General features: G+C 33.0%; 2 protein-coding genes and 1 pseudogene across 3 annotated transcripts; 1 reads left to right on the forward strand and 2 right to left on the reverse strand.

Moving 5' to 3' along the window:
• The first annotated feature begins 316704 nt into the window (after positions 1–316704).
• LOC147063351 (dipeptidase 1 pseudogene) lies at positions 316705–855237 on the forward strand (annotated as a pseudogene). The gene is made up of 3 exons (XR_015072148.1): positions 316705–316891; positions 737254–737301; positions 853879–855237. The product of XR_015072148.1 is annotated as a dipeptidase 1 pseudogene (transcript).
• A 45096-nt stretch (positions 855238–900333) lies between these two features.
• LOC147063352 (aprataxin-like) lies at positions 900334–901894 on the reverse strand. The gene is given in 3 exon segments (XM_085960030.1): positions 900334–900496; positions 901331–901741; positions 901891–901894. Coding segments are annotated over 3 exon segments (576 nt in total). The 3' UTR covers positions 900334–900335.
• A 2496-nt stretch (positions 901895–904390) lies between these two features.
• On the reverse strand, positions 904391–905533 carry LOC147063353 (uncharacterized). Its single transcript, XM_085960031.1, has 2 exons — positions 905197–905533; positions 904391–904503 (listed from the first exon to the last, which is right to left on the reverse strand). Exons 1-2 carry the CDS (start codon positions 905531–905533, stop codon positions 904391–904393), a joined length of 450 nt encoding a protein of 149 aa, XP_085816157.1.
• Positions 905534–952679: the final 47146 nt, after the last annotated feature.

Here is a 952679-nt window from a genome sequence, read left to right on the forward strand (position 1 = left end):
TATATTATATGTAACTATTAACCGTGCCTGTTAAAGGGTTAACAAGGTTAACAATTTGATATACTTGGAATTAGAGTATTAAAATCGGTTTCGGTTAACAGGATAATCGTACTTTCTAAAATAACCGAAAACCAGATAATTTTACGCGGTTAATCGACTGAATTCTTAGTATGTATTTGTACGAAGAAAAATGTATAAAGGACACAATATCTGTGCAGGGCGACATGACAACCAATAAAATATGACATACTAAATTTGTTTATTAGCCTACAAAAAAACTGATATTCCTAATTTATTATTGCTGGGAGTTGAGTCAACAAATAAAACCCTTTTTGAAATGCAAATAGAATTTCCCCAAATCACAAATACTAGGTTCACATCCCATGTGCAGTTGCTTACTCAAAAATAAGCATACTGACAGAGAACGTACATACAGGTAGATTACCAGATAGGTATTATTTCCGTATATGGCATGAATACGTTGATAATTCTAAAACATTAATTTTTATGGTAGATTTTTGCAAGGTTGGTTTTCTGTAGTAAATTCGGAATATTTTAAAATTTTAGTTTGTTGAGAATTTATAAACATTTTACTATAATATAAAAACATCCAAAAACGTATAATCTGAATTACCACATAATGCTAAACGTTCAAATAGCTACCCTGAAAATTGATGTTTTTAGACTTGTCAACATATTCACATCATACACGGATTTATTTTGAATCGTAATAAAATTTAAAGTAAATATATTTAAACAAGTTAAATATTTGTTTTTAATCTGAAGGTTTAGACCGTTTAACTGGTTAGTTATTCGCAGGGTAATATTTGCGCCCCAGTTAATTGGATACTCTACTTGGGATACTCTATTACAAGTACTATTTTGGTCATCAAATGCTTCTGAAAAACACGGTACTCTCAAGAAAAACGAACATACCTCTGCCCACAGTATTGATGCATGGATCAAACTGCTGGAAATTCAGCAAACGGGTTAAGAGAAAATATGGTTATATTTGAGAGAATAATCAGGGGCGAAAAAATCACGTAGTATATGAACACGCGGAGACTGCAGGAGCCACCTCGTACATAGAATGCACGAGGAGTTACCAACCAGCAAGGTACCTCTTGTGGGCTAGAAAAACCTGGATCATTGGGACTGAGATGGCTGGACTGCGCTACGGGAGATTTAAAAGTCCTCGAACAAAGAAAGTGAAAAGCGTCGGTGTTTGATTGTCCAGAATGAAATAAGTTTTTGGAGGAAGCTAAAACACACATAGGGTTATAGTACCATACATAAAGATACCCACCGGTAAAATCATTATTTCAATTTGGATATAATAAGAGATAAATTATATCCAAATTAAAGGGAAGGGCGTCTATATAATATTATAATAAAAGGTTTCAGCCTTCCAATATTTATGAAGGGCCTTTGAACACTTGATTGATTATATATTAAAACCGATTTCAGAGTATTGTATTATTATAATATAGCACAAGGGATGGGTATCATTGTTATTTTATCTTGAAATATAAATCGAGTACTGTATTCTGTGAATTACTATTATACTCAAATTTAGGTAAAAAAAGTAAATTTATATATAATATTATCTTCTGAGACAAAGAACAATACGAATCTACAAAATGTGGAAGTATTTTCACTGAAAATTTTGAGCAAAATTTTCTCTATATATTATAGATGCTACTTACACCAAACACTAATGTGAAAGTGAAAAAAAATATAGGTACATCATTAAATAATATCCAAGTCTTTTAGTTTTGTCGATTTATTTGTATAAATTCACATTATTGTCGCGTACTTATAGTATGTTATGATTTAATAAAGATTAAAAATGGTACCATATTGGGACTATATTATATCCGACACAGCACCTTTCTCTCGAAGATATTAAGCGCACGCTCATTGGCCTTGCTGAGAGTCACTATGTCACTAAACGCTCCACTGTATATTATGTTGCATAAGTGAGGTTTTAAAAATTTTCTTCGCTCTTCTTACTGTAATGAGATTCGGACTATGCAGCACATCGTGGAGTCACCATACCGAGAGCCATACATACTGTTAAACCAGTAAACCAGATGCCATTGTGTGGATTCCACTGCCACTTATTTTTGATTTTACTGATAATTTTGTTTTCTCATTTTTTTTAAATATATTGTTTTTTTTATTATTATTATATTACACATAAGTATGGTGAAGCAGGCTAGTATGGCAAAAAAGTATGGTGGGGCGGGCTGGTAATCAATCTGTGGCAAAATTTGAACGTTAACATTATATTATATGGGTACGTTATAATGACCAAAGTAAATTCTCTGTGATGCCCTAAACTTTTTTTTATCGCGTCGCTATTTCTCGTAAGTTATCGGCTATTGTAGGCCTGCTTCATTCAGCTGTATGAGAAAGCCAATTCCTTGCCCCTCTTTTAATTTAAAACCCTCTATGATTGTATCTATAAAATATCCAAAATGACGTATGATTTGATGGCATCATTTTAGGTATTTTATATTATAAATGGACGATTATTTTATTATGTATCATGAGTTGGTTTTCGCAGTGTTTAATTGACTTATATAAAACTAACCACCACCATCTGTAAATTATTGTAGACTTAGTCCAATGGCAATAAATACGTATCATATGACTGACAAAGTTTAGTATACACTATTTATGTCGGATCTCAACAGCCTACCTCCACCCTTCGCTACTGATATGTAAGCATATATTATTTTATATGATATATAGTGTATTGGGAGCTGACAATTAGTGCTTACGACCCTACTCGTCTGACATTTTAATATGGGGCACTTGTCTTATATCTCTGGGAGAACTATAAATAGGTATTGTTACCATCGTAATAAATCATTTCGATATATTATTATAGTTGTGATCGATTGACCAAAGGAGAACCGGTTTGATTTTATTTGAAATTGCAGTGTTTTTACTAAGACGCACGCTCCTTGTCGCGAAAACAAATAACATATCTTCAATTTCCGACATTGTTTGAGATACCAAAAAAAAGGTCAGGTAACCGCCACCCTTGCGAAGCGAACAAGAATTCCATTTAAAATGTAAATTTCCTATACTTGTATACGAGAGAATGTATTATCTCGAACCCATTTCAATAAGAAAATAAAAATTAGTTTCATAACCGCGTATATTGTATAATTACCATATTATGAATGTGCTTGGAAAAACGTGTATTTAATCGGAATCTAATTAAATACTTTTTTTTTAAATAAAGTGTCGATTGAGAATTACCTACCCCTCGATTTGAGATTCTATCCAGTTTCTGCCATTCTACACAAAGTACCTTAAACCCAAGTATCACTATATTTAATCATAATGCCCTTTTTATTAGTATAATTAATGTAGCGACTTATTAAAACGGCCTTGTTTATATGAAAAAAAAGCTCCAAAGTTTTGTTTAACTTCCTAATGTCTTGTGCTTATATTGATAAATTACAGTTTTATTTAAATGAAAGCTCGCCATAAACAAGCACACCCTTACAAATAAAACTATAATATCTGTGAATGGCAGAAATTCCATGAAATAAAAAAGAAACATCAAAAGAGTTTTGCAATTTAAAAGAAAGTAGGTAACTGTGATTTTTTATGTCACGGTGCGTATCTAGTTTTCAATCCATTACGTAAAGATCCTACGGCAATGGAGAAGTTTGAAAGTGAGGTTAAAAAGTTACGCGAAACGTACAAATAGTCTAACTTTATGATTGCTTCGTGTCCGTAGTTACAAGACTTTGGACTTACCACGAAAATCTCGTAGGGAGTATTAAATTTGGACCTGGCAGAAAATTTCATTTCTGTTTTTCTTTTATAAGAATACTGCTTGAATGTCTTTTGGAGTTAATATAAATATAATGAAATGTATTTGCGTAACTTTCTGAGAAGTATTTTACGAACTTGGCTGGTGATTTTTGATTTAATGGCGTCACAAGCCGGATATTAAAATATAGAATAAATAATGCCTTCAGGATAAAACAGATTTATTATTAATACCTTTCGCAATATCTCATAGCATTTTATATTAGTACAGTGTTCATAAAAGAATATTGGGTAACAAATTCAAATATTGCTTCCATACGATAACCCAAATTTAATATTGTAATATTTTGACTGTGTTATTTTGATGTGTTTATGTGTTTTTTGACTGTATTATGTTATTTGATTATTTGAAAGCTAATATTAATACGGTAGAAAACATGATATTGTAAACGATTAATTGACGTATATTTTGACATTTAAATAAATGATAGATTGATGTAATTCGTATACGATGTAATGTAACAAACGATAAAAATTGATTTAATTAATAATAGAAGCATTAATAATCCTTGTGAGATATGCAGTAATTATTTTATCACAGTCAATAGGGTTATATCGGACAGGCAAAATTTTCACAAGAGTCTGTATAAGATAAAATAAATATGTACATATAAAAATAGATTGGTAGGTACTTAACAAATTTGTATACAATTTGAGACAACAAATGAAAGTGTATGGCATTTTAAGACTGCCTACGGGCAGCAGTTTGCCTAGGGACGTCGCTGGATATTGTGTACCTAATGCAGTGGCGATTTTAGAGAGTTAGCGACCTAAGCCAATAATTGCTTTTGAGGCCTCCAAAGATATAAAAAAAATATAAACCAAAATTCCAACTATCAACGAAGCTAGTAAACATATAAATGCATCTTTTTTCTAGAATGACATCTTCTAACCTAAAACCATGCATAATTGAAGATGGCAGCGATGATATTACGTAGTAGGCAGTTAATATTTTTATAGGACCTTTTGATACAGGCATATTATTTTGCTTTGGATAATGTTTTATTCTCAATTTGTGAGAAATATGCATATTAATAATAATAAATGTATGTATGACTGGTGTGAACTGTTTCGAGGCTTCCTTTAAATATTTTCAAGAATCGATTCATTGACACTGGTCATCGCGTCAAAGAAAATTGGGTACTGTTCGGTTATACGGAATACAGCGGAAAACGCATTTTGAAAATAGCCGATAAACTGGATTATTTTTTAGGTTAGCCTAACCACACCTAACCTAACCACACCTAACCTAACCACACCTAACCTAACCCAACCTGACTTAACCTAAACTAACCCAAACTAACAAATAATCCAGTTTATCGGCTATTTTTAAAATGCGTTTTCCGCTGTATTCCGTATAACCGAACAGTACCGAAAATTGTTACTGTGATCCTTACTTTAAAATTAAATATAATCCACAATTCCTTAGCATATTGCAAACAATACATCATGTGTTTGCAATATAAGATAGTGTTCAATTCAACACGCGAAATATGTGAGTTTTTTTAAAGGCACCGACGATTTGATTTCTGGTTAATGTCACAATGTATTTTTATTTAAAACATACACCATTTTAATGTCTATGGGTATTAAAAAAATATGTATCGATTTCGTTAATAATATTATTTTGAACAGTTACATACTTAGATGTCATAAGACTGTCAGAATTCGTACAGATTTTTTTTGTCGAGGTACCTAATTTTGAGATTGTAGGTAGTAGCGATGATTGCTTTATGTAATATTTTATTAAAAATATTAAATAGTATCAATCGTTGTTGTATAATAATGTTGATATTTTAAAAGAACTACAAAATAATACGAATTCAAAAATTTCATCCAGCTACTGGATTCTAGTCACTTGACAGATGAACTTAGTGGAAAATATTCTGACCACTATTGCTGTGTAAATAAAAAGTTAGCAAAAAAGATTTCGTGAATGACAAATTGACTTTATATAAGTTTTTATGTTCACTCATATTCGCTCAACAAATATCTAAAGTAAGGGTCGTCACAAAAAAAGCTTCCCACAACATTCAAAATAATAGGAATCAAGGGGAAAAGCTTCTTTGCGACAAAAAGAACAATAGGATTTTTATTTCTTTAGAATAATGCTCAATCCTTAAAGTTTCATGTGTTGTTGACATGGAAATTTGTTTTAGAGATATCACAAGAAACTGTAACTTTACACAGAACGATTAATTATGATCAGTCAGTCGCCTATCATAGACCAAGTGTAATAATTAATCCTTTTTGACACAATCAATAAAATGTTTTGAAAATAGTGTACATAATGGGTTTATGAATTATTTTGCCTGTGGCGATATTTTTTTAGACATTGGCGTAATACAACAGGATAATATAAATTATATTAAATTTTACAAAGTAAGTATTATTCTTGAATAGTTACAAGGTGAGAAAAAAGACCATGCCGTCTCTTTCTATGAGTTTTATATGTAAACGTAGACAATTCGTTTTTATTTGTATTTTTGAAAGTGAAATAACAATTGGTTTAAAATATCCTGTAGAATTTAATTTAATTTATATTATTATTTTGTAAAAAAAAAATTTACCAAGAATAAGGAAGTGTGAGAGATTTATTAAACCTACTCACTATTTGACAACGAAGATCAAATTTGAGTTTTTATGGTATTTTCAAAGCATTGGCCTGAACTTTCCATAAACGTTGTAGATAATCTATTTATATAATTTTGAAGCTTTTTTTTTCGGTTCGGTTCGGTACATGTTCAAACACGCGCGTTAACATGATCTTACTCCCTACTTCAGTTATAGTTTGTCAATTTATGGCTACGGCTGTATGCTGTAGCCTAACCATTTCCCAATGCCAATAGAAATGGCGTATTTCAAAAAAATACAACCTTATTCTTAGCTCAATAATTAATATAAAACAATCATTATTCGTAGGGTGTTTTATCATATTTGAATAGTCAAAGATATAGCTTATAATCAGTATCTTTATCTTCAAATGTGGTAATCTTGCCCATTTTTTGAATAATAAAATGCCTAATTCTTTTCAAATTTAGGATCACAGAGATTATAAATATAATTTTTTATCGAAAATATTTCACTATAATAATGTCAACATAAATTTTACTAACGGTTTTATAGATGCGTTTAAAAATTAATAAATATAAAAAATCTTAACATCACTGCACATGGATGTACTGAAATATTACTATATTCTAAAACATTAGATCGAGAGGCTTAAAATAATACTATTTTATGTAATAAAAATACTTTATGCAGTCGTCAAATGTTTAAAATAAATAAGGGATAATAAGGCTTCAAAATTATATAAATAGATTATCTACAACGCTTAAGGCGAAGTCTTCACTGAGCCTTTTTAAAGAGGCACCTAGCGGAAAAATACGAAGCTTGCAATTTGAGACATTTTTTTGATAATTTACAATTTCAACTATATTAATGAATAAATATGTATCTGATAACATTAAAAAGAAAAATATTTTGTATTTTAAGTCAAAGATAAACTTACAATTGTAAAAAATGTAATAAAATGTGAATTTGTTAAATCGGACCGCACCCTATTATTACATATATTTTATGGTCATATTTATTATTAAAAATTAGTTTATTAAGTTTTCTATCACCTAAGTGATTTTTGATTAATTCAAAGTTTTAATATTTTTTATATCTATTTTAAAAAACATCGATTGTTATAAAAAATATAAATGTGTATAACTTGAAATCCTTTTTATTCAGTCATTAAACAGTCAGCAGCATTATGATTTTTTTTGCCAGGAATAGTTTAAGAAAGTTCTGTCTTTAATTGTTGAGAAGATTTTCAATTGTCGTTGAGAAAAAGTGACAATTGAATGGGTGGATTTTACAACGTTTTTCTTAGCTCGTATTCTTATTTGTCCGGCACAAATCTTGCAATCGATTTTTAACTAACTTCCCGACTAACTAGACATTTGAAACTTTTAGAATATATCAAAACACGATTCCAATGCATTCTTTTAATATTTTTAGCCATCTTTAAGTAGAATTGAATTCATTTTCAGTTAATTCTGTTTTGTATGAAAAGTTGTTTCGGAAGAAATCCGTAAACTAATCCACTCTTATTGGTTGCTAGGGTTCTGGGGTCCTAGCAACAAAATTATTAATATATACATGCGTTACTATGGAAATCAATATGAGTGTCAAAATGACTATTTAGTATTATTTCTATCAAATACATTTTTTTTGATCGTTTAAGCTACTCAGGTCAAGTTTATATGATTCAACAGAAAATTTAAAAACGTTGTATATAAAAAGTTCTTTTTATCTTGTAATTATTTATCCATATAAAGTGTACCGACTATAATATTATGTTATGCGAAAATATTATATTTTTGGTAAAATGTAACATATTTGTGTAAAAAAGAGATTGAAATAGTGATACCTATGTGATACGATAATATGAAGTATAAAATCAATACATTATCTAGGTATGTACAAATAAAACGAATGAACATATCGTTTCTGAAAATAGTGAGCGAGAAATTATCCATCCAACTTTTTGTTAGATTAAAAATGACTCCCCATAGACTCATTAGATAATTGATTAGACATTTATAAGGTTTCTATAAATAATAATACATACTATGTACAAAATGTTTGCTAGACTCCCGCTGGATTAATAAAAGCTCTTTAGACGCCAGGGTATTAGCTGTTGCCAAAGGAACAATGAATTTGAAAAACTCTTGCACCGTGAATAACAGGTATCTGATGTGAAAAGTTCTGGTCATAATGGAAATGGTATACCTCTATAGACACATTATACAATGTGCTTATATTATGCATAAGCGGGAATTACATTGTATGATTTGTGTAGGTAAATTTCAAAATAAAAGCACATTGTTATACACGGCTTCTTGTATACATTTTAGGGGACTCTACCATCCACCAATGTAATAAAATGTGCTGACATGGATATGGGGTTCTACTGTTTTGAAAAATATATTTGGAAATGTGATCTTTTGGGCCTAGGACGCTCTGGCGCCGCCGTTTAGTGGTGTTTTTTGATACTGAGCAAAACACCTGACATAGTATAGTTATATTGGCGGTTTTTACAATATAATGTTGTGCCAATTAAGCATTATTAAAAACATTTTGAGCTACTCATAAAATAGGGCACGTTTATGAATATTATTGCACAATACTATGGCAGTTAATTTGATTAAGATGATCTATATTTTCTATTCTAACTGATTTGAGTTTTGTACTGTAGCAATCATATCACTCAGAATTACATGGGTGAGACACTTTAATATGTAAGTGTTGTTGTCAAAATAAAACATGGAGTGAAAATGATGGTCAGCATTTACTCAACCATAACTAGATCGGTAGGATGTCTTTTGTAATAATATAATATGGACTGCATCTGCATAAAAAAGAAGGATAATCCATAAATCCTCACTCAATCATCGATTTCATCACGCGACGCACTACTATCGTCACGAGTCTGTCATTCGACGCACCACTCTCACATTGAGTCCGGTCACTCGATATAGTGAACCGTCATTCCACTCGAGTCCAGTCTCTCAGTTCATTAATATAATCGATCTCTTGATCTTATCGATCTCACCAGTACATCCATATCCGCGATTATAACTTCACTCTGTCATCTTTATTATTGTATTTATTTATTCTTGTATCGATCAACACACTCTCCCCTCACAATATCAAAGCAACAACAATTTTATCTCCTCCACTTCACTTACCTCCAATGAAGTATTAAGTATTCCATTTGAGTGCATTTTTTTTAAATTCTAGACTACGACGCCTTTTAGATAAAATTAATACCATCGAGAGTAGGGATTCCAATCCCGGGATCCCGAGCTATTTTCGATACCTATAAATCCCGGGATTGATAAACATAATCCCGAAACTTTCGGGATTGATTTTTTTTATCAATTTTTATGGAAAATAAAATAAATACAAAAATATAACAAAAAAATACTTTTAATAATAAATAACTATATTAGAAATAAACTGAGTTTGAATGAAGTTTGATTTATACCCATGTGTAAGTTGCTGATTCATTTTATTTTTTCACATGAATAAATAAAAATAAGAAAGATTGGAAAAAAACAATGCTTCGCACTATTAACAAAGTAATTCCACCATGATCTTGAACGTTTTACGGCAGTTTCATATTTGGCTGACTAATTAGATTTATGAAGCGGAAAGGCCATAAGTACACCATGATTTGCTTTACTATTTTAAATTTCGCTAACCCATTCATTAAATCTTTACTATCAGAAACAGCAATTCATATTAAATTCACATTATTATTTATATTACAATATTATTTACACCATTAAACTTATGTATTTCCAAGATTGAACGTATAACATATTAACAATAAATATCTTAAATAGTATAAATTATACTAGATTTATTTTTGACCGATTTTATCAATGCTATTTGTAAATATAAAAATTTTATATTAACAATAGAAAAAACCATTTGAATTTTTTTTACGATCTGGGTTTCGCTTTTCGGCATCTTTAGGCACTGTTATACAAATACGCACTGAAAGCGAATTCAGTTAATTTTTGTTTATATACCAATTTAATACAATAGAATAAGGTAAAGACATTATTACCTAAGTAAATGATCAGGTATAATTTTTTTTTAATATTTTCAATATTTGAAGTGATTGCAAAAACCTGTTGTAAATAAATTATATACTTTTAACACATTCAGTAGGTAAGCACATTAAAGTCAGTGTATATTTGTCATTGGTGAGTGCGCATAACTTCTGAAGATGCTGAAAGGCGAAACCCAGATCGTAAAAAAATATTCCAATAGAATAGTACAAAATAAAGTACCCTCGATGGTATTAATTTCATATTTATAGATTTGTTAGGTACTCTATATTAGACTTCACGTCTTTAATTAGTTTTAAGCGGCACCAAGATGGCTATCTAGCATTATTTAAATTGTTTTGGCGTCTAGATGGCGGTGATATATCATCGGAGTCTATATTTTGTATATTGTTTATATTTGATTATATCTATGTGCATATTATTACAACATTGTCATAATACGACATACGTTGAATGAATATTGTTATGTATGGAAAGTTGGTGACGCAAATAGTTTAACTAATAAATTAAGGTGTTGACACCCCTCTCCGATTTGGTAAGCACTGGATTAGACATCAGCATTATAATTTAGTAGTTAGAGCAGGATTATACTATAATGGATATTACAAAAACTTTTTTGTCACTTAATTGAGCGTCAAGGAAGCATTTTGCTAGAAAGCACTTAGCGTATATCATAAGAGTAAAAAATATATCTTACAAGGACAATGTTATCCTTGAAAGTTTTTCCATTTCAATTGTGATAAACGTCAGATGTAGTATGGAATATGTGACCTTCATATTGTAATCAAAAAATGTAATCGAAATTGAATTGATATTTATATTATAAAAAATAGAAAGGTTTCAATCCGGCTGAAATATTTTGTCGTAGAAGCGTAGACGCGTAGAGACGTAGATATTTATTTTTAATTTAAGATGTCTACGACGTAAAGTAATAGTGATAAATTTTTAAGAACTTTTAGAGAATTAGTATCAAAAATTAATTACTTTAATAACATGAGATTATAATTGACTTTTTAGTCGTGTATAGTTAGTTATAAACACAACAAATGCTTGGATAATAGACATTGTTTTATAAATCCCTATATAGCGAATTAATTTTCTATACACTCAAATACGTTGAACAAAATCTTTCTTATTTTCAAAAACTTCACCATTTTCGCCTTCATAAATATCGAATACTGCAGAACCAAATGATGATTATAATTTGTCACCTCAATACTACAACTAGATAACTTGATTTTCACTGTTTTTGAGATAGCTATTGAATGTGATTCAACATTTACTTTTTCTACAAAATGGTAACACTAGGTGAGTATACGTTTTATAGCTTTGTACTTTTTTGCACTTTTTACTACACTGATAATCTCGCATAAAATTAGATCAAATGATATTCAATTAATAACTATAATACATAGATAATAATATTATGTATATGTAAAAAATATTTTTACAATATTACATAATTTCCATCATAGAGCCGGAGTGCAAAGTTATGAAGAATTTATAGAATATTATACTCTAAGTCAGACATTAATGGGAACTGTATTAATTTTGTGTTTGAAAATATTAGATAACTTTAAAATGATAAATGCATTAAATAAAATACCTACAATATTTTTCATACAATTGAACATTATTTCATTGTTCCCAATTAGACGAGCACAATTTTCCATTTTTAGTTTGAATAATATTATAACCTAGATTTATGTTAATCATGTAAAGTTTAAAATTAATTTCCCCAACAATGACCAAGTCAGAATTATCTAGTTGTAGTATTGAGGTGACAAATTGATAATCAGGCTATCATGAAATGAATGGGTGAAGAGTGAACCATTAGATAGATTCTCAATATGGAATGATATTGTAATAATTATTCACGTTTTTGTAAGTTTACAAATTCAGGACATGTACTCGTGTTTTTAAAGTCAATATGTTTAGACCAGTGATGCACAACCCGCGGCCCATGTCTGAAATGTGGAAAATGGTATCTGATATATAATTATTAAATAAAAAATAATTAAAATGTATGTCTAGTGTTACGTAGTGAAATATATTATTAATTTAATTTAATAAAATGCAAATTTTATCGTACTTCTCCCACTTTTATTTAGGTATATATTTAATTAAAGTGGAAGAAGTATGATAAAAATTTGCAGTTTATTAAATTAAATTTATAATAGGTATAATGCCACCATGAATTGACAGTTAATACAATAAGAAATATTATTATATATCATTATTGTTCAATAGTTGCACCCACTGCTGGCCTTCTGTCAAATAACGTGTGCACTACTGGTTTATATTGACAAATAATATGCTTAACATATTTTAACAAAAGATATATTGAAATACGATGTGAAACACGCATACCTACCATTTATATGAAAAATTGAACAAAATAAATGGCAATAAATAAGCCGGCGTAATTAAATTTCAATGCGCCAACTTACATAATATTAATGTTGCTTCGGGTACAGGACCTCTGATCTATCACACTAAAAATCTTATCAAGTATTCTTATACTAATATTTTACCAGGCTTCGTTTTTATAACATTCCTCGTTGATTATGAAGAAAAATGGTGAAAAGTTTACCTGAACATTCCAAGTGGCGCCGGAGGCAGGATGAGCCCTGCGGACGGGCCCTTGCACGCAGTGCTTGCGGCGCGCAGTCCACTGCGAGCCGAGGCGGGCCCCCGGCTGCATACTCCGACCACGCTACCCCTGCCTCAGCTCCCTCTTTCTGTAAAAAATATGTTTAGCAATTAAACGGCATTCAAGGGAAAAATAGATAAAAAATAACATTTTACAGATAATGGCATCTTTGGTAGTTTTAATAACCGAAACTACTTAAGAGGACCACATGAGTAACAGTGATGGACTTAATATTGTGGGGAAAGAATAAATAATACGAAGTCATTCCGAAAATTTAATCTTGTAACACCAACAAGACGCGTGCGCCACGCAACGACTGTATATAGGCTTCAACTTCACTCCAGTCTTTATTTTTGAATCTAGCAGTGCGTCCACAGCTTCATATATTTAATATAATCTAAATGGTGAATATTATAGCAGAATACATTTTATTAAAGTAAAACCATGTTTAAACTTAATATATATTATATTTGGCACCCTGACAGTACCGCCCGGACACCGCCCGGACATTGCCGCCCAGACATTGCCGCCAAACCAAATGCGCCCATACTAGTGCTCGTCAATACAGTCCAAAAATACAGCAAAAAATAAAAATACGACTACCTAATGTATAAAACAAGTGCTTTTTTCATTTTCTGAATTACATATCGATAGAAATTTACGCACTTACTTTAATCAGTGTAATTTCAGATTTAATCCGTTCCAGCTATTAGTAGAGTAATAAATTAAAATCATCAGCTTTTAACACGTAGTCAATGCCTTTGCATGGTAGTATTTCTAATTTAGAATATTTTATTTTAGGTTAGCACACAATTTTGAAATTTAATTTTAAATAATTCATGTTTTTTATTTGTATCTAAAATAAATATAATATTATGTAAAAATAAAAATTGTCTCAATGCGCAATTGGCGTCAATGTCCGGGCGGTTTTGATTCTGGTGATTTTGTCGAGACCCCCCTATATGTATACTCTAAACTAAAAATTAGATATCGTTGAATTCTATCATACTTGTCTTAGTTGTCATAATATCGTGTAATTCTATATATTTGAGTGACATAATATCACTATCTTTACGCAGTACACTGAGTGATATTCTTAATAAAATAACTCATTCAAAAGCTAAGCTTGATGGAACGGTGAATCAATCAACTCCTTTCAATGGTATAAGATGAATCTTCAGGAAAGTTTCCGGATAGTTTTCACGCGAAGAAAACTAAGATTTTATCCTCGTTATAAAATAATATACCCAAGTAATAACGTCAAATAAATATATATAATAATATTGTATACTATGTACTCGTGATCAATCTTGCTGGTAGTTCACTAAATGATTGATTTAATATAATAATACTAATACCTAAGATAAAATGTCTGTATTCGCAGATTTACCTTCAAGTTATATACAATATAATAGAGCCATAAATAAATAAATGAATAATAATCTATCGCAAGTGTGTGCTTCCCGTAATCACATAAATGCGCGTGAAAAATGTACCATAAGTAAAAGAGAGATCCATAAATTTAGAGTAGCACAGTGTGGTATGGAAAGATGCATGCTGGGCGTAACGCGAAAGAACAAAAAGCGGAATGAGTGGATAAAGAAACAGAAAAAAGGTTTGCGATGTAATAGAGTTCGCTAAAAACCTTAAATGGAAATGGGCTGGCCACATAGTTTAGAGAATGGATAAAGACCCATCCTCACATACACATCTAAGAACACTTACTATAACAATATTAATTTATTGAAAGATTATTCGAAAAAAAGTGCCAATCGTTAAAATACTAGATAATATATCAGCATCTTCACCATATCTCACCTTTACATATTTTAAAACCTTTACACATATCAACACATTTAGATATGTTTTCTATAAAATATTAATATTTTAGAGAGATTTATATTTACATATATATATTTATTAGTAGATAGGTACTTCTGTTTTTTCTATATATTCTATGAATACCGGTATTGATACCGGTTTTCAATAGTTAATACCGAAATACTGGTATTAGTATATTCAGTCGGTAATGCAATCCATACTTGTTTGTAACTATGTATTTTACTTCTAGTATGTGTATTGTTTATTTTAAATATACGAATTTTGGATAGAGTCTGAAACAAGGACGTTCACAAAAGCTTAAAGGATTATGAAGTACCTATATACTGACCTATAATAATTAAAGGGGGAAATTAGAGCTCTTTGGACATTATACCAGGAAGTCTAAATATTTGGTCCAACTATCTATCGCAAGAGAAACTACAGAGAAAATTTAAGCAATTGAGTTCACAGGACGACTGTAAACTCAAGCATGGAGCGTACACAGAAAAATGTTAAATGTCCATATTAATTTATTATTTAACAAAATCTAGCCAAGTGTCACTGACTATTCTACCCACTACTTCTAAGTTTTCATCGATTCAAGTGAAAACCTCAGCATTTTCCAGGTACAATCCCCATACCCAGATACTGCATACTTGAATTTAGGGAAAAATACCTTCCCAGCATATAGTACTTCGGGTAACTACTCACTTACTAGCTATTGTGACCTGTCGTATCTACAAGTGATTATCGAATGCAATTATTAGAACGTTAGTGTCCGTTTGTCTCGTCCGCGCTGTCTTGTCAGTCATATATGCCACGTCAGAAAATTAAAGCAACTATTAGATGAAACATTGACACAGGCTTTTCATGTTGAGCGATCTTGGCATTAATAATAATAATAAGTAATATTCAATTCAACTGAATAATTTTGTATTTTTTTTTGTTCCAGTGGGAGGGGTTCCGGATCCAAAATCCCCCTATTGTGTGTGTCGCTGTAGATGTAAGTGGATGTAGATGTAAGTAGATGCTATGATGGATATCATTAGATGTGTTAAAAGCTAACGTCTGTAATCGTCCAGTCACGTGACATGTATGTATGTATGACCAAGAAGACCTTGCGATTAATATAAATCAGATAGTAGGAAGACAATGACTTTGGTGGCTAGATATAATGAAATACTTTGAGTCTGGAAGTTTATAAAATTTTAAAGTAGAGGGAACAATGACACAGAATAGAGAAAGTCATGATCCATAGCAGGCTACAACTTGATAAAAGAAGACTGGATGAGAAGAATGGAATAATGTTACCATGACAACGGAAAATCTGTTTTGACTTTGTATTTCGAAGAATAAAATCAAATGCGAAGAGAAACATTGGGTAATGAATTTTATTTAAAATTTTCATGAGTACTTACTTATATTAGTTGTTTAAGTTAATATTATGAACTTATGAAGTCTGCATAATCAATCAATCAAGTATGATGAAAGATAGATAATATTAATTACAAGCTGTGATATTATACGTCTGATCTGAGCAGACCTTGATAATAATATTATTTAGTGTCGATGGCTATGGTATTATTAACCAGTGTTGCCAACTTAGCATTTTTATTGCCAGATCTAGCATTTTCGAATAGGCGCATAGCATGCAAAATTTGCATCTGACGTATGACGTTAAATCTAGCATTTTTTGACACCGTGAACAGCTTAAATTTTCTCATAATAAAACTAGAATATTATACCAGATTTGCTTGAAAATCAACATGTTACTCTTTTTTGTACCGTATATCTTACTAAAAAAACAAGTACTAGGTAGTAGTGCCATCTGTCAGCATTACTGTTGACATGCTCAATGCGTTCAATGTGTTCAATGCGCAGATAGAGAGTATGTGCATATGTGCCTGTGTGCTGTGCATGTCTTTGGAAGACAGAGAGAGTATGTGTGTGCGTCAGTTTGTGTGTTACTGTGTTGCGCTCCGTTACAGACAGATAAATCAAGACATATGACTTATTATGTTTTATTAGCTGTAATACTACATTCTTTTTTAATCTTCGTTTTTCAAAAACTATGTTAATAATAATTATGATATTTTTTTTTTTTGAAACGGTAGTTTCTAGACACTTTTTCAATTTTGAAAAAGTCTAGCATTTTTTCCTGCTATATAGGTAGCTTATTTTAATACTCTATCTGGGATTTTTTGTGAATGACAGTTGCCAACACTGTTATTGACTCAATATTTATTTCACACGGCCTAACATTACACAGCGATGACTGATTGAATCAAAGGCCATTAGCTCAGTGTGTTATTTGTAAAATTGAGCTAATTTGGTCGTCGCAATACTTGCGAGGCATTATGTGTGTAATGCTGTTTATATTTCATATTATAACACATTGCTAGAGCCAAAAATAATAAATATGCATGTGATTTGTTTCAAAATATCGACAGACATAAAATAAACCGTAAATTTATATTTACAGCTTAAAATAATCATTGAAGGCGAAAATGGTTTAAATCGGAGTACGCCACATTGCATGATCTGGTGTTGAGTGATAACTTCATACCACTGGTGAAGATTCCATACTAGGCAGTTATTTAAATTTTAAAGCCTTTTTAAGAAAAATAATTTTTAATTGCATTTTAACGTATTTAAATAACCACTTATATTCTATGAAAATAATATAATTTGTCAACCACATCTGTATATGTAGGAATGTATTACAAAATTGAAGAACCACCTGTCTTTAACGTATTTATCGGATTATTCACCGAGGAGTGTCCATGCTTTTTTGTATGGTCTTTATGTCACGTGACCTCAGAATGTCTATTGCAATAAATGCGTTACGACTCCGATGGCTAAGCCTAAAACATTTTCGCATAATAATATTGTCTATAAATGCAGCTTTGTTAAAAAAAGTTAATATTTAGATAATTTAAACGTATTATAATAACGCTTAGGTCGAGATTATAATATCACTAATCATGCTAACACTAATATAGCCGTTTTCCGTACCTAATAAAAATAACGTCTTGTGTTGAATGTGCACTCGAATAGATATTTATTTGAAAATATACATGAACTACTACTAGCCTTGCTGTGCAAAAATCTCGCGAGTTAATTCGCTTATGGCCTGAGGGTACATAAAGACTTTGGCGAAAAACTCACTCGTGGTACTTTATAGTAAAATAATTACAAGAAAAAAAGAACTTTTTATATACCTACCACGTTTTTAAATTTTCTGTTGAATCATAATATAAACTTGACAATTCTATAAATACTTTAATATCAATACTTTTTTTTGTACTTGATAGAAATACTGAATAAATCGTCGGTGTTTTGTAAAAAGGGCGAATTAACCAAAATGCTACTTTACAGGAGGAGGATTTTTAACTTTTGACATTTATTTGTTTTTTACCTGTAGATGATTATAAATATCTAACAAGTTTATAATAAAGCTTAGAAAGAATACTGTCATTATAATAGGTATTATTATATAATATTTTAAAAGGCCTAATATGTCACATTTGCTTTTTATTTCGTAATTTTAATTAATTTAATTTTAGTTTTTAAGTACTTTCCTGTGGAGATAAAAATTCGCCGTTTTTACACAACAAAGTTAGTGGAGTACATATTGTATTTTCATTAAAATCTCGATTTCGCCAAAATGGTTGATTCGCCCTTTTTACAAAACACCGACGAAATATAGAATACTGAAATGTCATTTTGACATTTCATATTGATTTCCATAGAAACGCACGTATAATATATTAATAATTTAGTTGTTAGGACTGGACACGCAAGAAAAAATGTCTACCTTACAAACAAGAATACGAGCTAATAAAAACGTGGTAAAAACGGTGGCGACTTAGTAGATTCTACACGTGCATTATTTGTCCCGGTATAATTCGTAATAGCTTATTGGCCGCTATATTATTTTTTTATGTGTACGATATTTTAAAAAGTATTTTATTATTGTAAACATCAAAAGAGAGCAGCCCCTTTCATCAGATAATTTTTCAAAGTTTCTTTAACAAAAAGACGGAAGATTCAATAAAAACCAAATATTAAATGGGTTGAGATTACGTTCAGTGATTTTACGGTTTTTTTATTACGAATATTGTATATATTATGTTTCATGTTTATAGCCACGGATTACAAACAAACGACCTATTCCCCAAATTTAAACATTAAATAATATATGAAAAGCTCCGTTCTGAATCTATTATATACCATAAAAAGATTAGCTACATTTTACAATATTTTTCTGTTACGCTCAATTTTCGCTTGCTTTTCGTATAGTTAGAGACTAAAAAAATGGTACACAGGTGCTAATGTAATACTTGATCAATATTGATGAAAATTATAAACTATATTTTTAATTAACTATTTCTTTTATTCAACGAATAATTCACAATATTTAAGAATGTACCATTCTAATTATTGGACATATTATATAATTTTGAAAAACACTTCTGAGAAAATATATTATAACCAATAGAAAAAATCTTTTTGAGAAAAGTAAGACACCCGGCAGGAATCGAACCTGTATCTCTTAGGTTAGCGAGACGGTAGTGCCAATTTAGGAAACCATGATCTACACTATTTTTTTGGTTTTCCAAACTATTTCTGCGATGGAACAATCCTGCAATTTTAACGGAACACCTTCTTTATTTTGTAGGGTAGGTAAATAATATATAATCAATACAATTTTAAAGAAAATGAAAAACTGTATTAATTATTTATTTAGTTATCGTTTTTAAAACATAACACATACATATATAAGTAAATGTAGTTCTTAATGATTTAAATGATTTTGGGTTCTTGAATTGAAAATCTTCTTCATATCAGGCAGAATATTAGAAAGTTGAATTCTTATATCTGGTATTGCGCCTTCGTTTCAGCATAATAAGAAAATTCTGCTTCCTATAAATATGTCGTAGTAAACTTAAGAGCGTACATAAGTGAAACGGAAAATAATTTTCAACAGTATGTGGGACACTAATTTCACCAGTCGGAGAGTGATAGTCGACCTGTTTGCGATTCAATTTGTTTTGCGATAGCGTCGGAGGAATATATTCTTAAATCGTGAAAGATGACTAAAAAACGTTCCGCATGTACTTGAAAACATGTCAATGAATTTACTATTATTATTACGAATAAAATAATAAACATAACATTAAAAGGACACATGTTGAATTTTTATGACAAATTATATTTCGTTCGGCTCGCGTCATTTGCACAATCCGCGCATCGCCTAGTCACGATCTTTATAGACTATGCCTCAGTAATATAATATAATAATATATAATACATATAATATAATAATACAGTAATATAATATAATAATAAGTAATATAATAAAAAACAATAATATAATTATAACTTACTACAAAGTTCATAAAATCTCAATAGTGCTTTTCATCTGGATAGCCATCTCACTTCAGTGTGTAAAAATGCATTATGTACACTACCGATTTCATCGCAAAAAAAAATTAAATAATCTGGATTGGAGTGGTTGAGATTTTACACAGCTTATCACTTTTACAATTTAACGGCTTCGTCTATAACATTTTTTAAATTAGAAATTTTTTGTCACCGGTACTTGTCTATGCAAAATACCGTGTCCTGAAACTTGTACGTATGCAGTTTGCCGTATCACACTTCACCGTGTAATGTTGTATCGGAAATATATTATGGCAGTATATTTGGGTCGTATAGTACTGGCATAAAATTCATGTCTAAATAAAACACGGTTCTAGTCGGTTTATACTTTACAGGAAGCCAGCAGCAAACAATTTTTGAAAATAGCCAATATACTGGATTATTTGTTAGGTTAGGTTAGATTTTCATTCTTGAATTCATGAATTTTTCCAAAATCAGCCATGAAAATTGAATTAATGTTCATATTGAATCTAATAAAATTAATGGCTGAAAAGAGAGAGATGAAAGTGAAATGTTTTATGTACAGTTTACATGTAACCGCAAAATACAATGACTGTTGGTGGCTCTTGTAGCTACTTGCAGGATAAGTGATAACTTACTTCATATTGCCCACCATTGCTCGCGCACCATCTTTACTAAGTTGTACTTATCTAAGTTGTAGTTGAACATATTTTCTTCTGTAGTTTTTCCATTTAGATATGTGCTTTTTTTCGATCCTAATAGGATCGTATGGGCCTCCACAGAGTGGAGGTTTATATTAACAGATTTTTGTTCTTACGAGAAATGGATGTCAGCCACTTGCTCAACCTATTAGGTCCATACTATTACACAAATTGAAAAACATTATGTCTACTTGCCAGTTCAATACCTTTATCAAATGTGTTTAGTTACACATTGTTGGGATAATGGATCGTTTAGAGGATGTTATATTATGAACATGGTTTTCTTCATATGATTAACTTTATTATTATCAACTTCATGAATAATAGTATACAGAGTAATAGATTACATTTTGTTATGCGACCGTTACAATAGACCTTCGATTATACACTAATGTCATGCCGGACACTCAAGTGAACATTTAACTGTAATTAGTATTTAGTATTGGACGACAGCCAGTGCCGTAGTTAACCGTAGTAATAATATTCTTATATTATTACTTATAATATTTAGTTATGTTATTATATTAGACGGCTATATATCAACACGCCTCTTAGCCGTTTAATTACTTTTGTATCTGTACACTAGATTAACTTCAGTCTTTGACGATTTTCCAGGAAGCTCGTTTTATCCAATGCTTTGGTAAAGATGTCCGCTATATTATTTTTTGAATCAACTTTTACTATGTCAATCGTCTTGTTTTGGTAATGTTCGTTTACATAATGAAATTGAATTTCAATGTGTTTAGAGTTTTTTGTAAAATTTCCAAACTTTGCAATAGCGACCGCTCCGCTATTGTCCTCGTGAATTTTGATTGGTGTATTTACTTTTAAATCAAAACTTTCGTTACATATATTTCTCACAAATAAAATTTCTGTGACTGCTTCTGACAGTGCTATATATTCCGCGAAAGTGGAGCATTTTGTAACCACATTTTGTTTTTTTGACTTCCAAAAAATTAAATTTCCGTTTAGTCGAATAGCATAACCGCTCGTCGATTTTCTGTCTATATTGTCGCCCGCATAGTCCGAGTCGACGTAACAATCAATTTTATCGTTCTTTTCGTTTTTGTCATATCTTAATTTTAGATCTTTGGTCTTTAATAAGTATTTTAGAATTCGCATCGCATACTTGTAATGGGTTTTGTCGTAGCAGTTTTGAAAACGGCTTAAGTAATTAACGCTGTACGCGATATCAGGTCTAGTGCCTGAGCTTATGTATAAAAGTTCGCCGATCAAGTTTCTGTATTTTATTGATTCATCTGTTTCGCTCGCTTGATCGATTTTTAGGTTTGTCTCCATTGGAGTTTCGTATAGTTTAGAATTTTCTAACTGATATTTAGAGGCTAATGATTCGATATATTTTGTCTGGCTTAGCTTCATGTTGTTTTGATCTTTATTGTAATCAATATCGATGCCTATATAACTTTTAACCTCATTAAGGTCTTTCATCGTAAATCTTTTCATTAAACTTTTCTTAATTAAGTCAATTTTTAATTTGTCTTTCCCACAGATCAACAGATCGTCTACGAATACCAGGAGATATATTGATTCCTTATTTTCGGTTTTTACATAAAGACAATTATCGTATTCGCTTCTCTTGAAATCTAATTTTTTTACATATTCATCAAATGTTTCGTACCACGCAAGTGGACTTTCTCGCAAACCATATAACGCTTTCTCTAGTTTGCAGACTTTATTTTTTTCCATTTGATAGCCTTTTGGCTGGTAAATATAAACTTCGCTTTTAACTGGTCCATTGAGAAATGCGGTCTCAACGTCCATCTGGTCAATGAAGAGATTATTCGTTGTGCAATAACTCACAAGAATTTTAAAAGTTAACATTTTTCCCACGGGGGAATAAACGTTTTCCAAGTGTTCTCTTTGTTGAAAGCCGCGTACTACTAGACGCGCTTTGTATGTATCATCGCTCTTTCTTTTAAATATCCATTTAACATCGATTATTTTCTTATCAGTCGGCTTTTCGACTAGACACCATGTTTTGTTTTTATTTAGACAGTTAATTTCTGAATCCATCGCCGCTCGCCAATGGTCAGAGTCTTTTGAGGTTAAAGCTTCCTCATATGTACTTGGCGCATTTGCGTTTATGTAATTAACGTATATACAGTGAGCTATAGGATTTCCGTAACGCTCAACTGTCTTTTTTTCGCGTGCGGATACTCGTCTAGTTTTAACTTTGACCGATTCGCTCGCCTGTTCATTTTCAACAAATACTTCATTATCATTATCATTTTTACGCTCATTTTCACTTTCGCTCAATTCGATCTCCGAGCCCTGCTCATTTAGATCAATGTTTACACGGTTTTGTGATTCGTTATTTCCGTCGAAAGTGTTTTCATTAGTCTGATTTTCTAGGCATATTAGTCTTGTACCTTTTTCGATAACCTGCACATGTCTTGCCTCGATCACCTTATTTTTAACCAAAACTCGGTACCCGAAATGTGTATATCCTACGAGTACTCCGATTTGTGACTTATCGTCCCATTTTTTTCTGTTTATTTCCGGAATTCGGACAAAAACTCTTGAGCCATAAATTTTTAAATGTTTGGCTTTCGGCTTAACCCCGAAAAATATTTCATAAGGCGTTTTATTCTCGCACGTATTTGCGATAGTTCGATTTTTTAAATAGGCAACTGTATTTATTGCCTCGGGCCAATAAATTTTACTTATGCGCGCCTCTTTAATTAAACATCTTGCTATGTCCATTGCTGATCTGTTATAACGTTCAGCGACTCCATTGAGTTCGTGTACGTTTGTCGGACATGGTAAAATTTCGATTCCCTTTTTGTTTGCAAATTCGTATATTTCTCGATTTAAATATTCGGTCCCCTTATCGCATTGCAATCTTTTTATTGATTTCCCGAATTGATTCTCTACAAAGTTAATGTGATTTTTGAGACACTCGGCCGTTTCTGATTTATTTTTTATACAATAAATTTTTGCACATTTGCTGTAATCGTCTATGACAGTCAAAAAATATTTTTCACCTTTATAGCCCACAATATTGTGCGGACCGTTTAGATCGGTGTGTATTATTTCGTTTATTGCTGTTGTTTTCGCGCGATGATTTTCAAAAGGTAAATTTGCCATTTTACTTTCAATACATGTCGCGCATTTCATTTCTTGTTTTTCAAGATGGTCTGGTAGTCCATCAAGTAACTTATCTTTTACTATTTTTTCTAGATATCTAAAGTTTACATGGCCTAACGCACGATGCCACTTTTCCTTTTTTGTTAATCTCGTTGTATTTGTGAAGGCTTCATTTGGATAATCATTGTATGTACTAATCTTGCTTGAATCTTTAGGATTTTTTACACAGCTAGTCATGTAGTATAAATCATTTATTTTATTAGCCACTGCTATAAGGTTTCTGGTTTTTTTATCAAAGATTTTGGCGTTTGAATCGCGCGCTACTATTGTGCAATTTTGTGTTATTTTTGAAAAACTTAACAGATTTTTCTTTAAACCTTCTACTAAATAGACGTTTTTTAGTTCTACTGGCTCAACATAACAATGTTACCATAACAATGTTTTTAAAGTAACTTACAATATTTCCCACTTTTGTTGCTCGCAACTTTTTTCCGTCGGGTAGGTTTACGTCGATTGGCTCTTTAAGCTCAACGCAACTTGAATAGAACTTATCGCTTTTCACTAGGTGATCTGTGCACCCGCTATCGAGTAGCCACTTTATTTCACTCTCACTTGTTTCTTCACTGTTTGCACTGAGTTTATGATGATTAACTTGAAGAGCCCACGTCTTCAAGTTTTGTTGTTGTTGCTGCTGCTCGATGCCTCTGCCTCGGCTGCCGCCTCGCTGGTATCTGGTGCCTCTGCCTCTGTGATATCCAAATTTCTCGTAATTGTTTTTGTTCGTCGGCTGTTGTGATGTATTGCCGCTGTTTCTGGTGCTGGGCCCATATCCCTGCTGTAGATTGTCGGTTTGATTTGCGAACCAACACTGTTGCTGCTTGTGTCCTTGCTTATTACATATATAGCACAGGGCTTTTGTTTTTGTTTTTGTATTGAATGTGCTTACATTCGTCTTTTGTGGATTTTCCGTGTTTGTTAGGCTTTTTTCCTTGATTTTCGATTTGACATATTCCATTGTTTGTTTTTCCGCCGGAACTATGTCAATGAAATCACCTATCGCACTATAGCTTAACGGTAGTGCCTTTATTAAATATCTTATCTGCTCTTCTTGTTGAAGAGTACCACCTGCATTTATATATTCATTGCAGGTTTTCTGAAAGTCTAAGAAGAAATCATCGACAGTTGCATAGTTTTTCATTTTAATTTCCTCGATTTTTGACCTGCAGATTATCTGCATCGGCGTTGATTTCGTTGAGTGTATTTCATCTAGTTTTTTCAGCATTGTCAATGTCGTGTCGCAGTTCTTGATAAATTCTAATTGGCTATCGGAAACTGCACTAATTAGAATGGTTTTGGCTTTTAAATCTAGTTTTTTCCATTCCGCATATTTTTCTGTTGTTTCCATTGTTCGGATTGCTGGCGCTTGACACTCGTTGTATTCTAGAATGTTCAGCAATCTGTATTTCCAGCTGTTGTAATTCCTTCCTTCGAAGATTGGTATATTTACCTCTGTGATCTTCGTTAGATTTGCCATTTTCGTAATAATAATTTTATTTATTATTTTTTTTTTTTTTTGAATTATTTTGCAGCCTTACGCCACCACTGCGTTTCACTTAATAAAGCGGTCGGTTTTCTGATCCGCTGTGATCGCACTTGTATTATTGTTACCGTGAACCCGCGGTACAATTTACGGAGCACTGGTTTTACGTTTTAAACCACGTTGCACTTGTTATATATTTCAACCTTTTGAATTTGGATCGCAACCACGTTCTGCTACCATGTTGGGATAATGGATCGTTTAGAGGATGTTATATTATGAACATGGTTTTCTTCATATGATTAACTTTATTATTATCAACTTCATGAATAATAGTATACAGAGTAATAGATTACATTTTGTTATGCGACCGTTACAATAGACCTTCGATTATACACTAATGTCATGCCGGACACTCAAGTGAACATTTAACTGTAATTAGTATTTAGTATTGGACGACAGCCAGTGCCGTAGTTAACCGTAGTAATAATATTCTTATATTATTACTTATAATATTTAGTTATGTTATTATATTAGACGGCTATATATCAACACACATATATACTATATACCAGTGGCAAAGGGTGGAGGTAGGAAGATCAACCATAAATAGTACACACTAAACTTTAACAGTCAGTCAGTTATTAAAATTCAATTGAACACTGCGAAACCAAGCCATAATAGATAATAGTCAAAAAATACTCGACTGTCTATAAAATATCTAGAATTATGCAATTTAATCATATATATCTTTGGATATTTTATAGATACAATAATATTTTTTATCTATTATAGTTTGGTTTAGGCAGGGCTTAACGAATTAAAGAAATGAACCTACAATACGTGTAGGTAATAATATGTATTATTAATCCAACGAAAACAAACTAGTATGAACGAAAAAGTGTGCACAATTTTGTCGTATCGCTCAAAGAATACCAAAACTATTATAGTTTGGTTTAGGCAGAGTTTAATTATTGATTTTTAAAAACTAACCAACACCATCTGTAAATTGTAGTCTTAGTTCAATAAAAACAAAATATTTATGACTAATAAAGTCCAATGTTCACTATTTATGGTGGATCTTAACAGCCTACCTCCACCCTTCGCTATTGCTATATACTAGTAATATAACAAATAAAACTATTCCAGGTTTTCCCGAGATATAGTTTGGGAAACCCCAATCTATAAAAATACTCAAAGGTATAAATGACATAAAAAATCAACCACTTTTTCAAAATAAAATTTATTTTATTTAAACGCATTATATGCTAGAAATAAAATATTATTCCAAAGTTAACATGCTTTGTCTTTTAGAAGTGAAGAGGAATATGAGCAGGTTGTAATTATTTTCGTACAAAAATAGTTTATAATGAAACAGAAGTTACCTGTGCGGAAATATGCACAGTACTTACCTGTGGGTATGAGTAGAATGTCAAGGAGTTCCTACAACACAGGTATTCATATCAGTTGCTAATGAGACACCTGTGCTCGTATTCTACGCGGGGTTGTTATTTTAAGCATTCAGGGAGTATTATGTTCTCAGCGGTTACATAAATTTATCAATAGCTGATGTTGAAGAAAAACCTTCGTCTTTGCGTTTATTGAGCGTTTACACCATTTTATTAATAAAATTGAAGGTAATAATTATTAATGGTTGTGTTTAATGATTAAATGAGTCTATTAAATTTGTAAACTTATTTGTAGAAAGTAAGTAGATCTTGTACTACAATGAATAAAGAACTGGATCTCATCCAATGGCTCCTGGATTGATTCCTGGTGATTCTGTGAATGTTTTATTTTTAACAATATGTTACTGTTTCACTACACGATTATCATTAAATTTGGTGTCATGGTCTTTTGTAGTATTAAAAAAATAATAAAATATAGCTTAACTTTTATGATAAAGAATGCTTTGCATTTATGTGGCAGCCAAAAATATGTTTTATTATTTAAGTCAATCATCAAGTAAAATTATTGCAAATCTGTATTCTGGGGGTAAATTCGAGACGGAAAAAACTAAAAAAACCTTGTTCTAAGACAACAGGAGTGGCGAACCTTTTTTAGTGTAAGGAGCCAAAAAACGAATTCTATTCATAATCAAAGTGCAAAATAGTATTTTCGCAAAAACAAAATTTTCCCACCAAACTCAAAAGTAGGCAGCGGTAAACGAATTCAACTGCAATTTCTTTTCGGCTCTTTCTCCATATCGTGTCCCAACGCAATTTTTTCTGGTAACAAACGTGGCACGCGTGCCATAGAGTTTCTACCGCTGTTATAAAGATAACGCAGCTTAAAATGTTTGTATACAAATTCATTGCAAATGAAAAACCTAGAATTTTTAGATAAATGTATTTTTTAATGATTTCAGTAATATTAAATGATCTTGTAAGGTGAAAAAGGAACCAACCCAAACGTGATTCATCCCAGAAAAAGTTAGGTACTCGCAAGTATTTGATTTTATAACACATAATATATGAAATTGTTTCTTTATGTATTTCTGGCTAAGTTATATATGGAAAATTTTACTAGATCTACATGATTTTGAAAATATGACAGTACGTATAAAAATATACGAAGAGAGTTGACTAGAATATAATGGAGCTACATACCAATGTATTTTTAAAAATTATGTATATTTTTGAGTTATTCCAAGTATTCAATAACCAATGTTGCATAATTAAATTTTGTGACATATTCATTGAAAAAAAAATGGTCTAATTTAATAGTTATCTCCTATAATATAACATGCTTTAGAAAAAATGGGTCTAAAAATATACAAAAAAAATGATAATTATGTCCCGATATATTTTTTGGCTCTACAATACGATGTGGATTCTGACCGCCTCAAAGGTGATTTTCTTTTACGGGAAATAGACATTAGTTATTCCTCTCAACCTATTAGGTCCATGCTCTGACTTCACTTCCGATATTATAATATTGGCAGGGCCGCATTAATACTTCAATGACCCCTGGGCTAATTAAATATTAGGGGCTCAAGAAAAACTAATTATGAAAATGCATTTTACAGAATGTTAAATATGTTTAGTGGGTTTATTGCTTTTTTACTGTATGATAGATATTGTGATGGCTGAGCGGCTTATACGTCGGTCTATAATGTCGTGGATCCCAGGTTCGAATTCTGGGTCTAACAAATACACATATTGTTTTTCAATTTGTGTTTGGACCCAATAGGTTCAGCATGTGGTTAACATCTATTTCTCGTAAAAACAAAAAAATCTGTGTATATAAATATACACTCTGTGGAGGTCCATAATATTATGATCTTATTAGGATCGGGTATGGTTTAATGAAAATTAATGAAATTTGAAAACGCATACTTTGGTGGATGCATGGAAATTAATGATTTTTACATGTCATAATGTCTAAACACAATTACAGGAGAAACACACTTATGCATAGTACATGGTTGAGCTTTTTGCAGTGGGCTGTATTAATTGTGGAAGGTGATGCTGGGAATTCCGGATATTGGGGAAGGGGGTGATGAACCAGAATGAGGCACTGATCTTTATGACAACTTGAGGGCTGGCGTGTACTGGCACTGTCACGGGTGATACATACACGCACTGGTTGTTTGGGTCACCCTGTTCACGCACTCGTTTCACAGTTTATGGATGATTATGATCTTGATGAATGATAATGATTTGTATGTATGATTGAACGAATATCTTTCAGATATGTTTTGAGTTACTCCTGAGTTTTCAATTAACTACTAGCCACGGTAAGCTGTCAGAGCCCGCTCGCGTCGGCTGGTTGGTCGTAACTGCTTGTCTCTTTGTATTTATGGTAATTTTTTACTAATTGCACCTGTGATAACATTACTGGATTAATGAGGTGGGTGGGGAACTAAGGATGGGAATGGGAATATAAATGGTCCAACCAGTACATATTTAATAATAGCGTATTTCATTATGATGAGCTACCTATTTTCGGCCCTCCAAATTAATTGACGTAAGGGCAAAAAATATTATTGTGTTTCGTTTGTCTCAAGGTTTTTTTCATAAAATGTTTGCAAATTCTATTTTTCTAGTTCTAACTTACCAAGTTGGAGGGGTTTAGCACTATGATAAATCCGGCCCTGAATATTGAGTATATTAGTAAAAGAAAATATAATATGATAAATTAATTCTCAGCACATAAAATAATCTTGTTGACCGAAAAAAAAATTATGATACAAGAAAAGGGGTTACGATGGGTACATCGCATTTATCAACTTCTGAAGCAAATGGAGGTTATTATTGCCTCTCCCTGATTTTATTTTATTTACACAGCCTTCGCAATTTTACTACGCAAGGTTATTTTATTATTTATCGCCTGGAGGAATATTATATTAGGGTTGGAAAAATATTTAGATTTCTGGTCGGGCCACATAATCCATCGGACAGTAAATATTTGGTACGTCGTAAATCAATGTAAGTCTTGAAAATAATACTTCGATTGCTTTATAGAAATAAAATGTTAATTTAAATTAAAAATTTTACTCTTATTAAACGTGTTTAGAATAATATAAATTAACTAGCAAATATTATCAGGTGGGCATTAACCACCTGTCAACATTCCTATACGTCTTCTCCCGTCTCCCTCTCCATCATACGTGTATGTATATTTTCTGTCTTACTGTCATTGTAATATGGTGTGTTTCATTCTCAATTATTTATTCATGAGCTGCTGCATCAGCTTACATCAGTCTTCTGACTTTACCGCACGTTATCGCTACATTACTAAATCTTGTGAATTATTCGTTGAACAAAAAAAAATAGTTCACTAGGAAAGTTCTATACTTTATGAACCTAATAATAGTATTTTAGGTTATTTTATTGTCTTAATTTGTTATATAAACGATAATGAATTATATATGTCATTGGTGAGTGCGCATAGTGCTTGGAGATGTCGACAAGCGAAACTTGGTTAGCAAAAATTATTAAAAAATAATAGTAAAAATCAATTATAATTAAGATTATAAAATATGGTAGTGTGCATACTTGGAAAATAAAATGAATATATTCGCACATGTATTTAAAAAGTGACACAACTCAAAAATCAGTGTTATTTAGTTATAACTATGCACGAGTTTGCGAAACGATTCTCTATGACTCATCAAAAACGTAGTAATTTACCTTCAGAAATAGCCGGGTAGATGGCGCATGTGTCATTCTTGTTGTTTCAAACCCGTGGTAAATGTGTGTGCCGAACTTGAGTTTGGTCATTTATATAGGCGAAACGTAGAACTTTAAGACGCAACATTTAGAGTTAAGACATTTTTGTTGGTAGAAGTATAAAAAAAATGTTTATTTCGCATTCCGTCATCTTAGCTGATACAAATTAAAATCAAAGGTGTCACAACTCAAAATAATTCGCTCCTTTGTGGGTTCACTGAATATCAAAATCGTCACATCAATGTTTCTTAGCGGCCATTACATTTGGAAATACTGCAAATATTTTTCTACATAGCTCAGAAACAGTTTTGGCCTTTTTCTCAAAATGCCGTTTTTGGGTTGTATCACTTTAGAAATACATGTGCGTATAATATAAAAATGAATTTGGTCTGTCAGTCACTATATTAAATTTGGCTGTCAGAAAAGTAAAAAAATATATAATATATAAGTATACTAATTTCAAAATCGTTTGAGAGACAAGGTTGACGTATTAATAATTAGTGAAAAATTCCTTTCTAAAATGAATGTTGAACGCGTCTAAGGTTTCGCTGAAAAAAATATCGGCTTTTGGATTTAATGAATTATTAGTGCTTTTTCGTCAGGCCTTAGCTGAGATTTACCCAACGAAACGTTTGAAATTTCTCGTTAACAGTTCCAGCATTTAATTAAAATGGACGATTTATTGGATTTTCATTAGATGTTTTGATTTTAGCAGCCACGCGTAGATTTGGGTATAATTCATTTTAATAATTTAACGGTTGAAAACTTCCGAATTTTCAATAATTTATTGGTATTAAATGGGTATAGATTTGCTTAATTATTTTGTCAAGTAATTAAATTGGATTATTTTCCAAGCTATTAATAAAGAAATAGTTACAATAATATAATATTATGTAAATGCATAATAATTATACACAAAAATAATCATATTATAATATATTATGGTGTGATGGGTATTTTGCGATATATTATCATGTTTCTTTATAATATATAATATCATCATTCCAGATTGTAAATGCTTTACTCTAATATCCATTCATTATATTTAAAAAAAAAATAAGAAAAAAATAAATGAACGTCAAAAATATTGTCACTTGCATACACAAAATTTAAAAACAAAACAAACGAATACTAAATTCCATCTACTGTCACTTGCATACAGGCTATGTTTATATGACAATTTATTAGGTAGGTATCTTATGTCAGAAAAGCGCGAAATATAATATTATGATTTATGTAGCGTACTATCACGTGACGTCACAGTAAGCAAAAAGGGTATAATGTCGTTTTTCTTGGTGTTAAAAATGTTATCAGACTAATGTTCCCATCCGGTAGCATATTTTGAATCTTTCAACGAGCATTGTCAGTTAGCAAAATCTGCCGAAATCACCAGAACAACAATGAGGTCACCTCACGTTGTACCACACTGCATCGACACCTGCATGACTCAATGGATGTTTTTTATCATTTTCTACATGCCTACATATTTTCGATTCATGTCAAAATCGCATGTTTTTTGTTTTTAGCGGTTGGCACTATGTATTTTATATAAGAACGTTGTTTATTATCTATGGTCTGCAGGTTGGGTTCTGTTCAAAATATTATTTATGGATATATTATTGAAAGTAATTTTAACGTATGTATACGTAGAAACTGTTAAAATTAATTAAAATCAGCATGAATAATGAATATTAATTCAAAATACTGATACATTCGAGTTTTTACATAGGTGGTGATCTTTCAAAATATTCCGCAAAATGACGAACCTATAGATTATATTATTTGTCGTCGTGACAGCGTGACAGTACGCGACGTGCATCAACTAAAGCGTCTTTTTAAAATATACTTTTGTTGATTGATAACTACGAATTTAAAAATCGATCGGAATAACTTGGGTGCCCTGAGAATTTTTAAAATGTATTTTCTCTATCTACTTGTCTGCCAATATTGATTCAAAGAATTGCCATCTAACAAAAATACAATAGTGGGTAAGCCATTATGCCATATTAAAACCACACTTGATATTTTCACTATACCAATTTTATTTTTCATTAGCAAATAGCAAATCTCGCTCCGCACCACATTTTATCCCGTGGGGAGTTATTATAGACAGCTAAAGTGTTATATTAAAAAAAAATATATTTTAAATTCGAAAAAAAAATATTTGTTTGGTGATTGAAAATTTTATATTTTAAATCGATGACATATAAAGTAAGCTAAACACATTCACTAAATACGTCAGACCCAGTAAACATCACACAAACCAACAACATAATGAATTCCTTATGACGTATTCTTGAATTAATATTACGAGCATATTACGTCGATGGTTAAGCGAAATCCATGGAATCGCATCGAAATATAGTAACAAATTAACAAGGCAATATTGCTGGAGAATATGCATGTGTGTAGAGATATTATGGTAGATGCGAATATCCACACCAGATTGTAAAACTAACGATGATGATTTTATATTATTATACACACAATGATTAGCTACATATGGTTTTAAACCTTTTTGTTCTATAATTTAGAACAAAGCCACAATTTATTCGTTTCATAAGATATTGCAATAATATGTAAGTAAATTAATATATCACCATATTCATTTCCGGTAAAACTTTCAATCAGAGTTTGTTATTGACACGGAATTTGAAAAAGAATGCAACATTTTACACAATATTACTATTCTAAGATAATTGAGCACCTACTTATATTTTTATTGTTAGCTTTTTCTTTACCATTCAAGGAATGCTGAAGTAATTTGATTGAAAGCATTTTTATATTATTCTTAAAGTATGGTTTTATAACAGCATATTTCCGTCACACCATTGGGTACATACAAAAAAAACGTTAAACACAAGGATTACTTTTATTGTGAAGTTTACGTTTATGTTTTGTTTTCTTATCTGTGTTTCAGTAAATAAAATACTTTGCATCGTTACATTATTTTTATAAAACGGTACAGTTTTATTTAGTAGGTATGTCACTTTATTTTTATATGCTATCTGGTTGCGTTTAAATAGTGATAGATTTTATGTTGATTTAAAGATTGATAGAAGTACTTGAAAGTTTAATAATTCTATAATTGAACCCTTCTCAATAATTTAGGATTCAATTTTATTTTCATATAATATATCGTATAAATATTATACACATTCAGTATAAAACGTATATTATGTTAAGGGGGGACATGCTCGTCGAAGGTCAAAATTGAGTTTTTTTTGTATTTTCAAACCATGATCCTGGTCATTTCTTAAACGTTGTAGATAATCTATTTATATAATTTTGAAACCTTATTATTCTTTATATTTATATTAAACATTTGATGACTGCATAAAGTATTTTTATTACATAAAATAGTATTCTTTTAAGCCTCTCGCTCTAATGTTTTAGAATGTAGTCATATTCGGTGCATGAATGTGCAGTGATGTTAAGATTTTTAACATTTATTAATTTTTAAACGCATTTATAAAACCATTAGTATAATTAATGACGAGATAATTTTAGTAAAATATTTACGATAAAAAATTATATTGATAATCTCTGTGGTCCCAAATTTTACAAGAATTAGGTATTTTATTATTCAAAAGATCGGCAAGATTAACACATTTGAAGATAATTCTACAGATATTAATTAAAAGCTATGTCTTTGACCATTCAAGTGTGATAATTATTGACCTAAGAATAAGGTAGTGTTTTTTTGAAATACGCCATTTCTTTTGGCATTCCCCAGTGGTTAAGCTACATTATACGGCCGTAGTCATAAATTGACAAACTATAATTAAAGTAGGGAGTAAAATGATGTTAACGCCCGTGTTTGAACATGTACCTAACCGATTTTTTTTTATTTTTTTTAAACGCCACTGCACATTCATGTACCGAAATATGTTTATATTCTAAAACATTAGAGCGAGAGGTTTAAAAGAATACTATTTTATGTAATAAAAATACTTTATGCAGTCATTAAATATTTAAAATAAATATAAAGGATATTAAAGCTTCAAAATTATATAAATACATTATATACAACGTTTAAGGAATGTCCAGGATCATGGTTTGAGAATAAAAAAAAAACTCAATTTTGACATACGACGAGCATGTCCCCCCTTAAGGGTAGATACAAATACAAAAATACTAAAACCGTCATACGCACAATCGTTGCATACGGGTGCGAGTCATGAACGCTAAATGTGAAAGCAGCTGAAATGGTGGATTGCTTTGAGAGAAAGATCCTGAGGCGGATATACGGACCCATGAATGATGGGGAGTGGAGAATTAGGTACAACACGGAACTATACCGCTTATACCAAGATTCAAAACTCTCCACCTTCATAAAACTCCAGAGGCTGAACTGGGCAGGCCATGTCCAGCGCATGCCTGAGTCACGGATACCGAAGAAGATCCTCGAAGGAAATCCAGGGGGGAAAGGCCAGTGAGAAAGCCCACGATGGGGTGACAACATTACAAAAGATGCCAACCAGCTGCTAAACATCATGAACTGTAAAAGACGTGCGGAGGACCGTTCCGGCTGGAGGACGGTGGTGGAGGAGGCCAGGGCTCGACTTGAGCTGTAGCGCACTCGAAAAAGAAGAAGGATATACAAATACACTCATGCTTTAATTACATTATGATGTACATCGCATACTGTCGCTGCCACAAATTTAGTCTATGGTTTCGTCATTTTGAAGAATATTTTGAACGATCACTATCAGTGTAAATTCAATGATGAAAAGTGCCAACTCTAATGTATTATTATTTTGAATTATTATTCATAATCCATGCTAATTTCAATTAATTTTAACAACCTATACGTGTGCGTACGTTAAAACTACTTGCGATATTGCATCCATAGATAATATTTTGAACAGAACCCAACCTGCTGACCATAGATAATAGACAGCATTATTATAGAACATACATATTTACAACTGCTAAAAACAGAAAACACGCGATTTTGACATGAGTCGAAAAAAACTAGGCATGTAGAAAATGATAAAAAACGTTCATTGAGTCGTGTGGGTGTCAATATTATGCCTCAGGTGACCTCATTGTTGTTCTGGTGATTTCGGCAAATTTTGCTAACTGACAATGTTCATTTATAGGTTCAAAATATACTACGGGATGGGAGCATCAGTCTGATAACATTTTAAATACCAAGAAAAACTACATTACACATTTTCCCCGTAGCGGCAGCTTACTGTGACGTCACGTGATAGTACTCTACATGCATCATAATATATTTGACGTCTTACTTTGGGAACAAAAATAGTTTGCCAGCGCGAACATACCCGAATTTAACCGACATCTCTACTAACCTAAATTTTCGCCGTTTTAAGAATTTACCAATTATTGTAGATAACCGCCGATAACCGCATTGTGTATTGATTGCTTACCATTTTAATTTGGACCAATGAAAATAACGGAAACGTGCTAAAGTACTAACTGTTAAGAATAGCTGCGTTGATGGCATTTGGAACTCCAGCCGCTTTCACGTCATCTTTGTCATGTTACAATGTTAAATAATCGCTTAGTAAGAAGTGTTTGCCAGCGATACATAATAATATATTGTGTTAATACAAACGAAGAAAAACTTATTTACAATACAATTAATTAGTGAAATGAATGAATTAGAAACAAAGCGATAAGCCAATGCTGAAACTTTGAACATAAATCTCGCTGTTACTAAATAATCGTAGATGATTAATTAATCTGTTTGTTTCCTTGATAAATTGCGCTTAATAATACAACAAAAGAATTCGTATTAATTAAATATTCATCATTACTTAGTAGTTAAAAAGTAGAGTTTTTCCACATTCTTAAACAAAGTTTTTCCTTGAAAAAAAAAACTTTTCGGGGTGTATTTCTAAAAGACGAACGAAAAAATCTTTTTGCTGAATTAGAAAGTTTGAAATGAAAAAGGTTGAGTTGTGATAAGTAGGTATATTTAAATGTCAGAAAAATTCTGTGACAACATTTATTTAATCTGAAACTTGAATTTTTAATAAAAAAGTGGTCGTGAACTAAATTAAATTTTATATTAGTACCTACGTAGTAGGTACATTTAAAAAAGTCCATTACCAAATTTCTAAAATATTTTTTCTAAAAAAGTCCATTAACTAATTTCTAAAATATTCTTTCTTTAAAATTTTTTGGTTTTTCAAACCATTTGAAATGTTAACATAATATTTTTATGAAGAAAATAATATCGTAAGTATAACAAGATACATAATTCAAAATACAGCTATTCTTAAAAGTTAACACTTTAGCACGTTTCCGGTATTTTTATTAGTACAAATTAACACGGGAGTAATTCCAGACACAAGGCGATTATAGGCGGTTATCTACAATAATAAAATTGTTTAATTCGTAATACGGCGAAAGTTTAAGTTAGTAGACATGCCGTGTGAAATACGTCTTTTATTCGCGGACATCGATAAATTCGGGTATGTTCGTGCTGGCATATCTATGGTTTTTCCACTCAAATCCTGAAATTTTGTATTTAAACGTCAAACAAGAGTTGAAAATGTCAACATAATCTACAATTTTATTAGTCATGTCATTGCTGTATATATTTAAAAAAAAATATGTCACTACTCGCCACTCGATATTTAATAGCTTACGGGGAACTATAAATTGAGGGGGCGGCCCTGACCTGTGACGTAGATTATTTTTCAAAATAATCGCATCTCAATTTTCAATATGTAATTAACGTATTCTATCTTGTTCTAAAAGTTAAGCATAGCCAAGAGAGGAGGGTGTTAAAAGATAGTATTTTTAACAGTTACCTTCTTGTGATAATTAACAGCCTGAAAACATAAAGTGATAGTATGTTAGAATAGTCTAGAAAGTGTCTTTGTTAATATTGGAATATTCTCGAGTTAGAGCAATTTATAACCTAATATATTATTTAATTCGATTATATTTTCTAATCACTTTCTAATTTTCGAAATTTCTTGACATCCGAAAAAGTTATCGCTGGATGCTAACTTGTTAAATACAAGTATCCAGATTGACAAATTACTTAGGTATTTGATAATAATATATTGTTATGTTCACACGACTCGCTGACATTATTACTCTGTGTTACTCGAATGTTGTGGAAATATATACTTAAAGTATTAATGAAATGACGATTACAAATAAAATTTACCAATTTAAAATTATTAATTTTAAAACAATTATTTTGTGATTTTTTGGGACAAAGAAAGCATTTTATTTTTACACTAAAGAAAGATTTTAAAGTAAAAAAGTAAATTCAAATAAATAAAAAAATTCTAAAGTAAATTTTCATGTTCGACACTAAACGAAGAATCAGGGCCTCAAGTTGTATTGAGCATACTTAAGTGAAACGGCAAATAATTTTCAACTAAAGGTGCGACAAAACTTTGGACTCGCTGGCAATCGTAGAGCGTAAGTCGAGCTGTGAACACGTCAATTTTTTTCGTGATGGCGACGGGGATGTGAATTCTCAAATCGTGTAAAGATGACTAAAAAACGATACCCATTTACTTGAAAAAGAAAACATGTCAAAGAATATATTATTATTGTTACTAATAGAACAATAAACAGAACATTAAATGGACGCATGTTGAATTTTTATGACAAATTATGTTTTGTTCTGCACCCGTCGTATGCACACTCTCCGCGTCGCGTAGTCACGATCGTTTTAGACCGTGCCCCAGCTGAAGTATAACCTTAACAGATAATTTTTTGCGAGGAATATTTGTTAGCCTATCGCCCGTCCCATTGCAAGGTTTTTACCTCAGAATTGAACACCTATTCGCATATGATGCTACTTTGATACTTTATGAGTACATCATTGTAAAGTATTTTTAACTACCTGAATAATGCCTTTGACACTTTGCGCGTTATATTTTGACTGTCCTGCTTTACGGACAGTGCATGAATTTGCGTCCATCAGATTCTTGCCAATGTGTTTGACTAATATAACTACCTGTAATATACCTAATTACGACAAAATTAAGTACAAGTCGTGCAACTAAAGTGCCTCTCTAATTTCGCAAATACTGGCGACCGGCTTTTGTGGTTTAAACCAGGGTACTACTAATAGGTACCTACTTACCTTGATTTTTAGCCAACGTCAGGATCTCTCCAAATTATAGTGTTAACGTACTTGATAATAATTTCTTTAGCTGAATTCAGAACTATTCTAACTCATATTTAAAATATTTTAGATGAGAGATCTTTGAAACAACATAATTAAATTATTTTTTTTGTGTATATATAAAGGTATATGTACATCATATTTTATTAGGACTATTGATGAAAAAAACGATGCATACATATGTATATATAAATTATAAATAACTTAAATAGTATGTTTCAAAGAACACTTTTGTAAAATAATTCAAATGTGAGCATCTGACGATTTATTAAACTATTTTTTTATTTAACGAATAATTCAAAAGATTTTAAGAATGTAATACTGTTTATTGAACATAGTATTTTTTTCTAATTGGTTTCTTAGATGTTTCCAAATTTTGTATAGTCAATAAAGAATGTCATAAAATAAAATATTGTAAATTAATATTTTGATTAAAAATATATTAGGTCATAATATACTATTCCAAAGTCTACAATTTTACAATAAAATATGTTCTACTTAACAGTACGTAGTGCCCACCTAATCGGTGTAGTTTGTTGGTACAAAGTATGTAATAAAGTGTCCAATTTGTCATTTTTTATCATAACTAACACATGGCAAACCATCCGAAACCTTTTACAAACACTTGGTGTAATTTACACCAAAAATATACCAAATTCACGCCGAAAGCTAATAAATTTAAAACACATTTGACGTTATCTGTCATATATCGTTACGTATACAGTGTATGATATAAAGAGTGTTAAAATAATATCGATTTCGCATCAATCATAGAGACACACATCACCAGTTACTAAAAATTCAGCGCATGATGATGATGATGACAGTATACCTGTCATTTCAACATGTCTCTTTATATTTCAATATTATAATTTGAAACATAATAGTCCTGCTATAATGTAGTAGATCAGAGGAATCAAATCTTTCAAAACAGATTACGGCGAGGGTCACGATATATTTTTTTATACGAGGCTGATGTCTTTGTTAATACTGCTTACATTATTTTTGTTAGACATTTATTAACAATATATCTTATTTTCTTTAGGCATCATATTGATAACGAAAAAAGTGAATCGCCTTGTTTGATCATAAAAGGAGCATATGAGATCAACAAAGTGGATATTGTATTGTATTAAGAGATTTCGGTACAAGTCTGTTTACTGGAAGTCAAGCGGGAACAGTGGCAATTTTTAAAGCTGATTTTAGCAAAATTCATAAATTAAAGAATAAACCTAACCTATTTCGGCTATTTTAAAGATTTGTTTGCCGCTGACTTCCACTAAATAGACAAGAACCGAGATTTCTTTACGAGATATAGAAAGTTGTTAGCCATTCGTCCAACATATTGTATCAGGACGTAACTAATATTTAATTTTATTTACGTATTATAATATAATAGGTATATTTATTATATTTACATGTATTCTCTACGCAGGATTGAGGCTACGCGCTGAAAAGGATCCTCAATTCAAATTTTTCCAATAATAATTGTAAGCAAATTACTAATAAATATATATTATATTTTCTTTATTAACCCACTTTGGCATTAAAAGGATATTAGATTTTTTATTCAAATAAATTCCTTGATTTTTTTTCATTAGATCGAAGGATGTCGAATTATAAATATCATTATAATATTATTATACTTAAAAAGTAAATAAATAATTCAAATCAAATCAAATTTACTTATTTTACATAAAAAGAACATAGCAAATTATAAATTCAAAGCGTTCACGAAATGACATAAAATAAGAGTTAATAATTTTTAAAAATAAAAATACGGAGAAGTGTGAGTTAATAATACAATAAGTAATAAAATAAGAAAAGAAATAAAATAAAATAACAAAAATAACAAAATAAAAGTAGATGGAAGCACACAGAGTGAACTTTGATAGACCCTATCTTAAAAACTTATAAAACAACATCCACCTAAATTCACCCTCACGTAATTGGAATATATCAATATCCGAAGCGATTTCATTAAACATGGTTATTGCCCTCCCAATTGGCATTACTAATGGCAGGTTAGTTCTGCACCGTGGGAGAACAAACAACGGATGCCCTCGATTCCTAAGGTAATTATCAGAGACACACAATCCAAAACCACCAAGAATGGCAGAGTTCACATTTACGCCGCGTATAAGTCTAAAAAAATATGTAGGTAAATAAATTTTCTAAAATTCTAAATTTTAAGCTATAGCATGTAAGCATCCCTAAGAGAAAATCAGTCGGATAGAGCCACGGTTAATATCCATACAGCCGAAAGTAAAGGAGTCTCAAAAATTTCTTTTGGACTCTCTCCACCATAAGGCCGTTCTTCAATTGATGCGGGGCCTAAACGATAGACCCACTCTCAAGTCTGCTTCTAACTAAGGAGTTATAGAGAATTTATAGTACCGTAACATCCGAAAAGACCCGGGAAGTACGCAAGACAAAGCCCGACATCTTTAGCAGCATTTTAAAAATGGTATCTATATGACCACTAGACGTCAGTTTACTGCCAAACGTAATTCCAAGATCTCTTACAGATGATATTCGCGAGAGAACTCTGCCATGCATCGAATTAAATGTGTCATTCGCCTTTTAGGTTACCTGTTTGAAATCGTGTCCGGAAACTTGTACGTATCGTCGCTTAAGAAACAACACCGCGTAAGTCCCCATTTGGCGGTTTTGAGTTTTGAATAACATTCGGTAGGTAAAAAAACCCTACACCGTGTTCCTTGTATGGAAAAATTCTTTTTGAATGAAAAAAGTTTTTTTTAACTAAACACAAAAAAATAAGTTAAAAGGTATCAATTTTCAATTTTTTGAGACGTTTTTTGTTTCCCCTGAAAATTTTAATTAATTGACTTCCGCGGTGTTGTTTCTTAAGCGACGGTATGCAGTTCGCCGTATCACAATTCACCGTGAAATGTTGTATCGGAAATATATGGCCGTATATTAAAGACCGTCCAAGCTCTTTGTATCGTATAGTACTGGCATAAAATTCATGTCGAAATAAAACACGGCTTACACTTTACAGGAAGCCAGCAACAAAAAAAAATGAAAATAGCCGATATACTGGATTATTTGTTGGGTTAGGTTAGGTTTTCATTCTTGAATTCATTAATTTTGCTAAAATCAGCTATATAAATTGAATTAATGTTCATATTGAATCTAACAAAATTGGAGACCGTATAGTATACGGTCATCCTCTTTCCGATCGAAAGCTCATGGTGAACTGAGCCACGGTAAAATGTTTTATGTGCAATATACATGTAACCTTTTGAAATATAAATATACGTTTTTCTAATGTGGGCTAAACTGCGATTTACAATGTCTGGTTAATATCATTCTCAAAGACCGTTGATTCTGTATTGAATAAAAGATAATATGATATACCTACCAACGTGAATAATTTTGTTGAATTTTAACGTGGAGTGAAATGGGTTGTTTGATTAATAAATTATTAGATTTTTTTTTCTTTTATTTTGTTAACTGTCAATTCATGGTGGAACTGCATTGTATTATTGTTTTTATTTAATAAAACGCAATTTTTTATAGTACTTATTCCACTTTAATTAAAAGTGGAATAAGTACTATAAAAAAATTGCGTTTTATTAAATAAAAACAACAAATTATTAGATATAATTCTTTCTTTCGGTAATGTAATATTTGCAGTGCTGATAAACAATGTGTTAGTAGCAGATTTTCCACAAATAAATATGTACTATTTAAATATATTTATTCGTAAAGCATAACTTATACACTTGACTTCTTTTTATGGTAAGATATTGGTACGTATTTTACTCCCAACATTTGAATATACTCCATAGACATGGTATATAAAAATATGTCGTTCGTGTTTTCACAGTAACTGCATATTATTTTAATGTTTTGTCAAAACTTTCCTACTTTAAACACTTAAAACAAAATATTTTTTTCTAATCTATAATCTCAATATAAAATTTACAAATTTAATTTTGTGTCAGTCGATTTGTATTATTAAGGTTATTACAATATTAAACATTTTTTTTATTTTTGATAAAGGAAAAAAAATAATGTCTCCAAAATAATAATATATTCAATAGAATGCCATTTAATAAAATATGACAATATATTGTATTCCGAATGAACATTATAAAAGGTAATGTTAATGATTGTATTTTCCCCACTTTAAATAATATGTATGCATGTTCGATAATGGATGCTATAATATTCTAAAATCATGTGTATTATTTATTGAATAAAATGAATTTACTCAAATATGTGTTCTTGATAATACGTCATCATATTTGAATGTTAAAGTAACCACTTAAAATTAAAATTTTATAATTGTCATCCTATAATAAACAAATAGTGTTTGTGTCTATTTTTATAATTAAATATTTATAAAAATACGTATCCATGTTTCGTCAACAGAAACAGTTATTCAGCAACAGAGGTCATAAACAAGTAAGTATCTACTCATAAACTGTTAATATATCCGTAAGTAAATTGATTTTAATGTACGACGTAAAGATGAGTCAATGTATCATAGAACAGACATTGACCAATAAATAGTATCAAAACTATAAAATATTAATGATCAAATTAATTGCAGGATAATTTATAACATATAACATATAACGATAAAAAGTATACATAATTATTATTCCCGTGACCGTAGAGTCATAGAATTGTTTTCAGAAATATTAATTTATTGAAAAATTATAAATGTAATATTTGCAAAAAAATGGCCGACGTATTATAGCTAATGAAGTCTGCACTATTTTATCTAGATACCTGTTACATAGAAAATCTGTTAACTGTGATCTATAGATTTAGCATGAATATAAAAAACATGAATACATGCACTTATTATAGTATTGTTTATTATTAAATAGCCATATAACGAATGATATTTGAAAATAGAATGTTTGTTTTTCTACGGATACTATAATATTGCGGTCCAGTCCATTACTAAGATTTTAGTTGTATTTTTTTTTTAAATTAACGATTAAGAATGTCATCATTGTATACATTAAAACATACATAAATAATTCATCCAATATAAAGTCATAATATAAAAAAAACATGACAAAAAATAATTCAACCTTTTGTAAATAATTATGTTTTGATAATAAATTAGCTAATTACTTACGAAATCTGTTATTCCATTATCTGTGATCTCTGTTATCTGGTCTCCTTTTTAAGTAACACTAAAATCCCTCCACTTCTAGTATCACTAAAACTATTATAAGTAATTTATTGTTATTTAGCATTTTTTATTTTTAAAAAGCCGGCAACACATTGTTTATCATATTATTATATTAATATATTATATATACATACAACAGTCGGTATTAAAAACATATAATTAATATATTACCATAGCATAAGGACTGAAGAATATTATTCTAAATAATTTAATTGTATATAATTCTGTTAATTTTATTATATGGTAATACTAGTTGATTTTCAATAACTTTTTCGCTATGTGAAGCGCGTTTCCCGGGCAAGCCCACTTGTTTGCTCTGCTTACAAAAAAAAACAATAACAACAAAGAGCCACTAACTCGAACTGTAGCGACTATCACGCGACACCCCTAGTCAAAGGCTCATAGCCAACTGAGGCTGATTCGCAGCATCCCGCCAGACAAAATTATTTACGACACCGAATAATCAAGCACCGATTTGCCAAAATGTAACCATAAAAAAATAATATTTTATAGCTTGAACATAGCCACGAATGAAGTGTCATATTTAAATAATAAAAATGGCGTCTGTTTCGAATTTTATATTTGAATTTTAAATGTGTTCTATTTGACGTTTGTTTCGCTCCTAGATTTTATGCATAGTGCAATGATGTCGAGATGAATCTTTTCTAAATGGATCGCTCTCCAGTCGCTTGTCGGTTGAGAGGTTTTAAAGGGATGGGCAGGGGTTGCGGCGTGGTTTGGAGGTCGCGGACTGAAAGGGTGGGGACGCTTCTGTTTTCAGGTCGTCGTCTTACAACTGGAGCGTCCCAAAGAAACTTTGAACGCATTTAACGGCGTCGTCACATATAAGTTTTACAAGCTTGAAATAGTGCAGTTCCTAAATATAAATGTTATTTTGATATAAATTATATCAGAAACATGCATAATTTATATTATACTAGCTGAGCCAGCTGGCTCTCGCCAGTCTGTCTCGCTAGGTCTTGCAGACAGCTTTTCGTCATAGTGACTTGGTGTTGGATTTTAATATAATAATTGTAAAGTGTGTATAGACGGCGCCATAGTTTTCTCTTCGGGATGGATTTTCATTCACGTCAGACAGTTGAAAATTTAGCTGATTTGTCAGTTTTACGATCTGCATGTCGTCACTGCCAATACAAATTTGGAGTCATGTGCGTGTTCTATTCTGGAGTCTGTCCTTCTCAATATCGTCTGACACCATTTCAGGCTGCTAGGTTTAGCAGAACAGCTGGCAATCGCCGATTGCTACCACTGTTATTTTAATTTTAATACAATATATGTGTAGGTATGTGCATTTAAATATGATAAATAATTATACATCTCAATTGTGATTATCATAAATAGCGATCCAATATAACGCGAATATTAATCTCTTACGGGTCCCATGTACATAATAGAAAAAGTTAGCAGCATAAAAAATAAATTTAAACATTATTTTGTTTCATTGTCTATAAAAAATAAATGCTTTGAGTCATAGAATAATATTTTAAAAATCATATTTTGATTTAAAAATTAACCTTAAACAATATAGTTTCCCGCTGCGGGACATTCATATCGACACAAATGTTGATAAATAATGAAGCAATACATATTATATCTGATAAGAATAAGAATTTATAAGACCTAAAGATGTGAAATCAGCTTAAAGAGGCCTTCATCTAGCAGTGGATTGATACAGGTTGATGACGATAATGACGATATAAATGAATAGGTATATATAATCACAAATTTAAAAAAATATTGCAGTTTATATGACCAAGAAGAGTAGAATTAGGTTGGGATAACCTTCATCCAGCAGTGAATTAATCTCGGTTGATGATGATAATGACGATATTATGAATGGGTAAATATATTATCAGCAATTTTGATAAATATAGCAATTCATATGACCGACAGAAATTCAAACAACTTAAGAGAGGCCTTCATCCACCGGTGGATTGATTCAGGCTCATAATGATAATGGAAATATAAATAGATATAATATAATATCACCGATTTTGATAAATACAGCAATTCAAATGACAGAAAGGAGTAGAATCAGGCATGGGAGGCCTTTATCCAGCAGTAGATGGGTTCAGGTCAATGATGATAAGGAAGATAGAAATATGTATATAATAGTAGTAGAATCAGGTTGCGGAACCCTCCATCCAGCAGTGGATTGATTCTGGTTGATGATGATGACGATATGAATATGTAGATAAATGTAATATCACCGATTTTGATAAATACAGAAATTCATACCACAGAAAGGAGTAGAATCAGGCTAAGGAGGTCTTTATTAAGCAGTGGATTGGTTCAGGTCGATGATGATGATGATGACGATATGAATATGTAAATAAATATAATACCACCGATTTTGATAAATACAGGAATTCATATGACAGAAAGGAGTAGAATCAGGCTAGCGAGGTCTTTATTAAGCAGTGGATTGGTTCAGGTCGATGATGATGATGATGACGATATGAATATGTAGATAAATATAATATCTCCGATTTTGATAAATACAGCAATTCATATGACAGAAAGGAGTAGAATCAAGCTAGAGAGGTCTTTATTAAGCAGTGGATTGGTTCAGGTCGATGATGATGATGGTGACGATATGAATATGTAGATAAATATAATATCACCGATTTTGAGAAATACAGCAATTCATATGACAGAAAGGAGTAGAATCAGGCTAGGGAGGTCTTTATTAAGTAGTGGATTAATCCTGGTTGATGATGATGATGATGATGATGATATGAATATGCTGATAAATATAATATCACCGATTTTCATAAATACAGGGATTCATATGACAGAACGGAGTAAAATCAGGCTAGGGAGGTCTTTATTAAGCAGTGTATTGGTTCAGGTCGGTGTGATGATGATGACGATATGAATATGTAGAAAAATATATTATAACCGGTTTTGATAAATACAGAAATTCATATGACAAAAAGGAGTAGAATCAGTCTATGGAGGTCTTTATTAAGCAGAGGATTGATCCTGGTTGATGATGATGATGATAACAATATGAATTTGTAGATAAATATAGTATCACTGATTTTGATAAATAGAGCAATTCATATGACAGAAAGGAGTAGATTCGGGCTAGGGAGGCCATTATCCAGCAGTGGATTGGTTCAAGTCGATGATGATAAGATGGATAGAAATATGTATAATATCACAAATTCGTTAAACCAATGGTAGTAGAATCAGGTTGCGGAACTCTTCATCCAGCAGTGGATTGATCCTGGTTGATGATGATGATGATGATTATGATGACGATATGAATATGTAGATAAATAGCATTAGAAATTCAATACTGTCAAGAATACAATCAACGTAGAGAGGCCTTCATCCAGCAGTGGATTTATTGAGGCTCGTGATAATAATGGCATTAAATATAGATAGGTAGATAATAATATAATATCACTGATTTTGATAAATATAACAATTCATGTGTAAGTAAGGAGTAGAATAAGGCTGAGGAGGCCTTCATCCAGCAATAGATAGGTCAAGATTGATGATGATAGGGACGATAAAAATAGGTAGATATTATACAATATCACACATTTTGATGACTATAACAATTCGTATTAATTTCTTTTATTGTTTGCAATGGCAACTTTGTTAGTTTAATATGACTATCTGATCTATGGAAATTAGTAGCCTAGGTAATTATTCAATAAAAAAAGATTGAGTGAACAGCCACAAAGTATTTAAAAAAAATCAAATTTGGAATATCACGTTATCTATGATATGACGGACAGTGGCGGACACACCTGTCAGATTTTTATTAACGCAGTGAATTGTAGCAAGATTATGGTTTTTTCACCGGAAAAAAGTGCGCCAATGCCTACATTACGATATTTGAATAAAAATAATCGAATTTGTTTGTCAAATAAAGGATTAGAAGATCTTAAGCGACGAAGACGTCATTCTGCTGTACGTTAAATGAAATATAGCGTATCGTATACGGTATGTAAGAAAATATCGGATAAAAACGTCAAGTACCTGTGAAATCATTGAAAATTTGTGAAATGTGGTCAATTCAAACGGTAAATGAATTGGTAGCGCACATTTTGAAGTGATGATGTAAAAATAACAATAAAATGTCGCTTAAATGAGCTGTTAGTGAATTTTCCAAAATCTCTTAGGATAATCATATATAAAAGATACATGCGTGTTTGTTTAAACTAAAGAGATTGGACTTTAATCTGATAGTTTAGGGGAATTCTAAAATCTAAAGAACACATTGTCTCATCAATAACAAAGAACAATATATTATAAACACACAAAAAGAGAAATAATTTTGTTAAATAATTGTAAAGATAAAAATATTATAGAAAATGGCTACCTATTACAACAACGAGGTTACATAAAATAGCATTGCAGTCATAGACTATAGATACATTGCAGTGCTATCTTAATATAATTCAATCACAATTAACATCATTATCCAATTTCGTGTATCTCAACCATTTTAGAACTGGACCCATGGTAACTGAAAATAAAAATTGAAAAAAAAAAACAATAAAAATTTCACCATTATTACAAAATTCATATATTTTAACAGGGCTGGCTGAGTCGGGCTGATAATGTCATGTTTCTGAATCCAGGGTCTTGTAAAATTCACATGTTGTTTTTAAATGTGTGTTTCGATCGAGAGTATGGAGCCAATAGATTGAGCAAGTGGTTAACGTTAATTTTTAGTAAAAACAAAAAGCTGTATAATATATTATATCCTAGTGAAGTTCATAAGATGACACGGAAAACAAAGAAATAGTATTAAAACAGTAACTTAAGCATTTCATGTAATTAACTACTTAGTTATATTCGTCGTAATTAAGTAGGGTATACGTAGCTTAATTGGTAAATCACATCGGCGCAAATCCAGTGGTTACAGGTTTAAGTCCCGTTAGGCGTAGTATTTTTGTAGTATTTAGGTATACAACTGAGGTGTTTTCAAATTATGTAAATTCAATATATTAAATGTTACACTCTCAAATCTTATGAATTATTCGTTGAATAAAAAAAAAATATTTATTATATTATTTTTAAAATAAAGAAATTTCACTATCTACCTAATTTATTTGTTGTCAATCTAACAGTATTTATTTTATTTAATTGGCTCTTACATATAAATACGTACTAAGATTTAGGCCGGTTAACCGTGTAAAATTACCCTGTTATCGGTTGTTTTAAAAACCCGCAGTTACCCGGTTAGCCAGTTTTGGTTTAACCCGGTTTGAAAGCTCTAGACTAGCTTGGACTGCGATAGTTGTCGGTTGAAATCCGAGCAAGGTATCCATAAAGGCATCTAGAAAAAAAAATTCCATTCGGTATAGTATTTACCAGAAAAAAGTCATATATGTATATTTGTACCTATATCACTGTCTGTAACGCATAAGCTGTCTCTCTTTGACGCGTCTTTGTTCATACGAATTATTATTTAAATCGAAGAGTTCTTTATCTATGAATAGTATACTATATTATATCTTTGCTTATGATATAAAAATAGTAGTATTGTAAGCTAAATAATATTATTGAGGGCGTCAATAAGAATATTAACAGCTGGCGCTGTCATCTGGTAATTTTTATAGTAAGTAATAATAAACATGACTTCTTCAGTTTGCCTTCCATGTTTCATCCATTGCTGGACGCAGGCTTCAAGGTTTTTACACCATTTTTTTGTATCTTTCGACCATCCACCAAATGAGTCCCACCGAGTTTGTTTGCCCTTTGGGACCTTTAGTATCCCTTGAATTGCGTGATAAGATTCGTCCAGCGATTATCTCCTTTTCCAGTATATATTATTTATTGAATATAACTTGGTTAGGTCTGTGGGACAAGGGTTTGAATCCCGCGGCTGACAAATGTACCATATTATGTTGTTCTCTTAATGTGCGTTTGAATCGAGAACATGAATCTAACAGATTGAACGAATATAATATGATTTAAAAAACCAATTATCGTTAAAAACGGAGTGTTAAAGATGTTGTCAAAAGGGTGGTAGAATGATTTGAAAACACATCAGAAAAATAAATAAGTAGGTAATCACTAGAAAAAATCTTTAAAAAATCTTGTTAGGCATCGTATATTCAATGAATGTTCATTACTATATCTTAATTTTCAAAGAGCTGATACCCCCCGATAGAAGAAAACAGTCTTAAATACGGCCTCCTTATTAATAGGAATGAAACCAATTTAATGGTTATAGATTGGGCTAACCTTTTACCATCTGCAAGTATACTCCAAAACCTAGAAACATTGGACGAGTTTGTGTAAAATCTGAGATTAGCCATTACTGGAAAATGCGGATGTGAAATATAGATAAGAAGGCGCACACAGATTGCGAAATATGTAATAACACGTTTTACGAAATGGAAAAATCGGAGAATATCAATTGCACAAAAATTATGCTTGTGTAAACATTAGTTTTGTCTATAATTTTGTACGGTGTCAAGTTAAGGACCCTGAGGATAGGGGAATGGAAGACGATTAATTGATGACATCGAAATGTGGTAGTGGCGCAAAATAATTTGTATTTCTTGGATAGAGCACAATTAACATCAATTACTCAACATTAAGAGACTACAGATAAAAGAACGGCTCTCGATAAGATGTTTGATACGAATTGTATAGTTTAATGGATAGATTTTTTGACGCGTATCAGATAATCTAGAGAGATTGGTGGTTTTGGGTAGCTTTAAGGGAAAACAAAGCAAAGAAAGAGCGTGCTGGAGCAAACAAGTGAAGGACCTACTTGGTGCAGCCCTGTGAGAAGCAAAGAATCGAATGGAATGGAGAATCTTGGTCGCTCAAAAGATGACAGAATTTAAAGGTAGTCACGATCCTCGTGTTTACTTACTATATGGAAATATGTAATATTATAATATACATGTATTTAAATTTACAAAATAACTATATGGTGTGAATGTGAATGTTACATATTGAAAGTTTTAATTACATATTTATATATAGGTTTTTCGGCAAAGCCTAAAAGTAGAACACTACTTTCAAAGAAACTGTAAATAGAACTTTAAATAAACCAGTCGGAACACAATCATTGTGCCTTCGTAGACCCTCGTAGACCCTTTTAGTAGCGACCATTTTAAATATTCACCGAGGCCGTTTGCTTATTGTGGATTTAAGACATTGCTTTTATAGAGCAAAGTGATATTTTGTATTTGTGTGTCCTGGACAGATGTACGCCGCTTTGAGGGGGCTCGTGAGTGAAGTCGTGACTCATTGTGTCGGTCAGTGGTAATTAAACCATTGCACGTGGTTCGGTCAGTGACATGCAGTCAATGTCGTTGAGAATAACCGTCTCTATATTGATAGACAAATCCAAAGATATTGAAGAAATTCTTTTTGAATATAAACGGACCTAACAATATGAAAGTAAACTCTCTTTTTCCATGTGATTTGTTCTTCCATACAAAAATGGCTGTTATATTATAAACTTGCTTCAGTTATTTTTATAAGGGAACCACCGAAATTTTTTTCACCTGGAAGAAGCATCGACACTTTTAGATGAATACTAAATATATAAAGATGAAGCTCAATAAGAGTATCAAACACTTATAATTTAATTATCAATTATAGCAACATTTACACCACATCAGCCGGGGTTGATGCAGTGCTGGATGAAGACCTTCCCTACTTTACCTCACTCCTTTCGATTCTTAATAGTTCGCTGCCACATATATCTACCGAACTTTTCTTTTTTATCCATATATGTTTATCATGAGGGTGGAAGGAAGTCCGCAGACAAGTGCAATGTGTCAATAGTAGTGAAGTTACAGTTAAGAAAACCTAGAAATAAGTACATCTTAATAAATAATCTTAAAGTGCATTGCAAACCTAAAATTTACAACAATATAAAAATTTTAATATAAGTAAACTCTTCCGTGCGAACTGAGAAATGAGCATTTTTTGCAGGCCGAAGGAATGCTTACGTGTCGGGTTTCATTCGTCGTATCACAGGAATTAACAAGTAAATAGTGCATTTCTGCCACTGTGTCGTGAGAAATCCATTGTTGCATTGATAACACTTATGTCATAGTCAAATTTCGCAGACAAATTTCTGAGAAATAATCAACGGTGTGGGAACTGACAGCGGTCAATCAACCACGCCGTCGATAGCATTTTTCTTTGTCTTCTTTCAATATAAAAACAAATGTTACAATCCAACAATGGACTAGTACCTTAAATTCGTTCAACCTAATCACACGCTTCTCGCTTTGACTCAAGAGTAATTTTCATTACAAACACAATCTTCGTAAATCTAATTTGTAAACGTCTCATTGGTACGAACTGCACTAGATTGCAATTCACTTGAGTCTTTTCGGTCAATTCGTACCTAAAATTGAATCTTTGGTGGTCAAGCATTCAATAAACCGACTTTACGCCATCCCTTACTTCAGTGGTGACCCCGCGAAAAAGTAAACCGTCACCCCTTACCTCAGTGGTGACCCGTAAATTAAGTCCGTAAAACCCATTTTACAGACTTCGTTTAATTTTTTATTAATTACAATTTTACTGTGTTTGTGTGAGAATTGCTTTTCGTTGGAGCGAGAACCCGCCGCGTTCAACCACAACGCCGTCTGTACGTTCAGTCACCGAGTTCGATCTTCACATCACTCCGTGACCTGTCAACGTCACGATGTACAGTACCAGGGCAGCCGCATCCACATCCAGCACCATGGAGGAGGACACCGCATCTGGATACCAAACATCGACGACGACAGCGCACCAAGACTCACCAGTCGCATCACCGATTTCATCACCTTGGCTCGATGACAGCTGCTCATCAACGTCATAGGACAGTTCCGACAGCGGCCCCATCAGACTTGGAGCCCCGGAGAGTCCTGACTGCAGCATCATCGGACCCAGCTCGCCTGATGACTCCGACATCCCAACCTGGTCGTCATCAGGAGCTGCCAACTTCCACCAGGTGATAATCGCCAGGATGAAACGACTACTCGCCGGACTTTGACGTGTAGCCGCACAAAACAACACACACCAAGCCGCCAAGGATTCAAATCCTTGCGCCCGTCAGCCACATTCATCCAGCCACCAGCGCAGCTGAATCACCGGAGCCCTGTGGACTCCTCAGCAAGTCAGGAGGAGGCAGCCCGCTTTGGCCACCGTCGCCCACCGGTTGGTGTACGCAGACGGGATGCTAACTTTGCCCAGGCAAGTTTTAGGTTTTTCCTACACACGTACATACGCAATTAACATAGTACAAACCCACGCATTTAAATTCATTGGCAAACTTAGAATCCAACCTGACTTTCATCCCTAAGGCAATTTTACTCAAATAAACTATTCTAAGCAATAGATAGTTTTCTGATGATGAGTAATTGGCTTAGGCGACTTTTGATATTTCCACAACTCTAGACTTCTCATTCAATCAAACATTTTTGCAAACCACTCAGTAGTTCAATTTGTGTTCTTTCTTGAACTACCCCCACTGCTTCCTATTATTCACATACAGAAGATATGTTCTAACAGAGCAGCCCTCTTAGCCCTGTGAAACTCACTCACAGCTAAGACACTCTTTTCCTCGCTTCTGAGAACATCGCGAGTTGGAAAACGCAAACGCAAAATGTTTTCATTGACTCCTCAAGTTCACCCGGATCCATATCAAATACAAGTCTCAACATTGATTCTACCAGCATTGTACACACCTACATTCATTTGCCCCAATTCATTAAAATGCCACGTACGTGTTCATTCAGTATACACAAAACGCAAAACAAGGAAAAATCTAAAGCAAACCGAAGCAAGTTTCAAGTTTCAACTCAAGACCACTTCAAGACAACCGTTTCATGTACTCAAGGAAACAATGGATAAGCACGAGAAAGATCCTGACACCGTGAGAAATTGTGTAACACGAGCCGGTAGACGTACACTTTCCAGACCGTCTAGGTCAGTAGAACAAACATGGTTAACAACACAGCCATGCGTCAAACAATGCAATGAGTGTCAGGTTACGAAACAGCACGCTGAGTGTCCAATTTCAAGACAGCGACGCAATGATTGCGAGGGCACACACCGACCTAGAATGTAAGTCAGTTGTGCAAACGCAATACAGAAAAACACATGCGTAAACAATTTATACATAATAAATACGAAGAACTCAACTGGATTATTCAGTATTTTACAATTGTCATCACCAGGAGATACCAGCGTACAAAAATGGGTGCACAGCAGACGAAGGAAGAGATCATCGTCACTCAAACTGCGTCAGGGGGGGCAATTGCCAACGACACGTCGACAGGCCAACTGTCGTGGGCAACGCTTGCCTTGATTATCGTCATTATTGCCGCAGTTACCAGCTACCTGCTATGGACAAATTGCAAAAAGCATATCACCAAAAGAGTCATCAAGGACATGAGAACAGACGTCCCGGGATGCAGACCACCGCAGCATCCACCGAGACAGATGTGATAGGACCTTCAAGCAACCACCTCTACCTACTTTCATCGCGATCTACGTGCCACATATCGCTGGAAGGCGGGTCATGAGGGTGGAAGGAAGTCCGCAGACAAGTGAAATGTGTCAATAGTAGTGAAGTTAAAGGTAAGAAAATATTAGAAATAAGTACATCTTAATAAATAATCTTAAAGTGCATTGCAAACCTAAAATTTACAACAATTAAAATATTTTACAATCAGTAAACTCTTCCGTGCAAACTGACATATGAGCATTTTTCGCAAGCCGAAGGGATGCTTACGTGTCGGGTTTCATTCGTCGTATCACAGGAATTAACAAGTAAATAGTGCATTTCTGCCACTGTGTCGTGAGAAATCCATTGTTGGATTGATAACATTTGTGTCATAGTCAAATTTTGCAGACAAATTTCTGAGAAATAATCAACGGTGTAGGAACTGACAGCGGTCAATCAACCCACGCCGTCGATAGCATTTTTCTTTGTCTCCTTTCAATATAAAAACAAATGTTACTCGTACAATCCAACAATAGACTAGCACCTTAAATTCGTTCAACCTAATCACACGCTTCTCGCTTCGACGCAAGAGTAATTTTCATTACAAACACAATCTTCGTAAATCTAATTTGTAAACTTCGCATTGTAACAAACTGTAATTTGAACTTGTATTCTGTGGTTAAGGGATAATAAATTTGGGGCTACTTTCATACGCATCAAAACCTTCTGATTCTATTCATTACCTACCCCTCATCACACCATCCCTTACTACAATCATTATGTTTTAGGGGTCCCTGTAGTCATGTAGTGTACTTGCAGAGTAACACGTTTAAAATCCCGTCGGGCGTCATATTGTTTCAAATGTATTAAATTTAGTGAGTATCTGAGGTGTTTTCTAGTTATAATATGTATTCTCAATAAAAATATATTTTGTACAATGAGCTTTTCTTTTATTATGCCTTGTTTTTTAGTAAAAACTTTTCTGTTTAGCTATCATAATATAGGTATAATATAAAGTCCAATTTTATTTTATAAAAGTTTTTTTGAGTATAGTTAAGTATACATTTATTTAAAAAATCACTCTATCGTTTCCTTCTTCCTAGAAAATTGTTGACTAATCCACCGTTTTGTGAGAAATCTTGACCCATATTTCATAATGGTTGACAATCCGCTAGTTCAAGAATGTTGAATGCAGAAGGCAGGATAGGAAAGCAAGTACCTGCCAACGAGAGGGAAAATTCATTTTCCGCAATGGGCGATGACACAGTAAAAGAAAAGCTGAGATGAATTCTCTCGAAATCGTTTCGCCATTTTATATTTTCTCGGTTCGCATTCAAATGCGGCGGGTCGGAAGCATATGGTCATTATTTTGTGTTTATCACAAAATTTATTCTGAAATATTGAAGCGAAAAAAATATTCACATTTTTTTACAATACACGAGAATATCATGAATGAATATAATATTCTCAGTTCAACTTTTTTATAATATTTGTTAGTACCGCATAGCAGATTAATAATTACAATTTTGAAACGACGTGCCATAAAACAAGAAATATACAAAGTTTCCAGAATGTTCTCAAATATTACCAATATTGAATTCGCGTTTTGTTTACGTGACAATTATGATGCAGACGTAACTATTAAAAATAACAAATTCTTTAACACGTATTTAAATGTATCACATATACCTAATATGTATTTCAATATTCGAGAATAAGACCTTGTTTCAACTTCACCCAGAAAACAACGTACTTCCCATTATTTTTGTATTCCCTGGTTAGTCTACGTGTACTAATACTAACGTTTTAATTTATATCATATTATGTTTAATATTATTTTCAATACTACACATAATAAAGTTGTGGGGGGGGGGGGAGGAAAACAGCAATAATTTGAAAAATGTACAGCTGGTAATTTTCTAAATTAGGGTTGAATTTTAATGCAAAAAATTAAGTATATTACCAATATTGAATTCGCGTTTTGTTTACGTGACAATTATGATGCAGACGTAACTATTAAAAATAACAAATTCTTTAACACGTATTTAAATGTATCACATATACCTAATATGTATTTCAATATTCGAGAATAAGACCTTGTTTCAACTTCACCCAGAAAACAACGTACTTCCCATTATTTTTGTATTCCCTGGTTAGTCTACGTGTACTAATACTAACGTTTTAATTTATATCATATTATGTTTAATATTATTTTCAATACTACACATAATAAAGTTGTGGGGGGGGGGGGAGGAAAACAGCAATAATTTGAAAAATGTACAGCTGGTAATTTTCTAAATTAGGGTTGAATTTTAATGCAAAAAATTAAGTAAGTACTTTTTATTTATATCTAAGAATTATAAGGTAATTTGTAGTGGCTTTTCAGACGTAGTTGTTTTATATATGCAAAAAAATACGAGAATATATTTGAAGCCAAGTTTAGTAGAAAGTTGATATAAGATTTAAATAAATAACGCAAACTCTTTTATTTTAAATACTTTTTTTACACAATAATATTGCAACAACATTTATCATTGACCATACTATGTTAGAAGATATATTTTATTATTTATGAAATGTTAATATCGGGACGCTATTGAATTTTCCTTGTAAATAGTTACTACAGGGTTACATTTATCTTTATGCTTAGAATTTCAAATCTTAACAATAACGTTTGAACGTACATAATAATTTTAAAAACACTTCTGAGTAAATATATAACCAATAAAAAAATCATTTTTTGAAAAAAATATGACACCCAGCGGGAATCGAACCAGTATCACTCGGGTTTCACGCCCATGCACATAGACCATTATGCTATAGATGCCAGACTTAATTTCCTTAATACTCTTTGAAGCGCTTTACAAATTGAGTTGGCGATCGGCTTTTGTATTTGTATAATTTCTACAATAATTGATAATTTTATTAATGCAGTCATTCAAATAGTCAAAATGTCTTCTAAAGCCTTCTAATAAACCGTTTTAGTGCTTTAGAACATATTTTCATTGCTTTAAAAATCACTACAATATATAATATGCACGTATAATTTTAACTAATTACTACTTTTTCAGAGCGTGATGCGAATTATAGAAACGCATTTTTCATTTTGGTTTTTCATCCATCGTCGACTTCAAAATAATGTTTTATAAAACTAGAACTACATAGAAGGTTTACATTTTTGCGAATAATTTAATTACAGCAGAGCTTTTTAGCTTTGTAGCTATCTGTCTCTATATACAGGGTTTTTTTAAAATGAAGATGCGTTTATTTTTATGCTAGTTTTAGGCTTAAAGCCACCGCTGCTTACTTGATAAAGACAGTTTAACAACTTTCCTAGTTACTGTCGCTTGCTAGGATGGGTATCCTGTTGAATAGCGACGCACTTGCATGCGTGGATAGGTACGAGCTTTCATGAAGCTTCTCGGCGAACAGCGTATGTATTGTATCTCATGTCTTTGTAGGGAAAATATTTTTTTCATATATGCATAACACATATTGACTTATTGGAATGAAATAATACTTTTGTGGGGATATGAGGTGTGTAGAAATGAAGTCGTAGTTGCTTGGAAGTTTCGAGGAGAGAGTTTATTTATCGATACCAGAATAAATAAATACAATGATAAAGATGACAGAGTGTTATTATAATCGAGGGTACGGAAATACTGATCAGATTGATAATATCGAGAGATTAAATGGACCGCGTGACTAGACTCAAGTAAAATGACGGTTGACTGTGTCGAGTGACTGGAATCAAAATGAGTAGTGAACCGAGTGGTGAACTCGAGGTGAGTGTCGAGTTATGGATTGTCCTTGATATTTATACAAATGCAGTCCATACGTTACAAGGGACATTGTCACAATTAAACAAATGATAAAAGACACTATTGATCTAGGTTATGATTGAGGAAATGCTGACAATCGCTTCCGTCACTTTTAATACATGATAAAGTGTGCCACGCTTGTAATGCTGAGTGGTATGAAAGTTACACTTTTAAAACTGAGACAAAGAACGATCAAATGCTACGTGTGGTCTTTAATGCTTTAGGATGTTCTTTCTCTGTCATATTGATGACATATTCCACAATTTCCTTGGCGCACATTTACAGATTTTAATATCAACGGAGTATCCTCACTACTTCATTTTGTTTTTGGTTCTGGATACTCCAACTCGTATCGTCCTCTACCGTTGAGAAAACTGCGTAGTCGTATCTCTCATTCCACCTTTTCAATATTTCCATCGCAGGTGGCTCCGAAATCTCCTTGGATAACTTAAAGAAGCTTTTTCTAGATTTAAGACGTAATTACGACGATGTTTGTTGGTGTATTTTATCATATATTGTGCTGTGAAATGTATATTGGTAGTTCCTTATCTATGGTTGAAACGTGGATCTTGATATTATAAGACCACTAGAAGAAGCATTTGAAATGTAGACCTATTTTGCATAGAACTGGTGTGAAAAATAAATAGTCTGCTAGAGAAAAATAGCCACCTTATACGTGGTATATTGAAGGAAAACATAAAAGGGTATATAATACCTAGTATAAGGCTGATAAAGAGTCGTAGAACCATTATATATATAACGCAGGGGATAGACACCTTCGATAAAGAAATTACCAATATCGACAAGACCTGATTTGGCACAATTAGAAAATAGTTTTAAAACTTCAAATAAGCATAATATACATTTAAAAACGGTAAGGATATGGCGTGTTTCCGAGTTACTCCAGAAAAAAGCACCGGATAAAAGCTTGCAAATGATATGCGGGGAACTGCGCTATGAAAAAGGAGCACGGTTATAATATTTTGTCGCCAAATATGCACACGCAGTCAGTTTGTTTTATGGAGTATTCCGGAAAATGTGACAACTTCCCAAAATGAATGGTTTTATAAAAGGAAATTGAAAGACTTTTCATCGACACGTATTGTTTTTTATGATAACGTATATAACAAAAGGCTTCACTAAAGTAATATTGAAATAAAAAGGTATTTTATGAATATATTTTTATAAAGAAAACTTTCTGGTATCGGTTTTGCAAGCGTAATATTTTATACTTGAGAAATCGCAAGGTGGCAATGCTGCCTCTCAATAGTCTTAATAATTGTCATAGTTACTACACTGTAAATATCTGTTAAACTATTATGCCACTAGAAAAAAATATATTTGAAAAAAAATACGATACTCGACGTGATTTGAGCCCGTGTAACCATCGGTGTCGCGACAATTCATGCATTAATCAATTATGCTACGAGCCTCCTATCTAATAACGACAATTTCAACTAGTAGGTCATACATGAAATGATTATCAAATTGCGTTATTATTGACTATCGATTTTTGTGTATTAAAATAAGGAATATTAATTACCTTAATTACTAACCGACGCCCGGCTCTCGACAAATATTTTTAGTTATAACATCTACTTGAACTTGCTAACAATTTTTAATACACCATTTATTTTATTAAAATAAATAATTCACATGATTTTGAGAATGTATCATTCCATAATATATTGAACATACATAACATATCTGAGGTGTTTTCAAGTTATTCATGTTCAATATACGGAATGTTACAGTCTCAAATCCTTGTGAATTATTCATTTGAATAGAAGAAACGGTTTATTATGAAAGTATTAAATCATTATACCCGATTCCGACTCGTTTATGTAGTAATCATCTGAAAAATACTAACTTTCAAATTACTTAAGAGGAAGGATAAAAAATGACTGTTCAAATTTTATTAATATTGAATGTACAAAATTAAGTAGATAGCAGTTTTCCAGTCCCTAACCAGTTGAAAAAGCCAATCAATATAACCAGAAACCACTCTATTTCCGTCGGCTGAGTTAGCTATCCCGTGATTAATAATGAACCATAACTAAAGTTGAGTTTGACTTTAAACTGAGTCTCAATAATTAATTCATTTATCCCTTTTCATAACTCTGATCCAACCAGACAAACAGTGTAGTTAATAATTATTGCTTTCAAACATTTTCTCTGTAAAGTTAAATATTCTGAAATAATTTTGACCCGGAACGCGTTGTATGTTTTGATGGGTTAGTACAGGGGGCGATAAACTTTTGAAACACATGAGCCACAATATGTGAGTAACACAGTGATTTAGATAGATACATTACCAGAAATAATACAATTATTGATACATGACTCATGAGAAGATTATGTATTTATTGTGCAATTATATGGTGAATTTTACTTAATTATAATTATTTTAAAAGATATATTAACATGTTTTAGAATATTACGGGGCTTTCACTCAAAAATATCAGGCACGCTTACCAATAACAAAATGTTGATAATATAATTTAAATATTATTATCTATTAATAATAATCATCCCCTTGGCCTCCACATCCTGAACCGGTTCCCCCAACCTATCACCAAGGTTAACTCATTTAGTGCTAACACCGCGACTGGCGCGTTTGGAGCAGTTGGCCATTAGATATAATTAACGTGTTATTTAAATGTGGTAATTAAAAGATCAGCAGTGATTGTGTTTTAAGGGCGGTGTAATGTTCTACAATAGTAATCCCCAAATAGTATTTTGCGGAACTCCAAGGTTCCGTGTAAAATTGAAAAAAAAGAAAGAAGAAAGAAAAAGACTGGAAACGTATCTTCGAGTGACATTTTGATAAATCATTCTACGTAATTTAATATAATATGAGACTATGGGAATGGATATTCGACTAATTTTCCATTGCGATAGCGTATTTCATATCGCCTGCGGTAGAATAATATGATACATCAAAAATATATATTTGATCGCTAATAGACTGACAGCTACAAGGTATTCAGTGTATTTTTAGAGATTTTTTTTAGGCATTTTTAAATACATCTACTTGAACTGTTGGTATTCGGTATCATATTATTATGAAGCACTGATTGCGACCCTCTTTTACGATAGCCAAGTAACATGCGACCCTTCGTCATATTGGATAAAAAGTCATTTTTATTAGTCAGGGAAATAGACTAAAAATAATTATAAAATAAGATACTACTCGTACAGGCGACTTTTTTTTTTTTTTTTTTTAACTATTAGAGCTAATTTTTAGTGTATGTTTATCTCACTTAAGTAGTTGACCTGCCACGCCAGCTCCCTTTTAAGCTCGGGCCCCAGGCTAGAGTCCCGCAAGCCACCCCTTGTGGGGGCAATGATCATCCCTATTAGAAAAGTCACCGCACGCTACTGGATTTAATATTTAATTTAACAGTGATATTATGATAACAATTACAAGATGAAAGCACGAACAGTTTTATTACAAAATAACTGTGATTTTTCTTGCAGAGAGATGTACAGGTAATTAATATGCAAATTCAGATTAAAATGATACGATTAAATCATTTTAATTCAAGCTTCCTTTAATAGCATAGAAGTATAAAGACAACCTCTTTCAGAAATGGCCTGCAAACAAACCATTAGGCGCTAAGCGAGACATTAGTAAACATTTGTTTGGGTCGGCAATTAGCAAAAAGGTCCCCTCATTCAGAATTTAAAATACGACGGATGAAGTCTTTTTAAATTTTGATTATGTCTTTAAAAGAATATTTCGCCCATCAAATTTGTAATATCGCCCTTTGTGGCTGGGTAGGTCATCTAAGCAGATCAAATTTCTCGACGCTTTAAATAACCGGATTCTCGAGTATTCCAATACATGTTATACGGTTATAAATTTAGACTGATTAGTTATTATTACTATTTCTGAATTAAAACAAGTACACACAAGGCCGAATTAAAGATAGAGCTAAAGGAGCTAGAGGCGGAGTATTCTTATATACTGTAGTTTAAATGCTAGAAGATATTATATATATATATATATACATATATATTGCCCACGTATTTTTTTCGACTTAAACGTGGTGTAAATGAGAACTCTGCCATTCTTAGTAGTATTGATTTGTATGTCCCTGATAACTTATGTAAGAAATTGAGAGCATCAGTTGTTTGTTTTCCTATGGTGCCGAACTAACCTGCTTTTGGTGATGCCAATAGGGAGGGCAATAAACCTGTTCAACCAAATCGCTTCGGATGTTGATATATTCCACCTACGTGAGGATAGGTGGGCGTTGTTTTATAAATTCTTAAAATAGGGTCCACTTAGCTCATTCGGTGTGCTTCCATTTTTATACTTTTTATAATTTTTGTACCTATTTTTTTGCCGAGTTTAAATGTTAGATAATAAAACGATTTTGGGATGAAAATGTTTATATTTTTGTATTATGATTTATTATTATATTTCTTACTTGTGATACTAATATTATGGAATAACCTCAGAAACTATGATCATGAACAAGAGAAAACTTCAAAAAAACATTGTACGAATGCCGTCTAAGAATCGAAGAGCTACTTAAAACCTTGAAAATATAGTAACAGTACATATTTTTGAAATGCCACCTCATGCTACATATCTATATGCTACATGCTCATCCGGTCACCATCTTTAAATACTACTATATCACCAATACGCCGGCTCTTAAGGAGACGTTCTACAGAATTGGCCTTGAGAATTGAAAATATGATTTTTTAACATGTGGTCCATAATATATGGTCTACTAGTTAATATAAAAAGGTCTTGTCAAAGTTGTTTGTTTCAATAAATTTGCTCTATGACTCGATCCGACTCATATTTCATCAGGGCTATCGAAGACATAAATCATAAATATTTATAATTTAAAATTTACATTTAAGTTTTGTGCATCTAATGCCGAGTCCACACTGGCAACAAGTTAAATTGCTGGCAACCTCGTTAGATTTTACGATAATTATGATGATTATCGTACAATTTCTTAAGCAATTATGGTAAGTATCGTAAAATTAAATGAGGTTGCCAGAAACTTGTTGCCAGTGTGGAAATGGCTTAATATCCACTGTGGTTCACGAAGTGGCATGGACCTGTGTTAACTAATTCAGAAAGTCAACACCCATGATAGAATTTTTTCCAGTTTTGGTTGCATTATATTCCAAAACTCTTCTGTAAAAATCGTTTCCGATTTTATAAATGGAAATTTCTCGGTGTACATAGTAAACAAACCTACGAATAAAAAAACAAGAAAGAACATACTGATTCATCGCAGTAAAATCTGGCAATCAAATTCGCCATTTTGAAAAGCGACGATTTTGCGTAAACAAATATCACGTGGTCTGTACGTGTGCGGCAAACTTCGAATGTGTTTGTAATTTTGTGTATTTTATGTTTGTGTATCACGCATTGTCGGCCATATTTGCCGGCCTTTCTGATTGCCGTGATTTGTGCACATCTTCCTTCTTGTATTTTTTTATTCGTAGAAACAAACAGTATTTTTTATTAGTTATATGAAGTTGGCCTTGAATCTGTAATAAAATAATACACAATTAAAATATTTTGAAATAGAAATAAACACATTTTCAAGCTTTCAGACGTGCTCACTCATGAATGTCATTCGTCATTTAGATAAGTATATACACATTTTGATGTTATCTTGTAAAGTGCGAATGTAATGTTTTCAAATAATTGATATGGATTAATTATACCATCGTATTATTTTCTCGAAATCATAAACATACTATAATAGTATTTGAGTGTCAACCTATGTTCAATTTGAATTGGGTTATAATAATAATATACCCGTATATATATCAATAGTATGTTTGCTATAAAATCCACCCAAGTTATCAGTACGTACTTGCACAGGTTTGATTAAAAACTATGATGAAATTAACATTTTAAAAATATTAGGTAATTCATAATATTATTTTGACAGCCCTGTTTTCTGATCGGCGTACATCTTGCAGGTGTTTATAAAATAATAATAATGTTCAGCGGCAGACAATATCAATAATACTAATAATGTTTCTTGAAATAAAATCCTCCGATGATTAGTGATTTTTGCGAAAAGATCGATTTAAATTAACGTACTTACGACGCCGAGGTCCTTTTTATACTAAATTATATTTGAATGTCGAGCTCTTCAGCCCCCCTTTAAAGTACTTACGATCATATTCTTGTTTATACATTTTAAGAACTGTCGAATAAAAATAGACAATTTTTAAATTCATTATATGATTTTTTATTTTGATTTATTCAATACTGAGAATTTACTGGTATACCTAACTGTGAAGGTACTATTTAAAAAAATGTTTAACAATGATTTATTTTGAAAAATAAACATTCCACTAAAAGATATACATTTTTCACATGATCATAATGTACTTGAAAGCTGTCATAATGATGCTCATTAGGGATTGCAATAACGGCATTTTAAAACCGGTATTCAAATATTTGTCAATACTGAAATACCGTTTTTAAAAATCCAAAATACCGGAATTTTCGGTATAAAGAAAGCACACTTGTTTACGTTTTTGAAATTGAATTATACGTTATGTGCTGCTAAAATGCAAATATATTGACTGAATCCAACAGAGGTGAAATAATAATGAAACAAAATCTATCACCTATATTTACATAATTGTCGCGATGAATAAAATTATCATGATAGTATTTCGCAATAGAAAACATTCGTGACAATTGTTCAATTATGCTATAACTCTTATTGATAACTTTGGACGCGTTGAATTTAAGAAGCTTTTCCTGCAGCCGAACTCAACTTTAAATCTCAACATTTAATGTAAGTAGATAGGTTTTTTGTATAAAATGATGCTTTAAAGAGATTTGATTAGTTATATTTTCTGATAAGTACTGTTTTTTAATGTTTTAACGAATACCGGTATTCAATAATAAATACCGAAAAACCGGTATTGACATTTTCATTCGGTATTGCAATCCCTAATGCTCATATTCCAATTTATAATAATTGATATTCGCAGAATTATGCTTGCCTTTCTGCATGTTTAACTACTACCACATACAATTTGACATTTGAACCTGAAAGTTACATTTCATCGATTAAGTTAATGGTTGGTCACGGTTTTGCCATAACTATCCTAGATGACCAGAAAAGTCACCACAACAAGTAGAAAGTCATCATTCGATATTATAATGCATGGATACTTTGGACATGAAAAAATCAGATGAGGTATTATTGCATGCCTGTAAATAAATTGGTGCGTTTAACAACCGTTATAATATGCGCGAACCTGGAGTTTGTCAAAGGATACTCACAAAGAGTGAAGTAAGTCGGTTAGTTGTAGCTTACGTTAACCGGTGCATCGATAATCTGATGGTTATTTTATATTTGGCACGTCTGTGAATTTTTGAGTACAAAGTTAATAATGCGAAAGCTTTGTATTATGAAAAATTTCGCGGTAAATTAAATTAATTGCTCTAATTTTGTGAATGATTTATGATTGATGGTAATAATAAATGCACAGTAATTCATCTCGTCGGCTTAATTTTTGCTCAGCTAAAGAAAGGAAATAGATTAAATGAGGGAATTCCTGTTGAAGTGTAATATAAAAGATTTTATCCTGATTCATTGAGCACGTGTTAATGTAATCAGCTTTGTATTGTGGTAATGAGAGAATTCTTAACATTTTGTAATATTATGTCTATCTTGAGCAGCGATAAACAATCTTTCTTCTCACTAGTGTAGAGATATAGAATTACAAATTTAATATCTATTTTCTATTATAAAAATAAACAAGGTTTTACTACTTTTATTATATTCATTTTTATATTAATTTGCTTTTTACGAGATGAATGTGCTTGTTTATTAGCACAATCAATTTCAATAGTAGTCTGAGGTTAAGGGCAGTGTGGTGCTATAATATAATGTTTCCTAAATTATACACTGGAGTTATCATTTAAGTAAGTATATCAATCGTCAATAGGTATCTGTAATTTTGACTTCCAAAGCTCCAATTCTTTACGAATGCCTTCATTTTATCTTTTTAAATCAGTGAATGTATTAGTGGTCCTTGCATTGATTTATTCACTCAACTTTTTTTAAAATTCCAACCAAATAGACAACTATAACAACAAAATTATCGTTTCTATACAAATTTGCCTCAAATTTCAACATTATGATTTGACACTTTTATTTCGTTTTTTCACGAGTTTGCCAGGGTGCTTCACAATAGTATAGAAATGAGGTATTATTAGTTAAAATTAAGTTTTTAGAATTAGTCTCCATATTTTCCGACAGATTTGGAAACAACCTTTTATCGGACTGTTTTTTATGTAGCTAGCGGCCGTTTTATAAAATATGCAATAATTGAAAACTGTAAACCTGTGAATACATTAATTGTGTTAAACTTTTCGTGCTTCCCTTTGCAACACTCCGGGCCTCCTCAGGGAGGCGCGCCTCCCAGTTTGGAAATCGCTGATCTAAACCATTTTTCTACAACATAATGACATCATATTAATTCTTCAACATTTTATTATAAAAAAATCCTTCAAGAGATAAAGCTTATACTAGAGGCTGTCTTCACTGTCAAGCAGAAGACCATGTGACGTAGAGAGTCTTAGTCGCTCAGAAGATGATAGAATTTTAGGGTGGTCATAATCCCCAACCACGAGGGAACGACCAAGAAGAGAATCCAATAATATATTTTAATAATGAAAATAATTATAAAATACCACCTACTAAATTAACGAGACTGTTCAATGAACGTACATTTATAACGGTTTTTTTAATTGTTGATTTTCTTATAAAAATATTTTATATTATCTATATATATATATATATATATATATATAGATATTAATGAAATGAAATTATATATTATATAAGTTATTAGAAAACTGTATTGAATTATTTGTAAATACGAAATTTTGTTGCTAGATACCGTTAGTAGCGTTAAAATCCCTTTTTGTCAGCGGTCAAAGGTATTTTTTTAAGGGCCAATATAACTTGACACTGTTTATTGCTGGTTTACTTGCATAGACCAGTGTATTTACATAGCTCTACAGAAAATAGTCTAGACGTGTCAAATAGCATGACCTTGGAGGCTAATTGATTTGTCTATTTCTCGAAATCAACTTATTGGCCGAATTTTGATTTCAATAAACCGATGCATGTAGGCCATCCTGTTGAAACCAAATTTCATCCAGATCAATGTCATCCATATTTTCAAAAAAAAAAAAAAAAATCACCATTGACCGTAACGCGAGCTCCGGTATCATTTTTTTTTTTAAGAAATAAGGTCCTCGATGATGATGCCACCAATGTGTGCAATCCACACCAAATGGTGCATTTGTGTAGATGTAATAGAGTTTGTAGTGTCTCGTATCTCTCCATTTGCGGCAATTTTACTTATTAACAGCCCGTTAAGCAAAAACGAGCATCATTACTGTCGAACAACAACTTCTTGTGCACGTGTTAAAACTGTGAACTAACAATCCCCTCCAGTGCAGCTAATCACACTTCCGTTTTCAAATGAAGAACTCACCCAAATTTATCATTTCAATTTACACTCCCGTGGTGTACGGATCTGCCAATATACGTAATTTTAAAAAAATATGTCTAAAACGATCAGGAGTGATGTTAGAATTATTATGAGTAAACTTTTGGCGTATTGCGAAGGAGAAAAATAGTAAGATCCAAAAGGAGCGCAGATACATTATTCAAATACGCCTATAGCATGCGTTGCCACCATGACATGTACGTCACTAGAAGTCTTCTACATGCGATTACAGCGACTTTACTGAATATGACAATACTGAATGCAATTTTGCGATAAAACAACGTCAATAAGTTATGCGAATCGACGACTGATTTTAAACGTAATTTACGATAATTTGGCAACGTTGTTCAAGCGTGACTCTATTCATAATAATTTTGACATAACATGTAGGTACCGAACCGAAAAATTTTTTTTTTTTATTAAAATGCCCAATTCTTGTCAAATTTGGGATCACAGAGATTATAATTTAAAAAAATATCGTAAATATTTCACTATAATAATGTCAACCTATATTTTACTAATGGTTTTATAAATACGTTTAAAATTAATAAATTTAAAAAATCTTAACACCACTGTACATGGATGTACTGAAATATGTCTTTATTCTAAAACATTAGATCGAGAGGTTTAAAAGAATACTATTTTATGAAATAAAAATACTTTATGCAGTCATCAAATGTTTAAAATAAATATAAAGGATAAAAAGGCTTCAAAATTATATAAATAGATTATCTACAGCGTTTAAGAAATTTCCAGGAGCGGAGCACGTGGGCCGTTAAGGCTGTTTCTACACTTTACAAACATATGAAGTTTTTATTCAATGTCGTTGCATATGACGGACAATTTTGTAGTGACATTTTCTCCCTTTTATTTCACGTCTTAAAAAACAGTAAATAAGATTCCGAGACTAGTAGATATATTCCGATGTGTGTGTATAGGCATTTGGCAGCATTATTCGATTCTTTCTTTATTCAATTGGTGTCTGTTGTAGGGTCTCGGGCGACGTAAAAACGCGTATAAATTTTACGACGCCGAAAGGAATTCTTCGCTCGCGTCTCTCTCTAAATGGCGCGAAACGGAAATCGGGTCATATGAAAAAAAGCCCGCGGTTTACGACGAGCTCTGGATCAATTTTGGCGTATTACAGTAATATAAAAAATACTGCCGCCATGGCTAGGTCAGTAAATCATTTGAGCTACAATATCACTTGGAAATGATCGTTTGAGAGGCAAATCTGATAAATAGGTATACTTCAATATTTTTGCGATTCCATTTTTATGCATGTGGCTGCCCATCGTGAATCTCAAACATGCCTAATTTATTTAAGTAATACCTACATAGCATTAAGTTGAACCTACAATGTAAACTATATTATTTATCTACCCTTCAACAAAATCATGTTTGAACACGTACGCCAGAAGTCACCTTTGTCGTCATCTAGACAAAGTGACATTTGCTTCAGACTCCTGCAGATTCTTTATCAAATCGCTTAATTCGCGACTTCCTATTACAATGTATTTTTTTTAAACAAATCTGAATTTGAAACAATTGAAAAAATCAAATATCACTTCGTAAACAAATTCTTTCGGAAGCAATATGAAGAGGCTGTCTAGACCCAGACCTCTGACAAGTTGGTTCCGGGCGACAAAAAGAATTTGCTGACAACAGTGTCGCTTCGATACATGCCATTGCATTCGATCACTATATAAAGGAAGTAGTTTTACCTACTTTATCATTCTCTTATCACTCATCAAATACAGTCAATTCAAATCTCTTGCAACGCAATAATGTCCGTCGAGCCGTCATTTATCTCAGACGCGATCTTCGTAAATTATCAATTATTATAATTTAGAACCAGTAACATTAAATACTAAACGTCCTGTAAAATTGTAATCAATTTTGATAGAAGGGAGTAAATAAATTGGAGTCAAGCAACCATACCTCTCCTCACTCGGGAGAGTGAGGAGAGGTACTATATTATATATATTTAACCATATGTATTTCATACTGCTATCACATGACTTGATCAGTAAGAAAGATGAAAACGTATATCGATGTCTTAATGTCAATACTCCGTAAGTGACTTTTTACAAATTGTGCAGGAAGTTAAAAAAACTAAATATTTAATATCCCGTATCTGACTGTTAATAGTTTACAAATGTTTAATTTGTAAACAAACAAAATGTATATTTTTTGCTGCCAAAACGCAACTATAATATTGACTGAAACCAATAAAAGTTTAATAACATTAAAGCAAAATCCCTCAAATATACGTATAAAATTGTCGCGATGAATTAATGTATTTTTTTTAAAAGAAAAGATTAGTGGCAAATATTACTAATATAACTATTATCCAACGTTACATTTCAGAGAGATTTTTCTGCACCCGAGCGTATAGTATTAGTAAAAATTAGCAGTTCTAAAATATTATGATCTATATATTATATGTACGATGATCAACATAATAAATGTAGATAGGTACTTTAGGTTGCTATAGCAAAGTGATGTAAATAGATTTTAATAGTCATTTATTGATAGGTACTTCTATGCTTCTATAATATATTTTGACGAATACCGGTATTAATACCGGTATACAATAATAAATACCGAAATACTGATATTGCCATTTTCATTCGTTATTGCAATCCCTAATTAAAAAGGTTGTTATTTTAAAAATCGATAGCATTATCCAGTAAATACGTATAATTAATAGATATCGGTCAGATTTCATTTACTTGTCATAAATTATAAGATTGATCTAAAAGTATATGCGACAAAGAGAGATAGGTACTCAATTGTGAGAAAGAGATATGCAAGTAAGGGGGGGTTAGATCAAGATAAGTATTATGACGTATAGGCTGTAAGAATGTATATTGTATGATTATAATTAAATTTTGATGCGTTGATAATTTTATAGATAAAACAAATAACATATAATGATGACGGGAATCAATGGATCATCATAATTATTATTATCATCATAAGATTATTAGTTCTACAGGTTGAGAAACGCTGATGTTTTTGATGAAAAAGTAGGCTAGGTTAATATGTCTACATGTGTTACCATTAGTCGTTGTCAAATGAAAGCCTCTCTGAGCTTACCCTTCGGTAGCATTGATTAATGGGTTACGGATTTAGTACACCCAGTTGCCCCTGTCTAACTGATTAATGACTTACTGTCAGAATATTTCTTACTTTCACCAAGTTTTACCCATTACAGGTTAAACGGTTATTTGAAGGTTTTTCTTTGGATGATGAGAGTTCATTTCCTGCGATATTTGGGAAACTTTTTTAGGAACGCAGTCAACAGTGATTCTCACACATACATATTATAATAATATTATTATTTTAATTTTATAAATTATTATTGCTTTTGTTCTTATTAAGGTGATGTCTCTAGGTAAAGTTGTTATCGAAAAATAGCTAGAAAAGTTTATTAATCGGTAAATATATATTCAAAAGTAATGAGAAAAATAAAATAAAAAATTAAGATGTATCTTGGAGTTCTATATACCAAAAATACGTGTCAAATTCGGTACATTTCTATCGGGTGGTAAGAATGAATGACATAAGATTTATTATCAAAATTACGATAAAAATGTACGTAAATCTATTACCTAGGGAAACGCTAAACGTTAATTGGAATTTATTATATCCTTATATCTTTTTTTTCAAATTTAAAAAACATCGATTTAGAGGTTAGAAAGCATGCAATTAAAATCGAAACATCTCGGTTCAGACGTAATTTATCGCAAAAAAAGCTTAGCGTTTCTATTAAAAATATTATTTAATAATTTTTAGGCTAGTTATTTAAATTTAATCTTGTATTTTTGTATATTAACGAATCGATTGTAAATAAAATGAATATTTGACAAGACTTTATCGACATATGCTGCTAACGCGGAAATAAATCGAACTATTTTTGAAACAGTACTTGCATAGATTAAAAAATACATACACACACACATACATTGAAAATAAAGGTTCGCCAGGTACGAAGACAAAAACTGTGTTAATTCTGCTGTCAATAATTTTTGTTTGCGATATTGGAGCAAATGTCAATGGACTACATATATCAACCTCCACTTTCTGAAATAGTGTTGTGTAATTATTTCAGATATTTATTACTGTTTTGACGTACCTACCTTTTATAAAGCGATTTTAAAATAAATATAGTTTCATAATAATATAAAGAAAGCATACGAGCGAAAATGCCTAAGATACTTCTGACACACATCAAATTTAATCTTTGTCTAGTAACTGTACAATTTATCCATATTTATGTTAAGTGTTTAAAATGTTATAAGTAAAAAAAAATCGTCTATTCACGTGGTAGTCGCGAAAATTATGAACAATATACAATGTTAAAAATAATAAGAATTGTTAAAATTTCTAGTCACAATATTATTCAAAGACAGATTAACCCGATCAAAACAGCCTCGACAAACTTCCACTTCACTAACTTTTGTTCTATATGTTTATCCTGGATACAGCGGCAAACACATTTTGAAAATAGCCGATATACTGGATTATTTGTTAGTTTGGGTTAGTTTAAGTTAGATTAGGTAATCCTAACAAATAATCCAGTATATAGGCTATTTTCAAAATGTCTTTGCCGCTGTATCCAGGATAACCGACTTGTACCCTAACTTTAATTACATACATACTATTGTACTATATTTGGACCATCAAACGTTCATTCCTGTCTACGGCCTTAAAATTATTATCTACGTGCCTATATAACTGTATGCCGTCCTGTCAAAAAGTGGAGGTTGATAATTTAGTATGTAGAAAATAGAAGTTATTATTAGTCTCCATAAAATATAGGGTAAACAATTCAGTGAATGAACACATAAGAGGTGAATTTGAAAATAAATTAAATTAAAAACAATAAATTGTGTATAACCGTGGTATTACTAATTTTATGCCGTGATGCTTTGATAGTTGAACTTTTCATAATATTTGGATCACTATTTAGTTGCTCATTTATCTGCTACATCTTAAAGTCGTAAATATTGTTTTTTTATGAAGCAATCATAAATACAAAAAATTAAGATCTACTTTTCAATCATAGTAGATACCTAGGAATATGGTATAGGTGTTGATAATTTTTAATTATTTATTCGAGATCTTCAGGGAATTACAAAAGTCCACACCTAGAAACCACTGGGCCAATAAGGTTTCTTTTTATATCTCCAAATCCATTTCACTTACACATTTATAGGTAAAATAAATAAAACTATCTTTTATTTTATCTTGCACTGTTCTTTAAAATCGACATTAGATTTTTTCAAAGAAATAACGTTCTGTCTTTTTCTTAGAATATTATGTAATCAGTGGTGCACTTACTTCAAATTCTAAATTTTTTTCTTACGTTTTACAATTTTTTTTTTAATTTGTCACTTATTTTGTCCTTGGGTTTGCTTATCAAGATTTGTTCGCATGTTTATTTACGTTTTTTCTTACCTTCAACTTCTTTTTTATTCAATTCGTTGCGTGTCTTACTTTATTCTTATCTCAGATATAGTTAGTTAGTTAATACAAACCGTCCACTCTGTGGAGGCCCATATGAACCCATTAGGATCGGACATGGTTGAAACGAAATGAATTGGGATGTCTATATAATATCGACATTGTCATAATTATAACTACAGTCGAACTCGGTTATTACAATCTCGGACATAGCGAGATCTCGGATGTAATGAGGAAACAGTCGTTGACATTTGGTATATGATTTTCTCCGTACATTTTTATTCACTGTTATAACGAGATACTTATCGGATATTCCGAGCTAAAATACTGGTAATGTGTTGATCGTTTAAAGACATTTCGACCCTAAGCAATAAAATCCGATCGGACAGGATGCCGCCGGGGACAGATTACGTTTACGACACTAGTTAAGTGTCTAATTGTTGTTTTTGCCGACAATAAAAATACCTATTCTCTGATATAACGAGTACCGCTTATAACGAGCACATTCAGCCGGTCCAACCTTCCTAGTAATAACCAAGTACAACTGTATATTCCTTATTTTGTTTAATAATAATTCGAATGGCATTTGTTTTGCTATTCATTTCATATCATTCTTTTATTCCACCTCTAGTAGAAATTCGATGTAATTGTCAATTGTACAAGATTAAACTCAATCTTATAAACATTTGTACTTAAATGTTCATTTACTACTATAAATGAATTTTACTGTAGAAAAATATTTATATTAATTCGTATTGACAACGTAAAAAAATCTGGTTCATTGACTGGACAGGATACCCTTGTATTGCCACTGTAAAAAAACTACGGTAAACAAAATGTAAAAATCATAAACACTTTAAATCAAATCAAATAGACATGTTAGAATTGTAAATATTTTATGGGGAAAATATTTATTGTAAATATTTTTACATAGGTAAGTAAATATATAATAAATTTAAATGCATTTTTATCAAGCTTATGATTTTTAATATGTGGCGACACACAATATTTTATTTTATATTTTATTGCCATCTGGTTGCGATCGACGAAAGTTTTTAGTAACACATTTTTAGAAATTTATGGTAGATGCCTGTAGATGCCTTTAGATGGCGTTGAAGTCACATTTGATCGTAAATTGAGGCAAAGAATTCGCCTTAAATTAAATTTCACTGTAAATTATTAAGTAAGTACCTACTTATATTTTTTTCTAATAAATAGTTGTTTCATGATTATTATTATTGATAATTAATAATAATTGCATAGTCTGTTTTTGTTTTTATGGCGTATTGGCCAATCACTGTTTTCTAATAATGCTATTTTTCTGAATAAATAAAATAAATAAATTATTAAAGGGTTCCGTCGCCGTTGCCGGCCAACCCTCACACTGTAGTGGTGCTATAAAAGAGATCTACGCACTGTAGGTCTGGCATGGCGGGAGGCACGAGAGTTGGTGATGGACCGAGGGAAGTAGCGCGAAATTGTGTTTGCCCTATACCCCAATGCTGGGCCATAACATGGTGAAAGAAGAAGAAGAAGAATTATAATAAAGACACATTGTCATAAGTAATAATGTTGGATACACACACTTGCCGAGACGTTTCGAAGGGAGCAGAGTGCGCCTACTAACTACACTCTATCGCTCGGCTTTGTTCGGGTAGTCTCAGCGAGAGTGTAGAACGGCATAACATTAAAATAACGTCAAGGAATTTGACAATTTTTAGCTATATTTTGAATTTAAAAGCAACTTTGACATATAAGTGTCATATTTGAGAATTTTTGTTTACATATTATTGAATTAGTATCAAAATAAATTATAGGAGGTTGTGAATGTTTCTTTTAAATTCAATTTTTAAAATGTCTGAAAGCAATAGGATCCAAATAGTAAAGCTTTCAGATCAATGGCATCACTTCCAAAAAAAGAAAGATTTTTTGAAAGAATGCTATATACTTTATAGAAACATCTATCGACATGAAATAGACCTAACGATCTCAGTCGATAATGAAATACTCAACACTCGAACTTTTAATATTACATTGTATTAATTATAATGCTATCAAACCTTTCATTCAAGCAGTTCATAAATAATCTCTCAATCTACAATAGATAAAAAGTACCAAAATAATAAAGCCATACTATTAAAAACAGTTACCTACATGTGTCCCATACAAAAAACTAAACTCAGGTAGTAGTTGGATGTAATGCCAAATTAAATTGTTGTTAATAATTGGAATACTGAAGAACTACAAATGGTGATCCCGACGGAAAGTGATGAACAATTAAAAGGTCCCTATGAATGGAGTACCAATAAAATATATGTAGCATAAGTGATTTTTAAATTTTCAGTTATATTCTTTGGTCATATTTTCCGCCGGAGTGAGGAAAATTGAGAAAGGGTAATAATCACCAGTGTATGTAAGAAGATGATATGGAACGATTCTGACTAGTTGGAAAGACCAGATAAATGACGTTAAACAATTATCTCTACTAATAGTCCTCAAATTGCTGAGTGAATGATTTAATGGTAGAGGATCATCGTGAGTAACTGTGCAACTCTGTTCAGTGGAGATGTACGATTATTACCTTTGAAATGTGGTAATGGATGATCTTTCTGAAGATTTCAGAGAATGAATATTTTCCATTCTGAAGGAAATACTCGTGAAAGACAGGTTCTCTAAAATATGTCTCTAGCGCAGGTTAGACGCTTATGCTTTACCACAAGTTTAGATGCGCAAACCGGTTTGTCTCGGGAAGCCCGTGTGTATAGACGGGAAACTGTAGCTCGCGCAAACCGAAAACCGCTGTAAAAGTGTTCCGTATTTTTGCACAGACTAATACCGCGCAGGCAAGTCGCCGCCGTGTAGCCGGCGCATAACGAGTTTTACAGTTTTGACAGAAGGAAAAACAAAAGCCTGTTGAGTTAATGGAAACATCGAAGGTTGACGAGGAAAATCGAAATATTCTACACGGTGCGATGTTCTAAGTTAAAGATGGTGCGGTTATTAATATAGCTGATCAAATTTTCAATGTTTTCAAACATGTAGTGAATAGTACAAATTATTAATTTAAGACGTTCAAACATGACATTTTGAAATAAAAAAATATTTTTAAACAGTATTATATAAAAGTTATTAAACAGTAGAAAAGTGTAAATACAAAAAAATGTATATATATAAATTAGATACAAGGAAGTACACCAAATGAGCTAAGCAGACCCTATTTGAACAGTTTATAAAATAATGCCTTTCTTAACTCATCCTCACGCAGGTGGAATATGTCAATATCCGAAGTGATTTGGTTGAACATAGTTATCGCCTTCCCAATTGGCATTATCAGTGTCACACACAAGCCAATACCACGAATAATGGCAAAGTTTCCATTTACGTCGCGATAAGTCGGAAAAAAATATGTAGCTAAATAAAGATCCCTTCTACAGTATGTAAGCATACCTAAGAGAAAATCAGTCGGCTAGAGCCACGAATAATATCCATACAGACGAAAGTAAAGGAGTCTCAAAAATTTCATCTGGACTCTCTCCACCATAAGGCCGTACTTCAACTGATGCGGAGCCCAAGCAATAGACCCAATCTTAAGTCTACTTCTAACTAAGGAGTTATAGAGAATATACCATAACATCCGAAAAGACCCGGGAAGTACGCAAGACAAAGCGTAAGATTTTAGCGCCTTTTTACAAATAGTATTCATATGACCACTAAATGTCAGTTTACTGTCAAACGTAATGCCAAGATCCCTTACAGATGATATTCGCAAGAGAACTCTGCCATGCATTGAATACAATTTAGCTATGCTGACGGCAGAATACAAACATTGATAGATATACACGACTTGGGCAATAAAAAAAATCACGAGGCTCAACAATGAGGGTAGGCAAATAAAACCATCAAGGGACTAATATAGTATACTGAGAATTACGTGCCTCTTTTATTATTTCGGAACCATTTTTCAACATAACAGCTTAAAGTCAAGATGTAAATAAAATATATCTACCTGTGTATAAAATAATAATATTACTTCGTATGAAAGTTGTATTACTATGTGAGTGGGGAAAAAAGATAAGAATTCACTCACGACAGTTAAGAGAATGAAAATCATATGGGGCCAGAGACCTCCGGAGGCCGTAAATTTTAGCCGGATCGTATCTCAGCTTGTAATAGAAAAAAAAAACACTGGCGTACAGTTGTAAAACTTCCCTGGCATTTGGCTAATTGATATTGATAAACGTATTAACGGAAAAACGGAAAGACTTTTTTTTTTTATTTCGTGGCACAATGGTTGAATTTTATTTTATTAATTATATTACTTATGTTCTAAACTAACAAATTTTATCAGCGCATCTATTCTATACACACGACTACTATCCGCCGCTATTGATAGCTATCGAGGGTAGTTTTTCATTTTATTTACTGAAGTATTTGACCTATTGTAATAATTACAATAAGTAAGTTGTAATTGTTACAATACATGCTATGTTTTGACAGCACTTCTCTTTGCTGTGTTCAATTTTAGAGTGAGATAGACAGTTTTGATTGTTTAGACGGCAAACTTATTGTAATTGTTACAATAAGTGTTAATACTTAGATAAAAAAAATGAAAAAAACCCTCGATAGCTGCCGATAGCAGCCGATAGCAGTATTGTGCATAGAATAGATGCGCTGGTGGCACTATCACCTGTCAATATTCTCATGGGTATTCACCTTGTCTTTCTCGTTCTCATACATTTACGACGTGCTATATCATAGTCAGTCTTTGTTGGAGTGTTTCAGACTCATTTATTTGTCTGCAAGCTATTGCATTAGCCTAGTGGAGTCTTTGTAGGGTCACCTGTCTTTACCGAGCATGCCATCTCTAAACTCGTTCATTTGTCAAACGGCAACGCATAGCTTCCTCATCCATAATGTTTCGAGTTTTTAATTGCTGTGTATATTGCCTAAGGTTACACCAGGTTACAGCCTGCACCCTATCCGATTTTTTTGACCATGTCCAATCCCCAGAAGATCATAATGTGTGTCACCAGAGAGTAGAGGTTTGCATTAACATATATTTTTTTAACGCGAAATAGATGGGAGTCACTTGCTCAACCGATTAAGTCCATATACAATTCTTTTATAATACTGTATATAATGTGTTTGATGAATGTTTTTCAAGGAGGTCGCCATGTCGTGGTGGAAGGCGATACCCGAGGTGGTTTTCTCGAGAGATTATTGGGGACATTCAGATCAAGCATTGCTATCACAAAGCTTGGAAGGCTGAGCATGGTCAACGCGACTATGACATGTTTAGCCTTTATCGCTTGAGAGTGAGGCAAGCTGTTCGAATGGCCTATCGAACATATTATATGGAATCGGTAGAAGATTGCATTCGTGAAAATCCCAAATCATTTTGGGATTATATTAAATCATTAAGAAGGGATGGCGGGTATGCCGATTCGATGAGTTGGAAAGGCGAAGAGGTGACCGGACATGGAGTGGCAGAAGCATTTGCTGGTCACTTCAGGTCTGTCTACGCAAATAGTATTCCTTATTCGGATGTTGCCTCTGCGTCAAGAAAGCCATCATGCGGTGCCCAGTCCATTGATATTTTTTCCAGTTGATGAGAGTGATGTATTAAAAATTGTTAAAAAACTAAAAAATACTCACTCTTTGGGACCTGATAACGTCCCTACATTTTTTTTAAAGGGGTGTGTTGATTTTGTTAAAGGCCCACTTGCATATATATATAATCTTACAATGGAGACAGGTATCTTTCCGGAAACGTGGAAGATGTCGAAGGTTACTCCAATCCATAAGAGTGGTACAGAGTTATCAGTGGAAAATTACAGGCCGGTAGCTGTTCTCTCTGCACCAGCAAAAGTTTTTGATATGATCATGCACAACATGATTTCTCCAAAAATTGAGTCATTTATAATAAATGAAAAGCATGGATTTAGTGCAGGCCGATCAACGGAAACTAACCTGATGGTATTTACCAATTATGTGTCATCGGCCCTGGATAGAGGCCACCAGGTTGACTGTTCTTACAATGACTTCTCGAAAGCATTTGACAAAGTCGATCATGATGTCCTGATGGAAAAACTCCAACTTATTGGATTGTCTGATCGATTTTTGAAGCTATTCGGGAGTTATTTTAGGAACCGTCAACAATACGTATCGTACGGCCTTTATCAGTCACAGACCTTTTACACATTTTCTGGTGTCCCTCAGGGCTCAAACTTAGGGCCGTTGCTGTTCACGATTTTTATAAATGACATAGCATTGGTAATAAAAAATGCTATGTTTTTGTTGTTCGCTGATGACTTGAAACTCTTTTTAGAAGTTGTCACCTTGGACGATTGTCGTCAGCTCCAACTTGATATAGATAATATATTAGATTGGGGCAGGCGTAACAAACTAGAATTCAATATTGATAAATGCAATCTTTTGTCGTTTACCAGAGCCTCAAAAGTGTTGTTTTTCTAATACTCGATGCATGGCAGAGTTCTGTCACGAATATCATCTGTAAGGGATCTTGGCATTATGTTTGAGAGTAAACTGACATTTATTAGCCATATAGTTACCATTTGTAACAAGGCGCTTAAAATGTTGGGCTTCGTCATGTGTACTTCCCGGATCTTTTCGGATGTTACGGTATTAAAACTTTTATTTAATTATTTAGTTCGAAGCAGACTTGAGAGTGGGTCTATTGTTTGGGCACCGCATCAGTTGAAGTATGGCCTTATGGTGGAGAGGGTTCAGAAGAAATTCTTGAGACTCCTTTATTTGAGGTTGTACGGATACTATCCGTGTCTTTATCCAACTGACTTTCTCTTAGGCATGCTTACATACTGCAGTTTGCAATTTAGAAGAAATCTTTATTTAGCTATGTATTTTTTTCGACATATACGAGGTATAAATAAGAACTCTGCCATTATGGGCAGTGTTGACCTGTGTGTCCCTGATAACTATCTTAGAAATAGAGAACATCAGTTGTTTATTCTCCCAAGGTGCAGAACCAACCTGCCACTGGTAATGCCAATCGGGAGGGCGATAACTATGTTCAACGAAATTGCTTCGGGTGTTGATATATTCCACCTACGTGAGGATGAGTATAGGTGGACGTTATTTTATAAATTTTTAAAATAGGGTCTGCTTAACTCATCCGGTGTATTTCCATGTACCTATATAATTAATATTTTTGTATGTACATATTTCTACTGTTTAATAACATACTGTCTTTTTTTTTTTTTATGTCATGTTGTGAACGTCTTAAACTTATAATTTGTAATGTCCACAATATGTAAAAATAAATAAATAAATTGAAATTGAAAATTGAAAAATTTTATGACTCCAAACACACATTGAAAAATAATATTTGGATTTGCCAGACACAGGATTCGAGCCTGGAATATTTATTAAAACCACTACAAACACAAATAATAGTCAGTTAATGCTGGAAAAGAATAATGAAAAAGTGTCCAATAGAATAGAAAAATAGTGTATGACAGTCAACAAACTATTTATTTATTTGAGAAGACAAAACATTGTAGACATAACAAATCTAAATTCAAGACGTTCTCAACATGAGATTTACATTATAACAAAATATTACCCAATAATAATAATAAAAAACGTAAGTACTGTGACGCCCCCGTATGGTCCCCATTTGGGTGTGTCTTTATGTACCTGGAGACGCCCGAATCGGTATCAAAGCCAACAAATAATAACGGCTGATTGCGAAAATAATTAAATAATGTATAATACCACTAATAAATAATATCTGACCGGCAACATTGTCCAAAAAAAAAACACGTATGGCAACGTCGCATTGTGCACAGCTCGCGAGTCCAACGGTTTTTTTTTTTTGGCGCTGAGATCGCGACAAGCAGCAAAATCGCGAACGCGTACATTTTGCGCTCCGTAGAATTAAATGATAAAAAATGTAACCATATAGTATATATTAACACCAAATAAACCTCGTCGTTTCCGAAACCATTCCAGTGTGTCAATTATCCACCTTCATCCCAAATACAGACGATAAAAAAAGAAAACTAAAAATAAAAGTGACAGTTGAGAAAAATCCACACATATCAAAATGGAGGGGAGTGATAAGTGGCGCCCAACGTGGGGCTACGCTTCTTGATTTTGATCGTCTGGAATCAAGAAGCAGGTGGAATTTCTTTCACCCGAACACACACCCTGAGATCCAAACACCGGAATAGGAAACGGCGAGGAAGAAACATCCAGAGGCTTGCCTCTGGTGGCGCTCAACAAAAGTATAATAATAAGCAGTAGAAAGAGGATGCTGCCAAAGCCAAGCCAGTGAAGAAAAGAGCAGAAACACCCGGATTGCGAAGTCATGGCTCCCGATGTACTCCCGACCAACTGCATCCGCCAGCGAACTTGGCCCACGGACGAGTGTATCGGGCAAGACCCTGGCTCCAACGAGGGAAAACGGCATCAAATGCCCTGCATCATCAGCCGCTTGAGCCCTCTTCGTCAACAGCAGCGTGTCTGTGAGCCTTGCAATCAGCCCTGGCCCAGATGCACCATGATGAAGAGAGCTACAAAGCGGCCTTCTTCAGCTGAGCAAAGCAGCCTCCATCAGCGGAAAGCAGCCAAGCAGCATCCTCAGCCATTAGCATCATAGATTAGTTAGTTTTAAGTGTTTTGTGTTTGGAAGCGATGTATATTAAGTTATTTCAGTGCTCGAAGTGGAAAATTTTACAACCCGGAGCAGTTGTATGAGGCAGAATGGCATTCCGGTCCATTTCGGGCCCTGATATATTTTTAAAAATTATTTTTATAAACTCTAAAGCCATTTTAAGTATAAAATTAAGTTTTCGCATATTATATTAGTATAATATCAGTGCAGTGCGTGTAATTCGATAGCCGCGGCAGGGCAAGCGAGCAAAAAAGGGGGTCAAGTAATGCGCCGGTATGCACTTTCGTGAGGGATCGACTGATTTTCGGACGGTCGCTGTTGGGAAAGCTGGGTGCGACGTCCTCTCTCAGCATCCGCCCGTACGGTAGGCCTGGGAGCCGCGAACCACTACGCCCACAAAGCGGCGTAGTGCTGCATCCGAAACTCTCTGGTTGCCGACGGTCCGAGGGTGTTGAGAGGGCTGGGCGCGACGCCCTCCTCTCTCAGCAGCTTTACGGTGGGCCCGGGAACCGCGAACCACTATGCTACAGTGCTGCATCCGAGTCTCTCCGGCCGCCGACGTACCGGTGGGGCTTCGATCCTTCAACGTCTAGAGACGCAACCACCCCTTATCAAGCCACCGCACTGTCCAGTTACACACGCTATCGTAATCAGCCCTTAGTTGGCCCGACCCCATTCGGGCCTTTCCAGAGAGGTGCGCTTGTGACGCCCCCGTATGGTCCCCATTTGGGTGTGTCTTTATGTACCTGGAGACGCCCGAATCGGTATCAAAGCCAACAAATAATAACGGCTGATTGCGAAAATAATTAAATAATGTATAATACCACTAATAAATAATATCTGACCGGCAACATTGTCCAAAAAAAAAACACGTATGGCAACGTCGCATTGTGCACAGCTCGCGAGTCCAACGGTTTTTTTTTTGGCGCTGAGATCGCGACAAGCAGCAAAATCGCGAACGCGTACATTTTGCGCTCCGTAGAATTAAATGATAAAAAATGTAACCATATAGTATATATTAACACCAAATAAACCTCGTCGTTTCCGAAACCATTCCAGTGTGTCAATTATCCACCTTCATCCCAAATACAGACGATAAAAAAAGAAAACTAAAAATAAAAGTGACAGTTGAGAAAAATCCACACATATCAAAATGGAGGGGAGTGATAGTACCTACAATTTTATACATAAAAATGAAATTTCGAATACAAAATACATAGCACGTCACCGAAAATGTCTACGTCTTGGGGAACGCATTGACCAGTCTCCCAGTCAGTGACCCCTCGCTAATGGTGCCTGATAGGCTTGACATGAGGAAACGTTTCCGATCCAGAATGAATCATTTTTGCAACTACGTAGGTAATTTGTCAATTACCTATTATTTAGCTATTTAACACCAACGATGGCCGCGTGGCTTAAAACGCCAGTCTATAGAGTCAAGGGTCCCAGGTTCGAATCCTGGGTTTGGCAAGTACACATATTGTTTTTCAATTTGTGTATGAGTCAGAGTATCGACCTAATAGGTTAAGCAAGTGGCTGACATCCATTTCTCGTAAAAATAAAATCTGTTAATACAAACCTCCACTCTGTGGAGGCCCATATGTGATCCTATTAGGATTAGACATGGTTTAAAGAAAAGAAGAAAGAATTGTTAAGTAAAATCAAAAATATTACTAATCATAGTACAAAAAGTGTGATATGTGTATGACAGCCAATAAAGCGAATGAAAAATGTTATGATTGATTAATAATCCCCATGAAAAAAACATTAACGTGAAAGTGGATGTAATGCTTTCAAATTAACATTATTTTTAACGAGTTTTCTGCTATTGAAAATTAATTTTTTATGCTAATGTGGCGAGGGGTCGCAGATTACTTGGATACATTAAAAGAGGGTAGTGATTGCAAAACGGATGGGATCCCGTGCTACAAGATATTATTTATTTGTTAATTCTTGTTTTAGACGATGATAATATATATATATATATAGATTGACACCTCCTACGTATAATATTGTAACTAACAAAATTACGTTTTTTTCTTTTTTAGTATCCATGTCATGTACCTATTATATTTGATGCCATTTACAGAATTTCAAAATTCGTATTATAAGTGCGATTTTCAAGCATTGCATATTATTGTATCTCAAATTTCTTGAAATTTTTCCGACGTGAAGTATGGTAACGTATTTAGCAACACTATGTATGGGAAACGCACGGAGATATTGCCGCGCGGGTGTATTGTTACTGCTAATTACGATACTTCACTTCGGACGGGAGGTGACACACCACTACCGCTACGGTTATATTGTATTTTTTGTATGGTTTGGTAAATATTAAACACCAAAATGAAGAGATCTAGACGATGCCAATAAATATTGCGCAATATGCCCCCCCTACAGGAATTTAGTGTCAAGAATACAACAATTGATAGAAAATCTATGCGTGCACAAAAATGTGTGATTAAGCCAGATGGGACAACTAATAGTACAGCGTATTATATTATAGAAACGGATAATAATAGTAAAACATCAATGGACGAAATAAATTCTACCCAGGGAAACTGTGACTTAAGGATTCAAGGTAAGTTAATATTTTTAATCTTTTTCTCGTACGACAACAAAAAGTATTGTAAGTTATACTTACAATTGTCTACTTCGTTTCTTTGCTTGTAATATTTACCGTATTTTACGTCGGAAAAAACTGAAATTAAATATTGTATCTATTACTTATAGTAATTTACGCCGTGCTTATTTTAGTAAAATAAATTATATGTAGTACTTATCATATTTTACGGCGACATACAATTTTAGTTGCAACATTATACGCGTGATACCTTTTATAAATTCATGTTTATTTAGTTGTTTTGCTTTTTACAGAGTCACCACTGCCTCCAGGTGCTGATTAAAATATGATAATGGAACTTTTAGACATTATTTGTGACGATGATGAGACTAGTGCCAGCGTTGCTGATACAAACAGACTACATTCTCTCGAAAAGATTAACAGTAAAAGTAATTGGATATATTATAAAATATAGAGCTATTTTTGTGAAAAATCACCTCAAGAGGTACTGTTACCATAAACTATGAGATTTATAATGCTTTATAATCATTTTGTTTTAAAAAAACCCTTAATTTTAATGGTTAAGGTTTCAGGTGATCTAAATAAAAGTGGTAATATATTGCTAAATTAGCGATAAATGAAAAGAAACGCAGAGTTTTAACTGACACTCAGTCGTGGCGAAGTTTTACCATTAAATATCATCTGACGAAATATCAAAATGAAAATAACATGTAGCTGGTTAAGGTCTGCAAAAAAAGTTTCTAGCTACATTCTCTATTTATGACCAATTCATATTCACAGCTTTGGACAAGGTGGATAATGAAACTGGCATTTTTACACCTGATCAACGAAGTCGACACAAAAATTACAGTGTTGTATTAACTGATGATATGAATACCACTGTTTCCGACCATGTTAAGTCAATTCAACCGGTCGAATCAGATTATGTTCGACAGCGATCAAGCAAACTTTACTTAGATGGCAACCTGAATTTTACCCCTTTGTTTAAACTATATAATGAATGGTATGAACTCATAATATACACACATAAAGCTCAAACAGAAAAGCAGTCTCAATTATTCATAAACAATGAAAAGTTTAAATTGTGTTGTGTCACTATGTCCCTAAAAAAGACTGGTGTGACCAATGTCATATTTTCAAAAACTTACAAGTACAAGTAGTATCCACGGAGCAACTCCAAGTTTATGGCAAGAACCTTGCTCATCAGTTAAAATTATTTGATAAGCATGATGTTCAATAATCACACGGCAAAATTGTATCTGCGAATTTTGACTTCCAAAAAGTTTTGAATGCCTTTCACGGACATTTGAGTATATTTTATTATAAACGTAAATTATCAGTTTTAAATTTCACAGTTTTTCAATTCACATAAAAGGTGGCTACATGATACATATGACTCGAGTTGTTTACTTAATTTTATAATCAAATATTGTGCTCAATGAGCAAAAGAATTCAGGTTTTGTTCTAACAATATAGGCCAGAATAGAAATCGCATTGTTTATGACTTTAACATGACTGTATGTGGTCCATAAATACAATGTTAATGTAAAGCACAAATTTTTGGAAAGGAGACATACGGAAAATGAAGATGACTACGTTAAAGCCCTGATTGAAAGATGTTCGAAAAACAAACAAATGTTTGCACCTCCAGAACGGTACTGTCTAGTTGGGTGGGCAAAACAAGAAGGAAAACCAGAGGATGTAGTAGAGATCAATCACGTAGACATGTTTGATTTCAGAGCTCTATTAAAATATTATATATGGACTACTACAAATTTATATAAATCACAATGATCCGTTTAAGATTAATTACAAGTGCGACGTGTCCAGCACTGTCTACTCGACTATGGCCGTTAAAAGTAACACCTAGCACACGCAACGAGAAACTTAATTTTCGGCAAAGGTTCTTTATTCACAAATATTGCCAATTCCAAAAGCTAAGATAGATAATTTACTGCATATGTACAACAGTGGAATCATTCCTGACCGTTATCTTGAGTTTTTCAGTAATTTTATACCTGTTAATACCTACCACTGAAATTCCACCAGCAGTTTCTGAGGTAGATTGATTTTATTATTTGTGAATACGAACACCTATAGCAATTTGTGTTTTTGTAGGATGAAAATAAAATCAGTTTAATAATTAATATGTCAGTGTAAAAAATCTCTTTTCGGTTGTATGTTTAAAATTTTGCATGCTTCTTTTTTCGCATCATATAATTGAAAATTAATTCAAAACTAAAAATACAGTTGCAAAATGATTTTTTTTTCAGTTCACGTATATTCCAACCTGAAGCCTTTCACCTTACCAGCCTTACACCCTTCCACCTAATCACCCATTGTTATTCCCTTGTCTGATTTTACTTTTATATATTATTGAACCAAGAATTCGTAAGAACGTTGGTTTGAAGTGATTGTAATTTTTCTTTTAATTTTATTTCAATATTTACATACTTCTTTGAATTGAATTTTTCCTGTATGTTTAATTTTTATCACGTCATGAAAGTCTTAAATTTATTTTATGTTTTATGAAATGACAATAAAAGCAATTTTATACAGAGAATATTGGAAACCTACCTGATGACCCATACCATAACTTTTAATTATTGTTATTACCGAATTATGATTTTAAATACGCAAAAAATCCTAAGTGAAGAAATCTATCTAGCATATACAATATATTTCACCAAAACCATGACAACGTAAATTATAATAAGTATCACATACAACTAAATGCATGTAAGAGGTTCCACAGTAAACTATTGTATGTGCTTTATATACAATATTTCGAACAAATTCTTTTCCGCAGTATAATGTTGTAACTGCATTTTCTGATTAACCACAAAAAATATTAGATATCCTTTTATGCAAAACAAATCTGTTTATAATTGATAATGGGCATCCCAAATTTGGTGCAAAACATTCAAAAGGTCGACTTACACAAAGCTTTTGTGTCTTTAAACCGCTCTCCTGTAAAATTGCGATTTTGAAGTTACAATACTCTACGTAGGAGGTGTCGAATACTTGTAAGTTATTAATAAAAAATCTCACGAATCGTTTACATCTTGAGCTTAGGGTGAATTTTAGTGTGTATATGTACGAGATGTTTTCAAATTATGTATATTCAATATATGGAATATTACATTCTTAAATCTTGTGTCTTATTAAAAAAATCGGTGTGTGTACTTATATACGCGCGTTAGAAGTTATACTTCTTTGGCGTAACAAAATAAAATAATCGCACACAGCGTTAGTCAAAATTCACATCAACCAAAAATATTCAAACAGTTAGAAAATAGTTTTTTTATAAACTAAAAATATGTTATACCAAACAAAAGTAACATACCTATCGCACTTAAAAATATGAAGCTTAGTCTTGACAGCTAATCACATATAAAAAGGCGTAGGTACAATTCACAACGCGAAAGAATATTTTTCATCAAGCAAAATAACTCATACTCCTTATTCTATGGTCACTATGGTCGGCTATGATCACATCATTGCGCGAGACGTCATGTTTCAGATCTGTTAAATAATAAAGTATGATATAAGATAGAATTGATGTTTTAATAGCCCCATATCAATAAAAACTAGAATAAAGGAGGGCCGCATATTGGAGTGCCGATGATTTATTTCTAGAAACTTTAATTTATATCAATTAATAAATTATTTCTCGTTGTTTTTATTTTATTTTAGCTAACAATAATAAATTCGTTTCCTAGGCAACGCAACAATTCTTTGTACATATAATAATAAATTCGCTGCTTAGGTAACGGAACAATTCTAAACTATATAATATTATACTGAATAGTCGTCACGATTGCATTATTATACTGTGGCGTAAAGGCAGTGCGTTCGGCTGATAATCGAACAATCGTGGTTCGAATCCAATCAAGTGCGATTTTTTTTGTGTGAAAAAATAAATTAAATGTAATAAAATAACATGTCACACGCCAAAAATACACTCTGATCTGATTTTCCAAACGCGCTTAAAGAAGTATAACTTCAAAAAAATCAAATTATTTGCAAGTCTAAGTACGTATAAAAACTAAATAATGAAGTAATCCACTACGTCGGTTAGTAATTAAGGAATTAATTGATACGTTGCTTAATAAAGTATACTAAAACCGATAGCCAACATTATAACGCAATTCGATAAGCTTTTAATGTAGCAATTACAAGTTAAAATCGTTATAATTTATTAAAATGCCCGTAGCTTAATTAGAATAGCACACTATCGCGAATCCAGCAGATACAGGCACACTGATTTTTTCTAGTGTGTATAATATACATGAGATGTTTTCAAATTATGTATACGTATACAATTACCATGTTTGGAGTATTTCTACGGTTATTTCAAAATCCAGTTTGAGGAACTTTCGAGGTTCTTCAAGCCATAAGTTTCACTAAATCGTCGGTGTGTCGTGTGATTTCACCGTTTTGAGTAAATATAGAGCTTAGGTGAGAATAAGGAATACTGCAGAAGATGCCACGAAGTTTTGGAAGGTTCTAATTATTAAGTGCTTTCATAAGCCACACTGCTGACGATAGTGAGGGAGTTCAAAACTACTTTGCATGTAGAAATATATGTCTGCGAATGAGGGTCCTTCATAATAGTTAACACTCACGAGGATAATGATTCTGTATTTAAAAAGGAAAAGGTCTAAAACCACTACTTTTCAGGAGAGATAAAAGAATATTGAGTTTAGTACCACTTTGTATGTGAAATTTAATATGTTTCTCTATGAATTTATGATAATTTGGTATATTCAACTAGTGTTTGACTTTAAAGACATTTACTTTCGCAAATATAAAAATGTGATGATTTGGCAGCGCCATCTGGACGCCAAGATCACTGGACGATTGTCATCTTGTCGCTGTTAATTATTAACGAAACGTGTATTTTTAAAAGGTCGCATACAATATAAAATTGTGTGTGTTTACATGTAAAATCAGGCCGAAATTAGTTCCATTGATAAATTCAATTCTCTTGAATTAAACGCTTTTTGTTGAGCGAGCATAAGAATTTCGCTGGAGTGGGTGAAGAACAAACATTCGCTCGCTTGGTCTAAATGCGGTTTTATGAAGTACTGATCGCTACCCAATTTTTAATAGCCAAGTAACATGCGACTCTACGCCATATTGGATAAATAGTAATTTTTATTAGTTGGGAAACACGCTAAAATTAGTTATAAAATAAAACTCTATTCGTTAAATGGCGCCGGAGGCGACTTTAAAAAGAAATAAAAGAGTAAATTTGTGGTGTGTGTTTATCTCATTTAACTGGTCGATCTGCCACGTCGAAATCTCCTTAAGTTCCCTTTTGTGGGGGCCACGTAAGTCATAGACATCATTAACTTTAATAAACATTTGTTCTCGATTCTCGAGTATTCGATTTGCTGCTGGCTAGCACAGTATTTTGCTGAAATATAACGTATTATTTTTTATAGATTTATTGCATTAGCATACTTGCGTAACACTCTGGTAAATATATTCAATAGATACAGCGTTTGCATTGGTACTAGCTGTGAGGTTGTATTTCTGATTTAATAATAAATAACAAAAGGTTGAAGTTTCGGGGTTCGTTGAAACTTTGTTGGTAACATTCTCATATAACAGTGCTGTTGTTTTTTTTAAAACGTCTGGCGTACATGGTTATTTATTTAGATTTATGCACAATTTTCTAGTTATGTCTGGATCATTAGTAAGCAATAAGTCTGAAAGCGAAATTCAATACGATACCCATTCTATTAAAATTTGATGGTTATCTTTGTATAATATATAAAAATTACTCAAAACATGAATCAATTTGATATTATTATCTAAATTCTGACACAAAGCTCGGCCACCCTTTTCATCATCAAGGTTGCAATAATATAGCAATTGGAAAACACCAAGGAAACTAGTGGTGCCATCTATTTCTATGATAATTATAGTACAAAACTGAACAACATACCTAGCATTTTTGAAAAAAATATAGTACATGGAACACTTTTCTTCAAAATGATAATGCAACTTAATGCAGGCATAACTTCGAAAAGAGACCCATAGATGGCGCTGCCCATTGACAGGGCGTTGCAAGCACTATGTAGACGGATTAAGATTGAACTCTATGTTGACTCCGAAATTGATATCTCTCACAGATATCTCGCAGATCTCTTACAGTCTTACAGCCAGTCAGTTTAGTCTGATTAGCTCTAACCCTTTTGATCATACAGGTCCTCTATTTTGAGACTTAGCACCTTACACTATCGAGATTTTTTTCTAGTGGTAAGTGTGGAATCTAGTTGTTAAATGTGATATCTACCTGAACTGAATTAATCCTTTGGCAAGTTCATCTGGTTATTTGGTCGAGCGAGTCATCTTATCTTGTTAATCTGTTTTCGTGTACCGTTTGAAGTATTCTCTGTTATTGTTGACTACATCGTTGTGAACTCTGAATAAATACTAAACCGGAAGTATTTCTATTTTATAACTAAAACATACTATAACTGGCGACCAACATGGGCCCAAAGTGTTTCTAAGTTATAAATAAAAACCATCCTTTAATATTTATTATAATTATATTACGATTGGCAACACTGAAGGAGATGTCATACACAATTCTATAAATTCATATATTCGGTATTCGGTAAAAGAAAGTTTTCGCTAAATTGGTACTAATTAAAATTATTAAAATTTTTCTTCTTTTTATCTTATATTTGATCATAATATGTGCCTCCACAGAGTAACTCCACAGAGCCTCATAACTCATAGATAATTTTATGTATTTATGTTATAATTTAGCACGTAATTTATTTTTTAACATAAAAAGGTAAAATATTCAACGTTTTTCTTTAAGTGTATCCAGAGACTTGAAACAAATGTGCTAATGTGATTAAAATACATTCAATTAGTATCTGGGGGTGGTCTAGTACCCAAAACAGGGGTCTATATATAATGTTATGAAAAAATAACTGATCCTATCGACCTAAAACCTTTACAGTTAAACTCCTCTTAGGCGGGTTGGGGTTGAAGAGCAAAGTTTTATATAATATATATTATATTTTACATTGTTTTATAAAAAAAGTCGTTTTATTCACCTCCAGAAATATTTTTTTCTATGGAATTCGGACAACCTTTCTTAAACAAGTCTGTAGACGAATTAGAATTAATTATTATCCTGTTGATGTCAGTGATGTGGTGATTTCCCCTTTAAATTTTTCCTCCTAAATTCTCCACCTCCACGATTAACCAATTATCCGCTGTACTTTTTGGTCATCATCCAGTAGCATCTTACTGGAATCTATCCCCTCATCCCATGGATCTCCACTCCCTAGTAATTCATAATCTTCTTTGTGATGCGGACAGTATCACATTCATTGCTTGAATGTCGCCCATCTCGCTGTAGCATTTTTATATGTATGGTGAGTTGCTGAATCTTGTATGGATTATACAGTTCGTCAATGCACTCCTCAATGATTTTCGCTATTTTTCGTTTGGTACCTTTATCGTATCATCGTCACACTTTGTCACGCAATCTTTTACAAATCTGTCTTAATTACGTCAAACTTTTAATCTCCTTACCAATTAAAAAAAACATTTCAGTTAGAATTATCGATTTCAGCATAATATTAATGTTACACGGAACATCTTAAAATGGGTTTATATTTTATTGGTTTTGTTATGTAATACCTGTTTTCTACAATTCCCTATCCCTTTATCATTTAAGATTACATTTTATCAGACCCTTTCCACCTCTTAGGGGGTAACATCATATATGGACAACCTTTAGTGATAGGTACAGCATTCATCTCTATAGAATACTACTATACTTGCACATCAGTATCATAATTTTTCTACCATTATATTTTGAAAGAAACACAGGCCAATATTATTAACCAATCCTTGTTTTTTATTCGTACAAATTACCTAGCGATTCGTCGAAATGCAATTCTTTCTGAATATTTTTTTATCCCGTTGTAAATCGTACTCGTACGTTACATGTAACTAAATTATCTTAGTCAGACGTTCAGTGACATTTGATTAATTTAAAAATAAGAATCTCATTCTTGTCGCTGTCAAGTTTAGTTGGCATAGTCAAATTATCATACCAGAGACAATAGAAACTTGTTTGTTTTGCAAATAGCTGCGAAACTATATCCCAAATAATTTGGCGGGCCTAAAACTTTGGACAGTACTGTAAGGTCTTATCTTTATGACCATTCCAGATTCGCTAACAAGCCTAAAGCAAAAGGTAAACTACATTTGAACGGAAAATTATGGACGCAATTCTATTGTGAACATTTTATTTATAGGAAGATTATCAAGTAACCGTGTTGAACTGTCAGTTTATAGTGGAAAAAGATTTTAATTAAAATTTAATACAATACATGAAAATGCCGATGTAAAGGGTGAATCATTCAATTAGCGTCAACGTATTAATATTATTTTCATTGCATATTAAACGATACACCAAGTCCAAACTTTACACTTGTAGCTGTCAGTATATTATTGATCAAATATCTATTTTTAATGTATCAAATAAATTATTCGACCGCAATAATAAATTTTCAGCGTGTCAGCAGATTGATTGGCGAAATTAAATACAGTATTGCAATGGAAAATTAGTCTTATATCCATTCCCATAGTATCATATTATATTATGACTGTAATAATAAATAAAATTCACAGCTACTCGTATTTAAACCGCTGACTCATTCAATATAATTATGTACTGGAATATATTGTTATTACTTTTGACTATATAAATTACGAATACTGATTTATCAAAATGTCATTCGAATCTAAGTAGGTACCTGGCTCGTAACTATCTCAGTACATAATATATACTGTCATTGTATTTATACTCTCATACCGACCGTCACGCTGTAAATAAAACTCGGTCCTGCATACATCTTTGACTTCTTCATCATCATCCTCAACACCATAACCCACACATCGAACACTACACACTGTATCATCAGCATCGGCTTGTTTCAATACACTGCTAAATAAAGAAAGACCAACGGAATCTCTTTATCGGTCCCTAGTCCTTCGCTGTCACATAGATCAACTAGACCGAAATGAGTTAGTCTATTTGGTGAATTTTAGGACACCCTTGTGATTCTCTAGTACCCTTCAGTGGCGAAGGGTGGAGCTAGGATGTGGAGATTCGACATATATATCGCACACTAAGCTATGTCAGTCAAACTTATTTGTTTTTCAACAAACATAATATGAAATTAATGCCTACTTTTATTTAAAATACAAAAGCCTATTGCTAATAGTAACTAAATTTGGAAAGCATTTCGGAGAGTATTGTAACAGCCATTAGTTAAAAATTTTCGCAATTAGATAGCATACCTATAATAGCATTGTGTTTGATATGCGTAGGCGTAAATCCCGAGAGATGCAGGTTCGTTTCCTTTGGATGTCGTATTTTCAAAATTATGTAGGCATGTTCAATAAAAATAATGTTACATTCCTAAACCTTGTAAATTATTTGTTGAATAAAAATAGTTATTTATTTGTTTTAATTATACAAAGAATACAAATTGCAGATTATATTGGTTAGTTTTTAAAAATCAATTAAACCCTGCCTAGACTAAATCAAAATATTAGAGGCAGGGTGAGGTGATCCGAAAAAGATAAACCACACTTTGTTAGTCTTAGTATTAATTCTAAGAAAACAAACTGCAGACGGTTTTTTTAAATTTGATTGAGCCCTGTCTAAACCAATTCATAAAAGATAAAAATATTTTATAAAGAAGCATATTTTTTACCTAATATCTAATGTGGTTTACTTAAAACAGGGCTTAATTGATTTCAAAAACTAATCAATACCATCTGCAATTTGTATTCTTAGTTCAATGAATACAAATAAGTATGACTAACAAAGTTTAGTATCTAGGTACTGCTTATGTAAGATTTACACAGCCTACCTTAACTCTTTGCCACTGGTGCCCCTGGGGCATTGGGTACCAATGTATGTCTAGCCGATTAACGTTTCATCTCTTAGGGACCTCTATCTCATCGCATACTCTAATTTGCTTCCTTATCCATTTGTTTATTTTATTGGCTTTATGCGTTATGCCCAACATGCACTTTTCCATGCCACTCATACAATTTTCGTGAGAGGGACATAGATTTCTGCCACAGTGTAATACAGTGAAGTTAGCAAGTAATACACGATAAAATAGATATCATGATTCTCAATGAATAATATCTATTATAAAATTGAAACACTGAATATTATATCAATGTAGGGATGTGTTTATCAAATGAAGAAGTATGAATACTGGTATCGATATCTGAAGAAGTATATTGATTTCAAAATATCGAAGTATCGGACATCTCTACGGAAATAAATTTTCATTACTCGCTTTATGACAATTGAACATTTTCTTTCTCCAGGACGATTGTCTACTATCAAAGAAAAGTAAGTCTGTTTTGAATTAGGAATAATTTTATATTTTTAAACATAATATTATACTCGTAGTTTACGATTTTTTGTAATTTATTCAGCTAGATAATGGCGGCCCATTGTAATTAATAATTTTAAAATATCCATACAATCTGCACTGCCTGTAAGCAAAAGGTACTGTTCGAGGGATGTCAGCATATTATTAATAATTACATAGCACGTTATCCAGTACATTGTTCTCAAAATCGCGATGTCAAATCCGCGGCAAGTGAATGATTGCTCCCACGAGATATTTTGACGTCATAAATGACAAATTTAATAACAGACAGTACGTATTAACATGATTTTGGTAAGTTGTATTTATAGTGCTACCAGATAATATTAAGAGGGACCCAACCATTAAAATCTATGGTCGATGTTTGATAACCTCCTCCCTTTCACCCCTCCCTTCAGATGACCAGACCACGTCAACCGCACGTTTTAATGGAGCTTTTCCTCGTCTCTATAAGCTCCGACAAGACCAAAATTTAATATTAAATACCTACGTTTTTCAAATATATACAAAATCAGAGCGCACGTTAATCAATGAGTAAACAATTAATTAATTATTACATAATAACATGAATTAAACTGATACAGAATGTTTAAGACTACATATAGACATTGACTTGATGGTTTTCGGTCAAAATTCAGATATAAAATATACATAAACTTGAAATGGATGATTAATAGTTTTCTGTTTTATTATCCCAATCTGAAAATATTAATTATTAGGTTAATATTAAAGAAAAACCAATATAAAATGATTGTTAAGTCGTTTTTCCCACTTCACGTCCTTCTTTTTTAAATTACAAGCTAAATTTAGACAATAATTCGGCATTTGCAGCTTAAATCCTTTGGACATAACATGTATTAAGTGGTGTGCAATAAATTATTATCCAAAAAAACCTATTTTGAAAATCCTGAGGGTTTAATCCTTTTTGCCTTTCTACAATCGAATTATTAACATGAGTATTACAATACAATGAGAGTTATGGTGTCAGAATTTTCTATGTTTCAATATTTTTTTTAAATAAGATGTCAATACTTCATAATAAAGTGGAAGCAACGTTTGCTTTATAGAAAACTGCTACCTACTGCTTTCAAAAGTTGTAATATTTGTATTCGTTCCATCATTCGTCGCCCCTATATTGCGTTACACCTGCCTGTCCCTACAAGATGTCACTGGGATCTGCGTAATTATAAAAAGAGTTTTTTCTTCTACATCTTTGGTGGTATGAATGAAACGAGCAGTTGTATGTTAACCTAAAACAACTAGAATTAGCAGAAAAACGTGACACTAAGCAACAGAGGTGACGAATCCAAACTAGGCGATTATTTAAATCCTACCTTCTTAAGAAAAATAATTTTTAATTGCACATTTACTTTTTTATATAATCGGTCGATTATTTTATATTCAATAAAAATAACTTAATTTGCCAACGACATCTGTCGTATATGTAGGAATCTATTATACTGATTATAAAACAATCTGCAAAGGGTTAAAAATATACCACAGCGCGCCATCTGTCTTAACGTAAATAAATATCTGATTATTCGTAAAAGAATGGTGACGTTTTTTCGTATGAATTTTACGTCACGTGACCCCGATCAGTCTATTGAATTGTATGAAATATGGTAGGATCCTATAGCAGAACCTAAAACCTTTGCGCATAATATTGTTGTCATGACTCCACTTTGTCCAAAATAATTATTAATAATTAGATAATTTAAAAAGATACTTTCTATGGAATTTAATAACATAGATATAAATAAATATAGATTGATTTTAAAAATAAAAAATAATTTTAACTAAATAATGATTTTTGTTGTGTAGAAATGTTTATGAAAATACGTAATTTAAACTCATTGATCAAATTAATGTGTCGTTGTCATTAGTGTGTACCTATTCATTACTAGTAGGGATTGCAATACCGGTATTTCAAAACCGGTATTCCAGTATTTATCAATACCGAAATACCGGTTTTAGAAATCCAAAATACCAGAATTTTTGGTATTGAGAAAGCACACTCGTTTACGTTTTTGATAATGAATTATAAGTTATCTGCTGCTAAAATACAAATATATTGAGTGAATCCAATAGAGGTTAACAAATAATAAAAAAAATTTCATCAAATATATTATTTTACAAATTATCATAATATTATTTCGAAATAGAAAACATCCGTGACGAAAATGTTCAATTATTCTATAATAATTATTGATGACTTTACAAGCGTTGAATTTAAGAAGCTTTTTCTGCAGCCTGACTTATTTGCACTTGATGAACTTTTGAGGGTTTTAGTTAAAATTATCAATATATTCAAATTATTTGTAAAAAATCACTAGTTCTACAATTATGATCAATACATAGTTTTAAATGTCAACATCATAAACGTAGGTATGTAGGTTTTTGCTATAAAATAATATTTTTAAAAGATTCTAATAGCTATACCTATTTATTGATAAGCACCTACTTCTGTTTTTTTAAATGTTTAATACATACCGGTATTCAATAAGAAATACCGAAAAACCGGTATTGACATTTTCATTCGGTATTGAAATCCCTAATTACTGGTAATATCGTATTATTTTATTATTTCCCGTAAGCACACCTGACGAATGTACTATTTTTCTCAGATCACCACACCCTACCTCTTTTCAAAAGTCATCATTCGACACTGCTAAAGCGTCAATTACATTGAGCTTCTTTACGAGCTGTTTGTTGGCGAATTTACAATCTGCCTGTAAAGTCGCCCAGTGTAATCATCGAATAAGCTAATAAGCAGGTTGTAAACACTCTACCAAGAAAAGTTGAAAGCTGGTCAACTTTACACGCTACACGCCACCGTGTGGGCCTACTGCGTCTGCGCAGTAGAGCGCAGTAACAACCTCCCGGTAAAAAAACTAACTGCGTTCTGTCAAAATAGTCGCTGGCTTGTGGCTTCTCAGCGAATGGAAAGTTTTGTGTGTAATCATCAAATCGCAGTAGCTGAATCGCCCGCTTTTAAATTCGCCAACAAATAGCTCGTAAAGAAGCTCAATGTAATTGACGCTTAAGCAATCAAGAGCCAAAAGTATGTAAAGAACTAGGAAAGTCCGTTATCCAGCAGTACTGATGATATCAAAGACGATTATGTGCTAATTGAATCGAATCAGATTAAATACACAGACTGCAAACTCTGCCAATTCCTCTATCATTAGAATTAACGAGGGTTTAGTTATGTAGAAGTAATTATTATCGGAAAACCCTCTCACTAATAGAAGGCCGAGCAGTTATCAATTTGATATTGGCCTCATCGTTTTTAAGTACTAATTATAGGCTACTCCTGTTTACCTACTATTCCATTAGCCCTTCTTTTTGAAAAAGGGCAATGAAGCAATTTATAATATTATTTGCATATAATTTAATCAAGGTATAAAGAAGTCTGGCAATTTTCAATCAGTTTTAATTTATGTAATTTGATTACTCTGTTCAAGCTTCAATCTTTATCTAGTTTATGATTTATATTGTGGAAGTTGTTATTTTGGCTCTTTTCCAATACCGCATTGGGTATGTTTTGAGATATCTTAGTAATATATCGAATTCAATGTAACATTTCAAAGAACAAAATACATAATAATATATTAAAGAGTGTGATTATAAGAAGGTAGAGCCGAAATTATATTATTAAAACACTTAATGGCATTTCTGGTATATTATAACCTCAGAGTAATAATATAAAGAGAGTAGGTATTTTTCGGAAAAATGAAGCCATGTTTCTTGCATATTTATAATGCACAGTTGAACATCAATTTTATTACAACGTTTTTATTAGTTCGTATTCTTGTTTGTCCAGTACAAATCTTGCAATCGATTTTTCACTAACTTCCCTACTAGCTAGATATTTGAAACTTTTAGAATATATCAGAACACGATGCCAATGCATTCTATTAATACGTTTAATCCATCTTTAAGCAGAATTGAGTTTATTTTCAGTTAATTCTGTTTTGTATGGAAAGTTATTTCAGAAAAATCCGTAAAAAGTAAAAGACTATTATTGGGGGTGTTCCTAGCAATTAAATTATTAATATATACGTGCGTTACTATGGAAATCAAAATAAAATGACATTTCAGTATTCTATATTTATTTTGTTTGTTTGTTTGTTTATTTATTTACCTCATATCAAGTACTTACACGTTTGAGCATAATGAGCATAATAATTCCACAGAAAATTTAAAAACGTTGTATATAAAAAGTTCTTTTTATCTTGTAATTATTATTATTAACTTATCTATGAAACCTTATACCATCATGTTGCTTCTCAGTATGGCTACCAAATTTAAATACAACATAGCTAACCATTGCCACTAAAATTAACTAAAAATATTTAGGTACCACTAATTTTATATTTAACACAAAAACAATAAATTTCAGCAACACGTACTCAGTTTTTAAATGAATGTATCATTGAAATCAAAATTTACCGACGATTCTTACAGCAAATATTTAAATCAATTGTAGAAATTCTATTATTATATATTTTAACTCTAAATAACTCATATTGCGGGTATATAAGCGTGCCGAATGCTTTCTTATTCGCACTTATGGTTCGTTTTTGTTCAGGCCTTGATTATAACCACCGCGATCTTTAGATTAATAAAGCCTGAGCATAACTTATTGCACAAGCAACGAGTGGTCCACTTTTCAGCTGTCAAAATCAGATCCCAGTTTGCGTGACATATTGATTCGCCCTTTGTCGTTTCAAATTGAATTATAAAAAAATATCAAATCAAATATATCAGTGTTATTAATAAATAATATACATTCCTGTTATTCATCAGCTGTCAAAGTCAAAATAGTCCTTCACACGAAAACCGGTGGTAATATCGATTTCCAAAAAATATGTAGCATTGATCTATGCATTACATTTGTAGAAGGTGTGTTATTGCTAGTGTATTATTTATCATGTAACTTATCCATTCAAATCAAACCATTCCATGTATAAACATGACAGGCAATGACAGTTCATACATAGACAACAACGGGAGGGGCGGAAAAAGTAGGATCAGTCATTGTGAATGTGTCGGCATTCTATTTGAGTCGGCAATGTTATATCCCAAATTTGTTAGCCAAAATGATAATACTGTAACATGCATTCTGTTTGGGTTTGAAATGCTTGCTGTTTTTGACAGATACAATCAAAGATACAAAAAGTTTGCTATAATTGGATCAGTATAAATTTTCTAATACCTACATGGTATGTATGTTTCTGAGGTATTTTTAATTACTAGCTGAGCCAGCTGACTCTCGCCAGTCTGTCTCGCTAGGTCTTGCAGACAGCTTTTCGTCATAATGACATGGTGTTGGATTTTAATATAATTGTAAAGTATGTATAGACGGCGCCATAGTTTTCCCTTCAAGATGGATTTTCATTCACGTCAGACAGTTTGACATTTCGCTGATTTGTCGGTTTTACGATTTGCATGTCGTCACTGCCAATACAAATTTGGAGTCATATGCGTAGTCTATTCTGGAGTATAGCCTTCAAATTATCGTCTGACACCATTTCAGGCTATTATGCCTAGCAGAACAGCTGGCAATCGCCGGTTGCTTCCACTGAAATTTTAATACAATATATGTGTAGGTATGTGCATTTAAATATGATAAATAATTATACATCTCGCGAATATTAATCTCTTTCGGGTCCCATTTACATAATAGAAAAAGGTTAGCAGCATAAAAAATAAATTTAAACATTATTTTGTTTCATTGTCTATAAAAAATAAATGCTTGCAGCCATAGAATAATATTTTAAAATCATATTTTGATTTAAAAATTAACCTTAAACAATATAGTTTCCCGGTATAAGACATTCATATCTTGACAAATGTTGATAAATAATAAAGCAATACATATTATATCTGAGTCTATTCTAGACCAATTCTGATAAGAATAGGAATTTATAAGACCTAAAGACGTGGAATCAGCTTAAAGAGGCCTTCATCTAGTAGTGGATTGATACGGGTTGATGACGATAATGACGATATAAATGGGTAGGTATATAAAATCACAAATTTAAAAAAATATAGTAGTTAACATGACCAAGAAGAGTAGAATTATGTTGATATAACCTTAATCCAGCAGTGGATTGATCTTGGTTGATGATGATAATGACGATATTTTGAATGGGTAAATATAATATCAGCAATTTTGATAAATATAGCAATTCATATAACCGACAGAAATGCCTTCATCCACCAGTGGATTGATTCAGGCTCATAGGCAATATAAATAGATATAATTTAATATGACCGATTTTGATAAATACAGCAATTCAAATGACAGAAAGAAGTAGAATCAGGCTAGGATGGCGAATAACGCTCCCATCAACATATAATATTATTATTTAAAATAGCCGGTTAAAAACACATATTAAAATTTGTTTTTGTATATGAATTAATGACTACGGTAATAGATCAGAACACTTTTAATTAATCAAATATAAATTAAATACTCATTTAATAAAAGTCTTTTCGCATAAATTGAGTGGGTGGGTGTGCACCGCTCCAGCTCTCTCAAGGGAGAATCGCCACTGGTGGAAGCCCATATGATCATATTAGTATGGGACATGGTCGAAATAAAATTATAGACAACGTTATTCCCTGATCTCATCGTTAGCACCATTACATTATTTACTAACGATAAACTGCTGAAGGAAGGCCTCTTCATGTTATTTTCATAATTCACGCTGCCGCGAACGTTTTTCTTTGTCTTGCATCGAGGCGTACTTTCTACTAATCTTGGTTATTCCACAAATCCACTCAGTTCGTTTTTTAAGTATTTAATATAGGACGATCTGTTCTTCGAGCGATGTCGTTTACACTATATTAAAATCTTAGTATTATACCCAATACCATGGCTCCCATAAGGCGGGGGGGCTGACAGGGCTCTAGCCTGGGGGTCCGGCGTGGCGAGTCGACCAGATAAGTGAGATAAACACACATCAAAAATTTGCCCTGATAATAAAAAAGTCATGGTTATATTTCAAAATATGTGGTTAAAAATTTTTAATCGTGTGTCGTTACTCGATAATTCCATACTTCAATTGGTTGAAAGTATTGAAAATACACTGAAATACCATTAATTTTTACCGCGAATACCATTTGGAAAACACTACTGTAGATCGTCACACTGCCTTTATCCTTAGCGATAGGTAGGGGGACCAATCAAAGATCTTACTTAGCCTTGGGCCCCGCTTCGGGTTGTAGGGGGCCATGTCCAATACTTATATTCTACCTTACCTATTTATTTATAAATATTTTTAATAATACAACAGGCCATGAAATCCTCCAATGACTTAGTAAGTGAAACAATCAGATTCAGACTTTCTGAAAATCACATAAATATATTGTGACCTCACCTGGATCATACTGGGTACCCCCGGAATTGTGAGACCAGCGCATTACGCACTGGACTACGAGGGCTTGTTGATTCTTGCACACCAAGTCCAACATAAATCTTTGTAGTGTAATCGTTTCATAATAATATAATAATATGTAAATAAATAATAACTTTTAGTAATATGGAAATGTATACTTACTAGCACACTTCATACTTTATAACATAGGTAGCCACATAATAAATGGAAGACCTCAGAAACACACAGATTAGAAAAGGTGGAATTTTTGGAAAAAATAAATCGTGTGAAACTTAAACCTTGTTGGAGAAATGTGCTTTACCAAATTTTGGCGATTTTATTTTATAAATTTTCAAAGTATTAACAATACTATCTTTGATTCCTAGATGCAATGACATTAATATGGACAACGTACTCAATACAGCAGCTAGCAAATAAATTCATCCATAGCGACATTCGCACATGTATAGGTAGACGTCACGCAATTTCTATTATGCGATATCACGCATCGGGAATTTATAGCAATATCACTTTTATTGTAATGGCGTTAGAACAGGGTTTCTAGTATCAATGTTCATTTGAGAGAACCCGTTCGAACCGAACCATTCGGCAGACCCGACAAAAAGCATCGGGAATGTATAGCAATATCACTTTTATTGTAATGGCGGTAGAACAGATTATGCCATTTGGCAGACCCGACAAAAAAGTTAGTGTAAATTTTTCCAGATGCTTCGTCCAACTGCCTAGATGTTATCAGGATCTCTTCTAATTTTAGTTTTACTTTTTTTAATTAAACTAATTTAAAAAAAAATACTATCGACCGAGGACACTTGGTGGAATTTGAATTCAAATTCTAAATAATTTAAGTGATACTATGAGCTGCAGTGGCGAAGGGTGGAGGTAGGCTGTTAAGATCCGCCATAAATAGTGCACATTAAACTTTTTCAGACATACATATTTGTTTTCATTGAAATAAGACTACAATTTACAGATAGTGTAGGTTAGATTTTAAAATTCAATTAAACTCTGAGAAACCAAGCCATAATAGATATTAGTCAAAAAATACATGTCTTATCTATAAAATATCTAAAATTATGCAATTAAATCATACATAACTTTGAGTATTTTATAGATAGAATAATATTTTTTATTTATTATAGTTTGGTTTACGCAGGGCTTAATGAATCAAAAAAATGAACCAAAAATATGTGTAATATGTAGTTTTAATCCAACGAAAACAAATAACTATGAATGAAAAATTGTACACAATTTTGTCGTATTGCCCAAATTAGACCAAATCTATTATGGTTTCGTTTAGGCAGGGTTTAATTGATTTTTAAAAACTAACTAATACCATCTGTAAATTGTAGTCTTAGTTCAATAAAAACAAATACATATGACTAACAAAGTTTGGTATGCACTATTTATAGCGAATCTTAACAGCCTACCTCCACCCTTCGCCACTGGAGCTCTAATGGATTAAAGTTTTATACTATTCCATTTGAGTTGTTTATTGCGACCCGGATTTCGCCTTTTGGCATCTTCAGGCACAAAAAACTGACCACACACTGACAATGAATAAAGTCAATTGTAACTTATATAATAAATGAATACAATAAAGTAGGTAAGGATACCTACATACTAAGTCAAGGATCGCAATAAATAGTGTTTGTAAAAAACCCCTATCTCACCACTAATAATACAATCAATAGGCGTATAAATCGTCAAAACTCTACCAATAGATCATTAGTTATAATAATCAATAATAATACTACATGTAATAGGTGTAAAATCTTCAATACTGGAAATAACAATGGTAACGTTTTGGGAATTTAATGAAAAGGTAAAATTCGGGTCGCAAAAAACGACTCAAATGGAATAGTACACAACTTAAATCATTTATAATTTAAATTAATTTTTATTCATTGAATAATTCGCAGGATTTATTTAAGAATGTATCACTAGTTATAAAACAAACATCTCCTATATATTATTATCCTAAGAGATTTTAGAAAACGCACCAACATTTTTATTTAAATACCATTTTGTTGATTATTAAAGGAATTAACTTCAATTTTTGGAGTCCCGAATCTACTTCCATTTGAATCCAGCACAATCTGATAAAACTCGACACAATCACAGATAATATCGTTTTTAAATAGTGTTTTATATCCGTCACCATACATTTTCGCATCTTGCTGTCCGTGTACCTCAAATTGATTATAATGTCGTTTAATACTTTCTATATAATCGATATTTCACAAATCTAAATTAATATTCCATAAAACTATTCAAATCTGTAAGCGGCACATTGGCGTACAAACGTACAACGAAAATATAATCTAAAACCATGTCACTGCTTTTTATCTGTCAAACTAATAGACTAATGATTGTCGTTTGTTTTCTTTCGCTTATTTAGTTGACGTGTCAGAATATTTTCAAATTTATAATTTGTGAAAATCCTAGAAAACATCGAGCAGTAATGTGACATTTCAAATAGCATAGACATTTATTGCAATATTATATGTGTTTTCATTGCCAATAATATTAATGGAGAATTTTTATACTACTATCAATTAATAATAATTTCAGATACCTTGATTATGCTGATATAGTATGTAATTGTATTATTATTACATTTAGGTAGTTAGGTAAATTAAATTAATGTGACGTTTATTCCAAATAATAATTAAATCGTGATGTTATTAATGATAATTAAATTGTAATAATGTTTCTTATAAATATTGTAAAAAATGACATTACGTATCATTTATTCTTTATCACCTGTAACATCGCTTATATCTTATCGCTTATTGGCAAATAATATTCTAATAGTCAATTTTTACTATTTTACACCATAATTAGGTAGGTACCATAAGTAAGTAGCTACTACTTTTCCATTTTTGTACGTGATAAAAATAATATCATTTTTATTTCCTCGCCCAGATAATTTATTAAATAATAAATTAAGCATGTTGGAATTTATTCAGTAGTATTATTAAAAACCTACTAATTTTAAAATATAATATTGTAACAACGCAATAATCGAAATGTATAAAAAATTAGACTATCCTGCTGTGGCGATGGGTGGAAGTAGGGTGGATCCACCATAGATACTGCAGACTAAGCTTTGTCAGTTATACGTATTTGTTTACATTTAAATAAGACTACAATAATAATTTACAGATGATATTGGTTAGTTTTTAAAATTCAATTAAACCCTGGGAAAACCAAGCCAGTATTATGCATCTAAATTATGCCATTAAATCATACAACATTTTGGATATTTAATAAGTCTCATTCGCCGCGGAGTATTTAATTAATATTTATTTACTACATTTAAATAACATGCTAATTATATCCAATGCGGACACAACAGATGTGCTGTTAGTCATATTACATATACATAGTTGCCATTGCAAACAATGAAAGAAATTAATACGGATTGTTATAGTAATCAAAATTTATGATATAGTATAATATCTACATATTTTTATCGTCCTTATCATCATCAATCTGGACCTATCCACTGCTGGATTGAGGCCTCCTCAGCCTTATTCTACTCCTTACTAACACATGAATTGTGATATTTATGAAAATCAGTGATATTATATTATCTACCTATCTAAATAATATAATGCGTTATTATCACGAGCTTCAATAAATCCACTGCTGGATGAAGGCCTCTCTACGTTGATTGTATTCTTGACAGTCTTGAATTTCTATATGTATTAAAAATGCTAATGTTATTTATCTACATATTCATATCGTCATAATCATCATCAATCCACTGCTGGATGAAGGGTTCCGTAACGTGATTCTACTACTATCGGTTGAACGAATTTGTGATACTCGTAGTATACCTATTTTTAATATCCTAATCATCATCGACCTGAGCCAATCCACTGCTGGATAAAGGGCTGCCTAGCCTGATTCTACTCCTTTCTGTCATTTGAATTGCTGTATTTATCAAGATCGGTGATATTATATTTATCTACATATTCATATCGTCATCATCATCATCATCATCAACCAGGATCAATCAACTGCTGGATGAAGGGTTCCGCAACCTGATTCTACTACTATCGGTTTAACGAATTTGTGATATTATACCTATTTCTGTCGTCCTTATCATCGACCTGAACCCATCCACTGCTGTCGTCTGTCGCGTGGAATAGCAATACGTAAATATTTTTTCTACGTGCTCGGGAGCGACAGTTTCAGTCGCTCTCGGCGCGAACGCAGATTCATCGGTTTTAAAACAATACAGCCCGTATCACACATACAATTATTGTTTGACAATTTTTATTCAATATTATTATAAAAATAAATTCTTTTCACAGTACGCATTTAAATTTCCGCACATGTTGACAACATTTCTCAAATTTAGGCGAAGTACAATTTAAAAATAAACTTCAAGTTTTTTTTCAGTTTGATAACTAAATTCACAATGTTTATCAATTATGATATCTTTCCAAACTAGCTCTGTAATAGGTCTGACTTTTTAGATAAAAATAAACTCAAAAATGAATTGTCTGTTATTTACAGCTTGGATAATTTTTATAATGCTGACACATTTACGGAAACGGTTTTACTATTAAATTTAATTTTTACTATTCCGATGACATCAGTGGAAAGCGAAAGATGTTTTTTCACACTCAAACGGATCAAGTGTTTTAGTAGAAACACCATCGCGCAATCAAGATTGAACGCATTATGTATACTCAGTATCGAAAAAAGAATGATACAAGAGATTCCTGACTTCAACAAACGCGTAATTGAAAAATTTGTGTCGATGAAAAACAGAAGAATGGATTTCTCATACAAATGAACAATAAATCCCGGTCACTGCCAGATACGAGATATTTCGGTAGTACTAATAATTCGGTCAAAACAAAATAGTTCGTGTCAACCAGTTTGTGTTAAAGTTTAAAATCCATTTTTTTCAAGAAAAACTGTTTTAAGAGGTACAACAAATAATAAATAGTGAGTTATTTATGATTTCTTTTAAATGTACTAAATTAAAAAAATCAATAGTTTTTTTTTAATTTTTTGGTGAAGTTTTGATGAAGGCAAATGCCTTTTTACGGCAGTCAAAAGGTGAAAAAAGTGAACTCCCAGTAAAATAACTCACCGGTCGCCACTGGCTTCCACAAAGTGGAAGGTTTGTTTTAACAATTTTTTTTTTACGAGAAATGTATGTTAGCCACTTTCTCAACCTATAAGGTCCACACTCTGATTCATACACAAATTGAAAAACAAAATGTGTACTTGCCAGATCCAGGATTCGAACCTGGGACCCATGACGCTATAGAGTCTATAGCGTCGTGGGTCGTTAATTAACACACGGGATCAATGAAGTTTAATAAACAAAGGTGATACAATCACAAACAACAACGCACCTGTCACTCGTAAGCCGCGCGCTGAAGAGAATGGAGTACAGCGCCATCATACTAGTGACGGCGACATCTAAAGTTACAGATAGCTAACGCGCTAAATTTAAAAGTGCACTCCAAAAATACAATATTGATTGTTGGATTTTCGATCATCGACTGTACATATTAACAACTGTACTGTAAATTATTAATTAAATTATGAATTATAGAAAAAATACAATAGTTTAAATGCTATTTTTATGACTGATTTTTTTAAACTTTTTATGTCCGCCATTACTGATTATTTTTCGCGTACCACCAACTATCCACTCGCGTACCACCGGTAGTACGCAAACCACAGGTTGGGAACCGCTGCTATAGACCGACGCTTAAGCCACGCCCAAACTTTTATTATTTGGTTTATTAAAATACTTCGGTGTTAAGAAGTAAGTATGTACCTAATAAATTCATTGGTATGCTATTATTTGTAGAATAACTTCTTGGCCAAGTTCAAATCGTAATCAATCTTCTTCTACTGGTGTTTTTCTACCAGAGGCTGGTTATCGTTAGGCCAATCTTGACGCTTAATAAATCAACTAAGTTTTATTGGAACCGATCCCCCATTTTCTTTTAACAATTAACTGCGTTTTTGCTTTTTGATCCTTTCGTTGAATTATTATCGAAGTTGGTCTACTATGAAGTCTATAAAGAATCGAATTACTTACTTATTTTTTTTTATTATATTGTGTGATTTAATTTAATAATATAATTTAACAAAAAATGTGGCTAGTCGTCTAATAGAATAATATAATAGAATAAAGAAGTACGTGTCGACACCTAGCGCTCGCTGCGCGACTCTGCTAGATACCGACTATTGTTTGTAAGAGGGAGACAGATTCTTCTTCCCCCTCTTACGCCGCACCTGTGTGTTTGGCGTGATAGTATTTAGTTCTCATCGGTTATTTGTAACACGCGCATATAAAATGTAATCGTTCTATATAATGATATTCATGCAGATTAAAATAAATAAAATTAGTCGTATATTAACACTACGTTGCTTATTTACGATCCTCAAAACAATCCACAATTCCCAACAGTAGGTACTAATCAAGATGGCAATTTGAAAAAAAACGGGTTATTTGAATGGGAATGGCTGGAGCAACATTTAACTCGATGAGAAATATCTGAGAATCCTCGGATATTTATTATAGCCGATTGCCACTAGCTTGATGCTGACTTACGGTAGCGGTGATGGATCTGTCTCAGTAATGTACGGATGATTCAAAAGAGTTTCAAGCTGACCTACTCTTTCTTCAAGCCAACCGGTGTCATAGAAGACGATAAATTTGTATTTATTTATTTATAAACGCATGTATATAACAAAAATTATATGACATCGACACCTCCTACGTAGAGTATTGTAACTTCAAAATCGCAACTTTACAGGAGAGCGGTTTAAAGATACAAAAGCTTGGTGTAAGTCGACCTTTTGAATGTTTTGCACCAAATTTGAGATGTCAATTGTAAATTATAAATAGATTTGTTTTGCATTAAAGGATATCTAATATTTTTTGTGGTAAATCAGAAAATGCAGTTACAACGTTATGGTGCGGAAAAGAATTTGTTCAAAATATTGTATAAACCACATACAATAGTTTACGGCGGAACCTCTTACATGCATTTAGTTGTATGTGATACTTATCATAATTTACGTGGTCATGGTTTTGGTGAAATATATTGTATATGTTAGATACAATCCTTCACCTAGGATTTTTTGCGTATTTAAAATCATAATTCGGTAGTAACAATAATTAAAAGTAATGGTATGGGTCGTCAGATAGGTAGGTTGGAAAAAATACTCCACATAAAATTGCTTTTATTGTCATTTAATAAAACATTACATAAATTTAAGACTTTTATGACATGATAAAAATTAAACATACAGAAAAAAACAGAGAAGAAATAATTTCAATCAAAAATCCAATTCAAGAAAGTATGTAAATATTGAAATAAAATTAAAAGCAAAAAAGAAAAATTACAATCACTTTAAACCAACGTTTTTGGTTAAATAATATATCAAATATCAAAGGAAAATCAGACAAGAGAATAACAATGGGTGATTTAGTGGAAGGGTGCACTTCAGGTTAAAATATAAGTGAAACTGAAAAAGAAATCATTCTGCAACTATTTGGAATTAATTTTCAATTATATGATGCGAACAAAGAAGCATGCACAATAAATTTAAAACATACAACCGAAAAGAGATTTTTTACACTGACATATTAATTATTAAGCTGATTCCTCAGAAACTGCTGGTGGAATTTCAGTGGTAGGTATTAACAGGTATAAAATTACTGAAAAACTCAAGATAACGCTCAGGAATGATTCCATTGTTGCACATATGCAGTAAATCATCTGTTTTAGCTTTTGGAATTGGCAATATTTGTGAATAAAGAACCTTCACCGAAAATGAAGTTTCTCGTTGAGTGTGCTATGTGTTACTTTTCACGACCATGGTCGAGTAGACAGTGCTGGACAAGTCGCACTTGTAATTAATCTTAAACGGATCATTGTGATTTATATTAATTTGTATTAGTCCATATATGATAATTTAATAGAGCTCTGAAATCAAACATGCTATGTGATTGATCTCTATCACATCCTCAGGTTTTCCTTCTTGTTTTGTCCATCCAACTAAACAGTACTATTCTGGAGGTGCAAAAATTTGTTTGTTTGTCGAACATCTTTCAATCAGGGCTTGAACGCAGTCCTCTACATTTTGCATACGTCCCCTTTCCAAAAATGTGTGCTTTACATTAATATTGTATTTATGGACCAAATACAGTCATGTTAAAGTCATAAACAATGCGATTTCTGTTCTGGCCTATATTGTTAGAGCAAAACCTGAATTCTTTTGCTTATAGACCACAATAATTAAGCAACTTGAGTCCTCATTTGCACCTCGTTTGCCTTCAGCTTCCTGCTATATGTATCATGTAGCTACCTTTTGTGTAAATTGAAAAACTGTGAAATTTCAAACTGATAATTTACGTTTATAATAAAATGTACTTACTCAAATTTCCGTGAAGGGCATTCAAAATATTTTGGAAGTCAAAATTCGCAGATACAATTTTGCCGTGTAATGATTGAACATCATGTTTATCAAATAATCTTAACTGACGACCAAGGTTCTTGCCATAAACTGGGAGTTGCTCCGTGGATGCTACTCGGACTTGTAAGTTTTTGAAAATGTGACATTGGTCACACTGGTCCTTTTTAGGGCCATAGTGACACAACACAATTTAAAATTTTCATTGATTATAAATAATAATTAATACTGCCTTTCTGTTTGAGCTTTATGTGTGTATATTATGGGTTCATACCATTCATTATATAGTTTAAATAAATGAGTAAAATCCAGGTCACCATCTAAGTAAAGTTTGCTTGATTGCTGTCGAACATAATCTGATTCGACCGGTTGGATGGACTTAACATGGTCGGAAACACTGGTATTCATATCATCAGTTAATACAACATTGCAATTTTTGTGTCGACTTCATTGATCAGGTGTTAAAACGGCAGTTTCATTATCCACCACAATCAATCAATTGGTCACAAATAGAGAATGTAGCTAGAAACTTTTTTTGCAGACCTTAACCAGCTCCATGTTATTTTCATTTTGATAATTCGTCAGATGATATTTGATGGTAAAATTTCACCACGACTGAGTTTCAGTAAAAACTCTGCGTTGCTTTTCATTTATCGCTAATTTAGCAACATATTACCACTTTTATTTCGATCACCCGAAACCTTAGCCATTATAATTGAGGTTTTTAAAAAAAAAAAAAGATTATATAGCATTATAAATCTCATAGTTTGTGATAACAGTACCTCTTGAGGTGATTTTTCACAAAACTAGCTCTATATTTTATAATATATCCAATTACTTTTACTGTTAATCTTTTCGAGAGAATGTAGTCTGTTTGTGTCAGCAACGCTGGCACTAGTCTCATCATCGTCACAAATAATGTCTAAAAGTTCCATTATCATATTTTAATCAGCACCTGAAGGCAGTGATGACTCTGTAAAAAGCAAAACAACTAACTAAACATGAATTTATAAAAGTTATCACGCGTATAATGTTGCAACTAAAATTGTATGTCGCCGTATAATATGATAAGTACTACATACAATATATTTTACTAAAATAAGCACGACGTAAATTATTATAGGTGATAGATACAATATTTTTTTTCAGTTTTTTCCGACGTAAAATATGGTAAATATTATATACAATAATAGTTACACGCAAAGAAACGACGTAGACAATGGTAAGTATAACTTACGATACTTTTTGTTGTCGTACGAGAAAAATATTAAAAATAATAACTTACCTTGAATCCTAAAGTCACAGTTTCCCTGGGTAGAATTTATTTCATCCATTGTTGTTTTACTATTATTATCCGTTTCCATAATATTATACGCTGTACTATTAAGTGTCCCATCTGGCCTAATCACACATTTTATTGCACGTATAGATTTTCTATCAATTTTTGTATTCTTGACATTAAAATCCTGTAGGGGCGGATATATTGCGCAATATTTGTTGACATTGTCTAGATCTCTTCATTATGGTATTTAATATTTACCAAACCATACAAAAATACAATATAACCGAAAGTTCACAGTGGTAGCGGTGTGTCACCTCCCGTCCGAAGTGAAGTATCGTAATTAGCAGTAACAATACACCCGCGCGGCAAGATCTCCGCGCGTTTCCTGCGTATAGTATTGCTAAATACGTTACCATACTTCACGTCGGAAAAATTTCAAGAAATTTGAGATACAATAATATGCAATGCTTGAAAATCGCACTTATAATACGAATTTTGAAATTCTGTAAATGGCATCATATGTAATACATACTATGGATACGAAAAATGAAAAAAAAGTGAAAAACGTCATTTTGTTGTTACAATATTATACGTAGGAGGTGTCGACATATAACTAAGCACACGGAATAATTATAATAAAATATTAAGATAATCTATATTAGGAACCTATATAAAATTTTTAAATTATCATTAAATTAGAAATTAAAAAAAAAATGGAAGTACAAAAAAATAAAATTAGCATAAAATATTATAAAAAACCAGATGAGTACGTACAAAAAAATATGTTCATTTACTGCGGTGGTTGAGTTCCTGAACGGAAGAGATATTGAACATGTCAATAGAAGAATTATTTGAAAGAGAATGAATCATTGATATTGCAGAATGAATATAAAAAAAATTATGTGAAAGTCACTGTTATGACGTATCAATGAATGCCCTATCCACGATATCTCCCCAATGACAATTCGTTTTTTGTTTAATTTATCGACATCCTAAGCTACTAATTTTGTAATTATCTTCTATATATTATTATCTCCTATATATTATTATCCTAAGAGATTTTGGAAAACGCATCAATTTTTTTATTTAAATACCATTTTGTTGATTTTTAAACTATTTCAATTCATTTTTTATAGTACCGAATTAACTTCAATTTGAATCCGGCACAATATGATAAAACTCGACACAATCACAGATAATATCATTTTTAAATCGCGTTTCATATCCGTCACCATACATTTTCGCATCTTGCTGTCAATTTACCGCAAATTAATAATAATGTAGCTTAATACTTTCTATATAATCGATATTTCACAAATCTAAATTAATATTTCACAAAACTATTCAAATCTGTAAGAAGCACATTGGCGTACTTAACGTTTTTTAACAAGAAATAAATGCATTTTTCTCACTAATTACTACAAAATTATGATCTAAAACGATGCCATTGTCTTTTATCTGTCAAACTAACAGACTAACGATTGTCAATTGTTTTTGCCTATAACAAGTTCATTTGACGTGTCAGATTTCAAATTTAGAATTTGCAGGAATAGTCGAAAAAATGTGACATTTCTATTAGCACCCATAAATAATCAATTTCGATCAAGACATTTATTGTAAGATGAAGATAATTTCAGACTTAATAAATAAGAAAATACATTATATAGTTACGTATTACGTTCTTCTCAATATTATAGTAAATATCACATACTATCCTGATTCAGTAATAATTATTGAATTATTTTTATAATTAGGTAGGTAAATGAAATTGATGTGAAGTTTAATACAAGTAATTAAAAATTAATGATGTTTATGTATTTTATAATAATAATTATATATAAAATTACAGTTACCTTTCTTCTTATTTTATATCATTAGTAACTATTAATCTTCTTTCGACCATGTCCGATCCAAATCGGATCATATGGAACTATTAATACTCAATAAAAATTAAATTGCAATAATGTTTCTTTTAATGATGACATTATTTTATCCATATATATTTTATCTTTAAGCACTTCTAAGTGAAATATAATATAATTATAGTCAAAAAATATAGTCATCTATGACCTTTTTACGACACAATTAAGTACAATAAGTAAGTACCTGCTACTTTTTCCATTTTTTACATGATAAATAAAATATTTTTTCTATTTTCCCACCCAGATAATTTGTTAAATAATAAATTTAGCATGTTGGAATTTATTCATTAGTATATTAAGTACTTGCGAATTTCAAAATAAAATACTATTTTTGTGCCTAAGCAAAGCATATGGACACACCTCTTCTGGGTGGTAATTACGAGTATCTTAAAAGGCATTATGAGAAATAGTTTTTTTTTTACATTTTTTCAATCTAATGGGATCTTCCCCCATTGAATAAATAAAACGTATTGTAACGCAATAATCTAAATGTATGAAAAATTAAACTATCCTGCTGTGGCGATGGGTGGAGGTAGGATGGATCCTCCATAGATAGTACAGACTAAGCTTTGTCAGTTGTACGTATTTGTTTACATTGAAATAAGACTACAATTTACAGATGGTATTGGTTAGTTTTTAAAATTCAATTAAACCCTGGGAAAACCAAGCCATGATACGCATGGGTCTATTTAATCTTTAAAATTATGCCATTAAATCATACATCATTATGAATATTTAATATCTCATTCACCGGAGAGTATTTAATTACCACATTTAAATAACATGCTAATTATATCTAATGGAACACAACAGTTCTGCTGTCAGCGATGTAAAGATTTTAATAGATAGAATAATATTTTTAACTACTATTGTTTGGTTTAGGCAAGGCTTAATGAATTATAAAATAACTAACCAACAACATGACGTGTAATAATATGTATTATTAGTTCAAAGAAAACAAACAAGTATGAATGAAAAAGTGCAATATATAAATATATTATTATATTCTATTAAAATATCTGTGATAGCAATTGACGATTGCCAGCTATTCTGCTTGGCCTATCAGTCTGAAGTGGTATCAGACGATATTGTGAAGGCCAGACTCCAGAATAGACTACGCATATGACCCCAAATTTATATTGGCAGTGACGACTTGCAAATCGTAAAACTGACAAATCAGCGAAATGCCAAACTGTCTGAGATGAATGAAAATCTATCCCGAAGGGAAAACTATGGCACCGTCTATGCATACTTCACAATTATATTAATATTCAACACCGTCAAGCCGTCTGCATGACCTAGCGAGACAGACTGGCGACCGCTAGCTGGCTCTGCTAGGAATATTCGATTGGTGTTATTTTGACTATTGTAATATACCTACCTACTCTATTTTATATTTTATGATCAACCCCAATTTATCAGCTCTATCTAGCTGTGTTACTACACAAATATAAACCATTGTACATGAACTAAGCGTCACTAATATTACTTACTTACTTAATTATATTTAACATTATTATGATTTTAATATCATTAAGCTAGGACCATACAACTTATCTACCCGGAGCCCGTTTGTAAGGATTTCCGTTGCCGAACACATAACATCACAATTATGGTCTGTATAGTGAGAACTAGAGGTGAGTTGGAAATACTGTCACTAGTTTGTGTACTCAAGTCTCGGATGAAACTACCCATACTCAGTATGTGTGGCCCAATAAACTTGTTCCAAAAAACTTGTGATGCTATCATTGCGAGTTGCTAGCTAATTGAACAATAGGTCGTAAATTTTGGGTCGCAGCACATTCCCTCATGATGAGATGACGCACAGGCTTGTTATAAGTGTTATGTTATGACCACTCAAAACATATTGTTTAAATTTAAAAAAAAATCATTGTTATTCATTTTATGAACAAAAATATTATAACCTAACAGAAAAACAACTCATAAATTTAAAATGTGTTTAAAATTTTATAATAAATGGGACATTTCAAAAAGAAGAGCTTAGAGTATTTTTAGCGATTCTATTGAAGCCGATATTTGAAATACTAATATGGAGTTGGTTTTAGTTCTGGTTGAGTACTTATGTCGCATACGCACGCCAAACGCTCTATTTAGTATTCCAAATACTAGTAAGTATTTTGGAACAATTTTCGATACTCAGTATTTTTTTATACTGGCAGTAAGTATACTTAGTCTTCAAAATCGACCAGTTTTCCCATCTCTAGTGAGAACACGAAACTGGGTTATGCTCAATAGTTTGAGTCAGTTGGAGATTGAATTAGCAGTTCTATACATAACCAAAATGTCAGCTGTTTGTCGCCTTGAATAGATATAATAATATTTTCCACATGGTGTATGCGGCAGAGCAATCAGTGAATGACATGACTTGGGAAGAATCAAGGAGACAAACGACTAACAGCGATTCTTGAAGGTGCCACGTGGTGTCCATATACTCCACACTGAGGGGAGAAAAGTCAAGATAAAACATGTGCATGGCAGTGGCGAAGGGTGACTTTTCGAACGAGGTGGCTTGTGGAGATCAGAGAAAAAGAACCTACGGGAAATAAGAACATAATACGATATTACTACTGATGAATAGGTACCTACACACTAATTCGATGAAATTTCAATAACTCACTGGGGACATAAAATTGAGCGATAAGTTTATATTAGACTGCTCCAGACATCCTGAGGTTACGTGACATAAATTGCATACAAATAAAACATCACTATTCACGGCAAATAATTAGACAACTTTGTTAAAGACAGATGTCGTGCTGTTGCATATTTTTAAACCTTTCTTTATAATATATTTCTATTTTCCTACATAATATACAACAGATGTTTTTGGTAAATTAAATTATTTTAATAAAATAAAGTGATTATATTTTGCACGTACGTCAATATGAAATAAAAATTTGTTTTTCTTAAGAAGGTAGGCTTTAAATATTCGCCTAGTGGATCGAACCCGGCTGATGATGATGATGGCACAGTAAATTAATTTTGGCATGCATGTACACGCTTAAGGAGGAGTGCAGTGCTACTAAGTACTTCTCTATATATATAAAAATCTCGCGTCACGGTGTTTGTGGTCGCACTCCTCCGAAATGGCTCCACTGATTTTTTTGATTTTTTTTTGTATATTTGTTAGATATGAGAATAGGTTAACAAGTATATATCATATCGCTAGGTGATAAGGGTATCTCTATCCAGAAAATTTTTTCTTTTATTTTTTTTTTCATTTTTTTTTGTATTTTTTTTATTATTTGGCATCAAAAAATACCTATAACCCCAAATTTTCACTATCCTACCCTAACCCTCCCATTTTTTAAATCGCGATTTTATTATTTTTGTATGAACAAATTTAACCGTCGTTCGTATTTCACACAGAACGAAATTATTTATGTTGTTGAATGACAGATGGCGCTACGTCTGAGAAGAATTCAAGAGAAGCGTCGCGTCATTTTGACATTTCATTCGGCATATCTCAACGCAGTGCGTGAAAAATTTTGTACGATTTATTTTAATTTATCTATTTTTGTGTGCGTGTATTACAGTGCTCAATGCCAGCAAGACGCAAGGGGGGGCATTTGGGCCGTCAAACGAATAAAGCAACAGAAATGCGAAATAGTAGAGCAGAAAGAACAGACGAAAAAATCTAACAGGATAACAAAAAACGTGCGTGTGAGCATGTTGCAATTACGTGCATCTCAATCATAAGAGGCACGAGCTGAAAGAAATCAACAACGACAATTAGAACGTAGCCAAGCGCGCCAGTTCGTAGTTAACACACGCAGAGCAAATGACTGACAACGCCAACAAGTACATCGAGCATTTACATCCGCTTCGTTCCTTCGTCTCGCATTCGAGTACGAGCCAGATATTGAATATTCCGCTCATCCAAAAGTGCTTATTGGTGCTATGGACAAAAAATGTCCCCATTGTCATGCGCTCAAATTCAAACATGAGTCAGCCGGGATGTGTTGCGCATCAGGAAAAGTGCAACTACCAGAAATTGAGATACCACCAGAACCATTGAACGGCTTGCTCATCGTCACGGTTCCAGATTCAAACCTGTTCCTGAAGTCCATTCGCACATTCAATTCATGCTTCCAAATGACTTCGTTTGGAGCAACAGAAATAGTTCACAATACTGCGGCAAATGGTCAACAATTCCATTCTACGTTCAAAATCAAAGGCTAAGTATACCACAAAGTAGGCTCATAGCTGCCAATGCCAAACGAACCACATATTTTTTTACAAATCTACTTCATGGGCGGTGAGAACATTAATCGTGCGGATGCACATTGCGGCTACAATAACCTCAATTCGCCTAATGCCACGCGCATCGTCGGCGAACTGGACGCCCTGTTGAATGAGCACAATGAATTATTGAAATTCTTCAAAGCACACATGCACGAATTGCAAAATGACAATCACGCTATTGTCATCAATCCTGATATAACACCAGCTGGAGAGCACGTGCGTCGATTCAATGCGCCTGCTGTTGACGACATTGCTGGAATCATGGTTGGCGACCGCACATCGACGCGAGAAATCGTGATTCGAAGAAGAAACAATAATCTGGAGTTCACCGCTGACACACACCGTTCATACGACGCTCTCCAATATTCGCTAATTTTCTGGAAAGGACAAGACGGATATTGCATAAACATTAAACAACGAGATCCTGTCACAGGTAATTCATTCATTATGAACATCATTACTCATTTTGAATTGAGAAAATGAATGGTTGGTGTTTTTTTGTTTTTATCGGCGGTCATCGTCTACAGCGCTCCATTTCTCTTTCTGTCATAGATACCATCCCCACACACTTACGATACATTCGTTATTTTTTATTTAACAACCAAAATATTCTCTAGAAATAATTTATATAGCAGAACAACGTTTGTCGGGTTTCAATTAACATTTCAATTTGTTGCTTCAGTTTGCTTCAGTTATGCTTCAAAGATAGGTAAGTACTATGTTTGGAAAAAATAGTGAACGAATAAGAATAATACATATTATGTATTATTAGGTGTAATATCAAGTGTGTAGAACCGACATTTTTTCACTTTCTACAGATAAGATACGAGGAGACAGATATACGTAATCAAAAAGCCTAATAGATGTTTATGTTAACATTGTTTCCTCATGATCAGACGGACGCATCCGTTGTCTATGGTCTCGATCATTGACAAGCCACCACGTTCGCCCGGGCCGTTCACGCACGTTGTTCCCGCTCTCCGGGGTTTTTCGTCTCATCCGGGCCGACTGCCGGCAGGGGGGCGGGCAGGTCGCACGGCGGAGGGAACGGGGGCCGCAACAGGTGCCATGCGCGGATCGATCGGCCGGCCCACATCCAGGGCCCCCGCAGCCTCCCGCCTGATTATTTCAGCGCACCGGTGACGAATTGCGAGTCACCCCCTGCGCCCACCCTGCCGAACCAATTTTATTGGCTGTGCCGCTGGAATGATGATCAGGTCTAATTTTGATTTTAGAGATTTTTCGACGTAAAACTTTGAGATTAATACCTGGAATAGCAGAATCGATAATGTAACGTTGGAAGGTGCCGACTAAATAACAAAGAGACTACACAGACTGTCAATAAATTATGTCAGGATGTTGTAAACAATGAATGATAATATTAAAAAAATATACAAACAATATATTTTTTAATAGTAGGTAATGGGATATTTTATATTTTATTGCAAACAAACAGTTAGTTTTTATATTATTACACTGAGAATTATATAAAGAATTAATAAATTATACAGAGAGTTAATATTAATGATAATAATAAAAGAACATACTTAATTTTGAAAACACTTCTGAGAAAATATAATATTATAACCAAAAAAAAATCTTTTTGAAAAGACTGTTACTTTGTTTGTTACTGTGTTTGAAAAAAGTAAGGCTGGAATCGAACCACATACGCACATACATGCATAATAATTAGAATGTTACATTCTTAAATCTTCTAAATTATTCGTTGAATAAAAAAAAGTAATTAATTAATAATAAAAGAGTAAATTAAACGATATAAGTACATAATACGAGTATTATAAACCAATAAAATAATAATTATATAACTATTTATATACGAGGTTTCCCCAAGTATATAAAATACTTCCTTCAGTCTCCTGAATACCTCAAGAGTACATAAAACAGCGACTACATTTCCTCTTCGGATTTCTATGCTTATTCGCTGTCGCAGGTACTCAGTTAAACGGCATTCACCTGTATTACACCGACCTCGGCCACTGTCTGCGGTTAAAATGTCTCGAAACCCAAGTGACAGAGATTACACTTAGGTGGCAGCCAGACGTATTTTCCGGCTTTGTTAGACTCAGCTAAACGAGGTGCTGAATCTTACGATTGAAATGATTTATTCTGGTGAGATGCCGCGAAGATATCCATAACAGTGGCATCCAAAACCATACAATAGTGATTGATGACAATAGTGGGTGTAAGTGGTATACATTTAACATTTATTTATTTACAATAGCGATTATTTCAAACTAAACATTTAAGACTTTCAAAACATGCTGTAAAGAAAATATATATAAATATATTACAAAATTTGAAATTGAAAAATAGCGAAAAAAAATTTAAGTATAAGTATACAAAATCATGAAAGTGGAAGAAGATACCTTTACCCTACAATATGTGCAAAAAATTATCTCTAGCAAGTGGAATATAGCTATACGAGCAAAATTATAATTTAGCTTATAATATAATCAATTATTTATTCGCATCGTCCAGTGCTAGCTTGTTCATAGTTTAATGTTATAGTTTTAGTTAGCTTTGGCGCCCCCCCTACCTATCGCTAAGGATAAAGGCGGTGTGACACTCTACAGTAGCGTTTTCCAAATAGTGTACGCGGAAAGAATAATGTGTGTATTTAGTGTTTTATTGTATATTTTAATACATCCATTTGAATTATAGAGATGTCGAGTGTTGATACACAATTATTATTATTCGTGACTGAATATAAAAAAATATGTTATTTTTAAATGAAAATACACATGACGTAATGTGTGTGTTTTAACACATAATTTTGTCAGTGGCAAAGGGTGGGGGTAGGCTGTTAAGATTCGACATACATAGTTTACACTAAACTTTTATTGAACTAATAATAAAATTTGCAGATGGTGCTGGTTAGTTATTAAAATTAAATTGAGCCCAACCTAACCAAATCATTATACTTTATGTATATGGGCGATCAGACAAAAATAGTGCACACTTTTTTAGTCATATTTATTTGTTTTTGTTGAATTAAGAATACATAATATGACATATGGTGTTGGTTAGTTCTTTAAATTCATTAACCCCGTCTAATACCAAACAAAATATTCATTTATCTATAAAATATCTAAAATAATGTACGTATTAATAGCATAAATTTAGATATTTTATAAATAATTTAATTGAATTTTAAAAACTTATAAACCCTATCTACACATTGTAGTTTTAGTTCAATGAATACAAACACGTTTTACTGACAAAGTTTAGTGTGAACTATTTATGTCGAATATTAACAGCCTACCTCTACTCTTTGCCACTGCAATTTGACCCAGCTTCGTGATTCGAACCCACGACTCACAGAACAATAGGGAATTGTTATAGCATTTTGTTCCATTTCTGATAATGGGGGGTTGGCTCACAATTTTGTTTGGATTACTTAATTGAAAATGGCTAAAAGAATTCCCAATAGATTTCCCAAGCGATACAAGTTTAGTTGCTAGACTCTTTAATCAAAACAGGCTCTAAAAATATAAGATCAAAAGATCGTACTTTTCTATATAAAGAAAATTAAGAAGACAGCATTGTTACTGAGATATATAATTATATATATGTAAGTGCTTACTTAGTACCTATCACACAATATTTCGTATTTAAGGAATGTCTATAAACCAAAGTGATTATAATAAGTAACTATAGGGAGTCAAATGAACTTTTATAATTACGATATTTCATTTAATGGCCATCCCACCATGTTTTTAGAGTGGTTGAATTCGTGTTATACATAAATTAATATTCTTTACATTGTCGCATTGAGAGTTTGCGGCTAGTTATGGTGTTTTGTTGTAATGTAAGTTTGCCATAATATTCTTTGCATTTTTTTTGTGACGGTTCATTTAAAATTCTAATTACTGACGTGTTGGTTATTAGTCTAATGGATGCGGCGTTAAAGACCTGGCAGAAAAATGGGATGCCTCCACTAAAGGCGGGCACGCAATTATGTTTTTTTCCCCCAAATATTTGGGAATTTATAAAGGGAAGAACCACTCAAGTCAGTTCAACCAGCTGTTGGGGACCATCGGACCATCCGACTTGGTCGCCACAAAGGCCAATTTTGTTCCTTTTAGGAAAATTTGCGGCGTCAGTGTTCTTCAGTTCTATATAAGCCTTTGTTAGTTAATACAATTTTTAATATTGCTTCTATGTGCTCATCTCCCCCATGGGTACTGTTAACATAAAGTCATGTAAATTTCCGATTAGACGGCAGCGACTTACCTGCGCGGTATAGTTTGTGCAAACTACTTATACAGCGCTATTCGGCTTGCGCGAGCTACAGTTTTCCCGTCCATACACACGGGTTTTTCGATGAAAACTGGTTTGCGCAGGTAATCTTGTGGTAAACCATGAGCGTCTAGGCGGCGCTTAACGGCTTGGACTCGCTTACAAAGGTTGCTCACTTAACAGAGTCTCTTTCTACATACGCTCCATATTACGATCGGGAGTAAATCATAAGTACTTTTCGTTTTGGAAAATATGCTTGGATGGATCTGTTTCACAACAGAAAATATTATCCATAGTGTACCGAAACAGCCATACCTATTTATTATTATTAATATGTTGAAAAAAAATCTGCAAAGTCCATGTTCAAATATTTAAAAGCAAATTATATTAGTAGGTGATTACTTAAATGTTATACTCGTACATAATATTCTATATTCAGGGCATCTGAACCAATTTGATAATTTAGCCTATAAGTCTTTCAGGAATAAAATTACGTGGCAGTGACATTTATTTTGCACATGACATTCTACCCTTTTAACCTTTCACTTAGGGATTGCAATAGCGAATGAATATATTATCAATACCGGTATTTTGGTACTTCTTATTGAATACCAGTATTAATACCGGTATTCATCAAAACATATTGTAGTAAAAAAATAAGTACCTATCACTAAATAAAGCTATTAAAATATATTGAAAAAACTATTTTATAACAGCATAAAGAACATACCTTCATTTATTATGTTGACCATTATGAATATGTATAAGATAATAATATATTAAAATGTTATATGCATGAGATTCCCAAAAACCTAATAGGCTATTATATTATAATGCACGTTTGTATGCATGAGTACAAACGTAATTCGTTATTTAATGTGACGTCATCATTTGTCATTTTGTCCGTATAATGGCAATCTTATAAAATTTTATTACCCGATCAATAATTCAAAATTTTTAAATTTTAAATGTGTCTGAAAGTGTGCGAACTGTACCATATAAATTTAATAATTATAAATGAATAATTATTATGAACTTTAAATAATTTATCAGTTACTTTATCACATTTATTTTATAATTCTACTGTACGAAAGTATAACGTATTGCCAGTAAATATTTCCATTTGGTGGCAATACTGAATACATACAATATTATTATGACTAACTTCACTTCAATCATACTTCAATTATGAGATGTCAAAACAGAATATAAGAATAAATGACAGAAATACAAATGGATTTAGATAATAATATGTAACGATCTCTGTATAATATTATCATTTATACCAATCACCGTATGACACTATTTATATTTCCAGTGTATTTGAGAGTTGTGCCTTGTTCCCATCTTATCCATCTTATCTCTCCATGAGAAATATTGAAAGCGAAATAGGTACGAAGCATTGTATCAGTTATCTAGATTATAGACTAGGGATCAAAATTATACGTATTTTGTAAACAGCATGACTAGGAACTGTTTTTAAAGTTCGCAAATGTTTTACAGATTCTACAAAATGAACAAGGGCTTCAAGCAAACGTTTATTATAATGAATGCATTATTAAAATGACATTTGAAAGTGACAGAAGAGGCAGCCATTTTGGATGGCGTGTGACGTCAGATTGCTTACGTCACAAACAGTGTTATAAGCTATTTTATGGAAAATCGGTTAAATAGCTTATAAAGAATTTGTCAATCTCATACATACGGCCCTAGGTACAGGAAAACCTCGCTCAAATTTAATATTTGTTGGATGTACTATCAACGTTGGATCAATAGTCATAGAATAATTGGAAATATTTGCCACGAATATTTTCTTTTTCGAAATAAAATGTCAATTCATCCGACAATAATTCTATATGTATATTTGAGGGATTTTGTTTTATTATTATTATTTAACTTTTATTGGTTTCAGTCAATATACTATTTTTGCATTTTGGTAGCATTAATCTTATACACTAAATTTAATTTACAATATAGTAGTAGGTAGGTAATGAAAAAATAGCATTACATTTATTTAAAAAAAAAAAAAACATAAACGTGTATGCTTTCTTAACATCAAAAATACCGGTATTTTGGATTTTTGAAATCGGTATTTCGGTATCGATAAATAATTTAATACCGGTTTTGAAATACAGGTATTGAAATCTCACCTTTCACTCCTCATTCAATGACCAGTTTAGGATAATATCACTTTTTGTCCTGTAACGTAGCATCTGTCAGAGAGATATGTCGTTATCCTGATTTATGTATATTTTTTGGAAGTTTTATTTATCTGACCCTTAACTTTAAAATACACTACGTCATAGGTTATTTAGTTGTGTAGAGAAAAGATTTTATACCTGTTTGTTTTCTAAAGTACATTATATATTTAAATATGAAAAAAATATTAATATAAATTACATTAATTGAGTCAGTATTTAATCGTTAGAATTTTAATATTTCACAAATGATAATATCAATAATAATTTATTATACTTACATACAGTAGAAGTTAATATAATTTATATTATTACTTAAAAAATATAAAGAACAAAACACACATTGAAAACCATGATGTAATACGTGTACAATATATAAACATTAAAAAAACAATTTAAAAACTATACAAAATTATATATTATGTATATTGTGTACAAAGAAGTGCACAAAGTCAGCTAAAGTTATTAATTTTTAGATTTTATAAAATAACATTTACTTTAATTTATCCTCATGTAAGTGGAATAAATACGAGTACCAATACGCAAAGCAATTCGCTTGCGACGAATTGCCATAAAATACAGACTTTCAGACGTCGAACATGGCGAAAAATCTTTCACGACACCGTTTCTGTTTCAGACAGCGAACGAAGAGAAATTTACTGAAGCTATATGCAATATAGCTTCTTCCTCGTGTTACAATTTATGTGAGTATTGGCCACCTATGGTATCTACCCGCATTTAACTCTAACCGAAACTCGAAACTATCCCTCCATCTTGTGCGAGGTCGACTGCGTATTCGTTTGCTGTCCGGATTACCGATTGTAAGTTGTATTGTCATGCGTGATATATTATCCCTCCTATGTACGCCCACGGTGGTCCCGCGGCTTAACCGTTGGACTATCATGCCGTGGGTCCCTGGTTCGAATCCTGGGTCTGGTAAGTACACATATTGTTTTTCAATTTGTGTGTGAGTGTCAGGGTATGGACCTAATAGGTTGAGAAAAAATGGCTGACATCTATTTCTCGTAAAAACAAAATCTGTTAATTCAAACCTCTACTCTGTGGAGGCCCATATGATCATATTAGGATCGGACATGGTCGGAAAAAAATACATTACCTACCATCCAAGGCGACGCAATTTATATATTTATATATATATGTATTTATAAATATATCCACTGCATAGATTATGATGGGTACCTACTGATGCAAATAAATTGTTTTAAATTTAAAATATATTTTTAGGTTTAGGTGGGAAACTATTGCCAATATTGCCATGAAGAATTCCATTGAAATATTTTTATTTAAATATAAAATTTGAAATTCGCGTCAGTATATGTCAAAATCTATGCCGTGGATAGGTATTATACTTCGGCTTGACGCGAATATCCTCACATCACTTTGAGATGCTACGGAAATACATTCATTGTGTACAAGAGTGACATTTTAGAAGTGGATTTTATCCCAGACCGCTCACCCTACAAGTCTTGTATACACAGGCCCGCCCCGTGAGTGTGTGCAAAATGTGCATGGAACGGGGGTGCCCAAAATAATATTATTTTGTTTTCTTTTTTTCTACGTAAATATATTTTTTTTCAAATGCTATTGATTGCTGCCTTTCGGAAATATATCCTCCTACTAAACAACAATAAACAATAATAGGCATAAGGCAAGGATGCATAACTTCAAGTAGGTTAGAGGTTTTACCCAACTAAACACATAGGGGTCACCATTTATTGGGGGGCATAGTTCTTGGGTTTGTCAACTACCCCCGTAACGTTAGTCTTATATGATCAGACAGGTTGCGTTTGATAATGTCATGTATAATGTCATGGATAACGTCATGTCAATGCGATATTATGTAGGTCTTTAAAAAAGAAAAAACGGGTGAACAGTAATATCATTTTGAATAAAGCAAAATTACTCTTCTTGTGATATTACATGGCAGGATGCACGAAAATATACTAATCTATGATGTACAAGTTCATCTTTATATCATGATACTTTTAACTTGATATTTTAGAAAAGGCCGAGTGCCTTGTAATCTCTATTTGTTAAAGCTCTTTAGACAACTACTGACGGTTCCGTCTCATTATTGTCTATGCTCTAAAAAAGAGCATAGACAATAACATGTCAGTTGTAGATTTGCGTAAAACCTCTACGCCCGCCCAATAGATCTACTATACACGTTTTTTGAATGATTTTGGTTTAATATTTTTTTTAAATAGGCCAGACATTGGGTGCATGATGATTGATGATTTGATGTAATATATTTTAGATCTAATAATAATTAAAGAAATTATTACAGAAAATCAGTAAAATTGAGAGTAAATGCTTTTTTCCTTAAATTAAAACTTAATGAAAGCTCAATCAAAACCTAAATTTAGATAATGATTCAGCATTTGCGCCTTAATTCCTTTTTATAGAACGTGTGTTTAGTTGTATACATTGTTAATATCTAATAAAAGCACTTTTCGAAAAATCGAGGGTTACACCCTTTTTCCTAAACACAGTCATATTATGATCAGTTAAATGTTGTCAGTAGGTACTATAAAATATTGATAGTACTACTGATCACGTATGGGGTAGTGAAGGGTGGCTGTAGGCTGTTAAGATCCGACATAAATACTGTATACTAAACTTGTGTTTATTTTCATTGAATTAAGACTACACTATGTAGATAAAGTTTGTTAGTTTTTTTTTAAATTCAAATAAACCAGCAACATCTGCAAATTGTATTCAATGAAAACAAATAAGTATGCCCGGCAAAGTTTATTGTGCAGTATTCATGTCGAATCTTAGCAGCCTACCTCTACCCTTCACCATTGGGGTGGAATGATGGAGTGATGGAATGAACTGTCGAACATTCGAATATATTGAAAATTGACCATTAATATTAGCAGCATCATAGATACCATTATGTAAAAAATTGAGATATTTACTCTGGATGATTGTCTGGTTCGTCCTATGCTCTGTCCAAGAAATATGAAGCATTCGGTGTCAATACCACATTTTGAAGGCATCAATTAATTGCCTTCTGCTCTTTTGCCTTTAGTGTCCATGACTCAAAAATATAGATAACACAAATGATTGTACAGAATTATAATTTTTGAGAATTATCATGCCTGAGGCGTTATATAAAAATAAAAGAACTCTCTTATCGTTGGAACTTAAACATCTTCTTCTTCTTCTTCCACGGTGCTACATCCCGGGGTGGGATTTGGCCTCCTCCACAACCGCTCTCCACTCACTCCGGTCTCTCGCTACACTTCTCTAGTTACCGGGTCTTCCTATATGAAGCCAGTCCACTTCTACGGCGTCAGCCCATCTCCTTCTTGGACGGCCTCTGGGTCTCTTCCGTTGGGGTAGCCACTTTGTCATGATCCTTGGCGCTCTAACTTCAGGCATTCTCTCCACATGTCTCGCCCATCGTAGTCTTTGGGACTTACAGTACGAGTATCTTATGATTGTTTACTGTTCAATCAGGTCTTCCAACTCGTGGTTCATTTTTATTCTGTAGTTCCCATTTTCCAACGTGGGTCCAAAGATTTTGCGGAGTATTTTGCGCTCGAAGACAGCTAATTTGTTTTCCTCATTTTGAGTTAAGCACCAAGTCTCACAGCCATAAGTGACCACTGGCCTTATAATTGTTTTATAAATTAGAAGTTTACTTCTTCGGCCTAGAATTTTCGACCCGACCAGTCGCTTGCAGGCATGCCAGCATTTATTCCCGGAGATAAGGCGGATTTTTATCTCCTCTGCTGTCTTATTTTGGGTATTTAGGCTGGATCCGAGATACGTGAACTTGTCCACCCCTTCATATGCATGCTGTCCTATGTCTATATTCTGCAGCGGTACTTGATCGCGTGTACTGACCGTATACTTAGTTTTTGACAGGTTTATATGCAGCCCAGCGTTTTCTGTTTTTATTTTCATAGTGCCACCATGGTCGATCATCCTCTGTTTGGATTTGCTTGTAATTAATATGTCGTCAGCATAAGCGCACATCTGCGTTGTATTGTTATCTACCCATGCTCTTATGTTGGTTTCACGAGCTATGGATTCCACCACAAGGTTAAATACCACAGTGGATAGCGCACCCCCTTGTCTCACACCTGATTCGATTTTGAAGCTTTTAGTTTGCTCATTTTGCATACTGACAACTGCTTGAGTATCCGTCAGTGTGGTCTTTATTAGCCTTACTAGTTTTAGGGGATTCCCAGTATTTTTAAGCTTTGCAGCATTTTATCCCTATTCACGCTGTCGAAAGCTTGTTTAAAACCAATAAACAGGTGGTGGAGTGTAAGGTTGTATTCGTGCGCTTTCTCCATAGTTTGCCTCATGAGATGGATGTGATCTATGGTGGATCTATTTGGTCGGAAGCCGCATTGGTATTCTCCCAGGATTTCCTCACCATAGATCATTAACCTGCTATACAGTACAGATTAGAAAACTTTATAAGCTGCGTTTAGAAATTAAACATACGCACAATTAAATCATTATTTACATATGTATAGTTAAATTATCACAGAGTATTAAATAATAATTTAATAATAAACAGTAATATTAAATATATATTTAAAAGTACCTATAACTCAGGAGACTATTTATTTTCGAATTTCATTCGATTGCGTGGCGCCCAGTTGTCCCGGCGCCAAATCGCCCTGGATTCTGCTCCACACCAGCCTTTTAAACTAATGGTTGATCCCGGATGTACAGACTTGTTCACTGTTTCTAGGTTTCAGATTATACTTGTTGCTGGTATAACGTTAGGTTAGGTTAGATTGATCGACAAACATTAACTTGGTCTTATTTCTATTAATGGGCAGGCCACATTTGCCACTCTCTTCTTCTATCTACCATAATATTATTATATTCCTACTTATAAATAGAAATATATTTATTTTATAAATATATTTTTTTGTTATTGAAAATATGCATCTATTTTTTTAATCGGGATGGAAATTCGGGGTCGGCTTATTGGATTTCGTACAGGGCAGCGAAATCCCTATGGTCAGGCCTTTGTATACAAATAATATAAAATATAAGCCGAAGAGAGTGAAGAAGGTTTTCTTCGAACTCTTCACAAACTTATATGATTTGACTTTTATTATACTTGATACAATATTTCAACAATTCATTGAAAACAATAATGTATTCCATTCTATAAATTCAAATATTTTTTATTATACATAAAATACACTTATACGTATTTTATAATATAATATTTAGAATGAACATTATCATATTATTATTCATTAATTTGACTAAAATAATCAATTAATATACTGTTTATGAAATATTTTATTTCATAATTAAATATTTTTTTAAAATAATTTCATTTATATAACAAAAAATATTGATTGATTTCTAATTGAAACATATGAATGTGGTTGAAAAATTAACCCATTAATAATAGCGATTATTGTAATATTGCGTTCACGTCATGTTTACAGCATTTATTATAATTATATTTTGCTAATATATATGCAGGTGTTTGCATATGATAAAACATTAAATATATATTAAATAATACATTTCATTAAACAAATTGCGATGTCATACTGCAATCGTGAAGATATCATCGATCGTTTGGCAGTTTTATATTTTATTTTTTGTATTGTCTGTTCTCTCTCCCATGGATACTCTTAACATAAAACTATGGTTAATCTTGGTTACCTGCGCCTGTGACATTTCCAAGCATAAACAACTGGTTATATTTCACATCAAAATATGACGCCTCGTGATGTACCTACCTGATTAAATATTTATATGAACCAATATTTTTTCCTGCTCTCACGTGGTATAGTTTCCAATCCCGATATTCTGGAAAAGTTGAATTTTTATGCACCCGTTAATTACATGCATGACCTATTTTGGGAAAAAGCTGTTTCCTTATGTCAGGCTCATCAGGCATCAATAGCGAGGGCTGTCCGGCTGATCCATGCACTCTCTAGAGATATAGACATTTTTAGAGATGCATAACGTATTTTGTTTTTAAAATTCTATTTATCGTTTAATTTGTATTTTTTCTTTGAATTGTTGATGTCTTTTTATTTTATTTCTTTGCTATACAATTATTTTTGGCTTTGTTTTTTTTCTCTAAGTTCATTTACCTGTACTTTTTATTCTAAATGTCATGTTGTGAACATCTGTGTTATGTGCTCAATGTGTATTTTTTAAAATACATAATTATAAACCAATTGATATACTAGGTTCACCAAATATATCTTAATAAAATAAGTATATATTGAACAGAATATGAAAACTAACTACATTATATTACAATATAATGTGTTATAAATTATTGAAATAACTTTTGACGTAACGCCTTCCGTAGAAACTTACTAAGGTACTCAATTAAAATGATTTTCAAAGCAAGTTATGAATTAAATGCTTATTTTTTGCCAAAAACTGTTGAGGGATTTGCTGCTAACAAAGTTTCGTATATTAGAACCTATTTAAAATGTTTCCTTTATGTGAAAATGTAAAATAAAACTCGATCGTTTTAAGTAGGACCCGTGAAAAGGCAAATTTCTCCCCCGAGAGCTATTTTTTTTGCATAACAGGCCAAAATGTACACGCTACACAAGTACAAGGAAAAGCCAGGGTATATATCAAAATCGCGGAGCCTATTTGTCAAAAGATTGATGACAGATTTTATGTAACCATAAAATATGAAGCGAACGTAAATTTTTATGTAGACAAATTCGTCCCCATCATCAGCATTTTAAATATTAATTAAGTTTGTTTACATATTAGAATAATATTATAACTTTAAAGGTCATTTTGTTTCTTGAATAATGTATTTTTTTGGCTCAAAGCAGCTATCAAAGTCAGTTAGTAAATAAGATGTAGAATCAACAAAAGCTTTTTTTAATTTATTCCGAGTAAATGTCGATTTTATTTATACTTAACTAGCTGAGCCAGCTGGCTCTCGCCAGTCTGTCTCGCTAGGCCTTGCAGACAGCTTTTCGTCATAATAACATGGTGTTGGATTTTCACTTCGGGATGGATTTTCATTCACGTCAGACAGTTTGACATTTCGCTGATTTGTCAGTTTTACGATTTTCATGTCGTTACTGCCAATACAAATTTTGAGTCATATGCATAGTCTATTCTGGAGTCTGGCCTTCACAATATTGTCTGATACCATTTCAGGCTACTATGTCTAGCAGAATAGCTGGCAATCGCCGATTGCTACCATTGACATTTTAATTTTGGACAATATATGTGTAGGTATGTGCATTTAAATATGTGGAATCACCTTAAAGAGGCCTTCATCCAGCAGTGGATTGATACAGGTTGATGACGATAATGGCAATAATGACGATATAAATGGATAGGTATATAAAATCACAAATTTAAAAAAAATATAGCAGTTTACATGACCAAGTAGAGTAGAATTATGTTGGTATAACCTTCATCCAGCAGTGGATTGATCTAGGTTGATGATGATAATGACGATATTTTGAATGGGTAAATATAATATCAGTAATTTTGATAAATATAGCAATTCATCTAACCGACAGAAATGCAAACAATTTAAAAAGGCCTTCATCCACCAGTGGATTGAATCAGGCTTATAAGCAATATAAATAGATATAATTTATTATCACCGATTTTGATTAATACAGCAATTCAAATGACAGAAAGGAGTAGAATCAGGCTAGGAAGGCCTTTATCCAGCAGTGGGTGGGTTCAGGTCGATGATGATAAGGACGACAGAAATAGGTATAATATCACAAATTCGTTAAACCGATAGTAGTAGAATCAGGTTGCGAAACCCTTCATCCAGCAGTTGATTGATCCTGGTTGATGATGATGATGATGATATGAATATGTAGATAAATATAATATCACCGATTTTGATAAATACAGCAATTCAAATGACAGAAAGGAGTAGAATCAGGCTAGGGAGGCTTTTATCCAGTAGTGGATTGGCTCAGGTCGATGATGATAAGGATTATAGAAATAGGTATAATATCACAAATTCGTTCAACCGATAGTAGTAGAATCACGTTACGAAACCCTTCATCCAGCAGTGGATTGAGATTGATGACGACGATATGAATATGTAGATAAATAACATTAGCATTTTTAATAAATATAGAAATTCAAGACTGTCAAGAATACAATCAACGTGGAGAGGCCTTCATCCAGCGGTGGATTTATTGAGGATCGTGATAATAACACGTGATAATAAAATAAAATTATATTATATACATAGGTAGATAATATAATATCACTGATTTTGATAAATATCACAATTCATGTGTAAATAAAGAGTAGAATAAGGCTGAGGAGGCCTTCATCCAGCAGTGGATAGGTCCAGATTGATGATGATAAGGACGATAAAAATAGGTAGATATTATACTATATCACAAATTTTGATTACTATAACAATTCGTATTAATTTCTTCCATTGTTTGCAATGACAACTTTGTAAGTTTAATATGACTATATCAATCTATGGAAATTAGTAGTCTAGGTAATTATTCAATAAAAAAAAGAGTGCGTGAACAACCACAAAGATGTATTAAAAAAAAAATTGGAATTCAAATATGTTATCTATGGAATAATTTCACATGTTGTTGGTTAGTTTTTTTATAATTTATTAAACCCTGCCTCAACCAAACAATAGTAGTTAAAAATATTATTCTATCTATTAAAATCCTTACAACACATCTGTTGTGTCCGCATTACATATAATTAATATGTTATTTAAATGTGGTTATTTAATATTAATTAAATACTCCGCGGCGAATGAGATATTAAATATCCAAAATGATGTATGATTTAATGTCATAATTTTAAATATTTCATAGACAGATGCGTATTATGGCTTGGTTTTCCCAAGGTATAATTGAATTTTAAAAACTAACTAATACCATCTGTAAATTATAGTCTTATTTAAATGTAAACAAATACGTATAACTGACAAAGCTTAGTCTGCAGTATCTATGGTGGATCCACCCTACCTCCACCCATCGCCACACCAGGATAGTCTTATTTTTCATACATTTAGATTATTGCGTTGTTACAATACGTTTTATTTATTGAAAAAATGTAAAAACTATGTCTCGTACTAAGTCTTTTAAGATACTCATAATTACCACTCTGAAGGGGTGTGTCCATATGTTTTGCTTATGAGCAAAAATACTATTTTATTTAAAATTAATAGGTTTTTAATAATACTACTGAATAAATCCCAACATGCTTAATTAATTATTTAACAAATTATCTGGATGAGGAAATAAAGAGGAAGTAAAATAGTAATAATTGACTACTATTAGAATATTATTTGCCAATAACCGATACGATATAAGCGATGTTACGGGTAATAAAGAATAAATGATACGTAATGTCATTTTTACAATATTAATAAGAAGAAACAATATTGCAATTTAATAATCATTAATAACATCGCGAATTAAATATTATTTGTAATAAACGTGACATGAATTTCATTTACCTACCTACTTAAATGTAAAAAGAATACTTTTACATAGTATATCAGGATAATCAAGGTATCTGAAATTCTTATTCATTGATAGTTAAGTAGTATTAAAATTCTCCATTATTATTATTGCCAATGAATACACATATAATATTGCAATAAATTTTAATGTCTATGCTATTTGAAACGTTACATTACTGTTCGATGTTTTCTAGGATTTTCACAAATTCTAAATTTGAAAATATTCTGACAAGTCAACTAAATAAGCGAAAGAAAACAAATGACAATCATTAGTCTATTAGTTTGACAGATAAAAAGCAGTGACATAGTTTTAGATTATAATTTTGTAGTAATTAGTGAGGAAATATGCATTTATTTCTTGTGGTACGCCAATGTGCTGCTTACAGATTTGAATAGTTTTGTAGAATAATCATTCTGATTTGTAAAATATCGATTATATAGAAAGTATTAAGTGACAATATAATCAATTTGCCGTAGATGGCCAGCAAGATGCGAAAATGTATCGTGACGGATATAAAACGCTATTTAAAGAAACGATATTATCTGTGATTGTGTCGAGTTTTATCGGATTGTGCCGGATTCAAATGTAAGTAGATTCGGGACTCCAAAAATTGAAGTGAATTCCTTTAATAATCAACAAAATGGTATTTAAATAAAAAAGTTGGTGCGTTTTCCGAAATGGCTCTCGCCAGTCTGTCTCGCTAGGTCTTGCAGACAGCTTTTCATCATAGTGACTTGGTGTTGGATTTTAATATAATAATTGTAAAGTGTGTATAGACGGCGCCATAGTTTTCCCTTCGGGATGGATTTTCATTCACGTCAGACAATTGAAAATTTATCTGATTTGTCAGTTTTACGATATGCATGTCGTCACTGCAAATACAAATTTGGAGTCATGTGCGTAGTCTATTCTGGAGTCTGGCCTTCTCAATATCATCTGACACCATTTCAGGCTGCTAAGCCTAGCAAAACAGCTGGCAATCGCCGATTGCTACCACTGTCATTTTAATTTTAATACAATATATGTGTAGGTATGTGCATTTAAATATGATAAATAGTTATACATCTCAATCGTGATTATCATAAATAGCGATCCAATATAACGCGAATATTAATCTCTTTCGGGTCCCATTTACATAATAGAAAAAGGTTAGCAGCATAAAAAATAAATTTAAACATTATTTTGTTTCATTGTCTATAAAAAATAAATGCTTGGAGCCACAGAATAATATTTTAAAAATCATATTTTGTTTTAAAAATTAACCTTAAACAATATAGTTTCCCGGTGCGGGACATTCATATCGAGACAAATGTTGATAAATAATGAAGTAATACATATTATATCTGATAAGAATAGGAATTTATAAGACCTAAAGATGTGGAATCAGCTTAAAAAGGCCTTCATCCAGCAGTGGATTGATACAGGTTGATGACGATAATGACGATATAAATGGGTAGGTATATAAAATCACAAATTTAAAAAAATATTGCAGTTTATATGACCAAGAAGAGTAGAATTAGGTTGGGATAACCTTCATCCAACAGTGGATTAATCTTGGTTGATGATGATTATGACGATATTATGAATGGGAAAATATAATATCAGCAATTTTGATAAATATAGTAATTCATATGACCGACAGAAATTCAAACAACTTAGAGAGGCCTTCATCCACCGGTGGATTGATTCAGGTTCATAATGATAATGGAAATATAAATAGATATAATACAGCAATTCAAATGACAGAAAGGAGTAGAATCAGGCATGGGAGGCCTTTATCCAGCAATAGATAGGTTGAGGTCAATGATGATAAGGACGGTAGAAATAGGTATAATATAGTAGTAGAATCAGGTTGCGGAACTCTTCATCCAGCAGTGAATTGATCCTGGTTGATGATGATGACGATATGAATATGTAGATAAATGTAATATCACCGATTTTGATAAATACAGAAATTCATATCACAGAAAGGAGTAGAATCAGGCTAAGGAGGTCTTTAAGTAGTGGATTGGTTTAGGTCGATGATGATGATGATATGAATATGTAAATAAATATAATATCACCGATTTTGATAAATACAGAAATTCATATGACAGAAAAGAGTAGAATCAGGCTAGCGAGGTCTTTATTAAGCAGTGGATTGTTTCAGGTCGATAATGATGATGATGATAATGATGATAATGACGATATGAATATGTAAATAAATATAATATCACCGATTTTGATAAATACAGCAATTCATATGACAGAAAGGAGTAGAATAAAGCTAGGGAGGTCTTTATTAAGCAGTGGATTGGTTTAGGTCGATGATGATGACGATATGAATATGTAGATAAATATAATATCACCGATTTTGATAAATACAGCAATTCATATGACAGAAAGGAGTAGAATCTGGCTAGGGTGGTCTTTATTAAGCAGTGGATTGGTTCAGGTCAATGATGATGATAATGATAATGACCATATGAATATGTAGTTAAATATAATATCACCGATTTTGATAAATACAGCAATGCATATGACAGAAAGGAGTAGAATCAGGCTAAGGAGATCTTTAAGTAGTGGATTGGTTCAGGTCAATGATGATGATGATGATGATATGAATATGTAAATAAATATAATATAACCGATTTTGATAAATACAGAAATTCATATGACAGAAAGGAGTAAAATCTGGCTAGGGAGGTCTTTATTAAGCAGTGGATTGGTTCAGGTCGATGATGATGATGATGATGACGATATGAATATGTAGATAAATATAATATCACCGATTTTGATAAAAATACAGAAATTCATATGACAGAAAGGAAGAGAATTAGGCTAAGGGGGTCTTTATTAAGCAGTGGATTGGTTCAGGTATATGATAATGATGATGATGATGACGATATGAATGTGTAGATACATATAATATCACAGATTTTGATAAATACATACATTCATATGACAAAAGGAGTAGAATCAAGCTAGGGAGGTCTTTATTAAGCAGTGGATGGATCCTGGTTGATGATGATGATGACGATATGAATATTTAAATAAATATAATATCACCGATTTTGATAAATACAGAAATTCATATGACAGAAAGGAGGAGAATTAGGCTAAGGGGGTCTTTATTAAGCAGTGGATTGGTTCAGGTATATGATAATGATGATGATGATGATGACGATATGAATGTGTAGATAAGTATAATATCACAGATTTTGATAAATACATACATTCATATGACAAAAGGAGTAGAATCAGGCTAGGGAGGTCTTTATTAAGCAGTGGATGGATCCTGGTTGATGATGATGATGACGATATGAATATGTTTTTAAATATAATATCACCGATTTTGATAAATACAGCAATTCATATGACAGAAAGGAGTAGAACCGGGCTAGGGAGGCCATTATCCAGCAGTGGATTGGTTCAGGTCGATGATATAAGATTGATAGAAATAGGTATAATATCACAAATTCGTTAAACCGATAGTAGTAGAATCAGGTTGCGGAACCCTTCATCCAGTAGTGGATTGATCCTAGTTGATGATGATGATTATGATGACGATATGAATATGTAGATAAATAACATTAGAAATTCAATACTGTCAAGAATACAATCAACGTAGAGAGGCCTTCATCCAGCAGTGTATTTATTGAGGCTCGTGATAATAATGGCATTATATATAGATAGGTAGATAATAATATTATATCACTGATTTTGATAAATATAACAATTCATGTGTAAGTAAGGAGTAGAATAAGGCTGAGGAGGCCTTCATCCAGCAGTGTATAGGTCAAGATTGATGATGATAGGGACGAAAAAAATAGGTAGATATTATACAATATCACACATTTTGATAACTATAACAATTCGTATTAATTTCTTTCATTGTTTGCAATGGCAACTTTTTTAGTATGGAAATTAGTAGCCTAGGTAATTATTCAATAACAAAAATAGTGTGTGAACAGCCACAAAGAAGTATTTAAAAAAATCAAATTTGGAATATCACGTTATCTATGATATGACGGACAGTGGCGGACACACCTGTCAGATTTTTATTTACGCAGTGAATTGTAGCAAGATTATGGTTTTTCACCAGAAAAAAGTGCGCCAATGCCTACATTACGATATTTGAATAAAAATAATCGAATTTGTTTGTCAAATAAAGGATTAGTAGGTCTTAAGCGACGAAGACGTCATTCTGCTGTACGTTAAATGAAATATGGCGTATCGTATACGGTATGTAAGAAAATATGGGATATAAACGTCAAGTACCTGTGAAATCATTGAAAATTTGTGAAATGTGGTCAATTCAAACGGTAGATGAATCGGTAGCGCACATTTCGAAGTGAAGATGTAAAAATAACAATAAAATGTCGCTTAAATGAGCCGTTAGTGCGTTTTCCAAAATCTCTTAGGATAATAATAATGAAAGATGATATTTTAATTTATTTAATAAGTCCTAGTGTATAGTAATTAAACACTGTTTCATGAATTTAAATACCTTCTGCAGAGATAAGACAGCACCAGCATTGCGGGTTCAAATGCCATTTAGTGTAAGTTAAAAATTATTATAATATAACAAGCTGACCCGGCAAACGTTGTTCTGCCATATAAATTATTTCTAGTGAATATTTTAGTTGTTAAATAAAAATTAACGAATGAATCGTAAGTGTGTAGGGATGGGATCTATGACAGAAAGAGGAATAGAGCGCTGTAGACGATGATCGCCGATAAAAACAAAAAAACATCAACCATTCATTTTCTCAATTCAAAATGACTAATGATGTTCATAATGAATGAATTACCTGTGACAGGATCTCGCTGTTTATTGTTTATGCAATATCCGTCTTGTCCCTTCCAGAAAATGAGCGGATATTGGAGAGCGTCCTATGAACGGTGTGTGTCAGTGATGAACTCCAGATTATTGTTTCTTCTTCGAATCACGAATTCTCACGTCGATGTGCGGTCGCCAACCATGATTTCAGCAATGTCGTCAACAACAGTCGCATTGAATCGACGTACGTGCTTTCCAGCTGGTGTTTTATCAGGATTGATGACAATAGCGTGATTGTCACTTTGCAATTCGTGCATGTGTGCTTTGAAAAATTTCAATAATTCATTGTGCTCATTCAACAGGGCGTCCAGTTTGCCGACGATGCGCCTGGCATTAGGCAAATTGAGGCTATTGTAGCCGCAACGTGCATCCACATGATTGATGTCATCACGGCCGCGTCCATGAAGTAGATTTGTAAAAATGTATGTGGTTCGTTTGGCATTGGCAGCAATGAGCCTACTTTGTGGTATTTGGCCTTTGATTTTGAACGTAGAATGGAATTGTTGACCATTTGCCGCAGTATTGTGAACTATTTCTGTTGCTCCGGACGAAGTCATTTGGAAGCATGAATTGAATGTGCGAATGGACTTCAGGAACAGGTTTGAATCTGGAACCGTGCCGATGAGCAAGCCGTTCAATGGTTCTGGTGGTATTTCAATTTCTGGTAGTTGCACTTTTCCTGATGCGCAACACATCCCGGCTGACTCATGTTTGAATTTGAGCGCATGACAATGGGGACATTCTTTGTCCATAGCACCAATCAGCACTTTCGGATGAGCGGAATGTTCAATATCTGGCTCGTACTCGAATGCGAGACGAAGGAACGAATCGGATGTAAATGTTCGATGTACTTGTTGGCGTTGTCGGTAATTTGCTCTGCGTGTGTTAACTACGAACCAGCGCGCTTGGCTCCGTTTCAATTGTCGTTGTTGATTTCGTTCAGCTCGTGCCTCTTGTGATTGAGATGCATGCAATTGCGACATGCTTACACGCACGTTTTTGTTATCTTGTTGGATTTGTTCGTCTGTTCTTTCTGCTCTACTATTTCGCATGTTTGTTGCTTTATTCGTTCGACGGCACAAATGGCCCCCTTCGCGTCTTGCTGGCATTGTGCACTGTAATACACGCACATAAAAATAGATAAATTAAAATAAATCGTACAAAATTTTGCACGCACTGCGTTGTGATATGCCGAATGAAATGTCAAAATGACGCGACGCTTCTCTTAAATTCTTCTTGGACGTAGCGCCATCTGTCATTCAACAACATAAATAATTTCGTTCTGTTGGAAATACGAACGACGGTTAAATTTGTTCATTCAAAAATAATAAAATCGCGAATAAAAAATGGGAGGGTGGGGGTAGGAAAGTGAAAATTTGTGGTTATATGTATTTTTTGATGCCAAATAATAAAAAAATACATAAAAGAAAATTGTCAAAAAAATAAAAGAAAATTTTTCTGGATAGAGATACCCTAATCACCTAGCGGTATGAAATATACTTGTTGACCTATTCTCATACCTACCAAATATACATAAAAAAATTCATAAAAATCGGTCGAGCCATTTCAGAGGAGTTCGACCACAAACATCGTGACACGAGATTTTTTATATATATAGAGAAGTGAAAATAATTCGGTTATCTATCATGTAGGTACCTGCTATCTAAATATAATTATGTTTCTCAAATTTTCTTTAATACGAATATAAATTGCTCTTTCTAAAAAAAAAACATTATTTTTGAACGATTCAATGTTTGTCGACGTATTAAATAGGTTACATTAAATGTAAATTAATATATAAATTTTATAATTGTTTTTATTTTACAACGTTTTTATTAGCTCTTATTCTTATTTGTCCGGTCGTTGTTTGTCCTGTACAAATCTTGCAATCGATTTTTAACTAACTTCCGACTAGCTAGATATTTGAAACTTTTAGAATATATCAGAAGACGGTGCCAATGCATTTTTTTAATACTTTTAGCCATCTTTAAGCAGACTTGAATTCATTTTCAGTTTATTCTGCGTTCTGTAACGTGCGTTACTATGGATATCATAATGAAATGTCAAAACGACATTTCAGTATTTTATATTTGTTTGTTTGTTTTTATTTACTTCATATCAAGTACAAGTTTGAGCATATTGAGCATAATAATTCAACAGAAAATTCAAAAACGTTGTATATAAAAAGTTCTTTTTATCTTTTAATTATTTTATTTTTAGTTTAATGTTACATGACTTACATTCTCTTCTTATTTTTTTTATCTTAGTTGTTATGAGTACCTAATAGTGTTTTTTTTAATCTATTTCATGAATATTTATAATTTTATACTGTTAATAATTTTGTACTTAATTTGTATTTTATTATGTCGCGTTATTATGGCGCATTGGCCAAAGACTAAGTTTTCAATAGATTTTTTTAAAAACTTAAATTTGGCTACAGCCCAAAATTCGTAAAAAAATTTCACTAAATTCCGTATTTGATAAATAAAATTTAAAATAAGATATTTATTAAATTAAAAATAATATTTAATTACCCATTTATCTGAAATTTTTAATTAGAACAAGACTCTTAATGCATAATTATTCCCACCCCTCCACTGTATATGTTCACACCCACTATCCTTATAAAAACTTTATCGTCCTGAAACGACGTAATATCACTTTCGCTGCCCCTAACCGATCCAATTGAGGATCGGACAGCTCCTTTAAAATTATGTGCCATATATATATGGAGTGATATCAGAATGAAAACAACTAAAATAATTATCAGTAACTAATGCAATGGTATCAGCGTATGATTGCTCTAACTCAATCATAGATTAGGTGTCTAATTCGCTTGTCTTCCCTCGGCGATATTCGGTGAAGAGAAACTGCATTGGGATATTAAATTTATGAAAAACATAATAAAAAGAGGGAATCATAAAACTAGTGTAATATTATTTGACCTAAATTATTGATAAAGGCAGCGTATTTTTCATTCTTCATAACAAAAAAATGGATCCTTTCAAACCAACCCGCTCCGTAATGGCTTAATTACATTGGCAGACGCTTATTGTTAATTTACATCATGAATAACTGGGCGAGCTTGAATCTCCAAACCAATTGAGTAATTCGAATATCGAAATCGAATAATCCAAAGACTAATTTATTGTAGCGAGTATGGCTATATTTCAACTGGCTCAGGCGGTCAGGACTCGCCGTAAACGAAAACACTGGGTCAAAAGTTGGCTAACTGAAGAACAGCGTGATTGCCATTGAATATAGCGGGTTTTTACGTTCCACACTATATCTTTGGCGTGTATTAATTCGACGAGGACTGTGTCCTCGGTTATACTCCATATATATTTTTTGAGTTTTTGCCATCTTGTAGTTTTTCAGTTGAAATCGACCAGTAGAATGAAATGAACGACCGTTTGCATGACTCGCGAGCAGGCGCGTATTCGGCTATTTTCGTACGCTTTCGGCAATCTTCGCTTGATAATGAATGGATCGCACGACGGAATAATAGAAAATTTTCCACTTTCGTCCCGATCGCTCACGATCCTTGAAAACCATAGAGAATAGAGTTTGACAGTCGTGGCAGACGATCGGGCCAAACGCAATCTGCCAATGGAATTTGGGCTTAACACATGCGGCCTATATTGAGCGAATCACGAGGCCCTATGTTGCATTAGCAGTTTTTTTACCTCTAGGAATGTCTCAGGCGCAGATACCCAAGACTGAGGTCGCCATACATTCAAGTGTGCTTTGAATGAGTTTACTGAGACTTGAATTGAATAAAATTACCCATGGGAGGGAAGAGTACAGATAACTAACAATAGAAACAAATGATTATAATTAATTAAAATACAATATAATAAAAAATAAAGCTAAAACAATACGAAGAATCCAAAAATATGTAAATAGATCTTCACTTAAAATAAAACGACGCACTTTTTAAAGCTTCAAAGTTGGAGTTTATGGCGACCAAGTCGGATGGCCCGATGGGCACAACAGCTGGTTGGACCGACTTGAGAATCTCTTTCATTACTTTGGCAGCATAACTAACGTCTAGGGCGCGTGTAGGCTACAGGTTGAACACGCCTGATTTATGTAAAAGAATAGTGTTGGGAATGCCGGTAATATCTGTAATCACTGAAGTGAATTGTGTGAATAAGAGGGATAAGAAATGAGTCTGATTTTAGATTGGGATTTTCTAATAAATTACAAATTTAAATAACATGTTGAGTACCTAGGTACTGTCATTTGATTCAAGATCATTCATATGTTACATAATAGTCTGTAACATACGAATCGGGTAGGTAACAGTTTGAATAGATGAAAGGTTTTCGAGTTAATCAGTGTAAACTGTGGGTAAAGATATACTTGAATAACGTTTTTTTGAGACATCAACCTTTGGAGTCTATACAGAAGGCTTCGATCTGATTATGGATTCTGCTGCCGAAGGCTCTATTAAGATACGCTGAAGATGGCGCACTTACGATACTTTTTGCGACCTCAAAGGGGTTTTCTGGAAATAAAACATTCGTCTTAGGTCTTATCTCGCTTTTATAAATCAGCGACGCACGATTTTGGGTTACATTTTATTGTATCACATTTCTGCTACTGACATGGCAGATAAATGGCATGGATATAATTTTATTTAAAAAAAATAAGAACACATTTTCTGCGAGTAATTGATTAATACTGTAAAATTACGTAGTAATACCCACTAAATTGTCTTCCTTTTAGGGGTTAAGACGAAACTGGCATCTGATGGTCTTATAACCAGAAATTTGATGCAATTTAGCTAAGAAAAATATTTTTCTATATTTTTTTAAATGTAACAAACTACATATTCGTACTGATGTCAGGTGACCAAAAATTGCAAGTATTTGAGATCAGGTATCGTGCCTAGGGATTGCAATACCGAATGAAAATATCAATACCGGTTTTTCGGTATTTATTATTGAATACCGGTATTCGCTAAAACATAGAAAAACGGTAAATATAGCTATTAAAATCTCTTTTAAACATTATTTTATAGCAAAACCTACCTACCTACATTTATTATGTTGACATTTAAAATGTATTGATTATAATATTGTAGAACCGGTGATTTTCACAAATAATTTTAATATATTGATAATTTTAACTAAAGCATTCTAAAAGGCTAGTTTATTAAGTGCAAATAAGCGCGGGTGCAGGAAAAGCTCCTTCAACGCTTATACAGTCATTTCAATAATTTTATTATATTATTTATCACGGATGTTTTCTATTTCGAAATAATATTATGTTAATTTATCCGGACAATTTTATAAATATGTATATTTGATGGATTTTGTTTTGTTGTTATTTCACCTCTATTCGATTCAGTCAATATATTTTCATTTTAGCAGCACATAACTTATACACTCAATTTAATAGTCAATACAGTACAAAGTAATGAAAAATAACATTAAATTAATTTTAAAACGTTAACGAGTGTGGTTTTTTAATACCAAAAATTCCGGTATTTTGGATTTTTAAAACCGGTATTTCAGTATTGATAAACTTTTTCTAGTTAAATCAACCTAGTTGATTTTAATAAACTGCACGCTGTCTGTAATCGTCCTCAGTAAAATACAAACCGTTCCCCGCCCTTATTTATTGGACTCACCAATCCCCAACCATAGTACTAGGTACACACACGCATAGTTTACTTATAATAGAAAAAAAAATGAATGTTGGGGATTGTGTCCGAAAAAACGTTATGCACCTTTGTTGTAAATGCAATATCTCAGGAGCTAATTCCTGAATGATCTTAGTTAGCGGCTACAGTTTGTGCAGAGTTTGTCTTTATGTGGTTCTACAAACCGGTGTGGATCTCAACCGTCTCACAGAGATGTTTCTAAAGGGAGAGTTTTTACGAGAAATAATGTTAGCCACTTGCTTAACTAATTAGGTATATAGTCTAGGTCTGTAAACAGATTGAAACATAACATGTGAATTTTCCAGAGCCGAGGTTTGCACCCAAGGCCAACGGGTTTAATACGATATAAGAAAATTGAAAAAATCAGAGATTTGAATTTTCCTTTTAGCAGTTTTTCTTTATTATAATTAGAAAACTCGATGCCTTGTTCTTCTTTACAAATTGCTGTATTTTTATGCAATCTAAATACTCATTTCACACACTAATTTATTATCTAATGCCACTTTGTTGATATTTTAACACATTTACTTCGATTTATCCACTCTCTGGATCGCTTCAATTTAAATCGAGCATATTTTCAAAGAAATTGACATTTTCAGAGCTAATTAATTTAAAATTAATTTGAAAAGCGTGTCTCCTATCCGACACCATTATATTCTTTATACTTTTCCATCAATCTGTAAAAATTAAATTGTAGTGTGGCTTAATACTTTCATTATACATGAAATGCTAATACTGCACCATAAGCATCTGACAAACTATTATGAGAGTTTATTTTTTTCTTGGCTTCGTCAGTTTGTTTTTCAAATATAGAATTTGCATCTACGTGTATGTTTTCTCTCACATTACCCATTATTAATACGTCTTATCTCTGTCTGGCTCTCTCCTATAGATTAACATATATTTTGTGTCATGATTGAGACAGACAGAGATAGACGGAACAATCAAGAAAAATATAAGTATTTTTTTATTCAACGAATAATTTACAAGATTTAAGAATGTAACATTCTTATTATTGAACATACCTACATAATTTTGAAAAACTTCTGAGAAAATATATGAATACGTGTATTAATTAAGGCGCTAAGTACCAACATTTTCAAAACTGACATTTTTATAGAAAACTGTTCTACGTACCAACGCCAATACTATTAACTATGGTCTAAGTGTATTAAGCATGTCAAAAAAATACAATAAAATATTTAAATCTGGCGACGATGTAAGTCCATTGGCGTGTTTTATTTGTAAGGGTGTAAGTATCACTGCAGTGTTCAACGGCATTCCATATAAAATGGCTGAAAACGGTGTGTTGACACTCACGAGTTCTGTTAAAAAACGTCGCCAAAAAGATGAAGGAAGTGTCCAAAATGTTAAAAACAAACTGAAAACTAGTGGCCAAGAGTACTCCACAATTAATAGTAAAGTGATTCCAGCCAAAACACCTCGAAATTATTCTGAGGTAATTACATTTTTATAATTGTTTCACACAATCCGCTAATTTGTCAAGAAAGCGCTAGTGATGTCCATGCGTATCGTTATAAATGTTATAATATCGATATTAAGCAACTTTTTTTTTTAAATACATTTTTCTTCTTGGTTTGAAATTCAGAATATTAAGTATATCTAATATATAAAAATCAATATTTGTTTGTTTGTTTGTTTGTTTATTCGCATTTTATGCGCTGCCATACCGTTCATCTGATTGCGATGATATTTTGATAAGTGGTTGTATGCACACCCGCAAAGGTTTCTGAATTAGAAAAATCATCATCTTCTTCTTCTTCTTAATTCTATTTTCTTTTATTCGTATGGTTCCTATACCATTCATCTGATTGCGACAAAACTTTCGTCAGTTATTGTACGCACACCCGCAAAGGTTTCTAAATTAGAAAAACTATATTTTTCTTCTTCTTCTTCTTCATTATATCTTCTTTTATTCGTATGGTTCCTATACTATTCATCCCATTGCGATGAAACCTTCGTTAGTTGTTGTGATAACACCCGCAAAGGTTTCTGAATTAGTACAACCATCTTCTTCTTCTATTCTATATTCTTTTATTCGTATGGTCCCTATACCATTCATCCGATTGCGATGAAACCTTCGTCAATTGTTGTGGTAACACCCGCAAAGGTTTCTGAATTAGTACAACCATCTTCTTCTTCTTCTATTCGATATTCTTTTATTCGTATGCGTTCCTATTCCATTCATCCAATTGCAATAAAAATGTTGTCAGTAATTGTGCCAACACCCGCGAAGGTTGCTGAATTAGTACAACCATTTTCATCTTCTTCTTTTATTCTATCTTCTTCTATTCGAATGCGTTCCTATACCATTCATCCGATTGCAATGAAATGTTGACCAGTTGTTTAGCGCACGCCCGCGAAGGTTTCTGAATTAGTACAACCATCTTCTTCTTCTTCTATTCGTATGCGTTCTTATACCATTCATCCGATTGCGATGAAATTTTGACCAGTTGTTGTGCGCACGCCCGCAAAGGTTTCTGAATTAGTACAAATATCTTCTTCTTCTTCTATTCGTACGCGTTCCTATACCATTCATCCGATTGCAATGAAATTTTGATCAACTGTTGATCTCACGCCCGCAAAGGTTTCTGAATTTTAAAATCATCTTCTTCTTCTATCCGTATGCGTTCCTATACCATTCATCCGATTGCAATGAAACTTTTGACAGTAAAGTTGTTGTGCGCACACCTGCGAAGGTTTCTAAATTAGTATTATATAAAATACAAAGTTTGTTGTTTGTTTGTTTGGTCCATCCAATTTTGATTTTTTTTACTACATATTAATAACATTATTAACGTTTTCATATTTTGGATTTGATTTTAATTTAGTGTTCTTTTGTTTGACCTTTACTCCTATTAGAATTATTTTCATATTGCCATATTGTATTAGACAGATATTTTAATATTAAAAAAATAATTACCTCTTATTATTTTTTAAATATCTAAAATAAATATAACCACGAAGCGACCCAGTGCGAAGCCGGGTACTTCAGCTAGTTATATATATATATATATATATATATATAAAACACATTGTACATACTTCTTCAATAATTTACAGAGTATAATATTATTAATTAATTATGCCTTATTGAATTAAATGGGAAATATACATCCTATAATTAATTAAGAACATATTTTATATTAATTATTTCATGATTGCTACGTTGTACGGTATCAAATAAAAAAAATGTGTACTACTATTTAAATTAAAACATTTGTGAACAAGTGTGATATTGACTGACTCACATATGTACGTACTTAATACAAAACAAAATTCAAAATAATTATTGATAATTTATCAGTTTTATCACCAGTATCTGTTTATAATATGGACACAGGCTGGGTATTGTTTACAGGTAAAGGATAATGGGAATCACTGCACACATAACGACATAACATAACAAGTATTTTATTATGGCCGGCCTATTTACTGTAGAGTTCTAGAATAGTTGATAATGCACTTTTAACATTATTTTATTAATTGTAAAAAAGTCACCTGCGGCGCTGTTTTATTTCGGGACTTTTAAATATGTAGTTGAAAGATCCTGATCTTGAGGCCCGCTTCAGGATAAGGGGCCCATGATAGAATCCATTTGTTAATGAACATGATAAATTTGGATTGACTTCTATTGAAATTGTATGTGCTAATAAACAAGCACATTCATCGCGTGAAAAACAAATTAATTTAAAAATGAATATATAAGTACTTAGTAAAACCTTGTTTATTTTTTTTCGTTTTGTGTTAGTACATTGTTGACTATTTAAAAAAGGTGTCTGTATTATTTAATGAAATAAAGGGGGGGGGAGGCGCCAAGATTAGTTTATTTTTAAAAGGGAGGCGTAGTAACATAAAGTTTGGAAACCACTGCACTATAGTCTCTAGGGTCATATATATGCACATCACCGAAATAAAACGCAGAATGATTGTATTAGGAGTATGTAAATAAATAATAATTGAATTATTAAAACAAAAGTATCGAAAAACCTTCTTTTTTTAATTTATAATATTTTACCCATCTCTATTGAAAATGTCATCAGTGTGTACTTAGATCCCACCAGCGTCCCTGAGCTAGTACTTAGACCTTAAAATAAGATTCTTTGCGTGGTACATACACCCTGACCGGAAATGTCAATTTCAAAGCTATGTACTGTGGAAATTCAAAATAAATTTAAGTTTTAAAATTATAGAAGCTGCCGAGATTGCTTTATACTGTGTAACTACATTTTTCGAAATGTCTGCTTCATACAATTTTATTTGACAAATCAGTATTTTGTAGCCACAAGCAAAACTACTTTTTGGTACTTAGCGCCTTAATTAATACACGTATTCATATTATAACCAATAGAAGAAATCTTTAAAAAAAAAAGTAAGACACCCCACAGTAATCGAACGTGCATCTCTCGGGTATTGCGTCCACGCACATAGTCCACTATGCTAAATGAGCCATACTTAATTGCGAAAAAAATTTACTATTGGCTTATAACAAAAATGATATTATTACAATTAATATAAGCATATAATATAATAATATTGAGAATTAAACAATATCATATTATTGTAGAAATAAAAAAATCGCAGTATACGATTAAACGCAAGAACGCGAAATAAGATTTACGAAACGATATAAAAGAGATTTCTGAATTGTTACTGGAATGTAATGAAACCCGAGAGCAATTTTCTACACAGCTGGTTTCATTATTTTCAAGCTTTACCAAATAATATATCCCGACGATATTTGGCTTCGACTCTACGGCCACGTGGGGTAGACCTTTCAAACATTCAGCACGTGGCGCAGGGCGCTATTAACGGCAAGGTAACTAGGGTAAGTGACCCTTCACATCAGGTGTACCCAACCGGTCGATCTTGTTGGGATTTTTGCTGGAAGAAAAGACACAAGATGATAATATGGATATTGCGGCCGTTCCATCTTTTATCGTTTTCATCTAGCCAGAAATATATTGATTGTATTTTTCTATTGCCTTTATAATGGAGTTAAATGTTAATCGTACGTAACACAATTCACCGTATTATAGTTCACCGTGAGTTATCGTACTGGATAGAGATGGCCATATAGCAATGTCCTAATTTTATAAGAGTCAATAAGAAAATTAATTTGATATTGATTGGTATCAAATATCTAATAACAACGCTGTCATTATTATCAAATATTTGATAAATATGACTTTATACTTATAAAAAACTACTTGCTAACCTATTTTTGAATAATTAAAATGTATATATATATACGATAGATAATCTTAGTTCAATGAATACAAATACGTTTAACTGATAAAGTTTAGTGTGCACTATTTATGCCTGATCTTTACAGCCTACATCAACCCTTCGCCACTCTTATATACCCATACCTGGAAAGCCTTCGTGATATTTCCTGGTTAAGCATAAAAAATAATTAGGTACCTAATAAGTTAAGTGGCTGACATCCATTTCTTGTAAAAAACAAAATCTGTCAATACAAACCTCTAATACGTGGATCGGACATGGTCGAAAGAAAGAAGTTAAGTTAAGTAATAAATAAAAAGTAATAGGTAATAGGTAATAAGTAATAGGTAATAGGTAATAAGTAATAAGTTATAAGTAATAAGTAATAAGTAATAAGTAATAAGTAATAAGTAATAAGTAATAAGTAATAAGTAATAAGTAATAAGTAATAAGTAATAAGTAATAAGTAAGAAGTAATAAGTAATAAGTAATAAGTAATATGTAATAAGTAATAAGTAATAAGTAATAAGTAATAAGTAATAAGTAATAAGTAATAAGTAATAAGTAATAAGTAATAAGTAATAAGTAATAAGTAATGGGTAATAAGTAATGAGTAATGAGTAATGAGTAATAAGTAATAAGTAATAAGTTTTAATTAATAAGTTAAGTATAAACATACTTCCATGACATAGAAAAGGTTTGGGAGAACATGAAGACATTTCGGTGCGGCTTACTCTTAACACAAATAATACACGTCTTATTCTATAATAAATGTAGTACTGTCGTACTTGTTATACATGACAAGCAGCTCATAAATTGAAAAGGATTGAGCACCCCTGCCGTAAATTAGGCCACATAACCTGTATATCTGTGTATAATGAAGAGAAACTTAGCGGATCAGATGTCTGCACTCTATTTCACACGTGGTTTAAGTATTATTATCATACATCCTTTTATGTGGACAATGAAATCCTGGAAGTACTTTTCGTTGCTGCAGAATCTTTGGAGGGTTCCCTATTCATTATGAATATCCTAAAAAAATCCTTATACAAGAGTTTCCTAAACTTTGTATGACAACCACTCCCTTTAGACTCTTTCGAGATTATCACCGCCTTTCTCAAAAGTGAATCGAAAATTACACATTACAAACTAAATATTATGGAATATGTATTTTATATAAATATGTTTAATATTCGTCCAAAAAAAAGGCATTGCAAACATAGCATTTTTATTATTACAACGTTTTTCTTAGCTAGTATTCTTATTTGTCCAGTGGCTGTTTGTCCGATACAAATCTTGCAATCGATTTTTAACTAACTTCCCGACTAGCTGAATATTTGAAACTTTTAGAATATATCAGAACACGATGCCAATGCTTTTTTTAAATACTTTTAGCCATTTTTAAGTAGAATTGAATTCATTTTTAGTTACTTCTATTTTGTATGAAAAGTTATGTCGATACCATTATTGGTTGCTAGGGGGTCTTTGAAACTAAATTCATAATAAATACGTGCGTTACTATGGAAATCAAAATGACATTTCAGTAATGTTTCTATCAAGTACAATTTTTTTTGATCGCTTAAGCTAGTCAAGTCAAGTTTATATGATTCAACAGAACATTTAAAAACATTTTAAGTATATACAAAAAATCTTTTTATCTTGTAATTATTCTTGCTAGACCTATTATTTTTGAATAACCAACTGGTTTCCAAAAATCGAATCTGGCGTATGGCGTTAAATCTAACATTTTTTGCCATCGCAAACAAGTTATTTATTTTTTATAAAAAACTAGAATATTATACCATATTTGATGGCTTTTTGTAACTCATATCTTACCTATAAAATAAATGCTAGAAATAATATGTTAGTAATAACGAAATTTCGTAACTTCATTCTTTTACTTTTAGTCTTTTTCGAAAGTCATGTTCAACTGCTTTGCAGGCCAAAAAGAGATCCTCATCAATGGCACTCAGCTCGAACAGGTGAAAAGCTACATCTATCTGGGACAACAAGTATCTATAGATGGATGTATATTTGATGAAATTGTTCGCAGAGTAAAGCTAGGCTGGAGTGCTTTTGGCCGCCTGAATAATGTCTTCAAAAGTGACCTTCCACTGTGCCTAAAGCGCAAAGTGTTCAACCAGTGTGTGCTTCCCGTGATGACATATGCGTGTGAAACATGGACCCTAAGTAAAAGAGAGATCCAGAAACTTAGAGTAGCACAACGTGGTATGGAGAGGTGCATGCTGGGCATAACGCGAAAGGACAAAAAGAGGAATGAGTGGATAAGGAAGCAGACAAGGGTTTGCGATGTAATAGAGTTTATTAAAAGCCTTAAATGGAGATGGGCTGGACACATAGCTCGAAGAAGAGACAATCGTTGGACAAATCTAGTCATCCAGTGGTATCCAAGAAGTACAAAACGTCCACAAGGTAGACCTAGAGGCCGCTGGATCGATGAAATGATAAAGTTCTGCGGAAGTACGTGGCAACGCAATGCACAGGACCGAGAGAAGTGGAAGCAACTTGAAGAGGCCTTCATCCAGCAGTGGATAGATTCAGGCTGATGATGATGATGATGATGATGATGATGACTAATTATTTTATTGTAAAATCTCCTTTAATCTTTTTTTTTCGAAAACAATATTAATAATTATGATTATTTGGAACAGTATTGTACAACAGTATAATAGTAAACAGAAAGTATAACAGAACTAGACAGTATTTTTTTTTTAAATTTTGAGAAAATCTAGTATTTTTTTTCTGCCATCTAGCTTATTATTTTACCCTATCTGGCATATTTTGTGAATGACAGTTGGCAACACTGATCACCGTTTAACATTCCCTTTATGATGCTAATAAATTCTGTCCGTTCCGGTTATACCACCTTGGGTTACCATACGACATTAACAATAGTACAGCAGGTAAAAGAAAATGCTTAATTTGACAACATAAAAAAATAAGGTTTCATCATGGCTATTTTACAACGTTTTTATTAGCTCGTATTCTTGATTGTCCGGTATTTGTTTTTCCAGTACAAATCTTGCAATCGATTTTTAACTAACTTCCCGACTAGCTAGACATTTGAAACTTTTATAATATATCAGGATTTAGAATATATACGATGCCAGTGCATTCTTTTAATACTTTTAGCCATCTTTAAGCAGAATTGAATTCATTTTCATTTAATTCTGTTTTGTATGGAAAGTTATTTCAGAAATATCCGTAAAAAGTAAAAGACTATTATTGGTTGCTAAGGAGGTGGTCCTAACAACTAAATTATTAATAAATACGTGCGTTACTATGGAAATCAATCTTTTTCAATTCAATCGAATTCAAATTTTTTATTTACTTCATATCAAGTACAAGTTTGAGCATATTGAGCATAATAATTCAACAGAAAATTTAAAAACGTTGTATATAAAAAGTTCTTTTTATCTTGTAACTATTCTATTTGTTGTATCTATACAATTATCAAAACTTAATTATAATCATACAAATTTTTCTATACATTTTTACAACTTACAAGTCATAATACTATTTTGATCTCACCTCTTACTTTCATATCTCTTTCTCACAATTGAGTATAATGTGCATTTATAATTTATAACGAGTAAATGAAATCTAACGGATATCTATCAATTATATGTATTTGCTGGTTAATAATGCTATTGATTTTGAAAATAATAACATTTTAAATATTTGTAATATAAAAGCCAAGTGCCGCTTATTTGACGCTTGCATTCTGAAGGTGCTGCTTTACGGTAGCGAATCATGGCACCTTACGAAGGCTCAAAGCAACCGTATACTGAGCTTCGAAAACAGTTGTTTGAGACGAATACTGGATGTGCGGTGGTATGACTTTAGGAGCAACGAGGAGATAAGAGAACACACCAAGCAGCCTCTCATCACGCTGAAAGTGAAGAGGCGACGTTGGACCTGGTTCGGCCACGTGCTGTGGATGCCAGAAGAGAACTTCAACCTGGCTTGCCTGTTCTTCAAGCCAACCGGATTCCGGCGTCCTGGAAGGCCGCTAAATACAATCTACAGAGTGTATACGGCGGAGCTACGAGATGCTGGTTTGACCTGGAATGAAGCAAGAAGACTGGCGAGCGACAGGGATTCTTGGAGACGCCGCGTGGTGTCCATGCGCTCCAGTTAAGGGGCGGATATGGCCAAAGAAGAAGAAGAAGGAAAATAATATTGATGATTATTGAAATAGCCGGAATAGCATAATATTAACTTTAATATTTGCATTTTCATGGGCTGGGTAACCTAAGGTAATATTACAGTAACGGGAGTGTTAATTAAATGCACACGTAAGTGTCGCATACTCGTAGAAAACCGTTAAAATGGGATGTTTGTTCATATTATACAAGCGGAAGGTATGGTCGCCTAAAATACATAAATTGACATATACTGGTGAAAGCTCATATTAAATTTTACACGGAAAAAGTATTATGGGTTAAAAACACATAATATGATTGATGCTACTTTTTAATAGTCTAGTCCCTCCCTACCATCCCCTGTCTTCCAAAACCATTCACCACCCCATTGCTAGAAAACCTTGCCATTAACTCTGTGAAATGAGGAAGATATAAACATCTAAAGAAAAAATAATTACAAGATAAAAAGGACTTTTTATATACTTACCACGTTTTTAAATTTTCTGTTGAATCATATAAATTTGACAATTCTATGTAAATAAATATTTTTTTTTGTACTTGATAGAAATAGGTACTGAATAAATATTATAGAATACTGAAATGTCACTCTGACATTTCATATTGATTTCCATAGTAACGTACGAATATATTAATAATTTAGTTGCTAGGACCATCCCCTTAGCAACCAATAAGAGTATTTTACTTTTTACGGATTTCTTCCGAAATTAAAATAAATAAATACAAAATAGAATAAACAGAAAATGAATTCAATTCTACTTAAAGATGGCTAAAAGTATTATTAAAAGAATGCATTGACATCGTGTTCTCATATATTCCAAAAGTTTCAAATGTCTAGCTAGTCGGGAAGTAAGTTAAAAATCGATTGCAACATTAATTGTACTGGATAAACAAACACCGGACAAACAAGAATATGAGCTAAGGAAAACGTGGTAAAATATCCGATAACGGATGGCGACCAATGCAAGAAAAGATGCAATGCTGAGTTTATGTTTGAATTTACATGCACGAACTTTGTTTAGAATAAAATTAGTAGTAATCAGAGTAATTCTAATAGTCTATCATGTAAATAAGTTAATCTGAGTTTAATAATTATTATATATATTTTTTCCAGCATTATTATCCTTCGTTCATTGAACGTGTTTATTCGAGAAGAAATTCTGAAAAACAAATAAATAACAGTATTGAAAAGATAGGATATCCGAACCCCGCCTTTCCTGTCAGTATTCTCGATTCAAGAAAACTAACAAGACGTAAACAGATAAAAAAATCTGTTGGTTTTTATAAAACTCGTTCAGAGAAAAGAGCTTAACTAATAATAAAATATTAGTGACACGTTCTTGAGACATAGGTACCCGGCACATTAACAAAGCTGTTTGTCTAGGCGGGTGGTAGTGTGACTGCCTGTCGGGGAGAGGTAACTGATTCGTTACCGAAAAAACCAGAATCCATATACTTTGATAGTCAAGTTAATCACGTAACATATTACTATTTACCCGCAGCGTTATTATGCACAGGGATGAACTCAAAGAAAAAGACGCAAGATTGATTTTATGCAATGGCTTATTTTGCAATATTTATGGAGCCAGTTTGTATCAAAGGACGAAAGAGATTCAGATAAGTATCTAAACTCATTAGTGGCACAGGTGTCCATATGGACACATCAATTTTGTTGATGGTGTGACATGAATTTTTATTTGTTTAATGATTTAAATTGTCTATGATTTAAATTATCGATTGTTCCACCACCATCCTCATCTGTTAAAACCACAGGATCTGGTCGGTGGTGAGATAAATATTAATATTATATTCGTCGACATTATCATCATCACTAGCTTCATAAAGTGCATCCAATGCATTGTTTACCAGAATTTCTCTTTCTTCAATCTTGGACATATCCCAGAAACTAAATAATTTGATAAAATGAGAATAATATATTTTATAGATAAAAAATATAGTGATAACAAATCATAATTAAATTTGTAGTGTTAGGTGGCACGCGTGTCCATATGGACACGCATTAATTCATTATACAATAACACCACATAAACAAAAATAGTTCTATTTTTAATTACATAATATAATGAAACTGCACACGTTTATAATGCATTCAATGACAGAAATATTATTCTTTGAAACAATATAATCAGAAAAACACGGTTACCTTTGACATAAAGTCCATCTTTTTGTGATTATGAAATGAATGGCTACTTTGACACTTGATATTAATTTTATTATGTCAGCTAGATCATTCAAATGACGAACAGTTGACGCAGTGTACTTATTTCAACTGACTAACGATTATAAACCAAATTATTATTTTAAAATAACAATTAGGCAAAGTAAACTGTACTACAATAATTGCGTGTCCATATGGACACGGGTGACACTAACGTGAGCAATTGGGTCTGGCACTAAAGAGTTTGTCTATAGAATTTTACTGTTTCAGCGAACCAAAATCACAAGTTTCAATTGTTAAATAATTACAAGATAAAAATAACTTTTTATATACAACGTTTTTAAATTTTATGTTCAATTATTATGCTCAATATGCTGAAACTTGTAGTACTTGATATGAAGTAAATAAAAAACAAACAAACAAATATAGAATACTGAAATGTCATTTTGATTTCCATAGTAACGCACGTATATATTATTAATAATTTAGTTGCTAGGACAACCCACTTAGCAACCATACTAGTGGATTAGATTACGGATTTCTTCCGAAATAACTTTTCATACAAAACTGAATTAACTGAAAATGAATTCAATTATGCTTAAAGATGGCTAAAAGTATTAAAAGAATGCATTGGCATCGTGTTCTGATATATTGTAAAAGTTTCAAATGTCTAGCACTTTTAAATTACGAGGGTGGGTCAATAATTCATTAGAAAAAAGCATTAAAACAGTTTTTATTTTTGTATTTTTTTTTATTTCTCAACATAATCTCCTTGGAGCTCAATACACTGGGTTACACGTTTCTCAATTTTTTTTAAACCGTCAGAAAAATAAGTTTTCGGAAGGTCCTCAAAATAAGCATTTGTCCGATCGATGACTTCTTCATTTGAAAAAAAACCTTGTCCACTTAGCCATTTTTTTAAGTTTGGGAAAAGGAAAAAGTCACTGGGGGCTAAATCTGGCGAATACGGTGGGTGGTCGACCAATTCGAACTTCAATTCTTCAATTTTAGCCATTGATCGTAAACATGTGTGAACACGGGCATTGTTCTGATGAAAGAGGATTTTTTTCCTGTTTAAATGAGGCCATTTTTCTTCAATTTCGTTTTTTAGCTGGTCCAATAAAGATGCATAATAATCCCCTGTTATTGTTTTTCCTTTTTCCAAATAGTCAACGAAAATAATTTCACGTGCATCCCAAAATACAGTAGCCATAACCTTACCAGCTGATTTTACGGTTTTCGCCTTCTTTGGACATGGTTTGTCTTCGCAATCCACTGCTTTGACTGTTCTTTCGTCTCGGGAGTACAGTGGTGTATCCATGTTTCATCTACAGTCACAAAACGACGAAAAAATTCATCCGGATTGCGTTGCATGAGCGACAACAGGGCTTTAGAGGCCACCACCCTATTGCGTTTATTGTCGACTGTGAGCAAACGCGGCACCCATCTTGCAGAAATATTTTTCATGCCCAATTTGTCATGTAAAATAGAAATGACGCTACCTTTTGAGATCCCTGTAACCTCAATTATCTCACTCAACTTTAATCTTCGGTCACTTAACACCATATCGTGGATTTTATTGATCATATCTGGTGTAGTCACCTCTACAGGACGTCCTGAGCGTGGTTCATCCTTTGTTGATGTACGACCACGTTTAAATTCATTTAACCAGTTATAAATAGTTGCAAGTGAAGGAGCAGATATGCCGTGAACTAAATCCAATTCATTTTTTATTTCCTTTGCTGTTAACCCTTTTATATTAAAATGTTTAATAACAGCTCTAAACTCAATTTTCTCCATTTTCCATTTTTCCATTTTCCACAAGCATTTTTTTTTTAAATGTACGAAAAACACACAACAACCCGACCAATCTGATTGAAACTTCGCAGCATACTGAATCGGTAGTGCCGCTGCATGAAAACAAACCGCTTACAGTACTAGTCGCGCCACTTGTCGGCTTTTCTAAGGACTTATTGACCCACCCTCGTAATATCTATTGCAAACTTTTTTTTTAAATTGATAGGTATACAAACATTTAGTTCAACTTTGTTACTATTGCAAATTATAGTATGTACCTACACAGTTGTTTATAAATTTTAATGATAAAAACATATGTGTAAATTTTCACTATTTTTTCGTAGATGAATAATTATGTCTGAAAAGAAAATAATTACATGATAAAAAGAACTTTTTATGTACAACGCTTTTAAATTTTCTGTTGAATCATATAAGCTTGACTTGACTAGCTTAAACGATAAAAAAAAATTGTACCTGATACAAATACTGAATAAATATAGAATACTGAAATGTCATTTTGACATTTCATATTGATTTCCATAGTAACGCACGTATATATTAATAATTTAGTTGCTAGGACCCCAGACGCCTAGCAACCAATAATAGTGTTTTACTTTTTACGGATTTCTTCCGAAATAACTTTTCATACAAAACAGAATTAACTGAAAATTAATTCAATTCTACTTAAACATGGGTAAAAGTATTAAAAAAATGCATTGGCATCGTGTTCTGATATATTCTAAAAGTTTCAAATGTTTGGTTAGTCGGAGTTAGTAAAAATCGATTGCAAGATTTGTTGAACTTTTTATATACAACGTTTTTAAATTTTCTGTTGAATTATTATGCTTAATATGCTCAAACTTGTACTTGATATGAAGTAAATAAAAAACAAACAAATATAGAATACCTACTTAAATGTCATTTTGATTTCCATAGTAACGGACGTATATATTAATAATTTAGTTGCTAGGACCACCCAATTAGCAACCAATAATAGTGGATTGGATTACGGATATCTTCCGAAATAACTTTTCATACAAAACAGAATTAACTGAAAATGAATTCAATTATGCTTAAAGATGGCTAAAAGTATTAAAAGAATGCATTGGCATCGTGTTCTGATATATTGTAAAAGTTTAAAATGTCTAGCTAGTCGGGAAATTAGTTAAAAATCGATTGCAAGATTTGTACTGGATTTAAACAACCACCGGACAAACAAGAATACGAGCTAATAAAAACGTTGTAATAAATACCAATAAAACATTAATTTTATGTAAATGTATGTATTATTTTCCACAAAATTTCTGTGTGCGGTTGTTGGAAACATTTGTGGGGATTAATTTTAAGTATGCGCGCACACACGTACAAATCTTAGAGAGAATATTTGATACTATCATCTAGTATGAATTATTCACAATAAAATTATGTCATTGAGTAAAAAAAAGTATAAAACACAACATAAACATCAATAAAAATTTAAGAATAACTGAACGGGAATACCCGGAGAAATACTTCCACAGTTCGGTTAATATCCGTTTCTCATTAGCCGAGATCTGGTAACATAAAAGAACAAAAGAGTTTCAAGAAGGGGTATTTTCCTGCAAAGCCTTTGACAATTTTCTTTCTATGTGCTCTATGAACTTTCAACTTCTCTCAGAATTATTGAACGTTCACATCTTATTTTTAAGTAACATATTGTTAAGGTACTCGGTCTTTTCATTCTCCCATGATAAATATTCAAACAAATTATTCGCATATGGCGTGCGTATACATTCCGATTTTAATTTCAGTACAATATAAATTTAAGAATTTTTATTAATCCAGATAAATCAAATCTTTTTCTTCTTAACCCCTATCAAACGTTAGCGATTTTGACTCTATTGATAGCTCCTCAGATTGGTTCATCAGTGGAGCTGCATTCGTATAAATCACGGATATTCTTAAGTCATGAAAGTCAGCGTCTTCTTCTTGAACGTACACTGGTGTTTTTTTTTGATAATAATGAGCAAGGTAATGTTGTACTGAAGCGGTTATGAGTTTATCGCAATAAGAAACAGAATGTAACGATATTTTAAAATTGGTTTAAATTGTTGCCAAATATATTAATAAGAATAAAACATTTAATATACTAGGCACTCGTAGAATTATAAAATTTTTGGACAATCGCAAACGACGTGTTTCTCCATTAGGTAATTCAGGAACTTTAAACATATTCAAAATAATGTTATTGACATTATATGGCAAGCAGTACAACACTTGTATGTCCCTGATAACTATCTTGAGCAGATCTAACCTCCCATTGGTGATGCCAATTGGAAGGGTAATAACTCTGTTCAACCAAATCGCTTCGAATGTTTGGATGCTACATGAGGATGGGTATAGATGGGCGTTGCTTTATAAATTCTTAAAAGGGTCCACTTTGCTCATTCAGTGTGCTTCCATGCTTTATAATTTTTGTACCTTTTACTTTACTTTTCATAGTGTTTTTGTGATACTGCATAAATTTATTTCTTTTTTACACTGTTTATTACTATTTCTTTGTTTTTAAATGTCATGTTGTGAACGCCATAAATTTATAATTTATCATGCTCACCGTATGTAAAAATAAATAAATTTGAATTTGAAAGCAATGATGTTAGACTGATGAAAGCGGCCAATATTTTAATATCTTCTAATTATATCTGACAAATGATTGTAAATAAAAATATAATCTTGATTAGGTAAATATTTTTTATATTATCTAAACGTCCGGTAAATTATGATAAGCAACCTCTCGCACGTGAACCGTAAACCGGAAAATGATATACATAACCTATACCCACCTAGAGCCCTCGAATTTACTAGGGCCGGTCCTGACTAAGGGCACCGTGAAATGAAAACATTTGTAAACTAATGCATTACAACATAAAACATTCCAATATGTTATAAAATACTGAATGTCTATTTTATCTAATATATGACAACTCTAGGTAACATTAAGCTTCGATATATTATTATTATATACCTAGACGAGTTACTTTTTCGTTTCCACAATCGATTTTGCTCAGTGACAAAGTATACCCACAACTCAGCGCCTAAAGAATAATTATTATTCGAATAGCCAAAAGGAAACGTAGTAATATATTCTTCAGACATGTCACTCGCATATACGAGAATAAAATACAAAGAGCCCTATTCAACTCTGGAAACTTTTTATTAAGGAGGACGGCGAACAGTTTAAGTCGAGAATTTTTACTAACAAACTTTTGTGCGTTATAAAATGTGGAGAAAATGTGTGTATTTTTTGTACTACGTTCACCATTTTTAATATAGAAATGATGATATTTTCTAAAGTTGTACAGGTTGTTATGCAATTTACTTCAATGAAACTTTTCTAAAACAGAACAAGATTTATAAACCTATTCAGTTTAGCATACATAACTTTGTAAACACTACTGAGAAAATATATAACATATACATTCTTAAATCTTGTGAATTAGTCGTTGAATAAAACAAATAGTTAGTTAAATTATTAGCAAGTTCGAGTTGTGTCCAGAAACTTGTACGCATGCCGTATCACATGTCACCGTGAAATATTGTGTCGGAAATATATGGCCGTATATTAAAGACCGTCCAACCTCTTTGGGTCATATAGTACTGACATAAAATTCATGTCTAAAATAAAACATCTTTTTCATCGGTTTTCAATCAATTTTTATCGGTTTGTACTTTACAGGAAGCCAGCAGCAAACACATTTTTAAAATAGCCGATATACTGGATTATTTTTTAGGTTAGGTTAGGTTGTCATTCTTGAATTCATGAACTTTGCCAAAATCAGCTAGGAAAATTGAATTAATGTTCATATTGAATCTAATAAAATTGGAGACCGTATAGTATACGGTTATCTCTTTCTGATAAGAAAGTCCAAGACGAACTATGCCACGGTGCAATGTTTTACGTACAATTTACATGTAAACAGTTCGAGTAAGTTGCAACAAAAAATCTTAGAGTGATTCGTGACGTCGGTTAGTAATTAAATGTAATTAGTGCGTGCTTTGATATAAAATACAAAAGCAGGTCGCCAATATAGTAACTCAATTTGGAAAACACTTCAGAAACTATTGTAAGATCCATTAGTTAAAATTTGTTGCAATTAGATAAGATACCTATAGCACTGTAGTTAATGTGCGTGGGTGCGAAACCCAAGAGACGCAGGTTTAATCCTGCTGGTTGTGGTATTTTTTTCTATTTTTTATATATTTTCTCAGAAGTGTTTTCAAAATTATGTATGTTCAATAAAAAGAATGATGCATTTGTTGAATAAAAAATAGTTATTCTGTTTAGTTGTAAAATATTGTTTTGATTGTCTTTTTGGAAGTTGTCACCTTGGACTATTGTCGTCAGCTCCAACTTGATATAGATAATCTATTAAATTGGGGCAGGCGTAACAAACTAAAATTCAATATTGATAAATGCAATCTTTTATCGTTTACCAGAGCCTCAAAAGTGTTGTTTTTCCAATACTCGATGCATGGCAAAGTTCTGTCACGAATATTATCTGTAAGGGATCTTGGCATTACGTTTGAGAGTAAACTGACATTTATTAGCCATATAGTTACCATTTGTAACAAAGCGCTTAAAATGTTGGGCTTCGTCATGCGTACTTCCCGGGTCTTTTCAGATGTTACGGTATTAAAACTTTTATTTAATTCTTTAGTTTGAAGCAGACTTGAGAGTGGGTCTATTGTTTGGGCACCGCACCAGTTGAAGTATGGCCTTATGGTGGAGAGGGTACAGAAGAAATTCTTGAGACTCCTTTACTTGACGTTGTATGGATACTATCCGTGGCTTTATCCAACTGACTTTCTCTTAGGCATGCTTACATACTGCAGTCTGCAATTTAGAAGAAATCTTTATTTAGCTACGTATTTTTTTCGACTTATACAAGGTATAAATGAGAACTCTACCATTCTGGGCAGTGTTGACCTGTGTGTCCCTGATAACTATCTTAGAAATAGAGACCATCAGTTGTTTATTCTCCCAAGGTGCAGAACCAATCTGCCACTGGTAATGCCAATTGGGAGAGTGATAACTATGTTCAACGAAATTGCTTCGGGTGTTGATATATTCTACCTACGTGGGAATGAGTTTAGGTGGATGTTGTTTTATAAATTCTTAAAATAGGGTCTGCTTAACTCATCCGGTGTACTTCCTTGTACCTATCTAATTCATCTACTGATATATCTCTTTTTTTATGTAATACTGTTATATGTATATATCTTTGTTTCTAAATGTCATGTTGTGAACGTCTTAAACTTATAATTTGTAATGTCCACAATATGTTAAAAAAATAAATTAAATGAAATATTAACCTACTTGTTTAGTTAAGTTCATTATTTCTTTATAATCGTTACAAAGGCACGTATATAAACTACGCTTTATACTATTTAATTACATGGCCAATTGCACAATCTGAGTCTGACACAGTTAGTTTTTATGCATACCTCTTGCTCATCACCTCTGGGGAAAGTTAAAGGACCGAGTGAATACTGACCACCCGAATTAAGCCTTAAAGAGAGCTTTTACTTATTTGTTTTTATTGTACTTCATTAGCCTAGGCAGGGTTTAATAATTTTTTTAAAACCAACCAATACAATCTGAAATTTGTATTCTTAGACTGATAAAGGTTTGTGTGCACTATTTATGTCGAATCTCTACAGTTTATCTCCACCCTTCGCCACTTTCATCATGATAATGCATCATGAGATATGGAAACCGATGTCTTTTGTAATTAAGTTTAATAATATATATAACAGTAGGATGTCTTATGGGAGTATTTTTTTTGTTGAAATGTTAAATTTCTTGAATAAATAAATACGATTGCCGGAATACTGTTCGCAAATAAAAAATACTGTATTATAATTTACCTCTCAAATTTCTTGTAAAGAAATTTTATCGTCTAGCTCTATGTTATCTATTCCTTAAGTAAATCACCCTACCCATAAGTGATGAGGTTACAGTAGGTTTTTCTTAACTCATAAAGAAGTGTATTCAGAAAACTGGTTAATACCACTAATGCAAATTATAAGTACCTAACTGTGAATATGGTAAATTGTGATTATTCGATAATAGAATTTGACTTGCACTTGAAGGGATCATAGGCGGAAACGTATTAGGTGCCACAACATTGTCACTGATCAAAAAGTATCGTTACAAATCAACTGTAGAAAGGAAAAAGGACGTAATCCACACAAATCCAATTTTACAGGAAGCATAAAAACGTTATGATTTTCGTGAAAGGCATGATAGTTAATAGTTTGGTTTTTATATTCCCAATCTGATATTAATTATTAAGTTAATTAAAGAAAAACCAACAAGAATGATGGTTAAGTCGTTTTTCCTACTATACATTAAGGGGGGACATGCTCGTCGAAGGTCAAAATTGAGTTTTTATTGTATATTCAAACCATGATCCTGGACACTCCTTAAACGTTGTAGATGATCTATTTATATAATTTTGAAGCCTTATTATCCTTTATAGTTATTTTAAACATTTGATGACTGCATGAAGTATTTTTGTTACATAAAATAGTATTCTTTTAAACCTCTCGCTCTAATGTTTTAGAATATAGTCATATTTCGGTACATAACTGTGCAGTGGTGTTAAGATTTTTTACATTTATTAATTTTTAAACGCATTTATAAAACCATTAGCATAATTTATTACGAGATAATTTTTGTAAAATATTCACGATAAAAAATTATTTTGATAATCTCTGTGATCCCAAATATGACAAGAATTAGGCATTTTATTATTCAAAAAATCGGCAAGATTAACACATTTCAAGATGATTCTAAAGATATTTATTATAAGCTATGTCTTTGACCATTCAAGTGTGATAAACATCTTATGAATAATGATTGCTTTATAATAATTATTGACCTAAGAATAAGGTAGTGTTTTTTTGAAATACGCCATTTCTTTTGTCATTCCCTAGTGGTTAAGCTACAACATACGGCCGTAGCCATAAATTGACAAACTATAATTGAAGTAGGGAGTAAAATGATATTGACGCGCGTGTTTGAACATGTACCGTTTAAAAAAAAATAAAAAAAATTCGGTTAGGTACATGTTCAAACACGCGCGTTAACATAATTTTACTCCTTACTTTAATTATAGTTTGTCGTTTTATGGCTACGGCCGTATGTTGTAGCTTAACTACTAGGGAATGACAAAAGAAATGGCGTATTTCAAAAAAACACTACCTTATTCTTAGGTCAATAATTCTTATAAAGCAATCATTATTCATAAGATTTTTATCACACTTGAATGGTCAAAGACATAGCTTATAATAAATATCTTTAGAATCATCTTCAAATGTGTTAATCTTGCCGATTTTTTTAATAATAAAATGCCTAATTCTTGTCATATTTGGGATCACAGAGATTATCAAAATAATTTTTTATCGTGAATATTTTACAAAAATTATCTCGTAATAAATTATACTAATGGTTTTATAAATGCGTTTAAAAATTATTAAATGTAAAAAATCTTAACACCACTGCACAGTTTTGTACCGAAATATGACTATATTCTAAAACATTAGAGCGAGAGGTTTAAAAGAATACTATTTTATGTAACAAAAATACTTCATGCAGTCATCAAATGTTTAAAATAACAATAAAGGATAATAAGGCTTCAAAATTATATAAATAGATTATCTACAACGTTTAAGGAGTGTCCAGGATCATGGTTTGAAAATACAATAAAAACTCAATTTTGACCTTCGACGAGCATGTCCCCCCTTAAGTACTTTTTTTGCCAGCTAGATTTAGGTAATAAATCGGCATTTTCAGCTTCCACCATTTAGATACAACGTTTATTTAGTGGTGTGCAATGTTATTATGCAATAAAACCTATGTTGAGAAAACTGAGGGTTACATCCTTTTTCTTTTCTACAGTCGAAATATTGCTCAAAGTTTCTTTGTCGTTTTTACCATTTATTTTTAGAGCCTCGGAGCCATTATCAATTTGGGGGCCCTGAGCTATAGACTAGTTAACCCTAAGATAAATCTGGTCCTTTCAATAATCTTCACAATATAATAAATTATCCTGGATGGTATATTATAAAAGAAGAGGATAATAATATACTGGCCACGAAAAAAAAAATAAACACCTAGACCAAACAAAAGATTATTTATAATAAAAATATTTTCTTTCTTATGCGCGGAAAGAAGAAAATTCTCTCGCTTTTGTGAATTCATAACAAAAAGACGAAGAGAGAATACATACTCTGCTGAAATGTGTACATATTTGAGGAGAAAGAAATAACTACTCCATAAGAAGGCTCATGCTTTGAGGGATATACTTGTATTATTTTATTTAAAAGCAAGGTTTGTCAACAAGGGTAGGTAACACACTCGGAAACGGTTCTTTGACTATAGCAATAATTAAACTAAGGTAAATAATTGTTATTTTCTCTTGAACATTTTATTACTTGGCAGACTTTATAGGAGATTTTGTTGATTTTAGAATCTCATCCTGCCGTAGTTCGATACAAAACGAAAGAATTTTAAGGATGGTCTACCTAATTAATATTCCCGCCAACAGAACCACCCCGTACTACACCCGGTCTTAATCGGGCGTGTCACAAGGCATTTGAGTTTTGCTGAGAAGCATTTTAAGTTTTTATATGCCTGGGAATGTCGCAGGATCAGATACCCAAGACTATGGTCACCACTCTCTCAAGTGAGCTTTGACTGAGTTTACTGATTAATATAATTTAATAGAAAGTAGCATGGGAGGGAAAAGCACGGAGAATTAACATAAAATAAATAAATAAAGCAAAAACGATATGGACATACAAAAAACATGTGAATTGGAACGCAATAAGACGCCGTTTTTTTTTGTTTTTTAATAATAATATGATATGATATACATAATAAAACATAAATAAAAAGCTAATACAAAAAGACAATAAAATAATACAATGGAATACAAAAAGCCAATACAAAATGCAGAGAAAAATTAAGCGATAACTGTACGTTCGCAGAATGACACAGAACATTTTTAAAATTTAATAAAATTGACAACCGATGGTCTGTTTGTTTGTTGCGTTTAACTGTACTATCTATTATGTAGCGTACAATATTATATCCTTATATTTAAGGTTAGAAGTGAAAACTTTATCTTGGTGGACGGCAGATTGGTGTACTAAAATCCCCACTCGTGTTTCCCTATTCCTTTCCCTCACATTGAAAGCATTTTTGACGTTTGTTATTTGTGTATATGTGTTTAGATGCGTTAATAATGCAAAACATTTTAGAAAGTGACAGTAAGATGCTTATAATTCGTACTGAAAAGAAGAACAACGACAAAAAGAATTTATTCGCCCATAAATATTGTTGACGAAAGAATCCTGGCGATGACAGTACGAATTATTTGACATTTCAATGTTGCCATATAACTAAAAATATCCCAACTAAATGATGAAAAATGCCATAAGTTAGTCATTGTTTTACATATTTTTGATTGTATTAAAAGAGTGGGAAATAATATCTGTCAATTATCGCAATACTCTATAACAGGGTTGGCGAACCTTTTTACGTGCGCGTGCCGAAAATTCCCAAATATTATTTTTTGTCTGTCTGACGTGCCGAGCAGTTTTTCATATCGAATAAATGAAAAAATAGTTTTAAGAATTGTATTAAAAAGGTCAATATATATAATTGAGTTCTTGGTTATTATTGTATTGTTAAGTTTTATTCTTTACGCATAAATTGACATCAGAATTTTTCCGATCATATGAGGTAATCTCACGCTACAGTGGTCTCAAACATTGTAACACGATTGTAAATCGATCAAAATCAGAGGCTCGCGGCGCGGCTTCCCCTGCTGCCTGTTGAGGTTAGTATGATAATATTATATGTGACGCAATTATGCAATTTAAATCAAACGTCATCCTTATTCTTGCAGATACTTTGCATTTTTTACCGGTTATTTTTTATACAATGCGATCTGTCATCTATGCATGAATTTTGTCGTTTCCGTTTGCATATCGATTAGTAAATATTATTAAAAACCGCACGTAATCGTAATTATTTTTTAATATTATTATTATAAATATTAATATAATATAAGTATATACTTACCTATTTATTTGTTTGTAAAAAAAATATTTGGTACTGTTCGGTATGAGGAATACAGCGGAAAACACATTTTGAAAATACCCGATATACTGAATTATTTGTTAGTTTGGGTCAGTTTAGGTTAGGTTAGGTTAGGTTAGGTTAGGTTAGGTTAACCTTACAAATAATCCAGTATATCGGGTATTTTAAAAAATTGTTTTCCGCTGTATTCCTCATAGCCGAACAGTACCAAATATTTTTTAATTATTAAATACCTATATCTATTTTTCTTCTTTTGAACATAAAACATTCGCGTGCTATGAAAAATCATCTCACGTGCCATAGGGTCGCCACCACTGCGCTATAACAATACTTCGATAACAACACGAGCGCAAGCCTCAATTATAATATGCGACATTGGGACCTATCTCAGCGACGTGGTATATAATATATCATAGGATAGCCTCAACCTGGCCTGCCCTTTCTTTAGTCAACTAGATTCTGGCGTCTTAGATGGCCGCTAAATACTATCCATATGCTGTATACCGGAAGCAGAGAAAAACGATGCTTGCGCCATGCCAACAGATACAACATTCGATTACTAAATGTAGTAGTATAATATAGTATACAATTATATGGCAATTGAAGTACTCGGTTATACTTGTGTGTGATTTATGGTATTTAATATTATTTGATATGTAGTCCCTTTTTATTTTTTAAATAATTTATTTAGTTTTCTTAGAGATATCAAATGATGAAATATTCAAAGTAAATTATTATCATAAAATGTAAAGTAAAGAGGCGTACGTTTTTTTGCATTCTTGCTAAGAGGAATTTTTCTGTGAAAGTGATTGAAAACACCAGTAACAAATATGATAGTTTTTTGGGAGAAAATTATATAGGGAGCCCTTGTTCGGAGCACAAGAGGAAAATACAATATACATTGGTAGAAAAGAGACAAATTATTCTGGCATTGCGGCCATGACAAAATCAGTTGGAACAGTGGTAGTATCATTTCAAAGTAACTATACCAACACTTAAATAAGCCGCGTGCATTGTCATAAGAATCTGACACCATTCTACCGGTGATGTATTATTTGAATTGACGTTTATATGGTAGAACTACATTAATAGAATGGTTTTAAAACAGAGTTTTTTTATTAATTCACCAATATTGGACGTATGTATGTTGATAGCTGTTCCAGAATATGAACTGTTAATTCAAATATTGTGGAAAAAGTGCAATTTTCAAGAATATTTTTTGAAAGATTTTTGAGTTATAACCGAAAAATTAATGAAAATTGACAGACAAGTACTCCAATTTTATCAAAGTAGCTATATACATTCTATATTATAGATATGTATCGCCACTGTAGGATATGGAGGAAAATATTCATAGTTTCATTTATCGGTTTTTCAAAACATCATCTTTTAGTTAATAAGCTAGAATCCCCGTAAATGATATTATTTAATACTCGATAATAAATAATATATAATTAAGTATATATTAGTGCATAATATATACTGGCGATTTAATTAATATTCTGTTGGACCAGTAGTGAAATGTGTTAACAGTGGTATCACGTATAGAGAAGCTCCGGCGTAGAGCATATTGTTGAGCCGATGAGTCGTAGAGGCAGACGCCTTTTACAGCGCTGCTACGCCGTTATAATATTTCCGGCGGGTGCTGCCATCTACATCCAGCCCACGGACGCATCCGGCACCGTTTCCGTTTTTCGTTACATCACTCATGAAGCATCGCGAAAACTCACTGAACGTGCATAAATATCATATCATAAGTATCAATTATCTGAACAAAAGAAAAAGCCAACAAGGCCTTAGAAATGTTTATTATTTTGAGAAACTTCTATAAAATTAATAAAATAATTATTATTGTTACAGAAATAAATGAAATTATATTTTTTTCCTAAAAAACCTGTCTTTTTATAATTAAAAAAAAATCTGTGAACAAATATTTTTTTTTACCTAAATGGACACCGGTCAGAAAACTGACCGCTGGGAAATCGATAATTACGAAAAAGCTAAGTACATATTTTTCAAAAAAAAAAAATATTTTTTCTTTTCATCAAAATGAATATAGAATACACAAAAAATAATTAAGCACATATCTTTATAAAAAAAGTTGTCCTATAAAGGGTTAAGCAGACAATTAACTTTCGAATGACATTAATTTAAGAAATAACACCCTAAATGTGTTTTTCCACGTTAAGTTTGACAACTAATATTACACCTAGATTTGGTGTGATTTTTCCGCTTATTTTTTTTAGAGGGTGAATATATCTATACTTAGTGTGTTTTCCACGTAATTATTTTTTTTCGTAAAAAAAGTACCGCGTAACTTGAGATGGTGTTTTTTTCTATGCTAATTCTGAACGATAATCTTAAATATTTCGACTTATAGAGATTTTTGTTTTGAATTTTACAAGGAATGACATACTATGTGCCCTTAGTGTTTTTTTATCGATGATATTTGATTAAACCAAAAATATTTTTAGATATTCTGATGGAATATGAGGATTTTTTTTTAATTAAAAAATATTTTATCGCAATTAACTGTATTTTAACCATTCAGTCAGTTTCAGGTAATTGTTTTACAGAACATAGTATTATAGTAAGATAATTGCAAAAGGTACTAAATGAATATTTCACTCAACATAATAATAATTGATAGAATAAATTTAAAACAAATGATAGGATAGTTAATTACCTATATATTTTACGTAAATTACATTTGCCTTAGAGCATTGACAAGTAAATAGGTACATACATGGATAATAATTATAAACGTTATGTAAATAAATTTTCTTTTATCTTAAGTGTGGGAAAACTATCAACTAACATATAACTGGTTTCTTAAAATTAGATTTAAAATATGTAAAAATATTACTTATAAGGCGTATACTTCTATGCAGCTACTTATTTCTATGCACCTTGCTTCTATGCACCTCGCTTAGCTGTTTGTAGATGTTGAAGATAATAATAGCCACCCTTGCTAACAATATCATAAACAGTGAGATTGTAGATGGCATATTTTCTCTTAAAAATAATGTAAGACTCATACTTCACTTTGTGACACAGTTAAAACTTTTTGTAAATCAAAGCATGCTGTAACAGTTGTATGCGATTTTCTTTTGCACGATTTATATCATCCTGTTTCATCTCTCTCGAACATTCTGTAAATAATAAATGTTGCTGATAATCACTTTCCAGTTATTGTTTCCGTTCCTGATCAGACGAATTATAAATAAAACACTTTTCACACAGGTCTTTTTAGGGCAAAATAAGGAAAGGTTGAAATACGTGGAAAATATGTCTTTATATTGGCGTTCAGTATACATATCGTAAGATATAATACCATTGTCTCTCATGATTGGCAATCGTCCAAAATGAATCAAAACTAACTTGACGTTCGGATTTAATCATTTTTGGGGCACATTTGAATCGGCAAAAAAAAATTACACGGTACTTCCATGGTATTCAAATATTCTGATATTCATTCAAATATCCTTAACAAGTCTTAAATTACAGCTTTCTTCTTTTTCTCGATCCAGGTGTGTCAATGCTGAAAATACTCCATACAGATGCACTAGATAAAGACAACATCATATCTGGTGATGTGATGTCTACAAATGCATGTGTCTAAAGGTGGCAAAGTGCTCAGACAGAAGTATAAAATAATGTTATTATGCTCTGAAGTAGAGCCATATATTTCATTATGTGTAAGATCTGCTGGAGATTTTGTAATTTCTTCGATCAAATCATCAATCATTCCCAAATTCCCAAATATTTGTATAATATCTGCCATACTAGAAGAATAGCTAAACCCCGATAATCCAGGATCACTAGAAGTATTATTGGAATTTGATATGTATTCGTAGTCTTCAGATGCGGTAAAATCAACCTGGTTATCATCGTGGCCTATGCAGTTTTCATCCAAACATGCAATGATTCTTTTCGAATGTTTTGATTGCCGTATTTATCATAAAAGTATAATAGTAAAAAGTATTGTCAATACATATGCAAAAATAGTCAAGTATTACCTTATCTAATTATCACAAGTCGTCGTGTAATCGATACAAGAAAAATAATTAATGTAGGTTGTAAATTAGAAAGTAATGGTGAAAATATGCATTTATACGATGCTTACTAATGATAGGAAGATGTTATAGTTTATATTACGAGACACAAAATATTATAAATATTAGGAGCCAATAGTACCGACAGAATATATACGGTTGAATCATTTATAATTATAACCTATAAATGTGTTGTCTGAAGTAGGAGATTATTAAAGCTATATATTATTTACCTTTATTGTTTCCATCCTTTATTTTATTAGTCTCTTGAGATAATTGTAATATTCGCCGAGATCTAGTTGGAGACACATTAACTAAATGGAATAGTACATAACTTAAATCCATTAGAATTTAAATTCAAATTCCATCAAGTACCTACCATCGGTCGATAGTATTAATATTAATATTAAAATTAGTCACTTGTTCACAATAACAAAAATAATCCAACTTTACTGTCACAAAAGCAATTAGCGATAATAAAAGTAGGTGCGATTCATTACAAAGGATAATGATTTTTCAATACAGTGTTGTTCTATGTTGATAAAGGCGAGAGTTGAAGGTGAAAGTTGAATTAGTGTCATATTCCACGGTGAAATCATAGTTAAATGATACACTAAAATGATTTGTGTAGGGAGCATGTATATTTTTTTCCGAGTAATATCACACCAACTCGGTATAGTGTCATATTCAGTGTCACATAAAAATTAATAACAATAACTTGTGATACCAACTGCAGATGGATTATTTTCCATTTTATTTAAGATAATACAAAAAATGTTATAAAATCATAACTCTACTGACGAGTATTATTTTTAACAGTATTTTGGGTCTTTTTCGAGGAAAAAATGCAAAAAAAATTGGCTGGTGTGGTATTTTTTTTCTACGCAATAATAGCTTAAAAAACATAAAACACACTATTTTGAATTGGTGTGTTATTCCATGAGGTAGTCGATGTGGTTGTCATCGGATTCCTGTGACCTAATTCTCAATTATAATATTATTATTTATTAAATATTCATTTTCAAGTAGAATATGATTTCGTTATATTGAGTCAACGATAATCAACCAGCTCAATGAGATAGCGGATCCGCAATTCCTTGCATAATCATTTCAACATATTATTTAATAGTGCGCCGGCCAATAAATATCGGGTCATTGATTGGAGATGTCACTCGATTACAAGTTCCCGTTAAAAACACATCGCACCGAATTTTCATTACATTTATTATATTGCATCGATTGTAAGCTTGTAATTATTGAAACAGGAAATAAATTCTCGCATACTCTATCATCACGAACAAGTACTACCGTTTTTCATCTGCAATACCTATTCACCGGATAAGTGGAATTAATACTACACACGTATTATCGTGCAAGTTGCAATACTGCATATTGTGTGCATCAAAAAACTTCAGTGACTTCTAAATTTTCACGCGATAATTACAACTTGCATGATATTTGCACATATATACAGTATAACGATATTGGCGAACCTGCTGGAAAAAATACGAACTATACCGTGTAGCACAGAAACAACAACCAACGCGTCTTGGTGACAGTTGAAAATTAGATTGACGCGACAATTAGCATTTTTTACTGTTAACAGTTTTATCACGATAATTTAATTTACTCACTGTTGCTGATAGTAAATCCATGTTAGTCTGCCAGTGTGTAACGCAGAGGGAGAAAAAATATACGAAACTGTCCGAGAGACAGTGAGAAAGAGATGAAGAATTGAAAGGGGTAACGTGAGTGAGAACGTACGTAAATGTGTAAGAGAGAGAGGAAAAGAGTATACTAATAATATAGTAGTAAGAGAAGACAGAACAGAATGAGAGATATGAAGACAGGGTGACAAGGAGAAGAAGTATTAAAAGGGGCGAGATAAGAGAAAGAATAATATGTAATATAAGTATTATTGTTTAATGGACCCGAAGTGAGGTTGAGACGTAATTCCTTCTCATTGTACGAGTTTTATACTTAAGAGCGTACATAAGTGAAATGGCAAATAATTTTCAACTGTATGTAGAACGAAATTTCGGCCACGTTGCCATTCGGAGAGCGATAGTCGACCTGTTTGCACGTCAATTTGTTTTGTGATGGTGTCGGACGAATATATTCTTAAATCGTGTATAGATAACTAAAAAACGTTCCGCATGTACTTGAAAAAGAAAACATGTCAATGAATATACTATTATTATTACGAATATAATAATAAAAAACATAAAAAGGATGCATGTTGAATTTTTATGACAAATTATATTTCGTTCGGTTCGCGTCATTTGCACAATCCGCGCATCGCACAGTCACGATCTTTTTTGACCATGCCTCAGCTGAGGTATAGCCTTAAGAAGAGACGTGATAATCGAAATATTTATCGCGTGACACAACAACATAGTATTATATAGTTTAATAATAATTGTTTACTCTCGGGATAGTGTCACTATCATAATGTTTGAAAATTTAGTTATATTTAATTTTTATTTTCTCTATAACTCCCGCTATAAACAAGAATAGACATGGGTTAGTCCCTTTAACGTCGTACACACCCCATTAGACTCCCATACCGCGTGCCCATTCGTGCCCATACGGGCCCGACTCGGCTTAGCTGAGTCGTGTCAGAGCACGCGTGCTAACCGCCTGTCCCGCGGAATATAGATTTATTTGCAAAATTCATTTCCAGACGGTTTCCCGCTGAATACAAAACAGCGTGAATTATTCAGCAGTGGGAATATACATTATTTTCACGAAAGCATTTATTAAAAGGATTATTTGAAAGGATTTCAAATTGAGTATACTAATCCGGGCTAAGGGTTAAGGATCCCTTATTTTGTTCACTTTAGAGAATTCGTTGCTTAGAGGATTAACTAATATCCTCAAATCTTTACACCTACGAGGGTATTAAATTTATACGAAAGTATCCCAAGCAAGCTAATTCTAATTATTATAGATTAATGTAATAATTTGGTAAATATCAATGTATCATTACGTCATTCCTATAATTATATTTGACTATGATCGTAAATCTTATACACTGGACTGACCGGGTGACAAATGTTGAAGTTCTCAATCGAATGGGGAAGGACCGAGAAGTTCTACGTAGTATCAAAATCAGGAAACTACAGTACCTTGGCCACATTATGAGAGAACAAAAATACAGCATTCCCCAACTTGTTATTCAAGGAAAGATCAATGGGAAACGTAGCAGAGGATGGCGCCGCATTTCGTGGCTTAAGAACATCCGTGATTGGTACGAATGCAGCTCCACTGAACTGATCCGGGTAGCAGACGACAAAGATAAGATCGCCTTAACGGTGGCCGACCTCCGCTAGAGGATGGCACAATAAGAAGAAGAGTCTTATACAATACATCATTCTTGTTTGAGTTATCAATGATTCTTAAAGGAAAGCTCTACATAGCGATTCATTTATTTATACATAGTGCGTCGACATTAGAATGATATTTATACACTTTACTATTAATACTATCGACCGAGGGTACTTGATGGAATTTGAATTTAAATTCTAATGATTTCAAGTACTATTCCATTTGAGTCGTTTTTTGCAACCCTGGTTTTATGATAGTGATAAGGTAGGGGGTTTTTTAACACTTTAACAATTCATAATATGTTTGTTATATTTTTTATTATGATCCTTGACTTAATACGTAGGTGATAAAGTATTTATCTACTTTATTGCATTAATTTGTTATATAAGTTAGAGTTAACTGTATTCATTGTCAGTGTGTATTTGCATTTTGGTGAGTGCACATAGTGCCTGAAGATGCCGAAAGGCGAAACCCGGGTCACAAAAAACGACTCAAATGAATCAGTACAACACTGAAATCCATTAGAATTTATACACTTTAAGTTAAAAATGAAAATGTTATAGGTATATAAATATACGAAAATAATACATTACAATAATAATAACATATTATGATAATTAAGTTGCTGCCAAAAGTTGGTAAATCGATAATTTAAGTACTTAGAGGTAGCAATTATTATTGGATTATATTATACCCTAATATAAATATGTATTCTAGAAAAAATAAGGTCATCCGATATTATAAAACATGCACATAAAGCACAAAGAAATTAGCATTATGTTTGATTTTAGAGGGAATGTCAGTCAAACTAAAAATTGCGATTACTCCATAACATTTAACTTTTGCCAACTCTTAACAGTAACTCACGATTTAATATATAAAACACTAATTATCATTTTAAAAATAAATAAAAAGTAAAATAAATTGAACATAATATAAAATTGTAACAGACTAGTTGAGTACACAACAAAAATAATTCATTTACTGTCAGTAATTAATACTCGATCGTCTATATAGAGGTGAAAATGATTCATCAACATTGCATAATGAATGAAGGAGTTGGTTTTAAAAAATAACTTGAACATGATCAAAGTTTTTCGAGTATGTAGTCGGGACACGAAACTGGATTATGCTCGATAGTTCGGGGCAGTCTAAAAGTGGAACTACACCAGAAACTTTTGTCGCCAACCTCATAAAATTTAACGATAATTATCATATTTTATTGGAACATAAATTACATTAATCGTTTGTTGAACTAAGTTGACAAATGTTGGAGTTGACAACATCGTCCTCACTGAAATCAACAAGTGGTGACATCTCAAAATGAGGTCACTCATCATAAAAATAATCGCTCGAGTTCCCGAGTTTTAATTACTTTTATCATTTTAGGAATCGTATTTCACTTACATGTTGATGTCGAGAATTGTCAACGCTTGTTTCGAGGAGCGTCGGTATTTTGTCAAAAGAGCGAGCATCACACTTAATGATTCATTAATAATAAAATTATTCTTAATACAATTCACATACCAGTGGATTATAATAAGTGCTACGTGAGTAGGTACTGGAATTTAGTGATATCGACTCTGTATTTTTTACTCTTTATTCTTCCGTGTAGGTAGCGATTGCCAATCAATTGGAGCATATGTCTAGCACTTATTTTGATTAGTTATTTATTACGCATTTTGTGACATTTTTTACAGAATCAAAATAGTATTTTACTCTCCGAAATCTCGAAAAAAAATTCTGAGAAACAACGCGTACGTATTATAAAGCAGTGGTTTCCAAACTTCATATTACTACGCCTCCCTTTAAAAAAAAGGCTCTGGTCAAAAAAGCTGAGGTCATAATGAGGATTGGGTTATAATATCTATGGATGCAATATCGCAAGTCATTTTAACGTACGCATACGTAGAAACTGTAAAAAATAATTGAAATATGCACGAATAATAATTAAAAATACTAATTAACATTGGAGTATTGGAGAAAAGAAACAGTACCTGTCAATGCGGTCAAAAAATTAATACTCGCAAATATCGGTACCAATTATCATAAATTATCAAATGATGTTTGTCCAAACAATCGAATATCAATCAATATTGGCATCGAAAGAAAGTATTGATACCGGCAATATATCGATATCGGTACACAAAGTAGGTATCTATATTTTTTGGACGGATTTAATTTTATTGTAGTGTCATTCATTGTATATATTTCATTGAGGGAACACGTGAAACAGCGGCGGTGGTTCTTTTGTTTTTTTGTTATTACATATTAGTCATATTACATACCTACACACTGGTAAATCATGGCACATTGGGACAATGATAAAATTATCACAGCTATTGAACATTACAGAGAAGAAAGGTGTGTATGGGACCCAAAACATCCCAATCACAAGTGCCGCAATTCCAACCACGACGCTTGGGTAAATATATCCAATGCGGTTGGAATTGACAATACATTGTATGTGTACACGCGGTGATTGTATCTAGGGATTACCGAATGAATATATCAATACCGGTATTTCAGAATTTCTTATTGAATACCGGTATTCGTCAAAACATATTATAGAATAAAGAAGTACCTATCAATAAATATAACTATTAACATCTATTTAAAACACTATTGTATAGCAACCTAAAGAACCTAACTACATTTTTTTATTATGATGACCTTTGTAATAATGTATAGATCATTAGTATAGATATTTTAGAACTGCTAATTTTTACAAATACCATAGAAAACCTTGCTGAAATTCAACGTTTGGAAATATTTACCATGAATATTTTCTTTTTTGAAATATGTTAATTCATCGCGACAATTATATAAGTATATTAATTGAGGGATTTTATTTTAATATTATTTAACTACATTGTCGTCCAGTCCTATACATTAAATTTAATATAGTATGTAGTAGTAAGTAATGACAAAATAATATTACATTCATTTTCGAAAAACATAAACGTGTACTTACGGTTTCTTAATACCGAAAATACCGGTATATTGGATTTTTGAAACTGGTATTTCGGTATCGATAAATAATTGAATACCGGTTATGAAATATGTACCGGTATTGAAATCCCTAATTGCATCATTATTATAACACGCGAGCAGTGTTCCAACTAAAATTTTCAAAATTCGTAATATATTATAATCAAAGATGTCGTTTTTTTCTCTAAGGTTTATATCGACCAAATTGAAGTAGGTACTAACCTACATCTACCTATTTTGGGTTAGCCGTGTCAGATCACCAACGCCTTTGAGATTGCAATATAGGTAGCTATAAGTACCTATAATATTTATTTCACTGTAATAGGTACCTACATTTTAAAGAGTGCATGAGTTCCAGCCGCAAATATCGAGCGCGTTTTGATATGTAGGTATAGCAGGTGTCCCGCGCTCGCGACAAATGCGAATAAATAATAATAATCAGGCGAACGTTCCGTGGCTTACAAGAAAAAATGACGTTGCCGCGACACTTTGCCTCTCTGTGTGGACAAACGAGCAACGTCAACAAGTAGCAACACCTTCGATTTTATTACCCTATTCCAAGACATAGTCGTAAAATTTTATGAGGTTGGCGACAAAAGTTTCCGGTGTGTACTAGACTTAAGATTGAATTAGCACTGTTTCCGGTCAACTACATGATACTTTGTTTTACGTGTCAATTGTTACCTATCTATCACAAATTACTACAAAGTATTGTCAAAGTACATTTGAGTGCATGGCGACCTCAGTCTTGGGCAACTGCTCCTGAGACATTCCATGTCACACAAAATTATGCTTCACATCAAACGTAGATTACCGTGATACGCCTGATTCAGACCAGTGGGTCTATTCTATACTTATCGAACACTAAATTGATAAATAGTATCAAACTTAGGGTAGGTTTGTATCAAAATATTAGCACTTATTGTAACAATTACACGAAGCTGGTTTTTATTGTTGCAATAAGTGCGATATTTTAACAGCAGCAAGATAGGTGCTGTTAAAATATAGCACTTATTGCAACAATAAAAACCAACTTCGTGTAATTGTTACAATAAGTGCTAATATTTTGATGCAAACCTACCCTAAGTTTGATAATATTTATCACTTTATCACTTTCGTGGTCGATAAGCATAGAATAGACCCACAGGTGTGGTGAGGGTAGGTTTGGTTTGGTGGGGCAATTAACTTGAATATTCCTATATATACTATAGATGAATTTTTGCCACACCCGAGATTCGAACCCAGGACCCACGCTATTATAAACTAGGCGTGTAGCTTCTCGGTCATCATGGACGTCATGTTGATAAGTATGTACTAATAAATAAAACACCACAGATAAATAATAAAAAAAAATATTAAATAATATTACAAGGTCATTAAAATGGAAGAAAATTACCATTTCTTCCACAGTATTATCCTGATATATTTAAGGCTTTTAAATGAGGATTGATTATCAGCCATTGGCTAAACATATTAGGATTGAAATAAACAAACAATTGGTAGAAAAACACAACAGCCTCGCGATTCGATCCCATGATCAAAAACACCTTAAGACTCTACTGGATGAAGGTACATTTTATTAGAGTTACACTAAAGCCGGCACTCTAATAAATTTAAATTTATAAAAAATACGGTTGTAAAATGAAGTTAATTTAAAATATGTAAGTACCTACTCTCATTCTTCTAAAGTAAAAGCGGGAATAGAATTACCGTAGCTTAAAACGTTAACCGTTAAATGCTAATGTTATTGTAAGATCGCATATTTTCCACGGCTTTTTTTTTTTTAAACGTTTCTTTTGCAAAATTATTGCACATTAAAAATAATTTAGTTTCTCAGCGGTTAAATAAATTATAGGTATAAAATAACTTCATAACATTGTAATTTTGTCCATCATAATCTTTAGCTCTATAATCAAAGGTGATTTCTGACGTCCTCAACTAGTGGATACTGAAGCATCTCCAGAATTGACGCTGTCATTTTTAATTACCTCTACTACTTTTTGCACTTTAAGGCTTTAAGTAAAACAACTGTTTGCACGTGTCTTGCCCACCGACGTCCAATTGAGATATGGCATTCGAGTCATAATTATTTACCATAGGTAGTAACTACATTTAGTTGAGGAACCTGCAGCGACGTCCCTAGGCGAAGTTCCACCCTTAGGCAGACTTGGGCAAATTTAATTACATATTCTTTTATTTTATCATCTTAAACTTAACAAACAAATGCTACAAACTCTTAAGCAGCGGTAATTTTAGGTACGTGAACATCTGAGGCGCTGACAAGTATGGATGTCCCCTGTGATGCTTTAAAACTACGATGTCAGTACTTTCTAAGAAAGCAACCATTTCATAAAAACTGCCACTGTTTCCAAATGTTATAATAATCGTATTCGTACCTTCATTTTCCTGTACTGTAAATGTGAATGACAATCCAGAACAATCAATTACACACGTCGTTCCCGAGAGGACTTTCTTATGGCACTAAATGAAATATTTTTCATAAAAAATTACATTTGAAGGTGTATAAAATACAGTCAACACAATAAATTAAGCCGAATGATCATTTTGGTGCGTCGTAATTCTGCTGATTGTGCTTTACAGCAACTTTAAAATGACCCATTATTTCATTAATCATCTTCAGCGATGAAGCTCATTTTTGGTTAAATGTTTGGAGTAATGCAAACCCACATGCTATTCTTGAAATATCTTTACATCCACAGTTTGGTGTGGTTTATGGTCTGGAGGTGTAATAATTGGATCGTATTTTTTTGAAAACGTAGATGGTAATGCAGTTACTGTCAATGGAGAACGCTACAGAAACATGATTACTGATTTTTTCTCGCATCAATCAGATAATTTTGATCTGGACGATATGTGGTTCCTATAATATGGTGCAACATGCCATACAGCTCTTGACAGAATCAACTTATTAAGAGAAAAGTTCAGTATCTCTTATTTGATAACTTCATAGTTGGTAAGTCGACTTTTATGAAATTGAACATACATAATTTTGAAAACACTTCTGAGAAAATTTAATATTATAACCAATAGAAAAATCTCTTTTGAAAAAAGTAAAACACCCCGCAAGATCGAACCTGCATCTCTCGGGTTTCGCGCCCATGGACACATACTTACCACTATGCTAAAGGCGCTATACTTAATTGCGACAAATTTTAACTAATGGCTCTTAACGAAGTGCCTTTCAAATTGAATTACTATTGGCGATCGGCTTTTGTATTTTACATCAAAGTAAGTATTTAGTAACTTACTTGAACTTGCTAATTATTTCACCTTACCAGTTTTAGAACGTCTTCTCCCTGTCTCGCTCTCTCCTATACATTAACACATATTTTGTATCACGCTTGAGACAGACAGAGATGGACAGAAAAATGAGGACAAATATAAGTATTTTTTTATTCAACGAATAATTCACAAAATTTAAGAATGTAACATTCTAATTATTGAACATACATAATTTTGAAAACACTTCTGAGAAAATATGTTAGAACCAATTTATGAAATTGACTAAGTAATGAAATATTTTAGTACTAAATTTAATTTAACAATTTTACAACGTTTTTATTAGCTCGCATTCTAATTTGTCCGGTGGTTGTTTATCCAGTACAAATCTTGCAATCGATTTTTAACTAACTTTCCGACTAGCTAGACATTTGAAACTTTTAGAATATAATATCAGAACACGATGCCAATGCATTCTTTTAATATTTTTAGCCATCTTTAAGTAGAACTGAATTAATTTTCAGTTAATTCAGTTTTGTATGAAAAGTTATTTCGGAGGAAATCCGTAATCCAATCTACTATTATTGGTCGCTAAGTGGGTGGTCCTAGCAACTAAATTATTAATATATACGTGCGTTACTATGGAAATTAAAATGGCATTTCAGTATTATATATTTGTTTGTTTGATTGTTGTTTATTTACTTCATATCAAGTACAAGTTTGAGCATATTGAGCATAATAATTGAACATAAAATTTAAAAACATTGTAGGTTTATGAAAAGTTTTTTTTTCTTGTAATTATTTTAATTTTCTTCAATAACACCATAAAAATATTATTTTTCTTATTATTCGGTAATATTATGAATGTCTTGTTTCTGACTTTTCTATTAGTAGATGCTATCTTATATGTTATTGTTTAATCGGTACAAAATCGTATGCATTTTCCAATGTATTCTCTTTGTGGGAAAGTTGGACGTTCAAATTGAAAAGCATAATTCACGGAGGCAAAACCAAATTGAACAAAGGTGTCAACAGTTTGGACGGTTCTGCGGCGGAACACATTGAAATAAACTGACAGATTTTGGGATTCATTTTAGAATTAATCAAAGCTCTGCTTGATACATGTGTATTTCAAGCAGTCCATAAATAAAAATTATGTTATTTTACCTATATAAAAAAAGTTTTCCCAAAAATTTCACAGTATTCGATTTGACAGATTGGAACTAAATAACATTGTCAATGGCCTTTGTCAAACATAACAAGTTTGAACTATTATAATCTTCATAATATAGTATTTAAATGAATATATTTTTATAGCTATAAATGAAATAGTTAGCCTTTATACTTGATACGGTAGAAGATTGAATGGGGAATTATCTTCAAACGTAAAGAACAGTAGGTTTATGAATTCCATGAGTTGCAAAGACAGAAGCATTATTATTTTACTAATCACTTTAAGAGGGTTTATTCTATACACAAGACGGCTATCGGCAGCTATCGACGGTAGTTTATCATATTTATGTATTGAGGAGGGTTAATTGTTACACCCGTTGTGCAGTGCTTAAGGCGCTGGCTTTCCATCCGGGAGCTCCGGGTTCGATTCCCGGTTAGGTCAAAGAATTTTGACTTAATCTAATATGTAAATTTTTCAAGCCTGGGAGTTTTGCCACTGTAATTGGGCTTCACGGCCTGTTTTTTTTTTTTTTTTTTTTTTAAATATTAATAACCATGCCCTTGCTTTTTCGTTCAAGGTGGTTAGGTGGGTTAGTTGCATTGATGTGGAGCTAATTAGGTACCTCCATTTATATCTTTAATTTTCTTTATGGCCAGGAATAAATATTTTGTGTAGTGCTCTTGAGTTGTTCTATTGCTTAGTACTTCGTGAGGCTTTTGGAGGTCAATTTCATAATTATGCTGTCTACATCGAGTCCTGAGAGTCCATCGCTCCCTTTCGAGTATAAGGCAGTCGTTGATGACATGCCACACAGTTTGAGATGTGTTGCCGTCACATGGACAACAGTCATCATCCCTCAATTTAAATCTTTTTAGATAAGCTCGCACCGCTCCGTGGCCTGTTAATATCTGTGTGAGTTCGTGTGATATTTTTAAGTTCCTGGCAAGAGTGATGGCACAGTTTATGTTTGGAATAAATTTCTGCGTTATTGATCCTGTGGCGGATGTTGTGTATCTGTGGTTCCATAGCTCTATTGTGTCTTTTCATAGAGGACTGTAATTTATTGGTGGAATGATTGTGATGGTGGATGTGGATGCTGGAGGGCGGGGGGGGGGGGGTTACACGTAGGATGCCAGGCACTGATCTTTCATGATGTCCTGCGGTCTGGCTGAAGCTAGTCCCTGGGGCTTGCAATAACGTCCTAGTAGGCGCTCGCACGGTAAACTTTTGATGAATGATATTATGATAAATGAGGAGACACCATGTACCGTTAACACGGATACAAATGGTTTGATTAACGGAGTTTGCACGGAAACTCGGATATACCTATGGTGCACGAAGATTGCACTGGACACGCAACTTTTTGAATCAGTCTATAAAATTACTCGTTAAATGACGGTAAAGCTATGACAAACCTACACGCGTCTGTTGCCTGGAGGTAACTAAATGTTATTTAATCACGGTCGACTGATGAACCGTGACTGCTGGTCGCTTGGTATTGCAATAATACTGAGGATAAAGGTAAGAGGGAAGTATAGGAAAATATAGGCCACACTAATTGACCCAACCACAGTTTTTTGCAGGGCAGTAAAAAAAAGGCAATATTTTATTTGTTATCATATCGCGTTGCACAGTTATTGATGTGTCTTTTTACTTAATTATATTTTTTTCATATAGAAAAATTTGATCAGTTAACCGCGTAAAATTACCCGGTTTTTGATTATCTTAAAAACGTACGGGTATCTGATTTCGTTTTAAACCGATCTGGATGCTTTATCCATCGCATTAAAGATCACTGTGTGTATAGGGGTGTCACCTGAAGACTTTTGTATACAATCTATAAAACAGTTGCAATTAAGTAATTTTTTTTCAACATTAATTGTATCGCTATGTAATTGCGTTACCGCCAATTTGCTGCGGGTGGTTTTGGAACTATCTAGTCTTTCTAAAACTTTGGCGGTATTAGACCATAACATGTAATGTATAATGATATTATGCAACTTCGCTAAAACTTTTATTAAACTGAGAACGAACGGTAAGTGAGACAAATCCCCGAGTGCAAATCGTGTGGGTGAAACAAAACGTAGCCCGAACAAATAATTTCGCCGGAGCTGTGCGGTTCGGAAGCAAAGTTTGGGAGCTGTTTACCGCAATCCCGAAATGTATTCTTCCGTTCACTTATTTCGTTAAGCCGGAGAGTGATTGATGACACTCGAAATGAATAAATTTTTCTTGTTTATCGACTTTTCTACAAGACTTCCTGTCCCATTAGACAGAGCTTTTACTAGGACATACTCAAGCTGTTAGGTAGTATTTATGCAAATAGGTAGTCAGTGAAGCCCCGAGACAAAATGCCGCCCCTAGGCAGTGCCAAAATGCCGCCACATTTTTTTATACTTACAGTACTTTTTATCATCATTTAATGACTCCAATATCTAAGAATTGTGTTGTATGGATACATTACTAACAATAGCACGAATTAATCTAATTTAAATGCCATTTTTGCTTCAATAGACAATATTGCGATAGGTATATTAAAAAAAAAAAAACTAACAACTTCCAAAACTTCCAAAATATATTTGGGTAAATTTTAAATTAGGTTCACCAAGAACGTGACGTCCAAGGACAATGGAAGTAAACTAGACATCGCGAACCCGACAAAAAAATTAAGTCCTGTTAAAATTTTTATAGTAGGTATCTAATTAATAATATTATTTTGTTTCCAATCAGTGAGCTGATTTTTTTAATGGTAAGAGATTTTCGCTATTACTACGTTTAGGTAACTTTCTATGTATACCTAATGATTCTCCTCGATTTGCCGCCTTTTGGGTAATCTGCCTACCCCCACGGGACGTCACTGACTATACGGAGTGTTAGGAATCATGATTGAAGGTCGTATTCCGGATGAATTTGTTATCGAATAGATTTCTCAACGAGCTGGCTCTTCTTCTTTTGGCATTCTACGACACGTGAGGCCTGTGTCAGTGGACGAGCTGCTGCACTGATGAACTGGTGGAACCGTTTGAGACATCTATCATGCAGCATGTCTAATAGACAAGACAACGCGGATGACACGAACGGTCACCAATGATCCTAATAATTATTTCTGTTAGGCCACGTGCATTGCGATAACCACTTGTGGGTGCATTATTATTTAGGTAAACTCACAGTGCGGAGTGTTTGGGTTGAAGCAACGAGAAGCTATAGGTAGTAGAGGGGGGGGGGGGGGTAAGCTATAAAATAATAGCTAATTAATTTTAATTGGCGTTAATCAGTTAATTAATTTGTACTGAAAAAGTTAGAACTTGATTTTATGAATAATTGTACAATGAAAAGTAAAGAAAAATAATATTATTTTGATTAAGTGTGTACCTAAGTGGTTTTGGTGTATAATCAAAATGTCCAGTTATTTCTTATAATATTATAGGAATAAATATTCAAGATTTTTTTTTAAAGTTTTCTTCAATTAAAAACTGATATTATATAAACCTTTTCACGCAGTCATTTTTAGAGATGAAAATAATATACTTAGGGGCCTTGCACTCATACTCAAATCAGGCCTCGCACTTATTAGGACTGCCCCTGATTGTGGTAAAAAATATTTGAAATATTCTTTCAGAATTATTAATACCTACTTAGTAAGTAAGTACCTTTATATTGGGTACATTTTATCAACATTCTATGATGTAGGGAATTTGGAATATTACATTATGTGTGAGGTAATAAGATTTATATGTAGAGATGTTGGCTATTTATTTCAATGTTTTCAATTTGAACCATAACTCATTTCGAAAATTAAGTTAACACCTGCACTTTCAAAGGAAGTAAATGATTAGATTTGTTTATGATTATGGCCGCCATATACCTTTGTTTACATAAGTAATGTCCCGGGAAAGCGCAGTTAATGTCTGCACCACACAAACACCGCGTCACACCGGATGTAAGTTCATAATTTCACAACCCCAATTAATTTATACGGTTGCAAACTTTCCTCTATAAATCAAATTATGCGGTGTTACGTTTGCATCGCAGCGAGCTTCTAGTCAGAGGCATCTGTGGCAGGAAGCCAAAAGAAAAATAACAAAAAAAGTAGGAATCTGTATTGGGGCGGTTTGAATCTTTGCTTGCCGTGAGCTTCGGGTGGCGTCCATTAGTTTTCATTAGTGAGGCGACGCGCCGCCAAGCGAGTGTTACGGAAATCAAAATTCAATAAATTACAGGGATTATTGTGTTGTTTTTTTAAATGAAAATTGGAATCAAGATTTTTCAGTTTAATTTTTATAGAAATGCGCTACTAAGTATATAAGTGTTATGTGCTTTTCTAACATGACACTAGAATAATTTGAAACGTAGTGTATTTGGGTGATTTCGTAGACCCAATGGGGTGAGTGTACGGTCAACATCAAGGTTATAACATCGAATTATAGAACACGGAAAAGTCTCTAATATCAAAAAAAAATAAATAGAAAAACGAGAGATTTATGATTAAGCCACCGATCCAACTACCAATCGGGTATATACTACCTATTCAATTAGGCACTAGGTACAATCCAATGTGAGCTTTGACCACCTTCAAGAAACTTTTCCTCTCAACATTGTCTACTATTAGCTTCCTGAATTATCTTTACTTCAGAGACCTTACTAACAACTGTGAAAATACTTCATTAGTGTCACTAAAAAAAGGTTACCTACCTAATTTGTTTCAAGTCGTAGTTTTTACGAATTATCGCGGAGCCCCAAGGATCCCCGGAATTCGGTTGGGAATCACTGCTTTAGACTATTATAGGATTTGATTGCCAGAGTAATAATTGTTATTTTATTAACTTCTTGGCAGATGTCGCTTGTATACCTATGTAAATTCATCAATCTCTATCAAATGTGTCCAATGCAATCAAAATCCGATGTAAACTTAATTAACCCGAAAGTGAAATAAAGGTCTACAAAATTTCAAAAGGTAAATAACTCGTATACCTACGGTCACATGAGACATGGCTCCAAAATGAGAACATGCCTAACCTGTTCAATAAATTATTTTCCCATTTTCCACATCATTGGAGAACTGCATATAAAATGAGGAAGATTTATTTTCTTATTCAGTGATGCTAAAGGTATCACAGGTTATTTTAAAATTGATACCAACCTTACGTGTAAGTTAATACTTAATATGCATACAGGTGGACCTACTACAACATAAAAGGCTTTGGATATTGTTTACGTTTACTTTTACCACTTGTCGTGTTATTAAGACATTTTTTTAACTCTTAGCCCATATTCACTCCATAGTCGGAGCATGTAAACCTCGTGGTGCCTCCAAGAACACCTGTTACTTGCTAGTTTTCTCTAGTTTTCCTAGGTCATGGAAACGTAACTCTTGATGATTCTGTGGTATGTGACAGAGATAGCTCCAACGTCGTTTTTTCATATTCGACGAGAATCTGCATTGTCCGCTATTTTATTCCTTTGAAACTTTTAAAAGCATAATCCCAGTTATTATTACAAGCTAAATAACCTTCATGAAAATAATCAATTAAAAATCTTAAAGATGAAACATAATATTGATGTTTAGTATTATTGTAATATAATATACCGTATATTATAATTTTAACCAATTGAATATATTCGTATCTGTTATTGAACATACATAGCTTGAAAACACCTCAAATATATACTGCTCGACAGGATTTGAGCCCGTATATCCACTGGTATCGCGCCAATATTCTTTAACCAATTAAGCTACGAATCTACTACCTAATTGCAAATTTAAACAAGTAGATCCTACATTAAATGTTTATCAAATTGCGCTATTATTGACTATCGGTTTTTGTGTTTTAAATCAAAGAATAATAATTACCTTAATTACTAACCGTCGTCCGGCTCTCGCCAAATATTTAGTTATAACATCTACTTGTACTTGCTAACAATTTTTAATAAACCATTTATTTTATTTAACGATTAATTCACAAGATTTCAGAATGTAAAATGCTATATATTAAGTATACATAACTTGGAAACACCTCAGACATACCTACTAGAAAAAATCACATTTGAAAAAAATACGATGCACGACGGGATTTGGACCCGTATATCAACTGGTATTGCAATTGAGTAGGAGGCCCGTAGCTTAATTGGTTAAAGCATATTAGCGCGATACCAGTGGATATACGGGTTCAACCCCGTCGATCATCGTATTTTTTTCAAATGTGATTTTTTTCTAGTGGGTATATCCTGAGGTGTTTTCAAGTTATGTGTGTTCAATATATAATGGAATGTTAGGTATATTCTCAAATCTTGTGAATTATTCGTTGAATGAAAGAAATCGTATCTGTTATGTTGAAACTGATAAACTTAAAATAAATAAAATATACTTAACTAATTTTTTATTAATTATTAATGGTTGAGCTTTTTAAGTGGACTGTAATTATTTTTAGAGAAGATGAGGAGGTCGGATCTAGGGGTGGGAGCGATGGAACAGAATGCCAGACTTTGTATGCTCCGTGGTATGGTTTCAACTTTCATTCGCGCGGTATTGTTGTTTTGGGTCACCCGGTTCGCACACTCACGCACTTTGTGACACAGTTTTATGGATTATATGTGAGGGTGTATGAATGATGATGATATATTCTGAATGAGTCTGTATCTATTGAGTCAATCACTTAAGCGACGGAAAGCTTTTAGAAGCCCGCTCACGCCCGCTATCGAGATGTAACTGAATGTTCTTTGTAACACCGTCTCTCATGACCCGTAATTGCTTATTGATTGTCTGGTGACAATAACACTAGGGATTAGGAGGTGGGTGAGGAGATAAAAAGTGGAATGGGAATATAAACGGTCCAATCAATTAATTATAATGTCATGTATTTCTATCGAGTACTAACAGTGAACAAAATTATTAATAGGTACATCCACCACATGGAAAACACGACAACAAACATAATTTATAAAAAAATGTATTTTTTAACGAGTTTTTCCTGATACAGCTTGTAACGCAATCAAAAACCTGCCGTCCAATTTTGTCGTCTTTGAAGGATATCACGTGCGCCGCACTCAAAGAGATTATTTCGTCAACTGCAAAGTTATCTAACAAGTGCCTTTGTGGCCGGTTCGTATAATGAAGCAGTGTAAAATTGAAGTATGTGTGTCTATATCAGTGATGGAGAAACTTTATTTGAAGATTTTATAATGTGCTGGTTTTGAATCATTGTTTTAAACAAAACTTTTTTACTAGCGTATGTTGTAGTTGTTCATCACTTTCCGTCGGGATTACTATTATTTGTAGTTGTTTGGTATTTTAATTTGGTGTGATATCCAACTACTAAGTTTAACTTTATATGTATACAATATATTTGATTAATAAACACAGAGCTGTTTTATTGTGTATGCACTTGTACAATGTTTTATTTAAATAATAAATATTTAGTTATCTATGTGAATTTAGTATTTATTAGTTTTACGTCATTCTCGGACAAACACAGTATGTGTGGAACGATTATTCAATTGAGATATTATGATTATTGTGAACTGCTTGATTTAAAGGTTTGATATCGACTAATCATTATATTTAATACAATGACATAATTATATTAACTTCGAGTGAGATCGTTAGTTCTATTTTATATTGATAGATGTTACTGTTCATAGGTAGACAACAATTGCTGACATAGTGAATCACGTGAAAAGTGTCACACACGAAAGCCGACAAATTAAGTATCGGCTGCGTTCAGTATCCAGCCCGAGAACTCTCGATTATCTTTATAAGTAATTGATTTATTTACTATTTGAATTAACAATACTTAACACAGATGATAGTATTAGATATTATGATGGTTTTAGTAAAGTTTATGAGATGAATTTATAGAACTAGCTATACCCCGTTTACACGTATATAAATTTACTGCTTATTTTACGTATTGTCGTGGCCATACCAAGAAAATGAACTTGTAGACACGTATTATCGTACAAGTTACAATATTGCATGCATGGATCAAAAAAACTCGGCAACTTCTGAGGAACTTGTGAGATATCTGCGCATGCATAGTAGAACGATAGTGGCGAACCTGCCGGAAAAAGTACAACGCTCAGATCATTTCGATGTTTACCAATTTTCACAACCAGTCAAATAGCACCATAAAATGACAACAATGTGTCTCGTTTACGCTTGAGAAATGAGATTGGCGAGACAGTTACGTGTAAACAGTTATCAGCGCGATAGTTTAATTACCAGTAAATCCACGCACGTGTACAGTTTTTATACTTCAATTTTATCAAAATCAAAGAAACTTTTTGACAAGCAGATTATGTAATTCTTTGATATTATATTCTATAATTTTTTATTTATTGACGTTATTATTACAACAATTTCGTTCAGTAAACCCATTATCAAAACGATAAAAGTATAACTAAATTTGAATAAATATTTTTTATTAAAGTTGTGTTTAATTAATGTGCATGTATTAAATAAATTATTATAAATACCCGTAAGCATATATTTCTTTATCTGTTGAGAATGCCATATTTAAATGAACGACGCCGACCATGTTTAATATGAAATTACATGGAATACGTACCGTGTAATTATGTTATGTTGTATATTTGTATTTAATTTTAATTAAAGCAATGTTCTCCTAGAATTAATGCGTAACATGGTTATTTAATTAATTTAAAATACGATTTATAAAGTATCATAATATATAAATGAAGGTGTTAGCTTCAAAATCGGTATAATCGAAATATGCGAAAAAACCGCCAAGCACATTTTTAGGACTGCATAATTATAGTTAACGTAGAATAGAAAAAGTGAATAGCGAAATAAACTGCTCCTAACGTCATTAACGTTGTGTTTAAAGTCTGTCGTAATGTATAAAAATGGCGACTGATGAACATCAACGACTTTGCAATTAACTTTCGAGATTTATTTATATTTTACCAACAAACATAGTAAGATTTTATATTTTAATGAATATGAATTCATGAACGATGGAAAATTATTAAAATAAAGAATCAGAAACCAGAAAAATATTTAAAAATGGAGGCTATTGACTTTGAAACTAATATCTTCATCGAATAAAAATGATAAACATGAACTCATAAAAATAAAAACAGAAAAAAATACAGAACAATGATAATAAAATATTGCAATTTTGTAAAATATAATATTATACCTGGTTGGGGCAATTATGGTTGCTTTCATCCTTATATTTCCTTCCTGCCTCAAATCCCCAGTTATTGTCGCAAGACTGGGCGACCAGTAATGACGGGTCATCAGTGACGTCCCTAGACAAAATGCCGCTCCTAGGCAGCGCCAAAATGCCACCCCATTTTTTTTATACAATATTTTGTATCATCCTTCCATGACTACAATATCTAAAAAATGTGTTGTATACACATTACTTACAAAATATATAATTCTAATTTAAATGCCAGCTCTACTTCAAAAGACAATATTGTGAGTCCACGGTTTTCAGATACATTTAAATATAGGTTTAAACTTATAACTTTGACAACTTTCAAAACTCGCGAGTGACTGGCAAAAATATTTGGATAAAATAATTAAGTAAGTAACATGTACCTACTTATAGTTCAACTATAATTTTCAAATCTGCACATGCCATTGCTGGTCATCAAGGATGTTACGTCCAAGGACAACGAAAGTAAACTAGGCATCGCAAACCCGACATAAAAATACACTCCGGTTAAACATTCTATGTTAATTAATACATTTTGTTTCCAACCAGTGATCTGATTTTTTTTAATGGATAGATATTTCCGTGATTACTAAGTTTATGTACCTATTTATATATATATATATACCTAATGATTCTTCTCGATCTGCCGCCCTTCGATTAACTGCCGCCCCCAAGCGACGCTCAATCTGCCTACCCCCACGGATCGTCACTGCGGGTCATCAGTTGACAGTGATTGAATAAAATTCAGTTACCTCAAGTTACTTCAAGACAACGAACCCGTGTGGGCTTGCAATAGCTTTACCATCGTTTAACGAGTAATTCGAAGCATACAGGCTTCAGACAAATCTTCTATTTGTATAAGGTAATGATACGCATTTTTGGAACTTTTGATACATCTCTCAAAATCATTAGGTCATTCGTTTTATGTCACAACTAATAATTTTTATAATCCAGATCCTGAGAATATGTTTAATTGTTGTTAAAGTGGTGGGGTGAAGACATAGCTCGAAGAAGAGATAATCGTTGGACAAATCTAGTCATACAGTGGTACCCAAGAGGGAAAAACGTAAGCAAGGTAGACCTAGATGCCGCTGGATCGATGGAATGGTGAATTTCTGCAGAAGTACGTGGCAACGCAATGCACATTATCGAAAGAAGTGGAATCAGCTTAGAAATGCCTTCATCCAACAGTGAATAGATTCAGGCTGATGATCATGATAAAATTAGATATTATATGCTGACTTAATGGTGAGCTGACTGGGGGCATTCTGCCATTCATTCTGCCCTGACAAGCGGAAGATCGAGAAGGATGGAAAGTCTTGGTCGCTCAAAGGGTGGCAAAATTAAAAAGTGGTCACGATCCTCAGCCATGAGTGTACGACCAAGAAGAGAAGAGAATGGTTACATATAAATTGTACGTAAAACGTTTCACCGTGCCACAGTTCGCCGTGAGTTTTCTTATCGGAAAGAGATGACCGTATAGTATACAGTCTCCAATTTTATTAGATTCAATATGAACAATAATTCAATTTTCATAGCTGATTTTGACAAAATTCACGAATTCAAGAATAAAAACCTAACCCAACCTAACAAATAATCCAGTATATCAGCTATTTTCCAAATTTGTTTGCTGCTGGCTTCCAGTAAAGTGTATACCGACAAGAAACGTGTTTTATTTAGACATTAATTTTATGTCAGTACTACTCGATTTAAAGAGGTTGGACGGTCTTTAATATACATCCATATATTTCCGATAAAACATTTCACGGTGAAGCATGATACGGCGAACTGGATACGTACAAGTTTCCGGACACGGACTTAATACGTTCTCTTTTATTTCTAGAGTATCAATTAAATTATTCAATATGTTCGAGGTTTTCCATCACTGAAAATAATACCTACTTGAAAATGTCCGGCGTTCATGATAATATCACCGTAATGGGAACAATTGGATTACACTGGGTGGTGGGTTAGGGGATTGTGTTGTGGGCTTGTGTTTACAATTCGGCCTATGTTCAAAATGCAGGCGGGCTTATTGCGGGGTAAACTAATCCGCGAGATGGATGTGCGGAAGGCGCCGGCCGAGTACCCGGAGGAATGCGAATTATACGGATGTGATTAATAATGGAGTTTCGGAGCGGAGAATAATCAATATGCGTTTGGGGCTGTCGGCGTTAATTGTTGTGGTTATTCTATTAAAGCCCTGAAGGTTGATACAGATACCAAATTGGAAACGACTTGTTTAGTAATTATATATTAGGTATACAGGTATACTGGTGCAAAATTGAGCACCACGATATTCAGGTAAAATCATATATCCACTAAAGTAAATTTTTGTCACAATTAATGGGCTGTAAAAATCATACTTTGATATTGTTTTACCGATACAAATAGTGATAAGCATAGTGATGTAGAGAACCGACGCCACGCACTGGGTGATCGTAGGGGGCTTCAACCCCTACGATAAAAAATAACGATCTTATTAAATAAATCCACGTATTCGAGTGATTTGTTATGTTTATTTTGAATAAATTATACAAACATGATAACATCGCATTCAATTAAATTTATTTTCAGACTAATATTCTAATATTCTTAAAAAATCTAAATATACAAAAACCGATATCCAAGATCGTAACACAATTAATTAAGCATTTCACGTAAGTTCAAATCGTCGTAATTAGGAAGGATGCCCGTAGCTCACTTTGAATAGTACAATGGCGCGAATCCAGCGGTTACAGGCTCAAGTGCCATCGGGTGTCATATTTTTTTCCAAAAAAGATTTTTTCTAGTGGTTATATTATGCATGAGATGTTTTCAAAATTATTTATGTTCAATATACCTATATAATGTTACATTCTTAAATCTTGTGTCTTACTCATTGAATAAAAAAAATAGTTTATTAGCAATAATAATTATTAAAAGAATGGATATTCTAGAAAGTTGTATAATAACTAAAAGAACGGTAACAGTGTTCGATGAGGAGGTTGACAGGTGAGTTGATTGAGGCAGCAGTAGTATAGATGGATGTAGATGTTTATTTTCTTGATGTAGAATATGGAATATCTTGGTGGGCTAGGTGCTCAGACCGAGCCGAGATCCAGTAGTGATGATGATCGGGACGAATATCAAATGACAAGTGTTGAGTGTCTGACTCGAGTGGAGTTGTTCTTAACAATCGTCCTTTGCTATTTATATAAAATCAATCAATACCTTACACGAGTCATCGTTTATCTAGGGTAATATTGAGAAACCAGTTAACCTCAATGTTTAAGAGCATACCTCAGTGAAACGGCAAATAATTTTCAACTATAGGTGCGACGAAACTTTGGACTCGCTGGCAATCGTAGAGCGTAAGTCGAGCTGTGAACACGTCAATTTTTTTCGTGATGGCGACGGGGATGTGAATTCTCAAATCGTGTAAAGATGACTAAAAAACGATACCCATTTACTTGAAAAAGAAAACATGTCAAAGAATATATTATTATTGTTACTAATAGAACAATAAACAGAACAATAAACAGAACATTAAATGGACGCATGTTGAATTTTTATGACAAATTATGTTTTGTTCTGCACCCGTCGTTTGCACAATCTCCGCGTCGCGTAGTCACGATCGTTTTAGACCGTGCTCCAGCTGAAGTATAGCCTTAATGACTACGAGATGTTTTGATAAGCAAGTATGAGATAGCTGATTGCTATGTCATTGCCTGTAATAAAAACGCTGATGCTAGATGAAGCAACTGATAGTTAAATGACTTGTTGATTTTTACGTTGTCAAAATTCATGACACGAGGATAGATAACGATATTATGGACATACAAGTTGACCATAGGAACATTGGTTCATATTCCGAAAAACCAATCTATGACAAAGCTCTAGCTAGATCGTCGAAACACTCGAAACTACGAAATTAACGTTTTCCTGCTTTGAAATACATAGAGCACAGTTTTCCTCAGGTTATATTAAAATCAAATCACGTAAACATGAAAAGTGAGTTTTCATAGTTTGTTGTTTTTTAAAGAGTCACATTGTGGTTTGGAAGGGCTCAAGGCAACTTTTAGTTATAAAGTTAGAAACTAAGACAAAAGCAAACATGCTGACACATATATAAGTTAATATTGAAGGGGTTGGGTGAAGACTTGTTTGTTTTCTTCGGCGACAAAAAAGATCGTCTCCTGGGAAATTTTACCACACGTTAATAGAATTCAAACATATTTCCGAGTCCGGTTAAATCAAAAACATATATTTACTGGCGCCAATTTTTTGATTGTGATTCCGGAAATAGAGAAATAGTAGTTTATAATAAAGGTAAGGTTGTAATATTATGTAAATTTTAGGTATTACATTTCACCGTATCACGTGAGCTGTCTTAGTGGAAAGTGATGACCATATAGCATTTAAAAAAAATGATGCGTTGTTCGTGGAGGATTGCAGATAGCAATGTTCCAATTTTGATACAATACAAACATTAATTTGATATTTTTTGATATATAATATATAACTTGATATAATTAATTCTTCTTCTTTTCTTTCTTTTGACCATGACCGATCCTAATATGATCATAATATGGGTCTCCACAGAGTGAAGGTTATTTATTATTAACAGATTTTTTTTTTTTAAGAGAAATGGATGTTAATTATTTGCCAAATTTATTAGGTATTAAACAATATATGTATTTGCCAGACCCAGGATTCGAACCTGGTACCTACGATATTATAAGTTGACGCATAAGCCGGGTATCTAATTTACTTACCTACCTATTTTCTTATATATATCCCTTGTATTGTGATGGTTTTTTTGTGTTTTATTTAGACGAATTTGATCTCAATACTATACGGCTACCTATTTTCGTTACAATAGCTTACAGTGAACTGGGATACGTAAAATTGCATACGTACAGTACAATAGAATCTACAGTTATATGACAATCCATTCTCTAATTTCAGAAATTGTCATTTTTACGATGTATTTTGTTTTATTGATTACTACGAATTTAAAAATCTATCGAAAAAACTTTGGTGCCCTAAAACTTTTTAAATGTATTTCTCTGTTTATTTATGATAAATGAAACTAGTCGTTGCCAAATTTTGTGGATACAAAAATATTTTATATTTTAATATATTTTTGTAAATTATATTATTATCATCAATCCTTTTTGATTCCTATACATATTGTATTAGTTTTCATTAAATTAAAATGCATTAATTATTACTAAAAAAAAAGATTTTATCGGTGTGAAGGATACGGACAGATTACCGAAAAAAAGTTTTTTATTGCCTTTTATAGTTTAAAAATTTAAATCGGGTTAAAACTATTCAAACCTAATAATTATTATTAGTTGTAATTTGAATACGTTGTTACAACATTGTTATGCACATAAACTCATTTCCACGAGTGCGATATGTCATGGAATAATTATTGCAACTAGGAGATTCTACGTTTATACCCAGATATTCAAAACAACATCACAATGGCAACATTGTCGTTTCCAATACTATTCGGCAGACAAATTTCCCTATTACTAAAGCAATTTCTTTTGTCTATGAACGTACAGAAAAAAACATTCGATAATTTGTATTCTGTAAGCGCAATCGATACAAACTTTACTTGCAAATATAGCTTCAGAGGCAGTGGTGGTATATTATATACATAATAGAAAACTGTTTACAAAATCTATTCTTCCAACCTAATACTTTATTCCACCCATAAATCGAATAGTCATCATTTGGCAATACAACCCTTAGCGGGTATTTGCCTCCTTCAAAAACTTTCTCCATTCTGGACGTTCTAGCGCCAATTCTCTCCAGATGCTTGACAGAGCATTTTTGAAATATCTGTGGCGCAAACCAGCATTTTTCTCTTGGCCTCACTCTATATAGGTACAGTCTCTGCATTTTTAAATGCAACATGATTTTTTTGACCCCATAAACTGTGTATTTCATTATACTTTGACCTCCAAATACTATCTTCTTGAACAGCCTTAAAGATTCTTATCAACTTCTCTCAAAGATACCCTGTTTTCTGAGTGTCCAGCATTCTGATCCATGCGTTAATAAACTGAGCATAGGAGAGTTTTATGCAAGGTTATCTTGATTTTTCTTGAGATTTTATTGATTATCAGAAGCCTTTTATAGGCCACAATAGTACCTGTTGCTGAGATTGATCGGGAAATTTTATTTCGTCGCTTGTGATATTAGTGTTTGTGAAATCAAAATATAGTATGTACGTTAAAAAAATTGAAATTTTATGTTTAAAAAAATAGGAAACAATAGAATATTTTGTTATTTTTCTATTAGAGTGTGGTATATTCAGAGACTAAAAAGAGAAGAACTAAACCATGGTAAGACCGTAGCTCGCATTTCAAACTCTAGCAAGCAGTTAACTTGATTGAAAGTTCGACGGTGTGCATAATGGTGGTTGATTGTATGCAGAATATCCTTTAGAATATTGTAAAGCTAATTTAAAGCAAGGTAAGGTGAGAACACTATTAAGGTCCAAAAGTTTCCGGCCGTAGAATATTAAAGAGATAATAATATTATAATCAAACAATTGTTGTTATTTTTCGACATAATCACCGTTTAATTCATCATCATCATCATCATGATCAGCTTGCATCTATCCACTGCTGGATGGAGGCCTCTTCAAGCTGCTTCCACTTCTTTCGGTCCTGTGCATTACGTTGCGACGTACTTCCATAGAATTTTATCATTTCATCGATCCAGCGGCCTCTAGGTCTACCTTGCGGACGTTTTGTACTTCTTGGATACCACTGGATGACTAGATTTGTCCAACGATTGTCTCTTCTTCGAGCTATGTGTCCAGCCCATCTCCATTTAAGGCTTTTAATAAACTCTATTACATCGCCGTTTAATTATACATATACTACTAATAATTAATTACTCTGCATTTTTGTCCTTAAAACGGTATAAAACTGGCAAAATGATTGGAAAGTGTTACGTAAGAAGGTTTATCCAAAGAAATCTACAATTTGAAATTATTAGCAGTAAATAAAATTAAAGAAACAGTCACACAGTTAGTTTTGTTCTCATATACTCACAATATCTCTATATACTCGTATATATTGTATATTGTCAGTTTAACTATATAGCGAATAAGTCACGTTGTCTGTCTGTCTATTCAAATTATCTATCAAAAGCTATCTCCAAGACTCTATCTCGACGTGTTTGTAGCCGAAACTTGTGCACGGTCGCTTTCCATGACACTATAAACGTTTCTGAATGAAAATAATTGAGTACCTACCACACTTCCTGGTCCCGAAACGAAACGGTACAGGACCGATATAAAAACCATTCACCGTGGCGCTTAAAGACATATTTTAGAAAATAAGAAAGAATCCGGACCAACTGTTTCCTGGTAATGTTCTTATATCAATAGCGCACGAAGACCATAAACACTACTTCTATTTCGTTTAAAATTTTCAGATATTATACCATAGATATTGCAGATTAACCATAAGACAATAAAGAGACAAAAGCGTTATTAATGTGTGAGTTTGCTGTCATGTATTGATGAAACGGTTTTTGGGCTTTAGCTTTGTATATTACACAATATGGTAGTATTGCAGTCACATTGACGATATAATAGTTTTCATTCACATAATATATTTGCTTATCTTCCATTTTTTCCATTCACTAATTGGAATATATGGGGATCGTCAGAGTGGCAGTTATTTTTTTTCCATGCGGAACAGTTGTTAGATATTTAATAAACGTGTTGGATTATGAATTAAAATTTATCTTGTGAAAATAACAGATAAAGTTGGCCCAGTTGCCAGACCAGTGGATTTCGAGGCAGACATTTTTGCCATTACTCTATTGCGAGCGATATTTCTTATAATATAGAACATAATATAACAAATAAATAACGCTAGTTTGCTATACGATCGAAAATGCTATACGCTTTGTTTACTACGTACGCTAAAAGAGCATATTGCCTACATTTGATTACGCCGAGAAAAACAATATTCGATAAATAAAATCGTTACGCCCCGGCGTTCAAAAACAAATCTTATTTATTGGCAAAACTTTAGCGAAAGTATCCGTTGGTACATACGTACGCATTGCTTCTTCTTTGCCAGAGTTGGATCTTTATAAGTGAAGAAGATAACTAAAAAAACTTTTTAATTGGAAAAATGAAACAATGTTTTTATCATTACTGGTGTCTTCATATCTTAATATTATTATTGAATTGTTGAAGCTTCAAGACAGTGAATTGAACAGAGTTGCTTTACAGAAGTTCAGCTTTGTTACAAAGAAACATGATACTCGTAAGATAAATAATATTATTTAGAAATTCATTTATTTTATCTGATAATATTGACGAATTGGATTGAAATTTAAACATTGTCGTATACTGTATTATAATTTATAAATAAAACATTGGTACTGTTAGGTACCTCTTCAAATCTTCCCCGAAGGGATAATATCCGGGATCGGCTTCTGTAAGATATACCTATAGGTACGCGGTGCATCCACGATGCTCTTCAAAGGCGAGGAGGCGGATGTCGGTGACTTTCATCTTACGCCGCCTCCCCGCCTTGATAGTGAAAAACTATTTATGAGGACAGTCCACTTTATGTAATGACGCTAGATGCGGCGTTAAAGACCTAGTAGAGAAGATGGGATGCCTCTTCCAAATATCAAATGGGCAATGGAGATAACTGCTTTGATTCCAAATCATTACACTAGTCAATTCTTGATGGTTTCGCTGACAGGCTCTATGAAGTTTGTGGGGGATAAATTCAGGATTTAAACTACATCCTCTTGGAATGTCCTAAAATGTGTACGTAAAAGGAAAAGAGCTCAAGTCGGTCCAACCAGCTGTTGAGCTCATCGGGCAGTCCGATATAGTCGCCACAAAGGACAATTTTATAGCTTTAAAAAATGCGGCGTCTTATGGCGTCTTATTTAATATTCATTTTCTTTAATGTTAATTCTCCGTGCTTTTCTATCCAATCATGTCAATCAGTAAACTCAATCAAAGCTCACTCGAGAGCGTGGTGATCTCAGTCTTGGGTATCTGCTCATGAGACATTATCAGGCGTAAAAAAGACTACTGAATTTTCACATACACAGATAGGGACTCATGATACGCTTGATTAAGACCAAGTGTGGTGTGGGGTGGCTTGGTTTGGAGGGGGTCTATGTTTGTGTTGTAAGAATAATCAGTTAGCTAATAATTAATAGTATACACTATACAATATAACATACGCTTTATATAAATTTTCATTTTTCATGTTAAAAGTGTAATTTTCTTGCAAGTTTATTTTAAATAATTATAGTTAGGTATACCGATTCCTAGTTTGAAGATTTTTGTAAAATAAATTGTTAAAATACGTTTTATTAGACTACAATATGTAAATTATTATAATATAAAATATTATTTGGGCCGGAATCTAAAAAAAATAATAATAATATTAAATTTAAAAAATTAGGTATACGTTTTGAAGTCGCCTTTACCAGAATTTTTACTTGGTCACAAAAGCTTCCGAACCGGGTTAAACCGAAACCGACTAACCGGATAACTGTGCGTTTTTTAAATAACCAAAAATCAGGTAGTTTTACTCCGCTACCTGGAGAAAATCTTAATAGGTATTTGAATGAAAGAAACAATTAATTAGAATATAATAGATTGGCAACAAATTAAATACTTTGCGATGTAAATAAGACCTTATCTTTGTTTATTTATTACGCAGGGAAACTAGGTCAGTTGTCTTTCATTTGGTCCTTGAAGAGTTCCGGTAATATAATAATATTATTTAAAGACTGTTATTTTTGCCATATGCAGTTGTACTATAAAAATAAGAACTCATATTGTTTAAACAACACTAAAAACATATTTTTAAATTGAACGGCTTAAACCGGTTAACGTTACGTATTCTTAAATAAGCTGAAAACCGGGTAGTATTTTACCGCAGTTAATTGGATGTCATAGCTTCATGTTAAGGGCTGTGCGTTGATAACAGTTAAAATACTCAATAGAACCTACCTATTAGGATATTTATTTTAGATTATTTATGTACGTAATTTTTATAAAAAATTATTATTGGATATCAGTACTATCCGTCGTTATATTTAACAGATATTATAATATATACGGCTATTATTACTGTACTTATATTCAAATTTAATCATCTTTCTATGACTACTCTTCGATTTTTTTCTTGTGAATGGAACCGCCAGAGTCGCTTGCTGATCACAAGATATTCTCCTACACAGAGCTCGCTTAAGGGAGAGAAGCACGCCAGCAGAAAACCTAGCGGAAAAATTCGAAGCTTGCAATTTGAGATTTTTTTTTGATAATTTACAATTTCACCTGCATAAATTAATTAATATGTATCTGAAAACATTAAAAAGATTTTTTTTTAATTTAAAGATAAACTTACAATTGTAAAAAAATGTAATAAAATTTGAATTCGTTGTAGGATCACATCTTATTATGACATTATATTTTATGGTCATATTTATTTTTAAAATTTAGTTTATTACGTTTTCAATTTTTGGTCGTTTAGATTTTTGACTGATTTATCGTTTTAATATTTTTTATATTTATTTTAAAAACAACGAATTTTATAAAAATATAAATGTGTATAACTTGAAATTTTTTTTATTTATATCAAAAAATATTAAAACGACGAATTAGTCAAAAATCTAAACGACGAAAAATTTAAAACCTAATAAACTAAATTTTAATAATACATATTATGATCATAAAATATAATGTAATAATAAGATGTGACCCTGCAACGAATTCACATTTTATTACATTTTTTTACTTTTTTGTATTTAAAAAAAAAACATTTTAATGTTTTCAGATACATATTTATTAATTAATACAGTTAAAATTGTAAATTATCAAAAAAAAATCTCAAATTACAAGCTGCGTATTTTTCTGCTAGGTTCTCTGTTGGCATGCCTCTCCCCCTTAAGGCATAAACTAATTAATTATTACTTAACTAAATAAAATTACTTTTGAATATATAGTAAAAAGTATAGATCTATCTTACCACATATTGTGGCCACAATACTGTGATTGATTCGATAATCAAAAAGGATATCAAAATAAACCAATTTTTTCAACATAATATTTCTGCTTATTTAATATTTGATCAAATGACTGCTTCTTCGTCTGACAATATTTTATTCAACGATATTTGTCCCGTTTGGGTAATTGATAGTTGACGTTTTGATTCTATAAAATAAATCACGCCTCCGTGTGAGATAAGAGAATCAATTTGGTTGAGTTTTCTGAGTTTGAGATAAGTTAAGATTGCGCCGATTCTCTGTGTGCGGGCCGCATAATAGATTTTTAAACGCAGCGCTATTGGCGCCATTTTATTTGTATTATTTTAAAAATAGAACAACAAATAACAGTTTGATGTAAATATTTCTTAATTTACAAATACAGCATACCATTAAAACATACATAGAAGTGGAAGAAAATAAATATGATATTATTTACCATTTATGTTATTTCCTCACCTTCCAGCATCTGATCATAGGGCAAGCACAAGGTTGCGCCATTTTCCTAGTCATGCTATTAAATCTATAGCGAGAAGATTGTTTTTGAAGTGTTGCAGCAGGGTGAGATAGAACGATCTATTCGAAGTACCATCGAACCGAGGAAAATAGGAATAATGGGGGAAATCAAAGGCAAATCTTGTGTACGTATATTTAGTTTTAATAAAACTATCAATACAAATAGACTAGTTGAATATGTATTTAATAAATACAATTAATACACAAGTAACCAAGTTGAGTAAATCAACTTCGACATTCAATACTATGCGATTGTCGTGGGTGCGAAGTCATGAATCGAATTCCAGGTCTGACAAATTCATATGATGTAATATCTATATTTTAAAAAAGTGTTTAGAACCTGAGTAAGGAAAATACAGGTTGAGAAAGAGATTATATGCATTTATTTGCCTAAAAGTGTGCTCAGAAACATTTTGATGAATCGGCTAAGATACATAATACCTATCTGATTGTAGATGAAAGAAATTAAAATTCTCTAAATGATATTTTATTAAGAAAAATCATTTTCATTAAATGTATTGGTATTTATTTATGTTTTAGTATTTAAAAGAAGACAGCTCAGGCTAAAAAAATCATATTGTATATTATATTGGTATGAAAATGATTTCAAAATTGTATAGACAACAGTAGACGGAGTATAATATTGTATTATAAAATGTTTATACCTAGTTCCCGCATAAATAGGCTGGTTATGTGAGTATTTTTTTTACATTTTAAAAATAATTTGTACTGCCTTAAAACCCATTCGCTGCGGACCTATTATTTATTACTAATTAGTATTGAATAATATAGTGAATATTCGTAAGAATATCCGGTTTATAAAGATTTACACATATTGAAAATTGTTTTAAAAGAAAAAATACATATCAACCATCGTCAACCCTTTAACTGCATATTACGTACGACACACGTCACGCTGTTTTAGGTAGGTACGTATTCTTAATTTTTTCTTAATTATTAGGAACGAAATAATTTCAATAATAAAAATTTGGCTCGCGCCTGACGATATTACGAATAAATAAGTAAGGTTATTTACCTTAATTGATGACAAAAGTAGATTGGTGTAATTTGAAGAAGCTTAGCTAAATCGTGTAAATAAGAAATAATTCACAAAAAGTAAAAGCATAAAATTCTTGGAGATTATATCTGTTTTTTTTTTAAATAACAATTATTTGCACCCAGTGTTTATTTGTAATAAAAGTCAGCAGGAAAATAATATAAACAAGAAACAAAAATTTGCCCAAAGAAATATTTCGGGTCTGTTGTTTGCCTACGATTCTTTCTTGCGGATAGTCAGTCCGTGATAGCGGCATTTTCTCAGAGGGAGAGGAAATGAGCATTTCCTCTGGAATTTCATATTTTTATTTGCATTCCAGATTATTTTTCGCCATTTTCCGGGCAGCAGGTTTCGCAACTTTTGCCGCTCGGTTACAATAATAAAGGATATCGTCCTTGCCGTCTTTCTATTTGATAGAGACAAATAATACGACATGCTTCGGATGGAGTTTGGGGAAAAGAGAGACGCTATCGGGCCTTGTGTAAGGATGTATATTTTTCGCTTGTTGCAGGCCTTTTTTGGGCAACACGCACATACTACTTCGGCACTAGTAACATTTAATGTGAGTAAATTAATAGAAAAAAAACTATAAAGGTTTTGTCAATGATTCATATGACCTGTTAGCAATAAGGTTGGAGGTGGGCTGTTAAGTTCCGGCATACATAGTACATACTTAAGTTTGTCAGTAAAATGTATTTGTTTACACTATGACTACAATGTGGTCTATCTCTTAATTTTTTAAATAAAGTTAAACCCTGCCTAATTCAAGGCATAAATAGTCAAAAAATACTCGTTAAAATATCTAAAATTATGCCATTAAACCATACATAATTTTAGATATTTTATGGATAGAATAATATTTTTTATCGATTATGGTTTGGTTTAGGCAAGACTTGAATTTAAAAAAACGAACCAACAACATCTGTAATATGACGTGTTCTTAATTCAAAGAAAATGAATAAGTATGAATAAAAAAATGTGCACTATTATAATCAAATTGCTGATAACCAAAACTTTTATGGTTTGGTTTAGGCAGGATTCAATTGATTTCTAAAAACTAACCAACACCATCTGTAAATTGGAGTATTGATTCAATAAAAACAAATACGCGTGCATGACATAGTTTTATGTGCATTATTTTATGTCGGATCTTAATCGCCTACCTCTACCCTTCACCACTGGATGACGGTATGTGTCATTAAAAAAAGTACTATTCGATATTTATTAATTAAACTAAAACATAGGTAATTTTTTAATTTAAATAATCAAATTTCTTTTCACCATAAATATATTTTTGATTATAGAATAGCATTAATACATGTTTTTAAATCAATAAACCGATAAAATTTCTTTTACGAGAATATTTAAATTATTTAATATTCCTTTAATTATTAAATCAATTGTTTTTACTACTCGTATATTTAGTCTTGAATATAGATTACATCAAAAGTAATACTTCACATTTTATTAAGGTACGTCAATTTATCATACACAAGCATCGAAGTATTTATAGAGCAAGCACAATGCTACGCCATTTCCCCCGATCCACGTTTATATCCAGCACTTCTTGCGATGTAAAAACAATCCAGATATAGTTTTTGTAGCATCGCTGAAGAGTGAGAGGGAGGGTCAATCGCGGCGACGAAATGCTCTGCTCTCAGAGTGTCATACTCGCTGACTGCATCTGGAGCACTGTTATGATAAAATCACTTCAGTTCATATACCTAGTCAAGTATGTGTAATGCGGTCTTTTCGGTGTGTCCTAAGGATTTGTCAAAAACTGAAAACTTAAAACGCTAGAATCTTGGTAGAATGCCATGTCTCACAGTCATATAAGAATATAGGTTACACGCACGTACTGACCAACCGCCATTTAGTATTTACAAAATACGGACAACTTATGGAAAAAGGACAACTTATAACTTTACGCGGAGGCCCTCATCAGTCTGAATCTATCCACTGCTGGATGAAGGACTCTTCAAGCTTAATCCACTTCTCTCAGTCTTGTGCGTTGCGTTGCCACGTACTTCCGCTGAACTTATTCATTTCATCGATCCAGCGGTCTCTATGTCTACATTACGGAAATTTTGTACCTCTAGGATACCACTGGATTTGTCCAATGATTGTCCCTTCTTCAAGCTATGTTATCCAGTACATGTCCACTTTAGGCTGTTAGCAAACCGCGAGCATCAAGTGCCTAAAAATCCGGCAGAAAACTAGGAAATTTTCGTTTACCTCAAGGAAACTTATAAACTTGAATGCTGTCGATTGTTGACTGCACACCCTAAAATTCATATCGATCATTAGAAACACAAGGATGAATCGGAAACGCATCTCACGTTCACTTTTAATATCTCGTTCAAAGTGGACGACACCCCTACCATGTCCCCGTTATATGGCCATTAGATGCAATTAGCATGTAATTTAAACATAGTAATTAAAAAATAATTAAAAGGTACGCAGTGATTTTGTTTACCAATAGGCCATAAGCGAATTAACTCGCGATATTTTGTTGACGTAGCAAAGTTACTAGTATTTAGTTCATAATATTTATTATTATAAGTATATTCATGAAAAAATGCAAAAACGTGTCAATTTGGTTAGTTTTGACAATTTTTGTCATATCATATTTTATATTTCTCACGTGATTTATTTTATTCCAAAAATAGTTGGCCTAGATCTACTTAGTAAAATTTGGCTGGCATTGAAAAGTTAAAACTTGGACGACGAAATATGTGAAATAAAGTGAAGAGAACTGAGTGTGCAACTAGTACATTTCAACTTCATGTATAAAAAAACTAATTTGTATCCGTTCGGCGCCTAGTGCCAAGCGCGAATAGGCGTTGTCCAAGCGCACCGGAAATGCTTTCGGAGCGTCGCGGCGCTGCGGGGATTTTGGCGCATAAATCTCCGCGAGATTTACGTCCTGTTCCATAATTAAATGAAAACGTTACCTTGTTTTGCAAAGTGCATAGATATATAATAATTCGCGTATATTTATATTTTTTCGCGTGATAAAGCGCGGGTTATTAAGCGCCGGGGGAACGTGACTACGGTAATGATAAATTGGTATCGCTTCTAACAAAAAGATACAGGGAATTTGATTTATATTTTTATGACAGATGTTTGTCATTTTGCTTAATCGCCACCGTATTATTCTTTTGGTATATATACATTTCAATTATACGATACATAACATGAACGTGTGGACTTTGAACGAGTTATGATGACTAGTGAAATAACCATCGACTTATAATTGTTTATACGAGAATAGCCGTTGAGAAGTTATATTGTATTTTATTTATATACATAATTTGAAAACGTCTCAGAGGGGATTCTAACATGTTACCACGGAATTTGCTTCAATGTACTTTACCAAATAATTTACGGGCGTCATAATTAATTACGTAGAATTTAACCAGTAGTTTTTACATGAAATGTTTATTAAATTGCGTTAACGTTGGCTATCGATTTTTATATTTTACTATTATTATTTTACATTGTGTATTACTAACTGACGTCCGGATCACTCCAAATTATGATTATAACGTACTTGCACTTATATTATGCGCGGCATAAGCGTTGGACTATCACGCTGTGGGTCTCAGGTTCGAATCCTGGGTCTGGCAAGTACACATATTGTTTTTCAGTTTGTGTGTGAGTCAGGATATGGACCTAATAGGTTGAGCAAGTGGCTGACATTCATTTCTCGTAAAAAACAAAATCTGTTAATACAAACCTCTACTCTGTGGAGGCCCATATGATCCTATTAGGATCGGACATGGTCAAAAAAAAATCTTTTATTCAACGAAAATTTCAGAAGATTTGAGAATGTAACATTCTAATATATTATATTAATAACAATGTCCTTGTTTATTCTCACAAGGTAGTTGTTAGTAATTTGAACAATCACAAACACCCATGATTTGAGAAAATCACATAAATATATTATGTCGTCACCGGGCATCAAACTCGGAGCTCCCGGATGGAAGGCGAGCGCCATATGCACTGAACGATGGTGGCTAAATTGGTAAAGCACATTAGCCGTAATCCGAAGGATGCAGGTTCAGGTCCTGTCCGCGCGCCATGTTTTTTTTCAAGATATTTTCTAATATTCATGTTTCTGAGGTCTCCCAAATTATATGTTCAATAAAGAATGTTACATTCTCAAATCTTGTAAATCATTCGTTGAATAACAGAATATTAGCGGAAACTACTTTAATAGTATTAATATTAATTTTTATTGTGGATTCACATGTGATATCACAAGAATTTTTATTAAAATACGTTCAGTTAACCTGGTTATCTAGTATATTTCACATATTTCCCTCTATTCACCATTTTAACTTTATTGCAATTTTTTTTGAATTAACAGATTGTAACTTATATAAAAAATGAACTGAAAGAGTTTCTATGTTGTATTAAAAATATCAGTAATATCTGATGGTATTTTAAAAATAGAGTCCAGTTAACTTCACTTTATCTTACTACGGATACATCTTAAAATTTCTCTATATATTATACACATATACCTACATACAAGAAAGCTTTTATGTGGAAAATTATTGGAAACGACCCTCTTTGTATGTATGTCATTCAGAAAATTCTCTACTACAAATTTAATTATGATGAGAAATTCGAGCAGAATATTCAATGAACAAACGCGTGACAATGTGCCTCTCTGCTAGTAACATTATGAGAAGATCAGAAATATCAGTTTTCAAATGGCAAAAGTTGTAATATGGGACGGTACCCACTGTTTGTGTTGGCCTCTATTGCCGAGATGTAGGGAAGCGTTTCATTATGTCATGTGATATCATGTGGACTCTGAGCAAAGGGGATAAATAAACAAGACGATAATAATGTCGTCAAATTGTGGGGACGTGAGTTCAGGAACAAAGACTGGCAAATATTACGAGTATATAGAAAGTTTTTTTTATAAAATATAACATAGCGAGTGGAGGATAATTGAGAAAATTGACTCAAGACCACTGGAATGTGTTCAGAAAAATATATTAATAGCAGGGACCGTCGGTAATTGCCGGCTATTCTGCTAGGTCTTGAAATGTTCTAAAAAATAAATAAATTTTAATCAACAGTTAATCTTGGATAAAATTTCTTGACTGAGGCCCGTCCCATCACTTCGTGAAGAGTACGTTCCCATAACACTCTCTAGTCTATTGACTAAGCCTACCTCATAACATAACTATAAAGGATCTATTATTGCACGAGGAGTGTGCCCATATTAAACCCTATGGGACCACTGAGCCTAGCTCGTCACAGAACTGAAAATACTCTATCACTTCATAATGAGTGCAGTCCGCCCCAATAAGTCTTTCGAGTTAAACAATATATTCGCAAAAATACACCAATTTATCTGTGACATTAACGTTTAAAATGACGTGACATAATAATAAATTATATCAACCTAATGATCTGTGGTATTATAAAATTACTTCGGTTCAGGCATGTATATTCTAGATTGTTTAAATAAAAAGCCTATTTGCATATTTGTAGGTTTGTATAACATATTTTTATTTTTATGAGAAATGGATGTTGGCCACTTACTCAACCTATAAAGTCAATATTTTGACTCCAAACAAACACTGAAAAACAATAATTTGTGTATTTCTCAGACCCAGGATTCGAATCTGGGGTAGTATAAGTAGACAAATTAGCCGCTCGGTAATTGTTGGCTCATTACTGACAATTACAAAATATATAGTACATAATAATTATTATATTCTGGATGGTTGATAAGTAATAAATAAATACGTAACATTTATATAAGATTCTGTTGTATTAAATAGGATACATGCAATTAATTATTGTACTTTGTCATTGATTTTGTAATACTTATATTATTATCTTAATAAAACAGTGTTTGTTCCGAAGAAAATCAGTTCTAAAGCTGAACAAAGCTTTGAATCTAATTCTTAATGATTTTTTTAAAATACTTGTTTAAATTATTAAAAAAAGACTTTCATTTCGTCGCATAAGGAAACCCAATAATGTCTACCACTTAGAAATATGGTGAAAACAAAAGATCCGATATTTTTATTATGAACTCTAGCATTACTTTTCTGTCATACATTTAAGCATTACAGTATGCAGATATATTCTAACATATTACTTAACATAAAAAAAAGATAATTGTGATAAATATATCAAATTTATCACTTTACATATTCTAGCGGTTAATTAAGTAAAAAAGTTAACCGTCTAAACTGTGAAAAGGTGATATCTTTTAACAGCCCCTCTCTTGGCCGTGCTAATTTTGAGAATGAGACAGAGTACCTCAATATAACATGACTAATAAAATTGTGGGTTATATAATATTAATGTCTGATGTGTCAATACAAAATTCTTGTGATCGTCTTATTACCGACTAGATGGCGCTGGTTTGGTTTTATTCATTTATGTTCGGTCTTATCTACGTGGGTTCGGCAGAATGAAAAAATCTGAATTTGACCGATAGGTATGTCTGCCAACCTAAATTTTCGTCGTATTACGAATTAGAGCTTGACGCCGATAACCGTTTAGTGTATAGAATTCCTTCCATGTTTATTTGTAATAATAAAAATAACGGAAAGTGCTAAAGTGATAACAGTTAAGTATATACCTGCTGGAGTATTATTTAACAGTTGGTTTATATAACAGTTGGAAACACTAGTTTCAGCTAGCACAATCCTCTGAAACACCTCTTCAGTCATCGACGTTGTATTTGGTATTTATTATAATATCTAAACATTGTTTTTTTATTGATTCTTATTTATTTGAAACTTCTTAACACTGAAGTAAAGAAGAATGAAGACATACTTAAAATAACCTTTTTCAGTTTATACTGCTTTGCTATCTTGTTTAAGCATCTCTATAAATTGTATGTTGCGCTATAGAAAATCTAGGATATGACTGAAGCGATATGATAGATATATATTCAATATTATAAAATTATTCATGTTGGTCATAATAATTTTAGGCTTGATAGTCGATACCATTAACTAGATTTACCGTGGGTAAATTCTAATATATTTTAAGTTAATTTCAAAATTTTATGCTTCAATTTTTGGAATATACGTAAGTTAGATTTGATAAAAATAAAAAAAGATATCAAGTTATACACATATCATTTTTTTAATAAAAATAGAAAATATTAAAATTATGAATAAGAACTCAAAAATATTTACATTACAATTTATATAGAAAATTAAATAACATAAATTTTAATAATTAACATGATAATAAAATAATATGTACTAATATTAAGATGATGATCCTTCACAAATAACTTCAACGAATTCACATTTTATAACATTTTTTATTGTATGTTTATCTTTGACTTAACATAAAAATTATTACCACGTTTTCTTACCTCGTATTCTTGTTTGTCCGGTGGTTTTTTATCTAGTAAAAATCTTGCGATCGATTTTTAACTAACTTCCCGACTAGCTAGATATTTGAAACTTTTCAGTTAATTCTGTTTTGTATGAAAAGTTATTTCGGAAGAAATCCGTAATCCAATCCACTATTATTGGTTGCTAAGTGGTGGTTCGAGCAATAAAATTATTAACATATACGTGCGTTACTATGGAAATCAAAATGACATTTCAGTATTCTATATTTGTTTGTTTGTTGCAAAATAGCAAAAAAATGATTTGTTGACGATTACCTCATTTGTCCTAAATTATTAATACATAGAATTGTCAAGTTTATATGATTCAACAGAAAATTTAAAAACGTGGTATATAAAAAGTTCTTCTTATCTTGTCATTTAATTTTTTTTCTCGTTGGTAAAATTTTTACTTAAAAATAAAATATTAAATTTATACATACTTCGAAAACACATTAGGGAATTAATATAAGTAATTCACTAAAAAAAATGAAAATAATACGACAGGATAACAGCCGAGATGATAAAGAGTGGTGGCCCAGCACTGGAAGCAAATATCCACAAGATATTTCTCAATATTTGGGAAAAAGAAATTCTACCTGAGGAATGGAAGATGGGTATAATCGTGCCTATTCTGAAAAAGGGAGACAAAAAATGTGCGATAACTACAGAGGGATCACAATTCTAAACACAGCTTATAAAGTTTTCTCATCTGTACTGTATAGCAGGTTAATGATCTATAGTGAGGAAATCCTGAGAGAATACCAATGCGGCTTCTGACCAAATAGATCCACCATAGATCACATTTATCTCATGAGGCAAACTATGGAGAAAGCGCACGAATACAACCTTACACTCCACCACCTGTTTATTGATTTTAAACAAGCTTTCGACAGCGTGAATAGGGATAAGATGCTGCAAAGCCTAAAAATACTGGGAATTCCCTTAACACTAGTAAGGCTAATAAAGACCACACTGACGGATACTCAAGCAGTTGTCACTGTGCAAAATGAGCAAACTGAAAGCTTCAAAATTGAATCAGGTGTGAGACAAGGGGATGCGCTATCCACTATGGTATTTAACCTTGTGGTGGAATCCATAGCTCGTGAAACCAACATAAGAGGATGGGTAGATAACAGTACAACGCAGATATGCGCGTATGCTGACGACATAGTAATTACAAGCAGATCCAAACAGAGGATGATAGACCATGGTGGCACTATGAAAATAAAAGCAGAAACGCTGGGCTGCAAATAAACCAGTCAAAAACTAAATATATGGTCAGCACACGCGATCAGGTACCGCTGCAGAATAAAGACATAGGACAGCATGCATATGAAGGGGTGGACAAGTTCACGTATTTCGGATCCAGCCTAAATACGCAAAATAAGACAGCAGAGGAGATAAAAATCCGCCTTATCTCCGGGAATAAATGCTGGGATGCCTGCAAGCAACTGGTGGGGTCGAAAATTCTAGGCCTAAGAAGTAAACTTCTAATTTATAAGACAATTATAAGGCCAGTGGTCACTTATGGCTGTGAGACTTGGTGCTTAACTCAAAACGAGGAAAACAAATTAGCTGTCTTCGAGCGCAAAATACTCCGCAAAATCTTTGGACCCACGTTGGAAAATGGGAACTACAGAATAAAAATGAACCACGAGTTGGAAGAGCTGATTGAACAGCAAACAATCATAAGATACTGTAAGTCTCAAAGAGTACGATGGGCGAGACATGTGGAGAGAATGCCTGAAGTTAGAGCGCCAAAGATCATGACGAAGTGGCTACCCCAACGGAAGAGACCCAGGCCGTCCAAGAAGGAGATGGGCTGACGCCGTAGAAGTGGACTGGCTTCATATAGGAAGACCCGGTAACTGGAGAAGTGTGGCAAGAGACCGGAGTGAGTGGAGAGCGGTTGTGGAGGAGGCCAAATCCCACCCCGGGATGTAGCGCTGTGGAAGATGTGATGTGGATGAAGAAGGAAACAAACAGTTACATATTGATTACAAAAATTTAAAATATAATAATGAAAAGTTATTGCAACCAGCAAAGTTCAAACTCACATCCCTGGTATTCGCGCCTGTCTGCTCTATCATCTATGCCTCTCTTATCAAATTGCAATACAATTAACTAGTAGTTTTTACTATACCATCTGAAGTACTTTCTTTAATTTGATTAATTGATTTTACGTCAACATCAAGGCTATGACGCGAAAGCTTACATTTCATACGATATCTTGATTTTTCTTAGTAAAAATGAATTTTATACCGCCGTAAAAGGTATACAGTATGTACTATATTGTACAGGAACTTGTAACTATTGTCGTAATTAGCACACAGCCAAGAGTACGCCTCCTTGTCGTACGGTATATTGTATATTATACAATGTCTGTAGAGGGTATATGGGTTAACTTCCGTTTACGAATAATTTCTTAGTCGTATTATAAAGTGTATGGAAGCATTTTGCGGCATAAGATGTTTGTTGTTTTCATTGAAAGGAATAATAACACGTGGATTAATCTGGATTAACACTTTGACTATTCTTACATGATGTAATAATTTTAAATACATAATACTATAAGAAATCAAACATACTATTACTCTTCGTCGAGATGTAACAACTGATTTTGATTGAACTCAATTTACATACATATATTATGTAATGAAATTTACAAATTATATATTCAAAACGTTTACAGCATGACACGGAAATGGGGGAGGAACATATATAACAGTATCAACAATATTTATATAAAAAAACAGAGCAATTAAAAAAGTAAACAGAAACATCAAAACATCACATCCACCTACACTCATCCTTATGCCAGTAGAATAAATCAATCTCCAAAACGATTTAGTTGAACAAAATTATTGCGCTCCCGATTAGAATTATCAATTGCAGGTTTGTTCTGCACCTTGGTAGAATATACAATTATTATTTGATTTTTTCTATTGGTTATAATGTATTTTCTCAGACGTTTTTTAAAAATATATGTTCAATAATTAGAATGTTACATTCTTAAATCTTGTGAACTATTATTTGTTGAATAAAAAAAGTAGTTAGTTTCAAAATTATAAGCACGTTCAAGAAAGCTACAACACTAAAATATGTTGGAGTGATCCGTGACATCGGTTAGTAATTAAAGTAATGCCTACTGTGATTTAAAATACAAAAGACGATATGTAGCTAAATTTAGTAAGCGCTTCAGAGAGTACTATAAGAGCCATTAGTTAAAATAATTTGTTGTAATTACGTATGGTACCTTTAGCATAGTGGGCGCGAAACCCGAGAGATGCAAGCTCGATTCCTGGGGTGTCTTTCTGTGAAGATTTTTTCTATTGGTTATAATGTATTTTCTCAGAAGTGTTTTCAAAATTATGTATACAATTAATTATCTGGATGATTTTAAAATCGGACATTATCCCTTTTCATGGCTTGGCAACATCTCTCTTGGCATTCATCGTCACTCAGGGTTTATATATTCTTGTTTTAGTCTGCCCATCTGAAAGGAGCTCTTCCTCATGTTATAACCCAGCGGTCGACCAGCGCAGCTCCGAAGACAATCGCTCCGTCTATTTAATAAATTAAACATAGCGGTCCAGCTCGGGAATTATTATCAAAATTATTATAAATTGAGAAAATTTTAAGAAATATCTAAAAATGAAAAATAAAACAATTTTACTCAGTAAAAATTTGCGCCGATTGTCTCTAATGGATTCAACAACCATAAGTGGTCTTAACATGCTTCATCTCAAGCTTATTTGTAAACAATATGAAAAATATAGAATATATATAATTTGAAAAAAACTATTTATTTCGAAGCTTTCATATTTTCTTTTGTCAAGGTTTATGATATATAATATTGATAGTTTTTTAAAAATTTAGAATCCGCGTTTTCAATAATATATTGGTATGCCTTTATCCAACAGTTGATACAAATCAGAAAATGATTACGATGAAAGTTTTGAGAATAAAAACCCGGAAACTCGTTGATCTATAAAGTATTTTTTTTATCAAGTCATAATGAATTAATCTGAGGACGTAGTTATCATTAATCACGCAATGATAAATCTAATGGAGAAATAATTTGACTAAATGTTGTGTATTTTCAAAAGTCCTTTAAAAGCATTCCGATGCTAATTTATCAAAAAACTGTCTAACAATTGTGTCTCTTTTTCAGGAGTTCAAAATTATTTAATGCTTTGAAAAGTGAAATTAAAAAAAAACGTTAAATATAATATATCAAAACCTACAATAATAATTGATGCCTTTTAATGGGCGCGTATTATATTTTTATGATCTAAATAAAAATAAATATTATCACTATGTTTCCATCGGAATTACTGAATTTCATATCATTTACATACACGTTAGCAACAAAAAGCGATTAACTAAGTTTTATTTTATAAATTATTGATATTTTGTCTGCTTCTGTCATTAAAAATTGAGTATACTAATTCATAAATTAGATTTCAAGTCAAAGTATTACTCGTTGTTATTTTTAAATTTATGTTTATGCTCGGTAGTATTTTTAATATTAAAAGCTGTTCCTATTTGTACGATGTATATAATAAGCATGTAAAATCGTATCCGTGTTGAAAATACTGTTTACATTTTTCTCTTTTTCTATATTATTAAAAGAATGCTATTCACAATGAATTCATTGAAAAAGTAAAATTTTACCTCTATCACTGCTTAGGTCGATTTTAGGCTGGATTAAAAAAATGCTTCACTAGACATGGCCTTTAATCCAAGATTCTAGAAAAATAAAAACATTTTGTGTATTATTAATTTCGTTTTCAAAATTATAGTGACTGAAAAGTAGAAAAACCATAACCAAACTTAAAGATTATTTATAATGGTCTCCCCTAATAGTACTTGGGTAAAACCGAGATCTGGTTCCACTTAAATTGACATTTTATCCAAATAATTATTAATGTTAGATATATTTATAACATTAAGAAACATTTTTTTTTGTGTTGGTAGATTTGTTAAAACATATTTGAATGACACTCAATAATAGAAAATTAATTTTTACAATTCTGTCAGCAATTGGAAGAGAGTGATAAGTCATAAATATCGAGAAATAAGTTAAATAATATGCCAAATAAACCATAATTTATATATATAAAATTGTGAAAAAGAATGATTAGAATTAGTGCCTCTGAATTACTAAATTCCACACAGAAACATTGTAGCTCCCCTACAAAACGTACAAAAATCAATCTTTTTGGTTCTTTTAAAAAGTAGTTATTTTAAACATAGCTCTTTCTTTCTTTCGCACACAGAATTATTTTGATATTACTGAATAATAGATATAATTCTATTTAACACTTATTTATAAATTTCTGTATTTCGGGGCGGCATTGGTAAATAAATCTCACATGGAATGGAATTTTATAAAAAACTTTAAAAAAATTTCCCACTAAAAAATAATAATATGATATTTTGGTACTGTTCGGTTATGAGGAATACAGCGGAAAATACATTTTTAAAATACCCGATATGCTGGATTATTTGTTAGTTTGGGTTAGTTTAGGTTAGGTTAGGTTGGGTTGGGTTAGGTTAGGTTAGGTTAGGTTAGGTTAGGTTAGGTTAGGTTAGGTTAGGTTAGGTTAGGTTAGGTTAGGTTAGGTTAGGTTAGGTTGGGTTTGGTTAGGTTAACCTAACAAATAATCTAGTATATCGGCTATTTTAAAAATGTGTTTTCCGCTGTATTCCTCATAACACTCTACTTTTATTCCTAAGAATCCTTCTGAAGTTTTTTTAAAAAATATTATCTTGTAGAGTAAAAATGAATCTTTTTAATTTTATATTCATGAATATTTATATGCATAAAAATATGTGTATACAATAATTATGTATTCATTACTCAGCCATCAGAAATTCGAACAAATTTTATCATGATCTTGTATTCCAAATAATTTACAAAGCATACTCAGTAGACGACAACGGAATTATCTAAATATAAATACAATGTAGCTAAAATACCGATTGATGTTTATTAACAAAATACATTACAAAGAGAGCATCCTCTTAAAGTTAAATAAAAGGCTATCTACTTAAAAACTTAATGTTCTACCCCTAATTATTTCCGGATTTCAAGAACCGGAGGGTGCTACGCTTTTAGGTACACAGAAAAATTGCAAACAAAAATTAATTAGACGAAATGCACAATTTAGAGATCAAGCCACGTTGTATCCAAACTGAGGTAATTAATTAGCTTTAAAGTTTTGCGTTTATTTTTAATATAAGTACCTATGGCGATTTTCTTTGTTGCAATCTTCTTGGCATACGATTTAAAACGGGACTTTGAATCAGTTCAAAGCAGCCATACAAATATTATATTATGCACATATTATCTTAAAAAATATGTGCATTTTTCTCAAATTAAGTAGGTATAGGTACAAAGCATTACCAAACCCCTACAAGTAATCGAATTAGCCTATAGCAACATAACCACTGAAATGGATACCTACGTAATTTACACAGAAAATAAAACACTAATATAATGACAACCATTTTCATCTTCAATTATAATTATTTTGTTGTTTAACAGGATATGATTTCATACTGTTAGGCCCGTCCAGCGTAGGCGCGTTCGGCGGAGCGTTGAGCGGCGCGCGCAACTAAAATGTATAATAGTATAAACAAACGTATAACCAAAAAAAGACATTGCTACGAGCATTTTCACACACGGTTATACTTTTGAGTTCGCACCGCTCAACTCTCCGCCGAACGCGCGTACGCTGGACGAGCGCGTACTGAGAGTGGGTTGATTGCTAGGGGCGGCAGGTTATATAAAAGTATGGTGAAGCAGGCAAGTATGGGGAAAAAGTATGGTGAGGCAGGGTAATCAATTTGCGGCAAGATTTTCATATTAACATCATATTATATGATTACGTTATAATGACCAAAGTCATCATCCGTGATGCCCTGCATTTTTTTTTATCGGGTCGCTATTTCTCATTTGGTTGTCGGCTATTGTTGGCCTGCTTCATTCAGTTGTATGAGAAAGCCGATTCCTTGCCCCTCTTTATATTTAATATCTCTATGGTTGATTGTTTTCAGCGGATTTTAGGGCATCCCTATAGATCGCTTAGTGCTCTTTGGTTACCATTATATGACGGAATTTGTCTAGCGGTTGTCCACTCGCCGAGCGACATTCCAGCCCGTTGCACATTTTATATGCTTTGCGACCTCTATAATATCACATACGATTATATTTACTTTGTGGTATTCCATTCCAAGGTTGCGATGTTCATAATTTTTCGATTTTTCTTACATCAAGGGCGTTTTAAATACATATGTGAGTATTGGGAGATGCACAATGGGAGACCAATTTTGAAAATACTGGTCAGGAGCCTATGTATACCAGTTTGGTTATCCTATAAATCTCGTCATATATACCACCGCCAATTGACATTTTTATTGCCCGAGATAGACGTAGCGGGTCAACGTTTGTTTTGAGTGTCGATTCTATTCCAGCAAAGCAGTTTACCATTTTTTTTTGTCTTCGACACATTTAATTATAAACCTACTTTGCGACTTTCATTTGCAAGCTCCTGCTTCCTGTTCTAAAAGTATTCTGGGTCATAAATGTCGTCTGCAAAGTGCAAGCGACTGAGGCATTCGCCGTCGATGGTAAATCAATTATTGTTCTCTCTGTCAAGTTACCTCAATAAATTTTCCAGAGTATAATTATGTGAATGAGTTGGATGACATCGTGTCGTCCTGCGGGATAGCCTTGCTAATAATACGAGGGTGGGTCAATAAGTCCTTAGAAAAGCCGACAGGTGGCGCGACTAGTACTGTAAGCGGTTTGTTTTCATGCAGCGGCACTACCGATTCAGTATGCTGCGAAGTTTCAATCAGATTGGTCGGGTTGTTGTGTGTTTCTCGTACATTTAAAAAAAAAATTTGCTTGTGAAAAATGGAAAAATGGAAAATGGAGAAAATTGAGTTTAGAGCTGTTATTAAACATTTTAATATAAAAGGGTTAACAGCAAAAAAAATAAAAAATGAGTTGGATTTAGTTCACGGCATATCTGCTCCTTCACTTGCAACTATTTATAACTGGTTAAATGAATTTAAACGTGGTCGTACATCAACAAAGGATGAACCACGCTCAGGACGTCCTGTAGAGGTGACTACACCAGAAATGATCAATAAAATCCACGATATGGTGTTAAGTGACCGAAGATTAAAGTTGAGTGAGATAATTGAGGTTACAGGGATCTCAAAAGGTAGCGTCATTTCTATTTTACATGACAAATTGGGCATGAAAAATATTTCTGCAAGATGGGTGCCGCGTTTGCTCACAGTCGACAATAAACGCAATAGGGTGGTGGCCTCTAAAGCCCTGTTGTCGCTCATGCAACGCAATCCGGATGAATTTTTTCGTCGCTTTGTGACTGTAGATGAAACATGGATACACCACTATACTCCCGAGACGAAAGAACAGTCAAAGCAGTGGATTGCGAAGGCAAACCATGTCCAAAGAAGGCGAAAACCGTAAAATCAGCTGGTAAGGTTATGGCTACTATATTTTGGGATGCACGTGAAATTATTTTCGTTGACTATTTGGAAAAAGGAAAAACAATAACAGGGGATTATTATGCATCTTTATTGGACCAGCTAAAAAACAAAATTGAAGAAAAACGGCCTCATTTAAACAGGAAAAAAAATCCTCTTTCATCAGGACAATGCCCGTGTTCACACATGTTTACGATCAATGGCTAAAATTGAAGAATTGAAGTTCGAATTGGTCGACCACCCACCGTATTCGCCAGATTTAGCCCCCAGTGACTTTTTCCTTTTCCCAAACTTAAAAAAATGGCTAAGTGGACAATGTTTTTTTTCAAATGAAGAAGTCATCGATCGGACAAATGCTTATTTTGAGGACCTTCCGAAAACTTATTTTTCTGACGGTTTAAAAAAAATTGAGAAACGTCTAACCAAGTGTATTGAGCTCCAAGGAGATTATGTTGAGAAATAAAAAAAAAATACAAAAATAAAAACTGTTTTAATGCTTTTTTCTAAGGAATTATTGACCCACCCTCGTATTATTAATATAAGGTACGAGGGTGGGTCAATAAGTCCTTAGAAAAGCCGACAGGTGGCGCGACTAGTACTGTAAGCGGTTTGTTTTCATGCAGCGGCACTACCGATTCAGTATGCTGCGAAGTTTCAATCAGATTGGTCGGGTTGTTGTGTGTTTCTCGTACATTTAAAAAAAAAATTTGCTTGTGGAAAATGGAAAAATGGAAAATGGAGAAAATTGAGTTTAGAGCTGTTATTAAACATTTTAATATAAAAGGGTTAACAGCAAAGGAAATAAAAAATGAGTTGGATTTAGTTCACGGCATATCTGCTCCTTCACTTGCAACTATTTATAACTGGTTAAATGAATTTAAACGTGGTCGTACATCAACAAAGGATGAAACACGCTCAGGACGTCCTGTAGAGGTGACTACACCAGAAATGATCAATAAAATCCACGAAATGGTGTTAAGTGACCGAAGATTAAAGTTGAGTGAGATAATTGAGGTTACAGGGATCTCAAAAGGTAGCGTCATTTCTATTTTACATGACAAATTAGGCATGAAAAATATTTCTGCAAGATGGGTGCCGCGTTTGCTCACAGTCGACAATAAACGCAATAGGGTGGTGGCCTCTAAAGCCCTGTTGTCGCTCATGCAACGCAATCCGGATGAATTTTTTCGTCGCTTTGTGACTGTAGATAAAACATGGATACACCACTATACTCCCGAGACGAAAGAACAGTCAAAGCAGTGGATTGCGAAGGCAAACCATGTCCAAAGAAGGCGAAAACCGTAAAATCAGCTGGTAAGGTTATGGCTACTGTATTTTGGGATGCACGTGAAATTATTTTCGTTGACTATTTGGAAAAAGGAAAAACAATAACAGGGAATTATTATGCATCTTTACTGGACCAGCTAAAAAATAAAATTGAAGAAAAACGGCCTCATTTAAACGGGAAAAAAATCCTCTTTCATCAGGACAATGCCCGTGTTCACACATGTTTACGATCAATGGCTAAAATTGAAGAATTCAAGTTCGAATTGTTCGACCACCCACCGTATTCGCCAGATTTAGCCCCCAGTGACTTTTTCCTATTCCCAAACTTAAAAAAATGGCTAAGTGGAAAACGTTTTTTTTCAAATGAAGAAGTCATCGATCGGACAAATGCTTATTTTGAGGACCTTCCGAAAACTTATTTTTCTGAAGGTTTAAAAAAAATTGAGAAACGTCTTACCAAGTGTATTGAGCTCCAAGAAGATTATGTTGAGAAATAAAAAAAAAATACAAAAATAAAAACTGTTTTAATGCTTTTTTCTAAGGAATTATTGACCCACCCTCGTATGTTATTCTGAGTCTAGGACGATTTGGCGCCGGGACAACTGGGCGCCACGCAATCAAATGAAGTTCAAAAACAAATAGACGTTTGTGAGTTATAGGTTGGTAATATTTATATATATATATATATATATAATATTTATATTTATATTTAAATTATTATTTAATACTTAGTAAGAATTTAAATATGCACATGTAAATAATGATTAAATTGTGCATTTGTTTCAGTTTTAAGGAAAAGAGGATTCTTTTTTTATATGAAGCCTCAGTAAAAAACATTATGGTAAAAACAAAATGAATTAAAACCATAAGTAGTAGATAGAAACTGATCAAAATTTATCGTTTACTTTCTGTATAAAATTGTAACGAAAGTCAATTTATTTCATTCGACAGTGCGGCGCCCAATTATCCGAGCGCCCAGTTGTCCCATTCCCATTATTCTTAATTCAAAAATAGTTTAATTTCCCCTCAATTATTAATGAAAATACGTAAGTATTTTTACTATACGAGTGACTCATTTAAAATGAGCATATCTCTGACAGATACCTTACAAAAATTAATATTGGTAGCTAACCATATTATTTTTAAGTGATTTTGTGCGAAGATAGTACAAAGGGATATTTACGCTTAAACGTGGTTTTCTCTATTAATTGCTAGGCGCGAGTTTAATTAGCGAATCGTTTACACATTCAATTCGATGAAAATCAGGGCTAGGTACGCACGAAAAGTGTAGGTACCAAAATATAATTTATTCAGTATTCTTTCAAAATAGCACCTGGTGACGTAACTACAGTTCTGAGTTCTATTAAGGCTATACTTCAGCTGGGGCACGGCCTAAAACAATCGTGACTACGCGACGCAAAGATTGTGCAAATGACGCGTGCAGAACAAAACATAATTTGTCATAAAAATTCAACATGCGTCCATTTAATGTTATGTTTTTTGTTCTATTAGTAATAATAATAATATATTCATTGACATGTTTTCTTTTTCAAGTAAATGGGTAACGTTTTTTAGTCATCTTTACATGATATAAGAATTGATTCCCCCGACGCCATCACAAAACAAATTGACGTGTTCACAGCTCGACTTTTACTCTCTGATAGGCAGCGAATCCGAAATGTCATCGCACCTATAGTTGAAAATTATTTGCGGTTTCACTGAAGTATGCTCTTAAAGATTGAAGAACCTGACATCATCACACTCGTTTATATTATTGAAACTGAATGGTTGGAATAAGTCCACATTTTCATTTTCTTGGCGCCTTTTGCTGTACGAATACTTATTACATTTTCCAAAAAAGATTTTTATGTTAATGTTAAGACACTGACCCAGACTTATCTTTAAAATTTTGAGATAATATATTTTGTATTTTTATATATAATTGTGACAAACATAAATCATTAAAAACACATAAACATTATAAAGATTTAAAATATAATATTATTTCTTATATTTGCTGCCTTCTGGTAAGTGCTGCTATTCGACGAAATGCTACATACATATTATATTTAAACATACTTAATACTCGTAGATAGTTGCTGTAATTGAAATTAACATAATTCGTGGGGTTAATGCCAAAAATGGGTAAGTCTCGAAATCATGTTTTGCAATTTGAAGTTTGACATGCCCTCTAACATCAGGCATAATATCGGATGACCAAGATTTTTTTTTCTAGCAGACATATTTATATATAAACACATAATTCATTATCAACACTAAATACCTAAATTATCGACTTACCAACTTTTGGTAGCAACTCTACAAATTTTATAATATCTAATACTAAGGGTTTTTCGGCGCCCTCTGAATCTGGCCACCCGGGTGCAGTAGCTCTGCTTGACGCATCTCTGTGGCTACCTAACACGTTGATTGAGTTTCGAATTAACGTGTAGTAAAAAAATGTGGTCGAGCACGAATTCATTGGCTTGATGCAGTGAAGTCCCGTGGGGGTAGGCAGATTGAGTGTCGCTTGGGGGCGGCAGTCACTTGAAGGGTGGCAAATCGTTTGAAAACATTTGGTATAATATATAGAAATAGGCACCTAAACTTAGCAATAACGAAAATATCTTTCCACTAAAAAAATTAGCTTAGTGGTTGGCAACAAAATGTATTAATTAACATGAAAGGTTTAACAGTTTTCATGTGTATCTTTTAACGCTTTCGCTGCTGAATAGATAATGAGATTTTAATTGCCCCCTTTAAAATGCACGTTAATTACATCGATCGGCCGACTGGTCATTACGCACCGTGTGCGTCTTCCGCGTCCAAAGTATTAAGGACATCAGACTCTGGTGATTTTTGTAAGTGTCTCACTTAGTTATATTATATTATTAATGCGCTTTGTATGTTTTAGTGGTATTATTTTGTTTGTAATGTATACTTACAACACATTTTTTAGATATTAGAGTCATGAAAGTATGGTAAAAAATGCTGTATAAAAAATGGAGAGGAATTTTGGCGCTGCCTAGGGGCAGCATTTTGTCTAGGGACGTCACTGGTTTGATGGTATCCAAAAATACTTACCAGCCCCGAGAGTCATCACTATGGAAGACGAGCAGAAGATTGTGTAGTGTATAAGTCAGCTTGAGACAAGATTCTCTTCAAAATACAGCGTAAAAAAAATAGATTTGTTAATAAATGCGATAATTGTAAACAATATAAAAAACAGTATTAACACAATTTAATAAAAAAAGCATTGCTCATTAGGGTTTTATGTCCAGTTGACTTGACTTGACGAACAAAATTGTTTTAATAAAAATGAGTTTTTTATGGTATCATAAAATAGTATGCGGTAATCAGATTAGCAAATAGCATCACTCACCGATGACGTTGATGCATTAATGTTGAGTTAATTAGTGTTTTATATTAAAACAGGATCATGGTCGTATTGATGGATTGAATGAGAAAACATTCTATCGACTACTAATTATTTTTGGAATTTTTTTTATTAACCTTTCTCTAACTGTGCTAGTAAATTCCATCCTGTCTTGTGTCATCACATTGCGTTACAATCGTAAATTTCAGAAGAAAATACGCAATATTTAAAAATAGTAATGTAGATTTATACACTATTATATACTTTTATAAATTTAAAAATATGTTTTATCATTAGGTAAGTGTTTGATATTTGTTTTGTCAATGGAATAGAATTATAAGTAATTTTATAAAATGCTATAACGTTATTTGGCATTAAATAATGTGAAATATTAAATGTGTTTTTAATTACCTGTATAATATACAAGTAATTTAGGAATTTGATGAAGTTATGAAAATTTTGTCAGACACTTTGAATTCAAACAATGTCTCACATAAGTGTATAGAAACTGTAAAGGAAACTTTCATATATAGATATATAGCATAATAATTATAGTAAACCTTGAAAAAAGGTAATCATGGATCAAATAATTTGCAAACCATTTCGCACTCCAGATTAATTTATTTTAAATATATGGTTTGAGATACATTTTTCAGGGGTACATTGATATTAAAACACCCAGCATTAGTATTACAAGCGTAATATGAAATAATGTACCGTTGGATTTAATTAAACGCATAAAATATTAATCCATTGTCATAATTTTATTTAGGCTCCTTGTATAAATTTGAAGATTTTCTCTGATAAAAATATATATTTTAATATATATTTTTATAATAGAAAAAATTACATACATATTGAGATCATTTAAAAAATACATGTATATAAATAAAATACATTCAATTTATCTTCATCAACCATCTAGCTATGATATTAAACATACATAAATATAACGGGTGTAAAATTGTAACCACATTATTATTATTTTAAAGCCCCAATTTAATTAAAACACTGTTCGTAAGTGCGCAATGCATAAACCAAAATAATTTACTAACACCTGTTTCACTAAATCATTGGCATGTACAAAATTACTTCAAATTACATTTTGAAATTCGAACGCTTTGAATTCGGTCGTTCTGTTTGCTTTGTGTGCGCTAGTGTTGCCAGTGAAAATATTTATCATAGATAATTATGTACTCAATATACTAGTAGGTATACTCGAGTAACGTTATTTGGTGATGCTTGTTTATTCTAGTGATTGTTGCATGAGGAATCTCTATTACCATACGATTGATGTCGGATTACAAAATCTTTAAACTACGAACTGTAACATTATACTGTTATAGATATATTAATTATATATAATAAGCTAATAGATAAATTCATTAGATTCTTGCCCTCGTATAAAAAGTAACACATGTATTTTCCAAGCAAAGGATTCGAACCCACGAACCAAGGTTTTTACAATTTATTTCATAGCAGGCAATAATATTACAATACAATAATAATAATAATAATTACATTATTATTGTCATTAACAATAAAATTCTGTTATCATAAATTTTCCATCAATACGGAGATAATAATATTAAATTATATTTTACTTGAAGGCTAATTATAAAAAGCATTCAAACTCTAGAGAAAATTGCTGACAGATATCACGATAGAATATACAAAAACGTTGTACATTTATGCATGGATTATTACAGCCTTTGAACGCCTTTTCGTTTTCTGCAGTGCCTTTGAATGAACGATATAATATATGCCGCAGCGTATCAGAATGTAAATATTATATTGCTTCAACTAAATTACGTATTGTTGATATCATGTAATATATATAATATATGTTATGTTAGACTTTAAACAATCACTTAGATTGAAGTCTTCGGTACTTACCCAAAATAAAATTGTAGGAAGAAGGTTAACTAGGATAGAAGTGACCTTAATCTATCAGTATTGTCATCTCAAGTACTGCGTCGAATCCACTTTAACAGTGTTAGAATAGTATCCAAAATATTCAGAGATAGAGATAGAAAACTATTTTTTATCTATGCAAATCTTCAATGATAGAGAAATATTATTTTACATCGTGATGTGAATTTTCATAATGTAAAAATTGCATTTTCTAGAATCCAGAAGTTCTTTTCAAATATGGCGTCCACCGTTCAGTTTCTAAGTCACCTTTTTTCAAATCATGATGCAACTACGTGACTCAAATTTTGAAAATTAAATAGATTAGATGGTGCTACACTGGATGTGTAGGAGTGTATTCAAAGATGGCGTATATTTTCATAATAATTTATATACATTAAAATAATTCACAGAGGCGAATTACCTAAGCAACATTAGTGCAACTTCTAACGAATTTCTCTTAAACGATAGGTATCTACAGTATAAATTATTTCGAAATTATTTTAATACAAAGCAACGACATTCATCCATAAATATAACCTATTTGCGATTATATTAATATTATGTCATGCTTATTTATATATACTGTTTTTAAATAGTGAAGTAATCAATTAAATGTGGGAAATTTAAAGAAATATATAATTAAGCCATATGAAGTTGAAATGACTATAATAATTTCATAAAAATTTAAATTAAATATTTCACTAGAAGAGAATCTAGCAGTATAAATAAAAAAAATTAAGATATCCCATTAGACACAATGATAGTAGTGTAGTAATAATATTATAGTAAGTGGAATAATTAAAAACACCCACGATTTGATAAAATCACATAAATTCAAGTTAAATTATAAGTTGTGATTTCACAGAAAATTGAACTCGGAGCCCCCGGACGAGAAACCAATGCCTTACATACTTGACTACGACGACCACAATAATATAACTTAGCTTTATTTAACATAGTATTCCAATTTCGTAATCCTACATTATACATATTATACCTAAGTAGATCGATCTAATGAACCAAGATTTCTCTTAGCTTAGATATGTTCAAATTTCTTTATCCCGATATTATAAGATTAGTTTTTTTATTTGTTTTTGTTCTGTACGTAGTTTCAAGAAGTAGGTATTTAATTTTTTTATTTTGTATTTCATGCGATAAGTTTATAGGTATATGACGATTCTCTCAACTTACAATATGTATGCTCTGTTTCCATGTGATTTTTCTCTATCCGCGGAATTCGAACCTGCCTGGTTTGGAGTCGTATGTTCAATCGTTGCTAAAGTAGCACGAAGTACTGAGCTTTCCCGTAGTCGCACTGCGGCGTTAGTAAGCTCTCGCTTGTTTAAAACTTTTCAAAACAAATCCCGCAATTAAAGAGGCTACCACAACATTGTTTTAATAATACCCTACATTCTTCAGCAGCGCTCGGGGAACAGATAAGCTGAGCTTTTTTAAAAGTCCAAAGCACAGCGAAGCACACGAGGAGAATGCTTACCTTCTTTTTAAAATATAAGAAGTTAAGTAAGTAATCAAAAAAATTATATTTGGCAACATTAACATTGCATAGCACGCATTTATTCTATGAGAAAATCTGGAAAAGTGTAGCAGAAATTAAATGAAAGTAAAAAAGGCTTCTTGCTGAAAAAATCCTTAAACAACTTTACTTTCATAGGAAAAAATAATGATGATGAATGGAGGGACACGAATATTATGCTGAAGATTTTGTTTCAATACCTCAAATCAATGAGGTTTGATTTTTTTTTTACTGTGTCAGAGCTTTTAAAAGAAAAAATCGCCAAATTGAAATAATCTGATCAATTAGCAGCCATGATTGCTTTACGAAATGGTTAAAACATATTGTAAATAATGAACATTATGTAAAACTAGCTAAACGCCGGAATGTAGGATATATTTTAATCTTTAATTGCACGGTGTAGCAAATTGAATTATTGTTTTAGTTTTGTTGTGTGAATGAAATATTATTTAAAAAATATGCAGTTATCTGCAGTTGGCAGATTGTGTTGAATTTTTTCTCTTTTATTTTGTTAACTGTCAATTCATGGTGGAACTGCATTGTATTGTTGTTTTTATTTAATATAACGCATTTTTTTATAGTACTTATTCCACTTTAATAAGTAAATAAGTAAATAAAGTGGAATAAGTACTGTAAAAAAAAATTGCGTTTTATTAAATAAAAACAACAATAGATTGTGCTGAAATAATAGCTATTCTTTTTATTCACAGGTGCCACTGTTGATTTATAATAATACTAAACATTATGTGATCGATTACAAAAGTAACATGTAGGTAGTGTAGGTACCTACATTAAAGTGTTTCCAAGGGTGATCGTAGTTTTTTTCCTTTGCAAGTGAATTTGAAGACTTCTAGTAATTATTATAATAATTTTCATTTTAAACGATGTTTATGTATATAAAATAAAAAAATAATCGTACGATTCAAAAAAAAAATATACCTAATTGGTACTTATATGAAACGTGGGTTTTTTAGTATATGGTATTTTATTAATGTTTTATAATTAAAAGTAGGTATGTAATTTGTTAAGTTCTTTGAAAGGAGACAAAACGGTTTATGAAATTTTCAAAGTTTTAACGACTCTTGTTTTCAAATTTAACATAAAACAATTTAATAACAACTCAATTATTTACCTACTTAAATGATTTATAAATTATGTATGGTCAATAAAGAATGTATCTATCTTGCAATTTATTTGTTGAATATTGAAAAAAATATTAAATTATTAGCAAGTGTAAGATCATTCTAACTAAAAGTAAGATAAATAATGACATGGGTATGTAATTAATGTAATAATTGATACATTGATTTAACCCACAGAGACTGATTGCCAAAAATGAACGCAATTTTTGCAGTTTAGAAGCAAAAAAGGTTATTTACTTTTATATTATGTTTTTTTTTATTTATAACAAAAGAAACCCTTTATTTAGAGTTCACAGAAATTGAAAAAACCAGAACACTCCCTCACAATGAAAATCTAAATATTATACTGGAGACATTAGTAGAATAGGATAAAGACACGCACACGCAATTTCAATAATCGCCCCTATTAAAATGACGAACTCATCAAATTTGACAGAAATACGTGGTAGTACTAGGGACCGAGAAATGCAAAGAAAGTCAGAGGGGCCAACGCCTAGCAGTTAGTAGATGATTGGCTTATAGATATATTTGGAGGAGAGATAAAGAATGTAAAAGGAAATACGAACAAAACGGCGCAACGGATAAACGGAAAGGGTTGATAATATTCAACTAAAATAATGGTCACTAAATATTTTTAATATTATTATTTTTAATAAATACCATTGATATTTAATAAATTTATTGAACATACATAATTTTGAAAAATACTTCTGTGAAAATATATTATAATCAATAGAAAAAAGTAAGAAGAGAGTAAAAGTGGGTTTACGCCCCGTGCGCATTGTCTACTATGCTACGAGGTGACATACTAATTACGAGAAATTTTAACTATTGGCCGTTAATACCAGCTCATCAGCGCTCTTGATTGAATAAAAGAAATAGTTAATTAATAAATTTATATAAAAAAATCATGCGGTGGCTGAGCGGTTACGCGGCAGACTAGTATCGTGGATCTAAGGTTTGAAACCTAATAGCTTGAGCAAGTGGCTAAGATCCATTTTCGTTAAAAAAAATAATATGCGTGTCAATGCAACCTCCATTATGCCCATATTATGATCTTCTTAAGTAAAATCTGTGGGATTCAACCGGTTAACCGGATTAGTACCAATGGTAAAACCCAAAACTAAACCCCGAAAATACAAATCCCACCACCTTATACAGGCCACTTGATTACCTTCCAAATATTGTGACCCAGTGTCGTATGCAATTTTATTCTTTAGATGCTGCGTCCACAATAAGTCAATGGTGTGCGCCGAGTTTTCGCCAAAGTTTGCTCGCGATTCGTCGAAATGTAATCAAGAATCAAAGTTTGTCTCTTTTGAAGGGTGGCAGCTCCGTGCTAAGGTTGGACGGGGGCGGGGGTGACCTCTGAATTGGAAATGAATTCAGACTGCAAATTAAATAATAAATGAACGTTCGGGTATGGCGGGCAAAGATGACACTCTGAAAATACACACTAAGCGGTGGAACTACTTACCCATATAGATTGAATAATATATTTTTCATGTATAAGAAATATATGATAATATAATACACAGTAGTTGGCTTATCACAGTTCATCGTATAAAACTTATGATCGTATACTATTCACCATGGTCCCCACAAGGGGGGGGGGGGGCTGACAAGGCTTTAGCCTAGGGGTCCGGCGTGGCGGATCGACCAGATAAATGAGATAAACGCAGATCTTAAATTTACTCTAATATTAAAGAAAGTCGCCTGCGGCGAAATTTTATTTTGGAGTTATTACCATTTTAAAATGTATGGTTGTGCGATGCAATTTTCGGTTATATGTTGCCAGTCGACAACTCCATAATCCAATGTCTTAAAAATTCGCTACAAATACACTGAATTTTATTTGACCTCAAACTTCATTTGGAAAACGCCACTATAGAACGTCAGACTACCTTTAACCTTAGCGATAGGTAGGAGGGGCCGCCAAAGATTCTGGCCTGGGGGCCCGCTTCAGGATGTGAGGGCCATGCTATGCACATCTAAATAAACACTTGTAAAATACGTAATGAAAACCACCGGAATACAAAGAAAAAATATAGAATAAAATAGGTAGTTAAATAAATTAGAAATACAATCATCTCGTACAATTATAATATATAATCTATTTATATAACAATCTGAATGATTCAAAAATTAGTTAGCAAGTAGGTGCTTTTAAGTATCAAATCGAACCTTTCAAATTGATTAGAGCGGTAACATGTCAGCTTACGGTGTTGTGGGTCTTGGGTTCGAATCCTTGGTCTGGCAAATTTACATGTTGTTTTTCAACGTGTGTTTGAACCCAGAATGTGGAGACTTATTTGATCTTTTTAAGATCGAACATTGTGACGTAATGTAAGATTTGCAATGCTATATGAACGACGGCTATGCGGTCATATCCTTCCGGTAAAATAACTCACAAGTGAACTGTGATACGATGAAATATAGTACGTATAATTTACATATTGTAATCATGATTATATTAGGATCTGCAAATCCGGAATCAAGTTAAGTTTTTTCAAAATCTTGAATATTTGAAAATGGATCTTTCCCGAGATTTTGGAAATAATTCTTTCATGCGTGTTGTCAAAGATGGTATAATAGTAGAATTTTAGTTTTCGTCATTCAAAAAATCTTGTGATATTTTGTTATGTATTTCAATGTGGCTGCAGTACCCTATTGTTTATAAATGGGCGCGTAGGTTTATACATTTTATACATGGTGATATGCTTTGTCTCTCCATCATAATATTCCATTTTTGTGCTACCAGCTGCCAAGCTGCCTTTGTCAGTTTAATATTGAAGAAATTAATTTTCTTTTCCCAAATACGGTCGGGCATTCTTTCATCTGCGGTTTGCTTTGGACATATAGTACACCCGCCCGCAGGGATAAATAATTGGTCACAAAATGTGTAACTCTATAATTAATATTGTTGTATTTTTATTACCTACGTCAAATGACTCAATACACGAAAACGATGCCGCCAAATATAATGTTTTCATTCTATAATAACCGTGCTTTCAAAACATTTGATAACCACCTTGTCAATGAGGTACCGCCATTTCGTCTTCTCCCGTCCTCATTAAGAGTGCTGGGGCTGAGGGGTATCAGTAGGTATATCTCAATTAAATAAATAATTGATTTTCATTCAACACAAATATACGCTGAATGTATACATAAGAATGTCACATTACTTTTATAGAAACTACATGTTAGGCCTGTCTTAGTAAAAATAAGTTATAAGGCACTACGTGTACGCCTTTAACATGCTTCCAATATACTTAAATATATTATTACACTGTATTATTATAATATCGCTATAGGAGGATGCAGAGCGTGACTACTAAATAAAATTAATAAAATAAATATAATATATACTAATTGTATATTAGAATCAGAAAAACTAAGACCCGGCTCTATAAAACCGGGTGCGAGTCATGGACGCTAAATATGAAAGCAGCTGAAATAGTGGACTGCTTTGAGAGAAAGATCCTGAGGCGGATATACGGACCTATGAATGATGGCCGGGAGTGGAGAATTAGGTACAACACGGAACTTTACCGCTTATACCAAGATGCAAAACTCTCCACCTTCATAAAACTCCAGAGGTTAAACTGGGCAGGCCATGTCCAGCGCATGCCTGAGTCACGGATACTGAAGAAGATCCTCGAAGGAAACCCAGGGGGGAAAAGGCCAGTGGGAAAGCCACGCACACGATGGGATGATAACATTACAAAAGATGCTAACTAGCTGCTAAAAATCAGGAACTGGAAAAAACTTGCGGAGGACCATTCCGGCTGGAGGACAGCGGTGGAGGAGGCCAGGGCTCAACTTGAGCTGTAGCACCATCGAAGAAGTATATTAGAATTTTATACTTACATAATTTGGAGACACCTGAGAAACATGCCCCTTGAAAAGAGAAACATACCTGTTAAAAAAACTTTAAAAAAAATATAGTGCCGGATTTAGCCATATATACGTACCTAATTATGAGGAAATTAACAAACAGTCATGAAAAAAAATCGCTAATATTGGCGACTGGATTTTGTGGCTTGAACCAAGGTACTAATAATATGTAAGTACTTATCTTTATTATAAACTAGCAGTGAAATGCACTTGCTAATAATTTGATGAAGTTTTTCTTATTTCAAGTAGGTATAATTCACAAGACTAAAGAAAAAAACATTCTTTGATTTTGAAACAAAGTTAGTTTTGTTAATTCTTCTTTAATTAAATTAATATAACGACCGTTTTGAAGATAGGTTTATAGCCATAAATAGCCTGCTGTCAACGTAAAGAACTCAATTAAAGTAGAAATGACAAAACAATTTTGTTTCAAAAGCATTATAATAGAGGTCTACCACGTAAACACCAGTTCAATTCATTTTTATATTTTTTAATAATATTATTTTTGAATTTAATAAATATTTAGAACTTTAATGATTTTCAGAATGCTTTTACGTTTAATTAATCAGTGATTTGTAGTAAATTGTATACCTCGTAATTCGTTAACTAAGTGTCTCTAGTAACAATTACTCTCCACAAGAGGTGCCCCAGTTCCAACTAACTCTGTTGGCTAGAAAATGGTTTATTCATGAAATCAAGTTTCTTGATATTATAAGGTGAATTGCGTGCATATTGCTTCTTAACATAGTTATGAATGCAATAGACGCTCTGCTGAAATGTGGTTAACAAAGAGCTTCTACGTTTCAATATTCTGTTGTAAATTTACCGAATGAATGAATAGATACCTAGCGTCTTCTTCTTCTTTGTTAGGATGTTTGACGAAGGAGGGTATTGACACCTTTAAATTATTGGAAGGCTTTTATATTCCAACTGATATATCAAACTTTAAAGTACTAACACATATTATATACGTATATATATATCGTCACCTTACTATAATTTTGTGGGGAAAGAAAAAAGGTAATAAACACAATATTTTAAACACCACTCTAATCACATTTACTGCTGACCGGATAATTACTAATTAATTACTACATTTAAATATCATGCTAATTATATCGAATGGACAACTGATGGTTACGCGCCTAACGCGTCTTTAGCACTAAATGACTTTGTTGTGAAATACGAGGTTCAACTTCCGACGGGTGTCGTATTTTTTTTCTACAAAATATATTTTTCTAGTGTGTACAATATTTGTTTTTAAAAATTTTATTTATAAAGGAAACAAACAGTTACATATTGATTACAAAAAAATAAAATATAATAATGAATAGTTATTGCAACCAGCAAAGTTTCCATGTATATTATTATAATATAGATAAGCCTAACAAGATAGAGAGTAAGAATAACATAAATATAAAGAAATTACATAAGAAAATTACATGAGAAAAATGAGGAAGAATAATGAATAATTAAATTATATACAAAAAATTAACATTAAATATATTATATATATCTATTTATACAAAATTTTGGTTAGAGTTATCAAATTCTGTATATTTATTAATCTATTCTGTGTTAAAAAATTTTTTTTCAAAAAGCATGCTATTATAAAAAAAATTGGAGATCTTTATTATATTTCGGTCGGAAAGGATACGGTTAAAAATCAGGGTTTATATTATGATAATAATAAAGTGTTAAACTTGGTATATAAAAACACTTTTTGTACGATTAAAGTATTAAAATTCCTGTCAACACTATTATTTGGGGATATATTTTCAGAATTGTGTGACATGTTTTTTGCTTGAAAGCGTAGAAGGAATTTCTGTTCTGCGTTCTGAATAAGAGATCTGTCATATTAATTTTACACTAAAATATTGATGCGGGTATACTGAGTAACACGTGCGACAAGTATTACACGTGTAAGGGAACGCTAAAGAAAACCTTTCAATCATCGTCAGGCGTTATGCGGAATCCCGCGAAACTGAAAAACATCTAAGCGACACCTGTTTTAAAAAAAGAAACAAGTGTGATTAATCTAAATTTCTGCTGCGATTCGATGCCGAGAAAGAAAGATACATCGTTTTTTATAATTTCAAGATAAAAAAAAATGTGGACTAAAACGTCAAGTAAACTCAGCATATTATATAGAATTCTGGAAAAGCGTCTAATATTCTATTAGAACTAGAGATTTTTGTGCAAAATAATTGTTGTATTACAGAAATATTATAATTTTGAAAAACCTTCTTTTCTTTCCAGGTGAGTGCTTTGGTCTATATCGATATTGGTCCATCTATGATTCATGATAATTATTTATTATATTTAAGATTAAACTGAGGTAGGTACTTCAAATTCCGCCGATCAGGAGACAATCTGCTTTTTGATCAATAAGGGTAAATGACATTACGAACTAGGGATTCCAATCCCGGGATCTTGAACTATTTTCGATACCTATGAATCCCGGAATTAGTAAATATAATCCCGAAACTTTCGGGATTGATTTTTTTATCAATTTTTTTTGGAAAATAAAATAAAAACGAGAATATTTAGTAAAAATACTTAAAAATAACATAAAACTACATTAGAAAAAAACTTAGTTTTAATGAAGTTTGATTTATTACCCTGTTACCAAGTCATTTTATTCACATAAATTAATAAAAATGAGAAAGATTAGAAAAAACAATGCTTTGCACTTTCGTGATATGAATTTGAGAAGTATAATAAATAAATCAAGAAACATTTAGTTTGACGTTTCTACCAGAAAATGCTATTCTGGAAACCCACTGATCACAGGGGGAATCATCCGATAATAAATAACCATTTTTTGCTGCCTTCGCAATCGTAACAACATCATAAAAAACTAACACTTCATGTTAGCTTGTATTTTTATTGTCAACACAATATAATATGTTATTTTTTATTTTAATTGAACTTGTTTTTGTATTTGTTATCTTTTCATAAATAAAAAGAACTGTTATTATTACAATATTAATTACATTTACTCCATTACACCTATGTATTTCCAAGATTGAACATTCACAATAGTAACAATACATGTCTTAAATAATATAAATTATTTATTTATTATTTTTTGACCGATTTTATCAATGTTTTTTGTGTATATATAAACATTTAATATAAACTATCGAAAAAATGCTAGCCATGTATTTACTATTGACGTTCTTGTACTTGTGTATAACGAAAAAAACTTTTTGTCGATGCTTTGACTGGGACTTGATGTCATATCGCTTCTTCTCCTCTGAAAGAGGATCCTCAAATCAGACTCTCCGTCCAATTCTCCAAGTCTCTGAAATTAATGCTGATAATATTTTTGACTTATTTAGTAAAGTTCTCTATCATTCTTTTTTGCCTAATACTTCTGGCATCCCATTGTAAAATCCTAATTTGTTTTTTTTTTATCCAGAGCCTCCCCTAGAATTTCTCCTAAATGTCCTACTTTGAAGTGTTGGTATCCCAGTTCATTGCTTTGTTCATTAGTAGTTTAATGATCCGCTGCCAGTTTCCACCTTTTAGCATTTAAAAAAAAATAATAATATTGAATACACACACGGTTTTTAGAATGTTGATTCTTTATTGTAGAAATGACATTGTTTTGAAAAACTTAACAAACATACATACTGATTAAAAAATCTAGAAAATAGTTGGAACAAATGTGATTTGAACTCACATCTTTCACTTTCTGTTTCTGCTCTTCACTGATGTCCGGCTCTCGCAAAATATTTAGTAGAATGTAACATTCCATATATTGAACATACATAACTTGATGACACCTCAGATATATACCCAATTAACGCAATTCGATAAGCATCCCATGTAGGACCTACTAGTTTGAATTATCGCAATTTGGTAGGAAGTTCGTAGCTTAATTGGTTAAAGCATATTGGCGCGATACCAGTGGGTATACGGGTTCAAATTTCAACGAGCATCGTATTGTATTTCAAATGTGATTTTTTCTATCTGGGATGTTTTCAAGTTATCTATGTTCAATATGTTGAATGTTACATTCTCAAATCTTGTGAATTATTCGTTGAATATAAGAAATGGTTTATTAAAAAAGTCGAGGTTATAACTAAATATTTGGCGAGAGCCGGACGTGCGTTAGTAATTAAGGTAATTAATATTCCTTTATTTGAAACACAAAAACAAATTGTCAATAACAACGCAATTTGATAAGCATTTCATGTGGGACCTACTAGTTTAAATTATCGCAATTAGGTATGTGGATCGTATTTTAATTGGTTAAAGCTTGTTGGCACGATACCAGTGGATGAATATCGGGTTCAAATCACGTCGAGCATCGTATTTTTTTCAAATGTGATTTTTTCTAGTAGGTATATACATATCTGGGATATTTTTAAGTTATGTAGGTATGTTCATTATGCTTATATGCTAACTGCAGTCTGCAATTAAGAAGAGATCTTTATTTAGCTACGTATTTTTTTCGGCTTATGAATATAATATAAATGAGAACTCTGCAATTCTGGACAGTGTTGACCTGTGTGTCCCTGATAACTATCTTAGAAATAGAGGACATCAGTTGTTTATTCTCCCAAGGTGTAGAACCAATCTGCCACTGGCAATGCTGATCGGGAGGGCGAACACTATCTTCAACCAAATTACTTCGGATGTTGATATATTCCACTTGCGTGAGAAATATAGAATATAATAGAAAAAAATAGGGTATGCTTAACTCATCCGGTGTACTACCTTGTACCTAAATAAATAATATTTTTTGTATTTACACTTTTCTACTGATTAATAACTTAAAAATGACTATGCTATACTGTTTTAATAATATTTCTTTGTTTCTAAATGTCATGTTGTGAACGTCTTAAAATAATAATTTGTAATGTGCGCTCAATTTAAAAATCAATACAATTTCAATATGAATCCTACACATAACTCCCTCCCAGCATCCACATCCACCATCACAATCATTCCATTAAAATCAATTCAATTACAGTCCACTATAAAAAGCGCAACCAATCAATATAAACAAAATGGAGAGCAAAACAAAAAGATTCACAGCTATCGCGTATCTTCGCAACACACACTCATTTTTTAATACGTTAAATACTATACATCACTTTGTTTTATCTGTTATAAGCATGTTGTGAACGTCTTAAACTTATAATTTGTAATGTCCACAATATATTAAAAAAATAAAAAATAAATTGAATATAAATTGAATTACATATTACGGTTAATTATAAATACAAAAGACTTTGAAAGAATATAAAATTCGTAAATACACTTATCGATTTATTTCATAAGTCCAATATCGTCGATTCTTTTTTCTTCGTTTTTCTATTTTTAAACGAGTACCTGATGGTTTTCTTTAGTATCGCGTGTCTATGATGTGCACGGTTTGCTTTGGGAAGGGACACGTCACGTCATAAGGTAGCGTGTTCCCAATAATATTATGTTCCCATCATTAGGATAAACTGAGTCTGAGGTAACTACTAATTTTAATGTAAGTCTGGTTTACTCCAACTAATAAATAAAGAAAATCTACAGTGATTTATAATACATTTTAACTTGAGTTACAACCTTGAATTATAATAATTAAGCATTAATAATTATTATTATTATTGTAAGAATGAAAAACAAAATTTGAACCTATCTGTCTTCCAGTCCAGAAGCTCTGGTAGAAAAGGACTACAGAGATAATTAAAATAATTTGTTTTAATAAAATTATGATAATTTCTCCCCTTTTAGTAGACGCGATGGGTAAACAGATAAGACGAAGCAAAAGTAAATCATAAATTCGCGTCCGTTCGTTGCAGGTAAAATGTTTTCTGTGGTTTTGTCTAAATATGAGTTTCATGTGCAATATTTTATAATATTGCGACCATATTATTCCATCCATATTTTACATCTTTATTTTAATATATATATAATTATTTTCCTTTTGACAGTTTCTCAAACAAGTATTTTCTGACTAAATTTCTTCAAGGCATGCACGCCTTTCATTTTCTTGAAGTTCGTAGGTTACTTCTACTCTTAAAGCATTTTTTCATGTCTGATCCTGATCCAATCCTGATATCCTGAAAAAATTCAAATTTTTATACATCCGTCAATTACATACGTGGTTGTAGCCATCACCTATTTTGGGTGAAAGCGGTTTCCTTATGTCAGGCTCACTAAGCATCAATAGCGAGGGCTATGTGACTGGTCAATGCACTCCCTAGAGATGTAGACATTTTTAGCGATGCATTATGTATTTGGTTTTTAAAATTCTATTTTATTAGCAATGCAATAAGTACATAATCATTAGGAATTGGATGCACATTCGTTATTAGACTATTTTTAACCATTTAAAATTACATATTACGACATACGTGTATTCGTTTCTTTATGTTTTAAACAAAATTTCCTCCATTGCAGGTGCTCTCATATTAAACTCTCCACCAGTGAACTTTATTTTAGTGGAGAAAGTGGGCAAATGGGGTGGGGGTTGGGACGAGAATTATGGCGGTAAAGAATTCATGGGTAATTTAATCTCCGAGCGAAAATTCAGGAAAGGATATTTCACAGGTTTAATAAAAACGATGTCACGTTATGATGTTATTATTAGTTGTCCAATCTCTTTGTAGAAATTACTAAAATTTTGCAGTTTTCTTTTTAATCTTATTTTTTAATCTTTTTCCTATCGAAGGCTAAAATAGTATCATGTTCCTTTTTAGTCATTGTCTCATTATGGAGAAACACGGTCTTTATATTATGCATTTTATATTCTTCTCTAACTCTGAACTCAATAGCACACATAATATGAAAAAAAATCAGTATTACATTGAGCATTGAAAGAATAACATTAAAAATATTCAAATACAGTTCAACATTCTAACCTTTCCAATTCGGTGAAGTCTTTACTGAACCCTTTTTAAAGAGGCACCTAGCAGAAAAATACGAAGCTTGCAATTTGACATATTTTTTTGATAATTTACAATTTCAACTGACCTATTAATTAATAAATATATATCTGAAAACATTAAAAAGATTTTTGTTTTTATTTTAAGTCAAAGATAAACCTACAATTTAAGAAAAATGTGAATTTTGTTTACATCCCCATATTATTATAGCATTTATTTTTATGGTCATATTTATTATTAAAATTTAGGTTATTAGGTTTTTAATTTTTCTTCGTAAAGATTTTTGACTGATTCATAGTTTTAATATTTTTTATAATAATTTTAAAAAACATCGATTTTTACAAAAATATTTTATTACTACAAAAAATTGAGTTTTATTAAATTAAAAAAACTATACAATGCAGTTCCACCATGAATTGACAGTTGACAAAATAAAAGAAAAAAATATTGTAGACTTAGTAAAATGGAAACAAATACATAAATGACTGAGTAAGCTTAGTGTGCACTATGTATGTCGAATCTTAACAGCCTACCTCCACCATTTGCCACTGTTAGATGGATGGAATTGCTGGAGAATTGAAGCCAAAAACGACATTTTGCTCTCCAAATGGTAATAATGATGAGTAAAATTAAAATATGAATTATTTTTGCATTTTATTTCTATTTAATTTATTGATTGTAATTATTTTTAAATTATGGTTTTTGTCTATTGAGATAAGAAACCATCTCCTTCGAATCCTTGCGATCCTTGGATACTGCAAGCAGCGTTGTCGCCATTATTCGCGACTCCTTTCATATTAGTTTCGCAGGTCGTAACTACTCTTGTAAGGCTGCGAAGGGTCTACTGACAATATAATTACATATAAATCAACCCTCGACCAAGGTGCCGACCTTTTTATTACCAGGAGTGCAATATAACATTATTTTGGAAAACACCAAGGGCGCATACGATATATTTGAATGAGTTCAGTATGTATCGATTTGTGTTATTATAACTTGTTTTTTTTTATTAGGTACTCACTAAATACCCTTAGTTTTATGCTTAATCGATTTTTACAACGTTTTTATTAGGTCGTATTTTTATTTGTCCAGTGGTTGTTTATCCGGTACAAACCTTGCAATTGATTTTTACTAACTTTACGACTAGCTAGACATTTGAAACTTTTAGAATATATTAGAACACGATGCCAAATGATTTTTTAAAAACTTTTAGTCATCTTTAATTCATTCGACGCGGATGACACGGCTGCCGTGTCCCCGTTAAGCGGCCAATTGATTCAATTAACATGTTATTTAAATACGATCATTAAAAAGTAATTTAAAGGTCCGCAGCGATTGTGTTAAGTAGAATTGAATTCATTTTCAGTTAATTCTGTTTTATGTGAAAAGTTATTTCGAAAGATATCCTTAATCCAAGCCACTATTATTGGTTGCTAGGGATCTGGGGTCCTAGCAACTAAATTATTAATATATATACGTGCGTTACTATGGAAATCAATATGAAATGTCAAAATGACATTTCAGTAATATTTATATATTGTACAAATTTTTTTGATCGTTAAAGCTAGTCAAGTCAAGTTTATATGATTCAACAGAAAATATAAAAACGTTGTATATACAAAGTAATTTTCATATTGTAATTATTTTATATAATAAATAAGAGCCCACGATCGACTTTGGATTTAAATTTTCTTTGCAAACCAATTTATAGGCTTTCTTAGAAAGTTTGTTAATAAATGTTATTATAAATTGAATATTGCATGCCTCGCTTGGTAAATACACGTCTTTTAATCAAAAATTAAGAGTCATTCTGTACGAGAATGTAAAACGCACCGGTTTACTATCCACCACGCCATTAAACAGAACCATTGGTTTATAAAAATTAGCCTGTCTACAAGAATATTTTACCAGTCGTGGGAAGCGGTAAGAACGCCTCTATGTGCAATAGCGAGCTGGTTATATCATTTTACTGCGTCATGCTTGATCAGTTATAATGTTTTTGTTCTGCGCGCTTAGCATTTTAGCGGTTACGTGTAATTTGCAAAATTTTGAGGCGATGACGGTCTATTGATTTCTATCTGGAAACCGTATATGAGGATTAAGGTCGTTATAATCATTAATAAAAAGCTAGTTTTTTTGAAGACCATTGTGTGGAGACCGATTTTTTCAGAGAATTTTAAACCTCTGGGTATTATGGTAAATAGGCGAAAATTGAACGTGGCAGAAAAACATTAAATAATAGCATTACAGAATTTAGCTTATCGTCTAATATTATCCATCATCATCATTATCATCATCCATCATCATCATTTTCAATCAGGGCCGATCCACTTCTGGGTGAAGGTTTCTCCTAGCGGTTCCATGACAAAACAGAACAGTGACCAAACAGAACAACGACAAATATAACCATGACATTTCAGGAAAAATATAAATTTAATATTGAAATTGTCCTATCTCCATTATGTTGATAGATTTGCAATAGCACAGATTTGCAACACGCCATAATAAATTAAATTATATCTGCATTAACCTAATACCTGCACCTAGAAAGCCTCAAATAAATAGAACTTTGCCGGCAAGCTTAGGATATCTCATCTTAATCAATATAATATGTTCAAAATGATTGGGTGACTAGGTACAACAAAATAATGACCTAACCTTACCTAACCCAACCTAACCTAACCTTACTTAAATAGATTCCACAAAAAATAATGTTTCATTTTTCCCCTAGCTGTTCTGTTTTGTCATTTTCTGTTTTGTCATGTTCTGTTTTGTCACTATTCTGTTTTGTCCGATTACCCTCCTAGCTACCCCCACTCTTCTTAGATTCTAGTTATGCGCTACCACATACATCCACCGAACTTTATGAATCCATATATTTAGCGGGTTTATGGCATCCCTGTGTGCGGTTAGTGCCACTTGGGTACCACTGTACTACGAAATTTATGTAGCGGTTGTCCACTCATCGGTCGACTTCCCCAGTTCATTACCATTTCATCTATTTAGCGACCTCGGTCACATCGCGTATTCTTGTCTACTTCCTTATCCATTGGTTTCTTTTGTGGGCTTTCCGCGTTATGCCCAATATGCATGCACCTTTCCGTCCCACGTTGCGCTACTTACATTTATTTTTATTTTTCTTTAATTAAGAGTAATGCATACGTCACCTTGAAAGATACTACTCAGGCACCCAATTACACCCTAGGTCAGTTTGGTTTTACGAGCAATTGTGTCGCTAGAATTCAAAATCACCCAAGTCCATAATGGATGAATAGGAGAAAAACCGCTTTTTGTTTTCTCAAGTAGGTACGTAGTATCAAGGGTGAAATTTTATATTATTTTGATTATAGAATATTTAAAATCAATAAGTTCCACATTTTGATAATGTAGAAATATTAGAAAGCAGTAGTTCTTCAACAATTCACAATAAAGTCAAAAATACCTAAAGGTGGACTTGGCTGATTTTGAAATCTAGCGACACAATTTCGTCATATACACCACCGTCAACTGACATTTCTTGTCTAAGATAGACGTAGTTGTTGACTCCTTCGATTTTTGTACCATTTTAGTACCAAAGCAGTTTACCATTATTTTTGTCTTCGAATCATTTATCTTTATTATACAGTAGATTTTATATTATTATTTCAAATTTACCGATGATAATAACAATAATAATACAAATGTATATGTTAAGTATATCGTTATAATAGGAAATATAATACTTGTGCACTAAGATTGTAAAAGTCAAAATAAACTTTAAAATTTTGAAATTGAAGATGAAATTACCAAAATTTAAACGGCGCCGGATCCGAAGAAAACCTCTCCCGGCAGTGTTCATATATTTATTTAACACGAGTATGTTTAAGCCTGCTCATAGGTATATGATTTCAAAGCTTTTATTTAAGTAGTGGTATCTAGAAGTAAGTTTGAGAACCAATTAAATTAGCGGAAAGTTTGTAAGCATCTAAACCAAAAACAAAACTTGACATTCATTTGGGATTTGTTACTCGCTCAAGTAATGTTAAAGTGTAATATAATATTTTAGGTAAATTAAAAAACATGATAATTAATTAAATATTATACGAAATCACAATGTTTTCTTTTTATTTTTTAAATTAAACCTGTTATATATAATAATTCTTATTAAGCATGTGATTAATAAGGCATATAATACTTGGGGTGGGCAGAGAGCACACTTATAATATCCACAATATGTTTAAAAAATAAATTGAAATTGAAATTGAAAATATACCTACATGTAGTATTTATTTTAATTTGATTATTAGACTCGTCCCGTTCATAGTCATGATAGTAAGTATCTACCAAATATGTGACCATGTGGGTGGGATGCAAATTGAATTGAAAGAGTAGAATATATTATTCCACGAGAAGGAGAATAATCGATCACCTATGCTGGTGATATTGTGATAGCTTTATTAGATAGAGACTTCGTATCATGGCATCACTTGTGATGTTACGTATTTATGAATTGTAGGTAACACTTTGCTTCTGCATTTATACCAGAAAATAGCTTTGCCCGGGAAAGAGAACACTTTTAAAAAATAGAATATTGACCATATTCGAATATTTAAACTACCATTCCTTCGATACTGGGAGTAACGTTTTGATTCAAATTGCTATATTTGGATATATTTCGAAATATGAATATTTCGTTATAAAAGAAACGACGAATATGTAGTGAATCTGGTTGTACTGCTCAACAATATTCGTGTGATGCAACTGTCGTACCCATCGAGGTCGTTCAATCGTTATTGTATAATGAAAACTGTAACGATGATTGCACATAATACGCCACATTTCGTCGGATTGAGTTGGGCCTTAGATATTTAAGACATTTCTATTTTTTTATGGAATAATAAATAAGTACCGAAGTATGCAAAATATGTAAAATATTAAATTCTTATTGCCTACCCAAGAGAAAATAAATAATTTTGAATCACCACTGAAAGCATGAAAAGTAAAACTTATAACTTTCACATTCCGGGAGAGTGCTCAAGCAAAAAAACGGAATTTGAAATTTCAACAGATCGATAGCTTAAAGGCTAGAGCACTCACTTGAAGTGAAAGATGTTAGTCCAAGTCATTATGTGTTCTCTATACTTACGTAATAAAAAGCCTAATATTCCTCAATTTCGCGTGGATTTAGTATGGATTTTAAAAATCTTTGAAAAAAACTTGAATTCAAAAAAAGATAAACTGAAATGGATTCGAATCTTGCGTCTCTTACTCTCCGGGTGAATGCTTTTATCCCTTAAGTTATTTGCCAATTGAGAAAAAATTAAATAATATTTATACAATCAGAGGTGTACCAAACTTTGCCAAGATGAAGCAAACAGGTTTGTAATTATTTACATGTAATATTACATTTATCTTGAAAACAGTCAGTGCATTCCCGTACAGTCTATTTAAATTCTCGCAAACTCACATTATTTGCTACTATGCAAAACACTGAATCGTATAATATAATTGGCCGCATGAATGGTGAAAAATATGCAATAATAATCACCCCCGTCGTATGGTCTAATTCTGAGAAATAAATGATCTTATAACATAAACATTGGCGTTAGAGCTATATATTATGAAAATAGAGATGACTCGTCAATATTTTTATGAATTGTAACAGTCACCTGTATGAAGATAGCAAAATGATAACGTTACTTTTAACAGAGCTGAAAATTGAATCGTAACGGAACACTGGAATATCTATACTTATTTTGGAACCGAAACCTTTGATTTTAAATTTTGATAATTTCAAACTGGAACCCCTTTAAAAGAATGCCACTTTGAGTATTCCGTTGTTAAGGTGTTTTTTTTAAATCTATTTTCATAAAAATATATTCCAAATAATTTAAATTGTCATAAAACCATTCCGTCCAAATGTCATATCTGGCAGATTCACTTTAAATTTGGTGTTACAATTTGCGTTTGTATAAAATGTATGGACTCTATAATAATAATATGTTCAGCAAAATTATGTACTTATAAACGGCGCATACACATATGAAACAAAAAATATTAAATAAAACCGTTATAGAGAGCACACAGAATAATAATAATAAAATATTACAGTCAGGTACAATTTCTACAACTATAACAACATACAATACAAAAAAGAAAATATACAGTAATTATTATTTTTATTAATTACTAGCTGAAGTACGCGGCTTTGCACAGGATCGCTTCGTGGTTATATTTATCTTAAACGTTTAAAAAATAATAAGAGGTAATTATTTTTTTAATATTAAAATATCTGTGTAATACAATATTGCAATATGAAAATAATTCTAATAGGAGTAAAGGTAAAACAAAAGAACACTAAATTAAAATTGAATTCAAAATATGCAAACGTTATTAATGTTATTAATATGCTCATACGAATAGAAGAAGATGATGATTTTCTAATTCAGATATCTTTGTAGGCATGCGCACGACAACCCACCAAAGTTTCATTGTAAACGGATGAACGGTATAGGAACGCATACGAATAGAAGAAGATGGTTGTACTAATTCAGAAACCTTTGCGGGCGTGCGTACAACAACTTGTCAAAATTTCATCGCAATCAGATGAATGGTATAAAAACGCATACGAATAGAAGAAAATAGAATAGATGAAAAAGAAGAAGACATAGTTGTATCAATTCAGAAACCTTTGTGGGCGTGAGCATAATACTTAATCAAAATTTCATTGCAATCGGATGAATGGTATAGGAACGCATACGAATAGAAGAAGAAGAAGACGGTTGTACTAATTCAGAAACCTTTGCGGACGTGCGCACAACAGCTGGTCAAAATTTCATCGCAATCGGATGAATAGTATAAGAACGCATACGAATAGAAGAAGATAGAATAGAAGAAAAAGAAGAAGAAAATAGTTGTATCAATTCATAAACCTTTGCGGGCGTGAGAACAACACTTGATCAAAATTTCATTGCAATCGGATGAATGGCATAGGAACGCATACGAATAGAAGAGGAAGAAGACAGTTGTACTAATTTAGAAACCTTTGCGGGCATGCGCACAACAACTGGTCAAAATGTAATCGGAATCGGGTGAATGGTATAAGAACGCATACGAATAGAAGAAGATAGAATAGATGAAAAAGAAGACATGGTTGTATCAATTCAGAAACCTTTGTGGGCGTGAGCATAATACTTGATCAAAATTTTATTGCAATCAGATGAATGGTATAGGAACGCATACGAATAGAAGAAGATGGAATAGAAGAAGAAGATGGTTGTACTAATTCAGAAACCTTTGCGGGTGTTGGCACAATTACTGACGAAAGTTTTATTGCAATTGGATGAATGGAATAGGAACGCATACAAATAGAGAGAGATATAATAGAAGAAGAAGATGGTTGTACTAATTCAGAAACCTTTGCGGGTGTTGGCACAACCACTGACGAAAGTTTTATCGCAATCGGATGAATGATATAGGGACCATACGAATAAAACAAGATAGAATGAAGAAGAAGAAGAAAATGGTTGTACTAATTCATAAACTTTTACGGGTGTTACCACAACAACTGATGAAAGTTTCATCGCAATCGGATGAATGGTATAGGAACCATACGAATAAAAGAAAATAGAATGAAGAAGATGATGATTTTTCTAATTCAAAAACCTTCATGGGTGTGCATACAACCACTTACCAAAATTTCATCGCAATCGGATCAATGGTATAGGAACGCATACGGGACAGACAGACAGACATACATACATACAGACAGACAGACAGACAGACAGACATTCATTTTTATATATTAGTATAACCTATACTCTTCGCGCAAGTACAAGCAATAAGTTGACAAAGTTTTATCGCAATCGGATGAAAGGTATGGCTGCGCAATAAATACGAACAAACAAACAAACAAATATTAATTTTTATATATTAGATTATTATTATTATTTTTCAGTTTAAATCAAATAATTACAAGATAAAAAGAACTTTTTATATAACACGTTTTTAAATTTTCTGTTGAATCATATTATAAACTTGACAATCCTATGTATTAATAAATACTTTTTTTGTACTTGATAGAAATACTGAATAAATATAGAATACTGTAATGTCATTTTGACATCTCATGTTGATTTCCATAGTAACGCACTTATATATTAATAATTTAGTTGCTAGGACCACCCCCTTAGCAACCAAAATTAGTGTTTTACTTTTTACGAATTTTTGTCGAAATAACTTTCCATACAAAACAGAATTAACTGAAAATTAATTCAATTCTGCTTAAATATGGCTAAAAGTATTAAAAGAATGCATTCTCATCGTGTTCTGATATATTCTAAAAGTTTCAAATGTCTAGCTAGTCGGGAAGCTAGTTAAACAAGATTTGTATTGGACAAACAAGAAAAAATTGTACTGGACAAACAAGAATACGAGATAATAAAAACGTGGTAAAAGAATTATATTCCCAAGGAATTTTAAACGCATACTAGATTTTAAAATTATAACAGAGCGTATTATATTGGATATTGGATTAAGCTTAAACTTATTGTATCATATTATTTTCAAAAGTTCTATGAAAATGCATTATTTATGGAATGACTTAATATTTTTTTACCTTTTAAATTGTTTGTATTATAAACATTAAATTCAATACAAATTTGATTTCTACAAACTCGTAACCTTTTTAGATACAATTTTCTATAAACGAATCATTTAATGAAACACCTGATTGATAAAGATAAAATTGGCTTAATGTGAGTCAGATTTTCTTAATAGGGAGTGTTATGTCTAATTATTATTATGTTAGTGCCTAGTAAGACTTAGGAGTTCGCACAATTTAATTAGAAAGATTGAAAAGCACTGATTAAGGGATTTGAGCAACCCTGACCATTTAACCAAAACGCAATCAAAGCCCTGAGAACGTGTTATGCCCGCATGTCACATCGGGGAGAAAACGCAATGTTTCTATCAAACGCTATGGCAAAACTTGCAAACGAAAGATCGTAAATTTCGGATAAAATTTCTGAACGCAGAGCAAATAATAATCATAATGTGAAAGCGAGAGGGAATGCAAACATTCGAGAGGCAAAGAGTAAACTTTTTCGATAAGATTCATCGTTTTTAAAATTACGTAAAGCGTTTCAGTTCCCGCCAAAGTATCAACTTGCTGACGGAGCGATTATTTGTGCTGTAAATTTTATAATAATATATTTGCTGACACTTATTTTACTTATCCACTAGTCGGAAATTGATCCGTAATCACCTTGCAGTGAAAATTTACGACGGAAAAGTGCAGGATATCATATCGTTTTTATTAGGTCGTATTCTTATTTGTCCGGTGGTTGTTTATCCAGTATAAATCTTGCAATCGATTTTTAATTAACTTTCTGACTAGATAGACATTTGAAACTATTAGAATATATCAGAACACGATGCCAATGCCTTCTTTTAATACTTTTGACCATCTTGAAGCAGAATTGAATTAATTTTCAGTTAATTTTGTTTTATATGAAAAGCTATTTTGGAAGAAATCCGTAATCCAATCCACTATTATTGGTTGCTAAGGGGGTGGTCCTAGTAACTTAATTATTAATATATACGTGCGTTACTATGGAAATCAAAATGACATTTCAGTATTCTATATTTGTTTGTTGCAAAATAGCAAAAAAATGATTTGTTGATAATTGCCTAATTTGTCCTAAATTATTAATACATAGAATTGTCAAGTTTATATGATTCAACAGAAAATTTAAAAATGTGGTATATAAAAAGTTCTTTTAATCTTGTAATTATTTTGTGATCACTCCACAAAATCAGCTAATAAATTAATGGAATTGAGCTGTTGAGAAATTAAGTGAATTATTTATCATTTTTGATAAAAATTTACATTATTCATGTTTTATATTTATTAGTGACGTGAAGTAAAGAAATTCTGAATATGCTTTGAAAATGCCTACGATGGCTAAGCGGTTACTGAATTGGTGTACATCGTCGTGTGTCTCGGGTGCAAATCTGCAAATCAATTCAAATTGTATTAGATAACACACGAATTTCTTTGTTGATTTTTTAACACTTTCGTTTCGATTTATCCATTCCTAAAATCTTTTTAATTTTAACCGAGTACCTATATTCTTTTTGAAATTGATATTTTCAGACATAAATAATCAACTACATAACTTTAATGTAAAATTCAAATAATTATTTAAATAATTTGTTTTGTCGACTTGGTGAATGTTAATTTGTTGATCATACTTGACATTAGAGTAATAGAGATTATATCTTGTTTGGTTTAAATTTAGTCTTCTTCTTAGTCGTACACTCATGGCTGAGGATCGTTATCACTTTTTAATTTTGCCATCTTTTGAGCGACCAAGACTTTCCATCCTTCTCGATCTTACGCTTCTCTCAGGACAGAATGAATGGTGCCCTCTGTCAGTTAGTTTACTTGGTCACTCCAGTGCACAGACACTCTTTCTCTGCTTCGTCTTTCCTGGATGACACCAGACTGTCGAGTATACGCCGGACAATATGTCCAAAAAACTGCAGAATACGTCTGAGACATATTGTCGAGAGCCGTTCCTTTATCTGCAGTCTCTGAATGATTGATTGATTCGTCCTGTGTTCCGTCCAAGAAATACGAAGCATGCGACGACAATACCACATTTCAAAGGCACCAATTGCCTTCCGCTCCCTTGCCTTTAGGGTCCATGACTCGACTCCGTATAACAATACAGAGAACACTTATGTTTGCACAAGCATCATTTTTGTGGCAATCAAAATTCCCCGATCCTTCCATATAGTGGTAAAACTTATCATTGCATTTTTTGCAATATGTGTGTGCCTTCTTATTTCCGCTGCACATCCGCCCTTTCCACGAATGGTCGATCTCAGATAAACAAACTCGTCCACTGTTTCTAAGTTTTGGAGTGTACTTACTGTTGGTTACCAACAGCAAATTTAGTCTATCGATATAGTATTATGGCAACATCGTTGGAGATTTGAATAACGTTAACATCTATGCACATATTCTCATATTTAAAATATCACCTTGAATATATCCTGATATATGGATAAATTGACTTATTGAAAACTTGCAAAGTAGAGTAAAATATTATTGAATGTGTATACTTGTATTTTTTATTAATATATTTAGTAATACATAAATAAATAGATAATACATTATGATTTTTTTTTATTACATCATTTTAATTCTAAAACCGGAGTGCAAAGTTAGGAAGCATATACACTATCTAAATATTTATAATGGGTCACACGTTCAATTGGTTTGCTGTCAATGACAAAGCTTGTGTTGCTGTTTAGTGTCGCTATTGTTGATACTAGCAATAGTTTTGTTTTCTTGGCCTAGGCATACCGTATATTGGTAATAGGCAATGACATTATTAATGGACGACGCACTCAATACAGTAGCTAGCAAGTAAATTCGCGCATTCGCGTGTATATGTAGACGTTACACAATCTCCATTATGCGATATCACGCATCGGGAATTTATAGCAATATGACCTTTATTGTAATGGCGTAAGAGCAGTGTTTCTAATGTCAATGTTCATTTGAGCGAACCCGTTCGAACCGAATCATTCGGCAGACCCAACAAAAAGCATTAGGAATTTATAGCAATATCACCTTTATTGTAATGGCGTTAGAACAGATTATGCCATTCGGCAGACCCGGCAATAAAGTGAGTGTCATTTTCTTTTCCAGATGATTCATCCATATTAATGTCATTGGTAATAGGTTTCCCACTAACAAAAATACCCACCGATACACTTGTAAGGCTTCCTTGAAAATATAATATTTCTTCTAAAATCTTAGAGTGAAACCGAATAAATTTTCGTGCGTTACTGAGCGTTAATTTTGTAGTGTGTATATAAGCACTGTTGTACATAATATCATCACCCAAGCTCTAGCTTCTTGTAAGTTTGTTTTGAATTAATCGAGTTTGAATCCAAATATACATATTATATGATGTTGGTATACACTTTGAAGTAGAATTCTTAGTAGAAAAGGCCTAAGCTGATTGATAAAATATGGCATTGCTAGGCAGTGTATAAAGACAAGCAATTCAAAAGAGTTATTTTCTCATAAAATAACTTAATATTGAGGCAAAGATATTTTTTTACAGCGTTTAAATTATAATTACGTAAAAAAAATATTAAAGTATGTAAATATTAAATGAATTTCTATTAAGTATAAAAATATAATACCTATGGTTTGATAATAGAACGTGATTTTACATGTCTAAAAATAACTAACAATTATGCCATTATAAAATCATAATATTTTGGAATACAAATAATTCTTTTCTCTGATTATTTTAATATGTTTTGAATGGAAAAGAATAAATATTAAAACTGTCATAAAAAATATATAATATATTTATCAAGGCAAATACGGAACGCAAAATGTTACAAACTCTACTAATTGCAAACTCAATTGAATAATTTACCGAATATATTTGACTATAATCTAATAAATTTTATGAAAATGGAATATAACTAATATACACGTGCACGGATTAACTTGGATTATTAGTGTGTATTTTAAACTATCTCGATAATAACTGTTTATTTATGTAAAAGTTCTGACTGTCTCTCCAATCTCATTCTTCAAGCATAAGTGAGACGCGATGTTGTCATTGTATGGTACTATTTGACAGGTACAGACATGTTTGGATAGATTTTTAGATAATTGGTAAACGTCAAAATATGATGAGCGATGTAGTTCGTATTTATTCCGAAAAGAGCCACTATCATTCTACTGCGTATGCGCATCCACCATGCACGTACAAATTATTACGAGAAAATTCAGAAGCCTTGACCCTTTTTGATCAATGCATGCAATCTTGCACGATAATACGTGTTTACATGTGCATTTTATTGTTATGACCGCAATAATACCTACTGTCTGCAGTAAACACACGCACGTGCAAGCGGGGTATTATGTTATACTGCGGTAATTTTAGTCCAGACTGGGAGATAGTGATGTAACTGTATGTCGAATGTAAACATTGTCACCAACATAAATAATTCATTCAAAATTATAAATGCTGTGGCTTCGGGCTAAAAGTGCTAATTTGTAGCAGGTTGCAGCTGAGATAATCGGTTTCGAAATAAATCACAGTTTTCAGAATACTCTTTCTTTTTAACGTAACAATTTAAACTATTTCTACAAGTAAAGTAAATCCATGCACGTGTACTTTGTCTGTAAATTTGGACGTATAAAGTTCACCGTATCACACTTCACCGTTAAATTTTGTATCGGAAATGGTCGAATATTAAAGACCGTCTAACATCTTTGGATCGTATCATGTGTACTTACTGAGATACAAATCATCTCTAAATAAAACATGGTTCTTGTCGGTTTACAAGAAGCCAGCAGCAAACAAATTTTGAAAATAGCCGATACACAGGATTATTAAGTTAGGTTAGGTTTTCATTTTTGAGTTCATGAATTTTGCCAAAATCGGCTATGAAAATTGAATTAATTTTCATATTGAATCTAATAAAATTGGAGACTGTCTGGGACTGTATAGTATACTGTCATCTGTTTCCTATAGAAAACTCACGGTAAACTATGTTACAGTGAAATGTTTTATGTACAATTTACATGTACTTAACCTGTACTTAAAATTGTTTAAAGTATGGTTTACATAACTTTTTTTTTTATATTAAAATTTTTGTCACTTAAAGCGTCTTACATAAACTGTCGCTATATCGGTGTTTGCTCAATAAGTACAAGTTTTTTGTTCGGAAAAGTTTTAGTATCTGAGAGGGATGTAAATATAGAGGTATGTAGGTACATAGAAAATTATTACTGTTGTAACTTGGGCTTCGAAGTTCGCTGGTAGATGGGTGGGGTGAAGACTGATGGGTTCCCCAATTTCCTTCATACTGTAGTTTACTATAAATAATTTATTAGCTACAAATTCAGCTTCAAATAATTTTATTCGACATTTTTATTAGGTTTAGAGCGACGTTTCTCAAATGGGTTCCGCGAGAGTTGCTATTTTGTATAAATTATGACTTCAACAAAGCGATCGAAGAAGGCTAACTAAAAAACATTAAAATTATCCTTAAATTAGTTCTAGTTGAAAAAAATCTATGTTATCAATAATTGTAATAAATGTCGATTATCGTTAGTCGTAATTTAATAGACTTGAAAAATGATCCAGTATATCGTCGTACAATACCTTCTTGTCTACGTGTTAAAACTGTGAACTAACAAGCCCCTCCTGTGCAGTTAACCGCACTTTCGTTTTCAAATGAGGAACGCTTCCAAATTGCATGCTTGCGTGGTGTACGGATCTACCAATTTAATAGTTAATTATATTAATTAATTTAATATAAAAAAAATATATTTACAAATACCTAACATCGATAAAATCAGTCAAAAAAAAATCTAGTATAATTTATACTATTTAAGACATTTATTGTTTATATTGCATACGTTCAATCGTGGAAATACATAAGTTTAATGGAGTAAATAATATTGTGATATAATTAATAATGTGACTTTAATATGAGATTGCTGTTTCTGTTAGTAAAGACTTAATAAATGGGTTAGCGAGACTTAAAATAGTAAAGGAAATCATGGTGTACGTATGGCCTTTCCACTTCATAAATCTAATTAGTCAGCCAAATATGAGACTACCGTAAAACGTATGAGATCATGGTGGAATTACTTTGTTAATAGTGCAAAGCATTGTTTTTTTTCAATCTTTCTCATTTTTATTAATTTATGTGAAAAAATAAATAAATCGGCAACTTACACATGGGTATAAATCAAACTTAGTTTATTTCTAATTTAGTTATTTGTTATTAAAAGTATTTTTTCTGTTATATTTTCGTTTTTATTTTATTTGCCATAAAAATTGATAAAAAATCAATCCCGAAAGTTTCGGGATTATGTTTATTAATCCCGGGATTTATAGATATTGGAAATAGTTCGGGATCCTGGAATTGGAATTCTTAGTCAGGATTATTAAATTTAAAAAAAAAACTAACTACGAGGGTGGGTCAATAATTTCTTAGAAAAAAGCAATAAAACAGGTTTTATTTTTGTATTTTTTTTTATTTCTCAACATAATTTCCTTGGAGCTCAATACACTTGGTTAGACGTTTCTCAATTTTTTTTAAACCGTCAGAAAAATAAGTTTTCGGAAGGTCCTCAAAATAAGCATTTGTCCGATCGATGACTTCTTCATTTGAAAAAAAACGTTGTCCACTTAGCCATTTTTTTAAGTTTGGGAAAAGGAAAAAGTCACTGGGGGCTAAATCTGGCGAATACGGTGGGTGGTCGACCAATTCGAACTTCAATTCTTCAATTTTAGCCATTGATCGTAAACATGTGTGAACACGGGCATTGTCCTGATGAAAGAGGATTTTTTTCCTGTTTAAATGAGGCCGTTTTTCTTCAATTTTGTTTTTTAGCTGGTCCAATAAAGATGCATAATAATCCCCTGTTATTGTTTTTCCTTTTTCCAAATAGTCAACGAAAATAATTTCACGTGCATCCCAAAATACAGTAGCCATAACCTTACCAGCTGATTTTACGGTTTTCGCCTTCTTTGGACATGGTTTGCCTTCGCAATCCACTGCTTTGACTGTTCTTTCGTCTCGGGAGTATAGTGGTGTATCCATGTTTCATCTGCAGTCACAAAGCGACGAAAAAATTCATCCGGATTGCGTTGCATGAGCGACAACAGGGCTTTAGAGGCCACCACCCTACTGCGTTTATTGTCGACTGTGAGCAAACGCGGCACCCATCTTGCAGAAATATTTTTCATGCCCAATTTGTCATGTAAAATAGAAATGACGCTACCTTTTGAGATCCCTGTAACCTCAATTATCTCACTCAACTTTAATCTTCGGTCACTTAACACCATATCGTGGATTTTATTGATCATTTCTGGTGTAGTCACCTCTACAGGACGTCCTGAGCGTGGTTCATCCTTTGTTGATGTACGACCACGTTTAAATTCATTTAACCAGTTATAAATAGTTGCAAGTGAAGGAGCAGATATGCCGTGAACTAAATCCAACTCATTTTTTATTTCCTTTGCTGTTAACCCTTTTATATTAAAATGTTTAATAACAACTCTAAACTCAATTTTCTCCATTTTCCATTTTTCCATTTTCCACAAGCAATTTTTTTTTTTAAATGTACGAGAAACACACAACAACCCGACCAATCTGATTGAAACTTCGCAGCATACTGAATCGGTAGTGCCGCTGCATGAAAACAAACCGCTTGCAGTACTAGTCGCGCCACCTGTCGGCTTTTCTAAGGACTTATTGATCCACCCTCGTAACACCATCTGTTATGGCTTCTTAATTCAACGAAAACAAAAAAGTATGACTGTAAAAGTGTATATTATTTTTGTCGGATCGCCCGTAGCATACCTTCCTAAACTATTATGGGTTGGTTTAGGCAGTGTTTAATTGAATATCATAAGCTTACCTGCACAATCTGCAAAGTGTACTCTTAGTTCAATGAAAACAAATAAGTATGACTGACATAGATTTGTTTGTTCTTTTTATGACGAATTTTAACAGCCTGCCTTCACCTCTCGCCACTGCTATATAATATACTCACTGTTGATACATTTAGTAAGCTTATTAAAATGTCATTAGGCAATCATGACAAAAATTAAATTTCTTCAAGTAGGTACCCCTAGTCAAAAGTATTATTTTATAAATTCTAATAGCTTAAATTTATTAATGATCAGTCAATAGAAATAAGAACCATTAAAGGCCTAAGAAACGTAATATGTACCTACAATACAATGTATTATTGAATTAATAAGTCGCCTAGAGACATAGCTCACATTTTGCAATTTGTCACTTTTGAGTTAAATATAACAGGTGATTCCAAAGGCATTAATCTCTATAGAAAAAGTAGTAAGGTATCAAAAGTCATTTTTAACAACGTGAAAATCGTCGACAAAATTGACTGCTGGTGTCATAACTTACATTTTCTGTCACCAATCAGAGAGCTCTATTTCTCATAGTGTGCTGTGTGTCTGCAGCCTTATATATTTAAAAAAATAATCTAAATCGACTCACTCATTCATTAATATTCAAGGGAGTTCAAAACCTTTCATCAAATAACAAAAATCAGTGCTCTGGTGGTTTTTTGCTATTATCTCAAAACTCGATTTTTAGAATAATTATGTGAGTTATGTCTCTAGGCAACTCATTTATGCCCACATAATAATATTATCAAAAGCATAACACGTCATCCCTGAAAATATCGACTAAAACATTGAATCTACTAGTGTAATAATTAAATTACCCTATGTTCGGTCTAAAGCAAAGTACGTTTTTCCTATTATATCTTGTATAAAGTATAATATAATATTTGATAAAAGGGGAGAATGTTTCTATAAACAAAGAACAAAGTGCAACCGGTGAAGCGTTAAGCTCGGCCGCAGAGCGATGGTTGTTAGCGAGCAGTCGACCAAACGCATCCGCATATATTATAATATATATATATATATTATAATATCTGATATAACATATATTATATAACCATGTTTACATTATAATTATCATCATCAGCTGGGGTTGATCCACTGCTGTATGAAGACCTCCCTTATATCTCTCCACTTTGCTGCAGCGTACATCCACCGAACTTTGTGAGCTCGTTTATACGGCGGGTTTTAGGACGTCCCTATGATCGTTTAGTGCCTCATGGTTACCATTGTATGGCGCAGTAGCGAAGGGTGGAGGTAGGTTGTTAAGATCCACCATAAATTGTGAATATTAAGTATTAAGTAAGGTTTTTATTGAACTAAGACTACAATTTACAGACGGTGTTTGTTAGTTTTTAAAAATAAATTAAACCCTGCCAAACCAAACCATAATAGTTTTGGGATACTTTGGGCGATAGGACAAAATCGTGCACACTTTTTCATTCGTACTTATTTGTTTACGTTGGATTAAGAATACATATTACACAAATTGTTGGTTCATTTTTTTTGAATACATTAAGCCCTGCCTAAGCAAAAATATATTAGATAAAAATATTATTTTATACGAGTATTTTTTGACTATTATTTATTATGGCTTGGTTTTTGCAGGGTTTAATTAAATTTTAAAAACTTACCAACACCGTCTGTAAATAATTGTAGTCTTATTTCAATGAAAACAAATACGGATGAATGACAAAGTTTAGCGTGCACTAATGTATGTCTGATCTTAAAAGCCTACCTCCAGCCTTCACCACTGGATGACGGCATTTGTCCAGTGGTTGTCTACTCGCCTGGTTCATTACCATTTCATATGCTTAGTGACCTCTATAACATCGCGTACTTTAGTCTGCTTTCTTATCCATTTGTTTATTTTGTGATCTTAAGGGCACACATGCTCAGCGTAGGTCAAAATGGAGCTTTTATGGTATTTTAGAGCATAACCCTAGACATTCCTTAAACGTTGTAGATAATTTATTTATGTAATTTTAAAGCCTTATTATCCTTTATATTTATTTTAAATATTTTATGACTACATAAAGTATTTTTATTACATAACATAGTATTATTTTAAACCTCTCGCTCTAATGTTTTAGAATATAGTCATATTTCAGTACATAACTGTGCAGTGGTGTTAAGATTTTTTAGATTTATTAATTTTTAAACGCATTTACAAAACCATTAGTAAAATTAATGTTTACATAATATAGTGACATATTTACGATAAAAAAATATATTGATAATCTCTGTGATCCCAAATTTGACAAGAATTGGGCATATTATTATTCAAAAAATGGGCACGATTAATACATTTGAAGATAATAAAATTCTAAAGATACTGATTATAAGCTATGTTTTTGACCATTCAAATGTGATAAACATCCTACGAATAATGATTGCTTTATAATAATTATTGACCTAAGAATAAGGTAGTATTTGTTTGAAATACGCCATTTCTATTGGCATTTCCCAGTGGTTAAGCTACAACATACGGCCGTAGCCATACATTGACAAACGATAAATAAATTAGGGAGTAAGATCATGGTAACGCGCGTGTTTGAACATGTACCGTTTTAAAAAAAAACAAAAAAAAATCGGTTAGGTAGGTAGGTGACCTACGCTGAGCATGTGGGCCGTTAACATGCACCTTTCCTTACGACGTTGCGCTACATATAATTTTCGGATTTCTATAACATTAAGAGTCCATGTTTCACGTGCATACGTGAGCATTGGTAATATCTATTGGTTGAACACTTTACACTTAAGACACAATGGGAGGTCACTTTTGAAGATACTCGTACTATTCAGGCACTCAAATGCACGTCATACCATTTTGGTTCTGCGATAAATATCGTCGCATATACCACCGTCAATTGAAATTTTGCTGTCCAAGATAGATGTAATTGTTGACCAGCTCAATTTGAGTGTCATTAAGGATTGATTTTGGATTTTATTATAGTAAAATTATATTATTATATAGATAGGTATTATACCGAATCAATCTCGCTAACAACTTAACTATTAAAACCAATGCTTCGTAAAGCTGTTCTATTCCCAGTATCAATATATGACTAAGAATGCAGAGAACTCTGAAAAAATTATACAAAATATATGGACATCTTTGAGATAGGAGTCTTAAGAATATTCTTTGTGATGTTAAAGGTGTTGAGATGTGTTATTGGATGTAGTAACGAAGGGCGGAGATAGGCTGTAGAAGACATAAATAAAACAGACTGAATTTTAAAAAAATACGATATTTTAAATGTACAGAAAATAATAATAAACACGTCACAAATATAACGCGATCGTATGGATTTGGAGATAAAATTTATATGATTATCGCTTCAGTGTCAACTGAATTATATGATAATTATTATACTCGTGAAAGTGTTTTTATTTAATTCTGAATTTATAAACAATGCTATTTTTATTAGCTATGATTTAAATTTAAAGTGTTAAGTGTAAATTATATTTGTAGGTTTAATGTACTTATCCATTTTATATTGAATGAAAAAGAGTGAACAAAATAAAACATATTTTTATTTTTAACCATACACAGACCTCATCACTTCCTCTTCTGGTGCTCCAAATATGTGTCCCCAAAAAACTTTAACTTCACTCATAAAACCTATAACAATTTGATAGATTTTAATCTTTGTATGTTAAATGATTCCATGTCTATCTTATAGCTCTTAAAAATCAAATCGAATTAGTCTATTTATTTATTCTGTATATCTATCAATATGTCACGCCGATTAAATCAAGGGTCTCAAAGAACGTACATTTTAAATATATATTTTTTTATTGTATGAATATCTAATAATATTTGAATTGGAAAGGGATGTTATAATATGATTTAGGATGTTACTGTGGTGAATACACTCGCGGCATCTCATCTGAACAAATCAGTTCAATCGTCAGGTTCAGCAGCTCTTTTGGTTTCTTCCTCTGGGTTTCGAGATATTTGGATCCTGATTACGGTCTGCTTTGAAGACGGTGGCTGAGATCTGTCGCCGCTTAACTGATAAAAAAGGTGAGTGCCGTTCAAATGAGTGCCCGAGACAGCAAAAAGACATATATATCCAAATAGGTAATGCAGTCGCTGTTTTAGGCACTCTTGAGGTATCAAGCGGTTTTGAATGAGGTATTTTATATACTTGAGAAAAACCAGTAAATCAATATTTTTATAATTATTATTTTTTTTAAATTCAACTTCTTTTTTTTTACATTTAGTGAACATTACAAAATTAATTTAAGACGTTCACCACATGAAATTTTTGAAAGCAAAGATATATTATTAAAACAGTATTATATACAAAAGAAATAGATCAGTATTAAGTCATTAAACAGTATAAAAGTGTAAATACAAAAAATATAAATGATATAATATTATTTTATATTTACTTATATCGTTTAATTTTACACAGTTTGTCATTTATTTTGTTTTACTCTTTTATTATTATTATTGTTTCTCTATATTATAACTTTCATGGCAATATAATATTAATAAACTATTTCTTTTATTCAACGAATAAGATACAAGAATTCAGAATGTAACATTCTATAATACTGAATATACATAATTTGAAAACATTTCATGCATAACCTTATAACGCAATTCGATATTAAGCATTTCATGTAACAACTAGTAGTTAAAACCGTCGTTATTATCTGCCCGTAGTTTAATTGATAAAACACATATTGGCGCGAATCCAGCAGATATAGGTTCAAATCCCGTTGGATGTCGTATTTTTTTTCTACAAAACGATTTTTTTCTAGTGTGTAGGTATGTGCATGAGATTTTTTCAAATTATGTATATTCAGTAATATGTATGAAACGGTTTGTTAAAATGTAAAATTATCAATAACTTTGTTTAATTACATGCTTCATATTCCGTCGCCAGATGCCCCTAGTAACACTACACTTTTAGACATGCGAATAAAAGTAAAGTAGGTACAAGAAAATAGCCTGTATAGTGTATATATTACCAACTCCGATGATAGATGGAGCCAGCCATCTCTACTCCACATCGCATAAACAAATAAAACCTTTTCTTCCATCGGAGGGAGAGGTGCTACAATACGAATCCACTAATGCATTACCATAATCCAATTCTTACAATACATTATGTAGGTATATGTCTGGAAACGACGTAATATATTTACATATACGTTTAGGTTTCGTGGCTCGAGCTGTCTAGTTAAATCATATTATGAGAATACGATAAGTTTTGATCCATTTTTGTTTGATTTGCTTGTAAAAGAATTGGAAACGAAAGTTTTCCCACTTTTTTCTGACTGCCACCCTTTGATAGAAAAAATATTTCGACAGCGCCCCTAATAGATGTCAATACAAAAAATAAATTATATTGCGCTATTTTAATAAATAAAATTGTAATTTATACCTGTGATTTAGAAATATTTTCTTTTTGATCAGATATTTGTTTGTCCCGTTAGGTATAACCCAAAAACTACTGAGCCAATATTATTTTAGAGTGGTTTCCAAGGTGCAGAACCAACCTGCCACTGGTAATGCCAATTGGGACGGCGATAAATATGTTGGTAACTTATACTAAAATAAGTATAATAATATGACATTATATAAGTATATAAAATAATATCTGGATAAATTATAACATTCAAGTTGATTCAGTCTTTCTCATTATTGCTGGTTGGTCCAATTATATAGGCCATAATACAATATAAATGACCTACCCACCTGACATCATTATCCTTGCCAGGCCTACCAATAACAGGGAGCCATTCTGCAACCGTGTGCTTGTAAACACCTAAAACCTGTAAAACATTAAGACGTCATTTATGTGCACTGGTTTTGACCGTCAACTACCGCGCACAGGGTGACTCAATAAATAGTAACACGCGAGAGTGGTAGTGCGAGTGAGTGACAGCCAGACCACGAAGCCAGCCTCATCATCATTAAAGGTCAGTGCCTGGCGTCCTTGATATAACCCCACCCCAGCATCCAAATCATTCCATTATATAACAGTCCACTGAAAATCGCCGCCAATTATTGTTATATGCAAATTAAAAAAATAACGTGTCCTGTGTTGACAGCTGTTATTGTAATTTGAATGTTACTGAAGTTTTTCCAAATGACAAGTATACGAAAGTCAGTACCTAATTAAAGTCATATATTAAAAGTCACCCGTCAAAATACGACATTACAAGAAGGTTTTTCGATATTGAAATGGTGAAACCTATTATAGCTATGCAATTCGTAAGAAGGTAGGACTTCTATGAAACTTTGAATGCTCACCTACATCCACATACTCTTATGTAAAACAGTATCGAGAATATAAATATTTGAACGAGAATATTCAATAAATGCTATTTTCTTGGGGTACTGCAGAATAGGAAATAACACACGTGAAAAATGTACAAAGCTTTGAAAATCGAAACCTAAAAACTTTTACTAAAGAGTTTCAGTTGCCATATTTATATACGTGTGACTAGCAGGAAAGCCTGTGCCTGCAAGCTCGATACGCATGCGGGTGCGAGCTTTTCTGTAAGTTGTATTTTAAGAGAGCTTATAAGTTCGGAGAATAAGTTAATTGAACTTTGCCCTATTTCACTATATTTCTGCTAATATTCATAATTTTACAATAATAACACATTGTCTTATACAGTGCTTTTATCTATCGAAAATCAGAAATACAAAAATGACATGCATACATAAATAGATTTCTAAATAAATTATTATTATAAAAAAGAAATGATGAACAAAAAGCAATATTTATTATGTTATGTTATTTTATTTTTATATTTGCTTTTATATTTGAAATCTGACATTTCATATCTTTCACCACGTATATTTATTTGTAATTGTGTTGTAGCTGTTCATATCACTTTTCGTCGCGATACTCTCCAAACTTATAGATATTTGGGTGCAGCGATCGGCGAGCCGGTATAGGAATGACCAATTTGTATGTAGTTGTATGCATTCTGGCGTTTTCGACTCGCAGCCCGAGAACCATGCGATTTTTTGATAGCAGCACTAGATGTTTTTTTCAAACTAAAAAGTCGCATTCGCCCAATCTGCGAAGCTCCATTTGGCAACTTGTGTTTTGTAAATAACGATGACTTCATCGACGCATTCGACACGTTGCAGATGAGGCGAGTTTGGCTGTGATAGCCGGCTTAGACTTCGTTATTCTTAAGTTTCACTTTTGAGGTCAAATATGGGATGTGAATAAGGACGAGGATATGTATGGTTGTCATGATAAGCCTCAGATAGGATGATGGCCGGATGGAGAGTTGATTAGGAGAAACTCAAAGAATCCATGTATTTACGAGAAATACTCAGTTTATTCTCCCTTATAAAACATACAAATATTATTACACTGCAAGGTTACTATCAATACTACAGCGACTCAAATTTAGTAGATAAAAAATACTACTACAAAATAGTAATAAAATATCATTTATAATGATGCCAATTTTTTGAATGTGACGTAACAGAGTGACATAAATGTGCTTATATCAAAGATCTTAACAAGAGTGTGTTGTGATTGTCTATGAGTGCGTTATTTATTCACTGAAAATGTGTTACTATTTTGTAATGACAATGAAATGCACGTTTGATTTTTAGTTGTTTAGTAAATTGTGTTTAATCAAACTAAATCAGCTTTCTTTTAAAATTTAATTGACTTACATAAATGGCTTATGTTGTGATTTTAAATAATATGATGTTGCGATATACATTATACTTATGAAGAAATGGTTTTATGCCAAGTCATGCTAGATAGTAGGGTATCCAACCTACAGAAATGTAGACAATGAACAATCAACAATAATTTCAAAGCTCCGTCGAGATACATCCATCTGACATTAGACCTCTTAAAATTAGTTAAACTGCCGTGTTTAATTTTTGCCTTCGAATAACACAATGTCCCCTTTTGACATCCTAATAATTATCTATTTATAGGTGAGTTAAGCCACAGATCATTATAATTAACATTCCTTCCTTCCCCTTTCTGATCCCTTCTCAAACGGAATTATCCTCCTCCATTATGGAAAATTAAACAAAACTTTATCGTAGTGTTAACGTTAGGTATCTGCCCCTTCAAACAGACAGCCGTGTTAAACTATTGTTTAACAATATAATGGAGTGATTAAAACTGAACGACTTTCCAATATAAATAATATTGTACGCTACCCATTATAACATGTACATTAAATTTAATGTACTTATATATTATTACAACTCCGTCTTTCGTATATAGAAAAAGTCCACTATTATTATTATTAAGACCATGTCCAATCTTAATAGGATCATATGGGCCTCCACAGTGTAGAGGTTTGTATTAACAGATTTTATTTTTTACGATAAATGGATGTCAGCTACTTGCTTAACCAATTAGGTCCATACCCTAACTCACACACAAATTGAAAAACAATATGCGTACTTGCCAGACCCAGGATTCGAACCTAGGTTCGAACCAACGCTTAAGCCACGCGGCCACCGTGGGTGGCTATAATTATTATACGTTGACTTGTTACGATTGGTAGAGATCGATACATTGATAAAATTTATGCACGGTAAACATAAACACAGGGTATAATTATGGTTACATGTAAATTGTATGTAAAATATTTCACCGTAGCACAGTGTGCCGTGAGCTTTCTATCGGAAAGAGATGACCGTGTACTATACGGTCTCAAATTTAATTAGATTCAATATGAACATTAATTCAATTTTCAAAGCCGATTTTCACAAACTTCAATAATGAAAACCTAACATAACCTAACAAATAATATAGTATAACTATTTTCAAAATTCGTTTGCCGCTGGCTTCTGTGAAGTCTAAACCAACGAGAACCGTGATTTATTTAAACATGAATTTTATGTCAATACTATACGACCTAAAGAGGTTGGACGGTCTTTAATATACGGCCATATTATATTTGCGATACAACATTTCACGATGAATTGTGATACGTCGAACTGCATACGTACAAGTTTCCGGACACGTTATAATATATGGGGAAGCAAACAAGTAAGAAATAAATATATATTTATAGAATTTTTCCAACCTTAGGTATTTATTAAATATTGTACAAATTATATCGTTAATTTTAATGTAGTAATAGTATACGGTCTCAAGTTTTTTTGATTCAATATGAACATTAATTCAATTTTCATAGCAGATTTTGACAAAATTCATGAATTCAAGATTGAAAACCTAACCTAACCTAACAAATTATCCAGTATATTGGCTATTTTCAAAATTTGTTTGCCGCTGGCTTCCTGTAAACCGACAAGAACCGTATTTAGACATTAATTTAACCAACTTTTATTAATTTGTCAACTTTTATATCTCTATCATTCTCCATCATGAACAATAATTCAATTTTCAAAGTCGACTTTGACTAAATTCATGAATTCAAGAATGAAAACCTAACCTAACCTAACAAATAATCCAGGATATCGGTTATTTTTATAATTTATTTGCTGCTGGCTTCATGTAAACCGACAAGAACCATATTTTATTAAGATACTAGCTGACCCGGCAAACGTTGTTCTGCCATATAAATTATTTCTAGTGAATATTTTGGTTGTTAAATAAAAAATAACGAATGTATTGCAAGTGTGTGGTGATGGGATCTATAAAAGAAAGAGAAATGAACCGCTATAGATGATGACCGCCGATAAAAACAAAAAAAACACCAACCATTCATTTTCTCAATTCAAAATGAGTAATGATGTTCATAATGAATGAATTACATGTGGCGGGATCTCGTTGTTTAATATGTATGCAATATCCGTCTTGTCCCTTCCAAAAAATTAGCGGATATTGGAGAGCGTCGTATGAACGGTGTGTGTCAGCGATGAACTCCAGACTATTTTTTTCTTCTTCGAATCACTATTTCTCGCGTCGATGTGCGGTCGCCAACCATGATCCCAGCAACGTCGTCAACAACAGGCGCATTGAATCGACGTACGTGCTCTCCAGCTGGTGTTTTATCAGGATTGATGACAATAGCGTGATTGTCACTTTGCAATTCGCACATGTGTGATTTGAAGAATTTCAATAATTCATTGTGCTCATTCAATAGGGCGTCTAGTTTGCCAACGATGCGCCTGGCATTAGGCGAGTTTAGGTTATTGTAGCCGCAACGTGCATCCACACGATTGATATCCTCACCGCCATGAAGTAGATTTGTAAAAATTTATGTGGTTCGTTTGGCATTGGCAGCAATGAGCCTATTTTGTGCTCATACAGCTCTACAGCTGGTGCCTCTTGTGATTAAGGTATTTGCAATTACGACATGCTCACACGCACATTTTCGTTATCTTATTGGATTTGTTCGTCTGTTCTTTCTGCTGTACTATTTTGCATGTTTGTTGCTTTATTCGTTCGACGGCTCAAATGCCCCGCTTTGCGTCTTGCTGGCCTTGTTCACTGTAATACACGCACACAAATAGATAAATTAAAATAAATAGTACAAAATTTTGCACGCAGTGCGTTGTGATATTCCGAATGAAATGTCAAAATGACGCGACGTTTCTCTTGAATTCTTCTCGGACGTAGCGCCATCTGTCATTCAACAACATAAATAATTTCGTTCTGTTTGAAATACGAACGACGGTTAAATTTGCCCATACGAAAATACTAAAATCGCGATTAAAAAATGGGTGAATGATGAATTACATGTATTTTTGATGCCAAATTTAAAAAAAAATACAAAAAAAAAATTGTCAAAAAAATAAAAGAATTTTTTTTTCTGGATAGAGATACCCTAATTATCTAGCGGTATGAAATATACTTGTTGACCTAATCTCATACCTAAAAAATATACATTTAAAAAATCATAAAAATCGGTTGAGCCGTTTCGGAGGAGTGCGACCACAAACACCGTGACACGAGATTTATTTATATATATAGAGATGAATTTTTACCTCAGTACTATACGACCCAAAGAGGTTGGACGGTCTTTAATATAGGACCATATTATATTTCCGATACAATACTTCACGGTGAAGTGTGATACGGTGAACTGCATACGTACAAATTTCCGGAGACGATATTAAATTTGGTATAATATTATGTTTGTATTCGAATTTCATCATAGAATTTAATTATGTTGTATGAATGGAGCTATTTAAAATATTTGAGAGTTTAAAATGACCTTTGAATTTCAAGAGAGCGAAAAACAGGCATGCTTTGAAGAAAGATGGTAGGAAAATACTCGTTACAGAAATTATCGAAAGGAAAATATTTATATAATTTGTTCAAAAGACGTCGAAAAAAATTCTTTTGGGTACGCATTCTAAAATAAATTTGTTAGTAACTTCATTGGACTTGGACCCATATTCAATATTACTACGCATTAATGCAAATTAGTGTGTAGGTACATAAGATATATTAAATTCTTGAATGGTTTAAGTCCTAATTACACCAGCAGCTCACAACCCCAACCAAATTCAACGATCATCATAAGCAATCGTCGACTTTGAAGTATTAATAATTAAATTCAGCTATCAACTCGATTGTGTTGATTTGATTGGTTTATAATATACGCTCAGTTGCTAGTGTTAACAATAACAAGTTAACCAAAAAATATAATTAATAAATATTGGTCAGTTTGGTGGCAAAACTAAACAGCTTCTTTAATTATGTTATTAATTTAAATACGAACTGGACATTAAGATAAAGAACTAGTTGCTGATTGCATTTACTGGGATACTATTTTTGTTTTATGTTATTATTGTCTTTTAAAATAATTAATAAAATCAGGCACCCTTTATTTTAAGACTGGAAATGCCATATGGGAGCTTAAGTTTAATTCTGCTATTTTCATACGTTCTCAGTAGTTATACGATCAATTTTTTCAATAATTCAGTCACGACTCCAGGGAACGATTCAAAAATGTCGATAGACGGTTAGCCTGATAATCTACCAATGTAATTTTTGATCTTTAGTATGTTTCATGATGAATACTACAAGTTTATTACTAGCATGTAGAGCTGTAGAGTTGAATGAATAAATGTTGAGTCAAACAAAATGCCAAGATCTTTTATCTAAACTTGAAGAATTAACGAATTATTTAAAATATTATTGTTATGTATATTTAATCGGAGATCTAGAAGAGATAAACTGTATTTACTTTTTTTGTAAAGCGCCATTTCTTGTTATGTGCACTCCAAGATATTTAAAGGTGTTACTACTCTCGATGCTTATCCTGTCGCTAATCAGGATAAAACCTGGATCAGAACAGGTGCTATTGCATAAAACGTTGATTTTTAAACCGATGCGAGATCACCTATTATGCAGTTTACGTTTTTTGATTTTTTTTTTTTAGTAAGTATGTTTATTTGCTTTTGGCCGCCTGAATAATGTTTTCAAAAGTAACCTCCCACTGTGCCTAAAGCGCAAAGTGTTCAACCAGTGTGTGCTTCCCGTAATCACATATACGTGTGAAATATGGGCCCTAAGTAAAAGAGAGATCCAGAAACTTAGAGTAGCACAACGTGGTATGGAGAGGTGCATACTGGGCATAACGCGAAAGAACAAGAAGAGGAATGAGTGGTTAAGGAGACAGACAAGGGTTTGCGATCTATGGAAATGGGCTGGATACATAGCTCAAAGAAGGGACAATTGATGGACAAATTTAGTCATCCAGTGGTATCCAAGTGGTACAAAACGTTCGCAAGGTAGACCTAGAGGCCGCTGGATCGATGAAATGATAAAGTTATGCGGAAGTACGTGGCAAAGTAACGCACAGGCCCAAGAGAGGTGAAATCAGCTTAGAGAGGCTTTCATCCAGCAGTGGATAGATTCAGGCCGATGATGATGATGATATTTACTATAATAAAATTATTATCTAAATCAGACGCATAAAGGTTTGGAACAGCTATAAATAAAACATGTTTATATTACAACACCATTTTTAAGTTACAATGTCCTTGCATCTGTGCGCTAGTTTACAAATAAATAAAAAAAGATAGGTAAATATTATTATAATGTCACGCCAAAAGATAGATTAACTACACCTGTGGGGTCCAAAATGTCTTGGCTATGAAATATTACCGAAAACAAACTCATGTAACCGAATCTTTAAATTAAAAGATCCTTCAAATATTCTTATGTGTAATAAAATAACCAAAAGATTATTATTTTATCTTTTGTAGTGATCGGGTTAGTAACATTTTTAGTAAAGGTATAAATCTGAGTTCGAATACCGTTTATAGTTATTTTTACAAGCAACATGTATTTTTAAAAGGTGATTGATCTAGTTTTAAAAAGTTCAATTCCAACTTTATAAACATAACGGACCAAAAGAATTTATTTACAATCAATCCTTGTATAGAGTTTTGTAGAGGAGTTCATATCATGGAGTGAAAATCGCGATTTATCCATAACTCATATGGATACTCACTGCTCCATATAAGAAGGGGGGACATGCTCGTCGAAGGTCAAAATTGAGTTTTTATTGTATTTTCAAACCACGATCCTAGACACTCCTTAAACGTTGTAGATAATATATTTATATAATTGTGAAGCCTTATTATCCTTTATAGTTATTTTAAACATTTGATGACTGCATAAAGTATTTTTGTTACATAAAATAGTATTCTTTTAAACCTCTCGCTCTAATGTTTTGGAATATAGTCATATTTCGGTACATAACTGTGCAGTGGTGTTAAGATTTTTTACATTTATTAATTATTAGACGCATTTATAAAACCATTAGTATAATTTATTACGAGATAATTTTTGTAAAATATTCACGATAAAAAATTATATTGATAATCTCTGTGATCCCAAATTTGACAAGAATTAGGCATTTTATTATTCAAAAAATCGGCAAGATTAACACATTTGAAGATGATTCTAAAGATACTTATTATAAGCTATGTGTTTGACCATTCAAGTGTGATAAAAATCTTATGAATAATGATTGCTTTATAATAATTATTGACCTAAGAATAAGGTAGTGTTTTTTTGAAATACGCCATTTCTTTTGTCATTCCCTAGTAGTTAAGCTACAACATACGGCCGTAGCCATAAATTGACGAAATTTACAACTTGAAAGAAAATGATCAAATGCGTAATAAAGAGAGCAATTATAAGAAATTTTCAAACATTTTTTAATTGAATAACATATTACTATTATGAGATTTTTAAAACTTGTACTTGATAAATAAAGTAAAAAACAAACAAACAAAAAACAAGAAAGCGAGTTAATTCTTTTTTCAAAATCATCGAATGCCGTTACGCGAAAGTTCAAGCATTGAATTCGATCGAATTTTTCCGAACTAACTTTCCATACAAAACGGAATTAACTAAAAATGAATTCAATTCTGCTTAAAGATGGCTAAAAGTATTAAAAGAATGCATTGTCACAGAGTTCTGATATATTCTAAAAGTTTCAAATGTCTAGTTAGTCGGGAAGTTAGTTAAAAATTGATTGCAAGATTTGTACTGGACAAACAAGAAAACGAGCTAATAAAAACGTGGTAATAAAGTAAGAATACGTTATATATTATTAATAAAATTAAAAAAAAACGAAAATACGAACGATTTGAGTTTAAAATATTAAAAGAAATTTAAGTATTAACACTGTATATAGGTATGGGGCCAAGATATCAAACAATTTAACGTTTTTAAGCCAAGTAATAAAGTACCCACTGTTTTCTTTTGCTGAAAACACAATACATCAGTGATGATGAAGTGGTGCCATGTAGGGTATTTTTGGCACTTTGGTTAAGTAAAATTTTCAATTTGTAAAATTCTATATTTTTGTTTTATTTTTCATACTTACTAATTTTATTATAAAATGTCCCTCACCTATTTATAGGGCGCAAATCCTACGGGAAGCGGCGCACGCGTCAATTTTTCGAGCAGTACGAAACCACTTAAACTAACTACAGTGTGGGCTTACATGAGTATAGTACTGCTGGAGATTTGGCTACGCGGTGATGTAACATATGCCACTCACATATATTTTAGTATTACCGATCTTCGTGGTCGGTTTCCAGATATATCTAATACAAATAAAATATATGTCATCGATTTACTTTACGAGATAATGTAAGGAAATTATTTCACTACTTTACTACTAACGTGTGCAGTACGGGAGCGTCTGTTTTTTTTTGTCGTAAATCTCGAGCAAATTCAATACGTCGCCAAAATATATTATAAGTAAGTGTAAACACATCCTGACAGTATTAGTAACCTGTTAGTAATGCAGTTAATAAATGATACCTTAATTTAAAACACAAAAAACCAATAGCCCAAAAACAACGCAATTTGTTAAAAAACGTTAAGATATAAAAAAAAATCTAGTTAATTTCATCGTAATTAGATAAAATGCACATGGATAAATTGTTAAAACATTGACATGAATCCAGCAGGGTGCGGGTACGAGCCCCGTTGGGCGTTGGTTCCTTTTTCAAAGATTTTTCTAGTTAAGTGCCTATATCGTTAGAATATTCCGAAGATTGATTCGTTGTCCGAAATGACTTTCCATATTAGTAGCTCGAGAACTTTAGAATTTATAAAAAATAATGTATTGCATAATGCATATTGTTTTTTCTTAGTCGTTATTTATAAAATTATAACTATAAAATATATAATATATAATATAATAATATATATAATTATAAAAGACTGCAGTGTTAATTATTTATAAATGTAATGAATGAATTTTGTAGCAAAATAATTCAAAGTAATTCCAGAGAATAGCCGTAAAATTTGGAGGATTTATTTTCTTCTCATGCTTTTTTTTAGTAAACTATTTATTAGTATGCAGTAGAAAGAGAGTGAGAACGTAAAGTGATTAGTTTTCTCAGAAAACACTCCAAGATTCAATATGAACGGTATAAAACCAATAGATGTACATATTAGTGAATGTCTACAATATGCGAACGGCAGGCATTGAGAACTTAAGCCTTGAATGCATAGAATGTCAAGCTACGATCAAAATAACGACACTTCTTAAGGGGGGACATGCTCGTCGAAGGTCAAAATTGAGTTTTTATTGTATTTTCAAACCATGATCCTGGACACTCCTTAAACGTTGTAGATAATCTATTTATATAATTTTGAAGCCTTATTATCCTTTGTAGTTATTTTAAACATTTGATGACTGCATGAAGTATTTTTGTTACATAAAATAGTATTCTTTTAAAACTCTCGCTCTAATGTTTTAGAATATAGTCATATTTCGGTACAGAACTGTGCAGTGGTGTTAAAATTTTTTACATTTATTAATTTTTAAACGCATTTATAAAACCATTAGTATAATTTATTACTAGATAATTTTTGTAAAATATTCACGATAAAAAATTATTTTCATAATCTCTGTGATCCCAAATTTGACAAGAATTAGGCATTTTATTATTCAAAAATCGGCAAGATTAACACATTTGGAGATAATTCTAAAGATATTTATTATAAGCTATGTGTTTGACCATTCAAGTGTGATAAAAATCTTATGAATAATGATTGCTTTATAATAATTATTGACCTAAGAATAAGGTAGTGTTTTTTTGAAATACGCCATTTCTTTTGTCATTCCCTAGTGGTTAAGCTACAACATACGGCCGTAGCCATAAAATGACAAACTGTAATTAAAGTAGGGAGTAAAATTATGTTAACGCGCGTGTTTGAACATGTACCTAACTGAATTTTTTAAAATTTTTTTTTAAACGGTACATGTTCAAACACGCGCGTTAATATCATTTTACTCCCTACTTCAATTATAGTTTGTTAATTTATGGCTACGGTCGTATTTTGTAGCTTAACCACTGGGGAATGACAAAAGAAATGGCGTATTTCAAAAAAACACTACCTTATTCTTAGGTCAATAATTATTATAAAGCAATCATTATTCATAAGATGTTTATCACACTTGAATGATCAAAAACATAGCTTATAATAATTATCTTTAGAATTATCTTGAAATGTGTTAATCTTGCCGATTTTTTGAATAATAAAATGCCTAATTCTTGTCAAATTTGGGATCACAGAGATTATCAAAATAATTTTTTATCGTGAATATTTTACAAAAATTATCTCGTAATAAATTATGCTAATGGTTTTATAAATACGTTTAAAAATTAAGACATGTAAAAAATCTTAACACCACTCCACAGTTATGTACCGAAATATGACTATATTCTAAAACATTAGAGCGAGAGGTTTAAAAGAATACTATTTTATGTAACAAAAATACTTCATGCAGTCATCAAATGTTTAAAATAACTATAAAGGATAATAAGGTCTTCAAAATTATATAAATATATCATCTACAACGTTTAAGGAGTGTCCAGGATCATGGTTTGAATATACAATAAAAACTCAATTTTGACCTTCGACGAGCATGTCCCCCCTTGGTTTGAACAAAAACGAACCATAGTTATGGTTCTTGTATGGTATGGTTTTTGTACTTACGAGTAAGAAAACATTCGACACGCTTATATCTCCGCAATATGCGTTACAGTAAAATACAATTTTACGGCTGAATTAAATATTAATAAGTAAATAATATTGGATGACTACAGTCATTTAAAAACTGCGAGTATGTGTTGGCTGAAATTTATTGTTTTTGTGTTAAATATAAAGTAAGTGTAATTAAGCAACATGATGGTGTATTGTTTCATAGTTAAGTTAATAATAATAAAATTGAGGTTCTACTATGCGTTATATGCAAGAAACACGGCTTCATTCTGCCGAACAAAACCCATTATCTTTGTATTATTACTCCGAGGTCACTACCTATTATATGCATAAACCAAAATACAACGTCAGCAATTAAACTCTTAATTAGTGACGACACATCGGGTATAGTTATGCATTATTATTGCCTTATTTAAAAAAATGATTTATCGACATTATTTTTATAAAAAAAATTAGTCAAGTATGGTAAAAGTATGCAAACGACATAATATAAATTTAGTTATTCTAAATAAATACTTTAGTGGTTACTTAATCAATAGTAGACTGAATTATTTAAAGGATTGCGGATCCAGTATACCTAGTATTTATACTGTATCTTTTTTTTATTAATATGGCAATTAAATTAGTAGATTTAAAAATGTTGTTTACATTTAAGATGACAGTTAAAATACAACATTTTATTTAATATTGCTAATGCAATGTATTTGCGTACGATATTATAAATATTTCAAACCCTTGCGAGACTAATAGCATAATATGACAAATGACACTTGTCATATTCGCTAGTTCGAAGCGCATTTTTTGCGAGCTCATTAACGCTGTCTACAGTTGTGTTTTTATTTTTGTATTTTCTACAAAACCTCGCGCAGGCATACCGCGCCGACTGTCTTCTACATTAATTTTGGTAAAATAGAATCAAGTCAGCGACCGGACGTTGTAGTAGGCGCGCATTGTAAGAGTGTACGTAAATACAATAAATCGGAATAGGGTTTTAAAAATACAAATTTCATAATAATTTTCTTATATCTCTATATATATAAAAATCTCGTGTCACGATGTTTGTGGTCGAACTCCTCCGAAATGGCTCGACCGATTTTTATGAATTTTTTTTATGTATATTTTTTAGGTATGAGAATAGGTCAACAAATATATTTCATACCGCTAGGTGATTAGGGTATCTCTATCCAGAAAAATTTTCTTTTATTTTTTTGACAATTTTTTTTTTGTATTTTTTTTATCATTTGGCATTAAAAAATACTTATAACCTCAAATTTTCACTTTCCTACCCTCATCCTCCCATTTTTTAATCGCGATTTTATTATTTTTGTATGAACAAATTTAACCGTCGTTCGTATTTCAAACAGAACGAAATTATTTATGTTGTTGAATGACAGATGGCACTACGTCCGAGAAGAATTCAAGAGAAGCGTCGCGTCATTTTGACATTTCATTCGGCAAATCACAACGCAGTGCGTGCAAAATTTTGTACGATTTATTTTAATTTATCTATTTTTGTTTGCGTGGGCCATCGAACGAATAAAGCAACAAACATTCGAAATAGTAGAGTAGAAAGAACAGACGAACAAATCCAACAAGATAACAAAAACGTGCGTGTAAACATGTCGCAATTGCGTGCATCTCAATCACAAGAGGCACGAGCTGAATGAAATCAACAACGACAATTGGAACGGAGCCAAGCGCGCCGGTTTGTAGTTAACACACGCAGAGCAAATGACCGACAACGCCAACAAGTACATCGAACATTTACATCCGCTTCGTTCATTCGTCTCGCATTCGAGTACGAGCCAGATATTGAATATTCCGCTCATCCGAAAGTGCTGATTGGTGCTATGGACAAAGAATGTCCCCATTGTCATGCGCTCAAATTCAAACATGAGTCAGCCGGGATGTATTGCGCATCAGGAAAAGTGCAACTACCAGAAATTGAGATACCACCAGAACCATTGAACGGCTTGCTCATTGGCACGATTCCAGATTCAAACCTGTTCCTGAAGTCCATTCGCACATTCAATTCATGCTTCCAAATGACTTCGTCCGGAGCAACAGAAATAGTTCACAATACTGCGGCAAATGGTCAACAATTCCATTCTACGTTCAAAATCAAAGGTCAAGTATACCACAAAGTAGGCTCATTGCTGCTAATGCCAAACGAACCATATACATTTTTACAAATCTACTTCATGAGGACATCAATCATGTGGATGCACGTTGCGGCTACAATAGCCTCAATTTGCCTAATGCCAGGCGCATCGTCGGCGAACTGGACGCCCTGTTGAATGAGCACAATGAATTATTGAAATTCTTCAAAGCACACATGCACGAATTGCAAAGTGACAATCACGCTATTGTCATCAATCCTGATAAAACACCAGCTGGAGAGCACGTACGTCGATTCAATGCGACTGTTGTTGACGACATTGCTGGAATCATGGTTGGCGACCGCACATCGACGCGAGAAATTGTGATTCGAAGAAGAAACAATAATCTGGAGTTCATCGCTGACACACACCGTTCATACGACGCTCTCAAATATCCGCAAATTTTCTGGAAGGGACCAGACGGATATTGCATAAACATTAAACAACGAGATCCTGTCACAGGTAATTCATTCATTATGAACATCATTACTCATTTTGAATTGAGAAAATGAATGGTTGATGTTTTTTTGTTTTTATCGGCGGTCATCGTATACAGTGCTCTATTCCTCCTTCTGTCATAGATCCCATCCCCACACACTTACGATACATTCGTTACTTTTTATTTAACAACCAAAATATTCACTTGAAATAAGTTATATGGCAGAACAACGTTTGCCTGGTCAGCTAGTATTATAATATAAAGTTAAACGATATTGTTTTTTAATAACCGCTGGGTGGACTTTATACAGTGTATACAATATTTTAAAAATACAGAATTGGGCTTTCGGAATATCGCCTGTTGTGGCCTCAAAAACAAAAGCGAAATGAATTATACGTCATTTTTCAAATTTGGAACATAATTTACACAATAAATAATTAGTATTGTCTATCCGACAGCCAGATAGAAGTTTTTTTGGATCGTTTTACAAATCATGCGATCATACTTCTACTTTTAAATCTATGTACGGACGGTTGTGGATTTCATTTCGAATTTATTGAAACTTTTAACGTGGGTAATACAAAATTGCGTGTGAAAAGGAAAATACCGACTGTTGTGTTGAATTATGGGTAGTAGTAATAAATGTTTACTTGATAATAATATGAAACTTTCTGATGCATTGTTGTATTGACTACGAATAAAGAAATATTTAATTATATGCAAACGAAAACACAATACCTACGTGGTGTCCGTTGTTATAATAAAATTAAACAAAAAAAATAATAAAACAATTGTTTATTAGTTTGCTAAATTGGCACAACGCGAAAGGACAAAAAGAGGAATGAGTGGATAAGGAAGCAGACAAGGATTTGCGATGTAATATAGTTTATTAAAAGCCTAAAATGGAGATGAGCTGGACACATAGCTCGAAGAAGAGACAATTGTTTGACAAATCGAGTCATCTAGTGGTATCCAAGAAGTAAAAACGTCCGCAAGATAGACCTAGAGGCCGCTGGATCGATGAAATGATCAAGTTCTGTGAAAGTACGTGGCAACGCAACGCACAGGACCGAGGGAAGTAGAAGCAGCTTGAAGAGGCCTTCATACAGCAGTGGATAGATTCAGGCTGATGATGATGATGAATTGATTTGAAAATTATATAGTAATATTTTTTTGATTGTAGATTGTACAGTGTGGCTAATAAACGGCGAGATAAAACCTGTGGTTTTCAGGAGCTGGTCAAGAATCAAAAACACATTGACCGTCTCTCCAAACCAATCTCGAAATGAGTTTGTCTCTCAGAGGGCCCCCGCCAGAAGAGATACGGCCATACGTGTGGTGGTTTGGTTACGACCCCGTGGACCTCATCCCACTGCATGCCCCTGTCATTTTGAGCCACGCTGTCTTTCATTCATTTAGGTACCTACTTTAGTAATATTCTTCAGTTGGTGAATTTCCGCTTCTTTCAGCGTTTTGATTTAATAATTTTCAATATACATAGGTACCCTGACAAATATAACTATAGACGGCGTGGATAATGGCACGCGATAGTAGATTAACGGGTGTTTATTAAACTAATACGGTATATTTTCACGGTCTAATCTGAGTTTAGATGACAGACATTTCCATCCTGAAAACAGAAGTACGCGGCCAACAACGTACGTCGACTACTTCTGACGTAGTAAAATCAGCAACCATAGACTAATCAGTATTGCTATCCTTTTATGTGCTAGTGCTAGTGCTTATGCTTAGTTACAATATGTATATAATATATTAAATATAGAAAATAACAGATGGCTCTGAAAATAAAATCGGCAGTCATCAAAAATGCTTCATTTTTTTACCACGTTTTTCTTAGCTCGTATTCTTGTTTGTCCGGTGGTTGTTTATCCAGTACAAATCTTGCAATCGATTTTTAACTAACTTCCTGACTAGCTAGACATTTGAAACTTTTATAATAATTTCAGAACACGATGCCAATGCATTCTTTTAATACTTTTAACAATCTTTAAGTATAATTGAATTAATTTTCAGTTAATTCTGTTTTGTATGAAAAGTTATTTCGGAAGAAATCCGTAATCTAATCCACTATTATTGGTTGCTAGGAGTCTGGTGTTCTAGCAACTAAATTATTAATATATATGTGCGTTACTATGGAAATCAAAATGACATTTCAGTATTCTATATTTGTTTGTTTGTTGCAAAATAGCAAAAAAATGATTTGTTGACAATTGCCTTATTTGTCCTAAATTATTAATAAGTACATAGAATTATCAAGTTAATATGATTCAACAGAAAATTTAAAAACGTGCTTATATAAAAAGTTCTTTTTATCTTGTGATTATTTCTTATAGGCTTAATTTCTTAAAGAAATATATTCTAAAATGTTGTTTATGTACTTAAACAAAGATCATTTTAGAATACTTTTTTTCCAGAAATTATGCACTAAGAAAGATAAAATACATTTAAATTGACGTCAACATTTTTCTAAAACTATAACTGTGGTTTTTGTTTGCAAAGCCCCGACACAGTACTTTTAGAAATAGTTCAACCGATCTATTTTAATTCCCCAAATATATAATTACTATGTAGTTAGTTGTGAATGCTTTCATTCTTTTTAATTTAATTTTCTTTATTTTTAAGAAGTCATAAAATGCCAATAAACAAAAAATCCTACATAAAATACCAAAAATATGATATTATAACATATACCTACTGAGATTTTCTTTTTACTAGTGAAGTTATCCACAATTTTATGATATCTACCTAAGGGTAGCTTATTTTATGTTTTTATTTACTTACCCTCTATAATCCGGTACAGATATCAATCTATAGAGCCTACTGAACGATCCAATGAAAAATATTTAGCTGGACTTATTTTCTTTTTGTATGTGATCGCATTCAATATTTTTATTATGTCCATTTCTATAACAGATATACGCATAAAATATCACTTTTACCATCGCTTTTGTATGTACAATCGTCGGTTTATATTATAGGCAATGTCAAATATTTTTTCCAAAAAATTAAATGTGTACATATACAATTTTAGTATAATATGCGGGTGCTTTAATACAAACTAAAAAAATACCCTTTTTTAAAGTTACCCTCTCTTACATATGTCGCCATGAAATAAGATTTTATTGTAAATTAGTACTTAAGTACATTTCAAACGAAAAGATTAATTGAGGCGCCTAGTTTCAAATCCACCTAAAACGGTTTTTGAAAATTTTAAAGTTATATATATTTAGATGGATATTTTTGAAAAAAACGCCAAAAATCGTCAATACGTATGATCAAAAATTAGGGTAATTTTCAAAACCCGCTAAATAGTTGGGTGTGTTTTTCAAATACCCCTAAAACGGAATGTCAAAATACTCTTTAGAATGTAACGAATTAAAAAATAAATACGTAAAGTTCACAGATTTAATGGATATGAGTTTTTCTCATTTTTTTTCAAAACTACTTAAAATCGTTTTCAGAGGTTTTTAAAACTAGGTGCTTCAATTATCGAGTGGTTCATATTCTATTTATTTTAGAAAATATATTTTGTTTTAAAAACACAAACATATACTCCTCCAACCCAACCTACCCTACACCACATTTGGTCTTAATCGAACGTACCATGAGGCCCTACGTTCGAATGTGAAGCATCAGTAGGTTTATACGCCTGGTAATGTCTCAGGAGCAAATACCCAAGATTGAGCTTACCATGCTCTCAAGTGAGCTTTGACTGAGTTTATTAAAATAGCCATATGAGAGAAAAGCTTGGAGAACTGACATAAAAAAAAATTAATTTATTATAAATGTAATACAAAAACCAAGCTAAATAATACGGACATACAAAAACTATGTGAAGAGATTTTCGCGTCCGTAATAAGACGGCGCATTTTTTTTAATGCAATATAATTAGCCTTTGTGGCGACTAGATCGGACGGCCCGATGGGCCCAACAGTTGGTTGCACCGGACATTCCCAGAAGATGAAGATGGTTTGTAACCTGTAGTTCTCCGCCACATGGATATGTTGGCCGGGTAACAAGTCCAAGCTCGTAGAGCTTGACAGCGAATCCACCATGGCCTGTGACAAACTAAATATTGTAGTAATTTGAATCTCCAATCGGCATTGTATATTTAAAAAGAACAAATATGTGTGCCTGCCCTTGGTAGAAACTGTGTTTGTAGAAACTTTGTTTTAAGAGAAAGCTTCCAAGAATTATGAATTACACACAGTTATTCACTATTTAGTATATGGAGTCAGGAGTTGATTAAAAATTTTGGTTTTCAAACAAAAAAGGAATATTGCTTATCTACTGATTTTAAGAGAAATTTTTCTCAACGGCATCATTCAAAAAATATAAAATATCAGCAACAGCTTGACAGTAGTATACCTAACAGAAATACTAGTGATTAGACAATAATATCTACAGATGTTTTTATATCCCAGACACAATTTTGTATGGGTGCATGTGTATCTAATTATCTAGATTCTCGTGGGAGAGAACGTTTTGTCTAGGGTCTATGATAGTTCTACATTATTGACTGGACGCCAGAACAATTGCATTATAGAAAAACTGGACGACGGACATCTGGGTCTAATTTTGTGTATTATGCGTTAAATAAAATATGATTTAATTAAATATCACAAGTACGTAAAAAGTACGTAAAAACTATAATTTAAAGAGAACATAACGCCACCTAAGAAGGTGATTATTATATCTACCACAGAAATCTAGCGGAAATATACGATGTTTGCAATTCGAGACATTTTTTTGATAATTTATTATAATTATTATTATTACATTAAAACACAAAACAAAAAAAAAGTCAAAGCTGAACTTACAATAAAAAAAACGATACAAAAATTTGAATTTATTAGGATCCCATCATCCCGTTACATGTTATTTTATGGTCGTTGTTATTATTAAAATTTAGTTTAATATCTTTTCTCTAGTGTTTTCTCTAGTGTATAGTAAAGATTTTTGACTAATTCATGGTTTTATTATTTTTTTAAATATATAATATATATATATTTAAAAATATCTCTTATTATTATATTATTTCAAAATGATCACAATATTGAAACTCTATTGGATATACCTAAACATCAAGAAGATATAGATTTCAAGTTAATATTATATCCAATATGAGGAAAGGTTGCATGTTACTTGACTATGACAAAAAGGGGTGGCGATTAGTGCTTCATGACAATTCTAGGGTATTTATTTAAAAATACCAAAAATTGCTAACTTATGTACATTTTTATTTTTTATAAAAATCTGTTTTTCAAAATAAATATTAACAACATTAAAACTATGAAAAAATCAAAAATCTTAATTGCACATTAGAGAAATTTTATTAAACTAATTAATAACATGTAATAAACAAGGACATACATTAATCTTTGTTAATAAGATGGGATCCGTTGACAAATTTATTCATTAGGTGAAAATTAGATCGTTTTTACTGTCTCATTTAAAAAAAATGTTCTGGATTTATGAGGCTTACAAGATAGAACGACGTATATAATATTATTATGTTCAATTTATTGAGAGCCAAACGTTTTATTGAATAACATATTGGTTTAAAAAACCCGCACTTAAATAGATAGCGCACAAAAGCCCAAAATCAAAATGAGATTAACCGCCGCTCGAACCTTTTAGAATGAGATAGTTAAATCTCGATTTGGAAAACAAGGTACAATATGGCCGGGACCTCCACTAAACTTGCCTTTACTCGACTTGATGCCATGTTTATTTTAGAGCCTGAATACGCATTACATAATATATTTATACGGGTGCCTTATTTCATGACTGTTGATGCGAATCGAATGAAAAAAGTGCGGAAGATATGTTGTATTCAAATCCTATTTAGTATAATATTATATTCCATAGATTTTTAAAAATATCGATTCCCTCTAAATTAAAAAAAATGGATTATCTACTGTTACAAAACGAACAATTTTGGTTGCATTCACACCATAGACTGGCGAATCAAAGAGGAAACTAAAGAGTCAATGACATTGAGCTACACTACTAGTTTTTTTTCTTTTTTTTCTAGATGCCTTTATGGATACCTTGCATTTACTATCGAGGTTTCTTTAAGGTCTTTGGCACGCAAACTACTCTATTTGATGCTAGCAGATGAAAATTGTGCTGGCTGAGAGAATATGCCTTATTGAAAACTATTCTTCTACCCGGATTGGGTATTGCTAATTTGAATTCGGCCAGGGCCTATGAAACCGCCTTGCAGGTCACCAGTCACCCTTGAAAATTTATTTGTAGCGCAAGACGGAGGTGATTCTGATGAATATTTTATGCGATTTGTAGCCGAGTTTTTCCCTTTGCTTGTTGGCAAATTTAAAAGCGGGCGAGTCAGCTATTCCGATTGTGATGATGACGCACAACACTCTCCACTCGCTCAGAAGCCAACAAGTTAGCGACTTGAAACCGTAATTTGTGGTACTATTTTGACAGGACGTATTGAGTAGTTCGTTTTTTTACCGGGAGGTCGCTACCATCGCTCTACTGCGCAGATGCAGTAAGCCCACACGCCAGCGTGTAGCGCGTAAAGTTGACCGGCTCTCGGTAAATTGTTTATAATCTGCCTGAAAGGACTTTAGAAGAATGTGTGAAAAATATGACCAAGAAGCCAAAACGTGTGAATGGACAGAGACTACTCGGACATTTTTCTTTAAGTATTGTTTCTATTATAGTTTTAAGTTCTTAAGAACTATTAATTATCTATTAATAAGAGTGCAACAATTCCGTTTACACACTTTGACCTGAATGTAAACTCTATTTTCAATTGATTGTGATAGAATCTTAATTATAACTCACTACTTTCTTTTTTGATAATTATGTTTAATTCATATTTATATAATAAATAGTTATTTGCTAAGCTTCAAAATTCTTTTATTTTGATTTCACTATTGGTTATATATAACACCCATGGTGGCCGCGCGGCTTAAGCGTTGGAGTCAAACGACGTGGGTCCCAGGTTCGAATCTTGGCTCTGGCTAGTACACGTATTGTTTTTCAATTTGTGTGTGAGTCAGGGTATGGACCTAATAGGTTGAGCAAGTGGCTGACATCCATTTCTCGTAAAAAAAAATCTGTTAATACAAACCACTACTCTGTGGAGGCCCATATGATCCTATTAGGATCGGACATGGTCAGAAAAAAAATTGATTATATTATATATTTTGAAATCTTTTGATTCTAAGTAAGATGGTATCCAAGTTATGTGTAAATTAATGGTAAAATAATATACTACGTGTCATTATGGTCCAGTAAGAAGTTATGAAACTATGGACATATTATACTAGAAGTCTTATGCATTGTTTGTGTTTAATATAATGGAAACTGCTGATGGTATTGATAAGCTGTTTGAAATACGTATATGCTTGTTTTTGTATATAAATAGAATGCATTTGAATAGTATTAAATAAAATAAGACCCATCTATCCGAAAGAACTATATCAATATTGTAATCATCAATGATTAAATGACATGACCTTGTCTTTGCTTTATGTTTACAAGTGAAAGTGTTAAAACATAATATGCGACTTTGTTAGGTAAACCATGTCTTTAGCATACAGTAAACGAAACAATTTCGGTCGATTATGCAAAATACCGAAAGAAAAATAAATGATTTTATTAGATAGTAATTATAAAAAAGACTCCATTCACATCAATCAACCTAAAGGAAAATAGAGGCACGGGAGACATACTGGGGAATTGGACTATGTAGGATATATGGTATCTCTGATGCTAATGCAGTAAAGAAAATATACAGCGGATAGAGAAAAGTGGAGACGTTATCTAGAGGTGATCAAGACATAATTTATTCATGCATATTTCGACCTACTATATTATATAACTAACGGTTGAAATATGTAGTAGTTCCTACTACGACGTATAACTTGAGCTGTATGTAATGGTGTTTTACATATTATATATTAGATTCAGTCACATTACTTGTTAGTAGGTAGGTATGTATTTACATAATATTGAGCAAAACTTTAGAAAGAAGCTCTAAAAGTATGATAATAATTTACAAGAAAATATCTAAATATGTAATAGTAATGTGTAATGGTGTGGTTTTACTTAAGTTATGATAGCATAAGTAAAACCACACCATTATGTATTTATTACTCTAAGGGAAACCCCTAAAAAGGCAAATTTTAGGGTAAATTAGAAATTCGATTCCCTTACTTTTTAAAGAAAATCGGTTCGATCATATATAAAGAATTAATTCAAAATTGATTATACTTAGACCAAAAAACTCTTAAAACACACTCCTAAAACGTACTTAATTATCTATCACTACTGTAAAACATAATTAAATAAGACGGAGCATTTACATCAATAGTATAGACACTCAGAATTCGCAGTTCAACATATTTTTTTACGCAATACATAATATCAGTAAAGGCTTGAATTCGCATCATGCCATATAATGAACGCCCACGCCACACCAAACGCCCACGGTGGCCGCGCGGCTTAAGCGTTGGACTATCATGCCGTGGGTCCCAGGTTTGAATCCTGGGTCTGGCGAGTACACATAGTGTTTTTCAATTTGTGTGTGAGTCAGGGTATAGACCTAATAGGTTGAGCAAGTGGCTGACATCCATTTCTCGTAAAAACAAAATCTGTTAATACAAACCTCTACTCCGTGGAGGCCCATATGATCCTATTAGGATCGAACATGGTCGAATAATAATAATTATTATTATTAAAAATAAAAAATCAAAGGTAGTTTTTTTAAGAAGGTGGTGAAATGTTTAGGCAGAAATGACTTTCAAGTGATACCCACCGATCCTACAATAACTGAATAATTCAAATATAGCAATAAACCTTATTTAGTTCAATTATAGAAACATTCGTGTTTTATGATGCATTTCACATCGCGGGGAGACTGCGAGGAATTATGATGAATAATTCAGCAGCCAGGTCGGGACGGGAGTGAAAAAATGTACCACGCGGCGCGCTTTCCTCTTTACCTGAGGATTTTTAACATCGTCATAAAAAATCTTCGAAACAGTAAAATGAGAGGCCGCCCAAGATATTGGATTCCTAAAATTTGTAGGCATCAGTTTCCGTATGCGCGTCTTATGAGTTATATAAAATAATATACATAAACGCAAGATTTTTAAAAATATTATTTTATATATTATGAAATATAGTCTCTTCGTTGCCCTACATATTATATTGTATACTACGAAAGTGATATAAAGAAAACGTAAACACATATAATAGACCAAAGAAATTAATTATTGATTGATTAATGATTATTTTTAATTACTACTTATTTTTACAACGTTTTTATTAGCTCGTATTCTTGTTTGTCCAGTGGTTGTTTGTCCAGTAAAAATCTTGCAATCGATTTTTAACTAACTTCCCGACTAGCTAGACATGTACAACTTTTAGAATATATCAGAACACGATACCAATGCATTATTTTAATACATTTAGCCATCTTTAAGCAGAATTGAATTTATTTTCAGTTAATTCTGTTTTGTATGGAAAGTTATTTCAGAAAAATTCGTAAAAAGTAAAAGACTATTATTGGTTGCTAAATTGGTGGTATTAGCAACTAAATTATAAATATATTCGTGCGTTACTATGGAAATGAAAATGAAATGTCAAAATGACATTTCAGTATTCTATATTTGTTTGCTTGTTTTTTACTTCATATCAAGTACAAGTTTGAGCATACTGAGCATAATAATTCAACAGATAATTTAAAAACGTTGTATATGAAAAGTTATTTTTATCTTGTAATTATTTTTATTCAACATAAATAATTTTGGAAACACCTAAAATATATTATAACCAGTAATAAGGTAGACCTAGAGGCCGCTGGATCGATGAAATGGTTAAGATATGCAGAAGTACGTGGCAACGCAACGCACAGGACCGAGAGAAGTGGAACCAGCTTGGAGAGGTTTTCATCCAGCAGTGGATGGATTCAGGGTGATGATGATGATAAGTGACAATTATATTATACACATAATTTTGAAAACACTTCTGAGAACACTTCTTAATATATTATATTAAAACCAAAGAAAAAAATCTTTTTTGAAAATGTAGGACACACTGCAGGAATCGAACTTGCATCTCTCGGGTTTCATGCCCATGCAAATATACCACTATGCTAAAGGCGTCATACTTGATTGCGACAAATTTTAACTAATGGCTCTTAATACTCTCTGAAGCGTTTTCCAAATTGAGCTACTATTGGCGATCGGCTTTTGTGTTTTAAATCAAAGTAGATATTACTTTGATTACCTACTAACTGATATCACGGATTACTCCAAGATTTTTCGTTGTAACCTTTGAACTTGCCATTCATTTTTAATTAACTATTTTTTTATTCAACGAATAATTCACAATATTTAAGATTGTAACGTTCTAATTAGTAATTGAAAAAACAGACAGACACTCTAATATTGTATTATTGGTATAGATTCAGTAAGTATTTTACTTTGAAAGCTTCAGTAGTATGTACATACTTATTATCGATGCTATGCGGGGTTTAGGTATATATTGTTGTTAAGGTAAATATTCCGTCTATCAAAGACACCTAAATTGTTACCTATAGTATAATGTAAGAAAGGTATAGTTAATAAAATTCCACGTCACGATTGGGTAAAAGAGATGAATTTTTTAAAAGAAAATCGTGAAGAGTGGGGATCAACTAGCTTTGAAAACGTCATTAATTAAAGTTATACAAACAAAACATGTTTGTTTTCTTCTTAACTAATGATTATCAAAGTGAATATATTCGCGCAACTGGTAATTTAAATATTATGGTTTGTTAACAATGTTTTTGTTAATAATTATTTATAAACGATATATGGTAATCCTGAAAATTCAAATGTCAACACTCATGATACGAGTAATGACATAAATGGAGAGTGTACTTTATTAATATCTGTCTGACTCTTTGTAACTGAAATATCGTTATATAGAAAGAAGTTTTGTTTAAAAGTCATCATAATGGGTTTCAACCACATAAAGCGAGTGCCATTCATAAAATTATATTTGAAATATTACTGTATACATACAAATATTTAACGACTTTGTATTATTGTATATAAATTAGTAAAAAAAAACTTTACTTTTTCAGCACCTTTTATATTCATTAATAAAGCTTCATGATATGAAAATTTTGTGTTAAAACATCAAACATATCGACATAACCTACAATTTAATTAGTTGTCATGTTCCGGTAACTCCCTTCTCTATGAAATCTTCTCAATGACAATAAATTGTCTTTTATTTCATTCATCGGCACCCTAAGTTACTAATTATGCAACATTGTTAATAATATCCGACCGGTGTGATTTTGACTATTGCAATGTACCTACTCAGTATTATATTATTGATCAACCCCAAATTATCCACGCTATCTAGATGTGTTACTACAGACATGATTGTGCATGAACTAAGCGTCACTTATATTACTTACTTAGATACTATTTCATATTTATACAGTAAAATTATGATATTATTCAACTCGGACTATTTAACTTGCTATTCGAGTTATTTCACTGCAGATCGAACTCTTCTGAGTTCTTTCCCTTTTATTTATATACCATGGAATTGTAAATTGAGAATTATTGACAAATAAACATCTCTGAAGATTAACATCACGTGGAGGATAGGGGCCCGTTGGTAAGGATTTCCGTTGCAGAAAACATAACATAGTCATGTCATTGTGATTGCAGCAAAAATGTAATTGTAGTAAAATATATATTATATTACTATTACCTGCTACTAGCCACTCGATATTTGACAGCTCGCAGGAACTATTACTTCAGGCGACAGCCGTGACGTAATTATTTTTTTCAAAACAATCAAATCTTGCATCTCAATTCTCAATATGTAAAATTTACAACTTTATTTCGCTCCATAAGTTAACAAAGCCAAGAGAGGGACTGTTAAAGGATAGCACTTTTTGACAGTTCATACGGTTAACTTGTTATAATAATTAACTGCCTGTATACATAAAGGAATAAATGTGATATATTTATTACATGTATCTATTTTTGGATGTTAAGTCATATGTTAGAATAGCCTCGTTGGTTACACTCGTTTCATCTTAATGCATAGTATTTAAAACACTTTCAGAATTATATAACTTTCATCATAATAACACGATTTTTTATTTTTTTTATACAATACAATATTGTCCATAGTGCAGTGGCGAAGGCTCCATAGTAGGTGATTATTTGAAGCCTACCTTCTTAAAAAAATATATAGAAGTATTTAAATTTAAATAAATAAAAAAAAATAACGTGAACCAATCTATCAACAGAATAATTAATAAATATTAAAAAAATAAAAACGAGAGCCGTCTATTGTCAGAATTTAGAATAAATAAAAAATAAGTTTCAAGCAGCGCCACGTGTTCTCCAGCGAGTATTAAAATATCGATTCATTCGAGATGATTTTGGCATGCTTTTTGTATGAACTGCGTGTCAAGTGACATCGGGGTAGTCTGGCTTTTTTCATACTAATCTATAAGCTTTAAAGGTGAATCCTAAAATCTCCGCATATATTCGGTGTCGATGACTGCCGCTTTATTCAAATAATATTTACTAATGCGATAATTAAAAAAGAACAATCTATGGGTTCAAGCACGTCATATAAAGATAGAATATTTAAAAAAATACATAATAATTTATAATGTTTGAGGCTTTCACGGTTGTTTTTTGTCGTAGTAGATTTTTGGGTTTTCACCGTGTGTCCTTCTTCCTTCTTTACTCGACGTTTCGGGCTCGTTGCAGAGGCCATTATCAAGAGATGATATTATAGATGATGATGATATCATCTCTTGATAATGTTCTCTGCAACGAGTCCAAAACGTCAAGTGGAGAAGGAAGGACACACGTTGGAAACCTAAAAATCTATTACGATAAATAATAATTTTATCTCGTGATTATAATTTATCAGTTAATTCAGTCATAGACTAACATAATTAAATTATTTTTTGTTTAGTTAGGAAAACAGATAATTTATATTCATCGCTCAATTATTGTATATCATCAGTGAGCATTGAAATTTCATCGATTTAGTGTGACGTTGAAGTTAATGTGTACGTATTGATCATTAATAATATCGTATTATCGTCTTATTTCTCGTAAGTATACCTGATAAGTGTGCTCTTTTTCTCTGATCTCCACAGCCTACCTCTTTCTAAAAGTCATCCTTTGTCACTGCCATTGTGTGTTAATTAATCTTCAAGTGTTTAGTTAATTTTATTGTAGATAAATGAATGAACTGTCTTATAACATATAACATTTTTTTTTAAATATTCGTCCACTCCGATAAAATAAAATGTCACAAGCATTGCAAAAGGCTGAGTGTAAGAATTTTCCCGGTATTTTCCGCTAAGCGTATTTTTCCAAGAGGAAAACTGTACGTATGACAGGTGCTTTTATCGAACGTACAGCAAAACAGAAAAGTTATATCTCGTTAACAACTTTATTGGGAATTGGATATTCTCAAACAGCGAGGAAATGTTTTCTGAGACACTTTGTCATTGGCTGTTGTGGTTCAGATACTTGCACGGATGAACGACCGAATCTGGATACATTTAACGGGTTTAGAAAATCATCAAACTACATTTATTTTTTATTTTTAATACAATCTTTTTGAATAACCTAAGAGACATACCGACTGATTGGAAAAAATACAGAAAAAAACTTAAGTGTATATTTTCCTTCATTGGCTGACAGGCATCTTTCCGGAAAATACAAAATCTTATCAATGCTGAACTTACGTATACCTATCTAATAAAATCAAAAAATAACACGTCTATCGGTAGAAAATAAAACTAACTGTCTCTGCCGATAATAAAAACGCATCATCGAACAGTCAGTACAATTATTAGACGCACTGTAGTCTATCCGCAAGTGATGTAAATTGATTTTGTTGTGTTATAAGATTGTAGTTTTAAATATATGCCTATCGTGATAGAGTCTGTAACCACAAGTAAAACAATAGTCAATATGGAAGATAAGTCGCGTATTTTAATGATATTAAGATATGTCCATCCAAAACCAAAAAAATATTAGTTATTACTAACAAAATATATATAATTATAAACCAACTACAAAAATTATCTAGCTCTACGAGAGTGAATAAAACAACATGTTAATAATATTATTATATTATACAATATTCAGTGTTGAAAAAAATATAATCTTATTACAAAATTGTAATTTATTGTAAAGTACAACCAGGTGGGAACTAAAATGCAGAAGTTGACGCCATTTAGAAATAAAAAAAATGTTATTGTTAATACCTTCATTTAAAACTACAAAATATATTTAAGAATGTTGACGGAATTCGTAATATTACCTCTGATGCGTAGTTGTTGAATATTTTAATATGGATAGAATTTTAACCGGTAATTTTTTTGGTCAAGCTGCTCGACAGCGTTAGGATTCTTGTGGATTCAAGTTCCATTTGATTCAAATTATTTTCTAAAAATTATATTTCTGAGATTTTCCCAACTAAATAACATTGTTGCCTTCTTAAATTATATATTTTATTATTGAGTCTTGAATAATAAACAATCAAATTAAAAATATTGACATTTTATTTTATAATTATTGTAATAATATGAAAGCTTACTATGCGTAATACACCGGTAAACAAATTCCATATTAAGACAATATAATAATGTCATAATAATTATTATTATCAGAAGATGGAAAAATACTTGGGATTATATATAATAGGCCAGTAAATATAAATGTAAAAAACTATTTCAGATTATTTAAAAGTTGTCGAGAATTACTTATATTATTTTCTACAAAATCGATGATAACTATTTTTATCGTTCTACCTACTAGTGAAGAGATATTTAATCTGATATTCCCAATCTTTTGATGGGCAAGGCCTCCTTTCTTTTTATTAAACTATCACATTCTTTTTCAACTACCATGTCTTTCCATCTATAAATAGTTGCAAAAATAATTAATAATTATACCTAATTCAGGAAAAAGTAAATTTCTAAGTAACAGGAAAAATCAATATATTTTTATATTTTTTAATTTATTTAGTGTCTATAGCTAGACACTAAATAAATTAAAAAAAAAATTACGTGAATTATTTAATCGCACAATAAACAGCATCTGCTTTTTCATTTTTTTTGATAGTAACATTATTAATGGTCAAACATATCACAATTCTATGTGCAAATACTCGTATTATTTAAATTTGCATATTATGCGTAATGATATTTAAAACGAAAATATAACAGCTATATCAAAATGCAGATTCTCCCCTCTAGTACAACTCCAGCTAATAATAATTGAGACGAAAATAGGAGAAAGAGTTTTTCAATTCAGACAAAAAAAAACAATTTGCGCAGAGAATAATATCAAATTTGACCCAAAAAATTAAAACTCATTTGTCAATTTAGAGGAGAAGTATTATGCGGACCCATGATAATAATAATTTTTCGTGAATCAATTACAAGCCGCTTACAGCAATTAAGAAATAATGAAATTCTGAATCTTTAATGAAGACTCAAATACAAAAGAGTATATTATGAAAGCGAAAAAAAAGATATTTTTATTAATATTTCACTGTCGGATTCCCCTAATTTGGCTTGTTCTGCTTAGAAAAAATGTGTAACAGGGGTTGAGAATTAAGTACTTGGACGGATGCAATTAAATTTTGCAAAGATGAAAATTGTGGGTTTCATATTTTTGTCGTAGCATTATTCCAATTAAATTATCATCATCAATGGCCAGGGTCAATCATCAGTTAGACGATGGCTTCCTCTGGCGCATAGTACTGTAATAGATTCTCTCGACTACGCAACGCAACCTTAGTAGGTACGCGATTTAGCATTTGGGATGTTGGAGAATTAGTACGGATCTACGATTTGGTTGTCAAACATCAAATCAAAGACAGTATTAGAGGACATATATTATAATATACATCGCTGTGACTAACATTATTACTCGCCACTTGGGCTCTGTACGTATTTAATTAATTATATAATTATTATAACCTTAGGATTTCAGGTTTGTCAGTTCTGTCCATTGGTTAGGCTGAGGATTACGATTTGAGATATCAATTTTATTGATTTGATTTGATCTAATATGATTTCATTTAATTTAATTTGATTTGATTTTATTTTATTTAATTGTATTGAATTTTTAATTTTTTTTTAATTTTTTATTTTTTGTTAGTTATATATTTATTTAGTGCTCATGTGCAATCGTTGGTGATATGTTGTAGGTATATGACGTTTTGGTGTAGCCTTAACTGTTAGGCCGCACTTAGACCAAACGAGCGAATGTTTGTTCTTCCCCCACTCCAGTGAAATTCTTATCCTCGCTCAACAAAAAGCGTTTACGTCAAGAGAATTTCGCTTGGTCTAAATGCGGCTTTATATATCACTTTATTTTTGTAAGTCCTGAATTTCTATGGCATACAATATTTGAATAAAAATGTAATATATTATGTCATTGATGTAGGTACAATGGTGTATTTAATATTAAATAAAATGTGATTTAATAATTACAAAAGTTAGAAAACCGTGAAACTTTCGCATCCCGGAAAATTGTCCGATTCAGAAATTGTAATTAAAATTTCTCTTATTTAAGCGACAATATATCACGGAGAAATAGGCTTATGAAGGCTTTCGCAATATAATTGCCTTATGGTCAGCACTTTATATTAAAATATCTCGCGAAGGCCGACGGCGAAGTTGACAACCGTTAATTGAATTTTAAAATCATAAATAATTCCCAGCCATCAAGAAGTTGAAATCAAAAAAACAATACATCTCCTTCCGCGCGCCGCCCCGAGAGGAAAAAACTTTCACAGATATCTCCATGAACGTCAGGCCGCTCATAAGTTTTATCTCCGAGAAATTTTTCGTTGCGTTTTTACTTATTTTTGTTGGCAATGCCGATTCTTGAAGTATGACGGTCGGTATTTAAGATGTAACAGAATCAAACTATGAAGTAAAACTTAGTATTTGTCAAACTATTTTTTTTTCATTCAATGAATTATTCACAAGATTTGAAAGTGTAACATTCTTTATATCACATAAAATTCGTTGCATAACTAAATAGTATATTAAATTATTAGCAAGTGCAAGTACGTTACAATTAAAATTTGAGAGACCCTGACGTCGATGACCAAAAATTAATACAACTTAATAAGAACTTTAAGCTGTAAAATCTACTAGTTAGTTTTATCTTTATTACATAGGATGCCCTTGACTTAATAATTGGTAAAACACATTTTTTTCTAGTGGGTATAATATAATATATATAGGTATATATATATATATATATGCGGTGTTTCAAAATTATGTATGTAATATTTATTTTTATATAATAATAAATAATTTACTGAAGAATTACAGGCTTTCACGATAGTCTCCATTACTTTTATATTTAAATCATATGGTATATTTATATTAAGTCGTTCTTTGACGATGCTGCTCCATCTGGAAAACGCACGCCCTCGTGATTTCCTTCCTTCGATGCTATCAGTTCTCACTGTCACCTTCTGTTCAGGTTTCTCGAATCTTTTCTAGCCGATAGTCTAGACGATATTTACCTGTTGGACTGAGATAAACGATTATAAAAACAAAAATAATAATACAAACGATTCTAACACACGTGTTTTGTCCTGCAGGCTACATGTAGCAACGGGCAGTTCCAAAAACTTAATTGTTTTAAAAATTGTACCTTTACGTAAAAAAATGATGTCGATGAGATCCTGCACGCAATTTGTAGTGTTGAAAGGAAAATTTAACTCCACTCTGGATCGAAAAATGTTTGACAGATTAGATCCCTGTAGGATTGGTTTGTCGAATAGACCAAATATAAAATGTTCAGGAGACAAAAAACAAATTTCATTATCCTATATTTAAATACATTGAGGTATTTAAATTGTTTTTACAGCATATAAATGCTGTATTCATTACAATGTAATTTAAAGAAAAGGAAGGTTCTGTTCCATTTAGATACAAACAATCATTCTGCATTAAAAGGTCAATTTTGCCAAAAAATGAATATTCGACAAACCAATCTATAGCGACGAGAAAGAGCTAAAAAACTCTCCATGATTGTTTTCAGGATTTTTTTTGACAGAAAAGGCTTTCGACTTAATTATAGTTAGGCAGTAATAGTTAAATGAAACGACTGTTTTTCTATATGTTGCCCAAAAGCATTCCTCTTTACTTAATATTATGGTCCAGCAAAGTCAAAAGGTTGGACACGTATGTAGTTATTATACACCTGAATTATATTTTATTTACACCAAGTAGTCCGCAGTATAATGGTGAGTTTATTAAAAGACATATTTTTATTATTTCTCATACAATAAATAATAATATTTATTTTTATGTAGATACTATAAACCATATATCAATTTTACATGGTATTATTATTTAAATGAGTCTTTAATTTCTATGGATTTCATTTATTTGAAGGGGTTATCGCAAGACAATGGTATGCCACATAATTATGATTTTTTTGATTTTGGATAAAATTAATTCCCACGGCACACACTCACGTTTTACTTAAGACACTTTTTAAAAAAAAAATACACATATGTCTCAATAATTATAATCAATGTGTAGTTCTTACAAATTCAAATTTTGCTATAAAAATGGTTATAACATATAATATGCCATGCCAGTCAAAATTGATATCGGCTTGTCATCCACGCCTTCTGCTCCAAACAGAATAATTAGATATGAGATATATCGAACATTTTAATGAGGATAGTAAGTTTTCCTGTTACAATAGTGAACGAACAAGAACATTAAATTGCTCATATATCTAAACTATGTTTCTGTGGCATATCATTGTCTTGCAATAACCCTACATTTTTTGTAGAATATTAAAAGACTTCATGATATTCATAGCAATTTTTAGCACCCTTCAGGTAAGTATGTACTTGTTGGCGTCACCACTGTGGTGTTCGATGTGTGGGTTAAGGATGATGATGAAGAATTCGAAGATGTATGCAGGAGCGAGTTTTATTCGCAGCGTAACGATCGGTACAATAGTATAAATACAATGACAGTACCTATTATCTACTGAGATAGTTACGAACCAGGTACTTAGATTCGAGTGACATTTTGATAAATCCTTATTCGTTATTTCTACAGTCAAAAGTAATACATAAACATTATATTCCCGTACATAATTATATTGAGCGAGTCAGCGGTTTAAATACGAGTGGCTTATGAATTTTATTTATTATTACAGTCATAATATAATATGATACTATGGACAAGGATTATTCGACTAATTTTCCATTGCGATACCGTATTTCATATCGCCAATTAATCTGCTGATCCAGCTAAACAATAAACTTGTTTACCGTTATATGAGTCGCTGAGAAATTATTATTGCGGTCGAATAATTTGACACATTAAAAAATAGATATTTGATCACTAATATACTGACAGCTACATACTTATATAAATTTTATGAATCACTTCCAATGCTAAATTATCGCTTTTATAATATAATGTCTTCGCTACTTAGCTATCATTAACATAGAAAAACATACGCATTGGGAAATATAAGATAGATTAGGGTATTCTATTAAATTCATATTCATAACAATATAATGAGAACGTGTTAATCTGGTATAATAAAAACTAACGTAAAAACTGTGCCTTCCTTTATAATAAAAATATATTTTCCTAACAATAACAAAGGAGTGGGCCACAAATTGCCCAAATTTGTCCCAAAAGTGACCAAGTACCAGTGTGGGGGCGAGGGAGAATTTTTCAGGAAGAGAGTTTGTTGTTCTCGGTGTTGTACTTGAGCTATTCCGTAGGGCAGTTGGCTACTTCGAATGAAAAGAAAAAATATGCACTTATTTTCTATATTTCGATTAATTTTCTTTTTTTATCATTTTCCAATACACGGAAGTTTTATATGGGGAAAACATTAAGACTCATCAATTAATTTTATTCTGAGGCTATATGTGCATAATAGTATGTCAGTTTTTAGACATTTTGACTTAGGTAACATGAGAACTTTCATAATGAATTTTATTCCTTTAATGCTAAAAAGATAGATAATATATTAGTATATTATGTGATGAAAACAGGGAAGGCGCAAATCGTCAAAATAATGTTTCCAAATATTTTACACCAAAGAATACCAATGTTTATTTAGATCTTTTATCATTATTGCCAGCAACATCTGTATATAGGTATGTATTATAAATTGATTGCTGACTTGGTCAATCAGATGGCACGTAGCAATTCCGCAAATACATAACGAGCTATAAACTTGGACACAATCTAACAGTTAGACCGTTGCAAGTAATTAAAAGCTCATACAAACTGATTCAAAAATTATTCATAGACCACGGCCGGGTCAACTTGATATAGTGTGACCTTCGTCCAATCGATAATTATGAATACTCTAGTCATTTGTCAACCGTACAATTAATTATAACCTATACCATTTCTAACCGTCAAGTGCCGTGCACTGGGTGACCCAACAAACAATACTGCTCAAGTGACAATGCAATCAGACCATGAAGCCAGCCTCAGCAGTATAAAAAGTCAGTGCCTGGCATCCTACACATAACCCCCCTCCCAAAGCATCCATATCCACCATCACAATATAGTCATAAAAATCGATTACAGTCCACTATAATAAAAAGCGTAATCTGTTACTATAGATGCCGAGATTTGTCCAGCGATGGTCTGTCCTTGGAACGATTTAGCTGCATCAGGATGGGCATCAAAATCGTTCCAAGGACAGACCATCGCTGGATAAATCTCGGCATCTATAGTAACAGATTATTGTTTTTAATAAAATGTCATCTAATAGTATTACGTTTTCCGTTGTGTTTGGAAACTTGTCGGTATGCAGTTCGCCGGTTTACACTTTACCCTAAAATGTTGTATCGGAAAAATATGGCCGTATACTATATTAAAGACCGTCCAACCTCTTTGGGTCGTATAGTACTGAAATAAAAATCATGTCTAAATAAAACACGATTCTTGTCGGTCTACACTTTAAAAGAAGCCAGTAGCAAACAAATTTTGAAAATAGCCGATATACTGGATTATTTGTTAGATTGGGTTAGGTTTTCATTCTTGAATTCATGAATTTTGCCAAAATCAGCCATGGAAATTGAATTAATGTTTATATTGAATCTAATAAAATTGGAGACAGTATAGTATACGGTCACCTTTTTCCGATAAGAAAGCTTACGGAGAACTGTGCCACGGTGAAATGTTTTACGTACAATTTACGTGTAACCGTTTTCCGTTGGGGTAAAAAAAAATATTGGATTATGTAATTCGTTTCACGCAAGGTTTTAGGGGTTGAATATTGTCATTAACATCATTTTTTTAACTATGCACAGTAAGATGTATTATAATTCTACATTCGGGTATAATCTGTAATAAATAAAAGCTGTTTTTATTATATACCACCGATTTAATGGGATTATAGTAGACTAATAACCAGAGCAAAAAAATATTTCTCCCATTTCAGCGGAATGTAAAATAACTTCAGAAACGACCGGCCCCAGGAGCAAAAATAGGTCACACAGCCACCGTTATAATAGTACGAAGGCAGTAATTTAGGTTATCCTGAATTTGAAAATATATTATATAATATGCTTATCAGCATTTTTATTTATTTACTTATTCAGAAAAAAAGCATTATTGCAAAACATAAATTGCCTAAAGGCCATTGGTTAAGTAATTAATTAATGTCGAATGATACTCTTAGCTAGCTATCATCAGACATATGCCAAGTATACGTGGTATAGTTTCCAATCCCGATATTCTGGTAAATTTTAATTTTTATGCACCCATCAATTACAGGCGTGGTCGCAGCTATGGCCTATTTTGGGTGAAAGCTGTTTCCTCATGTCAGGTTCACGAGGGCTGTGCGGCTGGTCAATGCACTCCTTAGAAATGTAGACATTTTTAACCATGCATTATGCATTCTATTTCATAAATTCTATTTTATTGTTTAATTTGCATTTTTTTGGAATTATTGTTTTTAATATTATTTTTTTATTTCTTTTCTAAAAAAATATTTTTTTGCTTTGTTTTATTTCTCCACCTTGTTTTTTCTGTAGTTGTACTTTTTATTCTAATTGTCATGCTGTGAACGCCTTGAATTAATAATTTGTTATATGCTCAACGTGTCTTTTTTTAAATAAATAAAATAAACATATCGTCGTGGGATAACTGGCAAAAGTTTCTAATTATTTTCAAAAACATGTTAGGGAGTTATATACATATTAAAGTTTGATATATTAAATAAAATCAGTCTTAGACTAACCTAATTAAATTTCAGTTTTTTTTAATAGATTTTTTTATTTCATTATGTTAATAGCTAAAATTAATAAAGAATTATACTCATAAAATATTTATTAAGGAACAGACATACTTAACAACCTTTAATAGATAAAATTTTACACGTTTTGATTGTTTTCTGTTCATTGAATCAAGGAAGAAAAACATCGAAAATCGTATTGCAGTGGTCTCGTTGTAGTGTGTTTATATCATTAAAAGTTAAATAGACCATGTTATAATGCTTAAATTTATTCACTATGATGGGGCTAGTACGTTATTACGTCTTCAGGGACGACAAAATTTGAAAATTTTACATAAACTTTGTAAGTATAGTTACAAACTTTTGGCATAACTTTTTAAACATTAGAACGCTATATTTTGACTCCAAATTATCATATAAGAATACCTTAATAATTTGTCATACAAGCCTTTTGATGTACATATATTCGTTAAAGGTTAAATACATCGAATTTAAAGATATTAGTAAGTGCCGACATATAAACTTTTCCCTGACCATATTATTAAGTATATTGAAAAGTTAGCAGTTAAAAACTTTTATCAATAATAAATTATTACTTGAAAAAGTACCTTCCTTTAGTCGGATGGGGTCTAAATTTTATTTTAGACATAGATATTTATTTTATCTAATTGACGATTGACTCAAAATATCTTACATGTCGACTTACCAACTTTTGGCAGTAATCCTACGATATTTGTTTATAATATGGCCTAGAAAAAATAAAAGAAATCACAATGATAAGCGAAGTAGTTTTTTCAGTAATAAAACTTCAGGGTTAAAATGTCGAAACTTAGGGGTTTATTATTTTGGTGGATATCAGTGGTATTTTGAGTATGACTGATAAGTAAAGAGTGTGTATTATTTTTTTCGGATACGATTCATAACAATTACCTCATTCCGAAACTAAATCGTTGCCACTGGCAAATATAATAATAAACTGCTATGTTATATTAGATATAATAACATGATACCACTTTGTTGATATTATATTAATTATGTTGGATTGCTCGCAGCGTAGGTATGAGGAATACCTCAACACATTTTGTATACACGATCGACACTTTCACAACAGCTATGAAACATCAAAGAGATCGTTTATTACTATATTATTCTAGTCTAGTGTATTTAATTAAGAGCAGCTAGAAGCTAAGTAGGCTGGCGAAGTCAATTACGTGACGGTTTATTGATTATAGGGAATAATACCGAACGCAGAAATATACATTATATTTTAACTTGATACTGGTGTTTATTATGTTCTCTTTCCCATTAGCGATGAGTGGAGGTAGGCTGTTAAGAACCGACATAAATAGTGCACACTAAACTTTGTCAGTTAAATGTAATTGTTTTTTTTTTTAAACTAAAGCTACAATGTGTAGGTATTTTTTGAAATATATAAAATATAATATATATTATTTGAAAAAAATTAGAGCTAGAGTTGTCAGCATATTAGATTTTGGTTTGGAAATGCCGTAGTACATAACAGTAGCAGAGATTGGAGGTAGGCTGTTAAGATCCGGAATAAATAGTGCCTAGTAAACTTTCTCAGTCAAACGTATTTGTTTTCATTGAACTAAGACAGCAATATGTAAATATTAAAAAACAATTGAATCCTGCCTAATCTAAGCCATGGCATAGAATAGTTAAGCATATTCATTTATCTATAAAATATCAAAAAGTATGCCATTAAATCAAATATAATTTTAGATATTTTATAGATAGAAGAATATTTTTATCGACTATAATTTGGTTTAGTCAGGACTTGAAAAAAATGTGCACTATGCACGGATGCCCGAAGAGAACTTTCACCGGACTTGCCTGTTCTTCAAGCCAACCAGATTCCGGCTTCCTGGAAAATATACGGCGGAGCTACGGGGTGCTGGCTTGACCTAGAATGATGCAGAAGACTGGCGAGCGACAGAAGTTCTTGGAGGCGCCTCGTGGTGTCCATATGCTCTAACGAAGGCGTGGATATGGCCGAAGAAGACGATTTTTTTTCGGAGCTCCTATATCGTACCTAAACTATTATGGTTTGATTTTGGTATGATTTAATTGAATTTTTAGAACTTACAAGCACCATCTGAAAATTGTATTCATAGTTAAATGAAAACAAGTGTGACTGATAAAGTTTTGTGTGCATTATTTATGTCAAATCTTAACAGCCTACCTACATTCTTCATTACTGCTTATTCCCCTGGGTATATGGCATCTCAATGGAGATTAAATGAATCGTTTGCAACCAGGTAGTCTTCACTGGTAAATATTACCAAGTATTAGTTTAAAGACGTTCAAAGTGCGGTGTGAAAAATATAAAGAAAATATTTTTTGACGATTACTATTTCGGTTGTAACATCGTTCAATCACTATCAAGACTGTACAAATAAATGGTTTATCTTTACTTACAGAAAGAAACGAGAGTTTCCTTTCAGTGTTCCGGAGCCCTTTTTAACCTAATTAACTTGGGAACGTATTATTATTACTACCTACGGTTTGTTAGAATTTATAGGTTTCAGTGCCCTCAGTATTTTTTTTTGTTCATTTAGGATATTATTTAAAAAAATCCATTTTAAGTTGAATAAAAAATATCAAACTACGTAATCACTTAGTAAAATTACGTAAAGTGTATTTAACGTTAAAGTTAATATTATGTGATGAGTGTATTACATTTTAATGAATGAATATTTAATTATTATTCTTTGGTACCTACCTACGGATATATATTTATAAATCCTAAATCGAACGGAAACTATTTTAAGAGTTTTTTTTCATGACGAATATTAAATTTGTGAATCGTTTGCCCAATATATTGTGTATTTGCTCTTGATCAAACACACTTTAAAAATGCAATTTGTATTTTTTGAAAGACGTAGAAATGCGGAATCAATTTCAATTTAAAAAAAAAATGTATTGTGGACATTACAAATTATAAGTTTAAGACGTTCATAATATGACAAGAAACATTATTATAAAGAAGAAAGGTAATAAAAATGATAAGAATGAAAATATAGAAAGATAACAAAATATAAACATACAAAGCAGTGAAAATACAATTATACATCTATATAAGTTCAAAGAAGTACACCAAGTTTGCTAAGGAGATCCTATTTTGAGAATTTATAAAAAAAAGCGTCAACCTAAACTCACTCTCGCGCAAGTGGAATATATCAAACACGTATTCATGATTTTGAAAACGGGCACTCTACAGTAGAGTGGATCTTATACATAATGCATTAAATAATATATGGGGCTCAGTTAAAATAAATGTCATATATTACCGATTTCATTTTTACATTGTTACATTATTGTAGTGAATAATGGTATCTTATGAAGGATCAAAGCAACCGTATAAGTACATAATGAGGGTTGTGAACATATGCTTGTGATGCTTGATACTGGATGTGTAGTGGTATTACTTTAAGAATAAGATATCAGATAGACAATGTATTCACTCGTCATTTTGAAAGTGAAGAAAATACGTTAAGTCTGGCTTGGCCACGTGCTACGAATGCCTCATAATGAGGACGGTATGACCTGGAAAGTCGCAAAAATACTAGCGAGCGATAAGGATTATTGGAAGAATGCTCCAAATAATTAACTTACTAGGACAAGGGAAGTAAGTGCTTAGGTAATTTCTTGTAAAGCAATTAGGCTGTATACAAATTAAATCAGAGATACTGTATATAATAATTGCAGATACATTTATAATTACGAAGAGTAACTACCATGCAATGGTTTAGTCATTTAGTGTATGCACAATAATTTACGTCTGGTTATATTAACTTCCAAGATTATTTTGATATTTAATAAAAAAAAACTAAACGTCAAATATATTAACAGGAACGGGTGATATGGATACTGACATCACGATAATAATGTGGCTTATTTCTGAAATTATACTGTACTATTATAAAAGACTCAGTAACAGTGTTATGATTGGCACAAAAACTAGCTGTTAAGAAAAATATTCCATGAAAATATAAATACACAATATCTTTTACAAAAGGAAAAAACTGTGAAAGCTATTTTCACACATTCAATTTTCTAGATGACAACCGTTGCCAGTGCAAAGATGGTGTTACTCAAAAGAAGTCATGATATTATATCACAATATGTTGCATTATAATATATATTACATATGTTAAAATACATATGAATTTCAAAGAGCTGACATATGATATTTTTCTTGGACATCATTATTATCTTCATTGGGAGTGAGTTTGAGTGACACCTGCGTGATTGCATTTCTACAAGTGTTTTGGACACACTACAAGGAGAATTGACAGGTATACCGATATAATATGGGTCATGGTTTGACAATTCGATTAATTTACTGATATTTCACAACATAGGTGTTCAACTTTTAGGCTTCTCTGGGCTATTTTTTTTTTGTTTTAGAATTATTATAAACCATGTCCTTGCTTTTTCGTAAAAGGTGGTTGTTAGTAATTCTGAACAATCACAAACACCCAGGCTTTGAGACAAACACAAACATATGGTGTGTCCTGACCGGGAATCGAACCCAAGAACTCTCGGGTGGAAGGCAAGCGCCTTACGCACTGCACCACGAGAGCCGCCCTCTGGGCTACATTGAATGAAGAATCAAACTTAAAATATTGTATATAGGTACCTAGGTGAGTAATGTAATTATATAATTAATAAATCTTTAAAAAAATATATATTTCTTATTATTAAACTTAAAAACTGTGGAAAACATAAAACTAGCAAAGTATTTGAACCTGCTTTTATGAAAATATTGCACGATGACAAAAATTAGAATAGTGTGTCTTTTAAATAACGCAATTTTTTTCAATAAAGATTTGGGGATCGATAGTAAGATGGCAGTAGTGTATATGGATGTATATCTATACGAGTATGTATTGTATTGATGCAGAATACAGAGACTTACAATAATGGTCAGAGTAAAGATTAAAGATGCAAGGACGGAGTAATCGTGGTGAGCTCATTCTCAAACCAAGCCGCAATCCGTGGCGATGACTACCAATCTACTATTAACGATAATACTGAGAGTAGGTGAATATGTCGAGTGACGAGTCAGGAGTCAGTGTATCTAGTGACCGGACTCAAGATGAGTAGTAACTAGTTATGGATAGTCCTCGCTATTTACACAGATGAAATTAATTTATTACAAGAGTCATTGTCGCAAATAAATAAATCATAATATATCTACACTATTGATCTAGGTTATGATTGAAGAAATGCTGACAATCGCTTCCACCACTTTGTTTTGTTTTGAGAACAAAACATATGAATTGAAGTGTGGTCACACTTGTAATGATGTGTGGTATGATAGCTATATTAGAATTATGGAAATATGAAAACTGTTAAAAACTGAAAATTTAAAAATATATATTATAAGAAAAGGATGCAAAATAGAAAAAAATCTGAATATTTTGGTAGGTGAGATAAATCCATATGTAATTAATAAAGGCGTTATTTTCTATTGGCTGTCTCATAAAGTATTAATCATCCGTGGATTGTAAATTGTGTGAGATAACAACTCTAATGTAATATTATATATTATGTAATAATTGAACGTCGTAGATCATGTAGTGCTACGGCAAAAACGTTTATCTGTGAAATGAAAATCGTAGCACATGTCTTTCGTACGTAAAGTTAGAGTGCAACACTACTTATGCTGTAGAATACCATTAGCTATTGTGCCCATTTTCTCACTGTGCATATATGTGAAGTGTAAGGATTTACATTTTCCAGTTGTAATCGACTGTGAAACTACTTTTCAGTCGAAGGAGAGAAGTCGCTTTTTTCTCTATCTAGTGCTAAACAAGTTGGAAACATATTTTTTGTGTTGTATTTTTGTAAAAATGAAATATAATATATTATTATCATCATCAACCTGAAACTATCATCTAGTACAGTGGTCCCCAACCCCCGGTCTATGGATCAAATGGTACCGGGCTACCCAAGGAACATTCAATTATTTCCATTTTATTTACTGTGGCGACCCATTTATCAACAAGCCAGGCGCATCTGTGCATACATGTCTGTGAAAGAAGAAGATTAACTGATGGAGATTGCAAATGACGGTCACCTTACAACTACGGTCGATACAACAATTCTGCCAGTTTTCTGGATTAAAGTCATTGCGGAATACCCTGAGATTACCACCACAGCACTTAAATCTGACATCTTATCTGTGTGAAGCGGGGTTTAATGCAATGACGGCAACCAAAACAAAACAACGGAATAAACTTGACATAAGCAACACACTTTGGGTGTCATTGTCTCCTATTACCCCCAGATGGAACCGTCTCGTTGCAAAGAAACAAGCTCAGGGTTCTCATTGATTTAGCGTTCTAGTGAGTTAAAATGTTAAATCACCTTATATTCATTTTTTGGTGTAACTGTATTTTATTGTGAAGGCATGTTTAAATACAATTAAATTAACATTATTAAATCAAAACAATCAACGTCCACCCCTCAGCGGGCCGCACTAAAATTATCAAATGTAGACCGGTCCGCGGCGATAAAAAGTTTGGGGACCACTGATCTAGTAGATATCATCTAAGCTGATTTCATTCTAATCAGTTCTATGCATTTATGTTTTACTTATAATTGCTGTTAAATTAAAATTTGTATTTTTATAATATAATGAACATTACAGACTATAGATTTAAGAGGTTCACAACATGGAGTCGGGAAAAAAAATAAAGGAATGTTGTGATAATTATTTTATGGAAGTACGTTATAACTAGGCTTATGATTTTTAGGTATTTAAATATTTTTTTTGAGCGGCCCCAGAACCAAATATCAAAAATATCTATCTGTTTCAGACAACTTTGAAACATTTAAGCCCTATTTGTTAGCAACTATTTTTAAATATTTTTGGATAATTACATATTTTTACATATTCTAGGTTTAAGCACATATTTTCACATAAACACAAAATTTTTATGTTCCTGGACCAATTAAATAGTGTTTTAAATAAAAATACTGGACTTCAAACGCTGCAGAATATTAAAGCTCTCTTAGAAAATCCATCAGATTCTTCAGATGTCTAATTTTTTTTCTTTTTCAGAAACACATACGCAATAATAACATCTATAGAACTGGAAAGAAGTTTTTCCATGTGTAAAAATTTGCTAAGATCAAATCGTCAAAGATTCACTTTCTAAAATTTGAAGCAATATTTTATTATTTATTGTAATAAAGTGTTTTCTGTTTGTGAATAAATAATAAATTAAACTGTTGAAATATATATGATTTATTGTAATAGGTACTTATTTAAATTTTTAGCACCATTTTTTCATTTTTAACACATGAAATTTTAATAACATATTTTCCAATTATATCTACATATTATTTTAGGTACCTATTATTTGTTTTTTAGCACCTAAAAATCCTAAGCCTAGTTATAACTAATATTGGAGTGGTCCTGGCGGTAATTAATAATTTGGGGCATTTAATTGATACATTGATTTTAAATATAACATAGGTATCTTTATTGAAAAAATCAAAAAAGGTTTAAATATATTATATCTTAGGTCTTTTTAAATTATGTATATCAAACGTAAAAATGTTACACGCTCAAATCTTATGAGCTATTCGTTAAAAAAAATAGTTTATTAAATTATTAGCAAGTGAAAGTCCATTACTACTAAACTTTGGAGTGATCTGGGAGTCGGTTAGTAATTGGGGCGCTTGACTGATACCTTGATATTAAAACATAAAACCCGATTGCCAAAATTAACGAAATTTGATAAGCATTGCGTGTAAAGTCTACTATACTTAATTTCATCATAATTATAAAAGATGCCCATGGCTTAATTAGTAAAGTACATTGATGCAAATCTAGTGGATATGGGTTCAAGTCCCGTCGAGCGTCGTATTTTTCTTTCAAAGATTTGTTCTTCTAAGTATATATCTGAGGTATTTCCAAATTATGTAGGTATGTTCAAAGAAATATGTTACGGTACTGATCCTTGCCATATATTTCCGTCAATCCAGCGGCTTCTGGGTCTACTTTTAAGCCTTTCTACAACTTATGTATGATTGGATAATTATTATTAAGTCATTGGCATTCTATTGATTTTCTTCAAATACTCTGGTTTAGCTCTTTTTTATTTGACGTTTTTAGATTTCAATATTATAATCTTTTACCGAGTTATTTTCAGAGGCTTTCTAACATTTTCAGAATACATAGTACCTTTTATATTACGCATATATTTTTGATCTCATTGCTATACAGCCATCTTTTTCAGGTAAACTATGCTATGGAAAAATGTAATACAATTTACATGCCGTAACCGATTTTAGCGAGGAAATACAGATTGCTAAATATTTTTGTTAGACCTTAACTTTAGTGTAAATGTGTATTTTATAATATACCTACACTTAAAATGTCTAGTCTAAATAATAATATTAGAACTTACATAAACAGTTCCTACATGAGCAAAAATATATATTTTTGACAGCGAATTGTTTGAAGAAGCTCTTTATTTAATACTGTTTACTCTATAAGTATTGCAAAGCAGTGAAACTTTCAAAATGCCTAATTTGAATTTCGAATTCTTTCGTGCTGAATTTTCTCAACTGTTTTCTATTGAATGTTTGAAAAAAATCGGTCATTATGAATTGCGATGGCAATGCTTTAAAAGCCTATTGATTAAAATTGTTTTCAAAATATCTTAAAGTTCTTATGGAAACTAAAAGTGTATTATCAGAATCATTGTAAACAACTATCCTGAACGGAGTTAAGAGTATTATTAGTTGTAAAGGCAAAAAAAACCATTAATAATGATCGTAATATATTTTTGGGTTTTCACCGCGCTCTCCATTCTCAAGAGATGTGTTTATCCATTCAATTATATTATATACCTAGGTATAATATGAGGCACCAAAGCCAAATGGCCTTTTATCCTCGTCATATGTAGTACTTGCGTTTTTATACCTATTAATGAAGAGCACATAGCTCTTCGTCATGGGTCTGAAGGAAAATAAAATAAAAAGAAACTGGAACAAATAGGATTAAAACAGTCGTTTTTCATTCGAAGGACGGAATCACGGAGATGGAATACATATATATATTGATACGGAGAAGAATGGGTGAGAGGCACTCACATGTATGCTGGCAGCGTTCTTCACGAGTATCACCTTGATTGAGGGTTGTGTGGACATCAGGACATATAATTCAAGATAAAACACGTCTTTGATTTGACAATTTCCCTGCGCAGGGACATTTAATTACATTAAGTTCCAGACAGGTTAGGAATACATCATTAATTGCACTTAAAGGAGTCTTAGATTTAGCTGTCGCACATTCACTTTGTATTATTTGTTCACACAATGGCGCGATCGGCGCCGGGGCACTTTATCGGGGACGCGGTGCGCGTTCTGGGATAATTATGGGAATCAATATTAATACGTTATCGGCAAAAGGGGCGCACTGATATCAATTTAGGGTAACATGTCGTCCGGCTTGTCCTGGCGACCACGCCGCTTCCCGCAGGAGCGACGCGTCCGTCGAGGAACGATTTTGCCGCGTCCGGTTTATTTAGGGGTTAATTGCGAACTGAAAAACTTTTTTTTCAAAAAGCCTGTTGGTAGGTAAGGAGACGCGGGGGTGGACCGCCACGGCTGTGGGGTGAAGGGAAGCTGCTTGGCCGAACAACGGGACTTTACGTCCGTCCGCCGTATTTAAGGTTGGATGCAGGTACCTGCAGTCTACACTTGAAAGGGACTTCGTGTAAAAAATGTGTACGTAACAAAAATGTTTGAAACGTTTCGTTTGTACTGCAGGGCTGTGCAACCTTTTAGTTGGGGAGGTGTTTTGATATTAAAGTTAAATCGTTGATTTGGAATTTGGAACTGTCGGGCATCAGGGCCTTTTTTATGTCTGGTGACAAGCCTCCATACTGCAATTTGTTTCGAATTTCATATCAGCGATCACGTAAAGTAAATGGGGCATGTATTGATAAAACAAAGAAAATTTCACTAATAAATCGTGGGGGTTTCGAATGGTTCGCGTTGGTAACACATTGATAGGGTTTTCATGGGGCACGTTTTTTCGACCCGCGAGCGGGATGCTCAACGGGTTATGAGTCTCGTGCCGTCGGAGACGCCATTTCGTCTTGCGAGATTTTTCTCGGCAAGTGCCAACGATTCTGGAGGGGTAGCCGGTTTCGGTAGGGTGTCGTCACATGATCGGCTTCTTCGGACTGCTGCAGTGGTCGGGGCTGGGTCGCCTTTTCAGGGGTAGGCGGGGGGTTGCGGAGATCAGGTGTCGTTCGGCGGGAGGTGCAATTTGGACGTGTGCTGGGGTGCGGCGACTCCGTCGCAAGATTGACGCGGGGATGCGAAGACAGGGCTGAGTTCTCGTGCTAGGGGTCGTCGGGCAGAGGGGGGCGACCTTGACAGGCAGGTCATACCCTGGACTTTTCCAGGACCTCCGGTGTCGGTGGTCCCCGGCAGCTGCCAGTAGACGGGGGGGGTGGCTGCAGCATCGTAGGAACGGTCGTTCTGTGAGAACCCACGTTCGTGGCATTTTCGGGTTTCATTGCACTGATTTCTTATCATGGACATTAACGTCGTTTTAATTTTTGGCGGCTCGCAATATTTTTTTTTTAAAATACTGTGTATTAGGTTGAACGCCCCTGGTTTTGATTTTTATCTTGTTTGGTTTACGCGCGAATTTGTTGTTACTGGGTTTGTCTCGTAATTTTCATTTTGTTTTAACGGTAGCGTGGGCGAAATATATTTTTGTTTAGGGTTTTTTTTAATAGGGCGCCAGAGAATTTATTTTTATTTATAAAATTCACAAAACTATAGGTTTGATGTCACACACTTGAGTTTCTCAGGGCCGTGGTTCCCGAAGTCGCATTGACTTCGTTCGCCTCACGCATGGGCGACAGTATGATACCGAGAAGAATGGGTGAGAGGCACTCACATGTATGCTGGCAGCGTTCTTCACGAGTATCACCTTGATTGAGGGTTGTGTGGACATCAGGACATATAATTCAAGATAAAACACGTCTTTGATTTGACAATTTCCCTGCGCAGGGACATTTAATTACATTAAGTTCCAGACAGGTTAGGAATACATCATTAATTGCACTTAAAGGAGTCTTAGATTTAGCTGTCGCACATTCACTTTGTATTATTTGTTCACACAATGGCGCGATCGGCGCCGGGGCACTTTATCGGGGACGCGGTGCGCGTTCTGGGATAATTATGGGAATCAATATTAATACGTTATCGGCAAAAGGGGCGCACTGATATCAATTTAGGGTAACATGTCGTCCGGCTTGTCCTGGCGACCACGCCGCTTCCCGCAGGAGCGACGCGTCCGTCGAGGAACGATTTTGCCGCGTCCGGTTTATTTAGGGGTTAATTGCGAACTGAAAAACTTTTTTTTCAAAAAGCCTGTTGGTAGGTAAGGAGACGCGGGGGTGGACCGCCACGGCTGTGGGGTGAAGGGAAGCTGCTTGGCCGAACAACGGGACTTTACGTCCGTCCGCCGTATTTAAGGTTGGATGCAGGTACCTGCAGTCTACACTTGAAAGGGACTTCGTGTAAAAAATGTGTTCGTAACAAAAATGTTTGAAACGTTTCGTTTGTACTGCAGGGCTGTGCAACCTTTTAGTTGGGGAGGTGTTTTGATATTAAAGTTAAATCGTTGATTTGGAATTTGGAACTGTCGGGCATCAGGGCCTTTTTTATGTCTGGTGACAATATTTATAACTATGCAGATTGAGAGGGAACCAAATGGTTTCTTTTTTATCTCCTACAATTGTGAAATATAGATTAAGAAGATTTTAAAAGCAGTATTGCTCATGGTCATTTGGTGGGGATGACTGGATCGTAATTGTTAACTTCTTTGATCGAATGGTTTGGGAAGTCTGCTGTCATGGAGCTGTAGATTTTTTTAGAAAGTTTCAAAACGTGGTTGTTAATGGTTTATACGTTAAATTTTCTATGAATAGTGGTATTGCGTACAAACCATGGGGCATCTGTAATTGTTCTACGAGGTTTGTTTTGTATAGTTGAAGTAATGTTTTAAAATACTTAGTAAGATTAGACCCCCAGATGGATGTCATAATGGGAGATGTGTTATGAAGTATTCTGTAGGTGTATGAATGCAAACGCTACTATAAGTATGTAAAAAGGGATTCGATTAATTGAAAGCAAACGTTGCCCAGAGTAAAATAGTGTGTTGTATCATTTGCGACGACCAGAGATATCCTAATAATTATGTTCTTTAAGTATTTTTCTTCTTCTACCATTCTCTATTAGATATCAATCATTATGAATGTAGTCTTTACTTTATCGTTTGCGACCCATAATAGTACGATGTAACTATACTTGTACTATTACTAAAGCTTCTCTTGTCCTGAAATGAGGCGTCTTCCTTGATTCGCGTATATCGTTGACTACCTAGTCCTTGGATTTAGTTTTTTCATTTACGATACTTTTTACATTATAACAACATTATTATATGATTTATATTAACATTCTTTACAATAAATAATTTATAGTTGTTAAGTCACTACATCGATGTTTGTTATATAATTTCTCGTGGATAATATTTTTTTTATCTAAAAACATTTTTTTTCACAATTTTGTTAATGAACGATTTAAATGCAATATGGCAAGCAATACTAATCTTGCATATAAATAAGTAATTAAAGGTATCTAATTTATTTTTTGAACTGACGTATACGTGGTAGAACGAAACTATTATAATGTTATAATGGTTTTAAAAAAGAGTAATTTCAAATTATTTTTACTACATCTGTATCATTTATGTTAACAGGTATTTCGGGAATGGTCAAGTATACAAAAAAGCACGTGTTCGTAAATTTGTACGTATGCAGTTCGCCGTATCATACTTTACCGTGAAATGTTGTATCGGAAATATATGGTCGTATATTAAAGATCGTCCAACCTTTTTGGGTTACTTAGTACTGAGATAAAATTTATGACCAAATAAAACACGGTTCTTGTCGGTTTACATGAAGCCAGCGGCAAACAATTTTTGTAAATAGTCGATATACTAGATTATTTGTTAGGTTAAATTAAAATAGTTTAGATTTTCATTCTTGAATACACGAATTTTGTCAAAATCGGCTATGAAAATGATCCACGAATAACTCGTATTTTTTTCATCTCGGTGCTATAGAGATCACCGTATACTATACTGCCATCTATCTCCGATAAGGAAGCTCACGGCAAACTGTGCTACGGTGAAATATAAGAGGTACAATTTACATATTATAACCAAAAAGAGCGGTCGATATTGTAGTATTTTATACATTTAGGCTGTCAAAATAGTGAACATCGAAGTAGGGCATTTGAAAAGATTAATAATCTCATTCATATTCTTACATACAAATCAAATTTCGCTGTTGATTTTCAATCGATTCGAATCATCTGAATTAAATTCTATCAAAACATCGTCAACATATAAAACTGCTAAGTATTTGCGTTAATTATTGATATTTTTGATAACTATCTTTGACATCGAGAATATATGTTTGTTTTCCCAAAGTATCGAACTAACCTGATATTGATAATAGTAATTGGACGGGTAACAACTATGTAAAACCAAATAGTTTCGGATATCAATAAATTTTACATATGTGACGATGAGTTTAGGTGGACATTGTTTTATAAATTCTTAAAATACTGCTTTCTTAGCTCATTTAGTGTACTTCCGTAGGTTCTTTATGATTTTTTAAATTTATTATTTAAACCTACTCATTTTTAACAATTTTTATTTATTTGATTTTTCAATACTGTTTTAATACTATTCATTTGAACATACATACTTTTCAAAACACTTCTGAGAAAATATATTATATTATAACCAATAGAAAAAATCTTTTTGAAAATAGAAAGACACCCCGCAGGAATCGAACCTACATCTCTCGGGTATCGCGCCCACGCACATAGACCAATATGCTAAAGGAGTCATACTTAATTGCAAAAAATTTTAATTAATGGCTTTTAATACTCACTGAAGTACTTTCTGTTCAATATTAATTGGAGTGTTACATTCTTAAATCTTGTGAATTACTCGTTGAATAAAAAAAAATAGTTATTTAAAAACTATTCATTTGTTTTATCATGTCATGCTGTGAACGTCGTGAATTTGTAATGTGTGTATAATGCTATTAGTAAATTTCAATTTGAAAATAATAATATATTATATGAGCTCATGTAAGTATTTGAGTGACAAACAAATAAATATTACCCGACATAAAAATAACGTGTTGATTGAAAAACATCTAATATTCTATGACGCAGATCACCCAAATAACACGGGAGAGCGAAGATAAAAAACCCACCCATAAGCTGATTGTTTACATCGAAGGGCGAAATGTTGTCAGCGAGTCAGTCTTGAAGACTCCGAGATTTTCCATTCGGCTGGCGCTCTGTTTACCTCTCTTAGAGGAGAGATGTCGCGAACGGTACCTTTCCAATCTGTGACGGCTGGGTCGTAAGCGCGGGGGCTGGGAGGGCGCCGGGTAGGGGCGTCGGGATGCCCGTCTAGCGGGCGGGGGGCGCTGGAGGTTGCTAAGCGACCGCCGCCGCTGCCGGCCCTGGAGAAAGCTTCGATGTTGCAATGCGAAATAAAATTTTGCGCTTTGTTTATTTCAAAACATTGAAAGTTGTACGATCTTTCAACCAATGTAGGTACTTATACAGTAAATAAATTGAATACAGATAACAGATTAAGTTAATTAATATTATTATTTGTCTTATGGCAGAGTTATTTGGTTAAACAGTTAAGACATCAAACGAATCGATATGTTGATGTATATTTATAATATATCGATGATTTTTTTCTATACATCATTTGTAGATACACTTGAAATAAGCCCCCGCAAGCAATATTTTATTAATTTAATTATCATTTAAATTAATTTAATTATTAATACATATAAGTATTGGTACTAACCTCACTTATTTATATCAATAACATTTAATTTGTACCGTGTGTTTGGTTGTAAATGCCATTTTCAACACGCATACTTTTTCCCCACATACTTCAACGTAATTGGTCTACATTTTAAGAATATTTAAATATTGACATACCTATAAAGTTTATGACTTATGTCTGAAGACGATGTGAAGTATATTCATTTGTATGCAGTGTACAAGTCGTTAAAATTAACATCTATAAAAACTATTCGTTCGAAATTTGAATTATAATATTAAAAACGATCAATGTTATTTTTATTCTCCAGTTATAATATAAAGGCATGATTTGGTATTTTCCATAGCAAATCTATATTAACTCATATTGTGAAAGACTCATCTACAGTTACTAGGTCTTACCATAATATGTTTTTAATGTTTAATTATTAATTCTAATTATATAAATATTGAAAAAATTCACTTAGCTCAGTGTGTAAGGCACTGGTTTCTGAGTTTCTAGGATCATTTCTCGATGTAGTCACAATACATTATATTATGTAATTTTATAAAACATTGGTGTTTCAAATTATCTTAACCATTTAATGGGAGGTCTTAATTAGCATGGTGGTACCCGGCAGGCCTCAAATTACTATGAAAAAATAAAACCTTATAAACATAATAATATGTTTTGGTATAATCATAAAGAGTTGTATTTTGGTTACGTATTTTACCATGATTCCAAGAGATGAAAGTGTGTGTACAATATATTATTAAATTATTAAAATGATCGAACGGGGCAAATAATTAGTGTAAAGTACAGCGTGTATACACGGTCATTTTTTTATAACCGGCCTTGCGTGCACGAAATTGTAAAGCGCGTAAATATGCTTATGTAATACATTTGGTTAAATAAGTTTACTATTTATTTTTTTTGGATTATTTACGCTACCATTTCTGTATGTGGTAAACTTTATATGAAATTTATGTTATTTTGATATTTAAGTATAATATAAATATTTAATAAGACTGTTTGATATAATTCTTTGATTTTAGAGAAGTTTTTAATACCAGTTTATTTGAATCTATTATAATTGAAATGAATACGTTATCGTAAAAAATAATATTCTATTGTTCATATTATAGTTAAGTAGGTATTATATTAACTTAATTAGATTTAAGCATTCATATTGATATGTTGATGTATTTATTGAAAATTTTAAAATTATCTCATTATGAATAGTAATTGTACCGTCAATTAAGGGATTGAGAATTACTGTAACCTCGCAGTCAAAAGGCAGAAACAAAAAAAATCTTTTCCTAATATATAATAATATTATATGTTGTTACGCTATTAATAAATGACAAGATATGTAAGTAAAATAATCACTACGTAGCAAAAAGGATAGTTTAGTTTAGAATACAGTAATTTAAAATATGAGGCATTTTCCCATTATGTTTTGAAAATTTCCGATATATGGAAAACGGTCCAGGCAGCCTGGCATCCCCGTTAGCCTTGGGAGAGATGTGCGGGGTGGGTTCGGCAGGCTCCGTTGTCGGTCCACCAGTCAGCCGCGAGCAGCGAGACAGTCGACATGTCCCTGGTCTCCGCAAACCAAAACTACCAACAAACACGAGAAAACTTGAACACCGCGACAAGTACCTTTGTATATATTATGCCGGTGGACGTGATTTTATCACTGATAATTTAAAAAAAATATAGGTGATGCGATTTTTCGGGGGGTATTTTTAGGATCATGGTGCCTAGGTTTTGTGTTGGTTGTTGTTGTTTCACATCATCAGGATTGTCCAAAGAGTGTTTCTGATGTATTCTGGACAAGATACCATCGGGATCGATTGTTCAGTGAAGGAAGTGTGACCTACGGAGGGAAAAATTGAGGATGTACCGAAACGATGGGACGTGTGTGAATGGAAATGTCTAGAGGGGGCGAGGGCGGGGGAAGCTTTCGAGCAATGTGAGGATATGGAGACGCCGTGGGAGGTGGAGCTGGAGCTGAGGCAGCACATTCAGTCATGCGCCTGTACCTGCAACCACATGGGGTACGGCAACTACATGGACTATCAGGTGAGATGTCGCTTTACCATGTGGTCTACAGCTTAATATTTATCAATTTCATTCGTTATCACGCAAAAGTGGTTGACAATTCGTTTTATGAATCAAGATCTACTTTGATCACATCCGGTCCATCCCATTTGGCATAAGTCTGTAATTTATTTTTGCACTCCACTACTCTGAAAACTATTAAATAACTATTAACTAAATCGTTCGTTTTTATTTTCTATTTCCAACTTGCGGATCGAGATTTTTCTACGTCTTCTTCACTCTTTGAATTTTACCATGACAACCAACATTTTGTAATGTTGGTACTTCTGCGGAAAAAAAAAATAACTATAGAAACTTAGTATTGCTACTGGAAACGTGGAACACATAATAAGAGCCTCTCCTCGATATGCAGCTCAACCAGAACAGAATATGATTTAATACACTTGACGTCTATGTCATTTTTAGCATCTACTCACTATACCACATTTCGAAGAGTTTCAAAAGTTTTCTTGCTTTAAATAGATAATAATAATAATCAAGGAATTTTATCACAAATAGTATTCCATTTTTTTTATTCAACGAATATTTAACAAGATTTAAGAATGTAACATTCTTTTATTGAATATAAAGATTTAGAAAGGAAAATTTTTGAAAGCGCTTCAGAGTACTATGTAAAAACTCTTAGTTAACTTCGTCGCAATTAGATAGGATACGTGTAGCTTAATGGTCCGACACCTGTGTCTCAAATCCGGTGGGGGGGCAGTTAAAATTTTGGCGGGTGTCATATTTTTTCAAAAAGATTTTTTATAGTTGTTATATATTATTTATAGTTAGTAATTAAATAGTATACCATTTGGCATGAACATTACATCACCATGTTCGATCGTCAGAAGATTATATTGACCTCCACATAGAGAAGTAGGTTAACAATTTATTTTTGTTTTTACAAGATATGGATGTTAACCACCTGATCAACCTATTAGGGGCATATTCATAGACCCGGGATCCACGACACGTTACCGCTCGGCCATCGTCGGTGAATATTAAACATACATATTATGAGAAACATACGTGGGTATTAGAAATAATTATAAGATAAAAAGAACTTTTTATATACAACGTTTTTAAATTTTCTGTTGAATTATTATGCTCAATATGCTCAAACTTGTACTTGATAATATGAAGTAAATAAAAAACAAATAAACAAACAAACAAATATAGAATACTGAAATGTCATTTTGATTTCCATAGTAACGCACGTATATATCAATAATTTATTTGCTAGGACCACCCCCTTACCAACCAATAATAGTCTTTTACTTTTTACGGATTTTTCTAAAATAAATTTCCATACAAAACAGAATTAACTGAAAATGAATTCAATTCTGCTTAAAGATGGCTAAAAGTATTAAAAGAATGCATTGGCATCGTGTTCTGATATATTCTAAAAGTTTCAAATGTCTGGCTAGTCGGGAAGTTAGTTAAAAATCGATTACAAGATTTGTACTGGACAAACAACCACCGGACAAACAAGAATACGAGCTAATAAAAACGTTGTAAAAATCTTGTTTCCGAATTATGTATATTGTACTATAAAGAGCGCTTAATTCATAAATTACATATTATGTAAATAATTATTTGTTGAATAAAAAAATAGATAAGTAGTTAGCTATTTTGGCAAAATTATTAGTCTTTGTGGCAACCATAATATATAATGACAAAAAATAGCTTATAGAAGAAAAAAGTTTTATATGGCTTTCAAAATAAAATGCTACTAAGTAAATTTTAACTGAATTATTATAATTACCATGTCCGATCACAAGAAAATCATATGATATTATTATAACAGAACAGATTTGTGTTTTGATGATAAATGGATGTAGGTCACTTGCTTAACCTTTTACGTTCACACGTGGAAAAACAATATATGTTTTTTTTTTGCCAAACTTGGAATTTTAACCCGGGATTAACGGTATTATAGGCTGACACGTCACCCGCTCGGCTATCACGATTGTATAAAAAAACTTTAAACAGGTTTAATGCAGCTTAATAAAATATGCTTTACGGTTGTTTATGATTACCTATCCTCAAAATGATGAAATGTGGAGGTTAACTACTTTGAAACGAACAGCTTCTTACACCGAGAGTTTATTTGATTTGACCCATCTAGGCATTGGTGAGTATTTATTTTAACTTTTGGTTGCGATTCTCTTCTGGGGAACGGTTATTTTAAGAAAATTTTACATAAACTAACAAAATGTTCTACGTTATGTCCATGGTATGGATCTCTGATTATTTCAATCAATATTAGATGCTTCTTCTTTTTGTATATTATATGGAGTGATGATAATTGCTCGATAGATGAAATAAATGCTATTATAAGTAGTATTGTATTTATAACTTCTGTAAAACTTCATTCATTATAAAGGATATTTTTTAAACCCGATAGAACTTGTAAACAAATTGAAAAAAAAAATCGTAAAAATTAATTTTATTCAAAAGATGCGCAAGATTAAGTTTTAAAATGATTTCGGGTATATGAAAACCACGTTTTTTCTTGACGAAGCGCTTTCAGGACTTTTTGGGTCACTTTTTCCAGCACCACTGACCGTATATCACGAATAATATGAATAATGTTGATTTCGAAGCAGTAAATTGTTGCTAGTTAATCAGCATAAACCAGCAAAGCCCTATAATACATAATCCAGAGGTGTCTATTCAGATGAAATTAGAGGCCAAATGTCAGGTCCATTTCTCTAAATCGACTTGTTAAATTTTGATTTCAATTAGTCGTTATTATAATAGGGCATATAGCGCAATCCTGTTGAAACCACACCTCGCTCAAATTAGTGTCATTCCTATTTTCAAAAATAATAAATAATTGATAATGGTCCGCTAACGATCTCCATTGACCGTACCGCGTGCTCCGGTCTCGTGTTCGAAGAAATAAGGTCCGATGATGTTACCTACGTATAAACTGCAACAAAACGTGTAATTTTGTGGGTGTAATAGAGTTTTTAAGGTTACTTCTGGATTGGTTTCACTCCATGTGACATATTTGCTTATTAACAAACATGTTAAGCCAAAAATGAGTCTTATCACTGAACGCAATTTTACGGTAAAACAATGTCTATAACTTTCGCGAATTGTCGTCTGATTTTCAAAGTAAATTTAAATAATTTGGTAGCGTTGTTCAAGCGTGACTCTATTCATCATGATTTTTCCAGACTATACTGATCATAAATATCAAAAAGTGAGTGCAGATTCATAGATCGGTTTGACAGTTAACCCTTTAATAAGTTTAGTCTAAGCAAAAATATACCAGTTGTTACTTATATTATTAAGTAAGTTACGTAAGTACTGCAAATGTATTCAATCAATGAAATACCCAGAAGTACTTTGTAACAAATCGGCTAAGTAAGTTCTTCAAGTATCCGCCAAAGTCCTTGTAACATTATATCTTATATTTCTCCCATTTAAATTAAATGTTGAATCGCAGAGCTTTATGAAAAGTCCTTCTCTCCCTAAATGATCAAATAAGCAAGGCATTAATGATGCCGATTATCTTGTTTGTTTTTCGTTTAATAAATATTAACAAACTCTCTGAAATATCTATTTGCGATCCAATTTCACGTTGAAAAATGAATGCAAATATTATTGTTGGGTATACTTGTTGTCCATTCTTGGCAGGGAAAAGTTTTACTTGAAATATTTTCAACGAGAAACACTTTTGATTCCAGCTTTCGTGTGAAATCTTAAGTTACGAAGTAATCTAGTTTCCGTTTTATTTAGAACATTGGTTGCATTGCAACTCCCGTAATTATATCTAAGAAAATGGCACTTAGAGCCTACTATAAGCAAACGATGTCATTATCTGTTCCAAAAGCTCTGCGAAAGCAGAATCAAGTTGTTAATTTTAGAACATCTTTATTAAGTCGGCAATCGTAGTAGACTAACTAACGTTCTAAGACCTTTTATAAAAAAAATATTCTTCGTGCTACGTTTGGAGTATATTATTAATAATTATAAAAACTCTTTTTTAGTAATCGTATACCTAAGTATAATTAAGAAAATCACGATCGATTTAGGGTGATAACATATTTTAAAATAACGTGTATTATATTTTATTAGTTGGTATTTTATTTAAAATTGAAATATGTTAGTATAACTAAATATTTTATAATAATGTATTCAAAGATTCATCTCCACTTTCTTTAAATTCCACATTTTTTTAATATCTGTATTTAAAATCGTATGAGCTTATTTATTATAATAACACTACTTCAAAGAAATTTTCTACACGTTTTTTTTTGGGTATATTGTCGATATAATCATTATCCACCCGATTAGAATTTTTTTTTCGGTTCATATACAGTCCTTTCATAGTAAAGAGTTTTAATTTTTATCTTCCCACCAATATAATTCTTAACTATGAGGTCCTCATGCTACCCTATTGCATGAGCGATATGATGTGTCATTATGTAGGCATAGTGCGGCTAAAATATTTGATATTTATGTTGGTGTATATATTTTTTTGATAAAAAAATATTAACTTTCACTCTATTATTCTATTAAGCCAACACTATTTTGTTGTAAGTAATTATGCTTTCTTTTCTATTCCATATAATTTAATTTACTCTTAATACGTATTGCAAGCCTTATACATTACTATGTATTATGGTGGATTGGCCAATAAATGTTAAGTCATAGTCACGGAACAGATTAATAAATATAATTCACATAGGTTATACAATACATTTTGAAGCAGGGGTTTGAATATATGAGTGTTCTATGCATACCCCCCACATCCTGAAGCGGGCCTCCAGGCTAGGATCGTTGGCGGCTCCCCCTACCTATCACTAAGGATAAAGGCAGTGTGACACTCCACAGTAGCGTTTTCCAAATGGAGTACGCGGTAAAATTCATGTGTATATTTAGTATTTTTTTTTTTAATATTTTAATACATCCATTTTTTGAATTATGGAGTTGTCGAGTATCGATACACTAATTAAAATTATGTGGTACAACACATAATTTTAAATAATAACATTATTGAAGGAAAGACTTTTTTACTAGATATTAGAGAAAATTTGTGATGTGTATTTATTTATATCACTTGTCTGGTCGACTCGCCACGCCGAGCCCTTCCTGAGCCCGGGCCCCCAGGCTAGAGCTCTGTCAGCCCCCCTCTTTGTGGGGGCCATGGTCCTATGAAAATAAAACAAACATTTATAGACGTGCAATCGTGTGTGTGGCAACTTTCAAATAAACCAATATTCAATGAGGATCAGTGCATAAACCGAGTACAGTTGTCAGAACAAAGGACAACCATAGTCTTCCATATTCTTACACACTCGAGATCGGTTGCCTGTTACTCCACACCCGTTAAGTAGTTCCCACAATTTCTGAGTTCCCTGATTTTTATCTTCCCACAAATATAATTATTCTTAACTATGACTGATATGATGCTTCATTATGTACATAGTCATGGTGCGGTCAAAATAATAATAAAATTGATAGCACCATTAATAGTTATAACTTCAATCTATTTTTTTTTTTTTAACAAAAACTGAACTGAATTTTGTAGATGTGGTAAATAGGTTCGATTTGCAATTATTTATATATTTTCTTAAAGTTACAAAACATTTATTTTCCACTGTATTAAGACAATGTTATTATTTTGTTGTTAGTAATTATGTATTTTTTCTATTCTATGTAATTTGATATTCTCTTAATGCATATTTTAAACCTTGTAGTTTTACTATGTATTATGGAGAATTGGCCAAAAATTGTTAAATAATAATGTTTTTAGAATAAATACATACCTCGCGATAACTAAAAACTGTTAATAGTTTCATATGTACATATTATAACCAATATATGAAAATAATTACCCTTAATAAGTATTAAACAAAATTTATTGTAAATAAGTTCTTCCCTAACCAAAATATATGAAAATAACATTATGCCATAGAAATATTACTCTCAAGACTTTATTGAAAATTCATCTGTAGTAAATTTCATACTATTTTCGTCTGTATCTATCAAATACCACAGGAATATCAACACGAATTGAGATGTGTTCAAACGGTTACTAGGCAATATACATATTATCAGGATAAACATAGTAATTTGATTTTGTTATGAATGGATGAAATTGTTTTATGAATTCCTACATAATAATTATATAATATATTGACCAATATTAAACATGTTAAATTTAAACCGGAAATTAAGGCTATACCTCAGTTGAGACATGGTCTAAAAAGATCGTGGATAGGCAATGCGTGGATTGTGCAAATGACGCGTGCCGAACGAAATATAATTTGTCATATAAATCTAACATGCATCCATTTAATGTTCTGTTTATTATTCTATTAGTAACAATAATAATATATTCATTGACATGTTTTCTTTTTCAAGTAAATGGGTAACGTTTTTAGTCATATTTACACGATTTAAGAATTATTAATACCCCCGTCGCCATCACGAAACAAATTGTCGTGTTCACAGCTCGACGTTCGCTCTCCGATTGCCTGCGAGTCTAAAATTTCGTCGCACCTATAGTTAAAAATTATTGTCCGTTTCACTGAAGTACCGTCTTAAGAATTTATATGATATAGAGTGAGAGTGTTGCCAAGGTATAAATGATATAATATCTGTATACATAGAAAAGCTGCATTTTTTTATAATTGTCAGTTTTAGTGCAATATAGTAAAGAGTCTTAATTTTCTGTGGCTGCGAATGAAATTGGAGATCTGGAAATCTTGAGAATCTGCGTTTATGGAGACGCTCATACAAACAAGAGCTGTAGAGAGTTTGCGATCAGTTTAAGCTCACTTGGATCATAACGATATAAAATCTCATCGGCTGAAAACCGATCCACACTAATCAACCAACACCTCATTGGGCTGCATAACGTCTGCTAATAATACACTAACCAATAAACGTCCCTAGTTACCTTAAAAACTGTCAAAAATCTATGCGAATTTAGCTTAAATCCTATTCTAGATATTAAATAAATGGTGGTTAACAATTATTCTATAATACAAAAAATATGTCAAATATCCGTTGAGTATTGTTTATTGTCTTTACTATTTAACCCTTTCATGCCTGGTAGTTTCTTTTTAAAACCACAGTTTATTATTATTTATTACTGACAAAGTTTAGTGTGCACTATTTATGGCAGATCTTAACAGCCTACCTCCACCCTTCGCCACTGATATAGGTACACAACCTTAATTAGGGGATTAAATATTATAGGTGTATGAAAGGAAACAAAGCATATTTTGTTGAACATGATAACAACAATAATTAATAACTAGACAGTGTTTACCCAAATAAGCCCTAGTTGTGATGTGTCCTGTCTTTACTTTGTAATACCAAAAGTGATTCTTCAAGTTATATTGGCTAATCAGGCAACGTGCATGCCTCGTCAATGGTTTCCAATATATAAGAGCCTCTAAAGCATAACAAAATTTGAATATGCTAATCGAGCCGACTAACAGGTAGGGTTTAACTTTGTTTCCGATCGATGAGTCGGAAATGGAACGACGCGAGTTTCTGTGTCACAGATGTAGGCAACCTGTTATTGAAGGTGTTTGCAGGTGTCGAGTATTAACATAATATTAAAAGTGGCTTCACCATTTCTGAGCGAAATTGATCAATGATATTGTCAATATTATAAAATGACATACCACGTACAATATTAAATTAGCTTAGTATCTGATCGGTGAATCGTCATTATAATTCTAAGCGCAACAGTCCGGGGTAGATCCTGGTCTTCTTAAGTCATCGTCTCCATCCCGGCTTATCTTTCTCTAATCTTGGATTCTAATCGCTCGTGCATTGTAGAACACGTCATCCAACCAGCGTTATTTGGGTATCCCAATATTCATCCGCACATATGGCTTTGCAGTTTACTTCAAAGATTTTTCAGACTAGTCTATTTGGACTCGTATCTTAATTGGTTAAAGCATATTGGTGCGTTATATGGGTTCAAATTCCGTCGAACATCGTATTTTTTTCAAATGTGTTTTTTCTAGTGGGTAATTTCAAGTTAAGCATGTTCAATATAATATATCGTAATACGCCAATATACGAATTTATTTTGTGACTACCAATTCATTACAAAAAATAATTTAGTCTTGTATTTTTTGTAAAAAGGCTTTTATTAAAAGTTAATAAGACTTCGTCTTATTATAGTTCAAACTTGTTATGTATATAAAATATCTCTCAGCTCCGGTATTAAAAAAAACAGCTTAGGGTGAGGTGGTAGTTCCTCTTTACCAGGATAGTTGGCAAACATTTTGAATGTACGGGTTATTGCAAAGTAAATGCACGATATTTATCTACGCCGTATTGGTTTATTAAGTCACTTTGCAAAGAATACATAAATAATCATTCAGCTGAACAGTTTATCATAAATTATTTACCTCCATGTGCGGACTTCGAAGTCCGAAACGCGGAATAAGGGATGCTCAAATCTATGAAAAACAAGTCAGTGTCTTCTTCATTAAACACATAAAACTAATGGGGAAACAAGGATGGAGCATTATGGTGAAGAGAAAAAGCACGTCATAGTACGTGATTTTTAGTAAATAATTAGTTACTGCGGGCACATTGAAAGATGTTACGAAATTTCATTATTTAAACTGGCTAAAACTAAAATTATACTGTCGAGATCCTGATGTCTTTATTTGCTGATAGTACTTATATTTATATTCTAATGGATTCAAGCTCTGTATTATTCTATTTAAATCGTTTTTTGCAACCCGGGTTGTACACTCACCAAAGGTAAGAGTTGCGACTGAACTGTCGAGCCGTGCGGACGTGTTTTTGCATCGCTATTATTTCGCTTTCGTTATCTTCAATTTTGACCCTGCTATTCACAAGTTTTTGATCCCGTTTCTATACTAATACCTTCGCCTGCCCTTGGAATACGATTTGTGAAACTTTTGTGTGTTTTCCCCTTGGACTTTCCCGGGAATTGTGACTTTAATTCGTTTAATAATAGTTACGTAATTATTGTAACAATAATATTTATTGTGCGATAAATTGTGGTTGAGTGAGTGACGTGTGACGAGTGTTACCTAGCGCCATGGTCAACCACAAAGGGGACCCCATGCAAGTGGAAGGAATGTCCACTAGGAAGCGGAAGTTGGACGTGGCTGAGGGTATTGGTGACCCAAAGCAGGCCCCCAAGGTCAAGGATAAAAGGCCTGAGAAAGAAAAAGAGAAAGACAAGCAGAGCACTTCCACCACTTCAAAGGGCAAGGGCGTTAAGTCAAGGGCTGGTTCAACCTCAGCATCTTGCGAGGAGATCAGTCCCGTGGCTTTGAGTATTCTCTCTGAGTCTCAGGAGAGTGCGTCCAGGGCGACGATTGCCATCAAAAGGGCGCTTGCCACCCTCGAGAAGGACAGTCGTATTGCCAGAGCAACCGTGAACGCAGTTGCCGAGGAGCTTGAGATGGCAATCACTGAAACGTGGGCCATGGCAATAGAGCTGGAGGCACACAAGGCAATTGTGAAGGATCGTGCCTCCTTAACGAGAGCCATCATCCAGGCTCCTTCTAATGCTCCTCCCAGGGCTCTTTGGAGTGACGTAACCCGTAGAGAGGCTCAACCAACTAGAGTCTACGAATGGCCACCAGTTCCTCCGAAAACTGTCGCCAGGCCGGGGGTGATGTTTTATCCGACTAAGGAGGGCCAAGAATCGACTGCCACAAAAGAAGCGGTCATGAAAACTATTGTGCCTGAAACTTTGGGAGTGCACATCACCGGGGTACGCAAGATCCGGGGAGGCGGGATCATCGTGCATCCCAAAAGTGACGACGAGGCTAAGCGGCTCATGGCTGCCCCTGGGCTGACTGAGGCCGGCTTAAAGGCCCAAGTCGCGGGGAGAAAGCTTCCCCGCGTCATAATTTTTAATGTACTCATTGAGACGACAGAAGAGCAGCTCAAGGAGGCAATCATAAACAATACCCAGGAGGCGTCTGGCCTTGCATCTGAGGGTTACGCTGGAACTAAACTGAGCCACAAGGCGGGACCGAAGACCGAACGTTGTCATATGATAATGTCGATCCCTGGAAAGGCTCGAGAGGCGCTGCTTAATGATGGCAGACTTTTCATGGGGTGGAATTCGTTCCCTGTGCGTGACTTTTGCGGAGTTGTCAAGTGTGCAAAGTGCCACTTATACGGACACATGGCTAAGGGTTGCAACGCTAAGGTTACAACGTGCGGCCACTGCACTAAAGAAGGGCATGACAGAGCAGACTGCCCCACCGCTGACGAACCGGGCAAGTGCCCTGCGTGCACGCGCTACAAGAAGCCGAACGGCCACTTGGCCACCGATCCCGACTGTCCCGCGCGCCTACACGCTATTGAGGAGGAAAGAAGCCGCACTGATTACTGTCCGAAATGATCTCCTTCGCTCAGATAAACGTGGGCAGAGGTCGAGCCACATCTGCCGAGCTGCTTGAGGTTGCTCGGGATCAGAATACGGACATAATTATGATACAAGAGCCATACGCCTTTGGTCCCAATCGGGGCCTAAGCGGTGGCCGTATCATACAAGCTACCCCGAAATCTCTAGCTTGCATATTTGTAATTGACACCGCACTGACTGTGTTGCATCTCTCGCATCTATCCAATGAGCTCTTCGCGGTGGCGGAGATTGCTAATAACAGGGGGTTCTCCATTGTAGTTATATCTGCGTATTTTCAGTACAGTTCTTCTACCCTGTATTGCACAAAACAACTGGAGAAAATCTTATATGCTTGCAGAGGCAAGCAGATAATTGTTGGGGCGGACGTTAACGTCCAGTCCTTGCTCTGGGCCCCCTCTGGGCCCAGACGTAACAAGGACAAACCTGAGCCACTCGAAGAGCTCTTGGCCGCCTTTGATTTGACGGTGCTAAATGACCCTAACGGGCCGGCCACTTTCTCCACCAGAAATGGTGAGTCACATATTGATGTCACTCTGACATCCAGTGGCGTTGCCAGACGCGCCGTGGACTGGCAGGTCTACACGGACGCGGTGGCTAGCGATCACCGTCTGATCACATTTTCGTTCAGAGTTGCGGGAGATGCGGCCCCATTGAGCCAAACCGAGAGCCTACTACTTCCCAGGCGCTTTCGGACGAGCGGTGTCAATTGGGATGCTTTTGACGTCAAAATTGGTGGACTGGCCTCTGCCATGTCGGCTGACGATCTCCACCAAAGAGCCAATGACTTGACTGCGTTCATTACTCAAACTGCGGAGTCCACGCTGGGTAGAACCTCTCTGAGGCCACCCAACCTTGCGCCATGGTGGATACCAAAATTGACGTCTTTGAGAAGGACCATGAGACTTGCCCAAAGAAAATTGCAAAGAGCTAGAAGATCTCAGAACGACTTACCCAGAAATGACGAACCTACGGAGATTGCTTATAAATCCGCAAGGGCAAAATTCAAAAAAGAGTTAAATAAAGCCAAGAAAAAGCACTGGCGGGATTTTGTCTCTGAAATGGGGGGCTATGATCCGTGGGGACCGCTTTTCCGCATGATAAAGCTGGGCTCAAGGCCTGGTAAAGTCATGGCGGCTATGCGCCGCCCCGATGGCACCTTTGCGATGGACAGCGCAGAGTCTGCATCCATACTGCTGGAAGCTCTAATTCCACAGGACATACCTATGGCACATGAAGATGACAGAACCTGTCAACTAAGACTATCTGCAATCTTGCCGTTGGAAACTCACCATTCTCCTGAGCTTACCCAGTCGGAGGTGGGATTAATTTTTGATGGCCTCAGGGCGGGCAAAGCCCCCGGACCTGATGGGATTAGCAATGTGATTGCCAGAAGGGCGTGACTTTGAGCACCTCATGAGATAGTCGGGCTGTATGCTGACTGCATGAGCAGGGGCATCTTCCCGGACTGTTGGAAGAAGGGTCTCCTTAGGATTATACCTAAGATGAGCACACGACCACCGCATGACCCAAAAGCGTACCGTCCAATCACTCTTCTGCCAGTGCTGGGTAAGATATTGGAGCGGTTAATCAGCAGAAGACTGGAGGACCACTTTGAGAGAATCTACCCTATCTCGGAGAGGCAATTTGGCTTTAGACCCGGCAAGTCTACTGAGGACGCTATCAGATTTGCACAGAAATTTGTTGAGGACTCAGAAGGAGTTATTGTGGCAGGCTTCTTTTTGGACATAGCCGGTGCCTTCGACACCGCATGGTGGCCATTAATTCTATCTAAGCTTCGGCTCCGACAGATCCCGGGGGACCTCTTTGCCCTAGTGCAAAGCTATTTTAATAAAAGGGAAGTTATATACGACTCTAGCACTGAATTGATTTACAGGGAGACCACCATGGGGTGTCCGCAGGGTTCCGTGCTTGGCCCCTTGCTATAGAATATACTTTTTGACGATGTTTTGACGTTACCTCTGCCACAGGGCTGCGCGCTCGTCGCGTACGCTGATGACCTTCTTTTACTAGTTGGCTCGTCGAGCCGTCCGACACTCGAGCGCGTAGCTAAGGACGCATTATTGAGAATCCTTAACTGGGGTAAGCTTAATAAGCTTGCATTTGCACCTGTCAAAACGGAAGCTATCCTCTTAAAGGGCAGCTCAAGGATAAACATAAATAAGCGATCACCCGCAGTGCGCTTCGGCGACTCTGCTATAAGGTTTTCTCGAGAGGTGACCTACTTGGGGGTCGTTCTGGACGAGAAGCAGACCTTTTTGAAGCATGCTAAAGTAATTGTGGCTAAGGCCAACTCAGCCTATCAGAAGTTTGCTCGCCTGGCGGGCAACAATTGGGGCCTAAAGCCTCGGGCCCTGAGAATCGCCTACGAGGCTATATTCATGGGCATTGCTGGCTATGCCTCCAGCGTGTGGCACACCAAAGCCTCGCTGACAATTGTGAAGAAGGCTCTGCTTAGCGGACAGAAGGTTGCTCTGATTGGCCTTACTAAGGCCTATAGGACCACATCTTCGGATGCCCTGGCGGTCCTTGCGGGGGTCTTTCCCCTCGACTTGCACGTTCAAATTAGAGGATCAATCACTCTCCTTATGAGGAGGATCAATACAACTCTCGCCGGTGTCCCTCTGACACCGCCATCGAGAGTGGAGGGCGTGAGCTACAGAAAAACTGTATCTGAGCTGGTCTACAAGACCGCATATGCGGCATGGCAGGCGAGATGGGTGGCCTCCTCTAAGGGCCGCCAGACTTTTCTATACTTTCCAGATGTCTCGGTGAGACACATGACGAGGAGACTGGTGCCTACCCACTGGACTAGTCAATTCATGACTGGCCATGGAAACTTTGCGGCCAAAATGCAGGGGTTTGGTTTGGCAGGACATGGGTCGGGTTGCTCATGTGGACACGACCAGCAGGACGCAGAGCACGTCCTGTGGGACTGTCCACTTATGGGCCCCGAACGAGCGGAGTTGTTTGCCCGGGTCCGACCCCATTCGGGCCCAATAGGACACGCGGACATGGTGGCAACCGAGGCCAATTTTGCGGCCTTTACTAAATTCGCCAGAGCGTACGGGGGACGGGACACTCTCGACTCCCCTTGCGACTCTTCAAACTAAAGTCACTCTGATAGTTGCCATATAAATTAACATCATGCATTCGCACTTCGGTGCAAGGTTGCATCACCAGTCCCGTGCGGCTCTGCTCGGGACAAAATGAGGGCTTAAATTCTTTGATCTGGCACACGTAAGGGTTATGTTAGCCGGCCGCGTATGACGTGGCTGCATATACATAACGGGAGCGGAGGTGGGAATTTTACACACCATGTTCACCAAAGGTAAACACACACTGACAACGAACTCTCTTTACTCTAGCTTATATTAATAAATCAATACAATAAATGAGGTAAAAACTCCATTAGTCCTCAAGTCAAAAGTTACAAAAAATACATTAAACAAATTATGAATAGTTGAAGTGTCAGTAAAAAACCTAATTAGTAAAAACCCTATCTTATTATTAACAATACACTCGATAGCATATTATAACAAATCGTCAAAACCTAATAATACGTCAATATTCTTTATAACATAAAAATACTACACTCGAGAAGTGTAAATCGTCAATTCTAAGAAAAATAATTATTGGGATTAACTAATGAGATATTAGTCTTTAATAATACTCTTACATGGTACCTACTTTTTTATAAAAGGCGAAACCCGGGTCGCAAAAAATGACTTAAATGGAATAAATAGTACAGAGCTTGAATCCATTAGAATTTAAATTCAAATTCCATCAAGTACCTTCAGTCGATAATATTAACTTATATTTATGTTCATAGTATGCACATACCTACTAGTAATAGAATAAAGTGTCACAAAAGCCATCACATTTTTATCACTGTCCTATGCTATTCGATGGTAATTTTGTACGGCTATGGTGTTCGTTCAGCGTCCATTTTATTCGTTATAGAGTGTGCCTCGTATGAATGATGATGCGGTTAATGGCGGGGAAACTGTCTTATAATGTTTTATATCGATTATTATAGGGTCGCATTTTTTATCTGCATTCTATTTCAAGATGTTCGCCAGATTTTTTTCAAAATTGCGATGAAAATGTGACATCGTTTATTTGCACATCATTTATTTGAATTTTGAAATTGTGATACAAGCCACGTTAACGCGTGTTAAAGAATAAACATTTTTTTTTAAAAATATGGAATGTAATATAAGAAAGTGAATAAAATTATTGTCGCCTTGATAGAATTTAAAGTTAATTTCTAATCGGTTGGAGTTTATTTAATTCGAATCATTATTCTATTAGGTACCGACTATTTATTACAACGTTTTTCTTAGCTCGTATTCTTATTTGTCTGGTGGTTCTTTGTCCGGTAAAAATCTTGCAATCGATTTTTAACTAACTTCCCGACTAGCTAGACAATTGAAACTTTTAGAATATATCAGAGCACGATGCCAATGCATTTTTTAATACTTTTAGCCATCTTTAAGTAGAATTGAATTCATTTTCAGTTAATTCTATTTTGTATGAACAGTTATTTCGACACCATTATTAGTTGCTAAGCGGATGGTTCTAGCAACTAAATTATTAATGTATACGTGCGTTACTCTGTATGTTACGTTGTATATAAAAAGTTCTTTTTATTTTGTAATTATTTAATATTATTTTAAAGAATAAAAAAAATATATACTATACAGAAGGGGTCTTGTAAACTATTTATATTCATCATCTTTATCAGCCTGTATCTATCCACTGCTGGATGAAGGCCTCTCCAAGCTGATTCCACTTCTCTTGGTCCTGTGCTTTGCGCTGTTACGTACTTCCGCAAAACTCAATCATTTTATCGGTTCAGCGGCCTCTATGTCTACCTTGCTGACGTTTTGTACCTCTTGGGGACCACTGGATGACTGGATTTGTCCAACGGTTGTCGCTTTTTCGAGCTATGTGTCCAAACCACTTCCACTTGAGGCCTTTAGCGAACTATTTTAGATCGCAATCCTTTGTCTATTTCCATATCCACTCACGCGCTTTGCCGATGACATAGTAATTTTCTCGCAAGACTCAGGAGACCACCAAAGCAGAATGCAGAAACTCGCTGAAGTAAGCAATAAAGTATGCTTGAAAATAAATGTAACAAAGACGAAAGTCATGTTCAACAGCTTTGCGGGCCAAAAAAAGATCCTCATCAATAGCACTCAGCTCGAACAGGTGAAAAACTACGTGAAAAACTAATGGGACAACAAGTGTCTATAGATGGATGTATATTTGATGAAATTGTTAACAGAGTAAAGCTGGGTTGAAGTATTTTTGGTTGCTTGAATAACATCTTCAAATTAATGTGACTTTCTATTGCGCCCAAAGCGCAAAGGGTTCAACCAGTGTGTGTTTGCCGTAATCATATATGCGTGTGAAGCATGGACTCTAAGTATATATATTATGACAATTAAATATATTTACTAAACGAATGAAGCTTGATTAGGTTGGTAAACTGTACAGATACTAACACAACTAAATTAGCATTATAGCTTTTATGGTGCAAGCAATGGCTGTCATTTTTTTTTTAAATTTTGTATTTACAGGACTTTTTAATTAAATGAAAATACTGCTTTATTGCATAATTGGATGCTAATCTACTCATCGTGAATACTCACCGGCAAATGAATCTAATAATAAACTTCTCTTCAAATGAATGAAATTACTTGTAGCTAACTTAATTCATAAAACCAGGGATAATTTTTTGCTTCAATTTAATATGTTTTGGCTCCATCTTTATAAAATATAGCTTTCTATAGAATTCTGAGATGAATTTATTATTACAGTATATGAAATGCTCTTCTTGCATCTTGTATCTAACAAAGTCTTATTACATACAAAGTACCTATAAGCTTCTAGTATTTGTTGTAGAAGTTTAGTATTTGGTGTTCGTAAGGTATTTTGACTAATAACCATAAAGCAACACTGTCAAAATGAAAGCGTTGAACAGGCAGCGTTTCGTTTTAACCAAGTGCAAATATCTTACGCGAGGTTAAAAAACGTTTTGATGAGTTTTCATTCGATTTACTTTAACAGGATTATGTTTGCCATGTTGATTCCCGATGAAAGAACGAATGGAGAGAACGAAAGAGGTTCCACTTTCCTAATCGTCCGAGAAGAAAATCCGGAAAAGTCAACGTGAGCTCAGAAGTAAGTCGGGAAAGCATCGCGAACCTATTAACCCGGTTAGGTCTAGACTTTTCACTGCGGAATGAGCTTTTTGCAAGTACTTGTAGCGTGTAAAAACAAGGAATTGCTACTGTGATAGTTAAAAACGGAATTTAATGGCCTACCTACAATACAAAAGATTATATAAAAGCGGTTTATTCGTTCATAGTACGAGAAAACAGTAAGTTGTAGGATTGTGTGGTTTTTATCGGTTTGTATTAAATGATTTATAATAATAATTTAATGTCCCTATAATAATATAATATTATTATTATATACACTTATCGTAATACATTGGAAGTTATCAACCAAAGATATAATACCTGATATTATTTTTTTTCTACCATGTCAGATCCTAATAGGATCATATGGGCCTCCACAGAGTAGACGTTTGTATTAACAGATTTTTGTTTTTTTTACGAGAAATGGATATCAGCTCACTTGCTCAACCTATTAGGTTCATACTCTGACTCACACACAAATTGTAAAACAATATGTGTACTTGACAGACCCAGGATTTGAACCTGAGACCCACGGCGTGATAGTCCAACGCTTAAGCCGCGGGGCCACCGTGGGAGTTATTATATTAGGGATATTATAGGGTTACCAAATAAGAAATATTAAGTTCTTATGTTAATTGTATATTATACGCCTTCAACTGCAATTTTTTTATAAAGAATACGCCATTAGTACCATAAGAATGTCCAAATTTTTGAGAACGACGTGTAATTGATTGTTCTGGATTTTAATCCACTTATCATTCAAACATCAAAAAATAGTACGTTTACATTTTTGACGGGTTAGATCACAACCATTACCATTTGAATCGAATTTTTAAAATTAAATTACGAACAATAAGGCTCTGTAGATGGATTATTTTGACCATAAATTTCACGTAATGCCCAAAGCGTATCTCGAATAAATTATTTATTGCTGTAACAATATGTATACGCTGCACAACTATGTATCTTTCCATGATGGTTTTTCAAATAATACTGAACATGATTATCAATTTTGATGGAAACCAGAACAAAAGTTGCTATGAAGTTTTAAAAATCTATATTTCGAACTAATATTTTGATAACCCTTTATTATTATCAGTCATAAGAAAAAAGATCGATGTCATTCTTTCATTCATGTCATTCAAGGCTTCAAAATTATATAAATAGATTAACTATAACGTTTAAGGAATGTCCAGGCTAATGCTCTGAAAATACCATAACATCTCCATTTGACCTGCGTTGGGCATGTGGGCAGTTAATATTAATATTAGTTTAGATTCCGGCACACATAATAATCAATAATATAATAATTTACATTAAATCTAATGAAACGTATTCTAACAATTTATTTGATAAAAATCTTAAAACTAAGAATATACCTAACTATATTTTTTTACAATAAATTTACACTTTTAACATGAAAAGTGTATAGTGTATACTAATTTTTAGCTAACTGATGACCTACGTGGGGCATGTGGGCCCTTAAATACGTCAGTATATAAATCAATGTACTTCATTTTATTGAATGATCAAATTAACAATGTATCGTATTATATTTAAACTCGATAATATAAACAAATTAGATATATTCTTCAAAAATAAAACAATGAAATTCTGATGTGTTCATATAAATTTCATCTAATAATTGATAACCAATATACGTAATTATTATTATTTCTATTGCTTAGCTAAAAGTATAATCAAGTAAATTAATTATATATTAATTATTATTAGCTGGCTAAAGCCAGCTTATAAATACTTAACTACTTAAAAGCTATAAATACTTAAAAGTATTTATGCGGAAAAACCAAGTGATCTAGGTAAACGTGGATCAGGAGAGCTTTAGCTAATACTGCTATAGATATTATATAAGAAAGATTATACTATTGTGCTTAGTAAACATGTAGTAATTTCCGTTTTGTATATAAAGTTATTTGATTATCTGGATAAACATATTATATTGAAACATCTAAAAATATACCGTTAGAATTTTGAATTAGCATTGGTAGGTACTAGGGATTCCAATCCCGGGATCCCAAGATATTTTCGATACCTATGAATCCCGAGATTGATAAACATAATCCCGAAACTTTCGGGATTGATTTTTTTATCAATTTTTATGGAAAATAAAATAAAAACGAAAATATAACAGAAAAAATATTTTTAATAACAGATCACTACATTAGAAATAAACTGAGTTTGAATAAAGTTTAATTTATACCCAAGTGTAAGTTACCGATTCATTTTATTTTTTCACATAAATTAATAAAAATGAGAAAGATTGGAAAAAACAACGCTTCGCACTTTTAATTAAGTAATTCCTCCATGATCTCATACGTTTTACGGTAGTTTCATATTTGGCTGACTAATTAGATTTATGAAGCGGGAAGGCCATAAGTACACCATGATTATTTGCTTTACTATTTTCAATCTCACTAATCCATTCATTGTCTTTACTATCAGAAACAGCAATCTCATATTAAATTCACATTAATATTAACTCCATTATACTTAATGTATTTCCAAGATTAAACGTAGATATACAATTTTAAGAATAAATGTCTTAAATAGTATAAATTATACTAGATATATTTTTGACCAATTTTATCAGATATTTATAAAAAATTATGCGTTGAATTATAAAACAGTTGTTTTCAATTATGTTCATAATATTATCTTAAGTTAGGTAAAAACCTACTTTAATAATTTTAAAAGTGAAAATAAGGATAAGTATGTAAATGAAAATAATGCGGCATTGCTGCTTAGTATTAATATTAACATCAAAATTAAAATTTTTATATTAACAATGGAAAAAAATGCCAATCCCGGGACCAGTCCCGGGATCCCGGGATTGTAAAATTGTAATCCCGGGATCAGAATTTTGGCTCGGGATTAGGTTCCCTAGTAGGTACGTAGCGGGAAACAGCATTTATTGAATACAAATAAATATGTTAAAAGAAGCTTTACTATCGCTTCTCGGTATATTTAAAAAGTTGTTATTTCTATTATTAAATACGTCCATATATTATGAAAGCTTGAATGAAGTATCGGTCATGCAATACATCAATAATCTTCTTTATGAATCGGATCTAATGGGTCAATCATTAGATACGTTATTCCTATACGTTATTATACGTAATATTATAGTGATAATAGCAATAAACGCTTCTGCCAGATCTTTTATTATATCGATGGCCTAATGTTAATATAATGGAGGAGAAGATATAATGCTGAGCTCTACGGGCTGTACGAAGATTGCAGCGCAGTTCAATCAATTAAGATTGGGAGACTGCGATGGATAAGTCATGTGCACCGTATGAATGACAGTGAACCGGCAAAGAGAGTGATGTCCAGCAATCCAATAGGGCGTAGAAGAAGAGGCAGGCCAAAGATTCGCTGGTTGGATGGAGCTGCCAGTGACTGCCGTATTCTGGGGGTACCGAATTGGAAAGCGGCCACACTGGATAGGGACAGGTGAACGAAGCTATTGGAGGAGGCCAGGACCCACACCAGGTTGTCGCGCCCCTGATGATGATGATGACCTATCTAATGAAGTATTCAAATATGTATTAATCTTTTTTTGTGTATGTCTTTTATAATGTTCTTTGATGTCATATCGTATTGCAATGTTACATTATAAAGCTCTGCAGTTGTTTTTTTAATCTCTAAATTATTACTACATAAAAATATTATTTTATATTATATTATGTATTTGAATAATGTCTGAAAAAGCCTGAATAGAAAAAGAACTACTTAAGTAAAACGTACAATATAAAACACACATATCTTATTTGTAGTGAAAACCTATAAAAGCTCAGAATTTACACTCAACTTGATCGTTAAAAATATCATTATATTAATCGATACCTTTTCAAATTTATGACCATTTTATATTCTAGTTGGTACAATCTTTTGAATAAATCTAAAGGGTGAAATGTACCCAAAGCTCCCAATAAGGTTATTTAACGTTTCGCCATTCTCATATATTTTCACAAGAGAGAGTGATACTGGCCGTATAATAATTTTCTTATATTATATTATTCAATTATGAAAAGGCACTATCTACTTAAAATATTAGTGTATGATTTTACCTATAAGAATACAAGATTCGATGTATTTATTTGAAGACACTTAAGAGGGGACATGCTCAGCGTAGGTCAACATGGAGCTTTTGTTCTATTTTCAAAGCATGATCCTGGGCATACCTTTAACGTTGTAGATAATCTATTTATATAATTTTGAAACCTTATTATCCTTTATATTTATTTTAAACATTTGATGACTGCATGAAGTATTTTTATTACATAAAATAGTATTCTTTTAAACCTCTCGCTCTAATGTTTTAGAATATAGTCATATTTCAGTACATAAATGTGCAGTGGTATTAAGATTTTTACATTTATTAATTTTTAAACGCATTTATAAAACCTTCAGTATAATTTATGTTGACATAATTATAGTGAAATATTTACGATAAAAAAATATATTGATAATCTCTGTGATCCCAAATTTGACAAGAATTAGGCATTTTATTATTCAAAAAATGGGCAAGATTAACACAAACTATAATTGAAATAGGGAGTAAAATGACGTTGACGCGCGTGTTTGAACATGTACCGTTTAAAACGTTAAACTTTTTGATGTGCAAAAAAAAAAACAAAAATACTGACCATCGACTCAGAAATTCTCATATTGTAGTTATTTTAACAAATATGATACAGCCATTTTAGTATTCTCCCATATCTGAGCATTGCAGAAATAAACACGTAATAGCCCGTATCTTGCCTCTAAGCTGTCGAGCGTGTTGCATGACGTGTGTTGAATTCAGATTCAAAATGTTACTTTCGAATTATTTAAAAGGTAACACAGTAAGTAATAAAACAAATTTGGTTATTTGTATTTATATAATATATGACAAATTTTATTGGATGTTATCATTATTATATTAGAGGCGTTATTTGCTTTTAACACGTTACGGGTTATTGGCATGCTATGATAGTTACAACGTGTGTGTGCTATTAACATTCAGATACGGGATATTAAATATTTAGTTTTTTTTAGCTTCCTGCACAATTTGTAAAAAGTCACTTACGGGATATTGACATTAGGCCATCGATATAATATATAATAATGTAAGTTTACTTTTTATTCAAACACCTTTTAAATAATGTGACGTGTATTATTTTAACTGTATTACTTATTTCTCTTTATAATATCTTTCACACCATGTTGTGAACATCTTGATCTTAAGCTTTGCAATATGCCAGAAGTTTCCTTCTGGAGAAGAAGGAAGCTATGGAACCATTCCATCGAAAGTTAAACAGATGGCCCTGATTTTTTGACCATGCGTCGAGTTAAGAAAACGTGGAAATCCTTCAAATAAAAATAAAATTTAAAAAAAGTGTGTAATATAACGTCAAACTAAAAATAATTACAAGATAAAAAGAACTTTTTATATACAACGTTTTTTAATTTTTTGTTGTATTATTATGTTCAATATGCCCAAACACTTGATATGAAGTAAATAAAAAACAAACAAACAAACAAATATAGAATACTGAAATGTCATTTTGATTTCCATAGTAACGCACGTATATATTCATAACTTGGTTGCTAGGACCACCCACTTAGCAACCAATAATAGTGGATTAGATTATGGATTTCTTCCGAAATAACTTTTCATACAAAATAGAATTAACTGAAAATGAATTCAATTCTACTTAAAGATGGCTAAAAGTATTAAAAGAATTCATTGGCATCGTGTTCTGATATATCCTAAAAGTTTTAAATGTGTATCTAGTCGGGAAGTTAGTTAAAAATCGATTGCAAGATTTGTACCGGACAAACAACCACCGGATAAATAAGAATACGAGCTAATAAAAACGTTGTAATAAGTATCACGGACAAGCAAACGTTTTATGTGTGTGCCAAAAATGGTAAAACTAATAGTCGAAAACGTATCGTCGTTAATATATGAGTGTATTATATAGCCATCGACAGCTTAAAAGTGAAGAATCAAAATCCAAATTCTATTTGTTTTACAATTCCATGCATCGTAGCAATCAACTGATAACTCGCCGAAGGCTATCATCATGTAGTGAATTGAGATCCTACATCTTTTTTTCCTTATCGATTTCGGGTCTAGGACGATTTGGCGCCGGGACAACTGGACGCCACGCAATTCGAAATTAAATAGACGTAAGGTACTTATAATTACTTTAAAAAAATATATTTAATATTATTATTTATATTTAAATTATTATATTGTTGTTGTTTTTATTTAATAAAACGCATTTTTTTTATAGTACTTATTCCACTTTAATTAATATATTAAGACCGGTTTTTTCCGCCTTAGTGGGACATTTTCAACTGAATTCAGATGAAAAATAAAAACAACAATACAATGCAGTTTCACCATGAATTGACAGTTAACAAAATAAAAGAAAATAAAAGAAAAAAAATATTATATTATGATTTAATAGTTAGTGAGAATTTAAATATGCACACGTAAATAATGATTTAACCGTGCATATGTTTAAATTCCAACGAAAAAAGAGTTTTTTTTTATTTTATATTAAGCCTAAGGCATAGTAATTCTTAATCTGCAATAAAAAACTGTTAAGAGTAAAATGAATTAAATCTACTAAGAAGTAGATAGAAACTGATTAAAATTCCATGTCTACGTTCTGTATACGTGTCTACGACAGTGCCGCGTCCAATTGTCCTGGCGTCCAATTGTCCCATCCCTCGATTTCAACACAATGTAAGGAGCCGAGCATTCCCCTGCTTACACATTCGATCACTTCTCAATTAATTATAGGTTTGTTACTACTATTTTTTCATTAACTTTGTATATATGTTATAAAAGAAAAGTAAATTTAGGGCTCTACACTTTATCGTATCGACATCTCCAGTCAGAGGCCAAAAGCTCTTCATACGATTGATATTAACTTTGCATATAGCTATATATTAATCACATTCACATTGGTGATGGAAACGTACGCAATGTGAAAATATTTGATATTGTGTGATTTCCGAATCTTGCTTTTCACCGACGACATAATTTTACTGTACCATTTTCGTGATATGATAAAATATTCATTGATTTGATTTCTTGTCCGATGGCTGGAATACAATTTTTACGTAATAATGTTATGTTTAAAATTCCGATTCGGTGCGTTAAAGTAGTGTCTGCCGCAGAAACAACGCCATGACACTTAGCAACGCATTGCACGTCTAATCAATCTGACATACAATTTGACTGAAAAATAGTCCCGGCATGTACGATAATTTATTTATGTTTAGCTATCGAATTTAAAAGTGAACCAAACAACAAAATAGTTTATAATTATATAGCTGTAAATTATTACAATATAGTATTTACAAAAAACAAGTAATTAGGTACTGTTTTTATTTATCTAATATTTAGACACAAAATTTTGGTGTTTTGTTTACGTAGTGTTATAAAATAAACCTCAGAAAATTGATCTACAAATCTAGATAACTCTGATTTAGTCATTGTTGGGAAAATGAAATTTAAACTTTATTTGATGAATATAAATCTAGGCTATAATTATTATTTAAAATAAAAATGGAAAATTGTGCTCGTCTAATTGGAAACAATTAAATAATGTTATGTATGAAACAATATTGTATATATATATTATTTTATTTATTTAATGCATTTATCAAAGTAATCTAATATTTTCAAACACAAAATTAATACAGTTCCCATTAACTTCTGACTTACTTAGTTTTATCATTATGTAGAGAAAAAAATGTAAAATCATATTCAATAGCTATTTCAAAAACAGTGAAAATCAAGTTATCTAGTTGTAGTATTATTTGAGGTGACGATAAAATGTATATTTACGTAAAAATAACTATATTTCGTTATAAGTATACTTTGGTTTATTCATGTGATGTTTATAAGCAAGTTTTTGTATTTACTCGTGTAATGAGTTATATATGAGTTTTCATTCTGCAGTGTATCGAAGTAAACTGATGATGATAATTCACAGTTACTCACAAATAATCTAATCTGAAATTATCTTTGGGTGCTATTAAAATTGTACAATATAATATTACCGGACACGGTCAATATTAGCTCCCCTTGTTATCTTACAAAGGTAAGTTACAGGCTTAGAAACGTAAAGGGTTTTGTTTGGACTATCCCCCAGTTGTAGGTAGTACACATTTAGTTGTGAAAATACTACGGCAACTCCTATACTGTCGCATATGTTTTCATAATATAATATTGTCAGATTTTACAGAATAAATAATGATAAACAATACGTTTTATTTCAAAGTTCTCCTGTTCGGGTTGGGAAATTATTATATTATGAAAAGTTTTGCAATGTCATGAGTCTGTAAGTGTTCACAGTGCGTAGGTAAATTTAGTATTTTGTGATAAATATATTTAATGTTTAAGAATACATTAGTAGACAATATATTACCTACTTTAAATTAGAAATAAATATAATATCTCTCAGTGGCGAATACTCAATATTAAATGGATAAATAAAGTTATATATTATATGTATATATTATAAAGTTTTCTTTGTTTTTGTCGCGTATCCAATTGAAAAATAGTTTAATTACGTATAATGAGAATTTGTTAACGATGATAGATTTAATATTCACAGAAGTGAAATCATTAAAAACAACAAGTGCCACATAACAAAATATATAAAGTTGTTAGTTTAATAATGACAGAAAGTTAAAAGTTTCTATGCTAATGGATATTTTTGTTCATTGAATCGATGGGCACGAATAGTACGATTATGATTATATATTGAGATAAAATCTATTTTAAATATAAAGCAATGTGTAATTATCATAGTTGAGGGTGTTATCTTTACTCATTGTATCAGTGTTGACAAGAATAATTATTGATATACAATTAATTTCGGCATTTATATTTAATTTTTTGTCATTGTATTGGTATTTGTGTGGTAAATTTCAAATGTTTATATGACAAGCCGAAGTCAACATTGAATGACCTAAATATATGGAGTTGTATTATAAAGGTCAAAATTGACTGTATGGTTTGCAATGGACTTTAGGTCGGTGATTGTGTTTCCAAAAAGGTCACATCGGCGCCTCCGCCAGAGACGGTTTTATATCCAAGATAAGTTATCAATAAATGATTACGTAATTATCATCACTCGCCGGTCTTGTTCTTTAGCAGGCTGAAATCATGGATAGGCTATTTTCTGACGAAGTAGTGTAGTTTTAAAATAAAAAAAGTTTTTCACCAAGATGTTGACTGTTAAAGACGTTCCACAGAATTCTTAAGTGAACTTAATACAAGGCGTCAAAATTATACTTACGTATTTATTGATAAAAAAATATTTTATTAAAACAATTAAGAAAAAAAAGATGTGTTTTTAGGAAAATTCTTTAAAAAGATTTTATAATATTATTCTTCAATATTGGAAGTATATATTTTATGCAGTGTAAACTTATTTCCGATTTCCATTACTGATACCTCAAGGGCAATTGTTTTATTCTGGAACACAAAGGCTTTGCCCATCCAACCTACGACCGATTGATAAGGGTTACAGGGGCGTAACACAATAATCCAAAATGGGATCTTTCCTGCAAACTATTGTGTTAGACCCTTCCCTGATCAGTGACGTGTCGTCGAAGGGTGCGCAATGTCCAAAGTTTTGACCGCTGGCATAACCATAAGGCGCCTGGAAACAAATTGATGTTCGTTCCTGTATTAGGAATTGGTACTAAACGGACAATTAATATAAAGCTGATATCGTTATAAGACGTTTGATCATCATTTAAGATGCAAAATACTCATGGAATCTTCCAGCTAGGTACTGTATTTGTTCCGATATATCATCTACTACCGTTCTCCTATCGAAAGTATCAATAATTAGTAACACCATTTACCTACCGTGTATAATAAAAAATATTGAAGAGTAACATTCCAAATTGTGCTAATTTGGAAAGTATTAGAAAGTAGTGGAACCACAGATACACAACATCCACCAGAAGAACAATAACGCAGAAATTTATTCCAAACATAAACTCTGCCATCACTCTTGCCAGAAACATAAAAATATCACACGAACTCACACAGATACTAACAGGCCACGGAGCTTATCTAAAAAGATTTAAATTGAGGGATGATGACTGTTGTCCATGTGACAGCAACACATCTCAAACTGTGTGGTATGTCATCAACGACTGCCCTATACTAGAAAGGGAGCGATGGACTCTCAGGACTTGGTGTAGACAGCATAATCATGAAATTGACCTCCAAAAGCCTCACGAAGTACTAAGCAATAGAACAACACAAGAACACTACACAAAATATTTAATCCTGGCCAGAAAGAAAACTAAAGATAAAAATGGAGGAACCTCATTAGCCCCACATCAATGCAACTAACCCACCCAACCTTGTACGAAAAAGCAAGGCCATTAATATATAAAAAAATGGAAAGTATGATTTTGAGATAATTATGTTATTATAATGTGCATTTTTTGACATACATTGTTGGAAACTTTCGTGGTGATGATATTCGGAATGAAAACCAGACATTTCAAAAAACAACGACAATCATCATTTCAAAATTCATTGTAATATTATTAATATTATCAAGAAAGCGTCGATCAAGCTTCTATATAAGTAATTGAATAATCAAAACCGGACATATGTAACAAAAATATTTGGTACTTCGTAAATTTGATTGAAAAAGTGCACATATGGGTTTTTATTTTGTCCTGATATAAATAATTATATACGTCACGATCGAAATAATATAAGACATGAACAAGTAAGGTTAACAAATAAACTTATTACAAAACGATAAATATTATGAGTATTTTGGAATGTTTCTGGTTGAAATTTGATTTGTGATTGGAATGAATTATAAATGTAAGATAATACTCGTACATCTTACTACGCTACCGGTTACTTTAAAACATTGAAATTTGATGATAATAATATCAATAATTTTTTTTTTAAATAATGATATATTTTCCTTAATATCATACTTATTATGAATATTAATATTATTATATATTAATTTATAATATTATTAACAAACAGATTTTTAAACATATAATTGAAAAGGTAAAAAAGAATTATTTGTTTTAATTTTAAATTATTTTATTTTTAATTTCTAATATTATTGAAAATGGTGGAATAGAGTCTCCGTCTCGTACCCTACCATTTGGAATAGATGCTTTTGAATGAAAACGTGAATAAACCAATCGAGTGTTTGGAATTTACTAATACAGTTATACGGCGTACGTATGTAAACCAATCGAGTGCTCGGCTTTTACTAATGCATTTATACGGTTGCGTATACACACAAATCCTTGTCACTATATACAATGGTAAGGTTACGTGGAGGATAGCCTACGTATGGTGAAAAACCGCAAGTAACAGAATTACAGATTTTCCACATGGCGTGTATGGGTTTCAAGTATTTAAAAAGTCGTATCCATACATTTTTTCATATTACAAAAATTAGTTTGTCTTCAAACTAGCTTACGCTTTTGTGTTATAGCAGACGTTATATTGTAATTTTTTAATAGAATCGAATCAAAGAAATCTGATTAACATGCTGTTTTTTCGATTGATTGGTGGATTTAAACCATGGCTCATTCAACTTCAACCTAAATCTTGTCATCATTTTCTGTAATAAATCGTATGTGAAAAAGTAAAAAAAAAAATGTTAGTATAATATTACATTAGTGTAATATCAAAAAAAATGCGTATAAAATATTACTTACTTAGCTACTCTACCCTGTCACGCTCTAGAATCAAACAGGGCAAACGCACGGTTGCGCGAAATCCCTTGATCCACCACCACTTTCCGCACCTCTAACCATACCTTTCATATTTCGTGTAGATCGTATTTGTAGCATCTTACTCTTTGATGACATTACTTGGTTCAGTCACGTAAAATGCCTATTTATGATCACATCGAGAATCGATTCCTATAATTCAAAAGCTTTACATATCTATAACAATATAACGAATACAACATAATTATGTAAGTAAGTAGGTACTACAGTTTGTTGATATAAATACATGGTACTTCAAAGAAGCAACACAATTTTACAAAACGATTCATATTTCTTCAAGATTTTTAGTAGAAGTAACTTTTTCACATAATTTATAAAAACTTAATATGATTGTTCATAATGTAAGATAAACTATTATAAGCGTAAAAAACTTTGTAAAGTAAAAATATAATATTTTAGTGTTATTCCAATTAAAAGAACATTGCTGAAGTAAATCACATAACAGACGTAAATTATACTTTCAATATTTTTATAATTGTAATTGTAATTTATAATCTTTGAAAGCATTAAAATGCAATGTATTCTAAGCTACTTAGTTTGGTATTATTGCATTATATGCTCAATTATTGAGTTGAATACGGTCCGTTTAGAGTGAAACAATAGTGCTGCTATTGGAATCAAAGTGTCATTTTCGTACTATTGGATAAGTACATATACGTAACTGCAAAACCAACGATGTTATGCTTAAATAGTACAAGTGCTTCATGCTTAAACTATTACCAGATTTAAAGCTTAGTCCTTACTTAGGACAACACTGAGTTAAGCGAAATTTACGCGCCACTGATTAAAATGATTGTTCTAATGCGATTAAGCGACAAATCTTTGGAAGGGCAAAGTGTCCCATCGTAAATATTACCGCCGAAGGTTCAGCACTTAAGAAATGTTTAAATAATAAATTACTCTATGTTGTCCTCATTCTTAAATTCAGTTTGTGGAAGTTAGGTTTACGAAAGTTTATTACTAGTCAAGAAATGGAATCAAGTATTAGAAATTACTTAAGTTTGTTATAGTGAAATGGGATACTGAAAGCTGTAGTTTTAGGTCATATTTTTAGACTTTTTAAAAATATGAATAGATTAAGATTCACGATGAGGATTTCCCCAGTTTATTTTAAATTACCAAAAAGGTGATTTTAAAATAATTACAAGATAAAAATTACTTTTTAAATACAACGTTTTAAATTTTCTGTTGAATTATTATGCTCAGTATACTCAAACTAGTACTTGATATGAAGTAAATAAAAAACAAACAAATATTGAATACTGAAATGTCATTCTGACATTTCATTTTGATTTTCATAGTAACGCACGTATATATTAATAATTTAGTTGCTAGGACCACCCCCTTAGCAACAAATAATAGTCTTTTACTTTTTACGGATTTTTCTGAAATAACTTTCCATACAAAACAAAATTAACTGAAAATGAATTCAATTCTGCTTAAAGATGGCTAAAAGTATTAAAAGAATGCATTGGCATCGTGTTCTGATATATTGTAAAAGTTTCAAATGTCTAGCTAGTCGAGAAGTTAGTTAAAAATCGATTGCAAGATTTGGACTGGACAAACAACAACCGGACAAACAAGAATACGAGCTAATAAAAACGTTGTAATGATCTAATAATCTAAGAACTATCATCGAACGCAGAAAATATGTGATCTTTATACGACCATATTTTCAATTAGGAAAAACGTACGTTTGATAGAAAATAGCACTGAAATAACAAGCAATCAGTTTACTCGTTTTTAATCAAAGCATATTAATAATCAATTGATGCGTATTTGTAACTTTAATTTTAAATACCTTCTACATGTCATTTATTTACACTTATTTTTTTGTACGTAACATAATAACGTACGTTCAATATCAAAATGCATGGAAAACAGTGATATTTTTTAGAATACAATAGAAAAATTTAAATAAATGTTCATTTCGTTTGTTAAGTGTTATATTTCTCATTTGTAATCTATATCTCTAAAACTACTACTAAATTTGAGTCAATTAAAAAACAAACTGTAATTTTGGTTGTATATTTGAAAAATAGTATGTTTTATGATAATCTAGAGTAGCAATAATAATATTAATTATTTTATATAGTTCCTATTAGATTTATTCATGCCTAATAGATCAACGTTTTAGCAGACATTGAATAAAATGAAAGCAAACCGCTTACGTATTAATTTATAATGATTTCGGTTAAATACTAAATATTATATAAGTATATTCTTTCTACAAACAAAATGTACCTGCCTATATAATGAATGAACTACTTAAGAAAGTCCATAAGCTCCGGTAAATTCAAAGATGTTAAAGAAACCCATATTCAGTGTAGATTATATCGCAGATATATTTAAAACATATAAAATGAATGCTAAAAATGTTACTAACCAATTTATTAAGTTATTTTGCATTGGGTACCCATCTATAGAAAATATCATAGCTTCATCGTATCGCAACTGTCAAAAACCATCAGTATCTCTACATGACCAAATTCAACTATTATTAAATACTTAGATATTGTAAAGATAAGACTTTCAACAAAATAAGATTTTATTAAAAGATTGAAACATTATTACTTATACTTATAATCACGTAAACTCGTAAAAAGCGGATTTGACTAATTAGATAATATGATAGTGTCAACATTAGGACCCACGATTAATTTTACTTGGAAAATATCACCAACGCGGTGAATCTGAACTTTTATATAGTTAATAAAGTCTAAATAAAGTTCATAAAAACGTTCCTAATTACAATCAAATATTCAAATGTCAAAAGCTTGAAGAAACCGTATTCTTATATTTCAAATTCAATTTCAGAAAGTTAATAATTTTCACTTCTAAGTAGAACATAATAACTATTGGCTTTCACAGAGTGTAAATTATATTCACACACTGATTTATAAGAAATGGTTTCTGGTCATTCGTCCAAGCTATTGAACTTTACAAGAAAATATAATTAATGAGATTTTAACCCATATCCACGTCTTTGAAGATGGGTAATCTGTCACTACCCCATTAAAAAATATTTATCATTATCGCGTGTAATTTGAGTATATAGGGCTTCAAAGAGTAAATGTAATATTAGCAAAACATTTTCATATAGGAGTTTTAAAAGTTGTTTTAAGTGACATTAACTTTTCATAATAATTTGTACATAATACTTAGTTTTTTTAATATCAAAATATTTTAAAATACATTTTAAATATTATTTTTGCACAATTCGAAAGGTTTTTAGATTTAGAAAGTCTATATTTGCCTTTACCGGGAATTTACGTTAGAGTTAGTATATTAGTATAATAATTGTTTATTATTATTTTGTAATAGCACAGATATTGTATTAGGTAATAATAAAATAACTTTATTACTATTTAACTCACTGTATAGAAAATCTGTACCTCAGAGGCAGACGGATGCAAGTGCCAAATACCCAATTGTAAACGAATACTCATAACTTCTAAGAAAATATAATGTAATGATCTAAGAAAATATAATATAATGATCATTATTTTTTTATTCTAATTCAATTAAATTACTTCTGGAATATGTAAGAAAGGAATAAATATAATACAATTTCATATCTAAAAAAAAAAAAAAAACTTAGTGTGGATTTGCATCCTTCTGCCTCTAAAGATATTTTGTTAATATGGATTTGTATCTTATTTACCTAGCCAAAATAAAACAATGTATAAGTTATAGGTATAAATATAACAAAGCAAAACAAAAATAAAATTTTATTATGTCATCATCATCATCACCAGCCTGAATTTATTCACTGCTGGATGAAGGCCTCGCTAATCTCCAAGCTGATTTCACTTCTCTTGTTCCTGTGCGTTGCGTTGCCAAGTTTTCCCGCAGAACTTTATCATTTCATCGATCCAGCGGCCTCTTGGTCTACCTTGTGGATGTTTTTTACCTCTTGGATACCACTGGATGACTAAATTTGTCCAACGATTGTCCTTTCTTCGAGCCATGTTCCAACCCATTTCCATTTAAGGTTTTTAGCAAACTCTATCACATCATTAATCCTTGTCTGTTCCTTTATCCAATCATTCCTTTTTTTGTCCTTTTGCGTTATGCCCAGCATGCACCTTTCCATACCACATTGTGCCACTCAAAGTTTCTAGATCTCTCTTTTACTTAGGGTCAATGTTTCACACGCATGTTATTATGGGAAGTACACACTGGTTGAACACTTTGCACTTTAGGCACAGTGAGAGGTCATTTTCGAAAAAATTATTCAGGCGGCCAAAAGCACTCCAGCTTAGCTTTACTCTGCGAACAATTTCATCAAATATACATCCATCTATAGACACTTTTTGTGCCAGATAAATGTAGTTTTTCACCTGTTCGAGCTGAATGCCATTGATGAAGATCTCTTTTTGGCCCGCAAAGCAGTTGAACATGACTTTCTTCTTTGATACATTTATTTTCAAACCTACTTTGTTGCTTACTCCAGCGAGTTAATGCATTCTGCTTTGGAGGTCTTCTGAGTCTTGCAAACTACTATTTATTGTTATCGGTAAAGCGTAGATAACTCACGTATTCTCCATTCATGGGGACCTGTGTCATTCCAGTCAAGTTGTCTAAATAAGTCTTCAAATGTAGCTGTAAATAGTTTAGGTAAAATTGTATCACCTTGTCGGACTCCTTTGCTGATAGGAAATGCGCGATGGTTTATGGAGATGTTGATGCGCTTCTGTATATATTATTGAAAATATTTATATAGCGCCCGGGAATTCCTTGATTCTGAGTGCATCGAGTATTGAAATTTTTTTTATGGAATCGAACGCTTTCTCATAGTCTATAAAACCCATGGATAGCGGCAGCTTGTATTCCTGTTACCGCTCTGATTTCTCTGATGACTTGGATAATATGGTCCAGAGTGCTGTATCCTCCTCTAAAGCTCGTTCTCCTGGCTGGTTCTTGTCTAGTACATATTGCAGACGGTTTGAGAGAATTTTATCTTAGTGGATTATTGGATTTGCATCCTTCTGCTTCTAACATAGGTATGGCATTTGCATCTTTATGCTATGTATATTTTCCCCAAAAACGGAGTTGCATCCGTCTGCCTCTGAGGTACAGAAATATTGCTTGAAGCTTTTCAATGCATGGAAAAATCTTATGTTGATTATTAAAATGAGTAATAATTAAAATAAATCTTTGCACAGTTGCACATTTACCGTATACATTTTATCTGATGTTGCCAACAGTTGAAAACTGGGTCGTTTTCACTGGTTCTTATGAAGTAGTACAAAACTCTCATTTTTTTGTTTTAATTTTATTCGCAGATTTTCCCAATTTTATTATACGCATGGCTCTCACAATGGGGAGAGGGCTCTCACCTAGAGACTCCATCTTAGAAGGGCCTGACTAGCTGTGAGATAAACGGTTCCATGACAAAACAGAACAACGATAAATATAACTATGACCTTTCAGGAAAAATATAAATTTACTATTGAAATGGTCCTATCTCTATGATGTTGATAGATTTTTAATAGCACAGATTTCAAAACGCCATAATAAATCAAATTGTTAACCTAATTTCTCGCATTCCTAATCGCTAAAGAGCCTCAAATAAACGGGACTTTGCCGGCAAGTTTAGGATATCTCATCTTAATCAATATAATATGTTCAAAAACATTGGGTGACTAGGTACAACGAAATAATGACCTAACCTAACCTAACCTTTTTTTTCCGGCGGGGGAAAATCTTCTTAAGACACCACCAGCAGTCAGCGGCGACTGACTGATGGTTGTGTGATATTCTTACCCACTAAAACCCCCCTCAACCTAATCTAACCTAACCTATCCTAAATACTCGTAGATTCCACAAAAATTAATGTTTCATTTTTCCACTGTTCGAATTCCAAGTGCCGACAACTTAATATTATTTCAAGTGGATTTATTCATAAATACAAAAAATCATTAAAAATACATGGAATTCCCCTAAACCTTGCAAAACTATTGGGTTCTGCAAAATACCATTTGGTAAATGCTGCCGTAGAGCATCACACCACTCTTAACCGACAGGTAGGGGAGCCTGTCAAAAATCATGGCCTGGGGGCCCGCTTCAGGATGTGGAAGCCATGATTGTATCCGACAGTAATTGCCATTCTACAATGATTTTTATGAATAAACTGTATTGTATAATATAATTATTTAATTAATTAATCAATGACAAATTTTGGATATTGTTAATATCTAATGATAAATAAATATTCGTATAAATTGCGTATTATTTAATACAGATATTTTTTTTAAATTAAAAATAAACCAATGTTTAAGGAAAATAAATATAAAAACTAATTATTAGGTACGCCAAATAAAACTTCGGCCCAAAATCATCAAATTACAGGTACATACTATTTTATACAACAGTCGCTAAAGTATATAATATGTTAGGTATGAAAAATGATGAATTTTAAATTCTAATTCACGTAAATTATTCCTTTGATAAAAAAAAATAGTAAATTTTTTTTAAATACAAATAATTTTAAAACTCACATAAGAGGTACTCGTACTACCGTATTTTTGTTATCTTTTTTAAATGAAAGCCTGTTTATTTTATTTTTGGTAAATACCTACTTATAAGATTTACTTTCTAACCCACGTAAATTTGAACATTTAATAAAGTAATCAACTGTGCCAAATTAGATTACGTTATAATATTAAAAGGTTACAGCTCAGTAATTAATACACGTGGGTGTAAAAAATAATTTATTTTTTTACAGGCATATATTTTATTTTTGATAATTTTTCATGGTTTAGATCAGGGCTGTTAAAACAACGTTGAAGTCAATGGCCCCACCAAACCATCCCCGCCCCGTACCACATCCGGTCTTAATCAAGCGTATCACGGGACCCTACGTTTGGATGTGAAGCTTAATTTTTTTATGACTAGGAATGTCTCAGGAGACTAAGGTCGCCATGCACTCAAATGTGCTTTGACTGAATTTACATGACTTTAAGTTAAGGTACCCATGGGAGAGATGAGCACGTAGAGGCAATATTAAAAATTATAGTAAGTAACAAATTAAAACTAATATAAAACTGCCGAACATTCTAAATGAAGAGATCTTCACGTTGGCAACAACGTAGGCCCATCTGAGATAGTTACAGATAATACATATTAAACAAATCTGTACACTAGAGTATGAACCACGGAAGTCCAGTTTTTACCATTTCTGAGTTAAATATGCAGAAAATTTTCTTTTATTTCATTCAAAAATGAATGAAACACTGAAGTCCATAAGTAGTAAATTAACCGATAGGTATAGCTAATTAAAAAATCACTGAAGTCTAAATCACTTTAGTGCATAAACAACGGGTGTCCTTTTTACGATGTTTATGCTCTAAGAAAAATGTTAATAAACCATTATATTAATTCCATAAACACGGAAGTCCAACAAACGTTAGGTAGGTACGTATTATCTTTACTATAATTTTCGTTTTTCTTTGTAGAAATCCACACGCGTAGTCGGATTTCGACAAAATTTGGACAGTAGACGGGGGCTGACGAGCCAAAGTGCATGGTTGAGGTCTCAAATTTCAGATTTAACCCGTTGCAATCCAGGGACAGTTTTACGGTTTTTGCGGAAAAAAGTCGCCGCGTACAAGGTCTTGAAACGCCGAAGTTAATGCTGCAACCCCCATTTTTTATTGAAAATGTCGCCAAAATGTGTACATTTAAAAAATATTGGCTTTTATTTCAGCTTGATCGGAAGTCAAATGGCAAAGTTAGATTAGAAAAACTAATAACCGCCAGGTTGGCGCGGGCGACGTGTTACGCGTAGATCGGAATGCTTCACTCACGGACAATAATTGTATGTAGTGGCATCAGAGCCGGCGTGCGTGGTCGGAGTCCCGAATTTCAGTTTTAACCCGTTGCACCCCGGGGACGCATCAGAGCCGGAGTGCGTGGTCGGGGTCTCGAATTTCAGTTTTAACCCGTTGCACCCCGGGGACAGTTTTATAATAATAAATAGATTTTGTACTACTTTTTTAGATATTTAAATGCAATAAATGTACAAAAAAATAAAAATCTAAAATATTATATTTTTTTACTTTTTTAAATTCAATTCCTTGCACTCTACGTAACTCCCGGGCAGCGCCGGGTAATGCAGCTAGTTATACAAAAACAAGTATTACAAAAATGTTTGATTTATTCTCCAAAGAACCACATGAATGAACCCAAAATTGTGGCTCTATCGCCATATACCTATTCAAAATGGAATTTCAATTAAATAAAATAAAAATTTAATTCGGGTTTGATTTGCCAAGCAATGATACCTGTGACGCATGCGATAGCCCTAAGATGAGTCTTAAAGATGTCAATATTTCTTTTGAAGAAAAAGAAATTCAAAGACACCTTTTGGAAGACCACATACAGGAAGCAGCTGCAATTAAATAAGATTGATAAAACTCTTGCAAGAAAAAAAATTACCAGTATGAAAGTAATAATGGTTGACTTTGAGAAGTGTTTACCTACTCCATATAGTTTCCATCTGAGAAAATTGTGGACTCTGAATTTTACAATTTACGATGATGCAAGTGGTAAGTGAGACACAATACTGATGTGGATGAAATAAAAAGTGGAAGGCGTGGCAATAAGATCGGCTGTTGCTTGATGAAATGTGCATCTAGCAATGTTTTAGCAAAGATTGAAGAGCTGACGATTTTGTATGATAATTAATTGCCCTGGCCAAAATAGGTATATCATGATTGTTTTTTCATATACCTGGTTTCTGAAAACCATTCCTATGCTGAAAATCATAAATCACAAATTCCTATTACGAGGCCATATACACATGGAGATAGACACTGACCACTCTATAACAGAACGTCAAAAAAGATGCTGAACGGTATGCAGATTGTTACTCCATGGGATTGGGTTCAGTTTGTAGGGACATGTAAAAAAAACAAGCCTTTTAAAGTTATTAACATGGAGTTAAATGATATAAACAAGTATTGCTCTTTGTATGCATCATCTTCAGCTCCTTTTGTGGCTCGAAAAAAGGATATTCATGGCACACCTTTTTTTTCTTTTTTATTTATATCTTAAGATGGCGCTGGTTATTTACGTTATAAGACGAAGTTCTCCGATGAATATTTCCAAACTGTGGACCTCCAACCTTCTCGCTCGCCGTAAAATGCCGCAAACTTATTAAAAGCTGACAAATTTTCCCCCGTAGATACCAAGTCGCAATGGCCGACCGGTCCAACTGAGGGTCAAACTGACTTGAGAAGCTCTTCCTTTTCAACCGACATAATATGAGGACACTCCCAGAGGATGTGATCGGCATCCTGCAATTCGGCACATAAGCAAGTCAGAGATTCTATTAGGCCAAGAGCTTCGAGGCAAAACCACCGTGTCCGGTTAAGATCTGCAAACTATGAAACAATAGATATCTCTAGAATTTCAAGAATTTTATGATAGAATTCCACATAATTCCTCATCAGCTGATGTCCCGGAGAATGACCAGGAATAATTCTCATTGCGTTGATTTTTTTCTAGAGCAATAATAAATTTCAAATAATCTTGTACTTATATATAAATTAAAAAACATATAATTATTTTTCATATTTAGACTGACTGAAATATTTTGTGTATTTATAATAAAATAATTATTAATAATATGATGCACAGGAAATAAAAATAATTTATTCCTACCTATATGGACTTCCGTGTTTTACCTATAGGTGAAGTATTGCTTAGTGGAACTTCTACATTATATATTAGAACATAAAACACGGAAGTCCATTAATTTATTAATTCTAAATATTTTGGTATTTCTATCTATACTATAGTGAAAAATAAATTTAATTATGAATAATACCGTTTACAGGCTCTAATTACTATAGTTCTTTAAAAAGTTATAGAGTTTCAAACATTTAACCTACACTAAAATCACTCTCCTGAACAAAAGTCCAAACGTGACTTCCGTGGTTCATCCTCTAACGTATTGAAATATTATTGTGTTATGGGGAATCAATGATCGACCCGTCACACCGGACCCTCCCTAAGTACGGGCTCCCAAACTAGAGTCTTCCAGCCCCCTTCATGAGATCATGATATTCTTACCTCTTTCCTACAAAGTATGTAGACCACGAGTGTAAGCAACTTTTTAATTTTATCACTTATACGTGTCCAACAAAGGTTTGGCTTGTTATAATTCTTTGATGATAAATATATCCAGAAAAAAATATTTTTATTGCGAACAAAAAAGGTTAAAAATTGTCATAGAACACTAATTGTCAAAGGACTTAATATGTTTTATAAATACTATCTGGAGTCGCCTTCGTCTTGAAATCAATCAGGCCATCTCCCACGACTACAAACGAAACACTTAGTAAGACATGATTTTAGAGTACCTACATGAGGAACTTTAGACTTTAGAGTAATTCAAGTTCATTTCAATTTATTCGTTCAAAATCCCACCCATAAAATTCGCATAATATAGATCTGATAATATATACCTAATAAACAACGATAAGTTATAATATATATATATATATTTAATTTAATTTAAAAAAACATATTTTTTTTATCGTACGTATTCCACTCTTATTATTAATATATGGAATGGTTTCACGCGCCTCAGACGAACATTTTCAACAATAAATAATTAATACAATTAATTTTTTACCCATGAATAAATAGACAGTTAACACAATAATAACGACATATTATATATATATATATATATATAATCAAAATCTCACAAAAATACGCTATCATAATAAAATTATGTATGTAAATATTAATATATCATTAAATGTCCAATTTCATTTTTTTGTAAAAAAATGGTTTTTTAGTAGAATTCTAATAGAAATGGGCAAATTGTTTTAATTTTAAGATAAAATTCGATAGAAAAAGAAACTTAGGTATCTATCAAACTATCAATTAAATATGCACACCATTAAAAATATGTTTTTTTGACACTTCTCTCTAGTAGGTATAATAATAAAATTGAATATATTGTAATTTAATGATCAGTATGAATAATTAATTAATTCATTACTTTGCTATAATAAAATAAATATTCGATTGTTACCGTTTTATCATTAAAGCATTAAATATATTTTTGTATATGTACCTACTCTTTGGTATGGTTGAGATATTCAAATGCAAAAATATCATTGTTATCATGTTGATTGCGTTGCAATACCTACCACCAAATAATGCAGAAAAGGATGGAATAATAACATACTAACTAAATTATATAACAACCAAATTTTTTAACGAAAATTCTTCAGTTTTGAGATTGAAACACCTTTATGATGACTTTATGACGATTTCAGACCGTACATAAATAGACATCTCAGAAACATACATAATTGTAAAAATCATTGAAAAAGTACGACGCCAAACGGGACCCGAACCCGCATCCATCGGATTCAGGTTAATGTGTTTTACCAATTGAGCAATCTGCGTCCTACCTAATTACAACGAAATTAACTGGTAGTATATACAACTTAAGTGCTTATCAAATTGCGTCATTATTGGCGCATGAGGTGAATTTAATATGATTTTGACACATTAATATACCAAACAAAAGTCACTGTACTCTGTTTCCCCATCACTGGCAAATACATCACGTGATAAAATAAATCTAAAACAGATGTTCAATTTTAATTTGAATTTTAAATTATGGATAACACTGATAGATAACATTCTGTAATAATTCTGTGATAATATTAAATGATTTGTAAACCACAATTTTATAAATGAACACAATATAAATTAAAAACGATGAATAAAAAAAAACAATTTTATAGCGATAAGAAAACATTTATTTTATTTAAAATATTCATATTTATATTCAAGCCATATGGACTATACAAATTAACGTTTGAGAAATATAGTAGACAATCAATAATTTTCTTGATGATGAAAGAAAACAATGATAATTTATGGAAGGAGAAACATGTCATACCATATGCCAATACAGAACCTAGCAAAAAAATACGAAGCTTGCAATTTGATATATTTTTTTTGATAATTTACAATTTCAACTGTAGGTACCTTTTAATTAATAAATATGTAGAAAATATTAGAAAGATATTTTTTAAGTCAAAGATAAATTATTTACAATTGTAAAAAAATGTAATAAAATGTGAATTTGTTGCAGGGTCACATCTTATTATTACATTATATTTTATGGTAATATTTATAATTAAAATGTAGCTTATTAAGTTTTCAATTTTTAAACGTTTAGCTTTTTGATTAAATCATCGTTTAAATATTTTTTATATTTATTTTAAAAAACATCGATTTTTATAAAAATATAAATGTATATAAGTAACTTGAAATCCTTTTTATTTATATTTATCTATTTTCGATATACTAAGATTCACCGAAAAGTAAGTACCTAACGGAAATGATAAAATTTATTTATAGGTTTACTGGTTGCCCAATCCAAAATTTCTATTACAAAAAAAGAAAGAAGAAAAACCCTGTCATTTCGTGAAATAGAAAAGTTAATCGCCCCCCCCTTCAGTATTCACATCCACCACCACAATCATTGCACCAATAAATTTACAGTCCACTATAAAAAGTGCAACCAATGTTGTGTGCGTGTGCGTCAAACGATATGAAAAACATAATTGATTTAGCTGTGTGACTTTTACAACATAACATAAAGCTTAATAAGGAATGAATGAATAACATAAACATTTAATAAATTTTACTCTTCGTTAAATTTTAAAAAATGTGCTTCTTATGTTATCAAAAAAGAGTTATATTCTTTTTCAAAAAAAATATATAATTATGATGTTTAAATCTGTTGCATGAGCTCTTTGATAGTTTAGTCACTCCTACTGTAGAGGGGGTTTATTATAAAATATATGCCGAAAATTTCGTGAGCGAGTTTTGATACGTAAGCTATTTTCGATACCATTAAAATCATGAACTGCTAAAAAGGCAAAAGTTATTCGAATACTATATTATTTGTTTGATATTTTATTGGGGCATGAAAGCATTAAAAATTTTCATAGTGGTTTTATCCACGCAGGGTCGAACTGGATTTATGAAGGTATTTTCAAAACATTGGGTCTCAAATTGATGACATTTCATTAAAAAAATATGCGAATTTACGTCGTTCTCTAAAGATTTTATCGGTATTTTTATAGGGTCTTTAATATCAAAATGGTCACGAAAAAATCTGGAAAAGTTATTAGCACGAAAATAATTGATACTTACTGCTTATCTCGACAGATTAAAAAAAGTATTTTTAATTACAATGCGAGAAATTATTCTAAGCGATAAAAAACATTTCTTCACTTAAAAAAATCGTTTTAATATTATAAAATGTATAGAACGTGTATAAGTAATTCATTTTTTTAAGTTTTGTACTATTCTATTTGAGTCCCGGGTTTCGCCTTTTGGCATCTACAGGTACTGTATACACTCACCAAAATGCAAACACACACTGACAACGAACACTATTAACTCTAACTTATAAAACAAAACAATACAATAAAGTAGGTAAAAACTTTATCACCTACCTATTATGTCAAGGATCCAATAAAAAAAATATAACAAACAAAAATTATGAATAGTTGAAGTGTTTGTAAAAAACCTCTAACCCTATCAATAATATACTGACATAATTTTGAAAAACACTTTCTGGGAGAGTATATTATTATAACCAATAGAAAAAATCTTTTTTGAAAAAAGTAAGCCACCCCGGTGGGGAATCGAAACCTGCAATTTTTATTGGTAATATACTCAGAAAGTGTTTTTCAAAATTATGTATGTTCAATAATTAGAATGATACATTCTTAAATCTTCTGAATTATTCGTTGAATTAAAGAAATAGTTAATTATCAATAATAATACACTCGATAAGCGTATAATAAATCATCAAAACCTAATATTATATCATTAGAATTTATTGTAAATCCAACCCTTGTCTTTTCATACAAGGTAGTGTGAGTAGTAGTGTGTTACATTACGAGTTTTAGAAAGAGCCTATAGTGAGTTAAATGTCATTATTGTGTTAATTATTACTCTGTTATTTAGTATTTCGTCAATTTTTTTAAGATTACTCTCATAATTGAGTTATAGTCCATAGCTTGTCTTCTAGTATTGGGCAGTAATTTTTGACATGCTGCATACTGTTTGAGAAGTATTGCCATCACATAAAAAACACAGTCATCGTTCCTTAGTTAAAATATTTTTAGATAGGATTTTAGTGGTCCGTGGCCTATTAATATTAAATTCGTTGATTGTAAAAAGTCAAAACTGCGTAAGTATAAAGATAGTGTTTTTGGTTTAGTGAAATGAGAACTCAAGTTTAAACTACCCTTTCCCTTGTATTATGCACTATTATTAGATTATTTTAACATAATCTCTAAATAATATACATTATCTATTTAGAATTTTACATAATATAAGAGAAAAGGTAGTTTAAAACTTGACTTCTCATTTCACCAAAACCAAAAATGCTGTATTTTTACTTAGCAGGTATGAAAAGGACTCAACACATACAAATCAAAATTTACAGAAGGCACAAAAAACGTTGTTGTTATGTTTTTCGATCATTGTCAAAATAATATTTTTTTAACCATGGCCGATTCTATAAGATCATAATATGGGCATCCACGGAGTGTAGGTTTTCATTAACAGATTTTTGTTTTTACGATAAATGGATGTAAGCCACTTGCTCAACATATTAGGTCCATACTGTGACGCAAACACAGATTGAAAAACAATTTGTGTATTTGCCAGACCCATAATTCGAACCCAGGACCGACAACTTTATAGCACAACACTTAAGCTATAAACTTGAAATTCACAATGATTAATAATTTTGTATTTTATTTTTCTAATCTGATATTAATTATTGGTGTTATTGAAGAAAACCCAATAAAAACGATTTTTATTTTTATTTAAAAAGTATTTTTTCCCAGTTCACATAAAAACAAAAATAAGTTAAAGTTGGATAATAATTCGGTATTTGCATATATATGTATAATATATATTTGCGGTATATCATTTGAACACAGCGTGTATTTAGTCAGGTTCATTATTATTATCCAATAAAACCTATGTTGAAAAAAAAACTGAGGGTTAACTTCAACAGTCGATATGATATAAATTATATAGCAGTTTTCCGTAAAATGCTAAACTATTCAATTGCCTACAGAAACTGAATAACGCAATAATATTCGTGCTATGCAATTGTATTTTTCTGAATAATTCGTATCTGTTATTGTTGGTTTACATTTCACAAAGTTGCAACTTTTCATACGTGGCGAATAAACAAAAATGGAAAAAAAACATTATATTGCTGAATGAAATATATCTGAATCCGAAACAACAATGAATAACATGGAAAGAAAAATAACAAAAAAAACACAACGCAGTATATATTGTTGTGATACAATCGCTACAAATATGAAACTGGGAATCTGTTTATTTTTATTAAAATAATAATATTTTTTCTTTATGATCATAATTGCAAGATTAAACTGTGGGTAAAATTTTCTATTATAATCATTCTATTAATTGCGTCAATTATTCACTATACAATTTTGACATAGTAGGTTTGCTCTGAGCATTAATTTCTTGTATATTTTGTATATACGAACTGAAATTTACAATGTTATACCCATTATATTTCAATGCGCTACTGTACAACAGTGGCAAAGGGTGGAGGTAGGATGTTAATATCTGACATAAATAGTGCACACTAAACTTTTACAGTCAAACATATTTGTATTAATTGAACTAATACTACAATATGTAGATGTAGTTTGTTAGTTTTTAAAATTCAATGAAACCCTGCCTTAGCCAAACTATAGCAGACAATAGTAAAAAAAGGAATTATTGAATTAAAAAAACCATCCTACGTATCCGTAATAATATGTATTCTTAATTCAACGAAAACATAATTGTTATGACTGAAAAAGTTTGCACTATTTTTATTCGATCGCCTATAAAGAGCCCTATAGCATATATAAACTATTATGATTTGGTATATGCAGAGTTTAATTGAATTTTAAAAACTAACCAGTACCATCTGCAAATTGTATTATTAGTTCAATGAAAACAAATAAGTATGATTGACAAAGTTTAGTGTGCACTCGAATCTTAACAGCCTATCTCTACCTCTCGCCACTGATGTACAACACTATAATAATTTAGTATAATACTCACACTATTTATTTAAGAATCATACTATTTGACGGCATCCGGAATACATGTACCAGCCATGTGATCCATATCTTTGTGATTACCTCAATCACCAAGGGCTGCCGTGTCCGTTCAGGATTTCAAGTTTCAAAATTGTTTTTCAAGTGTTTGTTTTTTAGTGAACTTCGTACCCTTGTGGCACAGCATTGAGGGTTTCGTCACCGTGGCCGACTCTCCTTCACCCTGCAGCGATGCTACAAAAGCAATCTTCGCGCGGCAGATCTAGCATGGCGGGAGGGCTGAAGGAAGTGGTGCAAACTTGTGCTTTCTCCTATGCCCTAATGATTGAATGTGACAGGGTGAAAGAAGAAGAAAAATAATACCAAAAAAGACCACACGGTTTAGTCAATTCTCTCTGGAGAACAAGTTAACCTTCCATGCCCTTCCATTTACAATACTTGACAATACTGATCACAGTTCAATAATTAGATATTACTATATTATTGTATAATATAACATTATCATTTGCAGCGATACTTTTGAAACTGTGGATTCAATTATTGTTTATCTAGGGTCCCTTGTCACAAAAACTAATAAAACAAGCGACGAAATCAATTGCCTGATCTCCCTTGCCAACAGGTGCTATTTTGGTCTCCAAAGGCTTCTGAAGAACAAGGCACTACTGTCAAGGAAAACAAACACCCTTATATAAAACTCTCTACTGAGAATGCTGGACATTCAGTAAATAATATAACAGAAATATGGATATCTTTGAGAGGAAAATTTTGGAAAGAATCTTTGGAGCTCTTCAAGAAAGTGGGCTACAAGATCATGTGGCATATGAAAATGCCAGTGTGCTGGATAGGCCACGTCCATATAATACTGGAGGATATACCAGCAAAGCGAGCTATTACGTAACGTATACTTAACCCCCGAGGACAAGAAAAGACCTGTATGACCAGAATTGAGATGGATTGTGTGCGCCACAGGAGATTTAAGAATGCTCAGTCAAAGCAACTGGAGAGTATCGATGCAGGATTGTCCAGTATGGAGGAAGTAATATACATAATATCCTAACTTAATATACTAATGTAGCATGGGTAAATATTTTATTTTTCACGTACTTAAGAAGGTATATATTTAACAGATTTTATAAACCGTGTAGTGTGGTTAAGTTCATCATTAGGGGGTGAAATGATGCGCATCAGCTGTTTAAGAAGAAATTTAATACTACATCAAATTCTGAATCTATAATGTACTTACTATTTTGGGGTATTTATAGTTATTTAGTGGTTTTACTGAATAAAATAATAAATATATATATGAGTGTCAGCTGACAGCGAATGAGCTACCTATCTCGAATTTTATTACACTAGGTAATTTTACGAGTAAGGCGTGTTTTACGATATATTTTACGATTACATAAACCCGCGTTTATTAAATTCAAATAAAGCTCTTCATATACGTATCAACGGAGAAAACCCGGGATTAGAAAACCTCCCTTAATCTGCAGCATTGCTCTATAACTCGTTCGCTATGAAATTTAAATATTTACTTACAATTTCTTCATGTTTATTTTTATTCGTAAAGAAGCTATGAGGCGATTTATTATAAGTTATTTTACATCTTTTTCTGATTCCACAGTAAATTAGCCTACAATACCCTTATTCATTCTACGTTACATATTTTGAGACTTCGGCCTTGTTTTCCCTGTTTGATTCTGCTGTAAATAGGGATAAAGTATTAAGCTCAAATCCATCTCTGAGGATATTCTTCTGCCGAGGTTTCACTTACGAGAGGTCTTACTTTGAAACATAACATGCAGAAGCACCTAGATGTGGGCAAAGAAATCCAACTTTATAAATTGTATTTTATAATTATTACTTATTCGGTTTTGACATCACCTTCACATTCATAGTTTTATCTTTCCTCAATATATTATTAAACCTATAGTAGGCATAACTTTGAAAAGAGACCCATAGATGGCGCTGCCTATTGGCTGGACGTTGAAAGCGCTATATAGACAGATTAGGATTTAACTGTATATACAGCGGCGTAAATTCGAAAAGGGACCCATAGATAGCGCTGCCCAGTGATTGGACGTCGCAAGCTCTATGTAGATGGATTGGTAATTAATATCTCTCACAAATCTTTCAGAGATCTCTCACAAGCATACATTCAGTCAGTTTAGTCTGATTAGCTCTGACCCTTTTGATCATACATGTCCTCTATTTTTTTGAGACTCAGCACCTTACACTATCGAGATTAATTTCTAGTGATGAGTGTGGTATCTAGTTTTCAAATGTGATACATACCTGAATTGAACTAATCAATGGCAAGTTCATCTGGTTATTTGGTCGAGCGAGTCATCTTATCTTGTTAATTTATTTTCGTGTATCGCTTAAAGTATTATCTGTTATTGTTGATTAATCTCTTAAATAAATACTAAATTCTATAATATAACTCTATACTATAACTGGCGTCCAACGTGGGTCCAAAGTTATAAATAAATAAAACCATCTTATAAACCCACTTTAATTTTTCTGAGCATTGTTTCTGTGAGTATCCACGCCGCCGTATATTAAGACCAATTAGACAAAGCATCCTACCATTCTCATTCTGTGTCACAGGTTTAGGTCGTAGCTACATAGTACCTATTTTCCTCCATCGTGTAAAAGCAGTCTTTGCCTTCTCAACTTGGGATTTAAGTTAAACGGTGTGGTCTCAGTTATCATCTAGAGCAGTGTTTCTCAAACTTTTTCATACTACGGCCCCTGAAATCAGAAAAAATCCAAGGTTCCCTTTAGTTTTTAGTGACCAAAAGTACTTTATTTACGATTTATTATTATTATTATAGGTAAGTGGATTTTTATTAAAAAATAATAGAACACTTGATTTACTTGCATGTTAAGCAGAATTAAAAAAAAAACTAAATTCAAATTTATTACAGATACAGTCTACAAAAACAATTTAATGGAAGGGGTGTGATTGCATAATTTTACATAATAAATCAATATCCGGTACAATGTTTGAAATACTAACACGCATATTTTGCTCCAAAGTCTCCATTGAAAGACACAACCTGTGTTTATTTACCAGTAATGATGAAAATGCTGTTGACGGATATTTTTGCTGTCGTCTTAAGACTTTCATGAAATTCGACTTCTAGGGAATTATTTATCTGATCTAATATTAATAAAATAAATTCTTCTTGACGAATCCCCACGTAAGGATTTAGCAAATGGTGTTCTTATTCGATTGTACTTTTGGTCTTAATTTAAGTTTGGGAAATAAATGTTGAAATACTAAAATATTTCGCGGCTCTATGGCAGGAGCTCCAAGGCCTCCTAGGGGTCGCGCCCCCAGTTTGAGAAGTACTAATCTAGAGTGCAACCAAATTATAATTTAGGACTGTATTTATTGCACTATTAATGAGTGTTTGAAAACCTTCCCCACTATCTACAATATTACAAGTTGTTGAGAGGGATTTTATTTTGAACTTGGCCTTTGATGCAATCAAATACTAGAGGAACTAGTTAGTATACTGCCGTACTAAGCACAGAGGCCGTATCTACATTCTAGGCAAGTGGGAGATCTGAGCTTTTATATTATTTTACTTTTCCTGCTATTTTATACTAAAGTGATAAATATTTACTTTTTGTGCATAAATCGGCCAAAGTGAAGTAATTATTAGTAATTATGAAAGGTAAGTATGACACTTCAATACAAATATAGCATATTATGACTGCAATTATCTTCAAAAACACACCAAATACACGGTTAAAAACTCACTAAGTTTACACTGGAATTGTCAAAAGTCGAATACGGCTGCTACTACCCACGGAATAACGATCAACAGTATTAGCACACAGTATTATTACTAAAGCATTATGGCCGTAACTACTGCGATACTAGGCCACTTCTGACATAAGTTCGAAAAACTAAGGGATATTAGCCGTATCTATGTCGGATATGGCTAATATCTTTTAGTAAATGATAGTTATAACCGAATGGCTTAGTATTTATCGAGTTTTTTTTCTCAAACTCCGTAGATACGGCTATTAAAACCCTTGATTTCTCCGTAACTATAGCAGTTACGGCTTGGATGTATTTACCAATCTTATACAAAAACTCTGCAGAATCCAAATATCTAAAAACATTAAAATACCTAAATACGTCAGTTACGGCCTCTGTGCTTAGTACGGCAGTATATTACATAGAAACATTGTAAAATTTTCATAAATAATACATTTTATACTATTGTATATTTCTCCATCAAAATAACATAAAATCGATAGCAATGCACGTCAAAAGCTGTTGAAATAATCGGGGCGCGAAAAATATTCCTGTACGAATAAAATTTCCTACGTCAGCGACGAGTATCGACAAAATGTCACGCGTGTTTGACTCGCTGCGAAGCTCACCAATTACCGCTAGACGGAGCTTTCATTGACCGGAAAGCTCGGACCTTTCTATTGCCATATTTTCCAAGTGTTTCTATTGTGACAAGTTTTTTGGTGAAAGGCATAAATAGTCAATACCTGTCAACTGAATAGGTGTTATAACATTATTTTCGAGAGAGATTATGGTATCGGATGTTTATTGTAAATAGACATTTGGTGCAAATAGAATGTTTAATTAGATTCACGATTAGTGATATAACTATTTACAAAAAGTTGTATAAATCTCATGTTTAAATACCAAATGGTAAATTACCATGTTTCCTCTTTAACGGAAATATGGGTATTAACGGAGGGGAAGATATTATGATAATAGGGTTGGAATTAATTGCACATCGCGTTAGTCAAAATTCAATTATCGTTTTAAAAATACTATTTAATATACTATAATATATAATATGTTAAAATATTAATTTCATTCATTTCATAATCAAGCAAAAAAAAGCAACATATATTTTCCGTTGATACATCTATTCATATTTCAGTATTACAATAAACTATTAATTTATTTCCATATTTATAATCTACCATTTCACAATAATTGTCTATCATTTGTGAAACCATAATTGTCGGAACTTTGTGAAAACAGTTTATTTAATTGACCACACATATATTCCCCAATATAATAGAATAAGTATTATTTAAAGCACATTATTAACAACTATAAATAATCTGTGGTAATAATACTATTTAACTGTATGTATGTGATTTTGACATATTTGCTCTTTGATCAGCGTTTTGACAATCTCAATAAAACCCCGGAGCACAGTAAATTATTATAATATGGTGATGTATGTCTGTCTATTTGCTTGATTATACCAATTAGAAGCATTGAATGAAACCTGCCAACATTATTGACTACGCTATTGGTAATAAATTAGTACAGATTCATCCTGAAATCTCAAAAGGTTCCAAAGCTAATATAAATCAACGCACAATAAAATTAAAATCAGAAGTAAATTGTAGTGTGTCGTATCACAGTTCAGCGTGAGATATTTTACCGGAAACAGATGCATGTACAGCATTGATAGAATGAAGGTTTGTACTAACAGAAATCTACAGATTAAAATTATTTGTTGTGGAATAGCGACATATAAACACTAATTAAAGTTTTAATAAAAGTAATACACACTAATTATTAAGCTATACCAATGACATTATTAATAGACGACGCACTCAATACAGTAGCTAGCAAGTAAATTCGCGCATTCGCATGTATAGGTAGACGTCACGCAATTTCCATTATGCGATATCACGCATCGGGAATTAATAGCAATATGACCTTTATTGTAATGGCGTTAAAGCAGTGTTTCTAATGTCAATGTTCATTTGAGCGAACCCGTTCGAACCGAACCATTCGGCAGACCCAACAAAAAGCATTAGGAATTTATAGCAATATCACCTTTATTGTAAAGGCGTTAGAACAGATTATGCCATTCGGCAGACCCGACAATAAAGTGAGTGTCATTTTCTTTTCCAGATGATTCGTCCATATTAATGTCATTGAGCTATACCCCTGATTGATACTATATGATATGGAATAAAACTAAATTTAATATTAATGTGTTTTATTTTAGGTACGTAATACGATGTTTTCTACCAAAACTTGACAGTTAAAACCTTTACGAATTACCAATTATTTATACATTTTTAGGGTCTTGTAACGTTGTACAACTTTCTCCACGGCCATCTGTTTTTGGTACAATAGCTCACGGTGAAATGTAGTACGGCGAACTGAATACGTACATTTTACAACGTTTTTCTTAGCTCGTATTCTTATTTGTCCGGTGGTTGTTTGTCCGGTACAAATCTTGCAATCGATTTTTAACTAACTTCCCGACTAGCTAGACATTTGAAACTTTTAGAATATATCAGAACACGATTCAATTGCATTTTTTATTACTTTTAGCCATCTTTAAGTAGAATTGAATTCATTTTTAGTTAATTCTGTTTTGTATGAAAAGTTATTTCGATACCATTATTGGTTGCTAGGGGGTCTTAGCAACTAAATTATTAAATAATGTATACGTGCCTTGCTATGGAAATTAATATGATATGACATTTTATTATTCAGTTTTTCTATCAAGTACACAATTTTTTGATCGTTTAAGCTAGTCAAGTCAAGTTTATATGATTCAACAGAAAATTTAAAAACGTTGTATATAAAAGGTTCTTTTTATCTTGTAATTATTTCTGGTAACTTAGTCGTCAGCTATCACCGATTGAGCGGAGAAGGGAAATGGGGGCAGAGTGGGCGTGCCCCGATATCCAACCGTTGTAGATCGCTTGGGCTCAGTCAGAGCTGATAATAAATTTGAGTCACGAATAGATAAATTATCTGATTGCACTGGTGGAACGGTGAGATGAAGGAGCACTCGTCTACATATCCAACCGATGTCAATTTCTTTGATTTAGAATAAAATTTAATTATTCTATTACTTATTTCTTATACTTATCTGTATTTTTTTAAAATTTGCGTATTTCCCACGGACAAGGTTTTGGGATATCGCTTGTATATAAAATAAAATATATTATTATATTACATTTCTGCATTTGTCCTAGATTAGGTATTTTTGATAATCAATGAGTCGTTACGTTTCGGCAATTACGATATCAAAATAATTTGTAATTTGAATCAAAATAATAGATATGATTTTTTATATAACGTATAAAAATGGTTAGGTTACCGTAAATAGATCATATTTATTGTAAAAGACAGCCAATTGTTTGTGTAATCCAAAAGTAAAGTTCGTATAGTTCCAAAATAATATAGGTTTGTATGAATCAAATGAAAATGTCATAACCTCATATTATTTTGTAATAAGAAAAATGGTGTACTTGTAACAGAAACAGCTCTATCTATGACAATGTAATATTTACGGTGGATTAAACACCAGTTTATTTAAAAAAAAATGTATAAGCCTTTGAACGTTGCTGTATGTAAATTAAAACCACTGGATACTTGGAAGCGATTTCATCTAATATAATATTATGGGATACCTCGAGTTTATTTCAATTTCGTGTTCAATCAATACGATTCAGTTATAGAAATCAGATTTCCAAAATACGTCTTTTTTTTTAAATAGTTCAATCTACATTACAAGGTTATTTAAGAAAAATCATTATACTGATTATTATTTAAAATAATATTTGATTTTTTGATTCTCAATGCCATGTATTGTTAAAAAAAGTGACTAAATAAGGAAGAAAATGTTCAATAAATAAGACACAAGATTTAAGAATGTAACATTATATAATAATATATTGAATATACATAATTTGAGAACATCTCATACATATACATATTAGAAAAAAAGACACCCGACGAATGATTTTTTTAGTGTGTATATGCATAAAATGATTTCAAATTATACATATTTATATAAATAAACTATATTCGTTGTTCAGTAAAAAATGGAAACCCGATTTCAATTGTACATTATAACTTTTTTTAGTTTTTTTTCTGCAACCTGATATCATTCATACATATATACCTGCCGTTGTGTAGTATTATAATAAAAACCCTCAGTAGAACTTCGTGCAAAGCACACGCAACGATTAACGTGTACCACAATATTATTATGAGTTCAAAATGATTTTTTTGAGAATACGTACGTATGAAGACACCAGAGATAACATGACGTTATCTGCGACATTAAATAATCATTATATTATGTATTTATACCCATGTCTTCTAAAAGAGACCCACATAAGGCGCTGCCCATATGCCTGGAAGTCGCAAGCATTATGCAGACGGAATAGAATTTAACCCTAGGTTTACTTCATAATCTTCACTCACTATCTCTCAGCTTCAGCTTAGTCTGATTAGCTGTGACCTATTTGAATTACACTATTGAGATCGCTTTATAATGCTGAATGTGGTTATTTAGTTGTCAAATGCGATAGACACCTGAAGTGAACTAATCTTTTGGCACTGCTCATTGGGTCGAGCGAGTTATCTTATCTAGTTAATCTATTTTCTTGTACCGCCTGAAGTATTCTCTTTTATTGTTGATCAATCTTTGTGAACTCTGAATAATTAATATTAGGTATATACGAAGGTATTTTAATTTTTTTAATAAACAATCCTATAGTGTATTCTTGTTTTGGCGTATAAGCTTTTGTTTTTTAATCTTCATTTATAAGTCATTTATTAACGACGTCACACAATTTTCGATAATTATTAATGACTTGTCTATCATCTCCCCCATAGTCATATTTCGTTATAAAATCTTTTACCCTACCGTCTAAATTACGTTTTGAAATTCCCTTATTCGTTAATAATAAATTCGTTTAAAATAATTGATTTTAGCATTTTCGTTTACAGAAGTTTTCACAGAATATTTTATTTTCAGGAAAAAAGTGGTAAATATAATAATATATTATACTGATTTTCTGACATCAATTAGTACAAATCTTCACTTTTGGCTTTCTGTGGGTCCATTCTATACACAAGCTTGCTTTCGGTCCGCTACGGCAGCTAAATAGGGTAGGAAAGTATCAAATTATTAACACTTATTGTAACAATTACAATAATTTAGTTATAATTGTTACGATAAGTGCTATGTACAGCACCACTCTTCCCTGTGATAAATTTAAGACCGAGATAGACAGTTTTAACAGTTGAGACGGCTAACTTAATGTAATAGTTACAATAAGTGTTCATAATTCGATACTTTCCTACCCTATTTAGCTATCGTAGCGAACCGGAAGCAGGCTTGTGTATGAAATAGACCCGCTGGAATGGTAGACAGATGTATTGTTGAAATCATTAGAACATCTCTTTTTGATTTACAGAGTTGTAACAATACTTTTGCAAACGGAAAATGTGTTGTGCTACTATTATAGAACGGTGGGATCATTTTCATATAAACACCATTTATATTTAAACTGATTTTTTTAGAAGCTAATTATTAATATAATATATATATAGCACATTATATATTTTAGACAATAACTTGTTATAGTCTGGTTTGATACAGTGAATGAAGACGATGCATCTTTCTCTAAGGTTGAATTTTTTTCTTAGGAATTGATATCATATGACAACTGTTTGTTGAATTTTTTAGCACGGATAACATAACTTACAACAGAATAACTCCCTACCTATTTATTATTATTTAAATTATTTTCAATATGAAATAACTGTATTTTTTGCGGCAATACAACACTAAAGCGCTTACAAAGTTAATGTGTCGGGATTTTGTCATCTGCGCGCCAGTGAATGACTCTGCCCGGGCTAGCTTTCCCGCGAAGCCTCCTAAAAGCCTCCCTCCCCTTTCCACCTCCCCCGCGCTTCACCGAAAGCCTTCAAGAGAGGCTGTCACCCACGGTGCCATGCGACCGCCCCCGCGATCGACTAGGCTCGACTCTGTGTACGTACCTTGGAAAAAATCAACATTTTCACGTGCCTCCCATACATTTTTAATTCGATTAACATTAAAGTACTGAAAGAAAGACGCACTTTGGCTAAAAAAGAGTCTTTTTATCGTTGAAACAAAATATAAGGTACATATTAAAATGCAAATATGTTTTTTTATATCTCGCGCATAAAGGTGAATTTGACATCAAACATTAAAAAATAGTATTTTTTTTTTTTTACAAAAGTGAAACAAAGTATGTGCATAGGTATTTATCTTTTCAAGAGATTGGTATTTACATGTTTTACTTCTTCTTGTGCCATCGCTAGGGCCAGTGACGTCTCTAGACAAAATACCGCCCCTAGGCAGTGCCAAAATGCCGCCACGCTTTTTTATGTCGTACTTTTTATCATCCTTTCATGACTCTAATATCTAAGAAATGTGTTGTATGGATACATTGCTTACAATATATATACCACTAAATTTAATTTAAATGCCATCTTTGCTTCAATAGACAATATTGCGAGTCTACGGTTTCAAATGAGTGCATTTAAAAATACACCTGACAACTTCCAAAACTCGCGAGTGACTGGCAAACACATCTGCGTACATTTTAAATGACGGATACACGTGTCATTGCTGTTCACCAAGAACAACGTGACGGCCAAGGACAACGGAAGTAAACTAGATATCACGAACCCGACAAAAAAATTCTGGTAAAACTTTTATAGTGGGTACCTAATTAATACAATTTCTTTCCAACCGGTTAGCGCAATTTTTTAATGGAAAGATATTTCTGTTATTTCAAGGTAGCAATTTTTTTATACCTAGTGATTCTCCTCGATTTGCCGCCCATTGGGTAACTGCTGCCCTCAAGTCATCTGCTACCTGGAATATTTTAGTAAAATCTCTCTCTTACAAATAATCAAAACAGCGCTCGAAATGGACCGGATTGTACAGGAGCCCAGCACTGGTTCATGAAACCTTCGAAACTAAAAAATGGCGCTATCATTTGGCAATTTTATTGTAATGGTTATTAAATTAATTTACATTTTTAAAAAAATTTAATATGAAGCTTGACATGTCGTACATACATATTTCAACAACTGATAATAGAATTTTGTGTTGTTTTGGAACACAGATTTTTAGGCGATCATAATATCTAAAATTTCTACCATCAGCAAACATACTTTGTTTTTTTTATTATTACGTCTTATTCCTCATAAAATACAACGTATACTATATTATATTATGCATGTTAATCATTCATTCATGATTGATATTTAATTATTTGTTTCAATTTGGGTTTTCCAGTATTCCAGGTATTCCAGAATTTGCCTTCCGACATCTTATCTATGGATATTGTATTATATTACTGATATAAATTATTACTAGATAAAAAGAACTTTTTATATACCACGTTTTTAAATTTTCTGTTGAATCACATAAATTTGACAATTCTATCTATTAATAATTTAGGGCAAAAAAATAAGGCAATTGTCTACAAATCATTTTTTTGCTATTTTGCAACAAACAAACAAATATAGAATACTGACATGTCATTTTGATTTTCATAGTAACGCACGTATATATAAATAATTAAGTTGCTAGGACCACCCTCTTAGCAACCAATAATAGTGGATTGGATTACAGATTTCTTCCGAAATAACTTTTCATACAAAACAGAATTAACTGTAAATGAATTCAATTCTACTGAAAGATGGCTAAAAGTATTAAAAGAATGCATTGGCATCGTGTTCTGATATATTCTAAAAGTTTCAAATGTCAAACTAGTTGGGAAGTTAAAAATCGATTGCAAGATTTGTACTGGACAAACAACCACCGGACAAACAAGAATACGAGCTAAGAAAAACGTGGTAATAATTAAACGATCGTCAATAATACACTATTAATTTATTATACGTACAAAGTAGTGATGTCTCACAAGGTAAACAAAATATGTACTGTTTATTTCAGGGGCGAAGGGTGGAGGTAGGCTGTTAAGATCTGATATAAATAGTGCAAACTAAACTTTTTCAGTCAAACGTATTTTTCGTTGAAATAAGTATAACGAGGCGTTTTACGTGGGCGAAGTCAGCGAAGCGTTGAGCGGCACGCGCAACTCAAATGTATAACCGTGTGTGAAAATGTTCGTAAACAGTCTTTTTTTGGTTGTACGTTTATACGTTTGAGTTGCGCGCGCCGCTCATCGCTTCACTGATGTCGCTCACGTAAGACGTACTGTGATAGATAGTATTGGTTGTTTTTTAAAAATTCAATCAAACTCTGCCTAATTTAATCCATAGTAGATAATAATCAACAAATATTCATTTATCTATAAAATATTTAAAATTATGTCACTAAAACATACATAATTTTAGATATTTTATTGATAGAAGAATGTTTTCTATCGATTATAGTTTGGTTAAAACAGGGTTTATTGAATTAAAAAGCTAACCAACACCATCTTTAAATTGTGTTCTTAATTCAACGAAAACAAATAATAATGTCTGAAAAAGGGTGCACTATTTTTGTCAAATCGCCCATCGCGTACCTAAACTATTATGGTTTTGTTTAGGTATGGTTTAATTGAATTTTAAAAACTAACCAGCACCATCTGAAAATTGTATTTTTAGTTTGATGAAAACAAATAAGTATGAATGACAAAGTTTAGCGTGCACCATTATATATGTCGAATCTTAACAGCCTATATCTACCCTTTGCCACTGAATGTGCACAATATAAAGGAAAGAAAAATAATAAACCCATGTCTTAAAATTAGTTTTTTTTGGCTGCAATGCTTAAAAACGTTGCTTGTCAAAAATTTTAGTGGTAGCGCATATTGGATGTATGCAGAATAATATTGAATTTATTCCTGTAAACCCTAAGATAACAATTATTATTTTTGAAGACATATTGAGCGCTCCGATTCATAAAGCTTTCTCTTTCGAGCGCTGCATGGAGATTATCAACCCACACAATGTAGCTTTTGCCGTTAATCTTTCCTTAGATGATAAGTTGGAGAATGTTATACTTTTTCCTCTCCTAACGACGTGACGTGACCAAGGTATGACCAGATGTTCTGGTTTTGATACTACGCAGAGTTCCTCGGACCTTTTCTATTCTTTTGAGGACGTCAACATTTGTCACCCTGTCAGTCTAAGAAATTTTGGAGATGTGTCTATACAGCCACATCCTGAAATTATCAACTTATCATTTATTTAGCGTCCATATTATCTTTGCTGCATAGAAAATGATCGGAAGAATATAATATCGATCTATACCTCAGATTTGGATTGAGGTCGCAATTATTGTCAAGGAAGCGTCTAATTTTTTCAAAGGTGTATTTTGCTATATAAATTCTTATTTATAAATACTACAGATTTCTTTTTAGCATACTTTACATTAAAAATATTTCAACACAGTCTTAAATTCACTCAAAAACACCAACAGAGAGAGAGCTCCATTCAATCACTTTTTTTGCTGAGAGAGGCAGCCAAAGTTTTTGAAGATTATTTAGTATATTTTGATGAGCAATTAGAAAATTTGCTACATAAAATTTTAATATATAAACAGCTTCCAAAAAAGGGTAATTATATATCGGGCTGTTAGTTTCAAAATCGGAAAGCATCTTATTTATTTTGTTATAATCGAAAAAAATGTCACCAAATTTTAACACAGCTAATAAAAAAATAATATAAAAATATATTAAATAATGAATTAAAGTTTAAAATTAGTTGTTAAATAATATGGATCGGTTGATGAATATAAATGACTTTACAACCAACCTCTTTTAATTCTATCTAACTAACAAACAATGCTGGATTTTATAAAAAGTATACCTATGTAAATACGGTGGAAATAATATACTTTCAGAATCAGAACCAATAAAAATATTAAAAAAGTAGAAATAGAGATTACTGAATTTGAAACTAATAGCCCTTAATAATAGCTTATTGTTTCAATGCATCAAAATTTATATAATATTACACTTATAGTATAAATTGTTATCAAGTGTTTGCAATACTGAAAGATATTACGAATTCTTATTATTATAGTAAAAACTCTTTGCAATAAACAAATAAGCTCTGTATTCTGTTCGCTTTTTATGGCATTCAACCTAATGTAATTAGTTGGTGTAAAAAATGTCCTTTATTTTGTCATAAAACTGCCTAACCCAAAGTAATATGTTTGCCCTTTCTACAATGGAATAAACAGTACTTAGTTGAAAAATGGCCAATGCTATTATATACGACTTGGTTAACGGAGTGTATAATATCGCTATTAACTTTGGCAAAAACATTTGACTGTATTGGTACCATAATACAGTTACATAAAATAGGGAAATTAAAAGAGAGAAATGAATTAAATAAATACATTCATCAAGACATCAATTAATGTATGCCTCAAGTTAGCGTATGACAGTTTCATAATCTTTATATGGCATAGTAAAAATGTTAATTATGTTAACAACTAATTTGGATGATTCTACTATAATTTAATATAAATTGGCCTGGATTTTTATCTTTAGTAAAAATAACTAAATATCTAAGCAAAATAATTCAATTAATTTATATTGTATTTAAAATGGTGCATGTACTTAAGATATAATTTATAACATAATATATTTATCTGTCTAATTTATTAATCTGTGTGTCTGTAACGCATGGGAGAAAACGTAATGGAAATGTTTAGAAGATAGCAAAACAGAGAGACGTATTAAAATGGATAATATGAGGGAAAACTATATTCTATATTTGAAAAATATACTGAATAGCAAATAAAGGAATCGTTTATATCAATCGGGTCTTGAAAGAAAACAAATGATATTATTCTCTCGTGATAATTGGTTGGGCCAAATATGGTGGCCCTAATACATTATAAATGTCTTACCCACCTGATATCATTATTCTGCAACCATAAACTTGTAAACACCTACATCCTGTAAAACATTAGGACGTCATTTACGTGCTCTGGTTTTGACCGTCATTGGCGCGCACAGAGAGTGCGAGTGAGTGAGAACCAGACCATGGAGTCAGCCTCATTATCATTAAAGGTCAGTGCATCGAATTCTTGGTATAACCCCCTCAGCATCCGAATCATTCCGTCACATTACAGTTCAGCAACGGCAGTCAATAATTTTATATAAATGCTTACAGTGAGTACTAGCATACCAGTATTAAGAGCCATAAGTTAAAATTTGTCGCAATTAAGTATGGCAGCTATTATAGCTGCATAGACACATAGACCACTATGCTATAATATATATGCATAGTGGTCTATGTGCTTGGGCGCAAAACCCGAGAGATGCAGATTCGATTCCTCCTGGGTGTCTTACTTTTTCCAATTTTTTTTTTCTATTGGTTATAATATATTTTCTCAGAAGTGTTTTCAAAATTATATAGGTATATTCATATATTATTTCATTTATAAATAATTACGAATATAATATATTATTATTTATTTATGTCTAATGATGTTATAATGATTCACATAAACTTCAATGGGTACTAAGCCTACGCGTATTATCTTTGTATAAGGGTTGTTATCTCCTGCCTGAATGTTATAAATAAATACCATAACACAATAACTTAATTCTGGCAGTGATTGAAAATTAATATTATTACATGGGAAAGGGTAGCATGAAAATCATCTTCATGCCCACACATATTATGACAAAGCAGTAGTTCAAAACCATGTAGGCGAGGTATGATATATTACACAGTATTGTACCGCATTTATTGGAGGTGGGCTGTTAAAATCCACCATACAAAGTTCACATTGAACTTTGTCAGTCATACGTATTTGTTTTTATTGAACTAAGACTACAATAATTTACAGATGGTGTTGGTAAGTTTTTTAAAAATCAATTAAACCCTGCCTAAACCAAACCATTTTATACATAATTTGAAAACATGTCATTCGTATACACATTAGAACAAATCAGTTTGTAGAAAAAAAAAAAACACCCGACGAGACTTGAACCTGTATCCGCTGGATTCGCGCAAGTATACTTACTGGTGTAGTAATTTTTTTACAACATGATTGTTTATAGTGTGTATATGCATGAGATGTTTTCAAATTACCTATGTATATTCAGTATATAGGTAGAATGTTACATTCTTAAATTTTGCGTCTTATTCGTTAAATAAAAGAAATAGTTTATAACAAACCATAATAGTTTAGGTATACTGTGGATGATCCGACAAAAATAGTGCACACTTTTTTTAGTCATATTTATTTATTTTCGTTAAATTAAAAATACATTATATTAAAATATAGTGTTATAAATCAAACCATGATTGATAAAAAATAATCTTCTAACTATAAAATATCTAAAGTTATGTATGGTTTAATGGCATAATTTTAGATATTTTATGAATAGAGGAATATTTTTTGACTATTATTTTTTTTGGCTTGGATTAGGCGGGGTTTAATTGAGTTTTAATAACTAACAAACGCTATCTACACATTGTAGCCTTTGTTCAATAAAAATAAATACGTTTGACTGACATAGTTTAATGTGCACTATTTATGGTATTTATATCACTCCACGGTGGCCGCGCGGCATAAGCGTTGGACTATCATGCCGTGGGTCCCAGGTTCGAATCCTGGGTCTGGCAAGAACACAATATATTGTTTTTCAATATGTGTGTGAGTCAGGGTATGGACCTAATAGGTTGAGCAAGTGGCTGACATCCATTTCTCGTAAAAACAAAATCTGTTAATACAAACCTCTACTCTGTGGAGGCCCATATGATCCTATTAGGATCGGACATGGTCGAAGAAGAAGAATTTATGTCGGATTTTAACAGCCTACCTCCACTCTTCGCCGCTGATAAATTGGTTTCTATATTTTAAATAATCTTTATGGACTGGTTTATATTAATATCTTACAATAATCGATAAAAAATATATAATATTTACAATTCCAAAGCGCGCAATTCATGAAGCATAACATAATGGAAAATACGGTATTTTCCTTTATCACGTACACATTTGATTTTTCTCTAGAAATGCGGTGAAAATCGTATACTGTTATCCTGTAGATTTATAGTTTTGTATCATACGAAGTGTGGAGCAATTAGGGTTTAAAAATGAGTTATTGATGTTGATGTATTTTGATTATTTCGAGCCATTTTTAACACATAAAATTTTTGGATAGCTATTTTTTTGAACTATGATATCGCTAATCCCAGAAAAAAATCCTAACCTACCTCCACAATAATTGTAGTGGATCCAGGCATGTTATAAACAATTCAGTTACCTCCAGACCATAAACGCTCCAAGACGTGCCATAGTTTGACCCTGGCGTCATCAAATAAGTAATTACGAATTACGGTTCGCCCAATGTCGCATCAATCACCGTAATTCATAAACTCATTACCAAACCATATATTCAATAAACTACAGAGTGACTCAACAATAAGTTATTGCGCAAGAGTGATAGTACTAGTACCCCCCGAGCCCCGAGCCACCCGCTCTCACCTTATTAACATTAAAGGTTAGTGCCTGAAATCCCAGTATAACTCCAATCCCAGCATCCAAATCATCCCCCTTTCTACTACAGTTTACTAAAAAGCGCAGCTACTAGGGACTTATATGATTTTTTTTGTAGTTTTTTCAAGTAGGTACTATTTAAAATCGACCACTAATACTAAGATTTAATAAAATTGAAAATAGACACAATTTTGAAAAAAACTCAGAAATTCTCGAAAAAAAGTAGAACTGATTTCATGACGTCATTCACTTTTGGGCTACTGATTTCGTCTCTAAGCTATCGATCCGTATATTATTCATGTGAATTACTTCTTATATTACTTAAGTTTAATTGACCTGAGGTAGATACTTAAAATTCCACCAATCAGGAGGAAATCAGCTTTTTTCTATCATGTGTGTTTCTGATGTTTTCTACAGGTATCTATTACAGCTGTGTTGATTTTTTACAACGTTTTTATTGGCTCGTATTCTCGTTTGTCCGGTGGTTGTTTATCCAGTACAAATCTTGCAATCGATTTTTAATTAACTTCCCGACCAGCTAGAACACGATGCCAATGTATTCTATTAATACTTTTAGCCATCTTCAAGTAGAATTGAATTCATTTTCAGTTAATTCTGTTTTGTATGAAAAGTTATTTCGGAAGAAATCCATAATCCAATCCACCAGGGGGTGGTCCTAGCAACTAAATTAATAATAATTATATACGTGCGTTACTATGGAAATCAAAATGATATTTCAGTATTCTATATTTGTTTGTTGTTTATTTACTTCATATCAAGTACAAGTTTGAGCATATTGAGCATAATAATTCAATATAAAATTTAAAAACGTTATATGTAAAAAGTTATTTTTATCTTGTAATTATGTTATTGTAAATAGAATGGAAAATCGCATTTGATGAAAACCATTCAATGGAATTTATTTTTTTCAACCTCCAAGTGAATTTGATATTTATTATATTTGACGTAGTATCGCTGAAAAGCGACAGATTTTGGCCGAAGCTTAATGCAATTTTATTTTGATTTCGAGTACAATGTTTCTTATCCCACATACATTATTTTCTTAAGCAATACGTTCAAGAGAACAAACATAAGACAGGAGATTGTTGCCGTCTGGACCACCCCCGTCGCGCCTGAGGCCGTAGCTTAATCTCACCCCTCGTAAAATACTTCCCAAAAACCATGAACTCTCAACATTTTTTATATAACGAAATATCATGCTGCTGTCAAGAGATACTAAGGCAGTGATTTCCAAACTGGGGGGCGCGCCTCCCTGGGGAGGCGCCGACTGTTGCGAAGGGAGGCGCAAAAAGTTTAACACAATAATGTAGCCACAAGTTTGCAGTTTGCAAGTGCATAGTTTATAAAACTATAAAACTATTAGACAGCTAGTAAAAAACAATCCTATAAAAGTTAGGTTGTTTGCAAACCTGTATGAAGATATGGAGACTAATTTTATTATACCGCATTTCTATACTATTGTGCACAAGAGGGGGGCTGACAGGGCTCCAGCCTATGGCCTAGCCCGGAAGCGGGGTACGACCAGTTAAGTGAGATAAATACACACCACAAATTCGTTCTATTTGTAACTTTGTTTGTAGTTTTGCGCTGTTTCGGTTACACGATATTAACATTTTATAATATAATATGTGCCTGTGTGATAAAATTTGATTTAATTGTGTGGTATGTGTGACAGATGATAATTCACATGTAGAATTTTATTTTATAATTATTTGTAGTGTATTTCCTGACTAATAAGAATGGCTATACGGAAAAAAAAACCTTTGTTCAATTTTGGTTTAATCGAACTGCAGAATAATATAATACTTTGTCAAGAAAAGCAATGCAAGTAGGTACTTCTACCATTCGTAACATCATATTTATGTGAAACGGGATTTTACGCATATGCAATGAAATCCATATATCGAGCCCGTTTAGTAGAAAAAAGCACTTGTGTAAAAATGTATTTAATGAAATAAAGGTGGGGGAGGCGCCAAGATTAAATTGTTTTAAAAGGGAGGCGTAGTAACGTAAAGTTTGGAAACCACTGTACTAAGGTCAGTGGCATCCCGTGGGTTTATGTTGATAAATTACTGAAAAATATGGCATTTTTAAAGAATCTCACATAATTATGCTGACATGGCATATTGCAGGATGTCAATAATATTAAATTACAAAAAAAAACCTTAGAGGCGAAAGTACTCGCCGAACGCCTTTCGATTGACGGAATTAAAAATACCTAGGACAAAACGTAGTTCTCATAAATTTATTATAAAAAAACACATTTTTGAAAAACCTAAGAAACATACATATTTATATTTACGTTAAATGATTAGCATGAATCATAGACAGATCGATAGCTTAAAGGCCAAATCACTCACCCAGAAAGTGAAAGATGTGAGTTCGAATCCCACTGAGTTCAACTTTTTTCTAGATATCATTTTCCTAATATTATGTATATTTCTAATAAAAAAACATTATAGGTACTTATTAGTATTTATAGAAAGACATATTTTATAAAATATAGAACTAATACAAACGTAATTTGAAAACACCTCAGACACATATATACTAAACGCCCGACGGAACATGAACTTGTATCCATTGTATACGTACACTCCAAAGATAGTATTTAGTGGCCTTTCAGGACGCCTGAATTCAGTTGGCTTGAAGAACAGGCAAGCCAGGTTAAATTTCTCTTCTGGCATCCGCGGCACGTGGCTGAGCCAGATCCAATGTCGCCTCTTCACTCTCAGCGTGATGAAAGGTTATCTCCTCGTTTCTACTAAAGTCATACCAAGTATCGGTCGAAAACTTTTGTTTTTTAAGCTCAATATACGGAGCCTTCGTAAGGTGCCATGATTTGCTACCGTAAAGCAGCACAGTCCCAGACACTCCGCATCGAGTTGCATGTTGCTCCAGCTATTTTCATTCTGATAGAGAGCTCTCTCTGCAAAATGCCATCTCCCATGATGTGTACCCCCTGGTATTTGAAGCTGTCGACGCTCTCAATGTTTTGCCTCTCAATAATCAGAGGAAAATCTGGATCAAGACAAGTGCTGTTACATAAAAAATACCAAACATACATACTAGAAACAAAAATTGAAAATGTACGAAGCCTTACACTGTAAAAATATTATAAAAGTTCTTTGATAGTCTAATACTAACCTCATGATGAAATGCTGCGTGTGATTTAATATGAAACAAAATTTTTTTCAGGTTTTTTTCAGCACAGAAATTTAAAAATCTGTCACGATATGGTTGAAAACCCACGTCTTGGCCTATCAAATCAAACTTGCGCGAAGACAATCGTTGTTTTCTAACGATCAAAGTTGCTCTCTTTGTTTTTGTTCAGTTACATATTTAACGGCTGGCAAGTTTTGTAACTTGCTTGTACAGCGTTTAAACGCGAATAAACAAGTGATTTCATTTGAATAAAGTATACGGTAAAGTGTAAAAGTTTTATTGGTTTTATCGATCCATAGTGATAGGAGATTTTTTTAAACGGTCTTCGACCTCGAAGATTTTCTCTCGGAGAATATTATAATTCTATTTCACCCTGGGAGGGATAAGTTTTTTTTCAGCTGAACAAAAGCTAAGGATTTAAAAAAATAATATTAGATACTGGCGATGTTTTAAAAAACATTTACTAGTTTCTTTCTCAAGAAGATACATTGATGAATTTAAATAATCGTCTCTATGATAATATATAATTTACTTAACATTACTGTAATTTAGATAATTACATTTATTTTTACTTTGTTTTTATAAATTATGTTGCTATACAAACGCATTTACAAAAATAATATTATCAACTGACTGACGTTTCTTTATGGAATATGAATGAGATTTTTAATTAATAATTTTGCACTTTCGATTTCCGTTTTACATAAGTAATTGGTTGCGCTTTTCATAGTGGATTGTAATTATGTAGTGGAACGATCATGATGGTGCTTATGGAAGAGAGGAGGGCGGTTACACGTAGGATTCCAGGCACTGACCTTTTATGATGATCTTTTGCCTGGCTTAAGCTGGTTCCTGGGGCATGCCCTCATGTCCAATAGGCACTATATAGCACCGTACACCTTTGATAAACGACATAATTGAGGAGACACCCTTTGCCGGTAACACAGATACAGGAAGTTTGATTAACGGAGATTGGACGGAGACTCGGATAGAACATTGTTTCTACGACGGTTGCACTGGACACGTTCGTGGTATATACTTAAATTTCAGTCTGTATGCTTGGAATTACTCGTTAAACGGCGGTACAGCTATACCAAGCTTACACATGTCTGTTGTCTAGAGGTTACTGAATGATATTTAATTACGGTCGACTGATGACCCGTGACCACTGGTCGCCTGGTCTTGCGACAATGACTGGAGATTTGAGGTAGTAGGAAATATAGGGATGAAAGTCACCATAATTTTGTAATAATAAGTATATTTTAATATTCATAACATATCAAATCCAAATTCCGTTTGCTAGTAAAATATTCGGTAGTCACACTTAATTTCTCTATTCGATTTTTTATAATTAATTGTTTACTACTGTATTTTCAAAAATAAAATATTCTATTTGCAGTCCTAATTAATAAACTTGACGGCTTTTAGCAATTATCTCAACATATCGAAATATGTGTAGTTGTTTGCTATTCCAATTATATTTTAATTTGGTATTAACGTCAAACTAATAATTTGTTTTTTGTATGGTAACATATTTGATTAATGAACACATAATCAACTGTTTTTATCGTTGTGTATTATTGTTTCATGTCTGTTTTAATATCACATGCTAATATGGCTTTATTATTTTTGTGGTTTTCTGTTTATTGCGGACAAACAGAGTACCTATGCGAGGAACGATTATTCAATTGAAAGATTATTTATTAACTGTGTTATATGATGAGTAATTTATTATTGACTGTGATCACCAGGACGAATAGCCTCATCTTATGACTTATGACATCTGATAAAGCAGGGCTGGTCCTACGAGTGGCAAAGACTCCATACTACGCGATTATTTAAAGCCTACCTTCTTAAGACATTTTAATATTGACGTCTTGATATAATCACAAATAATAATATTATATTCTATACGCCAAAAGACATCTATCGTATAATTGTCATAATTCTACGATCTTTTCCCATATTTCATTAAGCACCATCTATGGCATCTCTCGAAAGTTTAAGAAAATAAAACACACCGCGTTTCGCTTCACATATTGTATAGGATTATTTTGGCGTTAATCGTCGGGTTTTTCAACATGAAGTTTTTTTCTCATAATTTCAAAATATCTGGCGTCCCGCATACAAATCTACAAGCTGTTTCGTTAGCGCTTACATCGCTAGAGCACATTTATTCAAAATAATTAATAAAAAGATTATTAAAAAAATAATTTCAATCACATAAATATGTATTGATTGTTGTTAAAAATATAAAATAATTTATCTCGTGATTTTTATTTATCTATTAGTTCACTCATTAAATAATTTATATATCTGATATTGTACCTACCTAAGTCTGTGTTTTAAATATAGAAGTATTTTAAAATGTCTAGTTTTACCGGTTAAATTATAAATAATTGTTATGGAACATAATATATACACAACAACGGATATTTTCAAAGATGATAGGTAATGTATTTTGAGCGTATGTTACGTTTTTAAATGTTTAGGAAAACACATAAGTAATTCAAACTAATTGCTTATTTTTAAAAACTAATTATAACAAACCAATTAAGGTTTTGAAATTTCATCGATTTAGCGTACCTATTCATCGGTAATATCGGGTTATCTTCTTTTTTTCCCGTAAATATATCTGACAAGCATGGTCACTCCCACAGTCTACCTCTTTCAAAAAGTCACCCTTCGCCACTAGGTCCTACCAAGTACGAGACCTGATGAATATGAAGCCTGCAGCATGTGAGCGAGGCCCCTGCTTATAGTATTTTCCCCATTAAAAACGTTTCTGAGGAGATACTATAAACAGCTTAAAACTCCTTTTACATGATATTTTGAGAACAACAAAACTATTTTCTATAAAGATGTTATTTTTTAAGCCTTTTTATCAAGATATTATATTTTTTAGCTACTTGCTTGCTTATTCACTACAAAATGCAAATGCAAAATCTGTCCTTTTTATTCATCTAACAATGCATATTGCATGGTGTTAATGAGATTATGCATATACCTACAGTTGATACTCGTTTAAATTCGTTGACTGTGTGCTTTTACCATTGATGTATGCGCTTATTGCCTACGTTAACGAAAGGTGAAAACTGGGTCGTAAACACGACTGAAATAGAATAGCACATAATTATTAGGTGTTAAATGGGATTATACCGAGTAAATCCTTAATAGATCAACCTTCCCTTTACGAATCAAATAAATTCCGTCCGTCTCGGTAATGTCACCTGTCGCCTTGGGTAACCGTACGAGATTAACAATATTACAATAAAAGAAATATCAATAACAAATCTAATGAGGTGTCATATTCATTGTTTACTATTTGTTTTGTCTATAAAATTATTAAATCTTAATTAAGATCATACTAGTATTTCTATACATTCTTATAGCGTAAAAGTCATAATATTAATATTAATCTTACCTTTTAATTTTACTTTCATATCTCTTTCTCACAATTAAGTAGTTATATCTCTTTTTTGTCGCATATACTTTTAGATCTATATCTTTTTTGTTCGTAATGGAATGCAACGCTTTGTTTGCAATGTGCATTTTAGTCGCCTAGAGTCATAACTCACATTTTGCAATTTTGTCATTTTTGAGTTGAAAGTGAAAGAATAATAGTTGGCCATTAAAGATCAATTTAAATCATGTGAAAATTGTTGACAAAGTTGGTGTCAGAAGTCATATTTTTCAATGAATAATGCGAGTTCTGTCATCAACGCCTATCTAACCAATCAGGAAGCTTTATTTTTCATAGTGTGTTGTGTGTCTCTAGCCTTAGGAGTAGAATATATATTTTAAAATATTAATGTAAATCGCCTCACCATCTCATTAATATTCGTGGGAATTCAATGCTTTCCTTCTAATTACAGAAAACAGTGATCTGGTGTTTTTTTGCGATTATCTCAAAGCTCGATTTTTGGAATATGTGAGTTATGACTCTAGGCAACTCATTTATAATTTATAGCAAGTCAATGAAATCTGGGGGATATTTATCAATTATACCTATGTATTGTCAAATTAGAAAAATGGGTAAAGAGTATAAATGTATATAGTAACGTTATAATGATAATAGTAAAAGAAGTTTAATAATTATAATGCACAATTATTAAACATTGAGTGCCAACTAATTCAATCAATAAAACATGAAATATTTAATCTCGCAGCTTATAAGATTCGGCTTTCTGCCAACTTAACCCTGTGTAAAGAATGCTTTATAATTCATTTATCTACCTCAAATAAAATGTCATTTGTAAACTCGTTGAAATATTAAATTATAATTTTTGGGCGCCTTGAAAGATGTGTAATTACAAATTAAATATAACAGTATAAAAATAAGAACACAGCTAATCGTGAAAAGTGTTATTTAATTACACAAACCATTGAAATTTAAAAACATACTAAAACAAATACAGATTTTTAATACAACTTTGAGAAGCGTTTACTTGGTATGGACATAGAGCATTTGTTGGAAGATGGTAATTATTACTTAACTTTATGTTTAAATTGTGATGGCTGGAACTTCATCTTGGCTGGAATTATGAACTGCGAATCCTTCTCCCTGTCCGAAAGGAAGTAACTACAAATGGCGTTGAAACTGTATCTAATTGTTAAACAAGCACGTCTGATCGGTACTGAATCTAATCTCGGAGTGAAGATCTTGTGGGAGGAAATAAGTTATTTGTAAACAAGACGCTTTCAAAAAGGCGGGAAGAAACCCGATTGGCCTATTTTTAACCGTCATTGTCTTGGAAACAAGGGTTGACACACACTTTTTAACAAGGTTGTGCCAAATTTTGTTATTTAATTAACAATATTTATTTTAATATCTGCGTTTGAAATGTAGCCATGTTACGTGAAATGTAACATGACAATACCCTCGTTCCGCAATAGAAGAAAAAATCTGGAACTCCTTCCCAGGGTGTCCAATGTCAGTCGACAGTAGTCGCAGGCACCTCATGTGGAAGCAGTATCCAACAGATTGTTAGAATAATGTAGTGGCTCAGCATAGTTTTGTCCATCAAAGGAAGGTAGTGTTGTCCTTCAAAAGAAGATCATTTTGTACATCGGAGAAGATTGTGTCGTACATCGGAGAAGATCGTGTCATCCTTCAGGTCTTCGCTTTTCATTCTTGTTTAGAACTAGCTAAGGTTTCACTTTCTTTCCTTCAATAGGAACTATCTACACTTGCACTGAACTTGAAATTATTTTTATTCTTCTCGTCGTCGAATAAGTTGTTTAAAAAATTATATATTATACCATACTCTATGTACCATACCAATCGAAGAAAACAGATATACAATTATAATTAATAATCACATATAAATCAGGTAATAAAAATGTACATGCAAGTACACACAAAATTTTTAAAATAGGGTAAAATTTAGAGAAAATTGTAAATATAGTTAATTATGCAAAAATTTGAAAAAGAAACAATCTTAAACATTTTTCTTTTATAACAAAAGCGGAATACTTATTGTTAATCAGTCATTTTAGGTGATAACATATCATAGCAAACATAATATTACATTATAATAAAGAATTGTGGAAAGTTACGGTAGTACTTTTGGAAAGTACGCCAACAAATTTGAAAAAGAAATCCACAATCTTTTACTTAAATTACAGAAATTTATTTATATATAAATAGTGATAACAAGAATTCCATTATCATTAATAATGTGTGGTTGTAATAACAAAATTGTGGCGATTTATGGTAGTTCTATGAAAAGAACGCCTAAAAATTGAAAAAAAGCGCCACAATCCTATCAAACAATACCTTTTTGAGTTATAATTATAATTACCACGATATTCCGTTTAAATATCTGTAATAAAATCAAGAAATAATAGTTATTTAATACTATTTGAACATTGGTAATAAAATATAGAAATACTATTTAATACCATTTAAATATCATCATTTAAATACTGGTAATAAAATTCAATAGACAATAGTTGCTTCCATTTAGATCATTCAAATAATGGAAACAAAATTAAGAGATATTTCCATACTATATCATCATAATAATGGAAATAAAGTTAAAAGATTTAGAGATTAAGTTGCTTCCATGCTATACCATTAATATATATATTATTGACAATAAGAACAAAAAATTACAATAACTTTATACAATCCAAGTTATATTGGATGAAAAGAAAATTTTAATTTATAGAATTATACTATAAATTATTTTTAAAGAGACATTTAAGTTTTACAATCATTCTTGTTGCATTGATAATTAATTTAATTTAATAAGAAATAATTTTTACTTTTAACCATATTAATTTACAGGTTAAATATCATCAAATTACAATTTATAAGAAGAAAAATTATACAATAATTAATTATTATGCACAATTGAGAGAAATCAATATGTTTACATTCATATTGATTAAGTATTTATTTGAAAACAACTGCGAATCAACGTGTAAAATATGACTATTCATTATGAATATACATTTATTAGAGAAAAAAAGCACGATAAAATTCAACAGGGTTAATTCAATAGAAATTCTGAGAAAGGTACCAAACATATGGGTCTGAGAAGATTAAGCAAGTACTAAACTGATATTCCCCTCGCTCCAGGTCCCAGAAGGCAATTACAGGCTACAAAAAGAACACAATCCAGTACTAACTTGTAATTTATAAACATTTACACTTGTAAAATATTTAAAGAGAAAAAATATATTCGAAAATATGAAAAAAAAGAACGCCCATATATTTAGTGATAGGAATAACTCGACTTAGGGTTTTCAACTCGACGGTATATACTAACTTATCATTTAGCAAGTAGTCCGTACATTTATAATTAATAGTTAACATAGCAATAAAATATTTAGATGAGTTTGTGGTCTTTTGTGTCATTTACCGGGATTAACGCAATGAATGGTTCAGTTACTCTCAATAGCATCGAACAACATTTCCTAAACGATTAGACATACTACGACTAATAAAACTATCATGATATTCGCATGACACGACAAAACAAAACCTTCACCGAGGTTATTATACATACAAAAATTAATCAATAATAATGTCATCATCTGCTCTAATTGACTCGGACACAACTAATAATTACGGCTCGTACTTCAAGATTACACTAATACCCATACATCACACCATACTTTAACAACCCCTTTTATACATCATTGGTTGTTCTTTTATTCATCATCTAATGTTGCTCCACCGCTACTAGCTACGCCAAGATCAATCGAAACAAAGAGAGATCTCAAAGTCTTTCATATTCTTCTTCCTGATTCAACTCCATTACTAAATTTTCTTAACCTAAGTCGTTGAATCAATCAGAATGTATAATTGACAAAGAAACTAAAAAAAGAAAGCTATGAAAATATCATCTGAACCCACAAAAATAATCAAAAACATTACATTAAACGTCCGAAGTTAATTTGTAATTAAGTTTTTGAACTCCACCAGCGAAATTCGAAGCAACAAACACTTTGTCATGTTGTTACCTCTTTGCAAAGAACGAATTTAGTGACACAAAATAAGAAGCATTCGAGCCTCCACCATGCCTTTTTACAATAAAAACATTTCGAGTAAGAACTTAATTTAGTGACCAATTCCCAGGCTTGTTTCCTATTCTGAGCTCGAAAAAATAGCATACCGTGAGATCACGTAATATATGCCCCATTGAGTAAAGAATCCCCTCTCTATGTTCGCAACTCAATGGTAAGAAATAGAATCGTTGCAACTTAATAAAATTTTCGCGATTTCATAAGCTAACAAACAATCCATAGAAAATACACGAAGGCGCTGGCCAACATAAGTTACACCAGTCTATCCGACATGCCGAGCTACAGAAGAGAAATTGTATAACCTCGTTCAATAAGGTTAAATAACTAGAAATTATCACCATGAACGAGAAAAAAGAGAAAAAAAAATACCTTTGAATCTTGGTGACCACGTCAAACTCTCTACTCTCAAAAAAAACTTTTAGCAGTATTAAAAATATAAAGAAAATTAACCCATAAGTAAAATTAAACCTTTCTCTCAGAATATAATGTAAGTTATAGAAATAATCCAAACAATATTAGGATTATAACAGTATTGTTAATACAAAACAAAAAATTGACAATCGTACTTGTCAGAATCCACGCAGAAAACCTCTCAACAACTACAACCAAGCAATTAAAACCGATACCTGTCAATATACTGAAATACATTATTTTATAAGTGTTTTTTATACATTCATTAAGCAAAGTATACCATTTTTTAGGACAACAATTTGTATCAGGTTGCAATTCCATAGTCGAAGCGCTGGAAAGCTGCTACCTTGAATTCCACAAGTAGACTGTACTTCATTCATAGTACTTCAGGATCGACATTATCAACCTTGAATAAAAAAACAAAAATATGTAGTTTAAAACAGTTTAAACAATTTACATAGAAGATTTATTTAATTAGAGTTAAACAATATTAAAAAGTTTCTATAATATATTGAATTACGGAGAAATGATAAGGTAATTGTTGCAAAGCGCAACGATTATTACAACAAGAATGACAGTTTTGTTTAATAGACAGACTTTTAGTCTTTGACATCAATACATATACAAAGAATTGTTAGTAATACAAAATTACTTGTATTAACAATGAATCTAAAAATTAAGTGTCTATACAATGTATAGAGTTACCCCTTTTGTTGAATAGAAAGGAATAAATAACTTTCTTATTAAAAAAATAAAGTAAGTTCGTTTAATTTAAATAGTTTAAATCATTAATTAATATATTCAATCATTAATTCTTTCGAGTTAAATTAACAATTAAATACTTTTTTAATATCTTTTATGTGGAATTTTCCAAGTGGTTTTAAATTCATATCTCCCAGAATATACATTACAGGTGAAATCTTTTTAAGTACTATATTTTTAACAAAGCGAGGTGCTAATTTCGACGAAAAGAAATCTATAGCGCTCGATTGAATGAAGTTTTTACGGTAAACAATGTCACCAGTATTATATTGAACAGATTTTTTTCTTAAATTGTAACGTTTTGCATCGTTATTGAAATTATTAAATAATTGCTCCTGAACAATATCAAAAATAATAGGAAGTTCTATTAATTTATTACTGAAGTTATTATAATCAATAGAAATAGGTTGAGCAGAATTTAAATTATCAGGGATTTGATGTGGAAAATGAAATCTTCCATCAAGAATGATTTCTCTACCGTGCATAAGAAAAAATGGCATATATTTAGTTGCTAAATTGACAGTAGCGTTAAGTGCTGTTTGAACATGAAGTAAATTATCTGCCCATAAACGTTGATTCTTACCTACGAGAATGGCTAGTAATGTATTCATGGATTGATTATACCTTTCCACTGTGTTACTTTGTGGTGAATAGTACGCGTTTAGAAAAAGTTTGGGAACATGAAATTTTAATAGAAAACTCTTAAATTCTTTGGAAATGAATTGTCGTCCATTATCGGTGATTATTGTATGAGGTACGCCATATTTTAAAAATACTTCAGATTCTAAAAAATTAATTATAGGTTTTGAAGTAGCCTTTTTCAAAGCTTTTTGCCATACAAATTTTGAAAAAACGTCAACGATTGAAAGAATAAACGTAGAACCATTAATTGCCCTTGGAAAAGGTCCAATCAAATCTATGGAAATTGTTTGTAACGGGCGATCTACTACTTTTGGGTTTGACATTAATCCTGAAGGAGCAGAAGTACAATGCTTGTATTCTTTACAAATTTTACATTTATTAATAAAATTGCATATGTCGCGGAACATACTTGGTCAATAATAATACAACGAAATTCTTTTGAATGTTTTATACATTCCTAAATGCGCGAAATTTACGTCAGTATGGATATCATTTATAATTTTAATTCTCTCAGTTAATTTTACACACTCCTTCCAATTATTGTCATTAAAAGGTAGATCACTCGCTTGAAATCTAAATAACTTATCATTCACAATTTTGTAACGATGAAATTTAATAGTACCGTCACGACAACCTTGATAAGTGGAGTCAAACCAGGGGTCGGTAACACTATCAGGATTATTAGTTAACGCTGAAATTTCCTGAATATTTATTCGGGACAAAACATCAGGTACAATATTTAACTTACCGGGTCTATGTTTAATGTCAAAATCTAATTGTAAGAGCGTCGTAGACCATCTAGCCAATCTACCAGAAGCATTTTTTAATGAAATTAACCATTTTAAACTTGAATGGTCAGTATGAATAGTAAAGTGACAGCCATCTATGTATTGTCTGAAATGATGGACTGATTCTATAATAGCCAAAAGCTCTCTCTCCGTAACTGTGTAATTACGCTGTGCTTTGGATAGAGTTCTTGAGAAGAACGCAATCGGGTGTTCGCCATCCTCAAACTCTTGAGTTAAGACCGCCCCTATGCCGTAATTACTTGCATCAGTATGTAAAGAAAACTCCAATTCAAAATTTGGACAAGCAAGAACAGGTGCTGTTATAAGTGCCTGTTTTAGTGACTCAAATGCTAATTGTGCATCTGGTGACCATTTAAAATTAGAAATACCACCTTTTATACCAGTTAGTTTAGTTAAAGGTGCAGAAATAGTAGAAAAATTATTTATAAATCTTCGATAATAACTACATAAACCAACAAATGATTTAATATCTTTCGAAGACTTGGGTATAGGAAAATTTTTAACACAATCTAATTTAATAGGATCGCACTGCAAACCTTTTTCATTTACAATATAACCCAAAAATTTTAATTCTGATTTACAAAATTCGGATTTCTTAAAATTAATTGTTAAACCAGAATTCTTTAATTAAGTATACACTCTAAAGTAAAACCAAATCATTTATTGTACTGAATATATGTACAATATTATAAAATATAGCTGTGAAACACTTCGTTTCACAACAGCTTGGACAAACCTATTCAAAAATATTGAATAAAATTGGTTCGTACACAAAAAATTAAAATATTTCGCTGGTTGTCAATTATTAAGTAGGTATATAAGCTGAAAATTACAATTTATTTATACTACATTAATAAAATTTGTTGAAATTGTTTAAATGACCAATGGACGTTAAATGAATTTCAATATAGAATTAAAATCACAACGCTTAAAAATTTCAAATGTGAATCATAAGAAAAGATAGATTGTAAAACTATCAATAATTAAACAAACAAATATTATTTTGCTTGGTAATTTTATTAATTTATTTTAAATATGAGTAAGTACTTTTAATGTTGAGAAGAAGAAAAAAAAAATTTATTATAGCATTACTAAAAGTTCAATAAAAACAATTCCAATCAATTCTATTTCAATTTACTTAGCTTTTTCAGTTATTTTTCATCCAGTTCTGCTGAGAAATGTAGATTTTCTCTTCAAGATCGAAGATCCAATCAGTGCAGAGAAATGTAGAAGTGAAGTGAAGTAAAGAAGTAGTTGTAGTATCGATGTCGATGATCTCGTTCTCTCATCAATCACAATACGGACAGTTGAAAAAATCTGAAAACAGTATTTGGCATAGCGTTTTTCAGTTATTTGTAAAAAATAACGAGTTTTAAATCATTAATTTCAAAAACACTAAAACAATATAAATTTACAAAAAAAAATTATTAAGAAGTTAACTTTAAATAATTTGAATTTGTTTAGATAGGCATTCTTTGCTTTAAAAAAACATATAAATACTCCATTATCTTGAAACAAGATTATAAATCATTCCCGTATCCTAAAAAAAGTAACCAAACATTTATGATATGAAAAGAAATCAATCCACAAAAATAAAAAATATTATTTCTCAAACACTCACTTATTTGTGTGTTTGGGATAGCAACAAGACATTCTATGTACTTGTCGGATTCGGCCGGGTTTATTATTTACTATTTATTATATACTAGCTCACTAACCACATAGCATACAGAGAATAAGTACGTACAAATTGCAAGATTCTAATTTCGAATTTAATTATCATAGGATAATTTAGAAGGAGACAACAAAATTTATGATTTCTCTTTCTAAAGTATTTTATAATTTATGTAAAAATTTATGTAGGTATATACTATGGAACAAATTTGGCAACATTGTAAATTGGTAATTTTCCATTAAAATAATGGCATTTTTACAAATTTTAGGTTTTGCAAATGGCGGAGTTAATTTCTCTTTTCTGAAAATAATTTAACAAAATTAATAATGAATTTTTTATATATCGACTGATTTGAAATTGAAAAAAATATGACTTTATTTAACCGGATTACGATGAAATTATATCTGCTTGATCATTTCCCCAAAACACAAAGATAAGATTTAATGGTTTTTCTTCATTTATATCTTTTTCCAAACAAAAAAACTTGGAAGACAAATCGAGTAGGTACAACTAACAACAAAAACTAAAAACAAGCGGGAATTCATGTAAGTAGGTATTATAAATGCTTCTACAATGAACTCAACAATATCGTTTGCATAATATAATTTTGTTTACAAGAAATATACACGTGCGTGATTTGAAGTCAATGCATTATTTCGACACGGGTATTGAAAACAACAAGACAAAATACGTTTTGAAACAAAGATCAATCTTCTTTGGTTTGAAACAATTTGAAATACAACGTTTTATTGTGTGGCGCGTCGTATTTCACAAGACAAAAAAAAGCGTAAATATTAACGAAGTCGTCAACAAAAAATTTATTACGTTCAAGTCTCGGCGTTTTTATCGCGTGAGAAAGAATGACTAGGTAATAATAAGAATGAACAGAAAGTACTATAGTCTATAATATTATTGAATATTATGAAATATAATATAGATTTTTTTAATTATAGTACTCACCGTGAAATTTCTTGAATAAAACAACAAAATTGACTATGCAAATTGTAGTGTTTTGTAAGAAGGCACAAACTGAACTGGATTCATAACCAAAATGGCGTATGCTTTTATAATTATAATATTACTAATCATAGTAATTTTAGTTCAGAAAATGGCTACCTCCTTATTAACGGAAATAGCTTTAAAATTTTAATGGCAGCTATGAAAGATTACCATAAATTTAGTAATTATATCATATTTAATAATAATACTAAAATAGTTGAAAATTAACTAATTCTTATCGAATTTGATTAATTTGAATCAATTTAACAACCAGCTAACATTTAAATCGATTTACTTCATACCTTTCATGTTTTAATGAAAAGTATGTAGCAAAACAAACTTTATAATAAGCTTTTATAAAGTAGGTACCTAGGTATGCATTGAATGTCAAAAAACGTAAAAGAAATACGAATCACATAAAATTCATGCAATAGGTAATATACAATAATAAGCAGATTGTCAACATAAATGAAATATAGCATGGAATATAATATAAAATATAATACAATATAATAGGTAATAATTAATTCAAAAGTATTGTACCAAGTAACACATCTCAAAGTTTAAAAGTCGAAACAAATTTACAGTGACATTTTATGAAATGAAAAAAAAACTCTCCTTAAACAAAATTATTATAACAGAAACACGTTTGTAGTAAATTTTATACTAAAAAGTGCCATTCGCGTTGTCGCGCCAATTGTCAAATTAGAAAAATGGGTAAAGAGTATAAATGTATATAGTAACGTTATAATGATAATAGTAAAAGAAGTTTAATAATTATAATGCACAATTATTAAACATTGAGTGCCAACTAATTCAATCAATAAAACATGAAATATTTAATCTCGCAGCTTATAAGATTCGGCTTTCTGCCAACTTAACCCTGTGTAAAGAATGCTTTATAATTCATTTATCTACCTCAAATAAAATGTCATTTGTAAACTCGTTGAAATATTAAATTATAATTTTTGGGCGCCTTGAAAGATGTGTAATTACAAATTAAATATAACAGTATAAAAATAAGAACACAGCTAATCGTGAAAAGTGTTATTTAATTACACAAACCATTGAAATTTAAAAACATACTAAAACAAATACAGATTTTTAATACAACTTTGAGAAGCGTTTACTTGGTATGGACATAGAGCATTTGTTGGAAGATGGTAATTATTACTTAACTTTATGTTTAAATTGTGATGGCTGGAACTTCATCTTGGCTGGAATTATGAACTGCGAATCCTTCTCCCTGTCCGAAAGGAAGTAACTACAAATGGCGTTGAAACTGTATCTAATTGTTAAACAAGCACGTCCGATCGGTACTGAATCTAATCTCGGAGTGAAGATCTTGTGGGCGGAAATAAGTTATTTGTAAACAAGACGCTTTCAAAAAGGCGGGAAGAAACCCGATTGGCCTATTTTTAACCGTCATTGTCTTGGAAACAAGGGTTGACACACACTTTTTAACAAGGTTGTGCCAAATTTTGTTATTTAATTAACATTATTTATTTTAATATCTGCGTTTGAAATGTAGCCATGTTACGTGAAATGTAACATGACAGTATTTACTGGATAATGCAAATAATAATATTGTATTTAGATGTGGTATTGATGATTTTAGGAATATGAAGGTGACGAAGTGTATACTAACTGGAATATTTGTAGTCTAATGAGATGGGGAACCTAAGGTCACATTCCAGTAACGGGATGAATAAGATAAATAAATCTCCAATGCTAAATGAGTGGTTAAATTAGTCATGTACCAAAGTAAGTTTAATATTTTATAAAATTTAATCTCTTTCCACAGAAAAGATGTTTTTTTTCAACATATTTGGTTGGTATATTATAATAAAAATAATTACAAGATAAAAAGAACTTTTTTATAAATATACAACGTTTTTAAATTTCCTGTTTAATCATATAAACTTGACTTGACTAGCTTAAACGATCAAAAAAAATTGTATTTGATAGAAATACTGAATAATGAAATGTCATTTTATATTGATTTTCATAGTAACGCACGTATATATTATTTAATAATTTAGTTGCTAGTAACCCTTAGCAACCAATAATGGTTTCGAAATAACTTTTCATACAAAACAGAATTAACTAAAAATGAATTCAATTCAACTTATAGATGGCTAAAATTACATTACATAAAATTACATAAAAATGCATTGGCATCGTATTCTGATATATTCTAAAAGTTTCAAATGTTTAGTTAATCGGAAAGTTAGTTAAAAATCGATTGCAAGATTTGTACCGGACAAACAACCACCGGACAAATAAGAATACGACCTAAGAAAAACGATGTAATAATTTATTGTACTAACATATTGATAAACTTAACGCGATAAATTAGTACACGGCCGAATCACATTGCAATGCGTAATAAATCACTTTGTTGTGCCTGTAAGCAGGAAAACCAGTCGTTTGGGCAAAGTTACACCAGCCAACTCAGCCGGGGAAGCAATGCTTCCGCGCAAAGTTGGTTGAGCTAGGGAAGTTACTGATTTGGGTAGGTATTTATCTTCGCTCACTTCTTCTGGGAATCTTGCAAGTATACCAACTTGTAGCACTTCACTGGAGTGTCGTTCTATACTGACAGAGCGCATTCTAGCTCACGGAAAACGTCGCAACGATTCCATCTTTGAATGCACAGCATTCACTTTAACAATATCGATTTACATATCGGAATGAAGTTGATATAATAATGGGTATCGCAAAGAATTTTGAAATGAAAGTTTGTTGACAATAGAAAAGCTCTTTATAACATTATGAAAGCTTTACTAGACTTAACGTAATCGTTATAATAAGAATATTTTCTTATTTATTTTCCTGTAGATTTATTTCAATGACGTAATATCTTATAACTTTTTTGTCGTTTTTCGAGATTCTAAGAATAAGTTATTTCGGATATACTTTTAGTCGTTGCGCAATACGGTTATCTAAAATAACTGGTAAAGACCAAATGTAATACCAGATCAAGTCTTCTACGTCACACCACTGCATTTTCTGATACTATTACGTCATGTGATTTTTAAATGTTGACTTATAGCAGATACTGGCACAATTTAGAGTAATTATAACTTTTAAATTCGGTTTCTTCTTCTGACAATACCTCTACATTTTAAAATAGTGCTGCTTCTGCAAAGGTTAAGGCATTTTTATAAAAAATTCTATGCGATATTGAATGCACTCGTAGGCTTGCAGGGGAGGGTTTTAGTTTCAAAAATCTTTACGATGACGCTGAAGACTTGATATAGAAGTCATACTGTAGTTTTTGAGCTTTTATCCATATTCCAACCTTCTTGTGTAATAGTAAAACGGACTATTTGAGATGTAGTATCACAAAATAAGAAAGAAAATTGATCTTCCGTGTGTTACTTAAAATAATATTATCAATTAATTATGTAAAAAAAATGCTTGCATTGCTTAGTAAAATTTAATTAAAAACATACTTATATTCTGCTGCCGCCATCTATCTATCCATCTATCTTGTTAGTGATATAATTAGTTGATATTCTTCCATTGATTGAATTTGAAGCATCTCAGATGCCTATTTCTTTTTATTCGGTATGCTTTTTAAGCTTTTTTCTTTGGATAATTACGATTAGATACTGTGTCATTAGCGTTATTAGGCATTTATTTAATTATATATAAAAACTTAATAAAGATAACGTAAAAAAATTGAAACTAGTGTTAAACAAATACTCCAGATTCTATATCGAGACATACACGTCACCGTGGATATTTATTGCTATTGTAAAGCATGCAAAAATCGTGCGACATAATACTATTGTCATATACAATGCTATGGCGTAGATGTCAATATAAAGAAGCTGAACCGTATTTTACCACTATTTTTAATTATTTTTATACTGGTAATGATAAGTTACTGATTTTTTCACTACTGTTCTTTCATATATAGGTACAACCAAATCTAGCTCTGTTTGTTAGTAAAATAGTACGTATTAAACTTGAGTTTGAGAATATGGCTATATTAACATTAATAGCCACTTTAAATAATTTTGAAAAAATAATATATTATTCACTATTTATGATTATTTACTAAATGTATGTAAAAATAAAATATTTTATTTGTAATCCTAAAATGCGGTTGACAATTTTTGCGATTATCTCAATAATGTGTAATATGGAAGAAACCTACTTTGAATAGCCTATCTCGTTTTCTCCATAATTTTGTATTTTTTTATATCTCCACGCTGCAGTCTTCTGAATAAATTATATTAAATGTTCACTTTTTTAAAAATAAATATGCTGAGTAACGTTTTTACACATCCACGTAAGAATGAAGGCAAGTCGTGAATTGTTATCTTTACGGGTGAGTTGTGCATTATGTACGGCAAACACTGAAGGCTTGCGAAGGCTCTATTGCTTACAGCGAAGACGGAAACATATCTCTTTATACTTTCCGCCATTTAAAACTCTATACATGTTGCCAGTTAAGTACGTACTTATGGAGGTTTTCATAATATAACGCCTAAGTAAAAAAATGAACAAATAATAATTGTATAAGATGGAATTTTTTTCGATACAGAAAAAGAAAAAAATCAACACAATAGCTAACTAAAATGATTACTAGGTAGGTATATTTTTCATTTTATACGTAGGTATTATTCTCTTTGCTAAGGGTTGTGACTTAAATTTATTGGAAGAGATCAGTTACGCTCCTTTCACATTATACGGTTTTGACCGTACGGCAAAAAATCGAACTGCGACATTCTTTTAGTGGCGTGAAAAAAAGCATGGCCATTTTCACATTACACGGCGCCGTATGGCAGCTGTCTATCCCACTGTATTCACGGTACCTGGACGGCCACCGATGACTCAGTGGTACACGTTACCTAATGCACGCTTTTACATTAGACGGTTTAAAATCGTACAAAGATCGCAATTCTCAACCACAAACTGACCTTGAGACGAAGAAAAACCGTGCATAAACCGTATAGTGTGAAAAGAGCGTTACTTTCAAATTTTCTCCACCATTCACTAACGCACTACACAGTTATGATGACCATCGTTAAAGAGAAGCCCTCCCTTCACCCGGTTACTTCGGATAGGTAGTCAAGATCGTTCGAATTTCCAGTGACTCAACTCCAGATTGTTTGAATCTGTACTGGAAATAGTGCAAAATAAATTGAGTATATTGTGTCTTATGCCGTGTCCACACTGGCAACAAGTTGCTGGTAACCTCACTAAACTTAACTTAACACATTACACTTAACGTTGATAACATCTTGGATGTGAAGGTCTTTATTTATATATACTATCATGAATATGGCTGTTCTTGGAATTCGGGACATTTTCTTCTAGCAGTCCATGTTACATACCATAAAAATATATTAAAATATTATAACAACTAATAAATAATGTCAGTGTACTAGTGTAGTCAATGTATTTCATATTAAATATAAATTAGGATAATGATTATAAAAGGATAGTTAGTGCAAATTTTTCGATTTCGGTAAATAACATGCTTAAGTATGGAAACTATTAACGAATGTGACATAATAATTAAATAAATGAAATTTTTACACCCTAATATTTAATATGGCTCTACACTCATGGCGCCATAATTTATTTTATAATTACTTTTATTTGAGAATTTTATTCCAATTTGACGTTTTATAAAATACCGTATCGAAAATATTCTCATATCAGCAATTCAATAATTATTATAACTTAAATCATACTGTAAATTTTTGGTGGAATGTCTTTATATTAAGACGCTGGAAACAAAAATGGTAGTTTCCATCTTCAAAAAATGTTGGCCACACAATGTTATATCTTTCTTATAGGTACAATTTCTGAATTAAAGCAATCTTAAACAATGTTTGCTGTTAGATTGTAAGAAAGAAATAACACATTTTTATTGAGCAGTCAATATTTTACGAAAATGTCAACTGTTTTTGTATTTAACATACATAATTTTGAAAAACACTTTCTGAGAAAATATATTATAACCAATAGAAAAAATCCTTTTTTGAAAAAAGTAAGCCACCCCAGCAGGGAACCGAAGCTTGCATCTCCTGGGTTTACGCCCCATCCGCTGCATTTACCTCTATGCTACAAGGCGACGTACTAATTCCGACAAATTTTACTTTTTTCAAAAAGGATTATATTTTCACAGAAAGTGTTTTTGAAAAGTATGTATGTTCAATAATCAGAAAATGTATTTTTTATTATAATATATTTTATGTTTTCTTGCTTGTAAAAAATAATTAGTTTATATTAATTATCATGTATTATCACTGTGTATCGTTATTATTTCTTCGTTATATTTTTTCGTGGACGTTTTGGAATCTATTCGCCTATTTTCTCAGCCTTTCAATTATTATTTCAATACAAAAGATAATAATGTAACATAATATCAACATTAAACTGTCTTGTTTCAGTGTAAGTTTAAGTTCGTTTTTACCATAAATAATAATACTACACAGACATAAGGCAGATAGCACTTTGGTAGTTATATTAATATGACATATGTATAGCCTCTACTAAATTCAACACGTAGTTATCACTCCTACTATAGCCGGGGATTCCCCTCTCCGTATTGCCGTAGTCTTAGCGCCCGGCTTGTAACTTTTCACTCTAGTGATAGCATGCGGTCTCCTGCAGCGCTTTTAGGAACGTGCGCGTTTTGTTTTGTCAATTGGGTATCCCCGAGGTCCGCTTTCACCGGAAGTACTATTTTATTCGGCCACTTGGCTCAATGTGCTTCAGTCACACTCTTAAAGTGGGAAATGTGTAGGCGTTCGGGGACTAGGGGACGATACACTACTATGTAAGCTTCTCTATTTTTTCTAAGTATTTAAGTACTCTATTAAACGAACGAATTGTTTTTATCCGTGGTCCGATTACATCAATGACTATTTACATAATATTTTTTTTACGTTTTACTATTTTTAAATCCTAACAAATACATTATTACAACTGTTATGTTTAATATTTTGGGAACATTGTAATGAAAAAATACGAGTAAACAACGTAAAATAGAGAACTCTATAGGTAAGACATAACATTATTTTCAAATAAACTACATATAAATAAAAACACAATATGCAGTATCAGATTTTTTTTTTTTTTAATTATTGGTCAGGACTGGTTTCTTCCGCTTCTTCCATTGGAGACAATCGACGCCATTTTGTCGCCGTTGTTTCTGGACAATTGACATCAATTTGGCGCCGTTTGTCCTCAGTAGAAATGTTTATTTTTTTATTTTAAGATATTTATTAAAACCCTACAAATTTATCCACATATTTAGAAAATTAGGTATAAGTTGAAGTGGTCTAATACATATTATAAATTTAAAAAATATTAAACTTTAACATAATATTATAAAAAAAATTAGAAGCATTTGTAAACTCTTATCAATCTTACAATAAATTTTAATCTGGCAGTTGATCTAGTTCAGTTGTAATGTTATTTAACACAATCACTGCTGACCTTTTAATTACCACATTTAAATAACACGTTAATTATGTCTAACGGCAATGTACTTCAAACGCGCCAGTCACGGTGTTAGCACTAAATGAGTTATTAAAATGTCCTCCTTTGAAGCGGACGAACCGGTCTTGACTAAATATTAAAATAAGTAACACTAGTGCTACATAATATTTTATTTTAATCACATAATACAATTCATTTCAACTAAGAATTGATAGTTAGCACAATAAAAGATGAGACATACCTAACTAAGCTATTTTTATGAACACTAACTTAACTTGAGTGGGATAATAAAAAATCTTAACCAAATGGTAGAGTATCATAGTCATCTACACTTTGCCGATCATATAAGAGCCTGTAAAGATCGTATGAATTTGTTATACGGAATTTTGCCAGATGGTTAAAATTCTAGGAAGGTATCTCGCTTACTAAACCCGGTATTATTTGTGAATAATCTTCATTATGTTGACCCCTATATGGTTATAGATAGAGAAGTAAAAAAACAATATACGATATACATCTCAGAGTATTGTAAATAGGTACATATAAAATGTGCTTGGTACTCGTAGTTACTTCGATTTTTTTGGCATCTAGTATATATTAGGTATATATTATATTAGGTATATATTATATTAGGTATATTTTATCATTCACATAGCTTGAGTTTATAAATACGCTTTTATAAACAGAATAAATTGGTTTTACGAAAAAAAGATTCACTTTTACGGACATGCCGCATATAAAAATACTGCATAGCGTCTATATAACGAGAATAATGACACGGACGTTTTCGAACAGGGTCGCACAGTATTTTAAGGGGAGTAAATGCTATCCAAAGCTCATATTATATTGTTCCATAAAACGAACAAAAGGATACTCTCTGTTAATATAGCGACATATATGCAATGCACCACAATATAATAAAATAAAGAAAAAGCAGCAAAGTCTGTTTTACGAATAAACCCTTTTTATTTGTTTTTTTTATGACGGAACCACAGCTTGTATATGTAAATTATATTTAAAGTATTATAGATCAACTAAAAAGGTGCTTACCACATTTTGTTTAACAGTTGGTTTATGGCCAAACAGTAATGAAATATATACGTAACCTCAAAAATTCTTGGACTGGTAGGAACATTAATGTCATCAATCAAACAAAATTGAGAAATGACCGAAAAGTGCTGCGTAACTTAATCCAGAAAAAATCAGTACTTCTTATTTTGCCACATAATGATAGAACGACTCTATTTCCTATGTATTTTCTAGCTTTAAGGGGGATGTCATCAAAAGTTTCGATTTCATAGAGCCATCTATTCCCCGAATTACAAAGCATATAGGTCAAAATTATTTCAGAATCTAATTCCAATTACAATCCGATTCAAATAAATCTTCGAGGTATCTTATCTAGATGTCACTGTAATTATATATTAATAAAAAAAATCTAAAAACAGATATAATTACAGTTATTATTTAAACAATGGTATATATATTTTGCATTTTATTTCAATCAGACTTTTTTATATTTTGTCAGATTATTATAAAAACATACGTGGACCATAGACCTGGTAGTACCTTATAATAATTACTTATGTGAGTTTAATTGGAATGGATTGGATTGTATTAGAATTTTGATTTTACAGTAATATTAAAAAAAATATATACATCTTATTTCAAAAATGACATGTAAGAATAACCAACATCAAAAAAATCCCCACTTTTAGGGGAAAATATTTTTAATTTATTTTTTTATGTTTTAGTGGTTATATTATGTTTTGTTAGTGGTGTATCCATAAAACACATTTCTTAGATATTGGGGTCATGAAAGGATGATAAAAAATACTGTATAGAAATAGGGCAGCATTTTGTCTAAGGACGTCACTGGATCCACATCATGACCCCCTCAACGAGGGGCTAACAGGGCTCTAGCCTGGGGGGCCTGGCGAGGCAGGTCGAACAGTTAAATGAGATAAACCAACACAAAAAAGTCGAGCAGAATTTTATTTTATAATTATTTTTGAAGTTATACTTCTTTATGCGCGTTTCGAAAATCAGATCAGTGTATTTTTGGCGTGTGACATGTAACACATAATTTTTTTTTCACACGAAAAAAATCGCATTCGATTGGATTCAAACCACGATTGTTCGGTTATCAGCCGAACGCACTGCCTTTACGTTACAGTATGATAATGCAATCGTGATGATTATACAGTATAATATTATAGTTTAGAATTGTTCCGTTCCCTAAGCAGCGAACTTATTATTATATGTACGAAGAATATTGTTCCGTTGCCTAAGAAACGAATTTATTATTGTTGGCCAAAATAAAATAAAAACAACGAGAAATAATTAAAGTTGTCTTTAAGTGTCTAGAATAAACCACCGGCATTCCAATAAGCGGCCCTCCTTTACTCTTTATTGATATGGGGCTAAGTCGCGATCTGTGCTCAGTGACGTCCTGCGGGGGTAGGCAGAATGAGCGTCGCTTGGGGGCGGCAGTTACTCGAAAGGTGGCAAATTGAGGAGAATCATTAGGTATATATAGAAATAGGTAGTTTCCACAGCTTAGCTAAAATTCAGCTCATTGGTTGGAAATAAAATGTATTAATTAGCATAATAGGTTTAACAGGACAGTATTTTTTTGTCGGGGTCGTGATGTCTAGTTTACTTCCGTTGTCCTTGGACGTCACGTCCTTGGTGAGCAGCAATGATACATGCAAGTTGTCAGGTGTAGTATTTTTAAATGTATCTGAATCCGTGGGCTCTGATTATGTCTGTTAAAGTAGAGATGGCATTTAAATTAGGTTTAGTGGTATATTTTGTTTGTAATGTATCCATACAACACCTTTCTCAGATATTGGAGTCATGAAAGGATGATAAAAAATACTGTATAACAAAATGGGGCGGTATTCTGGCGCTGCCTAGGGGCGGCATTTTGTTTAGGGACGTCACTGGTTAAGGTAGGTACCTAATTATTAATTCCAGCAATTTTATATAATAATAACACTAACAACGATAATTTTTGAAGTACCTATTTAAATAAAAAAAATAGTAAATAAAGAAAAAAAGTAAAACGCCCGATCTAGTCACCACAAAAGCCAATTTGTTGCATTTTGAATATTTGCGGCGTAATACTGTCACCGTGAGGATGTTTTTACTTCCTTAGATAATTAATAATTATAAGTTTTGTATTAGCTACCACAATTTTTAATTTTGCTTATGTGTTCCTTTCTTTCATGGCCACTCTTAACTAGTCATATAAATTAGGTTGAAACACACTTGAGTGCATGGCAACCTCAGTTTGGGTAACTGTTCCTGAGACATTCTCAGTTATAAAAAGGCAATTAGACGAAATAATGTTCGCGGTTACGTAGTAGGTAGGTACAAGTTAATTTTCCTGAATCATCTCATATAAAAAGACATACATATCCTGAAAAACTATCGCGTTTGATATAATATATGCATTGAATTCTATTACCATTTCTTCAAGTGAATGTGAATGCAAATTTTCGCAAATGAATCTAATTATTACCCCAATAAGAGCTTCTTTGAAGACCAAAACAGTTTCTGGACTTATTTTCATCAAACTCGTCGGACCACCTTTGACACTTTATGGTCCTTCAAAATACGTTGATCGGTGGTTACTCGGTGGAAGACATTCATCCATAAACTCTAAGAAAAGGAATCAAGACGATTTGCCAAACGAAAATTGGACTAAACTTTGGAAATCACCATGGCCCCCACAAAGGGGGGAGTGGCTCTGGCCTGGGGAATTGACCAGATAAGTGAGATAAACGCACATCACAAATTTGCCCCAATTGTAAAAAAAAATCGCCTGCAATTTCCTTCAGGCGTATTAACATTTTTAAATATGTAGTTGTGTAATTAATTGCATTTTTTGGATAATGTTTGTTGATACACTGAATGAATACCCTTAATTTTACCTCGAACACCATTTGAAAAACGCTACTATAGAGCGTCACACTGCCTTTAACCTTAGTGATAGGTAGGGGGCCGCCAAAGATCCTGGACGGGGGGCCTGCTTCAGGATTTGGGGGCCATGGAAATCACTACTTATATACTTTTATTCAAATATCTATACTTATGATGTTTTTTCAATTTTATTTTTTCAATTTTAGTTGTTTTATTTGTATATTATGTTTGTTTGTTTAATTTTTTTATGCGCTTCTTGGCATAGGAAAAGTTCCTTTAAATGATATTTGAATACTATTTTCCTTAGTAGTTTGGCAAGAAGTGAGTTCTGGCACCTTTATTTTTTTTAAACCCCTGGGTAGGCATATCAGTTTGGACACTAAAGACGCATCTAGCGCGTAACGATTAGGTGGCCAATCGATATAATTAGCATACTATTTAAATGTGGTAAGGTGAGTTAGGGTAAGTGCGGCATATAAATTGACTAATTGAACTTTAAGCTGATGTTGAACTTTAAACGATTGTAATATCTCTTCGAAATTTTTGTTGACTGTTCACCAATAATCTCTTTTTCGACTACCATATTCATTAGATCTAAATGTTGCATGATTAATTATAATAAAAACGTTTTAAGGAAACAAGACGAGTAGACGCTCTTACCCCCGCATTTGGGGTAAGAGCATCTAGTTAAATTATTTCTCATAATTATTACCAGTCGAAAAATATATCAACCTCAGGATAACATAATATTTTAAGTGCAACATTTTCATTGTTTATGGTGGAAAATTTCCTTAGGGAACAATATATTAAATGAAATCAAAAAGTTGGGTAAGTGCGGCATATATAGCACTAGTGATGTGACTGTAATAAAATAAAATAGGTATATCTTCATTACTATGAGAATGTCAATAATTCACAGATTGTTATCACAAATAAATTTCATTACACAATATTATTACTTACAACGTTTTTAAATTTTCTGTTGAATCATATACACTTGAATTGACTAGCTTAAAAGATCAAAAAAAATTACTTGATATACCTAAATAGTACTGAAATGTCATATTAATTTCCATAGTAACGCACGTATATATTAATATTAATAATTTAGTTGCTAGGACCCACTTGGCAACCAATAATAATTTTACTTTTTACGGATTTCTTCCGAAATAACTTTTCATTCAAAACAGAATTAACTGAAATTAAATCAATTCTACTTAAATATGGCTAAAAGTATTAAAAAAATGCATTGGCATCGTGTTCTGATATATTCTAAAAGTGTCAAATGTCTATCTTGTCGGGAAGTTAATTAAAAATCGATTGAAAGATTTTTACTGGTAAAACAACCACCGGACAAATAAGAATACGAGCTAAGGAAAACGTTGTAGCTTGTCGGGCTCATGGTAAAAAAATATTATTTATAACGCGTCATAAGCCCTGTTTTTTGTCTTCGGCACTGACAATGTTTGCATGCTATCTTGACGCTACAAGTTGAAAAAATATTCCATTTGACCGTCTAAGCTACACATACCATAAAATATAATATATAATATTATGTAATTATATAATATTCATAAAATTACATACAAATGTTAATATTTTCGGTAAATTATCGACGACGACGTTTATTCTTGTATCATGTAATATATTGTAGAAGACAAGAAAAGACAAGATACCATAATGACATAAATGCGTCTTTGGAGGTATGGTGATGTTCGAAGTAGATGGAGAATCGTTGTTGCTTGGTTGTTGAGATCTGGGTTTATTGGTTGATACAAGAATACATTGAATACAATTAATAATAAGGATGATGAAGTGAGATTATAATTGCGAGGTAATGACGTACTATGTGAGATAGATATGATTAAGAGATTAATTATAACAATGCACTGAGAGACTTATGGAATAACGGATGGAGTATGTCGAGTGAAGAACACGGGACAATTATAGTAGTACCTACGTCTCGTGACGGACTCGATGAGTGGAGTGTTAGTTTATAGATTGTTCTTCTTATTTATATAAATGTTATATTACCATAGATATTGTCGTAATTATCAATCAAAACAAACCCTAATGGTCTAGTTTGTTATGATTGAGGAAACGCTAACAATTAATATTGCTAATGTATTGTTTTAATAACAAAACCTACATAATTATTAAAGTGTGTCACTAATTCAATGTAGAATAGCATGATCGCTACACGTCATTTTTATAAAGTCTAGAGATTATGTTATTAGAGGCTCGCAAATATATTATACATCCTTTATGTTTGACCTTAATATAGCACCGTGGTCTTTAAAAATGCTTTAAAAATAAAAGTTGAATGCGTCTCCTTACTCGGAAAAGGTTGAAGATCTCTGTGTTAGAATAAATTATTATGTGTGGCATAATAAACTAACTGAAAGAGAGAAAATATACATCAATTTCGTATAATACATAGCAAATATAAGAAACATTGATATTATGCGAGAAGTATTGTTATACTCGTACTAATAATATTATACAAACATCCTTCCCTCAAACCGAGGCATCTTGTAAGGCCCTCGAAATTCTTCTGCCATAAAATACACCTTCCAGGCCTATACCACTAAGGCTGCCGAAGAATAAACAAACCCCGCGAAGTATTCCTTATTAACAGAGCAATGTTTCATCTTGTTAGGCCTAGTAAAATGAGCGAGAATTGAATAGAGAGGGCTCTCTGCTCCGGCGAAACGGGCAATTTAGGCCCGTGGTAAGAAACGTATGAAGACAGGGGCGCCCTGGGCGCGTAAGGTAAATTGGCTACAAGCATAAAGCGCCATATATCAAAGGGGCGACAGCTTTAGATATCCTGATAACTTTTCTATATGTAGTTAACAGATTTTATAACTTCAGAATCGCTTATTATACACCAAAAACTTTTGAATTTCATGAAACAAGATCACCTTTTTCGATTGTTTTGCCTATTCACAAATGCCGGAGGTAACGATGGAATGTCAAATATTTTTTATGAAACAAGCGCAGCATAAGGATACTGCGTTTTGAAAAACCGACTTACTTTTCCTTATATTATCAAAAAAATATTTCTAAAACACTCACGATATTTTAATATAATATATATTCAAAATAGTCATTAGAGTACAATACTACGTTACACGTAAGTTGTACGTATGCAGTTCATCGTGGGACACTTATTCGTACGCCGCAGTACGTGAAACATGAGTTTGTATAACATTTTATCAAATACGAGTTCTTCGTTGAACATTTCACCGTGGAATACATTTGTACGTATCTTACAAAATGTGGCGATAGTACTGTTCCAATTGGATTAACCCTAACCTAACCTAGTTAAGTCATCTCCACATGTTGTAGCATATGTACAAATATACTCCACAGTGAAATGTTCAACGAAGAACTCGTCATTTGATTAAAAGTTACACGAACTCATGTTGCACGTACTGCGCCGCACGAATAAGTGTCCTGCGTTGAACTGTTTACGTACAAATTTCCGGATACGACAATACTAGTATGCAACAGTTTATTTCTGATGGTAGGTAATAAATAGGTATTTATTTAATATTTATTCTGCAGTAATATCCACACTTCCCTAATCACCTGCAATGGCCGTGCGGATTATAAAATTGTGGATATCCAGTTTGAATCCCAGGTCTAGCCAATTTTCTTCTATTTTAATAGGTTGATATAGTGGTTAACATTAATTTGTCGTAAAAAACTGTTAATAAAACTCTTCGTGTGACAACCAAGATCCAAATCAGATTATTGAGCCAATTAAAAAAAATCTTTCCTTCCAAATATATTTTATATCTTGATTTTGTTTCGTTGAAAATATTTCATATTTAAGATTCTAGATTACATTATTTTTATACAATTTAACTTCAAATTGACATTTTTATAGTTATCTAATGATCGCAAAGCATTAAGATTAGAACATTAGTTTAGTAGTAAGCACACAGTAATTTTTAAAATACTTATTAGAAAATATTATAAAACCAACTTTTTTGAAAAAGATACGACACCCAGCAGGAATCAAACCTACATCTCTCGGGCTTCGCGCTCATGCACAGAGACTACTATTCTATAGCTAACATACTTAATTGCAACAAATTTTAACTAATGGCTCTTAATACTCTATGAAGCGCTTTCCAAATTGAGTTACTATTGGCGATCGGCTTGTATTTTTAATCAAAGTAGGTATTAATTTAGTAATATATGTGCGTGGGCGCGAAACCCGAGAGTTGCAGGTTCGATTCCTGCTGAGTGTCATATTTTTTTTCAGAAAAGATTTCTTTATTGTTTATTTTATTTTCACAGTTATGTATATTCAATAATTCGAATGTTACATTCTTAAATCTTGTGAATTATTCGTATAAAAAACAAATAGTTCAATAACATTAGCTTTTTCAGTGATCAGAAAAGACAGCCTAAATGGTAGCAGACAGCATCAACACAAACATAGACTCCTCCAAACCAACCAGCCCCGCTCGGTCTTAATCGAGCGTATCACGAAGCCCTACGTTTTTATGTGAAACATCAGCAGTTTTTACGCCTGGGAATGTCTCAGAAGCAGATGCCCAAGCTCAAGCACTCAAGTGAGGTTGGACTGAGTTTACTGAAAAAAGACATAATTTAATAAAAAGTGACATGGGAGAGAAATGCACGGAGTTTAATGATATATAAGGTACATAAAACAAAGCTAAAACAATACAGACAAACAAAATTATGTGAAGAGATCTTCACGTCCGCATCAGACGAAAATGGTTACCTACCCAGTTTTTGTAGTTTCTTACACTTTGTGGCAACTGGCTTTAAGAAACCAAACATTATCTATTTTGTAAGCTGGTTACTTTAATATTATAATATTTGTATCATCACTTCCACCTTACGAGGGAGAAAAACGTCCCTAGTACAAAATATCCTTACGGCGTCCCTGAGTAAGAAGGAGCCTGCAAAATATGAAACAATAAAGACGCAAAGTGTTAGGGTAAGGAAAAAATTGGGTTCGTATTACAGCGAGGCGATAGCACCTGGTTAAGGTTGGTCGGCAGTTACGTTTGCTCATTGAAATTCCCTCGAGAGAGTAGGGCGTCGCAAAGCTGCACGCCGAGGCGTCGCCGATCGCCGAGTAACCGGAAGTCGACGTCGTTACGAATTGATATTTCAAATTGAATGAGTTTTTTCTCTTGTATTATGCTGTATTCTGAATAGAGATATAAGTTGAATTGAATGTAATTTAATTAAGTACGTTCCGGTTTCTGGGCGCTTTTCAATTTAAAATGTATTCGATAATAAATTTTTCATAAGTGGGTGTTATAAAATGTATTCATATTAATTTTAAATGGCCTAAATTTATTTTGCGATGTCGTACCCAAACAAGAAATGGCCTGATCTTTTGATTTGTGTTTTTATTATATCATGAAGTCGTTAATTTTAAATCATTTATATTTAATAATTTGTTAATACTCTATTTCTTTTATTCAAATGAATAATACACTAGATTTTGAGAATGTGACATTCCAAATATAGAATATACATACTCGTAACTTGAAAACACTTCAGATATATTGTTAGTAGTTCAAGTAGACGTTATAACTAAAATATTGGCGAGAGCTGGACGTCGGTTAGTAATTAAGATAATTAATATTCCTTGATTTAATACACATAAACCGATAGTTAATAATAACGCAATTTGATAAGCATTTCATGTATAACCTACTAGTTTAAATTATCTTTATTAGATAGGAGTCTCGTAGCATAATTGGTTAATGCACAGATTGGCGCGACACCAATGGTTATACGGGGTCATATCCCGTCGAGGTTCGTATTTTTTTCAAATATGATTTTTTCTAGTGGGTATATATCATCTGAAGTGTTACGTATGATTAATATTTTATTATTTTTAATTCAAAACAACGTTGAAAAAGAATGTTAAACAAATTGAAATTTTATCAAAAAATAGTCACCGTATGACATAATTTCATTAAAACAATCTTTACTCAATATTCGACAGTTATATAATTATATTAGTGGTAACTGGTAATGCAATTATGACCTACTCGGTAATCCACAATGAATATGCGCCGAAAGTCTTACATGGGCCGAGTAAAATGACCCGACCTTCTATTTCTAATATGCCCCGATACTATAATTATTATATAACAATATTTTTAACAATAATTGCATCCCAATCTTCGCGAATGTTCCATTTAAATACCAATTTGGTACTATAACTTGGAAATTTTATCACCTATTCCTTTCACACATTTTATTTATTGAAGATAATAATTATAATAATACTACCGATTCCAAACCTTAAACGTAAATTTTGGTACTCATATTTATTAATAATAATAATATACTGATAATAAAATTGGGCACTTGACCATTTGCCAATTTTTTTTGATATAACTCAAAAATTCAAATACAAAACCCTGCAGGAATCGAACCTACGTTTCCCAGAATTCACGCCCACGTACATCAACCACAATTCTATAGGCATCTTATCTAATTGCGGCAAATTTTAACTAATGGCTCGTACAATACTCTCTGAAGCGCTTTCCAAATTGATTTACTATTGGCAATCAGCTTTTGCATTTTAAATCAAAGTATGTATTAATTACTTTAATAACTAATTGACGTGACAGATCTCTTCAAGATTTTTTGTTGTAACTTACTTGAACTTGCTAATAATTTAATTAACTATTTTGTTTCAAAAATATTTTTTCTATTATTTATATATATAGAATTATGTACGAGTATGTTCAATACAAATAATGTTATATTCTTGTTAATTATTCGTTTAATAAAAAAAATGTTAATTAAGCTAAAAATAGTTAAATATAGCTTTGCGTATTTCAAGCGGTTAAAATGTATAGTAAGCAGTCGCTAGTATTTATACTAGTACCAAATAATATATTTTTTATTATGTAGTGAACACAAAGCAATACATACACTTTATTAACTAATTCAAATATTTAATAGGGCACAATAGTACCGGGTATTGTGTAGCAAAGTTTATTTTCTTCATTATTTATCCTCGATTCCATTCTATTTGTAGCAATCGCGATATTTATTCGTATTGCCGTGCTGTTTGTAGCAATAGCAATATTTATAGCACCTAAGGGCTGAATATGTTTTCCTTATGCAGGTAAGGTAATTTTAAAATGTGCTCAGGAATAAAATAGGGTCGATACTTAAGCCGTTTTCAATCGCGCGTGCTTTTGAATCAATTTTCTTTTTCCCTTCTTATATTGCTTTCGGGGAGATGGATTTTTTTATTATTTGTTCTGTTTTTCTTTATTATTTGACGAATGGAGGTTTTTACATTAAGAATTTCTTGCTTCCGTGAGTGATGCTTTCCACGAAACAATTCCATCGAGATATTTTCCAAAACGCTTTAGTGATATATTTTAGAAGAACGTGTGCTTGTGTTAAATTGAATTTTATATTTTTCGTGGAAAGTTTTAGATGGATACATTTTTACCGGATATAAATTCGTCACAAATCTGCTGTCATATTTTCTTTGTTTATTTCTAACTCTAATAGTTCTATATATATACTTACTTTTTTCTTATCAAGTTTTATTAATATATAATGACCGGATACAAACAACACGATATTAAGACGATACATCAGTGAAACGGTAAATAATTTTCAACTAGAGGCGCGACGAAATTTTGGACTCGCTGGCATTCGGAGAGAGAACGTCGAACTGGGAACACGTCAATTTGTTTCATGATGGCGACGGGGGTATTAATTTTTAAATCATTTAAAGATGACTAAAAACGTTACCCATTTACTTTAAAAAGAAAATATGTCAATGAATATATTATTATTGTTACTAATAGAACATTCGTTAAAGTTCCCATCACCACCCTTCATATATGCACAGCCGTGGATATGCACGGCTGCTTTCTATGACGTTTTAAACGTGTCTGAAAGAAGTGATTTTAAGTGCTCATTCCGTCTCGAGACGGAGCCGCACGGGACTGATGCTGCAGCCATGCACGAACATTAAATGGACGCATGTTGGATTTATATGATAAATTATATTTCGTTCAGCATGCGTTATTTGCACCCGCGACCCGCAGTCCGCGCATCGCCTAGCCACGATCTTTTTAGACCGTGCCTCAACTGAGGTATAGCCTTAATATACCGATATAATACCGATACAGATTTTTCAGAAATAAATCCCTCACCGACAAGTGAGTTACCTAGAGTTATTATAACTCACATATTCCAAAAATCGAGTTATGAGATAATCACAAAAAAACACCTTAGCATTGTTTTTTGTAATTAGATAAAAAGTATTGAACTCCATTGAATATTTAATAAGTGAGTGAGTCGATTTACATTTTTTAAAACTATATAATATAATACTCCTAAGACTGCAGACACACGACACACATGATAAATAGAATTCCCTGGTCGGTTAGAAAGACCTTGGTGACAGAACTCACATTATTCATTGAAAAATGTGAGTTAATACACCAATAGTCAACTTTGTCAACAAATTTCGCATGGTTTAAAGTGACTTTTGATATCCAACTATTTTTCTTTATAAAGATTAATGCTTGGTATATTTAACTAAAAAATGTAAAAATTGCAAAATGTGAGTTATGACTCTAGCGACTCAAGTATCATTTAGTACCGATACTTGCGAGTATCAATATTTTTTGACCGATACTCCGATAACTTTCTTTTGATATGACGTCCCTGGGTATAGTGGATACGTAGGTTTTCAAAAAAGTAGTCAATGGTTATAATTTCTCCACAGAGTGGAAAGGGATTTAATTGCCACTTAAGCATTCTAAACGCATACCTGCAATACACACAGCGTATATTATTAGAGTTTAAGTTTACGATGTATTCGCAGGAAAGTCGGGTGCCTGCGAGTTGGGAGTTGAGGTGTTTCCAAATTTTGTATAATTTAACTTTTTTATTGTTTATTTTACTTTATAATAATATGTTTCACGCCACGTTTGAAATACACTCGTGTGAAGAACTTTATAGATTATTTAAAATAAATAAAAGCACTGTGGAATATACAATAAGACTCAAACTCAATAAGTTAACTTCCCTTATTTCTCTTATTCAACTGTGTAGTATGTATAGCTAATCGATAATATACCAATACTGTCAATAGCATGAAACTCGCCGCACAGCGTATCACTTAAACGAGCGCATTAGAACGGAAATATTATTGTGACAAAGTGCCTTTTAAATTTGAGTTTATCGCCAGCCCTCCGAAGCGAAACTTATGGCCACACGTATTGGGGTGTTTATTTGAGAAGACCCGCCGCGAGCTTCTTTATACCCACAGTGCGACGCGAGCTTTTAAGCTCATCTATAACACGATGTATGTTCTCGGCCTCGGATTAAAAAAAGACTACCGGAAAGTTTTTTTATAGTAGCGTGTACAGTTACTTGGAATAAGCACTTGTGAAAAGGAAATAAGCTCTCATTTTAAGTAAGTGTCCACCGTTAAACTATAATATCGCATTAATTCGAGTCTAGATATAAATATATCACTAGAATCTACTCTGAGAAGATGCTTTTGGTAAAACGAAATTTATGGTTAATATGGTCAAAGCAAAATAACTTATTTATTTATTTGGAAAAAGAGTATTATGGCATTATAGCGATTGGCCAATGCACCATAATACATAATGAATAATAAAAATGACTTAATTACAAAAATAACAACCAATATAACAAGAAAGTAGAAAAGAAAACATTACATTATATATAGTTAATAAAAAATAAATGAACCTTTACGGTGCCATCAAATAAGTTAATCGCACAATACACAGCATCATGAAACATCACATACGTCCTGCGACGGGGTATTATGAAGACAGTAGAGTTACGAGTGATATTGGTGGTGGAAAATTAATATTTGCCAGTATATACGGATTGTAAATGAACCCACGAAGAAGTAAAAAGAAATGCTTTAATAGAGCAATCACTCTTCAGGTGGACAAGAATTGCATTGATAGCATACCCAGAAGAAAACGAGTCGGAAAATTAATAATATAACGAATTAAATATAAATTTAAAAAAGCAGCCACAAACATGTTAAATTTCTCATTGTTGCCAAGAATTTAACAACAATTAATCAGCCGAGGACTAAAATAGTCCGTGTATATTAAATATAATATATTTACAATTTAAAATTCTTAAAATGTAATTATTTTCAACATTAATTGATAAATAAATGGTGTATTTTTTCCAAAAAAACAATTATGATTTCTTAATTTTACAACGTTTTTATTATCTCATATTCTTATTTGTCTGGTGGTTGTTTATCGGGTACAAATCTTGCAATCGATTTTAATTACTTCCCGACTAGCTAGACATTTGAAACTTTTAGAATATATTATCATAACACGATGCCAATGCATTTTTTAATACTTTTAACTATCTTTAAGTAGAATTGAATTCATTTTCAGTTAATTCTGTTTTGTATGAAAAGTTATTTCGGAAGAAAACCGTAATCCAATCCACTATTATTGGTTGCTAGGGGTCTGGGGTCCTAGCAAGTAAATTATTAATATATACGTGCGTTACTATGGAAATCAAAATGACATTTCAGTAATATTTATATCAAGTACAAATTTTTTTGATCGTTTAAGCTAGCAAGTCAAGTTTATATGATTCAACAGAAAATTTAAAAACGTTGTAAATAAAAAGTTCTTTTTATCTTGTAATTATTTATCAATATATTAGTATAATATATTTGTAGGGCTGCGTGGCCGAAATCATTTACATTATTATACATTACTCTGAAAATAACAGTCATATAATATGTTAATACACAAGAGTTTGTGGTATGTTCGCCCATCGAAGTCTTCCACGGTTAAAGAATGCGAACATACTTTCGTTTTGGAAGAGGTTGTAAAGCTCCAGATTATTCCTAATATGCTATTATAATGTGGGTTCATAATATATTCTACGTATCACTTTCCACTCAAATATAACGAGCGTATGCTCATAGACCTTGGTATAGTGATAGTCCAACACTCCGACTCTTACGTCAGTATTGGTTTGATCAGTGTGTTTTATTCATCTGATTTTTTATGCGACGGGAAAGGTTTTGAGACATTACTTGGTTTAGTTGATTAAAATAACACTCGTTCGTTGCTATAACTCTCAGTTTTATTTCGTAACTTATTACATTCTTGTTGGTTACGAGGGAACAGAGGTAAACAAAACTATCAACACACTCTAAAAGGTAGTCACTGATTCGGATATCTGAACTTCCATCTGACATTATTGTACTTCCTAAATACTCGGTCTTTCTTGTGTCCACGGAAATAACTATGAAGGTTTGATATATATAAGGAAAGCTATTAGCTTATCATGTACACAAGCATAATTATTCAATTTTTGACTCGCAATAACTTCACATCGATTATAATCTTTTATGCATGAAACTTCTTTATTACTATAGTATTTCTTTAATTTAATCAAAAATAAACTATACAATTGAATACTTCTCACTAAAGTTGTACTGTATGTGGGATGTAAATCGACGGCCCCAGGAAAAACCATGATAAGTCTAAAATCATAAATGTTCAGGAGAGCGAAAAAACTAAAATATTTACGCTATTAAATTCATCATATAAAATGAGTAAGTTTTTTCTTATTTTATATAAGTAAATCAGATAGACCATTTTATGATCTATATTCCTATCAAAATTTAATAATGATTAATTAATTAACAGCTGAGATAATGTACAAAAATCGTTTTTATTTGGAATAATATTACGCACTTTATATTTCGACTCGATTCAACATGCTTTTGCGCGGACGAAATAGTATACTGACTCCGCATAACACATTCATATTCTGAGATAGAAACCTTATTTTACGTCGCATTTTTCTTACTCTATACGATTTTTTTAATTACAACTATAGTTATAACGCTCTTTTACGAAAAAATTGACATTGCGCAATATTTAACTCGAAATAGTACAGCGTGTCTATAAAATCTTAACAAGGGATATAGAGATATATTGATATATATATATTTTTATACGGAGTTTTTATAATTTAAATGTATTTAAGTATGACTTTTTATGTTTTTTTGCAAATTATTATTGATATTTTTATAAATAATCAGAATGTGTACATTACGAAATAATAAACATTCAGGAAAAATATTTATAATGGAATAATAAAGAAGTTATAAGGAAATTAGTACATAACACTACTTACTACACCATCAATAAAATATCTATTTTTTTATACCTACTTCGTAACAAATTTTTCATTAAAAATATAGAATAGATAGAAAAAAACAATATAATGTTAATGGTCATGTATATCAGTAGAACAATTTTAATTTAATTAATATTCAGTAAAATTATCGAAACCAGAGAGATAATATATTTCATTAAATAAATCATTGTAAGTTCGTTAATAGTTTACATAAAGGATATACTGACTGAATTAAATTAGTAATTATCACTTTAGAACACACATAATTATTATTGTTCAATACAAAAATACAAAAATATTAAATAATTAGTGGAATATAATATTATACATAACAATTTGGCACAAATGTACCTACCAAAGCATCTAAATGTTGGAAAAAATATATTTAAGTAGGTTTATTAGTTTCAAAAATTTTAATACTAATAAACCTAACGAAAGTGTTATTTATAACCTAATAATTATTATTTAGAGACAGCTGAATTCACTTTCGTTATCAAATGAGATCGCATTATTAAAATTTTCATCAGCAGAAGTTAAGTTCATATACAATTTATACTAGGCTTGTATAACATACACATTCTATAATCACGATTAGGTAATTACCTATCTAAAATAACATTGATACAACATTATGTAGTTCTTATGTAACAAGAGTGATAAACTTTTCAGTACCTACCTTCTATTCTCTTTTTTCAATTCAATTTTTGCAATATAATATCTTTTTGTAGGTAATTGATCTTGTAAAATTGTAATTATAAGCTTATAAATACTGATCCAGTAATCATATTAACTATCGTTGTGTTTTTCTAATGTTTATTGTTGATATGAGTTTAATTACCGATTAGTAAACATAGATGGATTATATTTAATTGTCAACATAAATCATGAAACATCAGTATAAGTACGTCTTAACTGAACTCAGTTATGTTAATTAATACGAGGTGTCATGATTGCATTAATATAATTGGAAAGTTAAAATAAGTATGTACCTCCCCAACATTGTAATATTTAGTTTAAAATTTAAATAATCGTGGTACGAATCTGCATTTTTCTAAACGGTTGGCTTTCAAATTTTTTTTTCTTTAAATGATACATTATGTTATCTAATCCAATCGATTACGTAGAGTTTTTTTATTTATCAACAAAACATCGTTTAATATCCGTTGTCATTCATATCATGTCTAGTTTTCATATTTTAAGACAATCATATTCAATAAATTAATACGAGGTATGTATATATGAGAGTTGGTACTAGATTTTTCAAAACCAATTGATATTTTGTTATATATTTTACCTACCGGGGATACCACATGTTAATCCCATCTCATACATATTATTTACCTAGATTCTAGACAACAATAAATGATTCATAAACTGACTATTATATTACACGTTTTTCGGTAAAATTCTATTGAAAATAATAGATAAAATAAGTTTTCAAAAAACCTGGCTAATCTCCCTTTTAGGTGACCGATGCAATAATAATTTATAATCCACAGAGCTCGTTTTCGAGAAATATTCAATGTACAAAGTAATAATAATATATACCCTTTTATATTATTGCAAAAATACTATTAACACGTAGGACGTATTTTTTTTATTTTTAGCCGAACTTATAATATTATTATTACAATGAGCTTAAGTCGGTCCCAATCAACTAGTAAGCCTTTCGGAAATTTTCACCATTTCAAAGTGTAGGTAATAAAAATGATTTTTTTCACTTTCTTAAGTCATAAATATTATTCCGTAATTAGTAAGAATTTAACTAACAGAATAATAAAATAAACTCTCTTGTATTTACTAGCTAGGTAAATCCTTCCTTTTAAATAATAAAATATTTTGTAATTTAAACATGAAAATACTGCCTAGTTGTTATTATCGATATACAAGACTAATTTAATCAAAATGTGTCATACTGTACCGAAAATAAAATAATGTTTTGAAGTTAAAACATAATATTATAGGTATAAGCATCCGCCTATAACATCGTGGGTTCCGAGTTCGAATCATGGATCTGAAAAATAGATACAAATTGTTTTTCAATTTGTGCTCGGAGTCCTAATAGGTTGAGCAAGTGGCTGACATCCATTTCTCGTAAAAACAAAACCTGTTCTCCAATCTGTGGGGGGCCTCATTAGGATCAGACATGATCGGACATTTTAGGTGGGTACATTTTTAATTGCAAAACAATTTGTTTTCTAGTGATAGGTAATAATATTTAATTAAAATATGTCGTATTTTGCTGGGTATTTATTTAAATTAAGTTTATTTATAATTACATACTTTTTTTACTCATCTAAATAATTGAAATAGTGAATTATTATAATGATATATCCATATCGTTTTCTATTGGATATTTGTTTAATATCAAATAATATAACAATTTCAAACTTAAACATTACCTACAACATTGTTTTTTGGGTATCTAAGTAGAAGAGTAATTAACCGAAAATAGTCGAAGAAAGCTTGTGGAGGTCTTTATTTTGCGGTGGATTGAAATTGGCTGATAAATCAAAATTAATATTTAAACATTATTACTGTGTCCTAGTATAGTATAAGTACCTACCTATATTAGTACAAAATAATTCTTTTCTATTTTGTTTGTTTTATATTCAATAATATAATATTTTGATAATAAAACACTAGTAATAGTGACTAGTGAGTAGCTTTTTAACTAAAACTGCATTTACCTACTGCAAATTCCAATATTTTCCGAAGATAAACCAATATATTTTTCGAAACTAATGTGATACGTCAATATAAACCATGCCGTATATTAGGATCTCCGTTAAAGACTGTTATAGCAAGTATAACAACCCTCTTACTCGTAAAATAAAACGCAGTACACTTTTTTTATTGATATATGACTATACTCCTCGGATATTTATGTGAACACAAATTTGGTCGATGCGATATGTAGATATAGAGCACCATTGTCGAAAACCTAACTTTGTCAATTTTTATGCTAGAGACCTGAAATTTTTACAGGACATGCACAAAAAATATGATATTATAAAAAGCTAATAAAACTTAAAACGCTATTTTCAGACTTATCATGGTTTTTCTAGGGCACGTCGAAATGTAGATTTGTTAAATGTAGGGCAGCTGTTTTTGAAATTGTCGTCGTGTTTTATTTTCATATAATTTTCCCGTTGGTATATTTTTGAAACCAACTGGTCATTCCAAATGTTTTATTATATAAATGAGTGACACATTGGTGATTTGTATATTGCGCACTGAATATTTACTGTCCATTAGAGTTAACATAATATACATATTATTAAGTAGGTACCTAAGTAAGACATTTTTTTAAAATATGGTATACTTAGAATTATACTTTGGTACACATTTTTTTATGTTTCTATTTACTCTTCTGTATTTAAAAAAAATTCTAACGCTGTATTGTATATTTCTTTGTTTTTTCCGTGTCTTATGGTGAACGTTTTGAAATTAAAATAATTTTGTAAAGTTCATTTTATGTAAAAAATAATTACAAGATAAAAATAACTTTTTATATACAACGTTTTTAAATTTTCTATTCAATTATTATGCTCAATATACTCAAACTTGTACTTGATATGAAGTAAATAAAAAACAAACAAACAAATATAGAATACTGAAATGTCATTTTGTCATTTCATTTTGATTTCTATAGTAACGCACGTATATATTAATAATTAAGTTGCTAGGTTCACCCTCTTAGCAATCAATAATATTCTTTTACTTTTTACGGTTTTTTCTGAAATAACTTTCCATAGAAAACAGAATTAACTGACATTCAATTATGCTTAAAGATGGCTAAACAGAATTAACTGCAAATGAATTCAATTCTATTTTAAGATGGCTAAAAGTATTAAAAGAATGCATTGGCATTGTGTTCTGATTTATACTAAAAGTTTCAAATGTCTAGCTAGTCGGGAAGTTAATTAAAAATTGATTGCAAGATTTGTACTGAATAAACAACCACCGGGCAAATAAGAATACGAGTTAATAAAAACGTTGTAAAATAGGAATGGTTAATCCTGCAGAACTATGAAACATCACAGTGATTGAGTGGAACTGTTCTGATCTCTTGATTTTTTAAAATTAAATTGCTCTAAAATAATCGAACTACAATAGGTATTAACGAATGTATGTTTTTCTTACATTGCCTAAATTCGATTTATATTATGTGCTTTTTATGTTTTTCAGTACCTATATTATATTTTTGAATGTCTTATAAGTACTACCAATGTGTTTTTCTCTTTTAATCTTCTATAATAGCTCTTCAACCTATATTTTTATATATTACTGCAGCGATTTCCAAACTAGGAGGTGTGCCTCCCTGGGGAGGCGCGGGGTGTTGCGAAGAGATGCGCGAAAGGTTTAACACAATTATTAATGTATCCACAGGTTTGCAGTTTGCAAATGCATAGTTTATAAAATGGTCGCTAGTTATAAACTACATAAAAACAGTCCTATAAAAGGTTGTTTGCAAACCTGTCTAAAAATATGGATACTAATTTTATAATACCTCACTTCTATACTATTGTGAAGCGCGCTGGCTGTCTCGTGAAAAAATGAAATAAAAGGGTCGAATGAGTGAGAAGGAGAAAATGAGTGAATGAATTAATGCAAGGACCACTAATGCATTCACTGATTGAAAAAGACGGCATTCATAAAAAAATGGAGGTTTGGAAATCAAAATTACAAAAAAAAAATAAGTTCGCCATGTTTCCACTTTTAAATAATTCTGCGCCAGATATATTGTAGCAAAAAAAATCTGTTTGCTAATGCATTTTTCACAATATTTTATTAATATTGAAAAAAGTTGCCTGCGGCGCTGCTTTGTTTTAAGACTGTTAAATATGTGGTTGTATGTTGCAATTTGATGTGATATATATAATATGATGATTGATATACTTAAATGATAACTCCCGTGTATAACCCACCAAAGTTCCTGGCCTTTTTTTTTCATTTTTGTATTAGTACATTTTTGACTAAATTAAAAAGGTATCTGTATTATTTAATGAAATAAAGGGGGGGCGCCAAGATTAGATTTTTTTAAAGGGAGGCGTAGTAGCATAAAGTTTGGAAACCACTGTATTACTGTATTTCAAATTTGATTTAATTGTGCTTTCTGTATCCATTCTTTTACATGTGCATGGATTAACTGGTGGCATTACATGCATGTTGCAAGACTGCATGCATGGATCAAAAAAATTTAGTGGCTTCTGAATTTTCAGACGATAGTTGCAGCTTGCATGACGTATGCGCGTGAGCAGTATAACAATAGTGGCAAACCTGCTGAAAAAATACGAATTATAGTACGTAGAGCGTTTTGGCGATGTTTACCAATTTTCACAACCTGTCACTTAGCACCATACAATGACAATAAAGCGTTTCGCTTACGCTTGAAGAATGAGAATGGTACATTCAGTCATCACTTTTGCGTGTAGACAGTTATTATCGCGATAGTAATGTATTTATTTTATATCTCATATTATACTCATTCTACTGTGATTAATACTGTTGATGATATCATATAATAACTGACAGTATTCACTTTGTAAATTTTCATGACTTGATTGATGATTGAGTCTATATTGCGATCGACCAAAACTCATCCTGCGATTAACCCAATGGACTTGCTTAAGGGGGAGACGCATAGAAATTCATTATAATTCATTATCAATTTAATGCTTTAAACAATATATTTTAATTGATCGATACTTATCTAAATACAATGGGAAAAATTAAATATATTTTTTTATTTCAAAGAGAAAGCGACAAATAAGAAAAAACGGATAAAAATAAGGGTTTTACTATTAGATACATTTATTGTTCCAAGTAATTTCTTGAAACAACATTATCGATTTAATGTTGTTTGATAAGTTTTCTTAGAACTAGGATGGAACTGGATTTTGTCAATTAATTATAGTTATAATGTTTTTTTTTTCAATCTAAAAAACATCGATTTTTACGAAAATGTATTTTATTCGGTTATTTTTGAATAATTGCAACAAACGAATACGACGATCTGTTCAAAATATTTTTTTTTAATTTTTAGATATAATTTATGTAATATTTTAATTGCGTTTTAATGAGGTTTTGTTAATTAACATTTTTTAATTACTATGCACCAGGAGGTGGCGCCTCTAACGGCGAAAAGTGGCAATTATATCTTCAATAAGATTTGAATTGGTGTGTTTTCTAATTGCCGTAAACTTATTTTTATGAGCATCGGAAACACTCCCCTATGATGAATTCATTCCTGACGAATGGTGGTGTTGCCAAGTTTAGAAAAGTCCCTCACACTACGATTTAAACAAAAGAAACATATATTTTATTACGAATGGTCTGAAACAATTTGAGAAATTTATGTTAGCATTTAAATTAAGCCGTCTTCTCATTTGTTTACTTGTATATATTGATAAAATAAAGCAAACATTCATCATAACATCATCAGTCAATTTCAATACACTTCTAGCAACGTTCCCTCTAATTTTTCTATTGTGTGTGTGGTAAATTTACACCCCCCCCCCCACAAACAAACACATAAAATTTTTCATTAAAACTTATATTGTTAAGGTCAGTGACGTCCCGTGGGGGTAGGCAGATTGAGCGTTGCTTTGGGGCGGCGGTTGCTCGATGGGCGGCAAATCAAGGAGAATCATTTGGTATATTATATAGAAATAGCCACCAAATTTAGTAAAAACGAAAATATCTACCCATTAAAAAAATCAGCTCACTAGTTGGAAACAAAATATATTTGTAAATACAAAAGGTTTAATGTGACTGTGGTTTTTTGTCGGGCTCGCAATATCTAGTTTACTTTCATTGCCCTTCGACGTCTTTGGTGACCAGAAACGACACGTGCAGATTTGCGAATAATTACAGTCTGACTAGTTAACCATGGCGCATAGAAATTGCGTTAGCCCTCAAAACTAATGATGTCAACAATTTGAGTCTATATCAAAGTGTCGCGCCGCTATTATATTAATTTAAACCTTAGCGATCTCAGGCTAAAAACTAATATCATTACAAATGTTTCCAAGTTTAAGACCAAAAGCGACAAGGATCGCCCTTAATTTCTTAAGACAGAGTAAATTTATGTAAATATATAAAAAGTTCTTTTTATCTTGTAATTTTTTGAATTAAATTAATCAAAATAATATATTATGTTATAAAAAAATATTGATTATTCATAAAAATTATTTAGAGGTTTAACCTAACTCTACAACTGACATGTCTATGCTCTAAAAATGAGCATAGACAAAAAGCAGACGGAAACGTCAGAAAGGTCAGAACTTTATTATAGACGTTACGAGATACACGTCCGTTCTTAAAATTGCAAGTTAAAAGATTGTATTATTATAAACCCTTTGATCATAGACTAATATACTTTTGTATATTCTACCGTGTAATAGCACCAAAAGTGTAATTATTGTGCATTATACGAAATAAAAACTATACAAATCGCACCCCCAGTAAAATACTGTAGTAATCCAGAAATTGGCATTTTGCAGGAGAGCCATTTGAAGTTTCAAATATTCTTTGTAAATACAGGAAAAGTCTGAATGTAAAAATTATTCCTCATTTTTATGGAAAAACATGATCTATTTTCAACTGCTTCCATCATTTTTCTCTAAAACATATACAAATAAATATATTTGAATATTTCTGAGTTACGACAGTATTTTATTAGGATATTTGAAAATTTCATGGTAAAATTTGAATCAACTCAATATTTTCTATGTAAATTTCCCTACCATCACTCTAATAATTTCAACTAATTTGTTGGGCACTGTAAAGGAAGGTTTTCAAAATATTAAGTTATGGTACAATCTTTAAAGATTTATTGAAAAAAAAACAAGAAAAATACAATTATTAGTTCAAAACAACAAAAAAATACTTAATTATTTTATTTAATGGGCAAATAAAATTTCTAGATACGATTTTTAATTTTTAAACATCACTTGGAAGAGAAGCAACAAAATCATGATAAAATTCAAGATGTTTAGCATTTCAGAGAGAAAGCAAATCCTTCTTTTTAATTGTCGTTATTTTTGGCCGCTCTTGATATGCTTTGGATGAATCGAGACCATCCATCGGTAACGGTTTACCTATTTTCCATTGACGAACATTCAATTTACTACATTCTTCATGATAACTTGTTTTAAAAAAATAATGTATGGATAGTCTCTGTCTACTTTTATAACTTTAATCTTCTGCCACAAAAATTTTTCTCCATTTTCATCCGTGTTGTAATTTTTACCGATTTCATCTGCTAGTTTTTTCTTGTTGTGAAAATTATTTGTTGTCATGGGTTTAACAATGTATGGTTGTCCTGTTTTATAACTTGTTTGTACAATGGTAATCATTTGGCCGTGCACAAATATTGGTCCACTTTTTAGAGCCCTAGTCTTCTGCTGCTCAATTGTAGAATGGACAATATCGCCTTCATTTTGGGTATGCCCGATGACCAAAAACTTATGAGAGATCGTTTTATTTTTTTGTGAATTCCTGATGGCATATAAATACATTGCAGCAATGTATTTATTTTTATTCTACCCGGCACAATTGTCTCTGTAAAAAATAAAATGCTCAATGTGATGATATTTTTCACATGCAATGTAATCGAGTACACAGCTACCAATTTCATTGGATCTTCATGCAGCTTGACTCTCATCCCACATGTATCAGTTTGCAATATTTTCAGTGATATTATAGACTGTAAGATTGTACATTGCCGACTTTCGTTTATAATAGAAAGTTGACACATTTCCGCAAGGAAGCGGTAAAACAACCTGCAAATCATATACAGCTACATTAATGACGCTGTTTTGGCCATTAGTTCGGGACTCTGCTACGTCTTTGGTCTTTTCATCCCTTGCCTCTTTTTTTCCAGGTTGATGTGTCTCATACTTTTCTTGAAGTTGTTCTTTTTCTTCTGGTGAACAATTATTGTATGGGTCGCATTCAACCCACAAATCTTTTTTAGGCTTAAAGAAGCCAATATTAAATTCGTCATTAAATATGGATGTGTATAATAGTGTTCTTTTCCAAATGGCATATTGCTGTCAGCTTGTTGTTTTTTGTATAACCGATACATTTCAGCAATTGTTAATTTACCATCTAAATACAATCTAGATGTCTGTGCACGCAAATAATGTTACTCGATCACTGGAAAAGACTTAATGTGAGTTCTTATATAATTTTTTAAATCATCTTCAATTTTTTTGTGATTGCCATGGTGACCTCTTTGTTCTGGAATTGGCGTTCCGAAAAGAAGATCCCTTGTTTTCCACACAGTGTAGCAGTACCTTTCACTCACCCCAAATGTGTTAAAAAAGTATTTTTGCATACTTCTTGTATTTTACTTCTATTTAATTGAAGTTGATAACAAACATTGTTGCCTCTGCTGCTTCCAGTTTTTTTTTTGAATACTTTGGAACAATAATATCCATGCAACTAGTGAGAAAATTACGATGTATCTCAAGATCTTACTGTAGTAACAGAGTTACAACAGTATTTTTTTGAAAAATTTTGTTTTAGTTTTTTAGAAAGCTTCTTGTAAAATACTGTCGTAACTTAGTTACAACACTATTTTATTATCGATTTAACAGTTTTCGGAAAGTAATGTACTGTATTAAATGCTTTCTCTCTGACAATATTTGAGTTTGAGATATGACAATATTTTATTAAAATAGCAAAAAAAAAATACGAATCCAACCACATCCATAACTCGAAAACGCCGATTTCAGACTTACGACAGTATCTTACTGGGGGTGCGAAATGTTACGGTAAAGCTCACTTTCCTTTAGTAAAAGCCCATAAAATATCACACCTACACAATTGAATGCAACTTTTCTGAACATATTATTATATTAGCGGGGTAGTTAACACAATGCTTACGGGCCCTTTTAATTATATTTGTAATTAACGTGTTAATTTGCATTTGATTACTATGATTGACTACACTATAACTACACCCCAATAAGTATATCTAAAGTGACTTTAATTATTTTTTACAATTCACGACCTATAACTAGAGTTGCGTATTTCCCGAGAAAATCTCAATCTCGAGATTCGGGATTTCTCGAGAAAAGAATTTTCGAGAATTCTCGAGATATCAGGAAATTAAAAAAAAAAACTTGTAAAAATCCGAAAATCAGTGTAAAAACAGACAACTTCCAAAAAAATATGATTTTTTTAAAATTTAAGTAAGAAGACAAACAAAATAGAAGTAGGAAAACAAAAATTGTTTAAAACATTACTTATTAATATAGAATTTAAAAAAACACAGACTGTCAATCGCTGCGTCTGACAATCGCATACGCTTTTAAGATACAAAACTTCCTGATGTTGCAAAATTTTTGCTCATTTTGAGTCGACGTTGGCTTAATTGTGTTAAATGCCCCGATCAGTCTTTGAACGTTTTGTGTTTCTGACCACTTTTTTCAAATAGAAAATTGTTTTTTCAATTAGTATTTGATAATAAAAGAATCCCGAAATGTTAAAAAATTTCAATTCTCGAGATTCGGGATGGAAAATCTCGGAAATTTCTCGAGAATTCCCGAAACCCAACTCTACCTTTAACGCTATGAGTATTTTTTCCACGAGATGGAGCGATGATATCGGAAATTTGACGTGCCGGAGTCGAGCTCCGGTGCGTTTCGGTTCATTTCAAGCCTTGGTTAATAATGTAATATTTGGTCCAATAGTAAAGTTGCCCGTATAGTAAATTTTTCGATGTAGTTTACAATTGACTCATTGTTTTGGAGTAAATGCAATATTAAGCGTTCTGAATTTTTCATGATAATATTATATACCTACTATGTATTTTAAGACAGTTTAATATATTGTTACAAGCCATGTAATATTATAAATAGTAATATAGCCCCATTCAAAAAATGCACAGGAGCCATACGCATTTTACACATTTGATTGTAGCCCATGTACGAAGTGTATAAAATGTCGTGATTATAAGTATTGGTATTTTTTCTTTCGACCATTTACGATCCTAATAGGATCAAATGCGCCTCCACAGAGTAGAGGTTTGTATTAACAGATTTTGTTTTTTACGAGAAATGGATGTCAGCCACTTGTTCAACCTATTAGGTCCATTCCCTGACAGACACAAATTGAAAAACAATATGTGTACTTGCCAGACCCAGGATTCGAACCTGGGACCCACGGCGTGATAGAACGCTTAAGCCGCGCGGCCACCGTGGGTGTCTTGGTATTGGTATTTACCACAAATTGAAAAAAGCTTTACAACATGTGTCATATTTTTAATTTATAAATTGCGGTGAATAACAAGTAATAACAATAACAACACACTTTATGAATTATGATTAATTCCCGCCAAGTAAATGCTAAAAGTTTTGAAATTATTTTTAAAAAAACATTTTCATTGCATGATGAGGGTGATAGATGAAAGATCGTTGTTGCTTGATTGTTGAGATGAGACTTTATTGGTTGATACAAGAATACACTGAATACAATAAGAAGGATGATAAAGTGAGATTATAATCGCAAGGTAATGATGTATTGATGAGATCGATATGATCAATAGATTATATATGAGAATGCACAGAGTGATTTGATTTTCGTGGAATAACGGATGTACTCGTTATAATAGCAGCACGTCTTATGACGGACTCGATGAGTTGAATGTAGATTCTTATATTAATTTAATTTATTTAGTTATTTAATAAATATATTATTATAGATATTGTCGTCATTCTCAATCAAAACAAAAACTATTGGTCTAGTTATGATTGAGTAAATGCTGACAATAATTAATATTACTATAATGTTTTGTTTTAATAACAAAATCTACATATTAAAGTGTGTCATTCATTTAATGCTGAGTAGTATGATACAGTAATAATAGACAACTTGAATTAATTTTGTGGAATTTACAATCTTATATTATTTAACTTTGAAATGATTCACGTCATAATATGATTACCGGTGCCATACATTAATTGAATTCTTTTCATTTTAACTGAAATCATAATTTAATTATTATTAAGGAATTTGACATTTTTTGTTTTGAATTAAAATTATAACAATTAACTTATACAGGAGAAAATTCTCCCAAAAATTTTGACAATAGAAAAATGTGACTTATTTACGAGCAAAGTATCAGGATCGCATGATGAGAGAGTAAAAAAACCATTTCCGAGTAAATAAATTGTAAACTCCGACCAAACGTGAAGATACTATTTTTAAAAACACTTTTCCCTCCAATTTCTGGGTTGTCATCCGCGAGAAATATTGCGAAATATTTCGGCAGAATATTCCCGCGCAAAGCGAATTTTCACTTGTTTTCCGTTTCGCTTTGTGTATTTTCGTCAACCGCGCTTTTTCACATCTGGAGTGAGTGTTTTTTTTTTTGGTTTAATTTCTCTACATTATTTAAGAGCGGTGTATTCTTTTTATTACATAATAAAAGTTTTGAAAAAATAGGCTCGCATGAGATGTGCGCCGGGACAAAGGGCCGCACTTTATTTTGTCGTTACGTGCGATACTCCCACTCACGGAACGTCATAAATTTTGGGCTATTAATTTAAGGTGCCCTCATTCCATCTCTTCTAATTTGCATTTAACGTTATTCCATACAGTTTTATGCTTAAGTATATTTTATCTATGCATTGTAAAAATAATAAATACCTACTTGACATGTTAGGTATCTCTTCATAACTTTTACCGCAGGCAGCTCCAACTTCAAGTAAGCTGTAAGTTTGCTATATTTGGTTTTAATAAACTATTTCTTTCATTCAACGAATAAGACACAAGATTTCAGAATATAACATTCTGTATACTGAATTTAAATAATTTGAAAACTTCTCATGCATAGAGAGACAAGAAAAAATTATTTTATAGAAAAAATACGACACCCGACGGGACATGAACCTGTATCTGATGGATTTGCGCCAATATGCTTTTCCAATTAAACTAATAGAATCTTGTTGAATCATGACAATTTTTTAACTAGTACTTGTTACACGAAATGCTTATCAAATTGCGTTATAATGTTGGCTATCGGTTTTAGTATATTAAATTAAGGTACGTACGTATCAATTAATTCCTTAATTACTAACCGACGTAACTACAACGCGTAACTACAAAATTCAATAAGCATTTCATGTAACAACTACTAGTTAAAATTCTCGTGATTCAATAAGACTCCCGTAGTTTAATTGAAAAAGCTTACTGGCGCAAATCCAGTAGATACAGGTTTATGTTCCGTCGGGTATAGTATTTTTTCTAAAGAATGATATTTTTAGTGTGTATATGCATGAGATGTTCTCAAATTTTGTACATATTTGGTTGTACGTCAGGTGGATGAGCGATTTAAGAGCGAAGACCTGAAGTCTGAGGATGATGTAGATTGCGTATTTATTTGCTGTTTGACAGAAATACAGTGATACAATGGTAAAAGATAACGACGAGGTAATATAGAGTGACAGTTGTCTCCAAGATACACTGTACCTAGAGTGAGATATATTTATTTTCTCGATTTTGATAGTCTTTTTATTTAACCCAACACGATTAATATAAATAAATAAGAACATTCCAGGCTTTTTGTGAGAAAAATATTCTAATATAATAAATCACATTCAGTTGTTCCGTGTGATCGACAATAGTCGGACGTCTCCAATAACGAGATAGCGAGTGTTTACAAATTAATAATAACCAGTTGTGCGTGCGGCGTAACAATAAATTATTGTTAAAAAATTGTTTACATTTAAGTGTCTCTGACTACAGGGGTGCTTATTAAAAATCAAAAAAATACAACGTTGCCAGCAATGGATCACCAAAAAGAAACCCAACAAACAATGTCGTATGCATCAGTTGCTCAAAAAATGCAGTTTCCGAAGAAGGAGCAAGCCATCGTTCTAGATGCTATCGATGGCATCTCTATACGAGAATACACACTATTGATCGGGAATAAGGTAGGTCCATGTCATATAAGATATGTATCTAGGATTTCCCAGGGAAGAATATGTATATACTTGAGTAGTGAAGAACAAGCAGATAAATTAACAGAAAATGAAGAAACAGTTAAAATTGGAAACCACATACTAGAAATCAGGCCGCTGATCACCAAACCAAAGAGGATAATAATATCAAACGTGTGTCCTATAATCCCACACAGCGTTTTGGAATCAAAACTCAATGAATTAAAGATAAAAACTACATCACGTATCACAAGCATCAGAGCTGGTATTAACGAACCGGGTTATGCACATATTTTAAGTTTCCGGAGACAGGTTTATGTAAACCCAGAAGACACAATAAAACTGCCAGAGTCAATGCAAATAAATTTTGATAATACCCTGTACTGGATTTACTTCTCCACCAAAAAATTGACATGCTTTATATACAAAGAAGAGGGCCATCTGGCCAAATATTGTAAAACAACTGGAAATAATGAACCTCACACTGTACAATTGCCTGACTCTCTCAATGTACCAAAGGTGTTAACCTCTCTTTCGTTAGAGAGAGAAAATACACTCCAGGAGGATGAACTAGCCGCAGATATAGAGTCGGACAACTCTATTATCAACAAGGATACGCCAATCGATTCAAAAAGGCCGTTGACCAGTCCAACTGATATCAGCAGCGTAGAATTTGAATTTGAAGATACATTGAAAAGGAATGCAATCACACGCATTCCTGCACTCCAACATACACCAAAAAAATCGAAAAAAGTATCCACTGAGGATACAAATGAACTTTTGTTACCTGCCAAGGAACATGTTGAAAGTAACCGTCATAGATTTCCCATCGATTATGAAATATTACTCAGTTTCCTTGTGAAAACACATGGAAATCCCAATACCAAAATGATTGCTAATGAATTTACTACTGATAAAGAAGCTCTTAATAACATGCTCACAAAAGTTTATAGTCATTTAAAAACATTAAAAGTCGCATAACAAGGATCAAGAAAAGACTCAGTAATCCACAAATAAAAGTTTCCAGTGAAGATATTAGTTCGTTGGAAGGACAAGAGGAACAATAACATTATGCATAATTCCAGCAACAAAGTTAACCAATTTATTCAATCTGATATACGTATTGTTTTCTGGAATACAAGAAGCATTCTTAATAGACTAGAGGAGCTTAGAGTGATGCTAGATGAAATTGATATTTTTATAGGCGTGGAAACATGGTTAAATGAAACCATTTCTCACATGGTTATTAGCTTCCTAGGTTTTATGGTGCTTCGGCGAGACAGGACGTACGCCAGAGGAGGAGGTATAATTTTCATTATTAGAAATACTATAGCTTACAAAGCAATTAACTACCTCATCATTCCGAACATATCCACTGAAGTTTTGGGCATTACACTGACTAACCTTAAAGATAAAATTAATATCATTGCAGTTTATAGGCCCCCGAGCAATAGCGGTAATAATACAAATCTGTCGCTTCAGGAATGGGATCAAGTTTTTAGTAATACTCTATTAGATGATAAAACCATATTGGTGGGAGATTTCAATGCCCACAATGTTGCGTGGAATTGCAATAGAAATGATATAAATGGTTCTAGAATCATCTATACTTTAGCTGATTACGACTTAATTTTAATAAATAATAATACTTAAACCCGTATTGATCTGCGACGAGGTACAAAATCAAATATTGATTTAGTTTTTGCTTCTCCTAATCTTCTACAACAGATTGTATTAAATATAGATGAAGACCCCCAAGGATCGGATCACTATCCAGTGCGTATTAATTTATTTGTACAAAAAGCAATTTATTTCAAAAAGACTTTCAAGTTGCAGACCAAAAAAACCAATTGGGTTAAATTTAAAAATACAATGGCGGAAAATATTAATGAATTCAAATCAGATTCTTTTCTCAGTTTAAGTTCAGTCTCGCAGTATAGATTCCTCATTTAAAAAATCACACAAGCAGTCATAGACTGCACCCCAAAAAAGGGAATAATCCCCAATTTCGCCATAGCAATCCAGTAGAATGGTGGGATTCAGAGTATGATAAGGTAAAGAGAAAAAGAAAAGCTGCCTTAAAAAAATGGGAATTTACCTTAGATTTTAAAGACTTAATTGAATACAAAAAGAATGCTGCCAAAGCTAAAAAAAAAATTAAAAAGAAAAAGAGTGACTGCTTTCGAAAATTTGCAGAGACCATCAATTTTAGCACAGAACTTAAGTTTACATGGGAAAAAGCAAAATTTTTTAAAAACAAATGGATAAAAATTAGACCCGATAGTATTAAACAAAATATGCAAAATAAAGAGAAAATTGAAGCTGCTCTTGAAAAACTATGCCCACGTGGGTTCCATGTAACCCTAACATTTTTCCTGTTACCAAAAATAATACGCTATTCGACATTCACTTTAGTTTCATAGAATTCAGCATAGCATTAAATTCTCGTCAGCATAATTCCGCACCTGGAACGGACGGGATAACGTATGAAGTCATTGATATGCTTCCCACACAAATAAAACATATATTCCTTGACATTTTTAACCTCATGTTTCATAGCATGGAATTCCCTGACGAATGGAAAAGCATATTTATACATTTTATTAATAAACCTAATTTGGATAGCTTAAGACCTATTGCACTGACCTCATGTGTCTGCAAAATATTAGAAATCATGGTTGCAAATAGATTTCGCTGGTGGCTGGAAAGAGAAAAAATTATCCCAGATACACAAACCGGATTCAGGAAAGGTTTTTCCTGTGCGGATAACCTAACAAATGTTGCAATGTATATTGAAGAATCTTTTAATGAAAAAAAACATACGCTAGGTATTTTTTTGGACGTGATTGGAGCCTTCAATAACGTTCAATCAGATATTCTCGTTGAAATATTGGCACAAATAGGGTGCCTCTTGAAACTCGTTAAATTCTGTTTTTTTCTTATCTACGAGAGATTATTCTATACTAATTCAAACATAAATCTCCCGAGGACACTATATAAAGACGTTCCTCAAGGAGGAATTTAAAGTCCGCTGTTTTACATTATATACGTTAGCCACATTGTTCGCAATATACCGAAAGTTATAACAGTCTCCCAATTTGCAGACGATATATCTTTGTTCCTTAAAAATAAAGACCCTAATCAGGATAAAAATATAATGGAATGTGCACTAGAAACAATTAGAAATAATCTATTTAAATTGGGTTTGGATCTATCTCCGGAGAAAACGGTATTTGTACATTTTAACAAAAACAAAATACTGCCGGGAGAATATGATGATTAAATCAACTGATTCAGCCAAATTTCTAGGTATTTATTTTGACTTCAAGCTTTTTTTTGATAAACATGTCAATTAAATTGCCCAGAAAGTCAATAGAGCCACCAACATTATAAAGTTCCTCAGAGGTACTTGGTGGGGATCACACCCTTCCGCTCTAATAATTTTCTATAAAAGCTACATCAGATCCATAATGGACTATGGAAGCTATATTTACTTCCCAAAAAATAAAGGAGCAAAGCTACAGTTAGAACGACTACAGAACCAAGCTATCAGATTGGCTTTTGGCCTAAAAAAAAGTACCCCTACTAACATACTACTTGCCGAAGCCAAGATAACATTACTAGAAGAAAGATCTAAATTTCTATGTAAAAACTTCTTGGTAAAATGTATGTCAAATCGTACTTCTAATACGAGATACAATGTCAACAGATTTCTACAAACAACTATAACGCGAGATCGTACTCCGAAGAGATTTCAAATTTTAAAAGAAAGTATCCAAGCTGTAAATTGTATTGATCATCTGATTTTAAAAAGAGACTTCTACAACTTTTTTAATTATACCTATGAAGATATTATATATCACGTTTTAACTAATACAAAAATAGGAATGGAGCTATCGCACTCCGACTCTCCCGACTTATTATTCAAGTCCAAATTTAGCAATCAAAATGTAGTCCAAATTTTTACGGATGGAAGCAAAATTCCCGATTCACCTTCAGTAGGTGTAGCAGTGTTCTTCTCCCAATCCAACACGTTGGTTATCAAAAGTGTCCACAGATTCACTTCCATCTATACAGCAGAGTGCTTAGCCTTATGCGAAGTCACTAAAATTGCACTTAATTACAAAAATAAAAATATCAACATTTTCACTGACTCCTTAAGTCTGATTCACTCGCTCGAAAATCCAAATTTCAGCATCAAAACTAATGACTACATTCTTAATATTAGAACCAACATTTCCAAATTTAGCAATAGTAACGAACACGGTACAAATATACAGATATACTGGATTCCAGCACATAAAGGAATTAATGGCAATGAAATTGCTGATCAATTGGCAAAAAAATCTGTAAAATACCCATCAGAAAATATAAGAATTCCATACACAGATTTTAAAGCCCAGTTTAAACAAACAATGAGCGAAAATAAGGTAAATATTTAGAAAATCTTGGGAAAGAAAAGGGAACACACTACTATCAAAACTTTTATAGTAGATCTCCTAAAACTTGGTTTAATAAACATTGTAAAATAAAGCGAGATGTAATAGTGACAATAGCTAGAAGCAGGACAGGTCATTACAGTCTCAACGAATCATTGTACAAAATTAAAGTGGTAGATAGGCCTCAGTGTCAGTGTGGACATTCCACTCAAGATCTTAACCACATTGTTTGGCAATGTGATGCCTATAACCAAGAGAGACAAGTGTTATTGAATAATTTGGGAAAATGCAGGTTATACCCTCTTTTTACGATTAATTCGTTCCTGGCAAAACCAAATATTTCAGTTATGAAAATTGTACATGAATTTTTCCAAAAATGTAACGTTAATGTCTAGTGTATAGTGTAACAAAAATGTAGTTCTGTATCATTAATAATGTAATTATTTATGCCTGTCGTTAAAAAAATGTATGTATACTTTTGTAAACCATTGTAAAGAAGAATAGCCTTCCATTCAAAGAAGAGCTCAATTGCTTCCAAGTAAAGAAAAAAAATCATTAATAATGTTACTGAGGTGAAAAAGGGCTCACTTGCAAGAAGTAATTTGACTCTTTATGAACATCTTATTTTTTGTCTTTCTCACCAAGTCGTTATATCAAACTGCTGATAGCCTGTGAATCATTAAATTAATACATGATATTAATTTGATAACTGGGTAACATGGATTCGATCACGGCCACATAATAATACTATCACACTCTTCAACTTGAACACACGTATTATATTTGTATGAGGATACTGAAGCATTATAAATTAAGCAACACTACTTAAATAGTTTCCCGGAATAAGGGTCTATGTTACATTTTTTATCCAAGCCGGAAAAGGGTTCTATGTACTGTAGTGTTACTAAAGGTTTTAGTTCTGTGGACTGCCAACAGATATCAATAAAACGTAAAATGGGGGAAAGTTTTTTCGAACAAGGGCCAATCTGACAATCAGCTTTGACTATATTATCAGCCTTGCCACAGCTGCACACAAGTCTTATTCCAATGGAAAACAAAAAGAGAAAAAATCTATTTAATAATATGATACATTAAATTTCATGATTAATCCAGCTTAATTTAATTTTAAAATTTATATAACCTCGATTATGTTTTTATTCACCATTTTTCATATCTAATGTAATAATATAATAATAATTTATATACGTTATAAAATTTAAAAAAAAACAATTATTTTACATTAAGAGTCTATTATTTGTGAAATTTTTGAAAGAAGAGCTTATATTACATTTAAACCGGTTGCCCTTGCCGCGACTACCTTTGGCTCTCTTGTAAAGTTTACAAAATATGATATAAGTTGAAATTATTCACTTGTCTTTCATCATTATCATTATGAATATGTATTAAATTTCCGATCGTCGTGAAAATTATAAGTTGTGGTCTTCTTTTGGTACCCATTGACAACATATTCGAATGTTGTGCGACGGTAAGGTAGATCTACTCTTTATCTTACTTACGACAGGACTTACTAGAATACTAAAATGAGAAGAATCGCGTATACGATATAACCTGGAGCTCTAGAATATCTTCCGAGAAGAATGTATCTCTACCTTTGTTAGACCTTGTGGACTCCCGATTTGGGATTGCAATACCGAATGAATATAATATCAATACCGGTATTCGTCAAAATATATTATTGAAAATAAGAAATAGGTACGTATTAATAATTAAAGCTATACAAATCTATTTAAAACACTATTTTATAGCAACCTTAAGTACCTACTTACATTTATTATGTAGATCTTTATTATGTATAAGTAAATCATAATATTTTAGAAATGCTAATTTTTACAAATATTAGATATTAGTCCGGGTACAGGAAAATCTTTCTCAAATTCAACATTATTAATTTGTGTAGTGTATGTACTCGTACTATCAACGTTTGATCAATAGTTATAGAATATTTGTCACAAATGTTTTCTTTTTTGAAATATTTTAATTCATCGCGTCAATTCTATAAGTAACTATATTTGAGGGATTGTGTTTTATTATTATATAAATTTTGTTGGTTTCAGTCAATATATTTGTGTTGTAGCATTAATCTTATATACTAAATTGAATATATTATAATATATTAGTATGAAGTAATAATGAAAAAATAGCATTAAATTCATTTTCAAAATACATGAACGTGTTTGCTTTCTTAATACCGGTATTTCGGTATCGATAAATACGTGAATACCGGTTTTAAAATACCGGTATTGCAATCCCTAGACGGGTTATGTAGCAAGAATGGATAGTACCCAGCATCTAAACTGGATGGTCGAAGGTTGACTAATTAACAGATCCAGGGTAAGGGAGAAGGAGGATGTTGTTGAAGGTCACCTAAGTCCACCCTAGATTGTTAAATTATTCATGATGATGTAAATATGTGAAGTGATAAAAATGATCACTCGATGATATGAATTTCATGAATATTGAGTTTGGAGACTTGGGATCGGATTAGCTAAAAATAATATAATTAAATACCTAGTTATCCATTGGACATCGATGTATTCAGAATAATGTGTATACAGATAGAATATAATGTAAGTCACATTGGCGACTAACAACGTGAAAGGTTTTTTTCTGGGTAAGCCTTTCAGTAATCCTTTCGATATTTTTTCAAAGAACACCCTGAAAAGAGTACAATCGCTTAGGGAGAAAGACATTTTCTAGCCAATGATAATGTTTGTTTTGAAAAACAACGTATTTCGATTAGAGGCCGATGCAAGATATAACGAATATACCCCTAAGTATTGACGCCAGACGGGTCGTTTCATAGGACGGTGCGTAGTATTCATACATGTTTTCCTATGCTCTATCAACATAATATCTGTAAGAAAACAGTATTATATTACATGTCGTTTGGTGTTGAAGTAAACAAGAATGTAAATACTATCTATTATAATATATCTTCATAATGTTTATAGTATTTATGGTAAAGTTAATACTATCACTTATTTAAGTTAAAGTTAAAAAAAATATCAATGAATATTAAAGATTAAGCCACCTTTTAAAATAATATAGATCAATGATAAATATACTCACATAATATTATGTACATCTTGATAATTGGATTTGGATGGGAGTGACAAGGTACTCACCGAGATTTGAAAAAAATGTGGAGGAGAGTGAATGCCATTCTTTTCACTAATTAATTTTAATTTTACTCACTTATTTCAAGATATTTTTCAATTATTATTTAGTTTATAAATGAATAATTAAAGTACGTATTTTATGTTTTGTTGGAAGTTCGGTGTCCTAATTTATTTAAAGCAATATAATAATATTATATATGGTACGATAAAGGACGATGATAAAAAAAATTATAAAGGAAGAATATGTATAAAGAGCTCAAAAGAAAATTTCAATTTCTGAAAGTAGCTCACATTCTTTTAGAGTTTGGAGACCACTGGTCTAGAGTATAATTATTTAATCAAATTCGATTATATTTTTTTTCATTACAGCTGATATATATTTAACATTATCAAAATTTTAAAATGTAATACTAAATTTATTTACTTATAAGAGTCAGTAATAGAAGATATTTTTCAAAATTATTATGAATCAATTTTATTTTACCCTGTATCCATCAAATTTTAAATAAATAATTCAATTTTCTGCTCAAATTTACGTTTATAATTTTATTTAATATGAAATTATGACTAATTATTTCCGTATTATGTTTTTAAATAAAAAAAAAATCGACCGTTACTAATATTGACCATGCTCGGGATAATAATGTATTTTTAATGGATTCCACCCTTACTCGGTAGGCTGTCCGTGACATATATGGGTATTAAATTACTTGTGTAGGTATTCCCAAAATCTGTAATATTTTAACTTATTATAATACCACTCGTTTTTCTCTGAGTATCAAACATTATGGGTGGGTAGTTAAATTGCCATCATCCACATAAAATATTTTCACAGTTTTATATAGCAAGAGGAGGTGTATATTATTATTATTACTATATATAAATATAACAGAAAATACGTTCATATTGTATGTAAGTCCAAACGATATGTAATGATTGATAACTTCCAAAACTCGCAAACGAAAAGAAAAAGAAAAAGAAACTGATTAACCTTTCAATTAAATGATACACACAAATGCCGATACATCAATTTTTATTTCAATTAGGAATTAATCGGCATATACAAATGACTAATTGTTAAAATTTGAAAAGAGAATATTATGATAATAACAACAAGATAAAAAGAACTTTTTAAATACCACGTTTTTAAATTTTCTGTTAAAATATTCTAAAACATTAGAGCGAGAGGTTTAAAATAATACTATTTTATGTAATAAAAATATTTTATGCAGTCATCAAATGTTTAAAATAAATATAAAGGATAATAAGGCTTCAAAATTATATAAATAGATTATCTACAGCGTTTAAGGTATGTCCAGGATCATGCTTTCAAAATAGAAAAAAGCTCAATTTTGACCCACGCTGAGCACGTCCGCCCTTAATGTGAAAATTATTTATGCAATTCATATACACTTAGGGATTGCAATACCGAATGAAAATACTAATACCGGTATTCGTAAAGAAACTAAAAAAAAATAATAGTATCTAATAAATATACGAGGGTGGGTCAATAAGTCCTTAGAAAAGCCGACAGGTGGCGCGACTAGTACTGTAAGCGGTTTGTTTTCATGCAGCGGCACTACCGATTCAGTATGCTGCGAAGTTTCAATCAGATTGGTCGGGTTGTTGTGTGTTTCTCGTACATTTAAAAAAAAAATTTGCTTGTGGAAAATGGAAAAATGGAAAATGGAGAAAATTGAGTTTAGAGCTGTTATTAAACATTTTAATATAAAAGGGTTAACAGCAAAGGAAATAAAAAATGAGTTGGATTTAGTTCACGGCATATCTGCTCCTTCACTTGCAACTATTTATAACTGGTTAAATGAATTTAAACGTGGTCGTACATCAACAAAGGATGAACCACGCTCAGGACGTCCTGTAGAGGTGACTACACCAGAAATGATCAATAAAATCCACGATATGGTGTTAAGTGACCGAAGATTAAAGTTGAGTGAGATAATTGAGGTTACAGGGATCTCAAAAGGTAGCGTCATTTCTATTTTACATGACAAATTGGGCATGAAAAAAATTTCTGCAAGATGGGTGCCGCGTTTGCTCACAGTCGACAATAAACGCAATAGGGTGGTGGCCTCTAAAGCCCTGTTGTCGCTCATGCAACGCAATCCGGATGAATTTTTTCGTCGCTTTGTGACTGTAGATGAAACATGGATACACCACTATACTCCCGAGACGAAAGAACAGTCAAAGCAGTGGATTGCGAAAGGCGAACCATGTCCAAAGAAGGCGAAAACCGTAAAATCAGCTGGTAAGGTTATGGCTACTTTATTTTGGGATGCACGTGGAATTATTTTCGTTGACTATTTGGAAAAAGGAAAAACAATAACAGGGGATTATTATGCATCTTTATTGGACCAGCTAAAAAACAAAATTGAAGAAAAACGGCCTAATTTAAACAGGAAAAAAATCCTCTTTCATCAGGACAATGCCCGTGTTCACACATGTTTACGATCAATGGCTAAAATTGAAGAATTGAAGTTCGAATTGGTCGACCACCCACCGTATTTGCCAGATTTAGCCCCCAGTGACTTTTTCCTTTTCCCAAACTTAAAAAAATGGCTAAGTGGACAACGTTTTTTTTCAAATGAAGAAGTCATCGATCGGACAAATGCTTATTTTGAGGACCTTCCGAAAACTTATTTTTCTGACGGTTTAAAAAAAATTGAGAAACGTCTAACCAAGTGTATTGAGCTCCAAGGAGATTATGTTGAGAAATAAAAAAAAAATACAAAAATAAAAACTGTTTTAATGCTTTTTTCTAAGGAATTATTGACCCACCCTCGTATAATGTAAACATCATTTTAAATATGAATTTTACAGTATGTATCATTGCTGGTCACCAAGGACGATGAAAAGCCATGTAAGTAAACCTGACATCGTGTAACCTGACAAAAAAATTACATTTCTGTTAAACGTTTTATGTTAATTAATACATTTTGTTTCCACTGTCAATACCGAATACATCGGTATTGTCTGAATTTTAAAACCGGTATTTTGGTATCGAAAAATACTGAGATACCGGTTTTTAAATACCGGTTTTACAGTGGCTATTTATGCTAAATGATGAATTTTTCTAATAGAAATACTTTATAAGAAAATTGCTTAAAAACTTGGGAACCTATTTGCATGATTAAAAAATTAGTTTTGCATGAAATTGCTGCGCAGATTTCATTCACATTTTATTCAGAAATGGATACAAAATTTGCGAGACATGCTGTAGTAGACGAGATGGAAAAACAAACACGGCCAGTGATGGCAAGATCAACGTTTTGCCATAAAATGAAAGTGAAATGTAACAAGATTGAACAAGTATGTTTTCAAGATGACGAAGTTACGCCGGAGTTTTCTTTCGGAAAACTTCTCGCCAAAGAAAATTCGAGAAATGCTAAAATTATTTATATTATTTATTCATATAAAATTTATTACAAATGAGAGATTCTAAATTAATGTCGCCGAATCTTTTTTAAAACTTTATGAATAAAAAACCACGTGTTTAAATTTGAATATTAACTTATCAATTGAAACGTTATAACTTTTATACTTACATACTTTCAAACGTTATCTACATTTTATTATGTCGGTGATAATTATATCATATTATGACTTTTTAAGCGGCTTAAGCGTCGGCCTATAGCGTTGTGGGTCCCATGTTCGAATCCTGGCTCTGGCAAGTACACATATTGTTAACTCCACGTTGGCCACGCGTCTTAAGCGTCAGCCTGTAGCATCATGGGTCCCAGGTAGGGAATCCAATCCCGAGCCAAAATTCAGATCCCGGGATTTCGGGATTACAATTTGACAATCCTGGGATCCCGGAACTGGTCCCGGGATTGGCATTTTTTTCCATTGTTAATATAAAATTTTTATATTTACATATAACATTGATAAAATCGGTCAAAAATAAATCTAGTAGGTATAATTTATAGTATTTAAGACATTTATTTTTAATATTTTATATCTACGTTCAATCTTGCAAATACACAAGTTTAATGGAGTAAATAATATTAAATATATATAATATAATATAAATAATAATGTGAATTTAATACGAGATTGCTGTTTCTGATAATAAAGATTTAAAATAGTAAGTAGTCAGCCAAATATGAAATTGCCGTAAAACGTATGAGATCATGGTGGAATCACTTCATTGAAAGTGCGAAGCATTGTTTTTTTCCAACCTTTCTCATTTTTAATATTTTATGTGAAAAAATAAAATAAATCGGCAACTTACACATGGATATAAATCAAACTTCATTCAAACTCAGTTTATTTCTAATGTAGTTATTTTTTATTAAAAGTATTTTTTCTGTTATATTTTCGCTTTTATTTTATGTTCCATAAAAATTGATAAAAAAATCAATCCCGAAATCCCGGGATTATGTTTATCAATCCCGGGATTGGAATCCCTAGTCCCAGGTTTGAATCCTGGGATGGCAAGTACACATATTGCTTATCAATTTGTGTATGAGTCAGAGTATGGACCTAATAGGTTGAGCAAGTGGCTGACATCCATTTCTTGAAAAAACAGAACCTGTTAATATAGAATTTCTATCTATAGGAAGCCTATAATATGATCTTATTAAGACCAGACATGGTCGGGAAAAAAAATAATTAACCAAAAAAATTCACTCATGGATGAATACCAGTCTAAGTGGTAGCATTTCTTTTGATTATGTACAATATGTTGACAAAAATTTATGTATAACGTAAATTCCTTGTCAATGTAGTGCTTTCTAGGTATATTTATATTTATTATCATTATCATGAATCAGGATCGACCCACTGCTTGATGAAGGCGTCCACTAGCCTCATTTTACTCTTCTAGGTCTCTAGATATTTACTACAATGTACACCCACCGAACTTTATAAGTTCATCTATTCAGCGGAGTTAAGTGCCCATTTGTAGGGTTACATTTAAGTTGTACGTATGCAATTAATCGTGGGACACTTATTCGTGCACCGCAGTACGTGAAACAGGAGTTCGTATAATATTTTATCAAATGACGAGTTCTTCGTTGAACATTTCAACGTGGAATACATTTGTACGTATCTTACAAAATGCGGCGATAGTTTGCAAATAGTACTATTCCAATTAGATTAACCATAACCTAACCTAACCTAGTAAATACATCTCAAAAAATTAGCCACATGTTGTAGCATACGTACAAATATACTCCATGGTGAAATGTTCAACGAAGAACTCGTCATTTGATTAAATGTTACACGAACTCATGTTTCACGTACTGCGGCGCACGAATAAGTCGCACCCTCGCAACTAAACTGCCACAATCCAAAATCGTCAAACAGAGAAAATCAGCTTTGAAGTTTTTACCTTTCGCATTTTTGTACTGTGTTTTTGAAATATGTTTAGATATTGAATAAAGTTTTGACTTGAAATTGATGACTTAAATATATGAAATTTTCGGTACATATACTATGAACGATAGACAATGAAACGTAGTAATTAACTCAACACACGTAAATTTGGACTTGTGTCGGTTTAGTTGCGAAGGTGCGAAGTGTCCTGCGGTGAACTGTTTACGTACAAATTTCCAGATACGCATTTGTAGCACTGCTTGATGTCATATTTTGTCCGACAGTTGTTCACTCGCCGAGCGACCTTCCAACCCATTGCCGTGTCATATAAATTCAATATATTAATACATTATAAATAATGTAACACTATATTACAAATTTTCTATTTTAAACCGTTGTTAAAACCTACTAATCAGTGTGGAAATGTTTGTACTTGTACACATATTTTTATGAGAAATGGTTGATAGAATATTTTATTATTTGTTGGCTCCATTTTGTTGGACTTAAATATTCTCCACGCAATCCGCATGATCGTGAAGTGCTCATTTATACAACTTTTTGACAGAATTCGTCCAACGGTAATCCACTCGCCGATCGACATGCCCAGCCCATTGCCATTAATGCTATCTGCTTGATGTCCTCTATTATATTGCGTACTCTTGTCTGCCTCCGTATCCATTGGTTTATTTTGTGATCTTCCCGCGTTATGCCCAACATGCATTTTTCCATGACACATTGCGCTACTCGTCATTTTCGGATTTTTTATATTACACAGCATTACTCCGAGATAACTAATTGCAACCTACATTAGCATTTCAAAGCGTTTATCATTTTGTTACTAAATATTTCCACCAAATTCGAGTTCAAGAAGTAAGTTAGTTATGCGGTGACCCCATGTGAGTTGTTTACCTTACGGATGCCACTGGATGGTAATATCTTATTCTGGAGTCGATATTACAAGTAAAGTATCCGTATCCTTATTCATCAGTAACCCCCTCCCCTGTATTTCGAGCACCAACGGAATTTGTTAAGAAAATAAATACCTAACCATTATTGATTTAATTAAACACATTTGTTTGTACTTATTCCACTTTTAATAAATAAATCTGGACCAGATTCGTCCGCCTCAGAGTGACATTTTCAATTGAATATTATTTATAAAACAGGCATTTTTATCAAAAAAAAATCAAAATGCGACACGAACAATCTACCAATACATTAAATTATCAGTCTAATAATACTTTATCAATAACAATTAATGAAATCTAATATTAATATTTCATACTACAACATTAAAGATACTAAACAATATAATATTCTAAATTCATAACATAAAACAAAATTTATGAAACAATAAGCACTAACAATAACATTTCAATATTATATCACTAAACAAATATTTATAATTAATCAATATTTTTTAATAACATAATATATTTTAATTAATTTGATTTTAAAAAATTGATTAGAATTTATAAATTTTACAATAAAAAGTAATAAATATAAAATAAACAATATTACCACTTGTTAAGTGGCCTAACAACAATTTCAAATTTAAAAAAACTTCTTAAGATATTTTTTTTTAGTGGGTGGATAATATTTTTACATGATTGTATAAGCAATTAAAAATAAGTACAAGATAAAAAGAACTTTTTATATACCACGTTTTTAAATTTTCCTGTTAAATCATATAAACTTGACAATTCTATGTATTAATAATTTTGGACAAATAAGGCAATTGTCAACAAATCATTTTTTTGCTATTTTGCAACAAACGAACAAATATAGAATACTGAAATGTCATTTTGATTTCCATAGTAACGAACGTATATTATTAATAATTTAGTTGCTAGGACCATCCCCTTAGCAACCAATAATAGTGGATTGGATTACGGATTTCCTCCGAAATAACTTTTTATACAAAACAGAATTAACTGTAAATATATTCAATTCTACTTAAAGATGGCTAAAAGTATTAAAAGAATGCATTAGCATCGTGTTCTGATATATTCTAAATGTTTTAAATATCTAGCTAGTCGGGAAGTTAGTCAAAAATCGATTGCAAGATTTGTACTGGATAAACAACCACCGGACAAACAAGAATACGAGCTAAGAAAAAGTGGTAAAATCAACCGAAGTGATTGATGGACAAATGAAACTTTTCGAGTGACCCAGAACACTCTCAGATTCAGAACAGTTTAGAACCGCTCAACTACGTATAAGTACTTAACCTTCATACTTACCAAGTGACAGGATAAATTAATTTGTAATGTGATTTGACTAATGTTTGTTGGCATATTTTGACGGCTTGAGCTGTCTGCGGTCAATAGTGTACATGTCGCATCGCAGAGTAGCTATACTCTACCGCAAGCAGCCGTAGGTTCTCGTAAATTGTGGTCGAATTTTTGCGGTTGCTTACGGTCCGCGTTGATTTGTTCTTATGTCTATATTAATTTAAAGATTAATGTCCCTATTCTTAGTCATACTTAATGTAAATAAGTGGGGTAATGCATAAGACCACTTAACTTAGCCGATTTTTGAGCGGATAAAATGACCTTATTAGCGGTGATTTTCAAATATAAATGAGTGATTTTACATAAATACGTATATTAGAAATCTATAGTGTTGGTTTTCATTTACTTATTTCGGACACATAATCTAAACAAATACCAACTAAAAAAGTGGAATAAATATTTTTCATTTATTTAGTTTATTATATAAACACGAGATTTGTGAATAATGAACGTGTTGCCACTTCAATAATAAATACAAACAACGCTAGGGATACTGATTCGCGATGCGTAGACAATATTAATATTTGGCCACGTATTTTTTTCCGACTTCTACGTAGTGAAAACGAGAATTCTGCCATTCTTGGTAGTATTGACCCCCCCCTGATTACTATCTTAAAAATCGGGGGCATCAGTTATTTGATCCTAAGGAGCATAACTAACCTGCCATTGGTAATGCCAATTTGACAATAACTCTGTTCAACCAAATCAATTTGGATATTAACATATTCCATCTACGTGAGTATGAGTATAGGTGGGCATTTCTTTATAAATTCTTAAAAAAGGGTCTGCTTAGCTCATATGGAGTATTTCTTTGTATGTAATGTATATTTTTTTATACTGTTTAATTACTTAATACTGATCTATTTATTTTTATTTATAATACTGTTTTAATAATATTTCTTTATTTCTCAATCTCATGTTGTGAATGGCTTACATTAATACTTTGTAATGTTCACTATATGTTAAAATAAATAAAATTTGAATTTGAATTTTAAAAATGTCACTGAAAGTTTATAAACGATTATCAAAATCATAATTTTGGTAACAGTACCTACCATTAGATATAGAATATCGCCAAAAGCGACGTTGCTATGTTACAAGGATTTTTTTTTCTAACCCATCAACTATTTACAGGGCTCGTAAGTACTTAGTTAGTTTTAAAATATAACTTAAATCTCTATACATTATTTTGAACTGTAGTTTACTATTATATTTTGTGACATTGTGTTATTTTACTTTACTGTGTTATGTTATTTTAGATATGGAATTTGCTAAACAAATGAATTTGCTAAACAAAACTTTTATGAGGTTATGGATTGATAACACCACAGTGTCATTTTGATGGTAATGAAATTATCGCATACTCTGGCCAACATAATTGGCCAAGTATCATAAATCCCAAAAAAAATTTCATATCAAAATAATTTAAAACTATTTTATTGTGTGTTATTTTACTTTATTGTGTTATTTTATTTTACATAGGAAATTTGCTAAACAAATTCTCTATGTTTTTATGAGTTTATGGATTGATGACACCACAGTGTCATTTTTATGGTAATGATATTATCGCATACTCTGGCCAACATAACTGACAAGTATTGTCATATTTAATATTTGACAGGGGTTTAGGAAGGATGGGGATGTAGGGAATAGGTGGGAATTGTGACAATTGATCAAATTGTCACGTAGCGAAAAGAGGAGTGGATATGGGATATGGAATGGGATAGGATAGGGATAGCATGAGACTCGGGGAAATAAGCAGGGTCGTGGATGGTTTGAAAATACCTCTAAGACCTAAGTTACCTGTCCGGTTTCTTCACTCATTCGTGTGTGTTCCTAAATTAATAAAAGGCATAATAAAAATGGAATTAAAAAGAAATCTCGGTTTGAACGCCACTCTATGAAATGCAATAGAGACAATATGATGAAGGGTAAATTAAATAAAAAGCGTGTAAAGAAATTTCAAAAAATGTATAATTAATGTATAAGATTAACTTGCGGGCGACATTGTATAAAGTTGTATAATTTATAAAATTAATTACGAGCGCCTAACACAAATATAATAATCAGACAAATTTAGAATAAGAATCAAAGGCTAGTTCGGTGGACCTTAACATAAAGAGAACAACAATAAATACCAAATACAAAAATAGGCTCTTCAGTTCCTTCGCCTTCCTCGAGTGTGTCAGGTCCCATGGGCTTCCTTCGATTTCCTGGCATGATGGGGACATACTTCAGTGGGCCATGGTCTACGTCTCCAAAACGTCAGGAAATCAAGGCCCTGTGCCCCGGTTCTCTGGACTCGGAACTCGAGAGACATGTCTTCTTCGTTTGAAAGCTAAAAACTGAGAGAGCTCTGCCGCTTCGCCTTTCTGTTCTCCAGCCGCTTTTTTTGTTAGCGCCGGAACTAGTTTGACGAACTGCGTACAAACTATTCGGCGTGATCCTGTCGATGTTTTGCGTAGTTGCCATCATCAAAAATAGTATTGTCATGTTATAAAATAATATGACGGTATCATAAATTCCAAAAAAATATTTCATATCAAAATAATTCAAAACTATTTTTTAAGCCATTTGTAACTTGACAAAAAATATTTCAGCTAAATAATATTGTAATCCTCTCTAAACGTTAACTACAGGGTATGTACAGAGTTAGCCACTCAATTTGTAATGAAATAATATATATAAAATAATAAATAAATCCAATGCCCACAATTTTTTTCACTTCCTGAACAAATTGATATTTTTTGAGGGTTACGCTACTTGGCCTGTACAGTGACGATATTAAAGTATCCTCCAAACAGCCGTATAAAAATAGTATTCTATAGAAAATGCACAATATTGTACCTTTAAACTTTTGAAACTTCCGTTTTAAAACAGTTTATTGTGGTATTTTAATATCGCTCAGCTGCTATGAATAACAAAATAAATATCCAAAGCGGTTTCTGTAGGTAAGCAGGCATCTACAACAATGTTGTTAGGGGAAAAGCGCAGCATTTAAAGTATGAAAAATAAAATAGCAGGAAATGGCACGGCCGCGCAGTAATTTCTGTTGCAACCCATAAAGAAAATGGAGAGGTGCATTATCATGAAAATGGGTATGGGTTGGTACCTATCATGGTCTTTATTACGGAAACGTGCCGGATATTTGCGTAAATTGGATTTGTTTCACTGAAATAATATATAGCACAGGTTTTTTTAGCAAAGGTTTCTTTAAAATAAATATGGGGTCTAGATTATAATGAAAATAAGAACAGAATTTTTCTTTTAGTTATATTTTACTCATTATGTACTATTAACAATATATAGAATTATTGTATGTCTTGTTAATATCTAAACGATATATATTAAAGTATATATATATATTATACGTCTGACGCATTTCATCGACCGACAAATACCCAAAGAATAAGCAGGTTTTGTTATAGGCAAGGGAACTCGAGAGCAAATTCTAAACATCAGACAACTAATTGAAAAATGCATAGGTTTAATACCCCTATAATGTTATGCTTTATTGACTATCAGAAGGCATTTGACTGCATAAGATGGAACTTTATGTGAAAGGTACTTCTGGAAATGGGAGTTCCATCACACCTTATATGTCTCATCAAAAACTTATATAACAATAGCCACACAAAGGTAAGAGTAAATAGTGCGTTTTCTGAGAGTTTTCAAACCGAGAAAGGAGTTCGTCAGGGATGTGTTTTATCTCCCCAGTTATTCAATATATATGGAGAGCATATAATGCGAAGAGCCCTAGATCATTGGGAAGGTGGAATAACAATTGGTGGCCAGAAAATAAACAATTTAAGTTTCGCAGATGATAACACACTAATCGCTGCTGATGAAAGAGAACTCACAGAGCTGCTACACCGGGTAGAGGAAGAGAGTCGCAAATATGGCCTCCTCAATAATAGGAATAAGACAAAATTAATGGTTGTTGATCAGGCTAACCTTCTACCAACACCAAATACACTCCAAAACCTCAAAACAGTCGACGAGTTTGTATATCTTGGATCGACCATCAGTGGAAACGGCGGATGCAAAGCGGAAATAAGAAGGCGCACACACATTGCAAAAAATGCGATGACACGCCTTACCACTATATGGAAGGATCGGGGAATTTCGATTGCCACAAAAATGATGCTTATGCAAATATTAGTGTTCTCTATATTTCTACACGGAGTCGAGTCGTGGACCCTGAAGGCAAGAGAACGGAAGGTAATTGATGCTTTTGAGATGTGGTGTTGGCGCCGAATGTTTCACATTTCTTGGACGGAGCACAGAACGAACCAGTCAATCATCCAGAGACTGAAGATAAAGGAACGGCTCTCGACGATATGTCTGAGAAGAATTCTGCAGTTTTTTGGACATATTGTCAGGCGCGGACTGGACAACCTGGATAGACTGGTTGTTTTGGGTAGCCTCCAGGGAAGGCAAAGCAGAGGAAAAGCGTCTGCACGATGGAGCTACCAAGTGAAAGAGCTGACTGGGGGCACCATTCATTCTGCCCTGAGAGAAGCGGAAGATCGAGAAGGATGGAAAGTCTTGGTCGCTCAAAGGATGGCGAAATTTAAATGTGGTCACGATCCTCAGCCATGAGTGCACGACCAAGAAAAAGATATATTATAGAACTGCAAATGTGGTACTTAAAAAACTGCAGAACATGTTGGTTAGTCTGCTTGATGCAACCGGCTGCATCATTTATAATATTTTTGAAGACAAAGCCGCGGCTATTGCGATTGCCAAGGCATGGTTTGGAAGAGACTAGGTGCATCTTACTCATAGACACAACTGAAGAAGAAATTTGGTCAATAAAACTACACTGTACTATTTGAATTAAACTTATTTTTTTCCGACCATGTCCAATCCTAATAAGATCATATGGGCCTCCACGTAGTGGAGGTTTGTGTTAACAGATTTTTTGTTACGATAAATGGATGTCAGCCACTTGCTCAACCTATTAGGTCCAATAATTATCCTAGTTTTTATTTATAATAAAGTACATCTTCTTCTTAGTCGTTTCCTCGTGGCTGAAAATCGTGACCACCCTGAAATGTTGTCGTTTTTTGAGAAAGACTTTCCACCCCTTTGGATCCTCTTTGGAAGTGAAGACTGCCTCCGGTCAGCTTCTACACTTGGTAGCTTGCTGACACTCTCCTATGCTTTGCCTTCCTTGGAGGCTACCCAAAATTACCAGTCTCTCCAAGTTATCCGGTCCGCGCCGAAAAAAATCAGAATGCGTTCTATGGCGTTATTTTCTCCGAGGTCTCAAAGTGATCGACTGGTACGTCCTACAAGCATTCGGCGCCAACACCACATTTTGTAAGCATCAGTTGCCTTCCGCTCTCTTGCCTTCAGGGTCCATGATTCGATACCGTATATAAATATGGAGAACACTAATGTTTTTACAAGAATTGGTGGGAAAAAGTACAGTTATTTTGAATTGCAAAGATTGATTTCAAATAATATATAATATGTCACCTTACTATTTTATTAAGACCTAGTTAGTCCATTATTATAGAAATTATATATTATAGACGAGTATGCTGTCCATCGATCGACAAATTTTTAAAACTCGTAGGTCTTAAAGTTTCAAACTTGGAATGAAAACTTCGTATTTCACAACCAGTGTTAGCAGATTCATCGATCAGAAAGGTGTTTAAAATATTGTTTTTTTTGTGTTCTTCCTTCTCCTTAGTATTTTTCTCCAAAAAAACTTACGAGGTTTTAATAGTAAGGTGACAATATAGGTAATTATTGTTTTTTCAGTAGAAGTTACTGTAACTTTAATACAATTGAAAAGGATAGTGGACAAAAATAACAATTTATCTGACAAACGTTTTGTTTTGTTGTTTGATTGCAAATTAAATGACAGTATGACTGTGGCATTCAAAAACCTACTCATACTTGTATGACAATTCGAAAAAATATATCCGTAAGATATTTTAATAACATTCACAAAAAAGACCTGTCCAAAATTCGAGTCGGTATTTTTGTAGGTCTTTCTAAGATAGAAGGAAGTATTGATGTCAATACTTTATACTAGTTATATTTCGGTTACTTTTTTAGCATCCCTATCCACGCGTGGTCGCTTAGAAATGACCTCAGCAAAAACCGCGCATAATTTTCAGCTGTAAAATTCATCAGTATGTACGAATAGTAGGGTGGAGTGATCAAAATCCAAAAATATTTGACCTGTTCAATTTAACTAAACTTTAATATGAATAAATAAATGTCAAAATATTATAACATAAGTAATAATTATATCATAATATGATTGTCAGGTGGTAAAGATGACATTTAAATAACTTTAAAAATATATTATTATCCGAACTATTTATTACATCATCATCAGGCGGCCCCACTTTTCTCAGTCCCTTGTTATTCGTTGTCACGTACATCCCGCAAAGTAGATGAATTTTTCTATCCGACGGGCTCTTGTATGCATTATGATTTCATCTATTTAGCCTCCACCTCTATCATATTGCTTAATTTTGTCTGTTTCCTTAACAATAATTATTGGTCTATTTTGTAGTCCAATATGCACTTTTTCATGCCACGTTGCGCTTTGTGATTATCGTAATCATTGAGGGCTCCCATGTCCACTCACTTACTCGAGTGTTTGTAACGCGGTCAATTTCAACAATAAAATAGAATTTTAAAAACAGAATGCATAATGTATCGCTAAAATGTCTACAACTCTAGGGAGTGCATTGATCAGCCGCACAGCTCTCGCTATTGGTGCCTGGTGAGTCTGACATGAGGAAATTGCTTTCACCCAAAATAAGTCATGTCTGCGACCAAGCATGTAAATGAAGGGTGCATACAAATTCAAATTTACCAGAATATCGGGATTGGAAACTATACCACGTGAGAGCAGGGAAAAATACTTTAAGAGCAGAAGTGACCTACGAGCTTCAAGAGAATGAAAGGCGAGCATACATTGAAGAGAGTAAGTCAGAATACACGTTTGAGAAGCTGTCAAAAAGAAAATAATTATATACATTGAAATAAAGACGTCGAAAAAATTTTCTTCTGAACAAACTCTAAAACAAGCTTATTGGAAATCTCATAAGGACTCCAGATAATGGACCCATATTCATGAATACTCCGTACTAACGACACATAGAGTGTACGTAAAACAGTTGGATTCTTGAATGGCTTGGATTGTCTCATGATATATTGTAATCAAAATATAAGTGCCTACCTAATATTTCTTCCCAGTTCATTTTATTCAAACCTACATATTTCAAAGATAGTCAATAAATCAGATCAATCCCCTTAAACAATAATTAGTATCTAATAGCAAAAATTGAATGCGAAACAAATATATTTCACTCCACCCCACGAGTATGTCGGTGGGACTCGGAGCTTTCGAGTCTCGAAATAATGATCGATTGCCTCATACATATTAAGTCAGATAGGCGTAACTGTACAATGTGCCGTGCACACAGGGTAAGAGTAGCGACCCTCCAAAGGAACAGGCATACCCTGATGTGGTGTAGCAAAAACCTTCGACGTAAGCCACGCATGAAGGGAACTTTCGGGCATAACCCACACCAGTCGAAAGTTTCACGCAAAAAAAGCTCTATGGTACTAATGCTATGACGGTACGTCATTGTTTTAAATTGGATTGTTCGGTATTTAAAAGTGGAAGTTTTGAATGAAGTAATTAATTCATGTCAAAACAATAAAAAAGTACATACAAAAAATTAAAGTTTTTATAGGGCTCAGCATTTTTTTGTTTTTGTCGTTAACAATAAACATGACTATCAAAATTATAACATTAATGATTATAATATAATAAAATTATATAATATAACAACGCATTTATTATTGTCGGCTATTTTCAATTCCTTAAAAAAACAGGCAATTAAACGTCAGAGTGACAGTTGTTACATTAAAAATAAAAACAACGAGAAACAATAATTATAATATAACTTAGTAATATAAGTTAAAGTGTATGGAAATAATCCAATGGTACTCTAATAAGCGGCCCTTTTTCTTGAATATGTAATTCAACAAGATGTTTAAGAGCTAGTCAAAGAATCTAGGTTATCATTACATAAGAACAAGCATAGTTTTTTTTTGTTGTATATAAGTGTGGATTGTAATTTTGTGATGGATGAGGAAATCGAGATTTGGTGGTTTCTCTGATGGATGTTGGAGCGAGTTTTATTTACAGCGTAAACAATCGGAACAAGAGTATGTTACAGTAGTTATGTTACGATACTTATGATACTGTTCCAAGGTCAGAATCTCGGTAGAGTGAGATGTTGCGCGGAGCGATACAGAGACTGAAATACTAACAGACCGGGAACTTATATTCGAGTGAGCTGCCCAATGAATTATGATCCGCTATTTACTGACGTACTCACAATCAAAATAATATCTTAACATGAATATTTAGGAATACTATAGGGAGTTTGCGTCATATGATGCTGACTATGTGGAAAATCGCGATATCGCAAAATTATAACTGCAGTGAGCTATTTACTTTGTTTGCAATAATTGGACACTACGAGAAATGGATATTATTAGAGAATTTGTAATTGCGGTAATGTATTTAATATCGCCGATCGATATGCTGACACGGATTGAGTTGTTTATCTCCATATAAGTATGTCTCTTATACCTCAAAAATATTCCTATCAGAAATAATACTTGCATTGACAGTGTCCTTATATCAATATATATTTTTTATCGGTATCACTTTTTAGTACGAATAAAACTAAGTTATATTTGAATTTGAAAAAGGGCAAAAGAATAGCTGGATGTAGTGCGTCAGGACTTGACCGTCGTGATTGAAATAACATACAGTCGAGAAGACGGAAGAAAGCCTCTCTAATCACCCCCTACAACTCACGTAGGTTGCTAGTTCTTCGTTGCCATATATTTATGTCAAATTTAATCCATCGTGTTAAATATTTTTGTGTTGTAATTTCATGCCTCTTGGGTATACCACTATTTGACTATCTAACATTTATTCAGTCACCGAGAAATATGTCCGACCAAGTCGTAAGCCGGCTCTCACCTCTAAACTTGCCTCGTTTGCAACGTGTCTAATACGTCACAAAATTCACATTGTCAAATGGAGCTCCGCAGATTGGTAGAACGCGACTTTTTAGTTTGAAAAAAAAACATCCAGTACTTGCTATCAACAAATCGTATGCTTCTCGGGCTGCGAGTCAAAGATGCCAGAACGCATACGAACACCTACAAATTGGTATCATTCGTATTCCAATATAAGACTCACTTTGCGATATAATCATGTGTATGTTTTTATTCGTTAGATTATTTTATGGTATTTATGCGCTATGCGAAACATGTACCTTTTATGTTACGTTGCGCTAGTTTTATACCAGTTTATAACAAAGGTTCACGCTGTTATGCAAATATGTTAAATAAAATTGCCTTCTATGAGATAGAGGCCAAAAATATATAAATTAAGCAAAAACATACAACTGTTGTCAAAACTCTTAGCCGGTTTGGATATCTAAGCTCATCTCAACTTGCAACAACTCGAATATTTAGATGTGATTTTTTTTTGCATTCACAAAATACATGTAATTAAATTTTCCACCGCACATTGCATGATTCCAATCTTTTGGTTTGAAAAAACAACTGGTGTAGCATGCAACAAATTTCACCCGACATTCAGCGAAGGTGTAATTCCAAAATGTCGCACTTTGTCATTCTTTTTGACTTACCATCATACCGCCCAGTTTTGACTTTTTATGATTAAATACAAGTCGAAACAATATTCTGGGCTTACATTGTTTTACATATTATTATAAAAATGGGACGGAGATTTTTATTGTGACTCCACAGACGGCTCCATCTAGGAAAAAATAACAATCTTTGGTATTACCATTAAATAGAATTATTAATAACCATGTCCTTGCTTTTTCGTACAAGGTGGTTGTTAGTATTTTTGAACAATCACAAACACCCAGGCTTTGATAAAAGCACATAAATATTGTGTTCTCACCGGGAATCAAATCCAGAATTGTCGGGTGGAAGGCCAGCACCTTACACACTACACCACGAGAGCAGCCTAGTACTTATTTATTTAAAAAATCTTTGGATTGACAAACTAATAAAGTTTGAGGGAAGTGTTTAGTAGCAAAGAATTAGGGACAGTAACGAGTGGTAAAAACGATGGGAGGTTTTCATTCAGCAGTAGATAGATCCCATCTGATGGTAATGATAATGTTGATATATGTTTAATTTAATTGATGTCAGTGGCAGTACGTAATGGGGTTAAGTAACGTAATCTCATCAAATCTCGTACGGGTTAGCAATCACCATGGCGCAAGGGTTAAGACACTCGAGCTTTGTGTGTGCTTCCCAAACTCAAAGGGCGGCGCGTGACGAAGGCTGCGTCACTTAAACAGCTTTGAGTGGTGGGGGATAAAGATCGGTGAGGAGGGGGCATATTGATTGCCAGATGCGGTGTGTGTTGTCTTTTGTTTCGCGCGTGAGGCTCTCTCGGAGGGACTGAGGACATGACGTCTCTCGCAGACCGGTGTTGTTTTTTTTTTTTACCCGAGCAGGGTTTTATACTCGGGTAGGCTTCAGGGGATGAAAACTGTACCCTGCGGGGAAGATTCGATTAAGTACCTGTTTAAAAAACGTACCTTTATTTAAAAATATATACGTAATAAATTCAGTGATTTTTAATTGTGTTTCAAAATAAAAATTACACGAACAGACTCGACGATTCATGAATATGTTGTGGTTCAATCGAGAAACGACATTTTGAATCGTTACATCTAGTCGTGTGTAAAATAAAATAAAATCTATTTTAGGTAGCTCAAACTCGATAGATAATAATTGGAATGAGAGATTGGTTTAAATGAGAATGGGACAACTGGGCGCCAGGATAATTGGGCTCCGTACCGACAAATGAAATAAATAGACGTTCGTTACGATTTTATACAGAAAGTAGACATAGAATTTTAAACAGTTTTTATCTCCTACTTAGTAATTTTAATTAATTTTGCTGCTACTCGTAACATAATGTTTTTTATTACAAAGTGCGGTGCTAATGACATAATGTTCATACAACAGAGACGATGGGTCGAGATAGGCTGTTAATATCTGACATAAATAGTGTACACTAAACTTTGTCAATTAAACGTATTTGTTTTCATTAAACTAGGACTACAATGTATAGAGTTTGTTATTTCTTTTAAATTCAATAAAACCCTGCCTAGCTCATGCCATAGTTGTTAATATTAATCAAAAATCATTCGTTTATCTATAAATTGACTAAAATTATACCATTAAACCATATTTTCTAGATAGAATAATATTTTATTTTTATTATGGTTTGGTTTAGGCAGGACTCTGTCCGTCTGTAATAATATGTTTTCTTTATAGAACGAAAGCAAATAAGTATAACTGAAAAATTGTCCACCATTTTTGTCGCATCGCCCATAGCATACCGAAACTACTATAGTTTGGTTAGGGCAGGGCTTAAATTAATTTTAAAAACTTATCATCACCATCTGCAAAATGTATTCTTAGTTTAATGAAAAAGAATGATGAATGACGAATTAAGACTGACAAAGTTTAGCGTGCACTATTATTTATATCGAACATTAACAGTCTATATCCACCCTTCGCCACTGTCATACAATAATATAGGTAAGTTACGGTTGTAGACTCATTAACCTGGTTTTTGACAATATATTTGTGTCGTTATTATTATGGGTGGAGTAATAATAATCAAAGTACGAGGGTGGGTCAATAAGTCCTTAGAAAAGCCGACAGGTGGCGCGACTAGTACTGTAAGCGGTTTGTCTTCATGCAGCGGCACTACCGATTCAGTATGCTGCGAAGTTTCAATCAGATTGGTCGGGTTGTTGTTTTTTATTTTCGTACATTTAAAAAAAAAAATTGCTTGTTTACAAACATGGAGAAAATTGAGTTTAGAGCTGTTATTAAACATTTTAATATAAAAGGGTTAACAGCAAAGGAAATAAAAAATGAGTTGGATTTAGTTCACGGCATATCTGCTCCTTCACTTGCAACTATTTATAACTGGTTAAATGAATTTAAACGTGGTCGTACATCAACAAAGGATGAACCACGCTCAGGACGTCCTGTAGAGGTGACTACACCAGAAATGATTAATAAAATCCACGATATGGTGTTAAGTGACCGAAGATTAAAGTTGAGTGAGATAATTGAGGTTACAGGGATCTCAAAAGGTAGCGTCATTTATATTTTACTTGACAAATTGGGCATGAAAAAAGTTTCTGCAAGATGGGTGCCGCGTTTGCTCACAGTCGACAATAAACGCAATAGGGTGGTGGCCTCTAAAGCCCTGTTGTCGCTCATGCAACGCAATCCGGATGAATTTTTTCGTCACTTTGTGACTGTAGATGAAACATGGATACACCACTATACTCCCGAGACGAAAGAACAGTCAAAGCAGTGGATTGTGAAAGGCGAACCATGTCCAAAGAAGGCGAAAACCTTAAAATCAGCTGGTAAGGTTGTGGCTACTGTATTTTGGGATGCACGTGGAATTATTTTCGTTGACTATTTGGAAAAAGGAAAAACAATAACAGGGGATTATTATGCATTTTTATTGGACCAGCTAAAAAACGAAATTGAAGAAAAACGGCCTCATTTAAACAGGAAAAAAATCCTCTTTCATCAGGACAATGCCCGTGTTCACACATGTTTACGATCAATGGCTAAAATTGAAGAATTAAAGTTCGAATTGGTCGACCACCCACCGTATTTGCCAGATTTAGCCTCCAGTGACTTTTTCCTTTTCCCAAACTTAAAAAAATGGCTAAGTGGACAACGTTTTTTTTCAAATGAAGAAGTCATCGATCGGACAAATGCTTATTTTGAGGACCTTCCGAAAATTTATTTTTCTGACGGTTTAAAAAAAATTGAGAAACGTCTAACCAAGTGTATTGAGCTCCAAGGAGATTATGTTGAGAAATAAAAAAAAAATACAAAAATAAAAATTGTTTTAATGCTTTTTTCTAAGGAATTATTGACCCACCCTCGTATCTAACTTTTTTTACGAGTCTGCAACTTACTGTTATAAAGAGTAGGTATTTAATATTATAACAAAAAGAAAATATGGGGATTTTTTTATATTTCCATTGTCAGTAGTCAATATTATATTTGTGGTCCGCTCGGTCAAATTTGACAATATTAAAAATATTTATTTTTAGCAATAATTATGTCAAAACATCACTAATCTGGTGCCTAAAACTTGAGGACCCCTGCGGTAAAGGATCAGAAGCAAAATGAATCCTGAAAAACGAGCAGGCAAAAATAAGTGAAGTAAATGTTGGCAGATAGCCTGTTATTCTTGGCTTTACGATACCACTTTCAGACTGACGGTTACGTCCCGTGTAATACATACTCTTTCCCATTTAAGTCAAACAAAGTTTAAGTTAAACGAATTGCGTGGGGAGATACCTCTTTTTGTATGTGTTTCTAAAGTGTGTACTTGCCCGGAGTGGTGAAAAGTTTTTTTGTAATTCTTGGTAGGTAAATAGTCTTAAGTGACTGTCAAATAACCGCTGAACAAAATAATATTGTGCCTAACTCTACAAGGAATTAAAATGTTTTTCATGATCATTAAAAATAAAAACTCTCAATCCTTAGTTTGTTTCTTCAGGTTTTTCGTTACTTAGTTAAAAATAAATATTATCTTACATAATATTATTATATAAATTGAAAACACCTTAGAATTATACGTAGGTGTTTAATTATACCAATGGCGAAGTTAGCAATTTTTTGGATACACAAGAAATAATTAATAAGAAGTAATTTATAAAATAAATATATTTGGATGGCGCTACTGATGGCAAAATATTGAACAAAGAGTGACAGTTATCGCAAAATTAGATATTTTATATAGCATTTTCAGATAAATCAAGATTTTATTGTGTACCGATTATCCACGTACAGTTTTGAATATTATTTACTTGTTTCATAGAAATAAAAATTACTGTGAGTACCTTTAGTGACATCTCATGAGGGTAGGCCAGTCATGCATTTCATAGGGATGGCACATTATAAAGAGTAATGAATGAAAGAAAAAATTCAAATATTTATTACAAATTTTGAGAGCGGTGTCCATTTTATATAAAGCAGACGATGCAGTAACTTTATTAAAAATCATCTTCATCGAAATATTTGTTTAAAAAATAATCAAAGCATAAAACATCCAGTTGTATTCAGTAATGTAAATTTATCAGCCAGGTTCCTCTAAATTTCTCAGGACCACAGGCATTGTGGAGAGAAGGTATTATGGAAATACTCTAATTCTCATTAGGTGATAATTATTATGTCAATTTAAAGATAGCCGAAAATAAATAACAAAATATTATATAAATAGGTAACTAACTAATTTCCAGACAATTCAAAACTATAAATATACGGATGTGACATTCTAAGTCTGCCTAGAGATGTCACTAAGTATTTAAGAGTCAATTAGAAACTTGTTGATCGGTTTTTGACGGATATTGAAACACTTCAAATATCGTTGTTAATAGTATCATTCGCAAGAATGACATAAGAATGGGTGGATTATTAGATAATATCCATCAGCGGAAAGTAAAGAGGTGAGTTTAATTCGGAATTTTGTGAATTATTGTATTTTTTCCAAGATATAGTACGTTGCAAAATAACACTATGTATGTTGTATTTGGTAATTTTAAACGAAGGGGAATAAGATGATGTATTCTCATCACAAAATATAAATGAATAGTTGATAATTTGAATAATGTAAGGCTTCATCTAATACACAAAACTGATAATGTTTATGAAATCATACTATTAAGTACTTGATACGGTGTTCATGATAAATATAAGCTCGTAGCTTTACATATTATTATTGTAGATACCTATAATAGCAAAGGAGAAAAACCGTCAACATCGCTAACTCTTCATAATTCTTTAATGCCTCCCTTAGCGAATTTCCATATTAAAAGCTAACGGAAAACACTCGGGGCGAATTCAGCCCCGCGAGAATTTATTTCACTTACCCCAAATAAAAGGGGATTTATTCGAAAGCGTCGAGTCGCGCTGCCGGGATAGCCTAAATAATGCGCAAAGTGGATGTAAACAAATGTTGAGTGATATGCCGATGCCAAACTAAAGTTGAAACTTTCAGGTTTTTCAGTATAGCTACTGTGCTACCGAGCAGTAGCGGAACATAATCTAAACTTTGCAAAAATAGTAAGACTCTTATAATTTTCGTATTATGCAACTTTTGATTTAATTTTCAATAAATTAAAGCTTCTAACTATAAAAGTTTATATCAATCAAGGGAGACTTTAAACCAATTTCAAATCGCTTGATTAGTGTAATTCTGAAACATATATTACGAGCCAGTAATCCAACCAATGTGATTCAAAAATGTGCCAAATGAACTTGCACTTCAGTTCACGATTATTACTTAATTCCATTGCAATTAGAAATATGATGTTGGTTGCTAAATGGGCAAATCACATTTTTCAGAAGCTGGTGGATGCGGGTTTAAGCCATTCTTTGCACCTTACCTTTTTTTAGAGATTTTTTCTAATATGTATGTAATTATATAATATGTTCAATAAATAATTTTATATTCTTAAATATTGTAGATTATTCGTTGAATAGAAATATTTTTAGGATAATATAACACAACTTAATAGAATATGTGTAAAATATTTATAAAATGAAAGGAAAATTTGTCTGATATTCAGTTGTAGGCGCAGTTAGTTGCGAATTCAGAATGGCAAAAAGAGACTCATTAATATCATAGTTATCAAAGAATAAACAGAGTATGCACAGCATGTATCTACAGATGTGTGAAGTTTTTTGATTACTTATGACGTAATCAAAAGGGAATACGATAATTTGGTAAGTTATTTAACCCAGAAAAAGGTGTTCACTTATTTATTTGATAGCAATAAATCTATGAGCCTGTTAATACCTTAGCTATTAATTATTATGATAAAACTTAATAGGTAGTAATATTATTTCACTTAGTTTAATCGCAGCATTTTCATCCACTTCCAAGTGACATCGTCAACTGGTAAAGAATATATTATAATAATAAAGATATTTTATAATAACAAATTTAAGATATAAACAACAAATAAATAGAATTCTATGTTTAAAAATAAATCCTACTTATCTGAAAACATTTACATAATCGTCTTTGAGTATATACGCTGGATAAAGTTAATATTAATGTATTAACAATTCAATATAACGGTAGTGTATATCAATTTTTCCATGTCTGAAAACAATGGTGAGGAAAATTTTTCTCTATATAGGTAGATAGAACTTAAATAATAATAATGAAAGATAAAGAAAATATTGACGCTTTAAGTCATTTCGCATTACATGTATTCTTATGACGAGATTCACTGTTGGGCCCTTATTTTACTGCCAAAATTATTTTTATTAGGGCTGCGGCAATATAAAAAAGCCGTAAATTAATGTTGAAGCTTTAAAATAATATAAAAAAAAAATACAAGAATATTTATATTAACAATCGTATAAAGTTTTACATGTAAATGTTAATTAAATTTTATTATAAACAATGCTGCCAATAATAATTGTAAATAATACTATTTTTATATTATTACGTACAAGTCAAGCATACTAAAACAAATATTATTAATTCTGTTACAAATGAAATTAATTGCATCACCACGTTCAAGCGTAAAAGGATCAATCATATGGGCATCCGCAGAATGTAGGTTTTATTAACAGATTTTTGTTTTTGCGAGAAATGTATGTTAACCACTTGCTCAAACTATTAGGTTCATACTCTGACTCCAAATACACATTAAAAAGCTACACGGATATTTTATCAGACCAGGTATTTGAACTATCAATCTACGACTTTATAAAACTACACACTCTGATATCGTAGCCATCGCAAAAAGTTATGTATTTGCTATCAATTAATGTTGTCATATTTTAAGTATTCAAAATAAAATAGTCTCTAGTGCTTAATGATATCAACGATTTGAGAAATCGAGATATGGCGTATACGTAGCAATGATTTTCTCGATTCGCATTTAGCTTGAATGAAAATTATTATGTTTAATATAGGTACGGTATATTAAGGGTACATAATATTGAATATATACATGAGGACCGGTAGTAAAATTACCTTTGAAGATACTATCGACATTCCCAAATGGGCTCCATGCCAATTTACTTCTACGAATCTATATTATCTTTAAAGTAAAAGTTTAATATCAGACCGACGTTATTGTTAAACAGAGGTTAACTTTAAAGTTAACAAGGCAATTTACCATTACGTTTGTCTTCAAGACAAATATTATCGTTGTCGTTGTTGCTACTTTATGGTGAAATTTTTCAAAATTCTAAATATTTTAATATTGTCATGGAAAGGTGCATACTGGGTATTACATTATGAACATGAAAAACGCAATGATTGGAAAAATTACACGAATGTTATAATATTTTCTAAAAATTCAAGTGAAAATGTGCTAGACACATAATAATATGTCGATGAAGGGCGAATCTCAAACAAATCTAGTCATTCAGTAGTACTCAAGATATAAAAAAACGTCAGGCAAGTAGATTAGACAATAATTACTGTATCGAGTTAGAATCTGAGAAAATATGTGATGATGCAATCTACAGAAGTAAAAGTAGTTTGATTGATCTAAGTTGATGATGATACTTAGGAATTTTATTAAAAGGATACAAATTTTTAGAAACCGTAATGCAAAACCATACTTAGGAGTGTAAGTCCCTAAGATACGTACCTATCTTTAGGTGGCCAATATCGCCTATAATATAGTCTCCATAATAATAAATACGTCATATTTTTTCTTTTAACCATGTCCGATCCTAATAGGATCATATGGGCCTCCACAGAGTAGAGGTTTGTATTGACAGATTTTGTTTTTTTTTTACGAGAAATGGATGTCAGCCACTTGTTCAACCTATTAGGTCCATGCCCTGAAACAATATATGAAAACAATATGTGTACTTCCCAGACCCAGGATTCAAACCTGGGACCGACGGGATTATAGTCCAACGCTTAAGCCGCGCGGCCACCGTGGGCGTTAATACATTATAAAGCGGGAAGTATATATACGAAAAAAGGCAGTAGCCCAGAACAAAGCCGCTTAAAATATGGTTAAAACACGCCTAAGTCGAGCTAAATTAACAACTCTAAATGGTGTTTATTGTATTATTATTATTAATCCAGATGGTTTTGCATCGCGTTTTCAGTGTTTTTATCAATTTGGGGAGCTTTTAAGCTCTTTGATACCTAGATAAACGTTTCCTTACCAGAATAATAGAAAATAATTAAATTAAACAAGAATCAACTTTCAGTCGAGATCTTATATACTGTGATTTCGAAGAGTTTCACCCCTTCACTGAGTGGGTATGCGGTTCGAAACGCCATCCCTCAACAGCTTGAGTTGGCAGTGTGGGCACGTAGGACCCCCTTTGAAAATCCGTCTCCGCTCGCTTATCGCGTCATGGGGAGATTGTGCAGATGAAATAAGGTTTTTAGCGCCTCCACGCTAAAATATAAGATTACCGTTGAATCTGGTTTTGTCATGTGTAGGGGAAGGGCTCGAAGTTGCAACTGGCAACTTTTCAATGACTAAGCAGCAGTACATATGCAGTGTTAATGTCCACGTTTCAACACCATTGCAAGAACTCTTTGTTAGTTTTTTCGACTTTTATAACACTTTCAGTGACGAAAATACTTAAGCATAATATTTTTTAATAGATTTTATTGTGAAAATCAAGACTTGTCTTTGTGAAACTTTGTGGACAAGATAGTATTTTAAAAAAAAGACAATGTTTATTTCTAAAGTATACAGGTTATTTTAACATATTATATCAGTGGCAAAGGGTGGAGGTACGCTATCAAGATCCGACATACATAGTGCACACTAAACTTTGTCATACGTATTTCTTTTGATTGAACGACTATAATAAATTTACAGATGTTGGTGGTAAGTTTTTAAATTCAATCAAGCCCAGTTACGCAAATAAAGGATACGTTATTTTTTATCGGTATTTTTAGTTGGGTCGTGAAAGAAAACCAACGATAGGATATTGGTTGCACTTTTTAGTGGACTATACAAGGATTCAATCCAGGCACTGACCTTTTATGTTGATAAAGCGGGCGCGCTGGGCTGGCTCTATGTTTCCTCATTCACATCACTAGTAGTATCACTCTCACGGTTACACTTCGGTCTTGAAATGAAGATGAGTTTATGATAGATGGAAGACGCGCAGTCGCTCAATTTTTTATTTTTTAAAACAATAAACATAAAAATTTTAAACAGATTTAGCAATAAAAAAGCCAATCTATAACTTTTTGATGAGTACATGTAGACAGCTCAATGAGATCACATCTACCTGGAATCCGCGCGAGTCAAATCGCGCCATCTGGACAAGGCCTATAGTGGGAGTTTATTTCGTTTGCTTCAATTATTATAGTCAACAATAGCTATCATTTATTGTATGTGCTTCCTTTCTCTGCAGTCGTATATCCTGTCGGAAATTTAAATATATGTAAACACGTTTAAAAAATCCTTTTTTAATAAGTATGATAATGAAAACAAACAGGGCGATGCATAAAATTAGTTGTAATTAAATAGGCCTAAACGATTTAATAATAAAGTCAAGAGGGTTGATAAAGGGAAAATATACCGGTGTTTTTGAATGTACCTAAATCACCGTCGACCAAAAAAAGCCATTAAGCTAAAAAGACGGTTTAAAAAGGGATGATAGAAACGAGTATCTGCCGTATTTGAAATGGATTTCGTGAAATATTTGTTTTGGAAAGAGCTTTTTAAAACACTGCCGGATATCTGTAAAAGAGGCTACTCCAGTCAATCGATTCATTTTACATATGCAATAAAATTCGGATATTGATTATATTTGGATTATAAACAATTATAATTAAGTACTTCCAAAAGAATATTCATTGTAGAAAAATTCATTATTAATATACTATATTGTTTCAGTGGCGAAGAGTAGAGGTAGGCTGTGGAAACGCGACATAAATTGTTCACTCTTAACATTGTCAGTTATGTATACTAATTTATCTTCATATTAATACTATCGAACGAAGGTACTTGATGAAATTTGAATTTTAAATAAAATTATAATTGGTACTATTCCATATTCGTTTTTTGCCTGCTGGGTTTCGCCTTTCCGGATCTTCGGGTACATGGGCACCCCCACCCACCAATGGTAAATACATACTGACAACGAATAGAGTCAATTCTAACTTATATAATAAACTAATACAATAAAGTATGTAAAAACTTTTTCACATACCTATCAAGTCGAGAATCACAATAAAAAGTATAGCAAACAAATTATAAATAGTCGAAATTTTAAGTGGAATAGTACAAATAAAACTTAAATCCATTAGAATTTATTTATTGTCATTGAACTAAGAATACAAATAATTGCAGATGGCATTGGTAAAATGGGTAAAAAATATTATTCTCTATAAAATATTTAAAATTCTGCCATTAAATCATACATCATTTTAGATATTTTACAGGTTGAAGAATATTTTTTTTATATTTCATGATTTGGCTTAGCCATGGCTTAATCGAATTTCAAAAACCATCTGCAATTTGTATTCTTAGTTCAATGAAAACAAATAAGTATGACTGATAAAGTGTGCTTTATTTTTTTCGGACCGCTACAACCTACTTTTATTATTATGATTGACTCTGGATAGGGTTTAATAAAATTTTAATAACAAACCAATATAATCTACGATAGTTAAACGAAAACAAATAATTATGACTGAAAAAGTTTAGTGTGAATTATTTAAGTCGAATCTCCACAGCCCACCTCCACTATTCACCACTATTATCTATATAGGGAGAATACTATCTTACGATGCAGTTAGAATCACACACCTTATAAACTCTTTTATTGACTTGACGTCGTCGGATATATAAAAATCTAACGCCTGCGATGTGGTGGCCACGTGACACGACTGGACGATTAAGGACCGACAAATGTCAGACTTCTTTATGTTCAGTTGACCAGAAGGAAAACAGGCTGCTGGAAGATCGCAACTATGGTGACCTAGTGGCATACAACATCACTTGCAAACGCTGTATGTAATCGACCGTGGAATGAGAGCGGTGGGCCGAATATGGTGGAGAAGTTTGTCTGAAGCGTTTAAACGTCAAATATATAAGGATGATTAATTTTATTATTCTTGTTTTACTTAAAAATAATATCAACTATTTGTTTAAGTCACAATATAATGTTGTATAAACATTGAGGTTGAATATACAGTATTATTTTGGGTTCAGGGTAAAGACGCAATTAATTGAATTTTAATGAAGACTTTTTCTTTAATAAATGTATCTAAACGACAAAAATATTGACTTATCTTTTTGGAGACAGTATTATATTATAAGATCTCAATATTTAAGTAGACACGTCGTTATAAACGTGAATGTTCATTTATTTTCACTGAAAATTAAGTAGAATTAAATTATCAAACACAGTGGTCAGTGGTCGGCAAACTCATTAGTCAACAAAGCCAAATATCAACAGTACAACGATTGAGATTTCTTTAGAGAGCCAATTTTTTTTTTCAAAATTTATTAAACTATATGTATACTGAATAAACTCGATTTCATACTTAATAATAATCTTATTGATTGATAAAAAATTAATTGTGTGTAAGGTATACCTACATAAAATTAAATCATGACAATGACTGATACACTTAATGTGAACAAAAGCGTTGCATCTCCTTTTCTTACGCCGGTCATACTTTTCGCCCTGTCTGTTGAAATTTACATAATTTTATCGAGTGAAATATGATGTTTTTCCATGCACTCAATTACAGCACTTGCAATGGCTGAAATCAATTTAAGATCTTCGACTTGCTGGTTCGTTATATTCGAAGACATTTTGACTGTTCTATCTTCCACTGTTTTAGTCTGTACGTGGTCATTTGCAACATGCACCTCGCGAGCCGCGGTTTGCCGACCACTGACTTAAGTGGAAAGGGTACAATGACGTTATTTGTAGCATCCTATAAGTGCATCAGCAAGAATTTGTTTACTACGAATAACAATTTTTAGATAACGTAATTAATTAGTGATTGCTATGATGACGAGACCATTGAAACTCTTATTTCAAATTGCCCTAATGTAAAGTTGCACATTGTCACATACAACGTTATTCCTTAGCATTATTTTATAATAAAATAATATCTGTACCTGAGTGATGGACTACCCAATGTATAAAGAGAACACTTTCTGGAAAACGTAATTTAAGATTGTCTATTCCCTAATATTAAGTCTTACTTTTAATAATTTTGGAATAATGTTATGAATACTATCAAAATGTAAATTGGACTTGACAGGTATTTTTTTTTATCTATATAGTTCAACCGATGGGATCAATAACAGAATAATACATTATGAGATATACCTAAAATATACCTAAAATAATTAATAATGTTTCCAAGAACAAGCAGAAACAGAAAACACAGTTAAATCAAACAATACATATTGTTAATAAAAAAATATATCTCTCTAGATAACGATTAAAAGAGAAAAACATATAGGTAGTATTTATAATAAAATGCGAAATGAGAAATAAAACATACTGAAAGGAGAAGACGGGCAATCTAATATATAAAAATTTATATTTGTGTGTTTGTTTGTTCGTATTTAATGCGCAGCTATACCGTTCATCCGATTGCGATAAAACTTTGTCAACTTATTGCTTGCACTTGCGCGAAGAGTATAGGCTATATTCATATATAAAATGAATGTCTGTCTGTCTGTCTGTCCCGTATGCGTTCCTATACCATTCATCCGATTGCGATGAAATTTTGGTAAGTGGTTGCATGCACACCCATGAAGGTTTCTGAATTAGAAAAATCATCATTTTCTTCTGCTTCTTCATTCTATTTTTTTATTCGTATGGTTCCTATACCATTCATCCGATTGCAATAAAATTTTGGTAAGTGGTTGTATGCACACCCATAAACGTTTCTGAATGAGAAAAATTATCATTTTCTTCTTCTTCTTCATTATATCTTCTTTTATTCGTATGGTTCCTATACCAGTCATCCGATTGCGATGAAACCTTTGTCAGTTGTTGTGTTAGCACCCGCAAAGGTTTCTGAAATAGTACAACCATCTTCTTCTTCTTCTTTATTCTATCTTCTTTTATTCGTATGGTCCTTATACCATTCATCCGATTGCGATGAAACCTTCGTCAGTTGTTGTGGTAACACCCGCAAAGGGTTTTCAATTAGTACAACAATCTTCTTCTCCTTCTATTCGTATGCGTTCCTATACCATTCATCCGATTGCAATGAAAATTTGATCAAGTGTTGTGTTCACGCCCGCAAAGGTTTCTGAATTGATACAACCATTTTCTTCTTCTTTTTCTTCTATTCTATCTTCTTCTATTCGTATGCGTTCCTATTCCATTCATCCGATTGCAATAAAATTTTTGTCAGTGATTGTGCCAACACACGCGAAGGTTTCTGAATTAGTACAACCATCTTCTTCTTCTATTATATCTTCTTCTATTTCTATGCGTTCCTATACCATTCATCCGATTGCAATGAAATTTTGATCAAGTGTTGTGCTCACGGCGCAAAGGTTTCTGAATTGACACAACTATTTTCTTTTTTTTCTATTCTATCTTCTTCTATTTGTATGCGTTCTTATACCATTCATCCGATTGCGATGAAATTTTGACCAGTTGTTGTGAGCACGCCCGCAAAGGGTTTTGAATTAGTACAACCATCTTCTTCTCCTTCTATTCGTATGCGTTCCTATACCATTCATCCGATTGCAATGAAAATTTGATCAAGTGTTGTGTTCACGCCCGCAAAGGTTTCTGAATTGATACAACCATTTTCTTCTTCTTTTTCTTCTATTCTATCTTCTTCTATTCGTATGCGTTCTTATACCATTCATCCAATTGCGATGAAATTTTGACCAGTTGTTGTGCGCAAGCCCGTAAAGGTTTTTGAATTAGTACAACCATATTCTTCTTCTTCTATTCGTATGCGTTCCTATACCATTCATCCGATTGCAATGAAACTTTGGTGAGTTGTCGTGCGCACGCCTGCAAAGGTTTCTGAATTAGTACAACCATCATCTTCTTCTTCTATTCAAATGCGTACCTACACCATTCATCCGATTGCAATGAAACTTTGGTGAGTTGTCGTGCGCATGCCCACAAAGATTTTTAAATTAGAAAATCATTATCTTCTTCTATTCGTATGCGTTACTATACCATTCATCCGATTGCAATGAAATTTTGATCAAGTCTTGTGCCCTTGCCCGCAAAGGTTTCTGAATTAGTACAATTATCTTTTCTTCTTCTATTTGTATGCGTTCTTATGCTATTCATCCGATTGTGATGAAATTTTGACCAGGTTGTTGTGCGCACGCCCGCGAAGGTTTTTGAATTAGTACAACCATCTCTTTCTTCTTCTATTTGTATGCGTTCTTATACCATTCATCCGATTGCGATGAAATTTTGACCAGTTGTTGTGCGCACGCCCGCAGAGGTTTCTGAATTAGAAAAATCATCATCTTCTTCTTCTTCGTCATTTTATTTTCTTTTATTCATACGGTTCCTATACCATTCATCTGATTGCGCCGAAACTTTCGTCAGTTATTGTACACACACCCGCAAAGGTTTCTAAATTAGAAAAACCATTCTTTGCTACTTCTTATTCATTATATCTACTTTTATTCGTATGGTTCCTGTACCATTCATCCGATTGCAATGAAACCTTTGTCAGTCGTTGTGGTAACACCCGCAAAGGTTTCTGAATAAGTACAACTATCTTTTTCTTCTTCATCATCATTCTATCTTCTTTTATTTGTATGGTCCCTATACCATTCATCCGATTGCGATGAAACTTTCGTTAGTGGTTGTGCAAACACCTGCAAAGGTTTCTTAATTAGTAAAACCATCTTCTTCTTCTTCTTCATTATATCTTATGTTTCTTATACTTTATACAGTATTCTTTATACTTTATACATTATTAGTATGGTTCCTATACCATTCATCCGATTGCGATGAAACCTTCGTCAGTTGTTGTGGTAACACCGGCAAAGGTTTCTGAATTAGTACAACCATCTCCTTCTTCTTCTTCTTCTTCATCATTCTATCTTCTTTTATTTGTATGGTCCCTATACCATTCATCCGATTGCGATGAAACTTTCGTTAGTGGTTGTGCCAACACTTGCGAAGGTTCCTCAATTAGAAAAATAATCCTCTTCTTTTTCTTCATCATTCTATTTTCTTTTATTCGTATGCGTTTCTATTCCATTCATCTGATTGCAATAAAACTTTCGTCAATAATTGTGCCAAAACCCGCAAAGGTTTCTGAATTAGAATAACCATCTCCTCTTCTTCTATTTTATCTTCTTCTATTCGCAATGAAATTTTTATGAGTTGTTGTGCGCATGCCCACGAAAATTTCTGAATTAGAAAATCATCTTCTTCTTCTATTCGTATGCGTTCCTATAACATTCGTCCGATTGCGATGAAACTTTTGTCAGTTGTTGTGCGCACACCTGCGAAGGTTTTTAAATTAGTATTATATAAAATACAACGTTTATTGTTTGTTTGTTCAATGCAATTTTGATTTTTTTTACTACATATTAATAACGTTAATAACGTTTGCATATTTTGGATTCGATTTTAATTTAGTGGTCTTTTGTTTGACATTTACCCCTATTAGAACTATTTTCATATTTCCATATTGTATAACACAGATATTTTAATATCAAAAAAACAATTACCTCTTATTATTTTTTAAATATCTAAGATAAATATACCCACGAAGCGACCCTGTGCGAAGCCGGGTACTTCAGCTAGTATTAGATAAAATACAATGATGAATTTTGGAGCAGCTTAATTTAAAAGAAGCAAGAGAACAAAACAGTTCCACTCGATCAGTGTGATGACTCATAGTTATTCTAGAGTTTAATCGAATTAAAAAAAAGTAAAACGCACTATCCACACAATATTGTAGTCTTAGTTCAATATACATTTTATTTTCAAAGTTTAATGTGCACTATTTATATCGGATATTGATAGTCTACCTCCACCATACATAGCTTATTATATTGCACTTATTTATTTCACGAGAAAGATTTATATTTTATATGTGGTATCTAAGTAATAAGTTAATGGAAAGACCAGACAAATTTGATGTATGAACCTAAATTATGTCATAATTAAAATCTCATTAATTATCATACTGAAAGGGTTACTATAATGATACCAATAAGAGTGCAATAATTATTCATCGTCTATTCAGCTAGAAAGGGACGCGAAACGCTGACCTGACACCATTTCGTATTATAAATATAAATTTTCCCTCTGCTTTAAAATGCGCCTTTGCCTCCGTGAGGTGAAGTGAAACCAAAATAGAATTCAAAATAATAATAATATTCCATGACTGGGGTCAGACGACGCCATTCAAAATTTAAATTTGCGCGAATAGTGTCAGTTGAACAAGCAGCGAACATTTTGGCTGAGGTTTAATATTAAATTTACTTTGAAAGAAGTCGTGTATAATATATATACGTAGCGCAGACACGAAATAAATAGCAAACAGTCGTTCTTCGTGTGACATGATATATGATATTTACTTCATATTGTAAACGCTTCATTAATAATGGAAATAACTTTGAATAAGTATATTATTAATACATTATGCATTTATACATTAAAATAAACTAAGTATTTATTTTACAAAGTTTTTAAGATAGAATTGTGGAAGTCAACAACTCAAGTCTTATCAGCAAACTCCGGTATAACATTACCTTATTCAGTAGCGAAGGGTAGAGGTAGGCCATTAAGATCCGACATAAATAGTGCATACTAAACTTTGTCAGTCATATACTCATATGTATGTGCTTTCATTGAGCTTAGACTACAGTTTGTATTATAATGTTGGTTAGTTTTTAAAAATTAATTAAACCCTGCCTAAACCAAACAATAATAGTTTAGATGTAATATGGTCGATCCGACAAAAATAGTGCACACTTTTTCAGGCATACTTATTTGTTTTTGTTTAATAAAAAATACATCCTATAACAGATGGCGTTGGTTAGTTTTTTTTTAATTTAAAAAATAGACAACTATTTGTTTATTATCATCAATTGTTATGGCTTGGTTTACGTAAGGCTTTATTAAATTTTCATATACTTAACCAATACTGTCTGCATATTGTAGTATTAGTTCAATATAAACACGTATGACTAACAAAGTTTAGTGTGCACTAATCTTAACAGCCTACCTCCACCCTTTGACAGTGCCTTGTGCGATGACTCAAGCCGTATCAGCAAACGCTAGTTGTACAGCATGCATTAATATATGCACTCTGGTCATGGCCCCCACATCCTGAAGCGGGCCCCTAGGCCAGCATGTTTGGCGGCTCTCCCCCTACCTATCGCCAAGGTTAAGCACAATGTGATAAGCGATTTTCTATATTTTAAATAAATCCCCTTGAATTATTGATTTGTCGGCACTCATATCATAATATGAACCATTGGTCGCGACCTCCTTTTGTGGTAGCCAAGTAGCCAAGTAGCATTCGCTTTCGATATTGGATAAATAATAACGATTTTTATTATTCTGGTAACACTAAAAATAATTGTAATATAAAATGATACACGTGAATTATCATGTACTGTACGACAACATTATTTAGGCGACAACAGGAAGTCGCCCTTGTCGCGAATAGAATATTTCACAGTGTTGTCATTTTTTGAGAAAACATATCCCACGAAATTAGGTTTTAAGTTTATATCAATTCTATTCTCAGTAAGTTTATAAGTACATTAATTTATAAGTCTAATTATTGTTCAATAAATATCAATAGAATTTTTTTTTCTAATAATTTCACCTCTTAATTATTAATATTATATTAGGTTAATTAATACAGCGTAATTATTGAATTTGGAAGGAAATGTATCATTGAACCCACATTAACTGATAATATTGCTGCAGGTATTTATTAATTAAATAACTAGAACACAAATTATGACTAAAAAAGTAGAAGTGAAAGATATAACATATTCAATATTAAATTGATGACCCGATCACATGTTTTATAATTTGTGTATTAAAACAAATGATGTCGTTATATCGTATTTTTAGTAAAATTTTTGTAGAAACACATACTGTGAAAATAATTTTCTATAAATTAAATTATATCCACCTTACATAAATTTTAAAACAATATGTACCTACCTACCTACTTATCGGTTTAAAAATACAAGGACAATTCATTAACTAACTAATGATCATTTATACTTAATTATTATACGTCTAAAAATAGTAATAAAATAGATTACGATACACATAACTTTATAATATACAAACATAATTTCCAGTATTTGGGGAAATATTTCTAGTATTACAACACTGAATTTTGACATACCTGACATGACAGAAACCCGTAAAATGGGCTTGTTGAAAGTATTGTATAGGCTCGCCTTTTAAATACGACTCTTTTTCTTCTTCGCAATAAATCAAAAGTTTACTGATAATAATTCGAACATCATTTTGTATTGTTTTAGACATCTTTTGAATATAAAAAGCTTCAAATTACGCAAATTGATAGATGCGTCCAATACGAAGTGTCAAAAATGCAATGAATAATTTGGGGGCGTTCCTAATTTGAAACCGGAAGTTCGATTAGCTGTACTGGATGGGATTGTAGTTCACAGATTTGCCACGTAGCCAAGATGAAGTTGCCGGACAATAGTTACTTATATTAATCATCATATCACATCAAATTGTAGTGCGCAACTACATATTTTTTAATGTTATTTTGGTGAAGTAGTATAGCGCCGCAGGCGATTTTTTTTACAATATAACAAATTTCTGTTGTGTGTTTATCTCACAACTGTTCGAGCCGCCACCCCGGGCCCCCAGGCTGGAGCCCTGTCAGCCCCCCTTCAGTGGGGGCCATGACTCTGTTATTACCTTATAAGGTAAGGAATGCGATGTATAAATGCTTCGAAATTGCAGCAACGTGATATTCGAATAATCTTATTAGTGTATTATTTAATTGTTGCATACGTCAATAAATAGCTGATCGCAATTTAATGGAAATTATTTCTCTCGCCGCGCCTCGAACTGTAAACTCACATAACGAACATTTCTTGTATATTTTTTTGCTCTAGAAGTGTCAGCGCAATATTGCTCATCTCTGGTATTCTGACTGGGTAAAAATGCTTTTTAGATCAGTTTCTTTTCGAACATCAGAGTAAATTTGAGTCCATTTAACAAATAAATATAATAGAATTTTTAATGAATGATTATTATAAAGTATGTTTACCATGGTCTCTACATCCTGAAGAGAGGCCCCAGGCCACGATGTTTGACGGGCTTCAACATATCGCTAAAGTTAAGAAGTATTCCCCAAATGGTATTCCGCGTTACTCCAGGGTACCGTGTAAAATAAAGAGTATTTCGTGTATTTTTAGCATTTTTTTGTATTTTTAAATAAATTCACTTGAATTGTCGGTACTCGACATAATATTATGAAGCATTGATCGTAACGCACTTTTGTGATAGCCAAGTAACATGCGGCCCTTCGCCATATTGGATAAATAGTTATTTATATCAGTCAGGGAACACACTAAAAATAATTTTAAACTAAAATTCTATTTGTCAAATAGTGCCACAGGCGACATTTTCACTATTAGAGTAAATTTGTTGTGTATTTATTTCACTTAACTGGTCGACCTGCCATGCCAGGCCCCCACGTAAGAGACCTGTCGCCCTCCCCCCCCCCTTTGGAGGCCTCGATGTTTACGATAGTAGGTACTATGTACCTACATGCATGGCCCCCACATTCTAAAGCAGGCCCCCAGGTCAGAATCATTTGCGGGCCCCCCTACTTATCGCAAAGGTTAAAGGTAGTCTGATGTTCTACAGTGGCGTTTTCCAAATGGTTTTCGAGGTCAAATTCAGTGCTGATTTTTTAACACACAACCGAAAATTGCATTGCACAACCATATATTTAAAAATGTTAATAAATCTGAAGTAAAATAGCACCACAGGTGACTTTTTTACTACTTATTAGAGCAAATTTAAGATGTGTGTTTATCTGGTCAACCGCCACGCCGGGCCCTTAGGCTATAGCCCTGTCAGCCCCTTCCCTTGTAGGGGCCATCCCTACATGTATCAATTCGTTTACTTTAAAAGGCCATGTACTGAGTTCTTGCAAATATGTATAACGAAATAATTAGCTTTGTAGACTTATGTATACATTTACATCTAAAATATATAATGACAGTTTTGAAAGACATTAAATGATAAAAATCACTTTGAAATCTTCATTGGAAAACTCTTCAAGTCTACAAGTTTACCTTAAATATAATTATTTCTTTGGGTAGTTTACAAAGGAATTGATATAAAATCTATTATCTATCACCCTTTACAATTTACTGTTAAATGGAAAAGTTTTGATGTAACTCTTAGAACATTATAATATTATATTAATTCCTGAAAATAACAAAGTATTATGAGAATATTATATTTAAACAAATAATATAAATTCACAGTTATGGAAACAGTAAGTAAATAATAATTGTCATTAAAAATACACATATCGTTTTAATAAAGTATTTTTATTTTATTCAACAAATAATAATTCACAAAATTTTAAAAAGAACCATTCTTTTATCGAATACAGAAAAAAATTGTAAAAACTATTAGTTATCTTCGTAGCAATTAGCTTATGAGAACATGGGCTTGAATCCCGGAGAACGCAGGTTCGAATTCGTAGCTGATACACCATATTACCACATTTGCAGTTTATTTATATCAGAATATCCTCAATTCCTCATATTATCATTGGTTTTGGTTACTCTAGTAGTGGTTCTGTAGCGATCATGCTGCTCTGCAATAAATTAGTAACACTCTTTAATGTGTAGGTTGTGTTGTGAAAACAAAACATTAGAGCAATAGTAATTGTCAGCGTTTCCTCAATCATAACAACATCAGTAGTGTTTATTTTGATTGAGAATTACGACAATATCTATGGTTTTATAAATGTCCTGCATTAATATAGATAAAAAGAAGAGTAGTTATTGATGAACTAACACTCAACTCATCGAGTCCGTCACGAGACGTAGGTACTGCTATTGTTACAAGTTCTTCACTCGTCCAGAACCTGTCTCTAGTGAACCTTTTATAGCATTCAACTCGATCATCTTAACATGGCCTCTACAAGGGGGGCTGATAAGGCTCTAGCAGCCTGGGGATCCGGACTTAGAGGGTGGGGGCTGGTGTGGTGGATCGAGTAGTTAAATGAGATAAACACACGTCAAAAAAATTACCTAATAATTAAAAAGTTATATGTAATGTGTCATGCGATGCAATTTAATTAGTCATGATGATTAATAAAGTCACGTGACGAACTTTATAAACTAATGAAAATTGCCATTTATCCAATATGGCAAAGGGTTGCATAATACTTGGTAACAACAAAAGCGGGCGATTAGTGCTTCATAATAAGAAGACAAGTACCGAAAACTCAATAATTCAAGTAGATTTCTTTAAAAATTCAAAAATTCAATTTAAATAAATGGAAAGCCCTTAACCAGCTCTCACATCAAAACTCGCCCGCCTACAACGCGTCAAATACGTCGATGTGACGTCATCGTTATTCATAAAACATACGTTGCCAAATGGATCTCCTCAGATTGGTCGAATGCGACTGTTTCGTTTGAAAAAAACATCTGCTGTTGCAATCGACAAGTTGCATGCTTCTCGGGTTCCGAGTCGAAGACGCGAGATCGCATACAAACACCTACGAATTGGTCATTCCTATACCAGCTCGCCGCTATACGTTTCGAAGGCTACGCCCGACTGTCGCTAGGTAGATGTGCACGGTCTTCACAAGCAACACTATATCGCCGTTCTCGGAAGGTTTGATGTATGGCTGTGCGCCACACGAGGCGAGTTTAGATGTGAGAGCCGACTTAAGTTTACGGAATACAATCTGGAGAGTACTGCTATAGAATATCACACCGCCTTTAACCTTTGCAATGGGTAAGGGGACTCGCTTCATTAAGTGGGGGTCATGCATCTTACTAATACCAATGATAAGGTGCTTTTTAAATACATACAATTAAAAACATATTGATAGATTTGTAATACACATTGAGTTAAAATCATTAAAATGGAAGTGATACAATCGATTACACAATGTATAATAGGTCTAGTCAATAAAAATGTCGCTTAGAGTGTATCAAAGTTATGTCAGTCAATTTATAAACCCCGTGGAGTTCAGAAATAAAGTCAGTGGAAAGTTATTCCATTCGGTTTGGCTTTGAGAAAACATCGCGTTGAATATAATATCAAATATGACATGTTACAAATCAACCCGCGAGATATATATGGACCCATCAAAACATATGTCAAGATGTTCACAACGTGAAATGGATTACACCAGCTCACATTCTGAAAGGCGAGGCGATGTGTCTGTGGTTAGATTCACTGTAAAGTGACTCGCCTCATTTTTAACAATTTCGCGCGAGAGATTTTCTCCTTGGCGCGCGCCCCGCAGTTTGACGATGCCTCTCGTAAATAAATAATGTATACAGAGAAGGTAACAAATGCGGTGCGATTCATTTTAAGCAGGCCACCTCAACATTTTTACGGCTTTACCCTCTCCCCTGCCGTACGAAATGTTAAAATGAATTTGAATGTACAATTTTATGCTGCGTTTTGAATGTAAGGCATTAAGGAATGAATTTAAAAGTCTTTTGAGTTTTGAAAGAAACGACATTTAGTTCTTTTCTAAAGGTAGGTAATATATGTAAATAGTATTGCAATACACCATATTGTTGTAAGACTATTCTTTTTAATGTATAATATCTAAAATATGACCTACCTTGAAAGTCGTGGTTAAAGGACACTATATAATATTATTACGTCTTGGCTGTTTAGATCACATACTTAATTGCGTTATTGACATAAAAGTATAGTAGTAAAAGCGCCAAATGGTAAGTAGTATTTTTAATACTATCTTTAGAATAGTACGAAATTCGAGCCGCTGATAATTTCTATTTATTTTTGTAGATGCCTTTATAGATAACTCGCATTTACTATTGAGGTTTCTTTAAGGATTTTGGCACGCAAACTACCCTACTTGATGCTAGTCAAATTAAAATTGTACCAGTTGAGAAAAATTCCTATTGAAAACCATTCGTCAACGATTGCCATAATTTATTGGGAGTTGAGAACTGTGGAAGTTAGTGTTTCCCGTGGTAAAAAAAAATGTCGCATATGACTGATATTCTAAGAATATACTTATCCTAACTTATATGACTGCAATTACTGGATCTGAAAGGTATGAATCATTATTACAAGCCACCGTTTACTATTTTAATTATTTTTATTACATCAATACAGATATTAAAAAGTGCATCTCTTCAGGTCTTGTTTTCCATGGTTCCCGGAAGGTCTTGAATGTCCAGTTGGTATAGGTAACAGTGGCACCATAGGCGATTTTTAGGTGTATTGGAAATGTTGCTGCAATGCCTGTTTTAATGGTAGCAAAAAATACCAGTACAACTGTGAGCCGTTTTTGTCGTGCCTTTGGTGCCAATTACATAATAATTCAGCTATTTCTTCATTTTATTTATTATTTTAGCATCCTTGCACATGTAATTATTGAGGTTCAAATATAATAAAATTTTGAAGCACACAAATTCATCTATTGCAATAGTTCCATTCACTAAAATATCCAATATTGGTGTAGTGACATGATGTTAAATGCAAGGAATATAATTTTGATGATTTGTATCATGTAGTTCTCTACCAGATGGGCAATATGTTGGTTGGGTGACAAGTCCAAGCTCCAAACAGCGAATTCACTGTGGACAGTCAAAAATTGGCTGGTGTAATGGTCGGGTTGTGGTGCGTCAATGATAGCCATACACTTTATGTTAGCTTCATTTATCTGTAGACTTTTTGGCTGAGGCCTCTAGTGCTGTAAATGGCTTTTTCAGCGCCGATTTGACATAGTAATGACATCAAAATATAAACCAAACGCTGCACTGGTTTTGTAAATTTAATATTATTGCGTCGCTGCTACGACCATGTTTACCTGCATCCCGTATGACTATTTTTTGTACAACTTTAAACACAGGACAAGCCAGTATATCACTTTGATTAGGTCATTCAATGTATTGAAAACCTCTGAATATTTTTAATGCAACGTTATCAACCATTGCACTTGTTTTATTGTCATCGGTCTGTACATTTCTTACGATTTTCAATAAATTTAAAATGTTTGCATTGTTTGATATATCTGATTTTGCTTGATGATTTTATAAACTGCCTTGAAGTAGGAAGACAGGTGATATGTGTTGATATTGATTTCAGTCGGCTTCTCAGAAATCTGCCTCAATGGGAATGGTTAAGTGACACATGATCTTTCCCAACGAAACCCTTTTGATATTATCCGAGTATTCTTCTAACAAAAGATTCCAATCGTTGGAATACTCATATTAACATTTTAACCGCCGAGTAAACAAATGTGTTGCCCCTCGATAATTATATAATGTCAAAATGATTTTACACTATGTATATATTAGTATTGTGGGGTACACTTATGTGTGTGAGTGTGTAATGCGCGTGTGTTCCGCCCGGAGTCTTGTGATGGACTGAGTCATGATTGAGTTGAATGAGATACTACAGTATTTTGAATCTATTAGCTAATAAATAAAATTGTCAGTGTTGAGCTCACATAAAATTAATAATGTTATGGTCAACGCATTTTAGTATCTACTTTAAAAGTCTCTGACTATTGATTTTAGGTTTGTAATTTAAATAGGATTTATTAGGAAAAATGCCAATAATAGATCGATGGAAACCAAAGAACAGATTGATAAGACAGGCAGTTGCCATATAGTGCCATAGACCATGACTTTTGGTTTATGACTTAATGACGGTTAAGCCATTAAACAGAACAACAAAAAAGCCCACCGAGTATCCTCAAATATTACCAATATGTAATGTGCGTTCCGTTTACGTGACAAATTGTAATAGGACATTAGAAAATTAATTGACGAACGGTACCTGTTGGAATTTAAATTTAAATTCTAATAAATTTGAGTTTTATACTAGTCGTTGTAACTAACTATATTCCTTGTCAGTGTATATTAATTACAATAGTTATTATTGACGAGTGTGCACAGTACCTGAAGATGCCGAAAGGTAAAACCCGGGTCGCAAAAAATTACTCAAATCGAATAGTACAAAACTCATATCAATAAGATTGTAATGTACGAGTATATTATAAGACAGACTTTAATGTTGAAAATAATACATTTTTAACACGTGTTTAGTGTATCCCATATTTCTCGATGTTCCGTAATTATACCTTTTTATAGCCACACAAAAGGTAAATTACTTACATTATTTTTATGTTTGGAATGGAAATGGAATGTCCTGATGGAAACATAATTATTAGTGCATTGTCCAGTAAAGTTATTATTATTATAAATTTTACCCCGCCTGTGGGATTAACCCACGCATTCTCTGAAACTACTGACAGAATAATTTAAAATTCTAATTTTTAATAAGTTTGCCAGTTTATGAAACACTTTCAAAGTAATCTAAGTTTTTTCAAAATGCCTACAGCATATTTTCTATCAAAACTAGCAACATTAAATATAGCTTGAGGTGTATCAAAACAGTCTGTAATTTATAAATAGTCCGCAAAGAAATCAGATACCTCTGGCGTAACATAAAAAGCAAAGTTTAGTCTTTATTTCCAGGACACTTTTTTCATTAAGAAAGTTAGCTCAAAGTGCCGAAACTTTGGGAGAGAAGCGAGCACTGATACCTACGAAATACGATAATACTAAGAGCATGCTGGTGATTATTATTATTTGTTTTTACATATTAATTAATATTAAAAAAAACAACAATAAATATCTTGTTAGGACCATCTTATTTAAGTCGTAAATTGTATGTAAATGATTATTTTTTTCGACCATGTCTGATCCTTATAGGATCATTATGGGCCTCCACAGAGTGAAGATTTGTATTAACAGATTTTGTTTTTACTAGAAATGCATGCCAACCATTTGCTCAACCTATTAGGTCCATACTCTGACTGATACACAAATTGAAAAAAACAATATGTATGTGTACTTGCCAAACCCATGATTCGAACCTAAGACCTAAAACGCTTAAGCCGCACGGCCATCGTGGGTTAATTCACTGTATTATTTTACAGTAATACAATAAAAATATAACTCTACTGATCTTTAAAAACTTGCATAGTAGTTTGATTGATGCAGGTAATATATTATTGAACATACATAACTTGAAAACCCCTCAGATACAAGCTATAATAGCTATTAGAAAAAATCACATTTGAAAAAATACGATGCTTGACGGGATTTGAATTTCGCCATTGGTATTGCGTCAATATGCTTTGTCAAATTAAACTACATGCCTCCGATTTAATTACGATAATTTAAACATAAACTTAAAGTGGCTTAAACGTCGGCCTACAGCGTCGTGCGTCCCAGGTTTGAGTCTTGGGTCTGGCAAGTACGTCATATCGTTTTTCAATTTGTGTCATCATCAGCCGGGGTCAATCCACTGCTGGATGAAGGCCTCCCCAAGCTTTGTCCAACTCTCTCGGTCCTGTGTCGTTTGCTGCCACGTATTTCCGCCGAACTTTACCAGTTTGTCAATCCAGCGGCTTTTAGGGCGACCCTGTGGCCGTTTCGTACCCCTTGGGTACCATTGGATGACGGCATTTGTCCAGCGGCCGTTCTTTCGGCGAGCAATGTGCCCCGCCCATCTCCATTTCAGCTATTTGGCAACGTTTATTACATCGCGTACTCTTGTCTGCTTCCTAACCCATTCGTTTCTCTTACGGTCTTTTCGCGTGATGCCCAACATGCACCTCTCCATGCCTCGCTGTGTGACTCTTAACTTTTGAACATCTCTCGTGTTGAGGGTCCACGTTTCGCAGCCATACGTGAGCACGGGTAGCACACATTGGTTGAACACCCTACGCTTAAGACATAATGGTAGGTCACTCTTGAAGATACTATTCAGACGTCCGAAAGCACTCCATCCTAGCTTTGTTCTTCGAGCAATTTCATCGTGCATGCTTCCGTCTATGGACACTTGCTGTCCGAGATAGATGTAGCTGCTGATTTGCTTGAGTTGGGTGCCAGAAATACAGATAATCGCAGGATCCGAAAAACAGTTCCTCATCACTTTTGTCTTTGAGACATTTATCTTTAGACCGACCGTTTGACTGACATCCGCGAGTTCTTGCATTCTACCTTGGAGGTCTTTCGGGTCTTGTGAGAGTATAACAATATCATCTGCAAAACGCAGGTGACTGAGGTGCTCTCCGTTAATTGGAACACCTTTTTCCTCCCAATCAAGTTTCCTTAATAAGTCCTCAAGAGTAGCGGTGAATAGTTTAGGTGAAATGGTATCACCTTGCCGGACGCCTTTGTTAATGGGGAATTTACACGACCGTTTGTAGAGTTTTACGCATGCTGTGGCATCACTGTATATACTGTTAAATATGTTTATGTAGCGTCTGGAAATTCCTTGGTTGCTAAGGGCGTCTATAATTGAGAATTTTTTGATGGAATCAAACGCCTTTTCATAGTCTATAAAACCAAGATATAATGGCAGTTTGTATTCCTGGTAGCGCTCTATGATTTTCCTGACGACATATATATGATCCATAGTACTGTAGCCTCTTCTGAATCCGGCTTGCTCTCTTGGTTGGTTCTCGTCTAGAACTGTTTTGAGACGGTTTGAGAGTATTTTCGTGAAAACCTTATACAGAATTGGCAGTAGACTAATTGGTCGATAGTTTTTCAGATCTTCAGTGTCTCCTTTCTTATGGAGAATAATAATGGAGGCATTTTTCTATGACTCTGGGATGTTCTCTTTGTGCAGACAAGATGTGAACAGACGTGCGAGCACTTCGCTCACCGTCCTTCCGGCCCGTTTGAGAACATCGATAGTCAGCCCATCTTCTCCCGGGGCTTTCCCACTCTTCATGCACATTATACTCGTAGCATATTCCACCTCTGTGGTAGTAACCTCGGGAAGAGGATCTCCAAATTCTCCGTTCACCGTACGAGTCATAATATGGACCTAATAGGATGAGCAGGTGGCTGAAATCCATTTCTCGTAAAAACAATATCTGTTAATACAAACCTCCACTCTGTGGAGGCCCATGTGGTCACATTAGGATCAAACGTGGTCAGATAAACTAGTAATATCATGTTATAATGTAGAAAAGTAGCAAGGGTTGATAAAAGTAATGGGAATACACAACCAAGCATATGTATACATAAAATTATGTAAATCACACGTTGGTGTATGGTATTAGTAGGATTGGGTTAAATCGGTTAAGTACAACAATCTACTTTAGTATCTTATTTATTTGTATACCTGTCACATGCTTACACTATTTGATCATTTAGTTTTTATTAAATGGTTAGATGTAGCGAGTCGGGATGTGACCATGACAGGAATGACAGCAAGCTAAGATTAAAGAATAATGATAACGATGCTGTCGTCATTTGTAAAGCATCGTTTGATAGATATACCACCGGTATTGTCATCTAGCGGAAGGTATTGTAATTGTGAAATATATTCCCGACTCGCTACATTTTACATTTTTACAAATTTTAATCTGTTTTTCATAGTCCTCCAATAAGCCTACAAGTCAGAATATTATCTTGATTTCACCCCTTACTGTTATATCTCTTTCTCACAATTGGGTACCTATGCCTCTCTTTGTCGCATATACTTTTAGATCAGCTATCTCTTTTGATCGTAATGAAACGCGATGGTCTGTTTGCAATGTGCATTTATAATACAAATTTATGACAGATAAATGAAGTCTGATGGATATCTATCAATTATAAATGTATTTACTGGGTAGTGCTATCAATTTTTAAAATAATAATATTATAATTAGATACAATATTGATGACAAAGTGTATTTTTACAACGTTTTTATTAGCTCGTATTCTTATTTGTCCGGTTGTTGTTTATCCAGTACAAATCTTGCAATCGATTTTTAACTAACTTCTCGATTAGTTAGATATTTGAAGTTTTTAGAATATATCAGAACACGATGCCAATGCATTCTTTTAATACTTTTGGCCATCTTTAAGCACAATTGAATTCATTTTCAGTTAATTCTTTTTTGTATGGAAAGTTATTTCAGGAAAATCCGTAAAAAGTAAAAGACTATTTTTGGTTGCTAAAGGGGTGATCCTAGTAACTAAATTATTAATATATACGTGTGTTACTATGGAAATCAATATGAAATGTGAAAATGACATTTCAGTATTATTTCTATCAGTACAATTTTTTTTGATCGTTTAAGCTAGTCAAGTCAAGTATATATGATTCAACAGAAAATTAAAAAAACGTGGTATATAAAAAGTTGTTTTTATCTTGTATGTTATATTATTATATGTGTAGTTTAATACGCTAGTTAACATAATATTAAGGTGGCATTACAGTGACGGAGTGTTAATACAGTATATGTTTTTACTTAACAACTTTTGTGTATTTGTTCATTGATTATACTATATTTAAAACATATACAATACAATGCGATTTTACTACAGTCTTTGAATTCTTCTCATTCACAAACAAACCCCTCTGATCGAATTAGATTGTTTTTTTCGATTGAATGAATCAATTAAATCAAATTTATTATGTAAGGTATCGTAAAATAATTCATTCCCGCTTCTTTCCACCTAACTCCCCCTGTCACCAACTTACGCTTCATTTATATTTGACGTAATAAATTAAAAGTGAATTTAAATATTCTCGTCTACAAATGTTTCTAGCTCAAGAGGGATCTTCATTAGGGGAAACAAATTGTTTACTTCGGAAGATTGATGCTCTTGGCTGGCGAAACGATTTATATGCAACGAATCTGAATTTTGTATAAGCAAGATATCTTATATTAAATCTACGAGTAGGAATAATGTTTTATTCCTTTATAAATAATCAAGTATATTGTCGAACGTTGCAAACAATAATAAGTAATGAATTTGTAGCTTTTGTTTAATGAATTATTCAATTTATATCTTTCCCTATTGATACTCGTATCTAATGAATGATGATTTGTTATTATTTTTTACATAAAAATCCCTAAAAAACATTAAATTTAAAAAAAAAATCATACATTTTTTTTTACTGAGTCGTATTTGAATTTAGCCTTTTCGATGTCCGGATGTGTTCCCATACCCATTAAGCTGGCGAAATTTAAATTAAACATATATAATTTTGAAAATACTTCTGAGAAAATATATTATAACCAATAGAAAAAAGCTTTTATGAAAAAAGTAAGACACCCAGCAGGAATCGAAAAGCCAATCACCAATAGTAACTCAATTTGGAAAGCGATTCAGAGGATATTAAGAGCCATTAGTTAAATTTTGTCACAATTAAGTATGACGCCTATTATAGCATATTGGTTTATGTGCATGGGCGCGAGATATGCAGGTTCGATTCCTGCGGGTCGTCTTACTTTTTTTTAAAGATTTTTTCTATTAGTTATAATATATTTTCTCATAAGTTTTTTCAAAATTATGTATGTTCAATTTAAATATCGCCAGCTTAATGGGTATGGGAACACATCCGGATATGTGTTTTTAAAATTATGTATGTTCAATTAATAGAATGTTACATTCTTAAATCTTATGAATTATTCGTTGAATAAAGAAATAGTTAATTAGATATTTAAATTATTTATATTGACAGTTATTTTTATCAAAAAATTCATCCTCAGAACGATTAAATTTTATAATTTTTTTACTCAGCCACAAGATTTGAAAATGTCACATTCGCTTATTGAAAAAACATAATAATTTGAACACACATCAGATGAAGTACTTATTAAAAAAACTGAACAAAATGAACTGAAAAAAATCAATTTAAATGTGCTTATTGAGTCATGTGCATCCTATCTAATTACGATGAAATTAACAAGTAGTTCTAACATCCTGAAGCGTTTCACAAATTTAGTTATTTTTTGTCAATAATCTTGTTTGTTTTTGAATCAAAGTATCAACAAACTTTATTACTGGCCTGGGCGTCATATTTTTTTTCTAGGATGTATTTTAACTACAACCTCCACTCTGTTGAGGCCTATTTGATCTTCTTAGGATTGAACATGATACAAAATATTATATTTTAATACCCACTAGAAAAACGCAGTAGGTTTTTTTATGTAATTAACATATATTTTTATGGTCGATTGAATTTAATACAAAAAAACTTGAAATTTAGATATAACATGCTTACAACCCGAAAATCAATAGATACATAGAGAGATGGTGTATAAATCTGTTAATATCTGCTTGACTCCTTCCAAACGACAGGCTGTATTTTTTATTTATTTATTTATCTATCTCAAAACTCACTCTAAAGATTTATTTGTACAAACTAAAAGCATTTGAGTAGGTACCTTAATTAAAATTATTTTAAGGACTACTAAGCATGTTAGTATCTACATGCACAATAAAGCCATCTCTGCTACAGTCTTTTTTCAATTCTTGTTTTGACTTTTGAACAATATTTGGTGTTTATATATTATTTAATCAAACCAGTATTTAATATTTTTTATCACTAAGAAAAGGTTATTCAACATTAACTGATATCGCAAACTCAACCAGTTTCATATCGATACAATTGTTTTTAATTAACTTTCAATCAGGCTTTTTTCTTCTACCAAATTAAATTCCTGATGCCTCAGGGTACTGTGGCACTTACTTTGAGAACTTTCGTCTTACGTCTTAACATATTTAAAGGAAATTTTAAAAAAAAATAAACTTCTATTACACAACATAAATAAAAATTAATAAAATTCTGTTTTCGTAATTTATTAAAATAGTTCCTATAACTACCACTATTACTTCCCCTATTTAATTAATCCACTAATCCACTCCCTAATCCACTATTCCACAAATCCCTAATCCACTATTTAATTAAAGGAAAACACAAGGTCGCGCCATTTGACTCGATCCCTGTGAGACATATAGCACGTAATCTGTATACTTGCAATCACATTCTTCTTCTTCTTTCACCCTGTCACGTCCCAACATTGGGGCATAGGGCAAGCACAAGTTGGCGCCACTTCCCTCGGTCCATCGCCAACTCCTGTGCTTACCGCCATGTCAGACCTGCAGCACGTAGGTCGCTTTTGTAGCATCGCTGCAGGGTGAGGGAGGGCCGGCCACGGCGACGGAACCCTTGAGGCTGTGCCACAAGGGTACGAAGTGCCGCACTCTTTGGCGGCATCCGGAATACATGTCCCAGCCACGTGAATCGTCTATTCGTGATAACTTCAATCACCGAAGGCTGTTGTGTCTGCTCACGAACTCGGATGTTTGTAACGCGGTCGTACCAATGTACCCCTAAGATTCTGCGGAGACATCGATTCTCAAAGCTCAAAAGCCGAGACTCTTGAAGCTTAGTAAGATGCCATGTCTCACAGCCATACAGGAGCACAGGTAGCACGCACGCGTTAAACAAACGACATTTGGTCCTCACAGAATACAGCCTTGACCTCCATGCGACTCCAAGTTGGTTGAACGAAGAGCCCGCCACACCCATGCGGATTCCAAGCTCACTAGAAATACCACCATCATCGGCAACCGTGGCACCCAAGTACCTGAATCTGGACACCAGCTCGACGGGCAGACCAGAAACCCGCAGAGGAGTGTCGGCGTCGATGCAAGCAGCACTGCACATGGATTTGGTCTTAGCGGCATTCAGATGAAGACCCACACGCATCGAGTTCGCGGCTAGCCTGTTCACGGTCACCTCCAACCTCTCGATCGTCGAGTCAAACACGACTGCGTCGTCTGCATAGTCCAAGTCGCACAGTCTTTCTTCGCATAGATCGCTTGTGTCATCATGATGTAGGCGTATCCCACTGTCGGGGCAAACCGTCTAACGCATTATGAAATCCATCATGATGATAAAAAGAAAGGGCGCAAGTACACATCCTTGCTTAACTCCTGACGTAATTTCAAAGAGGTCAGAGGATGTTCCGGCTGCTCTCACGCGACACTCTGTATTGGTGTAGAGAGCACTTATCACGGTGACCAGTTTCCGTGGGACACCATATCCTAGCAGAATTTGCCACAGAGATTCACGATGAGGACTGTCAAATGCCTTTTCATAGTCCACGAAGCAGCAGGCGACAGGTATATTCATCTCTTGGTACTGTTGCAGAAGGCATCGGAGAGTTGAAATATGCTCTGAGCAGGACTTCCCTGGGACAAATCCACTCTGCTGCGCACGCAAAATGTCCAGCATGGGACTTCTAATCCTGTACAGGAGAATCTGCGCCAACACCTTCCCGGGAACGCTGAGGAGAGTGATTCCTCTGTAATTATTATAGTCTTGTGGGTTACCTTTTTTGTGCAGAGTAACAACGGTACCATCCCTCCAGGCTTCGGGGCACTGCTCCCTTTCCCACACCTCGTGCAGAAGGTCACACAAGGACGGCAATACAGCGCTCAGTCCGCAGAGCAGAAATTCTGCATGGATGCCATCATCTCCAGGAGCTTTCCTGCGCTTCAGTCTTTTGACAGCCTCTTTAACTTCAGCAGTTGTCGGAGGATCTTTGCAGAATCCCGATGCAGTAGTAATTCCGAGGGCGGTGATCTCCGACGGAATATCGAAGGGATGCAATGGAGGTGGGCGATTCAGGACATCACTGAAATGTTGGCACCATAGCTCCTGGACCTTTGCAGGTTCAGTGACTGTCACTCCGTCAGAGTTGCGTAATGCAGTGACCACTGGACGTTTCTTACCGCAAATTGCTCTGGTGATGCGGAAGAGAGCACTTGGATTATTCTTGCAGGCAGCAGATTCCGCATCCCGAATGAGGTCATCCAGGCGTCGGCGCTTATCGCGGCGGGCAGAACGCTTTACCACGCGGTCCATTGTCTGGTATTCCGCGCTGCGCTGTGAGTCGTATGTACCATTTTCTCGCAATTCTTTCAGGAGCTTCCTCTTCTCAATCATCTCCCATGTATGAGGTGACATCCAGTCCGGCCTGTGCGTATGCCGCTCTCCTAAGGCAGTAGTTGCGGAGCTCATTATAGCATCCCGGAATAATATCCATTTTCCTTCCAAGGGATCCGAGTCGATGGAGGACGTGAGAGTTCTAGCATCATATAAGCGCTTCTGCAGCTCCAGCTCATAGGTTGCACGCACACGTGTACTTTTCAGTTTTTCCACATCGAGTCTGACCGTCCTTTTGGGTTTTGGGACTCGTTTGAGGTCTATACGGGATTTCCCGACCAAGAGTTCGTGGTCACTGTGGATGTCTGCACCTCTATATGTCCGCACGTCTAGCAGTTCATGCCGGTATTTCGCTTTGACCAAAATGTGGTCGATCTGGTTTCTTGTATTACATAACATAACAGATAATAAATAGAATTCCGATATGCAATATTCAATACAGTATATTTTGATGCAGGGTTTTGAATGTGTGAGTGTCCTACGCAAATGAAACACGAAGTATGCACGTGCAATAAGTGTGTGTAGCACACCAATATTAAATGAGTGTCAATGCATACACTGAGAGCAGTTGTCAGTATTCGACGTATGATACATAATTTAATCGATCCTAAGAAATCGTCGTTTTATAGATAATCCTGTATTTGGTATCCAAATGAGTTGACAACTTTCATTCAACATTAAAAATAATACAATAAGTAGGATGCATACAATATCACTAGGTACCTATTTTTTTTAAAATCTTAGTTTTGGCGATATATTATAATATAGAGCAGTGGCGTCGGTAGGGGGGAATAAATTTGTTAGCTTTTGCTCACATACACTTTCTGGTGATATAATTACCAGCGATTACTTGAACAGTATTTCAAAGTTGAAAATGTAAAGTGCCAGCTGTAAAATCATTCTGGTTCACTTGTTAGCAAACGAGACTCGAATTATTATGCATGATAAATATTATATTATTAAATTTCTAGCTGAAGTTCGGCAGTATTGAGATTCTAAAGCAAAAAACAATTCGATTTACCGTGAATGTGTTTCGCTACGTTACCTAATAAAAAAAAATGTGTGTGAATTGAAAAATCACGAGATTATTTTTGATCAGATATAAGTAGGGAATCCAATACCGAGCCAAAATTCTGATCCCGGGATTGGCATTTTTTTCCATTGTTAATATAAAAATTTTATATTTACAAATAACATTGATAAAATCGGTCAAAAATAAATCTAGTATAATTTATACCATTTAAGACATTTATTGTTAATATTGTATACGTTTAATCTTGAAAATACATAAGTGTAATGGAGTAAATAATATTATTATATAAATAATAATGTGAATTTAATACGAGAGTGCTGTTTCTGATAGTAAAGACTTAATGAATGATTTAAAATAGTAAAGCAAATCATGGTGTACTTATGGCCTTTCCGCTTCATAAATCTAATTAGTCAGCCAATATGAAACTGCCGTAAAACGTATGAAATTATGGTGGAATTAATTTGTTAATCGTGCAAAGCATTGTTTTTTTCCAATCTTTCACATTTGTATTAATTTATGTGAAAAAATAAAATGAATCGGTAACTTACACATGGGTGTGAATCAAATATCATTCAAAATCTGTTTATTTCTAATGTAGTTATTTGTTATTAAAAGTATTTTTTCTGTTATATTTTCGTTTTTATTTTATTTTCCATAAAAATTGATGAAAAAATCAATCCTGAAAGTTTCGGGATTATGATTATCAATCCCGGGATTCATAGGTATCGAAAATAGCTCGGAATCCTGGGATTGGAATCCCTAGATATAAAATGTAAACTGAAACATTGCACGGGTAAGAAATTACTTGTATGCCAACTCTACATTCGTTTTTCTCTACCATGACGTCAAACTGATAAATTTCTTCATATGACATTTTTTAAAAGACCACTTTACAATTATTTTTTTCCTTGTCATGTCATGTCACTCTATAAATCAGTGAATATCAATTTTCTCATCCCGTCTAGAATCTTATTGAAATTGCATTTCTGCATAACTTTCTTTACGCGAACATGCTCAACATATTATTAGGTCCATGCTCTGGTTCAGACACATATTGAATACAACATGTGAATTTCCGGGACCCACGACGATTTGCATTTCGTCGTACTTGCAGGGTAGCCTACGACGGTTTTCAGTTTATTGAGGGCTTTCTGTATTCGGTACTCAAGACTGGCTCCAATCGCGAGATACCTTAGTGAAGTTTGGCTAACTTACCATGTGGATACTAGGTCTTCTTCAGAAAAGACAGTTAAAGATACGAATATCGATGGAAAGCGTCTTCTGAATATAAGCCTTGTTTTTTACATTATTGATATCATGCATTACATGTCACAGATCCCTTTTCTAATCAGTCCCTTCAGAAGGGGCTACAGCTTGCAAATAACAGTCAACAACAGTCCAATACGTAAGGCACTGGTCTTTTATCTGGGGAGTTTGATTCTTGGTGAGGTCACAATATATTAATATAATGTACTCTAAGCCTGGGTGTTTGTGATTGTTTTTTTTCTACTACTAAATTAATACACTACTGTTCACTACACTACTCTCATTGAGCAGCATGCCGTGTTTTAGTGTTTAAATTAATAAATGGGAATATAATATCTATATAGGTAATAGCTCCATTTAGTCAATTTTTAGCATATCTCCTCTCCTATATCAGGCATATGAAACGTATTTCACACGTATCACTCAGTGATTCTTTTTGTGTGACATGACAATTTTGAATGCAAAAGTTTAATAGAGGTTTTTTCGTATTAGACTTTTGGGTTGTCAATTTGTGCTTTTATACTTCTTCCTTCGACGTTTCGGGCTTATTGCAGTGACTATTATCAAGAAAAAGTGCCTAGTTTCAAATCCAAAAAAATGAGTTAGATATGTATTTGGATGTATATTTTTGTTACCTATATGATAACCAAAGATTGAACTTATCTGTCAGTAAAAATTAGGGTAAATTTTAAAACCCGATTAAATCGTTGGGTGTGCTTTCCAAATACCCCTAAAATGGATAAGCCAAAATACTCTTTATATTGTACGAATTAAATAATAAATACATAAAGTTCACAGATTTAATAGATAATATGAGTTTTTCTCATTTTTTTCAAAACTACCTAAAATCATTTATAATATGTTGAAATGCCCACCAGTTTATGTACTTTGCTAAGTATGACAAATATTCATTCGGTTTTCGGAAATAAAATAAACTAGATTTTTTTTCATTACTTAAATTGATTTCAAAGAAAATAAATAATAATGGTGGTAGTACGTATTCGACGCTATATAATTTTCCCAATATAAAGCACAGCTGAAACGCGATTTAAAAAATGCCGTTTATTTCCCCTTCTTCCAGTTGGCTTTTTCAAATCAAAAGATGCCGTTTTGCGCCCCACGTTGCTATAATTCACTTTAGCAAGTGTCGATTGGACGGCCGACGTGGGCGTGTGGGAGGTGCGCTAGGTACAGGCAACGGGTCGGGGACTTAAAGCCAGGCTGTACCTAAACCCTAACCGGGTACCTAAATTTGACTTTAACAAGGCGTTTAGCTCGGCCAGCTCAAACAATTTAGCTCAGTTCTTGGACCTCTTACACGCATCTACAACTGAAAAGTTGATGGGGTACGAGTATTAAATTAGTAATAAACTTTAACCAAATTGTATCGAATTCATTTATTTGAAACAGATGAATGAGCATCCTACAAATTCTAAAATTATTTTGTTTCAGAAGAGAGATAATATCGTCTAACTTTAGTATGAAATAATAATATGTTCAAAATTTAAAAAAAAAGAAAGAAAAAAAAACACACTCACCATATTTGGTATTGATAAGGTTTACAAATTTTTCGTTGTATGTATGAATACAATTATTTTGGAGAAATTTTTTAATTAATTTTTCAACAGATTAGGTCCAAGAATCTTAAAAAAGATTGTAATTGGTTTGGCAATAAATGGTACATAATAATCAAATAAATGGTTTGAGATATTGATATATTCCATCTACGTGAGAACGAGTTTGAGTGGAATTAAAATAAGGTATATCTAAGAGGGCTCGCACATCAGAACTCTCCGCATGCGTCTTACGACGAATTCGTCGATGTGACGTCATCGTAAACCAAGAAACAAACTTTATCAAATGGAGCTTCGCAGATTGGCCGATGCAACTGCGACGCTGCAACGCTCCTGCATGTGACGAATTGCGTTTGCTGAAGCCTGCATGTCAATATCGAAAAATGTTGACTCCGCGCATGCGCACAGCCGCACAATCGGCCATTTCTGTCTCTGTCTACACTGTCATTGCTCGCTCATCGCTGGTCACCGCATTCGACGTTTGTTCATACAATCAACACAATAAAAATGGCAGATGAGAGACTTCTCCTTAAATGTCTCCAGTACCAATACACACTAATCACTGTTTCCGTGTCTGATGACATATTTGCGCAATGGCGTCGTCTAGCTAGAGTATATTTTGACGTTTCGGGAGATTATGCGCGAATGTCGATGTCGCTAGGCAGATGTGCGAGTTTGTAACATGCAACATTCGCCGGCGGTCTCGGAAGTTTTGATTTATGACCGTCAGGCACACAAGGCGAGTTGTGATGTGCGAGCCGGCTAATCGGGTCATTCGGCGTACTTACTCGTACATGTACTTTTGTATTTTTTCTAATACTGTAAACATTTCTTTATTTTTTTATGTCACATTCTTTATTGAATTTTTAATTTGATAATTTTACTATATTATTAGTAAATAAATAAATTTTAATTTTAATTTGAAGATATATATACCAACAATATTATGTGATAATGTTGCCATTAGTAAAAGACAATCCACTGCTGGAAAAAGCCTTTTCCCACTTCTTCAAGTCTTTTCGGTCTTTCAGTTCGTCGATACACGCGTTTTAGGGTGGCCATTTAGTGCCTCTTGTAAAATCGTTTTGTAGAAAAAAATACGACACCCGACGGGATTTGTATCTGACCTGTATATGCTGGATTCACGCCAGTATGAATTTCCAATAAGCTACGGGAATTTTATCGAATCACGACAATTTTAGTAGTATTTGTACATGAAATGCATATCGAATTGCGTTATAATGATGGTTGTCAGTTTGAGCATATTAAATTAAGGGAGATATCAATTAATTACCTAAATACTAACCGACGTCACGAATTTCTTCATTATTTAGTTTTTATAACGTACTTGGACTTGCTAATAATTTTAATAAACTATTTATTTTATTCAACGAATAAAACACACCATTTCAGAATGTGAAATTCTATATACTAAATATACATACTTTGATAACATTTCATGCATTTCAGTAAATTCTGTCAACAGGTTACTATAATATATAATATAATATGTGCATTTTTCATCTGACCCATTTATTTCCTTATAACAATTTCCTTCTTTTTGGGCCTTGGTGAACAGTATGTTCAAAGAGTTGTTACAATACAAAACATTTAAACAAAATATAAGTTCTCACTGATAGGTACTCAGCTTCTGAAGTATCGACGTATTGATTCTGTTTCACAAAACTCTCAGCAATTGTTTTTTCCAATTTAAAACATCACTGAGTTTGATTACTCAAGTTGATAAAGCTCTCTGTTTACTTGACCGCAGTGAACTTTCACAAAACAAGTACGACCGCGAGCTTTCTGTGAGTAGGTAACCTCAGCGAGTTTCCAATCCGTATGTCGCACGTGGTCCGAATCTAGATTTAACGATGCCGCATAGCTCAGGGTACGGGTACACGGGCCGCATGGTACGAGGGGACCGGGGGAGGAAAATTGGCGCGAAAGCAAAGGGGAGAACTGTCAAAGAGGTCATTTTTAACGCGCCGATACAAATGTGTCATGCATATTTTATGATATTTTCAGTAAACACAGATGTATCTTTTGCGATACCCGTGTCAAATTAAATTCAGGATTTTTAGCGATAAAACAACCGTATCGAATTCACCTCTGGAATTTGAATAGTAGATATAGCCTTCATCCTAGGTACGAGGGTGGGTCAATAAGTCCTTAGAAAAGCCGACAGGTGGCGCGACTAGTACTGTAAGCGGTTTGTTTTCATGCAGCGGCACTACCGATTCAGTATGCTGCGAAGTTTCAATCAGATTGGTCGGGTTGTTGTGTGTTTCTCGTACATTTAAAAAAAAAAATTGCTTGTGGAAAATGGAAAAATGGAAAATGGAGAAAATTGAGTTTACAGCTGTTATTAAACATTTTAATATAAAAGGGTTAACAGCAAAGGAAATAAAAAATGAGTTGGATTTAGTTCACGGCATATCTGCTCCTTCACTTGCAACTATTTATAACTGGTTAAATGAATTTAAACGTGGTCGTACATCAACAAAGGATGAACCACGCTCAGGACGTCTTGTAGAGGTGACTACACCAGAAATGATCAATAAAATCCACGATATGGTGTTAAGTGACCAAAGATTAAAGTTGAGTGAGATAATTGAGGTTACAGGGATCTCAAAAGGTAGCGTCATTTCTATTTTACATGACAAATTGGGCATGAAAAATATTTCTGCAAGATGGGTGCCGCGTTTGCTCACAATCGACATAAACGCAATAGGGTGGTGGCCTCTAAAGCCCTGTTGTCGCTCATGCAACGCAATCCGGATGATTTTTTTCGTCGCTTTGTGACTGTAGATGAAACATGGATACACCACTATACTCCCGAGACGAAAGAACAGTCAAAGCAGTGGATTGCGAAGGCAAACCATGTCCAAAGAAGGCGAAAACCGTAAAATCAGCTGGTAAGGTTATGTCTACTGTATTTTGGGATGCACGTGAAATTATTTTCGTTGACTATTTGGAAAAAGGAAAAAAAATAACAGGGGATTATTATGCATCTTTATTGGACCAGCTAAAAAACAAAATTGAAGAAAAACGGCCTCATTTAAACAGGAAAAAAATCCTCTTTCATCAGAACAATGCCCGTGTTCACACATGTTTACGATCAATGGCTAAAATTGAAGAATTGAAGTTCGAATTGGTCGACCACCCACCGTATTTGCCAGATTTAGCCAGTGACTTTTTCCTTTTCCCAAACTTAAAAAAATGGCTAAGTGGACAACGTTTTTTTTTCAAATAAAGAAGTCATCGATCGGACAAATGCTTATTTTGAGGACCTTCCGAAAACTTATTTTTCTGACGGTTTAAAAAATATTGAGAAACGTCTAACCAAGTGTATTGAGCTCCAAGGAAATTAGGTTGAGAAATAAAAAAAAAATACAAAAATAAAAACTGTTTTAATGCTTTTTTCTAAGGAATTATTGACCCACCCTCGTATTTGAAGCGCTTTATTCGAGTCAAGAATTATATATATACTGTCTTTTTTTCCGACTATGTCCGATCGGAATAGGATCACATCTCCACTGAGTGGATGTTTGTATTAACAGATTTTGTTTTTACGGTCTATAATTTATTCTCTATTAGGTCTATGTCTATCTGTATTAGTTCCACACTCTGACTCATACACAAATTAAAAAACAATATGAGTAGTTCACAAGCATAGTGAACCACGTCCATTCTAGTTATTTTTAAGTAAGCTAGGTTCAAACAAAATATTTGAGTATTTCTTATTCTGTAAGTGTATGATTTCCCATAATAACTTAAATGTACTCAAAATAGCACTTAAGAATTGTAATCATACCCTTACAGAATTATAAATACTCAAATATTATGTTTGAACCTAGCTTACTCAAAAAAAAACAGAATGGACATGGTTCACTACGCTTGTTATTAACTCATATGACGTGTACTTGTCAGACCCAGAACTTGGAACCCACGACGCTATAGGCCAACGCTTAAGTCACGCGGCCATCGTGTATGTACTTCTATAATAAAATTCTTTAAGTCCGAGATGCGCAGAGTGTAGACGTTAACTTGAATCTGAATAACATAAAAAGCTATTCATATGAAAAATAGGCAAATCTGAGACAACGAAAAACCCAATTAGCAAGTTAACGCGTTTCACAATCAAAATTGAGAGTATTGATTTCAAAGTCGGTAACATCCACTTTTACTCTTTTGTAAACTATTTTTTATTTTAATTCTACTAGTACTATATACTCCTCGTAAGTATATATATGTACGTGTTATTTATAAATTATGAAATCCAGTCCCATTTGTTGGATAATTTAACCGGAGGTTGATTGCCAAGTCGTTTATATTCATTCATTAGTCATAATTTTACATAAGTTATATTAGACTAACTTTAAAAATGATGTTTTATTAATGTTAACCACGTTAAGGAGATAATCATATGTCACTATTAACTTTTTATAATTGGTTAATAATAAATGTTTTCAAAAATAAAATATTGTATTTGCAATTTAAATGTGCTAGATAGTTTACTCATCTTAAAATGGCGAAATATGGAGATTACCGATTTTGAATTTAACAGCCTCAAATTAATATAGTTATTATGCCGATTGTTTTCGAAAATTGATTGTGCTTGAAAAAACAGCGATTTAAGCGTACATAATCTATCATTGTGGTCGTACATTAAAGCATCGAAGCATTAAATGCAGTACTAAGCTACTGACTAAAATATTCTATATAGAGTGAGAAAATAAGCGAGTAGAGAAAATGCCAGATTTTCATATTTTTTTTTAAAACTATCTGAAAATCATAATTTTTAAAATATTGTTACGTCAAAACAATAATTATACAATAAATAGAAAAACAGTGTAATTACAAAATTTGATCATTACTTAAATAAATAGGTAAGAAGCCAAAGAGCTCTTCTCCATTAGTAAAATGCATAATAGACACTCTTTGAAAATGTTCAAATTAGATCACATTTTCAATTTAAATAATGGTGATCGTAACTCAATACACTCTATTATAATAATATAATACAACTTATAATAAAGGTACAGTAAAACCTGTGAAAACTGTGCCATTATTTTTATCCGCATGTGTGTAAGTTAAGTAGTAAAGAAGAGGTCTTTTGAATATCGTAGATTACATTTAATAAGATATAAGTAAATCTCATTTAATAATATAGCTTTTTATAATTGGGATTGGGACAATATTGGGACCATACATAAATTAAATTTGATATAAATAAAAAGGATTTCAAGTTATCGTTTTTTTATATAAAATCGATGTTTTTTAAAATAGATATAAAAATATTAATATTAATAAATATATTAAACTATGAATTAGTCAAAAATCGATTAGGTGATGCTTAGAAAACTGAATAAACTAAATTTTAATAATAAATATGACCATAAAATATATGTAATAATAGGGTGCATTTTATTACATTTTTTACAATTGTAAGTTTACCTTTGACTTAAAATAAAAAATATTTTTCTTTTTAATGTTTTTAGATACATATTTATTAATTAATACAGTTGAAATTGTAAATTACCAAAAAAAAATCTCAAATTGCAAGCTTCGTATCTTTCCGCTAGGTGCCTCTTTAAAAACGGCTCAGTAAAGGCTTCACCTTAAGCTGTTTACAATAATTACGAAAAAAGCTCGATTCAACGCAATAATATTATATATACCAGATACTTACTTTGAAAGCTATATACATATATTTTTTTAGCTCTATTAATAAAAACTTAAAATAAGTAATGTTGATTGTAGAGATTTATTTGTTTGTGGCGCCATCGGACGACGCTGTTTACATCTAAAATATCACCGTCGTGATGAGTTGGTGATAGTTTGAAAATTTAATATGTCCGCGCGTGCAATTGTTTTCCTCGGCAGTTAATTACACTGCTATTGTTATGTAATGTCTGGACAAAAAAAATCAAGCGAAACATAAAATATTTAGCACACCGCGATAATAAAAATGAACTTTTTTTTAAAAAATTGCATAACCGAAACCAAGTAACCTACGAGGGAAAGTTACTTTGCAACTTTTGACTAACTTTGCGACATGGTTACATAAAGATAGAAAAATCTCATAAACTAAATTTGTAAAGACAGACAACAGAGTTGTATTAGCAAAATAGCAATTTGAAGCAAAAGAAAAACTTCCGCATTTTGTCGACGGATCAGGTCTCGGTTTGGAAAAGTGAGAGGGAAACGAAAGAAAACTGGAACCGAACCAATATATATTTTTATTACTTGAACTGGAATGAAAATCTAAACGAAAGAAATAACAGTTTGAAGCCCAGAGGGTCTATTCTATCACAAGCCTGCTTTCGTTCAGCTACAGCAGCTAAATAGGGTAGGAAAGTATCAAATTATGAACACTTTATTGTAACAATTACAATAAGTTAACCATCTGAACTGTCAAAACTGTCTATCTCGGTTTAAATTTATCACAGCCAAGAAGAGAGGTGCTGTTAAAACACAGTACCTACTTATTGTAACAATTATAACTAAATTATTGTAATTGTTGCAATAAGTGTAAATAATTCGTAACTTTCCTACCCTATTTAGCTGTCGTAGCGGACCGAAAGCAGCCTTGTGTATAGAATAGACCCGCTGGTTGAAATTCAACAAATGCTATACAGAACTTCTTGTTATGTACTGTTATCAAACGGAAAAAAACTGGTGCGTGTTTCCATATCAACAATCTAGCAACAAAAATATCACATACCCCTGAATAATGCTTAGCGCCCCTGACAAACCTAAGAAAATATTCCGCAAAGGGACGCGCCGCCGGTCGACGTCATTTGGACAGGGCAGATACCTGAGCCCAGTTTCTAGGAATTGGCAACTCGCCGGAAGACAAAAAAAAATTTACCGTAGTTTGTTTCATAAGTTTGCCAAGTGACTTCCCCCTACTCCGCAAGGGAAAAGGATCTCCTGCAAAATATAGTTTTTGAGGACAGTTGGCTACTAACCCCTAAGTATACCGGAGGTGGGAAAATCGTTCCTGGAGGGACGCGCCGCTTCTGCGGGCAGCGGCGTGATTGTCAAGATAAGCCGGATAATATGTTCCTAGTTCTTTTCAATTCAGTGAACCCCTTTTACCATTATTACGTCAATAATGATTCATAATATAACTACCCTTGAAACGAATCACGTGTCCGAAAAAGTGCTTGGGCGTCAATGCCGCCAATGTGACCAAACGCGTGCTCAAAAAAATAGCGACAATAATGTGTCTAATCTAAGATCCTTGTTGTAGCCTATATTGTAACATTATCGATGTTTGCCTATGTGTTAGCTTAAATAAATTGCTGTTCTGCGCAGAACTATAAAAAAAAAAAATGTGTTTTACCAAAATTATATCCTGTTTGTCATGATGTCACACATAACCTCCAACCTGAAGTGGCCCAGGGTCAGGACATCAACCAAGATACACGTGAGTTCCTTTTCCCCGGTACCAGTACCTACGCGGTTTTAATAAAAAAATAGAAGATTCTACCGATCTAAAAATAGTTTTCACATAATTCAATTTAAATTTATAAAAAATACAATATTATCAAAAGTGTGTGTTGTCATCAGAGACACACGAGCCAACACCACCAAGAATGGCAGAATTTCCGTTTACGCCGCGTACCTTCCTATGTTCAAAAATTTGCATTTAGTTAACTACGTAAAAATACCTTTTCGACCTCTGCAACAGATCTCGCTTAATCGACACCTAGCGTAATGGTTTGTTCGCCAGGAAAAGAAGAAGAGGAAGACTACGAATAACAAGCACGTCTCATCAAACGGCGACTGCCTTTGCCTCATTTATTGTTTGTCGACTTTTAGGAGTTTGATGAATCACGTGACAAAACATACGTGGGCCATTTTTGGAGGGCGCTTATAAATAAAAAGGAATATTGCTTCGCTCTGCCATACCGTTGTTATGCCCGATGCGTATGTATTGATGTTTGCAATAAACTTGTAATATCTTTTTACTAACATTGAAAGTCTATTAACTTCACTTAGGTTTTATTTTATGCATGGACATACGTACTCACTTTAATAGTGTTAATTATCAATTCGTGATTAACGGCCCACATGCGCCACGTAGGTCAAAATAGAGGTTTTATAGTATTTTCAGAGCATAAGCCAGGACATTCCGTAAACGTTATAGATAATCTATTTATATAATTTTGACGCCAATCCCAAATTTGATATGAATTAAGCATTTTATTATTCAAAGAATGGGCACGATTAACACATTTGCAGATAATTCTAAGATACTGATTATAAGCTATGTCTTTGACCATTCAAATGTGATAAAACATTTTACGAATAATGATTCTTTTATAATAATTATTAACTTAAGAATAATGTAGTATTTTTTTGAAATACGCCATTTCTATTGGCATTTCCCAGTGGGTAAGCTACAACATACGGCCGTAGCCATAAATTGACAAACGATAACTGAAGTAGGGAGAAAGATCATGTTAACGTGCGTGTTTAAACATGTATCTAACCGAAAAAAAAGATTTTTTTCCTGTTCATTTTGAATATTCTATAGATATAAGAATATTTTTATCCATCATGGTTTGGGTTAGGCAGGACCTAATGAATTTTAAAACACTAACCAACACCGTCTGTAATATTATGTATTATTAATCCAACGAAAACAAATAAATATGACTGAAAACGTGTGTACTATTTTTGTCGGATCGCACAAAGTATGCCAAAACTATAATGTTTTGATTTTTAAAAACTAACCAACAAAGACATAATATGACTAAAAAGTTTAATGCGCACTATTTATGGTGGATCTTAACAGCCTTTTTCCACCCTTTTATACTGGTATGAATTTACAAGTCCTTACCAACGAATTATTAGTGCATATTATCTTTTTGTTTCTTTCTAAATATTTTAAGGATTTTAACCACTTGGATAGATGGTTAAATTTCAAATACACGTATTGATTTTATCCTTTGATAGCGCAATTCGAGTACTACGCCAATTATTCATAAACCTCGCAGGAATCCCTTGTAATATACAATTTTGTAAAATGTTTTAACATAACAATAGAAAATAATATACGAGGGCACTTAGTAGCTGCCTACATTTAAAATTCGCGCGCATTTGCATACCGGTCGTAAATTATTATCATTGTCAAGGAGAAAACAAATATATTTTGCGAGCAACAAAACAATAAGAATTATGAGATGGGCGGAATATTGACATCCGAGTCACGGAGGGACCGCAGGCGCATCTGTAACAATTCCGGAAATCACTTAATATCCCAATACGTCTCTGTCTAAAAGTCAGTGAACATAAAAAACTGGCAAGTGAGCGCAAAAGTGTTCTATTATTTAAATTGATAAAAATGTGTTAAGCTTTTTTTATTGTGTTAACTGTCAATTTTTGTCGAGTTTTATAAAAATTATTCAGTTGAAAATGCTATTCCATAGTCATACTTAGTGATGACTTACATACCCTGATTATCATTATCATTGGTACTGTAACTCAATGTGGGTTCTGGTGGCCTCCAAAAAACGTCTCCATTACGCTTTATCTACTGCAAGCTCCTTCCATTACCTTAATCTCAGGAAAACCTTGTATCTTTATATATAGTCCAATCACTGTACTCCAGGTTATAATGGTAGAGGAACGATAGATTATTCTTTCATTGCAACCACGATGAAATCACTTTTGAACGGTGTTAAAATGAGTCGCCAGTCTGGAAGAAGAATCTGGAAATTCTACATAATCAGAAGAATTCTACCCAATGTGAATTGATAGAACAATAACAGCTTATTTCAATGAAATTGCTTCAGTTATCGATATATTCCACTTGCGTGAGAGTTAGCTTAGGTGGACGTTAGACTCCTCCATTTCAGTGTACTTAATTGTCCTTTTAGATATTTTTGTATATTTGTTATCTTACCGTATTAATTGTTTTAAGTAGGTACTTACAAAATATTATTTTCTATGTATTTTCAAGATATGTCGTATACATAGTTTATTTGTAATTTAAAATGTTCACTCAATCATCGAGACCCGCGATGGGTCCTGAAATCGAATTCCAGGTCTGGCAAATTCACGTATTGTTTTATGAATGTGTGTTTGGAACCAGCGTATTGATAGACCTAGTTCGTTGAACAAGTGACTAGAATGTATTTGTCGTTTAAGAAAACATACGTTAAAACAACCTCCACCCTGTGGAGGCTCATAATATAATGCTCGTCTTATGATGGAACATGGTAATTTACTTTTTACATCATTGACATCAGGGTCCATGTAGATATTGGCCACTTTCAAGATACATTCCCATATTTTGTGCTATTTATTTTGTCAGCCAAAATTTTCTTTCACTGCATTTTTAAAGTAAGTACTTACCTGAAAATGATAATTATGTAATATTGCAAGTATTATTCAACAGTAATTTTTAGCTGTTACATATTATGAAATATAATTTTGATAGATAACTAAGAACTTCTGAGAAATGTAAGGTATGTGAAAATTCAAGAAACACCATAAAAACCCGTAGTTCTTATTGGAAGAAAGTTATTTTTATGTGGGATCTTGCCCAACATGTTAGTAGTCTCTGGGATAGGATTCTGATCATGAAAAATTGTCGATAAAAGATATCAAACACATGTCTGTAAAATTTATCTCAGGGTCACTGAAGTGGATAATAAAACATGTCAATAGTTCACGACAGTATAATAATAAGACATGTACTTATATGCACACAACATTTTTTTAAGTAGGTATCTTTATCTGCAAAAATACACCAAATGGCCAAACAGAAAAAAGCATATCGTCCAAAAATGTTGCATGTAGAAAATAAAGCTTTTTTGGTCCAGTTTGTCATGGTTTCCCGTGGCTACGCAACAAACAAATCATGTTATTTTTACATTTTAATTGCCCTATGAAATAGGTACGTCAAAACATGTCAAGCTTCTTTGGGGCTTTCAGAACTGAATAGTTGTGGTCGTTTTATATGCGAGTGCAGCCCACTTGAAAAATTTATGAATTTTACTTGTAACTAACTGAATCAGCAGACCATGGGTATTTTTTTGCTTCGTTTCCATACATTTAGGTCTCTTTACATCTCTATAAAAGAAGATTTTTTTCAACATTTTTATACTCATCAGAGTTTTAAATTATCATTATGTCAGAAATGTTCTAAAATTTATCTGTTTGATACCCTTTCATCAGTTCAGATAGCATCTACTTAGTAGAATTTCTCAAAGACTAGTTACTGTAGATAGATAATAATTATGTGATAACCAGACTGGCTATTATTATAAAATAGCTTACTTGTGAATTTTTTATATTATCATATCTTCCTTTTCTTTTCATGATATCGGGCTGATTTTTGCACTATTATTCATTACTTGGAACAGTTCCGCGGATTTTTACTCATACCAATCACGGAGATTATTACACTACTAAATATGGCATCTCTCTACAACTATTACTATATATAAATTATGACTTTGCTTTATGTTAATTATTTACCCAGTGAATAGATTAAAGATTAATCGAAATAACTTATTTAACAGCTGTTAAGTTACTAATTATATTATATAAACTACAAAAGAAGTCGCCAAAAGTGTTGTTAATAATATTATATATACTAAATTTCCAATATTGTGAGTGGGTTAATTGTGTTTGGTTTTTAGGCTATGAGCACGTATTCTTATGTCTGCTTTCTTAAACGTTTCAAGCTCTTACACTTTACTACACTGCTTCTTAAAAATTGTCTCTGCAACGAACCCGGTCAACATCCACCCAAGAAAGTCTTAAGCAATATATTAATATATCATGTTACCTTAAGTTTGCGTAAATATCCGCAAAGTAATATATCTTGATGATAGAACGACGTCTTTACTTCCCGCCAACTTTAAAAAAAAGAAGAAATATATGAACGTGTCGAAAACATCGACAATATTCCCGTTATATTTACCACTTATTAATACATAATAATATAGACTTTTTCTTTATTTAGAAAAGCTATTTCCGCAAGGAGACTAGAAAAAGCAAAATATTAAACAAAAAACATGTCAGAAGAATAACAAAAAGAAGTTACAAATCAATTTCGTACTGTAATATTTGGGGTATGTTTAAAATATTCGTATAAGCTTAATACTTTAGTATGTCAAATCAAAATAATACACTAATGTACAAAAAATATAAGGACATCATATTGATGCATTATCATAGTATTTCTTAATAATATACGCTTTAATGTAACAAGTATATACGCGTAATAAAACTGCATTTAATTTTGATGATAATTTTTGACTTAACAAACTAATGTGCTCATGGTGCGATATATTATAACACGAGATATTTTGCCAATATAAGCTTAGGGATGGCTATGGTAAATGGAAAGGCTGATGGTTCAATCACTACAGTGGGCGTTATTTTATTAATAATAAAAGAACATATTATTTTTGTAAGTCTAACCCTGAGAATATAATCTAAATGGCAGAGAGTTGCATGAAATCGCTCTAAGTAAATGTCCAAAAAAAATCAAGTAGGTATACTGTATTACGAGTTTACAAAGCTTGCCACAGTTTATTAATAAATTATAAAATAATTGGCGCACGATGAAAGGATTAAGCTGAGTGGACTTATTCCAGTGAAGAGGTACATCGTTTAACTTTACCCATTATATAGATATTTTAAGTTCAGAGAATAAAAAGGTTTACTGCATCGGATCTCAGCCGTGAGACAATAATAAAATAATAAAAAAAGACATGACTGAATGGGGTTGCATCCAGAGATATTGTCCGATGACGAATGCTAGGTATTCTTTACGCCAAAGATTGCGTGACCACGGGTAACTAGCTGTAGTGGAGAATATCGCGTTATAAAACATACGTAACATGTAACGATATCAGATTAATTTTCCGGAAATTCTCACAAGCGAGTGTTTCCTTTGATTAAGTGTGGCTGATATAAGTTACACAACACGGAAACGCCTTTGAAATATACTTGCCAATTAGAAAAAGCTTTGATGAATTCAAAATTCAATACAATCTATTTTGGAGAAGAAACGGTGACCTACTTCAATATTGGCTACCGTATTAAATTTGTAGGTGATATAATTATTGTTAACTTGATTTAGGAATTTGCATCAAGGTTAATCAAAATTTACGTTTTCTTTATATTATATTTTTACGTATCCGGAAATTTGTACGTAAACAGTTTACCGCATGACACTTATTCGTGCACCGCAGTACGTGAAACATGAGTTCGTGTAACATTTAATCAAATGACGAGTTCTTCGTTGAACATTTCACTGTGGAGTATATTTGTACGTATGCTACAATATGTGGCGAATTTTATGAGATGTCATTACTAGGTTAGGTTAGGTTAGCTTAGGGTTAATCTAACTGGAACAGTACTATTTGCAAACTATCGCCGCATTTTGTAAGATACGTACCAATATATTCTACGGTGAAATGTTCAACGAAGAACTCATCATTTGATAAAATGTTATACGAACTCATGTTTCACGTACTGCGGTGCACGAATAAGTGTCCTATGATGAACTGCATACGTACAACTTACATGTAACCATATTTTAAGAAGTAGATGAGGTGGTGGACATAGAATATCGTCGTTGCTTGGTTGTTGAGATGAGAGTTTATCGGTTGATACAAGAGTACATTGAATACAAGGATACTGAATATAAGGATGATTACGTGAGATTATAATCGCGAATAATAATGTACTGGTGAGATCGAGATGATCAAGAGATTAATAAATTCTATTGATACCTGAGAAATTTAATTCAATCGGAATAACGAATGTACTACATCGAGTGAAGAACTCGTGACTATAGCAGAACCTACGTCTCGTGATAGACTCGATGAGTTGAGTGAATATTCATAGATTGTACTTCTTATTTATATTAATGCAGTACACATATTACAATATATATTATCGTAATTACCAATCAAAACAGTCTCTACTGATCTAGTTATGATTGAGAAAACGCTGACAATTATTATTGCCCTAATGTTTTGTTTTAACAAAAAAACTACATATTAAAGTATGTTACTAATTTATTACTGAGTAGTATTATTGATATAATATTAAACAGATTTTTTTGTTAATTATGCGGAGTAAAATGGGTGAATGAATAATTGCCACAATAAACCCAGTACATTAATACCTCGTTGTGATTCAAAACAGCACTGTTTACCGAAAGTTTTCGTGTAAACTGAGAGACGTGTTAGTCTTCTAGTTATATTCAAAATTCTTTACTTATACCTACTACGTGAGAATTATCCACAAACTTTGGCCTCTTATCGAGTATCGTAATATATACCTAAGCCACTTTAAGCTCACATAAGTGAACCAAACTAACCTAACCTAAGGTAACTGAGCCTAAACTAAGCTAACCTAGTAAGTACGCATGTGGTATACGAGAATTATGAAAGTCTGTTTAGTATACTAACACCCTAGACCAGGTGTGGGTATATATATATACAGTCGCTTTACTGAATTAAACCTAACGTAATAAACCATAAACTAAGCTTATCATATTATTAGTTATTGTTGGAGTGCTCTTTCCCATCGGATGTTATCGATCACTAAACCAAATTATCCTGGGTCTGAAAAATACACATATTGTTTCTCAGTGTCTGTTTAGAGTCACAGTACCTAATAGGTTGAGCAAGTGGCTAATATCCATTTCTCGTAAAAACAAAAATCTGTTAATAAAAGCTTCACTCTTCTTAGGATCGAACATGGTTAAAAATCGATAGATAAAAGTAGAATAACATAATATCTGTCCAAGAGACGTGTTGTCATTTTTAAAATTACGGTTTTTAAGCACTTACCTATATTAATAAATAATTAAGTATCAAATATTGTTATACACCTGCTCCATTTATTAAATTATTTTTTTAATTCAACGAATAATTCACAATATTAAAGAATGTTCTTTTATTGAATATACATAATTTCAAACAAACTGATAAATATATAACCACTAGAAAAAATATATTTTTTGAAAACAAAACAAAAATAATATGCCCTACGGGATCTGGTATACGATATATGATATACTCTGGTCACTAGGCTATACGTGTCCTATCTAAATACGACGAAGTTAACTAATGTTTTTTAAAATATTCGTAGAAAAGTCTTTTCAAATAAGTATAATAAAGGAGTAACTCCATTTGTTGGTAAATTAGTATTCATTCATGCAAAATAAAATTGGTTATATTCATCATAAGGAACCCCTTTTTTTAATTTTTCAACCAACTTTAAACATTGTTTTTTTATTAATGATTCTTACATAAATTTATTTAGTTATTTGATTGTAATAATTATTTTCTAACACGTTTGTATAAAGAAAATATTTTATTTGCAATCCTAATTTTTTCTACGATTGTAAGTAACTGACTTTGCAATTAACCCTTAATAATTATTGCATGGTGTTGCCTTGTAGCAGCGAACTGTATTATTCTTTATATTTTTTGTGTAAATGAAATTTTATTCATGGTTGAAAAAGTGTAATGACAAAACAATTATAGATTTTATTCAAAGGTGCCACTGTTAATTAATAATAATATTAAACATTAATTGATGTTATTGATTAAAGACATAATAGCGGCTCTCGTGGTGCAGTGCGTAAAGCGCTGGCCTTCCTTTCAGGAGCTCCAGGTTAAATGCCCGGTCATGTCAAAAAAAATATATTTACATAATCTAATATGTAAATTCCTCAACCCTGGGAGTTTTTCCACTGTTATTAGGCTTCACAGCCTGTTGTGGTTTTTAACAAAGGAACAAAAATAATGTAAATCAAGGGTTGACGACATATATTTAATGATAAATAGCCTCAATTGCAGGTATTATAATTGTAAAATTAGCATATTAAAATTATTTTTACGACTCAGGGCAAACGTCGAATAGTCGCTTAGTTTTAAGCCTCCGCCACTGGTATTTTTTCAACACAGGCCCTGAATGCTGATGGATACCGAAAGGGTGCGGGCGTTCCGTGAAGAAGAATTCCGATGGCTAAACCACTCGGGTCACGATCATCTGTCACGAGGTTCCGACGGAGACTAAGTATATTAGTTATGTCTGTCGTGTCTTTTTTTATGACATCTCTGTTAAAATATCACGAGAATACGAAACAAGTTTGAAGCGGTATTCGGCATCAACATAATTCTTTGATATTGCAATTAAAAAGAAGAAAACTGTAATATGAAGCTGAGTTTTTCATTTGGAAATGTAGCGGGAGATTTTTCAAAGCGAACGTCATAAATTTTTCATAGACACGCAGCAAATCGTGGCGATATTTTTGTAAAGAAATGAAAGAAATGATAGTTTCCAACTATAAAGGAAATGTATACAACTTCTTTCATCTTCAATCATTTATATTTTATACAATCTTCACATTTTCACTAGCAATTTAGCTTCTCGTATCATATAATAATGAGGCAGAAAATATTCTTGAAGATTTGAATGACTGGCCTCTTTCTTCTTTAATCATACACCTTCCTAAAGTGAAGCGTACAACTAATAATAATATGTGGTTGCCAATACAATACTTATACCCCGTTTACACGTGCATGAATTTACTGTTGATAGTAAGTATTATCGCGTCCATAACAAGAAAATGTATCGGTAAACATATATTATAATTGTAGTTGCCAAGATTGTATGCATGAATCAAAAAAGTTTGAATGTTTGAATTTTCATACAATAGTAGGATTTTTTCGATTTGCGTCTGCCCAGTAGAACGATAGTTGCGAACTTGCCGGCAAAGAAACGAACTACAAACGAATTTTCAGGTTAACCGATTTTCACTACGTGTCAAATAGTACGAAATAGTACCATAAAATGGCAACATGGCGTCTCGCTCACTCTTAAAGAATGAATTGGAGAGACAGTCAGCACTTCTACGTTAAATTGTCACGAAAGTTTAAAATACTCACTATTCATCATCATCATCATGAGCCTGAATCTATCCACTGCTGGATGAAGGCCTCTTTAAGCTGATTCCACTTCTCTCGGTCCTGTGCGTTGCGTTGCCACGTAGTTCCGCAGAACTTTATAATTCCATCAATCCAGCGGCCTCCAGGTCTATCTTGCGGACGTTTTGTACCTCTTGGATACCACTGGATGACTAAATATGTCCAACTTATTCGAGCTATGTGTTAAGTTCATCTCCGTTTGAGGCTTTTAATGAACTCTATTACTGCCAGTAAATCAGTGAATATGTACAGGCGCTATAAGATTAGAATTATAAGATAAAAATTATAGATTTATCATGTTACAGTATCATAAAGGTATTTAGTACAATAAACTATTTCTCTGTACGTGTTGGCTTATAAAGTCATGGGTCCCAAGCTCAAAACCCGGGTCTAGCAAATTCACATTCGTAATAAAATGATCCTTTTAGAATCGAACACGGTGATGTAATACTATTATAGTATAATGTTTCTAAACACCCACGATGGCCGCGCGGCTTAAGCGTCAGCCCATAGCGTCCTGGGTACCAGGTTCGAATCCTGGGTATGCCAAGTATACATATTGTTTTTAAATTTGTGCATGAGTCAGAGTATGGACCTAATAGGTTGAGCAAGTGGCTCACATCGATTTCACATAAAAATGTAAATATTTTAATACAAACCTCCACTCCGTGGAGGCCAATAATTATTGTGATCTTATTAGAATCGGATATTGTCAAAAAAATACAATATTCTTGACTTCATAAACATGTGATAAAGGCTATGTATTCTCGTCCAGATCTTCCCAAGTTTTTCTTCTCTAATATATTCCAAGAATTTCTTTAATCATTTTTTTAAATGTCAAATATTTTAAGCTATATACCAGAATTATAATAAGTCTTATAAGGCTCTTATATTGATCAATAATTGGACAAAAATTAAAAATAACATCGATATTTTTGATCATGATAGCTAATACAGCCATATTTAGATATTATAATAAAATACTTGCTCTCAAGTTGAAACCAAAAAAGGGATAGAAAAACGTAGTCGCCAAAAATATTTTTTATAACAACCCAGATGAAGCTGAAAAATTGGAAAACCCAAGTTAAGATAACTTCACTTCGGTAATAGAGATAAAATACACTATTTTAACAAAACTGGAAAACCTGAACATGGAATGGGTAGGTATGGAGAAAGTATATCGATGATAATTATAAATTTTAATTATAACATACATTTAAATATATTACCAACGTAAAGCATAATTGAGATATTTTAGAAGCGTAATATTTAAAAAGTGTGTTTAAATTTAATTTTCATAAAATGTTTACAATAAAAACTCTCTAAAAAAACTTTATAATTAGACTCATTTTATGGAGAAATCTTTTGTGATTATCACTGAAACTACAAACAAAATCCCGTGAATAATTATTTCTCGTTAACGAGACATTTATTATATATGAGGGGTGTTTTACTTAGTTTATATTTTTTTCACTAGCAGATCTTGGCCGCCTCATTAAGACTTTTTTAACAGATTTTTTAGGAATGATGGATGTTAACCAGTTGCCCAACCTATTTGCCAATAAGACCCATGACTTTATAATATATATATATATATACGTTCACTCGACAGAACAGATTAATATATCGATCGAATAAACGATAGGCTATATCCAAACATTTTGACGCAGGGTGAAAAATTAACCACGCATTATAGATGTAGTGTCAAACAATCACTTCTTGTTGACGTGTTAAACTGTGAATTAATAATTCCCTCTAATGCAGTTGATCACATTTCCGTTTTCAAATGAGGAACGCCCTCAAATTTATCATATCAATTTACGCTTCCGTGGTGTACGGATCTGTCAATTTACGTAATTTGAAGTTTAAAAAATTGTCTATTACGATCAGGAGTGATATAAAAATTATTATTAGTAAAATTTTAGCTTATTTCAAAGAAGAAAATCATAAGCGTCTAAAAGGAGAGCCGATACAATATTTAAACAAGCCTCTAGCACGCATTGCCATGACAGGTACGTCACTAGAAGTCTTCTACATGCGATTTTAGCGACTTCCTGTTGGCACCCCGAAAAAATCGCCCGGACATTGCCGCGCAGACATTACCGCCCAAGCAGTGCCACCAAACCAAGTACGTCCGTATCAGTACTCGTCAATACCCCCGGACAAATCCGGCTTGACAGTACCGCCCGCAAAAAAATAAAAAAATAAATAAAACAAGTGATTTTTTTGGATTTTTGAATTGCGTATCGATAGACATTTACATATTAACGATAATCAGTGTAATTTGAGATTTAATCCATTGCATCTTTTAGTAGAGTTATTACTTAAAATTATCAGCTTTTAACACTTAGTTTAATGCCTTGTATGGTAATATTTCTAATTTAGAATATTTAGGAAGGTTAGCACACAATAATAAAATTTAATTTTAAATAATTTATATTTTTTTATATCTTTATTCGTATGTTTTTTTTATTTATGTATCTAAAATATAATAGCTATGTAAAAATAAAAATTGTCTCATTTCTAAATTGGTTTGGAGGCAATATCTGGACGGCAATATCTGGGCGGTAATGTTCAGGCGGTTTTGGTTCAGGTGGTTTTGTCGAGACCCCTTTCTGTTACCGCCATTTCTTGTTGTCGGACAATAAGTTGCCACCTTTAATACACCAATATTAAACGAAGCCAAGATCAGTTGTCAGTATTCTTCCGCACTTGATATCGAATTCCTGCTTCTCTACACTCGTTAGGTATATTAGCGCATCTATTCTATACACAAGATTGCTTTCGGCCACTATGGCAGCTATCTAGGGTAGGATTGTATCGAAGTATAAGCACTTATTGTAACAATTACAATAAGTAAGGTGCAATTAAGTGTTACAATAAGTGCTATGTTTCAATAGCACCTCTTTTGGCTATGGTAATTTTTAGAACGAGATTGACAGGTTTGACTGTTTAAATGGCTAACTTATTATAATTGTTACAATTAGTGTTAACACTTTGATACAGATCTACCCTAGATAGATGCCGTAGCGGCTGAAAGCAGTCTCATATATAGAATAGATGCGCAGTTCCCATTATTTCTGACTTCCCTAATTCACCCATTCATCGAAAGGGCGTTATGGTATTAGTTGAATGCAAAAACTATAAATACAGCCTCTTGCAAAAAATCGTTTGTTCATGCGATAGGTACGGTTAAATGTAAGTTGTAAGTATGCAGTTCATCGTGGGACACTTATTCGTGCGCCGCAGTACGTGAAACCTGAGTTCGTATAACATTTTATCAAATGACGAGTTCTTCGTTGAACATTTCACCGTGGAATACATTTGTACGTATCTTATAAAATGTGGCGATAGTTTTCAAATAGTACTGTTCCAATTAGATTAATCCTAACCTAACCTAACCTAGTAAAGACATCTCATAAAATTTGCCACATGTTATAGCATACGTACAAATATACTCCACGGTGAAATGTTCAACGAAGAACTCGTTATTTGATTAAATATTACACTAACTCATATTTCACGTACTGCGGCGCACGAATAAGTGTCCTGCGGTGAACTGTTTACGTACAAATTTCCGGATACGGATATGTACAGTATCCGGTAAATAATTTTGTGATGCAATACTAACCTGCTGCCGTTGATCAGCGTTTGACCTAGTTTCAAAGGAAAAATATTATGAATAACTTGACAAGACATTGTCATTTTCATGGTTTGAAACATCAACGAGTTGTTTATTGCGCTAATTAAGGTGGAAAGATAATAAAGAGACATTAAAAACTCGTTTTGGGTGCCTAATAATGTCAAACGACTTATGAAACATTGTAATGCCGGTAAGAGGTCGTTAGCAAAGTTCAGCACGATATAAAATTTATTGCGATGCCAATATAAACAAGATACAGGAGGTCTCGCAAACAAAGGCACTCTCATAAGGCTCTAATTTAGTGATGCGTTATAGGTACTGTTACCATCGTAATAAATAATACATCGATAACAAGTATGAGCTGATGAAGTATTGTAATCGTGATTAAAAGACAAAAACAGAGTCAGTTTTATTTGTGTTTGAAATTTGTAGCAAGGCTTAAAAAGAAACTCCTAAACGTTGTTCCAAGTGAAAAAATTTCAATTACTTGCTCATACATTTCTGGTGTACCGTAAAATAATTGTTATACACTAAAAGAGTCCAAAAATGAAATGGTTTGAATACTTCTGGGATAATAGGTAGATTATATATTTTGTCCAAATTAATTTTTAAATCGAATTTACCTCTTACGAAGCCCATCAGTGAGTGGTTGAACCTCAGGAATGGTAGAATTAAGATTAAAATCTGTGTAATAATTAGGTTTGGTTAAATTTGAATACATTTCCAAATCGAGTATTAAAATGTATTCGTTTATGCTATTTTATATAGATGATTAAAATAATCAATTACTCCGTAATTATGTACAGAAGGTCGAGTTATGTTACGGCTAATTTCTATTTTTTAGATCACTAATATAGCACAATATAGTAGTTACTATATTGTCCTTTACAACAGATAAGTAGCGATAGGCAAAAACGTGAAAAGTTGCTTTTACTTGAGTATATGCAAAACGCTTGGAATATTAATACATTCCAATTGTATGAGGTAGTGACCGTCGTTTTATACATTACTAAAATTACGTCTAATTGGGTCACTCAACAGTATGATTACAGTACCTAACTGTGGCTATAATAATAATATATCGATGTAAATGTATTATCGTCATTTTAAGCGATTGACTAAAGTAAGCATAGTTTGATTTTATTTGAGATTTGCGCGTTTTTAACATGATGCGCTTTAAGCGCTAACATAAACGCTTCGATTCCAGGCTAATCTTTTTAGGCTTGTGTTTTCCGATCCGAGAGAGCACGTAACGATCTCGGCCAATAGTTTAAATAAATCAATTTTATAACCGTGTGTATTATATAATTATTATTTAAATGTGCTTTGTCGAATGTCTAACTAATATTAGTACCAAAATCAGTGTATTTGTTTGAAAATTTAATTCTGGTTGTCGATTACCTACCCCTTGATTCAAAATTGTGTCCAGTTACCATTCCCCGCAAAGTAACATAATCCCCAAAATATCACAGTATATTTCCTTGTACGTATTTATCATTTTGTATGTTTTTATGATCATAAGTATTGCTTTTTTAATAAAATATTATATCTGTATTATCTCACTGTTGGTTTATTAATGTTTGATGTATAGAGTCATACAGGTATAAACACTAATTTCAACTCCAAAGTTTATCTTTTTTTACAATTTTTACAAGGTCACTTTCAAATAAGGTAATTTTCCCCTAATCGACTAAAGGACGGAGCATTTAGATCTTATATCAAAACCAGAGTAAATTGTATGATGTAGGTATTATCAGTCTGTCAACAATAGTTAAAAAAATCAATAATAATTGAAATACAACATTTATGTATAAACTTTACTCTGAAAATAATATAAAACTATCTTTTAAATACTAAATTATTACGTCAATAGTCAAGATTGATTGATTATTTAATAAGAAACGACATATATTTTTGACAGAAGCAAAATAAATTCCGCACCCACGTTTTTAGAGAGAGAGGCATTTCTCTACTCCACCATGGGGATTGAAATATTTTACTTAAGATTTCTTTAGCAAAATTTTTATTTTAAAATGATTTAATAATTAATTTGATAAACATACTACATTATTCGATTTTATTTCAGATTTGATAGGTATTTTAGAATGCATACGATTAGCACAATAATTAATTATGTAAAGGTTTAAATTTAATATCAACTTATAAATGAGGCGCCGAGTGCCAAAGGAGCTTAAGCGCCAACTTTACGATTTTTGACATTTGAATGTAGGTTTTTTCTATAAATCGATATGTATCATGCCACAAAGTCTTATCGCTCAAATAATTATAGATATTTTACAATAGAGATTTATTTTCTGTGGCATAATTGTTTTGGTCGTTATGTCGGCACGCCACCGAAGCTTATCCGCCATTATACTATGGGGAGCGCAAGACCAAAACAGCTGTCAGATTTGTCTTATTGAATATACGTTCTCAACAGTGAAAAAAACTAAAAATGAGCTCAAGAAGGATAAGAAAAATAGTTTCAATGTGTGTTAAACCTGTAAATGAGGAAAATCGCGGTAAGTTTAACATGTTTTATCCGTTTTTCATTCACATACGCTGTTGTTTAAAATATTTTAGATTACTTTTGAAATATGGTTATTAACGTCATTTAAGTAATTATGTCTACAAAACTTTTACTTCCATGAAAGAAAATAACTCTTATTTCTAATTTCATCTTATTTTACATCCAATTACGATTGATATACACTAAAAAAAGTATTTAAAAAATCACCCGAATCCTTGAGAAAAAATGATGGTGTTAAATTTGAATAATGATTTTGTTATTTTGGCCAGTTTGGAGTAACGATTTGATTTAGTATTATTAATAATATTGGGTATATAGACGGTTATTACAAAAAAAACAATCCAAAGGCTTTGAAATTATTGCTGTAATGGCAAAAACGTATTTAATATTATAAGGCAAATTTTATGCCAAACAAACTCATGTAACAATCATAACAAATATGACCATTTTTTCAGTGTTTATTTGGCATAATAAAATTTGTTTATATCAAAATGTTTTTTTATTGCTATCCAAACCCTTACATTAAAACATTTTTTTAAATGATTTATTTTTTTAAATTAACGCCATTATTTGAGTTTGAAAATGTTAATGCCACAGAAGCTTATGCAACAAAAAAAAGTATCAAGTGCCACCTTTTTTCATTTTTCTATATGCCAAAGAGGCTCAAACACCATTTTTTTGGAATCCAGTAGATATTTTTCATTAAATATTATTGCAAATAATACTTTGATTTTTTAAAATTTGCTTTGCTTAGAAAATAATTGTCCATTTCAACATACAAGTTTAAAATTTAAAAAATAAATTCACTGAAAACTTGTCGGCCATTTTGTAGCACTTTTGTTAAATGGTGCTTGAGCTCCTTTGGCGCTCGGCGCCTCAAATGAACTTGTTGTAGTTATTTAAATCAATTGATATTTTAAACTGTTAAAAAATAATACTATCGACTGAGGGTAGGTAGATGAAATTTTAATTTTAATTGATTTAAACTTTGTAGGTACCTACTTTTTATGTTTCAAAATATTAATCACATTTTAGTAGGCTTGCTGAATAATATATTAAAAATTGTACTATGGTAGGTATTGCTACTTTAAATTTCGAACATTTATTTTTATATTTGCTTCTTTACTTAGTATAAAGCTTTAACGTTATTTTATTGTATCTATTATATAAACTATAATTAACTTCATGATATGTCAGTATACATTTGCCATTGATTAGTGCACATAGTGCCCGAAGATGTCAAGTTCACAAGAAAATACTTAAATCAACTATAAGAATAATTCATTGTAATTTAGTTATACCGTTGTACTCTAAATACAAATGATTAAGTTTCAATTCATTTGAGTTTTGAAAAGGTATATAGTTTATTTGTTTTTTCCTTAGTGGGTAGGTGTATTTAGTGACATTTCTCATTTGCTAATTTCATTTAATTCTCAACACGTTACCTAGTTACAATGTCTACAAGTTAAGATATTTTGATATGCTTATCTAGTGAATGTGTCAATATTATATTATTATACGCATTTTTAAGAACACCTTAAATATTCAAAATATTAAAAAAAAATGTTTTTATACTTGATCCTATCTTCTTCTTCTTCTTCTTCTTCTTCGACCATGTCCGATCCCAATAGGATCATATGGGCCTCCACAGAGTGGAGGTTTGTATTAACAGATTTTGTTATTACGAGAAATGGATGTCAGCCACTTGCTCAACCTATGATGTCGATACTCTGGCTCATACACAAATTGAAAAACAATATGTGTACTTGACAGACTCAGGATTCGAACCTGGGACCCATGACGCAATAAGCCGACGCTTGAGCCGCGCGGCCAACGTGATCCTTTACTTAAGTAATAAATAAAGTGTTTACCTTATTTTATTGTGTTAAATTGTTACGACGATAATTGACTGTATTCATTTTCAATGTGTATTTGTTATTGATGAGTGCACATAGTGCCAAAAAAGGCGAAACCCGGTTTGCAAAAACGAATCAAATGGAATAGTACAAAATTAAAATCAATTCAAAATTAGAATTTAAATTCAAATTGTATCAAGTAACCTCGGTCAATTGTAATAATTTTTTATTTTACCACGTTTTTCATAGCTCGTATTCTTGTTTATCCAAAGGTTGTTTATCCAGTACAAATCTTGCAATTGATTTTTAACTAACTTCCCGACTAGCTAGACATTTGAAACTTTTAGAATATATCAGAACACGATGCCAATGCATTTTTAATACTTTTAGCCATATTTAAGTAGAATTGAATTCATTTTCAGTTAATTCTGTTTTGTATGGAAAGTTATTTCGGAAGATATCCGTAATCCAATTCCACTATTATTGGTTGCTAAGTGGGTGGTTCTAGCAACTAAATTATTAATATATACGTACGTTACTATTGAAATCAAAATGACATTTTAGTATTCTACATTTGTTTGTTTGTTTGTTTTTTAATTACTTCATATCAAGTACAAGTTTGAGCAGATTGAGCATAATAATTTAACAGAAAATTTAAAAACATTGTTTATAAAAAAGTTCTTTTTATCTTATAATTATTACAAATAAAACTCATAACTATTTTTAATTCGTTGACTTGCTGATTATTAACAACTTTCACGGTTCAAAGAATAATAAGTAATTTCAAGTGATACAAATAATTCGTGTGGTTTTTTTTCTCGTTTCTATGTAGATTTAATGTTAAATCAACTTTTAATCTTGTGTAAAAGTTTACCGACATTTCCAGGAATCCGAAAGAAGTCGACTTTGTTTACGTCTCGCCCTGTAAAGCCGTTAAAAATGAGTCTCCCGGGGGTGCAGTGTTTCTCTTTAGTTAAAAGTTGTTGACTAATGTTTAAAGTTGACACATTACAGTCGCCGGAAAGGCAATCTCTTTTTTCGTCCAAGCGAACACAACGCCCGATTTCGATCGCTGCCAACTTGCATGGGAAACGCAACCTTGCGTTACGACGAACTACCCGATTCATAAATTTTCCGGTGTTGAGTGAGCCAATGTTGCATGTATTTACTGAACTTACATGTTAACTTCACTCAAGCACTATAACATATTGTTAACTGCCAGCTATTTCTTCAAAGACTTGACAATTTATATACATATAATTGATATTCGAAAATAAATAAAAATGCACCAAACCTAACAAGTTTCCAACAAGATTGTTTTTATAAATTAGCATCTTTTGAGTATAACAATATAGCATAAATATATGATTTTTTTTGAGTATAAATATTCAAGTTTATTTAAATATTAAGTGGGTACCTACCTATGGATTTTTAAATGTTTATTTATATTTATTTATTTAAGAAAAACACGTTCACAACAAGAGATTTACAATATAACAAAAAATATCACCCTTACAAGAGAGAGAAACAGAGGATATATTTATAATAATAAAAAATGATAGTAATAATAAAAAGTACAATTTTATACAAAAAAATAAAATTTCGAATACAAAATACACAGCACGTCACTGAAAAGAGTGCATTGACTGGTCTTGCATTCCTCACTAATGGTGCCTGATAGGCTTGAAATGAGGAAACGGTTCCGATCCAGAATAAATCACGACTACGACCACGCAGGTGATTGACAGGCGCATACAAGCTCAAATTCTTTAGGACACCAGGATTGTAAACCATCCCTCGCGATATATATGTCTGTATTGAAAGGTGGATGAAGGCTTTTGAAATTTGACATAATAAGAGCACACTAAGCTTCGTCACTCATACTTATTTGTTTTTATTCTACTAACAATATAAATAATTTCAGAGGTTTTATATGTCCACACTTATTGTTAATTTAAAAAAAATGTAGGTTACATAACTTTCATTGAAATTTTAAAAGTAAAATAACTCAAAAATATTAAACATAATTTATTGACAAAAACCCCTATTATCTCGAATTCTCAAAGGCAGGTCGTAAAAGCTCAAAAATGAAAATCCTGGATGTTATTCAAAGTGAAAAATTTTCAATTGGTTGCTCAATTTTTAGTGTACCGTGAAATAATTTTGTACACTAAAAGAGCCCAAAAATGAAAAGGTATGTCAGTATATTATTGATCAAATATCTATTTTTAATGTATCAAATTATTCGACCGCAATAATAAATTCCCAGCGACTCATATACCGGTAAATAACTATTTAACTGTGTCAGCAGATTGATTGGCGATATTAAACACGGTATCGCAATGGAAAATTAGTCTAATATATTATGACGGTAATAATAAATAAAATTCACAGCTGCTCGTATTTAAACCGCTGACTCGTTCAATATTATTATGTAATGGAATATAATGTTAAGGTATTACTTTCGACTGTATAAATTACAAATACTGATTTATCAAAATGTGACTCGAATCTGTCTCTCGATGAAATCTCTGAATCTCGAGTCTGTTACCATTGCAGTCTCTATATCGCTTCGCCCAACATCTGATTGTACCGAGATGCGGACCTCGGATCCGTACCTATCATAAGTTTAGTATTATATTGTATTGTAACACACTATTGTACCAACCGTTACGGCTAATAAAATTCGCTCCTGCATACATCTTCGACTTCTTCATTATCATCCTCAACACCATAACCTACGACACATCGATGACTCCCAAAGTGATAACCCACACATCGAACACCACAGGTATTCTAACCCAACTTAACCTTACACAAACATAACATTAAGAGTTTGGAAAGTGTAAACTGGTAAAGTTTATTGAAATTAATATATTGCATAGAGAAATACATGGGGAGTTAATATAATATGCACAATAATAATAATAAAATAGTATTACAAAATACTAATAGGAAAATGTGTAAAATTAAATGATATAAGTATATAAGTTTAAACTGATATCTATAAAATCTTTGACATCATAGGTTTGTCATCATATATAAAATACTTCCTCCAGTCCCCTGTATACCTCAAGAGTACTAGAATAGCGACTGTATCACCTCGTTGGATTTATATGCTTAGGCGCTGTGTCAAGCCCTTTTTTTATTAAATAACATTAATATTTATTCGTGTAGCTTGTGAAACATCTTTTTTATTGATACAAACATCGAATTATTTCACTATTGGTTTTATATCGTCATCTCAATTATAAATACTACAACTAGATAACTTTCATTTGTTGTTGGGAAAATGAAATTTAAACATTACTTGATTAACATAAATCTGAGCTATAATTATTATTAAAAATAAAAATGGCAAATTGTGTTTGTTTATTTATTGGGAACAAATAAATAATGTTCAATTATTGTATGAAAAAATATTGTAGATATATTATGTATTTTATTTATTTTATTTATTTATTGCATTTATGGTTTTAAAGTTGTCTAATATTTTCAAACACAAAAATAATACAGTCCCCATGAACGTCTGGCTTATTTAGTTTTATCATTTTGTAGAGAAGGAAATGTAGAACCATATTCAATAGCCATGTCGAAAATAGAGAAAATCAAGTTATCTAGATGTAGTATTGAGGTGACGATTTATGGTATAATACAATAACTGTAAAAATATTTGAAATAGGTAATATAATGTAGAGTTACTTAACTCTCAGAGATACATTTTAAAACTCTCCGAAATAATAAGTAAGCAGTCAGTTAAGTAGTTCTGTAATACGGTAGTGATACAGTTTACGATAAACTTAGGATTGGTTGTTTATCATACATACAATATAGTTCGACTACAATAATAGATAAACAATATAACTATAACGTTGTATTTCTTTAGAAGAATGACAAAGAATACAACACTGTATTCACTCTTAAAAATTTGAAAGAGGTAAAATATTAACATAGATTTACTCTCAGAGATAGATTTTAAAACTCTCTAAAACAATAAATTAACAGTCAGATATGTAATTCTGTAATATGGTAGCGGTACAGTTTACGATAAACTCAGGATTGGTTGTTTATCGTACATACAATATAGTTTTACTAGAATAATAGATAGACATAACTATGAAATTGTATTTCTTTAGACGAATGAGGAAGAAAACAACACTGTATTCACTCTTTAAAGGCAAAAACCAATTTGAGTTGCATAATGCGCCGCCTCCGGTGAGTTTTCTCAACGATCACAGGTAAGTTTCTTCGAATGACTTTGCAGATGAAATAAAACCACTTAACATTGGCTTGGGGAGTAATAATAATGTATTATATCCACCTCCTTCTCTTCTGTTGTGTTTTGGCGCAATACGATCGTGTTTCTGGTAGAATAGTATTATTTTGTTCATAGAATTAAATGTAGCACACGAATCGCTACAACAACATGTAGCCTTTGCTTCTTCTTGCTTTCATAATATTAGTTTATTAATATTGTTTCGTTTCACCTCTGAATCTACGTTTGCTTCGTAAGTACCACATTGAGCCTTCAATAATTATTCTACCCTGCTAAGTAAAAAGACAGTATTTTTGGTTTTGGTGAAATGAGAACACAAATTTTTTTCACACCGTTTCTCTTACATTATGTAAAATTATTGGATTGTTTTGTTATAATCTGTAAAATAGACATGTTGGTTGCGCTTTTTGCAGTGAACTATAATTTTTAGATGCTGATGGATTACGGATCTAGGGGGGTGGTTTCAACAGGATTCCAGACACTGAACTTTTATGTTGAGAGGGCTGCCGCGTGTTGGTGCTGGTTATGTGTTCACCACTCACGCACTGTTAAACGGACGGTTCGGAATGTCACTTATGGTTTCACTTGGACTTTTGGATAAATGATGATGACAAAGAGATAAATGATGATGACATCCATTCTGAACAAAAAGTTTAGAATGGATGATAGTCGCGACGTTCGCTCAAACCATATCATATTTAGCGCTACAAAGGTCAAACATATGCGTTTTGGATGAATCACTCTATAGTTAACGACAGCTTAGCTTTAACACACCTAGACGCGTTTGCTGTCTGACTGAATGTAACTTCCAATCACGGTCGCCTCATAACCTGTGACTGGTGGTTGCCTGGTCGTGAGACAATAATTGGCGATTCGAGGTAGGTGGGAAGAAAGTAATAAGTAAAACCATAATAATTGGCCCAACCACATGTTTTAAATAGTACGCTTAGATAATATGTCAAAACAATCCAATAATTTTACAAAATATAAAAACACAATATGTAGTCTAAAACTTGGGTTCTCATTTCACCGAAATCTTAATGCTAAAACACTGTGTTTTTACTCAGTAGGGCAGTATTGTAGGTATTACTTCAGTATCTTACTGAGGCAGGTCTGACTAAGACCGCATTCAAAATTGTATATTGACTACTAAACATTACAAAAACTAAGTTTGCCTACAATTACAACTAAATGATAATCATACTGCAAACCGAATGACCGTTTTTATTTTTCTCATGTCGGTTACTTATTTTGGATATTAACAAATTGGCCATTAAATAATATTTATTTATTTTACATTAGTTTTAGAATGAAGATTTGTGCGTAAGTTGAAGGGACAATTTAATAGGGTAATGCTAAATGAAATAATGTAGGTACTCTAATAATCGGAATAATATAACATAACTATAATGTTCTTCTTTATTTATGGATACACATAAACTATTTAATTATATATATTTTTATTATTAGATGATCTCTTATAAAATCTCTCGTACTGTAGTGCGTAAGGCGCTGGCTTTCCATCCCGGAGCTCTGGGTTGATTCCCGGTTAGGTCAAAATAAATTTATATAATTTATTATGTAAATTCCTCGAGCCTATGAGTTTTACCACTGTTATTTTGCTTCACTGCCTGTTGTGGTGTTTAATAAAGAAACAAATAAAAAAAATTAAAAAAACATAGGTAAGTACACAATTTGAAAATACGTCATATACGAGTACATACCTAGTAGAGAAAAGTCTTTGAAAATAATACGACGCCTGACAGGACTCAAACCCATATCCACCGAATTCGCGCCGATTTGCTTGGCCAAGTAAGCTATGACAATGTGTGCCCTATCTAATTTCGACGAGTAGTATTTAAATCTTAAAACGCTTCATTTATTATATTATTTTTGGCAAACTGGGTTTTTGCGTTTTTAAATTAAGGTATAAATCACCTTAATTTATAACTACTGTCAGTGGTTCTTCAAATTTAAACTATTAAAAGTATTATTTAATTACGTTTTAATAAGGTAGGACGGGTGTGGCTTAATTGATAAAGCACTTTGACGTGAATCTATTGGATACGGATTTGAGTCCCGTCGGGCGTCGTATTTTACAACGTTTTTATTAGGTCGTATTCTTATTTTTCCAGTGGTTGTTTATCCAGTACAAATCTTGCAATCAATTTATAACTACCTTTCCGACTAGCTAGACATTTAAAACTTTTAGAATATATTAGAACACGATGCCAATGCATTCTTTTAATACCTTTAGTCATCTTTAAGTAGAATTGAATTCATTTTCAGTTAATTTTGTTTTGTATGAAAAGTTATTTCGGAAGAAATCCGTAATCCAATCCACTATTATTGGTTGCTAGGGGTCTGGAGTCCTAGCAAGTAAATTATTAATATATACGTGCGTTACTATGGAAATCAATATGAAATGTCAAAATGAAATTTCAGTATTATTTCTATCAGTACAAATTTTTTTGATCGCTTAAGCTAGTCAAGTCAAGTTTATATGATTCAACAGAAAATTTAAAAACGTTGTATATAAAATGTTCTTTTTATCTTGTAATTATTTTCAAAGATTTTTAATAAAGAATGTTCAATTTTTAAATAGTGAATTATTTGTCGAATAAAAAGAAATAGTTTGCTAAACGATAACAATTAATTATTAATATGTAGCTGAAAGATTTTTTTAAATACAAGAGCACATATTTTTAAATAACGTTTTATTCAAATTAAAAATACTATAAATCCGCATATTATGGAACCCACAACCAATACCTGGTATGCTACAACATGTGGCTAATTTTATGAGATGTCTTTACTAGGTTAGGTTAGGTTAGGGTTAATCTAATTAGAACAGTACTATTTGCAAACTATCGCCGCATTTTGTAAGATACGTACAAATGTATTCCATGGTGAAATGTTCAACGAAGAACTCGTCATTTGATAAAATGTTATACGTGTAGCTGAGTTTCAAAACACGTTTTCATTATGTTGAGAAAATCAATAAAAACTTTTTGAACTAAAAAGGTTTTTGAATGTTTCAGTAGTGTTATAGCGGGATTTGATGACGAATACAACGATATATATATCTTAATTTTTTCAAAAATGTGTTATATTGGGTTTTGAAACTCAGCGACATAATGACGAACTTATGTTTCACGTACTGCGGCGCACGAATAAGACAAGTGTCCCACGATGAACTGCATACGTACAACTTACATGTAACCCTCTGTGTTAGGTTAGGTTACTTACCAGTTATTTTCCGCTAAAAAATGCCGAGTTTCTGACAATGTATTCAATAATGAAAATCCACTGCGTTCAAATGTTTCAACTCACAGTCAGAAAAAATAATTATTAAGTTTGTATAATAATTATGTATACTTACTACGAAGCAAAACCACAGTAAGTAACATCATGTTATTTAGTTAACAGTAAAGTCATCCGCATAAAACACTTGTTTTTTCGTAAATTTCGCGGTTCCTTATTCAGGGCTTCATAATAATTCATAGTGAAACATATTAACTAAGTATATCCGTGAGTGTAGTGCCACTTATGCAAATATATGCCTGCTAATCGCATTACGCGGAAGGTTTAAATTGTCAGCATTCGCAGGCATTAAAATTCGCAAATGAGTTTACTCGTATGTTAAATTTTGAAACGTTCTTACTTATTTAAGCAATTTTAAGGAATATACTAGTCATAATAAGCCAATCTTACATGTCTGTAGTTTGTTATTTAGCCACAAAACTAATTATATAAGAAATAGTTATCTTTGAATTTTCTTTAACAGCATAACTGAGGGTTTTTCAATTAGAACTGACTGTTTTGTTTTATGGATAAAAAGTAAAGCAGTTTATTCACGTGCTCTCGTAGTGTAGTGCATAAGGTGCTGGCCTTTCATCCGGAAGCTTTGGGTTGAGGACACAATATCTTTATGTGATTTTCTCAAAGCCTGGATGTTTGTGATTGTTTCACTTCTATTGCTAAATAATACACTATTGTTAAACTACTCTAATGTCATTGGGCCTCAAAGCCTGTTATGGTGTTAAAAAAAGAATGTATATGCGTGCTGCATATTATACTCCTGTACGGCTGCGAGACGTGGCATCTTACTAACGTCCAAAGGTCTCGGCTTTTGAGCTTTGAGAATCGATGTATCCGCCGAATCTTATGGGTACATTGGTACGACCGCGTTATAAAAGCTCGAGTTCGTGAGTGGGCATGGAAGCCTTCGGCGATTGAGTAATTCACGAAGAGACGTTTCATGTGGCTGGGACATGTGGTCCGGATGCCGTCATATAATGCGACACTTCGTATATATATACTATATAATATAGCTGCTATTGGCGGCTATCGAGGGTAGTTAGATAGTAGTTAGGTAGTAGATAAACAGTTTTGACATTTAAGACGGTTAAATTATTGTAAAAATTATAATATTTTAATTTTAATACATAAATATGATAAACTTCCGTCGATAACCGCCAGTAGTCACCTTGTGTATAGAATAGTCACACAAGGCCGTCAAAGAGTATCTAAAGCGATATTTTGCGATTTTTTTTCAGACGTAAATTTCTCGTAGACAATACTCGTACCTAGGGATTCCAATCCCGGGATCCCGGGATCCCGAGCTATTTTCGATACCTATGAATCCCGGGATTGATAAACATAATCCCGGGATTTCGGGATTGATTTTTTTATCAATTTTTATGGAAAATAAAATAGAAGCGAAAATATAACAGAAAAAATAATTTTAATAAAAAATTAACCACATTAGAAATAAACTGAGTTTGAATGAAGTTTGATTTATATCCATGTGTAGGTTGCCGATTCATTTTATTTTTTCACGTAAATTAGTAAAAATGGAAAGATTGGAAAAAACAATGCTTCGCACTTTTAACAAAGTAATTCCACCATGATATCATACGTTTTACGGCAGTTTCATATTTGTCTGACTAATTAGATTTATGAAGCGGGAAGGCCATAAGTACGCCATGATTATTTGCTTTAATATTTTAAATCTCGCTAATCCATTCATTAAGTATTTACTATCAGAAACAGCAATCTCCTATTAAATTCACATTATTATTTAAATTACAATATTATTTACTCGGTTAAACTTGTGTATTTCCAAGATTGTACGTATACAATATTAACAATAAATGTCTTAAATTGTATAAATTATACCAGATTTATTTTTGACCGATTTTATCAATGTTATTTGTAAATATAAAAATTTTATATTAACAATGGAAACAATGCCAATCCCGGGATCCCGGGATTGTCAAATTGTAATCCCGAAATCCCGAGATCAGAATTTTGGCTCGGGATTGGATTCCCTACGTCGTACCTCAATTGATACCATTTATACCATAAAAAAAAAAAATATTTATTAAGGAAAATCTACTACTAGTAGTAAAAAAAATCGTATATAATACTAAATATTTCAAATAGTTGTATAGAATTTCTTTCAGATTTATAAATCAAACGTTTAATAGAGTAGAAAGGACCTGTCTGATTTATACTACTACTATTAGAGATTGGATCAATATCACAACGCAAATAAACAAAACAAATATTTCCTCAGTAAAATAACTTATCCATGGCATTCCATTAAAGTGGTCAAAGTTTAATGTTGAAAACAAGAATGTGAGGGTAAAGATCACTATCAAAAAAGGCAAAAAACATTTTGTAAAGAAACAAGAAATAGTAGGTGATAGGTATACCAACCACAGAATGAAAATATTTACGTAATTATATGCCGGTTGAAAGCGCTTGGGTTAGAATACCGAGAGAATTCTATTGAGTTTCACCTTACTATAAATAAATTAACAGATTCGTTTAGTATCTACTTAGGTAAGATTTATACCATCGCCATCTAGGGATTTCAATACCGAATGAATATATTATCAATACCGGTATTCGTTAAAAGATATTACTTATACTAAAAAAAGTAATAATCAATAAATATAACGATTAAAATATATTGAAAACACTATTATATTACAAACTAAGGAACTTATTTTTTATATTTATATTATTTTATATATTATATTATTATGTTACATGTTTTTATCGATTTACATTTAAGTTTTTGTAATTTGATTATTTATTATTGTCACCGTTGTGTCTACATTAATACTACTACGCATCTATAGAAAAGGAGGTTTATAATATAGTGAAATGATAGTCAGAAAAATTGCATTAAAGTTATAATTATTAAGTAAAGAAGGTGAAAATTTTAGTAGGAGTGGAGAGTAATGACAGTTAAACTAGTTGTACACTGTGTAATTGCTTTTAATATTTTTAAAATATTTATTTTTAACCTACTGTATTTATACAATGAAATATTTCGAAATTACAATTTATAATAAAATTATCATGTACTACCTAGGGATTGCAATGCCGAATGAATATTTCAATAAATCAGTATTAATATCGGTATTCGGTAGAAAAAAATTAGTAGGTACATATTAATAAATATGACTATTGACATCTATTGAAAACATTATTTTATAGCAACCTAAAGAACCTACCCACATTTATTACGTTGACCTTTATAGATATAAAATGTATATATCATAATATTTTAGAACTGCCAATTTTTACAAATACTGTAAGTCCGGGTACAGAAAAATCTCTCTCTAATTCAACGTTCGTTTAATGTAGGTACCTACTATCAATGTTGGATCAATAGTTATAGAATAATTATAAATATTTGCCACAAACATTTTCTTTTTCAAAATATGTTGATTCATCGCAACAATAATTCTATAAGTATATATTTTGAGGGATTTTGTTTTATTATTATTTAATTTTTGTTAGTTTCAGTCAATATATTTGCGTTTCGGCAGCATTAATCTTATACACTAAATTTAATATATAAAATAGTACTATACTAAATAACAGGTGGGTTATTTTTCAGTAATATTAAATGTAAAAATAAATCTATCCAATAATTTATTATTATTTATTTTTAATTGACCATGTCCGATCCTAATGAGATCATAATATGGGCTTCCACAGGATGGAGGTTTGTATTAACAGATTTTTGTTTTGACGAGAAATGGATGTTAGCTACTTGATTACGTCGGGGTCACCAATTTGTAGCTGTTAATTCATTAAAGGGATCACCAATTTGTGGTATCCCATATTTGTTGTCACTACTACGTTTCGCCGTGTGGATAATTACACATAACTGATTTTGATTAGTGTTTAATGTATGATTCTTCAAATGCAACTGAAGTTTACAGTCTAATATCAGGAGAAATTATAATATGAATGTTAGTAAAATTTCTTGACAATAGATGTTACCATAAAGAAACTGTAAAAAAGCTACTGTAAATGGAAACTCTGCCATACTTGGTAGGATTTATATATTTAAGAAAACAAAACGTTGCGGACATAACAAATCTAAATTCATTACGTTCACAACATGAGATTTACATTAAAACAAATATTACCCTCACAAGAGAGAAGAAGAGAATATAAAATAATAATTATAATTAAAAATATAAATAAAATGTAAGTACAAATTTAAACAAAAAAAATAAATTTCGAATACAAAATACATAGCACCTCTATATATATATATATCTACGTCTTTGGGGAGCGTCTAGTCTTAGAGCCCTCGCTAATGGTAACTGATAGGTTTGACACGAGAAAATGGTTTCGATCTAAAATAAATATTGGCTGCGACCACATAGGTAATTGACAGCTGACAATTGGCTCGTTTGTCTCTGATAATTATATTAGAAATCTGGGGCATCCGTTGCTTGTTCTCCCAAGGTGCAGAACTAACCTGCCATTAGTAATGCCAACTGAGAGAGCAATATATATGTTTAATAAAATCGCTTCGGATATTGATATATTCCACTTACGTGAGTGTGACTTAGATGGACGTTGTTTTATAAGTTTTAAGTTAGGGTCTATCAACATGGTTCACTCTGTGTGCTTCCATGTAGTTTATTATTATTGTATTACGAGTATTTACTCACATTACTCTTATTTAATATTGTTAACACTTACTTTATGTCATGTCATGTTTGCCATGTTTATTATTTGTAAATAAATGAATTTGAAAAAAGGCAAGGGGAGATATTTATCCGTATATCCCACCACCTTCTGTAAATAAGTTAACATAATATATTTTGTGTATTCCTTGTGCTTTCTCGTAGTTTTGACGGGAGTCTGCAAATGTATGTAAACAATATATACCTATTCTAATTTACCACTCACCCCTTGTAAGAAAATCCCATTGCCTTGTCTCTGACATTCATTATAAAGTAACTACGTAGACTAGAGTATCAATATGTAACCTACGTATATATAAACGATTCATAAAAAAAATTGACGCAGCAAGAACTCGTAAATACATCATGTTTATTACAACGTTTTTATTAGCTCGTATTCTTATTTTTCCAGTGGTTGTTTATCCAGTACAAATCTTGCAATCGATTTTTAACTAACTTTCCGACTAGCTAGACATTTAAAACTTTTAGAATACCTACATCAGAACATGGTGCCAATGCATTCTTTTAATACTTTTACCCATCTTTAAGTAGAATTGAATTCATTTTCAGTTAATTCTGTTTTGTATGAAAAGTTATTTCGGAAGAAATCCGTAATCCAATCCACTAGTATTGGTTGCTATGTGGGTGGTCCTTGTAACTAAATTATTAATATATACATGCGTTACTATATAAATCAGAATGACATTTCAATATTCTATATTTGTTTGCTTTTTATTTATTTCATATCAGTACAAGTTTGAGCATATTGAGCATAATAATTCAACAGAAAATGTAAAAACCTTGTATATAAAAAGTTCTTTTTGTTTTGTAATTATTTTATTCTTAGCAACATGTTCAGAAGATAACCATCGTGGTAATTTTCTGAACCTAATAATTATTACTTTAAATTAAGTTAAAAGCACTATACTAAAAAAAATCGCAAGTAAACAAGTAAGTATCCGAGGCAAATGGTTTATGCAAAAATTTGTAGCTTGTTACCCACGTTGGCACCATTACTATGTTTCAGAAATATTGCGATTCCCTAATATGGAAAGATTGAGTGCTAGTTTTGGTGGTGACGGGAATTAGCTAGGATGCTGTTACACTTGATAGTGTTGCCAACGAGCTGCGTTTACACTAACACGAGAAGTGTAATGGGATGGTGTTCCTAGAAGTGACGTGCATAATACACAGAAAGGAGGCTTGATTAAAAAACATTTATTTTATTACAAATAAAAAAATATAATATTATTAAAATTTAGATTTTGTTGTCTCTAATAGAATATTATTTTCTTATCGAGAGATTTTTTGTAGCAAATTTAAAACAATTATTTTTATACTACATCTACAGCCGTACCGTTCTCACAACCAAGTTTGGGAAAAAATATAACTAAAGGCACTAAAAATAGTCATCTTAATAAAAATAGTCATCTTAATGTAAATAGGTCGGCTTATGCGTTACTCGTAACATGGAATTGGAATGCAACTTAGTAACATTTTTTCTCAGACTGTGCATAATATGTCCCTATGCCTATCAGATGTCTACAATAAGCAATGTCTGGAAATCACAAACTTTGGCTGTTTAAAAATAATAAATATATTATTTATTATATTTGAAACATGTATAATGAAATACGTCGTGGATTGCTGCCAAAAATTGGTAAGTCGATAATATAGGTATTTAGAGTTAACAACAGATTTTATGTCTGGTTGCGCTTTTCATAGTATACTATAATGTTGTAACGGAATGATTGTGATGGGGGATGTGGATGCTATGAAGGGTTATCTTAGGATGGCAGGCACTAACCTTATTGCTGTTGAAGCTGGCTCCGTGATCTGGTTGCACTATCACTCGCGCGGTATTGTTTGTTGGGCTACCCGGTGAGCGGCACTCGACGGTACACTTTTGATGAATGAGGTTGATGAATGACAAGAGTCGATATCACGACTTGCCAAGTATTCATAAGTATCTTTTGGACGACTGTCACACTATATCAAACTGACCCGGTCGTTGTCCAATAACAACTTTTGAATCAGTCTGTATAATCGAATTACTCATGACGGCTAAGCTTTAACAAGCCTAGGCGCAACCGCTGTCATGAGATTACTTCAGCTAACTTGCCTTCTACAATCACGGTCGACTGGTGACCTGTAACTGCTGGTCGCTCTTACTTGAAACAATATCTGAGAATTTGGGAAAAAGGGACCATAATTGGCCTAACTAATGTATATTTATAGAATATGCACATAAAGCACAAAGAAAGCATGATGCCTGATTTAAGAGGGCATGTCAAACTTTCAAATTGCAATTAGGTACCCCATAACATGATTTTGAGACTTACCACCTTTTGGCAGTAACCCCACCATATTTCAATTAAAAATAGATTATAAAATTTATATGCATATCTTCTGTAATACTCAAACTTTATTGCACCTTTTAATATTATTTATATCCCGTTTATTTGCCAAAAAATAAAAAGTACATTTTTATTTCATATTATGGAGGCTTAACACGGCAAATGAGAACATTTTAAATGGGTACGGATAAAATAATAATCTTTACACGTAGATAAGCATATTATATTAATTATGCTTATTAAAGAAGCTTCCCAAAAGGCTGTGCGGAGCGTGACCAAATTTTCAAACGTAAATCATAAGGGAAATAAATTCGGGACAAAGTTTAAGTGCCCTCCTTGTCGCGCGTACCACTGGTAAACAGTAGCAAAGGAAGAGGGTCCACGTATCGTGAAAACGAATGATTCGTCTACATAAAAGTATTAAAAATTCATACAAAATAAACGCTTTATTGCATAACACGTAAATAATATTATGTAGAGCTGTTACCATCAGCGTTACCAATTTAGCGTTTTTAGTTTTTAGAGTTCTAGCATTTTGAGCACCTTAAAAAACGCTGAAATATTACAATATATTTACTTTAAAATCAATTTGCTGACCTAACATAATTATTGAAATAAATGTAACATAAGATATTCAAGTGATTTCAAATTTCGTGTCTGTATTCATTTTGAATTGTTTGGATTATTTTTATGTTAGTTGCAAAACAATATTAAGTTCATTAATATTTTTTTAATCGTAAAAACAATATCCATAATATCATGACTTACTTTTTGAAAGGCCAGTTTTTTTTTTTTAAATTTTGTGAAAATCTAGCATTCTTTTCTGTCAACTAGCTTAATATCTTATTTTATCTGGTGTTTTTTTTTATAAATGACAGTTGGCAATACTAATTACCATCGTAACAATACATCAGTAAAGCTTGTACACCGATGCATTCTTATGACATGAGTAACTTCACCATAATGCATCCTGATTAATTTTAAATTTATTAATTTTCCCGGAATATTATAAACAAAAGTTTATCTTAAAATTGATAGATGGTAATATTGATTTTTTGCTCAAAATCCTCCGAATGCCATAAGCCGTAATAATAGTAACTGTTATATCAAATACGTGTTCAAAAAAACACGTGTATTCTTTTTTCCAGCCACGCAATCAAACTCTCGACTCATGGCATTAGAGACGGGTGATCTATCAAGAAAGCCATCATCTACAATGGAAGCAATGGAAACGTTCATATTTTTTTATAAACTGTACCGTAAATTCTATTATATTATGCATAATAGATGGCTTATAAATAATAAGAAAACTGTGGGAGTCGTCGGGGTGTCGTAGGTCATGGTGTTGAGGATGATGATGTAGAAGTCAAAGATGGATGCAGGAGCGAGTTTTATTTGTGGCGTAATGGTTGGTATAATAGCATGTTACAATAGCTATGTTACAATACTTATGATAATGTTTCGAGGTCCGAATCTCAGTACAATGAGATGTTGTGCGAAGCGATAAAGCTACTAAGATTCTAACAAACCGGGAACTTATATTCGAGTGACATTTTTGATGAATTATTATTTGCTAATTATACAATCAAAATAATATTCTTGTTATTGAAATAATCGAGTCAGCTATTATCTGGCGTTTGCGTCAATGGATGACTGACTTTCTGGATTTGCAGAATTTATTATTGAGGTCAGCTTGTTACCAAATTTGCTGTAATTTGACACTACGAAAAATAGATATTCAATTTGTAGTTCTATATATTTAAATAAAATATTATGGTTTGGTGGCCAACGTTTTGCATTTCTATAATCAGAGGCGGCGCAAAATGTGGGTCGTGTAGCATAATGAGGGCATAAAAGAGCAAACGGGAGGCGACGGAACGAAAATAAGCGAGGTGGTAGATAGAAAAGCGAGTAGGTAGACAGTAGCGACACTCTCTCGTGTTGTGTGAAATATTATGTCGAATGTATGGCAAGTTGGGGCCTTTCACTGACAACTGCAATGCCATTGTGGAGAGGGTGATAGTTTATTACCACTGTACTGTGTGGAGGGACGTTAGGGTGTCAGGATGTGTAGGTGTGCTTTATGCCAATGTGAAGTAGAGGGTTACTATACTTTTTTCTAAAATAATATTATTGTATTACTGTTCCTGTCTAGTACCTAATAATATTATAATCACCACGATGTTTACATTTAGAAAACATCCACTATATTGCTTTTAATCTGCTTTGGCTATATGCGCTTGTGGAAGACTACATGTTGTGCTCATAAAATTTCATCTCCTAGAATTCTCGAAAAATTACAAAAAAGGATCAATTTCGAATACTCTAATACTCTCGACTTTAATTCTTTTTTAAAGTTGTCGATGAAAAAAAAATCGGCAAAAGAAATAAAAAATTGTCGATCTTGATTCTAAATACAATTTCTCGAGTGGAAAAAAGTTTATCTAAAAACGAAGAAAAAATTCGACAGAAAGACATATTTTCATAATAACGTTAATTTCTAAGGAATCTTGAAAAATCTCAAAAAATGAAAAATCTTGAATTATTATCGAGAAAACAATAAAATTATGCTTAATTTAGCAAGGTGAAACAGCAAACAGGTTCAAATCCTGGGTCTGACAAGTACACATATTGTTCTTCAATTTTTGCGTGAGTCAGGGTATTGGATCTAATAGATTGAGCAAGTGGCTGACATCCATTTCTCGTAAAAAACAAAATCTGTTAATACAAACCTCTACTCTGTGGAGGCCCATATCGTCTCTGTTCTGGCAGAACACACTAACTGGAGAATACTAGTTTTGTGTAATTTGACTTTGAAGTGGTCTATTATGTGAGTTTATTAAGTAATCGTAAAAAGGATGACTTTAAAATAAAGACTGTTTATTTATTAAGAAGGCTTCCAGACGGTAAAGTTTGAAATAAGCAACATTTTGGTTTAACTAACTCAATATGTCATTTTTTCGAATTAGTGTCTTCTGCCAGAACAGTAACGATATGATCCTATTAGGATCGGACATGGGCGGAAAAAAAATTATAAATACTTTGGCGGTACAATAAATTACATAAACAGAGGGTATGTTGAAAGGGTGTTCGAGTAGTCAAAACCTTTGATGAGATTTTGTAATTTTTTTTACAGATTTTCCTTGTTGCTTAGTAAAACCTTCAATTTTCTATATACTTGATGAATAATATGATTTTGTCCAGCGATGATCAGTGTTCTTTGAGTGATGTCATCTATCCACCTCCACTATAATTTGTAGATATTATATTGTATTACAACGTCAAAGTTCTGGATTCAGTAAAAAAGCTACTCTACACGAGTAGGTAAAACGCAACGGGTTACCGGCTACCGAAAGTCTCTAAATTTTGCAAATTACGCGTGTCTAATAAAAAGCGTCAAATCTGAGCAAACACAAACACTGTAATGTACTTAGACCATATTATATACATATAATGTATAACATAACCGGTGCAGTAGGGTAACCGTTGCTATCGCCTACCGAAGCGTTACGACCGCTACCCGCTTTCCAAATGTCTCCACCTTCGACGGGCCAATAGTTATGTTTGATGGCGTGTTGGTAACGGGTGCAATATTTGTGTTAATTGATTTATTGAATCAAAAGATATCTCTAAATACTTGCAGTTTTATTACAATATGTAAACAATTTCATTTATTCAACGCATCATTTAGAATATTTGAGAATTCTTTATATTAAATCAGTAAATAAGTAAAAAAATGTTTTTTTTTTTTGAAAAAATATATTTTTAGTAGGTATAAATATTTTAGATCTTTTCAAATTATTAATTAATATAACGGACATTACATTTTAAAATCTTGTGAATTATTCACTGAAAAAATATTCATTAAAATAATTAAATTATTAGCAAGTGCAAGTACGTACAATTAAAATTTGAAATGATCTGTGCGTCAGTTAGTAATTAGGGCACTTAATTGATATCTTGATTTATAACACAAAACCCGATAGCCAACAATAACACAATTTGATAAGCGTTTAATGTAAAAACTACTGGTTAACTTAGTCGTAAAACCCACGGTGGCCGCGCATCTTACGCGTCGGCCTATAGCGCTGTGGGTCCCATGTTCGAATCCTGGGTCTGTTAAGTACACATTATGTTTTTCAACTTGTGTATGAGTCTGAGTATGGATCTAATATATTGAGCAAGTGACCGACATCCATTTATCGTAAAAATAAAAACCTCCACTCTGTGGAGGCACATAATATGACCTTTTAGGATCGGATATGGTGAGAAAAAAAGTAGAACTCCCGTAGCTTATTTGGTTGAACATACTAGCGCAAATTCAGTGGTTATAAGTTCAAGTCCCGTTTTTCATCGTATTCTTTCAAAAAAGATTTTTCTCGTAGGTATACTTTATCTTTTTTTCAAATAATGTATATTCAGTTTTTAATTTGTTTCAAATAAATGTGGACTGAAAATTTACTACAGCTTATTTTATCATTAGTCGTTCTACTTTGTGTTTCAGCTTCACTTTATAAGAGGTTTCTTTCAGCGTCTCCAATGCAAAATAAGTTTTACTACGCATATGAGAGAATATTAACGATGTGTCTATGATGCACCCGCCATCTTGTATAAACATTAGATTACCATTACCTCCAAAGAGCAGGAAACAAATATACTCACTACCTCTACTAGTCTATGTCGTAACGATAAAATGATACAGTCTTGATAGGGGGTGGGTTTCGTATAACACACTTAATTTGTACATATAAATAACTATTTTGCCTCTCAGCGATGAAAATCTTTCTTAAAAAGGTTCTTCATTGCTTCTTCACATTGTAACAAGTATTTTTTATTGGTAAATTACTGTATTTAATATGGTAACCGGACAAAACAAAACAACCAGGGGAAAAATGAAACATTAATTTTTGTGGAATCTATTTAGGTTAGGTTAGGTTAGTTTAGCTTAGCTTAGGTTAGGTTATGTAAGGTTAGTGACGATACCCCGGTCCCGGAATAGTCCCAAAGGTACTTTATCTTCAACCGGTTCTGCCCTCAGACCGATTAAGAACCTTTGTTTGGCTAGCTCAGTACTATTTGGGAGAGGGTGGTCACCTAAAGTTCTTGTCTGACACTTTTAGAATACACTATGACGATATTATTTAACTTTATAATGTTTAAGAATCACCAAATAGTAATAGGTTGGGGTCTGGGTCGTTAATTATTTAATTAACCTCAAATTCAAACTTATTTCCGTAAATATATACGTAAACGTCAAAGTCAGCTGACTATTTGTCACTTTCCTTTGTATCAGATGTTTTTCGTAAAATACTTCGCAGATTATTTTCAAAATAAAAACTCCTTGCAGTAATATTGTTTAAATTATTTATTAAATTATTCTCAATAAATAAATTTATTTTATTTAATTGTTTATCAAATATCTTAACACTATAATTTATTTACTAATAAATTAACAATAATTATTTATATAAACTTATTTTTATTTACTTAATTTTATTATATCTATATTTATTTTTTTACATTTAACTTAATTTATAGGTATGCTGTGCGCTTATTATATTATTAAGGCACCAAGTATTAAGATTGAAAACCGGTTGTCATGCGCGGCTGATGATGAGTGATGCAATTGTTTACATCAAACGCGGGATAATCGTCACAATTACGATATATTTATTTTAAATTCCTTTTGAACTCTAATCGTGGCAAGGGCTTTCTCACAGAAAACAAATAAATGCATCGATGCACATTCGATTACGCGATTAAATCTCGACTTTTCTTCGCGAGTGAATATTTTCAACTTTTTCCCCGCAGAGAAACGGTACGTCATTCCCCTGCGGCTTATTCTTTCCCACTCTTAGAATTAAAAATTTTAAATCAAGATCCTGGATGCTATCGGAAAAATGACAACATTTCTGGCGAATCATAGTCCAGTTAAATGATAACATTCTTATTTAATTTTATACTGATGCCCATTGGTCAAAAGTGTCTTCGTATTCGACCAATTGAATGCTAAAAAAATGTCATCATTCCACTAAAGATTTTACATTGCCCAAAATAGATCAATTACGTTATTGATTATTTTTATCCTCTCGCGCGGATTCAAAATATTACGTTATATACGCAAAATGATTTTATATAATGCAAAGAAGATTATAGTTATAAATTAACTTTAGTTTACAGCATTTAGCTATTGATATCGCATACGTTATTTACATGAAATGGATTATGTTTAACCTTAAACTCTAGACTTCTTAATTACTTACATTTTACTTACAAGACCGTTTGGTCTATCTGAAAGAAATCATTCATAGTTCACTCTGAGTGGCTGTGAGCTGTTCAGACTGTACTATGGGACTCATAACATAATTGTTATAGCTTTGTTTAGAGGTAGGCCACGTATTTTCAAACAAAAATCGACATTTAAGGTCGGACTGAAAAGTTGTGACGCCACAAATTTTTCGAAAAGAATGTCAGCTGAAGGCGTACATTTTTATGGCCGTGTCATTAGCTTAGGTTAGGTTAGGTTAGGTTAAGTTAAGTTAGGTAAGCTTAGGTTAGGTTAGGTCATTATTTCGTTGTACCTAGTCACCCAATCATATCGAACATATTATAATGATTAAAATGAGATATCCTAAGCTTGCCGGCAAAGTCCTGTTTATTTGTCTGAAGCTTTCTAGCGATTAGTAATACAGAAATTAGGTATATAATATGATTTATTATGGCTTATTGAAAATCTGTGGTATTAAAAATCTATCAACATAATATAGATAGGACAATTTCAATATTAAATTTATATGTTTTCTGAAAGGTCATAGTTATATTTATTGTTGTTCTGTTTTGTCATGTTCTGTTTTGTCATGGAACCCAGTAGCTAGACTAGCTATATGACGTGATTGGCATTCTGTTATTCATCACATATACATATTATTATGTGGAATTTTATAGTAAAGTTATTTGATAGAGCTATGTTTTGAAACCAGTGAGGTTGCTTAATAGCTGGAACGCCCAATAGTCAAATACACTGAAAAAATAATCAAAAAGTAATCTTTGTCAGACATTTGCGTGAGTATACACAGCCGCTGAAGATGCCGAAAGGCGAAACCCAGGTCGAAAAACACGACTCAAATGGAAAAGTACAATCTGCTCTAGCCTGGGGGCCCGGACTTAGGAGGGGCCCGGTGTGGCGGGTCCATCACTTAAGCGAGATAAACACACACAACAAAATCGCGCTAATAGTAAAAAAAAAAGTGGCTTGCGGCGCCATTTCACAAATAGAATTCTGTTTTATAATTATATTTAGTGTATTTCCTGGCTAATAAAAACGACTATTTTTCTAATACGGCAAACGGTCGCATGTTACTTGGCTATCACAAAATGGAGTCGCGATCATTGCTTCATAATATGATACCGTGCTGTTGGAAAACCCTTTATTTTACACAGAACCCTGCAGTTCCGCAGAATATCATTTGGGGATCACTATTGTAAAACATTACACGGCTATTAACCTTAGCGATAGATAGGGGGGGCGCCAAACATCTTGGCCTGATGGTCCGCTTCTGGATATGGGGGCCATGAGTACAGCACTTAAATCCATTAGAATTCAAATTTCATCAAGTACCTTCGGTCGATAGTATTAATAATGAAATAGGATGTTTTGATAGATATTAAAGTAAAATTCAAAAATATCTAACTATAACTTGGTATTTAAAATATCATTGAGAGAAATTGCAAACATGTGAGCACTTAAATATACCTTAGGTATATGTCACCGGGACAACTGGCATAATAATAGAGTTGCGTAGATCTTTTCTCCCTCTTTCTCTATATCGTTGAGATACGGACCACAGTAATATAGAAAAAGGGTAATAAGATAAACGCATTATAAATGTGGTGCTGGCGACGCATGTTGCGAATTACATAAACGACCTACTAACTCATGGCAGATGTCTCGATTCCAAAAGAATTTAAGGTTGTCTCGTATACATCTTTTTACTCTGAACGCTTCTATATTAATGTCTTAATTTATTCACTAAACATTTAAAATTGCATCCATTTAATAAATATTTTTAAACATTAATCCTTTCTTTATTATTGATAATAAATTCATTTAGAGTGTAGCGGGCAATGAACTCGGGCCTTGTCAGCGCTATTTCTACAACGTAAGAATTAGCAACTATAGAATAATCTGTCGGGGGGGATGACGATGATATTGTTTTCTTACCCCCGACGTTAAGTTTAAAATTCTGATGGTTGCTTGTGTGTGTGTGTGACATAATATATTTTGGCAGTGATAAATAGAAACGCATGTTGGTATTATCTTGGTTTTATTTTGAAGTAATAATGTTCGGATAAACACGGCACTAAAAATGATTGTCACATTGATTTTAGTTTGAGTTGAAAGGTTTACGATAATTTGGAATTTAGATATGGTGAGAGACATGGAGGTGGCGCTTGTCGAATACATTATAGGAATGCCGAAAGACAACTGTATCCTAGGAAGGCTCAATGACAACTATCCCATTTCAATTGCGTTATTGTCTATAGTCTATCAATGACCATATTATGCAACAACATGGTAGTTCTAGAGTTATATAAAAAACTTCTACAAATCGTCACATCTACAGTCATAATATTCTACATGTGCGACATGATTCGATGGAAATACTCGAAGTTGCAATAATGCTGAAGCCAACAGATCCCAATGTTAAACTCGTAAAAATCGTAATTTATCGAATATTCATGTACATAAATAGCGGGTAATAGTTGATGGATTCTTAGAATCAATCTGAATCTCTGCCCTCAAATCTCTGTCCTGAATGTATTAATAGTGAGTGTATAATATTTAATCTACTACGGGTTTTTACAAACACTTAAAATATTCAAATTTGGTTTTCATACTTGATCCTTGAATAAGTTGATAAGAACGTTTTTAGATTGTTTTATTGCACTTATTAATAAATGAAAGAGAATTTGAGAATGTAATATTCCATATATTGAACATACATAAATTGAAAATATCTTAGATATTATATACCCACTAGATAAAATCATATTTGAAAAAAATACGAAGCTCGACGGGATTTGAACCCGTGTAACCAATGGTATCGCACCAACTGTTGCATTAACCAATTATGCTACGAGCTGTCTAATTGCGAAAATTTAAACTACTAGGTCATTCATGAAATGCTTATCAAATTGCGTTATTATTGACTCTCGGTTTTTGTGTATTAAATCAAGGAATATTAATTACCTTAATTACTAACCGACGCCCGGCTCTCGTCAATTATTTTAGTTATAACGTCTACTTGAACTTGCTAAAAAAAATTAATAAAGTATTTCTTTTATTCAACGAATAATTCACAATATTATGAGAATGCAACATTCCATGTATTGAACATTACTTAATTTGAAAACATCTCAGATTCAACAGTTGGTGCGATACCTGAGATGTTTTCAACTTATGTATGTTCATATTTATTTTCAGTGTGCATTTACTATTTTTTAGGTGTGAATAGTGCATAAAAATCACAAAAAAATATTTAAAAGTGATAGTACCTATAAACTTTAATCAATTACCATATTATTATTCTTTTAATTATGTTGATACTTAAATGCATTTTTTTAAAAATAACTGCAGTGCGTCATATACTTCGTAGGCTTCTGCATAGTGCTAAAAGGTTAATAAAAGCAAAAAAGGATCATAAAGATGGTTGATTAAAAGTTGTAGGGCAAAGTTATGCGATGCCCGACTGCAGATAATAAACATGTACAGGAAAAAGAGAAGTCTGGAAAATTAATGCCATAGTAAATTTAATACCACTCTGAATCATTACGTGCATAGCATTAGTCTTCCGCGCAGGTATAGTCATAAAGGCAAACAGGTGGTGATATTAAATTAAATTTATGTTTTAACTTTACTGTGGTTGATCTTTGCTGAGCTTATGATGATTATTCTTCTTCTTTAATGTTTAGTAAATAATATAATTGGTTTGAGAAAACATTAAATATTACAGCCATTTGCACTCGTACTTGTTATAATATAACTAATGATAAAGGTATTTTCCTCATGGATAAAATTCGTGACCACCTTAAAATTGCGGTCTCTGCTTCTCGGTCTTCTGCTTCTCTCAGGAAAGAGTGAAGGTTTCCTTCAGTGAACTACTGCACTTTGTCGCTCCAGTGCGGCGACGATCATTCTCCACTTCGTCTTCCCTGGAGGTTACCTAAAACTAAAAAATATGTCTAAATACTGCAATTGTCGAGAGCCGCACCTTTGTCTGTAGTCTCTGAATGGTTGACTGATTCGTTATGTACTCTGTCCAAGAAATACGAAGCATTCAGCGCCAATACCAAATTTCAAAGGCATCGATTTCCTTCCGCTTCTTTGCCCTCATGCTCCATGACTTGACACCGTACAGAAATAAGAACACTAATTTTTGTGTAAGTATAATTTTTGGAGTAATTGAAATATTCCGATCCATCCATATGGCATATTATGCAGTGGCGAATGGATAGAAGTAGACTGATGAGATCCGACATAAATATTTCACACTAAATTTTGTCAGTCAAGCATATTTTTGTTTTCATTGAACTAAGACTACAATGCGTAGATAGTTTTTGCTAGTTTTTAAAATTTAATTAAACCTATAATTTAAAAAAAAATATTCGTTTATCTATAAAATATCCATGCCATTGACCCATACATAATTTTAGATATTTTATAGATAGAAGAATATTTTTTATCGATTATGGTTTGCTATAGGCAAACCATAATAAATTTTAGCAACTAACTACACAATATTGTAGTCTTATTTAATACAATTAAATACGTTTCACAGACAAAGTTTAGTGTGCACTATTTATGTCGAATCTAAACAGCCTACCTCCACCCTCCTCCACTCCTACCAGAGACAAAAATATTCACTCTTTTAAATTGATTAGTGTAAATGTATGTTTGTTGTATATGCTTTACTTGTTGAAAATGTCACTCTGAGGCGGACAAAACCGGTCCAGTTATATAATACAATTGAAATTAGTACGATAAAATTTTATTTTATTTAAATTAATAAAACAATGCATTTCCACCTGAATAATTGACAATTCACACTACTAAAGAAAAAGAGGAGGGAAAGTATGAATAATAAGTATTTACCTTGATTCTTAGATGCTAGAAACTTCTTGAATATTAAATTGAAATATTAACTATTGATAGAAATTTTCTACTATTTCATAACTTTATTATCTAATAATATAAGACTCTTATGAATTAAAAATAAAATGTTCTTATATCTCTAGACTGCAGACTCGCAAAACTCCACTCAATTATCATTAATTGAACTAAGTTATAAATAACTGATGAAATGAAAATATATTACCAATAATTTACGAAAGCTTCTTAAAAATATATCAGGCAGAAAAATACTCAAGGAGCTACGTTTCCTCTCTTATTGGAAAAATACATTGAAAAACCTGAATTTATTCATAAAATATTTTATAAATATGCGTATTTCATTGGGGCTTAGAATAATTTAATAATCCATACATAAATACACTTTTTGATTTAGTAGATATTTAAAACAAATGTATATTTTAAAAAAATCTCGTGATGCATTCTGGCTGATATCTTTGGTTTCATACAGTCGTGGAATCGAGGAGTTATACTGATATCAATTGCATCACGTTCGGGGCTTTATTGTGAAACTGGGCTAATAGTATATAATTTCTATAATATAAAATATATACTTTCTATAATTTCTAGGTATTTTTACGGTTGGGTTCGATGAACACATTTATTTTAATACTAATTTACATTAAAGCATTTAGTACCTGAATAGAATCTTCAAAAGTGACCCTCCATTGTGTATTAAGCGTAAAGTGTTCAACCAATTTGTGCTACTAACGCTCGCGTATGCATGTGAAACATGGCTTCTTAATGGGAAAGAAATCCAAAAAATACAAGTAGCGCAACGTGGTAGGGAAAGGAGCATGTTTGGCATAACAGGTAAAGATCACAAAAAAACCAATGGACACAAAAGGAGACAAGATTACGCGATGTGATAGAGGTCGCTCAGCAGATGAAATGGCAATGGGCTGGAATATCGCTCGGTGAGTTGATAATCGCTGGATAAATGCCGTCATACAGTGGATCCTAGAGGCCGCTGGATCGATGGAATGGTTGAGTTTTGCGAAAGTACGTGGCATGAGAGAAGTGTAATCAGCTTAAAGAGGCATTCATCCAGCAGTGAATAGATTCAGACTAATAAATGATAATATTTTATAATATTTACATCTCTAAAACAACTACAAAGTTGTAAACTATTCTTTTGGCTAAGGTTTTCGGCCAAATCCGTTAATAGTTAACAATATAATAATAAATTTTGTATATCTAGTAAAAGTATGCGTGCAATTGCGTTGATGAATTTTTACAATGATGTTTGAAATACATATTATATTATTACCAAAGCAGTCAATAAACTATGTCAGGGTTTCCCAAACTATGTTCCGTGGAACACCAGTATTCCGCCGAACCTGAATAGGTGTTCCGCGACCATTTGGAAAGGTTTTATGCACTGCAACACATTTAAAGATCTTCTACTAAGTAGAAGTAAAATAAGTAAAACTAAAAAAATTAAAGAATCTTCTTCATATTGAAAGGCGAGTGGTGATCAATCTCTACTGATGTTTATGACCTCAAATATCTAGGTCATGGCTCCCAAAAGAGGGTGGGGGTTGACAGGTCTCTAGCTTAGAGGCCCGGGCTTACGGGGTGCCCGGCGTGAGAGATCAACCAGCCAAGTGAGATAAACACAAATCACAAACATTTACTAATAGTAAAAAAATGTCGCCTGCGGTGCTGTTTTACTTCAGGCATACTTACATTAATAATATGTGATTTTTCCAATTTTTAATTATTGTCGATATTTGACATGTCCATAATATTGTGCATTTCATCATTAAAGTGGGTGTATTAAAATACAAAAAATCACTAAAAATGCCCTTAATTTTACGTCGAACACCATTTGGAATATACAACTGCAGAAATCACATTGCCTTTAACCTGAGCGATAAGTAGGGGGTCCGCCAAGGTTCCTAGCCTGGGGCCCACTTCGAGATGTGGGGGCCATGATCTATGTACAGGCGGAGGACCATCTTTTCTCACACCGTGCGCATGAAAAAGATGGGGTATATTGTTTTTACCTGACCGGCTGACAAGTCTTGTCAGTTTAACGACAGTTACCAAAATTGACAGAACGGTTAGCCGCGCTAATAAATAACATAACAAAATAAACTAAGTGTCCAGTTAAAATTTCCGGGTTTGCAAAGTGTTCCATTGCAGAAAAAGTTTGGGAAACCCTGAACTAAGTAATCTTCTTAAAAATTCAACATACGTTGAACTTTATATACAATGTGAAAGCAAATATAAATAGTTATATAATTCCGTCAGATACACAGTGAATATAAATAAACTTTTAAGTCATAATATTTAATCCGACTACAACAGTCACTTGTGAAAAGATGCACACGGTATGTTTTCCTCGAATGAATTAAATTTGATATTATTTGCTTCCCAAAGCGACTTGAATTCTTGGAATGGCAAGGTAAAAATGCATTTAGAAAATGTATGTCTGTACAAATAAAAATTTCATGCTTCCACGACTTGATGTTTGTACTGCATTTGAAACCAAAGGATGAAGTTCTTTTCTCTACTTTTGAGTACATAACCCAATGTCTATGGACTGGGATTCTGAGCCTTACTCAGTTCAATTCAATTCAATTCAATTCATTTATTTTGTTAACATATTGTGGACATTACAAATTATAAGTTTAAGACGTTCACAACATGACATTTAGAAACAAAGATATATAAATATAACAGTATTACATAAAAAAAGAGATATATTAGTAGATGAATTAGATAGGTACAAGGAAGTACACCGGATGAGTTAAGCAGACCCTATTTTAAAAATTTATAAAACAACATCCACCTAAACTCATTCTCACGTATGTGGAATATATCAACACCCGAAGCAATTTCGTTGAACATAGTTATCACTCTCCCAATTGGCATTACCAGTGGCAGGTTGGTTCTGCACCTTGGGAGAATAAACAACTGATGGTCTCTATTTCTAAGATAGTTATCAGGGACACACAGGTCAACACTGCCCAGAATGGCAGAGTTCTCATTTATACCTTGTATGAGTCGAAAAAAATACGTAGCTAAATAAAGATTTCTTCTAAATTGCAGACTGCAGTATGTAAGCATGCCTAAGAGAAAGTCAGTTGGATAAAGCCACGGATAGTATCCATACAACCTCAAGTAAAGGAGTCTCAAGAATTTTTTCTGTACCCTCTCCACCATAAGGCCATACTTCAACTGGTGCGGTGCCCAAACAATAGACCCACTCTCAAATCTGCTTCGAACTAAAGAATTAAATAAAAGTTTTAATACCGCAACATCTGAAAAGACCCGGGAAGTACGCATGACGAAGCCCAACATTTTAAGCGCTTTGTTACCTTATATCTATCTATATATATCTTATAAGAAAATGAAGCTAATATTATTGTTTTGGAGCCGTATAGGCATATTCGAAAAATTATACGTATTTGGCCGTATTATAGGTAAAAGTATGATGAACCGGACACAAATGGCCGTATAGCATTGAGATCAAATTGATTTGTAAATAAAAGAAAACTTAAAAAATACGTAATAAAAACTCCCAATATTTATGAAGGAAATACAGAATAAAATATTTAGACAAATAATTAATTAGAAATACAAATTATATAGTATAAATTTATATAACATTCTGAATGATTAAAAATTAAATAAGTAGATTCTTGTAAGAATAAATTCGTATATAGACTGCGTAATCTGCAAATCAACCAGTTGCACTTTTTACCAAAAATTAGATTTTGATGGCATCTTGTTATAAACATTTGGTTTTATATGCTCACACAAAATTTAAAACTTCTAAGCCTATAAATAAATGCGTTATCGTTCTTCACATAAAACACCCAACTGCAGGTACCAAATGTCCAATGATATCGTAAATGAAACAACTCCGCTCTTTCTGTAAATTCTCTTTATATATAAAAAGGAAGCTTAAATTTAAAAGTGTATTAATTCATAGTGCGGCTTATTTGTATTTTGGAATTGTTAAATTCCGCTCGATAGTTAAATTATTATCTGTTTTCTCCTTCCTATACAATTTGCACAAATAGAGTTAACCGGTTTGCAGAATAAGCAGTCGATATATCAAACCAATGTTCTTCAACTGACTCATGTAGGTACTTCATGAACAACGCACCATATTTTGATCTCATTTCCACACTGCCATCTCTTTCCAGTATAACAGCTCACAAAGAACTGTGATACGGCGAAATGTTATGTATTATACAATGTACATGTAACCCCATACTATGTGAAGATACGTAGCGAGGAATGTTATATACCTATTCTTAATTTCTAATTCTAATTCTCATTTCAGTTCATGATTTATCAAAATCGTATGTAGAAAATGACAATATGCCCGTATGCTTTTAAAACAGTGAAAAAATATACGTGAACAGTTGTTATTGTAACAATTATAATAAGTTAGTTGTAGTTGTTACGATAAGTGCTATGTTTTAACAGCACTTCTTTTGGCTGTGGAAACTATGGATTTAAAATGTATTGTGAAAGGTAAATTAGAGATAAATATTTAGCGCAAATAACACGAGTTAATCTAATAGAATTCTGAAAAAAACAATTAAGTATAATAGTCTTTGTACTATTGGAAGATTGAATACGCATATTAAAAATGTATAAATAGTGAATTGGATAGTGTAGATGCTACATACGTTTAAGCATCCCCAAGGAATCAAAATGGAATTAAATATTTACTCACGGCCCAATAAATTATTCTGGGTCGACGCGGCGTCTGATAAACAGTAAAGAGATATCATCTCGAATCCAATATTCCATGCCCAGGTTCAGCTTTTTCGGAAGTGAGGTTAATTTTCTATTACGAAATAAATTACTTATCCATCCTGCCCCCTGCGAACCAATTCCTTTTATTAAATTGGATAAAAAAATAAATATATTGGTTCCGGTCATAAATTTTGTATCGAATCCGTATAATCAATGGGAATGATTTTTCTGGAATGTTTTATAGTACAATTGATACACTTATTAAAATTGCTTATATCCTAGTTTTATTGCAATGAATTTATTAGATAATAAAATTTACAAATTATTATAACATAATATTATAGGGAATAGGACAACTGGATGTCAGGACAATTGGACGCCGCACTGTCGCAGACACGTAAACAGAACGTAGACGATGGATTTTAATCAGTTTCTATCTACTACTTAGCAGTTTTAATTAATTTTACTCTTAACATAATGTTTTTTTATTGTAGATTAAGAATAACCACGCCTAAGGCTTTATATAAAAATAAAAAAACTCTTTTTTTGTTGGAACTTAAACATATGCACGATTAAACCATTATTGAAGTGTCCATATTTAAATTCTCACCGACTATTAAATTATAATATAATAATTTAAATACAAATAATAATATTAAATATTTTTTAAGGGTACCTATTAGTACATAACGTCTATTTAATTTCAAATTGCGTGGCGTCCAGTTGTTGCGGCGCCAAATCATCCTATATCCATATTATCGTATCGTACGTCTCGTACGGCCTTTATCAGTCACAGACATTTGAAACATTTTCTGGTGTGCCTCAGGGCTCAAACTTGGGACCATTGCTGTTCACGATTTTTATAAATGATAAAGCATTGGTAATTAAAAATGCTATGTTTTTGTTGTGTGCTGATGACTTGAAACTCTACATGAAAGTTGTCACCTTGGACAATAATTGTCGTCAACTCCAACTTGATATAGATAATATTATATTAGATTGGGGCAGGCGTAACAAACTGGACTTCAATATTGATAAATGCAATGTTTTATCGTTTACGCCTCACGTGTATTATTTTTCCAATATTCGATGCATGGCAGAGCTCTCTCGCAAATATCATCTGTAAGAGATCTTGGCATTACGTTTCACAGTAAACTGTCGTTTAGTGGTCATATAGATACCATTTGTAAAAAGGCGCTAAAAATGTTGGGCTTTGTCTTGCGTACTTCCCGGGTCTTTTCGGATGTTACGGTACTAAAAATTCTCTATAACTCCTTAGTTAGAAGCTGACTTGAGAGTGGGTCTATCGTTTGGGCCCAGAATCAGTTGAAGTACGGCCTTATGGTGGAAAGAGTCCAACAGATTTTTTTGAGACTCCTTTACTTTCGGCTGTATGGATATTATCCGTGGCTCTATCTATCCGACTGACTTTCTCTTAGGTATGCTTACATAATGTAGCTTAAAATTTAGATGGGATCTTTATTTAGCTACATATTTTTTCAGACTTATACGCGGCGTAAATGTGAACTCTGTCTTTCTTGGTGGTGTTGGCTTGTGTCTTTGATAATTACCTTAGGAATCGAGGGCATCCGTTGTTTGTTCTCCCAAGGTGCAGAACTAACCTCCCATTAGTAATGCCAATTGGGAGGGCAATAACCATGTTTAATGAAATCGCTTCGGATATTGATATATTCCACTTACGTGAGGGTGAATTTAGGTGGACGTTGTTTTATGAGTTTTTAAGATATGGTCTATCAAAGTTCACTCTGTGAACTTCTCTTCTTTTATTTTTGTTATTTTATTTTATTTCTTTTCTTGTTTTATTTCCTATTTTATTACTTATTGTATTATTAACTCACATTTCTCTGTATTTTTATTTTAAAAATTGTTAACACTTATTTTATGTCACGTTGTAAATGTTTTAAATTTATAATTTGTTATGTTTATTATATGTAAAATAAATAAATTTTAATTTGAATTTGAATTTAAATTTAAATTAAAAAAAAAAAATTGTTTCGTTTCACTTCTGAATCTACGTTCACTCCGTTGGTAGACTACCAATACCATAAAGTGCCTTAAAAAATAAGTGATATGATGATTAAATCAACTTACTCAGCCAAATTTCTAGGTATTTATTTTGACTTCAAGCTTTTTTTTGATAAACATGTCAATTACATTGCCCAGAAAGTCAATAGAGCCACCAACATTATAAAGTTCCTCAGAGGTACTTGGTGGGGATCACACCCTTCCACTCTAATAAGTTTCTATAAAAGCTACATCAGATCCATAATGGACTATGGAAGCTATATTTACTTCCCAAAAAATAAAGGAGCAAAGCTACAGTTAAAACGACTACAGAACCAAGCTATCAGATTGGCTCTTGGCCTAAGAAAAAGTACCCCTACTAACATACCACTAGCCGAAGCCAAGATAACCTTACTAGAATAAAGATCTAAATTTCTATGTAAATACTTCTTGGTAAAATGTATGTCAAATCGTACTTCTAATACGAGATACAATGTCAATATATTTCTACTAAGAACTATAACGCAAGATCGTACTCCGAAGAGATTTCAAATTTTAAAAGAAAGTATTCAAGCTGTAGATTGTATTGATCATCTGATTTTAAAAAGAGACTTCTACAACTTTTTAAATTATACCTGATGGTGAAGATATTAGATATAATGTTTTAACTAATACAAAAATAGGAATGGAGCTATCGCACTCCGATTCTCCCGACTTATTCAAGTCCAAATTTAGCAACCAAAATGTAGTCCAAATTTTTACGGATGGAAGCATAATTCCCGATTCACCTTCCATAGGTATAGCAATGTTCTTCCCCCATTCCAACACGTCGGTTAGCAAAAGTGTCTACAGATGTCCATCTATACAGCAGAGTGCTTAGCCTGATGCGAAGCCACTAAAAATGCACTTAATTACAAAAATAAAAATATCAATATTTTCACTGACTCCTTAAGTCTGATTCACTTGCTCAAAAATCCAAATTTCAGCACCAAAACTAATGACTACATCCTTAATATTAGAACCAACATTTCCAAATTTAGCAATAGTAACGAACACGGTACAAATATACAGATATACTGGATTCCAGCACATAAAGGAATTAATGGCAATGAAATTGCTGATCAATTGGCAAAAAAATCTATAAAATACCCATCAGAAAATATAAGAATTCCATACACAGATTTTAAAACCCTGTTTAAACAAACAATGAGCAAAAATAACAGTTAACATTTAGAAAATCTTGGGAAAGAAAAGAGAACACAATACTATCAAAATTATTATAGTAGATCTCCCAAAACTTGGTTTAGTAAACATTGTAAAATAAAGCGAGATGTAATAGTGGCAATAGCTAGAAGCAGGACAAGGCATTACAGTCTCAACGAATCATTGTACAAAATTAAAGTGGTAGATAGCCGTCAGTGTGGGCATCCCACTCAAGATCTTAACCACATTGTCTGGCAATGTGATGCCTATGGCCAGGAGAGAGAGGTGTTTATGAATAAATTGGGAAAATGCAGGTAATACCCTCCTTTCACGATTAATTTGTTCCTGGCATAACCAAATATTTCAGTTATGAAAATTGTACATGAATTTCTCCAAAAATGTAACGTAAATGTCTAGTGTATAGTGTAACAAAAATGTAATTCTGTATTATTAATAATGTAACTATTTATGTCTGTAGTTAAAAAAGTGTATGTATACTTTTGTAAACCATTGTAAAGCAGAATAGCCTTCCATTCAGAGAAGAGCTCAATTGCTTCCAAATAAAAAAAGAAAAAAAACTACCTTTTCTCTTGTATTATGTAAAATTATTGGATTGTTTTGTTATAATCTCTAAATAGACATGTTGGTTGCGCTTTTTGCAGTGGACTGTAATTTAAAGGTAATGGTGGATTACGGATTTAAGTGGGGGGGAGGTAACAGGATGCCAGGCACTGACCTTTTGTGTTGAGAGGGCTGGCGCGCGCTGGAGCTGGTTCAGTGTTCACGCACTCGCGCACTGGTAAATGGACGGTTCGGAATGTTACTCAAACGGTTTCAGTTTTGATTCTCAAATAAAATACATTTTTTGGCTATTGTTAACAAGAAAGTTTTTACAAACTGTTTAATCGATTATAATACAATTAAAAGAAAAAGATTAGATTTTAAAAGAGTTGTAGCGGTCCATGACGTCGGGCCTTTTTAGCGTTATTTCAACAACGTATGAATTAGCAAGTTATTTAAATATCAAATAATTGTCGCATCATAATCTCAGTCCGATCAGTAATCTTCGTGTCAGGATCTGTACCACTCCGCACAGCATCTAATCCACTGAGCCTCGGACTTTGGACTAGTAACATACTCTTGTATCAACTGTTTATGCTACAATAACAACTCGTTCCTCCATTCATCCGAGCAACCTCCCAATGCGACTTTCATCTCTATTCCTGGTTCACCTCATAGAGCGGTCTTGTCCCTGTACAACCAGATCTGCCAAAAAGCGATACAATAAATTAAAAACTACTTACCTTATAAATACCTAAATAATATAAAAATACGAAATAGTATTTCAGTAATGTTTTAGTTATTTACAAGGTCTATTTATTTTTACACTCTTTAATATGTAAACAAATTTTTACAATTCATTTTAATACTATAGCTTATCTACTTGCAATAAATATAATTTACTAAGAATTAACTGAATATTCTATAAAGAATATTATAATTTACATCAAAGTGCTGACAAAAGCTATAAATACATACTGAAGACCTATTCAAAAAATATCCTGATAACCTAATCTGGAAATCCCCAACGTAATGAATATTTTACCTTGTTTTCAGAGTATGGTTTTCACATATAATACACAATTTTCCCACAGACGCACAAGGTTCATACGAATATAGCTTTCAGAATCAAAAGCAACAACCCTCGTATTAAGCTCGCATGCCATTTAACACATTCTCCTAGAAACGTGAAACTTTCATACGTACAGAGGTTTCAAAATCAAAAACTCCAAACCCAGTATTAAGCCTATGCGAAGTTTGTCGTTTAATGCCATACGAGTTTCCTATTGTTTCCAGATGGAAAAGCTTACGTTAAGCCAGTTTCTATGAAAGAACAAACAACTTAACAAAAAATGAATAGATATCACGTTATAAACAACAGTCCCATTTTAAAATTATTTGCAAGTAAAATGTTTCATGTGAAATTCTACTTTATATATTTCAACCTTTGCATTATAGTATTATTCAAGGTAATATTTCCGGAAACCAAGGGTCTAGGATAAGAAAATACCCAGACACAAAGAATTCAGAGACTGTTTTAATAACACTTTTGTTTAGAGCAGCAACAAACAGAGAAAAAAGTGAATAAAATGAAAGCAAACGTACGATTACTAATATGATATAAAAATAAGAGAATGATTAAATTAGTTAATAGTCATTTTACATTGCTATAATTAAAAATTGGTAGCAATATGTAAATTGTACGTAAAACATTTCACCGTGGTACAGTTAGCCGTGAGTTTTCTTATCAGGCGTAGGGAATTGACAGGCGCATTTAAATTCAAATTCTTTAGAAGACCAGGATTAGAAACCATCCCTCACGATAACGGGCAAAAATATTTAAAGATCAAAAGAGACTTTAAGTGATAATTAAGCATGCCTTGTAGAAAGGCAGTCGGAAAAAAATCATTTGACGAATTATCGAAAGGAAATTATATAAAGAAAGATCTGCTTAACTTATACATTCTGTGCCATAATTAAGTTTTGCTAGTTGACAACGTAGCCTGTAGGAAAAAGAATGATTTAGGAATGGTTATTTTTAGTGAAAACATCAATGATAGTCAGTAAACAAAAGTCAAAAATGTATGCCAATATATAATAAAGCAGGCCAGCAAAGAGGGTGCAGCATGTAAAATTTCTCAGTTGCGTCTGCATAAAGACTGAAACCCAGACGATGAGATGGAGACCATAATAATTTAGATAGCAAGAAGCAGAATAAAATAATATCTTCTGCTTTAAAGTTAATATAGCTCTGGTGCTACATTATCTACACCGTATAATAATATGTAGTCTTAACTTGCACGTTTAAGGAACGTACAATTTGAGATGTGGCTGTTTCGGCTGACCATGAAGATATTCTTGGCTGATCACATTACCAATGATGAGCTTTTACGACGAGCTAATTAGAAAACAAAATCTGTAGCTTCTGTCAAGTGCAAAAAATCTGCATATATATATTCCGCAATGAAAAGTATGATTTAAAGGGAAGGGCAACTGGACCCCAGGACAATTCGACGCCGCACTTTCGTAGACACGTATACAAAACGTAGACAAGGAATTTTTATCAGTTTCTATCTACTACTTAGTAGTTTTATTTTATTTTACTCTAAGCATAATGTTTTTTATTGTGGATTGAGAATTACCATGCCTAAGGCTTTATAAAAATTAAAAACTCTTTTTTTCGTTGGAACTTAAATATATGCCCGATTAAATCATTATTTACGTGTGCATATTTAAATTCTCACCAACTATTAAATCATAATATTATAATAATCTAAATATAAATAATAATATTAAATATATTTTTTTAAAGTACCTATAAGTACCTAACGTCTATTTATTTTCGAATTGCGTGGCGTCCAGTTGTCCCGGTGCCAAATCGTCCTAGACCCGATTTAAACTAACTCATAATGTAGGAGAACGTAGACGGTAGCAAAACCGTCAGTAAACGGATAATGTCTTGCAAAATTTGTCTCCATTAGTTGTTCAATCGCTTAAGCGCTAGGGATCTTATACGACTGGTCCGGATATAAAGTTGTATAACAGGTTGGTGGCCAACTTTTAACAGAAGATGGCACCAAAATAATTGTAACTATAAATATCATACAACTTTTTAGAAAAAATGACTTAGCTCATTCTCAATTTTTATAAATTAATAAAAACGCAATGTTTGTGTGTCGTACACAATATACGTTGTATATTCTGGCGAATTTTTAATCAAAAATAATTTAACGGGAAAGTCCACTACTTAAGAAGGTCACTTGAAGTCTTATGCCGCGTACCTACTTTTTGAGAACTTTTCAGTAATGTCAAATTAAAAATGTTTCATTTTAAAATAATATTTTAGATAATAATGACATGGATTTTTACAAGAAAGAAAAGATAGTATGTGAGATATATACGAAAGTACTGATATCCGATAAGCAGGTTTTGGCACAGTAGTGTGTATGGGCGACGTTGAAATATGGTAGCCAAATGCTAGATTGATGTATCGAATACATAAATGAATGTGATTTTTTCAAATCCTGGGTGTTTATAATATTATGATTGTTACATTTCTACTATTGAAAAACTATTTCATGTCACTACTGACATTCGGTCACAATGCATGTTTTAGTGATAAAATGAATAATTTATTTATTCTTTAAGTATATAATATGTTATATTATATACGATTTTTTTTTGTGTTTTAACATTTTTTATTAAATAAACTTGTCAAAATGACTCGCGAACATAATTATTTGTCCAAAGACAATTATTCGGTGTGACCAGTCGAATCAACGATAATTGTAGGTAATGTTTATAAATAGTGGTTTTAAACATAACAGTATATTAATATTATATTAAACTCATTTGATTAGATTTTTCTGTATGTAAACATGTTTTTCATTTGCTTTTTTAATTTAAATTTATATATTGTATTGTGCTTTATTAGGCCTTCAAATATCTCAGCCCTTAATCCGCTTCCGCTAAAAATGTTGTTTTAAAAAACGGCTTACAAAGTCGCTGTATTTTTTAAATATATTTTTAATCCAAAGCTGTCCGATTTCGCGATTCTCTTTTATTTTTTTTCTTTCGCAATTTTTTTCCGCACTGTAAAAAACGCAGGATTAACATGCCAGCGGCAAAGTTGGGCCTTTTGACCACGTGGACTAATTGGCCGTTCATACAAACGGAAACAACGGCAGAGTCACGATCGTTAGTGTGGATATTACACATGGAATAATTGACTCGACAGAAATTCATTTTCAACTAGTTAAATTGTTTCGTCTTTAGACTTCTCGCTGTGTTTAGAACGTGTCCCGATTCCATACATTTGATATTATAATCATTAACATTTCAGTTTATTGATAAAATTATTATAATAATACTATCGACCGAAGGTACTTTTCGAATTCGTATTTAAATTCGAATGGATTTAAGTTTTGTACTATTACATTTGAGTCGTTCTTTGGGACCCGAGTTTCGCCTTTCGACATCTTCAGGCACTATGTGCACCCGCCAAAAGGCAAATTTACACTGACAACTAACACAATTAACTCAAACTTATATAACAAATCGATACAATAAAGTAGGTAAAAACTTTTTCACCTACCTATTAAGTCAAAGAATACAATAAAAAAATATATTACAAATTATGAATAATTATGGAAGTGTTTGTAAAAAACCCTTACCTTATAAATAATAATACACTCGATAAGCGTATATAAATCGTCAACACCTAATAATATATTATTAGTAATTATAAACAATAAAAACATGTTATTTAAGTACTGAATTACATTACTTTGCATTAGATTAGATCTTATTTATTTTAAGTGTGTGAATCTCATAGTACGATGCATTATACAATAGCTTATCATCCGGGGCTCCGGGTTTGACTCCCGATGAAGTCATAATACACTAAATTTATGTTATTATTTCATTGCCACTATTAATTATTCTCCCACTTCTCTATTACTATACTACCGTCATTGGACCTCAATTCAGTAACATCCATCAACCATTTATATATTATTTGAATAAAAGTAAAATATGGTTTATTTCAGGATCATTTTGATTCGATATTGGTATACACATATTAGGTATATACAAATGTTGTCAAAGTTAATTTTCTGATTGTAGCCTTTGATAGGTGATAGGATGAACAATTGGTTTTTTTTTAAATAGGTATTTCAAAATAAAAGTTTATAAACGAAACCTATTTTTCAATCAATATTCTCAATTAAATTAAAAAAATCGGTGTGTGTAGGTACTTATGTACGCGCGTTAGAAGTTATACTTCTTTGGCGTAAAAAAACAAAAACAAAACTTGTGATAAACTAGATTCTTTGACTAGCTCTCAATTATCTTGTTAAATTAAACACTCAAGAAAAATGACCGCTTATTGAAACGCCGTTGGTTTGTTTATATACACTTTAACTTATATTACTAAATTATATAATGGTTTCTCGTTGTTTTTATTTTTAAAGTACCAACTGTCACTCTGACGTTTAATAGTTTGTTTACGTAAGGAATTGCAAATGGCCGACAATAATAAATTCGCTGCCTAGGCAACGGAACAATTCTAAACTATAATATTACACTGTATAGTCGTCACGATTACATTATCATACTTTGGCGTAAAGGCAGTTCGTTCGGCTGATAACCGAACAATCGGTGGTTCGAATCCAATCGAGTGCGTTTTTTTGTCTTGTGAAAATATAAATTATGTGTTACATGATGTCACACGCCAAAAATACACTCTGATTTGATTTCCCAAACGCGCCAAACGAAGTATAACTTCAAAAACATAGACATGCATAACATACAGTCTTGTGAGTTTTACAGGTGTATATGAACGCTTAAAATATCATAGAGTATATACTGTAAAACGGAGGTAGAACTACTAACATACCATAAAGTGAAAATAGTTCAAACATTTTAGACACGTAAAATCGGGTGAAAAACACAAAATACTGAGAACTCTAGACAGAAGGTGAATATCGTGGCTATGTAATTGGCTTCATAAAAGCATAGCCTCGTCATTCCAAGAAATCGGTATCAAAAATGAAAATTTGCTTTGATCTATAGAAAAATTTTCCCAGAAGACTTCACTTAAATAATAAGACCAAATATTATGTAATGTTATGTAAAATATAATAACCTCTTTTCATATAATATTTTATATATTATGTAGTATATAATATTATATGAACTGTCTTCTAAGACTTTAAAAAATAAAGCTATTATAACACAACAATAAAAAAACTTTTCTTCTGTTCAGATTCGCTCAGGTCATTTCCAACTTTGAATCATTAAAAGAAAAAAAACTAACTTTCCGGAATCAGATAAAAAAGATTTCTCGAGCGAAAATTTCGCAGCCGAAAAAAAGCTCGACCAAAGACGTGTTGAGCTTTGACTTTTCTTTAGCCGAACCCATTTGCGTCAATATGTTTTCTTTTATTAGATATGACTGGCAGCTCTCATTGGGTTTGGAACTAAACTTTCTTAATACGAAAGCTCGGCTGCAGCCTCGGGGCGAATTTTATTTCCACAAAGACTTTCCTGAAAAGTTTTTCCGGCAAACTTGAAACCATTTTTCACGCCGCCTACAGTGTTTTTTCCTCTTGCTCTAAAGCGATTACGTAACATGTAAAAACACTTAAGCACTAAACGCACATTACGCCGGGGAAAATATATTTGAATTAATGAATATTTTAAGATCGAAAAAGCAATATGGCCACTAAATTTAAATTCAATTGTATTTTTTACTACATACGCGATTATTATTCAGTTACGTTACCAATTCTCAACTTAAAAAATAACAATAACCACTCACTGTATAATGTGTATTGATTATTATTGTATTACTGATCGTAAGTATTTAATAATATAGATATTATATTAACATAATGGTAAAGGAAGAATTTTAAATGATAAATTAAAATGCAATAAGTACTGATAATACCAAACCAACACAAGCTCTTTTTTATATTTATAACAATTTCATTGTATTGCAATCAAAAATTCATTTGTATTTGGTTGCGATTTTTATAGTAGACTGTAATTTATTGGTCGAATGATTGTGATGGTGGATGTGAATGCTAGGGGGGGATGGTTACATGTAGGATGCCAGGCACTGAACTTTTTTGATGTTATTGATCCTGGCTGAAGCTAGTCCCTGAGGCATATCCTCACGTCCTAGTAGGTACTCGTACGGTACACTTTTGATGAATGATATACACGAATAAAATGCGGTTTGATTTACGGAGCTTGCACAGAGACTCGGGTAGAATTATGGTTTGTATAATCAAATTACTTGTTAAACGATGATTTAGCTTTAATAAATATGCCTACACGTACCCATTGTTCTGAGATTACTGATTGTTATTCAATCACGATCGACTGATGACCCGTAACTGTTAGTCACCTGGACTTGCGACAATAACTGGAAATTTGAGGTAGGAGGGATGAAAGCAACCATAATTGCCAGTTTTTTAATATAAATAATATCATCATGAAACTCATGTTCCACTACTCATACACTATACTATATGTAGGCAATTAAGTAGTCGTTATATGTGGTCATAGTTTACAACTATAGTAGCAATTGACATGATGGATAAAAAATCACAATAATCTGAAGAAAGCTAACATTTTATTCATACTAGCTCTACAGCTGTGATATTTAAGCAAATTCTTTTAACTGGTAAAAAATGATGCTTAAAAATAAGGCAGTTAATATCCGACATAAATAGTGCATACACACCAAACTTTGTCAGTCAACCGTATTTGTTTTCATTAAACTTAAACAACAGTGTGTAAATAGTGTTTCATAGTTTTAAATTCGATTAAACTCTGCCTAATCAAAGCCATAGTAGGTATATAATAGTCAAAAAATATTCGTTCATCCATATAATATCTAAAATGATGCAATTAAAACTTACCTACATAATTTTAGATATATTATTACAGATATAAGAATATGTTTTATCGATTATGGTTTGGCATAGGCAGGGTTTAATGAATTTAAAAAAACCAACCGACATCATCTGTAATATGTATTCTAAATTTAACGAAATCAAAATATAAGTATGACTGAAAAAGTGTGCGCTATTTTTGTCGGATTGCCAATAGCATACCTAAACTATTTTGGTTTGATAAGCAGGGTTTAATTGAATTTTAAAAACTCACCGGCACCATCTGTAATTTGTATTCTTAGTTTAATGTAAATAAAGTATGACTGATAAAGTTTGGTGTGCACTATTTATGTGGAATCTTAACAGTTTACCTCCACTCCTCGCCACTGCAACATCCTACTTTACCGTCAGTTGATAGGGTACTACTTTATTAACTATTTATATCTAGCTAAAACAATTTTATATTGTATATGAAAAAAATCTGCCAATGATTAAGTTTTTTAAGAATTTTCGTTATATATATTTACATACATACAAATTCATTTATGCTTCCCATTATGATACATAGGTATGTGATGAATAAAATTTTCTTTGCTAATTTATGTTTTATTTGTTACAGGTACGTTGGAGTACTTTTAAACAGAAATCCCCACAAGGCACTTTTTGGCAAGTATAACATTGATGTCAGTTGTATATCTTAGTGTGTAAATCTGGAGACTGTACAGAAGAAAACATTATAAATTGATGTTTTTATAATCAATACTGAATAAACATATTAAGGTTTAGAGTTTTATAATAGAAAAAAACCACAATTTTGAAAAACATACGTGTTAGAAAAAGGATAAAGCAATAAGCCTAAGCAATCGATCCGTATATGTATTTTTTTTTATAGCAGACCATCCATAGACTGAAACCGCACGTGATTTTGAACTGTAGCCATACCAAAAAGTTTACTTCTGTTCATGGAAATATATGTTCACGAAGTAGTATGTAAGCATCTGATCGTATCCGTTTGTATAACCTACACTTACAAACTTAGTAAAAATATATTTCCATGAACACAAATTTAGTATAGTACACGGTTCTAAGCCGCATACGGTTTCAGTTTATGGATTTGTCTATGGTCAATGGCTTCTTAGTCTGAGTTACTTTAAATTCCGCCAGTCAGGAGGCATTACATTACTAACTTTATCGTAGCAGACGTCTGACGCTAGTTACATTAGAATCATGGCTCTGTATATCTGCCACAGAATCTTTTACTCCCAGGTATCGATCAGTCCACATATTTTGAGAGTTAGTGTTACTCGCTTTCAGACGTTATCTCTGTGCGTGTGACAGTTTTTTTAAACAAATCGTTTGTTTTTTGTAAAAAATTCTGACCTTTAGGAACGGCACCAGTGAGGAATATGACTAGTTTGTATTACATTTTCCTAGTTTGACTTCTTCGAATTTTTTATTTTGTTTTCATAATATTCAATCTCATTTATGGAAAGCGGTTAACATTCTCATACTTATAGTTTCCGTTGTATTTTTTATTTAGTAATAGAAGAGTTAACATCACAAACACCCGGGTTTTGAGAAAATCACATACATTATAACCTCAATCATCCTCATCGTAAATGTATCATGTAACATATCTCATGTAACGTCATCGAGAATCAACATCGGGGGCCCGGATAAAAAGCCAACACATTTTGCACACCACGAGGACCGAGTTTTCAGTAGGTTATGGTTAGTTAGGTTATTATAACAGTTAGGTTATTATAACAGTAAAATACTAAAGATAGAACAAAATTTAAGGTACTGTTCGGTTATGAGGAATACAGCGGAAAACACATTTTTAAAATACCCGATATACTGGATTATTTGCTAGTTTGGGTTAGTTTAGGTAAGGTTAGGTTAGGTTAGGTTAACCTAACAAATAATCCAGTATATCGGGTATTTTAAAAATTTGTTTTCCGCTGTATTCCTCATAACCGAACAGTACCAAATTTAACTTTTAATTCCATAAGTGTGACTTTCTAAGCACTTTCTTTTACCTTCCTTCAACTGGTACTCTTTGCCACTATCGACTAGTAATTAGTAAACTAGTATAGATATTTTCATTTAAATTAATATTGGTGATGAATTATTATCAACTAAATGCTGCATATGTTGAGAAGAAGAACTAATGTATGTGAACTCGTATATTAAATATATAATTATTAACTTACCCCATGCAAAGAGATTCTGGCTGTTACGGAAAACGGGCAGAACTTAAAACGCCACAACCAGAAAATTGCGTTACCGTCAAATGCGGAACATTTTCGAAAAGCGTTGCGGTGAATGCAACATTAGCGACGTTGTCGCAATTCGAATTACGTTTTCCTTTAACATTGTTTTTCAGTTTGATTACCTAACCAGGCGCTGTGCTCTCTTGTGAATTCTCGCGAAAAATATTCCGTTTCGCCGCCGCGAAGTAAACACAAGTTTTAGACAAGATGTGAAACGGAACAGATTTTTAGCGAGTGTTAACCGGGAAACATTTTGTTTTAAAACCGATGAAACTGTGTTGTTTTAAATTATAAAATTAACAAACATAATTTAAAATATATCGTCACCTTACTATTAAGACCTCGTAAGTCATATATTAAGGAAAAATTAAGTTTGTTCGACAAAATATAAACAAAAAAACATTTTAAATCATATTAAAACCTCGATTCTCTAGACTGGTATGCTGGCCATCTATCGACAAATTTAAGAAAAACTCGTAAGTCTTGTGGTTTCAAACATGGAATCAAAACATCGTATTTCACAACCAGTGTTAGCAGATTCATCATTTAGAGAGGTGTTTAAAATATTTTTTTATTATGTTTTTTCCTTCCCCTCAACATTCTTACCAAACAGACTTACGAGGTTTTAATAGTAAGGTGACGATATCAGAAACATTAAAACCTATACAATAATTGAATATGAAAAATTATAACGAGAGAAAAGGATAGCAAACGAGTTCATTGGACATAACTATTATCTTTCATACCATCTGGAGAAAGGCTTGCAATCACGTTCATCAATCAATCTAACCTTAAATATACACAAACTAAGATCTCTTTAGATGTACAGCAAGGTCTTGTTTAACATTAATTTTTAAAGGGTGCCTTCGGACGGCATCCATACAAATTGAGTTTATTATGCAACTTCCCTTATAAAACTTATTAAAGTCAGTTTAACTTAAAACACGGTAAAGAGGTTCAATCATCTACCAGATAAGTACATTCATATCTGTACAATATTTAAATAACTTTAAACCTAAAATTACGAGGTCTTCGTCTATAAAAAACATGTCTCTATATTTTATTTATAGCATATAAGATTCCAATATTATTGATATATTTCACTTAAATAAATGATCATTATTTTATCTTGATTACAGTGTTTGTTTACAAATTGTATAATTAAAATGTTTTACTCACTTACACAGATGAAAACACAAGGCGCCCATATACTTACATACGTGCATACATATTATTTAATGACTTTTATATTTCTACTACTATTCATTTATATATCCATATTATGTAATTCACTATTAGTCAAATATAATATGTAATATCACGATTTTATGGAATGATATTATTAAATCTTTGTTTTACGGATGAACACTTTTCCAATATTTGTTATACAATACTTTTTCATACTTTTGCTCTTTCTGTATCTCATTTTTCTCATTTTCATATAACTACATTAAACTTACGAGTTCTATATATTATGCTTATTTTTATTTCTAGACTGATATATTGTCATTTATTTGAATATTACCTAGTCAACCTTTTCTTCTATGACTTAGCTCTGCTGGGATCTTTTGTCTGTTAAGTTTGTAAAAGTTTGACCAGGTTTCTATTTTTCGACAGTCAAACAAATTTCTTATTTTAGTGTTTGAGACTATTCTGTCTAGGCTACCGTGATAATAAAAATAGTAAAGATATTATCATATAAACCTACTTTTTGGCCTTGATAAAATATGCAATAACAATAATAAAAAATGTCTCTACAAACGTAGGCTATCCGTATTAAGTTATTTTGTACTTTCTTTACCAAAGTACTTTCGACCAGTCTTACTCATGTGATAATAATATCACCCCGTGTAACAGTAAACGAGGGCTGGGGATCAATGTATTTTTACATATATTATAGTATTGACAATTTATTGTAAATAAATTTTCAAATTAATTCATATTATTATACCACATAAAATGTCACATTCTCGTATGTTTGTAGGTACTACTTTTAGTCAAAACTGGTGCAGTGGGTAAAAAAACAACCCTAAAAATAATATGTGGGAATGTATTACTTATTATTGATATTCGTTTAAGTTTAAGCCATGGTTTTTCAATGTGGGCGCTGGAGTTATCTTTAGCAGCATTGCTGGTCTTAAGGGTAGTATGGGGGTGTTGATGAGAAAATTGGCAATAATTTAGTATGGCTATGAACGATTTCCATAAAAATAAGCAGTGTCAGCAAAAACCAGATATATGAATAGTTTTAAAATTGATATTATTTCTTTAATTATCGTTTATAGATTGTTCACAGGCCGTCAGCAATTTTGAATAATGCTGACTCAGTGAGAAACGCTGAAAATAATATTGCTTATCACATATATTTTTCTTAAATACATATTTCACACAATCGAATTAGAATTAAAGGCATGGAATACTCAGTATAAGCATTTCAGGTGGGTTTCAATAAAAGGGTTATGACTATTGAACAAATATCTCACTTCACATTTTATGTTAGTAGAGAATTGCCATTAAGTATCATCGTACCTCGGGAAAAAAATACCTACCTCACTGTAAATTTTATTCTTATATATATATATATATATATATTATGTAAACTACACTTGTCAATCCGCCAGCTACACATATTCATCACTCGCCTTATTCATCATCATCCACACTAGATGGCAAATAGATATAAAGCCTAATAAAATAAAAGCAGCGAGCTTATTCTTATCATAATTTATTTTTAATTTAAATTGCTTAATATGGTCACTAAGTACATTTTTTTTAAATTGTAAAATACTTTTATTAGCTGTCTTAAGCGTCTTATTATTAGCTGAGATGGAGATAGAATATTCTCGGTGGGAAGGGAGCGGAGAGATTTAAAAAAATAAAAAACGGTTTGAAAGAAATGGTTTTGATTCAACAAACCATTTTTTTTTAAGTCAACTTTTTTTCATATTATTTATTAAGTGAAGGAGCTGACTAGGCGTAGCTTTCATTTTGTCCTAAGAGAAGCAGAGGATCGAGAGGGGTAGAAAGTCTTGGTCGCTCAAAAGATGACAGAATTTCAAGATGGTCACGATACCCAGCCGCTAAGGAACGACCAAGAAGTAGTTTCAAGATTTTTTTATTTATTACATACTTAATCAATTTTTGGCAGTTATTTTAAAAATACACCTATAGATATTTGACTGATGAAATGATGTAGTTTCTATATGTGTATGCAACATTTTGTTATTTTATAAGTGTTAAATTTAATACCTCATTAAAATTCAGTTAATGATGTTATGGTATTTTATAATACAACAGACACGGTGTTTATAAACGTCAGTATAAATGAAATAAAAAAGTAGAAACGTAAATATTAAAAAAAGCAAAAAGTTTGACCGAATCATGAGAACAAAAGAAAGGGTTAAACAAGACGCGACAAGATGTGAAAAGGAAGTGATTTTTATTTCGTGTTAACAGGGACCTTTTTGTTTCAAGACGAAAAGGCTCATGTTGTTTATGTAAGGGCATATAATTTGTTTCACTAAGTAATATACGCTTAAAACGTAAATAGAATTGCTACAGATGAATACGCAATTCAAACATGTGCCAATTTATAAAGAGTCACCTATGATTTTCATACAATATATTTAGATTTCTAATAGTATCTTATTTTAAATACCTAGTGTAAACCCTCTTATTAAATTATATTACTTTTTAAATACCCACTAAAATTTCTAAATTATATATACATTCTAGGTTTCCACATTATTTTAGTGTCTTATTAGGATATTATTTTAATATTAATTAGTGTGATTATCTTCTACAAAATGAAAGTTGGCATATTTTGTAATCAGTGAAATTTTCTATATGGAACTGTAAAACATGTTTTTATGAAGAGAACCTTTGTGATTTATGCTGAAAGTAAAAAAAATAATAAATTCTATAACTCATTTTTGCCTGATTGTGGACTGATTAATATCAAGAAGAGTGGCTCTGAAATCTTTGTTTTCAGATACTCATAGTAGTGAATAACTATGAAGCGCTAGTCCAAATACTTTATTGTTATGATACGTCCCGAGCGTCCTAAATTTTCATTTATTTTTCTTATCATGCCATCTCCTAACAGAACCATCAGGGCGATCATCTGCACTTGTGGCGATTGCAGACTGGTAAAGATAAGACACAAATACAACATTATTATCTAATACGTTTACTAATAATCTTTCCTTGGATAACAAGGTAAATGTTATACTTTGGTCTTCTCATAATGTGGCCAAGGTACTGTAGTTTTTTTTTGTTTTTCATTCTACACAGAATTTCTTGGTTACTTCCCATTCGTTTAAGGATGTCAATATGTCCCCCTCCCCGGTCAGTCTATACAGCGACATCTGAAAAACCTCTTTTCTTCGTTACATTTCCTGGTTAAGCATCCATACAGATCCGTACAATCCAGAAAATTATTGAGAGAATATAACAGCGGACCATAATACGCAGTCTCAAATAATCTATGTTAAACTCTGGATTGCGAAGAATCTTATTTTGAGAATGGTGGTCCTTGCTATCTCAATTCTTGTCTGTTATCGAGATAATATACCTAAAGATTTGTACCTAGCATATACACAATTGTTATGTATATGTATCTCCCCTCTCTATGATATCTCCCCAATGACAGTAAATTGTCTTTTGTTTAATATTCATCGACACACATGTTACCAATCATGTACCATTGTTAAGAATATTCGATCCATGTGATTTCGACTATTGCAATGTAGGTACCTACTCAATATTATTTTATTGATCAACCAGAATTTATCCACCCTATCTAGCTGTGTTACTACACACATATAAAACCTTGTACATGAACTAAGCGTCACTATATTACCTACTTACTATTTCAAATTTATACTATTGTAAATAATTCTGATATCATTCAACTCGGACCATTCAACTTGTTCAAACTTAACTCAGCTCTACTCACCAAGTTGTTTCACTATGAGTCGAACTCTCCTGCGTTCTTTACCTATTATTTTTACTCCATATAATTGTAAATTGAGAATTGACGAATAAACATTTCTAAAGATTAACATCCATCGAGTCTTATTACTGACGTACACCTTCCACTAGACCACGTGAAGGATCGGGGCCTGTTGGTAAGGATTTCCGTTGCCGAAAACGTAACACAATTATTGAAATCTTTATTTTTCCGTTATAATTAAAATAATATAATAATCCTAAGTTATTAATTTATTTCAGGTATAATATATAATATTATTACTATCGGCCGAAGGTACTTGGTGGAATTTGAATTTAAATTCTAATTGATTTAAGTTTTGTACTATTCCATTTGAGTCATTTTTTGCAACCCGGGCTTATTTTATATATTTTTTTGTGATCTTTACTTAACAGGTAGGTGATAAAGTTTTTATCTACTTTATTGTATTGATTTGTTATATAAGTTAGAGTTGATAGTAGATATTTGTTGTCAGTGTGTATTTGCCTTTTGGTGAGTGTACACAGTGCCTGGAGATACCGAAAGGCGAAACCCGGGTCAAAAAACGAATCAAATGGAATAGTACGAAACGTAAATCCATGAAAATCCAGTATATAATATATATGTTTACAACCAAATTTAAGATGCCAATACATACACATATATGTATAAGTCAACACCCTTTCACACCGATGTAGGTTTCAACAATGATTTATAATAAAAAACAGATGCTTTTTTCAAATTAGATTTTAGTTTATTTAAAATAAAGAATATAATTTTTTTTTATAAAATATTAATATATTGAAATAAAAAACGATCACCAATATTGACGACATTTAAAATAACACCTCAAAGGCATCGCGATTACAATTTTTAAGCGTGGGTAGTATTTGTTGTGATGTTTATCTGGTAAAATAAAATTTGATATATATATTTACACGGTTTATTATTGAGATTGTTCTAAAATATGTATGAAAAATATACATGGTAATTATACAGTTCAAATCAAATTAACGTTTCAAATAAATGTATGTGTAATGACTCGCATTATGAAACATACAAAATACAAACAACGCTTTTATATTATTTAGAATTCTGTGAAATTTTCAAAAAACAATGCATCATTAACACATATCCGTACATTATACACGAACATTATTTACTGTGTTGTTGCCTAAATGATTTTTTGATTTTGGCAAAACACGTGTGGAAATAGCCTGGCATTGGGGAACTGCCGCAGTGGTCTGGATGACCCACTTTCCTCTTTAGTAGGTTCCCTTGACAGCTAGCCTACCCCTCTTGCTCGCTGTTACCCTAATTCGACCACCCCGGCGCCCCCTCCTCTGGCTCACCTGATTTATTTAATTCGGTGTACATTTTTTTATATTTTACGCAGGGATGATACGAGGACACTAGGAAGGTTCGACGTTACGGGAATAAATTATAAAAAAAACATGTACCTAATTGTCATTTTTCAGATTCATATATTTTATTTTTTAAAACTGAATTTTTTTTTTTTTTTAAAGTTACTTAAGCTCTAATTGATACAAAATTTTGCAAACCTAGTCAAAAAGCAATTACATAATATTATATTAGCTATCATTATCATTAATAACCAAGGTCGATTCACTGTTGGATGAATTCGTCTTCTAGCTCCCTCCACTTTTCTCGCTTCCTAATTCTTTGCTTCCATGTATACCCAGTAAACTTTATGAATTATTAATCTATCCAACAGGTTTTAGGGCATCCCCGTAGTGCCCCTAAAATAAAAAATATTTTTCTTTTTAATGTTTTCAGATACATATTTATTAATTAACTCAGTTAAAATTGTAAATTTTCAAAAAATGTCTCAAATTGCAAGCACCATATTTTTCCGCTAGGTGTCTCTGGTAAGTAAAGACATCGCCTTAAGGCCAGATAAAATGAATCTATTAGGTTGAGCAAGTGGCAAATATCCATTTCTTATAAAAACAAAAGTCTGTTAATACAATCTCTACTCTGTGGAGGCCCATAATGTAATCTTCTTAGGATCAGACATGGTTAAAAATATTAAATTTAATCATTCTTATATAACTGAGTTGGATTATGAATTTTGATCACAGCGTTCTAAAATAGGGGATTTAACAACTGGTAGGAGTGTTTTCAGAACCATTTTTAGATACTTAGGTAAATTTTGATTAAAACACTTTTTTTTTCAATTATAACTCCAAAAAGGGCTACCGACTGCTTAAATCTTTCACAAAACCAATGCGTAAGGCTAATGATTGTGAAATTGTGATAATATTATTCCTGAAAAATTGCTAATGTGGTACAGGGGTTGATAACATATTTTTGGGTCAATTGATGTTGAAACTCAAAAACTTGATACGGTGAATATATTTCAATTCAGGGGGATGAAAATCCTTTCCGAAAGCTTGTTTTACTGCACCGTTTAAGAATGGCGCGCACACAAAAGCCATCAATCCAGAATGCAAGAAAGCCCTCCGAAAGCCCATGTCTGACGATGATTGATTCGCCAAAGAATTTAGGTTCAACATTTTCACGGGAGTTTTTCAACCTTTCTTCATATTACGCGAAAACCAAAGGGTTAAATTTTGGGAATAAAGGCTTAATCTTGCTTACATACATATGTTTGTCAGAAGTCAAACGTTAGAAAAAAATTTCAAGGGAGAGCAAAATATTAAATAATTCATTTTGTTTAATACATAATAATTATGTATTCAGTGGTTAAATATATGTATTTTTCTCTGTGTTATTTGATTTGTCGTTTCATTAACATAATTTTATTATTTTATTACAATACTACAGTTTACATGCTATCGCTTAAACTAATACAATAAAAGGTAGAAGGATTTCTAAAAAAACACATACACGATGTTAGAATCAGTGTCAAACAATCACGTGCGCTGATGCTGTAGGTATTTTAGTTTAACATGTTAAGCAGAAATATTGGACAATACGGGTAAAAATAAATGTATAAAATCGTATAAAATATGATTTTATCTTACGTGTAGGTACGGTTTTAATTTTGTAAAGTTTGGTCTTTTCTTACAGCAAAGTAATTTTTCACATACTATAATTTACGCACGCCGGATTCGATGCTAATGGTCTCTTGATCAAAACGCTCAAATATACAGTATAAATTTTTGGCCCAAGTGTGACTCGTGGTTGAGCATTACATTTTTGTAAAATATATATTTTAAAAGTAAATATATTTTAAATGTAAAGTATAATATTTAGTAAAATACTGATGATTAATCAAAATTCAAATTTAAGCCACGTAAATAAGGTTGTTTTAGAACTTTTCTTCAGTTACCTACCAGAACCTACCCACCTTTAACGGGTACCCTTTGCCACTGTGGGATACATATTATTTTTACATATTATTTTGGATATATACGAGAGAATAGTATGTCCTAAATTATGCTGAGCAAATAAACAAACATTAAAAACACCTTATCAAAAAAGGATCATAGTAATGACATCTGTAAATGAAGCGGAACCAAATATAATAAAATAATATAATATAATTTTATGTGAGTTATACCTACCAGTTATATAGAAAATAAGACATACAGATATAATCGTTAAATAATATTTTATATAGTACCGACCTATAATCATTGTTATATTTTATTTAATTTTTATTTGTATGATTTTAAAGATTTTAAAGTTCAAAAGTAAACATTTTTAAATATGCACAATAATTTTGTGTAAATGCAACTTTTCTTGATTATTGTACATCTTCACACTTTTACGAATTCTTTTAGTTGATTAACATGTATCTTTATTAAAAAATTGACACTTCTGAAGATATCACAATACATCGTGGGAGCGGCTCTCGTGGTGCAGTGCGTAAGGCGCTTGCCTTCCACCCGAGAGTTCCTGGGTTCGATTCCTGGTTAAGACACACAATATTTATGTATTTTTCTCAAAGCCTGGGTGTTTGTGATTGTTCAAAATTACTAACAACCACCTTGTACGAAAAAGCAAGGATTTGGTTATTAATAATTCTAAAAAAAATACATCGTGGGATTGCTTCCAAAAGTTGGTAAGTCAACATTTTAGGTATTGTGAGTTAACTATTAAGTTTGCGTAAACGAAATTTTGAAGTAATTACGTCATATTAGGATTAGCAGATAACATCTTTTATAATATTATAATAATTTGAATATTTTTAAATACACAATTTTATTAAAACTACTTCCTTAAAACTACTAAGATGTTATAGATTTACTGACAAAACGATGTTGGCACTGACCAGTGGCGTATGGTAATTTTTTCTCCTAGAATGAATTCAGTTGATGAATATAATATAATAATTATATATATATACCTATTTGGGATTTTATTATTTATTGAATATTGAGGCGATCGATAATTAATATTTTTTTTTTTTTTTATATAAAAAAGAGTATTACGGCATTACAGCTTTTGGCCAATGCGCCATAATACATAATACATACAAATATATAAAAATATCTTAATTACAAATAACAACTAATATGACAAGAAAGTGGAAAAGACAGCATGTGTAAATATTAAAGAAATATGATAATATATACAATTATAAATTTATCCTATTTAAAACGTCTACAAACATTATATAATTAATAAAAAACAAATCAACCTTTATGGTGCCATCAAATAAGCTAATTGCACGATACACAGCATCATGAAACATAACATCTGTCCTGCGACGAGGTATCTTGAAGACCGTGGAGCTGCGAGTGATATTGGTGGGAACATGAAAATTAATATTTGCCAGTATATGCGGATTGTAAATGAACCCACGAAGAAGTAAAAAGAAATGCTTTAAAAGAACAATCACTCTTCGGGTAGACAGGGATTGCATTGATAGCATACCCAGAAGAAAACGAGTCGGGAAATTCATTTTATTGTCATTATCATAAGGAAAGAACCCGTATGTTCTTAAGTAGAGAAATCTAAGAAATCTATTGTGGACTCGATCCAGCTTAATTGTGTGCATGAACCTATTAGGACTCCAAATAATGCTGGCATATTCAAGAATACTCAACACAAATGATACGTATAATGTACGTAGCACTCGGACGTTTTCGAATGATTTTGAAACCCTCATAACAAAACCAAGCATTTTGCTAGATCTAGTACTGATGTTAAGAATATGCTGATTGAAAGTGAACTTTGTATCATACAATACTCCCAAATCTTTTATCTCCGTTACCCTACTCAATATTATACCAGACAATGTGTATGGGAACAATAAGGTGTGCCTTGAACGATTGAATGAAATAATATTACATTTGGAGGTAGCGAATTCAAGTTTATTTAAGATAGACCATTGCGAGATAGCATCTAGGTCAGACTGCAACATCGCACAGCATAATGGGGTTTCAATAGTTCGAAAAAGTTTAAGATCATCTGCGAATAGCAAACAAGAAGAATTGGTTATAACTTTGACAATATCATCAAAAAATATTAAAAACAAAATTGGGCCAAGATTTGAACCTTGAGGAACACCAGAGTTTGTTCTAAAAATCCGCGATTCATTCCCATGGTAATCAACAAATTGACGGCGATTTTTCAAATAAGAAGCAAAAAAACATATTATACTATATGACGCGCCAAATGTACAAAGCTTTTGTAATAAAATATCGTGATCAACACGATCAAATGCCTTGGAAATATCTGTGTACACAGAATCAACTTTAATTGACTTATCCATAGAATTTGAAATAAAATTATTATACACTATAAGATTTGTTACTGTGGACCGCCTAAGTCGAAAACCATGCTGCGAATCGGAGAGGCGAGAGTCTATTTGACGGTTGATGTTTATATGTAATATCGATTCAAATAATTTACATGGAGCCGAAAGAACTGCTATTGGCCTATAGTTAGAGATCTCTGATCTAGATCCCTTTTTATGAAGCGGCCTTAGGCGGGTTATTTTCCATGCATCAGGAAAAGTGCTGGATGCTATGATTAAATTAAATATATGTTTAAGCGGAAAGGATATATGTTCGTAACAGCCCTTAACCACATAAGGTGGCAAGCCATCTGGACCAAATGAACTTTTGGGAGACAAATTTGAAAACCCATATTCCATATCTTTCTCGTCAAAAGCTGAGATTTGAATATCTTGCATTGCAGACGAAGGACCAGCAGAATCGGGGTCAAGTAGCGGTTCTATTGAGCTATAAAGTGATTCAAAATGCTTAGCAAATGCATCAGATATAACATGGTTCTCTATAGGATCATTATTCAACGTCATCATGGCATTGTCTTTTGTAGTACTACTGGAACTAAGCGAATGAATATATTTCCAAAAACAATTAGGATCTGAGACAATATTTCGACCAATCGACGTTAGATATGATTTGTGAGCCGAAGAGATGTCACACTTCAATGAGTTTCTAAGACAGGAAAATTTACTATAATCTGCAGTCCGTCTATGTTTTTTCCACAGTGCATGATAATATGCCTTTGACCTTAGATTATAAATAATTTCTGGCGTAAACCACTTAGGATATGAGTACTTCGGTAGATGAACGAGCCGGCGAGGGAAACAGGAGTCCAAACTATTATAAAATTTATTATAAAAAATAGCTAATGCCGTGTTTACATCAATTTGTTCATATAAAGAGGTCCAATCTGTAGTACTCAAAGAATTATACAGCGCTAAAAAATTTCCATTTGAAAAATTCCATTGCGGATTATGCCTATTCAGTGGAGGAATCGACAAATCATTTCTGTGCGATACATGCTTAAAAGATAAAATTGTGCAAGTAGAGGGATGATAGACATCTTCAGGAACGAGAGGCTCATCACACGCGCTGACCACCGTGCAACCAACGTTAGATAGCACCAAATCAAGCGTCCGACCGAGACTATTTTTCACAGAAGAAAATTGTTTTAAATTAAATAAATTATTAAAGCTGGTATAATCAGATTCAATTATACCAGCGGAATACAAATTAAAATCTCCCAAAATAATTAGTTTTTTGTTGGGCAGTACCAAATTTTCTATTATGTGAAAAAAATCACTGTATGTAGTCGCTGAGCTGCCGGGAGGGAAGTATACAGCGGCCAAGTACAGTGAACAAAAGTTAAAATTAACTTTACACAAATTAAAATCAAAATCATATTCAGTTAAATTTGATCTGGTTGGATATAAAGTTTGTGTGGATAATGCTACCCCATTTCTAATTGCCAGCAAAACGCCCCCACCTCGTCTACCATTTCGACGGTCTGTTCTATGCACAGAATATTCACTTCCGAACAGCTCATTGGCCGATATGGTGTCGTCGAGCCATGTTTCGCTTAGAGCAATTATCGATGGTCGGGCACACAATATACCCTCTTTAAATGTATTTACTTTAGTTTTTAGGCCTCTTACATTTTGATAATAAATCTCGCATGACCGAGGTGCGGAAGTTGTTGAATGATGCTTATTATAAGCGAGTCATGCTGAGGATGGGTGAGGGATTTCAATTGAGTAGTCCGTCATTGATCGCTCCCTCTGCTCCGCATACAGGCGAGCCGGACATGTTGCACTATGGGTCGGGTGGTCATATGGCCGCTTGTGACGGCGGCAGGCAACGCATTTTGGTGAAGCTTCCTTCACGGGGCAGTCCGCACGGTCGTGGCCTGGTTCGGCACAGTAAGAACAGGTGACGTCTTTTGCCGAGCATGATTTGGCCATGTGCCCATATAAGTGGCATTTATTGCACTTGGTTACCCCTAGATAGTTCTGGAGTGGGAAAGAGTCCCACCCCATGTACAGTCTGTCATCTGCAATGAGAGCAGACCACACCGCGGCAGGTACATACGTGATATAATGGCATCTGCCAGTCCTGGGACCCGCCTTGTGGCTGAGGCGTACGGCCTGGTAGGCCTCCTCAGATAGACCCGTTTGCTCTCTTGTAGAGTTATAAATTGCCTCCCGAAGCTGGGGTTCTGTAGTGGAAGCCGGCATATTAAAAATAATAATGCGAGGCTGCTTTTTTCCTGCAAGTTTAACACTCAGAGCAGTCTCTGAGGTCTCCAGAGCGCTGACGAGACGCTTGGCCTCGTCCTCAGAGCGGGGGTGTACGATAACACCTCCGTTTCTGACGTTTCTAATATCCGTTATTTGTACCCCAATATCCCTGGGGTTAAGGGACTTCTTGATGAGCTCTCTTGTCGTTTCCGATCGTTTTTCTCCTTCTCCCGTAGGGAAAAAGAGGACTCCAGGCCTTGGTGCTAGCGGCAACAGCGAAGGAAATGCTGACCCGGTGACAGCAGGTGCCGTGAATGGCGCCGCTGCCGGACGCTGCCGCCTTCCTAACGCAGTAGCGCAGGTGGTATCAATAGGGGGGGCAGTGATGGTAGGCTCCTTGTTGATTTGTAATGTGGCAGTTTTGAGAGTTTTTGTCTGCTCTCTTAAATCAGCAATGGCCAGGTTTTGATTTTCAATGCTTAATTGCTTATCACGAAGTTGAATCTGCAGGCCCTTAATCTCGCATTCCTGCGCTACGACTTTTATCTCCAGCTTGGCCATGCACAAATTCTGCCTTCCAACAGCCTCGGAAAGGCTTAGTAGGGCATTATGTAGCTTATCTTTAGAGTCAGCCCTAAGAGAGGAGTGCACTTCATGTAAACACGTTTGTATGTCATCATAGATGACATTATTTTCAGGCTCGGTTGTGGTGTCCGATACTGCTGAATCTATAACGACGTTGCAGTCGCTTTCGACATCCGACGTACTCGGGGGTGCAGGCTGGTGGCTTCTTTGTTTGGTTTTCTTTTGCTTTGGCTCTCTTTCTCCATCTTCAGCAGTAGAGGCCTTATCTTGTTGTGATTTGGGGCTCTTCGGCGAGCGTTCCTTTTTTGACCGCTCGCGTACGCGTGTTCCGATTCCTGAAGCAGTTTTTGCAGGGCCTGGAATGTCCGGTAGCGATTCCCCACGAGGAGGGGTCCGTTTGAGCGGCATATTACTATGCCTTTGCTGCCAATATGATTTAATATTATATTATATATATAATATTATGGTATATAGCGTTGTAGCTAATAAAATAATAATAAAGTAATATTAGTAATATAGTAGGATTTCGTCCAGCATCCAGTACCTAAGTAGTTTATCAATCAAACTACTGAAACATTTATACTTAGCAGATAACTTACTTAATATTTTGTTTGTAACTTCATACTATCTTAAAATACGCATTTATGCATAATAATATATATGTTTAAGCTTTATTATAATATTTAGTCGATAAAACGCTGAAATATAAGGTTATTTTCATTCTTACATCTAACATTATTTTTAATATTTGTTGTAAATTTAAATAAGTACCCATGTATAGACAATAAATTATTTGATTATGCACATCTTTAAGTTTTAACGAGGGAAGAATTATTTTCTTTTAATAAACATCATAAGTCATAATAATTATTCTCAATCTATATTAAAAATGTGTCAAGCGCAAAATGTATAAGGTACAACTACTGAGAAGATAGAAGCATATTAAAATGACTTGTTTATTTACTCCAACAAATCATAACGTACGTCTACTCCTTTGCGCATTTAAATCAACTGTGCGGCGTCGAATCCTCCCGGAGGCCAATTGGGTCGGCGTCCAATTGGGCCGACGTCCGATTGTACCGGCGGCCAATTACCGGAGGCCAATCGCCGGAGGCCAGTTCGCGGTGCCAAATTGTCCTAGACCCTTTTAGCGATTAGGAATTTGATTTTTTTACAGCGTAAATTGAAAACCTGTCTAATTAAAAATCTAGGTATACATATTATACAACATTGATAAAGATACGACATTTTCAATATTAAATGCTATATTTTTACTGAAAGGTAATAGTTCTGTTTATCGCTGTTCTGTTTTGTCACTGTTCTATTTTTTCACGTTTTGCTTTGTTACCGTTCTGTTTCTTCATGGAACCAATCAAGGTATATTGACGGAATATTACTGTCACTGATTTTTTAAGTAATTTTAAAATATAATAAATATGCGTACCATCTCGTTTTAAGTTTGCTCGATCGAGGTTACTTCACATAAACTTTTGTAATAGCATTATAATAAAGTACCATTGTAATACCATTAATTCAATAAATAAATTAGGATGAGTTTTATTAAAAATGATCCAAATCATTTTAATTAAATGCCAGAATTATCATGATAATACAGCGGCCACAGCGCAAACTTCCTTTGAGTAAATTCAGCCTAATTGCGTCGTTATTTTTCCCCAAAGTCACGGTTCGCCTCAGCCGAAATTTGGCAAATGGAGTCTTTCGAGTAGCAAATCTGATAAGATTAATATATTATTCAAGAGTGAGAGATAAGAACTCTCTCCGCGATTTCAAAGTTGGCTTTTGTACCGATTCCGAATTCGGAAATCGATCGTATTTGAGGAGTAAACAACTCGAAAATAAAAGGGAAAGCCAGCCATTTCGCCTTTCGTCTTGTTATCTCACTCGCGCATGTCGAGTGGGTAAATATTTGACAGTTTTCAATGTTGTACGACGTATAATGTATGAAGCTTTCGAGCCGAACTGTACCTACGCCAAAATGAATTGAGTTACCATAATGTGAAATTTGTTTTAACGTGGAAGTTTTCAAATCGGTTTTATTTTAATTTTAAAGTACAGATGGCGCAAAAACCTCCCAGATATGACTAAATATATTTTTTAAATATTGACATAATAGAATTTTGACTCTAGAAAGAGTCTTAAGGTTTAAATATATTATAATACACGTCGCGTACTATCACGTGATGTCACAGTAAGCTGCCGTTACAAGGAAAAAATGTGTAATGTCATTTTCCTTGATGTTTAAAATGTATTTGAATAAATATTTTTTTTATTATTTGCATCATAGAATTTAGACTCTAGAAAGAGTCTTAAGGCTTAAATATATTATGATAGATACACATCTTGTACCATGGCCCCCACATCCTGAAGCGAGCCCTCAGGCTAGGATCTTTAGCGGACCTCCATACCTATCGCTAAAGATAAAGGCAGTGTAATGCTCTACAGTAGGTGTACCGAATGGTGTACGCGATAAAATTAATATATTTATGTATATTTAGTGTTTTTCTGTATATTTTAATATGTCCATTTGAATTTTGGAGTTGTCGAGTATCGATACACAATAAAAAATTAAATCGTATAATCACATAATTTGAAACACCAACAATAGCTACTATTAGAGATATTACTATTATATACTATTATATACTATTAGAGAGAATTTCTGATGTGTGTTTATATCACTTATCTGGTCGACTCGCCACGCCGGCCCCTTCCTGAGCCCGGGCCCCCAGGCTAGAGCCCTACCAGTCCCCCCTTTGTGGGGGCCATGTCTGGTACTATCACGTGATGTCACAATAAGCTGCCGCTGCGGGAAAAAAAGTGTGTAATATCGTTTCTCATGGTGTTTAAAATATTATGCTCTCATCCCGTAGCACATTTTGAACCTTGAAACGAACGTTCTCAGTGCAATCTGCAAAAATGACCAGAACAACAATGAGGTCACCTCAGACGTACTGGAATGCATCGACATCCGCATGACTCAAAGAATGTTTTTATCATTATCTACATGCCTACACATTTTAAACTCATGTCAAAATCCCGTGTTTTTTGTTTTTCGCGGTTGGCACCATGTATTTTTTAAAATAATGTTGTCTATTATCTCTGGTCTGCAGTATGGGTGTTGTTCAAAATATTATTTATGGATGTAATATCGCAAGTAATTTTAACCTACGCACACGTATAGACTGTTAAAAATAATTGGAATTAGCATGAAAAATGAATAATAATTGAAAATACTAATACATTAGAGTTGGCACTCTCCATCATTGAAATGAGAGATGGTGATCGTTAAAAATATTCTGCAAAATGACGAAATCTTAGATTAAATTTGTCGCCATGACAACATGACAGTACGCTACGTGTACCATAATGACGTATTCGAAGCATTACACGCAATTCGTATTAAGAATTTTGAAGCAATTCGATTTTCGAATTGAACGAACGTAACGTACGTTCAGTAACAGTATTTATGTTATTCTATTGGAAACCCTTAGAAATGATGGTCAAGTTTTGCTTTTGGCTTCGTAAATACAATTGGCGAGTCTAATAAGGTTTCATTATCATAATTTTAAATTTACTATCTACCATCTATGACCAAAAAGATATCAAAACTTAATTAAAAGCATACGAGTATGTCTATATATTCTTACAGCCTATAAGTCATAATACTATTTTGATCTCATCCCTTACTTTCATATATCTTTTTCACAATATTGAGTATGTCTCTCTTTGCCGCATATACTTTTAGATCTATATCTTTTGTTCATAATGGAATACAACGCTCTGTTTGCAATGTGCATTTATAATTTATGACAGGTAAACAAAATCTGACATAGATATCTATCAAAAATATGTATTTACTAGATAATGCCATCGATTTTGAAAATAATAACATTTTAATTATATGTAATATTGGTGATTCTAGGAATAGCCGATATATGAAGATGACGAAGTGCATATTTACTAAAATATTTACAGTTTAATTCTATTAGTATGTTAGTATTCATAACAAATCTCAATTTTTGATACTGTTAAGGCTATATCTCAGTTGAGGCACGGTCTAAAAAGATCGTGGGTAGGCGATGCGCGGATTGCGGGTTGCGGGTGCAAATGACGCATGTCAAACGAAATATAATTTGTCATATAAATCCAACATGTGTCCATTTAATGTTCTGGTTTGAGAATGGTACGTGGAGGCGGGGTAATCATTCACCCCAGAACCGAGGAAGAGGCCAAACGACTGGCCGCCGCTCCCAGTCTAAAGGAGGCCGGTCTCCGGGCCGAAATCGCAGAGAAAAGGCTCCCGCGGATTATTGTATTCAACGTGCCGGTCAAGACGACGGAGGACAACCTTAAGGAAGCCATTAAGGCCAACACTCAAGAGGTCACGGGCATACCGCCATGTTAAACAGAGCCACAGGGCAGACCCCAGAATCAGGAAATGTCACATGGTGATATTGGTCCCGGCAAAGGTGAGGGAAGCGCTCGTCAATGACGGGCGCATATATATGGGATGGGAATCCTTCCCAACCAAAGACTTTTGTGGCGTCGTCAAGTGCACAAGGTGTCACTTATACGGCCACATGGCAAAGAATTGTTAGACAAGAAGCGCCACATGCGGCCACTGCACCGAGGAAGGACACGATAGGGCTGAATGCCCTAACACCAAGGCCCCCGGAAAGTGCCCGGCCTGCGCCAGGCACAAGAAGCCGCACCAACATCGTGATAGCAACAGCGATCGACTCTGATTGCCCAGCGCGCAAGTACGCAATAGCACAGGAGCGTAACCGAACGGATTATTCGATTCAATGATTCGGTTCGGTCAGTTAAATGCGAGCAAAGGGAGGGCTACAACGGCGGAGCTGATCAAGACGGTTCGGGAAATGGACATCGATTTGGTCCTGGTGCAGGAGCCTTACTCCTACGGCCCCAACCTTGGTTTCGGTGGGGGTCGGGTGATGCACCACGGCCTGGGGTCTATGGCCTGCATCTTCGTTGTGAATCCTACCCTAGTAGTGCTACACCTTGCCCACCTGTCGAGCAAACTCTTTACTGTAGCGGAGGTCTCCGCCCAATCGGGGAATTCCATTGTGGTGGTCTCTTCCTACTTTAAATTCAGCGTAAAAATCCTGAAATGCATTGAGCAGCTCAGTATAATTATAGTTGCATGCCGTGGCAAACAGATTATAGTGGTAGTGGATGTCAACGCTTAATCATGGCTGTGGGCCCCCGGGGGCCGCGGTCTGGTTGGGACAATCCGGCGCCCCTCGAGAAACTCGTGGCAACTCACGACCTGACGGTGCTGAATAACTCTAATGGTCCAGCCACATTCTCCACCAACAATGGGAATCTCACATTGATGTCATTTTGATATCTACTGGTTCTGCCGGACGCGTCGTGAACTGGACTGTCCATATGGACGCGTCAGCAAGCGACCACTGTCCGATCACGTTCGACTACAGGCCCGAAAGGGGTCACGCGTCTCTCGCTCCACTTGTGTGCTAGTCACTGCCGAGGCGTTTCAGGACCAAGGGAACCAACTGGGTACGTTTTGACAGCGAGTTTGCTGAGGGTCTGGACATGATGGCCTCGCGCCCTCCACCAAAGGACATGCACGCTGCGGCTGAGGACCTCACGAATCTCATTATTGAAAAAGTGGAGGGCACTAATGGAAGAACGACCCCAAGACCGTCGGACCTCGCACCCTGGTGGAAGCCGAGACTGACAAGACTGAGAGACGCGATGAGGAGGGCCAGAAGGGCTTTACAAGCAGCGCGAAGATCGCTGAAGGGGCCGCCGCAGGCGGAACATCCGCTTTCGGTCACATACAGGGCCACTAGACTTAAGTTCAAAAAGGCAATCAGTAAGGCTAAGAAGATGCACTGGAGGGAGTTCGTCACTGAAATGGGTGGCAATGATCCGTGAGCCCCCCCTTCCGCGTGATGAAGCTAGGCTCACGGCCCGTAAAAGTCATTTCGGCGTTACGGCGCCCCGACGGATCGTTCACCAATAGCTCTGAAGAGAGCGCCACAGTCCTGTTGGATGCTCTCATCCCGCAGAACAACGAATCGCTCAACAGTGATAACGACCGATTTCAGCAGCTTTGCGTCTATGCGCTGCTCCCCTTAAACACTCCGCGATCTGCAGCCACTACCATGTCCAAACTAGGGATCCTGTTTGCCAGCCTTCCGGCCGGTAAAGCCCCGGGGCTTAACTGCATAGATAACGCGCTAGCGAGAAGGGCGTGGTCTCTTGCCTCACACGAGATCACGCAACTCTACAAAGAAGGCATGAGTAGTGGCATATTCCCTGACTGCTGGAAGAAGGGCTACCTCACGGTGATCCCCAAAGCCGGCAGTCGCCCTTCTTGTGACCCGAAAGCGTATAGACCGATTAAGCTCCTTCCCGTCTTCGGGAAAATATTGGAAAGATTGATAAACAGCAGGATTGAGTCCCATCTGTCGGAAAACTGTCCAATCTCGCAAATACAATTTGGGTTTAGACCCGGAAAGTCCACCGAGGATGCGATTCGCTTTGTGATCAATTCTGTGGAGAGCTCTGGCACGGACCTCGTTGCCGGGATTTTTCAGACATCGCGGGCGCGTTTGATACTGCGTGGTGGCCCTTGGTTCTGGCAAAGCTTTGGCTGAGACAGATCCCCGGGGACCTCTTTGCCTTGGTTCAAAGTTACTTCAGCAATAGGGAGATAACCTACGACTCTGGCCTAAGTCTCATTCACGGGAGGACCACCATGGGGTGTCCCCAGAGCTCCGTCCTGGGACCCCTTTTGTAGAACATACTGTTTGACGACGTTTTGTACCTGCCACTGCCTCCGGGCTGCACGCTCGTTGCGTACGCCGATGACTTGCTCCTGCTTGTTGGGGCGACGAGCCGACCGGCACTTAAGCGTGCAGCCACGGACGCCTTGGGCAGAATCTTTAATTGAGGGTTGCTGAACAAGCTGACCTTTGCCTCGAGTAAGACGGAAGCTGTCCTCCTCAGGAGTAGTTCTCGGGTCAACATTACTCCATGGCCGCCCACGGTTTGTTTTGGCCAGACTTCAGTGCGTTTCTCCAAAAGGGTGACGTATCTGGGAGTATTTCTTGATAACAAGCTGTCTTTCGTTCACCACGCCAAAATGGCCGTCTCTAAGGCCAACTCGGCCTATCAGAGAATGGCCCGAATGGTGGGCAGCAATTGGGGACTTAAGCCTAGAGTCCTTAAGGTTGCATACGGCGCAATTTTCATGGGAATTGCCGGTTACGCCTCCAGCATTTGGCATTCCTGAGTAAACTCCTTAACTCTCGTGAGACGCGCACTACTAAGCGGGCAGCAATTTGCGCTGATCTTGCTTACCAAAGCCTACCGCACAACTTCTACTGACGCGCTTGCTGTACTCGCGGGGGTACTACTCCTCGATCTGCACGTCCAAGTCAGAGGATCGATAACCCTCCTCTTGAGGGGGTTCAGCACAACACTCGCCGGTGTCCATCTGACACCACCGCAGAGATCCGAGGACGTTCCTTACAGGAAGACTGTAAGTGACATTGTGTATAAGACCGCATTTGCGGCATTGGCAGGCGAGGTGGACCGCCTCCCCTAAGGGGCGGCACACTTACAGTTTTTTTCCAGACGTATTCTGCAAGCACCTAACTAGAAGACTCCAACCTTTGCACTGAATTAGCCAGTTACTCACCGGCCATGACAACTTTGCCGCCAGACTCCACGAGTTTGGCTTGATAGTAGATGGGCCGGGTTGTACCTGCGGGCATGACCACCAAGATGTTGAATACATCCTCTGGGATTGCCCGCTTATGGAATTCGAACGAGCGGAGCTCTTTGCCAAGGCCCGTCCTCACATGGGCCCAATTGGTCATGGTGATCTGATAGCAACTAAGGCCAACTTTTCGGCATTCGAGAAATTTTCAGCGTCGTATGGGGAGCGGGATAGTCCCGACTCTTCTGTAGACCCATCCATTTTAATTCCTGACACTCAGTATGCGGGTACACAAAGCGCTTAACGTCAGTGGACAGCAGAGCCAGTCCAAAAAACAAAAATTTTCATTCTTAACTTTCTTCTTTAAGCACTATGGTGCATGGTTGCAGCATCAGTCCCATGCGGCTCCGTCTCGGGACGGAATGAGCACTTAAAATCACTTCTTTCAGACACGTTTAAAGCGTCATAGAAAGCGGTCGTGCATATCCACGGCTGTGCATATATGACGGGTGGTGGTGGGCACTATTTGTTCAATCAGTAACAATAATAATATATTCATTGACATGTTTTCTTTTTAAAGTAAATGGGTAACGTTTTTAGTCATCTTTACACGATTTAAGAATTAATACGCCCGTCGCCATCACGAAACAAATTGACGTGTTTCCAGCTCGACGCTCTCTCTCCAAATGGCAGCGAGTCCAAAATTTTGTCGCGCCTATGGTTGAAAATTATTTGCCGTTTCACTGATGTATCACCTTAATAATTTTGTTTTTTCGGGGTTCATTTTTAAACCATAATAATTGCTTACCACATTAACCCTTTTTAGGATTAGATGTAAACCCTTTAAACTGTCAGCACTATGTCATTTGCATTATCGTGTATTGTCAATATATAATAAAATATAATTATGTCCGCACTATTAAATTAATAGTTCCCAAATTTTGGGTATCACTAGGCTAAAATTATTATTTTTATTTTCTAATATCTTGCAGTTCTTCAGTTACTCACGTTAATAACTTATGATATAAAATATAGATTCATAGATAATAAATAAATTACTGAAAATATCTAAATGTACTGCTATTTAAATTAATTTAGAATGGACGACAATAATGTCGTGTTGATAGAATGGTTCATCAATTTCCTTGAATAATGATTACCAATTCAGAAAAATGATGCCAGGCAATAAAAATGAACTGTGCATTTCCAGTAAAATATATCCTGTGGTAGTTGGGTTGATGATAACGATGATGGCTATGATTATTCTCCGTTTTTCCCATCACTCTACGAAGGCTTTATGTAAGAATTTACTGTGAAAATAAGTAAATTATGTTATTTCCTTCCCATTTCCTTTCTATTTCATTCTTTTCCTTTTTCCGTTGAGTCTACAGTCTATAGAGTTTTTTTGCAGATTTTTTTTAGAACTGGTTTTTATACATTCACTCAATCTATTAGGATCATCTTCCAGATTCATGAATGCATTAAAATATATATGCGAATGTTTCAGATGCGACATTGTAACTAACGACCCAGCATCTTCGGAACCGAATACTATGCCACCCAACCACTCATTGTTTTGTCCGCATATTTTTACATTTATTTTGGTCATGGGGCATATGTAATTAAATAATAGACCGCAGGAGTACATTAGGAAGATCTATAGACAAGAAATTGAATGATTACCTTTTAAATCATGTTTATAACATAGTGCCATCTAAATCTGATTTTTGGTCAAAAGTGGAGTTAGCTGGTTTGCGAATAAGCAGTCGAAAGATAAATTTAATTATAGTTAACGTTATTATTTCCGACTTAAGAGCAGTCGCTTAAGTTGCGAAAGCCTAATCACGTCATTATACGTCACATTTTTTTTATCAAAATTATTAAACTTCACGCTTATATGTAATGTTTATAGTAATATGACTAGTACTAATATAAAAGAAATATTTCCATTAATTCTATCACAGGGGTCACCATAAACGTTAGCTATAATTAAGTTAAGTATTTTTATATGCATGAATATCGAATTAATATTGCAGTATATAACAATGCAATATTGAAAGCACTGACAATATTATTTCAGCGTGAATAATTTTATTACCACAAAATAGGCAGAAAAATCATTTCATTAATAAAAATTGCCTGCAATCTGCATAATAATTGATGGCCCTGCTTTATTCACTGCTCCGTTATAGGCAATGATTTAGTGTTTCTAATGGCATATTATTTTTATTCGCTCTGATATGGCAATAAAATATGGTCATATAATATAATATGTCCTACAGAGTTGGACGAATAATAATATATCATAAAATAAAGTTTAATGGCTCCCTTATACATGCGTAGATTTACTGCCGGCAATGCGTACTGTTGCAATAATATTTTTTTAGGTAAATGTAAACATTTGCATGCATAGACCAAAAATAATAGGGACATTCTAAATTTTAATTAATACGGCACTAGCTACCTAAATATTTAAATTATTATATTAGGAATATAAATGTATTTTGTTTAAATCAAGTGAAAATTCAGTCTGTCTAATATAATAAATATTATAAAATCACAATTGACACACTTTTAAAAAAAAATATATATTATTACAATTAGTTGTATTAAAAGTTAAGGTCTCCCATTTGCACATAATAGTTAGATTTTCAAGACAATAAAATTGAGATTTTGTGTAAAACCAGTTATTTTAACGCTATTGTTGGCAGTAAATCCAGGCATTATATACAGGCTGTAAACAGTTTATTTAGTAAATTTCATTGCCTTAATGATTGTGTCGATTATTACTACTACTACTTTACGATGTTCGATCCTTAGAGGATCATAATATGGGCCTCCACATAGTGGAGGTTTTACAGATATTCTTTTTATGAGAAATTGATGTTAGCCAATTCCTCAACCTAATAGGTCCATGTTCTGGCTCCAAACACAAATTGGAAAACAATGTGTGTATTAGCCAGACCCAGTATTCAAACCAGGTACCCACAACATGTGGGCATCGTATCGATTAGTAGGTCATTCGTAAAAAATGACGTCTACATATCTTCACTCTTTGACATTTTTTACCTCCCTGTCAATATTCATTCGTTGATAAAAAAAATCATAGAAAAAGTAGATTTCGTTATAACATTATCTTGTAATACGTCACACTATCATCAATACATCCCAACCCCTTCAGAAATCATCTTATTATAATAATGAGACAATGTGGATTAAACGTTTTCCATATAAAACCGTCTTTTCAAATTGTTACCGATAACTCTGATTTGGTCATTGTTGGGAAAAATGAAATTTAAACTTTACTTGAATAATATAAATGTAGGTTAAAATTATTATTGGAAAATGTTGTTTGTCTAATTAAAAAAAAATGAATAATATTAAATTGTATGAAAAAATATTGTAGATATACTATTTTTATATTTAATGCATTTATGGTTTTATCTTATATTTTCAAACTTTAAATTAATACAGTTACCATTAACTTCTGACTTACCTAGTTAAATCATTTCGCATAGAAGCAAATGGAAAATAATATTCAATAGCTATCTCAAAAGCAGTGAAAATTAAGTTATCTAGTTGTAGTATTGAGGTGACGAAATGTACATTAGGTATACGCGTAATTTTTCTGACTGTGATTTAAGTAAAATTTACACAGCCAATAAGTTTTAATGTTAAATAATTGTAAGTATTGCAATTTCCTCTAAGTATATTCGAACCAATTTTCTCCAAATAGGGTTATTAATAATTTTGTAATAATGTATAAGAAAAATACCGGTGTCCATAATTCTTTAAATACGGATTTTCAGCATGAAAATTTAACGATGGACATTACAGCTGAAAAGTAAGTTTGTTGGAAAAAGTTGCTTTAAATCCAGATTTAAGGGTACCGTGATCAAATATTTATGTAGATTTTGTTGAAAGGGAGTTGTTGAACAGAACAGCGTATCTGACAATCGTAAAGATTAAGTATTTATTCAGACCGCACTCATAAAGAATCATCCCGCAGTTCGTGTCTTTTTGATAATTATTCTTATTCAAAAGATGGTAGGTATACCATGTGAGTAACAATTCCTCGAATATTTCTATGTTACTGTTGAATTCGTGTAATGTTTGATTTTAAATATTTATCACCAACGTCATATGTCGATCCACTGATGGACGAAAACTTCATAACCCCTTTCTCTCTACTTTATTCCTTCCACATACCCACAGTCAATTTTTTAGGGCGGTTAAATGGTCGATAAGTACCTACTTCTTATATTGCATTGTGTCCATTTACTTGCCACCTCTAAACTTTGTACTTTTGTATTCTTTCTCATCCATTAGTAATTTTTGTGATCTTCTGTGTTATGCCCAACATGAATTTGTCCATACCACGTTACGCTGCTAATAGTTTTTTTTTATTTATCTTACATTGGCTGGGCCATTTATATTCCCATTCCACTCCTTATCTCCTCATCCACCTCCTAATCCCCTGTATTATTATCACCATACAATCAATAAGCAATTACGGATCATGAGAGACGGTGTTACAAAGAACATTCAGTTGCATCTCAAAAGCGGGCGTGAGCGGGCTTCTAATAGCTTTCCGTCGCTTAAGTGATTGACTCAATAGATATAGACTCATTCAAAATCTATCATCATCATTCATACACCCTCACATATAATTCATAAAACTGTATCACAACGTGCATGAGTGTACAAACCGGGTGACCCAAAACAACAATACCGCCCGAGTGACAGTTGAAACCACACCACGGAGCCATCATACATCATCACAAAGGTCAGTTTCTGGCATTCTGTTCCATTGCCCCCACCCCTAGATCCGACTTCCTCATTTTCCCACAAATTAATACAGTCCACTTAAAAAGCTTAACCATACGTTAAAAGCTAGTTTTTGACATATTGTATACTTAAGCATTTTTTTATAATATTTCTTATATTTAATTAAAAATGTATCTATATATTCTTATAATTAACGAGCGATATTCCAAAATGTCCTAAATCAGATGTTCTGGTTTTAAGATAATCATATTATTATGATGTCCTATTTTTAATGACTGTTTTGATTATTCGGAATATATTACATTGTTTAAGATGATCATCTAAAATTTATTGGCTAAAATTAACTATATTTTTAATCAATAGAAAAATGATAAAAAAAATATTTGTCTTACTAATTACTGATTATGTACTTAGTGAGTTTTGACATGTATCTACAATTACGGCTGGGGTGGGCAAATCCAAAGCAGAACATTTTATCTCAGCATGTAGTATGTTACATTTTTACATACTCGTAATATACATTAAAAATTTATATCACCATGTTTCATCCCGTGAGAATCATAATATGGGCAAACACAGAGTGGAGGTTGTTTTAACAGATTGTTTTTTTTCGATAAATGAATGCTAGCCATTAACCGAACCAATTAATATCACTCTACGGGCCCAAATACACATTAAAAAATATCATGTGAATTTATATATTTAATTTAAGCTACTCCCTGTTATAGAACTATCAGAAGGTGGTTCCAGCCTAATACCTAAAGAGCAGCCATATTAGTGGATGTTACTAAATTAAATGTTACATTAAACTTGTGCATTAAATAGTGTTTTTTTATTTGAACGAATTTTAAATGAGACTTAAAAAACTGTTTGAAGTTACAATAAAACATATAAAATTGTCGTTATCTACGACTGTTTTAGAATATCCTCAATTATATTTTAGATATTTTAACAACAAAATTAATCATATAAGTACGATAATAAATTACAATATATGATTGCATCTAAGTGACTATAGCTAGTTTAATTTGCAAAAGCGCCCTGTCTAGCACTGATTGAAAATCAATGACGTGATCGTAGTGAAGACCGTCTGCATGATAATTACATTGGAATTGACAATATGCATTTACTCACCAAATGACCTTTGACTATAAAAGAACTGATATTACGTTGAAATCAGATAGACGACCCAACAGATTTAATTCTGCATACGAATAATTATTAGATTACATCAACAGTCTTTGTGATTATAATTAATTTGCAATTAACACTATGTTATAATATTATAGATACATACTAATTACAAATTATATTATCAACGCAATATTAATACACTCATTAAAAATATAACAAAATTGGGTACTGTTCGGTTATCAGGAATACAGCGGAAAATACATTTTGAAAATACCTGATAAACTGGATTATTTGTTTGTTTAGATTAGGTTAGGTTTGGTTAGGTTTGGTTAGGTTAACCTAACAAATAATCCAGTTTATCGGCTATTTTCAAAATGTGTTTTCCGGTGTATTCTTGATAACCGAACAGTACCCAAAATTGAATTGTTACATTTATAAAAGATTAAAAAAAACTTTTTATGCCCAGGTGTACGTAAATGTGTTTTAGAATTATGTTATTATTAAGCCCCAAAACTCTGGAAAAGAAAACGGTATATTAAAACTTTTCTAATACTTTTAAGCTCAACATGACAAGATTGAAATTACTATATGGAGCGTTAGACCGAAATATCAGGTTTCATTTATTTAATGGCGTCGGTTTATCGTACAAGAGTCTCTCTAAAAGTTAAAGACCCTAATTGATGACTCTTGAATCTGATTCAGATCTGCTTATAGAGTCTGACCTCTTATTTAATTAGACCCGAGTCCAGACACAACTCATGATTTGATTAAAATGAAATTCGGGTCAATCGAATCTATTAATGAGATTAAAAGTTTAAATTTACTCAGCGAAGTGACAGACGGTTATGATTTTAGTTGTCTGCCATTTATTAGTGATACAATTCAATATTATATGGTATTAATTACTAGAATAAGTAAAATTAACAGTAATATTTATATAGTTACATTTAGAATATTTAAAAAGCCTAATATTTTTGTAGTCTTTCCGCGCTATACTCAACATGCACGTCCACATGCTACGCTGCGATACTAGTGAATGATGTATTTCTCGTATATTCTAGCAATGTGCTTAATTAATCTAAATAATTAGTAGGAAAGTTGTATAATTATCATTATGATACGGGTTCGTTTCTCGTATTAGAAATTATCATTAAGGTTATACTTCAGCTGAGGCATGGTCTAAAAAGATCGTGACTAGGCGATGCGCGGATTGTCCAAATGGCGCAAGCCGAACGAAATATAATTTGTCATAAAAATTCAACATGCGTCTTTCCTTTCCCATCCTTTTAAATTCGTAATAATAATAATATATTCATTGACATGTTTTCTTTTTCAAGTACATGCGGAACGTTTTTTAGTCATCTTTACACGATTTAAGAATTTATTCCTCCGACGCCATTACAAAACAAATTGACGTGCTCACACCTCAACTGTCAGTCTCCGATTGGCGACGACTGCGAAATTTCGTTGCACCTACTGTTGAAAATTATTTGCCGTTTCACTTATATATGCTCTTAATTATTAATGAGTATATAAAATATATTGATACTTTTAAGCAATTTGATTGAAAATATTGCTGTGTTAAAATTAAAAGTTAAGCCATACTTTAACTATCACTTAATTTATTATTTTATGAATACTTGCATTACCTACATTTATATTTAATTTAACACAATATTAAAATATAATATACGGTAGTGGAAACTCGTAATTTCGGGAAATTGCCAATTTTTATGTTTTTTATTTAAGGTGGTATATTATGTATTTTGTGACAGTTTAAAAAAAGTATTATTATGTAGTTTCATTCTTTCTAATTCATAAAATGTTAAAACAATTATTAGAGAAAAGAAAACATATATTTTTTGAGGCTTCCAGACGTATGACACCTTATTTCATACTAGAAATCGATATGATGTGGCAATTTTTATCTTAGCATTTGCCTTTAAGGCTTAGGGTAACGTGTTTAGGAAAATCTGCTATTTAATACAATGCTATTCAAATTTATTGATAAATTTGAAATAATTTATACGCACCTAAGATGTTTTTTTTTTAGTTTATTGTGCGTATTTTATAATTTTTTTAGCGTTAAATTGTAGTTTGATAAGTTATTTAAAATGTGACAAAACGTTTTTTGAAAATTCTATAGTTTTAACGTATTTTTTATTTAATTTCAAAAATATCGATTTTTATAAAAAAATAAAATGTATGTAATATGATTTTTCTTTTTCACGACGTCAATGTGGCCACTTATCAATTCTTTAACTTTAAAGTAATAGTAAAATAATAAAAAGTGACTTCTCTCACATACGAAAAGATCTCTCATCATATAGTGAAGAAGCGACGTCGGATCTTTCTCAGCCGCGTACCATGGATGTCTCAAGAAAGTTTCAACACAGTCTCGACTTTGGCTACATGGTGTATATGGCCGAGCTACTGAACGCTAGCATGGTCTTGGAAGACCCAACACGACTGACTCTCGAACTAACGATGATGAGCGACTCAAACTAAATATCGGAATGTGACAAATTATATATGTCAATCTACAACCCGTGATAATAAGCATCGTCAGCAAAAATCCGTGTCATACGAATAGCGGAAATATTATTTATTATTGTTTATCAATTATTCACAGGTCGTCGGCAGTTTTTACTAATGCTGTCTTTTTTCTTTCTTTTCTCAGATGTAAGATGAACTATCAAAATGCATTTTTGTACTAAGAGTAGCTAAATAAATAACTGTTTTAGAACAATGAAATAAAGAATTCAGTCATTTAAAGCGGGTGCATTTCCTCAAATACTATGAAAATAAATATATTTAACTTAGTTAAGGTAACAATATTGATGTTTTCAATTTCGTCTGTCGGCTCCTAAACTGGAAATCATTTTGGTAAATTGGTCTCGTAAATCAGTTTGGTAATGCAATGATGCAACCAAATAAAACAATAAATAATCCTTATAACCTGTCGACAAAGAGTAAAAGGAATTTCAAAAAGCTAAGAGTTTACCTACAATCTTTATTTAAGTTATACACTTGCAGCAAAATTTAAAAAGATTAAAATATACTTTTTATTTAAAAAAAAAAAATACCAATAAAACACAGTAATTAATTTTCTTCATTTACACGTCTTAATCATTTAATTTTTCATACAGTGTGTAAAACAAACAACGCGTTACAGAGGTATAATCACTGCTGACCTTTTAATTACCTTTTTATTGTCACATTTAAATAACACGTTAATTAAATCTAATGGACAACTACGCCAAACGTGCCAGTCGCGGTGTTAGCACTAAATGAGTTTTAAAACACAATCACTGCTGACCTTCCTTACCTATTAATTACCACATTTAAATAACACGTTAGTTATATCTAATGGCCAAGTACTCCAAACGCGCGAGACGCGGTGTTAGCACTAAATGTGCTGTCGCGGAGCAAGTGAAATATAGAAATATGTATATTATGCTATCAATATAAAGTCCTTACAAAAAGATTACAATAGAATTGCATTTCAGGAAAGACTAGGATGGGTCATTATAATAAAGAAAGAATGCACGTCTGGTAGATACATTATTTTCAGACACTTTTGTAGTAAACTTAATTATAATAGTAGTGGCATCATATTATCTACATTTGATGGCACTGTATACTGTGATACTTGGGCTTAAGGCACTTTTCGGGGAATGGCAGGAAACAAGACCCAACCTCGAATCGAGGTATAGATAGATGTTTGACAACGGGACATATTTATTTCGTATTAATTAAATTACACCTCCGGTAAAACACATTTTACAACGTTTTTCTTAGCTCGTATTCTTATTTGTCCGATACAAATCTTGCAATCGATTTTTAACTAATTTCCCGACTAGCTAGACATTTGAAACTTTTTGACTATATCAGAACACCATGCCAATGCATTTTTTAATACTTTTAGCCATCTTTAAGTAGAATTGAATAATTCATTTTCAGCTAATTCTGTTTTGTATGAAAAGTTATTTCGACACCATTATTGGTTGGCAGGGGTCTGGGGTCGTAGCAACTAAATTATTAATATATACGTGCGTTACTATGGAAATCAATATGACATGTCAAAATGACATTTCAGTATTATTTCTATCAAGTACATTTTTTTTATCGTTTAAGCTAGTCAAGTCAAGTTTATATGATTCAACAGAAAATTTTAAAACTTTGTATATAAAAAGTTCTTTTATCTTGTAATTATGTATGGTAACTACACAATACACAAAGTTATAGAATTGTTTTTTTTTTAAGTTATTGGCCGAGATCGCGACATACTCTGTCGGTCTGAAAAAAAAAAAAAACCTAAGTAAGTTAAATTTTTAATGGAATATTTGGTCGTATTCGAAATCATGATGGTTAACTGACCGTTTGTCACATAATATCTGAAACAATATAATATGATATCGATGACTTATTTAAGTACTTATAAGTAATAATTATAAGTTTTTTTTTCTTCGCCAGGCAGTGAGCAAGTTTTGATAAAAATGTGCCAATTTTAAATAAAATCAAACCGGTTTTAATAAATATAATGATATAATAATAAATCGATTCACACGTATCATAGATCTATTATTGCAACGGTGGCCTCGTGGCTTAAGCGTCGACCTATATATAACGTCGTGGGTCCCAGGTTCGAATCCTGGATCTGGCAAGTTCACATATTGTTTTTCAATCTGTGTATGAGTCAGAGTATGGACCAAATAGGTTGAGCAAGTGGCTGATATCCATTTCTCGTAAAAACAAAATCTGTTAATACAAACCTATACACTGTGGAGATCCATATTATGATCTTAGGATCAAACATGGAAAGTAGTAGTAATAATATAATATTATAACATGAAGGCAATATTCGAATAAATAATTCTATTTTTGTGTGGAAAAACTTACAGAAAAAAAATACCAGAAAGAATTACTTAAATATATAACGTTTCCGTTTTATTTATCATGTGCAGTAGCATTAAAAAGCTCTATTTCCAAAATTGCATTGGAATGCTGAAGATGATGATGATGACGAATGGAAAAGGCACGTAGTAAAATAATACCAAGTCATATATCAAAAGATAATAATATTATTCTGTTAGATAATGATAGCACGCGTTTGTTATAATATATAGGTGGGAGGGAGACAGGTGTATTCGAAATCAATAGCCCGTGTAGTGTGGTGTTTTTCCGATAATTTATTTCGCTCGGTGAGAAGTAAGGCGGAAGTGTTATTGTATTTTTCTCCCGCCAAATAATTACACGAGCAGGTGGCGTAATGGAGTTTCATTAATAAAAGTTGCGTATATGTTTAGCAAATCGCGTAGTGACAGTTTTATTTATTAGGGGTCTCGAATGACTCTGATGAAGGCAATTTGGCCGTAACGACCGCGCTTGATGGGAAAACCGTAACAGGTAGATGCCGCCTTTTAGCGATGGGGGCGCGATCGCTACTGAAATCGATTCGATATTCGATTTTGCTCTATACACTATCGCTACCAGTAGCAAAGGGTGGAGGTCGGCTGTTAAGATTTGACATAAATAGTGCACACTAAACTTTGTCAGCCAAACGTATTTGTTATCATTGCACTTAGACTACAATGTGTAGATAGTGTTTGTTTGTTTTTAAAATTCAATTAAGCCCCGCTTAATCCTAGCCATAGTAAAAAATAGTAAAAAATATTCGTTTATCTACACAATATCAAAAATTATGCCATTAAATCATACATATTTTATAGATAGAAGAATATTTTTTTATCAATTATGGTTTGATTAGGCATGTTTTAATAAATTTAAAAAAACTAACCGACATCATCTGTAATAAGTATTCTTAATTCAAAGAAAATAAATAAGTTTGACTGAAAAAGTGTGCACTATTTTGGTCAGATCGTCCATAGCATACCTAAATTATTATGGTTTGGCTTTGGCAAGCGTTAATTGATATTTAAAAAACTAATTAACACTATCTGCAAATTGTAGTCTTAGTTCAATGAAAACAAATGCTTATGATTGACAAAGTTTAGTGTGCACTATTTATGTCGGATCTTAATAGCCTACATATACCCTTCGCCACTAATCGCTACACTGTTAGTCCAGTAATATTAGTGTTTTACGTAGATTTTTTTAAAACTATGTCTGCGCATCTATTCTATACACAAGATTGATTTCTGCTGCTACGGCAGCTATCTAGGATAGGTTTGTATCGAAGTATTAGCACTTATTGTAACAATTACAATAAATTAGTTAACAGCACCTCTTTTGGCTATGCTAAATTTTAGAGCGAGATAGACAGTTCTGACTGTTTAGACGGCTAACTTATTGTAATTGTTACAATAAGTGCTAATACTTCGATACAAACCTATCCCAGATAGCTGCCGTAGCGGCCAAAAGCAGTCTTGTCTTTTGTATAGAATAGATGCGCTGATCCTAAAAAAAACATTATATGGGACTCCACAGGGTGGAGATTGAATTAACTTACCCAACTATGGGTCCAAACACATATTCAAAAACAACTTGTAATATTTTTATTGTCAGACACGGGATTCGAATCTATGACATTATAAGCCGACACATTATCTGATCGACTATCATTTGTAATCTAGAAATAATTCCCCTAAAAAGGAAACTTTGCATATTATACGTAGTGCAGGTACGCAGTAATAATATAACAAATATATTATGATTAATTGTACATGCTATGGCTGCCATCTAAGAAAATGGTGCAAGATTTTTATTTTTACAACCATATCTCATTAACGGCTGAAAATGTCGCAAAATTAAGTTGAAGAAAATTTAAAAAGAATATTTTTATTTGTATCTACAACGGTTACCGTGCTGGATCAAGATATAAAAAAATAAATAAGTATAGAATTTATGAAAGTTATTTCCAATCAACACACTTTTCAATTTACTTTTCACATTATCCAAGATTTTTTTTAAATAGCTGAATAATTTATATCAACTGCTGTTTTCCAAGATGGCGTCAGTAGTACTTATTACGCACTTATTAGCACTTATACTATATGTAAAACCTCTCCTTTAGAGTGATACCTTACGGATAAGACAAACATTTTATTAAAAACAAAGGCAAATACAAGATATTCAATTATTAAAAACCTTATATTGAGTAATCACCCTAGCTAAAGGCGTTGGTCTGCATAATATTCAAAACACATAATGCTAGTTTCATAAGTAATAACATACCAAAAATTAATACTAACTTATAAGCTGTTACCATGGTTACTATTTTAAAAGAAAGCAAAATACAGCAAAGACAGTCTTCCTGCATGTTTATACTTACAGAGCAGTTTTTTGTCATTCTTGTAAAATTTTAAATTTGTCACATCTGCGGCTTTAACAGCTGAACAATCTTGTAGATATAACACGGGTAAAGTTTTTATAAAGGAAGTAAAACCAATGTATTGGAATTATAGAAGTCAAGAGATTATTTTATATTAATATAAAACTGAACGCTCAACACTATTACCACCTTTGGCCTTTGTATGGATACAAAATCAATTGACGGTTTAGTACACGGCTCGCCCGACTTTCTTATTGAACACCCGGTGATTAAAGGCTTATACGGTTTTATGTGCTGTATACTAAACAAAGGTGTGATGTTAATTAAAGGTCTGATTAAAATAACAATCAATATTTAAATGAGGAAGTTAACGTCATGTTACGACGGTATCAGTCGTAAATAAATTAACATAATGAACAGCGGTTGTTACACACTGATTTGGTCGAAATATTGTATTCGAAACTCATCTCGACTGAGACAAATTGAATGTTTGATGGAATTCTGTTGAAATTCACAAAATATAATAATTACCGACTTTTGGCAGCAACCCCACGAATGTAGCATTGTGTACTGCCACGCATAGCGTCATATTCAAGTGATTTAAATCAATTCAAATTAGTCAATAAAATACGATGTTTATATATTTTTCCAGTTACGATATAAATCTACAAAAATACTTCTAACCCACGAGATTTTTTTAAGCTTGGATACCAATACACATAATAATATATAGGTATTATAAGCATGGCCCCCACAAGGGGGGGGCTGACAGGGCTCTAGCCTGGGGGCCCGGTGTGGCGAGTCAACCAAGTAAGTGAGATAAACACACACGAAAAAATTTCTCTAATAGTAAAAAAAAGTCGCCTGTGGCGCTTTTTTCTTTTCGTAATGGTTATATTTTAGAATATATGATTGTGACATTTGGAAAACGCTACCAAAGAGCGTCACATTGATTTTAACTTTTGCGATAGGTAGGGAGGGCAGACAAAGATCCTAGCCTTGGGGCCCGCTTGAAAATGTGGGGGGCATGATTATAAGTGTTTATTCATCATTATCATCAGCCAAAGTTAATCCACTCCTGGATGAAGGCTTCCCTTAGAACCTCGTACTCTTCTCGCTCTCTAGCTCTTCGCTTCCATGTACATATCCCGAACTGTGTGAGATCGTCGATAGAGCGGAGCTTAGGGCGATCCTTTGATCGATTAGTACCTGTTGAAAACCACTGTATGGCGGAAATTGTTAAGCGGTTGTTCACGTGCCGAACGATTTTCCGGCCCATTACTGCCTCAGTTTTTCGTCAGAAATATAATGTAATATATTAAATTCTATGTTTGGTCATTTTGATGGAAATAATAAAAATAAGTTTAAAGATAGTTTTATTGATTTTCAATTACGTTAAAAATACGTTATTATAATTAAGATACTAGTTGTTTATGAAAAAAGACTTAGACTTGAGATGTAAGATATAGATCCCATGTCTACATTTTGTCAGCATTCTTTAAAATAATCGATATGTACTGGTGGCGCTGTTAGCAGTGAACTGTAATTTGGAGATTTCTGGTGGATTATGGATCTAGGGGGGGGGGTTACACAGGATGTCAGACACTGACCTTTATGTTGAGAAGGCTGTCGTGCAGGAACCGGTTTGGTATTCACACACTCACGCACTGGTAAACACACGGTTCGGATTGTCACTCTCACGGTTTCCCTTGATTTTGGGATAAATGATGATGACAAGTTCAGGATAAATGATAAACGTAACATTTGCTCAAACCGTATCAGATTTAGCGCAACGAAGGTCGAACATATGCGTTTTGAGTCACTTTGTGGTTAATGACGACTAAGTTATTACAAACCCGCACACGATGGCTCTCTTGATGTCACTCGAGCTAACTCAATGTTATTTAATCACAGTCGTCTCATGGCCCGTAACTGCTAATCGCCCTGGTCTTGCGACAATAATAAATAATGATTCGAGGGTAGGTGGGAAGAAGGGATGAATGCGACTATGTTCGGATCGATAAAGAATATGTAATTTATTTCATAATAAATGCATAAATAAATCAGAAATTCCAAAGCAATTAGCCAAAAAAATCTTTGTTAGGTGGAAATGTTTATATAAAGAATTAATTATTAAACTGTAAACTGCAAATTTAAATAACTATTTATAAAATATAAATTTGCTTAAAGTAAACCGTTAGTAAAAATCAACATCTGCAACAGATTGTCTTTTGATGACGGATTCCTAGTGCATATATTATTCTGTAACGACTTTATAGACCAAAAAACTTCGAAATATAAAAGGTAGAAAAGGTAGGGCTGAAACGGGAGTTTGAAAGAAGCTTCCGGAAGTTTTTACAAGTAATGATGGAACGTAGCGTAACTTGGCGTAGCAGTACTACGGTGCTACAGATATGCACGGATATGCACGGATATGCACACAGCAAAGCGACGCGGCGTAGACGGGCGATACGCAATGTGATATAATATTATAGCGTTAAGTATAATATGTCTCAGTAATAATCATAAACTAATGTAGATCAATAATATAAAATAGCTGTATGAGGCTTTACAATCAACTTTGTTGTTACCTTGACAATGATTCGTTGCCACATTCAATCAATATCACCAAAATTCAAAATACTTGACCAACCCAAGAGGTGTGATTAATGCTAGCATATATTTTATTTTTAATTTGTTACCTATGTTGCAAAAATTATCATAAACTGATGGTAGGGCAATGTATTAAAAACCCTTAACTGCATAAAGTACGAACTTTAGTCTTCGTTTTTTTTTTTAGTAAAACAGATATTTATGTTACATTTTTATATCCAATGGTAAAGTAGGAATCATTATTTCAATTTTTCCAATAGATGTCATGGTAAATTTTATTGTGGTTGTTGGATATAATTTGTAATCAAATGACGCAAACCAGAGATGATGTATAATAATATTATCAATGAGCTAGAGTTTGGCAGTTATCATTTAACGTCTATATTCAAATTCAGTTTTAACCTGAAAAATATTAGATTTTGCTTGGAAAAAAATATAATTGGATTCTATTGGATAAATTGATTGATTGTTTTTAATAATATAATTGATATAAACAATGTCTTGATAATAATTTAATATAGATAATAAAAATAAAAGGAAATCATTTTTCCTGACATATCAATTATTAACCGATTAAAACAACCAAGTCCCGTATTTAGTAAGTCACACGGACTGGTGACTGCATCAAGGTAAAGACACCACTAATGATGAGTGAGAGGCGAAGATAACGTATCCTTAACGTCGTTAAAATTAGTAAAAAAAACATGTTTAAAGCTAGACGGCTGATGAATATAAACGAATTTGCAATTAACTTCTGGTTTAATTATATTTAACTTATAAACGGTGCTGTATTTGGTATTTTTTAAATAAACATACATACGAAAGAAAAATACCTACCTACTTACTGAATCAAGATCAAGAAAAATATAATAAAAGTAAAAATGCAGGCTATCGACTTTGAAATTGATAGATTCAAATATACTATTTTTGTTATTAACACAAGCACAAACATTGTTAAATGCATTAATTAAAAAAAAAACAAATTTGTTCAAATAATATAATCGTTGGATTACTTGAAAGGCAACGCTATACTGTGGTCTTAGTTATAACCTATGATTAGTACCTACCTACGTAAAGGCTCTACGAGCTGATTCTACGAGTTTAACGCGAGCTTGTAGAACACATATAAATACACAGCCCGCGTAAACTTATATTAGTAAAGTTTTGAAGGCTCTCGCAATTTTAAAATTCTTTTGAAAATTTTACATTAGTATTTCTTAGTAATTTAATAACACTGTAAAATATTTACTTCAATTTATTCAAACTGTTCACATTATGTTAGTTTGGTATTTTTATTACTTAGTAGTCACAGAAATGTCGATAATTAAAATAACTAAAAGCTTATTGGAACTATGTTTAATCCTATGTAGCATGTGGCTGCTTTCTTAACATAAATTTTGCAATAAATATATGTTAGCCATTCTGATGAGCAATTAGATTCATGCTCTGGGCTTAAAATCACATTAAGAAACAACATCTAAATTTGCCGGACCCAATTACAAACCCGAGGCCCATGATTTTATAACAGAACTGGGACACCATTTGCAACTATTCTATACACAAAACTGCTATCGGCGGCTATCAAGGGTAGTTTTTCTAATTTTTGTATTTAGGTATTATATTTTCTTCAATAAGTTAGTTGTAAGTGTTACAATAAGTGCTACGTTTTAACAGCACCCCTCTTGGCTGTGCTAACTTTTAGAGCGAGATAAACAGATTTGACTGTTTTAATGGCTTACAACTTACTGTAACAATTATAATACATCAGTATAAAAATAGGATAAACTACCCTCAATAGCCGCTGATAGCAGTCTTGTGTGAAGAATAGAGTGGTAAGTTTTGTATTAACGTTATAAAATAATATCAAGTAATAATTTAATATGATGTCCGAGCGGCTTACGTTTCGGCTTATAATGCCGTAAATCCCAGGTTTAAATCATGGGTTTGACGAGTACACATTTTTTTTTCAATGTGTGTTTGGAGTCAAGTATTTACTTAATAGGTTGAGCAAGTAGCAAATAATAATAAAATAATAAAACAACAATCTGTTAATACAAACCTGTACTTTGTGGAGGCCCATTAGATCTTCTTATGATCGGACAATAACAATAATGTAAGCTATATTACATTCTATAGGTCGGTTTGTTAGTTGGTCGCTATTTTAATTATCACATCATTATCAAGACTAGCTAAATCATAGTGATACAATAATATGATAACTGAAAAGATATAAATAAATATCCATAATATGTATAACGTATAAAAATAAATTTTAAAGATTTAGCCTAAGTATTAAATAGTTTCCGGAATACAATTAATGGTGATTATAAATTACTGTGTATTAAAATATTTAACGACTAAACTATGAAAAACTCCTTCATACTAAACCACTAACTGTTTATTTACATTCGACTATACATAATTACTGCGGTTCTCATAACCCAGTGCGTTACGTACTAGCCGTTCATCCAGGGCCCCCAAGTTTGATTCTCGATGAAGTCACAATATATTTATGTGATTTTCACAAGTCTGGGCCTTTGTGATTGTTTTTCTTCTATTACTAAATACACTACTCTCATTAAACCTCTAAGCCTGTTGAAGTATTAAAAATAATATAAGTATGACTAAAAACTCGAAAAAATAAATTAAAAGCTCAAATAAAACCAAATTATAACAACACTAGCATGTGGTTAATAAACGTAAAAAGAAATTCCTTACGATACGTAGTATGCATGCAGTTTATCCATATAATATCGAATGCTATTATGTACCTGGGATTCTGAACGCAGTTCTTATGCTAACTTCTTTCAAAGATCTAAAAACCATTAACGAAGTATATAGTATGTCAAACATTAAAGTGACGTGTTCTACTGATGATAAATATAAAATTACCTAATATAAAACTTTTTAAAATATAATATACAATATATGAAGTAGGTACGTCTACGTAGTAAATGTATGTACTTAAATATAAATCCGTACGCATTAAAGCTCGAGTTCAACAATGCTTTCTGCCAACCGCATTCGTATAAAAGTCGAATTCAGTTTTGATGCAGAGCTTTCTAATGTTGTTTTGCATACAGCATGATAAATAAAACGGAAACGTTACATATTTAAATAATTCGCTCTGATCTTTTTCCGCTCCAAGCTTTTGAACGCACAGCGTAAGTATTTTATATTTTGCATTCGTGTTATATGTATATTTGGCTTTCCAGAATGAATTATTTTATATTTTAAGTGAACCAAATATAAAATGTTCATTGAAAATGTAAGCGAGTGTGTAAGGACTTCCTGTCGTGCTTTGAATTCAATGCATTAAACCAGCAAAAAGTTATAGCCTACATATGAGACTTGCAGCGCGTAGATTGTATTTATAGCATCGTTTAAGGTTAAAAGGAGGCTCGGTCTCAGCTACGGAATTCTTACGGCACAAGGAAGAGCGTAGGTTGTCATATTATTGAACGGGTTGTATTCACCAAGAAATGACGCGTCAGTTCGAGTATTTGTAATGTGGTCGTACCAGTGTATCCTGAAATACTTGATTATACTACAATGTCCTACTCAATATCACATATCATAAATATTTTCACTTATTTTGTCGATTGATCTTAGTCTCATATATCAGCTTGAAATAATTACTGCTCAGAAGTCACTCGATAAACAAGGGCACCAGAAATGGGAACGGTATAATAAACTTAATCCATTTACACTTACCTAAGGATATCTTTTAGTGGGAATGTAGATAGATATCCACCAGCAGTCTCATAAACAAGTTAGCTTATTTTTTATATTATATCTACTAAAAATACCATGTGATAGTACCACCTGTCAACATTTTTGGTTGAGGCTTTGTTTCGCAACATAAATTATTTTGATTAACCACCACCACCACCAGGCACGAAACTTTTTATACCTTTCCTTCAACATGTTTAATACTTTCCATATACCTCTATATACCTACTCGATATGCTAGTACTGCACAGTAAGCAAATGCCAAACTATTATGAGAGTATCATAATATGACTTGTTTTTTTTACGACCCGATAAAAATAAACTATTTTTTTATTTTCGTGTAATTTTATTTTTAAAATTTTCAATTTGCGTTTACGTTTACGTTTAAATATAATATGTTTTCTCTCATCTTATCCATATTAACACATTTTCTCTTTGTTTCTATTTCTTATATACATTGATTATTTTTTCTCTCGTGCGTTACAGACAGACATAAATAAATCAAGACAGATAAATAATTATACTTAATGTTTTGTTTAAACAATGTTATAAATATCCAAAAATAAGAATAATGTGAGTAACAAACATTTTACCTGGCCCTACAATTAACAGAAATCATGAGTCAGGTAACGCCTTGTGCCAGGAATAGCAATTAAGGACACTCAAACTTATTCCTTACTGGGGTGAGTCACTTGATTTTAATTCTCTGAAATTAGCATTGATAATTTCTATAAAAATAGTATCTGTCTTGATCTCTAAAACAAAAGTCATTCTGCACGCAAGTTTGTGTTTATTGAATTTGCCACCCTGCACCCTTTTTATTTATTTTATATTAGTATTATTCTTATAAAATTATATATATATATATATATTGTGCAGTTTTTAAAGAGCTAAAGAACTGTTTATTTTTTATTTTAGGATTAAGTAGCTTATATTTGTAGCGGCCAAAGATTTCGGGCCTTGACAGCATTATTTTGACAGTGTAAGAATTACCAAGTCATTTCAACTATCGCACAATTGTCGCATCTATAGTCAGCATACGCGTGACATTATTCAATGGGGTCGAAACGATCGAGACAGATTTCTCAATTGCAAACTTCATCAACAATGACTCGCAATTTACGTAATATTCATGCATATAATTAGCCGGTCATAGTTGATGAGTTAGTCAGTCAAAATACCTATTAGTATCAATCTTAATCACGGTCCAATCAGTAAGTTTCATATCAGCCGCTCCGCACAGCATTTTATTCTACTGAGCTCGGACCTCAGAACAGTATCATATCAAATAAAACTTGCTCCTCCATCCATCGGAGCAACCTCCAAATCTCGACTTCTCATCTCTCCCCTGACGACTTTCTATCTACACCTGGTCATCCACAATCACAGCGGTCTCGTTTCTCAACCACGAGACCCACCAAATATTTGTCTACTCTGTAGTCGAGGGTGGTAAGGATTAATTTCAATTAATAGAATTATATTATTTTGAGCAGTTCCTGAGTAAGTTTTCCAACCCTTTTTCTGCATCCCGTCGCCATACTAGTGAATAAATGAATAATCTGTATAGGTACTATCCTAAAAGTTACTATTTAATAATGAAAACAACGTATTTATTTATTCCACCCTAGATTGTGAGAAGATGTACAAGCTATCAGATTTAACAGGCAAGAGCATCGATTGCCAGTATACAAAAGTAAGTAGGGACGTGCTCAATGGCATAATGGAGTGTTGCAGAGAGCTTTTCGTAAGAGTGTTCTTGCGGAGAACTTTTAAACGAATTGATTGGGAGAACTTTAAGAGGCAACTAATGCAGAGTATTGTTTAGCTTTAACTGTTGTATTTTGTATTGCACCGACAAAAAGCTTCGGGGAAAATATTTCTAATGAGCTGCTTACAGTGACTTTTGTTTTATAAAAATGATTCATTATATATGAGTTATCTAGTCATCAACAATATTATATTAACTGGACTTACACTCTTTGTACATACTATTATAATATCGTCATTAAACTGTTTAAACCCAATATGTGACAATTTTATCAAAATGTTTTGTTTTATATTTTCTGCTTGCTTATATCGGAATGATGCTGAATGCGGTATAGAAGACCTGGTGGAAAATTAGAATGCCTCCAGCAAACGAAGATAAATACTGGTCTTTTTATATTAAGAAAGCAGAGAAATGGTAAAAAAACTTCATAAAAAAAAACTAAATCTTCCGATAATGGAAAAATAATTGCATAATAAATCCACCACATATTTATTTTGGTAAAACTAGCGTCTTATTATGGACAAAATAAATAATTTCGACAATAAGAGTTAAAAAATGCTTCTTCTAAGTTAATCCAACTATTAGAATTTTATTAATATTTAGTGAACCTAGAGTGAAATAGTTATTAACGAATATTGGTAGTCGATATAAAATACTTACATTGATGTTTTCATTCAGCAATACAATCCTTATGCAGTGCAGCACCCATCACTTGGTCGGGTCATATTGAAACAATCTCTTAATTCCGTGTCGACTCAATGTTTTTGCTGACAATCAGCTTTAAAGAAATCTTACCATTTTTATTGCTAAGTAATTGCAAAAATTCAGAAGGCCAGTCCAATACTTTTATTTCAACGGATGTATCTGTCTTTGTAATACTAAGATCTCCAATACCACATCTCGAAGGCATATAATATAAATTAAAGTAAATAGCCAAGTTAAAATAAATAAGGTATATATTCTATTTTATTTACATGTAAGGCAATTAATAATATTCAAACCATCTAAATTTCAATAATTATGACAAAGAAACCGACTGCAAAGTACCTGTTATATGTCACAAGTGATGTAAGTGTTCACAATATTTTTACCAGAAAAAATATCCTAGTAGAGTATTTTGTAAGGATAGAGGCAAAATTTGAAAGTTTTTTTTTAGATTATATAGAGTATCTACTCTAACTTTACTTAAATTATCAAAGATTAATTTACGCTTAGTTATTTTATGATATAAAAAAAATAGTTTATAACTTTGCAAGAAAGAATGAAATATTAAATAAGACAACCAACTTGTGGTTCCTTTCTGCAAAATAGTTTCAAGTGATTGTTTGTATGTGAAAATTTCATTATGTAAAAGGAAATCAACTATATTATTGATTTATATCCTAAGATATATTACTGCATTTAATATTATTTTTAAACCGATAAGAGAGATGTTTTACATAAAGTATCTAAAATATGTTGAAGCTCAATAATATATTAATTTAGCAAATTATCAGTTTGAGTCCTTTATGTCATATTTTATTATATTAAAAAAAATATTATATTATATAACGAATACCAAATAAAATATTAGAGTAATATTATTCACTGATATTATAATAAAAAAATCTTTAAATTTTACATAAACAGTAACAGTTGACAAAAAAGTCCCCAAAATGTATAAAACATTCCCAGCATATTTGCTCTGCAGGAATATTATAACAAACATTTTTCACAAATTTAAGACGGCCCTAAGTGTTTTTATTGCTCGGATTTTTTTGTTGTATTTTATACTTTTCCGTGATTTGTAATTTATCTTTTCGCAAGACTTCTTTTATTGCTTTTAACGTTCACAGGTCTCTTTTCAACAAAAAATGAAGATACACAATAATTAAGGCGGAAATGCTCTGGTTTTTAGTCTTGCCAGCTTCCAAACCTCAACGGGGTATCATTTATCTTCCTTAACGTAACGTTTATTTTCTTCTTTTTCTATTGGGATGCAGGTACATCCACCGCCCGCGAGGCAGCTGCTCTCAATTTTTTTTCATCAATCACGTCGGCTAATGTGTGAGAGATGTTTCTGTGAGCTCTGACAAAATACTCAATTTACGATGACAATATTGAGGTAATTTAAAAAAATCGTGGCGTGTTTAAAATGGAGAAATGTATTCCTATCGTAAAATACCATTATGTAAATTATTATTTATTTATTCAACGATAATTCTCAAGCAATCCTTATTTTACATATTACATAACTTTAAAACACATGTCAGAATTATATAACTACTAGAAAATGTCAGTGAGAATTATAAAAACATTAATTAACTTCGTCCCTATTAGATAGGACACACATAGTTTAGTGGTCAAAGCACAGTAACCGAAACCCAGGGGGCGCGGGTTTGAATTCAAAGTATCTATATGAAAAACCATTGTACCTATTGTCATTGTACAAGATTATAGACGTCTTCTTCTTTTTTCACCCTGTCACGACCCAGCGTTGGAACACAGGGCAAGCACAAGTTCGCGCCACTTCCCTCAATCCATTGCCAACTCTTGCGCATCCCGCCATTCCAGACCAGCAGCCCGTAGATCGCTTTTGTAGTACCGCTGCAGGGTGAGTGAAGGCCGGCCACGACGACGGAACCCTTTAGGCTGTGTCACAAGGGTACGGAGTGTCGCACCCTTTGTCGGCGATTATACACAGTAATAATCATCGATGCAATTACAAATGCCATATTAAAACGCTCCATAGCAGTTTTCCTGGTGAAAACTCAGGTATTCTTAATAATTTATTTATTTTTTGGTACCTCTAAATTAAATCCACTGTAATTAGGTGTCCTCCATAAATGACGTCACATGATTTTCCGTATTTTAACCCACCCCCCCAATGTTTTGTAGGAAAATATTATAAGTAGATACACTCCCGTTTATTAAAAAATAAATTCATTGAAAATTCTCAATTAATAGACGAAATATTTTATTCTCATAAGAAAAATATTTATATTTTGATGATTTTGCGATAATTTCTACAATTCCCTTATTCCGCCCCTTATCACAATTAATGATCACAATATTATGAAAGTGACAATTTTTAATTTTTATTTGAAAATCCAATAGGTATTTAAATGGAATGAAAACATACATACCTACTAATAATTGCGATAGAAATCGGTTTTATCAAGTTAAAAAAATATTATAAAAGTTAAAAATAGATTATATTGATTGTTGAAAAACAATTATTTCACACTTTAGGTGATATTGTTATAATTTAGGCAGTCATTACTATATTATGAGCTGTCGAGTCACAAAGCTCACTCTAAACATTTTTAAAACATCTTTTTTATAAATCACCTACGATATTATTTCCATGAAAATTTAGGTTTTTGTCAATACCGTTTTATGTCAGTAAATGATGAGAAAATAAAATTATGTTTGAAGTATAAACCGGTTTTATTTTACTTTTTCTTATGTAGAAAAAATTCTGGAGTCGGTTTTGTGACTCATATTATTAATGAACTCAACGATATTAATAATTTGTCATGATTCAAAACAATAATGTTTTTCCAAACGTTTTCGTGCAAACTAAGAGGTTGGTTCCTGGAATAAATACGCGTAATCCGTTATATAAATATTGAGAATCATTTAGTTACCTAGTGTGGAGGCTTTTGTGGCACTTCGTTTATTGGTGCAGCCTCTCATCACTATTATATTACCATTATTATTCTCGCTTTTGGATCTTCGCCCCTTTTTATTTCGTCACTGCAAGAAATTATTTTGCGATGAAAGGCATTCGAGCAAAAACAAATCGTTTTCAACGGGGCAAATGTTTTCCTTTTTTAATCGCTAAATGTTAAGGTATCTTTGTTTTTGTGATAACAAAGAAGAATGTGGTTAATGTATAGCTGCGCAGTAAATTTTACCATCATTTATCACCAAATTGTGTGTATTAAATAGGAAACAAGTCAAATACATTGATACGTTGAAAACCTTTAAGTACCGAACCTGGTATATATTATTATAATTATAATGGTGAAAGTAAAGAATAAAAACATTTAGTTAAAAATAAATCATAGAACTAGTCATATAATAAGTCAGAATGGAACCGTCAAAGTATCAATCCAAAAAAAACGTATATGCTGCATGCCTTCACGATGTGTTTGTTCCATGGTTTAAATCTTACCATGCTCGCTCACCAAGCCCCACCAATCAACAAAACCATGTACCTACTTATCTAGCAATCTTAACATATGTGTTATCAAATAACTATGCCATCATTCTATGTTCTTTCAAAATTTCATTCATGATTGATGCCATTTTTGTAATTTTAAATCGAGGTAATAATATTAAAACATGATTCATAGATGGTGTCGAGATTACGTTTTTGTACTTAGTAATCATCTATTGGTGCCATCTTCTACCAAAAGTCAATGATGAATTTGCAGTACACCTTCCTATCCTGGGCCAGTAGTATGAGATCCCCAACACCTTGGATATTGAGACTCTTATGGAGATTACGTAGTCAGTAAAATTTCCGACTTCATAAGATTTTATTGCCTTCCGTCTTTCCCAGCACTATATGTTGGAATAAATCAGTGGTATACCCTATTTGAAAGAAGGGTTAATATATTTTTTTACGGATCGCAGTGAGTAAACATGTTGTCACATCACGTACTGTCACGTGCTAGTACGCTGATAAATTTAGTATATGGTTTCGTTATTAATCAGGATATTTTGAACGAAAACTATATCTATAAATTCAATGATGATGAGTGCCAACTCTAATGTATTAATATTTTGAATTACTATTTATTATTAATGCTTATTTCAATTAATTTTAACAGTTTCTACATATTATGCGTACGTTAAAATTACTTGCGATATTGCGTCCATAGATAATATTTTGAACACTCAACCTGCAGATCATAGATAAAATATAATAATTTAATAGAAAATCCATAGAGAAAACCATTAAAAACAAAGAAAACGCGATTTTGACATGAGTCAAATTTTTGACTTTGACATGTAGAAAATAATAAAAAATGTTTATTTAGTCATGTGGGTGTCGATGAAGCGCGACATTGTTGTTCTGGTAATTTTGGTAGATTTTGATAACTAACAATGTTCATTTATGTGCTACAGGATTAGAGCATCAGTCTGATAACATTTTAAATACTAATAAAAACGACATCACACACTTTTTCCCGTAGCGGCAGCTTACTGTGACAGCACGTGATATTACATAACGTGATCATAATGTGTTTGAACCTTAATTTATCTAAAAACAAAAATATATAAGTAAAAATGCCCTAAGAAGAAACAAATTGATTAAATACATGTTATACTCTGTAGTGAACGTAGTGATTTGATTTTTTCTCATCAAACACCACGCAATGAGTCAATTTATCGTACTAAAAATATATATTATTACAAAACAATGTGCATTGTACGATTAAACGCTCACTTATTTAAGATTGTAGAATCTTTGTCACTTTGTCAACTTACTGTTGTAGTGCCCTACTTTCTTGAGAGCGGAGAAATGAACTATCTGCTAAGTGCCATACCCTACTTCTACAAGTCTAGTTTAGCATTCAGTGTTGTCTAACAACTTTGCTGCAAAATTCCGTCCGAAATGAATTCTTGCTAGATATACTAATAGACTTTGCCAAGTACATTGTAACCTGAACCAAGGAACCGCAAAGATCTCTGAAAGATAAGAACAGTATTATTATCAAAGTCAAACACTATTGTTTTCAATTGTATGTTATTTTTACTTATTAGAGAATACTATGTATATAATTCGTCACCTCAATACTACAACTAGATAACTCTGATTTGGTCATTGTTGGGAAAATGAAATTTAAACTTTACTTTACTATAATTATTACGAAAATGTGCTTTGTCTGATTGGGAACAATTGAATAATGTCTAATTAACTGAAAAAATATTGTAGATATTTTATTGTACTTATATAATGCATTTATGGTTTTAAAGTGATCTAATATTTTCAAACACAAAATTAATTCATTTCCCATTAACTTCAGACTTACGTAGTTTTATCATTTCGTAGAGAAGAAAATTTAGAATCCTATTCAATAGCTATCTCAAAACAGTAAAAATCAAGTTATCTAGTATTGAGGTGACGATATGAAATATTATTATGATTTTTTTACGTGCCATATCTGGATACATTTGTATACCTTTTTATAGTCAACGTTGAAATGCAGTAATTTTCCCAGATCGCTTTTGTAGCACCGCTACAGGGTATGGGAGGGCCGGCCACGACGATGGAACTCTTGAGGCTATGCTACAAGGGTTCAAAGTGTCGCACTCTTTGGCGGCATGCGGAATACATGTCCCAGTCACGTAAAGCGTCTCTTCATGATTACCTCAATCACCAAAGGCTGCTGTATCCGCTCACGAATTTGGGTGTTTGTAACGCGGTCGTACCAATAGACCCCTACGATTCGGCGGCGACATCGATTCTCAAAGCTTAAAAGCCAAAACCTTTGAAGCTTAGTAAGGTGCCATGTCTCACAGTCATACATGAGCACAGGTAGCACGCACGCGTTGAATAAACGACATTTGGTTCTCACAGAATACAGCCTTGACCTCCATGCGACACGATATTCTGATTGTTTTTCACGACACTTTAACTTATATTTATTTACATTCGCAAGATCCTTCCTATGATTAACATTATATGTATTTAAAGAGAATGATATGTCATGTTAAAATTCGATTTTTCTATACTCCACTTTTCTGGAACGTATCTATCTGTCAAAAAATATTTTGTAGTCACTAATAACGTTTTAAACAGGTAGGTAATTTATATTTTCAAACTATTTCACAAAAATGTTAAAATATGTGCAGATCTTACAGTATTTTCACATTATGTACATACATCGTGCATATTAATAATATCTAAACTAATATCACTTTTATGTTCATTATAATATTATATCTGACACAATAATATTATGGTAAGTTGTCTTTTGTTTCCTTCACAATATTTCAAATTTCAAATTAATATTTCATCACTTTGATACGATTCGATTTTCAAATTGGTGACATTTAATGCATACCTAATAAAGACGTATACCTGATAAAAATAGTTCATTTACACAGGCATGGATTTACTGCTGGCCGTAATATTATCGTAACCATAAAAATGATGCGAACATGTAAACAATATTATTGTCGTCCAAGCTGCAACACTGCATGCATACTTAAAGAATTGCGACATAATAATATGCAGTAAGATGATAGTTCTGACCCTGTGACAAAATACACAAAACATAGCTCACAACAAAAACGTGTCTTGCTTACACTTGAAAATTAATATTGACGAAACAATCAGTATTTTGGGGGACAACAGTTATTGTCGCGAAAGTTTGATTTGTACTATATTGTTGTTTTTATTTAATAAATTTTCAACTGAATACATTTTTTTAAAACAATAGTTATAAAACAAACTCCAAAGCGATAGAAATAATATAACAATAGGTACATAAATAATTATCCGTCCAATAATACCTTCCCAATAACAGATTAATTTAAAACTAATGAGGTTGGACATTAATATTTCATACTACGTCAGGAGCATTAAACAAATTATTTTAAATATTAACACACCACAAAATATGAAACAATCTACACTAACAATAACATTAATATCAACAAATAATTATGATTAGTCAAAATTTACAATAAAAATTTATAAAAAATAAAATAAACAATATTATCAATTGAAGTGAGATCGAATAAAAAAAACAAATACAACCAAAATATGAGTCAAAATTAAATTAAAATTAAAATAATAAATAATGTACAATATATAAAGTTATTTTATAACAATACCAAATATTAAATAGGGTATAATAATGGAACAGACACAAAATATAATTGATCATTTAACAAATTAGAATTGGGCAAAAATTTATACCTATTAATTTCTAGGATTTCCTGTTTATCCAATTTTATAGATTTCTCATTCAAATGCAGGATTTAAAATTTTTTATTGATATTAAAAGAGTGATTATTTAAACTTAAATGATTTCCAAAAGATGAAGATTCATTACCATTTTTGGCACAGGCTAAATGTTCTTGCTAAAGGCGCTATTAATATTGAGAAATAATCACAAAGTTATGGTCTGTCTGAAACCATAGTTATGACCTTTATGTATTATACATATTTCTATGGTTTCGGAATAAAAGTGCTTATGTCAGTTTGGTTGCACTTGAGATAATCGGTTTTTAAATAAATTACAGTTTTCAAAATAGTCTTGCTTAGAAATTATTTGGTGTACTTATGTTATTTTATCTTTTTTTAATTATTTATGTAAGATAGGTAATTATGTTTTTAATATTGTGATATATTCAAAACATTGAAAACAAGTCCTTTTACTTAGAGTAAAAAATGATTTTCTCCGTTTCTATTTTTAAAAATTAAAATATCTATTTATGTTGCTTACATGTGACATTTTGTGATATGATACACAAAAAAGAGCACAACTATTTACACCCACTGGCATTAAAATCTTAATATTTCGTAAAAATGCGACTTAAGAACTTTTACCCTGCAAACACCGATTCTATTTTTGATTAGATTATTAAATTACCTACCTACGTAGTGTTAATATAACTATAATAAATATAATACAATTAGTTCTGAATATATTATTATGTGATAGATAGCAGGTAGTGTTGGTTCAGTCTAATAATTAGGTACATCAATATGCAATTCAAATTACTTAACTGTCAAAATAAATTAACGAATTACATCGATCAAAACAAAAGAATCGAAACAAAAGAATACGAGAAATATAAATTGTAGACATTAGGTCAAAAAAAGGAACAGGCTTTTAGATGTGGAACCGCATCGTAGATTAAAATTAACAACCAAGGAATCAAATTATAATGATTTGTCGTCTCAACATAAGCATGGATTACAATGAATGTTATTTATTCATAGATCACAGAGATTATCAATATATTATTAAACGTAAAAAATCTTAACACCACTGCACATTTATGTACTGAAATATGACTATATTCTAAAACATTAGAGCGAGAGGTTTAAAATAATACTATTTTATGTAACAAAAATACTTTATGCAGTCATCAAATATTTAAAATAAATATAAAGGATAATAAGGCTTCAAAATTATATAAATAGATTATCTACAACGTTTAAGGAATGTCCAGGATTATGCTTTGAAAATGCAATAAAAGCTCCATTTTTACCTACGCTGAGCATGTCCCCCCTTAATATTATTCTGTATGTGAGTACCTACTAAAAAAGGAAAAAATACATATATTTTGATTGTTATATTAAAGTATATGCATTTTTTTGGCGAGGGGTACTCAGTGTTACGAAAATGATAGAAGGGTATACAGATGTCGAAAGTTTGGGGTATCTGATATGGCGACCGGCAAGGTTGCGTAATCGCAACATGAACGGCGAGCGACTTTTTAATTTGTTGATAGCGATAACAGTTTTTTTTTAAACTAAAATTATTTAAACTAAGCGGAGATCCATTTGATAACGTATATTTTGTGAATAACGATGACATCACACCGAGGTATTCGACATTTTGCAGACGAGACGAGTTTAGATATGCGAGCCAGCTTACATATAGCAACAATTTAGTAGCTACAAGACTTTAAGCTTTACACAAATATAAAATGCACTCACTATGTCACGGTGCTCGTAATAATATATTGTAAACGTTTTTGTCTCCTTAAATTTTTCTTCCCTTTTTTGTACAAGCGAAGGAAAGTAGAGTCGACGGAAGCGATTTGTCACCACAAACAGAAATGTGAGGTTCATTTAGATAATGTGAAGTGTAAACTTCCGCTTGATCTCTTCCTTATTCTTCTTCTTCCTCTCATAAGAGTAGACAAAGATGATAAAAGTAAAAAAGAGCTGCTTTTTAATATTTTAGTGTTTTTTTTAAGGGCCAATGTGCTATATGTATATTCTAATTCTAATGGATTTAAGATTCATACTATTCCATTCGAGTCGTTTTTTGCAACCCGGGCTTAAACTTTTGGCATATTCAGGTACTATGTGCACTCACCAAAAGGTAAAAACACACTGACAATGAATACAGTTAACTCTAACTTATATAACAAATTAATACAATAAAGTAGGTAAAGGAGGTAAAGAAAAGGATCACAATAAAAAATATAACATACAAATTATGATTATTTGAAGTGTTTGTAAAAAAATCCCTACCTTATCACTAATAATACACTTGATAAGCGTATAGATACATTGTTAAAATTTAATAATATATCCTTAGTAATTATAAACAATACTAAATATAAATACTACACTCAAAAGGTGTAAAATTGTCCATTCTAGGAACAATGGTACTAGGATTTTAATATAGTTAACTCTGTATGTCTAAAATAAAGATGTTGGAGTATCTTTGCGAGTTGATTCAAAAACCTAATTCAAGCGTACATACAAAATTATAATAAGCAGTTAATGATCGTATTGTCTTAAAAGTTATAAACTCCTCTTTTTGGATAAATTGAGTTAGCAATGCCAGTTTGCACAACTTTAAAAACTCCACAAGTTGTTAATGGACCGTTAAATTTAAAAAAAATCTCGTTTCGCTTGAAAATTGATTGAAGAATGACAATAATTTTTAAACATTTTTAACTCCATCTCCGGGTTTAAAACTCTTCTTTAACAAATTGGAACGACAAGAAATTATATCATTTATCACGTGGTTTTAGTTTTATGTGTGATAATCCAACAGTTAATTTCAAATTATATCATATGCCAATTTGAAAGTTTGAAACATCCAGTTTAATGTTTATCTATTAATTTTAAATTCCGTATTTACACAGTTTTATAAACGTTATTACTAATATATCTTTCAATTACAAAATTAAATTCTACGTTGTCTTTATTACATAGTAGCCACAGTACTTTTCTTGGAGCTACAAAAAAGGTGACTTAACATCTTTTGAAATTGTATGACTTGCTTTCGTTTATATAATATAATAATATGTAGGTACATAATATATTCCTGAATAATACAAAAAGTATCTATGTAAACCCGATCATGACCAAGCTTTTCTCATTGTTTACCAGTAACACCAATAATTATTGTTGATTTTTTCACATCAATTATTACGTTGATATACTTTATACTTAGGGTATATCTTTTTGTGTAACATACAATTATAACAATTGTTATGTTTTCGTGCTTTGCTTATATTATTCCATCTGCACGATAATGCAAAATATAACCAAATGGCGAATATAGCCAATGATTAAATATCACAGACAATAAGATTTTTATACCCACACAGTAGGATAAAACAGTAATTTAATGTTCCCTGTTCAAAACTATTCTACGAGCTCTACACCTACACTTAGTACACCTACTATGGCCAAGCGGTTACGCGTCAGGCTTATAACGTCATTTTTCCCGCCTTCAAATCCTGGGTCTGACAAAAAACACATATTGTTTTTCAGCGAAGAACTAGAAAATAGAACTTAATAGGTTGAGCAAGTGGTTAGCATGCATTTTTTGTAAAAACAAAATCTGTCTATCTAGGCGCTCCTCACTTAGGTACTATTAGTAATAATAACCGATTCGTCACACATTTCTGTTTACGCTTACACAGCATTCACACGGCTATTCACCTGCATTTGAAATGAATAGTGTTTTTACTTCAGTCCCGACATCTCTGTCGAACTAAGAAAACGCGTTCTTCACTAAATATTTTACCCAACATACGCGCTGTGTAATCTGACATAATATATTATATTAATATTTGTAATTTTGTACTGTACCTCTATAAATCAGTTTACTAAAACAGTGTTGATCCTGAAGCAACCCCGTCACCAAAAACATTCTACCCCTCTCCCCTACGATTCCTTTTCGTATAGTCCGGAGCCAAAAGGCGGTTTGTTAATGACCTTATGGTCTTTTTAGGGTCGAACATGGTTTAAAAAATATAGCATACTTGAGGTGAGGTCAGTTGGATTAATCCATGAATATTATCCATATAGCTTCCAGTTGGAACCCTCAAAAAATAATATAGTTTTATTATTTAGTGACGCCTTTTGAAAGTGGACTGTAATTTTAATAATGATGTGGATTCCGGATCTAGGGGTGGGGGCGATTTAACAGAATGCCAGATACTGACCTTTATGATGGCTTCGTGGTCTGGTTGCACTGTCACTCGCTCTTTATTGTTTGTTTGGGTACCTTGTTGGTTTGGCACTTGACGGTACACTGTTTATGGTTGATAATGAGGTTGATGAATGATGATGAGTTGTATGATTAATGAAGATAGGTATGTCTGTAGGATTGAAGTAATCAATAACTGTGGTTTAGCGTTAGCAGGCACACACACCAGGGTCTTGAACTAACTCTTTAATAACTCTGTATCTAACACGGCCTCGTTCGTTTCACATCAGATATAACTCGACAGCTTTAGCAAGCCTTACGCGATCGGCGGTTATAGAGTCACTCAATGTTGTTAGCAATTACGGTCTTCTTTGATCCGTAATTGCTCATCGTCTCGTCTTATAACAATACTAAATAAGGGGATTTGAGTAGGGGGAAACTAAGGATGAATGCGACCACAATTTGGATAAACCATAATAATATTATCTGTACTGGCCTAAAATTCCGACGGAATCAGTATTGTCATATTAATCTGTTTTTATTTTGATTTCATTATTAGGGATTGGTCAACAGTCGACGCCTGTTTACTTTTTGTTTTAAAATCCCAAAGCATAACACTCGAAATTTATAATCCGGTTGCAAATAGCAGATATACAAACGCGTGGTAATCCCGGGGTTTTTAAGTGAGGCGACCTTTGTGGGTTTTACGGGATAAGTGTCCACTTTTAAACATTTAACTTTTCTTTAACAGGTTTTGTTCGCGCGTTTGCCGTTCATTATCATGGTATACCTGTCAACGGGGTTATAAACATACTGTTACCCACATAATAAAGCTATGTATGTACAACTGTAGTATGTATGAAGTGAAAACTAGTATGTACATTATTACGGCAAGGATTTTTTGGCATGTTATCACAGTTTTATTTTTAATAATTAAACATTATGTTAACACATCGTAAATGATTATTGAGTCGTTCTTCTGTGATTACTACGATCTGAGAAAGTCACATTTAAAAAAAATAAGAAGGCTGCATATTAAGTTATAGACTAGAAATTTGATTCAAGCACTCGCTTTTCCCTCCACCATCCGCCAGGTCTCCACACCCGTTATGCAGACGTATAAAATGGCGTAACGAGCATAGATGCCCTGTTATGTATTCATAACTCCCGTCTATAAGATATCTCCCTAATGAAAATAAATAATTGTCTTTTATTTAATTCATCGACACTCTAAGTAGTCTAAGTTACTAATAATGTACCATAGTTAAGAACATTCGATTGGTGTGATTTCGACTATTGCAATGGTAACTCAATATTATATTATTGATCAATCCCAATTTATCCACACTATCTAACTGTGTTATTACAAACATATAAATCCTTGTACATGAACTAAGAGTCACTAATATTACTTACTTTTTATTTCATACTAGCTGAAGTACCCGGCTTCGTACAGGGTCGCTTCGTGGTTATATTTATCTTAAATATTTAAAAAATAATAACAGGTAATTATTTTTTTTATTAAAATATCTGTGTAATACAATATGGCAATATGAAAATAATTCTAATAAAAGTAATGGTCAAACAAAAGAACACTAAATTAAAATCTAATCCAAAATATGCAAACGTTATTAATTTTATTAATATGCAGTAAAAAAACCAAAATTGGATAGAACAAACAAACAACAAACTTTGTATTTTATATAATACTAATTTAGAAACCTTTGCAGGTGTTTCAAAAGTTTCATCGCAGTCGGAAGAATGGTATAGGAACGCATACGAATAGAAGAATATGATGATTTTCTAATTCAGAAATCTTTGTGGGCATGCGCACAACAACTCACCAAAGTTTCATTGCAAACAGATGAACGGTATAGAAACGCATACGAATAGAATAAGAAGAAGATGGTTGTACTTATTCAGAAACCTTTACGGGTGTTACCACAACAACTGATAAAAGTTTCATCGCAATCGGATGAATGGTATAAGATGGTATAAAAAAAAAAGAAAATGGAATGAAGAAGAAGAAGAAGATGATGATTTTTCTAATTCAGAAACCTTCATGGGTGTGCATACAACCACTTACCAAAATGTCATCGCAATCGGATGAATGGTATAGGAACGCATACGGGACAGACAGACAGACAGACAGACAGACAGACATTCATTTTTATATATTAGTATACTCTATACTCTTCGCGCAAGTGCAAGCAATAAGTTGACAAAGTTTTATCGCAATCGGATGAACGGTATGGCAGCACATAAAATACGAACAAACAAACAAACAAACAAACAAATATTGATTTTTATATATTAGATTTATATCACTGTAAATAGTTCTAAAATCATTCAACTTGTTCTTAACTCAGCTCTATTCTCCGAGTTGTTTCAATGCAAACCGAACTCTCCTGGGTTCTTTCCTTTTTATTTACAACATATAACTCTACTTTGAGACCATGATGAATAAACATCACTGAATATTAACATCCATCAAGCCTTATTACTGATATACACCTTCCCATGGACTGCGTGAAGGGTGGGGCCAGTTGGTAAGGATTTTCATTGCTGACAACATAACATCCCTTCAAAGTTAAGAATATATAACTGATTTTTTTGTTGTACTTTACCCCAGTTTCGCCTATCTATAATCATGTTCATGTATTAAACATACTCACGAATGCTAGATATACATCTGATACAAAATATAGTTACCCATTAACTCAATTATTGAGTTAATGGGTAAAATTATTTTAAAAAGTGAAAACATTGGCACAATACGCAACATAAAAAAATAGGTAGTACTTAGTTCAAAAATAACTAATTTATCTGCTTTTACCCGTTAAATGGTCAGTAGGTAGTGATGTACTTTAAAAAAGTTCTACCTTATTACGAAGGTACCTATTTACTTCGTAATTGTTTAGTGGCTATTAAAATTAAATCAAATGTTAATGCAACAAGTTTTAATGTATTCTTTATATTATTTGTTGAATAGTAACTATTATACCAAAATAAATTAAACAAAACACTGGCTAGAAAAACAATATTTTAGTAAAAATATTATAATTTTATCTACAAAAATTTTGAAATATTTTTATCACGACTTTTTCCAGAATAAATAAACACTTTTTCTCTCTTTCAAAGTTAAGTATATTAAAAGCTGTCAGTGTCCGTAGGTAAACATGCCGTAGCTGAGCAGTCTTCAAATAAATACAAAGCCATTTGTTTTTAGGACCCTTGTGCTTTGAGTTTATATGCAAATGACCACTGATGCTTTCCATGGCACATCAGTAATCAGTATTTTTTGTAATTTCAGAGGCTGAAAAAACAACAAAGAGATTTTTTATTCGCAAGTTTTTTTTTTATTTTGAAATGAAAATCTTAACACCAAAAAAACAATCAGCATTATAACATCAGTCCTAATAACTTTGTTATTATTATGAGCATTACAGTGGGCTGTTATTTTGAAACCATAAATAAATATAGTATACATATTATAATTAAAACTAAATATCAAACGATCATTATTATGTAAGAATATCTCTAAGACTTGGAAATATCTTTAGTGCAGACTGATTGTTCAAATAACATTCAATTTTCCTGTAAACATTAACTTGTTATGAAACTAAACCTAACATAATATTAATATATACCTATTTCAATTTAAAATTTTCCGAAAAATTAAGCGTGCAGCTTAGATTTAAAAAACGTTATTTTGAATTTGATAACAAACAAATGAAAATAACGTTGCTGTTATTTATAATACGCATAATTAATAATTTAATTATATATATATATATTATACCGTTATCACAATGTATGTTCAATTCATTTTTAACTACAGTTAGCAATATAGGCACGTACAGCCCCCACAAAAGGGGGCTGGCAGGGCTCTAGCCTGGGGGCCCGGCATGGCGAGTCGACCAGATTAGTGATATAAACACACATCACAAATAAAATTCTCTCTAATAGTAAAAAAAGTTGTCTGCGGGGCTATTTTTCTTCAATTTTGTTATTATTTAAAATTACGTAGTTCTACGATACAATTTTTAATTGTGTATTGTTACTCGACAACTCCATAATTCAAATAGATTTATTAAAATATACAACACTAAATATACACATTAACTTTACCGAGTACACGATTTGGAAAACGCTACTGTAGAGCGTCACACTGCTTTTATCTTTAGCGATAGGCAGGGGGGCCGCCAAAGAGCTTAGCCTGGGGGCCCGCTTCAGAATGTAGGGCCCATGGGCACAAAATATGTTTATAATAGAATGAAATTCATATGAGCACACTAAGATGTCAATGAGCTGAGTCGTTTATTAGTATCTTTTGTTCTCCACGTGCTGGGTTCATTTTTAAGTGAAAAATAAGGAATACATAAAAATAGCATAGTTGTTTAAAAGTGTCTGTAGGTATACAAATTAACACGTATCATATTAAGGCTTACTATAATTTATTTAAATCTGAGTTTTTAATCTCTAAACGTTTTATAAAAATAATTTTAATTGTAGTTCATATATGAAATAATTCACGTCAAGTTTTCAATATTAACTTTTCAGTATGCACATATTAAAAGTTATTATTTCGTTTTAAAGAATTATGATTTATGAAGAGGCCATTCTAATAAAAGTATTATTTTGTTAGTTATTGACTTCTTGCAGTAAGCTGGCGAATTATGTGGTATTTTTATAGTTTTTTTCTAAGGTCATTAATGCTAGGGTTTGCAATACCGAATGAATTTTAATACCGGTGTTCGTCGAAACATATTATAGAAAAAAAGAAGTACCTATCAATACAGGCAACTATAAATATCTATTTAAAACACTATTTTATAGTAACCCAAAGTACCTACCTACATTTATTATGCTGACCTTCATACATATGTATAAATCATATATTTCCGGTCATAAGAAAATCACACTCAAATTCCAAGATTGGATCAAAAGTTTAAAATATTGGCAACGAATATTTTCTTTTTCGAAATTCAACAATTCTATAAGTATATTCGAAGGATTTTATTTTTATTTTATTTAAATTTTATTGGTTTCAGTCAATATAATATTTGTGTATAGGAATCATAAAACTTATACATTAAATTTAATATAGAATATAGTGGACGTAATGAAAAAAAACGTATAATTCATTTTCAAAAAACATAAACATGTATGCTTTCTTAATACCGAAAATTCCGGTATTTTTAATTTTTGAAACCGGTATTTTGGTATCAATTAATAATTGAATAACGGTATTATGATCCCTAATTAATATTATTGCCTCATATTTTTTATAACATAAAAGGGGCTAATTTAGGTTTTACAAAAGTCTTTAAATGTCACCTAACCTAACTGTCTAAAGTAAGCATCGACAGGTTTTATATTGTTTAATACTCGTAAGTATTGTATTTTATAGATAATATTGTATTTTTTTTAAATTACTCTAAAATTCAGCATGGATCTAAATTATCTTTTGATGTAGAATTTTTCATGCTTAAAGGTTGTTAGGTATCTTTTACTTTAAACTATTTTATAAATGATAGGCTTACTCTCCGGATTTAAATGCACAAGTAAAAATAGAATAATTTTATTTTTTACACGTCATAATATTCGGACTCATGGCCCTTTGATCTAGAACCGGACGTTATAACACTTCTCCACCGCAGACATAGTGTCCGCACGTTAATAATTATCACTGACTGTATTTCGTGGTGACGTAATATTACAATAATCGCATATCGCATCAATAGTCGCCGAGCGATACAATGCAGCGGCAGTTTGCAGATCTGAAACACTCGTTGCATAATAATAATTACTAATGCTAACATTTGCCAGCTGACACGTGACGGCACAACTTAGGGCGTCGCGACGCCAGAATTTAACGGAGCGTCACTGACGCGCCGTCGCTTTGTTCAACCGGCGTCGAAGAGTCATGCAGCCTAGTATACCTTACTGTTATTATTGGACGTTTATAATATTAATGTTGTGTGCGAAAGAAAAAAGGAGATAGATTTAATATCACAACTTTTTAGGAGAGCCAAAAGAAGATTAATTTTAGGGAAACTTTGTGTCGGAACTTTTATATTAATTTCTGTGTGATATTATTTAGTAATTCAAAGGCATTGATTCGATCCGTGCTTTTTTCATTTATGTACATTATGTATAATAGGTTTTTGAATATTTAACTAATTTTTATTACATGACGTAATGCATACCTCTTTATAAATATATTAGTTATATAAATAATCAAAGCTTTGAGACAATTCTTGTAATGCTGTGGGTTTCAGGTTGGAATTATTCCGGGTCTGAAAAATTTACATATTATTTTTCAATTTGTATTTGAAACACCCACGATGGCCGAGTAGCTTAAGCACCGGTCTATAGCGTCGTGGGTCCCAGGTTCAAATCCTGGGTCTGGCAAGTACACATATTGTTTCACAATTTGTCTACGAGTCACCGTACGGATCTAATAGGTTAAGCAAGTGGCTGACATCCATTTCTCGTAAAAACATAAAATCTGTTAATCTGTTAATCTGTAAATTGACATAGTTGGGAAAAAAACATTTTATCTTCATATTTGTAGGTACGTCTATAACTTTCGTGTTATATTATATTATTATATACCTGGGCACATCCCAGACTCGAAAAAGAAGATTTTATATACTAAAATGTAGTGTGTTTAAATGATTCATACATGTCGACACACATTTTAATGTCGTAATACTAAACCCATTTTAGATTTATTATAATATAATATATATTATATTTTTATTCTTTTTATCACTATAAATTGCAATGAGGCCCAATAACAATAGTACAGTTAAACAGTTGTGTATTTAGTAATAACTGAAAAACAATTACAAACACTCAGATTATGAGAAAATTACATAAAATATATTTTGACATTGAGAATCAAACTCGGAGATCCCGGATGATAGATAGGCCAGCGCTTCACGAATAAGATTACGAGGACCACCAATAATATAAATGCAGGAAAATAAATACATATTATATTTTTTATAGCATTCAAATAATTAAATTACAATATTTTTATGACAATGTTCGATTCTAAGAGCATCTTATGGGCCTCCACAAGGAGGTTGAATTAACAGATTTCAGTTTTTGCTCATCCTATATTCTGTGTTTAAATTCTTCTTCTTTTTCTTTTGACCATGTTCGATCCTAAATCATATGGGGCATTGGGGCATAAGGTCCATACTGTGACTCAAACACAAATTGAAAAACAATATGTAGACTTGCCAGACCCGTGATTTGAACCTGGGACCCATGACGTTATAGGCAGACGCTCAAGCCGCCATTTAAATACACATTGAAAAATAGCTTGTAAATTTTTCAGACCCGGAATAATTCTAACCTGAAACCCACAACATTACAAGCCGACACGTTATCACTCAGCTAGTGTAGGCATAAATAATTATTACAGATTGTCATTTTTTTTCAGTTTAAGAAAAAAAAAATGTCGCAAAGCTTTGATTATTTATATATCTAATATAAGTATTTATTATGTCATATAAAAATACTTTATAAGCACTTTAAAAAATATAGAAACCTTCTATTAAACTATATCGATTTTTATAGCCAATTAAAAAAATATATTTCACAAATGAATCATAAATTACAATCTCAGTACCTAAAGCTCTCTTAAAAAAATGAGCTTTGATTGTATTATTATTTTACAAAATTAACTTTATTTCAGCAGCTTTCTACGTAAAGCGGCCTAAGATTAAATTACCTTAATTAAAAGGCGTTTAAACCTGTGTATCCTTACCCCGACTTTACCGAAAAATATTACTCTATAAATATATTAGGGGGTTATTTATAAATGAGTTTAAAAAGCAGGGTCAGTGAAGTGGGTCAACAATAATCAATCAAGGGTAAGTATTCATGAACTTTCATCGTTTGCTTATCGGAAAGTCTCAATATTACGGGGTTAATAGCCCCGATGGTTCACACTCTATAAAACTTTAGTACGCTTATACCATGCCCTTGTGAGCATAGACATACTGACCAACGTTTTTTGGGGTATTATGTCAATTAACGTTAATATTATTATGCTCAAACCAAAAGGATTGCACTATGTAATACAATTTTACTGAATATATAAAAACGTTCATACTTCTTTTCTTCTTGGCTATTCCTTCATAGTTGAGGATTCTCCATCCCTATCAGGTCAGATCCTTTATTTGTTCGCTACACCGCACTGCCGATATTCCTAAGTTTCGCCTTCCCTGGGGGCTACCCAAAACCACTTCTCTTTACTCATTTTGAGGTTACCTAACCGATTTTCACAACCTGTAAAATAGGACCATAAAATTACAACATGGCGTCTCGCTTACTCTTGAAGAATGAAATTGGCGAGAGAGTCAGCATTTTCACGTGTAAACAGTTATTATCGCGTGTGCAGTTCATTATCGAGTTCGCCGTATCACACTTCACCGTGAAATGTTGTATCGGAAATATCTGGTAGTATATTAAAGACCATCCAACTTTTTTTGGTCGTATAGTACTGACTGTTCTTTTGTTTCACCTTCACTCTTATTAGATTTATTTTTATATTGCCATATTGTATTACACAGATATTTTAAAGTTAAAAAAATTACGTCTTATTATTTTTTAAATATCTAAGATAAATGTATCTACAAAGCGACCCTGTGCAAAGCCGGGTACTTCAGCTAGTATAAAATAAAGATTTTCGTTTGATATTTAAAATAACGCGATATGTATTTTTATTAGGTTGGTTCATCAGATTTATGTGGTCATAGCACGTCTTTTAACGGTAAAAATAACATTATTTACTAATATATTATGTATATTCGATGAACTTTCAATTTTATTTGAGTCGTGATTTTGGAGAAATTTTAATAATTTACGCTCTGTATTCGCCATACAAATTCCATTCTTCAATAATCAAAAAATGTACGTGAGCCCTTAATACTCAACAAAATTAAAGAACCTGCTATTATCATTACAAACTGGTTTCGGATATATGTATTATTTTAGTGTCAGTAGCCAATTGAATATATTATTTTGCCAGAATAAAACACGGTTCTTTCCGGCTTACGTCAAGAAGCCAGCGGCAAATATTTTTTTAAATAGCCGATATACTCGATTATTTGTTAGGTAAGGTCAGGTTTTAATTCTTGAATTTATAGATTTTGTCAAAATCGGTTATAAAAATTGAATTAATGTTCATATTGAATCTAATAAAATTGGAGACGTAACGTATAGTATACGGTCATCTCTTTCCGATAGAAAGCTCACGGCGAACTGTGCTACGGTCAAATGTTTTACATACAATTTTCATATTACCATTATAGCGATAGTTTAAAATACACACTTTTGCTGGAAGTTAATCCATTCACGTACACAGGCGCTATTAATTTGAGAATATATCTATACAATTCTTCAGTTATTGTCGTATTTTGTAGCATCAAATAAAACAGATTTAAAACTCTTAAATAATTATCAATAAAATTTTAAATAATCTAAATCCAACATCCAATGTCCTATGCCAGATAAGTACTCCATTAAAGCCATCGCCTAGCGAATGTTCACAGACGAAAACACAGGATAGGCGACGCCAGCTCCAGAATCTCGCGTCATTTTCCAACTCGATGGACGTGGACCGCTATACCTTAAAGCTTATAGTACGACGCTATTAGCATCGTATGTAATTAGAATTGTTAGAGCGAAAGGCGCACTCAGTGGTAATGATTTTAGACGCATGTTTTGCCAACTATTGTAATAATACACGCGTACAATAAGGGTACAATTAGTGGCTTAATTGTTTGTGACAAATTTCAAACTCGGTGAAACAATATGAATATTTATTATCTATTTTATGGTATCACTAAAGAAATTCAATACTGATATCAAGCTTTATATTAATTGGTATTTCGGTTATAACCGTGTTTGCTATCGTCTCTCTCCCTTGTTGCCATTTCGGGCTCGTTACAGAGTCAATTCTCAAGAGATAATGACTCTATCAAAGTATATTGTTTAGTGGATCTGATCTTATTAAGCAATGTTTGCTTTAGTCCACTTAACAATACTTCTCCCTACATTATCTTTTCGTCCCAGTTGAAAAGCTTTATTACTAAACGAGTGTTTTTAAGTCTAAATTGAAAAATACTTTTTAATTACGAGCATTTAACATCATTCCCCATCAGTAACGGAAGCTTGAGATTGAACATAATTATTCATAGTCATAATTAGCTGTTGTTTTTATTGAACTAAGAATACAATTAATTGCAGATGATATTAGTTATTAAAATTCAAATAAACCCTTAAAAACACTTTTATGAAGTGCTTGTAAGTATAATAATTCAGCTCAACGACAACGAACTGTAACAAGTCATGTTATACCTACATATGAATTATTGTGATATACTTTTTCTTCAAAATTTTGTATTGTACTTCGTTTTTGTTATTATTGAATTACGTATTGTGTTTGTCATATCAAATTTTTATTTTAGGTATCTCCTTTTATTGTAAATGTTATTTTAGTATTGTATATTATTTTATTTGGAATTATTGTAAAAGATTTATCTATTAGGTTAGGTAGAAAATTTATTTCAGTCTAGCAGACAATATTATAAATATTATGAAAATAGTACACTCATTACGTATTTATTTATTTATCATATTGCTAAAAATATTTTAATAACACTACAAAAAATAATTAACGCTACCTGGCGTTGATTGACGATATTTAGATATAATATAGTATATCTATATATATACCACAAACTAATATAAATGACAAATTTGTAATGGCTTAAACGTGTCGAGCGCAAAATTTTCTATCTCCAAAAATAATTGATAATTCCTTCGTAAATTAAAATTCATTACTCACTTTAAAATCGTCATTTTGTCATCGATGTCGTATAGTTTTTGTCATTAGTTTTGATATTGAAAAATATTATTTAAATACGTAACTATCTAAAAAATAAATTAGTAATTTTACACGGATTTATCTATGAAGTCATGATCTGCGTCAGGAAAATAACGTGTCTTCGATCCAGAGCAAAAAACGTCTACAATATAAGTCCTACTCTATGAACGCTGCATGGGGTTAGTCAGTCAATGTGTTCCATCGGGGTGCCATTCTAAGGGATGTCGCATTACGGAAAGAATAGAATATGTTTGTAAAAGTAAAATAAAATTCGCCTGCGGAACTAACACGCAAGCATGTTCCTTTATTAAAACGCCCGTTATGCCTTAACACTTTTTTTGGTATACACCTTGGCAGAATTAAAGAAACGCGGCATTAGGCTCTCTACCTGTTATAATATGTAGATAAATGTAATTCTAAAATAAATGATGTAATGAATTTACATTGTTAAAATTGTAATCTAATACACTTTGTTGTTAATTTTTGTTTCAAGGAATTTCTACTTTTTAAGAATTTAAATCATTTAAAAAGTTTTTTTCTTATTAAAAAATAAACTAACAATTAAAATAAACTGTACATTTATTATATGAATTCATTTTATTATTATATTATTATCGAATTCATTGAACTGTAATTTAACAAGAATTCTTTTGAAGGCTGTTAATTTTTTCACAGTTTTAATGTATTTTTTTAAAATTAAAATAACATATTTTTTCATAGTTTCAATACTAAACTTTGAACAATATCATATTTTCATTAGCCATATTCAGACTTGTAGAGCTTTGTCATGTAGGTTGGGGAATTTGTGAGATTGACTCGTAGGTAACTTCATGGGTGGATCAAAATTCCTTTGAGGAATCAGTTTCATACGTTTAGGTTTCATCTATGTAGAATAAAGTTCTTTTCTTCGTAAGTCTTTCTATTTTAAATCACTATTAATTATAACAACAATAAAATAAAATAATAATGAAAGTTACCGAACAAAGAATAAATAGTTTTAATAATAATTATTCATTTGGTTTATCACACTGTCACAGCATTAAAACACAAAGCAAAGTATATGACACGAATATTATTTTGACAGATGCTTTGTACTCAGTCAATAAAAGCAATTCTTTCGCAACATAAAAACGAATTATTCAGAAAATGGTGGCCAACAGTAGAATTGTACACTAAAAAATTAAATAATCCGTCGAATAAATTTCATAAACTGCTAGCGTTAACCTTTGCGAAGTCGTAAACGTCAACGAATTCACTGAAAATTCTCTAAATCTTTTCACATACGTTGTCTACACTGGCGTTACATAAATTTTAGTATTTAATAAATGAAAACGCTAAACATATAGGTACAAATACGACTCAACCGGTAAAGGGGTTCAAATTTGATTGCAAAATTTAATAATAAAATTATCAGTTTTTTTTTTACTTGTTGAGTATATCCGTGGTATTATAAAAATAATGAATGGCCGAAAAACGTTCAAAAAATTCAACTGGAAAATTTGAAGCCTAATTATATATTATTTAAAAATTCATATTCAAATTTGTTTGTTTTACATAATATCCACTAATTAATCTGCAAAGCAGCTAACTGCACTTTTTACCAAAAATGAGTTTTTGATGGTATTTTGTCATAAAGCATTTTTTCTATGTTCACACAAAATTTCGAATTTCTAAACCTATAAACAAACGAGTTATCATTCTTCACACAAAACAGCCAACTGCATGTGTCAAATTTACCATATTATAAATGGATCAACTCTGCTCTTTATATAATTTTTCTTTATATATAAAAGGTTTTTTTCTTTCATTTTGTCAAGTTTACTGTCAATTCATGGTGAAACTGCATTGTATTGTTGTTTGATTTAATAAAACGCAAAGTTTTTTGTAGTACTTATTCCACTTTAATAAATAAATTTAGACCGGTTTCGTCCGCCTCAGAGGGATATTTTCAACTGAATATATCTGAATATATTGTTAGATTATTTCTGTCTTTTTTGATTTTGTTTGGTAAATACTATTTTAAAAAATAATATATTCAGTTGAAAATGTCCCTCTGAGGCGGACGAAACCGGTCCAAATTTATTTATTAAAGTGGAGTAAGTACTTATTACAAAAAAACTTTGCGTTTTATTAAATCAATCAACAATATAAAAGGTTATTTTAAGGTATTAAGACGCTTCAAAATTTATCCAAATTATCCTAAATTTTAAGATGGTGGCCAAATATTAAATGTTCTATAATTTTCTAACGACCGATTTGATTTAGTTTCTACATATAATAATTTATGGTGCTGTATACTAATCTCAAAAGAAACTTGACGTTTTGTAATTGGAAACCCATAAAATACCAAAATGGTGGCATTTTTTTTGTAGTTATCAACCGTTTTGATTGTTTTTTTTAGTTTGGACTTTTATGCCATTGAATTATAATTTCAAGGAACTCAGAATTATTGGAAACTGAAATACCTAACGGGTGTAGAGAAATGACCTCTAGTGTGGGAGAATATGGAATAAACTTAAACACGTGTTAAAAATACGCATGTATTTCGTTCTGACAACTGCTATCGTTTTAAGCACTGACGCTCATTCAACATTGGTGAATTTGAAATTGCAACATTCATTATGGCACGTCTATAATGTGTGTTTCATTTTTGTAGGACAGTCACACATTCAAAACCCTGCACCATAATGTAGTGTATTGGTAAATAGTTAAAACGTTTAGTAAATTCCGTTTATATTGACGACCACTATTTTTAATTTAAATCTAGATACGTACAGCACAATAATATTTTGATTTATAGAAGATGTTGGTACTATCATATAATTCGTTTCAACATACTTGACCATGAATATTTTATTTTTAATTTTTTATTATCTCTTGAGTTATACTCGGTTATAGCCCATCGGAATTATATTTAATTATCTGTTCTGTGAGTAATTCCATGTTAAAATTGTCAATTTTAATTGGTAAGACGGTAAAATGACAGTCAAGATGGTTCGTTTTAAAAAAATATGTAAATACAAAGCTATAAAATTATACAATAATAGCGAATATTATAAATTTATTGTCTGATTGGTTTAACGGTTCTGAATACTTATTAGAAGTTAAACTTAACTTTTTCAATTCTAAATCTGTAAAAAATCAAGATGGCTTATATTGAAAATGCTTTTTTTGTAACGATTACAATATACTTATTTCAAAAGCAATAATTCAATCAATGGGTAACTATTATTTTATACCTCCAATTTAAACTTCCCCTATAAACCGCGAGCCTCTAACATTAGAAATCATTATTATTACGACAAGGCGAGCGTTATACGCGAAAACTTACATGATTTGTTTCATTCACAATGTAATCGAAGGAAATACCTTATGCCTAACAATTATGAAGTTTATGTATGAGAGAGGTGTAATAATTTATTCATTTGTATGGGGAGCTTTTAACAAGCTTAAAAGCCTGTTACGGCAAGATTCCCGAAGGTAATTAAGGTTATTGAATAAGGATTCAAAGCTCAACATGGTGGCCATGTATATGTATGTACTTAACTGTTTTGTGTAAATTCACTAATTTTGAAATAACATTTTTGTTTTCTGTAAACTTTATAAAAATACAAATAAACACGTTCTACTATTGACTGACTTAAATATTTCGAGCTTAATTTAAAGATAGTTTATGTATATACATAAGAATAACTTTGTATAAACGATATTTTAATATGCAGATATGTTAAGTATATTTATCTTTTTCTTATCGTGCCATCCCCTAACCTCCAACAAGGCGATATTACCATTATAATCAACTACCCAGTACAGTTCAGTGGAGCTACACTCGTACCAATCACAAAATGCAGCGTCTTCTTCTGCTATGCTTGCTGTTGATCTTTTGTTAGATGACAAGTTGGAGAATGCTGTACTTTTGTCCTTTCATAATGTGACTAAGTTACTGTAGTTTTCTGATTTTGATACTGCAGACAACTTATCGGCTCTTTCCAATTCAATTGAGAACTTAAACATTTGTCATCCAATTAGTTCCAGGAATTTTGAGAATGCGTCTATACAGTCATATCTCGAGTGCTTCAACTCTCATTGATACCTCTTGGTTTAGCGTCCATACTTGCTAAGGATGGGCTTGCTTGATAATGCTTGATTGCTAAGGATGGGTCTCATTACTCGACTCTATTTTTTTATTTCCTGAGGCTCATATCTGCATTCTGTATATTGTCTTTCATGGGAGACCTGTCATCCACCAAATTGATGAAAATGCGCTGGCTTTAACACTTGTTTTTAGTAATAACTAGTAGGTACTTGGCAATGATATTGTCCATTCTGGTTTTGTATTGGCAGCTTTGGTGTTATTACTCTAGGGTCTACACTGTACCCCCATGCAAGTAAACGAATGAATCAGAGAGTCACAAAACCCATTCCGAGGCGAATGAGAATTTACGAGTATCTATATAAAATGCGTATTCATTCATACATATTCAATTTAGCATTCATTCAATAATAATACATATATACCTATAATTATGTTGTATAAATTATCAATGGTTTTTACTGGGTCTACTATCTAATGTGGAGGTTTTCTACCATCCCACGGTTAGTTTCCTAGTTTTTAGAGTCTCCTTTGAAGAGAAATGAGCTTAAGCTGATACTCAGGCTAAGAACAGGGCACACAATAAGTAAAAGATTTGATGTTATTCTGGAAAGAAGCGATTCGCAGATCTGCGATGAAAATGATGTTTTGGAGGACATTGTACATATAGCAGTACAATGCCCTACATATGAACAACACAGAGTGCAGCTGTTAATTGCGGATATCTTTGAGAATGCCAACGAATTGAAAGGTGCCCTGGCGGTGGGTAGGATGGAAAAGCTTAGCAAAATTGTAAAGCTCTTTAACAGAATTGGAATGAGTACCTAATCGGCGGATCTCCTTATAGAAGAAAATAGGCGATATGATAGCGAGTTGCAGTCGAAGCCTCGGTAAAATCATATAAAAAATTGTGCATCTTAGCCGCCTCATGAAGAAATTTCTTAATAGATTTTTGTTTTTACGAGAAATTAATTCGGCCAACCTATTCGGTCTAAACACATTTTTCAGACCCGAGATTAGAATCCAAAACTCATGACTTCATAATCCAATACGTTACCTCTCGGCCGCCGCGGGTAAATAAAAATGATCGATGAATACAATAACGTTTTTGTTTTTTTTAGAGTTATGAAATTCTAAAAAATGTTTCGCAATATACCGGTTATAGTAGAGAATTATTCGTAATTAAAAATCTATTTAAATCTATGCAAAACAGGCAAGGGTTCCTTAATAGATTATCCAGTGGAGCGCTTAACAATGGTGTGTAGGGGGTGGAAAAAAGTAGACCCCTGGGACTCGCACGGCTTAGCCTAGGAACAATGGAATTATGCGGTACGGTCATTAAGCGGTGTTTAGCTGACTTACCTACTCGTAGATTTTGGGTGACCTGCATGCACTTGTCGTGGGTCATTACTCACAGATGAAAGGATCTGGAATTACACAATGTACTAAGAAACCACTAGAGTTAGTTTTATTTTCATTGTGTTGTGATTTTTTATATAAATAGAATAGATAAAAATCTTCATTTTTCACCTACAAATTTAACAACTATATTTTTACATACGCTAATAATTTTCAATCATACCTTGAAAAGTTTGTTAAATATATTATATGAGATGACGCCATAATTTATAATTTATCAAAAGTGAGATCTGAAGTATAAATATTTGCAAGCCACCAGGAAGGACATGCTCAGCGTAGGTCAAAATAGAGCTTTTATTCTATTTTCAAAGCATGATCCTGGACATTCCTTAAACGTTGTAGATAATCTATCTATATAATTTTGAAGCCTTATTATCCTTTATATTTATTTTAAACATTTGATGACTGCCTTAGGTATTTTTATTACATAAAATAGTATTCTTTTAAACCTCTCGCTCTAATATTTTAGAATATTGTCATATTTCAGTACATAAATATGCAGTGGTGTTAAGATTTTTTACATTTATTAATTTTTAAACGCATTTATAAAACCATTAGTATAATTAATATTGACATTATAATAGTGAAATATTTACAATGAAAAATTATATTGATAATCTCTGTGATCCTAAATTTGACAAGAATTAGGCATTATATTATTCAAAAAATGGGCAAGATTAACACATTTCAGAATAATTCTAAAGACACTTATTATAATCTATGTATTTGACCATCCAAGTGTGATAAAAATCATAAGTCCAAACGATATGTAATGATTGATAATTTCCAAAACTCGCAAACGAAAAGAAAAAAAAATAGAAACTGATTAACCTTTCAATTAAATGATACACACAAATGCCGATACATCAATTTTTATTTCAATTAGGAATTAATCGGCATATACAAATGACTAATTGTTAAAATTTTAAAAGAGAATATTATGATAATAACAACAAGATAAAAAGAACTTTTTATATACCACGTTTTTAAATTTTCTGTTAAAATATTCTAAAACATTAGAGCGAGAGGTTTAAAATAATACTATTTTATGTAATAAAAATATTTTATGCAGTCATCAAATGTTTAAAATAAATATAATGGATAATAAGGCTTTAAAATTATATAAATAGATTATCTACAACGTTAAAGGTATGTCCAGGATCATGCTTTAAAAATAGAAAAAAAGCTCCATTTTGACCCACGCTGAGCACGTCCGCCCTTAATGGATTTCCATAATTACAATTTCAATTTATTTTTTAACATATTGTGGAGATTACAAAATTTAAATTTAAGACGTTCACAACATGACTTAAACATTATTATAAAGAAAAAAAGTAATAAAAGCGATAAAAATGAAAATATAAAAAGAGAACATAATAATATTTTAACCATACAAAAGAAGTGAAAATACAATTATACATCTATAGAAGTTCGAAAAAGTACACCGGGTTTGCTAAGGAGCCCCTACTTTAAGAATTCATAAAATAGCGTCCATCTAAACTCACCCTCACGCAAGTGGAATATATCAACACCCAAAGAAATTTGGTTGAACATAGTTAGATATAGAAACTAACCGTCAGACACATCACAACCCAGTTGGATTATGCCGCAGAATTTGAGCTGTAAATGAAACACGTGTTGTCATACAATCTCTATAATATGTGAAGTAACAAAATTGCTGTTGACTTAAAGCAGTGTCAGGCACACAATTAGTGTGCCAGGATAGGTTCCGGGTGTGCTGCAGGCAATTTAAAAGTTTATCAGAAGTGAACAAGATATAAAAAATCGGTGTGTGTATTTATGTACACGCGTTAAAAGTTATACTTCTTTGGCGTAACAAAACAAAAAAACTCATCTTTGCCAAACAGAGGTTATAATCGATTCAGAAGTGCCTGTGATGAATTAATAAAAAAAATAATTTTATTGGCGTGTTATTATGATTATATTCATTTCGGTCTCAAGAGTAATTGATTGATATAGGTACCGTCAGCAATAATATTATGTATGCGAATAAATAATATTATTGCGGAATGTAGGTACCTACTTTGTAAGAAAAAAATCTCAAAACCTGTGCATCGGCGCTCGCAACTTCCGTCACACGCCAAAGGCGTTACATCGGCGTCACACGCCAAAAATACACTCTGATCTGTTTTCCCAAACGCGCCAAAAGAAGTAAAACTTCAAAAAACTTCTCATCATATTCTAAGTATGTTCTGTCACTTAATTATCAGATGTACGAGTAGATCATCTATTTTTTGCGAATTACAATGGTACACACTCGATATTAACAAAGAAAAAAAATTCTTTGTGCGGACTCATTTGCTGAGCTGTCATCATTTTAGATTTCGTTTTAGAATCAATACCTATTCTCGGTTATTGACTACAGTTATCAAATATTCTCTGTTACTGCTAGAATCGTCGTTTGTTTGTAAATTAAGTGTCGTAAAAATGAAATAACAAAACGAAAATGATCATAGATGGGTAGATAAAGGATACGTGTTTACGATTTGGAGCCGCGTTTTCACATAATAATATTATAATAACGAAACAAGTTCCCCTTCTTAAGTAATATGCTGATGGCTAAAAAAATCGGCAGTCAAATTCAATTTTGTATCAATAGGAGACAGTCAGTAGCGAAGGGTGGAGATATGCTGTTAAGATCCGCCATAAGTAATACACAATAAACTTTTTTAGTCATACGTATTTGTTTTTATTGAACTAAGACTACAATGTAATGCAGATGGTGTTGGTTAGTTTTAATAAAATCAAATAAATCCTGCCTAAACAAACCATAATAGTTTTGGTGTATTTTGGGCGATACGACAAAATTGAGCACACTTTTTCATTCATACTTATTTGTTTTCGTTGGATTAAAATTACGTAAAGATTATTACATTTATTGTTGGTTCATTTTTTTTAAATTCGTTAAGCCCTGCCTATCCACACTATAATAAATATTAAATATATATTCTATAAGTACATATATAAAAAATCCAAAGTTATGTTTGGTTTAATTACATAATTTTAGATATTTTGTAGATAGACGAGTATTTTTTGGCTATTATCTATTATGACTTGATTTTCTCAGGTTTTAATTGAATTTAAAAAACCAACCAACACCATCTGTAAATTGTAGTCTTATTTCAATTAAAACAAATACGTATTCCTGATAAATTTTAATGTGTACTATTTATGGCGGATCTTACAGCCTACCTCCACCCTTCGCCACTGGGAGACACCAAGGCACTGCAGATAGGTACTATTTCGTTCTACAGCTTTTTGTAATAATATAATACACTGGCGAGATGCTTTTAAACAGACCTTTATATAGTTTATGTCCCGTATATTTAAAAAAAGATACGAAAGTGTTTCAATATTTTGTTTTACTATTAATCTTAGTTTATATTTTGATAATAATAATATGTAAATCCAGTGTTTAAACAGGTGTTGCGTTGAATATAAAACATGTTGCTTTGCTCGAGGCTCGGCGGGCTATGAAATATTTTAGTAATTGCTATCCTGTCAAAGGACTACAGCGCCGATGCTAATCTTCGGATAAAACATAAATCCCGCCACTTATCGTTACAGTGGCGCCTCCCGCGTCGCGCTTTCCCGCGCTAATTCAATTATGGAACGACGTCGCGCGCCGACGCCTTCCGGTGGCGCCGCCCCGCGCCCCCGCGGCAGACCACGCAACTAATTGCTCGAGACGGCTCAGATCGACGAATTTTGATCAGGCCCATTTAATATTGTCGCCTCTTGTCGTAAAGTATAGAAGTGACAAACGAAATATTAAATTAACTAAAACAAAATCTACGAGGCTATTATTGCCCACGTCAGTTATCTCCATTTTTGACTTAGTTTTCAACATTCGTTAAGATTAGTTCATTAATTTAATAAATTCAGATATTTTTCATTAATGATTCGTTCAAAATACAGTTAGTTAGTTGCAAAGTCGGTATCATCTATCATTATTTAAAAGCAAAATGTTCTTCTTTATACTTGTAGACGTGTATTATTTTTATATGAATTTTTCTCATTTTTCTGAAGTTGAGTTCCAGTTATCTCTTCATATTTTTTTTAAATCTGCTGAGTAGACGACAATCAATGAGCAAAGTTATCTTCGGAACACAATAATATGCAGAATTCTAGTTTCACGCATTGATATGATTAAAACGAGTCAGTCAGACACAATTGAGCACCAAAAGATATGCCAGAGAATTTTGCGGTAAATGTGTTAAAGGTTTTTGATCTGTGTGACTCAAATAACCTGAGTATAGATCGCGCAACCAGAGTTGGTGCGACACAGATACGAAAGATTGTGTGGATTTGTGAATTTCTTAAGAATACAGTATTCTTTTACAGGCTGTTCCTTTTTCGAATGCGTATTTGGCCGCCTCAACTCTGGTTGTGCGATCTATACTACTCACATGTAGAAGCATGGTTAAGAAAAAGACAAATAATGTAAAAGGAATGAGGAATATCTTCTTCTTCTTATTGTACCATCCCCTAACGGAGGTCGGTCACCATCAAGGGAATCTTATGTTTGTCGTCTGCTACCCGGAACAGTTCAGTGGAGCTGGACTCGTACCAATCACGGAGGTTCTTAAGCCACGAAATGCAGCGCCGTTCTCTGCTACGCTTTGCATTGATCTTTCCTTGAATGACAAGCTGGGGAATGCTGTATTTTAGTCCTCTCATAATATGGCCGAAGTACTGTAGTTTCCTGGTTTTGATACTACGCAGAACTTCTCGGTCCTTCCCCATTCGATTGAGAACTTCAACATTTATCACCCGGTCAGTCCAAGGAATTTTAAGGATGCGTCTATATAGCCACATCTCGAAAGCTTCAAGTCTCCGTGACATCTCTTGGTTTAGCGTCCATACATCCATACCATAGAAAAGAATTGAGAGAACATAACAACGTACCAACGCAGTCTCAGAATTAGGTTAAGATCTCGATTGCTAAGGAGGCGTCTCATTGTGAGAAAGGCGCTCCTTGCGATCTCAATTCTAGTTGTTATTTCCTGAGACTGGTCCCATTTCTCATTGAGCCATGTACCTCAATATTTATAATGTTAAAGGCGATATTTTTTAACTAAGTGATAATGTTTTAGTTTTATCGAATAGTATTTTCACAGTTAGTTACACTAAGAATTTTTATTGTTTTTCAGTAAATAATTTACGGCAGATACCATTTAGATGCTACGTAAAATATAATTATTTATAATTTTGGTATACATCTTGAAAGAATTCAGACAATTCTTCCGATGCGCGATGGCTCGACATTACATGAGAGTGAATTTATAAGTTATCAATTATTATAATTGATTCCTAGGAAATTAATTTACAGATAATGATATATTATGTCACGCATGTCTAACTTTAAGGTGAAGTCTTTGCTGAGCATTTTTTAAATAGGCACCTAGCGGAAAAATACGAAGCTTGCAATTTGAGATTTCTTTTGATAATTTACAATTTCAACTGTATTAATTAATACATATGTATCTGAAAACATTAAAAAGAAAAATATTTTTTATTTTAAGTTAAAGATAAACTTACAACTGTAAAAAATGTGAATTTGTTGTATCGGACCGCATCCTATTATTACATATATTTTATGGTCATATTTATTATTAAAATTTAGTTTATTAAAATCATCGCTTAAGAGATTTTTGACTAATTCATAGTTTTACTATTTTTTATATCTATTTTAAAAAACATCGATTTTTATAAAAAATGTAAATGTATATAAATAACTTGAAATCCTTTTTATTTATATCAAATTTTATTTATGTATGGTCCCAATATTGAAGTTTGATTCTCAGTAAAGGCTTCACCATAAGCAGGCTGTGATCTATCATACTCTTTCATTATCATTAATAAAATTTAACAAACTTATTATGTTTGATTAAGGATACTGACATGCAAGGAACTCTTTTACCATCGCAAATAAATACTCAATATTCTAATCGTCGTAAAAAAATATACGTTTTAGTATTCGTATAAGCACGCATTGCATTTATCTTCGAATTCAGTTTAAGACGCAGATACTCTCTTTCTATCACTCCTTCAGCAGGCCGTGAGTAATTGAATTCAAATCAAGTGACACAATGAAGTTACGCGGGTTTCCTCATAGAAAATTTGAAAACGATTTTCTCGTAAGTAGTTCATGGAATAAAAATATTAATGGTTAATGTTTATCCTTTAAAACTTCAATAAATTCATATAAAATTACAAAAAATTAAATGTACACGACGATGGCCGAGCAACTTACGCGTCGGATTATAATATGGCGTGTGCCAGGTTTGAATCCTGGCAAATACATATTATATTATTTTTCAATTTGTGTGTTGGAGTCAGAGTATGGACTTAATAGATCTGATCTGTCTAGGCGTGATCGACGCGTTGGATATGACGGATATAAAATGTGATTATAGCAAGCCATTACTGAATGGTTAAGATAAATTAATTCAATGCAAGAAGATGTCGAATGTAGAAGATTTCGGCAACGCTTGCTAGAGGCGTGTTTAAATAATGTATCGGCTCTCCTTTTCGTATTCGTGATAAAGCAAAAGTTTGCTAATAAAAATTCTAACATTACTCCTGATCGTTTTAGACATATTTTTATTATACAAAGCTGTAAAATACGTAAATAATTGACTGATCCGTACACTATGGCAGCGTAGAATGAAATAATAAATTTAGGGGCGTTCCTCATTTAAAAACGGAAGTGCGATTAGATGCACTGTAGGGGATTGTTAGTTCACAGTTTTAATACGTGGACAAAAATTTCTTGTTCGACAGTATGTACATATTTTTATTTTCTCGGTTTAATAAAAATGAAAATATTATGTTGCGAACACGCTCAAAATTTTCGCTGTAATTTAAGTATAAAACAGCGCATATTTATAGCGCGAAAGCAAAATTCGTTCGCAAGCTTAATTAATAAATAATCCCCATAATATAATATTGTATTGTGTATGTGATTGTGATTGTAATTTAAACATTTCGGCACTGCTAAGCGTAAAATATGCTGCCTTCGAAACAAAACAATTTTAAAATTAAAATGTTAACTCCACGCCCTGCCAACACTTAACTTAATTTATATTTCAGTTAACTGGGATAAATTATTTTCATATGATACAATTTTACATTCAGAAAGTTTTGATTATGAGAACCTTACTCTACGGCTACCAAATTTATTCCAGTTATAATTATTTATGGAAGACTCTGATATTAGCAATTTTGGCCTCTTTAGAAATTGCATGTGTTCGGTTTTGAAACACATTTAATTTATATTATTTAATACAGAAAACTAAACAATTAAAAATAGACAACACAAACATGGGCCCTCTAAACTAACTCACCCCGCACCACACTCGGTCTTAATCGAGCGAGGCCTTACGTTCGGCTGTAAAGCATAAGCAGTTGTTTACGCCTGGGAATGTCTCAGGAGCAGATACCTATGACTGACCGAGATCGCCGCGCTCTCAAGTGAGCTTTGACTGAGTTTACTAAAAGACACAATTTAATAAAAAGTGTCATGGGAGAGAAAGGCATGGAAACTTAACAGAAATAAGTTATACTTAATGATATATAAGATACAAAAAACAATACGGACAAAGAAACTATGTGAAGAGATCTTCACGTCTGCAATAAGACATCGTATTTTTTTAAACGCAATATAATTGTCCTATGTGGCGATCAGGTCAGACAGCCCGATGTAATAAAAAATAGACAACAATAAAACGCTGGTTATTCAATCAATATTCACGAATAATAAAGACTTCTTCTTTTGCCTTTTTCGTCACCTTATAACGTCGTGGGCCCCAGGTTCAAATCCTGTGTCTGTGTCACGTTATTAATTAAAAAAAATACTAGCAAGTTCAAGGAAGCTATAACACTAAAATATCTTGGAGTGATCCGAGACGTCGGTTAGTAATTAAAGTAATACCTACTTTGATTTAAAATACAAAAGCCGATAACCAATAGTATCTCAATTTAGAAAGCGCTTCAGAGAGTACTATAAGAGTCATTAGTTAAAATTTGTCGTAATTAAGTATGGTATCTTTAGCATAGTGGTCTATCTGCGTGGGCGCGAAACCCGAGAGATGCAGATTCGATTCCTGCGGGGTCTTTATTTTTTCAAATACATTTTTTATACAGTGTATAAATACAGTGTTTTCAAAATTAATTATGTATGAATTTTATTTCATTATAAAAATTGTGGTGACAATTTCGAATTATTATTTATAATTCTATTCTTGTTAGTGAGTGATCCGTGAGTACATTAAAAATCAGTCTAAACTCAGTCAAAGTACACTTGAGTACGTGGTGACTTTAGTATTGGGTAACTGCTCCTGAGAAATTCACATGCATAAAAAACTACCGATGCTTCACACCAAATGTAACATACATTTGGTGTGAAGCATCGGTAAGTATCGTTGGGATATGCTCAATTTTCGACCTATTGTGGTGCGGGGCAAATGGTTTTGTGTGTTTATTTTTATCTTGTACTCTTGATAATGACATTTATTATTAAAGAAGAAGATCAAAAAAATACACGATGACAATCTGAAAACCAAATGCGACAAAAAAAATCACATAATAACAGAATTATTAAATTGAAAAGAAATTCATTAAAAATAATATTCTACTGGGTACGTTTAAAAGGTGATCTTTAAAAACGTAATGGTGCACCAGAAATTGAAACAGTCCCATTTTACGCGACAATAAATATGGCTATATGACCCGCCCGGCAATTTTCTGCAGCCACGGGGCAATTTTTTCCTCCTCTAATATCCGTCGCTTTACTTTCTAAGACTCTTCACATTGCTACCTGGATAGTGTCACAGAAGAATTCCGATTATGGTTGGAAAACATATTTAAATAATATACATATCTTAAGTAGATATTTATTGGAAAGGTATTTAATTCAAACTTATCTCACACTTGTATTTCTTTATATAATCATCATTATTATCAGCTGTGGTCGATTCACTGCTGGATGAAAACTACCCCTAGCTCCCTCCACCATTCTCGATCTCAAGTTCTTCGCTACGACGTATATCCACTGAACTTTATGAATTCATATATCCGGTGGAGTTTAACGAATCCTTGTGGTCATTTAGTGCCACTTGGGTATCACTATATGAACTCATATGTTCCAGTTCATTACCATTCCGTCTACTTAGCTACTTCTATCACATCGCGTTTAGTGATATTTCCGCGTTATCTCTAACATGCACCTTTCAATGATACGTTACGTTACTCGTTATTTTTTTATTTATTTTATATTCAATTCATGTTTCATGCACACATTGGTTAAGCACATTACGCTTGAGACACAGTAGTAGGTGACTTTTGAATGTAATTTTGGTACTGCTAGAAATCTCGTCATGCATATGTTAATTTTAACACGTGTAGTTAATGATAAACATAATTGTTTACTCGCTCCATTTGAGTGCTATTATTTAGGATCGCTTTTAATTCTGCGAAGCAGTTTATCATTACTTTTGTTTTCTAGATATTTAACTATAAACTTACTTTTCTGCTTTCATTTGTAAGTTCCTGCATCCAGTTCTGAATTTCGGAAGTCCCCTGGAGAAATATTTCAGCGTAGCTCTGAAAAATTTGTCGTTCGCAGTAACCAATTACCAATTAGAATCCCGACATAGCCACCGATTTTTCAGCAAATAATGATTTTTTTAAATTTAGTTTCGAATATAATCTAGTTATAACTCAAAGAAGTTGTATAGTTCAATAGAAAAATATCCTTGATATTTTCGTGTAGAACAAAAATTATTATTTATAAAAAAAACGGTCGTTTTTGATTTTATAAAATATTCAAGATTTTTGTACAACAGCATTCATAAATTGAGGGATGTATTTTCAAAGTGAACTTATTCCACTACTTGTCGAAAATAAGTGATGAATGCCAGAGATAGGTCTAGATAGTCTTTTTTTATGTATAAGTATATACCTAAAAGCATTCAATCCAGTACAAAAATCAACTTAAAATTCGATGTCAGTTACAAAAGTAACTTGTTCCAATACCAAAAACATAATATATTATGTAACATCAACACCGTAAACAGATTTTGGCGTTTGCCAAAAAATTGTTGTAGTGGAATAAGTTCACTTTGAAAATACACCCCTCAATTATTGTTGAATTGTACTCTATTAAACCGCGGTATCAAATATGTATTTTTTTTATCAAATACGTCTTTGTTAAATAAAGGTTTTTTCAATGCTTTTGAAAGAAATCGACTACCTTACGTATATAACATAATATGGAGGTAAATGTGCAAGTGACCGGAATCTCTAAGTGAACCCGTCCCAATATTGATATTTTCTAAAATGCACTCAGGGCCCGAATTGATATGACCCAGATGTTTCAAATTTATTTATATATCACTTTGGCATTCTCGGGTAAAATGTCACCACTCTTGGCCCGAACGGTATAATCGGAAAACGAAACTGCTGTATAAGGAAAATAGAGAGCTTATACAGAGCGCTGAAAATACATTATTACAGGTTATATTTTTCTTTTACGGTATCTGCTTTACGTTTTTTGTCCCATATACATTACCGGACATCGAAGATGACAGTGGAAATCTGTTCCCCGTCGACCACTGCCCTTAACATGGGTAGAGTGCTGAAGTCAAACAAGTTTCTGATATTTTTAATCAGGAATTTCTTCTTCTGCCAAGGTATTGTTTTTTGAAATTCTTCTCTCGAATTATAAGATAAACGAGATGATACTTCTCGGATTTTAAATCAATATTTTGTTTATTTTTTATTCAATGAATAATATCTATGAGATTTAAGATTGTGGCATTCGTTATATAACATAATATTAAGCAAGTTATGAAATAATTCCTATTTTTCGTTTGAACGACTGCGAATCGTAACCCAGGTGAATTGGTCGCCTTCTCCTCAGCTTACTTCATCCCTCTCAGAATTCAGTGGCACGATAAATCTTTGACAATATAATATGAAACTTGTGTCATTCTTGATTTGGTTCATCCATCAATCTTCAACCTAACTCAATATCAAACACATTGGATACTAGAGTACACGACGACCTCAGTCTTGGATAACTGCTCTTGATACATTGTCATAGAAAAACAAGTACTTCTTATACACATGTAGGGATCCTATAATACGCCTGATCAATATCGGGTGCGTTATTGTCTGGGGGGGGGGGATAATTAACTTAAATGACGTAATATCACTAATTCTTTCAGTTGCAATACCAGGGAACTCAAAAATAATGGATACTGAAATACCTAACGGGTGTGGAATAATATGGGATAAAATTAAAAACTTGTAAAGAATACGCTTGTTCTTCTAACAACTGCACTCGGTTTATGCGCTGACGCTCATTTAATATTGGTGTACTTATTTGAAGATTGCAACACACATTATTGCACGTCTATAATGTGTGGTTCATTTTCGTAGGACACTCACACATTCAAAACCCTGCATCAAAATTTAGTGTATTGGGAAATAGCCTATAGGAATTCATCAATCTGTTCTGTGTGGCATACAAATTACGACGAAAAGAGCTAACAACACTGTGTATCATAATAGTGTTTATCAAATTTCTTTAATATTGACGACCTCTATTTTTAATTTAAATCCAGATAGCTAACTAAAACACAATAATAACTTTGATTTATAGAAGATGTTGGAACTATTTTTATATAATATTTTTTTTTAAATAAAATTATTATTAAATATTTTTTTAATTTTTAAAATACATTTTCCGAAATATGACAGAAGCTGATTCTATTCCTACTTTGTACACATAAGTATATTTATGAGATGTTTCAAATTTAGCCTTTTTATCCTGACTTTGACGTTCGTCTTTGCACTTCCGCTTTAGGGCAAAACATAATATATTATGTACAACCAACAGTACCAACGTATCTAAAACAAAAATGTTAAAAAAAACTTTCGCTATCTATATAATGAAATATTCCTTTGTAAGTAGTCTATAAATATAAAAGTGAAACTTAAAAAATGTTAGATTATTACAAAAGGTTTATAGTTAACTTCAACACCATTATCTCTTGAGAAAATGCTAGCATTTCAACATAATTTTAAATTTACTCAGTGAATATGCGAACAACTTAATACTGCCACAAATTCTAAAATATTAATTTATGACAAATGGGGAAACTATAATTTTATTAATTACCTGAATAATATGTAATATCATAAAAATTCTACATATTTAAGCAATCAAACAGTAACATCATTACATTTATTTGCCAGGATTTCGCTTTGATAAAAATGTCAAGTATTAGTTTTACAAACGTAAAACAAATTTTTTAAATACTAAACGGCAATATTTTATGATATTAAAATAAACCATCATATATAAAATTTATCGACACAAATGTTTCCAACATATAATTTTTGTAGTATATAATATTATGTTTATGTTTGCGATTTTTAGTTGGCATAAATAATTAATACGAATGCTTTATTATATCCGCCAAATTTTGCAAATCTTTCACAGACTCATTTCTCACAGGACGAATATCGAATATTCTATTTTATTCTAAATAAATAATTGTCATTTATTTGCTTTCTTTCGCGGTTAATTTATTTGACGAGTTCTCTACTCAAATATTTGCGCATGTGTTTTTTATACACACTACCAGCCCAGCAGCCCGTCTCTTGGCTGTGTTTACTTTTAGGGCGAGATAGAGTACGTCATTTTTAATATTGATAATTGATGTGCAAGATATGAGTGTTTTAAAAAATAATTACGTTACGGCCGCCGCCTTAATTTATAGTTCCCTGAGAGCTGTCAAATATCGAGTGGCTAATAGTAACATAATATTTATTTGTCGCAATTACATGACTAATAAAATTGTAGGTCATGTTGAAAACAAAAATGTTGTACGAACCCGAATTTGACCGACATGTCTAGAAACCAAAATTTTTGCCATATTACGAATTTACAGATTATTCTAGATAACCACCGATGGCCGCCTTGTATATAGAATGCTTTCCGTGTTAATTTGGACTAGTGGAAATAACGAAAACGTGTTAAAGTGCTAACTGTTAAGAATAGCTGCGCTGGTGAGTTTATGATCAACATAGTGTAAACGTTGGTCATAATGTACATTAAAAATTAAACGGCAATATAGGTATTTATCTACCAAAGTGTTGTTATAGAAATGTTTGTAATACTCCATCTACTTATAGTTTAAGAATCTCTTAGGTCTGAATAGATTTTTTTTATTTTACTCAAGATTACATCCTCCACAGAAAACTGAAAGATTGATCGTCTTAAAATATTTGGAACATTAAATATACTAGTCAACTGACAATATGTCTATAATAGGATACAACTCATCGTGAAAGCTATTACATGATGTGGATTAAGTATATTATAATATTTATATAATATTTTGTTTTATTTTATATAATATTGCTAGATAATACTTTTTTGTGAAGAATTGACATTTCTCCATTGAAATAAAACGAAAATACATCTTCGTTTTCTTGCTTTTTTGGCTGCCTGTAAATACAACGGCCATTAAATTCTCTTTTTAGAAAAACACATTAATGCAACTTTTATATTCCGTATTGCGTTTTTATGAGCTTTCGTGATGGTGCATAAAATTTTGCCCACATTTCCTACAATACTGCTTTTTAAATCATTTTTTTCGCATGATAATAAAATTTGTTACGATGTTTTTTTTTCTCAAATAGCTACTGAGGCAATGAAAATATTAAAAGAATAATTAATACTTGTTGTATTCTTTAAATTTTTAATACATGTGAAAGTAAAATGTAGTAAAAAAAAATCAGTTATATGAAACTATTATAATAATCTTTATGTCACCGATCCTAATAAGATCATAAATAGGCCTCCGCAGAGTGGATGTTTATAATAACAGGTTTTTATTGTTACGATAAATGGATGATAGCCACTTGCTCAACGTATCATGTCAATACTCCGGACTAAAAGCACAAATTGAAAAACAATATGTTTATTTGCCTGACCTAGGACCCACGATATTCACGTATTATAAGTCAACGCAGAAGCCGCTCGGCTATCGTGGAATTAAATGCATACTATTTATAATTTACATTAATCTTTCTTCATATCTTCTGTCTTATTACCAAGGATGGCCATTAGCGACCTCCGCCAACACAACATCTTTAATTATTCGACTCTATTCTTCTTCCTCTCATATTTGAATTTCCATTCTTATCTGCATCACTAAATACTCACCTAAACGATACTCGTCAATTTTTTTTTAATAACCGAAATCAATTTTCTATCTTAGTGCCATAGATTACCATGTTTTTAAACCTTACTCATTGTGAGACATAGAAATGGTGACCTTATTTATATAGTAATTATTAATAAAAATAACGATATCCATTATAGGTTCGGAACCTAAAAAAATACAAACATAGTATTATAATATGTGTAATTTGACGCAATGTTTTATGATCAATAACATCCAAAACCCACTAAAAGCATACAAAGTAAACTTTCAAAATTTGCATGACATGATACAAAATTAAAATAACACTAATAAATGTCGAAATATCCAATTTTATTTTGCGTATATTGATTGCAGTTAAATATAGTACAGCAGGCATATTTTTCGCATTTAATACATTTTTTTAAAAATAACCATATAGGTACATTCGAAAGACAAAAACGTTTCATTCTACTATTATTTGAAACGTGGACACTTTATTTTGATTATTATTACAGTTTTCATATATATCAGGGATGGCGAACCTATGGCACGTGTGCAACAAGTGGCACACGAGATAATTTTGCATGGCACGCGAATGTTTCATTTTGTAGAGAAAAGAAATTACTACTACATATTATTATATAATATAAAAAAATAATGACGACATGTGTATTTTCTTCGGTTTTTCATATTATGTTTACCAATCGATGCGCAAAGGGAAACGACGAAATCATGCATTAATGACAAATCGCATTGTATACAAAATAGCAGACAAATCCTGTTCAAGAATAATCATTACGTTTAATATAAATAGTATACAATTGCAAAGGTCGGTTCCTAGGATCGGGCAATTAAAAATAAAAATATTCAATCAACAAACCTTATGAAATTATTAATTATCGACATTCATTCAAATATATAATAACTGCTTGTTATTTTGCCTGAAACATAATCTCTAAAAATGGAAAACCGTTCTGTGATGGAGAATATAAAATGAAAGAAGAGTGGTTTAAATGCTTCCGTGGTATCTTTGAGAATTTTGAAAACAAGGAAAAGATATTCAAATAATAAAAGTTATGTATTCGGCTAGAAATACGGTGAAAGATAGAATATCATGAACTCAATTATTGTACTGTTTAAACTTTTTAATGGAATTCTTAAAAACTGTTTTTTCAGAAAGCATTCAAAAACCTTTGTTTTGCCATTAAAAACTGCTTGGCACGTCAGACAGTCGAAAAATATTATTTGGGAAATTTTGGCACGCGTACGTAAAAAGGTTTGCCATCTCTGTTATACATCAATTTAATGGTAGCAGAAAGAGTTATCAAAGATAATTAATCTTAGTATGCGACTGGAAAACCGCTGGACAAATGCACTCAAATAATTGCCTCCAGGGAAAGCAAAGCAGAAGAATAGCAAATAAAAAGGTTCTTGATTGAGATAAACAGAAAATAAGTCTTTGACTGACTGAGAGTCTTTGTCGGAACAACCAAAAGGATATTTTAATATGATGACTCTACAATATATACCAAGAACAATGGATCTTCACGTTATTTAGTAGACTCCGATAGTCGAGCATTAAAGAAAGAATGAATATTGCCTAGCCGCCGAGGGGCATCATCGATATCAGGATAGCAGGGCTGTGTAAATGGCTAAAATAATTTGAATCTGGATAAGAAGACACATACAAAGCTTTTGGAGGTGGCTAAGGCCTATTCTAGGTTGTTCAGTCACTAATAATATTGTTGAAATGTGAAATTATATAATACGTGGAAGTCAACAACTCAAACAAAAGTTTTATCAGCAAACGCTAGTCGAACTGGACATATAAAGACTGATGCACTGGGACATACATCACCTTATATGATAAGGAATGCAGGCAATAGACTGGAGTGCTACGTGCAAATTCTTTGAGACTGCAGCAATGCCATATTGTAAATTCTTTCTTTCGCTATGCTTCCGAACCATGAACACCTATCTTGCATTATTCAATCGTTACATATTTTGTTTTACTTATTATATATTATTTATACGTTAATAAATTCCGGATTTCAATAATTTATGTATTTGAATAGTCTACAATCAGTGTTTTTATTAAATTAAGTACCACGCCTATTACCTCAAACTGAAGATTATCGCACTTTTCTAGCATTCTAGAATATACGTTTTATAACCTTGCACTTTTTTGTACTCTTTAATATAACTGATACGCCTCTTTGTCAGATTACCTTGCATAAAATTAGATCAAATGATATTTACTTGTATTAATATATGTAGTATTTTTAGACTATATTACATCATTTTAATCCTAGAGCCGGAGTGCAAATTTATGAAGCATATACTTAGTAAGTGTATATTAAGTGCATAGTAAGTATTACTCACTATACCTTCAACCTCTTCAGTGTTTCCCAAAGTGGGGGTACCCGCTGCACAGGGCTTTGGCTGCGCCTGGTGCAACAAACATTAATACTATATCAATATAACAAAAAATCAATACAACATCCATGCTAGAAGGTTAATCGCATGTGGAAGAAGAGCAATTGTTGGAATTAGCTTCAGACGGATTCTTGAAAAATAAATATAAGGAGTGTACTTTAACATCATTCTGGTTGCATTAATGCAACATGTGTATCCAGAGTCAAATACATCTTGCCTTTTCCAACTTCATATTTATGTGAAGTTGCTTTTTCATAATTTTGTAGACAATATTAACAAAAAAATGAACGTGCTTTTGGATGTGGAACCGCATCTCAGACTAAAACCAGAGAACCAAATTACGACGATTTGTCGTCTCAACATAAACGATTTCATCCTTCTCATTGATTATAATGAATGTTATTTATATTATAAATTTTATTTGTATTTTAATATGAATGAATTTTATTTTTCGTCTATTATTATTGAAGTCATACTTCTTTTGGGGCGTTTGGTAGAAAGTGAAATTGAGACGTTACGAAAGTGCACGACAGTTAGTATGAAGTTAGCTGCGAATCAGCCAGTTGTATACAAACGCAAATTTGATAGAAGAATTGTTCCGTTGCCTAAGCAACGAATTTATTATTGTTGACAATTTTTTTGGCAAATTGGCATTTGCAATTCCTTACGTAAACAAACGATTAAACGTCAGAGTGACAGCTGTTACTTTAAAAATAAAAACAACGAGAAATAATTATATAATTTAGTAATATAACGTCGCTATAGGATTTGTTTCCCGAATATCCATTTTTGTCGAAATCGACATTTTAATGCAGTTCAATTTCTTTTATCGAACTCTACCGAAATCATTTGTAAAAACAATATATTTTTATCTAGGAACAGAGATATTTTTTTAAAAAACCCGAATACGCCATTTTAAGTTACAATTACTCCGTGGTGTGCTCCCGAATGTCCAAATATTCGTACCTGAATATCCAAGTTAATTTCGGTCGAAATATATCTCTGGCTGAGTGTTTGTTTCCCGAATATGACTTAAGCCAATCAAACTGCGCTCACGCCGTGCATCTTGCTCCCACATTCACGCTGTCTAGCTCTAAAACAATCACGCCCACTTTCATATTTTTCGGCCGTCCGGAGACTTCTTTCAAATTTCGTCTTATTGATATTGTTTTTAACGTTACTATTGTTTTAATAGTGAATTCATCAAATTTGAAGAGATCATTCATAGCTGATACATCTCCAGTTCGCCCTGAACTTACAGTAGAGTAGTGGAAGTGAGTATTTTAACCTAAATAACTGCATTTTGTTTTGATAAATGACACAAAATCCCAACGGTTATATGAATTCTACAGTATGACCCGGCAACTACTATGACGTAAAAAATAATTATTATTTCAAATTATTATTAATCAAACATTGTTTGTCTTTATTTTACTTTTAATTTTATTTCTATGAAAATAAAGGCGATGCTATTAATTATTTTTGAATGCGCTGATAGTTAATTTAATTTAATATGTATGCTAGTAACTATTTATTTGGTGGATATTATATACTTAGGATATTGGTACCTACCTAATATTAGCAGCCAATGGTAATTAATTTATACATGCTATTATTTATTATTATTATTTTGTGTTGTTATTCCTTACAATAGTAAATATATAATATTTATTTGGTGGTTTGTAATAAGTTTAATTGTCAATTATAGAAATATATAGATATAATAATATACAGATATATATAAATAGATTTTTTTATTTTTTTTGGAAAAAGTATTAATATAAAATTGTTAGCAAGTACGAGTAAGTACCATCATAAAATATTGGAGAAATGACCGTGACGTCGGTTAGTAATTGAAGTAGTAGACAGATAAAAATTATGTAAGTATGTTCAATTATTAGAATGGTACATTCTTAAATCTTGTGAATTATTCGTTCAATAAAAAAATAGTTAATTACTTAAAAACTATTTTATTACTTAATCCGAAAAAAAATCGAAAAAGCGATTGCCGCATGTTATTATTACATACGAACTTGGGTAATTACGATCATTAAGTATTTAAATAGTAGAGGTAATTATTAACAATTATCGTGTAAATAAATATAACATATGAGGCGCGTACTTTTTGACCACTCAGTAATCTGTGGGCCATGCAGCAATACGCTACGGTCTTGAATCCCGAACGTCCATGTTTTGTCCCGAATATCCATTATTTTGAGAGAGCGCTAAAAATTTCCCGAATATCCACAGTGAGTACTTGTAAATAAAACGCATTTTCTGTGCATTTAATGATTTATACCATTATATTATTCTTGGAATCTATTCTTAGATAATGTTGCAATCATACAGTGTAGAAAGAATGATTGATACATCTGCTGATATTAAAATATACGATAATGAAATTTGTTTTTCGTCTACTGTAAAATTGACATTTGGTCTATTCGGGAAACAAATCCTATAGCGACGATAAGTTAAAGTGTATATAAATAAACCAACGGCGCTTTAACAAGCGGCCCTTTTTCTTGTGTGTGTGTAATTTAACAAGATAATTAAGAGCTAGTCGAAGAACCTCGGTTATCACAAGTCTTGTTTTTGTTTTGTTACGCCAAAGAAGTATAACTTCTAACGCGCATACATGAGTACCTACACGCGCCATTTTTTTTATTTATGTACTAAAAGGGGAAAAATAAATATATTTTGATTGTCATTAAAGTAGGTACATGTAATTTTTTTTTGACGAGGTACTGTGTTAAGTCAAAAAAAAATTAAAGATAAAAAGCACTCTTTAAAAGACATTAAGTAAAGCCAGTGCGGACCTACGCATCTGAAACCTGGATATTTAACTCTCCAAAATGATCGAGCCCTAAACATCTTTGAAAGAAAAATTCTCCGCCGTATATATGGACCGATCAGGGACGGCACCAATTGGAGAAGAAGATATAATGCTGAGCTCTACGGGCTGTACGAAGATTGCAGCGCAGTTCAATCAATTAAGATTGGGAGACTGCGATGGCTAGTTTTTGTGCACCGTATAAATGACAATGAACCAGCAAAGAAAGTGATGTCCAGCAATCCAATAGGGCATAGAAGAAGAGGCAGGCGAAAGATTCGCTGGTTGGATAGAGCTGCCAGTGACTGCCGTATTCTGGGGGTACTGAATTGGAAAACGGCCACACTGGATAGAGACAGGTGGAAGGAGCTGTTGGAGGAGGTCAGATCCCACACCGGGTTGTCGCGTCCCTGATGATGATGACTCAGTGTTACGAATATAGAAGGGGTACACAAATATCGAAAGTTTGGAAAGCACTTAGGGCCTATATATATATAATATATAATAGAAAAGTTGGCTTCAATCAGTCTTGAAAAGAGTTTATTGTCTTGTTTAGTTTCTAATTTTATTTCTAATCCATACAAATGCGGTTATTTTGAAAATGGGTCAAACAACGCGTTACAAACAAAAGTCCCGAATAGCATGTATAGATGATCGCTTTCCAAATGGGCCCTCTTTGCATTACGCCCGCTCTGTTTGAGTTTAAGTTAGCCGGGCCCGTGTTTGCATATAATGCGGTTTCTGGATGCAAAGAGCGGAGACAAAGTGACCCAAACCGCACCGTGAAGATCGCATTAGCGAGAGAGTCGGATCAGGAATGGTTTATTGATTGACCCGCATTTGACTACATAGAATCCGCACAATCCTTTTGTACTGCGGCATCTGTAGCCGTGGAATTATTTGGTGGGTTAATCCACAACCGAAAGTGGCTCACGTCATTTGTTAACAAACTGTAATATCTATGCATTTTTTATTATAACCACGTTTTTCTTAGCTCGTATTCTTATTTTTCCAGTGGTTGTTTATCCAGTACAAATCTTCAATCAATCGATTTTTAACTAACTTCCCGACTAGCTAGACATTTGAAACTTTTAGAATATATCAGAACACGATGCCAATGCATTCTTTTAATACTTTTAGCCATCTTTAAGCAGAATTGAATTCAATTTCAGTTAATTCTGTTTTGCATGGAAAGTTATTTCAGAAAAATCCGTAAAAAGTAAAAGACTATTATTGGTTGCTAAGGGGGTGGTTCTAGCAGCTAAATTATTAATATATACGTGCGTTACTATGGAAATCAAAATGAAACGTCAAAATGACATTTCAGTATTCTATATTTGTTTGTTTTTTATTTACTTCATATCAAGTACAAGTTTGAGCATATTGAGCATAATAATAATAATAATATCAATTGAACAGAAAATTTAAAAACGTTGTATATAAAAAGTTCTTTGTATCATGTAATTTTTTTTAGTAATATAATAGGTACATAATTTTAAAACATCTCATGCATATAGCCTGTATCTGCTGGATTCGCGACAGTATGCTTTTCCAATTAAGCTACGGGCATCTATTCATCATAAATACGGCGATTTTAACTATCAGTTGTTACATGACATGCTTATTGAATTGCGTTGTAATGTTGGCTGTCGGTTTTAGTATATTAAATTATTAAGGTAGGTATCAATTTATTGATTAAGTCCCGTTTACATCATTCACTTTTGACGTTTACCGCAGAGAAATTATCCGCAGTGACCCATGTAAACACACAATCATCAACAAATCATCGAAAGTGATCATCCGGAATCAAAAGTTAATGAAGTTGAACTTACAAGTTCTACTATGGATCTTTTTTTGATCACTGCGGATGATTCCGTGCATGCGCACTGCGCCCCATGATATGTACATAGGTACGTAAACTTTCATTTTGAATAATTGAAAAAAACCATGCTCCTGCAGTCCACATCATATTTTTTGATAGTACATACTGATTGTAATAAACAAGGTTAACAGCAACCAAGAACCAAAAAACAACACTTTGTTTATTACAATCAGTATGTACTATCAAAAAATATGATGTGGACTAAATTAACGGGCCTTATATTTAGTCCACATCATATTTTTTGATAGTATATACTGATTGTAATAAACAAAGTGTTGTTTTGTGGTTCTTGGTTGCTGTTTCTGTGGTTTCTGCGTTATGCTATTTGTGCTATTTTACTTGACGCTATTTCGGAATGAATCAAATATTTTACTTTCGGTGACACGACGTGTAAACAAAAAGTGAATGCTTGAATCCAATTCCCTGCGGAGGATCATCCGCAGTGACTCGTGTAAATGAGCCTTAAATTAATAACAGACGTCCCGGATTACTCCATTATTTAATTTTTATAACGCACTTAGACTTGCTAATAATTGAATAAACTATTTTTCTATTCAACGAATAAGACACAAGATTTGAAAAAAAATGTAACATTCTATATATTGAATATACTTAATAACTATACAGACTTAGTCCTATTTTGCCCTTAGATGTCCTAGTTACTAAAGTGAAAAGGTATTTTTTTTTCAATATGTTTTTGATACAGAGGATGAACTCAATGAGTTGGACGAAATGCTAACAACCATCTCCTAAAAGTTAACATGATAAAAGAAAGATAATATTTTATATTTAGAGTTTGAGAGTCTGTCCATGAGAGAATAGGGTCAACATGTGCAATGCGGAAAGATTCCTACATTATAGTTTTGGGTCGATTGAAAGACAAACAACAAAAATGGTTAATCGACCAATTAAAGAGGACTAACCTACATTTTTCAACGCATTTAAACACATTAAATTAAATATATTTTAAATCGAGGTCGTTATAAAGCATCTAAATATATTATATGTGTACATATTAGGGATTTCTATACCGGTATTTCAAAACCGGTATTTCAGTATTTATCAATACCGAAATACCGGTTTTAAAAATCCAAAATACTGTAATTTTTGGTATTAAGAAAGCATACTCGTTTACGTTTTTGAAAATGAATTATAAGTTATGTGTGCGCCCACGGTGGCCGCGCGGCATAAGCGTTGGACTATCACACCGTGGGTCCCAGGTTCGAATCCTGGGTCTGGCAAGTACACATATTGTTTTTCAATATGTGTGTGAGTCAGGGTATGGACCTAATAGGTTGAGCAAGTAGCTAACATCCATTTCTCGTAAAAAAAAAATCTGTTAATACAAACCTCTGCTCTGTGGAGGCCCATATGATCCTATTCGGATCGGACATGGTCGGTAAAAAAAAATAATAAAACAATTTTCATCAAATATATTTATATAAGTAATTGTCGCGATGAATTATCATAATATTATTTCGAAATATAAAACATCCGTGACAAAAATGTTCAGTTATTCTATAATTATTGATGACTATAATTACAAGTGTTGAATTTAAGAAGCTTTTCCTGCAGCCGGACCTATTTGCACTTGATGAACTTTTGATGGCTTTAGTTAAAATTATCAATATATTCAAATTATTTGTAAAAAATTGCTAGTTACACAATTATGATCAACATTTATATTTTTAAATGTCAAGATAATAAATTTAATGTAGATATGTAGATATTTTGAAAAGATTTTAATAGCTATATTTATTGATAAGCACCTACTACTGTTTTTTAATGTTCAAGAAATACCGGTATTCAATAAGAAATACCGAAAAACCGGTATTGACATTTTTATTCGGTATTGCAATCCCTAGTATATAATACTTTTGATTCATTCTTTAGTTCGAAGCAAGCTTGAGAGTGGGTCTTATATTTGGGCACCGCATCAGTTGAAGTATAGCCTTATGGTCGAGAGGATTCAGAAGAAATTCTTGAGACTCCTTTACTTGAGGTTGTATGGATACTATCCGTGGCTTTATCCAGCTGACTTTCTCTTAGGTATGCTTACATACTGCAGTCTGTAATTTAGAAGAGATCTTTATTTTTAGCTACGTATTTTTTTCGGCTTATACGAGGTATAAATGAGAACTCTGTCATTATGGGCATTCTTGACATGTGTTTCCCTGATAACTATCTTAGAAATAGAGGACATCAGTTGTTTATTCTCCCAAGGTGCGGAACTAACCTGCTACTGATAATGCCAGTTGGGAGAAAGATAACTAACTATATCAACCAAATTGCGTCGGGTGTTGATATATTCCACTTGCGTGAGGGTGAGTTTAGGTGTACGCTATTTTATAAATTCTTAAAATAGGGTCTCCTTAGCAAACTCGGTGTACTTTTTTGAACTTCTATAGATGCATAATTGTATGTTCATTGATTTTGTACGTTTATATTATATGTTCACTTTTTATATTTTCATTTTTATCGCTTTTATTACTTTTTTTCTATAACAATGTTTCATGTCATGTTGTGATCATCTTTACAATATGTTAAAAAACATAAATTGAATTGAATTATTTATTATTATTATTGAAAAAGTATTATTTTTACCACTGCACACTGTAATTATTAAACTATCAAATCATTAAAAAAATACTTAACATAAGTGAAATTAAATTTAAAAAATGATCACCGTAAAATAATTTATAAGTCGTTGAAAAAAAAATTGAATCTGAATAAAATCGCGACTTAGAATTATATTAGAATATTTTGATAACAATATAAACCTGCCAATTTGTAGAACCAAATCGTTTCTAATATTCATAATATATTCCACCCACGTGAGGATGAGTGAGTGTTGTTTTAAAAAATCTTAAAATATGATCTACCTAGCTCACTCGACGTATTTCCATACTGTATCTACTTTAAAGTAACTTTTTTATATGTACACTTTATATACTGCTTTAACACCATTTTTCGTTTTTTTTATGTCACGTTGTGAACGTCTTGAATTTATAATTTGTAAAGTTTATTATGAATAAATTTTAAAATATATGTGCATTTTAATTGAGAATTTATGGCGATGAACAATATTTTAATCATATTTCTGTTTCTTGCTTTCAGGTAAGAACTTCACATTAGAACACTTGGTCGAATTTCATTTGAACAGGTAAAGAAAACATTTCTATATATAAACTAATAATATCTTTAATTGATAAAAAAAATATCAAAGATTTTATTATAAAAATAGTCCAAACAAAATATGTTTAAAAAAACTTCCTTCTACCTCGAAAGTGAAGCAAAAAATGACCGGAAAGTTAAGTAATTTTCATACAAACCATGAAGAGCGGTAAGCTTATCACAGAATCACAGAAAGATTCTATCTTGATTAAGAATGGTTTCTTCAACGTCTTTGCTTCAATTCATTTATTACATAATTATATTTAAATTGTATAAGCTAGTAGGTAGTGTGAAATTTGGGCTTATGATACTTTACGGTGTATAACGAAAAACACGATAGGATTTCGATTCAACGGGTTAGTAATTGATAATAGGTACTGCATTTACGATTAAATTCGACTTAATATATTTATTTTTAATACGAATTTACACTTTTGACAAATTACATTTAGGTATATGATAATTCCACAAGGTATTTAAATTGATTATTAACATATTGGCATGGGCAGCCTGAAAAAATGTCTGAGTAAGTTTCATTTCTGAACCAGTTACTTCCTGATACCAACACAGTGAAAAGGCAACTGCCCTCCGTTCTCCGTTCCAAAACTATAATACTATTTTGCCTTGTGTCCGGAAAATTATACGTATGCAGTTTGCCGTATCACACTTCACCGTTAAATGTTGTTACCGGAAATATATGGCCGTATATTAAAGACCGTCCAACCTCTTTGGGTCGTATAGCACTGAAATCAATTCATGTCTAAATATAACACACGGTTCTTGTCAATTTACACTTTACAGGTAGCCAGCAGCAAACAAATTTTAAAAATAGCCGATATACTGGATTATTTGTTAGGTAAGGTAAGGTTTTCATTCTTAAATTCATGAATTTTTCCAAAATTAGTTATGAACATTGAATTAATGCTCATATTGAATCTAATAAAATTGGAGACCGTACAGTATACAGTCATCGCTTTCCGATAAGAAATCTACCAGCGAAATGTGCCTCGGTGAAATGTTTTACGTATAATTTACATGTAACTACATTTTTGAACCGGCTACTTGCTAATAGCAACACAGTGTAAGGGCGACTACCCTCCGTTCTCTATTCCAAAATTATATTTATTTTGCCTTTCTTCTAAAGTAGCAACAGAAATGGTTTTTATAAGCTTATAAATAAAGGGATAAGTATATTGTCATTAGATTACTTACTAGAGTTAGTAAAAAAATGTTTAGGAGGATAGAACATTATGAATCTGAATGAATATTTTATACCTAGAGCTTTTTCTATTCTGTCTGTGTGTTGCAAAAGAAACGAAAGCAATTTGCTTAAGCGAAAGACAATATTGGAAGCATGCATATTTCAAAAGCCGAAGCAAAGGGTACTAAAATTTGTTACGATACTGCCATTAAATCGGACCCAAACATGTTTTCTAAGCTTTTATAAGCTACACAGGTCACCGTCGTAAAATGTTAAGTAATGTATTATTGGCATTTTGATCATAACTTCGGTGATATTTGAACTTTTTATGCATCATTTCGGATAAAATATTTAAATGATTAATGATAAGCTGAAGATTTTTGCGGCATTATTAATATTGCAAGACACTATTGGACGTGATGGTGAATCAAGAAAGAGACCTTACCTTAGTGGCGAATGGTGAATGTAGGCTGTTAAGATTCGAAATAAATAGTGCACACTAAACTTTTTCAGTTAAACATATTTGTTTTCATTGAACTAAGACTACAATGTGTAGATAGTGTTTCTTAGTTTTAAAATTCAATTAAACCCTGACTCATCTATGCCATAGTAAATAATAGTAGAAAATTATTCGTTTATCTATAAAATATATAAAATTATGCGATTAAAACATACAAAATTTTAGATATTTTATTGATAGAAGAGTATTTTTTATCGATTATTTAATTTTAAAAACTTACCAGCACCATCTGAAAATTGTTTTCTAAGTACAATGAAAACAAATATGTATGACTGTTAAAGTTTAGTGTGTGTCGAATTTTAACAGCCTACCTCCACCCCTCACGACTTTTGCTTACATCATGTTTGTTATATACTCCGAGCCTGGACGTAATAGTGTGAAGTAACTACTGATACCCTTCCAACAAGAACCTAAGAAGATATTTGGAAATTCTTTTACTATAATTTTATTATTATACACAACACAAGTATGGAATAATCAAACCAACTCAGCCGACGATCTCAATCCTGCATGACATGAGGCCCCACGTTTTAGATATGAAGGATCATCAGCTTATTTTATGCCTGTCAACATCGGGACCAGTTACCCAAGACTGGCGTCGCAATGAATTTTAATTGTTTTTTTCAATAAAATGTACCATGGGAGAGAGGAGTACGTTGAACTTACAAACATAAAAATTATAAATACGAATATGCCAAGCTAAGTCAAAGCTGACGAACTTTATAATAGTATGTGAGCTTTATATCCGCAATAATTCGCCGCAAAATTTTAACAGAATAAAAATGTTAACCAAGTCGAATGGTCCGATGGGCTCAAAAGCTCGTTGGACGGACTTGAGTATAATATCATCCTCCATGTAGACTTTTCAGAACTTTCCCATTTTTAAAAACAAGCTTTACACTTTCATAGTATTTGAATTAACCATGGTATTTTATTATAATATTGAAACAGTAAATGGTAGGAGTAAATATTGTTCATGGTGACATTTATTTATTTTTTAAGCTATATTTCTTTAGGCACGTTTGGATTAGATCAGAGTGTATTTTTTCGTGTGCACGCACTCGATTGGATTCGAATCACAGATTGTTCGGTTATCAGCCGAACGCACTACCATTACGCCACAGTATGATACTCCAATCGTGAGGATTATACAGTATAATATTATAGTTTAAAATTGTTCCGTTGCCTAGGCAGCGAATTTATTATTGTCGGCCATTTGCAATTCCTTACATAAAAAAACTACTAAGCGTCACAGTTGTTACTTTAAAAATAAAAACAACGATAAATAATTATATAATTTAGTAATATAATTTAAAGTGTATAGAAATAAACCAACGGCGTTCCAATAAGCGGTCTTTTTTCTTGAGTGTGTATTTTAACAAGATAATTAAGAGCTAGTCGAAAAATCTAGGTTATCACAAGTTTTGTTTTTGTTTTGTTACGCCAAAGAAGTATAACTTCTAACGCGCGTACATAAGTACACACACCGATTTTTTTTGCAAGAGAGAAAACAAAAGACATTTTTATATTATACTACACATAGACTAGGTTCACTTTATTTTGAGTAGCTGTTTCCTGTCTCATTGAGTTTTATCACTAATTTAATTATATTCTATTACATAATGACATATTAAGCTAGACTGGGCCACGATAATTTGATGCGACGCCATCCGAATCGTGTCAGACTGCATTATAGCGCCCTCTATCTAGAGCCAAATATCTTCTGATTTATTTTTTCAAATATCTCCGTAATTTAGATGACAAAACCTTCTAAGTCTTTTAGAAGTGAGATAGAATAAGGAACCGGAGGGTAGGTTGGTTTGACTCCCAAATGAATAATTCAGAATTTGGTGCGTGAATGAAATCAACCCTGGTTTTATTATCTCCTTCCAAATAAATATCAATTTAATTATTACAGATAAGTTTACAGGTTATAATAGATGTGTTAAATCACGAGTATGCGTTCTGATGTATTGCGAAATTGATCGGGCGAAGCTTAACGATAACTTTACGGTTCAAACTTTGATGACTGAAAGACCATGTTGCTTTCTTCTACTGAGTGTTTTATATTGATTTGATACAATAGAAAATGCTTCTATCAACTAGGTACTTGAATATTTTTGATAATCATGCTTATGAGTTTTATTATGCAATGTATGATTGTTTCGTAAATTATAAACAATTGATTTTAATTTGAACAATTATGCAGTTTTGATAATTGGGCAAGATTGATTTTCATTCAAACAACTTTTGTGCATATCATGGTAAACTTACACAGCATTTTTTAATTATTTTGCTAAATTAGCTTTCAGTTGAAATTTGATTGACTTACATAAATTGCTTGTTTTGTAAATTTAACAATATTATGTTGCAAGATACATTGTAGTTATAAATTAATGGTTTCCTGCCAAGTCATGCTGGATGGTAGGGTATTCACCCTACAGTCTCGTTAACCGTTTTTTCTCTAAGCAATGTAGTGGCTGGCTACTCTTCTATGTTGATTCTTAATATTTTTCACAGTGGCGGGAAATACCTGGCGTTCAAATGTAATGTAACAGCAGGTATACGCTAAGTGTAACTGGGAGCACCCAGCACCCGAGCAACAGAATTTGATGAGCGGCAAAATACATGTCATTATCAATTACACAAACTGAATCTCATGTTAAAATACCTAAGTGTGTTGCATATTATCGAAGGGTGATACGTCTTCGAAGAATCAACAAAAAATATATTTAAACAAGTGTACATAATCCTATTTATGAGTTTAAGGTATCCTCATATCTACGAATTATGACAATATGCATCTCAGTTGTATACAAATATATTGAAAACCATTCTCCCAAAGTCTCAATAATGACTGCGTCCTATCATAAAATACATAAAATTTAATCATTTACAGCCAGGAAATTAGCCAATTTAGCCACGCTATAATGTTTAATAATAAAATAATGATATATATTCCTTATATAATTATATTTCTATTTTTTTATATTGAAGGGGGGGAGCAATTTTGGGTTGGCACTCGGGCAGTGACCACCCTTGGCGCGTCTCTGTGCAACAGTGCAATATTTAAAAATATTATTCAATGATTCTATTGCTAATAGTCACATTCTAACTCTATTTCGTGAGCTGATTGAAAGAAAAGTGAAGGATTGAAAGTGAAGTTAAAAAAAATTGCTTATGAATTCCTCTGATAGATGATACCTTATTGTTTTCCATCAAAATATTATGGAAAGCCTCAATGAAAGCAAAGAGAATAAAAGGTTCTATGCACTAAATAGAATTTGACTATTTCGTTGTACTTATGAAGCTTGATTACAAATTAATTTTGCCTGAAAGCACTAAATGGGCCATGTTATTATTTTGTCTTCGGCAGTCAAAAATACTTCGCTCAAAAGCTTGTGTGCACAGCGAGACAAAGTTTGCAAACCATTTTCGAAGCTCGCCTGGGCATAATGCGTTTTAAATAATTTATGTCGTTAGCCCACAATACCTGTAGAGGGCAGAGCTTTGGTGCAGGCTGAATAAAAATGACACAGCTTTATGTCCGAGTATAAATAACGATTTTACTATTTTTCTGTTATTGCGATCGCTTTTGGTCTATGGAGACATCTATCGGCTGAAAGGGTTACTGTAACCGTTGCTTATATTTTTATGCCACGTTCTTGTGGAATTGTAGTATCAATTTCGTATCGTAGCCCTCGATTGGGTGTATTATATATGACTGCATGAATTGGTTTTGACTGCTTAAAAGGGTTAAGCGAATGCAGGAAACTATACAACACCGCCGAGAATATCTTATTTCATAACACTATTTGAGTAAACATATATATTAATAAAATAACAAATAGGCAAGGAAAAATGTATTAACAACGGTAATGTCATAAATTATATACTATTATAATACTAATGCAATTAATTTAGTGGTGTAGGGGTTAAATAATTATAATAAATGTGTGACAATTACATGCGACCAAAGTTTTAGTTTTTGCTTTGCTGTTTATTTTCGGATACGAACCTAGATTTAAATAATTACAAGATAAAAAGAACTTTTTATATACAACGTTTTTAAATTTTCTGTTGAATCATATTATAAGCTAGACAATTCTATGTATTAATAAATACTTTTTTGTACTTAATAGAAATACTGAATAAATATAGAATATTGAAAAGTAATTTTGACATTTCATATTGATTTCTATAGTAACGTACGTATATATTAATAATTTAGTTGCTAGGACCCCCTTAGCAACCAATAATAGTGTTTTACTTTTTACGATTTTTTTTCCGAAATAACTTTCCATACAAAATAGAATTAACTGAAAATGAATTCAATTCTGCTTAAAGATGGCTATAAGTATTAAAAGGATGCATTTTCATCGTGTTCTGATATATTCTAAAAGATTCAAATGTTTAGCTAGTCAGGAAGTTAGTTAAAAATCTTTAATCGTCCAATACAAATCTTGGACAAACAACAAAAAATTTGTACTGGACAAACAAGAATACGAGCTAATAAAAACGTGGTAAAATACCAGTCACAGTAAAATGTATAGTTTATTCTTTATAAAAATTGGCATTATTATTCTAAACATAAATACTTAATAATAAACAAAATTCAAATAATCATTTTCTATTGTCATCTTTTAACACAGACAAATAATTAACGATATTTTTTATTCAAACAAATCAATAATTTTAATAAAAATAGATAAGTTATAGGTTTGCGTCTATAATAATAGTTTTCTTCTACCCCAATAAAGATTACATAATGTTTCTCATCCAATATCTGCAATAGTGTGATTGGCAGCGCGCTCTTTTGCTAATCGAAATGTTTATGGATCGAACCCCACTGTTTTTGAATTATATATTGTTGGCGGGTAAATCATTACGGTTTTTCGTTACAGATCAGCGTGATTCACAATGATCTGTAATATAATAAAGGTCTCTCTATATGATAAAGAATTACAATTAATAAAATACTCAGGAAAGAAATCTTCAAATCATCATTAATGCCTTTGTCCTTTCCATGCGTCCAAATGTATTTTTTTAGAACACGTACGTGCCCTGTTCATTCGACGCAATAAACGCACCCGACCTGTATCGTATAAACAGCCCTTTATTTTGCACAGCTGTACTGCAATAATTAGAGATGTTTACGATCATAATTAATTCATATCGATATTTATCGTAAATAATGACTACACAGTTACAACTCAGTCTTACAATAATTCTCAACTGGCAACGGTTGAATCACTGCCAAGCTCTTTGAGCTTGTACTTGACACCCGACCAACATGTCCATGTAGCGGAGAAGTAAAGGATTCAAACCACATCCAATAGTGGTGAAGGGTAGAGGTATGCTGTTAAAATGCGACACTAAACTTTGTCAGTCATACCTATTTGTTTTTATTGAACTAAGACTACAATTTATAGATGGAGTTAGTTAATTAAAAAATCAATAAACCCTGCCAAAAACAAACTATAATAGTTTTGGTATGCTTTAGGCAATCCGACAACATTTTTCACACTTTTTCATTCGTACTTATTTTTGTTTTCATTGAATTAAGAATACATGTTCCACATTTATATAAAAACATTATTCGATCTATAAAACATTCAAAATTATAAATGATTTAATGTCATAATAATTGTAGATATTTTATAGACAGTATTTTGACTATTAATTATCTATTATGGCTTGGTTTTTGCAGGGTTTAATTGAATTTTAAAATCTAACCAACATCATCTGTAAATTATTGTAGTCTTAGTTAAATGAAAACACTACGTATAACTTTACTGATAAAGTTTAGTATGCACTATTTAAATTGGTTCTTACCAGCCTGCCTCCATAAATTCGCCGTGGATATTCGATGTCCAAGAATGTGCTCCGAAAGAGAAGAAATGCTCAAGTCGGTCCAACCAACTGTTAGGCTCATCAGGCCGTCCAACCGGGTCATCACAAAGGTCAATAACTGTTTTTTTTTTTTTTTAATATGTTTATTATTGCGGACATGAAGACTTCTTAACATACTTCAATATGTTCGTATTCTTTGAGTTTTATTCTTACATATTATATTATGTAAATTAATTAGAATCATTTTATTTTGTTTTTTTTTCTTTCTAATGGAAGACAGGAGCTTTCATTATCATTTTTTTATCAAAGTAAGTCTCAGTAAACTCAATCATAGCACTTCCGTCTTAGGGATCTGATTATATAACTACCGATGATTCACATCGAAACCTAGGGTCTCGTGATACGCTCAATGCAGACCGAGTGTGGTACGGGGCGGGTTGGTTTGGAGGGAACTATATAATATGGTAGTTGCAGTTGGTAGAAGAGGGAGTTATATTACCACGTTTTTCTTAGCTCGTATTCTTATTTGTCCGTTGGTTGTTTATCGAGTACAAATCTTGCAATCGATTTTTAACTAACTTCCCGACTAGCTAGACAGAAATTAGCTAGTCGGTTACGCGATGCCAATGCATTCTTTTAATACTTTTAGCCATCTTTAAGTATAATTGAATTCATTTTCAGTTAATTCTGTTTTGTATGAAAAGTTATATCGGAAGAAATCCGTAATCCGTAACTATTATTGGTTGCTAAGTGGGTGGTCCTAGCAACTAAATTATTAATATATACGTGCGTTACTATGGAACTCAAAATGACATTTCAGTATTTTATATTTGTTTGTTTGTTGCAAAATAGCAAAAAAAATGATTTATCGACAATTGTCTTATTTGTCCTAAATTATTAATATAGAATTGTCAAGTTTATATCGTCACTGTTCTGGCAGAAGACACTAATTCGAAAAATGACATATTGAGTTAGTTATACCAAAATATTCCTTATTTCAAATTCCGTCTGGAATCCTTCTTAATAAATAAACAGTCTTTATTTTAAATTCATCCTTTTTACGATTACTTAATAAACTCACATGATAAACCATTTCAAACATTTTAACAACTTCAAAGTCAAATTACTCAAAACTAGTATTCTCCAGTTAGTGTGTTCTACCAGAACAGAGACGATATGATACAACAGACAATTTAAAAACGTGGTATATAAGAAGTTCTTTTTATCTTGTAATTATTTTTATTTAAACACACATTTCTTTATAATGATTCCAGGAATGCAATATTAGTTAAAGTTCTGAGGATTGAATGGATACAACTCAATTAAAGCAGCAATAATAAATTCGAAATTCCTATTATCAACATTCTTTTAATGAGTTTATATTTTTAAATAATCCAATATTACTATTCCAAGAAAAAATATTGTCATATATCTTCGTGTTAATTATTATTTTTAGTGTCTTAAGAAGGATAAATCATTTTTTTTTAGTTTAACGAATAATTTACAAGATTTGGAATGTAAAATTTTTATTTATCAAAGAAACATAATTGGAAATACCTCAGATATATCTTGAATTGAAATTTTGAATAATAAAACACAATTTACTTAAATGGATTCAAAGTAAAGATTTTGAACTATACTTAACTGTTAAATGCATGGTTTTGTATTATTATAATCCTTTATAGTATTTTGTGCGAATAAAATTTTATTAATAAATTTATCTTTTCTGCTGCAGAAAAGTGTGTTTATAAAATAGTTATACCTAGATACCGTAGATACTATGCATATGTAACACTGTTAATTTTTAAAATATAAAATATTAAGTAGGTAAGTATTATTTTAGTGATGGTATCCATGCAATTCAAAGAAGGCAACTGATATATAAAACAACAATACTTTCCTCTCGATATCACATCACTAATGACGATCACTCACGTATCGGTGGATAGGTAGGTGAGCGAGCCGCTTGAATTGAAATGAGCTTTTCTAGACAAGGCGAGCTTTGCAACTGATTGCCAACTATTGTGCTGCGTGTGGAGTGTGCACTCGAGAGCTTTTTGTATCAATTAGTAGCAGAGGGAGGCAAATCAATTTGAGAATATCGAGCTTTTTTGTTATACTGGCGACATTAAGCGTGCTTTCGATCGGCGTTCATTAGCGGAAATGCGCCGCTGTATTATGATCCTTCATATTGTTTCAACTGCTGTTTGAAAGCTCGTTACAGCTTTCGCGTGGATTGCGGATGGCTCGTTAAACTTCAAGCTCGCGTCTGGCCACAACTTCAAAAAAATGCTTATGCAATAGATCTATTTTATTATTTTATTTAAATCCATTTACCATACTATTAAATCATACTATCAAAAACAACAAAAATACTGCCCATCGACTGAGAAATTCTCGTATCTGTAGTTATTTTAAAGCTATTTTAGTAATTTCCTGTAGGTATCTCAACATTGTAGGAATAAACCTGTAATAGTCCGTATCTTGCCTTTAAGCTGTCAAGCGTGTTGCATGGCATGTATTGAATTCTACTTCAAAATGTCACTTTCGAATTATTATTTTATTGGATGTTATCATTTTATTTATTAGGCGTTATGTGGTGTGTTTATTAGGCTTTGTATTATCACTTTTTACGTTACGGGTTATTGGCATGCTATAGTTACAACATGTGTGTGCTATAATAATCAACAGTCAGATACAGGATATTAAATATTTAGTTTTTTTGCTTCCTGCACAATTTGTAAAACATCACTTACGGGATATCGCAATTCGATCGATATGGCAATTCAAACCTCGGCCATATTCAATGCAAATAAATTGTAGCTACATAATATTATTATAAATATACTGATCGACAAAAATATGGTTTGTATATCGCTACAAACATAATGTAAATTCTAATGGGTTTAAGTTTTTACTATTGCATTTGAGTCATTTTGCGACCCGGGTTTCGACTTGTGGTATCTTCAGGCACTGTGCGGACTAACCAATGGTAAATGAACACTGACATCGAATACAATGAATTCTTGCTTATATTATAAATTAATACAATAAAAGTAAGTTAAATCTTATTCAGGCTTAGCTCCCAAAGATACTTACCGCAAACTCGTAATTTTAGACCTTTACACAGCATATAGGTGCCTAAAACGAGACGTCTCAGAAGGTTAGTCACAAACGTGTCGGAAGCTAGTTGGCAGAATACGTATTTGCCGATCAGGTACAAGATTGATGAAATCTTTATACACATGACGAGGATACCTGAAGATGATGCTGGAGAAGGCTAAGATGAATATGGCAGATTTACAGATGTGGAGGTCCGAGGTGCTCCATGATTATGCTCTAGTCCTCTTCGATGTCAGTTGCAGCGTTTCAGGGCTAATATGGTCAGCTAAATTTAATAATTGTATGACTGTTTCAAGTCTTCCTTTAAAATCTTCTGATGAATCGATTGCGTCATTTGCGTTTAAAAAAATCACTGTTTTACATTACGCTACAGTGCCAAAAGACGATTCGTTTAGAGCTTAATGTTCAAAATTATTACCTCACAGTATAAAAAGGTTAATTATATAAAATAAAATAACTACAAAATCTTACAAAATAACGATTAGTAGACGATTGTTAGCTAGTAATACAGAAACGGCTACAAAGACGCCCGATCTAGTCAATTTGTATGAATCTTATGTGTTCTATGTGTAATAAAATGAAACACATCGGAGTATCGTCGCGACACATGTCCACTTGTGAAAAATTGCCGCAACTTTATCTCATCGAGACCAATAAAACCAATACGCATGCTCGCCTCACTTCAATTCACTTTGTATCGAAATAGTTCTACAATGCAATATGACAGTGCGAGAGTGGCTTAACAACAACTGCTGTCTACAATTATCAACAATTTGAAATATAATCTATTCTTACGGTCTTTGCAGTATTTTTGTAAATCGATTATTGGCAACGCAGAAGTACCTATGACATTCTATTTTTAGTGAATACTATCTGCGGATTCTTCTGTACATACCAACATACATTCGTTGTCAATTTTGTAAACTTAACTTTTATAAAATATTTTACGCAGTATAATATCATGAGGTTGCTGCCAAAAGTCATAACATTATCTGTAAATATTCCTACGAATCAAAATTATAAAAATTGTCAATTCACTCTCTTGTAAATTCGAGCCATCGCGCATTGGATGTCTAAATTCTTTCACGATATAAACCAAAATTATAAATTATATTGTACGTAGCAGTTTAATGGCATCTATCGCATTTTTTCCCTTCAAAGTAAATAATCTAATATCGTGAGTTGCTGCTAAATGTTGGTAAGTTGATAATTAGTAGGTATTTAGAGTTAACAATGGATTACGTGTCTATATATAAATATGTATGCTAGAAAAAAATCATCCGATATAATATATAACATGCACATAAAATAAAAAAATAGCATACTGCTTGACTGACTGAGTCAGACGAAGTCAGACATGTCTGACTTTAAATTGTAACTTATCCATTTCGAGACTTACAAACTTTTGGCAGTAATTTCACGTCATGGGGTTGCTGCCAAAAGTTGGTAAGTCAATAATTTAGGTATTTAGTGTTAACAACGGAGATTGTGTCTTTATATGAATATGTATACTAGAAAAAAATCAAGATCTTCCGATATAATATAGACCATGCACACAAAGCACAAAGAAATTAGCATTATGACTAATTTTAGAGGGCATGTCAAATTTCAAATTGCAATCACTCCATAACATGATTTATGAGACTTACCAACTTTTGGCGGTATCCCCAAGAATATAACTTCTAAACATATTGTTTTTTTATGAATTGAATATAAGAAGTATTTTCCGCCAACAAATTTAGGGCGAAACATTCGACCGTGAAGTCTTGCAAACTCGGTGCAAAAAAATGTTCTTTTTCATTAATCACAGTCTAATTAGCACAGTGCAGTACGCTGGGTAGAATTCCATGCAATGACGCTAACTGAGCAATCAGTAGAATGGCTTACAGAGGTTGGGCAGAGGCGCACTTTTTCTAAAAATATACTGGGGTTTACTTTTTAAATGTATAACTTTACTAATACAAGTAATTCCGTGAATTTCTTTTATTTTGTTAACTGTCAATACATGGTGGAACTGCATTGTATTGTTGTTTTTATTTAATAAAACGCAATTTTTTTATAGTACTTATTCCACTTTGAAATAAAATGGAATAAGTACTATAAAAAAATTGCGTTTTATTAAATAAAAACAACAATAATTCCGTGAAGTTTTCAAACTTTTAATATTTTAAATAATATATTCTTAATAAAACTTTTTTTAATCAAGTTAAATACACAAATTAATAAGTGTTTAAGAAAATATTTGCGAATACATGGTATGTTAAAACTAAAATTCGAGAGATCTGAACGCCGTTTAGGAATCAAGGTGCCTTTTGTTACTAGAGCTCACACAACATTTGACGATGCCGATGATTTATGACTAGAGATCGCATTTATATGCAACCAAAAACATTATTATATCCATGCACGTATGCACTTAAAATCATTAAAATATGCACTAAAACCATATAAATATGCAGTTAAAATTACATTATTTATGGAAAAATATTGTAAATATCCACTTCACCCAATATTACTGATAAAAAATGGATTAAATGAAAACAAATTTTTAATCTTAATCAATAGCAATAACAAAAAAACTCAAATAATCAATATAAAGTTAATCAATTACAATTTTCAATAGTTTGTTTAAAAGTACAAATAATTCAATATGAAATGCAATGTAAACTATAATATACAACTTAAAAAAAAACGACGCACTTAAACTATTCCTAAATACTATTTACTGTTTTTTTGACCGAAAAAAAGTTACAATATTTTTTTCAATATTGTGCTCTAATATTAATTTTTTTCCGCATATCTGTCAGTATTTTGTTTATATGCGGAAAATAACCTCTCAACTTCCACAGAGGTGATTGCGCAAAATTTAAGTATAGGTGCCCGAATTGACTTCACTTTTTCTGATAAATCCACAGCTCGGGATGCAATTAAAAGATCCAAGTGCATCTAAACTATCTACCTACCTAATTAAGTTTATTTCGATAAAATAATTAACAAAAGCCCTAAAATATGCATTTATTTATGAAATATGCACCAATGTCTCAACTATGCTCTAACCGGTCTAACGTCTCAAATATGCATTTATATGCACAATAAATTTTTATTTTTCGATTCTGCATCTTTGAAAACGGATTTCTGTGCAACTCTCATAGCTGTGCATACACTCTAACAAAAGAATATACACTAGAATATAAATCCGGGCCCTATTTATGACTATTTGTACAAACTCTACTTTAATTCAAGTTTACAAAAGATATTTTCTTGTATAAAGAAAATTTTAAATAATACCGCAATTGCATAATATTGTTAGAAAATTCTGGCCTGATTAGTGCGAGTATAAGCAGATTAATCGTTAAAGTATAGCGTTTAGTAAAAATATTATATTTTTTTTAATTTTTCTGATTTAAAAAGTGAAGAATCTGAATTAGGTATATTCGAAATATGTCCATAATGAAAAGTGTCTCCAAAACCCTTTCATTGTATCTGAGTTGGTGAGGAAGGAACAACCACAAAATATATGCGTTATACAATGAATGACCTCACTATTATCCGCTGTATATTGTTCGCTGAATTAGAAAAAAATGCGCTGACGCAACTAAGAGCAATGTAACAACTAGAGTACGTCCCTGTATTTTTACTGCGATTTTCTATTATTGCAGTAGAGAACTCATCGTTAATGGAAGTAAAACGAGTTAGGGAAGCTATTACGGGAATAAGCCTTATACAAAGTCCGGCCGCAAGTGCAAAATTATCCCAATGGCGGTATCCCACATCTTAATCTTTAATCCAACGATTAATCGTCAGATTATCGGAAAACTCTCGTTATTAAACTGGACCTTATTATAATAAATAAAAATTAAATGATTTTATGCGCATTAAAAAGGTGACGTTCCCCTTAATTTTACGTACTTATATTACTAAGTACCTATATTTATTTTAACATTCTGAAATATAAATTCTAATGGATGTTTTGTACTAATCCATTTGAGTCGTTTCTTGCGACCTAGGTTTCGCCTTTCGGCATCTTCAGGCACTATGTGCACTCAACAAAAAACAAATACACACTGACAATAAATACAGTTAATAATACTATCGACCGAAGGTACTTGATGGAATTAGAACATAAATTCTAATGGATTTAAGTTTTGTACTATTCCATTTGAGTCGTTTTTTGCGACCCAGGTTTCGCCTTTCGACATCTTCAGGCACCATGTGCACTCACCAATACACAATGTGAATACACATCGACAACGAATACAGTTAACTCTAACTTATATAACAAATTAATACAATAAAGTGAGTGAAAACTTTATCACCTACCTATTAAGTCAAGGATCACAATAAAAAATATAACAAACGAATTATGAATAGTTGAAGGGTTTGTAAAAAAAACCGTACCTTATTACTAATAAGCTTACTCGATAAGCGTATAAATCATCAAAACCTAATAATAGAGCATTAGTAATATTAGAATCAATAAAAATACTACACTAAAATATTATTGTACATATTATTGCAGGAGCAGGAGTTTCACTTTGGAGGGAAAATTGCTGTAGCAGCAAGGAATGAAGGAATTCAGTTTTCAGTAATAAATATTGCCACCTACTACGCGCTGCTTATTTTAGTCCTGTCAAACGCTAGACAGAATATCATAAATGTATTGCTAGTCGATTAATTTGTAAGTGTGTTATTATATTAGCACGTAATTAATTTTAATCAAAAAATATTTTCTTCTGTATTTCTAGTATTTAATATAAAATGTTCCAACAGTGTTTTCATAATTCGGTTCGATCTTCTATTGTCCATGCAAAACAAATAACACTAATAAAGCAGAACGAGTTACTTTTCGGCGTCGAATTTGCATGCCGTCAATATACTTTGGCCCAGTTTACGAATGAGACTGCTATTGACACTCGCCGGCTTAACCGTATTAAACAAACATTTTCACTGTGCTCAGCATTTGAATTTTAGTCACACAGACAAGTGACGTAAATATTATTAGGTTGGTATTAAAAATGTATTTTTTGTCTTTCACTGTTCACATATTACAAAACCTTCCATCGTTTAAATGCGTGGGTACATCCCCGGCCTTTTAGGTTGTTGCAGTATTTAAACTTCTTTACATTTCCTTAGTAAGAAACAGGATTGAGACTAGATATATTGTAAAGACATTGTATCACTTTAAATACGGTATGGTGAAGAAAATTCCAAACAATATTTTGAGACTCCTTTTCTAAATACTATCTGTTGCACTGTTCACCAGTGGCTTTATATTAAAGGTAATTTACATATATATATTTTTACTTAAAATGAGAACTCTGCTATTCCTGGTCACTTTTGTCATATGTACCTTTCTGTCCCTGATACCTTCAAAAACAAAGTCACCAGTTTCTTGGTCTCCCAAGGTATAGAACTACTCTGTAATGATAATTCCAATGAAAGAGATTTAACATACATAATTTTGAAAAACACTTTCTGAGAGAGTATATTATAACCAATAGATAAAATCTTTTTTGAAAAAAGTAAGCCACCCCGACGGGGAATCGAACCTTGTATCTCCCGGGTTTACGCCCCATCCGTCGCATTTACCAATATGCTACGCAGTGACATACTAATTGCGATAAATTTTTACTATTGGTCAATTTTAATACCTACTCATCAGTAGCTTGATTTTTTTTGGGCATAGTAAATGATTATGAAAGTCTTTTTAAGAATTAATAATAACCATGTCCTTGCTTTTTTGTACAAGGTGGTTGTTAGTAATTTTGAACAATCACAAACACCCAGGCTTTGAGAAAAATATATAAATATCATGTTGTCCTGACCGGAAATCGAACCCAGGAACTCTCGGGTGGAAGGCAAGCGCCTTACGCACTGCACTACGAGAGCCGCTGAATATGAATGTCATTGTAGTCATTGATTGGTATATTTTTATATAATCAATGACGTTTGACACATTTGGTTAGTTTGATTAGTTGCAAAAAAACACCACCGTAGGTAGCGCTACTATCTAGTTTGCCCCATGCATGAACTAGGCAGAAAAATTACTGCCGAATTCACGCACTCGGCAGATATTTTGCCTAATTCATGAATAAGGCTATGGGGCTATGGGGTACATACATATATATAATTAAATGCATTGAATAAATTTAAGCTTTACATAATATTGTGTTAATTAAACGAACGCCCATTCATTAATAATTACCAAATCATTTATTGATACTTTTGAAAGCTCTGTTGAAAGCTTCAATACCGTCATACGTGATTCTCTTTCAATGTATTTAATAAAGTTAACTAGGCATGCTAAAATGTTTGATAGGTATCTATATACATATTGGTTCAATTTGGCTAGAACTAGCACCACGACGCAGACGTCAAACTGTGCATTAGATAATTATCTATTATCAGAGACGTCCCCAGAAATAAAAATTGGTGACGAAGTACATTATACTAAATAATATTATTTATATTATAGTTACATAATAATTTTGCAGATATATATAATATTACATGTATTTTGAATGAATATAATACTTATTATAAAATTTAAATCATATGGGGCGACGTATATTTGCGAATATTTTTAATTTTATCATTTTATTCAGGACACATTTTGAGAATGGAAAAAAATACACAATATTGAAAAATGAGAAATATACCTTAAACTCAAAAAGGGTTTATAACCTTAAGGATTTGAACATTTTTGTATATCGATCACGGTGGACAAATGATCGAATGTACTTATGAAGCCATAGGTCGCTGATTCAAATCCTGCAACTGACAAATTAACATAATATTGTATTTGTGTATTTGGATCCATGGCATGCATCTAATGACTCGAACGACTGACTGACAGCCATTTCTTGTAATAAATCATAGTTAAAAAAAAACACCTCTTCTTGAGACCGCCAAGATCCAAATCGGGTTGTAGAGCAGCCAAAAAATATATAATATTATTATATAATTCGAATTTTAAATGGATTTAAGTTTTGTACTACCTATTTTATTTGAGTCGTTTTTTTTACCCGAGCTTCGCCCTTAAGTATTTTTAGAACTTGCGTGCCAGTAAAATACCAGGAAGGCAGTAGAGCCAAGTCATCCGTGTCACGATCTGTAATGATGAGATTCCGTGGAAGATGAAGAATAAATATATTACAATTTAAAATACTATACTATATATATACAATATATACAGTAAAGTAAATTTACTTTCATCAATTTAACGATTTAACAATTTCCAAAGGTTTGATCAAGTCATGTAGGGTTTCCAATTATTTTAGCGAAGGGTTCAATCGAACCCAAGCGAGGACATCACTGGCAGCACAGTTGTAGTAGATATATGTGGATTATAAAGTCGTTGGCAATCATACGCAGGGTGGCAGATGTTTGCCCGATCAAACCATTATTAGGGAAATCCGACGGGCTGTTTTGTTACATGACGTAGGCAACACGCTATATATATTTATAGATACTGTTTATGCGTATATTATATCAGAATCGGGAATGAAGGGACTATAAAGAGAATGGAAATTGTCATAAATGTTATGTAATTACATCACATAAAGCGTGAATACATTATGTCATGTATGTAGTTGAGTTTATTGGCGTTTCAATAATTTATTACATACTCTATAATAATATTAACATTAATTGAGTTACATGTTATATAATATTAATTATTATCAACAATTTTTTCACAATTTTTTTCACACTTGGAATTAATTAAACACGTCCTCATGTAATGATAATAGTTTCTATCAAAATGTAGGGGCGATCCAGTACCCAAAATATGGGTCTTCATATTACGTTGTTTAAAAAAATAGCTTTATAATATCGATTCATCATCGTCGATTTAAAAAAAAAAGTATTTATTATATTTTATATTAATGTTAATATGTATTTTATATAATATATTATATAAATCATCATCAGCTGGGTTTGATTAACTGCTGGATAAAGGCCTCCCTTATCTCCCTTCACCCCTCTCAGTCCCTAGTTCTTTTTTGTTACGTACGTCCGCCAAACTTTATGAGTTCATCTATCATGCGGATTTTTGGGCGTCCCTGTGAGCGTTTAGTGCCCCTCGGGTACCATTGCTTAAGGCTATACTTCAGCTGAGGCATGGTCTTAAAAGATCGTGACTAGACGATGCGCGGATTGTGCAAATGACGGGAGCCGAATGAAATATAATTTGTCATAAAAATTCAACATGCGTCCTTTTAATGTTATGTTTATTATTATATTCGTAATAATAATAGTATATTCATTGACATGTTTTCTTTTTCAAGTACATGCGGAACGTTTTTTGGTCATCTTTACACGATTTAAGAATATATTCCTCCGACGGCATCACAAAACAAATTGACGTGCTCACACCTCGACTGTCAGTCTCCGATTAGCGACGACTGCAAAATTTCGTTCCACTATTGAAAATTATTTGCCGTTTCACTTATGTATGCTTAATTTTTCTAGCGATTGCATACTTGCCGAGCTACATGTCCAGACCATTGCAATTTTACATTGCGTACTTTTATCTGCTTTCTTGTCCATTGGCTTATTTTTTTATCTTTAAGCGTTATGCCCAACATGCACATTTCCATGCCACGTTGCGTGTTGTTCTATACACGTATGTGGTAATAATCAATAGTAAAGAAATATATAATGAATCAATCAGAATATAATTCTTTTGAGACATATTATATTATATAAATACAGTGAAAAGCTTGTAATCAATTAGTAAATAGTAAAAACTGGGGGAGCTTTCACCCAGAAATCGTTTTGACATTATCTGAAATAATTACAAGATAAAATTTTATGTATTAATAAAAACTTTTTATTGTACTGAATACATATAGAATAGTGAAATGTCATTTTGTCATTTCATATTGATTTCCATAGTAACGCACGTATATATTAATAATTTAGTTGCTAGGACCCTTTTTGCAACCAACAATAATAACTTTCCATATAAAACAAAATTAACTAAAAATGAATTCAATTCTGCTTAAAAATTGCTAAAGTATTAAAAAAAATGCATTGTCATTGTATTCTGATATATTCTAAAAGTTTCAAATGTCTAGTTAGTTGGGAAGTTAGTTAAAAATCTTCAATCGTCCAATACAAATCTTGGACAAACAAGAAAAAATATGTACTGGATACACAAGAAAAAAATAGTACTGGACAAACAAGAATACGAGCTAATAAAAACGTGGTAATAATAAAAAAAATCTATATTATTTAATCATTTAAGTGTTGTGTTCTTTTAATATTTCTTCATACGCAACTAAGTTATTTAAAGTATGTATTTTAATGTAGCTAACTACCTAATCAAAATATATTCAGCGTAAACAAATTGGCACATTATTGATAAATCAGATGTATCATAACTATGATGCACGTCTATATATTATTATTATAAAGTTACTGTTTATATTGTATTATGATAAAATAACACGTCTGTAAAAATTATAAATGAATAATTTACATCGCTTAAAGCTTTTAAAAATGTATTATTGAAGTTATACTTCTTTAGGCGCTTTGGAAAATCCAGAGTGTATTTTTGGCGTGTGACATGTAACACATAATTTATTTTTTCACACAAAAATAAACGCACTCGATTGGATTCGAACCATCGATTTTTCGGTTATCAGCGGAACGCACTATCTTTACGCCACAGTATGATAATGCAATCGTGACGATTATACAGTATAATATTATAGTTTAGAATTGTTCCGTTGCCTAGGCAGCAAATTCATTATTGTCGGCTATGACGTTTAACAAACTATTAAGTTGTTACTTTAAAAATAAAAACAACGATAAATAATTATATAATTTAGTAATATATAAGTTAAAGTGTATAGAAATAAACCAACGGCGTTCCAATAAGCGGTTCTTTTTCTTGACTGTGTAATTTAACAAGATAATTAAGAGCTAGTCGAAGAATCTAGGTTATCACAAGTTTTGTTTTTGTTTTGTTACGCCAAAGAAGTATAGTTTCTAACGCGCGTACATAAGTACACACACAGATTTTTATATAATTTATGATGGGTGTATACAATACACAAAATTCTACTATATTGATAAAAAGGAACGTAAAAAAGCTCCCATTTTTCATTTGAGATTTTCATACATGTCTGTTTTACTCTTGTAGGTTAATAATCGTACTAAAAGCTTCCAGGCAGCGTAGAAAAGCGTAGCATAGTTGATGACAGACGTCCGGGGATTTCCCATGTAAATAATTGATGCAGCGAGATCCTCCTTTTTAACCGGCTTTTGTGCTACAAAAAAGCTTACTCCGTGACCAGTCGTGGGTATAAGTTATTCAAGCGCTTATAAATTGAGAGAACGAAAAGAAATCAGTCAACTTATGACAGCATATATAAATACATACACGTGTATTCTTTTTCGAGGTCATTTTTGATCATCAACTGAAGAATGATCGAAGCTTTTATGCATTTCGCAGTCTATTTGCGCCAATTCTTTCATACTCAATTATTCTTATTTTAAAATCTAATCATTAGAAACACGACGTACTATTTCTGACCTTTTTTATCTTTAAATTAATTAATAATCATTCAGATTTCCTACGATCACTGTCTAAAATTAAGTTTAAAGTACGCAGAGTATCTTTTTACTTCTATACATTCATGCATATAAAACCAATCTAGGTTACAATTTTCCGGTAGCTCAACTCTGCAGAACGATCTTCATAGTAATCGAGTGGATCTGATTTGTTCTCTTGCTTCTTTCAAATTAAATTTTTAAGAGGTGCAAATCCTGGGTCTGGTAAGTACACATGTTTTTTTTCAATTTGTGTATGAGTCAAGAGTTTGGACATAATAGGTTGAGCAAGTGGCTAACATCCATTTCTCGTAAAAATAAAATCTGTTAATACAAACCTCCCCCACCCAGGCCCACATCCGGGGCCTACATCTTATAACGATCGGACATGGTCAAAAAAAAACCTATTGAATTGTATGTAATTTCTAATTCCACGTCTTTCTATAACGTATTTAATAGTGAAAAAAATGAATACTTTGCGGGGTTGTTGCCAAATTTTAGTAGGTCAGATTATGTCTATTTATAAAATGTGTATGCTTGAAAAAAAATCATGGTCATCTGATATATAAAAAAATGCACAGAAAGCATAAAAAACTAGCGTTTTTAAAGGGAAAGTCAAACTTCAAATTGCAATTACTCCATAACATAATTTTGAAACTTACTAACTTTTAGCAGTCACCCCACGATTTATATGATACAATATGTTAAACAATGACAAATATATCATAAATATAATACATCGTGGATAAGAACTTTTATATATTTTTAGCATTGACTAAACAATGATAGAGGGTTGTGGCATTTATAACTATATTTAAATCTGATAACAGCAGTTGAAAAAATTCAATCAAACTTTAAAAAAAATTATACTTATGTAATATTCAAAGTAAAGTTAAATTAGCTAAGCAACAAATAAACATTATTGAGAGATATCTGAAATGCCTACATTTAATAATATTAATTCCGTAAGCAAACGAATAAACAAAGAGCGAAAATTGTCAATCAGGCCAAATTCAGTTCTATTTTGAAACAACAAAAACCTTACTGACAAAGCTTTTTGTTCGTTGATTTGTAAGCTCGCGCTGATTTCGTATTCGCGCAATATGCAAGTAAGCTTTTTGTTGCGCAACCAGGCGGGTCATTAGTTGGGCACACACTAATTAGTTATATGGATTTTGCCAGCATTTGGTTCATCATAGTTGATTCATATTATAATATAATATTAAACATTATTCTATCATTACTTCTAATACATTATACAATAACAGGAAGTTTTTACATTGGGTTAATGTATTTTTAGGTGAATATTCTCTTAACTTAGTATTTTATTACAAGAGTAATATTAACTCGATTATAGAACATCTAATTATAAGGTTACAATAAAGAATTATTAGTATTGAAACTTATTTGATATCAAACACATCGAATACAAAAGTGGAATATAATATACATTAGGTACAACTTATTATGAAAAATCATCTAGCAATAATTTGTTCATATTATCAGTCAATCATTAAACCTCATTCTTATTATTAATGCAATTATTATTAAATTGCGATATAATTTATTTTATATTCCAGATTATTGAATTATGAGGAATAAACCACTTCTTTTATTCAACGAATAATAATTGACAAGATTCAGAATGCTACATTCTATAATTGTAGTGAACATACATAAATTTGACAACATCTCATGCATATACCCTTGATATTCAGACCATATTATGAAAACCATTGATGCATGTATATGAATATAATAATTAACTTATATTACAAAGTCGTAATTAAGTAGGATGCCCGTAGCTTAATTGTAAAAGCACACTAGTGCGAATCCAGCGGTTACTGGTTCAAGCCTCGTCGGCTGTCGTATTTTTTTCATAATGGATTTTTTCTAGTAGGTATATGCATGAGATGTGTTTAAATTATATATTATGTTCAATATTGCCTTTTATTTTTAATGATACAATATTTTTTGACAGTTAATACCATACATAACTATATTGCAATTTAACTTTATGTAAGTAGGTACCCACTAGTTTTTTAAGGATTTAACGTTACTTATAATAATAAATTAAGTAATGATTTATAAATATAGTATAAACTAACTGAATTGTTATAAAACAATGTCAATTAAGTATATACTTTAATAACAGTTGTAAATTTTTGTTGGAAAGACTTAAGTAATATAAATTTAAATAAAACGAATAATATTATGTAGTAGATAGGTACTTTACGTCATCATTCAGAACACTTTGAACAAATAAATAAATAGATGTATGTAAAAAAAATATTTTTAGAAAATATTACATCATTTTCATCCTTGAGCCGGAGTGCAAAGTTATGAAACGTATACTCTACAATACTAGTTATTTATTTATTTAATCACAAAGACGAGCTACATATATTTTTCGTCGATACACAGGTAACCTAATATTCATTTTTGAGTGTTACAATAATCTATTGACAATTATTAGTGAGAACTATTTATGTCGATATTAAAAATCTACCATTTATTTTATTTGACAGAGTTGTCGATCATTTCAATGTGAATTTCATTTTTTATAATTAATGTTGTCGGCACTTTGTGAAAACGGTTTATTTAATTATCCGAATATACTATAATATTCCCCTTTTCCTTATTGTAATATATAAATTTTACTTTTTTAATCCTCAGTGCGTCAATTATTCTCTTTATTTCATTCTCTGGGCTTCTATAAAGACGGTTGTAATCGTTTTTGAATTACGTGTGTTATTTTGTTTCATTTTAATTAACGCATGCTGAAATTGTAGATGAAAAATTGATGAATGTATGGTTAACCCATTCAAGAACATTGCCAGGAAATTATTTAATCTCGAACCGAGTGTGAAAATTCATAATTAGTTTCGCACTGGAAGTCATATGGTGTCTGACCTTTTCTACCTTTTCCCTTCCCCCATTGGTCTTTATTGCTATCCTTTAAATAATTAATGTACCTCCCAGGTACATTGTTAAGTAATTTTATGTATGCTAATGTCTTTGTTGCAATCTCGTCTTAATGAAGTGGTTACGCCCTTTTATTTTTAAATGCGTACAATAAAGTACAAGAATATTAATAATAAATTAGCCGGTCGGGTCGGGTCGTGAAATGTGTGGGACCAAAACGAAATTTAAACAAACGTAAAGTAAAGTTAGCCTCTTTAGGAGCGCTTTATTCGGTTTGTTTATTGTTACGTCATTTGTGTTGCCTGAAATTTACGTACTCTCACAATGTTTGCACGAGTGTGTTACATAATATTATGTACCTAATAGTATAAAATCACCCCAATAACAATATACATGTTTAATTAAAATATTTTTCATATTTCACAATATTGAATGAAAATGGCAATACCGGTGCTTCGACATTTCTTATTGAATACCAGTATTAATACCGGTATTTCTTAAAAATTAAAAAAAACAGAAGTAAGTGCTTATCAATAAAAATATAGCTTTTAAAATCATTTAAAAATATTATTTTATAGTAAAAACCTACATACCTACATTTATTATGTTGACACCTAAAAATATATATTGATAGTAATTGTAGAACTAGTGATTTTTTACAAATAATTTGAATATTTTATAATTTCAACAAAAGCCCTCAAAATTTCATCAACTACAAATAAGTCCGGCTGCAGGAAAGTTTCTTAAATTCAACGTTTCTAGAGTCATCAATAATTATAAAATAATTGAACATTTTTGTCACGGATGTTTTCAATTTTGAAATAATAATTATGATAATTCATCGCAAAAATTACTTTTATAAATATATTTGATGAAATTCGTTTTATTATTTTTTCACCTATGTTTGATTCACTCAATATATTTGCATTTTAACAGCACATAACTTATAATTCATTTTCAAAAACGTAAACGAGTGTGTTTTCTTAATACCAAAAATTCAGGTATTTTGGATTTTTAAAACCGGTATTTCGGTATTGATAAATACTGTAATACCGGTTTTGAAATACCGGTATTGTAATCCCTAACTGAGTTCTCCCTTCATTTCTCAATGACTGTTGTATCATTACTTTAAGCTAAAAAAGTAAATACATATTATAGTGTTTTCCTACTAAAGAGATTTTTAAATGTTTTTAGATTAGTTTTGTTAGATTAGGATCCCATTATAATATACATATATTTGAAATACTTCCAAAATGTACATATTTTTTGTAGTTTTTCCACACAAGTCAGCGATTTCATTTTTTAACAATGTAAATATATATACTTAATACCTCAGATACCTACTAAAAAAATACCACTTCCAGCAAGACTTGAACCTGTAACCACTGGATTCACGTCATTGTGCTTTAACCAATTAAGCTAAGGACATCCTACTTAATTACGACCAATTTTAACTGGCAGTTCTTACATGGAATATTTATCAAATTGCATTAATGTTGACTAACGATTTTTGTTAATTGTTCTAATTACTGACTGACGCTTGGAACACTCAAGATCACACGTACTTGCACTTGCTAAAATAGAATTGTTTTAAAATTATGTATATTATTTAATATTATAAAATGTTACTTTCCCAAATCTTGTGAATTAAAAAAATGATTTATTATAATATACTAGCTGAAGTACCCGGCTTCGCACAGGGTCGTTTGGTGGTTATATTTATCTTAGATATTTAAAAAATAATAAGAGGTCATTATTTTTTTAATATTAAAACATCTGTGTAATACAATATGGCAATATGAAAATAATTCTAATAGGAGTAAAGGTCAAACAAAAGAACACTAAATTAAAATCGAATCCAAAATATGCAAACGTTATTAATGTTATTAATATGCATTAAAAAAACCAAAATTGGATGGAACAAACAAACAACAAACTTTCTATTTTATATAATACTAATTTAGAAACCTTTGCAGGTGTGCGCACAACAACTAACAAAAGTTTCATCGCAATCGGATGAATAGTATAGGAACGCATACGAATAGAACAAGGTTGTACTAATTTAGAAACCTTTGCGGGCGTGCGCACAACAACTTTTCAAAATTTCATCGCAATCAGATGAATGGTATAAGAACGCATACGAATAGAAGAAGATAGAATAGATGAAAAAGAAGAAGAAATGGTTGTATCAATTTATAAACCTTTGCGGGCGTGAGCACAACACTTGATCAAAATTTCATCGCAATCAGATGAATGGTATAAGAACGCATACGAATAGAAGAAGATAGAATAGATGAAAAAGAAGAAGAAATGGTTGTATCAATTTATAAACCTTTGCGGGCGTGAGCACAACACTTGATCAAAATTTCATTGCAATCAGATGAATGGTATAGGAACGCATACGAATAGAAGAAGATAGAATAGAAGAAGAAAATGGTTGTACTAATTCAGAAACCTTCGCGGGTGTTGGCAAAATTACTGACTAAAGTTTTATTGTAATCGGATGAATGGAATAAGAACGCAAACGAATAGAAGAATATAGAATAGAAGAAGAAGAAAAAGAAGATAGTTGTACTAATTTAGAAATCTTTGTGGGTGTTACCACAACAACTGACGAAGGTTTCATCGCAATCGGATTAATGGTAAAGGAACCATACGAATAAAAGACGATATAATGAAGAAAGAGAAGATGGTTGTACAAATTCAGAAACCTTTGCGGGTGTTGACACAACCACTGACGAAAGTTTCATCGCAATCGGATGAATGATATAGGGACCATACGAATATAAGAAGATAGAATGAAGAAGAAGAAGAAGAAGATGGTTGTACAAATTCAGAAACCTTTGCGGGTGTTGGCACAACCACTGACGAAAGTTTCATCGCAATCAGATGAATGATATTGGGACCATACGAATAAAAGAAGATAGAATGAAGAAGAAGATGGTTGTATAAATTCAGAAACCTTCGCAGGTGTTTGCACAACCACTGACGAAAGTTTCATTGCAATCGGATGAATGATATAGGGACCATACGAATAAAAGAAGATAGAATAAAGAAGAAAAAGAAGATGGTTATACTAATTCAGAAACCTTTACGGGTGTTACCACAATAACTGATGAAAGTTTCATCGCAATCAGATGAATGGTATAGGAACCATACGAATAAAAGAAAATAGAATGAAGAAGATGATAATTTTTCTAATTCAGAAACCTTTATGGGTGTGCATACAACCACTTACCAAAATTTCATAGCAATCGGATGAATGGTATAGAAACGCATACGGGACAGACAGACAGACAGACAGACAGACAGACAGACAGATAGACAGACAGACAGACAGACAGACAGACAGACAGACAAACAGACAGACAGACAGACAGACAGACATACAGACAGACAGACAGACATTCATTTTTATATATGAGTATAGCCTATACTCTTTGCGCAAGTACAAGCAACAAGTTGACAAAGTTTTATAGCAATCGGATGAACGGTATGGCAGCGCATAAAATACGAACAAACAAACAAACAAATAATATTTTTTATATATTAGATAATATATATATACGTAAAACATATTCTATTTAACACTACAACACGCAATGACATACAATGATAGTAATGAAGTTGTAGTATAAAATCACATAAATATATTGTGTTGTGAGATCAGAAATCTAACCCAAAACCAATGGAAGGCCAGTGTCACACGCATTGGACTACGAATGGATTGCTAGAGAGAAATAAGGCATAGAACTTCGTTTTTCATGAACCTATCAATTTTTTATTATTACCACGTTTTTCTTAGCTCGTATTCTTGTTTGTCCGGTGGTTGTTTATCCAGTACAAATTTTGCAATCGATTTTTAACTAACTTCCCGACTAGCTAGACATTTGAAACTTTTAGAACATATCAGAACACGATGCCAATACATTATTTTATTATTTTTAGCCATCTTTAAGTAGAATTGAATTCATTTTCAGTTAATTCTGTTTTGTATGAAAAGTTATTTCGGAAGAAATCCGTAATCCAGTCCACTATTATTGGTTGCTTAGGAGGTGGTTTTAAATTAATAATATATACATGCGTTACTATGGAAATAAAAATGATATTTCAATATTCTATATTTGTTTGTTTGTTGCAAAATAGCAAAAAAATGATTTGTTGACTTGTCCTAAATTATTAATACATAGAATTGTCAAGTTTATATGATTCAACAGAAAATTTAAAAACCTGGTATTTAAAAAGTTCTTTTTATCTTGTAATTATTATCAAATCTTATTATAATATGCCATATACAATATGGTGTTGAAATTTTTACTCCTGATAATCCAATATGAAGGGTAATGTGGAGGAAACGCCAAACGTAAAAATGTCTTCATATTGATAGATGACGGTTTTTTGATTTAGGTATTTCAGATTTCTATTATGAATATTAAATTAATTGTGTTTGAAAGATTGATACTTGAGGTACAAAATCTATACACTTACTAATTTGAGTTACCCCCTCTCTACCCGCCATGTACCTATATGCTACTGCAAAACGTAATACTGGGGCTTATGGTGCTTTACGGGAAATGACAGAAAACTGAACTGCGGGTCTATTCTATACACAAGGCGACTATCGACCGCTTAAGTGATAAAATGATAGTATTGATTACATATTTGTATTGAGGTATTATAATTATTGTTACAATAAGTTAGCCGCCTAAACAGTCAAAACTGTCTATCTCGCTCTAAATTGTATCACCGCCAAGAGAGGTGCTTTTAAAATATAGCACTTATTGCAACAATTACAACCAACTTATTGTAATTGTTATAGTGAGTGCTAATACTTTGATACAAACCTGCTCTAGTTAGCCGTCGTATTTATCACTTTAGGGGTCCATAAGTATTGAATAGACCCAATGTTAACGATTCGGGGGGTAGGTAATTGATAATGGACACTTTCTTTGCCGTCGGGTCCAACAAAACAACATTTTTTTATTACTAATTGACATCAATGTACAATATTATAATATAGTAATTGAATATTTTTATGATACGTACAAGTAAGACAGAATTTTGGAAAAGATTTTCAGCAATAAAACATTATAATGGATCACATTGTTTATTATTTCTTTCTTTTTCTTCTTTCGACCATGTCCGATCCTAATAGGATCATATGGGCCTCCACAGAGTGGAGGTTTGTATTGACAGATTTTTGTTTTTACGAGAAATGGATGTCAGCCACTTGCTCAACCTATTAGGTCCATACTCTGACTCATACACAAATTGAAAAACAATATGTTTACTTGCCAGACCCAGGATTCGAACCTGGGACCCTCGACTCTATAGGCCGGCATTTAAGTCATTTAATATATTCTAATTTTTATATATGTTGTGTTCGATGTGTCACTTTGGTACTCGTCGATGTGTCGTAGGTTATGGTGTTGAGGATGATGATGAAGAAGTCGAAGATGTATGCAGGAGCGAGTTTTATTAGGCGTAACGGTTGGTACAATAGTATGTTACAACAGTTATGTTACAATACTAAACTTATGATAGGTACGGATCCGAGGTCCGCATCTCGGGTACAATATGATGTTGGGCGAAGCGATTTGGAGACTGCGATGGTAACAGACTGGAAACGTATATTCGAGTGACATTTTGATAAATCAGTATTCGTAATTTATACAGTCGAAAGTAATACCTAAACATTATATTCCAGTACATAATTATATTGAACGAGTCAGCGGTTTAAATACGAGTAGCTGTGATTTTTTTTTATTTTTACAGTCATAATATAATATGATACTATAGGAATGGATATGAGACTAATTTTCCATTGCGACACCGTATTTCATATCGCCAATCAATCTTCTGACACAAGTAAAGAGTTGTTTACCGGCATATGAGTCGCGGGAAATTTATTATTGCGGTCGAATAATTTAATACCTTAAAAATAGATATTTGATCAATTATACACTGACAGCTATATATACATAAAATATTTAATGTTAAATATTACAATAACATGCAATAATTCTTATTATCAATTCATATGCTCTTATATTCGAACGAAAATTTCTGCAGTAATGTTATACCTACTTTATTTGAGAGATTCGAAACATGTTGTGATCATAGTCAACCAAAGTGGTATTAGTCACGAGTAAGGATTATTTTTCTTGAAATATTGCTTCGCATTGTGAATTGTCTCCTTTTTACGTGTGAGTAGTTCTTACAACTAAGTTAACTAAGTAAACTAAGTGGATCATTGTGGGTTTATCTCGAGTAGGAGCGGAGCCGGAGCACCAAAAATTTTTAGTGCTCCACTGCTCCGGATGTTTTTTTTATTATTATTAAAATTTCGTCCTAAAATTCAATGAAAAAAATTTTATATTTGACATTTTGCTACACTGGAATTATTTGAAATACGGCAACACTGCCAAGTGATAAATAACTTCACTCCTTTCTACAGAAAACCAGAGAATGAAAGACGATTTGCTGTTGAATTTTTTAAAATAGAAATAATAACGACGAAAATGACGAATAATGAACCTTATTTCAAAACTACTTATTTTTATTTTTTTACTTTGTATACATAATATTATACTACCTATTATAACTTTTTACCCGGAGTGGAGTAGACCCTGGAGCGGAGCTAGAGCAAGTTTTAGGTCCCGGAGCGGAGCAACTCAAAAAAGGGTCAGCTCCAACCTTATGTTTAAAACTACTGTCTAAATGTATTTTTTGTTGGTGTGAATTTTGACTAACGCGATGTGCGATTAAGTCCCATCCCTTTAATGAGTATAAGAATTTATAATTGTCTTGTTTATAATACAGAAGCGTTATTCCGTAGAAAATTAATGATGCATTTACCAAGTACGGGAAACAAAACAACGTAAAATTTCGCAAATAAGTACCGTAACATCGGAACGTGTCTAGAAAGTGAATAAGAACAAGTAAAGAGAGAAAAAAAGGAGAGAACTGGTGGAAAATAATTACATGCCAGTCGTCTCTCTCCTTGCCTCCCCTATGACCATATTACAACGAAAACTCAACTGAATTAAACCTGAAGATAACAACAAGTTAGTATTTTGCTGTGTTACTAAAGAACACATTACGTTTGCAATATCCCAATAACATTTTCTCACTTTGCCTCAACTGATATCTTTATATAAAACAATTACAAGATAAAAAGAACTTTTTATATACCACGATTTTAAATTTTCTGTTGAATCATATAAACTTGACAATTCTATGTATTAATAAATACTTTTTTTGTACTTGATAGAAATACAGAATAAATAATATAGAATACTGAAATGTCATTTCAGATTGATTTCCATAGTAACGCATGTATATATTGTTAATTTAGTTGCTAGGACCCGCTTAGTAACCAATAATAGTGTTTTACTTTTTACGATTTTTTTTCCGAAACAACTTTCCATACAAAACAGAATTAACTGAAAATGAATTCAATTCTGCTTAAAGGTGGCTAAAAGTATTAAAAGAATGCATTGTCATCGTGGGCTGATATATTCTAAAAGTTTCAAATGTCTAGCTAGTCAGGAAGTTAGTTAAAAATCTTCAATCGTCCAATACAAATCTTGAACAAATAAGAAAAAATTTGTACTGGACAAACAAGAACATGACCTAATAAAAACGTAGTAAAAATTAGGTGAACAGTTTTTTATGGGTAAACAAAATAATATTTATTTTTTTGTTAATTATTAGGAACTTTATACCGGCATCTACCTAGGTACCCACCACCTCCCGTTATGTATGGACAGCCGTGGCTATGCACGGCCGCCTTCTATGACGCTATAAACGTGTCTAAAAGAAGTGATTTTAAGTGGTCATTCCGTCCCGAGATTGAGCCGCACGGGAATGATGCTACAACCATGCACCTTAGTGCTTAGAAGGAAGTTAAGGGGGGGAAAATTTTTGGACGGGCTCTGCTGTCTGCTGACGTTAAGCGCCCTATGTATCCGCATATTGAGTATCACGAGTTGAATTGGATGAGTCTACAGAGGAGTTGGGACTATCCCGCTCCCCATACGAGGCTGAAAATTTCTCGAATACCGCAAAGTTGGCCAATTGGGCCCGTGTGAGGACGGACCCTGGAAAACAGCTCCGCCCGTTCATGTTCCATAATTTAGGGATGTGCTTCATGCGAAATAATGGAAACCATTACCTAACGTCTCGTTACCTAAACCCATCATCATTTTTTCACCGCTGACAGTAAAAATATCTTGTGTAACAGTTTTATTTTCACAATTAATAATAAGTCATCTAAATGGTCATTATATCTTCTAAAATCCTCTAATAAATCTAATTCACGCTTTGAAAAATATTCCCCATTATTTTAAGGAAACGCCACAATATATTGTAATATTATACACGTATTTGTGATAAATAACTATTTTTTTCTCAAAAACCCGTGTGTGATGTTATTATTGTTGAATATAATATAGAAACTGGTCTTTGCGTGTAATATGGCCGTTACAAGACATCCGTAAGTATAAATATAGAGCCTCTAATTTTATTTATATGTACGATCAAAATCTTTCCTCTTTTTCACAGATTTCTTCTTTTCCATCACGGCTTTTCCAAAAATAGAAGCGAGGGTATATTTCTGGCGTGGAAATTCGGGAGAATTTTTTACCCCGTATTCCTTTGGTACTCTAATAATATATTTGATATGAGAATATTTAATAGTTTTTATTACGTTCGGCCTGCCCCGGCACGATCCTTTGATATAGAATTCGGTTTCGCTAAATTATTTACGAAATAATATTGTATTGGATAATTTTTTAACCTATCTTTCACTTTGATCAAAAATATATTATGCTCTACTTGTCTACTGAAAATTATAAGTAAATTTATTTAGCATTACGGTTATATAATACAATATAATAATATCATCACATATGCGTGTGAAACATGGACCCTAAGTAAAAGAGAGATCCAGAAACTTAGAGTAGCACAACGTGGTATGGAGAGGTATATGCTAGGCATAACGCGAAAGGACAAAAAAAGGAATGAGTGGATAAGTAAGCAGACAAGGGCTTGCGATGTAATAGAGTTTATTAAAATCCTTAAATGGAGATGAGCTGGACACATAGCTCGAAGAAGAGACAATCGTTGGACAAATCTAGTCATTCAGTGGTATTCAAGAAGTAAAAAACGTCCGCAAGGTAGATAGAGGCCGCTAGATCGATGAAATGATAAAGTTCTGCGGAAGTACGTGGCAACGCAATGCACAGGACCAAGAGAATTGGAAGCAGCTTTAAAAGGCTTTCATCCAGCAGTGGATAGATTCAGGCTGATGATGATAATGAATATAATATAAATATTTTTTTACATTTGACATTTTGTACAGTTTCCATTAATTTCATTTATAATAATATGCTGATGATAATCTTATATTTTTTGTTCATTTAATTTCTTAAACTACAATATGCTACGAGCCCCAATCACAATAGCATAATATACCGTCACCTTACTATTAAAACCTCGTAAGTCTGTTTGAGAAGAATATTGAAGGGAAGGAAAAAAACGTAATTAAAACAATATTTTAAACACCTCTCTAATCGAAGAATCTGCTAACTCTGTTTGTGACATACCACAACCAGTTTTAAACCACAAAATCTACGAATTTTTAAAATTTTTCGATAGATGGACAGCATACTACTCTAGATAACTGAGGTTTTGAATTTGTTTTGATTAAAAATGTTTTTTTGCTTAAATTTTGTGGAACAAACTTAATTTTTCAATAATATCAATAGTAAGGTGACGATATATAACATTTATATACATAAAAAGACTGTTAAATAGTTTGCCATATAATTTAATGTAATTTAAATAATCGATAATGCTGAAGAAATTGTGCAATCTATCTATTTTTCTTTTCAAAAGAAATGGCCATGCCATTGGCATGATAAAATTAACCTCGTTTTTGATCAATCGATGTTCTTGACTGGGCAATCTTTGTAATCCAAAAATTCTTGGGAACATTAACTTATATGCTTATCTGCACGGTTTTCGAAGTTGTGGTCTTTTCACTCCAAACTATGTATTTGCATGTCGTAAGGTACTGACTTCTCATCCGGGCCTCCGGATTTGATTACCGGTGACTTCACAATATATTTACTTATGATATTTACGTAATTTATATGTCAGGGATGACAAACCTATAACACGCGTAATTAAAATTACTTTATCTGACACCACTGCCTTGTTTTACCGGCGTTTGAAGAAATTATGCAAGAATTTGTATATTTTTTTATCCATACATCCTTAGCAAACTTTATATATATGTTACGCCGAAAGTGCGAAATTGAATATTAACATGAAATGGGCAAAATTGTGCCTAAATCATGAAAAATGCAAGCCCGTTTCCTTATTCATGAATTAGACAAAATATCTGGAGAGTGCGTGAAATTGGCAGTAATTTTTCTGCCTACTTCATGTCTTGGACAAATTAGATAGTAGCGCTACGGTGGTATTTTTTGCAACTAAACTAAATGTATCAAATGCTCATGGATTAGTCAAAATGTACATTTATATTACGAGTATCTATGGTCAAAATAGATGATCGCGCTCCGTGGTGTTTTTTGCAACTATACAAATGTGTCAAATGTCATTGATTTGAATGACGTTCATATCCATTTACTATGCGCAAAAAAATTCAAGAACTATAATATGATAACGGAAGAATTTTATTGAAAAGTATTTTCGCGATTTGATTCGTGCTTGGGTATCAATTTTGCAATGGTCGATTGAATGTTTGTGATAGTTTGTTGACACTTGTTAGCTAACCTCAAAATGGACATTCAGTTGAATAATTTAATTCTGAATTACAAAACATAACCTAACCTAACCTAACCTAATAACAATAATATTATATTATGTCCAATTATAACTAATAAAACTATCCGTATTAAATTTACTTTTTCTTCTGTCATGTTGACAGTTCAAGAATTCCATACCGTGGCGAATTAATGTACTCAGCAGAAAAATTACCTAATTCATGAATAAGGCAACAGGCTTGACTATTACATGAATTAGCCAAAATGTTGCCCATTTCATGTAATAGTCAATTTCGCACATTCGGTGTAACATATATAAAAAACAATATCATTGCATAATGTGAATGAAACTCATTACACGATACAAAAAAATAAGTAAACCGCTATTTTAAAAATCGTTGGGTTTGCACATGACTACGAACAACTATTTTTGTCAATGAATTATAATATTATAAAATCAAAAATTAGCATCATAACAGTATCTTACTAAATGGTGAAAAAAATGTGTATTAAGTATGAAAATTTATAAAATATAAAAGATTGATATTTTTTTGGTATATTGAAAATAAAACACTGCAACGAAGTTTTTTACTTTTTCATTTGAGTCATGCTTCGCGACCCGGATTTCGCCTTTCGACATCTTCAGGCACTATGCACACTTGTTAATGAATAGTAAACGCACAACTGAGTAGGTCATAATCAAAAGGATTTCTCTCCATTTCTGAAATTCCCGACTAAATAACAAAGTTATTTTAAATTTTATTCATTGGTCAAAGTAACTTACTATAGGTACTATATTAATTAAATATGATGCAACTAGTAATGTACCTAAAAACCTCTCAGAACTATGTCATTATTTGTATGCGCATATCTCAACGTGTAAGTGATGGAGATACGCCTTTTTACTTTTAACTTACTCAACTGATAAATCAATTAGAATTGAAATTTAAGTCCCACCAAGCACCATGGTATTAATTGATAAGCATTTTGTTTCTCTTCTCTTGACAGAGTTGTAGAAAAAGGTTCACCATACCTGGTTATATTTTGTTTCCATTTTTGTGTGTACTGACTGTATTATTTGTATTGTAATTGGATAGAATCGAAAAATATGTTGATGAAAGTATTTAAAAATAATTATTACAAGATAAAAAGAACTTTTTATATACCAACCAAGTTTTTAAATTTTCTGTTGAATTATATAAACTTGACAATTCTATGTATTTATAATTTAGGACAAATAAGGCAATTGTCAACAAATCATTTTTTGCTATTTCGCAACAACCAAACAAACAAATTTAGAGTACTGAAATGTCATTTTGATTTCCATAGTGTCGCACGTATATATTAATAATTTAGTTGCTAGGACCACCCCCTTAGCAACCAATAATAGTGGATTGGATTACGGATTTCTTCCGAAATAACTTGTCATACGAAACAGAATTAACTGAAAATGAAGTCAATTCTACCTAAAGATGGCTAAAACTATTAAAAGAATGCATTGGCATCGTGTTCTGATATATTCTAAAAGTTTCAAATGTCTAGATAGTCGGGAAGTTAGTTAAAAATTGATTGCAAGATTTTTACTGGATAAACAACCACCGGACAAACAGGAATACGAGCTAAGAAAAACGTGGTAAAATACATTATTATAATAGATTATTATAATAGGCATTGAATAAATAGTATTCAATGCCCATAGATTATTTTACGAATTACGGATATTATAGTAGTTGGCAATATCGTACAAAAAAAAGCTTTATTCTTTCGTTTATATTGTTAAGTAACTAACTGAGAATTAATCATTGACCTACTTCTCTGTGGATATAATAATCTCCTCCGCGCAATTTTTGTTCTTGTGCCAAGTAATTAAATTGAATCAAAGAAAAAAAAAACTCGACAACAAAAAAAAATGCTATAATTTTTATTTTTCGCAAAAAGAGCACCTTTGATTATATTTATTAAGCATTCTATCAGAGGCGATTTAGAAAAAAAACTGTTTCGTTTTAATTAAAAACGATAAAGGATTTTTTCTTCTTTCGAGATTATGAAATTTATAAAAAGAGGCGCTCACTCTTTACTTTAAGCCTCCCCCACGGCTGACGTTACATGGTCCGCCCATATAATTCATTAAACATGCTCTTTCATATTAAAAAAAATGTAGACGTTGCATAATTTTGAGAAAAAAATACAGTAGTAAAAATAAATGCTCACGTTTCACAGTGTCGCGATCATTTTGAAAAATCGTAAATATTTTTGTTTTTTTCTACGAAGCGTTTTTAAATAGATATTCTGAACAGGATGCAGGCGTTTACAAATAATGGAAACCGCAGATAAGTTTTAAATAATTACAAGACAAAAGGAACTTTTTATATACCACGTTTTAAAATGTTCTGTTGAATCATATAAACTTGACAATTCTATGTATTAATAAATATAGAATACTGAAATGTCATTTGTGTCGCTAGATTTCAAAATCAGCCAAGTCCATAATAGATGAATAGGAGAAAAACAGCTTTTTGTTTTCTCAAGTACACAGTCACAAGGGTGAAAGTTTATATTATTTAGAGTACAGAATATTTAAAATTAATAAGTTCCACATTCCGATAATGCAGAAATGTTAGTTGTTGAAATGTTAGTAGTATGTTGGCTGATTTTGAAATCTAGCGACACATTTTGACATTTCATATTGATTTCCATAGCAACGCACGTATATATTAATAATTTAGTTGCTAGGACCCACTTAGCAACCAATAATAGTGTGTAGTAAATATTACTTTTAATGATTTTTTTCCGAAACATACAAAACATAATTAACTGAAAACGAATTCAATCCTGCTTAAAGATGGTCAAAAGTATTTAAAAATGCATTCCCGCCGTGTTCTGATATATTCTAAGCGTTTCAAATGTCTAGCTAGTCGGAAAGTTAGTTTAAAATCTTGGACAAACAAGAAAAAATCTGTACGGGAAAAACAAGAATACGAGTTAATAAAAACGTTGTAAAATAAAATATCTCTAAGATAAAAGTAACGATAAACAGCTTTACTGTACCAAAAGCTATCCTCATCAATGGCCCTCAAATCGATCAGGTCAACAACTACGTCTATCACGGACAACACTGTTTAATAATTATTATTGACGACAGTGACGAGGGGTGGAGGTAGGCTGTTAAGATCCTACATAAATAGTACACAATAAACTTTGTTAGTCATACTTATTTGTTTTCATTGAACCAAGAATACAATATACAAATGGTGCTAGTTAGTTTAAAAAATTCAATTCAACTCAACCTAATACAAACCATATTTGCTTAGGTATGCTATGGGCGATCCCATAAAAAAGTTCACATTTTTTTCAGTCATACTTATTTGTTTTCGTTAAATTAAGAATGCATATTGCAGATGGTGTTGGTTAATTTTTTTAAATTCATTTAGCCCTGCCTAACCAAACCATAATCGATAAAAAATATTCTTCTATCGACTAAATATCATAAATTATGTATGATGTAGTGGCACAATTTTAGATAATATTATACAGGTAAACGAATATTTTTTTAATATTATCTACTATGACTTATATTAGGCATGGTTTAATTAAATTTAAAAACTAACAAATACTATCTACACATTGTAGTCTTAGTTCAATGAAAACAAATACTTTTGACTGATAAAGTTTCATGTACACTATTTATGTCGAATCTTAACAAACTACCTTCACCCTTCGCCACTGATTGACGCTAGTAAATGTATGAGTTTGCTCCCAGAAATAAATTGGTATGAAGTGCATTTTTCTAACTAGGTCAATTTTACCTCTGCGTACTTCTCTCTCCCATGGGTGGATACTGGATACTCTTTAACTAAAAGTAATGTTAATTCAGTCAAAGCACATTACTTATTAGTGCATCATGGTGACCTTCCACTCATAAAAAATGATGCTGTACAAACGTAAGGTCACGTTAATGCCCGATGGAGTCCAGCGCATATATTCCATTCACAAGTCTGCTATTGGCCGCTATCAGCAGCTATCGAGGGTAGTTTTTCATATGTTTGTATCGAAGTATTATAATTGTTACAATAAGTTAGCCGTTTAAACAGTCTTTATTTTTTATTTTTATTTTAAGGAAACAAACAGTTACATATTGATTAAAAAAAAATTAAATATAATAATGAAAAGTTATTGCAACCAGCAAAGTTTCCATTTATATATTATAATATAGTTAAGCCTAACAGGATAGAAAGTAAGAATAACATGAATATAAATAAATTATTACATAAGAAAATTACATGAGAAAAATGAGGAAGAATAATGAATAATTAAAATATATACAAAAAAAATGTAACATAAAAATATATATATATCTATTTTTGGTGTAATGTGTGGTATAAAACAGGTGTATTATTAAAAGGATCAACGGTGAAGAAATACATATTATAATTTAAACAAGAGCGCCGAATAAAAGAGTTTTGTGCATAATTAGAACCGCTACGACTGATATGGTAGAAAGTTTGGTTTCGCGTAAATCTTGATGGACAATGGAAACCCACCCTTTCGAGTAGGTTTGGCGAGTCAACAAAACCATTGATAATTTTAAAAAGAAAATATTGATCAGATATAGAACGTCGACTTTTCAAAGATGGTACCATAAAAATTGCAGTAGTCGAAATAGAATTAGATAAATCATAACAGTAAGCTTTAAAATTGACGTGCTTAAGAAATCGCTTTTGTACCGCTTCGAGACGATTTATGTATGTAACGTACTGTGGATTCCATACGACAGAAGCAAACTCAACTATGGATCTAACATATATGAGAAGTAAAGTACCTTCAGAACATCAGGTGATCTGAATGGTTTAGAGATCCGAAGAATAAAACCTAATAATTTTAATGCTTTATTGATAGTTTCATTGATATGTGCATTAAAATACATCTTATTATCCATTATGACACCCAGATCACGTATTTTTGAGCTGCGTTTCAAGGATTCGACTCCTAGTTTGTATTCTGTGTTGATGGGGTTCATACTTCTGGAGAGTGTTATTGACGAGGATTTGTTGACGTTTAGATAAAGGTGATTCAATTGACAGTATCTATACAGTCTATCTAAGTCAGATTGTAACTCAATACAATCATGGACTGAAGAGATATTTTTATATATTTTTGTGTCATCTGCATAGATGGAAAATTGTGAGTTAAGAAAACAGGCGCTGATATCATTAATACATAAGGTGAATAATAAGGGACCAAGGTGGGACCCCTGCGGTACTCCAGGTGGAATGTGTATAAAACTGGAAACAAATTCTTTAATTGCAACAGCTTGCAACCGATTTGAGATGTATGAAGAAATCCAACGAAATAAATCACCGTGAATCTCCAGGGCCCAGACTTTTTCAAGCAAAATGCAGTGTCAAACTGTCTAGTTCAGCCTAGAAAGGTGCTGTTAAAACATAGCATGTATTATAACAAGTACAACTTACTAACTTATTGTAAAAATTATAATACTTTGATACAAACATATAAAAAACTACCCTCGATAGCGGCCGATAGCTGTCTTGTGTATAGCATAGATGCGCAAGCGTGGTTGCGGGCGATTACGGTTTGGTGGGGGCTATTACCTACTTTCCTATTTTTCTTAGGCTCTAAATTTCATTTTAACCTATTTCTTTTTAAAAAAATCTGGTAGGTGACCTCTAAAAGTATGGAACATTGCAAATGCATGCTTAAACTTATCCAGAATCCAGAAGATGGTCTTATTTAGATCCGGGAGATCCTAGCCCAACCGATACGGTTGGCAACCTTACTTGTTACTGACGACCCAACATTCATTGACTCACCTAAATTAAGTGAGACCATAATAAAAAGATTTATTCACGACCTTGATGAAATAAATAAATTACTACCTCTCGTTTATATAACACACTTCTCAATATAATTTTATATTCAGATATTAGGGTGTAGGTAATAATAATATTATCAATTATCTATTATTCACTTACCAGCATTATTGAGATGTCGTTAAAGCGAATGTAAAAGCGGTACTCATTTCAATATTCATTTGCACATTTGTTCCCCAATTTGTGGCACAATTTATCGTTATTCGTATGAAATTATATCGGTATTAAAGAAGAGCGTTTTGGATTTTGGAATATATTTATTTATATTGCATTAATACCAAATTATCAGCTTACGTTGCTAAATCTCTTTTAAATACAATTGTAAAACATTTATATAAATAAATCAAACTGAATATAGTATATATAAATTTAATACTTTGTCAATATTGGTTGTTTTATAATACGAGTAAGTCCATGTTATATAATAATATTATTTAATTTAACTCTTATACTTTTTTGTAATCAATAATGATATAAATTATTCGTCTGGTGAGACGTCAAATATTATTTAAATTAGAATTGTACATACATATTTTCATTTCATAAACCAAAATTTCAAGCAAGTCGATGTTTACGCAGGCTGCGCTTTAAAGTTTTCCCGTCCACACATAAGGGCTTTCTGACACAAACCAGTTTACGCAGGTTAGCCCGTGTATGTGGACGGGAAAACTGTAGCTCGCGAAAAGCGCGGCCTGCGTAAAACTCGACTTGCTTGACATTTTAGTTTGTGAAAACTCGGGTTGTATGGTAAAGCTAGTACTTGTGGACGAGACATGGGATACAAGCCGTGCTTCTTCTCAGTCAGTTGAAGGTTACGGTGTAAATAATATGTCTAAGTTTCTAATAAAGATAATTTAGACAACCTAATCTTCGTGTATTGTTTGTATAAAATCTTGTAAATTGCTCTGCACGTGTCCGGAATAATCAAATACAAGGCTTGCAAAGAAATTGCTGCCAAAAATCTCAAATCCCTATTATGCTCTTCCAGTAGCTAAAGACATAAAAGAATCAGTCATTCATGAGGAGAAATAGATTCACGTATCACGGTGCTTTGTCATTCAATTAGAGGTCTTGCTAAATGTAATAACTCATTATAAGCGCATTTGCGTAAATTTGCGAGTGTATGTTTTTTCTTACTAGCCTCTCTTTCTTTTAACCAATAAACAAAAGGAAAACGCGTGTGACAAAAACAAATCATCAATTTCCGACATTGCTGCAATTCCAACAAAATAGTATTATCAAGACGACGACTTTTGTTGTAATGAGGTTTGCGCAAACTTACTTGTGCCATGTGGTCATCACAAAGGGTTCCGTATTTTTCCCCCAACTACACCGTACAGGCAAGTTGCTCACGTCTATCCGGCGCCTAGAATTCGTTTTCCCTTCCGATCTATTAAAGAGTACTATATTGGATGTCATCCATCCTTGAGACGTGGTTTAATTTCTCTACCACTACTCACCGCGCATAGTTCACGACTGCTGCGACACTACACCGAATTGAATTATACATATCGCAACAATGTTAACATTTCCTTTATGATGCCAAAAAATTCCGTTTGTTTCGGTAATGTCACATCGGATTACCGTACGAAATTGACAATATTACAGTAGGTAAAAGGAAAATCCTTATTTTGGCAAAATAGGTAAATCTTACAAGGTTTCATCATCATTATCTACTATTTGTTTCATCTATAAAATGATCAAGGAATCATAACTTTATAATCATATGAGTATACCTATAATTATATTATTACAGCCTACAAGTCATAATAATATCTATATTTATTTCTCACAATTGAGTGTTTCTCTTTGTCGCATAGATATACTTTTGTTCGTGATGCAACTCTCTATTTGCAATATGCATTTATAATTATTATTTATGGCACATAAATGAAATCTGACGAATATTTATCAAATATATGTATTTACTGAATAATGTTCTCGATTTTCAAAATAATAACATTTTAATTAGAAGTAATATTAGTGATTGTAGACAAATAGCCGAAATAATAAGCTGACAAAGTGTACATTAACTGAGATAATTGCAGTTTATCGAGCTTGTTAAGGTGATATTACAGTAATGGGAGTGTTAAAAATGAAGTTATCCTGTTAACTCATTGAAGTGGCAATACAAAGAAAATAATTATTAAACGTAGGTAAAAATTCTTATGTCTTAAAAAATCAATAGATTTACTTCCAAATAGCCTGAAAAAAATACCACAGTATTTACTTATACCCTAAATTGTACAAGATAGGCAATATTTTTCGGAAACAATAATTAATATCTAATTGGCAATAAATAAATACCTCATAGCCACAATGTAATGGCTGCGCGCAAAATATGTGGCCAGCCATTATTCAAATATGATAGATTCCCTTCCATTTTGGGAGGGGTGCTTTTAACAATGATTGCAAAAATTCCTCACAAGCAATAAATTGGGTGCATAAACCTCGAAACAACCCTTCTGGTAACATATTAATTATAATTGACACATCCACACGTTTGGTTTTACGATTAAATTAATATGATGCTAATCTACATGCATTTTTTTTTTTAAAAAAAAAAAAAAAAAAAAAAAAACATGCATTTATTCATATGAAATTTATGGCAATTTATATTTAAATTTATTCCCAGTCAAGTATATAAATCAATTGCATTGAATTATGTATTTTACCACGTTTTTATTAGCTCGTATTCTTGTTTGTCCGGTACAATTTTTTTTTGTGTGTCCAGTACAAAATTTTTCTTGTTTGTCCAAGACTTCTATTGGACGATTGAAGATTTTTAAACAACTTCCCGACTAGCTAGACATTTGAAACTTTTAGAATATATCAGAATACGACTACAATGCATTCTTTTAATACGTTTGGCCACCTTTAAGGAGAATTGAATTAATTTTCAGTTAATTCTGTTTTGTATGCTTCGGAAAAAATTCGTTAAAAGTAATATTTACTACTCACTATTATTGCTTGCTAAGAGGGTCCTAGCAGCTAAATTATTAATATATACATACGTTACTATGGAAATCAATATGAAATGTCAAAATGACATTTCAGTATTCTATAATATTTATTCAGTATTTCTATCAAGTACAAAAAAAATATTTATTAATACACAGAATTGTCAAGTTTATATGATTCAACAGAACATTTAAAAACGTGATATATAAAAAGTTCTTTTTATCTTGTAATTATTTAAATTAATTTTATATCACTTCATTACACACGGAAAAAAAGAGTAGAAAAATACATTTTTTGTTCAATCAAACAGCTGATATACGAGTACAATTATTATTGATTCTAGGCACGCGCCTCTCTCTCCAGTTGTTCCATGTCTATAAATATGCAATCTGTACCAGATTTACACACTCGACTGAGAACTCGAGCGATCTTGTGCGATCGACAACGATTGGCTGTAGGCACACGCTTTAATACCCGAACTTCACTTCACCACTCCGCCGTTATCATCTGACCACTTTACGTATTCGTAATGAATTGTTGCAAGTGCATTACTTTCGAGAAAGTTTATTAAGATATCGATTCAATTATCATTTATATTAATTACACCATATGGTATGTAATATACCGCCGACGCAAATGCACGAATGTAAGAATTTATGCAATCGTTATGATTTTTATTTAATAATTTTTAGTTTACTAAATCTAAATTACAATAAACATTTTATCGTTAACAATGGATTGTATGATTACGTGCTAGATAGTTTTGCTTTAAAAATTGATATTTTAGAAATTTTACCATAAAATTTTCGATCAAGTAAACGAAGAAAAATGGTACACTGAATGTCACCTACATCCGTAAAAATTACACTATCATTTTGTGGATGTCAAAATAATATGGTCGTATTATTTCAATTGATTTCATTTCTAAATTAGTTAAAAAATATATAATTATTACAATTTGAGATTACCGTTTTTTATTTATTGAATACTTCCACGAAAACTAACTAAATAAAAAAATCATTTGATAATCAAACGAAACGAAACGTCTTTCAAAATATTTACAAGATAAAAAGAACTTTTTATATACAACGTTTTTAAATTTTCTGTTGAATTATTATGCTCAATATGCTCAAACAGACAAACAAATATAGAATACTCTAATGTCATTTTGATATTTAATTTTGATTTCCATACTAACGCACGTATATATTGATAATTTAGTTGCTAGGACCACCCCACTAGCAACCAATAATGGTGTCGAAATAACTTTTCATACAAAACAGAATTAACTGAAGATGAATTCAATTCTGCTTAAAAATGGCTACAAGTATTAAAAGAATGCATTGGCATCGTGTTCTGATATATTCTAAAAGTTTCAAATGTCTAGCTAGTCAGGAAGTTAGTTAAAAATCGATTGCAAAATTTGTACTGGACAAACAACTACCGGACAAACAAGAATACAAGCTAATAAAAACGTTGTAATAAAATACATATTATTTTGTTTCATTCATTAGACTTCGCTATGCAAAAAAGTGACTTCAAATCGTTCGATTTTTCAAATCATTGTAAGTACTTAGCATTACATAATATATGATTTTTAAAAAAAAACACTGATTTTAACCAAACAAAAAATCTATATAAGTATTTTATTTTGAAAGTTTTCATAGTTAAAATCTGTTCAAAATATTGTGCTACAACTTTTTTAATTTTACATTTATATCGTTCTATTCATTAAACTTGGTATTATTGAAACGTAAAATTTGTACAGAAGAAGTTTCAAACAGGAAATGGCTTTATGCACCTAAAGCTCAGTACACTGAACTTTGAAAGTGTACGTCAAAGACTTAATTATGAAACAGGATATTCGGTGTTCACGCAATAATATCTACAGTCTGTACCTACGTGTAATATTATGATTGTGTATGTATGTCATAACGTTGTACCTTTTTGGAACAATGGACGTTGGGATATTGGAATAGTTCGCAAAAGTGACACGCCTGGCTTTCTTTGAGATTATTTTCCTGAGAAAACTATATCAGCTAAATATATGTTTATTCGTGAACGATAATAATATTAGTCAATTTTTAGCTAAAAGCTTCAGCAATCGAAATTATATTATGAGTTTAATTATTTTGATACCAACTGTCAATTCTGCCGCAATTAATGAATAAAAAAATCGGTGTGTGTACTTATGTACGCGCATTAGAAGTTGTACTTCTTTGGCGTAACAAAATAAAATAATCGCGTAAAAATAGTTTTCACATAAACTAAATATGTACTACCAAACAAAAGTAACGTACATATCACAATTAAAAATATTAAGCTTAGTTTTGACAGCTAATCACACATAAAAAAGAGTAGGTGCAATTCACAACGCGAAAGAATATTTTTCACCAAGCAAAATAATCCATACTCCTTATTCTATGGTCACTATGGTAGGCTATGATCATTGCGCGAGACGTCATGTTTCAGATCTGTCAAATAATAAAGTATAATATAAGATAGAACTGACGTTTTAATAGCCCCATATCAATAATACTAGAATAAAGGAGGGCCGCTTATTGGAGTGCCGCTGGTTTATTTCTAGACACTTTAACTTATATCAATACTATCAATACAATACTTATATAATTATTTAATTATTTCTCGTTGGTTTTTTTTTATTTTGGCCAACAATAATAAATTCGTTTCCTAGGCAACGGAACAATTCTTTTTACATATAATAATAAATTCTCTGCCTAGGTAACGGAACAATTCTAAACTACAATATTATACTTTATAATTGTCACGATTGCATTATCATACTGTGGTGTAAAGGCAGTGCGTTCGGCTGATAACCGAACAATCGTGGTTTGAATCCAATCGAGTGCGATTTTTTTCGTGTGAAAAAATATATTATGTGTTTTTGTGTCCAAAAATACACTCTGATCTGATTTTCCAAACGCGCCTAAAGAAGTATAACTTCAAAAAAATAATTTGTTTGGAAACTAAGTAGAGCCAATTGAAATCGGCTATAGAATAAATGTCCAAATCTTTAAAAGATGCATATACGATTATGCGTCATGTGTATAATATCGCGTATCCCGAGATCAAATCTCAGGTCTGGAAAAATCACATATTGTTTTTCAATGTGTGTTTCGATCTTTTGACAAACGAGCACACTAAAAAAAGGTCTCATAAATTGAGTACAAAATATTACCCAAGGCATTATTTACTAATTTTGTAACTTTGTTATTTATTAACTACGTATATCATGCTTGTGGATGTATTAATTAGGTTAAATTTAAAATTGTATCTTTAACAACCCACGTGCTCGTCGTAGGTCGAAATTGAGTTTTTATTGTATTTTCAAACCATGATCCTGGACACTCCTTAAACGTTGTAGATAATCTATGTATATAATTTTGAAGCCTTATTATCCTTTATAGTTATTTTAAACATTTCATGACTGCATAAAGTATTTTTGTTATATAGAATAGTATTCTTTTAAACCTCTCGCTCTAATGTTTTAGAATATAGTCATATTTCGGTACATAACTGTGCAGTGGTGTTAAGATTTTTTACATTTATTAATTTTTAAACGCATTTACAAAACCATTAGTATAATTTATTACGAGATAATTTTTGTAAAATATTCACGATAAAAAATTATATTGATAATCTCTGTGATCCCAAATTTGACAAGAATTAGGCATTTTATTATTCAAAAAATCGGCAAGATTAACACATTTGAAGATGATTCTAAAGATACTTATTATAAGCTATGTCTTTGACCATTTAAGTGTGATAAACATCTTATGAATAATGATTACTTTATAATAATTATTGACCTAAGAATAAGTAGTGTTTTTTTGAAATACGCCATTTCTTTTGTCATTCCCCAGTGGTTAAGCTACAACATACGGCCGTAGCCATAAATTGACCAACTAGAATTGAAGTAGGGAGTAGAATGATATTGACGCGCGTGTTTGAACATGTACCGTTTAAAAAAAAAATCGGTTAGGTACATGTTCAAACACGCGCGTTAACATAATTTTACTCCCTACTTTAATTATAGTTTGTCTATTTATGGCTACGGCCGTATGATGTAGCTTAACTACTAGAGAATGTCTCCTAATACCCCTCTGACCATACGGCTTTGCACCAAATACTGTCCGTGCTTAACGATATCAGCCCATTCATTTGGCTATAGCTTATCTTAGTCGGGATTTTTCATTGCTATGGATTATCAGGATTCCCCAAAATCCCCGTAGACTTCGTGGTTGTGACGTATGCCGTATGCGACAAAAAATATCTATCATTATATTTAATTAGGTATATTATATTTATGGAAAAAATCAATATTATTTTAATTGTAGTTTAATCGTACGCTGAACGATGAAATAATTCTAAATTAAATTGATCGAACACAATAACAAAATATTCGATGACAAACGATTTTTTTTTTATAAAATTTACAAAAGAAAAAAACTTTAGATGCTTTGCTTAATAACTTGATCTGTACAAAAAAAAGATTTCCCCAGGGGGTTCCCGCAACAGATAATATATATTTTTAATATCCTACGAAAGGTACAAGATTCTCATTACGTCAGACGGACACAGGCTCGGGTAGGTATAATAAAGGCATTAATCTTAATTTTAGCTTATTTTTTTAATCTGGTCAGACGTACCGGCTAACAATTAGGCCGGATAGATATCTTTTGAACCGTCGGCATCCCACTGCCTACAGGTATGATTAAATCCGTCTTCTTTCTCCCTCAATCTTTAATCCGCAAGCCTCACCTTTTGCCGACCTCCGTCAGTGTTTCACAATCCCACATTCTCTTATTATATTTTCTTTTATGCAAGGCTTAGTTTTTTGTGTAGTGTAATGTTTCAAGAAAAGGAATATGATATAAAATTCGTTACGAATTATCAAGTCGGTATACTATGCGTAGATGTTTTTCATTCTGAAGTTAACAAACTTGAAAAAAATACAATTAAGGCTAACGGTTTCAAAACTTTATTTTTATATTATTTTTTCATGAATAAAAATAATTTGAAGCGCCTAGTTTCAAATCCCCCTAAAACAGTTATTGAAAATTTTTGAGTTATGAAGATATGTATTTAGATGGATATTTTTGTTGCGTATATGATAGCCAAAGATTGAATAATAAAAAATGCTAAAAACCGTCCATACGTATGATCAAAAATTACGGTAAATTTCAAAACCCGCTAAAATGGTTGGGTGTGCTTTTCAAATACCCCTAAAATGGATAAACCAAAATACTCTTTAGAATGTACGAATTAAAAAATAAATACATAAAGTTCACAGATTTAATAGATGAGTTTTTCTCATTTTTCTCAAAACTGCCTAAAATCGTTTTTCTCATCTTTCTCAGAACTATTTAAAATCGTTTTAGGTGCTTTCAAAACTAGGCGCTTCATTTAAAAACACTTTTTATTTATTTTCAAACATACCTACAGATATTCCGTAAAATGCCGTAAAACTTCATCACCCATACAACGTTTTATATTATCTGTGACGTCATCGGCAAGTATTCAGATTTGATAAGTATACGTAAAATACGCTGTGACAATCGCAAGATTTATATGATTCCATAAGATGTCACTGCCTAATTTAAACATACACAGAAGTGAATATTATTTTTCTACCACTAATAACACTATAGTTAATAAAGCTTTGTGTTTAAATATTTTTTGTAATCGTCATACTTATTAAAATGTAAAATATTCATACATTACCTGCTTAAGAAAGACTCAACCCCGGATCCATTGGATTCCGGCTATTATGTTTTACCAATTGAACTACGTGACTCATACATAATTACGATGAATCGACTAGATTTACACATAGAAGCGCTTCATAAATTGCGTGAATATTGGCATACGGATTTTGTGGTTTAAATCAAGGTACAAATAATAGAATTTTCATTATGATGGTTTTATAAGTACTTGTATATTTGTGAATTCCAAAAATTATCAAATCTAGTTTCTTTATTTAGTAAAATAGTATTACACAGAAAGACAATTTATTTAAACATGATTTTCTAATAATTTCAATATGTTTTATGTAATTTTTTTCATCATTATTTTCTTTTTCAGTCATTATTAAAAATATATAATATATTCCATAATATGGCATAATACTATTCAAGGCTTTGTAATTATTATCTCGAAATTACGGTTCATTTAGGCAACCAACTTCAAAAGTAATAGTTCCAATTTAAAATACAATTTGAACAGCGCTCGAAATGGAAAAGTTTACGAACCGGAGCGCTCGACAAATTTTCTGAAGATATTTACATAGTTATCAAATCGTATGTGTATTTTATAAAAATAAGTGTGTCAGATTTTCTATTCTATGGCCTATCTACCTCAGACAGTTAACGTATTTTTTCCACGAGACGGAGCGATGATTTTACAAATTTCACGAGCCGGAACGGCGCTCCGGTGCGTTCCGTTCCATTTCGTACCCTGAATCTGAAACACGTGAAATGAATTTTCCTGTCAGAACAATAAATTGATACAAATTGATTTCAAATGGTCATATTTATGATGAAAATCTATAGCGTATAGAATCTTCTAAATAAAAATGAATATGGGACTGAAATATATCATGAAATAACAACATGTAACATGATTTCCAAAAGGTATTACCAAAGATGACCAATTTTTTATAGAGAACGTTCGAAAGAAATTAATTTTTCAGTCAGTTCAGTGAAGTCTTACAAAGTGATAATATATTATTACAATCATATTATTTTATTGTATTAATCTTTTTTGGGTATCAGAAGAAGACAATTTTTTTTCAAATGGATATTATGCACTTCAGTGATTGGTTGCGCTTTTCTTAGTGGACTGTAATTGATTAGTGGAATGATTGTGATGGTGGATGTGTATGCTGGGGGGGCGATTACACGTAGGATGCCAGGCAATGATCTTTTATGATGTTCTGCGGTCTGGCTAAAGCTGATCCCTGGTGCATGCCCTCACGTCATCTTAGTAGGCACTCGCACGGTACACTTTTGATGAATGATATGATAAATGAGGAGAGAAAAACTGTTCCAATAACATGGACACAGGTGGTTTGATTAACGGAGTTTGCACGGAGACTTGGATAGAATTAAATTATCGTTTCCACGACGGTTGCGCTATACATGCTGGTGGTATCCTCTTAACTTTTTGAATCAGTCTGTATGCTTGGAATTCCTCAGTAAACGATGGTATAGCTGTAACAAGCCTACACGCGCCCGTTATCTTGAGATAACTGAATGTTATTCGATTACGGTAATCTGATGACCCGTAACTGCAGGTCATCTGTACTTGCGACAATAACTGGGAATTTAAAATAGAAGAGATGAAAGCGACCATAATTGGCCCAACCAGTAGTTATTATTATTAAATTTTACTGCCCCCATATTAGCTGCGACCGATTTCAAATTTTAGAATAATAAAACGCTATGATTAATAATTGGTGTTTAAAGAGTATTTTGTGTGAATATAATATATATAATAAAAAAATATATAATGATTTCCTATTCGCTAACTTATATTATTATCTAGGTCATTCGAACGCAGAAGTAATATTTTATATATATATATCATATTATATGAGAGTAAGTATATTTAGGTGATGTATATTTAGGAAGATAATTGTATCAAATATTCTAAATGTATGGGATTGAGGTAGAATGTTATCTGATTCAAACCACAAGAGTTTTATCCTTAACATACTAGAGGGAGAGAAAAATAAAATCACTTTAAACCGAGAGTAATGGAGGTAAGCAATTCTGTTGAGGAGGACTGGCCTGTACGATTAATCTCTTTGCACTGCTTACAACCGTTTACCGACCATTTAACCCCACCGAGGGATATGTTATACATACACTCTGTTTTGAGCACAATCCTAAATTGGCGCCCAACGTGGGGCGCGTAATTTCGCAACGAGTGCTAACAGGATATATTTATCAATAAATTACGGCCACCATGAGCAATTATGTAAGGTGCGTCGGAAGATTACAACATTCTGTGGTTTATACGCCCGACAAAGCGCTCTCACCTTTGCGAATGACTTCATAAATATTTCTTTACTAGTAAAGCTTTGTTTTTATTTAACGATATACTTATAAATATATATTTTTTAGAATTATTAATAATTATGTCTTCGCTTTTTCGTACAAGGTGGTTGTTAATCTATAACACTGAAGTTAACTAGGTGATCCCTTCATCCAGCTGTGGATTGACCTTGGCTTATGAACATGATGATAAAATATTCTGTATGACTAAATTTTAGTCTTGAATAAAATTATATTTAAATTTTAAAAGTATTTGCAAGTTTAAAGATTCACAACTAAGATTAAGATAAACCTGCTACGTGTGAATCAAATTAAGTAAGGTTACCTTGATTTAAATTACAAAGGATTTAGGTATGTATTGACGAAATTTGAACATATTTCCAGTTTCGTGGGTAATAAAAATTATTCACATATTATTATAATATAATATGATAGTTTTTTTTTTAAATTATTAATAACCATGTCCATGCTTTCTCGTACCTACAAGATAGTTGTTAGTAATTTTGAACATACGTTAAAGTGCCCACCACCACCCGTCATATATGCACAACCGTGGATATGCACGGCCGCTTTCTATGACGCTTTAAACGTGTCTGAAAGAAGTGATTTTAAGTGCTCATTCCGTCCCGAGACGGAGCCGCACGGGACTGATGCTGCAACCATGCACCGTAGTGCTGAAAGAAGAAAGTTAAGAAAGAAAATGTTTGTTTTTGGACTGGCTCTGCTGTCCGCTGACGTTAAGCGCTTTGTGTACCCGCATACTGAGTGTCACGAATTGAAATGGATGAGTCTACAGAAGAGTCGGGACTATCCCGCTCCCCATACGACGCTGCAAATTTCTCAAATGCCGCAAAGTTGGCCTCGGTTGCTACCAGATCTCCATGACCAATTGGGCCCGTGTGAGGACGGACCCTGGCAAACAGCTCCGCTCGTTCGAATTCCATAAGCGGGCAATCCCAGAGGATGTGTTCAACATCTTGGTGGTCATGCCCGCAGGTACAACCCGGCCCATCTACTATCAAGCCAAACTCGTGGAGTCTGGCGGCGAAGTTGCCATGGCCGGTGAGGAACTGGCTAATCCAGTGCGAAGGTTGGAGTCTTCTAGTTTGGTGCCTGCAGAATACGTCTGGAAAAAAACGGTAAGTCTGCCGCCCCTTGGGGGAGGCGGTCCACCTCGCCTGCCATGCCGCAAATGCGGTCTTGTACACAATGTCACTTACAGTCTTCCTGTAAGGAACGTCCTCGGATCTCTGCGGTGGTGTCAGATGGACACCGGCGAGTATTGTGCTGATCCCCCTCAAGAGGAGGGTGATCGATCCTCTGACTTGGACGTGCAGATCGAGGGGTAGCACCCCCGCGAGTACGGCAAGCGCGTCAGTAGAAGTTGTGCGGTAGGCTTTGGTAAGCGAGATCAGCGCAAGTCGCTGCCCGCTTAATAGTGCGCGTCTCACGAGAGTTAAGGAGTTTACTCGAGAATGCCAAATGCTGGAGGCGTAACCGGCAATTCCCATGAAAATTGCGCCGTATGCAACCTTAAGGGCTCTAGGCTTAAGTCCCCAATTGCTGCCCGCCATTCGGGCCATTCTCTGATAGGCCGAATTGGCCTTAGAGACGGCCGTCTTGGCGTGGTGAACGAAAGACAGCTTGTCATCAAGAATTACTCCCAGATACGTAACCCTTTCGGAGAAACGCACTGAGGTCTGGCCAAAACGAACCGTGGGCGGCCGTCGAGTTATGTTGACCCGAGAACTACCCCTGAGGAGGACAGCTTCCGTTTTGCTCGGGGCAAAGGTCAGCTTGTTCAGCAACCCCCAATTAAGGATTCTGCCCAAGGCGTCCGTGGCTGCACGCTCAAGTGCCGGTCGGCTGGTCGCCCCAACAAGCAGGAGCAAGTCGTCGGCGTACGCAACGAGCGTGCAGCCCGGAGGCAGTGGCAGGGACAGAACGTCGTCAAACAGAATGTTCCACAGAAGGGGTCCCAGGACGGAGCCCTGAGGACACCCCATGGTGGTCCTCCTGTGAATCAGGCTGGGGCCGGAGTCGTAGGTTATCTCCCTATTGCTGAAGTAGCTTTGAACTAAGGCAAAGAGGTCCCCGGGGATCTGTTTCAGCCTAAGCTTTGCCAGAACCAAGGGCCACCACGCAGTATCAAACGCGCCCGCTATGTCGAGAAAAATCCCGGCAACGAGGTCCTTGCCAGAGCTCTCCACAGAATCGATCACAAAGCGAATCGCATCCTCGGTGGACTTTCCGGGTCTAAACCCAAATTGTCTTTGCGAGATTGGACAGTTTTCCGACAGGTGGGACTCAATGCTGCTGTTTATCAATCTTTCCAATATCTTCCCGAAGACGGGAAGGAGCGTAATCGGTCTATACGCTTTCGGGTCACAAGGAGGGCGACTGCCGGCTTTGGGGATCACCGTCAAACACCCAGGCTTTGAAAAAAACACATAAATATTGTGTCCTCACCAGGATCGAACCCAGAACTCTTGGGCGGAGGGCCAGCATCTTACGAATAATAATATATTCCTTACTTTAATAATATTCTATTAACAAATCTTTATCATAATTTGATTAGGTAAGAATCAAAAGGGTTCCTCTTAATTTCTAAAATGAACAATAATCATACAATGTTCAAATTAGACCAAAATATAATTTTATTAATTTTAGTATTGATCAAAGTACCTCAGTACACTATATTAATATGTACAAGTATATTATGATAATAATAAAACTATAGTGGAAAAACTTATTCTTGAAATTCCGCAAATTACGATGGCTTCTACTGAATACGAATTGCGTAGGGTAAATTTTACAACGTTTTTCATAGCTCGTATTCTTATTTGTCCGGTGGTTCTTTGTCCGGTACAAATCTTGCAATTGATTTTCAACTAACTTCCCGACTAGCTACACATTTAAAACTTTTAGAAGACATCAGAACACAATGCCAATGCATTTTTTTTAATACTTTTAGCCATATTTAAGTAGAAGTGAATTCATCTTCAGTTAATTCTGTTTTGTATGAAAAGTTATTTCGACACCATTATTGGTTGCTAGGGTCCGAGGTCCTAGCAACGTAATTATTAATATATACGTGCGTTACTATGGAAATCAATATGACATGTCAAAATCACATTTCAGTATTATTTCTATCAAGTACAATTATTTTTGATCGTTTTAGCTAGTCAAGTCAAGTTTATATGATTCAACAGAAAATTTAAAATCGTTTATATAAAAAGTCCTTTTTATTTATACCCGTGTTCTCTTTATACCCGTGGCTGATCCATATTTTGCATTATTATATTCCAAGTGATCTTTTCTGCACCATAAAGAGTATACAACTCGTCATTTTACCTTGACCTCAGAATGCATTGTACCTCTAACAGTCCCAAATATTCTTTTGAAGACTCCCCTCTTCTGTTTGAGTGCCCAGCGTTTTAGGTTTTCGAAATATTCTTTTATTTATTATTATCATCATTTGCAGGATAATTCCAATATCACTTAACTAATTAAATAATCAATTTAAAAAAGTGATAAATAATATGCTATGTTGTATTCCGACAATTAACTATCCTAGCACATAAACTGTCAGGCGTAACATTTTAATGCGTGTCCTGACTACCTGATTAAAGCTAGATAGAGGACGACAATTTTATCTTGAGATGCAGCGATTTTGAAAATCAATACAAAAACTGTAACATAAGCGCTGCGCACCAAGCCAAAGTTGGCGTATTACACGCCCACTAACTGTGAAATTTTATTTATTACACGAAATATTTTCAATAAATTGCAAAGACAGTGTAACTTATAAAACCAACAATGTTCAATGTAATATTATGCAAATGCCATATACCTATAATACAACAATAAATTATCAGAGATATAGCATAGCGCACACATTGTCATAAATCCAGTTCTTTATAACTATGTCTACATATTTTGATCACTTCATCTGCCACTTAATTCTGGTTTTAACACCGAGTAATCTTACGCATACTTTAAGTTGAAAACGTGTTACGTATAGTGTCAATTATCTACAGGTGTACGTCAAATAGTTCAAATTTTTTTACGGGACTCAATTCAGTCTATTTAGAAATTGTGACAAATTAAAAGATTAATAGCGCCTGTACACGTACATGAATTTACTTGCAGCAATAGCGAGTATTTTAAACTATCGTGACAATAACTGTTTACACGTAAAAATGCTAACTGTCTATCTAATTCATTCTTTATGAGAAAACGAGACGCGATGTTGTCATTTTTGTATGGTACTATTCGTACTTTTGACAGCTAGTGAAAATCGTCAACCTGAAAATTCGTTTATAGTTCGTTTTTTTTCCCGGTAGGTTTGCCACTATTGTTCTACTGCGCAGGTGCAAATCGAAAAAAATCTACTGTCGCATGAAAATTCAGAAGCTTCCAAACTTTTTTGATTCATACATGCAATCTAGCCAACTGCAAGATAATACATGTTGTTTACCCATACATTTTCTTGTTATGGCCGCTATAATACTTAGTGTCAACAGTAAATCCATGCACGTGTAAAAGGGGTATACGTCTGGTGTTTAACCAATTGTTTCTTGATAAAAAAATAAAGGTGAAAAAAAAATATTTCCTTTGCGGTCTACTTTCTATGAATCCTATCAAACAGCTCAACTGCAATATAGATCGCATCAAAAATACCACGTCTATTCTACAATCTATATTTTCTTGTTTAAATGCGGATTTGACGAACAATTCCATAAAATATACGACGAAGGGTATAATGTAAAAAATCCCGTGTTACCAGTTAACCAAACATGGCTCCTTTAATCTTTCAGAGCGGAGTTAGCAAGGCGCCTTTCTCTAATGACCTTTTTTTTGCCTAGCACGCCCAAAAATAAAATAAAATTGTCGTGCGCCAGCCCTCGCACCCCACCGCCAACCACCCCACCGCCAACCACCCCGCCGCAACAGCAGTCGAGAACATAATTCAATTATACAGATTTTTCACACCGGGTCAATTTTTCTCGGGGTCCCGTTCTCAATGCGAGCGCTGCTCTGCCTGTTCGAGCGTGAGAGCCCACGATAACACCCGACCGTGCGAGATGCGATTCTTTTTCCCCGAGTAGTAAAAATTTTAACTGCAAAGAAACGTAAAATATTGAACCGCGCGAGCTTTTACTTAACTTTATCAACGAAAACTTTTGAAAAAGTATTTAACAAAATAGAAATTTCTCTTCTTCGTCGTAACCCTCAAGTTCATGATTAGGAATTGGTATGGTAAAATTCTGAATGTTATGGTAATGTTAATGGTAATTCTAAATGTAGATCATCATTTTCCAGTGTTTCCTATTCTTTGCTATCATTGTGATGGATCTTGTTGGATTTAGTGAATACATTGACTTGGTCAGAACACAACATGGTAGTGGCGAAGAGTGGAGGTAGATTGTTAAGATCCGTCATAAATAGTGCACACTAAACTGTGTTAATAATACGTATTTGTTGTCATTGAAATAAGACTACAATTTACAGATGAAGTGGGTTAGTTTTCGAAATTCAATTAATAAACCCTGCGAAACCAAGCCATAATAGATAATAGTCAAAACATACTCGTCTATCTATAAAATATCTAAAATTATGCACTAAAATCATACATAACTTTAAATATTTTATAGATAGAATAATATTTTTTTATCTATTATAGTTTGGTTTAGGCAGGGTTAAGTAAATTTAAAAAAAATCAACAATATGTGTAATATGTCTTCTTAATCCAACGAAAATAAATATGTATGAATGAAAAAGTGTGCAAAATTTTGTAATATTGCCCAAAATATACCAAAACTATTATGGCTTGGTTAGGCATGGCTTAATTGATATTGAAAAACAACCCAATACCATTTATAAATTGTAGTCTTAGTTCAATAAAAACAAATACGTATGACTAACACAGCTTAATGTGCACTATTTATGGTGGATCGTAACAGCCTACCTCCACCATTCGCTACTACAAAATGGCTATTTGCCTTCTACCTCTTTTACCAGGTCTATGGACCAGACTCCAAAACAATAAATCTTTTCAGGTTCTCTGCACCCACGGCAAACAACATGATCAAAGAACAACAAAACAGGACGTAGCCATACATGCATGGACCTATCAAACCAACCGTCCAGTACTACACTTGGTCTTAATCAAGCGTCATTTGATGTGAAGCGTCAGCAGTTTTCTATGCCTGGGAATTTCTCAGGAGCAGTAACCCAAAACATACTCAAATGTGCTTTAATTGAAGTTCAATTGATTTATTTAATACAACGTGTCCATGGGAGAACGTCCACGGAGTACTAACAAAAATAAAGTTATAAATAATAATACAATAAAGGGTAATTCAAAACTGACAAACATTCTAAATTGGCACAACTGATAGTTGGACCGAATTGAGCATAATATCTCTATTTCAAATATATTTCAGGACATTCCCAGATGATATGGTTTGCATCCTATATTTCTCCGCCACATGGATAGTCTCTCGCTAATGCTCAGACTATACAGCATCCAAGCATTGGTTCAGTGTTCTGTCCAGGACACCCTCAGCAGTCTTTGCCAGCACCATATCTTGAAAACGTCAAGCATTTTTTTTTCTTGACACGCAATGTTCAAGATTTCACCACATATTATAAGAAAATGTATAACAGTATGAAAAACAAGCCAAAACCAACTTTTGGCGGTCAAATAAATGGAGCTGTAAATTGAATAATTTTTGTTTTTTGTTCAAATTAGAGAAATAAATATTGCATAGAGCGTCGATAGCCAAATAGTGTAAGACCCGGCTGACACCTAAACGGAGATTTCGTAATATCTTAAAAATCAAAAAGATATATGGTGCAGTATTTCGTGTTATACAATATATTTCTTTGTCTTATTGAAACAAAAAGTAATAATTATTCAAGTTGTAGTTTCATCTATTTGACCACCCAAAATTGGTTCTGGCTTTGGAAAGCGCTCAAAATGTTGGCATCAATACCACTGCGAAAAATCTTTAAATAAAATTTAGTTTATTTATTTATTTAGAAAAAGAGTATTACGACATTACAGCGATTGGCCAATGCGCCATAATACATTATAAAATAATACAAAATTATAAAAATATCTTACAAATAACAACTAATATAATAATAAAGTAGAAAAGAGAGCATGTGTTTATGTAAATATTAAAGAAACATGATACGATATACGATTATAAGTTTTACCTATTTAACACGTCCACAAACATTATATCTAATATATAAAAAATAATATTTGTGTGTTTGTGTGTTTGTTTGTTCGTATTTAATGCGCAGCCATACCGTTCATCCGATTGCGATAAAACTTTGTAAACTTATTGCTTGCACTTGCGGGAAGAGTATAGGCTATACTAATATATAAAAATGAATGTCTGTCTGTCTGTATGTCTGTCTGTCTGTGTGTCTGTCCCGTATGCGTTCCTATACCATTCATCCGATTGCAATGAAATTTTGGTAAGTGGTTGTATGCATACCCATAAAGGTTTCTGAATTAGAAAAATCATCATCTTCTTCTTCTTCTTCATTAAATTTTCTTTTATTCGTATGGTTCCTATACCATTCATCCGATTGCAATGAAATTTTGGTAAGTGGTTGTATGCATACCCATAAAGGTTTCTAAATTAGAAAAATCATCATCTTCTTCTTCTTCTTCATTCTATCTTCTTTTATTCGTATGGTTCCTATACCATTCATCCGATTGCAATGAAATTTTGGCAAGTGATTGTATGCACACCCATGAAGGTTTCTAAATTAGAAAAATCATCATCTTCTTCTTCTTCTTCATTCTATCTTCTTTTATTCGTATGGTCCCTATACCATTCATCCGATTGCGATGAAACCTTCATCAGTTGTTGTGGTAACACCCGCAATGGTTTTTGAATTAGTGCAACCATCTTCTTCTTCTTCTTCTATTCTATATTCTTCTATTCGTATGCGTTCCTATTCCATTCATCCGATTGCAATAAAATTTTCGTCAGTAATTGTGCCAACACCCGCAAAGGTTTCTGAATTAGTACAACTATCTTCTTCTTCTTCTTCTTCTTCATTCTATCTTCTTTTATTCGTATGGTCCCTATACCATTCATCCGATTGCAATGAAACCTTCATCAGTTGTTGTGGTAACACCCGCAATGGTTTTTTAATTATTACAACCATCTTCTTCTTCTTCTTCTTCTTCTTCTTCTTCTTCTTCTATTCTATATTCTTCTATTCGTATGCGTTCCTATTCCATTCATCCGATTGCAATAAAATTTTCGTTAGTAATTGTGCCTACACCCGCGAAGGTTTCTGAATTAGTACAACCATCTTCTTCTTCTTCTTCATTCTATCTTCTTTTATTCGTATGGTCCCTATACCATTTATCCGATTGCGATGAAACCTTCGTCAGTTGTTGTGGTAACACCCGCAATGGTTTTTGAATTAGTACAACTATCTTCTTCTTCTTCTATTCTATATTCTTCTATTCGTATGCGTTTCTATTCCATTCATCCGATTGCAACAAATTTTTCGTCAGTAATTGTGCCAACACCCGCGAAGGTTTCGGAATTGGTACAACCATCTTCTTCTTCTATTCTATCTTCTATTCGTATGCGTTCCTATACCATTCATCCGATTGCAATGAAATTTTGATCAACTGTTGTGCTCACGCCGCAAAGGTCTCTGAATTGTTACAACTATTTTCTTTTTCTTCTATTCTATCTTCTTCTATTTGTATGCGTTCTTATACCATTCATCCGATTGCGATGAAATTTTGACCAGTTGTTGTGAGCACGCCCGCGAAGAGTTCTGAATTAGTACAACCATCTTCTTCTTCTTCTATTCGTATGCGTTCCTATACCATTCATCCGATTGCAATGAAACTTTGGTGAGTTGTTGGGCCCTTGCCCGCAAAGGTTTCTGAATTACTACAATCATCTTTTTCTTCTTCTATTTGTATGCGTTCTTATGCCATTCATCCGATTGTGATGAAATTTTGACCAGTTGTTGTGCGCAAGCCCACGAAGGTTTTTGAATTAGTACAACCATCTTCTTCTTCTTCTATTCGTATGCGTTCCTATACCATTAATCCGATTGCAATGAAACTTTGGTGAGTTGTCATGCGCATGCCCACGAAGGTTTCTGAATTAGAAAATCATCTTCTTCTACTATTCGTATGCGTTCCTATACCATTCATCCGATTGCGATGAAACTTTTGTCAGTTGTGTGCGGTTTCTAAATTATTATTATATAACATACAAAGTTTGTTGTTTGTTTGTTCCATCCAATTTTGATTTTTTTTTACTACATATTTATAACATTAATAACGTTTTCATATTTTGGATTCGATTTTAATTTAGTGTTCTTATGTTTGACCTTTACTCCTATTATAATTATTTTCATATTGCCATATTGTATTACACAGATATTTTAATATTAAAGAAATAATTACCTCTTATTATTTTTCATATATCTAAGATAAATATAACCACGAAGCGACCCCGTGCGAAGCCGGGTACTTCAGCTAGTAGTTAATAAAAAATAGATCAACCTTTATGGTGCCATCAAATAAATTAATCGCACGATACACAGCATCATGAAACATAACATGTCATCTGTCCTGTCTACATTACTTATATAAATTTTAGTCTACCAAATTTAAAATCGAATACGCTTGGATGATTGATTATAGATTATAAACACACAGGAAATTTATTAATGATGCTTTAATAATTTCCATAAATTGAAAAACCAATTTTTGTTTGGAAATAATGAAATTTTTCATGTCAATTTATTCGATTAGACTTCTTCAATAATTGCGCTAATTGATTGAATATCGTGTTGTCTGTTTGACAACGGAAATCATGACTATCCATTTCCGGTCCGTCACGAGATCTAATGAAAAATGAAAATCAGTAAAAATCTCAGCGATGTTAATAATTTTAAATATTTATCTCGAAGTTAATAATTATAATTTAATAACGATTTGGCGGCTCTCGTGGTGCAGTGCGCAAGGCGCTGGCCGTCCATCACGGAGTTCCGGGTTCGATTCCCAATGAGTTCAAAATATATTTACATAATCTAATATGTAAATTCCTCAAGCCTGGGAGTTTTACCACTATTATTGGGCTTCTCGGCCTGTTGTGGTGTTTAATAAGGAAACAAATAAAAAAAAATTAAAAATAATGGGAGAGGAGAGTTTGACTTGCTGTGAAATAACTTGGAAAGTAAAGATGAGTTTAATGATATCATAATGGTTAACAATAGGTGGGTATTATAAATAATAAATGTTTAGTAAGTAATATTAGTAATACCTAGTCTATTTACGAGGGTTTTAAATAAAATTATGTCTGTGACAAAATATATGGAGAAGTTTCACTTTTTTAAATGAATGCAACATTGGGTCCATGTAATACTTTTAATATATTCGTAACTATACTTTTCAACTATTCTGAATATTGTTTTTATATTATGAAGATTATAAAAGGTATTATGCAAATGATATTTGACTGTCAGCGGAGTGAAATCATAGAAAAGTTGGACTCATCTACATCACCACTATTTTCTATCCCTCAGGGATTCCCATATGACATTCCCTACAGCAGAATGAGAAAAACTTCATTTTTTCTAAAGCAGTTATGTAGACATTTATTCTAATCGCATGTCCACTACAGTCTTTGTGACGATGGTGACAATGATTTGCTATTTAATTTAATACACTATTTCTTACTTATCTTCTTAGATACTAAATCTTCTATAATGGGCCCATATATGTTGAATAGTTTGCATTCAAAAAGATAAACATTTCTTTGTTTCCTAAGGCTAGGTCGGACATAAGATTTAGACAGCAATTTTTAAATAAGCCTGTTATCTTAATTAGTATCGTGGTGGTCTCCGTGTATACTATAACCACTTTTACTTTGAGCAACGTTTGCTGTAAACTAACTCTATTGTAGATGCACTTAGAGCGGCGTTCGTATTCATATACATAATAACACACTTATACTGGCTTTTTGGTTATGGTATTTTCTACGAGTCAGAAAGAAGTAGGTATATATACATGGTGACATTATAAAAACAAAATACATCAATAGTGATAGTCTCCAGCAATGTAATACTGTCTCATTTTTTTATAAAATATGTATCAATTAATTTTGAAATAAAACAAGTAACACATTTTATTTAAAGCTTAAATTGTTAAAAGCAAAAAAAAATAGCTTTGGGTTTGTCTTGGTATACATCTGAAACTCTGGAAACTAGGGAAGGTATTCAGAGTGGATTATTATCTGATATGAAAAAAATAACAATCTTTTGCATTTTTATATCTAGAATACCTTCATTTTTATATTGATCACTGAAATCAACAAGTAGCAAGACGAAGAATCGAAAAATTAGCATAATACGATCCAAAACAAATTCCCGCGCTTATTGCGGTTTGATTTAATGGGATTAGTTCGTGCGGACGAGCCCTAAGTGGAAAAGGCGAATTTTACAAACAGTAAGGGGCGAGAAAAATGAGTTCTTTTGGGGGAAATGGGACGGGTATTTTCATTTTCCCGCGCCGGAGCAAAAGGCCACGGAAAACCCGCACAGCCTCCGCTGTATTCTTTTTATTATTCAAAGCACTATATTAAAAACAAATAAATAATACTTATTCAAAGGAGACGGCTGTATCGTATGCAAACCGAGTTTCATTACATTAGAGGGGATTTGTAGGAATACCCGTGCGGTAGGTTATGGGAAATGATTGCATGGATATATATACAACTACCTAGATATATACGAAACAGTTTACAGTGAAAAAATAAACAAAAGAGTTTGTATTATTTAAATTTTATATTGCTGATCGCTTTACATCGTTTTCTTTAATGACATAGCTTTACTATTATGCCTCCTTTCTTAAATTTGTGTCAAGGGATTACCGTATATTGAACCTCCTATAGATACGCTCAAGTTGTTATATCGATTTTCTAGTCACTACACCCTGGTGATTTTATTAAAAAGTCGACCAACAAGTTTAATCCAATATTGGACCAAAGACGTTGAATAAACAATTTTATATTGAGATGAGACTTATGGTACTTTAAGGGAATGGCAAGGAACTGGATGTAGTTACGATTCGAGTTCAGTAATTGAGAATGGGTATTTATTTTGCCGTAGAGTTTGATCAAATACGTTCATTTTAACATTAATTTTACATAAAAGCACATCTATGTATAAGGTAATAATAGTATAGGCTTTGGAATTAATTTTTTAACTTGTTGGCTGAGATCGTGACATGTTCCCACAGCCCAAAAAAACAAACCTCGGGAAGTTACATTTTGAATCGCCTATTTACTAACAAGGAATCGGACCGCTTATGTTAGGTACCGGTTTCGTGGGTAGAAATTGCATCTTATTAAAAACGCGCCAATTTTAAATAAAATCATTCTGGCTCTACTTTGGTCAATCACACACAATTAATAAATTTACAGCAATCAATAACTTTATACCAAGTCAGCATGAATTTTTACAACGCAAAATCAACAAATCATTTAAATATCAATTGCTTCATCTAGCATTAGCGTTTTTATTACAACCAATGACATAGCAATCGACTATCTCATGCTTGCTCATCAAATCACCTCGTAGTCATTTAACATTGCGGTCAACTGGTTTCTCAATAATAACCTAGCAAAACGGTGGCTTATGTTATTGGTAATTATGGTATGGTATGGTAGTGGTATATTATGTTAAGGTATTGATTGCTTTTATATAAATAGCGAAGAATTGATAAGAACCACTGAGTTCGTCACAGGACTCCGTCAACTCTCACTTCTCAGTCAACACTCGTCACTCGACACTCGTCACTCGACATTCGCCTCTCGAGCACAGACTCCCGAGTTCGTCCCGATCACCGTCGCTACCAAATCGCGGCTTGGTCTGAGCACCTAGCTCACCGCAATCACTCCGTTAATCTTACTCCGACTAATGTAACTCCCTATACTACTGCATCAAAACAATAAAGATCTGCTTTCATCTATACCGCTCCTGCCTCAATCAGCTCTTCATCTTCTCCCTCATCGATTCCTTCACATTAATTATTATTACGATGGTAACACTATATAGATGGGTTCTGCATGTATAACAATGAGCGGGGAAAGATAACTTAGACTAAAAACGTACCTATGTGGTTAATTTTTGAGTAATAATTAATGCGGATGTTTAAAGATGCATACTTCGTATTAGCTGGAAAGACAAAGTAACAAATATCGAGGATAAAAAGGACCAACGAAATGAATATATATAAAAACGACAAAGTTGACATAATTTAGCTACATTGAGATATGAACTTCTGCATCGTAATATTCAAGGGAAGAAAAAACACGCCCTGGATCAAGAATTTCAGAGGTTCATTTTAGCTCAGTACTTCATCCCTATTTAGAGCAGCTACAAATACGAGAAAAATAGCAGAAATCATCACTGACATAATAAGAACAAGTTTGCCTGAAACCGAGCATCTCACGTGTTGTAGTATTGCAAGAAATGTTGAAGGTCATAGGCCGATTATGAGATTGGAGAGGATTAATAAAGAGGATAAAATTATGGTTCAGTGACTTATTAACAATGAGCTTCTTGTCAGGTGAAGTTTACATTATGCACATTAAATTTGATAATATCATTAGATATGGATTTGAATGGCAAATACCAGAACACCGGGCGATATATTGTAATAGAATTATATTGTTGATGCAACTTGTTTGACTACTGTTTACGAAGTATAGTACAACTCACATAATTGACTGTTACTTTATTATTTTGATCGGTAATATGTATTATTTTTGCGCTGTCACCTGACGTTTAAAACTGTAACTATATAATATGTCAATATTCTAAAAATATTTGCACAGTTGTCTCAAATCAACTATATTATATGTTATTTTCTTTTTTTTTTAAATTTTATTATATAAATTTCACAAATACGTAAATAATAAATTATTAAGCCAATACATATAGCCATGAAAATTGAAAAGCAAGAAATTTTAATGGGTTATGAATTGACAGGCAATATTGTTTTAAAAATTACAATTCTATTGATTATTTCAAATACGAAACATATTCGACTTGCACAGGAACCAAAACATTCACTACTATAAAACATATTGAAAAAAAAACCTAGCGTAAATTAACTAAAAAATACCGATTCTTACAATTTTTACCTAAAGCGCTTTCTAAATTGCGTTATCCTAGGTACGGGACACGAATTCGAACCTGCTGGGAGTCTTATTTTTTCAAAAAGATGTTTTTCAATATTATTTATAAAACAAATTACATATGTTACATTTTTAAATCTTATGAATTATTCGTTGAATAAAAAAATCGGTGTGTGTTCTTATGTACGCGCTTTAGAAGTTATACTTCTTTGGCGTAACAAAACAAAAACAAAACTTGTGATAACCTAGATTCTTTGACTAGCTCTTAATTATCTTGTTAAATTACACACTCAAGAAAAAGTGCCGCTTATTGGAGCGCCGTTTGTGTATTTCTATACACTTTTACTTATATTACTAAATTATATAATAATTATTTCTCGATGTTTTATTTTTAAAGTAACAACTGTCACTCTGACATTTAATCGTTTGTTTAGGTAAGGAATTGCAAATGGCCGATAATAATAAATTCGTTGCCGAGGAATAATTCTACTATCAAACTTTCTGTCGCGTACTTTCGTAATGGTGTGCGCACGCAGCTCTCAATGTCACTATCTACCAAACGCCCCAAAAGAAGTATAACTTCAAAAATATTTTATTATGATAATGAATGACTTAAGAGCCGCCATTTATTTTAGTTTATGACAGCAGTTATGAACATTTTTTATTGCTGCCATTTTTCTATGCACCAACCGAAAAATATAAATCTTGCTATAGCAACGAATTCAGCCACACTAAAAGGAGAAGGGAAACGGTTCCAACCTGTGCTGCAAGAGCAATATCATGTAATGAATCAAATCAAAGTGCTTAGTAGTTCAAGAAGCACATATTATATTGAATCCTCAAACTGTATCGGATTATGTAAGATTTATAATATATATAATCGTTGTTGCGTTATTCGAAATATAACATGAAAAATAAATTTCACAAAATTTCAAAACTTATTTAAAATAATAATATATAAATAATAATATAAAATAATAACGATTTTCATGTAATTTCTACTTTCCTTAAGGCGACACCTCTACCTACCAGAGGCACTTAGCGGAAAAATACGAAGCTTACAATTTGAGACATTTTTTTGATAATTTACAATTTAAACTGTATTAATGAATAATTAATATTATGTACATGAATACGTTAAAAAGAAAAATATTTTTTATTTTAAGTCAAAGATAAATTTAAAAAAATAATTATAAAATTTGGGATCCCATCTTATTATTACATATTATTTTATAGTCATATTTATTTTAAAATTTATATTGTTATGTTTTCTATAATGTCATGAACATATTTTTGACTAATTCATAGTTTTGATATTTTTCATATTTATTTAAAAAAATATATATTTTTATAAAAATATAAATGTGTATAACATGAAATCCTTTTTATTTACATATCAAATCGAGCTTCAATATTGGGACCATACCTAAATAGGATTTAATGAAATCCTTTTGAAGAAATCTTCGACTTTCATTTATTTAAAAAAAACATTGATTTAAAAAAAATACATGTATAGGTTTTATTTTTAAATCCTTTTTACTTCTATCTAACTCTATAATATCAAGTAGCACTACATACATAACCTTCCCCCCCTTCTACCAGATATTCTAAGTGGGGGTTGTAACAACAGTACGGCTGTAAAACGGAAAATCACAGCAATAAAAACTTCTAGTGTAATCATTTAGAGTTCGAATAAAAATAAACCGTTCAAATAAGAAGAAAAATAGATTTACAAATTCGCCAGCATCGAGACGAATAAAAATCGTTTTGAAAAGTCACCAAAAAACCTCGACGAGGTTAAAAGAAACGCCATTGAAATATGTTAAAAGGAATCACTTTGTCAGTGGTATTAACGTCTTTTTCAATCTCCTAAAAGCATTTCGGCGCTGTTGCATTCAAGGATATATAAAGTCTCTAGGAAGCAAACAAAAATCAAACACGAGCGGTAAGCCAAAATAGCATGCCGTAGCTCTGTTATGTTGTGGTGCCGTTCTGTTCTGTTGTAGGTACATACTCTGCTCTGTTGCAGAACTGTATTAAAGATTAAATCACAGAGTCTCTGTTGTGGCGGCCGTAAAAGCCATAAAAATGAACTCAGTAACATAATACCAGGATGTAGGGTGACCAAAATAAGTCCACGTAAAGAAAAATAATTATCATTCACCATTATTATCGATCTTACAACCCAATGTGGATCTTGTTCTAGGGATTTTGTGTTTTTTCTACACGGTTCAACCATCACAGTTAAGGTGTTTTGACCCTAATATTCTCTTCTGATCTGTTGAAAAGGGATATTTTTAGAGGTTGGGTATCTTCATCCTTGAAACATGGCCTGCACAACAGACTAACCCTACTTTTATGTGTCAGACGACAGGGAGATCTTCATACTATGCGTACGGTTCGTGGTTATATCTTCCTCGCCTCAAGCCATCTACCTCGCATACGGCTTTTTAACCGGTTCTATGCCTTCTCGAGTTATCATTATCATAAGATTTTTTTACAATCTACTACACGAAGATCTCTTCTATCTCCATCCACTGTTCTTGGTTCCCTATTATTCACCGTCACATAATACCTCCGAACATTAAAATGTCGTTATTCCAAATTACTTTGAGGTAAAATTTCAATCACTTTACATCTCTCGGTTACACTTATCACTAATTATCCTTTCGAGCCTTCGTTGTCTTTTAGCGTGATACTCAACATGCATCCTTCCATACCACGTTGTGAACTTTTTGTTTTTTTTATTTCTCTATTATTATGTAACCAACTTTATCATGCATACATGAGCACAGGAAGAATATTAAATTGTTTACCGGTTCTATGTATTCAGCGAGCTATCTCGCTCTATAAGGCCGTGATCGACAGGCCGTACATACAAATTTCGCAAGTTATCTCGCCCGACTTTAAACTCATATTACTAGCCACTCTCGATCGATTTGCATAATTTAAAAAAAAATATCTATTTGAATGATTATGAAATACTAAGCCACAAATTATTGGTATTACAGCGATTGTAGTTAGAACTTTGCTCTCCATTCAACACGTGTCATTAAAAATCTGCGACCTGTCAGATAAAGTGCCATACTAATATCGTGAGGCATAGAAAGGTTAATATATCTTTACTAATACAAAAAATTAAAGTCTGTTTATGATTTTAAAATATTTTTCTTTTGATCACCGTTTTGAAAATTTACATAATATCTATCTATCTATGGTGTACAAAATTAATATATATGTTGGTTGAGTTATAACTGTAAAACTGCTAGACTATTGTTAAAGAAACTTGTACAGCTTATAGACTGCATTATTTTTAGCAATTTGATAGCCATATTAATATCGGCGGCTCTCATGGTGCAGTGCGTAAGGCGGTGGCCTTCCACCCGAGTTAGCCTGTGTGTTTGTGATTATTCAAAATTACTAACAACCACCTTGTACGAAAAAGCAAGGACATGGTTATTAATAATTCTAAAAAAACAATATTATTAATATCAAAAGAGGTTCCAAAATTACAAGAAAAATAATAATTAAGCTTTTCAAGAATTAGCCTCCAGTTTTTAAATGGTCCGTTCCTTGTCCATACTTCGACTTCAAGTACCCAGATCTCTATCTCGATTGCAGAAGAGATGTTTAATCCTTGCCATTTCTGCATCTTAATTTCGTGGTCTAAGCTCCAGTAGAAAATAATACTCAGTAATAGTGTTTAACTCAAAATGAAGAATTTATTTGAAACTTATTCTTTACTGGTGGCCTTAACATAAAACTCTGTTACCCTACAATTCAGGTATCAACATGTCAGAGCGAACGAATCTTCTCGGATGAAGACCGTGATACTCACATATAGAAAATATCTACGTACAATACACTACATATACAATACAACTCGGAATTTTACGATACATATACATACGGTGCCTTTTCACTGTGGAAAAAATATTCCCACTCACAAAGACGGCTTCGGAAGAATTCGGAGTAGAGCTGGAAAAATCAGGGTAGATAGATTACTATCGAAAAAAATGAATATTCCGAGATACATAAATAATTTATTACGGGAAGCTTTCATTTTCAGTGACAGAGGAATACAATTTATATTCTACATTATAATACATTTCTTTTAAAGTTTTTTGTATGGTTTATTTTTTAGCCAGAGAGATAAAAATATTATTTAATACCTACTGTTATCTTTGAAGAGGCAGGCCAAAGATTCACTGGTTGGATGAAGCTGCCAGTGACTGCAGTATTCTGGGAATACCGAATTGGAAAGCGGCCACACTGGATAGCGACAGGTGGAGGGAGCTGTTGGAGGAGGCCAAGACCCACACCGGGTTGTCACGCCCCCGATGATGATGATGATGTTATCTTTTGAAACGACGTTTTAATCGTTGTCGTGCCTAGTTTAGGAGGCTGGAAGAAGTTGGATTACAATTACCAACACGTTTCTGAATGCCCCCACAAGAGGGGGGGGGGGTATCTGTGTGACACAATTTTAAATTATTGTGTGTCGATATTCGACAACTCCATAATTTAAGTGGGTATATTCAAGAATACAAAAAATATCTAAAAATACACTGAATACCTATAATTTTACCTGGAACACCATTTGGAAAATGCTTCTGAAGAGTACCACGTCGTCTTTAACCCTGCGATAGGTAGGGGAGCCGCCAAAGATCCTATCATGGAGGCTCACTTCAGGATGTGGGGTCCATGCGTTTCAGAGGATAACGAAATATATTTTAAGATCAAGAATAATTATAGATAGTCTCGATAGATCTCGTCGATAACCGCAAGTCGCTGTAGTCGCATATGGAAGACTTCTCAGTGACGTACCTGTCATGACGGCAACGCGTGTTTAAATAATGTATCGGTTCTCTTTTTAAATGCGACTCTTTTTCTTCTTCGCAATAAACCACCCTTATTATCACCCCATGTCGTTATATATATATTTTTTTTATTATAAAAGCATCAAATTACGTTAATTGATAGATACGGATCTACGAAAGCGTAAAATGAAATGATAAATTAAGGGATGGTTCTCATTTGAAACGGAAGTACGATTAACTGCATAGGAGGGGCTTGTTAGTTCACAGTTTTAACACGTAAACAAGAAGTTCTTGTTCGACAATAGACAAAGTCATTCAAAATACAGCTGACCAGGTATTAGCTGAGTGAAGGTAAAAATTTGGGTGTATGTACAAGTAGATGGGCGAGTAACGGTATGTGAAATGTTTCCACGTCCTGCTCGTCTATGGCTTTTTCTTTTACCCATATTTAAGCCATATCGAACGGAAGCTCATGGTGCAATCTTCTCATAAATGGCCCGCAACATTCTCGGTAGATAAACATTTTTGTTACAATATTGTTAGTCTGCTCTCACATTAAAATTCGCCTGCAACATGTCGAACACGTCGATGTGACGTCATCGTTATTCACAAAATACACGTTTACAGATTGGTCGAATGCGACTGTTTCGTTTGAAAAAAAATCTGCTGTTGCAATCGACAAGTTGTCGGTTGTCGGGCTCCGAGTCGAAGACATCAGGATGCATACAAACACCTACGAATTGGTCATTCTTATACCGGCTCGCCGACCACCGCATCCAAATATTTATATGTTTCGAAGGTTACGTGCGACTATCGCTAGGTATATCTGCGCGATCTTCATATGCAACACCGGATCGCCGTTCTTGGAAGGTTTGATTTATTGCTGTGTGGCAGAGGGGCGAGTTTAGATGTGAGAGCCAGCTTAATGGTAGTTTATACACGTGTTTATATTAGAGATGTTGCCGAACCCTCTTATTTGGCCGTCAGAAGCCGGTTCTGACTTGTTTATGGAGGGCAAAAACAAAATAAATATTACTACGCTATATTATAAACGCAGGAAAGTCGCTAGCTATACCAAAACATTTTTATGATGTCAAATTTTCGCCACTTTAAGCCAGAATCAATCAGACCTTCCCATCTTCTGATCTTGTTGAGTTTGTCGTTCTAGCGAGGTTTACGGTAGCTCTGTGGTCATTTAGTGTCCCATGGATTACAGTTTTATCCAACGGTTGCCTACTAGCCAAGTGACATAATATTATGTAGCGCATTATCATTTCATCAGCTAACAGATCTCTATCACATCGCGTTCGCTTTAAGGCTAACATGTATCTTTCCAATAGGTACGCCACAATATCTTACTCGTAGTTTTTGAATTTATCTTAAATTATTTAGCATCTATATTCTATAGTCATACGTGATATGATATTATGATTTAATTCAGCCCGGTCACATAATATACAATATCTAGCTCTGTGACTGTTTGCTAAACGCATAATTATCTACGGTCCTTAGTATATTCTAGTGATTATAAACATATGTAGTAATCATACCACTCAGCATTAACACAATCACTGCGTACCTTTTAATAAATTTTTAATTACCACATTTAAATAACATGCTAATCGTTTAACGGGGACATAGCAGCCATGTCGTCCTCGTCCAATGAGTTAAATGAATGACACACGTTAATATGTAAATTTTGTTATTAAAATAAAACATTATAGCAATAATAATTGTCATCGTTTTCTCATTGATTACTATACCAGCAGTGTTTGTTTTGATTGAGAATTACAACAATATATTATATGGTAATATATGTACTGAATTAATATAAATAAGAAGGATAATCTATGAATCTCCACTCAAGTCATCGAGTCCGTCACGAGACGTGCTGCTATTGTCACGAGTTTTTCACCCGTTTTCATCCGTTATTCCATTCGAATCAAGTCTCTCAGTGCATTCATATAATTACGCGTCATATAAAGCTCACGTCATCATCATTATTATTGTATTCAGTGCATTCTTGTATCAACCAATAAACTCTCATCTCAACAACCAAGCAACGACGACATTCTATCACCACTACCTAATCTACTTCCAAATATTCTTATAAAAACCTACCATAAAAAATTAAATACCTATTCCCATTCCTAGAACCAGACTGTAGCATCTCAAAAAATGCAGTGTTTAACTATCTCTATTCCACTGTTTCCCAACCGCCGGCCCGCAGGAAATTTCTGCTGTTCCGCTAATAGTATTGTGGCTCTTTTATAAACGATTATGCAAAAATTCCAAGCAAATCGTCATTAAAAAAAATTATATAAAAATATTATTCTTTTCTAAAATCAGTTAATATAAACCTACACTCTGTGGAGGCCCATCTAACTTTATTAGGATCGGACATAGTCAAAAATACAATTTTAAAGGTTTTATCGAGAATAATAATAATTATTATTAACAGTACTAATGAGGTAATTTTCAAAGCATTCTTAGCAGATGAAAATATATCATCAAATTCCTCTTTTTCATCAAGACAAACCTATTTGGAAAATCCTACAATATCTGAATAAAATTAAAAATAAATAAGTATCATTGAAAATAATCACTACCTTTCTATGGTATTATAGTCTATACTCTATGGTATAATATTATATTGCACAAATTATGAATTAATGAAGGACGATTTATCTCTCGTATACCACTGGTTGAGAACCTCTTATGAATTAAAATAATTCTCAACGCTTCACAGTATACTATATTATGTCTACTTGTCTTGTCATACGTATGATAAGAATAATATTAGATAAGGGAGGTTTATGGGGTAAAATATTTAGACGATGGTTGATGCTTGCTGAAAGAAATATTGAAGGGTTGGCTATATTCTGCAGAATCGTGGATTTGTAAAATTCGTTGCATTTCAATTGAATATATGTATTGTAATAGACAACGTCACGCTATAGCGAAATTAGCATGGAATATCTAGTTACTTAATTATTTAAAATTGAAAGAACTTAAGTAATACATGTAAAAACTATAATACAGTGACAATTATAATATTCGTCAAAACTTAGTGATGTCACAACACGTGTCGTCGGTAATATACCTACTGTAGAATTTTTTCAAATTTTGATTATCCGATATTGTCTATTAAAAATGTCAAGAATGGTAAAAGTGATATGCAAACGGCACAATATAAATTGAAAAATTGTAAATTATTACTTAAAGGGACGTTCTACAGAATTGGCCTTGAGAATTGAAAATATGATTTTTCAACATGTGGTCCATAATATCTGGTCTACTAGTTAATATAAAAAGGTCGCGTCAAAGTTGTTTATGTCAATCAACTTGCCCACGACTCGATCGACTCATATTTCACATTTATTTCGTCAGGGCTGTCGAAGACATAAATCATTAATATTTATACTTTTAAAATTTTATTTATAATATATATTATTCAAGTGTTTTGCATCTAATGCAGGGTCCACACTGGCAACCTCGTTAGATTTTACAATACTTATGATAATTATCGTAAAATTTCTTAAGCAATTATGGTAAGTATCGTAAAATTTAATGAGGTTTGTTGCCAGTGTGAACTTGTTGCCAGTGTGAAAATGGCATAATATCCACTATGGTTTACGTAGTGGCATGGACCTGGGGTTAACTAATTCAAGAAGTTAACACCCATGATAGAATTTTTTCCAGTTTTGGTTGCATTATATTCCAAAACTCTTCTGTAAAAATCGTTCCTGATTTTATAAATGGAAATTTCTCGGTGTACATAGTAAACAGACTTACAAATAAAAAAAGACAAGAAGAAACATACTGATTCATCGCAGTAAAATCTGGCAATCAAATTCGCCATTTTGAAAAGCAACGATTTTGCGTAAACAAATATCACGTGGTCTGTACGTGTGCGGCAAACTTCGAATGTGTTTGTAATTTTGTGTATTTTATGTTTGTGTATCACGCATTGTCGGCCATATTTGCCGGCTTTTCTGATTCCCGTGATTTGTACACATCTTCCTTCCTGTCTTTTTTTATTCGTAGAAACAAACAGTATTTTCTATTAGTTATATGAAGTTGACCTTGAATCTTTAATAAAATAATAAGTACACAATTAAAAGATTTTGAAATAGAAAAAACACATTTCCAAGCTTTCGGCCGTATTCACTCATGAATATCATTTAGATAAGTATATACACATTTTAATGTTATCTTGCAAAGTAAACAGTTATCTGTTCTTTATACTATAATTATATGTACATGCAAATGTAATGTTTTCAAATAATTGATATGGAATATATGGCATCGTATTATTTTCTCGAAATCATAAACATACTATAATAGTATTTGAGTATCAACCTATGTTCAATTTGAATTTGGTTATAATAATAATATACCCGTAGATATATCAATAGTATGTTTGCTACGAAATCTGCCCAAGTTATCAGTATGTACTTGCACAGGTTTGATTAAAAACTATGATGATATTAACATTTTAAAAATAATACATGTATTATTTTGACAGCCTTGTTTTCTGATCGGCGGATGTTATATCAATAATAATAATAATGTTTCTTGAAATAAAATCTCCGATGATTATTGATTTTTGCAAAAAGATCGATTTAAATTAACGTTATAACGACGCCGAGGTCCTATTTATTCTAAATTATAATTGAACATCGAGCTCTTCAGCCTCCTCTTAATACCGAGTAATGACTAATGACATTCCATGCATCGGACTCTTCGGCATATTGGAGTGGTATGATGTTATCTGTAGCATTCGGCTGTTGATGTTCAATAATTCTAACATTTCTAACGGCCGTTATGGGCGAGCGGTAACACGTTAGATTTATAATGTCTTGAGTCTCAGGTTTGATTCCCGGGTCTGGTAATTTTCAATCTGTGTTTGCACCAAATATGTAGATATAAAAACAAAAATACGTTAAGAAACTTTTTTGTAAGTCGACCCAGATCTACCAGACCATATTATTATTTCCCCACATTGCAACATAATATAGCTCTTCAGGGTATTGCAGAATAGGTAACACCAACTGAGCGTCTCTTTTCCTGAGCTTGTCTCAAGTACAAACATGAAAGCTCTAATATATTGAAAATCATTTTATTTATTTTTTAACAAAAACAAACGCCAATATAAACAGAATTTGAGATAAAAGTTTGTATGCATAGTTATTAGGAAATTTTGACGTGAATAGTATTAATTGCGCTGAATGTTTAATTAGAAAGTATATTGCTAAAATTTGAATAGATGCAAGTTTCAACAGGCTTGGTAAAAATGTGTTTTCTAATATGTATATTTCTTACGTGTTCCAAATCGTATATGTTCAATAAGGAATGCGATATTCTTAATTCTTGTTTATTAATCATTGAAAAAAAACCTTTCCTATATATTAGTTTTATACTTATATACTCTGTGTTGTATTTATTAATTTTGTTTATGTTTTCCAGATGTGCTGCCCAGGTCCCGGACACTCCGCATCCGGCGCTGCTTGTCAAGTAAGTTCACATAATATAATCATGTACTTTTATTTATACATAGCAATAATTGATTCGTAATCATTAATAATAAGTAATTAAAATTAAAAAACTTATTGGTTGGTAATAAATATTTAAATTTAACTATAATATATTTATATAGTTTTTATATTCTTGACATTGAAAAAACATAATTTGAAAACATCTCATGCATATACATATTAATTGAATCGGTGTCGTATTTTTTTAGTAAGTATTTTTTCCTAATGTGAGATGTTCACATATTATGTATATTGAATATAGAATGTAACATTGTGTCTTATTCATTGAATAAAAAAAAATAGTTTATTAAATTATCAGCAAATGTAAGCACCTTATAAAAACTAAATAATAGAGTAATCCGTGACGTAAGTTAGTAATTGAGGAATAGGAATAGCCAACATTAAAATTCAATTCGATAAGCATTGCATGTAAATATTACTAGTTTAAATCGTCGTAATTAACTAAGATACCCGTAGCTTAATTGGAAAAGCATACTTGCGCGAATCTAACAGATACAGGTTTAAGTCCCGTCGGGTGTAGTATTTTTTTCTACAAAATGATATTTTCTAGTTTGTATACTGTATATGCATGAGATGTTATATATTATGTATATTCGATATGTAGGATATGATGAATATTGTGTCTTATTCGTTGAATAAAAAAATAATTAGTTTATTAAATTATCAGCAAGTCTAAGAACATTATAAAAACTAAATAAAAGACTAATCCACGACGTCGGTTAGTAATTAAGGAATTACTTGATACCTAGTTTAATTTAATATATTCAGTATGTAACAGTATGTAAACATTGTAATGGCATAGTATTATTTTTCTAAAACAATCAGTCATAAAATAATAAATATGTATTATAACATTAAATAATCTAGTTTGAAAACTTATAATTATATATTATGTTAATCAGTCAAAATCATTATTTTAATATGATATTGACTAAACAATAAAGCTACGGGGGAGGTATTCTATAATTTATTTTATCCACTGTAATAAATTCGGTTCATTTTAAATTGACACAATGTAATGGCTCCGATAATTGGAAATCATCAAAATAAATAATTATTCTATCTCCGAAAATTCTTTATTGCCTTACAGTTCAACGTATAATAATAATTCATTCAATTATAATTAAAATATGCATACAAGAATGAATAAATTATTGAAAACCTCCACAAATCAAACGATGAAAATGCTTTTAACCTTTTACAAAAGCAAATTGTAGCTTTTAAATTTCCAAGCAATTTTTAATAATTATTATTTCATTCAAATTTAACATTTTTAATGACCGTTGATAAAACAATATAATAATAATTATTATTTCCATTACGTAGAATATAATATTATGTAAATATCCTTTGAGAGTATTTTTATTGTAAACGCTGTTGTTTTAAAATTAAAAAATCATAATTTTGAGATGTCAGTGATTATGGCAATTTTCAAATTATTCTAAGCCAACTCTCACATCTAAACTCGCCTCATCTGCTACACAGCCATAAATCAAACTTTCTAGGAACATTGCTACAGTGTTGCATATGAAAACCGCGCACATCTACCTAGCGACAGTCGGTCGTAATCTCTCGAAACGGGTTACATGTAAATTATACGTAAAACATTTCACCGTGGCCGTGAGCTTTCTATCGGAAAGAGACGACCGTGTACTATAATATGGTCTCCAATTTTATTAGATTCAATATGAACATTAATTCAATTTTCATAGCTGATTTTTGCGAAATTCATGAATTCAAGAATGAAAACCAAACCTAACCTAAAAATAATCCAGTATATCGGCTATTTTCAAAATTTGTTTACTGCTGGCTACCTGTAAAATGTAACCCGGCAAGAACCGTGTTTTATTTAGACATAAATTTTATGTCAGTACTATACGACCTAAAGAGGTTGGACGGTATTTAATATACGGCCATATATTTCCGATACATCATTTCACGGTGAAGTGTGATACGGCGAACTGCAGACTTACAAGTTTTCGGACACGCTCAAAACGTATAGATATTTGGATGCGGCGATCGGCGAGCCGGTATAGGAATGACCAATTCGTAGGTGCTCGTATGCGTGCTGGCGTCTTCGACTCGCAGCCCGAGAAGCATGCGATTTGTTGATAGCAGTACTATTCCACCAATTTTCAGAGCCTCATTTAGCAACTGTGTTTTGTGAGTAACGATGACGTCACATAAGAATATGACGTCACTAAAGCGAGTTTAATTGTGAGAGCCGGCTGATATATTCTGACATGCCATTGTTACATATTATATATTTTATTAAAATGTACTCGATAAACATACATACCATTGAATTTTGTCAGTTACGTCCCTAGTCAAAGTGCCAATTTAAACAGACTTAGAATGCCGTCTCATTTTACGTTTCGTTTCAAATTGTCTGCAATTTTTTTAGGTACATACTTATCTATTGTATTATTTGTTTTTGGCTATCTTAGAGCTAAGATACACGACAATATAGACGCCGTTGCATCAAGCAGTTCTTACTTAATTCCAAAGGCATTCAATTGGAATGGAAATCTCATTTTGACGCAACGGCGTCTGCGTTGCCGTATGCCTTAGCCCTTAAAAAGATAAATGCTTTCCTACACCAAAAATTTTTAAATTAACATACACACTGATATTTAGAGCATTTCCACAATACCTACTCTCAAACAGTGTGCGGTTTTAGGTACGTGTAGTGCTGAAAGGTTTGGAGGCACACTTGTAAAAAATTTGCATGTCCAATAAACCGCCATTACAATACGTATTACAATGGGTACCTATTAGAACCTATTAGAATACAATAATGGTTATCTAGTCAAGATTTTTAATGTTTCGAATATTTTTTTAACCTGAGTTACATTGAGTTGGCATTTGAATGTCAATATTTTTTTTGAAGCAATCGCATCGTTTGCTTCATGGAAAACCGTCACTACTCTCAAAAATTGTAATCCCTTACATTTGTATTCGTTCCTTCATTCGCACCCTTTATAATGTGCCGCCCCTATGCAATTTATGACCTGCTTGTAATTTTTAAAAAACATTAAAAAAATATATTTAGCATGATATAATATTATATTTTATGAAGTTTAATATATTATATATAATCTTAACGGCCTTTTATTTCCATACAACAATAATAATAGTGGGTGCATATTTTGTACTGAGTAATATTTGATTTTTTTTTCACTGCTACTATTTTACCACATCTTTCTTAGCTCGTATTCTTGTTTGTCCAGTGGTTGTTTATCTAGTACAAATCTTGCAATCGATTTTTAAATAACTTCCCGACTAGCTAGACATTTGAAACTTTTAGCATATATCATAACACGATGCCAATGCATTTTTTAATACTTTTAGCCATCTTTAAGTAGAATTGAATTCATTTTCATTTAATTCTATTTTATATGAAAAGTTATTTCGGAAGAAATCCGTAATCCAATCCACTATTATTGGTTGCTAAGAAGATGGTCCTAGCAACTAAATTATTAATATATACGTGCGTTACTATGGAAATCAAAATGACATTTCAGTATTCTATATTTTGTTTGTTTGTTGCAAAATAGCAAAAAAATGATTTGTTGACAATTGCCTTATTTGTCCTAAATTATTAATACATAGAATAGTCAAGTTTATATGATTCAACAGAAAATTTAAAAACGTGGTACCTATATAAAAAGTTCTTTTTATTTTTCAATGCTTTATAGAGAAAATAAATATTATTAGGGAACAAATTTATCATGATACGTAGGTAAGCATGCAATCTCACAAAAAGTTGTCTGTAAGAGAAAACGAGGGTCAGCGTTCTAACAAAATTGATATATTATCTCTAACAAAAAAGTTTTTTTTTCAATTTTGGCACCCCGCTACTTAACTAATACAAGATCGATATGTACTGATAGTGACCAATACTATAGAGAGAATCGTTACGTTTATTATGTTGGTATGGCTTTAGTTGTTTAGGTTAATATAATATCAGAAAAATAATGTAACCTAATGTTTCAGTATAACATATATACCTTACCTATTAGATAAAAATAATATTAGACCAAATAATGAAATTTTAACATATTTTAATAATTCACAATGAATTATTCTAATTATTTATTTTTTATTATAATTATTAGCAAGTGCAAGTACGATTAACTAAAAATTGGGAGACATCCGAGCATCGGTTATTAATTAGGCCAATTATTTATGATACGTTAATTTAAAATATTAAAACCGATAGTCAACATTAATGCAATTTAATAAGCATTGCATGTCAGAACTACTAGTTAAATTCATCGTAATTAAGTAGGATGCCCGTAGCTTAATTGGTTAAATCACGTGAACGCCAATCCAGTGGTTGTGCGTTCAAATCTCGTCGAGCGGCGTATTTTTTTTTTAAAACAGATTTTTTCTAGTAGGTATATCTGAGGTGTTTTAAAATTATGTATATTGTTATATTTTATAAAATGATAAACTGCTTTCCTGGCCCAAAAGTGATCCTCATCAATGGCATTTAAATCGAGCAGGTCACCAACTACGTCTATCTCGGACAATAAATGGTAATTGACGGTGGTATGTATAAAGAGATTTTTCGTAGAACCAATCTGGCATGGAATGCATTTTTGGGCGCCTGAATTGTATTTTCAAACGTGACCTTCCAAAAAGTGTTCAACAAACAAAAAAGTGCCACCAATATTCGCGTATGCGTATGAAATATGGACTCTTAACGTGAGAGATATCAAAAAATACAAATACCATAGCGTGGCTTATTGCATGTTCGACAATCGACTGGACATGTCACTCAGCGAGTGGTCAACCGCTGGATAAATGCCGACATACAGTGGTACCCAATGGGGCACTAAATGTCCACATGGATGCCCTAAAACCCGCTGGATGGATACACTCATAAAATTCAGTGGATGTACGTGGCAGCGAAGAAATAACTACCTCTAAGTGTGGAGTAAGCTAAGAGAGGACTTCATCTAGCAGTTTATTGACCTCGGCTGATGAAGTATTAGCAAGTGTAAAGATTCACAACTAATATTTAGAGCAATAATTCTGATGCCACGTGTGAGCCATATTAAGTAAGGTTACCTTGATTTAAATTACAAAGAATTTAGGTATGTATTGATGAAACATATTTTCAGTTTCGTGGGTAATAAAAATTATTCACAAATAATATGATATTTTTTTTGAACAATCACAAGTACCTAGGTTGTGACAAAATCACAAAAATATTTTGTCCTCAAATATAACCTCAAATATAACCTCAAATAGAACCCAGAGCTACCAGATGGAAGGCCAGTGCCTTACGCATTGCACAACGAGAGTTGAATCATTACAAGTAGTGCCTACTTACATAAAGAACGAAATAATATGTATGTTTAAATCTCACGCTGTCCATTATTTTCTAAGGTTTTAATAAATATTAGTAAAGTGTATTTTTGAGGCTTTTCCAACTTGATTTTTCTAATAAAGAACTCTAAAATCTTTTATGTATCCAGTCTTCAATAAAAAATAAACTTTTAGTTTGAGCTTAATAGCTTTTGTATTCTTTTCATACATAGTTTTTATATTATATGTATTTTTCCGCAATATAGTTTTTACTCAGGGGTAGTAGATACATGCTGTTTCATAAAATGTTATATTTTATAAACGATATTTAAAAACATTATTTGATTAAAGAAACATACATTTAGCATCTACTGAATTATATGTTACATTACCTACGTTAAAGTTTTTTATATCAGTTATGATAATAATAATTATCTAATATCAATTAACATAACTAAAAAAGGTGTTCTTATCAATACAAATAAAACATAGTAAATACAGTCTTTCTTGGCTGAAAGAAATATTTACTTATTGAATAATTGATTGGTTTAAGAACAATCCTATAAGATGATATATATATTATAGTATGTACTGTAAACTAACTAATTTGCGTATATAGTAGTAAGTAGACGATCGAACAAAATTTCTTATAGGGAGGGGGGTAGGTTTGATGTATTTAAAAACTGCATTAGGTAAAATAAGTATGGTTACATAATAGAATGGGTAACATGTAAGTTGTACGTATTCAGTTCATCGTGGGACACTTATTCGTGCGCCGCAGTACGTGAAACATGAGTTCGTATAACATTTTATCAAATGACGAGTTCTTCGTTGAATATTTCACCGTGGAACACATTTGTACGTATCTTACAATATGCGGCGATAGTTTGCAAATAGTACTGTGCCAATTAGATTAACCCTAACCTAACCTAACCTAGTAAAGACATCTTATGAAATTCGCCACATGTTGTAGCATACGTACAAATATACTGCACGGTGAAATGTTCAACGAAGAACTCATCATTTGATTAAATGTTACACGAACTCAATCATGTTTCACGTACTGCGGCGTACGAATAAGTGTCCTGCGGTGAACTGTTTACGTACAAATTTCCGGACACAAATAGAATGGGCGTCGAGGATATTGCCGCCCGGTAGCAAATACTATTCGATTACATTAATTTATTGTTTTAACACGATTTTACCTTTTAGGTTGATAATAAAATGGTGTGCTCTCGCCTCGTCTCTTTTCTACTGTCTCAAAAAACGTACTATGTTCAAGTAAGTAGAAGTCATCTGAAGATACAAAGCCTGAGCATACTTTTTTTGCACAAGCATATTTTACAAACGAGTGGTCCCACTTCAGCTGTAAAAATCAGATTCCATATTGTCTGACATATTGATTTACAAATCTACGTAATTATAAGCCCTTTCTCTTTTCCAATTGAATTATAAAAATATAAATACACATTACTGTTATTCATCAGCTTTCAAAGTTATGCTATTCCTTCATAAAAGACCAGTGGTAATATCAATTTCCAAAAATTGTCTTAGGTAGTATTTAGCTATACCAAAGCAAACTCAATCAGTTTTTTTACGAAATCAATAAATATGCTCTGACAAGTGAACATGATAGACACATCTGTATAAGTACTCTATCTATCACTCATAGATAGCAGCGTGGAGGGCTAGAGAGGTAAGACCACTCGTTGTCGGCAAGTTTCCGAATGCTTCGGTTTGTACTTGAGACGGTTTTGGGCTAAACATAAAGCCAAAAACTTTTCATAATAAAGCTTGATTACTATACCCAAATTGATTGAAAATCAACTGGTTGGACTTTGTACCTTATAATATTAAATAAAATTAATGCTACATCATATTTTTTTTTATTTTATGACGTATTTTAGTATAATAAATAATGATAACTTCTTCTTTTGAGAAAATCTTTCACTTTTGAGACACTTTTGAGAAAATCTTAATTTCCTATTTACCTAGCATATTTTTGTAAATGACAGTTGACAATACTGATTCAGGGCAGTGCATCGGCAAAAAGGGAATAGAATGATTGCTAAATCGATCACCGACTTCAGATAACAGATATGATAATAAGACAAATATTCCAAATTCGAAAAAAATTGGGGCGACGTATTGGGTAACGCTCACATAAATATAAAAGTCTTAATTGGAATTTATATTATAACATAATGTGTGATTTTGGTTAAGATTAAATTTTTTGTTTAGTTAAATTTATATTTCAATACAGTGATTATTTTGATACCATAGAAAATAATATAGAATTTAATAACATAAAAATAAATACATGAAACTAAAATAACCCATAAAATCGTTATATTATTATCTCTTAGAAAAGTTCTTCTATTCTCGCACTTCGATGCCCCTACGAGAGCAATAACTGCTGATAAGAGGCAAAAGTAACGTAGGAATGCGTTGCGTTGGCTATCGCTGGTCAGACCACTCTCCACGCGAATTATTAAGCCATCGAAAGCGATAAATCACCGCGCTTTTTGCGCGTATGAGAAGTGCTTTGCCAGGATTTCATTTTATTGTTGAGTAATTATTGGTTTAAATTGAACATATTTTAGCGTTTGCATGAAATAGCGGCTCTACCAGTGTGGAATGACCTCTACGTGGGTGCTACGCTGCGTAGCTTGCGGCTGTGTTATTAAATCGTACTATTCGCCACAATATAATCTTATGCATCAAATTAAATTTTACCAATACATATGTTTTTATGAAATTGAGTTTTTCCTACCAATACAATATTCGCACCATGAGTACTTTAGTGTATTAAATACAAAAGTATAGTTTTGAAATATCAACGTTTAAAGTTACAAATCATTCATATCTATAATATTGTGGTAAGTTTAAGAACTTCGTATCAGTTTAATACTTTAGTATATCAAGTCAAAATAATACAGTAATGCACCAAAATATACATCATATTAATGCATTACCATAGTATCTTCTTATTCTAGCGGAGGTCGGCCACCATCAAGACGATCTTAGCTTTGTAGTACAACCCGTAACACTTCAGTGGAGCTGCACTCGTACCAATCACGGAGGTTCTTAAACCACGAAATGCGGCACCATCCTCTGATACGCTTACCATTGATCTTTCCTTGAATGACAAGTTGGGGAATACTGTACTTTTGTCCTCCCATAATGTGGCCGAGGTACTGTAGATTCCTGGTTTTGTACGTAGAACTTTTCGGTCCTTCCCCATTCGATTGAGAACTTCAACATTTGTCACCCGGTCAGTCCAAGAAATTTTAGGGATGCGTCTATACAGTCACATCTTGAAAGCTTCAAGTCTCCGTGACATCTCTTGGTTTAGCGTCCATACTTCCATACCATAGAAAAGAATTGAGAGAACATAACAACGTACCATACGCAGTCTCAGACCTAGGTTAAGGACCATAGTATATCGTCGGTGTTTTGTAAAAAGGGCGAATCAACCAAAATGCTACTTTACAGGAGGAGGATTTTTAACTTTTGACATTTATTTGTTTTTTACCTGTAGATGATTATAAATATCTAACAAGTTTATAATAAAGCTTAGAAAGAATACTGTCATTATAATAGGTATTATTATATAATATTTTAAAAGGCCTAATATGTCACATTTGCTTTTTATTTCGTAACTTTAATTAATTTAATTTTAGTTGATTATCGTTTTTAAGTACTTTCCTGTGGAGATAAAATTTCGCCGTTTTTACACAACAAAGCTAGTGAGGTAGGTACATATTGTATTTTCATTAAAAACTCGATTTCGCTAAAATGGTTGATTCGCCCTTTTTACAAAACACCGACGATATATTCTTAATAATATAGTAAAGCAGTAAACTTCTTAAAATATGTACAAAATACTTTAGTGAAGTAACTCAATTACAACGCATTTCACATTTTGTTTGAGTTACTACGTTAAAGCAAAAAATTCTGAATAAAACCGCATTATTAACTACAAAATGATGATAGATGTGCGAGACAGCTAATGCGTTACAGTGCGACTTTCATACCAAGTCTTCCACGTCACCACGGTCGTTTCAGGAACTAAAACCCTCCTGCTGCATTTACTTACACCGCTAATACATTTCCCGCGCCCATAATGAATTCGCTATCGCGTGGAGTTTTATCAACAGTAACATTTCTAATGCAGAGTAGTATTTCCAATGTAGAAGTATTGTGAGAAAGAGGAATAGAAAGGAAAGCTTTTAATTCCTCTCAATAACTCCAAATATACAGTATCTGCTATGATAAGTCAACACGCAAAGAGCACGTGACATAATAGTATCAGCACATAAAAATCACGTGACGTAACAGTGTCGTAATATCATAACCATGAACGCTGTCGTATACATAATAGTATATAGTGACAAACGACAGCATGAAAATGCGCCTTTACTCAAGCATACGTACGATGTTGGATTTTCGGGATTTTGTCTCTGTTTCCACGCGATCTGACAATAAGTAATTCACAAATCTCCATCGCGAAATAGCTGAGCCGCACGCCTCACTAAATTTACTGGGCATGACGTTTACCCGTTCAATTTTCTGTTATATTTATAGAGATTACTATAGTTCAAACTTTCAAGGTGTTATGTAAATTTAATATGTTATGTTTTTGGCAACGGAAATCCTTACCAACGCGCCCCGATCCTTCACGTGGTCCAGTGGAAGGTATATGTCAGTAATAAGAGATTTTTTTCGTCAATTACATATTTACAATTTCATGGTATATAAATAAAAGGGAAAGAACTCAGAAGAGTTCGATCCGCAGTGAAACAACTTGGTGAGCAGAGCTGAGTTATGTTTGAATAAGTTGAATGGTCCGAGTTGAATGATATCAGAATCATTTACAATAGTATAAATATGAAATAGTAAGTAAGTAATATTAGTGACGCTTAGTTCATTTACAAGGGTTTATATATGTGTGTAGTAACATAACTAGATAGGGTGGATACATTTGGGTTGATCAATATTATAATATTAAGAAGGTACAAAAATCACGGTCAAATCAGTCGAAATCACACCAATCAAATATTCGTACATAATTAGTAACTTATGGTGTCGATGAACTAAACAAAAGACAATTTATTGTCATTGTGGAGATCTCATAAAGAGGAGAGTTACTGATACATAACAAAGGAAAAGAGAGGTCATAATTTGAGATATTTATACACCAAAAAATCGGCGTGTGTACTTATGTACTCGCTTTATAAGTTATACTTCTTTGGCGTAACAAAACAAAAACAAAACTTGTGATAACCTAAATTCTTTGACTAACTCTTAATTATCTTGTTAAATTACACATGTAAGAAAACGGACCGCTTATCGAAGTACCGTTGGTTTATTTCTATAAATTTTAACTTATATAAATTATATAATTATTTATCGTTATTTTTATTTTTAAAGTAACAACTGCCACTATGACGTTTAATCTTTTGTTTACGTAAGGAATTGCAAATGGCCGATAATAATAAATTCCAGGGCAACGGAACAATTCTAAACTATAATATTATAAAGTATAATCGTCACAATTGCAGTATCATACTGTGGCGTAAAGGTAGTGCGTTCGGCTGATAGCCGAACTACCGGTGGTTCAAATCTAATCGAATGTGTTTTTTTTCGTGTGAAAAGTGTTACATTTCACTCACCAAAAATACACTCTGATTTGATTTCCCAAACGCGCCAAAAGAAGTATAACTTCAAAAAATAATTGTATAATAATATAATATAATGCTTTTGTTAGAAAACTAAAAACTCACAAACATTTATTCATTCTTTCTGTCGCATATCGCATTTAGGATTATATCCGAGTGATGCATATTAATTAATAGGTATACTGAAAACAAAGCACCGCTTTAAACAATACGTAATATCCGCTCGAAGCGACACAAACATGTTAGAATAAACAGTTGTACGCACGGGGATGCTGCAACTGCAAATTATTAATACTGCGTCAAAAATGTCATCGCGGCGTCATATTTGAATGCGCCATGATTGCATTTGAATTGTTTATGAGACGACCGCTAGGTGACAAGATAGTCCCACCGTGCGGCCATGATGGTCGCTTTTACTAATTATTAATCTCACTTTAAACTAGGTTAAAGTATTAAAAGTGACGAATTTGTGTTATGAAGTATGGCGCTTGCAGTGTTGACTAGTTATGTAGGGACGGGTAAGAGGGATTGACAGCTGGGTCGACAACATGATACACTTTAAATGACGTACTGAATTTTTTTTCAAATAGTATTGACACCAATAAAACAAAAAATATAATAAAAATCGGTATGTGTACTTATATACGCGCGTTAGAAATTATAGTTATTTGGGGCGTAACAAAACAAAATAAGCCTTTACCTGAGTCTATCAACATTACAGTGGATTAGGTTGACGAAAACGTACGCGATTCATCTGTGTCTCATATAGCACATGATAATTGTTATTTGTATTAGACCAAAACTCATCTTTGCCATACAGCGATTATAATCAATTCAGAAGTGCCCATGATGAATTAATAAAAAATCAAATTTTAATATATTTTTTTAATTATTTACCAACTCAACATTCACAAAATTAATTTATTTATTGATATATAATTTTACTCATAAACAATACTTGCATAAATATAGCCTCAAATCTTTTACGGTGAAAAAAATAAATATACACTCCAATATATCATAAAGTTTTATGAATATAAATGAACAGTGTAAAATGTTAGTCTCCAGTAATTTATTTATAAACATATATATTTATTATTCCACAATATTGGTTATGTTTACAACACGTGCTGTTTACTTGGTCGTATTGAACGGCTAACTAAATGACACTATGTGGATGCGCATGTACCCTTGACACCAAAATAATATAATCATAATAATAAATTATGTGTTGCATCGACGCGCACAACTTCCTTCACACGCCAAACGTGTTACATTGCCGCGCGCAACTTCGTCACACGCCAAAAATACACTCTGTTCTGTTTTCCCGAACGCGCCAAAATAAGTATAACTTCAATAATTTAGTAAGTAACTACTGTGGTCAGGCTTAAATAAATACCCAGCGATGCTTAAATATTATTAGGCGTAATGAACATCTTGGTTGCTGCATCAAATAAATGTAGCTAAATATTTCTCATAATTTAATCATCGACACTACAAACATAATAATTATGTGAGTCTTGGTTACTTCCAGAAAACGTATCCTCTCTCTTTTGTCTCCAATAAACTTTCTTTACCACCTTAGCCACAGGTATACAGTGTTTCTTTTTATACAGTTCAATCACTTTAGTCCCCAGTGACACCCCTAGACAAAATGTCGCCCCTAGGCAGGTCCAAAAAGACCCCACATTTTTTTAATACAGTACTTTATATCATCCTTTCATGACTCCAATACCTGAGAAATGTGTTGTGTGGATACATTACTAACAATATATATATTATACTTACCACCAAATCTAATTTAAATGCCATCTCTGCTTCAATAGACAATATAGCGAGTCTACAGTTTCAGATAGGTATATTTAAAAATACACTTGACAACTTCCAAAACTCGCGAGTGACTGGCAAACATATGTTGATACATTTTAAATTAGGTATGCACGTGTCATTGCTGTTCACCAAGAACGTGACATCCAAGAACAATGGAAGTAAACTAGACATCGCGAACCCGACAAAAAATACCTGTTAGCACCTAATTAGTACATTTTGTTTCCAACCAGTGAGCTGATTTTTTAATGGGAAGATATTTCCGTTATTACTAAGTTTAGGTAGCTATTTCTATAATACCTAGTGATTTTCCTCGATTTTCCGCCCTTTGAGTAACTGCCACCTCCAAGCGACGCTCAATCTGCCTACTCCCACGGGACGTCACTGTCAATCCCTTTTGGTCTATTTTTTTCTGTCTCTTAGAGGAGCCTTTGTAGTTTGTTTTTCATCCTTGGACCACTGCCTGTCAACGACAGTACTATCAAAACTCGTTTTCGTGGAAGCAAAGTACGCCTAAAAATAATAATTTGCTTAGAAAAATAAAAGTGATTAGTAGTGACACATGAATTAATATCTAAATTTTAAAAACCAAATAGCTAGCTCACCACTCACAAGACAATTTTTCATTTTAAATGCACACTCAATCGTAACTTTGAAATTGTATCGGCTGTCTCTTTCTTACATTAATTAGCTCTGTTTTTATCCCCCACTGCACAGCATTGACCATAATTATTATATTAGATACCAAAACTATTCCGTATTATTGAGAACAGTTCGACTTTGGAATCGAACGTTTGTTAGTGTGGTTGTATTGGTAACAAGTTATATATTTTTTTCTGCTATTGACAGCATCAATAATAGAATGGCGGCTCGCATTCTGGTTTAAAGTCTGTTGTTTTTTTTTTCTATAACGTGTTATACGTAAAAATAACGTTCAATGAATAATTTCTTTTAACTGTATACATAAAATTGAAGATGATGTATCTTTTTCCTAAAATGTATAGGTAAATTTTATATTCAAACGTCTACTTTGACATAACAGTATGTAAGATGCATGAAACGTTAAATTAAACTAGAATTTAATCACCTATATACTAGGTATCTAATCCTATGAAATTAGGTTATCAAGACTTATATAAGCAATATCTTTCCGCCCACATTATAATCACGTATGACGTATGTATGTAAGTAACTAATTGGGTAAATCTAAAAAAATATATAGTTCTCTTGCAATGAACCTACCACGTAAAGTTACTTGTAGCTAACTTAATCAGTACACCATAGAACCTTTTTAGTTTCAATTTCATATATTTATTCTCCATCTCTATATAGAACGTGTTTTTAATACACCTTTGGTAATCACACTTAATAAAATTTTGTGCGCAAAACACGTATCAGAATTTCTGTGGTTATTGCTATTAATTTAATATTTACAATTATTAATAGCTGTTAATTGACTCAAAAGGTAGAATAATTCAGAAGAGCTTTACATATAAATGATGGTATTTTACAGAGCAATGAAGTGATAGCTCGATAAAAAATTAAATACAGTTTAAAGTTTTTAATACTCTGCATTTAACATTAAATCTAATGCGTACTATTATATTTTCTTCTTACTAACTGAATATTGTCGTACTATGCATCTAAGAGGGATGTATTACAATTATAACATTATTTATTAAATATTAATTTTTCACATTTAATCAGTCAGTACCTACATATAATATGATTTCGTAATGTTATGAAATAGCGGATCTGCAATTTGATAACATTGCAAATTAATATTATTTCATAATAATTTCAACATATTATTTCATAGTGCGCCGGTCAATAAATAGCGGGTCAGATTGGACATCTCGCTCGATTACAAGTTTCCGTTAAAGACACATCGCACCGAATTACCGTTATATTTATAATATTGCATCGATTGTACCCGTGTAGTTATTTGAAACAGTAAATAAATACTCGCCTCCTCTATCATCATGAACAACTACTACCGTTTTTCATCTACAATACCTAACCTCCGCCGAACAAGAATACAACAAATATATGTAAAATTGTAAGTGTAAAGTTGGTGGCATTTTCGGAAAAAAAGTGTATCAAAGATAGCGTTTTCCTTTACCATGAAAAACGTCTCGGAAAAGAAATTGGAAAACTGCCACAGCAGAAAATTGCAACAGTTTGATAAGATACCTAGAGAATTCAACAACAAAAAATGTGTAGCCAAAATATTATGTTGTATCACTTTGCACTATAAATTATTATTGTACACACCTACAAAACTTTCTCAGGACGACGTTATTTATTACAGAGATATATTATTTTCAAGGTTTCAACTGCTGTTACTATTTTATAAATTTACAGTCTTGCATAAAATATAATAAGAAAATGGGTTCTGATAAAATTTATACCTATGAATTTCGGCATATTTCGGCATAACTCCATTCTAGGCAAACATTTACAGCCTACCTTCTTAAGAAAAATAATATTTAATTGCACATTAACGTATTTAAATAATAACTTCTTGTAGAAATGTATTATAAATAATATATACAGAACTATGCGTCAAAGATTAAAAAATGCATCAGCGTCATATTCTCTCTTCAACTATTATATGTATCGGATTATTGTGCGATTAATTTAAAAAAAATGTCTTTACCTCATGGGTCTCAGCCCCGTCTACCTAATGATGCAATACGGTAGGCTCGAAAAATAAATTCTAAAACCCTTGCGCATAATATTTGTCTATGACTGCAGCTCTGTCCAAATTAATCAATAATTAGATAATTTATTGATTATTTTTAGAAAATTAAATTAATTTTATGTAATTATTTTTGATGTGTACAAATGTTTAGGAAAATACATAATTTAAACTCATCGCTCAATTTTATATCGTCATTTACCTATTCAAATTTCATCGATTTAGTATGTCATTGTTATCAGCGTGTACCTGTTGTGAATAATTCACCATCAGTAATATCATATTATCTTCTTATTTCCCGTAAGTATATCTGACAAGTGTGCTTTTTTTCTTTTTCCAAAAGTCACCCTCCGCCACTGATATTTGAAGTAGGCAGTGATCTAATCTTTTTTTTGGTCGTTCCCTTATGGCTGAGGATTGTGACCACTTTGGAATCGTTTCATCTTTTGAGTGACTAAGATTTTGTCACCAGTCTCGATTCTCTGCTTCTCTCAGGGCAGAGTGAATACTGCCTCCAGTCAGTTCATTCACTTGGTTGCTCCAGCGCGCCAACGCTCTTCTTCTGTTTTGTCTTTCTAAAGACCACCAGTCTCTCCAGGTTATCCGGTCCGCGCCGAACAAATTGTCCAAAAAACTGCAAAATGCCTCTCAGACACATTAATAAGAGTCGTTTCTTTATCTGCAGTCTCTGGATGATTGACCGGTTCGTCATGTGCTCTGCCAATCTCTGATACTAGATAGTGTAATCTACTAACTTGTATCAAAACTGGGAGTCATCTAACGCATATTCTTTATGAATTTATAGAATATTTTTGTATGATTTATATAGAACGTAACATAAACATCCTAATTTATGTTCAACGTGACACTTATCTCATTTTACCCAAATTCTAGACTGGCTGAATTATTTATAAGAACTACACTCAGTTTAGGTACAACATAATCTATGCTTTACTCATTTTTAGCAACATTGGACTTTTTGGCTCATATTCATCTTTGTTACTTTTTTTATTAAATATAATTTAATAAATGTTCTCAGATGTACTGATGACATTTTTTAATAATGAGGTTTTATTCTACCTTGATTTATTAATTAAACATAAAAACGTATATTACTTGAAATCTTTTTTATTTATATCGAAACAAGCTTCTGTATTGTGCCCATACAAAAATATACATGCTATGGCTCTTTAAAATCTCAATCGTTGCATTATTCATAACATATATGTCTTAGATCGAAATACACATATATGATGGAAAGAAAAACATGTTCACTTTACCCAGCCAGCGGTATTGATTAATAAAATATTATGAACCTACATCGTAGATAGGCGAGTACTTATAATGTTATTATTATTACTCCCAAAACCACCAAAAATCGTTATCAACCGAACATCGCATGCTAAACACGAGTATGTCTGCAAACATTCTGGAAGAAAACGCGGGTTCTTGACTCTCCCTTTCAAATTCGTGGAAATATTTTGTAAAGAAACCCATGCTCTTACAAAACATGAAGATGGGGTAAAGATACGCGCACCCTTACTAACAGGGGATAGATTTTTAAACCTTATGTTTTAATATTTTTACCTGAGAGCCATTGTACTCGTATCTTAAGTCCAAAATAATATTTCGTGAACCACGTTTGGACGTTCGAATTTATGGTTTTTGGAAACTATTTTTTTATGATTTAAATTTTTTTATGAATTAATAACTCACGGTGAAGCTATGTGACCTGGAATACGCCAATGACGCTGTTCTATTCGACAACTCAATCGAGGGCATTCAATAGACAATCGATAGGTTGCATAACAACTCCTCTCGCGTTGGTTTGAAAATCAACGCGAAGAAAACCAACGTCTTGTGTAATAGCACCTGTCTTGATCCATATTTCACTCTGATTAGCGACGGACAAAACATCGAGAGCGTCGACGGCTTCAAGTACCTGGGGGTACACATCACGGGAGATGGCATTTTGCAGAAAGAGCTCGCTATTCGAATGGGAATGGCTGGAACAACATTCAACTCGATGCGGAATGTCTGGGGCTCACGATTGTACTCGGTCAAAACTAAATGCCGCCTATTCGACGCTTGCATTCTGACGGTGCTGCTTTATGGTAGTGAATCATGGCACCTTACGAAAGCTCAGAACAACCGTATACTGAGCTTCGAAAACAGATGTTTGCGACGAATACTGGGTGTGCGGGTGGTATTACTTTAGAAGCAACGAGGAGATAAGAGAACGCGCCAAGCAGCCTCTCATCACGCTGAAAGTGAAGAGGCGACGTTGGACCTGGCTCGGCCACGTACTGCTGATGCCAGAAGAGAACCTCAACCTTGCCTTGTTTGTTGCTTGCCTGTTCTTCAAGACGACCGGATTCCAGCGTCCTAGAAGGCCGCTAAATACTATCTACAGAGTGTATACAGCAGATCTACGGGATGCTGATTTGACCTGGAACGAAGCAAGAAGACTGGCGAGCGACAAGGATTCTTGGAGGCGCAGCGTGATGTCCATATGTCCCAATTAAGGGGCGGATATGGCCAAAGAAGAAGAAAAATAGCTCAACATGTGAATTGTCTCCGAAACAATATAATTTTAGAACAAACTTTATACTAACGTTTGGAAATATCGGACTTGAGATACACTGGTTCTGAGGTTGAGATATATATATAAATATTAATACATAGGTATTAATATAAGTATACATTATTGTTTGTAGCCGACATTGCCGCGTGGGCAATTATTTTATACTCGTAGAGATTGAATAATTTCTTAAGTAGGTACTGTACTATTACATGGCAAAAAAAATAATAATTAGGGCGTCTATTTTCAAAACCTACTTATGAACCCATAGGTTGGCAACATGTACCTAACTATTTTTTTTCTTTTAAACGGTACATGTTCAAACACGCGCATTACCATGATCTTACTCCCTACTTCATTTATCGTTTGTCAATGTATGGCTACGTCCGTATGTTGTAGCTTAGCCACTGGGAAATGCCAATAGAAATGGCGTATTTCAAATAAGTCAATAAATTTATAAAACAAACATTATTCGTAGAATGTTTATCACATTTGAATGGTCAAAAACATAGCTTATAATCAGTATCTTTAAATGTGTAAATCTTGCCCATTTTTTTGAATAATAAAATGCCTAATTCTTGTCAAAATTGGGATCACAGAGATTATCAATACAATTTTTTATTATAAATATTTCACTATAATAATGTCGACATAAATTTTACTAATGGTTTTATAAATACTTTTAAAAATTAATAAATATAAAAAATCTTAACACCACTTCACGTGGACGTACTGAAATATGACTATATTCTAAAACATTATAGCGAAAGGTTTAAAAGAATACTATTTTATGTAATAAAAATACTTTATGCAATCATCAAAATCAAAAATCAAAATCGAAAATCCTAAATTGTTTTGGAATTACGTAAAATCGTTAAGAAGAGATGGTGGGTTTACTGATAGGATGAGTTGGAAGGGCGAAGAGGTGACCGGACATGGAGTGGCAGAAGCATTTGCTGGTCTTTTCAAGTCTGTCTACGCAAGTAGTATTCCAAATCTGGATGTTGCCTCAACGTCACCGTCATATGGTGCCCAATCCGTCGATATTTTTTCAATTAATGAGGGCGATGTACTTCAGTTTATTAAAAAACTAAAGAATACTCGCTCTTTGGGACCAGATTATGTTCCTACATTTTTTTTTAAAGGGTTGTATTGACTTTGTCAAAGGCCCGCTTTCATATATATTTAATCTCGCAATGGAGACAGGTATCTTCCCGGAAACGTGGAAGATGTCGAAGGTTACTCCAATCCATAAGAGTGGTACAGAGTCATCAGTGGAGAATTACAGGCCGGTAGCTGTTCTCTCTGCACCAGCAAAAGTTCTTGAGATGATCATGCACAACATGATTTCTCCAAAAATTGAGTCATTTATAATAAATGAACAGCATGGATTTAGAGCAGGCCGATCAACGGAAACTAACCTGATGGTATTTACCGATTATGTGTCATCGGCACTGGATAGAGGCCACCAGGTTGACTGTTCTTACAATGACTTCTCGAAAGCATTTGATGGAAAAACTCCAACTTATTGGATTGTCTGATCGATTTTTGAAGCTATTCGGGAGTTATTTTAGGAACCGTCAACAATACGTATCGTACGGTCTTTATCAGTCACAGACCTTTTACACATTTTATGGTGTCCCCCAGGGCTCAAACTTAGGGCCGTTGCTGTTCACGATTTTTATAAATGACATAGCATTGGTAATAAAAAATGCTATGTTTTTGTTGTTCGCTGATGACTTGAAACTCTTTTTGGAAGTTGTCACCTTGGACGATTGTTGTCAGCTCCAACTTGATATAGATATAGTATTAAATTGGGGTAGGCGTAACAAACTAGAATTCAATATTGATAAATGCAATCTTTTATCGTTTACCAGAGCCTCAAAAGTGTTGTTTTTCCAATACTCGATGCATGGCAGAGTTCTGTCACGAATATCATCTGTAAGGGATCTTGGCATTACGTTTGAGAGTAAACTGACATTTATTAGCCATATAGTTACCATTTGTAAGAAAGCGCTTAAAATGTCGGGCTTCGTCATGCGTACTTCCCGGGTCTTTTCAGATGTTACGGTATTAAAACTTTTATTTAATTCTTTAGTTCAAAGCAGACTTGAGAGTGGGTCTATTGTTTGGGCACCGCACCAGTTGAAGTATGGCCTTATGGTGGAGAGGGTACAGAAGAAATTCTTGAGACTCCTTTACTTGAGGTTGTATGGATACTATCCGTGGCTTTATCCAACTGACTTTCTCTTAGGCATGCTTACATACTGCAGTCTGCAATTTAAAAGAAATCTTTATTTAGCTACATATTTTTTTCGACTTATACAAGGTATAAATGAGAACTCTGCCATTCTGGGCAGTGTTGACCTGTGTGTCCCTGATAACTATCTTAGAAATAGAGACCATCAGTTGTTTATTCTCCCAAGGTGCAGAACCAACCTGCCACTGGTAATGCCAATTGGGAGAGTGATAACTATGTTCCACCTACGTGAGAATGAGTTTACGTGGATGTTGTTTTATAAATTCTTAAAATAGGGTCTGCTAAACTCATCCGGTGTACTTCCTTGTACCTATCTAATTCATCTACTGATATATCTCTTTTTTATGTAATACTGTTATATTTATATATCTTTATTTCTAAATGTCATGTTGTGAACGTCTTAAACTTATAATTTGTAATGTCCACAATATGCAAAAAAAAAAATGAATTGAATGAATTGAAAATAAATATAAAGGATAATAAGGCTTAAAATTATATAAATAGATTATCTACAACGTTTAAGGAATGTCCAGGATCATGCTTTGAAAATGCAATAAAAGCTCCATTTTGACATACGCTGAGCATGTCCGCCCTTTTTAAAACGAATAATTATATCCACTTTTATTTTGCTTATATTTATCCTATGAAAGGGTTTATCAACTTAAATATATATTAATGTTCTAATTTTGAAATATAATATTAAATTATGAACATATCGGTATTTAGAAATGTACACCTCATATGATACATGTTACTCAATTCCAAATGAGTGATAAATTCAACATAAAATCCTATATTATAATAACAATCATTCATTAATACTTTGAGGCGAGTTTCAAAAATCAGCCCCCTGAATCACCTGTGTGAAGAGACGTTGGAGATATCCTGCGAGGCCTACTTGAAACAGGGAAGGCCGCACGGGGCTACCTGAAAGGGTACAGGAACAACTTTTCACGTTAAAACGGCGAAAATAGACGCACCGAGATTACGCCAGGTGTTTTGGAATGGTGTAATTATTGCGATGAATAATAAAATTATTACCTGCCTAAATGTTGAATTAATAATAGACGAATCATTGTTGGCTGATCTTTCTTGTTAAAGACTTGGGTTAGTCATTACACAGCGCATTAATTCATACATATCGTATGGAATTTTACATGCATAATATTGTACATAAGTCGGAAACACCCCCATTAGAAATAAATAATGAAAAAATTATGATACAGGGCGGGACTCAAACCCACATCCATCGGATTCCGGAAAATATGTTTTACCAATTTAGCCACCTGCGCTCGATCTAATTTCGACGAAATTAATTAAAATTCATCCGACTGAAACGTTTCTCACATTTCGGTTATATTGGCAACTGACTTTTGTGGTTTGAATTATTTCGATGTGACGCATACATTTTTTTAATCATTTCCGATCCTAAGAAGATTCTATGGGCCTCCATATAGTGGACGCTATATTAACAGATTTAAATTTTTGGCGAGAAACGGATGTTAGTCACTTGCTCAATCTATTACGTTCATGCTCTGAATCATTTAAAAATAACATATGAATTTGTCAGACCCGGGATTTGAACCTAGGATCCAAGACATTATAGGCATGACGGATAACCACTCGGCTACCGTACTTGAGAAAAAAATGGCGCCACTATTCGAGGTTCACGCATATGCATACGTTTTTAGTGCTACCATTATGAAAGCGACACACAGTGTTGCCATGTCTACTGAAATTTCAGTAGATCTACTGATATTTTTGGCAATATACTGAATCTACTGATATTTTCTGAAATCTACTGATATTTCTTCATTCCACAAAATTCCCATCAGCTTGGAAAAAAACCAGCCATCTTTGAAAACTAGGGAATCTGCGGCCCGCGGCGAAATATTTTGCCTAAAACAGAAATCTACTGACAGTGACGTCCCGTGGGGGTAGGCAGATAGAGCGTCGCTTGGGGGCGGCAGTTATTAGAAAGGCGGCAAATCGAGGAGAATCATTGGGTATAGCTATGTAGAAATAGCTACCCAAGCTTGGTAATAACTGTTAATTAACATAAAATGTTTAACAGGACTGTAGTTTTTTTTTGTCGGGTTTGCGATGTCTAATTTACTTCCGTTGTCCTTGGACGTCATCTCCTTGATGACCAGCGATGATTCGTGCAGATTTGCGAATTATATTTAAATTATCGGTAGGTACATACTTACATATTTTTGCCAGTCACTCGCGAGTTTTAGAAGTTATCAGGTGTATTTTTAATGCTTCTATGCAAATTGTCTGTCGAAGCAAATATGCCATTTAAATAAAATTAGATTTAGTGGTAATTATATTTTGTTAGTAAGTAATGTATCCATACAACACATTTCTTAGATATTGCAGTCATGAAAGGATGATAAAAAATACTGTATAAAAATGGGGCGGCATTTTAGACCTGCCTAAGGGCGGCATTTTGTCTAGGGACGTCACTGTCTACTGATATTTTGTCGAATCTACTGAATTTTCTTTACACATTCTACTGAAATTTCAAATTTTGACTTGGCAGCACTGGCGACACAGTACACCGTGAGTGACCGTGCGATACGCGCGTAGCGTGAAAGGCGTAAAAATTGTTTGCTTTTCGAATGCCGTTTAGGCTCTCTGCGCCCCTGCCCATCTTGCAGTGTGATCCGCCACTAAAAACCATAAAATTTTAGGCCTCTCTCTGTGTTATTCTATTGCTTTGGATATCGAATATAGAATGAATTCTGTTGTCAGGGTAAAAGTTCTTACGTCTCGTTATACGAAATTAATAAGACTTTAATGACAATATGTGTAAAGAATCGTGCTCTTTTTTTGTGTATCATATATTTTGTTACATATACGCAAAATAAATGGATATTTTAATTTGTAGATATAGCTTAAATTGAGAAAATCATTTTTAACTCTAAAGTAAAATTACTTATTCAAAACATTGAATATAAACTTAATTATACATAAATAATGTAAAAGAAATAAAAAAACATACACCAATAATTAACTTCTAAGCAAGGATATTTTTAAATTTGTGATTTATTTCATAACCAATTATCTCAGCTCCAACCAAACTGACCGAAGCATTTTTACACCGAAACCACAATATTGCGGATTAATTATTAAAATTTAAAAAACATATTTAAATATTTTATGAGAACCGTAACAAAATAGTGAACTATTCCTGCTTTAAAATACATGCGTGGTACTTATACGGGTATATACATTATTATGCTCAGTTAGGCTTCGCTAGTATTTACCAAAGAAAACAGTCAGTGAACTGTGAACAACTATCTGTTGAGTCGACCCGGAAACGCGAATCTCGATTCATTGAATGTCTGAAATAATAGTAAAATCATATAACAGAAACTGTTTTATATTGCTCTACTCAGCTTGACATTTATTTCATCGTTATATTATTTTTCTTTTTGTCGGACTATTCACAATGACAATGTCAGCAGTTGTATTTCCGTCGCCGATAAATGTTTGTATTTATTGTTTCTCAAAAGAGTTTGTACATATTGTTGTTTTTGTATAGGTATATGCGCACACCATAGAGCACAACCTAACACATTTACCGTTTATCAGCTGATGTTAAACCATAACAGTTATATTTGAATCATATTCTTTGAGAGGTGTAGGTGTAGAGGTGAAAGACTTAATGTAGATTGCTCGAGTGAATTGATGTTATTTACTGATATTAATTATCAGTAATACAATGACAAGAGCGAAGTTAACAGTGCTAGGTACCATGTGGTGAGATGCCTTTAGTCTGAAATGTTATAATAGAGTGTACCTTTACATCAATCGTCCTTCGATATTTATTTAAATGAATATGCAATTAATTTCACTAAGCTATTATTGATTTATTATGAATATACTGACTGTCGCACTGCTGTAACTTTGTGGCGTTTTGCTGACAAGGCCTTGGGTTATTGACCCTCATCAACGTATGTCACACTGAATATGTTGACCGTAGATGAAGTGCGATGTGCGATATTTGTGTAACTCGTTGTTGTAATCACGCTGACAAGGCCTGGGGTTGTTGACTACTATACTCTTTATATGTGAGAAATAATACAGCTATCAGTAAAAGTTCTCCATTAATATAAAATAATTATGTATGTTTTTGTTCAACAAATTGTTAAAGTACCTATTTAATTTAGGGAAATATAACTTGGTAATCGCATGCTATTACTTGAAGAGATTATGTTGAAAAACATTCATATTATATAGTTACATACTATTTGTTAGAAATTATCTACTTTTTTGTAATTAAGTAAGTCTTGGCAGTCAGCCGATTACGTGTTATTATGACATGTGTATCAGAAATCTCAAAATCTCATCATATCAGAAATACTCGCACCCATTTAGTATGAAATATTATTATCATATTACTATTATTACACAGTTTGTTAATATTTTAATCAAATGTAGCTTGCCCACTCCAAACACATGTAATGAAAGCAGAACTACATTATGTAATTCGAAAATCTTCTTTCATCGAGTATTAAATAAAATATTAATGTATCTCAAAATTACGGGATCCGGCGTGACAAAGAAAAATATATCAATATAAATAATCATATATCTAAAAATACCCCTTACGATTTTAAATGAGTCACCTAAAGTCATACTCGCATTTTGCAATTTTGTCATTTTTTAGTTAAATATATCAAGTGATTCTAAAGGCATTAATCTATGTATATATAAAATAGTTGGCTATCAAAAGTCACATTAAACCATGTGAAAATCGTTGAAAAAGTTGACTATTGTTGTCATAACTCACATTTTTCAATAAATAATGAGAGTTCTGTAATCAAGGCCTTTCTAACCAATTAGGGAGCTCTATTTCTAATAGTGTGCTGTGTGTCTGCAGCCTTAGGAGTATTAATTATAAATATACTTTTTAAAACAAATAATGTAAATCGACTCACTCACTCATTAACATTCAAGGGAGTTCAATACTTATCTTCTTATTAGAAAAAACAGTGCTCTGGTGGTTTTTTGCGCTTATCTCAAAACTCAATTTTTGGAATATGTGAGTTATAACTCTAGGCAACTCAATTAAGTGTTGTAGACCTAGTTTGATTAATGGCGTATTAACAATAAATATTCGAAAATTCGTATTTATTCTATTGGCTGTATAATATTATATTATTTTTTTTACATTGCAATATTTATATTATGTGTGAAACCGCTTGTAGCTATAAAAAGGTGCTATAAAAATTATTATACTATTTTCTTTTACATTGGTTGTACGTGTACAGTAAAGTTAGTAGACATGCGTGTGTCAACCCACAGCCCTTGGGTGAGCATACAAGCGAATGGAGGTGGGGTAGTTTATTATAAGGGCAGGTCTTGACCAAATGGTTGAACTTGCCAAAGAATATTCTCACAAGTTCTATTCACAGCTTTTCCGATTAACGCGTGCGCGCGCATAGAATTCACGTAGTTACGCGCTACGTGACGGCGCTAAAACTCGCGTTAAGTCGTAAAATCGGCGCTGTGAATACGGCTGCGGGAATATTAACGGTGTGGCCGGCTGGAGGAATGTGTAAATTGCCAAAAACGTTTCCAGAAAACCGGAGATATTTTAACTGAAATATTTTGTTTACTTTCTACAACGTGAAAAATCTACATTAAAAAAACAACAACGAAAGCAAGACGGCTGTCTTTGATTTGCAATACTATTTCATGAGAATATGTGTAATAGCCCGTTTAAACGTACATGAATTTACCGGCCGTAGTGCTGATCCGACCGATCGGAACTGGTTGCCATTGTCCGTCCACACACGGGCCCGATTGGTCGCGCCGACTTGATATCAACCATGGCCAACTTTGAAGCATTCGAAATATGGAGGTCGGAATATTTCCGATTCCTCCTTAGATTCATCACTTTCAACTCCTGATTCCTCTGTTTCGGCAGAGTTTCAGTACATGGGCACAGAGGACACTTCATGTCATTAAAGATAAATAATGGCAGAGCAAGTCAAGATTCTTTTTATTTTCTAAAACTCTTTCTTTAAGCACTAATGTGCATGGTTGCTACATCAGTCATCGTCACCGTCACTGTGCAGCATCGCTTCGGGAAAAGGAAGTGTGGCAGTAAAATCTTTTCATTCTAACACGTTTATAGCGTCATAAAAGGAGGCCGTGCATAGAACGCGGCTGCATATACATGGCGGGTGGAGATGGGGAAACTCAAATCATTGTTGCGATCATCATTGAAGGATGTTGTTGGTGACTTTCGCCTTGCCCCGCCTCCAAACCTTGATACTGAAAAAGTATCCTTGGGGAAGCGGACAATACGTCTTATGACGCTGGATCCGGCAAGGAAGACCTGGCAGTGAAAGTGGGATGCTTCTACCAAGAGCAAGCACACATATTTGAGATAATCAAATTGACTCCTGACCACTACACCTGTGAGTTTTTGACAGGCCATGGTGGATTCGCTGCCAAGCTCTACGAGCTTGGACTTGTTACCCGGCCAACATGTCCATATGGCGGAGAACTACAGAGTGCTAACCACATCCTCTGAAAATGTCCGAGAATGTGCTTCGAGAAGGAAGAGATGCTTAAGTCGGTCCAACCAACTGTTGGGCCCATCGGCCCATCCGAGCTGATCGCCACAAAGACCAATTATTATATTGCATTATTACTATCATTGCGTTATTGCGGACGTGAAAGGGGATCCTTATACCAACAGAGTCACCTGGCGGAAAAATACGAAGCTTGCAATTTGAGACATTTTTTTTTTGATAATTTACAATTTCAACTGTATTATAAAATATGTATCTGAAAACATTAAAAAGATTTTTTTTTAAAGTCAAAGAAAAACTTACAATTGTAAAAAATGTAAAAAAATGTGAATTTGTTGCAGGGTCCCATCTTATCATTACATTATATTTTATGGTTATATTTATTATTTAAATTTAGTTTATTAAGTTTTCAATTTTTGGCCGTTTAAATTTTTGACTAATTTATCGTTTTATTATTTTTTATATTCATTTTAAAAAACATCGATTTTTATAAAAATATAAATGCGTTTAACTTGAAATCCTTTTTCTTTATATCAAATTTTATTTTAAGTATGGTCCCAATATTAAAACTTTGATATTAAAGCTAGGCTATGAACAATATGACGGAGGACATCCCATTTGCATGAGCCCAAAAGGTTCAAAAAGACCTAAGCGCTTTTCACAAGATTTTTTTTTGTGAGCTTCCGTCAGCATTTTAGGCACCCAACATGCACACCTTTGCATACCTATAATAAAGTTTACATAATGTTTTTATTTTTTTATTATTGGTATATAAAAATCAGGGTGCGTCTTGTAACCGAGGAAAAGCGATAATAAATTAATTTAAAAAAAAAACATTCAAACCACAGAAAAAAAATAATAACTCTGTTTCACAGTCATTATAATGGAGTTTTAACGCCAAATCTATTAATATTAGGTATATAAAATATTAAATAAAAAATACAGCATAAAATATTTAATGTCTCACAAATATTTATTTCCAAAACTGCTCTGTTTATGCGATCTTATCATTAATTCGAGCTCTATGGTGCTTTTGTATCTGTTTGGACATCTAAAAGTTTTCTGCCTATTTAGATGTTTTGAAACTGAGAACTGATTGAAAAACGCCTCGGAGGAACTATAAATCCTGATGGACACAAAAATCAATTTATCCACTCGGAAATGGAAAAAAAACATGAAAGTGTTTTTGGAGAGTTGAACGACAAATAATTAATTTAATAATAATTAATTTAATAAAGCTTTTTCTTTTATAAATAATAAATTACAACTTTGAATTTTGTATTAATGTTTATTTTGTTCCTTTTAATTAAACAACTTTTGGCTTTTGTTTTTCATTCTTTAGACTTTAAGTTTCTCGGGATTTTATTTAGAGGCCATTCAAAAACATTACATTATTAATAAAACCATATTATTCCTGAAGTGATTACTTTCATCGTATTCAACTTATTTTAATGATGCTCCAGCCAAAAATTGATCTAAGTTTTCTTCAATTTTCCTCGGTCTCTAGTAGTTTCCAACCAATCCTGCATACCAAACAATTTCATAGCGTTGTTCTTCTCACGTGTGAATCGTGGACTTATTACATTCTATTTCTCATCTGGATATTCACTGAGGATTTTTTTCGAATTCGGTATATTTAGTACGCAGAAGACGTCCTGTCTACCGGAGCTGCAGCAATTTAATGTGAATGGAAAGCCAGTTTTTTTGTTTGTGATATTCCTCGGTTTCAGGGCACCCGGGCTAGTCCCACATCCCCTTCATCTTGTTCTTATGTCTGGAATATAGGTTTGACTGCTTCTACGTGGCGATTTTATTCTTGTTCCCGATTCTTGATGAGGACCGGGAGAGGCTGTTGCCTCCAGATGCAAGTGTTGTAGTTTCAGATGATTTTAATATTCGTCAGCATTTTTCATTTTTCTTTCTTCGTTCTTCACCGTCCATTTGGATTCACGTTGTGTGTTCATCTTCTATTCATTCTTCTTTGCCTCTTCTTTTTCTGTTTGGAGTATGGTTGTTCTGGATCCGTGTATGGTTTAGTTGGTGCGTCTTCTATGTCGTTATTTGGTTTCGGTTTAAATAGGTCGTTATTGTCGAGTTCTGGGAGGTTATCCTTGAGTATTTGGCGAAAGTCTTGGTAGAATTTAACTGCGTATTTTTTATTGGTCTTAAAAACGGTCAGCATGAGATTTGTTGTTGATTTTATTTGATTTTTGGCTGTTCGTTCATTTTTGCCTGTGGTCTCAAGTCTCTCCAGTTCTTGGCGGAGTTTTTGGAATTGTAGCTCACTGGTTATCTCTATTTCACTCACTGGTTATCTGTTGTCGGAATCGTCTTTTTCCGGGTATCTCTGGACGGTGATGCTGTTGTTCATCTGGTCGGTGTGGATATGAGTTCGGCGTAGGAGATGCTGATGGCATCGTCCATGAGAGTCTCCGTTTGACGTTCTGTATCATCTAGGTTGTTAGTTTTTACTTGCACAGTGTTGTCCAGGCGGTGCTTGGGAGTCACCGTTGGTGATATGTCGGTTTGGGTTTGAGTTGTTGTAGAGTTGAGTCGATTTGGGCTGTAGTGTGTGTTGCAGCTCCTCCTCGGTGTTTCGATGCTTAGTCTGCGGTGTAATGCGTGATGTAGTGTGTAGATCTGCTTCCCTCTGTCGTTGTCCAGGAGTTTGACCAGGACAAGAGGCATCGGATGCTGACTCCTGCCCTGGGTCATCCTCCGGATGCTGACGATCAGGAAGCCTCTGCGTAGTAAGTCATTGGTGATGTCTTCAGTGTTGATGCCGATCGGAAAGCCCCTGATCGAAAGTCATCGTGCCTTGTATGTGTGTGTGACGGGGCCTGCTTCCTTGATGGGCGTGATTGAAGGTGTTCGGTAATAGTGTTTCATGCTCCAGTTGGTCCATGTGTGTGATGTTATTCGTGACGTGTTCGATCTAGCGTTGTTGTTCCTGGTATGTGGTCGGGTGGGTGGATCGGCGCGGAGAGCTGCCTCGGCTTCCTCTTGGTATGCCGTCAAGAGCAGGAAGTGAGCGTCAAGAGGTCTCGTAGCCTGGTCGGTTTGTATTTTGCGAGTCTGGTGATGTCGGTATTGATCTGCTCCATTGTGAAGTCAGTGAATTAGTCGTCTGGTCACTTGCGGTGATGGGAGTAAATAGGTAATTTGCTTAGATGTCGGAATTCTGCGAGGTATCTTGTAGATTGTATTGAGTTGGTCTTGATGGGTATCGGAGCGCTTATTATGCGACTGCTCGCGACGGGTGTCAGTCCGCGATGGAAAGCCAGTGTGCATTGCACAGTTATATTTGTCTTATTTTTCAGAACCCTTCTGTGCTGTTCCAAAAACCTTCTTTATAACATTCCTTTTAAATTAAACAAAAATTCCAAATGTTCTTGCAGAAATTATGTTAATGGTGAATGCAATAATTTTTAAATACCTGGGTAAAGAACGGTTTGTATTTCATAGATCAAGGCAGACAATGTACAGTTTACGATATTTTGTCGATATTTATAATCAATGATAATGATTTTTTTAGAAATAAAAAAAAAACTATTCTCCAAGATATGAATGAGGTCCGAATGCCCATAATTTATATCTCCGGAATGCGCTATTAGGCCTGCTTAACAATAATAGTAGTAACAGGTAAAATGTTTGCTACACACCTTATGTCTAGTTTTGTACTTTGATAATACCACGTAAATAAAACATAATAACAATAATAACGTATCTTAGTTGCAGCCAATTCATTGTTATACGATCTGCAGAACCCAGTTTTGATATTATCCTCGAAAGAGAGTCAATTTAATGGAAGTCACTATAATATAGAAACTTAAAGAAAGACATCTTGATATGTAAAGGTGCATGCTGAAAATAACGCTTAAGAGCAAAACAAACAAATAATTTTCTAAGGAAATAAACAAGCGTATTAATGTAATATAATGAAGTTTAAATGAAAATAGAATATAGCTATAACTTGACAAAAATATATTTGCTGAGTAAATCTGGGCATTCAGTGCAGTCTGAAAAAATCTGAAAGGTGGAGTTTTAGAGACCGCTAGATCAAATTGATCCATTTAATATTATATAAGGCGTATAATATTTAAAGATAAGTAAGAAGTGCGTTTAATTTTATTTAAAGAAAATAAATATTAATGTCATATATTATTAGTGATATTATTTTCAATATCAAGTGATTAAAATATGAAAATATAAAATTATTATCTGAGTGGTCCAGCGTGATGGCTAACTGATAAAAATATTTATATATTAATATAATAGAAAAATAAACTATTAAATAAGCCATCGTTTCTGCTAAAGTTTCATATCACTTAATATAAAATGGCAATCCAATTGTATGTCCGGCTGAACGGTCGCTTCCCAGACACAGCGGGAATCCCCTAACGAAGTAAAAAAGTTGCAACTTAATAAAGATGTAACTGCAAGAATACCGAAAGTGATTCAATTTACTATTCAAAAGAGTAACATAATGAATATTTATTTACATTATGTAAACACAGTTTGTTTTCTGAAAAAAAAATAACTGATCACATAAGTTTTGTTCTACATCCATGGCAATTTTACTTGGGCAGAAAACACATCCATTATATATTCTGTTTTTTAAATTCTATTTTATTGTTTAATTTGTTTTTATTTTTTAATTATTTTTTATTTTATTTCTTTTGTTTAAAACTATTTTTAGCTTTGTTTTTTTTTTCCTCTACCTTGTTTTTCTCTAACTGATTACTTGTAATTTTTATTCTAAATGTGATGTTGTGAACGTCCTGAATTAATAATTTGTTATGTACTCAACATGTCTTTTTAAAATAAATAAATAAATCATTATAAGTTAGGTCTTGAAAATATTGTGTATCTCAACACAATCATCATTTTTTAAACCACTCTTGATCCACTACTGGATGAAAAATTCTTCACAATCTCTCTGCTCATCTCTCAGACATTTCTATTGCCTTATTAGTTCTTCTAATAACCTTTTTTTTATTTACTAGTACTACCTAATTAAATAATTAAACTACCTAATTTTTGTATTTACACTTTCCACTAATAACTTACTACTGATATGTTTCTTTCATTATATAATAATATATAACCTAAGTATAATGTATTAATAATTTTTCTTTCTTTGTTTTTAAATGTTATATTGTGAAAGTCTTAAATTAATAATTTTTAATTACTATATGTAAAAAAAAAAAAAATTCATTTGATTTAAAATGATTTAAAATTAAAATGAATCATTTAAGTTAAATCTTTTACAAGGTAATAGAATATATTTTATAAAATATGTTTCTTTTAATTTCTTTTATAAAAGGCAATTGAACAATATTATCTTTTATTAAAGATTAGTCTATGGTGAAGAGTATTTTGAAGTGTTGACAGATGAAAAAAAAAAAATATTGAAAAATATGTACGTATAAATTTACGATTTTACTTCCGCCTTCCTTCCGCCGGCCTTCGAAGGCGAGTGAAGATCTGCTGGGGGTCCTTAATTAACTATACTGAGAGCTCTAGATCTATTAATTGCATCTAACAACTGAGTCTTTGCGCACTCAAGACATTAACTCTATTGGGCTTAAATTTTTCGCAAGACATTTTACGGATTATGGAATAGCACAATGTATAGCTGGTTGCTTCTTTACACATATATTATTTCTAGATCCCTGGGCGTTATACCCAACATGCATATTATATCAATACCGTGTTGTGATTATCTTGTATATTATAGCATATTATATAGCTGCAGTTACTTTTTCCTCATCATCGCCCTTGACTGAAATATATGTCTACTGCGGAATTGTGAATCAGGTTTCTTAAACATTTTCTATTCTCTACTAGTCTTGTGGTGGATGATATCAGTGTTTTAATCAATTCTTTTACTTGGACAGTTTATTTCAGTTGTATTGGTATATTCATCACTGTTAAAATTATTACTGTCAAATCAGGAAAAATTGTTCCCAATTTATGTCGAAATTTCCCTGTTATTATTTTTTGTATATTTATAATAGGTACTATGCATATATAATTTACCAAAAATCGACTGACATTATTTTTAAATTTTACATTTTCATACAGCTTCTTATCTCTTACGCTTTATGAATACATAATATATTATGTAATGCGGAAAAGAAAAAAAAATAAGGCTACATTTTACCAAATTAATATATTCACGATTTTGTCAAGTATCCATATTATCAATTTTTAAATAAAATCAATGAAGTATATAAGTATATATAGAGATTATTTAACGATTATATTTTAAAATAATTTATAATTACCTACGTCCATCACAAAATGGCTGATTACTTGTTTTTATAATATGTTTGTTTTAAATCATTTCGATGACAGCGACACCTATAATAATATAATATTACGGTTGTCACTTATCATACATGCAGTTTTTGATGACTTGGTTAAAATAATATATCAAAATTTATGATGCCACTTAGCGGACAATTATTGTCAAAACCGACCATAGCTAACGCAACTCCCGAATCATAGTAATAATAATATGATAGTATTATTACCAGAAACTAGATAATTCCAAATATATGTAAAGCTTTATAATTTCGAATTAAATGTATAACTTAAGCCGTGTGTGTTGTCATATCTATTAAATTTTCAATATTCCTACTAATATTATGAATTTAAAAAGAAAATATTCTTATTTTTCAAACTCTTCCACACCAAAACAATGTGACAGATAGATGATGTTACGATATTTCGGTAAAACAAGACTACACAATCCGACATCTTATACATTCGTTCTCTTTTGTGTCAAGGCGAGCCATCGTGAATAGACCTATTCAAATTCTCTTTCCCAGTAACTCGAAATTTAAAATAAATACATTTCAAACCTACTACCACATTATTATTAAATACATATTTATTGTGTGATTCTTTTATAATAATCAAAACCCAATGTAATTAAATATTATTCAACCATATAAGAAATTTTACTAGTCGGCTATCCCGGATAAAGCGGCAAACACATTTTTAATAATTAATTACAAGATAAAAAAAACTTTTTATGTACAATGTTTTTAAATTTTCTATTGAATCATATAAACTTGACTTGAATAGCTTAAACGATCAAAAAAAATTGTACCTAAATATAAAATATTAATATTATTTATATAAAATAGAAATAATACTGAAATGTCATTTTGACATTCATGTTGATTTCCATAGTAACGCGCGTATATATTAATAATTTAGTTGCTAGGACCATCAGCTTAGCAACCAATAATGGTGTCGAAATAACTTTTCATACAAAACAGAATTAACTGAAAATGAGTTCAATTCTACTTAAAGATGGCTAAAAGTATTAAAAATGCATTGGCATCGTGTTCTGATATATTCTAAAAGTTTCAAATGTCTAGCTAGTCGGGAAGTTGGTTATAAATCGATTGCAAGATTTGTACCGGACAAATAAGAATACGAACTAAGAAAAACGTTGTAAAATAGCCGATATACTGGATTATTTGTTAGTTTGGGTTAGTTTAGGTTAGGTTAGTTTAGGTTAGGTTAGGTTACCCTAACAAATAATCCAGTATATCGGCTATTTTAAAAATGTGTTTGACCGAAATTTTAAATAAAATTTTGTAGGTTATTTGGTAATAATAATATAAAAACATTATCTCGAAGAGAATAGGCGTGATTGTTCGTTTCTGACCAGTTTTCTTAAGATTTATTTTAATATATTATTATTTTACAGTTAACATCTCTCTCTCTCTCTCTCTCTCTCTCTCTGAAGTAAGTATAGAAAATAATTAAAATTATTTAACATCGACCGCTGCGGCGTGGTTATACTTACAAGCATTGCGGACATCAAACTGTTTGATAAAGTTTAAGTGTATGAACATTGCAAGGCAGAAATTTCCCTGAGGCTAAATAATTTTGACGTTACGATGAAAAGATTTCAAGAGAAGAGGCATTTGGTTTGGATTTACTTCAAGAACAGAGGATGAATCAAAACAAAACGAAAGGGTGGTGAGGATCATCATTAAATTAAGGCTTTTGTTATTATTGTAAACATTGACTTGTTAAGGGAATGACGAGATTATTAACGATTGTATCATAATATTTTTGAATGGTTGTGGTATTTATAATCTTGAAATAATATCTCGTCATAATTAATTATACATTCACGTTCTTTCTTTCAAAAAACATACGTATTTGAATGCAACACATTTCACTCGACACGGACCGCATTTTTTTTTTACGTTTGACTATGTCCGATCTTAATAGAATCATAGATGAGTCTTTACAGAGTGGAGGTTTGTATTAACTTATAGAAATATATGTTAACCACTCAACCTATTAGGTCCATATTCTGACTACAAACACAAATTGAAAAACGATATGTGTATTTGCCAGACCTAGGATTATAAGCCGACGCGTAAGCCGCTCTGTCATCGTGGGCGTCGAGCCGCATTTGGAATATCAAAATTTTACAGCAACGCATGTGCAAATACTGCTCTTTGTATTCAAACATTCGCGTGACATCACTTTGTCAGTATAGTGCCGCATGATTGCGTGGAAGAGAGTTGCAACATTACCGGTTGTTTGACAAACGACGACCTGAATTACCTCTTACAAGATGAGGATAATATCTAGTTGGGTTTATATACATCCGGCGTCCAAAACTGGAAGGCAGCGGGCTTGGACATACCTGTATATATTCTAGAAGACTTACATGGGGTTGTATCAGAATGAAAAATAAGAATGGAAGGACACTTCAAATCGAGCTCATCACAAAGAAAAATTTTATAAATCTTGTCAGTGCATACTGGTTAAGAGTGCTGAGCAAAAAAGTGAAAAGAATCTAGATATCTTTGAACGAAAAATATAAAAAAGGTTTTTGGAGCCATTCGCGATGATGATGTCACGGGACGAAAAACGTACAGCCACGAGCCATGTCCATTGCACAGTGGTCTTTTTTAGTCCCACGCGTAAAATGGGGCGTTTTTTTAAGCTGCCTTTCAATGATAGAAGATACCCAGCCATACCATAAGTTTTTCTTTCATTTATAGCAAAACAAGGAAAGATAGTCGGGAGATAGATTTAGACTGCATCAAAAGATGTGCTGTATCTCTAGGGTGCTTACGGGAGACAGATGGAATATAAACGTTTCCTGAAGGCGACTAAGGCCTACCTTGAGTTGTAGTATCAATGATGCATGGAGAGTGAAAAAGGTGTCCTTCATTCAGCAGTAGATCGTTATTAGACAAGTGCTGTTTGCTATAATAGTAATAATATTTATATTTTCAGATTTATAAATAAAACTGAATAAATTAATCAGTAAGATATGCAATGAATAGACTTGTAGGCATCCCTTTGGATTCTATGGCAAAAGTAATATAAATTTCGTAATTATCTTTGATTAAATGAACCGTGGCATCCAAATTAACGTTTCGATTCTTCAAATTTGATTAAAACCCAGGAGGGTGAGCCGGAAATGATAGCGCGAATTATGTATAAGAGGATTTTAGGTATTAATTCGATTATGAGAGAAAGAGAGAGAGAGGAAATTATGTTTCAAAGGCATTTTTTGAGAACTGTCAAATGAAATATGGCACAGGGGTTTCGGCTAAAAATTAAATAGATTGGACGAAACAATGCACAAAGGTGTCAACCCACAAAGGTAATTGTTATGATAATATGACGTGGATTATCAGAATTCCGGTGTTTCACGAAAGTTATAGATAAAATTCGTCAAAGGATCACATATTTTGTCCCATACTTACTCATTTTGAATGTTTCAAAATTTAAACGTATTTTACAACGTTTTTCTTAGCTCGTATCCTTATTTGTTCGGTGGTTCTTTGTCCGGTACAAATCTTGCAATCGATGTTTAACTAACTTACCAACTAGCTAGACGTTTGAAACTTTTAGAATATATCAGAACACGATGCCAATGCATTTAGCCATCTTTAAGTAGAATTGAATTCATTTTCAATTAATTCTGTTTTGTATGAAAAGTTATTTCGACACCATTATTGGTTGTGTGCTGTAAAAACGTTGTATATAAAAAGTTCTTTTTATCTTGTTATTATTATGTTTACTTTTAAAAACATGTATTTTTATAAAAAATAAAAATACATGTTTCCGCTAAGTGTCTGTAGTAGTAGACGGTGTATTTGCCTTAATCGGAGTATCAAACGACTGTATCAATATTTTCCATCTACTATATGCAATATATTTTCATTCTTGCACAAATCCACATAATTAAAATCTTATTTTTTTCGGTGCAAGCAGACAACTTTTTATAATTTTATTGTACTATTGATAACATGAAAAAATGTAACAGTTATTTCTATTTCTAAGTTAGATATATCTGTCAAAAATGAACGCGGATGAATACTTTTCATGTTCCTAAGTAGTCCTGGCAACATGCAATGCTATATGATTTATCGACCAAATTTTTAAGTAAAATAAAAAATTAAATATGTATATTATGACGTAGTTAGTTATCCAAGTGCATATTATGCATGCAATACAAAACTGACTATATAGGTCACCGTGTCCGGAAAGTTGTACGTATGCAGTTCGTCGTGAAATGTTGTATCGGAAATATATGACCGTATATTAAAGACCGTCCAACCTCTTTAGGCAGTACTGACATAAAATTCATGTTTAAATAAAACACGGTTCTTGTCGGTTTACAGGAAGCCCGCGGCAAACAAATTTTAAAAATAGCCTATATACTGAATTATTTGTTAAATAAGGTAAGGTTAGGTTTTCATTCTTAAATTTTTCCAAAATCAGCTTTAAAAATTTAATTATTATTCATATTGAATTTAATAAAATTGGAGACCGTAGAGTATACGGTCATCTCTTTATAATAATAAAACTCACGGCAAACTGTGCTACGGTTAAATGTTTTACGTACAATTTACATGTAACCATAGGTCACCAGTATCGGTGGAGTGGAGTGTATAATATTATTTTGTAACCAATTTTGATAAAACAAAAACTGAACGAAGACACAATAGAGTTATGGAACCATAGATACACAACATCCGCTACAGAAATTTATTCCAAACATAAACTCTGCCATCACTCTTGCCAGGAACATAAAAATATCACACGAACTCACACAGATACTATCCAAGCCTATCTAGGCTATATAGAGCCTATCTAAAAAGATTTTAATTGAAGGACGATGACTGTTGTCCATGTGACGGCTACAAATCTCAAACTGTGTGGCATGTCATCAGTAACAGTAACAAAAATGAACAACGATAAATATAACTATGACCTTTCAGGAAAAATATAAATTTAATATTAAAATTGTCCTATCTCTATTTTGTTAATACATTTTTAACAGCACAGATTTTCAATACGCCATAATAATCAAATTAATACCTAATTTCTGCATTCCTAATCGCTAGAAAGCCTCAAATAAACGGGACTTAACTCGGTGTTGCCGGCAAGCTTAGTATATATTTCTCATCTTAATCAATATAATATTTTCAAAATGATTGGGTGACTAGGTACAACGAAATAATAACCTAACATAATCTAACCTAAATAGATTCCACAAAAAATAATGTTTCATTTCTCCCCTGGCTGTTTTGTTTTGTCATGTTCTGTTTTGTCTTGTTTTGTTTTGTCACTGTTATGTTTTGTCATGTTCTGTTTTGTCCGGTTACCGAATGCAATATACCCTTCCAACCATTTTGTACAAAAAAGCAAGGACATGGTAAAATAAATATTAAAAAAAACAATTTTGATTACAAAAATTGTCTGATTATACTGAAATAAATCATTCTCTATCGTTCCTGTGATTATTACATTAATCGAATCGACAGGATGTAGGGTGGGTGGATGCTTTCAGAATAATTGCGCATTGCGCCGCGAATGGACAGCTAAAATATATCGGAAAAAGTTCCACCCCAGTTTTCCGGCATAAGTCTAATATACATAATTAATTATCCCGTGGCCCCGAAATTAACGAAACATAATTTTCAAAGTTACATTAAATTTAATGCTCTTATTATTCATGCAGTAGTAGACTTATATATTTTGAGAAGACGTTTCCAAATATGTACTTAACTAATTTCTGTAATAATTTCTTGCTTGATCAGCTAAAGAAAATATTTAGTGTAAGTATAATTTTCCATGTAACTTCTTATTAAATGGATTATTTGCTATGTCAATAATAATTATTAGTATGATAAACTTTATCTTACTTAAATGATAATAGTAAGATTGTTTTTTCAATTAAATTAGGACTGAAATAATTACAAGATAAAAAGAACTTTTTATATACCACGTTTTTAAGTTTCTGTTGAATCATTTATAAACTTGACAATTCTATGTATTATTAATTTAGGACAAATAAGGCAATTGTCAACAAATCATTTTTTGCTATTTTGCAACAAACAAACAAATATAGAATACTGAATTGTCATTTTGATTTCCATAGTAACGCACGTATATATTAATAATTTAGTTGCTAGGACCCCAGAGCAACCAATAATGGTGTCGAAATAACTTTTTATATAAAATAGAATTAACTGAAAATGAATTCAATTCTACTTAAAGATAACTAAAAGTATTAAAAGAATGCATTGGCATCGTGTTCTGGTATATTCTAAAAGTTTCAAATACGAGGGTGGGTCAATAAGTCCTTAGAAAAGCCGACAGGTGGCGCGACTAGTACTGTAAGCGGTTTGTTTTCATGCAGCGGCACTACCGATTCAGTATGCTGCGAAGTTTCAATCAGATTGGTCGGGTTGTTGTGTGTTTCTCGTACATTTAAAAAAAATTTGCTTGTGGAAAATGGAAAAATGGAAAATGGAGAAAATTGAGTTTAGAGCTGTTATTAAACACTTTAATATAAAAGGGTTAACAACAAAGGAAATAAAAAATGAGTTAGATTTAGTTCACTGCATATCTGCTCCTTCACTTGCAACTATTTATAACTGGTTAAATGAATTTAAACGTGGTCGTACATCAACAAAGGATGAACCACGCTCAAGACGTCCTGTAGAGGTGACTACACCAGAAATGATCAATAAAATCCACGATATGGTGTTAAGTGACCGAAGATTAAAGTTGAGTGAGATAATTGAGGTTACAGGGATCTCAAAAGGTAGCGTCATTTCTATTTTACATGACAAATTGGGCATGAAAAATATTTCTGCAAGATGGGTGCCGCGTTTGCTCACAGTCGACAATAAACGCAATAGGGTGGTGGCCTCTAAAGCCCTGTTGTCGCTCATGCAACGCAATCCGGATGATTTTTTTCGTCGCTTTGTGACTGTAGATGAAACATGGATACACCACTATACTCCCGAGACGAAAGAACAGTCAAAGCAGTAGATTGCGAAGGCAAACCATGTCCAAAGAAGGCGAAAACCGTAAAATCAGCTGGTAAGGTTATGGCTACTGTATTTTGGGATGCACGTGAAATTATTTTCGTTGACTATTTGGAAAAAGGAAAAACAATAACAGGGGATTATTATGCATCTTTATTGGACCAGCTAAAAAACAAAATTGAAGAAAAACGGCCTCATTTAAACAGGAAAAAAATCCTCTTTCATCAGGACAATGCCAGTGTTCACACATGTTTACGATCAATGGCTAAAATTGAAGAATTGAAGTTCGAATTGGTCGACCACCCACCGTATTCACCAGATTTAGCCCCCAGTGACTTTTTCCTTTTCCCAAACTTAAAAAAAATGGCTAAGTGGACAACGTTTTTTTTCAAATGAAGAAGTCATCGATCGGACAAATGCTTATTTTGAAGACCTTCCAAAAACTTATTTTTCTGACGGTTTAAAAAAAATTGAGAAACGTGTAACCAAGTGTATTGAGCTCCAAGGAGATTATGTTGAGAAATAAAAAAAAATACAAAAATAAAAACTGTTTTAATGCTTTTTTCTAAGGAATTATTGACCCACCCTCGTATCTAGCTAGTCGGGAAGTTGCTTTAAAATCGATTGCAAGATTTGTACTGGATAAACAACCACCGGCCAAACAAGAACACGAGCTAAGAAAAACGTTGTAAAATACCTACGTAATAGTTTATCGTAAAACAAAACAATATTGTTATTTCAAAGCAAAGCCAATCATAAATAAATTCAAAATACACACAAACAGGCAGTAAAATAGTAAAACCACTAAATTTCCAAGAAATGTTTTACTTGTATAATTATTTGGTATAGTTTTTATGGCAGTTGGCTGTCAATAACAAAATTCGAAAAGTAATAGAAACTATAATTAAAACTAAAGATTAATTGAGTTACCACACTAAATGGCAGCGGCGGAAGGTAAGCTGGATCAACGATAAATAGTGTACACTAAACTTTGTCAGTCATACGTATTTGTTTCATTGAAATAAGACTACAATTTACAAAAAGTTTGGTTGAGGTCCAACACTGCTCCTGAAATATAATCAAGTGTAAAAAAACTGCTAATGGTTAACATGCAAGCGTAGGGCCTCATGATACGCGCGATTAAGACCAAGTATGGTTTGAAAACGCGAAATGTTGAGGAAAATGGTGGATGGTATGGAATCTCAGAGAAGGTGCAATGAAACTAGAAAAATCTACAAAACTTTCCGGGATCTAACTAAATCATACCAACCCAGAATGAACATTTGCCGAGACTCAAATGGAAAAATTTTAACTGAAAAAGAAGATATCATGGCAAAATGGAGAGAATATTTCTATTCACTGTTAAATCATGCTGGCAATGAACAAGGAGAACATGACGATGAAATAGTATATCATACAGCGGAATAAATCATTGAAGAACCTACGCTGAATGAAGTAAAGCAGGCACTAAGGGGGTTAAAAAATAATAAAGCTCCCGGTGTTGATATGATAGCTGCTGAATTAATCAAAAAGGGGGAACCAAAGCTAGAAGAACATATGTACCAATTAATTTTCAATATATGGAAAAAGGAAATACTCCCCGAAGAATGGAAGATGGGTATTATAGTACCTATACTTAAAAATGGGGATAAGACTAAATGTGAGAAATACAGAGGTATCACTTTCCTTAACACAGCGTACAAAGTTTTTTCCAGTATTCTATATGCAAGATTACTAAGGTATACAGAGAACATCATGGGAGAATACCAGTGCGGATTCCGCCCCAATCGATCCACCATTGATCATATTCACGTGATGCGGCAAACTATGAAAAAGTATGAGTATAATATGATTTTGTATCGTGTCTTCATCGACTTCAAACAAGCTTTTGACAGTATCAACAGAGAAAAAATGTTGTATGCACTAAAATTACTAGGAATCCTCTCAAAGCTTGGAAGACTGATACATGTCTCCCTAACTGAGTCAAAGGCCGTCATAAACATAAAAAATGAGCTAACGGACCATATTGTGATTGAGTCCGGTGTAAGGCAGGGTGATGCACTCTCCACCATGATGTTCAACCTGGTTCTCGAGGCCATAGCCCGTTAGGTTGACATAAGGGGTCGTGTTAACTCTAACTCATCCCAGATGTGCGCCTATGCTGACGACATAGTCATAACTAGCAGATCCAAACAAAGACTGATCGACCATGCCACAACATTGAAAAAGGAAGCGGAAAGCTTTGATTAGAAATAAATGCCTGCAAAACAAAAGACATGGTATCCACGCGAGAGCAGGGTCCACCTCAAAATATCTGTGTGGAGCAGCAGGTATGGGAAGAGGTTCAGAGCTTCACGTACCTGGGCTCTAACCTAAACACACTCAATAAAACAACAGAATAGGTGAACAGACGACTCATAGCTGCTAATAAGTGCTTCTACGCCTGTAAGGGTCTACTGAGTTCGAAAATCCTAAGCAAGAATAGCAAACTGCTTATCTACAAAACAGTTATTTGACCAGTAGCTACCTATGGCTGTGAGACATGGTACCTCATTCAAAGGGAAGAACATAAACTGGCCATATTTGAAAGAAAGATCCTCAGGAGAATTTTTTCGGGCCCACATTGGAAAATGGAAGTTACAGGATAAAAATGAACCACGAGTTAGAAGAGTTAATAAAACATGAAACGGTGGTGAAATTCTGTCGATCCCAAAGACTAAGGTGGGCTGAACACGTTGAGAGAATGCCTGAGCACAGGACGCCAAAAACCATGACCAAGTGGATCCCACAGTGGAAACAGTCTAGGGGCAGACCAAAGAAGAGGTGGGCTGACTGTATCGAAGAGAACTGGAGAAAGATGGGGAGGGCTGGAGACTGGAGAGGAGCAGCCAGGGAAAGGAGCATGTGGAGGACAATTGTAGAGGAGGCCAAATCCCGCACCGGGATGTAGTGCCGAGAAAGAAGAAGAAGAAGTGGTGCTGAGCGGTTGGTTTGGAGGGGTCATTGTTTGTGTTGTGACAACGTCAATTGCAAGCCGCTATTTTTTTTTATTTACGAAGAATGGAACAAAATAATTTTTCAACAGTTTGCGCACAAAAATTCTAATGAAATCGCTGTCAACTGTTGTAATCCGAAAGGTTTATGTGAATCCTTCTTTCTATGGGCAAACCTTCTTAATTAAAATACCTATTTATTTAAAAAAAAGAGTATTATGGCATTACAGCGATTGTCCAATGCGCATACATCATAAATATGCAATAATAATAACATAATAGATATGCAATACATAATAAATACAAATTATAAAAATAACTTAATTAAAAATAACAACCAATAGGTATAACAAGAAAGTAGAAAAGGAAGTATGTATGTATGTAGATATTATTAAAGTAAAATAATAAATACAATTATAAATTTAACACGTCTACAAACAAGTTATAATTTACTCATTTAGTGCTAACAACGCGACTGGTGCGTTTGCATTACCTGGCCATCAGACATAATTAACATGATATTTAAATGTGTTAATTAAAAATTAATTAACAGGTCAGCAGTGATTGTGTTAATCGAACGATACACAGCATCATAACACATCACATCCGTCCTGCGACGGGGTATCATGAAGTCTGTAGAGTCACCAGTGATATTGGTGGGAACATGAAAATTAATATTTGCCAGTATATACGGAGTGTAAATGAACCCACGAAGAAGTAAAAAGAATAATATTTTATTACAAAATTATCTATTACAAAAATACGATAGATTAGTGTGACGACAAATGTGACGCTAAAAACGGATCAGTACGAATACAAATCACACTGATTCTTGAAAGCACTACATAACCTAAAAAACAAACATAAACAAAAAACAAAAGAAAACATTATTTTTATGCAAAATTATAAAGTTATGCAAAGAGATCTTTAGTAATACTTATGAACTCTGTCTAATTATGCCGCGTCTACCTTTAAAATGCTACACCAGGCAGGCAGTAAAGTTTGAAGGAAAAACAATTTTCTTTCGTAATTAGGTTACGCAGAAGGCAAAATTTTTCTTGCACATTACAGCGGGCTGCTCCACTTAATTGGGAAAACAAACGAGCGCTTTTCCAAAGATAAGCAATATCGAAATTACTGCAACTGGCAAGTTTATTTTTGCCTTACAGCAACATAATAATTGTCATCATCAGTAACCTCTTTAGCTGGAGTTGATCCATTGTTGAATTATTTAGAATCCTCACAGTTTCACACAATAATGTTGGATCAAACCCACAAAAGATTTCTTGGATCTTTCTACTTAATGACATACTGGTACCTTCTTTATGACAATAATTTTCTGACTGGTTTTCATCTGGGTATACTATCAAATTGTTCATCATATTGAAACTTAAAGCCTCCCTAACCAAACTATAATAGTTTAAGTATACTATGGGCGATCTGACAAAAATAGTGCACACTTTTTTCAGTCATACTTATTTGTTTTCGTTGAATTAAGAATACATATTACTGATTAGTTTTTTTAAAATTCAAAAACTTTTTAATTACCACATTTAAATAGCATGCTAATTATATCGAGTGGCCACCTATTTGTAACGCGCTAGGTGCGTCTTTAGCGTCCAATGTATTAATTGTCTAATTGTCTAAAGACTGATAGGTATTATTGATATATCTCATTAGTTAACTTCATTAAATTTCTAGTATTGACGATTTATTGATTATTTATTAGGGTTTGACGATGTAATACGCTTATTGATTGTATTATTAGTGATAGGGGTTTTTCACAAACACTTCAATCATTCATAATTTGTTGACTTTATAGGTGGGTGATAAAGTTTCTACCTACTTTATTGTAATTATTTTTTCATATTCGTTAGAATTAATTGTATTCATTTTAAGTATGTATTTACCTTTTGGTGAGCGCACACAGTGCCTGAAGATGCCTAAAGGCGAAACTCGAGTCGCAAAAAAACGACTTAAATAGAATAGTACAAAACTTAAATCCATTAGAACGTAAAATATATTAATAATATAATATTCCTTTTTACCTCATAGGTTATTAATATGAAACTGGGGTATGTATGACAAAGGTTCTGCGCTTTTCTTTATAAATATATTTTTATTCAGATCATACCAGGATTTTAATTATATATTATATTCAAGGATTGATTTTTGTAACATCTTACCATTCTTGAATGAGTATTGAACGATCTGTTATGTCCTAGTGATGAGTACTTTAAGAAAGCAGGTGATCTGGGTTGGCAGGTATCCTGTATGGTTTGATGGTATTAACCTTCCTTAAGTTTCTTACCAGAATTGGGACACTCTGTGAAACTCCTTGATGTAATTCTTCCCAGTTTTCTTGTACGGTTATAGACTGTACATCTTGAAGGTAGTTTGTCAGGAGATTTACCTTCTAGGATGCTTGAGCGGTGGACGTTTATAATTGATTGTGAACACGGGGAAATAATAGGGTTTTACGTAAAGTAAAACATTACTATTTATTTCAGTAATAATTTTAGTACAAAGTGTTTGACAGACAAAGGTTGCGTACTGTACAATGGTTGGAAACAAAAGACAAACAGGGATGAGATTTCCTGGGATTATATACACTTCAATTTAATGGGTTTTTCGACTTAAGTCCATTTCATCCGCAGGTGTTCATTATGACATCTGCTTACATCAACGAGAAATAACAGTGATAACTGATTTATGAGTCTTTGGCTCGGTCCAAAGGTTAAAAGAGGGTGCGAAGTGCAGTGTCTAACCCGCACGTGTACAATCAATGTAGATAACAGATTGCATGCGCTCGTAAATAATATTGATAATGAACATTTAAATGCATTTCTTGGCTGAGGTCAAAGTTTAAAAGAGGGTGTAAAATATAGATATCTAACCCAAAAAGGTGCACACTTGTGCAATCAATGTAGATAACAGATTGCTTTGCTCCTAGTGTGAGGATTAAACATAAGCTCGTAAATAATATTGATAATTAATAGTTAAGTACATTTCCTGGCTCATGTCAATATTTAAAAGAGTGTTGAAGCAATATAAGAATGATGCACGTGTTTAAATCAACATAGATCAAATATTACTTTGGCTATATGATCTTGATGGTAAACACATATTTCATATGTTATTACTAGGCACGTGTGATTTGGTTTAAAAACGTTATCTTAGTTAATTTACTGCTTTTAGATAAAGAACTGAATGTTGTGAGACTGTTTGAAAATTTCTTAGATCGACACAGTCAGGTAGGTACATGAGTGTTTATATTATATTGTTTATTTTAAAAGCTTAAAGTTTGTATGATGCAATAATCAAATGGTATTGTAAATCGAATAGGTGTGATGCTTTATTAGTGTACACAACACATCGACTAACGTTTTATCTTCATAAATGCTTAGGTATATCAAAACACCTTCATAACCAGATATTTATGTTATTATGTTCGATTTAGGACTAATATTGTGGAAAAAATACGGCGGTAGCTCAAGACGTATCTATGAATGAAAACATTTTACGACTATGTTAATAGTACACTTGTTGCTATTCACAAGACGGCGTCGAGTTTTTTTGATAACTTGGCGAGGCTTTTGATTCCTCTACGGCGTAGAGAAACGCGTATAGCCTACACGTACAATATTTAGAAACTGCTCCCCAGTCGCTCTACGGTACTGCGTAGTTGACTCTTAGTCTACTCTCACATTTAGATTGCATATAACGATAATTCGGAAATAGCAATACTTCAACGTTTGATATCGCTCATAATATACGCAATATTCTATAAATTAAAGTGCGAAAAGGAGATAAAAGAACATATCAAGCAGCTTCGTATCACACTGAAAGTGAAGAAGCGACGGTAGATCTGGCTAGGTCATGTGCTGAGGATGCCAGAAGAGAATATCAACATATCTTGCCTGTTCTTTAAACCAACCGGATTTCAGCGTCCTGGAAAGTCGCTAAATACTATTTATAAAGTCTATACAGAGGAGTTACGGGATGCTGGTTTGACTTGGAACGATGCATGCCTGGCAAGTAACAGGGATTCTTGGAGGCGCCTCTTGGTATCCATATGTTCCAAATATGGCCAAAGAGGTTAAACATTTGAAATGCTGGCGTACATTTTTTGCAGATTATATGATGGCAAGATTATTATCTGTTTATTTGACTTCATTAGTTTTTCAGTCTACATAATCCCACATTATATTAAACTAATCTAGTATATTTCACCAAAAATTGTGACTCAATGGTCGAATTATTGAAGATCACCGTTAACATGTTTGTTGTAAACTCAAACCGAGTAGGCTTTCATCTGAATCCAGCGAAAACTTGCATACATTAATGCCAAACTTGTTGTCAGGCTTAAACACTTCCAGTGAATTTAAAAATCCGCATGGGCATAGTTTTTGTTTACATTCAGTCAGCTTAGACACGTAGAGAAATAAACGTCATATTTCGTGAAGATCGAATGCCGTTTATTCAACGCGTGCATCTCCAAAGCTCAAATGCATCAACTTCTGTCCTCTGAAAATTGATATCTCCGCCGAATCTTAGGGGTACGCCGGTACTTCTGCGTCATAAACACTAAAGTTTGTGACTTGATACGTCAGTCCTCGGTAATAGATCAGTGGTGAAGGGTGACTTTTGGAAAGAGGTAGGCTGTGGAGATCTGATAAAAGAACACATTTGTCAGGTAGGTATACTTACGAGAAATAAGAAGATAATACGATATCACTACTAATGAATAGGTGCATACTAATTTAATGAAACTTCAAAAACTCACCGATGACATAAAATTAAGCGATCAGTTTAAATTAAGTATTTTTTCAAAACATTTATACACATCAAAAATCATTAGATAAAATTTCTTTTTATTTTTAAATCTATATTTATTCTTTAGTATATATTTATTAATATTCGATTATTAAACACCATAGAAATTATTTTTTTTCCGTTTTAGGCTACTTTCGTTCATACAATTCGATAGACTGAGCGTTGCTACGTGACGTAAAGTCCATGTGAAAAAAATTGAGAATTATTTGAATCATAATCCGACTATCATTTACGTTAAGACAAATGACGCGCTGTGGTATATTTTTTAAACTTTTGCAGATTTTCTGTGTAATACATGGCAAAATAAATAATTATATAGAATATAATTATAATCAAGTAGTTATATAAATAAGTCAATATGCAATTAAAAAATATTTTTCTTAAGAAGGTAGGCTTTAAATAATCGCCTGTGTATTAAACACGTATTCTGGATACCTTTACAGAGTGCTCCATACGCTTATGAGACGGATTTAATAATTCTACACACAGTTGTTAGTATGACGTGGTAAGAGGTACAAGATACACCGATATACCGAAGTAAGTGGTATACTGACTTTGTGCTTGCCCAGTGCTACAGTCGCCCAGTGTCATCATTGACAAGCTAACAAGCAGATTGTAAACAATCTACTGAGAAAAGTTAAAAGCCGGTCAACTTTACACGCTACACGCACGCGAACTACGTTCTGTCAAAATAGTCGCTAGCTTGTTGGCTTCTCAGCGAATGGAAAGTTTTGTGTGTCATCATCATAATCGCAGTAGCTGAATTGCCCACTTTTAAATTCGCCAACAAATGCTCGTAAAGTAGCTCAATGTAATTGACGTATTAGTGTTAATGGACCATGACTTAAATAGTTTAGACGTCCAGCTACAGCTTTAACAATAGCTTGACATACAGAAACAGAGCCTACCACTCTTAATGTGGTATATCATATTTTATTTGGAGTAAGCTCTCTGTGTATTCTTCAATCTCTGATATAATCAAACACTACGAGTTTTACTGGATTTCATCCTTCCTCAGTGTCATGTAATCAGTGACGTCCTTAGACAAAATTCCGCCTCTAGGCAATGCCAAAATGCCGCCACGTTTTTTATACAGTACTTTTCATCATCCTTTCATGACTCCAATATCTAAGAAATGTGTTGTATGGATACATTACTAACTAAATATATCCCACTAAATCTAATTTTGGATCATTTTTAAATCAGGTATGCACGTGATTTTGCTGTTCACCAAGAACGTGACGTCCAATGACAACGGAAGTAACGTAGACATCGCGAGCCTGACAAAAAAAATAAAGTCCTTTTAAAACTTTTATAGTAAGTAGGTACCTAATTAATACATTTTGTTTCAAACCAGTGAGCTGAATTGTTTAATGTAAAGATATTTCTGTTATTACTAAGTTTAAGTAGATATTTATACATATACCTAATGATTCTCCTCGATTAGCCACCCTTTGGGTAACTGCCACCCCCAAGCGACGCTCAATCCGCTTACCCACACGGGACGTCACTGCATGTGATAAAAATGGAGATTCTTAAGCAGACAAACCGAGAAGTGTTTGTTTCGAGTTTAGTATGCTAATAATCGACTAGTTTGTCAGATCCACCACCATTTTTACATAGTTGCTAGATCATATTTTTTTGTAGCAGTGTGTCTGTATATTTGTTTTTTCTGTGTGAAAATCACCTCAAAGTGAGTCGTAGCAACTTTAATATGCGACCCCTCTACGCCGTAGCACCATTTACGGCGTAGCATAAAAATACATTCAAAACTAAACACTCAAGCAGTAAATGGGCTAAGGACATATATTAGGGGGCGCGCGATAAATAGGGCCACGCATCCTGCTGGGAGACGCGAGCTTATGAGCAATTTACTTTAATGAATGTTTCACGAGGGAATATTTCCCAAACTGTTTTAACACACACGCATTTAGGGCTGCCCATCGACGTGTTTATTGACCGGTATTAAAGACTATTTATTACTTGTAATTTGACTTTGTATTTTCGGAGAGGTATTTTCTTATTGAATTACATGTTTCGTTATCTTAGATAATGACTTCCTAACTCTGGGAAACTCGCACCCCTTACAAGCCCTTTCTGTGATTTCAAGCTATATTATACAGATTCTTATATCGTATACGAGCTCATAATTTTACATTTATTTGAAGAAAATGCGCAGTATTCCAAATTTAAATAATAATGATTTATACTAAAACCTCAGAGACGAATTTGAAAACAAGTGAAAATAGATCTCTTGTCATTTGCATTCAGAATAATGCATTATGTACCTACTGAAAAAATAGTAAAATAAATATAAAAAAGAGTCAAATTAGGATTTATTCATTTACTTTATTAAATATAAATAATTACAAGATAAAAAAAACTTTTTATGTACCATGTTTTTAAATTTTCTGTTGAATCATATAAACTTGACAATTCTATGTATTAATAAATACTTTTTTTTGTACTTGATAGAAATACTGAATAAATATAGAACACTGAAATGTCATTTTGACATTTCATATTGATTTCCATAGTAATGCTCGTATATATTAATAATTTAGTTGCCAGGACCCCCTTAGTAACCAACAATAATAACTTTCCATACAAAACAGAAATAACTGAAAATGAATTCAATTCTGCTTAAAAATGGCTAAGAGAATTAAAAGAATGCATTGTCGTCGTGTTCTGATATATTCTAAAAGTTTCAAATGTCTAGCTAGTCGGAAAGTTAGTTAAAAATCTTCAATCGTCCAATACAAATCTTGGACAAACAAGAATACGAGCTAATAAAAACGTGGTAAAATAAATAGAGATGCAAAAAAACTGGCGATCAATTGGAATTTTTAGATGTGCCATGTAATTAAGAAATTTGCTCCAACTAAGAGCTGGATATGTTCTAAGGAGAGACATTATTGTCGGAAGTAATTGAATAAACTTTACAGCTAATATTTTATTGATATTAATATGCATTCCATCTACACACCTTCTTTACATACGGACGATTACGTGGATCATTGACAAAGTAAATAATGTCTTATAATATATAGTATCTATAATTATTACATAATGTGTTGCCAAATTAAAATTTTAATTTTTATATACTGTCATAATGCCTTGAACACAGTTTGGTAGGTAACACAATGTTAATCTATAAATTTGTAAATTTAGCACAGTAAAAGAAAGGTTAAGCAAAATGCTTACTGAATAATAATTATTTTTAACCTATTAAATTATTTAAATATTCTTTTGAATATTTAAGAACTAAATATTATTTCAAACTTCGATTTAGTTATTAAATTTACGTTTTTTGATAGTATTTCAAACGAATAAACATAATATTATATTATATGTTTTTTGGAGTTCGGTATAAATAAATCGAAAGTCAAAAATACTTTTAAAAATCTTGTAGCGGCGTGACTTTGAAAAGAGACCCATAGATAGCGCTGCTCATTGACTGGACGTTGCAGGCGCTATGTAGACGGATGAGGATGTAACTTTATGTTAACTCCGTAATTTTTATCTGACCGCCAAGACGTTGAACACGTCCTCAGGGATTGCCCGCTTAAGAAAACTGAACAAACGGAGCTATTTGCTAGGGTGTGTCCTTACACGGGCCCTATTGGCCACGCAGATTTTATAGAAACCGAGGCCAACTTTGCGGCATTCGAGGAATTTGCAGCGTCGTGTGGGGGTCGGGATAGTCCCGACTCCTCTGTAGACTCATCCATTTCAACTCGTGACAATCAGTATACGGATACATAGGGCGCTTAACATCAGCAGACAGCAGAACCAGTCTATAAAAAAAATCTTCCCTTCTTAACTTTCTTCTTTAAGCACTACGGTGTATGGTTCTAACATCAGTCGCGTGCGGCTCTGTTTCGGGACGGAATAATCATTTCACTTCAATCACTGCTTTCAGACATGTTCATAGCGCCATGGAAGGCAGCCGTGCATATCCGACAGTGACTGACAGTGCTCTAGTCTAGAGGCCCGGGCTTAGGAAGGACCTGGCGTGGCAAGTCGACGGGTTAAGTGATAAACACACACCACAAATATTGTCGAATAGTAAAAAAAGATTGCCTGTGGCGCTATTTCACGAGTGATTTTGTATGGTATAATTACCTAACCTGGAGTTCCACGGAACACTATTTGGAGAGCACTACTGTAGAACATTACACTGCCCTGAACCTTAGCGATAGCTTGGGGGGGACACCCAAACATCTTGGCATTGGGGCCCGCTTCAGGATGTGGAGGCCATGATTGTGATTGTAAAACTAGAAATAAACCATTTCGACAGCAACCCATAACTTAACAACAACAGAGGGTCGAATAAAAAGCTACTCCATTACTCGATGAGTTATATATTTGTATTTTCTTATACCCTATTTTTTATTCAGGCGGCGAAAAGCACTCCAGCCTAGCTTTACTCTGCAAACAATTTCATCAAATATACATCCATCAATAGACACTTGTTGTCCCAGATAGATGTAGCTTTTCACCTGTTCGAGCTGAGTGCCATTGATGAAGATCTGTTTTCGGCCCGCAAAGCAGTTGAACATGACTTTCGTCATTGTTTGTGCTTTTGGCCGCCTGAATAATGTATTCAAAAGTGACCTTTCACTGTGCCTAAAGCGCAAAGTGTTCAACCAGTGTGTACTTCCTATGATCACATATGCGTGTGAAACATGGACCCTGAGTAAAAGAGAGATCCAGAAACTTAGAGTAGCACAACGTGGTATGGAGAGGTGCATGCTGGGCATAACGCGAAAGGACAAAAAGAGGAATGAGTGGATAAGGAAGCAGACAAGAGTTTGCGATGTAATAGAGTTTATTAAAAGCCTTTAATGGAGATGGGCTGGACACATAGCTTGAAGAAGAGACAATCGTTGAACTAATCTAATCATCCAGTGGTATCCAAGAAGTACAAAACGTCCGCAAGGTAGACCTAGAGGCCGCTGGATCGATGTAATGATAAAGTTCAGCGGAAGTACGTGGCAACGCAATGCACAGGACCGAGAGAAGTGGAAGCAGCTTGAAGAGGCCTTCATTCAGTAGTGAATAGATTCAGACTGATGATGATGATACCCTATTTTAAGTCCCGTATACCTTAGATATATATAATTGTTGCAGGAGATATAATTATTCAATGGATTTTATGATTACTATTCTCCGATTTTTACCGGTAATAATGAATATTCCAAACTGGGCACCCTTACAGGCTAAGAGAAGGAAGGCAACTTGTGTAACGGAGCCATCTCTTAGCAGTGAAACCTCATCTGCCTGGGCTAAGACGTAAACAAGTATGAAATAATTGCTAATAAATAGAACCTGAGGGAAGCGAAAACTCCAAGTGGTGATTATAGTTCGTGTTAAAGGTTGCCGAAGCATTTTCTGTCAGACTGATACTTTGCCTTTCGCTTTAGTTTGTAATATTTTAATTTATTATAATTTGATAATATTACACTAGCCACCATGACTTAGCGTTAGTATACTACATTAGTTATTTTTAAACCGAAGATACCTGATAAGAAATCCTAGTTGGGGATATTTTACGTGTATATACAAAATGCATGTATATATTTACAAATATATTGTGTATTTTGGTTTCTTAAATATATCCAATTCGTATACATTAATATCATATTAATTGAAGAGCTTTCAATTATGTTTAAAACTCTAAATTATATATTTGTGTATATACCTCTATCAAGAGCTCAGCTTGATCTAGTTTTGTATTCCTACTTGACAAATACAATACCTGTTTTATGAAGATCTTCATAAATTAAACCTTTCCCTAAGTTCTTCCATTCACTTTTAAATAATTCGTGGATTGTTTAATATCTATTTGTAAGTTGAACAGTGTATTTCTTTTTTTACCACGTTTTTATTAGCTCGTATTCTTGTTAGTCCGGTACAGATTTTTTCTTGTGCAGTACAAATTTTTTCTTGTTTGTCCAAGATTTTTAACTAACTTCCCGACTAGCTAGACATTTGAAACTTTTAGAATATATCAGAACACGGCGACAATGCATCCTTTTAATACTTTTGGCCATCTTTAAGCAGAATTGAATTCATTTTCAGTTAATTCTGTTTTGTATGTTTCGGAAAAAAAATCGTTAATAGAAATATTTACTACTCACTAGTATTGGTTGCGAGGGGGGTCCTAGCAACTAAATTATTAATATATACGTGCATTACTATGGAAATCAATATGAAATGTCAAAATGACATTTCAGTATTCTATATTCATTCAGTATTTCTATCAAGTACAAAAAAAGTTTTTATTAATACTAAGAATTGTCAAGTTTATATGATTCAACAGAAAATTTAACAACGTGGTATATAAAAAGTTATTTTTATCTTGTAATTATTTATTGTGAGTCTTTAAGTCTTCGTTACTTGTCTTCTGTCAATTTAAATATAGAATGTATTTTTAGTTTTAATTTATTTTTTATAAACTTTGTTTTTTGTTTGTTTCCTATAATTTGAATTTTAAATGGCTAAAAATAATTTCTATAAATAAGATCAAAATTCTTACAAACAATCGATTGGGTACTTTGTAAAATTAATAATAAATATATGTGCACTGCGCTCTAGGGCTCCGAAACCAATACTCAAAAAACCAGAATGGTAGATCCTGCGTTGTACGAGCTCATGACTTACAATGCTTCCTTTCATAATACAAAATTGTTATCGAACACCACCTATTGTATTAGCAACTGGGTTTAATAATACGTTAAGTTAGATAATTTTGGCAAATTAGAAGGACATGCGTCGCTTCAGGGTGAATGAATGAATTATACAACTTTTTGTGAATAGATTCCATGGAGTCAATAATCTTTTCATCTGCCTCGCTAATAATGCATAGTAATCATTGTTTTGTGTATTTGTTTAAAAAAGCGAAATATGGAGTGTCAATTTAAGTCTACTTAAAGGCGAAACTTTTATGTTACTTGGTATCGGTGTCGAGTTGGATTCCAAGATTTAAGCAATGCAAGCAGGACTCACTCATTCTACTAATTGGTGTTTTTAGAACGCAATGAAAAATCTTTAGAGATACAAAAAAGTTTGATAGTAAAATGTAGTGATTTTGCATCAAACGCGTTTTTTTTTATTTTTAATTGTTTTGTATGTAATCATTATTTATTTAGTATTTTATTGTGTAGTCTTACATAATATTTAAGCCTCAATTACATTGAGCTTCTTTACGAGCTGTGTGTTGGCAAATTTATAATTTGCCTGTAAAGTCGCCCAGTGTAATCATCGAACAAGCTAACATGTTCGATGATTACACTGTGCGACTTTACAAGCAGATTATAAATTCGCCAACAAACAGCTCGTAAAGAAGCTCAATGTAATTGACGCTTTACGAGTTGAAAATGAATAGTAGCGTCTTTTAAGCTAATTTTCATGAAAGTAGAACGTAGAGCGTCTACGCCTAATTCGAGAGCATTTGCATGTTGCTCATAAAGTGACAAAGTGGCAACACATTAAAATTCAAGTAACTAATTGAATTTATACTTAGAATGTTTAAAGTAACTGCTTAATATATTTCACTGACTCAACACTATGTTAACTCAGATAATATGTATGTACCACCTTAGAATCAAAATCAACATAAATCCAAATCGTTGACTGAACTAAAATAAATTCCGATGAAAAAATTTTGAACCTCAGACCTTTCAATCGTCAAGCTTGAATGTAGGCAGTGTACCATTCCCGCCCTATCTCAATATTTAAAAAAAATATCACAATATTAAATTTCTCTGTAACGCATTAGAGAAAACATATGAAAATGTGTAGGATAGAGCGAGACAAATAGAAAACATATTGAAAGAGGTATGATGGAATAAAACATACACGTACACACAAATTCTAAATTTAAAAAATAAACTGACATGCAAATAATGGAATTGTCTATTTTAATCAGGTCGTGAAAGAATACAAAAGCTATTATACTACGAGTATTATAATAGTTTAATAGATGCTTACAGTGTAGTCCTAGCATATCGAGTGTATAGAAAGTATTAAACTACATTACAATTGTTAATTAACTATTTTTTTATTTAATGAGATTTAAGAATTTAACATTATTTTTATTGTACATACATAATATTTAAAAAGCGCTTCAGATAGTATTTTAAGAACCATTAGTTAAAATTCGTTGCAATTAGATAAAATTTCTATAGCATAGTGGTCAATGCACGTGAGCACGAGTCCCGATAGACGCAGGTTTGAATCCCGCCCAGTGTCTTTTTTCAAAAAAGATTTTTTCTATCGATTTCTCAGAAGTATTTTCAAATTATGTATGATCAATAAAAATAATGTTACAATTATTAATTTGTGATAGTTTGACTGAAAGGTATATAGAAGTATTCATACAGTGTTGGATAGGAAACGCAATTATGAAAATGACATATCTCTGAAAATGGCTTTATAATCTTTATATTATGATTTTAATGTCGAAATTTAAATTTAATCAAAATAAGTCATGTCTTGAGAGTAGTGACATAGTAATAAATTTACAACATGATAAAATCGTAAACACAGTCGGTACTTCACTCATTTAAAGCCATTAATTTAGGTTGTGAGAACAGAGTTAAATTTAACCACAAAAATAATAACAGAATAAAAATATTCAATCTAAAATAAAACACACTCTTTAATACGTATTACACATAATTTTATAGCGATTGGACAGGGACTTCAATAGAACATTGTCAAATAATACAAAATATGCGTACTCATAAATATAAGGATAAATATTATAAATTGATTAATATTTAAACACTAATTAATTACAATGACGCCCACGATAGCCGAGAGACTATTCACCAGACTTATAATTTCGCGGGTTTTGGGTTTGGATCCCGTCCTTGGTAAAAAGTCACATGTAATTTTACAACGTTTTTATTAGGTCGTATTCTTGTTTGTCCGATGGTTGTTTATTCAGAACAAATCTTGTAATCGATTTTTAACTAACTTCCCGACTAGCTAGACATTTGAAACTTTTATAATATATCACAACACGATGCCAATGCATTCTTTTAATACTTTTAGCCATCTTTAAGTAGAATTGAATTCATTTTCAGTTAATTTTGTTTTGTATGAAAAGTTATTTCGGAAGAAATCCGTAAAAAGTAAAACACTATTATTGGTTGCTAGGGTTCTGGGGTTCTAGCAACTAAATTATTATTATATAAGTGCGTTACTATGGAAATCAATATGAAATGTGAAAATGACATTTCAGTATTCTATATTTATTCAGTATTTCTACCAAGTTTTTTTTTTGATCGTTTAAGCTAGTCAAGTCAAGTTTATATGATTCAAAAGAAAATTTAAAAACGTTGTAAATATAAAGTTATTTTTATCTTGTAATTATTTCAATGTGTCGTTGGACCCAGAGTATGGACCTTATAGGTTGTGCAAGTGACTAACATCCATTTTTTGTAAAACAAAATCTGTAAGTCCTTTCGTGAAGATTACAATAGCTTAAGAAATGAAAATTTTACTTCATTGAAGTAATTATTGATATTATAAATTATATCATATTTATTATTTAGCAGGTTGACAACTTTTACATGTATGGACAAGTCTTAATAGTATTTTTGTGAACTATATGTTACGCCCACGATGGCCGCGTGGCTTAAGCGCCGGTCTAAAGTATCGAGGGTCCCAGGTTCGAATCCTGGGTCTGGCAAGTACGCATATTCGTTTTCAATTTGTGTATGAGTCAGAGTATGGACCTAATAGGTTGAGCAAGTGGCTGACATCCATTTCTCGTAAAAATAAAATCTGTTAATACAAACCTCCACTCTGTTGCCCATATGATCCTATTAGGATCGGACATGGTAATATATATATATATATATATTATGCGTAATATACACCTATAAGTATTTATAACATACCTAGATTTTATGGATTTTCCTTTATGCGTATTTGGAAAGCTTAACGAAATATCACCACCAAAACGGTAAAAACGACCAAAAACTTTAAACAGCCTATTTATTTTCAAAAACTTTTTCATGCCATCTTTCTAAGCACTTCTTATATTTTTTGCACTAAAAATTGTATTTTCAGCAAAAATAAGAAGGTAAAATTTCGGATATAAAAAAATCTGTGATATTTTTCATAAAAATATCATGAAGTGTTGTACAGTGACGTAGCACGCCATGATTATAATTATGTCAAATATAAAATATTATATTTTAATGTAGAATACGTATATTCGCAAATTTGTCTAGAAAAGTTGTAGCGCAGGAGTCTCATATGAAATTTCCGCACTTTAATTAATTTTAAAGTGTTTCATTAACTTAGAATTAACTGTATTCGTTGTCAGTGTGTATTTACCTCTTGGTGAGTGCACATAGTACCTGAAGATGCCAAAAGGCGAAACTCGGCAAAAAACGACTCAAGTGGAAAAGTGCAAAGCTTAAATTAGAATTTAACTCAATAAGGTTGGAAACACTTAAATGAATAATACGTGTATTTGGTTAATATTTCTGTAGTGGCAGTAGACTGTCCACTTTCGAATTTATGGGTAGTTGGTTCGAATCCGCAGAGTTCACGTATTGCTTTTTTCGGTTGTGTGTTGCAAATGTGTCGAATAAACTAATTATGGAATCTTCTCTGGTATCCCTGTTAAAATTATTGTAGTAAGTTCCAATTTGTCTCCATTTTTCTAAGCAATATAAAACAACGGCTTCTCTATCTCTTTATAGTTTGCGTAAAAAATTTGATACTAGGGTCGCTTTTTAGGCTCTATCTCTATATAGTGTAAGAATTCTTCAATATATTAGGTATATTGGATCCCGAGCATGGATTTAATATGTTAAATTGGGCCTACGTATAAAGATTGAGTAGAATACTGCTTTTTGAAATACTTCATCATCATCATCATCAGTCTGAATCTATCCAATGCTGGATGAAGGCCTCTTCAAGCTGCTTCCACTTCTCTCGGTCCTGTGCATTGCATTGTCACGTACTTCCGCAGAACTTTATCTTTCATCGATTCAGCGGCCTCTAGGTCTACCTTGCGGACGTTTTGTACTTCTTGGATACCAACTGGATGACTATATTTGTCCAACGATTGTCTATTCTTCGAGCTATGTGTCCAGCCCATCTCCATTTAAGGCTTTTAATAAACTCTATTACATAGAAAACCCTTGTCTGCTTCCTTATCCACTCATCCCTCTTTTTGTCCTTTCGCGTTACGCCCAGCATGCACCTCTCCATACCACGTTGTGCTACTCTAAGTTTCTGGATCTCTATTTTACTTAGGGTCCATATTTCACACGCATATGCGATCACGGGAAGCACACACTGGTTGAATATTTTGCGCTTTAGGCACAGTGGAAGGTCACTTTTGAAGACATTATTCAGGCAGCCAAAAGCACTCTAGCCTAGCGTTACCCTGCGAATAATTTCATCAAATATACATCCATCTATAGATACTTGAAATACTTAATTATGAGTAGGTAATTACTAACAAACCACCATCGTGGTTCCGGAAGAATACTAAGGTTTTTAATCACGTAAAAAGAGGTGGTTGAATATTTTCGGTGAGGGGGATTACTTCAGGATGAATACTGATCATGCACAAATAATTTATTGAAGTACTTACAGTAGATAGTACAAAGTAAAGTTGGTTTATAATATAGCTAGGGAAGGACTTTTTAAATACTTATAACACACCTAACTATTTCAACAGATAGGTTAAGTACTATTCTCAAAAACACTGTTCAAATGGGAGGAATGAACTTTAAGGGCCCACATGCTCAGCGTAGGTCAAAATGGAGGTTTTATGGTATGTTCAGAGCCCAACCCTGGACATTCCTTAAACGTTGTAGATAATCTATTTCTATAATTTTGAAGCCTTATTATCCTTTATATTTATTTTAAACATTTGATGACCGCATAAAGTATTTTTATTATATAAAATTGTATTCTTTTAAGCTCTCGCTCTAATGTTTTAGAATATAGTCATATTACTGAAGTACATCCATGTGCAGTGGTGTCAAGATTTTTTAGGTTTATTAATTTTTAAACGCATTTACAAAACCATCAGTAAAATTATTGTTAACATTATATAGTAACATATTTACGATAAAAAAATATATTTTATATTCTTTGTGATCCAAAATTTGACAAGAATTTGGCGTTTTATTATTCAAAAAACGATGAACACATTAATTACACAAAAATACTTTATGCGGTCATCAAATGTTTAAAATAAATATAAAGAATAATAAGGCTTTAAAATTATATAAATAGATTATCTACAACGTTTAAGGAATGTCCAGGGTTATGCTCTGAACATACCGTAAAAGCTCCATTTTGACCTACGTTGAGCTTGTGGGCCGTTAAAGTATAGCTTGAATCCATCCAGAGGGGTTCCGTCATAAAAAAGCAATGTCAGTAAGTTATGTAATTTTTGCTTTAAAATATTTTTTGCTTATTATATTACATAAAACTTATGTAGTTCCAACATATTATTTTGATATGTGGAATATATAATATGGTTCATTGGTTTTAATAAAGTTTTACAGCATTTTAACTTATATTATAATAATATTATTAGTAAGAATGAAAACAGGGGTTAAATATCGACCATTTTTTCCAATTGAATGCCTTGTTCAATAAAGCGGATTTACTAAACCGAATTTAAGGTATTTTTAGCGTTGGGTTTATAAGCCAAAGCGGCTCTTATACGTCAATCCAGAATCCTAAACCACTCTAACAAAATCAGGTTTGGATAAAATAATACTGAAGTTTGCGAATAAAATATTTTCAATGTATGGCGGAGCACTTGTTTACGTCTATTCATTTAACAAGCCGAGAGTGGGATCAAGCAAAAAAATATAATATTAGATATTCCGTCATCATATTAATATTACTTATATTTCCAAGTAAAAATACGGTTTTGTTGTGACCAAATGTTTAATAAATTTATAAAATAACTGTCACGTATTGTCACGTTAAATACATGCACCTAAACAAAACAAAAAGGATATACAGTCTTAGACTACACATACATCTAGACGCCACCCATTGCATTGCTAAATGAAGCTGCGTTCCGTGCATTTGGTTTGTGGGCGAGCGAACGCATTTTTATACAAATGTTTGAAACCATAGACCATTTCGCTAATGCTCGCCAAAAGTGTTCGCACTAGACGCTCAGAATTAAAATATAATTTTCTATTTTTTTACGTTATATAGTATTTTTAAGCGGTCAAAATGCAACTATTAGGTAAAGATATCCATAATTTAAGTTATTTTAAAGAAACACTAGGTCACTTGATGTTAAAATACATAATAATATACAAATAAATTATCACGAACATGTATCAACTTACCTATGAAACGTAATACAATCTTCTTGCTTTTCAGTACGGCTACCACATTTAATACAACACACAGAACCATCTTTTAACTAAAAATATTTATCACTGACTTTATGTTTAACACAAAAAATAGCAATTTTAGCAACACGGTTATCGACGCTTAGTTAAGCAATAAAGTAATATTTGGCGGCGAAACCGTAGCAAACCATCTCTCACATCTGTAAACCTTTTATCTTACTCTAGAGCGTGTCGCAGAGATTATAAGGGTGCTGAATACTTTCTCGCTCGCACTTATGCATCGTTTTGTTCAGGCATTGTATACTGTTAATTTAAAAGAAAAGGAAGAAAGATTGATTTTCTCTTTCACACCAAAATGCAATGCCTGCTGTAGAAGAGGCTATGTTCAATTCATTTGATTCGATCATTTTCACCTTGACTACACATATGGACGGATATCTCTGAATAATTTACCTTGACGGTTGCCTTCGGACGGCATCTATTTAGATGCAATGGAATGTATAGTTTATTTTAATTTTTTTAATAGAATCAAGGCAAAGTAGAATCACATAAGTACCTACGTATCTTTGATGTTTGTATAAATTTACTCCATCTGCGAACCAAAAATCACATGTCTTAATTGTTATAAATACTATCTTTTTCATTGATTTTAATTAGATTTATATATTTTATGATTGTAATATTTTTTGTGTCAACTTCAGCGCTCGAAATGGAAAATTTTACTAACCGGAGCGCTGATAATTTTCAGATAATATATTAACATAGTTATCTAATTTTGTGTATATTTTATAAAAATGAGCGTTAGATTTTTTTGTCTAGGTGAGATGCTCAAATATTTTTTTCCTCGAGACAGAGCGATAATTTTGGGGATTTAATGAACCGGAACGGCGCTCCGGTGTGCTCCGCTCCATCTCGAGCCCTGGTCAACTTACCTACCTAAATGACAGTGTTTTCTTTAAAATCTGCATTATTTCATATTGTACATATTTATAATACTTGTATAATACTTGACGACCATATTATTTATATCTTTACGTACATACATTTATATTTAATAAGTTGTACGAGGTGGGTCAATAATTCCTTAGAAAAAAGCATTAAAACAGTTTTTATTTTTGTATTTTTTTTTTATTTCTCAACATAATCTCCTTGGAGCTCAATACACTTGGTTAGACGTTTCTCAATATTTTTTAAACCGTCAGAAAAATAAGTTTTCGGAAGGTCCTCAAAATAAGCATTTGTCCGATCGATGACTTCTTCATTTGAAAAAAAACGTTGTCCACTTAGCCATTTTTTTAAGTTTGGGAAAAGGAAAAAGTCACTGGGGGCTAAATCTGGCGAATACGGTGGGTGGTCGACCAATTCGAACTTCAATTCTTCAATTTTAGCCATTGATCGTAAACATGTGTGAACACGGGCATTGTCCTGATGAAAGAGGATTTTTTTCCTGTTTAAATGAGGCCGTTTTTCGTCAATTTTGTTTTTTAGCTGGTCCAATAAAGATGCATAATAATCCCCTGTTATTGTTTTTCCTTTTTCCAAATAGTCAACGAAAATAATTTCACGTGCATCCCAAAATACAGTAGTCATAACCTTACCAGCTGATTTTACGGTTTTCGCCTTCTTTGGACATGGTTTGCCTTCGCAATCCACTGTTTTGACTGTTCTTTCGTCTCGGGAGTATAGTGGTGTATCCATGTTTCATCTACAATCACAAAGCGACGAAAAAATTCATCCGGATTGCGTTGCATGAGCGACAACAGAGCTTTAGAGGCCACCACCCTATTGCGTTTATTGTCGACTGTGATCAAACGCGGCACCCATCTTGCAGAAATATTTTTCATGCCCAATTTGTCATGTAAAATAGAAATGACGCTACCTTTTGAGATCCCTGTAACCTCAATTATCTCACTCAACTTTAATCTTTGGTCACTTAACACCATATCGTGGATTTTATTGATCATTTCTGGTGTAGTCACCTCTACAGGACGTCCTGAGCGTGGTTCATCCTTTGTTGATGTACGACCACGTTTAAATTCAATTAACCAGTTATAAATAGTTGCAAGTGAAGGAGCAGATATGCCGTGAACTAAATCTAACTCATTTTTTATTTCCTTTGCTGTTAACCCTTTTATATTAAAATGTTTAATAACAGCTCTAACCTCAATTTTCTCCATTTTCCATTTTTTCATTTTCCACAAGCAATTTTTTTTTTAAATGTACGAGAAACACACAACAACCCGACCAATCTGATTGAAACTTCGCAGCCTACTGAATCGGTAGTGCCGCTGCATGAAAACAAACCGCTTACAGTACTAGTCGCGCCACCTGTCGGCTTTTCTAAGGACTTATTGACCCACCCTCGTATATGTCTACCGCTATCCATTTAAATATAGCAAAGTATGATAATGTCTGCCGAACCCATGTGACAGCATGATTCCACGGCTTGATATTGCGTCAGTTTAATCTTTGCTTTACCGTAGGAGTACTTTTTTCAATTTTCAACTAATATAATAACAAGCTCTACACATAGACATATTATATTACTATGTCAAAATATTGTTATAATATACCCACGTTGGCCGCGCGGCTTAAACGTTGGCCTATAATAGTGTCGTGGGTCCCAGGTTCGAATCCTGGGTCTAACAAGTACATATATTGTTTTTGAATTTGTGTATGAGTCGGAGTATAGGTTGAGCAAGTGGCTGACATCCATTTCTCGTAATACAAATACAAATCTCTACTCTGTGGAGGCCCATATATGATCGTATTAGGATCGGACATGGGCGAAAAAAAAATTCATTACCTTTATACAATGCTGTATGCGCATCCCGATTTTAATGATGCACATTGGACATTTGCTATTTAAAACTATTTATTTTCAAATACTGAGTGAATAAAAACAATTGTTGACTTACAAATGCAAAATTAATGCACATGTCTACAACCTAAAAACCATAAAATTTATTTTCTAGTAGGAATATATCTTTGGCATTTTCAAGTCATGTAAGTATATCCGATTTTATTTTTTTAAATCTTGCCTCTTTTTAGCATCAAACCATTAATTTGTTATTTATGATTAATTATTAATGACATTTTACCCACCATCAAAGCATTTGATGGAAAAGGGTTAACATTTCAAAAATTTTAATTTATAACAATTAATAAACTGTTGGATGTTTTTACTTAAAAATAATTACAAGATAAAAAGAACTTTTTATATACAACATTTTAAAATTTTCTGTTGAAACATATAAATTTGATTGACTAGCTTAAACGATCAAAAAAATTTGTACTCGATAGAAATAATACTGAAATGTCATTTTGATTTCCATTGTAACGCACTTATATATTAATAATTTAGTTGCTAGGAACCCAGACCCCTCTAGCAACCAATAATAGTGAATTGGATTACGGATTTCTTCCGAAATAACTTTTCATACAAAACAGAATTAACTGAAAATGAATTCAATTATACTTAAAGATGGCTAAAAGTATTAAAAAATGCATTGGCATCGTGTTCTGATATATGTTAAACGTTTCAAATCTCTAGCTAGTCGGGAAGTTAGTTAAAAATCGATTGCAAGATTTGTACCGGATAAACAACCACCGGACAAATAAGAATACAACCTAAAACGTTGTAAAAATACAAATTAATATGCCGATAATAAAACTTATAGTTTTATCAGGAAACAGTCTTTTTGGTTTTCCAAAAACTAAGGTAGGTGGGTAATTTGGTGAGGATATTGAATATAATCGCAGAGAAAAGACTTACTCGCAATAAATTCACTATATAAGTGATCATTTTCACAATAGTTCAATTTACAATGATACATTATAAGTTATAGTATTTTATTCTAGATTTGTACGTACGAGCAACACAATAATGGTTACCATGGTAACCTCACGACACTGTAAGATAGGGTTAACAATATGTGCCCATGCGATAGTAAGTGTTGTGTTCCCTGCTTTGTGAATGAACGTCTCCGAAAAGCGAGATGCTCGAGTAGTCCAGGGTTGCCAAATTTAAAAAATGTAAATTATTTAATTTAAAAATCTGTAAACCATCCCTTCGAACAGTATTAGAAACAAAGATGTTGAAAACAACCTTTTTTGTAGAAATGGGGCCTAATTGTATTGTAATTGTAACTAAGCTACGTGACGCTATATTGAAGGTTCATATAAAGAGAAGTTCACACTTCTCTACTACTGTACTATTTCTATGATAAACGACAATAAATTCGGATTCACCCAATTAATTATATACATATTTTACAGCGTTTTTATTAGATCGTATTCTTATTTGTCCGGTGGTTGTTTATCCAGTAGAAATCTTGCAATCGATTTGTAACTAACTTCCCGACTAGCTAAACATTTGAAACTTTTAGAATATATCAGAAGACGATGCCAATACATCTTTTAATACTTTTAGCCATCTTTAAGTAGAATTGAATTCATTTTCAGTTAATTCTTTTTTTTATGAAAAGTTATTTCGGAAGAAATCCGTAATCTAATCCACTATTATTGATTGCTAGGGGTCTGGGGTCCTACCAACTAAATTATTAATATATATACGTGCGTTACTATGGAAATTAATATGAAATGTCAAAATGACATTTCAGTATTATTTCCATCAAGTACAAATTTTTTTGATCGTTTAAGCTAGTCAAGTCAAGTTTATATGATTCAACAGAAAATTTAAAAACGTTGTATATAAAAAGTTATTTTTATCTTGTAATTATTTATGATTATATGCACGCAGATAGAGCCACAATAAAACTAAAATTCATATAACTGGATAGTGTATAATTAATTCAATTTTACTTCAATTTGACATTTCACCCATCTAAAATACTACCGTATCTAAGCAAACATTTCAATATAAAATTTAGTTATTAATTAATAATTTAATTATGTTTCGTATGTTGTCAAAAGCAATACATTCACATTTTTATAAAAGTTGAATAATCACGTAAAATGTTGTAAAACACCGAGAATTGCATACGTAGTTTAAACAAAGCAAACAATAATATTTAAACTTCGATATCACGTCATTTGTTACTGTACTGGCATATCAAACTCGACTGTTTGTGAGACGGTTATATCAGTAAAACCGTAATATTTGAAGCCGACTTCGATTCTCAAACCTCACAATATAGTGTGTGCTTTAGTAAGATCCAACGTACAGAAATTATTTGTATGTAACGTGTTATTTGTATATCTATATGTAAGTTATTTGTAGTTTTACCTAAATCTTACATCGACTATAATCTCTTTCTGACATAAACGATGACATGAAAATACTGGGAATTTTAGTTGTATCTTATCTTGTTTATTATATAAACTTTTAATTGAAAATTATGTAGGTACTACATTTTGGTTTTGATATTTTTGAATAGTTTTATCTTTACATTGTCTTATGAATTTCGTATGTAATAGTTTTGTGTCTGCGGACAGACATGTTATGTTTGAACGACTGTTCGATTGCGTGTTTGTTTGTTAACTCACTGATTGAGAATTTGGAATAATTTATTTCTTTTTTATCGCTATATATTGCTATTGCAACTACCTCTCACTCGAAAAGCAAGCGACTTCTTTACATACTCGTAATACAGAGTTCACTTCTTTAGCCATGTCTGTCCCTTAGCTAGAGCATATGGACATCACACGACGCTTCCATGAATCCCTGTCGCTTGCTAGACTGCTTACGTCATTCTAGGTCATACCAACATTCCGTAGCACCGCCGTATACCGTATATAGATATTATTTGAGTGGTTCACAAGCATAGTGAACTAAGTCCATTCTGGTTATTTTTGAGTAAGCTCTATGTTCAAACATAATATTTGAGTATTTCTTATTCTGTAAGGGTATAATTTCCCTTACATATCAACTTAAATTTACTCAAAGTAATACTTCAGAATTGCAATCATACCCCCTTACAGAATTAGAAATACTTAAATATTATGTTTGAATCTAGCATACTCAAAAATAACTAGAACGGACTTGGTTCACTATGCTTGGGAACCACTCATTTAGCGGACTTCCAGGATGCTGGAAACTGGTTGACCTCAAGAGGCCTCCCTTAAACCCGAGCCTTTAGGCTAGAGCTCTGTCAGCCACCTCTCTCCTTTGTGCGGCAATGACCTACATATTCATCATTCAAAACATTCAAATTTTTCTGTCATTTTTTTTTGGGGATTATGACAGCCCTGTAATAGTACATCCGCCCACATGCGCTTACCCCCACCCACTTCTGCCCATTTCCATCATCCTTACAACTTTCCGCCCCCCGTTCCGCCCTTCGCGGAAGAACTTTGGTGGGCGGCGAGCGGGCGCTTCTTAAAGTCCCGCAAACTGAAAACCAATTTTTTATCGCGTTGCCGCTTTTTACATTTTTCACAAAATTGTTGACGCAATACGCATATTATCAAGTGTTTTGAATAAAAACCTTTTACTGCATAAATATTATATGCAGATAGTATACTATCACACTCCGCATGACTACAAATTGAGGGGGTAGAATGGTAGGTAATTGATAATAGACACTTCATTATTTACAGTCGAATCTATAGTAACATCTGTCAACATAAATAATTACAAGATAAAAAGAACTTTTTATATACAACGTTTTTAAATTTTCTGTTCAATTATTATGCTCAAACTTGTACTTGATATGAAGTAAATAAAAAACAAACAGATATAGAATACTGAAATTTCATTTTGATTTCCATAGTAACACACGTAAGTATATATATTAATAATTTCGTTGCTAGGACCATCTCCTTAGCAACCAATAATAGTGGACTGGATTACGGATTTTTCTGAAATAATTTTCCATACAAAACAGAATTAACTGAAAATGAATTCAATTCTGCTTAAAGATAGCTAAAAGTATTAAAAGAATGCATTGGCATCGTGTTCTGATATATTCTAAAAGTTTAAAATGTCTAGCTAATCGGGAAGTTAGTTAAAAATCGTTTGCAAGATTTATACTGGACAAACAACCACCCGACAAACAAGAATACGAGCTAATAAAAACGTTGTAATTATAAGTAACGACCTCGGACATCATATAAGTCAGTCGATATCAAACCTTCCAATCAAGCAGTTCAAAATTAACCTTTGAATTAAATAGTCGTTCCACGCATTGTGTTTGTTCTTCGGATATAAAACTATTAAATACAAAATTCACATAGTTAACTAAATTAATATTATCTAAATATATACATCCTCAAATAATTGTAATATATATATATATAAGTAAATAGAATAAAACAATCATAAAAACAGTTCTATCTATTAAGGGGGGACATGCTCGTCGAAGGTCAAAATTGAGTTTTTATTGTATTTTCAAACCATGATCCTGGACACTCCGTAAACGTTGTAGATAATATATTTATATAATTTTGAAGCCTTAGTATCCTTTATAGTTATTTTAAACATTTCATGACTGCATAAAGTATTTTTGTTACATAAAATAGTATTCTTTTAAACCTCTCGCTCTAATGTTTTAGAATATAGTCATATTTCGGTACAGAACTGTGCAGTGGTGTTAAGATTTTTTACATTTATTAATTTTTAAACGCATTTATAAATCCATTAGTATAATTTATTACGAGATAATTTTTGTAAAATATTCACGATAAAAAATTATTTTGATAATCTCTGTGATCCCAAATTTGACAAGAATTAGGCATTTTATTATTCAAAAAATCGGCAAGATTAACACATTTCAAGATGATTTTAAAGATATTTATTAAAAGCTATGTTTTTGACAATTCAAGTGTGATAAAAATATTATGAATAATGATTGCTTTATAATAATTATTGACCTAAGAATAAGGTAGTGTTTTTTTGAAATACGCCATTTCTTTTGTCATTCCCTAGTGGTTAAGCTACAACATACGGCCGTAGCAATAAAATGACAAACTATAATTAAAGTAGGGAGTAAAATTATGTTAACTCGCGTGTTTGAACATGTACCTAACCGAATTTTTTTTTATTTTTTTTTAAACGGTACATGTTCAAACACGCGCGTCAATATCATTTTACTCCCTACTTCAATTTTAGTTTGTCAATTTATGGCTACGGCCGTATGTTGTAGCTTAACCACTGGGGAATGACAAAAGAAATGGCGTATTTCAAAAAAACACTACCTTATTCTTAGGTCAATAATTATTATAAAGCAATCATTATTCATAAGATGTTTATCACACTTGAATGGTAAAAGACATAGCTTATAATAAATATCTTTAGAATCATCTTAAAATGTGTTAATCTTGCCGATTTTTTGAATAATAAAATGCCTAATTCTTGTCAAATTTGGGATCACAGAGATTATCAATATAATTTTTTATCGTGAATATTTTACAAAAATTATCTCGTAATAAATTATGCTAATGGTTTTATAAATGCGTTTAAAAATTAATAAATGTAAAAAATCTTAACACCACTGCACAGTTATGTACCGAAATATGACTATATTCTAAAACATTAGAGCAAGAGGTTTAAAAGAATACTATTTTATGTAACAAAAATACTTTATGCAGTCATCAAATGTTTAAAATAACTATAAAGGATAATAAGGCTTCAAAATTATATAAATAGATCATCTACAACGTTTAAGGAGTGTCCAGGATCATGGTTTGAATATACAATAAAAACTCAATTTTGACCTTCGACGAGCATGTCCCCCTTTAATCAATAATTATGTATCCACATAACAAAAATTAAACTTAGTAGTTGAATAACTACAAATAATAAACTCTTAAATAAATAAACTACAAATCTGACTAAACACATTAATTTCGATACTAATTAATACATTTGACAAAGCACATTTAAATGATACACGATTATGGAATAATTGGTTCAGCGCTCGAAATGGAAAAGTTTACGAACCGGAGCGCTCGACAATTTTCTGAAAATATTCACATAGTTATCAAATTGCATGTGTGTTTTATAAAAAAATAAGTGTGTTCTATTTTTTGTTATATGGCATATTTAGCTCAGACGGTCAAATTATTTTTTCCACGAAACGGAGCGATAACGCCGCTCCGGTGCGCTCCAGTCCATTTCGAGCCCTGAATTGATTCCTAACTTATTGAAAGGGACTTGAGATTACAACACGCTATCTTGCCTCATAAAAAACAAGCTTGGGGAAGATAAATTTTGAATCCTTTTCAAGTATTTGAATGCGACAGCGCCTATGTTAGTCACTGAAACGCAGAACGCCTTGGTAAACAGGCGAGAATTTCAAATAAATATCAAACTGGCTCTGCTTTTGTCAAATAATTACGATGACAATAATACATGGGTTCGCATAAATAACCGATGTATCATTGCAATGGTAACAGCACCTATATATGAAATTAGTAGGTAGTTAGTTTTAAAAAATATCTACTAAAACTAATGATTAATTTAGCTGTAGGTATTTCAAATTTATTTATAGTGAAATTCACACTTTATTGCCTTATGGTTTTCAAAAACATGGACATTAATTATCAGTGATTTCCAGAAGTTACAGTTATATGAACGTAGAATCTTGCAAATGATTTTTGGCTCCTTCTTAGAGGATAGCATCTAGAGAAATCACTACACTGATGAGCTCTGTAAGCTCTTTTGATGATTTTGACGTTATCAGATTTATCAAAACCTTTCGCTTTCAAGGACCGGTTTGGGTGAACAAGCATGGACAAAGTGCCTCACGATTAGTGATCCAGGCAATGACGTAGCTACCTACTACTGGGACTCAAGCGCACACGGGCCCCTATAAGCTAATTCGCTGTCCGACAGTTGTTAATGAAAAATATTTAATTTCATTATTAATTGGACTACTTTTTATCATTATTTTAATAATTTTTGATTTTAATATATTCAGTCAGATTAATCATATTAGAAAAAAAATCTATAAAAAAAAATTGGAACGAATGGGATTCAAACTCGCGTCATTCTCATTCCGGGGGACTAGTATGTTTCTGAGGTTTTTCAAAATTGTGTTTTCTCTATAATGAATAATCAATTATACTTAAACCTTTAAAAAATAATAATTTCATTATTTTGTAAGTGCGAGAAGGCCGATAATAAAATTTGTTATTATGAAAAATCTATTATGATGGTTGGTAATGCCATTTTCCTTCATTGATAATTAACTGATTGTCTCTTGAAAAATGAGATTTAAAGTAGGTACCTCAGGTTAAACGTACATAAATAAATAATTCGCTTGAAGTATTTATTATACGGATCGGTAGCTTCGAGGTGAAAGTATTCACCCGGAAAGTGAAAGACGTGAGTTCAAATACCAACAAGGTTTCTAGGGTTTTTCAATATTTTAATTAAGTGAAGGTGCCTTAAATAGTCAATACACATTGGTCAGAGTTCTATGGATACCCGCTCGGCACAAATACATAATTCATATAGAGAGGGTTATATAACACGGTTGATATTATAGTAATGGGTTAAAAATAATTATTATTCAAGAATAGGTATTACATTTTTGGCATTAAAAATCCAATAGTATTATCAATTTACTCGCCATTTAGTCGTTGCAAGTTTAATGGTGTTTTGGCATTTTGAATTCATCAGCCACATTTAAAATTCTACCAAATATTGGTAGATACCAAATGTATATATTATGTTTTTGTTTTTTATAGAGCATTTATTTTGTGGTTTGTTGAGATGGTAGTCTTGGTCTATTTTTAGAAATAAAATTTTCTATGTTTTAGTGGTAATATGTTGTAAGTAATGTATCCATACAACACATTTCTTAGATATTGGAGTCATGAATGGATGATAAAATACTGTATAAAAAATAAGACGTCACTAAAATCGGTTCTGCGGTTTTTGCATATTTTTTTCAGAATTATATACATTATATTTAGACTTTTAATGCTAAATTAAACGCTTGATATATACAATCACTACAAGTAACTAGTTACGTAGCAATACATAGTAATAGTATTATAAAAACGCTACATAAAACTACTATTAATATTAAAACGAAGATTAAAACTAATTACCTGCCAATCGTTTTTGTGGGAAAGGTTCTACTCTGTACCGTTTATAGCCATGATTTTTTGTTTATATTATGAAAGTTTTCCCATGAATAACCTGATTTGATCTTTTGATCCTGTTAAGGGTGGATGTGATTCTCAAATATCTATATACGTATATACACCTGTATCACGTTTCGATACGTATCAATATTCAAAATGTAGCAGAGACATTAATTCTTGGAAAATCCCATTGGATACTCAATGAATTTTCAATTTACATTAGTGATATTATCGATATAATGGATAGTATGTACCTATTACACATAAAGCCAATAATTAATATCCCACAAAAATAAACTTTACGGCTATAATATGCTTTGATTTATATGAATATATTATTGAACATTATATAATTTTAGAAAAACACTAACTGAGAGAGTATATCACAACCAATAGAAAAAACATTTTTGAAAAAAGTAAGCCAACCGGTCGGTTTTCAAAAATGTTTTTTCTATTGGTTGTGATATACTCTCTCAGTTAGTGTTTTTCTAAAATTATATAATGTTCAATAATCAGAATGATATATTCTTAAATCTTGTGAATTATTCGTTTGAATAAAAGAAATAGTTAATTAAAAATTATTAGCAAGTACAAGAAGTTGCTTAAAAAATATTGGAGAAATTCCTAGACGTCGGTTAGTAATCATTTGTAATAGTAAAATAGCTACCTACTTTGATGTAATAAACAAAAATCGATTGCCGAAGTAACATGATTTCGAAGAGCGCTGAGTAGTAGGTATTTAATAACCAATAGCTTAAATATTGTCGTCAATAGTATGTCTTCCGTAGCATAATGGTTGAATGCGACGAGTTTGGGGCGTTTACCCGTTGGAGATGCCGGTTCGATTCCCGACCGGTTGGCTTACTTTTTTCAAAAATGTTTTTTCTATTGGTTGTGATATACTCTCTCAGTTAGTGTTTTTCTAAAATTATATAATGTTAAATAATCAGAATGATATATTCTTAAATCTTGTGAATTATTCGTTTGAATAAAAGAAATAGTTAATTAAAAAGAATATATTATTCTTATAATAATAGTCTTCAAAACAGTGAATATGATATAAAATGCAAGCGTCAGGTATTCGACGTTTTTTCAAATTGTGCCAACGAACTAACGTCAAAAATCCCAAATTCATAAAACTTAAATAATAACATATAATAAACAATCCATTAGATTTTTCCATTATACTAATGAGGTACTTCTTCTTCTTCGATGGCGCTACAGCTCAAGTCGAGTCCTGTCCTCCAGCCAGAACGGTCTTCCGCACGTCTTTTCCAGTTCCTTATTTTTAGCAGCTGGTTGGCATCTTTTGTAATGTTATCATCCCATCGTGTGCGTGGCTTTCCCACTGGCCTTTTCCTTCCTGGGTTTCCTTCGAGGTTAGGTTTGTGATTTTACCGAGGCTTTGACTGCGACTCGCTATCATATCGCCTTTTCTCTTCTAGAAGGGGATCCGTCGATCAGGTCCTCACTCCTATTCTGTTAAATAGCTTTATAATTATTTTGCCTAGCTCTTCCGTCTTTCTTTCTTTCTTCTTTAGACGCCAGTGTTTTATGCACCAGAATCGCTCTCCTCCGTATCCATCCCCTCTGTATTTTCGACACATCGTGTAATCATTGAATTTTAGATAGTCTAATTCAGACCTCAGCCAGTCTCTGAGATTAATACTATTGTTATTTTTTGTCTTATTGAGTAAAGTTCTATATCATTCTTTTTTTGCTTCATACTTCTAGCATTCCATTGTAAAATCCTAATTTGTTTTTAATTATCCATTTTGTTGCAGAACCTCCCCTATAATTTCTCCTAAATTTCCTTATTTTAAGTTTTTGCATACCCAGTCCACTGCTTTAATTATTAGTTGTTTAATGATCTGCCGCCTGTCTCCCCTTTTCAGCAAGACTTTCATAATTTCTCCCATCACATTAACCTCTGTCTTCCCCTTTGAATTTTCTTATTTTTTGTATGCTTTACGCTACCACCTGTAGCTGTTATTGTTGAGCCTGAAGCTTCTACTACCACGTCTTCTTTCTTTTTGTTTTCCTTCATTTTTTGAATTATTTAGCTCTCATCTCTTCCCACGATTTTTTTGTTTTAATATGTCAGCATAGCTGTTACTTAAAATATTTTTTTTCCTTCCTTGAAAGGTATGTTCATTTTTATCATTGCTTCTTTGCAATTCTTTTCTTCTTGCCTCTTTGGGCATTTTTGGCTGTTTGCCGCGTGGTTGCCTTTACAATTGATGCACGTAATTTCCTCATTTTTTTCGCAAGTTTTGTGATTTTCACCGCACTTGGGGCACGTTTCTACTTTACTGCCGCAATTGTTCGCAATGTGCCCATATCGCCAGCATTTGTAGCATTGCATACATACATACGGTTCTACAGCAAAAGAGACGCCATGTATGTGAATTGTTCTCGGCAATATTTTCTCCCCAAATTTAATACTGACTGACGAGGTCTTCGTAAGCTCTCCTGTGTCACTTTTTCTTGTCAACCTCTTAAAGTTGGTCACTTTCGCAACACTTTTGATTTCCATTTACAGTTCTTGGAGGTCCATATCAATGTTGACTTTTCTTATTACTCCATAAGAACAGGAGTCATTCTCTTTTATCACAAAACCGAAATTTTTGAGTTTTGTTGTTTCACTTTATCTGCTTCTTTTTCGTCTTCTACTTGGATGTAGGTCTTTAAATTTTTGTTGTAAATTTTCTGTACTTTGACTCCTGCCTTATGGAGCATCTGCGCTATTTTCAACTTTAATGGTATTTTACTTCCCGTCGCTAGCATGACGATGTTTTAGTTTCTCTTTGAAGCGACCCCAGAGTCTCTTTTGGGTTTTTTCCAGAGGTCACAGTCTGCCATTCTTCTTCTTTTTCTCCAATCACTTTCTCTTCATCATCGTTTCTTTTCTTCTTCGTTTTTTTGGTTTCATTCACGTCCACAGTAGTGTTATCCATTTTAATATTTTTGCCTCTCACGCGGACTTTGAAATCGCGTAACAGTCTGAACAAATAACAGTGTGGACAACTCCTCGCTTCACCACGTTTGGCGCACTAATTGCTCCCGTGCAACAATAATTATTATTCACTCTTGCTCACTGTTAATATTAATAATATATTAATTTGTGCAGTATGTATGCACTAAATAATATATACACTGTAAATCTCGGCTGTCTGTTTTCACCTAATAATCTTTCTTTCAGACTTCACTTATTTATATTAAATTCTGGTAACAACAATTTTACTTTCTATTCGACACGGGCGTTCTACTCAAATGCTAAAGTCCAACTCGGGTTATCAAATTAGTATTATAGATTATTAAAACGTCATTTTTTGAAACACACAAACACAGCAGTCATTTTTTCTGATTCCCATCAAAATTGCCATTTATGTTCAGTATTATTTGAAAAGTCATCATGGAAAAATACACAGTTAAACAGCGTATACAAATGGTTAAAATTTATTACAACAATAATGAATCTATTTGAGCTACGTTTCGGGTATTACGTAAAATTTATGGTCAAAATAATTGACCTGTAATTTAATTGGAAAATTCTGTTAAAATGGTAATTTTTGTGATGTTAAGAATCCAACCCGTCAAAAACGTTAACTTACTACCGAAAATATCAATGTTGTGAATCAAAGTGTCGATGAAAATCCAGAACAATCAACTAGACGTCGTTCTCGAGAGCTTAAACTTTCTTATGACACTATTTGGCATAATATGCTTCATAAATATTTGCATTTGTATAAAATACAGCTAACACAAAAACTTAAGCCGAATGACCATGTGGTGCATCAAAATTTTGCTGAATGGGCTTTAGAGCAACTTGAAAAACACCCAATATTAATTCATAATATATTCATCAATTAAGCTCATTTTTGGTTAAATTTCTTCGTAAATAAGCACAATAATTGTTGCATTTGGACTAATGAAAACCCTAATGCTAATCTAGATCTTTACATCCACAAAAATTAACAGTTTGATGTGGTTTATAGTCTGAAGGTGTAATTGAACCGTATTTTTTTTGTAAACGAAAATGGCAATGCAGAAACATGGCTACCTATTGATTTTTTCGACATGAACTAGTTGGACTCCTGAGTTAAACACCTTAGTTAGAAGCAGACTTGAGAGTGGGTCTATCGTTTGGCCCCCGCATCAGTTAAAGTACGGCCTTATGGTGGAGAGAGTCCAAAAGAAATTTTTGAGACTCCTTTACTTTCGGCTGTATGGATATTATCCGTGGCTCTATCCGACTGATTTTCTCTTAGATATGCTTACATACTGTAGCATACAATTTAGAAGGGATCTTTATTTAGCTACATATTTTTTCAGACTTATACGCGGCGTAAATGTGAACTCTGCCATTCTTGGTGGTTTTGGATTGTGTGTCTCTGATAATTACTTTAGGAATCGAGGGCATCCGTTGTTTGTTCTCCCAAGGTGCAGAACTAACCTGCCATTAGTAATACCAATTGGGAGGGCAATAACCATGTTTAATGAAATCGCTTCGGATATTGATATATTCCACTTACGTGAGGGTGAATTTAGGTGGACGTTGTTTTATAAGTTTTTAAGATAGGGTATATCAAATTTCACTATGTGTGCTTCCATCTACTTTTATTTTTATTATTTAATTTTATTTCTTTTCTAATTTCATTACTTATTGTATTATTAAGTCATATTTCCCTGTATTTTTATTTTTAAAAAATATTAACACTTATTTTATGTCATGTCGTGAACGCTTTGAATCTACAATTTATTATCTTCATTATATATAAAATAAATAAATTTGATTTGATTTGATTTGCATTATATGTGATTCCAACAAGATGGTGCAACATGCCATACAGCTTGTGGGGTATAATACCTCTAAAATATATAAGTATCTCTTATTTGATCTAGCTAGACTGAACTAGAAAAGAATGAAAAATAGGGCAAAATTATTAAGTATGTACTTATTGCGTTTTATAATAATTGGGAACAAGAATAATTGCTCTCTTGAATAAACAAGTTTTTTTTTCTTCACTTTCTTTGCGTTTCTTTTTCCGCATGGCTTTTTTTTAACCTGGAGGTAATTTATTATGAAAAACTTACCAGCATAAAATAAAATAATAAATTATGTACTCCATGTATATTATATTTTTAAGCGTTGACCTGTTTTTGCCAGGTATTTAATTGTTTTAATTTTAAATTTTAACAAAATACTCTGGGTGTACATTCTCAGTATAATAAACTTAACGCGGCAGTTTAACGACGGACATCTTTAGTTATTTATAAAAATAGCAAAGAAAAATAAAATAAAAAGAAACGAAATAAATTGCTCGAATTCTTTTATTTTTACGAATGAATGTAAATAACTGAAATTCCATTAGATCTGAATTTGAAAGGTATATAATATATAACATAGATGGTAAAAATGTCTGAAATTTATTTTATTTGTAACTTGTGCGAGGAATGTACAAATTAATTAGTGTTGTAATAATATTAAATATCTATCTTCAGTGTTCTTACGAGGAGCGTTCGTGAATGTATCTACCTCAGCAGAAAACCGATGAAATCTCTAAACATTTGATACATCATTTTTAATAATAGCACGTCAAAACAATACATATTATTTTAACACACACATGGAACGTGCACCAATACGATCAACACTTTTCCGTTATTTTTTCACCTGTAATAATATTACAGGTAAAAAAATAAACGAAATCAACAGGGTCAATTCTGTATACAAGGCGGTTTTCTAAATTACAAGTTAACACTAATTAACGGCCGCTGCAGACCCGTTATGCATACGCAATGGCACTGACATTTTATTTATATTATATTGTCACTTTGACGTTTTTCTAACCAAAAAAAACTGAAATTATGTATGCACTATATCTCGGTGAATATATTTTATATACCTATGTCATTTATAATAAACATTACATCTTGTAATTCTATTCTATCTTGTATAAAGGTATATTGTATTTTCAATTTATTGAAAATATTTCAGATAACCAATGACATTTCACAATTAGCGCCAGTATAATACGCCAACTTTGCCTTGGCGGCGCTGTGCAGTGGCACTTTTGTAGTACAATGTCGTCGCTATAGGATTGGTTTGTCGAACATCCGTTTTTGTCGAAATCGACCTTTTAATGCAGAATGTTTTTTTGTATCTAAATTGACCAGAACCATCATTTTCTTTAAATTACTTTGTACTGGTAATGAATACATCATTCATATGCTGTAAAAACAACAATTTATTTATTGGGCATACCATGTATTTAAATATAGGATTATGAAATTTGTTTTTCGTCTCCTGAACATTTGGTCTATTCGACAAACTAATCCTACAGCGACGGTGTGTATTCAATGACACATTATATGAATTTTTAAAATTGCCGACTCTGAAGCTGTAATTTATGTTCTAGGGCCTTATCCAAGTGGCACGATTTGACGTTCTCCAGGTACAAGTGACCTGATTGAGCCATTCACGTGCACTCGCGGTGTGTTATCTCTCACGCGACATGCGGAAGCGATCGCAACACGTGACGTTTATAGCCATTCCAAAATAATTAATTAAGACCGCCTCGCACTCGTTTATTGTCATTCCAAAATAAATTACGTCACCTAGCCCACCCAAAATGGCCGCGCGGCTTAAGCGTTGACCTATCGTTGCTATAGGATTTGTTTCCCGAATAGACCAAATGTCAATTTTACAGGAGACCAAAAACAAATTTCATTGTCGTATATTTAAATATCAGTAGATGTATCAATCATTCTTTCTACACTGTATGATTGCAACATTATCTAAAAATAGATTCCAAGAATAATATACTGGTATAAATCATTAAATGCACAGAAAATGCGTTTTATTTACAAGTACTCACTGTGGATATTCGGGACAAAACAAGGACGTTCGGGATTTAAGACCGTAGCGTATTGTTGCACGGCTCACGGATTACTGAGTGGTCAAAAAGTACGCGCTTTAAATATTATATTTATTTACACGATAATTGTTAATAATTACTTCTACTATTTAAATACCTAATGATAGTAATCACCGAAGTTCGTATGTAATAATAACATGCGGCAATCGCTTTTTCGGTTTTTTTCGAATTAAGTACCTAATAAAATAGTTTTTAAGTAATAAACTATTTTTTTATTGAACGAATAATTCACAAGATTTAAGAATAAACCATTCTAATAATTGAACATACATAATTTTTAAAATCCCTTCTAAGAAAATATGTTATAACCAATAGAAAAAATCTTTTTGAAAAAAGTAAGAGCAGGAATCGTCCCTGCATCTCCTGGGTTTACGACCCAGTCCACGAATTATCCACTATGCTACGAGGTGACATACTTATGACGACAAACTTGAACTATTGGCCTTTTAATACCTGCTCATCAGTATTCTTCAAAATCAAGCGACTATCGGCGATCGGTTTTTGTTTATTAAATAAAAGTAGGTATATACTACTTCAATTACTAACCGACGTCACGGATTTCTCCAATATTTTATGATGGTACTTACTCGTACTGGCTAACAATTTTATATTAATACTTTTTCCAAAAAAAAAATCTATGTATATTATATCTGTATATTATTGTATCTATATATTTCTATAATTAACAATTAAACTTATTACAAACCACTAAATAAATATTATATATTTACTATTGTAAGGAATGACAACACAAAATAATAGCATGTATAAATTAATTACCATTGGCTGCTAATATTAGGTAGGTACCAATATCCTAAGTATATAATTTACACCAAATAAATAGTTACTAACATAGAAATTAAATTTAATTAACTATCAGCGCATTCAAAAATAAATAATAGCATCGCCTTTATTTTCATAGAAATACCTAGATTAAAAGTAAAATAAAGACAAACAATGTTTGATTAATAATAATTTGAAATATAATTATTTTTTACGTCATAGTAGTTTCCGGGTCACACTGTAGAATTCATATAACCGTTGGGATTTTGTGTCATTTATCAAAACAAAATGCAGTTATTTAGGTTAAAATACTCACTTCCATAACTTTACTGTAAGTTTAGGGCGAACTGGTGATGTATCAGCTATGAATGATCTCGTCAAATCTGATGAATTCACTATTAAAACAATAGTAACTTTAAAAACAATATCAATAAGACGAAATTTGAAAGAGGACTCCGGACAGCGGAAAAATATGAAAGTGGGCGTGATTGTTTTAGAGCTAGACAGCGTGAATGTGGGAGCGAGATGCACGGCGTCAGAGCGGTTTGATTGGCTAAAAGTCATATTCGGGAAATAAAAACTCAGCCAGAGTTTTATTTCGACCGAAATTAACTTGGATATTCAGGTACGAATAGTTGGACATTCGAGAGAACACCACGGAGTAATTGTAACTTAACATGGCGTATTCGGGTTTTTTAAAAAAATATCTCTGTTCCTAGATAAAAATATATTGTTTTTATGAATGATTTCGGTAGAGTTCGATAAAAGAAATTGAACTGTATTAAAATGTCGATTTCGACAAAAATGGATATTCGGGAAACAAATCCTATAGCGACGCTATAGCGTCATGGGTCCCAGGTCAAAGGTTTGAATCCTGAGTCTGGCAAATACACATATTGCTTTTCAAATTGTGTATGAGTCAGAGTATGCACCTAATAGGTTAAGCAAGTGGTTGACATCCATATCTCATAAAAACAAAATCTAATAATACAAACCTCCACTTTGTGAAGTCTCATATGATTCTATTAAGTTCGGACATGGTCGAAAGAAGCTTGTACACTACCGAGAATACATCTTGCAAGTTATCGCGACATACAAAATCTCAAAGGAACCGTATATCACAATTGAGTTGTCGGGCTTTCTTCTTACGCTCGCGCTTTTTTATGCACATTAAAAAATGTATTACGTCACCTAGCTTGTATACTGCTAAATGAAATGCGTTATATGGGCGCAGCACATTGTTAGTACTCAAGCGTAAAGCGCGGTGGGACACGCACCATCTGGACAAGGTCTAAGAAGCAGGTAGCGCCACCATATGGATATGAAAAGGAATCTGGAAAAGATCACGCCTGACAGTTCATATCCCGGGACATTAAGTATGTATAACTGAGATTTTTATATAAAATTCCGTTATTGTTGGCGACCATATATTATTATTTAAACCGGTAAGTTAGCGAGTTATCTCGCTCTATGAGGCCGTGATCAACAGGTCGTACATACAAATTTCGCGAGTTAACTCGTCCGACTTTAAACTTAAATTACTAGCCACTGTCGATTGATTTGCATAATCTAAAAAATAAACACACAGTGACATCACAATAATTGATGAAATACTAAGCCGCAAATTATCGGTATTACAGCGATTGTAGTAAGAGCTTCGTTCTCCATTCAACATGTGTCGTTAAAAATCATAGGCATAGTAATATCGTGAGGCATAGAAAAGGCTAATCAAGATTTTAGTAAAAGGTATTAACATTGATTCAATTAAGCAATTCCACGATTTCGGTCTAGCACATAACTATGTAAATATAATATTATATTCATGTTATAATTATCTATCTACCACACTGAGAGTATTTAGTATGATGTATGTATTAAATATATCTCTATAATATATTATATAATACGTACATAAGTAATATAATATACGGATATCCATACATTAGTGGCTTCTAACGGCTAAATACGTACAGAAAATATATATTATGGATTCTGGTGGCGGCACTCAACAGTTTCAACGTTCCAAAATTTTAGCAGCAGAGAGCTAAAATTCAATAATGGCTTTATTTTAGCATTACGTATTGCCTTAAAATTGTAATCCGAAATAGCATAACAGTAGCATTTCTGGCTTAAAATTTTGACAGGTTAGTGCACAGATGTCGTAATATGTATTCTAGTTTTTTTTGTGTGTTTTGAGATTTTTATCGAATCAATTTAAAATATAAAGCGAAATGGACACATACATATTTGGACTACAATATTATTACTTCATTCAGATGGTTGTTTTGTTTATAATACTTAAAGTTTGGTAAAAACTGAACATAGGGCCGGAAATGAATTCGTGTGTCGTCAGAAGAATAAAAAATAACAATAAATACACGAGAAAGGTTAGTTTTAAATTTGAGTCAAATAAATTCTAATTGTTTTAGGTTTTTTACTATTTATTTCTATTTGGCATCTTCAGGCACTATGTGCACTCACCAAAAGTTAAATACACACTGACTTTATCAACTACCTATTAAGTCAAGGATCTCAATAAAAAATATAACAAACAATTAATTATGAATAGTTGAATTAGTATTTGTAAAAAAAACCCATACCTTATTACTAATAGTACACTCGACAAGCGTATAAATTGTCAAAACCAAATAATTGATCATTTTAATTATAATCAATAGAAATACTACACTCAAGAGGTATAAAATCGTCAATACTGGGAACAATTGCAACATATTGGGAAATTAACTAATGAGATATATCAATAATATTAGTCTTTAAAAAGTTATTAGTTAAAAAAAATGTTCAATAATATTCGTACATGTTACTTTTTTAAATGGATTCAGTTTGTATTTACCTTATTTCATAGTGCCTGAAGATGCCGAAAGGCGAAACCCGGGACGCAAAAAACGACTCAAATGGAATAGTACAAAACATAAATCCATTCAAATTCCATCAAGTACCCTCGGTCGATAGTATTAATATGAATCAAATAATATGTGATTTTGAAATAATTATTGTTTGTAGTGGAATCAAAATTCTGAAAAATTTGGACCCATTTCTTTTTAAATATGTCCAGCGTTTTCCCATCATTTTATAATATCCTTGTATCCTTTTTAATCAAAACGAATGCCTATTTTGATCCACAGTATTGATATTTATAGTTTTCTTCCCTTACTCCGTCGTTCTCTCGCGTCAAGAATAGGGGCTGAGCAAATATTTTACTTACAAGCAATCTGCTATAAAAATATATTTGTAGGTATAAAAATTTCCACCGTTCAAAAACATCCAATAAAATACAAATTATTTGTTATTCCCTTGAACGTCAATAATAAATTATCATTTGACATTTAATCGTAGGGATGCTGTTGAGAAAAATATATATCACTTATTTATAAATATATAATATCTTATTTTTAGGTAATATGCATAATGTTATAGAACATGAATAAAATAACAACGACTGTGAAAGTCTAAAGCAATGTTAATAAGTATAGAAAAAATGTTACCATACAATTTCGCATCTCATATTATATCCTACGCGGCACCTTGTTCTTGAATACACCGAATACACGCTTTGGTGAGAGTCCAAGAGTATGTCAATATTGGTCGGAAACACGTGTTGTACATCATATTTTTATTACCACGTTTTTCTTAACTCGTGTTCTTGTTTGTCCGGTGGTTGTTTATCCAATACGAATCTTGCAATCGATTTTTAACTAACTTCTCGACTAGCTAGACATGTGATTTTTTTATAATATATCAGAATACAGCGCGTATCATGAGGCCCTACGCTTGCATGTTAATCATTAGCAGTTTTTTTTACACTTGATTATGTTTCAGGAGCAGTCTTGGACCTCAACCAACACCTTCTGTAAATTGTAGTCTTATTTCAATGAAACAAATACGTATGACTGACAAAATTTAGTGTACACTATTTATCGTTGATCCAGCTTACCTTCCGCCGCTGCCTTTTAGTGTGGTAACTCAAATAATCTTTAGTTTTAATTATAGTTTCTATTACTTTTCGAATTTTGTTATTGACAGCCAACTGCCATAAAAACTATACCAAATAATTATACAAGTAAAATATTTCTTGGAAATTTAGTGGTGTTACTATTTTACTGCCTGTTTGTGTGTATTTTGAATTTATTTATGATTGGCTTTGCTTTGAAATAACAATATTGTTTTCTTTTACAATATACTATTACGTAGGTATTTTACAACGTTTTTCTTAGCTCGTGTTCTTGTTTGGCCGGTGGTTGTTTATCCAGTACAAATCTTGCAATCGATTTTAAACCAACTTCCCGACTAGCTAGATATTTGAAACTTTTAGAATATACCAGAACACGATGCCAATGCTTTCTTTCAAAAATTTTAGCCATCTTTAAGTAGGATTGAATAATTCATTTTCAGTTAATTCTGTTTTGTATGAAAAGTTATTTCGGAAGAAATCCGTAATCCAATCCACTATTGTTGGTTGCTAAGGAGGTGGTCCTAGCAACTAAATTATTAATATATACGTGCGTTACTATGGAAAATAAAATGACATTTCAGTATTCTATATTATTTGTTTGTTTGTTGCAAAATAGCAAAAAAATGATTTGTTGACCTTATTTGTCCAAAATTATTAAAATATAGAATTTTCAAGTTTATATGATTCAACAGAAAATTTAAAAACGTGGTATATAAAAAGTTCTTTTTATCTTGTCATTATTATTTTTGTACGACAGAAGAAGACGCGAGACTTTTTAGTTATTGATAAGTACAAGAAAAGTCTATAAGAAAAATTTGGCTGGCGCCAGACAACTGTTACGATTGAGTTATTACCTGTTATTTAATTGGATTTGAAATACCTCAGTTAAAATGTAGTTATAAGAAATAATTTGCTTGAATCAAAGACGAATTGATAGCTTAAAAAATACTCAAATACCCAAAAAGTGAACAATGTGAGATTTTTCAAATACTTTTTTCGAAAACGACGTTAGCAATAGACAATTATTAGTGTATGTAAAATTTATTATTATATTGACTTTTTTGTAGACATTAAAATAGTATTGCAAGATGACTGCTTGCAAAAAATAAGAACAAAGGATCGTACACTCCCATTTGTTTTTAATGGAAAAAGTGTTCTGTCTTTTTCTTAACTTAGACATTCTTTTCGAGAATAAATTCCGCCCCATAGCAAGCTGCCCTGATTAATTCAATAAAACAATTAGGGAGGGCACGGTTGAGCAAATTGTTTCTATCTGTGTCGCACCAATCCTTAATCGTGCCTTCTTCTTTTTCACAGGTACTAACACCATTATTTAAGGCTTTTATTCTTAATTAAGTTAGGAATAAAATATTCGTTACGCACTGTAAACACCAAAGTTATACTGCGAGCATTTATTTAAGTAACACGTCCCGCTTTTGTATTATACCTATTCAATGATTTGTGATTTACTCTGTGAAATTAACCAAGTTTTCCCACCTGTTATTCTTACTGTATTTAATTAAAATAATTACATGATAAAACGAACTTTTTATTTACCACGTTTTTAAATTTTCTGTTGAATCATATAAACTTGACAAATATATGTATTAATAAAAACTTTTTATTGTACTTGATAGAAATACTGAATAAGAATACAGAAATGTCATTTTGACATAGTAAGTAGTAAATATTACTTTTAACGATTTTTTTCTGAAACGTACAAAATAGAATTAACTAAAAATGAATTCAATTCTTCTTAAAGATGGCCAAAAGTATTAAAAGAATGCATTGTCGTCGTGTTCTGATATATTTTAAAAGTTTCAAATGTCTAGCTAGTCGGAAAGTTAGTTAAAAATCTTGGACAAACAAGAAAAAATCTGTACCGGACAAACAAAAATACGAGCTCATAAAAACGTGGTAAAATATATAATATATAACGGCCGCACACTTAAATATCTTGTACAAGGTATTATTAAGGGCCGGAGAACTGTATTTAGGTTGAAACTGAAGAATTTTGTGTATCTTTGCGAACTTATCCTAGATAGTCTAAATTATGGGAAAAAATGAACCTTCAGATAGTATAATTAATATACCCCGACTCCCGGAAACTGCACCGACGAAAAACTTTATTTAGTTTGTTCAGATATTTACAAAAAACGTGACACCTTCGTGTGACACCTAGTTAAATTTTTAATTGTAAAAATAACGCATAAATAGTTTTCAAACTACCACATACCTACTCATTTTTGCCTCGAAAAAGGATTCAGATATCTAACCGCTTTGTATGAAAAAATATATAATATTTTTTGCCTAATATTGGATTACACTTCATGAAGTTCCATGTAGGCGCATACACAAGGAGTGGGGGCGATTTCGGTTCAAGCTATACGGCCATCGGTTTTAGATACAACAACTCAAGGTGAAATGTAATACAGCGAACTCCATACTTACAATTTTCCGGACACAGGTCTGACTACTGGTATCATTATCTTATCAGTCCCGTGCAGCATCGCTTCGGGACAAGGAAGTGTGGCACTAAAATATTTTCATTCTGACACGTTTATAGCGTCATGGAAGGTGGCCGTGCATAAACTGCGGCTGCATAATATACATGGCGGGTGTAGATTGTGCAACTCAAATCATGGTATCATTATCTTGGACTTGTCACCCGACCAACATGCCCATGTGGCGGAGAAGTACAAGATGCAAGCCACATATTCTGGGAATTTTCGAGAATGTGCTCAGAGAGGGAAGAGTTGCTCAAGTCGATCTAACCAGCTGTTGGGCCCATCAGGCCATCCAACCTGGTCGCCACAAAGGCCAACATTATGGTTAAAATTGCGTCATCTTATTGCGGACGTGGAGATCGATTCACATAGTTTTTGAATGTCCGTATTGTTTATACTCAGTCAAAGGTCACTTGAGAGGACCTGAGACATTACCAGGCGTAAAAAACTGTTAATGTTTTACATCTAAAACATAAAGCCTCGTGATTAGGGATTCCAATCCCGGGATCCCGAGCTATTTTTGATACCTATGAATCCCGGGATTGATAAACATAATCCCGAAACTTTCGGGATTGATTTTTTTTATCAATTTTTATTAAAAATAAAATAAAAACGAAAATATAACAGAAAAAATACTTTTAATAACCAATAACTACATTAGATTATTAGTTTCAATAAAGTTTGATTTATACCCATGTGTAAGTTGCCGATGTGTAAGTTGCCGATTCATTTTATGTTTTCACATAAATTTATAAAAAATGAGAAAGATTGGAAAAAAACAATGCTTAGCACTATTAACAAAGTAATTCCACCATGATCTCATACGTTTTACGGCAGTTTTATATTTGGCTGACTAATTAGATTTATGACGCGGAAAGGCCATACGTACACCATGATTTGCTTTACTATTTTAAATCTCGCTAACCCATTCATTAAGTCTACTATCAGAAACAGCAATCTCATATTAAATTCACATTATTATTTATATTACAATATTATTTACTCCATTAAACGTATGTATTTCAAAGATTGAACGTATACAATATTAACAATAATATATGTCTTAAATAGTATAAATTATACTAGATTTATTTTTGACCGATTTTATCAATGTTATTTGTAAATTTAAAAAAATTATATTAACGCTTTCGCTGCTGAATAGATAATGAGATTTTAATTGCCCCCTTTAAAATGCACGTTAATTACATCGATTGGCCGCCTGGTCATTACGCACCGTGTGCGTCTTACGCGTCCAAAGTATTAACAATTGAAAAAAATGCCACTCTTGGGACAAGTCCCGGGATTGTCAAATTGTAATCCCGAAATCCCGGGATCAGAATTTTGGCTCGGGATTGGATTCCCTACTCGTGATATGCTCGATTAAGAGCGTGGTGCGGGGCGGCTTGGCTTGTAGGGTCTTTGATTGTGGTGGTATCATTATCGTTAAATATATTTAAGATAAGGCATAATAAATTCACTTCACGAATATTGATAATCTAGAAAATATCCACGCATGAGGCGCAACAAGTCCGTTGGCCGTAAATCCAGTATCGCGCCGCGTAAATTTATGCAAAATATTTAATATTCATAATCATTTTAAATATTCATGGTGCATAAAACCACTCATTTCGGCGTCGTTAGCGCACAACGACGCCACATAAAAAGTTTAACGACCGAGAACCCTGATGGTTAGGACGGATAAATTGTTATTCCGATGGGAGTGAGTGCATACACACCTTTACAATACATGGAAAATGAATCGTTTACAGTGCGACTTCTACATCAAATCTACTACGTCACTACGGACATTTGTGTAACTAAAAACCTCCCCGGAATATACTTTCCCTGCGTCCATAATCCAGTTTGTGTTAGACATCGCGTGGAGTAACATTAATATTAAATGGTTAAATCTTTGTGGAAGGAGACGATGAGCATTAGTTTAAATATAAAAATATTGTGTTAAATGGTTTCAACTGACGATATATCAAAAAATACGTGCGAGATGTTCGACCGGTAACAAATGACAAGACTCTGACTTTTGTCCCACGAATTGGATAACCCTGTATGTCTGTCCGCTATATCAAATTCCACAATAGTTTTTATTGTAATCGCTATGTCTGGTCGTAACGATTGACACATTACTCTGAGGAACGTTTGCTCTTAGCTAATCGAATTCCTTTTGGCATTCTTACAGCGACGTTTGCATTCATATAATATCTACATTACACTTAATCATAAATCATATTATCATCTCTTGATAATAGCCTCTGCAACGAGCCCAAAACGTCGAGTAAAGAAGGAATAAGTACACACAGTAGAAACCCAAAAATCTAATACGATAAAAAAAAAAACAAATTTATCTCTACACAGATGCAAGTGCATACAATTGTTTGACATGGTGGGTTGTACTTATGCGATGATAGCAATCGAATTGAATGTACATTCAAATGAGTTCATTTTTACTCCTGCGATCACATTCAATTATCGCACTGAACGCTTTTAACAAAATCATGTACCTACCTACTATACGATCACTAACTGTAACTCAGCCCATGACCATACCTGCAAACATTGCTTTCAAATTAAGTACCTATATTTGGACAGTCCATGCCATTCAATTGTGCACACTTTAATCAAAACAACATTCCACAGGAAAAGTCAATATTTTCCTGTAACAAAACAATATTGTGTTTTTGTTCATTTGGACATGTTTTCGATTAGAGGTGGATTACAAAAAACCGTGGATAATTGTATAAAAAAAATGATTTTTTTATATAAACAGTTCTACGTATTATTTGTTTGCTTACAGGTAGCGCAACTGTCTGATAACAAGAAATCGGCGATAACAGGAAGTCGCTGTAGTTGCATATATAAAACTTCTCAGTGATGTAGTACCTGCCATGGCGGCATGGCAACGCGTGCTAGAGGCGTGTTTAAATAATGTATCGGCTCTCCTTTTAGATGCGACTCTTTTTTGCAATAAACCAAAAGTTTACTAATATTAATTTTAACATCACTCCTGATCATTTTAGAGATATTGTTTATTATAAAAAGCTTCAGAATTTACAGTTTTAACATGTGGACAAGAAGTTCTTGTTCGACAATAATCACATTTATTCGTAGCAAAATTAGTTACGATCACAAACACAGTAACTTCATTGTATGTATTTAAATGCGTCACTAGGTAGTATAATAGTAAATTCGTGGCAATTTCATTGTGTCTAGGTATTATGTTATTATAATTCTCATAATCTTATATAAATATTTTTTCGAGCTAAGTCACACGTTAAATACCTACGTACTGTCAATCTAAGCTACTGATCTGTAGATTTAAAATATTTATGTTATTATCAAAACATACATTAAAATATTTTTGCTATTTTTTGTGTCACTAAATATCTAATTAATCTATTATAACCAGTGTTAATTCAAAGTTATTAAATTTTGAAAACAATACTGTAAAAATGTTTCTATAAATGTTTCTATAAAAGTATGCAATTAAGCTTCTCCTTATCTATTACTTTAATATTACTAAAGAAATCGAAAGAGTTCAACAAAAATCTCCCTAAAACTTGCTTATATACAATAAAATACCAGCAGCATGTATATGTCTGTAATAAAATCATCCGACGAAACCTTAAATGATTCCCATCAGTGTCTGTTAGGAACCATATTATTTAAACATTGAGAAAGGCGCCCGGGTGAAACAATCCAATAAAGGCTGGAAAATAAAACTATCCAACAAAAATGTGAGCAATTTTAAAACTAATTGTTTTTTAGTAATATTATATTGTTTATTCAATTGCATGTACCTATCAGTGGCAAAGACTTCATACTTAGTGATTATTTTAAGCGTAACTTTAAAAAAAAATAATTGCATATTAAATTACCTATATCGAATTATAGAAATTGAATAACTTATTAATAATGAATAAAATTATTTAATTTGCCAACAACATCTGTCGCATATGTACGAAAGTATGAATATATTATAAATAAAAACAGATTACAGTACGTCTGTTAAAACCACAAATTTAAAATTTAACAAGTTTCTCTAATTATTTCCCGTGAATTTGGTTTTTTTTCTGAATGGACTTTATATCACGTGACCTCAAGATGTCTGGGGCAGTTTATACAAAACGATTGGCGCTAATTCGTAAGCGTATAATATATTATTAAAATAATTCATAATAGTCATTAAGTAGATAAATTTATTTCTATAAAATTATCTTAATTATTAAGATAATTCAATCTAATGACTTTTAATGAGTGTACATATTTAGGAAAATACATAATTGAATGCTGTAACATGTCAAATTTTAAACAAGATTGAGATAAGTTGCAAAAATCTTCATATTACCTAAATACATAAATGTAAGATTTTTTTGTAGTTTTTTGAAGACAACAGTAAAGTTAACACTTACTATAAAATAGCATATTTTACATAAAAACTTTTCAGTCTTTACTTTTATATAGGATTTTTTTCACTATTTTGGCTAAAATACATATACCTAGTGGCTTGTAACGTTTTGGAAATACAGCATTCAATTTAAATGCATCGCTCAATTTTATGTCGTCAGTAAGTTATTGAAATCTCATCGAATTAGTGTGTACCTATTCATCAGTAGTAATATCGTACTATTTTCTTACTTCCCATAAATATACCTTATAAATATGTTATTTTTCTTTAATCTCCACAGCCTACCTCGTTTCAAAAGTCACCCTTTGCCACTGGTACCCACTTAAATTTTGGAAAAATTCGGCCTAGCAATCTGTCTGTTGTGAATCAACATTAGGATATAAAATTAAAATAGGTACACGGTCGCCAATATAACAAAATTTAAAATAACAACTAAAATGTCAAAGTAATATTTAAGAAAAAAATGCGTAATTTAAAAAAAATATGTGATAAGGCTTACGAATTAGATTGCGATGCATGTTGATGTCCCATTCGTTTGAAAAAAAAATTCAATATGTATGCTTCTGTAGTTGTAAGTATGTTATTTTTTAATACTATAATATGCCATAAGGCTCAACGACAGGAGTATAGCAAAACAGTAGTGTAGTAGTAGAAGTTAAACAATCACAAAACACCCAGGCATCAAAAATCACATACTTAAATAAATGTATTGTGACTTCACAAAGAATCATACCAGGAGATTCCGATGGGAAATCAGTGCATTACGCATTGAACTATGAGAGACTGTTGTATTTGTATATCTAGTATTTTGCTCAATAAATAAAATTAATATGCTTATCATTTTTTTTTTATTTTTGGGTAGTGAAACCCTCTTATTATTATGCAAGAGAGTTCATATTATTAAAATTGAAAATTTGAAGGGCGCAGACTTTTTCGAATCTACGGACATGCCTTACAACTTGTAAAAGAAGCAGCAAAGCCTTCACAAAGAAAACAACAGCCTTCGTTAAAAGTTCAGGAGGCGCCCAGCGTGTGGGGCATTTCAGGTTGTTTTCATACGGATACCTACTCTCGACAGGCACTTTTGTTTGTGTCGAGGAAAATGAATAGGGAGTGAAATTTTTCAATGCGTAAATACAGCCATAAGAGGATGGCGAGAACGTGCCCTGGCGATAAATAATAAGTGTGCTTGGAATGAGGGGGAAACCGGGATTTCATTCGATGATTATTTCGGGATCAAATCATGACAATATGACTGTAATATATTCTGTATTCGATGGATCCCTCTGTTTCGCGCTGTATAAATTGGCGCGAAAGGAGATATTCCAATTTAAATAATAATGTTGTATTCGACTATTGTTCGAAAATTATACACAACCAGGGTTGCTTTTGATATTATGATTTGAAAATATCACATCATCTGTATTTTCATAAAATAATTATAGGTATGCTAAGTTATAAGTAGTAAAAATATTTTTATTCATTAATATAATAAATTACAGTATTATATTTGTCTTGATTTATCTATATGTCTGCCTGTAACGTATCAGAGAAATCATTTCGTAAATGTATAGGAGAGAGCAAGATAGGGAAAATAGTAAATAAAAAAGGATAAGTTGAGAGATAACACACACGTAACTGCAAATTCTAAATTTGATAAAAAATATACTCACACACGAATAAAATTGGTCTAAGACGATTTGGCGCCGGTACAACTCGGCGCCACGCAAAGCTAGACATTTGTGAATTTTAGGTATTTTTAAAATATACATTTAATATTATTATTTATATATCAATTATTATATTATAGTTAAATACTTGGTGAGAATTTACATATGCACACGTAAATAATGATTTAATTGTGTACGTTCCGACGAGAACAGAGTTCTTTTATTTTTATATGAATTCTCAGTAAAAAACATTCTGTTAAGAGCAAAATGAATTAAAACCACTAAGTAGTAGATAGAAACTGATTAAAATTCCTCGTCTATTTTCTGTATAAAATCGTAACGAACATCTATTTATTACATTCGACAGTGCGGCGCCCAATTATCCTGGCGCCCAATTGTCCCATTCCCAATAAAACATTCGTTTATTATGATCGAGTTGTGAAAGAAAACAAATGATAAGATACTCTTATCATCGAACGTGATCTAGCGAGACTTACCTGTCTGCATGATTTCATTTTCTATCAGACACGTTGAAAATGCCAAAAGGCGAAAATAACGTAGTTAGCCCTGTTTCTTATATAAACTGAAGATATTATGGTTTCGAGTCCAGAAATTTGTACGTATGTAGTTCGCCGTATCACACTTAACCGTGAAATGTCGTATCGTAAATGTATGGTCGTATATTAAAGACCGTCCAACCTCTTTGGGTCGTATAAGTACTGAGATAAAATTCATGTCTAAATAAAATACGGTTCTTGTCGGTTTACAGGAAGCCAGCGGCAAGCAAATTTTGAAAATAGCCGATATACTGGATTATTTGTTAGGTTACGTTAAGTGTTCATTCTTGAATTTTGCCAAAATCGACCATGAAAATTGAATCTAATAAAATTGGAGACCGTATACTATACGGCCATCTCTTTCCGATAGAAAGCTCACGGCGAAATGTGCTACAGTGAAATGTTTTGCGTATAATTTACATGTAACCTTATGGTTTTGGGTAGCTTCTAAGGCGAAGCAGAGGAAACGCGTCAACGCGCTGAAGCAACTAAGTGAAAGACCTTACTGGCGTAAGCCTTCACCCTCCCCTGAGAGAAATAGAAATCCGTAAAGGGTGGAGAGTCTTTCAAATGATTACTATATTTCAGGGGGAATGGGACAACTGGACGCCAGGACAATTGGACGCCGCACTGTCGTAGACACGTATACAGAATGTAGACGAGGAATTTTAATCAGTTTCAATCCACTACAATGATAAATGAATAAATGCATTTTACTCCTAACATATTTTTTTTTTATTGCGGATCGAGAATTACTTTGCCTAAGGCTTTATATAAAATAAAAAACTGTTTTTTTGTTGGAACTTACACATATTATTATGCACGATTAAATCATTATTTACGTGGGCATATTTAAATTCTCACCAACTATTAAATCATAATATAATAATTTAAATATAAAAAATAATATTAAATATTTTTTTTAAAGGTACCTTTGTACCTCACGTCTTTTTAATTTCGAATTGCGTGGCGTCTAGTTGTCCCGGCGCCAAATCGTCCTAGACCCATTTCAGTTTTAGGTAGTTTTCAGCCATGAGGGAACGACCGATAAAATGTAATAAGTAGTACACAATCATTAAAACTGACATCAATATTATCAGATTTTAAATTTAATTAGTAGATAGTACAAATTTTCCCATGTATTTTGATTGCACGTAAAAATATCAGATAAACTAAGTCGGACAAACAATTCCACGAAAATTCACTTTTTAGTATGTATTTTCTTCAAGAAGGTGGCTAAATTAAAATACGCTTAACAATGCAACCGAATAAAGAATCCCGCCCATTCCACGACGTGTTCGTTAGAAAAAAATCTCGAGGAAGTCCCCGACTTTCCACTTTCTTTGATAAAGGTGTCTGGGCCAGGTAATGGAAACATTCACGGAAGAGTGAGAATTATTTTTCGAGCACTTTGAGTTTTGAGCACCGTTATTAAATTCCCTTTTTTTAACATCATTATATTTTTTTATATTCGGCAATCTTGCGTTTCTGCAAGTTATTTCCCATTTCAAATCTTCTATTATTGTTTTTTATTCATAATGAAATATTAAATAATTTTTATATACCACGTTTTAAAATTTTCTGTTGTATCATATAAACTTGACAATTCTATGTATTAATATGTAATTTTGATTTCCACAGTAACGCACGTATATATGAATAATTTAGTTGCTAGGACCACCCACTTAGCAACCAATAATAGTGGATTGGATTACGGATTTCTTTCGAATTAACTTTTCATACAAAACAGAATTAATTGAAAATGAATTCAATTCTACTTAAAGATTGCTAAAAGTATTAAAAGAATGCATTGGCATCGTGTTCTGATATAGGAATTCTAAAAGTTTCAAATGTCTAGCTAGTAGAGAAGTTAGTTAAAAATTGATTGCAAGATTTGTACTGGATAAACACCCACCGGACAAACAAGAATACGAGCTAAGAAAAACGTGGTAAAATAAAACTTTAATGAATATAGTACAATATATAAGCCGTTGTATGAAGTGTTAGTATGCAACCTCTGTATAATCAAGACTATTAATATATTATTTATCTGATTTCTACAAGTATTTTACGCATATTTTAGTTAAAGCGAATACCTGCGCAGCTATTCTATACATAAGGCGGCTATCTACGGTAGTTTATCTTATGTATGTATTGAGGTAGTTAATTGTTACAATAAGTGCTATGTTTAACAGCTCCTCTCTTGGCTGTGTTAACTTCTAGAGCGAGATAGACAGTTTTGACAGCTTAGACGGTTAACTTATTGTAATAATCAGGGAACTCAGAAATAATGGGAACTGAAATACATCACGGGTAAGGCGATAGCAGGTAACCGACTCGAGTAAGGAAGAATCCGGGTTAAACTTACACACGTGTCAAGAATACGTTTTACGTCTTTTTTTTTAAATTTGATTTGATTTGATAAAACTGCCGAACAATCTAAGTGAATAAATCTTTAAAGCTAATGAAGCTAATTTTAAGAGTATTTTATAAAAATAAGTGTGTCAATTTTTTGTTATATTGCCTATCTAACTCAGATGGTCAAATTAAATAGTTTTGAACATACATCATTTTGAAAACACTTCTGAGAAAATATATTATTACCAATAGAAAAAATCTTTTTTTTTTGAAAAAGTAAGACACCCAGCAAGAATCGAACTTCTCGGGTTTTGCACCCATGCACATAAACCACTATGCACAGGCGTCATACTTAATTGCGACAAATTTTAACTAATGGCTTCTATTACTCTCTGAAATGTTTTCCAAATTGAGTTATTGTTGGCGATCGGCTTTTGTATTTAATTGCCACAAATTTTAACTAATCCCTCTTAATACTCTGCAGGTTCGGTGTGGATTCCACTCCTGCTGGATGTCTTACTTTTTTTCAAAAAAATGATTTTTTTTCTATCGGTTATAATATATTTTCTCAGAAGTGTCAAAATTATGTAATATGTTCAATAATTAAAATGTTACATTCTCAAATCTTGTAAATTATTCTTTGAATAAAAAATATAGTTTTTTAATAGTTTTGCCTATTTCATAAACTGGAATGGGGCTCCAGTGCACTCCGGTCCATTTCGAGACCTGCCTTTAACCATTCGGTAACTTCAGCCATGTCTCGATTGCAGAAGAGATGTATATATTTTTTTAATGTGCTTCTTGCAATCCGCCCACGGACCACCCCACGCCCAGGGTTAACCCTGGCGGCTCTCGTGGTGCAGTGCGTAAGGCGCTCGCCTTCCACCCGAGAGTTCCTGGGTTCGATTCCCGGTCAGTACGCACAATAATATGTATGTGTTTTTCTCAAAGTCTGGGTGTTTGTGATTGTTCGAAATTACTAACAACCACCTTGTATGAAAAAGCAAAGACATGGTTATTAATAATTCTAAAAAAAAACATCTGCCACATATTTTAAATTAAAAATCGGTTCGCCCGTCTTTATCTTTTGACGTCTTGACTTAACCCTGATCTTAAACTCAAGATCTGGGTACTAGTCCATGCAGACCGGAGAATTATTTTAGTAATATTATTATACTATTAATCTTTAATTTTTTTGTAGATAGTATTAATATGTTTAAACTAAACACGTGTTGATATTAAAAAAAAAGCATTTTCAGACGATCCATTTAGAGCAAAACATTTTTTTTCTGAGAAACATTTTATTCGGCTAGATACAATGGTGAGCTTCTGTTTTATTTTAATAAAAAAAAAATTCTTACGTAAATTTTCCGCCAACTTAATGAAACTTTATAAAGTGAGTGAAAACAAGTCGGAGGCTGTGTTCTTTTTGGGGAAAATTCTCAAAAATAAAACGTTTTTATTTGTACACTTTTTTAATACGGGGGCAGGATATATCTAGCAGTTATAGCCAACTCTTCAACAATTATTCACAAACAGGTAGATATTATAAATCACTATTAGCTAAGGACGATTCACTGTTGAACGAAAGCTTTCCTTAGCTTCCCATACTCTTCAGAATTGCTGTTGTTAACTTGATTACTTCGTCGAAACAACGGGTTTTTCGGTGGCCCTTTCAAACCACTGAATGACTACATGTCCAGGGACATCCACTCGCCAATCGATCTGGCAGGCCGTTTGACATTTCATTAGCCTGGCGGTCGCTAACACATCGCCTAGCTTTACCTCTCTACATAACAATTGGTTTCTTATGCGGTCTTTCTGTGTTACTCCCACCTACAACTATTCTGCGCTCCTTATTAAAAATATTATATACTATAACATTATAAAGTCATATAAAATCATTTAAAAATAATATTAACCTTATTGTTGTTAGATTGTAAGATGAAACACCTGATTAAGACACCTACTTAACTTATATATCAATTAATTTCCACATATATACACATACATATTTTAAAGTTAAAAAAATATAAGTGTAGATGGTAGGTATATATACTAATAATTACAAGATAAAAAGAACTTTTTATATACAACGTTTTTAAATTTGAATTATTATGCTCAATATGCTCAAACTTGTACTTGATATGAAGTAAATTTAAAAAAAAAACAAACAAGAATACTGAAATGTCATTTTGATATTTCATATTGATTTCCATAGTAACGCACGTATATATTAATAATTTAGTTGCTAGGACAATAGGGCAATCAATAATAGTATTTTACTTTTTACGGATTTCTTCCGAAATACCTTTTCATACAAAACAGAATTAACTGAAAATGAATTCAATTATACTTTAATATGGTCAAAAGTATTAAAAGAATGCATTGGCATCGTGTTCTGATATATCCTAAAAGTTTCAAATGTCTATCTAGTCGGGAAGTTAGTTAAAAATCGATTGCAAGATTTGTACTGAACAAACAACCACCGGACAAACAAGAATACGAGCTAATAAAAATGTTGTAAAATAAAATCACACATTTTACAAATATTTATTTTAAAAAGACAGCGTGATAGAAACACATGAATTTCAATTATTAGTCAGAATGAAAAGGAAAAGGAAAAAAAAATCTTGATTCCTTTTCAAAAATATTTTTTTACTTAACTTATGAAAAGCAAATAATAACTAATTATTCTTTAATTCTATATAAATTCAGTGTTGACTATACAAATTAATCGGACTACACGAGAATGTAAATCACATTAATCTTTAAAAAAAAAATTGTAATATCTGCAAAAAAATATATAACGTGTTAATGGTAAAAAAAACGTTTTCAACAACATAATCAAACTCCCTTCAATAAAGCCATTAATCAACCAACATAAACAATAGAATCACATCATCTATAAAGAATAATTCCAATGATATACATAATGTCTAAAGAGGTTTTAAATAATAAAAATTGTGTGCAAAAAATTATAATATTTAAAAATGTTATTCAAGTTTCAAGACGTTTCGTGGTTTACGGTTAATTAGCTATTAAAATGGCAGTAGGTAATTCATTTGACAATATGAATTTATTTCAATCCGGTCGGTTTGAATCGGTCAAAAACCGTAAACATTTCAAACGAATTTCAACACTATGAAAATATTATAATTAGATTTAGGTACCTACCTACTATATCAGTAAATTCCATTTTTTTTAAATTATTTTCTGTTACTCATTAATTCAACTTTCGAATCCGTGTAATTTTAACTTTAAATGACATAGTATTGCAATACATAATATAGGTAAAAACGAGAAACAAACTATCCTGGAATAATCTAATATGAGTAAGAGATGAATCTAAATAATTCAAGTATTACGTAATTTCACAAACCTAGAGAAATATTTCCAGACATTATTACCAAGATATTTTTATATTAAATGCAGATATCATTCGAATCTAAAAATGAAAAGGAAGATGGCGCATATAAACAAGACGCCATGTTTCAATTCCAACCTGCAAGCTTACAAAATATAAATGTTGTTCAGCCCGCTTATTACCTACATCGGACTAATAAAAACATTCCATACATACTTATGAAGATTTTTAATACTAACATTATTTCATAAAGCTTCCTCGCAGGTTATTTGACTTACCCGCATTAAATACACATACTCACATCCACCATCCTGACAATATTATTTATTATTCATTGACAATTGCAAATATCTGTAATACACATAATAAAATTGATATTTCGGCGGTTCTCGTGGTAAGGCGCTGGCCTTCCATCCGGGAACTCTGAGTTCTATCCCAGTGAGGACACAATATATTTATGTGATTTTCTCAAAACCTGGGTGTTTGTCATTGTTCAAAATTACTAACAACACAAACACGCCCTCCAAACCAAACCCGCCCTGCACCACACTCGGTCTTAATCGAGCGTATCACGAGGCACTACGTTTGATGTGAAGCATCTGTACAGTTTTTTTTTTGTTTCGCGTTCAATTGGTTGGTATCCACTGCATTATACACAGCGAGAGCTTTGCAATTAATTTTGCGCTTTATGACTGATTAGTGTCATCCTGGCAAAGCATTCACCCGAGCTTTTGTACCGGGCAGGTATACCGAACCCCCACCCTTTTTCATTTCTTAAGCGCCCCCTCCCCGCCCGCTAACAACTGCTCTCCTTAATTTGCAATTCACTTCCGCTGTTTTGTCCTCATATTAATTATACTCGGGAAAACTAATTATATAACAAAAGACCGGATTCAAAATTACATCAGTCAGCGAAGCATTTTTACGATTTTCTTAGCAGAAATTGAAGAATTTTTGCTGTTAATAATAAAATTATTAAGAAAGGTAATCGGTCGTGGGAATCAAAATTTTCAACAACTGGATTGCTTTCTTATCCCCTTTCACAAAAAATGTGTGTTTTTTTGTTTAAGTAGTTATATTCATCTATGTTGAGTAGAATATGCTTCATAACTTTGCACTACGTATCTAGGATGAAAATGATGTAATATATTCTAAAAATATTCTTTTGACATGTATGTATTATCTGTCTATTTATTTATTACAACATATAATTAATACAAGTAAATATCATGTGATCTAATTTTATGCGAAGTAATCACGCAAAGAGGCGTATCAGTATGGTAAAGAGTGCAAAAAAGTGTAAAGTTATAAAACGTATAGGTACTCTACTTCAATGACATTACAGATTCCTCAGTCCTCGACCGCTAAGACACTCAGCCATCTTTCTCGACCCATTCTTTGGTTATAAAATATTGTCACCTTATAATATTGCTTTGCTTGTGATATTATTGTTAGCAGGAGTCGAAATGGACCAGAGCGCACCAGAGCGCCGTTCCGGTTCATAAAATCCCTAAAACTATCGCTCAGTCTCGTGGAACAATTTATTTGACCTTCTGAGCTAGATAGGCCATAATATAACAAAAAATCTAACTAACTTATTTTCATAAAATTCATATAAAATTAAATAACAACCTATGTTAATATTTTCGTAAAGTTATCAAGCGCTCCAGTTCGTAAAATTTTCGATTCCGAGCGCTGATTGTTCGCATCGACAAGAATATTGACAGGTGGCACTACCACGTGGTATTTTTTCTAAGGGTCTCTTTAGGGTTTAAACTAAGTTAGACGTATTAATATAAATGAAAAAAAAAAAAAAAAACAACATTTTGACAAAATTCATCGATATATTTATATTACGAAATATAAACTATAAATAGGGTTAGGTAAGTGTTATTAAGTTTTGCATTTTTTTAACATATCAATAATTAATAGTAAAATATGCTTAAGAAATTCTTAAATAGCTCGTGGCTTTTTGGAAGGAAATCCATGGCTCTCTACAGGGTGCATGGCAGTCATAGCATAATGACAATGCACAGGGCGCGATACCCAAGAGACGCAGGTTCGATCCTGCTGGTTCACTTACTTTTTTTTAAAAAGATTTTTTCTATTGGCTATATTATTTTCTCATGAGTGTTTTCAGAATTATGTATGTTCAAACATAATTATGTTGTCAAAATAATTAAGTATTGCTTATTTTATTGGTTATGTATTTTTTTAAAGTGTTCCGTTAAAAAATAGGATTTTCAAAGTGTTCCATAGTAGGAAAAGTTTGGGAAGTACTGATCTAGGAGACCGCATCTTAAGTTGAGAAACACCGCTTTAAATGGTGACATCCTGGTGCTCTATATTTTGTGTCTCATTCACTGTAGGTACATCGATTTAATTTACGGCTGTAATAGCAGCCGCTATTAATTATGACTGTTTATTATAAGGAATATCGACAAAGTACGACTCCGTTGAACTGTTCCGAATTTTCATTACGGGCGGTAATTCATCCAGCCGCGTCGCACCAATTACATTCGTTTTACTGGCGTTCATAAAAGCATCGCTAAATCACACGTTCGTAATTGTCAACCTGTGCGAAAATGCGCCCACGAATTTCGCCCACCGCTACGAGCTAGTGTCACGTCATCCAGCCGTAGCCTTATAATAACTTTGTGAACACAGCGAAGCGACGAGGGATGAGAAGCGTTAGCAAAGAATCGAAAAAAGTCACCGAAACTCGCGTCTAGATAGTAATATTATTCCTCTTTTACTTGTTCCATCTTCTTTGTCTCTTACGTCTTTGTTGTATTGCCTGCGAGTTTGGTGAACCCTAACTCTTGGCAATCACTAGTTTTACATATCCACCCTTGAATAATAAGCTGGGGCAGTGACTGTCCAAACAAAAGGCGACGAGGGGTGAAGGAAGGCTGTAATATTCGATATAAATAGTGCACAATACACTTTGTTAGTCATACTTAATTTTGTTCATTGAACAACGAATACAATAAAATTTGCAGATGGTACTGGTTGGTTTTTAAAGTACAATATTAAACCATGCCTAAACCAATTCATAATAGTTTAGGTATGCTATGAGCGATCCGACAAAAATAGTACACTCTTTCAGTCAAACTTATCGGTTTTCGTTTAATTAAAAACACATATTACAGATGGTGTTGGTTAGTTTTTAATAAATTCATTAGCCCTGCCAAAACCAACCCATAGTAGATAAAAAATATTCTTCTACCTATAAAATATTTAAAATAATGTATGATTAAATGGCATAATTTTAGATATTCTATAAAAAGACGATTATTATCTTGTATGTCTTGGTTTACGCAGGGATTAATTTAAAAAACCAACCGATACCATCTGAAATTTGTAGTCGTAGTTCAATGAAAACAAATACGTATGCATGATAAAGCTTAGAGTGCACCCCCACGATGACCGCGCGGCTTAAGGGCCCACATGCCCCACGTAGGTCAAAATGGATATTTTATGGTATTTTCAAACCATAAGCCTGGACGTTCCTTAAACGTTGTAGATATTCTATTTCTATAATTTTGAAGCCTTATTATCCTTTATATTTATTTTAAACATTTGATGACTGCATAAAGTATTTTTATTACATAAAATAGTATTTTTTAAATCTCTTGATCTAATGTTTTAGAATATAGTCATATTTCAGTACATCCATGTGCAGTGGTGTTAAGATTTTTAGGATTTATTAATTTTTAAACGCATTTATAAAACCATTAGTATAATTATTAATGTTAACATTATATAAGTAATATTTAATAAATTATATTTATAATCTTTGTCAACCCAAATTTGACAAGAATTAGGCATTTTATTATTCAAAAAAATGGGCACGATTAACAAATTTGAAGATAATTCTAAAGATACTGATTATAAGCTATGTCTTTGACCGTTCAAATGTGATAAAACATGAATAATGATTGTTTTATAATAATTATTGATCTAAGAATAAGTTAGTATTTTTTTTAAATACGACATTTTTTTCTTTTGGCATTTCCCAGTGGTTAAGCTACAGCATAGCCATAAATTGACAAACGATAATTGAAGTAGGGAGTAAGATCGTGTTAACGCGCGTGTTTGAACATGTACCGAACCGAAAAAAAATCGTTTTCAATATTTAATTTATATAAATATATCTACAACGTTTACGGAATGTCAAGGCTTATGCTCTGGAAATACCATAAAATCTGCATTTTGACCTACGTGGCGCACGTGGGTCGTTAAGCGGAAAAAAAATATGTCAAATCTCAATAGCCCACCCATAGCCACTGATGGCTACCATCAATTTCTCGTAAATAGAAATCTGTTACAAAACCTTTTGGGCCGCCATCAAGATCCTCATCGGATTTTAGAGGCAATACAAAAAATATACATATTAACACATAACAATATTATTTCATTAGGTTATTCGGTTATTGTAACCTACGTGGCAAAACATATTATCTTCGTTACAAACGTTATAGAACGTTCTCCCTAAAAAATACACTTACACATACATAACAAAATTGTAAATGTGTGATCGTAACAATAAAGGTTGTTTCTTAGGACAATTTAATCATCATCTTGACAATAAATATAAGGTATTTTTTATTATATCCTGGAGTAAATAAAAGTTACACAGCCCCATTCGCACAATAAAATGATGCCGCATTTACTATATTTATACATTTAAAATGTGTTTTATTTTGAAACGTACCTTGTACCTATAACACATTTTGTCATCAGTATCGAATAAATAGTAGTTCGGCGAGTCTCATTGTTGAGGGATGAGACCGCTTTGATTGGGGATGACCAGGAGGTGTAGATGGAGAGTCGTCAGGAGGAGAGATGAGAAGTCGAGATTTGGTGGTTGCTCCGATGGATGGAGGAGCGAGTTTTCTTTGCAGGGTAAACAGTCAGTACAAAAGTATGTTACACGAGCGATATGTTACAATACTTATGATATTGTTCCAAGGTCCGAGTCTCGGTGGAACAGACAGCGGTGCGGCGCTACTGACACGAAGCTTACTGATCGGACTGAGATTAAGATTGATACTAAAATGTATCTAGACTGACTAACTCATCAACTATAACCGCTAATTATATGCATGAATATTGGGTAAATTGCGAGTCATTGCTGATAAAGGTTGCAATTGAGAAATCTGCTGGCCTCCGCATTATTACACTTCGAACGTTTCGATCCCATTGAATAATGTCACGCGTGTAGTATATTATGATGACTGTAGATGCGACGATTGTGCGATAGTTTAAATGACTTCTTAATTCTTACACTATCGAAATAATGATGACAAGGCCCGAACTCATTGACCGCTAAATTAGGTTCTAGTGATTCTTAGTTAAACATCATTGCAAGACGGTTGATATACGTACCTAAGAGTGTAGAGGCATACAATTGGATAGGTAGCGGAACTTTACATGCTTTGGTCGCTTCGCTTTACGGTGTGCATAACCTCCCTTCGTAGCAAAGTCGTAGGCGGGCTGCAGGTGCACGACGCGTACAGCTAAATCCTGATGACGCTCGTAAATATTCTGTCAGACGAGACGCCTGCGCCACCATTTTCCTGGAAAACTTTACACTAAAAGAAAACTCGGTATATGCCTTCTGCAAAACAGATAAATATTAAATCGTATAACTATAAAAACGTTAATCGTAGCAATTATTTTAAATTTGAAAGTACTTAATATGTTTGCAACTGTGTTTTCTATCATTTTTCTTCGATACCACATAAATATTTCCCCCTTTACACGTTTTTTCAGGTTTTACAAGAGAAATGTTCAATCTCAATTTACCAATTAATGAACTCGTGTTGGGTGACTACAACGAAATGATGAGTTTAATAATTATATGTAGTTAAAAAGTGGATATTTAAGTATTTAAATATTAAGTATTCTGTTCTGAATTTGCATAGTTCATTTTATCGCTATTATGTTTGGTCACAGTTCTGTTTATCAGTGGCGAAGGGTGGAGGTAGGCTGTTAAGATTCGCTATAAATAGTGCACACTAAACTTTGTTAGTCATATGTATTTGTTTTTATTGAACTAAGACTACAATTTACAGATGGTGTTAGTTAGTTTTTAAAAATCAATTAAACCCTGCCTAAACGAAACCATAATAGTTTTGGTCTAATTTGGGCGATACGACAAAATTGTGCACACTTTTTCATTCATAGTTATTTGTTTTCGTTGGATTAAAAATACATATTACACATATTGTTGGTTCATTTTTTTATTTCATTAAGCCCTGCCTAAACCAAACTATAATACATAAAAAATATTATTCTATCTATAAAACATTCAAAGTTATGTATGATTTAATTGCATATTTTTAGATATTTTATAGATAGACATGTATTTTTTGACTATTATCTATTATGGCTTGGTTTCTTAGGGTTTAATTGAATTTTAAAAACTTACCAACACTTTCTGTAAATTGTAGTCTTATTTCAATGAAAACAAATATGTATGTCTGAAAAAGTTTAATGTGCACTATTTATGGCGGATCTTAACAGCCTACCTCCACCCTTCGCCACTGCTGTTTATTCGTAGAACCGTGATTAGGGAAGTACTTACACACTTCACACTAGTTTAACACTGCACGTTAAGTTGTGATTATTACTAATGTACTATCACGTGACGTCACAGTATGTTGCCGCTACGGGAAAAAGTGTGTAATGTCGTTTTCTTGGTGTTTAATATATTATCAGACTGATGCTCTCATCCCATAGCACATTTTGAACATTTAAACCAGCGATTCTCAAACTGTGGCCTTTTAAGCTTTTATGTACGGCCCGAAACACATTTATTATCAGGAATTTCGTATAACTTGAGATTCGTTTTGACTTTGACGCACATAATATAGTGACACCCGAAGAGGATTGTCATTATGGTCCACATCAGATCTGGTATAAGAGTGTTGCTATTGCACACGATTAATTTTAAAAAAACGCATATTTTTTTAAATCTCAAAAATGTTTGGTAAAAAGGGGGGGTCACACCAGTAGTGATGCGGCCCGCGTTACTTAACAAATATATTATGTATTTTGGCCGAAGAAAAAAAAAAGTTGAGTTCATTGCTTTAAACGAACGTTGTCAATTAACAAAATCTATCGAAACCACCAGAACAACAATGAGGTCACCTCACGTTGTACTGCACTGCATCGACACCTGCATGACTCAATGAATGTTTTTTTATCATTTTCTACATGCCTACATATTTTCGAATCATGTCATAATCGCGTGTTTGTTTTTGTTTTTAGCGGTTGGGACTATTTTTTATAAGAATGTTGACTATCATCTATGGTCTGCAGGTTGGGTTGTGTTTAAAATTAATCTATGTATGTAATATCGCAAGTAATTTTAACGTGCACACACGTAGAAACCGTTAAAATTAATTGAAATTAGCACGAATAATGAATAATAAATCTAAATACATTAGATTTGGCATTCTCCATCATTGAATTTACAGAGGTGGTAATCGTTCAAAATATTCTGCAAAATGACGAAACCAAAGACTAAATTTGTCGCCGTGACAGCGTCATAGTACGCGACATACATCTCAATAATATAATCACAACTTTAGACACAATGGGACATCACGAAATTTGAAGACATTATTCAGCCACCCAAACTATACGTGCATCCAAAGACACTTACTATCACAGATATATGTAGTAGATGGTGAAGATAAGAATCTCTTTTTGTCAGAGAAAGAGTAATAAATCATGACGTTCGTCTTTGATATGTTTATTTTTAAGCTAACTTCGCTGGTCACATCAGCGAGTTACTACATTCTGTCATGTGTGATAAATGTGAAATAGAATTAAGTACTTTAATATATTTTTCCGATACTATTATGTATTATGCCAATAAAGCTCACAGCGCGTGCCCGTAACGAGAGAGAATTTATATCAAAGTTTATCGCAGAAGTTTGGTGTACTGAAGCAATACGAAGGAAAAGTTACAATGTATGTTGATGTTCACGGCAGTTACGAGTCGAGGAGTTGCAGCATTAAAGTGAATTCATGAACGCCGTTCGATAGGGTGTTCACGACGGTGACGCACGCGTGTTTTGCAGGTGCGCCGCCAGTGTTGACATTTATTTTCCGAAGAAAGCGCGCCATATTTCAATAGAGATTACGAGTTGTACCTGTATAGTGTATGTACATACCTGCCCACGTCTGACTCATTCCCGCGACTAACTTTGCGAAAGAATGATAATATTATCAACGTTCGTACGCGATTCGTCGACGGGTAATTTAAAACAAATCAATCGACTTGCTATTTCAGAATAAAAGATCAGCATAGTAAAGAAATTATATGACCTCTGATTTTCTTCAAGTTCTCAGTTTCTCTAACTAAAACTGGCTACAGTATTTTTATAGTAAAACCGTAGAAGTTTCCACCTGGAAGAAAATTAAACATCTTTAGAAAATAGTCTGTCGTAGTCACAGAACAAATAATAAATAAAATACCGATACGCTATATTCAATACGCCGCATGTTGATGCAGGCTTTTGAATGTGTGAGTGTCCTACGAAAACGAAGCACGCATTATGCACGTGCAATAGTGTGTGTAATACACCAACATTAAATGAGCGTAAATGCATAAACCGAGAGCACTTTTCAGTATTTGACATAAAACTTATTCTTGACACGTGTGTAAGTTTAACACGGATTCTTCCTTACTCGAGTCGGTTACCTGCTATCGCCTTACCCGTTCTGTATTTCAGTTCCCATTATGTCTGAGTTCCCTGGTCGTAGTCTATTTTCAAGAAATCAAATTTATTAATGAATACTCAATGGATGATAAAATGCTCCTAGGTATAGTGAGACGATAATAACATAAAACATACAAAATGTGGCTTATCTTTGGCATTTATGGCACTACAACCCTTGGCAGGTCTTGGCCTCCTTAAAAAGCTTCCTCCATCCTGGACGATTCAACACCGACACTCTCTTCTTCGGGTCTTCTCTTGGCCTCGAGGGTTGCGTACGTAGCCCACCTTACTAGTATATCCTCCGGCATTATATACACATGGCCGATCCAGAGCAGTATCTGCATTTTCATATGCTATATAATAAATTGTGTACAGCTCCTCATTATACATTTACCTCCAAATGTCATCTTCTTGAACAGCCCCAAAGATGCTTCTCAAAACTCTCCTCTCAAAGATATCAATATTTCTCATCCCGTTTGCTGAGTGCTCAGTATTCTGATCCATATTGTGGTGTTTATGGCTTGCAATCCCAAAATCATGAATCCATTGTGATTGGTAATAAATTCCTGAATAGAAATGCTGCAATTTCATTTTCACATTTCGGAATATTTTATTACGATTTTCATTTGAAATTTCATAATTTTTGAGGACTAGATACGAAGTAAACCTTTAAAAGAAAAATGATCTTTAATATATATCAGTATAAATCCACGATGGCCGCGCGGCCTTTGGGTCCCACGTTCGAATCCTGAGTCTGGCAAGTACACATTATTTTTCAATTTATGTATGAGTCGGAGTATGGGCTTTATAGGTTGAGCAAGTGACTGGCATCCATTTCTCGTAAAAATCTGTTAATATAAATATCCACTCTGTGGAGGCCTATATGATCTTATTAGTACCGGACATCGTCCTTTAGACATAAAATTAAATGAAAACGTATACTTACATACTCGCGCATTAATTTTTTCATTACTTATAGAGAAATTAAATTAAAAAAATATATTTTCCCAGTCAGTATTTTTTTTATTCCCGTTGTCTATGAGGCGAAAAATTTCGATCTAACTACGCCATGAGTGATATCATCATAATATTATGGAAAAACCACAGCAGCACCAAAAAATCATTTAAAAAAAATACTATTTGAAATCTTCAATTTTTCTATAGGTACGGTGCTGAAAACTGGATTTTCAAAGAATCCGATAGAAAAAAAAATCACAGCGTTTCGGACGTCTTGCTAGAGAAAAAACTCCGCATTCCATGGACGACCAGGTATACAAAACCCAATGTTTTTGTAATGGAAAAGCTTGACATCAAAGAACTTCTCTCACGAGAGCGTGCACCTTCCAGTTGGAGCGATATTATTATCAAGAAAGGTAACCGCCTATATTTTTAATGATCACCATCCTCTTTAATGATGCAAAGGATATGAAAATATAATAACTTTCTAAAAGCTCATTGATAGTAAATCTTTATCTAAAGCCTGTGCCGCTTTCTCATTTGATAATGTCTAATTATTATGATAAACACTGCAATGTTTTCAAAATAATTTCATACATATTCACAAATCTAGGATTGGCGGAACCGAGATTGAAAATAATCCTAAAATCCTGGGATTAAAATCCTTAGGTTTCTTAGTCGCTGAGTTCACGATAATACTTACAGTATTATGAACCCATCTTTCAAGGACATGTCCATGAATATTTTAACATGCTTAAAAGATAAACAATTTTATTATTCTTCCCAATACAAAGACTTAATCATTTTTCTATCTTATCATCATCATTTATGGCACTACAACTAAGGATTGCAATACCGAATGAAAATGTCACTACCGGTTTTTCGGTATTTCTGATTGAATACCGGTATTAATACCAGTATTCGATAAAACATAAGTACCTACTTATCAGAAAATATAGTTACTTCAATCTCTTTAAAACATTATTTTATAGAAAAAAAAACTACCTATCTACATTTATTAAGGTGACATTAAAAAATATGTATTAATCACTATATTGTAAAATTGCTGATTTTTTACAAATAATTTGAATATATTGATAATTTCAACTAATTCCCTAAAACGCTAGTTCATTAAGTGAAAATAAGCTCGGCTGCAGGAAAAGCTTCTTCAATTCAACACTTGTACAATCATCAATAATGTTATTATAGAATAATTGAACATTTTTGTCAAGGATGTTTTTTTATTTAGAAATAATATCAGTAGGTTAATTTATCAAGATAATTTTATAAATGGGTATATTTAATGAATTGCGTTTTATTGCTATTTCACCTATGTGGGATTCAGTCAATAATTTACATTTTATCAGCACATAACTTATACACTTGAATAGGAAATACAGTATAAACTAATGAAGAAATACCTAACATTAAATTCATCATCAAAAATGTTAGGAGTGTGGTTTCTTAATACCGAATATTTCTGTATTTTGGATTTCTAAAACCGGTATTTCGGTATTGATAAATACTGGAATACCGGTTTCTAAATACCGGTATTGCAATCCCTAACTACAATCCTTGGTAGGTCTTGGCCTCCTTCAAAAACTTCATCCATCCTGGACGATCCAGCGCCGACACTCTCCAATTGCTTTGACCGAGCATTTTTAAATCTCCCGTGGCGCAGTCCAGCCATCTCAATTTCGGCCATCCAGGTCTTCTCTTGCCATCGGGGGTTGCGTAGATAGCCCGCCTCGCCGGTATATCCTCCGATATTTTATGCACGTGGCCGGTCCAGCGCAGTCTCTATCTAATATAATAATTAATATAAACACGAAGGTTTTACAATAGGTGAATCAAAGAAAATAATAATAAATAAAAATTTTAAGAAGTACATAACCATATCTTTTTACATAATATATACGATGTCTTCATAAATGTAAAATAATATTATGAACATATTAAGTATTATTTAAATTTATTTCCGAGACTATCATAATATCACACGTGTAGCCATTGTTGACATGCAATGCATAATTCCAAATGTAACATGAGGCTGTACTTGTATGTATAAAGTGCTATTTGAGGCACGACTTTAGCCTAGCCGCCCTAGCCTAAGCTTTTCAGAAATTCCCATAATATACAATATTATAAAACATTATTTTTATGATTCCAGAGTTTTAATTTATTAATCCGTACCAATTTAGCCATCTATGATCTGAACTCGGAAACATTCATTTTCTTATACATTTCGTATGGAATGGCTTTTTTGATGATGTCTATCGATGATATAGAACTGATTGACTGATTTCGGTGAATTTTTTTTTGTTCGTCTCGGCCTCGAGAAGTTTCCTCGCGCATTGGAAAAGTGAGAAAATCACAAAAAAATCCGTATACACCGCCATCTCTGATTCATGAGTATTGCAATTCAGTAAAGTACATCAAATACATCTGCAAATAATATGTCACCAAAGGCAGCGATATTGTGGTTTTTGGCGTTCAAACTTCCAATACCAACGATGAAATCACACACTATCAAGTTTGTCAATATGTGAGCTGAAATGAAGCAATTTGGCATATTTTCTCATTCCCCATTCATGAACGTCATCCCACTGCTGTACATTTGGCGGTGCATCTGGAGAATGGTCAACGAGTTTATTTTAACGCATCGAATGTTGCTCAACGTGCTGTAACACCTCTAGTGACAACATTGACCAGTTTCTTTTCAATTTGTCAAAGCGATCCGTTTGCACGAACGTTGCTCTACTCTGAGATGCCACGTTATTACACTTGGAACGTTTCATCGAAGAAATTTCAACGTCGGAAGCAAGGCGATGCGGTTCCTGATCATCCGGACGTGCATTTTAATGATGCTCTTGGTCGCATTTACACAGTTTATCCGAAGAATGACGAATGCTTCTACTTGCGGTTGTTGATGGTAAATGTTCGTGGGCCGACATAATTTGAATCACTTCGAACTGTCAATGGTATAGTGTGTCAAACATTTCGTGCTGCATGTCAACAGCTCAATTTGCTTGAAAACGATATTCATTGGGACATGAAAATCGCTGTAGAAATTGTTTCTGCATCTCCATGTCAGATACGCACATTATTTGCTATCATTATTTCGACATGCTTCCCAGGCAGCACTCAATCGAACTATGAAAGATCTGCGCAATTACTCAAGATGTTTTGGTGGCGCAACGATTCTACTATGTGGCAATTTCCGCCAAACACTACCAGTCGTTCTAAGATCGACCGTTGCCGATGAAAAATGAACGCTTGCCTCAAATCATAGACTCTGTGGCGCTATGTGAAGAAACTTCAGCTGACGACAAACATGCGAGTTGCATTGCTAAACGATCCAGCTGCCGAAGATTTTTCTAAGCAATTGCTGACTATCGGTAACTGCCGTGTTCCTGTCGTCGAATCGAACGGATTGATTTCGTTTCCGCTGAATTTTTGAAATTTCGTCTCAGCGAAGGACGACCTCATGAACAAAGTGTTCCCGAACGTCATTGCTAACCACAAAAATCACAATTGGTTGAGTGAACGAGCAATCTTTGCGGCAAAGAACAAAGATGTGGATCACTTAAACTTCACAATTCAAAATCAAATCGTTGGTCCAATGCATTCCTTCAAATCTATCGACTGTGTAATAAACGAAGACGAAGCAACCAACTATCCAACTGAATTTTTAAACTTATTGGAACTGCCTGGCTTGCCACCGCACAATTTACAACTGAAGATTGACTTGGTAGTTATCATGCTTCGAAATCTGAACCAACCAAAACTATGTAATCTATTTCATTTTGATTTGATTTTTGCACATTTATTGAACTTAATCCATTTTGAGTATTTTAATTCAGCTAATAAGTTAATACAAGATTATTGATTCTGAGGCGGTACGAAGTTCGCCGGGTCAGCTAGTAGTATAATAAAACAAGTATAATAAAAGTAGTAAAATCTTGTTTATTTTGGTAATTAAGTTTTTTTCATTGTTGTATTAAATAGTACATTTTTGGCTATTAAAAAATGTGTCTGAATTATTTAATGAAATAAGGGGGGAGAGGCGCCAAGATTAGATTTTTTTTAAGGGAGGCGTAGTAACATGAAGTTTGGAAACCACTGCTTTAAACCATGTAAAAATCGTTAGCAAAGTTGACTGTTGGTGGCATAACTCACATTTCTCAATGAATAATTATGAGTTCTGCCATCAATGCCTTTCTAACCAATCAGGGAGCTTTTTTTTTCATAGTGTGCTGTGTGTCTGCAGCCTTAGGAGTATTATATATATATATTTTTTTTTTAAATAATGTAATTCGACTCACTCACTTATAACATTCAAGATTGGTGAGCTGCAATAAATTACACAAAGGGTTGGGAGTAGTCCCAACTGTACAATCTTATTGAGTTGTCATATTATTATCTTTATTCATTACACTTAAAATTAATAACGAAATATTAATGACAATTATGTTAATGCCTAGTTAGGGATTGCAATACAGGTATTTTAAAACCGGTATTCCAGTATTTTTCGATACTGAATTACTGGTTCGGTATTGAAAGTGCATAGAAAATGTATTAATCAACATGAAAGGTTTAAGAGTATTGTAATTTTTTGTCAAGTTACGTCGTTCGTATAATCATTAGTAACCTCAGCCCTAGTGGCGAATATTTCATGATGGAATAATAATTGGCTGTGTCTAATTTGTTATGTTTATTTGAGTGCTTATAAATTAATGAAGAAATATAATTTGTTTAAACAGTGAACAACATTATGTTTAGTTTTACTTCTTTCGGGTTAAAAGTAAAAAGTAAGCCAAGTGTAAAAAAATAAATAAACTTCTTCTTCTTATTGTGCCATCCCCTAGCGGAGGTCGGCCATCATCAAGGCGATCTTATCTTTGTCGTCTGCTACCCGGAATAGTTCAGTGGAGCTGCACTCGTACCAATCACTGAGGTTCTTAAGCCACGAAATGCGGCGCCGTCCTCTGCTACGCTTCCCATTGATCTTTCTTTGAATGACAAGTTGGGGAATGCAGTATTTTTGTCCTCTCATAATGTGGCCGAGGTATTGTAGTTTCCTGGTTTTGATACTACGTAGAACTTCTCAGTCCTTCCCCATTCGATTGAGAACTTCAACATTTGTCACCCGGTCAGTCCAAGGAATTTTGAGGATGCGCCTATACAGCCACATCTCGAAAGCTTCAACTATCCGTGACATCTCTTGGTTTAGCGTCCATACTTCCATACAATAGAAAAGAATTGAGAGAACATAACAACGTACCATACGCAGTCTCAGGCCTAAGTTAAGATCTCGATTGCTAAGGAGGCGTCTCATTTTGAGAAAGGCGCTCCTTGCGATCTCAATTCTAGTTTTTATTTCCTGAGACTGGTCCCATTTCTCATTGACCCATGTACCTAAATATTTATAATGGGTCACACGTTCGATTGGTTTGCTGTTAATGACAAAACTTTACTCACTATTTGTGTCTGGTGTCGCTATTTTTGATGCTAGTAATAGTTTTGTTTTCTTGAGGTTCATTTTTAAACCATAAGAATTACTGACCTCATTAACCTTTTCTACCAGTTGATTTAAACTCTTTAAACTATCAGCAATCAGCACAGTATCATCGGCATATCGTATATTGTTAATATGTTTGCCATTAATCAAAATACCCACCGATTCACCTTGTAAGGCTTCCTTGAAAATAGCTTCTGAGTACATGTTAAATAGCAGAGGTGACAATTAGGGATTCCAATCCCGGGATCCCGGGATCCCGAGCTATTTTCGATACCTATGAGTCCCAGGATTGATAAACATAATCCCGGGATTTCGGGATTGATTTTTTTATCATTTTTTATGGAACACAAAATAAAAGCGAAAATATAACAGAAAAAATACTTTTAATAAAAAATAGCTACATTAAAAATACACTGAGTTTGAATGAAGTTTGATTTTTTTTCCGACCATGTCCGATCCTAATAGGATCATATGGGCCTCCACAGAGTAGAGGTTTGTATTAACAGATTTTTATTAGTTTGTATTAACAGATACCCATGTGTAAATTGCCGATTCATTTTATTTTTTCACATAAATTATTAAAAATGAGAAATATTGGCAAAAAACAATGCTTCACACTTTTAACGAAGTAATTCCACCATGATCTCATACGTTTTACGGCAGTTTCATATTTGGCTGACTAATTAGATTTATGAAGCGGAAAGGCCATAAGTAATCTCGCTAATCCATTCATTAAGTCTTTACTATCAGAAACAGCAATCTCGTATTAAATTCACATTATTATTTATATATAATATGTATTTAATATTATTTACTCCATTAAACTTATGTATTTCCAAGATTGAACGTAGGTATACAATATTAACAATAAATGTCTTAAATATTATTAATTATACTAGATTTATTTTTAACCGATTTTATCAATGTTATGTGTAAATATAAAAAAAATATATTAACAATGGAAAAAATGCCAATCCCGGGACCGGTCCCGGGATCCCGGGATTGTCAAATTGTAATCCCGAAATTCCGGGATCAGAATTTTGGCTCGGTATTGGATTCCCTAGTGACAATATAGACCTCTGTCTTACACCGCGACGAATTTTTACCTCTCCACTGATTTCGTTTTCGATCTTAATATTCGCTGTTTGATTCCAATATAAGTTAGCTATCAGTTGAATGTCTCTTGCATCGATGCCTTTCTCCTGTAAGAGTTCGAGAAGTTTAGGATGCCTAACTGCCTATGATGCCTTTTTTTCTACCAAAAAAATAAACTAGGAGTAGGTAATAAAACATTAGGTGGAATTACCAGTGGGGCACATACACATCTAAGAACACTTCATAATATAAATTTATTGAAACATGATTCGAAGAAGAAAGTACCAATAGTTCAACTACTAGGTATTTGTAAACATCTGTAACCGTATCTTACCTTTACATTTTTTTTAAGGTTTACGTAGGTATGTCGTTTGTGTACATATTTAGATACATTTGCTAAAAAATACTATCATTATAAAGTAATTTTTATATATTATATAATATATTTATTTATATATCGATACCCGATGTCACCTAGGGCATAGTTTCTTAACTTATTCTCATAGTTGTTCCGCGAAGATTTTTGGGTGGGCCGCAAAAATTTTGTGCACTTCAAAAATAGTTAGAATCCATTTTTAAAAGCTTTTATTAAATTTCAAGTAATAAATATCTTTCAGAACTCAGGGGTTTACAATGAATTTAAGAAGTCATTTCCGGAATGAATGACACTATTGTATATACATAGTATAAATCGTTTCATAGAATGACGGGGGTGTGGTTTATCTAGAAACCCAACATTTGAAGTGGGGATGTATTATATTTCGACAGTTGTTTCAAAAATAGTGTAAATATAAATATTTATTATTTTATTCCAATGTTTATGGTCCGCAAAACATTTTTTGATTTTTTTGTGGTCCGCGGATGATTTTTGCGGTTAAGAAACATTGACCTATGGCGCAAAGCCCAATACCTACAACGCGAGGTCCGATTTAGCCCGATCGTCCTAAGAATGAGTCTAAACACAATATCAATAGTCAAACGACGTCTTTTATTATGCATAAAACAGTCTTCATAATACTCAGGCTAGTAAGCATCTACAATGCGTTTCTGGTTAACTTACTTATCTTATCTATTCCTCTGTGACCTTTAAAAAAAACTTGATAGCAATACCTAATCGAACTTTGATGTGGGTTTTCAGGGTGCCGGCAGAGATTTGCCAGACGTGGCAGAGCGTTGCAACGGAGGTCATTTCCTGCCGCCGGACTCAGCCTCCAGCAGCTACAGCTCATCCGGGGACCCGGTGAAGGCCCCCGCCCCCGCCCGCAGTCCTTGGTGCCTTTGCCTCGTCATGTGCCTCATCGTGGCGGCGCTGGGAGCGGGCCTCGGCCTTCCCATCGCGCTGGGCGGAGCCGGTCGCCGGGACACGCCTCAAGCTCGCCTCGACATCGTCCGCAAGCTCCTCCGAGACGCCCCTCTCGTCGACGGTCACAACGATCTCGCGTGGAACGTGAGGAAATTCATGCACAACAAGATCGGAGGACTCAATCTGAGCGCTGACTTGGCGCGCGTTGAGCCGTGGGCCCGCAGTCAATGGTCGCACACGGACATTCCTCGCCTGCGAGCCGGTCTCGTCGGCGCGCAATTCTGGTCCGCTTACGTGCCGTGCGCCGCGCAGCACTCGGACGCCGTGCAACTCACCCTGGAGCAGATCGACGTCATCAAGCGTCTCATCGAGCTGAACCCTCGACATCTCAGCCTCGTGACCGGTTCGCGGGAACTTCTCGACATCCATCGCGGCGGCCGGATCGCCTCTCTGATAGGAGTGGAGGGAGGTCATTCGCTAGGAAATTCGCTGGCCGTGCTGCGATCCCTGTACGGTTTGGGCGCGAGGTATCTCACGGTGACGCACACGTGCGACACGCCGTGGGCGGGCGCCGCGGGCGGCGAGAAGGGTCTCACGCCCTTCGGACGGACGGTCATCCGAGAGATGAACAGGCTCGGAATGCTGGTGGACCTGTCCCACGCGGCGGCCGCTACGGCGCGCGACGCCCTGAACGCGACTCGCGCGCCCGTCGTGTTTTCGCATTCGGGCGCAATGTCCGTGTGCAATTCGTCTCGCAACGTTCCGGACGACATCCTGCGGATGGTGGCGGACAACGGCGGCGTCGTCATGGTCAACTTCTTTTCGCAGCTGGTCACGTGCAACGATACGGCGACCATCAAGGACGTGATCGGTCACATAAATCACATACGGAAGATCGCCGGAGTGGACCACGTCGGGATTGGAGCGGGGTACGACGGAATCAACATGACGCCGGCGGGGCTGGAGGACGTGTCAAGGTACCCGCACCTGCTGGCGGAGCTGCTGGCCGACCCGGCGTGGAGCGAGAGGGACGTGATGAAGCTGGCCGGGCTGAACGTGGTGCGGGTCCTGGCGCGGGTGGAGGAGGTGCGCGACAAGTGGCGGCTGGCCGCCGTGCTGCCCGCCGAGGAGCTCGCTCCGCCGGAAGCGGCCCGCGCCAGAGACGCCGCCTCCTGCGCCTACATGCTGTCTTGACCTCTCCGGCTGGTGCTCGCGCTCTCGCCTTCCCCGCTTCGAGCGGCGTGAATTGCTGTGGGACAATCGGACGGACGCGAATCGATTTAGTCGTAATGAATTTGTAACATAATTAGAATGCAACATTTCAGTTGTTTTGGATGTGGTAAGCGTATGTTATTGTTCGTTTTAAAGTTAGTGATATTGTTTTATACCCGGTTCAGTGAGAAGGCCCCCGAGGGGTGCGGCATTTCGCCTCTTTTGTGTTGCGTCGAAATCTGCATTCCGGAAGGGACGATGTCCTTTTGCCCGGCGAACTCAAGAGTGTTTGTAATTTTATCCGAATTCGGTTTCGACGGTCTTGCCCATGCCTTTATACGGTGAGTTACAATGTGGACACATTTTATACGTACAAAGTTAGATATCACTGCGAAAACATCGTCTCAAGAAATCTACCGATATTCATAGATTATTATACCCCTAAAACATACAAATTTCAAAAGCATTAATACAATGCGATCGACTAGGTACGGATAAAATTTACTAGAAATAATATTATTAACGGTTGGTTACTGTTTTCTATTAAGTACTTACATTTATTGTAGGAAAAATTAACTTAAAGCGTTCTGTTTTAAGGTTTTCCGTTGACATTCCAACCAAATTTAATAGGAATGACTATTATTATTATAGAAAAAAAATTACACCTTACAAATATAATCTGCCCCCATAAGCAAAAACACAGCTAATGGGAAAAAGTCAATTTTGAGAAAAGAGAGGTTATCATGTTTTTCATTGCTGCTTCATTAAAAGTTAATCAATTTTAATAAATGTTTCGGTTTATAATAGATTATTTAAAAATTGATATTTTCATTACATAAAAATTGCAAAATTACAAAAATATTGATTATAAAACTCCACTATTGTCTTTTTATTTATGATTTTGATTGGAATAATGTCAGTTTCATAAGGAAAAAAACAGTAAATATGTTTTTTTGCTTATAATTTAAATTGTAATGGATATTTTTGAAAAATTAAATACTTGTAATGGTATTTTGTTCATTAAATAATATTGGAATGACAATGTATATTTTTAAATATACAAAAATCCGTCAGTTTTGGTGGGAAGACTCCCAAAACGTCATCCTATTTGTAGGCATTACTCTTCCTTATTTTTGAATTATGCATTTCTTCTTTTCCATATATGATCCATAAACTGCTGACCTGTTAATTAATATTTAATTACCACATTTAAATATCATGTTAACTATATCTAATGGCCAGTCGCAGTGTCAGGACTAAATGAGTTAATATTGTCAATTTTTCCTACTACTGTATACTGTGAAAGATTATTCAGTGTAATGCACTTCATAAAAAACGAATATCGAAGCTAGTTGACAGATGTAAACGTAGAAGCAGTTATGCGGCTCGCATTGGAAAAAGGGAATATTGAGGAATTTCCGTTTGCATTATTTTTAAATATCAAATGTTCAGAGACGTGAGTACAAATATCATTAATTTAATAAAACTAGATAGTTAGAAATGTGTTTTATGATAGATTAAGATTAAAATTAATAACTCATTTAGTGCTAACAATGGGCTGGCGCGTTTTCTGTAGTTGTCCATTAGATATAATTAACATGATATTTAAATGTGGTAATTAAAATGTAATTAACTGGTCATTAGCATTTTACTTGCCATTATAATTTCATTGGATTTTGCAGCATTTTGATCAAGTTTATCCAATTGCATACTCTCCAAAATAAAGTTGAGAATCTTTTTTTCACAATTCCTAATCCAATTTAGAACCTAATCACATTTGAGTATTAAATTATCATTAAAAATGTAGGGCGATATGAAGTTAGTGAATGATTAATTTGAGGTTATCTCATTATTACCAGTTACATGCGGTATTACGTTTGTGTAAAAATTCTAGAATCATAAACAAAAAAAACAGTAAGCCAGCGTTTTTAAGCAAAAAACACAGCAAATCGATAGATGTGCTGTGTTTTTGCTTATGAATCATTATTTACTGTTTTGTTGCATCGAAAAGCCTAACATTTTTGCAAAAGTAGTGAACACATTATGATGATTTCTATATTAAAATAAATGATTTCCAGTTTATTTTGTTATGCAATTATGTTCAGAATTTTATCTAGTATGTCACCTCATACTTACTTTAATTTCTCATTTTTTCCCATTAGCTGTGTTTTTGCTTATGGGGGCAGTATTATTGTCTCATTATTTAAACTAATTTAATATTAATATTATGCTTTATTTCATTATCAGTGAATCCTCTACGTATCAGTGGCGAGGGGTAGAAGTAGGCTGTTAAGATTCGACATAAATAGTGCACTCTAAACTTTTTAAGACATACTTATTTTGTTTTCATTGAACTAAGAATACAATTTCCAGATGGTGCTGGTTAGTTTTTAAAATTCAATTAAGCCCTGCCTAATCCAAACCATAATAGTTTAGATATGCTATGGGCGATCCGACAAAATAGTGCACAATTTTTCATAGTTGAATTAAGAATACATATTATTACAGATGGTATTGTTTTTTTTATTTAAACCAAACCATAATCAATAAAAAATATTCTTCTATCTATAAAATATCTAAAATTATGAATGGTTTAGTTTCATAATTTTAGATATTTTATAGATAAACGAATATTTTTTGACTATTATCTACTTATATTATTCCTATCCCAGCTACTACTACTAGCGTGCTACTCATCCAAGTTAGCTTGGATAGGAGTAATTTGTATGAAGCTGTCTCATACGAGTGCGCTTGGATGGCACTCGGTCCAAGTGCACTTGGATCGTACTTGGACCGTGTCAACGCGGCTTTATCGTTCTTCACACAGCCAACTGCAGGTGCCAAATTTCAATATAACAATTTTCTTTACATATTATATAAAATCGAAAATAAAATAGTGAATTAATTTATAGTGCAGCTTATCTGTAAAAAAAAATCCAAGTGTATTTTTGGAATTGTCAAATTCTGCTCGATAGTTAAATTATTAAGTTAGTTCTCCTTCCTGAACAATTTGCCCAAATGAAGTCAGCCTGTTTGCAGATTAAGCAGTCAATATGTCGGATCTTAGCAGCCTACCTCCACCCTTCGCCACTGCTACGTATCATCATGAGAAGCGTTTGTCTTGTTATTTCTTCAAAGTTCCTTAGTCACGAGTTTGTGAAAAAATTACTTTATTATTAAAAACAAACCCATTTAATGCACAAATACTTGAAATATCAGTTTATAGACGTACCCACCTAACAACTAACTACCTATGATATTATTAATAAGCCCATTTTTACCCAACAAAAATAATTTCCATAATTTGTTCAAATCTTAATTATCTACCTACCTACTCTAAATACTATTAGACCCATTTTGAGACATATTATAATGCCATTTTATATGATTATTGTACTGTTTAATAAATTCACAATAAATTCAGTAGTTACACAAACTTCACATTTTTTTTTGATTGTCAAAAATTTCTCTACTGATTAGATGGCTTGCACATCTAAACTCGTCTCGTCTAATCAAACGTAGGAATGTCGCATTCATGTTGTATAGTTGGCCGAGTACAAAGGCACATAGCGACAATGACGCGATCAAAGTCAACGTCAAAGTCAACAAAAATGAAACACCATTGCGCAAAAATTACATCAGACGCCGAAACAGCGATTATTATGTGTTGATACCGTAGATATCTTTTGGAGTGCTCTCTCCATGTATAATCAAATGAATACAGATATTTTTTAATCCTTGAACGCAGGTTCGTAAGAGATACGGCAACCGGCGCATTTGACGTTTAAAGTTTGAATTATAAATGGTTGACTCGTGGTGTGTGCGCATCCGTAACTGAAACACAGAGGGCGAGACACATGCTATGCGAGTCGTGTGAAATTTATTGCCAGCGGACACCAGGTGTTTGTTTCAAACTGAAATATTGCATTCCATCGGTGTGCAAAGGTCCATTAGATTACGTGAGTTTTGTCGCATCGACAAATTCGACGTGTTGCAGTCGAGACAAGTTTATATGTGCGAGCCAGCTTAGAAAAAAAAATGTTTTCACACTATTTTTCTCAAAACAATGTCTAAATACCATTTTAGCCCAATAATATTATGTACGTATTTAAACCTATTAAAATCCTTTGTAAATAATATACTTAACAATATGATTTTTAAGAAAATACAAATCTTACATCTAATAAGAATTTTCTGACACGTCATGTCTTTCATCTTCATCTTTATAGAAGCAAATATTAGATGTAGAAGTATTGTCTGCCATTATTTTAATTATACATAAGTTAATAGGAAAATATAGTAAGGAAATTCTTATAAATTCAATCTATTATAAAATAGTTTATACTGCCATCTGTAAAATGTTATTTATATAAATATAATTATTCTTGTTACTGCCATCTCTTAGGCGATACATGAACTATGTTCACAGTAAAACACTGAACATCCAAACTAACATTATTAAAAAAAAAACAGCAGTGTTCCATATAACCGAAAATCCAGTGATTGGATTGCAAGGGAAAATTAAAGTGAGTGGACATCACATTCTTACCTCAAGCTAGCGTCTCTAGTCAGCGGTCAGCACCCGTGTATCATTCAGCCACTCTTCACATTTTCTTTGTAAGCTATAGTGCAATTCTTGCCAACATTTTTCAGTACACTATTCAAATATTTTTATTGCATTGCAGCATAAATACACTTTTGCAAACTTGTTTTGCGTGTTTCAATGATACTTCTGATTGTTCAACTTTTTAATCTTGAGGTTGCGATGCTTGAAAGATTTTGTTTAGAGGTGGAGCCCAAACGCATAAAAGTGGTGGCTAAAAAGGACACATTGACCACTAATTTTCATATAAACTCTCAGGATTATAATATTGTTGTTGTTTTGTTCTATCATACAAAAATGTTACTTACTGAAATTACCGAAATTGTCTTCAGCGATATATATAAGACAACCACAGAACACTCCATCAAGAAGATTCAATATATTTAGTTTTAAAGATGGCCATCAAAAAGAAAGATTGCTTACAGAGACGTGTGGCTGCAAACTTAGTGTTTATTGCATTTTATCTAATATATGAAAACACTTTTTTTACAATCAAACAGAATTCATATGGACCAAAGTCCTTAATATTTTGCGATATTGTTGCAAAAAGTTAACAAATCTTAATTAAACGGTTGTGTCTTTTTTGTCAAAATAATAATGGAGCTTTTCTTCATAAGTATGCGCAGATGTTGCCATAGCACTATTACTAAAACATCGACTGAAAGGGATTTCAATTATTAACTCAATTATCAACCAATTCATTAACTTTATCAGAATATTTTCCATAGATCCTTTTTTCTATAAATAATTTTAATATCATTATCATTGGACGAAATATAATATAAATAAAATATATATGTATTATTCTATACAATAATATCCTCAAGATTTCTTTCATCAAATATCTCATTTGCCTTAGTAATACATAACGACTGTGGTTAGGAAAAAGGGCGTAACCCTCGATTTTTCGAAAAGTGCTTTTATTAGATATTAACAATGTGTACAACTAAATACACGTTCTATAAAAAGGAAGAAAGCCGCAAACGCCGAATTATTATCTAAATTCAGGTTTTAATTGAGATTGATTAATTTTTAATTTATAGAAAAAAGCATTTATCCTCAATTTTAATGATTTTTCTGTAATAACTTTTTTAATTATTATTAGATTGAAAATATATTACCCCAAATCATCAATCATCATGCACCCAATGTCTGCCTATTTTTTAAAAAATATTAAACCAAAAACTCTCAAAAAACGTTTTTTGCCTCTCCTGTAAAATTTGTTCAGTGAGGGTTACGTCCTTTTCCTAAACACGGTCGATAATATGACTTCAGCAGATACTTCAAATTTAATTGTTTAAAGAAGGTCATAATTCAATTCAATTCAATTTATTTATTTTTACATATTGTGGACATTACAAATTATAAGTTTAAGACGTTCACAACATGACATAAAAAGAGATAGATAATATGTTATTAAACAAATATGTACATACAAAAATATTATTATATAGGTACATGGAAATACACCGGATGAGTTAAGCAGACCCTATTTTAAAAATTTATAAAATAACGTCCACCTATACTCATCCTCACATAGGTGGAATATATCAACACCCGAAGCAATTTCGTTGAACATAGTCATCGCCCTCCCAATTGGCATTACCAGTGGCAGGTTGATTCTGCACCTTGGGAGAATAAACAACTGATGTTCTCTATTTCTAAGATAGTTATCAGGGACACACAGGTCAACACTGCCCAGAATGGCAGAGTTCTCATTTATACCTCGTATAAGTCGAAAAAAATACATAGCTAAATAAAGATTTCTTCTAAATTGCAAACTGCAGTATGTAAGCATGCCTAAGAGAAAGTCAGTTGGATAAAGCCACGGATAGTATCCGTACAACCTCAAATAAAGGAGTCTCAAGAATTTCTTCTGAACCCTCTCCACCATAAGGCCATAGTTCAACTGATGCGGTGCCCAAACAATAGACCCACTCTCAAGTCTGCTTCGAACTAAAGAATTAAATAAAAGTTTTAATACCGTAACATCCGAAAAGACCCGGGAAGTACGCATGACGAAGCCCAACATTTTAAGCGCCTTGTTACAAATGGTAACTATATGGCTAATAAATGTCAGTTTACTCTCAAACGTAATGCCAAGATCCCTTACAGATGATATTCGTGACAGAACTCTGCCATGCATCGAGTATTGGAAAAACAACACTTTTGAGGCTCTGGTAAACGACAAAAGATTGCATTTATCAATATTGAATTCTAGTTTGTTACGCCTGCCCCAATCTAATATATTATCTATATCAAGTTGGAGCTGACGACAATCGTCCAAGGTGACAACTTCCAAAAAGAGTTTCAAGTCATCAGCGAACAACAAAAACATAGCATTTTTTATTACCAATGCTATGTCATTTATAAAAATCGTGAACAGCAACGGCCCTAAGTTTGAGCCCTGAGGGACACCAGAAAATGTGTTAAAGGTCTGTGACTGATAAAGGCCATACGATACGTATTGTTGATGGTTCCTAAAATAACTCCCGAATAGCTTCAAAAATCGATCAGACAATCCAATAAGTTGGAGTTTTTCCATCAGGACATCATGATCGACTTTGTCAAATGCTTTCGAGAAGTCATTGTAAGAACAGTCAACCTGGTGACCTCTATCCAGGGCCGATGACACATAATTGGTAAATACCATCAGGTTAGTTTCCGTTGATCGGCCTGCTCTAAATCCATGCTGTTCATTTATTATAAATGACTCAATTTTTGGAGAAATCATGTTGTGCATGATCATCTCAAGAACTTTTGCTGGTGCAGAGAGAACAGCTACCGGCCTGTAATTTTCCACTGATGACTCTGTACCACTCTTATGGATTGGAGTAACCTTCGACATCTTCCACGTTTCCGGAAAGATACCTGTCTCCATTGTAAGATTATAAATATATGCAAGTGGGCCTTTGACAAAATCAACACACCCCTTTAAAAAAAATGTAGGGACGTTATCAGGTCCCAAAGAGTGAGTATTCTTTAGTTTTTTAATAAATTTTAACACATCACTCTCATCAACTGGAAAAATATCAATGGACTGGGCACCGCATGATGGCTGTCTTGACGCAGAGGCAACATCCAAATAAGGAATACTACTTGCGTAGACAGACCTGAAGTGACCAGCAAATGCTTCTGCCACTCCATGTCCGGTCACCTTTTCGCCTTTCCAACTCATCGAATCGGCATACCCGCCATCCCTTCTTAATGATTTAATATAATCCCAAAACGATTTGGGATTTTCACGAATGCAATCTTCTACCGATTCCATATATGTTCGATAGGCCATTCGAACAGCTTGCCTGAGCCCAAGCAACTCACTCCAATCTACTTCACTCATTAATGAGTAAAGTAGCTCGAAGTTTCCACCTTCAAACTTCCACCCCCTGTACCGATCGGTTCCATGTGAGGGTATGTCAGTTCGCAGCGGGCGAATCGACTGAAACCTGAGCACAAAAACCAAAGTAGGATGATAGTCATCCTCCCTTACAAGAGGGGACATGCATCGGGAAACTGACAAATTGATGTTGCTGAATACCCTATCCAGAAGCCCATTACTAGAGTTAGAAATATCATTGTACTGAGAAAATCCAAAAACAGCGCACATAAATTCCAGGTCACTATTGACCCTTTCACCGTTGCGCGCTGAAGTTAGATTAAAGTCTCCCAACACAATAATACTTCTAAATAATAATATAACATCCGTCAAAATCAACACCTACTAAAAGTTGGTCCCTGGACAGGTGCTGTAATATTTAAATTATATGATCAATTGAACACATAATCGGTGGAACATCAGATGAAAAAAACCATCCGGATTATCGGTGATTTACTGTAACTTTTCTAAACGAATCCTTCTTAGCTGATATATCTATCTAGGTTACAAGCAATCAGGTTGTACAAACATACTTGTGTAAAGTCCAAATTTTGCTGTCTTGTTTAACGCATGCTATCCAAGCATATAAGCATATGTTCAATGTTTGAATTAATGTGGAGCCACAGAAATACCTAAAAAAATGTGAAATTACGAAATAATTATTATCAAATTTTATTGTAAAATAAAAGTAACCCTTCTTGAGCCACTTTATAACTGTATTAGATATGTAAATTACAGGAAGTCCAAATTTGGTGGAAACGAGATATTACCATTATAAAATTTCACATTTAGTCCTCTATAACAGTGCTCCGCAACCTTTTCCCACCCACGGCACACCAAAGGTCTTCCCAGAATTCCGCGGCACACCACACGTAAAACAATTTATACACCAAAACATGGACCCCACATCCTGAAGGGGGACCCCAGGCCAAGATCTTTGGGGGGCCCCCCTACCTATAGCTAAGGTTGAAGACAGCGTGATACTCTAAAATAGCATTTTTAAAATAGTTTTCGAGGTAAAATTAATGGTATTGATTTTATGTTTAGCAATTTTTCGTATGGTTATATTATATTAATATAATTATGGTTACTTGTCGGGTTAGGAATAATTATTTGTCGAGTATTGACACAATAATAATAAATTGTATCCTAAAATATTAATACTAGCGTAGCAAAATAGCGCCGCAGGCGACTTTTTTTGACTCGAAAATGGGAGCTGAACTGGGATAGTTTTGTAGGAAATCCGAGGATATTTTTTATTAACCGAAATCCAGAAAATAACCAATGTAACATCGGCGAAGTTCAGTTTTAGCGTCCCGTCATTTATCAATTCAACAAATTCCTCTCTAAATTATAGGAAAAGCGCTTGTATAGAATTTTCGGCATTGGTTGCAAAAGGATTTTGTATCCAGTCGCATTGATTGTATGAAAGTACTGATGAAATTTCTTTTGCAGCAAAATCAAATATTTTTGAGACGGATCCAAAATTGATTGCTTGTTTTCAATGGTGGTCTGGTAGTTCCTTTGGAACATTTGTAGAGATCCTTGTCTTAACTCCTTCTGCCAAAGTTCGAGTTTATTTTTGAATTCTGTTAATTTATCAGAGCACTTCAATATATTTTCATTCTGACCTTGCATTGTTTTATTAAGTTTATGCAGGTGCTCAAATATATTACCAGCCATGTACATTTGGCTATTACACCACGGCACACCTTGCATCGTCTCACTGCACACCGGTTGCGGAGCACTGCTCTATAACAGCGCTCCGCAACCGGTGTGACGTGAGACGATACTAGGTGTGCCGCGGGGCATTGCTTAAAAAAAAAACACAAATAATTTTGTATTTAGCCAAATTTGCCATGGCTGGTAATATATTTGAGCACCTGCATGAACTTAATAAAACAATGCAAGGTCAGAATGAAAATATATTGATGTGCTCTGATAAATTAGAAGGATTCAAAAATAAACTTGAACTTTGACATAAGGAGTTAAGACAAGGATCTCTACAAATGTACCAAATGACCTACCAGACCACCATTGAAAACAGGCAATTAATTTTGGATCCGTCTCAAAAACATTTAACTTTGCTGCAAAAGAAATGTCATCATTATGTCTTTCATACAATCAATACGAATGGATTCGAACCCCTTTTGCAACCAATGCCGAAAATTTTATAGTAGCGGTTTCCTTATAAGTTCAACAGAAATTTGTTGAATTGAGAAACGACGGGAGGCTAAAACTGAACTTCGCTGATCTTCCATTGGCTATTTTCTGGATTTCGATTATTAAAGAATATCCTCGGATTTCCGACAAGGCTACCGCAGTTCAGCTCCCATTTTCTACAACATAATATCTAAGTGAGCAAAGTTTTTCATCTCAAGTTATAATTAAAAATAATATGCAGTCTCTCAGCTCTTTCAAATATCAAGTCAAAATATAGGTACTTATAAAACTTTCACGTTCATTGAAACAAGCTCAGTTATCACATTAATTAGTTATTATATTAACAATACAAATACATGGAAATATGTATATTTAGTTCTTCCTCGTGTGTTATGTATATTTAATTAATTATCAAATAAAAAAACATCAACAATGTAATTTTGGTGCATGGCCCCCACAAGGGAGGGGGTCTGACAGGGCTCTAAGAGCCTGGGGGCCCAGGCTCAGGGAGGGGCCCAGCGTGTCAGGTCAACCAGATAAGTGAGATAAACACTAATTTCAAATTTGCTTTAATAGTGAAGAAAATCACCTGCGGTGTTGTTTTACTACGCTAGTATTAATATTTTAAAATATGCGATTGTAGAACACAATTTATTAGTATTTATAGTGTCAATACTCGACAAATAATTATTCTTAACCCGACAACTAACCATAATTCATGTGGATATATTAATAAAAACAAAAAATCACTAAACATACAATCAATACCATTAATTTTGACACAAACACCATTTGGAAAACGCTATTTTAGAGTATCACACTGTTTTTTCGATCGGTAAGGGGGCCCGCCATCCTGGCCTGGGGATGTGGGGCCCATGTTTTGGTGTATAAATTGTTTTACGTGTGGTGTGCCGCGGAATTCTGGGAAGACCTTTGGTGTGCCGTGGGTGAGAAAAGGTTGCGGAGCACTGCTCTATAACAATATGGATAGTAAGAACTCATGTGCTTGATAAAAATGAAAAAAAAATTAAATGTCTCACTTTGGAAGCAAACTTTGAGAATAAAAAAAAAAGATTTTTAAATTACAACGTACACAAAACAAAGTTTATCACTAAAAAATTCTTTTTCTTTCTTTTGACCATGTCCAATCCCAATAAGATCATATGGGCCACCACAGGGTGGGGGTTTGTATAAACAATTTTTTGTTTTTACGAGAAATGGACGATAGCCACTTACTATTAGGTCCATATTCCAAACTCATATTAAATGACAATATGTGTATTTGCCAGAACAAGGATTCGAACCTGGGACTCATGATATTATAAGCTGATGTGGAAACCGCTCGGCCATTGTGCGCTCTATTTCAGCTCTCCTATAAATCTGTCAATATAGACTTACCCGTAGTTTACCTCACATATACATTTATTTTCGCTATGTAAAGAAATTTAAATTTTTTATAACATTGCCTCGAACATTAATTTTTCTACAGCAAAGCGCTGTGTTATTTATTAGGTTTCATTATATTATAAGCTTTGTATTTTGTTAGTTAACAAGATACCTTTTTACAATATCCATAATAGCAAATCGTTGAATCGGTTATGATGATTTTTTTTGAATTTCCTTACTTAGTCATACGTATTAACTAAGTTATGCCTCTTGTAAACGATGATACAAGTTATTTCTTTATAAACGTTGAGCATGGTTTATCAATTTTAGTAAAGGTTCACTGTCAATGAGGCGGTACGAATGTTTGTGTAGATAGTTTACCTAACAATTAAAATAATTTATTTTGATTCTTCATTTTAACGACTATCTTTTGATGTGTATAAAAATAATAAATAAAAAAAACAAAATGTAAGGTTAACAAGTCATATATTTAAATAGTTAAAAAATTACACCATTGTTAAGTTTGTACAACGTATAGAAAATTAGATACACAACAAAAATTAATTATTATGAATTATGTACAAAAATTAATATGTATTCAAATAATAGGTACTCTTGAATATTCAACAATGAATGGTGAAATAGAACATGAATGTTGATTGAACTAATCTCACACAATCTTATATACCTATATCTCATTAGTTACATTTTGAATAAATTCACCTTTATGATTATTTTAAAGCTGACCTTAGACACTCTGGCAGCAATAAACTCTATCATGTCTCGACATGCATTGCATGCTTATGAGAAAAATCAATATCTGTTTTCAAAAAATATCAGAATTATTACAATAACAGCATTTTAAAATTGGGTATACATTTTAGTCATGTTGTTTATATTAATTAATGAAGGTTTACGAATTGTTAACAAAACTTAAAAATTTTAATGGTTTTCTTTTATCAAAATATAACAGACAATTTACTTCACAAAAAACCTAATTATAATAATATATGAAAGAATTACAATCATGTTCTATTGAAAGAAATAAATATGTTTTATGTTGTATCGCAAAAATAATATGTAAAAAATGTATGTAGAGAAATTGTTTTTTTTTTTTCACCACGCAGATTTTGTTACATATTTTAAAACACAAAAAGCAGTGAAATAATTTTTTTTAAATTCGAATTTCATTTGTAACAAAATATAAAGCTTCGAGAAATTTAATTGTAATCATAATAATGTAGCGATGCACTTCCAATTTGAATCTGATATTATATAGGGGATGTTTGACTTCATGTTGCCCTAGTGTTGCCGCCGAAAGACAACAATTTGTAATACATGAATATACAATCTGTACTTAATATATTTCTTTCTAATGGAACAGAGGGTCGCATGAATTCAGAAAATACACTGTATATTGATTATTTGTATAAAAAAAACCAAAGCACTTAAATATTAAAATAATAAATTAATAATATAATAACTAACTGTTTAAGAATTAAAATTTGTATTTGCTTGCAGTCGGTGTAGATTATTAGGTGGAAAACATGAAAAGTAACTTCACTACAATACATGTATTATTATTACAAAGTTCAAAATCAGAACTGAAGTATAAATAAATAAGTGTAAAATTTTAAATGAGTTTTATTTCGAAATATGTACACCCTATACAACAACAATTGTGATGCTTTTAAAATTGAAAGGTACAGGTGAAGAACATGTTATGTCGTAGATCGAACTGAGTACTACAAGATGGTATTTTAATTTCAGCATTATCAGTAACAACGGTTAAAGAGCATTATAGAGCATTGAAAATTATCATACAGGCTAAAAACAAGTAATGTCCATTCGTTCAGGGCAAAAACATGTATTGGCTATGGTCCACATTCGCGTCAGACTTGACACTCTTGATAGTTAGTGCACAGGAATCATAAACCAAAAGTCCTCCTCCTGTGAAAAGCAAAGGGATGAGCGCTATAAGCAATGCCAGACAAAAACCGATGACCTTTAGTGTCTTTAATCAACGATATCTCAGTTTGACATTTGAGTGACATAACATGTTCTTCTCCTGTACCCTTCAATTGAGGATTAAACAAGTGACGTATAATTAAAAAGCCGTCACCATGGGACTCCATCATTTGTAGTTGCTTTGCATGAAAAGACAACCATTTTCTTCCCAGCATTCGACTCATGTGTACAAAATGGTGTCAGCATTTTCATAGCAATTGTATGGAATTTGAGCGTATTGACTCGACTTGTCTGAGAATGTAGATTTATCAATTCCATATTTACAACTTTTCAACTCAGTCGCTAGTGCACTTGTATTAGTTTAATCCTCAGCACCTCAATTATTTTTATAGACTGCAATTTCCAACATGTATATTAATAAATACAGAATATTTTTACAAGCATCATAATAAATAATATGATATTCCTGATCGGTGACCTGAACAGAAGAATAGTCTGGTTTTTAGACAATACATTTTACATTTTTACCTAAGTAGTAAATTACCATGTTAAGCAGGACATATGGAATTCCAAAGAGTGGAGATTATATTAACACTTAACAAGGAATGGTTGTTGGGCATTCGCGCAACACATTGGGTCCTTCCTACCTTACATCAAATCAAAACCAAAAACATAATATTTTTTTGATGCCCAACTTCGGGATCGAACATATCAATTATTTAAGACTTTAGACCAGTGATCGCCTAACGGTAGCTCGCGGCGGTATTTTCTGTAGCTCGCGTGGGATATTTTATCATATTTATAAATTTGCCTCTCAAATTTTATTATTGGACTCCGAAATGAAATATTTCTCCAAGTTTCAATGAAATGCTTAACAAGTAGCATTGTAATATGAATTTCTTAGCATAATGATTTGTGCGTACAAACAAAGTAAAATAGAGAAGCAGTCAGCGATGTATTATGATGGAAGCTGCGCCATACACTTTGTACATCTCTCTCTCTCTCGCTCATTGGTATCGCCCCGCTTAGATGGGAATGACAGTCAGCAATGCATATCAACTGTAGTTAGGCAAAAGGAAGTAACCCTCAGTTTTTTGAAAAATCGTTTTATTTGATAATCACAATGTACACAACTAAATACACTGTCTGTCAAAAGGACTTAAGGACTTACAGGTTATGTATATCATGTCAATAACATTTGCAAACTGAAATTGTTGTAAATATACTTATATTTACGATTAAAATAGTTGTAGTAAACATATATTATTATCATGCACTGTGTCATATACTGTTTTAACATTATAATATTATGCAGAATACTACATTGACCTATAATATTAGGTCCTTCAGATAGCATTTATGATAAACTGTGTCTTAACCTCACGTCCAAAAAAGAAACAGATAATAATATAATAGTAAAACCATGTTGTATTCATTGAATTTTAGCTAAAGCATCCCTGCTTAACTCATTTGCGTAGGACCATACCTAACATTCTTCATTATGTTATGATACTACATGTCGTTTTAATTTTTTTAGATGCGGAAGGTACTCCTGACCAGCGGCGGCTCCCCTAATACCACACAAGTGCAACGCACTACCTGCATTTTTGAAGACATCGCTCAACTTTTCACTGTTATTCATACGTGTATCACTCACTTCGCGAAGTAGAACATGTAGCAGTATTGTTAACAATACTCCGTTCATGAGCGCAAAGCGATTGCGATCCAAATACATTTTCAGTTTGCACAGGATTACCATGAGGTCATTGTATACTGCTTAAACGGTGGCCGAATGTTCCTGTAATGGCGTTTTGTGCAGATTTTTTACACAGTTTTAGATCGGCGCACAAAACGAAGGACTCTAGAAACAAAAATGCCAGTTTCTGTTTTATAACAATGTTAGGGAGTTAATTTTTAACATTTTACGAAAATACAAACCTGCCGCGTTTATTTCTGAACCACTAAAATTCATTCAAAATAATAAAAAGCGGTTATTTATTTGGCTAATGCATTGTTCGCTCAGAGCGTATATTTCTTTATTGATATTAAATCATTCTAGCTGTTCAAATCTTTTTTTAGAAATAGTATAAATAAACAAAGACATATTTATATAGTATAAAAAATATTCATGTATCTAATCAAACTGGCTGGCTATTATAATAATCGGCACCAGTATTAAATATGTGTACTTTTTTACAGATCAAAATGTCTACTCGTCGTATACCCACTGGGAACGTTGTTCCAATAATGTCAATGAACACAACATTAATATCATCGTGGTAAATGCAATAGGTCGTATGTCAAAAAAATCTCAATTTTGTTTTATTGCACCATAGTGACCACCTCAGTCATTTACACCACCTCCAATAGGTCTTATGTCGTTAGACCAATAAGAAGTCGACTATCCCAAGTCTTGCAAAAAGACGAACCGACACGTCATTGATATTGGTCACGCCAAACAGTCGTATGTCAGAGCTCATCATAATGATAGTAATGTTTTTGTTTGTTTTTATTCCTCGTTCTTGACGTTATACCAAAGAATTTGTCAAATAATACGATGTAAGTAATTTACCAATCACTGTTTTTTAAAACCTACTTTATAATTACATTATTGTTATCAGATTTAGTAAAATTTTCAATATTCTTTCTACAGATAATCTAACCTTACTTTTTTTCTCAAACTAATGAAAAATTCTCCACCGTATATATGGACCGATCAGGGACGGCATCAATTGGAGGAGAAGATATAATGCTGAGCTCTACGGGCTATACGAAGATTGCAGCGCAGTCCAATCAATTAAGATTAGAAGACTGCGATGACTAGGTCATGTGCACCGTATGAATGACAATGAACCGGCAAAGAGAGTGATGACCGGCAATCCAATCGGGCGTAGAAGAAGAGGCAGGCCAAAGATTCACTGGTTGGATGGAGCTGCCAATGACTGCCGTGTTCTTGGGGTACCAAATTGGAAAGCGGCCACACTGGATAGTGACAGGTCGAGGGAGATATTGGAGGAGGCCAAGACCCACACCGGGTTGTCGCGCCCCTGATGATAACAATGACTTTTTGTCCCATTTATTTATTGCCAAAGTAATTATTTGTTCACTAATTACGATTGACAGTTTTAATAAGGCACTGTTTATTTAGTAAAAAGCTATCAAAATGATTAATGGAAGTCGTGGGCGGTACTTCGTATCTTTAGCAGTCAGCAACATTACTTCACCGGATACTAATGGTAAGAATAAATAAGTTTATGTCGGCACAAAACAATAAGATGTGGAGTGGAGATGATATTTTGCTGAGATGCATTAACGATTATCAAATTAAAAAATCATTATTTTCTTCAGGACCTCAAATAACCTGTGGAGTTGTAGGAACCACCGACGATAAGGCGTTACAAGTTGAACCTGGAAATGCAGCGGAACTTGAACTCTTAGGCCGCGGACCTGGTGGAAACGCTCATGCAATGCGCGATGAGGTCTAGACTAATTATCCGCTCCAAATGCTTGGCCTGTCCCACATAGGAGCATCCTTTACCAGCGGTTTGAGCCAGTGGCACGTCACCTTTTCAATATAAACATTTATTTAATATATTTAAAGAAATTGAGAACCTGAACAGAGTTGTTTGGATTATAACCAGAGGGTATTGTATGATCTTTTTGTAAAATACCCACATTGTTTGTAAACTGATATCGCTTAACAAATGCACATTACAAACATTTGTAAGTCTACGCACGTATTCACCTGCACACATTGTTATCAATTAAATGTAGTCTGGGCAGCCCGTATCATACAGATTTATGAGATTTAATCAAAACAACATTCGTCGAGACCACACGGCGTTACTTTTAGTGAAACAAAATCTGTAGACACGTCCACGCTCGCATGTTTGTTTGTGCGTTTGTATACGTTTCCTATTCGTGGCGAATTACAAAAAAAATGCACATTTGCTTAAAATAGTATCTATGAATTGTTTTTATACAAATGTTTGCAAACAATTGATATGCAACTTTAAAACTGTTTATATAATGTTTTTTTATTTATCTTGATTTGGGACTTGGCATAACTCGGCACATGATGGCGGTTCCATAACGTTTTTAGTATTGGTGAATTTGTAATCATGTAAGAATTATTGCACCATCCATTCTGCCCTGAGAGAAGCGGAAGATCGAGAAGGATGGAAAGTCTTGGTCGCTCAAAGGATGACGAAATTCAAATTTGGTCACGATCCTCAGCCATGAGTGTACGACCAAGAAGAAGAAGAATTATTGAGATCTTGACTACACACGCCTACGTAAACAAGTGTATATTTATAAAGTGTTCATTTTATTATACATGCAAAGCTAAATATGGAAAATATTATGTAAATAAACATAAATAATTTACATAGCCCGACAGTCACTAGATCAAAATTGATAAAGGTTTATGTATATAATTCCCCACACAGAAGCGGGTTTTATTTGTATATGTAAAAATCCCGTATTTCACAAAAACAGTGAATTTTCAGCATACCTATAAGATTAACCGAACCAGAAAAAATGCCGAACTACTAAAAAAAAACAATAAGAATTGAAAACTTTGAAATGTTTAGTAACGCACAAGCGCATTTTTTGAAACGTTAATAATAATATTATATAAAATCTGGTAAAAATTAATTAAACATTATTTTATTCAGAATTAAATAATATAATAAAATAATAAAAGGTTTCACAGCGCTGACCATATGCAGTTTTGACAAGAAACATGACACCTGACGTAATAAATTATTAATAAGAAAGTTATTAGTTGCTGAGTAAGAAATCGGCATTATTATTATTATACCCATAACAAAATTATTTTGTCGCCAGCAATATAATAATAATAATAATATTTCATTTTATGTTCTGCATAATTAAAAAAATACAATGGAGCAGGAATAACGTAATTATAGTAGGTATGTATTTGTATTTAGTTAAAAATAGACATTTCCGATTTCGATTTCAAAATTACAATATTTCAGACATACCTGCTATAATACCTATAGACATTTTTTATATCGTACATAGTGCGCGGACCAAAAGCATACGCCAAATAGTTCGTCCGGCAAAGAAGCTTGGTTACCTACGAGGAATGGTTATCAGCCATTCGCCGAATTCATTGGAACCTTGCTCTGTTACATATTGTGTACCTTGTTAATATCAAAATCAAGGTCAATGTGCATTTTAAATCTAAAACTATCGTAAATAAATTTCATCAGTGTACCTATATCAGTGGCGGGTTTAGAGACTTGATAAAGAATACTACCAACGTACCTAATAACAATAACAACGTATCTATTTCCCTATCCAATTATTATTGAAGATGACAGTGATGACACATAATATTGGTGGTTTATTTTTTATATGTACACGTACGTGTGAGTTGGAGGAATTCTGCATCTCTGCATTCGACATCTTCAGGCAATATGTAGGTAATCTTGACTCAATAGGTAGGTACCTACTTTGTTGTATTAATTTTATTATATAAGATATAATTAACTGCATTTATTGACAGTGTTTATTTACCATTGATAAGTGCGCATAGTGCCTGAAGATGCCGTAAGTCAAAAACCGGGTCGCAAAAAACGACTCAAATGGAATACATAGTACAAAACTTAAATGCATTAGATTATTTATACCTGTACATATTAAAAAAAAAACTTAAAAGTATAGGTACATACTAGTGTAATTTATAATAATATGGGCTTAGTAGGTATTTTCCTTCAAATAAAAATGAATAGCAAACTAAGACGCGCGTAAAACACAAACTATTTTGTGATCCAAAAGATTCATAGCAGCGGCTACCTAACGCTACCGATTGCAGACGTTTTTTGAAGTCGGGGAAAGGAAGGGCGAGGGGAACAGTCAATTTTGTTTGACACACCGCTAGCTAGCCGCTGGAAACGCTGCAAATTCGACGAGCGGCCAGACTGTCTACCGCTCACTCTCCGCGCTTTCATGGTGGTCCCCATACATTTTTTGGCTCCGCTCGACCTGGCCGCCCCTACGAGGCCCACAGGCTCAGTCTTAGAGCATCCATTTGAAGTCACTTTTCAAAATATTGGTTCAGAAATAGAACTCGATTTCGCTGTGGTTAATAATACTTTGACTGTCGAAACTCCAATTTTAAAACAAACAGAATCATTGTTGAGGCAACCTTCGGACATAAAGATAGCAGAGAACATTGTATCAACACAATCAGCCCCGAGATAAAATATAGATTTTGATATGACGATGACTGAACATCTAAGTGGCCCTGAACATTTACTATCTGACATCAGTAGTGACTCTAAAGCGCTGTATCAACCTGAATCAAATCAATCAAGCTCATCAGAAGACTTAGAGGAGTTTGCTATGCAGTCTGACACCCATGGTGACGAACCTACTGAGCAAGTCAATCAAAGAAAACGAGAAGGGCAAAGCAATAATTGTAAAGAGTGGAACAGGCAAAAAACTCTCAACTGCGATTGCTAGGCAAGTCTTATGCGGGTTTTGGGAAGTGTGAGGAGTCCGGCAAGTATAGACATACGTCTAAAAAAGAATCTAAGACCATAGGTCCACGTCGTGGCGGGCATAGTGACATGCTCAAAAGGGTGGGCCAAAAACAGCCTTTAAGTGCGATACAATCAGTGATGAACAACGCAGCTTGCTATTCACAAACTTTTGGAAGAAAACAAAATAAAACTACCTACCGTTTGAATAAAAAAAAATACTTTTCTAAAAAAAAGTATTCTTTTAAAACTGTTTACCTGCTCTGTTTTATGCAAATACTTAATTAAACTATGATATTTTTAAATAAATCTTTTGAAAAATTATTGTGTATTATTTTGAATATTAACTTTTAATCTTTTCTTTTAAACATTGAAATCATTTCTATACAAATGCCTAATTAAACAGAGATTTTTAAACAGATCTCCAATTTATAATAAAAAAAAACTTTTCCATTAGTCTAACTAAGCTTACTTTTTAAACGTTTATGTACAAGTGTATAATAATATGTCTATATTAATCAGTGGCGAAGGCTCCATACTAAGCGATTATTTAAAGCTTACCTTCTATTTTCAAGTATTTAATTTAAATAAATAAATATCTATATTGTCTAGGACTAGGTTATAATAAAAATATTGATTGTCATCTATCGTCGTTATTTATAAGTAGAGCGTTTAATTTAGTCAAGTTTCGAATCGAAAATAAATGACGGAACGTCACAACGTGAGTGCTATTTTTAGAATTATGTCGACAATAATCAATGCCGAATTTTCTAACGCAATTCAGTTGCCAACTTCATGCATGTCTGCGTTTTTGTTCCCGACTTAGAAGAGTAAACAGGACAAGCTTATGCGCTATGTTGATTTGCTTATTGTCTATGATTATCTTTTAAAGCAAATAATAAATAATAAGGATGATTAAAAAAATAATAACTATTGTGTTTGATCACATATGATATGATTATAAATTGTTATTAAAATAAATATTGTATTAATTCGCGATTATTATTTAGATTACTTCAGTCATAGACAAACATAACATGCTATTCACAGTTTATGTCATTTTGACATTTCAAAGCGGTGGTAAAGGTTTATTTTATAATACAAAATTCATTGTGTTACTGTGAATGTGGATAAATTATCTCATATTGTACCGAAATCATTCGCCAGTGCTTTAAATATATAAGTATTTATTAAATTGTGTAGTGTACCGGTAGAAAATGTGCGAACGATTGCATTTAAAAATTATCAAAGCTTGACCTTCCAAGGGTTCATTTAGATTTGAATACAGCAAAAAAACTTATATTAGACATTTTCAGAACAATTTATAAATGATAAATATTTGTTTTTAACTGGCAGTTATACATTAAACAAACTTTTTGGTTGGCGATGCGTATTGTTTGGTAAAGAAAGTATGCGTGGAATTCTACTGCCATAAGTGATTTAAATAATTTGACAAATTCAGCGGTGAAACCTATGACCAGTGTGTCGTTGTTATTAGTGTGCACCTATTCATCAGTAGTAATATCGTAAGTAATATCTTCTTATTTCCCGTAAGTTACCTGACAAGTGTGCTCTTTTTCTCTGATCTCCACAACTTACCTCTTTCCAAAAGTCACCTTTCGCCACTGATATTAATATAATATTATATTTTGTTTCATTATAAATACCTAATTTTAGTGTTTTCAATTTAGGTATGTTTACATAAAAATTGGACTTATGTCAACAAAAGTGGCCAACATTGACGATCAAATAGTTGTATGTCAACCTAACTTTCTAAATATCCATCTTACGTCAAAATGATGATAACAGTCATAACAGGGAACAAATTCAACTAAGTAAATAAATTTGTGAAAAAAATCGGTACAATGGTGTTAAGATGGGATAGTTTTTTGTCTCTCCTGAAAAGTTTGGTATCTTTCCCAGAAAGAAGAAGCCATCATCATCCGGGGGGGTCCAGCGCGTCCTACGCACAACTTCCAAGATGCCGCCTGTCATGGATCCGTCGCAGTTGGAAAACTATCGCCCACCGACTCATCGCGGGTGGCGCTATTCAAGAATCACGCACGGGAATGCTGCCGAATAACAGCACGCCAGACCACTCACATTGCAAAACCAAGGACTCTCGATATTTCCCTGACCAGCTGAATCATCAGTCGACCCTGGCCCACGGACGGATACGTCGAGGAAGTTCCTGGATCCAACTGTCTACGAGCCTTGGAATCAGCCCTGGCCCAGACACGCAACACCAAAGTGTGTAGACGATGCCACAGGCGCGTCATTTACCACACTTTGGGAGAGTCAAGCAGCCTTCTTCAGCAGAGAAAAGCAGCCTTCAGCAGAGATAAGCAGCCTTCAGCAGTGAAGCAACCAGCCTAGCAGTATCTTCAACCAGCCGTAGCATATCGTCATAGGTTAGGTAGTTTTAAATAGTGTTTTGTGTTTGAGTGTGGTGTAAAATCAGTTTAAATATACAACACTTTAGCGTCAGTTTATACCTTGTTATTAATTTTGAAAAGAAGAAAGAAGAAACCTTGTGTTTCTGTACCACCCCCCCCCCCCCACTTCTTGGCTCCAAGCTTAGTGTCACGGCCCACCATAATACATAATTCGCTTAGACCGCGAAAAGCCGGTGACAATAGCAATACAATTATGTATTTTGATATGAACGGAACTGATGTTGGTTAAATTTGACAGAAGTTAAATGTCGATAAAAAAAAATACTAATTGTATTGTTATCTATTATACTTAATTATAATTGTTTCTAATTGGAAATAGTGATGGTTAAATTAACACCAGAAAAAGCAAACGTCCATAATTAGGTTTGGATTGAAATTGACATATCAAAGAGCTCACACGAAATATTAAGTGCCGTATTTTACAGCCTCCGAAATACAAATTTTGATCCCCGCATCACCAAGTTAAGGCTTGTCGCCGATGGCTGTGGGGGTCAAAATAAAAACACAACTGTTATGCGTATGTTGTCAAAATGGCTTCAGAGTCATCCGCCATCTCATTTAAAAATTGTGGAAGTACTATTTCTAGTCGTGGGCCACTCATTCATTCTTCCGGATAGTGTTCGCTAGATTGGAAAAAATTATGAAAACGAGAGAGGTTATTTCTGACCCTCAACAATACTTTATCATTTTGAAAAATGACCGGACTGTATTTGATTTGGGTACAGATGTGTGGGCGCTCATCGTGAATCTCAACCAAAGTGCACTATCTATTTAAGTACTTACAGTTAGAATTTAAGTTAAACATACAATGTAAAACTATTTTATTTAAGTACCCTTTTCAAATGTAATCTCGTATTTTAACACGCATCGCCAGCGAGCTCACCTTTGATCGTCACATTGATAAAAGGTGACCTCCGTTAGCAGACGCACACGCACCAACTGGTCGAATTGATTAAAAAGCACATTCGCCAGAAATTCTATATTATTACAATGTATCGCGGAACAATCGTATTTCACCGTGTAAGCAAATACGAAAACAAGAGTCTAGACAGTTGACCGCTGACATGGCATCAACGCAAGGCATTCACTATTGTATTCAAGTAATATAAAAAGACGGGGTTGTTACCTTCAGTACCACACAGTTATTCAGATCTTGCCAACGTCACAACGTCCGTCGAGCTGTCTATTGTCTCAGAGCACAATCTTCATAATCTTTATTGTCAATTCTTAACGTAAAATCAGTAATCGTAAATACTAACGTGCCTGCAAAATTATATCAATTTTAATAGAAGGGGATAAATGAAATCATTTCAACAACGCAGTCATCGGCTGCCAGGCATTTATCACGGCTCCCCATACGCACGCACACTATCGACCAACCGCATTATTGTTTCATTTTTACTGTACTGTGTTTGACTGGCGAAAGGAGGCAGAAAATATTTAAAGCCACCCGGAAGCTGGCATTTCCAGTTCTATTTGCCCAAAACGTCATGTAATAAAATAAAAATAGATGCAGAAGCAATACATCGGCCGAACTTGTCACAAAACCACAATTTGTCACAAAAAGAAACTGTTTGACATTTATCTCCAAATCTTCAAGCTACGTACCACAAGTCGGTATATTCGTTCCATTCATATGAAAATTATTAATCACTGCAATATACTAAGCTTAGTCATGAAATTCATTTCAACTTTTGACGGAGAAAAAAATCTTTATCCATTCCTTAGCTCATTCGACGCGGATGACACGGCTGCCGTGTCCCCCCGTTAAGCAGCTGATCGATCCAATTAGCATGTTGTTTAAATGCGGCTATTAAAAATTAATTAAAAGGTACGCAGCGATTGTGTTATGGCTATTGAAATATGTCCGGAAGAATTAAAACCTATACTTTTAAAATACATGACACATCGTGCCATCGTTAACTCTAATAAGACTACCTATTTGTTTTTTAGATTAGTGAGAATGCCGAAACCAGCTCCATACATATTCACCCGCAGCTTGCCAACAATAAAGGAAGAAGACGAAAATGAAGGTAAGTTTTCATCTTTTTTCTGTTTATTTAATATGTTTTCAATGTCAATTGTCAGATTTGTATCGAATCTAATTTTAGTACCTATGTCATAATATCGACAACTAACTAGGTATGAATTAATAAAAAATCTTTCTACAAACATTGAGGTTAGGAAATAATATGTAATAATAAGATAAATATTTGTTCAACGGACAAACGAATAGTCTTCATTAATCATGTAAGTTTAATAAAACACACATTTTCAGCAAGCAGTAACAGATTAGAGCCTAAAAACCCGAAGGAAATTTAATAATTTCTTGGATTAGTCGGATATACAGTAGGTGTCTCGATAATTTCTCTAAATTATCTAAACCCCTCACATCATTACTTAAGAAAGACGCCCCTTATAAATGGACAGCTTTTCAGCAGAACGCATTAGACGAATTAAAAACAAAACTAACTACGGCACCTATTCTGCAGTATCCGGATTTTAGCAAGCCTTTCATTGTTACGACTGACGCATCATGCTATGCCTCACGTACATTGAATTCCAGTGAAGGTAATTACAATACGACAGAGGAGTTGGTTGCGATAATCTGGTCAATTGCACAATTTAAACCCTATATCTATGGAAGGAGATCACCATTGTTACAGATCATCAACCTCTAACATGGCTATTTAATGTCAAAGACCCCGGATCAAAATTGGTCCGATGGAGGCTTAAACTGGAAGAATACATGTATGACATTCGTTACAAACCAGGATAAATCAATCAAAACGCCGACTATTTATCTCGGTTACCGATAAACCTTGACGGTTACAAAGATTTTTTAGGAAAGTTTCACATGGAAGAACATTATAATGTCATATCTAATGAACACAATGAATATTTATTATATACCACATGTTTACAAAAAAAAGGGGGGGTCTAACGGGGTAGTGCATGCGTACCACACGAGACTGTATCCTGATAGTGTCGCATAGCCTCTCCTACTCAATTCCTATCTCTACCTCCACGTGGTGAACCCTGGAAACCTGAGCAACTACACCTAAGATCAGGTAGTCAACCCTGGTGGAAGGTGTGGTCAGGGCTAACGGAGAAGGAAGTAATGGCCTTCCGAAAAGGGGTGGGCGTGGGGCTAACAACCTCATACCGTAAAAAACACATTGTTACGAAACCACAACAACAGCCTCGGAAACCAGACACTCAACTTAGACAACCTGGCAAACGCTTTAAGGAAATACGATTTGGAACAGGAGTACATTATCACTCTATCGACCAGTAGCACTTAAACTCCTTACAGAACAACTTATAAAATATCAATGTGATATTACAGCCCTACAGGAAATGCGATGGATAGGTCAGGGAGTGATGGAGAAACGAGACTGCACTATACTCTATAGCTGCCATGATAGTGAACATCATTTTGGGATTGGATTCATCGTAAGCAAACGAGTCAAACATTTAATAATTGGGTTCGAACCAGTCAACCCAAGGATCATGCGACTGCGAATTAAAGGAAGTTTCTTCAATTACTCATTCATAAGCGTACATGCCCCTACAGAGGATAAGTCGGATGAGGAAAAAGAGGACTTCTACGATGCATTAGAAAGCTCGTACAACAGTTGCCCAAATCACAATGTGAAAATAATACTCGGTGATCTAAATGCCAAAATAGGACGGGAGGAGATCTACACTGCCATTGTTGGAAAACAGTCTTCACAATGAAAGTAATGATAATGGTACCCAACTAATTAACTGTGCAGCGTCACTAAATATGGTTATTGGTAGCACAATGTTTCCCCGTAAGGATATATATAAGGGAACTTGGAAATCCCCGGATGGGTGCACAATAAACCAAATAGACCATATTTTGATAGACAACAGGCACAGATCGGATCTAATGAACGTCTGAACATACAGAGGGACTAATGTAGACTCAGACCATTTCCTAGTGTGTGGGAAAGTTAGAGCAAAGATCTCGCAGTGATCAATGAGATCAATCAAAGAGCATTAATCGAAACCGGTTATACGAAGCAATGCGAAAATTTGAAATTCCGGCGAAAATAATTAAACTTGTAGAGATGACAATGACACCAGTACAATGCCGGGTGAAGCTTCAAGCGGAAATATCCGAGCCATTTATTTCACTGAATGGCCTCAGAAGAGGTGACGCACTGGCATCCTTTCTTTTTAATATTGCACTAGAAAAGTGATACACCCCTGTTACAGGCGGGCTTCTCCCGGTGTAAAATAATCATTTAGTAGCTATAAGTCGAAACGTAACCCTGACCTCTAGAAACGGCTTCATAAAACATCTAATCTGATTCCTTGCTCAACCACGTAAGTAATTTTTTATTCATAGGTAAAGGCCTTCGTCCGGTGTGTGAAAATCGCATATTGGGCGGAGGTGTAATTAAGATAAATTTAATTTAATTTAAAAAGTAAAAATGATGATGGATGAAAGAGATAATTTTAAGACTAAATATAAGGATTCAAAAATAATAAATTTTGCCGCACTTGCCGGCTACGTCGAAATATCTGCGCGCCTGCGCCGAGGTGGTCCTCGTGATTCGTCAAATCCAAAATCATGCGATAAAATTTGGCCAATCACGAGAGTCCTTTTTTGTGGAATGGCGTGGGTACGCGAAGTTTTAAAAAAGAGAAAAAAAAGTTAGTGAGTGTCCTTTTTCCAACATGTACGGACCTGCGAAACTTATTGTTAAAACAAAATATGTAAACGTTTAAAGAAAATGTAAAATATAAGAAGACCACGTTACGAGCACGAAAGACCGTGTTTTATTTACACTCCAATCATTTATATCTCATCTTCTTCTTTTTTGTGAATCCGGGGTTCGATGTACACCTGAGCTAGCCGCTGGAACCCCGGGTATCTCAATGGCGCCTTGGCAACGTGAAGCTCGAAGAATCGCATGGATTCTTCCGAACCCGCGAAATAAAATTTACGCCCGCGAACGCTAAATAAAAGTTTATGATCCAGGAGCCGGAACAACCATAAAATGGTTAACTAAAAAGCAGACTCCGATGTGACCCTTATCGAAGAAGAAGTGCTGTCTCCAACATCAAACCGGGAGAGCCCTCTAGTGTTTGAAGACAGTCCACGTACGGAGCTGACCGCGCCTAGCGTCGTGCTGGAGACCGTAGCACCAGCGCGTCTCCAGTACGACTAAGTACTGACTTAAGTTAGAAAGACTTAAGTTAATTAAGGACAAACTTTCTGAGCCTTGTAATCTTAAGTTCATTAGTACGAAAAATGTACATTCTAGTTTTAAAAATAACGCTTCGCAAAGTGACGCCAATTCTCGCGCATCTCCAGTACGACTAAGTACTGACTTAAGTTACTAAGACTTAAGTTAATTAAGGACAAACTTTCTGAGCCTTGTAATCTTAAGTTCATTAGTACGAAAAATGTACATTCTAGTTTTAAAAATAACGCTTCGCAAAGTGACGCCAATTCTTTCCGTTCAAATAAAGTAAATATGAATGAATTCTCTACAGTAGCGCGAAACCTGTTTCAAAGTTACGCCGTGTTAATAATTTGAATCCAAAGAGAAACGAAGAAAATAGTATACGACCGTCACTATTATTTCTTTACAAATTACCAATCGTAAATTTAACACAGCGAAAACGGAACGGGAATAATACGGCATCACTTTACGAAGTGTATATTATAGTTGATAAGTGAAATTTTAATAATAAGTTAAAATTAGGTATAAGAGGATGAAAGTAGAGATTGTATGCTTGTGATAAAAAAAAAAAAAATGTTAATAATAAAACGTGAGAGGCACCGAAAATCGGCGCGCCTTTGGAATCGGATGACATGTCGACTAAACGCGATAACGCCGGGATCGGGCGCGAAAAACATAAAAAACCGTCTGGACTAGAAACTTAGAGACACGCGGCAGAAAATCGAGTCGCATACGCGCGTAAAAGAAAAATAACAAATTTTTTTTAAATAAAACGGGTTTCACCAAAAATAAAGTTAATTACACAGTTTTAAGTTTACTGATTCAGTAAATAAATATAATGAGAGGGTGGAATATTTCAATTTTTAATATCAATGTTATTTATACAGTCGATACAATGTTGCACAATATTTATGGGTATTAGGGTAAAATATTAAATGTGATAGTAAGTGCCATAAGTACAATGGGAAGATTTTATATAAAATTAGTAGCTATTTAATGTATGGGGTAGGAGTAATTAATAATGTAAATTCGAATAAATTTAAAGTACAATGAAGTCTAATAAACGAATAAATCACTAAAGAAAGAAAAAGAATAAATACAGATGAAGACAATTTGGAAGTACTAAGAGGGTCCCCTCTCGAAGTGAGCGAATCTGAAGGCAGCGTAACCGAGCAACTTATGATACCAGAGCTTGATGGTGTGGAGAGTGCGCACTCTCCTTTCTCGTCGCAGGTTCATGAGGAGGCTAGGGACGTGACGCCTGAAAGATATCGTGAAACAACGAGAGGTACCTCCGAAGTGTAACCATCTACAAAGAAAAGAAAGAAGAAGAAATGGAAATGGATACTTATTGTGAAAAAACCATCCTAGTACCTGTGAGAAAGCCGTGCCGCCGTCAACGAGCCTGGCCGTTGTACCACTATACGATGCCTTGCCCGCAGTAATAGGAACAGATGGAGACACAGTATCTATCTATGAGGTGATACTCCAGAGACCAGCAGATGAGTGGAAAACTTTCCACAGAAGGATATCCGCTGCTCGATACGAGCCTGGCTCAATAGTAACGCCACTACCACGCCCTGGTTGCAAAGGCAGACGACGCCAAACGAGGTACGCTCCTATTGCACCAGAAGAAGAAAAACGTAACACGAAATAATAATTCCGAACGAGGGCCAAACGTCTACAAATGTAGCCTCTCGGAATACAAAAAAACTGGACAGCCCAAGAGTCGAAGACTATAGCTCCACGACCCCTCCGCTGACTAGTATAAAAGAACGAGAAGAATAACAAAAACATTACGAAAACAAAATAAACGCACGACATTACAGGAGAAAAATAAAATAATAATAAATTATGACAAATGATAATAAGAAAGGAAAATACATCAAACTCTGACTCATTCAGGAGCATTGCTTTGAGCAGGAAAATAGTAATTAAAATAAATATAGAAACAATACGTAAAGTTAGTTGTGTAGAGTTTTTTTTTTTTTTTTTGTTAGAATAGTTAGATTGTAGTTGAATTTTTTTTATAAACTGTTATCATGCCATGTACTTAACGGATGAACAAGGAATTGGATGGTTGGCCGATGAGATCAGGGCGTACCTTTCGACTTTAATCCAGATGGGGCGAATTGATACACCCCTGTTACAGGCGGGCTTCTTTCGGTGTAAAATAATCATTTAGTAGCTATAAGTCGAAACGTAACCCTGACCTCTAGAAACGGCTTCATAAAACATCTAATCTGATTCCTTGCTCAACCACGTAAGTATTTTTTTATTCATAGGTAAAGGCCTTCGTCCGGTGTGTGAAAATCGCATATTGGGCGGAGGTGTAATTAAGATAAATTTAATTTAATTTAAAAAGTAAAAATGATGATGGATGAAAGAGATAATTTTAAGACTAAATATAAGGATTCAAAAATAATAAATTTTGCCGCACTTGCCGGCTACATCGAAATATCTGCGCGTCTGCGCCGAGGTGGTCCTCGTGATTCGTCAAATCCAAAATCATGCGATAAAATTTGGCCAATCACGAGAGTCCTTTTTTGTGGAATGGCGTGGGTACGCAAAGTTTTAAAAAAGAGAAAAAAAAGTTAGTGAGCGTCCTTTTTCCAACATGTACGGACCTGCGAAACTTATTGTTAAAACAAAATATGTAAACGTTTAACGGCCCACGTGCTCGTCGTAGGTCAAAATTGAGTTTTTATTGTATTTTCAAACCATGATCCTGGACACTCCTTAAACGTTGTAGATAATCTATTTATATAATTTTGAAGCCTTATTATCCTTTATAGTTATTTTAAACATTTGATGACTGCATAAAGTATTTTTGTTACATAAAATAGTATTCTTTCAAACCTCTCGCTCTAATGTTTTAGAATATAGTCATATTTCGCTACATAACTGTGCAGTGGTGTTAAGATTTTTTACGTTTATTAATTTTTAAACGCATTTATAAAACCATTAGTATAATTTATTACGAGACAATTTTTGTAAAATATTCACGATAAAAAATTATATATTTACTAAGCCTGTGCAGCTGCTGGCGTATGCCGATGATATCGACATCATTGCCATATCAGAATTGGCACTGAAAAAAGCATTCATAGCACTAGAAGCCTCTGCCAAAAGAATGGGCTGACAAATAAACGAGGCAAAAACTAAATACATGCCTGTCTATGTCACACCACGAGAAGGCGCACCAAAGTTAGATATTGGTGCATACAAGTTTGATACGGTCGACAGTTTCATATACCTTGGTTCTCTTGTAACTCGACATAATGATATTACAGAAGAAATCAACAAGAGAATCATGTCTGCGAATAAATGTTACTTTAGCCTGTTGACGAGAGGACATGTCACCGACAATGTCCTCAGCTCCTTTTTTGAGCATTTTAATCTTGCTTTCTTTCAACAAATAGCTGAGAAAACAAATTTATATTCAGCCCAAAAAAGGGAATTGCGGTCGGTGAATACAAATTTGAAAGAATTGATTGTATTCAGCGGCATCCAAATTATGATGGGTATGTTGAAGTTTCCGCAGACTCGAATGTACTATTCGTATGATCTAAGTATTCCAATTATTAACCCATTGGAGTTCCTTTGGAATATTTGTAGAGATCCTTGTCTTAACTCATTCTGCCAAAATTTTTGAATTCTTCTAATTTATCAGAGCACATCAATATATTTTCATTCTGACCTTGCATTGTCCCAAGCGGCGTCAATATGACGCCGCTGTTGACAAAGTACTTCCGGACAACCGGCGTCAATTTGTGTGCACAACTTTGCAATGGCCGCTGCATGTTAAGAGACCGCCCCTTTATTTAAATAAAACAGTTATAAATTGCCGTTCGAAGAGACACCACGTATGTTGTCTCCGAGAAAAAAAAAAAAGATAAATAAAACGCAAACACCGCGGCCATTTTGCACACTTGCCGCGTAAACAAATAAGTCCCGGTGACATATGACACGTAACATACATTGACAATTCATAATTTAATTACTTTCTGTAGTAAATAATCGTGTTGATTATTTAAGTATAAATTACTGTAAGCGAATACCGGCGATTAAGTTAAGTGATAATATTATTAATGTGAATAAATAATAAGATTATAAAGCCAATCTATTGTGAAAAAAAAACAGTTTCAAATTTAATAAATAAATATTAAAATACGTTGATGAGCGAACCATAATGTTAACCAGTGGTTTCCAACTTTGTTCAATATTCTGAAGGAGTTAATTTTATTGTGGATTAACATAGTTTCAAATGTAACAAATATTAAAATACGCTGACGAGCGATCAATATAATATTAACCAGTGGTCTCCAACTTTGTTCAATATTCTGAAGGAGTTAATTTTATTGTGGATAAACATATTTTCAAATGTAACAAATATTAAAATACGTTGATAAGCAACAATATACTAAAAAAAAAAAAAACAATATACATTAATTTTATTTTTTTGTACTATCGAAGGGCGATAAACACCACCACCTGAGCTACCCGACACCCCCCAGATATGTCAATGGCGCCCAACTCAGTGGCTCAGTAAATTGTATGGATTTGCCGACCCCTCAACCATGAGGACCGAAAAAAAAACAATTAAAAATATTTTTTTTAATTTTTTTAAAATAAAATAAAGTGCACACGGCCGATGCTGACACGCTCGAAAGCAAGGGCCGCCCTCATCAACTCTAGAAGCTCTAGCAAACCTGACCATGGCTGATCATGACTCGGAAACAGTGTCCACAGATAGTGTATTCGCGCCTACCTTTGAAACGATACACCCGCTCACTGCTGATAGCCCACGTACAGAAGTAATGACACCAAGTATAATTCCGATTGACAAACAATCATCACTACAAATCTACAAACCGTGGACACACAAACCGGAGCTAGTGGTGACCTTTGGAGGAAATCCTAAATACAGGGTCATTAGATTCTTATCAGGATGCGAGGAGTACTTCCACGCTGCCACGACTCCAGAAGACAACTGGACTGGACTCGCGTTGGAACAAATGAAAGGCGAGGCCAAGTTATGGGCCAAAACTGTCTCCCCCGACGATGGTTGGGAAGCTTTCACCAACAGACTCCTCAGGCACTTCGAATCACCTGCCAGGAGGAGAGCTCAAGAAGATGAGCTAAAGAAGATAGAGCAGCGCCAAGACGAAGATCCGTACGCCTTTTTGCTAAATAAGAGAGACCTCGCCAAGGTATTAATGCCTAAAGCAAGCTCCGAAGACCTGGCTGACATATTCTTCAGCCTACTAACGGAGAGAATACAGCTATGGGTGGGGCCAGGGAAGTGGAAGACACTAGATGAACTCCTAGAAGTCGTCCATGACCTCCGGCCAACCAAATTTATCCAATCGTTCGCTACACCTGCGACGCCTCAGAAAAACGACCAAAAAGCGTGCGGTTGTCCATGTCAGTGTAGCCAGACGACAATACCAGAACAATCTGGAGGGCGTGTGAGGCCACGCCCTACAGAAGGACTTCAGACACGCACCGCGCCACCCCCCGCAAAGGAGGTAAATGCGCCCACTGCAAACCCGGAAGAGCAGATGCCTCAGACAAGCTACGGACACCGGGGCCAATACCCTCGACGTGGCTACTATGGAACCCGTGGCCGTGGAGGTTACGCCGATGCCGGAGGGACCAGGAAGTGCTACTACTGCCCAGAGTACCATGAACATTCTGCGTGCGAGTTGCTGAAGAGGAGAATCCAGCAGAGGCAGGAGACACCGCGAGAATGAAGATCAGATGCAGGATTCGGCGGACCTCTAAGGCTCGCAGACGGCAGTCGACTTGCTGCACGCGGCGTTTACAAAAGCGACGCCGCGCGAGACTTTCTTACAATGCTCGTACGAGAACCGGTGTATAAAAGTGGGAAAAATAACTACAGCCAGGACATCCTTAAGATAGCTGGAAAAGTTATAAGGCAGGACTCTCTTCAATGGCTGTAAATACAGTGACAGTGTTAGGAGAAAGTGAAAATAAAATGCACCTTCGCGACACATCGTCTAGTGGTATTTCCCGATTGACCTCAAATAAAACTAAAAACTCATTACTCGCTCAGGTCACAGACAATTTAAACACTGACCGCGGCACCAGTAAAGTACCTCAGCTTAAGGCGAACGGCGGTGAAGTGTCACGCTCGTACAAGCCATACAGTAATTACAGTAAGCTTTCGAGCGCGGACAAGTGGGACGGGGTACATAGCCCCTCGCTGTCAATTTGTAAGCAAGCTAATGTAAATATCACCGCCTGCAGGTGTAAAAACGTAGGAAACAACCACTCGGCGAAGCATCCGAAGCAATAACTATGTCTAGTGTTAAAAGTTCTAAAGAAAATGTAAACAATGAGGCGATGAATGATTGTGAGGTAAGAGTAGCTGAAACCAGGGGTCACGAAGGCTTTGAGACGACCTCAGCCGCTGACCAGCCGCTTCGAACCGTGAGTAGAATGTATATCGAAGCTGATAATAATTTAACCCATGATAATAATAGTAATTTAGAACGGAAAAATTTAAAAACAAATGCGAAAAATACGCCTATTAAAAAAATAAGTGCGCTCGCTAATAGCATGCGTAATCGGTAAAAGCGGATTTTATAGTGTTGAAATAAATAATATTGATAATATTGATGTAGTATGCTTAGATTGTATGACAGTAGGTATGTAAAACTAATGATTTAAAAAAATATAATTTCTTAGTTTTTTTTAATTTTATATTTAAGTAGTATCTAAGTACAAGGTGTATTTTATAATATTTTACTAGCTGACCCGGCAAACGTTGTTCTGCCATATAAATTATTTCTAGTGAATATTTTGGTTGTTAAATAAAAAATAACGAATGTATCGTAAGTGTGTGGGGATGGGATCTATGACAGAAAGAGGAATAGAGCGCTGTAGACGATGACCGCCGATAAAAACAAAAAAACATCAACCATTCATTTTCTCAGTTCAAAATGACTAATGATGTTCATAATGAATGAATTACCTGTGACAGGATCTCGTTGTTCAATGTTTATGCAATATCCGTCTTGTCCCTTCCAGAAAATTAGCGGATATTGGAGAGCGTCGTATGAACGGTGTGTGTCAGCGATGAAATCCAGATTATTGTTTCTTCTTCGAATCACGATTTCTCACGTCGATGTGCGGTCGCCAACCATGATTCCAGCAATGTCGTCAACAACAGGTGCATTGAATCGACGCACGTGCTCTCCAGCTGGTGTTTTATCAGGATTGATGACAATAGCGTGATTGTCACTTTGCAATTCGTGCATGTGTGCTTTGAAGAATTTCAATAATTCATTGTGCTCATTCAACAGGGCGTCCAGTTCGCCGACGATGCGTCTGGAAATAGGCGAATTGAGGCCATTGTAGCCGCAACGTGCATCCACATGATTGATGTCCTCACCGCCGCGCCGCGCCCATGAAGTAGATTTGTAAAAATGTATGTGGTTCGTTTGGCATTGGCAGCAATGAGCCTACTTTGTGGTATACTTGGCCTTTGATTTTGAACGTAGAATGGAATTGTTGACCATTTGCCACAGTATTGTGAACTATTTCTGTTGCTCCGGACGAAGTCATTTGGAAGCATGAATTGAATGTGCGAATGGACTTCAGGAACAGGTTTGAATCTGGAACCGTGCCGATGAGCAAGCCGTTCACTGGTTCTGGTGGTATCTCAATTTCTGGTAGTTGCACTTTTCCTGATGCGCAACAAATCCCGGCTGACTCATGTTTGAATTTGAGCGCATGACAATTTGGACATTCTTTGTCCATAGCACCAATCAGCACTTTCGGATGAGCGGAATATTCAATATCTGGCTCGTACTCGAATGCGAGACGAAGGAACGAAGCGGATGTAAATGATCGATGTACTTGTTGACGTTGTCGGTCATTTGCTCTGCGTGTGTTAACTACGAACCGGCGCGCTTGGCTCCGTTCCAATTGTCGTTGTTGATTTCGTTCAGCTCGTGTCTCTTATGATTGAGATGCACGCAATTGTGACATGCTTACACGCACGTTTTTGTTCTCTTGTTGGATTTGTTCGTCTGTTCTTTCTGCTCTACTATTTCGCATGTTTGTTGCTTTATTCGTTCGACGGCCTAAATGGCCCCCTTGCGTCTTGCTGGCATTGTGCACTGTAATACACGCACATAAAAATAGATAAATTAAAATAAATCGTACAAAATTTTGCACGCACTGCGTTGTGATATGCCGAATGAAATGTCAAAATGACACGACGCTTCTCTTGAATTCTTCTCGGACGTAGCGCCATCTGTCATTCAACAACATAAATAATTTCGTTCTGTTTGAAATACGAACGACGGTTAAATTTGTTCATTCAAAAATAATAAAATCGCGATTAGAAATGGGAGGGTGGGGGTGGGAGGGCTAAAATTTGGGGTTATGGGTATTTTTTTATGCCAAATAATAAAAAAAATACAAAAAAAAATTGTCAAAAAAATGAAAGAAAATTTTTCTGGATAGAGATACCCTAATCACCTAGCGGTATGAAATATACTTGTTGACCTATTCTCATACCTAACAAATATACATAAAAAAATTCATAAAAATCGGTCGAGCCATTTCGGAGGAGTTCGACCACAAACATCGTGACACGAGATTTTTATATATATAGAGATATTGCCAAGATAACTCTCCTTGAGAACTGACAAAATATTCCCTAAATTCTTCTCGTACACCTTTTGCATCCAAGGAATAATTATTACTCCCTTCCTTTCTAGAGGTTATGTGTTGATTCCTCATTTCGCCAACTTCCATTTTCTATTTCACCTGTTTCGATATTCTTTCTATCAAATATACCTTCAGGAGCATACATATTAGCAGAAGACTTCTCTGAAAGTAAGAAGTTGTGTAACGAATATGTGGCTAATATTATTTTATCAACACGTTCTGGAGCAAGAAGAATTGGTTTTCTTATTACCCTAAAAATACAAGACATTACACCAAAAGCATTTTCGACAACATTTCTTGCTCTAGAAAGCCTGTAGTTGAAAATTCTCATTGAACCTTGACATTTATGTGCTTATGGTTTCATTAATGTGGTTGAAGAGGAAACGCATCATCAGCAACAAAGACATAAGGAACTTAAATATTTCTACCAACAAGAGGTGTTTGTTGTAAACTGTTTGCTTGCTCATGAATGTAACTTGAAATTCCACTAACTCTAAAAACTCCACCATCAGAAATTCTGCTATTTCCACCAACGGAAGCTTTGATAAATTTATAGAAAGCAATCAACAATCACCATTAAAACAACACTATGCTGTCCTTTATAATTGAAATAATAACTTCTACTTCTACTTTTCTTGGGGGCTTGAATAACAACTGTTTACCGTCTATAGCACCCAAGCACTGTGGAAAGTTCCATTTTAATTGAAAATTTTCGCTGAGAGCCTTCCATGCTTCTGGTGCCTACAAAAACATCAAAATAATTATAAGTAACTGTTCAACCTACAAACTATTTATTATAATTTCCATTTTTAGGACGATGCTTCCACAAATAGAAACGAAATAGATGACACATTATACGTAACAACTGAAGAACAAGCTGAAGGATCGTCCTCAGTTACGAAACCAGAAGATGAAAGGGCGTATAATATAAGGCAAACAAAAAACCAGGAAAGAGGACACTGGACGACCGTTATGCTTTATTAATGCATAGCTTTTTATTGCATCACAACATAATTTTATTGCATCACAAATCATCGCCGTAGATGTCAAGGGAGCCAAGCCACAAATTCGGCGAAAATGAGTGAAGTACACAAAAGCATTTTAAAATCATCAAAGATGCCGTGGTCAATGGATTTAAGCCACAAAACTCTTTTGACTACATTTTGTGTATATTTCAATATTCAGTGGTCAAGAGATATAACACACATAACTTTTAAGATACGAGGGTGGGTCAATAATTCCTTAGAAAAAAGCATTAAAACAGTTTTTATTTTTGTATTTTTTTTTTTATTTCTCAACATAATCTCCTTGGAGCTCAATACACTTGGTTAGACGTTTCTCAATATTTTTTAAACCGTCAGAAAAATAAGTTTTCGGAAGGTCCTCAAAATAAGCATTTGTCCGATCGATGACTTCTTCATTAGAAAAAAAACGTTGTCCACTTAGCCATTTTTTTAAGTTTGGGAAAAGGAAAAAGTCACTGGGGGCCAAATCTGGCGAATACGGTGGGTGGTCAACCAATTCGAACTTCAATTCTTCAATTTTAGCCATTGATCGTAAACATGTGTGAACACGGGCATTGTCCTGATGAAAGAGGATTTTTTTCCTGTTTAAATGAGGCCGTTTTTTTTCAATTTTGTTTTTTAGCTGGTCCAATAAAGATGCATAATAATCCCCTGTTATTTTTTTTCCTTTTTCCAAATTTTTTTTTTTTTTTTTTTTTTTTCCGACCATGTCCGATCCTGATAGGATCATATGGGCCTCCACAGAGTGGAGGTTTGTATTGACAGATTTTGTTTTTTACGAGAAATGGATGTCAGCCACTTGCTCAACCTATTAGGTCCATACCCTGACACACACAAATTGAAAAACAATTTTTGTACTTGCCAGACCCAGGATTCGAACCTGGGACCCACGGCTTTGTAGTCCAACGCTTATGCCGCGCGGCCACGACGAAAAAATTCATCCGGATTGCGTTGCATGAGCGACAACAGGGCTTTAGAGGCCACCACCCTATTGCGTTTATTGTCGACTGTGAGCAAACGCGGCACCCATCTTGCAGAAATATTTTTCATGCCCAATTTGTCATGTAAAATAGAAATGACGCTACCTTTTGAGATCCCTGTAACCTCAATTATCTCACTCAACTTTAATCTTCGGTCACTTAACACCATATCGTGGATTTTATTGATCATTTCTGGTGTAGTCACCTCTACAGGACGTCCTGAGCGTGGTTCATCCTTTGTTGATGTACGACCACGTTTAAATTCATTTAACCAGTTATAAATAGTTGCAAGTGAAGGAGCAGATATGCCGTGAACTAAATCCAACTCATTTTTTATTTCCTTTGCTGTTAACTCTTTTATATTAAAATGTTTAATAACAGCTCTAAACTCAATTTTCTCCATTTTCCATTTTTCCATTTTCCACAAGCAAATTTTTTTTTTAAATGTACGAGAAACACACAACAACCCGACCAATCTGATTGAAACTTCGCAGCATACTGAATCGGTAGTGCCGCTGCATGAAAACAAACCGCTTACAGTACTAGTCGCGCCACCTGTCGGCTTTTCTAAGGACTTATTGACCCACCCTCGTAATATAATATATATTTGATGGCCCAAACATTGTCACCTAATCTTTACCCCGGCGGCTTTATAAAACTCGTAACTAAAATCCCTTGGAAAATCGTCAAATTATCTTTCTATTTTCAGTTTAAGTCCTCGCCCTGTGTATGCACTGGTGTACACTAGGTGGGAAGAAATTGAAACAAGTATGCGAGGTGACGAATGGAGTCAATAGATTATGAAAATATTTAAATTGTTTAATTATGTTTTCAAATAATATGGTATGTACCTAGCACGTAAGTTTTAAATAAAGAAATATCTTAATAATAAATATGTATACTGGTATGTGAGGAAGATGTAAAATTGTTATACTATAAAGGAGATGAATGCCAGAGTAAATGAGAATTGAGATAAATAAATGTAAGCGAGGATTAAAATATGTATAGCATAATTACCGCAGAGAGTTACTATTAAACTCAGTAGTTTTGTTTTGTATAATTAAATTCAGTAGCTTCATTTTATAATTTAAAATAATACACGTACTGCACTGCCTTATCCTATAAATCACTGTATACTGCATATGCGTGAGTCGGAAGATTATTTTGATAGTATGTGTGTACTGTTATACCGATACGATTTGAACGATTCGGCTGGGAATTCCCTATCCATTTTTTTCTTTGCGATGTTTTTATAATTTGTAAATTTTAAAAACTTCTTAAATACTTAACTTCCTGCGTAGCTTTCTTCCGTAATTATGTTTTAAATAATTTTACCTAGTTGTTTATAGATTAGAATAAGAGTTTATAACAAATTAAATGTTAAGGAATAATACGCGCGATCGCACTGCTAATTAGGTGGTGCCTCTGAAGGGGGACAGGCTTTAAAAAATAGGTCCTCCCGAAATAGAAGTAGTGTGATCAGTTCGATTTCGCTCTTCTAACAAGATAGTTGAGTTCGATTCGGCTCCTATAGGATTATAGTATAAAACCCACGCTCCTTTATGGCGTGCAAGTTAATAACTAAATAAATAAAAATTATCAATTGAATATCAAAAAAATAAATTCCTAAATAAATAATCCGTTTTATATAGAGTTAATAAAAATTAAATGTAATAACCCTGTAATTGTTTAAATGATAAAAAAAACCGTGATTATAAATAAACAAATTTTTAATACTTTCTTTAAGACTTTAATTCACATTGTATACATTTCCAAAAAAAACTATAAACATTTAATAACCACCCTATGGTACGTGCACTAACAAGTGAGCTAGCCAGATTTGTGTCGTGCTATTAAGGGTGTGTTAATGGGCTACAAAAAAGCGGTGAAGGAGTTTGGAGCACCAAGAACGACATTGCCGAGATATTTGGTAAGGCATATATTCAATTTCAAACAGCAAGCATAGCTGTTAATGGACTCAAGGTATCTGGTATATATCCATTCGACAGAAATATATTTAATAATGCTGATTTGATCGCAGTAGAGCATGAAGCTACTGAACCTACAGTATCTGAGTCCATCTCAACTCCGAATGTTCTTTATCAGCCAATTTCCGCCAATGACTGCAAAAACCCTTCGCTCTCCACAGTCATCTGAGAGCCCTCTTGTACTGTCTAAAATATTGTGCCAGTTCCACAGCCTAAAAAGAAGAATTCAAACAGGGGACGTAAGGCATCGTCGGCTGCTCTCGTGACCGGGTCGCCGTACAAAGCTGGCTTAGAAGATTCTATGAAGAAAGCTGAACTTAAGCAATCAGTAATGGAAGAAGCTGGGCCTAGTCATGGGAGGGTTAACAGAGGCCGTGGCGGTGGTCATGGTTATGCTAGACGCAGGGGAGCTAACAATATAGCAAAACGACGTCGCATGAGTTCTGACTAAGAAACAACTGACGAATCTGGGTCTCCGAGCTCTGCCTCGGATATATCCGATATGGAAACTCCTGGTGCGCCTCTTGAAGATGCAGATGCGATATGCATGTTTTGCAGGGAACCTTATTCCATGGATCGACATGGTGAAATTTGGATTCAATTTCTTATTTGTCACTTATAGGCACACAGAGAGTGCACATTGTGCGAAAAAAATGAATATGTGTGATTTTTGTTTAAATACCTAATTAAAAATGAGAAGATTACAAATTGTTTGAGTGATTCTGTAATATTTAATGCTTAGTTACTAGTCTATACTGTCATCGACAAAAATATCTTGTAAATTTCGATGGGGGCCATATTACCCTCACATTTTTCAAAAATAGGAAAACTTGGTTTTTTAGAAATAAGTGTTTAATATAATTTAATTGTTTTATTTTTGGTTCCACGTTTTAGCAGACACAAACTTAAAATTGTATGTTCACTTTAAGCAAAAATTTAGAGCAGTTGGAATAAAAACTCATATTTTATGAAGAAAAAACAAACAATACCACCTCTTCATCTATTTAAAAAATTAATAATTATTTGAATAGATATATTCTTTCGACCATTTCCGATCACAGAGTGGAGGTTTGTATTAACAGATTTTATTTTTACGAGAAATGGATGTCAGCCACTTGCTCAACTTATTAGGTCCATACTCTGACTGATACACAAATTGAAAAAACAATATGTGTACGCCAGACCCAGGATTCGAACATGGGACCCTCGACTTTATAGGCCGGCGTTTAAGCCACGCGGCGATCGTGGGTGTCACAGTCAATTATTTGAATAGGTATATGTATAATAATATTATGGTAGAATATATTATATTCATAAATAATATGTAAATGAATTTTTGTCCAGCAATTTTTTTCATCAGGCAATATTCCATTCCACTGGTGACTTATTTATGTTTACTTATTATGGTAACTTACTGCCATCTGGTTGGAATTGACCAAAGTTTTTAGTAACAGATTTTTAGAAATTCATGGTAGCCTTTAAATATAAATAGATGGCGTAAAAGTCACATTATATGTGTTATTTTGACAAAGATATCGCCTTAAACTTATCTAATTCATAATTTTTTCGATGCCTATGGACGTCACAAAAAATTTACGAAAACGTGCCTTCTTAGGCGCGTGAATTTCTCATGCTTGGAACAAAAGACAAAAAAATGCCGCACGTGAAATCCTCGTACTTGGTCGGTTATGGGTTAATACGAATTCCATGGGACCGAAAACCGAAAAAAAAATCGAATTACGAAATATGAAATGTATGGGGGGGAAATTATTTTGATTTTCATTAATTTCGTTTCCGATCATAGATGCGCTTACCAAATTAGGTCATAAAATGTCAGGATTATTTTTATTACCTTCATAAAACAAGTAATTTTTGATGTTTTAAGAAAAGTCTGTCACAATTTTCAGTGACTGGCTCATGAAATAATGTACTTTATTACGATTTATTGAATATTTTTATATGCCAGGACTCTCTGAAATCATTTTGAATTACGAAATTCAAATTAAAGGTATGGTTTTATAGGAAAATAATGTTCAAGGGACTTTTTTTTCGTGAAAATTTCGAATTACCGCGAATTTTGAATTATCAGTGTTCTTACTAACGAGGTTTTACTGTAATGTCATTGATAATTTTACAACTTAATTGCAAGTTTTTGTTGATTTACATGTCACCCAAACCTCTGGTGACAAATGCTATCAATAGTCAGGGGGTCGACCGCTCCTCTCCGTAATTCAGATGGGTCTTCACCATTCCCGATACGATTCTTCAAGTTCAAACTTTGTGCTGCCAACTGAGTGTGACATTGCATTCAATCCGGGGCGTGATTCTTTCAAAGTGCCGGTATATTTTTTCTGAAATAATATTAAAATAATATGTATCATTATTATTCTACAAAATAACAGTGTGAAGAAATTGACAAATCTAGCAATAATCTTGGGTCAGCAATAGCGAATCTATGGTGCATGTGTCACTGGACCATTTTTGTGAGACGCGGGAAAAGTTTGAATTTTGCAATACCAAGTTAGCAGTATGTTTGTGAATCAAAAAGTTCATTGCAGAATATAAACCCACATCTCATAATGTTGAATTCAACGAAAATAGTTACAAAATAAAAAGAACTTTTTATATACGTTTTAAAATTTTATGTTGAATCATATAAACTTGACTTGACTAGCTTAAATGTTCAAAAAAATTGTATTTGATAGAAATAATACTGAAATGTCATTTTGACACTCATATTGATTTCCATAGTTACGCAGGTATATATTATTAATTTAGTTGCTAGGACCCCAGACCCCTCTAGCAACCAATAATAGTGGATTGGATTACGGATTTCTTTTGAAATAACTTTTCATACATAACAGAATTAACTGAATATGAATTTAATTCTACTTAAAGATGGCTAAAAGTATTAAAAAAATGCATTGGCATCATGTTCTGATATATTCTAAAAGTCTCAAATGTCTAGCTAGTCGGGAAGTTAGTTCAAAATCCATTGCAAGAATTGTAACGGACAAATAAGAATTTCTAAATTTCTAGTAAAAACGTTGTAAAATGAGCGCATCACAATTTCTATGCTATTTATATCAAAGTATTTTGTAAAATATAATATATTTAGTATATTGTATATGTATTATTTCTGTAAATTTAGAAAATATATACTTAGTAGGTAAGTACTTGTTTGGTAGATGTACACAACGAGCCTTTGTGTAAAAACCGTTAGTTTAAAAAAAAAAAATGAGCCAAATGTTAGCCAGCTCACTCATCTACACTCGCGTCGTCTGCGACACAGCCATAAATCAAACTTTGTAGAAATGATGTCGCATTAAGCCAGTCGCACACATATGAATGAGTCTAGCGACAGTGACGATTGCAGCCTCTCGAAATGTCAAAGTCGTAAAAGTCAAAGACGAGACTTGCAAACGGAGACGCATGATATTTTTGCAAGCAACACCAGCTGTTTTTTTTCAAACTAAAATGTTTCATTCCAGCAGTGTGCACAAGATCCATAAGATGACGTGTTTTTTGAATAACGATTATATCACATCAACGTGTTCAACATGTTGCAGACGAAACGAGTTTAGATGTGTGGCTTGAACATTATCTATTATGCAACATAATTGGCGGATCTTAACCAATGCTTAATGAATTTAAAAAAACTAACAAACACAATCTGTAAATGTATTCACAATTAAACAAAAACTGAAAAAAAGTATAACTGAAAAAGTGTGGACTATTTTTGTCGGATCGCCCATAGCATACCTTAAGGGGGAGAGGCATGCCAGCAGAGGCACCTAGCGGAAAAATATGAAGCTTGCAATTTGAGACATTTTTTAAATAATTTACAATTTCAACTGTAAAAAAGAATTTATTTTTTTTAATTCAAAGATAAACTTACAATTGTAAAAAAATGTGAATTTGTTGCAGGGTCCCATCTTATTAATACATTATATTTGATGGTCATATTTATTTTTAAAATTTAGTTTATTAAGTTAAAACATCAATTTTTATAAAAATATATGTCTCAAAACATGGTTCAACGCAGAGCGTCACTGCACTGTTTGCACCCATACCTTGATTCTCTTCAAAGTTTCTTGGATAAACACACCACACATCTTGCTATTTGACTTTTTTTGCACTTGGCTAGCCCTCAGTTCTCGGAATAGAAAAGCATGCTAGCACACTGGCGGCAGTTATCCGGTTAACTATTATGATTTGGTTTAGGCAGGGTTTAGTTGAATTTTAAAAACTAACCAGCACCATCTGCAAATTGTATTCTTATTTCAATGAAAACAAATACAATGACTGACAAAATTTAGTGTGCACTATTTACTTTTGTCAAATCTTCAGTCTACCTCCACCCCTCCCACTCATATCTAGAGTGATAGCGCATTTTATCATCGTTAAACTATAAAGATTTGATATTAATGATTAATTTTTAATAATAATTTAATATGACGCTAGTTTTTAAACTTTACGCATTGTAAGTATGGAAAATCAGCAACACCTTCAATTACCAAAAGCGATACATACTACCATGTCATATTTTATGGTTTTGCTAAACTGCCTATGATACTATCATATTGATATCTTTACATTTGGCCTTAATCAGGTTTACATAAGGTTGATGTCTCTGCATGTGGGTACCCCCAATATCAAAGCAAAAACTGACATAATATAAAAACATTATTCTTACCTTCATTTTAAGTGAGTCAATATATTGTGTTCTTTCAGTTGTGGAATGTTTTTCGGAATAAATGAGCATTTGTGGCATTTCAGAGGTGTCGCTATGAATTGTTGGTAAATTTCATCAGATATTTTGGTGACAGCTCCAGTTTTTTCAACCATTTCAATTATATCTGCAAAAATTAAACATTGAAATTTAAGCCGGTTTCATGCATAGAGTGTGTGGCACGGAACTTTTACTATGCCTAGTAAAAATATGAGCTGTATGACGTTATCGTCAGTAATGAAAAAATACAATAGTTCATAAAACCATTTTGTTAATTAACAGAATTGGCTGAAATTATCTGGAAACTATTTCGTGGCATTTTGTATAGCCCACGATGCTGGTTACGCATCTGGTTTATAATGTTGTGCGTCACAGGCTCGAATTGCAAGTCTGGAAAATTCATATAATTTTCACCTTAGACAGAATTCTATTACTTATAAGTTCTATTAAAGCCCATGTCACACGATAATAATGTGATTCTAGATTGCGTCCACCGTAATTAAATCCACTTGAATTATGAATTGTCTGCACTCAGCATCATATGGAGCACTGATTGCAACCTCCATTTATGGTAGCAAACTAAAATGTGAATCCCCGCCACATTGAACAGCCATTTTTATTAGGAAATACACTAAAACTATTTATAAAATAAAATTTTACACTTCAATTATGATCGTAGTATGCCCCGCAGATGACCGCATGACCTTTTATAACTTTATTTTCAGACCAACACCCAACCTAACCTTAGTGTGTGATAATGATGCAACGAAAAGTATGAAAATATCAAACTTTAAATCAACGATTATTGGTCGAAAAGCATCTGCACTGACAGAAAAGGGTATTAATATTATTGTGTACATGGGATAAACTGTTTCCGCCAAGAAATATGATAAATGGTGATGCGGTCATCTGCAGCACTATAAGCTTTTGACACACTATAACACTAAAAGTCTTAGTTTACCTTCTGATGTTATGAAGAATTTTGTTGTAAAGCTGTTCCAATGTTTCTTGCTTTTAAGACAAGGAGAAACCATGTCGTCGCTAATAACGTGAAGATGCAGGCTCGCCATGCTGGGGATAGAATGATAGCCAATCTTACAAGAGTCGCCAAGATCTACACACAGTTCCTTGGCGACGGACTGCATATGGCGAAGCAAGGGTACATGTTTCGAATTCAATTTGAAAATCCCATCAATGGCGTCCTTCGGCATAACCAAATAGTGATCCTTTGCTTTTGGGTATTTGTCTTTAATAATCACGGTCATGTCGTCTTCTTTCACAATCTAGTCCGGATCCTCCATGGCTTCGCGCAGGCCTCGAAACCACGGCTGCGAATTCTTCGAAACTTTCGGCGCCGTACCGTAAACTTCAGCTACCGGCGAACCTCGTTTGAGATCTTATCTATGTTTGAGATTTCTCGCCATTTTGATGAAAATAATAACAAAAGCCGGTAATACGATAGAACCTGCTCTGTTACAAATCACAAACAGCGACCGCAAGTCAACATTCAGTGATGGCTACACATTTCATAATACAATGGAAATGGCGAACTGCTTTTTGTCTTTTCATTAAACTCAATTTCTTTCAGTCCGATGCAAGTACACCTTAATAACGAAAACGCAAGAACATTTTCGAGTTTCGACTGATGTAAGAACAAAAATACAAAAGAATAATGCCAGCGCTCCATTGGCGAGCCAAAAGTCCGACGACAATAAGTCTTCAGATTTTTCTACGTTCTGCTACAGGCCAACAGACGTTCAACGAAACGAGTATATAATTAATTTGACGAGTAAAACCATAGACTAATGAGTAAAACAGTCGACTTTGACAGCATAGATAATATACGTATATCTGACAGTTAAATCGTGATGGCGTTAAATGATACCGACGTTTTATGTTTTTTGGGTTATTGGGTGGCAGATAATGTAATAACGAAGCAAAGGGTACACAAATACTGGGTGAAACATTGGATAAGGAAACGAACGACATTATCCCACACAAATTTAATACGAGAATTGCGTTTGCAACCGAGCGATTTCCGCAATTATTTGCGAATGTCGGAGGATGTATACACAGAACTGTATAATTTGGTCTCCCCATTTATTAAAAAAAAAAATACTATGATGAGGGAAGCTATTTCTCCTCATGATAGATTATGTGCAACCCTGCGATTTTTGGCTGCCGGCGGAACATTCACTGACTTGCATTATAGAACTGCGATTGGAAGACAAACTCTGGGCAAGATAATTCCCGAAACTTGCCAAGTCATCATTGACGTTTTGAAAGGAGAATATTTCAAGGTGTGTATTATATTATACGTCATCTAATAAAGTTGGGCAAATTTACAAATATATCATTAACAAGTAGACATTGGTTGGTCTTATAAAGTGAACGTTTAGTGGATTGTTTTACCTATATAAATCATAGACGGCAACATCATAAGAATGGCAGACAAGATGCATTTGAGATACCTAGGTATATATATAGTCACAAATAAAGCCATCGTTGACATGCTAAATATTCAATAGACCATTAGAATGCTGTACCTAGCCAGGACTCTCCATATAGGCTGTAAGTAAGCTGCTTAATTATTCCTGTTGAATGTATTGTAATACTAGTCATATTCTTCGAAAAGCAAGCATGGAATTTGATTTCTAAATGAGGCCACATAATAATATAGGTTTGCTAACATAGCTCAAATACTTACCATTTGTTGTATCGCTTAAACTAAGGTTTATAGGCATAAAAACAAACAAAAAAACAAATATTTTTACAAGATATTTATTCATAAAAAAAACATTAATTTATTATACCGGCTTTTGTACATTTTTGCTTAATATTCGATAAACTGGTTGAGTATGAACAGTAGTTGCTGGCATTATTTTGTCACTTTGTCCCATAAAGGCAACTTCATGCATCAGCTTCTCGGTCAGCAATCTTTGTCCCTGTGACATCGATCGTAGTTTCATGGCCATCATTTTGCCAAAAACATCAAATTCATCTTCAGTCTTGCTTAGTTTGTCGGTGATTAATTCTAACACTTTGTTGGCGCTATCATTCGATTTTTTTCGTTTGAACGTTGGGGGTTCTGGTGCTCTATTGAGATTCGACCTTGGAGTAGTCGACAACGTGGATGTTGAAGGCGAATATTCTATCTGTAAATAAAATGTTGATTATTTTTTGTTGCAGTTCCCTGATACGCACGAAGAAATGGAGACGATTGCAGAAGAATTTAATAGTAAATGGCAATTTCCAAATTGCCTGGGCGCAGTTGATGGGAAACACATTGCAATCGTGCCACCTGCAGGCGCCGGCTCCCACTTTTATAATTACAAACATTTCCACAGCATTGTTTTGATGGCGATTGCAAATGCTAATTATGAATTTATTTATGTTGATGTTGGAACAAATGGACGTATTTCTGATGGAGGCGTACTGAGAAAATCTGATTTTTTCAAACGTTTAGACGAAGGCAGATTAAAAATACCTGCACCAAAAAAACCTACTGCTAATTCTGATGCACTGCCATTTGTTTATATTGGCGATGAAGCCTTTGCATTACGTAACGATTTCATAAAGCCGTATTCACAAAGGCAATTAAATCACAGTAAAAGAATATATAATTATCGGACATGCAGAGCCAGGCGAATTATAGAAAATGTTTTTGGCATTTTAGCTGCTAGATTCCGCATTTTTCAAGCTCCAATAAACATGAAAATTGAAAATATCAATACAGTTGTATTAACTTGCTGTGTGCTGCACAACTTTCTTCGTCGCAAATCAACACATACTTATACTCCTTCTCATGACCTTGATAGGGAAAATCCTGAGACAGGTTTAATAGAGCTCGGACTGAGGTCACAGGACACCTTAGCGCCTTTGGAAGCAACGACTAATCGGAACTCGACTGCCAATGCTAAGAAAGCGCGAGGAGATTTCGAAAAATATTTTAATACTACCGGGGCTGTCACATGGCAAGAAAGTATGATAAGCAATAGATAAATTAAACCAATGTAACAATTTAGTTAAAATGTTTTACCTCAATACAATCTTCGTTGTTTAACGAGTTGGAGTAACTCTCATCAGGAGACATGTTTTCCAAATCGTCCACCATGCTGGATATTGAGCTCGATTCTGTAAAACAAAATGTAAATTGTTAAAATACAACATAATACTCAAACTTGTTTTTTATTATCTCTCCCCTAAGTACCCATTCCTTCATACGGTTAATATTGATATTGGTATAATTGGTGTAATCCAGTATATCGGGTATTTTCAAAATGTGTTTTCCGCTGTATTCCTCATAACCAAACTGTACCATTAATTTTGATTGATGATTGACGATTTATTGATTGTCTCTGAAGGAACCTAACTCGAGCGATTTTTGATTTTATGATCATTTCTTTTCTTCTTCTTTCGACCATGTCCGATCATAATATGGACCTCCACGGAGTGGAGGTTTGTATTGACAGATTTTGTTTTTACGAGAAATGGATGTCAGCCACTTGCTCAACATATTAGGTCCATACTCTGACTCATACACAAATTGAAATTCAATGTGTACTTGTCAGACCCAGGATTTGAACCTAGGACGACCACGACTCAATAAGCCGCGCTTCCACCGCCATGATCGTACCTATATATTTTTATTTCTTACCTACCTCAGCAAAGAATAAATAATTTTATTGTGACTAGAAATGATTCATAGCTGTATGTTTTAATTGCTTAATAGTAGCTAATCTAATGCGATGTCACTTTCAGAGCTAGGTACGACAATTTCATAATCTGCACGTGTATAATAAATAGCTTTAAAGCATTCCTACGTACCTTCCATTTGGTCGTTCAAGAACTCCAAATTTTTATAGTACCACAGTTTGGGTAGATAAACTGCGTCTGTGCCGGCTCCGCTTCGATATGATGTCCTTACTTTATTTCTCTCCTTTCTGTAACCCGACCTCAATGTCTGTATTTTCTTTTTAACATCGTCGACCCTTGCCTGCGGCTCCACCTTGATTAAAATCTCCAAAAGTTCCGCATACGCCAAGGACTTGGCATCACGATTCTTGTATAGTGGGCTGGTCGTCTTCCACAACGATGGGTTGTCTTTAAAACAATTAATAAAATCTTCCAAGAAACTTTTCGAATGCACTCGTAGATCTACCATTGTTGTTATCGATGTGAGATGTCCGAACACTTTGAATGACAGTAAAATAATGATGGCGCTGTCGTCCGTCGGCATAGATATAAATAATGTGACGGTAAAGCGTGGTGAACGTACGAATTTCAGCGGCTCGGCGAGTAAAATATCAAACATGTTTGAAATCCAACGAGCCTGGTCTGCGGATTAAAAAGTCCGCAGACCTGGGGTGCTCCACGCGAAAAAAAAGTCCGAAGACTGTAAATCGTCTGACTTGCGTGCCAATGGAGCGCCGGCATTTGAAATCCAACGAGCCTGGTCTGCGGATTAAAAAGTCCGCAGACCTGGGGTGCTCCACGCGAAAAAAAAGTCCGAAGACTGTAAATCGTCTGACTTGCGTGCCAATGGAGCGCCGGCATTAAGAAGCAATTTTACGTATATTATCTATGGACAGTGTTTCCAAGTCAAAATTTTTAATTTCAGTAGAATGTGTAAAAAAAATTCAGTAGATTCGACAAAATATCAGTAGATTTCTGTTTTAGGAAAAAAAATTCGCCGCGGGCCGCAGGTTCCCAGATTTTCAAAGTCGAAGTCTTGTTTTTTTTAGGAGAAATATTTCGCCGCGGGCCGCAAGTTCCCAAATTTTCATGGTTGGCTTGTTTTTTTTAAAAGAAATATTTCGCCGCGGGCAGCAGGTTCCCAAATTATCATGGTCGGTTTCATGGTCGGCTTGTTTTTTTTAGGAAAAATATTTCGTCGCGGGCCGCAGGTTCCCAAATTTTCATGGTCGGCTTGTTTTTTTTAGGAAAAATATTTCGCCGCGCGCCGCAGGTTCCAAGTTTTCAAAAATGGCTAGTTTTTTTCCCGGCTGTGGGAATTTTGTGAAATGAAGAAATATCAGTAGATTTCAGAAAATATCAGTAGATTCAGTATTTTGCCAAAAATATCAGTAGATCTACTGAAATTTCAGTAGACATGGCAACGCTGTCTATGGATGCAATATCGATGGTACACAAGAGACAACCGACCAATGTTGTCATGTCTAATGTCATGGCTGCGAAATATTTATCCTAAAAAAACGAGCCGTCTATGAAAAATTGGGAACCTGCGGCCCGCGGCGAAATTTTTCTCGTCTAAATTGAGAAATAGAAATCTACTGATATTTTGTATTACAACATATTGTAAACATTTTACTGAAATTTAAAATTTTGACTTGGCAGCATTGTAACCGTCCAAGGAATTCATTATTTTTTCACTAATATCATGTAATTCGTGTCAGTAACGAGGATAATAAAAATAATACTCACGCGTTATATAAAAAAGTTACCCTGATAAACACTGTAACATCTGAAAGTCGTTTAACAGTTTTTCAAAAAGTTCTGGCCGTTCTCGATACGAATCTTAACATATTATTATTCGCTATTGACTCTGAAGTTCCTTGAGATGTTGATCGTATTTTTCGCCTTGTGTTTTTCTGTGCTGGCCCCTTTTTACCCCCTTTTCTTCTAGATTACTTTCTCTCTGGTTGCTCATCTTGTTTTACCGGCTGGCAGGACTGACGCTTCTATCGTAGCGTGCTTTGCCTTTGGTTCTTCTTAGTTGACCTTTTTTCCTTTGTTCAGAAGCGAAAAAAAATTTTTCAAACGTTTAAGTGCAGTTAAATTGTGAAATTTGTACAATAATGGAGCGTAATGAAGCCAGCAACGTCGCGGACTCGAATGAGTCGGAATTGCTGTTGGACGATCCAGTGGGTGAACTGAGGGCAACAGTAATGTCTCTGGATAACAAGGTATCACAGATTTTTTCAATCTTGACCCAACAGAGTCTGCCTGCAGTGGTGCCTACTCCGCAGATGCCGACGGTAAACATCGACTCTCGGGTAAGTTTTTTACGGCCACCCGCAAGGCCTGAAACAGCGGAAAACCCCAACAGGATTCCGTTGCCTGTATTTAGTGTCATAGTTCAGGAGCCTGCTTTTCCGACGCCAGACAAAGCTCGGGTAGCGGAACTTACCAGGCTCCAACTGTTCGACACAGATAATTGGGCGGGGGTTCGCTACGCTGAAGCCCAAAAACAATATTTGGCGGCCCCGTCTTTTGTTGAGTTGGGACTCAACGATGAGTTACGCCTCTACGATCGTTCATCGCAAACGATACATCTAATGGAGCGTACGATCGCCGGCCTCCAAAATGCGATGCTCGCTCAAAAAGAGTGTATTCGGGACGCGTTACAGCGAGTGGTCGACTCTGTCAGCGACCACACCATCGGTACGGCTTTTTTTGAGACAGTCGTAAAGGAGTTCGGGCCCTCTTCAGCACTAAACAAAGTGTCTGAGGACGTCACCCGAATCCTTTGTGGAAAACGGGCAGAGTTGGTTCAGACAAGGCGGAAGAAAATCCTCTCCGGTATAAGAGACACCTTCACCCTAGAGACTCTTAACAAGATCCCACCTAAGGCCAAACATATCTTCAATAAAGATAAACTGGCGGGGTTCCTAGAAAGAGGTGAGGATCGTGAGAAGGTCTTCGATCAGACCACCAAAGTGGTTGACCAGGGCAGGGAGAGTCAACATAGCACTTCGTCAGGTGGACACAAGGACACCTTTCGGAGGCAGGGATACACGAGGAGGATACCAGACCAGGTTAAGGGTGGCTTGCCGAGAGGCCCACGCCCATCCAACCGAGGTTTTCCCAGAGATAACGGAGGTGGTGCGAGGGGCACTTACCCTAGACTCACGTGACTGGGTCTCCCTCACCACATTCAAAGAGGGACGCCTCCAGCATTTCCAGGAAATCTGGCAGGCCAAGGATAAACTACCACCATTATTAAAAATTATAATGGGAACCCGTATTCCGTTTATAAAGAAACCTCCCTAATAATGCCTTCCGTACAATTCCAGAAGGATTTCCAGACGCGACAATCGCCGGAGATCACTTCACAAATCACGAAACTGAAGAAATCGGGAGTATTGGAATAGGCAGAACCATCTCCGAGCTTCCTCTCAACCCTGTTCCTAGTAAAGAAGCAAGACGGCAGTCAACGACCCGTCTTCAACCTAAAACGCCTAAACGGTTTCCTACAACCAAGGCCGTTCAAACTGTTCCACCCTTAGACTATAGATACATCTAGAGGCCACCCGTTGCATTGCTAAATGAAGCCACGTGCCTCGCGTTTGCAATAAAATAAAATAAAATTGCAATAAAAACAAAACGCCAATCCACGTGGCACTCCAGCTGTATGCAGTACTCTCAGCCATACAACTCCGGGAGCAAACGCTCAGGGGATCAGAATTACACCTACAAACCGACAACAAAACAGTGGTGGCCTACATCCGCAACCCTACTAAGTCTTTTCCGACAGATTCTGGAAATCGCCAACCAGGCCAGTATATCATTGGCTGCACAATACCTTCCAGGAAAATACAACTGCGTGGCAGACCATCTCTCACGCAGCAAAATTATCCCAGAATGGCACTTAGTTATGGCGGCTACAGCTCCCCTATTTCAAAGATGGGGACTCCCAGACGTAGGCTTGTTCGCGTCCAACACAGCACATGTTGTCGCAACGTATGTCTCACGAAATCCGAATGATGCCCTTGCACTGTTTTACGATGCATTCAGTCGACAGTGGGACTTCAAACTAGCCTGGATATTCCCGCCACCGAATCTAATTCCACAAGTATTGGCACACCTGAACATGGCAAGGGGAAAATATGTACTAGTGGCCCCATGGTGGAAGAAGTGTTTTTGGAGCGCAGACCTACAGCAGAGATCACTGGAACTCCCCTACCCGATCCCGCACTTGGAGTCATTTCTAGTGGATACGGTGACAAACCATCCACCTCCACAAGTCCGGGACCTATCACTCCAGTTATGGATAATTTTGGGTGGGCAGAGTTAGTTTCTAGCTGGTCGGTAGAGGACAGATCACTTCTCATTTCCGGCTGGCGACCATCCACTTTAAAGACTTATAGAACTGCATGGGACAAATGGAAGACATGGTGCATGGACAACACGATAAGCTATAATACCCCCGAGCCGATTGAAGTGGCTAGATACCTGGGTCACTTATCAATAAAAAGGTCTTTCATATAACACTATTCTTGTACATAAGTCAGCCATAGCTACTTTTTGCAAACCTATGATCAGTAAAGACATCAGCAGTAACATAGTAGTGCGTCATATTATGTTAAAAGCCATATCCACCCGCAAGACTAGACCTACAAAACCACCGATTTGGGATCCAAGAATAATCGTGGACTACCTCAAAAAAACAACACCACTAGTATACAACCTATATGAAGTTTCACGCAGAACAGCTATATTATTATTACTCGCATCGGGACGACGGGTTCATGACCTTACCCTACTCAGTGTAGCGGATAATGGCCTAATCGATAATGGTGACCATATAATTCTATGGCCAGTGTTTGGTTCCAAGACAGACACATCAAGGCACCGCCAATCTGGATGGAAATTAAGCGCTTCCAGCTGCCAAAACATCGATCCAGTATTTTGGCTACGAAAACTTATCTGCGTTTCCAATGAGAGAAGAGAAAAGGGTGGTAATATTCCGGCATTATTTATCTCGTCAAGAGGCCCCCCAAAACCTGCGACTCGAGCAGTCATCGGAAATTGGGTGAAGTCAGTACTCGCTGATGCAGTGGTACAGGAATCACCAGGCAGTACTCGATCAGCAGTCGCCTCTCTAAATTGGTTAGAGAACTACCCCCTAGATGACATCCTGCAGAGAGGTAATTGGCGCCAAGAAGCTACTTTTAAAATATTTTACCAGAGACTGATAGACACACAGACTTCTACAGCGGGGGAACAAAATATGTTTACCTCTTTGTTCAGCCCCGTGCACTGAGCCTAAAAGCAAGGAGATGTTATACCTAATTCTCATGTTAGGTTCATCCACCTTATCTTACAGGATATATCTTGCTTTACCAGGTGATAACAAACAGATATCTCAAGGGACTTCAGAGTCAATAGCGAATAATGAAAGGAGTTTTACCTACCATTAAAACTCTTATTATTCTTGTTGACTCTGAAGTCCAGAGAACACCTACCTGGTTTCCTTGAGACATATCAAATTGAAGAACCAAAGACAAAGCACGCTACGATAGAAGTGTCAGTCCTGCCAGCCGGTAAAACAAGGTGAGCAACCAGAGAGATAAGTAATCGAGAAGAAAATGGGGTAAAAAGGGGCCAGCACAGAAGAACACAAGGCGAAAAATACGATCAACATCTCAAGGGACTTCAGAGTCATCAAGAATAATAAGAGTTTTAATGGTAGGTAAAACTGCTTTCATTATTTTTATGGCCTTTGGCCCTTATGGACCCACCATAGATAATAAAAGCGGACTCGCGGGAACTCGGTCAATAAATTACCAAATACACTCTATGCGCTTGGCCGTAGTCATGAGGCGTGTACGACGCGGAATAGGCGCGGGGACGGGCACGGGTAGAGTGTTCGTAGTAGCCCGCGCGACCGATCATGTTCAGCGTCAAATGAGGGATAGTAAACCACAAACACAGAAAAGTTTTTGCTGGTAAATTCCTATTTGAAATGGCAAAACTTTGTAGCAAAATATGGGGACAATGAAATCAATATGGAAAGCACTTTAACAGAAGAATTTTATAACTTATACAAGAAACTGCGGGAACAACCAGACAAATTTTTCGAATAAAAGTAACAAGAGCAAATATTTGATAAAGTATATTATAATTGATTTAAGGTTTTTACTATTCAACTCCGGGAAGCTATCTACACCTCCACCACGGAGCAGACCGGCCTGCCAGAATCCGCATATAAGGACATCAGGCTGAGCCACAAAGCTGGGCCTAGAACAGGCAGATGCCACTTTGTGGTTTTCGCCCCGGTGACCATCTGGTCTGCTTTGCTCGCAGAAGACAGGCTGTACATGGTGTGGGAATCCTTCATTCTGAAGAACTACGTTGGGGTAGTCAAATGTAATATATGCCACCTCTACGGACACATGGCCAAAGGGTGTGCGAACAAGACCCCGACATGCAGCCACTGCGCCATCTCCGGCCACGACCGAGAGGACTGCCCCAATAAAGGAAACCCACCAAAATGCGTGGCTTACCACAAGCATAAGCAGCCGTCAGACCATCCCACCGGCAGTCTCGAGTGCCCAGCAAGGCTACACGCTGAGCTGCGCGAGAGGGCGACGGTGGACTACACTGCCACGCGATGATAACCTTCGCTCAGTTGAACGTCAACCTGAGCGACGCCGGCTCGGCGGAGTTGATTGAGACTATGCATTCCGCGGGCATGTCTCTGGCGCTGGTCCAGGAACCGTACCACTGGGGCTCTGAAAAGGGCCCCAAAGTCACTAAAAAGGGACTTGAGTGCGCGGGCCTTGTCGTCAGTGCCAGATGTGCAGAGCCAAAGGCCTGTGTATTCGCTCTTGACCCCCGCCTTGGCGTGCTGTCGCTCTTGCACATGTCAACTGAGCTAGTCGCGTGCGCTGATATAAGCTTTCCCGGAGGAGGCAGCGTGGTGGTTATCTCCGCCTACTTCAGCTTTAAGAGCACAAAGAAACTCGTGGCATCAGTGCTCGACGGCATTCTACGCGCATTTGGTGACAGAGATGTCATCATCTGTGCGGATGTCAACTCCCAATCTCCCCTCTGGGCGCCCGTGGATATCCCTATGTGCGACGCGGACGTCATCGAGGAGCACTGATTGAGGTGCACCAGCACAACCTGGTCGTCCTCAACGACCCCAACAGCATGCCGACTTTTGTGTCGCACGCAAACCGCGGAAGCACCCACATCGACATCACACTGGCCACTGAGTCCATCGCGAGACGAATGAGCGGCTGGAGAGTCCATGAGAGCGCTTCCATGAGTGATCACCGGTTGATCACTTTTGAGCTGGCCGCTGACTCCTCGAACGATGGCGTCTCTGACGTATCCCCACCCCCGCCTACGCGATTTAGAACGCGTGACGGGAATTGGGAAAAGTTTGAAGAGGTGCTTTCTAAAAAGCTTGACAGGACATCTAGAACCCGTTTTCCGGACCTACACTCGGCCGCCTCACGACTGACTGCAGACATCACCGGATCAGCCGAAGTTTCACTCGGACGCTGCAAGCCCAAGCCACCAAGCCAGTCGCCGTGGTGGACGCAGCATGTTTCGCGCCTGCGTGACCTTTTCAGAAACCAAAATTTCAAATCAAAATTCAAAGTTCAAATCCACCCGAATGGAATACAAGAAAGCAATCACTCAAGCCAAGAAATACTACTGGCGTAACTTCGTCACCGTCGAGGGAGGTTCAGACCCCTGGGGTCTTCCATACCACGCATTGAGGCTGGGACTCAGACCGACAAGCCTCTTGTGCGGTATCGAGAAACCGGGTGGCGGATTCACCAGTACTGAGTCTGAAACGGCTGCGGTCCTACTCGAGGCTCTCATCCCCTTGGATGATGTATCCAGGGATGATGACGCCATGAGGATGGCCCGCTTTGAGGCTTCTCTTCAACACGGATCACTCATCGTTGCCTTCCGAACAGGAGATCAACCACATCGTACGCACGTTGATTGTTGGCAAAGCGCCAGGCCCGGACTGCATTGACAATTTACTTGTCAAACGCACATGGGCCATCGCCGCGCCAGAGATTACAGCCCTCTTCAGTGACTGCATCAGGAGCGGCACGTTCTCCGACTGCTGGAAGAGGGGCTTACTTAAGGTAGTCCCCAAAGCTGGCAGCCGAGAACCGTCTAGCCCCAAAGCCTACCGCCCTCTTACACTTCTGCCCGCTCTGGGCAAAGTGCTGGAGAAGCTACTGTGCCGCAGGATTGAAGCCCACCTGGAGACACACTCTCCGCTTTCCGATAAACAATTTGGATTCAGAAGAGGCAAATCAACAGTCGACGCCATAAGGAATGTGATTGCCATTGCTGAAAATTCCCGTCGTACATACGTCCTAGGAGTTTTCCTGGACATTGCAGGTGCGTTTGATAGTGCATCCTGGCCTCTTATATTACAAAAGCTCCGGCTGAAGAGACTACCAGGAAATTTGTTCGCGTCAATTCAAAGTTATTTCACCAATAGATCGATCGAGTTTCGAGTTGGATCAACCACAATAGAGATGAACACCAGCATGGGATGTCCCCAGGGCTCAGTCTTCGGTCCCCTTCTCTGGAACGTACTCTTCGAAGGTCTCCTTAGAATTCCGCTTCCAACCGACTGTACTGTCATCGCTTACGCAGACGATGCGCTGCTGCTGGTCCAGGCCGACAGCAGGGCAAAGATTGAGAGCACCGTTGGCGAAGCCTTAGCATCAATTGAGGCTTGGGGTAGATTAACTAGATTATCATTCGCACCTTCCAAGACAGAAGCCATTGTCCTCAAAGGACCGTGACGACTTAGCTGTTCGAGACTACCCACAGTCTTATTCGGTGACACGAGAGTGAAAGTGTCAAAGATCGTCACCTATCTAGGCGTCAAAATGGACACAATGCAAAATTTCCTACACAATGCCAAAACCCAATTCCACAAGGCTGGGGTGGCCTTCCAGAGGATCGGCCGCATGGCTGGTGAAGGATGGGTCTTAAAAGTAAGGGCGCTCAAGATCGCCTACGGCGCCATTTTTATGGGAATCGCGGCTTATGCCGCCAGTGCTTGGTGCCCGCGCATTCCCAAAAGTGTCAAACTTAGAATCTCTCTTTTAAGAGGACAGCGCATCGCGCTCCTGTCCATTACCAAGGCCTACCGTACTACCTCAACTGACGCGCTCCCGGTCCTGGCTGGCATTCTCCCACTTGACCTGCACATTCAGGTCAGCGGCGCTTCAATATTGCTTCTCAAAGGCGAGGAGGCCGACGTTGGTGATTTTCACCTCGTCCCCCCCCCCTCAGCTAGCTGGCGAAGGATTAGCTTTATTGAGGCGCAGAATTAGACTCATGTCGCTCGATGCGGCCATTAAGACCTAGCAGCGAAAGTGGGACGAATCGACCAAGGGCCGGCACACATATACGTTTTTTCCAGACATACAGTGGCGAATGGAGATAACCAAATACCTGACTCCAGACCATTACACCAGTCAATTTGTGACTGGTCATGGTGGATTTGCTTTTGAGCTTGGACTTGCAAGCCGTCCGACATGTCCATGCGGAGGGGAAATACAGGATGCCAACCACATCCTATGGGAGTGTCTGAGTATGTGCTCCGAACAAGAGGAAATGCTCAGGTCGGTCCAACCAGCTGTTGGACCCATCGGTCCGTCCGACCTGGTTGCTACTAAGGCCAATTATCTTGCTTTCAAAAAATTTGCGGCGTCTTACTACGGGCGTGAAGATCTCTTCACATAAATTTTGCTGCCTGTATGATTAGCTTCATTCTTTAATTTAATAAACAAGTAGCTTCATTTTCTTTTTAGTCATTTCCATGTGCTTTTTCTCTCCCTGGCACTTTGCATTAGAGTTAACTCAGTAAACTCAGTCAGAGCTCACTTTGAGCGTAGCAATGTAAGTCTTGGGCATCTTCTCCCAGGACACTCCCAGGCCGATTCTTAGATGCTTCACATCACCAATTGACGGGTCTCGTGATACTCTCGATTAAGACCGAGGGTTGTACGGGGCGGGTTTGATGGAGGGACTTTAACTTCAATATTCTTTTTGAGTCATTTTTTGCGATCCGAGTATCGCCTTTCGGCATCTTCAATTACCACCAATGGTGAATACACACTGTCATCTAATACAGTTAATTCCTGTTTATTTGGTAAATTTATATTTATTAATTTAAATTTAAGTTCCATCAAGTACCCTTGGTCGATATTATATTTTGATTATATATTGGATAATATATAAGGAAACTAAGCTTAAAAATGACTTTTCGGTTCATATGGTGTGAATGTAGGTGTAGAGTATACGCTTCATAACTTTGCACCCCGGCTCTAGGATGGCATTGACGTACCTACCTAATATATTTTATTTTTTTTATGTTCATATTTTTTATTAAGGAAAACAAACATTTACATAGATTATAAATATGTATAAAATAGACTAGAAAAAATAAATTGCAACCAGCAGTGTTTCAATAATTATAATTATAATATAGTTAAGCCTAACAATATATAAAGCAAGAAGAACGTAAAATACAGAGAAATTAGATAAAGAGATAAATGAGAAAGAATATTGAATAATTATATACAAAAAAAAAACATTTTTTAAGTACCTTTAAAAATATAAGTAAGATAAGTATACAATATTATAAGTATGTGTGTTAAGAATTATTGAAATTTAAACATATTATTTTTACATATAATATTATTTATATAGTAAAAAGTGCAAAATTATAAAACGTATACCTATTTTACATCACTTCGCACTATCTATGCTTTGTGAAGATAATACCACAAATGCACCTGACGCGCGCGGTAAGCTCATGATGGTTTAAGTGCTCGTCCGTGGTGGTTTGACGGGCGCGGCGCGGCGGCGGTGGGGGCAACTCAAACGTATGAACATGTTTAGACGTGTCCGTAGACAATGCGCGGGGACGGGTGTTCGTGCGTGTTGTTTTGGCACGTCTAGCTCGACGTAGGCAAGATCGTACATGCGGCGGGCTCTTCCCATACTGCGCGCATAGAGGTGTCCGCACTGAATGAACGGGCGCCGACGCGGGAAACAAGCGAGTAGCGGGTGTCTCAAACCATCATGAGCTTACCGCGCGCGTCTGGTGTATTTGTTATATTATTTTCACAAAGCATAGATAGCGCGAAGTGATGTAAAGTAGGTATACGTTTTATAACTTTCCACCTTTTACTACACTGATACGCTTCTTTGCCTTATTACGTCGCATAAAATTATATCAAATGATATTCACTTGTATTAATATAATATGTAGTATATAAAAATAATATCTTTAAATTTCAATAATTCCTAACGCACATATAATATTGTAAACTTATCTTACTTATATTTATAAAGGTAGGTACATAAAAATGTTTTTTTTTTTGTCTATAATTATTCAATATTCTTTCTCATTTATCTCTTTATCTAATTTATCTGTATTTAAATTATAATATGATTAACTATAATTATTATAATTTATATGGAAACTTTGCTCGTTGCAATATCTTTTTCTAGTCTATTTTATACATATTTGTAGTCTATGTAACTGTTTGTTTTTCTTAATAAAAAAATATAAACATAATAAAAATAAAATAGGTATATTAAGTAGGTACATCATTTCCATCCTAGAGCCGGGGTGCAAAGATATGAAGCGCACATTCTACACCTACATTCACACCATATGAACCAAAAAGTCTTTTTTAAACTTTAACTTACATATTATCCAATATATAATCAAATTATAAAATCGACCAAGGGTACTTGATGGAATTTGAATTTTTCAAAAATATAAATTTACCAAATAAACAGGAATTAACTGTATCAGATGACAGTGTGTATTCACCATTGGCGGCCCTGGGTTTGAACATTTAGCGGGTCATTTTTAAATAAGTAATTATATTATATGAACTTGGCTTTTCGTTGTATACTTAAAAAACGTATTGCAAATTGGGTTTTTATACATTATAAAAGAAGTGCTAGAAATTGTTATAGATAGGTACCTACTTACCCTTCAAAAAATGTCCATTTCACATCAAACAATCAAACACATTTAATAAAAACACCGTAGCTTTTTAGCTTCATTTTTCATTTAACTGTCACTGTCAAAAGTGTTGTGTACTGATATGGAACGGCGGGATCAGTTATATACATAAAACACTTTTTATATTTTCACTGATTTTATTAGAAGGTAAATTTTATGATCAATATAGCAGATGACATTTTAATCGATAACTTACATGTATACAATGGTTTAACACAATGAATGCAGTCGATGCGTATTACTCTATGGTTGGATTTAAACTAAACTGCATACAAACATTGAAATTGCATATAAAAATTTCAGACAACAATAGGAAGCGATAACAAATAAGTATAAAAAGGTTTACCAAAACAAAACACGCTCGCTGAGGTCGCGAGGGTATCAGTACGACATTTTATACCGGTTTCATTTTAACACATTGAAAATATACATCTCTTTCATTTTTGGCAATGACCTAAATGACGCCTAAGGCGGCGACAAAATAATATGAAGAAAAAGAAAAAGGCTTTGTGCTTCTATTTGTCTGACATATGAGAAATGAGAGAGAAAGAGAAATATTTATAAATATTTTATCCCGGTAGATTCTGAAATGACCCGAGGTATACACTATACAGCGACCGATCGTGATTCCTTCTGTTTAAATTTTATACACACGGTTAGCGTGCGTCACGAGTTGACTCGTTAGCCCAGCGATACTCAACCTGCGGCCCTCAAAGCTTTTATGTGCGGCCCGAAACAGATTTATTATCAGGAATTTCGTATATCTTGAGATTAAATAACACGATTAATTTAAAAAACGCGCATAATTTTTAAAATCTCAAAAATGTTTTGTAAAAAAGGGGGGGTTCATGATTTTTTTCGTCACACCAGTAGTGATGCGGCCCGCGTTACTTTACAAATATATCTATTTGGCCCGAAGAAAAAAAAGGTTGAGTATCATTGTGTTAGCCGATAATTATAAGACATTGTACCTACATCTTAGATTAAAACCTACATAGATTGTAAGATATTTATGTTTGGAGGGTCATTGACCAATTGACCTAAGGGAGCGGCCGCCAATGGTATTCAACATTGGTGGTGTTTGAAGATGCCAAAAGGCGATAGTCGGATCGCAAAAAATGACTAAAAAAGAATAGAAAAAAACTTTTCTCATGTTACTCTTTTTCGAAAAACTTGTCTGGTTGTTCCCGCAGTTTCTTGTATAAGTTATAAAATTCTTCTGTTAAAATGCTTTCCATATTGATTCCATTGTCCCCATATTTTGCTGCAAAGTTTTGCCATTTCAAATAGGAGTTTTCCAGCAAAAACAATTCTGTGTTTATGGTTTCCTATCCCTGATTTGACGCTGAACACGACCGGACGCGCGCGGGCTACTACGGACACTCTACCCGTGCCCGTCCCCGCGCTTATTCCGCGTCGTACACGCCCCAAGCGCTGAGACACCCGCTGCTCGCTCGTTTCCCGCATTGGCGCCCGTCCATTCAGTGCGGACATCTCTATGCGCGCAGTGTGGGAAGAGCCCGCCGCATGTACGATCTTGTTTGCGCTAAGCTACACGCGCCAAAACAACACGCGCAAACACCCGTCCCCGCGCATTGTCTACGGACATGTCGAGACGTGTTCATACGTTTGAGTTGCCCGCACCGCCGCCGCCCCGCGCCCGCCAAACCACCACGTCCGAGCACTATGACGATCGGGCACATATGTCAAGAGCGTTTTACTGTATTGGTACGTTTACATCTGACACTTATACCGTTATACTTATTTTATGTGTCTGACATACAATTTCACTTACTGTTTACACCTGCATGGATCTGACATAAAATTCTCGTATGCTTCTCGTTGAAATAAAGTCTCTACACTTTATTCAATGGCAACATTTGGAATAAATATATGCGGTGTTTACATATGGTATTGTAACTTATTCGGTCACTTAGGCATAAAGCCCACCAAGAAAGCGCTCGACGCGCTCACTACTGAGTAGGCCCCCTCCCACCCGCGCATTACCCTTCACCTATGTAATAAGCGGCTCAAGCAGCACAAAATGATTATTATTACAGCGCCTCTCATAACAAAGCAATAAAAATATTATATTATTTCGGGGCTTGTAATTAATATTCACGATGACATTATTCTACCAGCGATAAACTGGATACGCAATAAAATTAAACTATGAGTTCTCTGTTATTAAATAATTGCTTCTAGCCCGTCGATCGACGACGCCTCGAGCAGCGTGATTTTGGTAGCCGTGTTCAATGAATGGACTTCTTTGTATTTTCATTAAATCGTATCGCCGAGAAGCGAAAAACGGTGACTCATGCGGCAGGCGGGGCACAAGGCATCGTCAAGTCCAGTGTGCGCTGGCGTATTTGATTACGTTGTATTTTCGATGATTTACGCGCCACTTGTAGAAATTTTGCGCGAGCGCCGCACTCGCTGCGTCAATGGGCTTTATGCCTTATTTCGTATAGGTAATTCTCAAAAACGTTATGTCAGTTGTCAATATGGGAATGTTAAAAAAGAAAGGAGTGAGTGTTATTATTTTAAGTCTTTTGGCAACAAAAAGGAGGAAAAAATGGTCTAGATGGGTGCGGGAATGGATTCAGCGACGAGAAGAACTAGGTGCATTCCGTTTAATGTCAAGAGTTTAAAATCGAAGATCCAACTCAACTTGTGAACTTTAGTTTGCAAGATTGGACCTTTTGCCAAAAAATAAGACACACAATTCAGAAATGCCATAAGTGTAGAAGAACGATTAACAGTAACATTGCGATATCTAGCACTTGATCGTCATTGTTTATTCAATATAATATTATCGTAATACGAGTGCAGGTGTGGGCCAAAATGAATTAGGTAATACCATTTGAAGGGCATTTTTTCTTCACAGAGTGCATCAGAATCAATCGTATGTGCCGAGAACAAGCGATATTTTATTTTCGAACAAAATCCATAGAACACGGCACATCCGATTTATTTCTCACTGTCTATGATTTTTGACAGGTAGCTACAGTACATTTATTAACGTAAACGTTGGGCAATGGGCATACATTCATGGTGTATGATAATTGATCGACCGTTGTTTTAGAAATATACCTATGCAATTCACTACCTATCAAACTACGAATAATGTGTCAGGTACTTGACATAAAAGTAGACGGTGGTCCAACTTCGGTGATATATCGCTGCAAGTTAGGAATTGTCGAATACGCGGTGTTTACATTTGCGTATATAAGTAAATTGAATAAGTGACAGGTGAGTGTCAACACATGCAAAATAAGTGGCTGGTACATATATAATTACTGTTTAAACTTGGTGAATATGGTGTCGTACATAAATATGACAATATAAGTGTCAAATATAAACGTACCATTGATCATATCTATGCCTCCGTACCAGTGTTGCCATATTTTTCTATGCTGATTATAGTACAAAAGCGTAAAAATTATAGTATTTCTAAAAAATATATAGTACAGGAACATTTTTCGTCTTGAATCCTTTAAAATTATAATATTTTGGTATAATTGGCCTAAAATTATAGTATTTTACATTTTTCGCAAAATCAAAATTATAGTATTGTACTATAATTATAGTATTGTACTATAATTATAGTACGGTTGGCATCACTGCTCCGTACACATAGCAAATATAATAATTATGTCAAAATATCTATGACAGAGGCGTGGGCATAGAACATAGATTCTATGACACCCATATGTGCCAATCCGTTTACACACGATGCCGTAAAATCTATTGTTACATATTTTCCACTGATAAATACTACCAACATGACGTTTGACAGACATTATGGTTGGTACGTCTTCGAAAAGTATATTAGGCTGAGTCTAGGTTGTAGGTAGTGAGATTTGAAACACCCAAGTAGGTATACCTATTAACTATTTTGTTCTTGTCCATATCGTATTATAATGCCGGTGAATGTAGGAAACCCATGGATGCTACCATAATTTAATAAGAAAACAAGAAGTTATCATCTACCTACTGTCATGTCCATGATCATTGGGCCTCTCCCAATAGATAAAATTAATTATTAGGTATAACCATGTCACCTGACCTCCTAGTCAACAATGGGCGTACGTACGTCCATTATTTTTTGATTAACTGTCAAAATATTTAAATTGTACTTAGCACGTAAGAAGTATTTTATTTAATTAATAATAAGGAGTATCTGAGGGAAGGGTGGCAACACTGATAGACAGTCTATGGTAGCGAGCCAAAGCGCTTGGCCAGAGTCATGGGGCGTCATAGACTCTTCCAGGGGGGTGTATCAGGCATACACCTAAGAGGTATTAAATGATTTGTATGCAGTCCAGACTGTAGAATTCTGTTGGATCGACTGCTTAACAAAATGGCGGTATGTCATGTGACTGGATATTGTAGATATCTACTAGAACTACTGTTACAAAATGGCGGTGAAAAATGTGACCAGCTATCATAGATGTTATCCAGCTATATTGTACATTTATATTTGCCATGTGTAATAAATATTTTTTTTTATTCAACGAATAATTACAAGATTCAGAAATGTCATACTTACATAATTTTAAAACACTTCTGAAAAATATATGACTACTAGAAAAAATCTTTTTGAAACAAATACGACACCCAGCAGGATCGTGAAGGATTAAATAATTATAATGTATGTTTATTATCTCTTCATTATTTATTAATGTTTCTTTATAAAATAAATATATTCTTTGAACCTTGTGTTTATTAAGTGGAGAAATCTTATTTCAATTATTTCCAATTATTTAATTATCCTCTAGATAATTTATTAATAATTTTTCATATTACAGAGTTTTTATTGTGCAGCATGTTTATTATAGGTATTGTTATAATTTATAATAAATTGTGACATTTTATTTAATTTGTGATATATGGATGTTAGTTTTGTTGCAAAAAAATACCATACCTACTATAAGTGACATTATATTTATCTACATATTCATATCGTTATCATCATCATCAACAACTAGGATCAATCCACTGCTGGACGAAGGGTTCCGCAATCTGATTCTACTACTGGCGGTTAAACGAATTTGTGATAGTATACCTAAGTCTATCATCCTTATCGACATTGACCTGAACCAATCCACTGTTGGATAAAGGCCTCCCTACCCTGATTCTACTCCTTTCTGTCATTTGAATTGCTGTATTTATCAAAATCGTTAATATTATATTTATTTACAATATATTAATATCGTCATCATCACCATCGACCTGATCCAATCCACTGCTGGATAAAGGCCTCCCTACCCATATTCTACTCCTTTCTGTCATTTAAATTGCTGTATTTATCAAAATTGGTGATATTATATTTATCTACATACTCACATCGTTATCATCATCAACTAGGATCAATCCACTGCTGGATGAAGGGTTCCCTAGCCTGATTATATTACTAGCGGTTAAACGAATTTGTGATATTATACCTATTTCTATCATCCTTATCAACGTCGACCTGAACCAATCCACTGCTGGATAAAGGCCTCCCTAGCCTGATTCTATTTCTTTCTGTCATTTTAATTGCTATATTCGGTTGTATAATTGGTATATCGGTTGAGTGGATTTTGCGTTAAAATCAGACAAACGGATAGACAGCTGCTGATAGAGATTACAAGTATATATTTTGAGCCAAACATAAATATACGTCAGTAAATTTGTATCTTAATCTCGATTCAATAAACTCTGTGACCATATCGTGCTTATTGATTTAATAAGTGTTTGTCGTACTGTATATTTTTATCTTTTAACATTTTTGATGCGCCATTTTTTTTTTGATCTAGCCTTTCTATTTTAAATAATAATGTGTAAATTATCATTTTCGTTGTGTCATCTTAACTGACTTACAAATAAATAATTATTCATCATTCGCTTAACTCCAGATCATATACAAAATGAAAACACTCATGAATCCATGAGGTATTACAAAAAAAACAATGTGACTTTCAACAGATGGCACACCGATCAGGAATCAAACGTACTAACCATACTCTGAGACATTCGCAGCAGAGAGGTTAAAATGGAATATAATAATATGTCATAATATTTTTCCTATGAAAATAAGTTTATTAGGTCGAGAGTTCTTATTTTGAATATTTATATTTTGTTTACTGGATTTTTCAAATGTCAAATTAATATGAAACAAAACACAACCGGATTGGTGAAAAACACATTGAAATCTACTAAAACGTGTGTGAAATTAATTACTTTTCGTAATAATTGACTAGTAATAATTAAAATTAGATACAATTTATTACAAAATGTCAAAGGATAGGTGTGCAGTAAAAGGGTGTGATAATTTACCAACCACGAGTAAAAAGAGTTAATAAAACATGAAACGGTGGTGAAATTCTGTCGATCCCAAAGACTAAGGTGGGCTGGACACGTTGAGAGAATTCCTGAGCACAGGACGCCAAAAATCATGACCAAGTGGATCCCATAGTGGAAACGGTCTAGGAGCAGACCAAAGAAGAGGTGGGCTGACTGTATCGAAAAGGACTGGAGAAAGATGGGGAGGGCTGGAGACTGGAGAGGAGCAGCCAGGGAAAGGAGCGTGTGGAGGACAATTGTAGAGGAGGCCAAATCCCGCCCCGGGATGTAGTGCCGAGAAAGAAGAAGAAGGTACCTACCTACTTATACATAAGGATAAAAATTCTCATGATTTTTGATAAATTTGATATTTTAAGGGGTACTTTAAATAAACTAATGTGTTCCTCAAAAAATCGATTCTCTAGCGAGAATCATAATATAATACTCTTTAAGAGTAAATGACATTTTATCATTTTGAACCTTGAATCTATAAAATAAAACTACATGAATTAATTAGTGTAGATATTTAAATTAACATGGCGTTAATCGTCTATAATGAAAATGTACTTATTTATTTTTGCAATGTTTTCCGCTCATTTATCAGTGTACATAGTTTCAATATTGCATTGCAAATGGAATTCTTCCAATTAAATGCTATCTCATTTAATATAATTATATAAGCCTTCAGTAAAATTTCTTGTGATTAATTGAAAAATGTTAAACCTTACTTTGATTTAAGATTTTATTGAATTTGTCATATTTCATTCTGTTTTCGATAATTTGATGATATTTTGTTGTAGTATTAAGTATTTATATTTTTATTGTATATGCTGTTCTGTGTATTTCAAAAAATAAAATGTCAAACATATAATATTTTTTTGTTTTTAATTCCCGCCTAAGTCCCAGTCCAAGATTCAAGCCACTTTTTAAAACAAAGACCTCCAGTTCAAGATTCGAGCCATTTTTTAAAACGATGACCTCCAGTCCAAATTAGAGAGAGATATATAGAGAATGATTTTGAACCACTTCTACACATTGATGTGGCTTATCTATAGTATATAGTATATTAGTCTATGGACTCTTCGACGCGGAATAGGCGCGGGGACGGGCACGGGTAGAGTGTCCGTAGTAGCCCGCGCGCGTCCAGTCGTGTTCAGCGTCAAATCAGGGATAGGAAACCATAAACACAGAAAAGTTTTTACTGGAAAACTCCTATTTGAAATGGCAAAACTTTGCAGCAAAATATGGGGCCAATGAAATCAATATGGAAAGCACTAATTTAACAGAAGAATTTTATAACTTATACAAGAAACTGCGGGAACAACCAGACAAGTTTTTCGAAAAAGAGTAACATGAGAAAATATTTGATTAAGTATATTCTAATTGATCTAAGTTTTTTTCTATTCTTTTTGAGTCATTTTTTGCGATCCGAGTATCGCCTTTTGGCATCTTCAAACACCACCAATGGTGAATACACACTGTCATCTGATACAGTTAATTCCTGTTTATTTGGTAAATTTATATTTATGAATTTAAATTCAAATTCCATCAAGTACCCTTGGTCGATTTTATAATTTGATTATATATTGGATAATATGTAAGTTAAAGTTTAAAAAAGACTTTTCGGTTCATATGGTGTGAATGTAGGTGTAGAATGTACGCTTCATAACTTTGCACCCCAGCTCTAGGATGGAAATGATGTACCTACTTAATATATTTTATTTTTATTATGTTTATATTTTTTTATTAAGGAAAAAAAACAGTTACATAGACTAAAAAGATATTGAACAAGCAAAGTTTCCAAATAAATTATAATAGTTATAGTTAATCATATTATAATTTAAATACAGAGAAATTAGATAAAAAGATAAATGAAAAAGAATATTGAATAATTATAGACAAAAAAAAACAGGTTTTATGTACCTACCTTTATAAATGTAAGTAAGATAAGTATACAATATTATATGTGCGTTAAGAATTATTGAAATTTAAAGATATTATTTTTACATAATATATATTTATTTAGAACTACATATTATATTAATACAAGTGAATATCATTTGATATAATTTTATGCGACGTAATAAGGAAAAGAGGCGTATCAGTGTAGTAAAAAGTGCAACGTTGGTTCAAATAGACTATATGACGATTGGGCACATATGTGACAAGAGCGTTTTAGTGTCTATGATCATATCTATGCCATTCCGTTTACACATGAGCCAATATATGTCAAAAAAATCTATGACAGAGGCGTGGGCATAGATTCTATGACACCCGTATGTGCCAATCCGTTTACACACGATGCCGTAAAATCTATTGTGTCACATATTTGCCACTGATAAATACTACCAACATGACGCTTGACAAACTTTATGGTTGGTACGCCTTCATAAACGTCAAACAGATAATAATTTTAAAACGAAATAAATCAGTACCTACTTAGGCTTGTTAGTGAGATTTTAAATTTATTTATCTATTTGGTTCCTGTCCATATCATATTATAATGCCGGCGGATGGAGCTACTGCCGCGGCAATCGTGGCATATTTATTGTTGGTAGACAATAAAAAACCAAGACGCAGACGAGTTTGGGTTCGTGAGTGGATTGCAAGACGGGAAACTCTCGGATGCTACAGTAATTTAATAAGAGAGCTAAGAGCTGAGGATACGGCAATGTATAAAAAATTTGTACGCTTGTCGCTGGAAGATTTCGATGCATTGTTGTTAAAGATACACACGAAAAAAACATCAGGAATCAAGAATTGAGATCACAACGATATGGAGTAGAGTATCTTTACCTAGCTTAATAGCCTAAACAAGTCATCAATTGAAAAGAGAACTGAGACTGAATGGTCATAGGATAATATTGTGTTTAATTTCACAGAGCATCTGCCTAATATAATACCAAGTTTCAGGAAGGAACGTACCTCAAGGCTGTCTACACTTTTGTGGATAGGTACCTAGGTACCTTTATACATTTCATAGAATAATAATATACTATAAATACTTTGCAAAAAGAGCTCGTTATCTGAATTGGAATAGCTAGCCGCTAGAGAAACACTTAACTCGATGTGGAATGTCTAATAAAAATCGTTTCGATACTTGCTAAATTTGAAGTAGTGACGACAGCTATCGAGTCACAGCCAAGGAACTTCAGGAGGCCGAAAAACTTTCATCTCACGTGGTACCTGTCGCTGGTCCCTTGGCCACTCTTTGTCGCCTTTTTCTTATTTTTATAGTCTTTGTATTGGCACCGCAAACTCTGCCATTTACGCGTGGCATCATCCACCGAGTACTGAGAACTGCTTTCAAGGCCCAAATCTTGTACGATTTGGACCCTGTTTTTATAATCAGTCAGTGTACAGTCCCACAATAGTGGATTACCTTCTACCAATCCGATTAAATTAATGATTATTTCATCCGTCCACTCCAACACGATTTTGCGACTTCTTCTGTGCATTTTTTACTAGGTATTGTTTCGTTTAGTAGTCAAGATTGTTATGATGGCGTTTGAAATCAAAGACAGAAAAACACTTCCCGCGCGATCTATGACCCATAAACAATAATATATGACAACATGTTCGGCATAGATGTCACAGACATAAACTAGTGTCACACAAAATTACCGAGGTGTTTACACTGAGCCGAAAATCTATGACATAGAAGGCCGTCATAGATCGTTTGACATATATGTGACAGTCTATGACATCGTATTTACACTCTATGACACAGGACGCCAACATAAGAAACGGGTTTTTCGACATATATGTGACCGATCGTCATATAGTGTATTTGAACCATTATAAAACGTATACCTACTTTACATCACTTCGCACTATCTATGCTTTGTGAAAATAATACCACAAATACACCAGACGCGCGCGGTAAGCTACTCGCTCGTTTACCGTGTCGGCGCCCGTCCATTCAGTGCGGACACCTCTATGCGCGCAGTATGGGAAGAGCCCGCCGCATGTACAATCTTGCCTTCGTCGAGCTAGACGCGCCAAAACAACACGCGCGAACACCCGTCCCCGCGCATTGTCTACGGACATGTCGAGACGTGTTCATCAGTGTTGCCATATTTTGAAAGTGGAATTATAGTACAGAGCCTCCAAAATTATAGTATTTGGGGATAAAATATAGTACGCGTTGTCATCTGTTGAAAATAAAAAATTTTCCCAATTTTTCATAGTCGGCTCGTTTTTATTAGGAGAAATATTTCGCCGCGGGCCGCATGTTCCCTATTTTTCATAGTCGGCTTGTTTTTTTTAGGAAAAATATTTCGTCGCGGGCCACAGGTTCCCAATTTTTCATAGTCGGCTTGTTTTTTTTAGGAAAAATATTTCGTCGCGGGCCGCAGGTTCCGAATTTTTCATGGTCGGCTTGTTTTTTTTGGGAAAAATATTTCGTCGCGGGCCGCAGGTTCCCAATTTTTCATAGTCGGCTTGTTTTTTTAGGAAAAATATTTCGCCGCGGGCCGCAGATTTCCAAATTTTCGAAGACCACTCGATTGCAAAATGGCAAATGCAAAATTATAGTACTTTTATATTAAATTATAGTACGATTTTCAAAATTATAGTATTTTGGGCGTACTATACCTATTTTATATCGTACATAGTACGCGGACCAAAATTATAGTACAAATACTATAATTATAGTACGGTTGGCAACACTGGTGTTCATACGTTTGAGTTGCCCGTCCCGCCGCCGCCCCGCGCCCGCCAAACCACCACGGACGAGCACAAAGGGTTGACATCTGACTCTCGCGACTCGTAGCGTGACACAAATAAAATTCGAGAAAAATAACAATTTAGTTTTTAATTATTGTGAATCCCGGGTCCCACCAACATCCCGAGCTAGCCACGGGTCCCGGGAAATAACACTACCTATGCTTGTGTGAAGATTTCGATGGGTGATTATTAAAGGTTGAGCCCAAGAGCCTCTTATAAAAAACCCGTATGTGAAAAATAACGGCTGGTGAGCGATTGGCAATAACATTGCGTTCCAAACCCTGAACTATTTCGACCCAAGCAGCATTTATTTTAACTCTGTTTTCATAGTCGGATTGTGCGCAATCCCAAAATAATGGACTAGTTTCTAAGATTCTAATTAAATTAATAACAGCTTCATCCGTCGATTCTACCACGATTTTGCGAACTCTTTTCAGTTTTATCCATTTCATTAGGTACTGTTTATATAAATAACAATAAGTACCTAATTATTACCATGTACCTGTGTCTACTGTCAAGATGACGTTCGTAATAAAAGACAAAAAATACTTCCTGCGCGATCTATGACCCATAAACAATAATATATGACAACACTATATTTATAACATCTATAGACAACACATTTGACATAGACGTCACAGACAAGGAACGAGTGTCACACAAAATTATCGAGGTGTTTATACTGAGCCGAAAAACTATGACATTGAAGGCTGTCATAGATCGTTTGACATATATGTGACAGTCTATGACATCGTATTTACACTCTGTGACACAGGACGCCAAAATAAGACATGGGTTTTTCGGCATATATAATAGGTATGACCGATCGTCATAGATTCTATTTGAGCCATTATACCCTGACTTAGATTATAGAAAAATATAGATAGAGCGATATGTAGTGAGTGTTTGTTCCTGAACAGATGACGAAATTTTTCTCGCGCTTGGGTCGACCCCACCACGCGTCCTTCACGCCCCTTTCAAGGGGTTTTCGGAAATACGTGACAGTGTGCGTGAACATTTGCTTGGCGTAGTGTTGCCAGATTTCGAATGATTTTACAGGCGATTTATTTTTATATTATATTAATAAATATTAGCAGAGTGAATTTTGGTAATACGAAATATATTTAGGTAACACACAATCTCAAAAATACGATTAATATTTATTACATTCCTATAGTGTTCGGAGAAATAAAAAAAACATGTTTTCATAAAATTTTATTAATTATTAATCAAATAATACATTCAATTAACGATTCAAACATATTTGCCATATAACTTATGTAGCAGGTAGGGGAGAATGGGTCACAGTGGATCAAGTCTTGCAATTCCAAATTTTATGGCCAAATAATTAATCTCTGAAATTAAATCATAATATGAGTATCTAATCTTCAAAGAAAAGGGCTTTTATTGGCGAGTATTACCTAAACTTACAAGTTATAACCACTTTAAAAAAAAATTGGGAATGATCCACTGTGACCCGGGAATGGGTCACTTTGGATCAATACATGGGTGACAGTGAATCGACTGGGACACACTGGATCTATAAAAAAAATACAGTAAAAGACAACAATTTCCATATTATTACTCATTTATTTGTACTCTTAGATACATAGTCTTTTATTACATATTCAAAACAGTTTTATAATTTAAAAAGTAATGTGAGTGTTTAATTTGCGATCAAAAATGAAATTAACGTAAATTTGTGTTGGAAAAATTATTGTCAAATTGATAGTTTGATACATAGATTGTTTTCTCTTTGTGTTGCCAGAAAACTTAGGCTTTGATAAAATCATCTTAATGTCGTGCAGTGCAACCGTGGCAATATCGGGCACATTTGGCTTGGTTTTTCATCTGTTATTCAGTGTGAAGTCCGATACTACTGTCCAACAGGATCTTCTTGGCTACGTGTTAAAACTGTCAACTAACAAGCTCCTCCCATTTTAACCGCACTCCGATTGAAGCGCCTTCCAGTTAGCCACAAGTTGTCCACGTGTTAAAACTGTGAACTAACAAGCTCCTCCCACTTTTAAACGCACTAGCGACTTCCGGTTATTGCCTAGGTCTTCTTGTCGGACAGTAGTTTTCCTTACTCGATTGCGAGGCATTTTTAAAAAAGAACAGATTAGCTTCATGGGTTACACTGGATCAGCAATCCACTGTGACCCAAAACGAAATGATTCACTCTGACCCATTGGCCGTTATGGTAAAAAATATATAACAAAAAAAAAACTATTTAACTCAAAGACAAAACAACATAGTTTACAACGGATTAAAGAAATAACAATCGTAAAACAAAATATAAACATTTACATTTCTTATTCACTTAGAGACGAAACAAATTTTAAAACCACGTGAAAAAATAGTTTCGTTACTTACCTACTGACCGGAGTGTGACAGCACATCTTCCCGCATTGATACCGCGTCAGCGACTAGTGCGATGGAGAGGGGTATGGGCGAGCGGCAACCACTCGTTCGTTTGTTTGCGTAAGCGTTATACAAATTGAGTTATAGTGAATAATCCACTGTACCCCGTGATTCACTGTGACCCACTCTCCCCTACCTACCTACTTAGAAGTATAAGTAAAGAAAAATATAAAGCGTCAATTACATTGAGCTACTTTACGAGCTGTTTGTTGGCAAATTTAAAAGCGGGCGATTCAGCTACTGCGATTGTGACAAAACTTTCCATTCGCTGAGAAGCCAAAAGCCAGCGACTATTTTGACAGAACGTAGTTCGTTTTTTCACCGGAAGGTTGCTACTGCGCAGACGCAGTAGGCCCACACGCCGGCGTGTAGCGTGTAAAGTTGACCGGCTTTTCAACTTTTCTCGGTAGATTGTTTACAATCTGCTTGTTCGATGATGACACTAAGCGACTTTACAGGCAGATTGTAAATTCGGCAACAAGCAGCTCGTAAAGTAGCTCAATGAAATTAGCGCATAAGTAAACAAAAAAATACCACAATTTATGAAGATTTTAAAAATAGATCCATTATGATAAAAATCGGTTTATTCTGAATTTTAAATATCGAAACATTAGGTAATGATTTTATTAGAAAAAAAAGAATTACAAATCTATGGATACATGCTTTCCCCTCCACCACCCGCCACGTCTCAACACCCTTTCAGGCATATACCATGGCGTAACGAACGAGAAGCGTCCTTCAAAATTGTGCTGGGAGCATTCCCTTTCAACCGATGAATGGGAACACTACCAGAGGATGTGATTGGCACCCTGCTATTTGCCACATAAGCATGTATCGAATTTTATTAAGCCAAGCTGACAGAGCTCGTTGACGAAGCCTCCGTGACCGGTTAAGAACTAGGAAGTCCAATGGTCTGGAGTCTTTTGGTTATCTCCATGCGCCACATACTATTCGGAAAGAACAAAGACGTTTACACAAATCTAGTAAATCTAAAAAAATAACCTAGTCAAATCAGACACATAAAACAAAATCAATAATTCACATTTACGTAAATTTACAATCATATAGTAGGTACATCGGAGATGGCGCGTTTTAAAGAGGCAAGTGTCGCGTTCGATAAATGCTGGAGAACACGTTATGAGTAGCTAACACTAAAAATGAGACATATTTAGTTTAAATGCGAATAAAATATGTACTGGAATTTGCTAGGAAAATAATTCTGAAAATTAAACATGAATTTTAATATAAAACGAAAATTCATATAGACGTTCAAGGAATAAGAAATTATAGCCCTTGGTTTTGGATTAGTTTTTTTTTTAAAAATTGTCGTTTTGTATACAAGTTTTTCAACAAACTCTGACGTTTTGAAATATAGTGTGGTACTTACTTACGGTGATACGAATCCGATAAATAAGTGATAAATGATATTTAAAAACTACCGCTATATTTTATACACCAGCAGCCGTAGCTGATTTATTCATACAACAGATGAGCTTGAATACGAAATATTAAAATATGTGTATAATATCGTAAAATGTGCAATATTATTTTAAAACAGATGAAATCAAAAATCACAAATCTGGCAACATTTTTACCCACACTTGCAGAATTCTGGCGTGTACGCAACGAAATGTTACCTAAACAAGGAAATGATTTCAGATAACAGATTAATATAGATTAATCACTGTTTATGAAGTACTTATAAGTGGAAAGTAATCCCATGTTCCCTTTTTTGGTTCCTAGATGTATTTTGACATCGTTTTATAGAACAAGACGGCATATTTTCCGATTTTTGTGTAGATGTTGTCGGCGCAATGTCAGTTTATCGACTGACTGCCGTTTTTATGGCGTGTTGGCTATGCACTTGCTAAAACATGACTCACTAAAAGCGGTTATTGCGGAGGGCTTGTACCCTGACTAATAATATTTATATTATTATATTATATTATAGCATATTATGAAACACATGCAATAGCTCCATGTATATTTTTCTATAATCTAAGGCTAGGATAATAACATTTTTCATCGTGGACCCGAAATTTCTTATTTCAATCCCGTAATTTCATAAAAGCGAATTTTCAACATAAGCGATAATTTTATTAACCTAACAAAATTTATTGTTAAATTGTCGATGAACATTCGAAACATTTAAAATATGAAGTACCTACATAATATCCTGCAGGCTGACTGTTGTACTTATCTAATATATAAAAATTAATATTTGTGTGTTTGTTTGTTCGTATTTAATGCGCAGCCATACCGTTCATCCGATTGCGATAAAACTTTGTAAATTTATTGCTTGCACTTGCAGAAAGAGTATAGGCTATACTAATATATAAAAATGAATGTCTGTCTGTCTGTGTGTCTGTCCCGTATGCGTTCCTATACCATTCATCCGATTGCAATGAAATTTTGGTAAGTGGTTGTATGCATACCCATGAAGGCTTCTGAATTAGAAAAATCATCATCTTCTTCTTCTTCATTCTATCTTATTTTATTCGTATGGTCCCTATACCATTCATCCGATTGCAATGAAACCTTCGTCAGTTGTTGTGGTAACACCCGCAACGGTTTTTGAATTAGTACAACCATCTTCTTCTTCTTCTATTCTATATTCGTCTATTCGTATGCGTTCCTATACCATTCATCCGATTGCAATGAAACTTCGGTGAGTTGTCGTGCGCACGCCTGCGAAGGTTTCTGAATTAGTATAATCATCATCTTCTTCTTCTATTCGAATGCCTACCTACACCATTCATCCGATTGCAATGAAACTTTGGTGAGTTGTCGTGCGCATGCCCACGAAGATTTCTGAATTAGAAAATCATCTTCTACTTCTATTCGTATGCGTTCCTATACCATTCATCCGATTGCAATGAGATTTTGATCAAGTGTTGTGCCCTTGCCCGCAAAGGTTTCTGAATTAGTACAATCATCTTTTTATTCTTCTATTTGTATGCATTCTTATGCCATTCATCCGATTGTGATGCAATTTTGACCAGTTGTTGTGCGCACGCCCGCGAAGGTTTTTGAATTAGTACAACCATATTCTTCTTCTTCTATTCGTATGCGTTCCTATACCATTAATCCGATTGCAATGAAACTTTGGTGAGTTGTCATGCGCATGCCCACGAAGATTTCTGAATTAGAAAATCATCTTCTTCTACTATTCGTATGCGTTCCTATACCATTCATCCGATTGCGATGAAACTTTTGTCAGTTGTGTGCGCACACCTACGAAGGTTTCTAAATTATTATTATATAACATACAAAGTTTGTTGTTTGTTTGTTCCATCCAATTTTGATTTTTTTTTTACTACATATTAATAACATTAATAACGTTTTCATATTTTGGATTCGATTTTAATTTAGTGTTCTTATGTTTGACCTTTACTCCTATGAGAATTATTTTCATATTGCCATATTGTATTACACAGATATTTTAATATTAAAAAAATAATTACCTCTTATTATTTTTCAAATATTTAAGATAAATATAACCACGAAGTGACCCTGTGCGAAGCCGGGTACTTCAGCTAGTAATAAATAAAATACAATCTAGGTACGTAGGTGGATGTTATAAGTATGTCATGCAAAATAGTCATTTTTGCTTATTTTTTGTGATTGTGAAACAAAGACAGTGCAGTCTAATCTCTTTGGTGCAAAAGTATTTTGTATCATAGGTAGCTACTGACATACCCATGGACTTCCCGTCTTAAATGGTAAGTCGGAAATAAGGTTTTGTAGGCCTAAAAAGCGGCTCTTGACCTCCTAAGTCAATTAGCGGAGCAGAAAAAACCTATGATCGTATCACTTGTTTATTTAGCGGGATTTTGCTGGTGTGTAAGGGATGAGCGGAAGGAAATAATTAGATATTACGTATTAGGAATAGTAAAATTGTAACTTGCCAGTATGCGATTTAATAATATGTAAGATTGAGACTAAGAATGTACCGTATAAGTCGGTGTACAAAAAAAAAACAGCTGGAAACGATTTTTAAATCGATCATAATTCCGCGGGCTCGTAATTTTCTTGGTATCTGTAAACGCAATCCCTTCTGGATTAAGATCACCTATCTTTTGATACCTCAACGAGCTGATTCCGAGAAGGTTAATTTTTTTTCGGAATGTCCATCTGACAGGTGCAAGAGTGGGGTGAATTTTTTTTTAATTAATTAATTTTTAATTAAATAATAAAAATAATTAATAAATTATTAATTAAATAATAAGTTATAAATAAGTAAATATACTAAACCAGAGGTACTCCAAGTGGAACCCTAAATTTAATTGCCAATATTAACGAAGTTTATTTTAAATAAAATTAATTTTACCGTTAGATGTGAGAAATGAAATAAACTTAACCAGAGGTACTCCAAGTGGGACCTTAAATTTAATTGTCAATATCGAGAGTATACTGACAGAAAGCATTAAGTCATTAAAACAAGTTCTGAGATAATCGCATTAAGAGCTTAAATTTTTTTTCAAAGCTTTCTCCCACCTAGAATGTTTTATGGTTTATATATTTTTTTTCTACATTGTAAAGAATAACCTTTTTGGCATACAAAACATAAGATTTGATATTGATAAGTTGTATGTATATATTTTTTTTAAATGTAATTGTAATGTGACCGCTGACATATTAATGCATTCTGTCAGTAACTATTCGCTAACTTCGGCGTATTATTAAATAAATGATAACAATGTAATAATGTTATAATTTTTATGTTAATGATTAGATTGGTATAATATAAATTAAAATAATATTTTGAATGAATATAATATCATTTATGTTAAACATTGTTCATTTATTATTAATATTGAAAAAATACAAAGAAAATAATAATAAATCACAATAATTTATTATTAATATTGAAAAAATACAAAGAAAATAATAATAAATCACAATAATTTTTAAACAGATTTTTTTAAAATTAAATTAATCACCGTAAACTACAATAACATTTCTCTAAAGGGTATGCAGATTGGATAGTATGCCACATATTACGACTAGTCTTAATTCTGATTTGACATTCTTTGCATTTCCTTGCACTTTATACCAAAACATGAAAATTAGATTAATATCAGTATTAATTTTTATATAATTGTGGAATGTTTTCGATTTCTACAAAACAAATTTGGTTGATACGCGAAACATTTCTAATTTTAAAAACGTTTATTGTTTCGTACGCATCACTAAAATTATATTTATATTGAATGGTAAATGGTTTTTCTTTTTCATATTTAAGACATTTAATTTTTAGCTAAGTTACCTTTTCTCCACGAATGTTTAAATTTTAATTTTTTATTAACTGTGGAACAAGCAGTGGAATAACTGCTGGATGAAGCCCTCTCTAAGCTGATTCCACACCTTTGGGTCTTATAAATTCCTATTCTAATCAGAATTGGTTTATTCCTCTCAGATGTATACATTGCTTCATTATGTATCATCATTTGTTTCGATATGAATGTCCCGCACCGACATTTACATTGCTTATGTACCTTCTTCTATTCTAAATGAGCCCCGCGGGAGATTAATATTCACGTTATATTGGATCGCTATTTTCATGATAGTCACATATTGCTTTATATTCGAACGGTTGAGATGTATAATTTATCATACCTATTTAAATGCACGTGATTTAACGAAACATTCATATACCTACACACATATTGTATCAAAATGTCAGTGGTAGCAATTGGTGATTGCCAGCTGTTTTGATAGGCCTAGCAGCCTGAGGTGGTATCAGGCAACATTCTGAAGGCCAGACTCCAGAATAAACTACGCAGATGACCTCAAATTTGTATTGGCATTGACAAGGGAAAACTATGGCGTCGTCTATGCATACTTCACAATAATTGTTTTTTTTTCCTAGATGCCTTTATGGATACTTCGCATTTACTATCGAGGTTTCTTAAGGACTTTGGCACGTAAACTACTCTACTTGATGCTAGTCAAATGAAAATTGTGCCGGCTGAGAGAATATGCCTTATTGAAAACTATTCTTCTACCCGCATCGGGTATTGCTAATTTGAATTCGGCCAGGGCCTATGAAACCGCCTTGCAAAAACCCTGGAAAATTCTTTGTAACGCAAGGCGGTGATGATTCTGATGAATATTTTGTCGTATTCATTGGGAACTGAGGACTGCGATTTGTAGTCGAGTTTTTTCCCGCGGTAAAAGAAATTTCGCACAGGACTGATATTCTGAGCATATACTTATCCTATCTTATATGATTGCAGTCACTGGATCTGAAAGGCATGAATCATCATTACATATCACCATTTATTATTTTTATTCTTTTTATTACATCAATACAGAAATTAAGAAGTGCATCTCTTCCGGCCTCGTTTGCCATGGTCCCCGGAAGGTCTCAAATGTCCGCATCTGCCATCTGTAATAAAAAGTTCAAGTTGTGCCGATTTGACAATCTTTGACAATCTATGAGTAAATGTAGGACGTCCTGGTCGCTTCCGTCGTCACATGGACACTTTCCATCAGATGTTATTTTAAACCGGTGCAGGTATGCTCGCATGACTCCGTGACCTGTAAGAATATGAGTCATCTCAAAACACAGCCCCTTATGCACCCTGACGTCTCGTGCTGCTGAAATCGAAGGTAAAAACTTTCGGGTCAACTTCCCTGTCGATGAGTTTATGTATCGTGAGTTCCATTCGTTTTTCACCATATCTGAAATTGTAATTTTTGCATAGCTCAGAGGAAATTTGTCATAAGCTATCGCGGTCTTGGGTTCAAAAGGACGATGCCGAGCCAATTTGTCGGCTCTTTCATTTCCTTCTATCCCGGTGTGTCCCTTTATCCACTTGAAGTGCACCTCGGGGTGGCGCCGTCTCAGTATTGCGGACTCGCTGTGAATAGAAAAGACAATCGGATTAGTAGACAAGGGATCTCCAATTGCTTGGATTGAGCTTTTGGACTCCGGATATTTACACACACTATGGTTTTCGGTGAGCTTTCGTTGGATTGGATCTGAGCCTGCCCACTCCAGAGCGCATTGGATGGCATAGAGCTCGGACTGCAATACCGTACAATAGCTGGCAAGGCGGTACTTACGAGCCGCTATCTCACCGCCATTAATGAATGCCACAAACCCTGCACCAGTACCGCCATCAATTTTGCTCCCATCCGTGAAAATCGGCATGTTATTGCATTCGTTGCTTTCCAACGTTGCAGGATAAGAAACCACTTCAGAAAATAGTCTAGCCGGATGTGGCAGCCTTCTATAGTGCACCGATTTTTCGTAAAGCCTATCGTCAGGCAGAAAACCTGCGAGGCCCTCTTCGCCCTTCTTAGCTTTGTAAGTGAGAGCGATTTGTTTTAAACGTAAATCTAGAGGCATAAGTCCTGCTAGAGCTTGCGTTGAATGTATTAAAATCCAACACCATGTCATTAGGATGCCAAGCTGTCTGCAAGACCTAGCGAGAGAGCAGTGTTGCCATGTCTACTGAAATTTCAGTAGATCTACTGATATTTTTTGATATTTTTGGCAATATACTGAATCTACTGATATTTTATGAAATCTACTGATATTTCTTCGTTCTACAAAACCACAAAATTCCCACCATCCGGGAAAAAAAAGAGTCGCCTTTGAAAATTTGGGAATTATTCTCCTAAAAAATGAGCCGACTATGAAAAATTGGGAACCTGCGGCCCGCGGCGAAATATTTCCCCTAAAATAACGAGCCGACCATGAAAAATTGGGAACCTACACATATTTTATCGAATCTACTGAATTTTTTTTACACATTCTACTGAAATTTTAAATTTTGACTTGGCAACACTGCGAGAGAGACTGGCGAGAGCCAGCTGGCGCAGCTAGTCTCCTATATATTATTATCCTAAAAGATTTTGGAAAACGCACTAACAGCTCATTTAAGCGACATTTTATTGTTATTTTTACATCTTCACTTCAAAATGTGCGCTACCGATTCATCTACCGATTGAATTGAACACATCTCAGAAATTTTCCATGATTTTACATGTACGTGATGTTTATATCCGATATTTTCTTACACACCGTATACAATCGCCATATTTACTGTTTACGCCTCACAGAATGACGTCTTCGTCGCTTAAGACCTTCTAATCTTTTATTTCACAAACGGATTCGATTATTTTTATTCAAATATCGTAATGTAGGCATCGGCGCACTTTTTTCCGGTGAAAAAACCATAATCTTGGTACAATTCACTACGTAAATAAAAATCTGACAGGCACGTCCGCCACTGGTGTTCCAAATTTGATTCTTTTTAAATACTTTTTTATGGCTGGCACGTTTACACGTTTGCAACAATGTAGTACTAATATATTTTTGAGTACGATATTTTATATTAAATGCATTTTGACATACTATTCTTAATCGGATCGACTGGTACACATACTTTATTTAATTTAATCATGTTCCCGAGAGATAGTAAATGCGAATTAATTCATAACATCGCCTCAAAAATTAAATAGGTACCCATAACCTCAAAATAAATGTAACGTCATCATTTAATGTATACACATAATATAGTGTTCTTTTTTTGTTTTTTAGCGTATGGCTATAAATAATATTTTTTTGAACCAATGAAAATTATTTAAAGCCTGGATATAAATATAATTTAAAATTAAAATTCATTTTTGACAAACATCGGATCGACTGATACACATACTTTATTTGATTTAATCATGTTCCCGAGAGATATTAAATGCGAATTAATTCATAACATCGTCTCAAAAATTAAATAGGTACCCATAACCTCAAAATGAATGTAACGTCACCATAAAAATGTATACACACATATTGCTCTTTTTTTTAAGTATGGCTATAAATACTATTTTTTTGAACCAATATACATATTCATATCGTCATCATCATCATCATCATCAACCAGGATCAATCCACTGCTGGATGAAGGGTTCCGCAACGTGATTCCACTACTATCAGTTTAACGAATTTGTGATATTATACCTATTTCTATCATCCTTATCATCATAGACCTGAACCAATCCACTGCTAGATAAAGGCCTCCCATAGCCTCATTATACTCCTTTCTGTCATTTGAATTGCTGTATTTATTAAAATTGGTGATATTATATTATATATATTTATAATGCCATTATCATCATGAGCCTGAATCAATCCACTGTTGGATAAAGGTCTCTCTAAGTTGTTTGTATTTCTGTCGGTCATATGAATTGATATATTTATAAAAATTGCTGATGTTATATTATTTACCCATTCATAATATCGTCATTATCATCATCAACCAAGATCAATCTACTGCTGGATGAAGGTTATCTCCACCTAATTCTACAGTTCTTGGTCATTTAAACTGCTATATTTTTTAAAATTTGTGATTTTATCCATGTATGTACATATCGCACCCCTAGTTTTAAACTATTACAAGTCGAAAAAGTGACATTTTGAGTTAATAATGCAGAATGGTTGAAAATATCATTATTTATCTGGTCAAAGACTATCACAAGTCTAAATGAATTCTACGGAAATACAGGACAGAAAGAATAGTCTATAATTTTTATAAATAGTATTATGTGATATTTAAAGACTATGCTATTTTGAGTTGTTATAGTCTTAAATTAGGATTCAAATTTTTAGCGAGTTTAAGACTATGACATCTTGAATTATCATACTAGGTCAGTGGGTCTATTCTATACTTATCGACCGCCTAAGTAATAAAGTGATAAATATTATCAAACTTAGGGTAGGTTTGTATCAAAATATTAGCACTTATTGTAACAATTACACGAAGTTGGTTTTTATTGTTGCAATAAGTGCTATATTTTAACAGCACCTATCTTGCTGCTGTTAATATATCGCACTTATTGCAACAATAAAAACCAACTTCGTGTAATTGTTACAATAAGTGCTAATATTTTGATACAAACCTACCCTAAGTTTGATACTATTTATCACTTTAGTGTTCGATAAGTATAGAATAGACCCACAGGAATGGACAAAGTAAATAAAACTTGTGTTGTGGTCCCACTGGTGACTAGCCATTCTGAAAACATTGACAATTTGACAGTAGTTTGTTGATAAACATAATAATAAATAAAACAAACAGTGATGAAATCATAGAAGAGGATCTCAGAGGAACACGTGAAAATCGTAAGAAAATTGATACCGAATTAAAACAATATGTTAGAGATCACATCGAATGCATTCCTAGGGTAGACTCCCACTTCCTGAGAGCTCAAACTTTCAACCATGTCCGATCTAATAAGATCATATGGGCCTCCACGTGTGGTTTGTAATAACAGATTTTTGTTTTTTACGAGATATGGATGTCACCCACTAAACTTGCTCAATCTATTAGGTTCATACTCTGACTCATTCACAAATTGAAAAACAATATGTGTACTTGCCAGACCCAGGATTTGAATCTATGACCCACGACGCTACACCAGACTAACTACCAGACAATTTATTGATGGCTCTTTAAATTTAGCAACACTATAGGCTATTCAAAGGAAAGTGTCGACAAAATGATCGACCTTTCGTGAAGTTATCTCAGTATTCTACCATCTTTAATACAGAATTTAATATTAGGCACTTTCATTCAAAAAACGATCAATGGTCAGCACAGCATATTATACAAATTTAAATGATACACAAAAAGCAAAACAATTAATTGCAGTTCTCTCATAACCCTGTGGTGAAGTCTCAAACTTATATTACACAAGAAAACTTGCAACATATTTCACAATCTTTGATATTGATGAGAAAAAAGGTTCTGTTGTATCTGGAACGAAGTGACTCCTACAAGAGATTCTAATGAAATTGGTAGTTGTATTTACACACCATTAATTGAAAAAGAAATTCTAAAAAATAAGAATGTGCATTGTTGGTCCGATAATTGTGCTGGTCAGAATAATAATAAATATTTAGTTGCGTTGTATTTATTATTAGAAACAGAAAATATAAAGTCTATTACGCAAAAATATTTGACCACGGGTTACACCCAAAATCAGTGGATTGCGATGCACTCACTCATTGAAAAAGAAAAAAAGAGAATGCTAAAAGTGCTCCAGTCTTCATACCAGCTCAATGGATACCCATTATAGCCATGGCTGAAAAGAATGATGAACCTTATAGAGTTAATGCAATGGCAACTGATGATATATTTGACCTGAAATTGCTGTCCGACGAGCTGGGACAAAATTATGTTATAACTACCGTAGGTACGAAGGTAACATGGCAAGCAATCAAAGTCATGCATTTGAAAAAAGAATCACCGTATAGTTTTTTCATTATTTCCAATTTTATTGATTCTTCCTACGAGGAAATTAATATAAGGCATGGCATGACGGGTTGTCCGGTTCACATGAATATGATAATTTTACAGAAAGCTTATAATGAGCCACCAGGAATAACCATGCAGAAAAGGCAAGATCTTTTAACTATATGCAAAAGAATTGATACCGATGACGTACCACGATTTTTACAATAATTTGAAAGTCGCTAATAGTACTCAAGTGGCAAGAAATGACTTGGTTCACGAAGAGAGTGATGGAAATTACTCTGATTAATTCTAAATTATATAATAATTTTCATTACATAATATGCAAGAATCCTGAATAGGTAATCATAATCTTATACAATTATATATTTTAAAAATTTGGTAGGTATGTGATGGTTTATCTGTTATTTTATTATGAAATAAAAATTTCAAATAACCATTTCGTTTATTATTTTACTTGATATGCATAATATATTGAAGAGATTTTATGTTGTTTCATATAAGTTTGTATTGTGTGCATGATGGGTTATTTCAAAATTTATCAAAATAGTCCAATTTTAGACTATGACATTTCAAAAAAACTACCAAAAATATGTGTTCTGTATAATTTTTTAATATAATAATAATTTCATACAAAAATACAAGACCTAATACACATTGAGCAAGAAAATCAGTTTAATACATACATTTTTAGATTTAGTTGAGGGGGTTTGAATCTTTGAATCCAATTATCTCAGAATGCTGTTTTTTGACTTGTCATACTTTAAAACTAGGGGTGCGATATGTATATCTGAGCGGCATCCGGTGACAACATATGTATGCACCAGTGGCGTGCGGTCTATTGCAATGCAATTTTTTTGATAAATATGTACATGCATACGTATTTTTATTCTTTTTAATTTTTTTAAACCGTGTTAAAGCAAAAAAAAAAAAACAGTGTAAATAAAAAAAAAAAAATATCCTATAATTACTCTTTTCCCAGGGTTGAAGAATATCTTTGTGATTCAAAAAGTAATTTAGTAATAGTAGAAGTATAGTTACCAAGATTTTTTATGCTATCATTATACTAGGTCCGTGTTTAATAAGTATCTCGTACAGGGCTTGAAATGGACAGGAACGCACCGGAGCGCCGTTTCGATTAATAAAATCTCGTAGGAAAATAATTTGACCGTCTGAGCTAGATCGGCCATAAAACAAAAAAAACCCAACACTTATTTTTATAAAATACTCATAAATTTAGAAAACTATGTTAATATTTTTGTAAAATCATCGAGCGCTCCGGTTCGTAAAAATTTCCATTTCGAGCGCTGATCTCGTAATATAATAATATCTCTGAAACACACTATTTAGGTAATAATAAATAATTATTTTGCATGCCAGCAGACTTTCCATACGTGCCATAGGTTCACCGGTTACATTTAAATTGTACATAAAACATTTCACCGTAGCACAGTTCGCTGTGAGCTTTCTATCGGAAAGTGATGACCGTATACTATATGGTCTCCAATTTTATTAGATTCCATATGAACATTAATTCAATTTTCATATCCAATTATGACAAAATTCATGAATTTGTGTGTGAAAATCATATACTGGGCGGAGGTGTAATTAAGATAAATTTTATTTAATTTAAAAAGTATAAATGATGAAGGATGAAAGAGATAATTTTAAGACTAAATATAAGTATTTAAATCTAATAAATTTTGCCGCACATTGCGCAACGTTAAAATCTCCGCGCGCCTGCGCCGAGGTGGGCCTCGTGATTCGTCAAATCAAAAAGATCATGCGATCAGTTTGGCCAATCACGAGAGTCCTTTTTGCTGGTCGGCGTAGGTACGAGGAATTTAAAAAGAGAAAAAAAAGTCAGGAAGCGTCATTTGTAAACCGTGTACGGACCTGCGAAACTGATTGTAAAAACAAAATATGTAAAAGACTACAAAATAACGTTGTCCAACTAAATATTAAAATATATAACGCTAAGACCAGCACAAGAAAGACTTAGTGTTTTATTTAACCTAACAAACATAAATATATCGTTCTTTTTTGTGAATCCGGGGTTCGATGGACGCTTGAGCTAGCCGCTGGAACCCTGGATATCTCACTACCTTAACGTAAAGTAACAAATAATCTTGTGCATCAGCTATTTTCAAAAAATTTTTGCCTCTGGCGTCCTATAAACCGACAAGAACCGTGTTTTATTTAGACGTGAATTTTATCTCTGTACTATACGACTCAAAGAGATTGGACGGTCTTTAATATACGGACATATATTTCCGATACAGTGAAACCCCAATTCTACGGTTTTCAAGGGACTCTAGAAAACGATAAATGCGGGATAATATATATATATATATATTTTTCTCCTGGATTTTTTTTGACGTCTTGAATTATTTTCAGTTTCTCAGCTAGAGTTCTAGTTTTCTTCATGGGGGGGCATTTTAGTTAATAAAAATTCGTGATGTGAGATGCGAGGCAAGCCTGAGAGCCGACCGACCTGTGCAAACAAAGCGATGAGATATCTATGGACGCGACTGAAAGGTCTGTATGTATCATAAACAATTCTACGAAAACGGAATGAAAAATTTTCAACAAAAACGGTCAATCGGGATATTATTTGCGATAGGACCATAATATTTAGACGATAGATTGAGGAAAACGATAAATCAGGGAACGGTTAATGCGGGATTATTTAACATTGTTCTTATGTACTCGTATGTTTGGCGGGACTTTCAAAAATGAACGATCCGTGCGGGAAAACGAGATCGGTAGATCGGGATTCCACTGTACAACATTCCACTGTGAAGGATACGGAGAACTGCATACGTACAAATTTCCGGACACGAGGTAGGTACACCACCGCTTTACTAGACACAAGGAAACGTGGAAAGGTTGAATGAAACGCATTTTGTTATATATAAAAAAAATAAACATGTATTACTGTTTACATATACATAGTTTCTCATATATAACCATTGACATTCATATCCATCATTTATTACGACATTCGGATGAGGTGATTAAAATCAAATAAAAAAATCAGACATTGATTATGTAATACCATCAATAAAATAATAGCCTATTCAACATCGATATTATTGATAATTAATACTGTTTCGTTTTTTAAAGTGTTACTAAGTAGAAGGTATAAACATTATTAACACTAACATTTATTTTTTAATATTTCCATCGGGTCATCAAAGAAAATATGTAGATAGATTTTCAAGCTATTTACAAAATATGTTCTTGTATTTTTGTTTGATAATATTATTTAGTAAGTGTTTTTTTTTTACAATACGCGAATTGACCAGGTTTTGACACATACATAATGAATAATGGCAACGACATCTATGAGTGGATAGTGAAAGTCTGCTGCGTGAGTGATGACATGCATAATACAAGCAGTAATTCGACATTATTATCTTAGACTAGGTACCTACTTCAAGTTTTATGTGATTGCAGTAGACCTTAGACCTTTTTATTATGTCAGAAACTTATTGTATCGATACAACATACTATTTTGTCTCCGGAATACAACTTGAAACAGGAGATGTAAATTGGTAATAAAAATAATAAATTTAAGTGGTAAACATCGTTTGTAAACCATGGTTCTATAAAAACTATGTGGCAGGTTTAGATGCGTGTATCTGACAGGTTTAACAACAAACTGCCATTGGGTGTAAAAAATACAGCATTTTTGTTAAATTACCAGATTTATTATACTTTATTGGTTGATCTACGGTTTTACACTCATATTGTTAACAAGACATATTTTTTTTAAGATTTTCTTACGATCTAATGAAACCATCCGTCTGCTATGTGAAAAATAGCCAAAGAATATATTGAATAAGATAGTTGTTTATGAAGATAGCCATCTTGAAGTAAAACTTTATGCGTGGTAGTGTAAATTCTGATCTGCGTACCTAACTAAAAAAACATCTAAAAAACCGAACGACTCTCGAATGTCGGAAGAATCATCTGACAACTTTACTAATGATTCACGGATGCTGTGCAATATAATTCACATTAGGTACTACCCGGCAGTAAAACTACATTTCTCCATCTGATTTTTTTTATCGTGATTATTGAGTTTCACCGAATCAATTATGGCGAAATCAGCTGCACAACGATTAATTTAGTTATCCTCCAAATAATAACCTCCAAAGAGGAAAAAAACTTCAAAAAGACGACGTCAATGTGTCAGAGAATTATTAGCAAAACAAAATGTGTGCTTGTCACACACTCATTTTTTATAATAAAAGTAAAACTGAAATTATCACTAAAGCTAATGATTAAATTAGTTACCTGTGCTCTGAGATAATACATTTACCATCTCATTAAGATTAAAAAATAACACCTTGTATATTAGTGTTACAAGTTTAAGATATATACCATGTACTATCATTAACATGTTATTAAATAATTAATAAAATCGCAAGTAACAGTACATGAATAAGACAAGTATAATATCTACAGTGGGCCACTATTTATATTTCATTTATAAACAATGCATTCGACATCGTCAACGCACAAAATAAACATTTTTCGATAGTTACCAATAATTCATCCATTTTAAAGATGTTCTAGAATTGGTTTAATATTTTGCATTATAAAAAGCTCGGGTTACTTTCTCTATTATGCCAATTTTAGCCTTCAATAGAGTAAAGCATTCTAAAATCTATCATTATATTATTATTATTATTATTTACACCAGGTATTAGTTAATTTTATTTTATATACCTACCTACTTAATATGATTAATTAAAACATATAAGTATTATAGTAAATAGCAATATTTATTGAAAATATTATATAAGTAGGTACTACCTATTTGTTGTATTGTTGAAGTGAAATTATTTATTATTTGAATAAGTACACTCATGTTGACATTATAAATCTATTTGTCATTCCCCAGCCATGGAACAAATGCAAATTGACTTATTTTTGAGAATCATTTTGAAAGATCTATCGCAATCACAAAATACTAAGTAAGGTTTAACAACAATTATTTAACAATAATAAACAACACTATAACAATCCATCCACAGAGGGGGCAACAAGATTTTCAACAAAACCTTGAAAATATATTATTAATAATAATATAACATTGCATTTTTAAGAATATTGACTCCTACAAATAAAAATATTACGAGCATTCGTCTATGTTGTCTATTGAATGTCTTTTTTTATTCTGATATCTTTATTATTCATTTATTAAGCCGGCTCCAAACGTATATTATTCATACTTGTGCAGTACATTTGCGTATTTTACCACGTTTTTAATTTGCTCGTTTTCTTGTTTGTACAGTATAAATCTTGCAATCGATTTTTAACTAACTTCCCGACTAGCTAGACATTTGAAACTTTTAGAATATATCAGAACATGATGACAATGCATTCATTTAATACTTTTAGCCATCTTTAAACAGAATTGAATTCATTTTCAGTTAATTCTGTTTTGTATGGAAAGTTAGTTCGGAAAAAATCCGCAAGGTGGCGCTTCGATCGAAATCAATGCTTACACTTTTGCGTAACGGCGTTCGACGATTTCGAAAAAAGAATTAACTGACTTTCTTGTTTTTTGTTTGTTTTTTACTTCATATCAAGTGCAAGTTTTAAAAATCTCATAAGTATATGTTATTCAATCAATAAATGTTTGAAAAATTCTTATAATTGCTCTCTTTATTACGCATTTGATCATTTTCATTCAAGCTGATGGGATAATTCATCAAAAAAGTTATAAAAAAAGTATTTAATAATACATAGAATTGTCAAGTTTATATGATTCAACAGATTTTAAAAACGTAGTATATAAAAAGTTCTTTTTATCTTGTAATTATTTTTTCTACAAGTCAGCGGTGTAGCTACCCATTGCAAAAGAATGCAAAACATTGGGACGCAGACGGACAAGGAGTCATAAATCTCAATGCAATAGTTTTAATGAATTGTCCATTTTTTAATATAGGTACCACAATTTGAATTTTTTTTTTAACACTGAGAGTGGGATGGCCCTGCATAATTACTACGTGAGAACTCTCCAACTATGTCCGATCCTAATAGTACCGGCAGTCCCAGAAGTACCCGGCCTGATGTATAGATAACAGCTGTTGTTTGAAAATAATAACCATAATAGCCAACCTTATAAAGCCTAAGCCGGCTCGCACATCACAACTCGCCTTGTGTGCCTGACGGCCATAAATCAAATATTCTGAGACCGCCGATGAATGTTGCATGCTACAACCTCGCACATCTGCCTAGCGGCAAATGTCAAATGCAAAAAAGGAGAAGTCTCTCGTCTGCCATTTTTATTGTGTTGATTGTATGAACAAACGTCAAACGCGGTGACCAGCGATGAGCGAGCAATGACAGTGTAGACAGAGACAGAAATGGCCGATGGCCGCAGGCTGTGCGCTTGCGCGGAATCGACATTTTTAGATTTCAACATGCAGGCTGTAGCAAATGCGACATGTTGCATCTGCGGATTGTCGAGCGTCGCAGTTGCATCGGCCAATCTGCGAAGCTCCATTTGATAACGTTTGTTTCTTGGTTAACGATGACGTCACATCGACGAATTCGTCGTAAAACGTATGCGGCGAGTTCTGATGTGCGAGCCCACTAAGTTTGAAGTTTGACGACACTACGTTGTTCAGTAATTATATGTCAGCCATCAACAGTGAACGCTCTCAGTGAATATGTAAACATGGAAAAAATTGGTCATAGTTATGTGATACAATACTTTCATTTGAAAGGCTTCAGTCGAACCAATATCAAAGCGGCGCTAGATTCTACTTTGGGGGTGTCTGCTACTTTGTTTACAATAGTAACATAATATTGGGTGGCTGAGTTTAAACGAGCTCGGACGACCTGCCAAGACGAACATCGCAGTTGTCGACCAAATGAGGTAACCAGGCCAGAAATGGTGACGAAAATCCACAAAATGGTATTGGATGAACGTCGACTGAAATTGCGCGAGCTAGTAGACATAGTAGGCATTTCAAAAAGAGCTGTACATCACATATTGACGGAAAATTTGGACATGAGAAAGCTGTGCGCAAGGTGGGTGCCACAATTACTCATAATGGAACAAAAACAGCATCATGAGGATGTTTCAATCGAGTGTTTGGCGAAGTTTCACAGCAATAAAGCAGAGTTTTTACGTCTATTCATAACCATGGATGAAGCATGGGTCCATCACTTCACACCTGAGATGAAAGAACAGTCAAAACAATCGACTGAAAGGGCAGAATCGGTTCCAAAGAAGGCGAAGGCAGTTCCATCTGCAGGCAAGGTCATGGCGTCAGTTTTTTGGGATGTGCGTCTGGTAATTTTTATTGATTATCTTCAGAAAGGAAAATTAATCAACTGCTTGTATTATGCAAACTTATTGCAGCGTTTGAGTGCTGAATTCAAGAAAAAACAACCGCATTTGGCGAAAAAGAAAGTTTCGTTTCATCAGGACAATTCATCAGCTCACATAATATCCGTTATCGCGATGGCCAAAATCAATGAGTGAATTAAGTTCGAATTGCTTCCTCACGCACCCTATTCGCCAGATTTAGCACCCTCGGATTATTTTCTATTTCCAAACTTGAAAAAATGCCTCGGTTGTAAAAGATTTGCCAACAATGAAGAGGTGGAGTCGGCGGTTGATGGTTATTTTGAGGAACTCGACGATTCTCACTATAAATAGGGTATCGAAGCTATTGAACATCGCTGGGAAAAGTGTATCGACCTAAAAGGAGACTACGTAGAGAAATAAAAATATTTTTTCCCATTTTTTTTTGTGTTTTCTTCGTTAGGTCGGGTACTTCTGGGACTACCCTTGTATCATATGGGTAACATATGTTTGTATTAACAGATTTTGTTTTTACAAGAAATAGATATCAGTCACTTGCTCAACCTATTAGGTACATACTCTGACTCATACACAAATTTAAAAGCAATATATGTATTTGCCAGACCCAGGATTCGAACCTGGGACCCACGACGCTATAGGCCTACTAAAAGCCGTGCGTCCTTCGTGGGCTAATTTCTGCATAGGCGTCCAATAATTCTAGCTACACCATTGACATAATATGATGGTCATATAGCCTACATTATCAGTTTACGTGTGTATCGTCATGTCATCGAAAAATTCAACCGCTTCATACTTACGCACGCTCTGTTACAAACTTCCAGTTATACCCGCGTAACTAACTGTACAGTAGGTAAGTATATAAATTTAAATATTTTTATGTCGCTTATACAGTTAAAAGATGTGTACATTATTATAGACATGCTCATATTGCATACGTCTTGTGTAAAAAAAATGCGCAAGTTTACTGTTCACGCTTGAAGCAGGCTTTACAGAATGTTAATGTGTTAATAACTTGTTAGGGCCTTTTCTTATTATTATACAGAATATGTCACAATTTTGGAGGTAAATAGGAAATATGTATTGTATTTTAATATTTATGTACATATGACCATGTAGCGGATTTTCTCTGAAACAATGATGTTATATGCCTTTGGAGTCAATATATTATTGGTAGATGATTATAATATTATATTCAATACCTGTAGCGTTGTAAGGTCTTTACATAATTACATAGATCAATATTCATCGGCACGCCAGGAAAAAATAAAATAGGTACATTTTACATTATAATGGTCATGACAATTTGAACATAACATGCGTAAATCACAAAAAAATAATCGTCTTTTAACTAAATAATACAGTACAAAAATCAATTTGTCGATACTAAATCGATGTATGTGTAAAAGACCCATTACGAATGTAATGTATAATATAATGTAGGATGTACTATAAAAACCGAAGGGGGGAGACATCAACAACACATACGTATTAACGCCGTTCAACTTTCTAGACGCCTTTACGATTCAACGCTTAGTAACTTTTCTCGCAACACAATCTCCGTAATTATTAATTGTAAAATTCATTAATCTCATTGTACGAATCTGTATTAATTATTGTATCTTTTTGATGGTTAAGGGAAATAAACTGGGACTACTTTATCACGCACAAAATCCTTCTACTCATTGGAACCTACCTACCCCATCATACATCCCTTACCTCAAAAATCAATGCATTTTGGTTTATTCATCTAAAAGTAAAAGGTCGGGTGTTACGGGAATGGGACGACTGGCCTCCGGACAATTGGACGCCGCACTGTCGTAGACACGTGTAGACGAGGTATTTTAATCAGTTTCTATCTACTACTTAATAGTTTGAATTCATTTTAGTCTTCACATAATGTATTCTTTATCGCAGATTGGGAATTACCATGCCTAAGGCTTTATATACAAAAATAAAAAAACTCTTTTTTCGTTGGAACTTAAACATATGCATGATTAAATCATTGTTTACGTCTGCATATTTACATTCTTACAACTATTAAATCATAATATAATCATTGAAGTATAAATAATAATATTGAATATTTTTTTTAAAGTACCTATAAGTACCCAACGTCTATTTATTTTCGAATTCCATGGCGTCCAGTTGTCCGGTGCCAAATCGTCCTAGACCCGGTGTTACATGGCAAACACCCACGATGGCCGTTGGCCTATAGCGTCGTGGGTCCCAGGTTCGAATCCTGGGTCTGGTAAGTACACGTCATATTGTTTTTCAATTTGTGTATGAGTCGGAGTATGGACCTAATAGGTTGAGCAAGTGGCTGACATCCATTTTTCGTAAAAACAAACTCGGTTGATATAAACCTCCACCCTGTGGAGGCCCATATGATCTTATTAGGATCGGACATGGTCGGCCACATGTATTGGAAATTGTTCAGTAGAAAGTAAAATGTAAAATAATGCAACTGACACATACTCAATAGGTAGTGAAATTTATGTATTTTTTTGTCACTAACAGAATGTTTTTGGCCTGTTACGATTCCATATTTTTATCTGAATAACACAACTTTGACATCAGAAAGAACTTTCTACAATCCATTCTATTACCAATAGTTATGTAAACAAAGAAAAGTCAAAAATTACTACATTCAAAAATAATTTTCGTAAGAAAATTGGACACCAGACCTTTTACTCTTGATATACGAATGAATTTTTGTTCATCTACGCAGACACAATCAAAGATGTACTTGGTACCTATATTGGAATGTACTTTATAATGATTAGTGGGTATAGTGTAATTTACTGTTTAGTTTTTTGCTTTTCCACCTAGAATTGACAGTTGACGCTTTTTGGGCTAATTAGATATTTTTGAAAATAGTATTTCGTGCAAATTTATTACATTTTTATTATAATTGAATAGCTATTATTATTAATAGTCTGCAGGTTTCTTGAAACTAAAATTAAATTCAACAAGATACATAAGATATACGGTAGGACATCTCTGGAGAGAATTTTACTATGTAAATTTATCTGGAACTAAATATTACAAAATAGTTAGACAAATCATTATCAGATACCTAAAAACATAAAAAAACTTAAATTTGTAAAGACGATGACGTACTCTTGTATTTATATTTTCTTGTATGGTTTATGATATTTGAAATTATTTAGCAAACGCATATAGTGAGAGTGGCGAAAGGTGGAGGTAGGCTGTTAAGATCTTAGTTTATAAAGTCAAGGGTCTGTTAAATTCACATGTAGTTATTTTAATGTGTCTTTGGATCCAGAGCATGGACCTAATAGGTTGAACAAATGACTAACATCAATTTCATTTCTTGTAAAAACAAAAATCTGTCAATGAAACCTCCATTCCGTGGAGCCTTATATGCTTCGCTTAGAATTGAATGTGATCGTTTACTACTTTATAAGAG

The sequence above is a fragment of the Rhyacophila brunnea genome, unplaced genomic scaffold, assembly GCF_057557595.1.
Source record: "Rhyacophila brunnea isolate RB1 unplaced genomic scaffold, BYU_Rbru_1.0 scaffold_9, whole genome shotgun sequence".
NCBI classification, from domain to species: Eukaryota; Metazoa; Arthropoda; class Insecta; order Trichoptera; family Rhyacophilidae; genus Rhyacophila; species Rhyacophila brunnea.

Excerpts from the sequence above, each read along its gene's own strand:
- LOC147063353 (XM_085960031.1), bottom strand. The coding sequence starts at position 905,533 with ATGGTAGATCTACGAGTGCATTCGAAAAGTTTCTTGGAAGATTTTATT. Across the intron at positions 904,504-905,196 it reads CTTGAACGACCAAATGGAAG|AATCGAGCTCAATATCCAGC; the intron begins GTACGTAGGAAT and ends TTTGTTTTACAG.